At 41.2% G+C, this 1,153,433-nt stretch overlaps 4 protein-coding genes and 3 long non-coding RNA genes across 13 annotated transcripts; 4 read left to right on the top strand and 3 right to left on the bottom strand.

The window, feature by feature from the left end:
• Positions 1 to 5,944: 5,944 nt before the first annotated feature.
• On the bottom strand, positions 5,945 to 123,218 carry LOC134357735 (lysophospholipid acyltransferase 1-like). 4 transcript variants are annotated; one of them, XM_063069362.1, is made up of 13 exons: positions 123,009 to 123,218; positions 109,921 to 110,066; positions 86,516 to 86,593; positions 78,813 to 78,908; positions 74,981 to 75,036; positions 62,795 to 62,849; positions 61,805 to 61,988; positions 53,557 to 53,749; positions 44,231 to 44,334; positions 38,004 to 38,068; positions 28,226 to 28,358; positions 18,722 to 18,873; positions 5,945 to 7,224 (listed from the first exon to the last, which is right to left on the bottom strand). In XM_063069362.1, exons 1-13 carry the CDS (start codon positions 123,096 to 123,098, stop codon positions 7,059 to 7,061), a joined length of 1,518 nt encoding a protein of 505 aa, XP_062925432.1. In that variant the 5' UTR covers positions 123,099 to 123,218; the 3' UTR covers positions 5,945 to 7,058. The 4 variants fall into 4 exon arrangements, with proteins under 4 accessions (XP_062925432.1, XP_062925433.1, XP_062925434.1 ...); XM_063069363.1 differs by lacking the exon at positions 123,009 to 123,218 and adding an exon at positions 99,471 to 99,732 and having other exon boundaries at positions 109,921 to 110,059; XM_063069364.1 differs by lacking the exon at positions 109,921 to 110,066 and having other exon boundaries at positions 123,009 to 123,139.
• Positions 123,219 to 160,161: 36,943 nt separating this feature from the next.
• LOC134358020 (transcription factor E2F3-like) lies at positions 160,162 to 206,357 on the top strand. Of its 2 annotated transcripts, none has more exons than XM_063069882.1 (7): positions 160,162 to 160,688; positions 179,324 to 179,435; positions 187,527 to 187,746; positions 197,382 to 197,542; positions 198,076 to 198,188; positions 198,424 to 198,562; positions 201,934 to 206,357. In XM_063069882.1, exons 1-7 carry the CDS (start codon positions 160,437 to 160,439, stop codon positions 202,206 to 202,208), a joined length of 1,272 nt encoding a protein of 423 aa, XP_062925952.1. In that variant the 5' UTR covers positions 160,162 to 160,436; the 3' UTR covers positions 202,209 to 206,357. The 2 variants fall into 2 exon arrangements, with proteins under 2 accessions (XP_062925952.1, XP_062925953.1); XM_063069883.1 differs by lacking the exon at positions 160,162 to 160,688 and adding an exon at positions 160,922 to 161,031.
• Positions 206,358 to 211,258: 4,901 nt separating this feature from the next.
• On the top strand, positions 211,259 to 734,191 carry cdkal1 (CDK5 regulatory subunit associated protein 1-like 1). 2 transcript variants are annotated; one of them, XM_063069879.1, is made up of 15 exons: positions 211,259 to 211,327; positions 218,114 to 218,283; positions 229,653 to 229,765; positions 281,398 to 281,482; positions 320,068 to 320,164; positions 333,145 to 333,193; positions 357,659 to 357,779; positions 374,945 to 375,048; positions 457,140 to 457,306; positions 509,448 to 509,593; positions 589,339 to 589,519; positions 613,052 to 613,114; positions 707,800 to 707,883; positions 717,123 to 717,287; positions 733,664 to 734,191. In XM_063069879.1, the coding sequence occupies exons 2-15, from the start codon at positions 218,117 to 218,119 to the stop codon at positions 733,844 to 733,846; spliced, it is 1,725 nt and encodes a 574-aa protein (XP_062925949.1). In that variant the 5' UTR covers positions 211,259 to 211,327; positions 218,114 to 218,116; the 3' UTR covers positions 733,847 to 734,191. The 2 variants fall into 2 exon arrangements, with proteins under 2 accessions (XP_062925949.1, XP_062925950.1); XM_063069880.1 differs by lacking the exon at positions 613,052 to 613,114.
• LOC134358019 (uncharacterized) lies at positions 729,573 to 737,425 on the bottom strand. The gene is made up of 3 exons (XR_010020776.1): positions 737,308 to 737,425; positions 737,045 to 737,228; positions 729,573 to 732,900 (listed from the first exon to the last, which is right to left on the bottom strand). It is a non-coding gene; the product is annotated as an uncharacterized LOC134358019 (long non-coding RNA).
• A 183,715-nt stretch (positions 737,426 to 921,140) lies between these two features.
• Positions 921,141 to 965,662, bottom strand: LOC134358018 (uncharacterized). The gene is made up of 3 exons (XR_010020775.1): positions 963,578 to 965,662; positions 927,570 to 927,657; positions 921,141 to 923,942 (listed from the first exon to the last, which is right to left on the bottom strand). It is a non-coding gene; the product is annotated as an uncharacterized LOC134358018 (long non-coding RNA).
• Positions 965,663 to 1,030,643: 64,981 nt separating this feature from the next.
• sox4b (SRY-box transcription factor 4b) lies at positions 1,030,644 to 1,046,611 on the top strand. The gene is made up of 3 exons (XM_063069878.1): positions 1,030,644 to 1,032,402; positions 1,038,632 to 1,038,837; positions 1,046,455 to 1,046,611. The coding sequence occupies exons 1-3, from the start codon at positions 1,031,329 to 1,031,331 to the stop codon at positions 1,046,609 to 1,046,611; spliced, it is 1,437 nt and encodes a 478-aa protein (XP_062925948.1). The 5' UTR covers positions 1,030,644 to 1,031,328.
• A 26,367-nt stretch (positions 1,046,612 to 1,072,978) lies between these two features.
• On the top strand, positions 1,072,979 to 1,104,530 carry LOC134358013 (uncharacterized). Of its 2 annotated transcripts, none has more exons than XR_010020773.1 (3): positions 1,072,979 to 1,073,102; positions 1,077,131 to 1,077,304; positions 1,101,573 to 1,104,530. It is a non-coding gene; the product is annotated as an uncharacterized LOC134358013 (long non-coding RNA). The 2 variants fall into 2 exon arrangements; XR_010020774.1 differs by having other exon boundaries at positions 1,073,006 to 1,073,102; positions 1,076,955 to 1,077,304.
• The last annotated feature ends 48,903 nt before the right edge of the window (positions 1,104,531 to 1,153,433 follow it).

The raw sequence follows: 1,153,433 nt of genomic DNA, 5'->3' as shown, positions 1-1,153,433 counted from the left end.
ATTGAAATTCCACCTTCTCATCGCTCATTGGATAAACAAGTTCTTTATGAATTCCCTATTGATGAATAGGTTATAACAAGGCCCTCAAATAATGCTCTTCCCTACTTGTGGAAACATTTTTTAATGTATCTACTCTACCAGTATGTTTTATTTTTCTAAAGAATTCTGCTGGAGTTCCCCTCAACTTGAGAGGCTGCGCTTATCCTCTCTTGATATGTATATACTCACATCTCTAGGATTGTCTGCTCAGGTGCCTCCAAGTCATTGTACACAGTGAAACAGAACTTTACCAATATTTGGAGCACTGCCTTTCATCTTGGCAATTCAAGCTCTTGTCTACTTATTAAATGTCGTGAGAGTATCTGTCTCCACCATCCATTCAGTCCGGTGCATTCTATATTCCAATCACAGTCTGGACGAAATAAAATTTGCTTAGACTGCTTAATCTTAGAATATAGAATGGTGGAGCACAGGAAGAGGGTCTTTGGGCACAATGTTGTGCAAACTAATCAAATGCCCACCTAAACTAATCCCTTCTGCTTATACAATGTGCATATTCTTCCATTTCCTCACATCCATGTGCCTAGCAGACTCTTGAATACCTCTGTTGTATTTGCCTCCACTACCCCGGACAGCACGTTCCAGGCACCCAACACTCTCTGTGTGAAAAAGCACTTGCCCCGCACATCTCCTTTGGACTTACCTCCTCTCACTTTAAATGCATGCCCTCTGGTGTTGGATATTTCAGCCCTGGAAAGAAGATACTGACTGTCTACTCTGTCTGTGCCTCTCATAATCTTATAAACCTCCACCAGATCTCTTAATCTCCACTACTCCAGAGAAAAGAACTAAGTATATCCAATCTCTCCTTTTAGTAAATACTTTCTAATTTAGACAGCATCCTGGTAGAAGTCTTCTGTACCTCACCAAAGCCTCAACATCCTTCCTATAATGGGGTAACCAGAACTAAACACGAGGAAATCTGCAGATGCTGGAATTTCAAGCAACACACATGAAAGTTGCTGGTGAACACAGCAGGCCAGGCAGCATCTATAGGAAGAGGTACAGTCGACGTTTCGGGCCAAGACCCTTATCTTATTTTCTCTAAAACTATGTCTGCTTAATATAGCCTCCCAGATAGAGGGAAAACTTTCCTTCTATTTGCCCTATCCATGCCTCTCATAATTTTTATGCTTTTATCAAGCCCCCTACCATCAATCTCTCTTCCAACCCCTCCCATAGGGCAGAAGATGCCAAAGCGTGAGGAAGTTCAAGGATAGTTTCAAACACACTGTTATGCGACTCTTGAACAGACCTTTATACATTGAAGATGAATTCTGGATGTCTCAATTTATCCCTTGATGGCCGTTGCACTTTGTCTGACTAACACTGGATCTTCTCTGTAGCTACAACAATATGCATTCAGGTCTTGTTCTTGTTTTTTTTTTAAACTTATGTAAGGAACAATCTGTCTGGATAGCACATAATCATTTTTTTGTTATTTCTGTATCTTACCAACAATATTGTCCTGTTGATCTTTTAATGACCCAATTCCCATCCCAGCATTTCTGTGACTGTATAATGTTCCAACATTCAGTTTTATGTTACATGGTTATTCGATTTAATTGCTTTTCTCGTCTGTTTTTTTTTAAAAACTTCTCTATTTCTTTATATTCTTATCACGGATTCCTCTTGTTCTCCATGTACCTAAAGTATGAGGCTTTTTCCTCACCCTAGGTCTTTAGTTATGAAATCTCCAAAGCATTTAGCTTGTTCCTTCCTTTTAGCAAAACATATATTTTTCTTGCACTCAGTTGCAGTGCAAAAGAAAACCGCTTTGAATAGTTCCTAGTATTATTCCACTGGATATCAGTTTTATTTACGGCTGCCGAAAAATGAACTAGAAAAACTCATACTCTCTGGAAAGATTGAGGGGAGTAAACCTAGAGGAAGACCTCAGCTTATGTACATCAAAAGCATAGCCAGGAGGCTACACATTGAGGAAATGGAAGTCATCCAAAAAACGAAGGCTATATCTATATGGAAAACTATGGTCACCAAAGTCCGCATCGGATATGGTGCCTAGGCAGACAGACAGGATATCAGTTCCCATTAGTGCTAGCCATTTTATTCTTCCAAGTTCTCTTCACAGCACTTTAAGATCACCCTTCTCTAATTTTTTCATTCCTGGGCCGAATTCTTGACAGATAGTACAGGTGAGCGGGGAGGGGGGACGGAAAGGTAAATTATTACAGATTTTTATTACTCTGGGTGATCAGTTCACTATGAGGCTTAGATAGCAGATGTCTTGATAAATTAGCTTGCTTTTTCCTATCCTAAAGTCTGTAGATGCTGGAAGTCCAAAGCAACACACACAAAATATTGATGGAACTCAGCAAGTCAGACAGCATCTATGGAAATGAATAAACAGTTGATGTTTTGGGCCAAGGCCCTTTATCAGGGCTGAAAAGGAAGGGGGATACGAATATGGTTTCAATTTTGTAAATTTTTTGGATTGAATAAATTTTTCCTATCAAGTCCTATTATATCCAATTTTTTCTTCCAACCATCCAGAACTGATCAAGCTTTTCTTTTATGGAAAATGAAGGGAATAACATGTTTTCGTGATTTATTCATGGATAATTGTCTCATGTCTTTTGAACAGTTGTCTAATAAATATAATTTGCCTAGATCACATTTTTTCAGATATCTACAGATTAGAAACTTTCTGAATGTTATTTTACCTACTTTTCAGATACCACATCAAACTGAAATTACAGAAAAAATTCTAGGTTTAAACCACTATCAGAAGAGTTTAATAGCAATTATTTATGATTTAATTACGAAAATACTTCTAGGTTCATCTGATAAAATTAAGAATGAATGGGAAAGAGAACTTCAGGTATCTTTGTCTATAGAGAAATGGGAGAAAATTCTCCAACTAGTTAACATTTCTTCAACGTGTGCTAGACACGCTTTGATACAATTTAAGGTGGTTCATAGGGGCCATAGGTCGAAGGACAAGTTAGCTCGTTTTTATTGCCATATAAATCCTGTCTGTGACAGATGTAATTCTGAAGTAGCTTCCTTGACACATACGTTCTGGTCTTGCTCTCTTTTGGAAAAATATTGGAAAGACATTTTTGATATTATTTCAGTAGTTTTGCGTATTGATTTAAAACCTCATCCTATTACTGCAATTTTTGGATTACCAGTGATAGACTCTAGTTATTTATCCCCTTCAGCTTGTCCTTTGATTGCATTTGTTACATCAATAGCAGAAGATCCATTTTATTTAAATGAAAAGATTCTAATCCCCCTAATTTCAATGGTTTTCCCAAACTATAACATATTTAAACTTGGAAAAAATTAGGAGTGGTACTATCAATCCTTCGGTTAAATTTGAAGAAACTTGGAGGCCATTTATTCAACATTTTCATATGATGCAAGCTGACCTTTTTCTGAATCCTTTTCAATAACTTTTTGTTTGTGTATAGAGGAGCGAAGTTAATAACAAATAATGATTTTAACCAATGAAACATGGCAGCCCGGACTTTGTCTTGTTTCTTTTAGTGTAGGGGGACTTTTTCTTTGTATAAAATTTTTTGAATCTTTTTCATGTTTGGTTATTAAGCGATTGGGAGGCGCCAATTACATATGTTACTCAGAGTCTGTGTCTGTATACATTATCTGTTATTAATATAATCCCGATCTCTTTGCATCATTATCACTGTTATGTTTATCAATTCAAAACCTAATAAAAAAGATTGAGGAAGAGGGAAGATGCCAGAATAAAAAGGTGAGGGAAGGGAAAGGAAAAGAACTGGAAGGTAATAGGTGAAGCCAGGTGGGTAGGAAAGATAAAGGGCTGGAGAGGAAGGAATCTGATAGGAGAGGAGAGTAGGCCATAGGTGAAAGGGAAGGAGGAGGAGATAGGGAGGTGAGAAGAAGTAAGAGACCAGAATGGGGAATAGAAGAAGGGAGGAGGAGGGAAATTTTCTTTTTATCAGAGGAGAAATCTGAATTCATGCCATCAGGTTGGAGGCTACACAGACGACACAAGAGGCCATGGACTGGCATGTTGAAATGGGAATGGGAATTAAAATGTATGGCCACCAGGAAGTTCCGCTTTTGGAAGATGGAGAAGAGGTGCTCAATGGAGTGGTCCCTGCAATATATGATGGGTTTCACCAATGTCAAGGAGGCTGGACTGAGAGAACTGGACACAATATCCTATCCTTTACGTCTGTTTGTATATTTGCATAAAGAATCTTACAGCTCATTTGCTTCTTCAAGAAATAAAATCACAATACTTTAGGTAACAAAAGTAAACCCTGTCTGAAGACAGCCAAAGCATGAAATGTTGCAATATTCTTTGGCAATGACATTTTATTTATTAGATTTACATTGTGTACTTTGGATTTTGCTGCTTTTTAAAATGTGAAATTTAAATATTTTTATAATTAAAATACAATTCCAGTTTTACTATAAAAAAACAGATATGATTCAAGGATGGACTTCGTGCTTTTCATGTTTGCGTGGTAAGAATGACTTCTGAGTGCTTTGTGCTGCTATCAGCAGCTGGCAATCATCCACCAGTGAAGTTGATTGAGGAAATTGTGGAAAATACTTTAATGTAGGAAAGCAAGCTTGTGGATTTGTGAAACAACTAGAGCAGAGAAAAGGAGATGGAAAAATCAACATTCTGTACCTACACCAGGGTGCTGAGGTCCTCCAACCACAAGAGGAGATCACTGTGGGGGCCACTGCCCCAGAGAATTGGAAGCAGAGGCATAACCTCAGATGGTTAGATCAAAGAATGCTGAATGCTTCTTCCAATACAATATCTTATCAACTAGATAAGTTACCTTGGACCATGAATTACCACAAACTGACATTATTAACCCACCAACAACTCAGGTCAATCTGGACTCATTCTTAATGTTCATTCACCCTATGCACCTTCCCCAAGGGCTACTGCAAGCTTCAAATCAAAGACATTAATGGAGCATTAATTCAGGTAAGTTTGCAATTCATGTTTTAGTGATGTATTTTTTTTTTGCCCTTCTGATATTTTCAAATTTTACTGATCTTCTCTGACCTACAATTCGCCAAAATACTTTTTTCCCCAAGTGGCAGACTATAGAACCCTCTCTTAGCTGGCATAACCAGCATTTCACCTTTACTCCACCTTTAGAAAAACCTTTTATGCTCTTAACTTTTCCCAGTCTGATGACAGGTCATTGACTTTTCTTTTGATGGATCTGTAATCTGATATATTGTTGCAAAAATCCAACTGGTACACAGGGAAATGAATCTACTATTTTTAATGAGTCTACCTTTCTGTCCAATTCCATGCTCCTAGCAACGTGGAGGATTCTTAACAGTACTTTCAAATCCCTTAACAAAGCACTCAACAAATCACTCAGTTACTGTGTAAAAAGTGAGCTGCTTGAGAAACTCAATGGGTCAGGCAGCATCTGTGGAGGGAAATAAACCACTGACGATTCTGGTTGAGCCTCTTCACAAATGTCAACTGTCTGCTTCCCTCTACAGATGCAATGACCACTGAGCTCCTCCAGCAGTATGCTACCTTTTTGCTCCTGAACGCAGTTATTAAACTTTGATTCATCACAGAGGCCCGCTTCCCATCAACTAATAAAAAAACTTTCAATCTTCTCTCCCTCGTGTGTTCCTCCAGCTTTTCCCTTGAAATTTTCTGCATAATTTGCTTTAGTAACTTCTCATGGTAGTGATTTCCACTTTTGATGAAATTATTCCGATAAGTAACCATTGAAGCCAATTCTGCAATGCTGCACACTCACACACAAAAGATAATCTACTTTCAAAGACAGGACCCCATCTTCATTGCAAAAGACAAATAGACAAACATAGTGTAGATGCAATAAGCAAGACTCCAAATAAAATAAATAAATAGCTTTAATATATCTATTTTTAATTTTTCTATACTGTATATGTATAAATACAGCATATATACACATATACAATATATATAAGCAAGCACTGACAACATCCAATTTTTTATGATTAGATAAAGCTGTCTCTCAAGCAGTTTTGATTTTATCAAAAAATTGTACAATAAAACAGAGCATTCAATTATTGCAAGTTTGGTAAAATTATATTTAGTGCAATCTGTGTAGTTATTTGCCCAGAACTCAATCACTGTAATCACTTAGTTGGTATACCTCAGTGAAGCAATTCAGAGCTGTAAGTGTACTGAAAAGTCACTGAACTTTTAATTTTGACATTCTCATTTTTCATCCAGCTGAAATGAAAGATGGGAGTAGTGGTGATTCAATTAAGAATCTCCACTCTAGAAGATGAGGGGCCTACCACCTTTAGAACAAATGGTCCTTCCTTCAAAACTGTGATGAAACAAAACCAATTATTATCAGCCTTACAGCTCAGAAGGTATTAGATTATAAATCAATACATTAGAACTTATGAGTAAGGGTTTTCCTGTTTGCCAAGATTAAGAAGGCATATTACATGAATGGCCTAGTGGCTAGGCCAATGGTGTTACATGGTGGGGCAAAAAATAAAGGAAGATCGACTTCAAATAACAATGTAAAATGACAGGTTTCATAATGACAGTACAAGCTGTTTTTTTTAAACAGTAGGTCTGGTATTACTCAACAATTACTTCGTCTGCTGAGGTCATTGTTTAGATATACTGCATCCACAATGAAGGTGTCCAAAAAATCATAGGACAAAGGTATCATTTTCAGAAAACAAAACTCAACAAGCTGGCAAATATCAGCAATACCTGCATTCCACAGTCACCCCAATGACCCTGACTTAATGGTACAGGTAAGGAAAAGTCAGTAGCAAGGGGTTGTTCAATACAGTAAACAAACACAAGTGCACGGTAAACAAACACAAGTGCACATATACACACTTCATTAAACTGCTCATTTCATGATGGCACCAGGGTACCCTCATGCTTAACATCACTCAGATAGAGAAAAATGGATCTTTTTGTTTTCCTCCCTCAACAGTTTTTTCTTTGCATTTCATACTTCCAGCATACTTTATTCCTATTGTTTTTTCTTGGACAGCTGGCAAACGGAGGCTGTGAGAGAAGAGCTGGCATTCGAGGAGGATGGATCAGTTTTTGCCATCTTTTCAACAAACTTCCGTTTCCTGATTGTCAGAACTGGGAGCACAAGGGCGCACAGAATGTGAAAATGGAAATACATTGACCTTCAAAATGAACAGAGACACAAAAAAGGTTATTCAGTATGTGGACAACAGGAAGTTACATTATCTAGTACAATCACATCACCCAGATGGCACACACCATAACAATCTTGCTATTTTAGTGTTCGAAATAATTCTTCTTACGGTGGAATTTATGAACAGCTGAAATGAAATTATTCCAATATGAATTGGAAATAAGTTTAATGTTCACCTTTATACTTGTAACCAGGACATCACAAAACCACCATCTGAGAAGGCATCAAGTTCAAATGACCCTTGCTTGAGTGAGTATATCTTTGTCACAGCAAAAAGTTACTGAGGGTGAAAAGATTTACCTAGTCCCTCAACAACCTCTCTTTGATCAATAAATCACAGCAGCATCTCCACTTCCTGAGGAGATTGAAGTGAGTGAGGCTCCCCTCCTCCCACGATAACCAATTTTTACAGGACCGTCGAGAGTCCTGACTAGTTGCATCTCTCTCTGGTACGGGACATCCTTACAAAGGATTGTGAAGACTGCTGAGAGGGTCATCAGGTTCCCTTTCACCCATTAAAGATATTTATCAGGAGCGCTGCATACGCAGGGTCCTTAGCATTGTCAATGATCCATCTCCTCTGCCCAACAAACTCTTTGATTCTCTACTATCAAGCAGGAGGAACTGTAGCATTATGACAAGGACTGTTCGGATAGGAAACGCTTCCTTCCCCTGTCTGTGAGACTACTGAACTCACTACCACCACCCAGGTCTCATTACATTTGAAACTCCAGTTCCATTATACTATTTAACTTGTATTGTATATGTACCTAATTATTTGTTAATTTTTTTGTGGTAATATTACTTTATGTTGTACGCGTATGAGTTATATGTACTGTGTTGGGCTGGAGAAGCATTGTCTTGTTTGATGGTATACATGTGTACGGTTGAATGACAAACTTGAACTTTAACTAATCCCCACCTCACCCCTAATGGAAAATTCACAACCAGCAGTCAAGCAAAGAGTGTACAGCTGCATTTTATGATCACTATCTGGGCAAGTCTATGGGTAAATGGGTGAGATGTCAAAGTCCTTTTGCATGTATGGGATTACATACCATCACCTTCAGTGGAGCAGGTCAGGCACTGTATTTCAACAGATTTCAAATTAAAGGCAATGCACAAATAAAATTTTAACATGTTGAGACTATATCGGTCTATATTTAAGTTTACTTTTAATTAGTACTTCAATTTCAGCGACTAAAATTTGGTAGCTGGTATGAGGAGATATTCACATCTGCCCAGAAATAATCCAGACTGGAACTGATTACATCTGGCTAGGCTGAAATCAAATTCTGGGCTCAGCTTTTCACTTCAAATGCCAACATTTTTAGCCACTAAACTTGAAGGTCAGCCAGTACTAAATATTTAACATTGAGTCATATATAGAAAACAATTTTATTTGGCTGGCAGTTTTCTAAACGAAGTTGGAAATCAACTTGGATCATTGCTTTTCCCATATCTCGCAATTGTATTAAGCCACATCAAAAATTACAAAAATAAAATTTCTTCCTATAAAACCAAAATACAAGAAGCTATCTGGCAGACCATGAGAATCATCCAGTATAGAGGAATAAAAATAACAACTGACCAACAGGCACCATATGTAGGCCTGGCTATTGTTCTCATATTATGCCATTTCATTGATTGTTTCCCTCCACTGAAAACTGTTCTGACATAATGTACATTTCACACCTATCGTTATCTATTATTAATGTGGCACAGCTTTAGAGTTTGGTGTACCTCTCAAATAGTTGAATTAAATCCAATTAACACAGCTCTACTCTGCCGAGGCCAGCCAGCAGCTCTTGGACACTCCTCTTTCTTACTCTTGAACCAGAACCCTACAGAGAAGAATCAAGCCATCGACTTCCACACCACCGCGGACTTTATCAGCTCTGGAGATATGCTATCTACAGCCTCCAATCTCATAGGTCTCTTACGCTATACTGCTTACGCCCTACTCAAGGTCTAAAACCTAACTGCCCTGTGGGCCTGCTCCTGACCTTCTGAGTGACTGCCCACTTACACTAGGTGGCCACTTCATTAGATACATCTTTCTCATTCAGGATAGGACTCCCCTTTGCCCCAAGAACAGCCTGAATTCTTTATGGCATGGATTCAACAAGGTGCCGGAAAACATTCTTTAAAGATGATGGGTGATGTTGACATGATAGCATTGCGCCGTTGCTGCAGATTTATTGGTTTCACAGTCATGCTGCGAATCTCCTGTTCCACATCCTGAAGGTACTCTATTGGATCAGGATCTGGTGACTGTGGAGACCACGAGAATGAACTGAACTCAGTCATGTTTATGGAACCAGCGTGAGATGACATATGACATGGCACATTATCTTGCTGGAAGTAGCCATCAGAAGATGGGTAGACTATGGCCATTATGCGATACACATGGTCAGCAACATACTTCGGTAGGCTGCGGGATTTAAACAGTGCTCAATTGATATTAAGGAGCCTAATACGTGCCAAGAAACATTCCCCACACCAGTTACACCACCACCATCCTGCACTGCTGTCACAAGGCAGAATGGATCCAAGGATTCATGTTGTTCACACCAAATTCTGACTCTACCATCTACAACCAGTTTTGGTGACTCGATGCCCACTGGAGACTCAGCTTCCTTTTCTTCGCTGACAGGAGTAGAACCCAGTGTGGTCTTCTCTTACCGTAGCCCATTCACTTCAAGATTCTACATGCTGTTCATTCAGAGATGCTCTTCTGCACAGCACTGTGGCAACATGTGGTTATTTGAGATACTGCTGCCTTCCAGTCAGCTTGAACCAATCTGTCCATTCTCCTCTAACCTCTCTCAATAAGGCATTTTTACCCACAGAACTGCCAGTTGAGGATTTTTTTTTCCCTTTTCATGCCATTCTAAAGATTGTTGTGCATGAAAATCCCAGGAGACTGGCAGCTTCTGAGATAGTCAAACCACCCCATCTAGCACCAATAATCATTCTACAAAGTCACAGATCACATTTCTTCCCCATTCTGATGTTTGGTCTGAAAAACAAATGAACCACTTGGCCATGTTTGCACGCATTGAGCTGCTGCCATGTGATTGATTAGATAATTTGCGTGTGATAGCGTCATCTACCAGCCTCTCACTCACTGCTGTTAGAGGAAGGTGTTTGCATATGACGATCTCACTCCCACCTTCACTGCTGCTCCAGGAGGAAGGTCCCTGTGTTTGAATGGCCTCTCTCTCCCTCAATGCTGTCAGAGGATGGTGCTGGACTCCTAGGTCCTGGGCAAGGTTTAATCGCCGTAGTTTGTGGATTGGACTCTGTTATCATGTGTTCCTGGTCGCTCCTTTTTTTGCTGCTATTTTGTGCCACTTTGATTGAGGTGGCCTGTGGATAATGTATGACACAGCACTAGACTGAATTGAACTGCATATGCTTGGTCTCATTCGATGACTTTGTGGGGTGTTTTTTATATTCTGTGTTTTACACTCATTTTTTTTGCCACTTGCATGATTTGTTTCTTGTGTGTGTGTGGGAGGGGGGATGTGTGGGGGAGGGGTGGAAGGGTGACGTTTTTCTTTGAACGGGTTCCAGGATTTCTTTGTTTTGTGGCTGTCTGTGGGAAGATGAATCTTAGGGTTGTATACTGCATACATATTTTGATAATAAATGTACTTTGAAACTGAAAAAGCAGGTATACAGCACTTAAACAACTTTCATTTTCCTGGCCCTGACTGCCTTATTTTCACCATAGACATGCAGTTCCTGTACACTTCCACCCCTCATCAGAAAGCCTTGAAGCTCTGTTTCTTTCTTGACAACACACCTGATCAGTTTCTCTGCACCACCACCCTCTGTCTGGAAGGATTGGTACTCACCTTCAACAACTTATTTTGGCTCCTCCCAGTTTCTATATGTGGAACAGACCCTTGTCCTCACTCAACACCTTACAAGCATCTGCATCTAACACATAATTCTCCGCAAAGTCCCCCATTTCTAATGGGATCCCACCACTAGACACATCATCCCCTCCCCCTCCACTTTCTGTAGGAACTGCTCTCTCTGAGACTCCCTTGTCTGCCCTTCCCTCCCGACTGTTCACCTTCCTGGTACTTACCCTTGCAACTGTGCTGTTCCACCTGTCCCTAAACCTCCTCCGTGACCGTCATTCAGGGCCCTAAACAGGCCTTCTGGGTGAGGAAGCACTTCACCTGTGAACTTGTCAGTGTTACTTATTGCATCCGGTGCTCCAGACGCAGCCTTTGGAGACAGCTAACACAGGTTGGGAGACCACTTCATCAAACATCAGCACTTATAACAAAGCACTTAGTGACTTCCTGGGGTCACTTCACAATGCAAAATATGCAAATATCTCTTCCTGGTGTTTGCATTGTCTGCCACAATGGCCAGGACCTCCCAGTGGCCATCCGTTTCAATTCCACTTCCCCTCCCCACACCATATTGTCCATGGCCTCCTTGGCAGCCACACTGAGGCTGGATGCAGATTGAAGGAACAACACCTCATATTCCATCTTGGTAGTCTCTAAACTGACGGCATCAATATTGATTGAACTTCTGGTAACCAGTCCCTTCAGTGTACCCCTGATCTACGTTGTTGTCCCTCATTCCAGTAGCCCTCTCACCCCTTCTATTCTCTTCTCCAGCCCCCATGATCTGCTTATTACCTTCCTAACCTTCTTCCTTTTATTCTCTAGTCTACTATCCTTTCTTATCAGATTCCTTTTTCAGCCCTTTGACTCTTCCACCTATCACCTCCCAACTTCTCACATCATTTCCATTTATCCCTCCTCCCTCATCCACCTACCTTTACCCTCACAATTGGACTTGCCTATTACCTCCTGCTCCCTTCACTTTTTTATTCTGGCTTTTGCCCTCTTTCTTTCCAGTCCTGATGAAGGGTCTCAGCCTGAAATGTCAACTGCTCATTTCCCTCCATAGATGCTGCCTGACATGGTGAATTCCTCCTGCGCTGTGTGTGTGTGTTACCCAACATTTCCAGCATCTGCAAAATCTCTTTTATAACACTGCTCTTTATCTCTACTGCCTTGATATGGCCTATTATGTTCCTGGGCATTTGGCCAACTCTCCCGGAATGCCTCATGGTCCCAATACTAAACAAATATATCAAAATCCTGATGAAGATGTCTTGATCTGAAACATCAACTGTCCATTGTGTTGCCTGACCTACTGAGTTAGTTTGATTTTTGCTCCTGATTTCAGTATCTGCAGTCTCGTGTTTCCATATGTACACATTGAGGAACCAATCATTGTTGGCATAAATGACATTTTTAACCTCCAGACCATTTGTGCTAAGTAGCTGCCTGCTACATAACATCACAACTACTGTATTTTAATAGACTATTCTTTCCTTGAGATTTCAGAAGTAGTCACTGTTTGTAAGCATAATATATTCAATAGAAGTATTTGGAGGGCTGGTTTTGCTTGTATCAACATTTCCTTTGTTAACTATTACCACTTGGTTCTATCTTATTAATACTTGGCCTACTCCCTGGTCAATAACTCTATCCTCTCTGTGTTATGAACAACACTAAACTTTGAAGACATAAACTGCAGACCACACATACCCACACCATCACCGAGATTACATATTTTCAAAAATGTTTAATTTAGCTCCCACCTCAGCTCATTTATTATTAAAATCCTCACCAATGCAGTTACTATATTAAGACCCAATTATTCAAACATATTCTGGGCCTCCTCCATTTCTGTCCTCTGTAATTCAGGAATATCCATAGCTGTGCCACCTGTCCGAACTCACATTCATTTACCACAACAATACTTGATGAATCATACTGGCATGCAGTTAAACAAAAACTCAATTTAAACAAATATTCTTCTTTGATTTCCCATCTTACCCCCTCCTACCTCTATATTCTTGTCTATTCCTTGAATACTACATGGTACCTGTGCCCCTTCTGTTCTGACGTTGTGATTATCCCCAAATTTAATTGCTCCAACAGTGGCACCAGACTTTTGAATGCCAAGACCCTAAAATTGGGAATTTTCCCTCTAAAAAATCTTTCCACCCATTCAACTCTCCTTCCTTCAGCAATCCTTGATCAACATAATGGTCTTTAATCAAACTCTTTGGTCAACATAATGGTCACCTGTCTCCCTACTTGGCTTGCTGTCAAATTTATTTTACTATTCTTTTGGTAGAGATTTGGACATTTTGTTAATAGTGCTAGGTTGTTATTGTCTGAGCAGATTAATTGATTTCATTTGTCCTCTCACTTGTCCAAGCCACAAAGTACTCCTATGAGAGTTCTGAAAAGTCAAAAACTTTACTCACTTGCTATGCTCTTTGGACTATTTCTTCAATACTATTCATCCCCCGTCCAAGTTAAAATCTCTCTTTGAGTGGGTGGTGGTGATTTCCTTTAAAGAGCTTCTCTGAGGGAGGACAGAGGAGAGGAAAAAAGGAAGGAGGAATGCAAATACCAGGAAGAGATATTTGCATATTTTGCATTGTGAAGTGACCCCAGGAAGCCACTAAGTGCTTTGTTATAAAACATTGTCACTTTTGTAATGTGGAAAACATAGACCAAATTGCTCACACAGCACCATATTTACAATGAGGCAAATGTATATCTATCTTAAGTAATGCAAGTTTGGAGATAAATTTTGCCCAAGGCAGCAAGGACAACTTTTATTCTCTCTCTTCAATAAAATACCTAATAAAAACAAGTTATTTCTCCTTTGATCAGGGAATACAGAGAACATTTAATAGAATTCTGTAAAATCAAAGTATTTGCTTGGAAAGGAAGCAAATTTAAAATAATTGCCAAAAAACAAAGGGAATGTGGATGAATATAACACAATTTTATAAAGTGTCCTTCATAGTCATGGCAGTCTATTTACATCTCCCTGTACCTTTTGTTTTCTATGTTAATATCTTAGTCATGAGGAAGCATTGAACGGTAATCAATTTCCTATTTGATCCAAAGGAACGGTTTGAACTAACAGATGCAAACTGAACTAGGACTGACTGTGCTCTGTTTACACCAGTTAGTTGAATATCAGATGAGGTTATTATTTAAATGGTAAAAGGGTGCAGCATGCTATTGTGCAGAGCCACTTGGGAATGCTTGCACATGAATTGCAGAAGGTTGTTCTGCAGGTACAACAGGTCATCAGGAAGGCAAACGGAATGCTGGCCTTCTTTGCTGGAGGGACCGAATTTAAGAGCAGGGAGGTTATGCTGCAAATGTACAGGGTACTGGTGAGGCCATACCTGGAGCACTGCATGCAGGTGTAGCTTCCTTGCTTGAGGAACGAGATACTAGCTTTGGAGGCAGTGCAGAGGAGGATCACTAGTATAATTCTGCAGATGAAGGTATTAGTTTATAAGGAGAGACTGAGTAGCTTGGGACTACACTCGCTGAAAATCAGAATAATGAAAGGGATCTTATATTTAAACATTTTTTTAAACAATAGATAAGATAGAGGCAGGAAAGTTGTTTCCACTGGTAAGTAAGAACTAGGAACATAGCCTCAAGATTCAGGGGATAGATTTAGGACAGAGATGAGAAGAAACTGCTTTTCCCAGAGAACAGTGGATCTGTGGAATTCTCTGGCCAGGAAACAATCGGTGGAGCTGATCAGCTTTACCTACCCACCTTTTCAGATCCATGCCAGATCAGCCACGATTCCAATGAATGGCACAGTATTTTTGGCCTGCTGCCATTTCTTATGTGCTTCTTTCTAAATTTTATGATTCATCAGCAAGTTTACCTTTCCTTTGCTCATAACAGAAGATCACAGAATCTAATTTGTACAGGTAGTTGTCCTGACACATAATTTAAAGTTTGCTATTAATTTATTAAGTTTGCAGACAACACAAAGATCAGTGGCATCATGGATTACATGGAAGTTTGCCAAATGATATTGTGGGATATAGATCAGTTGCTGATATAGTCAGGGAAATGGCAGGTGGAGTTTAATCCGGGGGCAAGTACAAGGTGGTGCACTTTGGGAAATCCAACATAAAGGGAGAATACACAGTTAGTGGAAGGATCTTTAACAATGTTGATGAACGGAAGGATCTTGCGGTCCAGGTATGTGGCCACGCAGGTTGATTGGGTGCTAAAGGCACCATATGGTAAGCTTACCTTCATGAGTTGAGGCATTATGTTCAACAGGCTATGTTATAGCTTTGTAAAACTTCGTTAGGCCTCATTTACAGTATTGTGTTCAATTCTGGTCACCTCATTATCAGAAGCACAAGGAGGCTTTGGAGAGGGTGCAGAGGTAGTTTACCAGGACTCTGCTTGGTTTGGAAGAAGTGTACTATGAGGAGAGAGTAGAAAAGCTGCAGATGTTTTCTGTAGCCCAGCAGAGACTCAGAAGTTTATAAAATTCCTTGAGGCATAGACAGAGTAGCAGCCAGTATCTTTTTCCCCAGAGTTAATGTATCTAATACCAGAAGACATGAGGATAAATACAAAGGAACACTTCAAGGCAATAAACACAAAATGCTGGAGAAACTCAGCAGGGTCTGAAATGTCGACTGTGCTTTTTCCACAGATGCTGCCTGGCCTTCTGAGTTCCTCCAGCATTTTGTGTGTGTTGCTTAGATTTCCAGCATCTGCAGATTTTCTCGTTTGTGGTTCACGGAAAGTTTATTTGTTGTTTTTTTAAAAAAAAAAGAGTGCTGAGGGCCTAACCTGGACAGCCGGTGGGGGGGTGGGATGGTGGTGAAGTGGACAGCATGGAACATTTAAGATACTCTTAGATAGGCAGATGAATATACAAAGAAGGGGATAAATATGGTCAGTGTGTTCAGCTCAACAATGTAGGCCAAAGGACTTGCCCTATGCTACACTATTCTATGTTAACATAGCAAAATGACCCCAGCTTGTACACAAGCACTTGAACAAATAAAATTTGGTTTCTGATTGCTTAACATGACATGGAGATAAGTGAACAAAGTAGGTTTTGAGAAGTGTCTTAAAAGATTAATCACCTTTGGAGAGATTGAGATACTTAAGGCTGATGCAACAAGTTTTGGGGCTCTTGCAACTGAAGCATTTGCCAGCAATGGTGAAGCAATGAAAATGGAGGGTCCACTAAAGAGAGGCACATTTGAGCAAGGATGTGCAGAGGCCATAGCAGAGCTCAAAAATAATTTTGTGAATGTGGACAACAGCATGTTTAGTTTCAAGAGTTTACATGCAGAAAATCATTTGTTTACTCAAATGTACAAAACATTATGGCCAAGGTCAATATTCTGCATGGCACCCCTTCTAGTTGCCAGAGACTGGACAGCAACAGAAAGTTAGGAAGAGGGAAAAGTTGTTTAGCCTCTCAAGTCTTTGCTAATCTAACTTCATGTACTCTTTGATCCAGTTCCAATACTAACTCTGGTTTTCAAAAATGTAAAAAATAAGAATTAAACTGACATCATATCTATTCGAATATTTTCGATATCTGCTATGCCTGGTGTGTAGAGTGCTTTTGAAATCCCTTCTGTATTCAGCATTACAATCTCTTGTTTTAGTCTCTATCCTCTAGGCCAGCCTTTCTTCACCTTTTTGCCGTGGAGGAACCCTTAAAATAATTTTCAGGTGTTAGGGAAACCCTGCTTAAAAACCCTGCTTGTCCTACAGCTAAGGTTACATTAGAGTGATCAGTAAGTTGTAGATATAATAATCAAAAAATAATTGTCAATGCTCTTTTGAGTAGAGAATGAATTTTTAGCTTACCTTCCTTGAAATTAATCTCTTTCCCTCCCTTCCATAAATGTTAAGAACTCAGAAGGCAAACATAATAAATTTCTCATTTCTGGGTCAAAGTTGAGATAAGCACACATGGATTTCACTATCAACTGAAATAAAATGATTTCTATCCTTGCTCTTGATGCTTGTTAAACAAAAAAAAATTGCTCACATTGAAAACTGCAGCAAAATATTTATTGCTTTCCTATGGAGGGCAGGATAGTCTTCTTTCACAGAAATCCAGAACTTGTCCAGAGGCAGATCAGTAAATCTCATCTTGAATGCATGATCAGAGTGCAGCTTACAAAGTTCTTCCTCTCTCTCAAAGTCAAGTTCTTAGGCTGAGCAAAGATTCAGAGAAAGGGTCCCTCACCAGTCAAAAATGTTTATTTTTGTTTTAATCACGATCTTTTGCGGAACCCTAATTACCTCTTACGGAAACCTGGTTAAGAAAGCCTGCTCTAACTGATTGCATCCATTGGTGATGTCCGATGCAGATGGGAGGAACATTTTCTTGAGCACTTTAACTTTATTTATGTGCCATCTAGGATCTCTAAATAGTCAAACATTTTAATTCCACTTCTCATTTCCACATAGACATAACTGTCCACGGCCTCCTCTACAGCCATGTGTAGGCTAGACACAGGATAGAGTAACAGCATTTCATAATTTTGCCATGGTAGTCTCCAACCTGACAGCATGAATATCAATTTCTTTAACTACCAGTAACCTCACCATTCTGTCCCCTTTTCCCTTATTCCATTGGCTCCAACTCTTTCCCCTCCTCTACCCTCTCAATCTATCCATCACCCACGTTTCTCCCTTTGTTCCTCCATAACTATTATATGGTCCACTGTCCTCTCCTATCAGATTCCACTTGTTCAACCCTTTGTCACTTACATCTATCAACCGCAACTTCTTATATCATTCTCAACCTTCCCATCACTCACCTGCCTATTAATCCCCCCTTACCTAAATCCACCTATCACCCTTGATCTACCCTTCCCCCCACTTCTTTATACTGGCCATCTCCCCTCTTTCTTTCCAGTCCTGATGAAGGGTCTCAACCGAAAACAACAATTGCTCATTCTCTCTATAGACGCTACTTGACACACTGAGGTCCAGCATTTTGAGTGCTGATCCTGTAGTCTTGGATTCCCTAAACTTTGAAAATGGTTTTTCTCTGTTCACCCCGTCAGTGCTGGGACTACACTCCCCTTGTAACTTAAAGCCGAAAGCATCAGTGCACCAATTTTTTCTTCAAAGGACAAAAGTTATCATAGATGACTCATTAACTAATGAGTCATAGATGACTCATTAACTTCTCCTGATCTCTCCCTCAAAATACATTGATGTACTTGATAAAGATCAGTCATCCAGGCAAAACAGACACAAATTTCAGCTTCTTTGTTCCGATACACTTGTTTCAACCACAACACATCCATCAATGTTTTGGTTGAGATCTTCACATGCCAGGATAGAATCTGACATTTTGCAGATATATGTGGTTCAGTTTCCTACAAAGCTCCAGACATAACAGAAAAGAAAAGCTGCACTATCTTTAGTCCACCAAATAATAAATCCTCTGCATTTCTAATAGAGAGAAGAGGAAAAAAAATCTCACCTTAACAAAGTATTTGCAGTTATGACTTTCATTTAGTTCCAATGCTTTTTAAAATTTGGTAGACAAAGCCAAAAAAATCAGCCAGCAGGTTCACTTACTTGTAGAATTTGATGGTGGGCTCTGTCGCCAGTAGAAGAAATGGTGTAACAATATAGCATAGCGCCGTTTGAGTTGAAGTCCAAGTGATAATATCATACACAACTTTCATTTTCTTAGAAGAAAGGAAGTAATGCCTGAAGTTGCTTCTCATCTACATGGCAGCAGAAAAAGAAGAGGCTGAGAACCAAATTCAATAAAAACACAATTGCTTCAAAACTTATTTACTAGGAATGTGTTATGTCCCAATGCCCATCACAAAATAGTGGCCTCGAAATTCTTTCACTGTCAACGAAGGGTTGAACATTGCAGTATATGCAGCATTATGGTTTCAATCACAGTTCTAGTGCAAAAGGGTCAGTACATTTTCATAAGACAAAGCTTCCTTATGACAGAAAGGGTGCATGTGACCATTGTGACCAATGCAACTCACATAGCCACGGCACTTAGAGCTCTAGCCTTTAAAAGGGAAAGCAGCCTGAAGCCATGTCATCCTACTGAAAATGCCTGGGCTAAGTGGATGGGGCAAGAGAGTGGGGCCTCCAATTATAATAAATGGCACGTACACCTAAGTTTGACAATGACCAAGGAAAAAGTATATATGTGAAAGCAGGACTTGCAAGCAAGGAAATAACTGGCTTTCCAACAGTGCCAATACATCCAAAGTTAGTTGTAGTTGGTTTGGACTTTTCAATGACACAAACCTGTAGAACAAACCTGTGAGAAGCCAACAAGTGCAGATATTGTTGGCAGACAATCTTCCCTAAAGAGTTAAACCAAGTCATTGAGAAAAGTGGCCACTCTCTGAAACAAATACTTAATGTGAATGAGATGGTATTCTGTGGACCAGGATACCTTGTGCTGGTTGATCTCAAAGGATAAGAAAACTACTACCGACTCCTGGGCAGCCAAAGATCATCTTTCACTTCTACATGGAGGCAGTGCCATGTAAGCCTGTGATTATACCTGTCAGAGAACCTTAGAGCTTTAAAAGGATATGGAAAGGCCAACCCTCCCATGGTGCAGCAATTTATCAAAAGAGTTGGTCAATAAAACTGCTCTTCCAAGATTATATCACATCACTTTTCTTTGCTTTCATTGTGTAAGAAGTAACCAGGACAAAAGAAACTTGCCAAGTGGATTCAAACATCCAGTTAACTGGTGATATCCAGGTAATGTGTTTGAGGCAATATTATTTCACTTTTCCTACCCTTGTATCACTACACTACAGCATTATTCAAATCTTTAATGAGACTTCATTTTTATGTCAAGCAGCACTGACAAATGCATCGTTCAGCAAATCTGGAAGAGGAAAGATATCAAAATAGTCAGAGAATACGTCAGAAACAAGAGGAAATCTGCAGATGCCGGAATTTCAAGCAACACACACAAAATGCTGGAAGAACTCAGCAGGCCAAGCAGCATCTATGGAAAAGAGTAAAAAAATCAACATTTTGGGCCTGGCCTGCTGAGTTTCTCCAGCATTTTGTGAGAGAATGCATCAGAGCTCTTGGAATAATAGCATGCTATAACAAATGGGAAAATGTGGTCCAACTATGTGCACAACTCTCTTGGTTTAACAAACCTGAAAATTTCTAGGAAGGAAGGGAGGGGGGCAGCAGAAAGGAAATTATAGACCAGTCATCCTGACTTCAGTGGCTGGGAAGATGTTAGAGTCAATTGTTAAGGAGGAGGTTATGAAGTACTTGGTGACACAGGACAAGAAAGGACCAAGTCAGCATGGTTTCCTTAAGGGAAAATCTTGCCTGCCGAACCTGTTGGAATTCTTTGAGGAGATTACAAGCAGGATGGATAACGGAAATGCACTGGATGTTGTATATTTGGATTTTCAGAAGGCCTTTGCCCATGAGGCTTACAGGATAAGAGCCCATGGTATTGTGGTGACCCACTTTCCAGCGCACTCGAACCGGCTCACAAACGGCGCACACCTGTAGAGAGGCCGGCCGCAGAAAGGGCGCCAGGCCACCTTCACCAGCAGGGGGAAAAACCCACGCACGGGAAGGGTCTGCAAATATGCATTTCCCACAGTAGTCCCGCCCGGGGAGGGCGGGAACGGGAAGGCTTTAAAGGAGGCCACGAAGTTTGAGTAAACCTCTTTTTTCACAACTACAACTCACCGACTACGTGTCGTTATTCTAGTGCTGTGTGTAGCACACCGCTATAATATTACAGGAAAGTTACTGGCATGGTTAGAGCATTGGCTCATTGGTGGAATGCAGTAAGTGGGAATAAAAGGATCACTTTCTGGTTGGCTGTCAGTGACTAGTTGTGTTCTGCAGAGGTCAGTGTTGGGACCACTTCTTTTTATGCTGTATATCAATGATTTAAATGATGGAATAGATGGCTTTGTTGCCAAGTCTGCAGATAATACAAAGATTGATGAACAGGTAAGATGCAGAAGGACTTATAGACAGATAGGAGAATGGGCAAGAAAGTGGCAAATGAAATAAAATGTTGGAAAATGTATGGTCATGCACTTTGGTAGAAGAAATAAATGTGCAGACTATTTTCTAAATGGGGAGTAAATCCAAAAATCTGACATGCAAAGGGACTTGGGAGTCCTGTGCAGACAATAGATGTTAACTTGCAGGTTTAGTTGGTGGTGAGAAAAGTAAATGCAATGTTAGCTTTCATCTCAAGTGGTCTAGAACTGCCTATCTCAACGTTTTTGCCCTGGAGGAACCCTTGAAATAATTTTCAGGTCTCAGGGAACCCCTGCATAAAAAGTATTACATCCACAGCTCATGGTTCATTATCGTGATCAGTAAGTTATAAACATAATAATCTAAAACTAATTGTCAGTGCTCCTTTGAGTAGAGAATAAATTTTTAGCCAACCTTTCTTGAAAAAAGAAACATGTAGTTAAGCTTAGCTTACCTTTCTTGAAACTAATCTTTCTTTCCCTTTCATAAATTTTAAAAACTCAAAAGGCAAACATAATAAATTTCTGTTAAATAATTGGCTTAAGCCAAAATGGAATTTAATTTTTCTAAAGGTAGGATTGGTAAATTTAGTTTAAATAAAGGTTGTAAATTGATTTTAATTTAAAGCTTTACTGTTTGTTTTGGGATTCCAATAGCTGTTTAAAATAATCAGCACTTTTATGTGTCATATGGCTGTGACTGGTAGTTAATTGTCTTTTCAATTTTGCTGGAGCCATTGCTGCATTTGTAAGTTGTTTGCCACAGTCTAGGCACAATGGAATAGAGGTTAATAAAATATAAAAAAAAAGAACAGCATAATAAATGAGAAAACAGCAAAAAAAAACAAACACTTCACGATCTCTTTTGGAATGCCTAGCAACCTCTTGCAGAACTCTGGTTGAGAAATCCTGGTCTAGAATATAAGAACAAGAATGTGATGCTGAGGCTTTATAAGGCACTGGTGAGGCCTCACCTTGAGTATTGTGAACAGTTCTGGGCTCCTCATCTAAGAAAAGATGTGCTGGCATTGGAGAGGGCCCAGAGGAGGTTCACAAGGATGATTCAGGATTATCATATGAGGAACGTTTGATAGCTCTGTGCCTATACTCATTGGAATTTAGAAGGATAAGGGTGATCTCATTGAAACCCTTTGAATGTTGAATGTTGAAAGGCCTAGATAGAGTAGATTTGGAAAGGATGTTTCCCATGGTGGGGGTCTAGGACAAGAGGGCACTTAAAATAGAGATGTGGAGAAACTTCTTTAGCCAGAGAGTGGTGAATTTGTGGAATTTGTTACCACAGGCAGCTGTGGAGGCCGGGTCGTTGGTGTATTTAAGGCAGAAATTGATAGGTTCTTGATTGGCCATGGTATCAAAGGTTACAGGGAGAAGGACAGGGAGAGGGACTGAGGAGGGGAAAAAAAAAACAATCAGCCATGTTTGGATGGTGAAGCAGACTCGAAGGAGCAGAATTAGGCCATTTTGCCCAATGTCTTATGGTCTTAAGGTCTAAGACAACGTCAAGATGAGACATTAGGTCAGGATAACACTGATGAGTTACCAGAGTTCAGAAACTTTAAAGTTAGAGCAACACAATTTGTAAGAGGAACAAGAAGCTATACTGACACATCATTACCAACACCACCAAAACTGCTCAGTACAAATCTTCCAAAGCATTTTTCTATATCAAGAAATTGATACCCCTCTTCAAAAATAATGATCCCAACGTGAAAGGCAGCATTGCTTGTGGCTCATATGATGGGAGATGACAAGCTTGGCTATATAGAATCACAAAAATGTACAGCACAGGAACCAGAACTTTTGGCCGTCCTAATCCACACTGACTGCAATGCCCATCTACACTAATCCCAATTGCCTGCATCTCTCTGCACCTTTCACATCCCAGTACTGTACCCTTTCTTTGCATGGCATTGAAAGAAGCAGAGTTAATTGATTGCAGTTCTTGGCCAATGCCTCATAAATTGTTGCATGGTCACAAAAGAGATGCCAACTTGGTTCAAGGTGTTCTCCATGTATGACATAAAACCACAGGGGCAAACGCTCAGATTTAACCTTGCATTCCTGGTATCATCTCTGTAAACTTTTTCTGCCTTCCTCTTGTGCTTCCAGGTAAATATTTATAGTGTACTGGAAGTGGATTCTTCACGTATTAAATTTTACTCTTCTGGCATTCAGTAGATTCATGTCATACCTCTCCCACTACGGCCTCAAGTGTAATGTCTGGAAAGTGTGTGTGAGATATGATGTAGCTTGCACACTGATTTCAACTCTTCCCCGTGTTGTGCATACTTCATAGTTCCCCATGCCTCAGGTTTTGGAAAGACTGCCAGCTGTTGCTTCAGACACAATGTGGCTACTGCATAAGGAGTGAGGGTGAGCTTTAAGTGGCACAGGTTGTTTTTATTTACTGCCTGGGCTCCCAAGCTTTCGATTTCCCACTTATGTGCCCATCCAACAAACAGCACAATTATTGCTTCTTGAAAGCTACAATTAGCACACAGTGCTAAGCTGGCAAGCAGCCTGCTGCCAGCGCATGTTAAACAATGCAATGAAATCTCTAGAAAAATTGAGCCAAACAGTTTATTAAAAATGGCACATAACGAGAAGCCTGATTGTACTGAGGTATAAGCACAATATCCAATCATGCCTGTCACTAATTGTCTATTATTGTACTTTTCTTGGTTATAGGAATCTTGGTAATTAGTGGTATTACTGCTCATAGCCTGAAGCTATGAATGCTCCTAGTTAACTAACTGCATAATCATTTTTTTTCCACCTCTGGTTTCCTGCAATTTGGATTTTTGCTCCACCCTCATATGCTTGCAGCTTTACTTTTTTTTTGGATTTTGTATATAGCTGACATGAAATCATGAGTAAAGAAATTCAGCTGCAGGCACCCAAACTCCACCAGCACATACACAAATCCTGTGACCAAACCTCCAGAAGCATCTCAAGCTAAAGCTAAGATCAGAAGATTTTATAACACTGAACATCTTAAGGCAATACATGACTTTGATACTTCGAATTATAAAAGCCTTAAAATAGGCATGGACATCTAAAAATTTCTTATAGTTCTTTCCGTTATCAGCACATTTAACAGAATCTCCTGCTTATAATGTAACATGCTTCAGTTTACAAAAATCTTTGCATGTCAGTAACTCAAATACCATCTCCTTATCCTAATTCAACCCATGTATTATGAGATCCATGAAGCCAAAGTCTTTCATGACTGTCTTGCCAGTAAATTCAGTTTGCCACTGAGTCACTGGCACCTGTTGTGGTAGGTTGAGAGCTGAAAATTGTACCATTTCTGAAAATGGACACAGGGATTGTAATGTGGATTTACCTCACAAATTCATAATGTCAGCTGATTTGTTCAAGTGGTGTTTGTAGCCAGAACTAATCACATTAATGACAGTTGCTGCAAAGCTCAACAGGTGGTTCACATTCGAAAATAACTGGAATCAATTAAAGTCAGGATGCAGGTCTTAAAGGGATTTCACCTGGAACAGATGTTGGATAGACAATGGGAGTTCATTCTGTCTTGCAATTCATTAAAGAAAGATGGTTAAACAAAAATCAATGGGCTATAAGTACGAAGTGCTAAATCCTTGGTAAAGGGGATGAAGAAGAAAGTAGGTGTGCTGTTTCACTAGGAGCACGAGGTTCCCCTGACAAGTGCCCAGAAGACAGTGGGGAAAATATAGGACATAGAGAGAATTACATGTTCAAAAGGTCTTAGACATATAATCAGAGTCAATAACTGTAACTGATGCCCTGCCAACAGCAGTACTAGCCTCAGGCTATATTCAATGCATCTTACCCACCATAATCTTCTTCAATGAGTACGCATTCCTATACTGAAAGGTCCATCTCTCCCTAGCATGCTCAGGAATAACTGCAACCTTTACACCAATATCTCACATTGACCAATGTAGCATCCAAGCATGCAACATTCACAATACATGTTATCCTAGCTTTTACAGCTAGGTGACTCATCAAAGGAGGCTAAAACAACCAGTTGAGAGTGAAACACATCTGATTTAATGACCTTACAAGGACACTGCTAAAACTATGGCAAGCTGGGTGATGGAATAACAAAAAGCAACAGCATTCTCATATCTAAAACTCCATTTTGTTACTCCTTATCCCATAATTTACTTCTGACTTTTAGGGTGTTGATGGTGTAAGCATGCAGCTCTCACTTACAGTATACCCACCAACCTCCATCCCAACGTCACACAACAGCATACCTGTAGATTTTAGCAACTTTGAAGGACTCTAATAACATCAAACTTTCAAAACTATTCAACTGAAGCAACAGCCAGCAGGAATCAATCAGCAACCAAGCAGTGCTGATAGGCTAACCTTCCAGATGCTGGCTACATTCAGAAAAGCAAATAGCTGCATTGCTAAATTTCATATTGGATTGGCAATATAATCTAGTTAACCTCTACAATTCCGGGGGGATACGTTGGGCTAATCCACTCACCAATCTGGTGCCTGAGGTGAATTGCACTGCTTGAGTACGGACTTCATTGGAAACTCATCTGGTAATTGCTGTGCACAGAAAATCAGAGTGACCTTCAAGTCACATATTACCACAAACCAGCACTACATATTTAAATTCCTAGACAGGAACAACAGCAAATATGGTAGAGCAGAGATTGTAAAATATTATAACACCCGTAACATGAAATCAACTTCTCATTACAATACCAGTTTAACTTTTAATCCGGAGAACTTTTCCAGAGCCAGGCTATTCTTTGGTAATTGGAAAATGAAAATGAAAACAACAATTAGTTCATGAGCTTACGTAAATCAGTAAATCTGTCTAGATGGAAATCACTACACCTAAGAAATCATCATCATTTGTGTTAGATGGTACCACATACAGAACACCAAGGCAGCTGCTGTTTTCACTCTAATTACCTTCAAACTGACAATAATAGAAAATTCACACGAGAGAGCTTCATTGCAAATGATAGTTATATTGTAGCCAGCACAGCCAGAGATGCAATCAAATGGAAGAATGTTTTCTTGTCTCCCATCAGTAGAACAAATATCTAGGCAATAAGAGAAAAGATTTCTTTTCCTCCATTGTTAATGTTCCATCATCCATCGACAGCTCCAATTGTTCTGACACACTATCAGTTGTAAACTGCCCATTCAAATAATGAAATGCATATGTTGAAAAGCTGCAGTGATCTTCAGTAATCCTGACTCACTCATGAATGCATAAATAGAATAATGAAAATTTATAGAAAAATAGAACTTGCAATGTTACTTTCAAAGTCCATTAAAATAAAGACATCAGAAAAGGTGTAACATAACTAGAATGATATCAGAATTAAGAAGTCTTGCTGATTAGATAAAATGTGAACAAGTTCAGGTTGTTTTGCTCAAAAATATGACTAATAAATCATCTGATTAATGCCTAAGATTATGAAAGAGTTTGAATATAACATACAGGAAGAAAATATTTCCACCTGTAGAGGAGAGCAGAACAAAGGACTATAAATATACAGTACTGTATGGGTCATTAACAAACCTAACAGGGAATTCTGTCATTATTCACAGGGTACTTATAACATAGAACTTTGAGACAGCTCACAAAGTTGCTGAGGGGAGCTAGGTAAACAAGATTGAGACAAGAATAACTGTATATGCTGGAATGGTTAGACAAAGAGGAGCGGAAGGATGCTCTGAGGAACATATATACCAGCATGGATCAGTTGGGCCAAATAGCCATACTGTTTTTAGTTATGTATAGCAAGTGACTTGCAGCTTAATAACAAACAGGATGAACAAATATTCAAAAACTTAACAATTGTAATCAGTATCTCCCATTCACACTACCTCGCATTAACTGTTTCTCATCTATACACTGCCTCTTGGCAAGATAAACATTGATCATTTGGACAAATGAAGTATAATACAAAAAAAAGTTTGTTGATGACACAGAAATTGGCCACGTAAGGGAGGTTTAGACTACAGAAAGATATGGACGAGTTGGTCAGCTGCAAAGAAAAATAGCAATATAATGCTATTATAGTAAATGAAAGGTTATTGAGTGATACAGAGGAACCAATGGACTTGGAACTATATGCACACAGAGCATTAAAAATATCAGGACAAGACAATAATGTATTTTTAAAAAACTAGCCTGTAGAGGTTGAGGCACAGGAGAGCTGGGAGACTGCTGCAACTGCCACAGACTTGGCACTGCTCATAGTTCTAGTCACAAAATTACTGGAAAGGACTGATTATATAGGAGGGATACAACAGAAATCGGCCCTTCAGCTCTGTGAGGATTTCTGTATGGATCGTAAAACATTCATCAACACTAATTCTCTATACATTCCTTTCTATTACCCCTTACCACCCCCCCCCTATCTCCCTTCCCAGATTCTACCATTGCACTACACATAAGGGGCTACTTACAATTCCAATTAACCCACTAGCCCATATCTCTTTGGAACACAGAAGGAAGCCACAGAACCAGAGGCAAACCACAAGGTGACAGGGATAACTTACAAACTCCACACAAATGAAGCTGGAGGTTGGGAATGTAACAGATTCGCTGGAGCTGTGAGGAGCAGCTCTACCATCTGCACTACAGTGTTGCTCCAATATTGCTATGAGAGGAAAATTAGGAAGGTAGAAGTCAATGGAAACATTTTTTCTTCATGTACAGGCTGGTCAGGCTCTTTTACACACTGACTGAGAGGATGGGAAAGGCATATTGAAACAATACTTGGATATGTACTTGACCTGCCAGGCTAAGTGGATGACACTGGGATTACATTATAAAACTCTTTCTCCTACTGCCACATGAGTGAACAGTTTTCTCTGTTGTGAATTTTCTGTGATTTTACATAATTAAAAATGTCCGCGCACAATACGTCAACAAAAGTGGTTAACAAAGAAATTGTGAATTATTTTAGAGAGTTAAAAAACATTGAGTGCCTTCCAGTTCAATCGTTTAAGAAATGATACCGAGCAGTAGCAAACCATCTTTTGCATATGGATTGATACTCACCGCTCTTGCAGCCAGAGTGATAGGGATTGCAGTTACAAAAGTGAAGTAATAGCCAGGGTACACACCGTGCCACAAGGCTGAAAGGATAAATGTTAGAGCAGTGGGGAAGTAGGGAGCCCGGTTGTAGCAAACTCTAAAGAAAATAGAAATGGACAACATTAGAAAAAGGTGAAAAAATTTTGATTTGCTCTGCATTATTTTCAACCAACTTAGTTCTTTGTGCTGACTGTCAAAAGACTAAAAGTTGTTTAAATATGCATGGTAGGTTCATCCAGAATGGCATATACCTGATCAAATTCTGTACTACCAAATTGGAAGTTCTGCATTCATGTGCATAATAGTCACAATGAATATAAATATACAACTAAAAATATTTTTCACTGTCCTTGGAACAACTCTAATAAGACAAGTTTAAAATGCAAAGACTGATTTTGTAGATAACCATGTAAACTACGAACGTTTGTAAATTCTATACAGCAAAGGTACCACATATCTTGCAGGTTAATCCGCCATTATGATCCTGCCCTTTTGTCCTTTACATTGAAGTGAACAGAAGTTGAAATGAAACAACCATAAAAGAGTCATCAATCACCTGCTGCCTAACGTGCCACCAGCACAGACCTTTAAAATGACAAATCCAAAGATAGGATATTGTATCCCATAAATCAGCACATTGACATGCATTAAATATTGCATGAAATCCTTCTCAGTAATCTATGTTAATTTATCAGAAGGGTGTTAGTTGCTAATGGACGGGTAAGTTAGTGAGACCATGGCACACCGTGTTCATTCTGGAAAACGTTCCAATCTATTCTATTTGACTGATTCTTAATGCCAACTGGATCTTCCTCATTTCGTTTTCTGTCCTCTAATGTATTTAAATGTAACCAAACATTTCCTTCATTGCAAGCAGCCCTTACCCTCTAACAATAAATATTTGATCACTCGATCCAATCAATCTTTGGTTAATTTCCCTGACAAGATGATCTATCTAGTTTACTAAACATCTATTAAAATTTATTGCAATAACTTCATAAAGGAAATCACTTTTAACAGATCTACTTGCACAGATTTTGCAGGGTATCAGTGAAAGTGTCAGCATTCACCTTTGTTACAGCAGAGAACTGCTGCCTCACAGCACTCAAGACCCATGTTTAATCTCGACTTCTGATGTCTGTATGGAGCTTGCACGTGCTCCTCCCTATGAGTTTCCCTGAGTACTCTGGTTGGTTTACACGCCTCAAAGACATGCAGATTGGTATGTTAAATGTCCAGTCTACAACATTGCAAATGCTGTAAAAGCATTGGAAAGTTGTGAGGTAAGTGAAAGATACCCGGACTCTGACTTGCTCTTCCAGCCAAAATATTTGTGGCTGACTCAGTCACATTACATGGTACGTATGAGGTGCTCAAGTAGGTATAGCACTTTAAGACCGGGTGGAGGTGGTGGGAGGGGGTTATAATGCTCCTATTAGGGCTGCTTGTCCCCCACTGGCCCCCACAGCTCTCACTGTGGCTCCAAGAAGCTGATTGCACCTGACAGTGACCATACCCCAGGTATAAGGATTGACCAGGCTGACTAAGCCAGGTGAGGGTAGCCAATGGGTATCAAACCCTTGGTGAGATAGGGATTTGTTCAACCTAACAAGCAAAAATGACAGGGCGGGGGAAATCCACAGCATGATTAAATCATCAGGAAGGTCATCCAGCAGTGCATTGTGAAGTGCACAAGGCCATGACTGAGCACAGAGAACAACAAACACAACCAGTTTCCCTCCACCACCACCCTTCTCCATCTGGTGGAACTGGTCCTCATCCTCAATAATTTCTCTTTCGGCTCCTCCCACTTTCCCTAAAGTCAAGGTGTAGCCATGAGCACCCTCATGGGCACGAGCTATGCCTGCCTTTTTGCTCAATACGTGGAACAGTCCATGTTCCAAGCCTTCCCTGGTAAAGCTCCCCAACTCTTCCTCCACTACACTGACGACTGCATTAGTGCTGCTTCTTGCACCCACGCTGAACTCGTCAATTTCATTAACTTTGCCCCTACCTTCCACCCTACCTTAAATTTACTTGGACCATTCCAGATATCTCTCTCCTCTTTCTCGATCTCTCTGCCTCCATCTCTGAAGACAAACTGTCTACCGATATCTTTTACAAACCTACCGATTCCTGTGGCTATCTTGACTATACCTCTTCGCACCCTGTCTCCTGTAAAATGCCATTCACTTTTCTCAGTTCCTTCGTCTTCTGTGCACATTTCAAGGATGAGGTTTTCCTATCTAGGACATTAAAGATGGCCTCCTTCTTCAAAGGACGGGATTTCCCTTCCTCCACCATTGACATTACCCACACCCAGATCTTCTCCATTTTCCAGACATCCTATGTGCCCGCTGCCTTAACAAGGATAGTCCCTCTTGTTCTCATCAACCACCCCATGAATCTCCACAACAAACACATCATTCTTCACAACATCTGCTTTCCTCAACAGGACCCTATCAGCAAACATATCTTTACCAAACCCGCCCTCCCACTTTCCACAGGGATCGCTCCCTTCTTGATTCCCTTGTCTATTTGTCTCTCCCCACTAATCTCCCTCCTGCCACTTATCCCTGTAAGTGGCAGAAGTGCTACACCTGCCGATTCAGCTCCATTCAGGGCCCGAACAGTGTATGATTACATTTGACAGCAGCCAATCTCAAGGCATCCAGTGCTGCCTTCTCTGCATTGGACCCCATTCCCGATCTGACATATCAGTCTCTTCTGCATTGATGAGGCCACTCTCAGGTTGTAGGAGCAACGCCTCAGATTTCATCTGGGTAGCCTCCAACCTAACGGCATGAACATTGATTTTTTCATCTTCTGGTAATTTTTTCCTCTCACCCTTCCCTCTTATTCAATTCCGCACTCTGACCTTTTCTCCTCACCTGCCTATCACGTCTTCACTGTACCCCTCCTCCTTCCCTTTCTTCCATTGTCCACTCTCCTCTCCTATTAGATTCCTTTTTCCCCAGCGCTTTGCCTCTTCCACCTATCATATTCAGCTTCTTACTTAATTCCCCCTCCCCCACCAATCTTGCTTCACATATCACCTCCTAGCTTGTCCTCCTTCCCCTCACCCCACCTTCTTATTCTGGCATCTTCCCCCTTGCTTTCCAGGTCTTTTAAGGGCCTCAACCTTATTGATTTCCACAGATGCTGCCTGACAGCTGAGCTCTTCCCGTACTTTTTGCGTGTTGCTCTTGGGTTTCCAGCATCTGCAGAATCTCTTGTGTTTATAAACACAGAAGACAATGTGGCCATCCACTGCAGCCATAGAAGTGACCAATCATAAGCATGTTTCTGGAGGCCCAGAAGGTGAGGTTGCTCCAGTGCAACAGCTTCTCCACCTTAATTTCTTTCATCCATAGGTTTCCTGCAACTCTGCATTTCTACTTTATATTTACATCTCTTCTCTTTCTGCCGAGTTCATGGATTGTGGAGATAGGGGAAGGGTGAAGTAGCAGGTAGAGGTTACCATGGGTGTTGCAGCTCCAAAGTTGAATGTGGGTGGCTGGTGGACTACTAGTCACCCTCCTTGAAACTAGTCCACCCAGATGCCCAGGTGACTCTGCAGCCCTTTATAGGGAAAGCACTGCTTACCCTAGCGAGAGAGAGACTACAAACAAAAAGTCCCAAACATTGCCCACCCTAAGGATCTGGCTAATAGACCATGCTGGCAATAAAACCTTTTAAGCAGTCGGGAACAAAAGGTACAGCCTGGACATGAACCTACAGAAGCCAACACTGGATGAGCCTGACTGATTCCCCCCACACCCCTCCCCAAGTCTGGGCAAGGTCAAAAAAGCAATTAATCAGACCAGCCATGGACCATCTTTCTGCTGAACTCTTTGAAGCAGCTAGTCCTGAGACTCTGGATGCATTCCATGACATCCCAACCAGCATTTAGCTGGAAGACACTTTGTAACAAGACTTTCAAGATGGTACAGTTCTCTCCCTCTTCAAAAATGAAGACAAGAAGTCAGACTTTATCAACGATTGAAGTATTTCCCTCATATCCATTGCTGGAAAGATTCTTACACAGATTATTCTCAACTGCCTCTTTAGCTCTATTTCAGAGGAACTGCTGCCAAGGCTGAATGTGGCTTCAGATAAGCACACAGTACTGTTGACAAGACCTCCTTGGTTAGAAAGGTTTGGGAAAGAAACACTGAGCAAAGTATGGATCTCTATGAAGTCACACTCAGGTTGGAGGAACAACACCTTATATTCGTTTGGTAGCCTCCAACCTGATGGCATGAACTTCTCAAACTTTCGCTAATGCCCCACCTCCCCCTCGTACCCCATCCGTTATTTAATTATATACACACATTCTTTTTCTCTCTCTCCTTTTTCTCCCTCTGTCCCTCTGACTATACCCCTTGCCCATCCTCTGGGTTTTCCACCCCCTCCCCCTTTTCGTTCTCCCTAGGCCTCCTGTCCCATGATCCTCTCATATCCCTTTTGCCAATCAACTGTCCAGCTCTTGGCTCCATCCTTCCCCCTCCTGTCTTCTCCTGTCATTTCAGATCTCCCCCTCCCCCTCCCACTTTCAAATCTCTTACTAGCTCTTCTTTCAGTTAGTCCTGACGAAGGATCTCAGCCCGAAATGTCGACTGTACCTCTTCCTATAGATGCTGCCTGGCCTGCTGCGTTCACCAGCAACTTTTATGTGTGTTGCTTGAAATTCCAGCATATGCAGATTTCCTCGTGTTTGCATCTCTATGATATCTTCATTTTCCTAACAAAATCCTTTGATATATTAAAAGGGCAATACCCTGGGTCATCATTGCAAAGTCTGGCTGTCCTAGAAGATTCATCCAGATCATCTGCCTCTTTCATGATGGCATGCTGTGTCTCATCCTGTCTAGCGGTGACACTTCAACAACATTTGACATTTCCAATAGCGTGAAACAGGGCTGTGTACTTGCTCCAGTCTTGTTCAACCTGTTTTTCTCATGTGTCCTGAACAATGCTCTCTGTGTCCTTCAAAGAGGAGTGTAACTTCAGATACAGACTAGATATCATGCTCTTCGACTCCAGAGACTGAAGGCAGTGATGAAGGATCTTGAGAGGTGAATCATAGAGGCACTGTTTGCTCATGACTACATGCTTGCGGCATATACAGTGGTTAAACTCAGTCTCCACAAGATTGAGGTCTTGTACCCAACTGCTCCAGGCTCCGTGGTTCATCCTTTCATGAAAAGCATCAAGGCCACTGGCCTGAAAGATAGTTGATCATTTCAAGTACCTTTTCAAGTTCTTCTGCTGGCTCTCAACACCTGGCTTGAATCAGCAAGTCTAGTCAGTCACAAGTGACAAGCTGCAGAAATGTCAATGTCAACTAAGATCAAAATATACAAAGCAGTTGTACTCACTAGCTTTTTGTATGGCTCTGAGACCAGAAAACACATCAAACAGCTCAAATGTTTCAACATGAGACCTTCACAGTCACTCATGGGCACTAAATAGCAATACAAGGTGACAATCTAGGAAGAACTGGACAAGGCTAGTCTGGTTAGCATTGAGGCCATAATCCTGAGGGCACAGTTGCATTGGACAGGCTATGTAATCCATATAGGTAAATCCTGCTCACCACACCAGCACCTTTATGGAGTTCTTGCAGAGGACCACTGGAACCAGGGACATCAAAGAAAACAATTGAAAGATTGATTTAAAAGACAGCCTCAAACACAACCCTAGCCTCTTTAGTCTGTACACGTGGCTAAGTTCCCTTATCTCATAAATTATTACAGCAAATTTCTTCTACACCCTCTGCAAGACATTCACTAGACTATGATACCCAAAACTGCACATATTACAGGCAACTCTCAAGTTATAGCTGTTTGGGCAACAGAAATTTGCTCTTACAGAATTAACAAATCACAATCCAAAATATGAGGTATGGAATTTCTGTGAAAACAAAGCAAATAAACACACACCTCTTTCACTCACTTTTCTTGACACCTACATAGATAATGTGGCGTTATGGAAAATCCTGATATGGACTACTTCCTAAGCATGCAACACCTGCCACCAACCCCCACCACACCCTCCCCTGCAACAAAGGAATTATCTGTACTCCAGTTGTGGCCAAATCAATGATAATCTATATTGTTGCAACCAATGCTCTTGTTTAGAATGCCTACGATTCCATCTACTCTCTTAATCGACCTGCTTTGCAACTTTCAATATACATAATCTCCAAAAATTCCTGTACCCATGATTGAATTGTGCCATTCAGATAATGTCTTCCCTTGTTCTTTCTAATAAACAGGTTTTCTGTCACTGTTACGCTATCACATTGCCTTTCTACTACAAGAAAGATGAGGTCCTCAATAAAGACCCTAATGAGAAATTACCTTGAATGAGTACCATGACCAACTATTTTTCCCACTGGCTGCCTTAGAGCACAACTACTCTGTGGTAGTCTTTTAGATATAAACATTGAAACCAGAATTGTGACAAGAAGTCAATATTTCATTAATACTGGAACTTTATTTCCAAACTAGACAACGGGGGTGACCCGTTGGGGCACCCTTTCAGAGCAGGGTAGTGCAGTCTGATGTGACCAGAATGAACATTAAATTTTCCTGAATGCTATTGCTATCTCTTTGATTTGGAAATTTAAATAGAAAAACTCAGTTTATTAAACAATAGACAATAGACTATTGCAGGAGTAGGCCATTTGCCCCTTCGAGCCAGCACCGCCATTCACTGTGATCATGGCTGATCATCCACAAACAGTACTTAAAGAAGAAAGACGCATAGCAAGACAAATATGTGACCAGAATGAACATTAAATTTCCTCGAATGCTATTGCTATCGCTTTGCTTTGGAAATTAAAGAAGAAAAACTCAGTTCATTAAAGAAGAAAGACGCGTAGCAAGACAAATATAGCTCCTTCTCGTTTAACGAAGGACACTTTTGATGACATTTCTGGCTGATCTGCCACCCTTCAAGAATACTCTAACGTTGCCATTTCTTTTTCCCCGGGTTAAAGCCACATACCCCTGACCATGCTGGAATACCGGTTTTTCCAGAAAAATCAGCACATTCTCCATGGTTTGGCCTTGCGCCTTATGTATAGTTATAGCAAAGCATGACTGTATTGGGAACTGGCTCCGCTGAAGAGGGACATCTTCCCCTTCTGATAAATTGAAAGTAATTCTTGGGATCATGACAATGTCATTTTTGAACGCACCAATGTTTATCTTTGCTACAATGAGATTCTCACGCAGTTCTTCTACCATCATTCACGTTCCATTGCAAAGCCTTGGTGGATCCAAGTGCCTCATTGAAATGATGGGAGATCCCCTCTTCAATTCCAGTTTATGTGGTGGCAATCCAGAGAGTTCGACCGAATCAAGGAATTCTGTTGGAAAATGAGTGGTGTTAGCCCCTTCACTTACGGCGTTGAAGGAACAGTATTCTTTCATGTTTCTAGGGAAGCGTCTAATACATGTGAAGTTTATTTTTCCGCATCATTTCATCGAGAGGAACCAAGATAGAACTCCTCGAGATCAGTTCTGCAGGATTGTTGAATGTCGGGTAGATGAAATCAATACATTCTTCAATAGTTTTTGCTGGCAGAATCATATCTTCAGGTAATCTGATTTCATCGTTTTCATTTTTCTCAATCTCGTCTTCTCCAACATCCAATAAGAACTCAGAATATTGTCCTTCTCCCTCACTTGCTTGTTTCTCTTCAATTGAAAGTTGATGAAGCTTCTCCATAAGTAGGATTTTTTATGCATGAATTCTCCACATCAGCATCATTTCCTCGTTTCACAACTGCTAGAAGCTGATGGAAATCGCCACAGCAAATGGTTAAAATACCGCCGAAGGCCTCATTCTTGCCGGATACATGACGAAGAGTCCAGTCCACAGCTTCGAAACTCTCCCTCCTAATCCTGGGGCACTCATCCCAGACAATAAGCCTCGCATTTCAGAGTAAATTTGCAGTATTGGTGTTTTTATCAGTGTTACAAAGGGCATCTTCATTGACTTTGAGCGGTATCTTGAATCTTGAATGCGCTGTCCTACCACCAGGCATCAACATTGCTGCAATACCGGATGATGCTACAGCAATAGCAACACCTCCATCTTCAGGACACGCAGTCCTTTCATCCTTTGTGTCTTCATCTCTTCTAACCCCTTGTTCTTTCTCTCTAATCCTGGAGTCATGCTGCCCTGGCCTGATCCGATTCTTGTTCTCTCCTCCGTCTGTGCCTATTGTTGTCATTTCGGAGATGTGCATGCCTGTCCTCCTCTGTCTTGTCTTCTCTCATCTTTTTTGCCCTGACTCTTTGATCCTGGAGTCGTGCAGCCCTGGCCTCATCTGATTGCTGTTCTCTCCCTCTCCTTGCCACTTCCCGACGACGTTTGGCGTCATCTCTTGACCATAATGTCCCCCTTCTCTTTCCACGCAGCATAATTAGGCTGACCATTTTTTTTTACATTAACGCTGGATAGAAGAAACAAAGCAGTAACACCAAAGCTTCCAGGATGCTGATTTTTCTTGATGATGTGGTTCGCACTCTCCTAAATGGATGTGATATAGTCACCGCTGTCCTTTGATTGCAGCAAAGGGTTTGATATGTGTTTCAAAGTATAGTGAAACCCCGTTATAACGCGATCATTTGGGTCCATACAATGTAATCACGAAAAAAGCGGAGTCACGCTAAATCAGTGTTCAGGAAAATTAGCGTTGAAACTGACCCAATGTTGACCTAACATCCTGAAACACCCCTATTTTTGCCCTATTTGACCCTTTTTTTTTGCACGTTTACCTTCTGGCAAGTAAATTACCTTTGAATTAAAGAATTCTGCGAATAAATCGTTGTTGTTACTGTAGAAACTAAAACGCAAATTATTTTTTAGTGAAGCTTTTAAATACACAAAACAAATAACCACATTCAAGAATATTAGCAATCATCATTTACAAATTATTTCTTAAAAAAGTGATCGAGTGTTCCTTGCTTGAATGTAGCATGTCGCTAGCTGCGAGCAAACTCTATAATACTTCCGAGTTGGAGGTTTTTTAATGTGGCCCACCTCCTGAGTCTCCAGCCAGCGGAGGCTAGCCTCGACGTGTTCAATGGCTTCAGACACTTAAACTCGGGGTTTCACTGTACTTCAATACAATAAGATTTAATTATCTCTTGTTGATGGGTGACAGTTAGATCTGTCCCAATCCTGCACATGCTGATGGTGATTAGCAGAATGCAACCCCTCGAAATAGAGCTGCCCTGCCCTTTTGCTCCGGTAAGTGTCACTGCTGAGGCTGGCTGTGGGCGTGCGTCGGGCTGTCACGTCCCGATTTCCATGATGGCAGATCGGTTCTCGGGTGAAAGGCAGCCTGTTGATTTTTGGCGAATGAGCAATTTTATACGAATATATAATCCTGAACTTTGCCTGCATTCCGTAAGTTAGCGCATTTTAATTCGATTTAGCCAAAAAAAGTGTCGCTGTAATGCACCGTTTGCGCTAATTGGCGGTCACAAACAGACAGACAGAGCATGGGAGTTTTAGTAGTTTACAGATTTCCAAATTTAAATGATCTTATGTAGATAATAAGATCATGTTTTTCACAACTTATCGGATCTGGATCACATTTGTTACATGAAGTGCAATATATATATAAACACCACAGGACCTGTATTATTTGAATTGAACTTGAAGCCAACTGGACTATCTTGAGTTGGCTTGCATTGGTGAGCTACTGTATTTTGCTTACCTCTTTAGCCAAGCTCCAGTTTGAATGTTCCAATTGTCCAGGCACATTTTAAAACTTGTAGCAGTCTGGTAAAAGGAAAATGTAAAAAGCTCTCAGTAAATAAGACTACTAACAGGGAAAAGCAAGATTGTCCAACAACATTGTTTGATAAAGGGTATCTTCTACCATCTTTATAATATTGTGAAAACATTATACCACAATGCAGTTTCTATTTATTCAATCCACATATGCAACTTAAACGCAATTGCTTTAGAAGGAGAACATTTTTATCATTTCCTCTTCTCTGATATTTATCTAGTAACTGTGTACAAAGAACAAATACAGGGAGTACTTTGTTGATTTCAAGAGACAACATCTTTTGGAAAGATCTTGTAATTACTAGAAATAGCCAAGAAACCACAACAATGTTTTCTGCCTTTCAGCAAGACTGACCAATGCAACACCAGAACATGGATCCCCTACTTACATTTCAAGTAATAAAATAGCAAAAAATCCTGCAATTTTATTACCTCAAACACATCAGAATTGTATTACCTGATTTACACGGCAGTTAGAGGTAAGTACAATTAGCCAAAGAACTTCCGAACAATATACATTTCCCAAGTTTAAAGAAGCCCAAATGAGCACAAAAATAATCTTACATACTAAACTCTAGAACTTTTACTTTCCCATGATAGTTCACTTCCATTATTCTGCCAGTACTGATGCCTTTTGTTTTGCTGAGCAGGGTAAATGCATAAACACAAGAAAGTCTGCAGATGCTGGAAAACCAGAACACCACACACACAAAATGCTAGGGGAACTCAGCAGGTCTGGCAGCACGTACGGAAATTAATAGACAGCCGACATTTTGGCCCAAGGCCCTTCTTCAGGACCGGACAGGGGAAATGCACGGCATTAAATACAAACCTATGGTCTTCAAAGGAAAAACAGCAAGCACAATCGTGTGCGTTTTCTCATCCTGTGGTGGGCAATTGGGGGGATGGTATTAAACTAGAGGGCCCCCAAAAGTGGAATGGTTAAAAAAAATCACAATCTCTAATTTATTCATGCTCATTGGTTCAGATCCAGACAGTGCATCACCACAGATGGAGCTTTCAAACACTTGAAGCTAGCCACTTAAAAACAGTTCACACTTCTTCAAGAGGAGGTACAAGTATTCTGAAACTCAGAGTGACCCGCAAATCATTCATAGGCAGGAGAGTAACCCACATCCACACTTAGCAATTGCTTCAAATCTGATAACCACAAGTCCCAGCATGCATACATAAATAAACAAAGCTAAGCTAAGTTCAAAGCTGTTCGAAGCTAAGTGATACATTACTGATACCACATCACAGATACCATACTAACAGCTTCCTCCTTCTCATGGAAGAATATTATACAATCAAAGACAGGAGCAGATAATGGGTAGGGCACAAGCACTAACTACAGCATAACGCCAATGAGGCATACTCACTATTGCTGCTGAGGGTGGAACCAGAGAAAACATACCTAACTGCCCTTTTTACAGCCACTTCTCCCTTACAAACTCTTCTGATTCCAGTTCCACACGATACAATTTGAGCTCATTTTATTTTGCCCTATTCCACAAAAAAAACCCACAATTTTGCTTTACCTTTTTAGATATTCAAGAATAGCAACCCAGGCAATTTGTGATAGAAGAGGAAGAAGACAGTGATAATAAATTCACATCATCTTATTTAATAATTGATCCATACGCAATGACACTGTGTACATTAGTAAGATGATGGGATGAGCACACAATGAGTTATCCGAAAAAATTGACCAGCAGGTGGCAAGAAATCAGTGGACTTGCTAGCCTCTGTGGGGGCTTAAAGTCTGATGTATTTTAATGCCCAACAATAATGGTTAATGGATATGCACAATGAAACATTTGGTGCCTTGGCAAGTTTGTTGCAATGCAAGCTTGGGGTACTTCATCATGACTGGAAACCAGTAATTAAAGGAATTTGATGAATATCATGGTAGACCAACAAATTGACCTCCAACAGATTTCTAAGTCATGCTGCAAAAGAAAAGACCTCAAATCAGCAGGGAAGTCTTACAGGTCCAACTATAGACACTTTGCCAATACTCATCAATCAGCTCAGCCAGCTTGCTGCTGTGCATAGAGAGGTGTACAGCATTGCTAGCATTCCTTTGGAAAGTTACAATGCAACCCATCAAAGGCTAGAAACGTTCCACTCAGCATGAATCAACCTTAAAGTCAGCATTGCATCAGAATACTGGGACTGAGAAAGGGACATGGTGTTTGGAACATTTATGTTGACTTTCATTTTTTGGAATGTGGCCAAGAGGACGCTGATGGTGGGTAGTCACGACATGGGAGTGTTGATGTGAAAGGTGATTGTGGTGATTGTGTTTATTGTGTCTCAGTAACAGCGGGTGCTGAAAATCAGCCCAGCTATTAAGTAGTTGCAGGCTGTCTCCTCTCTTGACTACTCCACAGCTCTATACCACATATTTTTGTGGCATGGGTTGAACTCTCAGTGATGTTATCAAGTATACAGTGGATCACCATAGCCTTCCACAGCCACTGTACTAAATATTACAAGGTTTCTGTGAATCACCCAGGCAAACTCATTTCTGCACAGGCCGACTTGCTCTGTAACATTCTGGATCACCATGCAGCATTTCTTGTATGCACATTGCCCACATACATGGTTTCAGCAATGAAATCAATATGCACAGGTGGGTGTGTAGGTCTGGAAGGCAAGTGAAAGACATTTGCAGGAATAAGAATTTGATTGAGAGGACTTATCAACTGCAGTTTCCAGTGCCAGACTCCAAAAGACAGACTACCTCAGGCAGATTCCAGTTAAGTTCAAGGTTCAAAATAAAATTTAATATCCAAGTACATATACATATGTCACCATATACAACCCTGAGATTCACTTTCTTGGAGGCATACACAGTAAGTCCAAAGAACACTACAGAATCAATTAAAGACTGCACTCAACAGGACAGACAAACAACCAACGTGCAAAGGACAATTAATTGTGAAAATGTGAAAGAGAAAAAAATAATTAATAAATATCAACAACATGAGATGAAGAGTCCTTGAAAGCGAGTCCATAGGTTGTGGGAATAATTCAGTGATGGGGCGAGAGAAGTTATTCCCTCTGGCTCAAGAGACTGATGGTTGAGGGATAATAACTGTTCCTGAACCTGGTAGAGTGTGGGTCCTGAGCCTCCTGTACCTCCTTCCTGATAGCAGCAGAGAGAAGAGAGAATTACCTGGGTAGTTGGGGTCCTGTTTTCCTGCGAAAGTGCTAAGTGTATATGTGCTTAATGAAGGGGAGAACTTTACCCATGATAGACTGGGCCATATCCACAACTTTTTGTAGGCTTTTCTGTTCAAGGGCACAGGTGTTTTCATACCATGCTGTGTTGCAGCCAGTTGATAAATTCTCCACCACACAATTATAGGTTTGTCAAAGTTTTAGATGTCTTGCCGAATCTTTGCAAACTTCTAAGGAAGTAGAGGTGCTGCCATGCTTTCTTTATAATTTATAATTCAACTTAAGTGCTGGGCCAGGACAGATCCTCTGAAATGATAACACCCAGGAATTTACGTTGCTGACTCTCTCTACCTCTAATCCCTTGATGAGGACTGACTCATGAACCTCAGTTTCCTTCTTCTGAAGTCAATAATCAGCCCCTTGGTCTTGCTGACATTGAGTGAAAAATTGTCTTGAGAAACTTCTAAATTGTGCTGAAGCAGACTTCACAAACAATGGAAAGCCTGCAAGTCACACAGGAACGGACAAAATCACATAGGTGGCACCCAAGAATACGCTGCACATTCTTTGTGCGTGAGCATGTCAAGTACACAGAAAAGCACAGACCTCATCAGTTTGCAGCAAATTGGCAATTTTGCTTTACTTGATTTATGTGCTTCGTGGAAAATTTTCTAGATTGTAACATCTTAAAGCCCTAAAATCTCTGGCTACTTTTGCTTCAGACAGCAGCCATATGGAATACGTATATTTAAAAACATATTTGCTTTAAGGAAGTGAGGATGTTGTATATTATTTTCCAAATATATAAATAAATGTCAGAGACACAGTTAATATCCTGTTCACTGTGAAATAAGTCAATTCCCATTGATTGTCATCCAACTACACCTTGAGATGTATGCCGGATAACGTTAATTATGAAAAAATGATTGAAAAATTTTCGTGACAATATTTTTGTAATAAATGAAGAAACATATGATTCATTGATTTTTGTGCAAGTAAAAGCAACCAAGTCAATTTTGGAAATAAATTTTGAAAGAGAGAACATCATTTATGCAAGAATATTTCAAGGATTGATGAGTCATTGCTGCAATTCTAGATTACTTCATCTTATATCTTTTCAGTGTTTAAGTAATATTTAATAGAACCAAAGAAGTGAATACTACACAAATGCAATGTTTACCAAACTTAAACCATGATAGAAACAGATACAAATAACTATGCTCAGATGTGTCATTTCAGGACAGTGTGACAGCAAAACAACTCTAAATATTTTTAATCTAGTTAAACTTCAAACACAACAACAGTGTGTGCCTACCAATGAGACTACACTCATGAGGATGTGATAGTATTGCTGTGTTTACCCATGCAAAATATTGCAGTTATTAAAATCCAGAGTGAAACAGCAATGGGTTAATTAATGGTCAGAAGCAATCATTAAATCAGGAATTGCAAGATTTTCAAGAAGATCTCATTCAACTTCACCCATCTCCAAGTATTTTACAACATAGCATTCCAGAAGGGCATTAGCCCTTAAGCATGTTCCCCAAGACAACAACAAATCAGCTATGTACAGGAAAAAGGTTATTGATCTGAGGAAATTGCGCTGGGAATTGGCATGGACCTGAACAAGGAATCTCAACAAGGAGTTTAAGTATTTCAATAAGAAATTTAAGTACTTGTGTGATTCCTGAGATATTGTGATCAGATAGTGTACTGGTGTGAGCAGCCACAAAACAGAAGGCATCTCGCGCTGGGCAATGCCAGCAAATGAATTTACCCAACAATGTGGACACAGCATGAAGGAGAGACAGGTGCTTGTACCAGATGGAAATACAATATCATTAGGCCAAAACATTAACTCACTCTCCACAGATCTGACCTAGTGAGTATTTCTGGTATTTTCTGTCTTTGCTTTCCCACGATCTGTTGCAGTATATTAAATTTTGTAAAATATTCAATGAAAGTCTGACCAATTCCAAGTGACACTTTAACTCTTTGTGAGCTCACAGCATGTAAGGTGTCAGTACAAGTTAAACACTGTAGGTTTGTTAAATGTTTGATAGTGACAGGATTCTTCCTTGGCCTCAGGCACAGTGGCATGAGGATGTCTGTCAATCAGGCCAGTTGTTTGAATGAAAGAAACCAAGCTAAGTTAGTGGCATGAGAAAGAGTTGGTCTACCTCTGAGTGTCTGTCGCTACACTTATAGAACCCCCCGTTTAGTGAGATGCAACTGTTTGGCAAATTCAGCGGAGAGGAATTTGAGACATAATGTGACTTTGTCTAGAATGGGCAAAAGAGTCTAGGTAGAAGACTCAAATTGAAGGTCTTCCTGCAGATTGCCGTATACCTCAGTGTTGACAACTTGGAATCAAAAAGCCTACAGATATAGTATATTGTCTAACAGAGTGGCTTAGGCAAAATGTTTCCTCTCTAAAGACTCACTGGCCATAGCCTCTTTGCAACTGGGCATGTTATTGCCTTCTGAGGCTCCCCGAGAGGTGAGCCATTGCTGCCAGTGCTTTCACCACTGGAACATCCATGGAACGAGCATGCTGGCAAGCAAATGCTGGAGAAACCAATCCATGTGTTAACACATTTTGGAAGATTTCTTAGCATGCTGCCAAGTGAAGTTTACTGATGTTAGTAGATGATCTCCCTACACGGCAAAAGCGTAAACTGGTGTAATGCGCTCCTTTATTGAGAATTTTCCACCATGGTTACATGAAATTTTGAGCCTCAGTTTAGGTTGAGTAACAATGGTAGATGGTCATGAGGAAAAGATTAAGGGTGTGTGTAAGTGCCAGGCTCAATGTTGTAATTTGCAACTTCAATCCACATTGATCACTAGCACAATCTAATGTTGGTAAATTGAGTAACACTTAAAAAAAAAACTGGGCATTACTCATGTCAAATTTTAGGCATTGATTTTCATAATCTAATTTATGCACAAGAATCTCACCTCAATATTCCAGATGTTTAAGTTTGAGATTAGGTCCCACTGCAAATTGCCATTTTTATCAAGGCCATTGAACCCAAAGCCAGCAGCATTATTGACTGCATCAGCTAAAGGGAAGCAGAATATCACATGGTTATTGCATAATTGAAGTTGTGAAAGAACATCCCAGTTACTGGAACAGTTAAACCACAGTTCTTATTTCATTTTACTAATGAAGAAATATTGCCATTCAGAAAGAAAGATTCTACTTGAAATGAATGTCAGTAGTTAACAACTCCCTCCATAACTACTGACTCTGGCTTCTCCAGCCCATCCCCACACACAAAAAAATCCCTGTTTCTGAAGATACACAAGTCACAGTGAGTACTAATTATAATTATCACTGATTGAAAAGTGAGTTGTCCAAGATGGAGTTGTACATATTACATGAATCTTAGATCAATAAAACATTTTTGAGATTGGTTTTAGGTAACTTGTCCCACTGGGTTGCAAAATACTTTTACAGTAAACTACTAATAAGCTGGCATGATTGGGACTTTGATGCAGCCAGACTAGCAGATCTTCTGGACTAGTGGATGTTGTTTATTAATACATCAATATACTTTCAATACATGATTTCTTTAAAGATAATACATAGTATTTTAATAAATTTTCCAATGAAACTGCTAAATTTAAAAGGAACGCGAAGGATGGAACTCTGCTCAACTTGAAGAGTGCGTGGAATTAGGTGCCCCAACAAGCAGAAAGAAGTGTGGGACTCAAGATCCTGTTAAGTGGAAGGAAGTTAGATTCAGAATCAGTTTTAATATCACTGGCATAGGTCATGAAATTTGTTAACTTTACAGCTCAGTACAATGAAATACATGATAAATAAATATTGAGGAAAAAACCTGAGTTACATTAAGTATATATATGCCGATTAAATTGTTAAATTAAATTAAGTAGTGCTAAAAAAAAACAGAAATAAGAAAGTAGTGAGGTAGTGTTCATGGGAGAAGAAGCTGTTCCTGAATCACTGAATGTGTGCCCTCAGGCCTTTGTACCTCCTTCTTGAGAGTAACAGTGTGAAGAGGGCATGTTCTGGGTGGTGGGGATCCTTAATGATTGACACCACTTTTCCAAGGCACCACTCCTTGAAGATGTCTTGGGTACTGCAGAGGCTAGTACCCATGATGGAGTGGAGTGGATTAATTCTACAAATTTCTGCAACTTTGTGCAGTAGCCCATTCCTATACTAGATGGTGATGCAGTCCAACAGAATGCGCTCCACAGTATATTTGTACAAGTTTTCAAGTGTTTTAGTTGACAAACCAAATCTCCTCAAAATTTTATTTAATGATAGCCAGTCTTGCCTTCCTTATAGCTGTATCAATATGTTGCATCCAGGTTAGGTCCTCTGAGATTTTCACACCCAGGAACTTGAAATTGTTCACTCTCTCCACTTCTGATCCCTCTATGAGGATTAGTTTGTGTTCCCTCATTTTACCCTTCCTGAAATCCACAACCAGCTCTTTGATCTTGCTGAAGCTGAGTACAAGGTTGTTGCTGTGACACCACTCATCTAACTGGTATATCTTCTCCTGTACACCCTTTCGTCACTATCCCAAATTTTGCCAACAATGGTTGTATCATCAGCAAATTTATAAATGCTATTTGAGCTATGCCTAGTCACATGTTCATGGATGTAGAGAGGTCAGAGCAATGGGCTAAGCGCACATCCCTGTGGTGTCCCAGTGTTGATCGTCAGCAAGGTGGAGATGTTAATCCGGTTAGGAAGTTGAGGATCCAGTTGTAGAGGGAGGTACGGAGGGCTAGGTTTTGTAGCCTTTCGATCAGGACAGTGGGGAATAGTGGTGTTAAGTGCTGAGCTATAGTCAATAAAGAGCATCCTGATGTAGGTATTTGCATGTCCAATTGATCCAAGGCTGCATGGGGAGCCATTGAGATCACATCTGCTGTAGCCCTATTGTAGCCTTCCTGAGACAGGTGTTGATTCTAGCCATGACCAACCTTTCAAAGCATTTCATCACCGTAGATATGAGTGCTATTGGGTGATAATTGTTGAGGCAGCTCACGCTGCTCTTCTTGGCCACTGGTATAATTGTTGCCCTTTTGAAGCAGGTGGAAACTTCCAACTGTAGCAATAACAAAGTGAAACTATTTTTGAATACCCCCACCAGTTGGTTGGCACAAGTTCTCAGAGCCTTACCGGGTACTCCATTGGGCCCTGCTGCTTTGCAAGGGTTCACCCTCTTAAAAGACAGCTTGACGTCAGCCTCTGAGACAGATCATAGGGTCACCAGACGCTGCAGGGATGCTCATAGCTGTGTTTTATTGTCCCTTTAAAAGTATTGAGCTCGTCTGGTGGTGAAGCATCACTGCCATTGATGATGTTGGAAGTAATGGCCTGCAAACCCTACCAGAGTTGACGTGTATCCGATGAACGCCTCTAACCTCTTCCAGAATTGTTTCTTTGCTCTTGAAATAGCCCTCTATGAGTCATACCTGGTTTTCTTATAACGACCTGGATCACCAGACTTAAATGCTACAGATCTAGCCCTCAGCAGACTATGAACCTGGTTTATCCACAGCTTTTGGTTTGGGATTGTACAGTAAGTTTTCGTAGGCACACACTCATCCACTCAGATATTAATGAAGTCAGTGACAACTGTGGCACACTCATCCAGGCTCAAAGATGACTTCCTGAACACAGTTCAGTCCAGCAATTCAAAGTGCCTCTGCCTCCCTGCTCCATACTTTCCTGGTCCTCCCTACTGGTCTTTTGTCTCTGCCTATTCCCAGGGAGTAGAATTACAGCCAGGTGATCAGACTTCACAAAGTGTGGGTGTGGGATAGCACGTAAGCACTCTTGATCTTAGCGTAATAGTGGTCCAGTGTGTTATTTCCTCTGGTACTACAGGTGATTTGTTGATAATAATTATTTCGTGACTTAAGTTGGCCTGCTTAAAGTCCCTCAAAATGATGGGGAAGGCATCAGGGTGTGCCGTTTCATGTCTGTTGATTACAACTCAGTTCGTCTAGAGCCTGTTTTGACATTAGCCTGAGGTGGGATGTACACCGCTACCAAAATGATCACTGAAATATCCCACGGCAGGTAAAATGGCCGGCACTTAATTGCGAGGTAGTCCAGGTCTGGTGAGCAATATTGGAACGTCCCCGACACGTAAGTACAACACGAAGAGTTGATGAGGCATACACCTCCACCTCTGCTTCTGAGAGACCCAACCGACCAACCTTGATGATGTATAGTGAACCTGCTGATCTGAATTGCTGCATCTGGCAAGGAAGGGGTTTACCAGGATTCTGTAAAACAAGGGACACACGCAGTCCTAATGTCCCTTTGTTACAGCATCCAAGCTCTGTGATCATCAATTTTATTTACCAGAGACTGCATGTTTGCCAGCAAGATAGTTGGAACTGGGAGTTGAAAACCTGTTTTTTTTTTAAAAAGCACACCATCAGAGCAGCATATTGACCCCTCTTTCGCTGGCAACTCATTAAAGGAGCAGTGTGCTGGTCACAGTCCATTTCCTTCTGTTTTAAGCAGTGATTGATCATCCAATTGCATTAAAACTCCATCACTGACTGTACATATCTTAGAAACAGTTATGGTTTTCAGCTGTTGCAGGCTAAAACAAGAACATTTGATGATTTCCTTTGCTTTCAATGGAAGCTGCCGTTTTTGGATGATCCTTATTGGCGCTCCAGAAGTGCAGGAAACTTTGCCCAGTGACCTAGGCACCAACCCACTGGGATTTTTAAATGGTCATTGATTTATTGTTCACTGCACTTGCTATTGATCAAGGTTGTGGACTAAAATGTCAATGTCACACCATGGAAAGGTTGCAATGTTGATTTCCAATACAGTTGTGTAAGGTGATGGGGAAAAGCAATTTTTCTTCTGTGTGTGTGTGTGTGTGTGTGTGTGTATGTATGTATGCCTCAGACAGAAAAATCAGAGTGGCCCAAGAGGGAAGGATGTGCACGAAGAGAGGGGGAGACAGAGTGAAGAGAGGCTCTGAAGGTTTCAGAGGATGGACTCAGCAAGGAGGGAGAAGGGAGGGAGAGGGGAGAGAGACCGAGGGAAAGAGAATAAGAGAGAGGGAGAGCAAGAGGGGGCAAAGGGGAGAGAAGAAAAGAGACTGTTTTTGAAGCAACAAATGCTCCAGCTTGTATTGCTTAATTTGTTTTAACATTTTCCAGTGCCTTTGAACCACTGCCAAATAGCCCTCTATTTTCTTTTCAAAAAGGAAGCATGCTTGCAAAAGGATCCTGATAGTCCTCGATCTTGTGTTCTGAAAACATGCATCATTTTATTTTTCATTCCAACAGCATCTTAAAACTTGAAACAAATAAAAACAGCAAGACAACACTGAAAACAGTCAGAATTTCTGTGTGTATGTACCTAGAAAAAAGGCAACTAAAATAGGCGTTGGATCTCTAAAGCACAAGGCTGATAAATTAATAACAGGAGATAAAGAAATAATAGATAAATGATATTTTGCATCAGTTTTCACCCGTAGAAGACATTGCAAATATCCCCAAGGTAACAACAAATGGGTTAATTTCGATTAACAGGGAGCAACATGTAAAAATCCCAATCACAACAGATAAAAAAGTATGGGAAACTTACAGAATTAAAAACAGACAAATCGCTGGGATCAAATGGCAAGCACCTGATGATTTTAAAGGATGGAGCTTGGGATATAATGGATCCATTTGCTGAAAAATTTCAAAACTAATTAAATTGCACCAGAAAATTAGAAAACAGCCAATTTGACACTCATTCAGAAAGGGAAGGAGACAAAAGGCAGGGAACAAGAGTTCAAAGTAAATTTATTATCGAAGTGCGTATATGTCACATTATACAACCCAGAGATTTATTTTCATGTGGGCATTCACAATAAATACAAGTAACATAATAGAATCATTGAAAGACTGCACCCAACAGGACAGACAACCAGCGTCCAAGAAACTAACTATGCAAATGCAAAAGAAAAAACAAAGAAATAATAATAACAACAACAATAATAAGTAAGCAATAAATATAGAGAAAGTGAGATAAGGAGTCCTTGAAAGTGAATCCGTAGATTGTAGGAATGGTTCAGTGATGGGGTGAGTGAAGGTAACCCCTCTGGTTCAAGAGTCTAATGGTTGAGGGGAAATTACTATTCCTGAACCTGGTGATTTAGGTCCTGAGTTTCCAGTAACTCCATCCTAATGGACACAGTGAGAAGAGAGGATGGCCTGGAAGGTGAGGGTCCTTGCTGATGGATGCTGCTGCCCTGCAAAAGCGCTCCATGTAGGTGTGCTCAATGGTGGGGAGGGCTTTACCCATGATGAACTGGACCATGTCCACTACTCTTTGTAGGCTTTTCCATTCAGTGACATTGGTGTTTATATTCCAGGCCATGATGTAACCAGTCAATATACTCTCCACCACACAAGTTTGTCGAAGTTTTAGAGGTCATGCCAAATTCACAAGCTTCTAAGAAAGTAGAAATACTGCCGTACTTTCTTCATAATGGCACTTATGTGCTGAACCCAGGACAAATACCTTGGTGTTATCTGAAATTATAACACCAAGGAATTTAAAGTTGCTGACCCTCTCCACCTCTGATCCCCCGATGAGGACTGGCTCATAGACTTCCAGTTTCCTCCTCGTGAAATCAATAATCAGCCCCTTGGTCTGGCTGACATTAAATGAGAGACTGTTGTTGTGGACCTCTCACCCAATTTTTCAAACTCCCTCCGATATGCACCTTTGATTCAGCCAACGACAGTGGTGTTGTCAGCAAACTTGAATACTACAGTGAAGCTGTCCATAGCCACACAGTCTTAAGTGTGAAAGTGAGTAGAGCAGGGGGGATAAACACACAGCCTGGTGGTGCAGCTGTGCTGATGGAGATTGTGGAAATGTTGTTTCCAATCCGAAATGACTAGGGCCTGCAAGTGAGGAAATTGAGACTCCAATTGCACAAGGAGGTATTGAGGCCAATGTCTTGAGGCTTATTGATTAGTTTTGAGGGAACAATTGTATTGAATGTCAGGCTGTCGTAAGTGAAGAGCATCCTGATATCTGCATCTTTGCTGGACGTGTGTTCCAGTTGATAGTTTTTATCACCAACCTTTCAAAGCACTTCATCACAGTGGAGGTAAGTGCTTAAAGGATGATACAGATTGTGGCAGGTTACCACGTTCTTCTTAGGCACCGGTACAATTGAAGACTGCTTGAAGCAGGTGGGTATCTCAAAGCAAGGCGTTAAAGATATCAGTGAACACTTCAGCCATATGGTCAGCACAAGACTTTAATACTCGGCCAGGTACCCCATCTGGGCCAGATGCATTCCGTGGATTTAGCCCTGAAGGACGCTATCATGTCAGAGACTGAAATCACAGGGTCATTGGGGGCTGCATGAGTTTGAGAAGGTTCCTACGTATTTTAGATAGATAGATAGATATATATACTTTATTGATCCCGAGGGAAATTGGGTTTCGTTACAGCTGCACCAACCAAGAACAGAGCATAAATATAGCAATACAAAAACCACAAACAATCAAACAACAATATGCAAACTATGCCAGATGGAAATAAGTCCAGGACCAGTCTATTGGCTCAGGGTATCTGACCCTCCACGGGAGGAGCTGCAAAGTTCGATGGCCACAGGCAGGAACAACCTCCCATGACACCCAGTGTTGTATCTCGGTGGAATATGGCCAGAGTCCAATAGCAAAAAGTTCAATATCCGGTCTACAAACACGTTCCTCGATCGTAATATGACCAGGATTGCACCATCCGTTGTTAACCAGAACAGCAAGCCCCCAACTCCTTTAAGCTTACCGCTCTCAGTGCTTACTGAGCTCAGTGTTCAGTGCATTTTGATGGTTAAAGCAAGCATAAAAGGCATTGAGCTCATCTGAGAGCAAAGCCTTGGTATGTATATCGCATGGTTTCACTTTGTAGGTTTCAAGCCTTGCCACAGCTATTGAGTGTCCTTCGTTGATTCAAATTTGGTCCAGAAATGCCACTTCTCACATGAGATGGCTTTCCGGAGATCGTATCTGGACTTCTTGTATTTTACTTGCTCACCAGACCCGAATGCCACTGATCTGGCCCTCAGCAGATTGCGGATCTCATGATTCATCCAAGGCTTCTGCTTGGGGAAGACAATGATTTTGTGGGGACACACCTGTCTACAATTGTTTTTATCAAGTCCTTGACAACCATGATGTATTCATTCAGATCCTCTGATGAGTCCTTGAACACAGCCCAGTCCACCAACTTGAAATAATCCCGCAGCCACTCCTCTGCTTCCCGAAACAGCCTCTTTGTTGTCCTCATCTCTGGAGCCTTGCTCTTCAGCTTCTGCCTGTATGCAGACAAGTGATCAGATTTCCTGAATTGCCGTCAGGGCATGGAACGGTAGGCATTCCTAATTGTAGTATAGCAGTGGCCATGTATGTTGGGACCTCTGGTGCTGCAGGTGAGATGTTGATGATAATTTGGCAGATGTTTCTTCAAACAAGCCTGAATGAAGTTCCCAACAATGAACTGAATGGCGTCTGGGAAGGCTGTTACTTGTTTGCTGATGTCGGCACTCAGTACCTTGAGGGCCTGTTTAATGTCAGCCTTTGGCAATATATAGGCAGTTTAACATACATTGTTGTCAAAATGCTAGAGTTCATACTCAAAGAAGAATTTACTGCTTATTTAGGAAGGCTGAATATAATCAAATTTAGCCAATATGGTTTTATGAAAGGCAAATCATATTTGACAAATTTGCTTAAATACAAACTTGTACTTTGAGGAAATGATAGGGAGACTTGTAGTTGTAGTTTGATTTCTAAGAGACATTTGACAATGTGTCACATAAGAAGCTGGTGGATATATCAAAAACCCAGGGTACTGGAGGAAGTGTGTTAACATGGATTAAAACTGGAAGTTGCACAGAAAACAGACTTAGAATAAATGTGCCCTTTTCAGGTTAGTAGGTGTAACTAGTGGACTACCCGAGGGATCAGCTCTAGACTCTCAATTGCTTACTATTGATAGTAATAAACTGGAGGAGGGACAAAAATGCTAAGGTTTCCAAAGATACAAATATATGTGAAAGGGTAGGTTATAATGAGGACATTGTGATTCTACACAGCATATAGAGAGATTAAGTTACCTGACAAATGGAGTTTAAATTGGGGAAGTGTGAGGTCATGCAATTTGGTAAGAGGAATCAAAAGGCAGTTGATTATCTATAAGGAGAGGGAATGCAAATGAGTACGGTTCAGAGGAATCTTACTGTTCTAGTGAATGAATCACAAAAAGTTAGCAGGCACGTCTAATAGTAGTTAAGACAGCAAGTAGCATAATGCTGCTTGGATTGAGTGGTTATCCAATCTTGGCAATTTACTTTTCATCACCATACAAGGAGACATCATCAATGTGCTGTTCATTGTGGTGTCCTCTGAATGCTTGGCCTTTATTATACTTATCAATCAGCTGATTGGTCATTATTACAGAAACTCAACTGTGATGTGGGGAGGAAATCTAGTCACTAATTGGTTGCTTGGCGAATATCGTGCATTGTAGTCTGGAATTTTGCCCACATTGGCTAATAAATAGGTTCAAGGTCTACACACCTGCTTACAAAATTGTTCACGGAAAACCATGCTTCTAGGAATTCTCTTGCATACTGCGTGCTTGCTTGCGCCATGACCTTCACTGATGCCCAGTCAAATTTGTGCCCCTCTCTATCTTCATGGGTAGAAACTAGGGAGAGTTGATCATGCAGTTACTGCTCTTTATTGTAAAGGACTGAAGTTTTAGAATAGGGAGTATTTGTTCCTCATACTTAGAGAAGGATATGATAGAATTGGAGGCAGCACAAGAGAGAAGGGCGGGAAAGGAAACTGAAGAACAATTCCCATTCAAAGCAATCTGATATTCTAGAAAGCAAATAACCATCTTGGGAGAAGGAAATTAAATGAAACAAATATTTTCCTTTTATTACTCAAATTCCATTGATCCACCCAGGCTGATTTCAAAATTGTCACAAAAATAAAGCATTCATGCATATTCTACACCCTGAATCTTTTATAGTTTTCAGCTATTGTCTTCAATAAACAAAGGCAAATACAGGTTAAACTTCTGATAATATCAAATTACCCTATTGTTTCTAAAATAATTTGTTAATATCTAACATTTGATAATTCCTGCCTTTTCTTTTGCTCCCATGGTTCAAACAAAGATTGCAGAAGCTTTAATTCACCATAAAAATGTAAACATGGCAATAATATGCACCAAAATACTCTACCTAAAGTCCAAGCAAAGTAATACTTGGGTCTAGATGCATGAACTGAGATGAAGAGGTAACAGAGTCTCCAGAAGAATGAGGTTTCACTTATAAACTTGTCATCCACGTTATAGGAGATAGGAAAGTTCTTGGTAATTCCCATAAACCAAACCATACAGAAAAAGGTGATAAGCATTTTGTTTGCCACAGCTCTCTAGAAAAACAAAAACAAATGTCAGAAAATATCATGTTTTGATGGCACAGGATCATCAGTAATAACATTTTTATATGTGGAGATTATGAAAAGCAAATAAAAATGCAATGAATTAATATTAAAATGAAGCAATTTTAAGTCAAGGGAACCATGCTCATAACTTTATAAATCCTTGCAGAAATCAAAAATAAAATATTGATTAGCAATAATAATGGGGTTTAAAGTGGAATGTGCACACTGGGGTTGTGATGCATTACTCACTGGCAAGAGACAAGCCCATGATCAAATGAAAATGCCAACCTAAAGCTGAAATACTAGTATTTATCAGTGTGATTCCCCTAATGTCCAGTGGTGGTATAGCAGACCATGGAAAATACATTCACAGTACTTTTTCTAAGTATACTCAAACATAATCCATCTGCCAACATTCCCTTTTCCGCTTAACTCACAATTTCTGATGCATAAATTAGAAATAGTGCTAGCATGCAGCTCTCTCTTAGGCACTCCCTTCACCGTGACCCAGTCCTTGTGGCTTTCTTTGGTCGGACTACAAGAAGCACCTACATGTTCAGGCATCAGAACGGTGCAAGAAGACAAAAGGTAGCAACCCATCATTTGTGCTATCACTGCAGCTTCCAACTCAGCTATTGATCCACTGTGTATTCTAGAGTGTCGCTAATGTGCAAGATCTGCATCAGATTTGTCTTTGGGCACAAGCAGTCTGCGGTCAGAATGCAAGGTAAAGATGAGCTTATTTCTGTAGAAAATGAGATTCCTCAGAAATACTGCTCCAGATTCACAGACCTACTATAGGGCTATGCAAAATGTTAAATTGCTTGGGGCAGCCCAGCTGCAACTCTGTACAGCTTTACACCCAACCAGGAGGCCATTATTCATTTCTTCTGGCTTGATTTCCAACACATGCAAACCCAGACATTCTGTTGCTTCTGAAGGCTGTTATCAGTTTCCACTGCAGTCTACCAATGTGTCATCCATTACTGTGGATTACCTAGAGAAGCATCAATGTGTTCATGAACCAGTTTTATTTTTGTATTGCATTCAAGTGACGTGCTTTATGATCTCACAGTTACCATTTTCCTTGCTGTTGCCTCTATCTGTTGTCCAAGCATGTCCTTAGGACTAGACTTTATGGTGATCTGTAGCTTCCATTATTATGTGATGTTGACAGTCCACAATATAGGGCCAGCACAGCAGCATGAAGAATAAAGGTATTCAAGGTACACAAAGAAGGGATAATTAATAATAATCAAGCAACACACATAAAAGTTGCTGGAGAACGCAGAAGGCCAGGCAGCATCTCTAGGAAGAGGTACAGTAGACGTTTCGGGCTCAGACCCTTCATCAGGACTAAATGAAAGAAGAGCTAGTCTCCTTCCTGGCCTGCTGCATTCACCAGCAACTTTTATGTCTGTTGCTTGAAATTCTAGCATCTGCAGATTTCCTCGTATTTGCATTCTTAAATTAATAATAATGTTTTATTTTCTATTTGAATATTTTGAAAGGGTTTAAAATGATGATTTTGTTGTCCTGTGTCTAGCAATGTAGTCAAAAAGACAATGGATTAACAAATGAACCTGAATGAGATGATCAGCAAAACAGAGGAAATAATATGGGAGCTCTGTTTGAGTGATGGATATTTGCTTCTTCTTCTTCCATGCTCATGGGGTGTAGACATCACAAGCAGACACATCTTTAGGAGTGGGAAGTGACCTCCTTGACTTACTGCAGTGCTTGTACTGTATTTACAGAGATCTACTAGAGTTGGAATTCACTGACTTGGCCCTAAGGTAATCTAATTTAAACAAGGGCATATTTGTCTTGGAGGCTGTGCAGTCATTAACTTGACTTTTTACATAAAAGGATGAGGAAATCTGAATAAATTGTACTTACAATCTCTGGCATTTAGAAAGGGGACAGATGATCTTATTAAGACACAAGATTCTGAGAACAGATGCTAGGAGCACACTTCACATGGTGGAAGAGTGTAAAGACAGTGGATATAGTCTTTCAAAAAGGAATCACACAGTTAACTCTGAGAATGGAGTAGCTTTGGGTCTCATAGTTGTGAACACTGGGAATTCCTTCCCCAAAGTCAAGTTATTTAGTATATTCATGGCTGAAACTGGTGGAGTTTTAGTCCATAGGCAAGTCTAAGGCTACTGGGATTAGGCAGGGAAGTGGAGTCGACACCAACGATCAAATCACTCATGATCTTATTGAATGACAGACTACATTTAAGGGACGCAAAGGCCTGCACATGGTTCAATTGATGGTCTTATGAAAAGGAAAGAGAGCAGATATATCTAAAGTCAATGCAGTTGCATCCTGAGAAATAAATTTCTGATGGTGTATTTTGTGGGTAATTCTTGCCCTTGTTTAGCTGGCAAAGAATACTGATGTACTGAGTGCTGTTAAATAAGTCTACTTAAGTTGCAACTATATATTCTCTACATGGTACATATTTGCAGTTACAATGAGTGATCCGTGTAGAGAAGTGACGGAATGAATGATAATTGACTAAGTTGTAGCTTTTTGAATGATGTCAATTTTCCAGAGAGTTAAAAGTCCCTCTGCTACCAGTGCACTGTGTCTGCAGTATGTACCACTAATTACTACCAGGTGCACTAAGGCAAGGGTTCTCAGCCTGGGGTCCACAGCAAAAAATAGTTGGGAACTCCTGCGCTAAGGTATTTTTAACAGCAGCAGCTAAACTTCCAATGTGTACAGCCAAAGGACAAAGACAGAAACTACAAAGAAATTTTCCCATATCTAGAAATCTGATAAAATCCAAAACAAAGCAATCCATTTATTGGATCATGGATGAAACAGCTAAAGTTGTTTTGGCATTGAACACAACTCTGGGGATGTTCTGGGCTGTGATGCCCTCCAGTAAATACTATCATTCTTATTGCAGTGGAAGGTTATAAGATTATTCCTATGATTCTTAATGATCTTGACTTTACAAGTACTCCTTGAAGTAACACAGTAACAATGTTACCCTCATGACAGGGGAACCACTGAGCATGTCCCTGGAATTCATCTTTTTATCTTTGAATCCAAGCTGCAATGAGGCCTGCGGCCAAATGAAGTCACCCTGGGACAGCGAACAGATTCTAGTTAAATTCACTGCTAACAACAGCTGTTACCTTTACAATCATCAGGGCAAGCTGAAGCCTTAGTAATTGACCTAATGGATTTATCCTGCTTTTTTAGTCCGAGTGGCTCACTCCTCTCTGACATTCATAAGGCATTTGGCAGCAGCACTATCAAACTATATTTGATACAGCATCACATATTAGAGCAGTTAATCAAAAACTTTGACAAAAAGGATGGATTTAAGGAGTACTTTACAGGTGAAAACTGAGGTTTAAAAAAAGAGATTCAGTAAGTTTTAGGAAGAGAACTTCAGAGTTCACAGACAGTCAATTGAGGGCATGGCCAACATTTGAGAATATATAAAAGGTGGAGCAAAGTCCCTGGAAAGACTTGACAGACAAAAGGCCAAGATGAAACGCTGTAGAACATATCACTCAGGTAACGAAGATTAATTTGTGGGGGAAAAATGTTTACCATGACCAACTGAATTTAGATGTCATTACGTGAAGGAACATCAGTCAGAACAATTGCTGCTGGCCTCCCTTTGATGTAGCTCAGCCTCAACTACCCGAATTCAATCCTCATCGCTGTCACTGGGTGAAGTTATGTCCTCTCAATGTAGGATCCCACAGGTGCTGCCATCACCTCATACATGATAAAGATGTGTAGGTGTGCAAGGTAACTGTCCCTAGTACGAGGTGAGCAGTAGAATTTGAGAAAACTTTAAGGGAATAGGTAGTGATTGTGGGAGTGGGGTGGGGGGAGTAGGATAAAATGGGTTTAGTGCAAATGGGTGCACTTAAAGGCCCTTTTCTGTGCAGTGTGATGCTTTGATTGAATAAACTGTACAACATATGCATCATGTATACATTAGTATCCTAATGTTCATCACAGACATTAAGAGTTGGAGGATACAGTATTTTTCTATTTAAGTACCTTCCAATGTTCTGATAACATTGAGCATGATGGCCAGAAAGAACTACAGTCTACAAATCGGTAGGTTTGAATGAATCAAGGACAGTGGAAGTAGACTAAAGAAATTTTCTTTGTTCTTGTCATGTGCATTTTGTAAAATGGTCCTTGCAATCCCCCACCCCCATTTTGTGGATTCTGAACTGAGTCTTGCTCTGGGATCACCTCATCCAGGGCTTCTCAACCAGGGTCCACAGAACCCTGGAGTTCTGCAAGAAGTCACTAGAGGTGCTGTGAGATGGTGATTTTTAAAACAAGCATCGTTTTTTTGAACTTCACACAATGCACAATGGTAGCGCTTGCAGAGGTGGGCAGTGACCGAGCAGCCCCGTTGGCAATCTCGTTCGAGGCCTCTCAGCCCAGTATGGCACTGCGCAGTAGGACCATGTTTATTTCCTCGAGTCCATTCCCAGGTTTTGACACAAGATAGGGGAGGACGGTAGGCTGATAACTGGTGAGTGCTGTATTGGATTTTCTTTTTTAAGAAAAGGAGGGGAGGACAGTAGGCTGATGAGGAGCGTGAAGTGCGTTTTCTGAGCAATGAATGAACTCGCCCAACTTGGGCTATAACGTCAGCCTCTCCACACCAACTTCCCCTTATGCACTGCCAACTGACTTCTGGGAGTGAACAAACTCTACTGGTGCAGTGGAAAATTGGAGAGAAATTTTCATTCTAAAGAAGGAATTTTTACACGCCGCAACTCAGCTGCTGGCCTATCACTTTGTTGTTGTTGTTGTAAATGTCGCAAAACGTGGATTGTGTAAGTTAGAAGTGAATTGTATCATTAAGTTTTTGAATCTTTGGCAGTTTTCTTGTTTAGTTATTTATTATGCTGTTGTTTTTATATTTTATTTACCCGTGTTTTACAAACATGTCTGATGGTCCAATGTGGCAATTTTTACAAACTTACAAATGCAGCAATGGCTCCAGCAAAAATGAAAAGGCACCTAACTAGAAATCACAGCCATACGACATGTAAAAGCGCTGATTATTTTAAATGGCTATTGGAATCTCAAAACAGAGTAAACTGTTTGTTAATAAAATTACAGTCAGTAAAAGGATACTGGAAGCAAGTTATTTAGTAGCAGAACTTATTACCTAGACAAGGAAAAGTCACACAGTTGGTGAGAACCTTATAATGTCAGAATGTAAAATTATAGTGATAAAATGCTAGGACAAGATGCAGTACGAGAAATTGAAAAGGTTTCACTGTCAAACAGTATGTTAAGCAGACGTATTGATTGGTGGGTTCCATGAGAGGTTTTGTTTCTCTTGTAAAAAAAAAAAAATCCTGACATCACAACACACTGCTTTCTTCACAGAGAGGTACTGATGTCAAAAACTCTTGGAGATGAAGTGAAAAAAGTTCTTAATGATGCTACAAAAAATGCTTAACTTTATTAAATGAAGGTCAGTTCATTTGAGAATATTTTTTAAAAACTGTGTGAAAACCTGGACAAAAAGCATATCTACTACACAAGAAATCCTGTGGTTTACCAGAGGAAGAGTTCTCAAGAGTGTTTGAGCTGAAAGGTGAATTGCAGGAGTAATTTTTTGTCAGTTTACTATTTTTAGTAAACTAGCTTCACTAAAAATTTATTGTTAATGAATTTTCATGTTGTAAATAGCATTAATTAAAATCGACTTACAATCTTTATTGAAATTAAATCCATCAAAGCCTACCTTTAGAAAAATTAAATCCCACTTTGGCTAAAGCCAGTTATTTAACAGAAATTTATTATGTTTGCCTTACACGTTTTTAAAATTTATGAAAGGGCAAGAAAGAGATTAATTTCAAGAAATATAAGTTAAGCTTAACTACCTTTTTTTTCCAAGAAAGGTTGGCTAAAAATTCATTCTCTAATCAAAAGAGCATTGACAATTATTTTCGAATTATTATATCTACAACTTACTGATCACGCTAATGTGAGTTGTAGATGTAATAATTTTTACACAGGTGTTCCCTGAAACCCAGAAGTTATTTCAGGGGTTCCTCCAGGGTAAAAAAGTTGCGAAAGGCTGATCTAATCAGTGCAATTGAATGTGGACATAGAAAGCTTCAGCTGATGAACTGGTAAACCTGGACCATTCTCAGACGAGTAACTATTTATAATGTAAAATGGAAGACTTGCCGGAGATGGAATCTGGAATCTTGCTAGACTCAGAGTCTCAAACCAGTCAGAGTTGAAAGGAACAAAGACATGAGGCTGGGGAAGAAACCATAGAACAATACTGGTTGTAGCCCTGGACCAGAGCCAGAAGGTGACCCAGGTAGGTCAGGTGACCTTCAGCCAATGGGATGGAAACCCATCAGTTGAACTGATAAGGAACACTGCAATAGTCAGGAGCTTCAAATACTTAACAGCGATGACTCTCCAGCAACCACAGAACAACCATCGTGGATGAGGAGGACCCCATGGACACATGGAGATCAGGACCACAAGGAACACCTGGCCTGCATAGACTCCTCTCTTGCATAATATTTTTTCTCTTCATTGTCTGTTCACGGAGATTCAGGGAATACTAGTGGGTGGGCACATAGGTAGTTAGTTTGCAAACCCAAGTGCTTTTTAGTTGAGGCAATAAAGGTTACTTCTTGGTAAATACAGGTTCTCTGTGTCTCTTTGATCACTAGTACAAAGGGGTAGGCCCTTATAATAAGCAGTAAGCTGGGTTTTGAATGAGTATCTTCTACCACACCAGCTGTAGGATGTTTCTATTTCTCATAACAGCTAACCATAAAGTACAGAGACAATATAGAATATTTTCCAAATAACATTGCACAGAATAGGGCAGCATTGAAATGCAGTCCCATGCACACTAACACCTGGATTCAGACCTCCTAAAGGTATTAAACAAAGGGACCCTGCAGAGTGCAGGCAGAGCAGACTTTCAGTCAGTCAGTTGTGTTAAATCCAAGCCCAGGTCCTAAAATTTAAAATTCACTTTGACAGCCTCCAATGCACAGTCACTGTTGAAGAAATCAGATCAGTCTTCTAAAGAGTTAACCTACAAAGGCATCTAGCCTGAAAGGTGTCCCTGGCTGTATTCTCAAATCCTGTGCATATCAGCTGGTGGAAATAAAGAGCCTAATGCCATGGTGTCATGACAACAACCTTTCCCTTAATGTCAGCAAAACAAAAGTGCATGAACTCCTTACATCCATGGTGCTGAGGTTGAGGGGATTGAAATCTAGGAGTGAACATCAACAATAGCCTGCCATGGACCAACTAAATTGACACAAAGGCCAAGAATACTCACCAGCACCTTTACTTCATCAGGAGGCTAAAGAAATTTGGCAGTCCCCTTTAACCCTCACCAATTTGTTTTTTTTTTAATCAATGCACTATAGAAGGCAGTCCAGATGCATCATGGCATAGTATGGCAACTGCTCTGCCTGAGACTACAAGAAACTATAGACACAGCTCAGCAGATCACAGAAACCAGCCTCCTCTCCATGGACTCTGTCTGTATTTCTCACTGTCTCAGTAAAGTAGCAGCACAATCAAAGAACCCACCCACGCTGGATATTCTCTCTTCTCTGTCCTTCCCATCGAGCAAAGGGAAGCATGTACCACTAGGCTCGAGAACAGCTTTTATCTCATTGTTATAAGACTACTAAATATTTCCCTAGTAAAATAAGATGGACTCTTGCTGTCACAACCTACCTCACTGGGACTTAGCACTTTATTGTCTACCTGGCCTGCACTTTCTCTGTAGATGTAACACTTTATTCTGCACTCTGTTAATGGTTTACCTCAGTGCACTGTTGAAATAAATTGATCTATATGACTGTATGTAAGACACTGTACATCAGTACATGTGACAACAATAAACTACTTTGCAATTAGGTAGGTATGAATGAACTGAGTAATACAGACGGTTAAACAAAATAAAGATATGCCTGTAACAAAGCACAATCTCAAGAAAACACACCAAAAGAATCAACATTGTTGCATACTTACAAATGGTGAAGTATCAGGGAACTTGGTATAACCCCTTTGCTTCCACTGTTCTTCTATTAGTTTCATGTTTATATGGGTTCCTTCAATAAAAGCAATATAGTCCCTGTAATTGCTGGTTGGCCCAGCCAAAATACCAAGAAAATTCAAGTGATAGCTGCAATATTCTAGAAATGTAGGTCTTGTACTGTAAATATAAAAAAAAGAGGAATGTTATCACAATAAATGCAAAACATTTGGCAGCCTTATCTAAAAGGTATAATATTAACTATTACATATTCAGCCCTTATTTTACATCCCATTTAGCCTCAAATGGCCAATTAACACGAGGCACTTGTAAGACTCTCAGAGCTTACAGAAATGCTGTAACAGCATCCAGGGAAGCAGCTTTCAACATCAATGTTACCCGCCAGTTAAATACGAACTCAGGATGCAAAGGAGGCAAAAAGGCAAAGCAAAAAATATGGTGCCAAGGACTATTGTCCCACTGGTATGTTCAAGGCCAAAATACAACGGAGAATGGAAAAAGAGACAAAATAGGTAATGACATCCATTTATATTTGTTTAATTTTCTTCCATCATCACACCTTCCATTTCATATCATTTGACAACTGGAAAGGCGTGCAAGCACATGGCACGGAGGAGGTTCCACTAATGCCACTATTCAAGAAGGCCTCTAAATGTCAGGACATCAAAGACAATGGATTCCTTCATATGCTTCCCAGCAGAAGTAGGGACCTAGGACGTACAACAGATGGCCATGTTGTGTGAACAACATTGGTAAGGTTCTCGGCAACAAGTCCTCTGAAAATGGCATATGAAAACGATCGTAATATCTCTCTCCAAATTCTTTATTGTATTTTTTCTTAAGTGTATAAGCTTAACTGATTTAACTATCCAATATAAACAATTAACTATGAAAACGATAGTTTTAAGTTAGAAGCAACCTTGTGTTTACTGTGAACAAGTTAAATATAGGCTATTTTATCCTACCTGACAGCAAGATTGCGCTGTTCGGTTGTAAGTTCTTCATCTTTACAACCCATCCCTAGTGAAATAAAAGGAAGAAATTAGTGGAAAACTAACGTTCGGTCTTTGTCTCAGTAATGGCAATGGAGAACTTGCAAGATTCAGAAATGTAAGTCACTCAAAGCCGTACAAGTCTCTCATACCCACATGAACACGATCCTTGCATTATTTTCTTGGCCAATACTAATTCTCAATAAATCTCCACATTCAGACCAATTTGCATTTGCATTTTCATAGTCATAGTCATACTTTATTGATCCCGGGGGAATTGGTTTTCATTACAGTTGCACCATAAATAATAAATAGTAATAAACCATAAATAGTTAAATAGTAATATGTAAATTATGCCAGTAAATTATGAAATAAGTCCAGGACCAGCCAATTGGCTCAGGGTGTCTGACCCGCCAAGGGAGGAGTTGTAAAGTTTGATGGCCACAGGCTGGAATGACTTCCTATGACGCTCTGTGCTGCATCTCGGTGGAATGAGTCTCCGGCTGAATGTACTCCTGTGCCCACCCAGTACATTATGTAGTGGATGGGAGGCATTGACCAAGATGGCATGCAACTTGGACAGCATCCTCTTTTCAGACACTGTGAGAGAGTCCAGTTCCATCCCCACAACATCACTGGCCTTACGAATGAGTTTGTTGATTCTGTTGGTGTCTGCTACCCTCAGCCTGCTGCCCCAGCACACAACAGCAAACACGATCGCACTGGCCACCACAGACTCGTAGAACATCCTCAGCATCGTCCGGCAGATGTTAAAGGACTTCAGTCTCCTCAGGAAATAGAGACAGCTCTGACTCTTCTTGTAGACAGCCTCAGTGTTCTTTGACCAGTCCAGTTTATTGTCAATACGTATCCCCAGGTATTTGTAATCCTCCACCATGTCCACACTGACCCCCTGGATGGAAACAGCTCTCCTCAGGTCTACCACCAGCTCCTTAGTCTTTTTCACAATAAGCTGCAGAAAATTTTGCTCACACCATGTGACAAAGTTTCTTACAGTAGCCCTGTACTCAACCTCATCTCCCTTGCTGATGCATCCAACTATGGCAGAGTCATCCAAAAACTTCTGAAGATGACAAGACTCTGTGCAGTAGTTGAAGTCCGAGGTGTAAATGGTGAAGAGAAAGGGAGACAAGACAGTCCCCTGTGGCGCCCCAGTATTGCTGATCACTCCGTCAGACACACACTGTTGCAAGCACACGTACTGTGGTCTGCCAGTACCAAGAATCCATGACACCAGGGAGCATCCATCTGCATCGCTGTCAGCTTCTCCCCCAGCAGAGCAGGGCGGATGGTGTTGAATGCACTGGAGAAGTCAAAAAACATGACCCTCACAGTGCTCGCTGGCTTGTCCAGGTGGGCGTAGACACGGTTCAGCAGGTAGACGATGGCATCCTCAACTCCTAGTTGGGGCTGGTAGGCGAACTAGAGGGGATCTAAGTGTGGCCTGACCATAGGCCAGAGGAGCTCCAGAACAAGTCTCTCCAGGGTCTTCATGATATGGGAGGTCAACGCCACCGGTCTATAGTCATTGAGGCCGCTGGGGCGCGGCGTCTTTGGCACAGGGACGAGGCAGGACGTCTTCCACAGCACAGGAACCCTCCGGAGACTCAGGCTCAGGTTGAATAGCTGGCAAAGTACTCCACATAGCTGAGGGGCACAGGCTTTGAGCACCCTGGTACTGACACCATCCGGTCCTGCAGCCTTGCTTGGGTTGAGACGTGTCAGCTGTCTTCTCACCTGTTGGGATGTCAGATCAGGGTAGGATTTGTACAGTGAATAGGAGTGCCCCGACTAGTGCTGTGGAACAGAGGGACCTAGGAGTACAAGTACATAGTTTGCTGAAAGCACCGTCACAGCTTGACAGGTTGTTGAAGAAGGCACTTGGCAAGCAGCCTTCATCAATTAGGGTATTGAATATAGAAGTTTGGGCGTTATGTTGCAGTTTGCACTAGATATCACTGAGATCACACTTGGCGTATATGTATAATTTTGGTTGCCCTGTTATAGGAAAGACACCATTAAACTAGAAAGAGTGCAGAGAAGGCTTATGCAGATACAGCCATGACTTGAGGGCTTGAGTTACAGGGAGAAGTTGGGAAGACTTACATAGAAACATAGAAAATAGGTGCAGTAGGCCATTCAGCACTTCGAGCCTGCACCACCATTCAGTATGATCATGGCTGATCATCCAACTCAGAACCCTGTGCCTGCTTTCTCTCCATACCCCCGATCCCTTTAGACACAAGGGCCATATCTAACTCCCTCTTGAACATAGCCAATGAACTGGCCTCAATTGTTTCCTGTGGCAGAGAATTCCACAGATTCACCACTCTCTGTGTGAAGAAGTTTTTCCTCATCTCGGTCCTAAAAGGCTTCCCTTTTATCCTCAAACTGTGACCCCTCGTTCTGGACTTCCCCAACATCGGGAACAATCTTCCTGCATCTAGCCTGTTCAATCCCTTTAGAATTTTATACGTTTCAATAAGATCCCCCCTTAATCTTCTAAATTCCGGAGAGTATAAGCCTAGTCGATCCAGTCTTTCTTCATATGAAAGTCCTGCCATCCCAGGAATCAATCTGGTGAACCTTCTTTGTACTCCCTCTATGGAAAGGATGTCTTTCCTCAGGTTACCAAAACTGCACACAATACTCCAGATTTGGTCTCACCAAGGCCTTGTACAACTGCAGTAGAACCTCCCTGCTCCTGTACTCGAATCCTCTTGCTATGAATGCCAGCATACCATTCGCCTTCTTCACCGCCTGCATTACCTGCATGCCCACTTTCAATGACTGGTGTACAATGACACCCAGGTCTCGTTGCACCTCCCCTTTTCCTAATCGGCCACCATTCAGATAATAATCTGTTTTCCTGTTCTTGCCACGAAAGTGGATAACCTCACATTTATCCGCATTAAATTGCATCTGCCATGAATTTGCCCACTCACCTAACCTATCCAAGTCACCCTGCATCCTCTTAGCATCATCCTCACTGCCGCCCAGCTTCGTGTCATCCGCAAACTTGGAGATGCTGCATTTAATTCCCTCATCCAAGTCATTAATATATATTGTAAACAACTGGGGTCCCAGCACTGAGCCTTGTGGTACCCCACTAGTCACTGCCTGCCATTCTGAAAAGGTCCCATTTATTCCCACTCTTTGCTTCCTGTCTGCCAACCAATTCTCTATCCACATCAATACCATACCCCCAATACCATGTGCTTTCAGTTTGCACACTAATCTCCTGTGTGGGACCTTGTCAAAAGCCTTTTGAAAATCTAAATATACCACATCCACTGGTTCTCCCCTATTCATTCTACTAGTTACATCCTCAAGAAATTCTATAAGATTCATCAGACATGATTTTCCCTTCACAAATCCATGCTGACATTGTCCGATGATTTCACCTCTATCCAAATGTGCTGTTATCACATCTTTGATAACTGACTCCAACATTTTCCCCACCACCAATGTCAGGCTAACCGGTCTATAATTCCCCGGTTTCTCTCTCACTCCTTTTTTTAAAAAGCCGGGTTACATTAACCACCCTCCAATCCTCAGGAATCTATCCAGAATCTAAAGAGTTTTGAAAAATTATCACTAATGCATCCACTAATTCTTGGGCTACTTCCTTAAGCACTCTGGGTTGCAGACCATCTGGCCCTGGGGATTTATCTGCCTTTAACCCCTTCAATTTACCTAACACCACTTCCCTACTAACATGTATTTCCTCAGTTCCTCCATCTCACTGGACCCTCGGTCCCCTACTATTTCCAGAAGATTATTTATGTCCTCCTTAGTGAAGACAGAACCAAATTAGTTATTCAATTGGTCTGCCACGTCCTTGTTCCCCATAATCAATTCGCCTGTTTCTGACTGTAAGGGACCTACATTTGTCTTAACCAATCTTTTTCTTTTCACATATCTATAAAAGCTTTTACAGTCAGTTTTTATGTTCCCTGCCAGATTTCTCTCATAATCTTTTTTCCCCATCCTAATTAAGCCCTTTGTCCTCCTCTACTGGACTCCGAATTTCTCCCAGTCCTCAGGTATGCCATTTTTTCTGGCTAATTTGTATGTTTCTTCTTTGGAATTGATACTATCCCTAATTTCCATTGTCAGCCACAGGTGCACTACCTTTCCTGGTTTATTCTTTTGCCAAACTGGGATGAACAATTGTTGTAGTTCATCCATGCAATCTTTAAATGCTTACCATTGCATATCCACCATCAACCCTTTAAGTATCATTTGCTAGTCCATCTTAGCTAATTCACGTCTCATACCTTCAAAGTTACCCTTCTTTAAGTTCAGAACCTTTGTTTCTGAATTAACTATGTCACTCTCCATCTTAATGAAGAATTCCACCATATTATGGTCACTCTTACCCAAGGGGCCTCGCACGACAAGATTTCTAACCAACCCTTCCTCATTGCTCAATACCCAGTCTAGAATGGCCTGCTCTCTAGTTGGTTCCTCGACATGTTGGTTCAGAAAACTATCCCACATACATTCCAGGAAATCCTCTTCCTCAGCACCTTTACCAATTTGGTTCACCCAATCTATATGTAGATTGCAGTCACCCATTATAACTGCTGTTCCTTTATTGCACACATTTCTAATTTCCTGTTTAATGCCATCCCCAACCTCACTATTACTGTTAGGTGGCCTGTACACAACTCCCACCAGCGTTTTCTGCCCCTTAGTGTTATGCAGCTCTACCCAGATCAATTCCACATCCACCAGGCTAACGTCCTTCCTATCTATTGTGTTAATCTCCTCTCTAACCAGCAACGCTACCCTTTTTCTTTCATGTCTCTCCCTTCTGAATATTGAATATCTCTGAATGTTGAGCTCCCATCCTTGGTCACCCTAGAGCCATGTCTCTGTGATCCCAACTATATCATATTCATTAATAACTATCTGCATATTCAATTCATCCACCTTGTTACGAATGCTCCTTGCATTGACACACAAAGCCTTCAGGCTTGTTTTTACAACACTCTTAGCCCTTATACAATTATGTTGAAAAGTGGCCCTTTTTGATTTTTGCCCTGGATTTGCCTGCCTGCCACTTTTACTTTTCACCTTACTACTTTTTGCTTCTACTCTCATTTTACACCCCTCTGTCTGTCTGCACTTGTTCCCATCCCCCTGCCACATTAGTTTAAATCCTCCTGAATAACAGTAGCAAATGCTCCCCCTAGGACATTGGTTCCAGTCCAGCTGGAACATGAGAGACTGAGGGGTGACCACAGAAGTATAGGTTTAAGACGAGAGATGAAAAATTTTAAAGGGACCACAGGTACAACTTCTTCATGCAGAGGGTGGTGCATGCCAGGAGATGAACTGCTAGGGAAAGTGGATGAAGCAGGTCCAATAGCAACATTTAAAAGACATGGATAGGAGGAGCTTAGAAGGACATGTATCAAACACGGGCAAACGGGACTAAATTGACATAGATGATTTCCATGCAGCGCTGAAAGAATTTCCACACAGTACAACATTTCAACCCAGTCTATACCAAGCTATTAGTACTCTGCAGTTTCTAAAGTGCCAGCCCCACAACAATATATATGAAACCAAAAATTGACATCTGTTCATCATTTCCAGATTTACTTCAATGGTTTGACTTTTCAAAATTTTGGTGGTCTCCACATTTCAAGCTATCATTGAGCTGTTCAATGAAAATAAAAACTGCATTAAGTCTACAACACAGGAACAGGCATGCAAACTAACTAGTCCAGCCTAGTGTTTATACGGGTACCTCCCAATTTCTTAATCAAACTTTGACAGTTTATTCTTTTTTTCCTTTCACCCTCAAATATCAGATTTCCTTAAATAACTTATAAATGCCATTCACCTCAACAATGGAATTCTTTATTCCAGGTGACACACATTCTCTGGGTGACAAGGTTTCACCGAGATTATTTGTTCCAGTGATTACGACAAGCCTACATTTATGACCCCTTAATTTAGCGCCCTCTTAAAAGTGGGAACATCCTTTCCACCTACAGGTTTTGCTACAGTAATATAAAAAGATACAGATGATCCCTGTGTTACAGAGGGTTGTGTTCCTAGAAAATGTGTATTGCGATTTGTTTTTGTAATGCAAAGTCATGTCATTTGTGCATCTATCAAGAAATGCAAATGGATAAGAAATAAATTGTGCTTATTTATTTTATTTTCCCACATAAATTCTGTACAAGTGCATTTAATTCCATATCTTGAATTTTTGGACAGTAATTTGTGAATTCAGCCAGATCAAGTTTCCGTTACCTGAAAGACCATAACACAGGGGTTGCCTGGAGCACAGAAACCATAGAACAAAGAAACAAACACAAGAGATTATATAGATGCAGAAATCTTGAGCAACCCAGAATGCTGGAGGAACTCAGCAAGTTATGCAGCATCTATGAAGGGGAAAAACAGTCGACGTTTCAGGTCAAGATTCTTCATCAGGATTCGAATGAAGGGGCCAGAATTTTGTGTATATAAAACAAAGAAAGGCTGTTTTCCACTTGATTTCTGATTTGATGCAAATGTGCCAAATTAAAAATTTTAGTGCTATTCTTATTCTGCTTTAATGCTCAATATGAATTGAAAGAATCTGGTATTTTAGGTCATAGTAAAAACAGAAAATAGAAATCCTGCATATTAGACAGAATTTGTGGAAAAAGAAACAGCGAATGTTCAAGGTCAAAGACTCTTCCTCAGAATTAGTAGGAAAAGAAGCTGTGAAACAAGTAAAAAGTAAACTTTGTTCCACACTCTCTACAGACTCACCCTTTCCAGCATTTTCTTTTTTGTTTTAGATTTCTCAGAGGCAGCATTTTTTTAAAATATAGGGAGGATGGTACGTATATTGAATGAGCAGCCGAAGGATGTGGTTGAGGCAGGTACAGTAACAACTTTTAAAACCACTTGGGCAGGTACATGGAAAAATTTCCAAGGATTTGGGTCAAACGTTTGGATGGGCATCCTAGTTGCATGGACCAGCTGTGTTGAAAGCGCCATTTCTAACCTGTATGACAATAACTATGGCTCTTTATACCCAACTGCAATTGTTTCATGGTTATAATTTGTTATTTCAGGTAATACAAGTTTCACTGCATTTTTAAACAGGCAAAAAATAGATTTCAGAAAAAAAATGTGTACAATTAAGCCTTTGTACAGGGTTCAATAATTTAGTGATTTAACATTTGAAATATCTGTAAATTGTCATCTAATCAGAACTCAGTGTCAAAGTCTGGCAACTCTGCTACTTTACACACATGCATATGGAAATCTAAACCATGATTAAATAAAATGCTCCCTAAATTGTTACTTTGCAATGTGACTTAAAAAGAAATCAGTATATGCGTTATTTAAATATGCTATTTCAATAACATAATGGAAACTCTTGCTTTTATTTCCCTAAAATACACTAGTGCTGATTTTTATGTTCCTTTTTACACATCAGGTCCAGCTGTCATGGTCAATGATCCCTTGAAACTCGCCTGGTTCTGGTTCCTGAACTCCCAACAAACTCATTTGGTTTAATTTTCCACACTTCCTCTGGGGCTTTCCCACAACTCTCCCCACGCCCCCAATCCCTTCATACTTCCGGTTGCACTAGGAGTTTTATTACATTACTAAGTAACATCTCTGAGAAATGAATTAGAGATGCATTGGAGTATTAATAAGAATAACGTCCAACATGTTGGGTGCTTCTGCATGGTCAAACAGACCAAGGATTTTCGTTGTTTTAGAACACAGGTTGCAGACACTCATTGCTCAGTGCCAAAGGGGTCTTCACTGTCTCTGTTTCCCACACAGGTTTTGCAGTAGCTGCACCGAGCTTCAGCATTTTTCTCAGCACATAGTCCTGGACCCTGGAATGTGCGAATTCTGCACCCCAACCATAGCCAATTCCTTGTATTCAGGCAGATCGGGAAATGCCTTTTTATCAAGGAGCTGACTATCCAATTGCAATTGGTGTTTGCCTCAAGGTGTGCCTCTGAGAACACAAGCTGGATGGGATAAACTTCGATAACTTTGGCACATACATAGTTCATAAGAAAATTGGTGATCCATTTCGAAAGCATTACAGTACTTTCTCCCTGACAGCCACAGTGTTTACTTGAAAGTTCTGGAGCTGAAGCATTCTACCAAATTTTTTGATAGTCTGCTTGGGAACCATCTGACAAAATCCATTGTCCCCTTTTCCCCACAGATTGTTAAAGACATTCTGTTCAAACTACTACTTCGTTGACTCACAGGCAAAGGTGTCCTTTTGGACAAAATTACTACAGGGACTACTACTACTACTATTACTACTACTACTATGTCGACTCAGGCCTAGGGGGCCGGCGTCGGGCACAATGATGGACTCTCCACTTCTCCCTCTCCCGCATCAGTGAGTTCAGTTCATCTACATTAGCCGCGCCGCTCTCTTCTAGGAGCGTGTTGACCATAGTATTGGGAGGGCGCCCAGGGTTCATCCTCCCATGCTTGGGCTCCCAACTGATGACTAGGCTGGCAGGTAGCTCGGGGTGGCGTAGACAGTACCCTGCTAGTTGCAGTCTTCTCGCCTCGATTTTAGTGGTTGTCATAGAGCTCGACGTTCGTCATGTGCTGTTGCCAACTCACGTCAACAGCCATCCAGAGCATTCGTGTATGCAACCATCTAGAGACTTTCGCATAGTCTTGGTGAATGTCCACGTCTCGCATCTATACATGAGAATGGACTCTATGACTGCTATTAAGATCCTTTTTTTAAGCCCTCTGGTCAGGTTTGACTTCCAGATTTCCCTCATGTCGTTCATAGCCCTCTATGCCAGCGCCTTCTGTATCTTTATATCCTTCTCCGAACTCATCATTCGTGACCCGAGGCACTTGAAGTCAAAGACTTTTTTAATGGTATCATTCTTTATGATCTTGAGAGTACCTTCGTCGCAGTTAAACACCATGTACTCTGTCTTTTTAGCATTTAGATGAAGTCCAACTTTATTGCACTCAATTTCCACTTTTGTCAGTAGCTGCTGTGCTTCCTCCATCTGATCAGAGAGCAGGACTATGTCATTTGCAAAATCGAGATCTGGGAGCGTAACTACTCACAAGCTTAGTTTTACCATAAAACAAGGACGAACCAAAAGGGTCAGACCAGTTACGCAACACACACAAAATGCTGGTGAACGCAGCAGGCCAGGCAGTATCCATAGGAAGAAGCACAGTCGACGTTTCAGGCTGAGACCCTTCATCAGGACTAACTGAAAGAAGAGATAGTAAGAGATTTGAAAGTGGGAGGGGGAGGGGGAGATCCGAAATGATAGGAGAAGACAGGAGGGGGAGGGATAGAGCTAGGAGCTGGACAGGTGATTGGCAAAAGGGATACAAGGCTGGAGAAGGGAGAGGATCATGGGACGGGAGGCCTAGGGAGAAAGAAAGGGGGAGGGCAGCGCCAGAGGAAGATGGAGAGCAGGCAAGGAATAAGTGTGAGAGGGACTAGAGGGAGATAAGGGAGAGGGGGAGGGGAGAGGGGGAGATAAAAGAGGGGGAGATAAAAGAAGGGGAGGGGGAGGGGGAGGGGGAAGGGAGAGGGGAGAGAGAGGGGAGAGAGAGGGGAGAGAGAGAGAGTAAACAGAGAAGAGAGAAAACAGAAAGCGAGGAGAGAGAGGAGAGAGAAGAGAGAAAAAACAGAGAAAAAAACAGAAAAAAGAGAGAAAAAAGAGAAAAACAGAAAAAAGAAAAAAGAGAAAAAGAGAGAGAAAGAAAAAGGGAGAGAAAAAAGGAAAAAATAAAAAAAAATAAATAAGGGATGGGCTGAGAAAGGGAGGACAGGCATTATCAGAAGTTAGAGAAGTCAATGTTCATGCCATCAGGTTGGAGGCTACCCAGACGGAATATAAGGTGTTGTTCCTCCAACTTGAGTATGGCTTCATCTTGACAGTACAGGAGGCCGTGGATAGACATATCAGAATGGGAATGGGACGTGGAACTAAAATATGTGGCAACTGGGACATCCTGCTTTCTCTGGCGGACAGAGTGTAGGTGTTCAGTGAAACGGTTTCCCAGTCTGTGTCGGGTCTCGCCAATATATAGAAGGCCGCACCGGTTATGCTCAGTTACTACAGGGACGGTTAGGACAACAAAGAGATGAAAACTCTACAGCAACATGACTAGACATACTTCTGGGCAAATCTTTCCACCTGGGCAAATCTTTCCATTACATCTATCATAAACCACATCTACACCTAGAAAAGCAAATTAATATTATCAAAATTAAATTTAAGCCCTCCATTTGTGTTGTGTACCAGTCATATTAAGATCACCTCCAAACTTTTAGGTACTTACGGACGTGGCCAATGCAACTGTCAACAATCAAGAAGATGGCGGCACGACGGCAGCGCGTGCGGCCTCTCCGGTGATGATATCTGTTATCTGTCAAGTAGGGTACCATGCATAATTCTGATTTGATGGAGACGGACGTCAGAGTACAGAGGAACATCTGGAACACTTCTGAAATGCCCACTTCACTGCTGCTGCTACTGTGTGGTAACCAGAATCTCCAGAGCAGAAGGCCCCGAATCCTCGGCTTTGCTTGTTTCAGCAGCCGGGGCTAGGTCGAAGGTGCTCGGCAGAGGATGGTGCTCGGGAGGCTGTATCGGAGGGGCTGGTCAGGGGCTCGAAGTTTTTGGACGGATGGACTCTTTATGGCAGGGAGTTTCTCTCTTTTGCCACCTGCTATCGGGGACTTGGGAGTCAATTGACTTGGGGACTTTGACTTTTTTTTAACCGTGTCCATGGTTTGTTCTTTATCAAATTATGGTATTGCTTTGCACTGCTGTAACTATACGTTATAATTATGTGGTTCTGTCAGTGTTAGACTTTGGTTTGTCCTGTTGTGATATCGATCCGGAGAAACATTGTATCATTTCTTAATGCATGTATGCATTTCTAAATGACAATAAAAGAGGACTGAGTGTTCTCATAATCTAAACTGTCTCTGCTTTGCCAAATCTGTTTGCAATCCATATTTGCCTTACAGCAAAAGTCGACATCAAATTCATTTTAACACTGAGGTAAAGGGAAGGTGGCCAAGTTGAGAAAGGTACCGAAATAAAATGAGTGAAAGGGGAAGGATCCAGGAGCAGCAAAACAACTTTTGCCATAAAATCCAACTAGCAACTGATGAAACTGAGAAACATACGCAGACGAGGAAATCTGCCACAAAAACAAGTGACGAAGTGGCAAGGGCAGAAATACTTTGAAAGTGATGGGTGCTTCCACAGATAAGCAATTGAAAGAGTGACATGGTATTAGTCTACAAATGGCTGAATAATTGAGAGAAGTGGTTGACATCTAGGATACAGTTAAGTATTAATTAGAACAAAGATCATCAATGATAATAATTCTTCAAAGTAAACCAGAAAAGGAAAACCAATATACAGTACTGTGCAGAAGTCTGAGGCATGCTAGATTTTTTATATTGTTTCCACATTCTATGGCCCACAAAGTCCTGATCTCAACACCATTGAGGCTGTTTGGGATTACGTGGAGAGACAGAAGCAAGTGAGACTGCCAATGTCTGCAGAAGAACTGTGGCAAGTTCTCCAAGATGCTTGGAACAACCTACCAGCCAATTTTCTTATAAAACTGCAAGACAGTGTAGCTGAGAGAAATGGTACAGTTTTGAAACAAAGGGTGCTCACACCAAATATTGATCTGATTTAGTTTTATAACTGTTTGCTGCTCTTCGTAGTAAATATGATATTTGGAAACTTTTTTATTTTGTTACTCTTGAAAGCATCTTTACTTCATAGATTTTTTTTTACATGTCCCCCAAGACTTCTGCACAGTACTTTAAATCAGTTACCAACAAATTTTGAAACAAGGCATCAGGCCCAGAGACTTAAAAGCTACCAAGAAAGCAAAAATGAAAAGGATGAAGAAAATTTTTGTCATTTGAATATTCTGTTGAAACAATTAAGATTTCAGCGTCTTGAACAAATGTTGCTATGATTAGTAGATACATCTCAACAGTTAAGTTATAATGAATACTTCCATGTGCACAAAACATAAAATTTACCAATGATTTACCTGCAGAAAATGTAAAATACAGTCTTACAAATCAATTCTAAGCGTAGATCATTAGGGTCTTACCATCATGTATTTGAAAGGCCAGGCTTGTGATTTTCTGGGTGACTATCATCAAAGGTCTAAAAAAGAAAGAAAAATAGCTTCAGTTTTTCCTTTACATTGCAAGGATTACTTTATACTTTGCATCCGATAATATAATGAGTCCAGGTTTTAATAGTCCTGATAGTTATTTTAATAGAAAAGAACAATTTTGAAAGAGGTAACAGAAGAGATTCTTGGGGCCTTCACCAACACCTGTGTCCTGTCATACAGGTGAGATCCTGGAAGACTGGTGAGTAGCTAATGTTGTTCCATTATTCAAGAAGGGAGCCAGGGATAATTCGAGAAACTATAGACTGGTGAGTCTCAGGTTCATGGTAAAGTTACTGGAGAGAATTCTTAAGGATATGATTTATGAGCACTTAGAAGGACATGGCTTAATTAGGGAGAGCCAGCATGGCTTTGTGTGGGGCTAGCTGTGTCTTACTAACTTGATTGAGATTTTTGATAAGCTGACCAGAATGACTGATGAAGGTAGAGCTGTGGATATTGTCTACAGGGGTTTTAGTAAGGCATTTAAAAAGGTCCTTGTGGGAGGCTGATCCAAAACTTCAAAATGTGTGGGATTCACGGTAAATTAGGCACTTGGATTCAGAATTTGCTTGCCCATAGAAGACAGGATGGTGGAAGAAGAGATTTATTCTAGTTGGAGGTCTATCATTAGAGGTGCTCCGCAGGGACCTGTGCTGGGACCTCTGTTGTTTGTGATGTTTATAAATTACTTGGATGATGGGTAGGGTTAGTAAGTTTCCAGCTGATATGAAGTTTGGTGGTGTGGACAGTGTAGAAGACTGGCAAAGAGTACAACATGATATAGATCAGTTGCAGATATGGGTGGAGAAATGGCAGATGGAGTTTAACCCGGTCAAATATGAAGTGTTGCATCGGGGTAGGTCAAATGTGAAGAGACAGTACATTGTTGATGAGTAGAGAGATCCTGGGGTCCACGTCCATATCTCCCTGGAAGTGGCTGCACAAGTTGATAGAGTGATTCAATAGACAGATGGCATGCTTGCCTTTATTAGTTGAGGTACTTAGCTCAAACTTCAGGATGCTATGTTACAGCTTTATAAAATTGTAGTTAGGCTGCATCTGGAGTATTGCATTCAGTTCTGATTGCCCCGTTATGGGAAAGATATTTGGAGTGGATGCAAAAAACGTTTACCAGGATGTTGCTTGGGCATGCGCTGTAATGAGAGGCTGGACAAACTTTGGTTGTTTTCTCTGAAGTGCTGAAGGCTGAATGGAGATCTGATAGAGGTTTATAACATTATGAGGAGCGTGGATAAAGGAGATAGATGATATCTTTTTCCACTGGTTGAAATGTCTAATACCAAAGGTCATGTATTTAAGGGGAGAGGGGGTAACTTCAAAGGAGATGTGTAGGGCAAGGATTTCTTTAATATACACAGGGCATGATGACTGTCTGGGGTGGTGGTACAGGCAGAAACATTAGAGGCTCTTAAGGGATGTTTAGATAGACACATGAATGTGAAGAAAGATATGTAACACATGAAGGATGGAAGGATATGGACATTGGGTAAACAGAAAAGATTTGTTTACTTAGCCATTTGACCAATTTAGCCAATTTAATTGATTCAGCACAATACTGTGGGCCTAAGGGCCTGTTCCTGAGCTGTACTGTTCTATATTCTACATTCTAGTACAATGTGGTGTTAAATAAGGATGTATTTAATATGTATTTATGAGACATTGGAATTATCATTAAGGCCAACATATACTTCTCAAAAACCTATATGACCTTGAGCAGGGGTTCCCAACCTTTTTTAATGACACTAACCAAGGTGTCCGTGGACGCCAGGTTGCAAACCCTTGCCCTTAAGAAACGAGCACCCTTCTGAACCACCATAGTCCTTTAGGTGAAAGTACTTAAACGATGCTATTGGATAGGGAAGCCCAGAATTCACACACAGCAACAATGATGGATCAAAAACATCATTTCTGAAGTGAAAGGATGTGTAAATTGGTGGGGAACTTGGAGATCAATAATAAACAGCAATTGGTTTATTGGTTCTTGATCCACCCTTGAAGGTTTCTCAAAAGCTATAAGCCTTCCAGTATTTTACCTCTGGATATTATGTAAACCAGGTACCCGAGGATAAAAAGTAAACCCTTTTCTATCTCATAGGCCCACAATTCAGAATATCAGAATTGCACCATGAAAACTGCATCTCCCAAAACTGGGTCTTTTGTGACTTTGGATGAGAACCATTAATGCAGAAGGAAAACAAATGATTATTAGCAACTCAAAATGGCTCACTGATGTTCTTCAAGGAGATCTTGCCCAACTTCTTGATGAAACTGTTCATCTCTCCAGTCCCACATTATTCCCGACAGGGACTTCACAGTGTCTTCAACAAAGGAAAAGTAACTACAGATCCCCTTGAGAAGGCAGAATTACTATAAGTAATTCAATATGAAGGATAATTAAAATAAAGTAATTTTAATTATGCCTATTGGACACACTTGCTCAGAAATTAGATCATGTAGCACCGCACTTTAACACTCTACACAATTCAATTTCTTTTAAAAAATAAACTGTATGCAAAAATTAGAGGCGTAAAACAATGAATTTCAAAAGACTGCAGTTTTCATCAGTGCACAAAGGGCCCCAACATGCACAATTCCTGGACTTTACCTACAGCTTTTGTTTGATTCAGGTTGGTATGCCCAAAGGAGAGCTGAAGAACATTCTCTAGAGTAAAAATGCACAAAAACAAGTTCTAAAACTATCTAGAATTTGAGACCAAAGGAGAGGCACTCATTACAAAAAATCCCTCTACCCACCCCCACAGCTTTTCCTATATTCTAACCCTGGCTCTGGCAACAATCAGGTAATTGATCTCTTAAACCTTCACTGAAACCAGGGACAAACATTACACGTTTCTTGTAGGATTTCCTAGATCTCAATAGAGGAAAAAAAGTGCTCAAATGCTGAAACATACTGCCAACAGTCAAATATTGATAAAAAGTATTCATGCATTATTTCAATATACTATTTGACAATAAATAAAAAATCCACTGCCGTATTTATTCACAAAATGCTGTTAAATGTAATATTTCCCATGTATAATAGAGAATAATGTCGGTTTATTACAAAATTCAACAAATGATCTGTTATCACACGGCCAACATGCCACAATATACAGCACACCAAGATTGTTTCTTGCAAATGATACAGAAACTATGAAAAGGCACAACTCACCAAAAGGATCCACTGAGCATAAAGGAAAAGAAGAAACAGATCAACATGACAGACAGCACGTAACAGGAAGCTCAATGATTGAAATGAAGTGTAAACATTACCAGAAAGGTGTCTTTAAAATGGTAAAATAGAATTCAGCAGGTTACCCCAGATTGCAGTACCTATGCCTCAATAGAGGTCTCAATATTTCATGGATTCTTGATGAAAAATAACCAAAGTAAATGCAGAAACTCTTGAAAGCTTTGCGGATAAGATATTACATAGGAATAACAAACGAGATTTCAAATACCAGTTCTGACAGTGGGAAACAAAGTAGAAGTCCTCCAAAGAGGAAGCAGAGCTAGGTTTTTACTGAACATAAGGGAATAGGCGAGTGTATTCCTTCCCACTTCACTTGAGCATATTTCTTGTCCTCTTAGCTGTTGCACTAAATGGGTTGGCTAAATGATGAGTTCTCTCTTGTAGGAGTCTGGTACAGGGGGAAAAAACTACATTATCTAATCACCATCCCATATCTTGAATATGCAAGGGGCCTATATATAACCAAGAAATATCTGAAAAACAACTTACCCGGAGAAATCTGTGGAGAGCAGACCATAATTAAAAATATATACTCTACTAATTTGGCACACTGTGAGATAGCCCATTCCTGCTACAAATGAATACCTGAAGGAACAAGAAACAATTTTAAAAAAATTATTATGTTGTTACATGTAGAGAAAGGAATATAACACATGACATATTCTGGAAAGGTACGTTTTCAATTTTCTCACCTCTTCTGTAAATCTGGACACTGGCATGCAATTCAATGGGCACAAACTATTTTTCATTCATTGTATTCACATAAATAAAGAGTACACCACAGACAAGGCAAAAAAAATTACACAAAGTGTGGATAGTTTCCCCACAATTCAGAAGATTATGGTAATTTGACTAGTTTCCAAGAAAAGGAAAATGGCTAAGAAATGAGAAATCATTTCTACTTGGATAGTAGAGCATAGTCCAAAAATTAGAAGCAGGCCCCTCAAGAGTGAAGTCAGGAAAAAGTTTTACATGCAAAGGATGGTGGAAATTTGGAATGCTCTTTTGTAAGTGTTAATTGATTCTGATCAATTATTAATATTTTATTTCAGTTCAATACATTTTTGATAATCCAAGTTAAAGGGATATGGCAAAGCCCAGTATGTGGAGTTGGGTCATATATCAACTCTGACCTAAAAAATTATTAGAAGCATGTGGGGCTAGATAGTTATTGTTACTTGAAGTCTGTTTTACCTAAATTCCATCAGTATGTGAACTTCCCGACAAGAGAAAAGAACACCTTGGATCAAGTCTACTGCAATCTTCCTCATGCATATAAAGCCAGTCCTCTGCCACATTTGGGACTCTCAGACCATCTGTCTCTGTCCCTGACCCCGGCATATAAACCACTCAGCTGTAGACAAAGACCATATATGAAGACAGTCAAAGTATGGACTAAGGGGGCTACCCCTGCCCTACAAGACTGCTTCGATAACACAGACTGGGAAGTTTTTGATGAAGGGGGAGATCTGGAAGGGCACACATCAGCTGTTCTTTCATATATAAACTTTTGTGCTGAGAATGTCATGGACACAAAGTCTGTTAATGCGTTCCCCAACTAAAAACCTTGGTTCAATAGCATGGTGAGGATCTTGCTAAGAACACGGGATGCTGCTTTTAAATCTGGAGATCTACAGGCCTATGGGCAGGCAAGAAGAGTCCTGAAAAGCAGCATCAGAAAGGCCAAGCGCAGATATAAACAGCGTATAGAGGAGCACTTTACCAATAACAACTCCAGATGTATGTGGCAGGGGATAAAGACTCTTACTGGCTACAAGGACAGCTATACAGTCACAAACTCCTCAGATAGGACACTGCCAGACACTCTGAACCAGTTCCTTTCTCGATTTGACAGTCAGAATGGAGAAGTTGGCATCCAGTCAGCACTAACAGAGAAGGATGACCCTATACAATTACACCAACACCAGGTCAGATCCGCCCTGCACGGAGTCACCGGAAGGATTCTTATGGACTGCGCAGATCAACTGGCGGGAGTACTTACTACCATCTTCAACTTCTCGCTACTACAGTCTGTAGTCCCCACCTGCCTTAAGTCAGCCACAATAATACCCATACCAAAGAAAAGTACAGTGAACTGCCTTCATGACTATCGCCCAGTGGCTCTAACTCCTATCATCATGAAATGTTTTGAGAGATTCATACTGTCTTATATTAAGTCTGCCATACCTGCTGACCTTGATAAATACCAGTTTGCGTACCGTGCAAACAGATCGACAGAGGATGCAGTCATCACAGCTCTCCACACAGCCCTTACAAACCTGGATCAGGATAACACCTATGTAAGAATGCTCTTTGTGGACTACAGCTCAGCTTTTAATACAGTCATCCCCTACAAACTGGTGCAGAAATTGAGCAACCTGGGCCTTGGCAGTTCACTATGCTCATGAATACTGGATTTTCTGAGTAACAGACCCCAAAGTGTCAGGATGGGAGAACACACATCATCTACTCTCATGCTGAACACCGGTACACCACAGGGGTGTGTTCTCAGCCCCATCCTCTATTCTCCTTTCACCCATGACTGCTCTACCATTCACTCCACCAACACCATTGTCAAATTTGCTGACGATACCACCCTAATAGATATCATATCAGACTGTGATGAGACAGCCTATAGGCAGGAGGTACAGCATTTGACAGAATGGTGTTGTCATAATAACCTGGACTTGAACATCACAAAAACCAAGGAGCTGATAGTAGACTTCGGGAAATCAAAGCGCGTCAAGCACTCTGTTCTGCACATATACGGGAAAGAGGTGGAGAGAATAGAGAGTTTCAAGTTCCTCGGCGTCCACATCTTGGCTGACCTCACCTGGACTGCCCATATCTCTTATCAGGTGGGGAAGGCCCAACAGAGGCTCTACTTCTTAAGGAAGCTAAAGCACGCTCTCCTCCCTCATCACCTGCTGATCAACTTCTATCGAACAACTACAAAGAGCCTCCTGACGTATTGCTGTGCAGTGTGGTTTGCCAGCTGCACAGAACAGAACAGGAAGGACTTGCAGCGGGTGGTGAGGGTAGCAGAGCGGGTTACTGGCACAACATTACCCTCTCTCAGAGACATTTATACTGGCAGACTTCAAAAGAAGGCTACTTGTATTTCAAAGGATCCCACTCATCCTGGACATCACCTGGTTTCTCCTCTACCTTCCGGGAAGAGATACAGAGCATTAAGGACGAAAACAAAGAGACTCCTTAACAGCCTCTACCCACAAGCAGTGAAATGTATAACACCCCCTTCCCTTCTCCTGCCCCCCTCCTAAGACGGCGGCAGCTAAATGCATCACACTTTCAGGAATGGCAGGTGTGCAATAGTCCTACCCGCGCCCCCCCCCATCCATATATTATTAATTTTGGACTACACTCCTGAGGTTTTAGAGTTTATTTTATGTATATATTCTTTGTCATGCTGCAAAACATTGAGCTGCTAAATTGTGTTTCATTGCTCCACAACAATGACAATAAAGATATTCTTCTTCTTCTTCTTCCAATTCCCCAAGGCCAACAATATAAACATCTCAATAAATTTAGTAAACACAGAAAACACATTCATCCTGAAACTCTGAGGTTACAGTGGCATGCAAAAGTTTTGGCGCCCCGGCCAAAATTTCTGTTATTTTGAATAGCCAAGCGAATAAAAGATGACCTGATTTCCAAAAGGCATAAAATTAAAGATGACACATTTCTTTAATATTTTAAGCAAGATTACTTTTTTATTTCCATCTTTTACAGTTTCAAAATAACAAAAAAGGAAAAGGACCCAAAGCAAAAGTTTGGGCACCCTGCATGGTCAGTACTAAGTGACACCCCCTTTGGCAAGTATCACAGCTTGTAAGCACTTTCTGTAGCCAGCTTAAAGTCTTTCAATTCTTGGTTGGGGGATTTTCACCCATTCTTCCTTGCAAAAGGCTTTTAGTTCTGTGAGATTCTTGGGCCATCTTGCATGCACTGCTCTTTTGAGGTCTATCAACAGATTTTCAATGATGTTTAGGACTGGGGACTGTGAGGGCCATGGCAAAACCTTCAGCTTGCACCTCTTGAGGTAGTCCATTGTGGATTTTGAGGTGTGTTTAGGATCATTATCCTGTTGTAGAAGCCATCCTCTTTTCATCTTCAGCTTTTTTTTTTTACAGACAGTGTGATGTTTGCTTCCAGAATTTGCTGGTATTTAATTGAATTCATTCTTCCCTCTACCAGTGAAATGTTCCCCGTGCCACTGGCTGCAACACAAGCCCAAAGCATGATCGATCCACCCCCGTGCTTAACAGTTGGAGAGGTGTTCTTTTCATGAAATTCTGCACCCTTTTTTCTCCAAACATACCTTTGCTCATTGTGGCCAAAAAGTTCTATTTTAACTTCATCAGTCCATTGGACTTGTTTCCAAAATGCATCAGGCTTGTTTAGATGTTCCTTTGCAAACTTCTGACATTGAATTTTGTGGTGAGGACACAGGAAAGGTTTTCTTCTGATGACTCTTCCATGAAGGTCATATTTTTACAGGTGTCACTGCACAGTAGAACAGTGCACCACCACTCCAGAGTCTGCTAAATCTTTCTGAAGGTCTTTTGCAGTCAAACGGAAGTTCTGATTTGCCTTTCTGGCAATCCTATGAGCAGTTCTCTCAGAAAGTTTCCTTGGTCTTCCAGACCTCAACTTGACCTCCACCGTTCCTGTTAACTGCCATTTCTTAATTACATTACGAACTGAGGAAATGGCTACCTGAAAATGCTTTGCTATCTTCTTACAGCCTCCTCCTGTTTTGTGGGCATAATTTATTTTAATTTTCAGAGTGCCAGGCAGCTGCTTTGAGGAACCCATGCCTGCTGATTGTTGGGATATGGTTTGAGGAGTCAGGGTATTTATAAAACTTTGAAATTTGCATCACTGGCCTTTCCTAATGATGACTGTGAAGCTAATTCAGGCCTGAGACCTTGGTAAAAGTTATCTGAGAGCTCAAATCTCTTGGGGTACCCAAACTTTTGCATGGTGCTCCTTTCCTTTTTTGCACTCTAAAATTGTACGAAACAAAAATAATTGCTTAAAATGTTGAAAAGAATGTTTCATCTTTAACTTTATGACTTTTGGAGATCAGTTCATCTTCTACTCACTTAACTATACACAGTAACAGAAATTTTGACCGGGGTGCCCAAACTTTTGCATGCCACTGTATATACACAAGCAATTCTGCAAATTCAGAAATCTGAAACAACACACACACACACTAAGTACTGGAGGAACAACGCAGATATGAAAGAGGAATAGACGGTTGATGTTTTGAGCCCAGACTTCATCAGGGCTTGAAAGGAAGGAGGAAGAACCTAGAAGTAGTAGTTGTGGGAGGGGAAGGTGTACAGGCTAGCAGGTGATGGTTGAAACCAGGTAAGGGGGAAGGTGGCTGACTGATGTGGCCTGACCTGCTAAGTTCCTCCAGCATTTTGTGCGTGTTGCTCTGAGATTATACAGTGCCTTGAAAAGTATTCAGGCCTCACAACTATTTTCACATTTTGCTGTCTCATTTTTTAAATTTAAAATATATTGAAGTAGGATTTTGAGCTCATCAACAAATCATTGTGTATCTTGTCAAATCAAAAGAAAAAAAATCCAAAGCCTGTTAAAAATTTACCAAAAATTAAAAACCGAAATTGTGAGGCTGAAAAAGTATTCATCTGCTTTGTAATTCTATGATAACTTTCCTCAGATGCAATATACTGTTACCTTACCAACTCACCCAATTTGTTGATGTAGAAAATTGGAGGATCACCTGTTTTCAATGAATTGATAAGAATAAATACCCTCTGTCTTCCTGTAAGGTCCAACAGTATGGAAGATTTTCCACAGACCAAACCAAAATGAAGACAAAAGAGCATTCAAGACAGGTCAAGGAAATGAATATAGAGAAGCACAAATGTGGGGAAGTGTTCAAGACCATCTCAAAAGGCACTGAACATACTTCGAAGCTCAGTGCAGTCCATCGTAAAAAAGTGGAAACCACAGCCACACTGCTTAGGTCAGGCCACTCGTCTAAACTTAGTCACCAGAGAAGAATGCTACTTGTAAGAGAGGCTATTGTGATGCCAAGTCACTCTGAGTGAGTTGCAGAAGTCAGTCGCTGCAACTGGATTTGAAGTATGTGACTCCACAATCTCCTAGGCCTTGCACAAAGAGGGTATTTTATGGAAGAGTGGCAAAGCAGCAGCCCTGGCTAAAAAAATAATAATATCCTTGCCAGTAAAGACTTTGCAAAGCATCACTTAGAAGATACTGTAAAGATGTGGAAGAAGGTTTTGTGGTCTGATGAGACTAAAGTGGAATCTTTTGGCCTCAACACTAAGCAGTACATGTGGCGTAGATCTTATGCTGCATATCAGTCAGGTAACACCATCGCTACTAAAAAGTATAGTGGAAGTAGCATCATGCTGTGGGGAAACTTCTCAGCAGCAGGGACTGGAAAGCAGGCCAGGATACATGGGAAGATGAATGTTACTAAATGCAGCAAAATCCTGGATAAAATCCTGATAGACTCTACCATAAAGCTTAAACTGGGGAGGAAGTTTGTCTTTCAACAGGAAAACGATCAAAAGTATTTTGCCAGAGCAACCATGGAATTGCTTCAAATGAAGAAAACTGATGTCACTAAATGGCCCAGTTAGAGTCCTGACCTGAACCCAATTAAACATCTCTAGCAAGACCTCAAGTTTGCCGTTCACAGCTGCTCCCCAACTAACCTGACACAGTTTGAGTAATTTTGCAAGGAGTAATGGGCAAATCTTGCTCCATCACATTGTGCAAAGATAATAGAGACTTAACCAAAAAGACTACTGAATGCAATAGCTGCGAGAGGCGGTTCAACTAGGTACTGAACGAGGGAGGATGAATACTTCTGAATTGCTGACATTTGGTTTTGAATCTTTAGTTTTTCATGCTTTACATTTTTCCTTTATTTGGCTCTGCTGTGAAAAAAGTAGCATGTGATTCACAAATAAAAATTCACAGTTAAATTGGTCAAAATCCCTGTTGTAATACTCATTTATGCGAAAAAAGGGTTGGGGTCTAAATACCTTTACAAGGCCCTGCATATTTTTTTAGTTACTCAGTGGATGAACTAATGGATATGAATGAGAATTTTGTTCTCTAATACTTCATGTACTTGAAGAGATGAAAGAAACTGGAAAGGAAATCTACTTAATCACTGGGCTCCAAAATCTCTTTGATATCATTTTATTTGATTCTATGATCAGTGTTCTTTTTAACACTTTTTTTTCTTCTCAAACAACCATCATTTCTCATCCTCTGCACTATTTCTGAAACAAGGACATACTCTTAAAATTAACTAAACCCCAGGAATGCAATTGGTTAAACCCCGCCTTTAATATTATTAACTATAAGATGAATTCGCTACTCACTAATACATCCTTATAAATTTAACCCTGCTTCTATCCTATTCCCTTCAATTCTTAACATTAAGAACATTGTCTTGTGATGCAAATCAAACAAAAAAGGAAGCCATATGGAGGGAAACCACCAAAAATGGGCAATGACCCAGTGGAATTTTATACACATTTGTTGCTCTAGGGCAAAATGAAAATGGATCAAAATAGTGGCTGCTTAAAAAGTGACTGGATCAATCTGCCAGAATGACACCACTTACAAAAACAGTAAATGTAGAATGGTCGCTGAACAGTTGAAGCAAAAGAGACCTTCTTAGTGGTTTGCTCTCTGCTATAACAATGGGCATCAGCAGAACGATGCAAAAAAAATTCTTCTCTCTCTCTAATAGTCACAGTAACTTTTTTATGTCTTGCATTACATTGCTCTATAAAACAACAAACTTTACAACATATATCAGTGATAACAAACTTGATTGTGATTCTGAAATATCATTGTGTTCTCAACCTGGGAACCTTGTCTCAGTGCCAAATGGCAGAGTTGAATAGCTCTTACTGTCCCCACAAGATAAGGGAAAAGACATACTCTTTCTACATTTATCATTCTGGTTCTAGATGGTGACCCAGCCATACAGCTAGTGTCAATGGACAAGTATTAAGTCAAGTTAACCAGAATCTTAAATTACGAAGTATTGTTGTTTTATTACATATAAAGGGTAACTTGATTGACTTAAAATGCAAGATATAATGTAAAATAGATTTATTTTACACATAACAACTACATACCTGTGTATATTTGAGATGCTTGCTTTTGCCATAATCACATAGCATAAAGAAACTTCTATAAAAATATGTAATGAGTACCTGGAGAAGGAACAGTAAAAGAGAGATTAGATGTCTGGCTTGCAAACATATAGTTATTTTACAAAGTAGGCTCCAACATGATTTTCATTTTGTAACAAAGGGATAAAAAGTCATGAGCCCTCTATCATTCACGATCACTTCATATCTCAACTCTGCATCCTTAAACATCTGTAAGCAAAAAAAATTCACCAGTCTCGGTTTAGCAATTTTCAATTGTTCCAGCCTCAACCGTATTTTGGGTATCTAGATTTCAAATACCACATTCTGTGAACAAATACCACCTGGCATAAAAACAGTACAACTCGTTAAATAACACTTTAAGCCAAGGATCTGATGCTTTCTCAAGGATCCTGTGGTTTCATTTTAAAGTGGAATAAGACTATTAATCACCACGTCTAACCCAACACTTATTTCTCTCAATGTGTCTGATAAAAGATTATTTGGTCGCTTTCACAGTGCTGTTAAATAGTTTGCTGCGCACAACTTGGCGGCTACAGTTCCAATGTTACAACAGTGATTAAAGCGTGTTGAAATCGTTCCAAATTGGTACAAGTAGAAGCATTTTTTAAAATGTTACGTCCCCTTGATAAGAAATGTTTTCTGTATGTCCTACAAAATCATTAAATCATCTTAAACATAATCAATCACACTAACTCACGGCCTTCTCTACCAACATGAACTCAAACCTAGTTGATGGCATATAAGCCACAGAACGTTAATGTACAATGAGAAAAGGGAATGCTATGCTTGCCTTTAACACAAAGAGAATCTTAAAATTCTCTTTACGCCCAATCGTAATTTTACCAATGTATTCTGTGTACATGCATACATTCAGGGTTCGAGACACCACTTGACTCCATAGCCTACTATGTGGCTGATCTGACTATCACCTCAAATCCATATTCCAGCCTAATTGCAGTACCTTTCACCTCCCCCCCTTGCTCCAATTACGGGCCTCCCTCTGCCTTAAAACCTTCAAAGACTCCAAAGGGCAGTGTAAGTAAAGTTCCAAAAACTCACAAACGTTTGAGAGAAAACTTTGTTTCATCCTAAGTTCCTCCCAATTGAGGGAGCATTCTTTCCATATCCACCCTACCAAGATCTCCAGAAAATTTTGTGTTACAATCAAATCACTCTTCACTCTTTTGAAGGCAAAACACACAAAATGCTGAAGGAATTGAACTCCAGTGCATCCAAACCTAGCAAATGTTGCTTCATAAGCAAGCTGTTATTTTCCACAATATAGTGTGTCATACAGAACCTTATCAAATGCCTTCTGAAAATCTGAAAATCGTGGAGCAGCATATCTACAGTACATTAATTCATCAAATACTTAAACAAAATTATCAAAATTTATTTCCCTTTCATGTCAATTTTGCCTGCTTACATGAATATTTTCCAAGTGTCTAGAAAACAATGTCTATATCTTTAACAGCTTCTAACATTTATCAAAACTGTTTAACATTTTAAATAACACATTAAACCAAGGCCCTGCTACTTTCTCAGGCAAGTGGAAAAAATCCTGTGGTACCATTTTAAAGAGGAGTAAGACCATTAATTCTCCATGTCTATGCCAACACTTGTTTCTCTCAACATCACCTACCACAGACATTAAAGTAACTGACCCATATTGTTCTGGTGTCTATCACTTTGAATAAAGGAGCCAATTTTGTCAAATTTAATGAAATACATGGGCAGCCACTTATTTGGGACAACTCTTAAGAAAGAAAATCTAACAAAAAATAGCCAGGCTTCCCCTTGTTCATTTGGAACACCATGCCACTTAATTGGGAGAAGAGAGTGTTGCCAAACAGTTTCTAACCAACGTCAGTCATGTACACTTGCATGGATGTTAGACACTGCACCATGCTTACAGTGAGGAGTTTTTATATAGTGTCAGTTACATGGGCATGTTTTATGTTATCCATTTGGGCCAATGGACGCAGATTCAAAATGCAGTGATTTTTGGTCTTTTTTTTTGAACTTTTTAAAAAAACTCAGATCCTCACCAAGATGCCACAAAAAGTTGTGACACTATCCAAAAAAATTATCCCACTGGATCAAATTAAAAGCCATCTGTCTAACACCACTCATCATCAGCTGACAGAGATAACTGGAGTGCCAAAACCTACAATTGCATGCGTGATACATCAGCAAGATACACTGCCAGAAGAATGGGTATTACGCGAGGGGCAACAGGAAACATCCCAAATATACGAAGTGTAGAAGTGCGAAGGTAAGGATCTAGATGTTGAAGAGGATCTGAGTCAATGGTTTTCCATTGAAACTGGATGAAGTGTGTGTGTCAGAGAACCAATGTTTAGAAAAAAAAACACAAGATAGAGGAGCTAGCTAAGAAGATGGGTCACAAAGATTTTAAAGCAACAGATGGATGGTGGTCTTGATGGAAATGTTGGCACCACATCAAATTCAAGAAAGCACACAGTGAGAAAGATATTGCTGATGCTGTATTGCAGAAACATGAAAATCTACAAAGCTCCCTGACTCGCTTCAGAACTTTTCTGCAGATATCTACAAGGACAATGAAACAGGCCTTTTTTAATTATGCATAATTGCTTTCTTATGTGTGGCGATAGAACCAAATTTCTGCTTACTGCATCTGCCTTCTCTTTGTTTTCTATTATTCATTCTTCATCCTCACTTCCTAAAGGACAAAGGCTTACTCTGTTTTTCTATTTCATGACATCTTTCTACATTTCTAGCCTTACCTAATGATTTACTCTAAGATTTGTACTATTAAGACCATAAGACAAAAGAGTAGAATTAGGCCACTTGTCTCATCAAGTCTGCTCTGACGTTCCATCGAGGCTAATCTATCCCTCTCAACCCCATTCTCCTGCCTTCTCAGGTAACCTCTGATGCCCTGACTAAACAAGAACTATCAACCTCTGCTTTAAACATACCCGATGACTTGGCCGCCATGGACACCAGTAGCAATAAATTCCAGATTCACCACTCTCTGCCTAAAGAATTTCCTCCTCATCTTTGTTCTGAAGCAACGCCCCTCTATTTTGAGGTTGTGCCTCCTAGTCCTAGACTCCCACTATAGGAAACATCCTCTCCCTCTATATAGGCCTTTCATATGATAGATTTGATAGAATGATAGGTTTCAATCAGATCCCCCTCCCCCATTCTTTTAAACGCCAGCGGTACACAGTGCCATAAATTGTTCCCTGTGTTAACCCTTTCATTCCCAGGATAATTTTTGTGAACCTCCTCTGGACTCTATCTAATGTCAGCACATCCTTTCTTAGAAAAGGAGCCCAAAACTACTCACAATTTTAAAAAAAAACATTTTTTTACATAGTCTGCATTTGTTATTTGCTAGCTATATATGTCAAATTTGATATTATCTCATCTCAGTTTCCCAAGACAAATAGAAATGAATAGACCTACCATGGCATTATTAGTAAGGTTATATTTATAATGTTCCAAGATTTTAAACATGTGTATTGTACAGATACAGAAAACAGCCCAATGAAAACACATCAACGGCTAGATACTTGGCTGCTTCATTGCAAAAAGCGAGAGTATAATATTCCTAATCAATGCCATGTTTGCTCAAGTCCTGCTTTTCTTTTGGAAAACAAATACAGCATAATTTATTTTTTGTCTTTGCTTTCTTCTTTTGATTCACTCTTTTTTCTTTCTTTTCTTCCCCTCATATTAACTCTTCTCATACTAATATATCTTTCTAACTTTGATCTCGCCTATCCTCTCTGCACCATCCTCTATGTATTGATGGCATACTGTATAGTACCAGTGATCTCAGATGTAATAAATGACATTTCATTTGCTTTTAATTCCAATGCCTCCTACATAAAAAGCTATACTGACATGTAAACTACGGTTTACTTCTCCAGCAATCAAAATCAACATTTTTTATTCAGTGCCATCAGTACCAAATCTTGTCAAAAGGTTAGAGGTGAAACAGAGCTCCAGGTTCAAACTAAAGTTATAGCAAACAGTGCATAAAATTCCATTCTGTGCTGGGCATTTCTTTGGTGCAGCAGGTACTGCTTTGTTTCAGAATAGCAGTTAATACACATGCAGACATTAAAATTATATTGGTTTATTGTTGTCACATGTACCAAGATACAGTGAAATCTTTGTTTTTGCATGCCATCCATACCGATCATTTCCTCATATCAGTGTATTGAAGAAGTACATGGGAAAAGCAATAACAGAATGCAGAACATTATAATAGCTATACAGAAATTGCAGGGCAATTGAATTATCAGGCGCAAGACCATAACAACTGTGAGATCAAGAATTTATCTTATTTCTACTGCTCATCAGTCTTATAACCGTAGGACTGAAGCTGTCCTTGAATATGGTAATATATGCTTTCAGGCTTTTGTATCCTCTGTCCAATGGGAGAGTGGAGAAGAGAGAATGTATGGGATGGGTAGGATCTTTGGCAGCAGTAAGTCCAGAGTCCATGGAGAGGAGGATGGTTGTGTCCACAACTCTCTGCAGTTTCTTGCAGTCTTGGTTAGTGTTGTATGAATCTAACTGGCCACACAGTGCTCGAGGCTGCAGACTTTCTACAACTACAGTATGCTATAAATGAAACCCATGCACTGTAATGTTAATCTGTGTCAATGCTGACTTGCTGACTATTCTGCTATTTGGAGGTCAATGCTCAAGCTAACACGCTCTCTGGACCTTTCAAAGCTTAAGGCATATTCAGCAGTATGAATGACTATTCAACAGGACTACTTCAAATGACTGGCAATCACATTCACATCAACTGTTATTTGCAAGTTTGGCTAATGTGTGGCTTGGAAGGCTACTTCCAGGTGGTGGTGCTCCTATGCTTTTGCTGCCCTTGTCCTTCTTGCTGGCTGAGGTCTTGGGTTTGGCAGATGCTGCCTAATGAGTTCTGGTGAGTTGCTGCGGTGTATCCAGGAGATGGTACAAATGACTGTTCCTATGTGTCAGTGATGGAGTGCGTGAATGGCTGATGGAGCACCTAGCAAGTAGGCTTATAGACAAAAGTAAAGGTCAAGCAGTCTTCTGCACTCCCTCAGTTTTTGTCTGCGTATGCCTTTGCCTTGCTTCTCAGGCACACTGTTACTCTATTTGCTGCATCATGGCTGGTGGAAGCTTTTGTGGAAGATATTACAGGAGATCTTGGAAGGAGACTTAAAAAACCCATTGTTACTTTGCTCAAGTCTCTACAGCAGACCGTGCAATATCAAGAACAAAAAACCCTCTGAGAACATGAAAACAGCTTCTGGCACTTCGCCTTCGTAAATCAGAGTATTGCGTACAGGAGTTGCTGTGTTATGTTATTGGTGTACAAAATGTTGGATAGGCCAAATTTGGAGTATTGTGTGCAGTTCTGGTCACCTACCTACCTGAAAAATGCCAATAAGATTAAAGAGAAAATTTCCAAGGATGTTGCCGGGACTTGAGGACCCCAGTTACAGGGAAATGTTAAATAGGTTAGGACTTTATTATCTGGAGTATAGGAGGGATATAAATAGGGTAAATGTAAACAGGCTTTTTCCACAGACGTTGGGTGGGACTAGAACTAAAGGTTATGTGTTAGAAATGAAAGGCGAAATACTTCAGGGGAACCTGAGGGAATAACATTATGAAGATCCCACCCACCCTGCTCACGGTCTGTTTGTCCCACTTCCATCAGGTAGAAGACTACACAGCATCCACACCAGGATCACCAGATTCAAAAACATTTACTTTCCCCAAACAGTAAGGCTGATCAACACCTCCATCCACGAACCCACCCCTCCACACTCCCAACCACCACTACTTCATTATCTCCTGTCAGTCTCCTACGTACAGATGACCTAGCATCACTTTATGGACATACAATCAATGTATATAAACCACCTTGTGTACTTGTACTATGTTTTATTATTATCATTGTGTTCTTTATCATTGTGTTTTTTGTGCTGCATCTGATGCAGAGTAACAACTATTACACTCTCCCTTACATTTGTGTACAGGAAATGATGTTAAACAATCTTGAATCTTAAACATCTTCGCTCAAGGGGTCTCCCTACTGAGGGATGCAGCAACTCAACAACATCAATAAAGCTAGTTGCATGTTGCAGTCATAGGAACTAGGAGACAGCAAAAGCAATAAATGAGGCTCAGCGGGGAAGAGTGAAGGCATACAGGACTACTGACAGGGAACTTGATAACTTGTTTTAGGGGAAAAAGCTTTTAATAGAAGAAACAGTCAACCTCGACTATTTATTCCTCTCCACAAATGCTACTTGACCTGCTGAGTTCCTCCAGCATTGTGCGTATTGGTTAGAGAACATTCTCAAGGTGGGGTGGGGGTGGGGAGGGTGGTGAGCAGCTAAAAGACTGTGTGCACATTGGCACAATTAACATGCATAGAGAAAGAGACAAGGTCCTGTGGGGTGAATGTAGAGAGCTAGGGAAGAAGTGAAAACACAGGACCTGAAAAGGCAGAAATCTCTGGTTTACTTCCAGTCCCACCTGCCAGTGAGGGAAGAAGCAGGAAGATATGGAAAATTAATGTGTGGCTGAAAAATTGGTGTTGAGAACAGCGATACAAAGTTTTAGAGCCTTACCATTTCTTCTGACATGGGAACAGTTCAGTTACACCTGAACTAGAAGGGGACCAATATTCTGGCAGCCAGATTTGCTAGTGCTACTGGGGTCAGTTTAAACTAGACTGGCAGGGTATGATGAATCCCAAGTCTTAGGGAGGTAAATGAAAATCAGGAAAGTGATGCAGCAATCAATCAATTTGAATTTGCATGACAATAAGGAGAATGACAGGGAGTGAGGAAAGCCTAATGGATTAAATTGCAGGTAAGGTGGATGAACTTGGGGCTCAGATAGCTATGTTGGGCTTGGAAATTATACCATTACAAAAATTAGTTTAAAGAGGGACAGGAATGGCAGCTGAATGTCTGGGGTATAGGTGCTTTAGCTGGGTTGGAGACTGATAAAGAGGGGTGGGGAAGATGCATTTTTGATGTAGTAGTCAGAGATGAAATTACTGAAGGATCATCCAGTGAGGCTTTAAGGGTGCAGCTGAGAAATAAGAAGGGGGTGATCACATTGTTGGGATTGCACTACAGTATTAGGTCCTCAAATAGTCAAGTGGAATTATAAGAACAAATACACAGGGTGATTGTGCAGAGTTGTTAAAAAATGACAGGGCTGTCATAGCATTAACTTTAATTTTCCTAATGTACTCTTTCCTAACATAAGTAAGGGCTTAGATGGGGTGGAATGCGTTAAGTAAATTCATAAAACTTTCACTGGACAATACATAGAGGGCCCTACTACAGAGAGGGCAAAGCGTGATCTACTGTTGGGTAATAGGGCAGGTAACTGTCTGAGGTGACAGTGGGGGAAACACTTTTGGACACTGACCATAGTTCTATTTGTTTTAAAATAGTCATGGAAAGGGATAGAACTGGTCCACAGTTCTAATTCTAAATTGGGGCAAGGGAAATTTTAACAGTATGGGAAGAAGCTTGCAAAGGTTGATTGGGATAGATTGCTTGTCAGTAAAGGGGACAGAGGCAAGTGGGAGGCTTTTAAAGATGAGCTAGTGAAAACTCAAGTTTTGCTTGTTCTAGTGGGAATGAAAGACAAGGGAATCCAGGATTCCTTGAATCCTGTCATCTAGGCCCAAGCCAGGATGAAGGAAGCATGGGTCAGGTACAGGCAGCTGGGAACAAGAGTCTCTGGAGTAATAAAAAGGATGCAAGACTACATTCAATAAGGTAATCAGGAGGACAAAAAACAAGCATGACATAACTTTGGCAGAGAAAATTAAAGAAGAGCTGCTGACGCTCCTTCAGAAATGTAATTGCATCAAGTGTTGGGCCCAGGGTAGATCCTGTGAGATAATGATGCTCTGAAACTTGAAGCTGCTCACCCTTTCTGCCACTGACCCCTCAGTGCAGACCGGTGTATACTCTCCTGACTTCCCCTTCTTGAAATCCACAATTATCATTTTGATCCTGCTCACATCAAGTGTGAGGTCGTTGTTGTGAAATCACTCAACCAGTCGAACTAGCTGACTCCCATGGTAGATGTGAGTGCTACTGGGTGATCGTGATTAAGGCAGCTCACCCTGTTCTTGAGCACTGGAATAACTGCCGCCCTTTTAAAGCAGGTGGGTATGTCAGACAACAGCAGTGAGAGTAAGATGACGCTTACTCCATCTACAATTCTACCAACAATAGCGGTGTCACTGGAAAATTTATAGCTGCCATTTGAGCTGTTTAGCCACAGAGTCTTGAGTGTAGAGGAGTGAGTAAAGCACGCAAAATTGAAGTTTGCTGGTGTGGATAACCAGTGGAGGAGGGCATGTTATTACCTATCTACACTAACTGTGGTCTCCCAATGAGGAAGTCGAGGATTCAATTCCAGAGGAAGGTAGAGGTCCAAGTTTTGAAGCTTGATTATTAGTGCTGAGGTAATGACGATGTTGAATGCTGAGCTGTAAGCGATAAACAGCAGCATGATCTATATCTTGTAGTTATCCCGGTGTTCAAAAGCAGCCGGAACAGCCAGTGAGATTGTGTCTGTTGTAGACTTGTTGCAGTAGTAGGTGAAATGCAGTGGGTCCAGGTCCTTGGTCAGGCAGGAGTTAATTCTAACCTCTCAAAGAACTTCATCACAGTAGGTATGTGTGTAACTGGGTGACAGTCATTGAGGCAGCTCACCCTGTTTTTCTTGGGCACTAGAATAACTGATTCCCTTTTAAGTCCTGACAAAGGGTCTCGGCCTGAAACGTCGACTGCACCTCTTCCTAGAGATGCTGCCTGGCCTGCTGCGTTCACCAGCAACTTTTATGTGTGTTGCTTTCCTTTTAAAGCAGGTGGGCATGTCAGGCAGCAGCAGTGAGAGATTGATGATGCCCTGAAATACTCCATCCAGTTGGCCAGCACAGCCAGGTACATTGTTAGAGCCTGCTAGCTTGTGTGGGTTTACTCTCAAGGGATGTTCAAACATTGGCCTCTGTGACAGATCACAGGGTTGCCATGGAGGAACAGCAGATAGTTAAATTGCACAGAATCCAGGGAAAGCTGGCTAACTGGACACACAATTGGTCAGGGAAAAGAAAGAAGAGGGTGGTGGAGGAAGGCTGTTTCTCAGATTAGAGGCCTGCGACCAGTGGAATACCTCAAGGGTCAGTGTTGGAAATATTATTTGTTATCTATATCAACAACTTGGATGAGAATGTTCAAGACACGATTACTAAGCTTGCAACATCTCATCATGCACTAATCCATTAATTCAACTCATAACTCAGTCTCTTGACTCACAATCAGATGCAAATTCAAATCCCACATTGGTGATCCAAGAAATTTTTATTCAGTTAAAGCATAATATGGAATTTTATGTTTTTACTGCATTCAGAGCAGTGATTACTAGATTTCAGAGTAATCACGGGGTATAGGCACAAAGCAGGAAGATCACGCTGAGCTAGAACACTGGTTGTGTTCTCACTAAAGAGCAGTATAAGCTTGATGAACTAAACAGCTTACTCCAGCTTCTCTTTGCTAAATTCTTGCACAACAACCCTTAACACGTGTGTGTGTCTCCTGTACTGTAAGTGAAGATACTAATTGTGTCTGGGATCACTATGACATGCAGGATCATGATGAGCATCAGAACAAATGTACAGGGTCAGAAAGTGGTTCATTAAAACTAAACTGTCTCTGTACCCATCAGCAAAGCAAGATTCACATGATTGCAAAGGGCACGTCACCATGGCAAGAGGCAAAAAAACCTTTCAGTCTACTCACTAGAAAGGAATATGGTTTTAGCGGACCCAGACATAAACCATCACAAAGCTCTATTAATGATGTTATATTTGTCTACATTCCAAAAATCAGACCAATTAAAATGAAACGCAGAGCAAAAATGTTACTGTTTGATGGATAACAGAATGCAGATCCATCTTCTTGCAAGATTTAGTAAAGAGGTCAGAATTAGAATCAGGTTTAATATCACCAGCATGCGTTGTGAAACTCATTGACTTTGCGGCAGCAGTACAATGCAATACATAATAAAAGTAACTGAATTACATTAAATATGTGGATATTAAATAGTAAAGTTAAATAAGTAGTGCAAAAACAGCAATGTCCATTGAGAAAACAGATGGCAGAGGGGAAGAAGCTGTTCCTAAATCATAACGTGTGTAGCTCCATCCTAATGGTAGCAGCGAGAACAGGGCATGACCAGGGTGATGGAGGTCCTTAATGATGAACACTGCCTTTTTGAGGCACTGCTCCTTGAAGATGTCTTGGATACTATGGAGGCTAGTGCCCATGAAGAATATGACTATTCTTGCAACTCTCTACAGCATACTTTGATCCTATAAGGGAGGGGAGGAGAAGATGCCGCTCCGAATTGATATTGTATTTGTGAAGTAGGATGCCATGCACAATCCTAATTTGATGGAGACAGCTGTAAGAAGCACGGAGGAACACCTGGAGAAACTTCTGAAATGCCTGCTTCACTGCCGCTGCTACTATGCGATCGAGAATCTCCGGAAGGGAAGGCCCCAAATCCTCAGCTTTGCCTGTTGCCGGGGCCGGGGTCGAAGCACTTGGCAGAGATGGTGCTCGGTGCTCGGTGTCGGAGAGCTGGTCGGAGGCTCGAAGTTTTCGGACGGACTCGGGAGTTGAACTGTGGTCGGGTGCTTCCAGGATGCTGCATCGGCAAGTTTGTGGCGCTGAAAGCTCATGGCAGGAAGAGTTTTCTTCCTTCAACCGTCTGCGTGAGATGATGGGACTTTCGAGAGACTTTGAGACATTTTACCGTGCCCATAGTCTGTTCTTCTATCAAATTATGGTATTGCTTGCACTGTTGTAACTATATGTTATAATCATCTGGTTTTTGACAGTATTTTTAGTCTTGGTTTGTCTTGTGTTTCTGTGATATCATTCTGGAGGAACAAATTGTATCATTTCTTAATGCATGCATTACTAAATGACAATAAAAGAGGATTGCGTGTCCTCATAATCTAATCTAATATAGTACCCACCCCCCCAAACCAGGTGGTGATGCAACCAGTTAGAATGCTCTCCTCGGTACATCTGCAGAAATTTGGCAACATCCCAAATCACCTCAAGCTCCCAATGAAATATAGCCACTGTCATGCCTCCTTTATAGCTACCTTGGTATATTGGTTCCAGGTTAGATCCCCAGAGCACTGACACCCAGGAACTTGAAATTGCTCACTCTTTCCACTTCAAATCCCCTTATGAGGACTGGTGTGTATTCCCTCATCTTACCGTTTCTGAAGTCCACAATCAGTTCTTTGGTCTTACTGACATTGAGTACAAAGTTGTTGCCACAACACTAATCAACTATCTGATATATCTCGTTCTTTTACGACCTCTCGTCACCATCTGAAATTCTGACAATAATGGTGGTATCATCAGCAAATTTATAGATGGCATTTGAGCTGTGCCTAGCCATACTGTCATGAGTGAAAGGAGAAAAGAGCAGTGGGCTAAGCACACATCTCTGAGGTGCGTCAGTGTTAATTATCAGTGAGGTGGAGATGTTATTTCTGATCCACAAAGACTAAGGTCTTCCGGTGAGGAAGTTGAGGATCCAATTGCAAATGGAGGTACAGCGGCCCAGGTTCTGGAACCTTTCAATCAGAACTGTAGGAATGATTAGTGTTAAACACTGAGCCGTAGTCAAAAACCGGCATCCAGAGATAGATATTTTATCATCCAGGTGATTGAAGGCTGCCTGAAGAGCCAATGAGATCGCATCCCCATAGACCCATTGGGGCACAAGGCAAATTGCAGTGGGTACAGGCTGTTGCTGAGACAGGATTAATTTTAGCCATAGACAACCTCTCAAGGCACTTCATCACCATAGATGAAAGTGCTACTGTACGATAGTCATTAAGACAGCTCACCCTGCTCTTCTTGGGCACTGGTATAATTATTGCTCCTATGAAGCAGGTGGAGACTTCCAACTATAGCAATGAGAGATTGAAAATGTCTTTGAATACTCCTGCCAGATGGTTAGAACAGGCTTTCAGAGCCTTAACAGGTACTTCTTCAGGACCTGTCACCTTGAGAGGGTTCACCCTCTTAAAAGGCAGCCTGACATTGGCCTCTGAGACAGAGACCACAGGGTCACCGGGTGCTACAGGGATCCTCACAGCTGTAGTTTTATTCTTCCTTTCAAAGTGTGCATAAAAGGCGTTGAGATCGTCTGGGAGTGAAGCATCACTGACATTCATGATGCTAGGTTTCGCTTTGTAGGAAGTAATGGCCTGCAAATTCTTCCTAAGTTGGTGTGCATCTGATTTCGCCTCCAACCTTGTTTGGAATTGTTCCTTAGCTCTTCAACTGGACATACCTGGTTTTTCTTGTACAGACCTGGGTTGCCAGACTTGAATGTCACAGAGCTAGCTCTCAGCAGGCTACGAACCTCTTGGTTTATCCATGGTTTTTTTATTTGGGTATATACAGTAAGTTCTCGTAGGCACATACTCATTCACACAGGTTTTAATGAAATCAATGACAGCTCATTCAGACTCTAAGTTTAATCCCTGAATACAGTCTAGTCCACTGATTCCATACCTTCTTAGTCTTCCCTACTAGTGCTGCAGTCTTCAATCTCTGCCTTTAACCCAGGGAATAGAAGTATAGCCAGATGATCAGACTTCCCAAAGTGAGGCCATGGGATAGCATAGCAAGCATTCTTTATGGTAGTGTTACAATGGTCCAGTGTGTTCGTTCCTCAGGTACTATAAGTGATTTGTTGGTAATAATCATTTAGAGAGTTTTTCAAGCTAACCTGGTTAAAATCCCCCAAAATGATGGGAAAGACATCAGAATACACTGTTTCATACCTGTTTATTAAGTCACTCAGTTTGTCTTGAACTCGCTTTACACTGGCCTGTGGAGGGATGTACATCTCTACCAAGATGGTCGCTGAAACCTCCCACAGCAGATAAAATGGATGACACTTGATCTTGAGGTGTTCCAGGTCTGGTGACAGGACTGGGACAGAATCACCTCAAGGAGATGATCATGAAGCATACACCACCTCCTCCTCTACCTTTGAAAAGACTCCGCAGTCTTGTCTTGGCAGTGCATTGTGAAGCCATCCAGCTGCATATGGAATGGAGGGAGTTAACCAAGATTCCGTGAAACAAAAAAAATACAATAGCTTTTCATGTCCCTCTGGTACAGCACTCTAGCTTTGAAATCTTCAATTTTATTTACCAGAGATTGCACGTTTGGCAGCAAGATGGCCAGTACTGAGAGTCAATAGCTACATTTCCTTCGATGAACTTTTAAGCCAGTGCAGCATCCTCTCTTCTGCTATCTTAAAGGGGAACTCTGCCAGTGCCCAGAATCCATTTGAGTTCCATCGACTTTAAGACTTTAATCGCATTACAACAATGTTACTAATTGTACAGACCTTAGATATAGTTGTGGTTATCAGCTGCTGCAGACTGAAATGGGAGTATTTGATGGTTTTCATCGGACTTGCTCAAAGTTGCCTTCTTGATGGTGGTCCGTAAGTTGAAAAGCATCTCCTGGGCTGGAAGAAATACTTGCTTGGAATGTAATGAGGTGCTGGAGTAGCTGCATTTACCTTCAAACCACTTGCAGTCTTTCTATCCCTCGCAGACAAACTGTTTCCAATACTCTGAGCTGTCAATTATTTCCTGCTCACTGGCATGTCAGCTAAAATAGAATTCAAGCCTGTATTTTTGCCTCTTCTTACAAAATGCAGTAACAAAAAATTAATTTTAACCAAGTGCCAAGATTGTACTAAAGGGAATTATAAATTCTGCAAGATTTGCTATAAAGGCATAACATTAACTTGGCAATTACTGACGATAACATAATTAAGACCAGAAACTTTTCTGTGGGAAATCTTTGATGCATGCTCACGCCCCAATTTGCAGATTTGCCAAGAATAGTACTTAACAAAAAGCTAGTGTTCAATATGCCTTCTAGAAAACCATCTGGTAACTGGCTCCCTTAGAACCCTCTAAGCAAGAACCTGCAAATCACATAGATCATATCTGCTTCCTCAAGTCATGTATGAATAGCAAACTTTGATTATTGGTCTGGCAATACCACATTTGTCTTCTCTCCCAAACTTGATTAATATCAAATCCAAAAGCTAGGAAGCTAAATGCAGTGGATTCCAGTTACTTGGGACACACCGGGACCAGTAAATTTGGGCCCAGTTAGGCGGCTGTCCTAACTAACTGAATTTCCATGGAAATAGTTGAAAAGATATATAAAAAAAGAGAAACTACCATTTAACTGAGCAAATTATGTATTTAAATTTAATACAGAAAAACATTACAACACTAGCAATCTAGCAATACTACTACTGTATTATAAAAATGTACATTAGTTCCTAATAGTTATTGACTGAGGAATTCATTTAGTATATGCCGCTGCGTTCTTTTGATTGACTGTAAAATTGATTGAGTGTAAATAAACAAAGTCAGCAGAGATATCTAGTACAGATAATGGACTGCCTTCATACAGTGCTGTCAACAATTGCATCCACCAAATCTTCATTTTGATTGTAACATTCAAGATGATTGTTGATACCTTCAAATTCTTCATCATTCCTAACCTGATTAAGTAGAGAAATCATTTTATTTTCACCCCAGGCCATTTCTGGCATCTCTAAGCCCGAATGCTTGAAAACGCAGTGAGCAGAACGGTTCTGAATTGTCTTACTGTTTATTTCTCACAAACTATCGGTAACAAAATTCATTACTTTTTAAACAGAAACACATGCAACTGGCACTATTTAAAAACTGTTCACTCTAAGCATGGTGTAGTTTCTAACAGCCACATTGGTGCGCACTGATGAATTTTTTTCATTTGCACTATGTCTACACCCACCTGGACAAGCCAGTGAGCACTGTAAGGGTCATGTTTTTTGACTTCTCCAGTGCATTCAACACCATCCGCCCTGCTCTGCTGGGGGAGTAGCTGACAGCAATGCAGGTGGATGCTTTCCTGGTATCATGGATTCTTGATTAACTGACTGGCAGACCACAGTACGTGTGCTTGCAACACTGTGTGTCTGACAGAGTGATCAGCAGCACTGGGGCTCCACAGGGGACTGTCTTGTCTCCCTTTCTCTTCACCATTTACACCTCTGACTTCAACTACTGCACAGAGTCTTGTCATCTTCAGAAGTTTTCAGATGACTCTGCCATAGTTGGATGCATCAGCAAGGGAGATGAGGCTGAGGACAGGGCTACGGTAGGAAACTTTGTCACATGGTGTGAGCAGAATTATCTGCAGCTTAATGTGAAAAAGACTAAGGAGCTGGTGGTAGACCTGAGGAGAGCTAAAGTACCGGTGACCCCTGTTTCCATCCAGGGGGTCAGTGTGGACATGATGGATGATTACAAATACCTGGGGATACGTATTGACCATAAACTGGACTGGTCAAAGAACACTGAGGCTGTCTACAAGAAGGGTCAGAGTCATCTCTATTTCCTGAGGAGAATGAGGTCCTTTCACATCTGCCGGACGATGCTGAGGATGTTCTACGAGTCTGTGGTGGCCAGTGCGATCATGTTTGCTGTTGTGTGCTGGGGCAGCAGGCTGAGGGTAGCAGACACCAACAGAATCAACAAACTTATTCGTAAGGCCAGTGATGTTGTGGGGATGGAACTGGACTCTCTCATGGTGGTGTCTGAAAAGAGGATGCTGCCTAAGTTGCATGCCATCTTGGTCAATGTCTCCCATCCACTACATAATGTACTGGGTGGGCACAGGAGTACATTCAGCCAGAGACTCATTCCTCCAAGATGCAGCACAGAGCGTCATAGGAAGTCATTCCTGCCTGTGGCCATCAAACTTTACAACTCCTCCCTTGGAGGGTCAGACACCCTGTGCCGATAGGCTGGTCCTGGACTTATTTCATAATTCACTGGCATAATTTACATATTACTATTTAACTATTTGTGGTTCTATTACTATTTATTATTTATGGTGCAACTGTAACGAAAACCAATTTCCCCCTGGGATCAATAAAGTATGACTATGACTATGTAAGTATTTCGTATACATGCGCATGTGGAGGGAGTGGAATTCTGTGATATAAAGCTGGCAGCCCTCGAATACTGAAGGGAGATGTTGAAAGTAAAGCTGTTTAAACAAAAGAAAAACGTGTCCTTGTGGTGTGTGCAATAACCGTGGTAGCAGAGAATGGCTTCCAATAATAGGATCCTGCCTGCAGCATTTGATGAGAGCAAGCCTTACAAAAGCTGAAAAAAAAATGAACTTGGAATGTGGACTCCTGTTACAAAACTGGAGGAGCAGCAAGCCTTGGCTGTTGCATTGTCACTTTCAGGAAGAGTGAGAGAGACCGCGATGGGAATCTTGGTGGAAGACTTGAACAAAGATGATGGTATGGGTATGCCAATAAATACACTTGACTGGTTTTTTTTGAAGGAAGAAAAGGATCAGATTTATGAGGCATATTCTGACTTTGACAACATTTATACAGATAGTTCTAAAAATATTATCGATTTTGAACAAAGTACAGTCGCATGCATAAGTACAAAACTGAACTTCCTGATGCCGTATTAGCTTTTAAACTGCATGTCTAGACATAAAGAACAAACAGCTAGTGTTAACTGCATGCACAGGAGTCACATTTGCATCTATGAAATCGGCACTGAGGAGGATTTTTGGAGAAAAGGCTGTTGAAACAACAGTCTGAATTAGCTCAAGTCAGGACGGCATACCTCAATGAACAGAAACAAGTGTACAGCAAGCATAGATCCTAGAGGGACCAGACAAGGGTATCATTACCTGACACAAATCCAATAAACAAGTACAGTAGGAGATCGAAATGTGAGGTATATCCAGGTGTTTACCACTGGGCAAGGAACTGTCTGCACAGAACCAAACAAGTCAGGCTAACTGAAGAAAATAACAAATCTGAAGATGTAGGAGAGCGCCATATCACTTTGTTTACGTAGGAATCACTTACTAATGCGGAGATATCTGAGGCAGAGAGCTCAACGATAGAAGCTCTGGAATCCGCTGCTATTGACACAGCACGCACACATACAGTGTGTGGAGAAAATGGCTTGAAAGCTATGTAAATGAATTAAACCAGAATGAAGTTCAGAAATTGGTGAACTCAGATACACCTAGTAGCAAAGTATTCAAATTTGGAGATAGGAAAATCATACATTCCACCAAAAGAGTGAAAATTCCTGCAAATATAGAGTAGACAAAATGTTACATTGAAACAGAAGTGGTACCGGTGAACATTCCATTTCTCTTGAGTAAATCTTCCCTAAAGAAAGCAGGAGCAGTACTGGATATGGAGAATGACCAAGCAATGATGTTTCAATAGCCAGTGTCTCTTGAGCTCATGAGCTCTGGACATGACTGTGTGAACATCCCAGATAAAGTCATTACTGAAAACCAATGTGAGAACAAAGTACTAACTGTTGCACAAAGCATGACCTTAGATGAGAAATGTTGCTCAAACTTCACAAGCTGTTTGGACACACTTCAATAGATAGACTTAAGAAAATGCTCAGGAGTTGAACAAAGATGCAGATTATTTTTCCATTCTAAAGCAAATAATTGACTGCTGTGAGACTGCCAAAAGTTTGGAAAGCCCAAGCTCAAGCCTGAGGTTGATCTGCCACTAGCATCTGAATACAATAAAACTGTAGCCGCAGACGTCCACGAACTGGAGCAAGGAGTGTGCTTTCTCCACATCACACATTTGAGTGCTGGTAGCAGCATAAATACAAAGAGAACCCCAGAGATAGTTAAAATACTTCATCCATTCCTGGATAAGTGTGCATGACCTACCTCATAAAGTATTCAGTGATAATGGTGTTGAATTTAATAATGATAAATTCAGAGATAAGGCAGAGAACTTTAACATTGAAACAAAGACAAGAGTGGCATATAGTCCTTGGGGTAATGGACTTCTGGAGCAACACAATCAAACGCTTACTGAAAGAATGCTGAAGGTAAAGAAAAGCAATGGCTGTGATTGAAACACAGCCCTGGACTGAGCCCTTATGGTGAAGAATACCATGCACAATGTACATGGCTTTAGCCCATATCATTTGGTGTTCAGCCAGAATCCAAACCTTCCCTCTGTACTGGTTGACAGAACACCTGCTCTAGAGGGCACTACAATGAGTGAGTGGGTTGGGAAACATATTTCTGCACTGCATGCATCAAGGAAGCCTTTCACTGAAGCAGTGTTCAGCGATAATTTGAAGAGCATTGAGGGTACTGGTCCATCCTACAAATGACAAATATGACACAGGGGACGAAGTGTATTACAAAAGAGCAGACTGTACAGAATAGAAAGGTCCTGGTCAGGATGGAGTTATGGTATTCGTGAAACATTGGACGTACATACGTGAGAGTGCATCATTCCAGACTACGTACAGCACAAACTGAAGACTGCCAGAAATCCATGGAGAATGACACAAAAATGAAAAGCACTTACCTGGCACAAAGTCACATAGCACAGACAGTGCTGAAGAGACTGCAGCTCAGGACCCAACAGCGATGTTCAACATTGGCACAGACAGTGCTGAAGAGAGTGCAGTTGGGGACTCAAAGGAAAAAGGAAATTGCCTTTTAAACTCACGAGAGAGCATAGGCCATCCTTTCTTGCTGTTGATGTTTCTGTAGCAGGCAATTTCTTTCTTACGAGGTCGAGTTACTAGCTTGGTGCTCAACCCAGCACGGATGGATAGCGTACCTGGGGAGCCAGCTGGGTTCGAATTCGGGAACCTTCGCTCCGAAGTCTTGAATTCCCTCGAACCAGTCACAGTCAGTGTCACTGCAGGGTCAGTCATCATGTCACGTGTAGACAGACTTCATATTGAATCATGCATACATCAGGCTGGACCATCTCAGAAATATCAAGATGAAAGTATCCCAGTAACTAAAGAATCTGCAAAATACGATGAAATCAGTAGTTGGAGAAATAATGAAGTGTTTGAGGAAGCTAGAGATATTGGCCAAAAGACAGTGTCTACAAGATGGGTGTACACACTGAAAGAAATCCTGATAGGAATTATACCAAAAGCATGTCTGCTGGCAAGAGGTTTCGAGGAACTGAACATAAAAGAGCTCCGAAAAACACGCCAACGTGTGCATCAGAGCCTCTTCGACTACTACTCTCAGTGATGTGTCAAAAGCATTGGCAACCCCATTGCATGGACACAAAATACACATTCTTACAGGGAATGGAGCTGTCACATGACAGTTACATTAAACCCGCACCCCCCCCCCACCCAAGCCAGAAGTGAAGGAACACAAGGGAAACTCGGAAGGTGCCTGTGTATGGTCTAGCAGATGCATCACTCTACTGGTATAAAAAAGGTCAAGGAAATAATGTTGAAAACAGGTGGAAAAACGTCACAAGTGGATCCAGCTGTATTTTACCAGCAAGATTCAGGATATCATATGATTGGAATACTTGACTTCAGATGAGGAGGCTCACAAAACTTTGCCACAATAGTTATCCCTCAGCTAAAGTCAGGTTGGACAGGAGGAACATGACAGATCCTGCTACGTAGGGACAGACATCCTTGCTGCTGATGGAACAGTACAACTGAACCAAGAAAGCTACATCAGGAATCTTCAGACAATCCACATGGAATCCTCACAAGCTGCACACGGGATGCACACCTCAGTCAAGTTGAAGCAGAGTGACATTGGTCAGAGATAGGTCAGATTCCATCGGTGGCAAGGCAGAGCAGACCTAACATCGTGTTTTATGCCTGCAACTTGGCATCCAGCACAAAACATGCCAACCATACAAATTTTACATGAGACAACAAGATAGTGTGCAGAATTCAATCTAGAAAAGTAGCCTTGAAGTTTGAACAGCTTGGAAAAGCTTGCTCAGTGAGGCTTGTTGTCTTCAGTGATGCCGCTCTTGGAAATCTTCCTGATGGAGGTACTCAAGGGGGACATTTTATTGTTCTGATGGGAGAAGAGGGAAGATATTTACCTCTCTATTGGCAATCAAAAAGGATCCAGAGTTGTACGGAGTAAGCTGGTAGGAGAAACACTGACCGAAGGTATTGACAATGCTGTTTTTCTAGCCATACTCTATTCTGAGCTTTTCCATGGTGACCCAAAGAAGAACAGTCTACATGTACTTGCGTTACAGCCAACTACTGGGTTGGTGCCATCAAATCCACCAAGTCAGTTACAGAAAGAGGCTTCATTTAGAGGTAAGCAGCAAAGAAATTGTCAAGTACAGAAAATTCATCATGTGTTATGGTCAACTATAAAGGAACAACTAGTTGACTGTCTCACAAAGAAGGGGGCTCCAGCTCTTGCGCTGTTAAAGGCACTTAGTGAAAGGCATTTGGTACCTTAAGGACTATATTAACTTCAAGGGTTAGAATTTATCCCATATCCTAATGAACATTTGAATTGTCTTAAAATTTTTTCAAATTTAATTTTTAATATATAAAGTTCTATTCATTTGGATTATGTAAGTATTTACTATGCATGCACACTCTCCCTGTTATGCATGTGCGCACGTGTGGAGGGAGTGGAATTGTGGGATGTGAAGCTGGTGACCCTCAGGTACCGAAGGGAAACGTTGAAAGTAAAGGTGTTTGAATAAAAGAAAAACATGTCCTTGTTGCTGCCCCAATTAAGCAGTATAGTGTTCCAAAAAGTAACATGAGGAAACAAATTGCAGCAGCAGAGATGTGGTTTTTGAGGAGGATGCAAAGAATATCATGGATGAAACAAATATCTAATAAGGATGTCATGAACAGAGCAAACACAAAAAGAGAAATAATGTATGAGATCATGAAAAGGCAACGTAACTTCATTGGACATGTGACTAGGAAAGAGGAGTTAGAATGCACGATAATTATGGGAAAGATTGAAGGGAAGAAAGCAAGAGGAAGACAAAGACAAATGATGATGGAGACAGCAGCCAGAGAACTGGAAATGAATACCAATGAATTGATCCACTTGACTCGAAACAGGAGTGTGTGGGCCATGGCAGTCACAGCTCAAACTAGGCATGGCACCTGATGATGATGGTGGGTGTTCCAAATAAACAGAGGAAATCCCAAATAAACTCTTATAGGGCTTCCAGCCGGGTACATATATCAATTATAACCAACATTTCAATGACAAACTCTGCCATCTTCATCAGGAATGATGCTTGGGCAAGTCTAGTCCAGTTGTATTGAAACCCCTGTATTCCGGGCCGGCTGATGGCGTAACGAGTGGAGGTTGCCGGGTTCGAAACCAGTCAGGTCCACTCCCGAGTACGCTTTCCATCCCTGCCGGGTTGAGTGTCGAGATCGCAGCTCGACCTCGTAAAATAAAGGGAAAATACTGCGAAAATATCTGTGTGAGGAGTGGCACACCACACAATCTCTCGCTCAGCGCCTTGTAAAAGCCATGAAAAAGACGTCATCCTGGACGCACGCATGGACATGCAGATGCATACGCACAGACTCACACAGAGGCACACGCCAAAAAAAAAATGAAACCCCTGTATTCCGTCACTCCTGATTGGATGAGGACTAACTAATCAGGTTTCCACTCTCCCACCTTGTTTACAATCAAATTCTAGTTCTTACTTAGAGCGAGACCTTCGTCTATGTTAAAATCCTTTTCCTCTACCTTCATTTCAATGGCTTCCTTTACCAAGCAGTCCCAAAAGCCAGGATTGCCTTCAATGGCGCAAAACTACTACACCACGCCAATGGCTTTTGGGACCGCCAGGTAAAGGAAGTTATTGAAATAAAACTAGTGAAAAAGAATTTTAACAAAGACAAAGGTCTCACTCTAAGTAAGAACTGGAACTTGATTGTAAACGAGGTGGGAGAGCGGAAACTTGATTGGATGAGGACTAACCAATCAGGAGAGATGGAATGCTGGGGTATAAATACCACTGGACTAGACTTTCCCAGGCATCATCTCTGAAGAAGATGGCAGAGATTGTCTTTGAAACATCAGTTATAATCGATACCTGTACTCAGCTGGAAGACCGAGAGTGTTTATTTGTCATATACGCCGGGAAAGCACTAGATCTTCCCCCCTTTATGCATTAACCCTACTAAGTGGTTACCCCGATTAATCAATCTCCAAATTAACCAGAATTCACTGTATCTTTACTTCTGAGATTTTGTAAACAAACTATTGTCCATGAATCCCCGATCATGGTGCAAAGACACATAATATGTGAATTTTTTCATGTGCAAGCTGTAGGTACTCTTGAATCTTGAAATTCTTATTAAATTCATTTTTAAAGTCCTATATTTAAGTTATTGTTTACTACTAATTAAATTATTCAGTTTGAATAATTAGCTCTGGTAATCCTAACCATATTTTAGGTTAAATTGCTGGAAGAACATTTGTATAATATCTCCTTATACTCATACTTCTCATCAGAATTTTTCCTTGATTTCCAATTTCAAACAATCAGTGTAGGTTTTAAGATGCAGGGGTTCACACCAAGAAACTTCATCAACCTATGCTCTCCCTGACTGTGACATCTGTCTAGAACTGCTTATATTTCAAAAGGCTTCAACATAGGAAAAGAGCTTTAGGTGATGCAAATTATATGACTAACGCCCAGCAAAGGAAAAGATAAAAGGAAAGGTGACTAAAACTAGATTAACAAGGCACTAAAGGAAGCCTGTGAGACAGAGGCACACAGAAGTCTAGGAAGGGAATTCCAGAACTCAAAGGCAGAAGAGATTAAAGTGTAACTGTCAAATGGAGGACCAAAGATAGATATATAGATAGACAAACTTCGGTGAGACTTCAGAGTCAGACCAACATAGCTCTCCAGTAACGACAGGATTGGACATTTATAAAGACATTAGAGACAACCTGAAAGATATGCCTTTGACATCGCAGTTACTATGCCAAAGACCCTGGAGTGAGACTTAAACCCACAATTATCTGACAATAAGACTGGAAAGCTATTGCTAAGCCAGATTTAACATTTAATAGTGTGTCTTTTCCACATATAAACATATTTATTTGAAAATAAATGGAAAGTTAATCACAATTATCCCAATGTATTCTGTCCATTAATTTTCCACTTAACTCAAACTTCCAGTTACTGATCACTAGTCAACATTATGAAGAATTAATTAGCAAATCTCATACTGAAACATTTTGACTGAATTAGAAATGTTACTGGTGCTTAAGAGCAACAATACTTTTATGTGCAAAATGCATTTGAGATTAACAATATAGTAGTAGGGGAAACGTTAAAAATAAGAGTACAAATAAAGTTTTTGCATTATTACTTACCATCCAAAGCAGAAGATGGCAAAATATATACCAAAGATTGTAATGACCACATGACGTACAACTGCCCCTGCTCTACTGGGACTTAAATAAAGACGGAACCAGAAGGCAGCAAACAGGGCAAACAACTGACACACAGTAAAATTCACCTGCAAAACAAAGTAAGAAGCAGCTTAAGCAAACAGTGTTCAAATTTTGATTCCAGTCCCATTTGTTGCAATCTTTTATTTTGATTAAACAGGAGAATATTAGAAACTCGAGTCTGAACTGATTGATTTAAACTGTGCAGACAAAAGCTGCTATTCATTTCCCATTCCCTCATGAAATTGTCTCAGTTAATGATTCATTAAGGATTTGCAAGTACTGCATAGTCTTAGTTTTTGACATCCAGAGGCTGCTTATTATCAGGAATGGATGCACGTTGCCAAAGAGTTGGGATTGAGTCTAGTGTTCAAGGAGTTTGGATGAGAGGGAAGGAGGGGTTAAAGATTACAGCTGTGAGACTGTGATGGCAAAGGAATTTATTGCTGAATGGACTCCAGAAGATTGAGAATAGTAATCAGGACTCTTGCAGCAACAGCAAGGATATGATTGGTATAATGAAGGACTGTCAGCAGGCAGGGAGTAGGAGACGTGTACAACAATAGTTAAAAGGAAGGAACTTATCAATAGGATCAAGTCCCTTCCTTACCCATCTAGCATTATATGAGAAGAGTTAGATTTCTCAGCAATGCTGAGAAATGTCTATCCTCAGGATAAAACAGTTCAGGTTTTTCCCATAATACACCAAAACAAGCATCACACTGGGAGCAATGCAGAAGTTGTAACAAGCCAACAAGTATGATTCATTTTGGTGAGTGCTCTGTGCAAAATTACCCAGGTGTGATCATTTTCAGTTTCAATCTGGGGAAATCAAACATCAATTTTCAATAGTATAATGCTGGGGGAAAGTAACAATATTGTGTAATGGAATTTTTTGCAAAACCCTTTAACTTAATAAAGCTAAACCTTTAAGCTTCAACAGTAAAGAAGCGAATCCAAGCAAATAGTAAAGTAGTAAAGACAGTCCAATTTTCTGCACCACACATGCCTCACTTCCTCCTGTAACAACTCATCCTAAATAAATATATATTCCAATCCTTGCATCCTCATGTAATTATATAAATTCGCCTTGAATGCAGTCGTGGGATGTGCTTCAAACTCACATCTGGGAGCATTTTCTGCACTCCCATCACCATCCAAAAAGTCCCTTCAGCATTTTTGACTATACTTATTTGAAACAATGTCATATTTACGCTCTATCCGATCCATGTTGGTTTTCTTTATCAAATTCCTGCAATTTATCTGGTTTAATTGCCTTAATGCTCTTCTAGTCTCCTTGACCAAAGTCACATTCCTCTTTAATTTTTCCCTGGTAAAAACTAAAGCAAGTATCTCTGCAAATTCACTGTTCCTCTTTTTACGTTTACATCACATAGTTTACTTGGATAACTTACTTTTCAATAGCTTTTTACCTAAATTTTTTGACAACTTCCAACCTGTAAACTTCTTTCTGTCACTTCAAGTGAAAAATAGCATCCATTCATGTCAACTTAAAGATAACTAACTAGTCATCAACTAATGCTATCTTGATGAAGGATCTCAGCCCAAAATGCCCACTGTTTATTCCTCTCCATAAATGCTACATGACCTGCTGAGTTTCCAACATTTTGCATGCGTTACGCTGGATTTCCAGCATCTGCGGTATCTCTTGTGTTTATCATTCATTAATTTTGTTGTATTAGTGCTAACAGATAACCATATTTGCCTAGGTTAATTAAAGAAATAAACATATAGATTTGTTTATATTATGCTAGAGCTGGAAGATATTATAGTAGGGTGAGCAATTTGTCGGGCAAGCAAGCAGAAGGATTTATTGTCCATGGTGCCATGCAATTAATGAGCTGTAATGGAGTTCTGAGCTTTTTTTAATAGAAACATTTTGCTGCTTTCTTTCCAAACTCTGGAGCTCTGTATAGCCATGTCATCATTGGTTATGCCGATATGTATTATAATGTGGCCTAAAAGAGGACCATGCTGAATGGTTGAGGACCTCAGAAAAAGCATCAAGAAAGCTGCTCTCCACACCCAAGGGTGAAAGGTCAGCAGGGAAGTCCTGCAGGCACATGGCCATAATTAGAGTGTAAAGGTGTGAGCCCCATTTCCTTCAATTTCAAAAAGTAAAGACATAGATTTCAAAGAGCTGATAAGATTAGACAAATGATGAGGAACATTCTCAACTCAGCCAAAGTGAAGAAGGTCTCCAACCCTCTGACTGGGACGAGCACTTGAAGAGCGGTGATCTGCATGACTACGGAGCAAGGACCGGAAAGTGGGTAAAGCCAAACAGCACTTTTTAACCTAGCACAGACAGAACAGACTGAAAACCTCCTTCTCTGTTGATAATTTTCCATGACACTATCCCTATGATGCTTCTCAGAGTGCATACGTCCGAGTAGACTCCAGTGATAAGTCAGGCCACGGCTATGATAAGCAGCAAATTGGAAACAATGTTGTTCTGACAGACAAGTGACCACTCTTTGCCAGAGACTTTTAAAGTCACTGCGTTCTTCAACTTATCTGCCTTGGGATTCTTCCAGTCATGTGCAACACTTAGAAATTAACACATTTGGTCTGAAAGAAGTGCAAAATGCAGGTTACTGATGGACTATTTTCCTGGGCAGCCAATCACATTAATTTTGAAAGTAGTCAGTGAACAAATAGTTTAAGCTTTGACCAGCTTCCTACAAGTGCATGCAGGTGGCCATCATCGCACCTCTCATAATTACTCTGTACTGTTTACAAATGAAGGAATCCAGTCCATTAAAAAGTGTCTGGTGGATAACCACAAGAGCATTTTTCTGTGAGCATGCATAGGATTCACAGAAGCTAATGTGGTTACTTCATCCAATGGAAATCCACCCTAATCCCTTCTCATCTCAAAGTAGACTTGCGAGCTGCTACTATACCAGGGAAATTCTTCTTAAAATATGGTTGATGACATCCCTAAAGCAATGCCAGAGTAAAATAATCAATTTCTACCTTTCCCTCCTCCATCCGTCTGCTACCCCATCTCACCTGGACCACCCATCACTTGCAGCTTTTGCTCTATCCCTTCAAACCTTTTAATACCAACTATCTTCCTTCTTTCAGTCCAGATGATGGCTCTTGACCCAAAACATCAACTGTCCATTTTCCTCAATAGATGCTGCCTGATCTGAGAGTTCCACAAGCTTCTTGTTTGTTCTCCACGGTCAAAGACAATCTCATTGAGCAAGCTGTCAACATATTGACATTCCACTTCAGATGCCTGGAAAGATCGGAAAGACCAGAGAGAATGTCAGAGGGCTCTTACAATTGAGATAACATTGTACAGCCCTGGGAAGTTGGGAAAGAACAGAAGCATTTCAGCTGAGCAGAAGCAAACAGATGTAGGGAATGCAAGAGAAGCCATTAGCTCCAAGACGACCTCCCTTGCAGATGTAAGAATAATCAACTGAAGCTCCCTGTGGCTCTCTACTTTTTATTTTCCAATTGTTCTATATTCTCTTTTCCTGCAGCAAGGGAAAGGGGCTTTGGGATGAAAGTTACAGTAGTTATTGAATTGATGATTGGAAAATATTTCTTAATGATAGCTATAAAGGGAGAGGTTGCACATCAATGGCATTTGGACACTGACGAATGTAATCAGTTGCACAGGTATAGCAGCTGTGTGCCAAAAAAGATGAAATTTGTGTTGCCGAAAGTGAGTGAAGGTGAGTACACCTAGGGGCTGAAGCACTACACATCGGAACACAGGTGACTTGACAGTATCCTTGAATCCAAACTTATCACCTCAATCCTACTGCTAATTTTTGAGACAACCCCCTATCAGTAGGGATATGTTATGTGGGGGGCACTCACAACAGCTGTCCAATACAATCTCTGACCACGATATCCAGCAAAAAAAAAGAGGGATAGTACCACAGCACAGACATGGTATGATCTCTGTCAATTTTCTCAGCTTAGCTGTGCCACCAACTTCCACCAGATACAACGGCTGAAAAAAAAATCTTTTAAAAAAGAGTGGAAACTGAATGTTCCATTTCATCATCCCACCCACTCAGTTTAATTGCTTGTAAACACTTCTCTGCATTAAAGCAGTGGCAAAGATGCTTCAGGCTTGGCTTAAAAGTTAGATCAATCTGTTCCCTTTGTCAAAGAAAATCAGACAAGGGAAATATTGATATTTTCACATTCCTTCTACAATTTGAATTTATTGATGCATCCCACAGATACAGTGGAAATCCATAATTCCTTCAATACACACTTGATAACTGCTTCAGAGTGGCCTTAACTTGTGGTCAAAGTACAAATCCTTTCCACTGACTTTGAAAATACTTAAGAGATAAGAGATTGGGAGATGGAAAGGAAAAGGACTTGTTTTGCTGTTGTTATTTTGTTGTTTGCTGTGTTCTGCGTTGTTCTGGCCAAGCTCTGTGGTACACTGACATGATGTAGAGCTGGGTTGAGAAGTGGCAGGTGAAGTTCAATTAGAAAAGTATGAAGTGATATACTTTGGAAGGTCGAACTTGATGACTGATTACAAAGTTAATGGCAGAACTCTTAGCAGTGTGGAGGAACTGAGGGAATTTAACATTCAAGTCCATAGATACTTCAGGTGGTTAAGAAGGCACATGGAGTGTTGGCCTTCATTAGTCAGGGGATTGACATCAAGAGCCACAAGGTCATGGTACTGCTCTATAAAACTCTGGTTGGACCACACTTGGGAGTATTGTGCTCAGTTCTGGTTGCCTTAATATAGAAAGGATGTAGAAGCTTTAGAGAGAGTACAGAGGAGATTTACCAGGATGCTGCCTGGATTAAAGAACATGTATTATGAGGAAAAGTTGAGCAAGCTAGGATATTTCTCTTTAGAGCAACGAAGGATGAGAGATGACTTAGATGATAAGAACCATAGAAAAAGTGGACAGCCAGAGACATCTTCCAAGGGTGCATGTGACTAATCAAAGGGGACGTAACTTAAAAGTATTTGGAGGAAAGTATAGGGGGTATACTTCAGAGGTAGGTTTTCTTTTAAATACGGAGTGTGGTAGGTGTGTGTGGATCACACTGTCATGGGTAGTGGAGGAGGCAGAAACACAACAGATATTTTTAAAATTCTTAAGATAGGCAGATGGATGGAAGATAAATGGAGGGCTATGTGGGAGGGAAGGGTTAGATTGATCTTGGAGTAAGTTAGAAGTTTGGCACAACATTGTAAGTCAAAGGACCTGTACTTCGTTGTCCTCTGTTCTAATTCAGAATCAGAATCAGGTTTATTATCACCGACATGTGACGTGAAATTTATTAACTTATTCGTTAATTCATTTATTTATTGATTTATAAGACTGGCATTTAGATCTGGTATACAAGGAGTTACAGATCGTGATGCGTAACTCCTCTCTACATGCTTGCTCTGGCCTTACTATTATTGACCATGCCACCATAAAAGGTTGTGCGAGTTTGAACTGAAGTTACTTCTGGCAGTAATTGAATTTTCATGCTGATGAAAAGCAAACACTGAGTTGTGAACTAGCCCACCAAAAAAATCAAGCCACGGTTCCAGTTAAAATTAAATACCATGAAGTAGACTAATGGACCAATGATGTCTATTGATGACCCTTGGTGGAGGTTCTTCAAATCAATTTCATTCATCTGAAGTTTTAAATAATAAAAATGTATCTAATAATATAAATGAATCTAACAAATATTTAAATCAGTTTGAGCTTCTCATTGATCTAAAACCATATTATCTGCACGACTGAAAAGTCATTCCTTCTAAAAATGCCTGCGCAATGTGACAAAAATGACTCTTAGCCATCTTCATAAAGCAGCACCACTTACCACCTTTTTGGTCACAATCAATGCCTGCATTTCAAATACAGCTCAAATAGGAAAATCTATTCTCTTTTTTCTTTGGGGTTAAGGAGAAGTAGAAGTCATTCACACGTCAGCATCATTGCTCTTTGACTGAACAAGATTGGAAGCTAAGTGGTAGATGTAGAAGTTGGGCCCCAAAGGGCTGAAACTACAGATAGGGCTTTCAACAGACAATCTTACTGGGATTGAATTACACCATACTGTACTGCTGATTAATATATTTGCAGCTGAGCTTGGTATCAGAAAGCCAACCATGGTCATCCTGAATGTTGACAGGTGGAATTTAATTCTCACAAGTGTAAGGTGATGAATTTTGGAAGACAATTAAGTGTAGGATGCATATAGTAAATGATAAGGCATTAACGAACTTTGATGAGCAGAGATGGACCCTGTTGTTAAAGTCCATGGTTCCCTTAAAAATTGAAAGGCCTAGACCAAGTTGATATGGAAAGGATTTTTTCCAATAATGGGAGAGTCAATGACCAGACAGCATGGCCTTGAATATCCTGTGGAATAGAGATGCAAAGGAATTTCTTTTGTCAGAGGGTAGTGAATACAGAATTTATTGCCAAGGTGACAGGAAATCAGAATCTTTTATTCTCCATGGCAGGGACGTCAAAACGAAGAGGCATAGGTTTAAGATGAATCGCAGTAGATTTATGGGGGATTTGAGAGGAAAGTTTTTTTTTATTTGTTATACACAGTTTTTGATATCTGGAACTGACTTCAGTGAGTTCCAACTGAAGTCAGATACAATGGCTTTGATTAAGACAATTTATAAACAGTTAAATAGACAAGATGTAGAAAGATATAAACCTAATGAGGCAAATGGAATTAGTGTAGATGGACAAAGGATCAACATGGGCATGGCGTGCCGAAGTACCCGTTTCTTTGCCGTACAGTTCCTCAACTCTGACTACAACTCAGGGACAGTAGACCTCAGCTGCTCTTTGAAATCTGTTTGAAGGCTATGTTGAAGTTGGTATAGGTTATCAGTCTGTGTTATTTGACAGCACTGTCATTGATAGCTTCCATCACTTTCCTCACGATTACAGAACAATCATGGGATAATTAACTGATCAAATTGTATTTATCCTTGTTTTGTGGTAGATTTTACTGTTGAGCAATACTTGAACAGCTTGGTCAGAAGTCTGGTTAGTCCCGGAATATAACTGCTCAGCAAAAATTTATTACACTCAGTATGCTGAACATCTTTTGTGCAGCAAATCAGACAGATATCTGTGATGTTGGGGCATTAGAGGAACAATAAACTTGTTCAACTACTCAGCAGTTGTGGCTGAAGATAGCTGTATTGTTTCTTCTCTCACACATGCATCTGAGACCCACCATTAATGATGCGGTTGTTTGTAGAACTATCTCATCCTGTTAAGTTCAAGTTTGATTGTACACATATACAACAAAATGAAACAACATTCCTCTGGACCATGGTGCACCCACAAAACATATATCACACACAACACATAAACCAAAATATTGTCATAAATATCTTAATAAAAGCAATACAAACAAAATGTTGGAGGAACTCAGCAGATCAGACAGTATCTATGGAAATGAATGAACAGTCAACGTTTTGGGCCAAGACCCTTCTTCAGGACTGAACAGGAACAGGGAAGATGCCAAAATAAAAAAAAGTTGGGAGGAGAAGGCAGATAGCTGGAAGGTAATAGGTGAAGCAAGCTAGGTGGGAAAGGTCAAGGGCTGTAGAAGAAGGAATCTGATCGGTCGTAAAAGATCAGAGTGGGGAATAAGGAAGGTGGGGTGCGGGGATTTGTTTACCAGAAGGAGAAATTGCTAGTCATGCCACAGTTGGAGGCTATCCAGACGAAATATAAAGTGCTGCTCTTCCACCCTGAGGGTGGCCTCATCTTGGCCCAAGAGGAGGTCATGATCAATATATTGGAACAAGAATGGGAATTGGAATTAAATTGTTTGACCACTGGGAAGTCCCACTTGTGGCAGATGAAGCAGAGGTGCTTGACAAAGCTGTCCCCCAATTTAAGACGTCTCACCAATGTAGAAGAGGCTGCCTCGGGAGCACTGGACACAACAGACGTTCCCAGCAAGTTCACAGGTAAAGTGTTACCTCACCTGAAAGGACTGCCGGGACCCTGAATGAAGGCAAGATAGGAGGTGCATGGGTGGGTGTAGCACTTTGGTTGCTTGCTGGGATAAGTGCCGGATGGGTAATTAGTGGGGAGGGACAAATAGACAAGGGAATCGCAAGAGGGAGCGTACCCTGCGAAAAGCGGAGAAGGGGAGGAGGTAAAGATATGTTTACTGGTAGGATCCCTTTAGAGATGGCGAAGTTGCAGAGGATAATGTGTTGGATGCCGAGGCTAATGGGTTGGTAGGTAAGGACAATAGGAACTCTATCACTCTGAAAGTGGCGGGAAAATGGGGCGACCACAGATATTTGGGAAACGGAGGGGATGCAAGTGAGGGGAGCATCAATAGTGGAAGAAGAGAAACTCCATTCCTTAAAAATAATGGAAACAGAAATAGATGCGATGGAGGTGAAAAAACTGAGAAGTGGGAATATCATTTTGTTTTAACAGTAGATAGGGTGAGAAGATGTATAGTCGAGATAACTGTGTGAATCTGTAGGTTTATTAAAGATGTTGATTGACAGTTTGTCTCCAGAGATGGAGACAGAGAGATAAAGAAAAGGGAGGGAGGTGTCAGAGAAGAAAGTGAACAAGGACAGGGTGGAAGTTAGAGGGAAAATTGATAAAGTTCATGAGCTCAGTACTGGTTCATGAAGCAGTGCCAATACAGTCATCAATGTAGCGGAGGAAGGGTTGAGGAGCATTACTGGGGAAGGCTTCGAACATTGACTCTTCCACGAAGCAAATGAAGCGACAGCCATAGTACCCATGGCTACCCCCCGAGTTTGGAGAAAGTAAGAGGAGCCGAAGGAAAAATTGTTCAAGGTGAGGACCAGTTCTGCCAGATGGAAGAGGGTGGTGGCTCGACTGGTCCTCACCCAACTACAATTTAAAATGCATGTAGTGCGGAGCACAGGTAAACAGTAAACAGCTTGCTATCCTAGTAATGAGTCCATGGTGATGGCAGTCTTTAGTCTTACAGAAAAGATGTTGCTGTCTCTTCTTGACTAGTGAGGTGCTGTTGTGGATCTAGGTTATATTGTCCATTATGTGCACACCAAGGAACTTTTGCTCTTCACTCTCTCCACAGCAGAGCCATTGATATACAATGGAAAACAGTCGATCTGTGGCTTCCTGAAGCCCAATATCATCTCTTTTGAATGGTCCATGTTGTCTCCACTCAGGTTGTTGTTCTCACGCCACTTGACAAACTGTTAGTTGTTTTGGTATCCATGACTATGATTAAATGCACTGTAACTTCAGAGCTTTGATCTGATCAATTGACTGTACGATTGGTTAGCTGTCAATGACATGCTGCTCCCAGTTTATCACACAGATCACCTGTATTCTGGTTGACACCTCTTCTTTATATACTGCTTCTGTCATACCCTTCCATGCAGATCAATGAACAAGGGTTACAACTCTTTCAAAGTGAAACATATGCTGGGCCACAAAGACTACAAGTTGTGGTGAAACGCAAAACATATGGAATGAGGAATACTTTTACCTAAAAATACAATTGTGTTTTTACTTTTTTCTTGTTATCCAGTAACTGCCTGAAAAATCACCTACAATAGTTTTCCTTTGACCATTTAGCCCTGCTGTGCCCCAAGAATCCACCTCTGACTTCTCACATATTTGCTTCCTCAGCAGGATAATCTGAGGATGCACCAGTTTCCAGACGTTCACTGATTATAGCAAGTCCTACCTCGCCAGCATTTCTCTGAACCTCCTTCACTGCTTTTCTTATACTTCTTGTCTATTTTCGAATAAGCAGAAATTTTCTACCCTATTTTCTCTAGCCCTTCTCCTGGCCACTACAGGAGATTAAACCATAAAGTTAAAGTCCTATTTGTTCATGGATTGAGCTTTCAATGTAAGTGCCTTACCACTTCGAAAACCACCTCTGTATTATCAATTGTCACTATACCTAACTCAACTCAGTTCCTGCTGACGCTATCATCTAAAAGACATAGGAGCAGAATTAGACTATTTGGCCCAGTGAGTCTGCTTTATTATTCAGTCATGGCTGATTTAATATTCCCTGTCAACTACTTTTCCTGCCTTCTCCCTTTACACCTTTGATATCTTCACCAATCAAAGGCCTATCAACCTACACTGTAAATATGCCCAATGACTTGGCCTTCACAGCCATCTGTGGCAATGAATTCCATAGATTCACTATCTTCTGACAAACAAAATTCCTCATCTCTGTTCTAAAGGGATGTTCCCTTTGGTCCTAGGCTCTTCCACTATTGGAAACATCCTCTACAAGTCTATTTTATCCCAATAGGTTTTTCAATATTCAGTAAGGTTCAATGAGCTCCCACATCATAATTTTAAACTCTGGTGAGTATAGTGCTAGAGCCAAACATTCCTCATATGTTACCCTCTTGTTCTCATATACTTCCTCAGGACCTTCTCCAATGCCAACATATCTTTCCTTAGTTTTGGGCCCCAAATTGCTCACAATATTCCAAATGCGGTCTAAACAATACCTTATAAAACATCAAAATTACATTCTTACTTTTATATTCTTGTCCTCTCAAAATAAATGCTAACATTTTATTGGCCTTCATTACCATTGACTCAACCTGCAAGTTAACTTTTAGGGAATTCTGCACTCAGAATCCCATATTCTTTTGCACTTCTGATTTCTGAATTCATTCCCCATTTCAAAATAGCCTATACCTTTATCCCTTCTACCAAAGTGCATAGCCATACATTAACCTGTGCTGCATTCCACCAGCTACCTCTTTGTCGATTTTCCCAACCTGTCCACGTCCCTCTGCAGATCCCCTGCTTTCTCAGCACTACTTACCCCCCCCCCGCTTATCTTTGTATCATCTGCATACTTGACTATAAAGCTACAAATTCTGCTATCTATATCATTAACGTATAACATGAAAAGCAGTGAACCCAATACTGACCCCCTGGAGAACACAAGTCACCACAGCCAACCAAAGACCCCCTTTCATTCCCACACTTTGCCTTCTGCCAGTCAGCTCATCTTACACCCATACAAGTATTTTCCTGTAACGCCATGGGCTCCTATCTTGTTTAGCAGGCTCATGTGCAGCACTTAGTCAAATGCCTTCTGAAAATCCAAGCGTACAATAATTGTTGGCTCTGTCTACACTGGCTGCTACTTCCTCAAAGTATTCCAACAGGTTTTTCAGGCCTCACCTTAAGGAAACAGTACTGACTTCAGTCTATTTTTATCACTAGCTTCTAAGTACCCCAAAATCTCATCCTTAATAATGGATTTTAAAATCTTACCAACCACTGAATTTAAGATAAGCAGCCTATCATTTCCTGTCTTTTGCCTGCCTTTCCTCTTAAAGAATAGAGTGGCATTTGCAATTTTACAGTCCTCTGGAACCATTCCAGAATCTAGTGATTATTTAAAGATCACTACTAATACGTCCATAGTCTTCAATTCTACATCTTCTGATCATATGTCACTTTTTGCTAAGGATTTGATTTAATTTTTACTGACAACGCTATCCCACTCCCTCTACCCACCAGCCTGCCCCTTTGATAGAATGTGTATCCTTGGTCATTTAGGTCCCAGCTGTGATCTTCTTTTAGTTATGACTCTGTAATGCCTGCAATATTGTATCTGCCAATTTCCAACTGCGCTAAAAGCTCACTTACCTGTTCCAGATACTGTGCACGTTCAAATATAACGCCTTCAGGCCAGTATTCAACACCCCTGTTCTCAAATAAGTCTCCATGACCTTAAATTCTTATCCTTTTCAAATTTCTGTCTTTATTTTTATTCTGGAGATTTCTGAGGTAAACGTCCCCTTTTACCTTAACCATATTTTTTTTTCCAATCTGTTGATGAACCCACCCCCCCCCCACTCTTAAGCTTAAAGCCCTATCCACACCCCTAGCTATTTGATTCGCCAGCAGCCAGGTCCTAGCAAAGTTCAGGTGAAGGCCATCCATTGTAATAGTTCCATTCTTCCCTGATGCAGGCACCAATGCCCCAGAAATTCAAACTCAATTCTCCTACACCAATCTTTGAACCACTCATTTAACTCTCTAATCTTATTGACACTATGCCAAATTGCACTTGGCTCAGGTAGCAATCCGGAGATTAAAAGTAGAAAATTACCTTTTTGGTTCTGCTTTTAAATTTAGTCCCTACCAGCTCACATTCCCTCAGTAGAACCTATTTCCTTGTTCTAACTAGGTCGTTGGTACCCACATGGACACGAAGTGGATCTTTTCCCTCACACTCCAATTCCTCTGTAGATCAGATAAAATGTCCTGAACCTGGGTACCAGGCAGGCGACACAGCCTTAGGGACTCTCGACCCTTGCAAGTCTTTGTTCCTGCTTGATTTGCGTAAACCAATAATCCATTGGCCGTCATCTTGAATTGCATCCTAAGTAAACTGGCATTGTCCCAAATCGCGATTCACATACGACTCTAGTAATTACTCACATACAATAGCGCCTGATCCCGCAGCATAATTTTTTTAAGTTTATCTCTCGTTTCAAACTTTCACTTTAGTCTGCGGTCTCTGCATCTCAAGAACTGTCCTCCTGTACAATTTCCAATTTCCTTCACTGCACCAGTTGTCTTCAGCCTCTCGGTCTAAAAGCTTCTTTGCAGTCCCACCCAGAATGTGGCTAAAACTTCTATCTAGCTCCCCAAATAATCCTTTATCATGCTTCCTGTTAAATTCCGATTGCAGTTCTCCTGAGAAGTTTCACTATGTCAGAAGCAAAGCTGAGTTTTAAAGAGTGCCATGTGCGGAACCTTTAGATTACACCTGTTGGGGATGCGCCAACTAACAGCAAATATCCATTCATTCGTCTGAGGCAGAATCGCGTCCAGCCCAACAGAAAGTCCCTCGGCAATCTGGCACGGTGGACAGTCTTGCCGCGGTTATGCGAGCAGGGTCGGAATGCAAACTGGGTCGTGGAAAAAGAATGAGGGAGCCGAAGCATGGGAAGAAATGGCTGGAATAGCGGATCGCGGGCTCCTTACCTGGTCCAGCGGCACGTTGAGGAACACGCTGAGTGGGTGCAACACCCTAGAACCTGTGGTTCTGAAGGGAATGCTTGGCTGTTCTGCCATCCTACACCATGGTGACGGCTCCCGGTCGAAGGAAGTGTCAACAGCACCGCATGGACCGTACAGAAGGAAAACACCGCCAGCCACCGACAAAGCGCGCTCAACCGCAACCACCCTCCTTTCCGTCGGCTGGCGGGCTTCGGGCTCCACCCCCTACCCGGCCCCACCCAACCCAGCGCTGTGCCCTCGACACCCGCACTTCTCATTGGCCCTCCTGGTAGGAGAGCGAGAGGAGTCCGCATGCTGATTGGCTGGCAGGAATGTCACTCGGGCTTGAGTTGTTACGCCGGAGCTTTGGTGGCTCTGGGTTGGGCTGGTGTCGTCTGAATGAGGTGTCGGAAAATATTTCATGATCTTGGCGGAGGATGGGCTTAACTTTGGAAAAAAAACTTGGGGCACTTGAATGAAACTCTGTGATGTAATACGTCTTTTTAAAAGTATGTTGTATTTTTTTTAACAAAACGGCTGCTGAAGGAGTTAACTGTCAGGAATGAATGCTCAGAAGCATATCTGGGTTACCACGCCGCCAAAGGGGCATTAGGTTTATAGATTAGAGGTGTGTAACCTGTTGCGATGACCTGTGGTAAACCTGACTAATTGCATTTTTGACAAACTTCCAAGATAGTTTAAAGTTTACACCCTACCTGATCAAATCTATCCACCCCACGATGTTAATGATTGTTGTGATTAAACATAACTCGCGCGTACAAAGCCAAGCCCTTGATTGCCAGTTTTAACATACCACACATTGCTCAGTAATTGGCGGAGACTTTTCAACCTTGCCGATGCCTGGTGCTTCAGAAATCCAGCTGATTCATCCCACTACCTCCCCCGTCCCCGAACACAGAAAAGTAATGTGTTTGTGTTCAGGTAATGCTTTAAAATTTTCCTTTTTTCAAAAAAAAAGGGTACGGGTTTGGCTGAGTTTAGCATGGGTTTTACATTGTTTTAAGGTTGCTGAAGCATTGGCTGGAATGCAAAGGGAATTTTCCCACACGTGTTATCATTTCTGCAACACATTTCATTCATTTGTGTTATTCCCAGAAACCTGTTGGAAACATATATGACAGAAAAGGAAACGTAGAACAGCAGCAGGGCCAACTGTTGAGGTTAGAAGTATAATTTCAATAGAACTGGTATGTAAGGAGTACTTTCTCCAGTCATTCCTTCTAATGACTCCACAACACAGAAGGAGTACTGTTCTCAAAGTTGAATGTTCGCAATCATTTGTCTCCATCTAAGTTTATTTCAGGATCTCCTGCAAGCCATGATCCGAACCAAAAGATCTACAGCTCAGTGAATACCATTGTCCAAATACACTGTGTCGTTGTCCTGACACTTTAAATATTTCTTGTTGCTATGTTTCTACCCCGCATCCAGCAAGCTTCCTGCTGGAAGGAAGGTAATCTTAAGAACTATTGGGAAGCTCTTCAACTTGACCTCCACTGCACTCCAGATCGGAAAATATCCAAATCTCAATAACTGAGCTGCAGAATTTAGACATTTGTGTGTGCCTGGAAGCTGAGCTCCAGTACATCATCAACTTGTTCACTGAACCATTCAAAACCTTAGGCCTTACGTTCATCAACTGCTAGATAATGATTCTTTACTGATCTTCCTTGGCTGCATAACACTGCCCTCTGACACTGTGAAACTCTGCAAAATGACATTACTTTTTATTCATTTGACTTCATTGACTCGTTGACTTCATTAACTTTGCCTCCAACTTTCACCCTGCCCTCAAGTTTACCTGGTCCATTTCCAACACCTCCCTCCCCTTTCTAGATCTTTCTGTCTCTATCTCTGGAGACAGCTTATCTACTGATGTCTACTATAAGCCTACTGACTCTCACAGCTATCTGGACTATTCCTCTTCTCACCCTGTCCCTTGCAAAAATGCCATCCCCTTCTTGCAATTCCTCCGTCTCCGCCGCATCTACTCTCGGGATGAGGCTTTTCATTCCAGGACGAGGGAGATGTCCTCCTTTTTTAAAGAAAGGGGCTTCCTTTCCTCCACCATCAACTCTGCTCTCAAATGCATCTCCCCCATTTCACGCACATCTGCTCTCACTCCATCTTCCCGTCACCCCACTAGGAATAGGGTTCCCCTGGTCCTCACCTACCACCTCACCAGCCTCCGGGTCCAATATATTATTCTCCGTAACTTCTGCCACCTCCGACGGGATCCCACCATTAAGCACATCTTTCCCTACCCCCCCCCCGCTTTCCGCAGGGATCGCTCCCTACGCGACTCCCTTGTCCATTTGTCCTCCCCAATCCCTCCCCACTGATCTCCCTCCCGGCACTTATCCTTGTAAGCGGAACAAGAGCTACACATGCCCTTACACTTCCTCCCTTACCACCATTCAGGGCCCCAGACAGCCCTTCCAGGTGAAGCGACACTTCACCTGTGAGTCGACTGGGGTGATATACTGCGTCCGGTGCTCCCGATGTGGCCTTTTATATATTGGTGAGACCCGACGCAGACTGGGAGACCGCTTTGCTGAACATCTACGCTCTGTCCGCCAGAGAAAGCAGGATCTCCCAGTGGCCACACATTTTAATTCCACATCCCATTCCCATTCTGATATGTCTATCCACGGCCTCCTCTACTGTAAAGATGAAGCCACACTCAGGTTGGAGGAACAACACCTTATATTCCGTCAGGGTAGCCTCCAACCTGATGGCATGAACATTGACTTCTCTAACTTCCGCTAATGCCCCACCTCCCCCTCGTACCCCATCCGTTATTTATTTTTATATATATATACACACGTTCTTTCTCTCTCTCTCCTTTTTCTCCCTCTGTCCCTCTGACTATACCCCTTGCCCATCCTCTGGGTTCCCCCCCTCCTTTTCCTTCTCCCTGGGCCTCCTGTCCCATGATCCTCTCTTATCCCTTTTGCCTATCACCTGTCCAGCTCTTGGCTCTATCCCTCCCCCTCCTGTCTTCTCCTATCATTTTGGATCTCCCCCTCCCCCTCCCACTTTCAAATCCCTTACTAGCTCTTCCTTCAGTTAGTCCTTATGAAGGGTCTCGGCCCGAAACGTCGACTGTACCTCTTCCTAGAGATGCTGCCTGGCCTGCTGCGTTCACCAGCAACTTTGATGTGTGTTGCTTACTTTTTATATTTTCAGCAGAGTCTTTCAGGAAAATTTGTATTTAATTATCAAAATGCCAGACCTGGTACAACAACCATGGATCTAACAGCAAAAATGATCCCTGCCTTTCTAGGTGTTTCTGACAGAAAGCACCTCAGTGGCACTAGAAAGTGTCACAGCTATAATGTAGGCTAATATATTCTGTGAAGCTGCAAAGTTGTAAGGCATGATAAAAGGCTCTTGGTCCCACTGACCATCGAGCCTACGTTTACACTAATTGTGGGCTAATCATGTTTTTTTCTTCCTCCCCACACTCCCTCCAGTGTCTACACCCTTGGTGTAATTTACAACAGCCAATTAACTGACCATCAGGCACTTCTGTAGAGGAAACCCAGTGCGGTCACAGGGAGAGCCTGTGGCCTCCATACATCACTGGAGGTCGGGGTTGAACCTGAATCACTCAAGCTGTAAAGTGGCAGCTTGACTAGCTTATGCCCTCGTGCCTCCCATGTACTCACTGATCTCTATCAATCAACAACCAAAGCAACCAGATTTGGTTGTTACAATATTGATTGTCTTTGAATAACATTAGATGTCTATCTCAAGTGTATATAAAGCCTCGATTTAATCTCAAATTTGACGGCAACTGCAAGAAAAGACTAGAATATTGGCCCAAGTTTGTGCTTATGTCTCTGGAATTGGATTTCAATTGTCATACAGACAAGAACAAATCAAGATTGACACTTAGAGCAAGCATTTTTAGTCTATTGCAGCTCTTTTGAGTTTTAAGCAACACACACAAGGTGCTGGAGGAACTCAGCAGGTCAGGCAGAAACTATGGAAGGAAATAAACAGCAACAGACAAAAAAAATGCTGGTGAACGCAGCAGGCCAGGCAGCACTTATAGGAAGAGGTACAGTCAACGTTTCGGGCCGGGACCCTTCATCAGGACTGACAGGGTCCCGGCCCGAAACGTCGACTGTACCTCTTCCTATAGATGCTGCCTGGCCTGCTGTGTTCCACCAGCATTTTTTTTTGCGTGTGTATTGCTTGAATTTCCAGCATCTGCAGATTTCCTCGTGTCAAGGAAATAAACAGTTAATGTTTCGGGTCATGATCTTTTATCAGGACTGGAAAGGATGCAGAATAAGAAGATGGAGGGAGGGGAATAAGTACAAGCTGTAGGATGATAGGTGAAGCCAGGTGGGGAGGACGGTGGGTAGGTGGGGGAGGGGTTAAAGAAAGAAGCTGGGAGGTGATAGGTGGAAGAAGAAGGAATCTAATAAGAGACAACAGTAGACTGTGGAAAAAGAAGGGAAGGACGAAGGGAATTGAAAGACAGGTACGGAGAAGAGAAGGGATAAGAATGGAACCTGAATGGAGAAGGGAAAAAGAGAGGAGGAGGAGGTTAGAGAAATTACCAGAAGTGTGAGAAATCAATGTTCATCTCAACAGTTTAGAGGCTACCTAGATGAAATATGAGGTGTTACTCCTTTAACCTCAGTATGGCCTCATCATGGAAGTAGAGTAGAGTTTGTGTGTGTTGCTCAAGGTTTCCAACATCTGCAGAATCTCTTGTGTTTATTCTTTGAGCTTTATATTTAAGTGATGGTGCATGTTTGCGCTTTAAGTTTTCCAGGCACTTGAATCCCTGGCTTTAAAAGTTTGGAAGTCAACGGAAATATTTTCTTTGTGCCCTTGTCAAACATTTCTTTTTTTTTATGGTGTAATGTTAAAAGCAGCATTGGATCCACCCTGCAAGAAATGAAAAAACATACCCTACAAAAAATTGTAGTAAAACATTTGTTAAACAGAACATTGGAAAATTTGAGTTCATCGAGATATGTTTTATTGATAGCCAACCTAAGAACTGTTAAAAAATAAGTAGCATGTTAAAAACTGGCAAAATAAATTGAAATATGAGGAGGTGAATCTCCCGTTTTCTGCAATTTAAAACTTTCTTCATTTCTTTTCCAGATTTGATGAGGCACTCTGTGATTCCGAGGTCATGACCATGAAATACAAGCTGGTTCAAGGGATTCAGTTTGACTTGCTGAATATTTTTAATTTTTAGTTTCAGATTTCCAGAATTTGTAGCTTTTTCTTACAATTTCACGTTCTTGTTAAGTTCTCTTTGCTTGTTAGATTCATAATTTCTACTGACTGGAATTGATTAGATCAAAAAAAATTAAATATTGTTAATGCTTTGATCAAATTAATTTTGACTTGCTGTACTATGAAGTTGGCCTGGCTGGTGGTGTAGTGGTATCATCACTGGTCTCCAAGGCAGATGGTCCTGAGTTCAAACCCAGCCGGGTCCCAACCTGGACAGCAGCAGTATCTGTGCAGAAAAATTGCCTGCAATCTACTTCCATATTTTGCCATGAAAACCCTATGGTCCATGAGGTCACAAAGAGTTGGACTCGACTTCATGACTGAACAACAAATGAAGTTACTTCAACATTAATATTTTATGCTTTTTGAAAATTATTTTCACAATTATTTTGCTATTCAAAAGAAAATTTGTAACTGAACAGGAAATTATTTGTTTTTTTTCCAACCTTAGCACTTGTAGCATTTACAGTTTGTTAAATCTTCTCTTGTTTTCTGCTCATACTTTCAGCCTGTCTTGGTATATACATAAATCTGTACATGTTTAATATAGTTACATTTGAATTTTTTTTAAGAATATTGGTTCTTGGGTCATTGTCACCTGAAGGAATAGCTCAATAGTGTCCAGTGCTCAATGTTTATCAGATGAAAATTACATTAAGACCATAAGATATAGGTCCAAGAAGTAGGCCATTCAATCATGGGCTGATCCAATTCTTCCAGTCATCCCCACTCCCCTGCCTTCTCCCCATATCCTTTGATGTCCTGGCTAATCAAGAACCTATCTATCTCTGCCTTAAATTTACCCAATGACTTGGCCTCCACAGCCACTTGTGGCAACAAATTCCACAGATTTACCACACTCTGACTAAATTAATTTCTCCGCATCGCTGTTCTAAATGGACGTCCTTCAATCCCGAAGTCGTGCCCTCTTGTCCTAGACTCCTCTACCATGGGAAATAACTTTGCCATATCAAATCTGTTCAAGCTTTTTAACATACAGAATGTTTCTGTGAGATCTCCCTCATTCTCCTGAACTCCAGGGAATACAGCCCAGGAGCTACCAGATGTTCCTCATACGGTAACCCTTCCATTCCTGGAATCATTCTTGTGAGTCTTCTCTGAACCCTCTTCAATGTTAGTATATCCTTTCTAAAATAGGGAGCCCAAAACTGCACACAATATTCCAAGCATGGTTTCGCGACTGCCTTATAGAGCCTCAAAATCACATCCCTGTTCTTATATTCTATACCTCTAGAAATGAATGCCAACATTGCATTCGCCTTCTTCACCACCGACTCAACCAGAAGGTTAACCTTTAGGGTATCCCACACAAGAACTCCGAAGCCATTTTGCATCTTTGCATTTTGAATTCTCTCCCCATCTAAATAATAGTCTGCCCGTTTATTTCTTCCACCAAAGTGCATGACCATATACTTTCCAACATTGTATTTCATTTGCCACTTCTTTGCCCATTTCCCTGAACTATCTAAGTTTCTCTGCAGGCTCTCTGTTTCCTCAACACTACCCACTCCTCCACCTATCTTTGTATCATCAGCAAATTTAGCCACAAATCCATTAATCCCATAGTCCAAATCATTGACATACATCGTAAAGAGCAGCGGTCCCAACACCAACCCCTCTGGAACTTCCACTGGTAACTGGCAGCAGCCAGAATAGGATCCCTTTATTCTCGTTCTCTGTTTGCTGCCGATCAGCCAATGCTCCACCCACGCTAGTAATTCCCCTGTAGTTCCATGGGCTCTTATCTTACTGAGCAGCCTCATGTGTGGCACCTCGTCAAAGGCCCTCTGAAAATCCAAGTACCCCACATCTACTGCATCTCCTTTGTCTACCCTGCTTGTAATTTCCTCAAAAAATTGCAGTAGGTTAGTCAAGCAGGATTTTCCTTTCAGGAAACCATGCTGGCTTTGGCCTATCTTCTCATGTGCTTCCAGGTATTCTGTAATCTCATCCCTAACAATCAACTCCAACTACTGATGTCAGGCTAACAGGTCTATAGTTTCCTTTCTGCTGCCTCCCACCCTCCTTAAATAGAGGAGTAACATTTGCAATTTTCCACTCATCCGGTACAATGCCAGAATCTATCGATTCTTGAAAGATCATTGTTAATGCTTCCATATTCTCTCCAGCTACTTCCTCCAGAAACCGAGGGTGCATTCCATCAGGTCCAGGAGATTTATCCACCCTCAGACCATTATGCTTCCTGAGCACCTTCTCAGTCATAATTTTCATACTTCACATACTTCACTTCCCTGACACTCTTGAATGTCCAGTAAACTGCAGACTGTGAAGACTGATGCAAAATACGCATTTAGTTCCTCTGCCATCTCTGCATCTCTCCTTACAGTATCTCCAGCATAACTTTGTATTGCTCCTATATCTACCCTCAAACTCTCTTTTACCCTTTATATACTTAAAAAAGCTTTTAGTATCTTCTTTGATATTAGTCGCCTGCTTCCTTGCATAATTCATTTTTTCTTCCGAATAAACTTCTTAGTTTCCCTCTGCAAGTTTTTAAAAGCTTCCCAATTCTCTATCTTCCCACTAGCTTTGGCTTCCTTGTATGCCCTCTCTTTTGCTTTTACCTTGGCTCTGACTTCACTTGTCAGCCACAGTGGTGTCTTTCTTCCATTAGAAAATTTCTTCTTCTTTGGAATATATCTGTCTTGCATTTCCCTCATTTTTCACAGAAACTCCAGCCATTGCTGCTCTGTTGTCCTTCCTGCCAGTGTCCCTTTCCAGTCAACCTTGGCCAGTTCCCCTCTCATGCCATTGTAATTTCCTTTATTCCACTGAAACACCGACACATTGAAATTTAGTTTTTCCTCAAATTTCAAAGTGAACTCGATCACATTGTGATCACTATTCCCTAAGGGTTCCTTACCCTTAAGCTCTTTTATCACCTTCAGGTTATTTCACAACACCCAATCCAGCACAGCCAATCCCCTAGTGGGCTCAACAACAAGCTGTTCTAAAAAGCCATCCCTTAGACATTCTACAAATTCTCTCTCTTGAGGTCCAGTACTGGCCTGGTTTTCCATATAACCATATAACAATTACAGCAGGGAAACAGGCCATCTCAGCCCTTCTAGTCCGTGCCGAATGCTTATTCTCACCTAGTCCCCACCGACCTGCATTCAGCCCGTAACCCTCCATTCCTTTCCTGTCCATATAGCTATCCAATTTTACTTTAAATGACCATATCGAGCCCGCCTCTATCACTTCTACTGGAACCTTGTTCCAGACAGCTACCACTTTCTGAGTAAAGAAGTTCCCCCTCGTGTTATGCCTAAACTTTTGCCCCCTAACTCTCAACTTATGTCCTCTTGTTTGAATCTCCCCTACTCTCAATGGAAAAAGCCTATCCACGTCAACTCTGTCTATCCCCCTCATAATTTTAAATACCTCTATCAAGTCCCTCCTCAACCTTCTACGCTCCAAAGAATAAAGACCCAACTTGTTCAACCTTTCTCTATAGCTTAGGTGCTGAAACCCAGGTAACATTCTAGTAAATCTTCTCTGTACTCTCTCTATTTTGTTGACATCTTTCCTATAATTTGGTGACCAGAACTGTACACAATACTCCAAATTTGGCCCCACCAATGCCTTGTACAACTTTAACATTACATCCCAACTCCTATACTCAATGCTCTGATTTATAAAGACCAGCATACCAAAAGCCTTCTTCACCACCCTATCCACATGAGATTCCACCTTCAGGGAACTATGCACTATTATTCCCAGATCCCCCTGTTCTACTGCATTTTTCAATGCCCTACCATTTACCATGTATGTCCTATTTTGATTAGTCCTACCAAAATGTAGCACCTCACACTTAGCAGCATTAAACGCCATTTGCCATCTTTCAGCCCACTCTTCTAACTGGCCTAAATCTCTCTGCAAGCTTTGAAACCCTACTTCATTATCCACAACAATACCTATCTTAGTATCATCTGCATACTTACTAATCCAATTTACCACCCCATCATCCAAATCATTAATGTATATGACAAACAACATTGGACCCAGTACAGATCCCCGAGGCACACCACTAGTCACCGGCCTCCAACCTGACAAACAGTTATCCACCACCACTCTCTGGCGTCTCCCATCCAGCTACTGTTGAATCCATTTTACTACTTCAATATTAATGCCTAACGATTGAACCTTCCTAACTAACCTTCCGTGTGGAACCTTGTCAAAGGCATACTGAAGTGCACATAGACAACATCCACTGCTTTACCCTCGTCAACTTTCCTAGTAACCTCTCCAAAAAATTCAAAAAGACTTTTCAAACATGACCTTCCACGCACAAATCCATGTTGACTGTTCCTAATCAGACCCTGTCTATCCAGATAATTATATATACCATCTCTAAGAATACTTTCCATTAATTTACCCATCACTGACATCAAACTTACAGGCCGATAATTGCTAGGTTTACTCTTAGAACCCTTTTTAAACAATGGAACCACACGAACAATATGCCAATACTCCAGCACCATCCCCGTTTCTAATGACATTTGAAATATTTCTGTCAGAGCCCCTGCTATTTCTACACTAACTTCTCTCAAGGTCCCAGGGAATATCCTGTCAGGACCCGGAGACTTATCCACTTTTATATTCCTTAAAAGCACCAATACTTCCTCTTCATTAATCATCATAGTTTCCATAACTCCCCTACCTGTTTCCCTTACACAATTCAATATCCTTTTCCTTAGTGAATACCGAAGAAAAGAAATTGTTCAAAATCTCCCCCATCTCTTTTGGTTCCACACATAGCTGTCCACTCTGATTCTCTAAGGGACCAATTTTATCCCTCACTATCCTTTTGCTATTAATATAACTGTAGAAACCTTTTGGATTTATTTTCACCTTACTTGCCAAAGCAACCTTGTATCTTCTTTTAGCTTTTCTAATTTCTTAAGATTCTTTTTACATTCGTGAGGTATTTGTCGAGCACCTCATTTACTCCATGCTGCCTATACTTATTGTCGATACCTTTTTCCGAACCGAGTTTCCAATATCCCTTGAAAACCATGGCTCTCTCAAACTTTTCAACCTAACAGGAACATAAAGATTCTGTACCCTCAAAATTTCACCTTTAAATGACCACCATTTCTCTATTACATCCTTCCCGTAAAACGATTTGTCCAATCCACTCCTTCTAAATCCTTTCGCATCTCCTTAAAGTTAGCCTTTCTCCAATCAAAAATCTGAACCCTGGATCCAGACCTATCCTTCTCCATAATTACTGTATATTGAAACTGATGGTATTGTGATCACTGGACCCAAAGTGCTCCCCAGCACGTACCTCCATCACCTGATCTATCTCCTTCCCTAACAGGAGATCCAACACTGCCCCTTCTCTAGTTGGTACCTCTATGTATTGCTGCAAAAAAATCCTGCACATATTTTACAAACTCCAAACCATCCAGCCCTTTTACAGTATGGGCTTCCCAGTATATGTGTGGAAAATTAAAATCTCCCCAATAGCAACCTTGTGCATACTACAAATATCTGCTATCTCCTTACAAACTTGCTCCTCCAATTCTCACTCCCCATTGTTGTTGTTGTTGTTCGTCCTTCATAGTGGAAGATGACCTTGGCTTCAAAGTCAAATGGAAGATTGGTGGCTGTGGGTCCGGAGGTGACTGATGAGGCCATTCTGGGCCCTGAAGGCTCGCCCACATGTGGGACACAAGTGGGTGGGTGCTGTCGTGGCAGTGAATGCTGCTCGGGCCTTGTGCACAGCACGCTTTCGTTGCGCCTCAATGATGCGCCTGCCTTCAGCTGCACGGGCTCCTGTGGTGATCTTGCTGCGCCAAGCTGGACGGTCGAGGGCAAGCGTCTCCCATGTGTTGACGTCGACACTCAGGCCTTTGAGGGATGCTTTGAGGCAGTCTTTGTAACGTTTCTTCTGCTCCCCGACTGAGCGCTTGCCCTGACACAGTTCTCCGTACAGCAGCTGCTTAGGCAATCGGCTGTCTGGCATTCTGACCACATGTCCAGCCCACCTGGCTTGGGCTTTCAGCAGGAGGGTATAGACGCTGCAGAGCCCAGCTCGTTCCAGGATTTCCGTGTCGGGGACTTTGTCCTGCCACCTGATGTGGAGGAGTCTGCGGAGACAGCTCAGGTGAAAGTCGTTGAGCTGTTTGGCGTGTCTGCTGTAGACAGTCCAGGTTTCGCTGCCGTAAAGGAGGGTGGTAAGGACCACTGCACAGTAGACCTTCAGCTTGGTGGTAAGGCTGAGTCCTCTCTGCTCCCAGACGTTCTCACAGAGTCTCCCAAAGGCGGCGCTGGCTTTGGCAATCCTGTTGTTGACCTCAGCATCTATATTCACTGCGCAAGAGAGCATGCTGCCCAGGTAGGTGAAGTTGTCGACTGCCTGGAGGTTCTGGGCCTTCACCGTGATGCGCGGCTCCTGGTATGGCTTTCCTGGGGCAGGCTGGTACATAACTTCGGTCTTTTTGGTGCTGATAGTGAGTCCGAAGTTGTCGCAGGCTTATGAGAAGCAGACCATTTCACGCTGCATCTCCTGCTCTGTGCTGGCGTTGAGTGCGCAGTCATCAGCAAACAAGAGGTCTCTGATGATAGTCTCTTGCACCTTTGTAACTGCCTGCAGGCTCCTAAGGTTGAACAACCTGCCGTCAGTCCTGTACCTGACGTGGATTCCTTCTTTGTAGTTACGGAAGGCATCTGTCAGCATGGCAGAGAATACCATACTGAACAGAGTCGGGACAAGAACACAGACTTGTTTGATGCCATTTGTCACCGGGAAGACCTCCGACTCGTCGCCGTCATCCAGAACTTTCACCATCATACCGTCGTGGAACTGCTGGACGATTGTGATGAACTTGCTGGGGCAGCCAAACTTCTCCATGATCTTCCACAAGCCTTCTCTGCTGACTGTATCGAAAGCCTTGGTTAGATCGACAAAGGTCACGAAGAGGTCACTGTGTTGCTCCTGGCATTTTTCCTGGAGTTGGTGCGCAGCAAAAATCATGTCCGCGGTCCCACGTTCAGCACGGAAGCCGCACTGGCTTTCTGGGAGCAGACCTTGCTCAAGATGTTGGAGAAGGCGGTTGAGCAGGACACGGGCCAGAATCTTCCCTGCAATGGACAAGAGGGAGATGCCTCGGTGGTTGTCGCAAGACTGGCGGTTGCCTTTCCTCTTGTAGATGTGGACTATGCTGGCATCTTTCAGCTGTTGCGGGACCTGTCCCTTTTTCCACATGGACTGGAAGAGAACAGTCAGTTTTTGCATCATGACAGGGCCTCCTGCTTTGTATACCTCAGCAGGGATTGCATCGGGTCCTGGCGCTTTGCCATAGGAGAGTTGCTTCACTGCCTTCCTGACTTCATCTACTGTGGGGAGGGTGTCGAGGCTCTTGTTGATCTCTACCTGGGCAGGCGGGCAATGGCCTCGTCGTTGATGTCGGCAGGGGGTTAAGGACGTTGTTAAAGTGCTCAGCCCACCGATCCAGAATCTGCTTCTTCTCTGACAGCAGCTGCATCTCATCCGCGTTGAGGAGAGGTGAGGAGCCGGAGGACTGGGGTCCGTATACAGCCTTAAGCACATCGTAGAAGCGCTTTATGTCGTGGCTGTATGCATAGCCCTGGATTTCATCGGCCTTCTTGCTGAACCAGCTGTCCTTCATCTCGTGAAGTTTTTTCTGCACCTTTCTTCTTGCGTTGGTAAAGGCATCTTTCTTGGCTAGCGACGTGGGGTCGTTCTGATGTGCTCTGTAATGTTGATGTTTCTCCGTTAGTAGTGCCTGTATTTCTTCATCATTCTCATTGAACCAGTCTTGGTTTCTTCGTCATGGAACTTCTTAGGTGGTCTATAACAGGGGTTCCCAACCTTTTACCTTTTTTGCACTGTGGACCAGTTTAATATTGACAATATTCTTGCGGACCAGCCGACCGGGGGGCGGGGGGCGGGTAGGGTTGCCAACAGACAAGAGTAGCAGTCAAATATGTTGTGTTTACCCAGAGAAAGACCACAATGACCATGAAGCCTTGCACGGGCACCAGTGCGCATGCGTGTACATGCCAATTTTTTTTCCCCTGCAAATCGTTTTGGCGATTCTGTTCGGGGGGAAGGGGGTGTGTCACACGACCGGAATATAGGTGATAAGTGGCTAGTACACTCAGTTTTGTTTCTAAAAGGGTTTATCTAACGAATTTAATATTAAACACACAGTGCATATTTTCCTCACATGAATATAGTGATAAGTCAATTATCAGGGGAGGACAGGGGAGCTTGAAGTAAGTGTTGAACGAACTTCCAGTAGAAGTGGTAGAGGCAGGTTCGATATTATCATTTAAAGAAAAATTGGATAGGTATATGGACAGGAAAGGAATGGAGGGTTATGGGTTGAGTGCAAGTCGGTGGGACTAGGTGAGAGTAGCGTTCGGCACGGACTAGAAGGACAGAAATGGCCTGTTTCTGTGCTGTAATTGTTATATGGTTATATAAGTAAGTCAATAGCATCATAATATTTTAAGTAATGTTTGGATATTAAACACACAGCACATATTTTCCCCATATGAACATATAAAATCATTGCAACACACCAATATCGCTGAATCAGTGGGAGCCCTGGGCTTGTTTTCCTGCAACATGACGGTCCCATCGAGGGATAATGGGAGACAGTGATACTCAAAGGGGGTTCCTTATGTGCAGTCTATTCCGCAATTCAGTTTTCGTTGCATTCATTGCAGAAAACTCCGCTTCACAGAAATATGTTGGAAGCAATGTTTTCAGTGCTTTCGTGGCTATCTCAGGATATTTAGCCTTGACTTTAATCCGGAATGCCAGCAGAGATGTTATGTCAAACATACTTTTCAGCCCGCCATGATTTGCAAGTTCGAGGAGTTGATCTCCTTCCCGCGCTGACATGGATGATGCGTAGTTAATGACCTCGCATGCGTAATGGCTCAACAGTGGGCGTAACAAGGAATGAGGAAAGGTGCAGCTGACTCATATCGCCAAATCATATCGTTTCCTCATGACCCGGTAGCGCATGCTTTGCGGCCCGGTGGTTGGGGACCGCTGGTCTATAATACACTCCTATAAGTGTTACTACACCTTTCCCTTTCCACAATTCCACCCAAATAGCCTCCCTAGACGAGCCCTCTAATCTATCCTGCCAGAGCACCGCTGTAATATTTTCTCTGCCAGACAATGCAACACCTCCCCCTCTTGTCCCTCCAATTCTATCAGACCTGAAGCAATGAAATCCAGGAATATTTAGTTGCGAATCACACCCCTCCTGCAACCATGTTTCACTAATAGCTATAACATCATACTTCCAGGTATCAATGCATGCTCTAAGCTCATCCACCTTTCTTACAATGCTCCTAGCATCAAAATAAATGTATTTAAGAAATTTTCCACCTCTTACTCTCTGTTTATCACTAACAATGCAAACAGCTTTACTATGTCCTTTTTCTTCCTTCTCCCCTACATCTGTTCCTACACTCTGGTTCCCCTGCCCCTTGTATCTAGTTTAAATCCACTGGACCCTCTCTAGCAAACCTACCTGCAAGAATATTTGTCCCCCTCCAGTTCAGCTGTAAACCGTCCAGCCAGAACAGGTCCCACCTTCCCTAGAAAACTGCCCAATTATCTATAAATCTGAAGCCCTCCCTCCTGCACCTTGTCTTCAGCCACATGTTGATCTGGAGTGTGGATCCCAAATCACTTTCATGTTAAAATCCCCAATGATTATCGTGACATTGCCTTTCTGACACGCCTTTTCTATCTCCTGCTGTAATTTGTAATCCACATCCCAGCTGCTGTTTGGAGGCCTGTATACAACTGCCATTAGGGTCCTTTTACCCTTGCAATTTCTTAACTCAACCCATAGAGACTCTATGCCTTCTGATCCTATGCCATCCCTTTCTAATGATTTAATATCATTAGGAGGAGAAGGAGGAGAAGATGGCGGTGCAACGGCAGCGTGCGCGGCCTCTCCGGTGAATGATATCTGTCATCTGTCAAGTAGGGGACTGTGCACAATTCTGATTTGATGGAGATGTACGTGAGAGTACAGAGGAACATCTGGAAAACTTCTGAAATGCCCGCTTCGCTGCCGCTGCTACTGTGTGGTAACTGGAATCTCCAGAGCAGGAGGCCCCGAATCCTTGGCTTTGCTTGTTTCAGCGGCCGGGGCTAGGTCGAAGGAGTGTGGCAGAGGATGGCGCTCGGGAGGCTGTTTCAGAGGGACTGGTCGGAGGCTTGAAGTTTTCAGATGGACGGACTCAGTGTTGGCTGTGGTCGGCTGCTTCCAAGGCATTGGCAAGTTGACGGTGCCTGGAGGTTTATGGCAGGGAGTTTCTCCCTTTTGCCGTCTGCTATCGGGGACTTGGGAGTCGATTGACTAGGGGACTTTGAGACTTTTATTTACTCATAGTTTGTTCTCCATCAAATTATGCTTTGCACTGCTGTAACTATATGTTATAATTATGTGGTTCTGTCAGTGTTAGTTTTTAGTTTGTCTTGTTTTCTGTGATATCACTCTGGAGAAACATTGTATCATTTCTTAATGCATGTATGCATTTCTAAATAACAATAAAAGAGGACTGAGTGTTCTCATAATCTAAATATTATCACATACACAGGACCACACCACCCCTCTGCCAGCTAATCTATATTTCCAATACACTGTATATCCTTGGACATTTAACTCCCAATGGAACCATCCTTTAGCCAAGTTTCAGAGATGGCCACAACGTCATACTTGCCAATCTGTAGCTTTATTTCAAGATTGTCCATTTTATTTCTTATGTTGCGTGCATTCAAATATAACACTTTCAGTCCAGTATTTGTTGCTTCCTGTTATAACTGCACCATGCCTCTATTTCTCTGTAACTTGTCCAATTGGCTGTGATTATTCTTCACCTCCTGCCTGTCCTTTCTATTGTCTCTGTTGCACACTGTCTTTGATTTATTTCTGTTTTCCTGTTCCTCAGCCCTATCATTCCAGTTCCCAAACCCCTGACAAATTAGTTTAAACCCTCCCTAACAGCTCTATTAAACCTGCCTGCTAGGATATTGGACCCCTTTGTGTTCAGGTGTAACCCGTCCTTTTGTACAGGTTATACCCCCCCAGGAAGGTGCCCCAATGATTCAGGAACCCGAAGCCCTTCCCCCTATACCAGTCTCTCAGCCACACATTAATACGTCTGATCATGCTATTCTTGTGCTCGTTAGCACGTGGCACAAATAGCAATCCCAAGATTACTACCCTGAAGGTCCTGCTTTTCAGCTTCCTACCCAACTCCCTGAATTCTCTCTTCAGGACCTCTTCCCTCTTTTCTACCTGTGTCATTGGTACCAACGTGTACCAAGACTTCTGGCTGTTCACCCTCTCCCTTCAGAATACTCTGCACCCGATCGGAGACATCCTGTACCCTGGCACCTGGGAGGCAACACATCATGTGGATATCTCTATCAGGCTGACAGAACCTCCTGTCTGTTCCCCTCACTACGGAATCCCCTATGACTACCGCATTCCTCATCTTCTCTCCTTTCTGCACCACAGAACCAGATTCAGTGCCAGAGACCCAATTGCAGTGGTCATCCTGTCAGGTCACACCCCCCGCCCCCCCAACAGCATCCGAAACGAGATAACGACCACTGGGGTGCTCTGTACTATCTAAGCTCTTCCCGACCCTTCCCTGAGTCACCCATTTATCCAACTCCTGCAGCCTTAGGGTGACTAACTCCTTGTAGCTCCTAAGAAATTCCCTTTCCCCTGATTGGCTGTCACGGACAATCGAGTGTCCAATGGAAATGCAGTGGGCTGGTATCGCGGTGTTGTCTTGTATCTTGTGAGCTATGAAGCTGGATCAGGGCAATGGGCCAGAGGTTTCCAACCCAGGATACTGGGCTGTAGGTCTGGAGATGCTGTCGGCAGCATATCTCACTCTGTAGGAAAGCTCTGTCAATTGGCAGGAGCATCTGGCCGTCAGGTTGGTTGTAGGACCTTCACTTGACAGTAACTGCTCCTGTTACCTGAGATTCCCACTTTGTGCTGTTTTCAGATCTGTGCTTTTCAAAGTGATCTTCCTTTACCCTCATTTGCATTTGAAAAGTTGTTTACTTTCTCAGCTTTCCCAATGTACTGAAAGCTTTTCTTTCAAAAATGTTAACTCTCTGTGCTGATTTCAGGAATATCTATCTCCTTTCCCTAATAAGTTGTAGGTCATCAAGCCGCAGTTCCAGATGCCCAACACGGTCTCTCAGGAGCTGCATCTCGGTGGCCCCGTGCAGATGTGGACATCTGGGAGACTGAAAGATTCCCAGGATTCCCACATCTCACACCCAGAGCAACGTACTAACGCTACAGACACACTCTTCATTCCTCTAAAAAAATGGAATGAAAAAAAAACGAAGTCCACTCACCCACTTATCTCGCCAAAGCCCTACCACTCTTAATAGGACTTGTACCTGAGAATTTTGAGCTTGTTGGCAGTGTAAAAAGTTAGTTTCACTCAAACACTGATATTGATATACTGTTTTAAGAGGCAATTGAATAGCCAAGAACAAGTCGTTTATCTGTTCTGTTTATTTGGAAATCTCTTAATAGCCTGATCTCAATGAATCAACAGATAGGGAGTCAGCTAGTTTGAAGAAACAACTCTATGGTTTTATTGTTTAAAGAAATGAGGCTTACAATGCTTGTACAGTTTTGTAAGACTGCAAGTTTCTCTGCAAAATGTAATTAGAGGCCGAAGTACTTGACTGGATGATTCTTGAGGTACAGTTAACAATTCTGTAACTTGCCTAACAGTTCTCTGTCTAACTCACTTGCTTTGACTTGCATAATAGATTTACAGTTTGGAGAGCGTCTGAGTGATCCAGCACTTTGGTGTCTCCGAGAAGATTCTGGGAAGCGAGTGCATCTCAGAAGGCCTCGATGCGAAGAAACCGAGATGAGTCCTGACGAAGGGTCTCAGCCTGAAATGTCAACTGCACCTCTTCCTAGAGATGCTGCCTGGCCTGCTGCGTTCACCAGCAACTTTTATGTGTGTTGCTTGAATTTCCAGCATCTGCAGATTTCCTGTTGTTTGGGGCATGAGCTGATGTTCGACTCCCTTTTGCCATTTAAAGCATCCATTAATCGCTGATTAAAGCATCGAGGAAGACTGAGACATTGTGGCGAATGCAGAAGGTGAGCAAGAGTTTCAATGCTGACTGCCTGCCTTTTGATTGCTGCCTGAGAGGGAATCTGTGAGCGGCCTATCACAGTGTGGCTTGCTGTGGCAGGTGGGTAGGCCTCTCTGCCTTATGTGGTGTCCCTCACTTTCAATGAATGTCAGTGATATTGTAGATGGTATTGTGGTTCTGAGTTCATGGATTGGAATACATATTGTGCTTATGGTCTGTGGATTTTTTTCAGACATATGGTTTTTATATTCTGTGTTTTTTATTGTCCATTCCTTTTCTGTTTTATTGTGATAGGGGAGGGTGTGTGGGGTTGATGCTCCGTTAATGTTCTGTTAGTTTTTTGTCTGGGGAGGATTTTTTTTTTGGGGGGGGTTTTCAATGTTCCTTTTCTGTTATGTGTTGGGGGAGGGGAATTTTGGGGGTGGGGGGGTTGATGATAGGGATGCCATTCTTTCTTGTACAGGGGGAGCGGGTTTGATGTTTCTCTCGGAACAACTTTCATGTTTTTTCTTTGTTTCATGACTATCTGGAGAATACAAATTTCAGAGTTGTATAGGGATACATGCTTTGATAATAAATGAACCTTTGAACCTTTGAACCTTTGAACCTCACACCTGATGACTAGGTTCTTGCCTGCCATCAAGGGGAAATGTTGTTCCTAAGTTCCAATTTTTATTTAACCTTGGTTATCTTCTCTAGCCATTTCTTACCACATACCCCAGCTCCTCTGGACCAGATTCCCAGCACAGTTAAGTGGTCAGACATGATGGCAAAGGGAACAAAGAATTAATTGGACCATTTATCAAAGAATATAGTATCACTCTTTCTGTGATTGATTTTGACTCCCAAAGCCAACACAAAGTGGTTGCAAGTGCTAATTAATCCACTCTCTTGAACGTGAGCATAAGCAGAAGATGGTGACGTTGAACATGTAACCACAGTAAGGAGCAGCTTAGGAGGTGTTTGTTTTTCAGGAAGCTGTCACATGAGTTAGGCAGTTCCCTGAAATCTGCCTGATGATTTCCACACCATATCTAAAGTAAATTTACATAAAGTGTAAATGAGAGGTGAGAGTGGATATCGGACCACTGGAAAACGATATTGGAGAGATAGCACGGGGCACAATGAAATAGCGGACGAACTGAATAAGTATTTTGCATCAGTCTTAATGGTGGAAGACACCAGCAGTATGGTGGAAGTTCCAGATGTCAGCGGGCAAGAAGTGTGTGAAGTTGCTGTAACTTGAGAGAAAGTTCTTGGGAAACTGGAAGATCTGAAGGCAGATAAGTCACTTGGACCAGATGGTGTACATCCCAGAGTTCTGAAAGATGTGGCCAGAGAGATCATGGCGGCGTTAGTAGTGATCTTTCAAGAATCACTATATTCTAGAACGGCTCTGGAAGATTGGAAAATTGCTAATGTCACTCCACTCTTCAAGAAGGGAGGGAGGCAGAAGAAAGAAAACCAGTTAGTCTGACCTCAGTGGTTGGAGTCAATTATTAAGGATGAGGTCTCTGGGTACTTGGAGGGACATGATAAATAGGCCAAAGCAGCATGGTTTCCTCCAGGGAAAACGTTGCTTGACAAATCTTTTGGAATTCTTTGAAGAAATAACAAGCAGGATAAACAATGGAGAATTAGTTGATGCTGTGTAATTGGATTTTCAGAAGGCCTTTGACAAGGAGCCACACCTGAGGCTGTTTAACAAGCTACAAGTCCTTAGTATTACAGGAGAGATTCTAGTATGGGTAAAGCAGTGGCTGATTGGTAGGAGGTGAAATGTGGGAATAAAGGGATCCTTTTCTGGCTGGCTGCTGGTAACTAGTGGTGGTCCACAAGGGTTTGTACTGGGACCGATTCTTTTTACACTATATATCAATGACTTGGATGATGGAATTGATGGCTTTGTTGCAAAGTTTGCAGACAACGTGAAGATAGGTGGAGAGGCAGGTAGTTTTGAGGTAGTAGAGAGACTACAGAAGGACTTAGACAGATGAGGAGACTGGGCAAAGAAATGGCAGATGGAATACAGTGTTGGGAACTGTATGGTCATGTACTTTGGTAGAAGAAATGAAAGGGTTGACGATTATCTAAATGAAAAGAAAATACAAAACAAAAACCGATGTGCAAAGGGACCTTGATGTGAGGCCTTGTGTAGGATTCCCTAAAGGCTAATTTGCAGGTTGAGTCTGTGGTGAGAAAGGCAAATGCAACATTAGCATTCATTTCAAAAGCATTAGAATGTAAAAGCAAAGATGTAATTATGAGGCTTTATAAAGTACTGGTGAGGCCTCACTTAGAGTATTGTAAACAGTTTTGTGCCTGTTATCTTAAAAATATGTGCTGAAACTGGAGAGGGATCAAAGGAGGTTCATGAAATTATTCCAGGAGAATAGCTTGTGATAGGAAGAGCATTTGATGGCTCTCGGCCTGTATTCGCCGGATTTCAGAAGAATGAGAGGTGTCCTCATTGAAACCTATTGAATGATGAAAGGCCTTGGTAAAGTTGCTGTGGAGAGGATCTTTCTTCTGGTGGGAGAGTCTAAGGCCAGAGGACACAGCCTCAGAATAGAAGGGTGTCCTTTTAGAATGGAGATGAGGAGGAATTTCTTCAACCAGAGGGTGGTGAATCTATGGAATTCTTTGCCACAGGCAGCTGCGGAGGCCAAGTCTTTATGCATATTTAAGGCAGAGGTTGATAGATTCTTGATTGGTCAGGGCATGAAGGGATATGGGGAGAAGACTGGAGATTTAGGCTGATAGGAAAATTGGATTAGCCATGATGAAGTGGTGGAACAGACTTGATAGGCCAAAGGGCCTAATTCTGCTTATGGTTTCATGGAATTGAGATGCCAGTATGAGGGTTCTCAGAATCTGTCATATTTTGAATAGGATTGGCTTTATTGGGTGGGGTCTATGAGTAGTTTGGGAAGTAATAGAATCCTTTCACCATTTGCTGGTTTTCAGCCAAATGGACTCAAAATTCTAATACCATTCTGAATGATCTTTTTCTGTTTTGAGTTTTTATAGGACAAGGATTCCAATGAGTTGGTGGAATTGTTACATTTTCAGAAGGAGGCTTTCAAACATCTTTGAATTATTTCTTCTGTCCACCTGTGATACCTTGATATGATGGAGCTCTGAGTACTGTGTTTATTTTGGCATTCTGATGTTGGAAATGTGAACAGAGTGGCCTTCCAATGGAGACAATCAAGTGTTATTAAGGTATCAGTGAATGGAATGCTGGCCTGGAGGCGATATTTACATTTGATTGCCGACATTGAGAGTTTGGAAAAAATGCGGTGGACATAAAAGATGGTATCTCTATATTTCTTTGGTCTGTTTTTGCAGGTGGTCTTGATCTTTAAAAGCTCATTTGAGTATTTGGCCATTGGCTTTTCTGGCATACTGAAGGCAATGGGGACAGACACAACTATACAGGTGGGAGTAAATACTGGAGTGCAGTCTAGAGTACTGTACTATACAGGACCGGTCTGCAACTTTTAACAATTGTGCACACTTATTGGCCCATTGCTGAGGGTTTAGTAGCAGAACCAATGAGAAGGAGCAGAACTCTTTGTGACCAACTTACAATGAATAACTCAACTGAAAATGATGCTAAAATTCTCCATTCCTTAGCTATGCCTTGTACTACTTTCCATCTGTGGCCAATTATCGCACTATCACCTAGTCAAAATTAAGAGCAGAAAAGAAGAAATATTGTACATGAAATTTATAAGTGAAAACATCACATATCACATGGAAACATGAAATCATTATCTTTGTGTGTTCCCTTAGTGCCTATCTTGCATATATGACTTTGCTAGTTCTAGTATGGAGAATCCCTAACACTGCAACATGGGTGGTGAAAAACTGGCAACAACAGCTTCCCTATTGTCATCAGGTTCTAGAACCAACCTGAAAAACCCTAACGCTACTTGAGACTATATCTCTTTTTCTCTCTTGCACTGGTGTCATTATGATAACTTAAGTTTATGCTAACTTACATTTGTCATGTTTGTAATGTACTGTGCTGCTGCTGCAAAAAGCAAGTTTTCATGGCATTTTTGCCTTGTATGTATGCCTATGACAATAAACGAAGTTGAATGTGACCTTACAGGGAAACCTTGCTCTCGCCTCGAATTCTGATTTTGAATTGTCACTCTCTGAGCAAAAGTGGTCCAGTTTGGCTGATAGGCAGACAAGAGCCAATGCATTGATCAAGCAAGAATGATGGATCCTGTCCATGTTATCATCCATTCGGAGGACCACAGGTTCATAGCCTACAGTGCTGAACAGGGCACCAGCAGTCATCGCAATCTGTTGTAGAAGCAATTGCTGGACTACAAGACCTAGCACGTAGTCACAGCTGTGGCAAGAGTGTGAAGAAATGTGAATGAAGGTTCCAGTCTGTGGAGGGAAAACTTGAAGAGCAATTCATGCAAAATGAAGTGTAACACTCAACTCTTCTTTCCCTCTAGTATCACAAGATACACTCAATTTGTATATCTTGTTTGCACACAACCTGAATTCCTCTGCCATAATCTTTCATAGGACAAAAGTAACATTTTTGCAACTGGATTTTATTGCTGAATTTGATCTTGTGATTTGTAAGACAACTTATAATTAAAGTATTCAGGAAATATCTGCACTGAAATGCCAAGCATGACAATGCATTCATTCAGTGTTATCCGGGCACTTGCAGTTCAAAGTAGTCCTGTAGAACAGTTCATGTGGGGACAGGGAGTAAAAATTATGTCTTAACAATGACCAGAAAAGAAACTTGACAGTTATTTTCATTAAACATGCAGAGTATCAGCTGTAGTGGAAATGAAGTACTAATTACAGAACTGAAAGTCAAAAAGAGATTGTATAGTTGAGTAAGTTCATGATCTGTCCAGGAAAGGATTATTATGTGTTTTACACATAATAAAAGAAAGGATGGAAATACATAAATTGACTTCCTATATCTTTCATGTCCTCGGAAGGTTTAGAAATAGTGTGAACAAATTTGAACAAACAAATTAAATAACTTTGAAAAAACCAGTCAATTGGTTTTCACATGGAATGAGATAATTGACCCAAGGGAGCTGTGGCATGCTGTTTTGTCAGCAAAAGTGTGGAGACACTTGTGGGCTGCCCAGCATAATGCTCGCAGATTTGATTTAATGCAAAACGACGCATGTCATTGTATGTTTTGATGTTTCAATGTACACATGACAAATAAAGCTAATCTTTTAATCTTTAATCAATATAATCTATTTTACTGTTGTCACTTTAAGATAATTCTCGATCAACAAATCAGGGACATCCCTTGATTCTCCTTGAATAGAGCCATGGGAGCTTTACTGCCTATCTGAGAAGTGAGTTTAATTTCTTATCCAACAAATGATGCAGCCTCTGAAAGCAAGTCTCTCTCAGTGCTATACTGAAGCATTACCAGTGAACTGTGAGTAGGTCAGCAGTGTGGAGCTTGAACTATACGACTCAGGGGCACTGAGCCAAGACAGCCACTTACCTGCATTCATTGTTTTGCATAAGCAATAGTTGAGAAAATTATTTCCTTACTGTGCTCTGCAATTCTGAAAATAATATATTGTCTTTGACAGTGAACAGGTGCAAGCAATGAAAATGATTCCAAAAATTCAATAATTTTAATTATTAGGAAATATTAAGAGTGTTATTTTTAGTTACTTATGAGAATAAATGGAAGATCATTAACTGAAGCTTTTAAGATTTGAAAAGAAATGACAGCATTAGCACTGTTCAATTACTAAGTAAAGAATTATTGTGGAAGGGTAGGTATTGTGAAAGTAAAACAATTGTGCAATGAGTTAGTGTAGGCCATTGCAGGAGATGATATACTACTTCCTGCACCTCTACTTTCTTAGAAATTTGAAAAGATTTGGCATGTCCTCAAAACTTTGAGAAACTTCTATAGATGGGTGGTAGAGAGAATATTGACTGGTTGCATCATGGCCTGGTATGGAAACACCAATGTCTTTGAACAGAAAAACATACAAAAAGATACAGCCTTGTCCGTCACGAGTAAAGCCCTCCCCATCATTAAGCACATCCACATTGAGTGCTGTCCCAGGAAAGCAGCTTCCATCATTAAGGATCTCCACCATGCTCTCTTCTTGCTACCATTAGGAAGAAGGTACAGAAGCCTTAGGAACCACAACACCAGGTTCAGCAACAGTTATTAGCCCACAACCATCAGGCTCTTGAACCAGAGGGGATAACTTCACTCAGTTTCACTCATCCCATTGCTGAGCTGTGTCCACAACCTATAGAACCACCTTCAAGAACTCTGCAACTATTTTTCTCAATATTTATTGCTTGTCTATTTATTATTATTTTTGTTCTTTTTTCTCGTTTTTTATTTGCACAGTTTATCACCTTTTGCATATTGGTTGTTGTCCATCCTATGGGGGGAGCAATCCTTCATTGATTCTATAGTGTTTCTTGTATTTGCTGCAATTGCCCATAAGAAAATGAATCTCAGGGTGTGTATGATGGCATATATGTACTTTGATAATACATTTACTTTGAACTTTGATAATTTTAAGATATGCCTAAAATATTAACCTGTACTACAGGTTCTTCTTAACTGTTTTTGGAGAACTTTCTGTACTTATCAATGAAATATGAAAATAAGCAGTCAAGTCATGGTGAGCTTACTCAACAATAATATCTTGAAGCATGATCACAGATGGCAGAATTACTTCTGGAAAGGTTAGATACTGTTTTTATAGCACCCATTGGCATACACTGCAAATTGTAGTACAATGGGACAAGAAAAGATAAGTGAAGCTAAAATGAAACTATGCTGTAGGATACTGATAAGTGATTAACCCAAGGCTGATGCACCTTTCAACTTGATGATTTCAATATCTTGCGAGTAAGAACTACAATATTTATTCTTGCAGTATTAATGTCATCATCATCATCATCATCATCATCAGGTGCCATGACCAGTTTGAACTTTGACTGCCATGGCCCACACACTCCTGTTTCGGGTCAAGTGGATCACTTCATTGGTATTCATTTCCAGTTCTCTGGCTGCTGTCTCCATCATCATTTGTCTTTGCCTTTCTCTCGCTTTCTTCCCTTCAATCTTTCCCATAACTACGGTGCATTCTAACTCCTCTTTCCTAATCACATGTCCAATGAAGTTACGTTGCCTTTTCATGATCTCATACATTATTTCTCTTTTTGTGTTTGCTCTGTTCATGACATCCTCATTAGATATTTGTTTCGTCCATGATATTCTTTGCATCCTCCTCAAAAACCACATCTCTGCTGCTTCAATTTGTTTCCTCATGTTACTAGATATTGTCCAACATTCTGAGCCATATAACATAACTGGATAAATGTAACATTTCTGTACTCTGAGGCAGGTTGTCATGCCTAGCTTAGTGTTGGTCAGTATACTCTTCATTCTCGTAAAGGTGTCTTTTGCCATCCCTATTCTTCTTTTGATGTCCAAGTCGCACCTGCCATCTGATGTCACCCAGCTTCCTAAGTAGCAAAAGTTCTGTACTTGTTTTATGTCTTCCCTGTTTATTTTCAGCCTGCAGATAAGATTCTCCTTCTTTTAGGATATCACCATACATCTTTTCACAATTGATAGATAGACTCATTTTTGCACTTTCTTCAACAACTATATCAATTAATGTAGCTGGTCTAAATTTGGGATGGGACGATTACCACCACATAATTCCTGGTAGTACTAAACATTGTTCTACTGAACAGAGTTGGCATGCAATGTTGGCACCAAAATGTGTGGCAACACAGCATATCCTTGGATCTGAAATGCAAATTAGTGGAAGACACTAGCAGTATGGTGGAAGTTCCAGCTGTCTGGGGGCAAGAAGTATGTGAAGTCACTATAACTAGAGAGAAGGCTCTTGGATAACTGAAAGATCTGAGGGTAGATAAGTCACCTGGACCTGGATAAGTCACTCTTCAAGAAGGGAGAGAGGCAGAAGAAAGGAAACTATAGGCCAGTTAGTCTGACCTCAGTGGTTGGGAAGATATTGGAGACGATTACCAAGGGTGAGGTCTCTAGGTACTTGGAAGCACATGATAAAATAGGCCAAAGTCAGCATGGTTTCCTCAAGGGAAAATCTTGCCTTTGACAAATCCTTTCGAATTCTTTGAAGAAATAACAAGCAAATTTGTCATGGTCCGGTCCGCGAAGTTTGCATTCCGGTTCACGATCCGGTCCATTTACCCTTGTTCCACATTTTCTGGCTTACCCTGTTTCTGTTGAGCACTCTAATTGAGGCACATAATTCTAGTTTGGGAAGACTCATAAATACCTCCAGCGAGCAGGGCTTGGTTGCTGGATTGTTCCTGTCTGAATCCCTTCCTTTCCTTCTGTTGCCTTGCCTGTGACCCTTGCTTGCATCTTGTCAGTCTTGCCTTGGAGCAACCCACTGGTGGGAGGCTAGTGCAGTCATCCAGATATGGATTTGGCTATTCTGTAGCCTGCTGAGGTTACTGGCCGCCTCCAGTCTTGGAGCCACCCTGGACCAAGCTCCCTTTCTGTCCCTTGCCTCTGTCGGGTAAGTCAGGCTGTTTGCTGTTACCCTGCGGTTGGTTCTGTCCCTTCCTGTCCCTTGCCTCTGTCGGGTAAGCCAGGTTGTTTGCTGTTACCCTGTGGTTGGTTCTGTCCCTTCCTGTCCCTTGCCTCCATCGGGTAGAGTCCTGTATCCTGCCCAGGAGTTGCCTCAAAGTACCCTTGCCCCGTCATGTCCTTGTCTGGCCTCTAAGAACTCAAGCCCTGTCCTGTAGTCATGTCGTATCCTTGCCTGGTTCTGGTGCCTGAGCCTGAGGCAAGACTCAGGCTCTGGGTCCTTGTCCAGTCTCTGGGTTGGAGCCCAGGCTTCTAGTGCATAGTTCCTTGTCCAGGTTCCCTATCTTGTCCATGTCCTAGCCCAGTTCTGCGTTCTTGTCCCTGCTCCTTGTCTGTATCCTGTCACGTCCCTACTCTAGTCAAGTCCTGTTCCTTGTACTTCAGTGTCTGTGTCTTGCATTTGGGTCTGTTCCCAATGCCCCTGTTATGACAAAAGTAGAATCAGTTAATATTGTATACCTGGGTTTTCAGAAGGCCTTTGACAAGGTGACAAACACGAGGCTGCTTAGAAAGCCATAAGCCCATGGTATTACAGGAAAGATTCGTGCATGGATAAAACAGTGGCTGATTGGTAGGAAGTAAAGAGTGGAAATGAATGGAGCCTTTTTTGGCTGGCTGCTGATGACTAGTGGTGGTCTACAGGGGTTTGGGTTCAGACAGATTCTTTTTACATTATATATCAATGGTTTCGATGATGGAATTGATGGCTTTGTTGCAAAGTTTGCAGATGATATGAAGACAGGTGGAGAAGCAGGTAGTTTTGAGGAAGTAAGGAGGCTTAGACAGATTAGGAGAATGGGCAAAGAAATGGCAGATGGAATCCAGTGTCAGGAAGTGTATGGTCATGCACTTTGGTAGAAGAAATGAAAGGGGTGACTATTTTCTAAATGGAGAGAAAATACAAAAAAACTGATGTGCAAAGGGAATCTTGTGCAGGATTCCCTAAATGTTAATTTGTAGGTTGAGTCCGTGGTGCGGAAGGCCAATGCAATGTTAGCATTCATTTCAAGAGTACTAGAATATAAAAGCAAGGATGTAATGTTGAAACTTTATAAAGTACTGATGAGGCCTCACTTAGAGTATTGTGAGTAGTTTTGGGCCTGTTATCTTAAAAAGGATGTGCTGAAACTGGAGAAAGTTCAAAGGAAGTTCATGAAAATAATTCCAGGATTGAATGTCTTGTCATATGAAGAGTGCTTGATGGCTCTGGGCCTGTATTTGCTGGGTTTCAGAACAATGAGTGGTGACCACATTGAAACCTATTGAATGGTGAAAGACCTTGTTAGGGTGGATGGGGAGAGGATGTTTCCTCTGGTGGGAGAGTCTAAGACCAGAGGGCACAGCCTCAGAATTGAGGGTGTCCTTTTAGAACAGAGATGAGGAGGAATTTCTTTAGCCAGATAGTGGTGAGTCTGTGAAATTCTTTGCCATAGACAGCTGTGGAGGCCAAGTCTTTGTGTGTATTTAAGGCAGAGGTTGATAGTTTCTTGAATGGTCAGGGCATGAAGGGGTACAGGGGGAAGGGAAGAGATTGGGGCTGAGAGGAAAATTGGATCAGCCTTGATGAAATGGCAAAGCAGACTCAATGGGCCAAATGCTTGAATTCTGCTCTGGTATCTTGTGCTCTAATGGCATTGAATAAACCTAAACCTGAATCTGAATCTGAGTAAAGGTAATGCCAGCCTTTCTTAAAGTGGAGGTACTTTGAGGGTGCTACCAGTAGTGGAGTTCATCTGAGATATGTTGGGCAATCTTGCAGCATGGAACAGTCAAGATAGGCCATACTGACAAATCAGCTTGGGGATCTTTTTCCATTGTTTCCTGGCACTTGTGAAAAGATTTTATAGTTGTTGCCAAACTAAAGCTCCAAAAAAGTGGATACAGGATGAGGCAAGATCTTTGAAGATGATCATTGCCGTTATGCTTCTGTTTTTCACAATGTAAGTAGTGTAAGCATGCACCTTTAACTTGACAGGTCTCGTAAGCCTTTCCTGGTGCCATTCTTACAGACATCCAAGATCTCTCCTGTGACCTGAACAAGAAGCCAACAATGAGAAAATAACTCCCTCATTCAATTTATCACTTGTGATCAACAGCTCAGTCTGCTTGTATTGTATAGAAAACCCTCTGAGGTTGAATAGGCATAGGGATAAGTTAAAATGCAGACTGGGCAGAAGGAAAAGATGACCAATTTGCTGGCTTCTAGATACTTAAATGGGGTAGCCCACAGGAAAGGTTGATAGATTCACGCAATGGATTCTATGATGCATGAGTAGGCATTACCTGAGTGGTTGCATTAAATGTCAAAAAGCTTGAGTCAAGATAGCTTCTCAACCTTCCATACGGCAATGCATTCGATCTGGAGCCTGTCTTTCTCATTGTGGAAGTTGCAGTTAGGTCTGAACTGATGGCCCAGGCTTGATTGGAGGACAAGGAGAAACCACGCAATGTCAGAATGTTGCAGAGGAACTCGGGCATCTATGATGTAAGCGCTGACTGATGCTGTTATACCAGTGGATAAAGGAGCTTCACATTGTGCCTCTCCTGCAAACAACTAGAATTGCAGAACTGTTCATTCATTTGCCTCTCTGCTTTTAACACATGACGTTAACTGGATCATCGTGCTGGTAACGGACTCGTATAATCAGTGTCTACTCTGCATTGTTCTGGCATGTGCAAACCAAACAGAGGCTATTGCTCATTCCAGTTTGCCGATGGCCTGTACCTCAGTATTAGAGTCAAATCAGAATCAGGTTTAATATCACTGACATAGTTCGTGAAATTTGTGGTTTTGCGGCAACAGTACATAATGATAAAAAACTATAAATTACAATAAAAGATGCATAGTAAGTAGTTCAAAAAGAGAAAAATAGAAGTGAGGCACATGGGTTCATTGTCCATTCAGAAATATGATTGAGGAGGGTAAGAAGCTGTTCCTAAAACACTGTCGGTGCCTTCAGGCTCCTATACCACCTCCTTGATGGTAACAATGAGAAGAAAACAAGTCCTTAATGATGGATGCTGCCTTTTTGAGGCATTGCTTTTTGAAGATGTCCTTCATGCTGGGAGGCTAGTCCCCATGATGGCTGAATTCACAACTTTCTGCAGCTTTTTGCAATCCTGTGCAGTTGTTCCTCCGTACCAGACAGTGATGCAGCAAGTTAGAATGCTCTCCACGGTACATCTGTGGAAATTTGCGATCATCTTTGACATACTAAGCCCCCTCGAACTCCTATGGCCGCTATAATGCCTTCTTTGTAATTGCATTAATACGTTCGGCCCAGTGTAGCTCTTCAGAAATGATGACTTCCAGGAAATTGAAAACTGCTCACCCAGTTCCACTTCTCGGAGGATCGGTGTGTGTTTCCCCCATCTTCCCCTTCCTGAAGTCCACAATAATTTCCTTGGTCTTGCTGCCACTGAGTGCAAGGTTGTAGTGACACTACTCAAACAGATGTTCTATCTCACTCTGTATGATTCCTCATCACCATCTGAAACCCTGCCAACAAGAGAACTGTCATCAGCAAATTTATAGCATTTCAGCTGTGCCTAGCCGCACATTCTTTCGGTAAGAATATGCATTTGTGGTATGCACAGGCATCACTGATGTGCATGTGTTCAAGCCAGTTAGCACATATAATACAGCTTACTCTCACTTTTATAACTGTGTCAGTTAATGTCATGTGGATAAGTAAAACCACTTGTCTCCATGGTGGCATTGTGTTTAGCTTTTGACCCTGAAATAAGATCAAATCTTACAGTGCTGAAACAATCTCAATGCTCCTGTTCAATGCTTCAACCCCACTCCATTTGTGAATTTTGTGTGTGTAGTAGAATTTTGTCATCAGCAGATCCTGTATGCTGCATTGATGTCACTGCGATATCAACAACCTCCATCCAGGTATGTGTTAAATGCTGAGAGGGCAGGGAATGAATATTTGGAACCCTGCAGCATACACAAAGTCCTTTATCCCATATCAGAATCAGGTTTATTATCACTGGCATGTGACGTGAAATTTGTTAACTTAGCAGTAGCGGTTCAATGCAATACATAATGAAGCAGAGAGAGGGAAAAAAAATCATAGATTTCTTTCAGTCCTGTGCAGTAGCCCCTCCATACCAGACAGCGATGCAGCCTGTCAGAATGCTCTCCACGGTACAACTATAGAAGTTTTTGAGAGTATTTGTTGACATGCCAAATCTCTTCAAACTCCTAATAAAGTATAGCCGTTTTGTCTTAAGCTCCTGAAATTATACATTCTCATAATGCACTGGATGTGCAGATCATAAGATAATGTCTACTCTAGGTTAATAACTAAAAACAACATGTGCCTCTATGCGTTCAGTGGCCATTTTATTAGGTATCTCTTGTATGTAATAAAGTGATTACAGAGATGCTCTTCTGCACACTGCTGTTGTAAATGCATGGTTACTTGAGTTACTGCTGTCTTCCTGTCAGCTTGAACCAGTCTGGCCATTCTCCATTGTCCTCTCTCATTAACAGAGCATTTTCACCCTCAGAACTGCCACTCACCAGGTGTTTTCTTGTTTCTCACACCATTCTCCGTAAGTTCTAGAGCAGGGTTTTCCACCCCGAGGTCTGCGGTACCCTTGCTTACTGGTATTGGTCTATGGCATAAAAAGAGGGTGGGAGTCCCTACTCCGAACTCTGTTGTGTGTGAAAATCCCGGGAGATCAGCAGTTTCTGAGGTACTTAAATCACCCCATGTGGCACCAACAATCACTATCAAATCCACTTACATCACATTTCTTCACCATTCTGATGTTTGGTCTGAACTACAGCTCAAATCTGATTTGAGCTAATTAAGATGGTTTACTTCTGATTCTCGTTTAAATGGATTTGAGTTGGTGGATTGATATTTTTCTTTTATGGAAGCTTTGTATGGCGTATAGCTCTGGGGTTGTGCTCACAATGGTTTTTCTTCTTTGTTTTTTTTTGTTCCAGTTAGTAGGGGTTCTTCTTTTCCTTTTTTTCTTAAAAAATATTCTTAACATTTTATTTTTTTCTTATTATTGGTATATTGTTTAGCTTTGTTAATCAGTTATTTGGTAATTTAATTCTTCATTGTACATATTGACATGGTGACTTGATTACCTTAATGTATTTTTTTGTTGGTCTTTAATAATAATAAAAAAGATTTTAAAAATGAAAAGGAACAGCAGCTGAACCTCTTGACGATGTCTGGTTGCTTTTGTGCATTGAGTTGCTGCCACGTCATTGGCTGATTAGGTATTTGCATTAATGAGCAGCTGTACAGGTCTACCTAATAAATGGCCTCTTAACATACGGGATCGGAATCGGGAGCAAAAGTGGGCCTTTTCATTATTTCTGTTCAAGTTAAAGTGAAACTGTACAAGCAGTTAATTTATTTCAGCGGTAGTTTTCTTGTCTCCGTGTTAAGAAGTTCAAATTCCATTCCATAACGAGGAGTTGCAGAATAACAAGCTGCCCCGGTTTCCTGGCCAACATTTGTTTGCTGGACAATGGATTACTTAGTCATTTAAAGCAACCAATCGGCTGCTTTTTTTCATTCTTTAAAGGATGCAAAATCCTGTCCTTGTTCATTGATGAAAGCACTACAGTAATTTCAGAGAAACTAATTATCTATTATAATCAAAAAACTTCAAATTACACCTGTACTTAATAAAGGTACAAGGTGGCTTCCAAAATCCTGTCAGCCACAAAGAGGGAACAGTACAGGTTAATTCTGGAACATAGGCAAAAGTATCTGGATCTTTTAAACTTCAATTGTCAATGGATGCCTTTGCTGGAGACAATAACAATCCTCCTTCTTGCTCTATGATCCCCATGTAAATTGCCAGAAAGTGTTTTAATTTATTCAAGAAATGCATTCTTTCATTGTTTATTTGAGGTTGGGTCTGGGAAGCTATGTCATGTAACTAAGAAAATATTAACCTCTTTCCAGAACAAACTGTCTTGTGCACAAAGGCACTATGATGATCCAGGCAGTGACAGGTATTCTGCAAAATGAGGTATGTACAGGCCCAGGAATTGAATTGAATTGACTTTATTTCTTACATCCTTCACATACGTGAAGAGTAAAAATCTTTACGTTGCGTCTATCTGAATGTACAATGTGCAAATTACAGTAATTTGCAATAAACAGTATGTACAGTAAGATATACAACAGAAGAGTCAATTTAGCTCAGAAATACAATTGTCAGTGTGAACTAATCAGTCTGATGGCCTGGTGGAAGAAGCTGTCCCAGAGCCTGTTGGTCCTGGCTTTTATGCTGTGGTACCATTTCCTGGATGGCAGCAATTGGAACAGTTTGTGGTGGGCGTAACTTGGGTCCCCAATGATCTTTCGGGCCCTTTTTACACACCTGTCTTTGTAAATGTCCTGAATAGTGGGAAGTTCAGATTTACAGATACACTGGGCTGTCTGCACCACTCTCTGCGATTGAGGGAAGTACAGTTCCCATACCAGGCAGTGATACAGCCAGTCAGGATGCTCTCAGTTGTGCCCCTGTAGAAAGTCCTTAGGATCTGGGGACTCATGCTGAACTTCTCGAAAGAATCGCTGTTGTGCTTTTTTCACCACACAGCTGGTATGTACAGACCAAGTAAAATCCTCTGTGATATGTATACCGAGGAACTTGAAGCTGTTCACCCTCTCAAACCCAGATCCATTGATGTCAATAGTGGTTAGCCTGTCTCCGTTCCTCCGTAGTCCACAACCAACTCCTTTGTTTTTGCGATATTGAGGGAGAGATTGTTTTCTTGACACCACTGTGTCAGGGTGATGACTTCTTCTCTGTAGGCTGCCGCATTATTATTTGAGATTAGGCCAATCGGTGTAGTATTGTCACAAATTTAATTAGCAGTTTGGAGCTGTGGGTGGCGACACAGTCATGGGTATACAGAGAGTATAGGAGGGGGCTTAGGACACAGCCCTGAGGGGTATCTGTGTTGAGAGTCAGAGGGGCAGAGGTGAGGGAGCCCACTCTTACCACTTGCTGATAATCTGACAGGAAGTCCAGAATCCAGCTACACAAGGCAGGGTGAAGGCTGAGGTCTCTGAGCTTCTTGTCAAGCCTGAAGGGAATTACGGTGTTGAATGCTGAACTGTAGTCCAAGCAAAACATTGATTGTCCTCCTTGCCTGTTGACTCACTAGCCTTGTGCCTCCTGCTTGCATGAACATCTGATTCTGAGACCCACTGACTTGGGACAGCTCAATATCCATGGATGTTTTTCATCAACTATCCACATTGCTGGCCTCCCTAAAATAACAGTTGAAAAAATGCACTTGGTCATTAAGAATCCATAAGGCATAGGAGAAGAATTAGGCTATTCACCCCATCGAGCCTCCTGGTCCAGTTCCAGTTTTTTTTCCAGTTTAGTGTAACTTGAGCAAGTCAAGTCACTTTTTATTGTCATTTTGACCATAACTGCTGGTACAGCACACAGTAAAAACGAGACAATATTTTTCAGGACCACGGTGCTACATGAAACAATACAAGAACTACTCTGAACTATGTAAAACAACACAAAAACTACACTAGACTACAGACCTACGTGGGACTGCATAAAGTGCACAAAACAGTGCAGGCATTACAATAAATAATAAACAAGACAATAGGCACAGTAGAGGGCAGTAGGTTGGTGTCAGTCCAGGCTCTGGGTATTGAGGAGTTTGATGGCTTGGGGGAAGAAACTGTTACACAGTCTGGTTGAGAGAGCCCGATCACTTTGGTGCCTTTTGCTAGATGGCAGCAGGGAGAAGATTTTGTATGAGGGGTGTGTGGGGTCCTTCATAATGCTGTTTGCTTTGCGGATGCAGTGTGTGATGTAAATGTCTGTAATGGTGGGAAGAGAGACCCCGATGATCTTCACAGCTGACATCACTACCCTCTGCAGGGTCTTGCAATCTGAGACGGTGCAATTTCCAAACCAGGCAGTGATGCAGCTGCTCAGGATGCTCTCAATACAATGTGGAGAGATGGGGGGTGGTGGGAGATGGACTTTTCTCAGCCTTCGCAGAAAGTAGAAACGCTGCTGGGCTTTCTTTGCTATGGAGCTGGTGTTGAGGAACCAGGTGAGATTCTCCAACAGGTGAACACCAAGAAATTTGGTGCTCTTAAAGATCTCTACAGAGGAGTCGTCGATGTTCAGTGGAGAGTGGTCGCTCCGTGTCCTCCTGAAGTCAACAATCATCTCTTTTAACAACACACATAAAAGTTGCTGGTGAACGCAGCAGGCCAGGCAGCATCTCTAGGAAGAGGTGCAGTCGACGTTTCAGGCCGAGATCCTTCGTCAGGACTAACATCTCTTTTGTTTTGTTCACATTCAGAGACAGGTTGTTGGCTCTGCCCCAGTCCGTTAGCAGCTGCACCTCCTCTCTGTATGCTGACTCGTCGCTCTTGCTGATAAGACCCACCACTGTCGTGTCATTGGCGAACTTGATGATGTGGTTCGAGCTGTGTGTTGCAGCACAGTCCTGGGTCAGCAGAGTGAACATCAGTGGACTGAGCACACAGCCCTGGGGGGCCCCCGTGCTCCGTGTGATGGTGTTGGAGATGCTGCTTCTGATCCGGACTGATTGAGGTCTCCCAGTCAGGAAGTCTAGGATCCAGTTGCAGAGGGAGATGTTCAGGCTCAGTAGGCCAGCTTTCCAATCGGTTTCTGAGGAATGATTCTGTTGAATGCTGAACTGAAGTCTATGAACAGCATTGGAACATATGTGCCTTTTTTGTCCAGGTGGGTTAGGGCCGGGTGAAGGGTGATGGCAATGGCATCCTGGAAGTGGCTGTGGATTCGCTGGGCGTGTGCACGCTTTGCCTCTCTGATGGCGCAGGACAGTTTGGTCCTCGCTGTTGTTAGGGCTGCCTTGTCGCCTGCTCTGAAGGCGGAGTCACGGGTCCTCAGCAGCGCACACACCTCCGCGGTCATCCATGGCTTCTGGTTAGTGCGTGTAGTGATGGTCTTGGCCACAATGACATCATCGATGCACTTGCTGGTGTAGCTAGTCACTGATGCCGTGTACTCCTCTAAGTTGGTAGAGTTGCCGTTGGTTGCAGCCTCCCTGAACATGTGCCAGTCAGTGTGCTTAAAGCAGTCTTGAAGAGCAGAGATAGCTCCTGCTGGCCAGGTTTTCACCTGCTTCTGAACTGGTCTGGAGCACCTGGCAAGCGGTCTGTATGCTGGAATTAGCAGAACAGAGATGTGGTCTGAGTAACCGAGGTGAGTCTGCTCTGCAAATCATGACAAATAGAAGTTATTAAGTATAATTGATTAGAAATTGTGAAATCGTAAATTTGTGAATTTTGCATCTGTTAGATCAATATTACAAAAGTATCCTATAGTTGGAAATTATAAATAGGTTCATTTATTATATATTGGTATATTATACAGTATATCATAAATATGAAGGATAATATATTGTTTCTACTTCAATTATTAAAATGATTTTAAATTATTAATTTTTCGATGGAATTTGTTTTTTGAAAACATTTCTACAGCATTTGGAAACAACAAAGTTAATTTTATATGATATTTTCAAAATGTGTGGAAATTATGGTAGAGACACTCTTATAATACTCTGCCATCTAGCGGCTTAAACAATTAATGTTAAAATAAAACAAACCACGGGAAAAGATTTCATCTAAGTTTTATTTATGCAACTACAGTACATTAACAGTTAATTAAAATCCATGAACAGGAGGTGGGGGCTGAAGTAACTACCATTCCTGTGCTGGCAAGAGCCAATGCAGATCCGTGGCAGCAGGTAAGTAGGTCAGGGGAATCTCCTGGAACGTCAGAGCGTTACGTGGCGCCATAGCAACAGGGAACTCCGCAACCAACGGGATTCCCCCTTCGAACAGCCCTCGAGCGCCGCGTTCCTACGGGCCAATGGGAAGCCAGTGAGGGGAGACAAAGTCGAAGGCAGTCAACCAATAGGAAAGGGAGGGACATGCAAATTAGGTTTGAAAAAGCCGCGGGAAATCTGAGTTTCGCGGGAGGCATTACGCGCGTAAAGTGTCTCCCTTCATTCATCGTCAGCTTCCTGGAGCCATTTTCAGAGCTTAGGGCTGTTTTCAGGACTTTTAAATCCCTCGCATTTGACCGTCCCCGCCTTCAATATCCCGCCGTTACTAAGCCCACGGCCACTGGGGTCTGCGCCCACTTTGCACCGGTGTTATTTTATTCTTTTCCGAGGAGGCCTACCACATAGATTAAGAATAATCCAGTGGGGAATTGCCGATTGCTGGAGACCGGCCCGAAGTTGCAAGGCATGCGAAAAGGAATCCAGCCCGTTCCGGGCAGAGCTTCGGCTGGAGTCGGGGTGGCGGCTGAGAGGGCGACAGCGGCCGCCGGCTTGTTCGGCGCCTTGGCCGCCAACGGTAGCGCGCCAGGCAAAAGCGCCGGTGCTGGCAGCCCCGGGATCCGGCTCCTGACGCAGACGGCGGCGGCGGAAGGCTGCTCCACTCCCCGCGGGGCGGCCAGCAGGACGGGGCTGGCGCCGGCCACGCCGGGTAGGACTCCGGTAAGTTGGCTGGGGGGTGTGGGGGATCGCTCGGCCCCAAGGGAGGGGGAGTAGGATGCGGGGCCCTAGGTGCTACAGTGACACATCATCGTCCCTATGGCGGCGACCCGGATGAACGGGGCTCGGGGTGGCGCTGGACCCCCTCCTCGCTCTCCCTGGGTTGTCGTTCGTTCCGCCGGCAGGCTCTCTCTCTCTCTCCCCCCCCCCCCCACACTCCTATGCTTTGGGTCAGAGTTGGTCGCACTCACCCACTCAACAGGCCCATTTGTTAATGTCGGCGCCGGTCTCCTCTTCTGCTCCCGTCCCCCAGGGTGTTGGGGATGTAGGTGCCGGCAGGCGAGCGGTGAGAGATCAGCAGCAGCCCCGGCGCCGGTCCGGACGTCTCGGTGCCGCGTGTCTCCGAAGGGCCTAGTGCCTGGAACCGCTGCCAGAGCAGGCCTCGACTTTGTTTCCTTCGCTGCCTTCCCCCGCTATCGGGCTCACACGACTTTGGCGTTGCCATTTGAGCTATCCCAAATCGTTCTAACAATTTAGTAGCGGATCTTTTCCCTCCAGATTGCGCCGTGTGTTATTATTTGTTTCAGAAGTTTATACGGTAGGCAAAACCTGATGGAGAGGCACGGTATTAATAGACAAATATAATTGGAATATTTCTCCCCTCGAAATTTCTCGTAATACTTTATTTTTAGAAAGTTATTAATTCTGATTTGTACCTTCAGTTTGCTCTGCCCTAATCACCCCCTCATTTTCAGCAAGTTTCATCAGATATTGCCTAAAAGCTCCATTTCATTACAAAAATTTCAAAGAAATAATTTAGTGCTAGTTATGGTTGTTAGCAGGTAAATGCTGTTTGAATCAATGAAAGAAACTTTTTTACGTACACCTGATACAAACTTTCTTAAAACTTGGGGTGGAATGTTGGGAATGATTTTCAATGCAAAGTGCCATTAGTTGGGTCTTCCAAGGAATGAAGTTGAGAAGCCAAAACTCCTGATTAATATTGGATGAACTTTTCGTCATTTTGAAATGTTAACAGTTCTGCTAAATTGAAGTAACTATTCAAATTATGTGTACCCATTTCTTCCTTGTTTTAGGTCAATTGGGAGCCCTCATTCAGCATGGACTTCAGCTAACTGTAGTAACATTGTATTTCCCAGCATCCTGTTTATTCTGGTTTCATGTTTTGAGTATTTTACTTGCCGAATCATAAAGTTATATTACTTCTGAAATACAACTGAGCATTGAGGACAGTTGTGGTGTCTTTACATAAGGATGTACCCACTATGGAGCAGGAATAGTGACGATTCATTAAATTGGTGCCAGGGATGAAGGCTGTAGGAGAGATCAAATTGCATTCTGTAGAATTTAGAAGAATGAGAAGTTATCTCAATGAAATGTTAAAGTTATTGAATGGTTTGGCATACTGAGATGGGGAGGATGCTTTCCCCTGGCCAAATCTTGTGGAATGAGGGGTGGGCCATTTCAAACTGAGATGAGGAAAATCTTTTTTACTTGAAGATAGTGAACCTTTGGAATTTTCTAGCCTGGGGGTCTGTGGGGGTGCGCATTGTGTTCATGCAAGGCTTTGATAACACATTTCTGTATCAAGGATATGTGGGCAGGAGAAAATCTGCAGATGCTGAACATCTGAGCAACGCACTCAAAGTGCTGAAGGAACTCAGCAGGCCAGGCAGCATCTATGAAAAAGAGTACAGTCGACGTGTGTGTTGACCTGTGATTAGTACCGGGACATAATTTTGAGGTAGATGATCAGCCATGCTCAATAGTGGAAGTTGCAGATCTATTATTTATGTTTTAATCTATTAGGTTTGGGGTTGTTTCTTTCCTAATCACTAGACTTGACAAATTAGTCTATTCAACTTAAATTTGTATATTATATCATGCAGTCACTGACTTTCCAAGAACAGTATTTTTATGAAGTAGTGCAGACTGTCTTGTTCTTTGGAGTGGAGTATATTCTTAAAACAGCTCATGGAGTTTTCAGAAGAGAAATAATTGCTGTTTATTTATCTGTACTGTCTAATAGCTAATTGCCATAGAGAATTGTGCATTTGTGATGGCATTACACATCAATTTAGAGTTTAAGGTGTGGGAATTGGATAATTCTTTCAGAGTTCTACTTTAGTAAGTTGCTTGCAATCTGATTGGGATCATGTTATGCGGGGATCTTAGATGAGTTTACTATATTGTTATCAACTTCCTGCAGTCCGACATGTCTGTGCTGATATCATTTGGCCAATTGTGGTTGTTTCCAGTGGCCCAACTGAATTTGCCCAGCCCTGCAATTTCTTTACACTTGTAAAAGAGTGGGTTGTTCGTTGCATCTGAACCCCTAAAGTGGGAGAATAGTAGTTCATAGCTTGAGGATGCTGCTTGTAATTCCTCAAGCAACTTGAAATTGGCTGAAGCCTGAAGCAAAGGAATGCAGTTACTGAGAAGGGACGACATGGTGGCATAGTGGTTCGCTCAACACTTTACAGTACCAGCGACATGGGTTCAATTCCCACTGTTGCCTGTAAGGTTTTTGTATGTTCCCCTGTGACCATGTGGGTTTCCTCCAAGTGCTCCAGTTTCCTCCCACAGTCCAAAGACGTACTGGTCGGTAGATCAATTGGTCATTGTAAATTGACCTGTGATTAGGCTCAGCTTAAATCGGGATTGTTCAAAGGGCTGGAAGGCATGTTCTGTGCTAAATAAATACATTGAACTGAGCAAACAGAAATTTGAGGGATGGGCTGTAGCTGGAATGGACCATTCAAAGTTAGGACAATGTTAGATCTGCAATTGGTTTTATGCAAGTACAGTCCCAAGACAAGGGAAAAGGGAAGACAAATAAATGGACTGTGATGGAGTGGAAGTTCAAGCAGTTAATTGGCAGAAAAGATGTGAACTTTTCATATTATTGTACCTTTGTATGCACTCTATGAAGTTCCACAGCACTTTGTAGCCGGTGAGGTAGTTCAGAAGCAGAACAGCTCTGGTTAGTGCAACATCCAACCCGAGGTTACGCAGCATCAAGGTGATGCGGTATGTTTTAGAATCGAGGTGAGAATTTTGCTCGTGGTATTGGGGAGAGTTCCCAAATGTTTAAAAAAAATATATTTTGTTCACCCAACAGTAGATGGGACTGCCGGATTTGACACCTAACCTGCCTTAATTTTAGCATCAGAGTGCCCTAGTGGATTCTTAGTACAGGTTGAGTACACTTTATCCAAAAGTTTGAAAGCCAAATTTTTTTTCAACACTGACACAACATCACAAATTTAAAATTTCAAGAGTTCTGGGAAGGTTCCCAGGTAATGAGCAGGTTCTCTGCACACCCACTGACAGTTCTGAGAAGTGACCTCATGAATGTAATGAACAGATGCTGATGAAAAATAGAAAAACACAGGACAAAGTGAAAAATGAAGATCTCGCTTATGTATTGAAAGAGTGGATTCATCAGTGTCAGAGTGAACATGTGCTGCTTCATGAAACAAGCAAAGATCTATCATGATTAGCTGAAAATTGAAGGTCATTGAGAATATTCGGTAGGCTGGTGGCAGAAATTTAAGAAAAGGCACGGCATTACATTTTGAGGTTTGTGGTGATGGTCTGCTGATCACAAAGCAGCAGAGGAGTTCATCAATGAGTTTGCAAAGATTGTCACTGGTGAACAATCAACACAAGAACAATGCAAACACGTGGAAATCTGCAGATGCTGGAAATTCAAGCAACACATGCAAAAAATGCTGGTGAATGCAGCAGGCCATGCAGCATCTATAGGAAGAGGTACAGTCGACTTTTCTGGCCGGGACTCTTCGTCAGGACTAACTGAAAGAGCACAAGAATAAGATTGTTTTTCTACCTTTTTTTTTAAAAAAAGACTTTTAATCGAAACACGGCATCGTAGGGGGAGACTGAAAGCCTGCCATTGTTTGCTGTTCAACAGCTGATTTAGATTTTCTCCTGATCCTGTTCTGCTTTTGTTATGCTATAAACATTATATTAATGGATGTAATAATTTTTACTTTTAAGCATATATTTGTGATGAGTAAGGCAAAATAGCACATAAATTCAGAGTTGGAAATGATGGTGATCCCAAGCTTTCTCATTATGTATTCCAAAATCCATAGAAATCCAGCCTCAATCATTTCAGATAAGGGGTGTTCAACGTGTACTAGGGACTCTGGTGATCTTGAATCTACATTGTACTGTCTTGGGAATACGTGTCATAGTTGTCAAATAGAGATGATCAGTGAATAAAAATGGCAGTTATAAAGGAATTTCTTTATTGGGGAGGGAGGGGAGAGAAGGAATGCTGGTTATTATCAGGATTTATTTGACATTTATGTCCAGAAGATTGTAGTTGAAAGTTGAGGGGCTGTTTCTTGAACTGTTGAGTTTAATGTTGGCAACACTGAAAGCTCTGCACAGTGGGACTGATGACTACATTAGAAAATGACCACAGGTTTGCCACTCTTGCTGTCTAACAGGAAATGTAACTGACTGTTCTTTGTATTTAATCTCTCCAATGTGGAACGTGGATGAATAGTAAGTGAAACGGCAGTTCATTACTGTTTTATCTGGATGGACTGCTTGGAGACTTGGCTGCTGAGAAGCAAGGAGGTGAAAGGCTTGGTTGTATTTCTCCTGTGTTTGTGTGAGATTTAGGTTAAGGTGAGAGGATTGTGTGAAAAGTGGGTTATGAACTGTTGTCAATGTGAAGTGTAATTTTGTGATTGAGGAGGCAAATGGATTGAAACATAATTTAAAGGGGAAGCTACAATGAGTGAAGTAGGAAAACTGATCTGTCATTTTTCTTTCCTGTCGGCCATCTCTTCTCTGTTAGATATCTGTTCTTTTTTTCTTTTATCAGCTGTTATCAATGTTTAAGCCCCAAATTTTAATACATCTCGGAAATGTTTCCTAACATCCCTCATCCCCTTCTTACCCCATCCCTAATTTATTATTTATTAATTTATTTTTGCTCTCTTTCCCTTTCACAATTACTTCTTGCCTGTTGCCTTTCCTCCCCTTCTTACCCCATCCCTAATTTATTATTTATTTATTTTCCTCTTTCCCTCTCTCAATAACTCCTTGCCTGTTCCCCATCTTCCTCTGGTGCTCCCCTCCCCCTTTCTTTCTTCCAAGGCCTTCTGTTCCATGATACTCTCCCCCCCCCCCTTCTCCAGCTTCGTATCCCTTTTGCCAATCAACTTCCCAGCTTTGGCTCCATCCCTCCCCCTCCTGTCTTCTCCTATCATTTCAGGTCTCCTCTTCCCCCTCCCACTTTCAAATCTCTTACTATCTCTTCTTTCCGTTAGTCCTTCGAAGGGTCTCGGCCCGAAACGTCAACTGTACTTCTTCCTATAGATGTTGCCTGGCCTGCTGCGTTCCACCAGCATTTTGTGTGTGTTGCTTGAATTTCCAGCATCTGCAGATTTTCTCGTGTTTACGTCCTAACATGCTTGTTTTTTGGCAATTTTCCATTGCCCATCAGTCATGCAGGGAAAATAATCACCAAGGCAGGAGTAGATTGTTTACTTTCCTTGAGCCTGTGTTTCTTTTTGAGGTCATGGGTCATCATAACTTAACCCCAGTGATCTCTTGATATACTCTTGAACTCTTCATTGCAGTACCAATTGCATGGAGAACAAATTTCTGTCGTGTGTTCCAAGACTTGACATACGTTATAACTGGGGAGGCGGAAGTTTCAGGATCATGGGGAAAAAAATGAAGCATGTGACTGATTGGGTTGCTCCTGTGGACTTGACCGACCCGAGGACTGTCTTCTCTACTGTTTTGGTGCTAATACTTTAGACCCTCCATTTCTGCAAAACCATCATTTGCAAGTACTTTGTTCCATCTTCGGCATCTAAGGTAGAACTGATATGTGGTTCATCGATGTCTCTTCAAAGTTTACTGTGCAGTTTCCTCCACAGTCTGTGCAAAGTCTTTGTAAAATGAATAGCTATGGTCCAAGAATGGATCCTTGTGGGGCACCCCGATTACATCTTGCCAATTTTAGAAGCTTATTGTCGTCTGTCCTGCTTCCTGACTTTGAATGAATTTCTTAATCAGGTGAATAATTTGCCTTCAATTCCTTGATGTTTACCTTTAGCTCTGAGGGCGGTCAACAAATCAGTAAATATTCTTTTGGATTCCTTATTCCACGCACTTCAAAATTTCCACTTCAGAACATTCTACAAAATATTATCATCTTTTTGTAAAGTAATGATCAATTGAAAATTGTCATGCTTTTACTTCAGATGTACAGCACAGTCTGGTTTTTCAACCCAGGCAGTTAGTATTAGTGGCTACGGTCCATTCAAACTTCCCTCTATTCTGTTATGAATTTGTTTAGCTTTCTCTTGAGTACATCTGTCATCAGTTTCAACTGTTCCCCAACTCCCATTTTGTAGGCACTCATAGGGATTTCTTGGTGATTGTCTCATTATCTGGCTCCTGGGCTGCTCTTCCCTATAATTTAAAAAAAAAATCTCCTTTTGCATCAAGACCTTAATCTTAGTGAAGAAAGGCTTTTTAGTTAGTTCTGTCGTGACTGTGAACAAAATCACCGGGTGGCACTGAGGCTGGTGATATCGAAATCTTTATTCAGCACACAAGCAGGCACCATACTTGAGACACCCTTGGAAGAAGAGGTCTCCTAAACTCAAAGTACACCACATTTTTATGGCCTTACAATCAGTGGTAGCTCAATACAGTTTAAGTGGTCGCAGTGACACATTTACTTCAATATTTGGGTTGACAATGCTTCATTTCAATTACATATAATTTTCAAACACCTAAATCTTCACACCAATACTCCAGACACCCTACATTGAATGTTAATGACCATCGTCTCTCTAACTGCATTCATGCATATGCAGACATCTCAGTTTATGGGTCTTTCCTGGTCTGCATTTTCAATTCAATCTACAATCCATATTCACATCTGAAGGCTGGTTGCTGTTGAAATTAATGTTTGCCATACACCATAACTCCAGAATAAGCCCTGACAAGTTCATCTGTTGCTTTTTACTGTCAGTTAATATTTATTTAATGTTTTTTTTTTCCTTGGACTGATTTTCTGTATGTAGATGCTCTTTGTTTGAGGGAGGGGGTTCTATACTTTAATTGCTCTTTGGCTTTCTTTATGAATATAAAAAGCCCTTAATAAATTCTGCAATATTTACTTTGCTGACTTTAGCATTTGTTGTTTTCTAGAATGATTTAAAGTAAAACTGCAGATTTGTTGTATTTGGTTTTTAAAAAGTGGAAGCATTGTTTTGTTTGTACTGAAATCCCACCAAGCTCTTGAGTTAGGTTTACCACTTGCTCGTCTTTGCATCGTGCAGTGAAACATTTAAAATCCATTGGAAAGGCTAGACAAGTAAGTTATTTTAATAAGTGCAGGAGGGTTGTAGTGTGACTGGCATTGTCAAGACTCTCTACCTCCCTGAAGACAGACAGATGAGTTTTTGATAGCAGTGAATTTGTACTGTCTGGTATGTATTGGGTATTAGGTATTACTGGATTTTAAACAAGGCTTTCACAAGATCAGCCTATTGCAACGTATGTACAGTTCAAAATAGTTAATGCCACAGTACTAGGCACAGCACATTACAGAATACTTCCAGGATGCTCCAACTGGCCTGGTACACTTCATGTTGAGGTTGTTGCCAAGTGGACTACAGTTAAGTGTAAACTTTGCTACTTTTGGGTCTGGAAATCTGAAGACTCGCCACAATGTTGTTTTGCTTTGACCCTATGAGCACCAATTTGAGCACATTCCTTGGCTGTACATTGTAATTGCCACTTGAGTTCCTTTAAAAATGAAATACTATGTTTTGGTGCCAGCTAGTTATTCTCCACGTCATATTTATAGAAGTTTGAATTGATAAAGAAAAGCCAGCATGGATTTGCTAAGGGAGTTTTGTTTGAGGAGCCTGATCTTAGTTTTTCTGTGAAGCAATTGTGAAGATTGAAGGGAATGCAATAAATGTTAATTGGGTTTTGAAGAGGCATTTAATAAGATCCTGGAAAGGTTTGATTAGTAAAATAGAATGAAAGCGTTACCAGCAGAAGTAAGGCAGAAACTAGGGTAGTGATAACAGTTTCGTCCCCAGAGTGGATTATGCCAGGTGTGGGGAGCTACAGGGGCCAGTGCAGTTTGTGTGTGTGTGTGTGTGTGTATCTATCCATGTATGTTAAGGTTTATGGACAGGCGTATGGGGAAATTGGAGGTCACGCCAAAGTCTATTCCAGTCCGCGTTCAAAGATCAGCGACACAGATGTCAGAGTGGATGAGGTCCTCCACAAGTCAGCAAGTTATTGGCGGTTTCTGGAGTTGAAGTTGTGTGCAGCCAGGAGGAATGAGTTCCGATGACCCTGTGGGTTTGTGAATCCTAGCATCGATGCTGAGAATCGCATCATAAATCCCAAAGTCGAGGCCTTTTGTCAGTCTGAGTCTCTGAATTTCTGCACGTCCACTGGGGTGGTCGCAGAGGCACTAGAGGTAAGGACAACGGAGCTGGTCACGGGAGGCAGAGCAGTGGCTATGGGATTGCATCGAGTTGGTGGTCTGGGCCATGTTCAGGATATAGAGGACCTGAATGGATATGCCACGGTTGTTATGAACTTTATAAAGACTTGTAAGCAAATGTGCCCCCACAAAATCATTCAGTGTTCTGCAACTGGAAGCCCTGGATGAACAGTGATTTGCAATGTGTTGAGGGCTAGAGCGCTGGCATTTAGGACTTCCGATCCAGGAAAGTACAAGAGGTCCAGGAATGACCACTGGAAAGCCATCTCTCATGCAAAGTGGCAACTCCAGATCAAACTGGAATCAGAAGAACGCCCGACAGCTGTGGCAGGGCTTGAATGCCATCACCTGCTACCAAGCAAAACCCAGCATTTCATTGACAACCAGGTTTCTCTCCCCGGTGAGCTTGATACCTTTTATGGTCTGGCCGACAGCGACAGACTGTGAAGGCATCTATGTGAACCCCCACAGCCCCTTAGACCTTGTGACTTCAGTCTCTGAGGGTAATGTGAAGGCATCCTTCAGGTGGGTGAAAAGCACCTGCTCCAGAAGGTGTACCTGGTCAATTACTGAAAACTTGCACTAATCAACTGGCTGGAATGTTTACTGACTACGTTAACCTCTTGCTTCAATCAAAAGGTGCCCAAGAAGAATGTGATAACCTACCTTAAAGACTATCGTCCAGTAGCACTTACATACACTGTGATGAAATACTTTGAGAGTTTGGTGATGAAACATGTTATCTCTTGCCTGAAGAGTTACTTGGATCCACTTCACTTTGCCTACTGTCACACCAGGTCAACAGCAGATGCCATTTCATTGGCTTTTCACCCAACTCTGGAACATCTGGATGATGATCAGTACATCAGGATGCTCTTCATTCACTACAGCTCAGCATTCAATACTATCATCCCCCCCCCCCCCCCAAATCTAATCAATAAACTCCTAGATCTAGGCCCTAGTATCTCCCTGATTGTGCAGCAGGACCTGTTTCCTCACTTGCAGGCAGCAGTCAGTGCGGATTGGCAATGACATCTCCCCCATAATCCGCCATCAGCGCGGGTGCACCACAAGGCTGTGTTCTTCGCCATTCTCCCCGGCTCTACTCACTTTAGACTTAGGGTTATGTGACAAAGTACAACTCCAGTGCCATATTTAAGTTTGCTGCTGACACCGTTGTTGGCAAAATCAAGGTGGTGAGGAATTGGCATATAGGAGGGAGAGGGAAAATCAGGTTGAATGGTGCCATTAAAAACCTCAAGATCACCAAGACCAAGGACTTGACTTCACGAGGAAAAAGCTGGAGGTCCACGAGCAGTAGGCTTAAGGGGATTGGAGGTGGAGAGGGTCAGTAATTATAAATTTCTGGGAGCTACTTTCTTAGAAGCTTGCCTAGATTTGGAATGTCATCTAAAACTTTGACAAGCTTCCATGATGCACAGTGGAGAGTATTCTGACTGATTGCATCATAACCTGGTATAGAAACACAAATGCCCAGGAATGGAAAAGTCAACATGTGGTGAACACAGCCCAGTCCATTGCAAGCAAAGCCCTCCCTATCATTGAACACATTTACGAGGAGTGCTGCCACAGGAAAGCAGCATTCATCATCAAGGACCCCCTTCACCCAGGCCATACGTTCTTCTCGCTACTGAAATCGGGCTGAGGGTAGATACTTGCCTCAGTGGTAGGGAAGGCATTGGGGAGGATATTTAGTGATGGGTTTTAAGCACATTTGGAAAGACATGGCTGCTTAGGAACAGTCAGTTTGTGGAGGTCAGGTCATGCCTCATAAACTTCACGTTTCTTTGAGGCTGGGTCACCATGGACTTTAAGGTATTCAATAAAACCCCTCATGGTATGGTGATTCAGAAGGTAAAGATGCACAGCATCTAGGGTCTGATCTGGAGCTGGCTTGTCGATAGAATTCAGGTTAGGCTGAAAATCTGTGACCAAAGGTGTTCGGCAAGGATCCAAGCTGGGATCTTTGATATATAAATATAGGTGGGTGTATAGTAAGTTTGTCGGTGATATTAAGACTGCTGGAGTTGTGGACAGTGTAAAAGACTATCAAAGAATACAGCAGGATATAAATCTAACATGTGGGCATAGAAGTGGCAAATGGAATTTAATTCAGGCAACTGAGTTGTACTTTTAGAGACAAATTACAATTAATGGTAGCCCTTTGGCGCATTCTTTTGAAGATTTGAGGGGAGAAGTTTAAAGGCAATATGAGAGGCAGGGTATGGTAGGCACCTAGAATGGCTTACCGGGATAGTAGTGGAATCGAGCGGTTTGGTGGAGGTTGAGGTTTTTACATAGACACATGAATTTCAGTTCAAGTTTAATTGTCATTGAACCATACATGAATACAGCCAAACGTTACTCTGGGGACAAGGTAAAAAACACAGTACTTTTAACAGTCACATACAGCACAAGGCACACATAGTACATACAAGATATTAGTAAAATACAGCAACATAAAATAAAAAAGTCCAGTCCCAACTTTGAATGCCACAGAAATCTGCAGTCAAGCACGATGCAGCTTGTCTTCTTCCGAATGAATACTGTGGGGGGGTGGGGGGCAGCAGCACTGGCCCCAGCCTGGGTGCTGCACCGCACCGCCCCGCCCCCAGTGAAGTGCACCTGATTTGACGCCTCTCTCCTGGTGGCTGTAAAAAGGCGACACCACGGCTTGAGGCCCAGTCCTGAACAATGAATGGTAAGGAGAGATATGGATCATACAGAGGAGGAGGACATTTGGTAGGAGTTGGCATCCGTGTCAGCACAGCATTGTGGGCTGAACGGCTTGTCTAGTGCTTTACGGTTGAGAATATGTGGGGCAAGATTTTCCCCATGCAGGATGGCGGGTATATAGAACAAGCTGCAAGACGAGGTAAAGGCACATACAGTCACGACGTGGATGGACATATTGGCGTGAACAAATTTAGCTGAAGGTTGTGTTTCTTTGCTGAATGACTGTGACACCAATATCATCCATATTCAGGAATGCATAAATGGAAACTTGCATTCGCCCCTTTATCTTTCTGATCAGTTTTATTCATCTTTTTTCAAAGCCCTCATTGTGTTTGATCTTAGTGGTTGCAAGGTTTCAGTTCTGGTCATATCCATGTAAATATTTTATCCATTGCTTTATTATCCCTTCCTTAGGTAAATAGAACTGCCCACAGTACACTCAACCAATCCTCTATATAGATTGAGTATTGCTCTCTGGTTTTGGTTTTTGTCCTAGCAAAGTTCACTTTGAGCGGTCTCTCTGGATTAAAGATGATTGACTCCCAGTCTAGTCTGTAGGTTTAATGATGTGTAATCCGCAGCCTCACCTAGAGATGTGACAGGAGGTGGGTATGCTGTGGGTTGAGAGGGTATAATCTTTTCATTGCATTTGCCAGTCAAATTTGTGCTCCCAGTTTATGGACCTGAGATTCCTAATCTCCTGATTGCTCTTTCTTCACTTTGAGCAATGTTTGGGGGGAAGAACTGGAGATTGGGCAGATAGTGAGTCTGGTGTCAAGCGTATGGATTACGTGGCCTGCCCAAGGCAACTGACTGTTGATGTTGGCCTGGCAAAAGGATATTGACATTTGGGCTAAACTTAGGTGAACTTGAAGTTTCTTTTTCCATTGATGGTATTTTTTTCTAATGTGGTAGGATAGAAAAGGGCCAGGAGAACATTAATGTTTGCACACTTTATGACCATATCTTGTGTGGCTGCTTGTAGAAATTTATAAATCTGTTCATTGAATTAACTTTACCCAGCCAACTTAGATACAGCATGGAGTTGGCCCCTCTGGCCCTTCGAGCTGTGCCACCTAACAACCCTGGGTTTAACCTTGGCCTAATCACAGGACAATTCACAGGGGCCAGTTAACCCCCCCCCCCCCAACCAACTGATGCACCTTTGGACTGTGGGAGGAAATCGGAGCACCCGGAGGAAACCCACATGGTCGCAGGGAGAATGTACAAACTCCTTCCAGGCTGTGGTGGGAATTGTGGCTGCTACTGTAGTGTTGTACTCGCTACTGTGTTGGAGGGGAACTGGTTGGTTCTTTTATTGAAGAAGAAACAGAGCTTTAAAGCCTTAAGGTCCACAAACCTCACTGTTTGGGTAGGCCCATTCTCTGCATCCACTGAACATGTCTCCTTGACTCCTTTCTATCCCCCCTTGGTTCAGTCCCTTCCTACTAGATTTCTACCTATTTCTGTGACACTTACGCTCCTGATCTCCTCATAACTTTCCATTTCCTTGTTCTGTCCACCTCACTTTCACCATGGATGTTCAGTCCCTATACACTTTTATCCCTATCAAGAAGGCCTTAAAGCTCTCTGCTACATTCTCAAAAGTACCAACCAGTTTCCCTCCACCACCACCTTCATGCATCTGGCAGAGCTGATCCTGTCCCTCAACAGTTTCTCCTTCAGCTCCTCCCACTGTCTCTGGACTCTGGGTAGGATGCATGGACCCCAGCTATGCCTGCTTCTTTGTTGACTGCACAGAACAGTCCATGATCCAAGGATTCCCTGGTATGCTCTCCAGTTGTTCCCCCACTGTGTTGATGACTGCACTGGTGCTGCTTCATGCACCAGGCTTAGCTTGTCAATTTCATAAACTTTGCTTCCAATTTCCACCCTGCCCTTAAATTCACTTAGTCTATTTCCGACACCTCCCTCCCCTTTCTCGATCTGTCTCCATCTCTGGAGACGAACTGTTGATCAATAGCTTTTATAAACCTACTGATTCCCACAGTTATTTTGACTATACCTCTTCCCACCATCTCCTATAAAAATTCTATTATTCCTTTTTCTCAGTTCTTTTGTCTCTGCCTCACCTGTTCCCAGGAAGCAACTTTCCTTTTCAGAGATGTTGTTCTCCTTCAAAGCATGGTGTTTACCTTCCTCCACCTTTGCTGCCTTCTCGTGCATCTCTATTTCCCGAACATTCATGCTCACCTCATCTTTCCTCTTGTCCCTTCCAACCAGGACCTCAAACGGTCCTTTCGGGTGAAGCAACACTTCAGCTGCAAATCTGCTGGGTCGTCTATTGTCTGATGCTCCCAATGTGGCCTCTACCTTGGTGAGACTTGTCGAAAATTGGGGAAAGGGGAACAGTTTCGTGGAGCAGTCTAATTCATCCACCAAAAGCAGAGCTTCCCAATTTTAATTCAGATTTAAAAAGTTAAATACATTAAAATGCGAAGTTTGAGCCCTGTGTCCTCGGAGTTATAGCAGGCTTGGTCACTGTTGCTATAATCAGGTTTAATATCTCCAGCTGATGTCATGAAATTTGTTGATTTCGTGGCAGCAGTACAATGCAATACATAACAATAGAGGAAAAAACTGAATTACAGTAAATATGAAATGCCATTCGAAGCAAGGATTTGGTGTCCTTTAGCAATCTGATTACTACTAGCTGGGCTGATTTTTTTTGTTGTTTTGTACATCTGAAACTATATTTAAACTTGGGTGTTGAAATAACTAAGGTCGGAAAGATATTGCTGTGAATGGGATTGCTGCTGGTTTGGAGTCTTGCTGGGATTCCTCAATCACCAGGCTTCTGAACTAACTTTACTCATCTCAACTCTGAGCTGACTCCCCAGCCTGCAGACTTCTTTCAAGGACTCCACAACTCAGTGTTTAGTTTTTTATAGTTAACTTATGTTATCTTCTTGCATGTTATATGTTAATCTTTGTCATTCTGTTTATAGTTTTTCACAAATTCTGTTGTATTTTGTTATTTCCCTGTAAATGCCTGCAAGAAAGCAAATTTCAAGGTAGACGTATGGTGCTTCGACGACGTACACACACCTCGATAAATTTACTTTGGACTTTGCCTCAGTGCAGTGTGGCATTAGTCACTGTTGGAGGTGTGAACTTGCTTGCAATAGGAGATATGACAGTTTATCTTCAGCTCTCTTCCTGTTGGAGGTAGGTTTTAAATAGAATTATGGAGGTGCATATGGAGATCAAGCAACTGGGGATAAAGCTAGGTGATAGAGAAGGAATGTGCTCAGACTGATGGTTTGAGATGTCTGTTTTAATGCAAGAAGCATCATGAACAAAGCGGATGAACTTAGATCAGTAGTTGGAGCTATGATGTGGCCATTACAGAGACTCGGATGGCTCAGAGGCAGGAATGGTTACTTAGAGTGCCAGGCTTTAGATGTTTCAGAAAGGACAGGGAGGGAGGCAAAAGAGGTGGGGGCGTGGCACTGTTGATCAGAGATAGTGTCACGGCTGCAGAAAAGGAGGAAGTCATGGAGGGAATGTCTACTGAGTCTTTGTGGGTGGAAGTTAGGAACAGGAAGGGGTCACTAACACTACTGGATGTTTCTTATAGACCACCTAATAGTAACAGGGACTTCAAGGAGCAGATAGGGAGACAGGTACTGGAACGGTGCAATAATATCAGGTGGTCGTGGTGGGAGATTTTAATTTCCCCAAATTAAGGGGGAAGGGGTTTAGATGGAGTGGAGTTTGTTAGGTGTGTTCAGGAAGGTTTCCTGACACAATATATAGATAAGCTTACAAGAGGAAAGGCTGTACCTGATCTGCTATTGGGAAATGAACTTGGTCAGGTGTCTCAGTGGGAAAGCATTTTGGAGACCGTGATCACAATTCTATCTCCTTTACCATAGCATTGGAGAGAGATAGGTACAGACAAGTTAGGAAAGCGTTTAATTGGAGTAAGGGGAAATATGAAGCCATCAGGCAGGAACTTGAAAACATAAATTGGGAACAGATGTTCTCAGGGAAATGTACGGCAGAATTGTGGCAAATGTTCTGGGGATATTTGTGTGGTGTTCTGCATAGGTACGTTCCAATGAGATAGGGAAAGGGTGGTAGGGTACAGGAACCGTGGTGTACAAAGGCTGTTGAAAATCTAGTAAGAAGAAAAGAGCTTACGAAAGGTTCAAAAATCTAGGTAATGTTAGAGATCTAGAAAATTTAAGGCTAGCGGGAAGGAGTTTAAGAATGAAATTAGAGCCAAAAGGGGCCATGAGAAGGCCTTGGCGGACAGGATTAAGGAAAACCCCAAAGCATTCTGCAAGTATGTGAAGAGCAAGAGGATAAGACGTGAGAGAATAGGACCAATCAAATGTGACAGTGAAAAAGTGTGCATGGAGCCCGAGGAGATAGCAGAGGTACTTAATGAATACTTTGCTTCAGTATTCACAAGGGAAAAGGACCTTGACGATTGTAGGGATGACTTGCAGCAGACTGAAAAGCTTGAGCATATAAACATTAAGAAAGAGGATGTGCTGAAGCTTTTGGAAAGCATCAAGTTGGATAAGTCACAGTGACCTGATGAGATATACCCCAGGCTACTGTGGGAGGCGAGGGTAGAGATTGCTGAGTCCCTAGCAATGATCTTTGCATCGTCAATGAGGATGGAAGAGGTTCTGGATGTTCTTCCCTTATTCAAGAAAGGGAGTAGGGATAGCCCAGGAAATTGTAGACCAGTGAGTCTTTACTTCAGTAGTTGCTAAGTTGATGGAGAAGATCCTGGGAGGCAGGATTTATGAACATTTGGAAAGGCATAATATGATTAGGAATAGTCAGCATGGCTTTGTCAAAGGCAGGTCGTGCCTTACGAGCCTGATTGAAATTTTTGAGGATGTGACTAAACATTGATGAAGGTACAGCAGTAGATGTAGTGTATATGGATTTCAGCAGGACATTTGATCAGATACCCCATGCAAGGCTTATTGGGAGAGTAAGGAGACATGGAATCCAAGGGGGCCTTTCTTTGTGGATCCAGAATTGGCTTGCCCACAGAAGGCAAAATGTGGTTGTAGACGTGTCATATTCTGCATGGAGGTCGGTGACCAGTGGTGTGCCTCAGGGATCTGTTCTGGGACCCCTTCTCTTCATGATTTTTATAAATGACCTGGATGAGGAAGTGGAGGGATGGGTTAGTAAATTTGCTGATGACACAAAGGTTGGGGTGTTGTGGATAGTGTGGAGGGCTGTCAGAGGTTACAATGGGACATTGATAGGATGCAAAACTGGGCTGAGAAGTGGTAGATGGTGTTCAACCCAGATCAGTGTGAGGTGGTTAATTCTGGTAGGTCAAATATGATGGCAGAATATAGTATTAATGGCAAGACACTGTGGAGGATCAGAGGGATCTTGTGGTCCATGGCCGTAGGACACCCAGAGCTGCTGCGCAGGTTGGCACTGTGGTTAATAAGGCATACGATGCATTGGCCGCCTTCAACTGTGGGATTGAGTTCAAGAGGTAATCTGGTTGCCTCACTACAGGAAGGGTGTGGAAACCACGAAGAGTGCAGAGGAGATTTACAAGAATGTTGCCTGGATTGGGGAGCATGCCTTATGAGAACAGGTTGAGTGGAGTCGGCCTTTTCTCCTTGGAGTGATGGAGGATGAGAGGTGACCTGATACAGGTGTACAAGATAATGAGAGGCATTGATCGTGTGGGTAGTCGGAGGCTTTTTCCCAGGGCTGAAATGGCTAACACGAGAGGGCACAGTTTTAAGGTGCTTGGAAGTAGGTACAGGGATAAGTTTTTTTTTTAATGCAGAGTGGTGAGTGCGTGGAATGGGCTGCCGGCGTCTGATAGAGGCGGATACGATAGAGGCTCCTGGACAGGTACATGGAGCTTAGAAAAATAGAGGGCTATGGATAACCCTAGGTAATTTCTAAAGTACATGTTTGGCACAGCATTGTGGACCGAAGGGTCTGTACTATGCTGTAGGTTTTCTGTGTTTCTGTAACTGGAGTAATAAGAATGGGGAATTCCGCTTGGCTGGAATTGGAAGTATCCGGACATTGAATGTGGTATGTCTGGTGGAGGTTGTATTTCATGAACAGGGCGAAAAGGATTTTAAAACCTGAGGTGGAATGATTACAGATTGTGTTTAACATTTCTAGCTTTCCAAGTGGTTATATATATATATATGGTCCATTACGATTACTTAATATCTTGGAATAAATTCATATTACTGGGATGCAGAGGGGAAATTTTTAGCTGATTAATTCTTGTAAAGTTTCATGTGCTGTTGAAGTGTTTCAGGCCTGGAAAGTTAAGTATTTCTTTTTCACAAAAGCTGTTTGATCAATGTTTGTCTAAGATTTTGTTTGAATTGCAGTTATTCATTTGATGTTCAGAGTTGAGTTGAGATCTTGAAACCTTGCATTTCCTTGACATTAAATCTGGTTTCAGTTATGCTGGCACTTCTAGAGCAGACCTTCTTTTATGTGAAAACTTTGTTCTAATTTTTTTTCTTATTTTGCCCTGTCATTTACTTGCATGCTACTGTTTTAATTTTACTTGGCCATATTACTTGTGATTATTGTATTTCAATTCCAATGTTTTATTATTCAGAAGTTAAACTGCTTTAACATTGTCCAAAGTGATTCCAGGAGTTGATCTTATGAGTTGTTATTCTCGTTGGTTTACCTGCAGATTAAGATGTTTATAGTTTAGAGGCTTAACCCAGTTGTTACAAATCTGATCTTGTCAGTACACTCATTGCAGGTGAAGAAATGCAAAGTTGAATTGGTGGTTTAGTTAGTGTTCATTATATTAATCCAAGTTGGGCTGTGGTTGAATGTTCAGTCAATCTGCATTGGTTGCTGGTGTGCACTGGACTCTGCAGGTTAAATTCTGCCTTGGTTTGTGCTTTTTTTTTTTTGCCTTGTTTGAACTCTTTAATTTTCAAATTGTAACCCATAACCGGTGTAGGTTTCTGAGTTGGGTTGAAATTGTTTAGTTTTGACAACCTTTCATTGAGTCTGAGTTCTATCCTATGATTTGAAGACCAACCTTGTAAAGTCATAATGAGTTTCCTTTTGCTCCTGTTGATGTTATTTTGCATCCCCTGATTTGCCATCTCATATTTATTTTGTTTTGCCTAATTATTGCACAGCTGAAGTGCTAGGTAACCAGAGTCAGCCCAGCTCTGTGAACTCCACTCGTTTAACTTGTTCTCTTCATTAATACAATGCTTTTCCTGCTAATTACTGAATTATCAGATCTGTAAATCCTATGTACTAGGTTATGAATGTTATTTGGATGAATCATCATTTGCTTTTCATTGCACAGGCAAAAAGAAGACTGGCATTAGATGAAAGTGATCATCAGTACCTGGCTGCTGACATATGCACTCCAAAAGGAAAAGGCAGGGGTGCAATGAGAAGCCCCAGCAGTCCAAGAAGTAAGTGCAATCCAGTTTTACCTTGTGTATTCATGCTGGGAATAACTATTTGAAGAGTGACTTTGTCACATTGAATTTGAGGAGGATGGAGGGAATGGGGGTCAGCTTTTCTGGTTGTAAATATCCAGGGAAGAGCATAAAATGCATATTGAACTAACTGGGTAGCTCTTCAATTAGTCATAGAGTATGGCATGGATAGAGGCCCTTCAGCCAATGAGGCCACGTTGGCCACTGTGCCTTATAAGTTTGCTGTAAATGATGTCAGCTATGAGCAGGATACCAGCAGATTTCCTGTTTCACCTTTTTACTCCTAAATTTTAAACATTTTCATGTCAAACAAACTTCAGCTTTCATCTTCTGCTTGTGTTCATTTAAATATAAGATAGCAGTGAAAATTAAGCTGCAAGCGTCCCCTGCTTTTTGAACGTTCACTTTATGAAACCTCGCTGTTACGAAAGACCTACATCAGTTACCTGATTTCACTAACAGAAGGTGTTTTCACTGTTACGAAAAAGGCAGCGTGAGCCCCGAGCAGCCTAGCTCCTCCCCCGGAACTGCATTCTAGCCGGAATTGCTTAAACATGTGCCTGTGAGCAGCCATTAGCAAGATGAGTTCTAAGGTATCAGAAAAGTCTAAAAGAGCTTGTAAAGGTATTACACTTAGCATAAAACTAGACATAATTCAGCATTTCGATCGTGGTGAACGAAGTAAGGACAAAGTGAGTTTGGCTTTTGGAAGATGACGAAGATGATGTTGAAGGGGTTTTGGCATCCCATGACTAAGAACTGATAGATGAAGAGCTGATGCAATTGGAATAGGAAAGGATAACAATCAAAACCGAATACAGTAGCGAACGGACCAAAAGTGAAGTCGTCCAGGAACTGAACGTGAAGCAATTGCGTGAGACTTTCGCCGCAATTGACAATGATTGCAGAAAAGCAATTTTGAAAGGGTACGTCGGTTTAGGGCATATTTGCAAGATGGTTTGAGTACTTACAAAGAACTGTATGATAGAAAAATGCACGAGGCTAAGCAGTCAAGCATACAGTCGATTTTAAAGCCTTCCACGTCAGCCACAGCAGACGACGAACCTCGACCTTCGACATCGAGGCAGGCAGACATAGAAGAAGATGACCTGCCTGTCCTGATGGAAACAGACGACGATGAGATGTCACCCCACTGTCCCACCACCCCAACCCCTGGGCCATGGACTGATATATTGCTGCGGAGAATGCGGCGGTAGCCGGGACGCACCCAACACATCTTTAAGAAAAAAAGACAGAAATAAACAAGCTAATTAATTAGGTGCTGCCCGGCACGTAATTGTCGGCCCAGATTAGAGGCGATTGCCGATTGCGTCGCCTCTGATCTAGGCCGACATTTACGTGCTGGGTGGCACCTAATGAATTAGCTTGTTTATTTTGGCCTTTTTCTTGAAGATGTGCCGGCTACCGCTGTACCACTGCATGCTTCGTGAATCGGTATCGGTCAGTGGCATGGAGGGTGGGGACCACTGCACCACCCCAACCTCTGATGACTCAGCCTAACACACCATCATCAGTGTGCTCGGCGCTGTCTTCCCGATTCCCGTAAGCGATACTACACTGTACATACGTTATTTCTACTTTATATCGGCTGTGTATTTTTATGTGTTATTTGGTATGATTTGGCAGCTTCATAGCTTAAAGGTTACTGGAGAAAGTGTTTCTGCCGAGAGCGCTTGTGTGAGATTTTCGCTACAGTGGACAGTGCGGCAATGATTGTAGAAAAGTATTTCTACTTTATATGGGCTGTATATTTATCATATCGTTCCTGCTTTTACTATATGTTGCTGTTATTTTAGATTTTGTGTTATTTGGCATGATTTGGTCGGTGTTTTTTGGGTCTGCGAATGCTCACAAATTTTTCTCATATAAATAAATGGTAATTGATTCTTCACTTTACTACCTTCCGGCTTACGAACCGTTTCATAGGAATGCTCTACCTTAGGATGGTGGGGGAAGCCTGTACTAAAATTAGGTGATTTGACTTTCTTGTCCAGCATTTAGAAAGTTCAAACTTACTGAGATTCCTGTCATATGGTGTATTTTGAGCAGTAAAATATATTGGTTTGGCCAAGGTTCTCTGTTATGTGCTGGCATCAATAGCAGGGAATGTCACTGACTCCCGATAAATTATTTGTACATTCGAATGCAATTTTAATTTTGAAGTGATTTGTTAGTTGAAATCAGTTGTGTAATTTTTTTTATCTTGCTCATCATACACTTAAGCAGACAGGGTGAAGTACAGGTTTGAAAGTCTATCTATTCTTTAGTTATCATTTGACTTGGATCACTGTCCTTCAAATCTCTACTGGTTCATTCAACAATCCCACCAGTCTAACGTATTCACCTCTTTCCCTGTACCTATCTTCTCTCTATTCTATTAACTCCCAGTGAGATCATCTCTGATCTATCCTGCTGCGCATCGTAAGAATTTTGCATGATTGACCAAGACACATCTGCTCTGAGAGAGTAGGCTGTCTGCTCATTGGAAAGACTGGCAGGTCAGCGTATGATGTTCCAGTTTCAGTGTAATTAGTTAGAGTCATAGAGCATAGAACCAGGCTTTGCTGAACTGATATTCTGTGTAGTCCCATTGGCCTGAACCTAGACTATAACCCTCCATATTTCACCTTTCATTCTTAACCTATGTCTTCTAGTTCTAGTTCTCACCCAACATCACTGGAAAAAGCCTGCTTGCATTAACTCTTATCTATAACCTTCATAATTTTGTATAGCTCTATCAAATCTTCTTTCATTCTGCTATGTTTCAGGGAGAAAAGTCCTAATCTGTTCAAACTTTGTGTCTGTATGTAACTTGGGGGAGGAGGGGGCTTACTCTTGCACTCAAATCTTCCAACAGTAAAGCCATAAAACAGAAAATGCTGCAGGTACTCGACAGGTCAGGTAGCATCTGTGAAGGGAAAAGTTATATATTTCATATCAAAGACCTTTTGTCAAAAATAATGATGAAAGATTGATTCTTGATCTGAAGTGATTTGTTTTCCTTCCCGGAGATGATGCCTGGTTTGCTGAGAATTCCCAGCATTTCTGATATATTTCAAACAACAGGAATTCTGCAGATGCTGGAAATTCAAGCAACACACATCAAAGTTGCTGGTGAACGCAGCAGGCCAGGCAGCATCTGTAGGAAGAGGTGCAGTCGACGTTTCAGGCCGAGACCCTTCGTCAGGACCTGAAACGTCGACTGCACCTCTTCCTACAGATGCTGCCTGGCCTGCTGCGTTCACCAGCAACTTTGATGTGTGTTGCTGATATATTTCAGTCTGTTTTGAGTTTTCTGGACCAAAATGTTGTTTGCCTTCCTTATTGCTGTATCTTTTAGGTAGGTTTTGTGCAGACAAGGACATCCAAGTTCCATTCAACACCTTTAAATCTCTTGTCATTAAAACAAAATATTTTATTTATTTTATTTAAAGCAGACGATCCAGCATTTCCTCACATATTTTAACTGGCGTGTCTGCATTTTGTTCACTCAGCCTTCTAAAACAGTGTGGGCTCTTTATAACTTGCACACAGCCTTGGCCTCAGCAAATGTGGGCACTGCACTTGGCCCCCTATCTAAATTACTGTCGTGGACACCTCAATTCTGATCCCTGTGGCACTCTATTAATTGCAGAAAATTGACTTTTTCTCTTGTTCTACCTGTTAATCAATCAATATGCATGTTCCTGCATTCTTCTGAATGAGCCCTAGCCACTGTCCATCCCATCTATCCTGCTAGTTATAGCCTCACATTTCTTCACATCCATCTTGATTCTGCCTAGCTGTGTGATCACATTGATGTTGTGTGCAAAGATGTTACACTGATTACCTTTGTATGCAACTAGCTTGCTGTTGGTATGCGTGTTTAGAAGTGTTCACCACGTGTTCCAGTCATCAATCCAGTTTAAATGCTGGTAACCTAGTGTTGAAGATGATTATGTTAAGGATGAAGTTGTAAGTAGGGTGAATATCTATTGAAGCTGCCTCTGGAAGAAAGAGGTCTGGTGGGAATGGTGAGGCGTTGTACCTGTGTATTTTTAGAAGGTGGGTTTGTTTTTGGTATTGATCTAATCTCACTTCTAGGTATCTTGTTTGTCAGATACTTCCTTGAAACCTCATCCAGAATTTCATATCCACTATTGTCTTGTTAATTTATATTTCGTGTGAACAAGTGTAGAAATAGCTCTACCATCACACTTTAGATGATAAAACATGTTGAGGTTGCTGACAAGTTCCCTACATTTTGCTTTGCTTAATGCTAGTGTTTGCTAAAGCAGAGGTTAAAGTTAGTGAAGATAACTACGGCCTGATAAAGAGGCCACCTGCTCTAGTAATCAGAATATCTGTTTTAATTGAACTGAATTGTCCTATTATTAATACTATTTATAAGAATGTGCACAAATTGTGTTCCAGCCTTCATGTAAGTTGTAGCCTGGTGTGAGCTACACATTGTAGCCCCTGGGTCCTTAACAGACAGCAGCAAGAAATTCCTGTTTTTTCTAATGGTGTCAATTAGCAGCTCCTATTTGATCATTAATTTTGTTTAGGGATGCCTAAAGCATAGTCAGTCATTAACTGGTTACCAACTCAGGCTACGTCCACACTAGACAGGATAATTTTGAAAACGCCAGTTTTGAGTAAAAATGACAGGCGTCCACGCTACGTGTTTTTCTAAATATCTGTCCACACTAAAACGGATATTTGGGCGACACTCATAACATGCTGGAGGAACTCAGCAGGTCGGGCAGCATCCGTGGAAACGATCAGTCAACGTTTCAGGCCGGAACCCTCGTCAGGACTGAAGAGGGTAGGGGCAGAGACCCTATAAAGAAGGTGGGGGGAGGGTGGGAAGGAGGAGGCTGGTAGGTTCCAGGTATTTGGGCGATTCTACTCCTACTGGGCATGTGCGGTCACATCTACAGAAAACAAGCGAAGAGGAAACAGTATAATATTTACTTTTCCGCGGCGGCGTTCTGCTATTTCCATTGGTCAAAAACTAGAGTACCAACAAGAACTGCGAAAGAAAGTTTTCAACAATGTCTTCGAGGAATACAAAGAAAACTTCCGCTGGAAAAATCAGACCGCACTTCTTCGTTTAGACAGACAATGAAGTCGAGCTGTTTCTGCGAGTTACAAACGACTACAAAGTCAGCAAAGCAGTGGAGAACGTGGAGATGTTTAATTCCAAACAAACTACTAACGTAGACAATAAAGTAAACAACACACGCATGAAGCCGTCCTCTACCCAAGATCAACAAGAGATTGGAATATTCTGCCACCAGACCTGCGCAGTATTTCTGATATTAATATTTTTAAAGATAGACTTAATCAAACCAATTTAGGGGATGTAGTCAAAAAAGCTCACTTTACAATTTAATTCTCACGCCATTCATACCGACTGCGCGTTGTAACAGCCATCCGGCAGTGCTTGCAACAGTACCAAGCAGAAGTAGAAAAACCATTGTTGTAGTGTTGTCATGACAGCGTTTTCAGATATCTCCGTTTACCCCGTCCACACTGCAACGCCGAACATTCGTTTTCAAATTTACACACTCTGAAGAGTGTTTTAGAAAAGCTCCGTTTTCGGGGGATGAAAATGCGGTTTCCGTGTGGGCGGAGGGTCAAAACTAAGAGAAAAGGCTTTGTTTTCAAAATTATCCAGCGTAGTGTGGACGTAGCCTAAATGGAGTGTTCTTGATTTGAGTTTTGTACGTGCTAGTGGTTGATTGAATTATACATGTAGCATTGCAGTGAGATAGTCTATTCGACCTGAAGCTTGGATGAATAAATAACAGTACAGTCTTGCAGCACAAAGAAATCGTTTGTCTTACTGTGCTTGCCCTGATTTGGAAAGTTATCTGATTAGTAGCAATCATTATGTCTTTGCCAAATCACTGACTTTTTTCCTCTTCATTTTTATTCAATTTCCTTTTGAAAGCTACGGTCGAATCTGCTTCTACTTCTCAGCAAAGCATTTCCAGATCATCGTAACACACTGGATTGAACTATCATTCCATCATCTGTTTGCTGTTCCTCTGTGTTGAACCCTTGGTGACTGGAAGCTGTTACTTCAAGCTTCGGTCAACGATGGCTTTGGATTACTTCAGAATCTCCTTTGTCCGCTAACGACAACAATTTCAGTTAAAAGGCATTCCCATGCAATGAGAATCTAGGTGCTATTGAAATATAAATTAACAACTAGATTAGTCTGTCCTGCTAAAAATTTAACAACTATGAAACCCCTTGAGCTGTTCCTTTGCCTCTTATTGTATTTTTCTAAAGCATCACTCCTGTACATTGAATTTTCTTTGTTCTGTCCACCTGTATTACTTTCTGATGAAGTTATGTTACTTTTTTTCCCTTGCTGCTTATATATTGAGCTTTGAATCAAATCTTCACTTTATATGATCATCCCAAAGCCAGATTAGTTCATATATGCAGGAGAACAATGCTGACACCCAGGAGACACCACTGAACATTTCTCATTTTCTGATGCAGCGTTTCATTTGGAACATCAGCCCTCCCTGTGACTCCACATGAAGTTTGATATACTGAGGCCTTCCAGCAGTTTACTTTTGTATTTCGGATTTCATCATCACAGTCTCTTGGATCACTTTCATCATCCCTCCATTCAATCTCTTTGCCCGCTTTATTTTGTCCACGATGCTAATGCTTCCTTAATTTTATGATCTTCTGCTTTGCTAATGTCTGTTATTTGGTACTTCATCAAATTTCTTCTGAAAGTCCACATGCAACATAATTGCATTGTCAATGAAAGTTAAACTGCAGATACAGGAAATCTGAAGTAACATGTTAAGAAATCTGGAAAAGAAAATGGTGTTACCAATTCACATTGCAGAAAAGAAATGAAGTTCTTTTTGGGTTTAGAGAAGCTGGGGAAGGGAAGGTGGGACAAAAGGGATATATGTAGTATAAGCTGATGGAGAAAGAGAATCTGAGCCAATATTAGGAAGATGACTTGAAGCAGAAATGGTCAGCTCTTGTATAGATGGAATGAGTTAACTTGAAATTGAACAATTCAAATTGAATCAGGAAAGCCTCAAAGCAAGACAGTTGCAGATGCAGCACTTTGTATTGGGCCTCATTGTAACAGTGCATCAGACCACAGATGAAAATGGGAGCTAAAATTGCAGGCATCAGGAACTGAATGTTGCTTCAAAGATGCTGGTTCGGTTTTTCTCTCTCTGTAAGCACTACGTGTATCTTTGTGGTTATGTCAAATGCCACTGATTTGATGCACCAGTATAATCCTTGTACATACTGGGGTTGGCACCCATCAATTTTCACGTTTCATTGAGATTGGTTTAATCAGTTTATATAGCCTGATGCTGAAATCAAATAATTGCCAATTGGTATTACTCAGTTTTGAGGGTGAATAATAGCAAATAAAAATGCTGGAGTTATGTACCTTAATGTCAAGGAAAAAAAATTAGGAGCTCCAGTATCTTGTATGCTCTTGTTTGTTTGTAAGAACAGGAATGTATTCATTTTTAAATACTGACCTCTTCCATTGTATTGATTGGAAAAGGTCTGGCTCTGAAATCTTAAATGATGAAAAATGGGCAATCATGTAATTAAGGATGAGTAGTCAATTTTATGATGGATTAGATTTTTCTTGCCTGTGAGGAAATATTGCCCAGAAATATATTAATTTTCAAATCTTCAATTAAGATTTGTCCCTGGTGATAGTGGCATTCATTAGAGAGCCATAATTCACATCACCCAAATTAACCTGTTTCCTTACAGGCAACTTAAGCACTAAATAAAATCTAACAGCATTATCTCAATGACTTTCGTTTCAATAGTTTTTCTAAATCTTTGCTTATGGTCATGTGTAAAAGGATTTTGAGGCAAATTATTATCGAAGTTGTGAACTGAAGATTGTTTTGTAACAGGCATCTTCCTTATCGGAGTACGGTTGAATCGGCATTTGATTTCAAATGTTTGAGAGCAACAATTCTTAATTTTTAAATTTCACGTGATCGATCTAAATGCCAGTTTACAATTTCTTCCTCAACACAGCTCCCAGATCCCCATCAGAGAAGACTCGCTACAATACTTCTCTGGTCCCCCTCACAAAGAACGTGGTTCAGCTCTTGGGTCAATCCCCAGATGGTGTGTTGGATTTGAACAGAGCTGCAGAGGTCTTAAACGTGCCAAAACGAAGAATCTACGACATCACTAATGTGTTGGAAGGTATTCATCTCATTGAAAAGAAGTCCAAAAATAATGTTCAGTGGATGTAAGTTGTGTTTCTTTTACTGCTCAAATTTCTATGCCATGTGGATGATTACAGTTCATATTGTGACAAAGGGATGACTGAATTGATGTTCTGTCTTTATTCTTTCATGTTTCCAAACTCCTAAAATGTTAACTAATATCACTTCCGTATAGGATCTGGCTATCATTGGTATTTGTAGCCCATTCTTAATTTCTGCTGAACTGAATCAACCACAGTCCCTGGCCCTGGACTTGTAGGACACAGAGGATAAGGATGGCAGCGTTCTGGCTTGTAGGGTGATTTGGTTGGATTTGTTGTAAATTCTAGATTCATGTGGAAGGAGTGATATCTCCCTGTCCTTTGTTAGTGAGAGAGAGTTAGTGGCACGTGGAAGTGCTGGGTTATGGACTAGTTTTTTTGATGGTCTACAGACCATGGTCTTTGGGGGCTTGCTACTGTGTGGTGGGGGTGGCTGAAGCAAGTGGTTGATGCTTTGCTGCTCCTTGTGCGTAGAGGGGAAGGGGGGCTTTGGGGTTCTCGTGTTTTTCTGTCACTCATTCTGTGGAGTTTTCTTCTGTTTCATGGACGTTTGCCAAGAGTAAGAATTTCTGATTGCATACTGATATTGGGTGGAACCATTGAGCTTTTATAGCACTTTAAAGTCAGATGCTCTAGTGGGATTTGAACTAGTGTTTACAGCTTAATGAACCAGTAGTCCTCTCATTTTCTCCAAACCAAAGGTGTAGCCATGGGCACTCGCATGGGTCCCAGCTATGCCTGCTTTTTTTGTCAGCTGCTGGAACAGTCTGTGTTCCAAGACTACACTGGTATCACCCCTCAGCTTTTCCTGTGTTACATCAACGATTGCATTGCGGCTGCTTCCTGCATCTACGCCGAGCTCGTTGACTTCATCACCTTTGCCTCCAACTTCCACCCTACCCTAAATTTACCTGGTCCATTTCTGACACCACCTCCTCTTTCTCTGTCTCTGGAGACAGTTTATCTACCACTGATTCTCCCAGCTACTTGGACTATACCTCTTCCCACCCTGTCACTTGTAGAAATGCCATCCACTTCTCTCAGTCCCTCTTTCTCCACTGCACCTGCTTTCAGGATGAGGCTTTTTATTCCATAACTAATGGGATGTCCTCCTGCAAAGAAAGGGGTTCCCTTTCTCCATCATCAATGCTGCCCTCTTCCGCATCAAGTCCATTTCGTGCACGTCTGCCCTCACCCCGTTAGCCTCTGTGTCCGGCATGTAATTCTCTATAACTTCCACCATTTTCAACAGGAACACCACACCACATCTTTCCCTCTTCTCTCCCCACGCACCCCCCCCCGCACTTTCCTCAGGGATTGTTCCCTACTCCCTTGTCCATTCATCCCTCCCCACTGATCTCCCTCCTGGTAGTTAGCCTTGCCCCTACACTTCCCCTCTCACTCCAATTCAGAGCCCCAAACAGCCCTTCCAAGTGAGGCAGCACTTCACCTGAGAGTCAGAGTCATGTATTGTGTCCAGCGCTCCCAGTGTGGTCTCTAATATGATGGTGAGACCTGACGTAGATTGGGAGACTGCTTCGAGCACCTACGTGCCATTCGCCAGAAAAAGCGGGATCTCCTGGTGGCCCCCTCCATTTTAGCTCCACTTCCCTTTCTCGTTCCAATATGTCAGTCCATGGCCATGATGAGGACACACTTACTTTGGAGAAGCAACGCCTTGCATTCTGTCTGGTTAGCCTCCAACCCAATGGCATGAACATTGATTTCTTGTAACTCCTGAAATTCCCTGCCCCCACCACCCCACTCCACCTATACTATTCCCATCCCCGTTTCCCTTTCTCACCTTTTCTCCTTACCTGCCCATCACCTCCCCTGGTGCTCCTCCCCCTTCCCTTTCTTCCATGGTCTTCTACACTGTTATCGGATTCCCCCCTTCTCCAGCCCTGTATCTCTTTCACCTATCAACTTCCTAGCTCTTTACTTCACTCCTCCCCCTCTCCCAGTTTCACCTATCACCTACCATCTTGTACTACTACATCCCCTCTACCCACCTTTTTGCTCGAACTTGCCAGATGAAAGGTCTCGGCCTGAAACGTTGACTGTTTACTCTTTTCCATAGATACTGCCAGACCTGTTGAGTTTCTCACAAACAAGAAAAAATCTGCAGATGCTGGAAATCCAAGCAACACAAACAGAATGTCTCGCTTGTGTTCCTCCAGCACTTAGTGTGTTGCATATAATTGTTAACCCTTGAATCGTTTGTTTTGTGATCCAGTGTGCTGGTTAGGGCACTGAAACTTCAATATTAAGCAGTCAGTTTGTATCAGTTTTGCTTCCATTGTCTTGTCAAATATCTTTTCCTCAAACAAAGGATAATCCTCTCCTTTTGGAATGCAGGGTGCTTTCTTGAAGCAAATCTTTGTTTCTTCACTTTTTGTATCTGCGTTTTAAAGCCAACACATCCTTTCACATCGTAAGTCAAAAGGAATATGTCATTTGCCCTAGCTTCTGTCCTTCAATGGTTATTAGTGTCACCTAGTGTCTTTAGGATGATTGAGTGCATATTACTTGGCTGGTCTTCTAAAGGGAATTTCGTATCACCGGAGGATTGTTAGTTTATTGATATACTGCGCGGAATAGACCCTTCCAGCCCTTCGAGCCACGTCACCCAGCAACCCCTGATTTAATCATGGGACAATCTACAATGACCAATTAACCTTCCAACAGGTTGTGGGAGGAAACTGGAGCATCCATGAGGTCATGGGGAGAATGTACAAACTCCTTGTAGGCAGCGGTGGGAATTGAACCAGTGTCACTAGTACTGTAGAGCATTGTGCTAACCACTGCGCTACTACTCATGAACAAATGTGATGGGCAATTTGTTACATTTTAACACGTTGGATCACAGTGTAGTTTCACATTTTGTTTAGAAATATATATTTGCATGTTGCTTGTTTGGCAGATGACCATATTAAGTCTACTTTAGATTATAAAGGTACAACAGGTTGAATGTGTTAAGGTATCAGTTTAGCAAACAGTTTGCTACTGGACAAGTTGGCACTGGTAAGTGACAATTTTTTGCATGCAACTCTGGTGAGAATCATCAAATATTCCCGTTTAGGGCTTTTGGGACTATTACACCTGAAATTTACAGTCAGTAGGCAACATGATTTTAAGGCTATTAAACAAAATCTATTAATCTTCAAAATTGGCACATCTTGGACAGCAGATTCAGGACACAAGTGCAGTCTCCTTTAGGAAAAAGGAGGCGGGAAAGGGCTTGGGGGCTGCAGGTATAATTGAAATGCAGAGGCCTTGGACCCACCCCTTTTTCCTAACTATCCTGTTTGCAAATGTACAGTCTCTGGAAAATAAAATTGAAGACTTCAGAGCAAATTGCAGTACCCTGGGGACATTAGTTTGCTTCACGGACACATGGCTCATCCCTACCGTTTCAGATTCAGTGCTGCAGCCTGACTGTTTTGCCGTTCACCTAATAGACAGGGCAGCTGAGTTTCTTCAAGGTAGAGGAGGCATGGTTGATAACTCATCATGGTGCATTGACTTGGTTTTGTCTTAAATCTCATCGCCCTATCTGGGGCATCCAGTGGTCAAGTTTCATTTTATTTGCCAAGTGAGTTTTCCACCATCATCCTGGTAGCGGTGTACATTCCACCTTAGGCCAAGGTCTGGCTGGCACTGGAGTATCTGGGCGCCATGATCAGCAGTCATGAAACAGTGCACCCTGATGCCATCACTATTGTTACAGGGGATTTCAACCAGGCCGGCTCCGAATAACTACCAACATGCCATCTGCGGAACTAAAGAAGCCAACACACTTGACCACGGTTCTACCGCCAAGAGCATACCATCCCACACACACGCTTTGGAAAGTCTGGTCACCTGCTGCATTTCTCCTGATGTACTGTATTAGGCGGAGATTGAACCCCAAAGTACTAGTGTTGCAGGGTTTGCAGGCCATTACTTCCTACAGAGTGAAGCTTAACATCAAGAATGGCTGTGATGTCTCACTTTCAGATGAGCCTTTTATGCACGCTTTGAAAGGGAGAATAAAACTATGCCTGCAGTATATGATGACCCTGTGATCTGTCTTTGAGCCGACATCTTTAGAGAGGGGCTTTCAGGAGGCCTCACAAGGCGCCAGGCCATGATGTATCTGGTAGTGCACTCAGAACTTGTGCCAACCAACTGGCAGGAGTGTTCAAGGATATTTTGAGTCTTGGACTACTGCAGTCAGTGGTTCCCACTTGTTTTAAAGGGCGACAATGATACCAGTGCCCAAGTAGAGTAGGGTAAGCTGCCCGAACTATTGTCCAGTTGCACTCACATCTACAATGTTAAAATGCTGTTAGCATAACAAGGACCTGGACCAGCTGCAGGTTGCTCATTGCCATAATAGGTCTACAATGGACGTGATCTTCTTGCTTCTTCACTTGGCCTTGGGCCAATTGGACAACAGCAGTACCTAGGTCAGGTTGGTTACAGCTCAGCGTCTGACACAATCATACCTTCACTTCCAGTCAACGAGCCCTGGGCCCATGGTGACTGTACTGACCATAATAAGCTTTCAACAGCTGTTCCAGTCCTACGACTTTCACCCCAGAGTAAAATGCCACTTGGAAACATTGCCTGAAGGCCACCACCAATTCAGGAGGAATCTGACTTCTTACTAATTCATTTGTGCCAGGGCAGCTTTTCTAATTGCCCATGATAACAGATATGAGTTACCCGTCTGTTAAGGGTGGCCGGTGATATAGGTGATGTTACATAGGGAGATGTGAACTTATCTACTGATGAATGAAAGTTTACATATTTATGAGCCATGGTATTGTCCATCTTGGAGTGTGAAGATTGATAATGTTGTCAAGAGCTTGTCACCTTTTTAGCTTGGGATGGTTGAGGTTGCAGATTTGTAGTCCCTGGAGAAGGAGCCTTGTGGAGGATAGCTTCAATATCTACACCTTTTATTCCCATTCCTCCTCCATTACTGGGTCAGTATCTTGGAATTCATTATTGGACCATATTGGTCTGTGGATCAAGGAAAAGTTAATTGCCATTTTCCCAGGTTACTGAGAATGAGGCGGTAATGCATTACTGGGGTCACCATCTCTCAACTGTACATAATCAACCAGGGGCATCCAGAACATTGAGGCATGGCTTTTCTTCCTGCTTACTGTGGATTGCACTTTGCATCTGACAATTGCATCTTCTAATACAACCCCTGTTGTTTAAGCTCCAGTTCAAAGCACACTGGGAGCCTGTATTAGACAAGAAAACTGCCTTTCAGATCAGCAATGGTGACATCTAAGGAAGAGGAGGGCAGTTATGATAGGGGACTCGATAGTAAGGGGGTCAGATAGGCGATTCTGTGGACACAGTCCAGAGACTCGGATGGTAGTTTGCCTCCCTGGTGCCAGGGTCCGGGATATTTCTGATCGTGTTCAAGATATCCTGAAGTGGGAGGGTGAGGAGCCAGAGGTCGTGGTACATATAGGTACCAATGACATAGGTAGGAAAAGGGATGAGGTCCTGAAAGGAGAATATAGGGAGCTAGGAAGAGAGTTGAGAAAAAGGACCGCAAAGGTAGTAATCTCGGGATTACTGCCTGTGCCACGCGACAGTGAGAGTAGGAATGCAGTGAGGTGGAGGATAAATGCGTGGTTGAGGGATTGGAGCAGGGGGCAGGGATTCAAGTTTTTGGATCATTGGGACCTCTTTTGGCGCAGGCGTGACCTGTACAAAAAGGACGGGTTACACTCGAATCCCAGGGGGACCAATATCCTGGCAGGGAGATTAGCGAGGGCTACTGAGGTGACTTTAAACTAGAATGGTTGGGGGGTGGGAATCAAATTAAAGAGGCTGGACGAGAGGAGGTTAGTTCACAACAGAGGGATGGGAACCAGTGCAGAGAGACAGAGGGGTGTAAACTGAGCGTAGAAGCAAAAAGTACTAAGGAGAAAAGTAAAAGTGGCAGGCCAACAAATCCAGGGCAAGCATTAAAAAGGGCCACTTTTCAACATAATTGTATAAGGGCTAAGAGAGTTGTAAAAGAGCGCCTGAAGGCTTTGTGTGTCAATGCAAGGAGCATTCATAATAAGGTGGATGAATTGAAAGTGCAGATTGTTATTAATGATTATGATATAGTTGGGATCACAGAGACATGGCTCCAGGGTGACCAAGGATGGGAGCTCAACGTTCAGGGATATTCAATATTCAGGAGGGATAGACATGAAGGAAGGGGAGGTGGGGTGGCGTTGTTGGTTAAAGAAGAGATTAACGCAATAGAAAGGAAGGACATAAGCTGGGAAGATGTGGAATCGATATGGGTAGAGCTGCGTAACACTAAGGGGCAGAAGACGCTGGTGGGAGTTGTGTATAGGCCACCTAACTGTAGTAGTGAGGTCGGAGATGGTATTAAACAAGAAGTTAGAAATGTGTGCAATAAAGGAACAGCAGTTATAATGGGTGACTTCAATCTACATGTAGATTGGGTGAACCAAATTGGTAAAGGTGCTGAGGAAGAGGATTTCTTGGAATGTATGAGGGATGGTTTTTTGAACCAACATGTCGAGGAACCAACTAGAGAGCAGGCTATTCTGGACTGGGTTTTGAGCAATGAGGAAGGGTTAATTAGCAATCTTGTCGTGAGAGGCCCCTTGGGTAAGAGTGACCATAATATGGTGGGATTCTTCATTAAGATGGAGAGTGACATAGTTAATTCAGAAACAAAGGTTCTGAACTAAAGAGGGGTAACTTTGAAGGTATGAGACGTGAATTAGCTAAGATAGGCTGGCAAATGACACTTAAAGGATTGATGGTGGATATGCAATGGCAAGCATTTAAAGATTGCATGGATGAACTACAAAAATTGTTCATCCCAGTTTGGCAAAAGAATAAATCAAGGAAGGTAGTGCACCCGTGGCTGACAAGAGAAATTAGGGATAGTATCAATTCCAAAGAAGAAACATACAAATTGCCAGAAAAAGTGGCTCACCTGAGGACTGGGAGAAATTCAGAGTTCAGCAGAGGAGGACAAAGGGCTTAATTAGGAAGGGGAAAAAAGATTGAGAGAAAACTGGCAGGGAACATAAAAACTGACTGTAAAAGCTTTTATAGATATGTAAAAAGGAAAAGACTAGTAAAGACAAATGTAGGTCCCCTACAGACAGAAACAGGTGAATTGATTATGGGGAGCAAAGACATGGCAGACCAATTGAATAATTACTTTGGTTCTGTCTTCACTAAGGAGGACATAAATAATCTTCCAGAAATAGTAGGGGACAGGGTCCAGTGAGATGGAGGAACTGAGCGAAATACATGTTAGTAGGGAAGTGGTGTTAGGTAAATTGAAGGGATTGAAGGCAGATAAAACCCCAGGGCCAGATGGTCTGCATCCCAGAGTGCTTAAGGAAGTAGCCCAAGAAACAGTGGATGCATTAGTGATAAGTTTTCAAAACTCGTCAGATTCTGGACTAGTTCCTGAGGATTGGAGGGTGGCTAATGTAACCCCACTTTTTAAAAAAGGAGGGAGAGATAAACCAGGGAATTATAGACCGGTTAGCCTAACGTCGGTGGTGGGGAAACTGCTGGAGTCAGTTATCAAAGATGTGATAACAGCACATTTGGAAAGCGGTGAAATCATCGGACAAAGTCAGCATGGATTTGTGAAAGGAAAATCATGTCTGACGAATCTCATAGAATTTTTTGAGGATGTAACTAGTAAAGTGGATAGGGGAGAGCCAGTGGATGTGTATATTTGGATTTTCAAAAGGCTTTTGACGAGGTCCCACACAGGAGATTAGTGTGCAAACTTAAAGCACACGGTATTAGGGGTAAGGTATTGATGTGGATAGAGAATTGGTTAGCAGACAGGAAGCAAAGAGTGGGAATAAACGGGACATTTTCAGAATGGCAGGCGGTGACTAGTGGGGTACCACAAGGCTCAGTGCTGGGACCCCAGTTGTTTACAATATATATTAATGACTTGGATGAGGGAATTAAATGCAGCATCTCCAAGTTTGTGGATGACACGAAGCTGGGTGGCAGTGTTAGCTGTGAGGAGGATGCTAAGAGGATGCAGAATGACTTGGATAGGTTGGGTGAGTGGGCAAATTCATGGCAGATGCAATTTAATGTGGATAAATGTGAAGTTATCCACTTTGGTGGCAAAAATAGGAAAACAGATTATTATCTGAATGGTGGCCGATTAGGAAAAGGGGAGGTGCAACGAGACCTGGGTGTCATTGTACACCAGTCATTGAAAGTGGGCATGCAGGTACAGCAGGCGGTGAAAAAGGCGAATGGTATGCTGGCATTTATAGCGAGAGGATTCGAGTACAGGAGCAGGGAAGTACTACTGCAGTTGTACAAGGCCTTGGTGAAACCACACCTGGAGTATTGTGTGCAGTTTTGGTCCCCTAATCTGAGGAAAGACATCCTTGCCATAGAGGGAGTACAAAGAAGGTTCACCAGATTGATTCCTGGGATGGCAGGACTTTCATATGAAGAAAGACTGGATGAACTGGGCTTGTACTCGTTGGAATTTAGAAGATTGAGGGGGGATCTGATTGAAACGTATAAAATCCTAAAGGGATTGGACAGGCTGGATGCAGGAAGATTGTTCCCGATGTTGGGGAAGTCCAGAACGAGGGGTCACAGTTTGAGGATAAAGGGGAAGCCTTTTAGGTCCGAGATTAGGGAAAACTTCTTCACACAGAGAGTGGTGAATCTGTGGAATTCTCTGCCACAGGAAACAGTTGAGGCCAGTTCATTGGCTACATTTAAGAGGGAGTTAGATATGGCCCTTGTGGCTACGGGGATCAGGGGGTATGGAGGGAAGGCAGGTACAGGGTTCTGAGTTGGATGATCAGCCATGATCATAATAAATGGTGGTGCAGGCTCGAAGGGCCGAATGGCCTACTCCTGCACCTATTTTCTATGTTTCTATTTATACAGATTGTTCTGTGCACATTTGTTGCCTGTATCAGAAGAGCAAAGTTTTTGCATGGTCTCACTTGCACACAATCAACTTTAGCCGTTATGGATTTAAGCTTGCAATTATCTTACCTTGACCCCTCTATACTAATGTTTGTGATAATGTCAGCTGTGTGTGGAAATTTTCTGTTAAACAATAAATATATGGAACACTCAGCATACCTTTTGATCTTGAAATAATGCACGATTAACATACTGACATGAAAGTTGTTGACATTGAAGAGCAGTGTGTAATCTGTTGCAGTACATCTTTTCTAACAAAAAATGCAGACTTGAGTTTTTCCACTCAGGCTAGGTGGGGGTGGGGGGTGGGCGGTAACTGCATGGAGTTGGGTCTAATTACAATTTCCTGAATGAACATTATAGACTGAAGCCAATGATACTTACAGCAAATTAGATTTTTTTTTTGCCATTCCCACACTACAGAGATTTTCCCAAACAGTTTGATGGATTGCATTTATGTCCAAGTTCCATTACAGAAATACAAAATTGCAAAGTAGCTTTTCCCCTTTAAAAATTCACAGCAAGGGTTAAGAAATCTGCCAACTTTAGTTAACATAGATGAAATGTGTTCTTTCTTTACAATTACTTTTTCAAAATGAGATTTGATGATTTTGCTACGGTGCCATTCTTTCCCCCAGGGGCTGCAGCCTGATAGACAAGGATGGTCTGCTGAAACGATGCCAAGGTCTCAATCGGGAGGTGGCGGAGCTTAGCCTGAAGGAGAAGAAGTTGGATGACTTGATCCAGAGCTGTACCTCAGACCTCAAAAAGCTGACGGAGGACTCTGAAAACCAAAGATATCTTTGCTGATAACCCCAAAGTTTTGAAGGGGTTTGATATCCTTGTTTTCACAGGCGGGATGCGGGATATGCAGTTCACTTGTGCGTAACTAGATGATGCAGTTTGAAGAAATTTGCTGAAAGCTGTAGAAAGATGAAAAACATTCATCTTGTTTTGCTCCAGACTGAATAGCTTGACAGAATTTAATAACTATTTTTAAAAATTGGAAAAGGAAAAAAATTGTAGGAGCTTGAGGTCATACAAGTTGGACTAAGTCAGCTCAGTAGGTTGAATGTACTTTCTGGCTGGTAGTATGATTTTAAATTTGTAAGAACCTTTTGAAAAATGTATTATTGTTTCAGCTAAATGAGGAGCAATACAACCAGTTCATGAATGTATTGTTTTTAACCTCTAAGATCATCATTTTAGAGGTTAACTTTATTTATTTTTAAATGGGTGGAAACACTTCGAAGTGTATTTGAACTTGACTGACTGAGCGTGTAGTGAATTGATTTGTGAAACTCTGTTCGCTCTCCTTAACACTGCCTACATTAAATTATGTGACCTATCAGGACATCAGAAAGATCCAGAGCTTTAAGGGTCAGGTGGTAATAGCTGTGAAAGCTCCTCCTGAAACCAGGCTCGAAGTACCTGATCCTTATGATGTAAGTCTAGTCTCAGAGTGGGCTTTTTGTGAGTTATTAATATTTGCAAATCAAGTGGTAAGTAATAATGTGCACTGATTAGAGCAGAACTGATCCTGGTACACTTTTGAGGCCACTTTTGAAATACAATTACAAAAGAACATTGTACCTTGTTTAGCCTCTTTTTAATGTCTATTTGCTATCCATTTCACTGAAATGTCAACTTGTGTAATTGTTTGTCTCTAATTTCATTCAGAACTTGCAGATACATTTGTCAAGTTCAAAGGGGCCTATTGAGGTGTATTTGTGTCCAGATGATTCTGCAGCATCAAGTAGTCCATTGAAGACTGGCAGTAAGGAACATTCTAGAAGTATTTCTCAGTTGTGTGTCCGAGGTAAGCCCTAAACTACTGATGGAAGTGGCTTCATTACTTTCTTATTTGAATTTGGCTTCATAAAAATTAGTCAGAATCAGGTTTATTTTCACTGTTATGTTAAAAAATTTGTTTTCTAGCAGCAGTACAATGCAATACATAAAATTACTATAGGTTTTAATTTAAAAAATTAAAAAATGCAAAAAGAATAAAATAATGAAGTAGTGTTTATAGACCTTCAGAAATCTGATGGCAGACGGGATGAAGCTTTTCCTAAAGCATTGAGTATGCATCCTCGGGGTCCTGCACCACTCCTGATGGCAGTAAAAAGTTAGTATGTCCTGAATAGTGAGGGTCCCCAATGATGACGATGGAGCCCTGTTGCAGCAAGGGGGCATCCATCATCAAAGACCTCCACTATCCAGGGCATGTTCTCTTCTCACGGCTATCATCTGGCAGGAAGTACAGGAGTCCAAGGACCCATACCATCAGGTTCAGGAACAGGTATTACCCCTTCCATCGGGCTCTTAAACCTGAGTGCATAAGTTCACTCACCCCAACACTGAACTGAACACAATCTATGGATCTATGGACTCACTTTCTGGTACTCTTCAGATCAGTTTCTCATTATTGCTTATCGATTGTATTTTTTGTATGTGCAGTCTGTCTTTTGCACACTGGTTGTTTGTCCGTCTTGTGTGGTCTTCCGTTTATTCTAGAGTTTCTTTGTATTTACTGTGAATGCCTCCAAGAAATTGACTATCAGGATGGTATATGGTGACATATATGTACTTCGTTAATTACTTTGAACTTTGCCTTGAGTCACTGCCTTTCGATGGTGGTGGGAAGCTAGTGCTCTTGGTGGAGCTGGCTAAGTCTACAAACCTGTAGCTTGGAAAAGGTTACAGATTTAGTTTTATTAAAATTAACATTAGTGGAGGGGGGAGAATAAAGGATCAGGTGAGATTGTGGAATCTGACCAAATAGTAAAGAAATATAAAGAAAATATTGGAATCAGAAATCAACACTTGTATTTCTGTACTCACCATTTTATTGTGTGCAATGGTGAATGCATTGATTTTGAGTTCTGGATTTCCTTGGATTTTGAAATCCTGTGAATTGGAGCGAAGACTAGTATTCTGGAAAGGAACTTGGAAGTGAAGGCTGCATGTCAGTTGAGTGTTTATTGCCTCCTCACTATTGTGGTAATAGTTTTAATCTGGGGGGGTGGGATTTTGCGCAGAGGGGGAAATGTGGTTTTGCAGAGATGCCATCAGTAAAAAGATTTTAGAAAACATTAGGTTTGTTTGGGGTTTTCACAACTGGGGAAGGCATGCAATAAACTATATGAAGTTTTTTTCTGCATTTGCTGAAATCCTTTAAGAGTGCCACTTGAAATAAAGTTACATAAAATAATAGGTAAATGATTGGCAATTTTGTTGAGGAATCATACCTAGAAGGGAAAGTAACTTGCAAGGATGTAAACAAGCTGAAAAATATCAATAGGTTAAACGGGAGATAAGAATTTATTATAAAAATAATGAAATCCTATTTAACCAATGCTGGAAGAACTCAGCAGATCAGGCTGCATCTGTGGAAATGAATGAACAGTTGACATTTTGGGTCAAGACCCTTCATCAGGACTAAAGAAAGGGGAGAGGTGCCTAACTAAGGTGGTGGGTGAAGGGGAAGGAGTACAACCTGGAAGGTTGGTGGGGGAGGGGGCTACAGTTGTGTGGGTTCTATGTTTGATTATGCATGAAATATTTATTTGGGAGGAAGCACTTGTTTTAAGATCAGTTGTTCTGTGATGGTAGTGAATTGCCATCACCTGAAATTGGAAGAAAGTTATTGAGAGATACTAAGTAACTTTGAGATGGGGTGGCACTGTTTCTCCTGAAGAAGCATAATTGAAGCTCGGGGACTAGGATGAAGAGAATCTTTATTCTGTGGATTGTGAATGTGGGTTGAGTACCTCTTTATTTGAAATTCTGAAAGCCTCTAAAATCCAAAAATTTTTTGAGTGTTATCACAACATCACAAATTTTTAAAGATTTGTGGTGATAAAGTGTCTGCTGATCATGAAATAGCAGAGAAATTTATTGAGTTTGCCAAGATCATCGCTGATGAAAATCTGACATGCTGAAAGGCTGCATCAGAGCATATGTGTGCTTACTGGGAGCACATAAATTCAGAATCGGAAATGATGACGATCCCAAGCTATCTCATCTGTATCTTCCAAAATCCTAAACGTTCGGCTACAAGCATTTTGGATAAGGAGTACTCAACCTGCATACGTATTTGTTAGTGGTTATTTGGTCATTAGTTATAATCAAAAAAAGATTGAATTTTTGGATACAGAGCAAGTTTGAAGACTAAATAGCCCACACTGCTCCAGTCTTTATAGAAATATGTCCATATTTTCTCACCCTATCAAACCCCATTTCTCCTATTTGCATCTGACAGAGTTCTGTCTGTACAAGGTTAAATATCATACCCTATCTCTCATTTGAGGGTGCTGCTGAGCCTTTATATTACTTACCTGATCCTTGGGCTGGATTGTAATTTTCCAATACGCTGTTCTTTTATCTTAAATTGCCATCGTGTACCCCATTTCCAGAAGAGAGAACAATTGATATGGTCTATACCCCAAATGGAACTACAGGGATTTCTGTACTTGTTTTGCTTGCTATTAGTGCTAAACAAAAATCATTGGCTAATTTTTTTAAAATGCTAAACTTAAATCTTCCCCCTGCTATTTCTTTGTATAGATTTGTTTTGCGGGAATTCCCCACTGTCAAGCTGCCATGTATGCTTTTGTTAGTCATTTATTGATACGCATGCGCACATGCACGCACACGTGTGGTAGAGATAATTTAAACCGCAAAATAGATTTGTTTTGTCAATCACCAATAATTTCAAGATGATTTGTGTTCACCTTTGATCTGCTTTAAGCATATGCCGCTGATGTCCTCGGTAACGGCAAGAGGTATGCGGTGCATAGATAACTATCACCTGAACACATTTCATGTATGCAGGCCCAGCCCCTGGTATGGGCGTGGACATAAATGAGGTGGCTGATGTTTGCTTTAAGTAGGTCAGAATTGTAACCATTATTTTCAATCCATCACGTGAATGAATAGCTTGCATTTGTCAAATCGCTTACTGCAGGCATTGTTTAGGTTCTTCACTTCTGAGACCTATCTATGTCTGTTTTTTTAAAATAAACACACCTGATGAATTGATCAAGGTTAAAACAACCGTTGTTTGCCAGTCAGTGGGTAGCTCACCTTTCCGAAGTGAAGTTAATTTGAAAGAGCCATTGCTCTTGAAGCTAATGCTAAAAAGCACAAGACTGATTAAAATCTATTAAATTTGTTTTTTTTTGACAGATTTGGATATTTCTAATGGGATGGAGCACGGTGATGATTTGGGTTCACAGTTTTCTCACCTTTCACCCTCGAACTCACTGAATAATCTTTTGCAACAAACTGAAGATCAGATTTCAACACCCACAGAAGAGGAAGGACTATTTGTAAATTTGTCTCCATCAGTGCCTCAGGAAGATTACCTGTTAAGCATTGGTGATAAGGCAGGAATCAGTGACCTGTTTGATTGTGATGTTGATAGGTTTTTCTCAATGGAAAGTTTTTATGTAAGTAATTAAATACCCTTGGATGAGCAGTTGTCGGTATGGACCTGAAAACTCAATGCAAGGTTGGGTATTGGTGATTGATGAATGGAAATCTACATCAGCTATAGGAGCCTTCTGCTGGTAAAACCACGATGAGACCTTAATCTATATTGGCTACTGAAATAATTTACATTGATATTTTATATAAATTATGTATTAGCATGAATTGAAACTTAACTATTGATCATCATTTTTGTCTGAATGGTGATTTTTGTTTTTTTGTTTTGCCTTGGACATGCACAGTGTAATTTTCATTGTTCAAACACTTCAAATCCTGGTTAGCATTTTGACCAGAGTCTTCCGAGGTGAATAAATAAGCTGTTGAAGTTCTTTTATTGGAGTTGAGAGTGAGGTGTATAAATGTTGTGCAAGAAAACTATCCACAAGAAAGGACTGTGCTGGTAAATACTTTGTTCTGTGGTTGTGCTGAATGTAATGGTGTCAGTATTTGTGGGATAGTAAGTCTGCTTTAATACTGTGTCACCGTGGGGAGGAAATCTTTAGATGGGAATAAATCAAAACGTTAAAACCAACTGCAAGAATGATTTTTTGAAACTCAAGAACCTGCAGATGCTGGTAGAAAGACAAACAGCTTGAAAAACAGCAGATCTATGGGGAACAGTTGATGTGTCAGGTTGAATACCTTCACATAAAGTTTCTTAAAAATGTCTTTGTGGAAAAATCCATTTCACAATTGTAGCAAAATGCTATAACTACATTTTTCATTAATTTCTTTGTGACCTACATTTCCCCCCAGCCCCTTCTCCACTGAGGTACTGTCACGAGCAAATTCTGTTTGATAGCTTAGTGTGAGATGGTCCTTTGATATGGATAATTTTTAGTTTTCTTACCACACTATCCTGTTTGAGGTACAACTGGCCAAATTAAGACACTTGCTGAATCCTCCCTAGTCCGTGTGTGTGGGCTCCTGTAGCATTGACATTTTGGATTTGACCATCTGCTCAAAAATAGGAGCTTGATGTAATGATTTAAAACATTCTGTTTCATCTCCCTTTCCAATCTGTGTAATGCATTTTTGATATTACTTTGGGCTTGAATCGTTGGATTAAGGTGGACCAGACAAGTGGTTGATTTCTGTTGACCAGTTTCATGTTATGCTTTAAAAAGATTTGTGCAGTTAACCTGACTTTGTGTTAACAAGAATCCAAAAAATTGTATTTTATTCTCTGGAGGAATAAGAAATGTAACTCCTGCAGATGCAGACACAATTGGTGGTGGGTGGGAGGAGAAGTGTGGAGGGGAGGGTGGTCAGTGGAAAGGAGCTTCCTTGTATCTTGGTAAATGCAGTGTCTATTCATGGAGTCAGAGACCAGTTCTGTATCTGGTGTGCTCCGTGACCTGCCAATAAGTCATCTGATGTTAGCTAGGGCAGGAATTATGGTGGTGCTTTTGGTTGTGGCTTTCATGAGAAGGGAGGGGACAAATCAACTGAGGTTTGACACGAAATAGGATAAAACTACACTTTTGTATCTGGTCAAATTTAAGTACTTTAGGCTTGTATGTATTACAACAAGTTGGGCGAGGTGATGAAGCACAACTGATAATGCAAATGTTGCATTTGTCAAAGTCTTTGGGGTTGGAGAAATGGAAGTTCAGTATGATGTGTGGACTTGGTCTTATATCAAAATTCAGATTCCAAAATCTTTCTTTTGCTGTAGATTTGAAAAGGAGATGAAGTGTGATTGAATAAAAATGTGCTGCTTATTATTTGTGTACTTGGGAACATCCAGTCTAAAAATATAACAATACCATGTACATGGATTGAAGGAGGAGGAATATTTTAAGCAACACACACAAAATGCTGGTGAACGCAGCAGGCCAGACAGCATCCATAGGAAGAAGCACAGTGGATGTTTTGGGCTGAGACCCTTCGTCAGGACTAACTGAAAGAAGAGATAGTAAGAGATTTGAAAGTGGGAGGGGGAGATCCAAAATGATAGAAGACAGGAGGGGGAAGGAAAGAGCTAAGAACTAGAAAGTTGATTGGCAAAAGGGCTACAAGGCTGGAGAAGGGAGAGGGTCATGGGATGGGAGGCCTAGGGAGAAAGAAAGAGGGAGGGGAGCCCAGAGGAAGATGGGAGAGCAGGTGAGGAGTTATTGTGAGAGGGACAGAGGAAAAAAAGGGGAAAAAATAAATAAATAAGGGATGGGGATAAGAATGGGAGGAGGGGTATTAACGGACACGTTAAGAGTAGTCAATGTTCATGCTTCTGGTTGGAGGCTCTGCAGACGGAATACAAGGTGGTGTTACAGCACCCATAGGAAGAAGTCTGTCTGGCCTGCTGCGTTCCACCAGCATTTTGTGTGTGTTGCTTGAATTTCCAGCATCTGCAGATCTCCTCGTGTTTGAGGAGGAGTATTTATCTGGTTCCTATTCCTTATTGTAGGAAATTGCCTTTATGGAGTTAAAGATAGCTGAACACATTTATTTAAACCCTTTAGTCCTGACTCTGCTGATCTGCAGCTGATATATTTTATATTAATTTTGCATATACTGAACATTTCCTTTGTTGCCATTAATATGAAATATTTTGAAGGCGCAAAGGCTTCAATGATATTTCAAAAGTTGAAAAAAAAACCCATTTGTCTACTGGTTAACATGAATTTTGACATCAGTTGTTAAGTCCTGTGGCAATATTAAAAAACTATCGAATTGGCATGGTTTGCACACATGCTAGAAGGGTAGCCCCAGAAGGGTATGAAAACCAGGCAACCTTTGTTCCAATGAGTCTCTGAAAACTTATAAAATATCTACTTTAATTCCATTTTCCCCTTGCATTTTGATCATCTTTTGTTTTTCTTTCCTTCCCCCACACCAGAGTTCCCGGATTGCACTTGGGTCACTGGAGCGGAAGGTCTAGAAGCTCCTGCCACTGTGTTGGCCCTAAAGTGTCAATCTTCACTTGTTGCAGAATGTGTTGATTTAAATTCTTTGGACTGTACAGAATGAAGCCATGCAAGTATGTTTATGTCAATATATCCTGTGCTTTAAAGCACCAAAACAAAATCCATTGTCACTGCCTCTGTCGTGGAATCAGCATTTTCTTTTAATCTCAAAAGCCATGATATTTGGTGCTGGCACTCTGCTTTCGACTGGTTAAAATACATTGAAATTGCTTGTGTTTGGGGGGGGGGGGGAAGAGAGAGTCTGACCGTGTCAATTTAATATCTTTCTTTCCACCACCACAGCAACTTTGTCTGTCCCACTGGTCACTTGCGAGGCTTGAGGTTCAATGCCCAAGCACTAAAGCTGCAAGGCTTGTCTTGTTTCATACTGCAAGTCCTTTACTTAGGCAAAGCCTTTGGCTCTCGATGATTCTTATGAGCTGCATGTGCTTCTGTCTAGTCTTTGAATCTAATTAATCCAAACAAATTCTGTTACGGTATTATCTCAAACAGGGATATATTCATCATGGACAGTGTTGGTAAGCACCTTAAACGGTGCTTGTTTGGTTTTTGTTTGCAATAAATATAAAAAAAAACATTGAACTGTATAAGTGGTAAGCTCTATAGTTCTGTCCAAAAAAATCGATCCTGATGCCTTTAGACATTTTTAATTTTGAAGAAATGCCCAGAATTTTGGGTGCCTTCAGTTTGTTTTTTCATTAATAAGTTTGTGAAGCTGTACAGTCAGAATACAATATGTTTGAAGCTGTGTAAATGTGTACAGAAAGATCCACGTAGGACTATGTATAAAAGAATTAAAAGCATAAATAAAATATTCAACAGTGACTTGTGAATATGAATTGTGAAAAGGATGATCTATATTCTATTTAAAGACTGCAGCTTTCAGTCATATTCATTGGCTGCTGCTTTGCACACGTTTACCCACCATCAATGTATTTTCTTGCTATTTTATCCCCTCAAACTTTGTGCCCTTCCAAAGTTTACTATAACACTTTTTTTCAAGAAAAGGTACTGATCAACCTTTGAGGTGAATGCTGGTTTAAAGATTTGTACATAGCATTTGAGAAGTGTGTATCACACATTAAACTTGCAAAGTACAAGCAGAATTCTGAATTGTCATAGTATTTTGAACATGTTTAAACTTTCAAGCTTTATGAAAAAGCTTCCATTGAATTTCTTATGTTTAAATTTAGATGAGTATAAATAAAATATTTGAATTTAAATGGCTTGTCTTTCTGATTTAATTTTGATTAAGCACCTTTATGAAGATATCAGTCAAGCACCTGAGACAGCTGGGGGAGAGATGAATTAGGACTTGTATGTGTATCCCCAGAGGATTTTGGTGTAAAATTCCATTCTTTGCTTTGGGTAATTAATGCTTTTGAAGGGATTGAACAATATGAATATGCTGCTACATACTCCACACTTTAATCTTGCATCTAAGTAGCGTTTGGACATCCACTTTGCAGCCAATGGACTAATTTTGAAATGTAATTATACAAGAGCATAAAAGGAGCAGGAGTACACATCCAGCCATTCAAGACTTATTTATCACCGTCATGGCTAATCTTTTACTTTGTTGCTACTTTCCTGGATTATTCCCTTATGCTTATCTAGGAATCTATTCTAATCTGTATTGAATAAATATGATTGAATCTCTCCAATCCTCCAACGATTTGCCATCCTTTAAACCATGCTAGTCATCCTACCCCGGTTTGAGATGCCTCCAGCCTTTAAACCAGTAAGACTCCAAGCTTTCTCTATTTGTGAGTCAATCTCCCTTTCCTCCATCACTTCAGTTCGGTTCCCACCCCCAGCAATTCTAGTTTAAACTCTCCCCAATAGCCTTAGCAAACCTTCCCACCAGGATATTGGTCCCCCTTTGATTCAAGTGCAACCCATCTTTTTTGTACAGGTCACACCTGCCCCAGAAGAAGTCCCAATGATCCAGAAATCTGAATCCCTTTCCCCGCTCCAATCCCTCTGCCACACATTTATCTTCCACCTCATTCTATTCCTGTACTCACTGTCACGTGGCACAGGCAGTACAGTAATCCTGAGATTACTACCTTTTGAGGTCCTGCTTCTCAACTTCTTTCCTAACTCCCTGTAGTTTGTTTTCAGGACCTCCTCCCTTTTCCTACCTATGTCATTGGTACCAATATGTATCACGACCTCTGGCTGTTCTCCTTCCCGCTCCAAGATATCGTGGACGCAATCAGAAACATCCCGGACCCTGGCACCTGGGAGGCAAACCACCATCCAGTTTCTTTCCTGTGTCCACAGAATCGCCTATCTGACCCCCTAACTATAGAGTCCCCTATCACTGCTGCCATTATCTTCCTTTCCCTACCCTTCTGAGCCACAGGGCCAGACTCTGCCAGAGGCATTGACCAGTGTTGCTTCTCCCAGGTAGGCCGTCCTCCCCAACAGTACTCAAGCAGGAATACTGATTGTTAAGGGGGACAGCCTCTGGGGTACTCTCTAGTACCTGCTTCTTGCCCTTCACTCTCCTGACTGTTACCCACTTCTCTGTCTCCTGTGGTCCCGGGGTGACCACCTGCCTATAGCTCCTCTATCACCTCCTCACTCTCCCTGACCAGACGAAGGTCATCGATCTGCAGCTCCAGTTCCCTGACGCGGTCGCCAAGGAGCTGTAGCTCGACGCACCTGGTGCAGATGTGGTCGTCCGGGAGTCTCTAGGACCTCCCACATCTGACACCGAGCACTAGCTTCTATCTCGCCAAAATCCTACAAAATTGAAATAACTTCTTTCCCTGTGTATTTAAATCTTGTAATAAAAGTGAATGTATAATTCATTTAATGTCCAAGCACTTGTTACACCCACATGTTTACCTTCAGAGCGTGTGTACATCGCAGCAGGTTCTTTTGAAAATCAACATTTCCCCATATCTCTACGAGGTAAGCAAAATGGTCTATTTTTCTGTCTTGTACATCAAATTGGAATACCTATTTTTTTTTTTTGCTCATTATCCATTAGCTATGTTCTCATTTACTCAACTTGCCCATATCCCCTTGCATTCTCTCCTCATCTCCATTGCAAGTGCACACACGTGCCCCCTCACCTAGTTTTGTATGATAAGCAAACCTGGAGCTGTGATTATTTAGTTTCCTCAGCTGAATTGTTGGCATAAATTGTGGGTAATAACAGCCCTTGTGCTGATCCCTGTGGTATCCCACTAGTCATATGCTTCTCTGGCTGGAAGCCGATGTTTATTATCACAGATCTTTGGGTTACAACTGCTGCACGAGTGTTTGAATCAGGAGACGGGCATAATCAATTTGCTTGATACTGCAGGCAGATTTTGCTGTTTGGGAACTGCTACATTTTTATGGCATACAATCTTTCAGTTATGAACAGGTGACGGGAATGTTTCCCTGCTGCTATCAACTGTACTTTGGTATTCTCAATGCATATTTGTATGTTCTGATCAGCCAGTGGGATCTTTTAATGAAAATTTCTGGAAAATCACTGTTCTCCCCCTTCCCCCAACAGTCATTTTGCTATTTACATTTGTAGAACTCCAGCATATTAGCCAATCAGTTTTCCTCTGCTGTGTTGGGAACAATAATTGATAATTTTGTGACTACTGTTGGTTCATGTTTTCCAACATGCTTGATTGTCCTCAGTTCTCTGCATAGGATATCCTATACCACCTGATTAACAAGTGGATGTTGGTCCACCTTCCATGCATTGCTATGTTGTCAACAAAAGTGAGTTTTATCTCTCAAGCAAGAGAAAATCTGCAGATGCTGGGAATCTCAGCAGGCCAGGCAGCATCTATGAAAATATGTACAGTTGAGCATTTTACGCTCAGTCCGTCAGAACAAGCAGGATCTCCCAGTGACCACCTGTATTAATTCCACATCCCATTCCAATATGTCCATCCATGGCCGCCTCCACTGTTGGGATAAGGCCACACTTAGTTTGGAGGAACAACACTTGTATATCGTTTGGGTAGCCTCCAATTTGATGGCATGAACATAGATTTCTCAAACTTCCAGTAATGTCTCCTCCACCCACCTTCACCATTTCCCACCCCTTTGCCCCCCTCTCATGTTATCTCCTTGCCCGCCCCTCCCCTCCCCTCTTCTTTCTTCCATGGCCTTCTGTCTCTCACTTTTTGCTTCATCACTCCCCCACCCACTCCAAGTTTCACCTATCTCTCACCTTCCCCTACCTTTCAAATCTACCCCTCAGCTTTTTTTTTTCTCTAGTCCTGCGGAAGGGTTTTGGTATGAAACATCGACTGTACTTTTTTCCATAGGTGCTGCCTGGCCTGCTGAATTGCTCCAGCATTGTGTGTGTGTGTGTTGCTGAGTTTTATCTCTACTTTTACCACTGCATGGGTGAGATGAAGGAATGGTTGTGTTTAGCCTGAATTTCAAAACTTCTCAGGATACAGCATGACCTCTGTACTCAAAGCAGTGTCCTATATCATCCTGAACGGAGAGTGCTACTTAACAGAGTAAGATGTCCTACATCATCCTGCACCAAGAGTGCTGCTTTAACAGAATAAGATGCTTCAGTGTGAAGCAAAATTGGACACTGGCACAAAAGGAATTACAGGTGTAAAAATGATTTGTCTTTAGTATCTTAAAATGGGTAAAGAATTCAAAAGGGGGTTTGGACCCAAGGAGGCTAAGGGAGGAGGTACAGAAGCCTAAAGGTGACAGTGATTTAGGAACAGCTTCTTCCCCCCCTGCCATACCATTCCTAAATGGATATTGAACCCATGAAACTCACCTTACCTCATTTTTTTCTTCTTGTATTACTATTGTTTTTGCAATATTTTAAATCTATTTAATACAGTATACACATTTATACTTTAATTGATTTACTTTTTTTTCTCTCTATTATGTATTGCATTGAACCGCTGCTGCTAAGTTAACAAACTTCACTACACATGCTGGTGATATTCTGATTCTGAAGGTTACAGGTAGTAGTAATAGAATGTAAAGTGGGTTGAAGGAGATTATTCAGTTTCCTTTTGATAATAACATTAGAGATATTAGGGGACCAGTGACCAATGTCAGTTAGCAAACAACATTGTTGGAAGTAAATACTGCTGGCTGAGTGGATGTAGAGTAGAAGGTGGGAAGCTGGCTGGAAAACGAGCTGAGAGAGGATGTGGTGGAGGTGGGTACATGAATTGTAAGGTTTAGTGGACAGATGGGCCAAAGCGAGGCAGATTACAGCTGCTGAAAAGTGGAGCCAAAAAACCTGCTGGAGTAAGTCAGCAGGACAGACAGGTGTGGGGTGCGATGGATGGAATGTTCCTCTATAAATACACCTGACCTATCGAGTTCTTCCAGTTTGTTTTTTTTTGTTATATACAACTTGGACTTGAACCAACCTGCACTACCCTAACGGCTACCTCAGCGGTGGAACTCTGCTTTGAATGCCACCGACATGTCCGTCTTTCCCTTCGCCTCACTCAGGTCTGGTTTTCGCAATCGTTTCCACTCTCTTCGCCACCGTGTACGATATATGTATATGTCTGTTGACTGTACCTGCGTGCCTGTGATACTGCTGCATCAGTTTTTCAAAGTGCCTGAACTTCACCAAACTTATGCACACGACAGTAAATTCGCTTCGACTTGACTCATGCAACACACAAAATGCTGGATGAACTCAGCAGGTCAGGCAGCATCTGTGGTAAAGGGCACACAGTCGACGTTTCGGGCCGAGACCCTTCATCAGGACCAGGATCAGTTCTTTCAGCCCTTTGTGTGTGTCTTGCTTGGAATTTCCAGCAACTGCAGATTCTCGACTATGTGGCTGACTTGACCCATGACTATTTGAGCTGGGCTGGGGAGTGAACAGATTTAGGTTGCAAACATGTGGCAGCAAAATGGACTCGTCAACAGGCTTCCAGGGTTAGTCGAGTTGGGCCGTATCTATGACTATTGAAAGGGGCTTAGTATTTCTGAAACTGATTGAACATCGCGCTAGGGTGAACTAGAGGGCTGTTATTAGGGGTAAATGCTCAGGTTACCAGTGCCCGAAGTTCCGCGACCCGACTTGTGCGAAGTCTCTCGCTCGCCGTCCGAGCAGAGGAAATGACATCACGGGAGGGTCAGAGGTCAGCACGGTGATGGCGCAGCGCAGCTGGAGTTTGAGCGTGTGAAACCTGCCGCTAGTAAGTTCCAGCTAACGGGTAGGGTGCGGAACCGGGCTCGGGGCTGAGATTGAGTTTTGAGAAGGGACGAGGCCGAGGGCTCGAGCAGACGGACAGTGGATGCTGGAGTCGGAAAAGTTGACTGTTGCTCTTTAAAAGCAGATGCTCTGCTGGGGTGATGGCCGTCTTGGGTCAATTAGTTTGCTGGTTGGGGCCTTGTCTATTTATTTAAGGGAGGGGGTGGAATAACGTTCATCTCCTGCACACTTCACCGAGCATGATGGCCACCGGAGATCTTCGCATGGGAGAGTATGGAGCGAAGCTTGTGCCCCGCTGGGCTTTGTGGATTTTTAAGTTTCGACCAAGTTTTTGCAACAACGGTGCATCACGCAGTGCGGGCTCTGTTCATTTGGGAGCATTGCTCTGAATTTGGAATCAAGGAGAAAACACTCTCCTGATTGGAATCTCACTTTGCACAAAGCTAGACACATCTGTTTGTTGCTAGATATCTTGGCCTCAGTATATTACTGCCGGAGTTCGTCGGGGCAGTTTCTACGCCTCAAGCCAATGCCTCAACAAGAAGTAGGAATATCTACTGATTGCAGAATATTTAGTTTAATTCACTTATTGAAAATGAATCACTGCATTCCGGGAACTAGACCGTGTTTGGGTATGGCTGATATGTGGTGAGTTTTGAGGCCAAGTGCCAGAGAGTCTTCACCACTTAGCTATTCAGTGGAATTATTATCACAAGTTGGCAGGTTGATCACCATCAGTCAAGAACCTGGATCACTCACTTGCACACTGTGGGTACTACCACAGATCAGAACCCGGGTGGAAGAAGCTAACTTGCCACATGACTTCAAACTTTCCACGTACAGGCACAAATCGTGAATACATGGAATACTTTCCACTTGTCTGCAGCTCAACAACAGTCAAAATGCTGTGATACCATCTGGTCGAGCATTTGCTTTAAGCTGGTTAAACATCCAAGTCATTCTACTGGTATTCTTTGACAGTAGTGTTTGCCTTCCACTAGGTGCATGAGTAACTCATGAAAGCCTTTGCTAGGAACTGCTCCACTCAGTATGTGTTGTCTGTTACCCAGAAGGGAAAAAACAGAGTACCCGGGAATAACATATGTAACGTTATGTGCTTGTTTATACATTGTCGATCTTGGACCTCATTCAAAGCAGCCATAGGACAAAAATGCACATTGCTGAAATGCTGGATCATAAAAGGCAGACAAAATTGAAAAGGGTGAATATAGGACGAAGGTGCTGTATTTGAATACATGCAGTATACAGAATAAGGTAGATAAACATGCAGCACAGTTAACAGATTAACAGGTATGATGTTGCAGGCTTGACTGATAGAAGATTATAGCTGGGAGCTGTATGTCCAAGGATATACATCATATTGAAAGCACAGGCGGGAAGGTAGAGGGGGTGGCGTTGCCCTTTTGATAAAAAATGAATTCAAATAATTGGAAAGAGGTGACATGGGGTTGAATCATTGTGGATAGAGCTAAGGAAGTGCAAGGATAAAAAGACCCTGATGGGAGTTCTATGCAGATCCCCAAACAGTACAAGTTACAATGGGAGATAGAAAATGGATGCCAAAAGGGCAATGTTGGTGCTGGATTCCAGGAGGGGGAATTTCTGGAGTGTCTATGAGATGGCTTTTTAGAGCAGTTTGTGATTGAGCCCACGAGGAGATCAGCTATTCTGGAGTGGGTGTTGTGCAATGAACCAAAATTGATTAGAGAACTTAAGGTAAAAGAACCCGACGGGGCAAGTGATCAGAATATGATTGAATTCACCTTGAAATTTGAGGATAATCTAAAATCCGATGTGTCAGTATTACAGTGGAGTAAAGGGAATTACGGAAGCGTGAGAGAGCACTTGGCCAGAAAAGAGCACCGGCAGGGATGACAGCAGAGCAAGCAATGGCTGGAATGTCTGGACACAATACAGAAGGCACAGGATATATATACGTCTCAAAGAGGAAGATGTATTCCAAAGGCAAGATGACACAACCATGGCTGACAAGTGAAGTCAAAACCACCATAAAAGCCAAAGAAAGGTCATATAATAGAGCAAAAATTAGTGGGAAGTTCGAAGATTGGGAAGCTTTTAAATACCAACAGAAGACAACTAAAAATGTTATTAAGAAGGTAAAGATGGAATACGAAAGTAAGCTAGCCAATAATATTAGAGAGGATACTAAACGTTTCTTCAGATGCATAAAGTGTAAAAGAGAGGTGAAGTGGATATTGGACCACTGGAAAGCGATGCTGGAGAGGTAGTAATGGGAGACAACAAAATACTGGACAATCTGAATAAGTATTTTGTGTCAGTCTTCACTGTAGAAAAGACTAGCAGCATGGTGGAAGTTTCAGGGGTCATGAATCTGTGAAGTTACCATTACTAGAGAGAAGATTCTTGGGAAACTGAAAGGTCTGAAGGTAGGTAAGTCACTTGGACCAGATGGTGTACACCCAGACGTGGCTGAAGAGATTGTGGAGGCATTAATAATGATCTTTCACGAATCACGAGATTCTGGAATGGTTATGAAAGATAGGAAAATTGCAAATGTTACTCCACTCTTCAAGAAGGGAGAGAGGCAGAAGAAAGGAAACTATGGGCTAGTTAGTCTGACCTTAGTGGTTGGGAAGATTTGGAGTCAATTATTAAGGATGATGTTTAAGAATACTTCAAGGCACATGATAAAATAGGCCTAGTCAGCATGGATTCCTCAAGGGAAAATCTTGCCTGACAGATCTGTTGGAGTTCTTTGGAGAAATAACAAGATAGATAGATAGATATACTTTATTGATCCCGAGGGAAATTTGGGTTTCATTACAGCCGCACCAACCAAGAATAGAGCATAAATATAGCAATACAAAAAAAACACCAACGATCAAACAACAAAATGCAAACTATGCCAGATGGAAATGAGTCCAGGACCAGCCAAGCAGAAAAGACAAATGAGAATCGGTTGATGTTGTGCACTTGGATTTTCAGAAGGCCTTTGACAAAGTGCCACACATGAAGCTGCTTGAGAAGTTACAAGCCCATGGAATTACAGGAAAGATTCTAGCATGCATAAAGCAGTGGCTGATTGGCAGGAAGCAAAGAGTGGGAATAAAGGGCACCTTTTGCAGCTGGCTGTCGGTAACTCGCGGTGTTGCACAGAGGTCTGTGTTGGGACCGATTCGTATTACATTATATGTCAATGATTTGGATGATGGAATTGATGGCTTTGTTGGAAAGTTTGCAGACGATATGAAGGTAGGTGGAGAGGCAGGTGGTTTTGAGGAAGTAGGGAGGCTTAGACAGATTAAGATTATGGGCAATGAAATGGCAGGTGGAATACAGTGTTGGGAAATGTATGGTCACGCAGTTTGATAGAAGAAATGAAAGAGTTGACTATTTTCTAAATGGAGAGAAAATATTTTTTTAAAAAACTGAGGTGCAAAGGGACTTGGGAGTCCTTGCAACACACACAAAATGCTGGATGAACTCAGCAGGCAAGGTAGAAATCAGTGTTCATGCCATCAGGTTGGAGGCTACCCAGGGTCTGATTTCTCGAACTTTTGGTAATGCCCCCACCCCCTTCATTATTTCCTATCCCCTTTTCCCTCTCTCATCTTATCCCTTGCCTGCCCACTGCCTCCCTCTGGTGCTGCTCCCCACTTTTCTTTCTTACATGGCTTACAAGGATGTTGCCTGGATTGTGTGGATAGTCAGAGGCTTTTTCCCAGGGCTGAAATGGTTGCCACAAGAGGACACAGGTTTAAGGTGCAGAGAAGATGTCAGGGGTAAGTTTTTTACTCAGAGAGTGGTGAGTGTGTGGAATGGGTTGCAGGCAACGGTGGTGGAGGCGGATACGATAGGGTTTTAAGAGACTTTTGGATAGGTTCATGGAGCTTAGAAAAATAGAGGGCTATAGGTATGTCTAGTAATTTCTAAGTTAGGGACATGTTGGACACAACTTTGTGGGCCGAAGGGCCTGTATTGTGCTGTAGGTTTTCTATGTTTCTGTGTTTCTGTTCTCTCCTATAGGACTCCCTCTTCTCCAGCTCTGTATCTCTTTCACCAGTCAACCTCCCTGCTCTTTACTGCCCTCCAGGTTTCACCTATCACCTTGTGTTTCTCTCTCCCCTCCACCACCTTTTAAATCTACTCCTCAGCTTTTTTTTTCTCCAGTCCTAACTAAGGGTCTTGGCCTGAAACGTTGACTGTATTTTTTTTTCCATAGATGCTGCCTGGCCTTCTGAGTTCCTCCAACATTTTGTGTGTGTTGCTTGGATTTCCAGCATCTGCAGATTTTCTCTTGTTTGGGATTCCTTGTGCAGGATTCCCTAAAGGTTAATTTACAAGTTGAATCTGTGATGAGGAAGGCAAATGCAATGTTAGCATTCATTTCAAGAGGACTAGAATATATAAGCAAAGATGTAATGTTGAGACTTTGTAAAGCACTGGTATTGTGAGCAGTTTTGGGCCCCTTATTCTTACAAAGAATGTGCTGAAACTGGAGAGTGTTCAAGGGAGTTTCATGAAAATGATTCCAGGATTGAACGGCCTGTCATATGAAGAGTGTTTGATGGCTCTGGGCTTGTATTCTCTAGAATTCAGAAGAATGAGGGGTGGCCTCATTGAAACCTATTGCATGGTGAAAGGCCCTGATTGATTGCATGTGGAAAGGATGTTTCCTATGGTGGGAGAGTCTAAGATCAGATGACGTAGCCTCAGAATAGAGGAGTGTCCTTTTAGAATGGGGATGAAAAATTTCTTTAGACAGTCGTGAATCTGTGGATTTCTTTGCCGCAGGCAGCTGTGGAGGCCAAGTCTTTATGCATATTTAAGGTAGAGGCTGATAGATTCTTGATTGGTCAGAGCGTGAAGTGATACGGGGAGAAGGCAGGAGATTGGGACTGAGGAAAATTGGATCAGCCATGATGAAATGGCAGAGCAGTTTCCATGGGCCAAATGGCCTAATTCTGCTCCTATATCTTATGATCTTATAGTTTATTCAGTATACATTCTTTTAGTGGTGGTCAACAAACTTTGTCTTTAGTGGCATTTGGATCTGTTGTCATGGCAATAGTGGAGTCAATTATATTCTGGGATGTGAGATTACATTGCGATGGAATACAGTTTTGCTGCAGATGGCAATATTGTATAGTTTTGACCTTTTAGATCTGTTTGAAATCGATCCTATTTAGCATGGTTATGATTTTATGTTACCTAACAGAAACCATCTTCAGTGAGAAGATGGGATTTGACCAGGCATAACGCAAACATCGATACATTTGCCGATGACTGAATCTCAGATGATAAGATGTGCAGGAGTGAGATAAATTGGGTAGTTGAGTGGTATAGCAACAACAACCTTGCGCTCAACGTTAGTAAGACCAAAGAATTGGTTTTGGACTTCAGGAGGGAACCCACTCCAGTCTTCATTGAGGAGTCAGCAGTGCAAGGTTTGAGCAGTTTCGAGTTCCTGGGTGTCAACGTCTCTGAAGCCCTGGGCCCTGCATAGTGATGCAATTACAAAGGCTTGCTAGTGGCTATATTCCATTAGGAGTTTGAGGAGTTGTTGTCTGTCACCAAAGACTCGTACTTGCCTCCCCAGCACCCCAGCATCGAGGACATCTTCAACAGGTGATTCATCATAAAGGTGGCATCCAGCATTAAGGACCCTCAACATGCAGGACATCCCCTCTTTTCATCATTACCATCAGGGAGGGGGTAAAGGAACCTGAAGACACACAGTCAATGTTTTAGGAACGGTTTCTTCTCCTGCTCCATCAGATTTCTGAATGGTCCATGAACGCTACGTCACTATTTTTGCTTTTTTTTGCATGACTTTTATATATATTTCTTATAGTAATCTATAGTATGTTTTTATGTATTGCACTGTACTGCTGCCACAAGCCAACAAATTTTATGACATATACCAGTGATAATAAACCTGATTCTGATACCATTACTAATGCTGGAATTTTGTTTAATTTCATGGTTTACTGTAACTAAATTTAATCCCCACTTGCCACAATTCTGATTTGAATTTGTATTTCTGTATGATAAATGCAGGACTTTGGATTACTTGCCCAGAAATATCATCATCATCATTACGTGCCATGTTGTATGACAGGGCTGATCATGGTCCTTGACCGTGATTGCTCTTGGCAAATTTTCCTACATAATTGGTTTTCCATTGCCCTCTTCTGGGCATTGTATTTACGAGATAGGTGACCTCAGCCATTATCAATACTCTTCAGAGATTGTCTGCCTGGTGTCTGTCATTGGCCGCATAGCTAGGGTTTGTGACTTGCACCAGCTGCTGATATGACCATCCACCATCTGCTCCCATGCCTTCACATGACCCTGATCAGGGGGCTGAGGAGGTGCTGCACCTTGCCCAAGGGTGACCTGCAGGCCAGTGGAAGGATGGAGCACCTTACACTTTCCTTGGAAATGAAAAATACACTTTTAGTAGAGACATATCTCCACCACTCTGTGGTCTGGGTTCTTGTGCCAACAGAAGATCTAAATCCCTTGATTCGATTGTTTGAATTTTATTTGTTTTAATGACATAGTTTTGTACATTTAACGTGTTACTTCTATGGTGTAATGTCCCATCAATTGGATGGTTTTACTTTCCTCACCAAAAGTTACCAATAATAGTTTTTGTTTTGAAAAATGTCATTACATAATTCTGATTGTCTTTTCTTGTATATGCATAAATGTTAGTGACGAATGTTTAGAATGTATAATGAATTGAGGATTTGTGTTGCAGGACATGCCAGCCACTTGTGATTCGATAATAGAAGACATTGAAGATATTGTGTCAGCACAAGATCCCAAACCACATGACCGACTGTTTGTGAGGAAGAGCATTGTACCTCATGTTAGAAAGAGAAATAAACACAAGCAGGATGGGTGGACTGAAGACTTACAGGCTGATAGGTGAATTCTAATTCCATCATTCGTCAATATTTACAGTTTCATGTAGAAATCGTTTCAGTTGTGATTCTGTTGCTGCCATGGCTCTGGAAATCTCAGGGAAATAAGAAATAATATCTTAAGTAATTGAAATCATGTTTTTGTGACCAGTTTATAACCTTTGATTTGGTTCTCCTTGTCTTAGTCTTAACTTCTTTTCTTTGTCATGGTACTGAATATGACTTTACTAGATTTTCATAGCTCCTTTAATACTGAAAATTGCACTGAGGCATTACATCTCAGAGTTACAAGTGAATTAATATTGACCTGTACCAGTACGTATGAGAGGTGAGACTATAGAAAGATTTGAAAAGGATGAACATTTAAAAAATGGAGGCATTGCTCAAGTCGCCGGCCAATGGTGCAGTGGCATTAGCATCGGACATCAAGGCAAATGGTCCCAGGTTCGAATCTGGCCAGCTCCTTGTACGCCTTCCAGTCGTGCTGGGTTGAGTGTCGAGTTAGCAACTCGGTCTCATAAACAAACAGACAAATTCTAAGGAAGTGGCACAGGTGCCGCCTGAAAAGAACAACGTTGCTCAGGTAGGAATCATTTTAAGTCAGGAGGTAAATAATACCATTCCTGAAGATGTTTTAGGTTGCAGGGAGGGGTAGGATAGAGAGAACATGGAAAATAGGATTGAGATTGCTCTGTACCCTACAATATTTAATTTATGCACTTTGCTTATCTATGCGTAATGCACTTGTAGGTTTAATTCTTACTTTCCTGTGTTGTGTGTTACATGTACGACTGTGCTTTACACCCTGGTCTGGAGAAACGTTATCTTGTTTGGCAGTATTCATGTATATAGTTAAATTACAATAAACTTGACTTGAGCTTGAACTAATGCTGATACCTGTGGAACTCACTTGCATTTTTAACCATTTTCTTTCCATATCTTATCATACCCTATTCAACCTAAGATTTGTGTTTCTGGTAGGACTTGACTAAGGAGATCCAAACAGACTTAATTTTTCATAATGAAAACAATAAACACTGGAAGAACGCAAGGGGGCAGCAGCAGTGGAAAGAGAAGCAGAGTTGATGTTTCAAATGAGTGACTTTTCTTCGGAACTGGAACAATGAGAAAACAAGCATGTTTTAAATTGTAGAGAGGGGTCGTGTCGAGACACCAAAGAGAATACCGTTGAGGTTGAGATTACTCTGCTGATACAAGTGGGTATCCTGTCTGAGGGATGGTGTTGGGTTAAAAGCAGAAAATGCTAGAAAAGCACTTACCAGTTACTGTTGCTGCCCTTTCCACAGATGCTGCCTGGGTTGCTGAGTGTTTCCAACATCTTTTATTTTCCTGAAGATTTCCAGTAGATTTTTCACTTTGATGGATGCTTACTGATCATCGCTGATCTCTCTGGAGGAGTTGAAATAAAGAGAGATAAATGAGAGCTGTACACAGGACGGGCCTGGGCTGTTCAGAGCACAGTTACTCAAATGAAAAATAAAATGCTGGAAATCCTCAGCAGGTCAGGCACCTTTTGTTGAGGTAGAAAAATCGGACCCATACCACTGGTGGATTACCATACATCTGACCACTTCTGACAAGTTCTAGTTCAATTTACTGTCATTCAACCGTACACATGTATACTGCCAAATGAAACAACATTCCTCTGTACCAAGATGCACAAAATACTACATATAACTAACACATAGAGTAATACTACTATAAGTATATTAACAAATAATAAGGTGCATTTACGACACAAGTTAAAAAGTAAACAGTACAACGTTACTGGCGCTTCATACGTGATGAGACCTGGGTGCTGGCGAGGAGTACAGTAGACTTTTGATCTGGGGCAGAAGCTGTTTCCCATCCTAACAGTTCTTGGCCTAATGCTACGGTACCTCCTGCCTGATGGCAGGGGGTCAAGATGTTTGTTGGACTGGAGGGAAGGCCCTGAGTTTGCAGCGCTCCTGATGAATATCTCTGATGGTGGAAGAGGCACCCCGATGATCCTCTCAGTAGTTCTCAAAATTCTTTGTAGGGACTTGCAATCAAATGCCTCTTCACATGAATAGGCTAACAATCATAGTTAAGTAAGGAGTTTAAGACTATTAGATTAGATGAAGATATTTACATTGCTAAAAATAGTAAGGCAACAGTGATTAGGATAGTTATGGGAAACAGCAAGAATTAACCCAAAATGATAGATATTTATAAAATGAAAGTTTGCAAGAGCTTGTACAGCCGTGTAAAAAGAAATAACAGAAAATAAAGCTGTGATTTTCTTAGGAAGCAAAGGCAGGTGAAGTTATTGTGGTGAGAAATGACATAGTGGAAGCTTTAAATCTTTTATGTCTTCATGTACTGGCGAAAAGAAATGGTGCAATATTAAAGTTCTAATGGCATTGAGGGCCTTAAAATAGTAATAAATATAAATTAAACAAAAGGACTAAAAGGATATAAATCCTAAAGACCTTATTGGCTGCATCCCATGATTGCAAGATATTTGTTGACAGAGATCCATTTTGTGATCTTTAGATTCTGAAATAATTCCAACTGTTAAAAATGTCATACTGATATTTCTAAAGGAGGGAGAAAAAAATCGTCATAAGCTAGGTGTAAGGTGGTGGTGGAGGGAGGCAATGAAGAGGTGGAGGGAGGAAGACAGTACTGATTGGAGCAATACCCAAGATGGGAAGGTGTTTGTGGTTATTGAAGGCCACTCTTAATCATTTAAATGCTTAGTATCAGCATTGCCTTGGTTCCCGGAGATAATTAAACTAAGTCTACACTGTGGGGGTGGAGCAGGTCAGAGCTCAGGAGTGTGGTGTGGCTCGGCACTGAAAATCCCCAAAAGCTTTCTGTTCTCCATAAAACAGGCCAGGGGAAATATGGAGCACTCTCCTGGATGTGTACAACTATAACAATAATTTAAATTTTGTATATAGCAGTCTGTTTTAAGTAGATTCCAGTCATCATCTTAAAAGTTGACCCCTTCCATCATGGTTATAGTATATACTCTTTACAGCTCGCACTGTGGCAGCTCCAAAACATGTAACCCTTATCTGGTCATATAATCACAGTTCCTTCTCATTGTTAATGGGTGAACATAACTAAAAGTGCTGTTGATGCACATTCATAGGAACTCAAGTACAGTGCTGTGCAAAAGCCTTAGGCACATGTATATCTATCTAGGGTGCCTAAGACTTTTGCAGGGTATTGTATTTGTGAATGTGGAGCAGAGAGTGAGTTTGTAAATCTGGTGGAAGGGAAAGGATGTTGGGAATGACGAGAGTGGAACGCCACAAGAGGGGTTTGGGACAGGTGGCAGAGGAGTGCCAGAGGTGGGGGTGGTGCAGGTGCAGACACACCCAGCTCTGAGACACCAGGCGAGGTCATCTGATTCCAATCAATTGATTTATTGATCTGGTGCTTTCTCTCTCTTCCCCTTTTTCCGACCTTGATTCCACTCTCCCTGCCTCCTTCAAGCTCTCAGTCCACAATAGAGACTCGTGTCATAATATGGTTTATCATCAATCATATGTCATGAAATTTGTTTTATTTTTTGTAGCAGCAGTACAGTGTAATACAGAAAATTAGTTCAGTATTGTGCAAATATCTTAGGCACCCTGACTATATGTGTTTGCCTAAGACTTTTGCACAGTAGTGTAGTTCAAGTAAGTAGCACATTGCTGCCTTCTCAAAAGGTAATTGGAAAGAAGTTATTACTGTCGGTTCTTGAGAGATCCTAAGAATTTAGTGAGTTATATCCAAGAGATTTGAAAGCTGTAGAGTTCTTACAGTTGTTTTATCTTTAGGTTCTGTATGATTACTGCAGATTAGTGAGTCACAATTGTGTCCCTGCCATTTAAGAAAGGAATGTGAAAATGGGGAACTATTGACCTACACTTGGTACTGTGGAAAGTGCTGAAATCTCCAATGAAGGATATAAAAGTAGAATACCTTTGAAAAGAGTCATAGGATTTGGCACTTCATGCCAATGTAGGAAAATGGAAATCATGCTATTCTAATGTGTTGTTCTCGGAGGGTAATACTAATCGGAGACCAATGAATATACTTAGAATGTCAGATTTTTTTAAAAATACAAAGTACCCCATAAAAGATTGGTCAACAAGGTCAAAGTTCATGGAGTTGGGAGTAATATGCTGGTAAAGATTTTGAATTGCCTACTAGAAATCACAGGAGTAGAAATTTCTCAGGTTGTCAGGTTGTAACTAGTGCAATACCAAAGCGGTTGATGTTTAGGTCTTCGAGGTTTGTCAATAATTTGGCTGAGGGGACCAAATGCCATATTTCTAAGTTTGTAATTAGGTAATTGAGAATAGGAAGGAGTGTGTCTGAAGGCTTCATTGGGATATACAGTAGATAAGCTAGAAGCGTAGGTGATAATGTGGTAAATGGAATTTAATATGGACAGATGTAGGTTTGTTCATCAGTTTGCAAAACAGAACAGAGTATTTTTCAAATTACGAAATATAGGGAAATGCTTCTGTACCACTTTCTGCAAATGCATCCTCATTTGCCTCATTGGGAAATTACAGTCAACATAGATTGGTAATAACGTCTCTTCAGTGGCAATCCATGCAGGCACACCTTAAGGATGTGTGCTTGGCCCACTGCTCTTCTGTGATTTGATGGCAAAGAGCGGGTCAAACACCATCTATAGATTGAAAGATGACACTGTGGTTGTTGGTAAAGTCATTGATGGGGATGAAGAGATTTACGAGTATGAGATAGATTAGCTGGTTGAATAGCTTCGCAACAATGACTTCAATAGGTTTCAATAGGTACATTTAATGTCAGAGAAATGTATAAAATATACATCCTGAAATTCTTTTACTTCGCAAACCTCCACAAAAACAGAGAGTGCCCCAAAGAACGAATGACAGTTAAATGTTAGAACCCCAAGGCCCACCCCCCCAGCTTCTCCCGAGCATAGCAGGAGCAAAGTGACGTTCTCCCCTCCCCCACCAGCAAAAAAGCATCTGAACCCTTTACTGAGCACTCAAGCGTGCAGCAAAGCATCAGACTTGCAGTACCCCAAAGACTGCTCGTCACCCTATATTTCGACATATCACAGGCTCTCTCTCTCCCTAATAAGGGAAAAAGAGGTGCCTCTGTTTCGCAGTGAGAGAGGAGACATAACAAACTACTTACTAATTTATGATGTTAAAAGTCTGTTGTGTTGCTTTTTCCGAGCTCTGTGCCCAAAGAACGCGGGGCTCTGGGCACACAGCCAGCAACCAGCTTACTGCTTTCGATCTTCCGTGTACTCCCACAACACATCAGGCGGCGGCACCAACCTCGAATCCGCCCGCCTCCAGAGCTACGAAAATTCGGCGCCCTGAAGGCGTGTTAGTCTTCCAGCCGCGTCCTTGGCATATTGAAAAGCGGCTGGTCATGAGGCCCTGAGAGTGGGTCCCATTTCCACAAAGAACTGAAGTCAGCATGTAACTCTAGGTCAGGGTCTCCAAAAGAACCCTGAACAGGAAAAAAGGAGATATTAAAGATAGAAATAGGGCTGTTTCCGAAGAGGCAAGCAAAGGAGTCGCCGTCATCCTAAGCTCTGCCCTTCACTCTTGCATTCAATTTCAGCGAAACCAAGGAATTGATTGTGGACTTCACGAAGTGGAAGTTGGGAGAACACAAAGCAATTCTCATTGAGGGGTCAGTGGTAGAAAGGGTAAGCAGCTTCAAATTCCTGGGTGTCAACACCTTTAGCAACCTAACCTGGGCCCAACACATTAACACAATCATGAAGAATCTACACTAGCAGCTCTACTTCGTCAGGAGCTTGAGGAGATTTCATATGCCGCCAAAGACTTGCAGATTTGTACAGATATACACTGGAGAGCATGCTGACTGGCTGCATCACAGCCTGGAATGGAGGCAACACTGCACAGGATCGCAAGAGGCTGCAGTGAGTTATAGACCCAGCTGGTTCCATCATGGGTACAATCATTGAGAATATCTTCAAGAACAGTGCCGTAAGAAGGTGGCATCCTTGTCCAAGAGCCCTCATCATCTGGGAGGTGCCCTCTTGTTATTACTATCTTGGAGGAGGTACAGGAGCTTAAAGACATGCACTCAGTGATTTAGGAATAGGTTCTTCCTCCTGTCATCAGATTTCTAAATGGTCCAACATTTGCTAAGTCCTTTTGTTTACATTACTTAATTTGTAATTTATAGTAATTTTATTGCTGTGCATTGTATTGCTGTTGTGAGACAACAAATTTCATATAATACACTAGTGCCCACTTTATTAGGTACTTCCTATACCTAAAATAGAGGCCACTGAGTGTATGTTCATGGTCTTTTGCTGCATAGCCCATCCACTTCAAGGTTCAATGTGCTGTTGGTACTCAGATGCTCTTCTGCACACCACTGTTACGTGGTTATTTGAGTTACTGTTGCCCTCCTGTCGGCTTTAACAAATCTGGCCATTCTCCTCTGACCTCTCTCATTAATGATGTGTTTTCACCCACTGAACTGCTCACTGGATAATTTTTGTTTATTGGACCATTCTCTGTAAACTCCAGAGACTGTTGAGCATGAAAATCCCAGGAGGTCAGCAGTTTCTGAGATACTCAATCCAACCTGTCTGGCACCAATGATCATTCTATGGTCAAAATCATGTAGTTCACATTTCTGCCCCATTCTGATGTTTGGTTGGGACAACGCTGAACCTTTTGACCATGTCTTTTATGTACTGAGTTGCTGTCACATGATTTGCTGATTAGATGTTTATATTAACGAGCAGGTGTACCTAATAAAGTGGCCACTGAGCACATATGATAATGATAATACACCTGACTGAGATTCTGATGTTCAAAGGGAACAGCTGTGCTTATGCACAACTTGGTGGAAGCTAACATGCAGATTTAGCAAGCAGCTAGGAAGGCTAAAGCTACGTGGGCCTTTATTTTGAGAAGATTTGCGTAGTTGAGAAAAAGTCACTTGGAGATACTGTAGCTTGTTACATTTAGTTTAGTTTTTGCCTCAGTGGAAAAAAAATGGAAAAATTTGCTTAGAGACAATTCACTAGACTTTGTTGTGTTATGATAGGTTTAGCAGGCTAGACTTATATTTTGCAGGAATTAGAAGATTGAACAGTGACCTCATTGAAACACTCAAAATTCCTATGGGGCTCATCAGGGCACTAAAGGGGATGGTTTTCCTGGGTGACGAGTTTAGAATTGGGTCACAATTTTGGAATAGAATATACAGTTGCAAGAGAAAGTTTACAAACACTTTGCAATTGTCTGGTTTTCTGCATTAATTACTCAAAAAATGTAATAGACAAACACAATCTGCCTTAACTAATAACACACAAACAGTTGTGTGTTTAATCATTCACAGTCCAGGCTGGAAAATTTATGTAAACCCTTGCACGAACCTCCTTTAGCAGTAATAGCCTCCCAAACATTTCCTGTAGCTGCTGATCAGACTTGCACAGTAGCAAGGAGGAATTTTAGACCATTCCTCCGTACAAAACTGTTTCAGTTAATCAATATTTCTGGGATACCTTGCATGAACAGCCCTTTTCAGGGCATACCATAGCATCTCAATTGAGTTAAGGTCTGGACCTTGACTTGGCCATTCCAAAACTCAAACTTTCTTCTTTTTGAAACTTTCTGTTGTTGATTTACTCTTGTGTTATGGATCATTGTCTTGTTGCATTATCCAACTTCTATTAAGCTTCAGGTGACGGACCACTACGCTGATATTCTCCTGTAAAATGTCTTGATACAAATTTGAATTCATTGTTCCCTCAATGATTGCAAACTGTCGAGGCCCAGAGGCAGCAAAGCAGCCCCAAACCCTGATGCTCCTACATGCTTCACAGTTGGGATGAGGTTTTGGTGTTGGGTGTGCCAAACCTCCAAACAGTGATGAGCATTTCTACTAAAAAATTCAATTTTTGTCTCGTGTCCACAGAACATTGTCCCAGAAGCATTGTTGAATTTCCTGGTGGTCTTTTGCAAACTTGAGACGTAGAGCAGTGTTTTTATTTGGAAAGCAGTGGTTTCCTCCATGGTGTCCTTCCATAAGCACTATTCTTGATCAGTGTTTTTCTTATAGTGGACACATGAACAGAGACTTCAGCAAGATATAGATATTTAACATAGAATAGTACAGCACAGTACAGGCCCTTCGGCCCACAATGTTGTGCCGACCCTCAAACCCTGCCTGCCATATAAGCCCCACCTTAAATTCCTCCATATACCTGTCTAGTAGTCTCTTAAAATTCACTAGTGTATCTGCCTCCACCACTGACTCAGGCAGTGCATTCCACGCACCAGCCACTCTCTGAGTAAAAAACCTTCCTCTAATATCCCCCTTGAACTTCCCACCCCTTACCTTAAAGCCATGTCCTCTTGTATTGAGCAGTGGTGACCTGGGGAAGAGGCGCTGGCTATCCACTCTACCTATTCCTCTTATTATCTTGTACACCTCTATCATGTCTCCTCTCATCCTCCTTCTCTCCAAAGAGTAAAGCCCTAGCTCCCTTAATCTCTGATCATAATGCATACTTTCTAAACCAGGCAGCATCCTGGTAAATCTCCTCTGTACCCTTTCCAATGCTTCCACATCCTTCCTATACTGAGGCGACCAGAACTGGACACAGTACTCCAAGTGTGGCCTAACCAGAGTTTTATAGAGCTGCATCATTACATTGCGACTCTTAAACTCTGTCCCTCGACTTATGAAAGCTAACACCCCATAGGCTTTCTTAACTATCCTATCCACCTGTGAGGCAACTTTCACGGATTTGTGGACATGTACCCCCAGATCCCTCTGCTGGTCCACACTACCAAGTATCCTGCCATTTACTTTGTACTCTGCCTTGGAGTTTGTCCTTCCAAAGTGTACCACCTCACACTTCTCCAGGTTGAACTCCATCTGCCACTTCTCAGCCCACTTCTGCATCCTATCAATGTCTCTCTGCAATCTTTGACAATCCTCTACACTATCTACAACACCACCAACCTTTGTGTCATCTGCAAACTTGCCAACGCACCCTTCTACCCCCACATCCAGGTCGTTAATAAAAATCACGAAGAGTAGAGGTCCCAGAACAGATCCTTGTGGGACACCACTAGTCACAATCCTCCAATCTGAATGTACTCCCTCCACCACAACCCTCTGCCTTCTGCAGGCAAGCCAATTCTGAATCCACCTGGCCAAACTTCCCTGGATCCCATGCCTTCTAACTTTCTGAATAAGCCTACCATGTGGAGCCTTGTCAAATGCCTTACTAAAATCCATATAGATCACATCCACTGCACTACCCTCATCTATATGCCTGGTCACCTCCTCAAAGAAGTCTATCAGGCTTGTTAGACGCGATCTGCCCTTCACAAAGTCATGCTGACTGTCCCTGATCAGACCATGATTCTCTAAATGCCTTTAGATCCTATCTCTAAGAATCTTTTCCAACTGCTTTCCCACCACAGATGTAAGGCTCACTGGTCTATAATTACCTGGACTATCCCTACTACCTTTTTTGAACAAGGGGCAACATTCACCTCCCTCCAATCCTCCGGTACCATTCCCGTGGACAACGAGGACATAAAGATCCTAGCCAGAGGCTGAGCAATCTCTTCTCTCGCCTCGTGGAGCAGCCTGGGGAATATTCCGTCAGGCCCGGGGCCTTATCTGTCCTAATGTATTTTAACAACTCCAACACCTCCTCTCCCTTAATATCAACATGCTCCAGAACATCAACCTCACTCATATCGTCCTCACCGTCATCAAGTTCCCTCTCATTGGTGAATATTTCTGCAGGTCTTTTGCTATTACTTTTGGATTCTTTTTCACCTCTTTCAGCATTGCATGTTATGCTGTTGGCATGATCTTTGCAGGACGCCCACTCCTGGGGAGAGTATCATCGGGACTGAATTTCCTCCATTTGTGGACTGATGAACACTCAGGTCTTTACATTTTTTTTAGTAGCCTTTTCCAGCTTCATGCATTTCTTCAATTCTTGATCTAAAGTCTCTGAAAGATGTTTTAATTGAGGCATGGTGCAAATAAACAGATCTTTCTTGAGAAGAGCAGGCTCTGTCAGTAACCTGACTTCGTCTTTTTTATCGAGCAGGGTACCTCTACAACCCACACCTCCAATCTCATCAGATTGAATGGAACACCTGTCTTTTGTAGAAGGTGCATTACCCCAGAGGTTCACATACTTTTTTGAGCCTAGATTATGACTGTTTAAATGGTGTACTCATTATTGACAAAAAGTCGTCTGTCCAATTATTTGTGTGTTATTAGTTTAGGCAGATTGCGTTTATCTATTATTGTGACTTAGATGAAGATCAGAGTTAATGAATGCAGAAAACCAGATAATTGCAAATCATTCACAAATTTTTTCTTGCAACTGTAATCCATTTGCGGTTCATCTGAAGGGAAGCTTATGTACTGAATAGTAAATCTTTGGAATTCTCTATCCCCAAGAGCTGTAGTGGTTCAGTCCTTGAGTTTGTTCAGAACAGAGATGGATAGATATCACAAAATAATCTGCAGATGCAGAGGCAAAAGACCAGTCGTGATTGTGATGATTGGTGGAGGACCAGGAGGGCTTACTTCTAATTCTTTGTGTAATATAAGATTATTTCATAAATGCTGGCTTTGCCAACTGCATTCACAACCTGCAAATGATTATTTTGAAGCTTTGTCTTTCATTCAAAATTGGTGATTTTAGTGTTTATAACTTTGTACTTAACACTGAATACTAGTAGATCATACTGAATTAAAGTTTTGATACTGAACTGAAAAGATCCATCTGGTTCAAAGAGAGAGCGGTTCTAAAAAGCGGCTAAATCATTGGATGGCATCTTCAACCAAGACATGCCCTATTGTTATGACTGATTTCAGGCACAGCCAGAGTGTGAAGGGACACACTCAACAATTTAGGAAGCATGAGAGGGCCTCAAGATGGCTGTGGCTCAAAAGAGGGGAGCCATGGGGTCATAAGTAGCTAACCATCTGGACACAAGCTGGGGTCTGATCAGCCCTGGCTGGGTCACCTGGAGGAGGGTGTATGATGTTGAAAGACCCGAAACACCGGATTATTCCAGGAAATTCACTGAAGATGTGTCCAGAGGCATCAGTAGATATATGTACACAGCTCTTCCCCTCAGTCTATTTTGGAATTTGTGAACTGCTATAAAAGGAACATGTTCGTGATTGTATTAATGTTGTGGCTACTGCTAATGTTACTAACGTTTTTGTTAAGTATTAATGTGACCAGAGGTGGAGAACTATCTTTAGTCTGTTAGGTGGCATTCAGGAACTTGGTTTGGCTTGGTTTTCATTGTTTTCACTAATTTTGTTTATTCATTGCAGTGTTATTCCTGGTACACAGAAAATTTGGGTGAAGACTTGGGGTTGCTCACATAATAATTCAGATGGCGAATACATGGCAGGTCAACTAGCTGCTTACGGGTACAAAATTACAGGTACAGAAAAAATTACATTTTATAATCATATTACAGATGATAGCAATCTCTGTGTTATATCTTAAATTTCCTTTAAAACAGCTTCAAAACTGGACTACTGAACAACTTGTTTACCTGATAACTTTTGTTATTTGCTGTGTTTTGCGATATTTTGTCACTTATCGACCATATTTTTCCTGACTGTCAGAATAGAATTTAATTTGCAGAGAAACCCAGCTTTATAAATTCTTGATTACCTGAAAGAGTGGCATAATAATGTAGGAATAAGGTGATATTTATATCTGATAGAGCACCTGGTTTAACAGTGCTGTAAGCAAGCACTGAGATTTGCTTCTTATCACAGCTATTGATAGTTTATTGTTCAAAATGGTGTTTCATTTGATCTAGTGTTGTCTCCTAGTAGACTCCATTGTATAATAATGTGATTTTGTGCAATTTTTCCCAATATTTTCTTTGCTGTTATTCAATTCAGAGAAATCAATTTAATCTCCACCTGTTCTTAATTATTTTGCCAATGTATCACAAAATGGCATCAGGATTGAAGACCAAGGATAAAATACAGCTGTGGCAGTGTGGGCACAGAATTGGCTAAGTAACAAAAATCTAATAGTACTGCTTCTAATGTGAAGAAGTAACTGATTTGGTAGATAATTATTGATGATCAGCAGGAGTTTCTTGACTATTTACCACTGTTTTTTGCTGGTAGAATAGGTTGTACTTGATTCTGATGGAGGAATCATGTTGTTTGAAAGCTAGAATTCTGTGCATTGCTTGACTAGCTCGTGCGGCAGATTTCCCAATTTAAACATTTTTCCCCTGATGTTGATAAGGAATACAGTGATAGCAGCATTTCTGTTTTTGATGCCTCAGATGATCCTGAGTTGTTATTCTAGTTTCATTCTTATATTTCTTTAGTGCAAAAGTCTTGATATAATTGAATAGCTGGCTTGACCATTTCAGAGGACTGGATAGGTGGGTAGCACTAGACATCACATTCACTGAAAAATGAGTTTTTAAACATCAGTCTATTAGTCGCATGGTCACCATTAGTTTAAGTTATTTCAAATTATTTTTTGAGAAGTGTTATTTTTTTGAATTGACTGATTTTAAGTTCCCAGCTGTGGTTGGTGAGATTTGAATTCTCATAGCTAAATCATTACTCCTCCAATAACTTAATAACTATGCCACATACCAATCAAAGTTAAATTTGATAATATTTTGCCTGCGTTAGCAGCTATAGTGTACCTATATTACAGCACTTCAGCTAACATAAATTTGCAAATCACTGCCAAATATTTGAGGTAGAAAATAAAAATATATTTTGCAGAATTTATGTAGGAGCAAAAAGAAGTAAACAAAACATGAAAGAAACAAATTAACTGAATTTTTTTCAACGGAACATGTGACAGAAAATCCCAATATGAATGGTTTTCTAAGAATGTACCTCATATAGCGAAGCGTCTTTCATTAGTGCCTCTCTTAAAGCTTCCTTCTTAGCTTTCAGAAGAGGTAGATCCTCAAATTGTAGGAAGGAGCTGAACCAGGCAAAAAGTAGAGAGTGGACTTCAAGATGTATATCTTGTGATCCATCTGTTTCCTGTCCAACCAAGTGCTCAGGATAGATACGGGGGATGTAGGGAGACAACTGGTTTTCAATGGAAAAAGGTTTTGGAGCTTGTCCTCACAATTTCAAAGAATTTGAGGAAAAGAGTAGGAAAATCAAATGTGAAAATTGTCTAGTTGAAGAATGCAAATTTTAGTTGATTGACATGGGATCTAGCCCCCTGTGAATTGGAACAAAATTGCACCATTAAATTGTAAATATAAACTGGTTGGAAAGTACAGTGCATGGTAAAAATTAGGAATAAATGTTGGGGTAAATGATGGGTTTTCAGATCTGAAACTTTGAATATAAACAATGTAATGAGAGTGAAATTGAAAGGAGGTATGTTCGTAATTCAGTGAAGAACCAGACATTTGTGTCTGCTTTGTTGTGAACTTAAGTTATTCAAGCAATCTTCCTCATTAGCCAAGATCAACCAGATTTAGATTATTTTGTAAATCCGATCACAGTGGAAGTTAATTTATTCTGAAAATAAACCTAACTTTTAAAACACAGCCAAAAATTGACTTCCATGTCATGGATATGTGATTATATTGGGTGCTATCCTGTTGCAGCATTTGATTACAGGATTACTTTAACCTAAAAAGGAATTGAGTGGTGAATGTGAGACCAGTATATATCTAAATAGTTTTAAGGTATACGATTTCCCACTTGCCTTTGCACATTCTCATTGACAACAGGTTCCTTGTGCTTGGAGTGCTTATGTTGCCATGAGCTAGCATTTGTTTGTTATCAGACTAGTAGTTTGAAAATAAACCCTGTGTCAATTTTATTAGCCAGTTAGGGATGGGGATGGGGGTGGGGTGTGAATTCTACTCTGCTCCGTGACCAGATTGGGAATTAACTGGTGTAATTCAAATTGGCTTTTTGGTTGTAGAAAAATACCTGGGAGCCATTCATAGGGTCATACTGCGGTACCAGAATTATTGAAGTAAAAAGTTGAAATGTCTGAATTAGCAAATTTTAAATGTAGAACTCAAAGTTGGTAATGGTTCCAACAAGTCCGAAATTTCTCCTGACACTACGTACGGTTTTGTTTATTTTTTGTTTGCAAGGCAGTTTGTTTTGTATGGATGGTTTTTTTGAAAGTACTTTTTTGTATGTTTGGCAGTGATTTTAACTGATAGATGATGAAACTAGGATTCTTTTCTCGCTGTTTTGGGGAAACAAAGAGTAAAGTGCTTATCCATTTAATCAATAAAGTGGCAATAGAGTGAAGTTAAAAAAAGAATGCTGCTAAGATCTATGTGTACTGAATAGAATTTTAAATTTACCACTGTTAAGCATTTTTAAACAGTGATTCTAGTGAATTGATATTCAGCATGAGCTTGTTTAGATTTTTTAAAAGAAATATTAATATAAATGTATAAGAAATTAGGTGACATGACGTTTATTTATGATTCACTACTTTGCACTGAAATTGCTTGCGAGCATGAAGCATAGCAAACACTGCCTTGCTTGATATATCACTACACTTGATCCTTTAATAGGGTCTTTGGTGTTCAGTAGTTTAATAAATCTTCCTGACTCTTTGCCATGATAAAACTTCAAATCTTATGTATGTATAAGGAAATCTGCATGCAAATATTTGATTATATTGTTTACAGGTTTCTTTTGTAAGGCTAATTAATTTGAGTGATCAGTTTTATTTTGCTTAATTATTGCTTATTGCTTATTAGTTGTGTTAACGATGCGATAGGTGTGTATACCAACTCATGGTGTCATGATATAAGATGAATGTTTGTTTTCTGTTTCCCATTCCTCATCATTATCAGTCCCAGAGGTATAAAGTGTTTCCCTACCATAGACAAAAGATGGAACATGGAACATTCTAATGCACAGAGCAGTTAATTACAAAATTGCTAAGAGAGTGGCTTTCTGTCTGATTTTTTTTCCTTTATTTAAATTCATATAATTTATTATTTTTATTATAGGGTGTGGGAATACAGGAAAGACTAGCAGTCATGACCATCTGTAACCACCCTTGAGAAAGTGCAGTTTTCTAGAGAAGATATTCCTCCAGTGTGATTGGGGAGGGAGTTGAGGATTTGGGCACAATGTAATGATGAAATATTTCCAAGGATAGAATGCTACTTGGAGAACGTGCAGGTGATGGTGTTCCCTTGTGGTGGCATCCGTTAGTCTTGCGAAACCATGGATCTGCGCCTGGAAAGTTTCAAGACGCAGGCCTGGGCAAGGTTGTATGGAAGACCGACAGTTGCCCATGCAGCAAGTTTCCCCTCTCCACAACACCGATGTCGTCCAAGGGAAGGGCAAGGGCCGATACAGCTTGGCACCAGTGCCGTCGCAGGAGTTGCCAGAACGAGGTTGAAGGCAATCACGGACTGCCTTAGGGACTCCAGCTCCGGATTTATCCTCAGGGTTTACTCCCGAAGCCTTTCCCATGAGTGGGTATGGCCGCAAGGCAGCGGAGGCTTGAAATCAGAGTTTTCCCTCTGTTAGATGGACTGCCTTCTCAGGCTGATGAGCTCCATCTACCCGAAGCACTGGTTTTAAGGCACCAGGACTCACCTTCGCCCTTTCTCCTGACAGTAGAAACAGTTCCGCCGGGCTTAGAGGCTAAACCACACGAGAAGGCTCGGAGTTGGACTTGGCTGTCAGAGGCTATTTGAGGCGCATGCCGTGAGGAGCTCTTTTAGGTAGTGGAAGCTTGTTCCCACTACCACTCCTCGGCTTGACAACCTTGGAACCTGTTCCCTTGTACATAGTGCTGTTGTTGTCCATGGTGGTAATATTTACTTACTGGGGTGCTAAAAGTGGGGTTGCTTATGTAAGTACTTGTAAACATTGTAAATGGTACATGTTGAAACTGTTGCACTGTTTGAAGAGGAAAGGAATGTTTAAAGTTGTGAGTAAGGTGTAAAGCCAGCTTCTTCCTGGATGGTGTTGAATTTCTTGAGCCGTACTTGAGCTGCATACATTCAGCTACGCGGTGACTATTCCTACACGCAGGTAAGTTGCACGTTGTGGATGGTGGAAATACTCGAAGTTGTGTCATTCATTGGAAGATGACCCAGACCTGATCTGCTGTTGTTGCTGCAATTTTGATAAGGCTGTTCCAGTTGAGGTTCTGGCGAGCAGTGACTCTCGTCTCATCCGCTGATGGACATTGATGTTTGGGGGACTCGGCAAAGGTAATGCATGAAGAGCATGTGGTTCAATTATCCTTTGCTGCAGAAGATCATTGCTTGACATTCGTCTGGTGTGACAGTAGCAAGCCACTTTTCAGATTGAGTCTGAATTTTACAAGGGTCTTACTGCATGTAGGCATGAGCTGCTTGGCTTCTCAGTTATGAATGAATATAGTGCTATTATCAGCAGACATCTCCACATTTGACCTCATGGAAACAAGTTAATTGAAGAAGTAGCTGAAGGTAATTAGGGATTGTGATGAAAGAGTCGGGTTCAATGGAGTACTCACAGAATTATACTCTACAGTCATATTAGACTGTTTGAACAGTCTATAGGACAGCACTCCTAATTTTAGAGTTGTTTCTGGGTGTGTTTTTTTTACCAGATAAACCAGGCCGGGAATAACTTTGCCATGTTAGAATTTGGTGGTGTGTGGGGCAAATTGATTTTTCTGAAAGACATTAATAGTATAGCACAAATTTGGATATCTTTTTACAATATAGAAGCAAGCAATTTCAACTCAACATGTCTATACTGACTCAGAGCAGTCTCATTCTCATTTTATCCCTGTAATCTCTTCTCCACGTATTCCCACCAACTCCCTCCCTCTCCTGATCCTGCTCAAATATGCACCTGCACACGCAGAATAATTTAAATTGGTCATTTCAACTACCAACCACCACTTTGTTTTTGGAAGGAAACTGGAGAAAAGACGTAGAGACGGGGAGAGCATGCAAACTTTATACAGCACCAGACATCAGGATCCAACCAGGGTTGCTGGCATTGTGAGACAGCATCCTGCAAGTGCTGCCAAAACTTGAAGGAAAGATGTGAGATCATTTACCTTTTGAACAGGACTTGGTTACATGGCTTCTCAAGGCTGCTGTGCTATTCAACAAGATTACAGTTAATCCAGTGCCCACTTTTCTGTTTCTATCTGTATACTTCCCAACTTTGCCCCAGTGATCAGTAATCTATCATTTTTAATTTTGAATGCATTCAATGGGCTTCATTGTCTGCAGTTGAGAATGCTGCAGAATTGTTGAGAAAGAGTTCTGGGGCTTGTGTTCTGGTGGTAATTATTATTCTAGTTTAGTGCAGTTAGTAAACAGACAATAACAGCAATTAATAAAACTTTTCAAGTGTTTCCTAAATTGTTTTGTTCAGTAGCTGCATTTAAATGCTGCCTTGTAAACAATAGAAAAAATATTATTATAATTGTTTCTGCAATTATCAATTCACGGGTGTGTTTAGACTTTTAGTTTTCCAGTTGGCAGAATATTTATTGCAGAGCTTTTCAGCTCTGTTTGTGTCATTTAAAAATAAATGTTTTATAGCATTAGGCTATATCTACCCTTGATTAAAATACGGAAATAAGCACTCAGACTGAAAGCATTTCTGAAGGTTAAGAAATCTTCTTAGATGTTTGTTTTGGAGGTATTAGGGCATGTGTGAGTACAGTGAAACTATTTCCATGTTAGTTGGAGTTTTGGATCACATTTTGAGAAATATAAGTCCAAACCTTAAACCCAAGAATTTTAAAACTGAAATATTTAAATAACTTTGGAATAGTTTCAGAAAAAAAGTATAAGTAATGGTAACCAGAAAACCATTAGATTTTCATAAAAACATGTCCAGTTCATTCAGGGGAAGAAATTTTCTATTCTTTACTCTATCTGGCCTTTTTAGGATTCAAGGTCCACTAATGTAGTTGATTCCTTACTGTCCAAACAGTTCTGAGGAAAATTGGGATGGACAATAAATGCAAATATTTCCAGAAACCTCAAGATCCTGTGACACTTCTAGTTTTTCCACATGCTTTGCCCTGCAAATATAGGCACTAACTCTCCTATGAATGTTAATGTACTGTGATGCACCACATCACATCTTTTGGAAGCTCTGTACCTGTTCTAGATTTTTTAATAATATTAAAAACAGCGGTTGATGAAAACTAGTGCTAATGAGTCAGCAACACACATCAAAGTTGCTGGTGAATGCAGCAGGCCAAGCAGCATCTCTTGGAAGAGGTACAGTCGACATTTCAGGCGGAGACCCTTCTTCAGGACTAACCGAAGGAAGAGTTAGTAAGAGATTTGAAAGTGGGAGGGGGAGTGGGAGATCCAAAATGATAGGAGAAGACAGGAGGGGGAGGGATGGAGCCAAGAGCTGGACAGGTGATTGGCAAAGGGGATATGAGAGGATCATGGGACAGGAGGTCCAGGGAGAAAGATGGGGGGGGGAACCAGAGGATGGGGCAAGGGGTATAGTCAGAGGGACAGAGGGAGAAAAAGGAGAGAGAGTGAAAGAATGTGTGTATAAAAATAAAAAACGGATGGGGTTCGAGGGGGAGGTGGGGCATTAGCAGAAGTTAGAGAAGTCGATGTTCATGCCATCAGGTTGGAGGATACCCAGAAGGAATATAAGGTGTTGTTCCTCCAACCTGAGTGTGGCTTCATCTTTACAGTATAGGAGGCCGTGGATAGACATGTCAGAATGGGAATGGGATGTGGAATTAAAATGTGTGGCCACTGGGAGATCCTGCTTTCTCTGGCGGACAGAGCGTAGGTGTTCAGCGAAGCGGTCTCCCAGTCTGCGTCAGGTCTCGCCAATATATAGAAGGCCACATCGGGAGCACCGGACGCAGTATATCACCCCAGCCGACTCACAGGTGAAGTGTTGCCTCACCTGGAAGGACTGTTTGGGACCCTGAATGGTGGTAAGGGAGGAAGTGTAAGGGCATGTGTAGCACTTGTTCCGCTTACAAGGATAAGTGCCAGGAGGGAGATCCGTGGGGAGGGATTGGAGGGACGAATGGACAAGGGAGTCGCGTAGGGAGCGATCCCTGCGGAAAGCAGAGCGAGGGGGGCAGCGAAAGATGTGCTTAGTGGTGGGATCCCGTTGGAGGTGGCGGAAGTTATGGAGAATAATATGTTGGACCCGGAGGCTGATGTGGTGGTAGGTGAGGACCAGGGGAACCCTATTCCTAGTGGGGTGGTGGGAGGAAGGAGTGAGAGCAGATGTACGTGAAATGGAGGAGATGCGTTTGAGAGCAGAGTTGATAGTGGAGGAAGGGAAGCCCCTTTCTTTAAAAACGGAAGACATCTCCCTCGTCCTGGAATGAAAAGCCTCATCCTGAGAGCAGATGCAGCGGAGACGGAGGAATTGCGAGAAGGGGATGGCATTTTTGCAAGAGACAGGGTGAGAAGAGGAATAGTCCAGATAGCTGTGAGAGTCAGTAGGCTTATAGTAGACATCAGTAGATAAGCTGTCTCCAGAGACAGAGACAGAAAAATCTAGAAAGGGGAGGGAGGTGTCGGAAATGGACCAGGTAAACTTGAGGGCAGGGTGAAAGTTGGAGGCAAAGTCAATAAAGTCAACGAGCTCAGCATGCGTGCAGGAAGCAGCGCCAATGCAGTCGTCGATGTAGCAAAGGAAAAGTGGGGGACAGATACCAGAATAGGCACGGAACATAGATTGTTCCACAAAGCCAACAAAAAGGTAGGCATAGCTGGGACCCATACGGGTGCCCATAGCTACACCTTTAGTTTGCAGGAAGTGGGAGGAGCCAAAGGAGAAATTATTAAGAGTAAGGACTAATTCCGCTAGACAGAGCAGAGTGGTGGTAGGGGGAACTGATTAGGTCTGGAATCTAAAACGAAGCAGAGAGTTTTGAGACCTTCCTGATGGGGGATGGAAGTATATAGGGACTGGACATCCATGGTGAAAATAAAGCGGTGGGGGCCAGGGAACCTAAAATCAGCGAAAAGTTTAAGAGCGTGAGAAGTGTCACGAACATAGGTAGGAAGGGATTGAACAAGGGGGATAAAACCGTTTCGAGGTATGCAGAAACGAGTTCGGTGGGGCAGGAGCAAACTGAGACAATAGGTCTGCCAGGACAGGCAGGTTTGTGGATCTTGGGTAGGAGGTAGAAACGGGACGTGCGAGGTGTGGGAACTATAAGGTTGGTAGCAGTGGATGGGAGATCCCCTGAGTGGATAAAGTCGGTGATGGTGTGGGAGACAATGGCCTGGTGCTCCTTAGTGGGGTCACGATCGAGGGGTAAATAAGAGGAGGTATCTGCGAGTTGTCGCTGTGCCTCGGCAAGGTAGACTACAACAGCACCACCCTTGTTGGTGGGTTTAATAGTAAGGTTAGGATTAGTGCGGAGGGAGTGGAGAGCAGAGCGTTCTGAAGGAGTGAGGTTGGAATGGGGACAAGGTGCGGTGAAGTCGAGACGGTTGATGTCCCATCGGCAGTTAGCAATAAAGAGATCCAGAGTAGGCAGAAGACCAGAGCGGAGTGGCAGCTTTGATCTTGTCAGCCATCTGCAAATGCCCTGGGATTCCATTTAGATTTCCCACAGGGCTCCAGAAACCTGACACTGAAAGCCCTCCTTTTGATAAACAAGGTTTTGTAACTGCTGTGACTTACAAGTGAAACATCCTTGGCCAAACCTGCTAAAGAATATGGGTTCATGTTTAGAATTGCATCTTTTGTTTTGGAGTATTAAGTGGTTTTTAAACAGGTATGGGATTTTTTTTTAAGCCTCTGGGGATATTAAATGGTGGTAGCTGAACCCTGACCTCAAAAAATAAAGTCACTGTAGCACTTTGGTGCTGCATAAAATGGACTCTTTATACTTATGATTTTATGTACAGTATATAATCAGTTGGGCAACGCAGTTTCAGTATGGTTGTTACGAATGGTATATTTTTATTTGTCACTTCCCTAAAAGGAGCCATGCAAAACTGATTCTCAATTGTCTTTTCATATGCTTATGATGCTTTGAAGATAACATCGCTTATTTATTGTTCTTTGGAAGCATTCAATCATGTTTAGTTAACGGCATTTGTAGTGTTTTAAAACATGGTGTAAAATACACATTTTCAGGAATTGTCCTTGCTTTTAAATTTGCATTTTGCTTGTTTTATTTGAATTAGTTTTGTATTACTATTTTACATTATGGGTGAGGCTGACAGCACCTGAACGGAAAGCCACTGCCTAATCTGGATTAGTATGTTGTTATGAAAGAGTATTTGGTTTGTTGAATCTGCAATTTTTAGCTCTGTCTTACATCACAAGGAATCAAACAAACTTGCTCTTGAAGGTTGTGCACGTACTCACTTTCCAAGTTTTTATTAGTAATAACTGTAAATCAATTCTTACAAGCAAGACCATATCTGCATAAATAATTTTTTTTGTGAACAATGATGTTAAGACATTCAGCTAGCTTGCTTATTCTCTGCAACATAGTATATCCCAGGGATAAAGGAAAAACGGAAATAGGTGGGTATCTGTTTTTTCTGTTTAAGAAACAATGGGATCAACTAGTCACTTTGAGTAACAAAATACAGTACTGCTTACAATATAGAGGTGATAGAGAACAAAGTTTCCTTTTGGTCAACAAATAATATTTAGCATCCATTAAATTGTAGCATTACATAAATAAAAAAAACGCAGCCAATGGTCCCTTAAATTTTCAATAATCATCAAAAAGTGGGATAAAAATTGCTGCATTGTTGAGCAGATTAATTCAATGTAACAGAGCCTCAAGTTCTCATTTGGATTATTCCATTTACTAAATAAGAGAAAATCTGCAGATGCTGGAAATCCATAACAACACACACAAACTGCTGGAGGAACTCAGCAGGCCAGGCAGCATTTACGGGCTGAGACTCTCCTTCAGGACTGGGAAGGAAGGGGGAAGGCAACAGAATTAAAAAGGTGGGGGGAGGGAAAGGAGGAGAGCTAGAAGGTATTAGGTGAGGCCAGACGGGAGGAGAAGATGACGGTGCAACACAGCGTGCGTAGCCTCTCCGGTGAAATGATATCGTATTGGTAAGTAGGATGCCGTGCACAATTCTGATTTGATGGAGACAGACGTGAGAAGCAGAGGAACATCTGGAGAAATTTCTGAAATACCTGGTTTGCTGCCGCTGCTACCGTGTGATCGAGAATCTCTGGAGGGAAGGCCCCAAAATCCCCGGCTTTGCCTGCTGCTGGCAACCGAGGCTGAGGTCGAAGTGTTCGGCAGAGATGGTGCTCGGTACTCGGTGTCGGAGGGCTTATTAGAGCTCGAAGTTTTCGGATGACTCAGAGTCGGACTGTGGTCGGGTATGGCAGGGAGAGTTTTCTTCCTTCTCCCGTCTGCATGGGATGTGGGACTTTCGAGAGACTTTGAACTTTTTTACTGTGCCATGGCCTGTTCTTCATCAAGTTATGGTAATGTTGCACTGTTGTAACTGTATGTTATAATTATGTGGTTTTTGTTAGTTTTTCAGTCTTGGTCTGTCCTGTGTTTCTCTGATACCACACCAGAGGAATATTTTATCATTTCTTAATGCATGCATTATTAAATGACAATAAAAGAGGACTGCGTGTCCTCATAATCTAATCTAATAAAGGGCTGGAGAGGAAGGGACCTGATCGGTGAGGAGAGTAGGTCATAGGGAAAGAGAAGGAGAAAGCTACCCAGGGGGAGGAGATGTGCAAGTGAGAAGAGGTAAGAGGCCAAAGGAGGGAATAGAAGAAGAGGGGAAGGAGAGGGAAACTTTTTATACCAAAAGGAGAAGTCAATGTTCATGCCGTCAGGTTGGAGGCTACCCAGACAGAATATAAAGTGTTACTCCTCCACTCTGAGGGTGGCCATGTCTTTGCACGAGAAGAGGCCATGGACCAACGTGTTGGTATGGGCATGGGAACTGGAATTATATTATTTGGCCACTGGGAATTTCTGCTTTTGATGGATGGAGCAGAGCTGCTCAACTAAGTGGACCCTTAGTCTCACCAATGTAGAAGAGGCCTCATCGGGAGTACCAGAAGGAGATGTGGGTAAAGGCAGCGACCATGTGGAGGAAGGAAAACTCCATTCCTTGAAGAAGGAGGACATCCCTGCTGTCCTAGAAAGCCTCTAACTTATAAATTAGCCTGGACTGTCTCCAACCGTTCATTTTAGGCGGATCCGATTGGTTCCTGCAGCCTCCCAACGTAATCCAACGTTCAAAGGGCCCATCTTGCCCGGGAACTTGCAGGAAGGTTTTGGCTGTGTCATGACCAATCAGTTTGACCAATTATTTGATGATCACTCTGACTTGTTCAAGATCTTGAAAGAGGCCATATCAAGAAAGACAAGAAGGGGAAAGACATCAAGACGGCTGTCTCCAAGCAGCAGCCTATGAAGGAGTCTCAGAAATACAGGAAAGTGCCTGTTACATCCAGCGGCAGTAGAGTTTCAGGCGCCTGTGACCTTGAGGGAAGGAGGAGTCAGGAAAACTTACTAATTTGTGCATAGGAAACTCAGTTAAAGACTTTAGCTGGAAATTTTCAACTAAAATTTTCCTCAATCTCTTCCTGTTCTGGACTAAGTTACTAGTTCAGAAATCCAATTATGTGCATAATTTTGCCGTGCATAGAACTTAATCAATGAAAGGAAATGGTATGGGCAGTTTTCCATTCTTGTGTGCCTCTGAATAGCAAGTGGATCAGGCTGAGCTTCTGTTGCTTCGTTTTGATTGTTGAACAGATTGACACATAACATTTGCCATGTTCGATAAAACAACAGTTGGAACTACACCTTTCAACAAGCTTTACGACAGCAGAGGCAAAGTTAAAGTTGGAAGTGAAAGAAGCTTTATTTAAAGCATATGAGGTGTCTTTAATGCATCAAGACCCTAAGATACATCTCGGGTGTGATGTCAAGTAAAATTTGTCACTGAGCCACCAAAGGAAACATTAAGGCAGATGACTAAAAGCTTGGACAAAGAGTGTCACGGCTACTTGAAAAACAAACCAAAACCACTGAGAGACTGAGTGAGGGAATTAACGCTGTGTGACGTGCTTCCAAATAACTGAGCTCCAAGTTGGAAAAAAAGTACACTTGATCCTTTATTGCAAAATCAGCAAAGATTAGAAAGAAGAGCAATCAAAAATAGTGATAGCGAAATTAGCAATACAGGTTCACAATCCCTTATCTGAAATTCTGAAATCCAAAAAGCTCTGAAAACCGAAGGTTTTTTTGCCAACAGCTGACGTCACTCAGGTGTGACGTGGCAGCACTAGCAGAGACTGCCAGATGTCAGTTGTGGCTCAGCGCTCGTACTGGTTACACGTGCATTTGCTGTTCACCGATATTTTGTGTTCACTGTTGACTTTGTGTTTAATTTCACTGTGAAAATGTCAAAAAGAGCTGCAGATACCCCTATGGGTAACAATGAGAAAAAGAGAAGGAAGCATCTATCATCAATAACGCAGAAAGTGGAGTTACCGCAGAAACTTGATCGTGGTGTGTCTGTGCGACATCTTACTGAAGAATATGGTGTCGGAACTACCACTGTATGTGATTTAAATAAACAGAAAGACAAGTTACTGAAGTTTTACAGTGACTGTGACGTTCTACATTTATTCCAATAAGTCATTTACCATGTGTTTGATTCGGTTTGAAGCTGTATATTTTTATGTTTTATTGAATGTTTTTTTCTTGTCATTGTTCCCTAAACAATACAGTATAACAACTATTTACATAGCATTTACATTGTGTTAGGTATTATAAGTAATCTAGAGATGATTTAAAGTATACGGGAGGATGTGCGTAGGTCCAGAGTTCTGCTGGGTCCTAAAGTCCACTGCATTGAGACAGGTTAAATAAGGGACTTGAGCATACGTGATGTTTTTCGGAATCTGCGGGGGTGGTGGTGGGGGGTGGTCCCAGAACCAATAAGGAGGGATTCTGAATTCTGAAATGCAACTGGCCCCAAGGATTTCGGATAAAGGATTGTGGACCTGTACTAACAGTTTGTGGAATTAGTGTAATAACTGGTCAATAAAAAATATCCATTCCCTACTAAGTCTCTATCTAACTAAATTAACAGGACAAAAGAGTGAATATGTGACTATACTCATTTATTTCTACCATGTCCAAAACCCACATGACAAAGTTACCATAACCCATAGTAAAACACACAATACAAAATACAGTACAGACAGACAGAAAATAGATACATGGCTCTAACAAAGATCTTTTCAAGAAAAGAGAGGTAGGTTTTCAGAAGGGAATTAAAGAGATTTTGGCTTTGACTTGTTGTTTCCAGTGCATTTGAGGATGACCGTGAGGCCAGAATTGTGTGGTCACACATAATTGAGGACTGTTAGGCTGGAAGGATTATGTGGCTAAGCAAGGACAAGATCATAGGATATTTGAAAATGTTGCTGATTTCATTATTGAGGTGTCAGGTGTTCCATAATCAGGAGCATCTACAGGTCATTGTACCCAGTGGTGATAAATGAATAAGATTGGTGTTTTGAACAACCTCAAATTTATGAAAGTTAGGAAAAGGAAGTCTGCCGGAGATGATTTCAAGTAGCCATGAAACAATGGAGGCAGATTTTATTAATACGAGTTGAAGCAGTGTTAAAGTTTGCTGATGTTACAGATTTGGAAGTACAGTAGAGGGTCTTAGTAATGCCACAGCTATGTTGTAGGTAGGGCAGCTTTGGTCCATCCTTTACCCCAAATTTATGCTAAAAATGAGATCAGCCAAAAGCTTTGGACTACTTTTCACCCTGGCATATTTTTGGACTGCAGTGTACGGGGGGATGATCTACTACATGGAAATTTGATTTTATGCAAATTCTGCCATAAATTGTTAGATAATTTTTCAAGGTAGTATTAATAGAGTCAGAACCATTTTAATTATCACTGTCTTATGTGAGGCAGCAAAACAATGCAAAGACATAAGATTACTGCAAATTACAAATTAAATAGAGGAAAGAGAAGCAATGATAGCGCAGTGTTCATGGCCGTTCAGAAATCTGATGTCGGAGGAGGAAATATCTATTCCTGGCTCCTGGCTCCCGTACCTCCTACCTGAGGTAGTATATTGAAACATTTTGTGGTACTCATTTGCAAATGGATATAGCATGTGTTTCGTTAGTTTAGTTATGGGTAGTGTTAGCGTGAACCAAGATATTCAATGAAATGACTCGTAGGAAATGTCTGTACAGGAATATGATGTGTGGGTTGCTATAGAGAAAGGACGATTTTGAATTATGAAAGAAATTGGTTTACAGACCATGCTTAGCAATGAGGCCCAACATCAACCCTTGTTTATTAGTTTAGATTGAAAATTGGATCTGGATAATTTGTGCCCCAAATACTTGAAACAAATAACGAAATGTAAATGGGAAGTTTTATGTGAAGAATTAAGTTAGACATTATCTTGATACTTGCCATTCTGTTCATCGTATTTTTGTAGATGCCAAAACAGATTTCCCTTATTTTCTTCAATAAGGGATTTAGAATTAAAGCAAATTCTAAGTAAGCAGTGTCAGGGATCACCATATTTTTCATAGAATGCATTTTGCCACAAGTTTTCTGAATTGGTGTGAGATTTATCATATTAATTTTGGGGAAGTAGGTTGACAGTGAGCAAGTGGAAATGCATATTTGCGAGCAATGAAACTTGCTGATGAGCAACCATTACGTAGTTGCGTAAATAACGAAATTTATTTCTCAATCAATGGCTGTATTATCTGACATATTGATAATACAGCCATTGATTGAGAAATAAATTTCGTTATTTACATATTTGATTGCAATTAATTTGATGCAGGGGTAATAGTATAACCATGAGAATTTAGTTTTTATTTATTATAATCAGCCTTTTTAATCTTTCAGTTATTGACAACCTTGAACTTTTCATGGAAAACATAAAGTTGTTGAAAATTTAAATGACAGGTAAAGTCTTAAAAAAACTAGAATAGATTAATCAACAATTGAAAAGGACAAATAAACTAATGTTACAAAAGTGAATCTTAAAATGTTTCTTCTTCATGTTTAAGTAGCCTGTGCTTTGTCACAATTTTCTCTTACTTCCTCTTTAAAGCAAGTGGGGGGAAAATGATTGACTTTCTTGGAAACTGGTATTCAATAAATGTGGATTCAAAATAAAAAAAATAATGAAAGACCCAGTAACCCTCTTTCAGGTTGGGTCGACTGATCTGTTCAAAATTCTTAGGAACCACTAGATGGCAGTGTTTAACAACAAATGTCACTGACTTTCTTCATTAACTGTTTTGGGAGTGACAGACATTCAGAATGGGGATAAGTTATTTGACCCACCAACTCTGAGCTAACTATCAGCCACCCATTTACAGTAATTCTACAGTATTTAATTTATTTTATTTTTCCTACAATTCCATTAACTTCACCCAAGTTATTTCACTTACTAAGGGTAATTTACACTGGCCAATTAACCCATCAATCTTTGTATCTTTGTGATGTGAGTGTGAGGGGAACTGAGCACCCTTGGAGAACCTACGTGCTGTCAAGCAGAATGTGCAAACTCCACACAGATGGCACACGATTGAACCTAGGCCTTGGGCACAGTGAGGCAGCTGCTCTGCCAGCTATGCCATCGTCACTTTATGTCGAATTCCATATTTTGGTAATTATTATTGTAGTCGTCAATTTCAAAGACAATAGTTGCCACTTAAATGACGTGGTATAATTTTGTTTTGCAGTCTATGATTGGACAACGATAAAGGATTAGATGGAATGTTTTGTAGGTGCATACCTTTTTACCAGTAGATGGCAGTGATTAACCAGAAATTACCATTGCTACTCCAGATAGCTGTTTCATTAGTTAGATGTCTATTCTTAATTATTCATGTACATAATCCAATAAAGTTGAAGTGTTAAAACATTTTTAATTATGTGAATTTTGATGTTTTTAGGCAAAAATATTAAAATGTTCAATCTTGACATACAAATTTGTGGGTCATCTATAAAGATATTGAATATTGGTAGAATATGGGGCTAAGTATTGATTGATTTGGGTAATGTGATGATGAAGTTGACATCTCATTAATAACTATGGAAAGCATTTGAGATAAATGGTAAGCAAACATTGATTACTGGTTCGTGAAAATACAAAGTGGTAAGTTGATGGAAATAATTACATCCAAATAAAGTTAATGGCACTGTGGAAGTATTAATATGCTGCTCACAGTATTCAATATGAAGGGCTTCTGTACTCATGACCTACTATTGTATCATATTCAATGGCATAAAGCGGGGTGGTGCATAAGTTAGAAGTTACTGTTTACCCACGGTGAGTTTTATTTGGAAAAATCTACCCTGTTGGGAAGAAATAAGGACTAGGACAATAAATGTGTTGATAGCCACATATGATATGTATGTTAACCGAACAAACAACCTGTTTGAAATAGCATAGGTTGACCACCAATGTCTTGAATCCAGATCCAATATTTTAATTAAAATTGGTACAAGAGGAGACAAAATTTTAGGACTGTGTCATATTGTTGGTAGCATATTTGTTGATAATATGACATCAACCACCTTGTTTTGAATTGTAAAAGGTATTCAAAGTAAATTTATTATCAATGTACATATGCTTTATGTTTTCATATCCTACCTAGGGATTGATAGCATGCATCTTTCTGAAGGTTGCTTCGGAGTTTGGACATGATGATGAATGTTACTTCATTAAACCTGCATTCTGTTTAGTAAATATGCCACATACCATTTTATGAGTGTAGGTAGATCTGAAAAGGATCAACTGTCTCTCATGATTTTGGTTTAACTGCTTTGCCTGATGTTCTACTTGCAATACTTTATTCAAAACAAAAGGTTTAAGTACATGCACGTGCAGATAGTTATGATGATGAGTATAATTAAGTAAAGTTCAAGTTCAAAGAAAATTTCTTATCCAAGTACATACATGTTGCTAGACATAACTCTGAGGTTTGTTTTTCTGGGCATACTCAATAAATCCTGTAACCATAATACAATCAGTGAAAGACCACACCCAACAGGGAGGACAACCAGTATATAAAAAAAACAGCAAGCTGTGCAAATACGATAGTAATAAACGACAAATATTGAGAACATGAGATAAAGAGTCCTTGAAAGTGAGTCTGTAGGTTGTGGGAACAGTTCAGTGATGGGCAAGTGAAGTTATCCCATCTGGTTCAAGAGCCTGATGGTTGCATGGTATAACGGTTCCTGAACCCAGTGGTGTGAATCTTGAGGCTCCTGTACCTTTTTCCTGATGGCAGCAGTGAGAAGAGAGCATTACCTGGGTGGTGGGGGTCCCTGATGATGAATGCTGCTTTCCTGCAGCAGTGCTCTGTGTAGATATGCTTAATGGCGGGAGGGTTTTACCCGTGATGGACTGGGCCGTATCCACTACTTTTTGTAGGTTTTTCCATTCAAGGGAATTGGTGTTTTCATACTAGGCTGTGATGCAGCCAGTCAATATATTCTTCACCACAGGTTTATCAAAGGTTTAGGTGCCATGCTAAATCTTTGCATATTTCCAAGGAAGTAGAGGCGCTGCTGTGCTTTCTTTGTAATTGCATGTGTGTTGGGCCCAGGACAGGTCCACTGAAGAATTTAAAGTCACTGACCCTGCAAATGTTCTAGTTTCGTGACTTGGTCCAGGCCAGAACTTTGTTTTAAGGAAAGTAATCTGTGCTTCATTAAAAATACTAAAGGTTTTAATCAAAATAAATTGGTAGTAGGGTTTGGGCGTGATAATGAGTAAGCTAATGACCATAGTGCCATACGACAGGAAACAGGCCCTTCAGCCCATTGAATGCTCAATAACTATCAGGTCCCCATTTACACCATTTCTACTGTGCTCCCATTTTTATTCTTCCCACATCCCATTAACCTACCGTCCTGCTCTTCTTTTGGATGTGGGTCAGAGAAGTCTTTTTGATCCATTAAAAACACTGCCATCTGTAGAAACTATTGATCAATATGCTAATCATGAGTGAAATGAGACTTAAAAAGCCAGCTACCATTTGTCACTGGGGAAAAAGTGTCAGCGAACACTGTGATCAATTTACAACACTGTCTACAAAAATCTGAGATACTGCAGTGCAATTTTGGGACAGATTGTTGGATTAGATGTCCCTCAGGACTAACTGATGTTTTGTGTCTGTACTGTGTGCTGCCCACTGTTTACCACAAGCTGCCAGGTTCTCGACTGGCAATGACAGAGCAGGCCTCGTTGCCACTCGTTGCTAGTGCTGAAGTCTTGTGTGACCACCCCTCCCTCATGTCTCTCAGTGGATCGGCAGAAAACCCTCAGATGTTTCTTTTTTATGATCTTTCTTCGGCAAAGAACAGCTTCAGAGACGCCCCCATCCCAAATAAGAGTATAGCTGAGAAATATTGTTAGGGAGCTTCTGGAATGAAGGGGTATGTGTAGTTTTAAAAACAAAACCCAACATAGACCTGTACAACAGCAAAATAAGTCCTGTCATTCATCAAGTCCACGTTGACCACCAAGCATTCATTCTTGTCATTAATCCTGCACAAATCCCATTTTATTCACCCCGCATTCCCTTCAACTCCATTTACCCACTTACCCGCACGAAGTGTAATTTATGGTGCCCTCACTCAATCAGAGGCCCCTCACCACTTGGTGATCTAAGTATGTCAAGGAGAAAGAAGTAGTGGTTCGCTAAAGGAGACGTTGCTTGACGGTGCATATTCTGTGACATGGTGAAGTCCCAATTCACCTATAGGTGTGTGGTCTGAAGCTGAACAACCATAGAGACATTCTGTCAGTGTGACCATCTTCCCCTCTGTAATCTGAGTGGTGGTTCTTCTAACCCTTTCATCTCCAGGGTGGCCGATTGGCAAGGGAGTGGGGGAAGTATAGTAGATTATTTTCCCAGCATAGAAATGTGGAATTCTAGAGTCCAAAGCCTTAAGGCGTGAGGGGGTAAGATTAAAGGCTTTTTTTAACACAGAGAATGGTAGGTGCTGGAACGCACTGTCAGGTGTGGTTTTGGAAGCAAATAAAATAGTGGCATTCAGGAGACTTTTAGGTAGGATTCTAGAGCATATTTCATGAATATGCAGGGAATGGATGTATATGCATCATGTGCAGGCAGAAAGGATTTGTTTCATTCGCATCATGCTTCACACAGATGTGCATCAAAGAGCCTGCCTGCTCCAGTGCTGTACTGGTCTGTGTCCTAAGTCATAGCTGTTTAAGGATTGTCAAACATTGTATTGAAAACTAAATCACATTTTTAAAGTTGTAATTGTGTTTTGGGATTTTTAGTGTTATGTACATTTCTGAACAATTTATTAAATTTCCTGTAATCAATTTATTACAGTACTGTGAATCAGTTGAATTTTTTTATTGATGCCACAATTATAAACTGTTAATTCCCCCATTGTAAAATAATGCATCAAATGCCTAGCTCTGCGTCTTTCATGGTAATTATGATGCAAAATAGATTCAAAACAGAGAAAAAAAAGCACTGGAGCAAAGAGCAGAAATTGCTGAAGTTCAGATGAGAGATCTTTGTGGACAGTGATTATGGCCCTGAAATTTACATTGAACTTGATCTGAGGATTGTACAGGCCAAAAGTTCAGAGCGGAATTGCGAAGGAAGTTCAAGAGTCAGTCAAGAAAGTGTTTGCAGAACGGTAGCCATCCTGTCCGAGTTTGCTCTCTCTGTTAACACTGACATTGAATTGGAGAAGATCCGTGAATAGCTGTTTAGTGGGATGTTTTGGAAGAATCAAAGGAAAAGTGTCCCATCTAGCTTCTTGCCACGTACTGATTTTATTTCAGATTATACACATTTATTCTTCTGTTCTATCTCATCAGAGTGGATTTGTATATTTTGTTGCTGTTTTTCAGTTTTATTCAGGAGAAAACTGTCAGTAAGCCCTTATTTACATCTGTTTGCACAAGAACCCCTTTAGAATGGTGTTGACAAAAAACCATCTGCTGTATAGCTCCAATGTTTGCCGTGATAAGGGCTCCTGCAGCAAAAACACAGACTTCAGAGGGGAAAAAAAACATGAAACAGACCCTTGCCAAAAGCCACGTTAAACGACTTAATAAAAAGTTAGCTTCAACAAATGTAAAGCATGGACAGCTGCTTCGAGTGTAGCCTAAGGCATTCTTGGGGACTCTTAATCAAAATCCAATTGTTTAAATGTCATGTGAGGATGAAAGGTGCCGGAAAAAGGCCAGCAATATCATGAAGGATCCCACCCACCCTGCTCATGGACTGTTTGTCCCACTCAGTCGGGGAGGAGGCTACATAGCATCCACACCAGGACCACAGGACTTGTACTTTGTACAAGCAGTAAGGCTGAACAAAACCTCCACCCACTACCACTACTTTATAATTTCCTGTCAGAATCACCTTAGGTACAGACACCCCTGTGCCTAGCTTCACTTTGGAGATACAATTAATCTTTGTATGTAAGCTATCTTATGTATTTATATTCATTGTGTTCTTTATCCTATTGTGTTTTTTTGTGCTGCATCAGATCTGGAGTAGCAATTACTGGATTCTCCTTTACACTTGTGTACTGGAAATGACATTAAACAATCTTGAATATTGAAGTGTTGAAGGAAGAAACTTGATTTTTATTTAATGGTTATGTAGGATTGCTTCAAAATATTTTTCAGAATATAATTCCTTATAGTTTTGTCACAAATGATTGAATTTCATACTTCCCAAAAAACAACTTTACAGTTACTCGTTCTATCCAAGAAAATGGCTGATTTGTGCAAAGTTAGTGGGATAGTCAAGTTTAAGACACTAGCTTGTTTGATATGAAATCCATTGTCATTTTTAATAGGAGAGCAAGAATGAAGAATGTGCATGAGTAAAAGAGAGTTTAACTTGCTGAAACAGTTCTTTTGAAGGCCATTCAAATTATAACACGCTATTTATTTGTAGTTTGATTTTTAAAAAATCTGAATTTGGTAGTTCTGAATATATTTTGGCTTTAATACAGATTCCTACGTTAAGTTGCTTAATAAATTCATTATTCTTGCAAGTTTAACTTACAGTTACCAAATCTATTTGACAAGATACATTTTCATTTGATTAAGTTGGTTTCAAACTTATGTAGACTGAACTTGCTAACATTCACCTTCACTGTTGCCAATTTTTAAACATTCACTCAGTGGCTACTTTACTAGGTACCTCCTGTACCTAATGATGTGGCCACTGAGTGTAGGTATTCTGCTGTTTTAGCCTAAACTTCAAGGTTTAGCATGCAGTGCAGTCAGAGATGTTCTTCTGCACACCACTGATGTACGCATTGTTATTAGAGTTACTGTCGCCTTCCTGTCAGCTTGAATCAATCTGGCCATTCTCCTGATCTCTCACATTAACAAGGCATTTTCACCCAGAGAAGTGCTGCTCATTGGATGCTTTATGTTCTTGACACCATTCTCTGTAAACTCTGGAGACTGTTGTGTGTGAATATCCCAGGAAATCAGTTTCTGAGATACTCAAACCAATAATCATTCCCTGGTCAGAAGTCTTCCCTATTCTGATGTTTGATCTGAACGGCAACTGAACCTCTTGACCATGTCCACATGCATTTATGTGTTGAGTTGCTACCACATGATTGGTTGATTAGATATTTGCATTAATGAGCAGGTGTACCTAATAAAGTGGCCACTGAGTGTATGTCACTGTTCCTGCATTATAGCTTGGTCTAAATTCTCCAACTCCTTATCTTACGGAGGTCCAAGTAAGTGGGTCACCATTAGTTTTGAAAAAGCAGTTTGGGGTGGGGAATAAATGCTGGCCTGGCTTTGGTATCATATTTGTGGTAGCATGATCTGTTGTGGAATATCAAAATTTTTTAGGTGTGGTCTTTACTTGATAAGCAAATGCACTTTATTTCTGTTAGGCAATAAAACAAAAATCCAAGCTAGCAGGGAGTTGTGCTGCTGGGAGGAGGCGGAAGAATGAGGTTGTGAGGGTAATAAATCAGCCATGGTGGAATGGCGGAGTGGACTCGATGGGTCAAAGGGCTTAATTCTGCTCCTATGTCTTATGGTTTTAAATAGTGCTTTTCATGTAAAAATAGAACAATGTTTGTGTTCCTTAACTTAATTTACTTAAAAATTGACGATCGGAAAATATGTAGTGGTGCTTCTAAACCACTTCCTTTCAATATCAAATTGAATCTGTTCTTTTAATAGAATCATTGAACATTTTTCCTTGGCAGTGTGCTTTTCTTGTGAAGTCTTCTCAAAGTACTTTTTTCACTTTCGCTAATTGTGTTTGACAACCACTCTTTCAACTATCTGTTCGATTAGAACTGAAAAGTCATGAGCACTGTTTTATTGGTTGGGGATTTTCACCTAATGAGGACTGACTCTTTAATTGGGAATATTTTGGTCTGTTGGCAGGGCATTAATTTTTCATATAGCAATTTATACTGCAATCTCTTACCATTTGCAACAATGCATTCAATTTTCCTGAGCCTACATATTGCATTTTATAAATCTAATTTAACTGACGTACATTACTCCTATAAACAAACATAGATTTCATTTATTTTACAAGTTAGAAAGCCAGCTCTAGAAAAATATGTGGAATATTTTAAAAAGCTATGTAGAAGTTAAAGCTTTTTCTAATGTTCTATTGACATAGAAAACTACACATGAATGTTCAGAAAGATTGATGAAGGTACACTAACTGATGAGAAGATAATTTAAGCTGGGTAATCAGTGCAACATATGTCCACTTGCAGTGGATTTATTACTTAGACTTGGAAAGTTCTATTTTTAGGGCAGTTTATTAATGTGATTTAAGATATGAAAAACCATGACTTCTAGAAAACGTGTTAAAAAGATGATTGTGTAGACAGCTGACAAATGCAGCACAGATCTTCAAACAACTGTGCATAGATCAGTAACTTCTAATGATCAGAACAAACATGATGAATGTGCAAATTTGACTACGAAAGTCAACATTACATTATAAAATTAAGTATATGGCCAATGTGACATCTGGGCCATTGAAAGATTGGAAGGCGTAGGAGCAGAACGAGGTCCATACAGATTTAAACTTGCTTGCTATCTTTCACAGGCTCAGGATGTCTCGGAACATATTTAAAAAGTACTGATACAACACAGACACAAAATGATTTGCATTTTCCTGCTTTCACTGAATTTTTGAGGACCTACTACACTTCTCCAGTCTGAAAATTAGCTGAACACCTCAGAAACACATGTCCTTGCTTGTACCTAGGTCATAAATTCGCCTGATTTTATCCCTGCCTCAGTCTATTGATGAAACCTTCACTGACTCTGGAGTTGACTATTTCAGTGCAGTTTTTGCTGGTGCCCTCTTCCTACTCTCCAGAAACATGAGCTTGTCCTAAGTTGCACCAAGTATTCACCAAAGCCTTTTTAATAAACCACAGTAGCTGTCAGTTAAGCAATACTCTGATTGTAATATGCTCATTTCTTCAAATAATTTCACTGTTTAGCCATCATTATCTTTGAACTTTCTGGTTAAGCGAAGTACTAAGATGCAATAAATGAAATGAGTAGTTTAAAAGGTCAGTGCAATATCATGGGCTGAAGGGCCTATACTGTGTTGTAGTGTTCTGTTTTCTATCTTCTGTTACATATTTGCTCTTGCTACTCACTGCGCATGCAGATTAGAGGAGATCAGATGGAGGAGTTTGTCTGAGAATTAATGTACAAGGTTCTTTATACATTTTGGATACAGTGATAAGTGGTAGGTAATTGCTAGCCCATCAGTCATGACCTTGACCATTTTTTGGTGAGGCTGATCACCAGTGAGCTACCTGGGATTTTCTAGGGTTTGTGCAGTGCAGTAGCAAATGAATACAGTATACAGCAGTAAAGGAGCATTCTGCTTAGCTTCAGTCTTGACCTCTAGTGCCTTGTGTGTATATAGTTTGCATGTTTCCCCTGAGCAGATATAATGGCTACTGGTGAATGTAGAGTCTTTTGAACAAGGCTGCACACTAGGACACTTTACTGAGGTCATCAGCAGTAGTCTGAAAAAACGGAACCAGGGAATAATTAGGATCATTTTCATTGTTAAAGAAATCCAGCAATGGTTTAGTTGCGGTCGTCACCATTCCTGTGGAGAATTGGTATCCAAAGCCCATCTGCTCCAGTTTGGTGTGTACCCTGATTTTTGTGCTCTTCCACCTGTCTCTTCTGGAATGTTATGTAGGCCCCCTCCCCTCTTTCCTATTATACTGCAACCCCAGAAAATAGAATGTAATCTGTCCTGGAAAACTGACGTGGCTACTGTTATGTGCAACTCCTCTCAGTTCTAAACCCAAGCCCAGACTTAGCAGAATTACATCTTCTTACTGACAAACAAAACTGATGTGGATTTCCTCTGGACATTCTAGTTTCCTCTCACCTTCCAAAGAGCTGCAGGTTGGTTGATTAATTGTTCACTTTAAATTAGCCCTTATGTGTAGGTAAGGGTAGAATTGAGAGTAAAGTTGGGCAAATAAAATAAGATTAGTGGAGATGTGTGCTTTTGGCCATTGTGGACATAGGCCGAAGATATTTGCTGTGGGACTCTGTGACTAAATAAGATTCATAACCTTTTCTGATACAATATTGCAGGTACTTCAAATGTTTTGTACTCTGTAAGCTTGATCCATTCGTACCTGGCCTGTTTCCTATCAATGGTAATTGTCTGTAATCTCCATTTCCCGGCTCAGAGTTTTGATGTGGATTGCTATTTATTTCAATCTTTGTCCCATCGCTTGCACTGTGCTCTGTAAGATTTTCTGTACATTTTGGCCAAGTATGCCAGGATGCCTGGTATCCATCCATATTGGCTCTCCTGTGTTTTTCTTTGATAGTATATATCCACATATGTATTGAAATTCAAGATTGCTCCTACTGTAGCTTCACTATAACCAGTCAGGGTCTGTGTTAATAGTGCAGTTAGTTTAGAGAACCAATTATGGTAAGTGGCTACTGTTTACGTAAACATTGTGCAGTTGCCATTCTAATTAATAACTGTCTTTATTGACTGGTGATTTGCTGATTATTGTTTCTGCTATCAATATTGGATACAATAGGAAAAGCTTGCTGCTCCCTATGAATTATAACCTTCGAGTTTGCCTCTCTTCCTGTTTCTGAACAGACTATTGAACGCAAATCTGTCTTAGGAGCTCAAATTGGGCACCGTTGTAGAGATGGTGTTCCCACACTTTGTGCCTGGCTCTGCTTGAATAGGGGTTCCAAGGTTGTCATGAAAATCCTTACCCAGCCATAGACTTTACAAAAATTTGTCTGTTTCCTGATGCTGCTCTCTGCAGAGAAAGTAAAGAAAGTATATAGTGATTTCCAATGGATTAAAAATGTGTAGGAGGTGATTTAGATTTATCATACAATTTATAGGACCAGACATATGATTATGTGTTGCCCACGTGGGTGGTGGGTATCTCTATTTTTAATTACCTTTTTGTCCTGTGTGAAGTTAGAATGGTTGTTTTGTAATTCACATGTAAGTTCTGTTAAGAGTTCTGGATATATTGTATTGAAATTATTAACATTGTGCTGTCAGTGCTATCCTTGCATATTTTATTATTGTTCCACTGTCAGCACAGACTGTCTGTACATGGCTTCAGGGGAGGAGAAGATGGCGGCGTGACGCAGGGCCACTCCGAAATGATATCGTATTTGTAAGTAGGTACCGTGCACAATCCTGATTTGATGGAGACAGACGTGAGAAGCACGGAGGAACATCTGGAGAAACTTCTGAAATGCCCGCTTCGCTGCCACTGCTACTGTGCGATCGAGAATCTCTGGAGGGCAAGGCCCCAAATCCTCAGCTTTGTCTATTGCCTGTTGCTGGGGCTGGGGTCGTAGAGCTTGGCAGAGATGGTGCTCGGTGCTCGGTGTCGGAGGGATGGTCGGAGGCTCGAAGTTTTTGGATGGACTTAGTCGGCTGTGGTTGAGTGCTTCCAGGGTGCTGCATCAGCAAGTTTGCGGCGCTGGAAGCTCATGGCAGGGAGAGTTTTTCTTCCTTCTACCGTCTGCGTGAGATGATGGACTTTCGAGAGACTTTGAGACTTTTTGAGACTTTTTTTTACCGTGCCCATGGTCTGTTCTTTATCAAATTACAGTATTGCTTTGCACTGTTGCAACTATATGTTATAATTATGTGGTTTTTGTCAGTTTTTCAGTCTTGGTTTGTCTTGTTTTCTGTGATATCATTCTGGAGGAACATTGTATCATTTCTTAATGCATGCATTACTAAATGACAATAAAAGAGGACTGCGTGTCCTCATAATCTAATCTAATCTAATCTCTCTTTGTTACAAGAGGGTCTATTAGTAATATCCCCTCTGCCTTCCTATATGCTAGTATTTTCTTCCTACTCTTATTTCGATTTGATATTGTGCTTCCCTTTCTGTTGGAATGGGACTTGAAAGGTTCTGATGGGTCATTCTCTTGTTACTGACTAATCTCAGGTGATGGAAAACTGTTTCCCAAGCTGCCCTCAGATTCCCATTATTCTGGAGTTCTCCAGTGGTGAAGGGTGCTGTGAAGTCAGAGCTGTCCCACTAGCAATATAGGTGAGCTAACCTGTTGTGACTTGCTGCACAATCTACATCTAATACATTTGAGGGATGTCACTCTACCATGGTGGTTGGTCTTGTGGTATGACTTGCTTCTAGCCTTTTTATGTGCCCTGGATCTGTGCCTACTGTATTGTATACATACTATACTCCCTTATTGCCACAGCAAATGTGACAGTGTTGAATACAGTAAACAAAGGATGTGTTTGGAAACCAAGGTGATTTTAATATCAGAAAATGCTACTTTCTCATCTGGCCTCCGTTCTGCTTCCTCCTCTTATTGATGCCTATATTGAGACCCCTGATGTCACCCGTTGTGTGAAAGTGCAGCAGTAAGTGAATAGTCCCATAACCATTCCAACATCCTACTTGTATTTATGATCGAAGATATGGAGCTGATTGTACCTTATCTGTTATTTAGTACATCCTTCCTTTCCTCTTTCAGTTCTGTGCCCCAGGTACTGCACTGCATGAGACATATTTGCACTGATTTCAAATCTTGGGTCTTAGAACACTTCCAGAGTACAAGACAAAGATCTGTGATGTCCTGCTTTATCCTTCAAGGCAATTATTAGGTCATAAATGTAACATGAAATTGTACAGAACTATGATACTGGTAGTGTAGTGTCATCAGCACTGGACTTTGAGGGGAATGGCCTTGAGTTCGAATCCGGCCAAGTCCCAACCTGGGCAGCAGCAGTATCTGTGCAGAGGAAAGATCTGGCAATATACTTCCGAAACCCTATGGACAACTACACTATCTGTAGGCTCACCATGAGTCGACGACTCAACGTGATAATGATGCCATTTCAAGCTTTCCTTATGTTACGCCACAGCTTTATGGAAAATGGCTGAGCTGTTATGGAATCACCAGGGAAGTTTGGTCCATGTATGGTGCTCTCCTTCGATGGTGAAGGCAAATCATTCTTGTGACTTGAGCTGCTCAGAGGAGTAAATTTGTCAGCAGTTCATGGTCATTTTCCCTCAGCTGCATGCCATGTCTAAACAGTTGCAGCAGTGTATCTGTCTTAAGTTCCAATAATGTGTTTTTTATATAGATTTTCAGCCTCTATGCATGAGGCTTAGTATTTATTGGCACAATGTGTGTTTATGCTCCCCTAGTTGGTCTGGGCCAATGGTCAGTCTCCCACTGTTAGTCATAGTTCACTTGAGCAACCAAAAAGACACCAAATAGTTCTTAGTTCTGATTTCCAACTGTGAAGTTCATAAAGGTACTCACTGTTCCAGCTTTTACTGTGCATAGAATCTGGTTACATCATTTTATCAAATTATTGTCGCTCAATTGTCACCTTGTAACATCTCTCATAAGGTACAATACATTGGGTTATATTCTTATTTTATAGCTCAGTTGTACCTCGAGCCTGGTAATTGATGTTATTGCTTGAGTGAATTATACGTCCTGCCTTAGTGCAAGTAATTCTGTTCCTGAAATCAGCTTGATACAGATCTCATAATGTTCTTTAATCAGAAGGGTTAACCCCAATTTCCATAATGTAAGGCTTTCCATATACAGTGGATATGGTCTATCCCTAAGCTCAAGTGATTTGAGATTGTCTCATTGCATTTTGTTCCAGGGACATAAAGTCAGAGGAAAAGCATATTGATTCTAATATCTGAGCAAGATTCAAACCTAATCTGCATAACAAATAGACAGTACATTGAAGGGCTTTGTGTATTCAGTTACCCCTTGATGCTTAACTTTGGTTTGAATTCTCATGCAGTTTCTTTTACTAAGCTGTGAAGGAATTGTGTATGATTCAGCAAAGGAGGAGGCTATTTGTTTGGCTCTTCGATTACTGCCTGTTATGAAGGTCTATCTATTTAGACTCAGTTTTCTGATTTTTTTTATGCCTATATAATTGTTTTTTTTCCCCCAGTAAAATACAATATGCTTTTTTGATGTTATTAATGAATTTGGTCCGATTATCTTTTCTGGCTGTGCAGATAAAAGAAAGTAGGCAGAAAAATATTTTCTTTTTTCCTTCCACTTTTTTTTGCCAACAATCTTAAGTTAGCTTGTACATATTACTGACCCTTCTGCTACTGAAAATAAATGCTTATTTATTCTATAAAAATCCTTTATTGTTTTGAGCACATCTATCAGCCTTCTGTAAACCTTCTCTGCTATAAGAAGCAGAGATTCCTGGTCTCCTGATGTAACTGTGTTCCTCATTTGACCTGGTAAATTCCCTTTTGCATACTGTCCTTGACAACCTGTCCAAGTTTGACATGCATTATTGAACAGTAGTCGGCTGTGGTCTAGACAATATTTTATAAATGTTTGGCATAACTTCCTTGCTTTTGTACTGCTCTATTAATAAAGGCAAGAAACCTACATGCCCTTTTAATAAACTCCTCAATATGCCTGTTATTTAAAAAATTTGTGTATTGACAAATTTGATTTTATTTCTTTGCAAGTTAGCATATATCAGAGGTTTGTGCATTTGGTTACTTGAACAAGCCCCTATATAACCATTACATCTCCTTGGAAATGCATTAAAAGAGAGTAGTGCTATTCATATTGACTGATCCCTGGAGAACATTATTTCCATTCATTGGTCATTCTTAGCTGCTTGTCTTTTTGCTTTCAATGCAGGCTTCACTTTTACTCATAGTTCTATCTGGCACTTATTTGAAAAGCCAGAGTGCTACTTATGATTCATATGTGACCGGACAAGATACAAGATTGTTTAATGTAATTTGCTGTACACAAGTATAAAGGTGAGTGAAATATTTGTTACTCTGGATACGACACAGCACAAAAAAAACCCCACAAAAGATAACAATAAATATAAATACATAAGATAGCTTATGTACATACATTGATTATATTGATAGATGATATACATAGATAGGTCTGGTAATAAGGTGCAAAGTAAGGAAATCTTGCTTGCCCAGGCTTAATCAATTCTTTAAATAGGTTAGAGAGAAAGTAAATAATAATGTAGCCATCATACTTAGAATTTCATAAAGCATTTGATAACATATTCCATATTGAATAATGTTAGAGAATGTGTAGTATTGGGTAAGCAACAGAACGACTTCATGACAAAGATGAGAGAGAAGGACTATTTACAGTGGAAAGGTGGGTAGAGGTGATCGACAATGACCACTGCTAGTCAGAATTTACAGGAATAATTTGGACTTTAGAATCAAAAGCAGAATTTCTAAGATTGCAGTTAACATCGAATTGTGTGAGCGTTGGTATAGGGATACAGGTGTCCCCCGCTTTTCGAACATTCGCTTTACGAAACCTCACTGTTATGGAAGGCCTACATTAGTACCCGGTTTTCGCTAACAGAAGGTGTTTTCACTGTTAAGAAGAAAGGCAGTGCGTGATAAAAAATCAGTGCGCGATAAAAGGCAGCGCGCGCCCCGAGCAGCCGCTCTCCCCTGGATTCGGATCAGCATTGCTTAAACACGTTGCATTGAGCAGCGTTAGCAAGATGAGTTCTAAGGTGTTGGAAAAGCCTGAAAGATCTTGTAAGGGTGTTACACTTAGCGTAAAACTGGACATAATTAAGCGTTTCGATCGTGGTGAACGAAGCAAGGAAAAAGTGAGTTTGGCTTGTGGCAGCTGACGAAGATGATGTTGAAGAGGTTTTGGCATCCCATGACCAAGATCTGATAGATGAAGAGCTGATGCAATTGGAAGAGGAAAGGATAACAATCGAAACCGAATGCAGTAGCGAAAGTGAAGCAACTGTGTGAGTGCGCTGCAATGATAAAGTACGACTTTAATTTTGAAAGTGTATGTAGGTTGAGAGGATATTTGCAGGATGGTTTGAGTGCAACGAGACCTGGGTGTTATTATACACCAGTCATTGAAAGTGGGCATGCAGGTACAGCAGGCAGTGAAAAAGGCGAATGGTATGCTGGCATTTATAGCGAGAGGATTCGAGTACAGGAGCAGGGAGGTACTACTGCAGATGTACAAGGCCTTGGTGAGACCACACCTGGAGTATTGTGTGCAGTTTTGGTCCCCTAATCTGAGGAAAGACATCCTTGCCATAGAGGGAGTACAAAGAAGGTTCACCAGATTGATTCCTGGGATGGCAGGGATTTCATATGAAGATAGACTGGATGAACTGGGCTTGTACTTGTTGGAATTTAGAAGATTGAGGGGGGATCTGATTGAAACGTATAAAATCCTAAAGGGATTGGACAGGCTAGATGCAGGAAGATTGTTCCCGATGTTGGGGAAGTCCAGAACGAGGGGTCACAGTTTGAGGATAAAGGGGAAGCCTTTTAGGACCGAGATTAGGAAAAACTTCTTCGCACAGAGAGTGGTGAATCTGTGGAATTCTCTACCACAGGAAACAGTTGAGGCCAGTTCATTGGCTATATTTAAGAGGGAGTTAGATATGGCCCTTATGGCTAGGGGGGTCAGGGGGTATGGAGGGAAGGCTGGGGCAGGGTTCTGAGTTGGATGATCAGCCATGATCATAATAAATGGCGGTGCAGGCTCGAAGGGCCGAATGGCCTACTCCTGCACCTATTTTCTATGTTTCTATGTTTCTTACAAAGAACTGTGTGATAGAAAAATGCGCGAGGCTTAGCAGTCAAGCAAGCCTTCTGCATCAGCCACAGCAGATGACGAACCTCGACTTTCGACATCGAGGCGGGCAGTCATAGGAGAAGATGAGCGGCCTGCCCTCATCAACGATGAGATGACACCCCCGTGTCCCACCACCCCAACCTCCGTGCCCTGGACAAATACTGTATCGATTCGCAGAGAATGCAGCTATAACCGGGAGGCACACAGCACATCTTTAAGAAAACAAGCCGAAATAAACATGCTAATTAATTAGGTGCCGCCTAGCACGTAATCGTCGGCCCAGATCAGAGGAGATGCAATCGGCAATCGCCTCTGATCTGGGCCAACAATTACGTGCCAGGCAGCACCTCTATGTTCTACCACTATATACAGTTCAACTTGCCATATTGTAAAAATGATGCCAAGGCACTAGAGAAATAGAACATAGAATAGTACAGCACAGTACAGGCCCTTTGGCCCACAATGTTGTGCCGACCCTCAAATCCTGCCTCTCATATAAGCCCCCACCTTAAATTCCTCCATATACCTGTCTAGTAGTCTCTTAAACTTCACTAGTGTATCTGCCTCCACCACTGACTCAGGCAGTGCATTCCACGCACCAACCACTCTCTGAGTAAAAAAACCTTCCTCTAATATCCCCCTTGAACTTCCCACCCCTTACCTTAAAGCCATGTCCTCTTGTATTGAGCAATGGTGCCCTGGGGAAGAGGTGTTGGCTCTCCACTCTATCTATTCCTCTTATTATCTTGTACACCTCTATCATGTCTCCTCTCATCCTCCTTCTCTCCAAAGAGTAAAGCCCTAGCTCCCTTAATCTCTGATCATAATGCATACTTTCTAAACCAGGCAGCATCCTGGTAAATCTCCTCTGTACCCTTTCCAATGCTTCCACAACCTTCCTATAGTGAGGCAACCAGAACTGGACACAGTACTCCAAGTGTGGCCTAACCAGAGTTTTATAGAGCTGCATCATTACATCGCGACTCTTAAACTCTATCCTGCAACTTATGAAAGCTAACACCTCATAAGCTTTCTTAACTACCCTATCCAACTGTGAGGCAACTTTCACGGATCTGTGGACATGTACCCCGAGATCCCTCTGCTCCTCCACACTACCAAGTATCCTGCCATTTACTTTGTATATTCTATTCTTCCTGAAATGAATGCTAACATTGCATTTGCCTTCCTCACCAACTCAACCTGCAAATTAACCTTTAGGGAATCCTGCATGAGGACTATCAAGTCCCCTTGCACCTCAGATTTTTGAATTTTCTCTCCATTTAGATAATAGTCTATGCTTTTATTTCTTATACTAAATTGCATGACTATACAGTTCTTGACACTGTATTCCCTCTGCCACTTGTTTGCCCATTCTCCTAATCTGTATAAGTCCTTCTGCAGCTTCCCTTCCCTGTTTCCACAATAGCCAACTAGAAGAGGATTCCTTTATTCCTACTCTTTGCTTCCTGCCAGTCAGCCAATACTCTATTCTTGCTAATATATTTCCTGTAATACCATGGTGCCTTAAGTTGTTAAACAGTGTTAAACAGCCTTATGTGTGACACCTTATCAGAGGCCTTCTGAAAATCCATGTGCATAACATCCACCAATTCTCCTTTGTCTATCCTGCTCATTATTTCTTCAAAAAATTTTAACAGAATTGTCAGGCAAGATTTTCCCTTAAGGAAACCAAGTATCACGAAACCAAATGCTCAACAATTGACTCCAACACTTCTCAACCATTGAGGTCAAACTTACTGGCCTACAATGTCTTTTCTTCTGCCTGTCTCCCTTCTTGAAGAGTAGAGTGATATTTGCAATTGTCTAATCCTCTGGAACTATGGTAGAATCTATTGATTCTTGAACGATCATTACTAATGCCTCTGCAATCTCTTCAACCTCCTCTTTCAGAATCCTGAGGTGTAGTCCATCTGATCCAGTTGAGTTATCTACCTCCAGACTTACTAGATTCCCAAGCACTTTCTTCCTTGTAATGGCGGTTTCACTCACCTCTGTTCCCTGACACTTGAAAGTATTGCATACTGCTCATGTTTTGCACAGTGAAGACTAATACAAAATACTTATTCAGTCCGTCCACCATTTCCTTAACCCCATTACTATCTCTCCAGCATTGTTTTCTAGTGGTCTGATATCTACTCTTGTCTCTTTTTTACTCTTTATATACCTGAAGAAACTTCTGGTATCCTTTTTAATAATATTGGCTAGCTTATCTTTGTATTCCCTCTTTCCCCTCTTTATGACTTTTTAGTTGCCTTCTGTTGATTTTTAAAAGCTTCCTAATCCTCTATCTTTCCACTAATTTTTGTTCTATTATATGGCTTCCCTTTAGCTTTTATATTGGCTTTGACTTCCGTTGACAGCCATGGTTGTGTCATCATTCCTTTAGAATACTTCTTCTTTGGGATGTATCTGTCCTGCACTCTCTAAATTGTTCTAGTTTAGACCATAGACCATAAGGTCGTAAGATATAGGAGCAGAATCAGGCCATTTGGCCCATCGAGTCTGCTCCACCATTTCATCATGGCTGATCCATTTTCCTTTCAGTCCCAATCTCCTGCTTCCTCCCGTATCCCTTCATGCTCTGACCAATCATGAATGGCCCATCTATTCACAAATTATTGTGAACTTAAGCCTGGAGGCAGTGAGGGTTGAGAGAGATGGTAATAAAAGTGTTTGCTGTTGTCATTATTCATAAAGAAGCCATCTGCATTCTATTTTTCTGTTTACTCCCTTCACATATTTATGTATAGCATGATCTGTCTGGATGACATGCAAAACTAAAGGTTTTCACCAATCTCAGTATGGCTCTATACCATTACCCATGATGACAATGAGTGGAGGAAGTTCATACAGAGAATTTAGTGGAGGTAGTACATATTTGTAGTTACTTCAAGGTGCACGGAGAGCAACTTCTGTCAGTCCCTGTTATTCTAGCTTCACTTTTTGGAGATATAACTGCTGAATAAATGAGATGACGACTGACTTGGACAAGCTGAAGCAGCAATGTATCACATCCATGGATGATACTGCTGTTTGCTTAGACCTGATTAGTTTCAGTTCTGTGAAGAAGAACTTGACTAGACAGATTTCAACATGAAGATGCAAAGATGCTGTGCAGCTTAATGAGAGATGGATTTGATGTTCACAGCAAGTAGATCTTCTTATATGTGTGCACTGCTGTACAGGAGTATTTTTTCAAATAATGTATTAAGGTGAATGTAACATTGCTCTATAACTTGTTTGACTGGGGAATGCATATTGCTGGCCTTGGGAGTCTTCTCCATAGTAACATCTCTGATTTTGAGCACTAAGTTATTTGATTCTTGTGATATTTTTCATGCTTTTTCTGCTACCCTACTTTCCCTGCTATTGGACTATGACCAGTATCTTGCTGTTTCTTGTTGCCATGGTGAAATAACCTGCCATTTGACCCATTGCATCTGTGCTAATAATCAACAACTCTTTTACACATTAAACTTAATGTTTTTGTTCTTTGTCTGTAGGGTCATTGCAAGTGTGAAAGCATAACTTTTTAATAAATATTATAGAGGAGTTTTGATACTTCTATATATCAGTGAACCAAATTCTAATTAAAAGTTTTAAGTACAGGTGTACCCTGCTTTTCGAACTTTTGCTTTACGAAACCTCACTTACGAAAGACCTACATTAGTACCCTGTTTTCGCTTTCAGAAGGTGTTTTCACTGTTACGAAGAAAGGCAGCGCATGATAAAATATCAGCGTGCAAAAAAATCAGTGCGCGCCAAAAGGCAGCGCGCGCCCCGAGCAGCCGCTCTCCCCTGGATTCAGAACGGCATTGCTTTAACACGTTGCATTGAGCAGCCATTAGCAAGATGAGTTCTAAGGTGTCGGAAAAGCCTGAAAGAGTAAGGGTGTTACACTTAGCGTAAAACTGGACATAATTAAGCGTTTCGATCGTGGTGAACGAAGCAAGGACAAAGTGAATTTGGCTTGTGGAAGTTGACGAAGATGATGTTGAAGAGGTTTGGCATCCCATGTCCAAGAACTGATAGATGAAGAGCTGATGCAATTGGAAGAGGAAAGGATAACAATCGAAACCGAATGCAAAAATTGAAGCAACTGCGTGAGATTTTTGCTGCAATGATAAAGTACGACTTTAATTTTGAAAGGGTATGTAGGTTGAGGGGATATTTGCAGGATGGTTTGAGTGCTTACAAACAACTGTATGATAGAAAAATGTGCGAGGAACAGTCAAGCAAGCCTTCCACATTAGCCACAGCAGACGATGAACCTCGACCTTCGACATCGAGGAGGGCAGTCATAGGAGAAGGTGAGCTGCCTGCCCTCATCAATGATGAGATGACACCCCTGTGGCCCACCACCCCAACACCCGGGCCCTGGACAAATACTGTATCGATTCGCAAAGAACGCAGTGGTAGCCGGGAGGCACACAGCATATCTTTAAGAAAAAAACCAAAATAAACATGCTAATTAATTAGGTGCCGCCTAACACGTAATTGTCGGCCCAGATCAGAGGCGATGCAATCGGCAATCGCCTCTGATCTGCGCCAACATTTACGTGCCGGGCAGCACCTAATTAATTAGCATGTTTATTTCGGCATTTTTCTTAAAGATGTGCTGGGTGCCTCCTGGCTACCGCTGCGTTCTTCGCGGCAATGTATCGGGTCGGCGACCCGGAGGGTGGGGGCCACTGCAATACCCAGCCTGCGGCGACTCAGTCTAACACACTATCATCAGTGTGCTCGGCGCTGTTTTCCCAATTCCAGTAAGTGATACTACACTGTACATACATTATTTCTATTTTATATAGGCTGTGTATTTTTACGTGTTATTTGGTAGATTTGACAGCTTCATAGTTTAAAGGTTACTGGAGAGCGCGTTTATGCCAACAGCGCTTGCGTGAGATTTTCGCTACGGAGATCTGTGCAGGCAATCGTTGTAGAGAAGTATTTCTACTTTATATAGGCTGTGTATTTATCATATCATTCCTGCTTTTACTATATATTACGGTTATTTTAGGTTTTATGTGTTATTTAGCATGATTTGGTAGGTTATTTTTGGGTCTGCGAATGCTCACAAAATTTTCCCATATAAATAAATGGTAATTGCTTCTTCGCTTTACGACATTTTGGCTTACGAATCGTTTCATAGGAACGCTTTACCTTCGGATGGCGGGGGAAACCTGTACAATGATCCCTTGGTTTTCTTATGTTTCTTTTAAACAATCATTTGTCCTGTCTCAATTAATTTCAGAGGTTGGGGGGATTTTATATTCAGGTGATTTCTTAAAATTTTAATTTTGTTTTGATTATGTTTTGTTTTATTTTAATTGTTTTGTTTTAATTGTGTTTCATTTTGATTGTTTTGTTTTAATTGTGTTTCAAATATCTCTATATTTGTGAGACAGAAATATATTTGTCTGCCATTTGTAAAGGAAGGTTTAGTTATTTTAATTATTTGATTGCAATTGCCAAAAGAAACAACAGAAAATCTATGATTATACTTCGAAGTTTAAATACTTGAAACATCAGATGATGTTGGATATGAGAATGCAAGGGACTGCAAATGATGGAATCTGGAGCAGCAAACAATCTGCTGGAGGAACATAGTGGGTTGACGTTTCCTTTTTCCCTACAGATGCTACTTGACCTATTATTGATGTTGTATGAGCCTGGCAAAACTCCATGTGTGATAAATTGTCTGTTTTGGTACATTTGCTGATTCAGCATGCATAGCTAGCATTATTGTTCAAATTATCTCTCCCTTTAATATTTATTATTATTATTCCCAGTTCCATTAGTTTGAATTTAGAATAGATATAACCAGTCCCACAAAGTATTGCACTCAATGAACTCTCCTTGAGCTTCTAGCTGGGTACAGGAAGCACAAGAAGAGTTTATTTATCAACTACGCCTGGAAAGCACTAGATCCTTTTGTATTACATTCAATACAATTCCATTTATTATGTTGCTAAAGCTTCTCAACAAGTATTAACTTCATTGAGAAAAAGTGGGTGTTGTTTTGGCAGTCTTTTGCAGTGCATGCTGATTTTTTTTCCTGGGGGAATTTCTGATCCATAATAAATGGAATGAAGTTTGCAAAATCTCAGGAATTGTTCATGAACTATTCACTAAAACCAGCAAAGAAACATTCATTTGCTTGCAAATGCTAAAACCATAATAATTTCTAAGTAAATTTTGACACATGACTTAACAGGCAAGGATAATACTAAACTGTAGTACTGGGGAAAGAAAGATTCACTAAGTGCAAATTTGAAGTTCAAAAGTTCAAAGTAAAATTTATTATCAAACTACATGTATGTTACTATATACAACCTTGAGATTTATTTTCCTGCGGGTATACTCAACAAGTCTATAGAATAGTAAGTATAACTGGATCAATGTAAGATCAAACAGAGTGCAAAAGACAGCAAACTTTTGCTTGCATGGTGGGAGGTGGGAATGTTGATGCTTTATGCTAGAATCAGTAGTGGGGTAGGGGAAGGATTGATGCTGCTTGCTTCTGCTTGTGTGTGGGAGGTCAGGGGGCTTTGGGGTTCTTATTCAGTCTTTGGGGGTTTCTCTTTTCTGAGATGTCTGTGGAGAGTAAGAATTTCAGGTTGTATATTGTATACATCTTGATATTAAATGAAACTATTGAACTATTGAAATGCAAGTACATTGCAGTAAATAATGACAAAATGAGAAAACAAGATAAATAAACCTTGAAGTGAGATCATTGGTTGTGGGAACTGCTCAATAAATGGGCAAGTGAGTAGTTATCCCCTTTTGTTCAAGGGCCTCATGGTTGTGGATTGTAACTGTTCTTGAACCTGGTGGTGTGAGTCCTAAGGCTCTTGTACCTTCTATCTGACGGCAGCAGTGAGAAAAGAGCATGGCCAGGGTGGTAGGGATCTCTGATGATGAATGCTGCTTTCCAATGACAGCGTTTCACATAGATGAAGATGGTTGGGAGGGTTTTATCCATGATTCAAATTCAATACCTTTTGTAGGATTTTCCATTCAAAGGCATTGGTGTTTCTGTGATGCACCCAGGCAATATACTCTCCACTGCACATCTATAGAAGTTCCTCAAAGTTTTCAATGTTATACCAAATCCCTGCGACTGCTAAGGAGGTAGAAGTGCTGCTGTGCTTTCTTCATAATTGTACTTGTGTGCTGGGTTCAGGAGAGGTCCCTTGAAATAGTACACCCAGGAACCCAGTTGCTAACCCTCACCTCTCTGATCCTCCGATGAAGGCTGGCTCATGGACCTCCAGTTTCCCTCTCCTGAAGTCTATAACCAGTTTCTTTGTTTTACTGACATTAGCAGGTTGTTTTTATGACACCACTCAGCCAAATTTTCAATTTCCCTCCTTTAATGCTAATTCATCACATTGGAACTGTGCTTAGCCACACAGTCATAAGTGTAAAGCGAGTAGAGCAGGGGACTAAGGACACAGCCCTGTGGTGCACCTGTGTTGATAGAGATTGTGGAGGAGATGTTGTTGCCAGTCTGAACTGCCTGGGGTCTGCAAGTGAAATCCAGAATCCTATTGCTTATTGATTGGTTTTGAGGGGATGATGGTATTGAATGCTGAGTTGATAAAGAGCATCCTTATGTATGTACCTTCACTGGCATCACCATCATTGAATCCCCTTCTATTAATATCCTGGGGGTTACCATTGACAGGAAATTGAACTGGTCTAGTCATATAAACACCGTGGCTACCAGAGCAGGTCAAAAGCTAAGAATCCTGCACTGTGTAATTCACCTCCTGACTCCCCAAAGCCATCTACAAGGCTCAGGTTGGGAGTGTAATGGAATACTGGCCACTCGCCTGGATGAGAGCATCTCCATAAACACTCAAGAAGCTCGACACCATCCAGTCCAAGGCAGCCGACTTGATTGGTTCCCCTTCCACAAGCATCCAATCTCACCACCTTCGATGAACATTGGCGACAGTGTGTACTATCTACAAGATGCACTGCAAAAACACACCAAATTTCCTAAGGCAGCACCTTCCAGACCCACGACCATTATATCTAGAAGGACGAGAACAGCAGATACCTGGGAACACCACCACTTGGAAAACCCCCTCCAAGTCACTCACCATCCTGACTTGGAAACATATTGCCATTCCGTCATTGTCGCCAGGTCAAAATCATGGAATCCCCTCCCTAACAGCGCTGTGGGTGTACCTACACCTCAGGACTTAGAGAAGACAGTTCATCATCGCCTTCTCAAGGGCAACAAATGCTGGCTTACCTGGCAATATCCACATCCTGTAAATGAATAAAAAAAAACTTTTGCTGTCTTGTAGTTCCAAGATTGGGTGAAGAGTCAGTGGGGTGGCATCTGCTGTGGATCTTTTGCTCCGGTAGACAAATTGGAGCAGATCCAAGTCACCTGTCAGGCAGAAGCTGATATGTTTTATCCCCAACCTTTCAAAACACTTCATCACTGTGGATGTAAGTGCAGCTGGACGATAGCTATTGAGGCAGGCCACCGTGTTGAAGCAGGTGGGCACCACACAATGCTGAAGTGGGAGGTTAAAGATCTCAGTGCACACAAGCCAGTTGGTTAGCACAGATTTTTAGTGCAAGGCCAGGTACTCTGTCTGGTCTAGATGCTTTCCTTGGATTCACCCTCTTGAAGGCAGCCCGCACGTCAGCTTCAGATATTGAGATCAAAGGATCATTGGGAGATGTGGGGTTGGCAATGGTTTACACTTCTAGTAAAATTTTGTTATTTTAAAGACTTAATTCTTTACTTTTCTTAGAAGGCTAGAATCTATATAGTTAGAATTTTTATAATTGATCCTCATTCCAAAATTGCACTGGTAAAACTATGCATTGGGAATTCATTGAAGTACAGTTCTGGTATTGCTCTGCATCTTCGTGGCAATCATTTTGGAATTCTGTCCTGGATCATGAGGTTGTTGTAGGTAGTATCGATGGAAAGCACACAACCACTTTTGATGTATAAAATACACAGAATTATCTGTGGTAGTATCACATAAATGGTTTTATCTTCGTTATGCAAGAAAAGTAATGCCAGTATATGTCATATTTTGTAATGCTGGTTGTGAATAATCTTAAGAAAACAATGACTATCCATCTGAATTCCTTTCTTGGCTATATTATGTTAACAATTCCCTTGAAGCATTTACCTTTCCATAATCTGCTATTATCAACTCCTTTTCGCAACTGTTCATGTCTATTACTGCTCCATTTGCAACTTCAATTTCGATTTGAAATGCTTGAAAGTGTTGTATCCATCTATTGTGCCCATATTTCCCTGAAATTGCTGTATATCTTCAAGTTTTCAAATGTGATAGGACTGTCAATCTTAAAAATCTGAAAATATTTAAAAATGTATGTCCTCTGAGAAGTCTGTATTTGAAAGACCCAGTGCACATCAGCATGTACTTAAAATTTACTCATTTGAACAAACTGTACGTCATTCACCACAATATCTCCTCTTGGAGCTAGGAGCCAAATGTTGTGTCATCATGCTTCTGTAAAGCATTCGTTGTAGGTTGTTTTTCTCCTTTGTCTTTGATATTTCTTAAAAAAAATGTGCCAAAGATATATCCCATCCATATCAGGATGTAGCTTCACAGATTGTTATTCTGCAATAAAGTTCAAACTAAATTTATTATCAAAGTACATTTATGTTACATATATACTACCCTGAGATTCACTTTCCTGTGGGCATTCACAGCAAATACAAAGAAACACAACAGAATCAATAAATCCTATAACCATAATAGAATCAAAGAAAAACTGCACCAACTGGGTGTACAACCAGTCTGCAAAAGATGACAAACTGCAAATACAAAAAGAACGAAGAAATAATAATAATAATAATAATGATAAATAACTAAGCAATAAATATCGAGAACATGAGGTGCAGAGTCCTTGAAAGTGAGTCCAGAGGTTGTGGGAAAAGTTTTAGTGACATGGGCGAATGAAGTTGACTGAAGTTATCCCCTTTGGTTCAAGAGCCTGATGGTCGAGGGCTAATAACTGTTCCTGAACCTGGTGATGTGAGTTCTAAGGCTCCTGTACCTTCTGTCTGATGGCAGCAGCGAGAAGAGAGCATGTCCTAGTTGATGAGGGTTACTGTTGATGGATGCTGTTTTCCTGTGACAATGTACCATGGAGATAATGCTCAATGATGGGGAGAGTTTTACCTGTGATGGACTGGGCAGTATCCACTACATTTTGTAGGATTCCGTTCAAGGGCATTAGTGTTTCCGTACCAGTTGTGATGCAGCCAGTCGACTCTTCACCATGCGTCTATAGGAGTTTGTCAAACTTATAGATGTCATGCGGAATCTTTGCAAACTCCGAATGAAGTGAAGGTGCTGCTGTTCTTTCTTTGTAGATGCACTTTTCGTGCTGCCAGGTCCTCGGAAATGACAGCACTGAGGAATTTAAAGTTGCTGCCCCTCTCCACCTCTGTTTCCCTGATGATGACTGGTTCATGGACCTCTGGTTTCCTCTTCCTAAAGCCAATGATCAACTCTTTGTTTTGCTGACATTGAGTAAGAGGCTGTTGCTGTGGCATAACTCAGCCAGAATTTCAGTCTCTCTCCTATATGCTGATTTGCCACCACCTTTGATTCAGCCTGCGGCAGTGGTGTCATCAGTAAACTTGAATATGGTGTTGGAGCTGTGCTTAGCTTCACAGTCATAAGTGTAAAGTGAGTAGAGCAGGAGGCTAAGCACACAGCTTTGTGATGTTCCCATGCTGATGGAGATTGTGGAGGAGATTTTGCCAATCCAAACTGACTGGGATCTGCAAGTGAGGAAATAGAGGATGCAACTGCACAAGGAGGTACCAAGGCCAAGGTCTTGAAACTTATTGATTAGTTTTGAGTGGATGACTCAGTGGATACAATAGTATTGAATGCTGAGCTGTAGTCGGTAAAGACTATCCAGATGTATGCAACTTTGCAGTCCGGATGTTCTAGGGTTGAGTGATGAGCCAATGAAATGGCATCTGCTATGGACCTGTTGCATTGGTCGGCAAATTGGAGCTGAACAAGTCGGTTCTCAGGCAGGAGCTGATGAGTTTTATCACCTTCTCAAAGCACTTCATCACTGTGGATGCAAGCTGTCATGGGCGATAGTCATTGAGGTAGGTTACCATGTTCATCTTAGGTACCACTATAATTGAAGCCTGCGTGAGGCAGGTGGGTAGCTCAAACTGTTGAAGCTGGAGGTTAAAGATCTCAGTAAACACTCCTGCCAGCTGATCTGATCAGCTCAGGTCTTTAATACTTGACCAGATACCCCATCTGGGTTGGATGCTTTCTGTGAGTTCACCCTTCTGAAGGATGCTCGCACATCGGCCTCAGAGTCAGTAATCACAGGATCATTGGGAACTCTGGGAGTTTGTGATGGTTCCTGCATGTTTTAACGTTCAAAGCGAGCATAGAAGCTACTGAGCTCTGCTGGAAGCATAGCCCTGTTGTAGCCTCTGTAGCTTGATTTCAACCCCTGCAACAATGGTTGAACATCCATCATTGATTCAAGTTTAGTCTGGATTTGCGACTTCACCTGTGAAATGGCTTTCCGGAGTTCGTACCTAGACTTCTTGTAATTTTATTGGTCTCCAGACCTGAATGCCTCTGTTCTGGCCCTCAGCAAATTGCAGATCTCATGGTTTATCCAGGGATTCTGGTTGTGGAAGACTCTGAATGATTTTGTGGGGACACACTTGTCTACAACTCTTTTTATAAAGTCTGTGACAATGATCATGTATTCATTCAGATCCACAGATAAGTTCTTGAACACGGCCCAGTCTACTGACTTGAAGCAATCCTATAGCCATTCGTCTGCCTCGTGCAACCACTTCTTCGTTGTCCAAATCTCTGGATCCTTGCTCTTTAGTCTCTGCCTGTATGCAGGTAGAAAGACTGCCAAGTGATCAGATTTCCTGAAATGCTGTCTGGGCATGGAATGGTAAGCATTCTTTATCTTAGTATAACAGCGGTCAAGTATGTTGGGACTTCTGGAGCTGCAGGTTATATACTGATGGTATTTGGGCAGGGGTTTCTTCAAGCATGCCTGATTGAAATCCCTGACTATGATTTGAAATGCGTTGGGATGGACTGTTTCTTGTTTGGTGATGGCATCATGCGGTAACCCAGGCACTTAATCATAGTCATGCACTGGTGGTGTGTAAGCTGTGGTCTGGATCACGGATGAGAGCTCCCTTGATAAATAGAATGAAAACTATTTGGTCATTAGGTGTACGAAGTTTGGTGAACCCAGGATCGGGATAACCACCACATCAGAGCACAGCAGTTTGTCATGAAACACACACTTCCACCTTTTGTCTTTCCTGAATCAGCAGATTATCAGATTATTAATTAGCAACAGTTAAAGGATGTCTTTGAAAAGGAGTGCAGACATGTTAGCTGACAGGCCCATACACCTCCCTGGCTAAATATTACTCACTTAGTGGGCTTTGAACTAGGGCTGCTTTTTTTTTTGTCTTTTATTTGAGACAGCACAAGGTGTTGACTCTGTTGCACTTAAAAAAGCTTTAACAGGCATAAACTCTCAATACCCTACTCAGCTGTTCCATTGTTCAAATGCAGATGCAGAACAGATGCCAGATGGTTAAAAATCGAATAGTTTACTCAGTTGAATGATCATACATCCACCAATTCAGTAAAACTGAACACTTGTCTTAGTCTTAGAGTGGTTATATTCAGTAAAACAAAGTGAGTGTAATGAAGATTGATAATTTGCATGCTAAGACTTCATGACATCAAGTTTGAATCGTGTTCCATTTAGACCACCGCTCATGATGGCTAATAGAAAGTAATGGCTTAATAAAATTACAACATATTGCAGGAATAAATATTGATTGCCAGTTCTGAAGGAAGTAATTGACTGACACTTGTTTTGCTTTATTCATGATTACTGCCGGATCTGAATATTTCCAGCATTTTCCTCTTTTACTTTTAATTTCCAGCATCTGCTTTAGTACTTCTCCAAATATTTGTGAAGAGTATCTATGTTCATGGATAGGCAGGAAATATGATTTCCAGGTACAAGTATCCAACAACTTGTTTGAACTAGAAAAAAATTACCTTTTTGGAAAAAATTGGAATATACTTATTCTTAGAATTGAGATAATATTACTTCAGTAGTCACATTTCAATGTAAGATCTTTGCGAGACTACTCAGTACTGTTTTGTATATGTGCAGTAAATTATATAAACTTTGAATGGCTCAAGATTATTACACCCATGTTTCTGTATCAGTGGTAAAATTGCATTAGTCATATTTTCCATTTGCCTATAATTTTAGGATTATTCTAGTAAGAAATGCTGCTTTGTGGAATTTCAGTGTTTGTTGTTCAGCCATTAAGTAGAGTCCGACTCTTCGTGACCTCATGGACCATAGGTCCATAGGGTTTTCCTGGCAAGTTACGGAAGTAGATTGCCAGGCCTTTCTTCCACACAGATACTGCTGCTGCCCAGGTTGGGACCCGGCTGGGTTTGAACTCAGGACCATCTGCCTTGAAGTTCAATGTTGATGCCACTACACCACCAGCCAGAATTTATTTAGAGTCTACTTTTGCATTTGATTTGCTCATTGTACAATTGAGGACCGTTCCAACATCAGTTGAAGTTTATGGCATGCTTTCTTGTTTTACCAATTGAAGGGAGTATTTGATCTTATAATTTTTTCCCCCCACTGACAAATTGTCTTCTAATCAAGGCAACATTCGTTATTCTTTCCAGAGCAAATGCATTCATCACTTAGATAAGGTCACTATTTGAAAAAGGAGGGGAAAGAGAAAAAGGATCCACATGCCTGTTATTCTGGTAGGCGGAAAAGCACCTGAATCAGAATCAAGTTTATTATCACCCGCATGTGTCATGAAATTTGTTAACTTAGCAGCAGCAGTTCAATGCAATACATAATATAGAAGAAGATGATAATAATAAATAAATAAGTAAATCAATTACAGTATACATATATTGAATAGATTAAAAATCGTGCAAAAAAACAGAAATATTATATATTTAAAAAGTGAGGTAGTGTTCAAGGGTTCAATGTCCATTTAGGAATCGGATGGCAGAGGGGAAGAAGCTGTTCCTGAATAGCTGAATGTGTGTCTTCAGGCTCCTGTATCTCCTACCTGATGGTAACAGTGAGAAAAGGGCATGCTCTGGGTGCTGGAGGTCTGTAATAATGGACGCTGCCTTTCTGAGACACCACTCCTTGAAGGTGTCCTGGGTACTTTGTAGACTAGTACCCTAGATGGAGCCAACTAAATTTTCAATCTCTGCAGCTTCTTTCAGTCCTGTGCAGTAGCCACCAGCCCCTCCCCCTCCCACATACCAGACAGTGATGCAACCTGTCAGAATGCTGTCCAGTTTTTGAGTGTGTTTGTTGACGTACCAGATCTCTTCAAACTCCTAATGACTCCTAATATAGTTGCTGTCTTGCCTTCTTTATAACTGCATCAATATGTTGGGACCAGGTTAGATGCTCAGAGATCTTGACACCAAGGAACTTGAAACTGCTCACTCTCTCCACTTCTGATCCCTCTATGAGGATTGGTATGTGTACCTTCGTCTTACCCTTCCTGAAGTCCACAATCAGCTCATTTGTCTTACTGACGTTGAGTGCCAGGTTGTTGCTGTGACACCACTCCACTAGTTGCCATATCTTGCTCCTGTATGCCTCTCATCGCCATCTGAGATTCTACCAACAATGGTTGCATCATCAGCAAATTTATAGATGGGATTTGAGCTATGCCTAGCCACACTGTCATGGGTATACAGAGTAGAGTAGTGGGATAAGCACACACCCGTGAGGTGCACCAGTGTTGATTGTCAGCGAGGAAGAGATGTTTTCAGCAATCTCCACAGATCCGTGCCAGAATCCATAATTAAGGAAATAGCATTGTGCAGAGTCAGTATGGGTTTATGAAAGGAAAATTATTTTTGACAATCTTTTGGAATTTTCTGAGGTTGTGATTGGAAGACTAGACAAGGGGAAACAAGATGATATATTGTGTTTGAAGTTGCAGAAGGCCTTCCGTAAAGTGTGCACAAGATATTCTTCAAATGAAAGTGCAGGGTATCAGTTGCAGAGATGCTTCTGCGAGTGAGGGGTAGGCTAAAGGAAATGTATGTGATTGGGTAAAGCCACTTTGGTGATGTAGTAAAGGGGAACGAACAAATGACAGATGAACAGAATAATTACTTTCCATCAGTCTTAATTGTGGAAATCGCTAGTAGTATGCCAGAAATTCAAAAGTGTCAGGTGGTAGAAGTGAGTGTAATCGCTATTCCTAAGGAGAAGGTATTCGGGAAACTGAAATAGCCTGAAGGCAGCATGGTCATATTGTGTGATAGGTGTTTGTGTCATTCAGCCAAGTGTTCAGAATCAGGTTTAATATCACCAGCATGCAGTGATGCTAGAAAGTTTGTGAACCCTGTAGAATTTTCTCTATTTCTGCATAAATATGACCTAAAATGTGATCAAATCTTCACCTAAGTGCTAAAACCCGATAAAGAAACCCTCAATTAAATAAATAACACAAAAACATTATACTTGATCATTTATTTATTGAGAAAAATGATCCAATATTAGATGTATTTGTTGGAAAGAGAAGAAGATGCTGCTGCCATCTCAGAGAAGGATGATACAGTTAAGCTAGGAAAGGGCAAAACTTGATGATTATGAGATACTAGGAAGACTAGTTATACCATGTGTGGACGAGGCCATTAAATCTCTCTTAGTTTGGACTGTATTATAGGTCTAACCTCTGGTTCCGTCTGTTTCTTTCCTCTTCCATTGTAACTTAAAACTTTACTTTATCTCTAAATCTTCCCACTTCTGATTAACCAGAGATTTTGACTAGAAACTTGTTTATCTATCTACCTGTGCCACCTGACCCACTGGGTATTTCCAGATTTCTTCTGTTTAAATTTCAGTTTAACCATGGCGGCAGGGAAGCTTTTGGAATAAGTTATTAGGAACAGAATTAGCAGGGGCTTAGAAAAAAAATGTGGATTGCTTATGGAAAGTGTGGCATTGTTTTTTTTTGAAGGTCAAGTCATTTTTAGCCAGCTTGATAGAGTGCTTAGAAGGTAAGAGCGTTGAGGAGGAAAACCCGGTTGATGGAGTATATATGGACTTTCACAAAGCATTTGATCAAGTGGCACAATGCAGGCTTATCACAGAATGTCAGAGAATAAATGGTGCAGTAACTGAATGGATAGAAATCTGCCCACATGATAGAATGTGCAGTGTACTGGCAACTTGCTTTTCTTTGTTCTTGGGTAATGTGCTTTCCAGGGTTGGTGCTAAGACATTTTTTGATGTATTTTAATGAGTGGAATTTAGTGTACAGGATGCATTTTCCAAATCTTGGATAATACTATGCTTGTAAGCGTAGTGAACTCTGAAAAGGATAATGATAGATTTTTAGGTATATACAGCCACAGGAAATTGGCAGACATGTGGCAGGTGAAATTTAGTGCTGATAAATGCAAATTGTTACAAATGAGTGGGAATAATAAGGAGAGGCAATATTAACTAGAGAGCTGAATTGTAGAAGTGATAATAGTAAATAGGAACAGCTGGTATACACTAGAAGCTATCTTCTCTTTCTGAGGTTCTATGATATTGAAGGAAGGTTTTTTATATGTATATAATATTTGTGGTGAGGACAAAGCTTTGTGATGAAATGGAGAGTGATGGAAAACTCAGTTTGATTTGTGATTTACGTTCATCAACAAATTAAGATGGCCCAGAATACCAGCATTGGTATTAATATGCCTAAAGTCTTTTGAACAAAATTGCATTTAATTCTTGCATTTACAATGCACACAAATGGGACACTGGTCTTTATCTTTGTTTTATTTGAAAGGGAGGTTTGTGGTGAACTTGGGTTGATTGCTTCCATAACACCTGCAACGTGGAGAAGAAGGCTGTCAAATTTTAGCTTAGCGTTGAACACTGGAAAATAAAAGCTGAGCAATTTACTGTTTCTTTATAGGAATTTGAACATGCTGAACATTGAAACAAAAACTGGAAATGTCAGTTGGCCAGAAATATCCTATGCTTTAAGATTTGAAGTTATTTAAAAAGCCTTCCTTATATTAAATCTCATTCACAAACCAGTTTTGTTTTTGTTGAGTTACCCTGGCCTCAGATTAAAAAAAGCCTCATGTATAAAATCCCTATTTCTTTGTATCAACCATAGTATCTCTTCTCTGTACAACGCCACAAGTCATTTTTCATTTTCCATTTCTGATTTCTTAAAGTATCCCCAATTTTAATTACAACGTTATTGGAGACCATGTCCCAGCGGCCTCAATGACTACAGACCGGTGGCATTGACCTCCCACATCATGAAGACCCTGGAGAGACTTGTTCTGGAGCTGCTTCGGCCTATGGTTAGGCCACACTTAGATCCCCTCCAGTTCGCCTACCAGCCCCAACTAGGAGTTGAGGATGCCATCGTCTAGCTGCTGAACTGTGTCTACGCCCACCTGGACAAGCCAGCGAGCACTGTGAGGGTCATGTTTTTTGACTTCTCCAGTGCATTCAACACCATCCGCCCTGCTCTGCTGGGGGAGAAGCTGACAGCGATGCAGGTGGATGCTTTCCTGGTGCCATGGATTCTTGATTACCTGACTGGCAGACCACAGTACGTGTGCTTGCAACACTGTGTGTCCGACAGAGTGATCAGCAGCACTGGGGCTCCACAGGGAACTGTCTTGTCTCCCTTTCTCTTCACCATTTACACCTCGGACTTCAACTACTGCACAGAGTCTTGTCATCTTCAGAAGTTTTCTGATGACTCTGCCATAGTTGGATGCATCAGCAAGGGAGATGAGGCTGAGTACAAGGCTACGGTAGGAAATTTTGTCACATGATGTGAGCAGAATTATCTGCAGCTTAATGTGAAAAAGACTAAGGAGCTGGTGGTAGACTTGAGGAGGGCTAAGGCACCGGTGACCCCTGTTTCCATCCAGGGGGTCAGTGTGGACATGGTGGAGGATTACAAATACCTGGCGATATGAATTGACAATAAACTGGACTGGTCAAAGAACTCTGAGGCTGTCTACAAGAAGGGTCAGAGCCGTCTCTATTTCTTGAAGAAACTGAGGTCCTTTAACATCTGCCGGACGATGCTGAGGATGTTCTACGAGTCTGTGGTGGTCAGTGCTATCATGTTTGCTGTTGTGTGTTGGGGCAGCAGGCTGAGGGTAGCAGACACCAACAGGATCAACAAACTCATTCGTAAGGCCAGTGATGTTGTGGAGATGGAACTGGACTCTCTGACGGTGGTGTCTGAAAAGAGGATGCTGTCCAAGTTGCATGCCATCTTGGTCAATGTCTCCCATCCACTACATAATGGACTGGTTGGGCACAGGAGTACATTCAGCCAGAGACACATTCCACCGAGATGCAACACAGAGCGTCAGAGGAAGTCATTCCTGCCTGTGGCCATCAAACTTTACAAGTCCTCCCTTGGAGGGTCAGACACCCTGAGCCAATAGGCTGGTCCTGGACTTATTTCCTGGCATAATTTACATACTACGATTTAATTATTTGTGGTTTTATCACTATTTAATTATTTAAGGTGCAACTGTAACGAAAACCAATTTCCCTCGGGATCAATAAAGTATGACTATGACTATGTCTTCATCTGCCAAAGCTGTGAACTCTGGAATTGTGGGTAATTGCTGGCAATCCACTACAGAACTGGCATAAAAATCTTTGCAAATTTAACAGTCAGGTAATATCATTTTTAACATTTATTACTTCTCAGGATGTTAGGTATCATTGATAAAGACTGACTTTTGTTATAAAACATTTGTTTAGGGTCTTATCTTCTTTCTTTAAGCCCATCACCCCTATGGGGGTATAGGCCACTGACTTGTGATCATCGGCCGAGTTATTTATTTAGGGTGTTATGTATGAATGTTTTCTGTACTTTGCTGCGTGATTGAATTGTTTGTATTTTAAGTGTAGTGTCTACTGTTATGCTTATAATGTCAGTAGGCTATTTCATTCTTTTGATCTTTGCCAGTTCCAAAGGGAATAATCCCTAGTTCCATTACTCCTCTCATTATTTGCCTGTATCCATGTAACTTATGCTATCACACATTTTCATGAACTTCTTCTTGATTATTTTTGCTACTAACCTACACAAAGTGAAAATTTACCGTAGCTGGTTAATCTATTATTTCCTTGCAGAGTGGGAGGACATCAAAGCACACATAGGAAGCCCATGCTTTCACAGAGAATGCGTATACTATGTACAGACAGCACCAGAGGTTAGGATTGATCTTGGGTGAAAGGAAGTGTGATGCATTCCATGCTGCCCTACATGAAGGGCTGATCGCAAAAAAATATTGTGTATCCTTTCATAACTTCTGTAACGTATCTTGCATTTTTTCAGACTCATATAGCATAGAAACAGGCCATTTGGCCCACAGTATCCAGTGGGCACCCATTCCATCTTTTAGCATTTAGCCCATAGCCTTCAATGCCTACGTGTTTCAAGTGGTAATACAGACACTTCTTAAATACTGTCAGTACTCAGCCTCCGCCAATTTCTTTGGCAGTACATTCTAGGTGCTTACCACTCTCTGTGAAAACGTTCTGGCCGAATGGTGTTGGCTTGAAGGGCCGAATGGCCTACTCCTGCACCTATTGTCTATTGTCTCTTAGACTCTCCTTGTTTTCATTTGATTATTGATTCTAAAATTCTTAGTAATTGTTGTTAAAAGTAATGTCCTGAAGTAAGTCAGAAACCGATTTTCTAATACTACCTTTTTTCTTTCTACTGGCAGAAAATTCATCCAGTGCAGATTTATGGCTGCTAAACAGTTGCACTGTAAAAAGCCCAGCTGAAGATCACTTCAGAAACTCAATTAAGTAAGTAAAGTAACCTAACATTCTGAAATATTTTTGAAATTAAGATTCATGTTTCATCCTTAAGCTCTTCAATGTTAATTGAAGCTTTGCATAATAGAATGGAAGTTGCAGTTTGTGATTTCCAAATGGCTCAGCAAAATTTACAATGTTGAAAACCAAGAATGAATACAGTTGTCCCCCACTTTTCGAACATTCGCTTTACGAAACCTCACTGTTCTGAAAGACCTACATTTGTTCCCTGTTTTCGCTAACAGAAGGTGTTTTCACTGTTATGAAGAAAGGCAGCGCGCGGAGAAAAAATCAGCGCGCGATTAAAAAAAAGGCAGCGCGTGCCCCGAGCAGCCGCTCCCCCCCCCCCCCGGATTCGGAACTGCATTCTAGCCGGCATTGCTTAAACACGTGCCTATGAGCAACCGTTAGCAAGATGAGTTCTAAGGTATCGGAAAAGCCTAACAGAGCTCGTAAGGGTGTTACACTTAGCGTAAAACTAGATATAATTAAGCGTTTCGATCGTGGTGAACGAAGTAAGGACAAAGTGAGTTTGGCTTGTGGAAGTTGACGAAGATGATGTTGAAGAGGTTTTGGCATCCCATGACCAAGAACTAATAGATGAAGAGCTGATGCTATTGGAAGAGGAAAGGATAACAATCGAAACCGAATGACTAATGATAAAGTGCGACTTTAATTTTGAAAGGGTGCGTTGGTTGGTTTAGGGCATATTTGCAAGATGGTTTGAGTCCTTACGAAGAACTGTATGATCTAAAAATGCGCGAGGCTCAGCAGACAAGCAAGCCTTCCACATCAGCCACAGCAGACGACGAACCTCGACCATCGATATCGAGGCAGGCAGAGATGACCTGCCTGCCCTGATTGAAGATGAGATGACACCCCAGTGTCCCACCACCCCAACCCCCAGGCCGCGGACAGATACCGATTCGCGGAGAATGCAGCGGTAGCTGGGAGGCACACAGCACATCTTTAAGAAAAAAGCCGAAATAAACATGCTAATTAATTAGCACGCCATCATCAGTGTGCTCTGCGCTTTCCCAATTCCGGTAAGTGATACTATACTGTACATACATTTATTTCTACTTTATATAGGCTGTGTATTTTTATGCGTTATTTGGTATGATTTGGCACCTTCATAGTTTAAAGGCTACTGGAGAGAGTGTTTCTGCCAAGAGCGCTTGCGTGAGATTTTCTGCCGAAAGTGCTTGCGCCGTGTTTCTGCCGACGGCACTTGTGTGAGATTTTCGCTACGGAGAACAGTTCAGGCAATGGTTGTGGAAAAGTATTTCTACTTTATATAGGCTGTGTATTTATCATATTATTCCTGCTTTTACTATATGTTACTGTTATTTTAGGTTTTATGTGTTATGTGGCATGATTTGGTGTGTTATTTTTGGGTCTGCGAACACTCACAAAATTTTCCCATATAAATAAATGGTAATTGCTTCTTCGCTTTGCGACAATCTGGCTTAGGAACCGTTTCACAGGAACGCTCTACTTTCGGATGGCGGGGGAAACCTGTACTTCAAATAAAGAAAGATATTAATTATTAATAGTCGTATTTGCTATTAATTTTGACAATTAAATTCTGATGTGTTTTGGATGCTAACTAGTAAAACAATTTTATTGGCATGTATATGTGTGAGAATCGCTGATGATTTAAATCCTTTAATGTTATGACGAAATTATGGATTTTTCTATTCTGACTTATCAATATCTACTGTGCAGACTCCTATTTATATAAAAGTAATTTTCTTCCTGAAAACTTCCAGAGTGTCAGACTGTTTTCAAATGTCTTAATAACTACAGTCACAGAGTTGTACAATGCAAACAAGCCCTTTAGCCTACCATGTTCATGCCCCCTGTTGTATCTGGCTACATGGATCCCATTAGGCCTGTAGCCTTCTATTCCTTATTAATTCAACTGCTTCTCTATATCTTCTTCCCAGGCTACAGGGATGTAACATGTGAAGTACCCTAACAATCAGATTTTCGATTCATTGAGTAGTAGAGCATAAATACTGCCCTTCAACCCAACTCATCCATGCTGACCAAGATGTAAATCTAAGTTGGTCCCATTTGCCCAAGTTTGGTCTGTGTCCCTCTAAACTTTTTCTTTCTTTCTTTCTCTCTCTCCCTCCCTCCCTCTCTCCCTCTCTCTCTCTCTGTCCCTCCCTCCCTCCCTCCCTCCTCTCTCTCTCTCTCTCTCTCTCTCTCTCTCTCTCTCTCTCTCTCTCTCCCCCCCCCCCCTTCGATTATTTACTAAATACACTAATGATTTCAAGGAGGGGATAAAATGTAAGCTTTCCAAGTTTGTTAATGATATAAAGATAAGTGGAAGGGCATGTTAAGATAAGGATATTGTGATTCTGCATTGACATATATTGACTGGGTGAAAGCCTTGGCAAATGGAGTTTAATGTGTTAAGTGTCACAACCCACATGAGCATTTAGCTGAACATCATCAGAAAACATGGATATATGGTTGCTCCACTCATCCAAATCGTTGATATTGATTGTGAGCAAATAGGATCCCATCACCGTTTCTTAAGGCACATTACTGTTCTCAAACTTCCAAATAGAAAATAATCCAGTTCATTCCTACATGTTTCTACTTTTAATGAATTCTCAGTCTACCAGTAAATTAGCTCTAATCTCATAGCATGTAATTTTGTATAATACCTTCTTGTCCAACATTTTTGAAATCCTTCTGGAACTCCAAATACTTCACTTCAGGTAGTTTCCTTTATCTAGTTTGTTCATTACGACTAAGTGTCCATAAGTTACTTCCTTAACAATAGATTGTAGGGTTTTCCCTACCACTAGTGTCACACGAACTGGCTTGAAGTCCACCAGTTTATCTCCTTCCTTTTTTTAAATTTCAGTGTGGGAATTGCTCTGAAGTCTATAGACTTTGACTACCTCTGAAACCCATGGGGCAGATGTGATCTGATGTAGAAACTGGTCGGTTATCAATCCTGTTAATTTCTGCAATACTGTTTTTTAACTGATGCTACCAATTCAGACTGATTGTTCAGTTCCGTTGTAGTCCAGACCTCTTTCTACGAGGATTCCTGTGCCTACTTCTATGAAGGAACATATAAAATATTAATAAAGAACAGTGCAGCACTGGACAGGCCATTTGATTGGTGTTATGTCAGTCTTGATGTCTGTTTATATAGATGTTCTCCCGTGTATCATTCATAACGTTCCATTCCTTTCATATTCCTGTGTCTGCCTAAAAGTCTCAAAGCTCTACTAGACTGCCTGCTTCCACTATCTATTCCACTCCCCAGACATCCCACCTCTCCCGGAAGTTCCGGGAGTCTCCCTGACGCCCGCAAATTGTATACAATGTCCCGGAAATTGATTTTTTTTGAGAGCGAGCGTGAGAGAACACACGAGAAAGAGCGAGAGAGCGAGCGCAAGAGCAAGAATTCAAGCACGAAAGAGAGCGACCACGAGAGAGAGAGCGTGCGAGAGCGAGCGAGAGAGAAAGCGAGAGCAAGAAAGCAAGCGTGAGAGAGACCACGAGCGAGAGAGAGAGAGCGAGAGCAAGAGCAAGAGAGTTCCAAAAAAAGTCAGAGTGGCAGAGTGTTCCAAAAAAAGAAAATATGAAACGTACGTCACCCTAGACTACACTGAAGTGTACCCCTGCTTAATAGGGGTCAAAATAATGACAGTGTTGCTTGCTGCACTGTTTGCAACAGTGACTTTTCTATTGCCCATGGTGGGTTAAGACTGTAAAAGACATGTTGAGGTGAGTTTAACAGGTGTCATTCGTTCATTAGCATAGCTAAAGTTATTTAAGCTAGCTGGCTAGCTGCTAAGGAGCTACTCTATTGCAGACATCCCACCTCTCCCGGAAGTTCCGGGAGTCTCCCGCAAATTGATGGTGCTACCTCCCTGAAATAAGTTTTTGCAGGGTGGGATGTCTGACTCCCTGGTAACCTCTTCTAGGCACCTATGTAAAAAAAATCAATCTTGCCTCTCATGTCACCTTTGAACTTCCCACCAAGGTTCCCTCTAAGGTATGAACGTGTGCGTGCACGCACATCTTTTGCCACTAGCGCACAAAGGAATTTAAACTGCGCACGTAAGGTTATCACCATTTACCTCATTGGCATGTTAAGTATACTTCACGATTGTATACAATCACATTTCCTTTTCTGATTTCTCATGTGGATGGTGTTGACAATGTGGAGTTTGTGATGATTTGTCTGCAGGTTTTAGAACTGGCTTATTTATACTGTTTTTATTGAAGAAATCATTCAGTGCGCACGTTGTTGTCACTGGGGAAAAATTGCACAGCACATGATTTTTGTGCACGCTGGTCATTACAAATTAGAGAGAACATTGCTCCCCGCCTGTAATCTGCAAAGAAGGTCTTCTGGTGTTTGATATTTCTGTCTGCCCCATCTATGCTTGCCTTAATTTTTAAAACATCTACCAGGTTTCTGCTTAACCTCTGATTCTTTAAGGAGAACAACCCAAGTTTGTCCAATGTGTCCTTATAGATCATACTTTCTAATTAAGGCAGCATCCTGGTACACTTCTTCTGCGTCTTGTCTACAATTTCCATATCTTTCTTGTAATGGGCTGGACCGGAACTGCACACATTATTCTGAGTTCAGCATGACTTCCTTACTGTTATATAACATCTCTGCCAATGAAATCAAGCATTCCATATGCCTTCTTCCCACCTTATGCACTTGCATAATCACTTTCAGAGAACTGTGGACCTAGACCCCAAAACCTGTCTGTACTTCAATGCTATTAAGTGGCTGACCATTAACTTATAATTTCTTCTTCCATTTGGCCTCCCAAAGAACAATACTTCACACTTGCGTGGATTAAACTCTGTCTACCACTTCTTTGCCCATATCTGTAACTGATTTCTCACTATACTGTTTGATAGTCCTTTACAGTGTCCACAACTCCACCAATCTTGGTGTCATCTGCAAACTTGCTAATGCACTTATCTGTATTTTCAGCCGTTATTGATATATATCACACACAACTGCGGTCCCAGCACTGATCCTTGCACAACACCACTGGAGATGAACCTCCAGATAGAACTACAGCCTTCCACCCATACTCTTTGTCCTCTCTGGGTAAACCAGTTCCAAACTTTCAACATACTCTGGATCCCATGCATCTTCTGAATCCACCTACCATGATAAACCTTGTTAAATTCCTTAATCCATATAGCTAACATCCACTGCTTTATCCTCACCAAGCGCCTTTGTCACCTCCTTAAGAAATTCAGTCATATTTGTAAGACCCATGCTGCCTGTCCCTAAACAAGTCATGCTTTTCCAAATGTGCATAAATGCTATCCTTCAGTATCCTCTCTAATACTCACTGGCTTATAATTATCTGGATTATCCATTTTCCCTTCTTGAACATAGGTGCAATATTTGCTACTCTCCAATCCCCCTGGACTTTGCTGGTTGCTGGTGAGGACAGAAAGATCCTTGTTAAAACCCAGCAATCTCCCTACTTGCTTCTTTAGGCTGGGAGTTATTCACCTTAATGCTTTTCAGAAGATACAGCATTCTTTGATCTCAAAATGTTCCAGCTTATTAGCATGCCCCATTCTTTTTGCTGTCCTCCAATCTCTTCAACTCAGTAAGTACCAGCTCAAATCTTCATTTAGAATATCAGCCACTTGCTCTGACTCCAAGCACAAATTCCTTCCTTTGTCCTTGACTGGACATACCCTGTCCTTAGTAATTATTTGTTTTAATTTCTCTGCTGTTTCCTTATTCCTGAAGCTATCTTCGACTGAATCATTGAATCAAGGCCACATAGTAGCTTGTTGTTTTTCCTATTCAGAAACGCTTTTTACATTGTTTTTCACTAGCTTACTCTCATTGTAGTTGGGATCTATACTTTATTGTGGTTAATGGCTTTGCATTTCCTGATATTTAAGTTGAAAAAGTGTTTCTTATTCCGAATGTTGGATGAACTAGCTGATAAATCTGAAGCATGGATGGGATTGCGAGAGATGATGTTGAAATTGCACTGGGAATTGTTTGTGTGCATGTGGAACCTGATATACAATTAAAACATGTTTATGGGAGTTAAAAAATGTCAATGAGAAATAACGAGAGAGAGCAAAAGCCTCTGAAGGGCTTCAGAGGTAATGATCCAACATGGAAGAGAAAACATTGCATTTGATGTTCAGGTTCTGAGAAGAGAGTTAAAATTGTTTGGAAATAAAGAGCAGCCACACCACAGACATGGAAATATGATGGTACATTAACTCTATAAAAACTTGCAGGAAAATTGAAAGGTATTGAGTGTGAGTTCAGTATGTCTGCAATTATAAAGGATTTAGCAGTAATCAAAGTTGAAAGTAAATTTATTATCGAAGTATGTATATGTTACCATATACTATCCTGAGATTCATTTTCATGCAAGAATGCACAGTGGAACAAAGAAATACAATAGAATCAATGAAAAACTCCACACAAACACTGACAAACAACTAATGTATAATGAAGACAAGCTGTGCGAATACAAATAAATACAGGCATACACACATAGTGAGAATGTGAGTTGTAGAGTCCTTAATAGTGAGTCCATAGGTTGGGGAGTCAGTTTGTTGTGGAGGTGAGTGAATTTATCGATGCTGGTTCAGAAACCTGATGGTTAAAGGGTAATAACTGTTTCTAAACCTGTTGGTATGGGACATAAGGCACCTGTACCTTATTTCCAATGGCAGAAGCAAGAAGACAGCATAGCCTTGGATGGTGGGGTCCTTGATGGATGCATCTTTCTTGTGGCAGCACGCCTTGTAGATGTACTTAATATTGGGGAAGGCTTTTCCTGTGAGAGACTGGGCTATATCCAGTACTTTTTGTAGGTTTTTCCATTCTTGGGTACTGGTGTTTCCATACCAGGCTGTGATGCAATCAGTCAGTATACTCTGCACTGTGAATCTATAGAAGTTTGTCAAAGTTTTAGATGGCATACCAAATCTTCTAAGAAAGTAGAGGTGCTGATGTGCCTTCTTTGTAATGACACATGCATAGTAGTTCCAGGACAGATACTCCGATATGGTCACGTTAAGGATTTGAAGTTACTGACCCTCTCCACCTCTGATCTCCTAATGTGGACTGGCTGATGGACCCTCAGTTACTTCTCCCTGTTGCCAATAATCAGCTCTTTGGTTTTGCTGACTTAGTGAGAGGATGTTATTGTGGCACCATTCAATGAGATTTTCAGTCTCCTTCATTATGCCAGTTCATCACCACCTTTGATGGCCAACAACAGTAGTGTCATCAGCAAACTTAAATATGGCATTGGAGCTGCACTTAGCCTCACTGTCATATGTATAAAGCCAGTAGAGCGGGGGGCTAAGCACACAGCCTTCTGGTGCACCTGTGCTGATGGTGATTGTGGAGGTGATGTTGCGAATCTGTAGTGACTGGGGTCTGCTGGCAATAAAATTAAGGATCCAGTTGCACAAGGCGGTGTTGAGGCTTAGCTCCTGGAGCTTATTGATTAGTTTTGAGGGGATGATAGCGTTGAATGCTGAGCTGTAGTCAATGAAGAGCATCCTGATGTATGCATCTTCATTCTGCAGATGTTACAGAGCTGAGTGAAGAGCCATTGAAATGCCATCTAATGTTGACCTGTTGTGATGGTAGGCAAACTGGAGTGAATCCAAGTCTCTCCTCAAGCAGGAGTTTATATACTTCATGACCAGCCTCTCAAAGCACTTCATCACAGTCGATGTAAGTACTATTGTAGATAGTAATTGAGGCAGCTTATCATGTTCTTCTTGGGCACCAGTATGTCTGAAGCCTGCTTGAAGCAGATGGGTACTTCAGACTACTGAAATGAGATGTTAAAGATGTGAGCAAATGCTCCAGCTGGTTTATTAGCATAGGTCTTCAGTATTTAACCAGGTACACAGTCTGGGCCAGAAGCTTTCAGAGGGTTCACGCTCCTGAAGGGCTCTCTCACGTTGGCCACAGACACTGAAATCGTTAGGTTGTTCAGGGGCTATGGTAGTTCATGAAGATGGCCCCATGTTTTGTCAGTCAAAGGGATAATAACAGTCATTGAGCTCATCTGGGAGAGAGGTGAAAGCAGCTGTCGAACATCCTTTTGTGATTCCAGTTTGGTCCTGAATTGCCACTTTGCCTGTGAGATAGCTTTCCAGAGGTCATACCTGAATCTCTTGTACTTTCTAGGGTCGCCAGACCTGAACACCACTGATCTAGGCCTAAGCAGATTACAGATCTCTTGGTTCATTCAGGGCTTCTGGTTAGGGAACATTCTGAATGATGGAAATCTTGTTGAAACCTTATCAAAACATGTGGTTTGCAGGAAGTAGGGCGCAGATTTTTGAGGTGATGTTGTTAAAGTAAGGGGGAGATTGGATCTGTGGATTTGTTTGGAATGACAGATGGGGGTTAAGTATGGATCTAAAGATAGATAAACTGGTCACTTATTACCTTCAGGGAAATGACCATGTTAAGGTGGTTGTCATTTGCTTAACATAACCTTTGAAAAATGTTTCTTTGGCTGTAAATGTGAAATGCAAGATCTTCATTTGTAGCATGGTGGATAGACTTAGGTAATTATTCCTGTATTTTGTTTTTATACTTGTGATTTTACAAAAGCAGTATTGGTTTTTGCAGATAAATCAATTCAAAATAATAGTTTAATAATTTGGAACATGAGTGACCAAAGCTACAATTTTAAATTGACCACTAATGCTGTTGGAATATTATTACTTATTACCTGTGACATGTTGAGATTTGAACTGAAGGTTTGATGTTGCTTCTGGTGTAGTTGATTATTAACTCATTATTGTTTGTGTACTTAGATAAAGTGAATATGATCCAATATGCAGCACAGATGCTGAACTATAACAACCCACATTTTCTTTCAGTTGGTCTTATGAAAAGCAGCTGTCAGGGCTGCAAATCTCCAGCTTTCATTTTGCAGTGGTGTCATTTGCTTATGTTTTTATTCAGAATACTTTAAGATATTTTCCCATGCAAATTATTAAAATTTTGTAATAGAATGCTTTCTTTAAGCTCAGAGAACACTCCCATATTTGCATAATAACTGACAACTAAGCTTGAAACTATTTTGCATTTTTATATTCTAATGTGAGCTCTACATAATATCCGGTTGATTTGTGTGCCTTTGATGGAAACAATCATTAAGGTTCACTAAATTAACTTGCAGTTCATATGGAACTAATGAAGGCTAATTTAGTGTGTGGCCAACATTTTTTGAAGTTCCTCACAAAATGTAATTTCAACTTTGTCTAAGATGTTCAACAAAGAAGTGATAACAGCAAAATTATAGAAAAGAAAAATAACTAGATTTTCAGCAATTAAATTGGTTCCTCATTTAGAGTTCATCATGGAGCCTTGAGGGTACAAATGAAAAACATAATTCCCACCAAGTCCTGTAGAAGGATCGCAGCCTGAAACATTGACTGTTCATTCATTTCCTTAGATGCTGCCTGACCGGCTGAGTTCCTCCAGCATTTTGGCTGTGTTGCTTTGGATTTCCAGCATCTGCAGATTTACTCATTTTAATGAGTTCCCACCAATTCTTACTTCTTTCTGAGTTATTAAATCAAGTTTCTACACCGTGCTTTATCTGAGTTGCTGTTAGTCATTTCAACAGATTTAAGGGGTAGGTTCAAAAGCAAATCCATTGGCTTAATGCATATTGCAAAGGCTTCTGTTCCCTTACTTGGTTATAAAAGGTAGCTGAATGTTATTGTCCGGTTAGAGATGTCTGAAGTACCAGTATAGAATAGAAGTATAGCTTTTAAAAAAATTCTTCCTACCCACCAAAACAGTCATTTTAGCAACCCATTGAATTTCTCTCCTCACCAGTATTAAGGTCCATTCAGATTTTATGCTTTGTTTCTGACACCACATTAATGATAGCATGTTCATTCAACAATTTAGTAAATTTTGATTGCTTTTACTTGTATAAATCTAGATTTTATTGTTGTTGAAAATGATGCTTTGACAATATGTTAATTCAGTTGTCTTTTTAGTTAGAGCCTTGTACACTATTTTGCTTAGCTGTCTTTAAATAATTCTGTCATATTTGTGAAGGAAGTGAGGACATTTTCCATGTGTTTATCTGTACACGCAATAAATATTATTTGGATTTGCTTTTTTTCTGTTGTATATTCTTTGATAAAATTCAGAATATTTTCTTTCTTCTGTGGAATTCCATGACTTGTTTGTTGTTGCTGGATGATATCCAGTTTATGAACATGGGCAAGGGTACTATCCTTAAGGTGGCTTTGACCTCTACTGTTTCTGCTGAATTCTGCTTCACATGAAACCCATGCACTTTAAAAGCTATCAATTGGCAACCAATCAGGTTAGAAATATTACAGTCCTCCGGATCCATTAGTATAAGTCATCATGACAAATCATGCTGGGTTGCTGTCCAACATACTTGCATTCAACAAATTAGATTTAAGGGCAATATAATATATTATTGTATATCCTCCAGGCCAAATCTCTAACCCATCCATTCTTTAATTCTATTTTTAGTGGTATTGTCAAATCATTCAGCAGGTGAATCAGAGGCATGTCACTAAGGATTGTAATTTGAATCTCTGCTCTGTTGGCTCATTATGTCAATGAAGCAGTGTGAATACCAAGTTGAATTTAACAATTACAGATGAGGCAATCGAGCTAATCTACTGGGCTTTCTAGCTGCTGGTAGCTTTCAGTGACCTATGTTGGAATTTGTAGGTTTGTGGAAACCAGGCAAGGGCTTCCCCTTAGTTTTCTTGGTTTTGAGAAGCTGATGAGGCCATTAGAGGAAATGCAGAGTATTCCAGAAATGAGTGGGTTGTCACTGATGGGGCAAGAGGGTGCATTTTCTGTGAGGCGGACTGTATCTACTGCTGCTCAGTTTCTGTGTACTCCTAAGAGTAGCCTGAAGTTCTAACTATCAACGGAATGATCTTTCTCTACTTTGAGCGGCTATACGCCTGAGATACTCAAGATCTATGAAGATGTTGCATTTGAACACTCCCTTGAATCTTTCCCTCTGTCCACCTGTTAATTTTTTCTGCTCCTTGGGAGCATTCTGTTTTTCTGAATTAAGAATGTTGTAAGTTCAAACTTCATCCAAAGTCTTGAGCCCCTAAGCCAGTAGTTGCTCCACCATAGCTTATAGAGTATTGTATTGCAGGAAGATTTACTTAAGCTCTTAGGTGTGAAATTGTTCAGTATATAATCTACATTTCAACTATGACGACAATTCAGACAATTTATGTCATTGTCTGAAAAGTGCTCTGGGATATCCTAAAATCACCAAAAGTTGTATAAATGTTAAGTTTTCTTTTTCCTGCTTTAATATAAAGCCATGGAATTTATTTAAATTAATTCACGATTTTCAGTACATGCTTTTATTTCTTTCCTGTAAGTTATCTTGTGAAGTTGGATTAGTTCTCTTTATGATGCAGTTTTTTCCCCTACTGTATCTTTTATAAGTCTCTTCCATTTGATACTGCAACTGACAAAGCCAGTCTGTTTGAAAGAAATACTTCACTCATGTTTGGAACATGTAGAGTTATGCTTTGGAACTGTGCTTTCAGACTCTGCTTCATATATTTAGTTCCTTTACTTAGCTACCTCATCTTTGTTGATAGCAGATCTGAGGTCCTCTATTCTTGGGTACAAACCTAGACTACACTTTGAGTTACTTGTTTTATTTTATAGAGAGATATTTTTCATGCCATAGAGCAGCGCAGCACTGATACAGACCCCTTGGGAAACGAGTTCATGCCGACTACGGTTCCCTCTCAGCTACTCCTTCTTTCTTGCATTTGTCCCATATCCCTTTATGCCTTGTCCCACCACATATCTTTCCAAGTGCTTCTTAAATGATACAATTGTACCCGACTGTATCTGCAACAGGATCCTAGACTTCCTGACTGGGAGGCCTCAGTCAGTCCGGATTGGAAGCAGCATCTCCAACACCATCACACTGAGTACGGGGGCCCCCCAGGGCTGTGTGCTCAGTCCACTGCTGTTCACTCTGCTGACTCACGACTGTGCTGCAACACACAGCTCGAACCACATCATGAAGTTTGCTGATGACATGACCGTGGTGGGTCTCATCAGCAAGAACGATGAGTCACCATACAGAGAGGAGATGCAGCAGCTAACAGACTGGTGCAGAGCCAACAACCTGTCTCTGAATGTGAACAAAATAAAAGAGATGGTTGTTGACTTCAGGAGGACACAGAACGACCACTCTCCGCTGAACATCGACGTCTCCTCCTTAGAGATCGTTAAGAGCACCAAGTTTCTTGGTGTTCACCTGGTGGAGAATCTCACCTGGTCCCTCAACACCAGCTCCATAGCAAAGAAAGGCTAACAACGTCTCTACTTTCTGCGAAGGCTGAGAGAAGTCCATCTCCCACCCCCATCCTCACCACATTCTACAGAGGTTGTATTGAGAGCATCCTGAGCAGCTGCATCACTGCCTGGTTTGGAAATTGCACCATCTCGGATCGCAAGACCCTGCAGCGGATAGTGAGGTCAGCTGACAGATCATCGGGATCTCTCTTCTCGCATTAGAGATGTTTACACCACAAGCTGCGTCTGTAAAGCGAACAGCATTATGAAGGACCCCACGCACCCCTCATACAAACTCTTCTCCCTGCTGCCGTCTGGCAAAAGGCACTGAAGTATTCGGGCTCTCGCGATCAGACTACGTAACAGCTTCTTCCCCAAGTCATCAGACTCCTTAATACCCAGAGCCTGGACTGACACCAACCTACTGCCCTCTACTGTGCCTATTGTCTTGTTTATTATTTATTGTAATGCCTGCACTGTTTTGTGCACTTTATGCAGTCCTGGGTGGGTCTGTAGTCTAGTGTAGTTTTGTGTTGTTTTACGTAGTTCAGTGTAGTTTTCTGTATCGTTCATGTAGCACCATGGTCCTAAAAAACGTTGTCTCGTTTTTATTGTGTACTGTACCGGCAGTTATGGTCGAAATGACAATAAGAAGTGACTTGACTTGATTTGACTTGACTCAACCACTTCCACATTTTTACCAAGTTTCCTCTTGTTCTCCTGTCCTCCAAGGAGTAACGATTTAGCCTGGCCAACCTTGCCATGTAACTATTGCCCTCTAGTTCTGGGAAAATCCTTAAATTTTTTCTACAGAATTTTCAGTTTCATCTCCTCTTTCCTATAATGGGATGAACATTATACCCCAGTACTTCAAAAATGGCATTACCAATGACTTGTACAACTGCAAGATAATGTCCTGACTCCTATACTCAGTGTGCTGACTGGTGAAGGCCCTAGGTCCCACTGTTTGATTACGCTCCCTAGTGCCCTACTATTCATTGTATAAGTCCTACACTCGTCTGACTTTTCAAAATACATCATTGCACACTTACCTGTATTGATTCTATTTATCATTTATTATACCATTTTCCGAACAAATTACAATGGACAACAGATTTTTTTCAGAAGTATTGCTTCCTCAGAATTTTTAAATTTATGATAGACTGTATGAAGCTGAACACAAATATAATTTCAGACTATTTGTATCATCTAAGAATTTGGAGAAACAAGAAATGAAGCTTCATTGAATTTAATTGCATAATAGTGCTGACACTTTGCAATAGTTCAACTAAGCTAAAAATGTTTTGTTGATCATTTTTATTTGTACTCAGTGTCTGAGGCTTCTTGCTTAAGTGTCCAACAATAATCAGCCAGCATTGATGGATTCCAGTTACCCTGACACCACTTCTCCATGACTGCAATGTCCTGATGAAATCTTTCACAATGCTGGTCACTGACAGCACAAAGATTTGCATGGAAGAAGTCTAAATGGGAATGTAGAAAATGAATCTTTAGTGACATGTTGCAGTTCATGGTTTTGTATGCTTGAAGCATGTATTCAACCAGCTGCATGTAGTTTGGTGTTCTATAGTTGGCAGGAAAATTTTCAACAGCATCCTTCAATGCCTTCCATGCAATTTTCTCCTGTCCCACTAGAGGTTCTTTGAATTGCCTGTAATTGATGACCTCTTTGACTTGTGGGCCAACAAAAATGCCTTCCTTAATCTTGTCATAGTTATTCTGGGAAACATTTGTCTTAAATATTGAAATACTTCATAGAAATTTATAGCCTTTCTAAAATCTACGCTGCCATGCAGCATCCACTGTGCCAAAATAGGAGGATGCCTGGACAAGATAGATAACATTTAAGCTTAAATTGTGGGCAACATTTTAATTGACTTAAATTATGAATTGAAATAACAAATATAGGTGATGTAAAAAAATGGTGCATGCTAGAGAAATTTCATGGTGATTTTCATGATCAGCAGCCCAAAACCCACAAAGTACACCCAAAAGTATTCAGGAAGCAAAGTATTGTTGTCCAGTGTAATATTTGGTGGTGTCTATGATAGCACTGATGACCAACCTCAAAACCAGCTAGACAGCTCAAGGAACTTGTTGTGGTTAGTGAGATTAAGTCAGGTTTTCAGATGACAACCAGTAGATCCTGCCATAATTGGTAGTGCTCAAAGTCTTCGTTGGTTGCTTGCTCCCTGGCCTTCCTGATTTTCTGTCTTTTTCTCAATATTGCCATTCTTCATAGAATCACCAGCTTGTTCCCAGATTTTTGAAATTTGTTTCTTCTAAGTTCTGTTGATTTACAGTTTGAACTCTGCCCTCTTATTGTCCGTCATTTGCCCAGATAGCCATACCTTCTCTGCAATTTAAAACTAACTTGTTTCTCTCATTTTCTGATTTCTGACAAAGGGTCTTTGACCTGAAATGTTATCCCTGTTTTCTCTTTCCTCAGATTCTGACTGAACTTAAGTTTTCCAGCATTTCCTGAGTCATTTGAACAAGTGCTAAGTACCCTGCCCTTGTGTCTACTTGGGGACAGCATCAACTTTTGTGTTGCTTTGCTCCCATTTGGGTGTTTTATTATACTTAAATCACCGATTAAATGTACACTGAATGTAAATCTGCTACCAGACCACAACATTTGCGTGTGTCTGCTTATGCACAGGTCTACCTGTCTATATACTAATAAGTTTGCTTGGGCAACATATGCCTGACTCAGTCTGTCAGGAGAAATTCAGTTTTACTTAGAAAATATTTAATTGCCACATTGTTTTCAAACCTACCTGGTTGACAGATGTGTTGTAGAAGTAATTACAGGAATCTTATATTTGTTTACCTGTGATTTAGTGCTCACCAGATGCTAGTTTATTGACTCAGAATTTTGAAGTTATTCCAGAAATTTGGCACAGTCATTGAGTTTTATGTTATGACAGTGCAACCTCACTGAAATTAACCTAAAACAAGCCATTTATTGAGCTGATTGGAAGAACCACACTGATTTTTCCGTGTTGGGCAGCAATAGGTTTATAGAATCTGAATACCACCTACGTATGACACAGTTGTTGGAATACTTTACCTCTGTGTTAGAAAGTTGTGCCATGCCGGGGCTATAAATGCCAGTGCTTTGTTGAAAACAGCACCTTTTGGTTTGGACAGTACTTCTCACCTCCTGAACTGAGTGTTAAAGAAGACACAATGGCATTTGAAAATCACCAAGTTGTGCTGGCCAAAGTATGTGTTCAACAGCAATGTTGTTTGTAGTAGATTCCTATATCCACGTTACCACAACTACATTTCACACAGTACATTGCAGATGCAGTCTGTAGATTCCAGAGTTCAAACGTCATAAAAGGTTGTCGCCAAAGGGCATAATTTTTTTCCTTTTTTGGGAAATATTTAGTGCTTTCCCATCTATTTTAGAGAAAACTTTATTTACAGTACTGTGCAAAAGTCTGAAGCAGCCTAGATTTTTGCTGTGGTTTCAGATGGTATAGCCTCTACAGAGAACTCATCTTGGTATCATCAAGGCTGTTTAGGATTACCTGGAAAGACAGAAGCAAACGAGGTAGCCAAAGTCTGCAGAAGAACTGTGGCAGGCTCTCCAAGATGCTTGGAACAATATACCAGCCAAGTTTCTTATAAAACTGCACAGGAGTGTACCTAAGAGAATTAAAGCAGTTTTAAAGGAAAACAGTGGCCTCACCAAGTATTGATTTGATTTAGTTTTTTACTGTTTACTGCTCTTTATAGTATTTTTTTAATATTTAGAAACTTTTCATTGTTTTTGAAACCATCTTCGCTTTATAATTTTTTTACATGTGCCTAAGACTTTTATGCAATACTGTGTGTTGGTAGTTTGGGAAAATGTACTTTGTGTAACCATGGTTAATTTGTATTCACTATTCCTAGATACAAGGCCAGTCTAGGTCAAATATTTAAGATAGCTGATTTGAGTACACACATCTATTATTTATAAAGTAACATCTACATTGAACTTGTTACAGCAGAAAGAAGCCAAGCAAATTTGAATTCAAAAAACTGACAACTGTATGGCTCTGGAAATTTGAACTGTTCCTTCCCTTTCCATTGCTGTTAATTGCCCCATACAGATCACTTGCTAATTAAATGCATTTCTTACTGCATTTCTTTTTAAGTAAAAAAAAAGCTTGATGAATGCTGTAATTTATGCACAGGAAACATTTCTGGAACTCTGTATGAAGTTCAAACACATCCTTGTAGATAACATCTACTACACTAAAAATAAAGAAACAAGGTGAAAAAAATTAGCTCCAAGGTTCTACATGGTAGGCTGGATTGGAAGGTTGGATGACATAGGATCCAGGTTGAGATGTTACCTCCGCTCCGTCTGCCAGAAGTGAAACTTCCCAGTGCCCAACCATTTTAAATCCTTTTCCCATTTCCATTCTGACATGTTGGTCCATGGCCTTTTCTTGTGTCACAATGAGGCCACTCGCAGGGTGGAGGAGCAACACCTCCAACCTGATGGCATGAACATCGATTTCTCCTTCCGGTATTTTTTTCCTTTCCTTTTCCTCTTCTTCTATTCCCTACCCTGGCCTTTTAACTCCTCTCACCTGCCTATCACGCCCTCCTGTGGCCCCTCATTCTTCCCTTTCTCCCATAGTCCACTCTGCTCTCCTATCGGATTCCTTCTTCTCCAGCCCTTCACCTTTTCCATCCATCTGACTTCACCTATCACCTTCTAGCTAGCCCTACTTTCCCTCCCCCGCCTTGTTATTCTGGCATCTTCCCCCTCCCTTTCCAGTCCTGAAGAAGGGTCTCAGCTCGAGACATCGACTGTTATTTTACTTCCATAGATGCCGCCTGACCTGCTGAGTTGCTCCTGCATTTTGTGTGTGTTGCTTAAGATTTCCAGCATCTGGAAAATATCTTGTGTGTATGTTTGCTTTAATATCTTTTGTATTGTAGCTAAAAGGGGATTTTGTAGTGTCCTGTTTAATAGCATTTTTATCAGGAATATTATTACAAATGCATAATGTTTAATACTTGTAGGAAAGATTTGTGTCTAAGGTTATGGTTATTTACAACTCTTGCAGGAATTGGTTTGGTAGTCAAATACTTCAATGCTTTCATTTCAATGATAACAGGTGATATGTACATATCAAAGGTGACATTGGTTGAAATTTAATGGTCTTATGGTTCAGATACAGCATGGTAACAGGTCAAATGACAATAAGACATAAGAGCAGAATTAAGCCATTTGGCCCATCGAGTCTGCTCTGCTATTCCATCATGGCTAATTTGTTATCCCTCTCAACCCCATTCTCCTGCCATTTCCCCGTAACCTTTGAAGCCCTGATATCAACCTCCATCTTAAGTATACGCAGTGACTTAAACTGCACAGCTGTTGTGCAATGAATTCCACAGATTCACCACCATTACTTCTGGCTAAATTGATGTTTCCTCATCTCTGTACTAAATGAATGTCGCTCTGTTCTAAGGTTGTTCCCTCTGCTTCTAGACTTCTTCACTATAGGAAGCATCCTCTCCACATCCACTCTTATCTAGACCTTTCAATATTCAAAAGGCTTCAATGAGTTTGTTCCCCCCACCCCCAAATTCTTCTAAACTTCAGGGAGTACAGGCCCAGAACCATCAAATGCTCCTCATATGTTAACCTTTTCATTCCTGAGATCATTCTTATGAACGTACTCTAGACCCTGGTACTTCCTGCCCAAATGCTACCAGTTAACTCACTAACTACATCTTTAGAATGTGGGAGGAAGCAGGAGCACCTGGAGGAAACCCACACGGGGAGAGTATGCAAACTCCTTTATAGATAGTGACACAACTGAGTCTTAGTCGCAGGCGTTGTAATAACGTTACGCTAACGGCTACTCTATTGTGAATAAGACAATCATTACCTAACTAAGCATCAGGTTTAATAAACTATGGATTCTGTTTATTACAAAGACTGCAGAGGATTACAATATAAAGGATGTATTCACTTTTTTTCTTTTGAAGACATTGACATTTCCTCTGAGAAGTTTTCATTCTTGGCAAATCTGACAACACTGTATACTCTGTATGCTGCTGCTACACAATTCTGTTCATTACCACTGAGAAAAGTTTGCAGTGAAGCATATGTTTATGCTTCCTTGCGAACCTTACCTGCTAATGGACCCTGGTGTTTACTAAATGTAAAACCCGACAGTGATGGTTAGTTAGTTGTGTTATTCCATTATGATTGATTATGTTATTATACACTTATTTGCTAGGCAACAATACCTCTTCAAAATTGTCTGAATCAAAGGAGAAAACCGGCCTTTCAGTACCCAAAGCAGGTGTCCTTATGATCTATGAGAACTGTTTTTCAACTTTTCAAGATTTGAATTATTTTCATATTGAATATTGAATCATGAGTCAAGCTACATTCTATTTTAAGATGTCATGGATCCTCTTACGTTTGTTTACCAGGAGTGCACTTTCTGTGAACTGCAACACTAGATTCTACACTCTGTTTTTCTTTTCACTACCTTGATGTAATTATGTTTGGAATGATTTGTCTGGATGGCACATTTACAAATGCTTCTCAATGTATTTCAGTACATATGACAATAATAATAAACTTAACTAATCCTGTTTTGTGCCTTCATGAGTTCTAAGATCTTTCATTAAGCACTACCTTGAAAATGCTGAATGTAGCATAATCTTACAAAGAAGATTATGGAGAAAGTAAGTGTTAAAATTAAAAATATTTAGCAAAATTTTGAATTTAAATTTAGTTCAGTTCAACTAAAACAGTAAGTTTTATTTTGCTGGAGGTTTGATAAATTTAACCATTTGTGCTCTTCTGTTTTCCCAACTTATCATGATAATAACCAGAAAATTTTCAAATGTTGGATTATGTCACAGCCAAATGAGAGGATTATAGACCACAGAGTCTGGTAAGGCTGTTGGACAATTTACCAATGTGTCATATATGTCACAGTGGCAAATTTCCAGTCTTCAATCAGGCCGTCTAAGTCTTAATAATGTCCTCAGGAATAGTAAAGTTATGGGACATTTAATGGTGCTCTGGTACAAACCAGAGAAGGGCACAGATGGGTGAAAATTGGGAACCTGTTTTGTTTTCGGCTAAATATCTTTGTGAAACTGGGTGCAAAATCTCGGGCCCATGGCTTACTCTATTTCAGTGAATGCTGAAGACCTTTTTAGAGGTTATAGTTATGTTTAAAAGTCTGATCATCTTCCAATTTATTTATGTGGAAATATGGCTCTTTGGGATTTGTGTCTTTCCAATTTGTTTAAAATCACCTCCTTAGGCAGATTGAGGATGACTTACTTCCACCCTGATTTTATGAGCTCTGGGGTGGCTAATGAGGGGGCAGTGTGAGAACTTAGATGAGGCATGAGTTGGTTGTAGAAAGTTTGTGGATGGTGTGCTCCTTCCATTGCTTACACAAAATTTCTGTATGTTCTTGATGCATGGCCTCAAAGTTCCCTGAAAATGATCGGTTGAATATGGAGGCTTATGAGGTGGAAAGTGAGGATAACAAAACTTGTAATGTGGTTGTGAGAGCAGAGAGTATGGTTAGGTTTTGTGGCAGTATTCAAGAACTCATTCCATCATTGTGTGCTGCTTTAATGCAGCCATTCTCAACAGGGGCCCTGGCACATTTGAAGGGGGCCACCGACTGAAAACTGTGAGAAGGGGAGCCCCAAGGGTTTATGGGGGCCCTGGTAACTGAACCGATGAATTACCCAAGCAGCAACCTTCATTGGAGTTAATATTTTCCCTCCTATTTATAATATCTTTCCAACACACAGTTTGAATTTGGCGCGCCTGGTAAATTCATTGCTTAAGCTCCTCCCACACAGCCTAGCTTCAGAGTCAGTCGTGAATCAGACTGCACCGGGTCAACATATTCAATCAAGGGTTCTGGCATCCATTATCGCCATCCTTCATTCTCCAAAGATCAGCTTGTGTTGGTAGGCCTTTTTTAGCCTAGTAACTTTAAAATATATGTGTTTGGGTATATTATACGTTAAGGTAAATTGTGAGAAGTGTTTATTACTGCTTATGAAGTCACCGAAAAAAAAATCCCTGGCTCCAGGTGACAGCACTTTTTGTCAGTAATGTATCTGTACTTCGCGCACTTATTATTTTCAGAAATAATTCTACCCATGAGTTCCTTGGCAAAAAAATGTGTCAGCAGTATTCAGTGGAATACTTATCGTATGGTTTCATCACATCTCCACAAAACCCATCTTTGCCCATGTGTTTGAACTGCATGACTACATTGTCAAATGAAAGCATGAGGCCAAGCAAATTGAAAAAACATTTGGACACCTCGCATCCAGAGATGAAGGATAAACACGTAGATTTCTTCAAAAACCTTTGAGATAATTTCGAGAGAAGGCCAACGCTGAAACAAGCGCTTACTCAAATGTCACGGAAATTAGAGAAGGGTCTTGTTGCATCATACAAAATTAGTAAACTGATTGCTAAAACTGGAAATGCTCACAACATCGGTGAGTCGCTTATCCTGCCTTCAGTGTCCGTAATAATTTCTGATGTCTTGAATTTGAGTGCCAAAGAAACAATTCAGGCAATTCCCTTGAGTAATTCTACTGTTGCCAGAAGAATCGATGAGGTGGCACAGGACATTGAAAAGGGATTGGTCAGTTCATTACAATCCAAAAAATTCTCTTTACAATTAGATGAAACTACTTTGCAAGATAACGACACTCTTCTCATGGCTTATGTGAGATTCTGGAATGGAAACGAACTGATGGAAGAGATGTTGTTGCCAGGAGGATTAAAACGGATACTAAGGGACAAAAAGATTTTTGGATCAAGAGTGATCTGCCGAATAAATTTACAGCATTGTGGGAAAAAGCCCAAAGATTTTTTATTGCCTTTCCCTCAACATATTTGGTTGAGATCGGATTCTGCAAGGAGGTTTCCTTGACAAAATCAAGGAACAGAATTGATATCGCAACAAGAGGTGACCTCCGACTGTCATTGTCTAATTTGGAGCCCGATATCATGAAACTTGCAGAAAAGCACCAAGCTCAAGAATCGCATTTGGCCTGATAGAAGTTTAATTTCGTACAGTCTTTTTTTAAGTTTTGGCCAGTATGTTGGAATATTCAAGCTTTCTTGGTGTTCAATAATAAATGATTTTCTGTTCGTGCTGTATCCCTGTTTGAAAGGGGGGCCCTGCAACCTGAGAAGAGCTCCTAAGGGGGCCATGGCCAAAAAAACAGTTGAGAATCATTGCTGTATCACATGCTAGGTTGCATCGCTTTTCACACTTTTAGCCAGGGCCATTCATAAAATATTAGTGAATTCATTTTAGTGAATCTGTATGACTCTTCAACTTTAGTTATTATTGAAACCTTTTGTATTGTATGCAAGACAGCATTTGTTGGGTCATATTGAGGGCTGTGAATTACCCAGTGGCTTTGAATTTCCTTCCTTGTGGCTGAAGTATTTTGAATAGCATAGGTTTCAAAAGCACCATCATTCCTGAACAGATAAGGTCATGGTTCTTAAGGCAATATTCTAAATAATTTGCACAAATAAGATTTTATCATATTTGGAGGACTGAAACATATATTCAGTTCAGCAGTTCAAGTTAATGTACCTTTACACACAATGAGAAACCGTTGAATAAATGTATTAAATAGACACAAATGTGCTAAAATTAATATAATTGCATAAACAGACTAGCCCTTACAGGAAATTATTATGAAGCATACAATGATCTTGAATAGGGCAATTTTATTTTTGTTTTCGTGAGGGAAATTCATGATGGATTGATTTGGCGCTCATTATGTTAAACGAGCCAGTTTACCATTAAATAATGTTCTTACTTCATATTTATCAAATGAGATGGATGACAACACAACAATTAGTACTGCTGCCTCACGCTCAGAAATTTGATTTGATCCCGACCCCAGATGCTGCCTGTGGAGATGACACATTCTTCATATGAGTATGTGGGTTTTCTCTACAGCTTCTTTTCCCTTCCATATACGAAAGAAATACTGGTGGTTAAACTGAAAACTATTCCTCAGTCCAAGGGGAATTGATGGACATGTGTGAGAGAGAATAAATTACAGGGATACATGGAACCAGGAGAATGGGACTGCGACCAGTGGTATTATCTTCTTAGGAGGTGGCATGGAATCGATAGGCTGAAAGAAATCCTGGAAATATGGGACAATTATGATGGAAATTAAATGTGTTTTGTTTACTGTTCGAACTGATTTAGTGATGGTAAGTTGTTAGAATGAAGAAGTACTTCTCCAAATGTTTTGAAATTAGTATCTAACACAAAACTAAAGAATGCTACAATGGCATGGCTGGTAGAACTGCTGCCTCTCAGGGCCTGAGACCCAGGTTCAATCTTGACCGAGTGTGTTGTTCATGTGGAGTTTGACTGTTCTTTTTGTGACTGTGGGTTTGCTCTGCATGCACCAGTTTCCTCTCCCATGCCAAAGATGTACATGTTAGGTTAATTGACCATTGTAAAGTGCCGTACTGTATAGATGAATAGTGCAGTCTGAGGAAGTGGTGGGTAGTGACTGGTGAAGTGGAAGTATAGGGAGAAAATGATTAACGTAGGATTAATGTAATTGAACAGTTGGTACTTAGTAGGCTGGGATCAGTCAGCGATCAAGATCAATGAAGAGTGTGTAACAGGTAGGATTTGGGGATTTGAGTTTTAGGGTAACAGTGGGGTATAGGAGATCAGAGAGTTTAAGTGCTATGGTTGGTGCTTCAAAGGATTGAATGTAATTATGGGACTTGCAGTAAAAAGGCCCCAGTCCATCATGGCAGAAATGAAGACTTATTGTTCTGGGAGTGACTGACAAAATGGTCACATTTCTTTGCCTATGTTCTTAAAAGGGCTTAGCATGGGGAATTAAATAATTTGATATAAACTAGCTTGGAAGTTACAAGTGGAGCTCCTGCCCAAATAAATTTCCAGACACAAAATGACCAAGAAATAGTTGTTATTATGGTTCTCTTCAAGCACTTTGCATTCTTTGTCATTGAATTAAACAGTGCTACGCTTTTGAATTATCAGACCAATACTGCTCAGTTCTTTATAGCCATTAACCATCTGTGCAAAATAATAAAATGCAACTCAACATACACAAAATGCTGGAGGAACTCAGCAGGCTAGGCAGCATTTATGGAAAGAGTAAACATTCGATGTTTTGGGCCGAAATCCTCCTTCTGGACTCTTCATCAGTCTCCTGATGGAGACCTTGGCCTGAAACGTCAACTTTAATTTATTCATCTCTGGAATCTTAATTGTGGGGATTATGATACTTCGTCATTACTTCCTTCTGCAATCTATAGTCTTTAAAAATTCGAACTTCTTAAAAAGTCAAACTTCTTTAAAACCAATTATATTTCCTAATATTTTTAATCTTAAATCTTTATGACCTTCACCATAATCTTCATTCCAGTGTACATTCCAATGTTGTTTTGAGTTATTATAGTAGAAAGTAACCTCTTTTTGCATAAATGACCTATTTGCATGAAATATTGTTGGCGAGTGACATATAGTTACATAATATATTCCCATTCAATGCTACAGTAAATATTTGTTCAAGCTGTGAAAATAATGGAATGATATCATGACCCCTAACACTGAACATCTTTTCCTTGATGTTTGTGGACTTTTGTGGGAAAATTACTTCTCTACTGTAATTTTGCCACCTTTAATGGCCTTGGTGTCTTTCCCTTTTTATCTATTATCTTAACTGTCAATATTAAGTTAACCCAAGAGTTTGAGGTGATGTGTATGCGTCACAGCAAACAGTCGATAGGATAACAAAACAAAGTCAATGTACTCAGCAAACTGACTTTTTAAAGTGCAGACGATGCAAATGACAGTAACCTCGCAATGAAAAGAGAGTAACTTCTCAACATAAATACAGTGCATTGACATGTTTTACATATGTAAAATTAGCTTTATTCACTTATAAAGGCATAAGTGGCCGAGAACGTATCCAGTTCTCTGCACGCTGATTGGCAACAATGAGACGCCAACGTCCACAACATGAGTCTGGGTAAACTTGCAGTGACCCAGAATGAGCTTGCCAATCTCCATCCAGTAAATTCTTCTTCTGTGCTAATGGTGGCTGACACCTTTCAGGATGATGCTTTACCACCACCTACTGTATTGGAGTATGAAGGGAGCCATGATGGGGATCAGATCCTGCCTCCCAAATCTGTTTAAATTAAAAAGTTCACCAGGGCCCTCTACGATTCTGTCCCTGCCTCGGGTGACAGAATATGCTGCAAACTCGACAATACAGATCTACCCAATAATTGCCTAAACAGATTCCCATGTTCCAGTGAATATCTATGGCACACCATGATCACAAGTTCCACCGTCTTTGGGACCTTACAAAATCACACCAGCCATTTCCATGCTTAGCAACAGTGCCAAAGTGGAGTGAAAACCCATATGTCCAAACCTCAGTCATGCCAACCACACATCTTCCCTCCTACTCCTTCCCAAAAGGCACTTCCCCAGAGCTGATAGAAACAAATTGTAATACCACCACCCTATCCCATAATTTCTGCCATTTCCCAATCCCAGCCAACTTAATACAAGATTTGGCTTCATACTTTCCATTAGCTATAATATCTACTTTAGACTTAGGAAGTGCCTGTTTTACTATAACATCTGCCCTTTCATTATTTGATACACCCACATGTGAAGGTACCCAAAAAAACTGTACAACTATTCCTGCACTCTTCAGAACATATAGATTATAATACACTTCCATCAACAGGTCAGTTCTCCTTGAGCTCTTTGATTCCAAACTCTGCAGTACTGAGGCAGAGTCTGAGCGAATCACAGCTGTGTTTGGCTTAACTTGTTCAACCCACTGCAGACTAATGATAAAATTCTGTAAATTCTGTACAACCCATCTGTCAGTCTTTACCCCATCTCAACGAGCGTGGATCAGTACTTGGAGATATGATGTTGTGGCCATTACAGAGATTTGGGTGGCTCAGGGGAAGGAGTGCTTACTTTGAGTGCCAGGTTTCAGCTGTTTCAGAAAGGACAGGGAGGGAGGCAAAAGAGGTGGGGTAGTGTCATGGCTGCAGAAAAGGAGGAAGACATGGAGGGATTCTCTACAAAGTCTGTGTGGGTGGAAGTTAGGAACAGGAAAGGGGTCAGTAACTCTACTGGGTGTTTTTTATAGACCATCAATAGTAACAGGGACATCGAGGAGCAGATAGGGAGACAGATTCTGGAAAAGTGTAATAATAACAGGGTTGTTGTGGGGGGAGATTTTAATTTCCCAAATATCGATTGGCATGTCCTTAGAGCGAGGGGTTTAGATGGAGTGGAGTTTATTAGGTGTGTTCAAGAAGGTTTCTTGACACAATATGTAGATAGGCCTACAAGAGCTGTACTTGATCTGGTATTGGGAAATGACCCTGGTCAGATGTCAGATCTCTCAATGGGAGAGCATTTTGGAGAAAGCAAGTTTTTTACGCAGAGAGTAGTGAGTGCGTGGAATGGGTTGCCAGCGATGGTGCTGGAGGTGGATACGATAGGGACAGAGACTCCAGGACAGGTATATGAAGCTCAGAAATATAGAGGGCATGGGTAACCTGAGGTAAATTCTATCTCCTTTACCATAGCATTGGAGAGGGATAGGAACAGATAAGTTAGGAAAGCGTTTAATTGGAGTAAGGGGAAATATGAGGCTATCAGGCAAGAACTTGGAAGCATAAATTGGGACCAGGTGTTCTCAGGGAAACGTATGGAAGTAATGTGGCAAATGTTCAGGGGACATTTGTGTGGAGTTCTGCATAGATACATTCCAATGAGACAGGGAAAGGATGGTAGGGTACAGGAACCGTGGTGTACAAAGGCTGTTGTAAATCTAGTCAAGAAGAACAGAAGAGCTTACGAAAGGTTCAAAAAAACTAGGTAATGATAGAGATCTAGAAGATTATAAGGCTAGAAGAAAGGAGCTTAAGAAAGAAATTAGGAGAGCCAGAAGGGGCCATGAGAAAGCCTTGGCGAGCAGGATTAAGGAAAACCCCAAGGCATTCTACAAGTATGTGAAGAGCAAGATGATAAGATGTGAGAGAATAGTACCAATCAAGTGTGACAGTGGAAAAGTGTGAATGGAAGCAAAGGAGATAGCAGAGGTAATTAATGAGTACTTTCCTTCAGTATTCACTACAGAAAAGGATCTTGGTGATGGTAGGGATGACTTACAGCGGACTGAAAAGCTTGAGCACGTAGATATTAAGAAAGAGGATGTGCTGGAGCCTTTGGAAAGCATCAAGTTGGATAAGTCATCGGCCCGGAAGAGGTGTACCCTAGGCTACTGTGGGAGGCAAGGGAGGAGATTGCTGATCCTTTGACAATGATCTTTGCATCATCAATGGGGATGGGAGAGGTTCTGGAGGATTGGAGGATCGTAGATGTTATTCCCTTATTCAGGAAAGGGAGTAGAGATAGCCCAAGAAATTATAAGCCAGTGAGTCTTACTTCAGTGGTTAGTATGTTGATGGAGAAGATTCTGAAAGGCAGGATTTATGGAGAGGCATAATATGATTAGGAATTGTTAGCATGGCTTTGTCAAAGGCAGGTCGTGCCTTACGAGCCTGATTGAATTTTTTGAGGATGTGACTAAACACATTGTTGAAGGTAGAGCGGTAGATGTAGTGTATATGGATTTCAGCAAGGCATTTGACAAGGTACCCCATGCAAGGCTTATTGAGAAAGTAAGGAGGCATGAGATCCAAGCGGACATAGCTTTGTGGATCCAGAACTGGCTTGCCCACAGAAAGCCAAGAGTGATTGTAGACAGGTTATATTCTGCATGGAGGGTCAGTCACCAGTGGTGTGCCTCTCTGTGACCCCTACTCTTCATGATTTTTATAAATGACCTGGATGAGGAAGTGGAGGGATGGGTTAGTAAATCTACTGATGACACAAAGGTTGACGGTGTTGTGGATAGTGTGGAGGGCTGTCAGAGGTTACGGGGGACATCGATAGGATGCAAAACTGGGCTGAGAGGTGATAGATGGAGTTCAACCCAGATAAGTGTGAGGTGGTTCATTTTGTTAGGTTAAATATGATGACAGAGTATAGTATTAGTGGTAAGACTCTTGCCAATGTGGAGGATCAGAGGGATCTTCTGGTCTGAGTCCATGGGACACTCAAAGCTGCTTGTGCAGTTTGATTCTGTGGTTAAGAAAGCATATGGTGCATTGGCCTTCATCAATCGTGGGATTAAGTTTAAGAGCAGAGAGGTAATGTTGCAGCTATATAGGACCCTGGTCAGACCCCACTTTGAGTACTGTGCTCAGTTCTGGTTGCATTACTTCAGGAAGGATGTAGAAACCATAGAAAGAGTGCAGAGGAGATTTACAAAGATACTGCCTGGATTGGGGAGCATGCCTTATGAGAATAGGTTGAGTGAACTCAGCCTTTTCTCCTTGGAGCGACGGAAAATGAGAGGTGACCTGATAGAGCCGTATAAGATGGTGAGAGGCATTGATCGTGTGGATAGTCAGAGGCTTTTTCCTAGGGCTGAAATAGCTAGCATGAGAGGACACAGTTTTAAGGTGCTTGGAAATTGGTACAGCGGAGATGTCAGGGGTAAGTTTTTTACGCAGAGAGTGGTGAGTGCGTGGAATGGGCTGCCGGCAATGGTGCTGGAGGCAGATACGATAGGGTCTTTTAAGAGACTCCAGGACAGGTCTATGAAGCTGAGAAATATAGAGGGTATGGGTAATTTCTAAAGTAAGGACATGTTCGGCACAGCTTTGTGGGCCGAAGGGCCTGTATTGTGCTGTAGGGTTTCTGTGTTTCTCTGTAACATTAAAAAATAGACAGTAGGTGCAGGAGTAGGCCATTCGGCCCTCCAAGCCAACACCGCCATTCACTGTGATCATGGCTGATCAGCCACAATTAGTACCCTGTTCCTGCCTTCTCCCCATATCCCTTGACTCCACTATCTTTAAGAGCTCTATCTAACTCTTTCTTGAAAGCATCCAGAGAATTGGCCTCCACTGCCTTCTGAGGCAGAGCATTCCACAGATCCACAACTCTGGGTGAAAAACTTTTTCCTCAACTCTGTTCTAAATGGCCTACCCCTTATTCTTAAACTGTGGCCTCTGGTTCTGGATTCCTCCAACATTGGGAACATGTTTCCTGCCTCTCGCATGTCCAATCCTTTAATAGTCTTATATGTTTCAATCAGATCCCCTCTCATCCTTCTAAATTCCAGTGTATACAAGCCCAGTCACTCCAGTCTTTCAACATATGGCAGTCGCGCCATTCTGGGAATTAACCTCGTGAACCTACGCTGCATTCCCTCAATAGCAAGAATGTCCTTCCTCAAATTTGGAGACCAAAACTGCACACACTACTCCAGGTGTGGTCTCACCAGGCCCTGTACAGCTGCAGAAGGACCTCTTTGCTCCTATACTCAACTCCCCTTGTTATGAAGGCCAACATGCCATTAGCTTTCTTCACTGCCTGCTGTACCTGCATGCTTACTTTCAGTGACTGATGAACAAGGACACCAAGATCTCGTTGTACTTCCCCTTTTCCTAACTTGACACCATTCAGATAATAATCTGCCTTCCTGTTCTTGCCACCGAACTGGATATCCTCACATTTATCCACGTTAATCTGTATCTGCCATGCATCTGCCCACTCACCTAACCTGTCCAAGTCACCCTGCATTCTTATAACATCCTCTTCACATTTCACACTGCCACCCAGCTTTGTGTCAACTGCAAATTTGCTAATGTTACTTTTAATCCTTTCATCTAAATTATTAAGTATTATTGTAAATAGCTGCGGTCCCAGCACCGAGCCTTGCGGTACCCTACTAGTCACTACTTGCCATTCTGAAAGGGACCCGTTAATCTCTACTCTTTGTTTCCTGTCTACCAACCAATTTTCTATCCATGTCAGTACCCTACCCCCAATACCATGTGCTCCAATTTTGCCTACTAATCTCCCATGTGGGACCTTATCAAAGGCTTTCTGGAAGTCCGGGTACACTACATCCACGGGCTCTCCCTTGTCCATTTTCATATTTACATCCTCAAAAAATTCCAGAAGATTAGTCAAGCATGATTTCCCCTTCGTATATCCGTGCTGACTCAGACCGATCCTGTTACTGCTATCCAAATGTGCTGCTATTTCATCTTTTATAATTGACTCTAGCATCTTCCCAACCACTGATGTCAGGAGACTAAACCAGGGGATAAATATCCCAGAGCCCACCGGCTTACTAACTGGGTCTTTAGAAGCATCTGTGAAAATAGGCAAAAAGGAAAAATGTTGTTGCTGTAAGACACCCTCTCACCACCAACAAGACCCTATCTATCCTCCAGTAAAAGCAAGTCTATTCCCATATCTGGAAGTTTCCACAGTGGAGCTCCCGTTCGGGCCACAGTTGGGCTGATCTGCAAATCCCCAAAACCATACTCTTGTACATATCCCCTGATTATCTGCTCAAAGCATTTACCAGCTTTGCTAGTATATTCCCAGTACTCCATTAAAACAATTTGTCAAATGGGTTGCCCCACCTCCCCACCCTAGTAAATAAGTTAGGTATTCAAGGCTCAAATTTTCTTTCTGCAGGTGAAGAGGCATCTTGCGTAGATAACCCCCAATGCATCTCTAAGAGTGGTCCAGAATGTTCCACTATACTAGCCTATAGAACATCTAACTGATATAAAACTGAATGAGCTGCTTCCCTATTCATCATACAGCCATCATCTAGATGAGCGTATCAAAGTGTGAAAATTCGTCAATAGAACACCCTAGAAGCACCCCAGTGACCGATCGACAGATGATGCAATAGCCACAGCTCTACACACCATCCTTACACATCTGGAGAAGAAAGATGCTTATGTGAGAATGCTGTTCCTGGACTACGGTTTAGCATTCACCACCATAATTCCTTCCAGGCTCGACAAGAAGCTCAGAGACCTCAGCCTTTACCCTGCCTTGTGTAACTGGATCCTGGATTTCCTGTCAGATCACTGGCAGGCGGTAAGAATGGGCACCCTTACCTCTGCCTCTCTGACCCTCAACACAGGTGCCCCTCAGGGCTGTGTCCTAAGCCCCCTCCTTTACTCTCCGTATACCCATGACTGTGTCACCCAAAGCTCCAATCTGCTAATTAAATTTGCTGACAACAATACACTGATTGGCCTAATCTCAAATAATAATGAGGCAGCCTACAGAGAAGAAATCATCACCCTGACTCAGTGGTGTCAAGGAAACAACCTCTCCCTCAATGTTGCCAAAACAAAGGAGCTGGTTGTGAACTACAGCAGGAATGGAGACTGGGTAACCCCTATTTTCATCATGGATCTGAGGTTGAGAGGGTAAACAGCTTCAAGTTCCTTGATATACACATCACCGAGGATCTCATGTGGTATGTACATAACGGTTGTTTGTGAAAAAGGCACAACAGCACCTCTTTCACCTCAGACGGTTGAAGAAATTTGGTATGGGCCCCCAAATCCTAACAACTTTCTACAGGGGCACAGTTGTGAGCATCCTGACTGGCTGCATCACTGCTTGGTATGGGAAGTGTACTTCCCTCAATTGCAGGACTCTGCAGAGGTGCGGACAGCCCAACACATCTGTAGACGTAAACTTTCTACTATTCAGGACATTTACAAAGACAGATGTGTAAAAAGGACCTGAAGGATCTTTGGGGACCCAAGTCACCCCAACCACAAACACTTCCAGCTGCTACCATCCGGGAAATGGTACCACAGCATAAAAGCTATTAATTAATGCTCATACAATTGTATTTCTATGTTATATTGACTGTCCTGTTATACATACTATTTAATATAAATTACTGTAAATTGCACATTGCACATTTAGATGAAGACGTAATGTAAAGATTGTTACTCCTCATGTATGTGAAAGATGTAAGTAATAAAGTCAATTCAATTCAGTTCAGTCATACCCAGCCACGCAGTGCATAAAGTTAATTACCTGCTGACATTTATCCTCCAAAAACTTTATATGTATTATCCAAATCGGTCAGCCTTAAATGTTTAAACACAAGAACACAAGGCAGTGAACAGCCATACAGAGTAAGGTGAATATAATCCACACTGTGATTCTCAGTAAAAAAACAGATATTTTCATTTAGAAACAAAAGCATTAAAATTCCAATTCAAAGACTATTCTTCCATTGCTGATAGCGCAGTTTGCACAGACCTTCCCACATACACCATCAAAAATATCATTTATTGGACTAATAACACTACCCAATGGGGGGGAGTATGGTCCCATTATCCACTACAAATTCTGATGACACTTCTTCACCCACCCTTGAAGTAAATTTCACCTTGCGTTAGCCTTATCAGCGTTTGTGGGGAGAAGTACTGAATGGCTTTTACCTGCACTGATGATATTAATGCTACTTTAATTGAAGAGGATCTTAGAAACTGAATACTAAAAGAACATGAAATAGAGGCAAAATAGCTGATAAATAAGCACATGCGCCCACAGTTAATGATGAGCATATCTGTAGAATTCAAATCTTTAGATAGAACAAATTTTCAATATGTTCTTTATGATCTTTAATATCTTTAATTGTTTTAAGAAATTGCATATATTATTGCTTAATACACTGACATTTTTGTAGATTTTGGCACTTCTAGGAGCTAAATGAATGATTTGAGAATGTAATTTCATTGTAATTTTCAAGATCTCTTAGCATTTTGAAATGAATCAAATAGTATACTGAAAATCTTACTTGGTTCAATGCTTATGAGGTCAAGTTAAATGGACTGCTTCAAGTTCAAGTTTATTTGTCATTCCACAATATATAAATATTACCAAATGAAACAGTGTTCCTCTGGGGCCAAAGTTTAATTATATACAGCGCACAGCACTCTCTACCTAGCACATCACACATATGGTTATGACAACAGAAAAACTTACAGTCAGAAAGTAAAAGAAAATATAGCCCAGAGCCCTGAGTGAAATGGCCTGCAGATTGATGGTAAGTTATCGTGGTCCAGCTTGTTCTTCCACCAAGCGAATACTGGAGGGCAGTACAGAGTGAACTCTGGAGAGCAGCACTGACAAGAGGGCCAGTCCCCAATTCAGTATGGATTCCAACACGCCCACAGGGCATTCTGCTCTCTTCCACACCGCCTCTGGTGTCTCTTTCCCTGGGCAATTGTAATAAGCGACCTCAGTGGCATGAGAGTCAAGTCCTCCCCTGCTGTGGGTTTTCCAGTGAACCAGTGAACCAGATTAGCAGTATTCTATGTTACCAATGCCGAACAGGGTCTTGAGAGCACAGTAAAAACAACTAAGACAATCACTCACACCACGCAATGTCTCAGCACAACAATGGTACACAAGTCCAGGTGGTAACACAATGGTACGCAATATGTCCAGCTACATCACTATTGAGCTTCTCACTGATGTTATAGTTCTAAAGTACTTGATGTTCTTAGTATCCAGCAGTGACTTGCGACCATGAAAAAGACATTAAGACCAAACAAATACATCTTTGATTGGCCCCGGGGTCGCTGCTGCGTTGAAGAGTACCACCATCTTACCGAAAGCGGTAACAGATTGAACATAGAACATAGAATAGTATAGGCCCTTCGGCCCACAATGTTGTGCCGACCCTCAAACCCTGCCTCCCATATAAGCCCCCACCTTAGATTCCTCCATATACCTGTCTAGTAGTCTCTTAAACTTCACCAGTGTATCTGCCTCCACCACTGACTCAGGCAGTGCATTCCACGTACCAACCACTCTCTGAGTAAAAAACCTTCCTCTAATATCCCCCTTGAACTTCCCACCCCTTACCTTAAAGCCATGTCCTCTTGTATTGAGCAGTGGTGCCCTGGGGAAGAGGCGCTGGCTATCCACTCTATCTATTCCTCTTATTATCTTGTACACCTGTATCATGTCTCCTCTCATCCTCCTCCTCTCCAAAAAGTAAAGCCCTAGCTCCCTTAATCTTTGATCATAATGCATACTTTCTAAACCAGGCAGCATCTTGGTAATTCTCCTCTGTACCCTTTCCAATGCTTCCACATCCTTCCTATAGTGAGGTGACCAGAACTGGACACAGTACTCCAAGTGTGGCCTAACCAGAGTTTTATAGAGCTGCATCATTACATCGCGACTCTTAAACTCTATCCTGCAACTTATGAAAGCTAACACCTCATAAGCTTTCTTAACTACCCTATCCAACTGTGAGGCAACTTTCACGGATCTGTGGACATGTACCCCGAGATCCCTCTACTCCTCCACACTACCAAGTATCCTGCCAAGATTGAAGGTTATAATGGCAATGTTTCTTTACATAGACAGTTTTTATGTTCTGGATATTTACTATGTGGGTGCTTGCCAGTTGGATTTGTGTAATGTTTATTATGTAAATGTTATTTGGTATTTGTTAAGATTTTGTACACTGTATATGTTTGGCATCTGATTATTAGTAATGATAGATGATGTTTTGTTTATGATGGAGTATCTGTTGAGATCACATATGGGATTATATGGGACCAGTAGATATCACTACTTTATAATCTTGGGATACTCTCAGTTCCATTGCAAACAAAATAATGCCCTTTAAATAATTGTAGTTTTGATGATTCTAACTTGTTTGGTCTTAGATTTTTAAAAATAGGCTTGCAATCAACTATTCTATACTTTTAAACAAACAAATGGGAAATTAAGGTGTTTCAAACAAAGTAAGGGAGAAAAGAGTTCAATATTTGCCATATAGAAAGCAACAAAAGTGATGAAGAACAAAATCTATAGATTCAAACTGAACAACCTTGAAATGTTGCTATGATAAGTACTTAAGAGTTAAATATGATAGTGCACATATTTAATGGACTGCTGTAAATGCATTATATTCAACATACAATTCAAGATTGATAAATTGCATTACTTTGAACTGGCCATTTGAAAATTTTTTGTCCTTTAAATATTTATTCTTTAGTCTCTCAAAGTTCCTGAAAAATAACACAGGATTAGTCAACACTGGCTATTTTAGTGTCTCTATTTGGGATTGCAGGAGGTTTATTTAAATTATTCTGATGGTGCAAGAACAAATTAAAGATTGAGCTTTATTTATTATAAAAGTGTCCAATTAAAAATGCTGCTTCTTTACATCAACTTTTTCATTGGAGCTCTATTCAAATCATTTGAAATGAGTAATCAAAGCATTCTGATGTCCAGCTCCTGAGATTAGTGGTTTTCTATTTAGTATACTTTTACATAATAAGCAAGAAGTATCATTACTAATGTCCGGTATTCTACTCCTTATTGTCCCTTGCTGATTTTGTAATCACGTACTTTGTGGGTAAAAGTTCAACTACAGTATATCTATTAAATAAATGAAAAAGGGTTTTCCTCAGTCAGAAGTTCCTGGGCATGCTGAAGAGAAGCAGCAGTTGGGCTGTATTTGGCTTTCTGGTTTTAAGACTATAACAAGACTATAAGATAGAGGAACAGAATTAGGCCATTTGGCCCATCGAGTCTGCTTTGCCATTTCATCATGGCTGATCCATTTCCCCTCATGATTTTGTTGCACACCATGTTGCAATATACTGTGTATGTGTGTGTGTGTGTGTCTGTGTGTGTATACATATAGCGATATCAGAGCTCTGATAAGATTTGTATGTGTCGAGGTACTAAATGATTCTGAATTAGTTAAGTTTTCTTTACATGCATAAAATATTGATTAGCTTTTCCCAATCAAGGAAATTTAATGTATGGTAGCATTAATTTTAATTGTGTGTAGTAGAGATCATGAACTGAACTGCCTGATTTGTTGCTTTATTGGTAACTACATTAATGCCTTCTAAGTACTAACTGTCCAGCAGATGGAATTTTTTTTCTCATTATTTGCTCTATCAGAGAACCATGACAATAGAAGTTTTTGTGAAATAACTTGGCATTGGCTTTTGGTAACATTCTGTATTATTTACTTAAAGATAAGAACACTGGAAAATATTACATACAATTTTGATAGCTCTGACAAAAACAATAGCAATACTTGACTGCTGGTGAAAACTTGCATCTGGAAAAGTTGCATGACAAAGACTTGGATGTCAGTTCTCAACTTTCCAAGATTTTCTGTCTTTTCTATACAGAACAAGTATAGAAAAACAAAAGCTAGAATTTTCTGTATGATTATCAGTGTTCAAATTGTTCCTTCATTCACCATTATATTTTAATGAGTTGTTTGTGACATTACTAAGATGCTTTGGATTTTACAAGGACATTTTTGTCAGTATTATTATCAATAATCAGAGCTAACTTGGAGTCCTGGACTAATATCCATTGAAAACAGGCCCTTTGTCCCAACTTGTATGTGCTGATCAAAATGCTCATCTAAGCTAATCTATTTGCCCATGTTACACCCGTATCCCTCCAAATCTTTCCTATCCACGAAGGGTGAACCTTCTTTATATTTGACTTGAATAAATGCTTAGTTGTTAGTCCGGTTGTACACAGCTAACATGGAAATTATGCAGGTATGAGAATGCTCCGAGCAGTTGGCATTGTGTACATGAGAATGTTGTCACTAATCCAGATGAAAATATGTCTGTGAAATTGAATAAGATTTTAAATGTGAGTTGGAATTCTGCCAGTTGACCATATGAACAGGAATGCTTGCTCTACCTATGGATTCCCAGTGCAATGGGAGCCAACAAAGGTAACAGTCAAGTTCTATCAAGTGCTCAACAAAGGATATTGGCTGTCTTACTGCATCTACTTTACCCCTGACAAATCAGGATGATGGCAGTGGATGTGAGTGTTTCAAAGGAAAAATAATATAAATTTTAAAAATTGCTAAATAATGTCAGGGATGAGGTTATGTAGATGGTTTAAAGGACCTGAGGCCATTCCCCTGAGAAAAGAAGAGGCCATAAGGGTTTGCTAAGAAGATATTTAACAATAATGAAGAATATAGACCAGTTCAAATGTAAGACACTCTTAAACTTTAGAGACTGCTGTACACATATAATTGATATTTTGTTATACACTCAGTGGCTACTTTATTAGGTACACCTGTACACCTGCTGATTAATGCAAATATCTAATCAGCCAATCATGTGGCAGTAATTCAATACAGACATGGTCACGAGGTTCGGGTGTTGTTCAGACCAATCATCAGAATAGGGAAGAGATGTGATCTGCTGCAAATGACTGTGGAATGATTGTTGGTGCCAGACCTTCCCACAGTTCTACAGCAGATTTTTGAACTTGTTATCAGAATAGCTGCTATATTTTTTGTAATTGGGTATTCATTTCTAATCCAGTTTAAAATTATTTTCTGAATTTTGGAAATTGAGTCCTGTGCATTTTAATATTAATCCGATGTTATCTCTAGGAAACTAGGAAATATTTGCTAAGATACGAGATTTCAGGTGGTTTTAATCTAGCAATTCAAAACTAAAGTTAATCAATAAGTTGGATAGATTAGGACTTTATTCTTTGGAGTGCAGGACAATACGGAGAGATCTCAGAGGTGTACAGATTTGTGCGGGCTATATGTAGGCTGAATGCATGCAGGCTTTTTCACCTCAGGTTGGTTGAGATTAAAAATTGAGGTCGTAGGTTTAGAGTGAACGGTGAGATATTAACTAAGGGGAATTTGAGGGGAAACTTAACTCAGGTGGTGGTGTGAGTGTGGAACAAGTTGCCAGCAGAAGTGGTAGATGCAAATTCAAATATAACATTTAAGAGAAGTTTGGATAGGTGGATGGATGGATGGGGTTTGGAGGGATATGGTCTTGGTGCAGGTAGATGAAGCTAGGTAGAAGATCAGCTTTGCATCAACTAGATGTTCCAAAGGGCCTGTTTCTAACCTCTAATAGTCTATGACTTCTATCAGTAAGTAAGCCATCCCATCCCTGTAGGGTAGAGAATTCCAAAGAGCAAGCACCCTTTGAAGAACTTACTCCTCATATAATTTCTAAATTGCCTACTCCTCAATCTGAAACACTGACCTGCTTTGTAGACTCCTCAGCCAGCCTCTCCATTCCAGTGAAGGAATCAAAGAATATGGGGATAGGAAAGAAAATGATGCTGACATAGAAGATCAGATATAATTTTGTTGAAATCATGTCTGTTCTTGTTTCTTCTATCCCACTTTGTACTTAGTTCTGTTATAAGTTGTCTTGTGTCTGTGGTTCTAACAAAAGTTGATATCTGAAATGTGTATTTTTTTTCTTTAGATACGCTAATTGTATTTCAAGCATTTTCTGTGCTTTTTTCAGTTTTCTTGTTTTTGCCAGTAATATCCACAAATTAACTTTTGTGTTCAGAGTAAACTGAATAGTTGGCTGTTTATTACAAACTCCAAAGCAAATGCAATGTTGACACTGACAATATTTTGTGTTTTATTTGTGTTACTGATATATGCCAGTTGGCAAAAAAATTGTGTCCCTCTTAAAGCTTTATTGATTGTATCGCTTTCACTTAAGACTGGTCAGAAGTTTCTGCTTTTGTTAAAATTGTTGTTTAAACATATGTCATGTATATGTTTAAATGAGGAACCACTGAACAAGTGATTTGCAATCCTATCATGCTTCTAAATGAATTCATGATCTTTCAGAACACTTATAACAGTCACGGTTGTTGTTTACATATATTGCATGTAAATGTTGTGCTTCTCAGTTTAATTTTTATAAAAGTTTGGATAGATAATGGTGCCATTACTTTTAAAATGTCCAAATATTGTTGTAGTTTTATTGACCTTAACTAGTTGCTGGCAATTGTAATTGCTTGCATCCATCAAACTCTTGAACCAGAGAGGATAAATTCACTCTCTCATCACTGAACTGTTCCCACAATCTATGGACTCACTTTCAAGAACAGTTGATCTCAAATCCTTGAAATTTATTGCTTATTTATTTATTATTATTTTTCTTTCTTTCTTTGTATTTGCATAGCTTGTTGTCTTGCACATTGGTTGTCTGTTCTGTTCGGTGTGGTCTTTCATTGATTCTGTTGTGTTTTTTGTATTTACTGTGAATGCCCGCAAGAAAATGAATCTTGGGTTTGTATATAGTGATATATATGTACTTTGATAATAAATGTACTTTGATCTTTGAATTTTACTCTAATTCGGCTCCCCTGTGCGCCCATTTCAGGAAAGCTCAAGAGCAAGATAAAAAAGTGGTAGTTGCTGGATGTGTTCCCCAAGCCCAGCCACGGATGGACTACCTCAAAGGATTGAGCATTATTGGGGTATGAGTTTCTTCTAATGCATCATTTTCAGTAGTAAGTTCTTAAAGAGATTTAGATTGGTTCTTGGATAATTGTGATCCAGAGCAAACTTCTTCTCTCGGTTCAAACTGGCAATCTGAGCGTTTTACTTGGACTTACCTATTCATTGCAAGGTATAGTCTTCTGAGATGGAGCAAAATTTAGTTTCCTTTGATTCTTTTTTTTTACAGTTTGCAGGGTTTTAAACCGTTCAGCGAAGGTGGCCTCAAGAATTGCAGTCGGGGGGAATTAAGTTCAGTGTGAATGTTGGCTTTTTGCTTTAATGGAGATGGGCTTGGCTGGGTGAGAGCAATCTGCTTGCCAAGTATAATGAGACCATTAGTTTTGGCATATTAGCATACTGTGGCTATTTACATAATAAGGATATGGTATTAAGTTGGGTTTGAATTAACTTGAACAAAATGAATGTCTCTAACATAGTTTCTCTGAGAGGAGAAATTCCTGTGTCCCTCAATTTTAAATGACTGGCCCCTTATCTTGCAGTTATGTTCTGTTTGTGACTCTCCCGTGAGTGAAAACTCAAGTTCAAGTTCAGTTTACTGTCATTCAACCATACGCATGTATGCTGCCAAATGAAACAATGTTCCCCCAAACCAAGATGCACAACACAGTACATATAACTACACGCATAACACTCAAAATAGTAGTACCACAAATAAATTACAAATAATAAGTTGCATATATGATAGAAGTTTAAAAAGAAGTTAAAAAGTAAACAGTGTAAAGTCCTGACGAAGGGTCTCGGCCTGAAACGTCGACTGCACCTCTTCCTACAGATGCTGCCTGGCCTGCTGCGTTCACCAGCAACTTTTATGTGTGTTGCTTGAATTTCCAGCATCTGCAGAATTCCTGTTGTTTGAGTGTAAAGCTGCTGGCATTTCATACGTGATGAGACTTGGGTGGTGGCAGAGAGTTCAATAGTCTCACGGCCTGGGGGAAGAAGCCATTTCCCATTCTAACAGTTCTTGTCCTAATGCTACAGTACCTCCTACCTGATGGTGGGGAGTCAAAGAGATTGTTAGACAGATGAAAGGGATCATTTATAATGCTAAGGGCCCTTCATATGCAGCGTTCCTGATAAATATCGCTAATGGGTGGAAGAGAGGCCCTGATGATCCCCTCTGAAGTCCATGCAATCTTTTATAATATTACAACATTTGCACAACATTCGGACATTTACCCTATCAAACCCTCTTGGGATCTTATATATTTGGAAAAAAGTCTCCTCTCATTCTCCTAAATTTGAAAGATTGTAGGCCCAAACTAATTAGTCTCTCTTGATGAGGTAACCCTCTCAACCCACAGGTTCCTTTGTATGAAAGGTCTCGTTCCAAAATGTCGACAGTTTATTCCCTTCCAAAGACGTTGCCTGACTTGCTGAGTTCCTCCAGCATTTTGTATGTGTGGACTAGATTTTCAGCATCTGTAGAATCTCTTGTGTTTACGTTTTTGATGTTACTGTACCTTTTTGAGGTAAGGAGACCAAAACTGTGCAGTATTCAAAGTGAGGCCTCACCAACACCATGCACAACTGCAACAAACCCTCTCTATTTGTTAACTCCAAGCCCTTTGCAAGGAAGACTATAATGTAATTTGCCGCCTTAACTACTTGTTGCAATTGCTTGTCTGCTTTTTGTGATTCGTGCACAAGAACACCTAGACTGATCCATGCACTGCACTCAGATAAAGATCTGCCTTTTGATTCCCATACTGGTTCATGATCTTATACCTCCCCACATTAAGCTTCACTTGCCGGTCTTTCATCCACTCACTCAATCTAGCCATATCTCATTGCAAAATCACAGTTACTATATCACAACATGCCAAACCACCTACCTTTTATATTTGGAAACCTCACATACTATTCTTTCCTCGAAGCCATTAATGTAAATAATGAACAAGTGAATATTGCAGGTTAGGTACTGATAGCTGCAGTACATCCACTCTCCAGCTCTTGGTTTCTCAGGCTCCCCATTACCTCTTTGGTCCTCAGAGTCTTCATCTTCCTCCCACCCTTCCTTCCCTGAACATCCCAACCCTCCTCCTTCGTCTGACAACACCAGCTGTCCTCCCCATTTCTGATCCCCACTCTAATGCCTGACATATCTTCATCATTCCTTCGATCTTCCCCTCTTTGAAGTGGAATGAGCTGTCCTCAACAGCAGGGAAAGTTCTGCCCTTACCTTTGTCTCCCTTCACTCAACCTCAGTGAGTTCTGTACCTGCCATGATTCCCAGCTCCCCTTCCATTGCCTCCATCTCCAAGCCCACTTCTTTGGCAAGAATTCCTCAACCCACACTGATGACTCCTTCTGCCATCCCCAACTCTCCTCCTCATTTTGGACACCCCGCTCTGGATCATTTCATCTTTAATTACCGACAAGACATCAACCGGCTCAACTTCAGTACTCCACTTTGTTCCTTGAACCTTACTCCCCGAATGCACCATGCTTCACTTTCTCCGCACAAATTCCAACCTTATCAGCAAACCTGTAGCCAAAGGGGGTGCTATTGTAGTGTGGTGAACTGACCACTACTTTGCTAAGGCCAGGAGGTATCTCTCAAAGACACCTTCTCTGGACCCAATTCCGGACCATCAAAAAATTACGAAGAAACTCTTCTCGGACTTCTGACCCGGTACAGGTACTGATTACAACTGACGTCTCGATGACAAACACTGCCATCTTCTAAGAAGGTGGTACAGTTTGTCATCGAATTGTTGGTTATAATTGTAACCTCTGTGACCCCAACTGACTCCCGATGCCTAGGGTGAATAGCCGTCAAACCCACCAAACGGTGTGAGCCCCCCCATATATCAGCTGTGTCACAAATATCAAACAATATACAAAGTGCGAGTAACAAAATATACTTTATAGCAATTCTTAGTGATGGGTTAGTAGAAACAACTAAAAGAAAAGGCGCCACATAAATAAGTTTATCAGTCTTGTGCACATAATATTTTAATACATTGGAGCTCATGCCTCCGATTCCATCCACAACGTCCTTCCGAGACTTCAGCCACCACCCGAACCACCGAGGCTCGGTACCTGCCGCCCTGGAATCGCTGTCCGTTCCCCACAAGTCCGTCCTTTCCACTCGCCTCCAGAAAAAGCCCGCGAGCCCCAGCTCAGCACACACATACAAGCTTCCATTGGTTAGTTCCTCCATTATCTATAACTATAATCCAAACATTTCAGCTACAGAGAGCATTACCTCATAGTTAACATTACAAAGAAGTCATTTCATTATAACACTTCAGGGAAGCCATTTCGTAATAAGCAATTAACAGTTAACAGTCCATCTAATATTACTGAGAACCCTACATAATCTATACCTGTACCTGGCTGGAAGTCCAAGAAGAGTTTATTGATCATGTACGCCGGGAGAGCACTAGATCCTCTTTCATCAGTAAATTGTCTCCGACACCATCATTAACCTCATCAGTTTTGGAGACGTGCCATCCACTATCCTCTGCTACCAAACTCTGTTCCCTTTACTCCACGCTGCTCATTTCTACCTCCTACCCAAGGCCCATAAACCTGACTGTCTGGGCAGGCCCATTGTCTCTCTCTGCTCCTGTCCCACTGAACTCGTGTCCACGTATGTTGACTCCATTCAATCCCCCTTGGTTCAGTTCTTTCCCACCTACATCTGTGATCCTTCATATGCTCTCCATTCCCTGATCCTGACAGCCTTATTTTCACCATGGATGCTTAGTCCCTTACACAGCTATCCCCCATGCACTTCTATCCCCCATCAAGGAGGTCTTAAATCTCTCTGCTTCTTTCTCAACAAAAGATCTATTCAGCTGCCCTCCACCATCACCCTCCTTCATTTGGCAGACTGACCCTAGCCCTCAACAATTTTCTCACACTTTCTCCAAACTAAAGGTGTAGCCATGGGCACCCACATGGACCTTAGCTGTGCTCACCTTTTTTGTTGGCAAAGTTTAACAGCCGTTGTTCCAAGACTTCCCTGGTAACTACCCAGCTCCTTCTGCATAACATTGACGAGTGCATTGCTAAACTCGTTAATTTCATCAGTGTCGCCTCCAACTTCCATCCTGCCCTTAAATTCACTTAGTCCATTTCTCTCTCCCCTTTCTCGATCGCTCTGTCTCCATCTTGGAGACAAACTGTCAACGACATCTTTTGTAAACCCATAGATCCCATGACTATCTTGATTTTTCCCACCCTTTCTCATGTAAAAATGCTATTCCCTGTTCTCAGTTCCTTTGTCTCCTCCACATTTGTTCCGAGGATGAGGCTTTCTTTTCCAGGATATCAGAAATGTCCTCCTTTATCAAAGAATGCATTTTCTCTTCCTCCACCATTGATGCTGCCTGCATCTCCTCCATTTCCCATTGCTTCAACAGGGATAGAGCTCCTCTTGTTCTCACCAACCATCCCAAAAGCCTCCACATCCAATGCATCATTTTCTACCAATTCCATCACCTTCAATGGTATTCTACCACCAAAATCATCTTTACCTCCTCCCACTTTCTGCTTCCTGCAGGGATATCTCTCTAGATGATACACTTGCCCATTTGTTCCTCCCCACTAATCTCTGTCATATCCCTGCAAGTGACAGAAATTCTACACCTGTCCATTTACCTCCCTCACCTCCTTCAGGGCCCCATACAGTCCTTCCAGGTGTGGCAACGTCTCATCCTCGAATCTGTTGGGGTTGTCTATTGTATCCAGTGCTCCTAATGTGGCCTCCTCTACAGAGACTCGATGTAAATCGACCACTTTATCGAGCACCTCCACTTCATCCGCCAAAAGCGAAATTTCCCAGTGGCCAACCATTTTAATTCCTATCCTTATTCCCATTCCAACATGTTGGTCCATGGCCTCCTCTTTTGCCATGAAGAGGCCACTCTCGGTAGAGGAGCAACACCTCATATTCTGTCTAAGTAGGCTCCAGTCTGATGGCATGGATATTGATTTCTCATTGCGGTATTTTTTTCCTTCCCACTTATTTCTTCTTATATTCCCCACTTGGGCCTTTTACCTTTTCCTATCCGATTACCTGCCTATCATGTTCCCCGGTGCCCTCTCCTTCTTCTCTTTCCCCCGAGGTCCACTCTCCTCTCCTGTCCTATCAGGTTCCTTCTTCTCTAGCTCTCTACCTTTCCCTGTCCTCCTGGCTTCACCTATTACTTTCCTGCTAGTCCTCCTAGCCCTCTTCCCCATCCATTTTATTCTGGTGTCTTCTCCCTTCCTTCTCAGTCCTGAAGAAAGGTTTCAGCCAGAGATGTTGACTGCTTATTCATTTCCGTAGATGCTGCCTGAGCTGCTGAGTTCCTCCAGCATAGTGTGTGTTACTGTAGATTAACAGCATCTGCAGACTTTCTCGTGTTTGATCTCCCATCAATTCTTGCTTCTTTCTGGGCTGTTGATTCAAGGTTCTGCACTGTGCTTGATTTGAATTTCTGTTACTCTCTCACCAGTTACCGCTTTCCACTCTGAAAGCATCCATTTATTCCAACTCTGTTTTCAATCTGCTCTAACGTACTTCCTCTGACAACATGGGCTTTTAATTTATGCAGTAACCTCTTATGTGGCACTTTGTCAAATAACTTCTGGAGATCTAAATACACTACATCTGCAAATTAGTCTCTATCAACTGGCCATTAGAACCTCAAAGAATTTGATCAATTTTGTCAAACATGGTTTACCTGTCAGAAAACCACACTGACTGGATTTAATTATATTCAGCTTTCCTAAATGATTAGCAATTTCCTCTTTGATGATTGACTCCAGCATTTTGCCAATAACAGCTGTTAAACTAACTGGCCTAACTGTAGTTCCCTCTTCTGCCTTTTTCCTTTTTTAAACAAACGAATCATGTTGGCTATTTCCCAGTTTTCTGGCACTCTTCTGGAGTTTAGTGAGTCGTAAAAAATTTTAACCAATGAATCCACTATCTTTGTAGCCACTTCTGAAGCATGTAATTCATCTGGTCCTGGCGACTTGTCAGATTTTAATCCCTTGTAATTGGATCTTTATTCAACATATCTGTCATTTTTATTTTGTTTCCTGCTATTGATTCACCAGTCTCATTCTCGAAAAGCCCCGCTACCCTCTGTCTATTTCTATATCCAAAGAAACTTTGATTTTTGTTACATTGCAGACAAGCTTTCTTGTGAAATTAATTTTCTCTCCTCTTATGAGTGCTTTAGTCATCTGCTATTCCATCTGTAAAACTTCCCTGTCCTCTAACATTATCCCTTGCCAATTTGTATACCTTACTTTTCAATTTAAAGTTATGTTGTTCCTCCTTTGTTCACCTTGGATTGTGACCCTTTCTCATGTAATCCTAATTTTTGATTGGAATTAACTTGTTTGGAGAATTATAGACCAGCTGTTGAGTATTCTGCCACTGTTCATCTGCTGATCTGTGTCTTGGTTATCCAGTCAACTTCAGATAGCTCCTTCCTCATGCCATAATAGTTTCCTTATTTAAATTGAAGACACTGGGGTTCATAAGACCCTAAGATAAAGGAGCAGAAGTAGGCCATTCGGCCCATTGAGTCTGCTCCACCATTCAGTTATGGGCTGATCCAACTCTTCCAGTCATCCCCACTCCCCTGCCTTCTCCCCATACCCTTTGATGCCCTGGCTAATCAAGAACCTATCTATCTCTACCTTTAATACACCCAATGACTTGGTCGCTACAGCTGCTTGTGGCGTCAAATTCTGCTCAAATTACGTTTGGAATACAATCATTTTGTAGTTACACCCCCTTCTGGGATTTATAACCACAAGATCCCTTATAGTCCTTCCACATTATAGAAGACTAAATCTAAAAGTAGTCCTTTCCTAGGTAGACGGTGCAAAAAATGTACTGCTCTAAAATATAATCCCTGATGCATTCCATCATTTATTTTTATAATCAATATGTACAGTAGATTAAAATTTTCCAAGATAATTTTATTTCCCTTCAAACATATCCTGGATATTTTCCCACTCGTTCTGACCTCCCAAGAGGTCATCCATAGACTACTTCCATCCATGTCCTCATTTGTCTGTCAGCTCAAATCTCTGTTCACTGCTTTTATCTTATGACTCGGCACTGCTCTGGTTTTGTCCCTGATTAACAATGCCACCCCACCACCTTTCACCTTTAACCTGTTGTTTTGGAACAACACACTTATGAAATAGACATTATGTCATCCTCGTATTACTGACTTGTGTCAGCAGCTCATCTCTCTGTTTCCAAATGCAACATACTTTCAAAAAAAGAACATTAAGCTTTGATTTGTTTATAGTTACTTACAATGCTGGATTTGCTCTGATTTACAAACTTCTGTTTACATCTTTTGCCCTGGCCTATCTCACTGTGATTGTCAATGCCCCCCTCACTATCATCTGCCACTATTCTTTCATTTCCTTCTATGCTTGGATCTCCTCACCTTGTTTTAATTTTCTCTAGGACAGCTTGGTTCAGGTGGAGCTAATTCCAATGCAACCACTGTCTCCTTCTTCAGTACTAGTGCCAAGAATTGTATGAATCAGAATCCATTCTCTTACATGTGGCTTTGAACCAGGCGTTTACCTCTGTAATCTTATTTATCCTTTGTCAATTTGCATGTGCTTCAAGTAATTTTTGATGATTATTACCTTTGTGCCTGAAAAGGGTGCAGCTGAGAAGATGCTTCACTTGGATTGAGGAAAATGCCGTTTTCTGTGAATATTGATCTAAGCCATTATATTGAAGTTCCTTTTATAATCTAGAATTTTGTTTTTGTAAATTTTATAAAATCGAGTCCCCTGATGCAATTTCATTACATTGGTGAAATCCGGCGTAGATTGAGGGACCACTTCGTTAACAACCTTCATTTCATCCGCAACAAGCAGAATTTCCTGTTGGCCAACCATTTTAATTCCAATCCCCATCCCCATTCCAGCATGTTGATCCATGTCCTCCTGTACTACCATGCTCAGCTTAGAGGAGCACTGCCTCATATTCCGTCCGGGTAGCATCCAACCTGAAGGCGTGAACTTTGATTTCTCTAATATCCAGTAATTTCTTCCCTCCACTTTCTCTCTCTCTTCCATTTCCCATTCCGCTCTTACATCTTCTCTCCACCTGCCTATCATTTCTCTCTGGTACCCCTTTTTCTCCCCATCGTCTTCTGTCCTCTCTGAAAACATTATTTTTATTTCAGCTATTTACCTTTTCCACCTATAACCTCTTCAGCTTCCCACTTCATCCACCCTCCTCCATCCCCCTACCTTCCCCCTCACCTGGCTTCACCTTTCACCTTCCATCTTGTACTCCTTCCCTTCCCCTCATCTTCTTTTTCTTGTTTCTTCCCCTTTCCTTTCCAGTCCTGATGAAAAGGCCTAAAGCAAAGCTGTATGGAATTTCAGATCAACATATACAAAATGCTAGAGGAACTCAGCAGGTCAGGCAACAGTTATGGAAATGAATAAACAGTCATTTGACACAACAACCGTAGTGTCTCTGCTCAAAACATCGACTATTTATTCATTTCCCTAGAAGCTGCCTGATCTGCTGAGTTCCTCCAGCATTATGTGTGTGTAACTGGATTTCCAGCACCTGTAGAATATCTTGTGTTAATGGAAAGGAAAGAGGCTTTACCACATATACTGGATATCAAGCATAGCTTTACTGTGTGTGGTGATGGTGTTTCTTGCCTCATATTAAACAGTCAGTGGCATCATTGCTTTTAATATATAATAAATTTTACTTACATTCTTTTTGGACATTAAAAAACGAGGAAATTGGAAAGGTATCAAATTTAGATGAGCTTGCACACATAAGAAAATTAATGCTTTGTAAAACAGTTTCCCTTTTCTTGAAATTGAAATAGAAAAACTGCAAATTCTCAGAATTTGCCATGTTCTACAGATTTACTATGCTCAGATTGATCTAAATATGTTGGAATTAAAGTATTTTATCATGATTCTATAAATGCTATAATGTAAAAGGTTGTTTCCAGCTCTGCTTTGTTACTGAGAATTTGGAAGTAAGTGGGATGTACGTAATGCAGGTATTGAACACCTACAAATCACGGAAAACAATTTGATAAAAATAAGCATCACACAAAATGCTGGAGGAACTCTGCATTCCAGGCAGCATCTATGGAAAAGAGTAAACAGTCAATGTCTCGGGCTATGAGTCCTGATGAAACGTCTTGTTTTGAAACATTGACTGTTTACTCTTTTCCATAGACGCTGTCTGGCCTGCTGAGTTCTTGCAGCATTTTGTGTGTGTTACTTTAATTTCCAGCGTCTGCAGATTTTCTATATGGTTAAAAGTAAACTTACTGCCTTTGGCGGTAGTAATGGCAGTAATGGACATTTCCGTTGTAAAGCGATGCTTGTCGATTTCATTTGCCTCCAACTAATACCCTGCCCTAAGTTCACATGGCCCATTTCTAACACTTCTCTTCCCTTTCTTGATCTCTCTGTCTCCATCCTTGGAAATAGTCAGCTACTGATATCTTTTATAAACCTATTGACTCTCATAGCTATCTTGAATATGTCTTACCACTCTGTCACTTGCAGAAATGCTATACCCCTTTGATAGATTTTCTGTCTCCAGCATATCCGTTTCAAGGAAAAGGATTTCCTTTCCTTTCCTTTCCTTCAAAGAGCTGAGTTTCCCTCCCTGTTCCATTGATGCTGCCCTCACCTGCAACTCCTCCATTTCCCAGACATCCACTCTTACCCCCTCTTTCTACTTCCTTAACAGGAATAGTAGTCCTTATCTACTATGCCGTGGGCCTCCACATCGTTCTGCGTACCTTCTATCATGTTCAGTGGGATTCTATCACCAAGTCCATCTTTATCTCACACCCGCCCCATCTCCACAGGGATCACTCTCTCAGTGATACCCTTGCCCATTTAATCCTCCCCATTGATCTCCCTGCTGGCACTTATCCCTGCAAACAGAACAAGTGCTACACCCGCCCATTCACCTCCTCCCTCACCTCCGTTCAGGACTACAAATTTTTAGATACCCATCACAAATATTTGGATAGTACTAAAGTAGATGCTGGAAATTAGAAATAAAAGAGGAAAATGCTGGAAATATTCATCAGATCAGAAAAAAAACATAAAGCAAAACAAAACTGGCAATCAATATTTATTCCTGTAATATGTTGTAATTTTATTAAGTTGCTACTTTCTGTTAGCCATCATGAGCGGTGGTCAAAGTGGAACATGGTTCAGACTTTGTGTCATGAAATCTTAGCATGCGAATTATCAAACTTCATTACACTCACTTTGTTTTACTGAATGTAACTACTCCAAGACTAGACCATAACAAATGTCAGTCTTACTGAATTGGTGGATGTGCGATCATTCAACAGAGTAAACCATTTGATTTTTAACCAGCTGGCCTGTGCTAGTCATCTGCCTTTGAACAGTCGAATTCCTCCAGCATAGTATGTTGTTACTCCTTTCCATAATTTACCAATTGCATAAGGGTGACAATGTCATAAGGTATTGGAGAAATAAGCAGGTGATAACAGAAAGAAAATAAAAAGGGAAAATGAGTGTTAAAATTGATATCCTGAAATTCAAGAGTGCCATATCCCAAGACGTGGGAGAGACATATATTGTTTTGGGGCGAAGAATGACATTGAAGAAAGATCTTCACGGCAAAAAATCAACTAAGAGTTAAATTGAATGGGAATGAGGAAGTGAAGACAGGCACTTTGATAAGGTGGAAAGAAAAATACCTTTTTTTGGTAGAGAGAAGAAAAACACAGTTTGAGAAATTAAAATGTGAATATCTATTGCAGTTGAAGTAAAAATATAATCTCTCTAATCTGGTTGAAATCTATTATGCAGGGTTAACTGGGGTAAGGTATCAAATTGATCAGATAGATATTTTCTCTGTTGTGAAATAGTTTCTATTGTAGCTTAGCTATCTGTTTAAATATAGATGGGGTTAAAAAAGTAATTTTCTGTCATACACTTAATGAGAGTGTGATAATGTATGGACATTGAGCTCCACTCTGTTATTCGGTTTAGTTGCAGCAGATTTAAAGTGCACAGAAACAGAGGCATCATTTTATAATTTAACGTGATGTCATTGGACAAGGGAGTTTAAACTCAAGAAAACAGTGGTGCTAGAATGTTTGTGAACCCTGTAGCATTTTCTCTATTTCTGCATAAATATGAGATAAAGAGAACTCAATTAAATAAATAACCATAAAAACACTATACTTGTTCATTTATCTATTGAAAAGAATGAGTTGGGTTTGATTGAATTCTCTATCTAGTTTCAGGACTTGCTTGAAGATCTGATCACATTTTAGGTCATATTTATGAGGAAAAGAGAACATTCCAATGGATCCATAAACTTTTTAGCACCACTTTATAAAGGAGATCCAATGGTTATCGAATTTGAAAGTGGAAGGTATTTGCTTGTGTAAACTGGAAGAAATGCAGAAATAGAATCTGGAAGTTCTGAATTCATTAGTGCCTTGAGGGAATCTTGGGGAAAACCACACTAAAGACTATTTTAATAATGGGTTATGTGCAACACACCGTGTCCTACTTCTTTACTGTGCAAGCCCAATTTTGCTACTTATTTAGTTCAAATCTTGGGTGAGACAAAACAAGATTGCTATAGTTGACTTCAGCTTCTACTGTATGCTGAACAAAAAACATACATGTGTAGTAGTAACAGTGAGGAAGGGAATTTTAGTTGAACTAAGAGAACTATTCTGTCTTCAGATTCATACATGTGCCCATTCAGTTATATCTTTCCCAACAGTATTCTAAGTTCATTAAGTGGAATATTACAGTCGGCCCTCCTTATCTGCGAGTTCCGCATGCGCGAATTCAACCAACCGCGAATTGAGAAAACCCGGAAGTGCTCTTCCAGTGCTTGTTGTTCGAGCATGTACAGACTTTTTTTTCTTGTCATTATTCCCTAAACAATGCAGTACAACAACTATTTACATAGCATTTACATTGTATTAGGTATTATAAGTAATCTAGAGATGATATAAAATATATGGGAGGATGTGCGTAGGTTATCGTGGATCGGGAACGGAAAAAAACCGAAAGTTCTCTTCCTAAGTAAGGCGGAACAGGTACATCCGGTATTATTTAGCGTCAGTTAGTCAAACGTTTGTCTTAGTATATAGTATATATTTTACCTTTCTATGCATATAAAACACTTAAGGAACGTATGTCTCAGCGCCGGGCGATTCAGTGACAGACTGCTCCCGAGTGCGCTCTCCATCCATGCCGGGTTGGTGTGAAGGATCAAAAACCCAAAACCCCAAAACTCAACAATTAAACCACTGCATTTCTTAGTGATAATTGTAGCTTCCATCGGGGCAGGGCCTTTCTCACTTTATCCTTTAAAATTGTTCTGATCATTGACCGACTGTAGCCTAATGCTTTTCCAATGACCGATGGCTTTTCACCTCTTTCTGATCGCTTTATTATTTCCACTTTATTTTCAATCGTGATCGAGATTATTTTCGTGAACAGAAACACAGCAGATTCAGAGCTCCGCCGCCGGGTCCTAATGACCACCGCATTGAGACAGGTTAAATAAGGTCCGGGGTTCCGCTGGGTCCTAAGGTCCACTGTATTGAGCCTGGTTGAATAAGGGACTTGAGCATCTGCGTTTTTTGGTATCCGTGAGGGGTCCCGGAACCAATCCCTCGCGGATAAGGAGGACCGACTGTATTCTTATTCTTTGGCAACCTTCAGGATTGAATATAGCTTGCTTCAGATTCCACTGATTTGCTCGTGGAAAGATCCTCTTAACCTGCAGTGAAGACACAAGAGACTGTAGATGCTGGAATCTAGAGCAACAGACAGTTGCTGCTCAATTCAGAGGTCCTCCAACAGATTGTTTGTTGCTCTTAACCAGCAGTTACTAAAGTGGATTATGACAAGATTATTCACAAACTTTAATTGCAAATGTTTTTCCCTTCAGGTTCAGCAAATAGATCGTGTAGTTGAAGTTGTGGAAGAAACAATTAAAGGTAAGTAGGTGGCCCCCTTTGATTTATATGTGTGCATTTACAAACTTTTTTCTGTATTAGTATTCAGTTTCTTATCCAGTTTATGCTCTAAAGCAATATTTTGTTATGAAGTTAGTTTCGTGTAGTTTTCCATTTCATTTTTAATCATGGTGGATATCCTTGTTTTGATAAAGTTTAATTAGTATTTTAAATTTAACTTGAAGTGGTTGAGTATGCTATATTATTTACTAATCTCACACAAAACTGGAAATAATGCCATGTATCTAAGTTTAATATTCTAAAATCGTAGTGTTTGCTGATTTTGTTTTAAATCTTTAATGACGAATAGCCCTTCCTCTTGTTTTGTAGGACACATTGAAATCATTTTCAAGAGATTTTGCCTTAAACATAGAAACATAGAAAACCTACAGCACAATACAGGCCCTTCAGCCCACAAAACTGTGCCAAACATGTCCCTACCTTAGAACTGCCTAGGGTTTACCCATAGCCCTCTATTTTTCTAAGGTCCATGTAGCCATCCAGGAGTCTCTTAAAAGACCCTATTGTTTCCGCCTCCACCACTGCCGCTGGCAGCCCATTCCACGCACTCACCACTCTCTGGGTGGAAAAACTTACCCTTGACATCTCCTCTGTACTTACTCTCAAGCACCTTAAAACTATGCCCTCTTGCACTAGCCATTTCAACCCTAGGGAAAAGCCTCTGACTATCCACACGATCAATGCCTCTGATTATCTTGTACACCTCTATCAGGTCACCTCTCATCCTCCATTGCTCCAAGGAGAAAAGGCCGAGTTCACTCAACCTATTCTCATAAGGCATGCTCCCCAATCCAGTCAATATCCTTGTAAATTTTCTCTGCACCTTTTCTATGGTTTCCATGTCCTTCCTGTAATGAGGCGACCAGAATTGAGCACAGTACTCCAAATGGGTTCTGACTAGGGTCCTATATAGCTGTAACATTACCTCTCGGCTCTTAAACTCAGTCCCATGATTGATGAAGGCCAATACACCCTAGGCCTTCTTAACCACAGAGTCAACCTGCGTAGCAGCTTTGAGTGTCCTATGGACTCGGACCCCAAGATCCCTCTGATCCTCCACACTGCCAAGAGTCTTACCATCATATTTGACCTACCAAAATGAATCACCTCACACTTATTTGGGTTGAACTCCATCTGCCACTTCTCAGCCCAGTTTTGCATCCTATCAATGTCCTGCTGTAACCTCTGACAGCCCTTCACACTATCCACAACACCCCCAACCTTTGTGTCATCAGCAAATTTACTAACCCATCCCTCCACTTCCTCATCCAGGTTATTTATAACAATCCCAAAGAGTAGGTGTCCCAGAACAGATCCCTGAGGCACACCACTGGTCATCGATCTCCATGCAGAATATGACCCGTCTACAACGACTCTTTGCCTTCAGTGGGCAAGCCAATTCTGGATCCACAAAGTGAGGTCCCCTTGGATCCCATGCCTCCTTACTTTCTCAATAAGCTTTGCAAGGGGTACCTTATCAAATGCCTTGCTGAAATCCATATACACTACATCTACTGCTCTACCTTCATCAGTGTGTTTAGTCACATCCTCAAATCCTTGTGGCTCTTTAAAAACTCTCTTCTTAGTTACCCACTTAGGATCGAGAATGACCTGCTTCCACTCCACTTCTGTGGGATCTGAAATAACTGATGTGGTCAATGTTGGACTCCTAGTCTCTGCAGTCATGGACACAAAGTACTTGATGGGGCATGAACTTGTTCTCAGTGCCAATCAAAAATGTTCCTTCTTTGCTTTGAGCAGTTGAGGGCCAGGGATTCCCTGCAGTTGATGAGAATGTTGCACATTTACAAGGAGGCTTACAAAATATACACAAATCTCTTTAACTGTTTACCTGACAATCTATCTTAAGTGTAACAGAGCTTTGAAAAGAAAATTGTTTTGGGGATCCCGAGTGGGACGTGTGACTGACATGGCCTACCCAATCAAGTATAATTCGAGCCTCAGTGCTGATCATTTGGAGAGGGAGAGGACATTTGTGCTGTCAGTGTAGTTGGAGTATTTAGCAGAAATTATACTGTATATTTCTTCAGTGCCTGCTGTGAGTAGTCTAGATTTAGATAAATACGAAAGAGGAAAGATTTTGTTATTTATACAGTTTTTTTTCTCACACATCCAAAGACTGTACTGGCTTCCTGTTGATGAATTTCATCTTTGGCATCTGACTTGAAGTATTATGTATAGTTTTGGTCATTCTGTTATAGGAAAGACATTGTTTAAATGGAGAGGTTTATGAGGATGTTGCCTGAACTAGAAGGTTATAGGAGGAGGTTAGCCATATTGGATCTTTATTTGTTGGAGCATAGGAGAATGAGAGGTGACCACATAGAAGTTCATAAAACCATGAGGATATTGGTAAAGGGAATGTTCAGAATAGTTTCACCAGGGTTGGGAACTCCAAAATTAGAGAATACAGGTAAAAGATAAGAGAGGAAAGATTTTAAAAAAAACACCTGAAAGGTAACTTCTGCCAGAGCACATGGTTGAAACAGGCACAATTGCAACATTTAAGAGGTATTTGGAAAGGTATATAGAGGAGAAAGGGCTTGGAAGATTATAGGCTAAGCACAGATAACTGGGACTAACAGTGGTCAGCATGGACCATTTAAGTCAAAGGGTCTTTTTCTGTGCTGTATGACTCACTGCCTGCTGAGAGATGATTCACATGATACAGAAGCAACCCATGTTTCCTGAAGTTTAGCTTTGTCCTTTATTGTCAAAGATGGTATTACACTTTATTAAGATCCTTATATCCTTGAAGCCAATCTTGTTCCTTTAGTAGATTCTATGAAGTATTTATTTAGTAGATGGAGTCCACTTACATTTTCACTTGTTGGTCGTATTCATGTAGTTAAAATGATGATTTTACCAAAATTTTTATATTTATTTCAGAATATTCCTGTTTTTTTGACTAGGAAGTTTTTTGATCAGATTGATTCTATTATTTTATCTTTTATTTGGAATAGTAAAAGACCAAGAATTAGTAAATGTCACTTACAAAAATTGGAAAAGGATGGAGGTCTTGCTTTGCCTAATCTAAGAATGTATTATTGGGCTGTTAATGTGCGATACATGTCTGTTTGGTTATACTGGGTTGATAAGAGTGATTGGCCAATTTGGGTAGACCTGGAACTGAAAGTTGTAAAACAGTTTTATTTAACCTCGTTATTGGGAGCTGCTTTACCTATGCAATTAGTTGAAGTTGCTAATTTAAACCTGTATCCTGTGATTAAGTATTCCTTACAAATTTGGCTCCAGTTCTGCAATTTTTTTAATCTTAAAAAATTTAAACTTTGTAGTTTAATTTATCGAAATTACTTTTTTAAGCCTTCTTTGAGTGATCCAATTTTTTTACTTTGGAAAAATAAAGGTTTTAATTCTTTTTTGGATTTATTTAAAGAAGATAGATTGATGTCTTTTGAACAATTAATTGATACATTTTCTCTTTCATACTCACACTTTCTGCAATACCTTCAAGTTAGACATTTTTTACAAAAATATTTTAAGTAATTTTCCTTACATATTGGAGGCTGACCTGTTAGATACTATTATGAGTATGAATCCTTTGATCAAGGGTTCTATTGGAAGAATTTATTATTTATTATTACAATGGGATAAGCGTCCTTTATCTAAGATTAAATAGGATTGGGAAAAGGAACTTAATTTGACTTTTATAAAGGAGGATAGGATGCGGATTTTGAAGTTGGTTAACTCTTCAATTTGTGCTGCCCATTCATTGATTCAATTTAAAATTGTACATCGTTACCATTTGACGAAGGAGAGACTTTCTAAAATCTTTTCTAATGTTGACAGTCATTGCGATAGATGTAAAACTGAGATAGCTGCACTGACACATATGTTTTAGTCTTGTTCTATATTGGAACAGTTCTGGAAGTCGGTTTTTTCAACAATTTCTAAAGCACTTAAAATTAATCTACAACCTAATAAATTAACTATGCTTTTTAGAATAATTCTTCAAAATATTCATGGTATTTCTGTGTCTGACCAACATGTTATTGCATTTGTTACATTGATAGCTAGGAGGGCCATTTTGTTGAAGTGGGAGGATATATCAGCTCCCACTTTGTCACAATGGTTCTCTCAAGTGATGCTATGTCTTAGTTTGGAGAAAATTAGAAGTCGAACCTTTGAACCTTTATTTGATTTTGAGAAAAGATGGGGCTCATTTGCTCACTATTATCATTTGAGCTAATTGATATAATTTTTCCATGATCTAACTGCAAGTGTTTTAGTATATTTTCTTTTCTTGCTGACGGTTTGATGTTTATTTTTAGAAGCTTTTTGTATGACACATGACTCCGAGGTTGTACACCTAATGGGTTCTTTTTTTTTTCTCACTTTTCTGCTTAGTTGGTTTTTTTTGTTATCACAAAATTTTTTTTTCAATCGTTAAGGTAATGTCTTTTTTGAGACATTGAGACATAGATAGATAGATATATTTGTGAACGCAGATCCTTATTTTGCCAGCTTTTGGACTTCAGGGGTGCTGTCTGTCTGCTTCGTGTCTGTGTACTCACTGTCATGAACTTCAGTTCTGAATGCAATTTGCTTAATTTTTTCATTGAGGCAGAGATGGATAGATATACTTTATTGATCCCCAGGGAAATTGTGGGTTTTGTTACAGCCGCACCAACCAAGAATAGAGCATAAATATAGCAATACAAAAAACCACAAACAATCAAACAACAAAATGCAAACTATGCCAGATAGAAATAAGTCCAGGACCAGCCTACTGGCTCAGGGTGTTTGACCCTCCACGGGAGGAGCTGCAAAGTTCGATGGCCACAGGCAGGAATAACCTCCTGTGACGCCCAGTGTTGTATCTTGGTGGAATATGGCCGGGGTCCATCAGCAATAAGTTCAATATCCGGTCTACAAACACGTTCCCCGATGGTAATATGATCCGGATTGCACCATCCGTTGTTAACCAGAACTGTATAATATAACAATAAAAAGATTTGAAAAGAAAGATGGTATTGCACAGTGAGTGGAAGATGATAGGAGCCCATGTTAAATGCAAAGCCCATCCTCTTTCGTATGCTTTGGTGAATGAGTCAACAATAATTCAGATATCAGCTTTGAAACACGAGGGAAATTTTTGGGGGCACCCAAATTAGCAGAGGAGCTGTTTCATTCCCATTCACTTGATGGAGGAAAAAGGGTTAAGAGGAGTCAGAGGAGTACACGCAGAGTGGTTGGTGCTGTTCTTTATGCTTTCTTTGAGTTGCACCGTGGTGAGGATTATGCCCTTATGTGAATTTAAGATTCAAAATAGTTAATTGTCATTCTTCAGTACATTATTGTAAAGTTGGCGCGTGGCCAAGTGGTTAAGGGATTGGTCTAGTGATCTGAAGGTCGCTAGTTCGAGCCTCAGCTGAGGCAGCATGTTGTGTCCTTGAGCAAGGCACTTAACCACAAATTGTTTTGCGATGATACCGGTGCCAAGCTGTATCAGCCCTAGTGCCCTTCCCTTGGACAACATCGGTGGCGTGGAGAGGGGAGACTTGCAGCATGGGCAACTGCCGGTCTTCCATTAGGCCTGTGCCCTGGAAAACCTTCCAAGGTGCAAATCCATGGTCTCACTAGACTAACGGATGACTGTATAAGTGTAAAGGAGAATGAAATGATTGTTACTCTGGAACTGATGCAGCATAAAAAAAAACATAATATGCATAAAGAACACAATAAAAACAATAAAAATAAATATAAATAAATCCTGTAAAACACAATGTTATATGCTTTAAATGATTGTACATAAAGTGATGCTAGGTGATGTGTGTGTAGTGGTCTTGGGGTGTGTTAATTGGTAGAGGTGTTGAGCAGCTTGGCAGCTTAGAGTAAGTAACTGTTTTTGAGTCTAATTGAGTCTGCACTGTGATGGGTGGAATATCTTCTGAGAAGTGGAAAGGAGTAGTAGAGCAAAGGAAAGAATACGTGGCTGAAGGCAAGGAGACCATCTGTATTGGTATTGATTGGTATTGTTGGATTTGCTATCTTTCTTGAAAATCATGATGACTGTGACATGTCTGAATCTTCTAAAAGCAGATTTTGTGCATTTGTGAACGCAGATCCTTATTGCCAGCTTTTGGACTTCAGCAGGGGTGCTGTCTGGCTGCTTCGTGTCTGTGTACTCCCTGTCATGAACTTCAGTTCTGAATGCAATTTGCTTAATTTTTTCTGCACATTGGGTGTTTGACAGTCTGTTTTAATAGCTTCTATTGGCTTTCTTTGTTTTGTGGTTGCCTGTATATAGCATACATACTTGAATAATAAATGTACTTTGAACTTTGTCTGTTTCTTTGGTCTTGCTTTTTTAAAATTTATCTTAAGACCTCAGTTTCATTTCTTTGATGGTAGAATGTGGTGGCTATACGATAGCATCAATGTCGTTTACTTCAAGGATAAAGTTGCAGAAATAGTCTATAGTCAGGGGAGCAGACAGGAGATTTTGTGGACGTGAGAAGGACACCCGCATGGTTTGTTGCCTCCCGGGTGCCAGGGTCCGGGATGTCTCTGACCGGGTGCATGACTTCCTGGTACGAGAGGGAAAGCAACCAGAAGTCGTGATACTTGTTGGGACCAACGACATAGGCAGGAAGAGGGATGAGGTCCTGAAGTGTGAGTTTCGGGAACTAGGCAGAAGGCTGAAGAACAGGACCTCAAGTGTGGCGTTCTCAGGATTGCTGCCAGTGCTACGTGACAGTGATGGTAAGAATTGGAGGAGATGGCAGTTGAATGCGTGGCTGAGGAGTTGGTGCAGGGAGCAGGGTTTAGATTTTTGGATCATTGGGATCTCTTCTGGGGAAGGTGGGACCTGTACAGATTGGATGGGTTGCACCTGAACTTGAGGGGCAGCAATATCCTTGCAGGTAGGTTTGCTAGCATGGTTCGGGAGGGTTTAAACTAATTTGCAAGGGGGATGGGACCCAGAGCGATAGAGCAGTGAAAGAAGTGCATGGAGTAAAGCCAGATCTAACATATAGAGAGGCTTTGAGGAAAGAGAAGCAGAATAAACGGTGTAAAGACAGTAAGGTAGAAGGGCTGAAATGTGTGTACCTCAATGCAAGAAGCATCAGGAACAAAGGTGATGAACTGAGAGCTTGGATACATACATGGAACCATGATGTAGTGGCCATTACAGAGACTTGGCTGGCACCAGGGCAGGAATGGATTCTCAATATTCCTGGATTTCAGTGCTTTAAAAGGGATAGAGAGGGCGGAAAAAGGGGAGGAGGGGTGGCATTACTGGTCAGGGATACTATTACAGCTACAAAAAGGGTGGGTAATGTAGCAGGATCCTCTTTTGAGTCAATATGGGTGGAACTCAGGAACAGGAAGGGAGCAGTTACTCTACTGGCGGTATTCTATAGGCCCCCTGGTAGCAGCAGAGATACAGAGGAGCAGATTGGGAGGCAGATTTTGGAAGGGGTGCAAAAATAACAGGGTTGTTATCATGGGTGACTTTAACTTCCCTAATATTGATTGGCACCTGATTAGTTCCAAGGGTTTAGATGGGGCAGAGTTTGTTAAATATGTCCAGGATGAATTCCTGTCATAGTATGTGGACAGGCCGACTAGGGGGAATGCCATACTGGATCTAGTACTAGGTAATGAACCGGGTCAGGTCACAGATCTCTCAGTGGGTGAGCATCTGGGGGACAGTGACCACTGCTCCCTGGCCTTTAGCATTATCATGGAAAAGGATAGAATCAGAGAGGACAAGAAAATTTTTAATTGGGGAAGGGCAAATTATGAGGCTATAAGGCTGGAACTTGCGGGTGTGAATTGGGATGATGTTTTTGCAGGGAAATGTACTATGGACATGTGGTTGATGTTTAGAGATCTGTTGCAGGAGGTTAGGGATAAATTTGTCCCGGTGAGGAAGATAAAGGATGGTAGGGTGAAGGAACCATGGATGACAAGTGAGGTGGAAAATCTAGTCAGGTGGAAGAAGGCTGCATACATGAGGTTTAGGAAGCAAGGATCAGATGGGTCTATTGAGGAAAAGAGGGAAGCAAGAAAGGAGCTTAAGAAGGGGCTGAGAAGAGCAAGAAGGGGGGCATGAGAAGGCCTTGGCGAGTAGGGTAAAGGAAAACCTCAAGGCATTCTTCAATTATGTGAAGAAAAGAAGGATGACAGGAGTGAAGGTAGGACCGATTAGAGATAAAGGAGGGAAGATGTGCCTGGAGGCTGTGGAAGTGAGCGAGGCCCTCAATGAATACTAATCTTTGGTATTCACCAATGAGAGGGAACTTGATGACAGTGAGGACAATATGAGTGAGGTTGATGTTCTGGAGCATGTTGATATTAAGGGAGAGGAGGTGTTGGAGTTGTTAAAATACATTAGGACAGATAAGTTCCCGGGGCCTGACGGCATATTCCCCAGGCTCTCCACGAGGCGAGGGAAGAGATTGCTGAGCCTCTGGCTAGGATCTTCAGGTCCTCGTTGTCCACAGGAATGGTACCGGAGGATTGGAGGGAGGTGAATGTTGTCTCCTTGTTCAAAAAAGGTAGTAGGGATAGTCCGGGTAATTATAGACCAGTGAGCCTTCCATCTGTGGTGGGAAAGCTGTTGGAAAAGATTCTTAGAGATAGGATTTCTGGGCATTTAGAGAATCATGGTCTGATCAGGGACAGTCAACATGGCTTTGTGAAGGGCAGGTCGTGTCTAACAAGCCTGATAGAGTTCTTTGAGGAGGTGACCAGGCATATAGATGAGGGTAGTGCAGTGGATGTGATCTATATGGATTTTAGTAAGGCATTTGACAAGGTTCCACATGGTAGGCTTATTCAGAAAGTCAGAAGGCATGGGATCCAGGGAAATTTGGCCAGGTGGATTCAGAATTGGCTTGCCTGCAGAAGGCTGAGGGTGGTGGTGGAGGGAGTACATTCAGATTGGAGGATTGTGACTAGTGGTGTCCCATAAGGATCTGTTCTGGGACCTCTATTTTTCATGATTTTTATTAACGACCTGGATGCGGGGGTGGAAGGGTGGGTTGGCAAGTTTGCAGACGACACAAAGATTGGTGGTATTGTAGAGGATTGTCAAAGATTGCAGAGAGACATTGATAGGATGCAGAAGTGGGCTGGGAAGTGGCAGATGGAGTTCAACCTGGAGAAGTGTGAGGTGGTACACTTTGGAAGGACAAACTCCAAGGCAGAGTACAAAGTAAATGGCAGGATACTTGGTAGCGTGGAGGAGCAGAGGGATCTGGGGGTACATGTCCACAGATCCCTGAAAGTTGCCTCACAGGTGGATAGGGTAGTTAAGAAAGCTTATGGGGTGTTAGCTTTCATAAGTCGAGGGATAGAGTTTAAGAGTCGCGATGTAATGATGCAGCTCTATAAAACTGTGGTTAGGCCACACTTGGAGTACTGTGTCCAGTTCTGGTCGCCTCACTATAGGACAGATGTGGAAGCATTGGAAAGGGTACAGAGGAGATTTACCAGGATGCAGCCTGGTTTAGAAAGTATGCATTATGATCAGAGATTAAGGGAGCTAGGGCTTTACTCTTTGGAGAGAAGGAGGATGAGAGGAGACATGATAGAGGTGTACAAGATAATAAGAGGAATAGATAGAGTGGATAGCCAGCACCTCTTCCGCAGGGCACCACTGCTCAGCACAAGAGGACATGGCTTTAAGGTAAGGGGTGGGAAGTTCAAGGGGGATATTAGAGGAAGGTTTTTTTTTACTCAGAGAGTGGCTGGTACGTGGAAAGCACTGCCTGAGTCAGTGGTGGAGGCAGATACACTGGTGAAGTTTAAGAGACTCTAGACAGGTATATGGAGGAATTTAAGGTGGGGGCTTATATGGGAGGCAGGGTTTGAGGGTCGGCGGAACATTGTGGGCCGAAGGGCCTGTACTGTGCTGTACTATTCTATATTCTATCTTCTAAATAGCTTAGGTTTTGGAAGAAAAATTGATGTCCTTGTAATTATAGCATTTTTCAATACAGGTTTCCCCCGCCATCTGAAGGTAGAGCGTTCCTCTGTAATGGTTCGTAAGCCGGAATGTTGTAAAGTGAAGAAGCAAATCATGCCAAATAACACACAAAACCTAAAATAACACAGTAACATATAGTAAAAGCAGGAATGATATGATAAATGCACAGCCTATATAAAGTAGAAATTCTTTTCTGCAATCATGGCTGCGCTGTCCACTGTAGCGAAAACCTCATGCAAGCACAAATGCTCTCGGCAGAAACACTCTCTCCAGTAACCTTTAAGCTATGAAGCTGCCAAATCATACCAAATAACACATAAAAATACACAGCCTATATAAAGTAGAAATAATGTATGTACAGTGTAGTATCACTTACTGGAATCAGGAAGACAGCGAGCACACATGATGGTGTGTTAGGAGACTGGGGTGTCATCTCACCGTCGTCTGTTTCCATCAGGGCAGGCAGGTCATCTTCTTCTATGTTGCCTGCCTCGATGTCGAAGGTCGATGTTCGTCGTCTGCTGTGGCTAATGTGGAAGGCTTGAAAAACGACAGTATGCTTGACTGCTTAGCCTCGCGCATTTTTCTATCATACAGTTCTTTGTAAGCACTCAAACCATCCTACAGTTCTTTGTAAGCACTCAAACCATCCTGCAAATATGCCCTAAATCAACGTACCCTTTCAAAATTAAAGTTGCACTTTTCTGCAATCATTGCAGCGAAAATCTCATGCAGTTGGTCAGTTCGCTACTGCATTCGGTTTCGATTGTTATCCTTTCCTCTTCCAATTGCGTCAGCTCTTCATCTATCAGTTCTTGGTCATGGGATGCCAAAACTTCTTCAACATCATCTTCGTCAACTTCCACAAGCCAAACTCACTTTGTCTTTACTTCGTTCACCACGATTGAAATGCTTAATTATGTCTAGTTTTACGCTAAGTGTAACACCCTTACGATCTCTTTTAGGCTTTTCCGATACCTTAGAACTCGTCTTGCTGACCGATACTCAAAATAAATCGACATAAAGCACAGATGCTCACAGGCACGTGTTTAAGCATTGCCGGCTAGAATGCAGTTCCGGGGGAGGAGCTTGGCTGCTTGGGGCGCATGCTGCCTTTTTTCACATGCTGCCTTTTTTCGTAACAGTGAAAATACCTTCTGTTAGCGAAAACAGGTAACTAATGTAGGTCTTTTGTAACAGCGAGATGTCGTAAAGCGAACGTTCGAAAAACAGGGGACACCTGTAGTTCAAAAGGTTTCAATAGGTAAATTTAATGTCAGAGAAATATATACAACATACGTTTTTAAATTCTATATATCAAAGAGCTTTATGATGTCACTAATTGAAGTAGTATTTCAAGTTGCTATAAACAAGATCTATTTGTGTGGTGCTAAAAGGGTTGTTTTAGTAAAAAAGGATCTACTGCTTTCCCAGCTTATATGATGAATAAACTCTCCTTGGGCTTCCAACCAGGTACAGGACTCAATTTCTACTAACGTCTTGATGACAAGCCCTGCCATCTTCATCGGGGATGATGTGTGGTATGTATACCCATGTCGTCCATCCCTCCTGTATGGTTAGTTCTCATCCAATTAGGTTTCCGCTGTCTCACCTTGTTCACAATCGAATTCCATAAAAGGGCCAACAGAAAAACCAGGAAACAACGAGGAGGAGCCCATTGCAATCACCTGTCTTTCGTATATTTCCACAGTTTCTCGAAGAATCACCAGGATCCTGAAGAAATACCGCATTAATAGCATCCACAAACCTGTAAGGCAGCTCAAATTGCAGCTTATGTGGGTCAAAGATGACATGGAACATAGGACCGCTGGTGTTTACTGTTGTTGATTGAATGAAATTGCTGGAGAAAATTACTGGTAGATACAAAGCAGCTTCTTTATTCGACAGAACAAGGTACAGCAGGCATCATACAGAGATGCTTTTGATGGAAATGTCTGCTGGCCCAACGTGGGGCTCGATATTTATGTGCTAACCACAAAGGACAATTCCATATTTACAAAGTATAGACAACGCTTTCTTTTGAAACTACATACAAACTTCACATCTTCTGATTTGCATCCATCCCACAGATGCCAGCATCATCTGGACTGGGATCCACAGCTTTTAGGAATGCATTGTTCCAAGTTAAATCCACAATTTATTTTCAAGGAACAGAAGACTGATAGCCAAAACCATTTGCTAAATGTAAATGACCTAAACCCAAAAATCAGTCTAATAGTCCCTCCTTTTGGCCCTCCTGGACAAAAATAAATTTGTACCAGGAACGGCCAACCTAGGAAGATCTACTCAAACAGGGCAGCAAAAACACCCTGCCTCGAAATTTCTCCCTCTTCCCCAATTTTGTGTGCCTCGATATCTACCCTAGCATTCCATAATCGCAAATGTTAAGCAGAGAGATTGGTCCAGAAATTTGAACGTCTTTAGAAATGCGGCTTCTTTCATGCGCCTGTCGGCCCTTTTCTCTGCAGGCCGATTGCAGCTTAATCACATTCGTTGTCTTCACCCCTTCATTTTCTGGTCGCTGAAACTCTTTCTTTCCAGGAGTAGCCGCAGGCCCTCTCATCAATGTACAGGAAGGGGTTGGGGTGGTCTCTACGTCATTGTCTGCAAGGACCTCTCCCTGATGGCAACCCCTTCCAGTTGATCACTGGCCGACTGCTGAGAGGGCCCAGTTCCTCATTCAGACTGGGGGTGACTCCCTTCAGATGCCGTGTGCAGTCTGAAATGTCATCGAAGTTGTGGAACTTGCTGTTTCTGCTTTAACTTAAAAATCCCTCCCATCTATATTCCAATATCTTTTCTATTCTATGCTATTAAACTAATCATCTACATTCAGCAACCAGCCTTCATTACAGAGTACCATCATCATCACACTTTAACATGCTATTCACGGTTTTCCGTCACGCTCTCTGTGTCTTCTGCCACACTCTCAGAGTCTTCTGCCTTTGCATTTCCTCCGGGTATGTTTTCATCAGCTGTGGTGAGGTCTGGTATGGCTGGCTGGTGTTCCTCTCTTAGGTTCTCTGTAGTTACATGGTTACTGGGTACACTTGATTCCCCCACTCTTGTCAGTGGGAGCAACAAGAGGGTAAGTTTTATACTTTAGCCTGAGTCCAGTGTTTCCACTGGCTGCCTCGCCGAGTGTGTACACAGACACACGTACCATTGGTTAATAGTACCACCTGTGGTCCTATTCACCTGGGGGCAAACCCTGGCCTTTCCAGTAGCACCCTCACCATGGCTTGGTCGCCGGGCTGTGGAAGGACTATCTCCTTTCCCTCTGGCTCTCTCTGATCAGTGATGTGCTGCTGTTGTTTCGTTCGGCCCTTCAATACTTTAAGTTAGTTACAAAGGTCTTTCACATACAGATGTCCCCCACTTTTCGAATGTTTGCTTTACAAAATCTCACTGTTACGAAAGACCTACATTAGTTACCTGTTTTCGCTAACAGAAGATGTTTTCACTGTTACGAAAAAAAGCAGCGCGTGATAAAGGGCAGTGCGCGAAAAAAAAAGCAGCGCGCGCCCCGAGCAGCCACTTTCCCCCGCATTCGGAACGGCATTCTCGCCGGCATTGCTTAAACACGTGCCTGTGAGCAGCCGTTAGCAAGATGAGTTTTAAGGTATTGGAAAAGCCTGAAAGAGCTCGTAAGGGTGTTACACTTAGGGTAAAACTAGACATAATTAAGCATTTCGATCATGGTGAACAAGTAAGGACAAAGTGCGTTTGGCTTGTGGAAGTTGATGAAGATGATGTTGAAGAGGTTTGGCATCCCATGACCAAGAACTGATAGATGAAGAGCTGATGCAATTGGAAGAGGAAAGGATAACAATCGAAACTGAATGCAGTAGTGAACGGACCGAAAGTAAAGTTGTCCAGGAACTGAACATGAAGCAACTGCATGAGATTTTCGCTGCAGTGATAAAGTGCGACTTTAATTTTGAAAGGGTACGTCGGTTTAAGGCATATTTGCAGGATGGTTTGAGTCCTTACAAAGAACTGTATGATCTAATAATGCACGAGGCTAAGCAGTCAAGCAAGCCTTCCACATCAGCCACAGCAGATGACGAACCTCGACCTTTGACATCAAGGCAGACAGACATAGAAGAAGATGACCTGCCTGCCTGCCCTGATGGAAACAGACGACACCTCAGTGTCCCACCACCCCAACCCCCGGGCCGTGGACAGATACCGATCCACGAAGAATGTAGCGGTAGCTGGTAGGCACCCAGCACATCTTTAAGAAAAGAAGCAGAAATAAACAATCTAATTAATTAGGTGCCACCGGGCACGTAAATGTCGGCCCAGATCAGAGGCGGGGCCACTGCACCACCCCTGCCTCCGACGACTCAGCCTAACACACCATCATCAGTGTGCTCGGCACTGTCTCAATTCTGGTAAGTGATACTACACTGTTCATACATTATTTCTACTTTATATAGGCTGTGTATTTTTAGGTGTTACTTTGTATGATTTGGCAGCTTCATAGCTTAAAGGTTACTGGAGAGAGTGTTTTTGCCGACGGCGCTTGCGTGAGATTTTTGCTACGGAGAACAGTGCGGCAATGATTGTGGAAAGGTATTTCTACTTTATATAGGCTGTGTATTCATCATATCATTCCTGCTTTTACTATATGTCACTATTATTTTAGGTTTTATATGTTATTTGGCATCATTTGGTAGGTTATTTTTGGGTTTGCGAACGCTCTACCTTCGAATGGCGAGGGAAACCTGTATTGTGTCATTCTATCCCTGTAAGCCCCAGGCTCCCCACAACCCATAATTACCCTTTAAGGGAGTCACATTGCTTGCCCAATCAATAATTCGTAGGGACTGAGACCCAACATGCGGTTCGGGGTTGCGCGCAATCTCATCAGGATTCCTGGTAATACTTTAGAAGTTTGTGAAGATTCAGCATGTCATCTAAAATTTGACACTTTAGATGTGTGGTGGAAACTATATTGATTCGTTGCATCAGGGCCTGGTATAGAAACACCAATGCCCTTGAACAGAAAAGCCTACCAAAAGTAGTGGATACAGCTCACTTCATTATGGGTAAAGCCCCTACCCACCTTTGAGCATATCTACACGGGCACTTTATGCAGGAAAGCAGCATCCATCATCAGAGACCCCCAACATTCAGACCCTGCTCTTTCTTGCTGCTGCCATCAGAAATGAGGTATCAGAAGTCTTAGGCACACATATATATAGCAAGGTGCTTATGACTTTTGCACAATGCTGTATATTGGTTAAAGTAGGAAGGTGGTTGGAAAACACAAATATGACTTCTTAGTTTTGTGTTAGCTCAGTAGTATTAACTGTTATTTGGTAATTAGAAATACATAATAGAGAGTACTGGGCAGAAGTCTTGCACCCTAGATACATACATAAAAACACACACGCACCCTCCCACCCCCAGGCCTTTTGCACAGTTATGTACAGGAGCATCAGGACCCACATCACCAGGTTCAGCAACATTTATTACCCCTCAACCATCAAGATCTTGAACCATAGGGGATAAATTTACTCACCCCAACACTGAATTGTTCCCACAACTTGTGGGCTGACTTTCAAGAACTCTTCATCTCATTTCCTCAATATTTATTGCTTATTTTTAAATTATTCTTATTTTGTTTGCTTTTTTGTTTTTTTTTGTATTTATTGTGAATGCCCACAAGAAAATAAATCTCAGTTTTGTATATGATGACGTACATATAGTTTGATAATAAATATACTTTAAATACTTTGAATAATGTCAGAATTTCTTAAGAAAGCAGCAACTATTACTAAATAGTTTAATTTCACAGGATTGTTCTCAACTAAATTTGCCCTTGTTGTGGAAGGATTTGCATCAGACTGCTCCACTAATGAAAATTGATTGTTTTCATATGAAAGGAATCATTTAAGACTGTAGGATGTTTAGTTTTTCTTTTGTCTGTGAATGATGCATATTCTGTGCCACAAGCCATATGGTCTGTATTGTTTTTCAAAAAGGCAGTTTCAGCATGCCTGTGTTCTGAATTGCAGGGGAAGAAGGTAAATACTATGAATGTGGAAAGAAATGCATGGTGTGATTTTGTCACTAATGTTAGATAATTAATGTTATGAGTGCAGCAGTCATCAATTTTTAGAGGAGGCCATTCCACATTGAAGGTAGATTTAAAAAAAGTAATTACAACAATTATTTCACAAGATTTTATCAGAAGCAGGTGGTGATTTTGTCAAAGTGTATTTAAACAGTGTCCAATTATAACAGTCCACATGGTATTCTTTTAATCATTTACAAGATGTGAGCATCTTTGGCAAGGTCACCAATTTTCATCTGTTCCAAAATGATGGATGAAACCGAGAATGTAACATTCATAAATGGAGCAGAAAACTGCAAAAGCTGTCAGTTGGAAAGAAAAAGAGTACTGTAAATACTTAGAAAATCGAGCAGCACTTATAGGGGCAGAAACAAGGCCACTGTTTCAGATGAAAGACTCATTGTCGGAACTGGTAAATAGAGAAAACCAGTGTGTTCTAAGTTGTAGGCAAGTGGAGAGAGTGGGTCGGGTGCAGACCAAAGTTGTCTAGGTAGCAGAACATCAGAAGAGAAAGAAATCAACAAATTAGAACAGAAAGAGAGTGCTGCGTATATGGGGCGGGGGGGGAACAGAGAAAAGAAAGGTGCTGATTACTTGATATTGTTTACACGTAGAGTCATAGAACACTGCTACACAGGCATAGACCCTGCAGCCCATTTAGGCCATGCTGAACTGTTATTCTACCAAGGCCCCTCAACCTGCACCTGGATAGCCCTCCATACCCTTCTCATCCATGTACTTATCCAAACTTCTCATAAATGTTACAATCCAACCCTCATCCACTACTTCGAGTGGCAGCTCATTCAACATTCTCACCACCCTCTGACTGAAGAAATTCCCCCTTGTATTCCCCTTAAATATTTCACCTTTCACCTTTAGCCTAATACCTCTAGTTTTGTCTCACCCAACCTCTGGAAAAAGACTGCTTGCATTTCCCCTATCTATACCGCTCATAATTTTGTATAGGCATCTGTTAAGTCTCATGAGACCATGGATTTGTGCCTTGGAAGGTTTCCAGGGCGCAGACTTGGGCAGCGTTGTATGGAAGTCCAGCAGTTGCCCATGCTGCAAGTCTCTCCTCTCCACGCCACCGATGTTGTCCAAGGGAAGGGCATTAGGACCCATACAGCTTGGCACCGGTGTTGTCACAGAGCAATGTGTGGTTAAGTGCCTTGCTCAAGGAAACACATGCTGCCTCAGCCAAGGCTTGAACTAGTGACCTTCAAATCACTAGACGAACGCCTTAACCACTTGGCCACGAGCTAACACCATAATTTTGTATACCTCTATCAAATCTCTCCTCATTCTCCTACACTCCAGGGAATAAAGTCCTCAGGTATTCAACCTTCCCCTGTATCTCAGGCCCGCAAGTCCTGGCAGCATCCCTGTAACTTTTCTCTGTACTCCTTCAATTCTATTGATATCTTTCTTGTAGGTAGGTGACCAGAACTGCATAGCACTCCAAATTAGGCCTCATAAATGTCTTAGACAACTTCAACATAACATCCTAACCACTGTACTGAATGCTTTGATTTATTTAGGCCAATGTGCTAAAGCTCTTTTTACAACCCTGTCCATCTGTGACACCATTTTCAAGAAATTATGAATCCTCCTGTTCTACCACATTCCTCAGTGCCCTACTGCTCACTTTGTAGGTCCTATCTGGTTTGTTCTTCTAAATTGCAACATGTCACACTTGTCTGCATTAAGTTCCACCTGCCATTTTTCAGCCCATTTTTCCAGCTGGTCCAGGCCCCGCTGCAAGGTTTGATAGCCTTCCTCACTGTCCATTATGCCCCCAGTCTTGGTGTCATCCGCATTATCATATAGATGAGAAAAAGCAATGAATCCAGCATCTATCCCTATGGCACATCGCTAGTCACAGGCCTCCAGTCAGAGAGGCAACCATCTACCATCACTCTCTGGCTCCTCCCTTGCTGGTGTATAAGAGTATGAGAGGCATTATGATGTTCGAAGTAGTAGTAGAAGCTGATATACATGTAATGGAGACATTTATAAGATTCTTAAGATAGATGGATGTAAGGACCCAACAGAGGGTTATGGACTTTCTAGCATTGTGGGCTGAGGGACCCATACTGTGCTGTACTGTTATATATGTTCCATAACTCTGCTGCTCACGTATCTTTCTGGAGGGAAATAGAAAGGTCTCAGCCTGAAATGTTGGCTATCCTTTTCCCTCCATAGACACTGCCTAACCTGTTGTGTTTCTGGTTTGAATTCCCCACTGTTATCCAGTATCTTAGAAGGGTGCACTTCATCATGGTAGTGAATTGAATTGACTTTATTACTTACATCCTTCATATACATGAGGAGTAAAAATCTTTATACCTCTGTCTAAATGTGCAATGTCCAATTTATAGTAATTTATAATAAATAGTATGTACAATACGATAGTCAGTATAACATAGAAATACAGTTCTGTCAGCATGAATTATGCAATCTGATGGCCTGGTGGAAGAAGCTGTCCCGAAGCCTGTTGGTCCTGGCTTTTATCCTGCAGTACCGTTTCCTGGATGGTAGCAGTTGAAACAGTTTGCGGTTGGGATGACTCAGGTCCCCAATGACCCTTCGGGCCCTTTTTACACACCTCTCTAATGCTAGTGAATGAAACAGTTACTGAAATGGAATTCCAGACATTGGGTGTGAGCCCTCCCAATTGAGACACCATGTGGACATGAGCTTTGTGGTTCAATTTAAATCAGATGCAATGGAATAAAATGAAGGTACCAGAGCCACTGGATTTTCAGGCAAATAATTTGCTTAAAAAATGCGAAGAGTGGAAGGAAGAGTTCAAATTGCAATGAGTTAGCAGTGGTAGATAAACCAGACTTGCACATTGCATTCAAGATTGTTTGTGGAATCTGTGACTCCAGCCTGAGGGAGCACCTGCAATGTGAGGCAGAACTAATCCCTGCAAAGTGCACATGGACATCTAAATCTGGAGATGCCTAGAACCAGAAATGTTTGGTTAGCAGCACGCATGGCAAAACCGCAAACCAAAACAAAGTATAGTCAAAGCAGTCTTGGTATTATAGATATTGCTGATTGCAAAATAAAAGTCCTAATTGCGGGAGGGAGGGTACCCAATGTAAATTTCCACAAACAGTGCAAGGTAAAGAGGAAGTGGACAGATTTGTGGAGAGGACAGGATGAGAAGGTCAACCTGAGAATGCGAGTAGAAAACAACAGAAAAGTCTCACAGAATAGAAAAGGTTCAAAGCGCCAACGTGCTGCACTTCTTTCTATTTACAGGTTCTTTTATTATTAAATCATATTCTGTTCGATGGAGATATTATACAGTGATAAGTATATTGCAGCAGGAAATCAAAATTCCGAGGTGCAGGGTGAATAAATATTTTCTTAAGTATGATATGTGCATATCTTTAAGGCACCTCTTGTGTTTGCAGCAGCAACATTTTCCAATTACAGTTATTGTATACAAGTTTTATGAGGTACCCACGTGCAAATTCCCATGTTACAACAACCCAAACTGCAGTGGAATTAAAAATCAATGAGAAGTAATTAGAATCCAATGCTATGGAGAAAACACTCCATTCCGCTACAAAATGTTTCAACTTTGATTTTAGTGGCTCGTTGGCCTGAAACACTTGATTTGGCTTTCTTTGTAAAAGTAATCTATTCTTGAATACAATGCCTATTTTGTGAGTTGTGTAGCTTGCAATACCCTTATTTTTATTATACCTGTTGATGCTGAGCTCACCATAAATTACCATACCACAGGAAGCACCTCTGGGCACCAGGCAGTTTTCAACTGGTTTGATTGACACTGGAAATAGGTGCTTTTCTTAGTTCAGAAGATAATTAAGTTCTGTCACAAAAGTTTGTTTTTCTTAGTGATATTTTGCATATGTGACTCAGTACCACTGGCAGGAGATGTAAATTTGGGATTAAATGAAGGACTGTAATTCAAGTCCTTAAATTGCTTCAATAGCTGTTAACCATAGTTGTTGAATGTCTGGGGTATCATGGAGACAACTGAATTGTGTATGAAAAATACTCTGTTTGAGTTTCCTGAAAGCATGTTTATTATTAGATGCTGCATTTCAAAACAGTTGCAAATTACTATTCCATCGCTGAAACTAATTTAGAGTAGTCTAATTTATGTTTTGTTAATTTAAAAACTCAGTTGTAAATGATGATTTATAATCTGTTGAAATTGCAAGTCTTGTCTAAAGCTCAGTGTCATTCATAATAATCAGTAAAAATGAATGACTTAATAATATGATTCTCATGATATAACAACCAATCCATTAATAAAAATAGCTTCATGCATTGGAACCATAGTGTCATGAGGATTATCTACTTACCATTGTTAGATCCGGTTGTTTAATTCTTAGATTAGACTGTTTGATTGCTATTTTCTTTGCAATTTAACAATGAAATATCTACTTGTCTTTTATATAATTACTTATATGCAAGTAACTGCTTACTATGCTTCCTTATGGTCACAATATGTATATGCAAATTCACTGTGTTCCCCCAGTGATATTATGATTATGGAAGCATGTCTTGGTACTGCTTTATTTGGTTAACTCTTATCTACAAATTTGGGTGTAAAAATAACTGCTTCATTCTGGGTGCCATCTGGATGCCTCGAGCGTCACGCTAACTTCACTAACATTCAACCTTATTCAAAGTACATTAAAAATTAACAATGCTAAAATTAACACAAAACATTAAAACAATAGAAAACAGTTTAAAGTATATATTTATAGCAATTCAGTTGAATTAAAACTGTCTTTGGGCTTTGATCTGAAGTTACAGGTTTCCCCCGCCATCCAAAGGTAGAGCGTTCCTATGAAACGGTTCATGAGCTGAAATGTCGTAAAGCGAAGAAGCAATTACCATTTATTTATATGGGAAAATTTTGTGAGCGTCCGCAGACCCAGAAATAACCTACCAAATCATGCCACAAAACCTAAAATAACAGTAACATATAGTAAAAGCAGGAATGATATGATAAATACACAGCCTATATAATGTAGAAATACTTTTCCACAATCATTACTGCACTGTTCTCCGTAGCGAAAATCTCACACAAGCGCCGTTGGCAGAAAATCTCACGCAAGTGCTGTTGGCAAAAACACGCGCAAGCGCTCTCCAGTAACCTTTAAGCTATGAAGCTGCCAAATCGTACCAAATAACACGTAAAAATACACAGCCTATGGAAAGTAGAAATAATGTATGTACAGTGTAGTATCACTTACCGGAATCGGGACAGCGCCGAGCACACTGACGATGGTGTGTGTTCGGCTGAGTCGTTGCAGGTTGGGGTGGTGCAGTGGCCCCCACCCTCCGGGCCACCAACCAATACCGATCCGTGAAGTATGCAGGGGTGCAGCGGTAGCCGGGAGGCACACAGCACATCTTTAAGAAAAAAGCCAAAACAAACATGCTAATTAATTAGGTGCCGCCGGCACGTAATTGTCGGCCCAGATCAGTGCTGATTTCCGATTGCGTTGTCTCTGATCTGGGCCGACAATTACATGTCGGGCGGCACCTAATTAGTTAGCATGTTTATTTCGACTTTTTTCTTAAAGATATGCTGTGTGGCTACTGCTGCATTCTCCGCGAATAGGTATCTGTCAGTGGCCTGGGGGTTGGGGTGGTGGGACACTGGGGTGTCATCTCATCGTCTGTTTCCATTAGAGTAGGCAGCTCATCTTCTCCTGTGACTGCCTGCCTCGATGTCGAAGATCGAGGTTGGTCGTCTGCTGTGGCTGATGTGGAAGGCTTGCTTTGACTGCTGAGCTTCGTGCATCTTTCTATCATGCAGTTCTTTGTAAGGACTCAAACCATCTTGCAAATATCCCCTAAACCTACGTACCCTTTCAAAATTAAAATTGTACTTTATCATTGCAGCAAAAATCTCACGCAGTTGCTTCACGTTCAGTTTGCTACTGCATTCGGTTTCGACTGTTATCCTCTGTTCTTCCAGTTTCATCAGCTCTTCATCTATCAGATCTTGGTCATGGGATGCCTAAACCTCTTCAACATCATTTTCATCAGCTTCCACAAGCCAAACTCACTTTGTCCGTACTTCATTCACCACGATCGAAATGCTTAATTAGGTCTAGTTTTACGCTAAGTGTAACATCCTTACGATCTCTTTTAGGTTTTTCTGATACCATAGTACTCATCTTGCAAACGACTGCTCACAGGCATGTGCTTAAGCAATGCCGGCAAGAATGCAGTTCCGAATCCGGGGGAGAGCAGCTGCTCGCGGCGCGTGCTGCCTTTTATCACGCGCTGCTTTTTTTTCATAACAATTAAAACACATTCTGAAAGCGAAAACAGGGTACTAATGTAGATCTTTCGTAACAGTGAGGTTTCGTAAAGCGAACGTTTGAAAAATGGAGGACACCTGTATTTCTAATCATTGAAGTGAATGGCCTGTCAGTATGTGACTGTACAATATACAGATTTCCCAGTGTAAGAGCTGTGAAGTGTACAGATGTTTGCACTGCTCTGCTGGACTGGTGCTGTACAGTTGTACCAAGATCACTGATAAACTGAGCAGATATGTCAGGGCTTTTGCTCAGCAATAATGATATTTCAATCATGTAGTAAAACAACAGGTTTGAGCAGAGCAGTTGATATTTAACCCAAGCCAATGTATTTGCAAGTCATGTCCGGGCAATGAACGGATTCCATATTTATCAACATCCCAAAATTGATTTTATCCATAAGTTGGCAAAAATACAGAAATCACTTGATACAGGAGCTCATTAGTATGTAGGACTGTCCATGTTTGGGCATTAGTAACCCAAGGACGGCCTATATCCCTAATGGGCCTAAAGACACTATCCGAGCTCGAGATCATTTATGAATCATGCTGGAATTAGAAGAGTGGAGCAGTAAATAGTCACAGTGCAATTAGAAGCGTAAATTATTTTTTATGTTGCATTATTTTGTTACTTGTCATTACAGTTTAACTTCATACCAATTCAGCTTCAACCTCTCATTGAAATATTCGCAGTCAGTGCAGCAGCAAGGGGGGTATTGAATATTGAATAACTTTTGGAAATGTGAAAAAGGGGTTACTTTTCAATATTTTGTTTGAAGGTTTTTAAATTATTTTTGAAGATTGAAAAATTTTCTTCGTTTTTCTGAAAACATATTTCTATTTTTTTAAATATTTACTTCAGTTCTGAGCTCAGTATTTTCGGCAGCTGAGCAGACTTCCCAAGATGTTTGGCAGGTAGTCATGTCTGAACTCTAGCCACAGCACTGGACATGGGGATGCTCTGGGTCAGTGATCATTTGGATTCTGCTTTCAGTGATTCTTCTGTCTGTCAGCTCATTGTTGTGGAATGTGGCTTTGGATAGATCTTAAAGCAGAGGGAGAAGCAACAATGAATAATTTCCAGAATGTTTTCTATAACGGAGGACCTTTATAAATCACTCAATGAGCATCCAAAGCTGCAAAAGCAAAGGTGGGGAAGGTGAAGATAAAGCAGCCTTGGTACAAATATCTATTTGCAACAAAGTAATTGTACCCTGTTTGAAAACTGGTCAGATCAGGGCTCTGTTAAACAAAATATTCGTGAGGTGTTTTGCCAACCATGCTGTTTCCATGGTTGAGAATTGCTTGTTGTGCAGAATATGCTTGTTCTGTGCGATTTTCCATGTTCTTGAAAATTTATGAACAATTGTACAGTTTTAAAATAGAGTAATTATCAGGTAACTTACCCAAATGGTTGTGCAGCTAAAAAACTGTCTGCACATCTGCTGTGTACCTTACAGAGATAGAGGGTTATTTGCTTTGATCTGATTATAGATTAGATGCCTTACTGTTATTCATATCAATTAAAAATTGAATAACAATCATGTAGCTGTTCTCCCCGTACTAAATAACACATGCTGATGCCATATTTATTAATGTTCTCAAGCAATCTGGGTATGTGCTCAAAAAGGAATGACAATCATTCAACAGATTTTTTTTGAAATTCAGTGTTCAGAAGTCATAATGCCATTTAACATATTATAATGACATATTTCCACAATCTGATAAAAAATAAATCTGGTGATTTTTTTCTAATCCATATTGTTTACTTATTTGTCAGGAGTCAACTAAGGGTATGATGAGGGAATTATAATACACTATAAATGATTTTTTTAAACAAGTGAGCATTGTAAAAATATAGTGGATGTTTAATTCTTAATTTCGAATCAAAACAGGTGTGTGAGAATTTATTTAACTTGTTTTTCACAGTGTATTTTTTTCTGAATATGAAAATTGTCTTTTCAAATTTAAATTTCTGACTTAAGTAATTCAGTGCATTTTGTTTTGAAGGTCACTCTGTGAGACTGCTGGGTCAGAAAAAGGAAAAGGGAAAGCGGTTGGGGGGAGCTCGACTGGATTTGCCAAAGATTAGGAAAAATCCTTTGATAGAAATCATTTCCATCAACACTGGGTAAGCTTTAAAATATACTAATAAAATATTTAGCAGTACTTATGAATGTAATTTATTCCTAGTGCTCTAGACTTTTAATTGAAAGAAATTGTCAAATTCATACGATGTCCAAAAATACACCATGGGGTTTATGCCATTTGCTTTCCCTTGTGTTTTCAGTCAATTAGGTGCTGCATTAGTTTTTATCTATATGATATGACATTATGAGAAGCAGAGATCTTTGTGCTTGTGGAGATTATTTGCACAATAGTTATGTGATCAGCCTTTCCTTTTTTGTTAACCAACCATGTGAAGGTTAAACTTTTCAGGCAAACCTATGCCACAACTTTGTGTATGTGATCTCATAAGGGTTGGTTAACAAATGGTAATTCAAAAATATGAGCAGATCACAGTCAATGTGTCTTTGTGTCATTACTTGAGGATTTCTGCATTTCTCCCTTTAGTATTAATAGTTCTGTATCTTCAATCCACAAAATGAATCTGAGTTTGAGATTGATACATATATATATTGTGTTTTGTCTGAATTGCTGCCCATGGGCCCCATGCAAATCTGCAGCTGCTGTTACCTGCAGTGATACCAGCAGAAGCCTTTGTACTAGAGGTCTCCACTTGTGAGGGAGAGCAGTCAGTAAGTAGAGACCAGGCCTCAGATGGTGCTCAGTCGGGAGCCCATGAGAGATGAGAAGTACTGACATTAGAGATGCAACTTCACTGCTAAATGCAAAATTGAAAATTGGAGACTGATTAAAGTCATAGAATCATACAGCATAGAAACAGATCTTACAACCCAACTGATCTGTGCTGGCCAAGGTACCATCTAAACCTGTCCCGTTTGCCTTTATTTGGTCCATGTTCCTCCACACCTTTTCTATCGATGTCCCTGTGTTAAGTGTTGTTCATGGACCTGCTTCAGCCTAATATTTTAGAATTGACCAAGGGGAAAATGCTTCTCCTTTGTAAGTAAAATAATTTGACATTCTTATTATATTCAAATCCTGCTTAGTGCTTATCCTCGCATCTGCACCTTTACCAGTGGTTTGGTGTGGGTCAGTAGACTCCTCTGACTCCAGCTACTTGTAACACACCCAGTTCCTCCTGTCTCATCTAACTGGCTTGGTTAGGATGATAGGTAAGCCCACACTATAAAGGTAATTTTGTTAAAAGATATAAATGGAGAGCCAGATTGGCAGGTCTGGAAACTTTTATTTTCAGTTGCTGGATGGTGAAGGTCAAGGTCAAGGTTGAGGAAATGACTGGGGGTCAAGAGAGAAGCGGTTAGAGTAAGTAGGCAGGATGAGAGGATGTAAAACCATTCATTCTGCTGATGTGTTGTCTCTCACCCAATCTCTGATTGTCCCCTCTAATCCTCCCTCAAATACCATTTCTCTGTTTCCCTTGTCTGCACCCCCTCTCTCTCCACACCACCTCATTCATTCCCTGCTCACTGCCTTCTTTCCTAATTCCTTGTATCTCCTCTTTCCTTAATCCTTGCTGTCCCACTCCCCCCTCCCTCTATCTCCTTTCTCCTCATAATCTCATGATTCCTCTATCTCCACCTTTCCTGCTTTCCATTCTCTCTTTCCCTCTTATCTAACTCCTACTCCATTTCTTCCTCCCTCTGATGTTCTCTGTCCATTTCCTCATGCTTCCCTTCAAGTTTCTCACACCCTCTCTCTTTCATGGCCTTTCTCTGCTTTCCCTCCCACTATTCAGCACCTTCATCTTTCTTCCCCTCCGTTATTGTCTTTTCCTTATCTCTCCCCATTTCCTCTCTCTCTCTCTCCTTCTCTTTCTTGCTCCACTTCCACTATCTGCCCATTTCTTACTTCCAAGTCCTCTCCCTCATTAAGCTAGCATTACGTTTTCACCCCCCTCCCACCACTACCTCTCCTGCTCCCTGCTTCCCTCTTTGTTTGAGTGTCTCAGCCAGATGCTTTGGATACATAACTTGTGTTTTTTTTTCTGGTGTGTTGGTGTTGTCTGACAGTGTACTGAGAGTGGATGTGAGACCTGAGTGTGAGTCTGGCTGTGAGGTCAGAGAGTAAACTGGGTCTGGGTACTGAGTGTGTGTTCGGTTGGAGTCTGTGTCCTGAGAGTGAGCTGGCTGTGAAGTTCTCATAGCGTGCTGCAGCTGTTTGTGTGGTTTTAAGTTCCAGAGTAGTGTGTTAATGTTAGGTGAGGGGTCAATGTTGTGGTAGTGTTTGAGGACTGGCAGTATGTCACGCTGGGTTTGTGGGGTGTGTGAATTAAGTTGCTGTGCAGTCAGACACAGCACTGGTATTTGGATTTGAAGTTTTGTCAGCATGCCGGTGCTGAATTTGGCTGGCTTTTGCACTGTGAAATGGTTTTTACATTGCTGATGCTGATGTCAGTTGTGACAGTGCAGTGTGTTGGTACCTGGGCAGAGGCGGAGGAACTGCAGATAAATTGCTGGTGCCGTAAGGGAGAGGATGTCCATTATTTTGTGATCCATTAAGGTCTAACACATGTAAAATATTTTCTAGTTATCCTGTAAGAAAGTTATTCTATTAATTTGTGATTGCATTAGATGACATTATACACCAATTACTTGACGGCCTAATAAATATATATAGTTATATTTGCAGGTTTGCCTGCTTTTTCCTTGACAGGTATAATGGCTGTCCCAGAAAGTGTAAAAATTCCACAGTTAATTGTTGGAAGAGAACAAGAAATATGTCATCGGACTCCTGCTCTATTATTTATTGAAATTATGCATTATCCCCATTTCCCTTGATTCCCTTAATACAAGTTTCCCCCGCCATCCAAAGATAGGGCATTCCTATGAAACGGTTCGTAAGCTGTAATGTCGTAAAGTGAAGAAGCAATTACCATTTATTTATGTGGGAAGAATCTGTGAGCGTTCGCAGACCCAAAAAATAACCTACCAAATCATGCCAAATAACACTTAAATCCTAAAATAACAGTAACATATAGTAAAAGCAGGAATGATATGATAAATACACAGCTTATATAAAGTAGAAATAATGTATGTACAGTGTAGTATCACTTACCGGAATCGGGAAGACAGCGCCGAGCACACTGATGATGGTGTGTCAGGCTGAGTCGTTGGAGGCTGGGGTGGTGCAGTGGTCCCCAACCTTCAGGCCGCGGACCGATACTAATCTGCGAAGCATGCAGGGGTGCTGCGGTGGCCCGGACGCACCCAACACATCTTTAAGAAAAAAGCCGAAATAAACAAGCTAATTAATTAGGTGCCGCCCGGCAGTAAATGTCGGCCCAGATCAGAGACAATGCAATCGGCAATCGCCTCTGATCTGGGCTGACATTTACGTGCCAGGCGGCATGTAATTAATTAGCATGTTAATTTTGGCTTTTTTCTTAAAGATATGCCAGGTGTGTCCTTGCTACTGCTGCACTACTGCATTCTTCGCAGCAATGTATCAGTCCACGGCCCAGAGGTTAGAGTGGTAGGACAGTGGGGTGTCATCTCATTGTCGTCTGTTTCCATCAGGGCAGGCAGGTCATCTTCTTCTATGTCTGCCTGCCTTGATGTCGAAGGTCGAGGTTCGTCGTCTGCTGTGGCTGATGTGGAAGGCTTGAAAAACGACAGTATGCTTGACTGCTCAGCCTCGTGCATTTTTCTATCATACAGTTCATTGTAAGCACTCAAACCATCCTGCAAATATGCCCTAAACCTATGTACCCTTTCAAAATTAAAGTTGTACTTTTCTGCAGTCATTGCAGCGAAAATCTCATGCAGTTGCTTCATGTTCAGTTCCTGGATGACTTCACTTTCGGTCCGTTCACTACATGCATTTGCTTTCGATTGTTATGCTTTCCTCTTCCAGTTGCATCAGCTCTTCATTTATCAGTTCTTGGTCATGGGATGCCAAACCTCTTCAACATCGTCTTCGTCAGCTTCCACAAGCCAAACTCACTTTTGTCCTTACTTTGTTCACCACAATCGAAACACTTAATTATGTCTAGTTTTACCCTGTGTAACACGCTTACGAGCTCTTTTAGGCTTTTCTGATACCTTAGAACTTATCTTGCTAACAGATGTTCAAAATAAATTGACATAAAGCACAGATGCTCACAGGCACGTGTTTAAGCAATGCCGGCTAGAATGCAGTTCCGGAGGAGGAGCTTGGCTGCTCGGGGCGCACGTTGCCTTTTTTCGTAACAGTGAAAACACCTTCTGTTAGCGAAAACAGGTAACTATTGTAGGTCTTTCGTAACAGCGAGGTGTCGTAAAGCGAACGTTCGAAAAGCGGGGGACACTTGTATTAAAAAGTCTTGAATTAAGTTTGACTGAATCCACACAGCCAAAGATTAACCACCCTCTGAGTGAAAGTCTTTCTCCTCATAAAGTTTTATACAGATTATCTCCTATTTCTTCAGCTGGGAGCTCTGGTCTAGGCTCTTCATTCAGGGTAAACATCCTTCCTGGACCCAGTCTGTTGAGCCTTGTAAGAATTCTTTTCTTTTTAAATCTTTTTCATTAATTATTATTGAAAATCAACAACAAAAAAAAATCAAAATAATCGAGACAACATATCAATATGTAAAATAAGAGTTAAGCTATCAACCAAGCTAAACAATGAGAAAAAAAACAACAAAATGTTAAAGCTTTTTTTTTGGAAAAAAGAAAGAAGGAAAAAAGAACCCCTTCTAACTAAAACAAAAGAAAAACAAAAAAAACCCCTGATAACAAAAAAAAACCAGGGGGGGGAGAAAAACCCACTTGGAGCACAAACCCGGAGCTATACGCCATACAGGCTTCCATTAAAAAAAAAGACATCAATCCACCAACCAAATCCATTTACCCAAGAATCAGAGGAGGACTATCTTAATTAACTCAAATCAAATGATAGTAATGGGCAAAAGAGGCCCACCTTTTCTTGAAGTCAAATCTAGGATCAAAAGTTCGACTTCTGATTTTTTCCAAACTAAAACATAACATCACCTGAGAGAACCATTGTATCAAAATGGGAGCTGAAGCATCTTTCCATTTTAATAAAATAGCCCTTCTAGCCAATAATATGACAAATGCAATTACGTGTTGGTCTGATATAGAAATACCGTAAATATATTGAGGAATTATACCAAACAAAACTGTCAATTTACTAGGTTGTAAATTGACTTTTAAAGCTTTAGAAATTGTTGAAAAAATAGATTTCCAGAACTCTTTCAATACAGAACACAACCAAAACGTATGTGTCAATGTAGCTATCTCAGTTTTACATCTATCACACTGACTATTAACATTAGGAAATATTTTAGACATTCTCACCTTTGTCAAATAATAACGATGTACAATTTTAAATTGAATTAGAGAAAGACTGGCACAAATCGAAGAAGAGTTAACCAACTTCAAAATTGGCAACCAATCCTCTGTTATCAAGGTCATGTTAAGCGCTCTTTTCCAATCTTGCTTAATCTTAAGTTAAGGATAGCTATCCTGTTGCAGTAGTAAATAATAAATTTTCCCAAGGAAACCTTTCACTAAAGGGTTCATTTTTAAAATAAATGTCTAACAGATCAGAATCTTGTATATATGGAAAATTACTTAAATATTCTTGTAAGAAATGTCTGACCTGAAGATATCGCAAAAAATGTGAATATGAGAGAGAATATTTAGTTACAGGTTTCCCCCGCCATCTGATGAAACGGTTCGTAAGCCGGAATGTCGTAAAGCGAAGAAGCAATTACCATTTATTTATATGGGAAAATTTTGTGAGCGTTCGCAGACCCAAAAATAACCTATCAAATCGTGCCAAATAACACATAAAACCTAAAATAACAGTAACATATAGTAAAAGCAGGAATGATACGATAAATACACAGCCTATATAAAGTAGAAATACTTTTCCACAATCATTGCCTGAACTGTTCTCCGTAGCGAAAATCTCACACAAGCGCTCTTGGCAGAAAATCTCACGCAAGTGCTCTCGGCAGAAAATCTCACACAAGCGTTCTCGGCAAAATCTCACGCAAGCGCCGTCGGCAGAAACACGGCGCAAGCGCTCTCCAGTAACCTTTAAGCTATGAAGCTGCCAAATCATACCAAATAACACGTAAAAATACGCAGCCGGTATAAAGTAGAAATAATGTATGTACAGTGTAGTATCACAGGAATTGGGAGGGTAGCGCAGAGCACACTGATGATGGTGTGTTAGGCTGAGTCGTCGCAGTTTGGGGTGGTGCAGTGGCCCCCACCCTACAGGCAGCGAACTGATACCGATCTGCGAAGCATGCAGGGGTACAGTGGTAGTCGGGACGCATCCAGCACATCTTTAAGAAAAAAGCCGAAATAAACAAGCTAATTATTTAGGTGCCGCCCAGCATCTAAATGTTGGCCCAGATCAGAGGTGATGCAATCGGCAATCGCCTCTGATCTGGGCCAACAATTACGTGCCGGGCGGCACCTAATTAATTAGCATGTTTATTTCGGCTTTTTTCTTAAAGATGTGCTGGCTGCCTCCCGGCTACCGCTGCATTCTCCGCGAATCAGTATCTGTCCGCGGCCGGGGGGCTGGGATGGTGGGACACTGTGGTGTCATCTCATCGTCAATCAGGGCAGGCAGGTCATCTTCTTCTATCTCTGCCCGCCTGGATGTCGAAGGTCGAGGTTCGTTGTCTGCTGTGGCTGATGTGGAAGGCTTGCTTGACTGCTGAGCCTCATGCATTTTTCTATCATACAGTTCTTTGTAAGGACTCAAACCATCTTGCAAATATGCCCTAAACCGACATACTCTTTCAAAATTAAATTTGTACTTTATCATTACCCATTCGGTTTCGATTGTTATCCTTTCCTCTTCCAATTGCATCAGCTCTTCATCTATCAGATCTTGGTCATGGGATGCCAAAACCTCTTCAACATCATCTTCATCAACTTCCACAAGCCAAACTCACTCTGTCCTTACTTGGTTCACCACGATCGAAGCCCTTAATTATGTCTAGTTTTACGCTAACTGTAATACCCTTACGAGCTCTTTTAGGCTTTTCAGATACCTTAGAACTCATCTTGCAAACGGTTGCTCACAGGCATGTGTTAAAACAATGCCGGCGAGAATGCCATTCCGAATCAGGGGAGAGTGGCTACTCGGGGCGTGCGCTGCCTTTTTTTATTGCGCGCTGCTTTTTTTCGTGCGCTGCTTTTTTCACGCGCTGCTTTTCTTCGTTACAGTGAAAACACCTGTTAGCGAAAACAGGTAACTAATGTAGGTCTTTCGTAACGTGAGGTTTCGTAAAGCGAACGTTCGAAAAGCGGGGACATCTGTACTAATTTCTCAAAGGACATCAATCAGCCTTCTTGAAACAAATCCATAAAGGAAAAAATTTCTTTATTCCTCCAAAGGGGAAAGGTAGGATCACTAAGTGAAGGTTTACTTAAATAGTTTTGACAAATTAAACTAAAAAGGTTAAATTTTTTAAGATTAAAAAACTTATGAAACTGGTACCAGTTTCGTATTGACTGCTTAATCATAGGATTTATATTTAGAATAGAAGAGCCTTGTAAGAATTGTTAGTTTCAGTGAGGTATACTCTCATTCTTCCAAACTCTAGAAAAGCTATGCTACTCATAAAGCAAGCTTGTCTCCTCATGAATCAGTCTAGTGATTCGTTCCTGTACTCCATCTGTGACAAATACTTCCTTTCTAAGGCGAAAAGAGCAAAGCTGTAATTAATACCCCAGGTGTGGTGTCACCAAGGCCCCATTACATTTGCAGTTACACTTCCTTTACTTCTCAAATTCTCTTGCAGAAAAAAAACTACTGCACCAATTGCTTTCCTAAATGCTTGAGGCACCTGCATTTTGGTTTTAGTGGCTTGTACACAAGCACACGTGGGTGTCAAGGTGGGCTTTAGCCAATGTATTTTGGTCTATAAGTTAAGCAAATTTATTTGTTGACTAATTTTTTGTGAGGAGGTGTACAAGGTGTAAACCTATTGCAATGTTCCACCCATGAAACTGATGTTGTTGTAGAATATCATTTGCCACATGATTATGTTACAGTGCCCCTTTCTGAACCATTTGTTATTACATTAGTAATTTATAGTGCAACACCAATAAGAAATATTGGTCTCACTTGCAAAAACAATGTAGTTTGGAATGACTAAATTTGTTTCTTTATCTTGGCTTGAGTTTCTGAAGATAATTTTATTCAGCATTGTTTAAGCCTCATTTCTAACATCTGTGCAAAAAGATGCAAAGACTTAAAAGAAGTGATTGTATAAATTGATAACAAAAAAGTCACACCAAAGTATAAAATCTTCTTTGTGACTTGTACCGAAGGTGGGCTTTCAAAGAACAACTAATATCTTAAAAGATGTTGGCCTGTAGTTTCTGATGAGGTGTAAATAGTTAACAGACCAAATGATTCTCTGTGTTCACCAGTACAGTGTATGAATACTTTAGACTAAAACGTACATTCTCATAGTGAGCTGTGTTGGATCTCTGTTTAATTTTTGATCATTTGGGTTCTTCCACGAGTCAAGAATGTTGAGCAGTTTTAATTCCAGCTTATCCGTTTATTGTGGAGTACAAACAAGCATTACGAATACTAAACAACACACACAAAATGCTGGAGAAACTCAGCAGGCCAGGCTGAAAAAGAGTATAGTTGACATTTTGGGCAGAGACCTGTCCCGATGAAGGGTCTTGGCCTGAAACATCGACTATACTTTTTTCCATAGATGCTGCCTGGTCTGCTGAGTTCCTCTAGCATTTTATGTGTGTTGCTTGGATTTCCAATATCTGCAGATTTTCTCTTGTTTGTGATTACAAATAGTAAGCAAACTAAATAAAGAACTGAGTAAAGAGGGGAATTAATGCTAAAGGATGTGAGACAAAGGATTAAAAGAAATATAAGAGAAGTAAAAGTTGGCGCTTCTGAAAAATCTATTACTTTTATAGATGAGATTAAGAAAATTCCTTTGGTAGCATTGAATTAATTAATAGGCTACATAATTAAAACAATTACATCACGTGTGTAATGTGCAAATACTTAGCCAATGAAAAATGAGAAAGGTGATAAAATGTTATACTGCTTTCTGCCAGTGTGTGTGTGTGAAAAGTATATGAGTTTGTTAAAAAGTACAAATCCAATGGAAAGTATTATTACTAAAATGCAGTGGTTTCTAACAGTCCCCCTTTATGATTCTATAAGAGACTGGCAGAATCACATCTGAAAATTAAGAGTAATCGCTTTTAAATAAAACACAAAAAATGTAGATTGTGATAATGTCTAATAAAAATGTCCAATAATTATATTTGTGCTTTAAGTCTTCCAACAGTACTTGTCTTAATCTGGAGTCACTTTAGCTCATTTAGAGTGGCTGGCGAGTATCCACTTACTTTTACCTTCTACCTTAACTGCTGAATTGGTAACTGGTGGCAGTACTTGGTAAGGACCTTCCCACTGAGCTCTCAGGGATTCCTTATGTGATGGGTGCTGATAAGCTTCCTGCTTCCTTTCATAATCCCCATCATCAGTCTTGTGTGTTTTCACTCTCTTAGTTTTTATTAGGGCAAGTCTTGCCAAGGCTGTCAGAGCAATTGCAGTTCCTTGGTGTTCCAAAGGTTTTGTTGTATTTAGGGAGTAGTCATTGCTGGCTCCCTTTCAACATGATTGACATAATTTTTAACACCATCTACTGGCTTGGCCGAACTGCCTACCAAAGTTCTTCCTGATGCCATGCAGATTCACTTCATTTCAGTTTGCAACTCCGAATAAAGTTTTTGAGTACGGACGTAATTTGCATGCTGCCTTTTAACCCGTTCTGTCAATCAGAAATCAGCTTTTTTGCTGATCTATTGAAAAGTTATATTACTGGAATAATTTTCTTGTCGTGAACTTGGTTTGGAAGTTTTAGCTTGGTAGAACACGGAATCGTTATGACTTTGACAATGTGAATTACGTTTCTTCTAGAACAGGGGTTCCCAGCCTTTTTTATGCCATGGACCAATACCATTAAGCAAGGGTCCTTGGACCACAGGTTGAGAACCCCTATTCTAGAAGAAAGGGATAGAAAGGCCAGTCGGCAGTGGTGGTAACTCATGGCTCATTTGTCCCTGGTTCAGTCTTGACCTTGGGGTTTGTTTGTGTGTTTACACATTCTTCCTGTCACCTGAGTTTTCTCTCACATCTCAAGATGTGCTGGTTGGTTCTTGCATGCATGTAAGAGCGAATGTGTTCCAGGGAAGTACGTAGGAATGGGATTGTTGAGAATGCTGTGAGAGTTTGCATAGCCTTTATGAGGTAAATGGTCTACTAATTTGTCATTAATGAAGGTAAAATTGGAATATCAATATTATTTATAAGTAATTGCAAATCTTTTCATCTCTTATTTTCAGAAAGCAGGATTTTGAATTTTTTTTTCTTAACTATATGATGTTGATTAGGAAAAATTAATGATATCCATTGGGGAAAATATTTGGAGTGTACCAACTTGTTTCCTTAATTTCTACTCCTTTGTTGCTTTTAGTATTTGGCATCCTTTAAAGGAAAGACTGATTTCAGAACAGGTACTTAGGGTGTTGTAATTTACTAATCGTACTTATTCATGGGAATTTGATTTGTGTTGCCGACCATGTTGAGGTAGTTAACATCTTATAGGTTCCTTTAGATTTAGTTTCAGAAAGATTTGCATCACAGACCACCAGACCCTCATTTCAGAATCAGAATCAGGTTTAGTATCACTGGCATATGCCATAACATTTGTTGTTTTGTGACAGCAGTACTTTGCAATACATAATAATAGTTATAAATTACAATAACTCACAACACGCTGGAGGAACTCAGCAGTCAGGCAGCATCCGTGGAAACGATCGGTCAACATTTCGGCCGGAACCCTTCGTCAGGATTGACGAGGGAAGGGGCAGAGGCCCTATAAAGAAGGTGGGGGGAGGCTGGGAAGGAGAAGGCTAGTAGGTTCCAGGTGAAAAACCAGTAAGGGGAAAGGTAAACACTTCACTTGTGAGTCTGTTGGGGTCATCTGTTGCATCCGGTGCTCCCGGTGCGGCCTCCTGTACATCAGTGAAACCCGATGCAGATTAGGGGACCACTTTGTCGAGCACCTCTGCTCCATCCGCCACAACAGATAGGATCTCCTGGTAGCCACCCACTTTAACTCTGCTTTCCATTCCCATTCAGATATGTCCATACATGGCCTCCTTTACTGCCATGATGAGGCTAAACTCAGGTTGGAGGAGCAACACCTCATATACTGTCTAGGTAATCTCCAGCCCCTTGGTATGAACATTGAATTCTCCAACTTCCGGTAATTCCCTCCCCCTCCCTTCCTCTATCCCTATTTCACTCTGCCCCCTCCCCCAGCTGCCTAACACCTCTCTCATGGTTCCACCTTCTTCTACTACCCATTGTGTTTTCTCCTATTCTTTCTTCACCTTTCCTGCCTATCCCCTCCCTGCTTTCCTTCCCCCACCCCTTTATCTTTCCCCTTACTGGTTTTTCACCTGGAACCTACCAGCCTTCTCCTTCCCACCCTCCCCCCACCTTCTTTATAGGGCCTCTGCCCCTTCCCTCTACCGTCCTGACGAAGGGTTCCGGCCCGAAACGTCGACTGATCGTTTCCACGGATGCTGCCTGACTTGCTGAGTTCCTCCAGCGTGTTGTGAGTGTTGCTTTGACCCCAGCATCTGCAGAGTATTTTGTGTCTGAAATCACAATAAGTAGTATATATAAAGAAGAAAATTACATTAAATAAGTAATGCAAAAAGAGAGGGGAAGAATACTGAGGTAGTTTTCATAGGTTCACTGTCCATTCCGGAATCTGATGGTGAAGGGAAAGAAGCTGTTCCTGAAAGGTTGAGCGTGTGTCTTCAGGCTCTTGTACTTGCTCCTTGATGGTAGCAGTAAGAAGAGAGCACGTCCTGGGGGACAGGGGTCCTTAATGATGGATGCAGACTTTTGAGGCAATACCTTTTGGAGGTGTCCTTCTTATTGGGAAGGCTGGTGTCCATGTTGGAGCAGGCTGAGTTTTCTGATCTTGTGCAGTGTCCCCTCCATACTAGGTGGTGATGCAACGAGTTAGGATGTTCTCCACGGTACATCTGTAGAAATTTGTGAGTGTCTGATGATATATCAATTCTCCTCAAATTTCTAATGAAATATTGCTGCTGTTGTTCTGCCTTTGTAATTGCATTAATTTGTTGGACCCAGGATAGATCATCAAAGAAGCTGACACCCAGGAACTTGAAGCTGCTCTGCCTTTCCACTTCTGATCCCTCGATGAGGGCTGGAGTGTGTTCCCTTGACTTTCTCTTCCTGAAGTCCACAATTAGTTCCTCAAAACAGGCTCTCACTTTTAGTACCGGGTTGGTGATATATCCGGAGGGACAAGTGTGTGTGTGTGTGTGTGTGTGTGTGTGTGTGTGTGTAATGACCATTCTGTATTGTGGAACTGTGACAGAGAGAGTTGTTTTCAGTTTTTGAATTTTTGTAATTAACTGATAGATTTAATTTCCATTTTAATGTTCTGAGTGAATTGCAGCCCTAATTTCAAAGCACAACATTGTATCCATGGTGACAGAATCACAGAAACCTGTGGCACAGTAAAGGGCCTTTCTGGCACTCTTCATCTATGCCAACTGTCAATGCTAATCTTATTTGCTTGCTTTGGGTTGCATACACTGTTCCTATCCAAGTACCTGTCTAAATGTTGTAATTGAATCTACCTCAACCACCAGCACTTGTTCCAGATATCCATCACTCTGAAAATCATTTAGTGAAGAACTATTTTGCATTTAGCCTTTGATTGCGTTTTAGTGAGAAATAACCACATTGACTAAATTTGCTATTGTTTGTAAATGCATAGTGATCATTTACCAGTTCTGGAATTGAGGTGGGTATGTTTGTGAGACATGCAGTTGTGTTAATTCTGATGTACAATTCCCACGAGCATTTATTTACTCTCCTATTCTCAGCATTCTCACGTCTTTTCAATGTGAGCCAGTAGGAGTTGGGGTCAGCTTCCACCTTTTAACTGCAAAGCTATAATCTCAAATTGTGCTGTAGGGTGTTATAGTGAATCCTTAAGACCTGTTGGTTTCTGCTTACTGTTGAGTATAATTTCACCACAGGGCTTTGGGGTTGAGCAGGTTCACTGAAATGCAAGTTGCTGAAGCAGGGATCGTTGTTTAATATAGGTTGATTTTTACACTTATGCTTGTGACTCTTAGTGACTAATCCGGCAGATGAACTAGTGGGAAATATTGGCAGTTATTTAACGCAGACGCAGACTGGGGGACCACTTTGCTGAACATCTACGCTCTGTCTGCCAGAGAAAGCAGGATCTCCCAGTGGCCACACATTTTAATTCCACATCCCATTCCCATTCTGACATGTCTATCCACGGCCTCCTCTACTGTAAAGATGAAGCCACACTCAGGTTGAAGGAACAACACTTTATATTTCGTCTGGGTAGCCTCCAACCTGATGCCATGAACATCGACTTCTCTAACGTCCGCTGATGCCCCACCTCCCCCTCGTACCCCATCTGTTACTTATTTTTATACACACATTCTTTCTCTCACTCTCCTTTTTCTCCCTCTATCCCTCTGAATATACCCCTTGCCCATCCTCTGGGTTCCCCCCCCCCCCGTCTTTCTTCCCGGACCTCCTGTCTCATGATTCTCTCATATCCCTTTTGCCAATCACCTGTCCAGCTCTTGGCTCCATCCCTCCCCCTCCTGTCTTCTCCTATCATTCTGGATCTCCCCCTCCCCCTCCCACTTTTAAATCTCTTACTAGCTCTTTCTTCAGTTAGTCCTGACGAAGGGTCTCGGCCTGAAACATCGACTGTACCTCTTCCTAGAGATGCTGCCCGGCCTGCTGCGTTCACCAGCAACTTTGATGTGGCAGTTATTTAAGTTGATTTTGTTTTTATCTCCTCCAGCCTTGTGGATGCAGATATCTGTAAGAAATCAGGATTTTACTTCTATTATTGGTTGACACCTGTGTTAGTATTAAGATTTTACTCATTTCCAAAGAAAGCATTTAAGGATAAAAATATGCTATGTTTGTGTGTGGGGCATGGGTTGCCTTTGGACTTCCCAACACAATTTTCGCTGATTTGTATTGATGCAAAACGATGCACTTCATTATTTGTTTTGATGTACACGTGACAACTAAAGCTTATCTTTATAAGTATGAGAGATTAACCAAAATGCTATTGCTATATGTAACCTCTCTAGGGAAAGAGAACTGCATATGTCTAAATCAACAGCTTTCAAGTATAAACCATAAAAACTTCCCTCCAATGTGAATTTTGTTAACATATGTTGGAGATACTGAGAATAAGTAATTTTTCAACTGTCAAATTTTCTAGAACAATGCTGATAGGATTTGATAACTTCACAGCACATTTGGATACTTGGCACATGCTGGGAGTGCAGACAGAAAAACAAATTTTAAGGAAAGTTAATTATAACTGTGTATATCAGTAACAAAAATTGTTTCTGTAGTGGCAACGATTGGTGAACAGAAATCCAGACACTGTGGAGGGGGATAGCAAAGCTGATTAATCAAAGATCAGTTCTGCTTCATTGTGTAAAATTGTTTTAATCTATTTTTAGGAATTTAAGCTTGCAAACATCATGGCCACTGACTTTCATTGCTTTGCAAGTGAATTTTACTTAGATCTTCGGGGAAAGGTTGTTTACTAGTGGAGTTAAGCAGGAGTATGGATCTTTTAATCTGCTTAATATCAAACCTGAGTCACACATGAAGTTAGGCCTTTGGGTGGTGTCAGGTAATGGTAGAGGCTGTGATACTTTGCACCAGGGTCATGGGAAATCAGGATTAAGTCAAATTCTGTAAGTTGCACTATTAATTAATTAATTAAAATATTAAAACAAAAAAAAGGTGACTGGATTAATCACTTAGATAATACCAGATTTGATTTTAAGGTCTGAAGGTTATTAAAGCAGAAAGAGAAGACAGGTGGGAAGGTATTAGCCTTACTTGTGCAGAATTAAGAGCCATCAGCCATTCACAGCTCAGCACGTTGCAGGCCTCCACGTGTCCATGGTGTACTAGAGATTGAAAACTGGATCTGCTCTCTTTCTTGTTGGTAAGCTTGATTGTGTGAGCTCTATTTAGCTATGCAGTCATGAATGTAGAGAGAGTGGAGCAGTGGGTTAAGCATGCATCCTTGAGGTACTCCTGTGTTATTTGTCAGCAAGATGCACTGACTATGGTTTCCCAGTGAGGAAGTTGAGGATGCATTTGAAGAGGATGGTGCAGAGGTCCAGGCTTTGAAACTTGGTTATTAATATTGATGGCATGATGATGTTGAATGCCAAACTGCCATTGATAAACAGTAGCCTGACATATACGGTTTACGGTTGATTAGGTAGAGTGGAGAGCCGGTGAGATGTGTTCACTATAGGTCTGCTGCAGTGGTAGGTGAATTATATTGGGTCCATGTCCTTGCTTAGGCAGGAGTTAATTCTAGCCATGACCAACCTCTCAAGGCTTTTTGTTATGATAGGTTTGAGTGCTACCAGGTGACAGTAATTGAGGCAGCTCACCTGCTCTTAGGCAATAGAATGATTGTTACCTTTTTGAGCTCAGATCATAGTAGTGAGAAGCTGGAGATGTCTTTGACACTACATCCAGTTAGTCAACCCAGGTTTTCAGTACCCAGTCAGGTACACATCAGGGCCTGCTAGGGTTGCAAGGGTTCAGGGTCACTAGATGCTGTGGGGGTTGTACATGTAGTATTACTCTCCCTTTCAGAGTGTATATTAAAAGTGTTGAGCTTATTGGGGTGTGAAGCAACACTGTTAATTATGCTGTTGGCTTTTGCCTTATTGAAATTAATGCCATGCAAACCCTACAGCACTCGTAATTGTCTTTTCAATTTCACAGTAGGCCTTTCACAGGCCATACCTGGATGTCATGTAGGATTACGGATTTTTGGTCTTGAATTGTATAGTTCTAGTCTAGCAAACTGTAAATCTGGTTCATCCAGGGCTTCTGGTTTGGGAAGATCTGTTTGACTTTTAGGATGTGAGGATGAACATTTAAACTGGAGACCAGTCAGCCTACAGCAGATTGCCTGCAGGTGGAATTATTTTCAACACGAGCCACAAATATACAAACTTTGTAATTCAGTTGAAACTATTTTATGTTCAGTACTTTTAAATCTGACCATTTTTGCGTTAATATTCAGAAAACATGTTCTATCATGCCTAAATATACTATTGCCATTTTATAGATAAATATTTTAGCATTTTCTTTGTTTGATAGAAATAATAAGAAACCACTTTAGGCTTCACTTTTCTCTTTTTGTTGAAAGAATAAGTGGAAGCAACTGAGATAAAAGATGAATATAGTCAAGTTTGTTGAGGATAATGCAGTGTGTGTGCTACTATGTTTCTGCGAACACACAGCAAGGTGCAGGAGGAACGCGGAGGTCAGGCAGCAGCTATGGAGGGAAATGAGCAGTCAACATTTCGAGATGAGACCCTTCATCGGGACTGAATCTCTTACCTTCATGTTTCAGTGAAAATGTTTTATAAATTCTTTAGATGTTTGTTTAACTTGTAATGTTCATCAGAGGCACAGAAATTTGAATTTAACATTGTATTATTAAATAAGGGTGTTCCATACAAGTGCTCACAGGATTCATAAATGTGTACTAGGACACAAACTCTTAAATTGATATTGAAGAAAATGTTCATTCTTTGACCTTGTGTCACGTTGTCGGTTATGTGTACTTTATAGTTTGTCAGTTTTATATAAAATGCCAAAAAATCGCAAATACAGCTGTTAATGCTTATCAAGCAGATCAATATAAATAATGGGATGCATGAGTTGCTTGAGTATAATTGTATAAACTTAGCCATCATTCTTTCAGCCTGCAACATATTTACCCTCAAGAAATGGAGAGAAAAGTGCCTACTTTTCTGATGTGGTTTATACAGGTGCATAAGGGGCAATGGGAGGGGAGTAAAGTTTAACTTGATTAAGAGTTAATCAGCTTGCTTCCTTTCTAATAGAGGTGAAAAAGAAATTTATTGGTCCAGCAAAGAAGTTAAAATTATTTCTGTAAAATAAATGAGAAAAAACTTTCAACCTCCTATTTTCCTTTCACTGTCTTGGATTTGGAGATTATTTAGATTGAAATTTGTACTTCTCTTATTACTCCAGATGCCTGAATGCTTGTACATACTGCAAAACCAAACATGCAAGAGGAGACTTGGCCAGTTACTCTGTGGAAGAGCTGGTAGACAGAGCCATCCAATCATTCCAAGGTAAAATTCAACAATGCTATCAGAGGAATCAAAGCTTGCAGCAGTATCTGGGCCATCTGGAAGAATGGGCTGAAAAATGGCAGATGGAAATTAATGCAGACAAATGTGATGTCTGTGGGCGAACAACCAGGATGGGTCTTAAACAGTGAATGGCATGACACAGAGGAGTGTGGTAGAACAAAGTTATCTGGGAATACAGATTCATAACTTCTTGAAAGTGGCATCACAGGTAGATAAGGTCATAAAGAGCGCTTTTGGGACATTGGCCTTTATGATTCAGAGTACTGAGTCCAGCAATTCTGATATTATTTTGAAGTTGTATAAGGCAATGGTGAGGCCATATTTTGAGTATTGTATAGAATTTTGGTCACCTATTATGGGAAAGATATCAGTAAGATAGAAAGGGTGCAGAGAAAATTTATAAGGTTGTTGTCAGGACTTGAGGATTTGATTTATAAGGAAAGGCTGAATAGGTTAGGACTTTATTTCCTAGAGCGTAGAAGAATGAGGGGAGATTTGTTAGAGGTGTACAAAATTATGAGAGGTATAGATAAGGTTTTTTGCAATGAGATTGGGTGAGACTAGAACTAGAGGTCATAGGTTAAGGGTGAATGGTAAACCAGAGGGGAAACTTCTTCACTCAGAGTGTGGTAAGAGTTTGAAACTAGCTGTGCCAGCATAAGTGATGGATGTGGGTTTGATTGCAACATGTAAGAAAAGTGTGGATATACATGGATGGGAGGGGTATGGAGAGCTAGGGTCCAGATGCAGCTTGAGGGACGAGGCAGAATAACAGATTGGCATGAATTCGACGGGGCGAGAGCCTGTTCCTGTGTTGTAGTGCTCTATGAATTTAATGGATTTCTCTGAAATTCATGTTTCCTTCCTATCTTGCTGAAGGTTATGAAATTTAAAATATGTAAAGAAGATTTTGGTGGTATATTGCTTTCTTGCATCTCAATTTGGTATTCAAGATGAGGATAATGATTTGTTATTGTACTTCTGAGAAAAGATGCTGTGTGCTTTGCAGTGTATCAGATTTAATTGTTCATACAGTGTATCTTCTACTTACCCTGATGAACTAAAATGATGTGTGTACTGCAGGTGGCAAACTGGAAGTTCTTTGCCATATTGTAAATATCCGTACATAATGCTTATTTAAGTTCACTTTCTAGCTGGTGTCACATGATGGTAATCAGAAAGGGGGATTATAACACTGGAATAGTTACTTAGGTTAGTTGTTGGCCTCAAAATGATTTTTTTTGTTAATCTTGGGCACCTCAGCAGTGAATAGTGGCCATCAAACTCTTAACCCTAGTGTCCTGTTGTGCTTGGTTATCGTGGTAATATAAAATTTAATATGATGCCTTATATCCACTGGGCATTAGATTATGAGGACACTCAGTCCTCGTTTATTGTCATTTAGAAATGCATGCATGCATTAAGAAATGATACAATTTTCCTCCAGAGTGATATCACAAAAAAAAAGGACAAACCAAAGACTATCACTGACAAGACCACATAATCATAACATATAGTTACAGCAGTGCAAAGCAATACCATAATTTGATAAAGAGCAGACCATGGGAACGGTTAAAAAAAAGTCTCAAAGTTCCGATCGACTCCCGATAGTCCCCGATAGCAGGCGGCAGAAGGGAGAAACTCTCTCCGCCATAAACCTCTGGGCATCGACAACTGTCGATGCATTGGAAGCACCCGACCACAGCCGACTCTCAGTCCGTCTGAAAACTTCGAGCCTCCGACCAGCCCTTCGACACCAAGCACTATCTCTGCCGAGCGCTTTGACCCTGTCCCGGCCACCAAGCAACAAGCAAAGCCGAAGGATTTGGGGCCTTGCCCTCCGGAGATTCTGGATCACACAGTAACAGCGGCAGCGAAAAAGGTATTTCAGAAGTTTCTCCAGATGTTCCTCCGTTCTCTCACGTCTGTCTCCATCAAATCAGAATTGTGCACGGCACCCTACTTGACAGATTACAGATATCATTCACCGGAGTGGCCGCGCAAGCTGCATTGCGCCGCCATCTTCTCCTCCTCCTCCATCATGGCATTGTTCCCTGTTGCCGTCTTAAGTTATTGCTGCTAACGTAAATTGCACTTAACTTTGCATTGAAATAAGATATAAAGGCAGGACAAAAGCTGTTGTGAAGTGTTTGGAGTAATATCATAGGATTAGGGTTTCTGCTATTAGTCTTTTGAAGAAGTTAAATAAATTTCATCGTTACAAACATATATTTCAGGAAAGTTATAAGGGAATCTGTCGTAACTGCGCTGCGTTCTGAAAGGCAAGGCAGAAACCCGTGAAGCTGCATCCTCAGATTAGTTTGATATACCATGTATTACTTAAACATATGTTTACATGGCAACGTGAGGAGATGGTACATAAATACAAGTGATGCACACGAGATTCTACAGAGGCTGGAAATCCAGGTTAACACACACACTTTGCTGGAGGAACTCAGCAGGTCAGGTAGCATCTATGGAGAGGAATAAAGAGTCGCATTTCAGTCCAGGATCCTTCACCAGGACCAAAATGTTGACTGTTTACTCCTTTCCTTAGATGCTGCTTGATCTGCTGAGTTCCTCCAGCATTTGGGATGTGTTAGTGTAAATACCGGTGGTTGTCAGGTGGTGTTCAGTTGTAGTTAATCTTATTTCCATTTATAGGTAAAGTTTGATTGCATTTTCATGCCACAGCAAGCGTATTTGTAAATTGAATTATAAATTTAAAAACATAACTTCAAAAATGCTATCCTTCAGCTGCCAGTGCCCAGTGTTGCCTATAACTGCACCTGTCTTGTTTATGAAAGTTCCGTTTGGGAATCCAGGTGTATCTGGTAATCTATGTCATTATTAGGCTTTTACAGCAGTAGTTTGTCTCCTTTAGTTAGAAAAAAAATGGAATGGTCTCTTCGGCTTTGCACAAGGTAGCCTATAGAGAAGGTAGTAGTAATCATATCTTAATTTTTTTTCAAATCTACTTTGACAGAATCATAATCCTTTTCAAAGAATACAATAACTTCACACTTAAAGATCTGTTGCAAGCCATTGTACTTGATTAAGACAGTTTTGAACAGTCATCAGATCAACAGCAGAGTATGATTGGAGAATGCATTTTTGGTTGACGAAGCTCTGTAGAAGCTGTGTGTTCATAATAGCAGCATCTAGGAGAATATATTAAATATTCAGTGGGCAATAAGTGGAACATACCAGTGATGTCAACCAATACTGTTCCTTGATCTCCCTCTTTTGATATTATTGATCAAAGTATGCTATGCTAACACCATTCAAGGATTCACCTTTGTTGCTATTGTTTTCCTGCTGGCTTTATACCAACACAGCAAAGAAACTGGCCATTTGGTCCATCATATCCCTGCCGATCTCTTTGCCAAGTCCCCATTTCTGATTCATGAGATAGGTGTCTACGTCTGCAGGGCCAAAATCTGTGTATTTAAATGTTGTACCTTTATTAGACCCCAACAATGCATCAGTTCACACTTGTCAGGACTAAGTTCCACCTGCCATTGTCTAAGACTGTTGCACTCCTCACTAACTACTTTTCAGAATTTGGAATTAGGTGATTTCTCCCTCACCAGAGGGAGGTGAAATGAAGAACTGGGAAGTTGATGGGTGAAAGCAGTAAAGGGCTGGAGAAGGGAGAATCTAATAGGAGAGGACAGAAGACCATGGAAGAAAGAGAATGGGGAAGAGCACCAGAGGGAGGCAATGGGCAGGCAAGGAGATAAAGGGGATGGGGAAGGGGGGTGGAACAGTTACTATAAGTTCGAGAAATCGATGTTCATGCCATCAGATTGGAGGCTACCCAGGCAGAATATAAGGTGTTGCTCCTCCAACCTGAGTGTGGCTTCACTGCGGCTGTACAGGAGGCCATGAACTGACATGTCGGAGTGGGAATGGGAAGTAGAATTAAAATGGACGGCTGCCGGGAGGTCCTGCTGAGGGTGTAAGAAAGCATCTATAGATCTTGGGTATTAATCTTTCACTCCAAAGAACTTGTTCTGTTCTGTACATAAGGCAATTTACAGTAAACTTATTAGTTTACATTTAGTTGTACACAGTTTGGCTGTTCTTAATTTCCATCCATATTTTTTTAATATGTAGTTTGCAGGTAGACTTTGTTTGATGATCAGTATCTGTTCGAGGAAAACACATTTCAAATTCAGTCATAAAGACTTAGAATTTTCAAGTAATGCAGTAAGAAAAAATGTACTGAGAATGTGCCAGGAATTAACTGTAACGAATGAATCCAATTTTTAAATTTCAAAATATACAGTAATTATTTCATTAAAATTTGCATGCCTGAAATTTATGACTTTTTTATCATAAGTTAGCCGATATGCATTACTTTACATTAACCTGTCGAGTAATCATTCATATACTCGTATGGTTTTTAAGATGGTTTTCAACTAATTATTGTACATTGAAGCAGGACCGTTGAGCTGTGGCTGTCCACCACAGTGGCTGTGCTGTGGACACACCCAACTTCTGTGCTACCCTCAGCAAATAATCCTGGAAAAACTTGATCACGAACAGTATGCTACTCCAGAATACCACTGAATTTTAGGCATAGCGAATGTATTTTCCACCATGGCTCCCAGCAGCAGGTAATGCGTGTCAGAGCACATCCCTGGGAACGGTCTGCCTTCCACAGAGTCCTGTGTTACGCAGCTGTTTCGAACAAATGTCAACGAATAATTCTACATCTCTCCCCAGATCTGGCGTGTTCAAGAAGGCAACAGCCTCCAAATGGGTGCAGTCAACAGAAACTAACCATGCTAATAAAGGGTGTGGTGCATTTTGCAGACATGGATTGCTTCACAAGAGTTAACATTTAGGTGCTCATGGGTCACTCAGACATGAACTGCCCCCCCCATTTAATTTTCATTGAATTTTGTCCTGATTAACTTGACATCTGTGAGGAAGTTTTGCAAAAGCAAGATAATTTTATTTTACCAACCACCCTACTTATTCCAATTAAAATGAATTACCAGTCCAAGTAGAAAAACATCTCCCTTTCACATTTTCATTATTTCTAATACTTAAGGAGCAAAGTGCAAGACCCTATGTTGTAGTGTTTAATATTAAATTTTCATTAGGTGTGGATTTTTGACTGAAGTACAAATATAAAATTTTGTTTCATTCTTATTATTTATAAACAGTTGATAGAAATCTTGGGCCAAGTATTACTTTTCTTGGCAGACTATCTTCTTATCAGAACTTTGGTCACATAGTGTAAATTAGCTGCGTCTTTGAGAAAAGAATCTGCTGTTCTTGTAACACCAGCAGGCAGTTGAACATTGAATCTTTCTAAGAATTTTTAAAACTAGCAATATGCATATGTTATTCAATAGTCCATATTGGTATCTTTTGCATGTGTGAATGAATCCAGCAGAGATCATCAGTCCCTTTTCCAGAGACTGTTTTCCTGATCCCCAGGAAAACATGGTGCATTTCCAACCTCTCTAAATGAAAACCTGTCCAGATGTTAACCGCTACACTGGAGTTTCAAATGCTGAATGTATGTCTTCATTTATGCATCATTTGGGTCTTGTTATAAATATTGAAGTAGGCCAGGAAATAGGGAAAGTAAAATGCTTTGAGATGTGTCTGTTTTAATGCAAGGAGTGTCATAAACAAAGCGGATGGACTTAGATCAGTACTTGGAGCTATGATGCTGTGGCCATTACAGAGACTTGGATAACTCAGGGGCAGGAATGGTTACTTCGAGCGCAGGCTTCAGATGTTTCAGAAAGGACAGAGAGGGAGGCAAAAGAGGTGGGGGTGTGGCACTGTTGATCAGAAATAGTGTTATGGCTGCAGAAAAGGGGGAAGTCATGGAGGAATTGTCTACAAAGTCTCTGGATGGAAGTTAGGAACAGCAAGGGCTCAATAACTCTACTGGGTGTTTTTTTATAGACCACCCAATAGTAACAGGGACATCAAGGAGCAAATAGGTAGACAGATTCTGGAAAGATGCAATAATAACAGTGTTGTCATGGGAGATTTTAACTTCCTCAATATTGATTGACATCTCCCTAGAGCAAGGGGTTTAGATGGGGTGGAGTTTGTTAGGTGTATTCAGGAAGGTTTCCTGACATAGTATGTAGATAAGCCTACAAGAGGAGAGACTGTACTTGATCTGGTATTGGGAAGTGAACCTGGTCAGGTGTCAGATCTCTCAGTGAGAGAGCAATTTGGAGATAGTGATCACAATTCTATCTCCTTTACCATAGCATTGGAGAGGGATAGGAACAGATAAGTTAGGAAAGCATTTAATTGGAGTAAGGGGAAATATGAAGCTATCAGGCAGGAAGTTAGAAGCATAAATTGAGAACAGATGTTCTCAGGGAAATGTATGGCAGAAATGTGGCAAATATTCAGGGGATATTTGCACGGTGTTCTGCGTAGGTACATTCCAATGAGATGGAAAAGATGGTAGGTTACAGGAACCGTGGTGTACAAAGGCTGTCAAGAAGAAAAGAAAAGCTTATGAAAGGTTTAAAAAGCTAAGTAATGATAGAGATCTAGAAAATTATAAGGCTAGCAGGAAGGAGTTAAGAATGAAATTAGGAGAGCCAGAAGAGGCCATGAGAAGGCCTTGGCGAGTAGGATTAAGGAAAACCCCAAGGCATTCTACAAGTACGTGAAGAGCAAGAGGATAAGACGTGAGAGAATAGGACCAATCAAGTGTGACAATGGAAAAGTATGCATGGAACCGGAGGAGATAGTGGAGGTACTTAATGAATACTTTGCTTCAGTATTCACTACGGAAAAGGACCTTGGCAATTGTAGGGATGACTTGCAGCGGACTGAAAAGCTTGAGCATGTAGACATTAAGGAAGAGGATGTGCTGAAGCTTTTGGAAAGCATCAAATTGGATAAGTCACCGGGACCTGACGAGATATACCCCAGGCTACTGTGGGTGATGAGGGAGGAGATTGCTGATCCTTTGACAATGATCTTTGCATCATCAATGGGGACAGGAGAGGTTCTGGAGGATTGGAGGATCGTAGATGTTCTTCCCTTACTGAAGAAAGGGAGTAGAGATAACCCAGGAATTATAGAGCAGTGTGTCTTACTTAAGTGGTTGGTAAGTTGATGGAGAAGATCCTGAGAGGCAGGACTTCTGAGCATTTGAAGAGGCATAATATGATTAGGAATAGTCATCATGGCTTTGTGAAAGGCAGATAGTGCCTTACGAGCCTGATTGAATTTTTTTTTGAGGATGTGACTAAACACATTGAAGGTAAAGCGGTAGATGTAGTGTATATGGATTTCAGCAAGGCATTTGATAAGGTATCCCATGCAAGGCTTATTGAGAAAGTAAAGAGGCATGCGATTCAAGGGGTCCTTGCTTTGTGCATCCAGAATTGGCTTTCCCACAGAAGACAAGGGATGGTTGTAGACGGGTCATATTCTGTATGGAGGATGGTGACCAGTGGTGTGCCTCAGGGATCTGTTCTGGGACCTCTTCTCTTCGTGATTTTTATAAATGACCTGGATGAGGAAGTGGAGGGATGGGTAGTAACTTTGCTGATGACGCAAAGGTTGGGAGTGTTGTGGATAGTGTGGAGGGCTGTCAGAGGTTACAGTAGGACACTGATAGGATGCAAAACTGGGCTGAGAAGTGGCAGATGGAGTTCAACCCACATAAGCATGAGGTGGTTCATTTTGGTAGGTCAAGTATGATGGCAGAATATAGTATTAATGGTAAGACTGTTGGCAGTGTGGAGGATCAGAGGGATCTTGGAGTCAGAGTCCATAGGACACTCAAAGCTGCTGTGCAAGTTGACTGTGTGTTTAAGAAGGCATACGGTGCATTGGCCTTCATCAACTGATTGAGCTTAAGAGCTGAGAGGTAATGTTACAGCTTTATAGGACCCTGGTCAGACCCCACTTGGAGTACTGTGCTCAGTTCTGGTCACCTCACTACAGGAAGGATATGGAAACTGTAGAAAAGGCAAAGGGGATTTACACGGATGTTGCCTGGATTGGGGAGCATGCCTTATGAGAATTGGTTGAGCGAACTTGGCCTTTTCTCCTTGGAGCAATGGAGGATGAGAGGTGACCTGATAGAGGTGTATAAGAGGACAGGCATTGATCGTGTGGATAGTCAGAGGCTTTTTCCCTGGGCTGAATTGGCCAACACAAGAGGGCATAGTTTTAAGGTGCTTGGAAGTAGGTACAGAGGAGATGTTGGGTTAGTTTTTTACGCAGAGAGTAGTGAGTGTGTGGAATGGGCTGCTGGCAGCTGTGGTGAAGATGGATACAATAGGATCTTTTCAGTGGCTCCTAGATAGGTACATGGAACTTGGAAAAATAGAGAGCTATGGGTAACCCTAAAGTAAGTACATGTTTGGCACAGCATTGTGGGCCAAAGGGCCTGTATTGTGCTGTAGGTTTTCTGTGTTTCTCAGTCATTATCTCAGCCTAGTAGCTTCACAGGAGCATCACCTACTCCCAGCCACCTGCAGCTGCTTTGTATTTGACCTTCCTTCTGACCATGTCGATAAGTGTGAATATTCATTGATGGCACAACTTTCATTACCAATTGCAGTTCTTGAGATCTGTAGTCAGCAGGACCTAGATCACTTTCAAGCTCAAACCACTGAATGGCTTCAGAGATGTGAGGCATCATAAATGAATGTTGTCAGGGCTCAAGCATCTGAGTTCCAGGGAAAGATTGGACAGATTAAGACTTTTCTCTAGAACATCGGAGACACAGGTGCTACCTATGTCCTTATAAAGATGTATAAAATTCATGAGGGGCATAGATAGTTTGAGTTATAAATATTCATGGGAGATTGTAAATTGCAGTGATCCAGCATACTGTCTATTCATTGAGCCTGACTGGCATCCCAAATGCCTTTGACTGTCAGAAGCTATTCCAATCTTCTTGATCTGTTAATAGACCTCAATACATTTAATTGAAGTTTTCTACACCTACACTCAAATCTGGTTGTGCTACAAATACAAAGTAGCCAAGAACCTGCAATAACCTCAGTTTCTGCTCCCAGACCATGACTATGAATTTCCCAGAGAATCCATTCTTGGCCCCTCTTCTATACTTGCTTTAGTTAAAGGGACAATGTGGCCCTGATATTTAACTCTACCTTACTGCTATATCCTTCAATCCTTCCACTTCTCTGGTCACTTTGCTTAGAAAGTGAAAAACGGCAGACTTTGGAAGGTCTGCAAAAAAAGCAGAAAGACTGGAAATTTGCTACCATCTATGGAAAGAGGAACAGAATTAATGTTTCAGCTTGAGAACATTTTTTATCTGAACTAGGAAGAATTGGAAATCAGGGATTTTTTAAATTGAAGAAGAGGATGGAGAAATCAGACTAATTTTCTGTAATAGGATGGAGGTCAACTGAATGTGGATGAACAAATTGGTATTAGCTTTGAGAGTGTGATGAAAGTTTGAATGGCAGCTGGGGGAGGGTGTAAATGGAGGGCAAAGGGGACAATACAGTGCTTGATGTCCAAAATAAAAGACAATTTTAGGTAAGCCTGGGAGGTCAGACAGCATCTGTGGAAGGAAAAGATTGAACTAATGTACCGGAGTGGTGACTTTGCATCTGAACTAGCCGGCTTCTGGCCTGTAGGATCCCTAAACTGAAGATAAAAGTGCTCCCTATCAAACTTATCTCGAACAATGTAAGGCATTTAAAGATGAAGAGGTCAGAGTATTGAGAATTAGCGTGACAGGAATGTAGGAACTCAAGGTCACCTGTGTAGACTAAGCAAAGTGTTGAGAATCTCCTCAATTTGTGTAAAATCACTGTCTCTTTATTCTGAGACAAGACACCTTGTTCTCAATACATATGGCTCAAAGTACAGCCTTGCAGTACCTTCCATCCCATTCCCCCACAGAGCCTTATGAGAATAATGATCCATAATCTGTAAAAGATGCTAATTGTGATGATACAGTTCTTCAGCTTGAATACAGCTTTTTTTTTCATGTTTTGGAATATAAATGCAGTACGTTATGTTTAGAAAAAAGAAAGAACAAAAGCAGGAATATTATTTATACAGAACAATGATAGAACTGTAACTTGAAAGGATTTCTAAAAAGATAAGTTTTCAAGGCTCTTTTCAATAAATGAAGTTCAGAATTATTATTAATGTACTGAAGAAACTTTACAGTTTCATTTTATGGATGGAAAGTATTCCCCTGCATGCATCTGTAGATCCGTTGTGCCTCATTCACGTGTGTAAGAGGACTTAAAGTACAATATTCCTTATGACTGTTATCTTTCTGTTTCTACTTTGCATTGGCTTTGGGTTATAAAGAATGTGAGTGCAATGTGCAATTACAGTAGTCTCTCTACCTCTCACCGTTTGGGAATCAAAGTCCTAGTACAAGTATTGACCTATAAGGGCCCATATCCAAATATCTGTGGGCTTCATAGAATGCTCCTGAGATTAGAATTCCTCTTTCAATGCCAGTACAAATGTAGGATATCATCAATTACCTCAGAGGAGTAAAGTAGAAAGTAATAAGTGGTTTCCTTATCCAGTTGCCCTTTATTAGGCCTAGTGTTGAGAGAAGTGTCAATATTTCTGGAAGAATATGAGATTCACAACTCTGCAACCCAGGTGCAGTTTCCAAACTGTTGATGTATGAAGATGAAGATGACATATAAAATAAATCCAAATTGTATTCAATCCAACAAGTAAGATTTGTGATATTTTAAAACTTTCAAAAATTAGGATAGTTGAACACTGGGCAAGGTCAAGTTGTGAACAAAAAGTTAAAAAAGTTCGAAGTAAATTTATTATCAAAGTACATACTGTATATGTCACCATATGCAACCCTGAGATTCATTCTCTTGGAAATATACTCAATAAATCCAGAATAGAATAATAACCACAATAGAATCTATGACTGACCACACCAACTGGGTATTCGACCGGTGTGCAAAAGGCAATAATCTGTAAATACAAAAAGAAAATAATAAAAAATAAATAAATAAGCAATAAATATTCAGAACCTGAGATGAAGAGTCCTTGAAAGTGAGTCAATAGGTTGTGAGAACATTTCAGTGGTGGAGCAAGTGAAGTTGAGTGAAGTTATCATCTTTGATTCAGGAGTCTGATGGTTGAGGGGTAATAACTGTTCCTGAACCTGGTGGTGTAAGTCCAGTGGCTCCTGTAGCTTCTTCCTGATGGCAGCACTGAGAAAAGAGCATGACCTGGGTGTGGAGATCCCCAACCCACTTCTTTCTTCTGCCGCCTTCAAAACCCAATTTCCCACAGGTTGCTGCATTTCTGCCTGCCCCACTGGATCCCCTTACTTGCTGTGTACTAACCCAGAATAAGGAGCACTCAAAGAAGAAGCCTTTCCTATCCCAAGGCACATTTGTCAGAGAGGCTCCCATGAGGTTCATGTGTAATTGAATTTTGCAGTGATAGGCTTCAAAGAAAATTAATAATGCCACATGCAGTTTAGAGTGCCTAAGCAGGTACAATCCAATTTTAAGGGAGATATTCTGATTTCTATCTTGTTTTGGAGGATTTTCATTATAACTCTTACTGAGAGTATAATACAATTGAATCCTTGAGGAATTTTCCAAGTATATTCATGACTGGTCAGGAAATCATCCATAGAATTTCTTTCTGTGGAATCATGAAACTTATTTTACAGATGGAAGCTCTTCCCTACGGCCTTTCAAATTCTACTCGGCAGGTGAGCTATTTCCTTAGTAGACAAGTCAAAAATGTATCCCACATATCTTGGTGGTTGGTGATTTATGAATGAAAGCCCCATTTTTGTTCTTTGTTCTGATTTCTTTGTTCTGTTTTCTGATAAAAGAAGCAATTATAGATTTATGTATTGTGGCTTCAAAAGGAGGTTAGTATAGCTTGTGAACCTTCATTCTTTCTAGAGTGAATACAGTTAATTAATTCTTCAGTATTTTCATTCTGGTGTTCCACAACAGGCATTGAAATAACTAATGACTACAGCTTCAGCAAGGTTTCCATTTGAGGTACTGTGGTTAGATTTTAATGCCTACAGATGCTTTTCCTGTCAAGTTGTGGAGAGGCTATTGTTTTGAACTGGCACTTATTCTAGTATGCCCTTGAAAGATAAAATAGAGGAAGGCAGCTGGTAAAGCAGCTATGCTTTAATCAATCCACCTCGTGCATGCTGACATTAAAATGATGGTGACAAAGAAGTAAAAGCTTGCATCTTTAAATTTTGCATCTCCTCTATCCAAAAGGAACAGGAACACAGAAACAGAGATTCAGCTGCCACGGCCAGTGTTGTGTCTGTCACAATTGGTGGCAATCGTACGCTCTCATTATGGATCCTTGTAATTGGTGTGGTAAAGATGACGCCATTGCTATCAGCTTAAATTGACATCTTGTGAGCGAACAAATGAGTTGATTGCTGCTGCATTCTCAGCAGAGACAGTGTTAAAGAAAGGAAAAGGGTACTAAGATTGCACTGGTTTCCTTCTGAATGGAAGAAGTCAACATATACAGACATTTAAAAAGATGGTGGCAACTTCAGTCAGAAGGCACAGTAATTCTTCAAGTGTAATGAAACAGAAGTGCCATTTAAGTAATTATACCTCTACCAGGTGGTGCCCTGAGGCTTAGCTTTTGCAGAAATTGCTTGAGGTGGTGGCAATGCAGAGCAGACCATTGCAACACCATCTGCTGCTTCCTATTCACTCATTAACTCTTCTCTTTAAGCTTGGGTTAGATTGACTCTGTTACTGCACACGCACCCATGTATTCCTTGTTATTCTGTGTTTGAAAATCTGTGTTCTGGGCATTGCAAGTTTACTGTGGTTTAATATGTGATTGAAATAGTTAGAAAATGTCTAGCAATAATTGTCGTCTAGTGGTAGTGCTTGATGTGCATTGCATCAATTACTTTTTTAGTTATGGGGCTACTGCCCAGAAATTCATTAGAGCCTGAAGCTTAAGTCACTTGGGAGGGGTAATAACATGCAAGGAATGGGGTTCAAGGCAAGTTTTAATGTTGCTGATTGGTATAGTAGCGTTTGCAGTCACCAGTATGGAGCAGAGGTGGGTATGAAGGGGTGGAGCCTTTGTTTGTTGCAATTGCTTCCTCTGGCTTTGTATAACCTTTTATCCTATGACATTTGATCTATTTAAGAATACAGACTCCATTCCCCCATTAATTTTCTTGTGATTTACCTTCATCTGCCTGTACTTGGGATGGTTTTTTTTACAGTAACCAAGTAATCTACCAATGAGAACATTTTCGGTAAATGTAAGGAAACCAGACCACTTAGAGAGATCCACATGATTGCGGTGAGAATATACAAACTACAATCGTTCTGTAACTAAGAACAGAATGGAACTTGAGTCGCTGGAGCTATGAGGCAGCAGCAGTACCTGAGGTCCCAATTTGCACATCAGCAGAAGTGTGAGTGGTATGCTGTTGGTCAGTATGATTCTATGTTAGAGTTGGATTGTTGACAGGGTGTGCAAGATGATATGTGGCTATGGAAAGAACAGTTGCAAGAAACCTTTTGAACCTTTTGCAATTTCCTGGTTTTCTGCATTAATTACTCAAAAAGGTGGTCTGATCTTCATCTGCGTCAAAATAATAGACAAACACAATGTACTCAAGCTAATAACACACAATTGTACTTATTGTCAGCAATACTGAGTTCACCATTTAAACATTCACAGTCTAAGTTAAAGTATGTGGACGTCTGGGGTAATGCCTTTGACAAGAAGTATTTGGAGTCAGGTGTTCCAATCAATGAGATGAGATTGGAGGTGTGGGTTGTAGAGGTGCACTGCCCTATAAAAACGACACACAAAGTCAAGTTACTGCAGAGCCTGCTGTTCTCAAGAAAGATCTGTTTGTGTGCACTATGCCTTTATCAAAATAACTTTTAAAGGACCTTAGAAAAACAATCGTAGAGTTGCATGAAAATGGAAAAGGCTACAAGAGACCTGAGTGTTCATCAGTCCACACTTGTCTACAAATAGAGGAAATTCAGTACTGTTGCTACTCTCCCTAGGAGTGGGCATCCTGCAAAGGTCACACCAAGAGCACAATGTGTAATGCTGAAGGAGGTGAAAAAGGACCCAAGAGTAACAGCAAAAGACCTTCAGAAATCTCTAGAACTTGCTAAAGTCTCTGTTCTGATGTACCCACTGTATAAGAAAAACACTGAACAAGTATGGTGTTCATGGAAGGATACCACCGAGAAAACAACTGCTCTTCAAAAAAAAAATCATTGCTGCATATCTGAAGTTTGTAAAAGACCAATGGATGTTCCACAACGTTTCTGGGACAATCAGAAGTTGAACTTTATGGCAGAAATGCACAGCACAATGTTTGGTGGGAAAGGGGCACTGCACATCAACAGCAAAACCTCATCCCAGCTGTGAAGCATGGTGGAAAGAGCATCATGGTTCAGGGCTGCTTTGCTGCCTCAGGGTCTGGACAGCTTGTACTTGTTGAGGGGAAAGCAAATTCAAAATTGTATCAAGACATTTTACCGAAGAATGTCAGGGTAGCGGTCCATCAGTTGAAGCTTAGTAGATGATGCAACAAGACAATAATCCGAAACACATGAGTAAATCAAAAATTAGAAAAATCTAATTTGAAATGGCGGTCAGAGTCCAGGCCTTAACCCATCTGAGATACTGTGGCATGACCTGAAGAGGACTGTTCATGCAAGGTATCCCAGAAATATTGATGAACCGAAACAGTTTTGTATGGAGGAATGGTCTTAAATTTCTCCTTGCCATCGTGAACATTTGATCAGCAGCTACAGGAAATGTTTGGTGGGAATTATTGCTGCTTAAGGAGATTCTACCAGTTATTAAATTACAGGGCTCACATACTTTTTCTAGCCTGGACTCTGAATGATTGAATAATGTGTTCAATGAAAACATGAAAAGTACAATTGTTTGTGTGTTATTAGTTTAGGCAGATTGTGCTTGTCTATTATTGTGACTTAGATGAAGATCAGACTACATTTTATGGATAATTAATGCAGAAATCCAGGTAGTTGCAAAGGGTTCGCAAACTTTTTCTTGCAACTGTATTTAAGTGTTGGTTGGTGATTGGTGATGGAATACCTTGCATGCATGGTTAGATGTACAGTTGCTAGAATATGAAGGAATTTTTAGTGGCTGTGTTACTGGATTGTTCAGAACTATACCAGACATCCCACCCTGCAAAAACTCATTTCAGGGAGGTAGCACCATCAATTTGCAGGAGACTTCCGGGAGAAGTGGGATGTCTGCAATAGAGTAGCTCCTTAGCAGCCGGCCAGCTAGTTTAAATAACGTTAGCTATGCTAATGAACGAATGACACCTGTTAAACTCACCTCAACATGTCTTTTACAGTCTTAACCCACCATGGGCAATAGAAAAATCACTGTTGCAAACAGTGCAGCGAGCAACACTGTCATTATTTTGACCCCTATTAGGCAGGGGTACACTTTAGTGTAGTCTGGGGTGACGTATGTTTTATATTTTTTTTGGAACACTCTGCCATGGTGCGCTCTCGCTCGCGTGCTCTCTCTCTCTCTCTCTCTCGCTCGCGTGCTCAAGCGCTCTCGCTTTCTCGCTTGCTTTCTCTCTCGCTCGCTTGCTCTCACTCTCTCGCGTGCGCTCTCTCTTGCTTTCTCTCGCTGGCTCTCAAAAAAATTGATTTCTGTGATATTGTATATAATTTGCGGGCATCAGGGAGCCACTATTAATATGCGGGAGACTCCTGGAACTTCCGGGAGAGTTGGGATGTCTGCTATACACACAAAAGAGAGGCACTGTGATCAATATCTTGAATTCAATGTCAGAGGAAGTGGTACAATGACAAACAATCCTAGGCATTTGAATAGGACTTAATGCATTCAAAATGGGGTTAGTATAGATGGGCAATATGGCCCGTATCTGTGCTAACTATCTGTAAATACTAACAAGTACAACAATAAAATAAAATCATGTTCCCTGTGTATATAAGAAGTAGGTTGAGCTCTTTGGACTTTCACATACATGAGGAGTAAAAAAGTCATTCAGATATAATTGGATGTCCACATAACATAGTCGATTAACTGCAATGTCATTTGGGATGGATCAGTTTTTCTCTTGGATCCTGAGATTATCTGATTCAAGTGTATCAATAACAGATACTTTATTGAGTGAGAATGAAAACAATTTGGATGGTGTTTTGAGAACAAAACATTGCAGCCATCATGGATTCTATTGCAGCGTTCAAATAGTTGTATGTTATTCAAACTTGTTTGCTTGCCTAATGATTGTACTTCACAAGAACTTATTCCTATGGTGTAGATCTGAATTTCAGGAATTTATCTGCACTTGCTTTAATGTTTTTCTCAGTACTGTATCAAATGCTGGCCATCTTTCTCACAAGGTTTCTCTGGAAGTGTAAACACATTTCTGTAAAAATGTAGTTTCATGAAAACTATGAAGTTCTTCTATCATTTCTCCTTGGAACAGTCAGCGGCAGCCGCGGGCGGCGGGTCCTGAAGTCCACCCGCACTGAGACAGGTTAAATGGGACACACTCAACACAGTGTTAACGGCAACATGCTCCGACTTTAAATGGTGGACGGCGTTCTCCTTCCTCGAGCCAACGAATATTTAATATAATAGACTATGGCAGTCCGTTCGTAAGTACGAGTTGTCCATAAGTTGGACGTTCGTAACTCAGGGACTGCCTGTATTGTTGATATTCTTGGATTCCAAAGGTATAATATTATATTAAAGGAATGTTCTGGTATTTCCTAACTCTTGGAGTAGGATAGCAACAAAAATTGTTGAAGATTTGTTCACTTATATTGACAGATACACCTGTATCATGCAGTACATTGATCTATTGCAAATATTCCTTCTACTGTTAGATCTTAATATGTGGCAAAAAATAAAATTATACATTTTGTCCTCTGTTGCCAGTATTCATAGGTTTTAATACATCTGGTTTACTGAATGATAAACTTTTGCAAAATTATTGTGTCCATCACATGAATTATACTGTTTTCTCCTAGCAGGACATATGCTATGCTCAGATAATTAGTTTAGTTGCAGCAAGTAATCAGAATCAGGTTTAATATCACTGGCATATGTCGTGAAATTTGTTAACTTTGCAGCAGCGGTACAATGCAATACATGATAATAGACAGAAAAAGGAAACTGAAATATAGTAAGTATATAAATAATAAATAATTAAATAAGTAGTGCAAAAGATAGGAAATAAAGAAAGTGGTGAGGTGGTGTTCCTGGGGTCAATGTCCATTCAGAAATCGGATGGCAGAAGGAGAGAAGGTATTCCTGAATTGTTGAGACTTCTGTACCTCCTTCCCGATGGTAGCAATTGAGAAGAGGCCATGGCCTGGGTGGTGGAAGTCCTAGATGAGTGACGCTACCTTTCTGAGGCATTGCTTTTTGAAGATTACCTGGATACTACGAAGGCTAGTGGCCATACAGCTTACATCAATCCTGAGTAGTAGCAACCCTCACCGCCCCCCCCCCCCATACTGGATGATGATGCCGCCAGTTAGAATGCCTTTCATGGTACATGTGTAGTAATTTGCATGTGCTTTTGGTGACATACCAAATCTCCTCAAACTTCCTAATGAGATATAACCAGAATCGTGCCTTCTTTATAGCTGCATCGATATGTTGGGTCCAGGTTAGGGCCTCAGAAATATTGACACCCAGGAACTTTAAATTGCTCACTCTCTCCACTTCTGAGCCCTCTATGAGGATTGGTGTGTGTTCCCTCATCTTACCCTTTCTCCAAGTCCATTATCGGTTCTTTGGTCTTACTGATGTTGAGTTCAAGGTTGTCTCTACGACACCAATCAGCTCACTGGTATATCTTGCTCCTGTATGTTATTACAGACACATGCAGTATTGGTCAATTATTTATTTTTCTTGGGTTGTGCAGTGAAATGCCATTACCTGCTGCAATGTACAATCTGCAATGGATGATAATGTTTCAGAAATGTCCTGTAGCTATTCACCACGATAATGTAACCAGACTGTTTTTTCATAAATGTCTTATAAGATTCCATATCTTAGTAGAGCCACTTAGACAGTAAGCAGAACTGTATGTGGCTCGGAATATGAGAAATAGCAGCAAGTTAGATAATGGCTGTCACTGTCTTAACAGTACTTTGATACTGCATATATGTATTGAAAGTAGTAAGTGTTAATGTTTTCTAACATGCATATGTGAAGTTAATTGGCTGGCACAGATTAGGATTAACTTGATGAGCTGAAACAATTTATTATCTCTTTGGCAACTGTAAGAAGAATCAATGAGATAAACTACGGACACACAGCTCCAAGAAATTCTGAATATTGGATCATTAGTCAACACAAAAGTTCTTTCAGAGTGATTCTCACAATCAGGACACTCATACTGATGGCAGCTGCAATACCAGGTATATTGTCCTCATTGTCAGTGTAGATTGTGAGCTTTTTATCTGTCGTTGATTGACAGGTCAGAGATTGATGAACATAGTGTAAATAATGTCTTGTTTTCTTTATTGTCACACCAGAGATACTGGCCTTGCCTTCGTTTTTTTTAGAGAATATGTTTAACTTTTTAAAAAATAAAAGAAATATGTTAATCTAGCAAAAGTAAAGCATATCCATAAATATCCTGCTGGTCTGAACATGTGCTTGAGGTCATTGATCTTGTTACAGTACTTCATCCATGTCCTGAATGTTTGACTCTTGACATTTTAACTTCAAGATCACCTGTTCCCTGCACCTTCTGGGAATTCATCAGAACAACTAACTGGCCTTTAACAAATGACCAAATCTGTTCTCTTTTAAATCTCCTTTAAATTTTGGAGCCTGCTTCCATTCTGATTTGGCAGTTATCCGTATCTTACAGTTCAGAATATGTTTCAAGATGCCTTCCAATTTAAGTTGTGTACTTATTAGTTTTTTTTTAATGTAACATCTAAACCACTATGTAGTTACCCTAACTTGGCACAAACTAATTGTAATCATGTTCATGCTTCTCATTGCCCATATTCTCCTTGTTTGAGATGATAGCTAAGTACTTCTTTACTTTTGGAACTTTTCTCTCAAGCAAATTCTACTGAAGCTTCCCTGATTTGATAAATTAGCCCCATCCCTAAGTTTCTGCCAAGTATTCAGCATTGCATGCTCACCTCTATCATTTATTTTTGGAATTCTGAATGAGTTCACTGTTCCTCTTTCAATATGGGATTTCAGTATGTATACAGTATAGAACCTGAAATACTTGCTCTTTGCGGACATCCACAAATCCAGAAAAGGACCCCAAAGAATGAGTGGCAGTAAAAACGTTAGAACCCCAAAGCCACCTTCTCCCCTCCTGCACGCACAAGCAGCAGCAAAGCATCAACTCTCCCCCACTTATTTCAGCAAAAAGCATCAGCAGCCACCACCCACCAAGCAAGCAACAGCAAAGCCCCCAAGATAGACCATGATCTGCAGTACAAAAAAAACCAATTGTTCACCCGACAATTCAACATGCCACAGGCTTTCTTTCTCTCTCTGATAAAAGAGCAGAGAGGTGTCAGTCAGCGAGAGGGGAGACAAAAACAAAACAACTTGCTTATTATGGTTTTAAAATCTGCCCTGCTGCTTTTTATCGAGTTCTCTGACTTAAGAATTGGCTGTATTCTCTCCCCAACCGAAGAGAGGAAGAGAACCTGCGATGGCTGATCGGCTTTTCCTGATATGATATTCCGTTTGCTCCTGCATGACTTCACTCAGCAACACCAGCCAGGAATTGGCTCGTCGACATGGCTACAAAGCCTCAGAACTCTGAAGGCGCACTGGTCTTCCAGGCCACGCCCGCGGGATATTGAGAAAGGCTGATCAGTTAGTCCCCAGAGGCAGGCCTCATCGTCGCAAAGAACTGCAATTTGAGTGCAGCTGCAGGTCAAGGGCACTGACAGAACCCCATCCACCTTGAACAGGAAAGTAAGAGCCATCAAAGGTAGAAATTAAGCTGTTTCCGCAGATGAGCTTGAAGAAGCTGGTTGCTAGGGCCATCGTAGCTCCGCCTTTCTCTGCATTTTTTGACAATTGAACCACACCATCAATCTGTTCCTTCATTGTTCCAACTTCACAGTTTTGCCTTTTCTTGATTCTGTAACTTATTACAGGTAGCATTTTTTTCCAGTGGGATTGGTTGTTGTATTTGTATATTTAGGTTCCCTATGTAGCTGTTGACACCAGAATACAGGCTTTGGAACCTCCATTAACTTCTTCTCGATCTGTTTGTTTCTTGAAATTCAGTTTTGGAGAAAGGCATAATTTCCTCCATAGAAATATTGCTAAGCCATTCTGACTGATACAGCTGTTTTTTTTTGCTTTTTGCCATTGATTTCCTTTCCGCCATTGATTTCCTTTCCCGGAATCAATAGATCCTCTCTCAGACTGACTCCAGCTGATTGCAGCTTCGGGCTTCTGTCCGACCCAAAACATTCTGCCCATGGCATGATTGGAAAAGCATCAGCAATTCTGCTACATTGCAAAAAAAAAAGTGCCTGTTTGCAGACTGGATAGGAACCAAGATCCCCTGATCTGATTAATCTTATCGAGGGACACAATTATGTAGCGATAGGTGTAATAAAGCAGGAAAGAAAAAACAAAAGATTATAATATTTATAATACATCTTAAATATTTCACGCGTAAGTGCTCTGTCGTTTAAAATTACAATTGCAAAGTTGTTTTGGCCAATATGGAAGTGATGAGCAGCAGTGATGAAAGTGAGTAATTATACCAAGACACAGTGAAAAGCTTGCCATCTAGACAGATCATTCAATGCACAAGTACACTGAAGTAGTACAAAGGGAACAAAACACAGAATGTAGAATATAGTGTTACAGTTACAGAGAAAGTGCAGTGCAGGTTGATAAATAAAGTGCAAAAGCCATGACAAGGTAAATTGAAAAATCAAGAGTTCACTTTCATTTTATTAGAAGTCCATTCAAGAGTCGCGTTCAACAATGTCAACAAGCTGTCCTTAAACCTACTGGTATATGTTTCTTAGGCTTTTGTATCTTTTGCCTGAGAGGAAGATGGTGCAGAGAGAATAAATGGGGTAGGAAGAGTTCTTAATTATGTTGGCCGTTTCCCCAATCAATAGAGAGGACACTGGTTTGCGTGACCGATTGAGCTGGGTTCACAAATCTTTGCCTCTACCTGCGGTCCTGGGCGGGACAGTTGCCATGCCAAGCTGTGGCTTTCTATCATGTGTTACGTACCCCGTAACTGGGTTGCCAAACCAGCAGAAATGGATCACTCAGTTGGAGTCTGGAGTACTAGAACTAAGAAAGTTTTATTAAAGAAACAAGCAACACAGTAATCGAAAGGATAATAAATGCAACAGTTCAGCAATGATAACCACACATGTGCACAGAATTAAGATAACAGCATCAATCAAGCTCTATTGTTGTCTAGGGGTAAATGACCAAATTTCAAAGTGACTCAAAGTTCAGTTCAGTTTAGTAGTTCAGTTCGCAGTAATCGTTGCCATGGCGATGGACAACGTGGGGGAAGAGAGAGATAGAACAGGAACAACTGATCATTCAGACACGGCTTCACTCACAGACCGGCGAGATGGCTCACAAGCAGCTTTTGGGCGGGTCCTTGGTGATGTCACCTGAGGTCACCGAATGTGACCCCTCCTCCAGATGCGGTCGATCCTCTGCAGTGAACCCGGCACCCAGGCAAGGGCGGACACACACCGGGTTCCCGCTGATCGTACCTTTCCACCCTGGCCGTTGTCCGGTACTTCCCACCGACTCGTGAGAAGCGTACCGCTTCCAGGGTCTCGTTACCTCGGGTGGCGTGTGTGTCGCCTTAGCGAACCGGTCCCTTTTTATCCCCCTGCTGGGGTATCGCCTGTCCATCACTTCAAACAGTTCAAGGTTCAAAGGGGGAGCCGCTCCAGACAACTCTCTCTCCCACGTCCCTTCATTACACATCTCCAGACGCTGCTCCATTGTTCCTTATCTCTCCTTCCCCTGAGGGCAGGTGGCAGACCACTTGCTGATGTCACTGATGCTAACCCAGGCCAGCAAACATCTTAATTTTTTATGTGTATTCTCGTCACACTTCCCCCCTTTAAGGATTTTTACCGGGAGGTAAAAATTACAAACATGAATACATTATTTGATACACACACAAATATACATCTTTATCAGCTATTTGGCTAACACAGCGAGTTTGAAGCTGTCAACACCTTGACAGACAGTCATCGCATTTTCTGTTCCTTTTACACGTGTTATTAATAATCCCTTAGACCAGGCTCCAACTCAGCAAACTTCATTGTGGCCAAAAACACTGATGAATTGCGACCAATGTAACCTCTCATTTGGCTTTTTCCCGGACCACAATAACAAGGGTCGTCCCATTCCGACTCAGTTTTCTCTCGCAAGGGCTTAGTAGGAGGGGGACGGGTATTGACCGCAGAGTTATTACAAAACTTCCTGCAGTACCCCACCATCTCCAAGAGCCTTCTGAGGGCCCTCTTATCTGTCGGGGTTGGGAGGTCAGCGATAGCCTGCACTGTAGCTTGCATCGCTGCCAGCTGCCCCTGTGTCACCACAATTCCCAGGTAAGTGACCCTCGTGTCGAATTCATTTTTTTCAAGGTTCACTATCAAACTGGCTTCAGACAGCCGTATTAAATTGCCAATACACACCTCTGTGTTCATCAGCCCTTTAGTCACTGAATTACTCAAAAAATATGGGTGTTGTTTACTAGGCTGCCCTATTGTAACAGACATCACCCAACGTCCCAGTTCTTTGCATTGCCTCGGGACAATCAAACACACAGGTGCGAGTCGTTTAATTACTTCTTCTAAAGATTTGCTTTGTTCGGGGATTAAGGGAGAGACCTTATCAGTAGACCTGGCCAAAACAATAGCCTTCTCCCATCTGACCGATCCCATCCTAATCTTTTCAAAATGGTTTTTTCCTCTTATCAGGGGGCCCCTCGCTTCATTGATTTCCACGCTAACACCGACTAGGTTTGTTAGCATATCAAAAGCCGGTGACTGTCTCAGTTCGCGTCGGTCATGATCAATAACATTTTTCCCCCTGGGCAGCCGGTAAATCTCTTTCGTGATTCCACCAACTGTTTCCTCCAGCACCGCAAAATGTCCACCGGGGGGTAGCTCGTGGGCCATGTTAAAAACCTCATCCCCATAACTCTTTTGCACCACCCCGCACTCCTCATCTGTGGATACTGTACTTGATTTCCCTTTTAGCACTTCCTCCTCCGCACAATAGCCTACTAGTTCCCTTGTCAAGGCTGTGTCAGAGAGAGCGGTCTCTGCCAAAACCATCAGCCCCTCGTCTCGCTCCTGCGTCTGCACAAATTCTTTCCTGGCTACTGCTACGTCCGTCCCAGCTCCCTCAGTACCTCTTGTCTTACTACACCCCGTCTCATACAAGGTTGGCAGAAACGTTTCAGCTAAATTCACTATCGCGGGCCGGTGATGAACCTGTGAGTCCATGGGCGGGGCCTCAATGCTGGCAGGCTGATCTGTCAATCTCACGACTGGGAACACGATTCCTCCGGCGATGTCATTACCGAGCAAGACTTCCACGTCTTTCATCGGTAATTCGGACCTCACCCCGATCGTGACTAGTCCAGAGACCAGGTTGCTTTGTAAGTGTATCTGGTGCACTCTGTCCCTTCCCCAACACCTTTGACCTCTACCTCCCCAGTCTGGGTCTCTGAGCTAAACTCTAATACACTCTTCAGTATTAGTGACTGACACGCTCCCGTGTCTCTCCAGATCCGCACTGGAACTGGTTTTAACCTCTCCTTCACTGACACCAGTCTGGCCGAGATAAACCTCTCACGCCCTTCCTGGACTTTTTCAGACCTGTCCTTCCCTAGCAGTTCGCTTAACAGCTCGATACAGCCATTCAAAATTTCCGCTTTTCCTTTCCCCGTCTCCTTCCTTGGGGCAAAGCACCTGGACGCAGAGTGTCCGACTTTCCCACAATTATAACAGACGACCCCAGGAGACTTCCTACCAGACTGCTCCCGGTCTACCTTATCCTTTTCACTAGTCCCCGGCTTACTTTCTGACTTTTCCGGCGGACTCTCCCCGCCGTCCTGACTACCCTTCTGGTAGCCTTTACTCGGGGCAAACTTCATTTTATGCGTCAACGCATACTCATCCGCTAACTTAGCAGTTGCGGCTATCGTGGCTGCCTCTTTCTCATCGAGGTAGGGTCTCATACCCTCAGAGACACAACCTTTAAACTGCTCAATCAGGATCAGTTGTAGCAGTCTGTCATAATCCCCCTCTACCCCCTTCGAGGCGCACCAACGCTCACAATATGTTTGCATCTCACGGGCAAACTCCAAATACGTGCGGTCCCACTGCTTCCTCGCATTCCGGAACCTCTGCCGGTATGCCTCCGGGACCAACTCATAAATCCTGAGGATGGCCTCTTTCACCACCTCATACCTCTGGACATCTTCCGCGGACATAGCTGAGTAAGCTTCTTGGGCTTTCCCTTTCAGTACACTCTGAAGTAAAACAACCCACTTATCCCTCGGCCAGTCCTGACTTATAGCCACTTTTTCGAAGTGGAGAAAGTACCGATCCACGTCGGTATCGTCAAATGGGGGAACCAGCCTAACCTCCTGGGTCGCCCGGAACCCTCCACCTTGGTTCGGCACGAGCCCCTGCTCGGCCCTTATCTTTAACTTCTCCAGCTCAAATTCCCTTTCCCTCTGTTTCTCCTCTCTCTCCAACTGTCTGTCCCTCTCTTTCTCCTCTCTCTCTAACTGTCTGTCCCTCTCTTTCTCTTCCCTCTCCAACTGTCTTTCTCTCTCTTGCCTTTCTAACTCTCTCTCCTTCTCTTCGTGTTCTAACTGCCGTACCTGGAACTTGTGCTCGAGTCTCAGTTTTTCAAGCTGTACCTGTACCGCGTCTCCAGCAGGTTTTTCAATAGACACCACCCCCAGCTCACCTTGGGGAAACACACCTTTAGATACATAGTGCTCTACAATAGCTCTGTGTATCTCCTCTCTCCTCATTGTCGACTTCACCTTAGCAAGATTCAACCGTTTGGCCACAGCTATCAATTCCGATTTCCTGGCATCCTCTAATGCCTCCAAGGTCGGCGCCTTTATAAATTCCTCAGCCTCCATTTCTGCTGTTTGTCTTTTCTTTTTTTCGGGAATTTTAACCCAATCAATTTACTCCGTCCCAAATTTAGCGTTCAAAATCCCGGACGAGCCCCCACTTATGTTACGTACCCCGTATCTGGGTTGCCAAACCAGCAGAAATGGATCACTCAGTTGGAGTCTGGAGTACTAGAACTAAGAAAGTTTTATTAAAGAAACAAGCAACACAGTAATCGAAAGGATAATAAATGCAACAGTTCAGCAATGATAACCACACATGTGCACAGAATTAAGATAACAGCATCAATCAAGCTCTATCGTTGTCTAGGGGTAAATGACCAAATTTCAAAGTGACTCAAAGTTCAGTCCAGTTTAGTAGTTCAGTTCGCAGTAATCGTTGCCATGGCGATGGACAACGTGGGGGAAGAGAGAGATAGAACAGGAACAACTGATCATTCAGACACGGCTTCACTCACAGACCGGCGAGATGGCTCACAAGCAGCTTTTGGGCGGGTCCTTGGTGATGTCACCTGAGGTCACCGAATGTGACCCCTCCTCCAGATGCGGTCAATCCTCTGCAGTTAACCCGGCACCCAGGCAAGGGCGGACACACACCGGGTTCCCGCTGATCGTACCTTTCCACCCTGGCCGTTGTCCGGTACTTCCCACCGACTCGTGAGAAGCGTACCGCTTCCAGGGTCTCGTTACCTCGGGTGGCGTGTGTGTCGCCTTAGCGAACCGGTCCCTTTTTATCCCCTTGCTGGGGTATCGCCTGTCCATCACTTCAAACAGTTCAAGGTTCAAAGGGGGGAGCCGCTCCAGACAGCTCTCTCTCCCCCGTCCCTTCATTACACATCTCCAGACGCTGCTCCATTGTTCCTTATCTCTCCTTCCCCTGAGGGCAGGTGGCAGACCACTTGCTGATGTCACTGATGCTAACCCAGGCCAGCAAACATCTTAATTTTTATGTGTATTCTCGTCACACATGCATCAGCATAAATTGGTGAAAATCAATGTGGACAGGCAAATGAATCTGTCCTTAAGTGAGTGGTGAATGTTGAGCATGACACTGGCTGAATTTAATGCTTTTCAATTGATGCCCGAGAGATCAAACAATAAAAAGAGAACACACAGTAAATGCAATTTGATGAAACAAAATCATGTGATAACAATGAAGTCAGCTTTGCTGCCAGATTTTGGTTGATGTACTTCGATATTAATTGCTGCTTTTTCTGATGTATAATCATTTATAACTGTAAGTGTCAATCACCAGGCCTTGAATAAAGAAGTTATGTGAGCCTGAAGCTGAGTGTGAGACTAATGGTTAAGTCCAGGCTTTTCTCTTCAGCATGAAGCAGGCATGACTTTTTAGATGTGAGTGGAACTGATAGTGTGCGAAAATGTCAGGGACTGCAGCTTACTACACCTGAGGTAAATGAATAATCTATATATTATTTTGTTTAGAATAGCTCCATTATGACTTACAGCTTCAGAGGTGAAGGTTTGGGACGTACTGTACCTTATTATGATTCCTTCCCCTTTCAGAATTTTTTTTTCCAGGATCTGAGCATCATTGGGTTGGGCAGAATTTGTTGCCAATCTAACAGTGGTGAGGTACCTTCAGCAATCCTTGTGAAGATACTCCTATGCCTTGTTGGATTTGGATTCAGACATATTTTCAGATCAGGATTGTGTATCATAGAACATAGAAAGAAACATAGAAAACCTACAGCACAGTACAGGCCCTTCGGCCCATGATGCTGTGCTGAACCTATACTTATTTTAGAAATTACCTAGTGTTACTCATAGCCTTCTATTTTTCTAAGCTCTGTGTACCTATCTAGTAGTCTCTTAAAAGACCCTATCATATCCACCTCCACCACCGTCACCGGCAGCCCATTCCACGCCCTTATCACCCTCTGCGTAAGAAAACTTGCCCCCGATGTGTCCTCTGTACCTACGTCCAAGCACCTTAAAACTATGTCCTCTCATGTTAGCCCTTTCAGCCCTGGGAAAAAGCCTCTGACTATCTACACGATCAGTGCCTCTCATCATCTTATATACCCCTATCAGGTCACCTCTCATTCTCCATCACTCCAAGGAGAAAAGGCCAAGTTCACTCTTGTAGCGCATGCTCCCCAATCCAGGCAACATCCTTGTAAATTTCCTCTGCACCCTTTCTATAGTTTCTACATCCTTCCTGCAGTGAGGTGACCAGAACTGAGCACAGTACTCCAAGTGGGGTCGGACCAGGGTTCTATACAGCTGTAACATTACCTCTTGGCTCTTGAACTCAATTCCACAGTTGAAGAAGGCCAAAGCACCGTATGCCTTATTAACCACAAAGTCAACCTGCACAGCAGTTTTTGAGTGTCCTATGGACTCGAACTCCATGATCCCTCTGATTCTCCACACTGCCAGGAGTCTTACCATTAATATTATATTCTGCCATCATATTTGACCTACCACAATGAACCACCTCACACTTACCTGGTTTGAACTCCATCTGCCACTGCTCAGCCCGGTTTTGCATCCTATTGATGTCCCACTGTAACCTCTTACAGCCCTCCACACTATCCACAACACCCCCAGCCTTTTTGTCATCAGCAAATTTACTAACCCATCCCTCCACTTCCTCATCCAGGTCATTTATAAAAATCACGAAAAGAAGGATCAAACCAGATCCCAAAACAGATCCCTGAGGCACATCACTGGTCACTGATCTCCATGCAGAATATGACCTATCTACAACCACTCTTTGCCTTCTGTGGGCAAGCCAATTCTGGATCAACAAAGCAAGGCCCCCTTGGATTCCATGCCTCTTTACTTTCTCAATAAGCCTTGCATGGGGTACCTTATCAAATGCCTTGCTGAAATCCATATACACTACATCTACTACTTTACCTTCATCAATGTGTTTAGTCACATCCTGAAAAAATTTCAATCAGGCTCGTAAGGCAAGACCTGCCTTTGACAAAGCCATGCTGACTATTCCTAATCATATTATGTCTCTCCAAATGTTCATAAATCCTGCCTCTCAGGATCTTCTCCATCAACTTACCAACCACTGACATAAGACTTACTGGTCTATAATTTCCTGAGCTATCTTTACTCCCTTTCTTGAATAAGGGAACAATATCTGCAGCCATCCAATTCTCCGGAACTTCTCCCATTCCCATTGATGATGCAAAGATCGTTGTCAAAGGATCAGCGATCTCCTGCCTCGCCTCCCAGAGTAGCCTGTGGTACATCTTATCCAGTCCCAGTGACTTATCCAACTTGATGCTTTCCAAAAGCTTCAGCACATCCTCTTTCTTTATGTTTATATGCTCAAGCTTTTCAATCCACTGCAAGTCATCCCTACAATTGCCAAGGTCCTTTTCCATAGTGAATACTGAAGCGAGGTATTCATTAAATACCTCTGCTATCTCCTCCGGTTCCATACACACTTTTCCATTGTCACACTTGATTGGTCCTATTCTCTCACGTCTTATCCTCTTGCTCTTCACATACTTGTAGAATGCCTTGGAGTTTTCCTTAATCCTGCTCGCCAATGCCTTCTCATGGCCTCTTCTGGCTCTCCTAATTTCATTCTTAAGCTCCTTCCTGCTAGCCCGATAATGTTCTAGATCTCTATCACTACCTACTCTTTTGAACCTTTCGTAAGCTTTTCTGTTCCTCTTGACTAGATTTTCAACAGCCTTTGTACACCATGGTTCCTGTACTGTACCATCCTTTCCGTCTCATTGGAACGTACCTATGCAGAACACCAAGCAAGTACCCTCTGAACATCTGCCACATTTCTGCCGTACATTTCCCTGAGAACATCTGTTCTCAATTTATGCTTTCAAGTTCCTGCCTGATAGCTTCATATTTCCCCTTACTTCAATTAAATGCTCCCCTAACTTTCCTGTTCCTATCCCTCTCCAGTGCTTTGGTAAAGGAGATAGAATTGTGATCACTAGCTCTTAAATGTTCTCACACTGAGAGACCTGACACCTGACCAAGTTCATTTCCCAATACCAGATCAAGTACAATATTGTGCCAGGAAACCTTCCTGAACACACCGAACAAACTCCACCCCATCTAAACCCTTTGCTCTAGGAAGATGCCAATCAATATTTAGGAAATTAAAATCTCCCACCATGACAACCCTGTTATTATTACAGCTTTCCAGAATCTATGTACCTATCTGCTCCTCGATGTCCCTGTTACTATTGGGTGGTTTACAAAAAACACCCAGTAGAGTTATTGACCTCTTGCTGTTCCCAACTTCCACCCACAGAGACTCAGTGGACAATCCCTCCATGATCTCCTCATTTTCTGCAGCCGTGACACTTATCTCTGATCAACAGTGCCACACCCCCACCTTTTTTGCCTCCCTCCCTGTCCTTTCTGAAACATCTAAAGCCTGGCACTCTGAGGAACCATTCCTGCCCTTGAACCATCCAAGTCTCTGTAATGGGCACAACATCACAGCCGCAAGTACCGATCCATGCCCTAAGCTCATCCGCTTTGTTTATGATGTTTCTTGTATTAAAATGGACACATCTCAAACAATCAGTCCCCTGAGTGCATCCCTTCTCTATCAACTGCCTGCTCTCCCTCTCACACTGCCTACAAGCTTGCTTTATCTGTGAGCCAACTGTCCCTTCCTCTGTCTCTTCAGTTCGTTTTCCACCCCCCAACAATTCTAGTTTAAACTTTCCCCAATAGCCTTAGCAAACCTCCCTGCCAGGATATTGGTCCCCCTGGGATTCAAGTGCAACCTGTCCTTTTTGTACAGGTCATGCCTGCCCCAAAAGAGGTCCCAATGATCCAGAAAACTGAATCCCTGCCCACTGCTCCAATCCCTCCACCACGCATTTATCCTCCACCTCATTCTACTCCTATACTCACTGTCATGTGGCACAGGCAGTAATCCAGAGATTACTACCTTTGAGGTCCTGCTTCTCAACTTCCTTCCTAACTCTCCGTAGTCTGTTTTCAGGACCTCCTCCCTTTTTTGACCTATGTCGTTGGTACCAATATGTACCACGACCTCTGGCTGTTCACCTTCCCAGTTCAGGATATTGTAGACACACGATTAGAAACATCCCGGACCCTGGCACCTGGATGGCAAACTTCCATCCGCGTTTCTTCCCCGCGTCCATAGAATTGCCTGTCTGACCCCCTAACTGTAGAATCCCCTATCACTGCTGCCATCCTCTTCCTTGCCCTACCCTTCTGAGCTACAATGCCAGACTCTGTTGCTTCCCCCAGGTAGGTTGTCCGCCCAACAGTACTCAAAAAGGAGTACTTATTGTTAAGGGGGACAGCCACAGGGGTACTCTCTAGTATCTGACTCTTGCCCTTCCCTCTCCTGACAGTTACCCATTTCTCTGTCTCTTGAGGCCCGGGTGTGACTACTTGCCTATAGCTCCTCTCTTTCACCTCCTCACTTTCCCTGACCAGACGAAGGTCATCAAGCTGTAGCTCGACGTACCTGGTGCAGATGTGGCCATCTGGGAGGCTGGGAGTCTCCTGGACATCTCACATCTGACACCCAGTACAGAAGACCGGCCTCACAGACATACTTCCTATTCCTCACAAGTAGCTTACCGTTATCGCCGAAGCCCTGTGGAACCAAAGCCCTCTACTCTGACGCCTGGTCTGTAAAGCTGTTTTTTTTAATCCTTCCCACGGGTCAAACTTGCTGACATTCATGTGCTTGCACAGTGGTGCCTCGATCATTTAGTATCATTTAAAGAAGAACCTACAGGTGGTGATTTGATGTCCCTGCTGCCCTTGTCCTCTCAGTAGTGAGGATAAGGCTTTCGAAGGTACTGATGGAGCAGCCAAATTCATTAACTGGTATGAATTTAAAGGCAGTACATACAGCAGCTCTGGCCCACCATTAGGAATTAACCGTTGTCTGGTTGTTGTTGAATTTCTAACTGTTGCTGGACTTCTTATCCAGGGAACGTTGAGAGCATTCTGTCATTCTCCTGTGCATTGTACGTGGGGGAAAGAGTTAGGTAGGCTAGGACGTGAGTTATTCTCTGCAGGTTATCAGAGCTACCTTATTAGCCAAGGTATTTATGTGGCTGACCATTTCTTTCTGATGCATTGTGACAGTAATTCTGTTGAATATCAAAAGTAGTTTAAGCTCTTTTTTGTTGGAAATTACTTCTACTTCTATTGTACAGATTTTATTTGACACTTATCAGTCTAAATCTGAACTTTGCTCTGTGCAGGTATGGACTGCTTCATTTGCTGAGAATCTCCAGTGGTTATGTCCTGAGGTTGGGTTGATTGGCCTGCAACAATTTTTTACATTGTCCGGTAGATGGCAGTGTTGTAACTGCAATGGAATAGATTTGCCTGAGGAACAGCTAGTTCTGGAGAGCAAATGTGTAGCCTTTGATACTATAGTTAGAATCCTGTCTGGTCTCATTGATTTTGTTGCTTTGTGCTTTCAGACTTTTCTTGCAGGCATATAGATAGAATCAAATTGACTGAATACTGGGTTCTGTGATCGTGGGGATCTCAGGGGGGAAGCCAAGGCAGATCATTTACTCTACAACTGGCTAAATTGGTTGCAAATACTTCAATCTTTTCTTTGGTACTCATGCTGGCTCTTGTCATTGTTAAGGATTGTGTTGTTCTGTGATACTTCTATTATCTGCTACAATTTGCAGCTAAAAGTGGCAGGTCTGTAGGCCTTTGATTTGATGTGTTAGTTGTGGGACCGCTAAGCTTTGTGCATTGTTTGCTGTTTTTGCTGTACTTACTGCACATGGTCCTGTGCTGCAGCTTCACCGAATTGGCACCCCCTTTCTTGTAGCTGAGGCAGATGCAGCTGCTGGCATTCCATCCTGCACCCTTCATTGAACCAGGGATGGTTTTTAATGGTAGAATTATGATGTAATTTAAAGGAGCCTACAGATCATGACCCTGTATATATTGCTGCTGCTGTTGATCGTCCCTAGTGCCTTGTAGCTCTCCAGCTTTAGAGTCAAATTGTCATAGAGACCTACAATACAGCACAGGGTCTTTCCACCCACCGTGTCCATGTCAATCATTTTGCTGTTTCATTTCAGCATTAACCATTTCAGCAGTAATTGGGTCTGCATCCTTCCTTTCTTTGCTATTCAAGTGCCCATCTCAATACCTCTTAAAACTAGTGACTGTAACTGCCTGTACCACCTACCTCCTCTGACAGCATGTTCCAGATATTATTAATTCTCTGTGTGAAAAATGCTCCCCACAGATCCCCTTTAAGGCTCCTTAAGCCTATGCCCTCTTGCTTTTGATAACTATTTGGGGAAAAATATCCTATTGGTCTTATTTATGTCTCTCATAATTTTATATACCTCTATCAGCCTCAGCCTCTTCCACAAGCCCAGCCTATCCAATTCCTCCAAAGAACTAAAGTCCTTCAATGCAGGAAACACTGGTGAATCTCAACAGCACTGTCTCCAGTGCAGTCACTTTCTTCCTCTAGTGTGATGCCCAGATCTGTGCTGCCAGATCTGGTTTGTTGCATATCCCATTTAGACAGACTGCAGTGCCACATTACTCGATGAAGTGTTGCCTCAAAGTGAAGCCTGGTTGTTGTCTCTGCAAGGACTGTGTGGCAGTCATTACTACCAATGGGGGAATGGTGAGGTTAAAATCTAGGAAATTTATCTTTCATGTTAGTCCACCTACTACCTGCCACAGACCCAGTCAGCACTGTACTAGTTTGGCCCTGGTAGTGCCACCATGCCAGACATGGTGATGACATTGAAGACTCTTATCTAGAGTACATACAGAACCTTCCTTCTACCTTTTTGCATCCACGTTAGAGGGTTCAGCATGGAGAAGCACTGATTCATTAACTGTGGGAGGAAGGGAGGTGGTAGTTTGGAGGCATTTCTTTGAGACTTCAGGAGACCTGAAATTAGTGTCGAAGACTCCCAGAGCTAATTTCTCACACTTGTGCACATTGCGCCAACCCCTCTGGTGGGTCTGTCCTACTGATTGGCATGGGAGAGTCTGGCATTTTGCCAGTAAGCATGATTCTTTGAATACAATTGTGTTAGAGCATTGCTTGACTAATCTGTGGAACAGCTCTCCCAATTTAAACACTGGCCACCTGGTATTGATTAGGAGGATTTAGCAAGATTGACTGGACTGGGAATGATTTAGCTATGTCCATGTTCAATGCCAGATGGACCATCCTGTTTCATTCCTTTTGTGCTGTAAATAACAATAAAGTAGCTGTAACTGAATGATTTGTTAGGCCTGTTCATAGGGGAGTTAGCGGTCTACCACATTACTGTGGGTCTAGAATCAAATGTAGGCCAGAGTTTAGCTGATTTCTTTCCGTGAGCAAACCAGATGGAATTTTAACAACAATCTGCTATGCTTTGCTCTTTATTACTAAAATCAGTTGTTGTTCGTATTCTGAAAATAACCAAATATGAGTGCCACAAGTGTGATTGTGGGATTTGAACTTCCATCCCAGGATCATCCTGGCCTTGGGATTCCTATCAGTAAAAATATGCTGACCTAAAAACCAAAACTGCTTGTTAATCTAGTGGTGTATAAATACTGAGCAGGCTTTATTAATATCACCCTCTGTCAACTTTCCGAATAGTAACTGGTTTCTTCTTAAGTGAAGTTCTACAAATCACTTTGATGTTTAGTAAAAGGTTTAATTTGTAGCTTGGCGGATGCAAATTACACGGAACCTTGCAACAGAATAACAGGTTAGACATTAATGAATAAACAGAAACCGATAAAGTTTGCACTCTCTCAAAATTTGTTGCAAGCTGTGTAGATAATTAAGTACATTGCAAAATAATTTAAAAGTTGCTTCCATTACATGATTGAGGAGTTAATTCATAAGTGTATGGAACCAGAGGAAACGTGCATGCCTGTCATTTCAGAGTGGGAATTTAAAATGCAAGTTAAATGATAACTTAAAGTATACTAACTGGCCACTTTATTAGGTACAGAAGTGAAACCCGGTGTGGTCTTCCACTACCGTAGCCTATCCACTTCCAAAATGCAACATGTTGTCCATTCAGAGATGCTCTTTTGCATACCACTGTTGTAACACTTTGGTTATTTAAGCTATTGTCGCCTTCCTGTCAGCTTAAACCTTCTAGCCATTCTCCTCTGACCTCTCTCATTAACAAGGTGTTTTTGTCCACGGAACTGCTGTTCATAAAAATTCTAGAGACAGCTGCGCATGAGATTCCCAGCAGTTTCTGAGATACTGAAACCACCCAGCTGGGCTGGCACCAACTATTATTCCGCAGTCAAATACACTTAGATCACTTTTTTTCCCCATTCTGATGTTTGGTCTAAACAACAACTGAACCCTTTGACCACGTCTGCATGCTTTTATGCATTGAGTTGCTACCACATGATTGGCTGATTAGATATTTGCATTTATGAGCAGGTGTACAGGTGTAGCTGATAAAGTGGACACTGAGTGTATATGGCTTGCTCTGCAGCTGAGTGGCAGAGTGCTACATTCGCTCTGAATATTGGAGTTATAGATGTACATTTGCTAAATTTGTATGCTCTGATCTTTATGTAAGTGTTCGACGGGTTCAAGAAGAAGCACATGTCAATCCACTTGCTTTCCTTCCAAACTTCTAACTATCAGCATAATGTATTTATATCCCCATCATTTTTATCTAATTCCTGTTGAGATATCCATACTATTTACCTCTTTAAATAGAGGTACAATTTAATTCAAATTTTGGCACAATTCAAATTTTAATCTTGAAGTAGAGGTGTTGCTTCTGAGTTACCCACTGGGACTGTCTTATGTTCATAGACATGAGTTGTCATCTCCTCCATGAGTGGAAGTATTTTCTCCTTGCTGTCACTTCCGAGAAATAAACCTTGGTATACTAACATTTTGTCATGCTGATTTCTCTTTCTTTGGTTTTGAGTGAACTTCCAAGTTAAATTTACATGTTCCCTCAAAGTTTATTGGCTGGACAGGGCTGATTAAACTTGCATGAAATATATTTGAAAATTGAATTGCATGAATGAACTCTTCTCAGGCTTACAACGAGGTACGAGTATCTATTTTAACCGACATTTTGATGACAAACTGCCATCTTCATCAGGGATGATGCTGAGGCACATCTAGTCCCTTGGTATTTATACCCTGTTGTCCTACCCTCCTGATTGGTTATTCCTTATCCAATCAGGTTTCTACTCTCCCACCTTCTTTATAATCGAATTCCAGTTATTACTAAGAGCAAGGCCTCTGTCTTTGTTAAAATCTTTTTCCTGTAGTTTTAGTTCAATGGTTTCTTTTATCAAGCAGTCCTAAAAACCATAGTTGTGGCACAGTAGTTTTGAACTACGTCTTCAAGACTTCGATTGGAGAGAGGGAATATGTACCAAATATATACCAGGGCTTCAAAGGCAAAGTTTTGATAATGATTGAGAAGATAATTTGATGCAGACATACATGATGTGGTAAATGGAGCTCTTGCTGTTTGCATAGAGAGAGGGACAAGTGCATTGAAGAGACTCACAGTGAATGTCAGAGGAGGATTAGAGGAAATAACCTGGGAATTATCCCAAAAGAAAAATTAATATTGAAATTGCAGGAGAGCAGCAAGATTCAAGATCTGCTAGGGAGAATTGAAAGTAGATGTAACTGAGCGACAGGATTGAAAAGCTTAGGGTGGACAAAAAAAAACAAATTTGAGTAGCAGACAAAATACATTTATGAATAACTAGAGAGAAGATTCACTGATCATAGACAATACACATTAGAATTGAGAATCACAAAGCAAAAAATGAGTAAAAATAAAATGTAACCCTGCTGATCTCGTTGTCGATGCTTCCTGCCCTGCTGGATATCTCCAGTAAGTTTGGTTTCTGTTGTAGAACTGATATTGATATTGGTATTGGTTTATTATTGTCACGTATACTAAGGATACATGGAAAACTTGACTTGCATACTGTTTATACAGATCGATCATTAATTACGTAGTGCATTGAGCTAGAGTAAGATAAAGCAATAATAATGGAAAATAAAGAGTAAAAACTACTAAAAAAGTGCAGTGCAGGTAAATAATGAAGTGCAAGATTATAAGAAGGTAGATTGTTAGGCCAAGAAGTCCATTGAAGAGTCTGATAACAATGTGTAAAAGTTGTCCTTGAGCTTAGTGGTAATTGCCTTTAGGTTTTTGTATCTTTGTTCAGTGGGCGAAGGGGGAAAAAAGAGATTATCAGGTTGGGTAGAGTTTTTGATTATTACTGAGGCAGCAAGAAGTATAGACAGAGTCCTTTGAGGGGAGGCTGGATCCTGTGATGTGCTGAACCGTGTCTACAACACTTTGAAGTTTTTTGTGCTCATTTGTAGAACAGTTGCCATACCAAGCTGTTATGTGTCCAGACAGAATGCTTTCAACAATACAGTAAGAAAAATTGGTAAGCTTCAACGAGGACATGCTGAACAACTTTAGGCACCTGAGGAAGTAGAGGTGTTGGTGAGTTTTCTTGGCTGTGGCAGAAAGATGGTTGGTACATGACGGGCTCCTGGTGATGTTTATATCTGGTAATGTGAAGCTCTTAATCCCCTCAAACTCAACACTATTGATGTAAATAGGAGCGTGTGCACTGCCCCTCTTCCTGAAGTCAATGACCAGCCCTGATTGTAAATGGGGATGATGGCAGATATGATAGAGACTAGGGCAAATACAGTCTTTAAAAAAAAATTACAAAGTTAAAACCATAAATTCTGTGGTGGCATCAAATTAAATTTGTTGTTAGGATAATGATGAGCTGAATTTGTTCACTGTGAACACAAAAATTTTGTCTTGGGTGATAATATTATGCAAAAATGCTGAGTGATATATATAAATATACAGATATAATTATGGTAGATGGTGTCAAAGGCAAATTTGTTATCTGATTTGTCAGCCTTACATCAACTTGATTTATGTGTTGTAACTGAATACTTGTACTAAATTAAAATTGCTTCCAATAATCACCCATTGTATTACAAGCATGTTTAAATGTAGCAGCACCAGAAGCCAGACAAAATCTAGTTCTTCCAATTCAGAAGAAATCAAATGCATAGGTACTCTGAATTTAATGAAGCTTTTGCCTTTTTACCCAGTGGCCTAGTTTCTCTACAGTTCACCTGTGAAGAAGATAATTCTTTATAAGCTGAAGAGTGTATTTTTGACAGAAATTTAAAGATAACCATGGGGAATATTTGTCTTGCGAGTCATTGTGATGCTTAATTATATATAATTGAGCATTAACTTTCCATTCAATATCATCTGGTATGAGTTCTAATGAGAGCAGTGTAGGTCACTAGCTTGTGATCAGCATGCAGTACTGACTAATCTTTTTTGCTAGTTTTCCCTCTATTCATAACCATACAATCATTGCTGACTATATTCAATTGAAAATCAAAATTATCCATCAAAGCAGACTTTTGTTAAGTAATTAATTCCTTTATATAGTCATACTTTTGTGATGGTGCTCTTTATGAGAGACAGTGTTGTTTAGTTATGGGTAACTAGAAATTCAGTACTGTTACTTTATTCTGTCACAATTGAAGCAAACATCTATTTCTTTATGACTGGAGGCAAGGCTCAGGCTGATGCTGTGGGAGTGTTCCTGCTGCTGTGCTTCGTGTCTGCGAGCATCGCGTCGATTTACCCCGCTAATATGATGAACTAAGACCGAGGCTTTGGGCCTACTCTGGGGATTTGGATCTAAGGACTCAATTTGGTTCAGAATGCTGTTGCTCACTTCTACTACTTGCGTAATTTGTGATTTTTCTCTTTCTCTACACAGTGGGTGTTGATCTCTTTTTTAATTGGGTTCTTACGGGTTTCTTGCTTTGTGGCTGCCTGGAAGCAGTCAAATCTCAAGGTGTATAATTTATACATTCTTTGATAATAAATGTACTTTGAATCTTGTCTTTGAATAGTTGATTTAAAATGTTATTGTCATTACTTCTGTACTAATATTATAAAGGAACACTACTCATTTCTTTATTTTTATAGTTACCATTAAAATGCAGTACTCTAGTGACAATATTCCAATTTTTTTTAAATTTGCGCTGCGTTTGGCTGAATTTTGAAACCGAGTGTGGTCAAATAAATATAACTAAAAGGAAAAAGATGCTACCAAAGGCCCACTGACGATATTGAACATAGTAATTCTGCCCTTTGTTCAGCTCTATATTTTGTACATAAATAATTCTAGTTAAAAACTGATACAATTAATAAAATGCGAATAACCAAATACTATAAGATCCCTCTCAGTTCTTCACAGCCTATTTAAAATTTAAAATCATTGGCCTCTGGGAATGTAATTGCTTTTTCTTCCTTACAAAATTAGCTTGTGTAAATGTTGCTTTTTGTGATATCCAAGTCACTGCGCCTGGTCCTTGACACTTCAGAGAAGTAAATAGCCAAGAAGCTGCATATTTCTTGGTCAAAGTTGGGTGCCCAAGGAACATCTTGCCCTGATTAAAAATATATTCTTACTGCTTTGACAACCTGTTTGTCTAGAAATGTGTTTATTAAACTTTAGTGTGCAGATTTGTTTTTGGTATTTGCTCACAAACTGGTACTGTCTTGTTTTCAGTGTTGAGAAGGGCATTTAGGTTCAAACTCAGTGAACGTGGCCTGTGTATGTTGTGCAATGTTGATAGTGTTTCTTAGATAAAAAGTTACTGTCTTATTGATAAATAATGTATAAGACATGAGCTGCTTGAATGCTGAATGTTATTGTAGAAATCTTCACATTTAAATATGATCACCTGTATGGGCAAGTCACACAATAATGGGACAGTATTACATTTTTAGCCTTTGCCTCTTTCAGACAATGCAACTATAAGAGTTGTCAGTTGGATTCATTCAGTCAGTGTGTAATTTTATGAACATCACAGAATTTGAGTCAGCATAGGCAGGAGTGGTCAATGATCAAGTTTCGCTGAACATCTGGCATCGCTGCATACAAATGTCATGTTATACTGATTTACCTGTGCAGTGGCCAAAGCAGCAGGTGCAGAATTGTTTCGTTCTTTTGTACAGCACCTGCTGTACCTTGGTAAGAATAAGCAGCTGCTGTTTGCAGCATGCTTCTTACACTATAGGTGGAGCTGGAATGAAACCAAGTATGCTGCTTTTACATGTCTTCTTTTAAAAGATAATTTCAGGGACTTGGCACAAATAGGATCAAATCAGAATACCTCACCAGGTGGATTACACTCCTACAATATGCTTTATGTAAATATCAATATGAATTGGGTTCAGTATGATGTGTTGTGCAAACTTAAAACCAATCCTTTCAATTGAAAGCGGTTTCTTTTGTGCTTTGAACCTTAAGGGGGAAATGAGTTTCTTGAAGATCTATCCTAAATGCTCGACTAGAGTTTTACTGTTTTTATTGCACTTTGATTTGACAAGCAGTTTTGGAAATTCAGAGTCAAAAGTGCTTTGTAAGTTTGTTTATAAAATGATCAGCAAGTATATTAAGTATTAAGATTGAGAGTCAATGAGTGGAGATTACAGAAGTCAATCTGGATATTTTCATAAATGACCTTAACCAGATTATTCCCTGTAAACAAGGACTAATAAGGCTTGTACGTCTTGGTTCTCCAATGCAGAATCTATGTACCCCTCAATTTTGGCTGTTTTCCTGGTCTAAATGTTTAATATTCAATTTTTTTGTTTGAAGTTAACAGTGTTTAATGTCGGTGTAATTAGGGTCCAGAAGTAAGGATAAAAATACGAATTTTCTTTTCGTTGTGGTTCTTGAAACTGTCCCACGTTTTTCATGTTCTTCTATTAAAAAGGTAGAATTGGGTTGTGTACTGATGCAGTAAGTGCATTTGAGCAACTATTGATGAATGGTCCTTGTAAACATTAACTTTCCTTCAAACAGTATGGTTCAGTAAAGAGAGATTAATTTCCACCAAGAGATTTTAGCAGATTCACACATTATATACCAGCAAATGAAATCAAAGTTACAGCATTCATTAAAAAAACGTACTGTGAGTTTATATTATACAGAAAATTGAGTAAGTGGAGTCTTTTGGTAAAGAAAGATTACAGGTGTGCTGTGGCTGTGCATTTGTAAAAGCTTCTCATTATCAACTGATGTACTGTGCAAAAGTCTTAGGGGTGTGTGTATATGTATGTATGACTTTTGCAGAGTGCTGTCTTTGTCAATGTGGAGCAGAGAGTGAGTTTGTAAATCTGGCAGGAGCAAAGGATGTTGGGAATGGCTAAGGTGGAACGCCACAGGAGGGGTATGGGACAGGTGGCAGAGGAGTGCCAGCGGCAAGGGATGGTGCGGGTGCAGACACACCCAGTCTGAGACACCAAGCAAGGTCATTTGATTCTAAACAATTGGTTTATTGATCATTACAGATTGTGTCTCTGGTTCCTCCTGCTCTCTCCCCTCTCCATTCCCCTTTGCCTAGCCATGATTCCCTTCTCGCTCCTGGTCCACAATAGAGACCCAGATCAAAATCAGGTTCATCATCACTCACATATGTCATGACATTTTTTTTTGCAGCAGCAGTACAGTGTAGTACCTAAAATTACTACAATACAATGCAAAGGTTTTAGGAACCCTAGCTATACAAATGTGCCTGAGAATTTTGCACAGTACTCTATTTTGTTCCTTTATGTATTATATAAGGAGAGCCCCACTATTAATGGAAAGTACCTGTCTACTTTCATAACAGTGTGTTGTGACAAAGACCGTTGGCTTGAAATGCTAATTCTGTTTCTTCTTCCTTGGCTGTTGCTTGACCTGCTGTGAGCAGCCAATATTTTCTGTTGTTTTTTTGTTTTATACTTTCAGTGTCTGCCATCCTACTTGGATTTTCATCTACTCTTACACCTACTTCAATGCTTCTTAAAATGCCCTTATCTGTCTTTTTGTATCAGATATGGCCTGAAATTAATTGAAGTTGACGTCAAATATGATTCTGATTGAAAGGATAAACTCGAAGACTAAAATAATAGACTAGTTTAATTATCATTGCTGCATCTTAACTTCAGGGACCTGGATTTGATCCTCAACTCTGTGTGGAGTTTGCAAGTTCTTCCTGCAACCATGGTGTTCCCCACCAGGTTCTCCGTTTCCATAATCCAGGTATGAGTTCATAGGTTAGTTGTCTACTGCAGACTTCCCAAAGTGTAAGTGGCAAAGGAATCAAGGGGAAGTTGATGGGCATGTGTGAGGGAGAGCAAATAGTCCTGTCAGGGTTTCTTTGCTGAGAGCAAAGAAATGGACCGAATGACCTTTTACTGTGCCATAATGAGTATGTGTGTGATAGATTGCTGATATTACTGATGGCATTTCTGAAAGCTTTATATTGTATACAGGACTTTGCCAAGGTATGAATGCCTGACGTACATGCAGCTTGTACATACACAATCTAGCATTTGGGAGATTGGTGGATTGGATTTGCTGGATGCTGTTGGGCTTCAGACATCTTCTGCAGTGTGTAACTCAATTTATGGCAATATTAGTATATATTGCAGAATTTAAATTGCCTGATTGGCCTATGTTTTCATACATCTTTATCGCTAGGTAGCCGCAATTCTGACCTGTGAACTGTTTTGGTTATTGACTGTTGCTAGGAACAGACTGTTTTCATAATGTGGGGAGATCTTTCTCTGTTTACTCTTTCTTTTGTCTTGGTCTATTGTGTCCTCTATTCACTGAGGCATTATCCATCTTCCTCTTTTGAGTGATTTTGGACTGAATGTGTCTTTCCAGTTCCATTGGCTTTCTTCTTGCTCCTTCCTTCCCTCTCACTCCCCCGTTCCCCCTCCACCCCTCCACCTGTCTCCCCCTTCCCCTTCCCCTCCTTCTTCCCCCCCCCCACTTTTCTGTGCTTTTCCTGATTTCATTTTCCAGCTGCACGACTTGATTCTGAAAATGTGTCACTAATTGAAATAATTATTCTGGATTTTGATTTACTTTGTGATGTGAAGGATTAAAACACAAGTCCTGAGTTTGGGTTGAGAGAAGAAAAGAATTGAGCCATACAGCCAGTGGAAATTCTGAGAGGATATGTTTCATTGCACAAGTGTACAAACTCATTTGTAGAACAGTTGTAGAGGCAGGAAATGGGAGTGGGGAGGTGGAATGTTATTATATAGACCACAAGATTCATTTTCTTGCAGGGATTCACAGTAAATAAAAGAAACACAGTAGAATCAATGAATGACTGCACCGAACAGGAGAGACAACCAATGTGCAAAATAAAACAAAAAAAAAAAATAATAATCATAAATAAATAAGCAATAAATATCAAGAACGTGAGATGAAGAGTCCTTGAGAGTGAGTCCGTTTCAGTGGGAACAGTTCAGTAATGGGCGAGTGAAGTTGAGGAATCCCCTCTGGTTCAAGAGCCTGATGGTTGAGGGGTAATAACTGTTCCAGAACTTGGTGGCATGGTCCTGAAGCTCCTGTACCTTCTTCCTGATGACAGCAGTGAAAAGAGATCATGGCCTTGGATGGCGGGGGGTCGGGGGGAGGGATGTGTAGGAGTCAGTTTGACATACTTGCATGATTTTTAAGGAAAGCTTTTTGGAGATCCCAAGAATGAACAGTGAAGAATGTTAAACTACTTGGTAATGCAGCAGGCAAATTTGGAAAGCTGAGTAGATCAAACATAAGAGAATTTATTGGTATAAAGACAAGTGGACATGAAAGGAATTATTACTTCATATCAAGAATAGAAATTTACTTATAATTTTTAAATAATTTATATGCTAAGATGAATCACATCCATAATATAATGAGATTGTGGCCAAGATGCCATGAAAGCTTACCCTCAGTTATCCACAAATGTGCAGCAGTCTAACATGCTTATATAGAGTATATTCTAAATGTGAATTTAAGAAGACATAATGCAGAAGAAGATGACGCACAAAATATATCAATAGGAAATAAAGTGGCAGACATGAGGTAGCCATAAAGCATGAAGACGAAGCCACAGAAAACCGTTAGCAGGTTGTACAGATTCTGATCATTAACCTGAAACGTAAACTTTAACCCCTCTCCCCATAGAGGCTTTCTGATTTGTTAAGTAGTTTACGTGTGCTGTGGTGAAGACCAGAGAAATTCATTTATTGATATTAGATATATATAGCTAGGATCTAGTGGCATGTCAAGCTTTGGTGACATTGGAATGAGATTTTAGTTTCTTGGAATTCTCTGAGGGTTTTCATGGACCTGGAGTGCAGGTGAAAGGGAAAATGATCCTCGAGTCTGGATGTATTTTAGAGGGGAGCTCAACAAACATTGGAGCAGGACTTGGTAATATAGAAGCACAAGAAGAGATTTGAAGCATTTGTCATTCCTAGGATGTAATTGGTTTTGGTGACTGATGGAGTGGGGAGACTTTTAGATGTATTAGGGAAAGATCTGTGATAAGTCTCTGGAAAATTTGGACCCTTTTCTTATGTTGGATGTCAGTGATAGGATTAATCTACATTTGGGAAAGCAGGAGTTGATCAGGGATCAATTCAGTTTTTGTTGGTGGCAAATACAGATTATTTATTTTTGAAAAATTAAACAACTACAGTGATGAGGGCAGTGTGGTTTATGTGGACATGGACAGTAAAGTGTTACAAGCTTCCATTGGTAAGAAACTCATGGAATCCAAGGCAAGTTGGCAAAGCAGATCCAAAGTTGGCTTGGTAATAGAGGTAGGGAGATGGCAGAGGGAGGCATTTGTGATTGAAAGTTTCAGTGAACGCTGCTAGAGAGAGCTGATATCAGAATCCCATAAGATTAGGAAATTGCTTTCTTAATAGAATGCAACATCATCCTGGGAATATCTAGCCCATGACTGCTCTCTATGCAGAGTAGCAGTCAAGAAAGGGAAACCAAATCAACAAGAATTGGATTTGATTCTGGACCCCTGGCTATATTGTTTGCATGATTCCTCTTTAGAATGAAAAACTCCTTAGGCAGTTCCAGCCTTGCAATATTCAGTGAGTTTGTTTAGGCCCTTTGGCCCAACTGGTGCATGCTGACTACCAGTTTATTACCATGCGCCCATAGAGTAATACATCATGGAACTGCAGTCCTCAATCATAAATTTGCTCTGCCTTACTCAAAAACAACTGTGATTAGTGACCGATATACTCATTTCTTTTTTAGGGCCGTTACACAAATGCATTACCTGGAATTGCCTGAATTGTTATTAAATATTTATCTAATATAGGGATGTTAAACATCATAAGGTGGTTGGATAAGGAGTTCAAAGATGTATAGAACTAGTCTCCCCTCTCACTCTAGTTGTTCTCATCAGTCTTATGTGTTGTTGATGCCATTTATTACCATGCTGTGGTGTTCTGGTTATCATATCAAGTGATTTTGTGTACTTTATGATTTATGGACAATTTTGACTTATGGACTTACTTTCTATCTGTAACAGTGGAATCGGTACATTTCTCAGAGACAAGTTGTCTATTAGGAGAATTTACTCTGGTACTTTGGGGAAGGGAACGTGGACTGAGACCATGAGAGGCCTGCGTCGGGCATTTTCATGCCGTACAAGGCGCAGATTAGTTGTCTGTGTGGGCCACCACTCCTCGCACAGACACTAGAGCAATGTGTGATTAAGTGCTTTGCTCAAGGACACAAACATGCTGCCACAGCTGAGGCTCGAACCAGCGACCTTGAGATCACTAGACGAACGCCTTAACCACTTGGCCACATGCCCAACACAGTACAGTAATACAGTAGAAACATAGAAAACCTACATCACAGTACAGGTCCTTCGGCCCACAAAGCTGTGCCAAACGTGCCCTTACCATAGAACTATCTAGGTTTACCCATAGCGCTCTATTTTTCTAAGCTCCATGTATCCATCCAGGAGTCTTTTAAAGGACCCTATCGTTTCCACCTCCACCATCGCCGCCGGCAACCCATTCCACGCACTCACCACTCTATGCGTAAACAACTTATCCCTGACATCTCCTCTGTACCTATTTCCAAGCACCTTAAAACTGTGCCCTCTCGTGCTAGCCATTTCAGCCCTGGGAAAAAGCCTCTGATTATCCACACGATCAATGCCTCTCATTATCTTGTACTCCTCTATCAGGTCACCTCTCATCCTCCATCGCTCCAAGGAGAAAAGGCCGAGTTCACTCAATCTATTCTCATAAGGCATGCTCCCCAATCCAGGCAACATCCTTGTAAATTTCCTCTGCATCCTGTCTATGGTTTTCATGTCTTTCCTGTAGTGAGGCGACCAGAATTGAGCACAGTACTTCAAGTAGGGTCTGACCAGGGTCCTATATAGCTACATCATTACCTCTTGGCTCTTAAACTCAATCCCATGGTTGATGAAGGTCAATGTACCGTATGCCTTCTTAACCACAGAGTCAACCTGCGTAGCAGCTTTGAGTGTCCTATGGACTCGGACCCCAAGATCCCTCTGATCCTCCACACTGCCAAGAGACTTGCCATTAATGCTATATTCTGCCGTCATATTTGACCTACCAAAATGAACCACCTCACACCTATCTGGGTTGAACTCCATCTGCCACTTCTCAGCCCAGTTGTGCATCCTAATTGTGAACAAGTAACATTCAAACCATGATAAAAAAAACTTCTGTTCTTCTAAGTGAATGTGGTGTTACTTATACTAAACAGAAGACAACATGTACTTAATTTCATGCAAAGTACTCTGCAATTCTTTAAATGCTGTACTCTGCATAATAAATAGTTTGGAGAATAATGTACAATAATGAAGAATTCCACCTACAATTTTCATTTGTTTAGCATCAGTAGCAATTCCTTTAACTGACTACCTACTAAACTGTGGACTTTCTTCTTGCAGGCCTTGACCAGTTTCTAATCCACTGTGTTATTTTCTGGATCAGTTCTTAAAATGTGTTGGTAGTGGCCATGCATGGTACTTCAGGACAGTACATTATGAAAGTTATTAACATCTTTGATAAGACAGCTGAAATCGCAATCAGCCAAAAAATTCACCTTTTAGGTGTAGAATAAATATAAATTTCATGTTTTAGGTATGGAATAAATTTTTGATTTTTGACACCTAATTAGTACTGTATACAATCATGCTTTGCTGTTTGAGTTTCTTCTGGTTCTAAAAATGTTTGAATTAGAACAGGGAAAAACTCAATTTCAAGTAATGCATTAAAAGTTGTCTTAACACGTTACTAATTGAAATTCTGCCTCGATAACTTGTGTTAATTAGGATAACTGCCACTGGTGTGAATATCCCCTGAGATCTAACTTCTAACTGCACTGAGCAAACATAACATGCATCAAAAGAATTAACCTTTTAAGCATTATGTTACATTCTTCTGTTCTCTAATATAATTTGTGGAACAAGATTGAAAAGAAAAAATATATAGTGTGGAAGTCTTTCAATCATGGAAAATGAGCTGAAGCAGAATATCATGGGTGTTATCATGCTGGTGTTGAATCCTCATCTGAAGCATCCAGCACAGTGGGCTGCTACTGGTTGTTAAGTGCAGAATGTGCAAAATGTACAGGACTGTGCAAAAGTCTTAGGCATATACATATAGCTAGAGTGCCTAAGACTTTTGCACAGTACTATAGTAATATTATGTATTGCACGGTACTGCTGCCGCAAAAATTATGTGAGTGATGATAAACCTGGTTTTTATGTGGGTCTCTCTTGTGGACTGAGAGTGAGAAGGAGGCGGGGAGAGGGAAATAGTGGTTGGGAAAGGGGGACGGGAGCAGAGAGGGCGTGGGAAGCACCAGAGCGACATTCTGTAATGATCAATAAGCCAATTGTTTGAAATCAAATATCCTTGCCTGGTGCCTCAGGGCTGGGTGTGTCTGCACCCGTCCACCCACTGCCCCGGCACTGCTTCTCTGCCACCTATCCCACACCCCTGCTGCAGTACCCAACCCCTGCCAATCCCAACATCCTTTGCTTCCTCCATTTACTAAGTCGCTCTCTGCTCCGTGCTGTGCAAAAGTCGCAGGCACCCTGGCTATCTATATGTACGTCAGACTTTTGCAGAGGACTGTAGTTCCTTGTTTTGTTTGAAGGCCAATAAAACTAGATGAAGAATGCTGAATACTTTTAAAACTAATTTCAGTGCTAATTTTATAACTTGCCTTGAGATAATCAGAAACTACCAATTATGTGGGGTAAACTGTTTAACCTTCTCATGGCTTGTGTATTTAGATTCATATTTAACTGAGGCTCAGTTAATTCTGAGTAAATGGATCTGCATTGTCAGCTAAAAAGAAATGGTATTAGAACAGTTGGTTAATCACAATTAATGTGTAAGATTAAGGCAAATATGAAGTTATAAATTTACTTATGTTGCCAGAGCTGCTTGCAATCAATATAATTAATTAATTAGTAAAGCCCCAAAGTAAAATCAGTATGGTTGCTGATGTCGCTGCTATTTCAGAGGGACCCAGGGCATGCACCATTGGTAAGACAACTGTGGGAAGAAAGTTTGGATTTAATGGTTAGCTAAATCATGTCCTTGACTGCCAAAGCTGTTGAAAATAATCTGGATGTTTCTGAATGTCTCCAAGATCAAAAATGTACGTTAGGGAAACCATTTAAAATAATTAATATTTTAAAAGTAAACTAGTTTGTAAATCAACATAACAAATTCAAAATATGTAAATTGCTGGTATACTTTGTTAATTATAATAAATTATTTTGCAACATTAATTGTTTCTAATGTTTTAATTGCACCACAGTCCTAGTTAGCATGCACATTTTCCCACAGTATGTGGATATGGAATTATATCTCTGATAGATCCATTCATGTCTGTTTTTAAATAACACCTGATGTGTTGACCACTTTGCTAATTTAATTTCTGCAATTGTTTGTTGAATCCAAATGCTGCCATTTATATCAGTCAGGATAGGGCATATTATGTGAAGAGTTAGCATTAAACACCAACCAAGAAAATATCCTTTTCATTATTCTACTTTAGTAGATCATTCAGTATTGGTAGCTTCATCATATATTACAATTAGTGTTTTTTATATTTAATTTGTTACAACAGTTAAATTTTATTCAGTTTATTATAAAGCAGTTTGATCTGCTCCGAGCTTGTGTATTTGTTTATTTTCTTATGGTAAGAATGATTATTTTCTTCATGTGTTACTTGTTTATAATAAATTCATTGGAAGAGAAATTTATTTTCTTTAAATGAGTATTGCATATCATTTCATCTTCAGGAAGTAATGTGTGAGTAGACAGCATCTGGAGATTAGTGTTAGGGTTTGGAGTGTGTAGTGAAGGTCTTTGATGGATATTGAGGTATTGCCTGTGTGCACTGTGGGAAACTAGCTGATAATACTGAACCAGTAAAATATATATCGAAACTGTAATTCTAGTGCAGCTAAGCTTCTTGTTTACCATGTGTATAACTTCAAGTAATTGGACATTTTTTTCATATGCAAAGGCAGTTCTGTTTTGCATAAGTTTTTTTGTGGCAGTTGGCTCAGTTATTGTTATAATACTTGCCTGGAAGAAAACTGTTCACTATGATCATGACCTTAGTGTTGGATTTAATTTTTCTCGAGATTATTTTCTTGTAGCATTCAGGTACTTTAGTTCCAAGTGATTTTTTTTAAAACAGGCGAAGCAGCCAATCACATTGTAAACTCGCCAGATTGTCAACTGGGAAATATCAAGTAGTTTTATCATTCAATTTCCTTTTGGTAAACAAATTAAAGAAACACTGAACTAGCCATGAAGAAATAAAATAGAAAATGAGATAATCCCAAACTTACTAAAAAATAATTGAAATCAATGGAGTTTTATTATGAAATGGGAGAATATTGATATTACCTACATTAAGTGATTTGTTCAAGGTCAGAGAGATTGTTTAGCAAAGATTATGACAGTGTATTTTTAAAACTCAGTCACATATCATTCAACATTTTAAAGGGTTTTTAACGACAAGAAGAAAACATAATTAGCATGACCTTAAAGTTTATTTAAGTGATTTCAAATGCTTTTAACCTGCAATGATGCAGTGTGTAGAAAGGACTGATAACAGGCTCTGAATTTCCATGTTTAATCAGGCATATGCAAACCCGGCAGAAGTTGCTGTTAATCTCACTGTGTAATAAAGGCAAATATTGACAGTATCACCATTGTTAGGATTGTAAAATTCAGATCATTATTCAGGTTGTTCGTTATGTAGAGATTAAAAGCTAAATATATTCCTTAAGAGTCCAAGTACAAATTTCTGGTGGATTTAAGTATGGTTGTCATGACAGTGTTGAGATATGAATGAAGCCATGCAGGAAAGGAAACACAAATATAGCACTTTGGCTTGTTCATACTTAACAATTTCAGTTTCACTTGACTATTGAAAGGTGTAAATATATATTTTAGAACTATTGATGCTAATTTGTAACGTAGTAACCCAAAAACAGTTTAGCATTTTATAGAACATATCTGTATCTTTTCATATTAGTTCTATACAGAAACAAGTGTGTGATGTTAATTCTGTGGATTTTGCTAACATTTAAGACTGAATTACTTTTGTAAGCTTTGACGATACTTGCAAGTAATCAGTGTTAACATTTTTGATCTCATGAAGCACTTAATAGATCTCTTAAATACTATTATGTTCTGCATCTTGAGTTATAGCACTAACTAGTTAGTGGTTTTCTGTTTATATTCTGCTTGCTGTACTTGTATAAAGTTTTGGATAATTTCAGCATGGAACTGGAAACATATTGATAACAAGTTAAAACTCAAGATTATTAGTCAAGAAGCAATTAGTTTCCTGTAGTACTTAGCATGAAACAAACTGCTGGAGGAATTCAGTGAGTCAGGAAGTGTCTATAGAGGGAAATGGATAATCTAGGATTTGGACTTTCTTGTGTTTTCCTTGTACACTTTTCCTGGTATGTGCAGCAATTTCCCCATTGGTGCATTAATACAAACGTTTGAAGCATGAAGATGTAGTCCACACTGTCTGTTCCTCACTATGCTCTTGAACAAGAGTTTCTTCAATTAGGATGAAGTTTTACAGTTATGTAGCACTGAAAACAGACCATTTTGCCCACCATGATCATGTCCTTCCAACTGATTTATATCATGTTGTGGCCTGATACCACACATCTCTCTATGTCATCGGCAAACTTAAAAATCATACCTCCTTGTGATGGGCTGGGTTGATCAGACCCAAAAGATCCAAACCAATTCAGGTGTCCAGGAGATGTGGAAATAAGCATACAGGCACGACAAAGTAACTTACACATAATATATTATTATAAAGCAGAAAGCATAAATAAACCACACATAATTCCATGTAGCAAGTTACACAAGTTTTAAGGCTCACGATTTGTAGCTTCCACTTGTTTGTTGCTGTTGTTGGAGGAGCTCCGAATTCTGACTCATGAAATCACCCTTGGTCTCTCCTAGGCATTGATCACGATCCTTCAGTCTAGGTGAAGTCCCAAGAACTGAGTGAAAGCTGCCTCACTAAATAGGGTTCAATCCACAAGCATAGCGAGACACACAAGAGACAGACAGGCTGTTTGGTCTTTTGTTCTCGTGCCGGTAACTCAGTTTCAATAGGTGCATTTAATGTCAGAGAAATGTATACAATATACATCTTAAAATTCTTTTACTTCGCAAACATCCACGAAAACAGAGGAGTGCCCCAAAGAATGAATGACAGTTAAGTGTTAGAACCCCAAGGCCCCCTCAGCTCCCCCCTCCCACACATACCCACGCATAAGCAACAACAAAGCCCCCCCACCGCCAGCAAAAACACCCACCTCCCCCACCAGCAAAAAACATCAGCACCCCCCCCCCCACCGAATACTCAAGCGTGCAGCAAAGCATCAATAAAGACACAGACTTGCAGTACCCCAAAGACTTACTCGTTCACCCGGTAATTCGACATACCACAGTCTCTGTCTCTCTCTCCCCCTCTCTCTCCCCCTCTCTCTCCCCACTCTCTCCCCCTCCCCCTCCCCCTCCCCCTCCCTCCCCTCAATAAGGGAAAAAGAGGTGTCCCAGTTTCACAGTGAGATGGAAGACGTAACAGGACAACTCGCCGATTTATGGTGTTAACAATCTGTTGCGTTGCTTTTTCTGAGCTCTGTGCCCAAAGAACTTGGGTCTCTGGGCACACAGAGAGCAGCCAGCTCGCTGCTTTCGATTTTCTGTCTCCCACGACACACCAAGCGGTGGCACCGACCTCAAGTCTGCCCACCTCCAGAGCCATGAAGATCCGGCACCCTGAAAGCGCGCTAATCTTCTAGGCTGCATCCTTGGCATTTCGAAAAGCGGCTGGTTGTGAGACCCCAAGAGTGGGTCCCATTTCTGCAAAGAACTGAAGTCAGCATGTAACTCCAGGTCAGAGTCTTCAAAAGAACCCTGAAAGGGAAAAATAGTGATATTATAGTTTCTTTAGCAGTTCCACAAGCATTGAGAAACACGCAGAGACAGATGAACTCTGTTTTTTTGTTCTCATGCTACTGATGCCTTGAGGCCAGGAAATAGTCCAGCTACTATCAGCAAATATTTAACAAACCTACAGTGTTTAACTTGTACAGACACCTTGACACCTTACTTGCTGAGAGCACACAAAGAGTTCAAGTATCACTTGGAGCTGTTCAGAGTTTCATCTAATATTTTACAAAATTTCGCACACCATAACAGCACTGCTCCATTCACTTCCATGAGATTAATATCACAATCAAAGAAGGTGCCAGCATTGATCTCTGCAGTATGCAAGCAGTCATAGAGTTCCAATCAGAAAAGCATCCTTCAACTATCCTCTATCTCCTGTCACCAGGCATATTTTGGATCTAATTAGCCAGTGCAATCTGGGTCCCATGTGCCTTAACCTTCTGAAGCAGCCTACCATGTGGGACCTCATCAAACACCGTATAAAAGTCCATCATCCTAGCTTCATCAAATTACTTTACCTCCACAAAACACCCAACCAGATCAGTGGGACAGGTTTTTCTAAAGCCACACTGATTACCTCTAATCCTTTCCATTTGTGCATAAATTCTGTACCTACCACCGACATTAGGAATCAGCTTGATTTCTGACTTAGCTCAAATTTACAACCAACATGAAATTTCATAGAACAATGAGTGGAATTTGGATGGAGGATATAAAAAAAGTAAAAGAAAAGATGGGATTCGGTATAATACAGTAAGTATATAATGAACAAGTCCTCTGTGCGAAAGGTTTTGTTAAGGAGATTGACAATTTAACTAAGCCATCAGCTTTCCCAAGATTTAATGGTGCTCAGTTGTTATGACCCTGATGAGAAAAGGGAAGGACAGCTATACAAACAAACAAACACCTGCATATGCATTGTGTACAATAGTAGGGGTTACCATGACAGCAAGATAGATAATGACAAGTGAAGGATCAGTAGAGATCGGTTAGGTTAAGTTGACAAGGATAGCAAACAAACCTAGGGAGTAAATGTCATTTTTCTGCGCAAAATCTGCTTTTGTATCCTTCAACAGTCTTCCTGTTCGTGTTCTAGTTAATATACAGCCAACAGTAATGAGGTATTCAGGCATTGAAGTGAAAATGAGGATACACAGTTCATGATGAAATATACTTACTACTTTTGAAGATCAAATGCAAACCCACTCTGCATTCCTCTGATAAAGACAGGGAATAGGAAGGCCTTGATACTGCATTAATATTAGAAAACATTTTTTACATCAGGAGCTACTGATGAAGGACATGTCAGATAAAATATCATGTAATTGTGGTTTATGTGCTAGGTAATATATTTAAAATTTGAATAGGAAAAACATTTGAAGTTACTTACTGTAAAATAACAAACATAATTTGAAATTTCATAACACCTATTGAGAAAAGTATTTCAACAAATACACGACATATATCGGTGATATTAAACCTGATTCTGAAAAGTATTAAATGTATCTAATTCTCCAGATATTATTCAATTATCAAATCTGACCACAGGAGTTCAGTTGAAGGCTATTTGGCATGCAAATAAAAATGTATTTTTGAATTACTTTCAAATTTAAAAAAAATCATCTTGCTTCTTTGTTTTTCAAGTGAACAGTATAAAATAAAGGATAAACATCAAAATTATGACAGTGGTTGTAATATTTGAACCTGTACACAAGTGAAGGACAGAAACTGTGTTTGTATTAGAAAGAATTATTGGCCCAGGTAAACAATGGTCTGAAATTTTCAATGAAAGCTTCCAACCTCTCTAGGAAGAGGTTCCCCTTTTATGACATTTGCTGCTGAAAGCCATCAATTCAGAGGGAAACTCTGACTAATAGCAGCTTTGAAGTCATAAAGTTGACAGAAATCAGTCACACTATAAAATACTAATGGGATAACCAAACTAGGATGGAAAAGGCACACTTTTTAAACAACCTACTAGGCATTTTAGAGAGTGGATATTAAATAATAGAACCTTCATATACAACATAAAAGTTGAAATGTCAGTGCTGAACTTACTTTATATTTTTAAATTTTAAAATCCAACAAATTTAGAACACTCTCCACTCATCTACTCACTAGTTCTCTGCATAACTTAGCAGTAAGTTCCTCAATAAAACCAACTTCAACTCTGTCAGCAAGGCAATTCTTGATTCAGATCTTCTCAATGTAAATGCCATCATGTGGCAGGGCTGTACTTCCAGAAATGATGAAAAAACTTGGACATTTTTTCAAACTGCACCTAGCTTAATATTTTTAAAAATGTGTTTGTAAATATTCAACAATTATTAATTAATCGAACTATTTTAACTATTTAAAAATAGTAAAAATTCTTCATGTGTTGTAAAATTGAAAAACTTCAAAAATATCTTCTAAGTGACTTCGTTTTTTCAAAAGATGTAATTGGTCCAAAGCATATTTTTCTTTTCCAAAAAAGCCAATCTTCTCCATCAAAGTTAACAGAGTGGATGATGGACTTGTGGAGGCAAGTGCTGAACATAGTCAAAAGAAAAACAATTACCACAAAGTTTGGGGCTGCTTTATTCCATTGAGAGTCCTAAACTTGTGACTCCTAGGATGGATAGTGTTTGAAAGCAGTTCTTAAAAATAGTCCTTTTGGCACAAGCTAAAGAGGTTGTGTTCTTAACCACAGCACCATTTTGAAGCATTGTTTACTCTTCCTTGGTAATTGATCTGAAGGGTTCTTTTTCATTTTTGAAAACAAGTGCCAGGACTGTTTTGGAGGCACTCTGATAACCGTCAGATTAATTTTGGCAAAGGGCAATTTGCATTTGAATTAGAAGTATTTTCTGACTATTCCAAAAGATTGCCTCCACTGTTTTAGGAGGCTACAGCTGAAAACTTTATCCAGCCCAGATTTTCTCAACCCAAAGCAATGACTGTCCCTTTCCTTGGACAAGTGTTTCCTGATCTGCTGAATTCCTCCAGCAACTCATTACTTTGCTCATTCACATTGTCTTGAAGAACACATGAGATGGCTTCTTGGAAATACCACTGTAATGCACAGTGTCTTGATCAGTCTATACCTAGGCAGGACCACAAAGCATATTTTACCACAATTTTAATCTATCAGTGTCCCAACCACTTTATTAGGAATGGTGAAATGAGAGTTAATTTTTACAAAGGGATTTGGCTGAATCAGAACTGATTATCCAGAGATTTATTTTCAATCTGTTTTCAGAACAAGTGCACTCAAGGTTCTAAGCTCCGCTCATTCAACAGAGCATTTTGGTATGGATGGCAGGTGAATTTTTTTATAATACATTCTAGTCCTTATTATAATTATTTGAATCCACGAAAACATTTCAACACTTAATGGTAGTTGTTTTCTTGGATCTAGTTTTCAGTATTTTATTGCTGAGGCCAAAGGCAAGGTTGTTCATTATCAGAAATGGTGTTGTAAAGATGACTCTGGTACCAAATTTGTGAGCAGAAATTGTGAAGTTCTTTTATAAAACCGTACACTTAAAGAGAATAACACTCATGTGTTTATTACAACAGAAGTAACTGTCCTGTTGCATTAAAACAAAACTTCCTCAAAAAGTGGTGGATCCAGTCCAGTCCATCACAGGACAAGGTCTCCACACTATTGAATACATTTATAAGGAGTGCTGCCACAAAAAAGCATTCTCCATCATCAAGCCCCACCATCCAGGCCATGCTGTGTTCTTGCTGCTACCATTGGAAAGGAGGTAGAGGAGCCTTAGGTCCCACACCATCAGGTTCAGGAACTGTTATTGCCCTTCAACCATTAGGCTCCTGAACCATCTTGGATAACTTCTCTCACCTCAACACTGAACACAATCTATGGACTCGCTTTCATGGACACTACAACTCATATTTTGAACATTGGTTGCTTGTCATTCTTTGTAGATTTTCATTGATCCTTTTTTGTATTTCTTTGTGAGTGCCTGCAAGTAAAGGAATCTCAGGGTAGTGTATGGTAACATACTGTATGTGTACTTTGAAAATGAAACAATTCTCTGAGTCAGTTGAATAACTCTTCTCCAGGAATATTTTCAAGAGTCCTTTAATAAGATACATTGTTGAGGGGTTAAATCTGAAATGGTAACTATTTTCTTCTCTCCAGGAAATTCTGGTTGACTTGTTAAGTATTTATGGATATGAAGCTGGGGAATGCAGATTTTTACTGAAATCGTAAGTTTAGGATCTGAAATAATTAAAGTAATTATGATATTTTCAGGGCTGACCAGCACAGCGAAATAGTAAAAAAACAACTTCAGTTTCAGGTAGAATTATTTTTGCTTCAATTAAATAACACTTTTGTTATACTAAATACATGAAGTAACTAGTATTGTAAATGCATTAGATAACTAGGTAGGAATTGGTCAAGAGATCGCTTGATAAAACCACAAAGCTATCAGCACTCTACTTACTGACATTATGAAGTATTCACAGCATATGGTAAGAACAGAGAGGCAAATGTTCCTTTTTTATTTCCTTGGTGGCTGATTCTGTTCAAAAGTGACTGGCATTTTAATGGTTCAGTGCTTTCTATTCACAACCAGATTCAGACTCCAGTGGAGTTTTACTGAATAAAAATGCCTTCACTGCCATATCTCATCAATAATTCACTGGATCTCTGACTTCAAGCTTAACTTAATCTGCCTTTTTCATTTGCCCCGATTGTGATCTTCAAAAGAACATTTAAGAACACTGTTAATTTGCATTTCCTGTAAAATTTAATTTTCGTGGTTTCTTGGTGGTGCTAGAGCATTGTTTTTTTAAATAAATGTTTACTTATGTTTTCAATATGATAAACTGTAGCTGAGTTTCCTTAATTTGCATTTTGATCCATTAAATCCCAAAATACAAAAGAACTGGAGATTTTAATAAAGAATGTCAAATATGAGCTTAGTGCACCTTTAGCTCAAAGGTATCTCTGGTTTGGTTAGATGAACTCAACTTAAAGGAAGAGGTTCAAATTATAATTAAATTTAAATAATATACTTTGCAACTCATTTAATAGGTTAATCACTGTATAACATATATGAGTTATGTACTTGAAGTTACCTGGGATTTTCAGGATTTTGTTTTCAGAAAACATTTTGCTTGCTTTGCACCTGACATTTTTAAGTATTTCAAAGGTTCATTTATTATCAAAGTATACAACTCTGAAATTCTTCTTCTCCAGATAGCCACAAAATCAAGAAAGAAAAGAACAGCAGCACAATTATCAATCCCCAAATCCCTCCTCCCAGCATAAAAACTGAACAAAAACGGAACAGGCACATCAACCCCCAAAATCTCTCTCTCTCTCTCTATCTCTCTCTCTCTCTCTCTCTCTATCTCTCTCTCTCTCTCTCTCTCTCTCTCTCACACACTCTCACTCTCTCTCTCTCACACTCTCTCTCTCTCACACTCACACTCACACACACACACACACACACACACGCACACAAAACAAGGAGGTTCAGGTGAAAAATGCTGAAGACTGATTTAAAAAAAAAGTCTAGAGACCAAGTCCATATCCAAACCTCAGAAAATCTGGGTAACATTCTCTCTGGGCAGGCTCACCCCTCTCTAGCAGCATAGCGATCCCACCGGCAATCAAAAGGCAGTCTCCCATCTCCAGCAGAAGACGATCAGACAAGCCATTAAAATGCAGTCTCCCCTTTCTGGTAGTAGAGTGATCCCACCCGCGATCAAAAGGCAGTTTTTCCCTCAGTATCAGAGCAATCCCACCAGTGATCAACAGGCAGACAGCCGGTGCTCACCTTCTGCATTTGCCTCAATGTTTGAATCTTCTTCGTCACTTTATCGATTAAGTGAAGTCAAACATCTGCTTGCGATCCATCCCGCTGCCTTCTCATCACGAGGTTGCTGCCTGTCTCCCAGAATCCTCTCAGAGACCGCAGAGTGCTGAAACACCTAAACGATCTGCAAACTGTAAATCACAGACTCCCAACAGTTCCAAAATCATGCTCAAGATGAAAAACAAATAGAAAAGACATAAATAAAGTGAAATATGTGGTTTCATGGTCTATTCTGTAGAGTCGACCGTGGGGTCGTTGTACTCAGGTGCTACCTTGACCAGAATAATGACTGGAAAAATGAACAATTAAAATTTGTTTGATGATATTTATCTGACGATATTATATTATAGGATCTCTGAATTTTAGTGAAATTAGTACAAGTGTTCATACTTTGTAGAGTGAGTCTGAAAATGTATTTTGCAAAATGAAAAACAATGCTTTATTCATTGTTTCAATGCTGTGTCCTATTTAAGAATTCTTTTATGTCCTTGTGTATTTAGTATTTAAGTAATATTTGAGTAATCTTTTGTGTGTGTATGTATTTATATAGACTGATTAAGCATTCCTGTTTGTTTAAATAATTCATTGCAGGTTATTTGTATAAATACGTGAATTGCATACATCATCACATTACCACATGATACGTGCGCTCCTCACTTAAAGTAAACACAAAGTTAGACCCACATTCCAGGAATTCCATGTTTTCTTTTGAATTAGTTTAATGATTGAAGTTATAAAACGTAATATTGGCAATGAGGTATTTTTAAAACGAACCTGAGATTGCTACTGACCCGTTCAAGCGTATTGAGGATTTCAAGAAAATAAAAAATGCAGTGAGGAACTCTCACGGTGGTGTCTGAAGAGAGGATGCTGTCTAAGTTGCATGCATCTTGGTCAATGTCTCCCATCCACTACATAATGTACTGGGTGGGCACAGGAGTACATTCAGCCAGAGACTCATTCCACCGAGATGCAGCACAGAGCGTCATAGGAAGTCATTCCTGCCTGTGGCCATCAAACTTTACAACTCCTCCTTTGGAGGGTCAGACACCCTGAGCCAATAGGCTGGTCCTGGACTTATTTCATAATTTATTGGCATAATTTACATATTACTATTTAACTATTTATGGTTCTATTACTATTTATTATTTATGGTCCAACTGTAATGAAAACCAATTTCCCCCAGGATCAATAAAGTATGACTATGAGGAATGACAAAACAGCAGCCTGTGTTCATTGGAAGGGAAGACCCGATTGAGTTTTTAATAAAGGACTGAAAATGGGTTCATGAGTTCATAAAGAGTTACCAGGTGGTAATGATCATAAAAAAAATTCAGAATTGGCTGGCTACATCAGAAGGATTGACGTGTTTGATTACATAATGAGTTAATGGCTCATGTATACTGAGCTAATTCAAAAATATTTTGAAGCAAATGAAATAGCCAATGAGAAACAAGTAACACATACAAAATGCTGGAGGAACTCAGCAAACCAGGCAGCATTTATGGAAAAGAGTAAACAGTCGATGTTTCAGGTTGAGACCAGGTCTTGGCCTGAAATGTCGACAGTTTACTCTTTTCCATAGATGCTACCTGACCTGCTAAGTTCCTCCAGCATTTTGTGTGTGTTGCTTGGATTTCCAGGATCTGCAGATTTTCTCTTGTTAATGAGAAACAAGTATCAATTTTGCTGAGTTCATTGAGTTTAAAGGCATGCAGTTTGCTTCAAAGTTTAACTGCTTCAACCAAACCAGCAGAAATGAGATTTGTTGATATTGTCAAAGTAATGCAGGAACATTTAGAATCAAAGCCATTGTTGATTGCAGAACACTTTAGGTTTCATAGGTGAAATCAAAAAGAAGTGGAGTCCATTTTTGCATATGTGGCTAAATTGAAGAAATTGCCTAAGCATTGTCAGTTCTGTAATAGGCTTAATGATGCACTAAGAGATAATTTAGAAAGCATTCAAAAATGGCTCCTAACTGAAGCACAACTTACACTTAAGGGAGCAGTTGAAATTGTTGTTTTAATGGAAACTACACACAGATAAACAATTGAGTTGCAGTCAGGAAAGAAAGTGAGTGTGAACAAATTGCAACATCGAAATAGAAACTACTCTGGCAGAACAATTTGTGTTACTGTTATGGTAGGGGTCGTATTCAACAAACAAATGCAGATTTAAAGGTGAAACTTGCAGAAAATGCAACAAAGTAGGATACTCACAAAGTGTGTGCTGTGCAGACAAAAACAAATGGTCTGCACAAGGAAGAGAAAAAGCTAAAAAGATAAGTTGCAGTTTCAAAAAGAACACTAATCTGCATGCGGTTGATGAAAAATCTGATACTGATGAGAGTGGTACAGGACTGTGCAGCATTGAGATTCAAAATTAACAATAGACAAGGAATATGGCTTACACTAGAAGTGAACGGCAAATTAATTAAAATGGAATTAGACATTGGTTCAGCTGTTTCAGTCATTCCACAAAATGTGTTTGAGAAGTATTTCAAAGAAACTGAACCCTGTAGATATTCAACAAAGAGCTTTTACCGGAGAAAAGCTAACTCCTGTGGGAATGACATTCATAACAGTGAAATGCAACAACCAACAAGCCACATTGAGCTTGTATGTGGTCAAAACAGTAGGACCAGCATTGTGGGGGTGTGATTTGCTGAGATAACTGCAACTTGATTGGCGATCCATCCAACAATTGCTTGCAACATTTCCTGCAATGAAACCAAATGAAAGTGAGTTAAGAAAGGTATTGGTTGATGCCACTTCATGAGCTCTCAGAACCAATTCCTACAGTCACCATGGAGGAACCTGAGATTGTTTTCCAGCCACAAGTCTCACCTGTTCATGCTGAACACCATGAACCATTGCCCAGCAAAGAACAAGCAAGTGTTAGTGCCAGCCTCTGTGTTTCTGGTTGGAAAGCATATTGGACCAAAGAAGGACCATGCTGCTCAGAGAAATCATGAAAGTTATGAAAGCTGTCGTCTGACTGCAACTGTTTTTGTGGGCAACATTTCTGAGAAAGTTTCCGATTTGTTAATCAAGCAGTTACTTGTGAAATGTGGCTTCGTTTTAAGCTGGGAGAGAGTTCAAGGAGCTTCAGGAAAGTTGCAAGCATTCAGCTTTTGTGAGTATAAAGAAGTAGAATCTATTCTGCGTGCATTACGATTATTGAATGAACTTCAGGTGGGAAACTAAAAGCTGCTTGTAAAAATAGACCAAAGCCCAGCTCGCTGAAAGGAAGCCCAAAAAGAAAGGAGTCAATGGAGATAAGAAAACAGAGAATTTGTCAGATGATGGTGATGTGGATGAGGAAGCTAAGAGGAGAGATCAGATTAAAAAGGGAGGAATAGAAGGATAATTAAGAGAATACTCCAGTGAATTAAATGCACTTTTCCAAAATACACATCCTAAAAAGAAGGAGCAGGAATGAGAGATAAAGAAGCCAGTACTGTGAGAGAAGCTAGGATTAAAGTAGATCCAGAATGCTGAGAAAAGGAGAAGAAAGGTGTCCAAAGCTATCAGAACAACTTCATGAAGTGTCAGAATCAATACCTACAACCACCATGGAGGAGGTCCCAGAACCTGAGATTGTTTTCCAGCCACAAGTCTCACCTGTCAAGTAGAGTGATCCCCCTTGTCAGGAAAGACGTCACCCATAACAGTAAGAAATCCTTCACTTCGATTAAATCTTTAGACCTGAGTGGGGCAGTTTAAAATTTGCGATGCTATGGATGTCTGTATAAAGTACTTGTATTATATATTATATTGGGTGTATATTTGAGATGCATTCTCTATTGAGTTGAAGTTTATAGCTAAGCACTTTTACAGGGCGTCTCTGGAAATGTGGCTCATTTGCCCCTTGCTAACAGCCACTGGACTCCAGGGCGAGAAACCCACCTTTCTCAGGCTTCATCCACCTAGAGTGTATACGATTTTGGTCCCACCAAATCCTTGAGGTTGGGATGTCTCTCCCACCCAAACCCCAGTATTAGCGAATGCTATGTGATTTACTGTTCCCCCTGCAATCGTCTGTCAGCGAGATATAACAGATTGTACACTGCATACAATTACAAAGAACGTATATTTATGAGTGTTAACCAAAGAGTTATTAAAGAAAAAAATGAAAAAAACACAAAAGAGGCCCGTTATAATTAAACAGTCAAAAGTGCATATAAGTTGGCGCTCATCTTGAACTTGTCTGTAACTCATGCGCTGGACCCCCGGTCTGCATGAAAGCACCCATGGCCTTCTGAATGTCGCTCAAAATCCATCTGGAATAAATGGGCTCTCTCACAGGAGTATTGGTCCTTCTTCCTTGAAGTCTTTCATCTGCACAAAACACCTTGTGCAACAGGTGATCATCCTCAGCCATCTTTCCTCCTGTCCCCTCCTAGCTCCTGTCAAAAAAAGACATTGACTCACACCAGTGTCCTTCACAAAAACTCTTCGCCCAGCGTTCACTAGAACCTTCTCCCAATTCCACCATCCTGATTGGTTGATACTACTTTCCTAAGTTGAACAATGAAGCCCCTTATCACAGCTCAAACCCAAACAGGCTGAAAGCAGAACACATTGCTCTTATGGAACTGCTAAAATGAAATACCTACAGCATAGGAGTAAAAACTTAACCAGGGCATACATGTGTTTAACATTTAAGTAGTATTTGAGTAATCTTGTTTTTTATATATATAAAATATAGGTTGATTACGCATTCTTGTTCTTTTAAATCATTACAGGTTATTTGTGTAAATACATGAATTCCGTACGTTATCACTATCCACGTGATACGTACACACCTTGGTTAAAGTAAACATAAAGTTAGACTCACATTCCCTCACCCATGTGTCTTCCCTTGAATTAGCTTACGTTTGAAGTTACAAAACATAACAGCCCTTTGATTCCAGAATACTCAACAGCTGTGAGTGTAAAATAGCAAGACAAAGGGCAAGAGAGGATGAAGAATTTGCTAGATTACTGCTTGAAGCGATTTACTCTGGGAGTATGGGAAGAGAACTTGAACTGCTGTTACGTGGATTCATGTGGACCTGAATGACCTAATAGTCATCTTCACGCTGTGACATTTCAATGACCTATTCTGTGAACAAATTACTCGTCAGCAAGCAAAGTTTCCATTGTACATGGAAGCATCCGAGGAAAGAAATGACAGGGAAGATTTCAGTTGCAATGTGACTTTGTTGAAACAACTGTCAGGTTAGGTCTGTAATATTATCTGTTGGCTCTAGCTGTGAGTAATAGGTTACTGATGCAGAGTGAATTGTTACTCTGCCTGTCTTTTTTTCTCAAATCATGGATTATTAAAGGTACAAAACATTGATGAATTAGACCTCAATTCTATTTATCTAGTTATTGACATACAGTGCGGAATAGGCCCTTCTTGGCCCTTCAAGCTGCACCACCCAGCAATCCCCCAAATTAATCCTAGCCGAATCACAAGGCAGTTTACAATGACCAATTAACCTACCAACTGATATGTCTTTGGAATGTGGAAAGAAACTGGAGCACCCAGAGGAAACCCACACGGTCACAGTGAAAATGTACAAACTCCTTACAGGCAGTGGTGGGAATTGAACACCGGTCGCTTGTACTGTAAAGTGTTATACTAATCACTACGCTACCATCATGCACGGATGCGCATAAAAGATGTTTAAAACTTTTTCCAAAGTCTATTATAAGTTTTGTTTTTTACGTCCTGATTGTTATGAACTACTTATTAACTGCAGGTACCTTCACAAAGTGAATTTGAAACCAGTCTCGTAAAGAATTAGATGTGATAAAAACTTTAACAGTGTAACCTGTAGTGAATGAACTCCAGAGATCTGCAGGATTATAAGGCAATAAGAAGTGGGAGTAATTAGAGATGGTCTTCCACCATCACCCTGATTTGCTCTTCATTTATTCATTATTCTGTATCTGGCTATCACTGGCAGGGACACCATTCATTGTTTATCCCTCATTCTCCTTTGAGAAGGTGGGAAGTAGATGCTTTCTTGAATCACTGCAGTCATTTTAGTAAAGGTTCTTCCACAGTCCAGCTGGGTAGGCAGTTCCAGGACTTAGACCCAATGATGATGAAGGACCAGTGATAGGTTTCCAAATCAAAAATGGTGTGTGACTTGGGAAGCCTGCAGGTGGTGATAGTCCAGTGCTTGCTGCTCTTGTTTTCTTATGTGGGTGGAGGTTGTGGGCTTGGGTGGAGCTGTTGGAATACTGTCAATTACTGTTGTTCCGTGTACTGATGGTACACATATGAAAGGAATTACCTTGTCTTGATAATGCATGAGTGAATCAAATTGGCTGAAAACTTGGTTTCTGTGATGGTAGAGATCCAAGAAGGAAGCCAAGATGGTCCATCTGTTCAGCATTTCTTGTTGTGAATACTTCAATCTTCTGTTCGGCTCTCGAATGTTGGACCCTGTTGAGGCTGAGCATATTCTTGGAGCCCACCCTACCCATTAGCTCTCCAGTTGCTCTCCAGCTGCTCTCCAACATTCACAACCAATTGAGATGGAACTGTGAAGTTTGGAGCTCATTTTTTGTTGTGAGATTGCTTGTCTCTGTGTATTGAGTGCTGTTTTTTGATGGTCAGTATATATGCATACATGCGTTTTAGCTTCACTAGGTGTATTAGTAACATTAGCAGGCCTAATTATCTGCCTTTCAGACATCATAATTTTAAGGTATTTGATTTTAGTTATACTCATTTTAAATTAAAGTTCATATTTGTTGGAGAAATTAACCTTCTCCTTCATCAATAAGATTTAAAGTATTATTGAATGATTAATATGGCCTGGAAAGAAACTGTGCATGATCAGTTAATTTGCTTCTCCTTTTGGTGGATCTGGAATTTTTCCGGAGACCATGTTTGTTGTATTTTTCCAGTATTTTGAGCTACCTGCTTTAAGTCATTCATGTCTCACAAGTTTCCAGAATCATTGTATCTTGAGAGGCCACAAACATTGTGCTAAGTTTCAGGTTTTGACATTTGAACATATTGATAGTGACCCAAAAAGCTCATTGTCCATTTCTGTCCAGAGATGCTTCCTGACCAACTGAGCTCCTCCAGTATCTTGTTTGTCGCTGTAGATCCCATCATTTGCAGTTCTTCCATCTACATATTTCTCAAGTTGATCAAAGGCTGTGCTGGTGCAATAAAGTTAGTGGTAAATTGCTTGATCATAGTCTGCCTTTTTGACAAATAGTCCACATTTTCTAGGGTCTCATTGAGAAACTTTATTGTGAAGGAGCAGTGTATTGCAAGAGGGGCTTTATTAGAGAACCTGCTTTCTGTCAGTCCTATTTTCTCATGGTATAATTAAAGAATAACATTTTAAGCACATTTATATAATTAAAAACATAAAATACGAGGACATGTAACTTACTTTCACTGCCGACCTACAAGCCTCATTCAAATGAATATGTTGTGGTCTAACCTGCTGAGGATATGAGAGCAGATTTCTTGGAGATTGCACCAGGAAACCTCGAGAAGCACCAGCAATGTCACTTGAATACTTTATACTTTATTGTCGCCAAACAATTGGTACTAGAACGTACAATCATCATAGCGGTATTTGATTCTGCGCTTCACACTTCCTGGATTACAAATATTAAATATTAAAAAATACACATTTGTATTAAAGTAGTTAAAATTAGTAAATATTAAAAGTTTAAATTATAAATCATAAATAGAAAATAGAAAAATGGAAAGTAAGGTAGTGCAAAAAAACTGAGAGGCAGGTCCAGATATTTGGAGGGTACGGCCCAGATCCGGGTCAGGATCCGTTCAGCAGTCTTATCACAGTTGGAAAGAAGCTGTTCCCAAATCTGGCCGTACAATTCTTCAAGCTCCTGAACCTTCTCCCGGAGGGAAGAGGCACGAAAAGTGTGTTGGCTGCGTAGGTCGTGTCCTTGATTATCCTGGCAGCACTGCTCCAACAGCGTGCTGTGTAAAGTGAGTCCACGGACAAGAGATTGGTTTGTGTGATGTGCTGCGCCGTGTTCACGATCTTCTGCAGCTTCTTTCGGTCTTGGACAGGACAACTTCCATACCAGGTTGTGATGCACCCTAGAAGAATGCTTTCTATGGTGCATCTATAAAAATTAGTGACGGTTTTAGGGGATAGGCCAAATTTCCAATATTTTGGAAGTTGGGACCACTACGTACTGGTGACCTGATTGTTTTTTTTAATGTAGATCTGTTGCTAAACTCAGCAAACTATAGGCCTGTGATTTTCTTGATTTTTTTTTTGCTTATTACATGACAAACCTGATTTTGAAGAAACATGAAATGATGATCATATGAATTAGTAGTGGAATAAAGCTAAGTTCCATCCTAGTGATTATACAATGCAATGAAAATAGATTAGTTGACAGAAGACAGTGCTAAAGCATTCAGTTTGCATCAGGCCTAGTGTAAAGCAAGGAAGAAGTGTCAGTGGTGAATGGTATTGAAGCCCATCAGCCCAAGGTCACCTGCTCCTTTCAAGCATTGCGACATTGTATTAAGAATGTCTTCATAGAGTGCTTTGAGAACCTGACAACCAATGGGGTACTTGCTGAAAATCTATTGAAGCTCAATTTTTCGAATCCATTGTTATGTTTCCTTTCTGAATATTAATGAATTTATCAGATTATATGAGGCTCAATAGAACCAATTAAACCACCAGGCTTTTTCTGTCTGTACAGTGACTGGTGCTCAGGACCAAATAAGAATTTCACTCCCACCTATTGCCCCCCTGAAACTTTAAAGTACACATTATTTAATGAGAAGGGAACTTTCTAAGAATATTTTTCAGAACATAACTTATGAGTGGTTCCAGTTATTCCAGTGTTCATCATTTGATTTACAAGTGTTTTCCAAAAAGTGGCAATCCTGTACTTACTGTTTCTGTTAAAGTATTGCTAATTCTTGATCTACCTTATGAACTTCTACTTGCTTCCCCAAGTCTTGATGACTGGATAAAGCTCATTATTTTTGTACTGCTTTCTTAGTTGTACACTGATTACAATGGTATCTGCATGTTTTAATGGTTGTATATTGATCATGCTGTTTTTACAGCTATTTTTTTGTTTCACTTTTGACCCAGAGTTTCATGGTGAGTAACAGCCTAAGATCTCTATGTTGAAAACAATTGCTGTGAAACTCACAGTGAAGAAAACACAGGCAGTGATAAACACCGTTTAAAAAGAGCAGAAACCCCTAAGGTTTGTCATCTGTGAATAACTACTTGATGAGAAGAATCTGCATGAACTAGTAGCAAGAGACCACAGTGAGAGCAGTGTGTAAATTATTGTTAATGAGAAACCATGGAGCAAGAATAATAAACAAAGTACTGATTTTAGAAACATACTTGCAACCAGTTTATCTGATTGGAAGAATGTGAAGTAAAATGTAGGCAAAGGAGATGCCAGCAACTTTCATGATGTGTAAAATTATATGGTATGAAATAGAAGTTTTTCAGATTTCTTTTGATACTTGGTTACATTTTAGAGGTAGTTTAAAAACACAAACAACAGGAATTCTGCAGATGCTGGAAATTCAAGCAACACACATCAAAGTTGCTGGTGAACGCAGCAGGCCAGGCAGCATCTCTAGGAAGAGGTACAGTTGACATTTCGGGCCGAGACCCTTCGTCAGGACTAACTGAAGGAAGAGCTAGTAAGTGATTTGAAAGTTGGAGGGGGAGGGGGAGATCTGAAATGATAGGAGAAGACAGGAGGGGGAGGGATGGAGCCAAGAGCTGGACAGGTGATTGGCAAAGGGGATATGAGAGGATCGTGGGACAGGAGGCCCAGGGAGAAAGATGGGGGGGGGGAACCAGAGGATGGGGCAAGGGGTATAGTCAGAGGGAGCAGGCTTTTTCCACTGAGATTGTGTGGGATTACAACTAGAGGCCATGTGTTAAGGGTGAAAGGTAAAAAGTATAAAGGGATTGTGAGGGGAAACTTGTTCACTCAGTGTGTTGTAAGAGTGTGGAACAAGCTGCCAGCACAAGTGGTGCACCTGAGTTTGATCTCAAAATTTAGGAGAAGTTTGGATAGGTACATGGATAGTGGGGGTATGGTCCAGGTGCAGGTTGATGGGAGTAGGCAGTTTAAATGGTTTGGCACAGACTAGATGGACCAAATGGCCTGTTTCTGTGCTGTACTTTTTCAATAGAGATCTTGGGCATTAAAGTTACTTAAACTGTTTTTTGTATATAAGATATGAAAATCAAAATAACTGTAGCGATACACCAGATTTAGTTCTCTGCTTCCATTTTTAGAGTCCGTTTCACTGCATCTCTTGATAACCTGTACTGTTTCTGTCTCTGAAATCATATGAATACCAAGAGGTCAACTCTTTTCCATTTGAATTGAGAAATATCAGAGATTCCAGTCTGAGAAACCTTTTTATGCTTTCCTGATGCTCGTGGCCATAAATGTTAAGCTGGTATTCAGCTACCAATAAATTAAATTGCTGACTCGAGCAGTTTGGGAGAAGAGTACTGTAGATCAGATTTGAGTCTATAGCACACTTGAGTGGGTTGCCACAGTTACAAATCATAATTACTCTGGCTAAATGCCAGTTTTGTAAGTAGAGCCAGTGCTCTTTACAATGAGCAATATGTGGCAACTGTGCTTATGGGTTTGCTTCCGTGGATGACACATGGCTGTTCCTCCAATCCCTACAAATCTCATTATAATCTACGTTTTTGAGGACTGTTGTTCATCATGAAGAGCTTTAATGCAATTCCTGCAAGTGCTAAAACTGAGTTAGAGAAATTTAAACAAGAGGAATTCTGCAGATGCTGGAAATTCAAGCAACACACATCAAAGTTGCTGGTGAACGCAGCAGGCCCGGCAGCATCTGTAGGAAGAGGTACAGTCGACGTTTCAGGCCAAGACCCTTCGTCTGGACTAACTGAATGAAGAGTTAGTAAGAGATTTGAAAGGGGGAGGGGGAGATCCAAAATGATAGGAGAAGACAGGAAGGGGAGGGATGGAGCCAAGAGCTGGACAGTTGATTGGCAAAAGGGATATGAGAGGATCATGGGTCAGGAGGCCCAGGGAGAAGGAAAAGGGGGGGGGGGGGCGGAATTTAGAAAAACTTAATTTATTTTTGTATTGCAGGCTTGTCTAGTTCCTTCATTATAGGGTTTCTGAGTTGCCTTGGGTTCAGAAATAGCTTGTTTGGTAAATTGCTGATACACTTGCTACGTGTGTTCCAATGCAAGCTTTTAGAGTCATTAAAATATATTTGGTTACAAATGTTTTTGGTGCTTTAAAATCAGGTTTTAATTATTAAAACCATACTTAAAGCGGTGTTGTTGATGTTAAGTGTCGTCAAGTTGTCAAATCGTGGCAAGATATGGAAATAGATTACCAGGCCTTTCTTTCGTTCAGATACTGCTGCTGCCCAGATTGGGGGCCGGCTGGATTCGAACTCAGGACCATCCTCCTCGGTCCAGTCCTGATGCCGCTACACCACCAGCCGGAGAGGAGAGGATTATAAACCAAAAAAAGATGAAAGATACTTAACAGGTCAGGCAATATCTGTGGAAAAAGAAACAGAACCAACATTTCAGGATGATGACCTGCTGTCAAATTAAGAAAGGATGGAGATAAATAAAGTTTTAAGATATAACCCTCCATCTTCCTCACCTTGCTCTATATGCCCATCATCTATCTCTCCCAGCATGCACTTACTAACCCATGTCTCACTCCTCTTCCCCTCTCCTTTATGTAGACGTTCCACTGTTAATGCTCTCAGTCAGTTGCTCCATCAGTACTCTCAGTCCTGATGCAGAGCCTTGACCTGAAATGTCGACTATTCCTTTCCTTCCACAGATGCTGCCTGACTTCCTGTATTCCCCAGCAGTTCCCATTTTGCAGCCTGTAATTGTGTTCATGTTTGGTAGTACTGAGAATACTATGGCAAAGTATATTTAGAGTTCTATTGCATGTTTTTCACCAGAGGTGAAGTTAATTTTGAGCTCTCTTCAAGCCATGGAATATTATTTTAATTAATTGACAATACATTTGGTGTGACATTGTCAAAAGAAAAATAATTCCATAATATATGTTGGATCTCTTATCTCCAAAGCACCAGATATCCACATTTCAAGGGTTTCATTCAAGATGAAACAGGCCTCTATCTTGTTTCTGCAAAGGTCACAACAAAGGTTCAATTTTTCCTTTCAATGGACTCTCTCAGCAACTCCTTTCATTTCTTGCCTTTGCTATTTTCCATGCACTGTTGCTTGGCCTAGATAGTTCACTATTACTGGCTGTTAATTGATGCTTTGCATACTTTAGCTTCTGCCTTTCTGCTTTCCCCTTCTGGGACCAGACCACAGCCTGAGCAGTTCCTGCAGATTTATTCTACTTGTTCTTGCTGTCAATCTCAATACAAAAGAAATGGAAGCCCAAAACCAGAGCAAAGTTGAGTCAAAGAAGAGTCAAAGTTGATACAAGTCAACCTAAAGCAAATACTAAGTAAGCTGAAGAAGGAAAATGAAATAATTGGAATAAATGGCGATAGTACAGGTAACCCCTACATCATTGTGGGGGAGGGGGGAATTGCAATCCCAGAAAATCTTCATTTAAATGGCATAAGACCATAAGACAGAGGAGCAAAATTATGCTATTTGGCCCATCACATCTGCTCTGCCATTGTGTCATACACTGATTTATTATCCTACTCAACTCAACTCTGCTGCCTGGCCTGCTGCGTTCACCAGCATTTTTTGCGTGTGTTGCTTGAATTTCCAGCATCGGCAGATTTCCTCGTGTTTGCAACTATATTCTCCTGCCTTAGTAAGGGTGTAAAAGGTTATGGAGAAGGTGGGAGAATGGGGTTGAGAGGAAAAAATATCAGCCATGGCCAAATGGCCTAATTCTGCACTTTATGGTCGTATCGGATCACAGTAGTGGATTCTCCGGTATAATGACAGCATTTCCCTTTGGAACCACTAGTCATACCCAGCGTAGTTTGACTCATCGTCTCTTGAAGGAATTCAGAGAATAGACACAATTTTATTGAATTAACAAGCAAACTGTTCTCAATCTTCTTCAGCTTAATTTCCCCCTTCACCAGCACTATTATCTGTAACTGGCCATGGAAATATACCCCTCATCAGCAAAATAAATGATCCTGAAAATCTCTTTATGTACTCTAGGTTGAAAATTTAGAGCGGAGGAGACCAAATTGGCTGAGTTCTTGCTCTCTGTTCATTGCCCTGAGACTGTTTTACTTTGCTCTCAGGGTCTTGATTGGAGTACATAAAAAGCTTCAAGCTGTGTCTTTTAAAAAGCATCCCTGTGTTTTTACATATCAAGTTTTCAAATGATATTCTGTCAAGGTCCATGGTTGTTTCTTCCCAGAAATATGCATGGTATAAAACTACCAGATGTATAACATTAAACTATTTATGTTGTTAAGATTGCAGATTTAATTGTGTATACAAATAGCCATCAAGGTGCAGTTCATTTTTAATTTACTTCAGTGATATTGAAGAGGGAAGAAGCACAACAAGCTTAAAGTAGGATTCAGGAGTGAGAAGGAAAACGTCTCGTTAAAGTGTTGTCCTCTCCTGGGACCTGGGATGACTTGAAAGCTCCTTTATCAATTGGAGTTAGTCATTCCCTCAGCTTGTGAGAAATTGGGGGGGCAGTATAAAGGATTTTGAAATGATTGTTGCTCTAAAGGCTTCACTGAAAATGTTTTATGAGGGAGGCAAAGTACAAGGGGTGCTTGATAAGTTCATGGCCTAAGGTAGAAGGATTACATTTTAGAAAACCTAGCACATTTATTTTTCAACATAGTCCCCTCCTACATTTACACACTTAGTCCAGTGGTCGTGGAGCATACGCATCTTGGACCTCCAGAAAACGCCCACAGCAGGGGTGATTGATACGTTCGTGGCCTAAGGTAGAAGGAGATACGTTATACAGCTCTTGTTACATGCACATGCAGTTCAACTCTTTGAGTGATTATGCAGAAAGTTTGAGGTTAATAACTCATCAGGGGTGATTGATAAGTTCGGGGCCTACGGTAGAAGGAGATGTTGTTGCTGTCGCGTCCCGATCTCCATGATGGTCGATCGGGTCTCAGGTTAAAAGGGAGCCTGTTTATTTTGGCAAATGAGCAATTTTATACGAATATATAACCCTGAACTTTGCCTGCATTCTATAAGTTAGTGCATTTTAATTCGATGTAGCCAAAAAAAGTGCAGCTGTAATGCACCGTTTGCGCTAATTGGAGGTCACAAACAGACAGACAGAGCATGAGAGTTTTAGTAGTATATAGGTAGCTTTTTGATGTACTTCAGCAGTTTTGTCCTATTGTCTGTGCTGAATCTAATCTACCTTAGAGTTGTTATGGTAGTGCTGCAGCAGATTCTGATCCAATTCAAATTAATTGGCACAACTGTAATATAATTAAGAAAAATTCTTAAAAGCTTATTTTGAGAATTAGTAGAAGAAATTTTTAATAATCCAGAAAATCTGCTAGTTCAGCACCACCAAAAGTCATAAGGATCCTCGATCGTTGAGGTTTTACTGTATACTAAGGGATGAATTGAATATTATTAGTAAGGACATAAGTAGGGGAATATGGAGAAAGAGCTCAAGGATTCTTAAATATATGATGTTGCGTCTTTCACGAGTTCTGGATTTTCTGAGTTTTGGTTGGTTAGAGTTACCCTGGACCATAAAAGAGGCCAAATTTCCTGGATTGTATGTTCAAGAAGATGATCGTCCCTGTAGCCAAGCAGCATTAAGGTAAATAAGTAGGGGACCAACTGAAAGAATAGGAAGAGGAAGAAAGCACAGGAACTGTTTTTGCCAATTAAGGACTGGTGAGGTAATACTGTCTTGAATGAGTTTCAGATTCACACTTATTATCACTATCTTATATGTCGTGAATTTTTAAAAAATTTTGCAGCAGCAGTACAGTGCCAAGACATACAATTACTGTAAATTACTAAAAAATAGTCCAAAAAAGGAATCAAATGGAAGGAACAGAATACTGAATGTGAGTCTTCAGACTCTTGTACATCCTCTGCAATGGTAGTAAAGAGAAGAGAGCATGTCCCAGATGGTTTGGCCCTTTCTTGTCTTTAACAGTGGGTGAGGGTTGTGTCTGTGATTAGAGCTGGCTGAGTGTACAACTCTCTGCAGTCTTATGATCCTGTGCATTGAAGCTTCCATACCAAGTTGTAATGCCACCAGTAACAGAATGCTCGCCATAATATATCTATAGAAATTTGAAAGAGTCTTTGGTGACAGGCCAAATTTCCTCAAACTCCTAATGAAATTGAGCTGCTGTGTGCTTTCTTCATGATGTTCATGGATCCAGGAGAGATCCTTTGAGGTGTTGATGCTCAGAAACTTGAAGCTGCTCACTATTTCCACCAATGAGGACTGGATATGTTCTCTCAACTTCCCCTTCTTGAAGTCCACAATCAATTCCTTCATCTTGCTGATGTTGAGCGTGAGGTTATGATGCAACATCACTCAACCAGCTAATCCTTCTCACTCCTCACCACCGTCTGAGATTTTGTGAAGAGAGAGTAGAGCAGTGGGCTAAGCACACGTGCTTGAGGTGAACCCCTGTTAATTGTCAACCAGAAGGAGATGTTACAACTGATCTGCACTGACTGAGGCCTCCTGATATCCCAGAAAGAAAGTTGAGGAGCCATTTGCAGAGGGAAGTGCAGAGGTCCAGGTTTTGAAGCTTGTTGACTAATAGTGAGGGGATGATGGTGTTCAATGTGAGTTGTGATTAATAAACAGCAGTCTAACATATGTTTTGCTATTGTCTAGGTGCTTCAAATCAGAGTAGAGAGCCAGTGAGATTACATCCTCTGTAGGCCTGCTGCGGTGGGGAAATTGGATTGCGTTCGGGTCCTTGTTCAGGCAGGAGTTAATTATAGCCATAACCAACCTTTCATGGCCCTTCATCACAGTAGATGTTTGTGCAACCAGGTGATTGTCACTGAGGCAGCTTACTCTGCTTTTCCTGGGCAAGGGTATGGTTGCTTCCCTTTGGAAGTACGTGGGAAACTCAGACAGCAGCAGTGAGAGGGTGAAGGTGCACTTGAACATTTCAGCTAGTTGATCGGTACAGGTTTACAGTACTCAGCCAGGTACACTGTAGTGGCCTGACAACTTGTGAAGGTCTATCTTCTTGAAGAATGTTCTGACATCAGTCTCCGAGACAGAGATCAGTGTCACCAAATGCTATGGAGTTTCAGACAGATGTAGTGTTATTGTCCCATTCAAAGCGTGCTTAAAAAGCATTGGGCTCTTCAGGCAGTGAAGCATCACTTAAATCTTTATCACCTCCCTCTTGACCTTTTTTTCGCCGCACCACTGATGTTGCAATCTTCAGCCTTTGCCTATATGACAAGAATAGACATACAAGTAAGTGACTGCACTTGCCAAAGTGTGGGTGCAGGGTCGCACAGTAGGTGTTTTTGGTGACAGTGTAACTGTAATCAAGTGTGTATCTATAGGTGACATGTTGGTGGTAGTTTGTTGGGGATTTCCTCAAGCTAGCCTGGTTGAAGTCCCCCATGATCATCAGGCTGTTTTGTGACTGTTGATCATGGTGTTCAGGACCTACGGTGCCAACTTATAGTTTGCTGGGGTAGAATATAAATGACAGTGAAGAGCTCCCTCAGCAGATAGAAGAGATGACACCTGACTACCAGATGTTTCAGATCAGGGGCAGGGTGGTGGAGAAGACTTGGTCAGAACTGCCATGTATGTGATCCAGAGAAAGTTAATTATCGAGCAAACACTTATGACTCTGCCTTTATGTGATGCTACTGTCTGGTCCTCATGGTGGATGGTGAAGCCTTCAGGCTGGAGTGGTGGGTGTGAGCCATGTCTCTGTAAAGCAGAGTATGCAAAAGTCTCTGCTGCCCTTCTAGTACTGGAGCCTTGCTCTGAGTTCTTCAATTTTAATTTTCGGAGACTACATTGGCCTGGAAGATGGTAGAGAATACAACTTTTGGACCCTTTGCTTCAGTTTTACCAGAAGCTTTCCCCAGACAGCCTCCTAGACAGAGATCACAGGGTCACTGGGTGCTGTGGTGATTCACACGGATGTAGTGTTATCGTCCCTTTCAAAGCATGCATAAAAAAATGGTGCTCGTCGGAGAGACAGAACTCTCAAAAGGGCAGCAATTTAGATTGTGACAAGTGCCAAGCTCAAGTAACAGAAATGGGGAAACAGGTGGATTAATGCACGTATACACCTTATGGGAGAGGGAAGCTTCCAGGACGACAAAGGGGACACAGAATATGATGAAACAAAATTTGTAATGTGTGATGCAGTTAGGTGAAAATGTTAAGTGAGAAATGGAACATTCATCAATGTGAGTAAAGTTGGTTAAGATGGGACTTGAAAGGGACAATAAACAAAGCAAGAATAGAGTGATAGATAGCACACATACCTTATATAGTAAACAGGAAGTACATAGAAAATGAAGGGGTGTGTAATTAAGGGAATAAGGAGTTGCTCAATGCAGAGGGTTAGATGACAAGATTATAATATAAAATGTTTTTGTACCAGTCTTTGCCAAGGAGGAAGATGCTGCCAAAATCTCCATAAAGGAAAAGCAGAAACAAAGAATAATATTAAAATTGGTAGGGAGGAGGAACTAGAACTACTGGTAGTACATAAAATAAAGAAGTCTTCTAGTCCAGAGGGAATGAACGCGAGGCTGATAAGGGAAGTGAGCTGGGAATAGCAGAAGCACATTCTGTAAATGCAGGGAAGAAGTTAGAGAACTGCAAAAACACAATATGATATCTCTTCTTCAAAAAGGGGATTTGCCCAATAATTACAGTTAATGTAGTTATGTGGGAAGCTTTTAACAACAATAATCAGGGAAAAAAATTATAGTTACTTGAGGAAGTGGAGAGGTAATTAAGAAGAACCAACAGATGCGACACAAAAGGCTGATTTCAGTGTGGATACTTAGAAACCACTTGAAGAAGTCCAGCCTAAAAGCCTTTATAGCATAAATGACGCCCAAGGGATGAAAGGAGAAGACAACAAGAAGTGATAGACTTACAAGGGAACATAGACTTCGTGAATAGGCAATTAATGGGGAGATGAAATTTCTTACATTTTAAAGAATGAGAAAGAGTTAATGTTGGTTAAATGCCACAGTCTCGAAGTGTGTGCGTGAATGGGGACCTGGCGTGTATTTATGTTTAGTCATTGAGAATGGCAAGATATGCTGCGATACTGTTAGTAAAACATATTTGATCTGTTCATAAATAGAGACATGGAGGGCAAAAGTAGAAAAAATAGGTTAAATGTTTGAAATTCTTTCTGGACCTCAAATGAAACACTCCTTCCATTTCTGGGCACTAAGGTTCAGAATGTGAGGGTCTGGGAGGGGAAACAGAAAGTTTTTTCTGGAATGATTCCAAGGGTAAGGTTTTTCATTTCTGAGGTTAGATTGAAGAAGACTGAGTTCACCTTTGGGGAGATTTTGTAGAAATGTACAAGATAATGAAGGGTTAAGTGTCACAGAGGTCACTGTCGGGCCTGGACCCAAGACGGAAGAATGGTGCTGAAAACGACTCAGTCCAGGAACAGAAGAATGGCAGATTCCCCATGAAGAGATGGAAACAAGAGATTAGACATAAGGAATACCAACAGAGCTTCAGAGGCATGACCAAGTGACACAGCGAGACAAGTCCTTCTCCATAAACACAAGGACTCTGACCCGGTGCTAAACATAGTCATAGTCATACTTTATTGATCCCGAGGGAAATTGATTTTCGTTACAGTTGCCCCAACCAAGAATAGAGTATAAATATAGCAATATAAAACCATAAATAATTAAATAGTAATATGTAAATTATGCCAGGAAATAAGTCCAGGAGCAGCCTATTGGCTCAGGGTGTCTGACCCTCCAAGGGAGGAGTTGTAAAGTTTGATGGCCACAGGCAGGAATGACTTCCTCTGACGCTCAGTGCTGCATCTTGGTGGAATGAGTCTCTGGCTGAATGTACTCCTGTACCCACCCAGTACATTATGTAGTGGATGGGAGACATTGACCAAGATGGCATGCAGCTTGGACGGCATCCTCTTTTCAGACACCACCATCAGAGAGTCCAGTTCCATCCCCACAACATCACTGGCCTTACGAATGAGTTTGTTGATTCTGTTGGTGTCTGCTACCCTCAGCCTGCTGCCCCAGCACACAACAGCAAACATGATAGCACTGGCCACCACAGACTCGTAGAACGTCCTCAGCATCGTCCGGCAGATGTTAAAGGACCTCAGTCTCCTCAGGAAATAGAGATGGCTCTGACCCTTCTTGTAGACAGCCTCAGTGTTCTTTGACCAGTCCTGTTTATTGTCAATTCATATCCCCAGGTATTTGTCATCCTCCACCATGTCCACACTGACCCCCTGGATGGAAACAGGGGTCACCGGTGCCTTAGCCCTCCTCAGGTCCACCATCAGCTCCTTAATCTTTTTCACATTAAGCTGCAGATAATTCTGCTCACACCATGTGACAAAGTTTCCTACCATAGCCCTGTCCTCAGCCTCATCTCCCTTGCTGATGCATCCAACTATGGCAGAGTCATCAGAAAACTTCTGAAGATGGCAAGACTCTGTACAGTAGTTGAAGTCCGAGGTGTAAATGGTGAAGAGAAAGGGAGACAAGACAGTCCCCTGTGGAGCCCCAGTGCTGCTGATCACTCTGTCTTACACACAGTGTTGCAAGCACACGTACTGTGGTCTGCCTGTCAGGTAATCAAGAATCTATGACACCAGGAAAGCATCCACCTGCATCGCTGTCAGCTTCTCCCCCAGCAGAGCAGGGCGGATGGTGTTGAACGTACTGGAGAAGTCAAAAAGCATGACCCTCACAGTGCTCGCTGGCTTGTCCAGGTGGGTGTAGACACGGTTCGGCAGGTAAACGGGAGTGCCTTTAAATAATTCATAGATTACGGGAAATCTGTTCCAGTCACAATTAACTTGACAAGATTAAATAGAAAACTCCAGGGCTTAATGGCCATAACAATGAATAAATACAAATGCTCGAGAACCCTGAAGCACAACACTCTGTGGGAAGCTGCAGAGGCCTACGGGGCTCATGATGGTTAAGATGTAGTCTTATCAAGAAGCATTTGAAGTGCAAAAAAGGTTATAGACATTATGCATGTAAATGAGATTAATATAGATGAATGTAACAGTCAGTAATAGATACAGTGGACAAAACATTCTGTAGAACTACAATAACTCAAAGAGTCGTGTCTATTATGAGATCATTGTTGAGCAAAAGGCAAATCTGGAATGTTGAATGGTGAAAACTCTTTGAAGCAAGAGCAGCATTCTTGATTTAGTCAGGGCTTTGGTTTCAGGGCAAATGGCGGTTTAGTGGTGGTGGGGAGTGTGTGTTGTATTTTATGACTGGAGTGGAGCTTGGGTCTCAATGTTGGGAGGGGGAGTATACACTCAGTAGTCACTTTAATAGGTACACTGTACGCCTGCTCATTAATGCAAATATCTAATCAGCCAATCATGAGGCAGCAACTTAGTGCATAGAAGCATGCAGACATGGTCAGTCGTTATTCATCCAAAAACATCAGAATGATGAAGGTATGTGATCTAAGTAACTTTGACTGTTGAATGATTGTTGGTGCCAGATGGGGTGGTTTGAGTATCTCAGAAACTGCTGATCTCCTGGAATGTTCACACACAGCAGTCTCCAGAGTTTACACAAAACATCCAATGAACAGCAACTCTGTGGGCAAAGATGCTCTGTTAATAAGAGAGATAAGAGGAGAATGGCTAGACTGGTTCAATCTGACAGGAAGATGACAGTAACACAAATAACCACATGTTACAGCAATGGTGTGCAGTAGAGCATCACTGAATGCACAACAAATTGAACCTTGAGGTGGATCGCTACAGGAGCGGAATACTATGAATATGTACTCAGTGGCCACTTTATTAGTAAAATGGCCATTGAGTATAGATGTCTTTTAAGAGGATAAAGCAAGATGCAAAATGCTTTCTTTATTTTGCAAATATATACTTCCTCCAAAGTGATTTATGCTCTGACGAGTTCACCAAAAGTCCAGCCTTCTAAATTCAGACAGGAGTTTAGCTGGCTCCTTGTAACAGAGAACATCCAATGAGGTTGTCAGCTCATTAACTTCCTTTATTCTCTTTTAGTCCAGGATCAATTTTGTCTCTTTGGAGGAATTTGGTGTATATGGTAACACATATGCACTCTAATACTTTGACTTTGAACTTGATATTGGTTTGAAATCTTTTCACACTTTACACTCAGGCACAATTTTTGTCAAAAGTCATTAAATAATAAGGGGGTAAATCATTCTGTTCTTGGCCTGCTGCCTGAAATCCCAACCTAGTTGGCCATACCTTGTCCAGATGCAAAGTGCTGAACAAACTGATCCTCCTCAAGGAGGTGCCACTGGCTCTGAATGGATTGAACGCTTTGGGTTGTGTATCCTGAAATCTTGCCTCTGCAATGTTGTGTTTTTAAATGTTTCTGATAGACATTTAAAAACTATTCAATAGATTTAAGTAATTAAAATATATAACAATAGCTTCAATAATTAGTATTACAATAATAATAAATGGAAGGTGTAACAGAGCACAGGAGATTAAATGTACAGAATTGTCAGATAGAGTTCAACACGGACAAGTATGAAGTTGCATATTTTAATAGGAGGAATAGGGAATCATTTATTGGAAGATATGGGTCTTGGAACAACTGGATCACTGAAAGTTGTGCCACAGGTTAGAAGGACCATAAAAATAACAAACTAAAAGTTAGTCTCCAGAGGGTAGAATTGAAAGGGAGGGAAGTTATACAAAGCCTGCATCCAAACACGTGTAGACTGTATAATGCTTTGTAATGGCTGCCATGTTATATAAAAGGATGTAGATGCACTAGAGTGACAAAATTAGTACCAGAAGTAAGAGGGTGTTCATATGAAGAAAGAATGAACTGATTAGGTGGGGCCTCATTTCTCTTGAGAAAAGTTTGCTGAGTGGAGACCTAACGGAGGTCCCTAAAATAATGAAGCAATTTGATGAGAGTGGTACAGAGAAAATGTGTCCACTTGTGGAAAATTGCATAAGTAGAAGTTTTAAGTATACAAGGAAAGCACAGGAAATGCACGAGATGTCCTGATAAATGTCAGAAATGTCAACTGTTTCTTTCCCGACACTGATGCTGCTCCATAGTCACTGTGCTTCCAGCATTTTGTGTGTGTTACTGAATAAAGTTAGTGGTTATCTTCAGTTACAATGTTAATATTCCTTTTAATACTTGATCTTCGTTGTTTTTAGTTGCCACCCCGCAGCATAATTTTTCCAGTTGCAATATCTGCATGATGCTTTGTAAAAAGAAGACTGTTATTTTTATGATCACCAGTTTATTCCTATTCATTTGTTATAGGGTCATTGGGGCTGAGTAGTATTGCTGAACCTCTGTTGATAAAACCCTTATTTTATCTTTTCTGGTAAAGTGCTTCCTTAATTGTTTTGTTCTGTTTTGTGCAATGTGGTAGTTTTAGTTCTAATTGCTAGGTTAGGCAATTAATTCTCATGGAAGTTAGGTAACTCTTTTTGGTAATGATTTACTGTTACAGCTGTTTCCTCTTCATTTAATTTAAAGCCATATCACAACAGGGAGGCATTCAATCCCCACCCAGGCTGTTTTAAGAATTGAGCATCTTTTTCATTTCCCTTAAGAGTGTAGTTTCCATCCCTATTCTCAGTTGTCCTTGCAGAACACCAATAAACAAGGTAATTTTCCATCATGATCCCTCCCCACCCAAATGTGAAAGTTGGTCACTGTTCAAATGGGAAAATTAAGTTACTTACTTCAAAAAAACTGGCCAGCAATATTAACCGCGAACAGTTAAAAAATTATTTGTAATTGGTATTTTATGATCTTTAGTTAGATTTTGTTTGATAATGGTAATATTAAAATAACTTATCCATATATGCATAGATTTGTTTATTTATAATTAATGATAATTTATAAGCAATTTTCTTTCTAACTTGAGGGAGGTTTTCTTTAACAAATAAAATGACTGTACATATTTATCCTGTACAAGAATTTGTGGCATCTTAGTGATTTGAGTGTGTTCAGTCTTGCAGACTGGTTTATTCATGTGGTAATTCAATTATCTTTTCAAAGTTATTTCGGTGATATTTTATAATCATTTTTAAAAAAAACTTTAACAAGTTTATTTGGTTAAAACATTGAATGATTTAGTAGTTACATGAAAATCAGCGTATACTTTTATTGTCACATTATAGGAAGGATGAGAGAGCATCAGACAGGATCTAGCAAAGATGTATGAGGATGGTTCTTCAGATAAGTGAACTACAGTAGAGGCTGAGGGAAGATTTGGTAGAAGCATACAAAAACATGTGGGCTTTAGATAGAGTAGATAGTGGGAGACTTCCCTTTGGGGGATGAAGGAAAAGAGGCACAGCAATAAAGCAAAGAGGAAGAAAATTAAAAGTAACATGAAGTAGTCACTGGAATTTAGCATGCAGGTACAGCAAGCAATTAGGGAGGCAAACAGTATTTTGGCCTGTAATGTAAGTAAGTAATGCTTTTAGTCGAAACTCTTGCCGTCTGAATGACTTATGAATTGGGACTGAGGCTGGGGCCTACTGCAGCTGCTCTGGGAGCAGATCTGGGGACTGAGTCTGGTTTGGAATGCTGCTGGCTTGCTTCTGATATTTGCATGATTTGTGTTTTTTTTAATCTATCTCTGCGCAGTGGTTTCGGTGTTTTTAAAAAAATTGGGCTATTGGGTTTTCTTGTTTTGTGGCTGCCTGATGGCAGACAAATCTCAAAGTGTATAATTTATACATTCTTTGAAAATAAATGCACTTTGAATCTTAATGCAGGACATACCTGCCAACTTGATAGGCATCCCATCCGCAACCATTCACTACTCCACCTCCGGCGTGCACACACAGCAGCAGCAGCAGTTTGTACCGTCCACAGGATGCATCTCACCAAGTCAGCATTTTCAAAACCAACAAGAAGGACGAAGGCTGTAAAAACGTGGACACACTACCAACAGGAAATTCCCTTCAAAGCCACACCAGTTCCTGTCTTGGAAATAATTGCAATTCCTGCCTCATCACTGGGTCAGGATCCTGGAACTCTTTCTCTAACAGCATTTCTGGTATATCCAATCCTCAAGGACTGCTGTGGTTCAAGAAGGCATTTACAACCACCTCTCGAGGGTAGCTAGGGATGGGCAATTAAAGCCTGTGACACCCACGTCCCTGGAATGAACATAGAAGATGAAAAAAATGCACACTTAGCATCCAACATACTGCCAGCAAATATGGTGGTGATAAATTCTTTTGAAGGGAATTTAATAAACATGTGGAAAAGGAAGGTTTGTGAGGCTGAAGGGAAAGGGCCAGTGGATGGAATTGGAAACTTGTGCTGGTTGATGGAAAGTCAAATGATGTCCTCCTGTGCTGTGAACATTCTACGATTCTAGGAATAAGAGCTAAACACCAATGAGGATAGATTTCTTGAATCCAGAAAGTTCTATAGTTTTTTTTATTTTCTTTATGCAGAAGGTGTCTGTGAAATATGGCTGACTAGTGAAGACACGGGTGCTTACGGAAGAGACATTGGGACAGACCTTCCAACATTGCTTTGGAAACTGGTGGAAGTGATTCCTGAGGGAGCAATGCTTAGGCTCGGAATGACCAACCCTCCGTACATTTTGGAGCATCTTGAGGTAAGAAATTATGAAAATTAATATCCATAAATTGCTCTAAAAGCTGGTTTACAACAAATCCAATACATTGTTTTGATTAAATAATGAAGTGCAATATAATTCTTGAATGTGAAGTTGTGGTTGAGTGATTTTGTATTTCAATGGTGAAGAGTATTGTCATATGAAGTAATAATGTAGAAGGAAAGCTATAGAAAGCAGCCATGGCTGATAAAATCTGAAACCAGCAGTAGGACAAATTAAGTTGTAGATGTTTCTATATGGCCTATATTATTTTATTTCCAGGTTATAAACTTTATCTCTTCCAGCATTCAGAACTGATTATTTGTTGAGTTTCTTTCTGATACTTTTTTACCACCTCTTCTGGTTGAGTGAATTGTTACAGGATTTGCCTTTCTTTAGTTTAGAAAATGAGTCCCTTTTGCTTCTACAGTCTTGTCATTTTTTTATGTGTTGTTGAAATATATAAGAAGTGGTCATCAACCACTACTAATATTCATATTAAAGAGTATGGACTCTTGATTACACTTAACCTGCCAGAAAAGTAACTACTTAGCCTTTATAAATATAATTAGTGAAAAGCCAAGGCCCCCCCCCCTTATTACTCCAGATAACAAAATTAGTAACAAAAAACAGACTGTTAGTTGGACTCAACAGGTCAGGCAGCTTCTGTAGAGAGAAATGCACAGTCAATGTTTCGGGTTAATACCCTAACTGATAGAGGGGAGAAAACCAATGTAAGGAGGTGAGGGGAATGATGTGGCAAGAGCTGGTAAGTGATGGGTGAATCCACATGATGGGGAGTTGATTGGCAGATAGAGTCAGGTGGGTGAGGACAGGGTGGAGGTAGCGACAGAGGTTGGGGCATGGTCGTGGAGGCAACTAAGGATTGCAGGTTATGGAATCTGTTAAGAAAAGAAGCTGGAACATGGAACCAAATAGGAGCAGTGTGGGGGAGATACCAGTGGGAAGAGCATGCAGGTGATGGGCAGATGGAGTTGGAGTTGGAGGAGAAGGGGAAAGAAACTGGGAGATGGGGGGTGGACTGGGATGCAGTGGCTTTGAAAGAAGAGTGTGTGTGAGGGGGTCTGTGTAGTTTACAAGAGGGAAAGAGATGGGCAGCAGGTTACCTGAAACTGGATAATTCAATGTTCATTCAGTTTGGTTGCAGACCACCCAGGTGGAATTTGAAGTGCTGCACTTCAAGGTTTCGTTTAGCTTTCCTCAGCAGTGGAGGAAGCTGAGGACAGACAGGACATTTAGAGATGGTGAAGGGAATTAAAGTGGCTTGCCTGGAGTCCAAGATGGCCATGGCAGACAGAGAGCAGGTGCTCTACAAAGTAGTCATCTCATCTGCACTTGGTATTAGTGATATATAGGGTGCCACATTGTGAGCACCAAATGAGGTCAACAAGGTTGGAAGAGATGCAAATAAATCTCTGCCTTCCTGGAAGCGTTTTGCTCCTGCTTTTAGTCTCTTGTTCCTCGCCCAAAATGTGTAATCCGTTCATACTTTTCTGATCTGTCAGAGGCAGCAAAATCAATGCTGTTTTCTCCTCCACGTTACATTAAGAAAGAAGAAGTAGCTTACAATTATATTTTAGTTATTTTACAACATGTTCATATGAGGTTAAAGTATGAATAAACAGTTCTTCATTTAGTATTCACATTAGGATCCAAAGAAAAACACATATAATTTGAATGGACTGTTAATATTTCATATAAAATTCTGAATGATTTTCTTTAGTAAAATTATAGAATTCAGTCTTTTCTTCAAACCCATCCACCTAATATTACTCAGCTAATTTCCAGACTACTTATCACACTTTTCAAAGCAGTACCTGTTTCCCTTTCTCAGTAAAAAAAAACGACAGAATCTGCCCAAGAAGATTTGTGATGAGCATTGTATTTGGAAGCTTTGTAAATTAAAGGTGGTAAACAAGTTGTGACTTTACTGTAATAGAATTTATCCTTTCGATTTGCACTTGCTAATTTCAGTTCAAGATGAGTTCTTATAAATTCGATCACACAGCAATATATTTTCAGTATTATGCAAATGAAAGCTGATTGCATTTGTGACCATTTCAGGGCCAAATCAGGCCAAAAGTGGAATTCAGCAAAGCACAAGTCAGCCTTGTGACTGATGGCAGTTTTACAGGGGGACCTAGAGCACATTGTCCGAGCTACTCTCAGGAGAGTATGATTGAGTACTGCAGTACTGAGACCCCCAAACATATACAGTGCCTGTAAAAAGTACTCGCCCCCACTCCCCTTCTGGAAGTTTTCTTGTTTTATTGTTTTATAACATTGAATCACAATGGATTTAATTTGGCGCTTTTTTTGACACTGATCAACAGAAAAAGCCTCTTTCATGTCAAAGTGAAAACAGATCTCTACAAAGTGATGCTGTTTATTATTATAATTCCACAGCACAGAAATAGGCCTTGTGACCGATCAAATCACAAGTCACAGAAGCAAGTCCTCAGCTAATTTAATACACTCCACATACCAAAAAATGACCGAAAGCAGTGGATACAGCAAAGACAATGGGACCAGACAGCATCCTGGCTGTGGTACTGCATACCTCCACTTCAAAATCAATTGCACTTTACCCAAACTTTTCCAGTTCTGTTACAGCACTGATATTTAGTTGATCTTGTGGAAAGTTGTCCAGTTGTATCCTGTTCACAAAAGGCAGGACAAATCCAGTCAGGTCACTTGTCACCCAATCTATGTGGTACTAATCATCAACAAGGTGGTGGAAGATGTCAGTATCTTTTACATCAAGTGGCACTTATTTATTACAAACTGCTCCCTGATGACTAGTTTGGATTTTTGCAAATCCACTTAGCTCCACACTTTATTTTTGCCTTGCTCCAAACATGGAGCAAACAGCTGAATCCTAAAGGTGGCATGAGAGTGACTGCCCTTGACATCGACACATCATTTATGGAGTATGGCATCAAGGAACAGTAATGAATTCTAGGGCAATGGGCATCAAGAGAAATTCTCAAGAAGTGGTTGACTTCCTATCTTGCATAAAGGAAGATGGTTGTGGTTGTCAGTTATCAATTGTCTCATCCCAGGCCAAATCTACAGGAGTTCCATGGGCACAAGATACTCTGCAGATGCTGGAAATCTGGAGTACCACATGCAAAATGCTGCAGGAACTCAGCACGTCAGGCAGCATCTATAGAAGTGAATAAACAGTCGACGTTTCAGGCTGAGACCCTAAGGTTGTTGCATCAAATTCATTTCTGTAGATGTTGTTTGACCTGCTGAGTTCCTGCAGCGTTCTGTATATGTTAATCTGGAGTTCCACAAAGCTTTGCTTTCGGCCTTGTTTCGTTATTTCCTCTTTCTTACTCTTAAGTATACTAAGATGCCTTCCAGGATAAAAAGAACTCTATGTAAAAGCAATTATATTATCCTACTGAAGTAGTTGATCAATAATGATTAATCCCAGTTAGCAGTAGGGATGTCATCAGTGTTACAAATGTGTGATGGTAAGAGAGAAAAGTGGCCAGGATAAGCCCCATATTCTCCAGTGTCCATTCTGTAGTAAATACATTCATTAAGTGTGAGATCAATACTTGCTACTTTCTGAAGAGAGTATTCCTTCCAAAACACACGAGGAATAAGCCCATACAAAGAATGAAATCCATCAATAGAATTTTTCAGGAACAGTGAGAGATGAGTTTGTAGTTGAATATAAATGAACACAATTAAATAAATGTACAATGGTTTTATTTATACTTATTGAATTGCATGCCATTCCTTAGTAATATTGGCCCAGATCTCTCAAAACAATACACCGGACATCACTGTAATCATGGCAGCAGAGGAGTTTGGTGTCCATCTTATTGAAAGTCCCAAGCCATGGTGGCCTCATCAGCACATACAGGAGGCCATATAAACACTCTCCGCACACACTGTTATAATTTTTGTTTTACACTCAGTTGGCCTGTCATAAACAAATCATACTTGAATAATGAGAACATTTGTTAATCTTAACTTTAAGAAGTTGTTACATATGGGAGGAGGAGTTGAAGGATATTAATTGGGATTAATTGAAGATTGATGGAAGGAAACTCATTTGCAGGATATACCTGTTGAGTCACATGACAGTACTGAAAAAGGTTAGGTGCTTGGAAAAAATCATGGAAAATCAGATGATAACCCTAACTGTGCATGCTCATCTTCCTATAGTAATCTTTTGTTCCCTTGCTTATCAGGTATCTAGCTACATCTACTTTGAAGATATTCAGAGATTTTATTTACACTGCCCATTGACAAATGGCATTCCAAAGACTCTCAGCCTTGGGGAAGAAAAAAGTAATGTGCTTCATTCCTTTTATAACCGGACAATTCCTTATTTTAAAAAATTATCCATCATTCTAGATTCTTCCGCAGGAGGAAACATCCTCCATATATCCATGGTGTTAAGATGCCACAGGTCCTGTATGCTTCAGTTACTCTTTTTTTCTGAATTCCTGCAGATCCTGGCCTTTACTTATAAGACAACTCACCCATTCCATTTTATTGAGTTTAGGAAAACATTTCTGAAGAGTTTCCAGCATCATTGCTTAAATAAGGAAGTTGTTACTGTACATAGTATTCTCGATGAGATATCCCCATTTAAATGAATATTAACAACCACCATCTTTCCACTCCCCCTCCACTTTAATATTCACTACAGAGGTAGCAAATGATAATATTCTGTTAGCTTTCCTTATTACTTGTACCTGTTTACAAGCATGTAATTGGGCATCCTTGCATGCTTGAAATAATTAAACAGGTCAGGATTAATCAGTGGATTTAGTGTTCCAGGTGAATGGTTTCCATCTCAGTCAGGATATGTTAGAAAGGACAAGTTTTAGGTTACAGAGAAGATGAGGCAGAGAGAACAAAATGTATATATTGTGACAGTGGAGACCAGAAGAGACCATATAAAGAAACTGGTGCTGTCTGAGAGAGCAACAAATTTGTATGGAGCAGATGTAAATATAGACATTCTATATATTCTGTGTTTTAGAGTTGATATATTGCACTTAATTTAGGAAAATCAGGCATGGAAGAAATCTATTCAGTGTAATGAGGTTGGCACAGTAGCGTAGTGGTTAACACAACGCTTTACAGTACAGGAGACCCGGGTTCAATTCCTGCCACTGCCTGTAAGGAGTTTGCACATTCTTCCTGTGACTGCGTGGTTTCCTCCAGGTGCTCTGGTTTCCTCCCACTGTCCAAAGTCATACCGGTTAGTAGGTTAATAGGTCATTGTATATTGTCCTGTTATTAGGCTAGGATTAAACTGGCAGATGGCTCACTTGAAGGGCCAGGAGGGCCATTCTCAACAAACAAACAAACAAATAAATAAGTGATGACTGCATTTCAGCCAGGACAATCATAATGGTATTGGGATTGTTTTATTATTGTCACATGTACCAAGATACAGTGAAAAGCTTTTGTGTACATGCCATCCAGACAGATCATACCATTCTTAAGTTCATTGAGGTAGCTAGAAGAAATACAGAATATAGTATTGCAATTACAGAGGAAATGCAGTGTAAGTAAACAAATATACTGCAGAGTCCACAGCAAGGTACATTGTTATATCAAGAATTCTCATTTAATGGGTTCTGTAGTTGATGTTGAACAACTCTGAAAAGAAGTCCTTAGGTCTTGCTGACAGCATGGCACTAGTCTTTGCTGTTTTCCATAGTAAATCTTCATAATGAAACACCATTTCAAAGCTTTTAAATGAATGATAGCCATTTGGATATAATACTATGGGGAATTATTCCACAAGATAATGAGAGGAAATAAAATTGGTGAAGCAAAAAATGTTACTCCAGAATATATCTAATGTTGGTAATTTGCCCAATTCTTGAAAAAAGATGCATGTTATGCTGCAGTTAGAACCAGAAGCTAATTTTTCAGGAAACATCAACACTCAGGTGCTGCCATTGGTCACTCCTCCTGCTAGACAAACAACAGTGAGGTCTCATCACATCTGCTTTTATAACAGTGACCATTATATAACTCAATTGGAAAGCAATTCGAGAGGGACAGATTAAGTTGTGCTTGCACTGCTTTAATGAGGGGTTGTCATTTTGTCTTGTTAGGGAAGTATAAATTAAGTGCCTTTTATAGTTTCTGCTCTGTTGAATAGCAATTAAAAATGTCCAGTCAGATGACAGTTTTTTCCTGGCTTTGATAAAGTTATATTCATAGTTGGACCTTAAGTGCAAGGGCCTGATTATAGTCTTTTCTTATTTAATATCTGGAAAGAATAATAACAAATCAGATGAACAGAAATCACATGCTAACATCTTACAAGGTCAATTGAGTTTGTAAAGTATACTCTTTGAAAAGGTGCTATATTTGTTTTATGTCAACCCAGTTGGATTTGTAAATGTACCATTAATTGTGTTTCAGTCTTTAATAAGTCTTTGCTAGATTCGGTTAGCCTAGTAGAAATGATCAGCATTGGGCAATGCTTGCTAAACATGTGGGACTATGATTTCTTTACAAAACTCTGCAATCGGAAAACCTCAGTCATTGTCCAGCAATATATATGACATGGCCATTACGAGATAAGTGATACCTATTAACTCTCCTCTTCTTCAAAAAAGTTGCATTTCTAAGATATTTAGCACCAAGTGATGTATCTTTCAATTTATGCTTCCTCTCACACTCATAAAAGAAAGCTTTTAAACATGCAAATATTGTAACCACTTTTGTTCGCTATTGGTAAAATTTTCAGACTTTGAAATTGGATTCTCTACTTAATGCTCTTGAAATCTGGAGTACAGAAAAATGGCTCTTGACTTGGAGCTCTGTAACACATTGGACCAGCATTTTTCGAAAGACAATTCACTCATTAATTTTTTTCCATTTCCTGAAGACGTTTATCTATAGCTAGTGTATCTCCAGTCAAGCACTGGATGCTTTCAGATACTTGGTCGAAGTGGTTGTTCTTAATATATATAAATGCAGACATCACAGTGGGTTGCAGTGCACTCCCGCAAATCCCAATCACTCCCATCTCCCCGCCCAGTTTAAAATTGCTGGAAAAAGAGAGTGGTAGATGACTAGAACTTGCTGTCAATGGAGATGGTGAAAGGAGATGCAGTAGTTACATTTAAGAGACATTTAGGCAGGTGCATGAATAGACAGGATACAGTGGGATGCAATCCATGTGCAGACGGATGGTATTAGTTTAATTTGGCATCGTGGTTACCTCAGCCACCCTGGGCTGAGGGGACTGTTCCTGTACCGTACTCTTCTATCTTCTAAAACAAAGTATTATCTCAACTGATACCTCTAGCTGAAAATTACAGCTGCGCTTTGGATCAAAGCATGTTTTTCAAGATTTCAATACAATAATTCTTCACCATCCTTCAAATTCTGCCTTTGTTAACTAAAATATTGGCATTATAAATCTCTGGAAGTTATTGGACTAAAATATCATTGAAGCTGTAATTCAAGCAAATCATCCTAAGCAGTTAATTAAACGTACTTGTATCTCAGAATCAAAGTTTCCTCTTCATTCCAGTTTCCATTATTCCACTGGTGACCTGCTACCTACAATTATGACCATCAGGGTTGCCAGTTATGCTGAATTACTTCCAGGATGTTTCCTTACCCTCACCATTGTATGCATCCGAATGGCTCATTGCACTCCTACAAATAGACTCTTCATTACTTAGTTGGACGATTCTCTTATTAGTTACATAGCCTTTTTTTAAATATTTCTCATATTGAATACTGCAGTCGAGATTTTGGGACTAATCTTTAATTAATTGATATTTAAATTAATCTGGAAGGTTAACTTAATCCCACTCTGATGTATTAAAGACCCACCTCATAGCCACCAGGTCATTGAAGAACAGATATGCAGGCAGATTAAGGAAAGGTGCAAAAACAATAGAACTGTTGTCATGGGGGCCTTCAACTTCCCTCCTTAGTTGTGGTAGAAATTGTTAAGTGCATCCTGAAGGGTTTCTTAATTCATTATGTAGCTAGTCCAACAAGAGGAACGGTCTACTGGACCTGGTGTTGGGAAATGAACCTAGCCAAGTGACCAACCTTTCAGTGATTGAGCAGTTAGTGAACAGTGACCACAAATCATTAAGTTTTAAGATAGTTATGGATAAGGATAAGTATGGACCTTGTGGGCGAGTATTAAATTGGAGCAGGGCAAATGATAAGTGCATTTGGCAGGAACTAAGAAGAATTAATTGGGTACAGCTGTTTTTGGGCAAATCCACATCAGCGTGGAGGGTGTTTAAAGACCAACTGCACAATATATGGGACGGGTATGCTCCATTCAGAAGGAAGGATAAAGATGGCAATGTAAGATAACCTTAGATGTCAAGAAGGAAAAATATGAAAGCTTAGAAGGCTGGAATCGAACTCAGTCCTGGAGATAGAGAACCAGAAAAAAAACTCAAGAGTGGAATTAGAAGAGCCAGGAAGGGCCATGAAATGTCCTTGGCTGGTAGGATTAAAGAGAATCCCAAGGCATTCTATACATATATCAAGACCAAGAGGGTAACTGGAGAAAGGTAGGAGCACTCATGGATAGATAGATATTTTATTGATCCCAAAGGAAATTACAGTGTCACAGTAGAATTACAAGTGCACAGATATAAATATTATAAGAGAATTAGGAAGAATTAAAAAATAAGTTACCTCAAACAGTCTATCAGGAGGGGGTCATCACTTCCCCAGCTATAGGTTGATTCATTATAGAGCCTATTGGCTGAGGGAAAGAATTTCCTCATATAACATTTTAGGAGCAGCACTGTTGTCTTAGTCTGTTACTAAAATTGTTCTTCTGTTCAGCCAAGGAGGCAAGCAGAGAGTGAGAAACATCGTCCCGAATTGCCAGGATTTTCCATAGAGCCCTTTGTTCTACCACAGCCTCCAGTGTGTCCAGTTTGACTCCTAAAACAGAACCAGCCTTTCTAATCAGTTTATTGAACCTGTTGGTATTACCGGTGTTGATGCTATTGCCCCAGCACACCACCACATGGAAGGTTGTACTGGCGACTGCAGACTGGTAGGACATGTGAAGGAGAACCCTGCATACTCCAAAGGGCCTCAGTCTCCTCAGGAAGCAGAGGCGACTCTGGCCTTTCTTGCACACAGACTGCGTGTTGGTGCTCCACCCATGTTTGTCATCCAGGTGCACCAACAGGTATTCGTAAGCCACACCCCATCCACATGCTCACCATCAATAGTAACAGGGAGCAATGCAGGCTTAGTCTTCCTAAAGTCCATCACCATCTCCTTTGCCTTACTGATGTTTAGCTGCTGGTGATTCAGCTTGCACCATTTGACAAAGGCCTCCACCAGGACCCTGCATTCAGTTTCCCATCCCTCCTTGATACATCCAACTATTGCTGTCATTAGAGAATTTCTGCAGATGACAGTGTTGTATCTAAAATCTGATAAATACAAGGTAAACAGGAAGGGAGCCAATACTGTGGGACCCTGGTACTGTTTATAGCCATGTCTTGACACACAGCTCTGAAGCCACACAAACTATCAGGTAACACACATAAAAGTTGCTGGTGAACGCAGCAGGCCAGGCAGCATCTCTAGGAAGAGGTGCAGTCGACGTTTCAGGCCGAGACCCTTCGTCAGGACTAACACAGTCTCGGCCTGAAACGTCGACTGCTCCTCTTCCTAGAGATGCTGCCTGGCCTGCTGCGTTCACCAGCAACTTTTATGTGTGTTGCTTGAATTTCCAGCATCTGCAGAATTCCTGTTGTTTGCATTTTCAAACTATCAGGTAGGTAGTCAGGTAGTCCATTATCCAGGATACATTGGAAGTGCCAGTCTGCATTGAATGGAGATTTCCCCGCAGCAATGGGGGCCATATGGTATTGAAGGCACTTGCAAAATTAAAAAACGTGATTCTCACAGTGCAGCCTTACTTATCCAAATGGGAATAAGCTCTGTTCAGTAGGTAGATGATAGCATCATAGACTCCATTGTGCTCCTGGTAGGAACACTGCAGGGGATGGAGGGCTGATCTGTCCAGGGGTCGGAGGTGAACCAGGACCAGCCTCTCTAGCGTCTTCATGACTTGTGAGGTCAGGGCCACTGGATGGTAGTCATTCAAGACTTTTGGTTGGCCCTTCTTCGGTACTGGGGCCACACTTGATGTTTTCCCACACAGTCGGGACCCTTTCCGGGCTGAGACTCAGATTGAAAATGTGCTGGAGAACTCCACACAGCTGCTCAGCACACTCCTTCAGGACTTTGGGGTTCACACCATCCGGTCCCAATGCTTTGCCACGTCTGAGTTTTCCCAGACCCCTTCTCACCTGCTCAGTAATGAAGGTGAGTCCATGATGACTGGGGAGTTGGTGGAAGGTGGCGTTTGGAAGTGATGAAGATTGGGATGACAGCAGTCGGTATGTGGAGGTGTGGATGGTAGGTGCAGGGCAAGGAAGGGATGTAAACAGTGTTGGATAAAGGGGGTTGCGGAAGATGTGGATGAGGTCCTTAAGATTCAAGGTTGTTTAATCTCATTTACAGAACACAAGTGTAAAGGAGATCAAAATAATTGTTACTGTAGATCTGTTGCAGTACAAAAAAAAGCAAGATAGTTTTGTTTTAGAGAAACACCATTAATATAAATATATAGCTTGGATACGTAGATTGGTTGTGTGTCCATAAAATAACATTCGGCACAAAAGTGTCTTACATAAGGTGGCTGACAGGAAATGATAAAGTAGTGGTAGTTGAGGGTGTAGAAGGGTCGCTTAGTGGATGGAGGTGTTGATCAGCCTTGCTGCTTGGGGAAAGTGACTGTTTCTGAGTCTGGTGATCTTGACATGGATACTCTGTAGCCCCCTCCCTGATGGAAATGGGACAAACAATCCATGAGTAGGGTGGATGGAATCCTTCATGATGTTACTGGCCCTTTTCCAGCTGCTTTTCGTATACATGTCCTTGATGACGGCTAGGCTGGTGCTGATATTGTGTTGGTCAACCTCCATGCAGTTTCTGTAAGATGCAGTGATGCAGTGTGTCCCTATACCAACTATCTTGCTGGTGAATGTGCAGTCACTGGTGAATAAAATCGATGATCTCAGAGCCAGGGTGCTGAATCAGAGGGACATTAGGACTGCGTGTGTCCTTTGTTTCAGGAAATCCTGGTTAACCCCTTCCGTACCGGATGCAGTGATTCAGATCGACGGGTTTACTATACACCATCAAGATAGATCCATAGAGTCTCTCAAAGAGCATTAAGGTGGGTAAGTCCCTAGGGTTTGATGGGATATACCCCAGGTTATTGAGAGAGGCAAGAGAAGAGATTACTGGGGCCTTGACCAATATCTTCATGTGCTTTCTAGCCACAGGTGAGGTCCTGGAGGACTGGTGAGTAGCTAATATTGTTCCATTGTTCGAGAACAGAACCAGGGATAATCCTGGAACCTGCAGACTAGTCAGTCTTGCGTCAGTGGTAGGGAAGTTTCTGGAGAGAATTCTTAGGGATATGATTTATGAGGGTTTATCAGCATTTGGAAATCTATGGCCTAAAGCCAGCATGGCTTTGTATGGGACAAGTCATGTCTTCCCAACTTGTTGGAGTTTTTTGACTAGGTGACGAGGGTGTTTAATGAAGGTAAAGCTGTGGATGTTTTTTACATGGATGTTAGTAAGGCGTTTGACAAGGTCCCTCATGGATGGCTCATCCAGAAGATTAAGAAGTGTGGGATCCATGGTAAATTAGCCGTTTGGATTCAGAACTGGCTTGCTTATAGAAGACAGACGGTAGTGGTCAAAGGGACTTATTCTAGCTGGAGGTCTGTGATTAGTGATGTTCTGCCTAGATCTATACTGAGACCCCTACTCTTTGTGATGTATATAAATGACCTGGATGAATATGTAGCAGATGGTTAGTAAGTTTGCAGATTAGTGTTGTGGATCTTGTAGAAGACTGGAAAAAAAATACAGTGGGATGTAGATCAGTTGCAGATATGGGCAGAGAAATAGCAGATGGAGTTTAATCCGTCTGGATATAAAGTGTGGCACCTTGGTTGGTTGATGTAAAGAGACATTACATTTGATGGTCAAAGGGACTTTGGGCTCTGTTAGATGCTGATGATTTTGATCTGACGTTCCTTAGAGGTCAAGAATGAGACATAAAACCTGTTGCTCATGATCATTTATTAACAAGAGAAGGTCATGGCAGGAAAGGAACAAAAGAAAGAAGATCCAGAGCCAACATGCTCAGCTCTTCTTATAATAGTTTGGCTAATTCCATGGAATTTCCACAGATAACACATTCCGTTCAAATTTTGTAGGTAAGTGTTAACCAATCACATAGCACCTATTCAAATAATATCTGCATCAGAGTATTGTGAAATTTGTTAACTTTGCGGCAGCAGTACGATGCAATACATGATCAATATAGAAAAAAAACTGAATCACAGTAAGTATATTAGTTAAGTTATAATAAGAGTCAAAAACAAACGAACAAATAAATAAACAAACAAACAGCTGTAAGGTTTGTAAGCAATGCACACAAAATGCTGAAAGAATCAGCAGGCCAGACAGCATCCACGGAAAAGGCACAGTCAACGCTTTGGGCCAAGACCCTTCGGCAGGACTGAGGTCCTGATACTGAAGAAGACTCCAGAATAATACAGAAGAACTGTAACCACTAGGGAACTCACTGAACAATTGTATATACACATAGGTAATTATATAAAATACAAACAAGCCAAATAAAATTAAACTGCAAAGAAAATAGCAATTATACAGTCTAATCCAACAGATCGAAGTTGATAGCTCCCTGAAACTGAGTGCACAGGTTGATACCATGATTAAGAAGGCTTATGACATGCTTGCCTTTATTGGTCAAAGCATTAAGTTCAAAAGTCAGGAAGTTACACTGAAACTTTATAAAACTCGAGTTAGGCCACACGTAGATTATTACACACTGTCCTGGTCACACCATTATAGGAAAGATAGAAACATAGAAAATAGGTGCAGGAATAGGCCATTCGGCCCTTCGAGCCTGCACCGCCATTCAGTACATGGCTGATCATCCAACTCAGAACCCTGTACCTGCTTTCTCTCCATACCCCCTGATCCCTTTAGCCACAAGGGCCATATCTAACTCCCTCTTAAATATAGCCAATGAACTGGCCTCAACTGTTTCCTGTGGCAGAGAATTCCACAGATTCACCACCCTCTATGTGAAGGAGTTTTTCCGCATCTCGGTCCTAAAAGGCTTCCCCTTTATCCTTAAACTGTGACCCCTCATTCTGGACTTCCTCAACATCGGGAACAATCTTCCTGCATCTAGCCTGTCCAATCCCTTTAGAATTTTATACGTTTCAATAAGATCCCCCCTCAATCTTCTAAATTCCAGCGAGTATAAGCCTAGTCGATCCAGTCTTTCTTCATATGAAAGACCTGCCATCCCAGGAATCAATCTGATGAACCTTCTTTGTACTCCCTCCATGGCAAGAATGTCTTTCCTCAGATTAGGGGACCAAAACTGCACACAGTACTCCAGGTGTGGTCTCACCAAGGCCTTGTACAACTGCAATAGAACCTCCCTGCTCCTGTACTCGAATCCTCTTGCTATGAATGCCAGCATACCATTCGTCTTTTTCACTGCCTGCTGTACCTGCATGCCCACTTTCAATGACTGGTGTATAATGACACCCAGGTCTCGTTGCACCTCCCCTTTCCCTAATCGGCCACCATTCAGATAATAATCTGTTTTCCTGTTCTTACCACCAAAGTGGATAACCTCACATTTATCCACATTAAATTGCATCTACCATGAATTTGCCCACTCACCTAACCTATCCAAGTCATCCTGCATCCTCTTAGCATCCTCCTCACATCTAACACTGCTGCCCAGCTTCGTGTCAAGATGTCAAGTCTTTGGAGTGGATGCAGAAGAGATTTGCTAGGATGCTACCTGGTTTAGAGGGTATGTACTAAAGTGAGATGTTGGGACAAATTTGGGATGTTTTTTCTGTAGTGGCTGAGACTGAGGTTTATCTTACAAAGGTTTATAAAGTTATGAGAGACAAAGATACAGTAGCGAGTAATTTTTTCCCAAGGTGCAAATGTCGAATACCAGAGGGCACACATTTAAAGTTAGAGGAGGCTATTTCAAAGGATATGTGAGGGGCAATATTATTTATACGGAGGGTGGTGGGTGCCTGGAATGGTGGTAGAGGCAGATATATTAGAATCTTTTAAGAGACGTTTAAGAGGCACTTGATTGTGAGGAAAATAGGAGGATATGGACATTGTGTAGACAGAGATGATTAGTTGAGTTCACCATTCGATTACTAATTTAATTGGTTTGGCACAATATTATGGGCTGAAGGGCATATTCCTGTGCTATACTGTTTTATCTTCTATCTTCTATGATTGTCATCGTCATATAACTGGTGCTTTTCTGCATCAGTTCTCAATGTTCATACCTGCATGCTCTTGAGCAGAAATTAGTGGAAGCCCAGGAAGAGTTGGAAGATGTTTGACCCTTTTCCTCTGGCCAGTTTATACAAAAGTATGTGTATTATTGCTGTTTTAATTCTGTTTAAGTGCATCTAAGTGGGCTGGTGAAGTCCATTTTGGTGTTACAAACATGAGATCATTGCTATTGATAAACTGAAGTGATTGATAATTATAAAAGGATGACTGCTAGCATTGTAAAAATATTTATTCTTTTGGCTTTTCAAAGTTTGACTCGTTTCAACTTATAAGAAGTCACTTTTTTATTATTTGATCACAGATGAGTTTTTAAAAGTCATTCCTCATGAACGTAACTGAAAATTTTGAAAAGGCACCGTGGCATCTCTGATTGTTGTTTGAAAGTAAACATAAAATAATCAAAACAGCTGACAGAATGTTGTTGGCCGTTATTTTGAGCACTGCAGTCTAAGGAGCTAGAAAACAGGTTACAGCTGTAGAAAGCATCTTCTGGAGATCTGTGAGTCAACATACGTAGGTTTGGAAGGGTAGATTGTTTGAGGAGTGAGTGCAGCGTATGTTAACAAGCTGATATTTCAGTTCCAAGGATTGAATTAAGAGGATGGATTTGGGCTATATTTCATATTAGAAGATTTAGAGCAGCGGTTCCCAAACACCGGGCCGCGAGGAAACAATATGAGTCAGCTGCAGTTTTCCTCATTCCCTGTCACGCACTGTTGAACTTGATGATAGGGTTGCCAACTGTCCCGTATTAGCCGGGACATCCCGTGTATTGGGCTAAATTGGTTTGTCCCATACAGGACCGCCCTTGTCCTGTATTTCCCCCACTAAGGTAGAGCATTCCTATGAAACCTTTCGTGCCAAAATGGCGTAAAGTGAAGAAGCAATTACCATTAATTTATGTGGGAAAAATTTTTGAGCATTCCCAGACCCAAAAAATAACCTACCAAATCATACCAAATAACACTAACATATAGTAAAAGTAGGAATGATATGATAAATACACAGCCTATGTAAAGTAAAAATAAAGTATGTACAATGTAGTTGGGAAGATTAAGCCAAAACCGATTTGTGGGGGAAAATATCGGTACATACGCGCATGCGCACACAGGTTCCCGCGCAAGGCTTCATGGTCATGGTAGTCTTTCTTGAGGTAAACACAAGTGTGTCGTATTTGACTGCTACTTTTGTCCCTTATTTGGGAGTGAGAAAGACATGTTGAGGTGAGTTTCACCCTACTTGAACGCCCCCCCCCCCGCTGCCCGGGTCGGCCGGTCCACGAGAATATTGTCAATATTAAACCGGTCCGCGATGCAAGGAAGGTTGGGGACCCCTGATTTAGAGGAGTTTTGACAGTGGTGTTAGTAGTGATTTGCAGCTTTTAAGTTTCTGTGATGGCCAGATGTACAATCTATACCCTCTTTATGGTGGGATGGGGAGGGTAGGGGGCACGACAGGATACTGTGGGTGAACCATTCATGAGAAACTTTTTTTTTGCCTTCACCTGTCAGACCATTAAGCAAAAACTTGGCAAATCATGTTGCAGACGTATAAGACTTTGTTAGATTCAAAGACTCAAAGTACATTTATTATTAAAGAATGTGTAAATTATACAACCTTGAGATTTGTTTGCTTACTGGTACTGGTAGCCACAAAGCAAGAAACCTGAAAGAACCCAAAGAAAGAAAAAAAAAGAATAAAAATAAAAATAAAAGATCAACACCCAACGGGCAAGAGAACGAAAAAAATAAACACAAGTCATGCAAACAATTGAAGTAAACAGCAACATTCTGAACCAGAGTTCAGATCTGAGGACTCAGTTTTGGTTTGAAATGTTGTTTGCTTCAATTGTTTGCATGATTTGTGTTTTTGTTTAACTGACATTAAAGTGGGCAATTAGGACTAGCTTAGGTGGGCATCTTGGTTGGCATTGTCCAAGATGTTTGCTTGCTGTATTACTTGATGACATATAGTCACAGCACTCCTGAAAAATAAAGCTGCATTTCACTCATTGTGTCCGGTGCTCCCGCTGCAGCCTCCTCTACACTGGTGAGACTGCGTCATTGAACACCTCCACATCATGCGCTACAACTGGGGCTTCTGGTGGACAAACATCATAACTTCTATTTCCATTCACCTTCAAATGTGTCAGTTCATGGTCTCCTTTTGTGCCAAGATGAGCTACCCTCAGGGTAGAAGAGCAACACCTTATCTTCAGTCTGGGAACCCTCTAACTTGATGGCATGAATATTGATTTCTCTTTCCGATAAGCAGTCCCCCCCCCCCCCACCCCGTTTCCTCTGTTCCCCACTCTGACCTTCTCACCTATTACTTCTCTCTGGGTCCCACTCATCTTTCCCTTTCTCCTATGGTCCACTTTCCTATCCTATCAGATTCCTTCTTCTTCAGCCCTTGACCTTTCCCATCCACTTGACTTCACCTATCACCTTTCAGCTAGCCTCCTTCCCCACCCCCCCACCTTGTTATTCTCACATCTTACCCCTTTCTTCTCAGTGCTGAAGAAGGGTCGTGGCCTGAAATATCAACTATTCATTTCCGTAGATGCTGCCTGACCTGCTGAGTTCTTCCAGCATTTTGTGTCTTGCTTTCATTGACCAGTTTTAGATGTACTATGATCTCTTCAGTTCAAGGCAAAAGAAATATAATAGGCGGCTTAATTTATTTTTATAACCCTAAGCATATCTACACAGAATGGAACATTTCATTTTAATGTAATACTAAGTTTACAATTCCTTGCATGCATCTCCCTACATCTTTAACTATTCATTTATAATGACATCTAAACAACAAATTGACTTTTAGCAATCCCTTGCTTTGCACTCTATATAATATCAGACAGCCTTAATTACTTAGTTTGTTTTTTCTCAAAATTTATTCTCTGGTAACTTCCCCATTGGGAAATAATCACCGAGATTCGGCAAAGCTATGCAGACTGTCATATATTATGATAGGAGAGACGCAGTAGCCCTGTTTATTAATAAACTTTATATTCCATCTTCTAGATAAAATGGTGAAAGTGCATTTCAAACAGGGATGTGCTGTTCTGATGATTGACATAATTCTAGTGCAAGAAGAAAACAGACTGTTGGAGGAATTCAGTGGGTCAGGCAGAATTTGTGGAAGCAGAGGGATTTTAAAGATTTTGGACTGAGACCTTCCTTACATCGGCACTGAGAGTGTAAAGGGGAGGTAGCCAGTGTAAAGAGTTGAGGGGGAGGTTGAAGCAAGAAATAGTGAGGAGGGTTTGGTGGGCAATGGGAGCTGAGGGGGGGAGGGAGGAGTGGAAATGAAATGATAACTGAGAGTGTAAAGGGGAGGTAGCCAGTGTAAAGAGTTGAGGGGGAAGGTTGAACTAGTAAATAGTGAGGAGGGTTTGGTGGGCAGTGGGAGCCAGATGGGGGAGGGAGGAGTGGAAATGATAACTGGAGATCTCAAAGGACTGTGGATTATAGAATCTGATAGGAAAGATTTGAGATAACGGAGGGATGCTGAGAAGATGGGAATGATTGAGGGAGGGGAGGCCATAGACCGAATGTGTTGAATGTATGGAGGGTAGGTGGATGGAACCACCTGGGTGTAACAGTGAGCTTCTGTTTGAAAATGGGGGTGTAGGGTTGTTGGACAGAAAGGGGGCTTGGGTGTATCAGGAGAAAAAAATGAAGTAAGAAAGGGGTGTGTATTAAGTTTACATAGTTTGTGGGGTCTTTAGCATTGAAATAAATGATAAAAGGAAGCAAAATACATACCTAAACATTAGCAATTCATTGCACTGATGAGTTGACATTAATAAGCTAATGTTGATATCTGTGTATTAATTGCACCAAATGGCCTCACACTTCCTTGCAAATTATGTGGAGCAGTGTTAATTTTTGTAATAAATGATTTAATCCAGTCATCTTCAGAAAACAATATCTATGCTGTGGTTAGTACAGTCACCACCTCTCCTGCACACCCCAAACCATGTTACAGCAACTCAGGTTAGGGAAATCTACACTTAGGGAATTCACAAGCATTACCAAAGTAAACGAGTTACAGAATAAAGGTTTGCTCTTATAGATGAACACTTTTTTTCAACTCGTATTTCTTGACGTATGCTCAGATGATGTGGTGCTGGTGATGGAAAATCATGATAAGGATAGTTTTCTACTCGTGCGATTCCCTGGTTTGTGGGGGTTGCCTATACAGTAGAACTATCTTCTTAATTGACATCTTCTTAAATGCTAAATTCTGGTTCATTATATTCATGTAAATAGGAAGAAATCATTGAAGAATTAACATCTAAGTTGTTATTAGACGTAGTTAAACATATCTCATTTTAATTGGTGTATATAGGGAATAGACTAAGACCTTGTTTATCATATGAGTGATTGTTTATGATAATTAATCATCATATTTTAGTGTTTGTCACCGTGAGGTAATATTTTTAAAAAATTTCAAAACAATGTAAGTTACATGAAGATATCAAAGTAAGGGCCCTAGTGTCATTATTAGTGGAAGTTATGATTCTCTTAAAATAATTGTAAATTGGATTTGTAAAATCTTTTAAGCTACCTAGCCATGTTTAAAATGAGGAAGCACAAAGGGCTGGTCAGATATTGCCGTTGGTTAAACCTTGAAGATTACACAATAATGTCCATGGGCAGCCGGGAGTATAGAAGTACAAGAAGTATAATGATAAGGAGCTATCTGAAGTGGCTGCCCGTTTTAAACGAAGGTCTGGAGAATCACTGGCCGAATGGTTACTCCGCTTGTGGGATGATTGAGGTGCTAGTATAACCTTTTATCCTGAAGAACTAGTAAGGCTAGGGTCTTTAACCTCGAATTCTCGTAGTAATATTGATATTCTTGTATTTGAAGTATTGTGTGCAGTTTTGGTCACCAAATTACAGGAAGGATATTAATAAGGTTGAAAGAGTGCAGAGAAAGTTTACAAGGATGTTGCTGGGACTTGAGAAACTCAGTTACAGAGAAAGGCTGAATAGGTTAGGACTTTATTCCCTGGAGCGTAGAAGAATGAGGGGAAATTTGATAGAGGTATATAAAATTATGGTGGGTGTAGATGGAGTGAATGCAAGCAGGCTTTTTCCACTGAGGGAAGGGGAGAAGAAAACCAGAGCACATGGGTTACGGGTGAGGGGGGAAAAGTTTAAAGGGAACATTAGTGGGGGCTTCTTCACACAGAGAGCAGTGGGAGTGTGGAATGAGCTGCCAGATGAAGTGGTAAACGCGGGCTCACTTTTAACATTTAAGAAAAACTTGGACAGGTACTTGGATGAGAGGTGTATGGAGGGGTATGGTCCAGATGCAGGTCAGTGGGACTGGGCAGAAAAATGGTTCGGCACAGCCAAGAAGGGCCAAAAGGCCTGTTTCTGTGCTGTAATGTTCTATGGTTGATTCTAATACACATGTAAATAATCCCACATCTCTGAGCTACAATCCAACTCTAGCATTGCAGTCTTCTTTAATTTGTTTGAGGTACCAATAATATTATTAATTTAAGTCAGTATAGTAATTCTGGGTAGTAATGTTTCGGTCTTTGAGTTCACAATGTTATTTAAATCCCTCGATTTTTTTTGTTCTGCTAATTACCATGGCTTTCTAATGTTAAAAAGTTATTTAAATGCATTGCATTTGCCAGGTATATTTGTAATGTATAAACTGCAATCCAGTTCATTAAATTATGCTTCTAATTATTTTTTTCTACAAATGCCAGTAATTTTGCAGTTTTGCTCTTGCTTCCTGTTCATGTATTTTGGTAGATGACCACTGTTCAGTTAGACATTTGGCAAATACCATGCACTATGTTAATTTTATTGAGTACTTGAGTTATTTTATGAATCAATTTGGCTTGAAAGGAATTTTTTTAAAGGGTCAGTTGCCATGTCTCTTACTTTTGGGTCATGATGAAAGTCATAAGTTTCTGTAACTTGTATGTTTGTAGCTGTGATTAAGTAGTAGCCCTTTCAGCTCTAAGTCAGAGTTTTAAAGCTCGCAATCACTGAGCTGAGTTCAAAATTAAGATATGAGTCGAATGCACCAGTGAAAGAGTACTTCACTCTAGGAGGTTGTCTGTCAGATGGAATTTGGGTTTAAAGGATTCCAGAGCATTATTTTGAAAATAATCATTGTTGTTCTTTACTGTGTGCAGATATTTTAGCAAGCATTTATCTTGTAACAAACAGCACTAAACATAAATGATCTGGACATAATGTTGCTATTTGGAGCAATAAAATTTAAATGGATTAAGTGGTGAAAATCTGCAATAAACTGAGAAAATACTGAAAACATAACAAATTGCTCAGGACTTGTGAAGGGAGAAATCGAATGTTTTTTAAGAAAATGACATTGGGATAAGTTATAGATATTCATGAGATGGATAAAATAGGTCATGTGGTCATTGTTTTCCATTACTGTCTGAGCGAGTTTGTTTCATGAAATTTGGCTGTCATATTCCTTCATTGCAACAATGATTACAACATTAGTTGTAAATTTTCATACTACACGCATGTCCTTAAGATGTACAGGACACAAATAGAAACAGGTCATTCTTGATCTCTACAGACTGCAAAGAAACAGATTGAGTGTAAAATATTTAAATGGTGCAATGGTTCAATTTAATATCAGAGAAAGTATACAACCTGAAATTCTTACTCTTTGCAGACATCCACAAAACAGAAAACCCCAAAGAATTGTGATACTATCTGAGGTCCTGAATACACTTTAAAAGATAGTTCTTTTTAGAAGTACTGTGTATTGGTTAAAATGGGAAGGTGGGTGCGAAAGAGAAATAAGAGTACTTAGTTTTGTATTAGCTTGGTAGTATTAAGTGTAATTTGATAATTGGGAAAACATAATATACAATATTATGTCTTAGGCACCCTAGCTATATGCCTATGACTTTTGCACGGTACTGTACAATTAGAAAATATGCATATGTTGTATATGAGTATTTGATAAACCTGAACAGAAAGATTGAAGAATATTCAAACACACTGTTAACAGTGGTTATAAATAACATGATTGCAATCCTTAACAAAATAGTAGCTGAAGATAAAACATTTAAGCATTCTTTTCCATGAAGCTGTAGCTGAAGTCTGAAAGAATTTGTATAGGGTCACTTCTGTCTTTGTCTGCTGGAGGAGTTGGAGCATTTTTCATTTTAAGACATAATATCATGTGGATTAACACAGTGACAGAGAAAGATTCTAGGTTGATGAATTGTTTCATAATTTTAAACAAAGTAATTTACATTTAGTAGTCTTTTTAATGGTTAACTTGATGAGATTGCATGTATCTGTCAAGCTGTATGCATTCAACTTTCTAGCCAACATCTGCAGGTCATAGCTTTATGACTGTCACTACAATTCATAGACAGGTCAGTTGTTCAGGTTAGGAGTAAAATAGGAAGTCTGCATTCACATCTGATGGTTATTACTTCACAAAAATGTCAGGCCAGAGTTCACTGTTACTTTCTTCTTTGAAGTCAAGGTTGCATTTTCATTCTGTGTCCATGCGACAAGTTTATCGTAGATTTATTACAGCATAGATACTGCCATTTGGCTCACTGGATCTATGTCAGATCCATATAAAGCAATCCTGTCAGTCCTAATTCCCTACTGTTTTTTTCATAGCCCTGCAAATTATTTTCTCTCTTTATGTACAGTGAGTTTCCTTTTGAAGGTCTTTACTGATTCCATTGTTATAGTTCTAGGTCACACCTACATTCTGCTTAAAATAGTTTTTCCTTCCATTCTCCTTTAACCTTCTGCAAACATTTTAAATCCATGTCCCTGTCTTGAAACATCTACACTAATGGTAACAGCTTAATTATGTTTATCCCACTAAATCATCTTGATCTTGTACACTTCTACCAAATATCTTAACAACTTTCAAGCTTCTTCACTATTACAATGACTTCCACACATTGGAAGTGGAGCTGAGGTTCAATTGCTGATGGTTTCATTCATTGTTGTTTGAGTCATATTGTACATTTTATACAGCTTTTTTACTCATTGAGTAAAGCAGCAAGGATATCCCATTGTAATTATTACTGAGTCTTGGTGAGACCACACATGAAGTGCTGGTCCACATACCTTAGAAGGGATTTACCTGCCTTAGAAGGACAGCACCAAAGACTCGACCTGTGTTAGAGATTATAAGAAGGAAATGAAATCTCATTGAACCAAACATGATTCTGACAGGGCTTGACAGACTGGAGATACGGGGAATGCTTTCTCTGACTGTGATTTCTAGAACCACAAAGGCACACTTTGAGAATGTAAGATAAAATATTTAGGACTGAGTTGACGAGACAATCAGAATCAGGTTTATTATCACTGGCATGTGACATGAAATTTATTATCTTAGCAGCAGCAGTTCAATGCAATACATTGCAATAATCTAGCAGAGAGAGAAAAAAGAAATAATAAATAAAATAATAATAATAAACAAGTAAATCAATTACATATATTGAATAGATCTTTAAAAATGTGCAAAAACAGAAATACTGTATAATAAAAAAGTGAGGTAGTGTCCAAGGCTTCAATGTCCATTTAGGAATTGGATGGCAGAGGGGAAGAAGCTGTTCCTGAATCACTGAGTGTGTGCCTTCAGGCTTCTGTACCTCCTACCTGATGGTAACAGTGAGAAAAGGGAGCTAGAGGTCCTTAATAATAGATGCTGCCTTTCTGAGACACCGCTCCCTAAAGATGTCCTGGGTACTTTGTAGGCTAGTTCCCAAGATGGAGCTGACTAGATTTACAACTTTCTGCAGCTTCTTTTGGTCCTCTGCAGTAGCCCCTCCATACCAGGCAGTGATGCAGCCTGTCAGAATGCTCTCCACAGTACATCTATAGAAGTTTTTGAGTGTATTTGTTGACATGCCAAATCTCTTCAAACTCCTAATAAAGTATAGCCGCTGTCCTGCCTTCTTTATAACTACATCAATATATATTTATCATCTAGTCAGCAGCGAAGCAATAGAAATTTCTACCACAGAGGCTGTGGTGACTAAGTCACTGTTTAAGAAGATGTGGAACATCAAGAACCATGTGGAAATGGTAGAAATGTGGTATGGCGGGTCAGCAATGATCATATTGAACAATGGAGCAAGCACAAAGATTGAGGTTCAAAAATCCAATTTAATGCCAGAGAACTGTATACAAAATACATCCTGAAATGCTTTTTCTTCAGTGACATGCATTTTTTTTTCTCTGGTTCTATGATACTATGTTATTTATTTATTGTCTGCATCTGGGTGATCAACAAACAGCTCCAAAAGTTATAATTATTTTGAACAGTTGTACTTACAGTGGCATACAAAAGTTTGGGCACCCCTTGTCAAAATTTCTGTTATTGTGAATAGCTAAGTGAGTAAAAGATGACCTGATTTCCTGATTTCCAAAAGGCATAAAGATGATACATTTCTTCAATATTTTAAACAAGATTACTTTTTTATTTCCATCTTTTACAATTTTGAAATAACAAAAAAGGAAAAGGGCCCAAAGCAAAAGTTTGGGCACCCTGCATGGTCAGTACTCAGTGACACCCCCTTTGGCAAGTATTGCAGCTTGTAAACGCTTTCTGTAGCCAGCTAAGAGTCTTTCAATTCTTGTTTGGGGGATTTTCGCCCATTCTTCCTTGCAAAAGGTTTCTAGTTCTGTGAGATTCTTGGGCCGTCTTGCATGCACTGCTCTTTTGAGGTCTATCCACAGATTTTTGATGATGTTTAGGTCAGGGGACTGTGAGGGCCATGGCAAAACCTTCAGCTTGCGCCTCTTGAGGTAGATCATTGTGGATTTTGAGGTGTGTTTAGGATCATTATCCTGTTGTAGAAGCCATCCTCTTTTCACTTTCAGCTTTTTTACAGACCTTGTGATGTTTGCTTTGAGAATTTGCTGATATTTAATTGAATTCATTCTTCCTTCTACCAGTGAAATGTTCCCCGTGCCACTGGCTACAACACAAGCCCAAAGCATGATCGATCCTGCCATTTCTTAATTACATTTTCACCTAACTGCCTCAGACATTCTGAATTTTGTTTCATCATATTCTGTGTCCCCTTTGTCATCCTGGAAGCTTCCCTGTCCCACAAGGTGTATACGTGCATTAATCTACCTGTTTCTCCATTTCTGGTACCTGAGCTTGGCACTTGCCACAATCTAAATTGCTGCCTTTTTGCGATTTCTGTCTCCCCGATGAGCACTATGTTTTTTATGCATGCTTTGAAAGGGGCGATAACACTACATCTGTGTGAATCCCCACAGCACCCGGTGACCCTGTGATCTCCGTCTTGGAGGCTGTCTGGGGAGAGTTTCGGGTAAAACTGAAGCAAAGGGTCCTAAGGTCGCATTCCCTACCATCTTCCAGGCCAATGTAGTCTCTGAAAATTAAAATTGAAGAACTCAGAGCGAGACTCCAGTACCAGAAGGGCGTCAGAGACTTTTGCATACTCTGCTTTACAGAGACATGGCTCACACCCACCACTCCAGCCTGAAGGCTTCACCATCCACCATGTGGACCAGACAGTAGCATCACATAAAGGCAGAGGCAGAAGTGTTTGCTCTATAATTAACTCTTTCTGGATCACGTACATGGCAGTTCTGTCCAAGTCTTCTCCACCACCCTGCCCCCGATCTGAAACAACTGGTAGTCAGGTGTCATCTCTTCTATCTGCTGAGGGGGCTCTTCACTGTCATTTTATATTCTACCCTGGAAAACTTTTTTGTACAAGTTGGCACCGTAGGTCTGAGCACCGTGATCAACAGTCACAAAACAGCCTGATGACCATGGGGGGCTTCAACCAGGCTAGCTTGAGGATGTCCCTGACAAACTACCACCAACATGTCACCTATAGATGTAGAGGAACCAACACACTCGATTATAGTTACACTGTCATCAAAAACATCTACTATGTGACCCTGCACCCACTCTTTGGCAAGTCCAGTCACTTTCCTGTATGTCTATTCTTGGCATAGAGGCAGAGGCTGAAGATTGCAACACCAGTGGTGGGGAAGGCGAAAAAAAGGTCAAGGGAGGTGAAGAAGATTTAAGTGATGCTTCACTGCCTGAAGAGCCCAATGCTTTTTAAGCACGCTTTGAATGGGACAATAACACTACATCTGTCTGAAACTCCATAGCATTTGGTGACACTGATCTCTGTCTCGGAGACTGATGTCAGAACATTCTTCAAGAAGATAGACCTTCACAAGTTGTCAGGCCACTACAGTGTACCTGGCTGGGTACTGTAAACCTGTACCGATCAACTAGCTGAAATGTTCAAGTGCACCTTCACCCTCTCACTGCTGCTGTCTGAGTTTCCCACCTACTTCCAAAGGGAAGCAACCATACCCTTGCCCAGGAAAAGCAGAGTAAGCTGCCTCAGCGACAATCACCTGGTTGCACAAACATCTACTGTGATGAAGGGCCATGAAAGGTTGGTTATGGCTATAATTAACTCCTGCCTGAACAAGGACCCGAACGCAATCCAATTTCCCCACCGCAGCAGGCCTACAGCGGATGTAATGTCACTGGCTCTCTACTCTGATTTGAAGCACCTAGACAATAGCAAAACATATGTTAGACTGCTGTTTATTAATCACAACTCACATTGAACACCATCATCCCCTCACTATTAGTCAACAAGCTTCAAAACCTGGACCTCTGCACTTCCCTCTGCAAATGGCTCCTCAACTTTCTTTCTGGGATATCAGGAGGCCTCAGTCAGTGCAGATCAGTTGTAACATCTCCTTCTGGTTGACCATTAACAGGGGTTCACCTCAAGCACGTGTGCTTAGCCCACTGCTCTACTCTCTCTTCACAGAATCTCAGACGGTGGTGAGGAGTGAGAAGGATTAGCTGGTTGAGTGATGTTGCATCATAACCTCACGCTCAACATCAGCAAGATGAAGGAATTGATTGTGGACTTCAAGAAGGGGAAGTTGAGAGAACATATCCAGTCCTCATTGGTGGAAATAGTGAGCAGCTTCAAGTTTCTGAGCATCAACACCTCAAAGGATCTCTCCTGGATCCATGAACATCATGAAGAAAGCACACAGCAGCTCAATTTCATTAGGAGTTTGAGGAAATTTGGCCTGTCACCGAAGACTCTTTCAAATTTCTATAGATATATTATGGCGAGCATTCTGTTACTGGTGGCATTACAACTTGGTATGGAAGCTTCAATGCACAGGATCATAAGACTGCAGAGAGTTGTACACTCAGCCAGCTCTAATCACAGACACAACCCTCACCCACTGTTAAAGACAGGAAAGGGCCAAACCATCTGGGACATGCTCTCTTCTCTTTACTACCATTGCAGAGGATGTACAAGAGTCTGAAGACTCACATTCAGTATTCTGTTCCTTCCATTTGATTCCTTTTTTGGACTATTTTTTAGTAATTTACAGTAATTGTATGTCTTGGCACTGTACTACTTCCACAAAATTTTTTTAAAAATTTACGACATATAAGATAGTGATAATAAGTATGAATCTGACACTCATTCAAGACATTGTTATCTCACCAGTCCTTAATTGGCAAAAATAGTTCCTGCACTTTCTTCCTCTTCCTACTCTTTTAGTTGATCCCCTACTTATTTACCTTAATGCTGCTTGGCGACAGGGACGATCATCTTCTCGAATATACAATCCAGGAAACTTGGCCTCTTTTATGGTCCAGGGTGACTCTAACCAACCAAAACTCTGAAAATCCAGAACTCATGAACGATGCATTTGGTGCAAGACTTGCAAATAGCAACATCATATATCTAAGAATCCTTGAGGTTTTTCTCAATATTCCCCTACTTATGTCCCTGCTAACATTATTCAGTTCATCTCTGAGTATACAGTAAAACTCCAATGATCCAGGATCCTTATGACTTTTGGTGGTGCTGAACCAGCAGATTTTCTGGATTATTAGAAATGTCTTCCACTAATTCTCAAAATAAGCTTTTAAGAATTTTTCTTAATTATATTACAGTTGTGCCAATTAATTTGAATTGGATCAGAATCTGCTGCACCACTACCATACCACATCTAAGGTAGATTAGATTCTGTACAGACAATACAACAAAACTGCTGAAGTACATCAAAAAGCTATACCTTATATTCAGTGGCATTCAAATGTTTGGGCACTTCGGTCAAAATTTCTGTTACTGTGAATAGTTAAGTGAATGGAAGATGAACTGACCTCCGAAAGTCGTAAAGTTAACGGTGAAACATTCTTTTCAACATTTTAAGTAAGATTAGTGTATTATTTTTGTTTTGTACAATTTTAGAGTGCAAAAAATGAAAGGAGCACCAGGCAAAGTTTGCGCACCCCAAGAGATTTGAGCTCTCGGATACCAAGGTCTCAAACTTTAAATAGCTTGTTAGGGCTATGGCTTGATCACATTCATCATTAGGAAAGGCCAGGTGATGCAAATTTCAAAGCTTTATAAATACCCTGACTCCTCAAACCTTGTCCCAACTATCAGCAGCCATGGGCTCCTCTAAGCAGCTGCCTACCACTCTGAAAATTAAAATAAATTATGCCCACAATGCAGGAGAAGGCTATAAGAAGATAGCAAAGCGTTTTCAGATAGTCGTTTCCTCAATACATAATGTAATTAAGAAATAGCAGTTAACAGGAACAGTGGAGGTCAAGTTGAGGTCTGGAAGACCAAGAAAACTTTCCGAGAGAACTGCTCGTAGGATTGCTAGAAGGGCAAATCAAACCCCCCCGTTTGACTGCAAAAGACTTTCAGGAAGATTCAGCAGACTCTAGAGTGGTGGTGCACTGTTCTACTGTGCAGCGACACCTGCACAAATATGACCTTCATGGAAGAGTCATCAGAAGAAAACCTTTCCTGCATCCTCACCACAAAATTCAGTGTCAGAAGTTTGCAAAGGAACATCTAAACAAGCCTGCTGAATTTTAGAAACAAGTCCTGCGGATTGATGAAGTTAAAATTGAATTTTTTGGCTGCAATGAGCAAAGGTATGTTTGGAGAAACAAGGGTGCTGAATTTCATGAAAAGAACCCCTCTCCAACTGTTAAGCATGGGGGTGGATCGATCATGCTTTGCGCTTGTTTTGCAGCCAGTGGCATGGGGAACATTTCACTGGTAGAGAGAAGGATGAATTCAATTAAATACCAGCAAATTCTGGAAGCAAACATCACACCGTCTGTAAAAAAGTTGAATGTGAAAAGAGGATGGCTTCTACAACAGGATAATGACCCTAAACACACCTCAAAATCCACAATGGACTACCTCAAGAGGCGCAAGCTGAAGGTTTTGCCTTGGCCCTCACAGTCCCCGGACCTAAAAATCATTGAAAATCTGTGGATAGACCTCAAAAGAGCAGTGCATGCAAGACGACCCAAGAATCTCACAGAATTAGAAGCCTTTTGCAAGGAAGAATGGGCGAAAATCCCCCAAACAAGAATTGAAAGACCCTTAGCTGTCTACAGAAAGCAGTTACAAGCTGTGGTGTGCCAAAGGGGGTGTTACTAAGTACTGACCATGCAGGGTGCCCAAACTTTTGTTTTGGGCCCTTTTCCTTTTTTGTTATTTTGAAACTGTAAAAGATGGAAATAAAAAGTAATCTTGCTTAAAATAGTAAAGAAATGTGTCATCTTTAACTTTATGCCTTTTCGAAATCAGGTCATCTTTTACTTGCTTAGCTATTCACAGTAACAGAAATTTTGACCAGGGGTGCCCAAACTTTTGCATGCCACTGTATTTATTCAGAATTATATACCCAGAGTAGCTAGGTTTATCTGATTGGGCCTCTATGCAGGGAAATGAATTGTCATAGTAGAATGAATATTAGTTGAGTCATATAAAGTCCGACAGCATGGAAACAGGCATTTGTGCCCAACTCATCCATGACAACAGTGTTATCCAGCGAACTAGTCCCATCTGCCACATCAGTCTCTTATCTTAAGCCTATTGCCCTCTTGTTTTTAGCACCTCCTCCCTAGGGAGGACAAAGTTCTCAAAAGCTTTATTTGGATGCTGTTAAATCTGAATTATTGAAGTGTAGCTCTGGAGTCCTCCTGCTGTCAAGATGAATCAATGGATTGTCTTAAACTTTGGCCTGAGCCAGTAAGGCTTTATTGGCTTGTACATCCAAGCACCTAATGGGTGAGAGCAAAAAGGACTTCTTCCCTTCCACAGCATGATTTGCAGCAAGTGTGTTCCGTGATTGAACTTTTGAAAAATTCTAAGGTACATGGAGCTAAGAAAAACAGAGGGCTATGGGTAACCCTAGGTAATTTCTAAAGTAAGTACATGTTCAGCAGAGCTTTGTCAGCCAAGAGCCTGTATTGTGCTGTAGTTTTTCTATGTACCACTTTTCATCATTTTGATTTCGCTATGTTCAAACACATCTACAGCAACAGCAAATAATTTCATCAAAGTTGAGTGTCTCTAAGCAAAGTGGATATTGCTGACAACTGATGGATTAGTGGCTGTCCAGTCACTCTCTGCTCCTTGTGCACCCTTGGTAATGTAGACATCTTTATTGCAAACTGTGATGATGATGTAATTAAAAATGTTCCTGTGCTTGCATTGAGGATGCTCCAAATGACTCATACATGTTGCTTACATATTAACCAGGTCACACACTTCATGTTCGTTCAGGTGAAGGTGTTTCAACCTGCTTTTCCACTGTACTTCCAGAGACTTGAATCACATCTACGTCTGATATTGAAGACATCCAGGAGACGACCTTGACTTGACAGTGGTCAGGCTTGGTCAAGGTCAAAGTAGAACTTTTCCTGCCATTCACGTCAGCGTTATACCTTGATATTTGTGCAGTGGTGAGAAGGACACGATTGCTGCTGAGCCTTGGACATAGAATCATGAAAACCGTGAATTCTGGATGTTAGTTCGTGATCTTTTTGGCAAAACTGAAACCAATACACAGTTTTCTTTGGTTGGCTTTGCATTCTCTCAAGTGACTTTCACCCACTTGTCTTATTCAGCAATGTCAGTTTTATGTCTTGTAAATTCACCATTGTCAATTCCCATTGTCAGTGTTTCTGCTGGCTACAGTTATCCAGTCTAGAATAAATATTCTCTGTTTAGGTCACCATTTTTATATTCTGCTCCCTGTGCTATATGTGATGTGGGACACCAGCTTCTTCCAATTCAATCCGTTAGTTCAAGTAGGATGTCTCTGAAGAAATATAATGCTCTGATCAGATCAATGTTCAAGCTTGAACTGCATTATTGTGATGTGTTTGTAGCCTTGTGAAGGCCAATGCTATTACATTGCAATTTCCCCATCCTCAACTAACACAAGGAGCTCTCAGTTCAGGTTCAGCTAACTTGAAAGCTGAATCATTGGACTCATCAAACATTTTCATGTTACTTTTCCAGTGGTTCACCATTTCTATAAGCAGGTTCTATTGTTCTCGAATATCAAAGATGATTGAAAGCCCCTAGGTATTCTGGGATCAACGTGATTTTTTTGCTTGACTTTGCTCATTTTAGTATATATTTTTTTCTTCCCTAGAAAAGATCACACACTTGTCATCAATGCCACATATATGCCGGGCTGTTTAAGTTGATCCCTTTCCGTATGACCATTTTTATTTGAAATTGAGACTACGTTCATTTATTTTGGGTATTGGTATATGAAGTGCTGGGAGCAAGATTTCTCATTAATCAAATCTTCAGAGAGTAATGATATTTTTGCCATACTTGTAAAACAAAGGCTCCTATTCTAACCAGTAAATAGGGGCACATATTTAAAATTCTAAATAGGACATGTTGACATATAGTACTGTGGAAAAGTCTTAGGCACCTGTAAAAAAACTGTAAAGCAAAGATGCTTTCAAAATTAATGCAGTAAAATTTCCAACTCTCAAAATATTTACTATAAAGAACAATAAACAGTGGGGAAAAAAGTAAAGCAAATCAATATCTGGTGTGACCACCCTTTGCCTTCAAAACTGTATCAATTCTCTTAGGTACACTGGTGTGCAATTTTATAAGAAAATTGGTTAATAGGTGTTCCAAGCATTTTGGAGAACTTGCCATAGTTCTTCTGCAGACTTTGGCAGTCACGCTTGCTTCTATCTCCAGGTAATCCCAGACAGCTTTGATCTTGAGATCACAGCTCTGCGGAGGCCATACCATCTGCTGCAGAAATCCTCCTCCTTTTTGCTGAAGGTACTTCTTCATGGCCTTGGTCGTGTGTTTGGTTCATTGTCCTGCTGCAGAATGAAGTTGGGACTAATCGGGTATCTCCCTGTTGGTATTGCGTGAAGGATGAGAATCTGCTTATACTTCTCAGCATTGAGGATTCTATTAATTCTGACCAGATCACCAACTCTATTTGGAGGAATGCAGCCTAAAACTTGTAGGAAACCTTAGCTGTGCTTCACGATTGGCTGCAGAAGCACATCTGTGTAGTGCTGTACAGCTCTTCTATGGACAAACTGCCTCCAGTTTGAGCTAAAAATTTCAAATTTTGACTTGTTAGTCCAGAGCACTTGCTGCCATTGCCTTTGTGTTTTTTTTGCATAGGTGAGTCTCTTAACTTTGCTTCCACTTCAGAGGAATGGCTTTTTGACAGCAACTCTTCCCTGAAGACCACTTCTGACAAGATTTCTCCGGACTGTATTGAATTGGCTTTATTTCTTACATCCTTACATCTTACATGGGGAGTAAAAATCTTTACGTTACATCTCCGTCTGAATGTGCAAATTATAGTAATTTGTAATAAATAGTATGTACAGTAAGATGTACAATAGAGCAGTCAGTATAGCTTCGGAATACAATTGTGTCAGCATGAATTAATCAGTCTGATGACCTGGTGGAAGAAGCTGTCTCAGAGCCTGATGGTCCTGGCTTTAATGCTGTGGTACCGTTTCCCAGATGGTAGCAGCTGTAACAGTTTGTGGTTGTGGTGACTCGGGTCCCTAGTGATCTTTCAGGCCCTTTTTATGCACCTGTCGCTGTAAATGTCCTGAATAGTGGGAAGTTCACATCCACAGGTGCGCTGGGCTGTCTGCACCACCCTCTGCAGAGCTCTCTGATTGAGGGAAGTACAGTTCCTAATACCAGGCAGTGATACAGCCAGTCAAGATGTTCTCAGTTATGCCGCTGTAGCAAGTCCTTAGTCATAGTCATACTTTATTGATCCCGAGGGAAATTGGTTTTCGTTACAGTTGCACCAACCCAGAATAGAGTATAAATAAAGCAATATAAAACCATAAATAATTAAATAGTAATATGTAAATGCCAGGAAATAGGTCCAGGACCAGCCTATTGGCTCAGGGTGTCTGACCCTCCAAGGGAGGAGTTGTGAAGTTTGATGGCCACAGGGAGGAGTGACTTCCTGTGACACTCTGTGTTGCATCTCAGCGGAATGAGTCTCTGGCTGAATGTACTCCTGTGCCCAACCAGTACATTATGTAGTAGATGGGAGACATTGTCCAAGATGGCATGCAACGTGGACAGCATCCTCTTTTCAGACACCACCGTCAGAGAGTCCAGTTCCATCTCCACAACATCACTGGCCTTACGAATGAGTTTGTTGATTCTGTTGGTGTCTGCTACCCTCAGCCTGCTGCCCCAGCACACAACAGCAAACATGATCGCACTGGCCACCACAGACTCGTAGAACATCCTCAGCATCGTCCGACAGATGTTAAAGGACCTCAGTCTCCTCAGGAAGTAGAGATGGCTCTGACCCTTCTTGTAGACTGCTTCAGTGTTCTTTGATCAGTTCAGTTTATTGTCATGTACTTGGGTCCCAGTAGTTTCTTTGGCTCAGAGCTGACAGCAGTGCTGGACGCCTTCCAGTTTGAAAGGGACGTCAGTTTGATGTTTCGGTTTCCATGGTCAACCATTGTGTTTCTAGTTCTCAATCTTGCTTGTTTCTTTGTGCTTCTTCAGAAAAGCTTTGACAGCAATCTGGAAACTCCTGTCTGACACGAAATTTCTGCTTGGGATTGACCTTGCTGATGCAGGATAACCACCTTGTGTTTTGTTGCTGTGCTCACTCACATGGTGTAAGAATTGATGATTTGAAGATTAATCTGTCATGCCTACCACATCCTCACCTTTTGTTTTGATTGTACTTTGTCCAGTTTGATTCCTTCTGCACCCACTTCTGTTTCAGTTAATCAGTCTAGTTCACTCAACTCATTATGTCATTAATCATTAGCATTCACTCAACTCATTCACCCAATTATTAGCAAAGTTTGTGATCTTTGTTTAATCATGCACTGGACTACATATGTACAAAGTAATCAAGTTTTTATTTGAAAAGTGATCCATTATTTAATATGTTACTTTCTTTAACAACAAACAAAATTTCTCATAACATTTAATTTTTTGGAACATGAATGTTTGGAAATCTAAATATTGCTTTTTTAATGACACACTTTTGCAGAAGGTAAAAGAAAACATCTAAAACAAAATTTATATTTAAAAACAAGGGGCGTCTAAGACTTTTGCGCAGTACTGTATTTGAAAAAGAATTGTGAGAAGTTTTGGATTTCAGTGTCTATGGCTTAAATAATTAATACTCTTATGAATATATTTTTTGCTCTTTTTAAATATATAATGTCCTTAGGAATATATTATATTGAGCACCTCAAAAAATGGTATTTTAAAAAACCTTGCTGCAATAAAACTATTAAGGTTAATTAAACAGACATTAGAATCTATTAATAAATAAAGGAATTAAAGTACAATAACCTTAAATGTGCACTTACCGTCCCCATTCCTCAGGCCAAGAATCACCATTAAAGTAAATGGGTTCTCTGATTCTATACTTGATTGTTTTATTGAGTAGTTCAGCATTTGAGGGACAAATCTTCTTTTATAATGCAGGGGAATTTCAGCCAGCCAGGACTCTGCAGCTGGAGTCATATAGCCCACAGTTAGAGTGAAGTGGCTGCAGTGATAGCCATTCTCGGTTTATCCCAGATTAATAATTAGTCATGTACATCAGTTGGAAGGGTGAGCAGCTGCAAGTTGCTAGACATCAACATCGCAGAGGATCTATCCTGGGCCAACACATTGACACCGTCACAAAGAAGGCAGAGCAGCAACTATACTTGATCAGGAGTTTGAGGATGTTACGAAGAAGTCAGATATACCATGGAGAGCATTCTGACTGGTTCCATCACTGCCTGGTATGGAGGCTCAAAAGCACCAGAATGAAAAGGCTGCACAGGGTTGTAGACTGAGCCGGCTCCATCACGGGCAGAGACCTCCTCACCATTTGACACCTACAAAAGGTGGTGCCTCAAGGAGACTATATCTATCATGAAGGACCTTCAACGTCCGGGATTTTCATTCTTCACATTACTACCATCAGGAAGAAAGTACAGGAGCCTGAAGACACATGCTCAACATATTAAGAATAGCTCTGCCTTCACATTTCTTAGCAGTCCATGAATACAACCTCATTATTCTTCTTTTGATACTTATTTACTTATTGGTAGATTGTAACGTATACTCATTTTTTTTATATCTTACAGTGTACTGCTGCCAGTAAACAACAAATTTCACGACATATGTCACTGATGATTCTGATTCTGAATTGTCTAGGTAGGATTATTAGTAACAATAACAGTCAATTAAGCAGTACTTGACCACTCAAAACCAGTGATTTCCGCTGGATCCACATCCCACAGCTAGCATGATTTGCCACATTGAATTTTTAAAGAAATTTGTGAATGCTGTTCCTCCTTCTCCCTTTCATGTTTCTTTTCTCTGGTTATTTTTTAAACTCTTTTTGTCTCTTAAGCTGCCAAATGCTTTCATTTTCATATGCCTTGATAACAGGAACTCAGTTCAACTAAATTTCAGAAACTGAGTTTGATAGCAGCTGCTGCTATGTAGTATGGCTAGTGTTGAACTTCTGAGCAATTAAATGAACTGGCCCTAGTAGGAAGGTTGAGGCAGTGTGATTAATTGCATTTGTAATGTTATAGGCTATACGTTAAGTGCTAAAGAGAAACTATATTTCTACTTGAGATCTGCCCACCCAGTACTTCACTCATTACTTCACTCATTACTTCACACAGTGTTTCAGATCATTCCAATTATGGCCACTCTGTTAACTGTTGTCACTCGTGGATATTTCATTAGAGATGCATGCGTACTAAACTACTCAAAGACATGGAAGCTGAGCAGGTTTAAAGTAGCCATATTTTTATCGAGGAAGGTAAAAGAGACAAAAATCAATGTGCATAACTGCACAAAGCAAAGCCTTGCATTTATATGCCATCTTTCATGACCCCCAGGATGACTGTAAGTGCATTGTAACTAATGAACTATGTTTGGAATTGTAATCGCTGATGTAATGTAGGAAATGTAGCAAGTATCTAATGAAAAACATGCTCCTATGAACAAGTCACAGTTGGATTGCTCTGAAAATTGCTTTATTGAAAGAATAGCACAGACAATGGTGAGTTGTTTTCCTTTAAGCACTTTATGGTTTCTGTCCTAATAGGCTGTACTCAACTACAGAGGCCAAGGAGCCTATGATAGCTGTAAACATTTGCAATTAAATTGTTGAATATCTTGATGGCATACTATTATATATTGTTATCGTGCACTAAATCTCCAAGGCTACTACAGTGTCCTTGGATAGTCATTTACAAAGCCACCTTAGTGAAGCATTTATGTATTCAGAGTAAGGAGTTTGAAAAACACATAAGGCTATTTATGACTGCACGGTAGAAGTGATTGCCGTCATTGTTTCTGATATGATGTAGAAGGGCAAGACGAAGATTTGTAGTATGTATGGAGTTGAAGTGATCAGCATGAGTCTTCTTAGAACTGCATCCTTTAGACTGAATATAATATTTTGAAGGGAATATGTGTTAAGTATACTATAATAGATACAAATGGGTAAAAGATTTAACAAATGAATGCTTACTTATTGTTCCTATGTATTGATATGTGACTCAAATGGAAACTACATAGTGGAAATTGTTATTTGTGGTTAAATATTTCATTTGCATGCAAGGTTCTTTGTAATTTCAAAATAATATGTAAATAAGAATAAATGGAGATTAATAATCTTGCAAATCATATGTTTGGTGCATGCAAATGAATTAGAGAAGCAGGAATAATAAATATTCCAGCAAGAATGCTGCATGTTTTGCCTTAGAAACAACATGAATATAAACCAGGACAAGAATCAGTTGATGAAAATTGATCTCCAAGAACTGTACAAATGGAAGATGTGAGAATTGTAATGTCACTTAAACCATTTTTTTGGTATCAATAAAGAGGAAAGACTTGATGACAGTCTGTAATTTTTGGTGTCATAACTATTAAAATGAACTCCAGTTAAAGAGTGCTTATGCTACCAAGAGAAGAGAAATATTGCAGGCTTCATCAAAGCAGATAGTGTTAGACAGTTTTGTGTTTGGTGTCGAGTCCCCTGCCAATGAAATGCAGTACCATCTGCTGTGCAAAGCAATCCCAAGAGCGATTTCATTGCTGGATTGATTTGTTTTAGAAGGCCAGTGTTAACCATGGCCCTGTTCAGTTTGCACAGAATACCAATAAAGGATTTTATCTAGCTTTTTACAACTAATTGAGGTATTTATTCAAAGAGTTTCCGTAGACTATAAGAGGTAGACCTATCAAATGTGTCTAGAACCATGCTTCATGAATATAACTGCTTAATTAAACTGTCAGTTATATTCCATCTTATGGCTGTAATTACTCTTATGGACATTATAATTGAATCAGAAATAATTTCGTTTGTCTTTGGAAATGTTTAATTTAACTGATGATCAAATCTTAGAGCTCTTGGTAAATCTGGGGAAACGTAAGCACAATTGTCATTGATTCCACAGATGATTCTTCTCAAAATTTCAAATTCAAAACATGTTTTGAATTGGTATTATACAGTACAAACAGGTGTAATCAATCCAACATGTTTTTTTGCTTTTCATAAAAAAAGTATTTAATATTGGTGGAGGATATACTCCTGTTTGGTATTTAGCAATAGTCAGGAAAATTCAAAGGAGAAAGATTCCCACTGAGTGCCATCACTCTTTGCATCACAGTCTCCTGATCTTCATCCTATCACAGCCATTCCTTGTATTCGTTCATCCAAAACATTAACTCTGCTTCTCTCTTGGTTCTTGTCTAGCCTGCTGAATATTATCATTCTGTTTTTTTTTACAAAAAGGAAAACAATATTAATATTAAAATTAAATGATTACCAATGGTATCAGTACAAATAAAATTTTAAGATGAATTACAGAAGAATAATGCATAAAAATTCCCTGAACACAAGCTGTAGGAAAAGGAAAAATGTTTAAGATACATTTCCAAGAATTAACAGTGCCCTTGTAAATATTAAGCAAAAATTGGCTTGTTTTGGTAGCTTTATGCTTTATTTAAGGATTTCACTTGCAAAGCAGGGTTCCTTTATTCTATCTCTTAATAAGACAATAAGACATAGAAGCAGATTTGGGCCATTCAGCCCATCGAGTCTGCTCCACCATTCAAACATGGCCGATTTTCTTTTTAGTCCCATTCTTCTACCTTCTCCCTGTAATCCTTAACTGCCTCACTAATCAAGAATCATGCTCTGCCTTAAGTATGCCCAGTGACTTGGCTTCCACAGTTCTCTATAGTGAAGAATTCCATAGATTTGCCATCCTAAAGTTGAAAAAATTCCTTCAGTTCAAAAGGAGCATCCCTGTATTCTGAGACTGTGCCCTCTTCCACTGATGGAAGCATTCCCTTCATGTCCAGTCCATCCAGGCCTTTCTGAATCCAGGAGGTTTCAATGAGATCCCCTCTCATCCTTCTGAACTCCATTGAGTACAGGCTGAGAGATATCAAATGCTCTTCATACACTAACCTTTCTTCTCTGGAATTGCTCTTCTGAACTTCCTCTGAATACTCTCCAGGTCCTGCACATCCTTCCTTAGATATGGGGCCTAAAATTACTCACAAGCAATTTAGAAGAAGGAAGGAACAGTGGAGGGGCCGGGGTGGGGGGTGGGTGTCAGTAGAGAATGTCTACTGTTCACTCAGAGCAATAACACCCACACTGATGTCCTCTCCATTCCTTGTACCAAAAGCATGTTGCAAAGACAAAGTTGAGTTCATTTTCAGGTGCACAAGTCCAAATATGGAAAACTCACTTGCTGCAGTATTGCAGGTACACAGGACCTGAGATTCAGTACTCACAAGAAAAACATCCATCAAACACAAACTACACACTATTTCTACCAGAAAAGACACAACCAGAACAAAACAAACAAACCCCTTTTCCACCTAAGGATCTGGAAGCTTTAAATGGTCCCGACCTTAGTGTAGTGGCACTGAGTAGCCAATTATAAATAACACTCCTAGCCATTTCATTATCACTCTCATCCAAAATTCCCAGGTAACAAGGTTCTCTGAATAATGACAGCAGGGCATTGATTGCCACATAGCCATCTGTAATTTCTATTAAATATTTGAATAATATAGAAATGTAGAAAATAAATATTAAAATGCAAGAAAGTATTACTTAGGAAATGTTTTTAAAAGAAATTTGATTTTTTTAATAAAATAATGCAAGTATGGCTAATTGCATTGTCTGTATTAGATTCTTTCAAATAGATCTTGAGGGATCTCTCTTTAATTATCTTAATGTGTATGTTTGTATTTAAGAATTTATCAAATTAAAAGTACTGTCTTTCTGTTGAGTGAACAAACTGTGACAAATAGTTAGTGTCTGACCAACGTCAGTTTTGATGAATTTTACCCACATCCTTGTGAGGTGAAGTCAGTGATGCTGAAATTGTTGCAAAATGGACTAATGAACATAGTAAATGGTTCAGAAAATTTCAAATTTCAAACTAAATTTGTTATGAAAGAATGAACAATACTGTGCAACAGTCTTATGTATATAGTGCCTAAGACTTTTGCACAGTACTGTAGCAGTAGACACACACACGACCTAGCACGCTCTCTCTCTTCTAGTCCATGCTGCACTCTTATTCTCACCTAGTCCCACTGACCTGCACTCAGCCAATAACCCTCCATTCCTTTCCTGCCCACATATCTATCCAATTTAACTTTAAATGACAACATCAAACCTGCCTCAACCACTTCTGCTGGAAGCTCGTTCCACACAGCTACCACTCTCTGAGTAAAGAAGTTCCCCCTCATGTTACCCCTAAACTGTTGCCCTTTAACTCTCAAATCATGTCCTCTTGTTTGAATCTCCCCCACTCTCAATGGAAAAAGCCTATCTTCCTTCTCTCTCTCTCTCTCTCTCTCTCTCTCTCTCTCTCTCTCCCCCTCTCTCCCCCTCTCTCCCTCTCTCCCTCTCTCCTTCTCCCTCTCCCACAATAGATTTTTGCACAATACTGTATGTTCGAGATGTTACCTTGAGATTCATTTTCTTGCAGGCCTTTACAGGGAAAAATTATTAATATAATAGAATTTCACAAAAACTATACATAAACAGACAGAAACTGACAAACAACCAATTTGCAAAAGAGGACAAACTCTGCAAATAAAAAAATACTGTAAACAGGAATTGGAAAGAGTCCTTGAGAGTGAGCCAGTAGATTGTAGAATCAGTTCAGAATAGTGGTGGTTGAAGTTATGCACACTGATTCGGGAACCTGATGGTTGTAGGGTAAAACTGTTCCTGAAGTCGGTGGTGTGGGACCTGAAGCTTCTGTACCTTCTGCCCAATGGAAGTGGACAAGCCCTGGATAGGTCCTGTCTTTGATGACGGTTGCTTCTTCCTTGTGGCAGCGCTTCATGTTAATTGTACCACGTTCTGTTATTTTACTGGGTAATTTCTAACAAAGAATGAAAATGTGCAAATTATCTTTAGAAAAGCAATTTCTTTTGCTGCATCTGCCAACTGATATTTAAATCTTGGACTTAGGACAAACCATCACAGCATCAATTGATTTTTTTGAAAGACTGGCAGGCAGGTATCCATTTTTGCATTCTTCCTTGTTAAATGTTCCATTTATTTTAAACCAGATCTACAATATGCACAATTTTTTAAAAACAAAAATAATTACAGTACATTAAGAAATGTAATTTATTGAGAGCATTCTGCAATTCATTGCAAGGCCAGTCCTGAAGGCTCTGAGGAGGTGGCAAATCATAACTTTCTGTAACTACTTCATTTTCAACTTCATCCCAAATTCCCAGATAACAAAGTTCACTGAATAACAACAGCAGGATTTGATTGCCGCATTTCCATATGTAATTCCCATTAAAAGTATGGATAATGTAGAAATGTACAATTGAACTATAAAAATGCAAGGAAGTATTTCTTGGGAAATACAACTGTGTTAGAGTAGGAAGATTGTCCTGAATTATTCCAAATACTCACTGGTACCTCACTTGATTTTTGTTTACTTTCCTTGAGTGGTTGAATTGTTGTGTGCTTAAAAAAGATGGCACTTGTGCACTTGCTATCAACAAAATCCATTATAAATGATTAAAGGTATATTTGTAATGAAAGCTTGTCGTAATCACTAGAATAAATAAGGATGACTTCAGTGTAGGTACTACCACTGTAGTTCAGTTATTCCGAGCTTCATCTGAACATTACACTTGATCTTAATTCATCCCGTGAAACCTTACAGGAGATTGATGAATTATTTCAAATATTATTGTGACTTATAACAACACCTAGCATCCTCATAATGATTGAATATTTAAATGCCGTCTTGTCTTGTCCATACTGCACCAACCGCTGCCGCTGGGCTATAAACGCGCAGGAGCAATATGTGGTTAAGTGCCTTGCTCAAGGACACAACACACTGCCTCAGCTGAGGCTCGAACTCGCAACCTTCAGATCACTAATCGAACACCTTAACCACTTGGCCACGCGGCAACACGTGTCACCACTATTGTAAAATTTAGTGTATTAGTTATTTTTCAAGAAACTTACTGAGGGTGTATCATAAAAGTGTGTCTTACATACTTTGCATTTTTTCATAAGTCTTGCCAAACTGGGTTGTGATATTAGACCGGCCTGTCCTTCAGTATCAGGCCTAGTGCCCACACTTAACATCACTACCAACCTCACACACCCCTTTGCAGTTTTTTCCACATAATTCCAACAGTTTGATTGTAATTGCCAACCAGGAGCTGCCAATGAGACATTAGTTTCATTAGAAGTTTTTGAACTTTGTGATCTGGCAGTAAATTTTCCATGCTGCGAGCTTTTTGCAAGACGAGCAGTTCTGAATCATGTAACTTTAGTAAGCAACATGTGACACAATGTTATAAATGCATTTTATGCCTGAAAATTAAGCAAATGCATCAATTTGATCATTATGGAATTAAGTAATAAAGTTGAGGAATGGTATTCAATGGTAAAAGTTACCAAATACCAGGTAACATTTCAAAAACAAAACGTTTATTTGACAGTATATGCTGAGGCATCCAGTTTTAAGATGAATGTTAGTGGGGCAGAAATGCTTACTCATAAATAGCAAAAAAATTCTTGGATATTGTAAACCTAAAATTAAATATAAAAGTTAGGAATGATTTCATCAGGCAGCTTCTATGGAGAGAAGGTAATCCTTAACACCTCAGGTTGATATACTTACATTATTTTCACTATTACAAATGCTGCCTGACTTGCTGAGTGTTTACTGCCTTATCTATTTTGATATAAAAGATAAACCATGGTGCTGTGATGAGCTTGCATTTTTGTTGCTTACCTATCAGTGTTCACGTAATAACATTTCACAGAAAGATGAATTTCACCTTAGGGTTCAGTTCATCTAGTTCATCGACACTTTGACATCTTTATTACTATACCATGCCTTCTGGTGTGACACACAAAGGGGTCTTCATCATCTGATACAAGAGGCAATTAAACCTCCCCTCTGACAAGTCGCCTGCTTCTCATGTACTTCTGTAGGAAAAGAGATACTGAAGGATGGCTGAAAATAAGTATTTTTTACCACTTGTGACTCAGGGTTTGTTAGTGCTAGTCAAATCACCACATCCTCTGTTAGCCAGAATTTGTTGTGCACGTTTAAGTTTAAAACCTGATCCTCACTAGGTTTTGGAAATGCAAATTAATAACAGTGCTGTTAAGGCATTCTGATGAACTCTCCTTCACTAATATGATTGAAGTACATAAATCTGAGGCATTTGAATTAGAATGGGAGAAATCAGTATCAAATCACTTATCAAAAGGGAATGGGGGGAAAAAAACAGATTGAAGGAGAAGGATAGGAAAGTTTATAAGCTACCATAAAAATTTATTTTTTCCAGGGTGGATAATTACTTCATATTGCCATATGCTTGTGCTTTGACTGTTCTCTGGAATTTGCTATTTAAAAACGAAGGGATATTTAAAAAGCTCCAACAACAATTCACAGCCTGAAGGAATGAAAACATATTCTTAGTTATGTCTGACTGATATTAACAGCTGTCATGTCACAAGCAGTCTGGCTATAGAGAATGGTCATAAATCAACAATTGTTGCTAATACTTCTCAGAAAGTGTTAGGGTGAGTGTGGAAAGTCTTCAGCCATATCTAATGTAAAGGGAAGAGAAATAATTCAGGAAAAAGAAAATATCTAGGTTTTGTATTATTCAGCTGCAAAAAGGGGAAGAAAAATAAAGACAAAGTAAAATGACAATAGTAATGTGAGCTCAGTTATTCCAAACTAATATCGGGTTAATAGGCCAGAGTAATTAGGTTGCTGCTCTGAAGTAATAGAACTATTAGAACACCAGGTTTAGAAAAGGCACACGTTTTGTATAGTGATGCCATTTACAGTCAAATAGATACTGATAATGGTCATGAACAAGTATTTAATAAAAGAATAAGCACACCAATAGACTTGCCAACTATCAGATAATATAGATCCTTTGATCATTGTTATTAGATTATTTTTTTCATTTTCACTCTTAACTTTGTCTTCAACAGTGACAATTGTCTGCTGTCTTTCAGGATGTCGTCTATATTTTCCAGTATGGATAATTAGTACTCTCTGCTTTATATGCCAAAGTTCAAAGTACGTTTATTATCGAAGTATGTATACATTATACAACGTTGAGGATTGTCTCCTAGCAGGCAGCCATGAAACAAACGCAAAAACAAGCCCCATATATATGAAAACAGACTGCCTAAGATCCAATGTGCAGAGAATAAAAAAAATGTCAAAAGAAAATAAAAGAATAAAATAACCCATAAAAATGACCGTCAAACACCCAATGTGCAATGAAGAAAAAATGGTGCAAACAGTAACCAGAAGCAAATAGTGTTTCTGAACTGAAGTCTGCAAGAGAGTTACACAAACAAAATGCTGGAGGAACTCAGCAGGCCAGGCAGCATCTATGGAAAAGAGTACAGTCGTACTCTTGGATTTCCAGCATCTGCAGATTTTTCTCTTGTTTGTTCCGCAAGAGAGTTCTGTAGTTCAGCGCAGAGCCAAGTAAACGTCCTGGAGCAGTGATCTTAATCGGCCCATACCTCGCCTCTGGCCCTGAAACCCTAATCTTTTCGACACTTTGACCTTTTCAATCTGGCCTGGTGCTTGGATACTCCGGACTTCACTGCTTCGATTCAGCCCCATTAGAAGTTGTTTAAGAAAAGGTGTAGATTTTGGCTTCTAACAAATGAATTAATGTTTCTGAACATTGAGTACATTTATTGGTCATATGTAAAAGATGCTCTGAGTCTCCCTTGATTCAGGTTATTCTCACAGTAGACAGTCGGTTCTATGAAATATTAATCTTAATGGTTGTTCAGTTAATTAAAGGGAGTTTTGATAATTAAAGCAGAAAATGTTTCCAGCGTTCGAGCATCATTTCAAGTTACATTTGACATGTCTTACTTATCACATCAGGAGTTCTGTATTTTTATTCCTGTTACATAATTGAACCAAAGTTGAATTTGCAGGATCACTAAACTTCTATATTTACCAAAGATTTGTTTAAAGCCTAAACCAGAAAAGGTAGCAAAGGAAAGAAGTTTTATTTGACATCAGTTGATTTTGAGAGCTAGTCTTACATGCATCTTAATGTTGTAGAATGTGTGAGCTTCATTTAAAAGCTTCATAAATGCAAAGCTGGTTTACTCAGGTAACCAATATGTCAACTTAAACCTTATTATTTTTAACAATAATCCTTTCAATCAGGAACTAGAAATAATGACACATGTAATTTGGATGCTTTCTTTCCTTCTTTCCTATTTGAATACAGAACAATTCCAGAAGAGAAGCTGAAATTGCCAATAACAAAAAATACTTGAAATTGGGAACACCTATGAGGACGTTTCCCTGTACAGATCTGTTCTTCTGCCTAAAGCTGAAGGCTTATGATGTGCTTCAAACCCCAAATAAGAACTTTACTCATCCTATGGTTTCTGCTTGCTTTCTTATTGATTTCTGCCCTGTGATTGTGAAAGATTTGTATGAAGTTGAAGTTTGCACCCTGCCACTGTGGATCTAAAATGCTCCGAATTTTACGGGACAGAGAGTTTACACAGAACTGTTGTGAGATTAGAACAGCATGTGACAACCTCAGAGCTAAAAGAAAGGTCAATAGCAAATGACTGAGTTAATTGTGCGATTTGTCCTGTTAGTGCATTGGAGAACTGCTGATTGAACCAGAACCAAATTCAGTTTGGAGTTCTTAAAAATCAGGCCATACGTGCATGGAACATGATAAAAACAACTATTAGTATTGGTATTAGTTGTTTGAAATTTAAAAGTGAAGAACAAAATCTTCTGGTGGAAACATTAATAAGGGCCAGTGGAGAATGCAGAGGGGTTACTTTTATTCTAAAAGCAGTGGAGATTGAAGATTTGTGTGGGAAAAGCATAAAATAAATATAGCTCTTGAGAAATAAGCATATATTGTAAAACAGAAGAGTAGCAGAGGATTTCTCTCTCTGTCTGTCTCTCCCTCTCTCTCTCTCTTTCTCTCACTCTGAGACACACACACACACACACACACACACACACACACAATTTCTCTCCCTCTGTGTCTCTCTGGAAAAAATTCCGCTTACAACACATATACCTCCCAACAGCTGGCTGAGATCTCAGATGTTTGGACATGTTTGCACCAACCTTTGTCATGCTATCGTCTGTTCATGAAGGTCATTAGAGATAGTTCAATCCCAACATTGCCAAGTATATCCTTAGCAGTCGCACCCTTACAATTAGGTCTGGCAGTGTGGGTTCAAGTCCGGTTCCAGAGACCTCACCCCAAAATAACTAGTTTGGGACACCAGTCCAATATTGACACAAGAGATTCTACAGACACTCGAAGTCTTGAGCAACATACACAAAAGTACCGGAGGAACTGAGCAAGCAAAGCAGCATCCATGGAGTAAAATAAACAGCTGACGATTTTGGCCGAGATCCTTCTTCAGGACTGCAAAGGAACTGGGCAGAAGCTAGAATGAGTAAGAGGGGGAAGGGAAGGAGTACAAGCTATCAGGTGATAGGTGAAGCCAAGTGAGGGGGAAGAAATTGGGAGGGAATAGGTGGAAGAGGTTGAAAAGGAATAAACCTAGTAGGAGTGGACAGTGGACCATGGAAGAAAGGGAAGGGAAGAACACGTGCTCTTGAAACCTACTCAAAAACAGAGAGAGGGAGCCCTTCACAGGTAGGAAGCCCAATCGATTTAATGCACAATCAATTGCCGCATGCACACTTGCCATATTCACGCAATCAATCTGATAAGATTCACATAGAAAACATGCCCTTCAATCCATCTAGTCTATTCCGAAGGAGGAGGAACACTAGAGGGATGTGGTGGGTAGGTGAGGAGAAGGGATGAGAGAATAACCAGAATGAGGAATGGGAAAAGTCAGAAGGAGGGAAGGGTGGGGAAGTTACCAGAGAAATCAATGTTCATACCATCGTGTTGGAGGCTAACCAGACAGATTATGAGGTGTTACCCCTCCAACCCGATCATGGCAGTATGGACTAACATGTCAGAATGGGAATAGGAAGTTGAATTGCAGTGTGTAGCCTCCAGGAAATCGTGCCTTTTGCAGTGGGCAGAGAGAATGTGCTCAACAAAGTGGTTCTCCAGTCACATCAGGTCTCACGTGTAGAGGAGGCTGCACTTGGATTGTACAAATGACCCTGACAGACGTGCAGTTGTTGCCTTATCAGGAAGATCTGCTGAACGAGAGGGTGATGGTTTCGGGGCAGGTGAAGCACTTGTCTCACTTGCAAGGATAAGTGCCAGGAGGGAGATCAGTGGGGAGGGAGGAGTGGAAGCTGTGCAACACCGTTGGAAATACTGTCCTTAAATTGAGATCTGGTCTCTCCTCGGGTAGTTCCAAAAAATTCCAAGACACTGCTATCTAAACAATACTCTGAAAGTTCTTTTAGGCATTTTGGCCAAAATTTATCCATTAATCAGCTTTACTAAAAATAAGTTAGCAGGATTTCATATTACCAGCCTTGCTTTGCGCCAGTTACTATCTTACTTTGTTGTTGTTTTGGGTGGCTTTGCAGCTGCTTGAAATGTTATGTATTAAATAGGGTCTGGACCAGAAAGTAGTTTGGGAAGTCTTAGGCTAGAAATAAGTACGTAAGTAATTTTATAATTATTGAGAATAAGGCCTTTGGGAATGAAAGAATCAAGGTTGTAACTGCAAGTCAAAATTTCTTCCTGAGACTGACACTAGATCTAACAATGTTTTCAATCTATTAATATTAATGTACTGAAAATCCCGTGAAGCCCACATAGCTCCACTGTATTCCTAATGTGTACTGGTGGATAAAGTAATAAATACTGTAGATTTTATTAGGAACTTATTCGCACACTGGGTGTGCGATCCAAACCTAATTCTGTCATTATCTGCGATCAAAGCATAATTGCTTGCAACAGTGAAGCATTCAAGTTGTGGTCAATTTTGGTTCATTTTTATCCTCTTTTAACCATTCAGCCTGGAATATTTCCAGCAATCACTCTGCCTCATAGGGTGAACTGGCTTAAGATTAATATTTAACATTATCTTGCTGTGCTGTAGGGAAATAAAGCACTCTTTGGAAGCTACCATTATGCAGACAGGGTGAAAAGCAAGCATATGAATGTCTGTTTTGTTAATGCTGTTTCTGAATTCATTACTGAAAGGATTGTTCACTGTGGAATGCATAGAGTGTTTTCATAAAAGAAGAGAAAGATGTAGATAGAGCTCCATGTAGTCTTCCCATCAGCAGGCAAGTCATATCAACTAATACCAAGTAGCACATTCAACTGAGTCAGTGAGACTTACAAACTATCCTATTTTGTTGAAATGCTTCTGTTTTAATTTAAACAGGAATCAAGAGTTTGGTGGTTCTTGGTCTAATGCTGTTACATATCTGCAGCTAAGGACTGACAGTGGAGTAGTATGATTAAACGTTTTTACCGAGTCATATTTGCTGCGGTACATGCTGGGAACGTACATGCAGGGCGAGTGACAAAAAAGATCTGCTGAGAGGAAAACGTGCCACCTGAAAGCCAGCACATAGAGGCCCTTCCATGCATAGGAGGGCTAATTGATTGACCGCACGATCAATTGGCCACGTGCCCAATCGATCTGAGACGGTTCAGATGGCTCAGCTGAAAGATGCCAGCATTGACTACTGCCCGCAGAGGCTTTTGTTTCTGAAAGTCACTGAGCTAGTAAAACAATGAATCCGTAATTAAAGCAAATTATATAACACTCTAAGTAAAAAGTATCAGCAGTTACAGACTTGATAATTTAATAAAAACATTTTTTGATTTTAAAAGTGCCTTGATTTTCCCCTTGTTTTCCATCCCCTATCGAAATCATTTCAGAGTGTGGATCCTGCACCACCTTCAAGGTCGTGTAGAATCTGAGAAGCAATTTCCTAGCTGGAAATCTCAGCAGGATTCATCTCTGCCAATGGATTCTATGGGATATCCATTGACAGATAAGGCGCTTGAGTAAATTCAGGACTTGCTGTTATTTAAATGGATAAACTGCAGTGATTCAATTCAGGCAAGTGTCAAAATATACTCAAGTTCTTGGCAATAATTCAATATCTGATACTAACGTGAGAATATGTAATCACCTGCCCTTGACTTTCAATGCTGACTATCCCTAACCTCTTTCACTAAACACAAATGCACACACACACATATTCATCAATAACTTGGAGGTCAGTCAGAATCGTAATTGACACAACCACATTTGAACTGTGTTTGCAGGAGTTGAGAAGCTGTATATTCAGTAGGGAATGATATCCCTCTGTTAAGTCATCATTGTAAATCTACAAGGCACGCAGGGTAGTTGTCATGGATGTCCATTTACATTCCTCAGAAAAATTCACAAAGACTCCAAAGCTGTGGTTGGCCATTAATGGTTCTTCTCAGACTGTGATTCTTGACAATATTGACAATAACATACAATAATGTCACGCTAATTTACTTATTGCACTATCTACTACCACAACTGTTACAAATTTGCTAGCTTAGCCATTTAAGTCTGCTTCATCTTTATAATTCTACCAGAATTATGCTGGAAGCTGAACACACCATCTATCTCTGGACTCCTTGAAAATCTCAGTCCTTGACTCCAGTTGAATCAATGTCAGCAACTCCTAACAATTGTAGAATGTACTTCAGGGGTACATTCAAATCAAGATTTTCTTAAGTATCCCCATGGATATCTCATGCTGTGATCAAAGGATCAATTTAAAACTTCTTTAAATCTTTCACCGGTACTTACAAGCTAATTCTTGGGGCCGCACATCTGCACATCTCCAATACCTCAGAGAGCCCATTTTGTCTGCTTCATCTGACTGGTTTTGCCAGTAGGTAAACCTCATCATACCATATGAGCCTGTTAAAGCGTGAGTCACAATGTTCACTTCAATTGTGTTTTATTCACCTTCCTTTCCTGAGATGGTTGAAACGGGTTCATATATTCTGACTGTTATATTCATTTCTGTAGGGGCGTATCCTGCAGCACTGATCTTTGGTTCTGAAGAAAATCTGTATATTAATAATTCCTTAATTTTCCTTCATGGGTCTTTCACTGTATGTACTAATCTATTATTTTGAAAGTGATTAATAAGGAGGTGAAGCAGTTTGATCTCATTTCATTTCACAAACGGTTTGAATTGAACTGGTTGAAATTGCAGACTACTAAGCAATGCAACCACTTGTGAGAACAGATGTAAATTTTTATGGCGTGTTTTATAGTGATGGCCTATAGTATGGCTTAATACTGCCCAGTTTGGAGTTATCACAATTAACTTTATTGTGCAAATGGTATATATAGCAGGAGGAACTGCACAGGAAGATTTACCTTTCAGAAAATATGTGTTATCCACAGCCTTTAACCACTGCCACAGTTAATTTTTCAGTTAATGCAGTGATATCCATTCTGTTGATCAATCCATTGAAAACTTAGCACAACATTGGATCTCACTGTGAAGAAGATAAAAATTCAGTCACACCCTCATTTCTTCTGACATTCACTTTCACCATTTTCAGTTATAGACAATTTACATTCACCCCCATGATCCAAAAAAAATCTTTTTCTGCACAAAAGCACAATCGTTGTTTTGAAGCTACTATTATGTTAACAAAGCCTTCAAAATACCTCTTTAGGTATTCAGAGATTTGCCACTTGTATTGCAATCGAAGTTCCATCTTGGTTGCATGGACACTTCTGCGCGAGGTTGCCTGAAATTTTTGAGAGATGATGACATATAAGGCAGCTTGGTATATGGATCATATAACTCCCTCATGGGAGTTAATTATTCAGTAACGATGGCTTACTTATCCCTGTTCACTTGTCAATTTGCATGTGAGATGTCTAACTTGATAAGGAGATTGGCATCCTTGCATTGAGATTGTGTCACCTGAGATTAGATTAGTGTTCATTGTTCACAGTGTGATTGAGGATGACTTCATAATCCCTCCAAACACCAGGTAGTCCTGTCTGCCTTTAACAACATAACAGTTTCATTTCATAGGCTCACATCTTTTTGCACTTTACCAAGCTAGGCTTATAGAACACTGGCTAGATAGTTAAATTAATACATAAAATTCAAAGTTAATTTATTATCAAAATATGTCACCATATATTACCCTGAGATTCAGAGTAGAACAAAGAAATACGATAGAATCAATATAAAAAAGACACAAACAAGGACTGACAAGCACTGATAAGCAAGTACTGTCCCCTGAAGCCATTATGCATATCTTTAACCTGATGGTTTTTGAGTAGTCACACTGAATACATTCTTGCAATCCACTTTTAAGTCTTTGAGGCAGTTTTGTCTAAATAGGTTTAGTGTGCATTGTGTCCTCAGCTGTACTGATCGGTCACCTTTAATATTTATAAGAAATTATAAGTCACGCGTGTCCTAAAGTTTTCAGTTTCTCATCAGTATCTCTCTTCAGATGCAGGGTGTATTTCTGTTAATGGTAATTTGCATGCATGTGTCTTCCCATTGTCAAGCAGTGAGCTGTGGATTGACCTTCCTATCAATATTTTGTAAGAACCACAAATGGAATCTCTGGTATTTAAACTTCACACTTCATGCTACTCATCAGGTTCAATATTGTATGGCCTCTATTTTGTGTATTCCTTGTTATAAATGTGGTTATAAGTATTGTTATAAATTGAGAAATGATGTGGTTGGCATTATTCTGGGTCATATTCCTCATGTAGAAGCTGTATGTCTTTTTTGCAGCTTAAGTATTTCACTGTCCCAAGTTGCCAGAATTGTGAAAGATGATAGCAATCATCTTAGGGTTAGTCTCAAAACTCTTGACTTTACTACTGCAGTTTGCCTATATACCACATAATTCTTTAGCATTTTCAGAAGCCCTCACTGTTGATATGAGATTCTTACATGTATATACAATTCAGTGATCTTTCCTGATGCTAACTCCATGTTGGAAAGTTGCTGATCAAATAATGGTCCAGTACAGAGCAGTTACTGTCTGCACTTGCTAATCCTGTTCTTACACCAAGTGGGTGGCTTAGCCCAAGTGATCTCAGCAAGGCTGTCGCTGACCTATCAAATAAGGGCCTTTCTAGTTATCAGACCCACATAAGTGTTTTATAGAAAGTTAAGCTACTTTCCCAATCCTTGATGTTTATCAGCATTCAAAATCTTTGATACCTGTTGAACATACTTTGCATTGAGCAAGTCAGTGTTGGTACTTTCACCTTGCCTACCTGTTAAATCTTCTCTCAACTTTCCCAGTGACACTGGTTCTGAGCAGTTACATGAAGGACTGCTACGTTTTTTGCTGAAAATGTTGAGTCAATATAAGAACGGACCATTGGAGACCCTAAATATTACTGACTTGTACGTAGGGTGATGGGTCTCAAGTACTGTTTTGAGGGGTGGTGACTTATATCAGCTAATGAAAATTCAAGTATATAAAAGTCACAATGACTTCAGAATAGTATTGCTGACGTAATTGCTATGATTAAATTTATTTCTTCATGACAGTTATTACCTATGACTGCATTTAACAAGTTTCATATAGCCTAATAATTGAAATTGATTTCCACCAAATGTTATTTTGATTTTCATTTCAATAGACATCCTTCAGGATAAAGTATTTTTAAAAACCTAAGTCTTGAGTGCCTTTTTATCCCTTTAAAAGAGGTTTATTTGATGTGGTACTGATAGATTATTTTATTTTTCTTTTCTGCAGGAAATGGCAAAAATCCTCCTCCATCCTAGAGTGTATTCCTTTCTTCATGTGCCAGTGCAAACTGGATCAGATAGTGTGCTCATGGACATGAAAAGAGAATACTGCATAGCAGACTTTAAACAAGTGGCAGATTTCTTGAAGGAAAGGTAAGTTACTTTGAATAGAGCAAATTTTCAACTGCAGTACTTCAAAGTATAGGTTCTATATATCAGCTTTACATTAGGGCTTTATAAAGATGAGGTAACCTGAATAAGAACGATTAATGTGGTTTTAACCACTCCTTGGTATAATGTTGTGCCTTTGCATGATCTTCATTGTATTTCAAATCTTGTTTAATTTCTACAGTGCACACTATTTGGAATGACTAAGCTGCATTGTATATTTGAAGTTCACTGTTCAGCTGCTGTTTCTTTTTCCTGTGGTTTCTCTCCAGCTGGTCCTTCTTAATTGGTATCTGAAATGCTTCCAAGTGAACATAGTGAATCAACAATTTTTCGCAGTGTATTTTTAGTTCTTAGCTTACAGGTTGCCCCCCCCCCCCAAGTTTTATGTGCCAATTATGGGTACTTGTATGTACATGTAAGCTACCGAAATATTGTTAAATTCAGTATGATGTACATAGGTACATTAACAAGTTCAAAGTAAATTTATTGTCAAATTACATATATGTTACCATATAATATCTTGAGATTCATTTCCTTGCGGGCATTCACAGTAGGTGCCGCAATAGTGTAACAGTTAGCGCAACGCAATTCAGGGCATCAGAATTGGATTCCAGAATCCTGTGTAAGAATATTTATACGTTTTTCCCCATTGTGCATGGACTGCACTTCCTGTGGAGGCTCCAGTCATTCAATGTCTGCAGTACTATGCTGCAGATGTTCTACGACTCAGTGGTGGCCAGCACTCTATTCTATGCTGTAATCTGCTGGGGCAGCAGGGTGAGAGCTCATCAGGAAGGCTGGTTCTGTTGTGGGGGTGAAACTGGATTCCCCGATGGTTGTGTCTGAGAGGAGGATGCTGCAGAAGCTACGGAGCATTATGGAGAATCCCTCTCACCCCCTCCATGACGTACTGGACAAACGGAGGAGCACTTTTAGTAACAGACTGAATCCGCTGAGGTGCACTAGTGAACACCATGGGAGATCCTTTCTCCCTGTGGCTATAAGACTCTACAACTCCTCCTCCAAGTATATAAGTATATGGTTTCATTGCACATCTGTATTTTGTAGTATTTTTAATGCACATTTTGTATTCTTTTTCATACCTCAATTACATTTTGTATTACAAGTACATATCACTGACTGAGTAACCTTGCAACAATAATTTCCTTTGGGATAAATAAAGTTTTATCTTATCTTCCTCTGAATGCTCTGGTTTCCTCTCATAGTCGAAAGACATACCAGTCGGTTAGTAGGTTAATTGGTTAATGTAAATTGTCCTGAAATTAGTCCAGGGATAAATCGGTGGCTTGCTGGGCAGTGCGGTTCCATGAGACAGAAGGGTTATTCCTCACTGTATTATGTAGCTAGTACCTTCAAGTACTGATATCAGACTATTTATTGATGTCATATGAACAATTAATTGTTTCAAAAATATCAGTTCAAACACTCATCTAAACCTCCTCTGCTCATAAGGAACCATTGCCATCCCAGTCTATCCACACAATCATTCTATCTCACCCCAGAGCTATTGCACTTAATCTCCTCTGGACCTTCACTAAAGCTGTCACATCCTGTCCAGATCTCCAGAATCAGACCAAAAGATTCCGTCTGGAACAGAATTTTTATTTCATTTGGATTTGGCATAACTCACTGCCTTTATATTGTGTCCTTTCATTTATAATGCCCCATCCTTCATCAAGAGCTTTGTTAACCTGTCCTGAGATTTTTGAAGATTTATACAGGTAATCCTCCACTTTTCAACACTCACTCACTACCCACCATCTCTTTCTCTCTCATCACACACCTCATCTGGCTGCAAACCTGACTATTTGAAAGGCTGAATGGATTAGCCTCGTGTGTTTTCTGCCGCTGGGTTTTAAGGCCTGACACTGGGTACCCGTACATACATACAAACCCCCCGTAATATTATCATACCACTGAAGTTATTCACAGTTCTGCTGCTCTATCCTAACTCGCACCAGATTTCCTTGCACACCAATTTGCATTGGCAGCAATGTTGGCAGTGCCACAATTTTTAAATTTTCATGATTGTTTTCACGTTGCTCCGTTTCTCTTCCTCTCTAACCTGCTTCCATCTTAGAATGTTCAAGAATGCTGTGCTCCTGCAAGTCTGCTTCTTTGCACTTTCCGTTTTTTAATCACCACATTACTGGTATCTTATGATTTCAGCTGTCCAAATCCTAAACTCCAGAAATCAGGTGCATCAGTTGCTCCTTTTCATTAAAATGTACTTTATACCCTAACTGTTTGATCAGCTTTTGATCAGTCTTGGCTAGTTTGTTGCTAAATTCTCTTTAGATGCTTTCAGTAGAAGGTGCAAATTAAATGCAAATTATTGATGTTATGTGACACCATTAAAATCTTTTGCAATGTGTTTGATAATAAAAATAATAGTCCCCATTCACCAAAACTAGCTTCTGTTACCTAATTAAAGAACTTAATTGATAAAAAAAAATTATATTTGTCTTTAATCAATCTTTGCTGGCTGTTGTTTATTTTCTAAGAGGTAGTTAATTTCTGCCTACTGACTATCTCATGACATTTTTTTTACTGTGGACATGTGTTGATGGTCTGCATTTGCTGGATATACTGTCCTTATTTTTGAAGAGCGCTTTCTGGAACTGTAGCACTAAGGAGGATTGGAAGATTATGGCCAGTGCATCTGTTGTCTTTCACTCAGCAACCTTAGTTGCATCCCATCTGGACTAAGTGAGTCTCACCAACCTTATCACCTTATCACCTCTGATCCTTTTCTTCCGATTTCCATAAGACCACCTGTCTGGTCTACTATTGCTTCCATTTCCTTTGGCTACTCTTTCATCTGGTATATGTTTCTAAAGCCTTTGTTTCCCAATACTGTGTATACTCACACACACCAATTTCTGCAGAGTTCTAATTCAAATGTTCAAGCTGTTAACCACAAGGATGTTTAATATTGAATAGGACTGCAACATAGAATAGCTAAATTCCTTGAGCAATATCTTCAATCTCAATGTATCAGTTTTCTATATGTGTTGTCTACTTTCGGTTTCAAGCAAATGTTCATTTTAACTTAAAAGAGAATTTGAAAGATAGTAAGCAAAGGATGCTCCAGATAATTGACAACGTAATTTAAGTCACATCTTATTAAATCGTAGATGACATTTCATAGAACATAGAATAGTACAGCACAGTACAGGCCCTTCGGCCCACAATGTTGTGCCGACCCTCAAGCCCTGCCTCCCATATAAGCCCCCACCTTAGACTACCTGTCTAGTAGTCTCTTAAACTTCACTAGTGTATCTGCCTCCACCACTGACTCAGGCAGTGCATTCCACGCACCAACCACTCTCTGAGTAAAAATCCTTGCTCTAATAACCCCCTTGAACTTCCCACCCCTTACCTTAAAGCCATGTCCTCTTGTACTGAGCAGTGGTGCCCTGAGGAAGAGGCGCTGGCTATCCACTCTATCTGTTCCTCTTATCATCTTGTACACCTCTATCATGTCTCCTCTCATCCTCCTTCTCTCCAAAGAGTAAAGCCCTAGCTCCCTTAATCTCTGATCATAATGCATACTTTCTAAACCAGGCAGCATCCTGGTAAATCTCCTCTGTACCCTTTCCAATGCTTCCACATCCTTCCTATAGTGAGGTGACCAGAACTGGACACAATACTCCAAGTGTGGCCTAACCAGAGTTTTATAGAGCTGCATCATTACATCGCGACTCTCAAACTCTATCCCTCGACTTATGAAAGCTAACACCCCATAAGCTTTCTTAACTACCCTATCCACCTGTGAGGCAACTTTCACGGATCTGTGGACATGTACCCCGAGATCCCTCTGCTCCTCCACACTACCAAGTATCCTGCCATTTACGTTGTACTCTGCCCTGGAGTTTGTCCTTCCAAAGTGTACCACCTCACACTTCTCCGGGTGGAACTCCATCTGCCACTTCTCAGCCCACTTCTGCATCCTATCAATGTCTCTCTGCAATCTTTGACAATCCTCTACACTATCTACAACAGCACCAACCTTTGTGTCGTCTGCAAACTTGCCAACCCACCCTTCTACCCCCACATCCAGGTCGTTAATAAAAATCATGAAAAGTAGAGGTCCCAGAACAGATCCTTGTGGGACACCACTAGTCACAATCCTCCAATCTGAATGTACTCCCTCCACCACCACCTTCTGCCTTCTGCAGGCAAGCCAATTCTGAATCCACCTGGCCAAACTTCCCTGGATCCCATACCTTCTAACTTTCTGAATAAGCCTACCGTGTGGAACCTTGTCAAATGCATTGTCTGTTTAATAGAAAGTCTCTCTTTCTTTCTTTCTTTTCAAATCTTTTTATTAGAAGGTCTCTCAATTTAGGTTGTTTCCTGATTTCAAAATATAAGAATTAAATCCAAGCTACAGACTTTATTTTTGAGCACATTATTGATCTAGACTGAAGTTGGAGTTTGGATAACCTGAGAGAAAGTCCATTGAAATGTAATTTTGTTTACTGTCCTTATTTCTGACATTTTATACGAGGCGGCATAATTGGATTTGAATTCTGTGTGACAGGAGATTGATTTTGATTTCAGTACTCATTTGAATTTCATTTCTTTCTCATGTCTCCTCCCCAAACCTTTCGTTTGGTTGCTAAAATTTAGGAGAGGATTAATTTAGCATATATATATAGGAATCATAAGATAATGTTGCACAATAATAACATTAGGCTTCCCTTGAATGTGTACATTGACATGTAATTCAAAGTAAGTAAAAGCTCCTAATTTGGCCTTCGATGTAAGCTTACCTCACAAAAGTTGTTGCTGAATGAAAGAAGGGTAAATTAGGAGGATTGTCCAAAGGTTTTCTTCAATGTATAGGTTTTAGGGAGGAGAGAAAGGTGGACAGTCAGGGAGATTTTGAAGCTGAGGGTGAAAAATACTAAAAAAAAAATAAGTCTGGTAGTGATGGCATCAGTAGTGAGAGTTGGAGAGTCCTCTGCAGATTGTAGGACATAGTAAGGTTAAAGATTTTAGAGAACAGTGAAGTCCTTAGGGGGGTTTTGAAATGAGTAAGAGAATAATGGTAGTTTTAACAGTACAGGGCACTGGTATGAAACGCATGGACACTGGTCCTGTGGTCTAAGAAATTAATTTTAATTTAGAGCTACAGCATGGTAACAAGTTTTTCCAGCCCTAAAAGCTGGCACAGCTCAGTTGCACCTATGTGACCAATTAACCTGTATGTCTTTGGAATGTGTGATGAAATTAAAGCACCCAAAGGAAACCCATGTGGTCACAGGGAGAACATACAAACTCCTTGAAGGTGGCAGCAGGAAGAAATTGGATGAAGGAACAGTAAATTCGGATGGATCATGTCGGATTGTTGACATCTGATGCAAATTGGTGAGGATAGTAATGTTTGGCCATTGGAAAACTAGGGACTGGAATCAGTGAGTGTTATTGGATTAGAGGGGTAGCTCAGAGAGCGTTGGAGAATAGATATTGTTAACCATGATCCATCTTGAACTCCCAGGGAACTTAATGTTTAGTCCAGACAAATATCAGAACCAGAGACTGAATGCCATTTGTTAACAATGAATATCCATTCACTGAGTGGCATAGTTAAGATTATACAACTGATAGCAGCAGAAACAGGGAACCAATAAAGACGTGGGTTACATGAAATATTCAGATTTTACAAGCCCAAGTCAAAGACAGTGTTACATACAGGGCCACCTGCAGTACAAAGGTATTATTAAAGGAATAGGAAAACTCATGAATTGTATGTCATGTATAAAGAAGTTGTCAATACAAATAAATATAAAAAATGGAATAAACATGGTAAACTGAAACATAAAAGTGCAAGAAGGACAAAGCTTTATCAACTGTCAAAGTCTCTGAAGTCTTTTTTTTCTCCAAACCATTTTAAATGTCATAAAGGATCTTGGGCTTTCCTGGCACATGTGACGAATAAACTCCTCTCAGGCCTCAAACCAGTACAAGAATTGATTATAACTGATGCTTCAATGACAAACTCTACCTTCATGTACCTTCATCTACTTTGATCTTCAGGGATAATGCCTGGGCACTTCTAGTTAGATGGTATTTATACCCCTGTTTTCTGTACCTCCAGATTGGATAGTCCTCATCCAATCAGGAGGGGCAGAATACAGGGGTATGAATACCACCTGACTAGACATGCCCAGGCATTATCCGTGAAGGTGGCGACAGAGTTTGTCATCAAAACGACAGTTATAATCGAGCAACATACATCAAAGTTGCTGGTGAACGCAGCAGGCCAAGCAGCATCTATAGGAAGAGGCGCAGTCGACGTTTCAGGCCGAGACCCTTCGTCAGGACTAACTGAAGGAAGAGTGAGTAAGGGATTTGAAAGCTGGAGGGGGAGGGGGAGATGCAAAATGATAGGAGAAGACAGGAGGGGGAGGGATAGAGCCGAGAGCTGGACAGGTGATAGGCAAAAGGGGATACGAGAGGATCATGGGACAGGAGGCCTAGGGAGAAAGACGGGGGGGGGTGACCCAGAGGATGGGCAAGAGGTATATTCAGAGGGACAGAGGGAGAAAAAGGAGAGTGAGAGAAAGAATGTGTGCATAAAAAGGAGTAACAGCTGGGGTACGAGGGGGAGGTGGGGCCTAGCGGAAGTTAGAGAAGGCAATGTTCATGCCATCAGGTTGGAGGCTACCCAGACGGAATATAAGGTGTTGTTCCTCCAACCTGAGTGTGGCTTCATCTTTACAGTAGAGGAGGCCGTGGATAGACATGTCAGAATGGGAATGGGATGTGGAATTAAAATGTGTGGCCACTGGGAGATCCTGCTTTCTCTGGCGGACAGAGCGTAGATGTTCAGCAAAGCGGTCTCCCAGTCTGCGTCGGGTCTCACCAATATATAAAAGGCCACATCGGGAGCACCGGACGCAGTATATCACCCCAGTCGACTCACAGGTGAAGTGATGCCTCACCTGGAAGGACTGTTTGGGGCCCTGAATGGTGGTAAGGGAGGAAGTGTAAGGGCATGTGTAGCACTTGTTCTGCTTACACGGATAAGTGCCAGGAAGGAGATCAGTGGGGAGGGATGGGGGGGACAAATGGACAAGGGAGTTGTGTAGGGAGCGATCCCTGCGGAATGCAGAGAGAGGGGGGGAGGGAAAGATGTGCTTAGTGGTGGGATCCCGTTGGAGGTGGCGGAAGTTACGGAGAATAATATGTTGGACCCGGAGGCTGGTGGGGTGGTAGGTGAGGACCAGGGGAACCCTATTCCTAGTGGGGTGGTGGGAGGATGGAGTGAGAGCAGATGTACGTGAAATGGAGGAGATGCGTTTAAGAGCAGAGTTGATAGTGGAGGAAGGGAAGCCCCTTTCTTTAAAAAATGAAGACATCTCCCTCGTCCTAGAATGAAAAGCCTCATCCTGAGAGCAGATGCGGCGGAGACGGAGGAATTGCGAGAAGGGGATGGCGTTTTTGCAAGAGACAGGGTGAGAAGAGGAATAGTCCAGATAGCTGTGAGAGTCAGTAGGCTTATAGTAGATATCAGTGGATAAGCTGTCTCCAGAGACAGAGACAGAAAGATCTAGAAAGGGGAGGGAGGTGTCGGAAATAGACCAGGTAAACTTGAGGGCAGGGTGAAAGTTGGAGGCAAAGTTAATAAAGTCAACGAGTTCTGCATGCGTGCAGGAAGCAGCGCCAATGCAGTCGTCGATATAGCGAAGGAAAAGTGGGGGACAGATACCAGAATAGGCACGGAACATAGATTGTTCCACAAACCCAACAAAAAGGCAGGCATAGCTAGGACCCATACGGGTGCCCATAGCTACACCTTTAGTTTGGAGGAAATGGGAGGAGCAAAAGGAGAAATTATTAAGAGTAAGGACTAATTCTGCTAGACGGAGCAGAGTGGTGGTAGAGGGGAACTGATTAGGTCTGGAATCCAAAAAGAAGCGTAGAGCTTTGAGACCTTCCTGATGGGGGATGGAAGTATATAAGGACTGGACATCCATGGTGAAAATAAAGCGGTGGGGGCCAGGGAACTTAAAATCATCGAAAAGTTTAAGAGCGTGAGAAGTGTCACGAACATAGGTCGGAAGGGTTTGAACAAGGGGTGATAAAACAGTGTCGAGGTATGCAGAAACGAGTTCGGTGGGGCAGGAGCAAGCTGAGACAATAGGTCGGCCAGGACAGGCAGGTTTGTGGATCTTGGGTAGGAGGTAGAAACGGGAAGTGCGGGGTGTGGGAACTATAAGGTTGGTAGCAGTGGATGGGAGATCCCCTGAGCGGATAAAGTCGTTGATAGTGTGGGAGACAATGGCCTGGTGCTCCTTAGTGGGGTCACGATCGAGGGGTAAATAAGAGGAGGTATCCGCGAGTTGTCGCTGTGCCTCGGCAAGGTAGAGGTCAGTACGCCAGACTACAACAGCGCCCCCTTTATCAGCGGGTTTAATAATAAGGTTAGGATTAGTGCGGAGGGAGTGGAGAGCAGAGCGTTCCGAAGGAGTGAGGTTGGAATGGGGACAAGGTGCGGTGAAGTCGAGACGGTTGATGTCCCGTCAGCAGTTGGCAATAAAGAGATCCAGAGCAGGCAGAAGACCAGAGCGGGGTGTCCATGAAGAAGAGGAGGGTTGAAGACGGGAGAAGGGGTCATCGGTGGGGGTGGAAGAGTCCTTGCCGAAGAAGTAGGCTCAGAGACGGAGACGGCGGAAGAAAAGTTCCGCATCGTGGCGAACACGGAACTCGCTGAGGTGTGGGCGAAGGGGGACAAACGTGAGGCCCTTATAATCGATATCTGTATTGAACTTGAGGCCCGAGAAGAGTTTATTCATTTTAAATGTCGATTGAAAATATCAAATGATTGAAGAACAATGTATTCATTAAGATGATGTAAAAAAAGTGAAAAATTAATAGAAGTTATACACACAAAATGCTGGAGGAACTTAGCAGACCAGGCAGCATCTATGGAAAAGAGTACAGTTGACATTTCTGGCCGAGACCCTTCAGCGGGACATTACCTTGAACTAACAGTTACCTTGAACACTTTTTCCACAGTGCGCTTGCTTGCAAGAGCCTTGGATCTTGGTCTTGTCAACCACAATCAGCACATATCAGCTCCATTCAGTTTTTAAACCAAAAATAAAATAGTTGAGATTTGTTTTGCAAATTAGCAAAGTAGTTAACAGATATTATAATAGTAGAAATAAATTACGATTGTTGCCTGGGAATTCTATTGTGTAACTTGTGTTTTGTGCCATTTAATTTATAAGAGAAATTGAAATCGGTGACTTACTCCATTGATTGTGAAGACTCTGATTATCCACTTAGGTCCTTCCTGCTTATAATGACCTAGCACAAGATGCAACTCTAAATGGATACCACTTCTTTAATGTTCATTCACACATAAAAGCCTCATGGACAGCTTGAGACTCAGCTGCAGAAACATGCCCCTACAGGACATATAATCTGTATTGTGATATCTTAAAAAGGATTTGCCCAGGTACATCTGGCCTTTAGTGACCGTTGATGGGAATGGACTTAAGTTTTTCATTCATAACAGAAAGCTTACTCCCCCCCACCTGCACCCCACAGCACAACTGCTTTTCTGTGTTCATTCTGTAAATAGAGGATAAAGGCTTTGAAAGGGTTAAGCTGTACTGTTATGCATGATGCCTTGGATCTTGAGTATAATAGAGGTTTTCATCAGTAGGTCTAAAATCTTAAGTCCTGTTGAAGGGTTTCGGCCCGAAATGTCAACTGTATCTTTTTCCATAGATGCTGCCTGGCCTACTGAGTTCCTCTAGCATTGTTGCTTGGATTTTCAGCATCTGCAGATTCTCTCCTGTTTTTAAATCTTAATTTGTCTTCTCTGATACCAGAGAATTGGATACCTGTGTGTGAAAGGATTGCCTACATAAAAAAGCCAAAACTGCATCTGAGATTTATGCTTTATTGTCGCCAAACAATTGATACTAGAACGTACAATCATCATAGCGATATTTGATTCTGCACTTCCCGCTCCCTGGATTACAAATCGATAGTAAATATTAAAAATTTAAATTATAAATCATAAATAGAAAATTTAGAAAAATGGAAAATAAGGTAGTACAAAAAAAACGAGATGCAGGTCCGGATATTTGGAGGGTACGGCCCAGATCCAGGTCAGGATCCGTTCAACAGTCTTATCACAGTTGGAAAGAAACTGTTCCCAAACCTGGCCGTATGAGTTTTCAAGCTCCTGAACCTTCTCCCGGAGGGAAGAGGGACGAAAAGTGTGTTGGCTGGGTAGGTCGTGTCCTTGATTATCCTGGCAGCACTGCTCCGACAGCGTGCGGTGTAAAGTGAGTCCAAGGACTGAAGATTGGTTTGTGTGATGTGCTGCGCCGTGTTCACGATCTTCTGCAGCTTCTTCCAGCCTTGGACAGGACAACTTCCATACCAGGTTGTGATGCACCCTAGAAGAATGCTTTCTACGGTGCACCTATAAAAATTAGTGAGGGTTTTAGGGGACAGGCCAAATTTCTTTAGTTTTCTCAGGAAGTAAAGGCGCTGGTGCGCCTTCTTGGCAGTGGACTCTGATTGGTTGGACTGAGTCAGGTCATCTGTGATATTGACCCCGAGGAACTTAAAGCTTTTGACCTGTTCCACTTGCGCACCACTGATGTAAATTGGGTCGTGAGGTCCGCTACTCCTTCTGAAGTCAACAACCAATTCCTTCGTCTTGCTGACTTTGAGGGATAGGTTATTGTCTTTGCACCATGCCACCAGGTTCTTAATTTCCTCTCCATACTCAAACTCATCATTACCCGAGATATAGCCTACAATTGTTGTGTCATCAGCAAACTTATATATTGAGCTCGATGGAAACTTGGCTACACAATCATGGGTGTACAATGAGCACAGCAGGGGGCTGAGTACACAGCCTTGCACAGAATATATATCTAATCCCTCCCAGTAGAACTCTATTATAAGACCATAAGATACAGGAGCAGAATTGGGCCATTTGACCCATCAAGTCTGCTCCACCATTTCATCATGGTAGATCCATTTCCCTGTCAGCCCCACTCTCTCGCTTTTTTCCTGTATCCTTTCATGCCCTGACCAATCAAGAATATATCAACCTGTGCCTTAAATATACCTAAAGACTTGACCCTCCACAGAGAGATTCACCACTCTCTGGCTAAAGAAATTCGTCTTCATCTCTGTTCTAAAAGGACACCCCTCCATTCTGAGGCTGTATCCTCTGGTTCTTGACTCTCCCACAGAATAGGAAGCATCCTCTCCACATCTACTCTCTCAAGGCCTTTCACTATTCGAAAGGTTTCAATGAGCTCACCCCTCATTCTTCTGAATTCTTGTGAATACAGGCTCAGAGCCATCAACCGTTCTTCATATGACAAGCCTTTTAATCCCAAAATCATTTTCATGGACCCTCTCCAATGTCAGCACATCCTTTCTCAGATAAGGGGCCCAAAACTGCTCACAATACTCCCAAGTAAGGCCTCACCAGTGCTTTATAAATTCTCAACATTACATCCTTGCTTTTATATTCTTGTCCTCTTGAAGTGAGTGCTAACATGTCATTTGCCTTTCTGGCAACCGCACTGATGCAACCTTCAAATTAACCTGCACAAGGATCCCCAAGTCCCTTTGCATCTCAGATTTTTTGAAAAATTTTATCTCCATTTAGAAAATATTCTTCCCTTTTATTTCTTATACTTGTATATTGTGGAGAGTACCTTAAATAGCTGTATGAATTTGTCTGCTGCAATGCAACTTGTTCAGCATGGGGTGTGGTGGGGGGGAAGAAGTTTATTCTTCTCAAAGCGCATTTTGGTTTACACTCATCCTTGTTTATATAACTCTATTAGATTTATTTTGAATACTTGAACTATTTCAATTGCTTATTTTAGTGCACTGCACCACTTATTAAAGGCAAGGTGTAATTCTTTAGTTTATCAGTGTTGCTCTGAGTTCCACTTGGAAACGCCAGAGGATTTTTAAATCTTCTGACTCAGTCACTGTCCACCTCTTCACTAACGTTAATTAATCATAGTATGAAATGATTGGGGGTAACATTTTATGGTTAATATCACATTAGATATTGGTGGAAATACTTAAAGAGGTCAGTGGCATCTATGAAAAGAGAACTTTTCTCTCTACAGGTGCTGACTGATCTATTTTCAGCATTTTATTTTTTTATTTTAAATTTCTTGGAGCTTTTTTTTTGTTTGTTTTCTAAAACTCTTCATGGCTTTTCTGTTATAAGAAAACACCATAAGTTGTTGTAAGCACTCAAATATGTAATTATTGAACAAAGAAGGTATATTCAATGTTGAGTTTAGTGATCATTTTGATACTTCCAGATTTACAACAAGTTTAATGTTTCAAGTGTGTTTGTAATGATTTCTCAAGGATCCTTGTAGTCTTTAACAGTGTAGCTTGTTTTCTTGAAATTTCAATAAGAAATGCTTACTGAGCTTTGGTAATTGACACCAAACACACATCAGTTTCTCAACTTCCTTTTGAGGAGATCGGCTCAATTAGAAGCAATCTTGCCCCTGAAGTAGATGTTTGTGGGTCCGAATCCTACCCCAGACCCTGTATTCAGGGAGTGTCAATGCAGCACAAAGATGTCATATTAGATGAAATGTTAAACTGTGATTGTATCTGATGGTAGTAGATGATCTCATGGCATAATTCTGTAGAGCAGGATACATCCCACTATTAACCTTTCATTTGGTACAATATCGGGCATTTATCATCTTGCCTGTGCAAAGTGGCTGACGTATTAGAATGACATATCAAGTACTTAATTTTCTTATTTGGTCATTGAATAATAAGACTCATCACTAATTGTCCCTTTTGAAGTTGTTGCCATTTATAAACTGCTACAGACAATATCATGAAGATACCCTAGTAATATAAATTTAAAAACTGCAGAAATTAAGAGTCAGTGACAAAAAAGGAATGTCTGTGTATCGAGTCAGGGTGGTATATACTTTGTAGGTTTTGGTGTACCCTTCTGCCTGTTGTCTTAGTCCTCCTGGGCGGGAGAGGTCGTGGTAATGGATTATTTAGGTTTAAAGCACTGAGGGATATTTGGAGACAAAAAATGAAATTTTTAAATATACAAGCCTGATTTTTGTTGCATTTGATTCAGAGATTTTGTTTCGCTGAGTCAAAAATAGGAAAGAATGAGTAACAGTCACAAATAGGAACCTGATGTCCCCAGACCAGAGGAAATTGTATCTTTACCATCACATGCCCCATTCCATTTTTTCTCCCTGTTACCTGAGCAGAGTTTTCATTGTAATTTTCTTGTCTGATGACTCAACTGTTCTGCATCTGAGCAACCAATCAAGCACCAGGCAGCTAGTTTTATTTTCTAGAATTCAAGTATGTCTGCAGGCCAGTTGGAGATCATGGATCCTGTAACTTTAGGATTTTCATTAACAAGGTTGAACTGTGAGTTATTCTTCAGGAGAGTGATTTCAAACAAATTTATACTTTTCAGGGTTAGCAAAATGGAATTCTCTTGTTGACATTGTTCCTGAGTAATTTTGCATTTTATGGTAGTAATCCATGCCTTAGAACAAATCTTCAATTCCAGTAAGTCGAGATCTATTCATTAACTCTTCAGGTTTGAGATTTTATTGCTTGAGTTCATCATCCCTGCAAACTTTAAAGATCTAGAAAACTTGCGTGTTTAATGGAATTAGTAATCATGGCAAAACATTAATCAATTCTCTGAAGTGCATGCTAAAATGTTTATGTCAGTGGCATTTAGGCACTGTGCTTTCTTTGTTGCCTAGCCACTGAAACTGTCAATTTTGTTCCATGATAATATTGCACCATTTCTTGGCAGACAATGTATGTTGACAAAGACACAGAGGTTAGAATGGGTCATTTTGTTGAGCGGGAAAACAGGTAGTTTTGGTGGTTACTCCTACAGTGACTGTTGTAATGATTTGCATGGGCTTACGGCAAGGTCATAAGATGACTCAGGCTTAACTACTTTTTAAAGACTTGTTTTTTTTTCATTCTTTTAGGTGCTGAATTCTGACGGCATGCTCTTGTTTCTAATGTCTTAAATTACCTGATACGTGTGCTCCTTGTATTTTCAACTTATCAATTAATGACTGTTCTCATCATTAGAACATATAACATAGAAATCAACAGCACATTACAGGCCCTTCATCCCACAATGTTGTGCCGACCATATAACCTACTCTAGAAACTGCCTAGAATTTTCCTACCACATAGCCCTCTATTTTTTAAATCATTTCTCTAACTTTCTTCAGGTGTACTTTTTTGTCATACGAGTATAGTCCAATAGCAGTCCTTTACCTTCTTTTAATCAAGTGCCCTGTATGGAACAAGGGACAGGGTTCTCTTGAGAGGGATAGGGTTCTCTTGAGAGGAACACCACCACCAAATTCACGTTTTTAGCTCACTTTTTCGATTCCTCTAAATACATATACTTTTTACCAACAGTGCCATTTTTATCAGTGTTCCTTTGTGGATCAGCTCAGCTCTGTCATCCTCAACTATGCACTAGTGTGCATGGATGATAAGTGAGTTGGGGGGCTGGATGCTGGCTCAAAATATACTTTGCATGTGGCACTCAGCTTTATGATTGTAAAATTTAGGCAGTTTGCTGAATTTTTCCTGACTTGTGTATTTTTAAAGATGTTTTCTCGCTTTACAATGTTTTAAGGTAATTTTAAATTGTTGAAACCTATGAGCTAATTTTGAAAATCTATGGGAGTCTATGGGAGGCTTACAAAATAGTTCATAGCCATCAACAGTAGTAAGCTGTTAAAAGAGAGTCGGGGTAGTCTGACACTGTGGATGATGTTCATCTCAATAGTCCCCCAACAGGCTGCAGAAATTAAGTGCAGCCACAGGAAAAGCCCAATTCAGGTACAGGCAGCAAGCTGGATACACCAAAGCTTCATACCATGTAAAGGGGTAACATAGATTCAAAGCGTTCATAGTTTCTTTAAGATGTGATTGCGTTGTACTTAATTTCTTCCCATAAGCACACCATACTCCTTCAAATGAATTTATTTGCAAATTTAACAGTAGATCTAACTTGGCAAATTGCAAGAGCACATTTCCCAGCATCAATACTGAGGATTCTCAACAAGCTTCTGCTCCAGCATTCGATTCCATTTCAATTACTTGTTCCAAAGTAGTATCAGAGAACTTATCTTTCAGTAATTGACTTTAAAATGTTGGTAATTATTATTAATTTTACAGAAATTGAAGCAAGAAAACTTATAAATATTATTTTATTAATTATGTTTGCTATATATGAGATATTCCATGCCTTTCAGCAGATGAATCGGGGCAATCCAGTTGATGTGGTATATTTGGACTTTCGGGCCTTTGAAAAATGTGTCATATAGGAAAAGGTTCATTTTATTATCAAAGTATTTATGCGAAATACAACTCTGAGATTCATCTTCTCCAGATAGCCATGAAATACAGAAAAACCATAGAAGTCATGGAAAGAAAAGGCATCAACCCCCCGCATGAAAAAGAAACAAAAACTCACAAACCCCAACCCCCAACCCCTCCCTAGCACAAAAGTGTAACAGCCACTGCCCAGAAAATGGCAGCTAGAACATCAAACTCCAAATCTTCAACCCCCTTCCTTGCAAAAAGCCAACATATAGCCCACAGGGAAGAAAAAACAGCGACAATAACATCAAACCCCCAACTACTTTTCTCGCATGGAAAAATCTAATAGATCCCCCATAGAGAAAAACACCAACAAGAACATCAGACCCCAGATCCCCAGCGCTTCCCTCACATCCTCACACAAAAACTAACATATCACTCACAAGGATATCAAACTCTCAAACCCCAAATCCCCAACCCAATTGGCAACAAAAAAGTAAATACAGAAAACTAATAATGACTCCCAAAACTGACAAACATACAGTTTCTAGTAATTAAAATTGATGATCTCCAAGCTAGGGATGTTAGACAGTGTGCATCCTCTACTTCAGGAATCCTGGTTAACCCCTTCCATACCAGACGCAGCAATTCAAATGGATAGCCTGTCAGGATAGGACTGTCGAGTCTCTCAAAAGCAAAGGTGGAGGTGTATGCCTCATGATCATCTCCTCTTGGTGCACAAGTGTGTTAGTGATGTCTCAGTTTTGCTCACCAGACCTGGATATCTTGCAGTGAAATTTCATCTATTTTACCTGCCATGGGATATTTCAGTGATCATTTTGGTAGCGGTGTACATTCCATCTCAGGCCAATGTCAAACAGGCTGTAGATGATCTGAGCGATGTGATCAACATGCTTGAAGCAGCGCACCCTGATGCCTTCACCATCATTTTGGGAGATTTTGATAAGGCCAGCTTGAAAAAGTTACTAAATAATTATCATCAACACATCACTTGTACTACCAGAGGAACCACTGTTGAATCGCCATCAAGAATTCTTACCGTGCTATTCCACTTTAGAAAGTCTGATGGCCTGGCTTTACTTCTACTCCCTGAGTACAGGCAGAGACTGGAAACTACAGCATCAGCTGTGAGAATCTAGAATACGAACAAGGGAAACACAAGAGTGCCTACAGGACTGCTCTGAATCAGTGGACTGGACTGTATTCGGAGATTCATCTTCGAATCCAGATCATTATGCCACAGTTGTTGGTAACTTCATTAAAACCCGTATGGATGAGTGTGTGCCTACAAAAAATCACTTTACATTCCCAAACCAAAAGCTTTGGATGAACCAGGAGGTCTGTCGACTGCTGAGAGCTAGATCTGCAGCATTTAAGTCTGGTGACCCAGGTCTATACAAGAAAGCCAGGTATGACTTGCAGAGGGCTATTTCAAGAGTGCAGAACCAATTCCGAGCGAGGTTGGAGGTGACATCAAATGCATGTCAACTCTGGCATGGTTTGCAGGACATTACTTCCTACAAAATGAAACCCAATAGCATGAATGGCAGCAATGCTTCAGTACCAGACAAGCTCAACACCTTCTATGCCCACTTTGAAAGGGTGGATATAACTACAGCTGTGAAGATCCCAGCTGCATCCAGTGACCCTGTGGTCTCTGTCTGGGAAGCCGATGTCAGGCTGTCTTTCAGGAGGATGAAAGGTGGCGGGCCCCGATGGGGTACCTAGTAAGGCTCTGAACACTTGTGCCAACCAACTGCGGGGAGTTCTCAAGGGTATTTTCAACCTCTCATTACTGTGGTCAGAAGTTCCCACCTGCATCAAAAGAGCAGCAATTATACTAGTGCCTAAGAAGAGTAGTGTAAGCTGCCTTAATGACCATCATCCAGTAGCACTCATATCTAGAGTTATGGCTTTGAGAGGTTGGTCATGGCTAGAATCAACTCCTGCCTCAACGAGGACCTGGGCCCATTGCAATTTGCCTGATCACCACTCTCGGTCAATGGCAGACACAATCTCAATGGCTCTTCACACCGCTTTAGATCACCTGGACAATACAAACACCTGTATGAGGATGCTGCTTGTTGACTAGCTCAGCGTTTAACACCATCATTCCCACAGTCCTGATTGATAAGCTACAGAACCTGGGCCACTGTACCTCCCTCTGCAATTGCATTCTCGACTTCCTAACTGGAAGACCACAATCTGTGCAAATTGGTAATAATATCTCCTCCTCACTGACGATCAACACTGGCGCACCTCAGCAGTGCTTAGCCCACTGCTCTACCCTTTCTATACCCTTGACTGCATGGCTAGGTATAGCTCAAATACCATCTGTAAGTTTTGCTGATGATACAACCTTTGGTGGTGGAATGTCAGATGGATACAATTACAGGAACAAGATATACCAGCTAGTTGAGTGGTGTCTCAGCAACAACCTTGCCCTCAATGTCAGTAAGTCCATAGTGCTGATTGTGGACTTCTGGAAGGATAAGGCGAGGGAACATGAACCAATCCTCATAGAGAGAGAGAGAGGTGGAGAGAGTGAGCAATTTCAAGTTGCTTGGTGTCAAAATCTCTGAGGATCTAACCTGGTCACATATTGATGCAGCTATAAAGAAATCAAGACAGTGACTAAATTTCACTAAGAGCTTGACGAGGTTTGGTTTGTCACCTAAAACACTCAAAAACTTCCAGGGATGTACCTGTGGAGAGCATTCTGACAGGCTGCATCACTGTCTGGTATGGGGGGGGGGGGTGAGGAGGGTTGCTACTGCACATGATTGAAAGAAGCTACGGAAAGTTGTAAAATTAGTCATCTCCATCTTGGATACTAGCCTCCGTAGTATCCAAATCATCTTCAGGAAGCAGTGTCTCAGAAAGGCGGCATCCATTATTAAGGATCCCCATCACCAGGGCATGCCCTCTTCTCAGTGTTACCATCAGGAAGGAGGTACAGAAGCCTGAAAGCACACACTCAGCGATTCAGGAACAGCTTCTTCACCTCTGCCATCCAATTCCTAAATGGACATTGAACCCATGATCGCTACCTCACATTTTTTATATATATTATTTCTGTTTTGGCGCTATTTTTAATTTAGCTGATGTTCCTATATATACACTTAAGATAATTGATTTACTTTTTTTCTATATTTATCATGTATTGCATTGCTGCCACTCAGTTAGCAAATTTCACTGCGTATGCTGTTGATATTAAACCTGATTCTGATGCTGATTTTAATGACAGAATCGGTCTGTGAACTATTTGGTTAATGTACAAGCATGTATTGAGGAATAGTTAAAAATCAAAAAACTTAAAAGATAAATGATACTTTTCAGGTTGGCAGGCTATAATCAGTGGAGTGTCTCGGGTTGGCACTGCTTCCTCAGCTGTCCACAACCTATTTGGATGATTTTGATGGAGGAAGCATGTGGAATAGATGATTTTTTTTGATGATACATAGCTAGATGGCAGTGTTGACTGCGAAGAGGATACAGAAACGACTTAACTGGATATAGACAGGCAGGGTGAATGAGTGGGTTCATGGCAGATAGAGCATAATGTGAAAACAGTGATGTCATCCAGTTTGGTAGAAAAATGTAGAGAGGTGGAGTATTAAATGATAAGAGATTGAAATGTATCAGTGTTCTGAGGTATTTGAGTCTACCTACACACAAATAGCAGAAACTTAATATGCAGGTTGAGCAAGCAATTGTGAAGGGGGTGACATTTTGCCCTTTATTGCAAGGTAATTTGAAATTGGTTTATTATATAGACTGAGATAAAGTGAAAAGATTTGTTTTGCATGCCATCCATACTGAGCATTCCATATGTTAGCACAGAGAAGTGATATAAAAGGGAAAACAATGAGAGAATGTAGAATATAGTGTTACAGTTTCTGAGAAAGTACAGTGCAGGTAGGCAGATAATATGCAAGGACCATGATGAGGTCAATTGTGAGATCAGGAGTTCGTCTTTATCGTTCAGGAGTCAACAGCAGAATAGAAGTAGTACAAGTTTTCAAGCTTCCTGCCTGATGGAGGAGTGGGGGGAGGTAAAGAGAGATTGACCCAGGTGGAGTGGTCTTAGTAGCCTTTTGTTATATTTGACTGCTTTCCTGGGGCAACAGGAGTAGGGCTGCCAACTTTCTCACTCCCAAATAAGGGACAATAGTAGCAGTCAAATATGGGACACTTGTGTTTACCCCGAGAAAGACTACCGTGACCACAAAGCCTTGCGCGGGCACCTGTGTGCACATGCGTGATGTGCGTATGCATGTACGTGCTGATTTTTTTCCTACAAATCAGTTTTGGCGATTCTGTTCAGTGAAACTACACTGTACGTACATTATTTCTACTTTATATAGTCTGTGCATTTATCATATCATTCCTGCTTTTACTGCATGTTAGTGTTATTTTAGGTTTTATGTGTAATTCGGTATGATTTGGTAGGTTATTTTTTGGGTCTGGGAACGCTCAAAAATTTTTCCCATATAAATTAATGGTAATTGCTTCTTCAGTTTACGCCATTTCGTCATGAAAAATTTCATAGGAACGCTCTACCTTAGTGGGGAAAATACGGGACAAGGGCGGTCCCGAATGGGACAAACCAATTTAGCCCAATATACAGGATGTCCCGGCTAATATGGGACAGTTGGCAACCCTAAACAGGAGGTAGAGACAGAGTCAGTGGAGGAAGGCTGGTTTTCATGATAGAGTGGGCTGTGTTCACAACTCTCCACAATTTCTTGCTATTTTGGGCAGAGGAATTTCCGTAGCAAACTATGACATCTGGATAGGACGTTCTTCTCAGCACCTTTGATATGGAGGGTTTTGAGTACAAGTGTAGAGACATTTTGTTGCAATTAAAAAGGGCCTATTGAGAGTGCTGTACACAGGCCTGGTGGAATATTGTATACAGGCCTAGTCTCCCCACCAAAGGAGGGATAGTATTGCAATGGAAAGAGTGCAAAGATGGTTTGCCAGATTGATTCCTGGGAATGGTGGGATTGTGTTATGAGGAGATTGGACCTGTATTTTGTAGTGTTTGCAAGAATGAGAGGTGATATTATTGAAAGATGCACAAATAATATCAGGCTTGATATACCTGACTTGGGTGTCTAGGATGAGCAATCATGATTTAAAAGTAATGGGTGGCCATTAAGGACAGATATGAGGAAAAATAATTTCAAAGTCAAATTCAAGATTTTTGGATTCTCTCTTCAAAAGGGTCTTTGAACGTCAGGTGCTGAATTTTATATGGGAAAGAGGTAACTATATTTTGAGATAGTATGGATAAGGGATATGTTTTTTTGCAGCAAAGTGTTGATGCAAAGTATCAATTATTGAATGGTACTATAGAAACAAGTGGCTGAAAGGCTTATTTCTGCTAACCGTTTTACGTTGTTTGAATTGTTCAGCTGTTGAATGTACAATGCTGTCATAAATTGTAGGTTAAATGAAAATCAAAAATACTATAGAAGATATAAATTTAAAATATAAACAGAATTCTGGAGAAGTCAGCAGGTCAGGCAGCATCTATGGAAAAAGAAGCAGTTAGTGTTTTGAGTCTGCGGCCATTTGTTAGAATTTGAATTCTAAGTTATTTCTTGTCACCATTTTTGCCTTAATGCAAATCCGAATGGCAGCCCAGTGCAAAACCAACAATCTTCATAAAATATTAACCCCAGAAGGCAGTGAATGAAGCCAATATATCCTTAAGCAGTTTGACTTCAATATCTTCGACCCAACATTACCCAGCAGGCTAATGCTAGTGTCACTCCTACATAATTTTTTCATTTCAAATTTTAAAAGAACAGGATTGAATTTCAGATAATTTAAGCAATGCTGATGGTTGTTTTATAAAAATGTATTTTGCCTCCTATGCTACCTAATCTAACTGGTTTGCTGCTTTAGGTTTAATTGTTATGTGTTATGTGGCTGGGAGCCAGAATTTCCACCCAGTCACAATGTTCATTTTTAGCAACAGCTGTTGTTGCCTGTCTGAACAGTGATTGGGTATCTGCCAGAAGTGCTGTGAGGTGTAATTGTTCTCTGTTATGTAAAACTTTGAGCGGTAATTCTGCTCGCACTGGCGGGATTGATTTCCTTTGTCACAAGAGCTTGAATCATGTACCTGATCAACAAAGTAAAGGCCCCAGATTTAGGTCAGGCAGTTCAGCTGTGAACTATGGTCAGTTTGAGCACATGACCACAAATACCAAGAACTGCACAGATTGTTTTTGTGTATTTCTGTACTGCTGATGCTGTTAACCCAAACATTGAATTGTTTTCTATGTGTAGATGTCTGTTTCCTAGATCCCTGGGACTTAGGTCATAGATATATCATTTGTCCGGAGTACATTAACAGATATAAAAATCTTAAATCATGCATAGGCCTGCATTTGATAATTGGCTCACAAAATGCTGGAGGAACTCAGCAAGCCAGGCAGCATCTATGGAGGAAAAAAAGCGCAGTCGATGGGTCCTGCCGAAGGGTCTTGGCCCAAAACGTCGATTGTGCTTTTATTCCATAGATGCTGCCTGGCCTGCTGAGTTCTTCCAGCATTTTGTGTGTGTCGCTTAGATTATCAGTATCTGCAGATTTTCTCTTGTTTGTGATTTGATAATTGGCTGTCTTCTTAAAATATCATCAGGGTTTGTGATTATTTCCAGTCTTTCATTTTGTTATTAAAGATTGATATCATTAATTAATCCAAGATGATTAACATGCGGTTTAGTCAGATTGTTCTTTGTTGTAAAGCAATACACGAAAAAGCTGGAGAAACCCAGTGGGTCAGGCAGCATCTATGGAGGGAAGTGTACAGTTAACGTTTCAGATCATTTCCCACCATAGATGTTGTCTGACCTGCTCAGTTCCTCCAGCTTTTTGTGTGCTGCTCCAGATCCCAGCATCTGCAGTCACCATTGTCCTTTGTTATATATGTATAATGGTGTTTGCACTCACTTTAATCAGGTCTTTTATCCATCTTTAGTAAAATGTTTTAGGACTGGCCCTATATGAAACTTCTGCCATTATTGTTGGTTTTCAATTCAGAAAATTATTTGATTATGCACTACAGTTTTGACAGTATGTTGTAAAACCATCACAAGTTCTCCAAATTGTGTTTGGTGCTCCTTGTGTAGCCTCTTCTACATCGGAGAGACCCAACACAGCTTGGGGAACCACTTTGTTGAGCACATTTGCTCTGTCCACCGCAAAATGGAAGATCTCACAGTAGGTGCCCATTTCAATTCGACTTCCTGTCCCCTTTCTGACACCTCTGTTCATAGCCTCCTCTGTTGCCGTGAAGATGTCAAACTCAGTCTGGAGGAGCAACACTTCATGTTCCATATGGGTAGCCTCCAACCAGATGGCACGAGCATTGATTTCTATAACTTGATAATTTTTCCCCCTTCCCTCCTTCTCTCTTTTTCTATTCCTCATTCTGGTAACCCTCTTACCTCTTCTCCTTACCTGCCTGTTACCTCTTTCTGGTTCTGCTTCTCTTCCCACTCTTCCAGTCATTGTCCTCTCCTACTAGATTCCTTCTGTTTCGGCCCTTTACCTCTTCTACCTATTCCCTTGCAGCTTTCTACTTCATCACCGCTTCCCCCATGCACCCGCCTTCCCCTTTATATGGTCTCCGATTCAGATTCATTTATCTGTCACTTGATGATCGAAACACGTATGAAGTGCGTAGTTTGTGTTAATAACGAACACAACCTAAGGATGCACTGGGGAGGGGGCAGCCCGCAAGTGTTGCCACGCCTTCCAGCACCAACATAAATAGCTGACAACGTTCAGCTATTCTGTCACCTACAATCCTACCAATGCTCACTTATCACCTGCCAGCTCTTCCCTTCCTGCCACCGCCTTATTCGGGCCTCTGCCCCCTTCCTTTCCAGTCCTGATGAAAGGTCTCGGCTTGAAATGTCAGCTGTTTATTCCCCTCCATAGATGTCGTCCATCCTACTGAGTTCTTCCAGCATCTTACGGGAGTTGCGCAAACTCCTCAGTTTAATTTTGTTTTTTATTAACTGCCTTGGTTTTTAAGTTCAGTACTGTGTGCTTAAGTAAACATTGAATATTGCATGGAGTTACCAATCTATTCTTCGTGCCAGGTCACTTGTGACCTCATTTTAAAGTAATTAAGAGATGAAGCCTGCGCATTTGAGTTGCACCTTTTGAGATCACCTGACTTCACTCCAGCCTTCAATTATTAGATACTAGCATTTCCATCTAGATTTGATCATTGCAGCACAATCCTGGCCAGCCGTTCCTGCTCTACCCTCTGTTTTATTTGAGTTCATCTATAAAAGTCTGCTGCTTGTATCTTAATACATACCATTTGGTTCTTGACCTGCATACCCTCTGTTAATCAATATTTCAGTTTTAAAATTCTTATTTAAAATCTTCAAATTTTCCAGTAGCTTTCTGTTGATTATTTCTGAATTTCTTGACAATTATAGCTGCTGTAGTCCTAAGCTATGGGTTTCCTTTCCTATATTTTTTCATATCCCTGCAACCCTTTCCACTTTTACAATGCTCCTGTAATATCACCTCTTTGAAGTAACCTTTAGTCATTTGTTCAGGACATATTCTTATATAATTTGGTGTTAAATTTATATTGTCAATGCCTTTGATTATCTACAGGGCAGGCTATTGTATCAGAAAATACACTCAGTGGCCACTTTATTAGGTACAGTACTCCTGCTCATTAATGCAAATATCTAAGTAGTGGCAGCAGCTCAATTCATAAATTCTTGCAGACATGGTCAATAGGTTCCGTTGTTGTTCAGACCAAATACCAGAATGGGGAAGAAATGTGATCTAAGTGACTTTGACCATGGAATGATAGTTGATGTTTGGGTGTCTCGGAAACTGCTTATCCCCTGGGATTTTCACATACAACAACCTCTAGAGTTTACAGAAAATGGTGTGAAAATCAAAAATCATGTAGTGAGTGGTAGTTCTGTGGGGGAAATTGCCTTGTTAATGAGAGATGTTAGAGGGGAATGGCCAGACTGGTTCAAGCTGACAGGAAGGTGATCGTAACTCAAATTACCACATGCTACAACAGTGGTATGCAGAAGAGTGTCTCTGAATGCACCACACATCGGACCTTGAAGTGTATGGACTCCAGCAGCAGAAGACCAAACCAGGCTCCTCTCCTGTACCTAATTAAGTGGCCACTGAGTGTATTATGTGATAGAATCTGTAAGGACTTTAATATGTACTTTGAATTCCATTTTATTTTAGGTTTCCATAATGATTGTGGGAAGGTTAAGCACTCAGAAGGGATTTTAAAACAATTCTGACTGGAATCCACTCAAGCTAATAGAAAACCTTAGCATTTAAACCTCTATGATAGATTTCAGTGAATACGAAACTGAGATCCCAAAATGGATTACATTTGACAGGGTCATTGGTCAGAAGTGAAGGTCACAAAACTATTTTCCTTGTGGCTCAAATCTAGTTCAATATATTTTTTCAGATACATACCTTTGAGACTTGCTAAAGCTCAAGAATAACTTTGATGGAACGAATGTTCCCAGATGATTGCTAAATCAATTTCTGCTGTATAACCAAAGTTCAGTAAAATTTTAGGTTTATACATGCTTTATCATTACATTCTTTATCATTTGCAGGTAACTGCTACTTCATCTTCCAAAAAAATTAAATGATACATCATCGGCAGTTCTTTCATTATTCTTCTGCAATATCACGTGATTGTATCCTGTGTTTTTTTTTAAAATCAAAGACAAATTTATTGTCACATGCACAAGTACATCTATGCACAAGTGCAAACACAAAACTTACTTGTAGCAGTATCTCAGGCACATAGCAACAGATTTCACAACGTATGTCAGTGATATTAAACTTTGATTCTGATTCTGATATAGTATCAAGTAAGTAACATTCACAAGAAAAACAAATTAAACATAAATTATACCTATTCAGAGCAAAAAAGACAGTAGTCCGTTTTAGTGTAAAATGATCAAAGTGCTCACTGTGTTGCTGTGCTGAAGAAGTGATTAGGGTTGTGCCAGTTGGTTCAGGAACCAAATAGTTGTAGGGAAGTAGCTGTTCTCCTAGAGTGAATTAAAACTGGTATCACATCACTCGGGACTGTAGTCAGACTGGCTTTGTACAGTTTATATGTGGAGGAGAGGAAAATCTAGTAAGGAAAAACCCATGCAAAATAGTCTTTGTTTTTTAATGGTAATTTCTCAATGAATTTTCCTTCTGTGTGTGTTCTCTTGTTAGTGTTCTGGTGACCAATAAATACAGCAGTCAGAATATTCTTCCCAGGGCAGAACTGTTAAATACTAGAGAGTATGCATTTAAGGTAAGGTTGGGGGGGAGGGGAGTTTAAAGGATATGTGTGGGGCCATTCTTTCACACAGAGAGTGATAGCAGCCTGGAACTGCCTTCTTGGGATAGTGGTGGAAGAAGTTGCAATAGTGTTGGTTATGAGGCTGTTAGACACGTGAGCATGCAGTGGAGGGATATGCATCATTTTCAGCCGGCACAGATATGACAGACCAAAAGGCCTATTTTTGTGCTGTATTGCTCTATGTTCTTTGTTTTATATATGTAGGTTTGTGCATATATAACGCTGGGATTCTTGGCTAATGCATCTCCCGTTCAGATTTATGCTATTCATTGTTTTTAAAGTAAAAAGCTTTTCCCCATATTAACATTTCACTTGACATGCAGTTGATTTCAGTGTTGAACAACATCTGCCTCCAAATGTTCATCTATCTTATTAACCTCTTATTCTAACTCAGTGAAATCTTAGTAATTGCCTTTGCTGCATTAGTATATTTGTGCTAGGTAAGGATAAGAGCAGGGCTTTTGTTGCCAGTCGCCTCACAAATTCATATTAGAAGTGCTTGAGTGCAGACAGCTAAGAACAGAATCAGGTTGTCTGACATAATTGTGACTGAATATGCGTTGCTGAAACTTCTACAAGCAACAGGAATGCTATATTGAAAGGCTATTGGCATTCTTGTAAGAATCAGAAGAGGGAAATGATGGTAGTCTGCATTATAAAGCAATAATTATAAACCAGAATTTTTAAATCCCAGATTGAAATCAGTGGAATGATATGCAGTACATTAGTTTGGTCAAGCAATATTAGCAGTCCATATGCTAGCAACAAAATCAATGAATTATTAGAGTGAAATACTGGATGGGATAATGATTGCATTAGCAAATGATTCACTGATGTAAAACATATTTCTGTATTTGTGGCCTCTGCAGTTGGAGAGTAAATAAAATGCTTAGTTAGAACACAGCTTGTGCTAGACTAGAGAGCAAAGACTTAATAATTGTTAGGAAGTATGCAGCTAAACTGTATTGTATTTAATTATCCACATTGACTAATGGGTTAATAGCAAGATCACCAATAGGCAGAATGAGTTATGGTCATATGAAAGTTGAAGCAAGAAAGTTTACCATTAAGTTTCAAAGTATTATTACAGGTTAAAAAATAAAGCTAAACTTCTTCCAGGTGTGTGTTACTCTATACAAACAGGAGTAAGGAGCTGTGTGTGACCTTTATTGGTATATATGACCCAGCATAAGCACAATTAAGTCATTATAACAGAAATACCTATAAGTGCACTAGTCAAGGGTGAATAAAGGGTCTTGTTTCAGTCTGAAGAATTAGACAGATACTTACAGTCTGAGCTGGGGTAGTCAGGTAGAATAACAAGCGCCTGAATAATAACAGCAGAGCAGGCCTCCTGTTAGCCCAGAATTGCTGGCATCCTATTCCTAGCCTCAGTTTGTTCCAATATGAAACAGGAACAATTAGCACAGCGAACTTGCCTCAACACTTCCTCTGGCAGTTTGTTCCATGTAGCTACCATGTATGGAAAAACATACCCCTCAGATCTCCATTAAATATTTCCAATCTCACTTTAAACGTGTGTCCTCTAGATTTAACTCCCCTCCCTTTGGGAAAAAGTGTATTTATTCTATCTATGCCCTTACGATTTTATAAACCACAATAAGTTCACCCCTTAGCCAGTGCTGCAGTGGGAACGATCCAATCCCATCCAATATCTCTGTTCCATGTAACATGTTGGTAAATCTCTTCTGCACTCTTTATGGAGTTATCATAACCTTTTTATTGTCTGGTGAGCAGAACTGCACACAGTATTCCAAGTGTGGCCTAACCAACGTCTTGATCAGCTAGAGCACCATGTCCCAACTCAGTATCCCTATTTAAGAAAGCAGGCAAGTTTTCAAATGTTTTTATTGTGAAGCAACATCAGCTTAACCACAACCAGCAATGTCCTAAAGTACAATGCTTCTTTTTTCTTTTCTTTCTTATAACAACATCATGAAAGTCAAATGACTGTATGTATAGTAAACAAGCAAAAAGCAAAGGAAACCCTACCACCCCGTCTCCTTTCCCCTTCCCAGCCCTACCCTCCCCTCACCGATCCCGTATGTGCTGTTTAGGTCCTGCCGCGGCGGTGTCTTCTAAGTACAACAGTAATGGTTGAAAGCAGGCAAGCTAAATGCCTTTTTGCTCTCCTATTCACCTATGTTGCTACTCTCAGGGAGCTATGTACTTGCATCTCAAGGTCCCATCTGTACATCTCACTTCTGGGCTTCGTGACATTTCTGTACATCTCTAGCTAGTATTAGCCAGAAGTTTCCATATAACTTGTGTGAATTAAATTCCATCTGCCATCACTCAGGCTAACTTTTAAACTGACCTGTATCCCTTTATATCCTAGCAATCTCACTTCTCAGACTATAGACATTCTTATCTAAGTTATTTATGCTGTATGTATGATAAATAACAAAGACCCTAGCATCGATCCCTATGGTATACCACTGGTTACTGGACTTCTAGTCAGAATAACAACCCTCCATCAATACCCTCTGCCTCTTTATCACCAGGTTAATTTTGGATACAGTTTAGCAAAAAACTTCAGTTCCAATGTGCCCTAATTTTCTGGTCCAGTCAAGTGTGTTGAGACTTCATCAAGAGCCTTGCTAAAGTCTATGTATACCATGCCTTCCATCTTACCTTTGTCCGTTAGCTTAATAATTCCTCAGAAAACTCTATTCAGATTTGTGAGGCAGTGTTTCCCTTGCACAAAACCATCCTAACTTCCCCTGATCAGTTCCTACCTTTCCAAGTGATCACAAATCCTGTCCCTAAGAATATTTTTTTCAGTAGGTTCCCAATTACTGATGTAAGACTCACTGACCTGTAGTTTCCTGGACATCCTTGAATATGTTTTCTGGTATCTGAACCATTGCTAAAGATGATACAGAAATCATTGTTAGAGCCCCGACACTTTACTGAGATAAAGTATTCATTCATGGCATCACATAAGTCTCCTGGCTCCATCCAAAGACTTGTTGCCTGAGTTAGCTTCTAAAGTACAGGTTTCCCCCGCCATCTGAAGGTAGAGCGTTCCTATGAAACAGTTCGTAAGCCGGAATGTCGTAAAGCGAAGAAGCAGTTACCATTTATTTATATAGGAAAATTTTGTGAGAGTTCGCAGACCCAAAAATAACCTACCAAATCATGCCAAATAACACACAAATCCTAAAATAACAGTAACATATAGTAAAAGCAGGAATGATATGATGAATACACAGCCTATATAAAGTAGAAATACTTTTCCACAATCATTGCTGCACTGTTGTCCATAGCGAAAATCTCACGCAAGCGCTCTCAGCAAAAACACGGCGCAAGTGCCGTCGGCAGAAAATCTCACGCAAGCGCTGTTGGCAGAAACACTCTCTGCAGCAACCTTTAAGTTATGAAGCTGCCAAATCATACCAAATAACACGTAAAAATACACAGCCGATATAAAGTAGGAATAATGTATGTACAGTGTAGTATCACTTACCGGAATTGGGACAGCGCCGAGCACACTGAGGATGGTGTGTTAGGCTGAGTCGTTGCAAGTTGGGGTGGTGCAGTGGCCCCCACACTCCAAGCAGCGAACCGATACTGATCCGCAAAGCATGCAGGGGTACAGCGGTAGCCGGGATGCATCCAGCACATCTTTAAGAAAGAAACCGAAATAAACAAGCTAATTAATTAGGTGTCGCCAGGCCCTCAGTCTTCTTTTGACAGGAATTCTCTTATACAATTACCATTCTTTGAAAGAATGCTTTTGTTTATGTATATAGTAAAGGGCAGGACTCCTTGGTATAACCATTTTAAAATTCACTCTACAATAATGTCCATTTTGAAGAGCATTTATTGTAGAATAATTGACTGTCTTCGTTTGAATCCTAAGCACAATGGAGTCCTCTATTTTAATGCCTGCTTTAACTGAATTAAGTGGGCTGTTCAATAAAAATTAATGTTGCTACAAATGTTGTAGTGAATTTATCTCAATCAAATTTTAGTGGGAAATGTCATGCACAAAACACCCGATTAATCTTGAAATAAATAGAACAGATTATAGCATACTTATCGGGATGAAAAGAAGAGAATTACAAATGGAATATTGAATCAAATAAGTTTTATTTATTTCACCAAATCATACACCAAAGGTATATTTTTGTGTTTGTTTCTCATTTACCCGGATGCAGATGTCACTGGCAAAGTTAATATTTACTATCCATCCTAACAGCCCTTGAGAAGGTGATAACAAGCTGACACTTGGATCATTGCAGGCTCTTCACGTGCTGTTGGAGAATGTGTTCCAAATTTCAGGCACAGCAACAATGCTTGATGGAACATTGATGTACTTCAAAGTCAGGATGATGTATGAATATGAGGGGAGTTTGAGGTAGTGAGTTTCCCGTTCATCTACATGTTCTGTCACATGTATTTCTTCTGGGTTGTCCCATTTCCATTCACATCCCACAATTAGATGAGTTGGCGGCTGTAATTTACTCCTATTGTATAAGTGATTGGTAGAATCTGGGGGGAGTTGATGCAAATGGGGGAACAAAATGGTGGAAATAAAGGGATAAGAGCAAGTAAGGGCTTGATGATCAACATGAATTTGGTAGTCTGGATGGTTACTTTCCATATTGTATGATAGTGTGATTATTTCATTAGTTGCAGAACAATTTTTGTATTCTGAGGTTCAGAAAGGGTCCTGAAAAGGCAATTTCATTGTTCTTTACTGAATAGGTTGATATTTTTTCCTTTGTTTTTTTTTTCATTTACTTTCTTTGGGGTTTTGATATTGCTGAAATTTTCACTATGTATTTTACTAGTCTCTAATGGGATTGAGATGGTGAGTTACTTTTTTTTGATCTGCAACAGTCTTCAGGTGCTTCTACAGGTAGGAATTGATGTAGCCATGGGGAACGGTTAACAATGTATTTCGATGTCTTTTTAGTCTTTATCGATGTCTGTGTTGAGTGTACTTTGTATGAGAACTATGAGCTGGTGGTACTGCCATGTGTCTAATTCCCGTAGTTTTCTAGTCTGTAAAGTCAATAAGATTGGTAGGTGCTAACTGAGAAGCCATGGTGAATGTTGAGTCTTGTATATGGAAACCACTGTAGCCAAGGCATTTAGTGATGGAACTAAATACTTACTGTCATGAATGAGGTTTCAGTCAGGAAGAGTGTGGACATGGTCAAACCTTTGGTGTCTTGCACCCTTCTTCACAAATAGAAAGAACTTAAACTCACACTTCTTCAAATCTCACAGTTCTTCAAAGCAACACACAAAATGCTGGAGGAACTCAGCAGGTCAGGCTGCATCTATGGAAAAGAATAATTATTGATATTACTGGCTGAGACCCATCCTCAGGACTGAGAGGGAAGGGGGAAGATGCCAGAAGAAATGGGGGAGGGGAGGGATGCTAGTTGAAAGGTGATAGGTGAAGTTAGATGGGTGGGAAAAGTCAAAGGTTGGAGAAGAAAGAATCTGTTAGGACAGGCGAGTGGACAATAGGAGAAAGGGACAGGGGAGAGGACCCAGGAGGAAGTGATAGGCAGGTGAGAAGAAGTAAAAGGTCAGAGTGGGCAATAGAGGGGAGGGCGAATTTTGTTCACCAGGAAAAATCGATACCCATACCATCAGGTTGGAGGGTACCCATATGGAATATAAGGTGTTGCTCCTCCACACTCCTATCTTCTTCATTCTGCTTTGTAGATGATGGAAAATTGATAGAGAATCAGGAGGTAATATGCCATTCTATTTATTTAGTATTCTTGGTCAAGTTTGTAGTTGGTGGAGGACACTGAAGGTGTTGGCATTTGGGGATTTGCTGATAGGAATCCCTTGAATATCAGGTAGAGATGGAGACTTTTGTCAAAGATGTGTTTTGCGTAGCCCTAGTGTGTTGTGGCACTAATTGTTGCTAATCAACTCAAGCCTGAATGTTGTATGTGTCTTTCTGATTGAGACAATATGCTGCGTCTTTAAACAGTGAATAGAAGTAAACACTCTTCTGTCAGCAGAGACCATCCCCAACATCATTGTCATTAAGCATAATGTCCAAATCTTGTTCGAAGAGGAGTTGAGAAGGACATATCATAAGCACTACCAGGGAGATCTCACAGCGATGTGATAACCTATTGAAGCTACAGCACAAGACAATTTAACCACTTAATGACAAAGGCAGAATGGTAGAGGCAGAGCAGTCTGTCTGCAGCCAATTGTTCAGATCAAGATGGAGTTGGAAGCTGTTACTGTAAGTACAAATGATGAATTTCAAACATGCAAATTAGCTCTTTGAGCCCATTGAGACCCAAATATCTTAATTTTGATTTCAATGTGATTTTTTTTTAATGTTTTTTTTTGCTTTTAACATTCTTCCAGATCATTGGTGCTCTGTAGAGTGTAAATTTTTAAAACAACCTCTGGCTAGTGTTAGTTGCCATTAATTAGCTAACAGAATGTCGGTGGGCAGCTGATCAGAGGCAGTTGTTATTCCTTCATCATTGACTTAAGAATCCAGATTATTATTCAATTAATTTTGAGAATGTCATATTGCCCATGTTGCTAACCTCTTACTGGTAGAACAGATGTAAGCCAACAATAATAATGCTGATAAAAGTTCTTGAAAGTCTTGTGTATGTGAATAAGGTGTATTTATCTTTCGTAACAACTGAAATTGTCATTAAAAATTCTCATTGTAATCATAATAAAAATGGAAGAGTTTGATTTTAGTACTTTCACAAGTGTGTAAAGGCGCAACATACAGTACATTCTCAATTTTCACTTTGACAATAAACATTTACTTCTCTCAGAATGGATGTTCATTGGCTATTGGTATAATGGAAGAGCACATAACTATACTGTAAATGATCCATCTTAGTATTTTTGCTAGAACACAAAAAGCAGACATTAGTATGCCCTCTGAAAGTTTGTGGTTTAGAATATGATTCCTTACAGGATCCTAATACATCATCTAAAACTGTAGGAATGGATGGCAACTTGGTGCCTGGCTCCTTTTAAAAGCATAGCTATCTTGGTATGTGGTTTCTATCTTAATTGTATGCAGTTTCTGTTCATTAGCTTGAGAAGTATTCTAAACTGAACTTGGCTAAGAAACAAACTCCAGGAAACTGGATTTAACCTTTCATGTGAATGCTGTATATAGGACAAATGCTGAATCAAATCTCCTGGAAAAACTCATGCGACTGGCTGAAAATATGTTAATAACTGAACTCTTGGGATTGCACACAGAACCATGTATTAAAATGGGAGCAGCATGTTTCTGACAAAAGCTGGAACTTTGAAAAGTTTGGAATTTTGGAACCTTGGAAAGCTCCCAACTGTCCTGATTTTGCCATGCTGAACACAGTAAAAAGTGATTTTAAAACAACTTACATGGCGTTCTTATAAATAGGACAGGGAAGTTGCTGCGATTTCTTGTGCCTTTGAGTACCTACCCATGTGATCAAATGTCTTGGTTCCTGAATTCCGTGCAGTATGCAGCTTTGAAGTGGGTTGAATAAAAAGGCTGCAAGCACTATGCAATGATCGATGTTATAGTTTCAGATATCCAGAGCATTGAAAATTGAGGATTGTTGGTGCTGTGTGGAAGACATTAATGTCAGAGGGAAGACCCTTTAATTGCTCATCTAAACTCAATGTGTGCCTTGCTATATTGTGAATATTAATAAAAATATCATAGGTTGCACACAAAAGCTTCATATTTCAATTTGTATTCACAGGCATCCCACCCTGCAAAAACTCATTTCAGGGAGGTAGCACAATCAATTTGCGGGAGACACCCGGAACTTCCGGGAGAGGTGGGATGTCTGCAATAGAGTAGCTCCTGAACAGCTAGCCGGCTAGTTTAAATAACGTTAGCTATGCTAATGAATGAATGACACCTGTTAAACTCACCTCAACACGTCTTTTACAGTCTTAACCCACCATGGGCAATAGAAAAGTCACTGTTGCAAACAGTGCAGCGAGCAGCACTGTCATTATTTTTGACCCCTATTAGGCAGGGGTATACTTTAGGGTAGTCTGGGGTGACGTACTTTTTATATTTTCTTTTTTTGGAACACTCTGCCATGGCGCACGCGCGCTCTCTCTCTCTCTCTCTCGCGCTCTCCCTCTCTCTGTCTTTCTCTCTCACTCTCGCAGTCTCCCACTCTATCTCTTTCTCTCTCTCTCTCTCTCTCGTGGTTGCTCTCGCGCTCCCTCTTGCTTTCTTGAGCTCGCTCTCAAAAAAATTGATTTCCATGATATTGTATATAACTTGCAGGCATCAGGGAGCCACTATCAATATGTGGGAGACTCCTGGAACTTCCGGGAGCGGTGGGATGTCTGCAATAGAGTATCTTCTGAGCAGCTAGCCAGCTAGTTTAAATAACGTTAGCTATGCTAATGAACGAATGACACCTGTTAAACTCACCTCAACATGTCTTTTACAGTCTTAACCCACCATGGGCAATAGAAAAGTCACTGTTGCAAACAGTGCAGCGAGCAACACTGTCATTATTTTTGACCCCTATTAGGCAGGGGTATACTTTAGGGTAGTCTGGGGTGACGTACTTTTTATATTTTCTTTTTTTGGAACACTCTGCCATGGAGCTCTCTCTCTCTCTCTCTCTCTCTCTCGCGCACTTTCCCACTCTACCTCTTTCTCTCTCTCTCGCTCTCGCGCTTTCTCTTGTGGTCACTCTCGCGCTCACTCTCAAAAAAATTGATTTCCATGATATTGTGTATAATTTGCAGGCATCAGGGAGCCACTGTCAATATGCGGGAGACCCCCGGAACTTCCGGGAGAGGTGGGATGTCTGTATTCATAAGAGAAAAACACTGCTGCATGTGAATTGAGATGTCACTGGGTGGATGACTGATGTTGATCATGCTAAGGTCCATCATGCATGGATGTGCTCATGTCAATTTCCCAATGGGCATGATGTCACCTGTAAATGATCCAACCCGAGTAAAATCTTTTTATACTTAATTATTTGAAAATTAATCTAATTTCTAGAGTTTACTTAATTCTAAAAAAGTACTTGTGCCTGATTGTATCCATAAAAATGTGAGTTGTTTAGGTGATGTTTTTGTATTAGATATTTGATACACAAATAATGAGCTTTAATTTAGAGACTAATATTACAACTGAGCAGCTGTGATATTAAACTCTTATTGTCATATTCCTGATAGTTAGCTGATCCACTTGTGGAGACGTACAGAGGCATGAGAATCTGTGGATGGAGCTCAAAAGAGCAGTGCATGCAAGGCAGCCCAAGAATCTCACAGAACTAGAAGCCTTTTGCAAGGAAGAATGGGCGAAAATATCCAAACAAGAATTGAAAGACTCTTAGCTGGCTAGAAAAAGCATTTACAAGCTGTGATACTTGCCAAAGGGGGTGTTACTAAGTACTGCCATGCAGGGTGCCCAAACCTTTGCTTCGGGTCCTTTTCCTTTTTAGTTATTTTGAAACTGTATAAGATGGAAATAAAGTTTTCTTGCTTAAAATATTAAAGAAATGTGTCAACTTTAACTTTATGCCTTTTGGAGATCAGTTCATCTTTTACTCGCTTAGCTATTCACAGTAACAGAAATTTTGACCTGAGTGCCCAAACTTTTGCATGCCACTGTATGTCTTGTAATGAAACCAGAAAACATCAAACCAAAGAATACAGTATCCAGGCCTGCTGTGCCAACACGAGTATATTTGTAACGACTAAGAACCTGCTTTATAATGCCTGTCAGCTCAGAAAAAGAATCAGGTGTATTAACACTGACATACGTCATGAAATTTGTTGTCAGCCGAAGGTACGTCCTTCAAGGATCATGAATATGAAGCTAACAGGGATTCATATTCCTTGTTGGCTTCATATTCACAAATGCCTTGAAAGTTTTGTGTAAAAGTCAAAGCTGTCTTAACTGAAAAGAAGATGCATTTCCATTCATTTGTTATTTAAAAGCAAGAGAAAATGAAATGTACAGTTTTTTCATTTCAATTTTCTCCTGAATTCCTCATGAAAGCCAAATGTGATGTTTGCCTTCATTTTCAGAAGACTAGAATGTAAAAACAAGGATGTAATATTGAAGCTTTACAAGGCACTGGTGAGGCCTCCATTGGAGTATTGTGAGCAGTTTTGGGCCCCTTATCCAAAAAAAGATATGCTGAGATTGGAGAGGATTCAAAGGAGGTTCACGAAAATGATTCAGGGATTGAAAGGCTTATCATATGAGAAGTGTTTGATTGGTCTGAGCCTCTTCTCACTGGAATTCAGAAGAATGAGGGGTGACTTCATTGAAACCTATCAAATGTTGAAATGCCTCAATAGAGTGGATGTAGAGAGGATATGTCCTATAGTGGGGGGAGTCTTAGACCAGAGGAGCATCCTTTTAGGATGGAGATGAGGAAGAATTTATTTAGCCAGAGTGGTGAATCTGTGGAATTCGTTGACAAAGGTGGCTGTGGATTCCAAGTCATTGAGTATATTTAAGGCAGAGGTTGATAGATTCTTGATTAGTCAGGGCATGAAGGGATGCCGGGAGAAAGGAGGTTGCGGTTGAGAGAGAAAATGGATCAACCATGTTGAAGTGGGGGAGCAGACTCGATGGGCCAAATGGCCTAATTCTGCTCTTCTGGTCTTATTGCCTAAATTTTTGAGGATTGTAAGGTGAACTGTATAAAATTGTAATAGTGCGATGGTTGTTCTAGAAGTGAATTGTGTAATACTGTTTTTACATTTTGCATTATTTAGTTTCAGTAAAAGATAAGATGCAACAAGCAACAAATAAGGCACTCGAGTATAAGAAATGCAAGAGAACATTAAGAGATAAATCAGGAGGGTAAAAGAAAGTATGGAGTTGCTCTGACAGACAAGGTGAAAGAGACTCCTAAGGGTTTCTACAGACATATTAAGAGCAAAAATATAGCAAGCAACAGAATTGGTCCACTTGAAGATCAGGGTGATCATCTATGCAAGAGGCTGAAAGAGATGGGGAAGATCTTAAATAAATTTTTTAAATCTGTATTTACTTGGGAGGTGGACACTGAGTCTACAGAATTGAGGCAAAATATTAGTTAGGTGATGGATGGTATCTGGAGAAGAGGTGCTTTCTGTCTTGAAACAGGTTAGGGTTAATAAGTCCCCAGAGCCTCATACAGTGTCCTCTCGGACCTTGTGGAAGTCTAATGCAAAAATTGCAGGTTTCCTTAGCCACAGATGACGTCCTAGAATACTGGAGGATTGTTAAAGTTACTCTGTTGTCCAGGAGAGGTGCTAAGAGCAAGCTGGGGAGTTATAAGCTGATTCAGGATGCACGATTCAAGATTGTTTCATGCCGGTTTTTATTCACAAGTAACACACAATAAACATAAATACATAAGATGGTTTATATACATAGATTGATTGTATGTCCATAAAGTGATGCTATACTTAAAGTGATGATTAAAGTGATTAATGGGAAATAATAAAGTAGTGGTGGAGTTAGTGGGCGGATGTGTTGATCAGTCTTAGTACTTGGGGAAAGTAACAGTTTTTGAGTCTGGTGGTCCTGGCATGTATGCTACGAAATACATAGTCTACTCCCTGATAGGAGTGGGATAACAGTCCACGAGCAAGGTGTGTGTGAACCTTCATGACATTCCTGGCCTTTTTCCGGTACCTTTTTGTATATATGTCCTTGATGGTGGGTAGGCTGGTGCCAGTAAAGCATTAGGCAGTTTTGACTACCTGTTGTACCGAGCAGTGGTGCAGCTTGTTAAAAGGCTCTCTACTGTGTATCTGTAGAATGACGTGTATAGATGTGTAAAATCCAGCTCTCTTCAGCCTCCTCAGAAAGTAGAGGCATTGATGAGCTTTCTTGACTGTGTAGGATATGTTCTGGGACCATGAGAGGTTGTGTGTGATGTGCACTGACAGAGGTTCAAAACTGCTTGCAGTTTCCTGCTGGGCCGCCGATGTAAAAGGGGTGTGAGTGGTGGGAGTTCTCCTGAAGTCGATAACCATCTCCTTTGTTTTGTTGATGTTAAGGAAGAGGTTATTTGTCTGAACCAGGCCTCAAGCTTTTCCACCTCCTCTCTGTAGGCCATCTCATCATTGATGTTGATGAGCCCCACCACTGTCGTATCTTCGGCAAACTTAACTATGTGATTGCTCAGGTGTTTTGCCGTGCTCTGGTGTGAGCAGAGTGTACAGCATTGGGCTCAGCACACGGCCCTGAAGGGCACCTGTGTTGAGGACAAAGGGAGGGAGGAGCAGTTGTGTATCCTGACTGACTGAGGTCCGTTCGTTAGGAAGTCCAACACCCAGTTGAACATTGGTGTGTTTAGATTGAGCAGTAAGTGTTTGTTCACTAAGGTCTGTGGGGCAACAATGTTGAATGTCAAACTGAAATCCAGAAAGAGCATTCTGACTTAAGTGTCCTTGTTTTCTCAGTGTGTCAGGGCCAGGTGCATGACAAGTGCTATGGCATCTGTTGTAGAGCGGTTCTGTCCGTGAGCATATTGCTGACTGTCCAATGTGGCAGGAATAGAGTTTTTGATATGTGACATTATCAGCCATTCAAAGCACTTCATGGTGATTGGCATCAGTGCCACCAGGCAGTTGTCATTTAATTCTGAAGGTGTAGAATTCTTTGATACAGGGATGATGGTGGCTGATCTGAAGCATGTGGGGACAGCAGCCTGATGGAGTGAAGTGTTGAAGAGATCTGCGAAGACATCAGTGAGCTGGTATGCACACTCCCTGAGTACTTGGCCTGGGATGTTGTTTGACCTGGCTGCCTTACAGGGGTTGACTCTCTGTAGAGTCCTTCGCACCTCAGCTCCTGTTACAGATGATGGCTGCTGGCCTGGGGGGTGGTGGGGTGTAGCTTTTGTGGCCATTATTGTGTTTCATGCCACAAAACCTGCATAAAAGCTGTTTAGAGCATCAGAAGGAGCCTGATATCAGTAGTGAGTAAATTATTGGAAGATATTCCAGGGGACAAGATATATATTTGGATAGACCGGAGAGACTAAGAATAGTCAACATGGCTTTGTGCGTTGTAGGTTGACATTTTTGAGGATGTTACCAGATTACTCTTATGACTTAATGGGGACTTATTCAAGCAGGTCACAGAATGACACTGAGAACCTGATTTAGACAGGTTCTTCTTAAGCAGGTACTTATCTGTTTTTTGTTTTAAAAGTCTTCTCAATACGCCTGCCAGTTCTTTGCAACTACAGACAGTGTTCCATCCACCACTGCCCCAGTATTTACCACCAATACAAACCTTCTCCTAGTTACCAAGGATACCCTTGTTGATCCTTGGACTGATCCCAGCTTTCTTCCCCAGACATTTCTCCTCCCATACCTGGCCCTGGATAGTTATTCTTGTTTTGCATAATGCAAGGCCAGTTGAGTAGGACATGATGCTCTGTGTAGCTCTGAACAGTGCTACCAACAGTGGTCCCACAGATTAAAAAATGGTTCCTTAGTCCAGTGCAAGCCACTTTATTACCATATGTTTGGAAGCTCAACCAAGCCATTGTCTCCCTTAGCCGGGGGGTGCAGAATTTTGGATAAAATGCCTAGTAATGAGTCAGCTATTTAGAACTGTAGATTTGGTAGGTACAGCCGTTCCTGCATAATACAACCCAGCAAATAGTGTTGCTGTTCTTTATGCTCATGGTGAAATTGTTCACGGTCATTGCTCTTGTGCCATTCAGTAAGCTGTGGCACCTACTGTGTACTCGGGATACAACACATTTTAAAAGACCTGTTCATGCCTTTTCATTGTTGGAGGACAAAATGCCAGTGAAGTAAGCCCAATAATTTTCAGGTGAAAATTCTAATTTCATTTTTACAATCTTTCATTATGGAGAAACATGGTCACAAATGCCATTGGCCTGAGTAACCAGTTCCAAAGGCTACATATTCTGTTTTACTATTGGGTATCTACTCTATTCATGTGCCATTGAGGGTAAATCTATTCCAAAGTCCCACTGCCAGGAAGGAAGTTTGGTCGTAACAGTTTCTGTCCATTGTAATGGCAGATGTTATTTCTATAGCAGTGTTAGAGTGGAGATGCAAGAGATTGCAGATGCTGGGATCTGCAGCAGAGGAAAACAAAAGCTGGAGAAAGTCAGTGGGTCAGGCAGCATGTGTAAAGGCAAAGGGATTGTTGACAATCCCTTTGGCTCCACAGATGATACCTGACCTGCTTAGTGCCACCAGCCACATTTTTTCTTGCGTATGTGTTAGGAAATTGGCTTGTTGCAGCGGTACACAGAGCTGATGTTAGGGAGGTGAGAAGGGTGCAAGAAGAAAGGGGGAGAGTCCCTCTGATGTGGATTCTATGATGTTGGCTAAAGGCTGATGAAGTACTAGTGATATTTTTCCAATTCAAGGTGAGTAACTAAGGGTTAAATTTGATTGCAAGCAATCATGGCCTTGTGTTGGTTGAGCTTGCTGGTCTGGGTGATACTAGCGATGAAATCTTGCTGAGTTCCCTTAGGATATGTCTTTTTGCTTTTTGTCAGCTATTTTGTTGATCCTGCTGTGGCAAAGGGAGAGATTGCTTGTGATGGTGGATGTGTACAGAGTAAGCAATTAGTTTTGACTCCTAAAATGGCGCTGGAGCTATAGACATCCAGGTATGTAAAGAGGAATGTCACACTCCGAAATTGTATCTTGTTGCGAGGAAAAGGCTTCAGGGTATCTGCAGTAACCTCATCCTAACATCTATGACATTTATTTATCATACATTCGTAAATTCCCCTGGATTTTGAAATCTCGACAATTTAGCACCCTGAGGTTGCAAAATTCTCTGTGACAATGTGAGATTAAGACAGGTGGCCACAAGTTTAGTTAAAGGTAAGTTCAAAGTGGCATCAAAGACAAGGAAAGCAAGGCAACTAGGCAAAGAAATTTGGGGAGGAATATCCATAGGTTAAGGTTATCATTGGTAGAGTGGATAAAATTAAGAGATAATTAAAGAAGCACAGGTATGTCAGCGTAATATTAGAGTAGTCAGTTGAGGCAGGAAAGAAATTTGAAGACAGCAAAAGATTTTTAAAATTGATGTTGCTGGACTCTGAGCCACTATAGATAGCAAGAGCAGGAATGTTAATGGAATGGCATATGGTGTGTTTGGATATATAAAGCAGAGTTTAAGGTTAATGTATGAAGAAGAGAAGGGACAGACTTACAAGGATTGCATTAGAATAGTTAAGTCTTGAGATAAAGCATGGTTGAGTGATTCAGAATCACTCAACCAAGCCTTAGCAGGGATGTACCGTGTGATGTAACAGATGTGGATATTAACTCTGTTTTATCTTTGAAATGCAGGATCTGTGTCATAATCATTATGCTACCATGCATTCTAGGAGTGACCCTCTCATGAACTACCTTCTTAATGAATAGTTTATTGAAAAAGACTATTCCTGCAAGTCATGTGCTATTTCTCATTGGACTTTTGTCCTGTGATTTTTTTTGGGGGGCCGGGGAGAAGAAAGATTTATATTTTTTTATTAGTGAATGATTTTTTCCTCCTTAATGGTGTGAAAATTCATCTGTATTTTACAACTGATGACAGAAGCACATTACCTAGGAAGTAGTAACATTGACAATTCTAATGTCTTATGCAGTTTATTTAAACAAAGCTTAATGCATATGTTACAACTCAACACAACTAGCATTGCATACTTCTGAGACAAATTTAATTTAATTTAGAATATGATTTTATTGAAAACTGTATGCATGCCTGTGATGAAGAAAGACATTAAGTATTTTTATGAAAAGGGAGTGCAACTGGAGTAGAAATGGTACATTATCACCTTCTTCATGTTGAGCATGATTTGACACTGTAGGTTTTTTGATCTGTTTTGAGGTACTGCTGTTCTGGGCTGATAAATCTTCGAAAGCTGCATTTGACAGTGGTGCAAATTTTATAGTTTTCATCAAGTCTTTAATGTACAGTAAATTCTTGAGTTGGTGTCCATCATGAATGAATGTTACAGATCAGTATGTGTAGAAGGTTCAATTTTCATTCTTTTTCCCTGCACCACCTTGCCCCTGCTTTAGAATCCATGAGATTAATTGCATTTCCCAGGTTAATTTATCCATCAGTTGTGATTAGCCTCCATATATCAGTGTTCTGCATGGCTTCTGGCCCTGAGACTATAACTAATAAGTAATAATGGACTTCAGTTGCTATCCAGCTTTCTCCCCTTGTGTCTTCTTTCATGGAGAGCACATCTACCAGTTACCCAGTGCCATATACTATTTGCAGTTTTTCATACATAGTCATTTACACTCAGAGAAGCAGCTTATTGAGCATGCATTGCATCAAGTCCAAACACGTTCTCTTCTCTCCTAGTATCCACAGAAATTTTTAAATGCCATTGAATCAGGAGTTAGAACCCTAACTGCAAGAGAATTTTGCAAACAGGAGAAAATCTACAGATGCTGGAAATCCAAGCAACACACACAAAATGCTGGAGGAAGTCAGCAGGCCAGGGAGCATCTGTGGACAAGAGAACAGCTGAAGGGTCTCGGCCCGAAACGTCAACTGTACTCTTTTCCATAGATGCTGCCTGACCTGCTGAGTTCCTCCAGCATTTTGTAAGAGAATTTTTACTATTTCTGGGATAGGTTATTTTGTTTCATTGCCAATTGTGACAGAAATTAAGTAAATAAGCACATCAAAAAATGAACTTACTTTGATTTGGAATGTCTTGATATCCCATAATACAGTGCAGTGGATTATGAAGTCATAATTTAAAAATCTATTTTAAATAGTTATTTTACAGTTTTACTTTATCTCTTTTAAGTGAAACACTATAATATTCTGGCAATCTGCTCTCAGGTTTTTTTACCAGTGAGCTGGCTCGTAAGTTGGCTACTAGCAGGTGTAAGACACCAGCCCAGAATGGTGCTTCCTTAGATTTTATTTCTCTGTCCTCCACAGGGGAAAGCATTTGCCAACAATTCACTCTTCCTTTTGGATGGCATAGATGATACCTGGAGCTCTGTTTGAATCTAGAGCTCTGAGCTAAGATAATTTTACATGAACATGCACTGCAATCAAGAATCTTTATACCATATGTTAATGTACTCAATATAATAATCAATGCTTATGTTCTAAAAAAACTCATTTAAATTATAAATCATCATGTTCGTACTTGAAATACGATTAAAGTTAGTCTGATAGCTCAACTAAACAAATCTCAGAGATTATTTGAACAACCTGGGGCCCATGGATACACCAAGAGACAAGTTACATACCGGCTTGCTTTGGATCCTGTCATCTGTTCAGACTCCATGATTTTGTCAATTTTAGATGATGGGTACAAATCACAGTGATATTTTAGTGTAGCTTTCCAATGTCCCAAAGGAGGTACTTTTGTTGTGATGCCTGTGGCTCAGGGATCTGCATGAAGCATTAAAGTTCCAAGTTCAAAGTAAATTTATTATCAAATTACATATACGTTTCCATATACTAACCTGAAATTCGTTTACTTGTAGGCAGTTACAGGAAAATGGAATAGAATTTTACAAAAATCTATACATAAACAGACAAAGACCGAGAGACAATCAACGTGCAAGAGAAGATCTACTTTACAAATGAAAATAATACTGAGACCATGAGTTGTTGAAAGTGAATCTATAGGTTGTAGAATCAGTTCAGAGTAGTGATGAATGAAGGACAATTTATACTTGTGCGTCAAATGGACGCCGTAGGTACAGCTTAGCCGCGCGCCCTACACCATACCCTACGCCGTAGCCTGACGCGCACCTCTCCAAAAATGTAACTACGCGTCGCGACGAAGCAGACCGCAACAACTGTGATTGGTCCGCTTGGTAGCATCACATTTCCTCCTACGCTGCAATAGCTTCCCATTGGGCGACTGAAGGGGAGGGAAGGAACTCTGGCTGCAATGCTTTCCATAAAGCTTTACAGACCTCCGAAGTTAAGGAGGACCCTGTGCTTGACGCCAGTTTGTAGCTAGCTGCTATAGCCTGTTGACTTCCACCTGAAGCTAAAACTCGAATGGTGATTGCCAGTCTCTGAGTATACTGTGTGTACACTGATGCGAAATAAATGGTTGCAGACGATGAAACAAATCGTCAAATCTACCTGCTGACATCTGAAAATATTTGAAATGCATTTCCTTGTCCATGTCTCTCAGTGGCCAGACAAGCACAGAAAATTCACCCTCCTTCAGTTTCAGTCGCCATTGTTTGAAGTTTGAGTTTCTTTGTGTTGAAACTCAACACAGTGGCATAGAAACCCCACCGCCAACTAGCGTTTTGGCGGTGAATTGCAAAGCGATGCAGACACACCAACGCACAAATATAAATGCTCACAACGGCGTAGCCCACTTGCGTAGGCTGGGGCGTAAGCTAGTAAGCACAAGTGTAAATCAGCCTTGGGGTTATCTACACCAGTTTAGGAGCCTGATATTTGTAGGGTAATAATGTTCCTGAACCTGGTGTGTGGGACCTAAGGCTCCTGTACCTCATACAATCACTCACTAAAAAAAACCGCATTCAACAAATCACTGATTGGATGTGCCAAAGTTTCCTCCGGTTAAACAAAGAGAAAACTGAAATAATAGTATTCGGTGCTAAAAAGGAATGATTAACTGTCAGTGCTCACTTGGAATCCCTATCATTACAGACCACAAACCAAACCAGAAACCTTGGTGTGGTGATGGACTCCAACTTAAATTTTTACGGCTGCATCAAGGCAATTACAAAGTCAGCCTACTGCTATCTTAAAAATATAGTGAGAGTTAAGGGGCTTATGTCTCAGCAAGATCTAGGAAAACTTGTCCATGCATTTATTTTTAGTAGGCTTGACTACTGTAATAGCGTTTCCACAGGTAAAAAATACCTCAGACAGCTGCAGCTCATTCAGAACACTGCTTCTAGAGCTCTCACTAAGACTTGACTAAACTTGATGTTTGATTTTTATGATCTTGTTTTATGGAAAGCTCTTTGAACTGCCTTGTGTTTATAAAGTGCTATACAAATAAGTTTGTCTTGCCTTGTCTTGTGAGAAGGGGGCCTGGTTTGGATGGTGGGAAACTGATGGATGCTGCTTTCTTTTGACAGTACTCCATGTAAATATACTCCGTAGTAGGGAGAGCTTTGCCTGTGATGAACTGGACTACGTCCATCACTTTCTTTAGCCTTTTCTGTTCCAGGGCATAGGTGTTTCCATACCAGGCCGTGACGTAACCAGTTAGGATACTGTCCACAGTCTATGTTTTGAAGTTTGTCAAATTTTTGGTGCCATGCCAAACTTACATAAATTTCAAAGAAAGCAAAGATGCTGCCTTTGTGATGACACTTGTGTTCTTATGACACTAGTTAGTGTTTTGCATTGATCTTAATATATAAAACAGTAAAACTTCAACAGGATGTCTGACTTAATGAACTCTTGGTTTCTATTTTGCCTTAAAATCAAAAGCACCAAAATTGCAGCTAATTCTATATACTTATTAGGAGAAGACATAGTGCTGCAGAATTGGCAAATAGCTAATATTATACCTATATTTGAAAAGAGGAATGGAACATGTCCAGAGAATTATGGAACAGTCATCTCACCATCAAAGGAAGGAAAAATAATCCTTTCTAAAGGAAAGAATGAACAGCTATAAAGGAAATATCTTTCTATGATAGAGTCATAGCAACATACTGTACCAAAGCAGGCCCTTCAGCCTCCTGGGAAAATCCTGAACAGCAAGAACACACTTATATCAATCACTTTTTATTCTCCCCTTCCAGATAGTAGAATTCCCCTACACAGTAGAAGAAATTTACAGTGTCCGTTAACCTACCAACCTTCATCTAGAGACGAAGAAAATTACAGCACATAAACAGGCCCTTCAGCCCATCTTGTCCATGCAGAGCCATTTAGACCATCTTCTCCCATCGACCTGCACTGGGATCATAGTCCTCCATATCCCTACTATCCATGTATCTGTCCAGACTTCCCTTAAACATTGAAATCAAGCTCGCATGCACCACTTGCGCTGGCAGCTCGTTCCACACCCTCACGACTCTCTAGAAGGTTTCTTCTCACATCTCTTCAGAACACCTGGAACGTAAGCCATCCAATCACAAAGGAAATGTGCAAACTCTATGCTGGTCATTATGGAGGTCAGCGGTGAACCTGAGTCACTAGAGCTGTGAAGCAGCAGCTTCCCTGGCTGTGCATTGGGCTATCGTCACATATCCAAACTTACTGAACGTTTGAAGATGTAATAAAAAATAGATAACGGTAATGCTCTAGGCATAATTCATTTAGATATTCGAAAGGATTTTGATAAGTAACCCTTTAATGAGAGTGATTGCAGAGTCGGGGACAGCATGCATAGCTAACTACCATTGGTATAATGAAGGGAGTGAAAACAATTTGTAACTATTCACAGTGGAAGGAGGCAGATAGAGGTACTCCATAAGCAGTAGCGCTAGGATTGATTCTTTTCTTAATTTGCATTTTTGATTAAGGCTTTGGGCTTACAAATACAACTTTTGCATGTTATCTTTGGGCATTAGTACCAGCAAATTAAAAGGAGACTAGAATAAACCTGCAGAGGTGAAATTTCCCTGGCTAAGGTATCTGAAAACGGAGATTGTAGTCTCCGAGTAATGGATTGTCTTTTCAGGAGCGAGATGAGAAAATTTCTTCACCAGAAAGTAGGGCATAATTTGAAATTCATTGCTTAAGAGGGCTGTGAAAGTTCAGTCTCTCAGTGTATTCAAGACAGAAATTGATTTTTTTTTAAATTGGGATATAAGGTGAAGTGCTGAAATATGTTGCCTGAGGTAAATCAGCCCTGAATTACTGAATGGTAAAAAAGGGTCAAGGGGGCAAATATTCACTTTAACTGGAACAGTGTGAATCACAGATAGGTAGTAAGAAAATGAAATAATGCCTGCAGAATAAAATAACAAACATAACTACAAACTTCAGTGTAGAACTATGCATGCTTACAGCAGGGAGGCCAATTAAACTATCATGTCCTTGCCTACGATCAGAATTAACCCTGCTGTCTCTATCTTTTCTTGTAGCTCTGTATCTTCCCTCTGTAACAATATCTTGTTTGTGTTACTTTTAAGTTTGGCAAATTCGTATCCATTTTCTTTTCATTTAGCTCATTACTTCTGAAGCCATGATCTGATTGAATTGCAGAAGAGGCTCAAGGGCAGAATGGCCTGCTCCTGTTGCTCATGCTATATTTCTCTGCAGTATCTTCATCTTGTAAACCTGATTTTCACCATCATGCATAATTAATCACTTGTACATATTAAATATTTTCCTTTGTATATATTTATAGTTACAATTTTTTTTCCGCTCTACATTAATCATTGTACCATACTTAATTTGATCCCCACTAATACAATTTTCTATCTTTCTACTATATATTCTGTATTGCTCAGGTTTATTTTTAAATGAACAGAAGTTAATTTTGTCTTTTTTTTGGATCTCAATTTTGGGATAATATTTGTATTACAAGTGTACTATGGGGAGAAAAATCAATTCTTATTTTAGAAGTCAGACAGCGGTAACTGCAGATGGTGAAATCAGGCTTTCGGGGATTTCTGGCCTTCTAATGGCTGTGCAATAACAATATTTCACTATCCAACTTGTATTGAGATATACCGGACACGCGTAATTCCAACAATTACCTGATGTAGCAGAGAAATTAGGGCTTATTCTTTGGAGTTATAGCAAGGTAGGTCTTAGCTGTAAAACTCCACCCCCTTCCTTTTCTTTGATGGTCTTCTGTCCTCTCTTATCAGATTCCTCCTTCTCCAGCTCTTTATCTCTTTCATCTACCAGCTTCCCAGCTCTTTATTCCTAACTTTGTAAATTATGTCTCTGACTATGTTGAGTTAAGTTGAAGATTCGTCCTGCCATTTGAATGCCAGTATGGTGGCATAGGAGCTAGCAAACCATTCACAGCGCCAGTGATCAGGGTTCAATTCCCATTGCTGTTTATAAGAAATATAAATGCCTGTGACCACATGGGTTTCCCTGGGCGCTCCAGTTTTCTCCCACATTCCTGAGTTGTGGGAATGCTGTGTTGGTTACGGACACATGGCAACATTTGCGGGATGCTCCCAGCACATCCCTGGTCTGTGTTGGTCATTGATATGAGTGATGCATTTCAGTATGTGTTTTGATATACATGTAACAAAACTAAAAAATAAAGTTAATGAATATAAATAAGGTAGCTTTGATTAGATCAACATGAGAGTTAAACACAGGCATTCAGAGTAAAGTTCTTTCATCAACTTAGATTGATTTAATGATACATATGTCTCATTAATTTAATTTTGTTGATACAGTAAAATATAAAATTTAATTTTCAGAAGCTTTGAACATGCTGAATATTAACTTCGTACCTCAATGAATATGTTGGTGTTGCTTCCTTCTCCAAGCTGAGATGTTTCCCACTTTAAACTGTCAAGATTATAGCCTTCCCAAATGAAAAATGTAAATTGTTTGGTGGAAACACTATTATTTTAAGTTGTGATTCAGGATAACAGCACAAAATTCACAACTGTTCATTCGACAGCTTCTAGGTTTATTTAAATTTTTTGTGGTTCAAAGATAAATTCTGATGAGGGAGAACATTCACTCTATCTACTTCAGCTTTCGAAGGAAATCATCATGGCAGGAACCAGCGGCCTTTTGAATAATTACAGAAAGATTGCCTCCAATATTGTACTGTTGTCCCCATGTTAAATTCTATTTTGCCCTAGTGAAATGAGGTACTGGGATCAATTGTTATTAAATATGTTAGTAAGTGTGTGTGGATATAAAGTAACTGTCAATAAGTTGAATATAAGTTGAAATGGTGACACCTCTTTTTCCCTTATTAGGGACAGAGAGTGCCTGTGGTATATTGAATTATCGGGTAAATAAGTAGCCTTGGGGGTACTTGCAAGTCTGTGTCTTTATTGATGCTTTGCTGCATGCTTGAGTGCTTGGTGGGGGGCACCGATGCTTTTTTGCTGGTGGGAGAGGGGAGTCATTGCTGTGCTGCTGCTTACACGTGGGAGGGTGAGCTGGGGGTGCCTTTGGGGTTCTAACATTTAACTGTCATTCATTCTTTGGGGCACTCCTGTTGTCGTGGATGCTTGCAAAGAAAAAGAATTTCAGAACGTATATTGTATACATTTTTCTGACATTAAGTGTACCTATTGACCTAATATTGGTTACAAAACCTAACATCAGCAAAATCATGTAAAATAGAGATTCAACTGTAACAGATAAAGAAGAGCTTTAAATGCTGTTACATTTAGCAGAATTTTAAAGTGCTATTGCAGTTGTTTCAAACAGAAAATCGATCACCATTTCATACACGCTCGATAAATTGTACAGCAGCCCTCCATACATTTACACATTAAAGTACATGCAGCAATGTAATCAATCAGAATTCCCCTTCTTGGGGAATCTGGAATCAAGGAACAAAGCTGCAGAATAAGGGATCACCCATCTCAAAAAGAAATGAAGAAGAATCTCCAATGGCTTTGGTCTGTGGAATTCTTTACCTCACATACCTGCAGTGCCATTAAATATAATCATAATAGAGAGGTTCTTGAAGTATATGGGAGTTGAGAATTGTGGGGATCTGGGAGGAACGTGGCGGCCAGGATCGGATTGGCCATGACCTTATTGATGGTGAGGCAAGTTTGAAGTCAATTTGGTCAATACCTCCTCCTATTTCTTTTGTTCTGTGTTGGAAGGAGCAAGGCCTGCACAAATTAAAGGTCATTCCTTACCTGAGCTGCAGTCAGGAAGCCCACCATCAAATTTTCTTGACAATTGCAATGTCTCTCTTGTTGCAGATAAGATTGTATTTCTGGGCACGGGGTTTGATGTGGTGCCTGACCATTCAGATCCTTGCTCTAGATGTAAATGACTGGCAGAACAATGGTTTATCATCCATTGCTGTCCATCATTCAAAGGTTTCATTGAAGCTGAATTAATTTAAGAGCTTCTGCTAAGGCAGAAATGGCACTCCTTAAGTTTGTGTTTCTTGCGTGAAGTTGGAAAGAAAATATGACTACTAAACATATAATATATAATATTTTTCACTCGTATGTGTGAGAGACTTGTGGCCCCACACTAAAGTAACCTGATTCCTGTTGTATCTAACTTGAGTGCGTAATTTCTTGGCCTTAATAATTCTGAACCATAGTGTTTCCTTCAGTGAGGTTTTAGTTGTTGGTTTCCTCTAGTAAAGGAGCAAAATAAGCTGATTACCCTGATATACGAGGGGTGATTGATATGTTCATGGTAGAAGGAGTCAAGTTTAGAAAACCTAGCACATTTATTCTTCAACATAGTCCCCTCCTGCATTTACACACTTAGTCCAGTGGTCGTGGAGCATATGGTTCTTGGACCTCCAGAAAGTGTTCACAGATGGGTGATTGACAAGTTTGTGGCCTAGGTAGAAGGAGATGAGTTATACAGCTCTCTTTACATGCACGTGCAGGTCAACTCTTTTGAGTGATTATGCAGAAAGTTTGAAGTTAATAACTCATCAGGGGTGAGTGATAAGTTTGTGGCCTAAGGTAGAAGGAGATGAGTTTATTAACTTCAAACTTTCTGCATAATCACTCAAAGAGTTGAACTGCACATGCACGTAAAGAGACCTGTATAACTCATCTCCTTCTACCTAGGCCACGAACTTATCAATCACCCTTGCTGTGGACACTTTCTGGAGGTCCAAGAACCATATGCTCCACGACCACTGGACTAAGTGTGTAAATGTAGGAGGGCACTATGTTGAAAAATACATATGCTAGGTTTTCTAAAATTGACTCCTTCTACCTTCGGCCATGGACTTATCAATCACCCCTGGTAATTAACAGTATTATGTCTTTGACTAAAGCAGTCAGATTTGTTATATCTCCCCCTCCCCCTCCCACTTTCAAATCTCTTACTAACTCTTACTTCAGTTAGTCCTGACGAAGGGTCTCAGCCCGAAACGTCAACTGTACCTCTTCCTAGAGATGCTGCCTGGCCTGCTGCGTTCACCAGCAACTTTGATGTGTGTTGCTTGAATTTCCAGCATCTGCAGAATTCCTCGTGTTTAAGGTTTGTTATATTGGTTAGTTTGGTTGACACTGTCGTTGCAGCAGTTATCATGTGTGTTCTGTAGTTTTGTAAATTGTGTCTTTATAATATATCCAAAGGGGTGTTAGCCAGCCTTCAAATTCATCCATTCTGGTTTTGCAGAGTGGCATGGAATGTCACTTGTTCTGCTGAAGGACCGCTTATAGCACCCAAACCTGTAATGTGTTATGTGCCATGGAATAAACCCTTCCTCTGCAATTTACTACCATAGCACAGTTGGTGGACAGGTAGTCAAAAATTAAGTGTTTGAGGAAAAGAACAAATAGGTAATGGGATGGAACACAGCCAGATGTTGAAGAAAAATGTTGCTAAACTTTGATAGGTTGATGTGGATCTTGTGAGATTGTACAATTGTTTTTATGAAAGTGAGCAGAACAAAAGATAAAGATTCAAGCAAATAAGGCATTTTATAACAGTATTTATACATGAGTTTTGGTAAATTTTGTAGAGGTATTCAGAGTTATCTAATCTTAAAGTACATACCAGATGGTATCTATTTTACAATGAATAGAAATGAAGTTTTCAGAATTGTTATGACTTCTTTCTCACTAATCACTCATTTAAATTCACAAAAATCCCATCATAAACTTCAGCAAAACCTCAGTAAAAGTGACTAATGCTCTTTTTAATGTGAACATGTTAAAGTCCACAGTTTTTCGGGATGAATTTTGAAGCCACAGCAAATTGTGAAATATATTCATTACAGGCAAAAGAACAGCTGGTCTTTTTAATAAACCTGCAATTGCTGAAAAATTCTTCAATATTCCAATGGAGTCAGTATTTCATTTGGAGAACCTGATTGTACAGCTTTAGATTTATCAAGCAGGAATAAATGAATCCAGAAAAAGCAATTTGAAAATGTATTTAATAGACTCCTGGGACCCTATTAAACACAAGCTACAATGAACCAAACATTTCATTCCAGACCAAAGAAGGAACACAGTTCTGTCATTGATCTGATCAAAGTAAACCATGCCAGTGTGGTATAAATTGATGGATCAGTCAGTAGATTCAGAGAGTCACACAAGATAGAAAAGGCGACTGGTCCATGTTGACCAAGATTCCCATCTAAGCTGGTCCCATTTGCAAACATATTTTATGCAAGTAAGTGTCTACTCATTCAACAGTGGCTACCATTTCCTTCTTGGCTCAGTGACCATTTACATCTCTGTGACTTGGGACTTTTTCTCAATTAAACTGCTATATTTGTGCAAGTGCTCAGGGCTGATAAAAATTAGCTGTCATAGGCTGTGGCATCACAATATTGAATGCAGAACCTTGTATTTATATGTTTCATAACAGTGTTTGACCTAGCTTCTTATGTTAAGAATAGGGCAGTGAATTTCACTCAAGAGTGAATTAACAGCAGTTAGATAATAACCTCCTTTCAGAAGTGAGTTTGAGGACTCTGAGGAAAGGACTCTTGTTACGAAGTTCAAAGTAAATTTATTACCGAAGTATGTATATTGTATACAACTTTGAGATGAATTTTCTTGTGTGAATACAAAGAAACACAACAGAACCCATGAGAAACCACACATAACAAAGACTGACAAACATCCATTGTGCAAATGAAGACAAATCATGCAAATAATAAAACAAGCCAAAATAAGACTGAGAACATTTGTTGCAGAGTCCCTGAAAGTGAGTACACAGGCTGCAGAGCCAGTTCAGTGCTGAGGCAAGTGAAACTGGTCCAGGAGCCCAATGGTTGCAGCGCAACAACCTGGGGTGTGGGACCTGGTAGTATTCAGTCTGCAAGTTAACCTTCAGTGAATCCTGCTTGAGGACTCCCAAGTCCCTCTGCACCTCTGACTCTTGAATTTTCTTCTCATTTAGAAAATAGTCCACGCCTTTATCCTTCTGTCAAAGGTTATCCCATGCACTTCCCTCACATTGTATTCCATCTGGAATTTAATTTCCTTCTTTGCCCATTCCCCCAATCTGTCCAAATCCTTCTGTAGACACCCTGCTTCCTCATCATTACCTGCCTCTATCTGCACACCTGGCAATAAAGCTATCAATTCCTTCATCCAATTCACTGATATACAACATGAAAAGAAGCAGTCCTGGTCCCAACACCAACCCCTCCGGCATACCACTAGTCATTGGCAGCCAACCAGAAAAGGCCCCTTTATTCCCACACTTTGCCTGCTGCCAGTCAGTCAATCTTCTATCCATGCTGGTGCCTTTCCTGTAAATATCATGGGCCCTTATCTTGTTAAGCAGCCTCATATGTGACACCTTGTCAAAGGCCTTCTGAAAATCCAAATAAAAAATTTTCACTGACTCTCCTTTGTCTATCCTGCCTGTTTATTTCCTCAAAGAATTCCAACAGATTTTTGAGGCAAGATTTTCCCTTTGGAAAACCATGCTGATTTTGGCCTATTTTATAATGTGCCTTCAAGTACCCTGAAAACTCACCCTTAATAATAGACTCCAACATATCTCCAACTATTGAAGTCAGGTTGAATAGCCTATAATTTCCTTTCTCCTGCCTCCCTCCCTTCTTAAAGAGCAGATTGACATTCGCAATTTTCCTGTCCTCTAGAACCATTTCAGAATCCAGTGATTCTTGATAGATCATTACTGATGCCTCCACAATCTCTTCAGCTACCTCTTTCAGAACCCTGGGGTGTAGTCCATTTAGTGCCGGTGACTTATCTACCTTCAGACTTTTCAGCTTCCCGGGCACCTTCTACTTTGGAATAGCAACAACACTCACTTCTGCCTCCTGGCACTCTCACATTTCTGGCATTCTGCTAGTGTCTTCCACAGTGAAGTCCGACGCAAAATACTTATTAATTTCGTCCGCCATTTCTTTGTCCCGCATTGCTACCTCTTCAGCATCATTTTCCAGCAGTCTGATAACCACTCTTGTCTCTCTTTTCCTCTTCATATATATGTGAAAAAAAAAATTCTTGTATCCTCTTTTATATTATTGGCTAGTTCACCTTCATATTTCATGTTTTCTCTCTTTTTTAGTTAACTCTTTCGTTTTTAAAAGCTTTCCAATCTTTTACCTTTCCACTCATTTTTGCTATATGTCCTGTCTTCTATTTTTATTGTGTCTTTGACTTCCCTTGTCAGCCACAGTTGCCTCATCCTCCCTTTAGAATAGTTTTCTTCTTTGGGTTGTACCTCTCCTGCACCTTCTGAATTTCCCCCATAAACATCAGCCATTGCTGTTCTGCTGTTAGATTATGAGGACACTCAGTCCTCGTTTATTGTCATTTAGAAATGCATGCATTAAAAAATGATACAATGTTCCTCCAGAATGATATCACAAGAAAACACAGGACAATCCAAGACTAAAACTGACAAAACCACATAATTATAACATATAGTTACAACAGTGCAAAGCAATACCGTAATCTGATAAAGAGCAGACCTTGTGCACGGTAAAAAAAAGTCTCAAAGTCCCGATAGCCTCATCATCTCACGCAGACAGTAAAAGAGAGAAGCTCTCCCTGCCATGAAGCTCCAAGCGCCGCAAACTTGCCGATGCAGCACCATTGGAAGCACCCGACCGCAGCGGACTCTGAGTCCGTCTGAAAATTTCAAGCCTCCGACCAGCCCTTTGACACCGAGCACCATCCTCTGCCAAGCGCTTCGACCCTGCCCTGGCCACCGAGCGACAAGCAAAGCCAAGGACTCGGGGCCTTCTCCTCTGGAGATTCTGGATCACACAGTAGCAGCGGCAGTGAAGCAGGCATTTCAGAAGTTTCATCAGATGTTCCTCTGTGCTCTCACGTCCGTCTCCATCAAATCAGGATTGTGCACGGCACCCTACTTGACAAATAACAGACATCACCACTGGAGTGGCCGCTGCGAGCTGCGTCATCTCCTCTCCTCAAGAGATTTTCGTTTTCAATAGATTTGAAGTTGTTGGCAGTACTGTTGCAGACCTGTGACTACCAGTAATGTAACTTAGTCTCGTAGGGATAGGCCTGTGCTTAGTACAATGAAGTGCCAGTACTGTACCTTAGTTGTATACAGCAGGAACATGCCCACCAGAAATGTATCATAGTGACATACAATGGCAGACCAGTCTCCACCTATACCGTCCCTCTGTGTTGTATATCGGCCAACTGTAAACAGTGTGATAAAGACCTGTGCTCACCAAGAGTCTGCCACATTGCCATACATAGACAGGCGTGTGTCCACAAGCATGTGCAGCAATGGAATACAGTGTCTGTCTCGTAAGCATCAGTCATTTACGCCATTTTGTACCTGTGTTATACAGCAACAGACCTGTACCTGCCTTGGTTCCCTTGTGTGTGGAACTGAACATGGAAAACACAAGGAACTCTAAACGATTAATCACTGTCGTAAACAACAATTAACCAATTCAGGAGCTCTGAAAGCCTTGGAACCCAGTACTCCCTGACACCCCGTACAGGCCCAAAGAACTCATTGCCAGGCCCCTCCAACCTCCCTTTGGCTGGCACCTGATGGTCCAGGGAGACCTAAAAACTCAAGATCCAGGGATGACTCGAGAGGTCTGGGGACCCCGAGAGACTGAGACACCAGGGAATCCTGAGAGACTGAGGGAACAGGGGATCTCAAGGGGAAACTCAATTGGGGCCCCGAGAGGGAGGCTTGGGAAATCTCGAAAAAACTTGAAAACATTGAGAAAAATCCTTGTAACCTTTGAGAAAAGTCGTTGGGAAACCTGGAGTACCTTGATGAGCTTGAGAGCTATGAATGCTTAGACCTGGAGAAAAGCCTTGAGACCCAGAAACTTGAGTTCTTGAAAACATGAAACTCGAAAACTAGAGTAGGATCCTTGAAGGAACTTGCTCACGGTGAAGAGAAAATTCTACAGATGCTGGAAATCAAAGTAATAGACACAAAATGCTGGAGGAGTTCAGCAGGCCAGGCAGCACTCATGGAAATGAGTAAACAGCTGACATTTCAGGCCGAGTCCTGATGAAGGGTTTCAGCCCAAAACCTCGATTATTTACTCTTTTCCATGGATGTTGCCTGGCCTGCTGAGTTCCTCCAGCATTTTGTGTGTACTATCTTGCTCACAATGTTTTACCCTTCACTATTTATCCAGAAGCAATTAGGATATAGAAGGGTGTACTCTCAGTTTTAGAAAGAGAGGAACATACACAGGCTTTTCTTACCACTGAGCTAGTTGGATCTCTGTAGATCTGTTTCGTTTGTTACATGAAAGTTAAATTTTTGCCGTCTGTACCATGACTTTCATCAAGAGGTTAAATATAAGGTAACTTACTCTTGATGGGGTTATTTGTGTGTTTGCACACTCTAGCTAGGGATCAGCTTTTGGAGCAGGATTCTTCCAAAATATACACTATTGATTTGAATGCTGATTTGTTGAATCAGATGAATTTTATCAATAAGCTTGCTTTAAACACTCAATTGTTATGCATACCTGGGTCACCTGACCCTGAACCTGAGAATCCAGGGAATTGTGACTTGAAAAGCTTGGAAGAAAACTGGGGAAACTCAGAACATAGACTAGAGAAGTTTGGAACGTATTCTCAGGACATGCGCTAAGAATAGAAGGTACCCTTGCCTCCAACCATTGATGTTCAACCTCTGCTGGGTCCATTACTTGCCAGGGTCCTTCTGTCACAGTGTGCACTAGCAATAATGGAACCCTAGTGAAGAGGGAAGACGATTCTGATGCAGAGACAGCAACAAGAGTTTATTCATAATAATTCCAAAAGAACATCAGTGGCTCGGCCAAGCAACACTGTGTGAACAATGTGATTTGCACTAATCAGGCGTCTGCTTAAATAATGCAAGTAACAAGGAATGCCTGAGCCTATCAAAATAAGCTTAACAAGCATAAACAGAATGCACCAGGGCACCACATTGCACAGAGTGAGTCTCTTGCAAAATATACAAGGAGCTCTAAACGATCAACAACAGTCGTTAAACAACAATTAACCAATTCAGGTGCTCTAAAACCTTGGAGCCCAATGCTTTCTGGCACTCCAGGCAGGCCCGAAGAACTCTTTACATTCAAGTGCCTCAGAAACAACTTCTCTGCTGTCAGATTTCTGAACAGTCCGTGAACCCATGAACACTAACTACCTCATTATGCTTTTTTTTGCACTATATATTTATTTCATATGTTACAGTAATCTTATATCTTAGCATTGTATTGCTGCTGCAGAACGACCAATTTTATATCTTTCATGACAGTGATAACTCTGATTCTAATCTGAGAAAGTTCAATGCAGGTATACAAAAAGTTACAGGGTCACAACAGAATTATGATATCAAGTGTCCATCTTTTCGTGTTACAGACCATCCAATAGTCTTATAACAGAGGGATAGAAGCTGTCCTTGAGCCCAGTGTTATATGCTTTCATGCTTTTGTATCATTTGCCCAACAGGAGGATGGAGAAGAGAAAAGGTCCAGGGTGGGTAGCATCTTTGGTTATGTTGGCTCATTTACAGAGAGAGTGAGAAGTGTAGATAGAATCCATGGAGTAGAAACTGTAGAAGAGTTGAGCTGTGTCCCCAGCTGTGCAGTTTCTTGTGGTTACAGGTAGAGCAATTGCCTTATCAGCCATGATGCATCCAGATTAGGATGCTTTCTATATGGTACATCAATAGGACATGGCAAATTTCTTTAGCTTTCAGAAGATGTAGAGGCACTAGTAGGCTTTCTTGGCCGTGGTGTCTACCAGGACAGGTTATTGATGATAATCAGTCTAAAGAACTTGAAGCTCGTAACCCTCTTAACCTCAGCACTGTTGATGTAAATAGGAGCATGTGCATTGCCCTCTTTCCTGAAGCCAACGACCAGCTCTTTTGTTTTGCTGACATTCAGGGAAAGATTGCTGTCATGGCCCCATTTCATTATGCTCTTTATCTTCTTCCTGTACTCTGACTACTCATTATTTGAGATACAGCCAGTTATAAGTGGTATCATCGGCAAACTTGTGGGTTGGCTGAGAGCAGAATCTGACCATACAGTCATAAGTGTGTGGAGAGAAGAGTAAGGGGATGAGGGTGGAGCCTTGTGGGCAACCAGTGTTGGGAATAAGCACAGCAGAGGTGTTGCTGCCTAACTGATTTGTGACTTGTTGGTCAGGAAGTCAAGGATCCAATTGCCAAGGTAGATGTTGAGTCCCAGATCTTGGATATCCAATCCATTTAAACTCACCAGTTTCATTGGGAAATGTATCATCTGATGTGTGAGATATAAAAGGAGGGAAATAAAGGTGAATGTTGGTCTTAATAGGCGTAAAATTCAATAGCCTGTAAAATCTGCTAGCCCAGTACTACCGGTGGCACTGAGTTGTTATTTTGCTGGTTCTTTGTGTTTATGATTTCACAACATCTGCACATACCATGTCGGATTACCCTTTTTTTTACTGGATCCACTCCACAGTATTAAAAAATGTGGACAAGTTCGTCATCAAAAATGTGAATCACCATTCCTAAACCATTGGTTTTAAAAAAAGAGAACAAATTTGTACATTAATAAAAAACATAATTTGCTTTCTTTCTGCAGCTGCTAATGTAATAGGGCAGTCGTGATAAACTTCTAAGTCAACAGAGAAAATGTGAGTTTCTAAATATCCGAATTAACAGCAACTTCTTTCCAAATCTGCCCATTAATTTAATATTTCTCTAACCCAGTAATTGTCCCCCCCTTCACCATTCCTCATTCCCAATCCCGCTCTCATCTTATCTCCTTACCTGCCCATTACCTCCTGCTTCTTTTATTCTTTTATTTCCATGGATTTCTGTCCTCTTCTATCAGATTCCCCCTTCTCCAACCCTTCACCAATCAACTTCCTGGCTCTTTAACTTGCCCCCCCCCCCCCCCAGTTTCACCTACCACCTACCACCTTGTACTTCTTCCTCCCCTCCCCCCACCTTTTTACTGACTTCTCTTTCTTTGGAGTCCTGATGAAGAGTCTAGGCCCAAAACGTCGACTGCTGGCCTGCTAAGTTCTTCCAGCATTTTGTATGTGTCGCTTTGTATTTTCACTACCTGCAGATTTTCTTGTTCATTAATTTAATAAAATCGTCCAAAGTGCCATGGATTATTATCAGAAAAAAATTGACATATCATCGTGCAAAGAGATATGAGGACAATTGACCAAAAGCTCAGTCTAAAGAGAAAGAGGTTAAGAAACAGAGGAGTGGGAGGATGTTCCACTTGCTCATAATAGTTGTGTTTAAATCCAATGTCCTCCTTTAAGCCAAGTAATTGAGGGAGAAAGATGGAGAAGAGTGTCTACTTTGTTTGTCGATGAGCTTCACACACCTTCCAGCAATCAGGAGCAGAACAGCATCAGTGTAGCTCAGAAGGTGCAATCTGTTCAATTTAACAAGGCATTTTGGATCACTTTACTGTAAGATTAATCTTTTGCTCTAAATGTGAACAAACTTAATCCCAGCCATCTGGACTTCCTGCTTGAACTCCAGACCTTGTGTGTGAAAGCAGATGGGTTGGGTTACCTTTTTCTGTTTCATGACTTGATGTGTCAGCTGGTGGCTGTATGTTACACACATGATTGGAGTTTGCTGACAAAAGCAAATGATGAATAAATCAGGTCATTTAAGTTCCTTCGATCTTGGCTATAAGCTTGAAAAAGGACAGGTAAAAGCCAGTTATTCATTTAAGCTTGTCCCTTACCCATATGGTGTAATCTTCCACTTCTCTTAGCCAACTTGTTTCCGAGTATGGCGTGGTATTTGAAAAATAAATTGCTTAGTGGTGCATCCTATTTATTCATGTTTTATTGCAAAAAATGTTATAAATATCATTTCAGGCAAAGTGTTGAAACATTATGATCATTTATTACATGAACTAGTTAATTTCAAGTTAGTACCAGTGTGAACAGTGATACGGAGAAAGCAACACATCAAGCAGTAGCTGGTTTTCAGCTGCCTTACAATTGTCACGCTGAAGAACATATTCTTTCTAGTCATTTGTGATGTTTTATAACTTTGTCTGTCAGGAGCTACTGGAAAGTTGGAGAAGCCAACTACAGGTTGGTTTAGAAATACTTCAATTTGTAGATATACACATTACAGGTGCACTGCCTAGGGTGCCAATGGCTCGTCTTCCACAATGAACCAAATCCGCTGCTCAGCACACTTCGTATTTGTATAGAGAAATCATTGCAAGTTTAGTAAGGTAAACATAGAAAAGTTGGGACAAAAGAGATAGCAGATGCTGGAACCTGGAGCAACACACAAAAAGCTGGACGAACTCAGCTGGTGGGAAATGGGACAGTCAGTGGTTCAGGTCAAGATCCTATATCTGAACTGAAAGATAGAGGAGAGTTAGCCAGTATAAAAAGGTGGAGAGAAGGGGATGGAGCAACAGATTGCAGGCATACACCTAGGTGAGGTGGGCGTGATAGTCAGATGAAGGAGGGGAGTGTGGAAATAGTGGCAGGTCTGGGAGGTGATAGGTGGGGCACTAAAGGGTTGAAAATGATAGAATCTGAAAGGAGGGGAAGGTGGATGGAACGTGGACTCAAGAAGTGGAGGTAGGGAGGGCACCTGTGTGTGGGTGATGGGTGGAGGAGAGGAAAGAAACAGGACATACGAGCTACACACAATGCTGGAGGAACGGTCGACTTTTTGGGTTAAAACCCTTCAGCAGGACTTGGGAGCTGGTGAGAGTGTAGGAAAAGTTGTAGCTTTGTGTAAACAATTCCTGGATGAGAGTTACCATAGGATTGAATTAGAAATAGTTAGACGATGTTATTGGAAATGGTGATAGATAACCTTATTAGAAATTTAAGTTAGAGCTATTGCCCAATCTTGAAATAATGAAGAAAAAGCAGGGCAAAGCAACTCAGAAGTGATGTATTTGTGATTCTGAACACCATGCCTAAAACAGTAAATCTTTTTCAGTCTCTACCAATGCTGCTCTACTTTCTTAGTAAAAGTAATTCCAGTGTTAGAACTTGGTCTTGGATTTCTGTTCAATTGTATCTTATTTACTTCGAATATCAAATTATTTTTAATAATTAATCCATGACTTGAGACTTCAATAGGGAACAAATGAAGCAATATGATCCGCAATTTACTAATGCCATGAAAAACAATTGTGAAACCATTGTAACAAATGTGAAAAAAATTCTTAAAATAATATAGCCTGACAGCAAAGCATTTCAAATAAGCAGAATTTACTTCTTCCACTCCATTTCAGGGCAAGATGAATTTCACTTTCCAAACAAAATAGCTAGGGAAGTGAAATGCATTGTTCAGTATCTTCAAGTAAATCCAGTCTAATAAATATAAATAATAAGCCAACTATAGAACTGCGGAGCAGAGTTATTGAGAAAATCTACTCTTGGGTAACTTTCCAATTATTTCCATCCTCAGGTTAATAGCTAAGGTATATTTCCAAAATGCCCATCATCCTCCGATGATCTGCCATAGTCGCTATTCATGTTTGTGCAATGACCTTCATTTTGCATAGAAAATTTAACAGAGGCACTCTGGACTGCATTCACACATGTTGCCAGAAGTAAAGTGATCAGGGAATCAGATTCCTTTAGTCCTTCTTAATTCAGAGTTAGAGAAGATAATTAGGACAACATTAAAATGACAACCTTGGATTGAAATTGTAGATTAAAGTAAGCACCATCTTTGTTAACTGTAAAAATTGTTCATCTTGCTCTTCGGATAGCTTGGATTGAAGTACTAAATAACAGTAATTTATGCCAGTACCAATATTAAATATTTATAGATAATCACCGAGTGTAGCTACAATAATTGTTATGGATTGTTCTGGCCTTAGCTGGTTAGGAGTAGTTGGGTTGAAGTGATTTAAGATGTTTTTCTACATGTGCCACAGGTTTAATATTGTTCATCAGGAGAATAACAAACAGGGTTTTATTTTAAGAAAAAGGCTTGAGACAGGTTGCATAAGAGGATTGTGTTCACTTAAACACAGAGTTGCTTATTCTTTATCAGCAGGACTTCGTTCATATCTTAGTTTGTTTGAGTTGGTTCATGGCCAAATGCGTTTAACTGCACCACTTAATGTCTTGGCTGCAGAATTCCCACCATTAGCAGACAGAAAATGTTATAGCCAATGATGACTTCTAACTCTGGCCTGAAGCTGATGAATTTGCATTCTTTAAATATGGATTTTAATTATCAACACTAACCTGACAACACATTAAGGTTTTACTATCCAATTTATTTTAGTAATGTTTGCAGAATATTTGTTCACTCTTCATTTAAGAAAGGTCAACAATTGTACATTTTGATATTCAGATCTAAATTTTCAAGTTTAGAACTACATTTCTGGACATTTTCAAGTTAAATACATTTTTCATATTTCTGTGTATAAACATAGTATTCCCATGTGTGCAGAGACAAGCACTGTATTCAGAAAGCAACACTGTTACAGATTTGGTAATTGTCTCTCTTTGGCTTTATTTTTCAACTGCTGTAAAATTGGGCTCCATGCTTCAGAGCAGTTGAGAGCAACATCAGATTGACTTATTGTGGAGACCATTGCGTACTATGTTGCACAAAACAGCACTGTTGGAGGTGAACAAGTAGCTTACTTGCCAGTTCCGTTGGTTTTATATTTGCAACAACAGAGCAGGGGAGAGGGACATCACAATATTATACATTTTCTTTTGGACTTGTCCATAATCTGACATATTGTAGCTGTTCTTGTCTTACACAACAAAATTATTCATCTTTGGAACAACAGAATTTTAGTTTGGGCTTTTAGGATTGTGAGGAGAATAAAGTGGTAGCTCAAACTTCCTAATAATGTCATTTTTTTTCCTTTAAAAAGTAATTCACAAAAAACTTTCAATAAAGAAGACTTAATAAATAAGAGAAAAATAAGAAATAAGAGCAGGGCAAGTGAGTCAGTCCCTCATGCCTGCTGCACCATTCAACAAAGTCATGAATGATCTTCTGGCTAAATACAATATTTTGTGCACTGTTACAATATCCCTTTATGTCCTAATATCCAGAAATATATTGCTCTCTATTCTTACTGATTGATGTAATTCTCCTTCTATATCTTATGAACTTAGTTATTGTAAATTGGTTTCTTTATTAATTTAAGAGGTATTCAACAAATACTTTGCATTTTCACTCAATAGGGTTTAATTAGATTAAATCTATTCCTCTGTATTGTTTTCCCATTCACACCAGAGAATTCTCTGTCCTTTTGTTGATCTTTACTTTCCCCTTCTCCCCCTCCTCCCCCATTTGCTTCCATCAGTCACATCCTTACTCCCTGGGAATTCTTTCCCTTGGTTCATCTTTTCTGTTCTCACCTCCATCTGTATTGATCTACCCTGTCGTCCCTTCCTTATCGAGCTCCACCTGTCACCTACTAATTTCTCTCCCTTGACCTTTCTTTCACTTCTGTAAACTGGCTAACCTCTCTCTATGCTCTGTGATAATGAGCTCCAAACCCAAACATAATATTGTAACCCCTTATTCTGTTAAGCTACTGCATTTTGAAGAAGAGGGCACAGTCATAAGACACAGGAGCAGAATTGGGCCATTCAGCCCATTGAGTCTGCTCCACCATTCCATCATGGCTGATTTATTATCCCTCTCAACCCAATTCTCCTTCCTTCTCCCTGTAACCTTTGATACCCTTATTAATCAAGAACCTATCAGCCTCCACTGCTCAAAGATTTTAGCCTCAACAGCTGTCTGTGGCAATGAATTTCACAAAGGGACGCCTCTGAAATCTGAAGCTGTGTCCTCTGTTCCTAGACTTCCCCACTATAGGAAATAGGAAACATTCTCTCCACCACCACTCTATCTTGGTGTTTCAAATCTGTCTTTATAATTCTACTTCTTCATTGCTGATAGCATGCAAATGAAGCTATACAGATCTTCCACAGGTTATAAACACTAATTTTATGTACAGTTCTTATAGAAGAATGAGCTTTTGGGAGAGCAAAACTTGGATTTGCCAGCTGCTGTGGTCTACAGACTTCTGACATGTGAGAACTCGGTTTGTGGCTGCATTTCTAACTTGCAAACTGTTCCATCTGCAGGTCTTCATAGAAAAAGAGACCGGCTTTCCAAATTTTGTTCATTATTGCTGCTGTTTGTTGTCTTTTGCACTGGGAAAAACAAAACTCACTGGTGCTATAAAAAGTGTAAAATTTGTCGACTGAAAATCAGTGTTTTTCAATTGTGGTTATTTTGTTTTAAAAGCAGCTGCAATCGGCATGCCTTTTAAAGAAAGGAAATCTGGGATGAAGTGCCTCGCTTCTGAAGAGGGATTGGATGGGACGGATTTGTTTTCTTTGGAGGAGGGAAGTTTGAAGAAAGGCCTAATAGGACTGTGCAAAATTATGAATAACAGGGCAGAGAGTTTTTAAAAAAGTCCCCATAACAGAGGTGCCTATAACCAAAGGACAGAGATTTAACGTTAAGAATAACGGTTAGAGGGGATATAAGGAAGATTATTTGTTCATTACAGGGTGGATATATCTTGAAAGGGTGGTGGAGGCATGAACTGTTACATCATTTCAGAGGTGTCGAGGTGAACACTTGAATTGCCAAAGCATAGAAAGCTGCGGGCCAAGTGTTGGTACATAGAATAAGTACTTGATGGTTGGCATGGAGAGAGTGGGCCAAAAACATGTTTCTCTGCTGTATAATTCTGTAACTGTGATTCTAACACAGTGAGCTGGCTGTACAGATTCATCTGAACTATTACAGTCCTCTGAGGAGCTGGCTTTTCAAATATTGATTTAAAATCAGTGGATTATACATGATTGAGAAAATGTCATCTGTCTAGTTGAATTTGTCCCTTTTTTTAAATAATTTAAGCGAAATGGATGAATTTACTCATCTCAGTACAGCAGGTTCCAGAAATTGTACTGACGTTGAAATAAGCAGCAATACTAATACCCTTTCTATGTCAGCAGCAACTTTAATAATGCAAACTTCATTCCAAACTACTGAAATATGCACTTAGTTTTATTTTCATTAAAATCATATATTTCAACAGCATAATTCTACATTCCCTTTTTCCAGTGTTTAGCCTTTGATATTTTGAAGTACCTCTTACTTCTGGATCTAATCCAAATGCCATGAAGCTAACTTCAGTTTCAAAAGTGGAAGATGGGAGACAGAAGGAAATAAAAAGAAGCCAAGCAAAAGATTTGCATATCTGTGCATGTATTAAAAAATAAAGAATGCAAAAGGAGAGGATGAGAGAAACATTAGTAGCAGAGCAAACACCATAAGATCATACAGGAATAAAGGAGGCTTTTTTGCTCTTGGAAAGAACAAAGCTGATTAATCTTACTCCCCAGATCTTTTCCACAAGATGTGCAAAACTTCATTTCTCAACTAGAAGTCCAGTTTCCTTCTGAAAGTTACAGTACCTTGATATGTTCTTTCACTGCCTATTCAGACACACATTTTCATGAGTAAACATTTTCTTGTATATTTTTAATTAACAAAATTCCTTATTCAAGTATCCGAGTATTAAGTTACTTACTTTACTAAAATTATAACATTAAGAATTAATAAGTTATAAGGCACATACATCACTTAAACATAATCAAATTTAAAAAACTGGAGCAAAAATAAGTGGAAAAGAACAATTCGCTTTGTCTTTTGCCCCCTCCCCCACCCTAGAATCCTCATAGATGTCAATGATGTTTTGGATTCTCCTTCTGAGCTAGCATAGGATGGAGGGGCAGTTTATCAGCACAACCCTGAGGCTGTAATGTTGCACTCCAAGAGGAGATTGAGGTTCTATCCCCAACCTCATAATCTTTCCATAAACTTGAACCCCCCAGAACATATGCAATGTCTTAATTCATACTGAATAACTGATTGACGCAATACTTAAAATACTTATTGTCTCATTATCATTCAGTGACATAGAACTTTAACATTTTAAAGAGCATTTTTCAAATTTTGTTCATAAACACCATTCTAAACTCAAATCTTCTAGATTATAAATTATTAAAATCAATAAATATTTAATTCCTTAATTAAAAAACATACTTTGCCATCCTCCTCCCCACACCATCTAATATTGCAACCAATTAGTTTTCTATATTGAAAAATATTTAAATTTTTGAGTCCATTTTCCTTTATACCATTCATATTTCAACTTGAAGCCACGATATCTTTTCAAGAAAGGACTGAAAATTAGCAGCAATTGTCTCAGCAAAGATTTTAATAGCCATTAAAATCACTTGTATGAGTGAAAATAAAAATCCTGCTGTAACAAAACTTGAATAGTAATCAACATGAGTAACTTGAATTTTTTTAACAAATAGAAATGCATTGTGAAACAACCTGCCCTTTTTTCTTGGTGTAGATATCAAATATTGAGCCTGTTAAAATTGGATTTCTTTTACAAGCAGTTCTCTATAGAATATGATCCCATCAAGCATTATAATGTCAGGAGATGGCTAGAAAATTCATGGTATTCTAATGAGTCATATTCCATTTTCTATCATGCAGCCATTCAAATTACATTTATTATCAAAGTATGTATACACAATGCAACTTTGAGATTCGTCTTCTTGCAGGCAGCCGCAAAACAAAGAAACACAATAGAACCCATTCAAAGAAAACCACCACACAAGACCATCAGAAACCCAATATGCGAAAAAATAACAACTCTTGCAAAGAATAAGAGATAAACAAATAACATTAACTGTAGAAACCCCAGAAGTGAGTCTTCAGCACTGTGCTAGTGGTGGCCTGATCAAATCATGGAAATAGTAAAAAGAACGTAAACAAAAATAAACACACAAGGAATGTGAACTGAGCCCTCAAAGTGAGTCCACAACTGTGGAGCATGTTCAGTGTTGAAGCAGGCCCACCCAGAAGACTGATGCTGCAGGCAAACCCGGTTGCATGGGTCCCAAGAATCCTGCAACTTCGAGAGCAGCAGCGAGAGAGGCCGGTCAAACACAGGCAGACAGCGCTGAACACCTGTTCATTTTTCTCTCTTGTCCTCAATGATTTTAATCTTGTTCGACACCCCTTAATCGATGACGAGTAATGGAGCAGACCACGGATTCGTGTTCTGCCATTAGAAATTGACAAAGAATTTCATCCCCACCGAATCCCACGGTTAAATAGCTTCCTTAATAACCAAGCATTTATTTCCTACAAATTCAAAAAATCTGAATTACTTGTTCTTTGGTATTTTCTTATTATTCTAACTAACCTTTACAGCTATCCTTTACAAATATTCTACTTATTTATGATTCATACATTTAGAAAGAAATATGTATATTTTAAACCATTAAAAGGAACAAATACAATATTAATTACTTACAATTGGAATATTAGTTGTAATTTATTGGAAGTAATTTTTGTTATTTCACATAATTTAAGTCTGTAGTAACCTGGAGTGGATGGAATGCAGTATTGTAGTTCCACCTCTGTCAATGATCATGTATTTATTTTTTCAAAAATATGTTGATGTTTCAGTTTATTTTATTGCTTGTCATGCAGCAGCAAATAGCACTGACCTTTTTACAGACAAAACTAAGGGAATAAAAAAAACTATTTAGTAGAAAGCACATCACGTTTCAGTTAAAATGCATTGCACTTAAATGCAACTAGACGGCTCTAAGTTCACTTAGTCAACAAAGAAAATGGCTTCAAATTTCTGTTGAAAAGCTTTATAAAATTAAGAACATAAATTGTGTTATTAGTTATTCAGCCCAAAATATTTCCCAAGGTCTATAATGAACAAATTCACATTTTGTTCTTAATGTTGAAATGCTTGATCACTTACTGGCAATTGTAATCTTTGCTCCCAGCCTTCCTAACATTTATGGTACCTGACATAAGGGCTTCAAAATATACCAAGATTATACCAAAATATACCAAAACATTATCGTGAAGCAGACACCCATCCACAGCTAAAACCACCAAGAACTTCTGCAAAGGAGAAGGCTCCTTCGTACGAACCTAATGTTTGGTATTGGCCAGATGAATTTCAGCTGCGCCAATAAATCAAACATTGTACTTTTCCTCAAAGCATTTGATTATATTGCTGAGATCCCGCCATGTTGAAGTTGCCAGAAAGTTTGTGAAGGCTTTAACGCTTCCTTGACAGAAACCTCCTCCACCCTTAGCTATAGTATCATCAATGACAAATGTACAAGGGGGAAGTAAACCATTCAGTAAAATATAAATATTTTTAAGGTTTGTTCAATATGCATTTCAATCAAAACATTTTTAAAATTTTAATCAACAGGCATGAAAACTTGCATAGTCCTCCTCTCTTTGAAGGTGTTTTGCAATCTGTATTATTAATTGGTGTTTCCCTGGAGTTTTCAAAAACGCTTGCTTTAGAGTATAATTTGTGTTATGGTTCCTTTTGGTGGGTTCAGTATTTTTCAGGTTAAACTCACAAGTTAAAAGTTGGCTGAGTGTTACTCTCCCTTTCTCTGATGACTTGGCGGGCCATATGATGGCTTGTAGTATGCTGAAATGAAATGAGGAGGACATCATACCCTTCTAGCCATGTTATAAATACGCAAGGTAATCTGAGATTATCTTGATGCACTGCACAGTTGTGCGAGCTGAAACTCAGCCCCACTTGAATGGTCTGAAAACCAATATTCAATGTCAAAATCAGGATTAAAAATAAAGCAACTTCAAAGAGTATGCAGTTGGTTATTGTAAGTGCACTGAGCAGTCAAGTCTTATTTCTTTATTTTGCAATTTACTTTTAATTTGTGTCACCCAAGTTCTTCTCATGGAGAACTAGAATTTTCCTTTTCTGATACTGAATATAAACCCTGTGTGCTCTGAAAAAAATGCCAAATAAATCTAGTATTTCAAAGATGCACATGTATGTTTGATCAAACCACGAATCAGGAAATCCTCTGTTGAAGTGTCTATACAATCACTGCATTTACTCTTACCATATGGCATAGATTTATCCAGGACATTGAGGAAATGTAGCCTACATAGAGAATTCTACTTGCATATTAAATAGAAAAAGAATCATTTAATTATAAGCTTACATCACTTCTATCATTTGTATACAATCACTGCATTTACTTTTACCATATGGCATAGATTTATCCAGGACATTGAGGAAATGTAGCCTACATAGAGAATTCTACTTGCATATTAAATAGAAAAAGAATCATTTAGTTATAAGCTTACATCACTTCTATCATTTGATGGATAAATACATTGTATCTTTTGAGCGTGATCCAGAAATGTTCACAGGGTTTGTTTAATTCCTGATCTGTGCAATCAGTGAATACCTGATTTATGAAGAGAAGAATCAGGCAGGAATATTTTCTGAACAGTTCCTCACCAATTCCTTATTAGAAATGCATGTATGTAGTTTTAAAGTGATACTGAAATCAGACTTGATTGTGATATGATCCCCAGGGAAATTAATTGGTTGATAACATCAATGATGTCATCACACAGAAGGTATGTTCAAACATAGCACCACCTCGGCTCCATCTTGGGATCTTTGCATTTAAGAAAAGAGGAGTAATGAAAGAATTAGAGGGGGGTAGAAAATATAGACAGATGAGGATTTAATGTTCATCTTTTTTTTACTATTCCTTAATAAAATTTCAAACACAAGAAAATCCACAGATGTTGGAAATTCAAAGTAACAGACACAAAGTGCTGGAGGAACTCAGCAGGCCAGGCCATATCTGTGGAAAAGAGTAAACACTGGACTGTTCACCCTCAATAAAATCTGTTCAGTGACAGTGAAGCACATTGGTATTCTGAGCTGTGCCATAAAGTAGTAAAACAAGTTTATGTCCATAATTTCCACCCAGTTTGAGATCTGTTGGATCCAACACTTAATTTTAATTGTCATTGTGTTTGAAGTTTAACAATCAATTATCTGCTTGTATTTTAAATAGTCGTTATATACATAGCAATTTAATGTGCCTCTAGAGGCTATACAAAGTATCATTCTGGAAAGTTCTTTGTTCTTTCATTAAGTGCCTAGTATTTTCTCATTGGTTAATTTTAAATAAGTTGTAATAGTATTAAATAAGTTTTCTAATTGGATTATTGTTATCTATGGAATTTTCTTATCTTTTGGGTATAAAAGTAGCTTATGCTAGGTTTCATCTTTAGATCCTCTCGTCTTCCAGTATTAAGATTCACTGTTCTTTTTGTTCTGCCAACTCTTAGTAAAGCGATTGTGAAGCAACAAGTGTTATGCCTCATTCCTGACTAATTAAAGAACCTTGGATTTAAACACCAGGATCCAACAGCTCCTGACTTCAGAGGAATAAAATGGTGCTGAGGATGCTTGTAGGGAGGATAAGGTCATTAAGGTTGTTGCTGCAGGATGATATCTCACTTTGAGTGAGTAAGGAGGGAAAGATTAGCCCAAAGATCCTCATCTAAAGATATGATTGACAGATCACCTTTTAGGATCAAAATCTGCCACTGTTACAGAGGATATGCTTATAATAGTGTCCATACAATCATAACTTTCATGCTGACCGTGGTAGAGATGTGTCCAAGATATCAATGGAGAAAGGAGCTGCAGAGTGGCACAGTTTAGTAGGACTGCTGTGTCACAGCACTAGAGACATGAGTTCAACTCTGACCACAGGTGTTGTGTGGAGTTTGCACCCTGTGATCACATGCTCTAATTCTATCCAATATCCCAAAGACAAAGGCTTGGCAACTGTGAATTTCTCCCAGTAGGTAGTGCAAGAATCTAAATGGAATTGATGAGAATATGGAAAGGAAAATGGAATTAATATAGGATGAGAGCACCTCCGTGCCATAGTCGGCACAGACTTGGTGGGTCAAAAGGCCGTATGTGTCACGTTCCAACCGTTAATTCCCCATATTCTCCTAATTCCCTTTGATTGCAGCACACCTGATTCTCATCTAAACCTGCATAACTACCCCGGCTTTGCGTCCACTCATCACCAGATCGTTGTCTTAACCAGTGTGGTAATTCATGTTCCCAGCTGCTTAGGATTGTGTATTCTAAGCTGTACTTCAGTACAGAGGTTTACCTGTGTAACTCTGCCTCTCCATGTCAAGCTAAGTATTGCCTGCCGCTTGCCTTTCCTGTTTGCTGGTTAGCTCCAGCAAAGCTCCGTGTCAAGATAAGAATCGTCTGCCGCCTGTCTCCTGTTTGCCGTTCAGCTCCAGCAACGCCCTGTATCCAGTTAAGTTTTGCCTGCCTCCTGCTCTTCCGTTCACCCTCCTGTTTGCCGTTCAGCTCCAGCCACGCTCATGCCCTCGACTGCATCCTAACTATAGCTCCGTGCCAGTGTCCTGCATTTGGGTTCACCTGTTCTTCGCAACAGTATGTCTCTATGAGTCAATGAAGTCCTTTCAACCTGTTAAATTACACCTCGTATGAGAATATCTTAACTTGAGGAGATCCATAAGGAATGTTTTTCAGGAAAAAAATCCTTTAATAGAAGAGATTCAGAAAATTCACTTCAACTTGCTCTATAGAAAAGGCCTTTGCTGATAGCTGGATTTATCCTAAATTATGGCAAATTTCTACAGATGTACCCTGGAGACGATTCTGACTGGCTGCATCAGCATCTGGTATGGGGGGTGGGGGGCTACTGCAGAGGATCGAAATAAGCTGCAGAGACTTGTAAACTTAGTCACCTCCATCATGGGCAGTAGCCTCTGTAGTATCCAAGACATGCCCTGTTTTCGGGAAGGAGGTACAGTAGCCTGACGGCACACACTCAACACTGAATACATCATTTATAAATAATTAAGCCCTCATTTATTGAATAAACTGGTCATGTGCAGGACTAGCAGTAGAACTACCAGTTGGATCAGTTAGCTTGCTGATGCAGTCAATAAAGGCTTTGTTTGTTTTTGGAGTGGAGACTCTTATGTGGGAAACAAAGCAATCCTCTGATGTAAAAGGTCCCACAAAGAGCACGTGTTGTAACTAACAAGTATTTGTGCTCTTAGTGGCATTGACTGAAAGGAGATGATGCTCTGGCACTGGGTTATCTGCACAGATGTCTGTCAGATACTATAATATAACATTTATGTTTTACACTGTTGATTATGCCCAGTTCTACCACGCTGCACTTCTTCTGACACCTCTGCTTTCTCAAAATAGTCAGACATCTAAAAACTGAATGACTGGAGATCTTCTCCCACAATACAATAAGAAAACTAAAGTTCTTTCAGTGGAAGCCTGCCTTTAGTCACATGCTAAAAACAGAGTCCTGTATGCCATTGTGCTATGCATCTGAAATTTGGTTCTGTTAACTTCAAAGGAACTGAATTTCAGGTGCAGAGTGAAATGCACAGCCTCTGCTACAATGTTTGTTTTACAATGCCTGACATGAGCTCTGATTGCTAATCACCTACTCTACCTCTTTATTTTGTAGCTGTGCAAAACGTACTGTTGAAAGCTTGGGTGTTGCATTTGACCCCACGGAGAGCTTTGGTACCATGTTCAATTATCATTAAAACCATCTATTTCTATCCCCTCAGCACCTCTGCTGCCAAAACTCTCGTCCATATCTTAGTTACCCTTAGACTCAATAGTTCTAGAATGCTCCCGAGTTTCTTTCATCATCCTCCCAGTGATTGGGATCATCCGAAATTGCCTTGAGTACCGAAAGCCACATATTCACATCAAGAGCAATTTCCAGCATCTGGAGAATCTCTTATATTTATTCACAGCAAGTCCTATTTGCCCATCAACAAATTGGCAATAAAGACTGCACTTTCTTGGACACCGAGATTCCTCTGTACGCCTGTCTTGCACCATTGAAATAATACTGTTACTGTTCTTCCAACCAAAGAGAATAACCTCTCGTATGTGCTTCTCAGATTCCATTTGCCATCAGTTCGTTCTCTCGGTGAACCAGCACATACATGTACAGTGGTTAATCCCTTGTGTCTCTCCATTTATTTCCCTATCCACTTTGTTTTGTCAACAAACATGAATGCATTAATTAGCCCTCTTCATCGAAGTGATTATTATAGACGGTGAATAACTGAGATCACAGAATTTATTGCTACAGCTTAGCAATTTGAAAATGACTAGATAATTTTTACTCCTACCTTCTACCAATACTAATACATTTCTCTCAATCCATGAGCAGTAATCCAGGTTTTATGTGGCATCTCACCGACTATCTTTTAGAAATTCAAATACAGTACTTTCAGTGGATCACCTTTATCTATCCTACTGGATACATTTTCAAAGAATTTTAAGCAATTTGTTAAACATTATTTCTTTTAATGAAGCCATGTTGACCCCATCTAATCATGCAGTACCTTTCCAAGCAGTCTCTCATGACCTACTTTGTAATGAACTGTAGTATTTTCCTGGTGTTAAATATGTGGTGAACTAGTATTCACATCCCTCTTTATTCTCCTGGTTCCTTTTTGAAAAGTGGTTGAATGCCCCCTGCTTTTTTAATCTATTGGTGACGTTTCTAGAAATGTTTTGTATTACAACCAGTGTATTCACTGTCTACATCTGTTGCTTTTAGAACCCTTGGATGGAAACCATTAATTGCAGTGGAGTTGTCAGTCCTTAATGCCAATATTTAATACTTTTTCTCCAGAGATAGTTATTGTTTTAAATCCTCCTCCTGTTCTAATGTGAGGACGGATAGAAATTTTTTGCTTAATGTTTTTGCTATTTGCTTGCCATCCCCTACCCCTGCCCCTATCCATTTAAAATACCTGTCTCAGTTTCTGAGAGAGCAACATTTGGTTTATTTTAATATATGTCTATAGGTCTTGCAATGTGCATTTATTTTTCTTGTTAATTTGTTCTTGTAATCCATTTTGTCTGTATCAGTTTTATTTTGTGGTTGATTATGCATTAAAGAAGATCATTCGGCCATTGAGTGAACATTGGGTCTCAAAGCAATCTCACTCGCCCACTTAGTTCCCTCCACTTTCTTTCACATTCGTCCATTAAGACTTCCCTGATTCTTCAACTAGCTAGCTATAAAGGGGTAACCTAGCAGCCAGTACATTGTCGGATGTGAGAGGAAACAGAAGTGGCATAGGGGAGGTGAAAAGGACGGTTGGAAACACATGAGGTCGTAGGGAGAACATACAAGCCTACTGTGCCATAATGCCATCCAGAAGAAACCCTTGGGACATCTAGTAAGGCTTCACCATTGCATGATTTGCAACAGGCAAACTAGTAGATTGTAGGTCCTGAAGTCATTAATATCATGACTTTAACCAGCAGTCTTTCATAGAGAATCATCCAATATTGATGGGTACTGCTGGGTTGTAGTCAACCTTTTCCTGCTTCTAATGTTCTATAAATTCCTCAGGTTTATAACATACTCTGCATATTATAAATTTAATCACCAATCTAATATGATATATATTTTTTTTTACAGATACTGCAGATCACTTTAATGCTAGTCTTTCTTTCTAATATTTGGAAGTGACAGTTCCAATTGGGCTGCGAGAGGATATGGGTTCCTGGCCTGGTGGAATAAAAAAAAATTCTGAAAACATGTTTTTGCAATTTCTGCTCTGTACTTTTCCACTTTCTGGAATTTACTAGGTGCAATTCCCGTGCCCTCAGCAGGTATTCAGGCAGTAGTGCACTCGCATCTTTGAGCGACAGCAGCTGTTTAATGGCAGACACGACCATTATTAAAAATGAGGGATACTGACTAACTCACTCACTAAACTCCCTTCTACCTGGACATCAGGGAAGAGTGGAGAAATAGGTGAGAGGTAGAAGCACTTTGATCAACATTCTGGTTCCATGATAATCAATCCTGAATGGTGTCATGGCATTGTTAACAATGAGCTGTAATGCTGAATGACCAATGCTAGGTGGTAATGTATCATTCGTGGAGTGCAAGGCAAGCAGGCAAGTTTTCATGTAGAGTCTGAACTGCAGTAGCTGGGAGCTCCCGTATGCTATACAATTCACTGTCTTTCTGTGGTTTATAGTTGCACCCCCTACAAGAAGGTGAAGAATAAATCCATGACTGTGTGTTATTGAAAATCTTATGTGATCAATGGAGAGCATTTGTAGGGTGCCAATAAAGGAGATTTTGCATAAAGATGAGTTTGGCTGGTAGTGCTCCTGCATTTGAATGGTTTCTCTCTCCCTCAGTACTGTCGGAGGATGGTGCTGGAATCCGAGTCATGGGCAAGGTTAATCAACATGGTTTGTGGATTGGACTCTGTAGTTCATGTTATGATGTGCTTTTGGTTTCTGGTCACTCCTTTTTTTTGTTGCTATTTCTGCTGTTTTTGACTTGCAGTAACCTGCAGATGACAGGCACTGAGCTGAACTGAAATATGCCTGGACTCTTTGAACTTTGTGTTTTATATCCTGTGTTTTTCACTCGTTGCCCTTTTGGGTGATGTGGGTTTTTTTGTGCACAGTTGGCGAGGTGGGTGTTGATGTTTTTCTTTGAATCGATTCCAAGTTTTTTTTCCTTGTTTCATGGCTGTCTGTGGGAAGAAGAATCTCGGGGTTGTATATTGCATACATACTTTGATAATAAGTGTACTGTGACTCTGGGTAGATAGGATATGAAGAACTGGAAGAAGAAAATAACCAGGCATATCAGCAAAGGGAATAGATGTAAATTTACACAAGTTGATTGAAGGGTTGCAGTCATTGCACTGAGGATTAGGTGAATGTGCTACTATGTTTATCCTCCTGATACAAAATGATCATTAAATCGGTCGCAGCGTTGAAACATGCCACTGTTGTTCACTTTAGTGGTCACTACAATCACACCTTGTTGAGTTTATGAAAGGGCTACTTCCTCTCACCAGCAGGGAAGATACATGCTCTGCAGATATCTCCAGATATTACCTCAAGTGGTGCATTATTGATGCAAACAACCTAGTGACAGATCTGCAGTTTGCCATGCAGCCATCCAGAATATATTAAATGTCTTGCATACACTGAAACAGTGGAGCTGAAATTGATTCTGACCACCTATCATTATAACTGCTCTGCCCAGTTCTTTCACTGGTTGGTGAGCTACCTGACCTCGCCAGTTACCTGCTTGTGAACCACATGATTTGCACCAGAAGAATAATGCACCGGGACGGTAGCAGTGGGGGCTGGGGGGGTGAGTGGAATTGATCAGCATGGATTAACACAACACTTTGGAGCATTTAAACTCTGCAGTGACAGAGGATTAGCTTGAACCTCATAATGGTTTTGATATTCTTCTTCCAGGCACAATGGATGTACAAGGGGTGATTGATAAGTTCATGGCCTACGGTAGAAGGAGATAAGTTATTAACTTCAAACTTTCTGCATTTTCACTCAAAGAGCTGAACTGCACGCGCATTTAACGAGGGCGTCTTGGACCTCCAGGTGGTCCACAGCAGGGGCGATTGATATGTTCGTGGCCTAAGGTAGAAGGAGGTAAGTTATACAGCTCTCGTTACATGCACGTGCAGTTCAACTCTTTGAGTGAAAATACAAAAAGCTTGAACTTAATAACTCATCTCCTTCTCTTTAGGCCACAAACTTATCAATCATCCACCCCTTCTGTGGACCACTTCTGGAGGTCCAAGATGCCGACTTCTACAAAGACGGGATCCGTATGCTCCACGACTGTTGGACTAAGTGTGTAAATGTAGGAAAAATAAATGTGCTAGGTTTTCTAAAATTGACTTCTTCTACTTTAGGCCACAAACTTATCAATCACCCCTCATATATAACCGCTCCTGCCTGTTCATTTTAAGTAATGATCTTATTTTCTAATGCATGTATTTGGTTTCACAGGCATTCATTTTAAATGATAGCACTCTTTTTTAAAAATCATTAAATGAAAAGTAACCAAAGCATTAATAAACAGACAGGCTGTGAAATATAGTTACATTAAACATATTTCGACCAACTAAATTAAATCAACTAAGACATCTACTGGGTGTTCTGCTGGCTGCCATTTCTTCCCATTAATTTCTTTGGAACAATTGTACTTAACAGCAACTTAATGTGGCACGTGTACAGAAGGCAGATCTCCAAGTTTATGATCTGGGAAGTCTAAGCTGTCCTGGTGGATTCTGCAGAGAGACCACTGAGACAATACAGTTGCACCCAGACTTAAGATGCTGGAGGAACTCAGCAGGCCAGGCAACATCTATGGAAAAGAATAAACAGTTCTGATAAAAGGTCTCAGTGCAGAAAGTCGATTTTTTATTCCTTTCCATAGATGCTGCCTGGCCTGCTGAGTTCCTCTGGCATTTTGTGTGTGTTGCCTTGGATTTCCAGCATCTACAGTTTTTCTCGTGTTTGTATACCCAGACCTTGTGATCTGCTGAGATACAAAATTAAAAAATCTGATGTAGTCCTAACCTACTATTGCTAATTCAGTCCCAAGCAATTTTTCTTTTTAATCTTTCTGACCTACAAAGAGGCATTTTCAGAATTTTACATTGGAGCTTCTTCCCCTCTGCCATCCGATTCCTAAATGGACATTGAAGCTTTGGACATTACCTCACTTTTTTAATATACAGTATTTCTGTTTTTACACATTTTAAAAAATCTATTCAATATACACAATTGATTCACTTGTTTATTTATTATTATGTTTTATTTTTTTTTCTCTCTCTGCTAGATTATGTATTGCATTGAACTGCTGCTGCTAAATTAACAAATTTCACGTCACATGCCGGTGATAATAAACCTGATTCTGATTCTGATGGTGAGACTGATACTGAGTTGGATTTGATGGCCATATTTGTACATGAATCTAGTAAATATAGGATATAGTGCATTGAAGAGTACTGTATAGGCCTTTTTGGCCCATGATGTTCTGACCTTTTAACCTACTCCCAAGATCAATTTTACCCTTCCCTCCCAAATAGCCCCCCATTTTTCTTTCATCCATGTGCCTATTTAAGAGTCTCTTAAAATCTCCCTAATGTTACTGCCTCCACTGCTGTCCCAGGCAGTGTGTTGAAAAAACCTACCTCTGACATCCCCACTAAACTTTCCTCCAATCACCTTTAGATTACATCTACATGCACCACCCCACCCCCACCACCCAAGGGCAAGCAGCAGTCTCCATCAAGGTCATGGGTGGTGCTTTGATTTTTTTTAGGTTTTGTAGGGATCATTTTAGGGACAGAGAGAGGAGTTGGGGGTCAGGTTAAGGTTTAGGAACAAGGATGTGGGAGAAATCAAAGGACAGAGTAAGACTCTGCTTCACATTCGAAGGCAGAAACATGGACATGGTTGGATGTCGGGCTGGCAAACCAATAAAATTGTTCGGAGTCGATCATCAGCAAGTCTGGAACTCGAGGCCTGGAGTTTGGATCCTTATCGAGGGATCTCGTTCATTGTCAACATTGACTCCTGAGTTGGCACCGAAGATCAAAGCCCAAAAGTCAATCAGAAGTCAGGATCAAAGCCCAAAGGTCCATTGAAAGTCTAGAAGTTGAAGCCTGATGACTGGACCCCGCAAGGCTGTGAGTCTCTACAAGTTCGCTGGGGAATTCGAAGGCCCAGTGTACATGAATCCGCTGGAAGTCGGAGGCTGAAGACGGCTAGTCCTAGGTTTAGAGGATTGTATATGTGCACAAGTGGGTAGATGCGTAGGAGGGAGAAACGGAGCTTGTTTCGCTATTGTTCTTTTCTGCTTGATATGATCTGTCGTGTTGTGTTCCGTGTTGTTCTGTTGAGCATGGTGGGCATTCTGTGTTGGCGCCAGTGTGGTGACACTTGCAGGCGACCTCCAGGAGATCCTTGGGTGTGTTGGTTGTTAACACAAATGATGCAATTCACTGTATGTTTCAATGTACATATGATAAATAAATCTGAATCTGATCCAAAAGATGTCCGTGGCTGCATATAGATTCTTTGATCCTATCTGAAAGACCCATTCAGTCCCTGTAGTGTCACATCCTGCTGCCAACTTACAAATCAGCCCAAGTTTGTGGCTATCTATTTGGCTAATGCCCCTGCTTCCCACCACCCTGCCTAAAGGGGTGAACAAAACTTACACAAACGTTCTTTCCCCATAGAGCAGTAATCCATCACTTCTGCACATTTGTTCCATGATTTTATTTCTTATTTCATTGATTTTTGGTTTGTGACCTACTTTACACATTTTTGATCTGAATGATTGCATGTGAAATACTAAATTTTACAGGTAAAAGACCCAGTTCTTTAAAGTCATCCTGATTTCTTGCATTGCGTAAACTGAACTAGTTACGACCCCTGAAATTAAACTAACGCGGGACGGTCATTTCACAAAGGACTGCTACTCCTTTACCTCTAAAAGTTCTTCCCACTGACTTGATGCCAACGTTTCCAACCTGCGTTACACCCCTGTAAGCTCAGGCACAATTCAAACAGCATGACAACAAAAGTAAGCTGGTGTTCCTCTCTCTCACTTTGAAATGTACATACTAGCTTTTCATTAAGTGTTTTTCTATATTAATCTTGCAAAGCTTAAGTAGTTGTCCATCGTCTTTCAAAAAGGTAACATCAAAGTATTTGTGGAGAATTCAAAGTGTTAACAAAATAAGGAATAAGAAAATGATCATTTGAAAAAAGCATTCTTCAAATAACGTGGTTTTAATTTCAATGGTATCTGGAGGACACTTCCTTTCAAAGAATAAAGACCGTCTTTCAGGTAGCTGTTCCAAACTTCTGTCTTACATTAGTTCAATTGATTTTATAATGTATAATAGTTCTGATGAAAGAGGAGTATATAAATGTTTGGTTTACTTTAACTTTTTAACCTTGTTTCAGCAAAATATAATAACGACAGAACAGATTGAACACCTTAGCAATTTGCAGGAAAGGCATTTTAATATTTAATCTTCATCTTTTCACTCAGGGTGCCAGGAATTACAATCGCCACGGACATTATCTGTGGCTTTCCTGGAGAGACAGAAGCAGATTTCAAAGAAACGCTGAAACTGGTACAGGAGTACAAATTTCCGAGCCTATTCATCAATCAATTTTACCCACGTCCAGGAACTCCGGCAGCCAAGATGGAACAAGTACATGCTCAAGTGGTGAGTTCTTTATTCAGGCAATATTTTGGTTGGTTTTTATGGGCTATAATTCGATAAGCCATTGGCACAACAAGGTTTTAATGAACTAAGATCATGGTTGATTACCATTTCCATTAGTTTAGTGTAAGGAAACAAATAAACGCAAAATTTAAATCCCCAACAAAAAATCAGGTTTTGTCTTGGATATTCTGTACAGAAGTAGGCTATTTATAGCCAAATTCAAACCTTACAGAATTTTTCACCATTCCAGATTTTCTACAGAATGTTTCACTAGCGTTCTTAATTACTTACATCTTGACTAGCCTTATGCTTTGCTATGGTAAATTCCTGCTCTGGCCAACAGCAAGAGCTACTTTTCACTTGAGCTTATTCAACCATCAAGGCTGATGAGTTAAATGATGAGATGCAAAATGATGAAGGAACACTTGTATTTCATAAAATCAAGATTCTTTTTGCAAATCATAATTTAAATACAAACCAAATGAACAGTCCAGCACAGCAGACCTCCACAAACTCATTTCTGCATGCTTCACACAATAATCCCTCTGTTCAAATCGTCTACTGGGAACCATATAAAAAAGTGCAATCATAAGAATGTTGTGCATAGTTTCAACCCCTCCCCCAAGTAGTCAGCAAGCTATAAATAGTTCAGCTTCTATGCACAGTAACAACATCATGTATTGCAAAAGTTTATTCTACTTGTTGTCCACCCAGATTTTTTTGAACACTATCAAAAAAATACTGGTCCCAGCTGTTATCTCACTGTATAACTTGATAAGTTTGTTACATTAACAATTATTACTTGGCATATAACACTCAACATTATAAATTATAAATTGAATTATGACTTTACTAATCCGTATTTAGACCACTGCATGTGTGTGTATGTCACGGTACTGTGAACAAGGTGCCTTTAAAGACTGATAAATTAGAACAAGCAAGTCCTTAAATAACTCTCGCCTGCAGAAACATATTATGTCTTGCAGCTTAGCCCTTTTAAAGTTCAGATCAAGAATTTTAGATTTTTTTGCTGTGTTTTTGTAATTGGAGATCCAAAAAATAGTGATTCCTTCATGACTCGTATCTATAATAAGTAAATGTTTTGCAGATGTAAAGGGGGGGGGGGTGAGCGAATGAAAGACCAGTTTGTGGGAATATGCATTCCATAAGTTTCAATGTGGATGAAGGGGATGACCTATTATCCAAAAACATTTTCTTTGCTATTTATATTCCAGATGTTCCCTCTAGTAACCTAATCCAGCCACCCTATGGGATCTGTAACAGATTTTTTTCCAGATAAAATGACATTTTAATAATGTGAAATAAATGTTCTGATATGGAGAAAGTTTTGGTGCAGTAAAAAATATATATGGCATCAGAAGTATTGCCAATATAAATATTTATATTAGCAATGATGAAGAGAGGTAGTTTTTTTCTATTTTGTAGATATTGTAACATCCTCCTACAAAAAGATGAAAAACAAATGACAATAAGAAGCAAAATGTTGATTTGAGAAAACAGTTAAATGATGGACAGCTTTATTGTTGTTTGCTTATCTCTCCTTCAGTTGATCTCTTGAGGTCAATTGAGTGTGTAAGAGTGATGCTGAAAGAAAAATAAGATAGTTGTTAGTAATGAGTCCACAAGGATGACAGTTGTCTTGGTAGTGAATTGCTATGATTCACTAATCTCAAAATGGAAAATCGCTTCTCATCTGTATCTTGTTTCGAGAATGTGACCCCAGTAGGTATCTCTATATCTGTCCTATCAACCCCCTTAAGAATTTAGGCTTAGCCTGTCTGATGGCTCCTTATACAGTATGTCAAATCTGCTAGCTAGGGAATTATTTGAGTAAACTTGGGTGCTTTCCCTGTATCACAAACATGTGATAGGAAAACCAGTCCCATGCAGGTGCCATCGTACCATGGCCCCATAGAATACCAGTAAAACTTGCTCTTGTAACTGGGATTACACCTGCAAACAAAGGCCAAATTAACTATTTACCTTTCTAGTTCAATACTGTACTTTTATGTTAATTTTTCATACTTCGTGTACATGAACTCCCAAGTCATTTTGACCACCAACATCTTAAAATGGCAATATATTGAAAAGATTACTCCATCTTTCTATTTTTACTACCAACCTGGAATTTTTTTCAACTTTACATAAATGATATAAAGATAAATCTATTTCATATATTACTCATTTGTCTCTCTTTCAAAACATGCTGGTGCTTTCTTCAAATGACCGCAGAAGGTAGAGCTGTGTCCTGTAAGATACTGATGTGTTGATGATGAATAGCAAAAAAACTTACCATTTTTCATGTACCAAAGTACTAATTACGTGAGACAATTTGGTATTTGTTCTTTGTAAGTGGAATCAAGTTACTGAAGGAAGTTCCCAAAGCTTTCTAACTTGAGCAACAGAAATTTATGAAAGCCAGTGCAGGACTCAATGAAAAATTGTGAATCATCTTGTAAAATGCGAGAAAATGTCGCAAAACAGAACGTGTCCAAGTGTCCTGCTTAAGATTCACTTTGTGCTCCTGCTTTGCTGGTAATTTTATTGCCTACTGTAAATTGTCCTCAGCGTTGGTGAGTGGAAAAAGAATTAGTGGGAGGTGATGAGAGAGAACATACTGGAAGGAAGTAAGTAGCAATGGAAATGCTCTGAGAACTAGCAGAGACTCTTGAGCCAAATGGAGGAAAATATCAAAGTGGAGATAAAGCAGAATTTGGATCAGAAGGGCATGGCTTACAACCTTGCTTTTTTCACTCATGGTAAAATGAGGAGCAATTTTATAATCGTGTATGAATTAACAGTTTTCTGCGAAGACATAGGCTGGGAAATTATAGATTGGTGAGCTTAACACCAACAGTGAATAAGTTGTGGAAGGTATTCAAAGGGGACTGGATATGCAGTATAAGTATTTGGAGAGACAGGGATTGATTAGGGATAGCCAACTTGGTTTTGTGCATGATAGGTCATGGCTAACCAATCTCTAAGAGTTTTGTAAGGAAGTTACCAGAAAAGTTGATGAAGGCAAGGCAGTGGATGTTGCCTACATGGACTTTAGCAAGGCCTTTGACAAGGTGCCAGATGGGAGGATGGTCAAGAAGGTGTAGTTACTCGGCATTTAAGATGAGGTAGTAACTTAGATTAGGCATTAGTTTCACAGGAGATGCCAGAGTGTGGTAGTAGATGGTTGCCTCTCTGACTGGAGGTTTGTGGCTGTTGATGTGCCGCAGGGTTCGATTAAGTATATATATTTTTTTAAGTTACATTAAGTAAGTAGTGTTACTCTGGGGCCAAGGTGCTAAACAGTTACACAGCACAAAACACACATAGCACCTACAAAATAGCAAGCATATAAAGATATTAGTAAGATACAGTCATGCATTAAAAAAAAAGTCCAGACCGAAGCCATGAATGCCAAAGAAATCTGCAGTCGATCACAATACAGCTTGTGTTCTGTGGAATAATTACTGGGGGGGGGGGCACAGCACCAATTCCAGTACTCCGCACTGTCTCCAATGCCTCTCTTCTAGCGGCTGTGAACAGGCAACACCACGGCTTGAGGCCCAGTCCTCACTCTGACCAAGGCCACACAGCTCCCCTGTTGTCTGCCCCGTTTCCCGCCAATAAGTCAGTGAATCAAACTTGCACTGTTCCACATTAACAATGTCCAAAAGGGTTTTGCGATTACAGTAAAAGTGACTAAAACGGTCACTTGCAAATAGATTGTACTCTTCCTTCGACACAGGCAGCAGCACGAGGCACAGATCCGTAATTTTCTCCGCCAACGAGGAGTGGGACCTGGACCAGCTGGAAAAATGGACTGCAAAAAGACAGAATGGAACTTAATGCAGACAAATGTGAGGTGTTGCACTTTGGGAGAACAAACCAGACTTACACAGTAGGGCACTGAGAAGTGTGGTAGAACAGAGAGATCTGGAAATACAAGTCCATAATTCCTTGAAAGTGGAATCACAGGCAGATAGGGTTGTAAAGAGAGCTTTTGGCACATTGGCCTTCATATATCAAAGTATTGAGTACAGGGGTTGGGATGTTATGTTGAAGTTGTACAAAACATCCGTGGGTCTAATTTGGAGAATGTGTGCAGTTCTGATCGACTACCTACAGGAAAGGTGTCAATAGGATTGAAAAAGTGCTTTGAAAATTTACAAGGATCTTGCCAAGATGAGAGCCTGAGTTATAGGGAAAGGTCAAATAGTATTGGACTTTATTCCCGCGAACATAGGAGAATGAGGAGAGATTTGATAGAGACATACAAAATTATGAGGAGATTAGATAAAGTAAATGCAAGCTGCCATTTTCCATTGCAGTTGGCGACTACAACTGGAAGTTGTGGGTTAATGATGAAAGATGAAGTGTTTTGGGGGAATGTGAGGGAGGAGCTTTTTAACTCAGAAGATGGTGAGAATGTGAAACAAGCTGCCAGAAGAAGTGGTGGATGCGGATTCAATTTCAACACTTGAAAGAAATTTGCATAGGTGCATGAGTGGGAGAGGTATGGAGGGATATGGTCCAGGTGCAGATTGATGGGACGAGACGGATTAATAGTTCGACACAGACTAGATGGGCCAAAGGGCCTGCTTCTGTGCAGTAGACCTTGTATAAACCACAGAATCAGGGCCACCACCACCACCACCACTCAACCTCAAGCAATCCTGTGATTTACCACATCTGGCCAATGTTCCAGCCAACACCAATGCTGCCTTGTGCAGGTTGCTGCTTACAGTTGTGTTCAGCATTGAGTTTTCTCTTTAAACTTTTATGTTGATTAACATATTAAAAAGAATGTATTTATTTGTGTTGCATTAGTCATGCAAGTTAACAGCAATCAGTTGACAGCCCAGAAAGAAGCTTATCTTCTGTATTTGCTGCAGGAATGCCTGTTCTTGTCTCCATGGCATTTGTTTTATGTAGTTAGAAGAAATATTTAACAGCAGTTTTAAATTAATATCTCTGCACATCAATCATTTTCAGTCATCATACACGAGGGTAATAGAGCAACTCATCAACCAAAAAACACTTTAATTTCCCCCATGCAATGCATTATTAAAGCAGCTGCCGTTAGGTTTGAGCCAGAGCTGCTTCTGAGTCTGAGAGACGACTTAAAATTAGGATATTAATCTCCCCTCCCTAAGTGAACACCTATTGTTAGTATAATCAAGGCTGGGCACTTAGTGTATGGGAAATTATGGTTAAATAAACCCACATCCTACCACTCCTTGTACATTATATCAGAACAATGTTCTGTGTCACCTTTAATATTTAGCCTATTTAAATTATCTGCTTGTCACATAATAAGAATTTAAATTCAAGTCTGTCACATGATTACATTTAAGATTCTGTACAAATATATTTATGTAATTTGTTTTCAGCAAGATAGTTATTTTCAATAGTTCTGAACTTGACTCCTTAAAGTCTGTGACAATAGATAAATTGGATAAGAAGTAATGACCATTGAAGGCAATGATGTCATGTAAGAGAAAGACATTACCAGTACTGTTCCTCATCTGTACGTTTGTTTTATGCATTAATACTTCAGTGTTAAGTATACAAAACAACTTCTTTGGAGATATCAAGCTCAATTTTCAGAAGAAAATAAAATATTGCAAACTGGTTTAGTTTTGTGCATGCTGGCTTTTCTCTATTTTAATAAGTGTATAAATTGAAAGTAATAGTTGCAATCACATGATTATTGATACCTTCCGCTGGTTATGACCTAACCTAAAAAAACTTCTTTGTGGGTGCAAAATGATAAGGTACTGAACTTTGCATAACAACTTTAAAAACAAAATAATTTCTGATTTTTCATAATTCAGACAGTGTCTTAAATGATCTGATTTCTCAGTTCATACCATAGATATGCAATGTTATCTGGTGCTTAAAATTTGACAGTAGGAATATAGAAATGGGTAATTTTAATATAATGCTGATCTATCCTTTCCTCACCTTTCAGATTGTTAACTGGTAGTAATCCTACTTGCAGAGACCGAGTCTTTAAAAACTTCATTGCATTGTCTAAAGCACAGAATTTGGTTAGATGCCAGTTAATATTTGTTTTCAGTGAGTCATTGGCCACCTGAAAGCGATTCACAAGCCATATGGTAAATATCTGTTCAAAAGAGAGCAATTTGACCTCCTGAGAGTTGGGGATGTGTTTGGTCACCAATATTAAGTGGGGAAGTTGCTGTGTTTTCATTATCAAATCCCTAGGACCTTGTTTGACTTCCTTCAGGAGTTGGAATAGCATTTCCTGCAATCTTTTTTCCCAATTTAATCAGGGTTTTTCTTTGTCTTTCCTATAGCTTGCTTGACTGGGAATGCCCTCTCTAATCTCAATACCAGGCAAAAAGTAAATGGGAAAAAGGGTATACAGGATAATCAGGGAATGGGTGAGATAGATAAACCTTTGACAGCCAGAACGGACTCTCATTCCTGTGGTGTAAAATATTCTCATTCATTGTTGAGATGAGTCAACTTCAAAATGACATACAACGCTGTTACCAATGGGGAGAAAAATGTCAACTATTTTCTACAAGAATGACCCTGTTTAGTTCAAGGGTCAAGATAAATATATTATTGGAGTATAGAAACATAGAAAACCTACAGCATAATACAAGCCCTTCGGCCCACACAGCTGTGCCGAACATGTCCTTACCTTAGAAATTACCTAGGGTTACCCATGAGCCTCTATTTTTCTGAGCTCCATGTACCTATCCAGGAGTCTCTTAAAAGACCCTATCATATTCGCCTCCACCACCATCGCCGGCAGCCCATTCCACTCACTCACCACTCTCTGTGTAAAAAACTTACCTCTGACATCTCCTTTGACAAGGACAAGGTCCCACACAGGAGATTAGTGTGCAAACTTAAAGCACACGGTATTGGGGTAAGGTATTGATGTGGATAGAGAATTGGTTGGCAGACAGGAAGCAAAGAGTGGGAATAAATGGGACCTTTTCAGAATGGCAGGCAGTGACTAGTGGGGTACCGCAAGGCTCAGTGCTGGGACCCCAGTTGTTTACAATATATATTAATGACTTAGACGAGGGAATTAAATGCAGCATCTCCAAGTTTGTGGATGACACGAAGCTGGGCGGCAGTGTCAGCTGTGAGGAGGATGCAGGATGACTTGGATAGGTTAGGTGAGTGGGCAAATTTCATGGCAGATGCAATTTAATGTGGATAAATGTGAAGTTATCCACTTTGGTGGCAAAAACAGGAAAACAGATTATTATCTGAATGGTGGCCGATTAGGAAAAGGGGAGGTGCAATGAGACCTGGGTGTCATTATACACCAGTCATTGAAAGTGGGCTTGCAGGTACAGCAGGCGGTGAAAAAGGTGAATGGTATGCTGGCATTTATAGCAAGAGGATTTGAGTACAGGAGCAGGAAGGTACTACTGCAGTTGTACAAGGCCTTGGTGAGACCACACCTGGAGTATTGTGTGCAGTTTTGGTCCCCTAATCTGAGGAGAGACATCCTTGCCATAGAGGGAGTACAAAGAAGGTTCACCAGTTTGATTCCTGGGATGGCAGGACTTTCATATGATGAAAGACTGGATGAACTAGGCTTATACTCGTTGGAATTTAGAAGATTGAGGGGGGATCTGATTGAAATGTATAAAATCCTAAAGGAACTGGACAGGCTAGATGCAGGAAGATTGTTCCCGATGTTGAGGAAGTCCAGAATGAGGGGTCACAGTTTGAGGATAAAGGGGAAGCCTTTTAGGACTGAGATTAGGAAAAACTTCTTCACACAGAGAGTGGTGAATCTGTGGAATCCTCTGCCACAGGAAACAGTTGAGGCCAGTTCATTGGCTATATTTAAGAGGGAGTTAGATATGGCCCTTGTGGCTAAAGGGATCAGGGGGTATGGAGGGAAGGCTGGTACAGCGTTCTGAGTTGGATGATCACCATGATCATACTGAATGGCGGTACAGGCTCGAAGGGTCGAATGGCCTACTCCTGCACCTATTTTCTACGTTTCTATGTTTCTACGTTTGTACCTACTTCCAAGCACCATAAAACTGTGCCCTCTTGTGCTAGCTATTTCAGTCCTGGGAAAGAGCCTCTGACTATCCACACAATCAATGCCTCTCAGCATCTTAGTGAGTGTAAAAGCGCTCACTAGGGATGCTGCCTGGCCTGCTGCGTTCACCAGCAACTTTGATGTGTGTTGCTCTCAGCATCTTACACACATGGTATGTACCACCTGCTAACGTGAGATGAATTTTCATGCAGATAGTTACAGGGTAAAAAGAAATACAATAGATTTCATGAAAAATTATACATAAACAAAGACTGCCAAACAACCAATGTGCAAAAGTAGACAAACTATACCAATATATATATAAAAATACTGAGAACGTGAGTTGTAAAGAGTCCCTGAAAGTGAATCTGTATGCTGTAGAAACAACTCAAAGTATTGGTGATCAAGTAATGCATGCCACTTCAGGTCTCTGATAGCTGTGAAGTAATAACTGTTCCTGAATCTGGTGGTGTGGGATCTGAGGCTTCTGTTCCTGTTACCCAATAGTAGCAGCAAGAAGAGAGTATGGCCTGGATATTGGGGCTCTTTAGTGGTGGATGCTGCTTTCTTGTGACAGCGTTTCATGTAAAAGCGCTCACTGGTGATATCCACCACTTTCTGTAGCCTTTTCTATTCTGGGTTATTAGTATTTCCACACCACACCATGATGCAACCAGTTAGGATACTCTCCACTGTGCATCTATAGAAGTTTGTCAAAGATTTTGGTGGCATGCTGAAACTACATGAACTTCTAAGAAAGTTGAGGTATGCAGCGCCTCCTTTGTGATGACATTTTCATGTTGGCCCCAGGACACATCCTCTGATATGTCAACACCAAGGAATTTAAAGCTACTGATCCTCTCCACCTCTGATCTCCTAATGAGGACTGGCTTGTGGACCTCCAGTTTCTTCCTCCTGTATAATCATTCATTTTTTCTGGTTTTGCTGACATTAAGTGAGAGGTTGTAATGTAGCACCATTCAACTAGATTGTCAGACTCTCTCCTATATGCCAATTCTTTCCTACCTTCGATTTGGCCAACAATAGTGGTGTTGTGGGCAAACTTAAATGTGGCATTGGAGCTATACTTAGTCTCATGAGTAATTTCAAATGAATGTGTGAAGTCCCTTGATTATATATGGACGGTTTCAAGTAAATCAGGTTTACAGCATTGTGTATTTTTAGTTTTTCCTTTAACTGTTAAGTTAGTAATTGCAATGGATCACAACACCAAATTAATAGACCCTGCATATGTTAGACTGGATCAGGTTGTAAAAGAAATAATGCATCTTTGGTCCATGTGCACGATATTGTCTAAATACAAATACATACTTAGAATATGACTGATAATAGTCAACTGTTGCATATTCTTCTCTTCATGATAAATCTACTAAAGTGACGTATTTCCTGGTACATAATCCACAAATCACAACCTCTCCTTTTAATGTCATTTATTTCTTGCACAACAAGTTTTATGGAAAAAGTATATTCTCAAAGCTAGGATGTTATATTAATATCCTGTAATATGTGAAACTATTTTGCTTGGTCGCATTTCAAAGTAGTGTTAGATGGGTCAGGATGCTGATCAATGTACTATGAAATGTGAGCAACCTTTTTACTTTTGCTGATGTTGACACAGCTTGCTACATGCCCTCAAATTTCTATTTTATTCTCTATTTTCCCCAACAGTTGGTATTTTTTCTCTCTTTATCAAATACAGGATTTTTAGAAAAGAAAAGCATACTTTAAACCTACTTTGTTTGCAATCAGTAAAGCATTTAGATTGGAGTAGCACTAATGCTTCAACCCACGGTGAGGGATGGGCCAGCTCATCTCGCTGTTCCACGATGTTTACTCAGCTCTACGCTGAAGTAAGGGTCTGGGGATCGACTCTCTTTGTGGACTTCCGTTCAGAACACATTTTATTTGTGTTTATTGTTTGCATGATTTTTTTCTCTCTCTGAAAAAGACCGTGTTTGACAGTCATTTTTGTGGGATTTTTGGGGTTCTTTATTTTATGGCTGCCTGTTAGGAGACGAATTGCGTGGCTATATAATGCATACACACTTTGATTATATAATTGAGAAGATAACAATAGGTTCTGAAAGCATTGTGTGGATATTCAAAATTTATAATTGTAGTAAATTTTTCAGGCATTTCATTTTGAGATACCTCAAACTTTATAGAGTTTGCTTTGGAGATATAAGAGACTGTAGATGCTTGAATCTGGAGTAACAAACAAGTCTGTTGGAGAAACTCAGCACATTGAAAGGAATTGCAAACATTTCAGGTTAAACACCTGCATCAAGACTAATCCAACCCAAAACGTAAATAATTCCTGTCCCCAAAGATGCCGCTGGACAAAATATGTTCCATCAGCAGACTGTTTGTTGCTCTGAATTTGGCTTATTGTGTAGAATTATATGAACTATATACTTGTTTATACATATATTTGAAAATGAATCAGTTTATTATGTGACTCAATTTCAACTGTCATGCCAACCCATTCTATCCCCTCCATCCGCCTTGAAACTGTTGTAAAATATCTGCTGTGGTTTGGTTCTTTTAAAGGAACATTACCTCATTAAATGGAATCACTACAGTTCAGAGAGTTGGATTATTAAAATCGAAGTCATATTCCTATAAATGATTGAGATGTGGGATTTAATTAGTCGTCAGGATGTTCCATGTTTGTAGTTTGAATTTTCTAGTTTAAACAAAATTAGTGATACCACTGTAGGCTTTTGTGAATAAAACATGCAAAAGTTGTTTTATGTGCTTCACAAAAGCTGCAGCCCTTTACCTCCATTATGAACAAACCAAAAGTCGTCACCTTACACTGATGTCATTACATCAGACACTGTCTCTTTAAGTAAACATAATAACTCAGTGACGGCGTTTGTGAATTATGTAGAACAGTTTCTATAATGAACAATAATGTGTCATCTAACACCCATTATATGACCCTACGCTACGACTTACAGACTTAATGACTGTCTTTACGGTGATGAAACTATATTTAAGAGGTGACTGGTATCAACCATGTTCAAAATACCAGTCAAAATTAAATCTTCTCCATGCTTTATAAAGTCTTCCACTGATTAACCCTTTTAATTAATTAAAACTGTTACTATTATATATTTCAAATTATATGACTTAAATTTTCCTAAAATTTGATTGCATAATCCTGTTTAACCAGAGTTATGTAATTTAAAATCAGTTCTCCATGAGTGAAGCATAATAACTACAGTTTACAGTTTTCAAGTGGCCAGTTTTGTCATAAGTAATCCTTTGTGATCCCAACTGTAGTTTCCATGTCTGGGTCAACAAAAACATTGTCATTCCCTGGGTAAGTGTCCTTTTGAAGCTTTGTAGAGGAAGTTGGAAAATGTTGACCTCTGGGCATCCATCATTGGGTACTCCTAGGACAACTAATAACAGCCGGTCAGCAAGTAAGTGAAGTATTTGACAAAATCCTGCTTTCTCCTCCCCACCCTTCAGGATCAGCACTGTATGCCTTCCTTCATGAAATTGGACTTACAACTCCACCCTCACCAGTCTCCTGGCCTCCAATCCCTCATATGCCCTCTCCACCCCCTACGCAGCATCCTTACACAAGCTGCTGTGTTCCCTTACCTGCCCTCCACCCCATTCCCATCCTGTACTACAGAAATTCCTAGAGCGTCGCCAGAAAATGGTGTTGGATTCTAATTCAGCCTCATACAGGCTGCAGGTTGATCAGGTCTGTGCCCTCTCTCAGGAAGGAAGCTTCTTGGTCTCTCCTGCAACTGAATTTTAATGCAGTAGATTCACTGCTTCTATGATATTCTAGTACACATTTTTAATGTACATCACAGGCGCATAGTATTAGAGACATTCACAAGAGAAGACATGAATTAAACATAACTTGTACAAAATTATACAGGAAAGAATACAATTGGAACAAAAATAAGTGCAAAGTTATGAAAGTGTTTCTCTATTGAGGTAGTGATTAGGATTGTGTTGGTTGGTTCAAGAACGAAATAGTTGATGGGAAGTGCTTGAACCTGGCAGTGTGGAGCTTGATGAGGCTTCTTTACCTTCTGCCCTATGTGGTAGCTGCGAGATGCCCTGACCCGCGTGGTGGGGACCTTTGATGATGTATGTTGCCTTCTTGAAACAGCACTTTGCAGCAGTAATATTTCTATTGAAATGAAAGAGATCCCAGATTACATGCCTGGTGCAACCTGGCACAGGATCTAAGAGCAGCTTCCTCAGTGTAAATGCTGGAGGAGGTCTGGGAGGCTGATGTTTATCTGAAGTCCTGGCTTCCTCCAGTCGCCTGGAAGCCCCACCACAGCTCGACCTGCAAGGTTGCAGGATGTGTTTGACAACAATGCCAGTGTATGGTTCAGTCCTTAGAAGTCTCATTGCACAGTGTTTGTGCCATACTTTCAGAACCCACAGGTATTCTGATGAAAGGTCTTTGACATGAAATGCTAACTGCTTCTTTATTCACGGACACTGCCTGGCCCGACGCTAATGTCCGACATTTTATATTACAACAAAGTATCATCTTCTTGTCATAGTATATCATAGCTAAAGAAATGGACCAACGGTTGTAATTTCTAAATACAAGAGATTCTTCAGATGCTGGAAAACCAGGGTAACACACACCAAATACTGGAGGGACCTGGCAGGTGGGGCAGCATCTGTGGAGTGGAATAAGCAGTAAACATTTCCGTCTCGGCCCAAAACAGTGACTGTTATACCCCTCCGTAGATGCTGCCTGAAGGTTGTAATTTCACTGTTGTGGCCAGTGCAATGTCAAAAACACAAGCTCAATCCCTTGCTGAGCTTTCATGGCCCTAATAAGCAGGATATGCAGACTGAATTATATGCATTCAGTAAAAGTGTTTAGATTGATTTATGGGCTCCTATTTATTTGCTTTCTTTTTCATCAGAAAACTACTCCAGGGCCTTTCTGCTGTAGGTGTGATATATGCACATCATTAAATTGTCATCAAAAGCTGTCAGTAATTTGACCTCATTATATAGGTCTTTCTGAGCCAATGAAATGACTTTCCCTATACTAACAGCCATGCAGATTACTACTTTATTCACAGAGATATATATTATCTTTCATCTGTTGACTTGAAGTTTCTTTTCATCTTCTGCATCATTTTTTTTTCTTGCCTCTATTACACCACCAAAAATGTATTTCCAGGCTTGGGTAGATAGTGGAACATGGTTTTAATTATCTAATATTTTAAACTTGGAGCTGATGGACTGATTGAAACTTTTGGAGACTTGCATAGGTTGTAATTGTATTAGGAAATTAGAGTGTTAGTAATGGTGAATATTAGAGTGACAGTGATAACTTCAGGAGTTAGAGCTCATCATTGAAGATGTACTTCTGTTATATTTTTCACAAAAAAACAAATTCAGAATGCGATGCCCAAGTAGGTTATTTAATAATACTCTTGAAATGATAACTTCATGCTTTACTCCAAGAATATGTTGACCTACCACTAGGTATTACGTTTCTCCAGACATTTCTTTGAACAGTGAAGTGCATTAAGCCTTGCAGTACATGGTGTCATACCTCAGCTGTTACCACTTTATTAAACTTTGATAAGGAACTGGATGTATCTATTGACAAAAGCACATTCATCTTTAGCACGATTGTTGTACACGTCTGGAGCTCCAAACTACTCACTATGAAGGCCATTGAGTATTGTAAGCTTGTATCCATATGCTTGACTCTATCGTGCCATTACAAAAAAAGTACAGCAGTGCCTCTATTTCCTTAGAAGTTTGTGAAGATTTGGCATGACATCTAAAACTTTGACAAGCTGTATAGATGTGTGGTGGAGAGTATATTAACTGGTTACATCATTGGCCTGGTATGGAAACACCAATGCCTTTGAACAGAAAATCCTACAAAAAGTAATGGTTATGGCCCAATTCATCACAGGTAAAGCCCTCCCCACCATTGAGCACATCTTAACAGAGCGCTGGCGCAAGAAAGCAATATCCACCATCAAGGATCCCCACATGTAGGCCGTGGTCTCTACTCATTGCTGCAATCAGGAAGAAGGTTCCTCCCCACAAACAGGTTCAGAACAGTAATTTTCTCTCAACCATCAGGTTCTTGAACCAGTGGGGATAATTGTTGACTTACTTTCAAGGATTTTTCATCTCATATTCTCGATATTTATTGCTTATTTATTTATTATTATTTTTTTCTTTTTGTATTTGCACAGTTTGTTGTGTTTTGCACCCTCTTGGGTGCAGCCTCTTAAGGATTCTACTGTGTTTCTTGGATTTACTGTGTATGTCCACAGGAAAATTAATCTCAGGGTTGTACTTTGATAATAAATTTACTTTGAACTTTGACTTTTAGACGGGTTATATACGCAAAGCAAGGGCACTCATTTACACCTTCAGTCTCAAAAGGTTTATTGTCCTGGCTAAGGTATTGCCAACAGCAAAAACCTCAGGACTACTGGTCTGCAGCCCAGCAGATAATATCGGATGTTTGTATGTTAATTGTCTCAAAACCACATACCCAAGGCAATGCTATATGAGCAACCAAAGGACCAGCGTCAGCTTTGCTTCACTGTCAAAGTGATACAAAGACTGAAGAAATTAATGTTCCTCTTGATGTATGGAATAAACGTCACTGTAATTAGCTGGTCTATCAACACAAAAGTGACTGCAGCTATTCTCTGCATGCCAGAGTGCCCAATTCAAACTCCCATTGTTGGCTGAGCATGCTTAAGAAAGCCAGTATTAATGTGACACATCTATTGAATAGTGTCATAGACTTTTAAAAAAACATTCACCATGTAATAGAATTTCTAGGCCAACATTGTTAACGAAATCAAATTTCTCACGTACAGGTGTCACCTGCTTTTTGAATGTTCGTTTTACGACACCTCGCTGTTACGAAAGACCTACATTAGTTGCCTGTTTTCGCTAACAGAAGGCGTTTTCACTGCTACAAAAAAAGGCTGCATGCAATAAAAGGCAGCGCGCGCCCCGAGCAGCCAAGCTCCTCCCCTGGAACTGCATTCTAGCCGGCATTGCTTAAACACGTGCCTGTGGGCGTCTGTGCTTTATGTCGATTTATTTGGAGCATCTGTTAGCAAGATGAGTTCTAAGGATTCGGAAAAGCCTAAAAGAGCTCGTAAGGGTGTAAAACTAGACATAATTAAGTGTTTCGATCGTGGTGAACTAAGTAAGGACAAAGTGAGTTTGGCTTGTGGAAGTTGACGAAGATGATGTTGAAGAGGTTTGGCATCCCATGACCAAGAACTGATAGATGAAGAGCTGATGCAATTGTAAGAGGAAAGGATAACAATCGAAACCGAATGCAGCAGTGAACGGACCGAAAATGAAGTCGTCCAGGAACTGCGTGAGACTTTCACTGCAATGATTGCAGAAAAGTACGACTTTAATTTTGAAAGGGTACATAGGTTTAGGGCATATTTGCAGGATGGTTTGAGTGCTTACAAAGAACTGTATGATAGAAAAATGCGCGAGGCTAAGCAGTCAAGCATGCTGTCATTTTTCAAGCCTTCCACATCAGCCACAGCAGACGATGAACCTCGACCTTCGACATCAAGGCAGGCAGACATAGAAGAAGATGACCTGCCTGCCCTAATGGAAACAGACAACGATGAGATGACACCCCAGTGTCCCACCACCCCAATATCCGGGCCGCGGACCGATACTGGGCTGCGAAGAATGCAGCGGTGCAGCGGTAGCTGGGACGCACCCAGCACATCTTTAAGAAAAAAGCTGAAATAAACAAGCTAATTAATTACGTGCCGCCTGGCATGTAAATATCAGCCCAGATCAGAGACGATTGCCGATTGTGTTGCCTGTGATCTGGGCTAACATTTATGTGCCAGGCGGCACCTAATTAATTAGCTTGTTTATTTCGGCTTTTTTCTTAAAGATGTGCTGGGTGCGTCCTGGCTACCGCTGGACCCCTGCGTGCTTCACGGCAATGTATCGGTTGGTGGCCCGGAGGGTGGGGGCCACTGCACCACCCAGCCTGTGACGACGCAGTCTAACACACCATCATCAGTGCGCTCTGCGCTGTCCCGATTCCGGTAAGTGATACTACACTGTACATACATTATTTCTACTTTATATAGGCTGTGTAGTTTTATGTGTTATTTGGTATGATTTGGCATCTTTATAGCTTAAATGTTACTGGAGAGAGTGTTTCTGCCAAGAGCGCTTGCGCTGGGTGTTTCTGCCAAGAGCATTTGTGCTTGCAGGAGATTTTCACTACGGTGGACAGTGCAGCAATGATTGCAGAAAAGAATTTCTACTTTATATAGGCTGTGTATTTATCATATCATTCCTGCTTTTACTATATGTTACTGTTATTTTAGGTTTTATGTGTTATTTGGCATGATTTGGTAGGTTATTTTTTGGGTCTGTGAACCCTCACAAATTTTTCCCATATAAATAAATGGTAATTGCTTCTTCACTTTACGACATTCCGGCTTACGAACCGTTTCGTAGGAACACTCTACCTTCGGATGACAGGGGAAACCTGCATTACCAAACAAAAAATTGTTACTCTGGAAAGAAAAATACATTAGTATTAATGACCAAAAGCTTGGTCAAGGCGATTATTTTAAGGAAGTGTCCTTACGGCAGGTGAAAGAAAAAAAGGATTTATGGAACAGGTTTGAGAGCATGGACGCCAGACTATTGAGAGTCTGGGGACCAGTGTATGTCGGTGCACAGGAGGACACAACTGAAGTAATGCAGAGTTCACAGAATGGTGGAGTAAGACCTTGGAATGAGGAAGAGATAGGTGATCAGAGCATTTTAATTTTTTTTTAAATGGGCAGAAGAAAGCCAGTAAACACAGGTGATGGGTGAATGGGTGAGAGACTAAATAAAGCAGATTCTTAATTTGGCTCAAGTTAATAGAGCTTCGGAGATGGGAAATGTCAGCCTATATTTTTGCTCAGATCAGCTGCTAAAGCCCACAACTGTCTGAATCATAAGTGAGAGTGCTATAAGATGAGCCCAGCTCGGTCTTGTACATTCAGGCACTTCACTTCCTTTGCTTTATATTTAGAATTGCACCTGTCAGTTCCCTATCCATATGAAACTTTGGAAAAAAAATTAAGCGATGCAGTTCCGTTCCCTGAAAATGTGTGAAAATTATTTTGATAATTCAGTACTACTAAATAAGTAAAATATCTGATCAGTATCACAACTATATCAGCTTTAAACCATAAGTTTGCAATCTGTTCAAAGCTGGCCTTGGTTCACAAGAAGCAATGTGTGGGACTGATATAAAGTATCTATTTTGCCTTGAAGGTTATTGGACTACAGCGCCAGTGAATTGAAATATTGTTGACTTAAAATCAAACTGACAACTCAGCTGCTGGTCATCAGAAGAAATTTCATTATCTCAGCCACTGTCACACCCTTAAAAACATGAAACCAAGTCCATTGTGTGCACAGGAGTTCAGCACTATAAATAGCATAATCAGCTCTTGTTAAAGCAACACGGTTGTGGCAGCCACAACAAAAACAGCATGATCTACAGCCTTCTGACAACTGTGTATGTGTGGTAAATACACTTCTTCATTTTCAACAAAATTATCTGCTTCAGAACTATCAAATAACATTTTTATATATTCATCTTTCCGGATCAGGTCACTGCTAGTGAGGCAGGCTTTTATTGGCTCTTCGTAATTATAGTTTGGAAGTTGGTGGTAGCCACCCCACCCCCTCAGAATTGCTGCAGCAATCATCCTGTTAGTAGAATGTTCTGGGTTTACAACTATCAGTACGATGGAACATGTAGCTTGAAGGGAAATTTGTAGGTGGTAGCGTTTACTGAATCTTCTGTCCTTGGTGGTCAAGGTTATGAGTTTGGGAGCCAAGACAACCACGTCCCATATCTCAGAAGCCTCCTCTCAGTGAAAGCAAATAACAAAGAAGAAATTTACCACAGCCTTCAATATGCCAGCTCAGCCTGTGGTCAATTGAGACAAAAGGCTTTTGAAGACCCATTGAGATCCCCATTATTGAAGCCCAATTTGCAATAATTTGGCTCCATCGAATAGACTGCATCATTTGCAAACCTGATACCAAGCTCCCAAAACTCATTCAGTATTTTGAGCTCTATTGAGAGAATAGGCTACTAAGTCAGAAGAAATGTTTGAAGGATGTGCTCAGTATCTGATCAAAGTAGAGAAGGAGCACTTGGCATGGTACTGAGGATGGGTACTGTCAATGAGTTGAGAGTACATGGTAACACTTCCTGAGTGATGGAAGGACTGCCCATCCATCAGACACCTTCTTCTCATCTATGGAAGTATCTGCAGTTACCACATTCACCTGATTAGCCACTTCAGAACCCAGAGAAGGGTGTAGAAGTAAGTCATCCTCATACCTGAAGGAAACATGAGATACTAGTGATACTGGAAGTCTGAAACAACACAACTGCACTGAAAGAACTCAGCAGTTCCAACAGCATCTCTGAAGGGACTGTCATCTCTGACAGTCGATGTTTCAGTTCAAGCTCTTTCATCCGGACTGGAAAGGAAGAGGGGAGATAGCTGTCACAAGAAGATGGAGAGAAAGGATAAAGTAGGAACTGGCAGGTAATAGGTGGATCCAGGTGAGGGAAGGGTGTTAGGGAGATGGGGGGGAGGGGGTAGAGTGGAAATTATGTCAGAAACTGGGAGGTAAGGGGTTGAAGTGACAAAAGGCTGAAGAGGATAGAATCTGATAGGAGAGGACATTGGACCATGAAATAAAGGAAAGTGGCTCTGGAGGGCAACCATTGTGAGGAATATATGGATGATGGGCAGATGGTAGAGGAGGAGAAAGTGATGAGGTAATGGAGGGCAGTTGAATCAGGAAAAGAGCAGTTGAATCAAGAAGAGAGACAAAAAAAGGGAGAAAATGGACAGAGAAGAGCAGTAACCAAAAGTCTAAGGATTGGATGTTCATGATGTCAGGTTGGAGACCACCCAAAGGGTATTTGAGGTGCTGTTCTTCTAATCGGCATTTAGCCTCAATGCAGTAGAGGAGGGGGTTGCAGAAAAACATGGTGCGGGAATGGGAAGTAAAATCAAATAATTGGCACCGGAGATCGTGGCCTGCATGGCAGATGGAGCAAAGGTGCTCGGTGAAGAGGTCTACTAATCTGTTGAGCACCTTTGCTCTGTGTGCCCATGCTAGCTAGAACTTCCCTTGGCCAGGCATTTTAATTCCACTGAATTACTAATTGCACAGAGGACTGAGATTGTGATATGGTAAGGGCATGTTAGTGTCATTCAGCTGGAGTGTATGGGCAACAGTTAAGATGCTTACTACTGTCCGTTTCAAAGCAACCCTCTTGTTTATTACTACTCTCACTGCTCTACATAATCATTCCCTGCATCAGATTCAGATTTATGTGTTATGTACATCAAAACATGTGAAATATGTCATTTGTATTAACAACCAATGCACACACAAGGATGTGCTGGGGGGCAGCCCCCATGGGTCGTCACACATTTCGGCGCCAACATGGCATTCTCAGCTGAACAACACACAATGAAACAAGAACTGCAAAACAAGCCCCTTTCCTCCTTCCCACCTTCCCACCTATCCACACACAGACAGTCCTCCAACCCCAGGCCTCTGGGCTCTGTTCTCCAGGCTTGGCCCTTTAGTCTTCGACTTCAGACTTCCGATTGACCTTCAGGCTTTGATAACTATATCAACCTTTGTTATCGACCCCAGGACCAGTAATGGGACCCTAACCTCTTGGCAAGCTGACTAACCAGCCCTGATGCCTCCTGCTCACATGGGCATCTGATCACAGTCCGAAATCCACAGATGTCCTTCATCATATGTTCACGTCGTTGGCCTTCAAGCACAGGGCTGAGGCCTAGACTCCAGAAGTCCTTCATCACATGCTCACATCACTGGCCTTCAAGCGCAGAGTAGGGCAGCGGTGTCCACATTGCTGGCCTTTGAGCACAAAGCATAGGCCTGGACTTCAGCCTCACCTCTTAACTACTTCACATTCCTGTCCCCAAACCCCAGACTGACCCCTAACTCCCCTCTGTCCCAAAAACCATCCCTACAAATGGAAAAAAAACAAACTAAATCTGAGCCACCACCTCCATGGAGACTGCAGCTCGTGCCATCTTGACCACCAGCACACCATTACTGCAGTACATCCCATTTACAAAATGCACTTCATTCACAGAACTAAGCTACTCTTGACAGGATTTCCAAACGTATGACCTTTATCAGCAAGAGGATACGAGCTTTAGCCATTCAGCATAACCATCACCTACGTGTTCCTCACCAAGTTGCACACCATATTGACTTGAATATATACCATTGCTTCTTCAGTAAAGCAAGGTCAAAATTCCAGGACGTTCACTCCAGTAGCACTGTGAGAGTTGTCATCTTCTTAGGCAACCGTTCAGGTTAGAAGATGTTTCCACTCTGTTTCTGTTCATTCTAAGGTGAGTAATGAGGCCAGTGTGGGAACTCTGGTCTTGCAGAGGTGGAGCAGGAGGTGCCTGATGTGATGTCTGGGTGGATCTTTGCGATATAGTGTGCTCCATTTATTCTTTGCTTCTCTTGTGTAGTGTAGTGTACTGTAATGTAAGAACTCGAGGTTTTCAGAGCGATTCCTTATGCTCCATCCCTTTGAATAGGAGTGTTGCACTTTTACAATGAGACTTTGAGAGCATCAGTGAATCTTTTCCCTTCTCCACCTGATATTTCCTTCCCATGACTGAACATAGAAGGCAAATTATTTTTGGGAGTCTGGTCTCTTGCTTGTAAGTAAAGTACCTTGTCTAATGTAGTCAATTGTTGGTTTAATTTTCTTTCCAGTGAATTTGGGGATCTTTGTTGATACAGCATTGCTGACATTTTGCCAGTGCCTTGAAGTGGTTTCTGCAATGGATGGTGAATCTCTGGAATTCTCTCCTCCAAAGAGCTGCAGAAGACAACTCATTAGAAGTATTTAAAGTTTCAGTAAATACCTTTTTGAAATATTGGAGGCATTGAGGACGTGGAGATCTGCTGAAGAAAAGGAGTTGAGGCTTGGGGTAAACCGCCCTTGCAGACTTGAAGGGCCAAATAGCGTACATCTGTCATTTTCTTCCATTTTTGTATCATGTCAAACATAAAGAAGGACGGAGATAACTGCTGGTCAGTAGAGCATGTGAAGTTTTGTGCCAGGTTTCAAGTCTTGATTGTGAAATACCCTTTTCTTCAGACAGTCAAAACCTGTATTGGTGAAGGTATTCATTGTAGGTGATGGTGAATACTTCATTAAAAGGAGTGATTCAAGAAAGTATGTACCCATCTTTTTCTCAAGGAGAGTTTGGTATGGGAAATACTTGCTGGCTTTGCTAACGACAGCCAAATGTGAAAGTAACAGATAAATAAACACTATTAAAAAGTGAAAATGCTGAGTACCTTCCAAAATTTAAAGCTATGACTCATTCACATAATAATTTATAATATATTTCATCAAATATTGAATGAAGGAAGTGACATTCATTGATATTTGGGTTATTGATGTATATTGTATGATTCATTGCAGAATGTGCAGATTAAGAGATGTCTTGATGCTTGCTCTTTTGTCTGTAATTTTAAAAAAGTGCTGGGTGAAAAACCATGAAGTCAAAATAGTTTTACAAAGGTAATTGTTCAAAGTGTAATTACTTGCTAATTCCTATTTTAATAAGTTGTCTGCTATAATTGATTAAGATATAAAGTCGTAGAACTCAATTGTGGGAACCAGCATGGACAACCATCACATGGGGCATGGCACAAAGAAATGATCCTGATGCAGGCCCTCAAATCTGAAATGTTGACTTGTCAGTCTCTTTGCCTCCACAGATGCTGCCCGAAGCACTGAGTTCTTCCAATATTCTATTTTCGATCATTTTAAAAGATTGATGCTGTTGACTTAAACTAAAGATTTTTCTGCCTTTCCTTGTAGTTTTTAATTGAAAATGGGCCTCTCTTTGTAAAACTGATTTAAAGGGAAAACAGAATTTATTATTCAGATAATTGTCTCAATTTCATGAAATATCCCTATGAGGTAGGTCAGGTTATAATACAGTATCAACATAGCTGTCTAAATGTTTGACAATGAACAGTTTACTTGATAAACATTTGGTGTATCCATGAAGAATTGATTTGTTGTTACAGTGACAGCATGAGTTGTAGTACTGATATTTCTTCAATCCAGCCTCAGTTCATCCCCTTTGAATTTTAACAAGAGAAACAGATTGAAGACATGCAGTACGCCATTACTGCATGCCTTGGATCCAATATGATGGTGATGCGCACGGTCGCAGTGGCCTCTTTGGGCCTAACTAAAGGTGTAATTTTTTATGATTACCAGACACTGCTAGATATTAAGAACATCAGGTACTGCCCGTCTATTCCACTCATGAGTTACTGGATAGCCATGGAGCTGGACTTGTTGCATACAGTTGTTGTGCAAAGGCAGTGCACTGTCCAACAGCCAGTGCAAATGATTGTGCTGGACATTTTTATCATGATTGTAAGAGCCTATTGGATATTGGTAATGTAGAATACTGCATATCCAGTTCACTGGTTCATTGAGGAGACAGACAGCGGGGGAGCTGAGTTGCCTCGGTTGTTGCACAGACCAGGCCCTCTTGCCACTGTGTCACCTGTTGCAGCTGCACAGGAGAGGAGACACTGGAGGGAGTGTGGGAGTGAGCACGTACCTCTGTGGGTTGGAGGCTGGCTCCTCCCATCAGCGCTGCTCTCCAGTGTTCACTCGGTGGAAGCCAAGTTGGACTGCTTTCATCTGCGGATGCACTAGCACATGATCAGGAACTGCTGCACGCTTGTTGTTGCAGAAACATGTTTCCAGAACAATATTCCACTGGCAATGGCACTCAGGGACTTGGGCAATATTTTCTTGTAATATCTTCTGTGAGCCAGACTTTATCGAATTCTCCACAGAAAATGCATTTAGAATCATTTCTGATCTTCATATACTGTATTATTACTGGTGTTCCAAGACCACAAGTGGCTAACTTTTGGACGTCTCCACATAGGAATGAGCTCCCATAATGTTAAATACAGAAATCCAATGTACTTACTTAAGTTCATTCCTGCAAACGGCAGAACTAGTGTTCTCACTCTCCTTGCTTTTAGTCATTGTTGTTCTTTATCAGTTTTATGTACTTATGATCCCATTCATTACAATACTGTGGTGACCATAACAAGTGATCTTTGTGTATTTTCCAACTTTCAGACAAAATTGACTTATGGACATCTGTCAAAACAGAACCTGTTTGTTAGCCTGGGATGCTTTGTATAATTATGAAATACATGGTTCAATCTGTGCAGTTTGGTATTAACGTGCCAATTGTTTTGCTTGTACTGTTCACTATTTGGATTATTTCTATTTACTGGTTACATTTTTGTTTCAGAAAAAGCAAAGAACCAGGGAGCTCTCCCTGTTATTTCAGTCATACACCCCATACGATCACAAGGTAAGATGGCTCCAATAAACATTCCAGTGTCAGAAATTCTTTCTGGTTACGCACTCATAATGATTTGTTTAAAACTCTAAGAACTCTGGCAAGCTCAGGATTTTAGCCATATAATCATAGATTCATTCAGCAATACAGCAAGAATACAGACCCATTGGCCCAGTGACTCCATGCCATTCACACTCTCCATCCAGCTGGTCCCAATTACCTGCATTAGTCCCATACCTGCCTAGGCTCTTCGCCTCCATGTACCTATCAAAGTGCTTCTTAAATGGTACTGTTGTACTGTACATGCACAGGACAAGGCTAACTTTATCTATTAAAATGCTGGTAGATCCTGTCCCTCAGGATTTGCTGGCTGACTGTCCGGTCGTTCCCTGACTTGTTCTTCCTACTCTTTTTAAAAAGCAGAATAACATTAGCCACCTTCCAGTATTTAGCAACTTTACCGGTGGCTAATGAGAGAGCAAATATCTCCCTAAAAGCCTTTGCCATTTCTTCTCTAGCCTCCCAAAACGTCCAAGATGTACTCGATCAGGCCTGGGATTTATCTGATGCCAGCTTGCAGATTTTCTGAACTATTGGATGTTACTGATGCCCTGGCACACTTTTAGATCACTATGTATAAAATGTTTCCCTGTATTTTAATAAATTTTACAACAAACCCAGTGATTTGAAAGCCTGGGAGCTGTGACCCTGGTGAGTTGAAATGGCATGTGGTGAACATTACCTGGTGAGCCAGATGCTGAACAGTTGAGATTTTCAAATAGTTATTTAGCAGATTATTGGAATATCACTGTTTGTACATCAGCAGCAGCAGCCAGGGGATAATTAGAAACAGGAATCATGTGGCAGACTAACCATTTACTCCAGTACAGCATAACTTGAGAAATTAATTGCAAGAGTTATGTTTTCACAATTGCTCATCAACTACTCTAACCTATATCTTGTAAAAGCTTTGACCTTCAGTTAAATTTTAACCAAAGCATTATTTTGTCATTGTGGTTGATTTGTGTAGTTTACAGATCAGTTGATTATCAGTGTGAAAAGGAACATTAGAATCTGCATTTTAGTCATTTTGAAAGGCTTGAGGAGATTTTTCTTTGCTTTTTAAACTCTGCTCCCAATTGGTTCTGGCCTCACAGTTTGCTGCAAGTGTGGGAATATGGTGTTGGGTCTTAAATCTTAAATGCTTTTTCCAGGTTTCAAAAGTAATGCCCAGCAATCCAGACCAATATGAAGGAAAAATACAAGATAGAGTAACAAAAAAAACTAATGAAGAGCTTTGTGCTGTTTGCGTTTAATAATGTACAGCCAACAGCAGAGTGACCAGACATTAACTGTTGCTGAAAATGAGATGGCAATAGTTTGCTTTTCCTTTCCATTTCTTCTTATCCCTCCCTGCTTCTCCTGACACTGGCTCTTTTTGGAATTCAATTCCATGGCTCCTGCAGACTTTTGTTTTTCTTTCTTCTGTAAATGCAGACAGATTTTTGGAACATGGGAAGCATCACACCTGAGCCCAGATTACATTTGTGTAAAGTCAACACATATTTTGGCAGGAGATCATTGATTAAGAACAGGAGATTTCAAATTCAACAATTCAACCTCTGAGTTATTTTAAATTGAGACTTGCTTTCAATGCACGTTCGGCCTTACCTTTGTTTCTCCATCAGACAAAATAGTTTTTCATATCATCCTATCAATATTCCTTATTTTGTACATCTTAATTGGGTTACCTGGCAACCCTTTGAACTTGAGAGGTTTTTGCAATGTTGCTTTATAATTTTAATTCTGTGGTCATAATTTAATTCTAAATTTTGGTAAAACTAGCCTGTTTGCTTTCTAAAACTAATATACACTCAGTGACCAATGTATTGGTATACCTGTACATCTCATTAATGCAAATATCTAATTAGCCAATCATATGGCAGCAACTCAATGTATAAAAGCATGCAGACTTGGTCAAAAGGTTAGGTTGATAATGCATCTTTAAGTTGGACTGCCAACTGCCATAAAAAATTCAGCAGAAGAAGAGGAGATTGGGTTGTTGTTCAGACCAAACATCAGTATAGGGAAGAAATGTGATATAACTGACTTTGACTGTGGAATGATTGCTGGTGTCAGATGGGGTGGTTTGAGTATCTCAGAAACAGCTGATCTTCATTAACAGCAGTCACTGGAGTATACAGAGAATGCTGCAAAAACATCCAGTGAGCTGTATTTCTGTAGGTGAAAATGCCCTGTTAATGAGAGACGTCAGAGGAGATAGCCATACTGGTTCAAGCTGACAGGAAGTTGACAGCAGCTCAAATAGCCACTTATTACAACAGTGGTGTGCAGAAGCGTATCTCTGAACGCACAACACATTGCACCTTGAAGTGGGTGAGCTACAGCAACAGAAGACCATAAACATACACCCAGTGGCCACTTTATTAACTCCAGGAGGTACCTAATAAAGTGATCACTGAGTGTAGTTTTCCTCATGTTTGGTATCCACCTTTTGCTAGATTGTGCCCTGTCAAAGTTGTCTGTGGCTAAAGCATCATTTCCTCATTTCTTCATGTTTGTATTCCAGCTAATTCCAAAAAAAAGGAAACTTTATTTTAGGCTCTCTTAATCTAGTTCGTGTTTGTGCCAGTCTTTTATACTTGGACGCCAGGCTACCGTGAATCCTTTTGCCTTGCCTTTTTCCGGTCTTCCCACCATTTTATAGTAAAGATGCCAAATTGACCTCATGTTTCCCTACATCATATTCCTTTTGTCACAATTCTAATTTTAGTGCATCCATCATAAACATGTTTATTTATCAAATACTTTTGATGTTTCACTGCATCCCATGGTACTTAATAGATGCATGATCAAACAAATCTGCAGAGATGTATTAGGGCATGGGCAAATATTTGGTAGAAGAATTACTGTTCAAGTTTTGCTGCAGCCAAATATAGATCAAAAGATTATCTGTGAAAGATCATTTTTAACTTGAAGCTCATTAACAATGAAGCTTATCCTTCTGAATAATCATTGTGTTCACTTCAAGAGGCAGACTTGTTAAACCCCTTCTGAAATAAACCTGGACTTTGTTTGTAATAGTAAGAGGTGAGATTTTATGTTTCTTGACAAGGACCCAAGATTAATACTTGATAATCAACCATGGGTGCACGTATGAAGCTGTTTAAGAGCATTTGCTGCCTATGGAAATTTATTGGGCCCGTTACATTGCCATTATTTTTCTTCAAATTGAACTTTCAGGCTATAAAATTTCAGACAAAAATTTAGTTTTCTTCAGAGAACAAAGTGCTGCACTGAGTTACAAGCCAACATTATATAGTTCTAAATATTACATCAGCCTTTCTGGGGCAGTAGGTTTTGGAATTGTAACTGCCAGCTATTCAGAATTCCATAGAAATTTTACCAATCACATTTTGAAGTTTTTGCTCATAACCATTCATGCCGTCATTGTGGATATATTTTGAGTTGTTTCCAACCCCTATTTTCTTTCAATACCAAGAATTTGAGCTAAACTAGTTTTGAGGTAGAAAGATATTGCGCCTCTCCTCAGTGCAATAATTTATACAAATGTGAGAAAAAAGTTGTAAGGCACCAAGGAGCACATTCCTTTTCACCTTCCACACAGTGCTCTCACTCAAACATGAAGGACTTGAAATTAAACCAGCTTAGTCCTCCAAGTCCTGTCCAAATGCTACATATTGAATACTAGCAGTTCATTTCTTTTTGACATTTACATTACTGTTTGCACACTATGACTAGGTAAAGTTCAAGCTTTTTAGGAATTAAATTTCTTTTTCCATTTGGAAACTCTGTCTGCAGATTTAGTATTCTCATTCCAGATACTGAAAGTAATAATTGTACGAGGAAAGCCAATTGTATCTGCAATGTACTTTCATGAATACTCATTTGTTCATTATTTAAAGTATATAAAATAAACACAATATACAAAATCCCAGTCATGATATGCATTTGTAAATTTTAAGTGATTAATTTAAGATTATCTGCCTTGATTGATGGTTGACAGTTAGAGAAACTCTTTTTTAAAAACTTTCCATCACTTAAACTGAAGCAAAACCTCCTTCCTGTGTACAGCTTGCCTGCTTCCTGAACCCTCTGTAGTTAGAAAGGCTGCTACATATGTTGCAATTTAAAAGATGTTCCTGTGTTGTTTAGAAAAACATATTGTTTGGCTTTCTTTCTATATTTATTGACACACTTTGAGTATTACAATGACAGAAGGTCTATGGGATTTGACCTAAAAGTACCACTAACAAGGAGTTAGTTATACCTGGACAATGCAACTTTATTTTTATGCAGCCATCTGTGATAATAATATCATCACTATCAAGACTTAAGAATAAATCTGAATGGAAAAGAAAATGCCAATTTCTGCTATACCAGATAATGTAAATGCAAAAACAAATTTCAAAGTATCCCCATAATTGCTCAGTTGGAGGAAAAAAATGATAGATGTCAACCTGACACTATAGACGGGCAGACTTTGAATTTCAGCATTTTGAAAAGTTCTCTCATAAGGATGGACTGTTCAGATAGGATAGGGTTTGAGATTTACTGATTCAATGCTGCTGCAGAGAATATAATAGAGTGGGTGGTGTAAAATCAGTAGCTGAAATAATTTTTTGGAAATAATTGTTTCGAGCAAAAGCCTTGGTTTGAGAAGGTGGTGGTGACCTGTTGTAGTTCTCACACAATTTTGGAGGGAAGAGAGTTGCTAGATGATAAGAATGACAGTATATTTCCAAGGTAGGATAGTCAGTGGCACAGCAGATTTGAGGGGTGAAGGATTGCAAGGAAGCGCGATTGGTCAGTGCAGGGTAATGGGCAGCAAGTGGGCAGATATTGTGCATCTTTGAAATAGAGATGGCAAGCTTAGGAGCTGGTATCCGAGTATCTCTGGTAAGTAACTGCAGTGTATTATTAGACTATAAGATATATGAACAAAATTAGGCTACTTGGCCCATCAGGTCTGTTCCACTATTTCATAAGAGCTGACTTATAATTCCTTTCAACCCCAATCTCCTGCCTTCTCCCAGTAACCTTTGGCGCCCTGGCTAACCAATAACCCATCAACCTTCACTTTAAATACTGTATACTCAGTGACTTGAGCTCCACTATTGTCCATGGTGGCAATGAATTCCGCAGATTCACCACCCTCTGGCTAAAGAAATTCTTTCTAATCTCTTCTAAATGGATGCCCCTCTATTCTGAAACTGCGCCCTTTAGTCCTAGACTCACCTACTATACTATAGGAAACATCCTCTCACATCCACGCTATTTAGGCCTTTCAATATTCATTAGGTTTCAATAAGATCCCACCTAATTCTTCTAAACTCCAAAGAGTACAGGCCCAGAGCCGTCACACTACTGCTCATACATTAACCCTATTATTCCTAGAATCATTCTTGTGAACCTCCTCTGGAACCTCTCCAATGCCAGCAAATCTTTTCTTAGATGAGAGGCCCAAAACTGGTCACAATACTCCAAGTGTGGTCTGACCAATGCTTTATGAAGCCTCAGCATCACACCCTTGCTTTTAAATTCTTGTTCTCTTGAAATGAATGTTAGCATTGCATTTGCCTCAACCAGTAAGTTAGCCTTCAGGGAATCCTGCACAAGGACTCCTAAGTCCCTTTGCATCTCTGATTTTTGAATTCTCTCCCCATTTAGAAAGTAGTCTACACCTTTATTCCTTCTACCAAAGTGCATGACCCCATACTTCCCTTCACTATATTCCGCATGCCCCTCTTTTGCCTTTGTCTTTTTACCTTTGCAGTTTCTTAACTCTATCTACAAGGTCACACATTGCAGCCACAATGCCCGGCTTTGGAGGGAATAAGTATTTGTAATCAGGGAGGAGTGCTATTCAGGTGGGCTGTTTTGCCTAGAAAAAGGTTTTTCTATTGCTTTTGGAACTGCTGTCTTACAGACAGGTTAGGGCTGTTTATCAGATTTCTGACTTGTACCATGCAGGAAAACCTCTACAGAATTGGGAATTGAGTTACATGCTGCATTACATCTCACCTGCTCATTCCCTTCATTGTATATATGTGGCTGACCTTGTTTTCTGTCAGCATTGATCACAGTTAAGGACAGTAGGGTATGGTAGCTTGAGCATTTGCTGTCCATTTTTTTGTATCCAGGGAATTCGTAAGTTTTCTGCATGACATGTGTTTGCATAGAAAAGAAGATCGAGTTGCCTTTTAGTGAGGCGGATGCAATGTCTAAGACTAGTTGCCTAAAGTCATAATCATTTTCCACGAAGAGAAAGGCTAGATAATATTGTACTTTCTGTTTTGTTCACCTAAACATCCATCTCAGTGAATGTCCTAAAAGATCACAATTTGCTCTGTCTTGTTAGGCCACTTTCAGGAGTATTATCAATGAGGAAATGAACTATGTTTTTAGTTTCAGGAACCTGTCTCAAATGTAGTTAAGTTAAAAATATATAAATGGAACTGCCAATGTGTAACTCGAATTTTAATACTGCACAGTTTTGACCCAATGACTTTGTAAAGGATTCAAAAATGCTATTTTTCACTGACATCTTTGATAATATATTGTTTTGATCTGAAATAAATAACCCAATTGTGTTTACACTTTTGCATCTCAGAGCCATTTCATTATTTGAATTAACTGACCTAAATGATGTACAGAGTATTAGTCATAGTCATACTTTATTGATCCCGGGGAAGTTGGTTTTCGTTACAGTTGCACCATAAATAATTAAATAGTAATAGAACCATAAATAATTAAATAGTAATATGTAATTTATGCCAGGAAATAAGTGCAGGACCAGCCTATTGGCTCAGGGTGTCTGACCCTCCAAGGGAGGAGTTGTAAAGTTTGATGGCCACAGGCAGGAATGACTTCCTATGACGCTCTGTGCTGCATCTCGGTGGAATGAGTCTCTGGCTGAATGTACTCCTGTGCCCAACCAGTACATTATGTAGCGGATGGGAGACATTGTCCAAGATGGCATGCAACTTGGACAGCATCCTCTTTTCAGACACCACCATCAGAGAGTCCAGTTCCATCCCCACAACATCACTGGCCTTACGAATGAGTTTGTTAATTCTGTTGGTATCTGCTACCCTCAACCTGCCGCCCCAGCACACAACTGCAAACATGATCGCACTGGCCACCACAGACTCGTAGAACCTCCTCAGCATCGTCCGGCAGATGTTAAAGGACCTCAGTCTCCTCAGGAAATAGAGATGGCTCTGACCCTTCTTGTAGACAGCCTCAGTGTTCTTTGACCAGTTCAGTTTATTGTCAATTCATATCCCCAGGTATTTGTCATCCTCCACCATGTCCACACTGACCCCCTGGATGGAAACGGGTCACCGGTACCTTAGCTCTCCTCAGGTCTACCACCAGCTCCTTAGTCTTTCTCACATTAAGCTGCAGATAGTTCTGCTCACACCATGTGACAAAGTTTCCTACCGTAGCCCTGTACTCAACCTCATCTCCCTTGCTGATGCATCCAACTATGGCAGAGCCATCAGAAAACTTCTGAAGATGACAAGACTCTGTGCAGTAGTTAAAGTCCGAGGTGTAAATGGTGAAGAGAAAGGGAGACAAGACAGTCCCCTGTGGAGCCCCAGTGCTGCTGATCACTCTGTTGGACATGCAGTGTTGCAAGCACACATACTGTTGGCTGCCAGTCAGGTAATCAAGAATCCATGACACCAGGAAAGCATCCACCTGCATCACTGTCAGCTTCTCCCTCAGCAGAGCAGGGCGGATGGTGTTGAATGCACTGGAGAAGTCAAAAAATATGACCCTCACAGTGCTCGCTGGCTTGTCCAGGTGGGCGTAGACACGGTTCAGCAGGTAGACGATGGCACCCTCAACTCCTAGTTGGGGCTGGTAGGTGAACTGGAGGGGATCTAAGTGTGGCCTGACCATAGGCCGGAGCAGCTCCAGAACAAGTCTCTCCAGGGTCTTCATGGTGTGGGAGGTCAATGCCACCGGTCTGTAGTCATTGAGGCCGCTCAATGCAGTATTGCAGTAGCAGTTACAGAATTCCTCATAACTAAATCCTCAAAATTCCTTGATTTTTTTGAATCATTAAAAGATTTAAACTGGCATATTCAAAGCTCTATTTATTCGCCACACAATGATAGGCCTGAATTTTTAATTCACCCTGAATCAGGTCCAATACAAGGTCCATGGAAACAAGCCATTCCAACCACCAAGTCCAGGTTGACTATCATCCACCTCTTTACACAAATCCTACATTAAACCCATTTTTTTCTCTGTACATTCCTCTTAATTCCTCCTGTTTCTACCACTCACTCACACTAGGAGCAGCTAGCCTGTCAACACATGTCTTGGGAATGTGGAAGGAAATCAGAGGAAACCTATGAGGTCATAGGAAAAATGTCCAAACTCCACATAGACAGCATCCAAGTATTGAACTTGAATCTCTTGCACTATGAGGTAGTTGCGCTTCTGTGTCACCCTGACTCAATTCTAACCTAATTCTGAAGAATATCTGATTTGACAGAAGACCTTATCTTTAATAATTTTACTCTGGATACTCAGGCACTATTAGCAAGTCTGCTTCACTTTCATCTCCAGCCTAGTGTGTTTCTGTTTTCTAAGTGCTGATGTATGCAACACACAAACTATAGTAGCTTTGAAGGGCTGAGAGAAGCAGGGAGATAAATTACAAGTTTTGGTTTTGAGCTGTCTCGTCAGACCATCCCTTATAACTAAATTAGGTTCTTCAAATTCATTATTCTAAATTATTCACAATACAATTTACTTATTGGTTATAGCCAATTGGCCAACTTTTTGTGTGTTTAATGGACTCACAGGTGACTTATTAAGTAAAATAATACTAAAGACTCAATAATTCCAACTAATTGGGACATCGGGACCAGTACATTTTAACTCAATTGAATAGCTTCCCCAATTAGTCCAAGTTTCATGGAAATGATTAAAAGGATATAAAAAGACAAACTGAGTAACAGAATATGTATTTAAATGAAATACAGAACAAATTAGAACATTACCAATACTACTGCAGTACCATAAAACTCTGTATTAGTTCCTAGTACTTACCAATGGAGGAATTCATCGATGTTGTATTCTTTTGACTGCAAGTGAACAAAATCACTGCAGACAACTAGAGCAGATAGTGGACTGCCATCATAAAATGCTGTCAGCGATTGCATCATCCAAAATTTCATTTTCATTGTAACGTTTAAGACTATTGTCAATACCTTCATATTTTTCATAGTTTCTAATTTGTTCAATTAGTGAAATCATATTGTTTTCACTCCCAGCCATTTCCAGCATCTCCATGCCTGACCTTTAAAACTGCAGTGAGCAAAACATTCCTGAGTTGTCTTCATGCTTATTTCTCACCAACTATTAGTGATAAAAGTTGCTGCTTATTGAACACAAACGCATACAACTGACGCTATTTAACAACTGTTTGCTCGAAGCACGTTTTTGTATCTAACAGCCACACAAGTGCACAAGACTTACACAAGTCAGAAACTGTTTGGCAACAGTTTCCTGCCGTGATTAAGTAGCATAGTGTCCCAAATAAACAAAGGAAATCCTGGCTATTTTCTCGATTTGTTTTTGTTCCTTAAGAGTTGTCCCAAATAAGCGGCTACCTCGATTAACCGATGGCCCAATTGACTGGAAACCAGTGTACTTATAAAGAAATTTCAAGCTGAAGTTTGTGACTGCCTCTATAGCCTGTCTACAATATCAGTCTCTGCAGACTCCCAAGAGCCTAAATGTGTTTTATGTTACTTTTAATTAGTGAGGATAGCTGCTTTTTGCAGCTACTTGCCCATGATTGCCAAAGAGCTTGCTGTTAGTTTGGAACAGATTCATAATACTGCAACACAGTAGCATTTGGGGCCATATCATTTACAGTATTCATGTATGGTTTATGGTTCCTAAGTTGGTATTAACTAAGAGAAATAAAAATAAGCTTTAATTTAATCATTTTAGACATGCTTTGGAATTTTTCTCCAGCTGCTTATATGCAATGTCTACATCACACTCTCCAGCTCTCTGCTGGTTTGTTTTGGATTTGGCATTGCTTAATGTGAATCATTACATAATACTATACTGAATTAATTTAAGTAATTTTTATGTGCATTAATCCATATGAGTGTAAGTCTGTTTTGAAAGCGAAGCCTTGAAGGGTAACCTGGTGTTTCGATCCCTATAAGGTGCAATAAATCAGACCACTGAGCCAATGTATAGAAATTTGCAAAGTGGAGACTGTACGAGATGCACCAATGCTCTACATAGTCACTTAGACATTAATAATTGAAAACTGAGGTATTATTTCTCTTGGCTTCTCCAGCAGCATACAGTTTCTGTTGCCCGTGTGTTACCAGGAATGTCACATTGACTGAATGCCTGTCCCCAAAACTGGAGCATGCTAAATTTCATTATTCCTGGAAATGGTCAATGCAAATGCACTTGAACAATTTTAGTAAAAACAAGATCAGTGATTGTATAAAATTGGTCATTTGCAATATAAATTATGCCATCTTCTCCTCATTTGGGGCTTCAGTTAGCTTGCCTAAGATGCTAAAGCTGATGTTACAGATAAACTAGCCCTGAAAAAGGCTTTGGAGTAAGAAAATGTCTCCATTTGCAAATAATAAATGCACAACATAGCAATGATTGATTGTTGTACTGCACTTCCAAAATCTGGTTCCATGAACTAGATCTAAATTCTTGATAGATTAATCATAAACTACCAATTTGTTACAGATCACTTTGAAGTCATTTTGCAATCCATTGAATACAGAGTGGTTTCTTAGTAGAATTCTTAACCTCCCAAGACTCTCTGGTTGTGCATTGATATCCATGCAGTTTTCATCTTGGCTATTAGCACATTCATTTGCCTTGTTTTCTTATTCTGATTGTTCAACGGTAGAATCACATATTGATACTTTTATAGTTGCATTGTTGTTAATGTTTTTTAAAATAAAAGAATCCTAGGAGTTTTACCTGTGAATATATAAAAGGAGAAGGAAAATTATGGTTACATAGCTCTTCTTTATTGGTGTAATGGATCTCTCAAGATTTGTAATAAATTAACTTCTCAACATTATTAATCATCAGAAGTCCAGAAATGTGTTGAATGTACTTAAAGTACACGAACAGTACTGTGCAAAAGTCTCTTAGGCACATATATACAGATAGGGTGCCTAAGACTTGTGTACAGTTCTGTAGAGTGGAGAGCAAGTTTATAAATCTGGTGGGAGCAAAGGATGTTGCAAATGGTGAGGATAGAGTGCCACAGGAGGGGTGTGCGGAGTGCTAGGGGTTGTGGGGGTAGTAGTGGCATGGGTACAGACACACCCAGCCCTGAGGCACCAGGCAAGGTCATTTGATTCCAATTAGGTTATTGATCATTACAGAATGTGCTTCCCGCCCCTCCCCTCTCCCTTCCCCTTTTCCCAACCATAATTCCCCTCTCCCCACCCCCTTCTCACTCTTAGTCCACAATAGCGACCCATATCAGAATCAGGTTTATCATCCCTCCATCCGTCATGAAATATTTTTTATTGCAGTACAGCACAATACATAAAGTTAATACAGTACTGAGTAAAAGTCATAGTCACCCTAGCTACATATATGTGCCTATGACTTTTCCACAGTACTGCAAATTAGTTTTTAAAAAAAGAAAATTTCACCAATTTGAGTGTAAGTACTTCATTGCTGCACATAGAATTTCTAAGCTATAGTGTCTATGAAAGAGTTAGAGATGAGTTTTACATTTACAAGGAATGATGCAGCCCTGTCATTGAGGGCTTGGATCTTAATTCATTCTTGTATCTATTTATCACCTTTCCTGTAATTAAAGTCTATATCATGGAACAGTGCCCAAGGAAGGAGTAAACATCATTTTCAAAGTTTAAGAATAAAGCAGTGATTCATACAGCATCCTTAATATCTCTGGAGTTGTCAGGCTTTCTCCTCCAGTAAAATGCTTTTGAATTATTATCGTCTTACAGGAAAGTTAAATAAACAACTTGCATTCATGCTGCAACATCTTGCTGAGGATAAGATGATCATTTATTCTGTTTTAGAGCCTTTAGATCGAAAGACAAATGTTGACTGGAAGAAGTATCCCACTCCTTTTTGAATATTGTTATGCTGTCTGTTACATTTACCTCCACAGGTTTTCAGAATTTGGCACCTGCAACAATGTGAGGTGATCAGCTATCACACTTAAATATCAACCTTGGTTGTATGCTCAGCTTCCAGTACTTGAGGTTAAACCGTGACTCATTAAGTGAAGTGGCAAGCTGATGTACAATATCAGCAAATAAGTTCTGCTGGTTTAAAAAACTTGTGGAAACTCACCGTGCAACTTTAGTGAATTAAAATCTTAAATTTCCTTCTGCAATACCAAGCTGTAATGTCATTGAATACACTTACAAATGTGTCATTCTTTGAGAAATGGCATTTTTTTAAATATTAAACAATATTGATACTTATGGTAGTTACATTTTAAGAGCCAAAATTTCATGTGATTTTTAAAAAATCATTCGAACTTCATTGTCTGACAGGTAGAGGGAGAAACATTCACAGATGATCTGTGTAATGAAGAAAATGGAAAAGCTTTTCATTTGGAGTTCTAACTTTTGGAGACAATTTTATTTTAAAACACTGGATTTTGAAGAACTGGATCAAAGGTTAATGTTCCTGAGTGCCATAAATGTTACTATATATAATCATCTTGAACTTCTTCAGTGATTCATTTTATTTCTCAGATCAATTTGTACTCTGTGTTCTGGGCCTAACTATTTGTACTGGCTTGCTGTTCAAAGCTCACTGTTGGGGACAGTATTTATGGAGTTGCACATTAATTGATGGACATGGTTCTGCACTATCTCATTCCTCGATGAGAGCCTTGCAAGGACAATGAGGCAGTTAGCATTTCAAAAAGCTTCTCAACCACGACTCTGCCCTTGATGCTATTGGCCTACATACACTCTCATTTTACACCATCCAGCTGAGTGCCACAACCTCAGTCTGACAAGTAGTTTAAAAAGCCAGTTTAAAAAATGTAAAAATAAAAGCACTTCTGGAGAAGACAGTATTGCAACCAAATCCCTAAAACTTGGAAGAGGGAAACTTCTGACGTGAAAACTCGTTGACCTGTTTTGGGAGGAGAGAAAATGTCAAGAAAGCTGAAGGCATCAAACATGGAGCACCGAATGAAGTTGGAGGAATTCAGCAGGACAACCAGCAACAATCAACTGTCCATTACCCCCCACAGATGCTGCCTGATCCACTGGGTTCTTCCAGAGTCTTGTTTGTTCCTTCATATTCCAGCATGTGCAGTCTCTTGTGTCAGCACCATAATCATCACCTTCAAGAACAGAGACAAGTTTGATTGTGGTAACTGCAGAAGGAGTAACTGGTTTAATGTTCTTTCCTGTACTGAGATAGAGTGGAAACCTTTACGCTTGTCATCGAGACAGATCATCTCATGCATCAAGGTAGAACAAAATGGGTAAAAAAAAATCAAAATGTAGGATAGACTGTTACATGTACAGAGAAAGTAAATTACATGTAGACAAATAAAGGCCATGATGAGGTAGTTTGAAAGATTAAGAATTAACCAATCTCTTAAAGCACTTCATAGCAATTAATGTCAGAACCACAGGTTGATAGTCATTCAGGCATGCCTCCTTCTTCAGCACTGGGATTATTGTTGCCTTCTTAAAACACGAGGGGATCTTAGACTGAAGCAAGGAGCAGTTGAAGATGTCAGCTAGCTTGCTTGCACAGGCCCGGAGAACCCATCCTAGGACGCCATCTGGGCCCGTTGCCTTCCTTGGATTTATCTTCAGGAAGCCCCTTCCTAACGTCCTCCTCGGTGACGATGAATCTCGATGCCACCAGGTCCGGTTCATCCGGAGGGAGCGGGACACTCCTCTTCTGTTCGAATCTTGCGTAAAATACATTAAGTTTGTCAGGAAGAGAAGCGCCACAGTTATTGATATTCCCGGCCTTTTCTTTGCGCCCAGTGATTTCATTTAGACCCTGCCATAGTCTACTGGCATCCCTCTGGTTAGCCTGGGCTTCCAACTTGGCTCGATATTGCCTCTTGGCGCCCTTAATTGCTTTCCGGAGTTCTGACATAAACCTGAACTCGTGCAGCAGTTGTGTTATGCTTTGAGCAATCTGATGCAGAAAATAGTTTGAATTCATACTGCCTTTCACGTTAGCTGCTTCCAGCTGACAGTAAAAGGCATTAATTATGAATAACAGCTCAACATGAAAGGCATTAAAGGCATAGACTTCAGCCATGTTAAGTGGTTCAAACATGCTATTACCATGAGAGCAAAGCCCAAACAGTTTCTTAAATTATTTGGAGCACTAAGAGTTTTTTGAAAGTAAGGGATTTTAGTGAATTTACATAAGTTCAGCATTGAATTGATGATGTGGTAGAAAGAGAGTTTAAAGAAAGAAAAAAGTAGTCTTGAATTTATGTTCACAGCCTTTTTAGACTGCCCCTGAAACCTTTCACAACTAATAAAGTACTTTGAAGCACTTCCTAGAATAATACAAGAAGCATAGCAGTCAGTTTTCACACAGCGAAGCCCCCCAAACCAGCAATGATCAATAATCTGTTTTTATTGACATTGATTAAGATAGGTACTAATCAAGATGCTGAAGTAATTCTGATGGCCCACCTTAATGTATCGCCACTCTAATAATTCTGAATGTTCAGTGTCAATGTCATCAGTACAGTTTTGTTCTCTTGCATTTTTTTTCCTAAATTTCACCCCTTTATTTTGACACTCCATAAAGTCTACTCCTTGAATTTGTCCAACTGTCCAACTGTCTTGTGATTCAATTCCAAATTATACAGTACTGTGCAAAAATGTTAGGCACATGTAAAAAAAATTCTGTAAAGTGAAGATGCTTTCAAAATTAATGACAAGTTTCTAAATATCAAAAAATTACTATAAAGAGCAGTAAACAGTAAAAAGAACTAAATCAATTCAGTATTTGGTCTGACCTTTAAAACTGCATCAGTTCTCTTACGTACACTGTCGTGCAGTATACAAGAAAATTGGCTGGTAGGTTGTTCCAAACATCTTGGAGAAATTGCCACAGTTCTGCAGACTTTGGGTGTCTTGCTTGTTTCTGTCTCCAGGTAATCCCAGACACCTCAATGATCTTGAGATCACAGCTCTGTGGAGGCCACATCATCTGTTACAGAACTCCTTGCTCTTCTCTTAGCTGTTCTTTACGACCTTGTTTATGTGTTTGAGGTCATTGTCCTGCTGCAGAATGAAGTTGGGACTGATCAGGTATCTCCCTGATGGTATTGCGTGTTGGATGAAGAATCAGCTTGTACTTCTCAGCATTGACGATTCCATTAATTTTGACCAGATGACTAACTCCATTTGCAGGAGTACAACTCCAAACGTGCAAGGAACGTCCGCCATACTTCACTGCAGACATTCATCCACGTAGCGCTTTCCAGTTTTTCTATGGACAGACTGTTAAATATTTGAGCCAAAAATTCCAAATTTCAATTTGTCAGTCCAAAGCACTTGCTGCTATTTTCAGCAGCCCAGTCCTTGTGTTTTTATGTATAGTTGAATCTCTTGGCTTTGTTTCCACTTCGGAGGAATGGCTTTTAGACAGTAACTTTTCCCTGAAGACCACTTCTGATAAGACTTCTCTGTTTCCCACTGTGGTTTCTGTGAATTCAGAGCTGATAGCAGTGCTGGATTTCTTCTAATCTAGAAGGGATGTCTAAGGGACGTTTGATATATCTCTCGTCAGCTGCACCCAGTTTCCGTAGCCGAACATTGCGTTTCTGGTCCTCAACCTTGCCTGTTTCTTTGTGCTTCTTCAGATGAGCTTGAACAGGAAATCTTGAAACTCCTGTCTGCTGTGAAATTTCTGCTTGGGAGAGACCTTGCTGTTGCAGGAAAACCACCTTGTGTCTTGTTGCTGTACTCACGATTGACATCGTGTAAGAATTGATGATTTGCAAGTTAAACTGTTACTTCTGCCACACCCGTTTCTATTTCAGTTAATCAGTTTAGTTCACCCAACTCATTATTTTTGCATTCTGTTTGTTAGCTTTGATTAATCATGGACTGAACTATATATCGACAAAGTAATCAAGTTTTTATTTCAAAAGTGGTCTATTACTTAATATATTACTTTCTTTAATGAAATACAAACATCTCTCTGTAACATAATTTTTTTTGGAAAATGCATGTTTGGAAATCTAAAATTTGCTCTTTTCTACTGATGGTCTAATGCAGAAGACAAAAAATAAGCGTCTAAGGCGAAATTTAGATTATAAAAAATCTCGGGTGCCTCGGACTGTATTTGTAACTTTGTGGCGCATCTTGAAACATATTCTTGCATCGAAGGTGAATTATAATCACAAGCAGTTGCTGTTTTTACAGCAGGCAAAGTATCTGCTATCGAAGAGCCCAATTACAAATCACTGTTCACTGACCTCTGACATTTGGCATTGGGTCACTAGAGAAGTTGACAGTCAACAATGTTAGACTGAGTGTAGGGGAGCTTTTGATTATCTGTCAGCCTACATTATCAATCAAATGGAAGCAGCATTGTTTGTGTTATACCAGTTGATTAAACTTTCGCTGTAAAAATAAATAGAATCTGCTGAAGGAGTATAACATTTACACTTACTCCAAAGGTAGTGCTCTTAAACAGGACCCACTGCATGACATCCTGTTACCTGTTCATGATTTTCCTCCAGTAGTTACAGGTCTAGGTCTCTGAAATGATAAAAAAAAACAGTTTCAGATATTTACATGCCCACTGCCAGCTTTGCCTACACTTTGGTAAAATTTTAAAATTCACTCTGAGCCATCCAGATCCACTGCTGCTGGTTTCTAAGTTCAGTGGCTCGTCAACAAGTCATTTTAAATCTCATTCAAGCAGGATGCTCCATTTAAAATAGTTATAACATGTCCCCAGCCCCCTCAGATTACAAATAGATGAAATGACCTTCACAGACAGCAAAAAGGAAAGCAATCCTGTTCAGAAGCAGGGATCAATAGTGGTTCACAATATAAAGCAAAACTGCTTGTCTGATCAAGAGCAAAAAAAAAACTGCAGTATTTACAATACAAAACATGAAAATAGCACTTTAAAAGCAGCAATTACCTTAAGGAACACACACAAAATTGCTGGAGGAATTCAGCAGATCAAGCAGCATCCATGCGAATGAACAAACTGTCAACAGTTCAAGCAGAGACCTTTCTTCAGGACTGCTTTCCTTACTTACTTAAGGCTTGGAAACATCCAGAGCATGATTGAAGATATTGGAATCATTAAAAGAAGGAGCCTACTCATGGGTGCTTACTTTGCCCAGCCCAGAATTTATCCCTCAACATTGCTAATTTAATATAATGAACTTCTTTCTGTAAGCTTTGTTAAAATACTTGCTTAAAAATATGTTGGAATTCTGAGTTTTAAAATGAAAGAATATGACATTCCAGCTTTGATGCTTGCTTTTTGATCTAGCTAACATACAAAGTTGTTCTGATGAGGGAATTGGTCAGGCGAAAAGATAAAATAAAATAATTGCACCCTTAATGGCTGTTTATTGATCTTTGCTTGAGAATGTTGTTTTGGTGACAGAATAATGCTTCACCGTGATGGTCCTCTTTCGCTTGCCCAGCTGCCTGTAAACACTTACTCTTTATAATACAAATGAAGACGCTAGTGAAGTGCATTGTAATCTGAAATTCTAGTATAGTGTGAACCATTTCTATTGCAGTGACAGAAAAAGCCAAGGTGATCTAGTACCTATTCATCGTGCAGTCTGTAGAGCTGGATTTTATCTGTTTCAGATCTGTAAGACCATGAGACATAGGATCAGAATGATCCCAACTGGCCCTATGAGTCTGCTCCACCATTCTATCTTAGCTGACTTTTTGTCCCTCTCAACCCCTTTCTCCTGCCTTCTCCTTGTCAACCTCTGCCTTAAATATACCCAGTGACTTGACCTCTGCGCCATTTGATTCATCATCATCTGGCTAAAGAAATTCCTCTTCATGTCTATTCTAAATAGGAATCCTTATATCCTGAGGCTGTACCCTCTTGTCCTCTATTTAAGCATCCTCTCCACACTCACTCTTTCTAGTCCTTTCAATATTTGATAGGTTTCAATGAGATCTTCCCTCATTTTTCTAAATTCCAATGAGTACAGGCCTAGAGCTATCAAACGCTGCTCAAATGTTAACCCTGTTAATCTGTATTTAATCTTCTGGATGTAAAAACGGGAGAGGGTGGAAGAGGCATGGAAAGGGGGTGTGGGAGAGAAAGAGTTGTGGTTTAGGTAAGAAAGGTTGGGTAGAAAAGCTTAGAGAGTGGAGAAGGGGAAAGAGATAGGGAGGAAAGAGGAAAAAGAAGGGAGACAGGTGGTGAGAGAAGAGAGAGGAGGAGGTAGGAGAGCAAAGGGAGAGAGTAGGAAGGAAGAGGAGCAGGAGAGAATGGCAAGAAGAAAGGAAGGAGAAGAGAAGAAGTGAAGAGGAAGGGAAAGAATTGAGGTGGAAGGAAGAGGAGAGGGAGTGAGAGAAGCAGGGGAGAAGAGGAAAGCGAAACAGCAGGAGTTAGAGGAGTTAGGAGGAAGACGAAGACTCAATCTTATTTTTGTTGATCATGAGTATTTCTTCCCAAAACCTATCTTGGCATGCACCTTGAATTACAAAACTCTCCTTAACTTGTTGTGCTTTGTTTTTCAATCCATTAATAGGTTTGTACTAAGGGTGAATTTAATGAATTGTAAAGCTTTGCTTTCTGATCATTGTAAGTTAACCAAAGCTAACCCTGTGAATGCCATCTACCAATATTCACTATTGTTCTAATTTGATTATATACAGTACAATTCCAAAGCCTTCCTGTTTTCAGATTAGAGCAGATGATTGCAAATTATGGTTGTTGCAATAACTAATGTACACATGATCCTCTGGTGTACTGAATGCACTGCGCATTCCCAATAGTGCCAGACATTGAACAGTGCCTACTTAATGTTGCTTATAAAAGTTCTACTCTGCATACAAGATTTAGGAACAGTATGGGTCTTGAGAATTGAAGCCGGTTTTAACAAAGAATACTGGTCTGTTTTGATGTTAGTTAAGTAGCTTATCCCTTACCTAAGTCACTGATCCTCTTTCTATCCTATTTCTCAGTTCAATCTCTAATCTCACTTTATGTGCCTTAAAGTTACTTATGCCATATTTCCAAACCCATTTTGCTCTCTCCAAGCCCTGTCTCCACAATTTCAATGTTCCAGCCTTCTTTCTTACCACTCAATCTTACCTCCAAATCATTGCATCCCTATCCCCAGCTAAGCCTTTAGCTGACTCCTAAGGTTTCAATGCTCTGTTTGACCATGTTCCCTCCCAACCAAGGTCAGCACTCTTTCCCAGTGAAACACCTCCCACCCCATCAAAAGGTCCTGATCATTTTTCTACTTTCCTCATTTTAAAATCTTGATCTGCCTCTTATGTTCTCGCCAGTGCTTGTTTCTGTCTGTGATTCTTTCACATCCCATCCAGTGCCCAGATTCTAACTTCCAACACTTTTCTTCTTCATTTGCCATAATCCTCATTTCAGCTGCCTGCTCTCAGGTCTAGAATTGATTCACTTCCCCAAGATCGTGAGAGAAAACAACCACCTCACTTTGATCTTCTCTCCAAACTTCTTCAACATTATATTTTTCCTGCATACCCCAGAATCGCCTTTTCTTAACATCACCCTCTCTTCACTGAACTCCATCCTCATAAATCCTATTGATTCCATGATCCACTCCACAGCACATGCTCCATGAACTCTACTCAACATAGTAGTGGGAGATCAAGGTGAAAATTCTGCCAAGCTCACCCCTTTGAGCCTGTGCATTGCAGAATATCTAAGCCTCCTGTTCAACAGACCGAAGCAATATCTGTTGCAACCTAGACAAATGCACAAGGGCTTTACTAGGCTAATTACTGAGATGACAGGTTTGTCCAATTAGGCCAACCTGTTCTGTTAAGCTTCCTATGAACCCACCAAGGCTCACTAGCCTCTGCAAGAAATTCCTACACAAGTCAGTCTTAAGTGATCGGTCCCTGATCTTCTAATTATGTAGTGCTTGAGACTCCTCCATTATTGGAAATATCTCAACATCTCCCCTTGCCCCTTATGGATCATATATGTTTCAGTGAGATCACCTGTCATTCTTCTAATCTTCAAAGAATTAACATTTAACTTCTTTAGCCTCTTGTAGTCGGACAGCCCTGTCATCCCAGGAATTAGCCTAGTGAATCCCTCCTATGCCTGTACAGTGCCTATAAAAAGTATTCCCCCCCCCCACCCCAGAAGTTTTAGTGTTTTATTGCTTTACAACATTGAATCACAGTGGATTTAATTTGGCTTTTTTGACACAGACCAACAGAAAAAGACTTTTTCGTGTCAAAGTGAAAAGAGAGCTCTACAAAGTGATCTAAATTAATTACAAATATAAAACACAAAATAATTGATTGCATAAGTATTCACCCCCTTCAAGTCAGTATTTAGTAGATGCAGCTTTGCACATCTGAACACTGCAATTTTCCCCCATTCTTCTTTACAAAACTGCTCAAGCTCTGTCAGATTACATGGGGATTGTGAGTGAACAGCCCTTTTCAAGTCAAATTCTCAATTGGATTGAGGTCAGGACTCTAACTTGGGCACTCCAGGACATTAACTTTGTTGTTTTTAAGCCATTCCTGTTTAGCTTTGGCTTTATACTTGGGGTCATTGTCTTGCTGGAAAACAAAACTTCTCCTAAGTCACAGTTCTCTTGCAAACTACATCAGGTTTTCCTCCAGGATTTCCCTGTATTTTGTTGCATTCATTTTACCCTCTACCTTCACAAGCCTTCCAGTGCCTACTGCAGTGGAGCATCTCTACAGCATGATGTAGCAATCACCATGCTTCACAGTAGGGATGGTGTGTTTTTGATGATGTGCGGTGTTTGCTCTATGGCCAAACGTAGCATTTAGTCTCATGGCCAAAAAGCTCAGTTTTGGTTTCATCGGACCTTAGAACCTTTTTCCATCTCACTTCAGAGTCTCCCACATGCCTTCTGGCAAACTCTAGCAGAGACTTCATACGTTATTTTCAACGGTGGCTTTCTCTTTGCTTAAAGCAGCAACTGGTGAGGCACCCAGGTGACAGTTCTGTATGCGCGGTCTCTCCCATCTCAGCCATTTCTCCAGAGTTGTCATAGTTCTTTTGGTGGCCTCCCTCACTAGTGCCCTTCTTGTACGGTCATTCAGTTTCTGAGGACGGCCTGCTCTAGGCAGATTTATAGCTGTGCCATAGTCTTTCTTTTTCTTGCTGATTGACTTTACTGCACTCCAAGATATATTCAGTGACTTTGACATTTTCTTGTAGCCATCTCCTGACTTGTGCTTTTCAATAGCCTTTTTGTGGAGTTGCATGGAGTGTTCCTTTGTCTTCATGGTTTAGTTTTTGCCAGGATTCTGACTTACCAGCAGTTGGACCTTCCAGATACATGTGTACTTTTACTACAGTCAATTGAAACAATTTGACTGCACACAGGTCTTCTAAAACAGATCTCCATTTAACTAATTATGTGACTTCTAAAACTAGTTGGCTGCACCATGATGATTTGATGTGTCATATTAAAGAGGGTGAATATTTACACAATTATTTTGTGTTTTATATTTGTAAATAATTTAGATCACTTTGTAGAGATTTTTTATTTTGACACGAAAGTGTCTTTTTCTGTTGTTCAGTGCAAAAAAACAAATTAAATCCACTATGATTCAGTGTTGTAAAACAATAAAATATGAAATCTTCCAAGGGGGGTGAATACTTTTTTTAGGCACTGTATATACTCTCATAAATAGGGGGACCAAAACTGTCCACAGTACTCCAAGTGCAGTCTCATCAATGCAGTATAATTGTAACGATCAGACCTATTTCCAGATTCTAACCTCTTTGCAATAAAGGCCAATGGCTGCACCTGCCTATTAAACCTTTGTGATTTATGCCTCTGAACTTCAGTCATATGCAATCTCTCTTCAGTTCTACATTCAAATTCACCTTTCGATTCCTTTACCAAAGTACATGACCTTCACACTTTCCAACATTCAACTCCATTTACACATTCAGTCTGTCACCACCCTGTGCCAGTCAGTTATTCCCTCATGTCAATATGCCTTCCCCCAGTTCAACTATTTTCATTCATTAGCAAACCTGAAAACCCTTTCTCTGCCCCTCCACCAGGTCATTAAAGTTCAAAGTAAATTTTACCATCGAAGTACATATATGTCATCATGTACAACCCTGAGATTCATTTTCTTTAGGGCATACACATCAAATCTATCGAGTAGTAACTAATATGGGGTCAATGACTGGTCAAGCAGAGTGCAGAGGACTTGAAAATGCAGGTGTAAATAAATAGCAATAAATAACAAAAGCATGAGATAAAGTGAGATCATTGGTTGGGAACATTTCAGTGATGGGGCAGGTGAGTGTAGTTTTCCCCCTTTGTTCAGGAGCCTGATAGTTGAGGGATTCTAACTGTTCTTGAACTTGTGGTACAAGTCCTGAGGCTTTTGTACCTTCTACCTGATGGCAGCAGTGAGAAGAGAGCATGACCTGGGTGGTAGGGATCTCTTTTTGATGGACAATTTAGAGAATTTTTGACCCCCTCCACCCCCACTAGCAGTTGCTGCCTAACCCAATGAGTTCCTCTACCAGTCTGTTACTTCATATTCCAGCATCTGCAGTCTCTTCTGTCTTTAGAGGGCGTTTGGAACTTGTTTAAATAAACAAGCAATTTAAATAAACCCCCAAGACGGCATTATCCTACTGAGTATGGGAATTGAGTAATGTCTCCAACAACCTGACTGGCTATGTTTGGAGTAACTAAACCATAATGCCAGCAACTATGTCAGTTCTGTTATCTGTCTGACACTTTTTCAAAGATTAAAAGTGTGCTCATTTTTAAAAATATTTTTGAAATGCCCAGGCGTTTCTATTGATCTCAGTGTTCCACGTTCAGATAAATTCTTAAACAGTTAACTCAAGTTCTTTGAAAGCCTTATATGCACATCTAGGCAGTGCCTATTATTTAGTAATGCCATTGCAAGCTTTACCAGATGCATAAACAACAAAAAGTTCTGATAGCTTTCTTTCCTAAGCCAAATCATTAAGTCGACAGAACCTATTGGGTGGAAATCCAGAAATGTTTCCTTTTACATTTTTCAAACTCTGCTTATTATATCTGTTTTAACTTGCTTCAATGCTGAAATTTAGCTTCATGTTTTGTCAGCTTTGAGCTGTAGGTGGTCAACTTCCTCAAACCTCTGCCTTGTATTGAGTAAAATTTTACAGCTGTTCCTGTGATGTGAGTGCAGCTGGATGTCATGGTGCTAATTGAATGGTGTGATTCACAGTTATTTTTCCATTACCTCACTTTTTCATGTTAGTCTAACTTGATTTTGTCTGCCTGCTACCCCCCACACACCTCCCCCACCACGCTTTATTCTCACTGGGAGGAGCGGGTACTGAAGGAGTCTCACCTGCTGCACCAATATGGTTTGGCTTTTTCAAAAAAATCCCACAACAGTAGTTTAAAGCTTTCTTTGTTGGCAAAGTAGAATATCCTTAGCCTCAAAGATGTGCTATTAGGACTTTTAGGATTTTAATACTAAATGTTATAACTTCTGTCAGAGTTGTAGTTCAATTGAAATAATTCAGTGTAAATAATTAATCATGAATTTTATTCTTTTCTGTGAGAATATGCTGACTCACTCCTAATTTGTCAAAGAATATTCAAATGTGAAAGCTTTTAATTCAACACTTAGTTGTGAGCAAAATATATTTTTTAAAACTGCACAAATGCATGATTGATTCCACTTCTAAATGCTGTGATATATTTAGATAATTCAGTTAAAGATTAACTTTACACTGTATAAAGAAAATATGAAAAGAATAGGCCATTCAGTCTGTTGTGTCAGCCTGTCACAAGGGCAAATAAAACCTGCTTTCTATCATAACTTTTTTCTGCTTTAATTTTTTATTGACTGATGTTCTTTGCTGAGCAATAATTTATTGGTTTCACTTTTGAAATTTTAAATTGGTCTAGCCTCAACAGTTTGTGGTGGGAAAACGTTGCAATTCCGCAACTTGAACAAATTGGTTATTGGTTTATTATCATCATACAGACCAAGACAGAGAAAAGTTTTTCTATGCATACCATCCTTTCTATACATAAGTGCATCAAGGTAGGACAAAAGGAACAAAAATTAGAATATAATGTTACAGTTACAGAGAAAGTGCAGTGTGGCTAGACAAATAAAGTGCAAGGGCCAAGATGAAATGAAAATTAGAGTTAATTTGTATTGTTAAAGGGATCCAAAATATGAATGAGCATTTTTCTCATTCAGTAGTAATTTTGATGAATTAAATGTGGTTAACAATAGGTATTTATCTACAACAATGATGCTATATCAATGCAGTTTATTTTAATATTAATGACAAATGTTCATTCCTGTAGCCATGACATAGCAAACATTCAAGGAGCAATTTCTTTATTACTTGTGGGTAAAGGGGAGACCCATTTATATTTATTGCATAAGAATGTAAATATTAGGAGTAGGAGTAGGCCAGTGGGCTGTTCACTGAGTAACCTAAATTTTTCAGTTATGCCGTTTATTTTCAGCCTACATTGATGTCCTGGTTAATGATTTTTCCCTACATGTTCTCACTTGTTTGGCTTCAGAGTCCATGTCACTTCAGAACATTAGAAGTTGGATTAGAATATTGTATCCTGGCAATTATAATCTCAGCAGTACTGAAACTGTAATGGTAAACTGCCATGTTAACTGATCATAGTATCAATGCTCAATTTGAGAACTGGGGAAGTACAGATTATGGAAACAGCAGGATTTGGGGTCTCTGTAAACGTCATATTACGGTGGAAGCAAAATGGCTATTACAGTTGTGTGTCAAAATGTGTTTTTATGTGAGGTTTTTATTATAAAGTTATGTGAGGTTTTTATTATAAAGTGATGTGGGAAATTAAGTGTTAGAACAACAAACATTCAAAATTGTCAATGAAAAGGTGAAGAAAACATTTCAGCTGATGAGGGTGCTGAAAAGGCAACTACAAGGAAGAACACTGGCAGCATTGCAAAAGAGATATGATTGTAGCAAAAAATATTTACAAAATATTTTTTTGTGGGGACATATATTGAGGAATTAGTTAAGAATGCTGTCCCTTTTTGGATTGCAGATTTAATGAAAAGAAAAAGAACTGGATGATTAATATCTGGTTATTGAGAAATAGTTTTCTATCATATTCTAAATGGCATTAATTACAGCAACAGTAACATTGTCCAAATAAATGAGTTATGGTACTAATTCATAAACCATTTTATATAAAACCGCAGGTGCTGGCAGACCTGCAGAACTAAGCTATATCTGGGGACATTTTGATTATTTGATTTGAGTAATGAAGCAATTCAAGCTGCCAAAAGGGGATGTGTGCTGCTTTATCAAGGTACAAGTTAACAGCATGTTTCTCAATCTTTTAAACACTGGGTCAAGCCAGTCTGCAATTCCTTACATTTACTCTGCCCTTACCAGTAGCACTTTAGTTGAAATATAACAAGAGACAGACCTAACAGGAACTTTATAAAATGAAAAGATGAGGTATTATTACACCCTCAGGATACATCTGTCACTTTAGAAAAGGGCAGGAATACCATCTGTTAAGCTTGCTGCAAAATTACAGCCTTAAAAATGTTAATGTTATCAGATATTAGAATATACTTTTAAATTTTTAATAATACAGGCTGCAAGAGAATTTCCATGCAGCGGGCACATGCTTTTGGGAGCTGGAATTGCCATAACTTATTTCAGCTAGGTCCTTAATAATCAATGAGAGAGAAGAGAATTTCTGGGCCAGAATGATTTTGAAGGTTCCAGCAATATGAATTAGTTTCCCTAAATCAGATTTGATTTAAAGCTTTATGTAATAATGCTTACACTCTCCACTGCTAAATGAATGTAAAAGTTACATACTTGAGTACCATTTTGATGATCACATTTATTATAACAATTTCTAATTATTGTCTGTAATGTCCTTAAATTAAGGAATACCTTGGTGAAACATTTTTTCCTCTTGTAGAATAATATGTTAATTTTAAAGTCAGGAATCAAAATTTAGTAGATGGTTAGAACATTGTTGGATTCCATCTGAAACACCGACACACTGCATTCCTGGTGGGAACTGGATGGTAGGGCGTGGCAAGGTTTTACCACAGATGTTTAGTTATTTCCAATAATTAATTCCTATTTTTACATCCCATATCAAGCTCACCCTAATGTCATGCCCACACTGTCTCAAGTAAAGCGGTCGGAAACCCAGTCTCGCACTTTTACTGATGCCTTTCTGTAAAGGGATCCCAAAGTGTTGAGAGCAGTCTGTAGTGGTTGCCTTTTCATTGGTGGTTCGCAGCTTCCCACTGGTGTAATATGTGGACTTAAACTAAGCTGATGCTGGTATTACAGAGATTAAGAATTCAACAAGTCGGGTATCTTTGTTTTGGTATATCCCGTAAATGTATTGATATGCTGCACTTTTTTCCAAAAGTAAACAAAATGCCCAAGTAAAAAAGAATCACATTTTATTTAAATTTACACCTTATTTTAAAGGGCCATGTTGAACTTTTGCTGACTTAAAATTAAGACCTTGCTACTGTACAGCTGATGAGAGCAAAACCAGACAATTCTAAAGACATCACTTCGGGCATGAGCAGGTTGAATAGCCTTGCCTAAATCACGTCATTCTCAGCATCCCATATATGGTTGGCCATCAGAGATATTCAAGTTTCCAGTTCTCTATTGTGTCTACTAATGTTTCAAAGAGCAGCCACTCTCATTACCAAACTGAACTTAACCTAATTAATTAGCCTCTGAATGAAGTCACTGACAATGAATGTTAAAGTGGAGTTCTTCAATTGTGTGGCAATTCTTAAATAGGTTACACAAAAGATAACTAACACAAACCTTATCCTGTTAGAAGTTGTATCACTAAAGTTTCCTTAATACACTACAAGTCTACTCCAAATACAATATGTTGTTTTTTAGGAACTTAAATTAGACACAAAAAGATTATGTTGACTCATGATAAAAGTAATGTACTTCACATGAACATCACTTTACATCAAATAAATGCAATTGCAAAGAAAGCACGATGGCTACTCCATTAGGAGTCTGGGGAGATTCAGCATGACATCAAAACCTTTGACAAAATTCAATAAATGCATGGTGGAAAGTGTATTGATTGACCACATTACGGCCTGGTATGGGAACACCAGTGCCTTTGAATGGAAAATCCTACAAAAGGTAGGATTTAGCCCAGTAAATAACGGGTAAAGCTCTCCCCGCCATCTACATGAAACGTTGCCGTAGAACGAAATATCCATCATCAACGATCCTCACTGCCCGGGCTATGTTCTTTTCTCGCTGCTGCCATCAGATCGATACAGGCGCTTCAGGACTCTCACTACCAGGTTCAAGAACAGTTACTACCCGTAAACCATGGGGCTCTTGAACAAAAAGGGATAACTACACTCATCTATTGAGATGCTCCCACAACCAATGATCTCACTTTAAAGATTCTCTATCTTATTATTTATTTATATTTGCATTTACACAGTTTGTTGTCTTCTATTCTCTACTTGCTCTTTCATTGATCCTGTTTACAGTTACTATTCTATAGGTTTGCTGAGTATGCCTGCAGGGATAAGAATCTCAGGGTATGTGCTCTGATAATAAATTTTACTTTGAACTTTGTAGCTAGTTAAGGCTTGAATGCATTTAAGTGATAGTTAGATGGATTGCCCATTTCTTTAATACATTATACAAAATTCAAATATTACATTTAATTGTTTCACTGAGTGAAATTATTTGATATACTGCATCCGGTGCTCCCGGTGCGGCCTCCTGTGCGACCCGACGCAGACTAGGAGACTGTTTCGCTGAACACCTACACTCTGTCCGCCAGAGAAAGCAGGATCTCCCAGTGGCCACACATTTTAATTCCACATCTCATTCCCATTCTGATATGTCAATCCATGGCCTCCTCTACTATCAAGATGAAGCCACACTCAGGTTGGAGGAACAGCACCTTATATTCGGTCTGGGTAGCCTCCAACCTGAAGGCATGAACATTGATTTCTCTAACTTCCGTTAATGCCCCTCCTCCCCTTCTTACCCCATCCCGTTTTTATTTATTATTTTCCCCCCTTTTTGTCTCTTTTTTCTCTCTCTGTCCCTCTCTCAATCTCTCCTTGCCTGCTCTCCATTTTGCTCTGAGCTTCCCTCTCTTTCTCCCTAGGCCTCCCATCCCATGATCCTCTCCATTCTCCAGCTCTGTATCCCTTTTGCCAATCAACTTTCCAGCTCTTAGCCTCATCCCTCCCCCTCCTGTCTTCTCCTATCATTTCAGATCTCCCCCTCCCACTTTCAAATCTCTTACTATCTCTTCTTTCAGTTAGTCCTTCAAAGGGTTTCGGCCCGAAACGTCAACTGTACTTCTTCCTATAGATGCTGCCTGGCCTGCTGCGTTCCACCCGCATTTTGTGTGTGTTGCTGAAATTATTTGAAACTGAGTCTTGTATGGTCTATTATCTAGGTAAATTGCGTAGAGATAGTGACAGCAGGCTAATCACAATGAATGCTTTGAACCCTATTGTGGATAGTCCAAATATTTGTTAAATGTGAACTGGTCAATAGGTTTTCAAATACTGTACCTGTCGCATTGTATTCATTTCATGATGCTTCACTGCAGTCATTAAAGAAATATTATTACCTCATTGGATGGATTTCAGACTTTCGATCATTTGCTCTTAAAATAAAGAGTGTCAGAGTTAAGATAGCTGATAACAGTTTGGAGTTCATACAGTAATGTATTAAAATCAGAAGTGTGCTCAGGATGGTATCGAACTGGGTTTCAGAGGATTGAGCAGCTTTTTCCGTGCAGGTCTTCTGATCTTGTCGTGCAGTTTACATTTCAAAGCATTCAATAAGTAACTAGTCAAACTTATGCAGATTACTTCAGAGAACCTTACAGCAAAGGAAGCCAATCGACCATTCTAACTCAAACAACAGGAATTCTGCAGATGCTGGAAATTCAAGCAACACACATAAAAGTTGCTGGTGAACGCAGCAGGCCAGGCCCCAAGGGTCTCGGCCTGAAACGTCGACTGCACCTCTTCCTAGAGATGCTGCCTGGCCTGCTGCGTTCACCAGCAACTTTTATGTGTGTTGCGACCATTCTAACTGTTTAATTCAGTTGTTTCCACTCCTCCCTTACACTTTTCCATAAGCCTGTACACTTTTCCTTACCCAGTGTTTGTTCAGTTCTCTTTTGCTGGTCACCAGTGCATCTGCTTCAATTATATTCTTAGCTAGTACATTCCAGATCATGACACATATTTTAAGTGTATGGATACTTCATGTTGATGGGTAAGGTTTTTTTGGTGCATCACAGTTCCTACTATTTTGTAAACAGCACACATTGTTGAGTGAACTATGCCAGTGAGGTAATTTTGTTTTAAGTGAACAATTAGGAGCAGCAAGTGGCCTCTGGGTCCCTGAAGCCTTCCCCCTCTTCCAATCAATACAATCACGGCAGATCTACACAGCTTCAACTCCTCTCTGTGCCTGTTCCTCATCGCCCACAATTCCCTGACAAAAATGTATCAGATTTCCTTTTTAAATGTTTCTTTCTCAACAGTCCTGTAGGGTGGGGAATTCCAGAGATTCACCACCCTTTGCAAAAATTATTCCCATTCACCTCAGTTTTGTAACTATAATCTTTACTTCTGGGTCTAATTTTTACTGCTTAAGGTATAATAATCTTTCTTAAGTGTTATCCTTACCAACCTGGATCTGGATAGGTATCTTGGTGGGCTTAAACCTAAAGTCAACTCAATTCCAAATCAATATTCATGCTGTCAGGTTGGAGGCAACCCAGACAGAATTTAAGGTGTTGCTCCTCCGCCCTGAGGGTGCCTCATCTTGGCACAAGAGGAGGACGTGGACTTGCATGTTGGAGTGAGAATTAAAATACTTGGCCACTGGGAAGCCCTGCTTGTGATGGATGCTGTGGAAGTGCTCGACGAAGTGGTCCCCCAATTAACGATGGGTATCACCGATGTAGAGGAGGCACTGCTGTGTAGAAGGGTACTAGAGGCAAGTGCAGTGCCAGTGTTTATTCCCAACCCTTTAACCTAAGGAGTGTTGAGAACTTGAACAATGTGAAGTGAATGCACGAGTTTCCTTTATGTAACATCTGTGCGTATTAGAGCCAGTAAAGCTGAACAAATAGGAAAACAGCTGAAAGAGATGCAATAACAAAAACACTGATAACATATCAAAATTATATATAGCTTTTACTGGCTGAAGATTGCTTGTAGTGCCTTTTTACTCTTTCTTTTAGTCACATTCAAACTCACTAGTAGTCTAGATCCATGAGAATATCTTCAATAATGCCATTTCACCTTTGGCTGTTTAATGCTGCCAGGAATTGTAATAAGTACAGTAGTTTGACTTTTCCTACCCACCTGTTTTCACCTGTCACCTTCCGGCTATTCTCTTTCCCCTCCCCACACTTTTTTATTCTGGCATCTTCCCCCTCCCTCTTTCTCAGTCCTGAATTGTTGCATTCACCTAAATACCCTGCAAGATGCTTTTCATTCTCAAGATTGGCTGGTTGTATGTGCAGCCAGTCTTTAAGAATTAAGTCATCTTGCCATTGTTGAATAGGCATACCTATACTTGGGCTTAAAGCTGGATCAAATGCTTATGATTTTATACATAATATTGATTACCTCAGCATCTGAATTGCAATATCACATTCATCCATACTGTTCCAATGACCACAAAACTCTCTACATTTTACCCCAAAGCATCCATATTGTGTAGCATGTGTTCCATAATATTACATTAATAATTTGATATTGTATATTAAACCACAAGAACGTTGGAATTTTACAATGAATGTAAATTCAAACCTTTTATGATGGACTTCATAGATTGAGACCTAGATATAATATCATTATTTAATCCTTCCTTGATAGTCCTTCACTGTGCGATTTATGTCGGTGGCCAGTAATTCTAAAAGGCAATCTATGTGTAAAATGAAAGCATTGTTCAATCACAAAATTTAAATTTAGGAAGCCTGTGCAGAAAATATACAGCAGTGAGAAAGCATGTGTGTTACTTTTCTCGCAATTATAACGGTAGCATTGAGAAAACAATGATTTTTCCACAGAATGGACTCCATTTGATGGAGCTAACCCATGGGTCAGTAACCAGGTGAGTGAATGTTTTAAGTGTTACTGCTGAGTTTTGAAATGGTTCTGCACAACCTAATATTTTATTAATTATTACTAATGGAGTACTGAGCAAAAGCACATGAAATAGTTCTGCAGCTTTGTGTAATTTAGGAAAATATCAGCTGCTCTTAGATCAGTAAAATATGTTATTTTATTTTTTTAAAGTAACACCAAGACACCAAAGCTGACATGCATAAGGCTTTGTTGGATCATATTAATGGCAAGAATAAACATTGTGTTAGAATAGTATCGGTAAACACAAAAGAACAAGAGTTATCTTTCATTGCCATCCATCTAATTCTACTGTAATAAAGCAGGTATTGACTTTGCAATCCTCTCATATCCCTTTTGCCAATCACCTGTCCAGCTTTTGGCTCCATCCCTCCCCCTCCTGCATTCTCCTATCATTTTGGATCTCCCCCTCTTCCTCCCACTTTCAAATCTCTTACTAGCTATTCCTTCAGTTAGTCCTGACAAAGGGTCTCAGCCTGAAACGTTGATTGTACCTCTTCCTGGAGATGCTGTGTTCCCCAGCAACTTTGATGTGCGTTGCTTGAATTTCCAGCATCTGCAGAATTCCTCGTGACTTGCAGTCTTATGAGCTTTCACTTCTGCAAGGTTCTCTCTAAGAATTAGGTTGCTGCTTGCAGTTCATAGTGATCCACAGCATGGTAGACTTGCCCCGTCCCAGGCTATTGGACTTGACTGACCTGTTGGTCAAAATGCAGAACTGAAAAATGTCCCTAATGGCGGGCATTTTATCTAACGTAGATCTCTGACTAGAGAATCTATATATTCCTTAGCTTACAGCCGTTCAATGAGAGCCAGAGGGACCAATTAAAAAAAACAGGTAAAATTCAATGTAACTTTGCCAAACAAACATTATACGTTATACAAACATTTTTGTAGAGTCAAATTCTGTCCTCACAAGTTGCTTTTCAGAATACTGTTGATAAAAAGTTAATAGAGGTGCAACTCTCTTTATAGTTTTTCTCCCCTTGATGCGGATTTAATGCTTGGTCCATCTCAAAAGATGAATTCTCTTTGTACCTTAAAGGATGATTTTCTAACAGGCTGTGGCTTCAATTTACTTCTGAGTAGACACAGATGGAAGACTATGATAGGCCATGCCATCTGCCATCTAGCCTATTGGCAAAAATGCATCCTCCTAGTGACTAAGCGCTTTAACACAAATCACTCATACAATACAGGCTATCAGCCAATCTGATTTGGCATTCCTCCCTTGTCACAAGTCCAGCCAATCACTTCCAAGGATAAAACCCAAGTCCATGAAATGTCTCAGCACACAGGGCAAGAGATGTACTAAACAATTCTTAATGATGTTCAAAGTACATTTATTATCAAAGTATGTATACTATATGCACCCTTGAGATTCATCTCCTTATAGGCAGCCACAAAGCAAAGAACCCGAATAGAGCCTACTAAAAAAAGACTGTCAAACACATATTGTGCAGATTTAAAAAAAAAACAAATTGTGTAAACAATAAAAGTAATCAAATAATATTATGGTTATGAGGACACGCAGACCTCTTTTATTGTCATTTAGTAATGCATGCATGAAGTTCACCAAAGTGAGTCCAGTCATCTGTGCAGCCGATTCCAGAGCCCGTTAGTTGCAGGCCACAGCCTCAGTTCAGCACAGACACAAGTAAATCTCACGGAGCAGCAAGCTGAACACCGGCCTGGCCCTGTCACTCTGACCTTTTTAATCTGGCCCGGCTTTTAAATTGGCCAAACCTCAGGTCATCCCTCGCTTTTGAACCTAGGCTTTGCGGCTTCGATACACTCTCAGACCCGGGCCCAGGCCCTGCCTCCTCAATTCAGCCTGTACCTGACCTTTCCAATTCAGTCCAGCGCTTAAATTGGTCAAACCTAGGGACTTTTCTCACTCTCAAGCCTGCTACCTCAACTCTGCCTTTTGCCGCATCGTCACCTCTAAGTCTGCTCCAGCAATGGCCAAACATTAGCTCATTCCCCATTCTCAGGCCCATACACACCATGCTGAGAACTGTCCTGCACCTTTGAGACTTCTGTGCACACCGCAAAAATGCCAGTTCATACAGGCGGTTCAGAAGCTCAACTCCAAAAAGGAAGTTACAGGCTTTTGATTGCTGTGATTATATCTGAGAAAAAATGTGATTAATACAGTAATTTATAATTTTGTTTGTACCAGCAAGTCATCGCTGCACTTCACCTGCGCCATCTTAAACCGATGATTTCAGGAAAAAAAATCTTTTAATTTAGGTGGAATGTCATCAATCCTGTTTCCCAGAGTGAAGAGGTTAAATTCATACATTTTATGTATTTAAAATAAAAAAAACTTGTAAGGAATTTTAAAAAAAACATTCATTAATAAAGAATGTTATGCCTCATTTAGGGTTAAAATGGGACTTAAGCTGGTATCAGATTATTTTTGTTGTGCCACAGTCATATTAGTGGCATCTACCTTACTGAAATGAAAATTTTCCAAGAGGTCTTGTCCAAAGGTACACGTACCCCAGTACCCTCATTTAGTGCATATCCACTGATTGCTAATTTATTGTCAAGCTCTTGGTCCTGAAGTCCAAACATTTGCAGTAACCAAGTAGATCTGAGCTGCATGTTTTTGTCCTGGGAACTGGGCACTCCAGCAGCAGTGAAGGACTAAGCTTGTTGCTGCACAGCTCGGCTTGCAGTGAAACACTGAAGCGATGTGCAGAGGCTGTCTCTGAGTGTTGGATGAGTATGCATGCATTCAACGTAAAAATGAGGCTCAGGACTTTATCCAGGCCGGCAACTTAAGTGCAGGTCATTGTTGGGAACTGGCAATAGCTGCTCCTTGTGTAAATGGATCGTTTAGCTTTCCAGATCTCTTTCACCAGCTTCTGTTGGATGTGATAGAATTATCAATAATTGCCAAGTACATTGCTTTTGTTGATGGTTGGTGGAAGACATCTGCACCCATATACAAAGAAAAAGTGAGGGTATTGCTCACTTTGTCACTCTATCGACCCGTAGTGTATCAACCTGAATTGTTGATTTACACCTTCTACTTCCACAGATTCTGCTTGATCCACTGAGTCCTATCAGTGATCTCATTAGGGCTTTCTTTATGCAGAAGATGCCTTAATTGTCATACATGACAAAGGCAAACTATAAATATTCATGATTAACATACAATTCAACAGGATAGGCCAATTGACACCTTGAGCTCTGCCATTCAATACAATTAAGGCTGATCTGATTATAATTTCCAGGTGTGATTTCTCCAGTTCTGAAGCATACCTCATTTATTCGTATATCCATTTCCTGGAGCTTTCCTTACTACTTGCTGTACTGGTATTTTGCAAATTATGCACTTAGATATACAGATTCCTCTGCATTTACTTATGCCACCACCTTCAGGGAACTATGTACTGGTACCGAGCAACACACACAAAATGCTGGTAGTCCTGCCAAAGGGTTTCGTCCCGAAACGTCAGCTGTACTCTTTTCCTGGATGCTTCCTGGCCTGCTGAGTTCCTCCAGCATTTTGTGTGTGTTTCTCGGATTTCCAGCATCTGTAGATGTTCTCTTGTTTATGATTTGGATTATGTACTGGTATCCCTAGGTTGCTCTGTTTAATAACATTCCGTTAGGCTTGTCAGTCACTGGGTATGTTCTACTCTGCATCACTTTGCATTTGTCTGAGTTAAGTTCCATCTGCCATGCGTCGGCTCATGTTCTCAGTAGATCTAGATCCGGTTGTAACCTTAGACAACCTTCACTGTCCACCATGTCACCAATTTTGATGATGTTCACCAAGTTACTAATTGCGCCACTTACATTCTCTTACAAGTCATTAACATATACATGACAAACAGCAGGGGATCCAGCACCTATCCCTCTGGCATGCGAACTGATCACATTTCTACGTTTGAACCCTCGGATTGAGATCTTTAATGAATTGCTCACAAGCAGGAAATTAAACAGCATCCTACCATTTTGATAATTCAAATTCTTTTAAGGGTATCATTGCTCACACCATGTCATAAATTTGCTTGTGCATCCAACTTTCTGGGTTATGTTTGTAACAAATGCTAGCTTTCATAGTTTATCAGAACTGAATGACCTTCTGAGGGTTTCCAAAGATTGGTAAAGCAAAGTTGAGGAATATTCCCTGTCTAAAGTTTAGTTGAATCATGTGACATACAACATATTTTTTGCCGCTGTATTCTATTAGTATTATTTAGGAAAGCTAGAACTTCAAGATACACTAAATATTTATTTTTTTCTGCCTACAGAATAACTGCATTTAGTTGAAAAACATTATGCTTTCTGTTTGCCAGCTGTCTGTATTTAATATAAGTATTCCTTGCCGGCTTCATTCCAACAGATTAGATTGAAATGGGTGTGCTTAAAGGGCTTTGTGGATTATTTTCACATTTGCATCGTGAGGTTTATTTTACAGCTTTGTTCTGCCATACTGTATTCTCTGAAGTAAACAGTCCTGCCTTATCTTACCACCACAAGCTGAGTCCGGCATCTGGTGAAGCTGAAGCGCTCAGTGCATCAGATTACTCTGTTCAAACTGTTGTTTATGGCAGGGCCATTTAGTTAAAGCTTTTCTTTCCGTTGCCCTCAGTTTGCACCGTCTGTAGAGATCTGATATGTAACCACTGTATTACACAGGGGAGAGTTGTCAGCCCATTGTGATTGAGGCAGCCTGCCAGATAACTGTGGGCACCAATATCTTACTACTCTACAAGAGTTTCTTCAAAAGTAATATATTTGTATTTTGCCCCAAGCCTCTTTTGTGTTGAAACAGCTTTGCTTCTCTGCTTTTCTTTCTCATTGCACTTGCTTTCCAGCTTAGTGGATATTTGTAAATGCAGAAGGAAAAGTTCACTAGCAGTTTTAAGCAACTTGTTGAACTTTTGGAGAATTTATAATCAAAACTTTAGAAAGAAGATTTCCTTTTGAAGATCAAAATCACACTTTTATGTTCAAAGACTTCAATGAATGCCCCAAATATTTCTCAGCAATGAAAGCTTAACATTAATTAGTTGTTCTTTCACACAGATCACCTTTGAATTTCCTTACATCCCTGTCTACTAAGTATTTTTTCGTGTAGAATTTATTTTAGTAACGATATATTTGCTCTCATTGAAAAAATGATATCTTAAAAATTGAATGAATAACATCTTCATTAAAGCTACCAGTAATTATTTAAAATAGGATCCTTTTGTTGGGCTGTTTTGTTAAATACTTATCTCCACATAATAAAGCAGCCTCGGTTAACTCCTCCTCTCCACCTGCTTTTCAAAACAAAGGTTGCCCCCAAATTGGCTGGTTTTCCAATCCTATTACTTTCTGCGATATGGTTCTTAAGAAATGATAAGCTTTTGATAAGTTTTACCCATCATTGCCCTCCCACAGTTTCGGCCGAGTAATAAGATCTGATGTGAGCCAGGAGCAGCTTAATACAAGCCTACTTTGTCTTATCAGTTACAGGAAAGTGGTAAAAGTGAGGCTGCCTTTGGGAAACCTACTGCTTTAGATTTCTATGCATATAATGCACCTTGTCTAAAGATGTAGATCTGTAACCTACTCTGAGATGGTATCAAGGATTGACAGAATGTAATATTCCGTATGAGCATAAACTGTTTGGCTGTGTTAAGATTTATAACTGAATGTGGCCTTTTTTTCATGAAATATGTGTTCTGTTTTGTAAAATAGTGGCCTATTTTGTTATTTTCCAAGGTATGCTGCATAATAAATTTCCTGCTGTCCAGCCCCAGCTCAGTATTGGTGATATTGGAGTTCTGTGCTGTAGGAGGTCAGAGATCATTCTTCCCTTTTAGTAAACAAACTTTGTCCTGGGTTTGAAATCATGATTATTTTTTTCCTTTTGCTCTCCCTACCATTTGAGGATGGTTTGTTTTCACTTAGGTTTTGGGTGTTCTGGTGTGATTGATGAAATCAATGTGGGACTCAAAGTGAAAATTTAAAGAAACTGCAAATGCTGGATGCCTGAAACAGAATCTAATTCCAGAAATATTCAGCAGGTCTGAAGAGAAACAGAACTAATGTTTCAAGTTGAAGATCTTTCACTGGTTCTGACAAATCCTTTCTGGTCCAACATGAGAAGAACTTTCTTCGATTCATTATTCAACAAGGCTAAGTTGACTTGAACACTGAGTAAAGAAAATACAGAGATAAAAACATATATTTAGGTATCTCTCTGTTTCAGGAACCAAGACAAATGAGGTTTATGGAAAAAGTTGTAAAAGATCAGCCATAAACTTACTGCCTAACAGAGCAGGCGTATGGGATGAATTGGCCTACTCCTATTTCAGACACATCTTACAATGTCTCTTTGACCAATACCTAATGACAGTGATGAAAAGGTCAACAGTATTTTGGGGAGCTTTGAGAACTTGGGATATGCAGAAAGCAGCCATTGAAACATTGAACTCTCTGCAGATGCATGTACATGAAAGAAAAACACCAGGGGAAGGGGAAGAAGCATTCTCCAGTGTGTGTGTCCCCTCCCATGCAATCTAATTCTCTGATGGAGTCCCATGCCACATTGAACCACAGTGAGATGTAGGTTGATGAGTCTGACAAACATCTTCACTGACAAACATGATAGAGAAGTATTGTGATTATCTGGATTCTTGAATAGTGAAAATTAAATAAGGCAGAATATGTGAGTGAAACCACCTTTAGTTTGTGTAGCTTTGCACATGTATTGTTGGGTTTATTTTGTTAAAGCCTGGGATGTTGCTGCTTGTTGTGCCAGTTTAATTTAAAAATTACAGAAATGCCCACCGCATGATGGCATCATTAACAGCCCAGTGGCACAGGGCAAATGGTGCTCACACTGTCAATTCTTTTCATTTTACTTAATTACATATTTCATTTGATTTGATTTCCTTTTACTATATGGTGACCAATAGATTCAATGTTATCCAACAATATTTTGAATAATATTGTTGTTATTGCAGTAAATTCATTGACATAACAGGAGGAAGGAAGCCTTCCCTAGATTGCCGCCTTTAAGCTGAGGTTATCGGAGTCATGTCTCAACAACTCTTTGGGAGTGAATCTCTGCAGAAAGGTACATTTGAATTCATGCAAAATTCTGGAGCAGCACGGTAGCAGAGTGGTTAGCACAACGCTTTACCAGCACCGAGTTCAATTCCCGCCGCTGTCTGTAAGGAGTTTCTACATTCTCCCCATAACCATGTGGGTTACCTGCCACAGTCTAAATACATTGGATGTTGTAAGTTGTCCCATGACTGGGTTAGGATTCAGTTGGAGTATTGCAGGGCGGCGTGGCTCAAAGGGTTGGAAGGGCCTATTCCATGCTGTATCTCAATCAATCCATAAATAATAAATGATTGAATAACTAGGTACATACATGCCAGTCAGGTAGCACCTGTGGAGTAAAAAGGACATTCAAGATCTTAGACCTGAAATTTCGACTATCCATTTCCCTCCATAAATGCTGCCTAACCTGCCAAGTTCCTCGAGCAACACACATCAAAGTTGCTGGTGAACGCAGCAGGCCAGGCAGCATCTCTAGGAAGAGGTACAGTCGACGTTTCAGGCCGAGACCCTTCGTCAGGACCTGCATTCACCAGCAACTTTGATGTAAGTTCCTGGAGCTTTCTTTCTGTTGCTCTGCTATTGTCTTGTGTCTGCAGTTAAATTAAAGTGTTGAAAGGAAATGGCTTGTGTTTCTGTCGGGTTTGATACAGCACTTGGGAACATACGGGGTTTGCCACTCCTCTAAATTTAATCTGAATTAAAATAAATAATCTGCTGGTGTCTATGTACAATAAAGAATCGAAAGAGAGAATCATGAGTGCTTAAAATTGCTTCAAGCATTCTTTGATTTTTTAAATCAGTTAGATTAGATTAGATTCAACTTTATTGTCAATGTGCCGAGTACAGATACAAAGCCAATGAAATACAGTTAGCATCTCACCAGAAATGCAAAGAATAGTGTTATTTACAAAATAACTGTGAATAAAAAGTAAGTGCTACAGCACACAAATATAAAAGTACTGAGACAGTACAATATAGGTGCAATACTGCTTAGCGCTGTGATGTGAGGTTCAGCAGGGTCACAGCCTCAGGGAAGAAGCTCTTCCTGTGCCTGCTGGTGCGGGAGTAGAGGCTCCTGTAGCACCTACTGGATGGAGGAGAGTAAAAAGTACATAGTTAGGATGAGATGCATCCCCGATAATGCTTTTCGCCCTGCCCAGGCAGCGTTTATGGTAGATGTTCTCAATGGTGGGCAATTGGGTGCCGATAATCCGCTGGGCAGTTTTCACCACACGCTGGAGTGCATTGCAGTCCAATACGGGACAATGTTGTAAATGAATTGAAATCCAGAAGTCACATAAAGTAAAGTTCAGAAGTTCCAAGTAAAATTTATTATCAGAGTACATATATGTCATCACATACAACTCTGAGATTCTTTGCAAATCTATAGAACAGTAATTGGAAACTGGAAAAATCAGGAAATGTTAGCTGTAAACAAACTGCAAATGCAGATGATAACTAAATAGCAATAATAACGAACGTGAAATAACAAGATAAAAGAATCCTTAAATGAGCGTAGTTATCCCCTTTGGTTCAAGAGCCTGATGGTTGAGGGGTAGTAACTGCTCTTGAACCTGGTGGTGCAAGTCCTGAGGCTCTTGTACCTTCTACCTGATGGCAGCAGTGAGAAGAGAGCATGGCCTGGGTTGTGGGGATCTTTGATGATGGATGCTGCTTTTCGATGGCAACATTTTATGTAGATGTGCTCAATGGTTAGGAGGGTTTTCCTCATAATGTACTGGGCCAAATCCACTACCTGTGGATTTTCTGCTCAAAAGCATTGGTGTCCCATACCAGGCCATAAAGCAGCCAGTCAGCACACACTCTCCACCACACATCTTTAGAAGTTTACCAAGGTTTTTGGGGACATGCCAAACCTCCACAGGCTCCTGAGGAAGTAGAAGTTCTGTCATGCTTTTTCACAATTGCGTTTACATGCTGGGTCCAGGATAAGTCCTCTGAGATAGTGACACCCAGGAAGTTAAAGTTACTGACTCTTTCCACCTCTGATCCTCTGATGATTACTGGCTCATGAACCTCTGGTTTCCCACTCCAGAAGTCTACAATCAGTTTCTTGGTCTTATTAACATTGAATGAGAGGCTAATTTTCAATCTCCCTGTTGTATGCAGATTCATCACCCCCTTTGATACGGCCCACAACAGTGGTGTCATCAGAAAACTTGTATATGGTGTTGGAGCTGTAGTTAGCAACACTGTCATAGTGTAACATGGGTAGAGGAGGGTACTAAGTACACATCCCTGCGGTGCTTCTGTGCTTATGGAGATTGGGGAGGAGATGTTTTTGCCATTTCGAAGTGACTGGAGTTTTCATGTGCAGAATTCCAGGATCCAATTGCACAAGGGGGTAGTGAGGCCCAGGTCTTGGAGTTTTCTGATTAGTTTAGAAGGGATGATGGTGTTAAATGCCGAGCTACAATCTTGAGTCACATAATTAAAGGCTCCTTGTTCTTTGGTCACAAGACCATTGGATTTCAAAAGGGAACCAAAAGAACTACAGGGAAAGACTTGTCAAGTCATTCTCTTTCACACAAGTCAGAGTGCTAGCAAAAACAAACCAGCTACAAATTGATACGGAATGAGGTTCTGAGGACAAAGACAGTTGTGAATCTGATGCAAAGTGAAGATCCAAATGAATCCGTGGATAGAGGGATTCAAAACGCAGGTGATTCGCAACTGTGTACACAAGTAGCCATGAAGTCAGTTTTCATAGCAAGAAATTGAGTAGTAAATAGATCTTCTGAGTTTAAATTAAAACCCTGTGATTGGAGGTAATAAAGGAATGTCATTCATTTTGTCACCCTGAACCAGTGGTCCTCATAGCAGATGTCATACAGGTGTATATTTCAGTCATATAGCATCATTTCTTACATTACTGGTATTCGAGAGCTGTGGCTGCTTTTGAAGTTACGACTTTTTCTGAGTTTAGTAGATTAATATAAATATTGAGACATCAACATGATTGATTCTAAATTAGTCAGGGCATGAAGGGATACAGGAGATTGGGGCTGAGAGGGAAATGGACCCAGCCATGATGAAATGGCAGAGCATATATGATGGGCCAAATGGCTTACTTTCTGCTTCATATCTTATGGTCTTATGCCTTGAATTTTGGATCTTATTAATTTGAAGTGGGTGGCAGCGCATGTAATTGTATTGTTGTTGGTATTAAGATAATGCTGACAAAAAAGCAGGGCTACCTTTCATATAAAGAATATATTGTGATTTCTGCAAATTTTGGATTGTCTTTATTACTTCGTATTATAAATAAATGCTTACCTAATTGTTTATCCAAACCTTGGTCAAATGTATACAATATAGTGGCAAATGGGAAAATTGGATGTGCTGATATATGTTTTCAGACTGCTTAAAGTCTAACAATTTTTAAAAGTAGACATCTGATATGATGAACACACAAATAGAAATTTTGTTCAAATGGTTGGTCCATTGTCATAAAATCTGAAGCAAAAATCAATAGTTGGCTCTGTTATGAGGAATTTATATCAAATACATTTTAAGAAGTTATTTTTGAAGTAAATTTGTAAGTTTTATTGCACTCATTTTATAAATTAATACTATTCTAAAAGATGCAATGCTGAGGTAAATTACTGACAAGTGCTATTGACAAAAGATGTGCACCTTGTAAAAATTCTTGTGTTTTACTGCTGTATTTTGTATCGTGGGTGGTACAAAGAAGTTGCTCTGCTATTCCTTATAAATTCTAATTACTCTGATGCTCATAATTTCCTCCCTTACTCACATTATCCTATTTTCCATTCAGGGTTTTAGTTATAAGTGTGTCTTTATGGAACTTCAATTGTTGCTTGCATTGCTTTGTTTTCTTTACAGAGTTATACACACTGTTGCAATTTATTTCTCTGGTTCTAACATAATGATCAAGTTGGTTGGTGGAACTTAGGTTGATGGTTAAATGAAAAAAATTAAGCTTAACCTCTTGTTTTACAGAAACTTGCAGTGGGTTGCCCATATGTTCAAAGCTGTGTCATAAGTTATTACACTATGGAGGAAAAGTTAAGGTGCCAGTAAACGTGGGTTACAGGGTTTTACTGCAAACCTGCCATTCAATACTTTTTTCCTGAAAAAAATGATATGTCACAGAGCTGAAATTTCACCAGAAGGAAGTTAACGCACTAATTTCTTTAAACATTGGAGGAGGTTACAGAGCTGAGGTCAGGCTGCCCCAGAGGTGGGCAGGAAACAGGGTAAAGGATTAGTTTCCAGAGTGTTCATGTGCATTTTTTTAGACAATGATATATCTATCTATCTCTCACTCCCTCCTCCCAGTCACTCCCTCTCTCCCTCTCCCAGTCACTCACTCTCTCCCACTCACTCACTCTCTTCCTGTCCCACTCACTCACTCATTCTCTCTCTCTCTCTCTCACTCTCTTACTCTCTCTCTCTCTCTCTCACACACACACACACACACACACACACACACACACTTCATATACATTGTAAATTATTGGAAAAAGTAAGAGAAGATAAAGGAAGCACTATGAAATTGTCAAATGTTATTTGAAAAAGCTCCATTCAATATCGCAGTAATCTCTCTGTTTAATTCAGAATTGTAAAATAATAAATCTAACATATCCACTATCCTATTTAAATGTTATCTGCCAATTCAAAGTCGCTTACACTGACATCATTTTTACAATCTGGAGTTTGAATTAGTAGGTGATCTTGACATTAAATTTGAGCCATTGTTTTGAATAATTTTGACAAAAAAGCCATAGCTGTTTATTAGAAATTTGCACTTTTTAAGTGTTGTGGCATTTTTGATGCATATGGTTGAATTTTTATGATAAAAGCAGAGATTATTTTTAAAAATGCCTTTTTCTAGTGAAGGCACCCAAGCCAAAATTCAAATGATAAATGATTTCATTCAGCGTCTCCTGAAGTTCATCACTGCTTAGTGCTGTGTTTCACTTAGCTCAATGCTGTGTTTCAGCAGCTAAACTGAGTGCCCTTGATAATTAATCTGAAGGAATTTTGTATCTCATTGAGTAACAGTTTGCTGCCCAAAGTTCCATAGTCTTGCTGAATATCTGACATGCTTTCTTCGTGTGTTCTTTGGACAATTGTCCTTGAAGTCTCAAAGCTGCGAAGAATGTTCAAATTTAAGACATTCTTCATCCTATGCTCAGCAGCTAACCAAGGCTGTGAGGGTCAGCAGTTGAATAATAATCACACGTTTTTGCTCGAATTCTCACCAAAACTTTTATCCATATAAAGTCAAATATTTAATGATTATGTAAACTTAATTTCTGTTGGATGCTGGATTCATTTCAAAGATTCAGCAAATTCAACTGCAGAACATGTTGATTGAAAAGTCCAGACAAAATTGTGTTTTCCTGAGCTACACATAAATGTTGTATTACCAGAAGAATCACAGGAGTAAGAGGTCTGGCCAATATACTGTAGCAGAGGAAACTATTGAGATAAATAATGCCTGAGAAAACCTAATTGAGGTGTCAATCCTTTGTTTTAAAGAAAAGGGAAAATAGAAGTTCTCCTAGAATTGAGGTGAGCCTTATTTTGTGGTAGAAACTTTCACTTTGAAGCCTTTGTTCAGAGCTTAGATAGACAATTTTTAGGGAGAATCTGAAAAATAGGCAAGGATAAAATGGGGTAAGTTCATGTTGAAAATCATTTCCGAATCTGACATTTTCATTGCATAACCACGTGAGCACAAGCACAAATTCCATTTGTTGCTGTGTTTAAAATTTTGTCCTATTCGAACGGAGATGTCAGGAAATAGGTATACCCATGTAGATTTTTGTTCCTCTTCTGAAGAAAGGCTTCAAAAGCAGCACTTACATAAATAAAAGTTTTGTGATGGCCTTTAAGTCAATCTTCCACTTATATATTTTTTAGATAATTAGGTTTGCAAAAAGACTTTTAAATTTCACTTATCCACCTGAATTACAGTATGTGCATGCATGCATCTGTTTCGGACATAATATGTTATATACAATGTGTCATACTTCGTAACACACAGAAATCTCTATTATAATTTTAAAAAGGAAAACCTATTAATTTCCCTTTTTTTTCCCTCTATCCTTGGAGAAAACAAGCAGTCCCCGATTTGTCCAGAAAATTTCCCGGAACACCAATTATCCTCTAATTGGCCTGTCTGCTAACAATTAACCATTAAGTAGCTTTAGAACGTGCCTATTTATAGCCGAGTAATCATGTCACCTTAAAAGGGCAGGCCATATTTTATGCACGGCCTTAGCGACTGAATCACCCATACAAAAATAATGAACGAGAGGGGAAAAAATACTGCTCCAATTAGTCTGCCCCATATAGTTGTGATGTGCCATACATCACAATGAAGACATTTGTGCCCCACTTGGGCTAACTAATCTCTTGGGAGAACCAAAAATAATTTTCTGGTTGTTGGAAAGAGAGAGGAACAAACAAGATCCTGCTGACTATTCCAAGATCATATATGGGAAAACTTGATATAGATAAGTTAATATCAAATTAGTGAACATCTTGAAACTAATAATGAGATGGTCAAGGAAGAGCAGCTGAGTTGCTATTAGGAATGGCCAAATATCCACTGTGGCATTCCCCACTCTATTGGCATCACAACATTTGCATTTACAGTATATATCACCTTTAGGGCTGCTTGAAGTTGAAACAGAACTCAACGTGTTATTATCATCAGTGATAGTTGCTATGCTGACCTTAAAGGTGGGAGAAATTATTAATGAACTAAAGATGGTTGGGTTTATTATGCTGTTCTGATAATCTCTTGCAGTGGTACTTTGGAGCTAAAATGATTACCCTTTAACAATCAGAACCATCTGGTAGCAAATATGATTCCAGCCAATGGATAATCTTCCCCTGATCTCATTGGCTATGAGGTCGTTTTGTTCCACCTAGGGTATGTTGCTTCTGTTGCTTGACATGCACATTATAGTTTCACCAAATTGGCACCTCATTGTGATGCTTCTACCTTTGGTCTCTTGAGTGGTTTGCCAGCAGATAATAATGCAGGTGATATTAAAGAATAGTTCTGCCACTACGGATGGAGACATGCTGATGCCTCACGGTTGGAATAAGTGGATCAGAATGTAGTATACCTGGGTGTGTTTTGCCTTTCACATTAAGCAAATTTTCAGTAATGGATCTCAAGTTCAAATTCAAGTTTAATTGTCATTCACCCATTCATGAATACCCATAAATACAGTCAAACAAAACTGTTCCTCTGGGGCCACAGTACAAAACACAGTACAAACTGTCGTACACAGCACAAAATATGTATAGCACATATAAAAAACCAGTAAGTTTACAGTCACACAAAAAAAATACAGCCCAAGTCGCTGAGTCCATAAATATTATTGGCAAGAGCAGACATGCAGCAAGTCTGCAGGCGATGCAATCCAGCTTGTCTTCTACCGAGCAGACACTGGAGGGCAGGACCAATGCCAGCACGGGCACCGCACCACATCACCTCCAGGCACTGACTCCGATACCTGAGCAGCGGCAAACAGGTGATATTGTGGCATGAGACCTCATCCACGCTTCAACCGAGGACACGCTGGACCTGCCAATAAAGCATTCAACCGTACTTGCAGCATTTCACATTTCCAATGTCCAACATGGTCTTGTAATCATAACAAAAAAAGTCTAAGACAATCACTCACTGTTAAACTGCACACTGCCTTTGTGCACCAACTCCAAAGCCTCTCTGTAGCAGGCAGCAACAGAGTCCACAGTAAGTCCAGCTTTTCCAATGAGCAACTTGCTAATGGAATGGACCTGCGTTACTTGAAGTTCTTAGTGTCCTGCAATCATATAGTATCAATTCCAAAGAAGTAGCATACAAATTAGCCAGAAAAAGTGGCTCACCTGAGGACTGGGAGAAATTCAGAGTTCAGCAGAGGAGGACAAAGGGCTTAATTAGGAAGGGGAAAAAAGATTATGAGAGAAAACTGGCGGGGAACATAAAAACGGACTGTAAAAGCTTTTATAGATATGTAAAAAGGAAAAGACTGGTAAAGACAAATGTAGGTCCCCTGCAGACAGAAACAGGTGAATTGATTATGGGGAGCAAGGACATGGCAGACCAATTGAATAATTACTTTGGTTCTGTCTTCACTAAGGAGGACATAAATAATCTTCCAGAAATAGTACGGGACGGAGAGTCCAGTGAGATGGAGGAACTGAGTGAAATACATGTTAGTAGGGAAGTGGTGTTAGGTAAATTGAAGGGATTGAAGGCAGATAAATCCCCAGGGCCAGATGGTCTGCATCCTAGAGTGCTTAAGGAAGTAGCCCAAGAAATAGTGGATGCATTAGTGATAATTTTTCAAAACTCGTTAGATTCTGGACTAGTTCCTGAGGATTGGAGGGTGGCAAATGTAACCCCACTTTTTAAAAAAGGAGGGAGAGAGAAACCGGGGAATTATAGACCGGTTAGCCTAACGTCGGTGGTGGGGAAACTGCTGGAGTCAGTTATCAAGGATGTGATAACAGCACATTTGGAAAGCGGTGAAATGATCAGACAAAGTCAGCATGGATTTGTGAAAGGAAAATCATGTCTGACGAATCTCATAGAATTTTTTGAGGATGTAACTAGTAGAGTGGATAGGGGAGAACCAGTGGATGTGGTATATTTGGATTTTCAAAAGGCTTTTGACAAGGTCCCACACAGGAGATTAGTGTGCAAACTTAAAGCACACGGTATTGGGGTAAGGTATTGGTGTGGGTGGAGAATTGGTTAGCAGACAGGAAGCAAAGAGTGGGAATAAACGGGACCTTTTCAGAATGGCAGGCGGTGACTAGTGGGGTACCGCAAGGCTCAGTGCTGGGACCCCAGTTGTTTACAATATATATTAATGACTTGGATGAGGGAATTAAATGCAGCACCTCCAAGTTTGCAGATGACATGAAGCTGGGCGGCAGTGTTAACAGTGAGGAGGATGCTAAGAGGATGCAGGGTGACTTGGATAGGTTGGGTGAGTGGGCAAACTCATGGCAGATGCAATTTAATGTGGATAAATGTGAAGTTATCCACTTTGGTGGCAAAAATAGGAAAACAGATTGTTATCTGAATGGTGGCCGATTAGGAAAAGGGGAGGTGCAACGAGACCTGGGTGTCATTATACACCAGTCATTGAAAGTGGGCATGCAGGTACAGCAGGCGGTGAAAAAGGCGAATGATATGCTGGCATTTATAGCGAGAGGATTCGAGTACAGGAGCAGGGAGGTACTACTGCAGTTGTACAAGGCCTTAGTGAGACCACACCTGGAGTATTGTGTGCAGTTTTGGTCCCCTAATCTGAGGAAAGACATCTTTGCCATAGAGGGAGTACAAAGAAGGTTCTCCAGATTGATTCCTGGGGTGGCAGGACTTTCATATGAAGAAAGACTGGATGAACTGGGCTTGTACTCGTTAGAATTTAGAAGATTGAGGGGGGATCTTATTGAAACGTATAAGATCCTAAAGGGATTGGACAGGCTAGATGCAGGAAGATTGTTCCCGATGTTGGGGAAGTCCAGAACGTGGGGTCACAGTTTGAGGATAGAGGGGAAGCCTTGTAGGACCGAGATTAGGAAAAACTTCTTCACACAGAGAGTGGTGAATCTGTGGAATTCTCTGCCACAGGAAACTGTTGAGGCCAGTTCATTGGCTATGTTTAAGAGGGAGTTAGATATGGCCCTTGTGGCTACAGGGGTCAGGGGGTATGGAGGGAAGGCTGGGGCGGGGTTCTGAGTTGGATGATCAGCCATGATCATAATAAATGGCGGTGCAGGCTCGAAGGGCCGAATGGCCTACTCCTGCACCTATTTTCTATGTTTCTATAAAAGAAAATATTTGAAAAAGACATTAACACCTTTGGTTGACCCCATAGAGGCCACTGCATTCAAGCATGCTACCATCTTACCGAGTGGACATATTCACTCAACTTGAGCAAGATCTACCACAGTTTAGCGGTTTTCATCTGTTTCCTCTAATCCTGTGAGTAACAGGGACTACAGGATAATGTACCTATGGCCAGTTGGCTACCAAGATGATCAAATCACATGGTGGGGCCATGTAGAATTGCAGTGAAAATACTGTGTTTAAGTAAAAGGTTTGGGTGTAATTTGAATGAAGTTGTGGTCTATGCAGGCTACATTTTATTTAGTTGTGTGCTGTTGTTTTCAAAAACGAATTATTACATGGCACGTCCTGCTAATTCACAGCAATAGAGACCAAGAGATCCAGGTTCAAAGCTCAGCCCTGTCTGACATTCACACTTGGGCTTCTACCAGATGGTAAATTTTCAATATTGGCTGGATTAGTACCATATCAGTCAATATCTTACCAGTGAAAGCTAGCCAATATTCCACTTTGGGTTGCATGTGAATATCAGTTGGCCACAGAACAGTAAAAGTCATGGTGATATCTGCAGACACCCATCTGCTTTTACATCCGGGTTTACAGCTTGGGATATTGAAGTATGTGAATTAGAAGCATAATTCCATTTTATTAAAAATTATTAAGTCTCCTTCCCCAAAAAGAATATCAAATATTTTGCAGACACGAGGCTTTATTCTCAGGCCCCTTCTCGGGGAATATCTTAGCCTGTGAGGTTTAAAGGAGCAAGTGACTTACTTTTAGCAATGCTGACTGTTCCAAGTTTTTTGTATAAAACCATAAGACATTGGAGCAGAAATTGAATCTGCTCCACCATTCAATCATTGCTGATTTATTTTTCCTCTCAAATTTTCAGTGATAATGTGTAGTGCCAGAAGTGGAAAACCAAGAATTCAAATAATTTATGTGCTTCCTTGGGAATGGAAATTACAATCTTCTCTCCTAGTTCAAAAAAGAAAACAATAGCTTCTATTTATGTGGTTCCTTTATTGCATTAAAATGTCCTAAACTACTTCAGAGGAGTGTGATCAAACAGAGTTTTATGTTATATCAACAAGATGTTAGATCAAGGTTTAAGCTGCATTTAAACAAGAAAGATAGAGTTATGAAGACATTTAAAGAGGGAATTCCCAGCTTTGAGTCAAAGAAGAAAGGTACAGTCAGCAGTTGTGGAAACATTGAAATTTGTGGATGCAAATTACCCATTCAGTAGCTGCCTGTCATTGTTATGCAGCAATTAAACAGGTCCTTTGGCCCATATCTGTCTAATCCTTTCCTATCCATATATGTATCCAAATGTTTTTTAAAGGCTGTAATTGTACCCACCTCTGCTGCTTCCTGGGACAGCTCATTCCATATTCCCATCATCTGTGTGAAAAAGTCTGCCTTTAGATCCCTTTAACCCTAAACCAATGGTCTTTTGTTTTAGTCAATGACAGCCCATCTCATCAATGTACTTCATTTTATCAACCTCAGTAAGATTACCCATCAGTCTCCTTCACCCCATGGAAAACTGTCACAGTCTATCCTGTCTCTCCTTATAATTCAAGCTGCCCAGTTCCAGCAGCATCCTTCTGAATCTTTTCTTCACCCTCTCGAGTTTAATCAAATCCTTCCTATAGTATGGTTACCAAAACAGCACACTCTATTCCAGCTGCTTAGTCAAAGTCAAATCTACTGTATTTTCACATGTAGGAATATATATGTGTGCATGCATAATGAAAAACATACTTGGCAGCAGCTTTAGAGGCACATAGCATCATATAAGCAGCATTCACAAGAAGAACATACTGTGTTAAACATAAATTAACATAAACATGCCATATGCCTTCTTGACCACCTTGTCCAGCTACGTTGCCACTCTTAGTGATCTATGTAATTGTACCTATTCCCTATTGACGTTCCCTTTGCCCTTCCCAAACTTCTCTTTTACTTATACTAACTTATTTCTCTCTGGCCCAGTTGTGATGAATAGCCTTCAACCTAAAATATTATCATAGAAACATAGAAAACCTACAGCACAATACAAGCCCTTCAGCCCACAAAGCTGAGCCGAACATGTCCTTACCTTAGAAATCACCTGGTGTTTCCCATAGCCCTCTATTTTTCTAAGCTCCATGCACCTATCCAGGAGTCTCTTAAAAGACCCTATCATATCCACCTCCACGACCGTCGCTGGCAGCTCATTCCACGCACTCACCACTCTCTGTGTAAAAAAACCTCGCCCTGACGTCTCCTCTGTACCTACTTCCAAGCACCTTAAAACTCAGAAGGGTAGGGAAAGGAAGAGGAGGGCAGTTGTGATAGGGGACTCGATAGTAAGGGGGTCAGATAGGCGATTTTGTGGACACAGTCCAGAGACTCGGATGGTAGTTTGCCTCCCTGGTGCCAGGGTCCGGGATATTTCTGATCGTGTTCAAGATATCCTGAAGTGGGAGGGAGAGGAGCCAGAGGTCGTGGTACATATAGGTACCAATGACATAGGTAGGAAAAGGGAAGAGGTCCTGAAAGGAGAATATAGGGATCTAGGAAGGGAGTTGAGAAAAAGGACTGCAAAGGTAGTAATCTCGGGATTACTGCATGTGCCACGCGACAGTGAGAGTAGGAATGCAATGAGGTGGAGGATAAATGCGTGGCCGAGGGATTGGAGCAGGAGGCAGGGATTCAAGTTTTTGGATCATTGGGACCTCTTTTGGCGCAGGCGTGACCTGTACAAAAAGGACGGGTTACACTTGAATCCTAGGGGGACCAATATCCTGGCAGGGAGATTAGCGAGGGCTACTGAGGTGACTTTAAACTAGAATGGTTGGGGGGTGGGAATCAAATTAAAGAGGCGAGGCAAGAGGAAGTTAGTTTACAACAGGGGGATGGGAACTAGTGCAGAGAGACAGAGGGGTGTAAAGTGAGAGTAGAAGCAAAAAGTGGTAAGGAGAAAAGTAAAAGTGGCGGGCCAACAAATCCAGGGCAAGCATCAAAAAGGGCCACTTTTCAACATAATTGTATAAGGGCTAAGAGAGTTGTAAAAGAGCGCCTGAAGGCTTTGTGTGTCAATGCAAGGAGCATTCGTAACAAGGTGGATGAATTGAAAGTGCAGATTGTTCTTAATGATTATGATATAGTTGGGATCACAGAGACATGGCTCCAGGGTGACCAAGGATGAGAGCTCAACGTTCAGGGATATTCAATATTCAGGAGGGATAGACATGAAAGAAAAGGAGGTGGGGTGGCGTTGCTGGTTAAAGATGAGATTAACGCAATAGAAAGGAAGGACATAAGCCGGGAAGATGTGGAATCGATATGGGTAGAGCTGCATAACACTAAGGGGCAGAAAACGCTGGTGGGAGTTGTGTACAGGCCAACTAACAGTAATAGTGGGGTCGGAGATGGTATTAAACAGGAAATTAGAAATGTGTGCAATAAAGGAACAGCAGTTATAATGGGTGACTTCAATCTACATGTAGATTGGGTGAACCAAATTGGTAAAGGTGCTGAGGAAGAGGATTTCTTGGAATGTATGAGGGATGGTTTTTTGAACCAACATGTCGAGGAACCAACTAGAGAGCGGCTATTGTAGACTGGGTTTTCAGCAATGAGAAAGGGTTAATTAGCAATCTTGTCATGAGAGGCCCCTTGGGTAAGAGTGACCATAATATGGTGGAATTCTTCATTAAGATGGAGAGTGACATAGTTAATTCAGAAACAAAGGTTCTGAACTTAAAGAGGGGTATCTTTGAAGGTATGAGTCGTGAATTAGCTAAGATAGACTGGCAAATGACACTTAAAGGATTGACGGTGGATATGCAATGGCAAGCATTTAAAGATTGCATGGATGAACTACAACAATTGTTCATCCCAGTTTGGCAAAAGAATAAATCAAGGAAGGTAGTGCACCCGTGGCTGACAAGAGAAATTAGGGATAGTATCAATTCCAAAGAAGAAGCATACAAATTAGCCAGAAAAAGTGGCTCACCTGAGGACTGGGAGAAATTCAGAGTTCAGCAGAGGAGGACAAAGGGCTTAATTAGGAAGGGGAAAAAAGATTATGAGAGAAAACTGGCAAGGAACATAAAAACTGACTGTAAAAGCTTTTATAGATATGTAAAAAGGAAAAGACTGGTAAAGACAAATGTAGGTCCCCTACAGACAAAAACAGGTGAATTGATTATGGGGAGCAAGGACATGGCAGACCAATTGAATAATTACTTTGGTTCTGTCTTCACTAAGAAGGACATAAATAATCTTCCAGAAATCGTAGGGGACAGAGGGTCCAGTGAGATGGAGGAACTGAGCGAAATACATGTTAGTAGGGAAGTTGTGTTAGGTAAATTGAAGGGATTAAAGGCAGATAATCCCCAGGGCCAGATGGTCTGCATCCCAGAGTGCTTAAGGAAGTAGCCCAAGAAATAGTGGATGCATTAGTGATAATTTTTCAAAACTCGTTAGATTCTGGACTAGTTCCTGAGGATTGGAGGGTGGCTAATGTAACCCCACTTTTTAAAAAAGGAGGGAGAGAGAAACCGGGGAATTATAGACCGGTTAGCCTAACGTCGGTGGTGGGGAAACTGCTGGAGTTAGTTATCAAAGATGTGATAACAGCACATTTGGAAAGTGGTGAAATCATCGGACAAAGCATGGATTTGTGAAAGGGAAATCATGTCTGACGAATCTCATAGAATTTTTTGAGGATGTAACTAGTAGAGTGGATAGGGGAGAACCAGTGGATGTGGTATATTTGGATTTTCAAAAGGCTTTTGACAAGGTCCCACACAGGAGATTAGTGTGCAAACTTAAAGCACACGGTATTAGGTGTAAGGTATTGATGTGGATAGAGAATTGGTTAGCAGACAGGAAGCAAAGAGTGGGAATAAACGGGACCTTTTCAGAATGGCAGGCAGTGACTAGTGGGGTACCGCAAGGCTCAGTGCTGGGACCCCAGTTGTTTACAATATATATTAATGACTTGGATGAGGGAATTAAATGCAGCATCTCCAAGTTTGCGGATGACACGAAGCTGGACGGCAGTGTTAGCTGTGAGGAGGATGCTAAGAGGATGCAGGGTGACTTGGATAGGTTGGGTGAGTGGGCAAATTCATGGCAGATGCAATTTAATGTGGATAAATGTGAAGTTATCCACTTTGGTGGCAAAAATAGGAAAACAGATTATTATCTGAATGGTGGCCGATTAGGAAAAGGGGAGGTGCAACGAGACCTGGGTGTCATTATACACCAGTCATTGAAAGTGGGCATGCAGGTACAGCAGGCGGTGAAAAAGGCGAATGGTATGCTGGCATTTATAGCGAGAGGATTCGAGTACAGGAGCAGGGAGGTACTACTGCAGTTGTACAAGGCCTTGGTGAGACCACACCTGGAGTATTGTGTGCAGTTTTGGTCCCCTAATCTGAGGAAAGACATCCTTGCCATAGAGGGAGTACAAAGAAGGTTCACCAGATTGATTCCTGGGATGGCAGGGCTTTCATATGAAGAAAGACTGGATGAACTAGACTTGTATTCGTTGGAATTTAGAAGATTGAGGGGGGATCTGATTGAAACGTATAAAATCCTAAAGGGATTGGACAGGCTAGATGCAGGAAGATTGTTCCCGATGTTGGGGAAGTCCAGAACGAGGGGTCACAGTTTGAGGATAAAGGGGAAGCCTTTTAGGACTGAGATTAGGAAAAACTTCTTCACACAGAGAGTGGTGAATCTGTGGAATTCTCTACCACAGGAAACAATTGAGGCCGGTTCATTGGCTATATTTAAGAGGGAGTTAGATATGGCCCTTGTGGCTACGGGGATCAGGGGGTATGGAGGGAAGGCTGGTGCAGGGTTCTGAGTTGGATGATCAGCCATGATCATAATAAATGCCGGTGCAGGCTCGAAGGGCCGAATGGCCTACTCCTGCACCTATTTTCTATGTTTCTATGCCCTCTCATGCTAGTCATTTCAGCCCTGGGAAAAAGCCTCTGATTATCCGCATGATCAATGCTTTTCATCATCTTATACACCTCTATCAGGTCACCTCTCATCCTCCATCGCTCCAAGGGAAAAAGGCTGAGTTCAACCTCGACCTATTCTCATAAGGCATGCTCCCCAATCCAGGCAACATCCTTGTAAATCTCCTCTGCACCCTTTCTATAGTTTCCACATCCTTCCTGTAGTGATGCAACCAGAACTGAGCACAGTACTCCAAATGGGGTCTGACCAGGGTCCTATATAACTTCAACATTACCTCTCGGCTTTTAAACTTAATCAGTTGATGAAGGCCAATGTACCATATGCCTTCTTAATCACAGAGTCAACTTGCGCAGCAGCTTTGAGTGTCCTATGGACTCAGACCCCAAGATCCCTCTGATCCTCCACACTGCCAAGAGTCTTACCATTAATACTATATTCTGCCATCATATTTGACCTACCAAAATGAACCACCTCACACTTTTCTGGGTTGAACTCCACCTGCCACTTCTCAGCCCAGTTTTACATCCTATCAGTGTCCCGCTGTAACCTCTGACAGCCCTCCAGACTACCCACAACACCCCCAACCTTTGTGTCATCAGCAAATTTACTAACCCATCCCTCCACTTGCTCATCCAGATCATTTATAAAAATTACAAAGAGAAGGAATCCCAGAACAGACCCCTGAGGCACACCACTGGTCACCAAACTCCATGCAGAATATGAGCCGTCTACAACCGCTCTTTGCCTTCTGTGGGCAAGCCAGTTCTGGATCCACAAAACAATGTCTCCTTGGATCCCATGCCTCCTTACTTTCTCAATAAGCCTTGCATAAACCTTATCAAATGCCTTGCTGAAATCCATATACACTACATCTACAGCTCTATCTTCATCAATGTGTTTAGTTACATCCTCAAAAAATTCAATCAGGCTTGTAGGGCACGACCTGCCCTTGACAAAGCCATACTGACTATTCCTAATCATATTTTGTCTCTCCAAATGTTCATAAGTCCTGTCTCTTAGGATCTTCTCCATTAACTTACCAACCACTGAAGTAAGACTCACAGGCCTATAATTTCCTGGGCTATCTCAATTCCCTTTCTTGAATAAGGGAACACCAACTGCAACCCTCCAATCCTCCGGAACCTCTCCCGACCCCATTGATGATGCAAAGATCATCACCAGAAGCTCAGCAATCTCCTCCCTCACCTCCCCAGTTACCAGGGGTGTATCTCGTCCGGTCCCAGTTACTTAACCAACTTGATGATTTCCAAAAGCTCCAGCACATTCTCTTTTTTCTGTCTATATGCTCAAGCTTTTAAGTCTGCTGCAAGTCATCCCTATAATCACCAAGGTCCTTTTCCGTAGTGAATACTGAAGCAAACTATTCATTAAGTACCTTTGCTATCTCCTCCAATTCCATGGACACTTTTCCACTATCACACTTGATTGGTCCTTTTCTCTCGTGTCTTATCCTCTTGCTGTTCACATACTTGTAGAATGCCTTGGGGTTTTCCTTAATCCTGGCCCCTTCTAGGTATCCTAATTTCATTCTTCAGCTCCTTCCTCTAGCCTTATAATCTTCCACATCTCTATCATTACCTAGTTTTTTTGAACCCTTTGTAAGCTCTTCTTTTCTTCTTAACTAGATTTATCAGGTTTTTTAAAATTTCAGATTCCAGCATCTACACTTATATTTGTTTTCCATTAGGGTACTCTGATGATGGTAGCTGGAGATTAGGGTGAAAGAATAGGGTGGAGCCATGGAGCAGTTTGAAAATTAAGACCTTTGAGTGTATTTCAAACTTACTATACATTAGAAACACAAGATATCAGGAGTATTTGATGTTGCCAAAGCACCAGGAATGGGACACCAGCTTAATACTTAGAAAAGAACAGCACATCAGCTGAATGTATGTATCGTGTATAATGCAGTGGTAACTTCTGATGGCTTTGAGCAAACTTTATTCACGTCTTCATTTGTTTGCCACACAATTTTGAAATCTTAAAAGGTTTGTAGATCACTCAGCAAAACACTTTTATTGTCTTGTTAGATGCTGTTCCCATAATGGTAGATTGTCTTTGTTCTATGATAGTTTGATATCTTTGATAGTTTGTTTGATCTATGGGCTGCTGGAATTTTTTTATTCTGCTTGTGCAGTCGGTGGAAAGTTGCACAATTTACGTTGTTTTCAACCAGACTCTTAGAATCAAATTCTCGACATAATTATTTTTCTATATGTTAGCTATTTATTAATTACAGACTGTTTGGCATCTGTTGCACCAAATGTGAATTAACATCTCAGTCCAGGATCTTGGGCTGAGGAACCAGGATGCTGCTGTTTGTGGGACCCTGCTGTGCACAAATTGGTTGCTATGTGTTCCATGACCACATTTCAAAAATGCTTAAATTAAAACACAGAATGCTTGTGGCATGCAGCAGGTCAAGCAGCATCTGTGGAAAGAAAAATGGAGTTTGTTTCAGTATGGAGATCTTCCATCAGAACAGAGAAAAACAGATGAAAATAGTAATTTTAAGACTTAAGTTAAAGACATAACTTCTGAAAAAGGTTCTTGGATCTTTGCATCTCTTTCCACAGATGCCATCTGACCAGCTGAGTGTTTCCAGCATAAGCAGTTAATTGATTTTCAAAAATACAGTGGATTCCTGTTAATTGGACCATCAGTTAATTGGGGTACCTACTTATTTAAGACAACTCTTAAAGGGCAAAAACTAATCGAGAATATAGCCAGGATTCCCTTCATTTATTTGGGGTACTATGCTGCTTAAAATTGCATGTGTTTGATTTCAAAAAGCGGTGATTTTTGTAGGTGATATTTGGTGAGAAATAAGCGTTAAGACAACTCAGAACTGTTTTGCTTGCTGTGTTTTCAAGTATTCAGCCTTGGAAACGCCAGAAACAGCCAGGATTGAAAATAAAACAATTTCACTTTTTCAACAAGTTAGGAAATATGAAGAATTTGAAAGTTTTGACAATCACCTTGAATGTTACCATGAAAATGAAGTTTTGGAAGATGCAATCATCAAAAGCATTGTATGAAAGCAGTCCATTATTGGCACTGGATGTCTGCGCTGATTTTGTTCATTGTTCAAAAGGAATGGCTGCGTACACTGAATGAATTCCTCCATTGATAACTACAGGTCGACCTTCTATAATCCGGCACCACTGGGATCTGAGGAGTGCCAAATTAGTGAAAATGCCGAATTACAGAAGGATCACATTAAGCAATAGCTAACCGCCTGATCATGCCTTTAAAATATCAAAGGATTCAAAGGTTCATTTAATGTCAGAGAAATGTATACAATATACATCCTGAAATGCTTTTTTCTTTGCAACCATCTACGAAAACAGAGGAATGTCCCAAAGAATGAACGACAGTTAAATGTTAGAACCCCTAAGTTCCCCCACCCGCGTGTAAAGCGGCAGCGAGCAACAGTCCCCCCTCCCAACGGGCAAAAAATAAAGTGCACCCTCTACCAGCGTCAGCTAAGCGATGGCAAAGACACAGACTTGCAGTTAACCCCCCCCCCCGCCCAGGGATTCGGCGCTGGGCTCTTCCCTCTTCACTTGCAGTTACTGAGAGAATCCTCATTAGTTTCTTTTCCTCCACTTAGTAATATGCTTAAATTCAGCGGGTGACCACGTCTGATCTGAGATCGTAGGCAGAAGAGAACAGAGCGCCGGCCGGGCGATGCTGGAGGGTAGTGCGTGACTGCCTGCAGGCGGGCGAGAATGCAGACCGACCTAGCGTGCGCCAGCTCCCCCGCCGCTGGCAGGTGAGACAGGTGGGTGCACCTCACGCAAATGATATTAATAAATGCAGGTAAACAAGCAGGAATCGCCTGTCTGTGCTTACAGGAGCGGACCAACACGTGAACAGACCTAGCGCAACCAAAGCAATGCGCAACAGATTGGTACAGTGGCCCGGAAAATTTGAAATCAGTGCAGATTATTGAAGGAACCTGATTACGGGTAGTCGGATTAGAGAAGGTCGACCTGTATTAGGAACTAATACACATTTTTATTGTATTGTAATAGTATTGGTAACATTCTAATATTTTCTGTATTTCAGTTAAATACTTATTTGTTACTCAGTTAAACGATAACTTGTCTTCTTGTATACCTTTTTAACTATTTCCATGAAACTTTGGCTAATTAGGACAGCCACTTAATTGAGCAAACGTACTGCTCTTGATATGTGTTATTAACTGGGATGAACTGTACTCAATTGGCTGCAAAGTTTGTTCGGAAGTCTGAGGGAATGGAATTTGACTATATAATTTTACGTCTGTCCTTTAATTTTTCCTTCAGCTTCTCCTTGGATTATAAAGCACCCATTTGTATCAATGTCATGAATTTCCTTAAATGTATTTTTGTACTGTCATGGCTGGATTGTTAAATTACTCCCTGTGAAAGTTTGACATTTTTTACTGTCACATACAACATCGGAGCTTCAGAAATTTGGGTAATGCGAATGTAATGTTGCTTTGGCATTTTATAAGTTTTCAAAGAATTTTTGTGGCTAATATAGTTTACATTTGTTGTTTCAATCTTAACTTACTGAGAGTTATACTTAAATCTAACTGAACAATAGGTAGTACCTCTTACCTTTTTCGATACAATACTTTAGCCAGGTGCTGAAATCTATCTGAATGGTTGAAATACACCATGCTCAAAGACCGAAACATTCCAATGACAAAATGTAACAGCTCTCATCAGACAGCCAGGCCACTAGTTTTCTGGCCAAGTGCACAGTCTTGCTTTACAAACGAGCAACGTGGCATTTTCAACACAAAGTGACCATGTTGCTAGCAGATGGTCATAAAATCCCAACTGTTCCAGAAAAACCCTTTAGGGAAGGAAACCTCCCAACCTAAACCTGACTTCAAGCCTGCATCAACTACCTTGACTCTTAACTGCTTACAGGGTATCTAGATGTTTCAAGTCAAAACAATCAAGTATGAGCTGCAAAGAATAGACTTTTATGAAACAGCACAGTCCAAAGAAAGCATTTTAAAAAGGCATTAAGGGATGCTTTGAAATTAACAGTGAAAGAATAACTCACAAGTTGTACCTGTACCAAGAGGACAGTGTGTAGCATGTCACTTTAGTACTGTCTATGGTCTCTGTAGCGGCCAAATACCAAAACAGTTGCTGCTAGCCTACAACCACTACAGGTTTGTTATACTTGTGTGACACACCCCAGCTCCAATGATTGTTTCGAAAGCCGAATCCTTCCGTCAATCCTTTATTAGCAATTGACAAACATACAACCTTGAAGCGATGAAACATAAGCATACCCAAGTGTAGGCCAAGAACTATTCAGCGAATATTAAGCATTATCTCAGCGGAAGATATAAGCTCTGCTGGTCCCAAGTTACAAACTGCATGGAATACGCAACCATGTATAACTTATTCCCTTCGGTTTTATTACACCCCCCCCCCACTAATGTGACTAATTACCATAATAAACGTGCAATACAGAATACAAAGCAGATGGAGAACAGATGCATGTCTCCTACAATTTCTGTGGTGGAGTATAAGACAACACGTGCATACATCCCTTGAACTGTCACATTGAAGAGTATATAAATATTAATTAGTGGTAACTTACAATATAATACAATATTTTGCTGCTTAAATTTTATACCTCAGATTGTATCTAACTATAGAATAAAGACTTTGAATATGTTGGCCCTTATTACTTCACTTTGGTTCAACTTCTAAGTGAAGTATTTGAAGATTTTCAATGACACATGCATGTCAGCCTGTGAAGGTAAGAACTGGCAGATGGGCAGTGAACCTGGAACATCTGATTGGAACTGTGGTCTCAGTATTGTGGAACTGGCATTCTCGGTGAACCTCCTGTAATGAAGGCTAATTACTGAAACCATCAGGTGCGAATCTGTATCTCGTGGACCAGTTTCATGTTCGCACGTTAGTATTTAAACAGATGGTCAGAACAGGTCGACATTTTGTAGAGACGGAAGTATTGGCACAGAACTTCCAATCCCAACACACTTATAGTAAATTTGCCTTGTGTTATCTAAGTAGTCATTTATTCCAAATGTGGATTTTGCTTCACTGCCATATGGTCAGAAAGATAATGAGACTTCCACAATCTCCCTTTCTGTATTCTACCTCCTTCACCCCGCCCCCACAAATGACTTTTCTGAAAATTAAACATTCTTGAATAGTGATGACATTGTTATTGTATAGAAAAATATGAAGTAGAAACAGGAATAGGCTATTCAGCCCATCTTGCCTGCTCTGTCTTTCAAAAAGCAGGTAGTGATCCCTTTGTCCCCTGCAGACGTTGGATGTTCCAGCAACGAAAGTGGGTCAAGTAGCACAATCACTTTTTTATGCCATGCTGGAAACTAGTGAAAATTGACAGCTGCATCAAGTAAAACAGATGATCACAACGTCTTAGCTGACAACTAGTTTTATTCTGTTTGTCTGCTTTTTACATTGACTGCAGAGTGCTTATGCAACATATTGAGTTTATGAAAAATGCTGAGTAAGTACACGTACCTTCTCTCACAGGGGACAAAATGATGGAAACACTAGAACACCCTTGTCTTTTGAAAGCTAGTAAATATGCAAGCTTTGTAAGTTAAATTGTACATACATCATACCTTCAGTTGTTGAGAAAGAAAAGGAGTACAGTGACCGAAAGGAGAAAGTCTTAACTGTTCAAAGCAAAAGATTGGTTGGCCTTTCAAAAGAGTTCAGAGATATAATGCACGGAAAACTTTAACATTTCACTCTTAATAGCAATAATTTTAGATAGTATTATGCAGAATTAATAGATATGAAGCAAGAAGAGTTTAAACCTTTAAGTAATGGATACTTTATTTTTGTTCATATTAAACTTTCCATTAAAAATATCGCAACACTTAGTAGTCATGTGCATATTCATTCATGAATTTACTCATCCATTTACAACACTTTTAGCAATATTGATAGACGGTGAGCTCCCTACCAATATACTCTGAAATTAATTTACCTGTAGTAACTCGTTGATTTTTGTATTAATGCAAACTTCCTCTGTGCGTTTGTTGAAGGAACTTTATATCTGTCCTTTGCTTAAAGCATCAAAGTGAATTAAACTTATACGCTCAATGGTCACTTTATTAGGTACCTACTGTACTTAATGAAATGGCCACTGAGTGTATGTTCGTGCTGTAGACCATCCACTTCAAGGTTCGACGCATTATACATTCAGAGATACTCTTCTGCACGCCACAGTTGTCGTGCATGGTTATTTGAGTTACTTTCACCTTCCCATCTACTTGAACCAGTCTGGCCATTCTCCTCTGACCACTCTCATTAACAAGGCGTTTTCATCCACAGAACTGCGGCTTATTCAATTTTTTTTTTTGTTTTGCACGTGATCCTCCGTAAATTCTATTTACTGTTGTGTATGAAAATCCCAGGAGGTCGACAGTTTCTGAGATACTCAAACCACCCCATCTGGCACCGACAATCATTCCACTGTCAAAGTCACTTAGATCACATTTCATCCCCGTTCTTGTGTTTGGTCTAAACAACAACTAAACTTCGTGACCATGTCAACGTGTTTTTTATGCATTGAGTTGGTGCCGTGTGATTGGGTGAGTAGATAATTACATTAATGAGCAGATGTACAGTACAGGTGTACCTAATAAAGGAGCCACTGAGCATATGTGTTTCATGCATTTACAGTGCCTATATTCACCTCCCCTTGGAACTTTTCATATTTTATTGTTTTACAACATTGAATCACAATGGATTTTATTTGGCTTTTTGACACCAATCAACAGAAAAAGACCCTTTTGTGTCAAAGTGAAAACAGATTTCTACAAAGCTATCTAAATTAATTACAAATATAAAATACTAAATAATTGATTGCGTAAGTATTCACTCCCCTTTACTATGACACACCAAATCATCACTGGTGCAGCCAATTGGTTTTAGAAGTCATTTAATTAGTTAAATGGAGGACTGTTTTTGGAGACCTGTGTGCAGTCAATGTGTTTCAATTGTTTGTAGTAAAAATACACCTGTATTTGGATGGTCCAACTGCCGGTGAGTCAGTATCCAGGCAAACTACACCATAAAGACAAAAGAACTCTCCAAGCCATTTCACAAAAAATTGTTGAAAAGCACAAGTCAGGAGATGGATACCAGAAAATTTTGAAATTATTGAATATTCCTTTGAGTACAGTTAAGTCAATCATCAAGAAATGGAAATAATATTGCACAGCTGAAAATCTGCCTAGAGCAGGTCGTCCTCAAAAACTGAGTGACCATGCAAGAAGGTCTCTAGTGAGGAAGGCCACCAAGAGACCTTTGACAACTCTGGAGGAGTTACAAGCTTCAGTGTCTGAGATGAGAGAGACTGCGCGTACAACCGCTGCCCACGTGCTTCACCAGTCGCAGCTTTATGGGAGAGTGGCAAAGAGAAGGTTGAAAAAAAACTCAAATGAAATCTCAGCTACAGTTTGCCAGAAGGTATGTGAGAGACTCTGAAGTTGGCTGGAAGAAGGTTCTGTGGTCTGATGAAACCAAAATTGAGCTTTTTTGGCCATCAGACTGAATGCTATGTTTAGTCTGCATCATGCTGTCGGGATGTTTCATTGCAGCAGGCCCTGGAAGGCTTGTGAAGATAGAGGGTAAAATTAATGCAGCAAAATACAGGGAAATCTTGGAGGAAAACCTGATGCAGTCTGCAAGAAAACTGCAACTTGGGAGAAAATTTATTTTCCAGTAAGACAATGACCCCAAGCACAAAGCCAAAGCTACACTGGAATGACTTAAAAAGATGTTAATGTCCAGGAATCGCCAAGTCAGAGTCCAGACCTCAATCCAATTGAGAACTTGTGGCTGAACTTAAAAAGGGCTGTTCACTCATGAATTCCATGCAATCTGACAGAGCTTGAGCAGTTTTGTAAAGAAGAATGGGGAACAACTGCAAAGCTGATAGAGACCTAGCCACACAGGCTGAAGGCTGTAATTGCTGCCAAAAGTGCATCAATTAAATAATGACTTGAAGAGGTGAGTAATTACGCAATCAATTATTTTGTGTTTTGTATTTTTATTTGTAATTAATTTAGATCGCTTTGTTGAGATCTGTTTTCACTTCGACACAAAAGTGTCTTTTTCTGTTGATCAGTGTCAAAAAAGCCAAATTAAATCCACTGTGATTCAATGTTGTAAAACAATAAACATGAAAACTTCCAAGGGGGGTGAATACCTCTTATAGGCACTGTAAATTTCAGTGCTAAAAATCACATATGGTTATTTCTCTCGAACCAAAAACCGATGTATTTGTTTGAATGCTACTCTTAAGATCGTTGATATAACATTGCATTGAACAATGCTGACTCGGACAGTGGTTTTCAAAGTGAGGGCATCAGTCTTGGATGGGGCCTGCAATATTAAAAGGTGGATGGCTGTCTTTGCTTCTTTAACAAAGTGCTGATCTTCACATTGGAGGACTCACTATTAATCTGTCATCTATGAGAAGTATTTGGTTAAAGTCGGGTGCCTGAAAAAATGTTTGTGAACCATTAGTCTAGGCAGTTGAAGAAAACTTAATGATGCATTCTAAAACCAAATAAGAAAAATTGGAAACAATATGCATACTGTACTGATAAACACTTAAAATCATTTGAAACTTTTATGAAACCACAGTCCTATTTGAGTATTACTTCACAAAACAGTTTGCAGTCAACGAGGTACTCTTAGCAGTGTTGCCAATACTCTGCAGTAGAAAGAACAGCAGCAAATTTATGCTCCCACAAATACAAATGGAAGAAAAACCAAATATATTTTTGGTAACTTTGGTGGAGGGATAAAAGTTGGCGAAGAAATTATAGAGCATTCCCTTTCAAATAGAGCAAGTGATTTTTTTTAATTGCCTATGAGGGCAAAGTAGGCTTAGCTTAACATCTCATCTGAAAGGCAGATAATCTTAACAGTGCAGCACTCCCTTATAACTATGCTGAAATATTAGCTAGCATTCTTTGTATCTCTGCTGGGGTCTTGAACCTTTCTCCATATGCCTGAGACAAGCTGATTTTCTTTAAATGCAAACCCCGTCAGCAAGGCCATAATTAGTAATTCAAACCTGCAGTTTGATGACATCAGAAAAACCTTTATAAAAATTGTTGTCAATCAAACCTTACAATCAGAAAACCTGTGGACTTTTTCAAAGATGGCTGTATCTTTTATCTTTTATGCTGTTAGGTTACCACACACTTTGAACACAAGTAGAGCAATATCTCCTATAGGGGTGAAAATGTGCAGGTCTTTAAGAGTTACTTATCAAGCAGAAAATAAACAACTCATGAAATGGGCTGTGAGCTTGCTGTGTTACTTCTTTAATTGTTCCTACGGTATTGTCTTCTTATAATAGTCCAATTTCCCAGTGACTTAGTGAATGCTGATCATGTGTGGAACCATCCTGAGCTTTAGTCCATAAAGCTTCCAGGAGATTTTCTGGGTGTATACTGTTGATTTAACTAGGTTGGGAGATGGAGGGTCTACAATTGTTCTTTTGACTCCACATCTGAAAAAAAGAGTGGTGTTTCCTCTTACTCCTACTGCTGGCCACTACCTTGACTATCCAGGTGAACAATTTATAGAAATGGATATTACCAGGGCAAGCTGCCATTGACCCCAGAATCAAACAGTATGGTTCAGAATCTGCAGATCTGACTTCATACAATGAACTCATTGCATGAGGCTTTCATGCTTGATTTCTTTAAGAAACAAGTCAAAATAGGGTAAAAAAAAGAAGTATGGAATATGTCTCTACTGCAAGGCACAGGTGTGTTCCTTCAGGCCTTATCCCAAATGAACAAGAGTGAACTTAGATTGCTTGTAAGTCTCTGTTTCTTGTGTGGACAGATGGTTCTGGAATGTAATGCATACTATGGCCTCATTGGCTTATGATTTACACCGGTGTATGATTATTTACAATTTGTCTGGTATTAATGTCTAACAGTGAGTGGCTGATATGATACTAGGAGTGCCCAGGGATTAACGTTTCTGTGCAGAGAAGCACAACGTACCTTCTTAAGTTTAACAGTTTTCCATGTCATCAGAAAATGTTGGCATTCAGTCCCTGTCTAAGTTAAGTCAGGCATGCTCCAGTCCCTTTCAACGTTTGTGCCATTTGTAGGAACATAATTAAAATCCTCTGCTAGCTTGTTTAATTATTAATCAAAATACACAATAGAGCATTTTGTCTAAAGCAGGAAAACAAGCTTTTACAAGTAAAAACTTAAAAGATAAAATGGATTGTAAATTTATTCCTGTGGAAGCAAAATGTTGTGCATCAGCTGAGGACACAGCCTGAAATGGTGTTATGCAGCTGCCTTCCAAGAATTGGTGCAGATCTTGAGAAAAAATGTTAATTATAATAACTGCAGTCTATTAAGTAAGAATGTTATCTTCAGCCTATTATTAAAGTTATTCTGGAGTAAAATTGCTATAAACACACTTTTCTAGCTGTGATTTTAATAGCAATATACAAATAATGATTGCTTTTTCTGGATGTAAATGCAAAAATACTTTCAGAAGGTAGCAACAAATTCCAAAGTGCTAGATAATAAAACAAACTGGATCTATTTTGAAATCTGCAGTAAGAACTTCTCTACTTAACTGTAAACAAATCTGTGATTACTGAAAGTTTCACTGATGTGAATTTTTGGATTGGTCTGTGGATTTATATAGTGAATTGTTGATTCAGAAAAGGACTAGATCAGATATGTGCTCATATTCTGTTAAATGCATTTGTTAGTTCAGCTTGAAGAAGCTCAATTTCTGTTCTGGGCTTCTTTCATGTGTCTGCTCAGGATTTGTTATTGTTATAGTCTGTACTCAGGAGGAAGAACCATTTGCTATTGACTCCCTGTTTACAGCAGTCCTGGTTACTCTTTATTAATAGAGATACGTGGATTCTTGCTCCACAGCCTATGTGCTTCTTTTCCTATTGAGCATGTTGATTCCTAACTATGCTCCACTTCTCTAGTTTTTTTTGTTATGAATGTGTTCAGTATCCAAATCTGTCAGACTGGTACAGGAGGGCACCTCCCAGTCTCCACCCACCTAACAGGAAACACCAGCCACTTGTTTCCAACTCATCACCTGCAGCCTATTTAAACCCAGTTCTCATCCACAGTTCCTGTATACCCCTTGAACCAGCCACAGTTGCTCCTAGTTGCTTGTTAACTTGTTGCCTGTCATGTTTGAGTATCTGTCCTCTCCTGTGGTCCCCTCATGGTTTGTTATTTTACAGTCTACTATTAAAGTTACTGTTCATCACTGAATCATCTCTGCTGCACTGCTTTTGGGTTAAGCCTCTGCATTTCCTGACAGGACGGGTGAACCAGCGATTCACCCAGCAGAGTTTCCTTGCCTAAAGAAAGTTGTCCGCCGACACAAGTACACGATCCAGAAGCAGCAGGAAACCATTGACCATCTGCTTTCCACTTTCAACCAACTCTCTGTCTCATTGCAGTGACCCCGTGCCAGTCAAGCTCCACTCTTGGAGCCCCAAATGTATCCCCAACCAGATGCTACAACCTCCTGCCCCAGTGCATCTTACACTTTGAGCACCAGCCTTCTCTGTATCTTATTCACCAAGCCAAGATTGTCTTCACCACCTCTGTCTTGACTGGACGAGCTCTGACCTGAACCAATGCTAAATGGGACAATAAAACAACCATTAACAATAATTTTGAGGGATTCACTGCTGAGATGCGCCAGGTTTTCAACATCTGGGAAATGAAAAGGAGGCAGCAGATCATACATTTCACCCGTGTCAGGCCTCACACTTGGTGCTGGATTACACTGTGAAATTCAGGACTCCCGCAGTGGAGTGCAGCTGGACTGGGGAAGCACTGCTGGCCCATTACCATCATGGCCTCTTGGAGCACTTGAAAGACAAGTTATCTACCTGGGAGATGCCCACCAACCTCAAAAGTCTCATCACTCTGGCCCTCAACATTGACAAGGCATCTAATGGAACAAGCCTCCAGATCATCAGCCAGAACCGCAGTTCCATTCCCAGAACCATTTCAAGTAATCATTCATTAGTAATGACACCTCAGTCATTTCTTTCCTGGGATATGTCCTATCACCCTAAAGCATACCCATGGACCCAGAGAAGGTGTGCACTGTTGTTAAATGGCCCCTACCGCACTCCCTCAGACAGCTACAGTGCTTCTTGGGCTTCTCCAAATTCTACTACCACAGTTTCATCAGGAACTGCAACCAAAATGTTGTTCTTCTCAAGCTTCCCTCACCAAATCAGCTACCTCATGGATAACCTGGTCTGCTGCCACAGACCATGCTTTAAAAGCTCAAGAGACATTTCACCACCACTCCTATTCTCCTTCATCCAAAATTCCTGATCTTGACTGACCACCAGTACCTCATATCCATTCAAAAGACCCTCTAGCTCACCCCATGTCATGCTCGCTGCCCCCCCACCTTCTTTGAGCAGTTTATCTTCACCATCTCCTACTGACCCAGCTCCAAGAACACTAGAGCGGCGCCCTGTCAGGATTGTTCAACCCAGCTGAAACTGAGACCGGCATTTAGCCCATCCTAGCCGATCCTTTCCCCAATCATCTGGGATCTTCAGAACCAGATCCACCAGGGCCTACAGCACGAGCCTGCTCTGGCCAACACACCTGAAAACCACATGTTTGTGCCAGTGGCTGTGCGCTCTGAGGCACTCCAGTGGGTCCACTGTTCACCCCTGTCTAGCCATCCAGGCACACGACGAACTTCGGATTTTCAGCAATGCCAGTGCTGGTGGCCCACTAATTTGTCCAACCAGCAGCCCACTGGGCTCCTGTGGCCTCTGCTGGTCTCTTGACACTGGTGTTTCCCTATCGCCATGGAATTCATCATGGGTTTCCCACCTTCAGATGGGGTCACAGTGATGGACTAGTTCTTCAAGGTAGCCCACACCCTCACCAAAATTCCATTGGCCACTGAGACAGTGTACCTAGTTCTCCAACATGTAGTTTGCCTCCACAATTCCCCTCAAGACACTGTCAGACTGGGGCCCACAATTCATCTTCCACTTCTGACAAGCCTTCTGCTCCCTCCTCTGCACCTCTGTGAGCTTGTCCCCGGCTATCGTCCACAGATCAACGGTCAGTCAGAAAGAGACAGTTAGCAAGTGGAGAAGTTCCTGCGCTGCTTCATCACCTCTAACTCTTCCACATCTGCTCCAGGCCAAACTGTTTCACCATTTACACACCTCCTTTGCCCACGGGTATATCACCCTTTGAATTACCTCAAAGCTACCAACCCCTATTGTTGAGCACTGAGTCACCCTCAGTGGAGGTCCTGTCCATCAGTGCGCTGGTCCACCACTGCTGGAATGCTTGGAGGAGGACATGAAATTCTATCCTAGCTGCCAACCGCAGCAGGCTAACTGCCATCAGCTCCCCACCAGACTAATCCAGCTGTCCACCTGAGATCTATCCCTGCACACCAACAATCTCGCCCTGGTGCATTTCTTCCCTTCCAGGTTTCCCATCACATCAATCTACTCACTCACTCTCTCTGGCTGCCACCATCCCTCAGGATCACACCTACCTTCTGCATGTCCTGCCTCAAGTCTGTTGCCAGGGACCATTCAACCCACCTGAGCCTAGGATGTTGGGAAGTGGTCCAGTATACATGATTCACCAATTAATGGATTCACATCATCGTGGATGAAGTGTGCAGTACCTGGTCGACTGGGAAGGGTAGAGACCGGAAGACAGGTCTTGGGTTCCGCGCAATTTCATCTGGGATCCATCGCTCATCGAGGAGTTTCACTGGACCCATCTGGATTGTCCCATCAGGCCTGCACAGGAAGGCATCTCACAGTCTCCACACAGCTAACAGGAGTCATCTACCACTCGTTTCCAACTCATCGCCTGCAGCCTATTTAAACCCAGCTCTCATCCACAGTCATTGTTCATCCATTCAACCAGCCAGCCTTAACCAATTGCTCCAAGCCTTCAGTTACCTTGTTGTCTGTGGTGTTGAATATCTGTTCTCTCTGGTTTTGTGGCTTTTCATGGCTTGTTATTTTGCTGTCTATTATTAAAGTTACTGCTCATCACTGAACTGTCTCGGAGGCTCTGCTTTTGGGTCAAGCCTCCTCTACATTTCCTGATAGCATCAGCACTCTTATATTTGAATTTTTCATAGGTTTCAGAAACCGACTTAAAACAAAATTGTGATTATGGGTAAAGTTAAAGCTATGGTTATATATAATACTCTGGAATGAATATAAGCCAGTAATATGTTCTGACAGTTCAGGTAATACTTCAAAACTATGAGTGATATCTTGACACAGTTTCTGAAACCCCCTGAAATTTCAGCTTTGAAAGCACGCACAATTCTCTGCCATTCTAAGTTCAGAGTAAATTTGTTATCAAAGTACATATATATCTCCATATACTACCCTGAAATTCATTTTCTTGCAGGCACTCATATTATATACAAAGAAGCACAATAGAATCAATGGAAAACAAACTGCACGCAAAGACTGACAAATAACCCATATGCAAATAACAATAAATAAAGGCACTCCTCTGCCTTTTTTGTAATGACACTTAGATGCTGGACCCAGGACACATCCTCTGAAGTGATAATGCCGAGGAATTTAAAGTTACTGATTCTCTGCACCTCTAATCCTGTGATGAAGATTGGCTCACGAACCTCTGGTTTCCTCCTCCTGTAGTCAATAATCTGCTCTTCGATTGTGCTGACTCTGAATGAGAGGTTGATCTTGTTGCACCACTTATCCAGATTTTCAATCTTCCTCCTATATGCTGATTTGGCCAAAAATAGTGATGACATCAGCAAACTTCAATATGGCATGGAAGCTGTAGTTAGATTATGAAGACACGCAGTCCTATTTTATTGTCATTTAGTAATGCATGCATTAAGAAATGATACAATATTTCCTCCGGTGTGATATCACAAAACACAGCACAGACCAAGACTGAAAAAACTGACAAAACCGCATAATTATAACATATAGTTACAACAATGCAACAATACCATAACTTGATGAAGAAGTCCATGAGCACAGTAAAAGTTCAAAGTCTCTCAAATCTTCCACATCTCACGCAGACGGGAGAAGGAAGAAAAACTCTCCCTGCCATGCCCGACCACAGTCCGACTCTGAGTCATCTGAAAACTTCGAGCTTCCGAATCAGCTCTCCGACACCAAGTACTGAGCGCAATCTTGGTCCGAACGATTTGACCTCAATCTCGGTCGCCAACAGCAGGCAAAGCCGGGGATTTTGAGGCCTACCCTCCGAAAGATTCCCGACCACGCAGTAACGACAGCAGCGAATGAAGGTTTCAGAAATTTCTCCGGACGTTCCTCTGTGCTTTCACGTCCCTCTCCATCAAATCAGAATTGTCCATGGCCCCTATTTAACGGATACGATATCATTTTTCACCGGAGCGCTGTGCATGCGCGGTGTGCTGCTCTCTCTCCTCCCGCCTCACAGTCATAAGTATAAAGCAAATAGAGCAGGGGTCTGAGCACACAGATGTGGTGCACCTGTGCTGATGGTGATTGTGGAGGAGATGTAGTTGCCAATCCAAACGGACTGGGGTCTGCAAGTGAGGAAATTGAGGATCCATTTATACAAAGAGTTATTGAGGCTTGGTCTTGGAGATTATTGATTAGTTTTCAGGATGATGAATGCATTGAATGCAGAGCAGTAGTCAATGAAGAGCATCTTGATTTATACACCTTCCCTATCCAGATCTTCCAGGATTAAGTGAAGAGCCAATGAAATTGCATCTACTTTTGACCTGTTGTGACTGTAGGCAAACTGGAGCAGATCCAAGTCACTCCTCAGGCAGGAGTTGATATGTTTCAGCACCAATCTCTCAAAGCGCTTCATCACAGTAGATATAAATACTACTGGACAATAATCACTGAGGCCGAATACCATGTTCTTCTTGGACACCAGTATGACCGAAGTTTGCATGAAGCAGGTAGGTACCTTAGACAGGTGAAACGAGAGGTTGAAGATATCAGTAACATTCCAGCTGGTTGATTAACACAAGTTTTCAGTACTTGACCTTGTGCATCTCGGCCAGATGCTTTCCCTGGGTTCACCCCCCTGAAGGATGCTTAAAGACTAAAAGTCGTGGGGCCGTCTGGGGTTGTGGGAGTTGGTGAAGGTTCTATTGATCCAAATGAGCTTAAAAGGCATTGAGCTCATCTGGGAGTGAAACCTTAGCACTTGGTTTTACCTTGTTGAAGGTGATAGCATTCAAGCTCTGCTACAGCTATCAAGCATCCTTTTGTGATTCATGTTTGGTCTGGAATTGCCACCTTGCTTGTGAGATAGCTTTCCAGAGGTAGCAGGACCTCTCGTAATTACCTTAGTCACCAGACCTGAACATCAACAATCTAGCTCTTAGCAGATTGCAGATCTCTTAGTTCATTTGGAACTTCTGGTTGGGAAAGACTCTGAATGATTTTGTGGGGATCATTCTCCATGTAACTTGTCCACAAAGGTACTGATTGGGTTTGCTGAAGTTAGTTGTTATGGGTTTTTATGTAGATCTTTATAAATAATATTTACTGTTAATAGGAAAAGTGGTTGTTCAAAAAATACTTGTGTTGCTTTTGCATATTGGTCTTCTTTTGCACTTTAAACATTGGTTGTTAGTCGTGTGTAGTTTTTCATTGATTCTATTACTTTTCTTTGTTCTACTGCGAGCGCGTGCAAGGAAGTGAATCATTGTCAATTGTGAGTACTACAAGACATCTTCAGTTTTTACTATTTACACGTTAACCTTCTGATGTAAAGCAAAATTACATTTCCGAATGAATGAGAAGTAATTCCAATTTCCATTATTCTTCTGTGCCCAATGAGAGGACATTATTGCTGTTCTATTTCTTGTTTAGGCATGGCAACCATCCTCAACCAATTCCATGCAGATGCTTGAACCTGAGAAGATGGTCTTCTTTTGTCCAGATTATATGTCAGATGTAGCCTTTGTTCAAATAACATTTATAATTTTTCTGCATTGGTATTTCCAAGAAACATAAAATGTCTCTGTCACTTTCATTATCAAGTGGTATTTACCGATCTCTGGCTAATAACTGTTCTCTCATCAGCCATGGCAACGCTTAGATGATGTTCCTGAAAAACAGGTTCAAGTTACTTTGCAAACATAAGAAAATCTGCAGATGCTGTAAATCCAAAACAACCCACACAAAATGCTGGAGGAACTCAGCAGGCCAGGCAGCATCTATGGAAAAGAATAAACTGTCATGGTGTCAGACTAAGACCCTTCTTCAGGACTGAGAGGGAAAGGAGTGGGGGAGATGCCTGCATTAAAAGGTGGGGGGGAGAGGAAGAAGGCTGGCTGGCAGGTGATAGGTGAAGCAGGTGGGTGGGAAAGGTCAAGGGCTGGAGAAGAAGGAATCTGATAAGGGGGAGAGTGGACAGTAGGAGAAAGGGAAGGAGGAGGGCACCCAGGGGACAATGATAGGCAGGTGAGAAGAAGTAAAAAGTCAGAGTGGGAGATAGAGGAAGGGGGAGAGGGAGGGTTTTGTTCACTGGAAGGAGAAATTGATATGCATACCATCGGGTTGGAGAGTTCCCCGGCGGAGTATAAGTTGTTGCTCCTCCACTCTGAGGGTGGCCTCATCTTGGTACAAGAGAAGCCGTGGATCGGCACATCGGAATGAGAATGGGAAGTGGAATTAAACTGTTTGGCCACCAGGCAAGTTATTTTATATGGCATCTTGCAAACTTTGGAAAATTAGTATTTGGCTTCTTGATCATGTTCCATTCAACTAGCTCTATTTCAAGGGAAAAAAGTGTTAAATTTGAGTATCTGACTCCAAACCATAATATGCTGACTTCCTCATATTAAATGGGGGGGGGTGCGCGGGAAATAGCATTGTAATATTTTTAGTATTTCATACACTACTTGTGGAAGCATGCAGGTTTAGGACTACATAAAATCTACACCACCTCCCTTCGTCTTCTGTAATTTACACTTCCACTGCACAGTCAGATGTTTGAACAGATTTAGGGTAAAATTTTGTACATAGATGAGGCAATTCTTGCAAGGGAAGTTGCTGAGCAGCCTGCAAGTGGTTTGTTCTTGTGAAATTAATGAGAAAGTAAATCGCTGAAGAAACGAATGAGTTATCCAAATCATTATCCATAATAAATGTTTACATTGTGGCTTTTGGAATGAAGCTGCTGCCTCCAGGTCTTTGATGACACTTTATCATTAAGTGTCATAGTTTGACAGCATTGAAAGCTATGAGACTTATCCCCGCTGGTATGACTTAGCTTTGAAGACTCTTCGTATGGAACATGCAGTAGGATAGCAAAATGTAAATTTCAAGCTCCACCAATTACAAAGAGCACTCAGGAATTAAATTAATGAGTTTAGGCACTCATCTTGTTGATGCCTCTGTAATCTTCTTATGCCAGTGTCAGCAGCTGAATCTGGTTTAAACAAAAAGATGGTAATTCCATGCTCAGAATGGAATCCTCCATTTTATGAAGATCAGAGGTCCTTTACAGACTGCTGGGAATATATGCCAGTTAATAATGAGCCTGGGGACTGGCTGGAGGTTGCAGTGCAATCTTAACAGGACTCCATGCATTTTTTTTTCATTTTCACAAAGGCCTTGAAACAGTAAATCCTGTTATCATCCCTGTTTGCATGGTGCGTCTTTGCCTTAGTGTCTTCGCTTTGCTTCTTGGCTTGTTTAACAAGTAAGCTGATGACTGCCCAAGCAGCAGATTTACAATGACAGGGTCAGCCAATATCTGGGACAGAGCTGTCACCATTCTTTGCAGTTATTTAAAGATGAGCTCTGGCTGCCTAAGCAGATTTTTAGTCAAAAGAGCACTGTATTGATACAAGAACTAAGATACAAAATAGATTAGAATATGCAGTATACTTCCCCAAAGGTTTTGAAAAACAGTATCCTGAATATTTTTTTTCTGTTTATCATTTATTTTACAACATGAAATGATTAAGCGAATGCACTTCAAGGCAGTTTAGATCAAGTTCCTGATTCAGTGCTAAGCACATTCAGACATTGCAGTTTAAAATTAATGATGTGCAACTCATTACTGTAGTATCTTACTTTTTCACCTTGAGTAACTTGGCAGTCATATGTTTGGGATTACGTAACATCTGAATCCAAATATCTGATTTTGGGGAGATTTTTTAAAAAAATGTATTGCATGCAGCATCAATAGAACTAGTGGCTGTATAATTTTTCTACTGATTTAATGAAAGTTATATATGTAATCACAGAACAACTAAACCTATTAAGTAATGATGCACTTGTAATTACTTCCAAGCTTTCATCTCAGCAAGCAATAATGCTAGTTTTTTTGTCTAATTAAAGCACATTTTATTTGTAAGTCTCAGATCCATGAAAATAAATGTGCCCATTTACCCACAAGGTTCCATGAAAAGCAAGTAACAGATAGAAATGAAATCCCATTCTTCCAATGTAAAAAGCTCTTGCTCCTCTGAGCTGGATGCACCGCATTTATCACTTTCGTCTTTTGTCACTTTAATGCACTTGTCACATTCACGCACCAACTACCACATGCATAATCATCTGTGAACTTGTGTATTCACATCACAACTTTTGTTCTTACCATGCCTTTCCCTGCCTCACATGAGTTTATCAATAATAACCTTAAGAACTGTCTTGGCTTGTTTTCAAAATATTTTAGACATGGTCAAAAACAGAGCTGCAGTATAACAGAAAAATAATCTCTAGCCTTTCTTTTCAGTCAACATCTATATTTTATTAACGCTCTAGATGAAAATATAGACCCTTTGGAATGTCTGAAATTCCTTACTGACTAACTTGATAAATTATCTCTTTTCTAGAAATGGTATTTGGGGTTGTTTCATTTGACATAAACAGTATTGAGAATTGGAGTCCTGATGAAGGTTCTTGGCCCAAAAAGTCAACTCTACTGTTTTCCATAGATGCTGCCTGACCTGCTGAGTTCCTCCAGCATTTTGTGTGTGTTGCTTTGGATTTCCAGATCTGTAGGTTTTCTCATGTTGCAAGCAACAAGAGTAAATTTCATATTAGTCCTCTATACAATGGTTTTTAAAAGTCGTAAGAAACTGACAGTACTCTTAAAGAAAAATCATTTTTAAAGCAATGTAATGAAGTTAGTTGATGGTCATTTAAATTCCACTTGTTAACTTATTTTCATATAGGAGAGTTAATTTCACTATAGATTTAACCACAGTTCTCAGCAATGAATGTTGTCATAGCAAGCCAGGAAACCAAAATAAATGAATACAAGATATCCTTGTTAGAGAGTTATGACACCTGAACTGTAAGAACTTGAGAAATGTATTAATTATTTATATATGCTGTACTTAATTCCTTTCCCAAAAGTATTGGTTAGTATACCTTAAAGCAGTTAAGAGATAATCAGAATTTATTTTCACTGTGGTAGAATTCTTTGATTCTAGTGAATTACGTTAGGCAGAAATGCAATGAAGTGTGCAGGAAAAACAGATACTAACAATTTGGCTGAAATAAAGGAGTCTGCATTTAACTTGAATGATTTACAATTTCCATTCTATGACATAGTCCATAAAGTACATAAAAATAATTGACAAATTCATGCACCAAGTCAATGCAGGCCCTTTGGAATCTGTAGGTCTATAATTTTCAAATAAAAACAGGAAGAACATAATAAATAGGAGCAGAATTGGGCCATTTAGCCCATCAAGTTTGCTCTACCATTCCATCATGGCTGATATATTCTCCCTCATGACCCCATTCTCCTGCCTTCTCCCTGTAATCTTTGGCATCCTTGCTAATCAAGATGCTATCAACCTTCACCTTTTATATACCCACTGACTTGAACGAGTCATCTGGCAATGAATTCCACAGATTCACCATCCTCTGGCTAAAAAAATGCCTCACATATCTGTAACAAAGGGACCACCTTGTGTTCTGAGGCTGCACCTCTGCTTCTAGACTCCCCCACTATAGGAAGCACCCTCTCCTCTTGCACTCTATCTAGGCCTTTCAGTATTTGATAGGTTCAATGAGATCCCCCCCCCATACTTGTAAATTCCTGTAGGAGTTGAGGACCAGAGTCATAGGGAAATGTTGAATACATCAGGAGAGTAAGAGAATAAGGAGAGTTTTAATAGAGGTTATATAAAATCATGACGAGTATAGATCGGGTAAATGCAAGCTTGTTTTTTCCCCACTGAGGTTGGATGAGACTAGAACGAGAGGTCATGGGTTGAGGGCGAAAGGTAAAATGTTTAAAGGGAACATGAAGGAGTACTTAAGTGGTAAATGCGGGTTTGATTTCAATACTTAAGAGAAGTTTGGATAAGTAGAGCACGCCGCGCTGGCATAGTGGTTTGCACAATGCTTTACAGTGCTAGTGACCTGGGTTCAATTCCCACCACTGTCTGCGAGGAGCTTATACCTTATCCCCGTGACCATGTGGATTTCCTCCCACAGGCCAAAGACGTATTGGTTGATAGATTAGTTAGTCATTGTAAATTGTCCCGTGATTAGGCTGGGGTTAAATTGGGGGTTGCTGGCCGACATGGCTCGAAGGGCCGGAAGGGCCCACTCCGTGATTTATCTCAATATAATACATAGATGGGAAGGATATGAAGGGCTATGGGATTAAGCAGAATAATAGTTCAGCAGAGACTAGAAGGGCTGAAGGGCCTGTTTGTGAGGTGGTGTGCCCTCTGACTCTACAGCAGTTCCCAACCTGGAGTCCATGTCCCCTTGCTTAATGGTATTGGTCCATGGCATAAAAAAGGTTGGGAACTCCTGCTCTTGAGGCTCAAAGCCATAAAACACACTCATATGTTAACCCTATCATTGTCACGAACGTTCTCTGGACCTTCTCTGATGCCAGCACATCCTTTCTTAGAAAAGGGGCCCAAAACTGATCACAATACTCCAAATGTAGTCTGACCAATGCCTTATAAAGCCTCAGCATTACACCCTTGCTTTTATATTCTAGTCTTCTCAAAATGGATGCTAACATTGCATGTGCCTTCCTTACCACTGACACAAACTGCAAGTTAACCTTTAGGGAATTCTGTACAAGGACTCCCAAGTCCCTTTGCACCTCTGAATTTGCTCCCCACTGAGAAAATAATCTGATCGAGAGATTCCCAACCTTTTTAATGCCATGGACCCTTACATTTAACCAGGGGAGGGGGACCCCAGGCTTGGACCCCAGGTTGGGAACCCCTGATCTAATAATCCTTTGTTCCTTCTATCAAAGTGCATGACCATACACTTCGCTATATTCTATCAGCCAATTACTTGCCCATTCTTCTAATCTGTCTAAGTCCTTCTGCAGACTCCCTGCTTCCTCTACACTACCTGGCCTTCCACCGGTCTTTGTGTTGTCTGCAGACTTGGCCATAAAGCCATCAAGGAAGGTCTGGAATTACCTAGTAGGTCAGGTGTTGTCTGTGAGAAGAGAAATATGGATGGTGTTTCAGGTCAGTAAACAGCTTGTTTCAAGGTGCCGGAGTTGGATTGGGGCAGGACAGGCTAGGAAGTGGAGAGAACACGGGGCATGTCTATGATAGGGTGGAATCCAGTTGACACAACATTTTCGCTACCATTTGCAAGAGGGAAACGAATGCTGTTTTTTTTTATCATGTGGATTTGGAGGAGAGTTTTAAGATGATAAACGAGAACAATAAGAGAGATATTTCCTTCATTCATCTTCTTGTATTATTCCTCCTCTAGACCAATTAGCTGTGATTATGTTGCATTCATTTACCTGAGATTTCACTGGTAGTAGTTGTGCCTCCTGGACGTTCTTGTTCTCCACTCAATCACTGCCCAAGCCGTTCTTCTCAAAACCACTGCCCATCTCCACAACTTTAAATAAACTTGTGTTCTAACTTCTTGTAGTTCTGATGAACAGTCATCAACCTTACATGTTGACTCTGTTTCTATCTCCACAGACGTTCCCTAGCCAGCTAAAAACACCTTGCATTTTCTGATTTTTAGTTCAGTTTTCACCTATCTGCGGCTTTTTGCTTCAGTAAATTTTCACCCATTTTCTGTGTGTGTCCATTCAGTGCAAGTATCGTGTGAAGCCTTGGCGCTTTCTGCCTGAACTCATATAAAGCAGGTCTGCCTACTTCACAAAAAGTCCTTTTGTTTTGATATAGAAAAAAAACATTTTCATACCCCCCAAGAAACAATGCAAAAATTGCTGTAGAAAGAAAGAAAATTGTATGGAATCATTGGAATTGCCCAGGGTCCAAGCATTCCAACTTAAAAACCTATGCTCAGAGATATCTCAGTATATTAAACCTTATGCTATCACATTTTCATTAAGTATGTACATTAATTAATCAATCTTTCATTTCATCTTATTAGAAGAAAATGAAGCAGCACAATATTGCAATTGATGGAGTTCCTGCCTCTCAGTACTGACCTCGGTGCAGTCTATATGGAATTTGCTTATTCTCTCTGAAACTGCACGGGATCACTCTGGGTGCTCCAGTCTCCTTTCCCATCCCAAGGTCCCAAGGTTGTGTGGGGTAATAGGTTAATCACTTAGTATAAACTAGCCCTTGTGTTTTGGTGAGCAATAGAATCTGGGAAGTATATAATTGAATCAGCATTGAAGATTGGTGTGGACTCACTAGGTCAAATGGCCTTTTTCCATGCTGTATAATTCTCTAGAGGCCCTTTGGCTACTTCTTTTTTCTCCACTTACTGTTCTATAAAATACTTTGATGTAAATGAAAAAGGATATCAGCAGATGACAAACTTTGTAGTTTAGCATCGGCCAGAATGCAGTGCTGAAGTCAGGAATGCTTGAGGTGTGCTAGGCTCTGAACTCAGTGTTGAGTCAAGGGGCAAAGCTGAGTCAGGAGGCACTTCGTATCTGGCCCCTCACCCTCACATATGCTGCAAATATATACATAAGTATGAAGGGATAAATGCCAATATAGACAGGAAAAGTAAATGGTTTGTATAATTTCTTAACCCTGATTAATTTTAGTAATTTAACCAATTTATATCAAGAAAGCTATTTAAATCAATTTTGGTTGTATCTGAATATTACTGATAAATCCATTGACCGCAGCTAGCTATCTAAAGGTATTTGTCCACGCAGGGCCTTATTATCCATCACCTGAAGCCCAGTCAGCACCTCATGGACTGATCCTCCTGCTGATTCTGCCTCACATGGAAGCCCCTTCCTCTGCATTGATTCTGTCTCTCCCTGACCTCTTCTTCCCACATTGAGTCTGCCCCTACAAGCCATAATCTTTGCAATAATTCTGTCCCTCCCTCCTACCACCTACCTCCACCCTGTATTAAATATGCCAGTCCTTGATTTTCCCCTTTCGCCATAATTCTGAGAGCTTCCAATTCCTCCTCTTTGATTCTGCCTGTCCCTGATAAATCCTTGTTCCCCATCCCTCCAGTGATTTGCTCTCTGTGTTCAAACTTCACAAGTTCCACCACAGTTCCTTCAATCCCTTCTCCATCTGCAGCCTTTGGCATTGTTTCTCCCATACCTGGCCTTGGAATGGCTTGGGCCTTGTGCACAATGGGAAGGCCACTGCCTGAAACAATCACTGCTCCGCCTGTCTAGAGTATCAATTAGAACTGGATTTTTAGGCAATGGTGTACATGTGAAGGGCGGGATTCCATTGACTAGCTTCAAAATGTAGAGAATTCCACATTGCGGACATTTCGAAAGTGTTTCACTGGCTGTAAAGCACTCTGAGCCTCCTGAGGTTATGAAATTTTGAATAAAAGTGTTGGTATTTTAACCATAATCAGCTCAGTCTTGTTTTCACACTATACATGTTTGACTATGTTGAAATTTTAAGTGCATTTCTTTTAAGCATTTTTCATATATAAGTCTCAAGCAAATATCTGCTTAATATGTATTTTAAAATAATATTAAGCATTAGTATCACATTTATCTCTTTTAATTAATCCCCTAATTTATTCTCATGCAATTCCTTGATGATTCTGCTCTAATGCAACCATATGGCATTGGAAGTAACCTTCTGAGGCAATGCTCCCTCTTATTACAGGAGCATTGAACAGCATCACAAAGCTGCTGGAGTTCTCTGTACTGAACCCTGATTCGTTTGATTGGGGAAAAATTATATTGGAGCAGCAGGGTAACAGCGCAGTGTATCCTAATTAAGCCATTAAATGCAGGTGCATTGGTTTAAATGTGTGTGCCATTCACCCTGAAGCATGCACGAGAGGCCAAGAAAGTACATTAAACTGACCCTATTTCAACCCCCTTTTAAATCATATAGACCCTATTCAGGGTAATTGTAATTCAGTTGTCCATAATGAGATGCATTGCCTAATGTTCAAAGGCTGAGGCTTCCTTTTTTGTTATGTTAATCAAGCACTATTAGAAGCCTGACTGCCTTCAATTTTCAACTAATCCCTCTTGCCTTTCTCTTCCTCCCCCCCCACAACCCCACTACCACCCCTCCCCCACCAGTCTCCGCCGCAGCAGGGCTGGCTTGAAGCAGCAGGCAGACATTTTTTTGGACAAGCAATTTGCATTCTGCTTTTCAGGAATGTGTATTTGCAGATTACAGTTAGATGTTTTATATGTTGAAAGATAAATTCAAAAGTATTTTTCTAGAAGATTTCATAAATTATATTTGCCAACAATAGGAATCTCGTCAATCAAACGCAATGACCTGGCCATTTCACATGTTCGGGATTCTTGCTTGATCACGGAAATCCCTGGATGAGCAATGCCAGTGATTTCCTGGCTTTGCTTCACCACTAGAAATCAATGTCAAGTTCAACATTGAAGCAGGTGTTTGCTGAGTCTCCCCAGCACTTACACATTTATTCCTACCTCAGGATATGCAAGTCTATTCATTTAAATGTGTTCAGATCATTTTTAAATGGAGCAAACAAAATTGTAATTGCATATTTAGTTTTAGCATTCAGAAGCTTTGGAAAACCTGGATGACTTTGATGGACAGCAAAGCAGGAGGTGCTTTTCCATTTGTCAAAGGCTTACAAAGCAGTTTCTTATTCTGTCATGTCACTCAGTCGTGCTTGTCACAGCCAAGGCTTTTCCTGTCGTCTCCTTCCGCTCCAGGAAGATCCCATCATATGAGATCAGCCACACAGATCTGAACCTGGTGAGTTTACATGCAGGCATTAGGTCTTCCTTAAAGATATCTGGTCAATGTGTCTTTTTTTAATTTATTTGTTCATGGGATGTGAACATCCTTGGCATTTATTGTCCATCCCTGATTGCTCCTAAACTGAGGAGGCAGTTAAGAGTCAGCCACACTGAACAGATGAGAACGGCAGATTTAATTCCCTGAAAGGCATTAGTGAACCAGATGGGTTTCTGTAACAATCCAGTAGTTTCATGGTTAGCTTTACTGAGACTTGCTTTTTTTAAAATAATTGCTTGAAGTTAAATTCCCCAACTGCTGTGGTGGGATTTGAACTCAAGTCTCTGGATCAGTGATCCAGAAATCTGGCTGCAAATCCAACAATTTAACCATTACATTACTGTACACTCTCACTATCATATGCTTTTACTCAAGATTGAATCTGATTTTTTTTTCTAAATGTGTTCTTTGTCAGTAAGATGTATAGAAAAGTTTTGATTGTAAGTGGTCTGATAGGCCTTTTCCCTTAAAAATAATTTAATCGTGTTTTTTACTACTGAATATTTTGCACTGTTCAATACAGTGACTGGAAGAAACTATCCTATGCAGAGCTTTTTATATTTGAATTTTATTTTGTTACATGGTCCAATGGAAGAGCCAGTCTCGGAACAGTTAGTTACTGGAGCACCATCGAGAAGCTTGGAGGTGTGAGTTCAAATCCCATCATGACAAGCAGGGAAAATTTAATTCTTCCGGACCTCACTGAGGGGTCAGTGGTAGAAAAGGCGAGCAGCTTAAAGTTACTGGGATCTGTCCTGGGCTGAAAAGATTGGCATAATCACAAAGAAGGTGTGTCAGTTGCCGTACTTTGTTAAGAGAGTGAGGAGATTTGGTACCTCACTAAAGGCTTTTCCAAATTTCAATAGATATACAGTGGAGAGTATTCTGTCTGGTTGCATTGCAGCATGGGTGAACAGGGTCACAAGAGGATGCAGAGGGTTGTAGACTCTAAAGACAATTCCATCACAAGCACAATGCCGAGCCCCCCGCCATCCCCCATCACTATTGACATCATCAGGAGGCAGTGTCTGAAGAAGGAAGCATTCATCATTAAGGACTCTCACCATCTGGAACATGCCCCCTTTTTGTTACTATTTTCAGGGTAGAAATACACTCAATGATTACACTCAGTCATCAGGTATCCAAGCAGCCCAGGAATCTTATGCCTTTGCACTGTACTGCTGCTGCAAAACAAATTTCACATCGTACAAGACAGTGATAATACATCTGATTCTGGAGGTGTGTCACCCCAATGATGTGCAGGTTTTAGATTAATTGGCCACTCTAAATTGACTAGTTTATGGGTGATTGGTAGAATCTAGGAATGTAGGAAATATAAAAAACATGACTAATTTCCAAATAATCCAAGAAGGGGTTTAATGCCAAATGAGTTGTTGATGGTCAGCATTGACTCGAAGGGACAAAGGGCTTGTGTTGTTTCTCTCTATGGCAGGTTTCCATTGCAATTAGCATTTGTGCATAATACAGTATTGGATGTAGAAGACATACTTTTGTTTCTATCATATCCCATCTCAGCAATCTCCTCTGTATCACTGAGGTAATTGTATCCTGGAGAATATACCTGGGAATGAATCTGAAGATTTCTTCCGTAATCTGTTAAATGCTCAGTTTAAATGGACAAAGATGAGAACATATTGGGTTCAGTAGTCGTGTTTATCCATTTCTTTCTGTTGCTGCAAGCATTAGCAATAAACAGAGAGAACCATAAACAGAATATACGATATGTATTGAAGATAGTAACTTCCAACTAAATGGCTGTACTTGGTACAGTAAAGTAATATGATGATGCCATGTGGTATATTTTACTCTTAAATGAGCACCTACAATAGTGTACATCATATAGGGAGAAGTTACACAAGCTAGGACTTAATTCCTTAGAATGCAGGAGACTGAGTGGTGGTGACCTTATAGAGGTATATAAATTCATGAGGGGCATGGATTCAAGATTGTTTAATATCATTTCCAGTACACTAGTGTAAAGAAGAACGAAATAATTGTTACTCCAGATCTGACAGCGTATTAAAGACACATCAAGATAACGAACACAATAATAGAAACCAATAAATATAAATACATAAGATAGATTAATTATATGTCCGTATAATGACGTAGGTACAGAAGTGTTAGTGCATAAGATGACTTGGGCAGGAAATGATGAAGTACTGGTGGAGGGGTGGGTTAGTGATTGGGGTGTTGAACAGCCTTAGTGCTTTGGGAAAGTAACTGTTTTTGAGCCTGGTGGTCCTGGCATAAATGCTACGTAGCCTCCTCCTGATGGGAATGGGACAGATAGTCTATGTGCAGGGTGGGCGGGATCCTTCATGATATTGCTGGCCTTTTCCCAGCACTTCTCTGTATATATGCCCTTGATGGCAGCAGGCTGGTACTGGTGCTGCGCTGGATGGTTTTGGCTACCCATTATAAAGCCTACCTGTCCTCTGCAGTGCAGCCTCACACAGTGATGCAGCATGTTAGGATGCTCTCTACTGCACATCTGTAGGTCATAAGTATCACTGAAAACAATCTTTCTTCCCAGGAAAAGCGAACCAAAAAAATAAAGGGCAGTTAGTTCACACAGAGCGTGGCACGTATATGCAGTGAGCTGATAGAAGAAAAAGTTGAGATGGGTACAGTAATAAAATTTAAAAGATATTTGGACAGGGAGGTGGATAGGAAAGGTTTAGAGCAGGGCTTCCCAACCTTTTTTAGTGCCGTGGAGCAATACCATTAAACAAGGAGTCTGTGGACTCCAGGTATCAGGAATGTATCCACGTTCCATATGCAGAGTGAAAGCTTGATTTTGTGCCTTTCAAGCTCCCCAATATCAGTGGTATATCGACTCCCCGCTATTGTCACTGCTCTTCTTAGAAAACTCCCTTCTCTGTTTCTATCACACCATATTATAGTATTATCTTCTTGTTCCCTCAGGGCACAGCAACCCAAATAGGTTGCCAGTCTTGTGTGAGTTTCTTTGTGTTGCTGAAAGCATCTCTGATTTGATCAAAATTAAGCTATAAACAAAACATCGATTATTAAAGACAGTCTCAATTAAATAGTGGCCGACAGGTACCACAACGTAGCAAGATCAAACCATGAAATGCATTCGTCCTTGTGTTTGCCTTAACACCTAGATACACATTGTAGATTAATGTAAACTCGTGTTCTGCAAAGTAATCCTCTCTCTTCAGTGACATAAACTGAGAAACATTATCCAGGATATCAGGACAAATAACCGCTATGTTTTTCAACAGTGCATTAGTATGACTCTCACTCATTGGGGTGGCGGCTGCACTGTTTCATGTCTAAAAGATTAGCTGAATATGCCTTCTAAGTAAAGAACTATCAAATTATGATGTTTGGCAATGTGAGGTCTTCAACTTCTCATTTCTGTGAAGCTAGCTGAATTTTAGATTGTAATCTTCCCAAATCCAAACCCAGACAGGCAGGGCAGGTGTCTGGGAGAGCTGATTGAATTCTGAAAACTGATTTCTCTCCTAATGAAAACCTAAATAATGAATGATATAAAAAATAAGCATTTTCCATTTCAAAGATTTCAAAAACTCTGCTTTCTGATCCAAAAAGAGAAGTGACAATACAGTGCTACATTGATGGTTTGATACTACATTGATACTGATTTTAGTGATTTTGGTGATTATGTGTACTTTATTGATTTGTGCATTAGGATATTTCTTTGCAAAACAAAAATCAAAATTGACCAGCTGAAATTATGTTGAGCACTCTAATGAATATTAAGTCATTGTCAAGGACTTAGAATGACAGAAGTGGGTGTTCTAAAACTCTTTGTAAAAATATTGTTTCAATATAGCAATGAACAGGAAAATATATGTTCATTTCTGTATTAGAACAATATTTTCATAAATGTAGAAGCAGCAAATACATAATTTATAGATCAGTACAAACTCATTTTTAAGTGAAGTTGCTTGTTATGTCTAATATATTTAAGAACATATTTTTCTCTACCTCAGACAGTGTGTCTGAACTATTTATAACCTGTACTGAAAGTGCTCATTAATTCATTGCAGCCCATACCAACCTTAAATATTTTGATAAAAGAAAAGACATGGCAGTGGAAAGTGGAGTAGGGTGTCCAGTTCAGTATGAAACCATATGTGCCCTGACTTTATGCTCATTAATCATACATTCCTCCCCTTGCAGTGCCTCAGCTGACATGTTGTGCGTTCGTTATATGACAACATTTTAAATCTAAAAATCAGAAGTAATTTACAGTTTCAAGTAAGTTCTGAAAACAGTGGACCTGGAGTGGGTTTTCTGTCAATGGTCCCAAATATCCCAGTTATATTCTTAAAGTTACATTTGGTTATTCTGGACTTCTCTTCCAGTGGAAACGTGTACACCTGGTGGATTATTGGGTATCTTACCAGGACATCAGGGCCCAGGCTTGTTCCTAGTCTTCACTGATATTGCTGAGCCTTAGCCAGCTCAGCAATGAGGGTGCTGTAATTGCCCTTGGCAGCTCTCATGTTGCAGGAGGATTAAGCAAGAGTCCCTACTTCTCATTGCTATCCAGATATTACTGTTAGAAAACGTGTATTTTTCACTGTGTCAGGGGACAACAGATGGGACTAAACTGTCCTATCCTCTGTGCTTTCAGTATTCACACATGTAGAATGTTTACTGCGATGGGAAAATGATTGACTCTTGGTATAGGTATGGACAGAATGTTACCCCAACAATAGATGATATCGTAGATGAGGAATGAGCTATTTGCTTATCTTCTAAACAGAATAAATTCCATTTCAACATAATTTAGATTAAATTTCAGTTAGAATTTGATTATGGAGTTTTGGCCCCACCAAGAAAAATTTTGAAATCTGAATGTATGTTCAAATTGATGCAGTGTTTGCTCTGAGCTGCAAGGTGGTAAGTTCCTATTTGGTACCAGCGTTTTATCAAACAGGAGTTGCGATATTACCATTGTTTCTATGCCTCACAATGAACCCAGTTAAGAAATAACTCACTTTAAATATACTCATCCTTTTGGACCCTTCCATAACTAATGGCCTCCAGTTCAACAGTCCCTACATGATACCTGTGGGCATCCAATTCCCTTTTGTATTCCTGATTTTAATGACCGCCATTGGCAACTTTACAGGCATTTGCTGAGGTCATCTGCACTGGAATTCTTTCTCCAAACCTTAGTTCCACTCTACATTTCTTTATTCCTGAAAGAAGTTTCTTTAAACTTGTCTCAAAAATCTTGCTTTTGTTCATTTGCCCTGATATTTCATTTAGTGGTTCAGTGTTGAATTTTGCTTAGTAATACACATGTGAAGCACTTTAGAATATTTTGCTGCAGTAAAGGTAGGTTTGTTGGACTTCGCCATTTCCTGTTGTGAGATTAAAGAAAATTCCATTGTCGACTCAATATTAGAGAGCTCATTGCACTTGAAGGAATACTGCAGATCAAAAAAAAATATTGTGAAGAAAGCACTGCAGTTTTGTTTTGAATTGGGTAGAGGTATGTAAATGCTGGTGTACCAACCTGATTTTACTTATGATAAGGTCATTTACGTTGAAAGAATTAGATTTCCACTCATTCACCTACTTTTCACATTTTTCCAGTCTACAGATTTTGTTGCGTAAAGCATGTATTTTGAGTGCTGAATGACTTGTTGAGGAACGTAAACATCAACCAACAACACCTTTGGTACAGAATAAGAAGTTCACCCTGGCATTTCCATGAGTGTATGCACAGAGCATATACTGTACATCATGAATGGATGGCTTCAGTTAATGTTCAATATTCAATTGGAGGCTTCCTCATGTAATTGTATGGTGAATATGTAGTTAATGCTCATTGTGGATTGCATACTGGAAACATAGTCTTGTCAACATAGATGTGTTCTGGTCCTGGTTATTAAGCGATCATCATTGATTTGTAAGTTTTTTGAAGACTGAATTTTCTGTCAGCGTAAGATGTCCAAAAGGTTTCACTAAGACATTGTATCAGGCTGATTTAACTTATTTAACTTATTTTCCTTTGCAAAATTGTTGTTTTAATAGTGATTCCACTGACTCTGTATCTAGAGCAGCTGGAGAGGTTTGGAAGCCAAAAGCAACTTGCCAGTCGAGCCAGAATGAGGAGGGTATGAGGGGTTGTAAGCAGAAGAATTTATCCCACAAGATTTGTTCTACACCACAATCTTACCAGCAGGTCTTTGAAGAGTGATAATACAGAAGCTGAAGCTTTCCAAGACAGCAGTGGTGATGGAGTGGTGTTATGGGCATCTCAGTGACATGACTGGTAGAAACCCGAGTGCACTGGTGACCTCCGAGTTTCTGCCAGTGACAGCTTGACTTTCCTCCCAGTTGCCATAGATTGGATGGTTAAATGGCCACTGTAAGGTGCCCCTGCTGTGTGGGTGAGCGGTAGAATCTGGGTGGAGTTAATTGGAATATGGGGAGTAGAAAAAAAGGATTAATGTGGAATAGTGGAAATGGCTGCCTGGTGGTTAATGCAGACCTGCTGAGCTGGGGGTGGGGGGGGGGTCTACTCTTCGAGTAGTTATGGAGATCTGTCGTCTTCTGCAGGCAGAATTGCAGCCACATATCTGAACTGTTCCAGTTAATATCACCTGTAACCCAGACGTCCTGAGCTTCTGGTTCATTCCACGCAGTGGCAGCTTGATATTTCCCAATTTGCATCATACTGCAGTATGTGAGGCATCATCAATATTCTTTGTGCAGATAGAGGGGGTTTCATGTGCTAGTTCTTGAATAAAGAGAAGTAGCCATTGTAGGAATTTGGATTGCCAAGTTTGCAGGCATCTGGGAAATTCAAGGGATGATAGATTGTACTCACCTGGCAGTCTTTGCTCATAAACAAACCCAAGTGTTTATGAACTCCGAAGACTACCACCCACTGAAAGTTCCCTAAGCACAGTAACGGTATGGAACTAGGTTCCTCAACAACTTCAGTGGAGAAAGAACATGTTCATCAACTACCAATTCATTCCCAAACATATGATAAATACAGGAACCAAACTGATCACATGTCATCATCTCCCTTGTCATATTATCTAAGACAAATCAATGATTCAATAGCAATTTATTCAACCTTTCTGTAGTTGTAGAGTTGTTGACTAACCGCCCTTAGTGCCCATTTCCAAGTGCCTTTCCTTGGCCCACTAATTGAATGCAGTCCTGTTGGCTGCAGCTTAGCAGTTGAAAGGTTTTTTCCTGTAGTGGAAAAACACGTAGGTGGCCAGGTGAATGACCGTGAGTAGCTGTGGGTGAAAGAGGGTACTACAGGCTGCACTATATCATTGTGAATGATACTAGACAGCTGCAGTGGTAGTATTGGAGAAGCACTGAGGGAGTTCTGCTGCTCATTCTGAGAGCAAGGTATTCATATTACCCAGACCTGTTCACAATCCCATGACCAGAGTCACAGAGATACTCCTGGGTTCTGTGCTGAATCCACAGATTCTGCACAGTATTCAGAAGATGCAGTCACAATCCTGATGGCATACCAATAGAGGAATCCAGTCTGTGCCTGTCTGGCCGTAAACAGATTGAATTGCTATGGTATGAGCTACTTCTTGACTTTTTCCTTTTTAACAATGGATATTGTGATCTTCAACTTCAGGCATTGGGACATGTTTGAATCTGCAAATACTTTTCGACAGGCCAAACATCATCCCAAATTATTTTCATATCAATTTTTATCATCCCTCATCAAGAGGCTGCCCCATTTTAGTTGTCATCCAAGTCCTCTACAGTCTTGCACTACAGAGAGGAAGCGCAAAGCCACACTTCCCCACTGATCTAGCTGCAGACTATTTGCCATAGAATCATGGCCATACAAAAGGAAAACAGACCCTTGGGTCTACTGGGTCCATGCCGACCATAAGCATCTATTAATACAATATCCTTCATTGCTCACATTTTAACCCCTTCTCTTTCTCATCAGCTTCCCAAGGTCTACCTCTCAACTGCATACTACACTTTACTGTGGTCAATTTACTGACCAACGTACACTTCTCTTGGATGGGGAAGGAAACCAGTCCAAGCAGAGATAGGACAGGCGAGGACTTACAAACTCCACGCAGGCAGTGTTGGAGGTCAGGGTAGAACCCAGACCACTGGAACTGTGAGACAGCAGGTCTATTTGCTTCACCACTGTGCCAAGTGGCTTTCCAAATGCTTATTTTTAGTCTAACTTACCCTCTCTATTTATTGAGCTGATGGATTGGATGTCAATTGTTTTCTGGTGACGGTATGCTTGTTCTATTCCTCTTCTTAGTCCTGTTTTTAATCGTGTAGGGTCTGCTCAGGCACAATGTCCTGTGCCTCTGAAATGACAAACGCAGAACATGATCATAAAAGGCATGACAAGCTGATTGAAGTGTTTGGATGCTATCATGCAAATGAGATTTTGCAGGGCTAATTGGATACAATTGTTCTCAATGGAGTCTGATCTTCCTTTGGTAGTTGGCTGTTTGGCCAGTCCATTGATCCTTCCTCCAGGTTGGAAGCACCCTTCCTCCAGCCAACTGAGCCACAGTGCTCTATGCTTTGTATGCAAACTTCTTTAACAAGAGAGGAGGAAGCTTGTAAGTGAATGTTCTGCATCATGTGCAAATAAAGTGACTGCTGTGATTGGGTAACTATAAAGTCTGAACTTTTGTGACCATGTAAATACACCAATGCTGTGCTATAGGAGATAGTATTTATGGATGACTCCACCAAACTTACTTACCATATAGCCCAGTTTACTAAATTACTTTTGGCATTAGCACAGATGTGCACCCTCCGTATTGTTATTTTCTCTCAGTCCTGGATCAAGGTGGGGAGATCTGTGGACTCTCTGACTTGTAGAAATGTTTTTTTGTCAAGAACAATCTGTTCTTTAGGAGTGTCATAATTGGCATTGCTAAACCTTATGCCCTGCTCTCCCTTGATGCCTCTCTTGAGAAGGTGCATCTTGGCTTTCAGCAGTGGTTGGATTGTTTGATCAGTGCACCTCAAAGTGTTGATAATCCAATCTCAGTTAATTCTGATTCATTCCAATATATGGAAAGTCCTCATGAAATTATTCTTATTTGATGTGATTTGTGATTCAGATTTTTGAAGAAGGGGCAGAACTTGGGGTGAGCAGAGGCAGGCAAATAAAATTTTAAAATAGTGATTGAAAAAAGCTAGTTTTGAAAAGCATACATTTGCTTGGAAATAAATTCATTTATGCTAATTGAATTAAATCAAAGAAAGTTTGTACTGACTGTTCTCTTGGCAGCCATTTCTTCTCATAAATTGCAGTGAGGTCATGTAACAGGAGCAGACTCAGCCAATGCCTCTCCCAGCCTCAGGAATCTAGCAGAGTTCACATGGGCCACAAGGAGAACAGACTGCAATACAGATGACAATGCCACCAGGCTAAGCCTGCATGAACACCAAGAATGGCAAGGAGAAACGTGGATAATTCCAACAGAATCTCTGGTGCCCATGCAGACGTCTGCTCCAGGACACCAATCAATGGAAATAATTGCAAAATAGTAACCTCATGAGACAGAAGGCTATCCTTTGCAGTAATTTGATTGTGATTTTCAGATTGGCTTTGCATGGTGTATCTTTTACTTAGAAGAGAACAGAACCTAATCTAGAGAAACATGTTGTGTTTATTAACACTGAATTATTCCTAACAGTTACCTAACTTTATATCAGAATTTAGAAATTGCTCTTGAATGGGTACTTGTTATTGTTAACAATATCTTGATGTTTAAATACTCAGGTGATCATTTTTCATTTTCAGTTTATTTTTCCACCTGATAACCATGGTTCTCCAGTCACAAAGTCAGGTGATTTTTATCACCTATAAATGCTGTATCCATTGTGAAGAATGATTAATTATCACATTATTGCTGCATTTCTACCAAAAAATAGCTTACAGTTGATATTTTTTCCTTATTCTTTGCCTTCTTTACATGAGCAGTGTAAGGAATGTAATTAGAATTACTTAGCATATGCATCATGTAATGTTAAATTAGAAATAGAGGTTACAAATTAAATACATTGGAAGTTCTCTTGAAAATGGAAGACAGTGTGTGCCAGATCCAAACTAAGCCTCAGGATTTTTAACAAAATGTAAAGCCTGTAAGATTGTAAAAAATGCTTTTCTCCAAAAATCATCTCCATCAATGGTATTTGTTGTATTCTGTACAAAAGATCAGGCCTAAGGAATTATCCAAAAGAAGCCTTTGCAATTATGGGGAGGTTTAATAGGACAGTCTTGGAAAAAAAAACTGTTTCTCGTAAGGTGCTGACAAAAGGTAAGATGGTCATAAATATATGATAATCCCTGTTAATCTAATTAGGAATGACAGGGTATCTTTAGCTGGACAGTGGTTAGAATATTGTTACGTACCCCGTAACTGGGTTGCCAAACCAGCAGAAATGGACCACTCAGTTGGAGTCTGGATTACTGGAACTAAGAAAGTTTTATTAAAGAAATAAGCAACACAGTACTCTGATAGTAAGGATATAAATGCAACAGGTTAGCAATGAATAAACACACATGTACACAGAACTAGGATAATAGGATCAATCAAGCTCTATCGCAGTCTAGGGGTAAAATGTTCAATCACAAGTGACAGAGTTCAGTTTAGTTCAGTTCGCAGTAATCGCCGTCGTGCCGTTGGGGAGAGAGCGAGCGAATGCTGATATTCAAATCGGATTCAACAGACCTTTGATATTCCTCGCAGTTAGCTTTCGGGCGAGCCCTTTGTAATGTCTTCTGAGGTCACCGACTGTGACCCCTCCGTTCCAGACATGATCGTTCTTCAGCAGTGAACCCGGCACCCAGGCAAGGGCGGACACACACCAGGTTCCCGCCGACCGTATCTTTCCACCCTGTGCGTCTATGGCTGGTCCCGCGACCAGACCTCTAAAACTCCCACTGACTTGTGGGGGCGCACCGCTTCCAGGGTCTCGTTACCTCGTGGTGTCGTGTCTTAGCGAACCTGCCCCTTTTTATCCCCCTGCTGGGGTATCGCCTGTCCATCACACTTCAAACAGTTCAGGGTTCAAAAGGAGCCGGTCTTGACAATACTCAGACCGGTGTCTCCTTCCGTTAAACTCTCGTCTCTTCATTAACATTTCCAAATGCTGCTCCATTGTCTTACTTATCTCTCTCTCTCCTGAAGACAGGTGGCAGATCAACTGTTGATCCCACTGGTGGTAGCACAGGACAGTTAACATCTTAGTCTATGTGTACTTTTGTAACCCTCTTTCGTCACAATATGTAAATTGATATTCCATAGAATAATTAAAATATATTGTGTAAATCCATTTAACATTAAGTTGGTAAATTGGTTAATTGGTTTATTATTGTCAAGTGTACCGAAGTACAGTATACAAACTTTGTTTTGCGTGCCATCCATGGCAGTCCACATCATTACAACAGTGTGTTGAGGTGATAAAAGGGAGAACAATAACAGGGTGCACAATAGAGTGATACAGATAGACAGATTTGTATATGAGCAAGGAGGAAAGGGTGCTTTGCTCATAAGCATAGACAAAGTAGGATGGCAGGAGAGACCATGTGGTGCATAAATATCAAAGTGGGCCACGTGGAATGAACGGCAGAATTCTGTGCTGTAAATTCTGTGTAATTCAACATAGTTGTGAGTTGTCTTCTTTGTAAGTTCGATCAAAGCCTCAACCTAACTTGGGTGAAGATTGCTGAGCCCTTCTTGGTCTCTTCACCTATCCTGATGTAACTGAGGATGAAACCTCTTTTCTACCTGAATTCCTATTTGAGTCCATCAAAGCAAAAGAATGGACCTCAAAAACATTTGTTAAAAGGCAGTTTAAAAAAAAGCTATGATCTACTTTGATCCAACCAAAGATAGTCAAGGGGCACGCCCTGTGGAAATGCTCATTGTTTTTTCTTACTTTATATCTCCTTCAAAGAAGCAATGTATTTCTTCTCTGCAACACTGCTTTTCTTCCCTCAAACCTTTTGCTATTGAACTCTCTCCGTTGACTTCTTCTGTCTTGATTTTTCTTTTGAGAAGCCTCCAAATCCTCTCCTCCATAAACTTCATCTTACACAGACCGCCGGTCCCATTTACTTATCATCATTGTCTTCACTGTCTTACAATGACTTAAATGTTCAGGAGCTTGAAGACTCGTACGGCCAGATTTGGGAACAGCTTCTTTCCAAATGTGATAAGACTGCTGAACAGATCCTGACCCGGATCTGGGCCGTACCCTCTAAATATCCGGACCTGCCTGTTGGTTTTTTTGCACTACCTTACGTTCCCTTTTCTATTTTCTATTTATGATTTATAATTTAAATTTTTAATATTTACTATCGATTTGTACTCCAGGGAGCACGAAGCACAGAATCAAATATCACTGTGATGATTGTACGTTCTAGTATCAATTGTTTGGCGACAATAAAGTATAAAGTGTTCAAATGTAAAATCCCTAGTCCTGTATTTAAATTCCATTTCCCCATGGCCCCTTTCTCTATTTCTAAAGTTACCAAATGTGCTTTTTTCAACCTTTACCCCACTACACCCCGCCCACAATTATGTTCCTCCAGACTTTGCTAGAAATCCCATGATTCCATTCCATAACTTCATTGCCTCTTCCCTTAACACTTCTTAGCTCAAGCTTTTGGTCATCTCAGCTGGTATCTGGTGTGTCAGAGCATCTGGTGTTTCCTCATGCCTTGTTGAGCTGCACCTTGGGAGAATTTTCTAAATTCTGTGTTGTTGGATGCTTCTAAACCCATTGCAGATGGTGACAGTATCATTCTGTTCCAAGCCTTCCTTGGAAGGTAGCTGAGACAAAGGAACGGAATGAAGTCATTCTCTTAAAGCCGTTTTCTGTAATTGGTGTGTAAGATGTAAATTTTATAATATGGTTCCTTAGATTCTTTTTCTTTTTTCTATCTCTTTAAGATACCGTTATGTTTTTTTTCAGGTTGGCGAAAGGCAACAAGTTTTGATAACAGAGGAATCGTTCGATGGCCAGTACTACGTCGCACACAACAAGTTTTATGAGCAGGCAAGTCAGCCAAGATTCTCTTCCATTGTTTGGAATCGATTGAAAATATTGGTATTTAACTGGCAACCAAAGATCCCTCTTTTTTTTCGTAGTCTATTTTGATAACTGCAGACAGGAGTTGTCCATTGACATAGTCCAAGGTGCTGTTTGTGGGTGTCTGTTCTGACACGTGATATCCAGCGCCAAGAGCTAAGATGAAGCGTTTTTTTATTGGAACACTGCGATCCCCAGTATTCAGGACACAGTGAGCGTTGGCTGAGGAGCAGACCTCGTGCTGACACACGGGGTGGAGCCTGGTGTCGATTGGCTCGCAATCTAACACATACCCCCTGTACAACGGCGATGGAAAAGAAGAAGGCTGGAGAGACCAGCCCTTCGACTCGTTGGGCTGTGGTCAAGAACACTGTCCGACTAAGTGTTCGAGATCTGAATGAAGGCAATGGTTTCAGTAGGGGGACCATCATTCGCAAGATGCTACTGGATTGCTGTGGCTTCAAGGTGGACTATCTTTACTGCATCCAGAATTACGCCGGTTACCTCAACGTCACCTTCTGGCATGCCGCTGGGTGGCAGAAATTAAGTGACTCCTTTTGTGAGAAGGGGAGCGAGGTGCCACTGTCGCTAATAAAAGCGCAGCCCCTCTTTGCCGACGCAACGCAGCAAGAGAGAACGGTTATGGTGCAAATGTTCAACCCCTATGTACCGGGCGTTGACGTCCTCACGTTCCCAGCACGATATGTGGAGAGCGCGAGCAAGTGTGAGAACGTCATTGACAGTCTGGGAGTATGGACAAGTAAAAGGCAGGTTAGGGTGAAGCTGAGGGTGGTCACCAGCGGCTGTGTTACCCACCCACCCTCAGTCTGCACCATCGGAGGGATCTGGGGCTTCCTGGTTTACGTCGGGCAACCCAAGGTGTGCTGCAACTGCGGTAAGGCGGGGCACATCGTAGCCCAGTGTAAGGCGCAGAAACTGCGAGGTGGAGGGACATCTCACCAAGGACTGCATGGAGGCCAAGTCCTGCAATCTCTGTGGGCAGGCGGGCCACCTGTACAGGGGCTGTCCAAGACGTGCGGGCTCCTACGCACAGGTGGCCTGGAACATCGAAAGGCCCTGGATGGATTGGAGGCACCCGCCACCTCTGCAGAGACGGTGCCAGTAACAACGGAGGAAGACGAGTCCACCCCGAGGTCTCCCTCCCCCTTGCAGAACACCCAGGACCCACCACTTGATGAGGAGGAGGGGAGGGCCGAGGGGGATAAAGGAGCCTGGAGCGTAGTTACCAAACGGAAAAAGCCTTAGAAGGCTCCTCCCAAAAGGCAGCGAGCGGAGCAGTTGGAGAGCTCGAAAAAAGGGCGGTGGGTTGTGGCACATCCTCTGGGCTGCTGTCCTCCTCGGAGGAGGGCAGTGGCGTGGCCAGCAGCCGTGACAGAGGAAGAGGCGGGTTATTCGGGTGGAAGAGAGTCAAGGGAACAGCGAAGGTCTGCTGGCCGCTCCACAGGCACAGGAGGTGGAGATCAGCAGCGCCCCTCAGCTCCGGGAATCCGGGAGCAGTAACACTTCTGGTGGCCTACAGCCAGAAAGAGAGGCAGCCCCAGAGGTCCCTTTAGGGGCCGAACCGGTACTGCCTCTCCCTGGCGAAGTCTACCTGCAGTACCTGAGCCTTCAACAGGTGGAAGACTTCACTAGGACTGTGGGCATGAGGGCTGAGGACGGCAAAGGTGAGGATGAAGATCTGTAAAGGGTGATAGACCTTAAACTTGCGTCCTTAAACATTCGCAGTGTGAAGAGTACTGGACGTTGCATCAGCACGCTCCAGTACTTGAACACTGTGAATGCCGATGTGACCTTCTTCCAAGAGTGTGGTCTGCCGCATCTCCGCAACTACTGGAGCTGGTCACGGTGGTGGTCCCAGGGTTTGTCTGTGTGGTTGGGGGGCAATGATTGCCGTGCCTCTGACGTGGGGATTCTGCTACGGGGAGGCAACTTCTCAGTCAGCCAAGTTAAAGAGGTGGTTGTGGGGTGCTTCCTGGCAGCAGACGTGAAATATCGGGGCACTCCGCTCCGGCTGATCAACGTGTACGCCTCCCCCGTGCGGAGCGAGCGGCTGGCCGTCCTCGAGCAGCTCCCACCGCTGCTGGTGACGTCCCAGCCGGTCGTTCTGGCCGGAGACTTCAATTGCGCCATTGGTGCGGCTGGAGGATCTGGCAGTGCCGACGGTAGGCTGGACAGTACCTCTAGACTCCTGAGGGAAATAGTAAAGGCAGGCAAGCTGCGCAACACCTGTGGCACCCCCACAGGTGGAGCACAGCCGCAAGCCACCTGGACATGATCGGACGGCTCAGCCCGCTCCCGGATCGACTTCCTCTTCCTGTCTGAGTCCCTCGCGGTCAGGTCCACCGACGTCACGCCGGTGTTCTTCTCTGACCACCGCCTTCTGAGAGCCACCTGTCTCTTGCGGGAGGACCAGAAGGCAGGCAGGGGGACATGGAAGCTGAACGTAAAGCTGCTGACCCCTGAGAACATCGAGGAACTAGAGAGGGAGTACACAGGTTGGAGAACCTTGAAAGCCTTCTTTGATTCCCCGGTTCACTGGTGGGAAGTCACCAAGGGGAACATCAAGAGGTTCTTCATCCGCAAGGGTATCCAGGAAGCAAGGCAGGAGCAGAGGGAACTGCGTAAACTCCAGACAGAGTTGCAGCAACTTCTCCTTCTGCACTCAAAGGGGTTGGATGTCAGGGAGGAGTTACGGGAGGTGAAGGGCCAGCAAGCCCAACACTTCACCGCCGAATCCTCCAAGATCATCTTCCGATCAAGGGTCCAAACCGTGGAGCAGGTCGAGACGTGCTCTCGCTTCTTCTTCCAACAGTTGCACGGGGGGAGCTCTGGGATCCACAACCTTATGAAAGAGGACGGCTCAGTCGCATCCTCACAGACAGACATATTGAGGATCTGTAGGTCCTTCTATGTCGGTCTGTACGACAGAAAGACCACAGACACCACAGCCTCCCACAACTTCCTGTCGTCTATCACACAAGTCTTAGGTGACGGCACGCGGGAGAGTCTGGATCAGCCACTGACCCTGGACGAGCTGACATGCTCCGTCCATTCCTTTGAGTTGAATAGGACTCCCGGAGGCAACGGCCTGCCGGTTGAGTTGTACTCGGCTCTGTGGAACTGGATGGGCCCTGACCTGCTGGAAGTGTGCAATGCTATGCTTCTGGCCGGCTGCATGTCAGAGTCCATGAGGAAGGGCATCATCACCCTCATCTACAAGCAGAAAGGGAAAAGGGAGGACATTAGGAATTGGAGGCCCATCTGTCTCCTGAAAGTGGACTACAAGATCCTGTCCAAGGCTATTGCCAACAGGGTCAGGTCTATTCTGGGACAGGTGATTCACCCAGACCAAACCTGTGCTGTACCGGGCAGGAAGATCTCAAGACAGCCTTGCGCTGCTGAGGGACACCATTGCCTACATGCAGGACAGAGGGGTGGACGCCTGCCTGGTCAGCTTGGACCAGGAGAAAGCCTTCGACAGGATACTGCACACGTACATGGTGGACGTACTCTCCAAAATAGGATTTGGGGACGGAATCCGGAATTGGATCAGACTGCTCTACACAGACAGCTGTAGTGCAGTCCAGGTCAACGGCTGGGAAACAGACAGCTTCCCCATCAGGTCTGGAGTCTGGCTGGGCTGCCCTCTCTGCCCTGTCTTGTTCATGTGTGCATTGAGCCCTTTGCCAAAGCCATCAGGAGGGATGAGGGCATAAGAGGGGTGACGCTGCCAGGCAGTGGAGGGACGCAAATCAAAACCTCCCTGTACGTGGACGATGTCACCATCTTCTGCTCTGATCCGAGGTCAGTTCGCAGACTTATGGACATCCGCGAACAGTTCGAGCTGGCGTCGGGGGCCAGGGTCAACCGCACGAAGAGCGAAGCCATGCTCCTCGGCAACTGGCCCGACCGATCCGGTGTCCCATTCACCATCAGGTCTGACCACGTGAAGGTGTTGGGGATCTGGTTCGAAGGGGCCGAGGCGTGCAACAAGAACTGGCAGGAGAGGACTGCCAAGGCGAAACAGAAACTGGGACTGTGGGGAGGGCCCTCCCTTTCGATAACGGGCAAGAACCTGGTCATCAGGTGTGAGGTGCTCTCAGGGCTGCTGTACTTGGCGCAGGTGTGGCCCGTCCCCCGCTCCTACAGCTCGGAAATCACCCAAGCTGTCTTCAGATTCGTCTGGGGATCCAAGATGGAGCGGGTGAGACGGACCGTCATGTACAAGTCCCTGAACAATGGGGGCAAAAACGTCCCCAATGTCGCCCTCACCCTGATGGCCAGCTTCGTGTGTGGCTGCATCAGGTTGTGCGTGAATCCCAGATACGTGGGCAGTAAGTACCACTATGTGCCCAGGTTCTACCTGTCGCCCTGGCTGCGAAGGATGGGTCTGGCCCCTTTCCCGCGCAACACCCCTGTCAGCTGGTCATTGCCGCCATACCTGTCCTTCGTAGAAAAGTTCTTCCAGGTCAATGCCTTTGACCACAAGGCCATCAGGCAGTGGTCGGCACATAATGTCCTGCAGGAGAAAGACGTGATGGACACAGTGGGGCGGTTCCCTGAGCAGACCGTCCAGTTCATCTGGTAAGATGCCTCATTGCCAGACCGCACCAACAGGCACAAAGACCTCGCCTGGCTGGCGGTGAGAAGGGCCCTCCCAGTCAGATCCCTCCTGTACGCCCGGAACGTCGTCTCCACACCCCGCTGCCCACGGGAGGACTGCAGTGAGGCGGGGTCATTGACTCACCTCTTTGCACACTGTGGGTTCGCGAAGAAGGTGTGGAGGAGGATGGAAGGGACGCAGCTGCGTAACGGAGGACTCCCTGATTTACGGGCTATTCCCGGGGATGCACACGGAGACCAACATCCGGTGCTGCTGGCAGATCATCAGCTCGGTGAAGGACGCTCTTTGGTCAGCCCGGAACTTGATGGTCTACTGGCACATGGAGATGTCCGTGGCTGAATGCTGCCGGCTGGCACATTCTCGCCTGCAGGAATACGTGCTGAGGGATGCACTCAAACTTGGTGCAGCCACCACGAAGGCCCCTTGGGGAAGGACCACAGTTTAGGGTTCATCACCCACGGGAGTGGGAGGGGTCAGGTGGGGAGGAGTATACCCCTCATCAGCGGTGTGAATCAACATGGTGCCACAGGAGTGGCCGGAAATACGGAAAGGTATAGACCGTAAAGGAACTTCGATAAAGGAATGAGAGTCAACGCCTGATTTTTATTGTAAGCAGTTTTATTGTAAATAGGTCTTATTCTTGACTAAGGTTTGAGAGTCAACAAATGATTTATTGTAAACATCTTTATTTTGAATAAGCTCTGAGAGTCAATGCATGATTTATTGTAAATAGCTTTATTTATTGAATAAGGACTCAGAGTCAATGAATAGTTTTTTTTGTAAATAACTTTATTTTGTAATATTTCTGAATAAAGTATATTTTTGGGGAAACAAAATTCATAGACTAATAGCCTGAAATCTAATAACTTGCCACCAAATCAAACTGTAAAATCTGTCCAACTATGCCCAAAAATATAGCTAATGCAAATATTCAGTATACATTTTGACAGAGTTTGCTTTGATAACTTCTGAGTGTGTGTGACTGATATAAATGAATGGAATTGCATTTTTTTTGCTCAGAATGTGACTCTACAGTATTAGTGCGAGTTATGAGGACATTGTTACAGCTTGAATAACATTTATAATTTGAGTCTGAGATTTGTAAGCCGCTGCATAGCCTTTTCAGAAAGAGAGTCTTTCGAAACGGTACATAAGACCATAAGCCATAGGAGCAGAATTAGGCCATTTGGCCTGTCAAGTCTGCTCCGCCACTCAATCATTGCTGATCCTTTTTTTTTCTCCCCCACTCCTCGGCCTTCTCCCTGTACGCTTAGATGCCGTGTCCAGTCAGAAACCTAATCAAGCTCTGCCTTAAATACACCCAATAACCTGGCCTCCACAGCTGCCCGTGGTAATAAATTTCACAAATTCACCACCCTCTGGCTTAAGAGGGTGTTAAATGGATGCCCCTCTATCCTGAGTCTGTGCTCTCTTGCCCTAGACTCCCCCACCATGGGAAACATCCTTTCCACATCTACCATGTCTAGGCCTTTCAACGTATGGAAGGTTTCAATGAGATACCCCCTCATCCTTCTAAGTACCAGCGAGTACAAACCCTTGGCACGTGGCCAAGTGGTTAAGGCATTTGACTAGCGAACTGAAAGTCGTGAGTTTGAGCCCCAGCCGAGGCAGCGTGTTGTGACCTTGAGCAAGGCACTTAATCACACAGTGCTCTGCGGCGACACTGGTGCCAAGCTGTATGGGTCCTAATGCCCTTCCCTTGGACAACATCGGTGTCGTGGAGAGGGGAGACTTGCAGCATGGGCAACTGCCGGTCTTCCATACAACCTTGCCCAGGCCTGTGCCCTGGAGAGTGAAGACTTTCCAGGCGCAGATCCATGGTCTCGCAAGACTAACGGATGCCTTTACAAACCCAGAGCTATCAAAAGTTCCTCGTATGATAACCCTTTCATTCCCAGAATCATCCTTGTGACCCTCCTTTGAATCCTGTCCAAGGCCAGCACATCCATTAAGTTTATATTGAAGTCAGGTTGTGATGGTATGATTCATCATTTCATCCAGATTTGCTCATTCATGGGAAGAGGATAGTGTGATTGCATTTATGCATTGAGTAGCCAGATCACCCACGTACAGTTAAGAACCTCCCATGAACTTCATTGCTGATGAAATATAGGAAGCTATACTTTTGGGATTTGAATGTTGTGTTTGTGTCAGACAGTATTTTGGTCCAGCCTTTATTCCATTCATTGTCATTGGTGAAACAAGAGTACTGGAAAAGATTTATTGAAACTATACCATGAGTTGGGGTGGGTATGGGGGATAAGGTGTATATATGGAGAGGCCCCTTTAAGTAGGGAGCTGGGTGTACTGATGATTCTCACGACCTGCTGTGTGAAATACTGCCTTCTAGCAGCCCACCTGTTAGGTGGAATATCAGGGCTAATGCCATTGGAGCAACACTGGTATGTCAAGTCGTCTTGGTCAACAGAGTAACTTTTGAAATCATACAATGGGTAAACCTTTGCAGAAAGTCGCACTAAGTGCTTTCTGTTTTTCCAAGACACAGCCCCTGTTATATTGAGCAGACATTCCTTTCAAAAGTAATAACAAGTTGATTCTGAATGTCAGCACCTCAATCATGTCGATCATTTTTGAGAGGAAAGCAAACATTAAAGTCAATAATATCTGCATCTGAAACGCATACAGGCATGAATGAATCTGCAAGTCATGTGGTAATGTGAATCATAAAATCACAGATGATCCTAGGCAGAGTTGGAAAGCTGCATATGACATTTTGTTCCTCTTGCAATCATAATTTGTCATTCATGTTAAGAATACAGACACATAAATGTGAAACATTAAACCTGTTTCTTAATGTAGAAATCCAAAGAGAGAAGAAAAATAATCACTGATTTTTAAACTTGAGACCTCTCTTTAAACTTACTTTTTTAATATATTTAATTGTGTTGCATGGAATTAGACACCAGGGGAATTTTCTTAAGACATAAATCCAAGCAATCCCTGTGATGTGCAGACAGTCCCTGGGGGGTTTTAAGTTTTCATAGCAAAGAAGTAAGTTCAGAAGTTGTGGCAGGATGATGGAATCAGTTTAAAGGAGCACTGTTCTCATGAAAGTGTACTTGAGAGGGTTTTTTTATGCTTGAGGAAAGACTAGTGAATCATCATTTTCATCTGGTATCGCACAATTTGGAACAATTGACAGTGATATCACATGGAGGTAAAACAAACATTTCTTCATAAAGTCGGCATACTTTTAACATCATGTTGCCAAAGGCAGCAGCACTTCAACTTGCGGCAACTTTTCATTTGGAATGAGAATATTTAACTAATAACAGACAAGTGTTTACTACCCCTCACTCTCTTCTCTCGCTTCCTCTCGTCTCTTAGCATCAGGTCGATCAACTTCCATGGAGCTGAAAATATCTTCATTGATTTTTGTTGCCAGCTAATGTATGCTGCCCAGTTTTTCTGCAAGTAATAGCTAAAAGCTTTGCTAAAGGCCTGCACATCATCTAGAACGTTGTTCTTCCCAGAAAAACTAATCCAAATGACAGGCTGAAAGCTGATTTTGATTATCAGCATGAACAGCAGAAATAGAAATTTGGCGTAATCCTTAACGGTGCAGACATTTGTGAAGGGAATGACTGTGTGGTTCTTTCTGAAGTGGTCTCTTCCTTAAGAATGTGACTAAATCTAATTTGTGTAAACATAATTACCATGTGAAACCTCAGCTGTAAGCTTCAGTAGGTTGCAGTTTGATGATTTAGTTGCTCTAAATCCACTTCTGGCTTCAGTTTTGCTTACATGCAGCTTATCCTCAAGGCCAACCAGTCTGCTTGAGGGCTATTGCTGCTATAAAGCTTTTTTTTAAACTAAAAATTCTTCATTGTGTGATTGATTCTGATCACCTGATAGAGTTAGAAGAGTATTTTTTGAGTGATTATTTTATTTCATAATTTTTCCTAAGGTTTTGTTTAAATCTGTGTTTTTCACTCTCATGTGAGATTATATGGTTGAAGGGATTAGGGGTTCAGAAATGAAGCCCTGGTCATTGTGATGTGGGCTTGGCTTGCTTCCTTCCCTGTTAATTTTATATGTATGTATGTATGTATGTGTCTCAGTTTAGATGCTATGATGGAATGTGCTTAAATGGTTTACAGCATGTCCAGACTTTTGCCTGGATAGTTCTGAAATGGGATCTATACTGTTTGTAACAAAGAGGTGTTTCCATAATTATTGATGGATTCCCATGATCAGGATGAAGGAAAATCCAATATTAAATGAGAAACCAAGAATAAAGCATATTTGAAGATTAAGTTGCAAAGGTAGGGTAGGAAAAAAAGCATACTGAACATTGACTAATCGCTGAGATGCAACCATGACATTAATCTGAAAGAAACTTGCAGCTTTGGTTTGAAAAGAAGCAGCTTGCAGTTCCATTGTGCTAAATTAGCACTCTAGTTTACAAATTTGATTTTCCCATTGCCCTAAAACTTTATGTGCTTGAAAGTCAATGCCTTGGTTACCTGTACTGGCTATCTTTAAATCTTATACTGTTGTTTTTCTGCTTTCCCTTAAGGTGCTAGTGCCTAAGCAACCTGAATTTCTGGGAAAAATGATTGAAGTTGATATTTATGAAGCAGGGAAGCATTTTATGAAGGGAAAACCAGCAGACAATGGAAAGATCCACACTCCTTCAATTGTCACACCATTACTGAAGGGTGAGATTTCAGGCCTCACAGAGGTATGTGGCAGTCTTTTCTTCACTTAACATTTTCATGTTGTAAAACTTGATGGAGTGTGAAATTAAACCGTGTATCTGATTTCTGAGCATCATTTGATCTTGTCTGTGAGTGCAAATGCTTTTGAGTTATTGCTTTGCAGAAGTGAATCCATGCACGAGAAAGTATTTGCTTGTCTAAGTCAGAACAAGTAAATTGCTCTAAAAGGCTAACATATTTACTTTTATTTTTAAAAAGGATTGAGATATTAATATGTTTTAAAAAGTAAAGTTTTATATGCCTTTAATAACTAGAAATTTTCTAAATGAAAAACCTGAGAGCATTGAAGTGTTTTACTGTAAATAGGATAATAATTTTCTGGAGCAGTAGCAGCTACCGGTTACTAATACAGACTTGTTTTGCCTGAGGAGGAGTTCAGTTTGAACAGACACTGCAAATATTGCAGACTTACTGTTGAACTCAATATATCCTTTTAATAAATCCTGTTACTGTTTAAAAGTTGTTTTTTCACTGACATTATATTATGGAAAGTGACAATGGGTTATGAAAATTTGCATTTCAGCTATTAGGTGAGTCACGAAGTCCTAAAGCTCAGATATAGGCCCTTCAGCCTGTCATTGAGTATCTTTCATCCTTTATTATCGCCATTGCAGTATATTGTTTTAGGTGTGATGAGTGCTACCTGATTATTATTACTGCAAAAGTGCTGGAAAAAGCATTTGTGAAAGGCAAATGGATCAGGGAACTGAATAGTCCAATCCTGTTACAATGTCCCAAGCACAGTATTCCAGAAGTGAGTAGGGAATGACTGCGATTAACATCAAGGCAGTGCTTGACTGAAATCTTGACTGTAAAAGGGTACAAATAAATTAGAAATCTTTGGCAACTGGTGGCAAATCTCTCCAGTGGATACAGTTATACCTGGAACTTGGCGGGGGGGGGGGGAGGGCCAGTAAAAGTGAACCACTGGTTTCATACAAAGTCCTGTTCCCCCAGATGTATCACATATATGTTTAGGTGAAACAAACGATGCCCTTATTGTATGTGTCTATCTCTATTTGCCTGATTGTGGCCCTCCTTTGAGTTTTCCAGAGCAGAACTAATCTGTGACCTTGTTCTTCAAGGAGCTGGCAAACAAGCTCCTCTTTCTCCCTGGCTTTGCAACAACACAATGGTAAATCATCACATGTATATTGTGGAGAAATGTGCAGTTATCCATTTTGCTAAGAAGAATAGAAAACTAGTATGTTGTCTTGAATGAGAGCCACTTGAATGAGAGATATGGGTATCATTGTACATAAAACACAAGGTCGGCTTGAAGGTATGGAAGGATTAATGGAATATTTCCCTTTTATTTGCAAAGGATATGGAATATCAAAGTAGGGAAGTCCTTGCTACAGCAGTGCAGGACGCTGGGGTCATGCGTATAGTTTGTTCTTCATACTTAAGGAAGATATAGAGTGGATTTTGGTTAATCGGGGCAGTAACTTATTTGGAACCATGCTTAAAGAACAAAAACTAATTGAGAAAATTGCCGGGATTCCCTTCATTTATTTGTAACACTACATTGCTTAATTGGGGCAGGAGACTATTGCCGATCGAGTTTCAATTACATTGGATGAATTCCTCCTTTGATAACTATTAGGAACCAATACAGTTTTATAGTACTGTGGTACTATTGGTGGTGGTGTAATTTGTACTGTATTTCATTTAAATGCATAATTTTTTAATGTTTGTTTTTTATACTTAAAAACTATTTACATGAAACTTTGGCTAATTAGGGCAGCCAGTTAATTGGACCAAGATGTACTGGTTCCAATGTGTACCAATTAAGCAGAGTCCACTGTACTTGCATTTAACACAGTTCAGAGAAGGTTGCAGGTTAATTTCTGGGATGGAGGCAAAATCTCTAAGATGTGTGTAGTATTTTTGTAGTGGTTAGAATGTGAGCCTATGTTCGTTCGGCCAGACTGTTGTTAATTAAGTGTTGAAGGTGTGCTACATGAAGAAGTAGTTTTGTATATATTGGTCTCCTTCTGCGTATCTAAGGACAATGTTACATGCACCAATCACCTTGGTCACCTCCATCTTTTGACTTCGTTTTTATCGAAATTATTCATGAGCTGCTATCATGCAGGACCTCTTGCCAAGACTCCATTGCATTTACCAAGATTCAAAGTATATTTATTATTGAAGTATGTAGGCAAGATACAACCCTGAGATGAGTCTTTTCAGAGACACCCATGAAACAAAGTAACATCAAAAAAAAGAACAAATTGCAGAACAAAAAAATGAGAAAGAAACACCGAATATAAAATATCAAACCACAGAGACATAGAAACAGTCCAGGAATGTTCAGTTCAATTTAGCTGTGTGTTGTTCAGTGACTGCAGACGGCACTGCCAGTCCGCCCGATCAAACTTGAACAAAATGGCAATATGGAGAGGAGTAACCAGATATCAAGAATGGTGTTGAAAACAAAGGCTGCCTGTTCTCACATCTCTTTTCTGTTGGCTAAACTCTCCTCCCAAAGTTGCAAAATGATCTCCGGTAGATGTTCAGGTCCATTTTATGAAGTAAGGCCGTGATGTGAATTAGTGTCAGTTACTATTAGCTTCTCAAATTGCACACAGCTAATCTATGCTGGTGAGGGATGTGGGGGAATGAATAGCTTATTAATAGATTCTTTACATGTGATGTGTGTATGGCAGTATGGCAGTTCGGTGTGGGATCACTCAGTCTTTTAGGTTTCATCTGAAAAGATGGAATTTGCTAAAGAATACTTCCCTCGTGTGAAGGGAGAGAGATCTCTCCACTCATGGTACTTTCCCTGCTTGCCCATTTTCAGACACCATGTTTTCTGTGTGAAAAAACTTTTATCTTGCTAATGGAGGCAACATTGTTTTTGGATTGTTAGAAGGATATTAGAATCATTGTATTAACTCTAGTTGAACTCAAAAGCATGGGAGATAGATGAAAAGAAATCGTGATTTATTTAGATTTGACTTGTTAGATTTACATGTAAAGAATTGGTTTTATAGTGCTCTTTCTAAAAGGATTCATACAAGGGAACATCCTCATTCAAGCATTTGGAGTTGGCCCATTTGGTTATTGGTAAAAGCAGGTCAGCTAAAAGATTCAATGATTTGTTTCTTTCTTAGAGTTCATAAAACAGGTCTTAGATGCCCAACTTGTTAAATTCCTCATTACTACTTGCTGCTTTCATCATGAGATGACACAAGTAAAATTATTAATGCAGCCGGTATCTTATTGGGGGAAAAGAAAATTGATGGCTGAAGTTTGGCTAATGGTCCAGAGTTTGCTGTCAGGTCACTTTGTGCTCAGTGAGAAAAGATTTTACCTGGGCTTGCAGGTCAAGCTCCCACAAATGCTAGTTCATTACAGTGCCCTGCACGACAAATTTATATTCTCTGAACAGAAAAGGCTACATTCTTTTACCAATTAGATTGTAGTTTGCCCATTGAGCCAAACACCACCCAAAGTGAAACGCAGGAAAGAAAACTGCTATTTAAATCATGTACACAATGCAGAATTAAGATTGGGAAACAAAGACGACATAAAGGAAAGAACTAAGTAGAATGAATAAACATGGATTTTATGGATTTTGAAGTAACCACCCGATTGCTTTTCTTTGAGGAGAGGAGTCTGCACATTTAATTTTGACATGAAGTTCCTTCATGGTAGAGTTGCTCCTGGTCCCACTCTGGTTAACCTTGTTATTAGTCCTCACAACCACTGGGATCTAGAATGAGGAGAGCAATCACAGGGCCAAGTCAAATTGCAGTGCGCCTCACAGAGTTATACCTGACAGAGAATAAGCCACTGTACTCTACCGCAGTCCTAGGGTAGCGTCTGTCTGAACCATCAGAGAGGGCTGTAGAGTGGATATTGATGATGATGGGTGGGAGGAGGGTAAAGGGAGACAGAGTAGATTTGCTATTGATAGCGGGTTTGGGAGTAGATGGAAGTAATCCTGAAAGTCAACTTTGATTCCAGTCTCCATGAAGTTTCAAGACATCAGACACAGAGACATAATGACTACCACATCTTTCATTTTCCTTCTTATTGAACAGTGTTCTGTGTTCGTCCATTGTCGACATCGATGAGGACCTTGACACTATTATGATGGCGTCGAGACTAAAGCGTGATTTGGATTTAAGTGAGCGGGAGTTGCGCAGCATCAGCCTCACTCTCTCTTCTCAAATCCCATCTGGATCCAGTGGCAAGACAGAGTTGAGACGGCTGGAGATGGGACTAGGCGCAGTGGATGACCAGGACGTCTTCTGTGTCTTGTCCTGCTCTGCACGTTCCACGACGCTTGCAGAGACCACCTTCTTGACCATTGGACCGTCAATTGGTCTCGTCCGCTCAATCCGCCGGAGTCTGTCTTCACGTGCTGGGATAGACATTGTCTATTCCAGCATTGAACAGTGCTTAGAGTAAGAACTGCAGGAGGCAATGACATATAATGTATTCTGTGTTGGGGACTTAATTATCCATCGTCACGCTGGGTTACATCATTACTGAATTTGCAGAATGTGGAAAAGATTTCGACTGTTAGGAAGTAAGCTCCAATACCCAGAGTACCAACCTTGACCTATTCTTGTAGCCACAGTATTTCTGTTGAATTTCTGATCTGTGATTGGCCCTCAGGATGTTGATGGTGTAGAACCCAATGAAGGTAATGCTCTTGGAATGGGTAAGGTGGTCGATTAGACTGCCTCTTGGAGACAGATGGCACTTGTGCGACACAGATGTTATCTGCCACCTACCAGCTCCTGGCTGATCACTGCCAAGGTTTTGCTGCTTCATCTGTCGAGGAGCTGCAAGTGGAAGTGAATATTGTGAATATGTTTTTTTTCCCGATCACCTTAGTTTTCAGTTTACTCGCTGCTCGATAAAATAAATTATTGCATATTAATGTCACTCAAAACTTTGCACTTATTAGTTTTTGCAGAACGATACTGACTAATAAGACCAAGAAACAGAGTTTTATTCTTTGTACTGCTTCATCTGATCCCAGCTTGCGAAGTGTTGAATATGATCTCATCAGTCTCCCTGTTACAAGGGCAAAACGGGTAGTGATGTAAGTGTGGAATACAGAGGGGCACTGTGAAGCTGGAGGGTAGGAGGAGAGAGAAAGAAAGAGAGGAGAAGTTAGTCTGCTTTCCCAACTCTGCCATTCTCATTTGTGTCTTAGTGCTGGATAAGTTCAAGCCCATCAGCTGTCAGGTCCTGAAATTTTTTTAATCTACAAGCTGTCCTACTCTCGTTACAAAGGGTCACCATTTTTATCTGGTTAGATTGCCTCAACTAAAATGGGCAAGACTGATCATTCTATAATGCACGTGTTGTAGCTGCCAGGATTTAATTGTGGGGGTCACTGTTAGCAATTATATTATTTTGTTATGGTTCTTGCAAAACTGGAAGTCTGGAACCACAATTCTGGAAAGCCTCAGCTTCAGGGCCCAAATTGTATTGAGTGTGGTGATGCTGACATACAGCAGTGGTGCTGCCTATATATCTGCAGAGTACACAGTCCCAATCACCACCCACTGATCTCCAATGGTAATGAGTGCCTGCAATATTAACAGAAGAGGAGGGTGCTGCTATAATCAAAGTCAAAGTTCACTTCATACACAGGTGCAATGAAAAATTAACCTGCAGCAGCATCACAGGAATATGGCATTCGAGACACAACATTCACAAGAGCATAAATAAATTATACATATCCAAGAAAAACGTAATTAGAATAAAAATCGTCTATTATAGTGCCAAGTTCTCAGAGTGGACATGGTGTCACTCTGCTGAGGTAGTGATTGCCTCAAGAACTGAACAGTTGAAGACAACTTGGTGGTGTGGAACTTCAGGCTTCTGTACTTCCTGCCAGATGTTAGGTACAAGAAGATGACGTAGTGGTGGGGATCTTTGATGATAGATGTTGTCAGGTTATCATGAATAATTCGTGGAAATTTGCTTGACCCATTACAGGAATTACTGTCAGTAGTTTCTGCTTTTTGTTATTGAGCTTGATTAAATGATTTTTCATCAGTTTTGGGGCTTCACCATTATAGGCGTACAGCGAACAATAGTAAGTCAACCAACCACATGAGCCTTGAATCATATATCATCTGAACCTCAATCTATTTAACAAACCCACACTGTATTTTTTCTCTCCATTTCTTTAGTTAAAGTGGAACACAGCCTTCTTCAGATGGTCTCAAGGCATGCACCAGTCACCAAAGCCTGACACAACCATTGTGGTTGTAGAAAACTGTACCCTCAACAGTCCAATTGTTGATGGTCTCTTGCTTTCAATTGGCTTCAAGTTTCTCCCCTCCCCCAAAGTTTGAACTAAGAAACATCTTAGCTGACAGCGAGGGTACTACAAGCAGTAGCAGGAATTCCTAGAATTTAACCCCAGAAAGTCAAAACTTTCAGCAGTAGGATCGAATTAAGAATTTACGAGGGGTGGGGAAGCATCAATTGTATTGTACGATTTACCTTTCTAACATCTGTAATAGCCACTGTTAAGCTTAGCTGAGTGTGAAATGAAATGTCTGATTATAATTTCAGAGCATCTCCATTATAATTAGACATGAATTAAATGTCAAACTGCTAGCAATTTCAAGTAACCTGCATGAAAGAATTAATATTTTGTATTCTGTTGCATTGGAATTATATAATAACTCTACAAATTAGTATGTACTTTGACAAGAGTGAGATCTCTTGTTGTGATGTCAGTCCTTGCTCATATTCATTGAGGTAAACTAAAGATCTAGCCGATCTAGTCATGTGAATTAGTGAAGTTCTCCTGAGGCTGAAGCCAAAGCTAATATCTCACTCGTTGCTCCAGTGCTAGAGAAGGTGCTGGTGTTTCTTAGATATTGCCAGTTAATTCAGGTGGTGTAGCAGCACATCTTGTCAGCACGGTAGTGCTGTGGTTGGCACAGCGCTTTACAGTACCGGCAACCCACCCAGGTTCAATTTCTGCTGCTGCCTGTAAGGAGTTTGTAAGTTCTCCCCAAGACCACGTGGTGCTTCGCTTTCCTCCCACAGTTCAAAGATGTGCCAGTTGGTAGGTTAATTGGTCATAGTAAGTCATCCCATGATTAGGCTCAGATTAAATCGGGGGATTGCTGGGCGGTGTGGATTGAAGGGCCAGAAGGAACTGTTCTCTGTTGTATCTCAATAAATGAATAAATAAATATATTTGATAGGTCACTAATATTAGCTCCCTGTAATGGTAGATGGAAGATGGAATAAATGGGTGATCAGTTGGCTTAAGGTCATTGAGGGCAGCAAGTTAATTAATCTTTGGGCTTCAGTGTATAGAACCATGAAGTGAGTGTTGTTTGAAACTTGGAAAAGATATGGAAATAGTTTATTCAAAAATGATCTACAAATGAACTGAGGTGGAAGGCAAGTTGTTGCACAAATATTCTCAATACTTTTTGTGTATTATAGATACTTAAGGTAGAGAAAGGAGACGTTTGTCCGTGTCCTATGACAACCATAAAAGCACCAAAGAAGGCTACTACTACTTTCCAGTTCTTAGTGTGTGGTCATGAGTCATGGTTCTTCAAGTGCTCATCTAAATACTTAAATTATGGTGAAGGTATCTTCCTCATGGCACTGAATTCAAGACTAAACGTTCTTGATTTTCTTCCCCTTCGACTTCACTGCACTCCTTTACAGTGCATCTTAAATTTTTGAATTAGTATAGTCAAAACAGCTAAATGATTGCTGATTATATGACTATTTTTGAGAAATAGGCTGTATGCAAGGTAGCAGGTGCTGATATCTACTGCTTTGCACAGTGCCAAAGCAAACTGACAGATGCATTTATCTACTTAGTAGTGGCCATGGATCTTTAAAAGTAGTTAAATCAGAATCTTCCTTTATCACTGTTGTCCCTCTGAAGTTTTGTTGTTGATCTAGCTGAAGCTATATGACATACTCCTCTTCTCTCGTTCATAACTTAATTGCATTTAGGGCATTTCAATACCTCCTATTCTAAATAATCCTTTTCAAAGACGCTCTGAAACTGTCGAGTTGCTTTTTCCACAGTTTCCCTTCTCGTACAGTTTAGCCACTTTCAAAACATTGCAATCTGCACTTCAGCGTTACTTTCCAAATCTTTTGTATCTTTTTTTTTCCTTTCTCTAACTTCTGTGATACTGTAAGCTATTTTTGTGACTATTCTCTTGGAGCCTAAAATAAATTGTTGTTCTGTATTATGCAAGTGCTTCAAAAGAAGTTTCCTGAACTTGTGTATGACAGGACATGGAACAGTGCCGCACAGGAACAGGTCCGTGATGTTGGACTGACGTATTAAGCTAATGACACCTAACCCCTTCTGCCCCACACATGGTCCAGACCTCTCCATTCTCTGCACATTCTTGTACCCATCTCGGAGCCACTGAACTGCCTCTATCATACCTGCCTGCACTACCACTCCAGGCAGTGCATTCCAGGTACCTACCATTCTCTACGTAAGGTACCTTGTTTCGCATGTCTCTTTTTATTGTTCACCCTCCCACCTCAAGTATATGCTTTCTAGTATTGGACATTTCAAACCTGGGAAAAGAACTAGCAGTCTACTCTACAGTGCCTATAAAAAGTATTCAACTGCCCTGCCCCGCCCCGAAAGTTATCATGTTTTATTGTTTTATAGCATTGAATCACAGTGGGTTTAATTTGGCATTTTTGACACTGATAAACAGAAAAGACTCTTTTGTATCAAAGTGAAAGCAAATTTCTCCAAATTGGTCTAAATTTATTACAATTACTAAACACAAAATAATTGATCACATAATTAGTCACCACCTTCAAGTCAGTATTTAGTAGCTGCACCTTTGCAAGCAGTTACAGCCTTGAGTCTGTGTGGATAGGTCTCTTGTCAATCAACACACATAAAAATTGCTGGTTTTGCACATCTGAACACTGCAATGATTCCCCGTTCTTCTTTACAAAACTGCTCAAGCTCTGTCAGATTGCAGGATATTGTGAGTTAACAGCCCTTTTCAAGTCCAGCCACAAATTCTCAATTGCATTGAGATCTGGACTCTGACTTGGCCACTCCTGGACATTAACTTTGTTTTTAAGCTATTCCTGTGTAGCTTTGGTTTTATGCTTGGGGTCATTGTCTTGCTGGAAAACAAAACATCTCCCAAGTTGCAGTCGTCTTGCAGACTGCATCAGGATTTCCCTGTATTTTGCTGCATTCATTTTACCCTCTACCTTCTCAAGCCTTCCAGGGCCTGCTGCAGCGAAGGATCTCCATAGCATGATGCAGCCACCACCATGCTTCACAATAGGGATGGTGTGTTTTTGATGATGTGTTTGGCTTATGCCAAATATAGTGTTTAGTCGATGATGGCCAGAAGCTCAATTTTGGTTTCATCATACCATAGAACCTTCTTCCAAATGACTTCAAAGTCTCCCACATGCCTTTTGGCAAACTCTGGCAGTTTTTTTCCCAACAGTGGCTTTCTCTTTACCCCTCTCCCATAAAACTGTGACTGGTGAAGCACCCAGGTAACAGTTGTTGTATACACAGTCTCTCCCATCTCAGCCACTGAAGCTTGGAACTCCTTTAGAGTTGCCATAGGTCTCTTGGTGGCCTCCCTCACTAGTGCCCTTCTGCACAGTTACTCAGTTTTTGAGGACATCCTGTTCTAGGCAGATTTACAGCTGTGTCATATTCTTTCCATTTCTTGTTGATTGAATTTACCATACCCCAAGGGAGATTCAGTGACTTGGAGATTTTCTTGTATCCATCTCCTGACTTTTGCTTTTCATGACCTTTTCATGGAGTTGCTTGGGTGTTCTTTTGTTTTCATGGTATATTTTTAGCCAGGATACTGACTCACCAGCAGTTGCACTTTCTAGATACAGGTGTATTTTTACTCTGATCAATGAAACACCTTGACTGCACACATGTGATCTCCATTTAACTAATTATGTGACTTCTGAAACCAATTGTCTGCACCAGTGATGATTTGGTCATATTAAAGGGTGGGGGGTGAATACTTATGCAATCAATTATTTTGTGTCTTATATTTGTAATTAATTTAGATCACTGTAGAGATCTGTTTTCACTTTGACATGAAAGAGTCTTTTTCTGTTGATCAGTGTCAAAAAAGCCAAATTGGCAGAGTTGTTTTTTGTAATAGCTCTTTTGAACAAGAGTTATACTCATGGGTCATATTTGGACATCAGGTTACATAAAATTACATGTTTGCTTGTCATCATTAACCATTTTTCAAAGCATCTGTGATTCAATGCTGTAAAACAATAAAACATGAAGACTTCTGGTGAGGAGGGAAGGGTGAATACTTTTTAAATGCATTGTATCTGTGCCTCTCAAAATTTTATAAATTTTTAGGTCTCTCCTCAGCCTCCTGAGAAAAGAACCCACCTTTGTCTAATCTGTCCTTATAGCACATGCCCTCTAATCCAGGCATCATCTTGGTAAACCTCTTCCATATCCGCACCAAATCCTCTACATTGTTCCTATAATGTGGAGACCAGAAATGAATGCAGTACTTCATATACAGCCTCACCAGAGGTTTATAAGGCTGCAGCTTAACTTCCTAACTCTTGAACTGAGTGTGTGCCAAAAGTTTGTTGTCATTTTTATCCACTCCGCTCAGAAGGCCGAGGACTCTATCCTCAAGCCAAATGTACACCCTGTCTGGACTTGATAAGAACAGGCCTCTTTAGTAGTGAAATACAAGTCCTCGTGCACTTAACACCAGCATAGCTCTAGCACAAAAGTATATTATTCTTTTCCTGGATCATCATAACAAGATAATTTTCCAAGTTATGGAGGTTAATGTCTTGGCTACTTGGTTGGTTGAGGTTTGGGCCATGTTCAGAGGAAACCTAAACAGGGAGAAAGTTTTTTCTGGAAGAGGGAATGTTCTCAAGAGCTGAATGTTATGGTATTCTGTGGTTCAGAACAGCTCAAATGAATCAAGGTGGATGACTCTTAAGTAACCAGCACTGGAGTTGTTCAGTGTCTTTTTGGTTTCAAAAATGGTTAATGATGCTTTGAAAAATAGTTAATGATGACGAGCAAACATGTCATTTTATGTTACTTAATGTCCAAATATGACCCATGAGTATAACTCTTGTTCAAAAGAGCTATTACAAAAAACAACTCTGCCAGTGTTGGTATTGATAAGTACTCCTTTCTGCCATCATTGCTATTGATGATGTTCTCAACATGACCCCAAGGCCCAACAAGGCCACAGTTCCTGCATGGATTTTGTCTTTTCGGTAGGGGACTATGGATCTCCGATGGGAAATTGACATATGACAAATTGTGGCACAGATCCACACTGCAGAGAGTTGCACTGAACCGACTTCAATAGAATGAAGTACGATGGGAACTGGGCAATCATTCACTAATGAAAAACTGAAGCAATACAGTTTTAGTTATGAAAATGCGTTAATAACCTAGCTTTAAAAGATCAGTAATCCAGTTATGCATCAGTAACTAAAACCAGTGCTCATTTATTTTTATTTTAAAACTGATTCCATTCCAATCTGTTAATCGTTGCCATTTCAATTTACAATTTATTGTATTTCTCTTAACTGGGTACTCCAAAATACAACTTCATTTTTGAGTCATGTGCTTATTAGCACAAATTGCCTGTCTCCTGATGCAGCTCCAACTGGATAGTCATATTTCCTCATAACATAGAAGGAGCCCATACAGCCCATCAAGTCTGTGTCTACTTAATTCCCCGGAAGATATTTTTTCACACAATCTCTGTTTCTCGCACCAACCACTAGCACGAGGAACAATTTACACTGGACAATTAATGTACCTATCTGCACATTATTTGGAATGGGAGGGAAACCAGAGCATCGCACAGACGAGGAAGGGAGAAGCCATCGTGGTTACAGGGAAAATGGGCAGACTCCCGTTGTGCTCCCTTTAAGCACACCAGGGCCGAGTTTTCATGCTACCTTTGAACTCACTGGAGATCAGTTTCCTTCCTCTTTGAATTCATCCGAGCTTTACGTTCCACACTGACTTTAAAGACTGTCGGCTCTGTTTCTGTTTTCCCTCCAAACTCACAGGGCCTTGTTTTCCATGGTCTCTTTCCATTGACCTGGACTGCATTACCCATGTTCCCTTTAAGCTCACAGGGCCTTGTTTTCCATGGTCTCTTTCAATTGACCTGGGCCCCATTACCCATGTTCCCTTTAAGCTCACTGAGAGTCTCTGTCCACACTCACTTTAAACACACTTCATTTGTTCCAATTCTCACTTTAAAAACATGGAGAAGAAATTAATTATACATCTTTATAACATTTTAAAGAATATAATTAAATTCTCTTGAAATATTCCTCGGGGTACTATCCAGTAATCTTCTAGTCCAGCACCACTAAATTCCTTGGGGTACCAGGTTAATATATAAATTAGTGTCAGATTTATTTTTTATCAACCAGAAGGACATAATTTCTCTTTCATATTTCAACCTTTAGGAGATACAAAAGGATAAGTTCGCTAATAATGAGAAGCCTCCAGGTTTGAATGTAGTCTCCTGTTAAAACCTGTTAAATAAGAATGATGGGGCTGAGAGGAAAACTAACATTTGATTATTTTACTTATTATTAGATAGGGCTAAAAGGACAAATTACACCATAAGGTAAGTACCTTGTATTAAAATAATTCTTCCAACAATTTAAATAACTATATTGCAAAAAGGTTTCACGGTTGAATAAATGAAAAACTTGATTTTCAAATCAACAGAACAGAGCAAGGGTAGGAAAGGAATATAAATCGCCAGTAACTTAAGTCCTTATTCACATTTAATTCATGCTATTCTGTTCATTCTAGAAGTTTTAAAATTAACCTTTTGACAATTCCATCAACTAGTTATCAGTTTGATATCTTCTGAAAGTTTGTATAGTTCCCCAGTCCTGATCCATGGTTTCTTATCACCAAAGTTGCTAGACTCTAGATCTGTCATTTTTCTTCCATTTTATTTCTTTATAACATCATTGTTCTAATCTCTTTCTGTGCTAAGAGGAAAGGCTCAGAATTTGGGGCAACACTAATTTCAGAGTGGAGATGCAGAGCAAGTTTTGATTGACCTAAATCAGGGTTAAGCACCATGTTAGTCAAATACCAGCAGGTGCTTCAATTACATAGTCATAGAGCACAGAAACAGGCCTTACAGTGCACATTCCAGTTTTAATTCCTCCATGTTCCTATCAACTTCCCCCGGATCCTCCCACTCACCTGCACGCCAGGGCCAATTAACCTATTAACCCATCTGTCTTTATGATACTGGAGAAAGCTCATGCCATCACAAGAGAGCAGGCAAACTGTACAGACTGCACCAGAAGTCACGATTGTACCTGGCTGACTGGAGTTGTGAGGTAGCTGAGTTCCTGTGTCACCCTGGGATATGCTGGGAAATAAGCAGAGGGCAGGTGAGAGATTTATCACATTGAAGATGTGCAAAGGAGCACCTCTCCATGAAGCCTGAGGTCAATATATATGTAGAAAAATGCAAGAAGTACTTCATTTCTAGTATTTGTCCAAGTTAAGTTGAGGTTATTAGCATGAATACAAATACATGAATGTAGGTGTGCAATGAAAACTTACTTGCAACGGCATCAGAGACACATAGCATTAAACTCACAGTCAACACACACAAAATGCTGGAGGAACTCAGCAGGCCAGGCAGCATCTATAGAAAAGAGTACAGTCAATGTTTTGGGCAGAAATCCTTCGGCAGGACTGGAGAGAAAAGGCTGAGGAGTAGATTTAAACGGCGGTGGGATAGATGCTGCCAGGCCTGCTGCGTTCCTCCAGCATCTTGTGTGTTTTGCTTGGATTTCCAGCATTTGCAAATTTTCTCTTCTTTGTTAAAGACACAGTATTCACTCGCTCGTTTGTTCATTATGTGCCATGTCAAATAATGTAAGCAATCATGATCTTTCCATGACCATGATTATTCTTGGCAAATTGTTCTAAAGAAGTGGTCTGCAATTGCCTTCTTTTTGGCAGTGTCTTTACAGGATAGGTGACCCCAGCCATTATGAATACTCTTCAGAAACTGTCTCCCTGGCATTGGTGGTTGCATAACCAGAATTTGTAATATGCACCAGCTGCTCATACGACTATCCAGCACCTGCTCACATGGCTTCATGTGACCCTGATCGGGGGACTAAGCAGGTGCTGCACCTTGCCCTAGGGTGACCTGCAGGCTGGCGGAGGGAAGGAGCACCTTACACCTCCTTTGGTGGAGACGTATCTCCTCCCCACCAGAATATTACTTAAACATAAATTATGCAAAATTATACAAGGAATAAGAAAATGAGAATGAAAGAATAAAGCCAATTGTAGTGCAAAGTGGTTATACATTTCTAAAAGAAGTTTATAATCTTCAAAAAATTATTGCTGATGATCACTGATACTTGTTCAAAAAATTGGATCATTGTCCCTTTAAGGAAGCACTGAATCCGTGACAGGAGAATCTCTCATTGTTCAGTGAAATGGTGAATCATTTGGTTAAAGTGAGTCACCTAAAATATAGATTAAAGACTACCGCTGTACAGAACGTGTAGAATAAACAAAGGAGTGGCTTATTTCTGTGGGGTAATTTTCACTTATGGGGGAACAGAGAAAAGCTTAGTGGAAGGGAGCTCCAAGTGGATAATTCAAGAAATCATTTTGCTACCATTGGCTTTCAGGTCCCATTTCCTCACCTACAGTTTGCTCGGTATTGAGAAAAGTTTATTTACACTACACTGATTGGAATAACAACACCAGAAGCCTCTGAATAAGATACATTTGACATTTTAATCGGGGGCATTGCTTGGAAGTCCGCAGATAAAACTCACTTTTATGCTTCATCTCACTACTGCATTCTCAGCAGAGGTCAGCTCCTCTTTTTTAAGAGAAGCCACCTTCCTGTCACATCTCTTGGAACAAAGGAACACAAAATGCAGGTAAACTGCCAGGGAATTCAGAGCTGATGCAAACAATCCACAAGTCACTGCACACTGAGAGTGTGTGGTCTTTTGCAGTTGACAGGATACCTTGATTTGGAAGTGTTGAGTTGCCACTTGAATGCAGTTAATAATGAGGTATTCACCGCATTCAAGATTTGTGATAAAAGTGATTTTTTTTGTCGACTGTTGACACTCCTGGGAGAAGAATCGTAATTTCTGTTGCGGCAGTGAATCGCGGTCTGACTAACAATGCAAATATGGACCATGAAGAGGCTGGTGAGCAGATGGTGCCGGAATATACAAATTAATTTATTGCTACAACTGCCAGTTCTAAGTGACCCAAAAATGATATGGTAGCAGAACATCCTCCTGAAATGGCCACATCGAATCGGTGTCAGGACCACCTAATTTAAACACATAATCCTTGAATACAACTCCTTTGATAAACTGAGACGGCTTTGCTGTTAGTGATGTATCTGCTAAAGGAATGGTACCAAGGACAGTGGGTTTATCTTCAATGGATTTGTCAGGCTGAAGATGACAGTGCCTATGCTGGTCTCCTTTCTTCTCGATGCACATTACAATCTTCATTGGGTGGTAGGTGATCTACTGAAAGGAAATGTAAATATTAGGGAAGGCAGTAAACCATTACAAATTCCCAAAGTACAAACAAAAATACATATAATTAATGATTAAATGAAAATAACTTTTCTGTTAAATGAATTAAATTCTCGGTCAGAAACAAATAAACATTTGTTATGTCTAATTGGTAAAGGAATGAAGTCAGATTTTGTAACAGAATTTACCGATTTTACTTTTTAATGCGTGCTTCAGATCGTAATCTGTGATTGCTCTTACCAACGTACAGTAATTCTCATATATGTACTACCTTAGGGAGAGATTGCCTGCTGTTTGGTTGATTGACAGTTTCAATTTTCATGGTTAGCTGAGCTTATCTTGATGACATAATGATTCTGAATTAGGATGGAGCTAAATGATCCTGTTTCAGGTGTGGAATGCTGCAGAAGACTTCAAAACATACGTTAAAGAGTGCAGAGATAAGGAACTGATAAATGATGTGATGAATAACTTCAGATTATTTATATATACTAATAGAGGAAATGATCAAGGAATTTAACTTCTCAGCTTTTTAAAGTTTTACGATCCTATTTAATATGATTTTTTTCTTAAAAGGCTTTTTAGACTCAAGCCTGAACCTTGGTGCTTATTCAAATTCAGAATTATTATTCTTAGTCTGACAAACGGTGATATCAAATAACGTGCCTTCATTCTCTCCTCTCTCTCTCTCCCTCGCTTGTTCTTTTTTCCTACTCTCTTTCTATTGTCCTCATCTGTCTTTCTTCCCCTTTAGGAATTCAAGCCTTTCTGTGCAAATGGTATGGCTTCTCCTGCTCATCATTTCCGGGGCAATGAGAACTACTTCAGCACAAGCCTGTTGCCATGGAACCTGAAAAGCTCCAGAGTGAAGAAACTGTACATGGGTCTGGCTTTGTTGACAGTGATAACAGCTGTAACTATGGCAATATTCAAATAGGTCCCTTGCTGACAACTGAGATGCATTCTGCATGTAAGGAGATCCGGGAGATGTTGTTTCAGTGTACACACAATACAGAGAGTTTTTTAAGATATATGTAATGTTGAACTTTGCAAGCTATCATTTTATTTAATTTTTATTTGTAAAAGCCAATTGTTTTATTTCTACCAATGATAGTTTCAACATGTAAAATCATGTTTCTGGGTGTATACTGAGCCAGCCAGCAAGAAGAGTATTTTTATTCAAATTGAAAATTTACCTCTGAATTTTACATGTACAAGACTGTAAACTCAATAAAGCAATAAAGATTTGATATTCTATTGCCAGCTTTAATTGCACTAGCTTCCTTTTTTTGTTATATGTGCAATCCTGGTCTATTCAAACGTTTAATCTCAAAATATTACACTTGGTTAACTGGTACACCGTTACATTTGATGATACTGTTATGGGAGAAGTAAGGTGAGTGGCCTTCATTACTGCAAACCACAAATTTGTATAGAAGCAGTGGTTTTCTGCTTTTCATTACAGTGTGACTCCAAGAATGAAATAAACTGATCAACGTGTGCCACTTTCAGTTGGATATAATGCCATACAACACCCTTCCATGTTTTTAACCTGGTAGGAATTCAAAGTGCTTGAGTTAATTATTGTAAGTTAAAATACTTTCCTTTTGAATGAAATCCATTGCCCGTAATGAGGTTTACATTAACCATATTAACAGGATCAGGCAGTACATTGCAGTTTAAATTTTACCGGATTATATTTGATGTGCACTTGCTCATCTTAGATGTGTTTTTCTAACTTTTCTTTGTAGTTGTCAATGTTAATAAACTTTGGAATGGCAGAATTGGTGTCTCGTGGAAAGATCATGAGTATTATGTACATACAGTATTTGACAGCTGGCATGGAGTGTGAGATTTGCTGTCAAGAATTTGTTTTGAAACAAAATTCATGGGTAAGCTTGTGAAAAGTGTGTATTAACAATAGCCATGAAGTAAATGTGCTTTGTCATTAACTCTCCTAAACCCTGAATTAAAGTTTACAGATTTTATATTTTCACATGGGGCATAGATAAAAGGTTAATTGTTCCGATTCATTCCAGATAACCATCCCTCTCACCACAGTGTGAAGGCACCCTTACCAAGGGTAGAGTTCCTTCCAATGCTGGGTCTGAATTCAGAATCAGGTTTAATATTACTGACATATGTCGCGAAATTTGTTAACTTTGCGGCAGCAGTACAATGCAATTCATGACAAATATAGAAAAAAATAATTAAATGAATTACAGAAAGTATATATGTGTATATTAAATAGTTAATATAAGTAGCGCAAAAACAGAAATTTTTTAAAAAGTAGTGAGGTAGTGTGGGAAGAGGCATGTCCTGGCTGATGGGGTTCCTTAATGGTGGATGCCGCCTTCCTGAGGTACCGCTCCTTGTAGATATCTTATGATTGAATAATCATTACTTTCGCACAGTCATATTCACTGAATGATGTAACACAAAAGGAGAACATTTTACCTGCTTTGGTTGTTCGATGGAACTATTCAATTACTCTTATTCTCATACCCTCTCCCCATAACCCTTGTATTAAATGAAAGGATTTTTAAAAATAAAAGTTGTTACAGAGTCAGTGATACAAAATGTTAAAAAGGGCACAATTCTTAACAGAAGGCTGGAGCAGGCGAACTTTGGTGAACTATGATCAAAGTGAAAGAAGGTAAGGAAGTGAATGGGAAAATTAAAATACAAATCCCTTTTACAACATGAAGTGCAATGTTGGCTGGTAGTTACATGAGACGGCAGCACACTAAACTTTTCAAGTCCTATTGTTTAGTTTGCAGTTCCTCTGCTTCTGTGGCACCTGGAAGTAACCACAGAATTATTGGAGTAAGTAAGGTGTATAATATGATTAATATAATTTTATTAGTCATTGTATTTAAACAGCCAAAGGAATATACCGTATTTGCAACAACTTGCATTTATTAAATAAAAGTCTGAAGGTTCTTCAGTGGATTGTGACATCTTGGGAGCACCACATAGTGTAGTGGTTAGCCCAACGCTATTACAGCTCAGAGCGTCAGAGTTCGGGGTTTAATTCCAGTGTCATCTGTAAGGAGTCTCTACATCCTTCCTGTGGAATGCATGGGTTTTCTCCGGGCCCTCTGGTTTCCTCCCACAGTCCAAAGACGTACCAGTTAGTGGATTAATTGACCATCATAAATTGTCCCGTGATTGGACTGGGGTTAAGCTGGGGGTTTCTGGGTGGTGTGGCTGGTAGGGTCTAATCCACATTGTATCTCTAAAAGTAAAACATCAAGTTTCAGAAGCAATTAGGATGGACGATCAAAAGCATGGCCAAGTGTAAGTTAGAAAAAAAAACATTGTACAGTAATAGAATACAGAAAAGAGGAAAGGAAAGGAATTCTAGAGCTCAGGTTTTGGCACCTGAAAATAATTGGGGAATATAAAAGCATATGAAAACCAACAATCCTGGACATTTCAGCCCATGAAATTCAAGCAGACAAACTTACTGGTTCAAAATACAAGTAAATGGATCCATTGCTGTGGCCTAATGAAAAGCAATAAGGAATAAAAGTTAAATCAGTCGTTTCTCAGCTTCTGGATGATATGTAACCTTTTAGTATGTGTTACTTTAAATTTCATGATTACAGCTCCTGAGCATATTGGTTGAACCTTATAGCTGCTCATAAGTCTGTAATGGTGCGGTGATATTGTCGATAACAGTAATTGTCACCATTTCTGCAAGAAGCCAATATCAATCTAAATGTTCTGTGAATTCTGAAAAGTGAATATAACCTGATGTCACACCATAGCTTTTACCCAGAATTCTCATGACAAGGCCATAAACCTCCAGTCAAGGGAGGCAATTATAATTTCACAGTTTAAAATTAAATCTCTTCCCATGTGCTTCATCGTAATAGGAGCTGTCACATTGACACAACTTAGCAATTTTGAACTCTGAGAACCTCACTAGTCACAAATTAAATGTATTTTTCAAAGCCAAGCCAAGAAATGCCTACAAAAAAATATTACTTTCAGCACCTATAACACTAGGCAGAGTCAGCATTTAAGAGCTTGAACAGAAGTTTGCAAACTGTTTTTCTCCTAGATCAAAACTAATAAAAAATGTGATGTGCGCATGTATCACTGATTGTATTTGAAACAGTCAACTGACCTCCCGTCTCATAGTTGCTTCTCATATATCAGTTTATGTCTCGACTATGCTTGTTTTTAGTATTAAAGCATTAAGAGTATCTTAGCAACACACACAAAATGCTGGTGGAGCGCGGCAGGCCAGGCAACATCTATAGGAAGAGGTACAGTCGACGTTTTGGGCCGAGATCCTTCATCAGGACTAACTGAAAGAAGAGATGGTAAGAGATTTAGTATGCTAAGAGTATATTAGCAAGAGTTTACTTCTCACATTTTTCAACTTACCAGTAAAGCACAGCAGCACACATTGCAGTTAAACATGGGACTATTTCAAAATAGTTTTTGATTTTTTTTTAAGAAAAACAGCATGTGACACGCCAGATTTTCTGCTGATCATATCAATGTCTCATCCTTTACAGAAATAAATTCACAGGGAAATTAAATGTGCTCCTGGCGGTAGGCAAGTTAAATAGTGACAGGTTTTTCTATTAATTCCTATTTGATATCTGCAATGTGAGTTTGGAGACACTTAATCTTTAAAGACCTTTTTTTAAAATTTGTTTTTGAGGAAATGCAATGCTGTTCAAATGGTAGAATTTGGTTTTAGTTCCTTTTTATGATGCATGAAGAACTGCAGCTCCAACCGGTACGTAAGCCCAAGGATAACTAAGATTGTTCTTCAGGATTATTGACATTACTTGAGCAAACTGAAAAGGAATTTCATCCATTTCGTGATGAGAAATTTCAAGTGGATTTTTTGCTGAATGTAAATTATCAGAGAGGTCATTTGTCATATTGTAGAACTTTGACGTATGGATACAGTCCATTTTCCCCAAACAGTCTGTGCAATGTTTATGCCTCACTGAAGCCTCTTCTAAGCCATCTGCACCTTCGTTCCGTATATGCTTGTGGAATCTCCACTTAAATGAACCTTGGTATTCACTTCAAAGTAAATTTATTATCAAAGTACATATACCTCACTAAATACAACACTGAGATCCATTTTCTTGCAGGCATGCTCAATAATTCTATAGGCAATAACCATAACAGAACCAACCTGGGTGTTCACACCAACTTGGGTGTTCAACCAGCATGCAAAAGACAACAAACTGGGCAAATACAAAAGGAAAGAAATAATAATAAATAATTAAGCAATAAATTTTGAGGAAATGAGATAAAGAGTCCCTGAAAGTGAGTCCATTAGTTGTGCAAACATTTCAATGATGGGCAAGTTGAGTGAAGTTATCCCATTGTGTCAAGAGCCTGACGGCTGAGGGGTAGTAACTGTTCCTTTACCTAGTGCTGTGAGTCCTGAGCCTCCTGTACTTTCTTCCTGATGGCAGCAGCGAGAAGAGAGAATGTCCTGGATGGTGGGGGTTCCTGATGATGGATGCTACTTTCCTGCAACAATACTTCAAGTAGATGTGCTCATTGGTGGACTGGGCCACATCTGCTACTTTTTGTAGGATTTTCCATTTAAGAGCATTGTGTTTCCATACCAGGCTGTGATGCAGCAAGACATCATACTCTCCTCTACACATCGATAGAAGTTTGTCAAAGTTTTAGATGTTATGCCGAATCTTCTCAAACTGCTGCCATCCTTCCTTTGTAATTGCATTTATGTGCTGGGCCTAGGACAGGTCTTCCGAAATAATAACACTGAGAAATTTAAAGTTGCTGATCCTCTCGAATTCTAATTCTCTAATGAGGACTGGCTCATGGACCTCTGATTTTGTTCTCCTGAAGTCAATAATCTGCTCCTTGGTCTTGCTGAAATTAAGAGATTGTTGTTATGGCACCACTCAGCTAGATTTTCAATATCCCTCCTATATGCTGATTCATCACCACCTTTGATTGTGGAGGAGATGTTGTTACCAATCTGAACTAAGTCTGCAAGTAAGGAAATCGGGGATCCAATTGCACATGGAGGTATTGAGGCCAGGGTCCAGGAGCTTATTGATTAGCTTTGAGGAGATGATGAATGCTGAGCTGTAGTCGATAAAGAGCACCCTGATGTATGCACCCCTGCAGTCCAGATGTTCCAGGGTTGAGTGAAGAACCAATGCGATGGCATCTGCTGTGGACCTGTTACTCCAGTAGTCAAATTGAAGCAGATCTAAGTCGCTTCTCAGGCAGGACTTGATATGTTTCATCACCAACCTGAAGCAGATGGGTACCACTTGTAGCACTTGTAACCTAAGATGGGTGGAGTTTACAATTCTCACAGCTCTATAATTTCCTCCGGCATCCAGGTTGGTGGATTATTTAGCCACTGTAATGTGTCCTGAGAGTGAGTGAGTACTATAAAACTGGGCTGAGTAAAATAGGATTAGTGTAAGTGAGCAGTTGACATCTGGGGCAGGGGCATACTCGATGGGCTGAAGGGTTTGTTTCTACGCTGTATCTCTCAATGGCTGTAAAACCTTTAATAATTTTAAAGGGCTCTATCAGGTCAATGTCAGCAGTCAGTGTCCATTATTAAGGACCCCCAGCAGATGCCATCGCATTGGTCCTTCACTCAACCCTGGAACATCTGGACTGCAGGGGTGCACACATCAGGGTGCTCTTTATCGAGTACAGCTCAGCATTCAACACTATCATCTCAAAGCTAATCAATAAGCTCCTAGACCTTGGCCTCAATACCTCCATGTGCAATTGGATCCCCGATTTCCTCACTTGCAGACTTACTTCAAATTGGCAATACCTCCTGTCGATATACTGATTCATCACCACCTTTGATTCAGCCAACAACAGTAGTGTCGTCAGCAAACTTAAATACAGCATTAAATATGTATGCCCTCATCTGTATGTACTCATCCTTGTAAATTCTCTCTACATCTTCCAAATGTTTTATATTCCTACAGGGTGCACAGATCAGATTTCTACACAGTACTCCCAAGTATGGTCTAACTAATGTTTGTTCAGGTATAGCATAACTGCCTTGCTAGTTTTATTATTCTATCTCTCTAGAAATTAACTTTACTTCTCTATTTTCATTCTGGAATTGTTAATTATGGTAGTAACTTTAGTGATCCATTCTGACTATTATTACGTGTTTTATTTATAGATATTCTATTCTCCCTTATTTCTTTCCTACCAGCAATGTTCACATAACTTATCCTCAAACATATTATATTCCATCTTTTAAATATACTTCATCTAAAGTTAGAAGCCCAATGTCTGTGAGTCCACTGAAATCTGCAGGTCTGGATGGCCATCCTGGGGATTAGGGAAGTGTCTGTGTGTGTGAGAGAGAATGAGTTGGGAAGGAGGAAAGGGGCTTGTTTTGTTGCTGTTGAATCTATATCCAATCTATGAGTGCAATGAAGACCTCCATGCCTTCGTCAAACTTCATTCTGGCTCTCCTTGCTTGTTGCCTGGTGGTTACACGCTACATGTTGACAGCTGAGACTCACCAACAAATTTGTGACTTTGCATTGCTTAGCTTCTATCTGCAGTTTTTTTTTTGTCCGGCTTTTAACTGGTCTGGAAAACTTGATCATAATTCTGAAAATGAGTCAAAATATAAATTCCCCTTTCAATGTTTAAGTGGCATCTGTTCTGCCCTGGTCTCTAACAATTGAAGTTGTTCTTTCTCCTCCATTCTCAATATAGTTCATTTAGCAAAAATCAACACATTTTCTCTCTACATGGTTGCTGCCAGACCTGCATTTCCAGTATATATTATTTTGCTTTTATTCTGAAAATTGATAGAAACATAGAAAACATACAACACAGTATAGGCCCTTTGGCCCACAATGCTGTGCCGTACATGTACTTACTTTAGAAATTATCTAGGGTTACCTATAGCCCTCTATTTTTCTAGGCTCCATGTACTTACCCAGGAGTCTCTTAAAAAACCCGATCATATGCCTCCAGCACCATCACCAGCAGCCCATTCCACGCACTCACTGTGCTCTGCATAAAAAAACTTACCCCGATATCCCCTCTGTACCTACGTCTGTACTTCCAAGCACCTTAAAACTGTGCCCTCTCATGTTAGCCATTTCAGCCCTGGGAAAAAGCCTCTGACTATCCACAGGATCAATGCCTCTCATCATCTTACACACCTCTATCAGGTCACCTCTCATCCTCCGTCACTCCAAGGAGAAAAGGTCGAGTTCACTCAACCTGTTCTCATGGGGCATGCTCCCCAATCCAGGCAACATCCTTCTAAATCTCCTCTGCACCCTTTCTATGGTTTCCACGTCCTTCTTTTAGTGAGGTGTTAAGGAGAGGAAATGTAGGCTTGATATTGCAAGCTGCGTTGTGAAACCAAATCCGTCTATGAACCAAAGCCCTGATTTGGCATTCGATTTGGTAGAACTTGTATAACTTGCTTGTTAATGTACACTGAAAGCATGGTTGTATTTAAGTTCTACTTGTACATAAAAGCCTAAGGGTTTTATATTGAAATATTATCACCATTGCTTGGAAAATGTAATTAATAAATACCAGTTTATATCACTTGTGATTCAGACATTTAATAATTCCTCATCTTATGTATAATTCACAGTTCTTTGCAGAGTGATTTTAATTCTCATGTTGAAATAAGCATAGGGTTGTATAAAGAAGCAATAAATTATTTAAAATGTGTGTTACTGAACTGCAACAAGATTAATGCAGGAAATTGAACAATGACTAAATAAAAAACAGAAAATATGATCTCTAAGATAAAAAGACAAGTGCAACGAGTAGTGTGTAATTAAAACTGCCTGAGTGAATATGAATACAGTCTGTATCTTCCGTGTGGATCGGACTTACCCTGCTGGGTCCCTGTCTGATTAGCTACAGTGCATCTGCTCTGCTTCTCAGTACCCATATGTAATGCTGAAGGGAATTGTTTTCTTATTGTATCAATCAGAATAATAACATCCAGAGCTGTCGGCCCTGAATGACTCCAGATCATTGTATGGTGGGAGAGTGGTTGTGAAAGCTTTTTTCTCAGACATTATGATGGCTGCATTTTTTCTCTCTCTTTTAGCACTGTGCTGTGAATCACATATGACATTTAAGTGTAGTAGCTGTCTCATCCCTTCCCGTACAATGACAAACCTAACCTAATTATGCTGCTTTCCCAGACAGGTTATATTAAGCCTGTGAGTGGATCAAAATTAAATGTGAACTTGACATTAAATTAGCGTGTGGCAATAACAGAAGTAAAATAAAAGCTACCCCATTCTAAACTCACAACACATACTCCATGTCAAAATTTAGAGAAATTCATCTGGCCGTCAGCATGAGTAGAAGGCTTCCATGTGAATTCATTTTGTTTGGATTCCAACATCTGTCATGGTCTAACTCACTGTGAACTTCTCAGGCTGCAAGGTTAAGATCAAATGCACCATCACAAGGAGAACTGACTGTTACCAAGTTGTGCCATTTACCCAGTATTAGGCACAAGAACAAAGCATTGGCTCCTGTTTCACCCACCCTACATTGAAATAGTGACCAGGAGAAGCCTCTCCTCATTTCCACCTCATGTAGATAAACTTCTTGTGCTCTGATGTGGCAGCTATATTTTTATATGCTGTTATTAACTTAAAACATTGCCAGGCATGTCATAGATCCTTCAATCCTAAATAAAGACAACTCTCCCAGTAGTTGAGCAATAACAGACAAGGGGTGCAAGAGATTTTATCTTAAGACTCCAGAGGGTGATAGTGTCAGAGCAGATTACTAAGGAGTGACCAGGTCACTGAGAAGAATGAAATGAACTGCTAGCCCAGCAGGCACTGTGGGTCAGCAATCAGTGGTGACGGCTGAGACATAATCCCAGTTGCAAAGATACGGAGGAGTATCAGTCTCCTCCATCTCCAATATCACTTCAACGTAACGCCTCGACTGAGCTGATATGTGAGGTAGAAATGAACTATATTTTATAAAAAGAAGTATTGAGTAGGATCAGGGTTCATTGTGAATATGTATTATTAGGACCAACCTTACAGTTTGCTGCTTTCTCTGGAAAAGTGCATTCTCATGATATCCTCATACTGAGTGGTGCCTATTTTCATAGTAATATTATTTTCTGTAAAAGGATTGTGGACAAGAGAACATCCAGTTCAGGACAATATATTTATTGAGATACAGCTCAGAGTGGGCCCTTTGAGCTGCAGCACCCAGCAATCCCCCGATTTAATCCGAGCCTAATCACAGCACAGAGTAATCTACCAACCAGTAGGTCTTTAAATTGCAGGAGGAAACCAGATCACCCGGAGGAAATCCACATGGTCACTGGGAGAACGTACAAACTCCTTACAGAGAGCAGCGGGAATTGAACCCGCGTCACTGCTACTGTAAAGCGCTGCGCTAACCACTACGTTACTGTGCTGACACCACCCATAGAGTTTGGCTTATTCATCGGACACTTAGAGGAAGACCCGTAGAAAACCAACTAGCCCCTTGTGCCATTTAATATGATCATTGCTGATCTGCCATTCTCTGCCATATCCACTTGGTGATTCTATTAACTTATATTTGACTGAACTTACATGGGCAGTGAATTCCAAAGATTCATCACCCTCTGACTGAGGAAATTTCTCCTTGTTTCTGTTTTAAATTCCATTCATTTTGAAACGGTTCAGTTAAGACTAGGATTGTTCTGTGATTTGACCTTCATATTCTGCAGCACGATACTACTTTAAAGAGACTCAACCCAATTATAGAGAGTCTTCACACACATTGAAATAGGCTAATGTTTCCCTCCAGGCTGTTTAAACTTGGAGCATGCCAGAGATCAGGCAAAGCACACCACCCATAACACTCAAAATCCTGTTTGCAGGGACATTAAAGGGGATATCTTTGGACAAGCTGTTATGTGGGGTAGAAATTTGGATCTAACGTAATCCTTGTTAGAGCTGATTAATTAATGCTAACTTGACTGTAACAAGGATTGGTCTTTCAGATTTTAAAGCAGAAAGGGTGGAGAGAGTTTTAAATTGATGTTTCCTGAGGTTATAAGCAACTATTGCCTTGATTGCTAATTGTTGTGGGATTAATTATGGGACGAATCAAGAGAGGTCATGTAGGTAGGGATAAATCTAGGGTAGTTTTGAAATAAGGGTGAGAACTTTAAAATTGAGGTGTTGCTTGATTCAGAGCCAAACAACGTCATTGTGGCAGGTTGATAAAATAAGTTAGCACACAAGCAGCAAAGATGTGGAGCAGCCCAGGCTGACAGAGGGGGCAATGTGGAGGTGGGTTTGCAGAGCATTGGATTGTTGAAATCTGCTGGTAAAAAAGTGTTGAAAGTTTTAACCATGGGTAAATGAAAGAGATGCCAGTGACGATGTTACAAAGGAGTGAAAATAGGCAATTTTACAGATGGAAAAATATTAATTAAGAGCACAGCTCTCCTGACATCAATCAGGGGAGAAAGGTCCCTCCGCCAGCTGTAGTTGCAATAAAATGACTGTGTCGTGAGCACTGCCTGCCTTCATTCTAACATCTAAATATTTTGCTTATTTTCACAGTGCAGAATTAGGCCACTCAGCCCATCAAGCTTGCTCTAGTTCTAAGCTGAGCAATCCCATCTGTCCCTTTCCATTTTCTCTATTCTTTAGCTTATAGAGTCATGAAGTCATACAACATGGAAGGAGGTCCATCAACCCAACTCATCCATGCTGACCAAGTTGTCCATCTGAGCTAAGCCTATTTGACTCGGGTGCCTCTGAACCTGTCCTAACATATACCTGTCCAAATTTCATTTAAATATTGTTAATGCCTCTCACATGCCCTTCAATTTGATTCTTTTGCTACTTATCTACACCGGAGGGTAATTCACAGAAGCCGATTAATAGACAATCAGCTGTTTTTAGTGTTTGGGAATCATGCAGGAGATGCTAGCAATTTCCATGAAGAAAGTTATGGATGACAGAGAAGAAATGATTCCACTTACTGACACCTTATTATCCAAAGTGCACCAGTCCTGTGCAGGCTAGTTGTTTTTAAGACATGTGTTTAATAGCTGTCAGTAGATCTGCGGATCTAAGGGTTCCTGAATTTAGAGAATGGCAATTCTGCTTGTGCCTTTGAGAATAGATCTTGTCTCTCACCAACAAAGAGAGGAAAATACATTTTCATATGAAAAGCAGCATTCTATGCTACTAATAGTAGATTTTGATCAGTGTGTGAATATGGTTTGTTTTGCACTTGAAACAATGGCTCTCACCTCTGGAATGAGTTTTTTTTGTAACTACTGTTGACTTTTTCTTAGCGGAATTGTTAACTCCCATGTTATATTTACCCTAAGCAATGAGAGGCTGATTTAAAACAAGTAATTCATCTTTATTTAACTGTGGAAACTGCCATCGGAGATATACCCTGTCTAGAGCAAGGACATGAAAGTCTTGTATAGATTCAATTTTAGGTTCTCTTATTAAATCACATTGAATTTACAGTACAAAACAGCCCACTGGGATATATTGCCATTTAAGCTCTAATTGATCCTCCTCCCATCACTTCACCCTATCAGCTTGTCTCTTAAATTCATCTCTTTTATTCCCTATAATGTTTGATAGATTATTCTATCAAGTATTATTCTCTCTGGATGAAGAGATCTTTTCCTGAATTATTTAACAGTTTTATTGGTGACAGCCACTTCTATTTAGGCCTCTAGTTTGGTCAGTCTTCATTCCTTTAGATCTCCTTGTAATTTGTAAGAGCTCTTTGAAGTATTCTTTGGGGCTCCTTTCCGTTAAGGTGCTCAGTCTTTCCAGAGAAGTGTCTGGTGTCACCCTCATTCTGATTAGTTATTTATGGTTCAGCATTTCAAGTTATGTAAACTTTGGTAATGGCAGGAGATCAAGGTGTTCCACTCCTCCAGACTGATGCTTCCAGGCGAGGCCAAGATTCACCCTTACCCCCTCCAGCCTCATTGAGTGCATTCGCTGCTCTCAATGTGTTCAAGAGCAGACTGGACAAGTGTCTGCCCTCTGTCTGCAGTAGCCGTCCCAAACCCTCTGCTGCACGCCATTTCATTTCCACTTCTCATTCCCACGCCAGCTTGTCCAAACCTCAGTCCTCCGCATTGCCAGGGTGAGATCCAAAGCAAACTCAACGAACAACGCCTCACATTCCACCTGGGTAATCTACAACCCAGTGGCACGAACACTCCATTTTCCAATAATTGGGTAACCCTCCTTTCCCGAGTGTTTTCCCTTACTGATTCTTCTCTAGTCACCACATTTCTGACCCCATTCATACCCACATCCTGCTCCCCCACTATTCATCTGCAGCCATTGATTAGAGTACTATGTAGACACAGTAGAAGCACTCCAGCGCAAATCCAGTGAAGAGCTTTAAAAACCCGGTCTCCATTAAAGAGGGGTACCGTCTAGCGGAGCGGTCATCATGGGAGCACGAGTCATCATAGTGGTCTGGTCTGAGTCAGAGTGGTAAGGTTTTGGTTCAACAGGGCTTCGGTGAGATCAGGCGGAGGCAAGATAAGTAAGTAAATTCATTCCTTCTTTCTTATTTAACTCTTGAGTGAATAGGGAGTATGTCTACAGGGCCAGAGTTCTATTCTGGGTGCCAGATGCAGGATTTCTGGCACCCAGAACAGAAAGACTACCAGCCTCTCTGATGGCCTCATTTGCACCAGGGGCATCAAGATGCAGCTCCTTAGAGACAGTGTTAAGGAACCGGAGCTTCAGTTCAATGGCCTTCGGCTTGTTAGGGGAAGTGAAGAGGTGATAGACAGGAGCTACAGAGAGATGGTAACTCCAAGGCTACAGAAGACTGATAAATGGGTGACTGTCAGGAGAGGGAAGGGAGAAGGTCAGATTCTCAACAACAGAGAGTTCTCCTGTGGCTGTCTCCCCCCGCCCCCCCCACCAATAAGTACTCCGTTTTGTGCCTCGGGCACTGTGTCTAGCCCAGTGGCTCAGAAGGGTAGGGAACTAAGGAGGATGGCAGCAGTAATAGGGTACTCTATAGTTAGGGGGACAGAAAGGGAAATACAGATGGTAATTTGTCTCCCAGGTGCCAGGGTCCACGATGTTTCTGAAGGCATCCACAATATCCTAAAAAGGTAGGGTGAGCAGCCGGAAGTCATGGTACATATTAGTACCAACAATATGGGTAGGAAAAGGGAGGAGGTCCTGAAAACAGAATACAGGGAGTTAGGAAGAAAGCTGAGAAACAGGTCCTCAAGGGTAGTAATCTCAGGATTGCTGCCTGTGCCACACAACACTGAGGATAGGAACAGAATGAGGTGATGAATAAATGTGTGGCTGAAGAATTGGTGCAGGGGGGCACGGATTCAGATTTCTGGATAATTGGGACCTCTTCTGGGGCAGTGTGACCTGTACAAAAGGGAGGGGTTGTACTTGAATCTGAGGGGACCAATATTCTTGTGGGCAGATTTACATAGAAACTTAGAAAACATACAGCACAATACAGGCCCTTCGGCCCTCAAAGCTGTGCCAAACATGTACCTACCTTAGAACTACCTAGGCTTTACCCATAGCCCTCTATTTTTCTAAGCTCCATGTCTCCATCCAGGAGTCTCTTAAAAGACCCTATCGTTTCCGCCTCTACCACCGTTGCCGGCAGCCCATTCCATGCACTCACCACTCTCTGCGTAAAAAACTTACCCCTGACATCTCCTCTATACCTACTTCCAAGCACCTTATATGTCCTCTCGTTCTAGCCATTTCAGCCCTGGGAAAAAGCCTCTGACTATCCACATGATCAATGCCTCTCATTATCTTGTACACCTCTATCAAGTCACCTCTCATCCTCTATCGTTCCAAGGAGAAAAGGCTGAGTTCACTCAACCTATTCTCATAAGGCATGCTCCCCAATCCAGGCAACATTCCTGTAAATCTCCTCTGCACCGTTTCTATGGTTTCCACATCCTTCCTGTAGTGAGGCGACCAGAACTGAGCACAGTACTCCAAGTGTGGTCTGACCAGGGACCTATATAGCTGCAACATTACCTCTCGGCTCTTAAGCTCAGTCCCATGATTGATGAAGGCCAATGCACCATATGCCTTCTTAACCACAGAGTCAACCTGTGTAGCAGCTTCGAGTGTCCTGTGGACTCGGACCCCAAGATCCCTCTGATCCTCCACACTGCCAAGAGTCTTACCATTAATACTATATTCTGCCATCATATTTGACCTACCAAAATGAACCACCTCACACTGATCTAGGTTGAACTCCATCTGCCACTTCTCAGCCCAGTTTTGCATCCTATCAATGTCCTGCTGTAACCTCTGACAGCACTCCACACTATCCACAACATCTCCAACCTTTGTGTCATCAGCAAACTTACTAACCCATCCCTCCACTTCCTCATCCAGGTCATTTATAAAAATCACAAAGAGTAGGGGTCCCAGAACAGATCCCTGAGGCACACCACCGGTCACTTGCCTCCATGCAGAATATGACTCATCTACAACCACTCCTTGCCTTCTGTGGGCAAGACAGTTCTGGATCCACAGAGCAATGTCCCCTTGGATCCCATGCTTCCTTACTTTCTCAATAAGCCTTGCATGGGGTACCTTATCAAATGCCTTGCTGAAATCCATATACACTGCATCTACAGCTCTACCTTCATCAATGTGTTTAGTCACATCCTCAAAAAGTTCAATCAGGCTCGTAAGGCATGACCTGCCTTTGACAAAGCCATGCTGACTATTCCCAATCATAGTATGTCTATCCAAATGTTCATAAATCCTGCCTCCCAGGATCTTCTCCATCAACTTACCAACCACTGAACTAAGACTCACTGGCCTATAATTTCCTGAGCTATCCTTACCTCTCTAGAGCTGTTGAGAGTGGTTTAAACTAATCTGGCAGGGGTCTGGGAACCAGTATGATAGAGCTGAGGAGGAGCCAGCAGGTTTACAAGTAGATGATGGGCCTAACATGAATGCAAAGAAGGACAAGCCAGTGACTGGGTACAAATGCAGACAGAACAGAGTTAAATTGTACCAGAGAGGCAAAATTCAAAAGGGCAAGGAATGCAGGACTGAAGATGCTGTAACATCAAAAGATATACTTTGTATCGAAAGGACAAGCAGGAGGCTTAGGCAGTAATGTGGCTCTGTTAGTAAGAGATGGAGTTACATCTTTAGGAAGTGACAACGTAGGGTCAGAGAATGTTGAATAATTGTGGGTGGAGTTAAGAAACTGCAGGTGTAAAAAACCATTATGGGAATCATAGGCCTCCAAATAGTAGTCAAGGTGTGGGGCTGAGATTGCAAAGCAAGCTGGAAAAGGCTTGTAATAAGGGTAATGTCACAATTGTAATGGAGGACTTCAGTATGCAATGGGGTGTGAGAAAATCAGGTTGGTGTCAGCTCGCAAGGGAGGAAATTTGTTGAATGCTTATGAGATGGCTCTTTAGAGCAGCTTGTGCTTGAGCCTACATGGGGAAGGCTGTCTTAGATTGGGTGTTATGTAATAACCCGGATCTTATTAGGGAGCTTAATGTAAAGGAACCCTTAGGAGTCAGTGATCATAATATGATTGAATTTGTACTGCAATTTGAGAAGGAGAGGCATAAGTCACATGTATCATATCGCTATGGAATAAAGGGAATTACAGAGGCATGAGAGAGGTGCTTGCCCAGGTGGTTTGGAGGATGATATTGGTGGGGTTGACAGCAGAGAAGAGATGGCTGAAGTTTCTGGGAATGGGGAAGATAGATATATCCCACAAAAGAAGATCTCAAATGGTAGTGGAAGGCAACCATGACTGACAAGGGAAGTTCAGGATGTATAAAAGCCAAGGAAAGGGCATATAATGTAGCAAAAGTGAGTGGGAGGGAGGATGATTGGGAAGCATTTTAAATCCAACAAAAGGCAACTAAAAAGCTGTAAGAAGGGAGAAGGTGAAATATGAGGGCAAACTAGCCAATAATATAAAGTAGCACACCAAAAACTTATGTCTGTTATATAAAGAGTAAAAGGGAGGTGAGAGTTGATATTGGACCACTGGAAAATGATGCTGGTGAGGTAGTAATGGGGGACAGAGACATGGCAGATGAATGTAATGGGTACTTTGCTTCATTCTTCACTGTGGAAGACACTGACAGTGTGCCAGAGGTCAATGAGTGTCAGGGAACAGGAGTGAGTGCCAGTGCTAATAGAAAGGAAAATGTGCGAGGCAAACTCAAAGGTTTTAAGGTGGATAAGTCACCTGGGCCAGATGGACTACATCCCAGAGTCCTGAGAGAGGTTGCTGAAGAGATAACGGATGCATTGGTCATGGTCTTTCGAGAATCACTTGATTCTGGCATGGTCCCGGAGGGCTGGAAATTGCAAATGTCACTCCATTCTTTAAGAAGGGAGGAAGGCAAAAGGAAGGATATGATGGGCCAGTTAGCCTAACCTCAGTGGTTGGGAAAGTGTTGGAGTCTATTAATAAAGATCAGGTTTCCGGGTGCTTTGTGCTTTGTGCCTTGTAGACGGTGGAAAGGTTTTGGGATGCCAGGGGATGACTGACAGTTCAGGACATGCAGCCACTGACATGCTCTTATAGCTGGAGTACTCACATAGCTCAATCTTTTGAGTTTCCAGTTAATAGTGACCTCCAGGATGCTGACTGTGGAGACTCCAGCAATGCTGAATTCAATGATTGTCAAGGATAGATGATCATTGTGTGGTCATTTTTTTGTGAAATGGATTTATCTCGATTTGACGGCTTTGTGGCAAAGTCTGTGGATGTTATGAAGATAGGTGGAGGAGTCAGGAGTGCTGAGGAAGCAATGCGATTGCAGCAGGACTTAGACAAATTGGAAGAATGGGCAAAACAGTGGCAGACGGAACCGTGTTGGGAAATGTACAATAATGCATTTTGGTAAAAGGAACGAAAGTGCAGACTATTATCTAAATGGGGAGAAGGTTCAAGCATCAGAGGTAAAGAGGGACTTAGGAGCCCTCATGCAAGAATCCGAGACAATTAATTCACAGGTTGAGTCTGAGGTAAAGAAGACAAATGCAATGTTGGCATTTATTTCAAGGGAAATAGAATATAAAAGCAAGGAGATAATGCTGAGGCTTTATAAGACACCTGTCAGGCTTGGAGTATTGTCAACAATTTTGGGCTCCATATCTCAGAAAAGGTGTGTTGTCATCAGAGTGAGTCCAGAGGAGGTTCATAAGGATGATTCTGGGAATGAAGGTATCAACATATGAGGAGCATTTGGCAGCTTTGGGCCTGTACTCACTGGAATTTAGAAGAATGTGTGGGGATCTCATTGAAACCTACCAAATGTTGAAAGGACGAGATAGGGTGGATGTGGAGAGGATGTTTCCAATGGTTGGTGTATCTAGAACTCAAAGGCTCAGACTCAAAATTGAGGGGCGACTTTTAGAACAGAGGTAAGGAGGAATTTTTTTAGCCAGAGAGTGGTGAATCTGCGGAATGCTCTGCCACAGGCTGTGGTGGAGGCCAAGTCCGTGGGTATATTTAAGGTGGAAGTTGATCATTTCCTGATTGGTAATGGCATCAAAGGATATGGTGAGAAGGCTGGTGTATGGGGTTGAGTGGGATCCGGGATCAGCCATGATGGAATGGTGGAGCAGACTCGATGGGCTGAATGGCCTAATTCTGCCCCAATGCCTTATGGTCTTATTCCCCGTTACCTCCCACACACACACACATAGTTCACCCACAGGATCCCCTTACCCCACCAGGCTCCAAATCTATTTCTGGTTCAATCTGCCGTACACCAGAATTCTTTCTCCAAGTCATTCCCATTATCATCTCTTTTACTCATCACATTCTAGCACCAGTAAACTTGTGTTCCTGCTTATCGTTTCCAGCAACTGTCTCCACCCACAGCCTCCCTTCTCCCTCACCACCCACTGCACCATCTACCTTTTTTACTTTTCCCTGCCTCCATCTATCATCCACTTACCTCTGCTTCCCAACTGCACCCCTCCACTTCCCTACCTAGCTCAAACTGGCCGCCATCCCTTGACCCTCCTCAGTCCACCAATCACCTCTGACCCCTGCCTCACCACTCTCCATCTCCTTTTCACATTTATTTATTGAGATACAGCATGACGTCAGCCCTTCGAGCCACTCCGCCCAGCAACCCTCAGTTTAAGCCTGTCCTAATCACGGGACAGTTTACAACAACCAGTTAACCTACATCTTTAGAGGAAACCAGAGCACCTGGAGGAAACCCACGCGGTCACAGGTAGAACGTACTACAGAGGCGGGAATTGAACCTGGGTCGCCTGCGCTGTAAAGCGGCGCACTAACCGCTACGCTAACATACCGGCTATCTCCCCGTCTCTTCACTCTCATTTCTGACGCACGGCTTCAACCCAAAACAGAGACAGTTCCTCTCGGCCCACAGATGCTGCTCAACCTCCAGCAGACTGTTTGTTGTTCCAGAAAAAAATCTCTTGTGGAAGAGTTAAAGAATAAATTAAAATGGCCTGTGATTCAAATGAATTATAAAATACTGAGGAAGAAAGCAGGTTTCCCGTATGACAATGCCTGTCTGCATTTGAATTAAAGGCTAGGCTAATGCTTTAGATAGACTCATTCATCAAAATGGTGTGAATATACTAAATGTGCACACACACAGTTATCTTTGCCACAGCACATCACAGTACTGAATCATTGCTCTAATCAATGCTGTCTCCACAAGATCTTTCAGAGTCTAAGTCAAGTTTATTGTCATACGCACAAGTAGATGTATGCACAGGTGCAATGAAAAACTTGCTTGCAGCAGCATCGTGGGCATACTGAATATTGCAACATCTTAAAAGAAGCTTTCAAAAGAAACATAAATTAAATTTTCTTTTTCACAGGAAAGCACACAATCGGAACAAAAAGCAAAGTCCATTACAACACACACAAAATGCTGGAGGAACTCAGCAGGTCAGATAGCATCCATGGATATGAGTAAGCAGTCGATGTTTCAGGCTGAGGCCCTTCAACAGGAACGGAAAGGAAGGGGAAGGAGGCCAGATTAAAAAGGTAAGGGGAGGGGAAAGAGTACAAGGTAGGTGATAGGTGAAGCCAAGTAGTTGGGGGAAAGGGGGCAAATGTGTTGGGAGGTGGTGGGAGGAAAAGGTAAAGGGCTGGAGAAGAAGGAATCTGATAGAAGAAGAGAGTCAGCCATGGGAGAAAACGAAGGTGTAAGGGCATCAGAGGGGTGGGGGAAGTAATAGGCAGGTGAGGAGGGGAAGAGGTAAGAAGGGAGCCAGAGTGGGGAATTGAAGGAGGTGGAAGGGGGAGAAAGTCAGACATGATGTTCAGACAGTCAGGTTGGAAGCTCCCCAGACAGAATGCGAGGTGTGGCTCCTCCAGCCCGAGAGTGGCCTCATTATGGCAGTAGAGGAGACTGTGCACCAACGTTGGAATGGGAACAGGAATTAAAATGCTTGGCCACTGGGAAAACCTGCTTCTTGCAGATGGAGTGAAGATGCTTGACAAAGCAGTGCCCCAATCTAGACCATAAGACAAAGGAGCAGAAGTCGGCCATTCGGCCCATCGAGTCTGCTCCGCCATTTTATCATGAGCTGATCCATTCTCCCATTTAGTCCCACTCCCCCGCCTTCTCACCATAACCTTTGATGCCCTGGTTACTCAGATACCTATCAATCTCTGCCTTAAATACACCCAATGAATTGGCCTCCACTGCTGCCCGTGGCAACAAATTCCATAGATTCACCACCCTCTGACTAAAAAAATTTCTTCACATTTCTGTTCTGAATGGGCGCCCTTGAATCCTTAAGTCATGCCCTCTCGTACTAGACTCCCCCATCATGAGAAACAACTTTGCCACATCCACTCTGTCCATGCCTTTCAACATTTGAAATATTTCTATGAGGTCTCCCCTCATTCTTCTAAACTCCAAGGAATACAGTCCAAGAGCGGACAAACATTCCTCATATGTTAACCCTCTCATTCCCGGAATCATTCTAGTGAATCTTCTCTGTACCCTCTCCAACGTCAGCACATCCTTTCTTAAATAAGGAGACCAAAACTGCCCACAGTACTCCAAGTGAGGTCTCACCAGCGCCTTATAGAGCCTCAACATCACATCCCTGCTCCTATACTCTATTCCTCTAGAAGTGAATGCCAACATTGCATTCGCCTTCCTCACTACCGACTCAACCTGGAGGTTAACCTTAAGGTGGATGAACTCAGCAGGTCAGGCAGCATCAGTCAGAAACGATGAGTCGACATTTCCGGCTGGAACCCTTCGTCAGGACTGAAGAATGAAAGATGGGGAAGGATTTGAAGAATGCTTGCAGCATCAGTTGATAGACCAGTAATTTGAAAGACAAAGGGGTGGGGGAGGGGAAGCATTGATGTCTTTGTCTTTTAAATTACTGGTCTATCAACTGATGCTACAAGCATTCTTCAAATCCTTTCCCATCTTTCATTCTTCAGTCCTGACAAAGGGTTCCGGCCCGAAACGTCGACTCATCGTTTCTGACTGATGCTGCCTGACCTGCTGAGTTCATCCAGCGTACTGAAAGTGTTGCTTTGATCTTTTACAGCATCTGCAGATTATTTTGTGGTTAACCTTAAGGGTATCCTGTACGAGGACTCCCAAGTCCCGTTGCATCTCAGAACTTTGAATTCTTTCCCCATTTAAATAATAGTCTGCCCATTTATTTCTTCTGCCAAAGTGCATAACCATACACTTTCCAACATTGTATTTCATTTGCCACTTCTTTGCCCATTCTTCCAATCTATCCAAATCTCTCTGCAGACTCTGTTTCCTCAGCACTACCGGCCCCTCCACCTATCTTCGTATCGTCAGAAAACTTAGCCACAGAGCCATCTATTCCATAATCCAAATCGTTGATGTACAATGTATAAAGAAGCAGCCCCAACACGGACCCCTGGAGAACACCACTGGTAACTGGCAGCCAACCAGAATAGGATCCCTTTATTCCCACTCTCTGTTTCTTGCCAATCAGCCAACGCTCTATCCATGTATGTAACTTTTCCGTAATTCCATGGAATCTTATCTTGTTAAGTAGCCTCACGTGTGGCACCTTGTCAAAGGCCTTCTGAAAATCCAAATATACAACATCCACTGCATCTCCCTTGTCTAGCCGACTGGTAATTTCCTCAAAAAATTGTAATAAGTTTGTCAGGCAGGACTTTCCTTTAAGGAATCCATGTTGAGTTCTGCCTACCTTGTCATATGCCTCCAGGTACTCTGTAACCTCATCCTTGGCAATCGACTCCAACAACTTCCCAACCACCGATGTCAAGTTAACAGGTCTATAATTTCCTTTTTGCTTCCTTGCCCCCTTCTTAAATAGCGGAGTGACATTTGCAATCTTCCAGTCCTCCGGAATCATGCCAGAATCTATCGACTTTTGAAAGATCATCATTAATGCCTCCGCAATCTCCACAGCTACTTCCTTCAGAACACGTGGGTGCATTCCATCTGGTCCGGGAGATTTATCTACCCTTAGACTACCCTCAGCTTCCTGAGTACTTTCTCTGTCGTAATTGTGACTGCGCTCACTTCTCTTCCCTGCCACCCTTGAGTGTCCAGTATACTGCTGATGTCTTCCTCAGTGAAGGCTGATGCAAAATACTCGTTCAATTCCTCTGCGATCTCCTTATCTCTCATTACAATTTCTCCAGCATCTTTTTCTATTGGTCCAATATCTACTCTCACCTGTCTTTTACTCTTTATATACTTGAAAAAGCTTTTAGTATCCTCTTTGATATAATTTGCTAGCTTCCTTTCATAGTTAAACTTTTCCCTCTTAATGACCTTCTTGGTTTCCTTTTGGAAGGTTGTAAAAACTTCCCAATCCTCTGTCTTCCCACTAATTTTTGCTTCCTTGTATGCCCTCTCTTTTGCTTTAACTTTAAGTTCTATGTAGAAGTCTCACCGACGTAGAGGAGGGTGCATTGCGAGCACTGGAACTGGAACACTGGAACAACAACAGATTTGCAGGTGAAGTGTTGCTTCACTTGGAAGGACTGGTTGGGACCCTGAAAGGGGGTGAGGGAGGAGGTGAATGGGCAGGTTTAGCATTTCTCCTGCTTGCAGGGATAAGTAGCAAGAAGGAGATTAGTGGGGATCATGGAGGGAGCAATCCCTGCGGAAAGCAGGGAGTGGGGAGGATGCTTGGAGGTAAGGTCCCTTTGAAGATGATGGAAGTTGTGAAGAATGATGTGTTGGATACGAAGGCTCACAGGATGGTAGGTGAGGACAAGAGTAACTCTATCCCTATTAAGCAACAGGAAAGTGGCTTGACACTAGACGTCCAGGAAATGTAGGAGATATGGGTGATTATAGCATCAATGGTGGAAGAAGGGAAGCTCCGTTCTTTGAAGAAGGAGGACACCTCTGACGTTCTGGAAAGGAAAGCCTCATCCTGGAAAAAGATGCATTGGAGACAAAGGAACTGGAAAAAAAACAATTTTAGTGCAAAGTGATCGAAGTATTGCTATGTTGCTATGCTAGGGCGATTATGCTTGTACTGGTTGGTTCAAGAACCCAATGGTTGAAGTGAAGTAGTTGCTCTTGAAACTGATGGTATGGGACTTCAAGCTTCTGTCCCTCCTAGCAGGGTAAATGAGTCAGCATTTCCCTGATCAACATCCCCAATACTGGAGCTCTAATAAACTCAGGCAGGGATGAAGCTCCAGATGAAGGGATGAAGCTCCTACATCTTTCTAGATCTTTCCCATCCATGTACCTCACCCAATCTCTTTTAAGTGTTAGAATTGTATCCACCTCCATCACTTCCTCTTGCAGCTTGTTCAATACACCCACTGCCCTCTGCATGAAAAACTTGTCCTTCAGATCCCCTTTAAGTTATTTCCTTAAGCCTACGTATTCTAGTTTTAAAATACCTTGCTCTGGGGGGAGAAAAAAGTGGCCATTCAGCTTATCTATGCCCTTCAGCCTGCTACGGTCTGGGGAAAACTGTCCCAGTCCATCCAGTCCCTCCTTAGAACTCCAGTCACAGTAATATCCTTGTGAATCTTTTCTGCATCCTTTCCAAATTAATGACATCCTTCCTATAGCTGAACAACCAGAACTGCACACAATGCTCCAAGTGTGATCACGTTCTTGATCCCAGGAGACTGCCAGGATAAGAACTATTCTCTCATTCTTTTTCAATTCTTTTTATTGCAGCAACACATTAAAGGGGGTTAGGGTTGCATGTTCTCAGCATTTTTAAACAGGAATGGCCACTCTTATTAAAATGATATCTTTATCCATGACAAACATTCCTGGGTACATCACCCACGGACACATGACCAAAAAGCCTGCTGAAAGAGGTGTGCTTCCAGTTAGTTAGCACGATGTGACTTTGAACAAGCCATAAAGAGACTAAAGTTGCAGAAATAACAGGACTTTATTCAAGATAAGGAGACACTCAGCAGAGGTCTGGTGAGAAAATCTTCCAAGGATGATAAAATTTCAGTCATTATAATTACACAGATTCCTGAATATTCTGGATATCGACAAACTGTTCGGCTGAATTACATATTTAACTGACAAGACCACTGAACACTTATGTTGGCATGAAGTGATTCACACAGATAGTTTAAACTAAAGCAATAATGCAGAACAGGATCCCAGAATGAATTTAACTGTGACACAGGTTTTTGTGCTAAATGGCTTCAATAAGCTCATATTGGAGGATTTGATGTAAGCCAATTATGCCTGTACATTTGGACATTGCATATGAATATGATGGGTGATCATGTCAGTTTCCAAACTATAACTATTAAGTGGCTTCCTTCTGTGAACCAGTAGACAGCTGGCTTCAGACAGTGCTTATTCATACAGCCATCCTTTTAATTTCAAAACTGATTACTATATAGGTTATATCTGAAATAAAGGAATGCTTACTTGCTTTCATGATGACTATTTCTTACACTTAATATTTTTTTGACAACGCCTGCTTCTCTCCAACAAAGCACTGGGGTTAAGCAAGGGATTTCCAGAATACGTGGTCAGGGCAACTTAAGACATGTTTGGCAACAGCAGGGCAAGAAATAGTTTGTTTCTAAGCAAAATGAACTTAGGAGTTTTACCCAGAACAGGAACAGAAAATTGAGAGTCCACCCAGAGATTTAAACTAAACGATGAGCGTATTAAATCTGAAGTTTAGGGAAGTCGTCCTTAATCCGGAGGAAAGGACATCGTTCAGGAAAGGATGTGTACGGCAGATGTTTGGATGTCCTGACATTTATAGCAAGTGAAGAAAGATCCAAGAGGAAATTGTCATCTTCAGATTTGATTGTTGCAATTGTGTGGAACCTGATTTCTGTCACAAGGGGCCGAGGTTTCGGCAAGAACTGTAAAGTGTTTGGGATAGAGAAAACGAAGTCTGAGACTCAACTCAAGGTTGAATAAGATATTGAGTTTTGAACTATAGATATACAGAGTGATGAAAAATGGCTTTGATATTCCAAAGGAAACAGGAGCTTATCTGTCTGTTATATTTATGCTCCCTAATTTTGGTCACGCATACATGTGGAAATTCTCTATTTTATCATACGTCTTCATAATTCCTAACAGGTCTGTTGCATCCATGTCTGGTATTGAATGGCCTGATGTGCAATAGAACTGTAAATAAACATATAAAAAAAATCAAGACCTCAAACTCAGTAGTTTCCAGTTGCTCCAGCAATTTGTGTGTTGAAACAAGAAGTTATTTTCAATTAAAATTAGATTCATTTAAATACATTAACTGATATACAGTAAGTTACTGTATTTTAAAAATTAATGAAATGGAGATAAGATACCCAACCATTGTTCAGTCCAGGCCTGAGCAAGGCTGAAGGCCTTCTGAGAACTGTATCAGGCCCTTGCCTCAGTGTGACTGATCTCTGTCTCGACTTAGTGCAGGGTCCATGGGGGAGTGGGAGCTCCGACATGCTGGCACCTCCATCACATATCCATGATGTTCAGATGCTGTAAGTGGTGAAGCACTATTTGCCAATGGGTTTCTACAGGCCCACTAGCTACAGTGCAGAACACTCTGGACCTTTATAATCAATGTCTGGGACGCCCTTTCACTAAATCTCCCATAGTAGAGTAGTTAGCAATATGAGAAATCACCCATGTTTTCACTTAAACACAACAATAACATGTTAATTGAATGCATTAGACAGAGTGGGTTCACTAGGTTGTGGATGTTCTTGGGCAGGCTTCAGTTCGTTTATCCTGCCAGTGGGGGTTGGAGGAATTTCCAGACAATTGAAGGACTGGTGCAGTCTCTGGTGTTTAAAACACATCCTGTTGGTGGTTCGTGTTGATGGAGCATATTGTGGGGGGACATCAAGACTGCCAGCTAGACTGTGACCTTAAAGGACACAAGAAAATAGGAACAGGAGTAAGCCACCTGGCCCTCCAAGCCTCCCTAGCTTTCAGTATGATCATGGTTTATCTGCGCTGGCCTCAGCTCCTTTTCTATGCCAGTTCACCATAACCCTCAATTATTTGATCTCTCAAATATTTATCTATATCCACCTTAAATATACTTGGTGATCTGTCCTCCACTACCCTTGGGGGCACAGAATTCCAGAGATTCACCACCTTCTGAGAGAAGAACTACTGGGTTTAAGGTCATGACCTTTGGATCTACTTTTACTCAGATGGACAAAGACTGAAAAATGACTTCTGAGGTGTGGAAGGTGGTCCAGTTTTCAACGTGTCCAGCAATGTCTTCCGCAGGCCTTACCGTGGAAACAGAAATGCAGTAAGAGATTCCAATGAGGACAGAGGAAATTATTTAAGAACATTGTCAAAATTTTCGTTTAAAGAAAATGCATCACTCCAAGTGACCCTGGGAATCCCAAGTCAACATTAAGAAGGAGTATTCAGTATGGGACTGAATCCTCACGTTCCTGTTTTGGGAGTCCCAGATAAATGTCGGATGGAGCGCACCATCTCCCGAGCATCCTACTCATCCACCTGCACTGTCACACCTGTGGCAAAGATCACCTTGGCCCTAACAGCCAACTCACAACTCACAAAACCAGAGGGGAAACAACTCGTGCAAGTCCCTAGGGCCTACCAAAGTAGGAGAAGGATTCACAGATTTCTCTCCTCTTAATTATTTCAAAATTATTTTGGAAAGGAACACAAAAACTGCTTTTGCAAGGAACCTGAACTAGGAATAGAAAATGCCGGAAACACTCGGCAGATCAGACAGCAGCTGTGGAGAGAGAAACTGAGTTAACGTTTCTGGTCAATGACCTATCATCATTAAGAAGACATGGCTTTGCTTTTCTTTGCAAACAAAGTGATTATCTGCAAAGCAAGAGTGCGGCACAGTAGTATAGTAGTTAGCACAGCACTCTACAGTACCAGCAACTCCAGCTGCTGTCTGTATTCCCACTCCCGTCTGCAAGGAGTTTGTATGTCCTCCTCATTTATCTGCAAAACCAGAACATGATGACCCATTTGCCTGTGTTTGGCCTATATATTTCCAAATCTTTCCTATCCACGTACCTCACCCAATCTCTTTTAGATGTTCGAATTGTACCTACCTCTATCACTTCCTCTGGCAGCTCGTTCAATACACCCATTGCCCTCTGTGTGAAAAGCTTGTCCTTCAGATCCCTCTTAAATATTCTCGTTCTCACCTTATACCTACGTATTCTAGTTTTAAGATATCATATTCTGGGGAGCGGAGGGAGGGAGTGGACAAACAGTGAGCATTCAGCTTGACTATGCCTCTCAGCCCTCTATGCTCTAGGGTAAACAGTCCCAGTCTATCCAGTCCCTCCTTCGAACTCCAGTCACAGTAATATCCTTGTGAATCTTTTCTGCATCCTTTCCAAATTAATGACATCCTTCCTATAGCTGAACAACCAGAACTGCACACAATGCTCCAAGTGTGATCACGTTCTTGATCCCAAGAGACTGCCAGGATAAGGACTACTCTCTTGTTTTATTTTTCAAAATATTACTATAGCAGCATGTCAAAGGGAACAGGGTTGCACCTTCTCAACATTTTTACACAACAATGGCCACTCTCCTTAAAAAGATATATTTCTCCATTACAAATGTTCATATATACATCACAGATGCAAATATGACCAAAAAGCCTGATCAAAGAGGTCTACCTCAGAAGGGGAAGGATTCACATACATTTCACCTGTTTATACAGACTTTATTATTTCAAATTATGTTTAGTCATAGTCATAGTCATACTCATACTTTATTGATCCCAGGGGAAATTGGTTTTCGTTACAGTTGCACCATAAATAATTAAATAGTAATAAAACCATAAATAGTTAAATAGTAATATGTAAATTATGCCAGTAAATTATGAAATAAGTCTAGGACCAGCCTATTGGCTGAGGGTGTCTGACCCTCCAAGGGAGGAGTTGTAAAGTTTGATGGCCACAGGCAGGAATGACTTCCTATGATGCTCTGTGCTGCATCACAGTGGAATGAGTCTCTGGCTGAATGTACTCCTGTGCCCAACCAGTACATTATGTAGTGGATGGGAGACATTGTCCAAGATGACATGCAACTTAGACAGCATCCTCTTTTCAGACACCACCGTGAGAGAGTCCAGTTCCATCCCCACAACATCACTGGCGTTATGAATGAGTTTGTTGATTCTGTTGTTGTCTGCTACCCTCAGCCTGCTGGCCCAGAATACAACAGCAAACATGATCGAAATAAAAAATTTCTTTCACTGGAAATCTGAAATAAAATAAAAAAAGATCAGATAGCAGCTGTGAAGGGAGAAACAGAGTTAATGTTTCTGGGTGATGACCGATCATCATTAAAAAGACATTGTTTTTCTGCAAGCAAGATTGTTATCTGCAGAACAAGAGGGGAGCTCAGTGGTGTAGTGGTTAGCACAATGCTTTACTGTACCAGCAACCTGAGTTCAATTCCCGCTGCTGCTTGTAAGGAGTTGTTACGTTCTCCCTGTGAACACTTGCGTTTCCTCTGGGTGCTCCCGTTTCCTCACATAGTCTGAAGACATATCGGCTGGGAGGTTAATTGGTCTCTGTAAATTGTCCCGTGATTAGGCTTGGGCTAAATGAAGGGTTGCTGGGCATCGCAGCTCGAAGGGCCAGAAGGCCTATTCCAGGCTGTGTTTCAATAAATAAATAAACAACATCCTTATCTCTTTGTGTCCGACCCTGATGAGAAAACGGAAAGGTAATTGTTGATATCCCAGACCTGAGGATTTGACGTGAAGATGAATCATTTTTGGTGTCACTTGTCAACAAGAGGGTTAAAGTCGCTCAAAATTCTGGAAATTTAAGAGCATAGTGCAATGCTTATGTGATTTGTGTGTGAGGTTGTTGTTGTGATACCACTCATCAGTCAACCTGTCTCACTCCTGTACATCTCCACAGTCCTTAACACTTATTTAAGAAGCGTTAAGTATGTTGTGCACATTGAATCAACAGTTGCTCTCTTCAAGGGCCTGTTGTGGTAAAATTCATTGTATTTATGATGCCAGATATCACATGCATGTCATGTTCATATCTATCCTCTTTTCCTTTCAGCATCATAAGCACAGAGATCCGGATGCAAGGAACTTCGACATGGACGTGGTATTAGATGGGGCTTTTACTGAAGTGCTTGGGTCACTCATTCAGGAGCTTGCCTTCACAGAAGATGTGAAATCTCTTTGCCATTACTTAAAGTGGAGCTGCCAATGGAGCCCAGCACTTGGGCCTGTGCTTTCAGAGATAAAAAATATTTAAACACTTTAGCAGCCATTCTTCAGGTCTGCTGCAAGATGTCCCATCCTCGATTGCCACCGGATCCCTTTAACAACTGGTCACATCCCGTCTCCACACCTCTAAATGCCAACCGATCATGATCTCATAGTCACATCCAACCTCAGTCCTCGCTAGCCCTTCTCCACTGCAATCCCATGTCACATAGGCCAAATTCTCAATCTACCTCTTTTCTTCAGCTTGTTCCACAGAGGAAAGATCTTGAGCACGATAAGTGTACACAACCTTTCTAAATACACATTGGATTTTAGAGTGACAGTCCACTAAAGGAGCAGCTGTTGATCCAGTGTCCACGGTATGTTTAGTGGCTCTTGCTAAGTGCTAAAGACCAAGGAAGTGAGAAACGTTGGCACGTTGAATGGTGGCGCCACAACAACCTTGCAGTCAACATCAGCAAGACCGAGGAATTGATTGTGAACTTCAGGAAGGTGAAGTTAAAGAACACACACCAGTCCTCACTGAGGGGTCAACATTAGAAGGGATGAGCAGCTTCAAGCTTCTGGGTGTCACTACCTCAAAGGATCTATCTTGGGTCCAACATATTGATGCAATCATGAAGAAGGCATGCCAGTGGCTCTACTTCATTCAGGGTCTGAGGAGATTTGGTATGTCACCAATGATTCCTAAACATTTCTACAGGTGTAGAGTGGAGAGCATTCTGACTGGTTGCCTCACAGCCTGGTATGTAGAATCCAAATCATAAGATTGCAAGAGGCCGCAGAGAGTTGTAGACTTGGCCAGTTCCATCACAAGCAGAACTCACCCCACCATGAAGGGCACCTTTAAGAGACTGTGCTTCAAGAAGGTGGCTTCCATCATTAAAGACCCTCACCATACCCTCTTCATGTTATGACCATCCGGGAGGAAGTAGGGGAGCCAGAAGACCCACACTCTGTGTTTCAGGAACAGCTTCTTCCCGTAACCATCCGAATGGTTCATGAACCCATCGAGACTATCTCGTTGTTCCTCTTTTGCACTTAGTATTTATTTTTTTAAGTTTGAGTCATTTTTATGGCTTGCACTGTACTCCTGCCACAAAACAACAAATGTTATGTCATGTGTCAGTGATAATAAGTAGTGCTGGTGGCTGGAGGTGCTGATCAGTCTTACTGCTTGGGGAAAGCAACTGTTTGGCGATCTGGTGGTCCTCGCGTGGATGCTCCTCCCCGAACAGCGATAATGGGGTCTTTAGTGATATTTTTGCCCTTTTCCAGCACCTTTCTGTATCTACGTCCTTGATGGAAAATAGGCTGGTGCCCGTGATGCTTTGGACAGTTTTGATTACCTGCTGTAGAGCATTCCTGTTCACCACGGTTCAGTTTCTGTACCATGCCGTGACGCAGAATGTGAGGATGCACATCTGAATGAGGCCGTGGGTATTGATATGCATAGTCCAGCTCTCGTCAGCCTCTTCAGGTAGTAGAGGTGTTGGGGAGCTTTTCTGATTGTGCAGGATTTGTTCTGGGACTGTGAATGGCTGGCATCTCATTTGCCTCCCTGATGCTTGGGATCACACCACCTCTTGCCAGTCTGATATAAACGCTGACGATGTTCTACACCCAGTGCTGAACAAGGTCTACACCCTGTCCTGGCCCAGCCGCATTCCTGTAAACCACCAAGTGCATAATCCAGCAAATCACTTCCTTTCATTTCCTCTGGCTTCTCTAATCCATTATCAACAACCAAACTCACCAAATGCTGTTGCCAAACCTTAGGTGAGCTTGAAATAGACGCTATTGCCTCAAAGGGCAATAAATAACAAGTCTTATTGTTCTTGTGTGAACAGTACGAAACAACCCACAAGGCAATATGAAACATTGTCAAGAAAGAATGCTTACTTTGAATTTATGCATTTGCTTTCGATTAAGTCTCCCTCTAGGTGGCAGGCCGATTTTGCTCACCTTTGGAAAAGACAAAGATAACCAGATGCTGCAATAGTGGATGCCTAGTTTGTAGACTGGCGATGGACAATGAGAAGGCAATATCAATGCAATGAACATACATAGAGATCAGCCTTCTGCTTGTGGCCCAGAGGCATGCAATGCTTGGCAACTGTATTGAAGGTAGACAGGGGATTACATCTTTGAACAGGCCATGTGTATTCGCATTTCAAAGGGGTATAACTAACTCAAACATTTTTCTTCTTGGATTTGTTCAATATCAGAGAACTGAAAGCGTATGTTAGAATAGGAAGGCTCCTGACAGAATGGACAAGAAATACATAAACTGCAGATGCTGGAAATCTGAAATAACAAACAGAAATGTTTAAACACTCAGCTGGTCAGGCCAAATCTGTGGAAAGGCGAATGATTAAGGCTTCTCGTCTGATGTACTTTATCAGTAACGGGAAAAGAGAGAATATCAAGTTAGGTTTGATGCAGGGTTTCAGTCTGAAGAGTCGACAATGCCTTTCCTCCCAAGGACTCTGCTTGATCATCTGATTTCCTCCAGCAGATTGTCTGTTGCTCCAGATTTCAGCGTCTGCTGTCTCCCATTAACCTCAAGTCAGTTTTCAGCAGGGGGGCAGTGTGGGGGAGGAACGGTAGAACAAAAAGAATATCTGAAAGTACGAGTTTAAATGGGTAACGGATGCATTTAGCAGCATTTTAGCTATAGATGATAAAGCTGTGAGCATGCCTGACAAACTGCGCTTACATCATAACAGGCAGGAACGCTCAGTTCTGATAAAGACAGAAAGAGTGAGACACCTAAAATTGGAAAATTTAATATTGATTTGTTCTTTTCTCTTGCCCAGACTGGCTTCATCAACCAACTCAATACTTTGAACTTCAGTGTAAAAAAAGTAACACTCAGTCTCAAAAGACAATGTAAGAAAAGAATAGAAGGAAGGGACTTTGTTACTAAAGCAACACACACAAAATGCTGGAGGAACTTAGGTCAGGCAGCATTTATGGAAATAAATAAACAGTCGATGTTTCAGGCTAAGACCCTTCATCAGGACTGGAAAGGAAAGGGAAAGGGGAAGGAGGAAGGAGGACAAGCTGGAAGGTGATGGGTGAAGCCACGTGGCTGGAAAAAGTCAAGGGCTGGAGAAGAAGAAATCTGAAAGGAGAAGTTCAAAGGTCAAAGTAAATTTATTATCAAAGTACACATATGTCATCAAGTACAACCATGAGATTCATTTTTTGCAGACATACTCAACAAATCCATAATAGAATAATAATCATAACACCTTGGTCTTGCTGACTTTGAGTAAGTGTTTGTGATTATGACACCACTCAACCAGATTTTCAATTTCTCTCCCATATGCTGATTGATTCCCTTCTTTGATTCGGCCTAAGACAGTGCTACCATCAGCAAACTTAAATGTGGCGTTGGAGCTGTGGTTAGCCACACAGACACAAGTGTAAAGTGAGTAGAGCAAGGGCCAAGATGCAGCCTAGTGGTGGACTAGTGGTGAAGGACGTCATGGAGGAGATGCTGTTGCCAATCTGAACAGACTGGAGTCTGCAAGTGTGGAAATCGGGATCCAATTGCACAAGGACGCATTGAGGCCCAGGTCTTTTAGAGTCTATCGATTAGTTTTGACGGGATGATAGTATTGAATGCTGAGCTGTAGTCAATAAAGGGCATTCTGATATATGCATCTTTGCTGTCCAGATTTCCACGATTGAGTGAAGAACATCTGATGTGGACCTGTTGCTCCAGTTGGCAAATTGGAGTGGATCCAAGTCACTTCTCAGGCAGGACCGGATATGTTTCATCACCAACCTCTCAAAACACTTCCTCACTATGGATGTAAGTGCTACTAGATGCGAGTCATTGAAGTAGGCCACCATGTTCTTCTGAGGCTCTGGTATATGTGAAACCTACATGAAGCAGGTGGGTACCTCAGACTGCCCAAGTGAGAGGTTAAAGGTCTCAATGATCACTTCAGCCAGTTGATCAGCTCAGCTCTTTAGCATTTGGCCAAGTACCCCACCTGGAATTTGAATCCTGTAATTACCCTTGCGAGGAATTTGAAAATTACAATTACCCTCGTGACGAATTTAAGATCACAGATATGCTATGGTAACAAGGACAACTAACAAATATAAAAGCCTTCCTAAGAGGCAGATAACATTAATCTGAGATGGAGTATCCCTTTACAGAACAATTTCCATGATCTGCAAGCCCCTGGAGCCTTAGGGCAGTACTGTCATGCTTGGGAAAGTGTGCTCTGAGAGCACCAAGCTGGCGGAGCAGTTAGTGTGATGCTATTACAGCTCGAGGTGCTCCAGAGCTTGGAGTTCAATTCCGGCATTGTTCCGTAAGGCATCTCTGTATGGTCTCCCTGTGGAATATGTGGGTTTTCCCCAGGTGCTCTGGTTTCCTCCCACAGTCTATAGACATACTAGGCATGTTAATTGGTCATTGTAAACTGTCCTGTGTTTAGGTTAGCGTTAATCATGGTACCGGGGTTGCTGGGATGGCATAGTTCAAAGGGCCTATTCTGTGCTCTACCTTTAAATAAATAAAACCTGCTCTTAGAGAAGCAGTACCAAGTCAGTGTATATCAATCATCAAACGATGGTGTTGCTGTTGTCAAGACAGTATTATTGGGTGAGGAAACATCCAATATCAGTGAAGAATTACTAGGTCTGGGAAAATCTATGCTCAGAATTCCGAGAAAAGCCTAGTCTCAGAATTCTCAGTGTCCTCAGACTTTCTCAGAATGTCTGCAAGTTTGAGAGTCTCTGGGGCCAAGAACTGGAGGCCTGGATATAGCTTGTCCTGCGGCGAGGAGGCCTTTGTGTGTGAAGGGGTGGGATGGGGAGAGGGGCTTGCTTTGCTCGTGTTGTCCTGTTTCGTTCTGTGTTGTTCCGATGTTTGTGTTGTTCTGCTCTGTGTGTTGTGTTGTTCTGCTGTTTGTGTTGTGTTGTTCTGCTCTGTGTGTTGTGTTGTTCTGCTGTCTGTGTTGTTCCGCTCTGTGTGTTGTGTTGTTCTGCTCTGTGTGTTGTGTTGTTCTGCTGTCTGTGTTGTTCCGCTCTGTGTGTTGTTCCGCTCTGTGTGTTGTGTTGTTCTGCTCTGTGTGCTGTTTTGTTCTGCTCTGTGTGTTGTGTTGTTCTGCTGTTTGTGTTGTGTTGTTCTGCTCTGTGTGTTGTGTTGTTCTGCTCTGTGTGTTGTGTTGTTCTGCTGTTTGTGTTCTGTTGTTCTGCTCTGTGTGTTGTGTTGTTCTGCTCTGTGTGTTGTGTTGTCCACTCTGTGTGTTGTGTTGTTCCGCTCTGTGTGTTGTGTTGTTCTGCTGTTTGTGTTGTGTTGTTCTGCTCTGTGTGTTGTGTTGTTCTGCTGTTTGTGTTGTGTTGTTCCGCTCTGTGTGTTGTGTTGTTCTGCTCTGTGTGTTGTGTTGTTCTGCTGTCTGTGTTGTGTTGTTCTGCTGTTTGTGTTGTGTTGTTCCGCTTCTGTGTGTTGTGTTGTTCCGCTCTGTGTGTTGTGTTGTTCTGCTGTCTGTGTTGTGTTGTTCTGCTGTTTGTGTTGTGTTGTTCTGCTCTGTGTGTTGTGTTGTTCTGCTCTGTGTGTTGTGTTGTTCTGCTCTGTGTGTTGTGTTGTTCAGCTGTCTGTGTTGTGTTGTTCTGCTGAGTATTGTGGGCACGCTGTGTTGGCACTGGAATGTTGCAGACTGATCCTAGTACATCCTTAGGGTGTGTTGGTTGTCCATTTATTGACTGGTTGATTGATTGAGGTGCTGTCCAGAATAGGCCCTTCTGGCCCTTCAAATCACACTACCCTGCAATCCCCCAATTTAATTCTAGCCTAATCACAGGACGATTTACAATGACCAATTAACCTACGAACTGGTACGTCTTTGGTCTGTGGGAGGAACCCAGAACACCTGGAGGAAACCCACGCATTCACGGGGAGAACGTACAAACTCCTTACAGGCAGCAGTGGGTATTGAACCTGGGTCACTGGTACTGCAAAGTGTTGTGCTAGCCATTACACTAGGGTGTTAAGTCAAACAACATACTTCACTGTATGTTTTGACAAATCCGAATCTGAGTACTGCCTTGGTTGGAAAATGAAACTGGAATCAGAGTTATGGCAAGATACGGGACATAAATAGACCTACGCAGCCCACAATCTCCACCTCAACACCAAGCAACCATGTAGACTAAACTCATCTTAATCTGTTTAATTGTCCCTCACATTCCCGTCAGATGCTGCCATTTCTCTGCCACCCATCTGCACACTTGGGACTATTTGCTTCCCACCCGCACATCTTTCCATGAGGGAAGAAACGCGTGCGTGCGCGCACACACGCTCAGCACAGATAGCTGGGTTGAACCTGGTTCACTGAAACTGTGAGGCAGCAGCTGCAGACCTAGTTTGCACGTTTAAAGTTCTGAGATTTAACTTTAATTTAGAGCTACATTACAAACAGTCCCTTCCTGCCCAACAAGCTCACGCTGCCCAATAAACGTCACGATTACCCCTCGAACCCGTACGTCATTGGAACGTGGGAGCAAACCAGAGCGCCCGCGCAGTCACGGGGAGAACATTCAAACTCCCTACAGGCAGTGGTGGGAATTGACTCCGGATCTCCGGCGCTGGAAAGCGTTACACTGAGCACTGAGCTACCACGTCACTCCTTGCTTACTGGTGTGGGAGGAATAAACAAGGAAAACATGGCAATGCATAATTACCCCAGGAGTGTCTAACTATCAGAAATTCTTGTCTTGGCCCAGCCCTTGGTTGATGTGTACATTTCAATTTGAGTTTTGTTAAACAATCACTGCTCACCCGAGGAATAATGAGCCCCGAGCCTCACTCAAGATCAAATTTTCTAGTGCTTTGGGCTCCGCAGGTGTTCCCCAATGCTTTACCATCCACAAATCACCTTCTCCACCTTGTTTAATCACCTGATAAAATACTGTGGTTCCAACTCTGGTAATATAATGTTAGAATTATGGCAACTGCCACTGAAATAAAGTAAAATAAAAACACAGCTAAAATAAATAACAGTTCCCATCCAACCATCATTCTGAGATCTTTATAAAGACAGACCCTACAATGCTGGAAAGGGAAGGAACATAAGCAAGGAAGCTTCCTGTCGGATTCCCAATCCTGCCAAAGCCACCGGGAACATTCCTTCTCTTCCATCTCTTCCTGCAGGGAAATTGGGTTTTGACTTTAAAGTTTTGTTGGGGGCAAGGTCGGGAAAGCCAGACAACTTATGAAGTTCCTGCCTGTTAAATGTCAGCTAAAACAGAAGGGAGGCTTGACTGGTGGCCTACACAGCAAGGCCGTTTGCAAGCACCCAAGGGAACAGCTGGGTATTCTGATTAACGATGGAACTGAATGACAGCAATTCCCGTGGTGCACCATTCTCTCCATGTGCCCAGGCCCCTGAGAAAGGCATGCCTTCAAGAAATTAGAGTGCCTCCTGACAAGCCAAAGTTGGTCCAATTTAGGCAACTATCCAGGGGAGGAGGTGGCAACATACCAGTTATTGCTAAGGGAAAGTACTTTTGCAAAGAAACATGAGGGAACTGCACTTTCTCCTCAGGGGCTTTCCTTGAATTATCGACCATCAGTTTCACTCCAGCATTCCTTTGAGTTGCCTTCAGATCCCTCTTATGTTTTGTCACAGCTTGACGAGGAAGTACCCACCTCATTCACGTTTAGGTTCATTTATTTGTCACATGTACATCGAAACTTTATAATGGTATTAAATGGCTTCTGGTTGTCTCATAAATTATGGCCAAATGAGAACTCAGCCCAAATATCACTAGAATTTTAAACTGATGCAGTGATCACAAATGAAGCAAAAATGTCAAGTTTTCCTTTCCTTTCTGAAGTTCCAACTGGGTGTAAAATCTAATGAATATGGTCTTTGATTTTAATATTTGACGATGATGAACTAATAACTGTCAGCACTGAAACAAATGGTATATTACACAGCAAACGATGTTAATGCCAAGTAATGCAGTATGAATGTCAAGTTGGAAACATGGTGACTTTTGACGCCGGATTCCTTATTGACCTTTTAAATATCAGAGACAGCAGGAGTATTACATTGGGAATTTCCGAGCAGAATTATTTTTCTTTGACATTTTAAGCTAACCCTCAGTTTAACATTCTCATGCAACGAGAAGAGATAAACACTGCTGCTTTATTTACTAATGGGAATTTCAAATTAAATACTCTGGAAATAAAACCCTGGGTAAATTAGGTAAGGTAGTCTAATCTTTAATGTGAAATTTATTAAATAAGTATGAGAACTGCAATGATCATGTGCAAGTTTTAAAAATCTAATTTACACAATATTCTATCATTTCGTAAATATTGTAAGCCAAACTGAATTGTGTCCCAAAATATCATCCTGTCCCAGACTGGGTAGAATTTCAGACACTCTGAACCTCAATTTAAATTTATTTAGGAATCAGTTTGAGTGTTTGCTGATACAGATGATAGTGTTGATAATCCTGTGTCTGCAAGCAGGAGGATGTGTACTGTGTGGCCGGGTATCCTGAAATCAGAACCAACACCCAAGGAGAGAATTGTGCTATCCAGTGGAAGGTATGTCATTCTGAAAGTCTAGTGCCTGCTCTGTGGTGATTTAGGTAGCATGACAGAAATATTGAGAAATTCACAGTAATAATTAAATAAAGTCTGTGTAACTTTCATAAGAACTTGTAAAATTAGTCTGCTTATTGTCTGTTAAACTCAATTATCAACACATAAAGATAATGGACTCTTGTCCATCAATTTCAAGTTGTCACTTTAATTCACCATCTCACTCCCTCTTTCATCTATCTCTCTGCACTGTTCACTGTCTAAAGCCCAATGTAATCTCAAGGAACAACACCTCATCATCCACCTAGGCATCTTGTAGTCTTTGAGTCTCAAAATTGATTCAACTGTTTCAGGTGGATCGTAAACTATCCCTTATCTACATTATTTCAGGATAAGCATTTGGATAAGATGGGTCTAGAGGGATATGGGCCAAATACAGGGAAATGAGACAAACTTAGAGGGAAACACACACACATACACACACAAAATGCTGCATGAACTTAGCAGGTCAGGCAGCATCTATGGAAAAGAGTAAATAGTAGACGTTTCAGGCCAAGACCCTTCTTCTGAACTGGGAGGGGAAATGCCTGAATTAAAACATGTGGGGAGGGGAAAGACGCTAACTGGAAGGTGAAAGGTGAGTTGTGAAGTCAAAATTTCTGCCCCCTTCCTCTATTCGCCACTCTAATTCTTCTCAGTTTCTTATTACTTACCCCTGGGTCCCCTCCTCCTTCCCTTTCTCCTATGGTCCACTCTCCTCTCCTATCAGATTCTTTCTTCTCCAGCCCTTGACCTTTCCCACCCACCTGGCTTCATCTTTCATTTTCCAGCCAACCTTTTCCGCCTCCCCCCCCCACCCCACACCGGAACTGTCTGAGCTGTTGGCTGGTTCCCGCACTGTCATTTTGATTTCAGATTTCAGTAATAGCACAGGCTGAATTTCACAGCTTTTTATATCCCTTTGCCCTTCTGTACTTCTCTCTTATCTTCCCAAATTAATCTATTAAACAAGTGGTTCGATAAACATAGGGATCAGCCCTCAGATTACCTGTGAGATATTCCCTTTGTCCTATCAATTCCTCTTCCACCTTCACTGCAGCTTAAAACTTATTTGTTTCTCACTCACAGTTAACAATAAAAAGTCCTTAACCCAAAATATTAACTTTGATTCTCTTTCCACAGAAGCTGACTGACCTTATGTGTATTCAGAATTTTCTGTCTGACTGCCTAAATGCTGGTGTGTGTGTGTGTGTATATATATATATATATATACACACACACTTAGTGGCCACTTTATTAGGTACACATGTACACCTGCTCATTAATGCAAATAGCTAATCAACCAATCATGTGGCAGCAATTCAATACATAAAAACATGCAAACATGGTCAAGACGATATGTCAAAGTTGCTGGTGAATGCAGCAGGCCAGGCAGCATCTCTAGGAAGAGGTACAGTCGACGTTTCAGGCCAAGACCATTCGTTAGGACTAACTGAAGGAAGAGTTAGTAAGAGATTTAAAAGAGATTAGCCCTGACGAAGGGTCTCAGCCTGAAACGTCGACTGTACCTCTTCCTAGAGATGCTGCCTGGCCTGCTGCGTTCACCAGCAACTTTGATGTCTTTTGCTTGAATTTCCAGCATCTGCAGAATTCCTCATGTTTGTCAAGAAGATATGTGTTGTTCTGAACAAACACCAGAATGAGGAGGAAATGAGATTTAATGACTTTTACCATGGGAATGATTGTTGGAACCAAACAGGGTGGTTTGAGTATTTCAGAAACTGCTGATCTCCTGGGGTTTTCACACACAAGTCTTTAGAGTTTATAGTGAATGGTATTATGTAACCGGCAACAACGAATATCAATCGAGTCAGGTTATATAAAAACAACCAAACATTTATTAAACACGGATAAACAATAAAACACAAACGAAAACCTTAACCGGAAGTTAACCGCTATGCGGACATTCAACAAATTGTCACTCGGCAATGGTTCTTAGAGCAATAAATGCGAAACCAGTTCTTAAAGCGGTAAAGTCAAATACAGTTCTTAAAATGGTAAATTCAAAAGTCCAACAGATTTATAGATTCAATTGGGAGCGACTTCTCTGGAGAAGGATTTCTTCATAGGCGCGACTTTCCTGCTGGTTCTGTTCAAAGGATTCACGAGGAAGGAAATAAACGGCTTAAAACAACTGACTTTAATTTATAGAGCAAATCCTGCATGAACTACCTTGCTGTTTTGGCAGGAGTAACTTCAATGCAGGTCGCTACTTCTTCAACGAATACTCAATAAGGTCGATCCTTTATTAAACTGCCAAACATTCCCAACTTCTCTTAATCCTCCATATTCTGTACTTCAATAAAGTCTTCACTCTCCAATACTACAGAAAAAAGGTACATCAACAAATCCAGCAGAATTTGCCAGTCCAGCACTATTGTACCTTGCAACAGAACGTAACACTCCGTTTTAAAAATGAAACTGCGTCATAAAATAAATACGCAACAGAAACGGAGACACAGACTAACGTTCTAGCTGGAAAACTAAAAACTAACTGCGTCACCTGAGATCTTCCCTTTTATACCCGTGGTGCACATGTCATCACGTGACCTCACATCGGTGGGAAAATTACATCAGGTGACCTCCAAAAGACCATTACATCATTGTCACAAAAACAAAATCACAGGTCTCCTTGAGGTATGTAACAATGGTGCAAAAAAAAAACAGAATAAAAGATCTGTCAAGCGGTAATTCTGTAGACAAAAATGCCTTGTTAATGAGAGGTCAGAGAAGAATGGCCGGACTAGTTCAAACGGACAGGAGAGCGACAGTGACTCAAATAACCACATGTTATGACAGTGGTGTGCAGAGGACATCTCTGAACGCACAACACATTGAACCTTGAAGTGGATGAGCTACAACAGCAGAAGACCATGAACATACACTCAGTGGCCACTTTATTAGGTACTAGAGGTACCTAATAAAGTAACTACTGAGAGAATATGTGTGGGTAACACCCAGAGCTTTGGGTTCAGACAGCTGAAGATACTGGAGCAGGAAAGAGACAAGACCCAATCTTGGAAGAGCACAAAATTCTCAGAGGGTTGTGGAAGGTTTACAAATGTGGAAAAGATTTAAAAGTGAAGATGAGAATCTTAAAACCAAAGCTAACCAGGCCTGGATCGAAAGAACATTAAAAAGCACAGATACATCAGAGAACATAACCTAGCCCCATTTAGGATGTGGCAGGTGAATCTTGGATAAGGTTAAGTTTAGGTTATGCAGCAAATCAAGTACTATATAAAAGGTCAGGGTTCAAAATATGACTTTAAAGACTGAGTTTGTTATTGGTCTATTTTTACCATCAGCTTTGACACAAACATCTCTTGAAAACTATACTTTCCCCAGAATATCTCCTAAACAACATTGTATGATATGGTCTACTTGAGCAAGAAATGCTTGTCGCAGTCTCTTTTGTAGATTATGCTATTAAAAAAAGTCCTGAGGAAGGATCCTGGCCCGAAAAGTTGACTGTTTATTCATTTCCATAGTTGCTGCCTGATCTGCTGAGTTCCTCCATTACTTTGTGTGTGTGTTGCTTTGGAATAAACTAAGTAGCTCGGTTACAATCAAATTAATGAAGGGGTTGATTCTTAAACTGTATAGATCAATAAAATAATTATTTTCTGGTTGCATCTGTTATGACATATTCTTTAAAAAAATGTAATGGGATATCACAGTAGAGAATAATCTAATCCAAGCAGAAATTCTGTTACTCTGGTTATTATGAGATAAAGCTAATTTTACCTCATTTCAGACTGTTTCCTCATACCTTTTCATGCAGATATAGATTTCAGAAATTTCCGTAAGTTGTGCTGTGATCATCTGCTGTGGATTGTGGGATGACTGCTGTCTGTGGTGGTGAACATAAACTCAAATGATGGTGCTGTAATTTATGCCTGCTGTGACCTTTGCTTCCTGGTATGAGAAACAAGGACTCTCGAGAAAATGCTACTGCATACACAGCTCAATAATATTTACACATAAGTTAATTTTCTTTGAATCACATATTACTATAGCAATATTTCCCCAGTTTAATTAGTTGTGTGAATACGTGTTACTGGGCAGCTTTACCTCATAATATGTCTTCTTTTCATTTTTCAGAGCAAATGTGAATTTTCTGAGATTCTTCTAGGTTGCACTGTCATCATCTGCTGTGGAGTGTGGGATGACTGCAGTCTGTGCTAGTGAACAGAAGCTCAGATGACAGTCCCATAATTTATGCCTTGTGTGACCTTTCCTTTCTGGTATGAGAAACAAGGTCTCTCAAGAAAATGCTATTGCAAGCATATCTCAATATTTTTCACCCATATGTTGTTGGTTTACATTTCCTTGCTTCTGAACTGCACAGGATTTCAATAATGTACAAACTAGTTTAAAAAAGCTGAAAATGAACAATATTGAGCATATGAGCAATGTTGGTCCTACATCAGTGAATTCTAAACCAAGTGCAGATTATGTTATAAAAGGGAAAATTTGTTTCTAAGCTTTAACTTATCCTCTTGTAAGATGCACAGGAGACCTGCTAAACAAACTCTCTGAAAGCTCCTCCTGGACAATATATCATCACCATTACTAAATGTAAACAAGCTGTTGCTAAGTCTTTCTCTAATTTACAACACTGAATTGCATGAGCAAGCTGATACCTCACAATTCAACATCTAGAGACTGTAAAAACTTCCTGACATAAAAATGAAATGCATCTGTTACCCATGTGGTTAGCAGCTTGAATTGTATTGCTGATCTGCTCATATCCAGTACCTACTAATATTGGTATGCGTAACATCATTAAATTTATTAAACCTGCAACAGAAAAGAGGGCTACTTGGAACAACACCTTATATTCTGTCTGGGTAGCCTCCATCTTGATGGCATGAACATTGACTTCTCTAACTTCCGTTAATGCCCCTCCTCCCCTTCTTATCCCATCCCTTATTTATTTATTATCTTTTCCCCTTTCTTTCTCTCTCTCTTTTTTCTCCCTCTGTCCCTCTCACTATAACTCCTTGCCTGCTCTCCATCTTCCCCTGGTCTCCCCTCCCCCTTTCTTTCTCCCTGGGCCTCCCGTCCCATGATCCTCTCCCTTTTCCAGTCTTGTACCCCTTTTGCCAATCAACGTTCCAGCTCTTAGCTCCATCCCTCCCCCTCCTGTTTTCTCCTATCATTTCAGACCTCCCCCTCCCACTTTCAAATCTCTTACTACCTCTTCTTTCAGTTAGTCCTGACGAAGGGTCTCGGCCCGAAACGTCGACTGTATCTCTTCCTATGGATGCTGTCTGGCCTGCTGCGTTCCACCAGCATTTTGTGTGTGTTGCTTGAATTTCCAGCATCTGCAGATTTCCTCATGTTTGCGTGCTACTTGGCATAACTGTGTTGCTGTTTTCCTTATTGACCTTTCAGGATGTAGGAGTCACTGGCAAAGGCCAGTCATTTACAACCACCCTTAATTGCCCTTGAGATGGTGATGGTTAACCACAGCAGTACTTCTGGCCAAGCCATTCTCACCAAGGAGGTCCAGGAACTAGGCCCAGAGCTAATGAGCAGCCAGTAATATATCTCCAGGTCAGGATGGTGTATGATGAAGAGAAAAGTCCTACAGGTGGTGCTGTTCCTAAATGCTTGCCGTCCTTGGCCTCCTTGGTGGTAGGGGTTTGGACGGTGTTTGCATGGTGCAGCTGGCACACTACAGGTATTTGCAATGGTAGTGGATATAATGAATACTTAGGATAAGAGATAAGCAGTTAATCAGTGGCTGCTGCTTCCTAGAGGTAATTAAACTTGATGTGTGTTTTCAGAGTTGTTAATCATTTAGGCAAATCCAGTCTATTTTATCCTTCTTCTGCTTTGTGCCTTGTAGACGGTGGAAAGGTTTTGGGATGCCAGGGGATGACTGACAGTGCAGGACACGCAGCCTCCGACATGCTCTTATAGCTGGAGTACTCACATAGCTCAATCTTTTGAGTTTCCAGTTAATAGTGGCCTCCAGGATGCTGACTGTGGAGACTCCAGCAATGCTAAAGCCAATGATTGTCAAGGATAGATGATCATTGTGTGGTAGTTTTTTGTGAAATAGATTTAACTCCATTTGATGGCTTTGTGGCAAAGTTTGCAGATGATACGAAGATAGGTGGAGGGGTAGGGAGGGCTGAGGAAGCAATGCGATTGCAGAAGGACCTAAACAAACTGGGAGAATGTGCAAAGAAGTGGCAGATGAATACAGTGTTGGGGAATATACAATAATGCATTTTGGTAAAAGGAACAGAAGTGCAGACTATTATCTAAATGGGGGGAAGGTTCAAACATCAGAGGTGCAGAGGGACTTAGGAGTCCTTGTGCAAGACTCCCAAGAGGTTAATTTACAGGTTGAGTCTGTGCAATGCTGGCATTTATTTCAAGGGATATAGAATATAAAAGCAAGGAGATAATGTTGAGGCTTTATAGGACATTAGTCAGGCTGCATTTAGAGTATTGTCAACAGTTTTGAGCTCCACATCTCGGAAAGGATGCATTGTCATTGGAGAGAGTCCTGAGGAGTTTCAGAAGGATGATTCCTTGAACAAAGGGGTTAACATATGAGGAGCATTTATCAGCTTTGGGCCTGTATTCACTGGAATTTAGAAGAGTGTGTTGGGATCTCAGTGAAACCTACTGAATGCTGAAGTGACTAGACAGGGTGAATGTGGAGAGGATGTTTCCTATGGTTGGTGTTTTCCAGAACTCAAGAGCACAGTCTCAAAACTGAGGGGCGACCTTTTAGAACAGAGTTGAGGAGGAATCATTTTAGCCAGAGAGTAGTGAATCTGTGGAATGCTCTGCCACAGACTGCAGTGGAGGCCAAGTCTGTAGGTATATTTAAGGTGGAAGTTGATAGTTTCCTGATCAGTCTGACCATCAAAGGATATGGCAAGAAGGCAGTTGTATGGGGTTGAATGGGATCTGGGATCAGCCATGATGGCGTGGTGGTACGGACTCAATGGGAACAGAACTAGGCCGTGCTGCTCCCATGTCTTATAGTCTCAACTACCCTGTCTTCAAACCATACCTGAATGTTTTGCTGTTCTTGCTGTGGCAAGGAATGGATTGCTTCAGTTACTAAGGAATTGAGTGTGGTGCCACCTTTGAGCTTATGATGAGAGGGAGATCATTGTTAAAGCAGCTGAAAATGGCCTGGTCCGGATACTGAAAAAAGGAACTTTTACAGTGAAATCTCGGTGCTCGAGACAACAAACCTTCAATAACCACAACCAATTTTCTTTGTGCAATAATCCCTCTGCATGTCTTATCAATACACATCAAAGTTGCTGGTGAACGCAGCAGGCCAAGCAGCATCTATAGGAAGAGGCGCAGTCGACGTTTCAGGCCGAGACCCTTCGTCAGGACTAACTGAAGGAAGAGTGAGTAAGGGATTTGAAAGCTGGAGGGGGAGGGGGAGATGCAAAATGATAGGAGAAGACAGGAGGGGGAGGGATAGAGCCGAGAGCTGGACAGGTGATAGGCAAAAGGGGATACGAGAGGATCATGGGACAGGAGGTCCGGGAAGAAAGACGGGGGGGGGGTGACCCAGAGGATGGGCAAGAGGTATATTCAGAGGGACAGAGGGAGAAAAAGGAGAGTGAGAGAAAGAATGTGTGCATAAAAAGGAGTAACAGCTGGGGTATGAGGGGGAGGTGGGGCCTAGCGGAAGTTAGAGAAGTCAATGTTCATGCCATCAGGTTGGAGGCTACCCAGACGGAATATAAGGTGTTGTTCCTCCAACCTGAATGTGGCTTCATCTTTACAGTAGAGGAGGCCGTGGATAGACATGTCAGAATGGGAATGGGATGTGGAATTAAAATGTGTGGCCACTGGGAGATCCTGCTTTCTCTGGCGGACAGAGCGTAGATGTTCAGCAAAGCGGTCTCCCAGTCTGCATCGGGTCTCACCAATATATAAAAGGCCACATCGGGAGCACCGGACGCAGTATATCACCCCAGTCGACTCACAGGTGAAGTGATGCCTCACCTGGAAGGACTGTTTGGGGCCCTGAATGGTGGTAAGGGAGGAAGTGTAAGGGCATGTGTAGCACTTGTTCCGCTTACACGGATAAGTGCCAGGAAGGAGATCAGTGGGGAGGGATGGGGGGGACGAATGGACAAGGGAGTTGTGTAGGGAGCGATCCCTGCGGAATGCAGAGAGAGGCGGGGAGGGAAAGATGTGCTTAGTGGTGGGATCCCGTTGGAGGTGGCGGAAGTTACGGAGAATAATATGTTGGACCCAGAGGCTGGTGGGGTGGTAGGTGAGGACCAGGGGAACCCTATTCCTAGTTGGGTGGTGGGAGGATGGAGTGAGAGCAGATGTACGTGAAATGGTGGAGATGCGTTTAAGAGCAGAGTTGATAGTGGAGGAAGGGAAGCCCCTTTCTTTAAAAAATGAAGACATCTCCCTCGTCCTAGAATGAAAAGCCTCATCCTGAGAGCAGATGTGACGGAGACGGAGGAATTGCGAGAAGGGGATGGCGTTTTTGCAAGAGACACGGTGAGAAGAGGAATAGTCCAGATAGCTGTGAGAGTCAGTAGGCTTATAGTAGACATCAGTGGATAAGCTGTCTCCAGAGACAGAGACAGAAAGATCTAGAAAGGGGAGGGAGGTGTCGGAAATGGACCAGGTAAACTTGAGGGCAGGGTGAAAGTTGGAGGCAAAGTTAATAAAGTCAACGAGTTCTGCATGCGTGCAGGAAGCAGTGCCAATGCAGTCATCGATGTAGCGAAGGAGAAGTGGGGGACAGATACCAGAATAGGCACGGAACATAGATTGTTCCACAAACCCAACAAAAAGGCAGGCATAGCTAGGACCCATACGGGTGCCCATAGCTACACCTTTAGTTTGGAGGAAATGGGAGGAGCAAAAGGAGAAATTATTAAGAGTAAGGACTAATTCTGCTAGACAAAGCAGAGTGGTGGTAGAGGGGAACTGATTAGGTCTGGAATCCTTGTTGTCTGCATGTCTTATCGAGTTTTTGTGGATAAGACATACCGAGGAAACCTTAACATTGTTGGATGGATACAACCTGAAAAGAACCATAGCTATTTCTGCAGTGCAGCTCATCAATGCCATGTCTGAGGTGTTGTCTGGTCCCATTTTTCTGAGTCTATCATTATTTTTTCCTTAATACCCATTGACCAGTCTTACCAAGGCTTTTAAATGCCATACTCAGTCAATGCAGTGCTGATATGAAAGGCCATCACGTTCACTTTTTAGATTAGATTTTAGATTATGAGAACACTCAGTCCTTTTTTATTATCATTTAGAAATGCATACATGCATTAAGAAATGATACAATGTTTCTCCTGAGTGGTATCACAGAAAACAAGACAGACCACAGACTAACACTGACAAAACCACATAATTATAACATATAGTTACAGCAGTGCAAAGCAATACCATAATTTGATAAAGAACAGACCATAGGCACAGTAAAAAAAAGTTCTCAAAGTCCCGAGTCGATCGACTCCTGAGTCCCCGATAGCAGGTGGCAAAAGGGAGAAACTCCCTGCCATAAACCTCCAGGCACTGTCAACTTGCCGATACCTTGGAAACAGCTGACCCCAGCCGACTCTGAGTCCATCCGTCTGATAACTCCGAGCTTCTGAGCAGCCTCTCCGATACAGCCTCCCGAGCGCCATCCTCTGCCGAGCGCCTTCGACCTCTCCCCGGCCGCTGAAACATGCAAAGCCAAGGATTTCGGGGCCTTCAGCTCCGGAGATTCCGGTTACCACACAGTAGCAGCGGTAGCAAAGCAGTCATTTCAGAAGTTTTCCAGATGTTCCGCTGTGCTCTCACGTCTGTCTCCATCAAATCAGAATTGTGCACGGTCCCCTACTTGACAAATAACGGATATTCATCACTAAAGTGGCCGGGCGCGCTGCCGTTGCTATAGTACCAATCTCTCTCTATATATATACACATACACACACATAAAAATTAGGGATCATAGACTTAAAATAAGCTATCAGACACTGAGAACTAAATGTTGTGCACCTTTGAGCATTAGTCCAATAGCATTGCCACATGAAGAATTGTGTTATTATGTGTGTACATAATAAAGAACTACAGTTCCCAGTGTGCAATGTGGGTAGTTCACTTGGAACCAGAAGTGAGATGGGAGAGCTGAGCGCACACATTAGGGTTGAGCTGAAACCATTATTGGTGTGTCCTGTAAATAAAAATGTATTAGTTTTTACCCACGCTAAGTTTGTATTTCATCATAATAAACATAACAGAGCACTCTGGTTGAGGCCAAACAATGATTTATAAAATACTAGTATTGCTGTTATAGTTTGTTCCACCCATTATAAGCAGTGGTATCCATATGTCTGTTCAACTAGCTTATTGATTCTCTTAGAGTACATGAAGTTTACCTGCTTATCAACATCTGGACAGCCGCACTCATCCCGCCTTAACAGGGATAGAGTTCCTCTGATCCTCACCTACCACCCCACGAGCCATTGTGTCCATCACATCATTCCCCGCAACTTCCGCCATCCCCAGCGTGACCCTACCACCAAACACATTTTTTACTTCGCCCCTCCTCACTCTCTGCTTTGCACAGGGATCACTCCCTCCATAATTCCCTTGTCCATTCGTCCCTCCCCATGAATCTCCCTCCTGGCTTTCATCCCAGCAAGCAACAGAAATGCTACACCTACCCAATCACCTCTTCCCTCACCTCCATTCAGTGTCCAACATCCTTCCAGGTGAGGCAACACTTCACTTGTGAATCTTTTGGGGTTGTCTACTGTATCTGGTGCTCCCATGGTGGCCTCCTCTGCATTTGATGAGACCCAACATAGAATGGGGGACTGCTTTGTCAAGCACCTTAGCTCCACCTACAATGGCCAACCATTTAAATTCCGATCCTCCTTCCTGTTCTGATATATTGATCCATGACCACCTCTTCTGCCATGTTGAGGCCTTTCTCTGTTGGAGGAACAACACCTCATAACCGCTGGCATGAACTTCAGTTTCTCCAACTTCCAGTATTTCTCCCCTTTCCCATCCCTCTTCTTTATTTCCCCATTCAGGCCTCCTATCTCTTATCCTCCCCTGCCTATCACCATTCTTGGTGACCCTTCTCCTTCCCTTTCTCACATGATCCACTCTCCTTTTCTATTAGCCCTCGCCGTTTCCACTATCACCTCCTGACTTCTTACTTCATCCCAGCTGGCTTCCCCCATCACATTCTAGCTTGTCTTCCATCCCTTTCCCATCTTATTCTGGCATCTTCCCCCTTTCTTTCCAGTCCTGATGAAGGGTCTCAGCCTGAAAGGTCGACTGTTTATTTATTTTCATTTTCATAGATGCTGTCGTGCCTGTGCACAACTACATATATATTTTAAAAAAGCACACAAGTGGGAAATGGCTTTGACCAGTGTATTCACAAGAATATGCAGCAAGAGAGAGATAAGGCATGCGCGAGTGTAGACGACAGCGCATGCCCAGACAACAGATCAATACATAGTGCTAAGGGGAGGAATCATTGCTCTAAAAGAAATAAATCAACACTTCCTCCCACTTTAGGTTAACGCAACATAGAACTGTATATGTACAAAATATTTGATTTCCTTTTCGTAAACCCATATTTCAAATAAACATGCTTTCACATAACTAATTCCACAGTTCTAAAGATTCAGTCTTTTGGGTGGCACTCTGTTTCTTTCAGGATAGTGCCTCTGGACCTGTGGATTGGCATTAGGCTTGCCCATGAACAGCATTGCAGGAGTTCGATTTGTCGTTGCATGAACAGAGTTCCTATGCACAGATAGGAAGTTGTCCACCTTGTGCTGTAGAGGAATGTCCTCCTTGCCCATCGCTTTAGTGGACTTCTTGAAGGTTTGGATAAACCTTTCAGCTAACCAATTCCTTACTGGGTGGTGAGGAGCTGACTTGAAATGTCTGCTGCCATTTTTCTTCATGAACAGTTGGAATTCTTCTGATGTGTATTGTGGTCCATTGTCACTCACAATTTGTTCTGGTAAGATGTTTCAGCTGAAGATAGTCCTCAGGGTGGAGATAGTCTTTTCTGATGTGGTTGACTTCATTGGTATAACCGCCAGCCACTTCGAATGAGCATCCACAGCCATCAGAAACATGGAGTCCATGAGTGGCCCAGCAAAGTCAATATGCACTCTTTACCATGGTGAAGACGGCCAGTCCCACAGGTGTAGTGCTGCCTGTGAGAGGTGCATTTTGAAGTTTTGATCATCCCGAGCAGCTTTTGGCCAAGTTTTCAATCTGTTTATCTATTCCCTTCTCAAACACCTTCTGATTTGATTTAAGTAGCTGTGCCAGTTTCTGGTTAGTGCTATCATTTGGGCTGCAGTTACCTGTTGATGCCACAGTGAGAGCTTTGATTGAGTGCCAGCCTAGTTGGACTTTTATCAACTATCAACATCCGAAAAGTGCTGGCCTTCCACTTTTCTGTACGTAAAGCTCTATCTGTTGTGTTTGGCTTCCATATGTCACATATACTTTCAATTTGCTTCAGGGTAAACTTGTTCGCCTGTGCAGCTCTTAAGCATCACTACGGTCTTCTCTAATGGTAGCTTTGAAAACAGTCTGTTGTAGTCAGCCTTTGAAATTATAGACAAAGCTAACCCTGTATTCAGCTCCATTTTCAGTTTTACACCAGATCCATCTATTGTGATCCAGATGATTTTGTGATCTGCTTCAGGTATACAATGCAATGCTAGGCATGACAGTTCACCTTTCAGTAACTTGATGCATTTGCTTAGTTTTGTCTTTGAGCTTTTCACTCAGTCATGCCTTTTCTCTGCCTTGCACACTCTCTCAAAATGATCTTGTCTGTGACACTTTCTGCAGCCTTCTTCTTTGAACCAACAGTCATTTGCATCATGGGAGGATTTGCCACATCGATAACATCTTTGGCTTTTTGCACCACTCAGGGTCATTTTGTGCATTTCACATTCTATCGTCCTTTTCTGTAGTTCTGCTGCAGTCTCTAATGATACTGCAATGGTCAATGCCCGTTCTAAGGTTAGGTCTCTTTCAGACTGTAGCCTCTTTTGAGTGCTTTGACTATGCATGCTACATACAAGCCGGTCCTTAATGCATCAGAAAATCCATCCCTAAAGTCGCTGTACTGGGGAAGTTTGCACAATTCAGCAATGTATTCAGAAAGCTTTCATCTTTTGTCAGGTTCCTTTTGTAAAATCTAAATCTGTCAGCTATTACCAGTGCTTTAGGGCTCAAATGACTTTGTAAAATTGTAACAATTTTGTAGAATGTCTTGCTTGTTGGCTTTGGAGGGGTTACTAAATTGCGTAAGAGACTGTACGTTCTTGGGCCCTTTAAGCTAAGAAGTGTAGGGGCTTTCTCCACATTGTTTGTGTTACAATACAGTTCAACCCTCTCGATATATGACTCCCAGCCTTCATTAGCACTATCAAATCTGTCAACTTTCCCAATTAAAGCCATCAACACGTTATTTTCACTTTAAATTCAGCGCATCTTTCTCTTGTTACTTACTAGTCTTTTGGTATTCTCATGCTGTTTAACTCTTGCTGTTTCATCCCATAACTCTCGGTGTAGTTCGTGATACTTTCAGGTTCGTACTCATTGCTAATTTGTACTGTCTGTGCACAACTACATGTCAGTTAAATAAAGGCACGCATGTGGGAGATGGCTTTAACTGGTGCATTCACATTGCTGCGAGAGAGAGTGTGAGTGAGAGAACAATGTGCTTGAGTAGACAACAGCGCATACACAGATAACAGATCAATACATAGTGCTAAGGGGGGAAGGAATTCATCTAAAAGTAATAGATCCACACATTACAGATGCTGCCTGGCCTGCTGACTTCCTCCAGCATTTGTGTGTGTTGTTCCGGATTTCCAGCATCTGCACCATCTCTTGTCTTTAAAATAACGGACAATGCAGCACTCCTGTTCATCGCCTGTTTGGGATCTCAGCATGGATATTTTTGCTGGACTGCATTATTGGAATAGACATGAAAATGTAAGGATAATAGATCATTTGCTTTCTCTGGATGGTGGATGGTGGGAGGGGAAGATGGCGGCGCGACGCATCGCGTGCAGCCTCTCCGGTGAAATGATGTCGTATTTGTTAAATAGGGTACCGTGCACAATTCTGACTTGATGGAGACAGCTGTGAGAAGCACGGAGGAACATCTGGAGAAATTTCTGAAATGCCCGGTTCGCTGCCGCTGTTACTGTGCGATCGAGAATCTCTGGAGAGAAGGCCCCAAAATCTCGGCTTTGCCTGCTGCTGGCGGCAGGGGCTGGGGTTGAAGCGCTCGGCAGAAATGGTGCTCGGTGCTTGGTGTCAGAGGGCTGGTTGGAGCTCGAATTTTTCGGATGACTCAGAGTCGGACTCTGGTCGGGTATGGCAGGGAGAGTTTTCTTCCTTCTCCTGTCTGCGTGAGATGTGGGACTTTCGAGAGACTTTGAACTTTTTTACCATGCTCGTGGCCTGTTCTTCATCAAGTGACGGTATTGCTTGCACTGTTGTAACTATATGTTATAATTATGTGGTTTTTGTCAGTTTTTCAGTCTTGGTCTGTCTTGTGTTTCTGTGATATCACACCGGAGGAATATTGTATCATTTCTTAATGCATGCATTACTAAATGACGATAAAAGAGGACTGCGTGTCCTCATAATCTAATCTAATCTAATCTTCTCATTACTTTGGCCAGTGCAGAACGACAAGTCTAGTCTGAATGTACAGTGTGGTAAACCATGTATGTATGTTGTAACTCGGTTACCTGTCTGGACACACCCCACTGCTGACTGCCCCTGTGGCTCCTCCCACAGAGTCCTGTATAAAGGTGTTCGCCTTGCCCCTCCCCCCTCATTCCGGGGGCAGACACTCACTGTGGAGGTCGTATTGTACAGCGAATAAAAGCCTTTCAGTATTTTACCAAACCTCAGTCTTTTGGAGTAATTGAAGGTGCTTCAATTTTATTCGCTGTACATTTTAAAACATGGAACAGGCTCTGAGACCAGAAAAATTAGACCTCGATCCACAAATGCCTGACATTGGAAACGCTTTCGAACTCTGGCTGGCCTGCTTCGAAGCGTATCTAGAGGAGATTAAAGCGACCGACCCCGTAGCGAAGCGCAGAGTTCTACTCTCCAGGGTCAGTCCACGGGTCTATTCGCTGATCAGAGACCAGCCGAACTACGACGGCGCGATGAACGCACTCAAAAGACAATACCTGCGGCCGATAAACAGAGTCTATGCTCGGCATCGCTTAGCGACACGGCAACAACGATCCGGGGAATCGAGTGCTGTGTTTGTCCGGGCCCTAAAGACACTCATGCGGGCCTGCAATTGCCAGGAGCTGACGGTGGCGCAGCATGCAGAACTCCTAGTGAGAGACGCCTTCGTTACGGGGACCAGGTCAGTGCACGTGCGCCAGCGGCTGCTGGAAAAAGCCGATCTTACCCTAAGTTCGGCGATCGATCTGGCTGATACGTTGGAGGCCGCTCTGCATAATTCCGAGGCTCTCCAGGCACGCGATCCCCCGATGGCCTCGTGGGTGCCGCAGACCCCGCAGCCTGCCGGCGAATCGACCTTGGCTGCAGCCAGTTGTGAGTCGGCGAAGTGCTACTTCTGCGGACTGGAGAAGCACCCCAGGAAACGCTGCCCGGCCCGACAAGCTACCTGTTCCAGCTGCAGAAAGAAGGGCCACTTCGCCAAGGTCTGTAAGTCAAAACCGCGAGCGGGATCCAGCAGCGCCGTGTGCGAGACGTGGGGGTCGCCATCTTCCCTGCACGTTGCCACCACGTGCGAGACATGGGGGCCGCCATCTTCCCTGCACACTGCCACCACGTGCGAGACATGGGGGCGGCCATCTTGGTCGGTGCCACCTCCCACCGCCTACGACCAACGGGTGCTCACGGGCCACCCCACCACGCCGGACCAAGACAGCGACCCCACCCTGGCTTCCGTGACCCTCGACCAAAGCGCTCCCCACCAGCTCGCAAGGTCAATGATGAACATCCTGGTGGAGGGGCACAGGACAAGCTGCCTGTTTGACACATGCAGCACGGAGAGTTTTATCCACCCGGCCACGGTGCAGCATTGTGGACTCATGATACGGCCGGTAAGTCAGAGGGTCACCATGGCCTCCAGGTCGCATACAACAGACATCTGGGGGGGTTGTGTAGCGACACTAGTGGTGCAGGGCACAGAATATCGGGACTTTACGTTACTGGTCTTGCCTCAACTGTGTGCCCCTGTGCTGTTGGGGTTGGACTTCCAGAGCCACCTGAAAAGCGTGACAATGAAGTATGATGGGCCCTCCCGCCAATTACTGTCGTAAATCCCGTTTTGTAGAGATATGTCACGTACCCCGCTACTGACCACACACACACACCGACCCGCACATCCCACCCAACATCATGCCAACTGCCACACTACCGACACCACTTGCGGCCTCTCCACCCTCAGGATCCCTCCCCCACTGCTGTTCGCCAACCTGACCCCCGACTGTAAACCTGTGGCAACTAAAAGCAGGAGGTACAGCGCGGGGGACAGAGCTTTCATTAAGTCGGAGGTGCAGCGGCTGCTCAGGGAGGGGGTCATTGAGGCAAAGCACAAGTCCTTGGAGGGCGCAGGTGGTGGTTGTTCGGAACGGGGAGAAGAATAGGATGGTCGTGGACTATAGCCAGACCATCAATAGGTTCACGCAGCTCGACGCGTACCCTCCACCCCGCATTGCAGATATGATCAATCAGATAGCACAGTACAAGGTGTACTGGACCATAGACCTAAAATCCGCTTACCATCAGCTCCCCATCCGCCGGGAGGACCGCCCTTACACTGCCTTTGAGGCGAACGGCAGGCTTTATCAATTCCTGCGCATCCCCTTTGGTGTCACGAATGGTGTATCTGTCTTCCAGAGGGCAATGGACCGGATGGTGGACCAGTGCCAACTGAAGGCCACGTTCCCATATCTGGATAACATCACCATCTGCGGTCACGACCAGCAGGATCACGACAACAACCTCCAAAAATTTCTCCAAGCGGCCAAATCTTTCAACCTCACCTATAACAAGGACAAGTGTGTATTTGAGACCACCCGACTTGCTATCCTTGGGTGTCTCGTGGAGAATGGAGTCATTGGCCCTGACCCTGACCGTATGTGCCCCTTGTTGGAACTCCCTCTTCCCAATACCCTCAGAGCCGTCAAAAGGTGCCTGGGCTTCTTTTCATATTACGCCCAATGGGTCTCTAACTATGCAGACAAGGCCCACCCCCTGGTCAAGTCCACCACATTCCCCCTCTCTGCCGAGGCCCACGCGGCCTTCAACCGCATAAGAGGGGACATTGCCAAAGCAGCAATGCATGCAGTGGATGAGGCCATTCCCTTCCAAGTAGAGAGTGACGCCTCCGACTTTGCGCTGGCTGCTACCCTTAACCAGGCGGGAAGACCAGTGGCGTTCTTCTCCCGTACTCTTCAAGGCCCTGAAATTTGGCACTCTGTGGGAGAGAAAGAGGCCCAGGCCATAGTGGAAGCTATAAGGCACTGGAGGCACTATCTTGCTGGCAAAAGGTTCACCCTGCTAACTGACCAGCGCTCAGTCGCGTTCATGTTTAATAATCAGCAGCGGGGCAAAATCAAAATGGTAAAATTCTGAGGTGGAGAATCGAACTCTCCACCTTCAACTATGACATCATGTACAGGCCTGGGAAGCTCAATGAGCCCTCCGATGCCCTATCCCGGGGAACATGCGCCAGCGCGCAGATCGACCGGCTATACGCCCTACATGTAGACCTTTGCCACCCGGAAATCACCCGGCTTTTCCACTTCGTGAAAGCCCGGAACCTGCCTTACTCCCTTGAGGAGATCAGGATGATGACCAGGGACTGCCAAGTCTGCGCAGAGTGCAAACCGCACTTCTACCGACCCGAAAAGGCACCACTCATCAAGGCCACCCGCCCCTTTGAGCGACTGAGTGTTGACTTTAAGGGCCCCCTTCCCTCCACCGACCGCAATGTGTACTTTCTTAACGTAATTGACGAGTACTCGCGGTTCCCCTTCGCCATCCACTACCCCGACACCACTACCACGTCAGTTATAAAAGCCCTGCGCAAGCTCTTCACTCTGTTCGGATACCCATGCTATATCCACAGTGACAGAGGGTCCTCGTTTATGAGTGACGAGCTGTGCCAATATCTACTGGCTAGGGGAATTGCAACCAGTAGGACCACGAGCTATAATCCCCGGGGAATGGACAGGTGGAGAAGGAGAATGCCACGGTGTGGAAAGTCACACTCTTAGCCCTCAGGTCAAAGGGACTGCCGGTCTCCCGCTGGCAGGAGGTCCTTCCCGAGGCACTCCACTCCATCCGCTCCCTGTTATGCACAGCCACCAATGCCACCCCTCATGAGCGGCTCTTTTCTTTTCCCAGAAAATCGACCACTGGAACCACTCTATCATCTTGGCTGACGTCCCCGGGGCCAGTGCTGCTCCGGAAACATGCGAGGAGCAATAAATACTCCCCGATAGTCGAGAGGTTTCACTTACTTCATGCGAACCCCCAGTATGCCTACGTGGTTTTACCTGATGGGCGGGAGGACACGGTCTCCATCCGTGACCTGCCGCCCGCAGGAGATCCGGGCCCCTACCCTGAAAACTCCGTGGTGACTATTGACCCCGTACCCACCAATGTATGTACCTACAAGACACCGTGCACCCCAAACCCTATACACACCACTCGACACTCCCATACCGGGCGCAACACACACGCACGAAGGATTACCGATGCCTGACGTGCTGGCACCTGAAGTCAGGCCGGAGCCAGCACAACCGCCATCGCCGGTGCTACATAGATCACAACGACGGACTCGACCGCCTGATAGACTTAACCTGTAAATATACTTCTTGTAAATATTGTCAGTCACTTCACCCCGTGGGACTCTTTTTAAAAAAGGAGGGGTGAATGTGGTAAACCATGTATATATGTTGTAACTCGGTTACCTGTCTGGACACACCCCTCTGCTGACTGCCCCTGTGGCTCCTCCCACAGAGTCCTGTATAAAGGTGTTCGCCTTGCCCTCCCCCTCAGTCCGGGGACAGACACTCACTGTGGAGGTTGTATTGTACAGCGAATAAAAGCCTTTCAGTATTTTACCAAACCTCAGACTTTTGGAGTAATTGAAGGCGCTTCAAACAGGAAAAGATTGGCAGTTGTATTGTTCCATTCATGTCTTTTAAACCTTTTACAACCAATTAAATAGGTCTGATGTATAGTCACTTTGATAAAGCAAGGTACACAGCAACTGATTTATGCACAGGAATGTCCTATGAACAAATATCGAAGTGACCACAATTTGTGTTTCTTCCCAGTAATTGATAAGTATTGGCTAGGATATTTGGGAGAACGACCCTACTTTTTGAGTAGAGGCCATTAACATTTAGAACCCTGTTGAAAGAATGCTTGTGGATCTCAATTTAACATCTCAACCAAAATCTAGTGACCTTGGCAATGTAATTTCTCCTCAAAGCTATATGAAATTATTTTCCTAGACTTTGCACTCAAACCTCATGAACTCACAGCATTCTAGCTCAGGGATGAAAGTGCCTTTAACTAGAATGGCTGCTGAAATGTGCAATTGGGTAATTGTTCTGCTGATTTAAAACACTGAATGTCAAAATTAACTCACACTGATCTGATGATAATCTTCATCAGCTGATTTTCTTTGGAACGTGATTCTTCAAAGTCTTGTAAATACCCCAGTGTCCCAAATAATAGCAGTGGAATCTCATAGCTTCTGTAAGGTAATACTCAATTGTTCAAATTACTAAATAAAGTGAAGAACTTTGCGTAATCCTGCAGGATATTTAGTACTTTAACTTGCTGAAGAGAAATATTATGTCAGCACCAAACTAAAATAAGCACTGACCTGAACCCCTTTAAAAAGGTAATCCAAGTTAAGGCAATCATCTCTCAAACACTATCCTCAGTAGTTTGTGAACACCAGCTGCTGACCGGCTCCTTAGGATCTTTGTGAGGATCATGTGACATAAGTCAGGAGCAACCTGTGATGAACTGGATATGCAACAAGTAAGGTAAAATGAAACAAACTCAGTGAATAAAATGTATTCTCAGACTTCCAGAGGCAATCCTAAATCGTGTAGGAAGAAACTGGGTTACCCGTGACATTATGGCTCTCATGGGCCCAGGTCAGGAATGGGATGGAGAACACTCCCCTTTGCAGGGCCAAGGTGTGGCTTTGCACAGGAACCAATCCTCTGTCACACCTCAAACTGGCTACCAGAGGGAGACAGAGAAGGTCAACCCCTTCCAGCTCACCTGCCTATTAGTTCATTGTTATCACCTGTGCCTTATTTGTAGCCCTATAAAAGTTCCTTGTCCCTTGTTTCTTTGCTTAGTCTTGAATCATCTTTTGTAAGTAGGAGTCTCTAGTTTCTGAAATGCTAATGCTAATGCTAATGCTAATGCTAATGCTAATGCTAATGCTAATGCTAATGCTAATGCTAATGCTAATGCTAATGATTTTGGATTTTGGATTTTGGATTTTGGATTTTGGATTTGCCTGTACCTTACCTGCTAAGGAGTCTAGTAAAGGCCTGCTGGATTCTTTCCTCTAATTTTGTGTGACTTTTCTTTCAATTTCTCACTATTCAGTGGCAGGGTTGTTAAAACTGAAGTTACCAAGCCAGCTTTGACGTCCATCCCTTCATGTGTTCTCTTCCTTCACCATCCACCCCAAGATGTACTGTAGCATTTGAAAGGCTGCTTCACTTTCCATTGGTAATGGGTTTAATATTGTTACACATACAATGAAAAGCTTTGCATGCCCATCCATACAGATAATTTCAGAGTGCAAGTATAGCAAGGTAGTACAAAAGGAAAAGGAATGACATAATGCATAATATAGTGCTACAATTGCAGAGAATGTGCAGTGGTGGTTGACAATAAGGTCCAAGGACTATGCCAGGTAGATTGTGAGGTTGAGAGTTCATCTTTAGTGTTCAAGAATCTTGCAATGGTGGGATAGAAGTTGTACTTGAGCTGATAGAGTATGTCTTCAAGCTTTTGTTTATTCTGCCCAATGGAAGGGGGGTGAAGTGAGCAGGTTTGGGCTGGGAGGGGCCTTTAATTATGTTGGCAGTTTTCCTGTGGTGGCAGATTGTGTATACAGAGTCCACCAACCCCTCCTAAGCCTGTGACATCTACCACACAAAGGCTAGCACAGTCGTAACATGGAAGCACTAAATATCAATTTTTTTCTGAAATTAATACTCTATTCTGGCATGGAAACATTCCTTATATTAATGATTGAACTACCTACTTGCCAGGGGAGCAGTGTCACTGCAACAGATTTGGAAGGTGGGCAACCTCCATCTTCTCAAGAGCCTAAAGGAATAATTAACATATACTGGTCTTCCCAGTGGACATAACCTGAGTGAATCTCATGTAAATCCAAGCATTATGTCACACCCATGCAACTACCTGCAAAAGAGCTGGTTATGAGGACTTAACAGAATTGCATTTATTATGACTGATATATGTTGTGAAATTCCTTGTTTTGCGGCAGTGGAACAGTGCAACGAATAAAAATACTATGTTACAATAAGAAATCTTGGAATCCAAAACAAAATGTTTTAAAAATGTGGTCAGGAAGCATCCATGTAGGGGGAAAAAGATTGCTGTAAGACAGAAAGAAGCAGAGATGCAGCAGTTCAGGAAGGCAGCCTATAATTATTCTATTATTTACATTCTGCATGCCTGTGAAGCAACCACAAACAGGTTTTCATTGCATTTGTGTCTCACTGTACTTGTGCACATGATAATACAGTTGACTAGACCTGACTTGAAATTTGCGAAAGGCTATCAATTAAATTAGTTTCTAATCAGTATGTGCTCTATTCTAATCTCGCCACTACCCCACTGTGCTCATTTCTCGTCCTTATCCCTTTCACTTTGCCCATTCTTCCCCCTGGGTTTTCTGAGGCTATACACCAGCTGTGGCAAACTATGACTTTGAAGTTTTGCCAGATTTTTCTCAAAACCAGTCACTGCCAAGGTGCCTCTAGAGATGTCTGAATCATCAGCCTCTTGCTGCAAGAAGGACCCTGGTTGTTGTTTTAGTCCACCCCTCAGCCGAGAAATGGGGAAGCCAGTGAGAGTGGCTGTGGAGGGGGAAGGTAGGGAGGGAGACAGATGGATAGGTCTGGAGGGGTTGTAATCAAATCTCTACTACTTATTTCTGCAATAAAGTTACACAACATTAGATGTTGGGGTAAGTTAAATTTAAATCTTTCCTTACTCATATTGCCATTATTCCTTATTCTGTTTTAAAGTAGCTGCTAACTGATGAAATATTTCCTTCAGGAAATTGAATAGAAATGTTCATTCATTGTACTGATTGAATGTAAATGTCAGTAGTTTTGTGCTCCCGATGCAATGTTACACTAAGGGCATGACCGTTCTCTCAGATGGGAAGAATAACATCGGGCTAGTTAGCCCTTTAAGCTTCTTCTCCTGTCCTTGGCTGATCAGTAATCCAACTCTGTATGGCTATCATCTCCCACAGGTCTTGGTACATTTGGTTAACAAAAATCTAATTACCTCAGATTCAACATTAACAAATGACCCACATCAATAGGGTGGCATGGTCGTGTAGTGGTGGGAAATGCTTTACAGTACAGGAGACCACTGTCTGTACATTTCCCTCTGGGTGCCCCGGTTTCCACCCACAGTCCAAAGATGTACAGGTTGTTCATTGTAAAATTGCCCCATGATTAGGCTAGGTTTAAATCGGGGGTTGCTGGGTGGTGAAAGTCAAAGGGCCTATTCCACACTGCCATCTCAATAAATAAATTAATTGTCATTTGGGAACAAGATATCCAAATTCCACCTCAGAAATGTAGGTAATTCCTGTCTCTAACAAGGCAGCACTCCAGTTTTCAGACATTGCATTCTTTTCTGGTTTTCCCGACCCACAGAAATGGTTCCCTTGATATCTTGAAAAGTTCCATAAAAATACAGACTTGATTTAAATGATCTCACCCTATCCTATGATTTATCTCATAGGAGTAAGTTTCATTTTGGAATATTTGCATCGTACAAGCTTCAAGACAAAGTATCCTTCTGTAGGTGTGGTGGCCGGAGTTCCTACACATCTCCCGGTGCACTCTAATCAGGTTTGAATGATCTTGTGTGATCTCAAACTATGGAGAAATGTGCTAATAGCTAATTCGAAATATGTAACAAGGTCAATGTTTTAGGTTTGTTGGACTTGGGGCATAGAGTATGAACAGTGGAATTTTTATATTCCAGATCTTCGTTGGGAGTTTGAGGAGATTTGGTATGTCACCAAAGACTCGTACAAATTTCTGTAGATGTAAGGTGGAAGGCATTCTAACTGGCCAAACTGAAAAGGTCAGGGTGTCAAGGCCCAAAGCGAGGGATGGGCTGGTTCACCTCAATGCTCCACTCCGTGCTCAACGAAGGGTCTAGGACGGACTCTCTCTGGACTTCAGTTCAGAATGCTGTTTGCTTGTGTTCATTGTCTGCATGATTTGTTTTTTTCCTCTCTTCACACTGAGTGTTTGAGGGTCTTTTTTATGGATTCTTTTGGGTTTCTTTGTTTTGTTAGGTGATAGATCTCAAGGTCGTTTCATGTATGCATACTTTGATAATGTAATTTGAACTTTGAACAGAGCCTCTGATGCACAGAGCTCAAGAGGCTGCAGAAGGTTAAGAGTGGGCCATCTCCATCATGGGCGCAACCCTCCCCATCACTGAAGGCATCTTCAAAAGGCAATGCTTCAGGAAGGAGGGATGCGTCATCTGGGACATGCCCTCTTCTCATTACTACCATCAGGCAGGAGGTACAGGATCCCGAGGACCCACACTCAACGATTCTTCCCCTCCACCATCCAATTTCTGAAAGGTCCACGAACACTACCTCATTGTTCCTTTTCTGTACGCTATTTATTTTTTGTAATTTATAACTTTTATTGATTCCCCATATTGCTGCCACAAAACAACAAATTTCATGTCATATGTCAGTGGTGATCCTGATCCTGTTCTGTTGACAGCTCAACTCAGAAATTGGGCCAAGGGTTCTTCCTGTTTTGTGGCAGAGAACAGCAAGGCCTATCCAACCACTGAGCACACTTGCATGAAATGCTGTCATAGGAAAGCAGCATCCATCATCAGAGATCCCACCACCCATGTCATACTGCCATCAGATAAAGGGTTTAAGAGCTCCAGGACCTGCATCATCAGGTTCAAGGAAAGTTACTATCCCACATCCATCAGGCTCCAGAATAGAGGAGGATAACTGCACTCACTTGTCCCATCAGTGAGATGTTCCTACAACCAATGGTCTCACTTTAAGGACTCTATTTCATTGTCTCATGTTCTTGATTTTATTGCAATTTATTTATATTTGCTTTTACATAGTTTGTTGTCTTCTGTACCTTGGCTGATCTTTTGTTGATCCTGTTGTAGTTACTATTCTATAGATTTGTCGCGTATGCCCACAGGAAAATGGATCTGAGGGTTGTATATGGTGACATGTATGTACTTTGATAATAAAATTTACTTTGAACATTATTCCCTTATCCTTCCCATCGCTTCCTGCCCTAGCACCCTCTTTTTTGAATTGCTGCGTTTCAAATGAGATATTGAATCTTGGCTCTTTCTGTCTCCTCTAGTAGATGATAAATGTTCCACTGCAGAATTTCAATAAAAAGAGGAGAAATCCCCTGTGTCTTGGGCAATAATTAACCCACATTCAACATCACAGAAAGATAACCAAGTCATCATTATCTTGCTGTTTGTGAAAACTGTGTGTCCAGATTGCCTGTGGGATTTCCAAATTTGCAACATCTGGAGCACTTCATGTTGTGTGACAATGACTAAAAGGAGTTCGGGGACAATCTGAAGAAAGGAAAGGAACGATCTGATCCTAAACTTTTCTTTCATTCTTCAAAGAATTGTGGACAGAAATACTTTAAATTCCCTGCACACTTAACTCCATGATATGGTGAGGGGTTGGCAGCAGAGAATACTGTTGGTTTCACTGGGTATTTAAACTCAACCTGCAGGTTATTGTAGTGAGAGAGAATTTTTAGTGTCTGCAGTTAATTACATGACCAGTTTGCCAAATGATCTGATGATAGAAATAACTTGTTTACAGCCATCAGTATCAAAACACTCCAATCATTCCATCTGAACAATGGCAGAAAACACTTGGAAATAATGCTCTTTTCATAAGTAGGACTATGATGCACTTATTGGGTAAAGTTCTGACTGAATAAGAATTGTGATACATTGTTTTTAAATATAAATGCTTTTCTCAGAATCGGCACTAGGCATCGTCCTTTCCAGCAGCTGGCTTGTATCATGCAGATTTCTATGTTAAAATGATTGCTGGGGGAGAAAATGGATTGAGTTGATAAAGATGCTGAGGAGGCAGCCTTATTTCAGTTGGTAGAACATTTTGCCTTTATGTCACAAGGTGATGGCTTTCAATCACTCATTTTACTACCTGTCCTCGCCCCTCTTAAAAGCATGTCAATACTGGGTAGGTTCAATGTCCTTCTCCAGGGAACGTAGAATTTCTCCAGAGCGGCTATATGCAACCAATGTTCTTTTTTGTAGATGCAGTGTGTTATGCTCTCACTCTTCCCATATTCTTGTGACATTATTTATTCCTTTGCATTTTCTTCCATGTAACAAGATCAGTGATTTCCCTTGCCCCTTCTGTATCAGTGATCTACCTCTGGTTGGAGGACAAAATTGTGACCTCATTTTTGTGGCACGTAAGGTAATCTCCCTGTTTCTTGATTTCTTGTACCATGAAGGAAAAGGAAGGGTTTCTTCCTCCACATCCATCAATTTTGCTACACTTGCAGGTGATGAACATTTGCAGTTCTTCCACGAATTACTGAAAAGCAAGCCTATTTTGCAATGAAGCTTCTCTCCTCCTGGTCCTAACATTCCAAATTTCAGCTCCAGTTTCATCTTATGGATGAAGTTATGGAATGAGGTGCAATTTGACAAAAAAAAAGGAAGCAAATTTACTGAGAATATGATCTAAGATTTGTTTATCTTTCTGACTCGTATAAGGAATGAATAAATAAATCCAGAAAATTATGATAACAGTGGCAAATGCCAACAGTCTGTATGGTAAATGCTTTGGCCCAGCTGAATTCCATCTACTTTCAAATGAAACCATTAGACCATTGTAAAAAAAATCATTCATAAATGTCTGATATTCTACTGAAGCTGATTTATTTCATGTTGTCCAAAGAAGAAGGCTTTCGTTTCAGAACTGAATTCCAGAGAAAAATTTAACAAATCGTCATTCTGCAATCCAGATTCAGATTTATTTGTTACTTGTATATTGAAATATACAGTGAAAATTGTCATTTGTGTTCACATCCAGCACATTAAAGGATGTGCTGGGGCATCCCATAGGTGTTGCCGCACATTCTGGTGCCAACATAGCTTGTTTACAATGCTCGGCAGAATAATATAAAACACTACAAACCAGAACATACCAAGGATCAAAGCAAAAACAGCAAGACAAACCTCATTCATCGCTCCCTCCCCACCTCCCACCGTAATATCTTGGCCTCTAGCTGCTAGTGGACTCACAGAAATTTGCAGACTTGGGGTCTGGCCATTGAGCCTCTACTGGACTGCCAATCAACCTTCTGGCTTTAATCTGATTCTCCGGTCAGCATTTGGACTTCAAGCTGGACCTCCAATTCACCTTTCACCTTAAATCCAAACTTACGATTGACTTTCAGGTTTCAATTTGGACTTCTAATTGACCTTCGGGCTTCGATCTTCATATTCAACCCAGGACTCGCCGATGATGAGCAATGACAACGCTGGATGAGTGCCTGAACTCCAGGCCTCGAATGCCAACTCACCAATGAAGGGACCCCAAAAGCAAGGCCTTGAACTCCAGTCTTGTCAATGATGGGACCCGAACTTCCTCACCAGTCAGCCTGCCTACATCCAACCACGTCTGTGCTGCTATCCTTCGAATGCGGAGCAGAGGCTCAGATTTCGAATTAGACTGTCCTCCAATTCCCCCACGTTCCTGTCCCAAAGCCCTCATCGGATCCTCAACTTACCCCCCCTCTGCTTCCAAAACCATCCGTACGAACCTAAGAACTAACAATAGACAGGAGGTACTGCGGATGCTGGAAATCTAGAGCAATACACACAATGTGCTGGAGGGGCTCCGCAGGTCAGGAAGAACTGTGACTTTGATGGAGAACTGCCACTCGGTGGCATCTTGAACATATCTCCTGAAACATCCAACGTCAGGCTTGGAAGATTGATTGAAGTAGGTTAATAACTTTGCTTTCTAGACAGAAAATTCCTGGTCTTTACAGAAATCAAATTATGAACAGAATAATTTCCAGCAATGGCATTAGCAGTTGGGAAGGAGTGCATAACCAAAATGGATAGACAGAGCATACCTCATGTTGCTCTACTTGACCTGTAATTGAATTAAAGATGCAGGATAATACTCTGGGATTGAATCCAGCCAAGACAGATTGCGCGACGATTTTCCTCAACTGCTGGCTGGAAGGGGTTATGTGTAAAATCAGTTGAGGCACCATGACATCAACTCATTTCCTCACTGTGCGGGGTCAAAGAACAAAATGATCTGTAATTTGTCACTCAGTTGGCATTTTATCAGGATACCATCATATGTTGACTAATATTACAGATGACCCTTGCAGCTTTAATGCAAATCAGGTCAACTCACTCTAGCTCCTGGTGCAGTTTATACTCTGAACCTTGGTTCCACTCAGTTCTGGCATGGGGTGAGTTATCGTACTCTTTCAAGTGGATGGGAGCAGATCAATTACAGCTCAACTCCAAGAAGAAACACTCATTCAACAAGGCACTGTATCTGATGGCAAGTTCATTTAACACCATGTTACTAATTAGGATGCATCAGTAGTTTTCTTTCACTGTGCTGAATTCAGATGCTTTAAGATATGTAATGAAAAGAAAAGATATAGAAAGGGGAAGATATCAAACAATAGCCCAACCAAATTGATGCAATGACTAAGAATGAACCTCCAAGAGGACACTGCGCCATGGTTTGAGGCTTGCGTGCCTCAATGACCCGGAGAGTTATGTTGGCTGGAGTCGGGGATTTTTGGTTTGGCTTTCGGAGGGGTCACCCATGCCAACAGGTCGAAGGGCAGAGGATAGACCATGAGTGGTCCACTGGTCCTTCAAGTTCGGGGGTTCTGCTCCCAGCTGATAACCCTGACTGGTAAAACAAAATTGTTATGGAAACAGCAATGAAGTATCTTTCCACATCTGAGTGCGATGGTATTCCTGAGTCTTCACCTGGGTCTTGCATGACTGACCACCTCCAGAGATGGAGGACCTTCATTGCTACCCTAAATGCCAGTGGCATAACAGGCTGTAAGTAGGTACTATGCAGGAAAGTGGATTGTCACAGTAGCAGTAAAAAAAAATGTTGGCACAATGTTCTGTGATGATAATTGCTAATAAATTTGTGCAACCATAATGTGAGATGCTTTGTGGTGGGGATGCATTCATTTTGTGCAAAGTTTAGAAATGTTAGAGATAGTGATACAGCAAGGAAACAGCCATTGAATCTTTGTATTGTTGCTGGCCATGAAGTAACACCATGCTCATCCCATTTTCCAACACTGTTCCCTGGATGTTGTAATATCATGTTCAAAGTATTTTCAATAAACTTAAGTGGAGAAATGGAGTGAAAATAAACTAGATTGTAATCTATTTATTTATTTAGAGATATGACATGGAATACGCCCACACACCAGCAACCCATGATAACCCCAGTTTAACCCTAACCTAACCATGGGACAATTTACAATGACCCACGAACCTACCTAGTACATCTTTGGACTGCCAGGGGAAACCAGAGGACCCAGAGAACATCCACACATTGTATGGGGAGGACGTACAGACGCCTTACAGAGGATGCTGGGATTGAACTCCAAACTCTGACGTCCCCGAGCTGTAACAGCGTCCTCCTGACTGCTATGCTGCCATGGTGTCCTGTAATCAATTGTAAAAATTTCAATGGATAGTAGTAATTGGCAAAAATAATGTTGACACTCTGATCCTTAAAACAGAATTAGGCCAAAGGTGATACAGCAGTAAATTCAATTCTCTTTCTGATAGGTTAAGGATGAATGACAAAGCTCCCATTAATATCATTAGTTGTGTTTTTAAACTTCAAAGTAAATTTATTAAAGTACATGTCACCACACACAACAGAGGAGATGTATTTTCTTGAGGGCATGCTCAATAAATCCACAATACCATAATAAACAAAACAATCAATAAAAGACTGCAAAAGACAATAAATTATGCAAATACAGAAATAAATAAATAAATAAGCAATGCATGATGAGAACATGAGATGAGCAGTCCTTGAAAATTAGTCCATAGGTTGTGGGAACATTTCAATGATGGGGCAAGTGAAGTTGAGTGATGTTATCCCCTTTAGTTTAAGAGCCTCATGATTGAGGGGTATTAACCGTTGCTGAACCCGGTGGTGTGAGTCCTGAGGCTCCTGTCTGTACCTTCGTCCTGATGGCAGCAGCGAGAAGAGAGCTTGACCTGGGTGTGGAGGTCCCTGATAATGAAATTCTGTTAAATTTACAAATTATATTACCTTTCTGCAATGAGATAGGATAACGCTTATTTTGATGGCTATCTAGCCCCAATGATCCAAGCTGGATCCAAGTAAGATTCCATTTACTCATACTGACAATCATCTAATATATCTGAATGTATGCCAAGAATTTAGGTTGCATAGATTTCTATCTTATTAACTCACAACTTGCCAAAGAGTATTTATGAATTAGTTACAGAATGCACAAGTATGGTTACAGCTTGATTGCTCTATTCACTTCGGATCTGCTTTACTGGAAAGATGTGATTTCTCTGGAGAGAATGCAGAGAAAATATACAAAAGCTTTGCTAGAATGGGAAATGTCAAGCTATGAGGAAAGATTGACTTAGGTCTTGTTGTTTTCTTTGGAACATAAATGCTGAAGGAAGACTTAATTGAGATATATAAAATCATTAGGGGTATAGATGAGACACAAATGTATTTAAGTGCTGTGCTGCAGGGATAGATGCTGGGGCCTCAATGTTTTACAACATATATCAATGAGACAAATGAAGAGATTAATGCTGTGGCCACTAAATTTGCAGAAATGGAAGTTAACTTCTGAGGAAGATGGAAGGGATAAAGACAGGATGAATGAATGAGTGGGCAAAAGTCCGCAAAATGGTGTATAATGTGGAATTTGCTATTTTGGGAGGGAAAATAAAGAATGAAATATGATCTAAATGGTGAAGGATTACAGATGCAGAAGGATCTGGCTGTTTAGAGTCAAGGTCAAGTTTATTGTCATATGCACAAGTACATGCATGTACAGCTAGAAATGAAGAATTTACTTACAGCACATCAAAGGCACACACACTCAGCGGCCACTTTATTAGGTACATCTGCCAGCTCTTGTTAATGCAGATACCTGTCAGCCAGTCCTGTGGCAGCAACTCACTGCATGAAAGCATGCAGACATTGACAAGAGGTTCAACTGTTCAGACCATATGTCAGAATGAGGGAGAAATATAATCTAAGTGATTTTGACCGTGGAATAATTATTAGTGTCATACGGGGTTGCTTGAGAATCAGAAACTGCTAATCTCCTGGTATTTTCACACACAATAGTCTCTAGAGTTTATAGAGAATGGTGTGAAAACAAAAACATCCAGTGAGCTGTAGTTCTGACAGACCCCATGAGCGTTTTCAGCATTTTCTGTTTGTCTGTTCAAATACTGTTTACTGGTCCTCTGCTATCCATTTTCCTGTTGTGTGTGTGTGTCTGTACGTACACTCTGTGGCCACTATATAAGGTACACCTGTACACCCCGTTAAAGCAAATATCTAATCAGCCAACCATGTGGCAGTAACTCGATGCATAAAAGCATGTAGACATGGTCAAGAGGTTCAATTGTCAGCTGTTGTTCAGAGCAAATAGTTGAATGGGGAAGAAATGTGATCTAATCAACTTTGACCATGGAATGATTGTTGCTGCCGGACTGGGTGGTTTGAGTATCTCAGAAACTGCAGACCTCCTGGGGTTTTCATACCAAGCAGCCTCTAGAGTTTACAGAGGATGGTGTGAACAACAAAAAAAAACATCCAGTCAGCAGTAGCTCTGTGGGCGAAAATGTCTTGTTAGTGAGGGAAGTTGGAGAAGAATGGTCAGACTGATTCAAGCTAACAGGAGGGCAATAGTAATACAAATAACCACACATTGGTGTGCAGAAGAGCATCTCTGAATGCACAACGTATTGAACCTTGAAGTGGATGGTCCACAACAGCAGAAGACCACAAACATACACGCAGTGCCCACTTTATTAAGTGCAAGAGGTACCCAATAAAATGGACCAATAAAATGTAAAGTCAGATAAGCATCAGTCACAAAAAGTAACAAAAATTCATTCATTACAGGAAGGAAACAAAGAGTCTAGTGAAAACCGTCTTTCCTTTAATGTCAGCAAAATGAAAGATCTGGTCATTGATTTCAGGAAGGGAGGCAGTGCACTTGCTCCTGTCTACATCAGTGGTACTGAGGTCATGATGATCGAGAGCTGAACGTTATCACCAATAGTCCCTGGTCCAACATGTGATCACCACGACCAAAAAAAAAATGCACCAGTACCTCTATTTTTTCAGGAGGCTAAAGCAATTTGGCAGGTCCCTTCTTACCTTTATAAATTTTTACAGACGCACCATAGAAAACATCCCATCCAAATGCTTCATAGCTTGGTATGGCAATAACTTTCCCTGAAGCTGCAAGAAATTGAAGAGCATTGCGGACACAGCTCGGCACATCAGAAAAACTAGCCCTCCACCCTTCCATGGACTCTGCTTACACTTCTCAATGCCATGGCAAAACAGACAACATAATCAAAGATACCAGCCACTCCAGACATTCTCTCTTCTGCCTCTTCCTCCCCAGGCAGTAGAGACCATCAGCCTTCAGGACATCTTCTATTCTGCTGATACAAGACTATCAAATGGTCCCCTATTACGATATAATCAACCTTGACCTCACATTCCACTTGATGGTTCCTGTGCTGCACTTTCTCTGTAACTGTAACACTTTATTCTGCATTCTGTTATTGCTTTTCCCTTGTACTACCTCAATGTGATGAAGTGATCTATATGATAGCATGCAAAAAAATGTTTCCCTCTACCTGGGTACATGTAACAACATTAAACTATCTACAATTTTTACAAGAAAGAACACAATTAAACCAAAAAAGTACATTTTAATGTAAAGCGATTAAAGTTCTCATGTCATTGGTATGCTGAGGTAGTGATTAGGGTTGTGCTGGTTGGTTGAAGAACTGAATGGTTGAAGTAAGTATCTGTTCTTAATAACACACACAAAATGCTAGAGGAACTCAGCAGGTCAGGCAGGGGAATAAATAGCCAGCATTTCGGGCTAAGGCTCTTCACCAGGAAGGGGAAAGAAGCCAGAATAGGAAGGTGGGAGGAGGGGAAGGAGTACAAGCTAGTAAGTGATAGATAAAGCCAGGTGGGTGGAGAGAAGAATGAAGCGAGTAGCTGAGAGGTGTTAGGTGGAAAAGTTAAAGGGCTGGAGAAGAAGGAATCTGATGGGAAAGGAGAGTAGACCATGGGAGAAAGGGAAGGAGGAGGGGCACCAGGGGGAGTGATAGGCAGGTGTGGAGAAGAGGTAAGGGGGCCAGAGTGGGGAATAGAAGAAGAGGGAAGAGGTGGGGGGAAGTTACCAGAAGATGGAGAAATTGATGTTCGTTGCCATTAGGTGGGATGTGAGGTGCAGCTTCTTTTATATTAAAAAAAAACAAAAACTAATTGAAAAAGTGCTTAGGATTCCATTTGCTTATTTGAGATAGTATGCCGCTTAATTGGAGCAGGAGTATGTTGCCAAATAGTTTCTAACTAGTGTCAGACGTGTGGACTTGCGTGGCTGTTTGACACTACTACGCCATGCTTAGAGTGAACAGATTTTAAATAGCATCATTTGTGTGTTTTTGTGTTTTAAAAAAAAACTGATTTTTGCACTGATAGTTTGGTAGAAATAAGCAGTAAGACAATTCAGAACTGCTTTGCTCACTGCAGTTTCAAGCATTCAGGCTTGGAGAAACCAGAAACAGCTGGGAGTGAAAATGAAACAGTTTCACTACTTCAGCAAGTTAGAAACTACAAAGAAATTGAAGGTATCGACAATCATCTTGAATGTTAACATGGAAAAGAAGATTTAGAGGATGCAATTGTTGAAAATGGTATGAAGATAGTCCATTATCAATACTAGGTGTCAGCACAGATTTTGTTCATTTATAGTCAATCAAAGAACACAGCAGTGTAACCATAGGGAACTAATACAGTTTTATAATACTATTGTAGTATTGAGAGTGTTCTAATTTGTTTTGTATTTTAGTTAAATAAATAATTTGTTACTCAGTTAAATGGTAGTTTGTCTTTTTTTGTACCTTTTTAACAATTTCCATGAAACTTTGGCTAATTGGGACAGCCCCTTAACTGGGCCAAAATGTACTCGTCCTGATGTGTCCAATTAACTGGAATCCCTTGCATTCCTGTATTTCTATTCAATCCTCCTAGTGATAAACTCTAAGATTGTGTTAGCTTTTATAATTACTTGCTATAATTGCATCCTCTCCTACTGGGAATTATGCGTCAGAAAGTCTGAAAACTTAAGTAGCTCTGCATTCAACAGACATGGACATAATGGTTCAAAATGCCCTCTTGTGATATTAATTTTCTGTGATTCTCTGATTCAGAGACTCTGTCCACCCTGGTAAATAATTTCAAAGGTTTCAAAGGTACATTTATTGTCAGAGAAATGTATATAATATACATCCTGAAATTCTTCTTCTCACAACCATCCACAAAAACAGTGGAGTGCCCCAAAGTGTCATGGTCCGGTCCGTGAATTCTGTACTCCGGTTCACGGTCCGGTCCAACGACCCTTGCTCCAGGTTTTCCTGTCTACCCTGTTTCTGTTCTTGCTGAGCTCTAATTGAGGCAGCTGATGCTCGTAGGGGCTGGCTGCATAAATACCTTCAGAGACCAGGGTGTGGCTGCTGGATTGTTCTTGTCCTTACTCCTTGTATCCCTTCCTCTGCCTTCTGTTTCCTCGCCTGAAGCCCTGCCTTGTCTTGCCGGTAACTCTCGCCTCACTTGAAGTTTACGTCTCGCCTTGCTTTGCCAGAAGCCTTGCCTTGTCTTGCCAGTAACTCTCGCCTCACCTGAAGTTCTCGTCTCGCCTTGCATTGCCTGAAGTTTTGCCTTGTCTTGCTGGTAACTCTCGCCTGCAGTCTTGTCCTGGAGTCACCCTGTACCTAGCTCCCTTCCTGTCCCTTGCCTCGGCCCAGGTAAGCCAGGCTGTCTTGCCGTTACCTGCGGTTGGTTCTGTCCCTTCCTGTCCCTTGTCTCTGTCGAGTAAGCCAGGCCGTCTTGCCGTTACCTGCAGTTGGTTCTGTCCCCTCCTTTCCCATGCCTCCGTCGGGTGGTGATCCACACCCTGCCCAGGAGTACCGCGCCCTGCCCAGGAGGAGCCTGCCTAGCCTCAAGCCTGAAGGCTCCAGCCTCCTGCCTAGCCTCAAGCCTGAAGACTCCAGCCTCCTGCCTAGCCTCAAGCCTGAAGACTCCAGTCTCTAGCCTCCTGCCAAGCCTCGCCTCTAGCCTCCTGCCAAGCTTCACCTCTAGCCTCAAGCCTGAAGACTCCAGCCTCCTGCCTCCTGCCAAGCCTCGCCTCTAGTTTCAAGCCTGAAGACTCCAGCCTTGTCCTGCCTGCCTGCCAAGCCTCGTCCTGGCCTAGTTCTGGGGTCCGAGCCAGAGGCAAGACCCAGGTACTGGGTCCTTGTCCAGTCTCTGGCTCGGAGTCCAAGCCCAGGCTCCTAGCTCTCTTGTCTAGTCCTGTTCCGGGTTCCAGGTTTTCGTGTCCATGTCCTTGCTCTCAGCCTGTATCCTAGTCCTGTCCCTTGCACTTCAGTGTCTGTGTCTTGCACTTGGGTCCGTTCCAAGCCACCGCCTAATGACACAAAGAATGAATGATGGTTAAATGTTAGAACCCCAAAGCCCCCCCCAGCTCCCCCCTCCCCACCAGCAAATAAAACATCAGCGCCCTCCACCGAGCACTCAAGAATGCAGCAAAGCATCAATAAAGACACAGACTTGCAGTACCCCAAAAACTACTCATTCACCCGGTAATTTGACATACCACAGGCTCTCTGTCTCCCTAATAAGGGAAAAAGGGGTGTCTCTGTTTCACAGCGAGAAGGGAGACATCACAAACAATTCACTGATTTACGATGTTAAAAATCCATTGCACCGCTTTTTCCGAGCTCTGTTCCCAAAGAACTTGGGTCTTTGGGCACACAGCCAGATATCTTCCATCTCCCATGACACACGAATTTCCTGCAGAGGCATCGACCTCGAGTCCGCCCGCCTCCAGAGTCACGCAATCCTGAAACTCCAAAAGCGAGCTGATCTTCTAGGCCGTGTCCTTGGTATATCGAACAATGGCTAGTTGTGAGACCCCGAGAGCAGGTCCATTCCCACAAAGAATTGAAGTCAGCTTGTAACTCCAGGTCAGGGTCTTAAAAAGAACCCTGAAAGTGAAAAATAGAGACATTAAAGAAAGAAATAGAACTGTTTCCGAAGATGCAAGCAAAAAAGTCGCCGTTGTAATGACACTTAATTCTTAATGGAAGTAAGTCAAATTTCCAGAATAAGGACCAGAATTCTAAAAATAGAACTGAACTGTTCTTGAATGAAGAATGGAAGCATTTCTCCACACTTATCTAAAACTCTCCTTCAAAATGCTGCTGTGACTCGAAATTCAAAACTGGCATGGGTATATTTTTATGAGATAAAGTTATTGTGTCATCAAAACAGAGTTTAAATGGAGTTAAGGTGCAAATCAACCACGGTTTAATTCAATGGTGAACTATGCTTGAGAGGTTAAATTGTCTAATTTGCTTTTTATGTCCCACCATTCACCTCAACAGATGCTAAAACTCTGATGAGTACCTTCAAAACTTCGGTGGTGCTGTGTCAGCAGATTTTCTGGACTGTTGGATGTTACTTCTACTAATACCCAAACGCATTTTTTTTAATATGTTACATGACAAAGTAACATATTTGCAGAATCAGAATCAGGTTTAATATCACTGGCATATGTGGTGAAATTTAACTTTGCAGCAGCAGTACAATGCAAGACGTAGTAACAGAGTTAAAAATCTGTGATTTACAGTAAGTATAAATATGTATAGTTAAATTAAATAAGTAGTGCAAAAATAGGAATTTAGAAAGTAGAGAGGTAGTGCTCATGCATTCAATATCCATTCAGAAATCAGATGGCAGAGGGGAAGAAGCTGTTCCTGGATCGTTAAGTGCGAACCTCCTTCCTGATGGTAGCAATGAGAACAGGGCATGTCCTGGGTGATGGGCATCCTTAACGATAGATGCTGCCTTTTTGAGGCATCGCTCCTTGAAGATGTCCTGGATACTCTGGAGGCTAGTGCCCATGATGGAGCTGGCTAAGTTTAGTCAGTGCCATGAATTCAATGAAATTCTGCAGAGAGCGATGTGGACAACCCAGCACATCTATGGGTGCAAACTTCCCACTGTTCAGGATATTTACAGTGACAGGTGCATAAAAAGGACCTGAAGGATCATTGGGGACCTGAGTCACCCCAACCACAAACTGTTCCATCTGCTACCATCTGGGCAACGGTATCATAGCATTAAAGCCAGGACCACCAGGCTCTGGGACACCAGGCCATCAGACTGGTTAATACAATTGTGTATTAACAATTGTGTTTCTAAGCTATATCGACTGTTCTGTTGTATATCTTACTGTACATACTATTTATTGCAAATTACTATAATGTACTCATTGCACATTCAGATGGAGACGTAACGTAAAGATTTTTACTCATGTACGTGAAGGATGTAAGAAATAAAGTCAATTCAATTCAATTAAACTGAGTGGAAAATACACATAGTTCAGGACCCTGGCTTCCACAGCCAACCTAAGAAACACATTAGAGAGAGATGGGAAAAATAAATGCTATCAATGTTGGTTAATATATATGACCAGTCACAGATGAAAGCTGAGAAAAAGGAATGTTTATTTAAAAGGTATTTGAAATGACAATTATTTCATCTTTTTAGATTTATGGGATGATTAATCATCATTTTTGAAAGCATTTCTACAAACAAGGCAAAGTAGCAAACTAAACAAGTGAATCAAACTCCTTATCTTTATTTTCTACCCAGGCTTTGTGTTTCTGTAATTTAGTGGTCTGTGTAGTCTGAATATATAAAGAGCCCATATAACCTTCACTCAGAGAATTGTTACTCTGAATGAGAAACCATCACCAGAAACTCAGAGTCTCTGTTCTTTGATTTACCCTTGCACCTGTAATGTCTCCTGGAATACTTCCAGTGCAGATAATTATATTTTGTAAATGAGATTTAAACTGAGACCCCATCTGCCCTCACAGGTGGGTGTAATGTATCCCACAGTGCACTCTTGAAGAAGGGCAAGGGGCTTCTCCCCAGTGTCTTGGCCAATATTTATCTCTCATCCAATCACTTACCCACAATAATCGGTCATTAGCACATTGCTGTCCATGGGAGCTGGCTGCGCTCAAATTGATACCTGCTGTGTTCTCCACATTATAACAATAATTAAATTTCTAAATGATTGAATGGTTTGTGAAATGCTACAGGACAGTCTGGGGTGATAAATGATGGTATATATAAATGTAACTTCATTCCTTTTAATGACAACTGGAGGAGATAGGAAGAAAAGATATATTTACTGCTATTATGTATAGATGCATTAATATGAGCTTGATCCATCTAATAATATGATTATGAAGACACGTAGTCCTCTTTTATTGTCATTTAGTAATGCATGCATTAAGAAATGATACATTATTTCCTCCGGTGTGATATCACAAAACACAGGACAAACCAAGACAGAAAAAACTGACAAAACCACATAATTATAACATATAGTTACAACAGTGCACAATACCATAACTTGATGAAGAAGTCCGTGAGCACAGTAAAGTTCAAAGTTTCTCAAATGTCCCACATCTCACGCAGACGGGAGAAGGAAGAAAAACTCTCCCTGCCACGCCGACCACAATCCGTCTCTGAGTTATCCGAAAACTTCGAGCTCCGATCAGCTCTCCAACACCGAGTACTGAGCGCCATCTCTGTCCGAGCAATTCGACCTCCTTCTCGGTCACCAAAAGCAGGCAAGGCCGGGGACTTTGAGGCCTACCCTCGAAAAGATTCACGACCACACAGTAACGACAACAGCAAACGGGCGTTTCAGAAATTTCTCCAGATGTTCCTCTGTGCTTTCACGTCCATTCTCCATCAAATCAGAATTGTCCACGGCCCCTATTTAAACTGTAAGCTGAGAATAACTGTGCCCATGAAGTTGAACCCCATTACTGTGTCAAGAATGCAAGAGATTAAAAAAAAACACTGAATGTCCATGCTGACTTACTTTTTGCATCAATACATATCCTGCTTGCCTTCATTAGAACCATATCCTTTTATGCTTTGCCTACTTGGGTGTCCATTTAACTGCCTCTTAAATACACTCAGTGGCCACTTTATTATTTAATTATCCAATCATGTGGCAGTAACTCAATGCATTAAAGCATGCAAACATTGTCAAGAGGTTCAGTTGTACAGACCAGACATCAGAAAGGGGAAGAAATGATATCTAAGTGACTTTGACTGTGGAATGATTTTTGGTGCCAGACGGTGTTTTGAGTATCTCAGAAATTGGTCTTCTGGAATGACAGTCTCTAGAATTTACGTAAAATGGTACAAAAAACAACAAACATCCAGTGAGTGGCAGCTCTGTGGGTGAAAATGCCTTGTTAATGAGAAAGGTCAGAGGAGATTGGCCAGACTGGTTCAAGCTGACAGGAAGGCATCAGCAACTCAAATAACCGTCATCATCGTGGCTATCCCTCGGGGTCGAGGATGATGGTCTTTGTTCTGTTGATCTACTTATGGGCTCTCAAGTGGATTATGAGTCCAATCTTGGCTTTGAAGGTTCTTCTGCATTCAGGACAGGTAGTTCCAGATGGCAGATCGGGCTTTGGTTGTTGCTGCCTCTCTTTCCATTTTCTTCCCTTTTCTTCTAATTCTGCACATCTGTTGGCTTCCAAAGTTGCTGTTCTTTCTCGGGTGATGGCTCGCCAGAATTTCCTGTCCTTGGCATTGGTTTCCCAATTGTAGATGTTGATGTTACATTTCTTCATGTTGGCTTTTAAGACGTTTTTGAATCTCTTCTGTTGTCTGCCTCTTTTATGTTTGCCTTCTTTAAGCTGGGAGTAGAAGAATAATATTCTTCAAATAACCACATGTTACAGCAGCATTGTGCAGAAGAGTGTCTCTGAATACACAACACATCGGACCTCGAAGAAGAGCAAAAGAGGTTCCATTACTCTACCTAATGAAATGGCCGCTCAGCGTATAGTTATTGTATTTGATAACGACACTTCCTCTGGCAGCACGTTCCAGATATCAATCACTCTCTGTGTGAGAAACTTACCACTCTGATCTCCTTTAAAACCCTTTCTCTTATCTCAAACCTATAGCCTATTGTTTTTAAAAACGTAAACAAGAGGAATTCTGCAGATGCTGGAAATTCAAGCAACACACATCAAAGTTGCTGGTGAACGCAGCAGGCCAGGCAGCATCTCTAGGAAGAGGTACAGTCGACGTTTCAGGCTGAGACCCTTCGCCAGGACTAACTGAAGGAAGAGTTAGTAAGAGATTGCTAAAATGCATGTCCTCTAGTATTAGACATTTTGACCCTGGAGAAACGATGCTGGTAGTCTACTCTATCTATGCCTCTCATAATCTCAAAAATTTCTATCAGATCTCCTCTTAGCATCCACTTCTCCAGAGAAAATAATCCAAGCACGTCCAACCTTTCCTCATAGCACCAGGCAGCTTCCTGGTAAATCTCTTCTGTACCCTTTCCTCAGCCTCCACATCCTTCCGACCACAGAAGAAAAGCAGAAAGATTTTGACTATCTACCTTATCACTTTATCTCTTTTTTTCTCTTCCATCTCCAGTTGGGTAGAAAATACTAAAACCAGGCTCAAGGACAGCTAAAATAACTTCCGCTAATGCCCCACCTCCCCCTCGTAGCCCATCTGTTACTTATTTTTATACACACATTCTTTCTCTCACTCCTTTTTCTCCCTCTGTCCCTCTGAATATACCCCTTGCCCATCCTCTGGGTCCCCCCCACCTCCTTGTCTTTCTTCGCGGACCTCCTGTCCCATGATCCTCTCGTATCCCTTTTGCCTATCACCTGTCCAGCTCTCGGCTCTATCCCTCCCCCTCCTGTCTTCTCCTATCATTTTGGATCTCCTCCTCCCCCTCCAACTTTCAAATCCCTTACTCACTCTTCCTTCAGTTAGTCCTGACGAAGGGTCTCGGCCTGAAACGTCGACTGCACCTCTTCCTAGAGATGCTGCCTGGCCTGCTGCGTTCACCAGCAACTTTGATGTGTGTTGCTTGAATTTCCGGCATCTGCAGAATTCCTGTTGTTCAAGGACAGCTTCTATCTCACTGTACGATAAGACTGACTTGTGACCTCACCACCTACTGTAACTTGTTCAAATCCTGCACCTTATTGTTTACCTGCACTGCACTTTCTGTGTAGCTGTTATGCTTTTCTCTGCATTGTTATTGTTTTGCATTATTCTACCTTAATGCACTGTGTAATGATTTGATCTGCATGAACAGTATGCAAGACAAGCTTTTTACTGTATCTTGGTACATCCGACAATAATAAATCAATTTGAATTCCAGTTCTGTAACATGGAGTTAATATACCAGCTGACCAAAAGCTACTTCCGCCATGCTGGTTGCTGATTGGCCTGTTTGAAGGATGTGGCAGCTCTCTCCCATTGGTTGTCTCTCGCGCCATGGCACCAGTCTCTGGTTTCCGGCACCCCAGGTGTATAAGAATAATGTGTGTGGGACGTTTTGTCATTTTATTTTTCACTAGGGGCTCCTTTCAGAATGGGTTGCAACCAGGGCTGAAGAGTCTTTGGGAAAGTGTGCTACAGATAGACAGGCCCATGCACACTCTTAGATAAGCACCTGTTTGTTGAATGTTTAGTGTTATAGTTGTGTAACTTGAGACCTAACGAAGTACCTGATTGAGTTGGAAGTGTTACTGGATGTTTAGTGTTGTAGTTTGTGTAACTTGAGGGGTTTACATAAGTCGATGCTTGTTTGATTGTTTTACTGTCTGTTTATAAATAAATAGTTAACGTATTTACTCATAATCAGTTAAGTTCCACTTAACAAGTCTGTGCATCTGCTTCCACGTAACATTTGGTGTAGTCGGCAGGATTCAGTTAGTGTGACAGGAGTTGTAAATGTTCAAAGGTAAGAACAAGCAAGCAGATCCCCAGTATGAGGAGTACTGAGTCCCGGGGTGGACCGACAACACTGATGGGTTCATCAGTGTCAACAATTTGCTGGAAGGCTTTAGCATGCCAGTGGATTGGTCAGACAAGCTGGATTCATCTTCCAAGTCCTCATGGGATAAGGGATCATTTGATCCTTTGCTGGATTCCTTGTCTCATGATCAGAACTCTTTACATCCCTTGCTGGAGGTGATTCAAACGGCACTGGTGGACCTCCAGCTTTAGCAGGGATCGGCTAATAGGTGGTGCCCTCCCGCCTCACTCACATAGGGATGGGTTAGGGCTCCTGGCAGATATGCTCAGCAACCATTTCCCAGCTGGGGTCCCAAGGCTTTACATTCCCATTGCAGAGGAAGGGGAGTGTGCAATGACGTCCAATGGTCTCCAGTCGTTAAATGGAAATGGTATATTGCAGACGGCATAGAAAGGTCCTGATGGGATGAGTCGTCTCTATGAACAGTTTATGTCTCTGCTCAGTAATGACCATCTCACCCATGACGAAGTCCCTATACTTGACCCCTTGCCTGTACAGTGGAGTAAGCTGTCTAATGATCTGAGTTGGTAGACATGACTCTGCCCCTCCAAGAGACGACCGGGCCTATAGCGTCTATACCAACTCATGGGCAATGCCCAATGGCATGTTGGTATGAATGGCTCAGTGGCACAAGCAAAACAGGGAGGTGTATAGGCGATCCTATCGGGAACATATCTGGAGGGACACACACCAGCAGCAGATTATGGTCCACCATGTAGGTGCCCACGCCTTTCGAGACACCGAGGGGGCCATACATAGCGCTGCTGCAGACAGAACAACACCAGTCAGGAAGACACACTGTGTTCCAAGGAGGAGGACCGTGGTGCCTGGTGGTCTGGGCACAGCAGAGGAGTGAGTGGGCATTTAGAGATGGGCAGGATAAGGAAATTAGCAGAGGCTCAAGGGGCGTTGACAAAACAGCAAAGAGGCCAAAATGGCGGCTGTAAACTGACTGAACTGCCAACATGTTAAGCCCAGGGAGTGGCTGGTGGGTCCCTTGGGACACATCTGGAGGGGTAAGGGACGTCAGAACTATTAGATAGATTAAATTGGGCCTCTGCTGCAGCAAAATAAAAAGCAGCATGTGCTGACCATGGTCAACATATATTCCAGAGTCCGGTGACCATGGTGACCAGGAAAACACAATAAAAGTGTTACAGTGCTTGTCATCTATGCATGAGATCCCCTGGGAGACTCAATCAGTCAATGACTCACGTGTTGCAGGAGTTAACATCCAGGATTGGGCTGTGAAATCCGGCATTTCGTGGGTGTTTCAAATCCCATATTACCTGCAGGTGGTGAGGCTGATCGAAAGCATGAGTAGGCCATTGAAGAAACAGATTATGCTATTGGCTCCTACCTGCACCCTCCAGGAGTGGCAGGGTGTGCTGTAGCAAGTTGTGGACCACCTGAACTCCGGGCCGACGAGTCTAGGTGGGTCCCCGATGTCTCGTCATTTAGTGGTGTCGGACCCTCCAAATCTAGAGGTAGAAGAGGAATCAGGGAAGGTTTGGGTGCAGCAATCAGAGGGACCACTAGGCCAGGCGGGGATTGTGGAGCGCAGACCAGGGAATACGTGTTACCGGGGAACTGCGAGTGATATGTCTAAATACCCAATGATTAGTCTGGAAGGAGGGAGTTTGTGTCTCCCTGTACCTCTTGAGTTACAAGTGTTACTGAATGTTTAGTCTCATCATTTTGTAACTGAAGTTGGTTTAGATGCTTTGAGTGTTTCGCTGTTCTTTTACATATAAATAGACAAAGTGCTTGCTCATAATCAGTCTTCTGTCTCGTTTACCGAATCTGCATATCTGCTTCTGTGTAAAAAAAAAAAAAAAAAAAAATTCCAATTTTTGCCTCTCATTATCATACATACTTCAATCAGGTAACTTCTCAGCCTCCTTCACTCTATCATAAGTATGCCCAGCCTATCCAATCCCTCAGTAAATTCCTCAATTCCTCAGTTTAGAATATACATCTATAGAGGATGAATAGATAGGCATATGAATGAAAGAAAAATGGTGTGCTATGTAGGAGGGAGGGATTAGACTGATGGAGAAGGTTAAAGATTCGGTCGAACATTGTGGGCCTAAGGTCCTGTACAGAGCTGTACTGTCTGTTTTACATTCTAAATGGTGATTTTAGCTCTGTGGTCATGACGGATGGGATGAGTACAGTGTTAAAGCAATCCTGTGGTAAGGGAAGGCTTGGAGAAAGATTCATGCCCTACTTCTGTGCCCAGAACAGGAGGGAGTGAAGTGGGGATAGTGGAAGGAATGCAGGAGATGGTTTGGGAAACTGGGGACGTGACAAGGAGCAGTCCCCTGCTATGAAACTGAAACGGGGCAGTGGGTCCATGTAGGGTATCATTTTGCGGGTTCGTTTTTGGCCTCGATGGAGCACTTCTCAGTTGGTTTTCTTTTATAATGTATTTCACTTCACAGACTGCTGCCAGAGCGGAGCCGACAGTGATAACCCCTCAAATCTGCAGGAATAATAGTGGAGCTCTTTTTGAAGGTCAGCAATAACCATGGAACATGTCCATTTCTCAGGTAAGTTAATATAGAGATATGTATGAAATTTCATGTAAAGAACTGGGTCTGAAATGCAGGAGGTTCTAGCTGGCTCTGTAGGGGATTGGCAGAACTAATTCCTTTTGGCAAAGGGGATTCCATGTTAAAGCAGGGAGGGCCCCAGTTAAAGGTTACAGGGAGAAGGTAGGGAGAACGGGGCTGAGATGGATAATAGGTTAGCCATGATTGAATGATGAAGCAGACTAGATGGAGCTGAATGGACAAATTCTCTTCCTATGTCTTATGGTTTTATTGTCTAATGTGGCACGACGTCCCACTGTATTTGCTGGTTGGAATAAATCTATTCTGGAACTACTAATAAATCTATTCTGGAACGACTAAAAATCAATCAATGATTCAGTGATGGCACATCTTTGATGGGAATTGTTCCCTTTGTAATCCATCTTATGGGACCTTGGTAAGTCCAGCAGTTAACATCCACCCCCATTCCCCTTGAGAAGGAGGTGAGCCCTACTTTTCAATGGCCGTCTGGCGAAGTACTGGAAGGAATACCAGCGTTCAGTGCTAGTGACAGCAATGATTCTGGTTCAATTCATGTTCCAGGCCAGGGACTGGAGGTTGGATGGCTCATGTCCAGGGCCCAGGACTAGAGGCCTGGAGGCAGCCTGCACTAGGATTGGAGGCCTCTGTGCGTAGGTGAGTGGTTGGGAGGATGGGTAAGTGGCTTGCTTTGCTCTTGTTGTTTGGTTCTGTTTCTTGTTGTTGCTGGTGTTGTGTTGTTCTGCTGAACACTGTGGGCATGCTATGTTGGCATGAAAATGTATGGTGACACTAGAAGGCACATTCTTGGGTGCGTTGGTTGTTAACACAAGAGATGTGTTTCAATGTGTGTGTTGACGTACATGTGATAAATAAATCTGAATCCAGAGCTGGTGACAATAAAAGAAAATGATTTATGTTCAAGTTCAGATGGCAGATGAAAGGAGAAGGAAAGAAAATGGAGCTCAATAGACCAATTAGTCTGCCATCAGGAAGAGGGAAATGCAAGAGTAGCAGCAGGGAACTTGGACCCTGCTGGTTTGAAATGTTTTCCAGAAATTCCTGACGTCAGCCTTCTGAGCTCGCACACAACTTGTGAAGATCTCTGAAAGAAGTTATTTGTAAGGGCCATCCTGAAGCTTCATGCCAAGTCAGCACAATGAAACCACCTTCAAAAGCCTCCTCAGATGGGCTTGTCTTCCTTGTACGTTGTGTTTTCCCTTCTGCAGATTACTGTGTTCTGCAGACACAGCAATGCTATAAGATCACAACCAATGCACCAGAAGAACAAAGACTGGAGGAGAATGACCAGTGAAGTAAGCAGCACACCTGTGAATGCTGTCAAGAGTGATAAACAGGGAAATTTGGCAAAACAGATTTGTTTGACAATGCTGATGAGGGATGGTTAGTTCATTGAAAATTTAAAAATGTGGCATTGTAATAAAATCATTGACAAAATCATTTGTTAGTGTTTGTATTGTTCAACTGCAGCAATCCATGATGACGACTTCTGAAATAATTTGGCCAGATTAGATCATGGTAAATGCTTGATTAATTTTCACACTTGGGCTGTTCACTGCAAATTAGAGAACTTCACAAACAGTCTATCTCTTGAGATTTGTCAACAAATCTGTCAACTATTTGTAAATGGATTAAATGCCTGTCTTCCCAATTGTCAATTAGATTCAAATCACTCAACAATAAAATGCTCTAGATTTTACTTTATGTATTTAAACTGCAAAGCACCATTTTCAGTTTGTAACCTTAACTTTAGTGACCGTCTCATGAGTTTATCACCATGCTATAATGACTAAAAATATTAATTTTCACCTCATATAACAAAGCTTATCAGTACACCCCCAACAATGGATTGGTTTGGATAATTAGAATGTGTTACGCAGCGGGATTAGATTTGAGTTGCTCTTGTAAATGGCTAGCAGACGTGTAAACTTGTTTGGTTCAGTGTCTTCTGTTGGATCTTGCTCAGATTCTTTCTTATTCCTCACTCCTGCAGAGTAAGGGAAGCATTTTCTTCCATTTGATCTCCCCTCTTCCTTCAACAAACCATCCAATTGCTATTAAAATTTGCTTGGTTGAGAACCGTAGCATGGATATTTGGCATGTAGCTCATCAATACAAGTGGCAGCTAAATTGAAATGTATTGCTAATTGTTGTTGAAAGCTGCAATGTCTTCTTAATAGTGGTCTCCATAATACATCATTATTGAAGAAAGAGATGAATATATGCATAGAGATGAGGGATATGGCTGAATAAAGGGAAGTGGGACCAGTTGGGTGGGCACCATGGTAGGCATGGACTGGTTGTGTCAAATGGCCTGTATCCATGCCGTGTTGCTCTGTGACTCTGTGACTAGGACTGAGTGTAAAACATCAGGAGAAAATGAGAAGATCTGGCCTCTTTGCTTTTGACAAGAGAAAGTGAAGGGGCAATCTGGTTAGAGTAGAAGATTCTGGGACTTGCTGAATGAGACCTTGGGAAGGACTTTCTTTAAGGAAATTAAACATAGAATAGTACAACAAGGGAATGAACCCAGGATCATAGATACATAGAACACTACAGCACAGAAACAGACACTTCATCCCATCTGTTCTGTGCTGAATTCTATTTTTTTCCAGACCACTTCTAATAACCCTGCTCTCACTATGGCCAAATACTTACCTAGTTGGCCCTCTGTGCTGCTGGTTCACCCGACCTGCTGTACTGGGCCATCTCCCTTTCAATTCCACTCAGCCTTTCACATCTGCTTTAGTGCCAGCTTCATGTCCTGCATCTCCTTCATGTCTGCTCAAACACAACCTTACCATCACCCTTTTTCGGTCCACTTTGTCAACACCCTTTTATATCGCTTTGCTTCGTCGTGCCATTACTCTTTCAGGTCTGTCGCCGCGCTTCACCCTACCATATGCTACATCTGTGCCTGATGCGCTTTGCTCTCATTTGGCTTCACCTTTGCAACCCGTCCATGTTTCCCCCTGCCTGACGTGTCAGCATGTCAGGGTTTCAGTTCTTCACTGTACAGGGTCCCCTACCAGTCACCTTGCTTCACCCTGCAGGTGACTTCTGGTTACTTTTCCCTTCACCATACCCACATCTGCTCCCAGTTCACTCGACACTGTCCATTAAGCCATCGCCCTTTCAGGTCTGCATTAGGGGTACCCAGCCCCACACCTAGATAGCCAGATGCACTCAGAGTCACTCTCGCTTTGCCTCACCACTACACGCAGGGTGGAGGGTGCCAATGCTTTTTTGCTGGTGGGGGGGGGGTTGTTGCTTTGCTGCAGCTTATGCATGGGTGGGGGGGAGCTGGGTGGGGCTTTGGGGTTCTAACATTTAACTGTCATTCATTCTTTGGGGCACTCCTCTGTTTTTGCGGAAGTTTGTGAAGAGAGAGGATTTTAGGATGTAGATTGTATACATTTCTCTGACATTAAATTGAACCTATTGACGTTCAGACTTCCCATCTCTATGCCTTGCCCGCTCCATTCCCAATCACCCCACTGTCCCTGCTTCACCGTGCGGGTGATTACTATTGCACGCTCCCTGGTTAGTTGCCCCTTTGCCGTGTCCGTCCTGACACCATTCATTTGGCCATCACTCTTTCTCGTCCATAATCCATTCCCAGGTGTGCTCTGGGTTGCCTCTTCACCGCTCTCTGCCGCCACTACTTCAGGTAGTTCAGGACTGATTCTTTTATTAGCCAAAGTGTAATGGTAATGTGGTTCTTGCTCCAGTTTTGTGTAGGCCAAATGAACAGCTTTTGAAGAAGAAATATAAGTAGAAGGAGTAAGTTATAGAAAAATCTGTTGATGTGCATTACATGTGGTCGGATCTCTGTTATTTTTGATCCTCAGTTTCTTTTAGGAGTTTAAGAATGAGTGAGGAACTTTGATTTTCACCATCATTTATTTTAAAGTCTAAACAATGATACGGAGCACTTGAGGAGCTGAGATTTAATAAAAGAACATGCCGCTTTGAAAATCTACTGCCTGTAAACTTGAGATAACAGAAATTCTTCAGATAGAAATAAACTAGTTAATAGGCTATGCAATTAAAACAATAACATGCGTATAAAGTGCTAATATTTAAGCCAATTAAAAATGAAAAGGTATATGCAACTGCTATACTGCCTTCTGCCAGTAAGTGGGAACAAACTGTGAAAAATAAATGAGTTTGTTTAAAGTACAAATTATGTCAGTCAAAAACTATAATTAATCATATGATTTTAGTCTTTCATTAATTCAACTATCTTAAAAAGAGAATAAAAAGTATAACAAACAACTGATTGTATTCCTTGGAGTTTAGAAGAATGAGGGGAGACCTCATAGAAACATTTCAAATGTTGAAAGGCATGGACAGAGTGGATGTGGCAAAGTTGTTTCCCATGATGGGGGAGTCTAGTACGAGAGGGCATGACTTAAGGATTGAAGGGCGCTCATTCAGAACAGAAATGCGAAGAAATTTTTTTAGTAAGAGGGTGGTGAATCTATGGAATTTGTTGCCACGGGCAGCAGTGGAGGCCAAGTCATTGGGTGTGTTTAAGGCAGAGATTGATAGGTATCTGAGTAGCCAGGGCATCAAAGGTTATGGTGAGAGGGCAGGGGAGTGGGACTAAATGGGAGAATGGATCAGCTCATGATAAAATGGCGGAGCAGACTCGATGGGCCGAATGGCCGACTTCTGCTCCTTTGTCTTATGGTCTTATGCTCTGATTCCAGCAATATAGAAGAAAAGGCTTGCAGGAAACACAAGCATCAGTCATTGTGCATATGTGCTGGATCTTTTAATTATTCACTCAAAGTCAACCAAACTTCAAATGACTCACCTGACAGAATCGTCTTCCTTTTAAATAATACTTTATTGCAATATGTGAGTAATGACTTATTTGCTGTATTTTTTCTCTTTTTAAGATATTATATTTTCAGTTTATACCACTTTAAAAGAGAACTGTGAAAGTGGGCCTGTTGGTCTGAGTCCCACTGTCAATCTGCACTTTCACATGTCGATATGACGAATCTAGACAACAAGACAGAGGCTGATAAGCCTCTTCACATTTTTAAACCTTTACAAAATATTTTTTAAAATTATCTATTGCATTAAGCCTTTCAAAAGTAACTGTCCGTGGAAAAACATTCTTCAGTCAGTATAATTACAAATGAAAATCTCCACAGAGCAGATGCACATCTTTGTCATTGCATAATAAAGTCATTTTTCCATGTGCCTCCAAACTAATTCAACTGTTTCTATAACATTCATCTGACCTTTAACCAGAAGATGTTCAAGCTGGCCAGTTCATTTGTCTGACCAGCTTGCTAATACTGCCAGAAATGAGCTGTGCTTTGCATCCAGATTTAAATAAGTCAGGCACAGTATTCATGATAATAAGATTGTGCTTATCCAATTCAAGCCCTACACATTGGCAATGTCAGTGATTCCTTCAATTCACCTTCATTAACACATCTCCAACAAAGGTTGTAGAGTTACCATTTTCCTGGACTGACCTCCATCTCAGGAGATTCATCTCCAGAGTCTCGTTATGAACAACCTGGAAGAGTCATGAGAGTACTTGCTTTGTTCTTTCAGCACTTCTACCTGTTAATCATGATATCCAAGAGCAGGAGGAAAATATATAGTGTGATTGTTGAAATTCACTCGACTGAACAATGAAGAGTCCACTGGATTTCCAGCTGGTGTGAGAGGAAGTACACCACGACAAACAAATGGTGGGAGTTCAGAGACATGGCAGTGGCAGGTGGTTGAAAATGTAACATGAGCAGGCAGGGATTGGAGAGATATAGACCATGTGCAGTCAGGTGGGATCAGTTTGGTTTGATATCATGGTCGGCACGGGCATCGTGGGCTGAAGGGCCTGTTCCTGTGTTGAACAGCAGGTCCACCTGCAGTAACCAACATGTATAGAATTGCTTTTGTTGTCTTTGCCTATGTACCTGTGGTGTTTCCGCATGTAAATTTTATTGTAATAGATTATACCTGTATCTCATTGTTTTCATGCATTTGACAATAAACTTGACTTGAATAAACTTAACTTGACAAGACCATGTCTGTAATGCAATTTTCAGGAATACATTCAACTGAGGTTGAAAACTCTTGGTTAGAGTCATTGGATGATACAACACAGCATAAATCCATCTGCCACAGACGGGACTTCCTGATGCCCAAACATTTTAATTCCAATCCCATTCCCATTCCGACATGTTGAACCATGACCTCCTCTTGTGCCAGGGTGAAGCCACCCTCAGGGTGGACGAGCAACACCTTATATTCTGTCTGGGTATGCTCCAAACTGATGGCATGAATATAGATTTCTCTTTCAGGTAAACTAATTAAGATAACTAGATAAGATTTGGATCTGGGCCGTACCCTCCAAATATCTGGACCTGCTTCTCAGCTTTTTTGCACTACCGTACTTTCCATTTTTCTACTTTCTATTTATGATTTATAATTTAAATTTTTAATATTTACTAATTTTTACTATTTTTAATATTTAATACTTGTAATCCAGGGAGAGGGAAGCGCAGAATCAAATATCGCTGTGATGATTGTATGTTCTAGTATCAATTGTTTGGCGACAATAAAGTAAAGTAATTGTCCCCACTTCCTCTATTCCCCACTCTGACCTTTCATTTCTTCTCATCTGACTATTACTTCTTCCTGGGTCCCTTCCTCCTTCCCTTTCTCCTTTGGTCCACTCTCCTCTCTTATCAGATTCCTTCTTCTCCAGCCCTTGACCTTTCCCACCCACCTGGTTCACCTGTCACCTTCCAGCTAGCCTCTTTCCCCTTCCCTGTCCTTTTTATTCTGGCATCTTCCCACTTCCTTCTCAGTCATGAGGAAGGGTCTTGGCCCAAAATATCAACCATATATTTATTTCCATAGATGCTGCCTGACCTGCTGAGTTCCTCCAGCATTTTGTGTGTGTTGCTTTGGATTTCCAGCATCTGCAGACTTTCTCGAGATTACCCATTTTAGTTGCTTGACCTGCTGAGTACTTCCAGGAGTTCCAATTTATTTCCAGTCCATGTAGCAGGTAGCTCATTGTCCCAAATCCCTGACACTATTCAGTAACCCAGCAAAAGTTTCTTTGAGTACATTTTCGATGCTTTTCAGAAAGTGCGTTTAGCATCCTTTTAGCCTGTGCATTTTACCTACTGCCGAAAAAACAAATTTCCCTCATCTCTCCTCTGCCTTTTTGTGGTTATTTTCATTTGTGTCACCTGATGCTGCAAGTTAAAACAGTAGATACCCTTTTATTCCAAAAAGATGCTTGTGATTGTGAACAGTCCCTTTGATCTTCCCGACCAAGGTGCAGCACAGTGCCATAGCAGATAGAGCCACTGCCGATGTGCCCTATTGTGCAGGTGGTTGGTAGAATCCAGAGGGAATTGACAGGAATGTGGGGGTATAAAATGAGATCAGCAAAGAATTTGTTTAAGTGGTTGCAATGGTCTGTACAGACCTGACGGGCTGAAGGAACTATTTTACATTGAACGATTCCACTCAGGGCTGAAGAATTCTGGATCCTCTGTCCAGAATTGGTCTGTAACCTGCCAGACTATTAAGTGCCAGTGAATCAGGTACCAGCTCAATAGTTCACTTGGCACCACCCTTAGTAAGCCTAGCCATTCTATCTGGAGTGCCAATAAAAATTACATACCAGATTTCAAATTCCATGATCTAAAGCTGTTATGATTGGTGTATTTGCATCAATTTGCATAATTTACAAAATATTTGCAACATTGACATAAATAAAGTACTGATTGCACAAAAAGGTTGACTTGTTTTTCTTTCCACAGATGCTCCTTGACTGGCTGAGTCCTTCCAGCATTTCTGCTTTCGTTTCCAATTCCAGCACCTGCAATTTTATTTGATTTCTGTAACTGCTCTTCCAAGTATGTTTACCTGAAAGAAGCTCTCCTCTCTGATGGAAGTTCTATCAGTCCCTTTCCTACTGTTTATGCTCAGTATTTTCTCCCTCCCTTCTTACCTTTGATAAGATTCTGGCATTAACTCGCTCCCAAGGATATGTTTCTTCCTCTGTAGCGCCAACTCATCCCACACCGATTTCAATTCCAATTCACATCCACCCAGGATCAGAGGTGTGTTCCAACCATCTGTTGGTTCTTAAACACAGTTCTAACCATCTTCTGAGATCCACACTCCATGCCATACATCTGCACACACATCTCTTAACTTCTTTCTTTTCTTTAACACTGTAGGGTCACGTAATTGGGAGAAATATACATAATTCACAACCACCTACATTGAATTGGGGTTTCACTTTAAGAGGCTGGTGTGATGTGATGATGTTATTACATAAAGAATTTTAACATACTTTTGTGTGTAGGTTTTGGATTTCAATAAACTGTGTTACTGATTTCATTAGACCTAAAAAGCCTCATTTGATTTTATTTGTGAAATCTTAAATAATACTGACTAAAGGTTGATTTATACTTGTGCGTAGGGGCTACGCCGTATTCCTGATTTATACTTTTGCGTAGCCCTACGCCATAGCGAGCATGCATAGTTGTGTCTGCGTCGCTCTGCAATTCACCGCTAAAACGCTAGTTGGCGGTGGGGTTTCTATGCCACTGTGTTGAGTTTCTTCATGAGAGACATGGACGAGGAAATGCATTTCAAATGTTTTTAGATGTTGGTTGGTAGATTTGACGATTTGGTTCATCGTCTCCAACCATTTATTTCGCATCAGTGTACAGACATGGCGGAGAAAAGCAACCGGAAATGCTTAGGAGGAAATGCGATGCTACCAAGCGGACCAATCACCGTTGTTGCGGACTGCGTCGCTGCGATGCGTAAGTTACATTTTTGGGGAGGTGCACGTCACCCTACGGCGTAGGGTACGCAGTACCTACAGTGTAAATTTGACGCAGGAGTATAAATTGGGCTTTACTCTGTCTCACTTATGGCAGCATACATCTCTATTTTACTCTTCTCCGCATCTGTTGCTGCAACAATCGACGGTTTTCTATTTTTTCTGACATGAACTACAAGGCATGAAGGTTGGGACCTCATGACACAGAGGTTGGGTGGGACTACAACCAGAGGCCGTGGGTTGAGGATGAAAGGTGAAAAGTTTAAGGGGAACATGAGGAGAAACTTCTTCACTCATGAGGGTCGTGAGAGTGTGGAACGAGCTGTCAGCACAAGTGGTGCATGCCAGCTTGATTTCAACATTTAAGAGAAGTTTGAATAGCTACATGGATAGTAGGGATATGGAGGGCTATGGTCCAGGTGCAGGGTGAAGAGAGTAGGCAGTTTAAATGGTATGGCATGGACTAGATAGGCCAAAGGGCCTGATTCTGAGCTATACTTTTCAATAACTATGACTCTAACTTTTTACTCACCTCTTGACTTCCAATACTCTTTATGAGTAATGACCCCCTTCATTTTCTCCTGATATCATATATGCTCCCCCCACTCCAACCCCTGCTATGTTTTTACGATTCCCTCTGATCTTCCATCCTCTGACCCTGAGAGATCAGTCCTCAGCAATGTTGAACTAAGTCTAATAAAGACAACCTAGGGATCTACAGGTTAGTCTGACAAGGCCGGTGGGTAAGTTACTTGGGGGGATTCTGAGGGACAAGATCTGCCAGGATTTGGACAGATAAGGACTGATTAAGGATCATCAGATCCCATTCTGTTTTTCCCAGTTTCTTTATCTCCTTTGTATTGTTCCAGTGGTGATCACTTCCACTGGTGCCTTTGAAATGTTCTTCTTTTTCCTGGAACATGGAATACCCTGTGCCATAGTGAATGGAGCTCTCAACTAGATTTCCCTTCTTTTCTACACGTCTGCTCCCACCCACATACCCCAGGGCAGAATTCCCCTGTTATCCACAACCAACTCATCACCCCCCCCCACCCCACCAGCCTTCACATTCGATGTATTATTCTTTGCAATTTCTGCCAGCTCCAACACAATCCCACCAACAGTCACATCTCCTCTGCTATCCCAGACTGTTCTTCCATCCCCACCCACTAGTCTTCATACCACAGCACCTTCCCATGCAACTGGAGGAGAGTTAATACCTGTCCATTCCCCTCTACCCTTCCCACCAGAAACCTAAACTATCATTCCAGATGAATCAATGATTTAGTTGTACTTCTTCCAATCTATTACTCACCCACTCTTCACAATCTGGCCTCCGTTAACTGCAGAAACCAAACACAGACTGGGTGTCATAACACATTCAGGCTTCTTCCTGAAATATCAACTGTTTATTCCCCTCCATAGATGAGGGGAATAAACAGTCCCTGCTGAATCTCTCCAGTATTTTGTGTGTTGCTTTGGATTTCCAGCATCTGCTGAATCTCCTGTGTTACTGGGTGATCACTTTCCAGCCCACTTACACTCAAACCATAGAGCTGATCCTGAACTTTCAGTTGCATGTTCCTTTAACTCTCAATCCCAGTCCCATTCTGACCTGTCTGCCACCTCCACCATTGCCACAGTGAGATCCAAACTATTTAAACTGCCTCGTCCTATCAACTACACTGGGACCATAGCTCTCCATGCCTATACCATCCATGGGCAACTGCTCTTACATGTTGAAATCAAAATCGCATCCAGCGCTTGTGCAGGCAGCTTGTTCCACACTCACCATCTTCTGAGTGAAGACGTTTCCGCTCATGTTCCCATTAAACATTTCACCTTTCACCCTTAACCCATGACCTCTCGTGGTAGACTCACCCAACCTCAGTGGAATAAACATGCTTGCAATTACCCTATCTTTACCCCTCATAATTTTGTACATCTCTATCAAATCTCCCCTCAAGCTTCTACATTCTAGGGAATAAATTTCTAACCTATTCAAACTTCCCTTATAACTCAGATCCTGCAGTCCTGGCAGCACCCTTGTAAATTTTCTCTGTACTCTTTCAATCTTATTTACATCCTTCCTATAGGTAGGTGACCAAAACTGCACACAATGCTCCAATTTAAGCCTCAGCAATGTCTTATACAACTTCAACATAACATCCCAACTTGTGTACTCAATCCTGTAGTCTACGAAACCCAATAGGCCAAAAGCTGTCATTACAACTCTGTCTATCTGTGACACCACTTTCAATGAATTTGGACCTGTATTCCCAGATCTCTTTGTTCTACCGTACTCCTTAGTGCCCCAGCGCTCACTGTGTGAGATCTACCCTGGATGATTCTCCCAAAGTGAATACCTCACACCTGTCAACATGAAATTCAATCTGTCATTTTCCAACCCAATTTTCCAATTGGTCCGATTCCTACTGCAAGCTTTGATTGGCTTCCTTGCTGTCCACTACACCCACAGTATTGGAGTCATCCACAAATTTGCTGATCCAGTTAACAACATTATCATCGAAATTGTTGATATAGATGACAAGCAATAATGAAGCCAGCACCGATCCTTCCGCCACTCCACTAGTCACAGACCTCCAGTCAGAGAGGCTTCTTCTGTTGATCCAATATCTAATTCAATGTAATACTTCATCTTGAATGCCAAGTAACTGAACCTTCTTGACCAACCTCCCATGTGGTACCTTCTCAAATGCCTTGTCAAGTCAATGTAGACAATATCCACTGCCTTGCTTTCATCACCTTTCCTGGTAACTTCCTCAAAAAAACTCTACAAGATTGGTTAGACACAGCCTACAATTCACAAAGCCATGCTGACTATCCCTAATCAGTACCTGTCTATTCAATTACTCATATATCTGGTCCCTTAGATACCTTCCAATAAACTTTCCGTCTCTCCAGCCTATAATTTCCTGGCTTATTCTTAGAGCCTTTCTTAAACAATGGAACAACATTACCACATCTGTTGGTAAGGATGATTTAAATATCTCTGCTAGGGCCCTTGCAATCACTGTACTTGCCTCCCACAGGGTCCAAGGGGACACCCTGTCAGGCCCTGGGGATTTATCCACTCTAATTTGCCTCAAGGCACCAACATCCTCCCCTCTGTAATCTGTATAGTGTCCATAACCGTGTTGCTGCTTTGCCTCATTTCTATGGACTCTGCATCTGTCTCGTGGATAAATACAGATGCAAAAAATACATTTTAAATCTCCCCCATCACGTTTGTCTCCATGTGTAGATTACCATTCTGATTTTCCAGAGGACCAGTTTTGTCCCTTGCACTCCTTTTGCTTTTGAAATATCTGTAGAAGCCATTAGGAATCTCCTTCACCCTATCTGCTGGGACAACCTTGTGCCTTCTTTTCACCCTCATGATTTCTTTCTTCACCATTCTCTTGCATTTCTTATACTCCAAAAAGTACCTCATTTGTCCTTACTTGCCTATACCTGCTATGAACCTCCTTTTTTCTTAACCAGGGCCTCAATATCTCTCAAAAACCTAGGATCCCCAAACCTGTTATCCTTGCCCTTTATCCTGGCTGGCAGATACAAGCTTTGTATTCTCAAAATTTCGCTTTTGGAGGCCTCTCAGTTACCAAGTACCTCTTTGCCACAAACCAACCTGTCCCAATCCACACTTGTGAGATCGTTTCTGATACCATCAAAACTGGCCTTTTTCCTTAACCTGAGGAGGATTAAGGAAATTTTTCTGAACACATTTCACAAATTCTATCCCATCTAGTCCTTTTAAAGTATGGGGGTCCCAGTCAATATGTGGAAAGTTAAAATCACCTACTGTAACAACCTTATGTTTCTTACATCAGTCTGTAATCTCATTACACATTTACTCTTCTAAATTGAGTGGACTGTTGGTGGTCTAACATGGGCATACCTTTCCTATTCATCATTTCCACTTATATAGTCTCAGTGGACGAGCTCTCCAGTCTGTCTGGTCTGAACACTGGTGCGATGTTTTCCCTGACTAGTAACACAATCAGAATCAGAATCCGAATCAGGTGTAGTATCACAAACACGAGGAAATCAGCAGATGCTGGAAATTCAAGCAACACACACAAAATGCTGGTGGGTCTCGTCCCGAAACGTCGACTGTATTTCTTCCTATAGATGTTGCTGCATTCCACCAGCATTTTGTATGTGTTGCTCACGTTTATTATCACCGGCATGTGACGTGAAATTCATTAATTTAGCAGCAGCAGTTCAATGCAATACATAATCTAGCAGAGAGAGAGATAAAAAATAATAAATAAAATAAAACATAATAAATAAACAAGTAAATCAATTACATATATTGAACAGATTATTAAAAAATGTGCAAAAACAGAAATACTGTATATTAAAAAGCGAGGTAGTGTCCAAAGCTTCAAAGTCCATTTAGGAATTGGATGGCAGATGGGAAGAAGCTGTTCCTGAATCACTGAGTGTGTGCCTTCAGGCTTCTGTATCTCCTACCTGATGCTAACAGTGAGAAAAGTTCATGCCCTGGGTGCTGGAGGTTTTTAATAATGGACGCTGCCTTTCTGAGACACCGCTTCCTAAAGATGTCCTGGATACTTTGTAGGCTAGTACCCAAGATGGAGCTGACTAGATTTACAACCACTGCCCCTTTAGTCCCTCCCACTCTATCACATCTAAAACAATGGAACTCCAGAATAGTGAGCTGTAACCAAGTCTCACTAAGGGTAAGAATACCATAATTCCATGTGTTGATCCATGCCCTAAGCTCATCTGCCTTTCCTACAATATTTCTTGCATTCAAATATAAGTGATTCAGAACATTAGTCCCACCGTACTCAACACTCTGATTCCTGACTTTGAGTTCCTAACAATATCTGTCTCCAAAACTACTCCACTATCTGCTCTGGCACTCTGCTTCCCATCTTCTGCAACTCTAGTTTAAATCGCTTCCCCCACCCCCTGACCCTCAGCCATGCAATACAAGCAAACCTTTCCATAGTTACACTTTATTCCCTTTTTTTTCTTTCAAGTACTGATTAAATACCCTTTTCAAAGTCATGATTAAATGGGCAGGTAATGCATTCCAGATGTTTGCCACTTTCGTGTATTTTTCCTCCTGTCTTTGTTAGTGCTTTCACCATAAATTCTGTGTCCTTTGCTCCTTGACCCTTAAATGAACAGAAACTTTCTCGCCATCTACTCGCCATCACCTTTCATTATTTTGAATTCCTCTCTCATACCTCCTCTCAACTATTCTAGTTTCAAAGTGAACAGTTTCAACCTTTCCTGCCTTTCTCCAGAACATATTCCTGGAAGGTCTTTAGTAATCCATTTACCTTTCCCACAACAAGCTGTTATTTCATCATGTAGTATAACAATTATTTCTGCAGGAGGTCGCATAGGACATTAAGGAAGGGATTATTGAATGATATGAAACCATGATTTGGTTTAAATTTATAGCTCAGCATGCTCACTGATAATAAAAATGAAGCCCTGCCCTGACAGATGTTATTGTGCCAATACTGATCTGTGCAGCTAACTCAGTCAATTAAGTGATTTTCTTTTCCATACAATATAAATTAACCTCAATCTAATTTACACACTCTTAGCTAGGAATGTAACACATATTGTAAAAACAGCAATTTGCCTTGAGTGTAGCAAAGTGCCTCTGGTTCTTCACAGTTTTGGGGGTGGGGTCAGACTCCAACTGCAGGGGAACCTGGAAAATAGGTGAAAGGCCTTTGTGGAGAGAATTGGTTCTGTAGAATGTTTCTTTTTTGTCATAATGTAGTCCTAATGCATGAGTACTGGGACTGACATGGAATGAATGCCACCTTGGTGAAGGGGTGAATGAGTTTGCATCAGCTGACATCCTGCACACTAATGCTGGGAGATTCTAGGATGAGTGCGCAGTGCTACTGGGCACCAGCACTGGTATTTTGAGGCTCCACTCTGCAAGCTGCCCTCACATGGTGCAGGTGATCATGTGAGATAATACAGCAGAACTGCTGACTGAAGATCTGCAGTAGAGCCTTCTGTAGAAGGGCAGTTTCTCTCCTTCTCTCTCTCTGTCTGTCTACCTATTTCTCCCCCTACCCTCCCACTCCCCCTCTCTCTCCCTCTTTCTATCTCTCCCTTCTCTATCTATCCGCTTCCCTCTCTCCTCTGTCTCTCCGTTTCTTTCTCGCTCTCTCCATCTATCTATTCCTTCCTTCCCCTCCCACTCCCCCTCTCTCTCCCTCTCCCTCTCTCTCCCTATCTCTCTCGCCCTCTCTCTCTCCTCTCTCCTCTTTCCTCTCTCCTTTCCCCCCCACCTCTTCCCTCTCTCTTAACCTCCCACTCTTTCTCTTTCTTCTCACAACATGTCTTACTCCAAGTATCTTCTCTTCATTCCCTCATGCTGCACCAATAGGAACCAGTACTGGCTCATCACCATCGTACCCTCAGTTCTAATCAACAAATTTCAAATCCTGGGCGTCTGTTCCTCCCTCTGCAACTGGATCCTTGACTTCCTCACTGGGAGACGACATTCTGTGCAGATCAGAAATTACATCTCCTCCTCACTGACAATCAGCGCTGGCACACCTCGAGAATGCTTGCTTAGCCCACTGCTCTTCTCTCTCTACACCCACGATTATGTGGCTAGGCACAGCTCAAACACTTGCTAATGACACAACTATTGTTGGCAGAATTTCAGATGGTGATGAGGAGGTGTACAGGAGTGAGATGGATCATCAGCCTTGCACTCAACATCAATAAGACCAAGGAATTGATTGTGGACTCCAGGAAGGTGAAGTTGAGGGAACACACACTAGTCCTCATCGACGGATCAGAAGTGGAAAGTGTGAGCCATTTCAAGTTCCTGAACATCTTCAAAGATCTATCCTGGGCTCAACATATTGATGAAATTAATTTCAGCAAGGCATTTGATAAGGTACCCAATGTAAGGCTTATTGAGAAAGTAAGGAAGCATGGATCCAAGGGGACATTGCTTTGTGGGTCCAGAACTAGCTTGCCCACAGAAGGCAAAGTGTGGTTGTAGCCGTGTCATATTCTGCATGGAGGACGGTGACTAGCGCTGTGCCTCAGGGATCTGTTCTGAGACCCCTACTTTTTGTGATTTTTATTACTGAGCTGGATGAGGAAGTGGAGGGATGGGTTAGTAAGTTTGCTGATGACACAAAAGTTGGGGGTGTTGTGGATAGTGTGGAGGGCTGTCAGAGTTTACAGCTGGACATTGATAGGATACAAAACTGGTCTGAGAAGTGGCAGAGGGAGTTCAATCCAGATAAGGGTGAGGTGGTTCATTTTGGTAGGTCAAATATGATGGCAGAATATAGTATTAATGGTAAGACTCTTGGCAGTGTGGAGGATCAGAGGGATCTTGGGGTCCGAGTCCATAGGACACACAAAGCTGCTACGCAGGTTGACGCTGTGGTTAAGAAGGGATACGGTGCATTGGCCTTCATCAACCATGGGATTGAGTTTAAGAGCCGAGAAGCAATGTGCAGCTATATAGGGCCCTGGTCAGACTCCACTTGGAGTACTGTGCTTAGTTCTGGTCGCCTCACTACAGGAAGGATGTGGAAACATAGGAAGGGTGCAGAGGAGATTTACAAGGATGTTGCCTGGATTGGGGGTATGCCCTATGAGAATAGGTTGAGTGAACTCGGCCTTTTCTCCTTGGAGCGACAGAGGATGAGAGGTGACCTGATAGAGGTGTGTAAGATAATGAGAAGCATTGATCGTATGGATAATCAGAGGCTTTTTCCCAGGGCTGAGATGGCTAGCACGAGAGGGTACAGTTTTAAGGTGTTTGGAAGTAGGTACAGAGGAGTTGTCAGGGATAAGTTTTTTATGTAGAGAGTGGTGAGTGCGTGGAATGGGCTGCCGGTGATGGTGGTGGAGTTGGAAACGATAGGGTCTTTTAAGAGACTCCTGGATACGTACATGGAGCTTAGAAAGATAGAGGGTTATGGGTAACCCTAGGTAATTTCTAAGGTAAGGATATGTTTGGCACAGCTTTGTGAGCCAAAGGGCCTCTATTGTGCTGAGGGTTTTCTATGTTTCTATGTTTCTGAGTTGTAAATTCTGCCAGCTCCATCATGAGCTCGAGCCTTTCCAATGTCCAGGGCATTTTCAAAATGTAATTCCTCAAGAAGGAAGCATCCATAACTAAAGACTCTGATCGCCCAGGGCCTGCCTCTTCTCATTGCTACCATAAAGGAGGAGGTAAAGGAGCCCAAAGACACACACTCAGTGTTTCAGGAACAGCTTCTTCTCCTCTGCCATCAGATTTCTGGATGGACAATGAACCCATGAAGACTAATTCAGGTTTTTCCCTCTCTTTTTGTGCGACTTAGAGGACCTATAAAAAGTATTCACACCCCCTTGGAAGTTTTCATGTTTTATTGTTTTACAACATTAGACCATGAGACCATAAGACATAGGAGCAGAATTAGGCCATTCAGCCCATTGAGTCTGCTCTGCCATTCCATCATGTCTAATCCCATATCCTATTCAACCCCATACACCTGCCTTCTCACCATATCCTTTGATGCCCTGACCAATCAGGAAACTATCAACTTCCACCTTAAATATACTCATGGACTTGGCCTCTACTGCAGTCTGTTGCAGAGCATTCCACAGATTCACTATTCTCAGGCTAAAAAAAATCCTCCTTATCTCTGTTCTAAAGGGTCGCCCCTCAAATCTGAGGCTCTTCCCTCAATTTTTGGATTCCCCCACTATAGGAAACATCTTCTCCACATCCAGCCTGTCTAATCCTTTCAACATTTGGTAGGTTTCAATGAGATCCTACCTGCACCCCCCGCCCCCGTATTCTTCTAAGTTCCTGTAATTACAGGCCCAAAGCTGCCAAATGCTCCTCACATGTTAACCCCTTCATTTCTGGAATCATCCTTGTGAACCTCCTCTGGGCTCTCTCCAATGACAACACATCTTTTCTGAGACATGGGGCCCAAAACTGTTGGCAATACTCCAAGTACAGCCTGACTTGTCATGGTCCAGTCCGTGAAGTCTGCATTCCGGTTCATGGTCCGGTCCGTGGTCTCAGGACTCCGGGTCTTCCAGCTGTCCCTTGTTTGAGTTAATCACAGGCACCTGATTCCCATCTTGGGGCTTGAGCCTTGGGGTTGAGTGTGAGCTGCTGGTTTGTCTTGTCAAGATTCCCTAGAAGCAACCTGCCGGTGGAAGGCTAGAGCAGCCAATTGCCATCTTTAGGCAGCGTTGGGGAACCATCTCCTCATGGAGCCTTGCTGTCAGTAGTTGGAGCTGTCTTTGCGGTATGGATTCGGCTGTTTCCTGGGCCAGCTGAGTGGCTGCCAGCTACTCTGAGCTAGGTAGGGATCCAGCTGTTTCCGTAGTCAGCTGAGGTTGCTGGCCGAACTGAGACTCAGAGCTACCCCGTAGCAGAGATGGAACTGTCTGTTGTTCTTTGGTGTTGTCTCTTCTTGTCCTTGCCTCCATGGGGTAAGCCAGGCCATTTTGCCATTGCCCTGCAGGGGGATCTGTCTTGTCTTGTCCTCTCCTCTGTGGGGTAAGTCAGGCTATTCTGCTGTTGCCCTGCGGGGGGTCTTGTCTTGTCTTGTTCTCTCCTCCATGGGATAACTCAGGCTGTTCTGCCATTACCCTGCGGGGGGTCTTGTCTTGTCTTGTCCTTGCCTCCATGGGGTAAGTCAGGCCATTTTGCTGTTGCCCTGTGAGGCGATCTGTCTTGTCTTGTCTTTGCCTCTGTTGGGTAAGTCTGGCCCTTCTGCTGTTACCCAACAGGTGGACCTGTCCCACCTTGGTGTGGAGAGGTTGAGTCCCGGTTTGTCTAAGTATAAGTCCCAGCTCTATGTCTACATACTGTCCTGTCTCATGCTGGTGTCGTGTTAACGATGAGTCCCGGCTTTTCGAAGGACAAGTCCCGGCTCTATGTTGATGTTGAGTTCCCAGCTGGTCTCTCAGCTCCAGCCTCTGAGACATCAGCCTCCACATTTCAAGACGAAAATCCTGCAGCCAAGCTTCAAGAACCCTAGCCTCAATGATCTCGCAGCCAAGCTCCAAGGACCCTAGCCGCGACGATCCGGCAGCCAAGCTCCAAGGACCCTAGCCTCGACGATCCGGCAGCCAAGCTCCAAGGACCCTAGCCTCGACGATCCGGCAGCCAAGCTCCAAGGACCCTAGCCTTGATGATCTTGCAGCCAAGCTCCAAGAACCCTAGCCTTGACGATCTTGCAGCCAAGCTCCAAGAACCCTAGCCTCGACAATCCGGCAGCCAAGCTCCAAGGACCCTAGCCTCGACGAGCCGGCAGCCAAGCTCCAAGGACCCTAGCCTCGACAATCCGGCAGCCAAGCTCCAAGGACCCTAGCCTCGACAAGCCGGCAGCCAAGCTCCAAGGACCCTAGCCTCGACAATCCGACAGCCAAGCTCCAAGAACCCTAGCCTTGACAATCCGGCAGCCAAGCTCCAAGGACCCTAGCCTCAACGATCCGGCAGCCAAGCTCAAGACCCAAGACCCCTGCCTCAAGTCTCAAGAGCAAAGACCCCAGCCTGTCTCCAAGCTCAGGCCTCTAGACCCCAGCCACGTCCTGTCCTTAAGCCATGTCATGTCCTTGCCTGGTTCTGGGGTCCGAGTCCGAGGCAAGACCCAGGTTCTGGGTTCTTGTCCAGTCTCGGGCTCGGAGTCCAAGCCTTGTCTCCTAGTCCATGGTTCCTAGTCCATGGTTCCTAGTCCATGGTTCCTAGTCCTGGTCCCACTTTCCCTAGCCCAAGTCTGCGTTCTTGTCCCTGCTCCTTGCCTGTATCCTGTCACATCCCTACTGTAGTCAAGTCCTGTTCCTTGTACTTCAGTGTCTGTGTCTTGCATTTGGGTCCATTCCTAGCACCCCATTGTGACATGACTAGTGTCTTATAAAGCCTGAATGTTATCTCCTTGCTTACATATTCTATTCCCCTTGAAATAAATGCCAACATTGCATTTGCCTTCTTTACCCCAGATTCAACTTGTAAATTAACTTTCTGGGAGTCTACACAAGGATGCTGAAGTCTCTCTGCAGCTCTTGATGTTTGAGTGTTCTCCCCCTTTAGATAATAGTCCACACTGTTGTTTCTTTTACCAAAATGCATTATCATACATTTCCTAACGCTGTATTCCATCTGCCACTTGTTTTCCCCGTTCTTCCGATCTGTCTAAGTCCTGCTGCAATCGCATTGCTCCCTCAGCACTACCTACCCCTCCGCCTATCTTCGTATCATCCGCAAACTTTGCCAGAAAACCATCAATTTCATTATCGAAATCATTCACAAACAATGTGAAAAGTAGCGGTCCCAATACTTACCCTTGAGGAATAACACGAGTCACTGGCAGCCAACCAGTAAAAGCCTCCTTTATTCCCACTCGCTCCCTCCTGCCTGTCAGCCATTCCTCTGTCCATGCTAGTATCTTTCCTGTAACACCATAGGATTTTATCTTGTTAAGCAGTCTCATGTGTGGTACCTTGTCAAATGCTTTCTGAAAATCTACTGCCTCTCCTTTGTCCACCCTACCTGTTCCTTGAACAGATTTGTCAGGCAAGATTTCCCTTTACAGAAACCATGCAGACTTTCACTTATTTTATCATAAGTCTCCAAGTACCCCGAAACCTCATCCTTAATAATAGACTCCAACACTTTCCCAACCACTGAGGTTAGGCTAACTGACCTATCATTTCCTTTCTTTTGCCTTCCACTCAAAGAGTGGAGTGACTTCTGCAATCTTCTAGTCCTCTGGGACCATGCCAGAAACAAGTGATTCCTGAAAGACCATGACCAATGCATCCGTTATCTCTTCAGCAACCTCTCTCAGGACTCTGGGATGTAGTCCGTCTGGCCCAGGTGACTTATCCACCTTAAAACCTTTGAGTTTGCCTCGCACATTTTCCTTTGTAATTGCAAGGACACTTACTCCTGTTCCGTGACACTCATGGACTTCTGGCACACTGCTAGTGTCTTCCACAGTGAAGACACATGCAAAGTACTTATTAACTTCATCTGCCATTTCTTTGTCCCCCATTACTACCTTGCCAGCATCATTTTCCAGTGGTCCAATATCAACTCTCACCTCCCTTTTACTCTTTATATACCTGAAAAAACTTCAGGTATCCTGCTTTATATTATTGGCTAGTCTGCCTTCATATTTCATTTTTTTCCCTTCTTAGATCTTCTTCAGTTGCCTTTCGTTGGATTTTAAAATCTTCCCAATCATCCAACTTCCCACTCACTTTTGCTACCTTATATGCTACCTTACATTGAATCACATTGGATTTACTTTGGCTTTTTTGACACTGATCAACATAAAAAGGCTCTTTCATATCAAAGCGAAAAGAGATCTCTACAAAGTGATCTAAATTAATTACAATTATAAAGCACAAAATAATTGATTGCATAAGTATTCACCCCTTCAAGTTTGTATTTAGTAGATGCAACTTTGATAGCAATTACAGCCTTGAGTCTGTGTGAATAGATCTCTATCAGCTTTGCAGATCTGGACACTGCAATTTTTCCCTGTTCTTCTTTATAAAACTGCTCAAGCTCTGTCAGATTGCATTAGGATCATGAGTGAACAGCCCTTTTCAAGTCCAGCCACAAATTCTCAATCAGATTGAGATCTGGACTCTGACTTGTCTACTCCAGGACATAAACTTTGTTCTTCTTAAGCCATTCCTGTGTAGCTTTGGCTTTATGCTTGGAATCATTTGTTTGCTGGAACAAAAGAACATAAGAAACAGGAGCAGGAGTCGGCCATCTGACCCGTCGAGCCTGCTCCGCCATTCAATAAGATCATGGCTGATGTGACCATGGACTCATCTCCACCTATCTGCCTTTTCCCCATAACCCATAATTCTCATACAATGCAAAAATCATTCCATCCTTGTCTTATATATGTTTACTGAGCTAGACTCTACTGGGCAGGGAAAGCAAATCTTCTCCCAAGTCACGGTTCTCTTCCAGATTTTCCTCCAGGATTTCCTTGTATTTTGTTGCATTCATTTTACCCTCTACCTTCACAAGCCTTCAAGGGCCTGCTGCAGTGAAGCATCCCCACAGCATGATGCATCCAATACCGTGCTTCACAGTAGGGATTGAGTGTTTTTGCTTGAGAGCAGAGTTTGGCTTAGGTCAAACATAGCATTTAATCTGATGGCCAAAAAGCTCATGTTTGGTTTAATCAGACCATAAAACCTCCTTGCAGCTAACTTCAGTCTCCCACATGCTTTTTGGCAAACTGTAGCTGGGATTTCATGTGAGTTTTTTTTTCAACAGTGGCCTTCTCTTTTCAACTCTCCCATAATGCTGCGACTGGTGAACCACTCAGGCAACAGTCGCTGTATACACAGTCACTCGCACCTCAGCCACTGAAGCTTGTAACTCCTCCAGAGTTGTCATAGGTCTCTTGGTGGCCTCTGTCACTAGTCTCCTTCTTGCGTGGTCACTCAGTTTTTGAGGATAGCCTGCTGTTGGCAGATTTACAGCTGTGCCATAGTCTTTCCATTTCTCGATGATTGACATAACTGTACTCCAAGGGATATTGAGTGACTTGGAAATTTTCTTGTATCCATCTCCTGACTTGTACTTTTCAATAATCTTTTCATGGAGTTGCTTGGTGTGTTCCTTTGTCTTCATGGTGTAGTTTTTGCCAGGATACTGACTCACCAGCAGTTGGACCTTCCAGATACGGGTGTATTTTTTCTACATCAATTGAAGCACCTTGACTGCACACAGGTCTCCAAAAATAGATCTCTATTTAACTAATTATTTGACTTCTAAAAAGAATTGGCTACACCAGTGATGATTTGATGTGTCATATTAAAGGGAGTGAATGCTTATGCAATCAATTACTTTGTGCTTTATGTTTGTAATTAATTTAGTGCAATTGGTAGAGATCTGTTTTTACTTTGACACGAAAGGAGTCTTTTTCTGTTGATCAGTGTCATAAAAAGCTAATTAAATCCACTGTGATTCAATGTTGTAAAACAATAAAACATGAAACTTCCAAGAGAGAGTGAATAGTTTTTATATTTTTTGATATACTACTACTATGTTGACTCAGGCCTAGGGGGCTGGCGTCGGGCAAAAGAGCACTACTGCAGCAAAACAACAAATTTCATGACATATGTTAGTGATATTAAAACTGATTCTGATTCTAATGCTAAAAGCTGCATCTTGCACGCACGTCAAATACAAGGGAGCATCTGAATAGTTGAGACCCAGTTTGGTAGTGCTGGTACTGTCAGAGTTCAGTGATATCATGCTGCACACATTCTCCTTGTACAAGGCCATCATGTCCTTCCCAGTTAGCCAATGACTACAATCTTTTGTGCATGCAATAGTAGAGGTGGTGCCAGACTGAATCCTAACCTCTGGCACTGTCTGTGTGGAGATTGCATGTTCTCCTTGTGATATGTGAATTTCTTAAGGGTGCCTCCAAAGACACAGTTTCAGAAGTTAATTAACCACTCTAAGTTGCCACTAGTATGAGGCTGACTGGGAGAATTTGGGGAGAATTGACAGGGATGAAGGGAGATCAGGTTACAAGCTATGTTCCCTCTAAGCTGTCTGCGTGTGCGCGTGTGTGTGCACACACATTTTTCAACCAGCGCACAAAAGAAATTAATGTGCACACAAAAGTTTAGTTACCTAAAATAATGTAGTAATTAATAGCTTTACTTACTGAAAATAATCTTTTAGCTAAATGTTTCTGTTAACTAGTTAGTCAGTTTTTCAAATACCACAATGTACGTCACTAATTTATGTCACCTCACCTTTCCTGTTGTGGTTTGTACAGCTGGATCATGGTGGACAGTGTTCATATCGTAAAGTTTACAAAGATCTGTCTCAAGTCCTGCAGACAGCTTTCTAAGTTTTTATGGAAAAAGATCAGTCAAATGACCCTGTGGCTAAATATGGTCACAAGAAATTGATAAACATCACATATGAAGTAGCTTTATAGATTTTAAGTGATGTCTTTGATGAACTGGCTAGACTGTGCAAGATTCTGCAAATGAGTGGCCTGACACTGATTAATTCACTTCATTTTGCGCGAGGCAAAATTAACAAGATAAGAAAGCAGTATCTGGGAGACAATGTTTTGTGGAGTGACAAAGTTAAAGTTTTGCTAAGTCAACAACGTGAAGAAAACATCACAGTAGATACAAGTTGGCTGTTGACTTTTATAAATAGTCTTTGTGTTCATTTAGAGCAAAGGTTTCCTGAAGATGAGGTACAAGAATGGTCAGCTTTTGATTTCTCCACAATTGCAGATTGTGACTTCACATTTGGCAATGAACAAGTTAATGCCCTATGTCTAAAATATCACGATTTTCTAGCTGAAAATACTGTAATAATTAGACAGTTTAATGATCTCAAATTTTCCGTGCAAGAAAAAATTAAATCCAAACAGATTTCAAACTTTGTTCAAATGGTGGCATTTGTAATTCAAAAGGAACGGTTTTGCGACCTTGCACAGCTGATGGACATTAAGGGAAACTTTTTTGTGTCTAGTGCGGACTGTGAGCGAGGTTTTAGCCTAATGAATCAACTCAAAAGCAAGTTGAGAAACCGTATAGGTGAATGTCATTTGGATATGTTAATGAGAATCAAAAGCTATCAATTGGATGGAAGTGCTATTAGTCTAGATAGAGTTTACAAAGAATGGGTAAATGCCAAAGATAAGAGAGAGAAAAAATAACTGAGTGACTTAAATATGTATGTTATTTTGTTGTTATTCTGTGCAGTTTTATGTCAAATTTTTTGAAAACCTACATAAACTGTGCCATGTGTGCATTCAGTGCGCACATACCTTTTTGATAGGTGTTATGTACCCTGTAACTGGGTTGCCAAACCAACAGAAATGGATCACTCAGTTGGAGTCTGGATTACTGGAACTAAGAAAGTTTTATTAAAGAAATAAGCAACACAGTACTCTAATAGTAAGGATATAAATGCAACAGTTCAGCAATGATAAACACACATGTACACAGAATTAGGATAACAGGATCAATCAAGCTCTATCGTCATCTAGGGGTAAACGACCAGTTTCAAAGTGACGAAAAGTTCAGTTCAATTGAGTTCAGTTCAGTTCACAGTAATCACTGCCGTGGCGATGGCCGGGGGGGGGGGGGCGGAAGGAGAGAGAGAGCAAAAACGAATGAATATTCAAACGGCTTCCACACAGACCTTCGATATTCTTCGCAGTCAGCTTTCGGGCGAGCCCTTTGTGATGTCTTCTGAGGTCACCGACTGTGACCCCTCCGTTTCCAGATACGATCTTTCCTCAGCGGTGAACCTGGCACCCAGGCAAGGGCGGACACACACCAGGTTCCCGCTGATCATATCTTTCCACCCTATGCGTCTCTGGCTTGGTCCCGCGACCAGCCCTCCAAAGACTCCCACCGACTTGTGGGAGGCGCACCGCATCCAGGGTCTCGTTACCTCATGGCGTCGTGTGTGTCTTGCCTTAGTGAACCTGTCCCTTTTTATCCCCCTGCTGGGGTATCGCCTGTCCATCACTTCAAACAGTTTAGGGTTCAAAGAGGAGCCGGCCTTGACAGCTCTCCCGTCTCTTCATTAACATCTCCAAATGCTACTCCATTGTTTTCCTTATCTCTCTTTCTCCTGAAAACAGGTGGCAGACCAACTGCTGATCCCACTGGTGCCAGCACAGGACAGTTAACATCTTAGCCTATGTGTACTTTCGTCACACAGGAAAAACATTTGCACAACATAAGATTTTTGCATACACTGACTACTAAAAATTAGAGGGAACATTGGTTACAAGGCAAAATAAGTGGGGGAAATGAGATTGCTTTGTGGGCCAGCATACAGTCTTTGGACCAACTGGCCTCCTTTGTAGCAGGAAATTGAGAGATATAGAAAGCAGTCTGACTACCAAGCCACCTAATCAATGGAGAGTAGACCACTGAATCTTGCAGTCACAGATTTTAAAAAAAGGTGTTGAAGATCGTTTGATGTGGGAAATGGGGACTCAGCAGTCTTTGGTGGAGAGCAATGGACATGATCAGTGTTAGATTAGCAAACAGAACAAGGGCATTTTAGGATTGTGGAGGTTACAAGGAACTTGAAGTTGTGTTCTTTTTATCACAGCATTACATAAAAACATGTAAGCCTTGCATTTCTATAATTCAATAGTTCAATAGTTTCATTTAATATCAGAGAAATGTATACAATGTACATCCTGAAATTCTTTTTCTTCGCAGACATCCACAAATACAGACGAGTGCCCCAAAGAATGGATGACAGTTAAAATGTTAGAACCCCAAGCACCCCCCCTCCCATGTACAAGCAGCAGTAAAGCAACGACCCTCCCCCACACCCACCCACTTCCACAAAAAGCACCAGCATCTTCCACTCGCCAAGCATGCAATAGCAAGGACCTCAATAAAAACCATATGTGCAGTACAACAAAAAAACGAATAATTTTCCCAACAATTCAACATGCCACAGCTCGCTCTCTCTCTCTCCCTAATAAAGTGGTGCCTCCATTTCACAGTGAGGGAGGAGACATAACAAAGCAACTTGCCGATTTACAGTGTTAAAAGCCTGTCGTGCCACTTTTGTTTCCTAAGTTCTGTGACCTGAGAATTGGCAAAAATCTCTCACCCACTGTCATGGTCCCAATTGTTAATTCCCTATCTTGCTCCTAATTTCCTTTGATCTTGCCACGGTTCCGACTGTTAATTTTGCAATTGCTTCTAATTTGCTTTGGTGACGGCACACCTGGTTTCCATCAAGAATTGCAACTTAAGAACCCTGGCATCACTACCACTAGTCACCAGTTCGTTGGTCTATTTCCTGTGAGATAACTACATTTCCTGATGGCTTAGAACCGTTTGTTCTAAGTTTAGCTCCAGTTTCAGGGTTTACCTATGAGACTCCATCTCTCTGAGTCAAGGCTCCATATCAGGACTCCATGTCAAGATCCCTCCTGTTTGCTCTTCAGCGCTTACGCCCGTGTAAGCATCCAAACTCAGTCTCCGTGCAGCCCCCTCCAGCTTTCAAATCCCTTACTCACTCTTCCTTCAGTTAGTCCTGACGAAGGGTCTCGGCCTGAAACGTCGACTGCGCCTCTTCCTATAGATGCTGCCTGGCCTGCTGCGTTCACCAGCAACTTTGATGTGTGTTGCTTGAATTTCCAGCATCTGCAGAATTCCTGTTGTTTCAGTCTTCGTGCCTGTGTCCTGCACTTGCGTTCACCTCAGTCGCTTATTGCAACACCCACCAATGAATGTGAGGGGGGAGGGAGAGGGAGGGGGAGAGAGAGAGAGAGAGAGAGAGAGAGAACAATCTCCGACAGCTGATCCGATGTTCCCGATCTTCTGTTCTCTCCTGTGATGCTTCAGTTGGCTTTCAGTTACCTAATTGTGGGTTCCAGAGCCAATTGTACTTTTTCCACTATATAAAAATGGGACAGAAATGACCAGGTAAACCATGATTGATAATTAAATCAATACAGTAGACACAGTAGAGAATTGCATCTGCTCTTCAAATTTAAGTTTTTGTATGCTTCTCTTAAAGCCTTGGTTTAAAGCTTCACCTCCAATTGTGAAGGACTTCCTTCAGTGTAACACAAATGTGACAGCCCAGTTTCTATGATCCAACCTCCACCTCTGAATCAGTTGTGAGACATCTACTAATTGAGCCATGACGGCAATGAAAGTAATTCAATAGATGAAATTGTATGGGCCACACTGGGATTGTCAAATGTCTGATGTAAGGTCAAGTCTTCTTCCTTTACATAATTACTGTTGCCATTGTAAACAAATGTAAAGTGACCTACCTCAGGAAACACAAGAACTAAATTGCAAACAGATCTGTGAGTGCATGGTGGTTACTGTTCAGCTCTTGTTAGACATACTAATATACATTACTCTTTAGAGTAATCAAAGTCAGGGCATACAACTGAATTCCTGGACTCAGAAGAGTTATTCTGGCCAGTGTTTGACTTTTGAGGCTAGGGTACTTCGAAAGGATAGAAGGTAATTTGTAAACATGCTCTCTCACATCCTGAAAGAATCTTCGAATGAAATCACCACAAAATAATGATAAGGAATGTTTAGTTTCTGTTGTTATTTTAATCCAGACATGTGCATAACAATTTGAATTTGGTATTGAAGCTGTTTATTTAGTTATCTGCATTGTCAGTGATTAGTAATACAGAGGTTCTGATTGTTTGCATAGAAAACAAGTGAAGTTAGCTTGAGAAAACTCCCATTATTTTGTTTTGTGTTGACCAATTACTTCTTTCAGTGTCCTCCAGCACAGCTGCCAACACTTCTGAACCCAATGTCTGTCTCTGTGCTGTGGCAATTCCTTCTAAAAGACTCAGAAACATTAAGTTGAAGATGTACTGCAGATGCCGGAAATCTACAGCGATACACATGATGTGATGATGGAGCTCAGCAGGTCAGGCAGCATCTATGGATGGGAATAAACAATCAACATTTCGGACCAAGACCTTTCTTCCCCCTTCCTTTCCAGTCCTAGTGAAGGGTCTCAGCCTGAAACACCAACTGTTTGTTCCCAAAACATTTGGTAAATGTGCTAGTTCAGAAATGGTGACGTGAGAAAGTACAAACTGGTTTGGGTTTTACTGTGTGATGGAGCTAGACTCATTAAAATGTTTGATCGTTGGGCTGGTTATTCACTCATTCTGATTCAATTGTACAGAGCAGACAAGAGAAAAAAAAATCCACAAAGGAACTAAGCCAAGAAAGAAGTCCACTCTAGCTCGGTTATAATGGTAACACTGGATCTTATCAGAAATGCAAGTATGATTTTGATGTTCTTCCTCTTGTTCCATAATTGCCATAGATCCTATGATTCAGATTCAAATTAGTTTATTGTCACATACACCGGAAACCAATGAAATTCCTTGCTCGCATCTAGTTCACAGTGTAAACAACCTACTTGAAGATAATAAATACAGCAATATTTACAACAATTAGCAAAAAACAGCAGAATGATGTAAAGATAGCTTGGCTTCTTAAAAGCTGGCTTGAAGAGCAGAATGTGGGGTGCCATGGTGCTTCCATGTGAGGCTTCCCTGAAAGCACAGTCAAGTAGGAAAATGAAAAAGAATGTAGATGAGGGAAATCTGAAATCAGAATCAGAATCAGGTTTAATATCACCAGCATATATTGTGAAATTTGTTAACATAGTGGCAGCAGTACAATGCAATACATAATATAGAGAAAATAAATAAATAAGTAAATGGGTAAATCATTACAGTAAGTGATGATGACGCAGCGTGCAGTGGCCACTCCAGTGATGAATATCTGTTATCTGTCAAGTAGGGTGCCATGCACAATTCTGATTTGATGGAGGCAGACGTAAGAGCACGGAGGAACATCTGGTGAAACTTCTGAAATGCCTGTTTCACTGCCTCTGTTGCTGTGTGGTCCGAAATCTCCGGAGGGGAAGGCCCCGAATCCTCGGCTTTGCTTGTTGCTCGGCAGCCGGGCCGGGGTCGAAGCGCTCAGCAGAGATGGTGCTCGGGGCTCGGTGTCGGAGGGCTGGTCAGAGGCTCGAAGTTTTTGGATGGACTCAGAGTCGGACTGTGGTCGGATGCTTCCAGGATGCTGCATTGGCAAGTTTACGGCGCTGGAGGTTCATGGCAGGGAGAGTTTCTCCCTTCTACCATCTGCGTGAGCTGTTGGGGCTATCGGGTCTTTGAGACTTTTTTTTACCGTGCCCCTGGTCTGCTCTTTATCAAATTACGGTATTGTTTTGCACTGTTGTAACTATATGTTATAATTATGTGGTTTTGTCAATTTTAGTCTTGGTCTGTCCTGTGTTTCTGTGATATCATTCTGGAGGAACATTGTATCATTTCTTAATGCATGCATTTCTAAATGACAATAAATGAGGACTGAGTGTCCTCATAATCTAAAATAATCTAAAAAAAATCTGAAGTATATATATGTATGAGGGGTGATTGATAAGTTCATAGTCTAAGGTAGAAGGAGTCAATTTTAGAAAACCTGGCACGTTTATTTTTCCTAAATTTTCTGCATTTTCACTCAGAGTTGAACTGCACGTGCATGTAACGAGAGCTGTATAACTCATCTCCTTCTATCTTAGGCCACAAACTTATCAATCACCCCTGCTGTGGACCACTTTCTGGAGGTCCAAGATATTGACTTCTACAAAGAAGGGATCCGTATGCTCCACGACCACTGGACTAAGTGTGTACATGTAGGAGGGGACTATGTTGAAAAGTAAATGTGCTAGGTTTTCTAAAATTGACTGCTTCTACCTTTGGCCACAAACATATCAATCACCCCTCGTAGTTAAATTAAAATAGTGCAGAAACAAATGTAACATGCTGTAAGGTTTCACTGCTAATGTAATGGCCTCTCTGTGATGTTTTACCGCTGATGTAATGGTTTCCCTGTAGCAGCAATGTTTGGGTTATGACTAGAGATAACGGGGGGTTTGGAATGTGCGCCATCCAGTGAGAGGCATGTTGTTTTTAAACGCAAACAACAGGAATTCTGCAGATGCTGGAAATTCAAGCAACACACATCAAAGTTGCTGGTGAACGCAGCAGACCAGGCAGCATCTGTAGGAAGAGGTGCAGTTGACGTTTCAGGCCGAGACCCTTCGTCAGGACAAACTGAAGGAAGAGTGAGTAAGGGATTTGAAAGTTGGAGGGGGAGGGGGAGATCCAAAATGATAGGAGAAGACAGGAGGGGGAGGGATGGAGCCAAGAGCTGGACAGGTGATTGGCAAAAGGGGATACGAGAGGATCATGGGACAGGAGGTCCGGGAAGAAAGACAAGGGGGGGGGACCCAGAGGATGGGCAAGGGGTATATTCAGAGGGACAGAGGGAGAAAAAGGAGAGTGAGAGAAAGAATGTGTGCATAAAAATAAGTAACAGATGGGGTACGAGGGGGAGGTGGGGGCTTAGCGGAAGTTAGAGAAGTCGATGTTCATGCCATCAGGTTGGAGGCTACCCAGATGGAATATAAGGTGTTGTTCCTCCAACCTGAGTGTGGCTTCACCTTTACAGTAGAGGAGGCCGTGGATAGACATGTCAGAATGGGAATGGGATGTGGAATTAAAATGTGTGGCCACTGGGAGATCCTGCTTTCTCTGGCGGACAGAGCGTAGATGTTCAGCAAAGCGGTCTCCCAGTCTGCGTTGGGTCTCGCCAATATATAAAAGGCCACATCGGGAGCACCGGATGCAGTATATCACCCCAGCCGACTCACAGGTGAAGTGTTGCCTCACCTGGAAGGACTGTTTGGGGCCCTGAATGGTGGTAAGGGAGGAAGTGTAAGGGCATGTGTTGCACTTGTTCCGCTTACACGGATAAGTGCCAGGAGGGAGATCAGTGGGGAGGGATGGGGGGGACGAATGGACAAGGGAGTTGCGTAGGGAGCGATCCTTGCGGAATGCGGGGGGGGGGAGGGAAAGATGTGCTTAGTGGTGGGATCCAGTTGGAGGTGGCAGAAGTTACAGAGAATAATATGTTGGACCCGGAGGCTGATGGGGTGGTAGGTGAGGACCAGGGGAACCCTATTCCTAGTGGGGTGGTGGGAGGATGGAGTGAGAGCAGATGTACGTGAAATGGGGGAGATGCGTTTAAGAGCAGAGTTGATAGTGGAGGAAGGGAAGCCCCTTTCTTTAAAAAAGGAAGACATCTCCCTCGTCCTAGAATGATGTCCTAGAGGCATGTTGTTCTTTCTTGTGGGTCTGAGAGAAGAGATTTCGCGGTCTTTTGACAGTGAGAGATGAAGAGAGAAGACGTGAGTGGAGAGAGTTGGTAGACTCCTGGATGGAGTGGACTTGGAGCGAGGGTCCGAGGGTCCGTGATGCTCAGAAGAGGTCGATCGGGAACGAATGGATGGAAACATGAGCTCCAACATGCGCATTAGGCTGTTTCATGTGAATGGGCCCTTATTCTTTTTTTTTGTTTCTTTACTAACCTATAGTCAAATTAAGAATTATAAAGCTCAATCATTTAATTGTATATTGTGTACTCTTTGTTATTTTGTGATACTGATTTGTAACAGGAGACACATCATGCAGCATTCGCCCAAACAAGATTTCTCAGGTTTGGCTGGGCCGGTGGCTGTCTTCCCCTAGATTAAGCTGCTAGCCGAACCTGAACATTGAACAAAAATAATATAAAAGCAAAAAAAAAGTGAGTCAGCGTTCATGGGTTCAATGTCCATTTAGAAATCAGATGGCAAAGAGGAAGAAGCTGTTCCTGAATTGCTGAGTTTGTGCCTTCAGGCTTCTGTACCTCCTTCCTGATAGTAAAAATGAGAAGAGGGTATGTCCGGTCTGATGGAGGTCCTTAATAATGTACTCTACCTTACTGAGGCACCGCTCCTTGAGATGTCTTGGATGCACAGAAGCTAGTACCCAAGATAGAACATAGAACATAGAATAGTACAGCACAGTACAGCCCCTTCGGCCCACAATGTTGTGCCGACCCTCAAACCCTGCCTCCCATATAAGCCCCCACCTTAGATTCCTCCATATACCTGTCTAGTAGTCTCTTAAACTTCACTAGTGTATCTACCTCCACCACTGACTCAGGCAGTGCATTCCACGCACCAACCACTCTCTTAGTAAAAAACCTTCCTCTAATATCCCCCTTGAACTTCCCACCCCTTACCTTAAAGCCATGTCCTCTTGTATTGAGCAGTGGTGCCCTGGGGAAGAGGCACTGGCTATCCACTCTATCTATTCCTCTTATTATCTTGTACACCTCTATCATGTCTCCTCTCATCCTCCTTCTCTCCAAAGAGTAAAACCCTAGCTCCCTTAATCTCTGATCATAATGCATACTCTCTAAACCAGACAGCATCCTGGTAAGTCTCCTCTGTACCCTATCCAGTGCTTCCACATCCTTCCTATAGTGAGATGACCAGAACTGGACAGAATACTCCAAGTGTGGCCTAACCAGAGTTTTATAGAGCTGCATCATTACATCGCAACTCTTAAACTCTATCCCTCGACTTATGAAAGCTAACACCCCATAAGCTTTCTTAACTACCCTATCCACCTGTGAAGCAACTTTCAGGGATCTGTGGACATGTACCCTGAGATCCCTCTGCTCCTCCACACTACCAAGTATCCTGCCATTTACTTTGTACTCTGCCTTGGAGTTTGTCCTTCCAAAGTGTACCACCTCACACTTCTCCGGGTTAACTCCATCTGCCACTTCTCAGCCCATTTCTGCATCCTATCAATGTCTCTCTGCAATCTTTGACAATCCTCTACAATACCACCAATCTTTGTGTTGTCTGCAAACTTGCCAACCCACCCTTCTACCCCCACATCCAGGTCGTTAATAAAAATCACGAAAAGTAGAGGTCCCAGAACAGATCCTTGTGGGACACCACTAGTCACAATCCTCCAATCTGAATGTACTCCCTCCACCACCCTCTGCCTTCTGCAGGCGAGCCAATTCTGAAGCCACCTGGCCAAACTTCCCTGGATCCCATGCCTTCTAACTTTCTGAATAAGCCTACTGTGTGGAACCTTGTCAAATGCATATAGATCACATCCACTGCACTACCCTCATCTATATGCCTGGTCACCTCCTCAAAGAACTCTATCAGGCTTGTTAGACATGATCTGCCCTTCACAAAGCCATGCTGACTGTCCCTGATCAGACCATGATTCTCTAAATGCCTATAGATCCTATCTCTAAGAATCTTTTCCAACAGCTTTCCCACCACAGATGTAAGGCTCACTGGTCTATAATTACCTGGACTATCCCTACTACATTTTTTGAACAAGGGAACAACATTTGCCTCCCTCCAATCCTCCGGTACCATTCCCGTGGGCAACGAGGACATAAAGATCCTAGCCAGAGGCTCAGCAATCTCTTCCCTCGCCTCGTGGAATATTCCGTCAGACCCTGGGGACTTATCTGTCCTAATGTATTTTAACAACTCCAACACCTCCTCTCCTTTAATATCAACATGCTCCAGAACATCAACCTCACTCATATTGTCCTCACCGTCATCAAGTTCCCTCTCATTGGTGAATACCGAAGAGAATATTCATTGAGGACCTTGCTCACTTCCACAGCCTCCAGGCACATCTTCCCACCTTTATCTCTAATCGGTCCTACCTTCACTCCTGTCATCCTTTTTTTCTTCACATAATTGAAGAATGACTTCGGGTTTTCCTTTACCCTACTCACCAAGGCCTTCTCATGCTCCCTTCTTGCTCTTCTCAGCCCCTTCTTAAGCTCCTTTCTTGCTTCCCTATATTCCTCAATAGACCCATCTGATCCTTGCTTCCTAAACCTCATGTATGCTGCGTTCTTCCACCTGACTAGATTTTCCACCTCACTTGTCACCCATGGTTCCTTCACCCTACCATTCTTTATCTTCCTCACCGGGACAAATTTATCCCTTACATCCCGCAAGAGATCTCTAAACATCGACCACATGTCCATAGTACATTTCCCTGCAAAAACATCATCCCAATTCACACCCACAAGTTCTAGCCTTATAGCCTCATAATTTGCCTTTCCCCAATTAAAAATTTTCCTGTCCTCTTTGATTCTATCCTTTTCCATGATAATTATAAAGGCCAGGGAGCGGTGGTCACTGTCCCCCAGATGCTCACCCACTGAGAGATCTGTGACCTGACCCGGTTCATTACCTAGTACTAGATCTAGTATGGCATTCACCCTGTTCGGCCTGTCCACATACTGTGACAGGAATCCGTCCTGGACACACTTAACAAATTCTGCCCCATCTGAACCCTTGGAACTAATCAGGTGCCAATCAATATTAGGGAAGTTAAAGTCACCCATGATAACAACCCTGTTATTTTTGCACCTTTCCAAAATCTGCCTCCCAATCTGCTCCTCTGTATCTCTGCTGCTACCAGGGGGCCTATAGAATACCCCCAGTAGAGTAACTGCTCCCTTCCTGTTCCTGACTTCCACCCATATTGACCCAAAGGAGGATCCTGCTACATTACCCACCCTTTCTGTAGCTGTAATAGTATCCCTGACCAGTAATGCCACCCCTCCTCCCCTTTTTCCACCCTCTCTATCCCTTTTAAAGCACTGAAATCCAGGAATATTGAGAATCCATTCCTGCCCTGGTGCCAACCAAGTCTCTGTAATGGCCACTACATGATAATTCCATGTATGTATCCAAGCTCTCAGTTCATCACCTTTGTTCCTGATGCTTCTTGCATTGAGGTACACACATTTCAACCCTTCTACCTTACTGTCTTTACACCAAGATGGAGCTGACTAATTTGACAACTTTCCGTAGCTTCTTTCAATCCTGTGCAGTAGCCTCCCCCGCCTCCCCCCCAGCATATCAGGCAGTGATGCTGTCTGTCAGAATATTCTCTACGGTGCATCTATAGAAGTTTTCAAGTGTTATAGGTGACAAATCATTTCTCCTCAAGCTCCTACTGAAATATATCCACTGTCTTGCCTTCTTTATATCTGCATCGATATGAAATTTCAATCTGCAGAGATCTTGACACCCAGGAACTTGAAATTGCTCACACTCTCCACATCTGATCCCTCTATAAGGATTGGTTCGTGTTCTCTCGTCTTACCCCTCCTGAAGTCCACAATCATGCTGACCTTGAGTGCAAGATTGTTGCTGTGACACCACTCAACTAACTGGTGTATCTCACTCCTCAGATATACCAGTTAAAGCAGGAGATGCTGGAAACACTCAACAGGCCAGGCAGCATGTGTGTGAGGGACGGGGTGGGGGAATAGGTGGAGACAGACAGACAGAGATAACACTTCAGGTTAGAGATTCTCCATCAGAAACGTCAGTTCCAGTGAACGAACTCAGATCTGAAACATTACCTCTGTTTCTCTTTCCACAGGTGCTGTCTGACTTGCTGAGTGCTCCCGGAATTTTCTGTTTTTTTTCTTATTGCATTGAGTGTGAAGTCTGTGGTAGAAAAGACCTTGCAAGTGATTATGTGTGAACACAGGCTTTCCTTTTCTGACTCTGGAGTGACTGAGCCTATGGGGGGAGATCAACTCATCCCTGGAAGATTCTGTAGGGTTGGGGTGAGGTTGGAGAGTGGTTGAAGTTAAAATCTGGATATAAGAGGGATGGTGCAGCAGAACAGACTGGAAGATAGGGTTAATATGTATGTGTGCCCATTCGTTGGTGTAGAAATGCTGAGTCATGAAGCCTGTCTCCAGGCTTTAATGACTCTGTAACTCTGCTATAAAGTATTGCTTGGACAATGGATTCCTGGCATAATCTACATATTACTATTTAACTATTTATTGTTTTATTACTATTTATTATTTATGGTGCAACTGTAACGAAAACCAATTTCCCCCAGGATCAATAAAGTATAACTATGACTATGATTATGACTATGGATCAGAGCCAGTAATGCAATCATCACCAAGTGTCAAGGTTGGTGGGGATGGTGGACTCATTATCAGGAGGCTGTGAGAGCTGTAACAACCTTTGATATAATAATACAGAGAGGGCCAGAGACATGTTCACTGCCTGTAGCTCCGTACATTTGTTTTTTCACCTCCTCACTCCCCCTTGCTGCTTAACTGCTGGTACGCCAGCAGTGTTGTTGTTTCGTAACCTTGTTACATAACTGCTAATGGCTTGCACTCCTTCCCCTTTCATTAAACTTCCACTAACACGTGCTGAAGTGGACTCTTCAAAGCAAAGACAAGTTCAGGAGATTATTCTGTGTGCTGATAGCATTTGTTACCCACTCACAAAATAGTCAGATCTGCCTAAATGAGGGTGCATGTCTTTCTCCTTTCATTTTCCCTGAAGACATTCTCAGATGGGAGTAACAGACCTTGGAGAAGCTGGCCAGCTTCAGAAGGTGGATTAGGTTCTGTTGCCATCTCATAAACTGAAGGAAACTTTTCCCCATCTCCGCTTCGATTTGAGCAAATATCTGCAGACTGTATTGGAACGTATAAAGGTGGAAGGTTGTCTACGAGAATGTGAACATGTGAACACTTGTACTTTTCAGGTCAAAGGTTACCTGTGCTTAATAACCTTTCCTGAAATTAACAGGCACTTTTGAAACTTGAACTCCCGGACAGAACATCTGGAAGACCTGGTTAACCTATCATGAGCTCTCAATTTCCTTGATTTCTGCGGTGGTTATTATAATGTTAGATCAGGCCTAGGCAAGGCCACAAAGTAATATTGATGTTTTAAGAATAAGTTGGCAGATGTCCTTTTAGCCACTTAGTGAGAAATGATCTGGTGACAGAGCTGGACCAAATTTTGGGAGGGAGGAAAGGACCACAAATGCAGTCAGGTCTAGGCCTCCTAAGGTTAGCAACTGCATCATTAGTTGCAGGATGATAAGGTGGGGAAAAATACAGTGTCTTCATTTTTTCAGGCAGAACCCAATGTGCAACAAACTGAGGACAATTGTCTGGCACAAGCTGTCTTGGAGATCCATAAGGTGCACGGAGTTACATTAAGATTTATCATCCTGTCAGCTATGATTAGTTGTGTGGGAAACTTTTCTGATCAATTCAAGGCAATTCGAAGAGTCCTTAGGGTATCCGCAAGTGAATAGTGGGATGGGCTGAGAGTAATCACTAAGAAACCACTCGACAGCCACATCTGGTTGATAATGGACAACTTAAACTACAGCTGAATCAGGCCACAACTTGTCAATGATTTTGTATGCTCAGGGGAATTTTGCACATGTCAGGGGCTGCTTTGCAGCTTCTGATGAGTTTTGTTGGAACAATAATGTTGAATCCGTATCAGGGAAGCCATAAGTAACATGAAATGCAATTGGCTCATTTTCATGGTATGTTTGCTGAAGAGTTGTTCCTCCACCACTGCAGAATCTTAACCCTTAACTTTAATCAGCCTAAATCAGAGAGTCACACATCAATAACTGTTCTGCTGTGAATACTTTAGGGAATTTATAAGTAAAATTGTTTTATACAGGATCAGTAGAGTCTCCTTTATTTCATGCACCTTTGTTTCGCTGAGGGGGCTTTATCACTGAGACTTTGTTGCTCTAAGCAAAGTAACAAAGGGATCAATTATAAATTTAATTACATTTTGCAGTAAACAGTAAGTAGATAAAGTAATTTTGCTTTGAATCTCAGATTCAAGGACGCTTAGCTTGAACGTACAGCTATCTTTTACCTTGATTGAGGTTATTGTCTTATTATTAGTTATTTAGTTCTACTAGGTCCAAATACCTTATGAAAATGTTTTTACTGTGATCAGATTGGAACATATGGCTTCAGTTGTTTTGAAATTTTGAATAATAAATATTGTGTAAGAAAGAAACTTTTGCATCATTGTGATCACAGTAAAATCAACACGAGGACAATGAATGCGTGAATGGAATGAGAATATAATGCTTCTCCTCCAGGTCCAACGTAGCACTGCTGTCAGGGCTGGAACAGAATAAAATCTGCATAGTTTGCACAATGGAAGATAGCTGTGACTGTTGGAGATCAGTCGTTTTATACCTAGTGCATCATTACAGGAGTTCCTCCGAGCAATGCCCTAGGCTCAACCGTTTTAGTTGTTTCTTCAATTACTTTCTTTCCATTGAGTGAGTGAGTGAGGCCTCCGTTGGTCAGTCGCCCATGGATATTGTGTCCTAGCTGTCTGGATACACAGGCCTGGGCAGGTCAATATGGAGAGCAAGCTGTTGCCCATATAGCAGGCTCCCTCTCTCCAGGCATCTGATGAACCCAAAGTACCAGCAGAGACTGATGCAACTGGGCACCAGCTGCATCGCAGGATTTGCCTGTCAGTGTTGAACTAAGTGTAAAAATGCCTTAGGGACAGCAGGTCAGGATTTTTCCCTTAGGGTTTACTCCCAAAGCCCTCCCCAAGAGTGGGCATAGCTGTAAGGCAGCAGAGGTTTGAGACCAGAGTTTTCCTTCTCCTAGATGAGCTGCCAACCATGGCTGGAGAGCCCCATCCTCCCGAAGCAACTGGTTTTTAGGGTGCCAGTAAGCCCACCTTTGCTGCTTCTCCTGTCAGTAGAAGTGGTTCCACTGAGCTTAGTAGCTAAGCCACATGTGAAGGCCGAGAGCAAGACTTGGTTGTCAGAGACCATTTGAGGCGTACACCATTGGGAGCATTTAATAGGTAGTAGGAGCTTGTCCCCAATACCACCCCCCGGCGACAACAACCTTCAGGAACCTTTCTTTCCATTATAAGGCCCGAAATCAAGACGTTAACTGATTTTTGTAGAATGTTCAATTCTATTTGCAGCTCATCATCAAATGAAGCCGTTCACATCTGCATGCAGGACGAACTCAACAACATTCATGCATACTTGACTTTCAAACTGCTCTTCATAAATAGAATTATCTTGGCATTGTAAGCAACAGTGAATTAATGGCACTTCTTTACTACGATAATGAATCTGACCATAAAAAACATTAATTTGTAGTGTGGCTTCTCCTTTTCCACTGGTGGAAAAGACGCAGAAGGGTTTCTGCCATCCAGCAGTTTACAGTAGATTCTCACAGAAAACAAAACGAAGGAAAAAGATGACAATTTATGAACATTTTTAAGTGTGATAAAAAATGGAACATGCCAGTATCATTAAAGAAGAAATTTTATATGTAAGTATTTTTATATTTTAAGTTCCAGTCAGAAATAAATTTTGTCCTTGATTAGTTGGGTTAAATGCCCTGTCTTGCAGATGATGCACATTGGACTGCTTTCTTAACATTTGGTTCCGTTGAATTACGTTGAAATAAATTTTGTAAATGAAGTATAATAAGTTGACTATTTAGCAATTCTGAACACTCATTATGCTTTAAATATTCATGCGAGGGTGCCACAATTCACAGATATATAAGTTAGCTGTTTAGGCCCAGTAATCCATTCAACAATGAATCGCATTCAACAAAGTGTACTGTTTTCAGGGAAGTTTAGAAGTTGTTGGTTCAGGCAATTTCTCTGCACTCTGTATAACTTCATTGTCATTCAGTCAGCTTATCTATATATCCTTTTGAAGACTCTTTACATCCTGTGGTCTCCTCAGCCAAATCGCTGATAAGCTGTTAAAGTGTCCAAGCACCATCCCAGCAGACCTAGGAAAAACTCTTTCTTTCCAACTCTAATGATTCTGTTTGTTAACCAATTCTCAACCCATGTCAGTATATTACGCTGAATTACATGCACTCTAAAATAATTGACCAACCTCTTATGTTGACCTTAGTGAGAGTATTCTGAAAATCTAAGTACACTAATCCATGGTTTCCCCTTATCTATTCTTCCAGCTACATCTTGAAAGAGCTCTGTTAGGTTAGTCAAGTGTGATTGTCTTTCCATAAATCCATGCTCAATCACATTATTTTTCTGAATGCCTTGATGTCACTTCCTTCCTTATAAATTTCTGTGCTTCCCTTAGGGATGATATCAGGCTAACTGACGAGTGGTTTCCTGTGTTTCCCTCTCTTTTTCTTGAATTGTGGAGTCACATTTCTCCCCTGCAAGATCTATAGAACTTTGAAACAAGATAACCAGATTAGTCAATATCTCGAAACACTTGGATAAAAATCATCTAATGTTTTCTATTAGATGGGTATTATCCTGGGCCATTCAATTCAAGTGTATTCATCTATTGTTCATTTAAAGTACATGTTTGACTGACTGTTCTATTCATCAGATATAATGGAGAAGAAATTTAAGCTAAATATGATAAAATATCTCAATGCATCCTCAACTGAAATTCGGTCCCATTCAAGTCAACGTTGCTGGAACTAGAGCACAACATGCATCAACGCATTTTTACCCTAATGTTTTTTTTAAGTGAGTTTTGCCTCAGCCTGTCTTCAAAGGGTTTTGAAAATTTATCCTGGTTTGTTTTGGGTCAATAATCAGTCTGAAGCCAAGAGTAATGGATGTAAGGCAGGAACTCTGTGGTAGGTTAGATGTAAAACTTTTTACAAGCTCATAGAGGATAATGTTTCAGTTCCTGTTTAGAAGTCAGTGACAGAATAGAAATTATTCTGTTGAGGTTACAAGCAGATCACCCATGCTATTACTGACTGGCTGAACATACTTGGCGAATGAATCTAATGCAAATGAATATGTGTATGTGTACGCTTATATATTTGTTATTTTATTATTATAGTTGGGAGAGGAAAATGTTCAGTTTCCACGTTCTTAGTATAGTTCTGTTTCATTTAATATTTATTAAATCCTGTATAATTTATCATTTAAGTCAGAACCAAAAATTCATGTTTCAGCACAAACAGTGTGGCATGGGTGGAGGAATATTTGATGAGCAGAGGGGTTTAGAGAGGAAAGAATGGGAACAAAGCCAAGAGATCATTAGTGTCTGTTATTAAAGTAAGCTTCAGCAGATAATGGCTGAGGTCAGGACAAAGGGACAAATGATGGTAACAAATCAGCATAGAGGAGGGAGATTGAAAATCTAGCTGAATGGTGCCACAACACCAATATCTCAATCAATGCCAGCAAAACCAAAGATGATTGACTACAGGAGGTGGAAACCAGATGTCCATGAGCCAGTCCTCATCAGGGAATCAGTACAGGAGAACTTTAGATTCCTCCACATTATCATTTCGGAGGATCTGTTCTGGGTCCAGCATGTAAGTGCCATTACAACAGAGGTATGACAAAACCTCCACTTTCCTAGAAGTTTGCAAAGATTCAGCATGTCATCTAAAGTTTTGACAAACTTCTATAGATGCCATATGGAGAGCATACTGACTGGTGTATCACAGCCTAGTGTGGAAGCATCAATGCCCTTGAACAGAAAAGCCTACAAAAAGTAGTGGATACAGCTCAGTCCATCACAGGTAAAGCCCTTCCTGCCATTGAGGGGAGGGAGGGAGTGAGAGAGGGAAAGAGAAAGAGAGAGGGAGGGAGGGAGGGAGGGAGAGAGAGAGAGTAATGAGAATGAATTACAGGGATACAAGGAAATAGAAGAAGGGAATGAGACTCTTGGGATTGTTCTGCTGGAAACCAGCATGAACTTAAATGGACCAAATGACCCCCTTTTGCATTATAAGTAGGTCATTGGGCTAACTTCTCAACCAATAAAATTAGGTGTCAAATTCAGTTGAAGTTGACCATTGTAGTATGCACTCATTTTTGTCAGCTCCAGTTATCCAAATGGTTTTCAGTATCTCACATCTAAACTCTAATGGTTTCATATTGTCATAAAAATTTCAATAATGATTAGCAAAGAAAACTCTTTAAAAGCAATAAATCTTTTAAATATCTCTGGATTTTTCTCCTGACGTGCAACAGAAAATAGGAGGTTTAAATATGTTGCATCAGTTATGTTTACACAAAGATATTGAAGTCACTTTTCTGGCTTTCCCACAACTGTGATCATTGCTTCATGAGTTTCTTTCAACTGGAGCAGACAGAGTTAACAGTGGACTTCAGGAAGATGCAGACTGAACACTCCCCATTGCACATCAACAGCTTCTCCATGGACAAGAGCCAGGAGCACCACGTTTCTGAGTGTGCACATGACTGACGATCTCACCTCGTCCCTCAATAGCATCTTATTATGTCTTGTAACTCCAAAACATAAAAACTAACTGAAAGGAAAACGAGGGAGCCAGGAAAGCGAGTCTAATTTCATTTTTACTTTAAGCAGGATGCCTACATATGAGGTGGTGGCTCGATTATATATGCATGTACTTTTACATATAGCTCATAATGAATTTTTACCCTGATATGTTTGAGTTTTCCAATACCTTCCTTGAACACCTCAGTGGCATCATCTAGTAACTTTCTTAATTCACTTTCAGTTGACTCTATTGCAGGCGATATGGCACACAAGTGGTAGATGGATCTTCAATTAAGCTGTAGTTGTCTCAGCCAATTAGATCCCCACATTGCTGGTCTTCCTGTTTTTATCATATACAAACCCAATGTGGCTTGTTGGTTGTTATACTTCACTTTTAAAAATGTCATTCATACATTTTCTCCAGTATAAGTTCTTAGCCAGATATCTGCAGGCTTCAGTTTGGTATTCTTGATATGCTGTACAAATGCATTTTGTGGATTGACTGAAACAGCTGAGCCAGCATCCAATTCCATTTTTATTAATTGCCATTCACTTCTGTGTAAGTCATATTGCTTGTCCCCTGTTAGTTTTCACACTGTAAACCTCAGTGCTACGCATTCCTTTGTCACTCCCATCATTATCAGATTTTTCATCAGCAGCATGCAGATTATTGCTTTTATTGAATCTGCAATTTGACTTTTTAGCTTTTCCTTTTCCATGTGCAGTCCGTTTATTTTTGTCTGCCCAACAAGCTCCTTGTACAGTATATGACTTGGATGAGGGAATTAAATGCAGCATCTCCAAGTTTGCGGATGACACGAAGCTGGGTGGCAGGGTTAGCAGTGAGGAGGATGCTAAGAGGATGCAGGGTGACTTGGATAGGTTGGGTGAGTGGGCAAACTCATGGCAGATGCAATTTAATGTGGATAAATGTGAAGTTATCCACTTTGGTGGCAAAAATAGGAAAACAGATTATTATCTGAATGGTGGCCGATTAGGAAAAGGGGAGGTGCAACGAGACCTGGGTGTCATTATACACCAGTCATTGAAAGTGGGCATGCAGGTACAGCAGGCGGTGAAAAAGGCGAACGGTATGCTGGCATTTATAGCGAGAGGATTCGAGTACAGGAGCAGGGAGGTACTACTGCAGTTGTACAAGGCCTTGGTGAGACCACACCTGGAGTATTGTGTGCAGTTTTGGTCCCCTAATCTGAGGAAAGACATCTTTGCCATAGAGGGAGTACAAAGAAGGTTCACCAGATTGATTCCTGGGATGGCAGGTCTTTCATATGAAGAAAGACTGGATGAACTGGGCTTGTACTCGTTGGAATTTAGAAGATTGAGGGGGGATCTGATTGAAACGTATAAGATCCTAAAGGGATTGGACAGGCTAGATGCGGGAAGATTGTTCCCGATGTTGGGGAGGTCCAGAACGAGGGGTCACAGTTTGAGGATAGAGGGGAAGCCTTTTAGGACCGAGATTAGGAAAAACCTCTTCACACAGAGAGTGGTGAATCTGTGGAATTCTCTGCCACAGCAAACTGTTGAGGCCAGTTCATTAGCTATGTTTAAAAGGAAGTTAGATATGGCCCTTGTGGCTACAGGGGTCAGGGGGTATGGAGGGAAGGCTGGGTTCTGAGTTGGATGATCAGCCATGATCATAATAAATGGCGGTGCAGGCTCGAAGGGCCGAATGGCCTACTCCTGCACCTATTTTCTATGTTTCTATGTTTCTATGCTGTATTTTCTGCAAGTTTCACCTTCAAACCTGCATTGGTCTGGTGCACGTGAGCCCATGCCACAATGGTAACACAATTTGTTTGGCCAGGCCAGTTTCTTTTTAAACATTGCAATTTTGTTCACGCTCCCTCCCGTTCTTGACTGCAACTCAGTTGTGTCTTTGTCTGCGGTTTCCATTGACACAGCTATTTCAACTGTTCCTTTAAATGTAAGTTGTTCTTCAGTTAGGAGCCATTTTTGAATGCTTTCTTGTAATATTCCACCAACTAAATGATCTCTCAGTTCATCATTAAGTCCACTACTGAACTGACAATGCTCAGACAATATATTCAATTCAACCAAATACGCTGAAATGGACCGCACTTCCTTTTAATTCCACTTATGAAACCTAAAGCCTTGTGCAATCAACAGTGGTTTTGGTTCTAAATGTTCTTGCATTACAGTCACAATATCAGCAAAGCTTATTTTGGCTGGTTTGGTTGGAGCAATTAAACTTCTAAGCAAACTGTATGCCTTTAAATCCAATGCACTCAGCAAAATTGGCACCTGCTTCTTATTGGCTACTCCATTTATATTAAAATACTGCTCAATTCAACTCTGTATACAATATCCAGTTATCTGTTGTGTAATCAAATGCTTCAATCTTTCCGATGTAGCCAGCCATTTCTGCTCTTTTTCACTTGGTTCTCACTCTTTATGAACCCATAAATTCTTCCCTTTTCTGCCATTTAAAAGTATCTCAATCATGTCTTCCCTTCCAAAGAACATGTGCTGCATTGCTTTTTTTAAAACATGAATGCCTCTCTGCACTTTTTAAAAACTCGAACGTCTCACTGCGCTTCAATAGGTAGGTAACCATATTGGGTTTGATGAACATTTCCTTTTCACCACTGTTATACTTTGTAACTCCAAAACATAGAAAAAACTAATTGAAAGGTAAACAAGGGAGTTGGAAGTGAAAGTCTAACTTTGTTTTTACTTTTAGCGAGATGCGTATGTATGTTGTGGTGACGTGGTGATGTATACTCTGCAGGTACTTTTACATATAACCTGTAATTAATTATTTAAACAACAAAGAATGCCTATCAAAACAATATGTTTAAAATATTACTCAAATATTACTGGAATATTAAATACGCAACGCATCTCTTTAGGCAAGAGAGCACAGCAATACCTCCACTTCCCGAGGAGACTGATGCAGACGGGACTCCCCCCACCCCCCATTCTCACCACATTCTACCAGAGCACCATCGCGAGTCTCCTGACCAGCTGCATCACTGTCAGGTATGGGAATTGCAATGTATCAGATTGTAAGACCCTGCGACAGGGAGTGAGGACTGCTGAAAACGTCACTGGGATCTCTCTCCCTCCCCATTTAGGACATTTATCAGAAGCACTGCATACGCTGTGTCTCCAGCATTGTCAAAGTCCCCTTCTGTCCTTCCCACAAGCTCTTTGACATCCTGCCATCAGGAAGAAGCTACTGCAGGATAAGAACCAGAATTAGGTAACATTTTCTTCCCCCAGGCTGCCTGACTTCTGAACTCCCTGTTTCCACCCAGCATACATGTACACCTTGTCTGAATGCCCTGTTGTGCCAACAACCCCTCCACTCCCCAGCTCACTGACTCACTCTTCCTGCATTGGTCTCTTTTCATCTTTTATTGCTGCTGTTCCACGTATTTATATTTATACGACTGTAATAGTGCCAGTGACATTATACTGTCTTACATAAAGTTGTACAAGGCATTGGTGAGGCCAAATTTGGAGTATTGTGTACAGTTTTGGTCACCGAATTATAGGAAAGATGTCAGCAAAATAGAGAGAGTACAGAGAAGATTTACTAGAATGTTACCTGGGTTTCATCACCTAAGTTACAGAGAAAGGTTGAACAAGTTGGGTCTTTATTCTTTGGAGCGTAGAAGGTTGAGGGGGGACTTGATAGAGGTATTTAAAATTATGAGGGGGATAGATAGAGTTGACATGGATAGGCTTTTTCCATTGAGAGTAGGGGAGATTCAAACAAGAGGACATGAGTTGAAAGTTAAAGGGCAAAAGTTTAGGGGTAACATTAGGGGGAACTTCTTTACTCAGAGATTGGTAGCTGTGTGGAACGAGCTTCCAGCAGAAGTGGTTGAGGCAGGTTTGATGTTGTTGTTTAAAGTTAAATTGGATAGATATATGGACAGGAAAGGAATGGAGGGTTATGGGCTGAGTGCAGGTCTGTGGGAGTAGGTGAGAGTAAGAGCTCAGCATGGACTAGAAGGGCCGAGATGGCCTGTTTCCGTGCTGTAATTGTTATATGGTTATATGGTTATGTAAAGATGCACCTCACACTTTATGTCAACCTGCCAATCTTCAGGCCATGTCAGTCAGGGACTGCGCTGATATTACTTTGTGACTGTACGTGCAGAATCGTAACTATATGTGTTGTGCGAGACTGTATGTACTGTGTTTTGCTCGTTGGTCCCAGAGAAGCGATGTTTTGTTTAGCTGTATACGTGTGTGTGCTTGAATGCCAATAAACTTGAACCTGAACTCAATAAATTTATCCTTCCTGTTCATTATAATGATTCCAGTGTGTGGCCTCTGTTGTCACACTATTGATTGGCTTAAGGTGCCCACGATGGCCAGGTTAGTTAGTGTCGGGCACCAGCTATAGCTTGCTGGACTACTAATGCCCAGCTGCGTGTATTAAATTGCAGTTAGCACCGTGCAACTTTTTGCCGTCAGAGGAGATATTCTGTAATGGCAAGGAGCAGGGTCCACAGTGTTCCAGCACTGCACTTTGGGCAGGGGGTAGAGGGAAAGAGAAGTGCCTTGTTTCTCCAGGAGGAGAGGAAGCTCTCCAGACACGTACACTGAATGCAATTAGAGGAGCTAGCTGTGGTGATCCCAGTCTCCTGAAAATCAAGACCCAGGAATCAATACTTTGAGGAGTTCAATAACCTTACAGACATGATCAAGGTCAGAGAATGCATCTTCAGTTGTCAAATCTCATAAACTGCATCATCAGCCTCAGTGAGATGAAAGGAAAATCAGGAGGTGGAGGTGGGAGTTGGTGTTTGATTGCAAGGAGAGGATATATTGAAAAACCATATCACATCAGAATGTCATTGTAATCTCAAATACCATTTGGATGAGATCATGTGACTTTTTGGTGCTGGGGGCCTTTAGGTAGGCAGGAGGTTTTATGCAAAACAAAAATCTTTGCAGCTTCCAGTGTGTATTGACATTGCAAAAATAGTGGGACAGTAATGCTGCCAGTGGAACGGCTGCCTCACGGCATCTGTGACCTAGGTTCAGTTGTGATCTCAGGCACTGCCTGCACTGAGCTGACGTGTTCTCCCTGTGTCCGTGTGGGTTTCCTCTGGGTGCTTTGCTTTCTGCCCAGGCCCTGAAGATGTAGAGGTTGGTATCTTAACTGGGCAGTGTAATTTGCCTCCTGGGCCTGAGAATTGGGGGGCACGCAGAAGGAGATAGAGCTGATGACAATGTGGAGAGAATAAGAAAAGGGGGATAAATGTAGGATGAGTGTAAGAGAGTGGTTGATGGTTGGCATGGTCTTGGTGGGCCAAAGGGCCTGTTTCTGTACTGTTTCTCTTGACGTTCTGTTTCTGTGGTGAGCAGTGTAATTCATGCCACAAGTATGCATATATGTATTGATTTCCACATTGGAACCAGCTTGGCACTAGCAGATCCTATATTGTTAGTGGCATTGAGTGAAATTTATATAACCTCACTGCTTCTGTATCAGAGACATTTCAAGACAAAAATACTGGGCCTTTGTTAACTGAGTACCACTCCTAATGATAGTATTTGTTTTGCTTTATTTCAGATATTTTCCACCAAGATTGCTTTTCTTTGAAACAAATCATCTGTGATTACATACCTTAATTCCGATAGAAGCTGAAGGGAGTTCTTTAACACCCAAATCCAATGGAATAACTTGTACAAGGAACTTTCCCTTCCCAAAGCTGCAGGAGAGATGATATCATGTGTGGACCTGGGCACCATCACATTCCATTTGATAGGCTCTTCACAGAAGCTAATCTTGGAAAATCTTCATGGGAAAGCTGAGGTGGAAACTATTCCAACTTTTTGCTTAGCTGGAACATTATTCACATCAGAGGTGCCAAAATGTTTCCTTTGATTTATTTTCTTTTCAGGAGATGTTGGTTTAGTTCGAGAATACATGTCCTTAAGCAACCACTTGTTGGAATGGAGTGTCAAATTGAAATTTTTCTCGTACTTTAATCTTTCTTGTGTTTATTTGTATTTTTATACAGTATAATCTTCTATGTAATTGTGTGTGATTGTTCAGTAAATTTTCCAGTCATTGTATAGTGCAGATTCCGTATTTTTTTCCAGAAGTTTCTTAGTTTTTATGTAGCAGGTGTAACAACACCTAAATCTGGCTATTTCGTAGATTAATTGTAATCACTAGAATGTCCCGTTGAATTTTAAGTCTGAACTAGTTTTTGTATATGACACCATGAACGATTTCTTTGATTTCTCTTTTTACTTCTTTCTTTGTTATTATTACATTTAATAAATGACCACAATGAACAAGTTTTATGCCCCATTCTTGACCACCAAGGAATCACCAGATCCAACACACTGAACTGAATTATAAAGGGTAATTGATCATGAGTAGTAATTGCGTCTTATTAGGCCTCACAGGTAACACTGGACAGCAAATATTTTGCTTCCTGCATACTTTTGGGTGTATCTTGTGGATTTTGGGCTGCTGATTATGAATATCACCATGCAATCTCCCTACCACACACCTTTTTTTGAAATCGTTGATATTTGTTATTTCAATTCATAATTCAAGTCAAAATAACTGATGCCAAGATTGAGGAAGGCATTTTTATTGGTCTACAAATCAAACAAGTCATCAATGACAGGCAATTCTAGTGGGGCCGGAGAAAATTGCATGGAAGGCATTCAAAGATGTTGTTGAAAATTTTCTTGGCAACTACAGAGCACCATGCAGCTGGTTGACAACATGCTTCAAGCATACAAAACCATGAAGTGTAACATATCTCTAAAGATTCATTTTCTGAATTTCCATTTAGACGCCTTCCTTGCAAATCTTGGCGCTGTCAGTGACGAGCATGGAGAAAGGTTTCACCAGGACATTGCGGTCATGGAGAAGTGGTGTCAGGGTAACTGGAATCCATCAATGCTGGATGATTATTATTGGGCACTTAACAGAGAAGCCTCAGACACAGAGTACAAACAAAAATCATCAACTAAATATCTTCAGCTTAATTGAACTATTGCAAAACATCAGCACCATTATGCAATTAAATGTATTATACTGAATAAAAGTTAATTTCTGGTTTCTTCAAATTCCTACCTGATACATGTAGTCTGACATTATATTTGTATTCAGGTTCAAGTGGTCTATTATAAATGAAAAAAAATTCTGAGGAAGCACCAGTTTTGAAAAAAAAATGGTGTTGTCCAGTGTAATGTATCTTGCATCAAGTACATTTGTCTAAAACCTTGTGACTGTCAAGGACCAATATAAATTGCAGTGCAATGCCTAATTGACGCTTCTCCTGTAAAAATGATACAAGTACTTCAGCAAGGGGAAGTTGGGAGAGCACACATCACACTAATTCTCATTGAGGGGTTAGTGGTGGAAAGGGAGAGAAGCTTTAAATTCCTGGATGTTAGCATCTCAGAAGACCTATCCTGCGGTCAACACACTGATGCAATTCTGTAGAAGGCACACGAGTGGCTAAACGTCATTGGGAGTTTGAGGAGATTTGGTTTGTCATCAAAGACTCCAGCAAATTTTGTACAGATGTACGGTGCAGAACATCCTAAGGTAACATCACCTCCTGTTCTGAAGGATCCATTATGCAGGATCAAAATGGGCTGGAAAGGATTGTAGATTCAGCCAGCTCCATCACAGGTAAAATCTTCCCCATGATCAAGGACAGCTTCCAAAGGCGGTGACTCAAGAAGTAGCATCTATCATTAAGGATCTTCACCATCTGGGACATGCCTGCTTCTCATTACTGCCACTGGGGAGGAAGTGCATGAGCTTTTAGACACACACTCAACGTTTTAGAAACAGATTCTTCCCAGCCACTATCAGATTTCTGAATGGTCCATGAATCCATAATTACTACCTTGTTATACCTACTTCACATTATTTATTTAGTTTTTGTAGCTTATAGTAATTTTTATGATTTGCACTGTACTGCTGCCAAAAACAGCTAACTTTATGACATATATCAGTGATAGTAAGCTTGATTCTGATTCAGATATGGAACAGGTCATCTATCTGCCCTTCAGTTAAATTAATGGTGCTGGCACAACCCTTTAAGGACTTTTTCAGAGGTAGTCTGGAACACAGTTTTTTTTCTGTGAATTATGTTGCTCAGGCTGCTGCTTTAAGTGTGGTTCTCCAGGTTACAAGAACCCAGCAAAAAATGCTACTCTTTCTCTTTAGTTTGCTTTGTAGTTCGAGCAGCATAACATTTCACAAATGCATTGGAAATGTTTAGTAAATCAAGGGAGGCAAATTTCAGCAGCAGAATACAACATGGAGATGAAATCTCCTTCTGCATTTTTAGTGACTGCTCCCATGCTTTTCACATACATTTTTGAGACTTATTTATTTTGAGGTTTATACCCAAAAAGGGACTATTTATTTTGAGTTGCTAGGGACCTGCAATCCCAATAGCTACTGAATTTTATATCCAGTCATCTGGGAACAGGCTATAACTCATTCAAGGTTTCATTTCTTCTGATTGCAGCAAGTATTACTTGGGGGAAATAAAAATCATACTGTTCAAAGCCCTCCATGCATTTGACCTGTGCTGGTGAGCTGGTGGTTCAGGGATACAAAAGAATTCTTCTAAGTACATAATTCAATATATTTTCAGTCCCTTGCAGAGTCAAATCTTTAAAAAAATGTCATTTGGATTTTTTTTCATGCGGTGAATGAGATAACTAATTTATATAACAAAGGCAATGTGAATCAGTGAAGAATTTAATGTGGTTTAAAATTTCTCTTTGTAAACCAGTGAACGAGATCAAAAGTTCATTCCTATTAAATATATCATGGGACAACGCTGCAACTCCAATCTGACACAGTTTCGAGCAACATTCTTCCAGGCAAAAGGCAAGTCATATTAAAATTTCAGTCAATGGTTCCTCAGACTTGCTCTGTTAATTGATGGGATCACGGCATATCTTTCCAAATGCCTTTTTCCAGCACTAAATCATGAACCCCTGATTTGTATGCATCATGTGACAGATTTGTGACAATCAATCTTAAGTTTTTCTCTCTTTTGGCTAAGTGTCACTGAAGTGACTTGGTTGAATTAAGTGCAAGCTTGACAAAGTTAATTAATTCGAAACAGACCTAACCCTTGCACACTGAGAAATTGGGAGCAAGCTGGAACAACTGAGAAATTGCATTCTGCTCCTAATAGGGTGCATTTTTGGACCTTGTATCAAGGAATTTTCCATTTGGAAAAAGTGTTTTAAACAGTGTCTGATGGATTTAACCTTGGATATGAGTTTATTATTAAGGATGTAGGGATTTGAGTTGCAGAAAACAAAGCTAACTGCTGTTACTGTATATAAACCCTTAGTAAGACTACCTCCAGAGTACAGTGCACAATATTGGCCTTTCTTGGCAAAGAATTTATACTTAATATCGAGGAGGTGAAGCAAAGATTCATCAGACTGGTTTCTAGAATGGTGGTTCTATTGTATGAGGAGAGAATGAATAACTGAGAGATTGAAAAAAATGAGATATGACTTCACTGTAAAGTTCAAAATTCTTAGTGAGGTCAATGTTGTAGGTACAGACAGGATAGGTCTGCTCTCAGAAAGTCTGGCAAGTCCACAAGCTCAAAATGCTGGTAGTCTGAATAGGGGAGGGGGTTCTTCACTGAGAATTCTGTGAATCTTTCAATTTCTCCACTGTTGGAGTGTTGTGGCAAATCTGTCACATGATGCATTCAAATCAGGGGTCCATGATTTAGTGCTGGAAAAAGGCATTTGGGAAGATATGCCGTGATCCCATCAATTAACAGAGCAAGTCTGAGGAATCAAGTGGGTTACTTCTGCTCCTGTTTCTTATGTGTAGGTCAGTGAAATGGGAATAAATTGCCTTTCGATTGTGAAAAAATAATTGATAATCCAATCACCAAACAAGAAAACAACAACTTTTCAAAATACAACACCATGCATGCAATAAAAATTACTGTGAAATGGTAGCACAGTAGCTCAACTAATAGAGCCAATACCTTACAGTGCCAGCAACCCAGATACAATGCTAACTTTCAGTGCTGTCTTTGTGGAGTTTGCATGCTCTCCCTCTGGGTTTCCCTGCAAGTTGTGGTTTTCTCCCCGATCCCAAAGCTGTGTGGGTTGATAGGTTTATTGGCCACTGTAAATTGTCCCCAGTGTGTGGGTGACTGGCAGCATCGTAATGCAGTTTATGAGAATATGGGAAGAATAACATACGGGGATTAATGTAGTTTAATGTAACTGGGTGGTCAGTGTGGATTTGGCTGACCAAGGGACCTGTTTCTGTGGTGTATCTCTCTCTGACTCTAAGGCGCATCAAAATATAGATTCACAGAACAACATGCAGCCAACATATAACAAAAACGAAGTTAAAGAAACCCTTTTCTTATCACCTGCCCTCCCACTCTTACATGCAGACAAGCTTCCAACCTCCAAACCATGGTTGTGGACATGCAGACATTGGGACTGACCACATTAGACACCAGACCACATAAAAGATCTTACATAAACAAAAAACTTGATCAAAGAAAGAGCTTTTAAGGAATATCTTAAAGGAGGAAAGTAAGCCAGAAAGATCTAGGGAGGAAATTCCCAAGGCAACAGAGTTATGGCTGCCAATAGTAGAATGAAGGAAGTAATTCCCAGCAAGAGAGCATCACAGAAAACAAGGGACAATTGAATTTGGAGGGGAAAATACTGTAATGTTAATTGCACGATGATGGAATGTGTTGGTTTCCTTTCTTCAGTGGAAATAAGAGAAGATTAGCCTTGGTTATTTGGCAAAAGTGATTGTTAAGCCTATTGTAAATGAAAAACAATCTCATACTTATTTTACAGTGTCAAACAACCAATGTTTTTAAAAATGTTCTGCCAGTCATCCAACCACTAATTGCATTATTTTAATATCTATGTGTTGTGTCTGTGCAACTACATTTCAATGAAATAAAAGCATGCCTGCAGGAGATGGCTTTAACTGGTGTACAGTATTTACATTGCAGTGAGAGAGCAGAAAGTGGAGACAATGCACATGTGTAATCAGCAGTGCTAAGGGGTGGGGGAGAGGGGTGACTGCTCTTAAAAAAATAGATCCATACATTTCACTTCCTCCCACTTTAGATTAATGCAACATAAAGCTGTACTGTATATGTACAAACACTCAATTTCCCTTTCATAAACCATATTCCAAGCAAACATGCTCTCACAATAACGGCCCATAACTAATTTCATTATACTAAAGATTCAGCCCTTTGCGTGGTGCTCCGTTTCTCTCCAGATAGCGCCTCTGGACCTGTGGAGTAGGATCAGGTTTGGCAGGTGTCTTGTCAAAGACAACGTTCTCGGTTTCCGGTGTCATGTTGTTGTCAGTGACATGATCGTCACTGAGAGGTAAGTCTGGTGGCGGTAATGTGTCTGCCTTGTTGGAAGCAATCGACTCAGTTGTGCATCCAGTATCTAGTCCACATGACGTCTCCATGTATGATCTCCAACGTCCACTGTGTACATCAGTGGTCCAGTCCTTGTAGCTATCCTACTGGCTGTCCACTTTTCTTGGTAATTGCGCACTAGGACTTCCTGTCCAACCTTGAAGCTTCTTTCTGATTCACTTGGTCACTGGTTGAACTGTTTATTCTGCACCTCCCTCCATGGATCTGGTTTCAGGAGGTCTGTGCAACATCTCAGATTCCTGCTCATGAACAGTACTGCAGGTGTTTGATTGTAATCACCTGAACAGAGTTCTGATACAGTAAAAGTAAGTTGTCCACCTTGTGCTGTAGAGAAATGTCCTCCTTATCCATCACTTTAATTGACCTTGATGGTTTGAATAAACCCTTCAGCTAGCCCATTCATTGCTGGGTGGTGAGGAGCTGACTTGAAATGTCTGATGCCATTTTTCTTTAAGAGCAATCTGAATGCTTCTGACATGTATTGTGGTCTGTTGTCACTCACAATTTGTTCTAGTACGCCGTTTCTGGTGAAGACGGTCCTCAGAGTGAAGACAGTCTTTGCTGAGGTGGTTGACTTTATTGGTATAACTTCCAGCCACTTCAAATGAGCATTCACAGCCATCAGAAACATGGAGTCCATGAGTGGCCCAGCAAGGTCAATATGTATCCTTGCATGGCGATGATACCACTCCCACAGGTGTAACAGTGCCTGTGGGGGTGCAATTTGAATTTTCTGGCATCTCAAACAGCTTTTGACCAAGTCTTCAATCTGTTTATCTATTCCCAGCCACCACATGTAGCTCCGGGTGAGACTGCTCACCTTAATTGTACCCAAGTGTCCTTCATGCAGATCTTCTAACACTCTGGTGTGCAGTTTAGAGGGAACCACAACACAAGATCCACACATCAGCATTTTTTGAATACCAACAGTTGGTTTCGTCTCACTGAGAACTCTGGAAACACGAGCTTACTATGAGCTGGCCATCCTTGCATGGTGATTGCATAGACTTTTGACAATGTCGGGTCATTCCTTGTTTCCCTTTGTATTTCGGAACTTGTTACTAACAACTGTTCCACCATTGGGGTACGGAACACTTCTTCTGGGTCACAGTATGAAGACTTTTCTTCTTCAGTTGCCAAAACTGGAAGATGTGACAAGCCCTCAGCGCTGTGTTGTTTGCTACCTTTGAACTCTATGTCATAAGAGTGAGCTCCTAGGAATAGTGCCCAACATCGTAACCGGGTAGCAGTCATCACTGGGATTCCCTTCCTGAGATGAAAAATGGACACAAGGGGCTGGTGATCTGTTACTAGCATAAACTTTTGTCCACAGAGGTAGTGGTGGAGGTTCTCTATTCCCCATACTAGACTAAGGGCCTCTCGAGCAATCTGTGTGTTGTTGCATTCTACGCTCGTCAGTGATCTTGAAGCAAACACAATCGGGTGTTCAGATCCATCTTTTGTAATGTATGACAAAATGGCTGTAATGCCATAAGGTGACACATCGCACCCAGTCTGATGGGCAGGGATGGGTTATAATGGGTGAGCAGTTTATCAGATGATTTTAGTCTCTTTGCTCTCTTGAATGTTTTTTCACATCTTTCTGACCGCTTCCACTTTGCTCCTGTCTGTAACAGTGTATTCAATGGGTGCAGCACCGTAGCAATGTTTGGGAGAAACCAGTGATAGTAGTTTACAAGGCCCAAGTACAAATTGAGTTGAGATCCCTTTTCTGGTTTGGGTGCCCGTAGCACTGCTTCAGTCTTCTCTTGTGACTTATGTAAGCCTTTCTTGTCAATGACATGTCCACAATATGAGATTTCATTCTTGGAAAAACTCATATTTCTCTCTCTTTGTGAGTGGACCATACTCACTCAGCCTGGTAAGCACTTTACCAAGGTTCTGGAGATGTTCTTCATCATTCTTGCCAGTCACGATGATATCATCAAGGTAACATTGTGTTCCTGGGATATCTTGGAGCACTTCGTCCAATTCTCTTTGTCAAATTGGTGGAGTTGACGCAACTCCAAAGATGAGACAATTATACTAGAACAGTTTCTTGTGAGTGTTGATTGTGTAGAACTTCCCACTTGACTCCTCCATCTCAATTTGCAGATAGGCTTGTGACAAGTCAATTCTTGAAAACCTCTCCCCACCTGCCAAAAATGCAAAAATGTCTTCTATTCGTGGCAGGGAATACCGCACAGTACACAGCACTGGGTTGATACTCACTTTGAAATCCCCACATATCTTGATCACCAGGACAATGGGCATGGCCCAATCGCTCCACTCAAACTTGAAGAGGATTCCAGACACCACCAAGCTCTGAAGTTCGGCATCCACTTGAGGATGTGATGCGTAAGGCTTTATGGAATCTTGGCGTTGCTGCTTCATTCAGTTCAGTGCCTTTGAGTTTACTGATCCCTTTCTCAAATTCCTTCTCATTAGCATTAGGCTGCTGGGAAGAGCTAGCCCTGTATCGAGCTCCATTTTCAGTATTATACCAGACATGTCTGTTGAGATCCATATGATTTTGTGATCTGCTTCAGTTATACTATGTAGTTCTAGGCATGACAATTCACCTTTGTCAGACTCTATGTTGTCTGATTCTGTTTCCCATTTGGTCACTTTATGCATTTGCTTAGTTTTGAGTTTGAAACTCTTCACTCGGTTGTGCTTTTTGTCTGCCTTGCACACTCTCTCTATGTGACCTTGTCTGTGACACTTCCTGCAAAGGTTTTCTTTGAACCAATGATCATCTGCACCATGGGAGGATTTGCCATATTGATAATATTTCTGGCCTTTTGCACCATTCTGGGACGTTTTGTGCATTTCACATTCTAACCTCCTTTTCTGCAGTTCTGCTGTATCCTTTGCTGCAGTCTCTAACGATATTGCAATGGTCAATGCCCATTCTAAGGTTAGGTCTCTTCCTGACAGTAGCCTCTTTAGAGTGCTTGTAACATAAGGCGGGAGGAGAAGATAGCAGCGCGCCGTGCGCCCGCAGCTCTCCAGTAAAAATGATATCGTATCCGTTAAATAGGGGCCATGAACAATTCTGATTTGATGGAGATAGATGTGAAAGTACAGAGGAACATCTGGAGAAATTTCTGAAATGCCGGTTTGCTCCCACTGTTACTGGGCGATCGAGAATCTTCTGGAGGGAAGGCCCCAAAATCCCTGGCTTTGCCTGCTGCTGGCAACCGAGATTGAGGTTGAATCGTTCGGACAGAGATGGTGCTTGGTACTCGGTGTCGGAGGGCTGATTGGAGGCTCAAAGTTTTCGGACGACTCAGAGTCGGACTGTGGTCGGGCACGGCAGGGAGAGTTTTTCTTCCTTCTCCCGTCTGCGTGAGATGTGGGACATTCGAGAGACTTTGAACTTTTTTACTGTGTCATGGCCTGTTCTTCATCAAGTTATGGTATTGTTGCAATGTTGTAACTATATGTTATAGTTATGTGGTTTTGTTAGTTTTTTCAGTCTTGGTCTGTCCTGTGTTTTGTGATATCACACCGGAGGAATATTGTATCATTTCTTAATGCATGCATTACTAAATGATAATAAAAGAGGACTGCGTGTCCTCATAATCTAATCCAATCTAATAATCTAACTTTTTCTTTTAGAGCAATGACTCCCCTTAGCACTATGTGTGATCTGTTGTCTACATATGCTCATTGCCCCTCTCTCTTGCTGTCTCACTGCAATGTGAATGCACCAGTTATGCCATCTCCTGCGTGCGTGCTTGTATTTGGTTGATATGTAGTTGCACAGGCACATCAAATTGGTGACGAAGATGAGATAATGCGCATCTGTAGACAACGGACTATATCAGTGCTAAGGGGAGTCATTGCTCTTAAAGGAATAGATCCATATATTACACTATGGTTATTTGTTGTCACAGCCTCATGTCTCATCACTCATCACTTTATGAGACATAAATATTTCCTTGAAGAATGAAAAAGACAGCAACTCACAGTTCATTGCGCATGGCCTCTCTGGTGAATGATATCTGTAATCTGTCAAGCAGGGGACCGTGCACAATTCTGATTTGATGGAGACAGACGTGAGAGTACGGAGGAACATTTGGAGAAACTTTTGAAATGCCCGCTTTGCTGCCTCTGCTACTGTGTGGTAACCGGAATCTCCGGAACAGAAGGCCCCGAATCCTCGGCTTTGCTTGTTTCAGGGGCCAGGGCTAGGTCGAAGGCGTCTCGGCAGAGGATGGCGCTCAGGAGGTTGTATCGGAGGGGCTGGTTGGACGCTCGAGGTTTTCGGATGGACAGACTCGGTGTCGGCTGTGGTTGGCTGCTTGGAAGGCATTGGCAGTTGTCGGTGCCTTGGAAGTTTATGGCAGGGAGTTTCTCCCTTTTGCCGCCTGCTATCAGGGACTCAGGAGTCGATCGGGACTTGAGACTTTTTTTACCGTGCACGTGGTCTGTTCTTTATCAAATTATGGTATTGTTTTGCACTGCTGTAACTATATGTTATAATTATGTGGTTCTGTCAGTGTTACTCTTTGGTTTGTCCTGTTTTCTGTGATATCACTCTGGAGGAACATTGTATCATTTCTTAATGTATGTAAGCATTTCTAAATGGCAATAAAAGAGGACTGAGTGTTCTCATAATCTAAAATATTTGTCTTTCAGAAAAGGTTTAAATTGGAGTAACAGAGCAACAGAGCTTCTTGGTTAAGGAAGTGAATTGAAGGAGCCTCCAATACTCTGGCAAGTTACAAAAATGGAAAACATGAGCAGGAATTGTGAAGCTTGATTAGCCCCTGTTCATTTAACCTGAGACAGGAAGCACTGATACTTGTGCATCCATCTAATTATCATGGTAAAGTGCCCAGCCAGCAGAAATGGTGCAGTTTATTTCATCAGTGTGGAACCATGTGTGCAATTTTGTGAGTTACTGATGCCAGTTGATGCTAGGTAATGCTGACTGACTATTTGCTTGCATCCCCTCTTTACATTTTTAAGGAGAGGGTTTGTAAAGATATTTTGACCTGTGGTCCTGCATGCTTCGGTGGACAAGGAGTAAATTAGGGAGAGGGTTCTTCTGTACACAGGGCACTAAACTTGTGGTGCCTGATTTCAAGAAATTCTCCCCTCGGTCTCCCCTGTTAGAGTTCCAGGTGAAATAATCTTTCTTCACAACTAAAACACTTCAACATGAAGGACTGGGTTTGTGCTCCTCTTTATAGGGTTGACAAAGTGGTCTGTTTGGTAGACCTGCTACCTCACAACTTCAGCAAATCCTGCCTTCTGGTTCTGTCTGTGAGGAGCCTGCAAGTTCCTCTTGTGACCACCGTGTTTCTTGTGGGTACTTCCGATTCACGCGGGTGTTCCAGTTTTTCCCATATTCTAGTGTTGTGCAGGTTGGCATATTGGTTAACCACTGCAAATGTCTTGTGGTTTTCACAAAATTCTTTGAACCTGGGACAGGTTAACCGGGATTTGGGAAAAATAAAATGGGTTTGTGAAGGATTAGTGTAAATGGATGCTTAGTGGCAGTGGGCCAAAACATCTGTTTTGGTGCTGTATGATTCTATAGTAATGGAGTCACCTCTTTTTGCTGAAAGTTTAATTATCCGCCTCCATTCACAGTGGATGTTGTAGGGACCAGTACGAAGGGACTTTCACAGCTATCTTGACTGTAACTCTTCCCACCCTGTCACCTGTAAAAATGCTATTCCTTTTTCTCCGTTCTTCTGTCTCCACTGCATCTTCTCTCAGAAAGAGGCTTTTCATTCCAGAACACCTGAGATGTCCTCCTTCTTCAAAGAATGAGATTTCCCTTCCTCTGTCATTGATGCTGCCCTAACCTGCATCTCCTTCATTTCTTGGTCATCCACATTCACCCCATCTTCACACCACCCTAATAGAGATAGATTTCCATTGTCCTTACCTACCACCCAAAGGGCCTCCCGATCCAACATATCATTCTCTGTATCGTCTGTTATCTTCAATGGGATCCCACCACTAAATACACCTTTTCCACTCCCCACTCTCTGCTTTCTGCAGGGATCACACTGTCCATGATTGGCTTGTCCATTCATCCTTCCCCACTGATCTCCCTCCTGGCACTTATCCTTGCAAGCAGGACAAGTGCTACACTTGCCCCTTCACCTCCTCCCTTACCACCATTCAGGGCTCCAAACAGTCCTTCCAGATGAGATAATAGCCACTTGCAAGTCTGTCAGGGTCATCTACTGTACCTGGTGCTCCTGGTTCCTCCTCTACATTGGCGAGACCTGACATAGATTTGGGGACTGTTTTGTAGAGTGGGATTTCCTGGTGGCCCCCCATTTTAATTCTGCTTCACATTCTCATTCTGATATGTTGGTCTGTGGCCTCCTCTACTACCATAATGAGGTCTCTCTCAGGTTGGAGGAGCAACACCTCATATTCTGTTTGAGTAGCGTTCAAGCTGATAGCATAAACATTGATTTCTCTAATGTCTGGTAATTTCTCCCTTTTCTCTCTTTTCCCACTCCCTATTCTGGCTTTCCTCCTACATCTTCCTTTTTCCTTGCTTGTTTATCACCTCCCTCTGGTACCCCTCCTTCACTTTCTCCACTCTCCCCTTCCATCAGATTTCTTCTCCTTCAACTCTTTACCTCTCACCTCCCAGCTTCTCACTTCATTCCCCCTTCCCCCGTTAGTCTTGTGAGACCATGGATCTGCACCTGGAAAGTCTTCACACTCCAGGGCGCAGGCCTGGGCAAGGTTGTATGGAATACAGGCAGTTGCCCATGCTGCAAGTCTCCCCTCTCCACGACACTGATGTTGGAAGGGCATTAGGACCCATACAGCCTGGCACCAGTGTAGTCACTGTGTGATTAAGTGCCTTGCTCAAAGACACAACACGTTGCCTCAGCTGGGGCTCGAACTCATGAGCTTCAGATCACTAGTTGAATGCCTTAACCACTCGGCCATGTGCCCCCTTCCCCACTCACCTACCTTTCCCCCTCACCTGGCTTCAACTATCATCTTCCAGCTTGTACTCCTTCCCCTCCTTCTCGTTCTGGCTTCTTCTCCCTTCCTTTCCAGTCCTGATGACTGTTTATTTCTCCCCATAAAGGCTGCCTGACCTGCTGTGTTCCTCCAGCATTTTGTGCGTGTTACTTGGAGCTTTGATCTGATGTGATGTTTGCAGCTGTCTTTACCACCTGATAAGTCCAGTGGTGCTCCTTGAATGCTCTTCTTGACTTGCCTGGTTTGATTATGATGTCCAAAACAAATAGAAGCAATGGTTCGCCTCTTGGATCCTTGTGCCTATGTTGTTATTCAATACAAACATGCATGACGAGTCAGTAATGTATAATTTAAAGCAATTCCTAACCATCATTCATAATACAACTGTAAATTCAGCAACAGAATTTAGTTTTCCTGTTGTGTAAAGGGATCAGGAAGTAATTAGGAAAGCAAATGTAATGTTAGACTTTATTACAAAGAGTATGGAGTATAAAAGGAAAATTTTGATGTATCTTTAGAGTGCACCTGAAGTACAGGGTATTTGATCTTCATATTGAAGGAAGGATATGCTTGCATTGGTGGTAGTACAGAAAGGGTTTACCAGGTTGATTTGTGGGAAGGCGTATTAAAGCATCTGAGGATGATTGGCCAGATGAAAGTTGAAAGGATATTTCCCCAGTGGAGGTATCTATAACTAGAGGGCATAGCTTTATATTAAGGGTGGAATTTCATGGCGAATCATGAATCTTTGGAATTTTTGCTTTAGTATGGAGTCACTGAATACATTCAAGTTTTAGATTGATATATATATATATATATATATATATATAAAAGGTAAAAAAGGAGTTGAGGGGGACAGGGAAAGAGTAGGAAAATGATGCTGGCAGCAAGGTTGTATCAGCCTGCAGTGGATCCTGTTTCTTGTGTTCTTATGATCTCAGTTCCTGGATAAATAGTAAGAACTACCCTGGCATTTTAAAATATGATATTTAACATTCTTTTATCATTCCTAAATGGTATCAATTAAATTGTGGCTAGATGGTTGGCACCATTGTCCAACTCATTGGTTGGAACACCTGTATCCTGCTGCATGAGTCTAATGATTCTTTGACTCTATAACACAATCCAGCTGAGAAAACTTTGCTTTATTGTCTCACAGTTCCAATAAGGTAATGTTCCACCAATCCTACCTTAAAGTGGCAGTCTGGAATTTTGTTTCTGAACTGGAACTCAAAGTCACAACATACTTACTTGGAAATAAAACCACAATTTTTTTGAGTAATAAGCCCAAAAGGGAAGATGAGCATCTGAATATCTCCAACAGGTGAGAGTTTAATCACCTGCCCTTGGAATTCGCTGGCATTGCTATCACTAAGACCTCACCATCCACATCCTGTGAACAAAAACAGCACTAGGACAGAGGCAGGGTATCCCATGCTGAATGATTTACTTTCAGAGACCCAGAAGTTTTTCCACCATCTGAAGAACACAAGTGATGAAATATTGTCCATTTGCCCAGAAGAGTGTAGATTCAAGGAGAAAACAGTCCACTTGATTATTACCCCATCCACAGCTGCAAGAGTTCATTTCTTCCACCAACAATACACAGTCATTGCAAACTGTCCAAACTACAAAATGCCCTGTGGTTATTCACTTAGCTTTCTCCCAGAGCATCCCCAAACTCACGGCCTCCACCACAAGACAGGTGAAGGTAGCAGGTGCGTAGGGACACCATCACCCGCTGGTTTCCTTCCTAGTTGTCTCCTTCTCAACGGAATTAAGATTCAAAGTTCAAAGATTAAAAGTACATTTATTATCAAAGCATGTATACAGAATACACCTCTGAGACTTGTCCTCCCGTAGGCCACCACAAAACAAAAAAAAGACACCATAGAGCTGATTCAAGAAAACATTGAACACCCAACGCACGAAGAAAGAACAAATTTCGTAAATGGCCAAAAGCGAGTGGACTACACATAGAATATCAAACCTCAAGTCAGGAATCCAGCTGTATTTAGTTTAGTTCAGTTCAGTGCCATGCAACTAGCCAATGCAGACAAAAGGGCCATTCTATGCCAAAGTGCCCCAGTCCTCAACAATCACCCAATCAAATCGCTCAAAAACAGCAAAGAAAGAGTAACCAGGTTCCAGGACCACATAAAATATGAACCTCAAAGTCCTCCAAAACAAATCCACAGCCTTGCTGATCAATCCTGGTAACATGGATCCCAAGACTCCTGCACTTTCCTCCAACAGCAGCTAGTGAGAGGGAGAGGAAGACCTGCAGACAGATGGCACCAAACGTCTGCCCACCCTCCGCCCTTATTCTCGCCGACTTCAGCCTTGCTCAACGCCTCAGATGGAGAGAGAAGCATTGGAGTCGATTATGGGCTCGTGCCCGTGACACTTCAATCAGTGAGAAGCAAATAGGGGGGCTCATGCCCCAGCCCCAGCCCCAGCCCCAGGCTTCCCAGCCTCACACTCTGCACCAAACCTCACCAAACTCCCTTGGAAATAGCCAGATGCCAGATTGTTCAATCGTACTTCAATCGGCCCCAAAGTGCACCATCCAAATGTAAATCATGGGTCCCAACCGCACGCAGCTTCGTAGTGGAATCGTATTTGAAAGAAGAAGTAAAAGAAGCAATTTTATGAACTGTCAGCAGGAGTCGCCATTGGCCGTATTGTTTCCTGGTGCCATCTCGAATTCACTGGATGGTTATCCCCATTCATGCATTATCACTGGGGTGAAATCCTTGGACTGCCTCTCCAACAGCATTGTAGGAATTTCTTCGCTAGAATGAGAGCAGTGTTTCAAGAAGTGAGCTCAGCATAACCATCCCAGTAAGGATGAGTGGAACAAATGCTGGCCATCCTGGTGATAACAGATGCCCCCCCAAAAAGAAATAAAAATAAAGTGGAATTACTCTCAGAGGAGATGGCGAGCCAACAGATTGGATGCAACATAATGATACAGTTTTACTCTTGCATGGACCCAGCAACACCACTGTATGACTATATTTGGTGTCTTGATATTATCAGCACATAGTGATGTGCTCTTCACACAAGCCTCGTGCACTTTCTAAACTGAAGGCATGTTAACAAATGGCAAGCAGGGGAGCTTCTGTGTATTAAATTTTAGGATTCATCTTCTCTGCCTCCAGTCCCATGCTTTAGCCGACTCTTGAGAAAAGTTAGTGATTGTGGTGGTGGATTTTTGGAAGAATTAAGAGCAAAGTCAGTGCTTGTGGGATGATGTGAAGTTCTCTGAAGGAAAATGTGGCTTCCTGCCAGATTATACAAAACCTCATTACTCCCTCCTATTGGGATAGCTGGGTTCAAAATGAACACTTCGCAATTTGTTCAGGTTAACTTCCTGAATAATCAGCGAGGTTGCAGCCAAGGAAAATACTCCTAGGTCTACTTGCAAAGCATGAAAGAAAATAGAAGGGAAGGAAACAAACAGCTCACATCCAGAGTGTCAGGAGGGCTCGAAATTATCACCAGTAGAACCATTGAAAAGATCAAAGCTGGATTTCAGTTACAAGCATATGCAGAGCAGATAGATTATGTGGAGATGTGTTTCTTATTCAACAATGTTGGGTCCCTTTTAGATTTTCAGAATACTCCAAGTTCCTGTTTTTAAATTAACTAGCAGAATAAACATTATGCTGTAATAGAATATTAATTATTAAAATAGTACCTACCTTTTGAATTTTCATATGGTATTTTCATACTCATGTGAACGAAGAACTGAGAAATGTTGCTGCTGGCATATTCTATGATTTTTTTTTACATACCAGGTTTCACTTAATAATAGCATATCTTTCAAACAAATGCTCGCCTTGTTTCTTCAGCTTGTCATTACAAGTCTCATCCGCAAGACTTTCCTTAACTATATCTCCTCTTTTATCTTTTTGTTTTGCCTGCATGCAATTTTCTATTATTTTTGCTCCCACTCTGCAAATAACTGAAGTTACTTTGATCACTATCTCTTTCTTCTCCGCAGTTCAAGAGGTTCATCTCCTAAATTTTTTAATGTCACAGGGCTGATGTTTTTAAATGCTTACAAAGATGGTCTTTAAACATTAAGAGTTTGATGTAATTTGTGAATTCTTAAATGATTTGTGGTTTCTTTTTGATGTTGAACATTTTTGCTGAAGTTTTCTGTCCCTGCAGACCCCTTCTCCACCCTACCCCCCCCACCCGGCACCGATTCTCTCTCGTTGATTGGAAAGCAGAGTGCATTAGCGATTCTGCTCATCCCTGAATGCAGCCCTTAACCCGGTTGTTTTTTTTTCAGTCTTTAGCAAACTTACAAAAGGAGGTGGCTTCCACATCCAGAGTGTCAATCATCCAGAATTCCTGCATCCCTACAGATTCAAACAACACCTCACAAGAAAGTTAGAGAAAATAGAGAGTACGTGTTCGAGGTGTCCTGTTGGACATATCGCTGAAGAAGGTATTAAGTCATCTCTTGCCTCTGGTCACCCTACTTCAAGATCCTTGCCCAAAATATCCCCACTCACATTATCCCATTTCCCAGGTCAACTTGGATCATACTTGAACATTAGTCAAATATTTTCATAGCTAGTTTTCAAATAATTCAGTTTAGTTTATTGTCATATTCACCAGAGTGCTTTCAAATCCCTTGTTCACGTGAAGCTCACAGAATTAACTGCGTACATAGTAATGTAAACACAACAATAAATACAGCAACGATCACAGAACAAAACCACGATGTAAAGTATAGTTATGCAAACTGAAGCTAGTGCACAAAAATTGCTGAAGTGACTATAATGGAAAAGGTAGAATTAAGGGTTCGAGAACGTAGCAGTGCTACCAGGATGGGGATATGAATCCAGTTCAGAAGTCTGGCAGCAGTGGGGAAGAAATTATCCTTGAATCTGTCATTTGGATTTTCAAGCTCCTGTATCTTACCAAATTTCCCTCAGGATTAATAAAGTATATCTATCTATCTATCTATCTATCAAGGGCAATGGTGGTGAGATTTGAATGCCATGGTAACATATTGGCTTGAAGTTGCAGTCCTGATCAGATAGATATAGATGAAGAGTTATGTTAGTTTCTGTGCAGTGAAGATGTAAGTTCATTTAAAAGTGAAACTTCACTGCACAAAATAAAGCAGCTTTTCCCTTCTCCTTTCCCCCTAATCATTAGCTCATTCATGTTACCAGCACACCTGTGGCAGTCAGTTTAGAGCTTTGAAGTAAGCTTAGATTACAGGTTCATTAAGTTCCATATTTACTGCCTATCTGGCTGTAGCAGCAATATTATAGGGAGCAGGAAATCCCTGAGGAATAGCTTCATCTTCCCATACTAAGTCTGTACAAATTAACCCTTTAAACCTCAAGAATGTACTCTGTGCTGTTAAATACTAAGAACTATCTGTAACATGAGATTCTTGAAAAATTTGCTGGAAATGCGTATCTTTTACAAGTGGTAATGACAAATGTGTGGAAAGAATTGTTTACACACCTTGGAAACCATATGGTAAGAGGATGAAAGTATTAAGTTTTAAATTCCTTAAATATTTGGCTTGCAAATAAAAGAGGGTAAAATAACAGTGAGAAAATACACTCGGATTTTCCCTGCCATCCCCAAACCCTCCTTGTTGCTGAGGGCTGTGATTTGACTCACTTCCCCTTCAGTATGTTGTCCACATTCGCTTTTCAACTGTGTGATGTGAAGGAAAAAAAAACAATCTTCGCTATCCTCTCTTGTTCACTCTGCTTCTGGAAACCCGGCTGATGTTTACTTTTTCCCTTTCCTATCCTGGCTTGTTGTTGAATACTGAATATTGCCTTAACTGAGATCAGACATCTGAGACAAGAGAAAAGCTACAGATGATGGAAAACAAAGTAACATGCACATAGTGCTGGAGGAGCTCAGGAGGCCAGGCAGCATTTATGGACAAGAGTAAACAGTCAACATTTTGGGCTGAGACCATTCATCAGACATCTGAGGACTGGCCGAATACTACACCAGCTGGTGAGCTTAACCATGGTAGAAGAAATGTTTACATTACACTTTTATTAAAAAAGTGTAAACCATGTTAACAGACCATCCTGAAAGGTGGGTAATACAATATAAATATGGCAGAAAGAGTATACTTCACAATGTTAAAAACCATTTGTATTTATTTTAAAACTGCAAAAACAATTAAATAAGAAAATACTAACTCAAGGCAATAGCAGAGCAGGACTATTAATGACTAAACTAGTTAAAAGGGATAGCTGATAAAAGTGTAAACAGTTCTTACATTATGACCAGATTCAAACCAGATAAGTGAAGGGATTTTAAAATGTTAAACATTTTCATAAAATGCAATAACCACAACCATGAACTGAATGCAAAATAACATTTAGTATAGCAATAGAACTAAATTTAGGCAGATGCAATATTCCTTGTCAGTTGTAGCATTCAATTTCTTTGAAATAAATATAGCAAAGTAATAATGTTTGTGATCTCATCCAGTGCAGCTTTCCTTCTGCAAATTAAAAGATAAAACAATGTACCTATTTTGACAAGAGGGTTTGCATTTATACATTCCCAAATTATATTAACATTAATTTGGGAATGTATAAATGCAAGCCCTCTTGTCAAAATATTCCCAAAGTGCTTTCCAACAAAGATTTTCTAAACTTTAATACAATGAAAATATCCAGTTTACTTATAGCAATTTTTTTACACATAATGCTAATTTTCTTTCATTATGGAATCTATATGACTAATGGTTTTCAAAACTTGCCTTTCTTCATCCACATCCATTCCCCAAGTCCTCGGACAATCCTTGGAACCATGGATCTTCCTTGCATTCTTTTCCCTCGTCCTGTTATTGAACTTATTGGGCAGCACCAGTGTTTCCAGGAGCAACATCTAAACCTCTTCTAACCAGTTCCCTGCCAGTTGCATTTTTCTCTTCTGCACACGTCCATTGCACTGGAGTGAGACCATGTTTTTGATAAAACTAAGCAAAAATTCCCATCCCTTCTTTGTATTACGGTGTGATGTTAGCTCACACTCTAGCTTAATAGCTCTTAGGTGACTGAAAGCAGAGGCATTTCCTGCAGATGTCAAATGTTACTCTACAGTAACTCTCACATTATGCAGACCTTGCACATTCATTGACACAACCTCTTTTTGTTTTGCTTATTGTCGAACTGAATTAAAACTAGGCAGACTCCGCTTGTTAAAAAAAACTTCACACCCAATTTATTCAGCCTCAAATTACTCTTCCGTACTGACTCTGATTTCACTTGGCTTTCTTGCATTTCTCCACTCTATGTCCATCCAGCCAATTACTTCCTCTCTACTACCGCTCCACCACATTTCTCTTCAAGATCTTCGGATTATTCCTGTGAACTTCCACGTGATTCCTGCACTGTTTGTAGAACCAGACACAGATCCAAAAAGACTCAATGGGCAGGTGGCCTCCTTCCGTGCAATAAGGAAAAACGAACAGTTATCAAAAATTGAAAACAATTCTGAAATCAACGCTGTTTTAAGTTGCAAAGACGTAGAAAGTCTGGAGAAAGCAAAGTGAGTGTCTGTGGTAAGGTAAAGACCAAAAGAGACAGAAAGTTATGATGTTAGCTGAGAAAGGGCAGAGAAGAGTTGTGAACTGCTGTGGATCAGTCTGGGACGGTTGTAAGTCCAAGGAGCTGGTGGATAGTGGAGAGAAATGAGATGTTGAACTGTGAAGTATAAAATACTGCAGATGCTGAAAATCTGAAATAGAAGAGAAAAGAAATATGACACGAATACTGAATACCCCGATTTCAGGTATCTGCTACCCCAATCCCTTTTTTCTCTCCTTTTGAACTATTTAGCTATTTCTACACCCACCCAAGCCTCCCCTTCGGCACCCTGTTTCTTTCCACTTCTGTTATAACCATGGACTCTGCAACAGGGTTTGGGTACCATTGCAGGTGGGCTGCTGAACGTGGTTGGTAATCACGCTCGCTACTATGCATGTTCCAGCCAGTTAGTATTTCATTGTGAGGGTATTTAACCCCTTTCCTCTTATTTCATTCTTATTGAGTCTTGACCAAAATCTCAGCTATGTCAATGCTCCCTGATGACCTATGTCCTTGTTCTGGGAAAGAAGATTACTGTTTAAATGGACGCCGTAAAGGAGCGGTATTTGTTTAGTGTTAAGTTACTACTTCTGAGCTGCAGTGTCAGTGTTAGTTTTCAGTTTGAGAATTTTAGTTAATGGCCCTGTTGGCCTAGTGTTTATTGTTTTTTCCCCCCTTTAATTCTGCACAGTTTTTATTGAAAGTCAGTGAACTGTTCAGTCATTTCACTGTCCCTCCTTCCAGACTTGGGCCATAACCACACAACCTGTCAGCAGGACTCGACCACAAAGAAAATTAACCCAGTGGAGAGAAAACAGCTGACCGTGGCCCTGACATTTGTTGGTCAGACAGGAAAGAAGTTACAGTCAGTGGAGGCTGCGTTGGCAGAGGCGACTCATGTAGTGCGACACTACTCACAAAATGACAAACCCAGCCCAGGCAGGAAGAACAGGTGTCAGCCCTTCCAGACACACTACGGCAACTACCACAGATAGTCAGAATAAGGTGGCAGCAATTATTACGCTTACAGCCGTGGTTCAGCAGCTTAATAATAACAGCCAGAGTCAGGAGGCAGCCATTACTGCTCTCGTTGTTGCTATTCAGCAGCCATCATCCAGGTCAGTCCCACTCTCAGCATCTCCCACATCCTCCTCTTTAACAGTCTGATCAGTTGCAGCCACTAATGCCCCAATTCCCAAGACAATATCTGGACCAAATCCAAGCATTCCTCTACCAAGGACATACTCAGGTGACCCTGATGACTACAGGAGTCTTATTACCCATTTGAACTGACTTTCCAAGCCCAGCCAAGTTGGTTCATTGATGATGTGTGTAAGCCAGGAAAAAGGTTACCTAACAGCCCAGTCATTCCAGCAATTTGTAGTCAAGTTCAAGAGTGATTTTGATCATCCAGTATGGGGTCAAGAGGGTGCCCACTGACTGCTGGACTTACACCAAGGGAAAGGGACAGTGAGGGACTATGCAGCTCCATCCACTTGTGGTTGAGATTGGGTAAAATGAGAGATCCCTCATCACTTCCTTCCAGTGTGGGCTGAACACAGGTGTCCAGCACAAAAATTGTGCATGATGAGTAGGACAGCCTGGATGACCTGATAAATCTGGCCATTCAAATTGACATCTGGGCAATTGTGTGGCACAGAGAAAGAATGCCCTGAGTTCCCTACTCTTTAGATCACCATCTGTCCTCACCCTCTTCCTCATTGCCCAGTACACAGTCTGCAGAGGAACTTACGCGGGGGGGGGGGGGGGCGCAGGCACATCTCAGGAAGAACGAGTCCCTGCCTCTACTGTGGCCATCATGTCCCAAGCACCCAGTAAAAGAGGATACCAAGTAGCAGGAAGAGGAATTCTGATGGGCCAATTCTCCCTGGAAACATCTTCCCTTAATTATATAATGATTGCATCTTCCTTGTTGTAGACGTCTCAGACCCATGAACTTCAGGCATTTATTGACTCTGGGCAATTGGGATCCTCATTGATACCTCTCTGGCTCAGAGGTAGAGAATTCTGGCTCAGCAACTGAGAGAGCATATCGATGCCAAAACTCTAGATGGTCAGCATCTGGGTACCTGCAAGATTCACCTTTCCACAGAATCACTCCAACTTGTGTTAGAGAGCAACTGTAAGGAACAGTTTCTTTCTAATTTGTTGATTCATTTGAACTGCCACTGGTGCTTGGCCTTCCTTTGCTATCTCAACACATCTACGGTGCTCCAGGAGTAGGGAACAGTATGCCTGTTTACCTGTTTGGGTCCAGCTCAAGCCCCTGTCTGCATGTCCCCTCCTGTGCCAACTGCTTGTGTAGACCTGTCTTGGTACTATCGGAAATGCTGATTTTCTTGAGGTCTTCAGTAAGAAAAAGACCGAACCCCTGTCTCCACACTGGCCAAACGACTGCACCATTGGCTTCTCACCTGCTACTGGTCTCCCCCGGGGCCAGCTTTTTTCCCACTCTTGTCCCGAAATGGTCATGGAAGGGTACTTCAAGGAGGCATTGGCCTTAGAATTTATCTGTCTGTCAACCTCACTAGCAGTGGTGGGTTTCTTTTTTGTGAGCAAAAAGGATGGCAAGCTCCATCCCTGCATTGATTATAGGCTCCCAACAACATCACGGTGAAGAACCACCATTCTCTTCCTCTGCTTCCTCTGCATTCGAACATCTCCAAGCAACAACCATGTTCTCCAAGATAGATCTGTACAATGCTTACAACCTGCTTCATATCCAAGAAGGGGACGAGTGGAAGATAACATTCAACACCTCCACTAGCCACTCTGAGCATCTCATGATCCCCCTTAATTGCCCCTGTTGTTTATCAGGCCCTGGTCAGCAATGTTCTCTGGGAAGTGCTGAATCAGTTGGTTTCTGTGTATTTGGATGAAATTCTTACCTACTTTTGTTATTGCTGGGAACATGTCCAACATATCTGGAGGCTTCTCAGGGGGCTCCTCGAGAACAAACTTCATGCCAAGCCAGAGAACTATGAGTTCCTCAAAGAGCAGGTGTCACTTTTGGGCTATATATGCACCCTTTCCAGTATTTAAATGGAACCACCTAAAGTTCAGGCAGTCACAGAGTGGCTCAAACCATCTTCAGACAAACAGGTACAGTGTTTCATGGGGTTTGCAAACTTTTATCACTGCTTCATCAGAAACTTCAGTTCCATCATGACCCGCATAAATGCAGTCACCAAGAAGATCTCTGCAGGATTCCTATGGACAAGTGAAGCAGACCAATCATTCTCAGAAGTACAGCAACACTTTGCCACAACATCCAGACCCTCCGGTCCATTCATTGTCAAGGTAGATGTACCAGAAGTTGGCATCGGAGATCTCCCAGTGCTCCTCTGTGGATAATCGGCTGCATCCCTGTGCTTTCCCTTCCTGTCACTTGACTCCTGCTGAGAGTGATTACAATGTTGGGATCCAAGAACTTCTGGCTGTCAACGAGGCCTCGGAAGCATGATGACACTGCCTGGAGGGGGCAGAGCATCACAATAACCACTCTTACGATTGAGACTCAACTCCTGTCAAGCCCATTATGCTCTCTTCTTCACCCGGTTTAACTTCACCCTCATCTACCTTCCCGGCAGCAGGAGTACCAGGGCCAATGCTTCCTTCCACCAGTCTGACATCTATGAGGACAACACCAATCCAGAGCCCATCCTCCTTCCCTTGTGTATGGTTGCTCCAGTGATCTGTAGAATAGAGGCAGAGGTGAGGGCTGCCCAATAATTGGATTCAGGCCTAGGTGGGGGACCTCTCAAGCGGCTGTTTGTCCCTGCCACCGTGTGCCCCAGAGTATTGGAGTGGCATCACTCTTCCTGTCTGGATGGCCATCCAAGAATTCAACAGACCATGGAATTTATAAAGAGATGATTTTGGTGGCTGTCTATGTCTCAAGGTGTCCACAACTTTGTCTATGCTGCCCTACTTTTGCCCAGAACAGGACATCGTGTAAGTGCCCCTAGGGTCTGCCCTGCCTGCTGCCTATTTCTAACCACCCCAGGTCCCACCACGCCAAGATTTCATCACTGGTTTGACCCCTGAAATGGAAATACTACCATTTTGGTTGTTGTGGACTGGTTCTCCAAGTTGCCTTGGAGAAGTATGATTGTTTTCCCCAAGCTCCTGCCGACTGTCACCCTCATGTTTCAGCACGTGTTCAGGCTGCATGGATTCCCTCAGGACACGAGTATACATATTCCAGCCAACTAGTGCTTCATTGTAGTGGTATTTAAATCCCTTCCTCTATTTTCAGTCTTGTCGAATCTTGACTAAAATCACAGCGACGTCAATACACCCTGCTTACCTTTGTCCTTGCTCTAGGAAAGTAGACTACCATTTAGGATGACACAGTAAGGAGCAGTATGTATTTAGGGGTAAGTTTATTACTTCTGAGCCACAGTGTAGGTATTTAGCTTTCATATTGAGAAGTTTTAGTTAGTGGCCCTGTTGAGCCAGTGTTCATTGTTTTTTCCTTTAATTCTGCACAGTTCTTGTTAAGAGTCAGTGACCTGTTCACCTGCTTCATTATCTCTCCCTCGGCCCTTGGGCCATAACTGCACATCCCTGTCACCTTCTCCATCCACGCCAACTGCCCATCATCCACGTGCTCCTCCCTCTGGGTCCCCTCCCTCCACTGATCCCACCTGCCCAACTCACCTCCCTTTATATTTCATTCTCCACTTTCCTTTCCTCTCAGATTCCACCATCTGCAGCCTTTGGCACCTCTGCCTATCACTTCAAGCCTCTGTTGCTGTATTCACTTTTCCCTGCACCTTCTACATTACCCACCCCTCCACATCTCAATATACTCCCCTCTGCTTTTCAGCCCAGAGGAGGGGTATTGACCCAAATCAACTGTTCATTTCCCAGCACATTTGATACCTGAGCCACCAGGTTCCTCCAGTATTTTGTTTGTTGCCCCGGATTCCAGCATTTGCAGTCTCTTGTGTCTCCATAAAAACATGTTGGAAAAACTCAGCAGGCAGCATCTATGTGCTATGTTTTGTAACTCTAAAATATTAAACCAGTTGAAAGCAAAAAGACAGGGAGCTGGAATTAATGTGTCTAGTTTTGTTTTTATTTTAAGCGAGGTGAGCACGTATGACATATGTATTTTACATACTATTACATATAACCATAATGAATTATTTAAACAAAAAATGTTTAATCAAACAATATTTGTACATTATTACTCAAATATCACTGAAATATTAAATACACTTCACTCCTTCCTGCTTAGTTGTAAAGTCCAACTCAATAAAGAATTCAACTCAACTCATATATGTAATGCTCTCTAATCATCTCTCTATATACAGATGACTGTATATACATAGAACACAATACAGTAAAACTACTATATGGAGATCCACAGTGTAATAAATTTTAAATGGTCCCCATTTAGGCTTAATGCTTTAATCATTGTGGAGGATTTCTTACTCTTGTGGGATAACGTCTTTCCCGATAAGGGGAAATCATTCTGATTGACAGGTGAGACTTGAGGCTGTGAAACAATCTCAGGTTCTGCGGCCTCCTCTGGGGTGGTTGTAGGAGTTGACTCTGGAGCTGCAGGAAGTGCGTGCGACAGCTCTGGCCACCTTTCTTCTCTAACAATTGCCTCTGCTCCACCCAACTGATCGATGCCTCATCTCTAGATGATATCAGATGGAATCTCCACGGTGTAGGAGAGTGGACCATTCTGTCCTTAATCTTCCCACTTTTGATCCCCTCTGTAGTGCATCCCTCGGACTGCTTGTCCAGGGCTGAAACATTGGGCCTCCTTGTTTGAGGAGCCATCAATTTGTCTGAGCCGTTTGTCCTGCATACTCCTACTGATATTGGGTTTGAGGAGGTCCAAGCATGAGTGCAAGGGATGATCCAGGAACAGCATGGCTGGTGAGTTGTTATTTGTGGAATTGCTGATACAGTACGTCAAGAGGAGTGTCCCCTTTTGTAAATTTTTCAGGTATTTCCGTTTCCAAGGGTAAATGGGACAATCTATCAGCATTTCAATGATTAGTTGTCCTCTTGAATTCGATCTTGTAATTGTGTCTCCAAGGAACAGAGCCCATCTCTGCATTCATATGGCTGCTGTTAGTGGAACAGACTGCTGTGGATTGAAAATGGACACAAGTGGTTGATGATCAGTGATTAAGGTAAACTCTCTCCCATATAAGTAATGGTAGAAATGTTTTGCAAGCCAAGCCAGACTCAAGGCCTCTCTGTCAGTCTGTGTGCAATTTTTCTCTGCAATGGTAAGAGAACGTGATGCAAAGGCTATTGGGTGTTCACTTCCATCACTCATAACATGTGACATGACTGCACCTATACCATAAGGTGATGTATCACCGGCCAACTTTAGGTAATGTGGATCATGTGTGTGAGTACAGTGTCCGATGTCACAATTTGCTTTATCTTTTTGAAAGCACCTCACACTGCATTGTCCATAGCCGTTTCTTCCCGATCTGCTGTAATGAGTTCAAAGGGTGGAGCACCGTAGTCAGGGTTGGCAGGAACCTGTTGTAGTAATCGACAAATCCTAAAAAGGAATGCAACTGTAATACATCCCTTGGCCTTGGTGCATTCACCACTGCTTGAATTTTCTCAGCACACTTATTTAATATTTGGGTATCAATGGTGTGGCCACAGTAAGTGATGCTTGATTTAAGCAATTCATAGTTGTTGCATTGTGTTCTGAGTCCATAATCTTCTAATCCTTTTAACACTGTCTTGAGATGTTGGAAATGTTCCTCGTCATCCTCACTGGCAACCATGATGTCATCCAGGTAACACTGAGTGCCTGGGCAGCCTTGCAGCGGCTAATCTATAGCTTTCTGCCAGAGTGCAGGTGTAGAAGTAAGCCTGTTATGTGTGAGTGTTTAAGGTGAGAAGCACTTTGGACTCTTTGTCCATCTTCATCTGTAGGTAGGCATCAGCTAAGTGCACTTTGTTGAAGTGCTTTCCCCCAGAAACATTTGCAAAGATATCCCTTATCCCGGGGTGAAGGTATTGATCTACTTTCAGGACGGCGTTGATGGTGACCTTATAATCACCACAGACCCTGCTTGACTCATCCTTTTCGGCTACTGGAACCACTGGCATTGCACACGGGCTTCATTCAGCCTCGGAAAGAATTCCTTCAGCTTCTGAGTGACACTATTTCACCCTTGATATGTTTGAGTTTTCCAATGCCAAGCTTGAACCCTGCTGTGGCATTATCCAGTACACTTCTTAATTCATTTTCAATTGATTCTTTTGCAGGGAATGTGGCATATAAAGGGTGGATAGGTGTCCATTCGAGTTGTAGTTGTCTCAGCCACATCCCCATAATTCTGGCCTTATTTTTAGCAATGTGGCTTGTCGGTTGTTGTAGTTCACTATTACGAATGTCGTTCCCACAGGAGTTATCTTTTCTCAAGTATAATTCATAGTTGAATATCTGCAGGCTTCAGTTCAGTATCTTTGAAATGCCATTCAAAACTCATTGTGTGTAATGACCGATACAGCTGAACTGGTGCTGACTCCATTTTAATTCATTTGCTTTTCACTTCTGGTGTAAGTTGTATTACTTGTCTATTGAGCTCGTTGACTTCATTAACTTCGCCTCCAACTTTCACCCAGCCCTCAAGTTTACCTGGTCCATTTCTGATACCTCCCTCCCCTTTCTCAATATTTCTGTCTCTATCTTTGGAGACAACTTATCTACTGATGTCTACTATAAGCCTACTGACTCTCACAGCTATCTGGACTATTCCTCTTCTCACCCTGTCTCTTGCAAAAATGCCATCCCCTTCTCGCAATTCCTCCATCTCTGCCGCATCTGCTCTCAGGATGAGGCTTTTCATTCCAGGATGAAGGAGATGTCCTCCTTTTTTAAAGAAAGGGGCTTCCCTTCCTCCACCATCAACTCTGCTCTCAAACGCATCTCTCCCATTTCACGCACATCTGCTCTCACCTCATCCTCCCGGTACCCCAGCAGCCTCCGGGTCCAACATATTATTCTCCATAACTTCCACCACCTCCAGTGGGATCCCACGACTAAGCGCATATTTCCCTCCCCCCTCTTTCTGCTTTCCGCAGAGATCACTCCCTACGCAACTCCCTTGTCCATTCATCCTCCCCCACATCCTTTCCCACTGGTCTCCCTCCCAGCACTTATCCTTGTAAGCGGAACAAGTGCTACACATGCCCTTACACTTCCTCCCTCACCACCATTCAGGGCCCCAGACAGTCCTTCCAGGTGAGGCGACACTTCACCTGTGAGTCGGCTGGAGTGATATACTGCGTCCGGTGCTCCCGATGTGGCCTTCTATATATTGGCAAGACCCGACGCAGACTGGGAGATCGTTTTGCTGAACACCTACACTCTGTCCGCCAGAGAAAGCAGGATCTCCCAGTGGCCACACATTTTAATTCCACGTCCCATTACCATTCTGATATGTCTATCCATGGCCTCCTCTACTGTCAAGATGAAGCCACACTCAGGTTGGAGGAACAACACCTTATATTCCATCTAGGTAGCCTCCAACCTGATGGCATGAACATTGACCTCTAACTTCCGTTAATGCCCCACCTAACCTTCATACCCTATCCGTTATCTATTAATTAATTATTATTATTATTATTATTATTTCGCCCCTTTTTTTCCTCTCTCTTTTTTTCTCTGTCTCTCTCACTATAACTCCTTGCCCATCCTCTGGGCTCCCCTCCCCCTTTCTTTCTCCCTAGGCCTCTCGTCCCATGATCCTCTCCATTCTCCAGCCTCGTATTCCTTTTGCCTATCACCTGTCCAGCTCTTAGCTCCATCCCTCCCCCTCCTGCCTTCTCCTATCATTTTGGATCTCCCCCTCCCCCTCCCACTTTCAAATCTCTTACTATCTCTTCTTTCAGTTAGTCCTGACGAAGGGTCTCGGCCTGAAATGTCAACTGTACCTCTTCCTATAGATGCTGCCTGGCCTGCAGCGTTCACTGGCATTTTTTTTGTGTGTTGCTTGAGTTTCCATCATCTGAAGATTTCCTCGAGTTTACTTGTCTATTGCTAGTTTTCACATTGTAAGTCTTAAGGCTACTCAGTCTTATGTCACTCTCATCGTCAGATTTTTTTTATCAACAGCTTGCAGATTCGTGTTCTGTTTGAAACTTCAGCTTGACTTTTTATCTTTTTCTCTTCTCTGTATAGCCCATTAGTTTCTCTCTGCCCAACATGCTCTTTGTATTTGACCTACTTTGTTGCATTTTCTGCAAGTTTTGCCTTTAACTCTGCATTGATTTCTGAGCAACAGTAACAAAATTTGTTTGGCTTGGCCAGTTTCTGTTTAGATGTTGCAATTTTGTTCACACTCACTTTCATTCCTGACTGCAGCTAAATTGTGTCTTTGGTTGCATTGAAATCACTATGTCAATCAGATTGACATGGTGATTGCAACTACTCTCTTAAACTTCAGCTGTGCTTTAATTAGGAGATGTTTTTGAATGCTTCTTGTAAAGATTCTTTATACTTTATTGTCACCAAACAATTGGTACTATAATGTACAATCATCACAGCGATATTTGATTCTGCGCTTCACACTCCCTGGATTACAAATATTAAATATTATAAATAGTTAAAATTACTAAATATTAAACACTTAAATTATAAATATTAAAAATTTAAAATTATAAATAATATTCTACAAACTAAATAACCTCTCAGTGCATCATTAAGCTCTTTACTGAATTGACAATGCTTCAAACAATTTCTTCAAATGAGCCATGAAAGCTGAAATGAACTCCCCTTCCTTTGGATTCCGCTTATGAAATCTAAAGCATCCTGCAATCAACAATTGTTTTGCTTCTAATTGGTCCTGCATTACATTCATGCTATCAGCAAAACTCATTCTGGTTGGTTTGTTTGGAGCAGCTAAACTTCTAAGCAAATTGTAGGGCTTTAAATCCAACGTAGTCAGCAGAACTGGCACCCTCTTCTCATCAGCTGCTGCATTTGCTTTAAAATACTGCTCAATCCTTTAAGTATACAAAATCCAGTTATCTCTTATGCAATCGCTATGTCTGTCTTTCTGATGTAGCCAACCAGTTTTGCTTTTCTTCGGATAATTATTATCACCTGGTACACACTGTTTATGAACCCATAAATTCTTCTATTTTCTGCCTTTCTTAAAAACTCGATTGTGGTTCATTTTGCAATGAAAATGTGGTGCTCCAAAGAAAAAAAAGTGCTACGCTTCTTTTAAACTTGACCATTCCTCGCTGCATCTTTTTTAAACTTAAGCGTCTCGCAGCACTTCAAAGGGCAGGTCATTGTCTCAGGGTTGTTTTAAATATACATTATTGCCACTGTCATGTTTTGTAACTCCAGAACATTAAACTAATTAAACCAAAATCTTGGGAGCCCGGAATATCATGTCTAGTTTCATTTATTTTTTAAGTGAAGTACACACGTATGGCATGGTGGAATGATGACATATACCATTCACATACTTTTACATATAATCCATAATGAATTATTTAAACAAATTAAGAATGCTTAATCAAGCAATATATTTACAATATTACTCAACCATTGCTGAGATATTAAATACTCAACACTACGGTTCAAGAAAAGTGTTGCAAAAAATCTGAAATTGTTGAATTCAACATTGAGTCCTGAGGGATGTAACCTGAAAATGAGATATTGTTCATCAAGCTGATGTTAGGCTTCACTTGAATAGAGAGATAGAGAATTAAAGTATAGGCCACTGGAAACCTAGGTTCATGCAGTGTTCTGCAAAGTGGTTATTCAATCTGTGCCTGATTACTCCAGTGTAGAGGAGACAACATCATGAGCACTGACTAAGTTGGAAGAAATACCAGTGAATCTAGAAAGAGGGTTTGGGTCACTGGATGGTAGAAAGGAGAAGAGTAAAAAGGCATGAGTAAAAAGCAGGAGGGTGCTGTTGGAGACGAAACAGTGAACTAGAAAGTTGTGGAGGGATTAACCCTTCAGAATGCTGAAAAGTGAAAGGGAGATGTGACTGGTGGTAGTATCATTTTAAGAAAGGCAGCAATTTTGGAAGATGAGCATTTGGATGTGGAAGTTGGTCGGTGGAAGGTGTGAAAATGAGATCCTTATCCTCAGTCTAGCTTACAAAATAAAGGGTGTAAACAGGAACTGCCACCGTCAAAGTTGAGCGCTCTGTCAGATATAATGGAGAGAAATTAAGGAAAATGAAAGCTACCTCAGAAGCTCTGAAGCACAAAGTGTTGTCTTCAGAGCCAGAAACACTGAGAGAATAGAATAGAGTTCTCTCAGGAAGAGGGGTGGGAGGCGGTGCGGTCAAGATAGCTACAGTTTTGTCATGTTTTCCATCACTCCAGTTTCCTTGGTCTCCCACTTCTTCAACTATTTATAGAGCTGTGGATGTTTTCATTTTAATATCTTTGTACAGTATGTGACAGAGTTATGTCCTCAAAGTCTGATTTATTTATGGCTTTCTCTGTTTGTATTACATATTTTTATTTAATTTCCTCTTTTTATTCTATTAACTTGTCTATCTGCCCTTTAATTTTTTTAAGATGTAGATTTGAACTATTAACTCTTCTGCTACTCCCACAGACGCTGGTTACCTTGATGTATATTTCCAGCATTTTCGGCCTGTGATCTAAGACTTCCTGCATTTTTGGAATTTTGGGTTTTGCTAATTTGGCTTATTGAGCGAGCTGCTTTTGCAGTGGGCCATGAACAGTTTTTGACCTAAGTTTTCCCAGTATGAACAAGCCTCCAGAGTCAGATAGAATGCATGGTAATGTGAACTGTGCATGTGGGAAAAAAATTAAGACAGTGAACCTACGATGAGAAAATATGCCAGAAATCAGCACTGTACAGAGGTTTCTGAAATTGTGTTGTCCCCCACTTTCAGGAACTTAGAAAAATATAAGCAATGTGTTTGTGATTTGCAGATGTATGTGGCTGTAGGTTGAACCAACCACCAATTTGAACTATCACTTGTACAAAGAAATTCTACTTTTCAAAAGATGACAAGCTAAGCTTATTATTGAAGAGTTTTCTGAACAGATTTTCTATAACTGTCTTAAGATGTTTTTTTAAGTTAGCTGGCCAGCTTAAGCCCGATGGGATTCGATTTTGCATGTCAAATCCTGGTTAGGTTGTATGTGTGATATGATAAAACCTTTGGTTTGGATCTGGTTGGCTCTACATTCTTCAGGATGATTTATTAAATATTAATAATGTGTGAATGACATGTTTGATATTTATCGTGATGGTAGGGTTGAGTACAGTTTAGAAAATACTCAGGTTCAGGTTTGGTTCATATTGGCTATGGCCCAATTGGAATTTAAGTTTAAATTCAAGCAGACCTTGAATTCATAGAACGTGGGCCACAAATAAAAAGCAGTATTTATTTTCCATTGCTAATTACATTTAGATTGGCTAGTTTTGTTAAGTCTTTCAGAGGGCAGTTAAGGGTCAACTGTATTGCAGAGGGTATGGCATTACATATGGGCTATCCAGGGTTAGGGAAAGCAGATTTCCTTCTCTGAAGGACATTAATAAACTAATCTGGATCACCATCTGGTAATTTCATGATTACAATTACCAGCTTTCAATTCCAGATTTATTTAACTACTCGAACTTAAATCTGCTGGCTTCATTGGTGGGATTTGAACACATGATCAGCCCATTAAATGCGAGTCCAGTAACTTAATCATCAAGCTACTGCTTTACACCGTAGCAATTTTCCACACAATGACTGGTAATATCACCAGTGGGATTCACTTATTTGGAATTTTGGAATTAAAAATGATCATTGTATAATGAAAGATCACAAGATTGGCAGCAATGTCGACCTCCTTTCATTAATTTAGAAAAATAGTTATGAAATTCCTCACATAGAAATCAAAATTTGACTGCAAGTAGAGTAAACTGTTCGTCAGATACTCTTAGGACTTTAGTGATGCTGATTAGTGATTTTCTGGACAATTGGATGTTATTAAAAGAAAACACTAACCCAAAAGGCTTTTAGTTCACTTTCTTTGGATGTTCTGCAATATTGCTGTAACTTTTCCAGTGAACCCTGGTCAGCTGAAAGAAAATGTAGGAACCAAGACCGTGGTCAGATTAAAGCAAGCACGGGAATGGGAGTCTTTTATTTATTTATTTAGAAATACAGTGCAGAGTAGGCCCTTCTGGTCCAGTGAACTACACTACCCAGCAGCCCACCTGTTTAACATTAGCTCAATCATAGGACAATTTACAATGACCAATTAACTGGTCATCTTTGGACTGTGGGAGGAAACCAGAGCATCCGGAGGAAGCCCATGCGGATTATGGGGAGAACGTACTAACTCCTTACACAGACCACCAGAATTGAACTTCCAACTCTGGAACGCCCCGAGCTGCAAGAATGTTGCACTAACTGCTACACCACTGTGGCAGCCATAGTGAATGCTAGTGAGCTGAACGGAAGTGCAGGAATTGGGGCCCTGGTGAGCCAGAAGGGAACACAGCGAAATTTACCTACCGAGCTGGATGCCAAACCATCAGGATTTCTAAAAAGCTGGTCTGCAGATTTTTAGTATATCACCGTGACTTCAGAAGATTTAACTTGGGTGAGCTGAATCGTGGTTAAAAAGCTTTTCTTTCTGTTGAGGCTGTGGGAATTTCAGAAATTGTGTCTTTTCAGCCAAGCAACAACAAACTCCTTAAAGATGAAATGAGGGAACTTGGTGTTATACAAGAGCGCAGAGATAGAGGATCACACAAAATCTGTTTGTGCTGTTTCAGAGGAATTACAAACATGTCACCCTTTCCTTTGTCTCAAAGGTGAGAGAAGGGTAAGAGAAACTGCACTTTTAAAAACATGGTCCAGAAACTAGATGTCTAATTAATCAGAGTCCACCTACTTGTATTCCCTTTTGAATCGATGTTTGTCTCAGGTACTGTGTTCCACTCACTTCGAGGAAAGGAAAAGGTTGATGGTGGGGAGGGGTGTTTGGCTTTAAGTGGCATCACGGTGAAACATGGCCTTTCACCACATGGAGAATCCTCTGAGCTTATGTGCCTTCAAGTGCCCTATTTCTGTTGTAAGAATGCCAAGGGAAACCAGACACCATCAGGTCATTGTAACAGCTTTAGATCCTAGTTTAAGGTGTGTAAAACAGCATAGCCCTGGGCAAATTAATCTCCTAACCATATTATAACAAACGGCTCTATGTAGAGGTGGTTGTGAACAAGCTTTGCTGTGTAACGGTGCTACCATTTTAAGATGTGCATTGTGTAACCAGCTACTCCTGTTGGTGCAACGTTATTTCGCATGGAATTTGCCAGAAGCTGTCTGCTTCTTTATGGTCCTTATCTCTTGGACCTTACTGCTGCCCTCGTCCAGAATGCACTCTGCCCCTCATGAACTTTGCTCCTTGACAATCTGCAAACCTCACACTGTGCGCACAAAGATAAGTTAGATGGACACGGAACATAGAACATAGAACGTAGAACATGGGACATGGGACATGGAACAGTACAGCACAGGAACAGGCCTTACGGCCCAAGATGTCAGCACCACACACAATGCCAAAGTAAACCAATTCTCTTCTGCCTGTACATGATTCATATCACTCTATTTCCTGCATAGTCATGGGTATATCTAACAGCTTCTACAGACTGCTATCGTATCTCATTCCACCACTATCCCTAGCAGTCCATTCCCAGGCATCTACCACGCTCTGTGTGAGAAAAAACTTGCCCTGCACTTCTCCTTAAAGCTTTTCCCCACCTCAACTTTATGTCCTCTAGTACTCTTGGTTTGGCTAGCAGCTTAATCTAGGGGAAGGCAGCCCTTGGCCCAGCCAAACTTAAGAAATCTCGTTTGGGTGGATGCTGCACGATGTGTCCCCTGTTACAAATCAGTACCTCGAAATAACGAACAGTGCACAATATGTGATTAAGCAATTGAACTTTATAATTCTTAATTTGATTATCTGGTTGGTAAAGAAACAAAAAAGAGAAAAGGGCCCATTCTTATGAAACAGTCTAATGTGCAAATGTTGGAGCTCACGGTAACGTTCATTTGTTCCCCATTGACCTCCTCCGAGCGTAGCCGACCCTCGGACCCTTACCAAGTCCATTCCATCCAGCGGTCTACCAACTCGCTCCATTTGCGTCTTCTCTCCTCATCTCTCCCCAGCAAAGAGACCGCGAAATCCCTGCTCCCACACCCACAAGAAAGAACATCTCTCTCATTGGATAGCACACATTCCAAAGCCCTGTTATCTCTAGTCATAACCCAAACATTGCTGTTACAGAGAAACCATTACATTGGCAGTGAAACCTTACAGCGCGTTACATTAGCCTTTCTATTCTGGGAAAAAAAGCTTCTGACAGTTTACTCTGTCTCAGCCTCTTATAATCTTATAGATTTCTTTAAGGTCTCCCTTCAGCCTCCAGCACTCCAGAGAAAGCAACTCAAGTTTTTTCCATCCTCTCCTCATTGTTCATGCCCTCCAACCCAGAGCAGCAGCCTGGTAAGCCTCTTGAGCACCTCCTCATCCAAGCGATAAAACAATTCTGATTGAGGTTAGAGATAGAATTGGATGCACATCCGCTCTGGCAGAGTTTGCAGGCCATTACTTCCAAGAAGGCAAAACACAATGTTATGAAAGGCTGTGATGCTTTACTCCCAGGTGAGTTCAACAGCTTTTATTCATGCTTTGAAAGGGAGAATATAACTACACCTGTGCAAATCCATATAGCATCCGGTGACCCTCTCTGTGACCTCTGTCTCAGAGGCCAATGTCAGAACATCTTTTGAGACGGTGTACATGGTAAGACACTGAAAACCTGTGCCAACCAACTGGCAGGAGTGTTCAAGGTCATCTTCAATTTCTCACTACTGCAGTCAGAGGTTACAACCTGCTTCAAAAGGGCAACAATCAAACCAGTGCCCAGGGAGAGCAGAGTGACCTGTCTCAATGACTATCGCCCAGTTGCACTCACATCTACTGTGATGAAGTGCTTTGAGAGGCTGGTCATGACCAGCATCAACTCCTGCCTCAGCAAGGACCTGGACCTGCTGCAATTTGCCTATTGCCACAAAAAATTTACAGAGGATGCAGTATCACTGGCTCTTGGCTTGGCCTTGGATTACCTGGACAACAGCAATACCTATGTCAGACTGCTATTTGTTGATTATTGCTTAGTGTTTAACACCTTCATACCCTTAGTATTAATCAATAGGCTCAAAAAGCTGGGCCTCTGTACTTCTATCTCCAACTGGATCCTTGACTTCCTCACTGAGAGACCACAGTCAGTTCAGATGGGAAATAATATCTCCTCCTCACTGACAATCAACACTGCTGCACCTCAAGAATGCTCACTGCTCTACTCTCTCTACGCTCGTGACTGTGTGACCAGGCACAGGTCAAACGCCATCTATAAATTTGCTGATGACACAACTATTGTCGGCAGAATTTCAGATAGTGCTAAAGAGGCCTACGGGAGTGAGATAGATCAGCCAGTTGAGTAGCATTCCAACAATAATCTTGCACTCAACGTCAATAGGACCAAGGAGTTGTCACAACCACGGATTCGGCAGCGCAGTAGATACCTCAATTGCACTTGTGAATTTGCATGTGTCAGTTAATTATTATTTAATCGTGATAGTAGTTAATTCCATACTTGCTGTAGTAGTGTTTGTCGAGACTCGGACAGAGCACAGCAAGGCTTCGCTGCCTGTTTGCTTTTGGCCTTCCCTCAGAAATTGGACGTTTGAGTCAACTGAATCTGAAGACTAGTGGTATTCGTTTGCCATTTAGATTTTCTTTCCAGCTGCAGTGTAGGCTTCATTTCCCATTTGAGAGCTTTAGTTGATGGCTCTATTTGGCCTAGCGTTTATTGTTTATTTTCCCTTTAATACTGTTCGCATTAAAGTTTGTGAACTATCAACCTGCTTCAGTGTCTCTCACTTCGCACTTGGGTCATATCCGAACCGGGTAACAGGAGTTGATTGTGGACTTCAGAAAAGAGAAGTCTAGGAAACACCCACCAGTCCTCATCAAGGGATCAGCAGTGGAAAGGGTGAGCAGTTTCAAGTTCCTGGACGTCTATCCCTGAAGATCTATCCTAAGCCCAACATATTGATGCATTCACGAAGAAGGTGTGACGTTAGGAATTTGAGGAGACTTGATATATCATCAAAGTCTCTTGTAAAATTGTACAGATGTACCATGGAGAGCATTCTAGCTAGTTGTATCACCATCTGGTATGAAGGAACCACTGCACAGGATCGGAAAGAGCTGCAGAATGTTGCAATCACAACCAGCTCCATCATGGACTCTATCGAGGGCATCTTCAAAAAGTGATTACTCAAAAAGGCAGCATCCTTCATTAAGGATCCCTATTGCCCAGAACATGCACTCTTCTCATTTCTACCATCAAGGAGCAGGTACAGGAGCCGGAAGACACACAATTAACGTTTTAGGAACAGCTTTTTCCCCTCCAGCATCAGGTTTCTGAACGGACAGTGAACCCACTCATGAGCACTACTTCAATTTTTTCCTTTTTTTTGCTCTCTTTTGCACTACTTAATTAATTTATTTTAAAAATATATTTCTTACTGTAATTTATAATTTATTTTTATTATTGTATATTTATGGAGTGCTACTGCAAAACAACTAACTTCATGACATATGCCTATGATATTAAATCTGATCCTGATTCTGATTCCTCTAATAGGGCGGCTGGAATTGCACACAATATTCCAAGTCCTGTCTAACTGAAGTTTTATATAGCTGCACTATAACTTTCTGAATCTTATAATAAAGCCCTGGCTTATCGTTGATGGGGGTGGTCACTGCAGATATTCAAAGAGGGGGTGCAGCTTGCCATATTCTGGATAAACATGAAATATAGATTTGCCCAAGGCACGAAAATCACAGGCTGTCTGGAAGTCTGTGAATGAGCTTAAGAAAACTGTGACATGGCAGAGACCCAATAGTTCCTCTTGGCCCAGAAGAATCAATAAGCTTTTTATGCAAGATCATCTCAGTAAGAACATTCCCTGATGTTGTTATTTTATTAAGTACTTGATTACTATTTTCCTGTACCTTTGAGAGTGATACTGAGAAACAAATGCTCTTTCCCTCCCCCTTCCTGTTCAGCTTTTCTCTCAGAATTGAAACTGTTGTAAAAGATCAAAGATTTATGTTACTCCTTTTCTGCCTTCCATCACTGCCATTGGTAAACATATTCATATTTTGTTAAAAGCAAACGTGAGTAACTGATCCGTAAATTGAAAACTTGTTCTTGAACCTATTCAAACTCTCAGGCCCAGTGACAATCCAAACACAAGTGTAAGATCAGAACATTTACCTGACGTGGCTTAAATTTCTATGTTTATTTATTTTATTTAGAGAAACAGTACTTCTGGCTCAAGGAGCCCACGCTGCCCAATTACACCCATGTGACCAATTGACTTACTGACCCATAAATCTTTGGAATTTGGTAGGAAAACTGGAGCAGCCTGAGGAGGCCCGTGCATTAATGGAGAGATCATAAAAACTCCTTACAGACAGTGGCAGAATGGAACCCGGGTTGCTGGTGCCGTAATAGTATTACATTAACCACTACACCCCTGTGCCAATCCTAAATGGGTAGCTTCACTTCACAGAAAAAAACACTATTCCACTATTCAAAGCACTATTCCTCTTAAAACAATCCTTTTCCGCTTTCTCTGTAGCTGTTTTCTGATGAATTGTATTGTTTTTGATTTTGTTAGAATACAGTATGTTTACGCAATGAGAAAGCTCACCTGCAAATTAATCAAAATTAAAATTTTGCAGCTTTCCTTTTGCAAGTATTTTTCACCCCTTCCCTGTTTTCCTCTGGCTAGTGACTCCTTTCAGGAGATGTATTAAGTTTTTAATCGTTATTGTTTTGACTAAGTTGCCACTTATTTTTGATTCATTTGCGTGAAGCAGGTTTCACTCACCAGATAAGCATTTTCAGCCGTTTCTTAACTAATCTTCTGAAAATTATTGTCCATCCTCTGTTGCCATGAGGTAATAGTGTTACATTATCTTCCCAAACTGCAATTACTGGTTTGATAAATGCTCACTAGGTTATTTCAGAAGATTATGAAGATTGACATCTCCCATTAATGCCTTTATCCTGTCAGACTAACTTGCAATCCTTCTCCCAAGTTCCCATATATGGCAACAACTTCAGCAAAATGTTACAGAGTGCTGCCCTCAAGCCCAGTTGCAAAAGTAGGTTCCCAAAAGAGCTTGGCAGTGATGGGCAAACTTCCACAGATTTCCCAGAAACTGGCCTGTGGAAGGTGCACACTCCATTGAGATCAATTTTTGTGGGGTGGGGGAGAGACTAAGTTAAGCTTGTCATTTGAATGTAATAGAATTAAACTAAATAATTTAAACTATAGAAGTGCAACAATGACCATGATATCATTGCCAATTTAACCTAATCCCATCTACCTGCACAGGGTCTATATCCCAACATCTTAGCCTGATCATAAGCCTGTAAAAGTGTGTCTTAAATATTGCTGACGTGTTTGCTTCCATCTCTTCTTTTGTTAGCATGTTCCAAACACCTACCACACTCCGTGTAAAAAAAATTCTTGCTTCACCAACATCCTTTAAACTTTCCATCCTCTTAGCTTAAATCTATGCCCTCTAGTATTTAACATTTCCATTGTGGATAAAGAACAACTGTATCTGTGTATTCTACTATATCTAATGTTATAAAGTTCTATTAGCTCACACCTCAGCCTCTGATATTCCAAAGCAAACAATTCAAGTTTGTTCAACTCTCCTTATAGCTGCTGTTCTCCAGTACAGGCAGCACCAAGGTGAATCTCTTTTGCACCCTTTACGTCCTTCCTGTAATGGGTGAACTTGTCACCCATGAACTCCACGAACTGGGGAACTAACTTCTGCACAGAGAATGCAATATTATCTTTGATACTTCTGGGGTGGCATGCTTGTATGGTGGTTAGTGTAATGGTTTACAGCTCTAGCTGTCAGATTTGGGTTCAATTCCAAATGCTGTCTGTAAGGAGTTTGTATGTTCTGCCTGTGGCTGTGTGAGTTTCCTACCATTGCTCTGGTTTCCTGCCACATTCCGAAGGTGTGCGAATTACAATTAGTAAATTGTTGTCATGCTACATTAGCACCAGAAGCGTAGTGGTGCTTGAATGCTGCCCGCAACCCATCATGGATTTTAATGCAAAACCACACATTTCATTGTATAATTCGATGCTTCAATGTACATGTGACAAATAACACTAATCTTTGGTTTGTAATTGGGTGGCTTAACAAACTGAAGCTCTACATGTAAAGTTGTTGCAAACTGAACCCATATGGTCTGAATTTACCTTTTTTCAACAATGCATGGGATGTGCTAGCATTACCTCACAAAATTGAAAAGTTAATTTACATTGAGAAAATGCAATCATCAATAACACTGGACAACAAATATTTTGCTTCCTGAATACTTTTGGGTGTATCATATGGATTGCTGATCATGAAAATCCCCATGAAATTTCCCTATTATACACCATTTCTTTGAAATTGCCTATATTTGTTATTTCAATTCACAATTCAAGTCAATTAAAGTATTTTCTATCTTGTCCAGGCATGCTTGGGCATTCTTAGGCAGAGCGGATGCTGCATAGCAGGACAGATTTTAAAAAGGCTATAAATTTCTGTGATGGATTTTGATATTTGAGGTAGATGTTTCCCAAAGTAACTGATGCCACGATTAAGGAAAGCATTATCATTGGTCCTCAAATTAAATAGGTCATTAATGACAGCCAATTCATAGAATCTCCAGTGGGACTGGAGAAAATCATAGGAAAGGCAATCAAGGATGTTGTTGAAAATTTTCTTCACGACCACGGAGCACCAAAGTACTTGCAGCTGGTTGACAACATGCATGAAATGAAACATGTCACTAAAGATTCATTTTCTAGATTCCCACTCAGATTTCTTCCCTGCAGATTTTGGCGCTGTCAGTAACGAGCATGGTGAAAGGTTTCACCAGGACATTGCAGTCATGGAGAAGTGGTGTCAGGGTAACTGGAATCCATCAATGCTGGCTGATTATTTTGGACACTTAAGTGAGAAGCCTCAGACATTGAGTACAAACAAAATTCATCAACAGAACGTTTTTAACTAAGTTGTGCTACTGCAAAGTGTCAGCACAGTTAATGCAATTAAATGTATTATATTCAATAACAGTTAATTTCTGGTTTCTCAAAATTCCTAAATGATACAAGTAGGCTGAAATTATATTTGTGTTCAGCTTCAAGTGGTCTGTCATAAACAAAGAACATTTCTGAGGAAACAAAACTTATGAAAAATGTGTTTTCCTGTGCAATTAGAATTAGAATCAGAATCAGGTTTAATATAATTGGTATAGGAAAGGTACAAGATACAAGCTGAAATAGGTAAAGAAAAATGTGGTTTTGTGAAAGACAAAGGTACAAGAAATGCGATATTAATATTAAGGATACTATCGGAATGAACTATTCAAGTGCAAAAAGATTTGTTTGTTTTAATCGACTACACAAAAGCATTTGATGAATTGAAGCACAGTAAGTTATTTGAAATATTACAGAAAACTCTAGATCTAGATTCGAAAGACCTCCGCCTAATCAGAAATCTGTACTGGGAACAAACTGCCGCTGTAAGAAAAGATGGAGAAGTGAGTCAGTTTACGAAAATCAAGAGAGGCATTAGACAAGTGTGTGTTTTCTCCCCGATTTATTTAATGTGTACAGAGAAACAATATTACAAAAAACAAGAGACATCTTGGGAATTGAAGTTGGCTGTGTAAACATCAATAATTTCAGATATGCAGATGACACTGTGTTAATTGCAAGTATGGAGGAAGAACTACAAAACTTAATTGATATAGTTGTTGAAAAAAGTGCAATAATGGGTGATCTATCAATTGCAAAAAGACAGGATGTATGGTGACATCCAAAAAGAAGGAGAATCCTATCTGCAGGCTGAGAATAAATGGGAAAGACATAAAACAAATACAGAACTTCTGCTACTTAGGAAGCTGGGTGACATCAGATGGCAGGTGCGACACGGACATCAAAAGAAGAATAGGGTTGGCAAAAGACACCTTTACGAGAATGAAGAGTATACTGACCAATACTAAACTAGGCATGACAACCTGCCTCAGAGTACTGAAATGTTACGTTTATCCAGTTATGTTATATGGCTCAGAATGTTGGACAATATCTAGTAACATGAAGAAACGAATTGAAGCAGCAGAGATGTGGTTTTTGAGGAGGATGCAAAGAATATCATGGACGAAACGAATATCTACTGAGGATGTCATGAACAGAGCAAACACAAAAAGAGAAATAATGTATGAGATCATGAAAAGGCAACATAACTTCATTGGACATGTGATTAGGAAAGAGGAGTTAGCGTGCACGGTAATTATGGGCAAGATTGAAGGGAAGAAAGCAAGAGGAAGACAAAGACAAATGATGATAGAGATAGCAGCCAGAGAACTGGAAATGAATACCAATGAATTGATCCACTTGACCCGAAACAGGAGTGTGTGGGCCATGGCAGTCAAAGCTCAAACTGGGCACGGCACCTGATGATGATGATGATGATAGGAAAGGTGCATCGCATCCGGAGTTTCTCCAGTTAATGGATGATTTTCCTCCACGCCTGACATAGTAGGGAACCGTGTACGAGGCAAGTTACAGCAGCGGTTTGCCATTACAGCGAAATACATAATAAAAATATGATAAATTACAGTAAGAAAAAATATATACACATAAAATCAAATACGTAGTGCAAAGAGAGAAGAAAAAAAAATGAGGTTGTGTACATGGTTTGATTGGCCATTCAGAAATCTGACAGCGGAGGGGAAGAAGCTTTTCCTAAAATGCTGAGTGTTTGTCTTCACAACTCTCTACCTCTTCCTTGATGGTAGCAATGAGAAGAGGGGCTTTCCTGGGTGATGGTGGGGGGGGGGCGGTCCTTAATGATGGATGCCACCTTTTTGAGGCACTATCTTTTGAAGATGTCCTAGATGCTGAGGAGGCTGGTGCCCACGATGCAGCTGGCTGAGTTTGCAACTTTCTGCAGCTTTTTCTGATCCTGTGCAGTGGCCCCTCCATACCAGACAGTGATGCAGCCAGTTAGAATGCTCTCCACGGTATATCTGTACGAATTTGCAAGAGTCTATGGTGACATACCAAATCTCCTCAAACCCTTAATGAAATACAGCCGCTGCTGTGCCTCCTTTGTAATTGCATAAATATGTCTGGCCCAGGATAGATCTTCAGGAACTTGAAACTGCTCACCCTTTCCAAAGCTGATCTCTTGATGAGGACTCGTGACGGTGCTGGTAAATGCGGCTCTTTGCGTGAATCTCAAGGGAATCTTCAAATATTTACTTTTAGCACTACTACAGCTGAAATCCACAGCCACTGTCACAGATACTTCAATAAGCAACATTGGTTTCAGATATTTAGGAGATCTATTGACCCTCAAAATCTGCAGACTTAGTTTGTTAGTGTAGTTTCCCTTTAAGAGAACATACGCATGGAAAGCATGCTGGTCGGCAAATCAGGTAGAAATGCAAAGCTGTTAGACTCCTACTCCCAAGCAAATGTATAGTCTCTGGAAAATAAAACTGAAGATCTCAGAGCAAGGTTGCAGTATAAGAGGGACATCAGGGACTGCTGTGTACTTTACTTCATGGAAACATGGTTCACCCCCAACATTTTGGATGCAGCACTGCAGCCCGAGGGCTTCACCATCCACTGCAAAGGCAGAACAGCTTGAGTTTTTTTAAAGGTAGATGGGACAGAGTGTGTTTCATGATAAACTCATTGCGGTGTACAGACATGACAGTTCTGCCTCAGTCCTGGTCACACAAACTGTAACATCTAGAGTCATCCATCTGTTATCATCCTCGTAGCGGTGTACATTTTACCCTTGGCCAATGTCAGGCAGGTAGTGGAGGAGTTGAGCACCATTATTAGCAGCACATCTACCCGTTTTCCCGATCAGCGTGGGGAATTTCAACCAGGCCAGCTTGAGGAAGTTTCTGACCAACTACCATCTGCATGTCACCTGTGGCACTGGAAGAGCCAACACATTGGTGACTGTTACACCACCATCCAGAAAGCTTACTCCTGCCATCCCACACCCATGGTTTCATCACTTGGCTGTATTTCTACTTCCTTTGTACAGGTAGAGACTGAGGACCAGGGCACCAATGATGAGGAGCACGAATGTATGGTCAAGGGAGGCAGAAGACTGCTTACAGGACTGCACGACAATATTCAGGGATCCGTCTTCAAATCTGAATGAACATGCCACAGTTGTCATCGACTTTCATCAAGACCCATGTTGATGAGCGTGTGCCTCAGAGAACATATAAAGCATACCCAAACAAAAAGCTGTGGATGAACTGAGGGCTAGATCTGTGGCATTCAAGACCGGTAATCCAGAACTATACAAGAGGTCTGGGTACAACCTACGGAAGGCTATTTTAAGAGTGAAGCAACAATTCCTATTGAAGTGAGAGACGGAATCGCATGCACATCAGCTCTGGCAGAGCCATTACCTCCCACAAGGCAAAACTTAACATCAGGAACAGCTGTGATGCTTCACTCCCAGATGAGCTAAACACCTTTTATGCTTGCTTTGAAACGGATAATCAACTATTCCTGTGCAAATCTCTGCAGCATCTGGTGACCCTGCGATCTCTGTCTTGGAGACCGAAGTCAGATCGCCTTTCAAGAGGGTGAACCCTCGCGAGACATCCAGCCCTGATGGTGTATCCAGGATATTGAAAACCCGTGCCAACCAACTAGAGGGAGAGTTCCATAACATCTTCAATAACTCACTGCTGCAGTCAGAGTTTCCCACCTGCGTCAAGAGGGTGACAATCATAATGTGCCCAAAATAAAATGCCAAATGCATAAAATGTATAAAGTAAAATGCCAAAGAAATGAAAAACACAGTATGGCATTTAGAATTTGACATTTCAGATCACATGAAGTGTTTACTGGTTATGGTCATTTCATAAAGGGACAGAATGAAAAAAGGACCAATAGGGTTTTGTTTAACACACACAAGAAGAGTAACTCAGCAGGTGTCGACAGCTGCTATGGAGTGAAATGAACAATTGATATTTCCCACTGAAATCCTGCATCAGGAATAGAAAATAGCTGCAGGAGTAGGCCATTCGGCCCTTCGAGTCTGCACCGCCATTTATTATGATCATGGCTGATCATCCAACTCAGAACGCTGCCCCAGCCTTCCCTCCATACCCCCTGATCCCTTTAGCCACAAGGGCCATATCTAACTCCCTCTTAAATGTAGCCAATGAACTGGCCTCAACTGTTTCCTGTGGCAGAGAATTCCACAGATTCACCACTCTCTGTGTGAAGAAGTTTTTCCTCATCTCGGTCCTAAAAGGCTTCCCCTTCATCCTCAAACTGTGGCCCCTCGTTCTGGACTTCCCCAACATCGGGAACAATCTTCCTGCATCTAGCCTGTCCAATCCCTTTAGGATTTTATACGTTTCAATCAGATCCCCCCTCAATCTTCTAAATTCCAACGAGTACAAGCCCAGTTCATCCAGTCTTTCTTCATATGAAAGTCCTGCCATCCCAGGAATCAATCTGGTGAACCTTCTTTGTACTCCCTCTATGGCAAGAATGTCTTTCCTCAGATTAGGGGATCAAAACTGCACACAATACTCCAGGTGTGGTCTCATGGGACAGAAGCAAAAATATGAAGCTGGGGAGGGCAGGAAGAGGAGGAGGGGATGTTGTATGAAGATGGCAGGTGATAGGTGGAAGAGGTAAAAGGCTGAAGAAAGAGAAATCTGATAGGAGAAGACAGTGGAACATTAAATAAAGGGAAGAAGCTCAGGAATTAGAGGAAGGTGATGGGCAGGTCATGAGGGTTGGGGAACAAAAGAGAAGGGGTAAGAGGACTACCAGACAGGAGGAAAAACAAAAAGAAAATGAGGGGAGTGATTATCAGAAGTTAGAGAAGTTAATATACATGCCATCAAATTGGAGATTACCCAGACAGAATTTGAGGTGTTGTTCTTACATCTCACATTGGACCTCATCGTCATAGTAGAGAATACCATGGACTGACATGCCTGTGTCAGAAAGGGAAGGCAAATTGCAATGAGAGATCCACCAGGCTGTCTGTTGCAGTGGACAGATCAAAAGTGCTCGACCATGCTGTCACTGTTGTAGAAGAAACTGCAGCAGATACAATACAATGGAGCACTGCCTCACCTGGAAGAAGTGTTTGGTGAGGGAGAAGGTGTAGGGCAGGTGTAGAGGCAGGCAAGGATAAATAATGGGAGGGACAAGTGAACAAGTGAGTCACATAGAGGGTGAACCTGTGGAAGCTGGGATGTGGAATGGTAAGATGTACCTGTGGTAGAATCCCGTTGGAGATGGCAGACGTCATGGAGCTGAATATAGAATCTCAAGAGGTGGTAGGTGAGAACAATGGAAATCCTATCCTTGTTATATTGGAGGAGGGGGATGAGGTGATGACAGACGTGTGCAAAATGGAGGAGATGTGGGTGAGGGCAGCATTGATGGTGGTGGATAGTTTTGTTTATTTTTCTCTTCTCTCCAAATCGTTTATGAACTCATTACACTCAATACAATTCGGGGCACCCCACCGCAAATGTGAGGCCAGCCTGAATCTGTGTCTCATCCCTAATCCGGTAAATTTCTGATGTTATTTGCGCAACCAGAATCAATGCATTATTTGCAAATGGGCTGATCTTGCCGCACGAGCTGTGAACCACAGACAGGCCCTGCAAGGTAGATAAAAGGTATGACCAAATAAAGGCAGCTGCGAGCCATCCTTCTCCCACATGCTTGCAGAAAAGAAAATAGACCTGGTGGTGGCAGCTTTGAAGATTGAATCCAGGCTTGGAAAACATTTGCAGGCACAGTGCCAGCACTGAGTAAGGCAGCTCTATTGTCTCAATGAGACTGAAAATGTGCTTCAGATGTATGCTAAGGATATATGTCCTTCAAGATATCTGAAGCATGGTTCTCCACCAATGTGGACACCTTTTGTGTACATGTACGATATTGATCCATTTGAAATCTATTGTAGGTACTAAGTGGAACAACTTTAACCCCTGTTTCTTGTTCATCTCTGTGGGTACAATTTGTCTCCTCAATCAAACAGTAGTTATTACTGATATGGGTTATGTACTTATGTCGTTCAATTCACATCTGTTTCAGAAATCACCAAAACATTTCACAGCCATAGAACTACTTTTGATATGTTGTTACAATTTCAATGTTGGAAAATGGCAGCTAATTTGCATGCTAAAAATTCCCACAACCAACCATGTTGGTTAACAATTAAGCTGTGTTAGAAATATTGATTGAGGGATTGGTCAAAATGGTGATTAGTCAAAAACCTATGGTAACCTGCTGTACATTTGAAAATAGTTTCATGGTTTTTACATCTGCCGAGAACACTCAAGAATTTCTTATCCAAAAGGACATTAAACCATGACTTTACTGTTTGTTGGAGTGGTTTTTACAGCAATTTGAAATTTCTCAGTTTTTGCCTTACCCTGACTTTAACGCAAGTGATCTTTCAGCATAGGTTTTAACATAGCACAATCAGTATATCTCCTTTTTCCAGTACGTGGATGTCCAACCACCAGTCAGTTGATTCTCTGCACAGTTTTGACTTTTTAGTGGTCGGACATCCCCAGATCCTTAATCCTAACCAAACAAAACCTATGAAATTTCTTTAATAGATTCTTGAAAAGATTTATTACAAGGATATTATATTTTTAACTCTCCACTGAAAGCACTGTTGTTATTCACCTGGAGGTCTGCGATTGCATTTTGAGTTTAACATTGATTCTCTGTGGATTTAAGAAATTAACAGTAGCTTCTGTTTGTTCCTTTATTCTGATTCAGTCTGAGTTTCCTTCTGAACAAGTCAGGTCGCACTAAATCAGCAATTAAGAAATAAAACTATTTACAACCAAGTAATAAAACTTATAAAGAGAAAGAGTCTCAGCCCAAAATGTTGAATATTTATTCATTTCCATGGATGCTGCCTGACATGCTGAGTTCCTCCAGCATTTTGTGTATGTTGCTCTGGTTTTCCAGCATCTGCAGAATCTTGTGCTGATGACTACATTGGCTCCTCTTTTTGCACCCATGAGGGTACAAAAAACCTGTCTATTACATCAACTTTGCCTCCAACTTCTACCTTGCTCTGAAATTTACTTGGTTCATCTTTGACACCTCTTTCCACTTACTTGATCTCTCTGACTCCATCTACAAAAACAGATTAACTATTGATATCTTTTACAATTCCGCTAACTCCCATTGTTGCCTTGACTACATCTCTTGCGCGCTCCCCCCCCACCTGTCATTTTCAATTATACCATTCCCTTCTCTCAATTCTTCCGACTCTGACACATCAGTTATCTTAATAGGGCTTTCTATTCCAGGACTTGCAAGGTGTCCTCTTCTTTCAGAAAGTGGCAATTCCCCTTCACTGTTATCATTCAACCCTCTGTTTCCCATAAATATGCTCTCACTCCATTCCATAGCACCCCTACACAACAGGGATAGGACTCCCCTCATCCTCAATTACCGTACCCTTAGCCTCTGTATCTAACACATCATTCTCTGCCACCTCCAAGGGGACACCTTCTCATCCCTTCCCCTTCTCCACTTACCACGGGGATCACTCTCTCCATGACTCCCTTGCCTGCTTCTCTCTCCCCACCAATCCCCCACCAGGCACTAACCCCTGCAACCATGTAAACTATTAATCCTGTCCCTACACCCGCTCCCTCATCACCATTCAAGGCCCTAAACTGTCCAGATGAGGCAGTGCCTCCCAAGCAAGTCCATTGATGTCATTTATTGTGTCTGGTGCTCCTGCTGTGGCCTTCTCTGCATCAGAGAGACCCAACACAAACAGGGGGGATTGCTTTGTTGAATACCTTTGCTCTGTCTGCTGCAACAGCCCAGAATCTTCTAGTGGCCAACCAATTTTAATTCCACTTCCTATTCCAAAACCAACATGTCTGCCTATGGCCTCCTTTTTTGCCACATCGAAGCCAGTCGCAGACTTGGTAGCATGATGATGGCATGATATTAGCAACTTGATGGCATGAACATCAATTTCTCTTTCTGGGTAACCACTTCCCTCTATTTTCTCTTATACCTGTTGCCCCATTGTCCCCTTCTCTCTCCCCTGCCCTGCATTCATGACCTGCCCATCACCTTCACCTCCCTTTCTCCGATTCCCTGCCTTCTTCTCCTAAACCATGATCTACTGTCTGCTCCAATCAGATTCCTTCTTCTTCAGCCTTTTGCCTTCCCCACTATTACCTCCCAGATTTTCATATTATTCACTTTCTGCACCCTCCCTCAATCATCTCTCTTCCCTCTCTCACCTGGAATCGCCCATCACCCACCAGCTCATTTCCACCACCCCGCCCCATCCCCTTTTATTCTGGCTTCTGCCCTCTTGCTTCCAGTCCTGCGGAAGAGTCTCGGTTTGAAACCTTGACTGTTATTTTCTTTCATAGTGCCTAACCTACTTAGTTCCTTCAGCATTTTGTGTGTGTTGAGCTAAATACACAACACGAGATTCATAGTGGATTAAATGGTTCTTATCACGTCAGGTCAAAAAGTAATTTCCTCTTTTCTCAGACAGGGTCAATGCACCCAAGGAAATTGCAGTTTTATGTCCTTGGAAAGAAATATTCTTTTGTTATGGAGCCTCCTTATTTCTAAACTTTACCCTTTATAAACACTAATGGACCTTTGGAGAGTGCTCACCGATGTAATGAATCCAGTTAAGTTTAACATGACAAGATCATATAATAACAACATAAGAGCACAAGAAACAGGAGCAGGAGTCGGCCATCTGGCCCGTTGAGTCTGCTCCACCATTCAATAAGATCATGGCTGAACTGGCCAAGGACTCATCTCCACCTACCTGCCTGTTCCCCATCACCCTTAATTCCCCTACTACGCAAAAATCTATCCAACCTTGTTTTAAATATACTTACTGAGGTAGCCTCCACTGCTTCACTGGGCAGAGATTTTCACAGATTCACCACTCTCTGGGAGAAGCAGCTCCTCCTCATCTCCGTCCTAAATCTACTTCCCCGAATCTTAAGGCTATGTCCCCTAGTTCTAGTCTCACCTACCAGTGGAAACAACTTTCCTGCCTCTAATTAGAAAATAGAACATAGAAAGCCTAGGGCATAATACAGGCCCTTCAGCCCACAAAGCTGTGCTGAACATGTCCTTACTTCAGAAATTATCTAGGTTTACCCATAGCCCTCTATTTTTCTAAGCTCCACGTACCTATCCAGGAGTCTCTTGAAAGTATCAGCCTCCACCACCGTCACCGGCAGCCCATTCCATGCACTCACCACTCTCTGCATAAAAAACTTACCCCTGACATCTCCTGATGGAAACAATTCTGTATGTTTCTATCAGATCTCCTCTCATTCTTCTGAATTCCAGCGAGTACAGACCCAGGCGGCTCAATATCTCCTCATAGTCTAACCCCCTAATCTCAGACATCAACCTGGTGAACCTCCTCAGCACCACCTGCAAAGAAAGTTGTTTTCATTAGTTTCTATTTATTTGCTAGCGGTAGGCATTGACCAACGTATGAGAGGGGTTTTGAATCTGTAATCTCTCTTGAGAGATACGATGGTTGCTGCTGTTTCAAAGAGAACTTTTAACTTGAAAATTTCACCAAGTAATGATATAGAGATAGAAGCATGTAAGTGTAAAGTGCTTTCATAATGCAAGTCTATGTGTGGGAACAGTGAGGTCCTTGGCAATTGGCTTATTTTTATTTTGAGTTCCCTTTTTAATGACATTTCGAGTTCTTAGTTAGCCCAACTGTAGAAAAAGAGATAGGGAGAGAGAGAGATTAATGATTGGCCAGTTAATTATGAATACCGCCTGTGAAATTGAACTGATATTGATGGATGATTTAGAAAGGAAATGCAGTGTAACTTCTTGTTCAGGCAGTTTACAGCACAGCACTCGTTCAAGTAGAAAGAACCTGATTAAAATCTAATGAAATGATAATGTTGAAGAGCAAAGGTTGAATACATTTAAAATTGCAACCTTGACAAAGAGTTTACAGGGGAGAAAGAGTTTTGGAAGTAATCCTTTAGTGGATTAGATTACCATACTCCCACCATCTGTTGGTTTCGCATGCTAGTCATTCGCCAGCCACATACGCTTTCAAGCTGTCTCTGTGCATATCTCCCCTCCAGGTATTTTGTGAGAAACCACAAGAGAGGCATTCTGCATTGTCATAAGATACGCATTTCAAAATAACAGTGTTTTCCATTGCAGTGCCAGGTCTTGACGGATATACAAGGTCATCAGTCGCAATAATGAAGTTTAAAAAAAAAGTTTTCATTGCCCTGAGGGAAAATGATGTTAGATTGATGAGATGAAGAAATCAACTCGCGTAAATTGCCGTGCTAATTCCCAGTTGCAGTACTTCTGTCTGATGGCCCTGCCTGAACTTGCCTGCAACAAAGTTGATGAACTGATTAATAAAGTTGGTGGAAAGGCTTTCTATTCGCTCAATGTGGTATAAATTAGTTCAATTCCCTCATAATAGGCCGTGCTCTCATGTACAATACAAGAATAATTAGTTCACAAAATATAGGTCTGAATTACCACTGCCAAGAATGGTTACATAATCTTTGCAGCAATGTGTTTCCCAGACTAAGTGAGCCAGATGAATCCAACCTAAACATATTTATAGAAGTATGGAAAAAAACAGAGAATTTGTAAAGGGAAATGCTGAGAAGCAACACAGGCATTTTACAGGCAAAGCTTCTCATCCTGTGTAACCCCATTTTGGTGAGAAAAATCATTGTCTGAGAAGTACTTTACAAGAAAGAGAAATGTGACAAATACAGGAAATGAAAATCAGGATACGCTGGAGATAGCTTTTCCATCCAAATGGCCCTTTGGAATGGCTGTTAGGCAAGGATATTAATCCCGTCCCACCTCATTTTTTTTTCTCAGCTGGAAGTATATCTCTGTATATTTATTTATGACTCATAGGATATAACTTGCATTCGTTTTTGTTTTTATACAACTTACCTACCCTTACAGCTCCCCTACCCTTTCTGAAGCTACCAATCCTCACTTGAATATGATTCCATAATTTTTATTCCCTTTAAAGCATTATCAAAGTGAAGATTCTTCATGTGTGAAGCCAGCAATTTATTTTAGGGAGACTCTATTTTTCCATACAGCATATCACAGGTGTCTGGCATCTTATCCCCAGCTGATGATATATCCTTCCAACAAAAGTTTTTCTGTACACTCTGTACCCCAAGACCACTGAGATCCATTTCAGCAATCTGCTAGTTATGTTGGGTTCAGTGTGTCCAATGCATAGAAAACAACCTTCTTTCATCCCTCTTCCCTCTGGGAGAAGGCTCAGGAGCTTGAAGACTCGTACGGCCAGATTTGGGAACAGCTTCTTTCCAACCGTGATTAGACTGCTGAACGGATCCTGACCCGGATCTGGGCTGTACCCTCCATATATCCAGACCTGCCTCTCATTTTTTTTGCACTATCTTACTTTACATTTTTCTAGTTTCTATTTATGATTTATAATTTAAATTTTTAATATTTACTAATTTTTACTATTTAAAATATTTTTAATATTTAATATTTGTAACCCAGGGAGTGGGAAGCACAGAATCGAATATCGCTGTGATGAATGTGCGTTCTAGTATCAATTGTTTGGCGACAATAAAGTAAAGTAACCCTATTACTTGTTGCTGCATTTTAGTCAGTAACAGAAGTCAATGCTTTTACCAGTTGGAACATTGAGGATTGTGCTGGAGTCTTGGGTCTCGAGCAAGGTTTATTCAACACGGTTTGTAGACTGGACTCTGGATTTCACGTTATGATATGTTTCTGGTTTCTGGTTGCCCCTTTTTTTCTTGTTGTTTTGGGCGATTTTGATGGGGGTGGCCTGCAGATAACAAGATGAGCTGAACTGTGTATGCCAGGGCGTCTTTGATTTTTCTGTTTTATACTTTGTGTTTTCTGCTTGTTTTTATTTTTTGTTGCCATTTGATTTTTTTGCACGTGGGGTGGGAGGGTTAATATTTTTTCTTTGAACATGTTCCATGGTTTTCTTTGTTTTGTGGCTGTCTGCGGGACAATGAATCTCAGGGTTGGATACTGCATACATACTTTAATAATAAATGTACTTTGAATCTTTGAACTTTTGGACTTGAGGATGCCATTCAGCACATGAAGATGTGATACACCCGTGAAAGATTACATTGGGGAATGACATCATGTGCATGTGCTGGTAGTCAGAAAATGATTGGTACCTCAAAAATTTTCATTGGTTGTGCAGAAGTTGGGTTCAATTATCAAAGGGCAGATATTTTTGCAAATTGCTTTCACCCACGTGCTTGTGTTTATTGATGATCCCATTTTAGATTGATGGCAATGAGCCATGAATGAAACTAAATTCAGTTTCAGCATCAAATTTCATGTCACATGCCAGTGATAATAAACCTGATTCTGAATCTGAATGGGTATTTAATGATTTAGAAATTCCATTGAATAGTTTTGTACTTTTGGACACCACACAACTGGAGCCCACTGGTACGTGGGGGCAAATGACTTCTTTCAAAGGCACTGAGGACTTCAAGGCATTAGCTTCATCCTGCCTCTCTCTCTCCTTCTCATCAACTAACCTGCTAATGATCATCTTTCCACTCCCCTCTCTTCAGTTCCTCCTCTGTTGTGGCCCTCTCACAGGCCTCACATGCCTTTGTCTCCAAGACCTGTTTGTTTGCTCCCTTTTCCATCCCTTGCTTCCCTCCTTGTTCAGTCTATTCATCCCCTCCTATGGCCACTTTCTTTCCCAACACTGTTATGTCCTCCTCCATCTCTTCTCTTAACTTCCCTTTGTTGCCCTCTATCCAATTATTCCACAAGCTTGAGGTACCCATGGACATCGAACTGCAGTGGAATCTCTTATTACACAGTGGTGATGGGCCTTCTACAGAACGGGCGCATAGTTCCTGTGCAGTGTTTCTTGGCATTAGACTACTCCAAGTTAAAGATAAAATTTAAAAGGGGGAAATTTTGAATTATGAGGTTTGAAAGAGGATGGATGCTTTGAAACTAGGAAGCAAAGAGACTTATTTGTATGGTTACCTATGCTCAGGATCCAACAACCTGGATTTCTCCTGAAACGGTGTATTGTACTGCTGTCTTCCAACGGATATTATTGCAGAAAGGACATCCCATTTATGGGATTGCCAAGGAAACTGAGTTTTTACATACAGTGATTCCCAAGACTCAAAGCAGCATAAATGTTGAGAAATTAATGGCTCTCCCATCCCACCCTCCCATATCTAGCATCCTCATGCTTCCTTCCCTCTTTTCATCCTTTCATAACACACCTAGTCTATTCCCATACTCTCCTCATATCTATCAATATCTCAAAAGTCTAACTTCACTCTCCCCTCCCTGCATACTTTAATATTACAGTAGCCTTCACCATTTTGTATCAAACCAACTCTTTTCCCTTCACTTCTGCAGCTCTTTATGGCTCCTATTTGAATGCTATCCTTGATTCACACTCCACCTCCCACCCTGTTTAATCATATTCTCCCCTCCCTTTAAGCAGTTTAAGTTCTGTGACTACAGTGGGTCATGCTGATACTTCCTTGAACATCCCATGTTTGAACAAAAAGAACTCTTAAATTCGAGGAATTCTGCAGATGCTGAAAATTCAAGCAACACACATCAAAGTTGCTGGTGAACGCAGCAGGCCAGGCAGCATCTCTAGGAAGAGGTACAGTCAACGTTTCGGGCCAAGACCCTTCGTCAGGATTAACTGAAAGAAGAGCTAGTAAGAGATTTGAAAGTGGGAGGGGGAGGGGGAGATCTGAAATGATAGGAGAAGACAGGAGGGGGAGGGATGGAGCCAAGAGCTGGACAGGTGAATGGCAAAAGTGATATGAGAGGATCATGGGACAGGAGGCCCAGGGAGAAGGAAAAGGGGGGGGGGAGAAATCCCAGAGGATGGGCAAGGGGTATAGTCAGAGGGAGAAAAAGAATGTGTGTATACAAATAAATAACGGATGGGGTACGAGGGGGAGGTGGGGCATTAGCAGAAGTTTGAGAAGCCACTGTTCATGCCATCAGGTTGGAGGCTACCCAGACGGAATATAAGGTGTTGTTCTTTCTCTCTCTCCTTTTTCTCCCTCTGTCCCTCTCACTATACCCCTTTCCCATCCCCTGGGTTTTCCCCCACTCCCCCTTTTCTTTCTCCCTGGGCCTCCTGTCCCATGATCCTCTCATATCCCTTTTACCAATCACCTGTCCAGCTCTTGGCTCCATCCCTCCCCCTCCTGTCTTCTCCTATCATTTTGGATCTCCCCCTCCCCCTCCAACTTTCATATCCCTTACTCACTCTTCCTTCAGTTAGTCCTGACGAAGGGTCTCGGCCTGAAAATTTTGACTGTACCTCTTCCTAGAGATGCTGCCTGGCCTGCTGCGTTCACCAGCAACTTTGATGAACTCTCAAATTGTTAGTTGATAGGAAAATATCAGCTCGGCAGAAGCAATGGACATCAGACTTTCAATTAAAGTAAGTGGCTAACCAAAATGATATCTGTTAAGTTCTGTAACTTCAAAGCATTAAATTAATTCAGGGAAAAGGTGGGAGTCCGGGAATGCAGATTTAATTTCGTCTTTAAGTGAGGTGTGCACGTATCATGTGGTAACGAGGTGACATATGCAATTAACGTATTTATACATATAACCTGCAATTAATTATTTAAACAAACATGAATGCTTGATCAGACTACCTATCTATATATATATACAAGATCACTGAAATATAACTGAAATATTAAGTACACAACGCTATCCAATAAGGTTTTCACAAAGAACTGTCATTTATTGTTTCTTAATTTACTGTTTTCTTTGTATTTCTGTGTGTACTTATATTGTGTTCCTATTGAATGACGAAGTCTCCTTGTGCTTCTACTTCTCAAAGACAGTTTTACAGTCTGGTACATGCAATATGCAGGGCATAGAGACTCAAAGTGTAAATAGTTAATGTGATGTCTTATCATGAATATTCTGCCTCCTTTGTATTTATATATTTGCTCCATCTCAATGCACTCTTGAGAGCATTGCAACAACCAACTCTGAATATTTATTCAAAAGATCTCACCAGTTAAGGCATTGAAAAGGCAAACAATTTATCACTGTTCGTACAAAGACCATTCTCATATTTTATTTCTCTAACTAAATCATCCAAAATAATTTTAAAACAAATGAGCATATGCAAAAACTCATTTTTTCCTTAACCCAATAAAATTCACCCACTGCACTATCACTTTACCTTTTTAATTATCTTATTTCAAGGTGTCAGTAAATCTGAAGAGCCTAAACATTGGCTGGAAAACAATTATCTGTGGATCATTTGAAAAGATTTCAGTCATGTCAGTAGTTCATATACAGAAATCCGAAAGAAATCTCCAGTTTTAGTTTAGTATAACGTGCTTCCAAGAGGGTCATGCACAACAAAAACATATTATTTTGTATACCCTGTACACACTTTGGAGCATCCCGACTGGGGGAGTAGTCATAGTGGAGATTGTTCTGGGAATAGTGCTGGTGAGGGAACAAGTTCTAGCTCGAGGCAGTTTATTGTCATTCAACTAACCACATGTATACCGCCAAGCGAAACAACATTCCTCCAGACGAAGGTGTGCAATACAGTGCATTTAACTCACGCACACATCACACAAAGTAACACTACTACAAATAAATTTTTAAAATAGTAAGGTCCATTTGCGACACAATTGTGAGAGAGGTCAGATCTAACTGGAGGGCTTGAGGCTGTGAAGGCTGGGGGAGGGGTTGGTAACTGGGAGGTGGGTATGCGGATAAAATTAAAAATCAGTGGACATTCAGTGTGAATGAAGGGCAGTAGTTTGGCTGCCATCAAGAATTGATAGTCACTGGTGGGTGATTATGGGAAAGGAAAGTCTTCTTATTTTCCATACACCTCAATTTTCAGTTTTAACCAAGTAGCACACAAAATGTTGATCTATGCAATCCAAGGTCTAGGCTGCACACAGAAAATGTTGGAGGAACTCAGCAGGTCAAGCAGCATCTATGGAAAGGAATTAACCGTCAACGTTTTGGGCCGAGGCTCTTCTTCAGGACTGAAATGGAAGGGGGAAGACGCCAGAATAAAAAAAGGTAGGGGGAGGGGAAGGAGGTTAGCAGGAGGTGATAGGTGAAGCCCAGTGAGAGGGAAAGGAAAAGGACTGGAGAAAAAGGAATCTGATAGGAGAGGAGAGTGCACCGTGGGAGAAAGAGAATGAGGAGGGGACCCAGGGGGAAGTGATAAGAAGTTGAGTAGAGGTAAAAGGCCAGAGTGAGGAAATAGAAGAGGGAATGGAGAGAGATTATTTTTTAACTGGAAGGAGAAATCGATATTCATACCAACAGGTTGGAGGCTACCCAGACGGAATATGAGGTGTTGCTCCCCCACCCTGAGGGTGGCCTCATCTTGGCAAAAGAGAAGACTATGGAGCTGTTCAGTTTCTTAGTAATCTTGGTATATAATTATGTCAGACAATGAATTAACAATAAGTTGTTTGAATCAAAGGCCACACCTTTTTCATGCTGAAACGATTTGTACATTTCTTTATTCCGAGTACTTTTGAACAAGCTGTATATGTATCTAAAGCCTTTCTTCAGGCAAGCCTGATTTAAAACATTTACTGCTCCTCTTTCTCTATTATGACCTGCTCAGAGGCAGACACCTGTGTTTACAAGCAGCTGTGCTTTCTTAGAAAGGTAACTAATAAAAGATGGGTCATTTAGTATGTATTTGTGTCAGCCAACAGATTGACAAGTCAGTTTAAATTGCCAGCCTCTTGTGAACTGCATTCAGATTTTTTTTACTATTTTAAAAGCAGAGAAACTATACTCAATTTGCCTTGGATGTCTTGGGCTAGAAATGTAATTGCACAAAAATGTTTTTCAGTGAAGATTGCTTTTGGAATGGTATGCAATTGCAGCCATTTCTGAGCTGAACAGCACCACTGCAGAAAAGTCACAGGATAATTTAATCTTGGATGAATAACGTGATTTCCATATCAAATGTCATTCCCTGTGTTAAGCCTGGGGAGATAGGTCACAGTGTGGCAAGGAAATACTTGTCATTGGTTACACTCTGAACTCTCATACTATCACAGCAATGCTGCCTCTGTTTAAGAGGGATTTCCTTGGGAGACTACAACCCGCTGCTAATGGCTTGTGTTGACTTTTGTTATAACCCAGTTCTGGGAACTCAACCTGGGTAGGATTTTTAAAAATTTGCTTCTTCTCCTTGGGGGCTGGGGTGTGGGGGGTTGTCAATATTGCCTCTCATATTGCCATGATATCCTGACAAATTCCCTGGTCCCGATTTTGAAACCCGCCCCCCCACCCCGACCTCTCTGGCATATCCCCAGGCTTGGATTTCCATCTCTGGGTTTGGTCTCCTGCCACTACCTCCACTATCATAGTTTCATTTGGGCCTTGACTGATGGTCATCTCTCTCTCTCTCTCTTTAAAACTCCTAGACCCATACCCCTTACCCCCAGTTCCAGAATCAGAATTTTCCTTTCTTTCTCGACAAAACAATCCATCAGTAACACCTAGGGTCTTGTCTCAGAATGTTGTAACAACAAGCCTACAACTGAAACACCCCTTGGCATGCTGCATGACACTCATCTAATAGTATAAATTAATTTTTAGATTACTATATAATTATACTTGGTTGTTCATGGATAACTATTTATTAGGTAGGCGGTCAGTAACGGTCAGTAAATGAAAGGTATGACACAGGCTGTGTGTGTGTGTGTGTGTGTGTGCGCGCGCGTGTGTGTGTGTGTGTGTGTGTGTGTGTGTGTGTGTGTGCGCGCGCGCGCGGTGAGGGGAGAGGATAAGGTGAGATCTTCCAAACAGTTGAAATGACACTATGGATGGGTTCAGACTCAAAAATGGATTTATTTACTTATTAAGATACAGTGCAGAAAAGGCTCCTCCGGCCCTTTGAGCTGCCCTCTCCAGCAATCCTTCAATTTAACCCTAGCCTAATCATGGAACAATTTATAATGACCAATTAATCTACTGACTGGTACACCTTTGACTGTGGGAGGAAACCGGAGCACCCGGAGGAAACCCACCCGACCATGGGGAGAAAGTGCCAACTCCTCAGAGGAAGTGGCAGGAACTATCCCGGGCCGCGGGTACTGCAATGCGCTGTGCTAACCACTATGTTACCATGCTGGCCTATGATAGAGCAGAATGCTTGACAGCCCATGAGGGCTCCATTCTGCCACAGCTATGCTCCCTCCCACAATGCTGCTAAACCTCTTTTCTCTAGTACACTCAACAACCTGTTGGTTCACACTAATTGGCTCCCGGCTGTATGGCGGGTTGTTGCTGTACTCCTCACCCTATGATATCTCATGCATATCTTCATTTGGGTTTGAAAGTGTACCAAGAGTTTCACAATGCGTATCTGACTGTAGAGAGCTCCATTAGAATTCTCATCTGAACTTGTTGCCTCAGGACCTGGGACCATGGTTGCATTTGTTTCCTCTGTAGGTTCCAGCTCACCCTTTACCAGAAGAAGCTCTCAGATCTCGGCTAACCTCTGCCATTGGCCATTACTGATGAACTGAGTGACAGGATGCCTTAAAGGTTCATCTCCTGCTTCCGAATTGCTGCTGCGTGGCCAGATAAACTTCTTGGCTGTCTGAAAGGGAAAATGTGAAAGGACAGGGTTATGGTGACAGAACAGAGGTGAAAAGTAAGTATAATTGTAACTTGGAGGAGAGAAGGGAGTTCTGAGGAATAGGATGAGGAATGAGTTTCTGTTCCCCGTACTCCCGATGAACCCTGTAGCAGTCCCTCCAATAACCTCCAACGGAGGGAGCTAATAAAACCGTACTTATTTAAGGTTTAAAGGACATTTATTATCAAAGTATATATAAATTATACAACATAGAACATAGACATCTACAGCACATTACAGGCCCTTCAGCCCACAATGTTGTGCCGACCATGCAACCTACTCTTGTAACTGCCTAGAATTTCCCTACCACATAGCCCTCTGTTTTTCTAAGCCCCATGTACCTATCTAAGGGTCTCTTAAAAGACCCTATTGTATCCGCCTCCACCACCATAACCGGCAGTGCATTCCACGCACCCACCACTCTCTGTGAAAAACTTACCCCTGACATCCCCTCTGTACCTACTTCAAAGCACCCTAAAACTGTGCCCTCTCATGCTAGCCACTTCAGCCCTGGGAAAAAGCCTCTGACTATCCACACGATCAATGCCTCTCATTATCTTGTACACCTCTATCAGGTCACCCCTCATTCTCTGTCACTCCAAGGAGAAAAGGCCAAGTTCACTCAACCTATTCTCATAAGGCACGCTCTCCAACCCAGGCAACATCCTTGTAAGTCTCCTCTGAACCCTTTCTATATTATCCCTATCTTTCCTGTAGTGAGATGACCAGAACTGAACAGAGTACTCCAAGTGGGGTCTGGCCAAGGTCTTATATAGCTGTAACATTATCTCACGACTCTTGAATTCAATCCCACAGTGGATGAATGCCAACCTTGAGATTTGTCTGCTTGCGGGCAGCCACAAAGCAAGAAACCCAGAAGAGCCCAATTATAAAAATAGGAAGACCAACACCCAATGTGCAGCAAAGGAGAAAGAAAACACAAATCATGCAAGCAATAGAGCTGAGCAGTTTTCAATTGATTGCACTAATATGTGCCTTTTGCAATGTGTGTCAGGAAGCACTGTCTTAGATGCAAGAGTGATATGACTGCCCTGTTTGTGTATCTTGCAATTTAACAAAGTTCTGAGTGGATGCGGGCTTATTGCCACTGGCAAATGTACGGCTTTGAACTTTAGGTCTGAACTTTGATCAATAATGATCTATGATAGATGAGTGATGGGGATACATTCAATGGAGCTGTGGCACAATTGATTGCTAAAGTTAATGTAAAATGTAATCTAACATCATATTCAGTGACCTTGGCCAGGTATATGCAGTCATTGGACTTCTTGTGGCTCCGTATTTATATCTTGGAGCTTAACTCCTCTGATCGACTTTCGTTATTGAATCTTTCCCAAGCCACATCTACCTACAGGGCTCCCTGGACAGAAAGAGGACCTTCCTCCCCTCCCATTAATACAGAAAAACCACTCAGAATATCCTATCCTGTACTGAATTGTGACAAGTGAGAGTGAACCAATATACTTATTAGTGAAATTTTCATTGCAGAAATTAAATTTAGAAAATAAAAGTACCATTAAGCCACATAATATCATTAAAACAACCTATTAAGTTGCCCTTTAATCCCTATCACCAGATACTAGCCTTTTTTGAAAAGCCTGGTCTTACTCAGAGCTGTATAGGTAGATCTAAGAATTAGCATTATCTAGTGTCCAAGTGTGAATCAGTGATATTTATTGCAATGCATTTTTCAGCTTCCTACAGTTATTTAAAATCAAGAAGCTCAAATTTTGTAATATTTATTCAAATCAAATTAATTTTGAGCTTTCATATTAAACAGAGACCATGTGTATGTATTGGGGGGGTAAATAAAAAGTGATAAATTATTCCGATTTCTTTTGGTTTGCTTTCATTCAGCATGAAACAAGAAGACAAATAATTGAGGCCTGCTCTCAAACCAAGCATCAGATGCTGGTAGAAATCTACAACTCCTTCAGTGGTCCAAAGTCATTAACTGTTGTAGCATGTGAAGACAGCATCATCTGAAGCGAGCCAGAATCTGGAGCTTGCCCACCCTCACCAATGAATGAAGAATAATTGGCACAATTTAGATAGACTGGGAATGCCATTTGTCGCTTATTTCCAATTACAGCAGAGGTGCTTCAATAAATTCTCTGTCACATCAACAATGTGAGTGCCAATTTGCTCTTTTTGTATTGTGTTTTATTAAAGGACTGACACTGCCTTTACAAATGCATTATAACAACACCACTGTCAATCCAGGAGCATTCCAGGGCAATCTATCAGAATATGTGATGCTAGTGATTAGTATCACATTGCTGCCAAATGTTTTCAGTTAATAAGCCTAAAAAGCTATAGGTTATATTTTAACTCCTGAGTGATTTAGTTGTATGCCTGATAAAATGTCCCTAACTTGGGCGGGGCTGTATTGGCTTCAGGCTGATCAGCAGCTTTTACACTTGGGCAGTTTCCTTCCTTCACCTAAACCCCACTAAACTCCTCATTCACCCCACACTTCCAATAACACTGTGATATTCATATTGCCAGTAGTAGATGATTTTTTAAATGTTACTTTGTTTGCTAAATGCATTGACTGTCCCTAAATTGGTGCGACACGATATTAGTAGGTAAATCGTAAACTTACGAATTTTACATACGTAGTGTAACAAGGAATCTAAGACAGTTTTGGGTTCAGCATATAGGGTCTGTGTCTTGTTATACCACACCCTAAACACCAAATGACACAAATCCTGATTTACAGAAATGATTTTCCATTAATCATATGCAAATTTTTTAAACAATCTGAGTGATACTCTTGCTTCTCCTAGTGTGTATCAAGGCGAGTGAAGTTAATTTCCTGACATACATAAGACATTTAACTAACAAAATTATTCAGCTGAAATTAATTTGGCAAATTATACCAAATTATAGTATGATGACCTGCTTTCTATCTGAATATTGGATTTTACTTTGATCTAAAGATCTGTTGATCATAATTAGATTGGTTCCTGAGGCTCAGCTAGCTTGTCTTTGACTTTCAGTTGAATACAAATCACTTAACCAAGGTTCAGAAGCTTCCATGGTACATCCAGATTCATGGAGGAGATGACTTCTTCAAGTTGTGGTGGCATTGTAAATTGACTTCCTCTGGTGAATGCTTTATAGTGATCATTTTTCACTCTCAGCTAAGCTGTGCTGGACACTTTCAATCATTTATTTAATTATATGGCAAGTGTTCATTTTTGTCTCATAATGTGCATAGTACTGTACACAGAAAGCAAAGAATTCCTTTTAAATGCCGCTCTCTCGGAATAAATTTATAGAATTTACTGCGAGATTAAGAAAGGGCAAACAAGTTATGGGTTAATAATATAGCATTATCAGTGCTTGACTACTTTACATGGTAGAAGCTCTGAATTTCAGTAACACTTCAAGCTGATATTTCAAATGTTCACAACAGTTCACTCTTTGCTCATAAAAAGCTAATTTCTAAGACATGTTGTTAATGTTAGATTTATTATTTTATAGTGTTTCTCTTTCACTTCCATGCGCAGAGTAAAGATTCAAATAACTTTATTGTTGTGGTTATGGTTTGTGCCTTCTTACCTAGTTTATGATGTTTTACTGGTGGTAGATGAACAGTGCTGAAGTAATCTGACAGATCTACAAGACCATCTTTCAACAAAGCTGAATTCTGGAACACACATACAGTTGTGTATTTAATATTTCAGTAATATTTGTGTAATCTTGTACATATATTGATTGATTAAGCACTCTCATCATTTAAATAATTAATTGTGGGTTATATGTAAAAATACATGAATTGCATATATCATCATGCTACCACATGGTACCTAAGTGCCTCGCTTAAAGTAAACACAAAATTAGAACCACATTCCTGGACTCCTGTGTCTTCCTTTGAAATAGTTTAACATTTTGAAGTTACAAGACATTACGTTGGTGACGAGGTATTTTTAAAACAAACCCGTGGCAGCAATCGACCTGTTGAAGTGCAGAGAGATGTTCAATCTAAAAAAAAACAAAGTGAGGATCGTCCAGTTAAAAACAAAACAGCACAGTACAGCATGTGCAGAGACAGTTGAGCTAAAAGAAGGGCAGTAAAGGAAAAGCTCAGGGTTCATAAACACTGAGCACTGGGTAATAATAATCATAAAAAAAGAGCAGAACTGGATGGCTACATCAAAAAATACACACGTTTTACTACACAACAGGTAACTGTATTTTATATACTGAACAGCATTTTGAAGCAAATGAAATAACCAATGAGAAACAAGTACCAATTTTGTTGAGTGCATTGGGTTTAAAGGCATACAGTTTGCTTTGAAGTCTGACTGCTCCAGACAATCCAGCAGAAATGAGCTTTGCTGATATTTAGAACTAAAACCATTGTTATTTGCAGAACACTTTAGGTTTCATAAGCGTAATCAAAAAGAAATGGAGTCCAATTCAGTGTATGTGGCTGAATTAAAGTCTGAGCATTGTCAACTTGGTAATGAAATTAATGATGCACTAAGAGATTGTTTAGTTTGTGGAATCTTATAAGAAAACATTCAAAAACAGCTCCTAACTGAAGCATGACTTACATTTAAAAGAGCGGTTGAAATTGTTGTATCAATGGAAACAGCAGAAAGAGAAGCAATTGATTTGCTATCAGGAATGAAAGTAAGCATGATCAAAATTGCAAAGCCTAAACAGAAACCAGCCTGGCTGAACAAATTGTGTTACTGGTGTGTCAGGGGCTCACATACACCAGATCAATGCAGACTTAAAAGCGAAACTTGTAGAAAATGCAACAAAGTAGGTCACATACCAGGAGTATGTCAAGCAGACAAAAATAAATGGACTGCACAGAGATGAGAAAAAGATAAAAGTCAAGTTGCAGTTTCAAAAATAGCACTAATCTGCATGCTATTGATGAAAAGTTTGATAATAATGAAAATGACACAGGTCTGACTAGCCTTGAGATTTACAATGTGAAAACTAACAATGGACAAGCAATATGGCTTATGCCAGCAGTGAATGGTAAATTAATTGTGAATGGAATTAGCTCAGCTGTTTCGTTCATTCCACAAAATAAGCTTAAAATGTCATTTCAAAGATACTGAACTGACTCCATGTCTCTGGTTGTTTCAGTATTGGAAGACTATTGTCATGTGGCACATGTCTCATGACTGAAGGGAGATTGAGGTGTTCAATTGATTTCTTGTTTTTAGCAGAGAAACTAGGCACACTGATCAGACAGAATTAGCAGTCTGTCACATGATCCTTCTGCTCTCACCATATCATCAGGACAGTGAATGGCATTGACTTTCAAGTCCCTCCGAGCCAAGCTTTAAGATCGACAGTGCATATTGCACAACAAATGTTAAGAGCCCAGGCTTTGTCTTGGTCACCAATTTACACCCAAAGTAGAGCTCATAGACTTTCTTAATAAGAGAAGTCATTCTCCGTCTTTGAGACTTAAGCGTATATTCACCACAAATATAACAGAAAGTATCATGGCTGTTACAATATTGGTGAGATATTCTGCTATCACAAATAGTCTGGAAAATATAATTACTTTATTATAAGAAGTACACATAATATGCTATGCGCATCAACGTGATCGCAAACCAATATATCAATAAACACAATGCATAGAACATAGCCTTTCTAATCCTGCATCCTCCCATGCAGCATCCACCCTGCCTAAGCAGGCCCAGGTAGGCCGGCACAAGATAGAAAACTTTTCAGCTTACATTGTGAAATACATTTTAGTTGACTTGAATTATGAATTGAAATAACAAACATAGGTGATTTCAAAATAAAGGCGAGTGACAGGGAAATTTCATGGTGATTGTCATGATCAGCAGCCCAGAATGCATAAGATACATCCAAAAGTATTTAGGAAGCAAGACTTTTGTTGTCCAGTGTAATTAACCAGAAGACAGAGCCAGAGAGGGAAAATACTAAATATGGCTTAACGCAGATGAACAAGTATATCAAATCAAATCAAGTTTAATTGTCATTAAAACCATACATGGATACAGCCATATGAGACAGCGTTTATCTGGGGCCAAGGTGCAAAAACAAACACACGCATTCAAAATAACGAGAAAGGACAAAAAGGATATAGTCTCGTAAGAAAACACATTTTTAGTCCAAGACCCTGAGCGACAAGTTCCGCAAGTTGATGGTTCCAGTCTGTAATCCCACTGATCCAACACTGGAGGGCAGCACTGATGGGAGCGGCCACCCCCAACCGAGCCTGGATGCCATGCTACAATGCAAACCCACGGCTTGAGACCAAGTCCTCGCTACAACCGAGGCGACATTGCTGCCTCGCCGCCTGTCTTGCTGCCAAACAAGGGAAGCAATCCTGCGGCAATCAATGTCCAACAGGGTCATGCGATTGTAAAAGAAATGTCTAAGACAGCCACTCGCGGTTTCACTACACGCTGCCTTCATGCCACCTCAAAGGCATCAACCTTGGTGCCTCCGAGTCGCAGGCAGCAGCATGGTCTCCACCCAGGTCCTCTCTTCCGATCCCACTCCAGTTTCTCCTGCTGCCTGATAGCCTGACTCGAATCCCTCGGCCATCTCTGTATTTTTAAAAACAGTTTATTATATATTGTGTCAGCTTCTTAGTTCCTTTACCACATTTATCCTCCAACATCATATGTGAAAGCAATTTTTGTTTGTGCGGCCTGGCTGCGTGCAATCTGGCTGTCCCACTTACTTCATTGATCATATAGATTGAAGTACACTTGAAATGTACTTAAATCTTTAAGTTATTTAGTTTATTTAAGAGTAAGACAGTCCATTACAAAAATATGTCTTTCCTTTTTTTGATTATTTGATTTTTGGAAAGATTATATTTGGTGTGTTGAATGATTTTTTTTTTCCCTTTTTGGTGTGATGCTTTCTTAAAATGTTAGTTTCTTAAACAGTTGTACAGTAGCTTAGAAAGACATTCATAGATAAGCTGCTTTTCTATGCAGATTTGAGGGACAAAACCATCATGAGTGGTTCTAAAATGCAACCAGAATATTCTGAAGTTGGCTCCCATGAAAGGAACATTGCATTAAAAAAGTGTTCACTAAAGCCTTCTAATTCTTTTGAAAGAATAGGCTGTGCTGCAAATCACACTGACCTGTCCCTGCTACATGTCATATAATAGGAATATATGATCTTACCAGCTGTTTGCCATCACAGGCTTATAAATTACCTTGCACCTTTTTGTCAAGATAGTGCACTTTAAGATGGGGACTGGATCTATCAATCACTTTTTTAGAAGTCTAGTAATACGCTTGAACACTGACCTCAGAAACCTGCACTTTATTTCCATTTCCAAGATTAAGTGATTTCATGGCTTTTAATGCCAATGCCAATTTGTGGCAGATTGTTTTGGCACCTTGACCGGTATCAAAAAGAAGCTTCACTGATCATGCCCAGAATTATCTCACATCGAAGCTTAGTACAGCTGGTAACAATCATGGAAAATTTTGGACCTTCAGTTTGGTGTCAATTCAAACACATACCCTGAAGATAATCAGCCTACAATCTAACACATTATTGAATATGATTGATGTTGTCAGAGTATTTCCCGATAGTGGTAAAATACCAAAGTAAATCTATCTTGCCAGTTAGTTTAGTTCATACAAACTCAATGTGTATTGAATCGCAGAGGAAAAATCAACATGGCTGTATTAGACTTTTGCAAAATGATTTCCTTTACTCTTCTATGTTCTATTCATTGCTGCGTTAGCATCTTTTAAACCTTTATCAAGGAAAAAAATCTTAACATAATTCATCAAGTCAGTATTCAACAGAAGGTCAGAAATGAAGGTGTTTGCTCTTAATTGGGTATTGTTCAATGTTCTTTGTCGTTTGTCGGAAAATGCAGCTGTTTTTGCCTGCATGCAGCACACCAAAGACCATGCTTAGGCAAGGATGGATACATAACCAGATAGCTATTGCCTGCCGTACACTTCCCGCCGCTGCCTGTAAGAAGTTTGTACGTTCTCCCCATGACCATGTGGGTTTCCTCCCACAGTCCAAAGATGTTGGTTGGTTTAGATTATGAGAACACTCGCTCCTCTTTTATTGTCATTTAGAAATGCATACATGCATTAAGAAATGATACAATGTTTCTCCGGAGTGATATCACAGAAAACAAGACAGATCAAAGACTAACACTGACAGAACCACATAATTATAACATATAGTTACAGCAGTGCAAAACAATACCATAATTTGATGAAGAACAGACCATGGGCACAGTAAAAAAAAGTCTCAAAGTCCCGAGCCGATCGACTCCTGAGACCCCGATAGCAGGAGGCAAAAGGGAGAAACTCCCTGCCATAAACCTCCAGGCACCATCAACTTGCCGATACCTTGGAAGCAGCCAACCCCAGCCGACCCTGAGTCCATCTGTCCGAAAACTCTGAGCTTCTGACCAGCCTCTCCGATACAGTCTCCCGAGCGCCATCCTCTGCCGAACACCTTTGACCTCGCCCCGGCCGCTGAAACATACAAAGCCGAGGATTTTGGGGCCTTCAGCTCCGGAGATTCCAGTTACCACACAGTAGCAGCGGCAGCAAAGCAGGCATTTTAGAAGCTTTCCAGATGTTCCGCTGTGCTCTCACGTCTGTCTCCATCAAATCAGGATTCTGCACGGTCCCCTACTTGACAGATAACAGATATCATTCACCGGAGAGGCCGCGCACGCTGTCGTCGCACCACCATCTTCTTCCCCCTCCCGGGAGGTTAACTGGTCTTTGTAAATTTTCCTAAGTCAGTGGGCAGTGCGATTCGAAAAGCTGGAAGGGACTATTCCACGCTGTATTTCAATATTTAAAAAAATAAAAAACACCAGGCAAGGAAGACCTCCAGCAAGAGATGGTCTTAGCATTCAGTGGCATTCTAATCATGATGTTTCCCACCATCTGCATCCTGTGGGTTATCATTTACCAAAACCTCAACTGGACCAATCACACTCATACTGTGGCTACGGAAGCAGGTGAAAGACTGAGTATTCTGTGGCAAGCAACTCACTTCCTGACATCCCAGAACCTCTCTACCATGCACAGTGTTCAAATACCCTCCATTTGACTGGATAAATGCAAGTCCCGCAGTACTCAAGAAGGCTCAACACTACCCGGGAAAAAATTTGGTTCAGTCCTTCCACGGCCAATGCACAGTGGCTGAAATGTGTAGCGTCTACAGCCCGTGTGGCAGTGTGTCACCTATGATGCTCAGCTACCGGGAAACACAAGAGTAGTAGGTCCTTGATGACTCCAGCATTTGCAAGTTCTCCTCTGAGTTGCACACCATCGTGAACTGGAATGACTTTCCAATTGTTCCTTTAGTTTTGCCGGTTCTAAATCCTGGAACTCCCTCCCAATATGAAGTACCCTCACCGGAAGGACGGCAGTGTTAGTCCTAGAAGGCAGCTTCTGACTGCCAGCAATTCAGGGTGGGCAATGAATACTATTTTTAACATTAATGTCCAGATTGCTTTAAAAAAGAATGAGCATTGAAAAATATCTGCTGCAAACATGATGCAGGGCTTTGTTCTTGGCTCAGAATCTATTTTTCCCTGCAAGGAGGTGATGACCAACTCCATTTATTTAAGTGAACCCAAATATATAAAGCTGGTGCGTGGCCAAGTGGTTAAGGTGTTGGTCTAGTGATCTAGTGATCTGAAGGTCACTAGTTCGAGCCTCAGCTGTGGCAGCGTGTTGTGTCCTTGAGCAAGGCACTTAACCACACATTGCTCTGTGACGACACTGGTGTCAAGCTGTATAGGCCCTAGTGTCCTTCCCTTGGATAACATTGGTGGCGTGGAGAGGGGAGACTTGCAGCTTGGACAACTGCCAGTCTTCCATACAACCTTGCCAAGGTCTGCGCCCTGGAAATCTTCAAAGGCGCAAATCCACGGTCTCAGGAGACTAATGGATGCCTATAATAAATATATGAAAAAGAATAAACTCCACTGCAGCACAGAGAGCAACCACTAAGCCTATATGGAGAACGTGCAGTCTGGTGTCACATGAGATCAGCTGGCTCCAGCCTCTGCCAAAATGGATAAGGATTGCAGCTGAACAGGGTTTGTGTAGGGTGTCAGAGTGGTTGAGCTCTCCTACAGATTGTTGAGGTATTATACTGGAGAAATATAGAATGAGTCAGGGATCACCACTGACGGATAGTCCTTGAATTTTGAACCACGGTTGAAGATTTAATTTTCAAATTTTCTTTGCAGCAATTGCCCAAAGACAGTGCTCATGCATTGAAGTTTGCTTTCACTGCGGAGTGGCTCCCAACAGGTGGAAATGGTCCTTGTTTCCCAAAGTTTCACAGGGAACCTTCGTTCTCACCAAGTGACATAGCTGCTGTTTGTTAAAAGTATACATTGAACCAGAAATTTTCCCTGTAAATGACAACTGAAAACCCCATTCAAATTAATAGGACCATGTTATCTGAGCCAATTGTAGTTGGAGAAAAGCTAAGGAGTCAGGTGGAGGTGTGTCCAGTCACATACCTAGCAACATACAGAACTCCTTGGTCACAATCATGATGTTCTGGGACACAGCAAGAGATCAGGTGCATGGATGTCTCAGCTCCAATGTATTTATAATTTGTGCATTATAGGGCACAGGCATAGAAATTTTCAATGCAGTCCGGTTATGTTTTCTATGTACCTGTCTAATAGCCATTAGCAGGTTCAACCCGTTACCTACATTTCCTGAAGAATTACATTGATTATTAGCTGCACACTGATTGTTATTGATGTGGTATCTGGCATGATTCAAATCAGAACATTTTGTGTATATACATACTTTCGAGACTGTGCTGTTTTCCGAACAGTATCATGTCAGAGGCATTGATGAGCCCAACTGTACGTCTGTCCTGTCCTGGTCCTCATGTGTGTATCTGTATCCATAATGCAGTGAGTCCCTTGTGTTGGTTATGCATGGTCTCAACACTAACAGCTTCGTCTGTAATTTGTATGTTCGTGAGATGTGGGTTTTGCTAGCATCAACTGTTTACCCCAATTCCCCTGAAAGAAAACGCATTCAAGAATCAACCACGTTGTGTGCCTATTCGACTGATCTCCTCCCATGAATGATGTTAATGAGGTCATTATTTCTTTACGATAATCCAGTAGTTTCATGGTCACCATTACCGAGACATGTGGTTTTATTTGATCATAAACTCTGAGCTGCCATGTGAACCAGTGGTCTGGAAATCCAACTGCCAAGTGATGACAAGGGCATTAGAAAACCGTCCTCATGCGTTGTCGAGATCAGGTTGATAATGTATGCAAGCTAGTTTATTCGGTGATTCACACGCACTCATTCCCAATGACAGCTGATTGAGTTTCTTTAGCTTAGAAATCAAATATATTTTGTTTAACAACATTACAACATCTGTCTTCCTCTTATTGCTTTTCCTTCACTTAAGCCTTTCTCCTTTCTAGTTTACATCTAGTCTTAATTCCTTAAATTTCCTTTTTTTATTATGCATTATTTCTTAAGGCAGAAACAACATGGGAAAGAAGTCAACATCAATCAGTCAGGATAAACAAAAAGCGGGTACTGGCCTTCAAAGAGTAGCAGTGGAATAATAAGTAACTGGTAAACAGGTGCCTGGTAGCTCTTGGTTGGAATTGTATTGGGTGCCAATTCCATGGGCACTGGAACCTGGTTGGAATTGTATTGGGTGCCAATTCCATGGGCACTGGAACCTGGTTGGAATTGTATTGGGTGCCAATTCCATGGGCACTGGAATTTGGTTGGCATTGGATTGGGTGCCAATTCCATGAGCACTGGAACTTGGTTGGCATTGGATTGGGTGCCAATTCCATGAGCACTGGAACTTGTTTGGAATTGTATTGGGTGCCAATTCTATGGGCATTGGTACTTGGTTGGAATTGTTGTATAGGGTGCCAATTCTATAGGCACTGGAACTTGAACTAAGGAAGTGTAGAGTTTCTTTATAATTCAATAAAAGGCAGCAAATGCTTCTGTTTAATAATGAACGAAAACAGATTTGAAACCAAGCCGCTCCAGTTAGTTAAATGGTGAAGGGCATTCGTTCTCAAGAGAGGTACAGTGACACAATTTCCTAATGTGAGAGATTGGTCAATATCACAACACAAATCCAATAATTGACGTAGCACCTTGGGCCAAGAATTAAATGGGATTAAATGCAGGGAACTGAACCTTCCATATGGAAATCACATTGAAGCAGATGGGATACAATATTTGCTCTAAAGGAGAATTATAGATGGAAAAATTGATTTCTTGGATACTCCGTAGTAAGTCAGTGGAGGTGTAACTGTTACAGCAGGTCTAATACCTGAAATCTATCTTGATTGATGGCTTGTTTTCCTGATCAATAGGAGGGCGAGAGATATATGTGTAGATTATATTCCTAATGGGAAGAAAAATCAAAGATCTGAGGTGCAAAGGGACCTGAGAGTCCTTGTGCAGGATCCTCTGCATTTTAACTTGCAGGTTGAGCCAGTGTAGAGTAGGGCAAGGGCAATGTCAGTATTCATTTTGAGAGGACTAGAATATAAAAACAAAGATGTAATACTAGGGCTTTATAAGGCACTGGTGAAGCCTCACTTGGAGTGTTGTGAGCTGTTTTGAGCCCCTTATCTAAGAGAGGACGCGCTGACATTGGAGAGTTTTCAAAAAGGAAATTCATGAAAATGATTCTGGGCTTTTAAGGTTTATCATATGAGGAGTGTTTGATGACTCTGGGTCTGTCCATGCTGGAAATTAGAAGAATGAGGGGACCTCATTGAAACCTATTGAGTGTTGAAAGGCCTCAGTATTGTAGATGTGGAGAAAATGTTTCCTCTAGCACGGGAGTCTAGGACCAGAGAGCACAACCGCAGAACAGAGGAACATCCATTTTAAACGGAGATGAGGAGGAATTTCTTTAGCCAGTTGGTGGTGAATCTGTGGAATTTGTTGCCACAAGCAGCTGTGTAGGCTAGGTCACCGAAGGTGGATGTTGATAGATTCTTGATAAGTCAGGGCATGAAAGGCCAGGACATTGGGGCTGAGAGGGAAAATGGATCAGCCATGATGAAATGGTGGAGCAGACTCAATGGGCCAAATAGCCTAATTCTGCTCTTGATATCTAGTGTGTGGAGCAGGGATTAGAAAGCAGTGTAGGGTAATAATGGAGTTAGAGAACTTTGTGGAAAGGGTTAGGTACATGGCATATGGATCAGAGATTGCAGTGGGTATAAAGTTCAACGTAAATTTATTATCAAAATACATATTTGCTACCATATACTACCTTGCAATTCATTTTTTTGCAGACACTTACAGGGGGAAATAAAAAATACAACAGCATTTACACAAAACTATATATAGACTGACAAACCACCAGTCTTCAAAAGAAGACAAATTGCGCAAATAAGAACTAATACTGAGACCGTGAGTTGTAAAGAGTCTCAGAAAGTAAGTTTGTAGGTCGTAGAATCAGTTCAGGGTAGTTGCAATTGAAGTTATCTGCACCAGTTCAAGAGCCCGATGGTTGTAGAGTAATAACTGTTCCTAAACTCGGTCCTGTGGAACCTAAAGAATCTGCACTTCCTGCCCAATGGTACTGGTCAAAATAGGGCATAGCCTGGATGTTGGAGGTCTTTGACGAGGCATGCTACTTTCCTGTGGCTGTGCTCCATGTAAGTGTATTCAATAGTGGGGAGGGGGCTTGCCTGTGTTGGACGGCGTTGTATCCACAACTTTTCTGTAGTCTTTTCTGGTCCTGGGCTTTGGTGTTTCCAACTGGTGATGCAACCAGTTAGGATATTCTCCCCCTTGTGTATCCATCGAAGTTAGGTATCGAGATGAAGGGGGAAGCACCCAAACATATTGGGAGAGGAAGAGGTGTCTGGAGATCTCTGAAAGGTCAAACTTTATGGGGGGTGGAGTTCAGAGATTACAGGGATTGAAGATCGTGTGGTGGGGTGTGGGGTATCACTTGGGCTGGAGTGTGATCCTGTGGATCGTATTGGTTTTCTATAAATCCACAGGGCCAGATGATCTGCGTCCCAAGAGTGCTTAAGGAAGTAGCCCAAGAAATAGTGGATACATTAGTGATAATTTTTCAAAACTCTTTAGATTCTGGATTAGTTCCTGAGGATTGGAGGGTGGCTAATGTAACCCTGCTTCTTAAAAAAGAAGGGAGAGAGAAACCGGGGAATTATAGACCGGTTAGCCTAACATTGGTGGTGGGGAAAATGCTAGAGTCAGTTATCAAAGATGTGATAACAGCACATTTGGAAAGCAGTGAAATCATCGGACAAAGTCAGCATGGATTTGTGAAAGGAAAATCATGTCAGACGAATCTCATAGAATTTTTTGAGAATGTAACTAGTAGAGTGGATAGGGGAGAACCAGTGCATGTGGTATATTTGGATTTTCAAAAGGCTTTTGTCTAGGTCCCACATAGGAGATTAGTGTGCAAACTTAAAGCACACGGTATTGGGGGTATGGTATTGATGTGGATAGATAGAGAAGTGGTTAGCAGACAGGAAGCAAAGAGTGGGAATAAATGGGACCTTTTCAGAATGGCAGGCAGTGACTAGTGGGGTACTGCAAGGCTCAGTGCTGGGACCCCAGTTGTTTACAATATATATAAATGACTGGGAATTAAATGCAGTATCTCCAAGTCTGCGGATGACATGAAGCTAGGCGGCAGTGTTAGCTGTGAGGAGGATGCTAGGAGGATGCAGGGTGACTTGGATAGGTTAGTTGAGTGGGCAAATTCATGGCAAATGCAATTTAATGTGGATAAATGTGAGGTTATCCACTTTGGTGGCAAGAACAGGAAAACAGATTATTATCTGAATGGTGGCCAATTAGGAAAAGGGGAGGAGCAGTGAGACCTGTGTGTTATCGTACACCAGTCATTGAAAGTGGGCATGCAGGTACAGCAGGTGGTGAAAAAGGCGAATGGTATGCTGGCATTCATAGCGAGAGGATTCGAGTACAGGAGCAGGGAGGTACTACTGCAGTTGTACAAGGCCTTAGTGAGACCACACCTGGAGTATTGTGTGCAGTTTTGGTCCCCTGATCTGAGGAAAGACGTTCTTGCCATAGAGGGAGTACAAAGAAAGTTCACCAGATTGATTCCTGGGATGGCAGGACTTTCATATGATGAAAGACTGGATTGACTAGGCTTACACTCTCTGGAATTTAGAAGATTGAGGGGGGATCTTATTGAAACATTAAAATTCTAAAGGGATTGGGCAGGCTAGATGTAGGAAGATTGTTCCCGATGTTGGGGAAGTCCAGAATGAGGGGTCACAGTTTGAAGATAAAGGGGAAGCCTTTTAGGACCGAGATGAGGAACAACTTCATCACACAGAGACTGGTGAATCTGTGGAATTCTCTGCCACAGGAAACAGTTGAGGCCAGTTCATTGGCTATATTTAAGAGGGAGTTAGACATGGCCCTTGTGGCTAAAGGGATCAGGGGGTATGGAGAGAAGGCAGGTACAGGGTTCTGAGTTGGATGATCAGCCATGATTATACTGAATGGCGGTGCAGGCTCGAAGGGCCAAAGGGCCTACCCCCGCACCTATTTTCTATGTTTCTATGTTTCTATTGTCACGTGTTCCAGGATACAGTGAAGTTTTGTCTTGCATGTGTTTATATAGAACAAAACATTACACAGTGCGTTAAGCTAGAACAAGGTAAACATATGTAGAAGCTGCTGAGCAAGTGCAGTGCCGGTAAATGGAAAAAGTGCAAGGTCACGTGGGGCCAAGAGAAGACTCGTCTGGTATTTCAGCTGACAACTTACATTATGAATCCTACCCTACCCGTCCTGTTTTCCTACTGGGTTATCAAAGCAGCAGAAAACCTAGCTGATCTTTGTTTAAAAAAAACCTAAGAATCTTATAAAGTGAAGCATGAGGCAAATTTTTAAATATTTTATTGATCATCCTTTCTGTAAAGAGATTTGGTCACTCATCCTCCACCTTCCCTCCATTAAACCCAGAAGAGGGCAGGTTTGAGTCAAGTTTAAATCTATAATTGTTTTTATCTCCTGTCTGACACAAGCCCACCTATCTTAGGAAATAAAATATTTCCAGGTCTTATGGTACAATAGAAGGAGATCAGCTGCAGTATATAAACAGCTGGAACAAAAATATGTCAGCAGGAAAGTTCTCGGTAGTTAAAATAAACAAGTAGCTTTCTTTACCTTTTATATTTAATGACGAAAGATTTATGCTTATCTTGTCCTTTATATTTTGATCGTTTAAAAACAAGTTGCACTCACTAGTGGGGATGTCAGTTTGTTTAATTCTTCCTTGACTTCATGGGCCTGCCAAAGTGTCAAAGAGTCATAGGGCAGACATTCAACTCATTTTTTTTATGATCTAGCTCGTTGATGTGGATTTACTTTGGTACCAGAATCATTTTCTCTACACTGCAAATGCTCTGTTTCAAGTGTCGTATATGTCCAATTACACTGTAAACATTAATAACAGGATCATCTTCTATCAGTTTCTCAGACAGCATGTTCCTGTTCGCAACCATTCACGATATAAATTGCTTTCTCTTCGAACCATCTCTTTTTCTGTCTGTTACCTGAAGTGTACGCCTTCTGAATTCCAATTTTCTGCCACTGAAGTTCATTTCTCTGTAATCACTTTACTAAAAGCTTTCAGAATTTTAAAATAATTCTATAAAATCTCTCCTTAACTTTTTCTGCTGGAGGGGTAACAATACACAATTTTCTAGTTTACTTGGCAGTTGTTAATTTTTAACTGAACTCTTTCTGTCATGAACTTTTTGGACCAGCATAGGGCGCTGGAGAGCATCAGGCCTCAGCGCTCCGACGCACCTGAGCATCAATGATTTGTTTTAACTAGAACTTGCTAAGTGACTGGTTTAGTCGTTACATTTTCCTTCTGTTTTTCGTACTGTTTGTTTTATGAATGCATGTTTCTTGTGTATCTTGTTTTTAATTTATTGAGGCTTGATTTTGATCCACATTGTGTTACCTTGCTTTATGCATGACTTTAGTTCATTACGACTAGCATTCATTGCTGAGTCCTGAATTTTGGGTTCTGAGTGAGCTCGTGTTCTGTGTACTTTTAGCCCTTTCAAGAAAGTTACTTGTTATTTCTTTGTTAGGTTCTTTGAATAAATTCTCATCTTTACTTTCTACCTTTGAGTCTTGAGTTTTCTCTGTGCCTCAGCTCGTTTGCCTGAAGATCTCGTTACAGCAGAACTCAGCCATCATGGATCCAGTGGAGTTTGATCAATTACATATTATGGTAGTGACCTGCCAAGATACTAGCATCATTGCCAAAATCCTCTGAAACTGTAAGGCAAGGTTTACAGTCTTCGGGGATAGACTCTGGTTCCGAGCATTTGCCTGTGTTCTGCTAAATTTTCCCAGATTGAACATGAGGGGTCAATTAATCTGATAGCCCCAGAGTGGTACAATGGAGACCGTAAACCCTGCCATGGTTTCTTAAATCAGTGTTCTCTAGCGTTCAAGTTGCAACTCACTAAGTTCCCCTCGGAGAGGAATAGGGTGGCTCATTCCTAATTCCTGCAAAATTAGAGCAAATGTACTATTCCTCAACCTAACAGAAACACATCATTTAGATTTTACAATAAAACTGCTATTTTGTGGCAGATACATCTGGCAAGGGCCACCGAGTTTCCTCTTTCCTTTCCTGACACTGTCGACATTCGACAGGAGAGTTTGTAATTGTGACAGCACACACAAGTGCAGGAGGAACCCAGTGGATAAGGTAGCGTGTGTTGAAGGAAATGGACAGTCGGCATTTCAGGTCAAGACCCTTCATCCGGAGTTTGAAATTACAATCTGTAATTATAATCCTGCATGCTCAAAAACTGGTAGGAATTGATAATTGATACAATAGTTGATCACTGATGGAACTGCTTCCATACAATTTCTGTGTAGAGTTTGCATGCTCTCCTCATGATCTAATGCATTTCTCCCAGATGTTCTGGCTTCTCTTCCATCCCGGTATGGTTTGGTAAATTAACCAGTTATTGTAAATTGTCCTTTTGTGAAGGTACGTGATGAAATCTGGAGGAACTGCTAGGAATGTGAAGATAATAAATAAAATTGGATTAGTATTTGATTAAGATAAATGGATGACATGGAAAAGGCCCAAATTTCTGTGCAATATGATTTTCATTCTAAAATGGAAAATTCCTTTCATTGTTTGGCAATAGTTAGCAAAGCATTAAAAAACCCATAAAATCCATATATCCACAGTGTTGTGCTATAATATACTAGGGAAACTCATGGACGATGCTGTGAATGTTTCTCCCCTCTCTACAAACAAATCAGGGCCTGAAAGTGATTGTGCAAATGAGAATTGTGTCATCAAAACATTGATTAAAATTGGTAAACCACTGCTTGAAACTGTATAATTGCCATGTCATTTTACCTGCCACAGGGCTAATGGAGAGGATTCTGTGACAATTTGCAAATTAATTAACTGTGAAAAATGCTCGCTTAGTGTAGGAGAATTAGTAGGCCTGATTTATGAAAAATCAATATTCTTGTTTGTGTTGAAGCTAACTAGAATTTATGTGCCAGGGTGTTGCAACATTTTTGTCTTTAATTCTCACTGACAATTTAAAAATGATTAGGTCTTTCAAACATGAGAAAATCTGCAGATGCTGGAGATCCAAGGTAGAACGCTCAACATGATGGAGGAACTCAGCAGGCCGGACAGCATCTATGGAAATGAAGAAACAGTCAATGTTTCACGCCGAGACCCTTCATCAGGACTGAAGTATTTGTTCTTTCCTTCCTTTTACAATTCATAATCTCTGGAATCAATGTACCTACCATTTTTTGAGTCATCTCATCTTGTCCATGCTTGTTGTTAAGCTATCCTCTTTTATAAAATTGTCTTCCACCATTTGTCTCCACATTTGAGAGCTTCGTGCATGATCCTGCCACCCCTTAGATATGGCTGTTCTCTTGGTTGGCCTCCCTTTCTCTCACCTCTGCGCATTGTGACATTTTTACTGGAATTTGGTTTCACGTTATCTTCTTTCACCCTATCATCCCATCAATATTCATTCGCTCCACACCTGCCTGTACCCTTTTGGAAGTGGCAGAGCATGGATGATGTCTTCTAGAACTATGGCAGGTGGATGTGGAGAGGACACACTGACGTGTGGAGGAATCCAGAGTCTGGGAGGTTAATGCTGAACAAACAAGTGTCACTCATTTAAGACTAATTGGGGTAAAACTTCTTTTTCTCTCAAGGTCTTGGATCTTTGGAATTTATTTCCTCAAAGGGCAGTGGAAGAACAGTCTTGGAATATTTTTAAAGCAGAGTTGGATAGATTTTTGATAATAATGGAGGAGAAAGGTTCGCTGGAGGAGGTGGGAATGTGAAGTTTAGGTTGCAATCATATGGTCATGATCTCATTAAATGGCACTGCTATTTAATATACCCTGCCCGGTCTAGAAGGCTGAGTGGGATTTGTCTGCTCCTAGTTCATATGTAGATTTGGCAAAGTGCGTTATCATACTTTCAATGAATACTTTAAGAAGTATACACCTTCAAGAATAGAGTGAAATTAAACCAAATATATTATCTTCTTTGGATTACTGAAAAAGCAAAAGAAAGACTTCCAATGAGATAAAACTTTTCATAACCTCAAGTAGTCTTGAAGCACGTTAAAACCAATGAAGCACTTTTGACTCAAGTCTCTACTGTTATATAATGGATGTGGTGCCAATTTTTCTGTAGCACACTATCAAAGGACAGCTATTTGAGAATAACTGGATAATCTGATTTTTTTAAAGGTGATTTGGAGGATAACCCTGGGGATGGGGTCCTTCTGTCATTTGAAATAGTGCTAACTGAACTTTTCTATCTGCTTCAGAGAACAGATGAGACACTTGCTTATCAGCTGGATTCAATGACAGCAGATGTGGCAGTATTGTATTCCTGCAGTACAGGAGGTGAAATGGAATATTAAGTTCTGAAATATAGCACCTACAAATATTTTCTACCTGTCAGTTTTTCTCCGGAAAGTAATTTCAATGTTACAATCGAAGAATTGCAAAATCTATCAGAACTTGTAAACTAGTTATGTTTTGTAATGAAACTTTGAGTAAGATTGGGTGTACCTGAAACTTTAATGGCATGACTAACCTGAGTAGACTGGATCCAAGAGCAATGAGATAATAGAAAATAGAAGTGTTGGGTGTGGTGTTTGAAATTATGTTACTTTATTGACTATAACAACTCTGTGAGGACCTTGTTTGTGGACTTTAACTCTGCCTTCAACACTATTGTTGCAGAGTTGTTCCACAGCAAGCTAACCGTACTCTACAGTGTCTATCAGTGGATTACGATCTTCCTAATGGGAAAGGAGCTGTATGTATGGCTGTGGTCCTTCTTGTCCGATCCAATGTTTATAAGCACAGGCTCTCCCTAGGACTGTGTTCTTTCCCCCATCCTATTCTCACTTTATACAAATGACTGTACCTCCACAGACAAATCCATTAAAATCCTGTAGTTTGCGGATGACATGACTATAGTTGGTCCCCTGTCTATTAATGATGTGACTTGCTATCAGAGAGAGGTAGATCATCTTGCAGAATGGTCTGCTGGTAACAACTTGGAGCTTAATGCTATCAAGTCAGTGAGAATGAAGATTGAATTCCCCCAACAAACCTTCTCCCCCACCCCTGGTTTGGAAATTAATGCTCACGCTATGTCTGTGGTTGAACCATTCAGATTCCTGGGAACTACCATTACCAATACATTGAAGTGGGACAAGTACATTATGCTCATGACTAGGAAAGCCCGGCAGAGATTGTTCTCCTTACACCCAGCTTAACATTTCAAGGTGTATCCTGATGAATGTTTACTCAGCCATCATTGAGAGTGTTGTGAGCACCTCTATCACCGTTCGGTTTCCCGCAGCCTCCCCCTCTCCAGCCAGGTTGCAGCGTGTGGTCCTCTCAGTGGTGAAGATCATTGGCTGTCAGTTAGTGACATTAAAAGAACTGAAAAAAACATACTAACACAAGAAAATCTGCAGATGCTGGAAATCCATGCAATACACACAAAATGCTGGAGGAACTCAGCAGATCAGGCAGCATCTGTGGAAAAGAGTAAACAGTTGATGTTTTAGGCTATTGTCTTGAGTCCTGAAGAATGGTCTTGGCCCAAAACTTTGACTGTTTACTCTTTTCCATACATGTTGTCTGGCCTGCTGAGTTCCTCTAGCATGTTGCGTGTGTTGCTTTGAAAAAAATTACTGCTGCTTCCACCCACGCTAGTAGTCACATTTTCACCAATTTGCCATCAGGGAGACGCTTCAAGTCCATCACCACCAGGGCTATACATTATCTCCGAAGTTTCTTTCCTGCAGTTTCCAGCTTTGTAACGAAACTCACCCAGGTGTAATATCTAAATCTCCCTGCATAAATTCTGTTAAATGGTCTTTCCTGCTTTCCTTGTTCTGTTGATAATTATTGAGTCTGTTCATATGTTCACATTTATTTAAGTTTGTTTATAGATATTTGAACATGCGACCGCTCTGCTAATTGTTGATTGCTCATGGCTGTTTGCAAACTATTGCCTTGTAAATTGTTGGTTGCTATTGTGTTGTCTGTTATGGTATTGTCCTGTGTCTTATGCTTGGCACCAAACCACAGTCAATTCTGGTATGTTTCCCATTCAGGCAATGAAGTGATTCTGACACATACTATACAAGGCTCTGTACTGCATGAGCAGGCTGGTGCCTCGGCACTACATCGAAGTCACAGACATATTGGAAGGTATGAGTCAGTGTATCCAGCTGCAAGAAAAGTGCATGGATGAGTGTGGGCAGCAAGCTGGATTGTGCATGATGACTCTTGTATAAAGTGAGTGACATTGACCCCAGTCACTCAGTCTGTTTCTTCCAGCTCATGTTCAACATAACCCTGCTATTGCCTTTTTTCAGTTAACCTTAGTAGCAGGAGCACCACCTATTAATTTAGGGTCATAGAAAGGTGAAGCACAGAAACAGGCCCTTCAGCCCCTCTAGTCCATGCTGAACCACTTAAATTGCCTACTCCCATCCAATGTCCCCTCTGAAGTGTGTGCGTGTTTGCTACTAGCACACAAAGGAATTTAAACTGTGCACAAAAGGTTGTCACCCTCCACCTCGTTGGCAAGTTTAGTATATTCCGCAACCGTACACCATCACATTTCCTTTACCGGTTTCTGATGCAGACGGTGTTGACGACATCAAATTTGCGATGATTTGTCTGTAGATTTTAGAACTGGCTTATTTATACTATTTTTATTGAAGAAATTATTAATTCACTCTGTCGAATTCCATGGAAGCAAAGGGTGTGAAGTTAGTTCCCTTAGAGCGGAATGAAACAGTAGAAACTGTTACACTGAAAGCTCATGAGGTCAGTAACATGCAGCTATGAGAAATATTTATGTACAATACAGAAACTGGTGTTTCCTGTGTCTATTGTCACAGAGAGTAAGATGTTGATGTGTATTATTTTATTTCTTTGAAACAATGAACAACAAACTGGACTTGGTAATTCATTATCCTTACAGTAGCTTCAGGTTTGTGTCCACTTAAAAATTCAGTGTACACATGCTGTCACTGGGCAAAAAATTGCACAGCACAAGATCTTTGCGCATACTGGTCATTACAAATGAGAGAGAACATTGCTCCTATCGAGCTGCACTGGGACCATAGCCCTCCATATCCCTACCATCCATGACCTGCACTGGGACCATAGCCCTCCATATCTCTACCATCCATGTAACTAACCAAGCTTCTCTTAAACGTTGAAATCGAGCTGGCATGCACCACTTGTGCTGACAGCTCATTCCACACTCTCACCACCCTCTGAGCGAGCAAATTGCCACTTATGTTCCTCTTAAACATTCACCTTTCATGCTAAACTCATAACCTCTAGTTGTAGTCCCACCTAACTTCAGTAGAAAAACCCTGCTTGCATTTACCATATCTATACCCCTTATAATTTAGTATACCTCTATCTCCTACGTTCCAAGAAATACAGTCCTAATCTATTCGATCTTTCTTTATACTTCATACTTTATTGTCGCCAAACAATTGGTACTAGAACGTACAATCATCACAGCGATATTTGATTCTGCGCTTCACACTTCCTGGAATACAAATATTAAATAATAAAAATTTTAAAAATAGTTAAAATTAGTAAATATTAAAAATTTAAATTATAATTCATAAACAGAAAATAGAAAAATGGGAAGTAAGGTAGGGCAAAAAAAACGAGAGGCTGATCTGGATATTTGGAGGGTACGGCCCAGATCCGGGTCAGGATCCGTTCGGCAGTCTATCATCGTTGGAAAGAAGCTGTTCCCAAATCTGGCCGTACGAGCCTTCAAGCTCCTGAGCCTTCTCCCGGAGGGAAGAGGGACAAAAGGTGTGTTGGCTGGGTGGGTCGTGTCCTTGATTATCCTGCCAGCACTGCTCCGACAGCGTGCGGTGTAAAGTGAGTCCACAGACGGAAGATTGGTTTGTGTGATGTGACGCGCCGTGGTCACGATCTTCTGCAGCTTCTTTCGGTCTTGGACTCAGGTCCTCCAGTTCTGGCAACATCCTTGTAAATTTTCTCTGTACCCTCGTGTGGTTCTCTAGCTCCCCCTCTAACAGATCTATGCCACTCAATGTGACAGTGAGGAGAGCAATGTTCCAGTTCAAGTTATAGGTACTCAGAAGTTATAGGGTAATGATGACCAGTGGCGATGGGTGGGTTATAAAGGGCCTGAAAGGAAAATGACTGACAAGGAAACTAACTATATTACTTAGGATAAGTTTGCTAATTAGATTATCAATACAAAACTCCATACCTGAAACCTGATCAGGCTGTCCTGTTCAAATAACTTTGAAGAAGGCATGGCAAGCACTGCAATGATATCCACACATCTAAAATCATGAAAAGTTGTTCAATATCTGACATCACTGCAGGTTCCTCTGTGTGCTAGTGCATCAAACAGAAAAGGGCCAAGAGGGAAAGGTATAATCATTATGCAAACCCACATAAAATGCTGGAGGAACTCAACAGGCCAGGCAACATCTGTGGAAAATAGTACGGTCGACGTTTTGGGCCAAAACCCTTCGGCAGGATATGGTTTTGGCCTGAAACATTGACTATACTCTATAGCTGCCTGGCCTGCTGAGTTCCTCCAGCATCTTGTGTGTGTTGCTCGGATTTCCAGCATCTGCAGATTTTCTTTTGTTTATCATTGTGCAAATCTTTGCTTTTCCTTTGTAACTGACTTTCCATTGAAACTGAATCATGTAGCACACATAAGCTCAGGGGCACACAAACTAATTTTGAGGTAAACATCGCTAGTAACGCAGTTGATTAATCAGTATTTCACTTGACATCAGTCTAGCACACATTAAATGAAGGTACAACTTTCTGACAGAGTAGTAGTGTTGCCATTAAGACAGCCAAATACTTGAAGGTGCTGCCATTGCTTTTAGAAATTACTCTGTACATTTGTTGGCAATTAGTGCAGAGTATCATTTTAAAGTTTATATTCCTCGGCCACCAGAAACTGAAGAAAATGTCAGTGTTTTACGCTGACGGTTTCAGAAAAAAATTGATTTATCTATGTATCTTAAGTTTCATCTGTTACTTTAACTATTGTCATACAATAAAATCATATTTCGAGTGCTTGTTTATTTTTCATTACCACATGATTTCTTTGGATCCACAATCTTAAACACATACATAGAAATCGAAATATAGAAGAGTACCTCACAGCCCTTTGGCTCATGATGTCTGTGCTGGTATCTATATATTACTAAAATTCTCAAGCTCTGTTTGCCAGTTTGTGACCTCCAATTAGCCCAAATGGTGCATTACAGTGGCACTTTTTTTCACTAAATCGACTTAAAATGCACTAACTTTCAGAATGCATGCAAAGTTCAGGGTTATATCTTCGTACAAAATTGCTCACTCATTAATCAACAGGCCCCGCTTTCCACAACCCGAGCCGATTCCAGCTTTAATGGAAACTGCGACGAGACAGCATGACGCATGCGCACGGCCAGCCTCAGCAGCGCCTCGCGATGCTCACAGCAGCGACACCGACTGCAGCAAAAGGGCAGGGCTATCACGTCCATTTAGAATCAGAATCCTGGAGGCTTTGGTGTTACTGCTTCGTATCTTCTATCAAGCATTTGGGTAAAAAGATATGGTCAGCCTAATTATGCCATGTGGAAAGAGAAGGAGGACATTATGGTCAAGAGATGATGCCAAAGGTCATTGGGAAGTGGCAAGGAGAGGGAGAGAACAAGAATTCAATGAGGCCGGGGCCGCACGACTCCAGGATCAAAGAGTCAGGACAAAAAAGATGAGAGAATACAAGACAGAGGAGGACAGGCATGCACGTCTCCGAAATGACAACAATAGGCACAGAAGGAGGAGAGAACAAGAATCGGATCAGGCCAGGGCCGCACGACTCCAGGATAGGGTGCCCCAACATGTCACTGGGTTGTCTAGAATACTAAATATCCATGCAATGTATTTCACTGCTTAGCTTATTCAGCAATTACATCTTAGTATTTGTTATATGTCTTTCCAGACTTTAAAAATACCTCCAGATCTCTAACTTTTGTAGATAATAAATATTCCATTAGAAATCCCAAGAGTGCTAAATGGGTAATACAATATCAAACTGCTGCTGTCTTCAAACAACTGCCTTCTACTAATAATTCAGAAATATTTAACTTTAATTACTAGATAATTTGAATAGCACTTAAAAAGCTGTTATAAACCGGTAGTTTGATTTGAATCCCTAATTGGATATTATTTCATATGCCTATTATTGGAACATTTATTAGATAAAGACTTTACAATGTCAGCTGCAATTCACTTCACTTTAGTCCTGTTCTATGTGAAGGCAAATTTCTCAATGTCAACGTCAAGGGATAATTCAGCACTGAAGATTGCTGTTTGGCCCATCAAGCTTGTACTAGATCATGGAAAGAGTCATCCATTTATCCAAGCTAGACCAATGGTGCAGCATTTAGTGCTAGTCCCTCACAGCTCTAGTGAGAGGACATCATTCAATGCACATCTGGTAGAACAGTGGTTAGCAAAAGGCTTTACAATACCGGTGAGCCAGGTTCAATGCCGGCCACTGTCTGTAAGGAGTTTGTACATTCACCCTATGACCGTGCGGGTTTCTTCCGGGTGCTACGGTTTCCTACCACAATCAGAAGATGTGCCGGTTGGTACGTTAATTGATCATTGTGGAATTGTTCCGTGATTAGGCTAGGATTAAACTGGGGCATTGCTGGGCACTGTGGCTTGAAGGGCCCACTCCACACTATATCTCAATCAATCAATCAATCAATTAATCAATCTTCAGTTATCCTTGAGAAGATGGACTTTCAAGGAACACTCCAGTCAGTTGCTGAAGGTACTCCCACAGTGCCGTGAGGTAAGGAGTTCCAGGATTTGGACTCAGAAATGATAAAGGAAAGATAATATATTTGCAAGACAGAATGGTGAGGAACACGGAATACCATCTTCACGTGATGGTGTTCCTGTGCATCTGCTGCCCTTGTCTTTTTGGTGGTGTAGGTTAGAAGTATGGAAACTACTGTCATAGTAGCCTGAGTGAATTACTACCAAGTACTTTTCAGACGGTGCTCATTACAGTGGCGGGAAAAGGAACTAAATACTGAGGGAGGTGGATATAGCGCCAATCAAGCAGGACTCCTGTAACCTTGGTGGTGTCGAGCTTCTAGAGTGTTATTGGAGCTGCAGCTATCTGGGCAAGAGGGAAGTATGCCAATCATACTCTTGGTTGGTTCCTTGCGTTTGGTGGCAAGGCCTCAGGGCAGGTTTGCTCAACCGGGGTTCACTGCGAGAAATTGTGATTTAAACAATTAAACATCATTTTTTAAACTTGGCGCAACATGCAATACTAGCGCTCGTGCTGGTCAGTGACCAAGCAGCTCTGTTAGCAATCTCGTTAGCGGCCTCTCAGCCCAGTGTGGCAGTGCGCCGTAGGGCCGTGTTTATTTGGTTACGTCCAATCTCAGTTTTTGACGCGAGATGGTGGAGGCCGTTGATAATGGGTGAGCGCTGTATCGCAGGGACGATAGGACGGTAGGTTGATGAGGAACTCTTGGAGATGAAATGAAAAATATTCTGGATGATGCTACAAAAATAGTTAACTTTATTAAACAAAGACCAGTTCACTCGAGATTGTTTAAAAAACTGTGTGAAAACTTGGACAAAGAGCACATCAGTCTCCTGCTACATACAGAAATCCGATGGCTTAGCAGCGGAAGAGTTCTCAATATGGTGTTTGAACTGAAAGGTGAATTGCAGAAGTACATTCAAGAAAATAGTAGGCCAGATTTTGCTGAGTTCTTTGAAGATGAAGACTGGCTGCCGAAATTTTTCAGCATGTGAACCAGATATTTTTCTTCATATGAACCAGTTGAACGAATCTCTGCAAGGCCTTGCAAAAAATGTTTTGACTTCAAGTGACAAGATTCTTGGATTTAAAAGGAAACTGAATCATTGGAAAAATTATGTTTGCAAAAGGAATTCTTGAAATGTTTCCACTGTTGCTTTGGCTTGAGATATCAGAAAGTCTCAAGTCTTATTGAAATCCACCTGGAAGAACAAAATTGAACAGTACTTTTTCTCCCTTTCAACAAGGGTATGACTGGGTGAAGGACCCTTTCTCTGAATCTTCTGCTCAGCCTGAGAACTCGACTTTGAGAGAAGAGGAAGAACTTTGTGAGCTGCACTCTGATCATGCATTCAAAATGAGATTTACTGACCTGCCCCTGGACAAGTTCTGGATTTCTGTGAAAGAAGGCTATCCTGCCATTCATAGGAAAACAATGAACATTTTGCTGCAGTTTTCAACTTACATGTTGAGCAAGCTTTTTTTCCATTTAACAAGCATCAAGAGCAAGGATAGACATTGTCTCATTTTAGTTGAAGGTGAAATTCATGTGTACTTATCTCAAGTTCGACCCAGAACTGAGTATTTGTGCAGCAAAAAGCAAGCACATGTCTCACATGCTGGGCTTATATTTGAGCCTGATCATGTCACTTAGTAAGAAAATGTTTTTTCAAATTCTTGTGTAAAATTGTGTCTTAGGCTATATTTTCATTCATACTACTTTGGTTTATGGTTTGTAGTAACTTCATGATTCAACATTGTCGATAAATCTTCATGTTGAAAATAGCATTAATTAAGATCAATTCACAAGCTTTGTTTAAATTAAATCTACCGAGCCTACCTTTAGAACAATTTAATTCCATTTTGGCTTAAGCCAGTTAACTAACAGAAATTTATTATGTTTGCCCTATGAGTTTTTAAAATTTATGACAGAGAAAGAAAGAGATTGGTTTCAAGAAAGGTAAGCTAAGCTTAACTACCTGTTTTTTTCAGGAAATGTTGGCTAAAAATTCTTCCTCTACTCAAAAGAGCATTGACAATTATTTTTGGATTTTTTATATCTACAACTTACTGATCACACTAACGTACTGTGACCTGTAGATATAATAACTTTTATGCAGGAGTTCCCTGAGACCTGAAAGTTATTTTGAATGTCCCTCCAGGGCAAAAAGGTTGAGAAAGGCTGCCTTAGGGTGTTAGGAGATGAGTCACTTACCACAGGATTATGTCAATCTCTGCTTGGGAAATATGTCCTCAAACCAGTAGTGGGGTTCACTGAGACAAGAACTGAAATTCTTGGTTTTTCATGACATCTATGAAATTTTGAAAAGAAACTTTTTCTGCACCATAGAACCATAGAACCATAGAAACTACAGCACAGAAACAGGCCCTTTGGCCCTTCTTGGCTGTGCCGAACCATTTTCTGCCTAGTCCCACTGACCTGCACACGGACCATATCCCTCCATACACCTCCCATCCATGTATCTGTCCAATTTATTCTTAAATGTTAAAAAAGAACCCGCATTCACCACCTCGTCTGGCAGCTCATTCCATACTCCCACCACTCTCTATGTGAAGAAGCCCCCCCAATGTTCCCTTTAAACTTTACCCCCCTCACCCTTAACCCATGTCCTCTGGTTTTTTTCTCCCCTTGTCTCAGTGGAAAAAGCCTGCTTGCATTCACTCTATCTATACCCATCATAATTTTATATACCTCTATCAAATCTCCCCTCATTCTTCTACGCTCCAGGGAATAAAGTCCTAACCTATTCAACCTTTCTCTGTAACTGAGTTTCTCAAGTCCCCGCAACATCCTTGTAAACCTTCTCTGCACTCTTTCAACCTTATTTATATCCTTTCTGTAATTTGGTGACCAAAACTGAACACAATACTTCAGATTCGGCCTCACCAATGCCTTATACAACCTCATCATAACGTTCCAGCTCTTATACTTAATACTTCGATTAATAAAGGCCAATGTACCAAAAGCTTTCTTTATGACCCTATCTACCTATGACGACACTTTTAGGGAATTTTGTATCTGTATTCCCAGATCCCTCTGTTCCACTGCACTCCTCAGTGCCTTACCATTAACCCTGTATGTTCTACGTTGGTTTGTCCTTCCAACGTGCAATACCTCACACTTTTCTGTATTAAACTCCATCTGCCATTTTTCAGCCCATTTTTCCAGATGGTCCAAGTCTCTCTGCAGGCTCTGAAAACGAATGAATTGTTCTAGTTCTTCTCTCTGTCTCATAAAATCCTTCTGTACAACATAACTGGGAAAACCTTCTAATTCTTATCACTGGTCCTACCATTCTGGGAAACATCTCAAAACAACACAGGTTTTACTGCTGCCAACATTTCTAGTATTGTAAAATTAGTAAACATTTAGAAATAATCCTTATTTACTTAAATTTTACTTGATACTATTCATTATTCATAAAACTATGTTTGCACCTGGCAGTCCTTTGGCCATCTATCTTTATAACTTAGTGACCACATATATATCTTCTGCTGTGCATGACCCTAAGATGTAACAGTTGGCTAATATCAGTTATAAAAAACTTTACAGTTGCTCTTAGGCTCAGTTCAGAGCTGGGCTGGGATGCATGGACTACAGCTGGAACGCATTTTTGTGATTGTGTCAGTGACCTCTGGTGACCGCGTGTGGAAGCTGGTAGTGAACAGGGTCAGGTTCGGCACTCCCTGGTCGAATAGAGTACTCACACATGAAACACCTTGTGGAGAAGGTACGCAACTTGAAACCAAAAAGCTGAACCAGATGCTCTTGTGCTTTTTTCTGAATTGTAAACTCCAGTATTTTTGGATCCTAATGTTCTTTTATTACCTTAATAACTAAAGCAACAGTGCTCACTAAAAACCTAGATGTTTACGTCCATTACTTTGTGCCCTTACAGGAAGGAGAATAATATTGACAATGAGGAACCTAAATAAGAACTGAAGGAAAAAGGGGGACATTTACCATTCCTGTATTCATGCATCATTACTGATTATTCAGCAGTAACAGATACCTTAAATACTGAATATCAATTACGGCTGAATGAGTCTGGAGGTCTGAAAGATCCCTTGCCACGGACAGGTCTACACCTGGCCATTGGACACTGACACTTTGAGTATAGTCTGGAAATACTTCCCAGGATAAGGATTAAAAAATGTTACTAATTTCCTATGCATCCAATGAGGCAATGATGAAATGAACTGGTTTAGAATATATTAAAAGTAACGATTCAAACTTCATCCACTTTTCGAACATTAGAAAAGTCTCCAAATATTTCCAATAATTCACATCAATACTTATGACCTTCTAAGATAGACAGCAGAGAGTACGCTAACATATTACATTACTACATGGTATGGAAACTGCATTGTGACAAACAGGAAGGCTTTTCAACGGGTAGTCAAAACTGGCCAAAATATCACTGGCACTAGCCTACCCACCCTCAAGGACATATGTACAGCAAAGTGCCAGAAAAATGCCAGCACTATCATGAAGGGTCCTACCCTGCTCATGGACTGTTTGTCCCTCTTCTTTCAGGGAGGAGGCTACAAGCATCCACATCAGGACCATGAGACTCAAAAACAATTACTTACTCTAAGCAGTAAGGCTGATCAACACCTCCAGCCACTAACCCACCCCACCACGCCCCCCCAAATCCACCACTGCAACGTTATCATTTCTCTTTAGGGTCACCTTATGTACAGACACTCCCGTACCTGGTAACACACACAAAATGCTGCAGGAACACAGCAGATCAGGCAGCATCTATGGAAAAGGTTAAACAGTTGACATTTCAGGTCAAGACCCTTCATGATTTACTCTTTTCCATAGATGCTGCCTGATCTGCTGAGTTCCTCCAGCATTTTGTGTGTGTTGCTTGGAGTTCCAGCATCTGCAGGTTTTCTCTTGTATGTGATACCTAGCCTCACTTTGTGTACATATATAATCAGTCTCCATATATAAGTTATCTCAAGTATTTACATTTCTTGTGTTTTTTATTATTGTGCTCTTATATGCTGCATCGGATCCAGAGTAACAATTAATTTGTTCTCCTTTATTCTTATTAGAAATGACATTAAACAATCTTGAATCCTGAAAATAAATCATTCTGTTGTCCCCTTGTGAAAACTATATTGCTGTTCTGTACAGATATTTTCCTGACAATGTATGGAAGGTTTGGTTAAAAAAAATCCTAAATTGTTAGTTTTCGGTAATATGACACCATTGGCACAGAAGGATATTCTAGTCAGTTATACGTTATGATAATATCATTATTCCTTGGACTTGCACACAGTCCATATTTTGCTTGGTGAATAAATTAGACAAGACTTTTACTTATAGTTGCATGTACAAAAAAGGAGTGAATTTTGAAAATGCTGCAAATAAAAAGATGTTTTCTAAAGACCTATTTGGGACAATTGTGATTATTGAAAGCTTGATCAGAAGATGGGCTATAAAGGGAGTTTTAAAAATTAAAGCCACAGTTTTAAATTTGTACTTTTTATATTGCCAGATGGCCTAATGAGCTTTATAGCCAATTAAATCTATCTGATATGTTATCAGTAATAATATAGGAAAAACGACTACCAAATTCCACAAAATATTTTTGTAAAATTTTGGGGGATATTATTGGGTGTTGACATTTGGTCAGCTATCTGCTATTTGGTACTGCTTTTTTTTCTCCAAAAATACTTTATTCAGAAGTATTACAAAATAAAGTTATATACATATATTAAAAAAACTGTTGAGTCAGGAAATGAACTTCTGCGTTCAATAGAGGATAGATATGGTCACTCATTTGTAAGACAGAACCTTTCAGAATGCAGCAATACACTAGTGCTGGAATGTAAGGCTAGACCTTGACATTTTGTTGTGGTGCTTGTATTCAAATCTCAATATTCTAAATCTGCTGGTATACAGTGCATTCCAGTTAATTGGGACACATCAGGACCAGTACATTTTAGCCCAAATAAGGGGTTGCCCCAATTAGCCAAAATTTCCTGGAAATAGTTAAAAAAGTATAAAAAAGACAAATTAGATAATGAGAACACTCAGTCCTCTTTTATTGTTATTTAGAAATGCATACATGCATTAAGAAATGATACAATGTTTCTCTGCAGTGATATCACAGAAAACAGGACAGACCAAAGACTAACACTGACAGAACCACATAATTATAACATATAGTTATAGCAGTGCAAAGCAATACCATAATTTGATGAAGAACAGACCATGGGCACAGTAAAAAAAAAGTCTCAAAGTCCCGAGTCGATCGACTCCTGAGTCCCCGATAACAGGTAGGAAAAGGGAGAAACTCCCTGCCATAAACCTCCAGGCACTGTCAACTTGCCTATACCTTGGAAGCAGCCAACCCCAGCGACACTGAGTCCATCCGTCCGAAAACTCCGAGCTTCCAACCAGCCTCTCTGATACAGCCTCCGGAGAGCCATCCTCTGCCCAGTGCCTTTGATCTTCCCCCGGCCGCTGAAACACGCAAAGCTGAGGATTTCAGGGCCTTCAGCTCCGGAGATTCCAGTTACCACACAGTAGCAGCGGCAGCGAAGCGGGCATTTTGGAAGTTACAGTTTAACTAACAAATCATGTATTTAAATAAAGTACAGAACAAATTAGAACACTGGCAGTACTATATATAAAACTGTGTATTAGTTCCTATTAGTTATTGATGGAGGAATTCATCCAGTGTACACAGCCGTATTCTTTTGATTGACTGTAAATGAACAAAAGCAGTGCAGATAATGGACTGCTTTCATACAATTGCATCCCCTAAATCCTCATTTTCATTATAACATTCAAGATGATTGTTGATACCTTCAAATTCTTCACAGCTCCTAACTTGATGAAGTAGTGACCCTGTTTCATTTTCACTCCCGGCTGTTTCAGCTGTCTCCAAGCTTGAATGTTTGAAACTGCGGTTAACATGACAGTTCCGAATTGTCTTACTGCTTATTTCTCGCCAACTATCAGTAACAAAAATTACTGCTTATGAAGGCAAATGCACGCACCTGATATTTAAAAACGGTTTGCTATAAGCACAGTGTAGTATCTAACAGTCATACAAGTACACGTGACTGACGTTAGTTAGAAACTGTTCAGCAACAATCTCCTGTCCCAATTAAGTGGCATCGTGTATCGAATAAATGAAGGAAATCCAGGCTATTTTCTTGATTAATTTTTGTTCTTTAGGAGTTGTCCCAAATAAGTGACTTTCCCAATTAACCAATGGCCCTGTTAACTGAAATCCACTATATTCACAGATAGAGTTGTTTCAATTCTGGAAATTCCAACTGGCTAAAAGTAAACACCTAAGCATTACTTTTGAGCTTATCAAGGGGCATGCATTCAGGATTTTGGAGTAATAATCCTGGATCTCAATTGTTTCTTCAGATTCTGTCTCTAGTGGGGTCATTCTTGAGCCTGCCACAGGAATTGCCCTAATACCAACCAGGTTTGTCAATTCACCAAGTGTAAGAGGCATCATGTAAGCATGGGGACAGGTATCTAAAACGATGAAGGTAAAAGTGGTGATGATTGTGAATGTTCTTCAGGAGAAAATAAACCATTTTAGCGGGTACATGATACTGTTTGAATGTAAGTTTTAGCGAAGCTTGATTCAGCTTAAGCAGATAGTGAGGATACTGAAGCATAGGGTTTGATATGGATGAAAAGAGAGAAGACTTTATATTCCTGCCTTTTTTAAGTACCTTGCATTGGCTTCAATATCAGCTTTTTGACAGATAAGTTACAATCCTGCGGCAGTATATGATTGTGGGATGTTTTCATAGGTTGAGACTCCAGCATCTCCATTCAAAAGAGCAACTAGGGCACAATACCAGTGAATGCATGTGATACAATTTCTCCAATGTGTAAATGGAATCCAGGGAAGCTTTGGATGTAGAACAATGACATAAAACGAACTAGCATCGCTCTGAGCCAGTCAGTCAATATATTTATTTAATTTGTGATGAATACCAATGTTCTGCAGGAGAAAAGAAACCATCTCAGCAGGTACACTGTACCATTTTAGTGAAGCTTAACTTAACTTGTGGCATTTGGGTAATGTTCTTACTTTTGCAGCAATTATCTCTCCAAAGACCTGAGAACAGAATTCCAGCCTGACACTCCAATGCAGTTTGGAGGTGCTGTCTTTCAAAGAAGAGATTCTAATTCAAGGTTCGTCTTTGTTCTCAAAACAAATATTAAAGACCTTAATGCACCATTTCATGGAGCATGAACACCATCCCTTGTGATTTATTGAATAAGTATTCCTCCCTTCAACACTATTATAAAAAAAGATGATCGGATTAATATCAGAATGCCACATATAGAGCTCACTGTGTATAAAATTCCTGTTGATTTATTTTTAATGTTACAATGACTGTAATTCAAAATTACTTCCTTGGATGTGAAATGCTTTAAGAATCTCAAACAGTGGTGTATGAATGCAAACAGACGCACACAGAATAGCAATGACTATTTAGATTACCCCTTACCTCTTATTTATTGCTGTGTGAAAACCAGAAGATTTTAAAAGTTTTACCTTGGGTTTCTTTGTCATCAATCTGGATAAAGACCTCAGTGGCAAAATGGATGGAAAGGGACTGGGATAGATAATGTTAAACCAATGAAATTGAACAGTCTCTGTGATGGTAAGGTTACATTATAATATGGTATGGTTACATTATAATTATGATAAGGTTACATTAAGGTGGAAGAAGAAAAGATTAGCTTAAATTTCCCAAGCTTTATAGAACCATACTGAAACTATAGTACATTGTGTTCAAAGTTTAGGATTTTATATTAGGCTTTATATTAATGATACAATGTATATTTAGTGAGGATATATATATATATACACACACACTGTTCTCTGTGAACTAATGTCCAGCAAAACAGGAAGGAGGCAGATCTTTAAATCTCTTCGTTAAGCTGCTGTACTCTGAATTTTGAAGCCATCATGATTTTTCTACTGGGGCATAACAAGTATCAATAATTAGAAACTACCAGAGAGGCTCCAGTCCCAAGCTCCATATGTGGCTAGTTTTGTATTGTTTTACAATTTATTTCTCTCTTGTTGGTTGTAACTTGCTGCCTCCATGACATTTTGAAAAATCCCAGTTCTCTGTAAATAGTCTTCGCTCTAGTTTCTGAAAAAAATGTAGGACCCAGCTGGCTGCCTACTTAGACAGGCCCAGAGCCATCAAACACTCCTCATATATGCTAACCCTTTCATTCCCAGAATCATTCTTGTGAACCTCCTCTGTACCCTCTCCAATGCCAGCACATCCTTTCTTAGATAAGGGCCTCAAAACTGCTCAGAATACTCCAGTGTTTTATAAAGCTTCAGCATTACGTCCTTGCTTTCATATTCTAGTCTTCTCAAAATGAATACCAGCATTGCATTTGCCTTCCTTACCATCGATTCAACAGCAAGTTAACCTTCAGCGAGTTCTGCATGAAGATTCCCAAGACCTTTTGCACCTCTGCTTTCTGAATTTTCTACCTATTTAGAAAATAGAATATGACTTTTTTCCTTCTATCAAAGTGCATGGCCATAAACTTCCCTTCAGTGTATTCCATCTGCCAGTCCCTTACCCATTCTCCTAATCTGTCTAACTCCTTTGCTGGCTCCCTCCTTCTTCAAAACAATCTGCTCCACCCCCCACCTTTCTGAAAAATGACCATTAAACTATCATTTCTGTCATCCAAGTCATTGATATATAATGTGAAAACTTATCCAGACCAATCTCAACTATGTGCTGATAGACCTTGTCCTTAGATTCACGAGATATTCCCTATCTCAAAGACCTACCCCCTGTCATTAACATTGAGGGCACCTCTTACTCATGCCACTGGAGGTTGAAACCTCTGTTTGTGATATTAATACCCCCAGGTATGACTATTGCAACAAAAGAACAGTGGAAGTCAAAAATATGAAACAGCCAGAAAACTAAAATGCCGGAATCACTTAAAGAGGCAGAGAAAATACCAGACAGGTAGCATCTGTGGAGAGAGAAACTTTTCATACCAATAACCTTTCCTCTGAAGCTGCCTGATCTACTAGGTGTTATCAGCATTTTCTGTTTTTGTTTCAGATTTCCAACATTTACAGGTATTTACAGTTTACTTTTTCAAACGCAGGTCAATCAGCATTAATGAAGAAAGAATTAATGTATGTCCTTGTCTCTTTGTGTTATCCTCCTCTGGGATACTACATAAAATCTATCTCTATGCTCGAGTTCTCAGTAACTCATTCCTGCACTTCATTCAGGATCTGAGAAGATTTGGTATAGCTCCAAAAACAATCAAAAAGAGTCATTTTCATTGTAACATTCAAGATGATTGTTGATACCTTCAAATTTTTCACAGCTCCCAATTTGATGAAGTAGTGACCCTGTTTCATTTTCACTCTCGACTGCTTCTGCCATCTCCAAGCTTGAATGCTTGAAACTGCAGTGAACAAGACAGTTCCGAATTGTCTTGCTGCTTATTTCTCGCCAATTATCAGTAACAAAAATCACTGCTTTTTGAAGGCATCTGATATTTAAAAACGGTTTGCTATAAGCACAGTGTAGTATCTAACAGCCACACAAGTACACGTGACTGACGTTAGTTAGAAACTGTTCAGCAACAATCTCCTGTCCCAACTAAGTGGCATTGTGTATCAAATAAATGAAGGAAATCCTGGCTATTTTCTTGATTAGTTTTTGTTCTTTAGGAGTTGTCCCAAATAAGTGACTTCCCAATTAACCAATGGACCTGTTAACTGAAATCCACTATATTCACAGATAGAGTTGTTTCAATGACAACTCTGGAAAGTCCAACTGGCTAAAAGCCTAAGCATTAACTTTGAGTTTATCAAGGGGCATGCATTCAGGAGTTTGGAGTAAAAATCCTGGATCTCCATTGCTTCTTTGGACTCTGTCGCAAGTGTGGCTGTTCTTGAGCCTGCCATAAGAATTGCCCTAATACCAACTGGTTTCGTCAATTCACCAAGTCAAACTGTTCGGCAACAATCTCCTGTCCCAATTACAGATGTACCATGGAGAGCAATCTAACTAGCTGCATCACCATCTGGTTGGGGGGGGGGGCGGCTACGAGATCGAAGTAAGCAGCAGAGACTTGTAAACGCAGTCCGCTCCATCATCAACACGAGCTTCTACGGTATCCAGGACATCTTCAAGGAGCGATGCCTCAAAATGGTGGTGTCCATCATTAAGTGCTCCTATCAGCCAGCTCATGCCTTGTTCCCATTGCTACCATCAGGAAGGAGGTACAGAAGCCTGAAGGCGCACGGTCAGTGATTCAGGGCCAGCTTCTTCCTCTCTGCCATCTGATTTCTGAATGGATGTTGAACCCGTGAACACTACCTCACTACTATTTTTATTTCTAGTTTTGCACTATTTATTTAATTTAACTATATATATTTATACTTACTGTAAATCACAGTTTTTTAAAACTCTATTATTGTGTATTGCATTGTACTGCTGCCTCAAAGTCAACAAATTTCACGGCATGTGCCCTGATATTAAACCTCATTCCAAATCTCCTTCCATGACTCCATGACCAGCTATTATACTTGCTGTTCCACCTAGCGATTTTTTAGCTGAAGGACCTCCGTAAACACGGATTTCTTGCAAACATGCACAAAGAATAAATAGCTGAGAGAGAAAAGGACTCACACGGTATAGGATAGAGGCAAAGGAATTGGGATAAGCAGTTCCTCCAAGATATGGCACAGAAACAGTGAAGGAATCCAACAGTTCCAATGTTACACAGTGCTACAGTTCTATATTGCTCCTTCATATATTGAATGATGTAAGTACAAAACCAACAGAATCAATAAAAATGGTATTGTGAGCTGAAGTGCCAAGCAGCAGGTTAAAGTTTAAAGAGGGCGCACCAGTCAGCCTTTTCACTCTTATGAGCACATACTGAATGCACACAAATACCTGGTAGCTTTGTAGTTAAATTACTGGATTAACAACCAGAGATCTGGACAATCGATCTGGAGGTGTATACTGTCAAGGCAGCTGGGGAACTTAAATTAACTAAATAAATCTGCAATTTGGAAAGAAAATGGCTATCTCCACTCGATAAATGTGAAAACACCAGGGTGCTTCCATAATGTCATTGATGGAAGAGAATTTGCCATCCTTGCCCAAGCTGGCCTGTATGTGACTCCAGACCCTCAATACGGTTGACTCTTTAACTGCCTTTTTAGTTAAGCACAATTATGAATGGACAATAAAATGATGGCCGCATCCCATAAATCAATACACATTTTCACAAAATAGAATTTGCATATTTAACCTGCAACAATTTGCATAATATTGTTAATGATTTCTACTGAAGCAGTTTAGATTTACAAATTCATGTAAATTTTTGTTATCAAATTCATCAGTGAAAATGCAAACTTGAAATTGAAACTTTGCCAACAAAGGTCGAAAAATAAATTTCAGTGATGTAATTTGCTTCCCTGTTTTGTTCGGAATTATGTTTCAACCGTATTATGCATTTTATCCAGTTTTATTATAGATGATACTTTATAAAATTATCTGTGTTGAGATTTAACACCCTGATTTATGCAGTAGAATATTTGGGTGTTTTACTGCTGGTCTAAGATCTATTTTTAAAGCTAGACACTGCATACGTATGTACTGAACCACTGATGCTGTGGCAAAGTGCTTTTCTTTCTACTGTGAGAAGACTGATGGGATTCAAATGTAAAATCTAATAGCGTGGTAGGGATTTGCACTGGATTTGTTCTATTTCATCGAGAAAAGCAATATAGCGCCAGTCTAGAAATATTGTGATTTAAATATTATGATTATCTTAAGATGCATATCTGTTCAGTTTTGCATTAGATGCAATGCAGTGTGTTCAATTATCGAGATTTTTAAATACAAAATCATTCTGAAAGATTTTTATTCTCTGAAGACTGGACTGTTTAGAACTTAATAAATCAGTTACCTTGTAGCAAATGACAACAGTGGAAACAGCAGGACTGAAAACAATGCCTAACATTAGGGATATTTACTTAGAGCTTTGTGGATAAAAGAAACCCTCTTACCGTTATGTTAGTAATTGTTTTCATTTTCTGTCCGTGACTTCTATATAGCTTTTATGATGATAAATTACGAACCAGGAGCTTTCTAGACAGGTGTGAGTATATTTTGTAGACGATTCTACAAATGCTGATTTCAATTAACACTTCTCTCAATGAAAATTGCCAGGACTGTAGTTCTGGAAGGTTAGAAAACGGGCAAAACCTGCACAGCTTGATAGTCTTCTTTGCCATCTACATAGTCCTCATCCTCTGCGCATACATATAAGTGGGATTCCCCGGGAACAATGGAATCAGCAATACAGTCTGCACTGAGTGCTGAAGTGAACGCTGTGCTCCGGTCTTTTTAAGGATCTTTATTTTTGGCTCAGAATCAGCCATTGGGTTAAAGTCACTGCATTTAAACTGCGTAGCTCTGTGTACTTGACTTACACCGACACAATATCAGAAGAGGGCTTACGTATTACCGAAGAGGAGAGTTGATCCTGACATAGCAACAGCTTTGAAAAATGGATAAGATTTCCAAATTATGCGGAGTTCCGAAGCAGTACAATTAAATGGGGAAAAACAGAGTAAAGGTAAAAGCCATCAAGATTATGAATTTGCTTCTATCATCATTAATATGCTGAACTTTCACTGAATACAGCCTCATGATGGAAGTGCAATCCTCGCAGTCTTATTACCACATGATTAGAAGGATATTTTTGCATACAAAGCACCCACATTTTGACAGCCTGTCAGATCCAAATTGAAAATTTATGTATGAATTTTTCTACATATATACAAAATTCCAATCATACCAACCTATCCAAAAAGGTGAATCCGGGATGATTTAATCCATGAATTATTCAGTTGCAAGTGTCTGCTGGAATTGCTATGTGCGAAGGGTTTCTGTGGCATTTTGCACTGCAGACTCTCCATGAGACTTACATTTTTTTTTTGATTCCTTCAATAGCAATCCTCTGTCCCCCTTTGTAGAACTGTCCCTTGAGGGGCTATGCTGATATGCATCAAATTGGCAGCAACATAAACGTGCTACTGTCTCCTAATGCAACCATCACTGACTGTAATTTTTTTTGGCTCATTAGATAAGACATCCTGGCCTTGGCTGGAGCTTCTGAACTTGAGACAGAAATATGCAAAGATACAATCAGGGTTACAGAGTCAAGCGAACGGTTGCATTCCAGGTGATGATACACTGCTTCTTCTTGTTATCCTGGTATAATTTCTTTCCCTCAGCAGCATCCCATTTATTCTGTTAAATCCTTCAGGTAGAATGAGCAGATTAATATACTAATTCCGGTAGTTGAAGCTCAGATAAAGACAGGTATTAAAAGACATTTTAATCCAAACGCTGCCGCAGAGCCACACTGAAAATCAGATGGTCTGGGGTTTTATAGCTGCTTAAAACTGCAGTAGATAGTGTAACTGTGAGTAACTCCATTTTCCACAGGCTCCAGCAGTCAGACACTGCATTCCCTGGGATTCTCCACACAATGGCCAGTGATGCTTGGTGCAAGATAGCTGCTGCCCTGCATCCACCAATGATTTGAAGGGAAGTAGGTCAGCAAGCCTGGCCTCTAATTTGAGTTTTGTGCTAAGCAAGAGGCAGAAACTGTTGTCAGTCCGTGTTATTATTGTGATCCCTGATCTCAGTTAAAACTGGAACATCAGGCTGCGAGGTTTGCAAAACAAAAAGGCCTTGATCAGACGGTAGATGAAAAGTACTGTATCCTTTTGTCTCGCCCTTGCAGGTATGTCGGCATGGTACAGGGAATATTTATAAAGAGCCAGGGAGGTAAGGCATCCTTTATCCTAGGCTCTCGTGCCACATTGTGGACACAGACCTCTTGCATGGTCCCTCTGCTTAACTGCAAGCACTGCATGCCAGGAAAATTAACCTGTAAATCCAGCAGGCAGTTTCTTTTCCTATTCCGCTCCCGATAATATTTTCCTCCCATCAGACCGGCGGCACAGGTGAAACTAATCCCATTGCAGCTTTGTGGGCTGCTGCAGCGTCTGCTTTGCCGCACTGCGACTGGAAAACTGCAGCAGTCAGAGCTAGCTCTCTGGCAGTTGCGATCATGAAGAAACCAGCAGCACAGTGACACTGCAGTCAGCTGACTTTGCAGTGTTATCATTTCAGTGGTGCTCCGCAGACTTAACCCGGTGCGCGTGGTGGTGCATGCGAAGGGACCTCCCGGCGAAGGGGCAGGCCCGGCTGACTAACCACGTAAAACAGCTGGCTCACTTCTGCTGCTACTTGCTTCGATATCATCTGTTTAAGTAACTTTTGGCAGGAGAGCATCGGAACAGAATTCCATTTCCTGTTGATGCAGAATGTGCACGAAAACCGCGGTAGAGATTCCCCCCCCCCCTTCCACTGGTGAAACGTCTACAATAATTGCAGCATTAATTGGATCTGTGAAGAAAATATTTATCCACCTCTTTGCTACAATGCAGTTCCTGTCTACACTTTTTCATTAGCTACTGTAACCCCTTAACGGGCAATGCAGAGCAAGTTTCCACACCAGCTGGCTGCTTGTAATTGGTTTTGTTTAAAATAGCAAGTCCCAAATGATGGCTAATTCTCAAAGGTTTGTAGCAGAATATTTAAACTATGCATAAAATAAATAATCATTCAAAAGCTTAGAACTGCGTACCTTTGTAAGAAGATGTACTTCACTTTACACTGGCACAGTAATTTTCCATTTATGTTCATTCAGATTCCTAGGCAACAAAGATAGTACAGTTTAAATGGTTTTGCAACAAATTTATCATGGATACGGGAAATTCTGCCGATGCTGGAAATCCAAAGCTACACACACAAAATGCTGGAGGAACTCTGCAGGTCAGGCAGCATCTATGAAAAAGAGTAAAAGTTGACGTTTTGGGCCAAGGCCCTTCTTCAGGAGTGGAAAGGAAGAGGGAAGGCTCCTGAATGAAAAGGTGGGGGAAGGAGAAGAGGACTAGCTGGAAGGTGATAGGTGATGCCAGGTGAGTTAGAAAAGTAAAGAGCAGAGAAGAAAGGAATCTGATAGGAGAGGGGAGTGGACCATGGGAGAAGGAGGAGGGAACACAGGGGGAGGTGATAGGCAGGTGAGAAGAGGTAAGAGGACAGAGTGGCGAATAGAAGAGGGAACGGAGAGGAGGGAAAATTTATTTTACAGGAAAGAGAAATTAATATTCATGCCATCAGGTTTGATGCTACCCAGACAGAATATGAGGTGTTGCTCCTGCACCCTGAGGCTGACCTTGTCATGGCACAAGAGAAGGTCCTTGACCTGTCGGGACAGGAATGGAGATCAGAATTAAAATGTTTCAGCACCGGGATATTCTGCTTTTGTCGGATGGAATGGACGTCCTCAATGAAGCAATCCCCCAAATTATGACAGGTTTCACCACTGCAGAGGAGGCCGGATAGAATAGGCAACCCCAGCAGATTTGTTTGGGGCCCCGAATGCAGGTGAGGGAGGAAGTGAACGGGCAGGTGTAGCACTTTGGCCACTTGCCAGGATAAGAGCCTGGAGGGAGATTAGTGGAGAGGGATGAATGGACAATAAGAGAGGTATGCCTATGGAAAACGGAGTGGAGGAGATGAAGATATGTTTGGAGAGAGGATTTCTTTGAAGAAGGCGGAAGTTGCAGAGAATAATCTGTTGGATGCAGAGACTGGTGGAGCAGTAGGTAAGGACAAGAGAAACTTTATCACTGTTAAGACAGCAGGAAGATGGGGTGAGTGTGGATGTTTGGAAAATGGAGGAGATGTGGGTGGGGGCAATGGTGGAGGAATGGAAACACCATTCTTTGAAGCAGGAGGACATCTCTGATGTCCTGGAAAGGATAGTATGCTGGGAATAGATGTTGTGGAGACAAAGTAAGTGAGAAAAGGGAATAGCATTTTCACAGAAGACAAGGTGGGAAGAGGAATAGTCAAGATAGCCATGGGAATCGGAAGGATTATAAAAGATGTCAGACAACAGTTTGTTTCCAGAGATAGCAATGGAGTGATTGAGAAAGGGGAGGAAGGTGTCAGAAATGGGCCAAGTGAATTTAAGGGCAGGGTAGAAGTTGAAGGCAAAGTTAATGAAATTGACGAGCTCAGCATGGGTGCATGAAGCAGCACCAATGCAATTACCAATGTAGCAGAGGAAGAAATGGGGAGCTTTACTGAGGAAGGCTTGGAAAATGGACCATACTATGTAGCCAAGAAAAAGGCAGGCATTGCTGGGGCCCATGTGGGTGCTCACGGTTACCCTTTAAGGGTAAAATGGGAGTAGCTGAAGGAAAAATTGTTCAGGGTAAGATCCAGTTTTGCTAGATGGAGGTGGGTGGTGGTGGAGGGGAATTAGTTGGTTCTTTTACTAAGAATGAAACAAAGAGCTTTAAGGCCTTCTGGATGGGGAATAGATGTGCACAGAGTCTGGACATCCATGGTGAAAATGAGGGAATTGAATGTTAGAGATTGAGAGCAAGAGAAGTGTCACAGATGTAAGTGGGAGGAGACTGAACCAAGGGGGATATATCATGGTTTTAATGATAAGATTGAGCACAAGGCTATAGCACAGAATTAAAGATCAACTCAGAAATAACTATGGAATAACAGCAAAATTTCAAAATATTTTTGTCCTTTAAATATTTCTGTATCTTGTCCAAATGTTTTAACTCACGTGATTGCTCATAGTGTTGGTATTGAATCATGTCCAAGTGATATCAATGAAACAAGTCCAATTCTACATTGAATTGCAGCAATGATTTTGTTTTTGTTACTAGTCTAAGCACAGTTTCACCAGATTGTATGTTGCTTTGCATTACCTTCTTCATCAATAATACAGCAGATGGTGACTTCCAGGGATCTCTTTGATGCAAGCACAAGAGACTGCAGATACTGGAATCTGGAACAACCCATGAAGTGCTGGAGGAACTCAGTGGGTCAGGCAGTATCTGTGGAGGGAAATGGGCAACTGATGTTTCAAGTTAAGGCCCTTCACCTGGACCACATCACCTCTCTAGTAATGTTTGAGGTAGCTATTGAAAATAGTGCAAGAATGATTCAGAAATGAGGAGCACTCCAATTTCCTCCCACCCATAGTCAAGAATCTAATGACACTTTGGGACTAGTTGGCAAGATTCTACAAAGATCTTGGTCTAGATGTCATGTCCTTCTGCCCAAACAACACTGAGCAATTGTGGTATTAATAAGCCTGTGAAAATTGCTCAATGGGGTTAAAGGAATAGCCTTTTATGGTTAAGGCAAAAGAAAGTGGTCTGGGATTGTCAGAGATCAGATTTTGCAGTCTCACCACATTGCTGCATGTGACTATTTGGAAAGTATTAGGAGATAAGATGAAAGGATTCTGTGCTAACTTACTAAAGGCATTGAATAAAATACAGTGAGTTGACAAAATCATGTAATATGCTCACCATGTTAGCCAGGAAATGACAACTTAATTAAGAAAGACCCTATTACCTCTTGTGCCTCAATGACATCAGTATCTGAGTTCTTCACTATGGGTATCCCAAGGGCCACTAGTGACAGGTTATCAGAAGCAGCAGATCACCATTGTCTAAACACAAAAGTAATTGGATAATTGTCATATTTACCGAGATGCAGTGAAAAGCTTGGTTTGTATGCCACCCAGACATATCATCTCATACATAAGTACATGAAGATAATACAAAAGGGGGAAAAACAGGTACATGGAGCAATATAAGGTGCAAGAACCATGACGAGGTAGATTGAGAGATCAAGATTCTTTATAAAATAAGAAGGCCATTCAAAAATCTAATAACAGTAAGGTAGAAGATGTCCTTGATTCTGGTGGTGTATGTTATCAAGCTTTTGTATCTTCTTCTCGATGGAAGAAGGTAAAAGGGAGAATGTCCAGGACCGTGCTTTGATCATTTATTTATTTATTGAGATACAGTGTGGGATAGGCCCTTCTGGCCCTTTGAGCCACAACACAGGGCAATCCCCTGATTTAATCTGAGCCTAATCACAGGACATTTTACAACCACCAACTAACCTACCAACTGGTACATCTTTAGACTGTGGGAGGAAACTGGAGCACCCAGAGAAAACCCACGAGGTCATGGGCAGAACGTACAAACTCCTTACAGGCAGTGGTGCGAATTGAACCCGGGTCGTCTGTGCCATAAAACGTTGTGCCAACCACTACGCTACCGTGTTGCCTGCTTGCTGAAGCAGAAGGAAGTGTAGGCAGAGTCAGTGGAAAGAAAGTTGGTTTGCATAATAGTCTGGAAAAAGTCTGGCAGATTTGTGACCCTGCAATTTTTTTCTGCCAACTGCATACTTCAGATCAGGACTAACTGAAAACCCAGAAGTTAAATAGATGGGGGCAGTTGGAATGCCAGTCATGCTGTAGAAAAAAAACATTCAATTTAATATGTACCCTTTCCGCTCAAACCTTCATTCTATGTTCGTTCATTACCATCACACTGTACCTGCAGTGCATATGAAATATATGATGCAATGTCAAAAGGAAATGTCAACATAGATTGGCATCAGCCAGACAAGGAGCTTCCAAGAATGTACCTAAACCATCAGTGGTTATATGACATGGTCTGAAGATGGGAGAGCATAAACAGCACCAATCACTGAGTGTTTGTCTAGGCTGCAGAGTCTGCTCCTGGCAGAATTGGGAATCTGCCCATATAAACATAGCTGGATGAGAGAGACGACAGGATCTGCTTGCAGTCTATAACTTGACAAGTTGCATTCTATACTTGGTAAGACACTTACCAACTTGCTTTGTAAGTGGATTGTAGTTTGGAGGACCTGAGGTGTGATTTTTTCTCTATCAGTGTAAATGCAATAATTTTAGTCACCCTCGATTCTTGAATATTTTTAATTATTGCTACATCACAGGTGTATCCGTCAGGCCTTGCTAAAATGACACCTTGAATATGCTGTATGATTTTGATCTCCTTTGCTACAAAAAGGATGTAAAAGTAATAGAGCAAAGATTTGCCAGTAAATGAAAGTCAAGAAAACTGCAGATGCTGAAAATCTGAAATTAAAACAAATTATGTTGGAATCAATTCAGTAAGACAAGCTGCATACTATTCTTGGGATGGTGAGTCTGTTATATGACAAGAGATGATGATCTGACATGATAATATTTCCATCATTTCTGTTTTCATTTTAGATCTTCAGCATTTGAAACTGTGAAATTCTCTACCACAGAAAGCAATTAAAAACAAATCGTTAAGCTTGCTCAAAAGGATTCTCAGGGTTAAAATAGATCAAGCCATATGAGGAGATAGCCGGTTCATATTGAATGGTAGAGCAGACCTGAAGCTCAAAGTTCAAAATACATTTTATTTTCAAAGTAGGTATAAATTATACAACCTTGATATTTCTCTGCTTAGAGGCAGCCACAAATCTAGAAACCAAAACGAACCCAATTTTAAAAAAGACCAACACCCAATGCGCAGAGAGAAAAATAAACAAATCGAATCAAATCATTCTAACAATAAAGCAAACATCAGCACTCGGAACAAAATCGAGTCCGTAAACCCAAAGCCGGGAGCAGCCAGATTAAGCCCCTAGTCTCAGTCTATTACACAGAGGCAAGCTGCCGTGAAGCTCACAGACGCTAAGCCCGAAGTAACCGGTGCATGACATGGCCCCAGCCTTAGTGCCAAAGACAGCAGACTAAAACATTGTGGAGCAGAACCAGATCGACCCTCATCTCTGGTCCCAACACCTTGCCTTTTCAGTCCAGTTGGCCCAGCATTTAAATTGTCCGAGCACCAGGTCGTCCTCCAATCTCAGGACCGGGCCCCGCTGCAGTGATATGCTCTGGGCCTGTTCTGGCCCGTACTTGACCTGTCCAAATCTCACACCTGCACACCTTGGCCCTTAGATCAGCCTTGCCTTCGCTCACCTCTTCATTGTTTGCAATGTTCGTTTACCACAATTCTCCATATAAGAAGTGTTATTAATAGAGTCGAATTTCTTGCTTTGAGAACCATCAGTAAGCTGTCACCCACGTTCAGGCGCGCCATCTTAAACAGCAAGTTAAAGGCTTACCCTTCCCACTTTCTATATCTCTGTGTTCTCGCATTTGAGGCGAGCTTACATTTCGCTGTTAGTTTGTTGCATCACAGCCCTGTCCTATTACATTTGCTTTCTACACAACAACTCTTCCATTGCTGTGCACAACCTCTTTTCCTCAGGCCCATGATTAGAGTGCTGTATCCTCTCTAAGCTGCTGCTCATTGGTTTTGGTTTCCCATGTTATACTCACTTCCTCTCCATTTTTCCATGCTGGGCAAATACGTGGCTTGTGCTCATCCCAGACCCATCCATGTGTGTTTCTTCACTCACAACCATTCTTCGATTTCCTTGCTGTACAATGTCTCCAGACTTCCACGCTCCATCTTTGATGTGATGCTCTTTTGCTTCATCAGTTAAAATGATCCATTATTATGTCTGTTTTGATGAAATACTGTTCACCTGATCTCTACAATTGTTTCTTTATTAAGTCCAATATGATGGAAAATATTCTAGTCTGATGTGGTAATAATTTATGGGTGTGAGCTCGTACACTTCTATTTGAGAATTACTGGTATCAGAATTTTATTGGAACTGCCATAGCTTCAGTGTGTTTTATCACCTTTTCCAAACACATATAAAACTGATGACGCAGAGAGGCCTGCCACTTTTGAGAGAGGATCCCCTGGGCTTCACCTGCTGGAATATGTACAGCACTTGAGTAAATTAAGGCCTTGTTTCTCGACAGAGGGTCGATCTGGTTCTGCTCTGTGACGATTTACTCCGCTCTCCTCGGCACTGAGGCTCAGGCTGTGTTGTGCCCTGGCTGCTCAGGGCTTAGCATCTGACAGAAAAACTTGCACCAAGGTTTACCTTCAGAACAAACTTCCTTTATTACAAGTTGATGTCAATGGGGAAGAAGTGTGTCCTGGAACAAATGCTCTGGAGGATTTTATACTATTTCATACCTAATCTTTGCCCTTTATCATTACTGCACATACACAGTGAATACAAAAAGCACAATAATTGATTTACAATGATGAGTTTCAATACCCAGCTTTTGCCTTATATGTGCAATGTTCAGCTTCCCTTCTTGGAGGATATAGGATTGTTGTTATGCAGAGTCCAAGCATGGGGTTACTATGAGTCACCGGAGACAGCAACCTGTGGTTTGGGTCAATCTAGCCAGACCTAGCATATGGCCATCTCTTGTTTCACTGTTACAGACATCTGTAACTGCAGGCAACTAGAACATGGAACATAGAATATTACAGCACAAGAACCGGACTTCAGCCCACAATATTGTGCTGAACTCATTAAATTAGTAATGGAATGTCCAACTAAACTAATCCCTCCTGCCTACACAATGTCCACATTCCTCTATTTCCTGCACAACCATGAGCCTATCCTCGAGCTTCTTGAAAGTCTCCATCATATTTGCCTTTACCGCCACTCCAGGCGGGACATTCCAGATACCTATCACTCTGTGTAAAAAAAACTTGCCGTGCACATCTCCTTTAAACTTACCCCCTCTCAGCTTAAATGCATTCCCACTGGTATTAGACAATTCTGCCCTGGGAAAACGATACCGGCTGTCTACTCTGAACTAGCAGAGTAATTCACTTGGTCTTCAGGATATGGGGCGGGGTAGAGAGGAGTGAGGGGATGCAGAGAGGATCTGAGGGTAAATAAAGAGAATGAAGGGGATTAGTGAAGACAATTGGAATCACGGGTCCAGGTCAGTAAGTGAGAGAGTGATCACACTCTTGAGTTGGCTTATTACTCTATGGATTTATTGAGTATGCCCACAAGACAATAAATCTCGGGGTTATATATGATGACGTATATGCACTTTGATAATAATTTACTTTGAACTTTAATGAATGGTTTTTGATCCAAAACATTATCTGATGATGGTCTGACATGCCAATATTTCCATCATTTGCTGCTTTTATTTTAGATTTTTTGCATTTGCAGTTTTAGTTTTGAATTTTCAGGGCACAAACTCTGACTAGGTGTTAGGATTTTCAGGAGAGTGGACAAGGCTAGGTTCCTTTCGGGAAGGTATCTTGTCATGGTCAGTTGGAGGAACGATGGGCAATTGAGGACTGAAGTTGCCTGGGGTCCTTGACGACAACACCAGCAAGGGAAGGTCATGGCTGGGTAGTAGGAAAAGGTGAAACCTACTTGGGAGAAGCCATATGCCTCGGATAACTGGGTGGTGCCCCAGTTAATATAGGGCCCTTTAGCTAAAGCTGAAACAGGCCTCAATTCTCTGGCTATGACCCATTTCATTGAAGAGCCACACATTAGTCTCAATATGAATTTTGTTCAAGTGACATCTGGGTGACACTACTGCCCATGTTGTGTGGTCAGGTGTGACACAAACATCTGGAATAATGCCACCAGAAAACTAAGAACCAAATTATGTTTGTATCCAGTTTTCTAAAGAAAGCAGGATTATTGCGTCCTGTGGTGTGTGATGGTTAAATTACTGAATCCTGTACCACTGGTCCAGAGACGTAAATTGATGTTCCATCATGGTAGCTTGGAATTTAAATTCACATAACTGAATACATTTGGAATTAAAGTTAGCTTCAATGTCTGTAACCATGTTTTCATGGTTGAGGAACAAAAATCTGGTTCCCTCAATGTTCATATCTGAAAGAAATCTGTCATCCTTACCTAGAATAGACTAAATGTAGTTCCAGATCCATTAATGGTATTAGTCCCTTACAATCTCCACGGTTCAGGAGCAGTCAGAGATAGACAATAAATGATATCATGGTTTTCTTGTAACAACAAGGAAAAGAGGCGGCAAAATAATTTTGCAATATTCAAACACAGGTCAACCTGAAATTACAAACACCCTCTACGTACGATCAAGCTCACATAATGTTATTAAATTCAAAGTCTGACTTATGTTCATTCCTATAAATGGCAGAACTAGTTTCCTTCATCTCTAGACTTTTAGTACTTGTTCTTTCTTATCAGTTTTATATGCTTATGTTGCCATTATTTATAATACTCTGGAGCCGTCATTACCATATTGAGTGATTTTTCAGTATTTTCCAACTTATGGCCAAAATTGACTTCTGATATCTATAAAACTCCTGTTTGAGTACTGTTGGGGGGGACAGCTTACCCGGGGGAAGTGACAGTGGCCGTGCCTCCGGCACAGAGTCCGGCCCTGTAGCTCAGAAGGGTAGGGCAAGGAAGAGGAGGGCAGTTGTGATAGGGGACTCGTTAGTAAGGGGGTCAGATAGGCGATTCTGTGGACGCAGTCCAGAGACCCGGATGGTAATTTGCCTCCCTGGTGCCAGGATCCGGGATATTTCTGATCGTGTCCAAGATATCCTGAAGTGGGAGGGTGAGGAGCAAGAGGTCGTGGTACATATAGGTACCAATGACGTAGGTAGGAAAAAGGATGAGGTCCTGAAAGGAGAATATAGGGAGCTAGGAAGGGAGTTGAGAAAAAGGACCGCAAAGGTAGTAATCTCGGGATTACTGCCTGTGCCACGCGACAGTGAGAGTACGAATGCGATGAGGTGGAGGATAAATGCGTGGCTGAGGGATTGGAGCAGGGGGCAGGGATTCAAGTTTTTGGATCATTGGGACCTCTTTTGGCGCAGGTGTGACCTGTACAAAAAGGACGGGTTACACTTGAATCCTAGGGGGACCAATATCCTGGCAGGGAGATTAGCGAGGGCTACTGAGGTGACTTTAAACGAGAATGGTTGGGGGGTGGGAATCAAATTAAAGAGGCTAGGCGTGAGGAGGTTAGTTCACAACAGGGGGATGGGAACCAGTGCAGAGAGACAGAGGGGTGTAAAGTGAGGGTAGAAGCAAAAAGTACTAAGGAGAAAAGTAAAAGTGGCAGGCCAACAAATCCAGGGCAAGCATTAAAAAGGGCCACTTTTCAACATAATTGTATAAGGGCTAAGAAAGTTGTAAAAGAGCGCCTGAAGGCTTTGTGTGTCAATGCAAGGAGCATTCGTAACAAGGTGGATGAATTGAAAGTGCAGATTGTTATTAATGATTATGATATAGTTGGGATCACAGAGACATGGCTCCAGGGTGACCAGGGATGGGAGCTCAACATTCAGGGATATTCAATATTCAGGAGGGATAGACATGAAGGAAGGGGAGGTGGGGTGGTGTTGCTGGTTAAAGAAGAGATTAACGCAATAGAAAGGAAGGACATAAGCCGGGAAGATGTGGAATCGATATGGGTAGAGCTGCGTAACACTAAGGGGCAGAAGACGCTGGTGGGAGTTGTGTACAGGCCACCTAACAGTAGTAGTGAGGTCGGAGATGGTATTAAACAGGAAATTAGAAATGTGTGTAATAAAGGAACAGCAGTTATAATGGGTGACTTCAATCTACATGTAGATTGGGTGAACCAAATTGGTAAAGGTGCTGAGGAAGAGGATTTCTTGGAATGTATGCGGGATGGTTTTTTGAACAAACATGTCGAGGAACCAACTAGAGAGCAGGTCATTCTGGACTGGGTTTTGAGCAATGAGGAAGGGTTAATTAGCGATCTTGTCGTGAGAGGCCCCTTGGGTAAGAGTGACCATAATATGGTGGAATTCTTCATTAAGATGGAGAGTGACATAGTTAATTCAGAAACAAAGGTTCTGAACTTAAAGAGGGGTAACTTTGAAGGTATGAGACGTGAATTAGCTAAGATAGACTGGCAAATGACACTTAAAGGATTGACGGTGGATATGCAATGGCAAGCATTTAAAGGTTGCATGGATGAACTACAACAATTGTTCATCCCAGTTTGGCAAAAGAATAAATCAAGGAAGGTAGTGCACCCGTGGCCGACGAGAGAAATTAGGGATAGTATCAATTCCAAAGAAGAAGCATACAAATTAGCCAGAGAAAGTGGCTCACCTGAGGACTGGGAGAAATTCAGAGTTCAGCAGAGGAGGACAAAGGGCTTAATTAGGAAGGGGAAAAAAGATTATGAGAGAAAACTGGCAGGGAACATAAAAACGGACTGTAAAAGCTTTTATAGATATGTAAAAAGGAAAAGACTGGTAAAGACAAATGTAGGTCCCCTGCAGACAGAAAGAGGTGAATTGATTATGGGGAGCAAGGACATGGCAGACCAATTGAATAATTACTTTGGTTCTGTCTTCACTAAGGAGGACATAAATAATCTTCCAGAAATAGTAGGGGACAGAGGGTCCAGTGAGATGGAGGAACTGAGCGAAATACATGTTAGTAGGGAAGTGGTGTTAGGTAAATTGAAGGGATTGAAGGCAGATAAATCCGCAGGGCCAGATGGTCTGCATCCTAGAGTGCTTAAGGAAGTAGCCCAAGAAATAGTGGATGCATTAGTGATAATTTTTCAAAACTCATTAGATTCTGGACTAGTTCCTGAGGATTGGAGGGTGGCTAATGTAACCCCACTTTTTAAAAAAGGAGGGAGAGAGAAACCGGGGAATTATAGACCGGTTAGCCTAATGTCGGTGGTGGGGAAACGGCTGGAGTCAGTTATCAAGGATGTGATAACAGCACATTTGGAAAGTGGTGAAATGATCGGACAAAGTCAGCATGGATTTGTGAAAGGAAAATCATGTCTGACGAATCTCATAGAATTTTTTGAGGATGTAACTAGTAGAGTGGATAGGGGAAAACCAGTGGATGTGGTATATTTGGATTTTCAAAAGGCTTTTGACAAGCTCCCGCACAGGGGATTAGTGTGCAAACTTAAAGCATATGGTATTGGGGGTAAGGTATTGGTGTGGGTGGAGAATTGGTTAGCAGACAGGAAGCAAAGAGTGGGAATAAACGGGACCTTTTCAGAATGGCAGGCGGTGACTAGTGGGGTACCGCAAGGCTCAGTGCTGGGACCCCAGTTGTTTACAATATCTATTAATAACTTGGATGAGGGAATTAAATGCAGCATCTCCAAGTTTGCGGATGACACGAAGCTGGGCAGCAGTGTTAGCAGTGAGGAGGATGCTAAGAGGATGCAGGGTGACTTGGATAGGTTGGATGAGTGGGCAAATTCATGGCAGATGCAATTTAATGTGGATAAATGTGAAGTTATCCACTTTGGTGGCAAAAATAGGAAAACAGATTATTATCTGAATGGTGGCCGATTAGGAAAAGGGGAGGTGCAACGAGACCTGGGTGTCATTATACACCAGTCATTGAAAGTGGGCATGCAGGTACAGCAGGCGGTGAAAAAGGCGAATGGTATGCTGGCATTTATAGCGAGAGGATTCGAGTACAGGAGCAGGGAGGTACGACTGCAGTTGTACAAGGCCTTGGTGAGACCACACCTGGAGTATTGTGTGCAGTTTTGGTCCCCTAATCTGAGGAAAGACATCCTTGCCATAGAGGGAGTACGAAGAAGGTTCACCAGATTGATTCCTGGGATGGCAGGACTTTCATATGAAGAAAGACTGGATGAACTGGGCTTGTACTCGTTGGAATTTAGAAGATTGAGGGGGGATCTGATTGAAACGTATAAGATCCTAAAGGGATTGGACAGGCTCGATGCAGGAAGATTGTTCCCGATGTTGGGGAAGTCCAGAACGAGGGGCCACAGTTTGAGGATGAAGGGGAAGCCTTTTAGGACCGAGATTAGGAAAAACTTCTTCACACAGAGAGTGGTGAATCTGTGGAATTCTCTGCCACAGGAAACAGTTGAGGCCAGTTCATTGGCTATATTTAAGAGGGAGTTAGATATGGCCCTTGTGGCTACGGGGGTCAGGGGGTATGGAGGGAAGGCTGGGGCGGGGTTCTGAGTTGGATGATCAGCCATGATCGTAATAAATGGCGGTGCAGGCTCGAAGGGCCGAATGGCCTACTCCTGCACCTATTTTCTATGTTTCTATGTTTCTAAAACTGGAACCTATTCATTCGCACGTTTGGCCTGCAAACAAGGCAAAAATAATAGGCAATGTTTAAATTCATGTAAGTACTCTGAATGTCTTTTCCCAATTACCAATATGCTTACCGACAGAACCACTCTACGACACATGCCATAGCAGCCACCTTGTACCTGGCCCTGACACACTTAGAAGGAAAAGACACATGTCAGAATACTTCGCCATGGACAGTACAAAGCCCGGCTGCAAAAGGGGGAAGGTAGGCCTTGGGTCAAGCAGCCCTTTGCCGAAAAAAACCTAGTGCTACAGAAATGCCAACAGAAGTTCCAAAGACCTCATCCCTGGGAGAGGAAGGATACAACAAGAAGATAGGCTACACCTTCTGGTTTAAGATGGTGCTACTGAACATGTGCAACAGCTCACTTGTAGTTCAAATGGCAAGAAATTTGACTAAAAACATTACCAATAACACCTTTTCTGAAGTAAATTGTAATCAATTATCACCTCATACAATGAAGAGGTGAGCGAAGGTGAAGCGAGTTTGAGGGATGAGCTGTGCTGATGCATTGCAGAATCGATGCAGAGGGAGTGAGACATTTGGAGAGGTGAAATTGGGGCAGGAGAGTTCAATGCCCATACAACTGGCCTGGGAGAGATGTTGGATCGCTCTGGGTGCCAAGCCGATTTGGAGCAATCGAGAGTAGCTTTGGGCTGGTGAGTGAAATCTGGACCCGGAGTGAGTCGCTGGGCAGCATGGCCTAGGCCTGGAGCCTTTCGCCGCAGTGGTGTCCAGGTCCTAATGTGAGGTACTATACACAGTTTGCACAATTTAAACACCGGCCCAGATATACTGGAAAGACAGTGTGTCAGGATTTCACTCGTTCTTCACAATGTTCACTCTTTCACTCTTCTCTCCATTGGCTGAGACTGTGAAGACTGCCCCAGCTGCTGTGCTTTGTGCCCACCAATATGATGAACCGATACCGAGGCTTTGGGCCTACTCTACTCCAGGGTTCGAATCTAAGGACTCAATTTGGTTCGGAATGATTGCTCGCTTCTTTTGTTTGCGTGATTTGTTGTTTTCTTCCCCTTTCTCTCGCACATTGGGTGTTGGTCTTTATTTTTTTATATATGGGTTCTTTCGGGTTTCTTGCTTTGTGGCTACCTGTAAGCAAACAAATCTCAAGGTTATATAATTTATACATTCTTTGGTAATGAATGTACTTTGAAACTTTCAAACCTGGAGGCAGCTTGAGAGACTGGCTCAAGACAGAAGATGATGGTGAGCTACTTTCGGTAGCATATGGCCCAGTAGGAGAGATAAGGCTAAGTAAGTTATGTCAGAATGCTGCTTCTGGAATTCAGTTCAGCACTCAACACTATTATCCTACAGATTTTGGTGAACAAACACCTGCTTCTCAGCTAAATACACCATTGTGCAACTGGGTGTTGGACTTCCAAAGAAAAGGAACTCAGATAGTCAGGATGTGTGACTGCTTCCCTCTCATTATCATCCTCAATACGAGAGCCCCCAAAGGGCCGTGTGCTGAGCCTCCTGCTGTGCACTCTGCTCACACGCGACTCAATGGCCAAACATCCGAGTAATCACATAGTCAAGTTCACTGTTGACTCAATCGTGGTGGGGCTCGTCACCAACAATGATAAGACGGTCTACAGAGAGGAGGTGGAAGAGTTTAGGGCTTGGTGCCAGGCAAACAACCTCTTCCTCAATGTCAACAAGACAAAGGAAATGGCTATCGACTTCAGGAGAATTTGCATCGCTCACACCATCCCTCTTTACATTGACAGCACAGCAGTGGAAACTGTGAGCAGTTTCAAACTCCTGGGTGTGCACAACTCGCCCAGCCTCTCATGGTCCCAGAACAAATCCTACACAATCAGGAAAGCTCGCTAATGCCTCTACTTTCTGAGGAGGCTGAAGAGAGCTGGACTATGCACATCAATACCAATAACCTTCTGCAACTGCACAGCAGAGAGGATCCTAACAAGTGCATCACTGCAAAGTATGGAAACTGCACTGCAGTGAACAAGGTGGCTTTACAAAGGGTAGCCAACGCTGCCCAGTGCATCACCAGTACCAGATTACCTGTCATCAAGGAGATATATGCAGAAGGGAGCTGGAAAAAGGACAGCAATATCATGAAGGATCCCACCAACCCTGCTCTGGGCAGTTTGTCCCACTCCCATCAGGGAGGAGGCTATGCATCATTCATGCCAGGACCACCAGACTCAAAGATGGTTACTTCCCCAAGCAGTAAGGCTGATTAACACCTCCAGTCACATACCCACCCCTGCACACCCCCCTGCTTCCACTATACTATCACTTCCTGTCAGTCTCCTTATGTACAGACGCTCCTGTACCTAGTGTCACTTTATGTATCTGTAATCAATTTATGTATATAAGCTATCTTATGCATTTATATTTATTGTGTTTTTTTAAATTATTGTGTTCTTTATCTTAGTGTATTTTTTTCTTTCAGTGGATTTTTATATGCTGTGTTAGATCCAGAGTAATAATTATTTTGTTCTCCTGTACAGATGTGTACTGGAAATTATATTAAACAATCTTGAATCTGGAGAATGGATATAAAAGGCCAATATTGAAAGCATTAACAAGTAGATCATGCTGAGGATGGCGTATTTGGGATCGATTAGTATTTAGCACTCTTTTTAGCATATTAAAAGAGAAAACAAGTCATCAGAAGATTCTTGCCATCAGAGATTGAAGTGAACAGTTTTTGCTCACCCATAGCCAAGCATATTGAGTCTTGTGCAGTCCTTTAATGCACATTACGGGAAGTTATTGCAAACTTTAAAAGCACTAAATTGGACAACTGGTGGAGAAGTTGTAAAAATTTATATTGAAGCTTTTAGCACTACTTCCAAACAATGCATTTGTACAAAAATAATCTTACGAGGCCAATGCACCAAGGTAATAATAAGATGGACCCCAGAAGGAACTGGCATCAGTCGAACCTTAGTAATTCTCTGGTATGACAAACAGTTCTAATTTGGTGATGTCTATATTGCTTTCTCTTAATCTCAGCCAAACAGAGAGCCAATAGCATCAAAAATATTGCCCTATTGTAGCAGCAAAGATGAGATAATTTATCAGAGTATTTTAACTTTGTGTTAGTAAATTGTACATCTACGCCAATTATTTTTTTCTTTCTGTTTACAACCATAGAAATATCAATGGCTATTCACAAATGCCACCTTTAAACTATTAAGAGAATTATGGTAAAATGACACCATAAAAAGATGACAAACAATAAGAGAGAGAGCTGAGAGAAAGGCAAAGAATATAAATTGCTTTTGATCAGAAATTTGAGTGAGAATCACATTTAGTTCCATTGTATTTTCTGCTACCGGTTTCCCTTCAGCTGGCATCACTCTTTCTCTCATAATTTCTAACTTTCTGATGCAAAATAGGTAAAAAAGAACAATATTCACTTGGTTTTGGTAATTTGATCTTCAGATTATGGGGCCAGTGTAGAGAGGACTGAGAGGGTGAAAAGAGGATTTGAGGATAACAAAAACAATGAGGGAAGACATCCTTGCCATGGAGGGAGTACAAAGAAGGTTCACCAGATTGATTCCTGGGATGGCAGGACTTTCATATGATGAAAGGCTGGATTGGCTAGGCTTATACTCCTTGGAATTTAGAAGATTGAGGGGGGATCTTATTGAAACATATAAAATCCTAAAGGGATTGGATAGGCTAGATGCAGGAAGATTGTTCCCGATGTTGGGGAAGTCCAGAAGGAGGGGTCACAGTTTGAGGATAAAGGGGAAGCCTTTTAGGACCGAGATTAGGAAAAGCTTCTTCACACAGAGAGTGGTGAACCTGTGGAATTCTCTGCCACAGGAAATAGTTGAGGCCAGTTCATTAGCTATATTTAAGAGGGAGTTAGATATGGCCCTTGTGGCTAAAGGGATCAGGGGGTATGGAGAGAAGGCAGGAACAGGGTGGTGAGTTGGATGATGGGCCATGATCATACTGAATGGCGGTGCAGGCTCAAAGGGCCGAATGGCCTACTCCTGCACCTGTTTTCTATGTTTCTATGAAGGAGGTTAGTGGAGAATATTGGACTCCAGGGTCCAGCTCATTAAGTCAGAGCAATCACACTCCTGAGTTCCAATGAACAGTTTTTGATCGGAAACTTGCTCTGATGATGGCCTGACATGCTAATGTTTCCATTATTTTCTGCTTTTAGTTCAGCTTTTTATCATTTGCAGTTTAATTTTTAATTTTCAGGGCACAAACGCTGATTGAATGTTAGGGTTTTCAGGAGATTGGACGAGGCCAGATTGACATTCATTTTGGGAAGAGATCATGTAGTGGCAAGTTGGAGGAATGATGGGCAATTGAGCTCTGAAGTTGAGTGGGGTCCTTGAAGACATCGCCAGCAAGGGAAGGTAGAGGCAGGGTCATAGGAAAAACTGAAAGTGAAGAGTAACATACATCAAAGTTGCTGGTGAACGCAGCAGGCCAAGCAGCATCTATAGGAAGAGGTGCAGTCGACATTTCAGGCCGAGACCCTTCGTCAGGACTAAGTGAAGAGTAAGACCACTTTAAGGAAACCTACCTGGGAGAAGCTCTATGCCTCAGATTATTGGGCCCTTTAACTAAAATTGAAACAAGTCTCAATTCTCCAGTTGTGACCCATTTCAGAGAAGAGCCATACACTACTCTTGTGTGTTGTATGCAATATCAATTATGTTCAAGTGATATCTGGGTGACACTGTTGTTCATGTTGTGTGGTCACATGTGATAATCACACCAGGAGCTTGCAACAAAAATCTGGAATAAAGCCACCAGTAAGTAAGTACCAAATTATGTTTGAGATCTGGTTTCTGAAGAAAGCAGAATTATTGTGTTTTATGATGTGTGGTGGTTAGATTATCTAATTCTGTACCATTGGTCCAGAGACGTAAAGTGATATTCCATCATGGAAGCTGGGAATTGGAATACATTTGGAATTAAAGTTAGTTTCAAAGTCAGTAACCATGGCTGCGATGTCAAAGAACAAAAATCTTGACAATAATTGTTTATTTGTGGAAGTCACTTAGTTTGCAGTGCTTAGGCAGCACAGGAATTGACTATATTTAAACCTCAAGTAGACCACTCCCAGTTATCATAAGACCATACGGAATAGGAGCAAAATTAGGCCATTTAGCTCTTCAAGTCTGCTCCACCATTCAATCATGACTGATCTTTTTCCCTCTCAACTCCATTCTTCTATCTTCTCCCTATAAACTTTGATGCTCTTATTAATCAAGAAACTATGAACTTCCACTTTAAACATACCCAATGACCTGGCCTCCACAGCCATCTCTGGCAATGAATTCCATTGAATTCGCTACCTTCTGGCTAAAAAAAGAATAATGCTGCTTCACTCTGTGCTAAAGGAATATTCTTCTACAATGAGTGATCCCTCTGGTGCTGGATTCTCCCACTATTTCCATGTCCACTCTATTCAGGTCCTTCAATACTTGGTAGATTTCAATGAGACCCCACCTCATTCTTTTAAACTCCGTGAGTACAGGCATGAGCTCCTCATGCAATAACCTTCTCATTCCCAGGATCATGCTCATAAACCTCCTTCAGACCCTCTCCAATGCCAGCACGTCCTTTTTTCAGATATGGGGCCCAAAATCCAGATTGTCTATGGCCATAGAAGATACATTAGAGGATCACCTATAGTCTATGGATCTGTATTGTGACTCAAGTCAGCGTCCTCAAGTAGAATGGATTCAACATTGTTTACGGATTCAAGATTGTTTAATATCATTTCCAGCACACAACTGTAAAGGAGAACGATATAATTGTTACTTTGGATCCAACACAGCACAAAAAAACACAATAGGATGAAGAGCACAATAATTCTTCAGCCAGAGAGTTGTGAATCTGCAGAATTTGTTGCCACAGGCAGCTGTGGAGGCCAAGTCTTTATGAATACTTAAGGCAGAGGTTGATAGATTCTTGACTGGTCAAGGCAGGAAGGGATACGGGGAGAAAGCAGGAGACTGGGGTTGAGAACAAAAGTGGATCAGTCGTGATGAAATGGCGGAGCAGACTCGATGGACCAAATGGCCTAATTCTGCTCCTATACCTTATGGTCTTATAATAAAATAAAATACAATAAATTTAAATATATAAGATAGCTTATATACATAGGGTGATTGTGTGTCAGTAAAGTGATGCTAGCACAGGAGTGTCTGTACATAAGATGGCTGACAGGAAATGATAAGGTAGTGTTAGTGGGGGGTGTGGAGGAGTGGGTTTGAGCTGGAGGTGTTGATCAACCTTACTGCTTGCAGAAAGTAACTGCTTTTGAGTCTGACCCTGGCATGGATGCTACAAATCCTCCTCCCTGATAGGAGTAGGGCAAACAGTCCATGAGCAAGTTGGGTGGGATCCTTCAAGATGTTATTGGCTCTTTTCTGGCACCTTTCTGTATAAATCTCCTTGATGGTGGGTAGCTGATGCTGGTGATTGATGCACTGATTAACTACTTGTTGTAGAGCCTTCCAGAATTACACTGTAGTGGACTTTGATGGAGAGGAAGTCAAACAATAGATCTTCATTAACATCGACTATAGTATATATTTTTTATCTTACATAGAGATTGGAAGCATTTAGAAATACAGTATAATGTGCTCTGTTTCCATTCATTGTGGCCACAACAAAAATCCACTGTTTTGTGGTTTGTCCAAATGGAAATTTATATCATGCCAGAGGCCAGGCAATAGTCGGAGGAAGAGTGGGGCATTGGCTGTGCTGAACTATGCCACTATTCTGTCATTGTATTTATTATTCTGGCTTCTTCCCCCTCCTTTCCAGTCCTGATGAAGTGTCTCGACCTGACACGTCAACTCTTTATTTCTTACTTTAGATGCTGCCTGACCAGCTGAGTTTCTCCAGCATTTTGTTACAACTGAGAGAGATGTTTGGTTAAGAAGTCCGATAGTGGTGGAGAAGAAATTGTTCTTGAGTCTGGTCAGCAGGGCTTTCAAGTTCCAGTATTTTGTCCCAGAAAGCAGAAGAGAGAAGTGAGAGGCCAGCGTACTTATAACCTTTATTTGTCTTGTGTCTGGCTTGTGTGCAGCCATGTGAGACTGGCAGTAACCTGAAATGTTCATAACGTGATGTGGCCCAGACCCTGCTGCATGAAAGATCTGTTTCTCTTTCTCACTCACCCTCAGCCAATTTTTGCAAAAGCTGCCAAGCAGAGATGCTGGTGTGCAGAGATCTCAGTCCCCAAGCAGGATGTAACAGTTGATTGTAAGAGGAGCTGCCACGTGTCATGGAGGCAGTTACTCTCTTGCCTTTCTCAAATGTGCTCCAGGGGTGCAGGGAGGGGCAGGGAAGGTGGATGCTAGCAGGATCTGTTCTGTGCAACATCCTTCATTAGTGTTGTTCCCAGCTGTATCCTGTTTCTATGCCAGCAGGATAAATAGTAGAAAGAGAGGTAACACTTAACAGTGCACATAATTAAATACAAACAGCATGGGTGTATGATATCTCCCTCTTCGGACATGTTTAAACTAGTAAGTGGAAGTGATGCAACCTATCCTCTTTTTAAACATGTTTGGACCAATAATTCTTTAAATATATTATTAGCAAAAGAAGAGGATAAAACTCAATTTGAACTGTATAACGAAGAGTTTCTGTTGATTTACATTTTCTGCATCATGTCATGACAGCCATTGGAACTGAGTTGAAGACCAGCGTGGTGAAATCATGACAAAAAGTTGAACTTGGCTGTGTTAAGGAGGGAGCCCCATATATATAACAACTTCACAAGCAGCACCGAGCAATGATAATCATGGAAAAGTCTGCAGATGCTGCAAATCCAAAGCAACACACGCAAAATGTTGGAAGAAATCAGCAAGTCAGGCAGCATCTATGGAAATTAATAGATAGTCGACGTTTCGGGCCGAGACACTTCTTCAGCACCTTCTAATTTCTGGCATCTTCTGACTTCCTTCTCAGTCCTGAAGAAGGGTCTCAGCCCAAAACGTTTACTATCTATCCACTTCCATAGATGCTGCCTGACCTGCTAGGTTCCTTCAGCATTTTGTATGTAATGGTGGTGTCATTTGGCACACATCTTACATGCAAATTATGCTAAATATACAAAAGGTAGTTTGTGATCAAAAATGCCTGAGTGAACACTTCAAGTGGCATGATTTGATTTGGAAATGGTCATTATAGTGTCCCATTCTGGGTGAGAGTGGGAGGTGCAGAGGAACTGATCAATTTCCAGATGTATAGCAGTGGGGCACCATGGCACCAGGGCAATGCATCGGAACATCCTGGTTGATAAAGAAAAATGGAATGTGTAGTTTGGAAGCAGGCAATTGCGTTTCAGCCCCCTTCCTTTGATTTTCCTTTAAATTTCCATTCAGTTGCTCTACAATTCTGAGTTCACCCTCCCCAAAATCATGTAATTATGACCGGATCCACTCCTTTATTGAATGACACCATCACCCATGAACCAGCCTCTTGCTGGCAAAGATAAAAGGGAAAATAGAATGAAAGAATGTGGGGCAAAGAAAGAAGGCAGAAGTGAAAATGAAGTGAATATGGAGACATTTCCTCTAGAATCAGGAGTCACTGTTGAAATACAAGAGGTTGTTGCCCATTTTTGACAGAGGTGATGTGACTTCTCTCTGTCTTTCAGAGATTCAATAGTCTTTGGAGCTTCCTTCCTTACGAGCTGGTGTAAGTAGAACCTTTGAGGCAAGAGATTGATGGATTCTTGATAAAGTAACTGGGAGCTGGTGGGAATGAAAAACTGAAATTACAGTTATAGAGGATTGATATACAATGGGGAAGGCTAGAAGAATGGGATAGGTCATAGATATTTGTATATGAAATTATATTTATATTTAAATGTTAGAAAGTCTAATTTTGAGTAATGATTGCCACATTCCTGATCCTGATTCAATTTTTGTATGTAAGACCATGGCTTTTTTTTAAGTTTCAAGGACACGTCTCAAAGATTCAAGGCAAACACATTCTTTCTGGCTCTAATTTTTCCAGATATATATGGTGGTGGGCGAGTTATGATCTCCAGTTCATGGTGGCCTCTAATCAATGGAGGTATGTGCTGGGGTGGGCGGGGGGTGGGATGCCTTCAACTTCTAGTGTACATTTCCCTCTGTAAAACTAGATCTCCATATTTTTCAATGAAACGATAAGCTCACCTCCAGCTGTGGAGAAGCCCTGAAAATGACAAGAATCTGGAATTCCTTACCCTGCAGTGAAATTCCTTTACTTGAGGTTTAGAGATTAGAGTGATTACAGGGAAAGATCTGACACTGGGATTTCCTTTCCATTCTGTCTGCCCATCCTAGTTAGAAGCCAAACCAGTATCATACTCACCATTGTGCCAGTGGTCAGAATGCCAACAGTGCCAACAATGCCACGAGAAATAACTTCCGGCAAATGCCCAGTTCACTTCCATGATTGAGGTCCACTGCTGTCCCCTTTGGGATGTGACCGGTTGCCATGTTCTGAATGCATCTCCTGTGCCAATGGACTTCTGAGGACTGACTAGCTCCCCTTTCCTGACTGCAGTAACTAGCTACTTTTAACGTAAAGTCACTTTGCTACAAACGATGGAAACAGCTTTCTCTCTTTGATCTAACAATGCTCTTCCCCTTTTGGCCACAGCTGACGGTATTTTAATCGCAAACAAAAGAAAATCTGAAGATCCTGGAAATCCAAGCAACACACACAAAATGTTGGGAAGAACTCAGCAGGCCAGGCAGCACCTATGGAAAAGATTACAGTCAACATTTTGGGCCGAAACGGGACACTTGAATGGTATTTTATCTCCTTATCTTCTTCCCTTGTTTAGCTATTGTTCAATTTTTTAATGTTGTAATGTAATGGTGGTACAGGCAGATACGTTAAAGATTTTGAAGAGACATTTAGATAGGTAGAAGAATGGGTGGGAAATGGACATTGTGTACACAGAGGGAATCAGTTAGGTTGGCCTTTTATAACTAACTTAATTGGATCAGCATAACATTGTGGGCTGAAGGGCCTGTAGCTGTGCTGTACTGTTCTATGTTCTATGTAATAATCTTCTATTAGATGCCAGGTGATCAAATGCAATCTCAGTAGTTCCATCGGGGTACATTTTGGAAGTAATAAAAACTTCTAACCGTTCCAGCACCTGCTTTCTGCTGTTGCATGCCATGTGTATGCAAATATCTTCCTTATGTCTATTTTTCTAAAGAGAAATTAGAACAAAAGTCAGGCGTAAGAAGCCTCTTTCATGACAGTATTGTTAAAGGTAGCTCTCTGGGTAAACAAACAGCCAGATGGCTAGACTTGTGACTCATACCGATCACCTGGCTGCTCTACTTCACATTGCCCACAGCCAGCCTACAGAGCCACCAGAAGTTCCATTGATAGGAAAGGCTGTGCTACTTTTCAGCCAGTTGCTAGAATATCCAATACATTGTATAATCAGTCACTCCTCCTGCAAGTATTAGTACACCTTAATCAGGCGATGATGACATCCAGTGCACAATACACCCTTACCTTGTCTGGGGGTTTTAATGTCCAATACATAGTGATCTCAATTTCCAACAGTGTACATTGGAGACTATGATGTTCAGTGCACAGTGCCTTATAACATGGACAGGTGGGTACTGGAGACAAGGATGTCACATGCCATGTAACCTGGACAGGTGGGTACCGGGCACTCTGATGTCCAAGTTAGAGAACAGTATGGATTGAACACCATAGTTCCTTGTGAATACTGGTCCAGGTTAGAGGGCTGTAAGGACTGGGCATCAAAGTTCTCAGTACACAGTGTCTTCTAACATGGGTAGGTGTGTACTGCGCACTATGGTGTCCATACACAGTGCTCTTTAACCTAAATTGATGTGTACCAGTGACAATGATGTCCAGTCTATATTATCCCTCAGCCTGGATAGGTGTGCACTGGGACTAGATGTTCAGTCCACAGTGCCCTCTAATATGGTCAGGTGTGACTGGGGTCTGCAAACCAGCATTGCCAGAAGAGCCTTTGAGAAGTAATTTTAAAAACTGAGATATTAGCTCTTTATGTGACCATTCTCAAATATACTAAAGGCCAGTTTCTAGATCATTATCAAACAACATGAAGGTCAGTATTGTATTTCATACAAAAACTACCATTCAGATACATTTTTTCCCTTAGGAGGTACAAAATGAGCCTATTGCCAAGATTTTGAAGAAGGGTGGTTCTTCCTTATGCCCTGGCCAATGATAATTTCTCAAGCAATATTGTTCAAATGTTGTCGCATTGCTGTTTCTAAGAGTTTGCCAGTCACAAATTTGTTACCTTGCAATTCAAATGTACTTTGAGGGTTATTAGGTGATCTAAGATCATCAAAAATATAGTGTATCTTTTTCTCTTTCCAAGATTTTGAAAGTGTACGTTTTCTTAATTGAATAGACATGCCTTATTAGCATTGCAATCAGGTATTTTTTTTTCTCTGTGGAAGCTGGTTCCAAGGTAGACTATCCTAATCCTACTCAACAATGCACTGGACAAAGCTGAATGACAGCTGGTAACCACCTGTGCATGCCGCCGAGGTGTAAGGTTTGTCTGACCCTTTAGCGCTCAGCCACTCTTTCTAAATTGTTCTTCAGCATAAACAAAATCTTGCAATATGCGTGTTTGAATTTATTTTTGAAGGTTTCTGAGAACGTAGACGCTTTAGAATTGAATGATATCTTCACTTTATCTTTCTTCTTCTTGGCATTATCATCCAGTTCAGTCCATTTTGCTGAGGCCATAGTGTTGATAAGATTGTTTAGAAACTTATAAAGAAACTACTTCATTATTCAGTGAACATTGAACAAAATATTTGAATAAGTACCTCGTAATACTGGTAAATTATTAATTGAAACAGATATCCACAGCTGCCATGTATTATGTTACCGATAAGATAAACTATAGTACACCTGCCATGTGTAAACAAATCATGCTATCTACTCCACAGCACTTGAAATCATACTTTTCAGTAAAGGTGTTACAAACCCAGATAAATTTTGAAAATCTTTAATGCCACCATCCCCTATAAAGTATTTGTTACACTCACATCTGTTTCAAAGTCAGGAACAGCTGAACATACAAGGTGGCATCATTATATTTAATTGGCCTTTTTAAAAAAAACATAATGAAAAGATGTTTTTTTAAAAAATATCTTCCCTTGAAGGTATTTTTTGTAAGATGCAAAATGTAATTCTGTTCTACATTTCTATATTTGGAGGTAGTACTGTGGTTAAAATTAAAAATTGTAAGTTTTATTCAGACTAAGAGTGATTGGATTGCTGCTACAGTTGACATTTGCTTCCAATTTTTTTGTAAAAATATAGAAGGCAGAAGTATGCATGTACATTCATGTGAGTATTTTGCAGGGAATCACTCTTAATTTGCCTGGACATATGGAAAACAATGTGGTAATGAATAGGGATTGAATATACAATGCAAGGCACCCCACAGACATTTTCCCTTCTCACAACTGTTAATCATGGGCTTCCCTTCACAACTAGTGCATTTGGTTGCCTTCTGGCGAGGCAACTAGGTGCACGATTGTACCCTCAATCATATCCTGTTGTCATTTCACACTTACCCTTTTCCCTCAGTTTTGGGGACTGGCCTTTCTAAGTATGGATATCTGAAAGAATGCTCTGTATTACCAATTATACTACAGCTTGGACAATGCTTTTACTGTGTATAAAATTCCAGTCGCAAGAATGCATCTGTGTCTAATGATATGTGAATTTTAAATTTTGGTAAGCTGGAAAGTGTTTTAAATGCTGGAGCTACAGTACAAGAACCGAATGTAAATGAGCTGATTTGTGATTAGAACAAGCTGGTCATCAAATGGCATACATTATCAAAATAGCTCCTAAAGATTACTGGAACGTACAGTTACATAGCATTGAAACAGGCCCTTCAAGCCACCTGTCATCAGAAGCTCATTTACACTCACAAAATGCTGGAGGAACTCAGCAGGTCAGGCAGCATCTATGGAAATGAATAAACAGTCATTGTTTCAGGCTGAGACTCTCCATCAGGACTGGAAAGGAAGGGGGAAGATGCCAGAATAAAAAATTGTGGGGAGGGGAAAGAGGCTAGCTAGAAGGTGAAAGGTGAAGCCGGGGGGTATGGAAAGATAAAGTGCTGGAGAGGAAGGAATCTGAAAGGAGAAAAGAGTGGACCATAGGAGAAAGGGAAGGATGATGGAACCCAGGGGGAGATGATGGGCAAGTGAGAAGATGTAAGAGGCCGTAGTGGGGAATAGGAAGAGGACAAGGAGAGGAAAATAAAAACTTTTTATCCGAAGGGGAAGTCGATATTCATGCCATCAGTTTGGAGGCTGCCCAGATGGAATATAAGGTGTTGCTCCTCCACCCTGAGGGTAGCCTCAGTTTAGGTGCAAGGGGAGGCCATGGATCCACATGTCAGAATGAGAATAGGAGCTGGAATTAAGATGTTTGGGCACTGAAAAGTTCAGCTTTTGGTGGATGGAGCGGAGGAGATCGACGAAGTGGTCTCCCAATTTATGACGGGTCTAATCAATGTAGAGGAGGCTGCATTGGGAGCATCATACACAATAGGCAACCCCTGCAGGTTCACAAGTGAAGGGTTGCCTCACCTGGAAGGAGTGTTTGGGGCCCTGAGTGGAAATGAGGGAGGAGGTGAATGGGCAGGTGTAGCACTTTGGCCGCTTGAAGGGATAAGTGCCGGGGCGAAGGGGGGAAGGGGGGAGATTAGTGGGGAGGGATGAATGGACGAGGGAGACATGGATGGAACAATCCCTGCAGAAAGCAGGGGGGAGGCAAGGTAAAGAAATGTTTGGTGGTAGGATCCGTTTGGTGATGATGGAAAGTACGGAGAGTGATGTGTTGGATGTGGAGGCTCATGGGGTGATAGGCAAGGACAACAGCATCTCTATCAAAGTGGCGGGAAGATGGGTTGAATGCAGATGTTGGGGTCATTTTCTGATGTCCTAGAAAGGAAAGCCATATCCTGGGAACAGTTACAGCAGAGACAAAGGAACTGAGAAAAGGGAATAGCATTTTTACCGGAGAGAGGGTGGGGAGAGAAAACTGTGGGAATTGGCCTGGTTATAAAAGATGTCATTCATTAGTTTGTCTCCAGAGAGGGAGATGGAGAGATGGAGAAAGGAATGGGATGTGTCAGAAATGGATCGAGTGAATTTAAGGGTAGGGTGGAAGTTAGAGGCAAAGTCGATGAAATTCACTACCGAGAAAAGGGGAGGGAGGTGTCTGAATTTTCACAGAAGTTAAAGTAATTCCATTTTATTACTTTCACTTTTCCTTCATTTCCTGATGGACTGTAACATTCTCCTGCACATGATGGGCAACTTACTGTGGTCAATGATTCTACTAACTTGAAGTCTTTGGGACATGGGAGGAAACCAAAACACTGGGGGAACCAGCTGGTCATAGAGGGGACATAGAAATTCCACACAGACAGCAGTCAAGGTCAGGATTAAAGCAGGATCTCTGGAGCTATGAGACAGCATCTTCATCAGCTGTGCCACCCTGCCACACTGACTCCATGCTGGCTCTCTGTAGGCCCCTTCCTCCTTTCCTCTACTACATAGGATTATTTCCCTCATTTCCATATCCAACGTTCTTTTGAAATTAGGGATAGTCTTTGCTTCCACCAGCCTTGTAGGTACATGTTGCAGGCTGTTATTAATCACTGTGTGAAAGACTCTTTCCTCATCTCTCCTCCTGTAGTGCTTTTCTAAAATCTTAAATCTGGATATGGATTTCAGCAGAAGAGCCTTCTTAATTTTGAGGCCATCACAGGGAAAGTGTTTTTGTGTCTTCTTCCGAAACTTCTGTGAAATGACCGTGACCAATATCAGTGGATGAAAAGAATGGACTGGGTCTAGTGCTGCAGACACTTTCATGTCGGTCAAAGATTATCATCCTGGTCTCCTACTGTTGTAAAGACAAGTAGCTACCATGGGTCTTCCTCAGAATGCTGTGCAGGGTATAAAGGGCTATCCTGTCAAGGTGGTGCTGAACTGCATTGCCCATCAGCTTTGTTGTATTTTTAGGTTAATGAGGATGGATTTTGGAACAGCACAGGGGCTAGAGGTTAGGGTTTAGGGACAGGGATGAAAGAGACGAGGAGGTCAGGGGCAGTAAGTGAAGAGTCAGGGCAGGAACCGGTGTTCAGCATCCAGACTGGAAACTCCACAGCAGAAGGTCAATGATCCCTGATGTCGAGTTGGCAAGCGCTGAGGAGACCAGCAATCCCCAGGTCAGCAATTTCCAGTGGGAGGTCTGTACAGGCAAGAGTCATAAAGGCCAGTGTTCATTAACCTTCTCCCCACCACCCTGGGGCTTGGAGGTCCATGCATGTCCAGAAGTTAAGGTCTGAAGATCAAATCCATGATTGGTGTGTCCTGAATCCAAGGCCCAAAGTTCAAACATGATCAGTAAGTTCTGGGGTCGAGGCAAGAAGGTCAAACTCATGACTGGAGAGTCCGGGTAGATAGTCAGTGAATTTGGAGGACAAAGCCAATGGTGGAATCCAGAGATCAGCAAGTCCACAAGTGGAAGCCCAAAGTTTGAAGCCCTTGGGTCAGCTTTTCAGAGGCCCAATGTCTGCAAGTTTGCAAGTCCATGCCTGCAAGTCTGTGAATCCATGTCAGGGACAGGAGGTTGGAACCCTTAAGTCTGTGAGTCTGGGAGTCCAGGGGCCATCCATGGACTGGAGGCCCAGAGGTGTCCTGTCTTGGGGCGGGGGGCTGGAGGTTTTCAATTCAATTGAATTGGCTTTATTATTTACATCCTTCATATACATGAGGAGCAAAAATCTTTACATTACATTTCCTTCTAAATGTGCAATGTGCAATTTATAGTAATTCATACTAAATACAGGTGTCCCCCGATTTACGAAAGTTCACTTTACGCCACTTCGCTTTTATGAAAGATCTGTTTAGTACCTGTTTTCGTTAACTGAAAGAGGATTTTTGCTTTTAAGAAAAAAGATGCCCGCTTTAAACTTGTGTTTACCCGGAGAAAGACTACCATGACCATGAAGCCTTGCGCGGGCAGGTACGTGCGCAAGCGTGTACGTGCCAATTTTTTTCTACAAATCGGTTTGGCCAAATCTTCCTGATTCTGTTAAGTGAAACTACATTGTTCATACATTATTTCTCCTTTATATAGGCTGTGTATTTATCATATCATTCCTGCTTTTACCATATGTTAGCATTATTTCAGGCTTTATGTGCTATTTGGTATGATTTGGCTGGTTACTTTTTGGGTCTGGGAATGCTCAAAAATTTTTCCCATATAAATTAATGGTAATTGCTTCTTCGCTTTACGCCATTTTGGCTTACAAACGGTTTCATGGGAACGTTCTACCTTCGGATAGTGGGGGAAACCTGTAGTATATACAACAATATAACATAGAAATACAGCTGTGTCAGTATTAATCAGTCTGATGACCTGGTGGAAGAAGCTGACACGGAGCCTGTTGGTCCTGGCTTTTATGCTACGCTTTTGTGGTTGCTGGGCTGCGGGGCTCGAAGGGCCGGAAAGGCCTTTTCTGCACTGCATCACAATAAATAAATAAATAAATGAATGAATGAATGAATGAATGAATGAATGTTTTCCTCAACTAAGTGCTTGTGAAGCTGCTGCAGGCAAGTTATTCCTTACTGCACTGCACTTCAGTACATGGCAATAAACTCAACATCACTTGACTTCAAGTCAAGTCAAGTCACTTTTTATTGTCGTTTCAACCATAACTGCTGGTACAGTACACAGTAAAAACAAGACAACGTTTTTCAGGACCATGGTGCTACATGAACAATACAAAAACTACACTGAACTACGTAAAACAACACAAAACTACACCAGACTACAGACCTACCCAGGACTGCATAAAGGGCACAAAACAGTGCAGGCATTACAATAAATAATAAACAAGACAATAGGCACAGTAGAGGGCAGTAGGTTGGTATCAGTCCTGGCTACAATCCAGCAGGCGACGCAACACGGCAGCGGCGGCTTTTCGGATCTGGTGTTACTTTAATTTAATCTTTTATTTTAATTTTAAGGCACAATTTTTGATTAGGGCACGTGGATAACAGAGCGACTTGATCTGACTCCTGTTCGAGATTTAAAAGTCTCTTCCGTGTATTAAATTCAGTGGTCTCGCCCTCTTCCATCTGTATTAGTCACCAGGGACAGGTATCGGTTCTTGCTCTTGAACATTGCTGAATCTAATTGCTTTATAAATGATGAATTCCTTCAGTAAACAGTTCTGCTTCTCCACCTTCCTCACGTAGAACACTCCTTAACATTTACTTCATAGGCCAAACGTTTGGTCACTCTTCCCTCATATCTCTGTGCCTCAGAATCAGTTTTTGTTTAACGGTACGTTTGTGAACCACTTCAGGATATTTTGTTCATTCAAGGGGGGCCACAGTAGCATAGCTGTTAGTGCGATGCTATTACAGCTCAGGGCGTTGGAGCTGGGAGTTCAACTCTGTCGCTGTCGTAAGAAGTTCATATGTCCTCTCTGTGAGTGTGTGGGTTTCCTTCAGGTGCTATGGTATCCTCCGACAGTCCAAAGATGTATCACTTAGCAGGTTAACTGGTCATTGTAAATTATCCTGTGTTTAAGTGGTTTGCTGGGTTGTGCAGCTTGTTGGGATGGGGGGTCTGTTCCACATACTATCTCTGAATAAAAATACAAATAAATAAATCAATTTTTAATACGTCATTAGGTTAAAGACCCTGTGTTTCTTTAATCCACAAGGATACTTGGGAAATGTAAATAAAAAGTTGATGCTGGAAATCTGAAATAAAAGCAAAAAAAAAATGCTTGTACCACTCAGCAGGTCAAGTGACACCTGGGGAGAGAGGAATGGTTAATGTTTTAAGTCAATGACCTAACTTGATGAAGTGAGAAAGAATGCATGAGTTGCTGTTGAGAAGGTGGAATGACAGGAGAAAACAAAGGGATTATCTGTTTGTAAAGGAAAAGACAGGAGAGACAGATCTATGCAAGTGATGGTGGTGTCGGATGAAAAAAGGTAGTGGACAATGTTTAATAACAGTCAATCTGCTTGCATCAATTGACCAGCAATTGCAGTCCTCTGTATTTTACAGAAGCAACATTATTTTCAAGTTGGTAGGACTTTCTGCAGAACTTGAGGTCATACAAGTTATTTGGCACTTGACAAGAGTCTATAAAAAGAAGTTTACGTGGAGTGACCATTGTTGGAGTGTATCAAGGTTAGAATGGGGAGCTGAAGTTTTGGCAAATAGAGGCAGAGGCCAAGGTAGGTTTCTGGTAAGTTTCTTTCCTTCTCATTGCACAACTAGAGCAGTGGGAATAACACTCAGAACAATGGAGCACTCCTCTTGAGGATGTGAGAAGATGGGGAGGGGGCCTCCAGTATCCCTGATGACTAACAGGGGGGCCTCCAGTATCCCTGATGACTAACACCTGCACGAAGTGCATCCAGGAGAATGTGGGGAGATTTAGTAAAGGGATACAAATTTATTAGGGGTGTAGATAGGGTAACTCTGTCAGTTTTTTCACTGAGCTTGGGTAAGACTAGAACTGGAAGTCATAGGTTAAGGGTGAAAGGTGAAATATTTAAGGGAAACTGGAGGGTGGGGGTGGGGGGACATCTTGACTTAGACGATACTGCTAGTGTAGAATGAGCTGCCGGCAGGTTCGATCTCAACATTTAAGAGAAATTTGGATAGGCGTATACATGGATAGTTGGGTGGAGTATGAAGAACTATGGTCTATGTGCCGGGTGGATGGGACTAGGCAGAACAGCAGTTCAGTGTGGACTAGTTTGGCCAAACTGTATGTTTCTGTACTGTACTGCTGTATAATTTTATTGTATTTGGCATTTACTTCTCTCTCCTTTGACTCTGTTTATCTATCTCTCTACTTACATCTCATCTAGCAGATCAGTTGCAGTGAAAAAAACAGGGTTCACTACCCTTTCTCAGCCTCTAGCGTTTACATAATTTGTTATCCCTCCAGTCTCAGCCATCCCCTTTGTTCTCTCCACCTCTCCCGTTCTCTGCCACAGAAAACATTTCTGCTTTCTAACCTTTTCGATTCTAGTAACAGGTCATCAATCTGAAACATTAGCTCTGATTCTGACCCTGCAGATGTGTATTTCAAGCATTTTCTGCACCCTCTGATATATGTTCTTTGGCAGAACATATACAAAGTAAAATGGCATTTAATTAAACCCCAGACAAATTAAACTCATACATATTTGATAGATGTCTACATCTTGTAGCTTTTCTAGAAACATGTCCAACTGTCTCTTCCATCAGTCAGCAAAGACCTCCAAAATGGCTTCCACCACCAGCACTAGTTACAATGCACTATTATTTCAAGTGCTTTAACTTGGGTATAAACAGAGCCAACAAAAAATATAATGGGATCCTGATAGAATAGTAGCAAGTAAACAGTTCCAGCACAACTACAGAACTTGAGTTAGAACTTTTATTTTCTCAACCATGTGCTTCCATTCTTTCCCATTTATAAACAAGGGACAGGTTGAAATTACTGGAATACAAAACAATAACATTCGTTCTGCTTACAACATCATTAACTGTCCATATATAATCTAATTAGGAATAATTATGTTCTGGACTCTCAGAAGTTGGCAGAAGCTTTTCGTTTTACTGCCAGGGCAAAGATCTGGTAGAGCAAATTACCCAATCCAATTATAATTCTATAAAAATCAGTGGAAGAAAATCAGAATAAGGTTTGTTAACCCCTTTCATTAAGTCACTGCTGCAGTAATGAAAATGAAATACACCCTTTTTAACTCTTAATGAATCAGCACAAGGTTTCCAATGTTATTTGCAAGTACATAATTCCTAATTTCTGTTACAACTTTACCAGCATTTCACTGTTAATTGCAGTAAAGTAGCAATAAAGGGCTATTATTACCCTTGCTTCTGTTGGTGGCACACTAGCTCTGACACAGAAAGTAGTGTTGCTCATGCCAGAGTCCCGATTCACAGAATGCACAGCAGGTCAGGTAGCACATCTGAAAAGCCAGCAGTACAGTAGAGTGCAAAAGGCTTAGGCACCTATATATAGCTAGGGTGCCAAAGAGTTTTGCACAGTACTATATTTGTCAATGTCGAGCGGAAAGCGAGTTTGTAAATCTGGTGGGACCAAAGGATGCTGGGAATGGGGAAAGGGGTGTGGGCTGTGGGGCAGAGAAGGAGTGCCGGGGTGGGGATGGCACGGGAACAGAAATAATTCAAACAATTCCAAACAATTGGTTTATTGACCATTATAGAATATCTCTCTAGTGCTTCCCACTCCCTTGCCCATCCCTTCCCCTCTTCTCAACCATGGTTCCCTCTCCCTGCCTCCTTCCCACTCTCACTCCACGACAGAGACCCATCACTCACATATGCCATGAAATTATTTATTTTTGCTGTAGCCATACAGTGCAATACAAAAAATTACTATACTACTTTGCAAAAGTCTTAGGCACCCTAGCGCTATATATATATATGTACTTTTGCACTGTATTGTAGTTTGCTCTGGATATCAATGTAGTTCTTAAGCCAATTGTACTTTCAATGAGATATTAAATAAAAGTCATCTTTACCTCTCAGATAGATGTAAAAGATCAATGGCACTCTTTCATGGAGTCAAAATTTAACTTTCAAACCAACATTACTTAAACAGATGATTTGGACACTTGGAAGTCACATAACGATAATGGCTACACTTCAATGAACCACTTGGTTGGTTGTGGATGGACTGTTTTCGTGTTTTTTGTTTCATTTCTCTATTTTCTTCTGCTGAGAATGTGAGAGTGCCTGTGGAATGTTATGACCACTATATTAACTGTGGTTGATTTGAAGCCCCTTACTTGCATATCTGTGAATTACAATGTCTCTGGTGTCTCTTGAAACTAACAGCTAGAAATTCTATGTGAAGTATTAGCAATTCAAAATCCTTGACTCCCAGTTCATCAAGCCCTTGGTGGGCAAGGAAAATGATTCAAAGACAACATCAAAATCAGCCTGAAATAGTTCAACATTACAACTAAAATGTAGGGAGACATTGAACTCAATGGACACAACTGGTGGAAATGGATTTAAGAGGGAGCTGCGTTATGTGAGAGTGACCTCTGCTTTGCCACAAAGAACAAACAGCAGCTGGGAAGGGAGAGACTGAACAACCAGAAGACCCAAACACTAACCACAGCCACTACCTGCCCTCACTGCACCAGAATATGTGGATCCTGGAATGGCCTCTACAGCCACCTGTGGACCCAGCAATAGACAACCTCTTAGGAGAACATGACACTCGATTTGAGTGATTACACTACCAATACTACTACAACTACTTCTTTTAGCAGTTCTCTCCAATGAGGGCACTGGATCTCAAATTTTCATTCTGTGGATATCCATGGTTCCAAGTAGGTTTGCATTATGATACTCTATTGAAAATGTTCTGTTCATGCCTTCAACTGGGTTGGAGACAATTAAACCAGTAAATGTTAATTACTAATTACTAATGTGCATTTCCCCCATTGCTAATTAATCCACAATAAATTTACATGTGTCTACACATTCATTTAACACTGATTGAAAGAAGCTGCTTTGAAGCTACATATGCAAATTTAAAAGATATATTCAATCTGATTTTCTGATTTAAATACTGTATTAAGTCTTATTTCATTTTTCAGCTGCATTTGAAAAAGAAACTAATTTTCATTTTTTGGTCATATCTCTTACTATCTTTTAAATTCTCAGATTTATTTATTAATATAAAAGATCACCTATTATTTTAAACATGTCAACTTTGAAAGACATTTCTCCTTCCCTTGTTCTCTCCTGAAAGTCTTCATTTAATCTGAATGCACGTCATTATGATCTATGAAAACAGATGATGATAAACTGAGTTGTCAAGGTATTTAACTTCGAATGATATGTAACCAAGAATTTTCATTCCTCATCAATGCTCTTGCAATGAAGTTGACATGTGCTTTAGACAGGAGTGAGGAACAGAGGTCGAGTTGAACTTAGCTAACATAACTGTAGAATTCCTACTATTATTTGTGCATCTAAGCTCAGCTTCCTATGCTTCAGCACTGTCCTTGTATTAAACCAGGTCTATATTACTCAGTGCTTAAGAAAACCACAAGTGTACGTCATTTTGTGCATAAGCCCTCCCAAAAGGGAGAACCACATAATAGCCCCAGTTTCATTTTAATAAGCAAATTAGTAATTGCATTCATTTTGAACCATCAGCAAAATACTCATTACTGATTTTTCTGTGTATTGTGTGGTAGCAATCAGTGGGACAGATTAAAAAAGGAAAAAGCTCCAGTTCGGGTTACAGACTAATAATTAATCATTAGAAACTCAAGATTATATTTTAGTTTGCTGTATGTTATGCAGAATGACACTAACATTCAAGGGTTAAAATTTGAGGCCTGGTAATCACTGGAGAATAGCTACCAATTTTAAAGTGCCCGTAATGTCACAAACATTCCTAGACATTTGACAGGAACACTAACAAAATAAATTTTTCATTCTGTGCTTATGGAAAAAAACAAAGATAAAAATGGAATTAAGACTTTAAGTTATAGGAGGGCAATTTTAATAGACCGAGGAATGATTTCACAGAAGTTATTGTGAAGAACCAGCTATTTAAAGATAAATCTGTGTCTTAGCAATGGGAAACACTCAAGAGAGAGATTCAGGGAAAGAGGGCAATCATGTTCCTGCATAGAAAACTCAAACTGAATACAGTTACTAATTTGTCTATTAATATATAACCAATGCAATTATTTACCTCTTCCTTTTAGGAGTGTCTATGTTCCAACTCCGGAGACCTCAGATGGCAAAGTTCACAGAAGGTAAGATAAGACAATGTAAAAAAACGATATCAAACACTAGAGGAGTGAAGAAAGCATATGAATGAGAACAGAAGGGACAAGGGTAAAGTCAAGAGTGTGCATGAGAAAATACTGATGGAAAAATAAAAAAAGTATATTTTATGAGTACATAAATTGATAGTAAAATACCTAAGGAGACAGTGTGGCTTAATAGAGACCAGATGCAAGCCATGTGTGGTGTGGGAGATATAATGACTGTTTTGCCACTGTCATAACAAAACCTGTACAATGCCATTGTTATAGTTAAGGATCAATGTTGGATTAACAAAATACTGGATGGGTTAAACAGAGTAAGAAAGGGGTATTAGAGAGCTTATCATTTTTGAAAGCGGATACGTGGCGAGGCCAGCAGTTTCTTCCCAGACTGTTAAAAGAAGCATGGGAACAAATTGCAAAGATTCTGACCATTATTATCCATCTTCACTAGCAACAGGAGTGGTACTGGTGGACTGGAGCACTGCTAATACTATCTTTTGTTTAAAAAAGAATAAAAAGTATGTGATTACAAACAAACAATTGCAATTATTCTGAGCGACAATATAAACTTTCATTTAAAGCAGCATATATATATTAAATAAGGGCAATTGGCACCAGAAAATTGAGAGAAATTCCAAACTGAAGAACTTGACTAAAATTTTTGAGGCAATAATTAGAGGGGCGAAGAGGGTGGTTTGTTTCATTCAGCGTACATAGTTTTCAGCAGGGCATTTGCTAAGCTCTCATGTCGTCAGAAAGAGATAACATGCCATGTTATCCAAAGAAAAGTGGAAAACTATAAACAGAAGATGCTGGAAACACTCTCTGCAGACCCTGTTCGGCCAGTGTAAGAAGTTTGTATTTCTCAGTAAGTTCACTACTAACTCTTCCAAACTTCAAAGGGTATAGATCCAGTCTGTTTAATCCTCCTCATTGGACATACATCCCCATCTCTTAAATCAAGCTGGTGAAAATGACAATGCACCTCTGATGACAGTCAGAGCTGTACACAATATTCCAGATCTGTTCACACTAGTGCATGGCATATCTGGAGTAATACATTTCCATGCTTGCTCTCAAATCCTTTCGCAAAAAAGAGCATACAATTTGTCTTCTTCATTACTTGTGCATGCATGTTAGCTTTTGGTGATTTGTATATAATAATACCCAGACTCATCGGAGCACCAGCATCATATCCTGACCAACATTTAAACTTTTTATATTCTTTTGAAGAGTCTGCAACTACTCAGACACAAATTGCATTTACTGTACTTAGGCTCCTTGTTCTAATCATTGATATAAATCATGAGCAGCTGGGGCTCCAACACCAATCCCTACGACATCCCACTTGTCAAAATCTCCCAATGACCCATTTGCACTAGTCTATTTAACAATCCTAAATCCATGTGGGTTTATTACCACTAATCCCATCTGCACTAACTTTGTTCAGTAACCTCTTGTGAAGCACCTTCGTAAAGGCCTTCTGAAATTCTAAATATACAACATCCAATGATATTTTATTGGTTCCCCCTTGCATATTCTGTTACTTCAGAACTAGGTTTAATACCACTGGCAAATGTCATGAAATCTGTTGTTTTGTGGCAGGAGTACATTGCAATACGTAATAAGAAAAACTTATAAATTACAAAAAGAAGTACATATATATTAAAAAGAAAATTAAATTAAGTTGATAGTACAAAAAGAGAGGGAAAAAGTACTGAGGTAGTGCTCATGGATTCATTGTCCATTCAGAGAGAGGAAGAAGCTGTCCCTGAAACATTGAGTGTGTGCCTTCAGGCTCCTGTACTTCCTCCTTCATGGTAGGAATGAGAAGAGGGCATCTTGAGTGATGGGAGTCCTTAATGATGGATGCTGCCTTTCTGAGGGATCGCCTTTTGAAGACGTCCTGGATGCCGGGGGGGGGTGGGGCTAGTGCCCACGATGGTCCTGGCAGAGTTTCCAACTTCCTGCAGCTTTTCCTGATTGTGCGCAGTGACCCCTCCAGTGAAGGAACTGGGGTTTTCTCCAGGTTCTCTCGTTTCCACCCAGAGTCCAAAGTTGTACCAATTTGTAGGTTAATGGGTCATTGTGTATTGTCCCAGGATTCGGCTAGGTTTAAGTCGGGGATTGCAGGGCAGCACAGCTCTAAGCACAGGAAGGGCCTTTTCTGTGCTGTATCTCAATAATTAAATCAATTAATTTTAAAAGACAGATTTATCTTTTTTCCCACACCAGAAGACATAGATTTAAAGTAACTGGTAGAAAGATCAGAGAAAAGAGGAGGAAAAAAATTTCAACCTGTGTATGACGGGCATCAAGAACTCACTGCCTAGGATATTTATTTGAAGAGCCATAAATCACAGACCTAAAGACCCGGTTGAATAAACAGTTCAAAATCATCAGGCACATTGGAGTTGTGAAACTGGACTGCACAGTGTGTTCTTTCAACACCACATCAGGTTCCTTTGTGAGTACGCATTTATAGTGTGTCTTGGATTATGGGGCAGAGATGGAATCTGACTTTCAGTACTTGGCAAATTGGATAAAATGGCACCATGTGCTGTTGCGTTCAGATATTTGGGGTAGCTGAGCCTTTGTGCAATAGATTCAATGCCCTACCTGCCTGGGCACAGCAGATTAAACCAGCCAGCTCCACGTAGTAATCACTATGGGAAAACTGACATATCGCTACAGGAAGAATTTTCTACAGGCTCCAACAATTCTAAGTCTGTACCATCAGCTCTGATACTATTTATAAAGAATTTTAATAACTTGCAGGTTTGTTGCTTTTTGAGGCTGAGTTTAGCTTGTGGGAGAACACGGTGTTTATTCATTTAGTGTGGAAGTAATGACTACAGCAGGGTCGTTACAGACTTTATTAAAACAGCTGTGGATGAGTGTGTCCCCACAAAATCGTTCAAGGTTTTCCCCAATCAGCAGGCCTGGATGAATGATGAAATCCAGAACCTGCTGAGAGCCAGATCAGAGGCATTCAAGTCTGGAGATCAAGAATGCTACAAGAGGTGCCGGTATGATCTCCAGAAAGCCATCTCTCGGGCGAAGTGGAGGTTTTGGACTAGACTGGAATCAACGAGGGATGCTCGACAGCTGTGGCAGGGTTTGAATGCCATAACCTCCCAAAAAAAAAAATCTTCTAATATAGGGGACAGCAGAGCTTTGCTTCTGGATGAGCTCAATGTCTTCTATGCTCACGTTGACCACTAGAACATGGAGGAGCCTTTGCCTGAAGATGACATGTGGGCTTCTTTCAAGGGAGTGAATGCAAGGAAAGTATCTGGTTTGGATAGAGGATCTGGCTGAGTACTCAAGACCTATGCTGACGGAATGGCTGGTATATTCATGAATATCTTCAACCTCTCGCTCCGGCAGTGTGTGGTACCCACCTGCTTCAAGCAAGGTTCAGTCGTACCAGTGCCCAAGAAGATCGTGGTAACCTGTCTAAATGACTATCACCCAGTGACACTTACATCCACAGTGATGAAGTGTTTTGAAAGGCTGGTGTTGAAGCATGTTAGCTCCTGTCTGAATGGCAACTTGTATCCACTCCAATTCGCCAGTTGCAACAGGTCGACAGCAGATGCTATCTCATTGGCTCTTCACACAATCCTAGAATATCTGGACAGCAAAGACGCATACATCAGGATGCTCTTTATTGACTACAACTCAGCATTTAACACCACCATCCCCTCAAAACTAATCAATAAGCTCCAAGACCTGGGCCTCAATACTCCCTTGTGCAATTGGATCCAGGATTTCTTCATGTGTAGACCCAAGTCAGTTCAGATTGGCAAAAACATCTCCTCCACAATCTCCATCAGCATAGGAGCACTGCAGGGATGTGTACTTAGCCCCCTGCTCTACTTAACTTACACCGATGACTGTGTGGCTAAGTACAGCTCCAACACCATATACAAGGTTGCTGATGACACCACTGTTGTGGGTCGTATCAAAAGGGGGTGATGAATCAGCATGCAGGACGGAGATTGAAAACTTGAGTGGTGTAATAATAACAACCTCTCACCCAATGTCAATAAGACCAAGGAATTGATTGTAGACCTCAGGAGAGGGAAATCAGAGGTCCATGAAGCAGTAATCTTCGGAGGATCAGAGGTGGAGAGGGTCAGTGACTTTAAATTCCTGGATGTCACTATCTCAGAGGACCTGTCCTGGACCCAGCATATATATATTATTGCGAAGAAAGCATGACAGCGCCTCTACTTCCTCAGCAGTCGATGGAGGTTCGCCATGTCATTGAAAACCTCAGCAAACTTCTATAGATGTGTGGTGGATAGTGTGCTGACTGGCTGCATTACAGCCTGGTATGGGAACACCAATGCCTTTGAGCAGAAAATCCTACAAAAGGTGGTGGATTCGGACCAGTATATCACGGGTAAAACCCTCCCAACCATTGAGCACATCTACATGAAACATTGTCACAGGAGAGCAGCATCCACCATCAAAGACCCTCATCACCCAGGCCATGCTCTTTTCTCACTGCTGCCATCAGGTAGAAGGTACCGGTGCCTCAGGACTCACACCACCAGGTTCAAGCATAGTTACTACCCCTCAACCATCAGGCTCTTGAACAAAAGGGGAAAGCTACACACATTTAAAGAGTCTGTTATATTGTTATTTCATGCTCGTTTTTTTATTGCTATTTATTTATATCTTCATTTGCACAGTTTGTTTACAGTTTATAGTTCCTGATGCTTACAGCTTACAGTCACTGTTCGATAGATTTGCTAAGTATGCCCGCAGAAAAAGAATCTCAGGGTTGTATGTTTTGGAACTTCAAAATTAATATTCTACCAACTTTACAGAGAGCACTTTGACTGCCATGGGCTAAGTATCCCTAATTACACATCTAGCCATCAGCACTTCCTAGTGCAAATGAGCACAGCAGGAGTGGGGAGTTGGGCTCTGCCTGGAAGCATGTGACCCGTGTATTTGGAGAGCACATGCCCTACGTGCAGCAGACTGGGCAGCAATATGTATTAAATCTACTCTTTCCCATCAAGGCAGAGAGAATGATCATCTTGCAAGCTGCAGTCACAACTATTCTGGCTCTAAAGGTAGCTGTGGGTAGGTGTCTTTGACATTAGTGATATGACAAGTCATTGTTGGTGGCATCAACATAATATCTTCCAGCATTTCATCCACTGTGTATAGGGAGGGGACAACGGCTGTCTGATAAGCAAAAGCATTTTCATCCCCTTCTGTTTGCATAAGAAGCAGCAGGAAAAATCTTAAGTTGCCAAGACTGAATGACAAGACATACATTTTTGTTGTGACTTCACCTCAGAGTGCAGAATTCATTCTAAAAGTTCACATAATCTGAAACTACACCCAAAAAACATTGGCGATTCCTTTCCCCCTACAGATGCTGCTTGACAAACTGCGTCCCTCCAGTAGACTGTTGCTCCAGACACCAACATCTGCAGTCTCTTGTCTTCCCAGAAAAAAACAGTCCAAATGAAAGATCTCAAAACAAACCATTTCCCTTTATAGATACTGTCTGACTCACTCAATTGCTCCAGCAGCTTACCTTCTGTTCCAGATACCAGCACCTGCCATCTCTATTCTCCCAGAATAATCAATGCCAAAACTCAGGGGGCTCCATCTTCACCTTGCACCAGTCAGCTGAGCTCCTTTCTTCCAGCTGTACTACCACTCCATAGTCATCTCCAATGAGATCCCACCACCAAGCACGCCTTTCCCTCCCCCCAACCACTTTCAGCTTTCCACAGGGATCGCTCCCTATGTGACTCCCTTGTCTATTTGTCCCTCCCCACTGATCTCCCTTCTGGCACTTACCCTTGCAAGCAGAACAAGTGCTACACCTGCCCTTGCACCACCTCTCTCACTACCATTCAGAGCTCCAAACTGTCCTCCTAGGTGAGGTGACACTTCACTTGTGAGTCTAATGGAGTCATATACTGTGTCCAGTGCTCCTGGTGCGACCTCCTGTACATCGGTGAGACCCAATGTAGATTGGGAGACCGCTTCGCCGAGCACCTACACTCCATCTGCCAGAAGAAGTGGGATCTCCCAGTGGGCACCCATTTTAATTTCACTTCCCATTCCCATTCCAATATGTCAATAAATGGCCTCCTCTACTGTCACAATGAGGCTACACTCAAGTTGGAGGAACAACACCTTATATTCTGTCTGGGTAGCCTCCAACCTGATGGCATGAACATTGATTTCTCAAACTTCTGGTAATGCCCCCACCCCTCCTCTCCTTCACCATTTCCCACTCCCCTTTCCTTCTCTCACCCTATCTCCTTGCCTGCCCACCACCTCCCCCTTTTCTTTCTTCCATGGCCTTCTGTCCTCTCCTATCAGACTCCCCCTTCTCCAGGCCTGTATCTCAGAATCAGGTTTATTATCACTGGCATGTGACGTGAAATTTGTTAACTTAGCAGCAGCAGAGCAATGCAATACATAATCTAGCAGAAAAAGAAAAAAACTTAATAATAAATTAACAACTAAATCAATTAAGTTTATTGAATAGATTTGAAAAATGTGCAGAAACACCAATACTGTGTATTAAAAAAAGGCGAGAGAGTGTCCAAAGCTTTAAAGTCCATTTAGGAATTGGATGGCAGAGGGGAAGAAGCTGTTCCTGAATCACTGAGAGTGTGCCTTCAGGCTTCTGTACCTCCTACCTAATGGTAACAGAGAGAAAAGGGGCATGCCCTGGGTGCCTTTATGAGACACCGCTCCCTAAAGATCTCTTTCACCAATCAACTTCCCAGCTCTTTACTTCATTCCTCCCTCTCCCATTTCCACATATCGCCTTCTGTTTCTCTCTCCCCTCCCCCTCCTTTTAAATCCACTCCTCAGCTTTTTTTCTCCAGTCCTGCCCAAGGGTCTTGGCCCGATACGTCAACTGTACCTTTTTCCATAGATGCTGCCTGGGCCTGCTGGGTTCCTCCAGCATTTTGTGTGTGTTCTATAGAATAGGTGCTTGCATTCAATGGCCATCTATCCCACTACTCCTGACACTCTTAAAAACTTGAGTTTCAAAAAAAGAATGTTGCTCTAATGACCAATGTGGAATCATCTACAGTAGCATTTTGTTGATGAAATAATTCTACAGCCTAGACTTCACTGAAGGTTAACTCCAGTATATTACAAGCAATTTCTCTTGATTTATATGAGCATGCTGGGTTCTCTAGCATGTACAGTATAGACTCAGTCTTTTGTCAGATAGTGTAATGTTGAAGGAGAAGGAAGAGGAAATGGAAAAGGAAGTGGGCAACAGAAAAAGGCACTTTCAGGCTTGGAGTACCTGAAGCCAACACTCAGCAATGATAAAACAGTCTGTGCAAGAACCTGAAAGTATTTAGGCTTGGCTGACAAATGGCAAGTAGTATTTGCACCACAAAGGCATCAGACACGAACTATATTTAACAAGAGAAAGACTAGTCATATTCACTTGATTTTCAACAGTATTACTAATACCTGGTCCTCTCCTGTCAATGTCCTAATATTCACCATTGCCAAAGAAACGCACACGTACAACAGCAGAATGATTATCACCACATGGGAAGAGGAATCTTCTGTGGTGAAGAGCTCACACTAAACTCCACGGAACAAAGCACATAGCTCTGATGGAATGCTTCTTTCTTGCATCTCACTGAGCCTTCTTTGTCAACGCCTGCACATGTCCTTACCTCTTCCACCTAGAAGGACAAAGCTAATAGTCTCAAGGCCACCAATATTTATGTTTCCCTGCATAGCGCATCCAACGCTGATTTAGAAATACATCAACTGGTGATGAAACGCTTGCGACCCAACATCCGGCTTCAGTGAACAACCCTACAAGCAAACATACATCTATGCATTCCTGTGTTACTCTGTCAAACACCTGACATAGCTAATCAAACCAGTGGAAGTGATTACACCAATGGGTGCTACACTGAGCCAAGTGCCTTCCACAAGTTTTTAAGATTAGGAAAAGGAAAAGATTAGCAATAGGAAAAGATTGAATTTTGACCCGGCAGCAAGACTAACCTATGAGTGAAAATACAGGAAGCAAGCATTCCTCATCCCACCACATTTCATATCTTACCTTCCTTTTTTATGTGTTTTAACTGTAATTGATGAATGCAGTATGCAGTACACAATATAAATTCACAGTATTTATATATTAGATTTTTTTATTAGATATTTCTACATAGGTAATAAAAGGAACCAAATAATCGTCCACTAATCATCTTGATTCTTCCTGTGGTGCCTGCTTTCTGTGTTTCTTTTGCCTGTCCTGCTGCTTCAGTATTGTCTCTCCTCATAAAAGACGCTATTCCCTGGCTTAGCGCCTTACTGACCTCAGTAATGTGCAATGGAACCATGGAACCTATTACAGCAAAACACTCGAGCTGCTCGAAACTCCTTTGACCAACTATACTCTGACTCAAGACAGCATTCTGAGCTTGCATGATTGAGCCTGCACTGGGGGTGTGGTGGTGCTCGTAAGTTGTGAGTGGAACACACAGTAGACAGAAGAGTAGGATGTGGTGTGCGGAATTTTGCAGCTGCAGCCAAGAAATAGGATGAACAATTTTATATTACACTTGAATCAGTTCCAAAATGCAACTTGCCAAAAAAATACTGGGGTAAATTTGGAATTAAGATTAAATGTTGGCATTTTTGTGGTAGATCTAATCTTCGGTTATTAGGATAAATTATAGCAGCTAGTAATTTCAAAAATCCAATGACCTTTTTGAGTATTCAGTTAAGTTTGGAAATTTAAAGCACTCAAACAAATTATTTACAAAGTGGACATATTGAAGTTGTGAACTATGTAACTCAGTTTCTCATCTATCGATGAAACAGCAAATGAACTAATTGAATGGCAAAATAGAAATGAAGATCATATCTGAACATATGAATACATACTATAAAACTACATGGATGACACAAAAATTGCTGGCTTGTGGACAGTGAGGAAGGTTGTCCAAGGATTGTTTAAAGCTACAGTACAATACAGATCAGATAGAAAGCTGGATGAAGCATTAGCTGAGGAATGGTGGAGCACTAAGGAAGCTTGAAGAACAGAGGGACCCGGGGGGGGGGGGAGAGGTGGGGATGGTTCAAATTCAAGACACAAGTAGATATGATGATGTAGAGGGCATATGGTATGCTTGCCTTCACAAGTTGGGACATAAAATAAAAACATGGGGAGGTTATGTTGCAACTTTACAAAACACTGGCTAGACTGGTATTGCTAACACAAAATACCTCCTTCTACTACCCGTTGTGCTTTCCCCTATTCCTTCTTCACCTTTCCTGCCTATCCCCTCCCTGCTTCCCTGGTTTAGATCGTGTAGATAATTGTTTTTTTTTATGATAGGGGAATCAAACACAGAAGGGACTTAGATTTAAGATCATACCTTTAAGGGAACTCTGAGGAGTAGTATTTACACAGAGTGTGGTTGATATGTGCCAGAAGTGGCACTGGAATTAGAAAGAAATAAGAAAATGCATTGAAGAATATGAATATTATGTAGGCAAATGAGATTAGTGGAAACATGTAAAATGATCGGCATGCACATAACGGGCCAAAGGGCACAATTCTGTTCTATATGAGTCGATTTATTTTTGATACATATGTTTATTTACTTCTGTCTTGACAAATTCTCTGCAACATAAAAAAACTGGATAATTACATGTGCTGTTTAAGAAATTATATTTACAAATGATTGAATACCATGTGCATGTTTGCATTCAGCTTTCTTGGTGAGTTATGTTTCAACTAAATGTGTTTTTCTTTGTTCCCTGAGAACTGGCTGGTCAGGGTAGTATTGAGAATTGGGAGTCAGTCCTTTTGATCAATATCCTGTTTTTCACACAAGGCCAAAGGCAACACCATAGTCCCCCAGATTTGACAAACTTGGTCATAAAGCCTAATGGCTGAGTCTTTCCCATCAGTGTTTTGAATAACTGAATAGTCGCTCCTTTTGTTTTAGAACTGTAGACATGGCTATGAAATTGTGACAGTCCCTGACTTTGAAATTTGTTCTGAAAATCTGGATGACAAAATCTAGAAAAGAGAAATTGGGAAAGCACTTTTATATTTATTATGTTAGCTTTCATAAACTAAGTATTAGTAAGGAAATTATGATTGATTACAGCTCAGCATTCAAAATCATCATCCCATCATTACTACTCAACAAGCTTCATAACCTGGGCCTCTGTACCTTCATCTGCAACTGGATTCTTGACTTCCTCATCAGCAGACTACTGTCAGTACAGTTTGATGGTAACATTTCCTCCTTGCTGACAATCAATGATGTGTGCTTAGCCCACTGGTTTGCGCCTGCTACCCTTACGACTGTATGGCTACGCACAGCTCAAACACCATCGATGAATTTGCTGATGACACCCTGTTGTTGGCAGAATCTCAGACAGCAAGAAGGAGGTGTAGAGGAGTGAAATATATTGGCTGGTTGAGTGGTGTCAAGTGATGTTGCACCCAATGTCAGTAAGACTAAAGAACTGATCGTAGATTTCAGGAAGAGGAAGTTGAGAGAAGATTCATCAATTCTCACTAAGGGGTCAATGGTGGAAAGGGGGAGCAGTTTCAAGTATTTGGACATTGATATCTCAGAGCACCTATCCTGGGCCAAACACATTGATGCAATCATAACAACACACATCAAAGTTGCTGGTGAACGCAGCAGGCCAGGCAGCATCTCTAGGAAGAGGGGCAGTCGATGTTTCAGGCCGAGACCCTTCGTCAGGACTAACTGAAGGAAGAGTGAGTAAGGGATTTGAAAGTTGGAGGGGGAGGGGGAGATCCAAAATGATAGGAGAAGACAGGAGGGGGAGGGATGGAGCCAAGAGCTGGACAGGTGATAGGCAAAAGGGATACGAGAGGATCATGGGACAGGAGGTCCGGGAAGAAAGACAAGGGGGGGGGACCCAGAGGATGGGCAAGGGGTATATTCAGAGGGACAGAGGGAGAAAAAGGAGAGTGAGAGAAAGAATGTGTGTATAAAAATAAGTAACAGATGGGGTACGAGGGGGAGGTGGGGCATTAGCAGAAGTTAGAGAAGTCAATGTTCACGCCATCAGGTTGGAGGCTACCCAGATGGAATATGAAGTGTTGTTCCTCCAACCTGAGTGTGGCTTCATCTTTACAGTAGAGGAGGCCATGGATAGACATGTCAGAATGGGAATGGGATGTGGAATTAAAATGTGTGGCCACTGGGAGATCCTGCTTTCTCTGGCGGAGAGAGCGTAGGTGCTCAGCAAAGCGGTCTCCCAGTCTGCGTCGGGTCTCACCAATATATAAAAGGCCACATCGGGAGCACCGGACGCAGTATATCACCCCAGTCGACTCACAGGTGAAGTGTTGCCTCACCTGGAAGGACTGTTTGGGGCCCTGAATGGTGGTAAGGGAGGAAGTGTAAGGGCATGTGTAGCACTTGTTCCGCTTACACGGATAAATGCCAGGATGGAGATCAGTGGGGAGGGATGGGGGGGACAAATGGACAAGGGAGTCGCGTAGGGAGCGATCCCTGCGGAATGCAGAGAGGGCGGGGAGGGAAAGATGTGCTTAGTGGTGGGATCCTGTTGGAGGTGGCGGAAGTTACGGAGAACGATATGTTGGACCCGGAGGCTGGTGGGGTGGTAGGTGAGGACCAGGGGAACCCTATTCCTAGTGGGGTGGCGGGAGGATGGAGTGAGAGCAGATGTACGTGAAATGGGGGAGATGCGTTTAAGAGCAGAGTTGATAGTGGAGGAAGGGAAGCTCCTTTCTTTAAGAAAGGAAGACACCTTCCTCGTCCTAGAATGAAAAGCCTCAGGCAACACTTCACCTGTGAGTCGGCTGGGGTGATATACTGCGTCCAGTGCTCCCGATGTGGCCTTTTATATATTGGCGAGACCCGATGCAGACTGGGAGACCGCTTTGCTGAACATCTACGCTCTGTCCGCCAGAGAAAGCAGGATCTCCCAGTGGCCACACATTTTAATTCCACATCCCATTCCCATTCTGACATGTCTATCCACGGCCTACTCTACTGTAAAGATGAAGCCACACTCAGCTTGGAGGAACAACACCTTATATTCCGTCTGGGTAGCCTCCAACCTGATGGCGTGAACATCGACTTCTCTAACTTCCACTAATGCCCCACCTCCCCCTCGTACCCCATCTGTTACTTATTTTTATACACACATTCTTTCTCTCACTCTCCTTTTTCTCCCTCTGTCCCTCTGAATATACCTCTTGCCCATCCTCTGGGTTCCCCCCCCGCCTTGTCTTTCTTCGTGGACCTCCTGTCCCATGATCCTCTTGTATCCCTTTTGCCTATCACCTGTCCAGCTCTTGGCTCCATCCCTCCCCCTCCTGTCTTCTCCTATCATTTTGGATCTCCCCCTCCCCCTCCAACTTTCAAATCCCTTACTCACTCTTCCTTCAGTTAGTCCTGACGAAGGGTCTCGGCCTGAAATGTCGACTGCACCTCTTCCTAGAGATGCTGCCTGGCCTGCTGCGTTCACCAGCAACTTTGATGTGTGTTGCTTGAATTTCCAGCATCTGCAGAATTCCTGTTGGATGCAATCATAAAGAAGGCAGCTATACTTCATTAGAAGTTTGAGGAGATTTGGTATGTTACCAAAGGCTAGCAAATTTCTACAGATGTACAACAGAGAGCATTCTAACTGATGGCATCAGCACCTGCTATGTAGGCTCCGAAGCACATGATTGAAGGAGGCTACTGAGGATTGTAAACTCAGCTAACTCCATCAGAGGCACAATTCTCCCCATCATTGAGGATATCTTCGAAAGGCGGCATCCATCATTAAGGACCCTCAATTCCCGGGATATGCCTTCTTCTCATGATTTCCATCAGGAAAGAGATAAAGGAGTCTGTAGACACACATTCAATATTTTAGAAACAGCTTCTTTCTCTCTACCATCAGATTTCAGAACTATCCGTGCAACAGTGAGTACTATCTCACTATTCTTCTTTTGCACTATTAATTAAATTATGTATGTATGTATTTATTTATATTGTAACAGTAAATTTTTTATGTCTTGCAATGTACTGCTTCCATAAAGCAACACATTTCAACACATAGGTCAGTGATAATAAACCTAATTCTGATTCTAAAATCATAATGCATCAAAAATTGTCAAAGCGCCTTACTGAATTAGTCACTTTTAGAGAAGAGGATTTTTCTTTCTATAGATCCTGCAGATTCTCTGCAGAATCCAGATGAAGGTCTTTGATCCTAAGCACTAAGTCTGTTTCTCTTTCAACAGAGGCTTATCGTTTCAAGCATTTTCTATTTTTCTGTTTCTGTCAGAAATGTTGGCTTTATATGAAATGTTAAAACCTGGAACTCCATTTGCTTGCTCAGTTGAATGTTCATGACTCAACAGTGTTATTCCAAACAAAAATGAGTAACATTGTATTTAACACACATCTGCGAACGAATTAGCTAGTTATTTATTTCAGGGCTCTTTGTGGGGCCTCTTTGAGCAGAGACTACATGTCTGCTTTATAACAGTGACCATAATTCAAAAATGATTTTTTTTTCACGAAGCACATTAAAATACTTTCATAATTTCAATGGCACTATATAAATGCAGGTTCCAGGCAGATAATTCAAAGTTAATGCACTTAGCATTTCATACAAAAATTGTAGCATGTGGAAGCACATTGAAATCAAATCAAATAAGTACAAATGGTTTAAACAAAAACAGGAAACAATAAAATGAAGTGTAGTTCAATTAGCTTCTCAAAGTAAAATCAACCCAGTATTAAACAGTGATAACCAGTTTGTTAAAGAAATAATTCCTGCCTTTGTAAAATGACTGTTTTCTGTTTTAAATTCAATGCTATTTGAGATGTCAAATATGTTCTGGCTTCTTTTTACTTCTGCAATTGTCAGATTCTCCGACTCTCAGGGTTTGATTACAACATCTCTGACAACAGTGAAAAGTAAGTGCAGGAAGCTAGCTTTCATTGGAGCTAAGTTGGCAGACAGTTATCCTGATACCTCATGCCTAAGTGATTCATTTTGTACTGTTGATTTCAAAGTAGTTGGGTAGCGAAATCTAATCCAAGAAATATATTTGACATTGATAACACTTTTGGCATTGTTAGTTTGCTATAGACGTAGCGAATAATGAAAAACGATCACTTTTTGTAACAGTTTGTTTTTAAAAGGAAAAGAAAGAGAGGCACAATTGTACTAAATTAGGAAGCCAAGCTGCAATACGCATACAAAAGAGTTCACAATCAAACTCCTTCTGTAATTATGATCAGCGCAGACTTCTTTTGGAAGGGAATAATGAACTTCAACATTAACGGACACCCTCTTACATCTGCCAGTCCTGGCAACAGAAGAAAACACAAATTACAAGTTAAAATCAGATTGCCAGTCTATTAGACCTGAGGCCGAGGCACAAACGCATGCAGCCTATTCATCTGATTGCAGATGGAGTACTTTTCATAAGGGGTTCTTTTCAGTGTGATTCCAGCCTGACTTTCCTGACACAATAAAGCGTTTTGTTCCCTTTCAGTAATGTTAGGCCCGCCTTCACCCTCTGCAAAACAGAAACTTAAACATAAACACCCTTCCTCATCTCCCAGATGAAAAATAATTAACATATTAGCTCATTGTAATTATGCTCACTGTCAAGTGTTTTTACTCCAACATTAATGGGCTGCTACAGTGAAAATGGCAACATTCTATAAGCTTTAAAAACTGGTTTGCCCATCTACTTTAATTGCCTGAACTAGTGATCCATGAAAAAGTTGGATCACCAGATAAGTTTGTTGCATCTAATTCCAAATGATCATCTAATTTAACAAATATACATACTCATAAATTGATTAAAAATAGCACTGTAAACTTGCCTCTGCACTGAATAGAACAGTCCAGTGAATGTTTTCAGTTAAACAGTAAACAGTTACGTCCAGAAATCTGCAATAAAAACAGAAATACAGATGGCAAATTAACTAGCACCTGAAAATTGTGGATGTAATCTTGCGCCTGAAGTTTCATGAAGCCTATTCATAACTCAGTGTAATGTCGTAGTGGCTGATGTGTGGGTTTATTGGGAAGAGGCAGGGATTGAGTGGTCAGGTAGAGGTAGAAGGGGGGAAATGTTGAGCGGGGGAAGAAAAGATTGGGTCTGAAATAAACTTGTGGCCAAAACAAAATTTGAAACTAAAGTGGCAAGTGTTTTTACTTACAAGATTATGTAAATACTGAACACAAATTTTCGAATTATTTAAAAATTTTGAAGAACTAGATGTAGAAGGATCTGCATATCCTAGTTCACATATCGTTCGGTCCATCACATCCATTCCAGCCAGCGAGCATCCATTCATACTAATCCAATCTTCCAGCACTTGGCACTTAGCTTTTTACATCTAAACACTGAAATGCTGTCAGCATACTGTACATCCCCAAACTAATGGGAAAAGAGTTATTCCTATTTACTGAAACGAGGCCAACAAATAAGTTACACCTGAGCCTTCTGTTCAAATCTTAAAACACTCTTCTCATTGCTAAGAGATTTGAACTCTGGCACCATTTCCTGTAAGCCTCCTCTGAACCATCTCCAATCCAATCACATTTTCTGTGACTCTACACACTAACAACCATTTAACACAATTTGTTCATTACATATATGGTATTCCTCAATTTAACAGAAGATCGGTATTCAATTTTAATCACATTATTAACCTGTTACCTTTAAAAATCTGTAGATGTACACCCCTACGTTTTTCCTCCACACTTCATCCCACTTATTCAATAATGTTCTGTTTTATTCCACCTTTATAAGTCACTGACCTAAGGTTTACTGGATCAATACCTGGAATAGATGGGTTAGCTTATGAAAAAAAAATGAGAGAGGTTAGGTTTGCAACAGCTGCAGTTTAGAGAAGTTAGTTGATTGTCTCAAAGGCCAAGGGATTTGACACAATGAATGTGGAGAGAGTGTTTCATATTTTTAATAGTAATAGGTGGCTCAATTAATAGAGATAAAGCAATTATTTCTGATGGGCCAAAAGTCATTGGAACTCTCCTCCTCAAAGGGTTGTAAAAGCAAAGTCTTTGAGTATATTTTTTGACAGGACTAGATATATAATTACTTAGCAATGTTCCTGAATTAAGCCAGCAATACAGAGTTCAGGTTGCACTCAGATCAGATGTCACCTTCCTGAATGACAGAACAGGCCTGAGGGGCCGAATAGTCGACACCTGCTCCTAACTCATCTGTGTAAGTATTTTCAGCATAACACAAGCCTACTGATAATATATTAAACAAAGTACATCTGGAATTCTGTAGAATTATATGATAATTACAAGGCTGATGATAATTTTTTATCATAGGGTTGATTATATTCTGAGAACTCTTGTGCATCTGTTGTGATTAAATAAATCTGGAAGTTCTGTTTATCAGACTCAAGTCTTCTGATGTTGATTGAACAGCTCCAGATTGCAATTTCCGTTTCAGTTTCAGATTTCCTTCATTCCTATTTTTATGGGGGAGGGGGAGGTTCAGAGTGCAACCCAGGTTATTTTCACAGTGTTATTGAACATACAGTATCTTCAGGTTTTCCTAGTCTGCTCTCCTTAATAACGCAATCCCAACTAGCAAAGCAAATATACACACAACTGCAATAACAAAATCAGAAACAATTGAACCACGGTTAAGTTTGTACATGTTGTACTTGTGTATATTTCACAATATTCAGTTCAAATTAAAGCTGTAGGGTGAAATCAGAAGCCATCAGTTTCAATGCTGATCAAAGTGGATTTTGGACAGTATGAAGAGCATTTAACTTTACATTTTGGAAGTTAATTTATATTAGTAAAAGTGCATATTGATTTTTGAGGGAAACGTAAAAGGAATGTAATCACTTAACAGTGGACATGTCTAATTATGGTAACTTACAAACAAATATCTGAGTTGTACCTGGACTACCCTTGTCCAAATAACAACCCTTAGTTTCTTACAATTCTGACTTTTTTGTGGACAGACTCATTCTGACGTTAGCATTTCAAATCTCCCATGAGAAGTAATATTAAGATCATTAATATTGAATAACATCAGAGGACAGCTTAAATAAGTGTTCTAGAATTTTAGTTGCCTTGAGAAACATGCCTTGGAAACTTCAACATCTTAAGCAAGGTGACCAATAACAATGATTGTACATTGCTTCTGGAGGATGTACGCTCAATAAAAATAGGACTCTTTGATGTCCTGTGACTTGTGTTAAGGGCATATCAAGGCATTGACCCAAAATAACCTGCAGCTCTTCCCCTCATCTCTTTCTACTAGATATCTATCCTCTAACTTCCAGTCCAGATGAAAGGTCTTGATCCAAAACATTGGCTGCCTATTTTTCACCACAGATGCTGCCTGACTCATTGAGTTCCTCCAGGCAATAACAAATGGGCAGTATCTGTGATCACTTGAAAGTGCTTTCTAAAACTGTTATCTGACTGTAACTTGGCATCAAGTTGTCTTAGAGACATTAAGATAAGCTTCTTGAATATTGATTAAAGAGGCAAGTTTCGAGGAGTAATTTTTTTTAAAGAGGAAGATACCCCTGAAAATGAGAATTTGGGCCAAAATAGCCACTGACTGTGCAATGGCAGAACTGGGAATTTCACTGGGGGCAAGAATTGGAGAAGTATGCTTGTAGGAATGAAGAGAAATCACAGAATTCAGGAGGTATTGAGGAGGGAAATTTGAACACACAAATGCCAGGTGTATTGCTAGACTGCACATAGAGTGGTGATGGTGGGCAGGTAATGGATAAGCTCAAGCTGAGAATGATGGGTTTAAGGGGAGCATGGTACTAGCCCAGACTGGAGGCAAGAATATTTGCAAGTGTATGGTAACCATAGATGGGGTGAGGCATGTCCAGGGACAACTAATATGATAACGTCGGTATCAGTCTTTGATTTTGTAAAAAAATACACAACAGATTATTAATAAATAACGAAGTGATCAAGCACAATGTAAAAGTAACTATAATTTTAGGGGTCGAGGCTGTGTGTGGGGGGAACTCGGTTGCCTCCTTTCTCCAGCCTGAGTCCTAACTACTAAAGGGACAAAGCATTATTTGTGTGACTGTAACATAAACCCTCAGGGAGAATCGGGCTCTTCTAAATTCTTATTTCTTTGGATTACCTGAAGTTCTTACAATCCTTTATAACAGAAGAGTAGAAAATATAAGTAGCAAATGCCTGACGCTGAAAGCTGAGCAGTGCAATGTACTTAGTGCTGCTTTTAGTTTGTTAGGATCTTAACGTGGGCGATTCCCTTGCATCCACTGTGAAAAGAACGCCCCCGTACACTCACCCAGAAGCTCTCAGAGCGGCTGGACATCGCTTACCTGAGCCGGACGCCTATTGGCTCCCTCAGGGAAAGGGCACGTGCAGCACCTTTACCTGTTCGCCCCGCCCCGCATGCTCCGCACCTGTTGTCTCCTGGACTGCGCGTGGCCCTTTGATTGACAGGCTTCGCGTGGCAGCTGCCTCTCGGTCTCCTCGCGGCGCCTCTCTCTCTCTCTCTCTTCTGTCACTCGCACACAGCAACAGCTGAATAGAAGAGCGCTCGCCAATAGCAAGAAAGATTACCATTGTATGCCAGGCGCCCGCTGCCCTACCACTCTGTAATTTGAAGAAGACACAATCAATTGGTTTAGGCGGGTTGAGGTTGCACAATCAAAAGAAAACATCTGTTCTGCCTGAATCTTAACCCCTGGAGTTACTTATATCTCTGTGCAATTTTTTTTTGCAGCCATTAGTTTAGTGTTTCTTAGATTTAACCGCCCTAGTAACACATCGCAAACATTTAAAGTCGCACAATGAAATCAGATAGGGTGGATGTGACAAATTTGCTCGGAAACCGGGCGACGTATTAATTTTCTCAGATAGTTATAAATCAACAGCAATCTTACCGGCAGAATTACAAATAGCACTATCTAGCTAACTAGACAAACTCTGGAACCGATTTGTACTGAATGTGATGACTACTTTTTTTTTAACCCTGCACTGCTACTCTACCTACGCTGCCACATTTGACATTTCTGGCCTGTTGACATTTGTTTAATATCTTGACATTTAGCAGAGGAAAAAAAGAGCTGCTGTTTTGTTTAAATTAGAACAAGCTCCATTTGAATTATCTTTGGCCTATCAGACAATTTCTATCCCTTTAAAATAATAATTTTCCAGAATTTGTATATATGCATGTAATGTAAGTGCCCACTGTGAGGGTCACGGATCTGGAAGGTGCCTCAAAATACACCCACAGTGTGTTTTGTAGATATTACTCACTGCAGGCACATTAGTTAATGGAGTGTAAATTTTAAGATGGTACCTTGGATGCCAGTCAATTAACTTGCTGGAGAAGCGGGTTGCAGATTAATGTATTAGGATTCTTAGCATAAACTAGGAGTTTGAGAAATTTAGATTGGATCGATGCCTTTGTGATCTCTGGCTTCGATCAGGAAAGAAGAGGGAGTGACCTTGCCCGCTAATTATCAATATTGGTTGAGGCTGCCACATGCCCGGTGGCATTCCGCAGAGGCAAAGGAGCACTGAATATTCCTTTTAAATCTATCCCTTAATTTGGAATTAGCAGTTACCTGCTGGTATTTATCAAGCATCAGGTTGTGCCTTTTGAGAGTCAAGGACTGACAGGCCAATTCTGCTGCTTTTCAGGAATGTTTGTTTTTTTAACCAAAATTTTGCATAAACCATTGAATTGTGCTTTAATTTTCATTAGCCTTGCTACTCAATATAAAAAAATGCATATGAATTGGAATTAATAGACGTGTGTAGGTTGCTTGTTGGTAGCGATCTCCTAAGTAAGGCTGAGGATTTTACTTTAATCCACCAGGTGTACAGTTACAAATGTGTGTGGTCCGGAGTAGTGTTGTGGCTCTGCATTGTACAAAGGGAACACCTGCTTGAATTTGGTCGGCAAGAGTTGGGTTGGGTTCCTAGAAGTGGGGCACTGTGGAGGGGGGAGGGGTGATGGCCCCAGAAAATAAGATTCACTTTCCATTCCAAAGTGCATCAAATTTAAAATAATAAATGTTCCTCAATCTAAAGAGAATTGAACCATAGCCTCGAGTCTAGAATGTGGATTTTTTGCCATCAACTGCAGTGAAGGAGAGACTTTATTCTTTTTAAGAGTGAAATTATTTAGAGTCAGGAACAATAAAATAACAAAAACATTGCTTAACTAGCACCTAAGGTATCCTCTTAAAATGTACAATCCTGTATCTAATATAGCTGCAGTGTCTGGTATCTACAAAATGATAGACACTATGCCAAATCTGTGATCCTCACCACCAAGAAATACAAAGACATTAGGGTGTCCTGGAATACCAGTAGCTAGAGAATTTCCTTCTTTTTCAGGTAGTCCATTTGAGATCTAAACAAACCCCATTTGATTATCATCTGGTTCTCTTTTCTGATTATTACATTTCTATAGTTCCTAGTTGTTGTCCAGGAAAACAGTTTGTAAAAACCTCTACCCTTAGTGTATCAAAGCCTCACATAATTTTGAATCAAGTCTTCTCTTAACCTCTTTGCCTAAGGTAGGCTAAAGACATGTTTTGCTAAAGCATTTCTTCAGCCAGATGATGGTGAATCCGTCGAATTAATTGCCACAGACGGCCGTAGAGGCCAAGTTATCAGGTACATTTACAGTGGAGATTGATAGGTTCTTGATTAGTAAGGTTGTCAAAGTTATGGCAAGAAGGCAGGGGAGGTAGCATAAATCAGGTGGGATTGAATGATAGAGTAGACTCGATGGGCTGAATGGCCTAATTCTGCTCCTATATCTTACAGCCTTATGATCTTGTATTAATTTCAGTTCCAATCTTGCAGATAACTGAAGCCTCTCACCTCTCTTACCTTCCCAGTAAATTTGCCCAGGTGGCCTACTCCTGCTCCTGTTTCTTATGTTGTTATGCTCTCTCTCTCTCTGATGCTTATATCTATCCTGAAGTATGGTGCCTGAAAATATGTACACATAGTACTCCACCAGAGGCCTAACCAGCATATAGGAAATGTCTAATATATTTCCATTGAGTTTGCATTCAATATCTCTATTTTGCAAAGCCACTCATCTCCTCCTCAACTTGGTCTACCTCATTTAAATATTTATGAATATGTACCTAAGGTCTGTCTGTTTCAAACCTTCCAATATGCTATTATCATTTAGAATCTGTTGTCCTTCCTAAAGTGCATCATTATGTTCTTATTGGCAGTCAGGTTAATTGCTGTGTGTGTACCTATATCACCAGTCTTCCTTAAATCTGGCATCATTCCTGTCACTACTAATTATGTTACCAGGTTTATATCTCTTGTACATTTCAATATTTTCTTCTAATATTTCATTTTACTTGTACATTACAATGTATTTTGTGCACAAGTTCTGAAAAAGTTTAATAACATTTGGTACAGGATTTCTAACACAGATAGAAATCTCCAGTGGTTCTTGCATGGCATGATCAGATGCCTTCTAGATAGACTATGTGTCTCAGGCCCAGCAGTTTAAACCACCCAGTGCCGTGCTGAGATTGCACTGCACCATTCAAGGTGCCATGCTATGGATGATGTATCAAATGGATTGATTCCTAAATAACGTCATAAAGGAGGCAACTGCTGGCACCAAGTTATAATCTTGAAAAAAAAGCAGTGCATTTTTCCAAAATTACCCGAATAAAATGTAAGTTTACAAAGGCATACGGAAATGTAAATTGGTATAGCGTAGACTAATTCCTGTGGTTGAAGGATTTCTTTTGAAGAAGTATTTACGTTGGCTTGGAGGAGTGATTCAATAACACATGCAATATTCTGAAAGAGGGTAGTTACTGGGAAGTACTTTTCTCCGGTTAGAGAGACTCAATTTTGAGGATAGGGATTAGGATTAGGATTGGGATTAGGAATTGGCCATTTGTGTTGAAGATAAAATACCTTCCAGTTAATGAAATGCAACTCTTTGAAACTTTCCCTTACTCACTTAATGCTCAATCATTGAATAAATTAAAGGCTGGGATGGGAAGTTTGGACATTAAGGGATCACAGAACATGCAGAATGGGTACTATAGGGGTCTGGAAGTTTAAGATCAGTCTTGATTTTACAGAATTGGTGGGTAGGTTCCAGTGACTAACTGGTCTATCCCAACTTCTATTTCTTCTGTTCCTGCCCTTCAGATCATACTAATGTGGCACCATTTTCTTGAACCATTGATTGTCATAGTTCCAACATTACTGTGAAATACACTTTTACAAGGGTTCCCAACCTTTTTTATGCTATGGAGCCTTACCACTAACCAAAGGGTCTGTGAACCCTGTGTTGGGAACCCCTGCTTTAAAAGGTTATGAAGGGTGTTGTGGCATTTTATAAACTCTTTGCAGTTCATTTTAATCACAATTATAATGTCAGCATAATAATGTTCCTGTAATTCTATGGCTAACTTGAACTAAAACTGGAGGGCCTAGGTTAAGAAGAGAGGGGAAAATCTTGAAGGGGTCCTATTGGGCAAGTTTTTTGACAAGGATGGCGGGTATATGGAATAAGCTGCTAGAGGAAGTGTTACAGGCAAGGACAATTAGTATATATGTTTAGAAAACACTTGGGACAGGTTTAGAGATAAGTGGGACTTGCTCAGGAAAGCACGTTGGTTGACTTGGACAAGTTCAAATTCAACTTTATTGTCATCAGCGTACATAAATAGGGTATAAATACTGGAAATTAGTTGTTTTGCAGCAGTAGCATAGTGTATTCAAAGGACAAACATAAATTAGTATAAACTTATATTAGCATAAATTATGCATATGCAAACTAAACAAAATAAACACAATGACACCTGTGCAAGACTGGGAGGAAGAACAAAATATAAAGCCTAAGCTAGTGTTAAGATCTTTCAGGTCAGTTCAGGAACCTATTGGCAATGGGGAAGGAGCTATTGTTAAACCTTGAGGTGAGGGTCTTCAGGCTCCTGTACCTCCTGCGTATTGGCAACATCGAGAAGAGTTTGGCCTAGATAGTGGGGTCCTTGATGGTGGATGCTGCCTTCGTGAGACATCGCCTCTTGTGGATGTCCTCCAAGGTGGGAAGAGCCGTACCGGGATCTGCTTCAATTTGCCCATGCCACAACCGGTCAACAGCAGATGCAATACCTGTGGATTTTCATTCTGTTTTGTGCCAGCTGGGCGACAGAAACATATGTCAGGCTGCTGGTTATTGACTACAGCTCTGTGTTCAACACAATCAACCCATTGAAACTTGGATCATCAGCTTTCACGACATGGGCCTCTGTACCACTCTCTCTGCAACTAGATTCTTGACTTCCTTATCAGTAGATTGGTAATGAACTCTCCTCCTCAATGACTAACAACACATGTGCACCTTAAGGCTGTATGCTTAGCCCATCTGCTCTACTCTTTTTGCATGTCTTATGAGGATCGGTTGAGCAAGCTAGGGCTTTTCTCTTTGGAGTGAAGGAGGATGAGAGGTCAATAGAGGTGTACAAGATGATAAGAGACATAGATAGAGTGGGTAGCCCGAGACATTTTTCCCAGGATGGAAATGGCTAATATGAAGGGGGGATAATATTAAGTTTTGGAGGAATGTCAGAGGTAGGTCCTTACACAGAGAGTGGGAGGTGCATGGAAGGTACTGCCAGGGGTGGTGGTAGATGCAGATGTATTACAGACATTTAAGGAACTCTTAGATAGGCAAGTGGATTAAAGATAAATGGAAAGGCATGTTTGAGGAATGTGTTAGATTGACCTTACAGTAGGTTAAAGAGTCAGCACAACATTGTGGATCAAAGAGCCTGTACTGTGCTGTACTGTTCCATGTTCTTTACACACGACGGCGTGGCCAAGCACAACTCCAAGGGCATTCAGAAATTTGCTGACAACACCACTGTTGTTGAATGAATCACAAATCAGTGTGCAGGAGTGAGTTGGGACACTTGGCTGAATGGTTCTGCATCAACAACTTCTCACTTAATGCCAATAATATTAAGGAACTGATTGTTTGCTCAGGAGGGGTGAACGTGTGCCAGTCTATATTGGTGGATTGGCTGTGCAGAGCATCAGCAGTTTTGAAATCCTGGGTGTTAACATATGGGATGACATGCCCTAGGTCAAGAATGGCTCACCTTTTTAAGAACACATTGGTGATAATCTATTTAAAAAATGTCTCCTGTAATTTTGAGCAGAGATTATCATTGATTAAGGAATTAGTAACAATAGTCATGGACTTTATTTCAGGAAAAAGGATGAGTCCTGTTGCTTATTTACATGTACAATATTCATATGTTTTACTATTAATAAACAGATTGAAAGAGAAAACCTGTTCAAAATTATTAAGATTAATATTTTAAAAAGACAATTGAGAAATAAAATGATTTCCAAATAGCATCGTTATTATAACCATTTACTATCCAAATACTGCTGTGTTCACCAGGTCTACAAGGACTTCAAAATGTATCATCCAATGTCACATAGTCTTGTAACCGTCTAGCTGGTGCCAAGCTGGCGTGAGACAATTTCTGTGAAAACATCTCACTGCTCTTGGGTTGTAAAAAATCACTTGCTGCTTCATTTGGCAAGAAAAATATCATTATGTATCCTTCTATTGGGTGGGGTTTAAAGGATTGAGGGGTGGCACTGCAGGCCACGTGCCAATTTGCACATGCCAACTTGGGCATGCGTGCCATCGGTTCATCGCCCCAGCGGCTATCTTACTGTCTGCACTGCACTTTCTCTCTACTGTAGAATGAAGATTCAAGATTCAAGACATTTCCTGTACACAGATGTAAGGAGAATGAAATAATTGTTACTCTGGATATAATGCAACACAAAAAAAATAAAGAACACAATAATTAAAAAAACACAATAACTATAAATACATAAGTCATATACATAAATTAGTTGTATGTCCATAAAGTGGCACTAGGTTGTACATAAGGTGACTGACTGGAAATAATAAAGTAGTGGTGGAGTTAGTGGGCGGATGTGTTAATCAGCCTTACTGCTTGGGGAAAGTAACTGTTTTTGAGTCTGGTGGTCCTGACATGATTGCAGTGTAGCTTCCTCCCTGTTTGGAGTGGGACAAACAGACCATGAGGTGTGCGGGATCTTTCTTGATGTTACTAGCCCTTATCTGGAACCTTTCTGTATATACGTCCTTGATGGTGGGTAGGCTGGTGCCAGTGATGCGATGGGCAGTTTGGACTACCTATTGTAATATAGATGCATCGTAGAGAGCAGTGTACTCTATACCCTGTTATTGTTTTACCTTGTATTACCACAATGCACTGTTGTAATGAATTGATCTATATGGACTAGTTTTTCACTGTATCTTGATACATAAACCAAATTACCAATCCACCACTTAGATGCAATCACAAGGAAGGTGCACCACCAACTTTCCTTTCTTACAAGGGTAGCATGTCACTGAACTCTCTCTACAAACTTCTATGGATGTACTGTTGGAAATTATCCTGGCTGGTTGAATCATGGTCCCGTATGGGAATGTGAGTGTGTATGAACATAAGAACCTGTAGAGGGTAGTGGACTCAGCCCAATCCTGGGCACATACTCCCCCATCATCGGTAGCATCTACAACAGGTTGCCTGAAAAAGACAACATCTGTCATTACAGATCTCCACAATCTGAGCCACGACATCTTCTCACAGCTACCATCAGGCAGAATGTACAGAAACCTTAATCAGGTTCAAGAACATCTACTTTCCTTTTGGTCCCAATGACGAGTCTTGGCCTAAAACGTCAACTGTTTATTCCCATCCATAGATGCTGCCTGAACTGCTGAGCTCCTCCAGCACATTGTGTGCATTTCCCTTAAACTATTCAGTTCTTGAACCAACCTGCACAACCCAAATCACTCAGTAAGGCAACACTATGACCACTTTGCTCTGCATTGGATCTTGTGTTTTTATTTTGATCCAATGGTGTTCTTTCTTGTATAATTTATACTTGATTTATGCTTTTCTCGTGTGAATGTTTTGTCTCTAATGGCTTGTGCTTATAATACTGCTACAAGTAAGTTTATCATTGCACCTGTGCATTTACAGTATATTCTCGTGCACATGACAGCAAACCCGGTTTTGACTTTGAATGGGATGGGTACACCACTACTTGTAGCCTCTTGTGTTCCTGTGCTTTGAAGCTACTTTTGCAGGTTTTGATGCACCCAGTCAACATACTTTCCACTGTACATCTCAAGTAGTTTGCCAGAATCTTCGATGATATCTTAAAACTTCTAAGAAAATAGAGACGCTAGCATGTCATCATCGTAGCTGTTTCTATATGCTAGGCTCAGGATGTTGACACCCAAGAATTTGAAGCTGTTCACCTTTTGCACTGCAGATCCTTGACTGAGAACTGGTGTGTGATTCTCCAAAATCCCCTCCCTAAAGTCCATGGTCATTTCCTTGATCTTGCTTACATTGAGTGCAAGGCTGTTATTGCAACAGCATGTATCCAACTGACCTATTCCTGTATGCTGCCCGATCAGCCACGATTCTGCCCAAAACCATGGTGTCATCAGCAGCTTTTGAGATGGTCTTGGAGCTACGTTTATTTGCACATCCATAGGTACGGAGAATTGAGCAGGGTGCTAAGCACACGGCCCTGAGGTGCCCCTGTATTGATGGTGGTGAGAAGATGATACTTCTGATCCTCACCGATTATAGTCTCCCAGTGAGGAAGCTGAGGATCCAATTGCAGAGCGAAGTACAGATTGTTCAACTCATTGGCCTGTTTCTGTGGCTGTATAGCTCTGTGACTCCATGAAATTATCTGAAAAGATATTTTAAAATAATAATTAAAAATTAGAATTTGAGAAAGTAAGAGTAGTCAGTGATGGGAAGCACTCCAATTTTCATAACTATTGATTTTGTTCCATGACCACTGGGCCCAGAATCAGTTTTGCACAGTTGTCCGCCCCTGCTTCGAGCTGCTTGATTCACTCTTATGTGTGGCACAGTACAGCAGTCAATTACACTTCCCACTGTTCAACAGGAATCATGAAGGTCTGCTACTTTTGGCCTGTGCATTTCTGACTCTGGGTCATAAGGTGTTTGCTCTTGCTTTCTCTTCTCGATGCATGTGGTTAGGCCTGCTGAATGCATTTTGTTTCGGTCAATGTGTCCTAACAATTACTGGTTACATTGTAGAGCTTACAACATACCTGCTGTGAGTCACTTGCCTCCCTCTCTCTCCCTCGGTCACTCAGACCTGCACCTCCTCAGACGATGCTGGACTACTGCACCTATTATACGGCAGTTCAGTAGAGCTGTATTAGAAGGCACCCATTCTTACATAAATTACAATACTAACAACGATCGCGCTCTCCATTAGCTTAAGAATGTACAACATTACTGCTCTTTGGCCCATGAAGTTGTGCCAGCCTTTTAATATACTCTAAGATTGATCAGGCCTTTCCCTCTTAAATATAGCTCGATGTTTCTAGTGTCCATATGCCTAAGAGTTTCATAAACTTAGGTTTAGCAGGGTAGAGCCTTTTTTTTTCAAAATATAAGAATGTAATTAGTATGAACCACATTATTCTGTTTGAGAGATAATGATTGGATATGTCGCTTTGTCACAACAAATCGAAAGTTTTCATTTTATCTGTAACCTTGATGATGCTATATTTCTTAGTGATGCCACCCAGCCATGGGGCTCTGTGCACTTGTCCCCTCTCATCATTTCTGAAGATCGTATACAGCCTCATAGAAACAGGAACTCCAAGTGTAGTAGTCTTTTTAACCTAACGTTGCAATAAGAAAGAACGATGGGCTAAAATAGTGAAATTGGGAAAAAAAAATCCAATGGAAGCTAATTTTGCATTCCGAATTTGACCTTTTGACAAAACGAAATCTCAGGACTCCAAGCTGGGCTAAACAATTATAGTTACTGTCTAATAAGTATATAGGCGTAGTGCTGCCACCTACCGTTTTGCACCAGTTAAAGTCAACGCAATTCAGTACATTCAGTGTGCATATGTCAGTTTCTCGTTTTAATTTTTTTTCTATACGCGCTTACGTACAAATAGTTGAAACTCATGTAATTTAGCATACTATACCATGTCAGTAACTTTTTTGCAGAGCGTATTTGTTTGGATCAGCGTCCTATTAAATATGGACTAGTTTATCGGATATTAATTTGAATCTACCAATGGGACTAAATTTTGATGTTACTTTCTGCGAAAATGAAAATCTTCACAATTATTATCAACTCTGAAAATAAGTTGTTTCTATCAACATTTCGTATTCCTACTCCCGGTTCAGCACAGACCCGATTTGTGTGTCGAGCACCCTGTGTTTCACCTACGTCAGTCAATACGGTAGAAGGTGATCTACAGCGAAAGCATTTGACGCGCCTCCTTTTGCCATGGCCAACCCACTTAATGAGCTTCTCATGCTGCCTGACGTTCATACGTTTCTCCTATACGGGTGGAAATAGAGAATAAAAACTGCAAGCTGCTAATTTGATGCGTTTAGCGGGTTTTATTTATGTTGTACTAAACTACTTAAATTAATATTATTACAGAACAAAAAGAACGGACTTCTCTGTACCGATTTGTATATTAAGGAGTAGATTTACACGCAGGTGTAGATGAAAAAAAAACTCCTTAAACGTTCAGCATTTTGTGTGTGTTCCTTAACCTCTGAAATTCGCTGAAGTGAAGCTGTAGCATCTCATTTTAAGCGCTCGATTTTGTGTCAATTTCGCGAAAATGAGCACTGGTTGTCGGGTGTAAGCCAGAGCGAACGAGGGAAGCAGACACACACACAGAGCGAAAGAGAGAGATAGAGAGAGAGAGAGAGAGAGAGAGAGAGAGAGAGAGAGAGAGAGAGAGGGAGAGAGAGAGAGAGAGAGAGAGAGAGAGAGAGAGAGAGAGAGAGAGAGAGGAGAGGAGAGAGGGAGATACAGAGAGAGGGAGGGAGGGAGAGAGAGAGGGGGAGAGAGAGAGGGAGAGAGAGAGGGGGGGGAGAGAGAGAGGGGGGGGAGAGAGAGAGGGGGGGAGAGAGAGAGGGAGAGAGAGAGAGAGAGGAGAGGAGAGAGAGAGGGAGAGGAGAGGAGGAGAGAGAGAGAGGGAGGGAGGGATAGAGAGAGGGGGGAGAGAGAGGGGGGGAAGAGAGAGAGAGAGCGAGTGAGAAAAAGGGGAGGGAGAATAGTATCGCACAAGATCGAGTTGATTCGTGTCTGAGTCGGTACGACGGGCAAATGCCAGTCTGGGGAGAGGGAAAGGCATAATGCAGCTTTAATTTAATGCTGGAGGGAGGAGGGAGGCGGAGGGGTGGGGGAAGGGGGAAAAAGTACATTAGCAGCCGTGCCCCCTTTAAGTTGCTAGTGTAAACTCGAATGAGGTCAGTCACGCCGCTTCTCATTGCACGCGCCGCGGGGCCGGCCGCCAATCCGGTGGCGCGTGGGCGGAGCGGGGCCGTGGAAGCGTTGGAAACAGACGCGGTCTGGGCGAAAGGCGCCCGCCGATTGGCTGGAACGTGGACACCTTTAACTCGACGTCACAATGGCTGGGACTGGATAAGAAGGCGAATCGAGTTCGGGTCTGGTTTAAGCAGCAGACACAAGTTTTTTATATAACACAGTCTTCCCGCATGGTCAGAGGGGGAAGGTTGTGCCAAAGTATATACACATTTTATTACAAGAAACCAGGTTCTTTTCTGCGAACGCGAGGAGCAGCTTGTAAAGCACAGCGGCTTTTGCAATTAACAGAGAAAAGTGCAAGCTAGCCAAACTGCTACAGTATAAAAGCCTTTTTCCCTCAGTGCCCATAGAGCAACAATATATTTTAGAAAGAAATCATGGTGCAGCAAACGAACAACGCAGAGAACACGGAAGCAGTGCTTGCCGGAGAGTCCACCGACTCCGGCGCTTCCGATCTGGGCATAGCTTGCTCACCAGCGGCGGACTCCGTGGCATCGGATGGAGAGAAAACGGACGAGCCAAACTGGTGCAAGACCGCCAGTGGGCACATCAAAAGACCCATGAACGCGTTTATGGTGTGGTCGCAGATCGAGAGGAGGAAAATCATGGAACAGTCCCCGGACATGCACAACGCGGAGATCTCGAAGCGCCTGGGGAAGCGCTGGAAGTTACTGAAAGACAGTGATAAGATCCCCTTTATCCGTGAAGCCGAAAGATTGCGCCTGAAACACATGGCGGACTATCCCGATTATAAATACAGGCCGAGAAAGAAGGCAAAAAGTGCAAGCAGCAAACCGGGAGAGAAAAGCGAGAAAATCAACACTAAACCCTCGGCTAAAAAGAACAGTAGCAGCAATAGTAGCATTAGCAAGTCCAGCAAAACGCACAAGATCATCTTGGGTTCGCTCACCAAGACTCCGACCATTCACCAGCATCCGCAGTCAGGCACCACTACTTCAAACACAAACACTAGCAGCCAACACTCGATTTACAAAGCGCGGACGAGCCCCGCTTCCAAGCACCTTGTAGATAAGAAACTGAAAGAGAGGCGGTCGTTCGGGGGCCAGGGCAGTACCTCTTCAGCCGCCGTGCCAGCCAGCCCGACCCTCAGTTGTTCAGCCGAGCCCAACGACCCGGTCAGTTTCTATGAAGATCTGGCGGGTGGGACAGGGGTGCGGGTCCCCGATTCGCCAGTAAGTCAGCGCAAACACCCAGGCAATTTAAGGTCGATTTCACCGGCGCCCTCCACGACCCACTCCTGTTCCTCTTCGTCTCTGGCCTCGTCTTCCGACGAAGAGTTCGAGGACGACCTTATGGACCTTAGTTCAAGCCCCACTTTCGAGAGCATGACACTGGGCAACTTGAGTTCGTCTCTGGACAGAGATTTGGAGTTTAATTTTGAGCAGGAATCGGCGTCTCACTTTGAGTTCCCAGATTACTGCACGCCAGAGGTGAGCGAAATGATTTCAGGGGACTGGCTGGAATCAAGTATTTCAAACCTTGTGTTCACGTATTAAAGAGCGGCAAGTGAAAGAAACTGACTTGCTCTTTTATCTTGGAGGGAAATAAAGGGATCGTGAATTAAAGTAATTGTGATCCAAGTGCTGTAAAATTGCGTGATCGTAATGTCCGATCGCAAGCCTTCAGCGGAGAAAAAAATCAAACGAATCTGCCGACGTGTTTTAGGAGGGACTGATATTCCGCTGAAAAATGCCGAGTCTCGAGTCTGGATTGAAAAGGAAAACCTGAAATTGATTTGCACGTACGGGAGAGAACACGGGCTTCGCTTTAGGACAGGTCGTTTCAAACTGTGGAAAGAAATCGCCAAACAATTCATATTGGTACAGACATATAGACATAGGCGAAGAGAGATCTATACGCGAAGACAGCGTTTCATAGAAGAATAACCGTGTTGGATTACTGTATATCGTTGGGTTCATAGCATGTTGTACTGTACCTACCAGATTCTGTACAGACTGAAACAGTCAAAATTGTTAGGACGAGTTAACCAGATAGATGGCGCTCTGTATGATTCTTACCAAGTCACCAGCTTTTTTCCCTCTTATCATTAACGCAACTCAAATCTCCGCCGGACTGCATTTTCTGGACCAAATTTCCTCAAAAGTTCCATATTCCACAAATTCTACAAAACAAAATGAACTTCTTGTCACCGATGTTTCATCCTCGTATTGTTTTGTTTCCCTTGTAAATGTAATCAAAAACCATTTTATATGGATGTATTTATACTGGCCAAACATTTTGACTTTTTTTTCGTAGGCCTGTTAATTACCTGCACCGTTTTATCTCCTTCACTGAAGGGCTAGAGTTAAACTTTTAATTTTATATTTAAATGTAGACTTTGACACTTTTAAAAAAGACAGAGAAAGATGAGACGTTTGATTATTTTCTCAGTGTATTTTTGTAAAAAATATAAAGGGGGTGTTAATCGGTGTTTATCGCTGTTTGAATTTCCTGATCATGAACAAAGAGGCTGATATCACAATGTTGCCTCTTTTTTTGTATCTTCACATGTTTACACACTTCAATCTGCAAGTTTTGTAACGTAAGGCTGCAGTTACCTTTATGTCGGCTTCACGGCTGTTTTTGACGTTAAAACTGGCAACGTCCCTTCCTGTCTATTATAGCTGATATGTCTCCTTTATAGTATTTAAACGTGGGAAACGATTTGGACACTTTTACCTTGAAACAGGTGACCTTAAAGCTTCCTTTAAACTTTGTATTGGCTCCAAGTAAGCAAAAATTAGCGAAATGTAATGGGGGTAACCAGGATATTGTACTTACTCCAAGTCTCCTGAGGTTGAGCACCAACGTAAATTACAAGGGATGCTGCACATTTATGTGGCGCTCCTTTAATGGCGCTTAACCACTGGATATCAAACATTGATTTGAGTTCGCTACACAATATTGTGTTTCTCATTCTGTAATAATAACTAGTATTAATTCTTATAACTTGTCGGCAAAATATTATTGTTTTTTGGCATGAAGCTAGCTTATATAATTCCAAAATCAGGTATAGCTGTTGTGGGGGTTTATTGAAGGGAAGGGGTTTGGAAAAAAGTGCGAACGCCTTTGTATATTTAAATCTGTATTATACAAACATGAGACTGTGTTACTTGTCTGTGTCCAAAATGACCGTGACAGGCATTAAGGCAGCAACCATGGAAACAAGAATCTTGGTAGCTGCCCGATTGTTAGTTTTTTTTAAATCTTATTATTTTAACTATTTTTTTATTTTCACATCCTGTGCAATATGCTGTGTATAGTCTGTCAGATCATGCCTCAACACAACTTTTTTTTAAAAAGAACATTCATGCCAGCTAATCGTGTCAAGTCACTGCCTGTCAGATTGTTGATAAACTCTTGTAAATAGTTCTTTGAGAGTAAGAGAGAGAGAGAGAGAGAGAGAGAGAAGGAAATAAAATCAGCTGGAACTGAACCCTAACCACTGAGTCCCTGTTTTAATGCAGAAAACTAGGGAGCGGGTGGGGGAAAAAAGCGCCAATCTGCTAAACGCCGTTTTACGTACACTAAACGTGTACACGCACTTAGCGTGACGAAAAAGATTCTAAAAAGTCATTCCAAACACTAAGAACTTAGCTAGCAAAAATAAGGTTCCAAGAACCGAAAGCGGAAGCACTGTCTATGTTTATGTGTGTATGAGGGGGAGGGGGGCAAAACAAGTTAAAAATTGTTAATTTTCACGTTATTTCTTGTCAATTTCGAAATAAACAAGCCACACATCTCTCTATGTTGTCTGACTGGTGTCTTTAACTCTTGCGGCATAGAGAAGGGTCTTTTGAAAAGGATTAAGTAAAAAAAACTGGAATCTTAACTAGCAAACGTCCCACCAGATATAAACGAGGTCTCATAAACAGTCTTTGTGCCCGCCACATCTCGCTCCTGTATATCTCCCGCTTCCAAGTACAAACACATCTCTCCCTTCTCTTGTACTGGACCTGAACTAGTCAAAAGACTCAAGATAGGAGTTCATTTGGAAGCATTTGATGTCAGTTTCCCATCCGGAGGTTTTCAAATCCTGTAAATTTAAATACTCACTTCGGTATGAATGCCGCTTGATTTCCCCAGGAAGTACGCGATTAGACAGTTGGGAGGCGTGGGGGGAAGGGAGATTGTATCGTCTGGATCCAGAAAGAGGTAATGCAGTGTGAACAACGTGTGGTCTGTGCAGTGCAACTGGATATAGGGCTATTCATAAAGCTTCACAATAACCTTCCAACTACGGGGGCCGGAGGATTTCACTGGCCTGTGGCATGTTACCGCGAACTGCTTCAGCATTTTGACAGCAGCTCTTTTTTTGTAATTATAATATTTTTTTTTGAAAGTTAGCTAAACATTTTGCATTTTAACGGTGCAATTGGACGTTGACAAAAAAAAAGGAATAATGCAGCGTCTAAGTTCCTCCACATCTTAAAGCTATTAGGGTATATTTGAACCCACTCGGCCTGAGCCCTTCCCCCAACTCCGTTCTCTCGTCACACAATCCATTCCAAAAAAGCCGTCACACCTCTTTGCAATTGGGTGTAAGGAACTCTGGTACACGAACGTTAAAATCTTTTGAGCGAAGCAACAAACAGCAGTTGGCGAATTAATTATAAGGGCGGGGCGGGGTGTCCTGGAGAGGTAAACGGGAGAGGCTGGCTTTTCCTGAGTTGGGAATTGCGAGGGCGAGCCGTATCCATTTTCAACTCCTCTGTCCCAAACACACTTAAAGCAGAACGACCAGTAATCAGTTCAAAAGAATTCCTGGCGAAGTTTTATCTCGCTATAAACCATAACCGAGTGGAAAAAAAGCGAATTCTGGGATGGAACGTTACTTTTTGATAAAGGTTTGTTTTATTTTAACGATTGCAGTTGCAGGTCCATTCTTTATTGACAAAATATTGAGTAGTTCACCCGCCTGGATTGCTGAGACAGACCCCTATAAAACAGCCATAAAACGATCATGTTGGCTACTTATGAATTTCTGAAGACCGCCCTTTTTTTTAGACGATGCACAATGTTTCAGGGGAGTCGAAGAAACATTTGAAAAAAATGCCAGAATTTATATGTATTGATGTCTAAATTACCATGAAAAAATAGTTACTGTGTTTGCTAATATAAAGAAAATTGCGATTTATTTTTAGTGCGGGACTGAACCTTTGGTTGCATTCAAAAGAACTGTGGATAACAAAAGGATCAGAATTATAAGGACTATATGATTTTCAATTCTGTCTAACAAAAGGCCTGTAAATCAGTGACATTGTGCACGCCCAGCTTTTAGCTGCTGGAGAGAAGGACGCTACTAATGTAAACTTGTGGGTATTGTCACGGTTTTGTTCTAGTTCCCATTAAGCAAACGGTTTGCCGAAACGGCAGCCATCTCTTAAGAAAGTGGGAGAATCAGTAATGGCCACCCTTTTACATACATTTGGAGGTAGCAGAAAGCATAGCCCCGTTTCATTCAGCTAGTTAGCAAATGAGAATTTAAGATTGCGGACAAATTCCGAAATAAAATAGCCCTATTTCCAAACACGATGAACTGAACCCACCCAGTCTCTTTACAGAAATGTCAGAATCTAAAATTTCAAATTGCTCATGTCATCTAGAGACTTTTTGATATAAAGTTGTAATCAAATGCACTTTAAATCACAGCATGTACAGTACATTTCACTAAAACATTACAGCCTTGCTATCTAACAAATGTCAGCATGATTAGGGGCTGACTTTAAACAGTGATTTTTCTCTGTGACTCCTTAATGTGGAAAATTAGAGGAAAATATAATTTCTTGTGGAATTGATAGAATCGAATTTATTTTCCCTCTTATTCTGAGCAGAAGGCCATTAAAGCAGACCTTATTTATAACGTTAGAATTAACATAAATTGTAGCCTTATTTGGGCCTGGTCAAAGGCTCAGTGCAGTTACTGAAAAGCCACAGTATTGTTTAAGACTACGTTTAGATACATAGTCTTTAGCCTTAGACTTAGAGTTCAGAGTGAGAAGCTGCAATCTTACTTAGAATTTGCTTTCAGATCAGTAGAAATTGCAGGGGTGGGTAATAGGAAATACTGTATCAGTTTTGGCTTAGGGTTCAGAAAACAGTATATCTAGTTAGCTGTAATTAATTTAGGGATGGTGGTGTGAACTTAGGTTGTGAGAAGCTTAAGTTTTGTAGAGGGTTAACATTGTATGCTTTTGTTGTATCTTGTTTGGGTTTACAGTTCGGAGAAGAATTAAACTTTAAACTTTGTATTAGGCCTTTTTTAGGGTTATGATTGATCTTGCATGTGTTTAAATTGCAGTTAAACTTAGGTTCAGTTTACTGTAGCATCTTAACTAGTTTCTGCTTCAACTTTATGTTTAGTTCTTTGTTTAGATTTAGGATTGGGAGAGTATTTGTGGCTATTACTGGTTTAAATTCAGTGCTAAGAATGGTTGTGAACAATGTGTTGTGCTTGTGAAGAAAGTTTTGGGGTAAATTCATGCTTAGAGTTCTATTGTTTTAAACTTAGATTACGTTTAAGTGAAAACAAACTGTAGTATTTTGAAGAGATTGCAATTAACAGAGTGAAAACGATTTATAATATAAGGCTGCCAGAATGGGCAGTTTTGAATACATAGTAATACAATAATTAATGATGGAAGAAAACAAAGATTATGATACGTGTATATGGCACAATCTCACATATTGATTTTACATTCGTGAATAAAATAACTCGACATTTTAAGTAGCAGGGTAATACATGGAAGTCTAATAATCTCAAACTGATTTTTTTTGCATCCATTGGTATCTTAAATTTTACAAACCACAGTACACCACCAGTAATATTGATGACCTCAAATATTCTGGAGAGGCTTAATAAAACGGGCAAGATAGGTGTGAGATGTGTGTATAATGCACATGCAGCATTAGTGCAGAATGAATATACCACACACAGGCTGCAGATGATGGAATCTAGTGCAAAAATAAGTGGTAGGGGAACACCGTGTGTCAAGCAGCATCTATGAGAGGAAAAGAATTTTTGAAGTTTCCAGACCAGTCTCTACATAAAGTCATCCCTTGCAGAATGCAAAATGTCACTGTGTTAGCTTTTCTGTGTCTGTCAAACCACAACTGGAACCCTTCGATGTCTTGATCCTTGTAATTAACAGCATCCGATCATTTCAAATTCAAGGTCTGTCAGGAAACGCTTAGAAATGGTTTTCTTTGTATAGTTTTCGCACTGGCTCCGCAACTGGACTGGGGTTGTCTTACTTATTTTTCTCGACTTTCTCACTCGTGGCGAAAAGGAGCATTTTCTCTGTCCACTACCTCACCCCCGCCCCTGCGCTGTCAGTATGCAACTTTGTAGTTCGTTGAGATGTGCATGGCATTTGGCAATGGGAGTGTCGTGTTACGATGGAAATTTGTAGATGAATTTGTTCTATTTGTAAACTGCGCGGGTCCAGGATCTGAAATGTTTGGTTAAAAACAAACACAATAAAGATAAAAATACATATTTGCGGATAGTTTGTAATTTTGGAAAGGCGGATGGCAGATTAATTTATTGAAGGCATTCTTTGTGAATAAGTAAGCAATTAAAGTTACATGTGCTCCAATAACATTCATATTTTATTGATGCATTTCATTCACGGCTAATATCTGTGTCTTTCCTTCCAGCATCCCGAGGTCTGGGCCTCCCAGCACCGGTTGCCCCTCGTGCTCTCTGGTGCGGGAACGCTGGGGTATGGCAGCTGCCGCACCCTGCTTATGAAACCATTGTTGCTGCTGTCAGACGAAGCTGGCATGATGATGAATGACTTTCGGTGTCCCACGCCAAAATGGTTCCAGCACCCACCCCGCAGAAGTGAAATGGCTCTTTCAAGGTCAAACATTAAATACTCTGCGTGGGTGACGTTGTAAACTAGGCTTCCTCATTCGGCATAGCTGTCTGCGCCCTTTGTTATTTTCCATCAAACCTTCGCTCCCTAATATCTCGCCGCTTGTCCAGTTGGGAATCCCATGTCTCGTCCCTAACTAGAAATTTGAACAATTGGCACCAGTTTTTTTCATGCGCTAACTTGCACATACAATTAACTTAACCCGGTTTAGATCACGTTTGTGATTATTTCCGGGTGAAATCCTGTCCGTTTGGAAATTCGGAATAAAAGCAAAATACTGGAAGTAGTTAGCAGGCCAGGCTGCAATGGCAAAAAGAGGAATAGCTTGACGTTTCTGGTCGAAGACCTTCTGTCAAAGCTGGGAAAGAGAGAAGCGGGTCGGTTCTTCGTTGAAGAGATTGCAGGGAAAGGATGGAAAGGATTCCAGCGGCAGAGTGGAGCCGCGGTTGCTGTGGCGATAAATTTGATGAAACCATTTGGTAGATAGATTAATGCGCATATCTTACAGGGAACGCGCGCGCGCGCGCCCACGCCCCCCCCCACACACACACAAACAAACAAAAGAATGTATAAACACCACGCAAGACGGAGCAGTAGAAGATTTACTTGGGTATTTCTGTGTGCAAGTCATACTGATGTGCCAAATGTTTTCCTTTTTGCCGTCAGTTGTGCAGCCAATGACACCTCAAGACACGCACGGCACATTTGTTCCCTTACCAACATGAACTGAAGCTTTTGACTGCAATCTATGATGTTCCTAGACCACTAAGCAAGTTGTACTCGTTTGGCGCTCCTGAAAGGGTGGTATCGGCAGAAACCCTCATTTAAACAGTACTTGACAAGTCTTGTTCTGCAATGCAATGAATCTGGTTCTGGACGGCAGGATCAGACTGAGTAGCTCATTTTCGATCAGCATCTGCGCACTAAATTGCTTGTATGTATATTTTATTTTTTTTTCTCTATTTAATTTCTATACACACCAGAGCCACACGCCACGACCCCTGCGTCGCTATTCATTCCACAATGAGGGACACTTTTAGCACAGGACTCCGTTAGGGCAGACGATTGCACGAGGGGCGGCCACACCAGCCGAGATGAGACCCTTCCCCCACTTTTGCCTTTGTGGCTGCCATGGGAGTATTTCTTTAAATCCTGGCGCTCTCCAAAGTGACCAGCATGGCAAAAATGTGTCTGTCTTAGCTCTGAAGGAAGCGCCCGTCAGGAACTGCACAAGTCCTGTTTTGGTGCATAATTCAAGGTGCTGTTTATGTTTTTGACCAATCTCATGATGTGTGTGATGTTATTACTATTTGCCCAAATGGTATCGGGGGTGTTTAGTTTCAAGTTACTATAATCCATCCTCACGCTGTATGACACTTTTACAATCTCGCTTTCATTTTGACATATCTGTTATTGGCTGCGATTTCTTGCTTAAAGTTTTATTTGCATAAATCTGTTCACGGATTGTCCTGAGAACCGATGACCCTTAGACCCTGAATTCCCAGACAGGGGTCAAGTGGGAGGTCCCCAACCCATTTTAAGCTTGAAAAACGAATCACGCAGAGCTTGTCCGGAGTCTCGTATCGTTTTACGTTTCAAATCGAGGAGATTCTGAGAAGGACAAAACGCTTTTTTTTTCATGTCTTTGAATGATTTTCAAACGACAACCATATTGTAGCAAAGGCACAGCCACGGAGTCTGCGTTATTATTCAAAACCAGTTGGCCCGAAGCTGCTGAAATCGCACTTTCAACTCTATTACATGGCATAGTGACTCGGGTGTGGACGTTCTCTCAAAGGGAACTAGGAGCGATCTGGTTAGATTCAGCAGAACCGCAGCTGTGTGCTGAATTAAACCACTCGAGGACTGTGTAGCCGCCAAGTAGCTCGTTAAAAGTATTATTGTGCGTGTCTGTGGAACGCCCATTCAATAAACGGAATAAACCTCCTTTATTTAAAAGGCCAGTTATTGGGCTTAAGATAAAGCTCTTCCCCACAGACTTGGCACGAAATGAACATGCCAAATATATACTTGATCCAGAGTGAGTGAGTGTGTGTGTGTGTGTGAGAGAGAGAGTTTGTAACAGAAGGATATAAGGAGGATGGAGGGATGTGTAGGTAGGAAGGATTACTGTTTGGGTGGTTTTGATTTGCCTTTCGGCACAACATTGGCCTGTTCCTGTGGTGTACTGTTCTATGTTCTATCCCTCTAAGTCCCCCCCCCCGCCAACACACACACACACACACACACATGTATCTACCCAAGTGCTTCTTAAATGATACATTGTATTCATCTCAACCATTTCTACGGGCTGCTTCTTCTGTGTACTCACAAAAAAGTGGTGGACGCAGCCCTGTCCGTTACAGGCAAAGCCCTGTTCACATTGAGCACATCGGCCATGAGCGCGAACTCAAGAATCCATCGTCAAGGACTCCCACCATTCAGGCCATGCTCTCTTCTCGCGGCTGCCATCAGGAAGAAAGTATAGAAGCCCCACACCACCAGGTTCAGTAACCGTTACTACCCTCCAATCATCAAGCTTCTGAACCACCGTGGATAACTTCACTCTCAACTTTGAACCGATTCCACAATCTATAGACTCACTTTCAATGACTCTATAACACGTCCTCAGTTTGTTTCTTTATCTATCTATCTATTATCTACACAGTATATCTCCTTTTTGTACATTGAGTGTTTGTTAGTCTTTGTGTGTCGTTATGAATTCATTCTATTGTACTTCTCAGTTCTGCTGTAAATGCCTGCAAGAAAATTAATCTCAGGGTGACATATACCTACTTTGATACTACTTTGACTTTAACTCGGCGTGAAAAAAGTTGGCCATCAAATCTCTTTTAAGTCTTTACACACTTAGTCTAAATCTACTCACCACCCCCCTTGTTTTCCTAGGTCCTTCAGTTCCATTGCACTCTCCTGTGTCTTACCATTCATAGCCAAAGCCCTGCGCTGGTTTGACCTTCCAGAATGCACCATCTCACACTAGTCTGCACTGATATCCATTTGCCACTCCTTGATCATAATCTTCTCCACTATCAACACCTCCCAATTTCATATCATCCGCAAACCTACTAATCAAGCCTTATACATTTGCACTCAAAATCATTTCTATAAATAACAAAGATCCCAACACCGAACTCTATAGCACACCACTAGTCACCTGCCTCCATTCAAAAAAAAACCTCTAACCACCACGCTGTTTTCTACCTCCGAGCCAACCTTTGAATCCAGCTCTCCCTGGATTCGATGGGACCTAACCTTTCAGACGGGCCTACCATGCAGGACCTAATCTACTAACAAAAGGGGTAAGATGTCTGGGAGCTTTCCAAAAATGCTATATAAAAGAGGATTTGTTCCGCTGTCTGCTTCACGCTTCTTCAATAGCAGTGAAATCCGAATAGGGCAGATTATATGGGCAAGGCCATGTGTGTACGAAGCACGAAATTATAATTAACCTTAGTGCCAGTGTGATAAAATATCTGCGTGGTAATTGTTTAACCCCCAGGAAAGGCACGGACCCAGGTCAAGTATGTTTGTCTTCCGCTACTGCGGAAGATAAGGGTTTCATGCCTATTGAACGTTATCGCATTCAGTTTCAAACCATCGGTCCAGTTACCGGTGAAAGTCCGCTAGAGGATTTGGAATAAAAGCAGCTGGAAACTGAAGAACGTAAAGTCCGTCTTGATGCCGAAATCAAGCGCGTTTCATGACGATAATACTAACCCCAGGTGCACATCAGGCCCGTCTTTAAAATGAGTAAATCCCCGATATTAACTCGCTTAGCCTCATCCCCACACGTGGTGACGCTACCGTGTTGCCACGTTTACCTCTGCTTCGCTCGCTCTAGCATTCAACTAACTAGCTTCGGCTTTAATTCCCAGTTAAAGCAGCAGCAACTCCCACGACAAGTTGGCTGGGTGGCGGGAATTAAAGGGTAGATCAAAGAAGTTCTGATGCCTCCATGAGCACGCTGCCTACATTTGTTATGTGATATCTCTCCTCCCACAATGTTTTTTGTTGGAATAGTTGAAATTAAGGACAGCTTTTGTTTTTTTTTGGGGGGGGAGGTGGTAGGGTGCGGGGAAAGGATCTGTGCGACTAGTTCGCGCCATGGCATGGACACATTTACTCAGTTTGTGAAAATTTCGTGGGAGCACAGTGACCAAATGGTGGAAAAATATAGTTATTCACGGTGCTTTCGCTCATATTTACGGAAGTCTTTATGCCGCCATACTAAGACTGCGTGGAGAACATTTTTTTCCTAAGAATGGATGGAACTAAGGGAGGATGTGGAAGCCATAGAAAGTGTGCAGAGGAGATTTACAAGGATGTTCCCTGGATTGGGGAGCATGCCTTATGAGAATAGGTTGAGTGAACTCGGCCTTTTCTCCTTGGAGGGACGGAGGTTGAGAGGTGACCTGATAGAGGTGTATAAGATAATGAGAGGCATTGATCGTGTGGATAGTCAGAGGCTTTTTCCCAGGGCTGAAATGGTTACCACAAGAGGGCACAGGTTTAAGGTGCTGGGGAGTATGTACAGAGGAGATGTCAGGGGTAAGTTTTTTACTCAGAGAGTGGTGAGTGCGTGGAATGGGCTGCCGGCAACGGTGGTGGAGGCGGATACGATAAGGTTTTTTAAGAGACTTTTAGATAGGTACATGGAGCTTAGTAAAATAGAGGGCTGTAGGTTAGCCTAGTAATTTCTAAGTTAGGGTCATGTTCGGCACAACTTTGTGGGCCGAAGGGCCTGTATTGTGCTGTAGATTTTCTATACGCTTGTGAGCGGTGAAGATGCAAACATGAGAATCTATGCGGATCGCTCTCTATCATTGCAATCAGGGTGCAAACCACGCCAGTGATTTCCCCAGTTTTACGACTTTTTGGAAGACATCGAGTGGGCGTGCTGTTTGTGAGATTCTTTTAGAGGGCAACATTGAACTCCGTGTTCTATGGCTCCCCCCGGATATACAGTATGCTTCAAGGTGAAATCTTTGCAGAGCAATGAAGATAAATGCAGAGTGAGACTAATGGGGTCATTCGATTTGAACAGTTGACACGACGCGCCAAGTCTGCACGTGAAATTTTGTGAATCTGAGGGGAGAATTAAAGTGTTAGGTAGGACACACACTTAACAAAAAAAATGACTACCGATCACAGACTGAGATGAAGTACAAAAGAGCAGGCTAATTATATACTTCGGTACGGCAAGGAGAAATGCTCAGATGTTCCGGATTATTATTTTAATAAAGAAATACGATAATTAAAATGAAATAATAAATCTATTGTCGACTACAGTAGTCACCAAAAGTTAACACATGGTTAGTGCAATCGTGCAAAATGCGAATGGGTGATCGAATGTCCATAAACACATCAAGATAATTGGAGTGCAGATGTCTTTCTGCTGACTCTGGCCCGTATTTTCAGCGGGACCATTCCGTCGGCATCTTCACAAGGTACTGTCTAATCGCAATCACGTTTTCGCCTGCTGATGAGTTCTCACAGCGGGGTATAAGGAATATCCGATGGAGGAATGGCCGTAAAACATCAAAAATCGGACATTTAGTTTTGAATTTGACGCAACGCATTTTCCAGCTGAAGAAACGCTATATAAAGTAAATGAATCGATTATGATAAGTGTATCGTGTTTATTCCGTTCTATTTATGGTCTCCCCTCCTACTGGAAATTTGCCGTATTTACATATCAACATACATTTCTGTAAATGTACCTTGTTGTTTGGAGACGGCCATCTTAAGGAGCTTCTCCGTGTGGCGAGGGAAGGTGCACAGGCTGCTATTTGATGAGAGGAGCTTTATTGCATCCATTGTCGCTGTTTTGACTAAATTACCCCGAACTGGAGATGGATGTGCAATCACTCGGATTAAACGGACTGTTAAACTCAATTGGCCAACAACAAACCATCGCCAAATTCCCCTCTTCCCCACCCTGCGATCAGTTGAGATGAGAATTGATTCAAGCCTATAGCTCTGACATGATTGAAGATTTGTGAAAAAAATGTAGGCATAGGATTTAAAGATTGCACGCTTGAGTAATCCACGCTGAGCTAGTCAATTTATCAACGTTGCCTCCACTTCCACCTTGTCTTCACATTTATTTGGTAATGACTCCTCTCCCCACTTTCTCAATCTCTTTGTCTCCATCTCTGGAGACAAACTATCTACTGATATAACACCATACAATAGGAGCAGAATTAGAATATTCGGCCCATTTTGACTGATTTATTATCCCTCTCAACCCCATTCTCCTGTCTTCTTCTCGTATCCTTTGATACAATTACTAATGAAGAACTTTTTAAACTCCGCTTTATATACACCCAATGATGTGGCGTCCACAAATTACTGTGGCGATGATTTCTACAGATTCTCCACCCTCTGGCTAAATAAATCCTTCCTTACCTCTGTTCTAAACTGACGTCCCTCTGTTCTTTTACACTTTATAACCCTACTGACTCTCATATCTGTCTTGACTATACCTCTTTCCACCCTGTTACTTGTTAACTAATAAATTCCTTTTCCCAGTTCCGCCATCTCTGGCGCCCCTGTTCTTAGAATGAGGCCTTCCTTTCTATAACATCTGAGATGTCTTCCTTCGTCCAAGAACGAGATTTTCCGTCCTTCACCATTGATGCAGCCCTCGGCCGCATCTCACTATTTCCCAGACATCCGCCTTCACCCCATCTTCCCGCCACCTCTACAGAGACAGGGTTCCCCTTGTCCTTACTTAACCTCTCCAGCACACCATTCTCAATAACCTTTGCCATCCGGAATGCGACCCTACCACTAAGCACATCTTTCTCTCTGTTCGCCCCCCCCCCAACCCTACTTTCCGCAGAGATCGCTCTGGAGGCGAATCTCTTGTCCACTCATTCCTCCCCATTGATCTCCCTTTTGGCAGTTATCCCGGAAAGCGAGACATGCTACACCTGCCCCTACACCTCCTCGCTCACTACCATTCAGGGGCGGAAACAGTCCTTCCAGGTGAGGCGACACTTCACCTGCAAGTCTGTCCGAGTCATCTATTTTATCCGGTGCTGGCCGTGTGGTTTTCTCCGCGTCGGTGGGAGCCAACGCAGAGTTTCGCCGAGCATCTTTGCTCCGGCCTCCACAAAGAGCAGGATTTTCCAGTGTGGGTATTCTTGTCAATTCGACTTCCCATTCCCTTCCGACGTGTCGTTCCATGGCCTCCTCAATGAGGCCACATTTAGGCTGGAGGAACAACACCTCATATTCCGTCTGGGTAGCCTCCAGCCCGATGACATGCACATCGACTTCTCTATCTTCCGGTAAGTTCCCCCCTCCTTTCTCTTTTTTCCCATTCCTCTCCATTGGCTCTACTCATACCCCTCCCCTTCTCCTCACCTGCCCATCCTGTCCCTCCGGTGCTCGTCTTCCTTCCCTTTCTCCCATAGTCCGCTCTCCTCTCCTAGCAGATTCCTTCTTCCTCAGCCCATCATCTTCCAGCTTCTAACCGCAAGCCATCTCCCCCTCACCAAGCTCCACCTATTGCCGGCCAGCTTGTACTCCTTCTCTCCCCAACTTCCTAACGACTTCTTCCCCCTTCTTTCCCAGTCCTGATACAGGGTCACGTCCGGAAAAGTCGTATTTATCTCCTCAGATACTGCCTGACATCTTTGGCTACAAGTCCACCAGGCAGTGGTCAGCACGGAACATCCCCCAGGTACCTGCAAGAGAAGTTCTCGATGTTGGGTCGAGTCTAAAGAAGTGAGTTGGTTCTCTGAGTAGACTATACAGACCATCTGGCAGTATGCCTCACCGCCAGGTCTCAGCAACAGGCACCAGCACCTTGCGTGGCCAACCCAGCGTGCCCAAAAATCACTCACATTGCGCGCTGCCCTCCAGGGGACTGTAGGTCGAGTGCGTGGAGTCATGCGTGATAGAGGACTCTTGGATCTATGGTCTGTTCCCAGAGACACACACAGAGGTGGACATCATCTGCTGCTGGAAGATCATCTACTCGGCGAAAAACGCCCTTTGGTCTGTCCGAAAGTTGGCTGGGTCTGTCAGTATTTCGAGATTCCGTAGACGGACTGCTGTTGACTGGTATATTCCAGGTTACAGTAGTACGTGCTGGGAGACGCACTGTAGCTTGGTGCAGCCATCGCGAGGGCTGGGTGAGAGAGGACTACAGTCTGTTACTGGACAGGGAGGAGCCGGGTTGGGTGAGGAAGCTCTTCGATTATCATAAAAGTCACACGAGGGGCAACGGTGCGACTGGTTATAAACAAAGTAACTTAATACTAAATACATGTTTACGAATAAAATAATGAAAACAGCGTTGCACGGTTTATTCTAGTTTTTTTTATTAATTAAGTTAATTTTGTTTAAGAAAATATGCATGTGGTGCAAATTATCGCTCCAGCAAAGTAAAAATATTTGGTTCCTAACTCCAGGTATCAGTTCGAAAGGCTGGGGTTTCATTTCGGGTACTGATTACACACGACCAACTCGCAGCAGGTAGGGAGATGTGGACAGCTTATAATGAATTAGTCTGCCGTGAAAGAGGCGGGAATCGAGCCTGTAAGAGGGAGGAACAACATCGAGAATAACCCCGAATAAAGAAATTTTATTAGTTTAACAATGCAAATACATATAAGAAGCTAGACAGATACGCGTGGGAGGACCGGAATTCCGATTAATATCGTTGGATATGGGGCGTGTGGAGGAAAAGCACGAGAAATACCCTTTGGTTGGAATGCTTCATTCCTGTTCGGTAAATTCAACGCAAAATGTATTCATTGATAGTCGACTTTTAATATCGCTTAACCATCATCATCGCAATGATGATCAAAGAAACCGAACGATTATCGAATTCGTCCCTAAGACCATAAGAAATAAGAGCCGAATTCGGTCTGCTCCGAAATGCATCGTTACCTTGCTAAACAAAGCGTTTTCGTTTCGGCAAGAATGGGATTTCAGGACATTCGTCGGGTTTAGAGGAAATTAATCGATATTGGGGGACTGCATACTGTGGATCCGGAATCGAGTTATGAAAACGTGACTTGTATGAACTTAGATTCTCATCCATGTCGAACCACTTGCAGAAAACAGCCTTAACTATTGACAAGTTTAAGATTGAATATCCATCACTTTGCGATTTTGCATTTCACGAGGTGCCTTTATTTTTAGAATGGTTCATAAGAAATTGATATGCACACTCCGTGTAATGGCGTGTGCAATCAAGTACAACAATGCAGGAGATACGGTCTTTTTTAAAATCTCTGAGGCGGATCTAAAAATAATTAATTTCGCTGTCCAACATTGACACCAAAAATATAAAGGCAAATATTATTTTACGTGATGGGACATAATCTGCCAATTTACAGTATATATTTTTGCATCTTCTTTGCATTCTTCTCATCCGACTACTGATAAGGCGTTTGGTCACCAATCCAGCCTCCGCAACAGGTTCGTGTATAGAAAGAAAATAAATCCGAAACGCATCGATATGTACTCAGCTGGCTTCTTAACGCATGGAGTTAAGAATACAGCTGAGATTATTTGAACCGCTGGGCACTACTCAACGTTAACTCAATGTCAGCCAATGCGTTGGAATTAGTGTGTAGTGTACACCACAGCAATGAAGATGCGTTGACCTATGGCCTCCCCTTGTGCTAAGATTAGGCCACCCTCAGGGTGGTGGACCTTATGTTCCGTCTGGGTACCCTCCAACCTGATGGTATGAATATCGATTTCTCCGTCCAGTGAACAAATTCCTCCGTTCCTCACTTTGACCTTTCGCTTCTTATCTGCCTATTCCTTCTCCCAGAGTCCCCTCCTCGTCCTCTTTCTCCTGTATCCATGCTGCTCTCCTATCAGATTCTTTCTTCTCCAGCCCTTGACCTTTCCCACCCACCTGGCTTCACCTGTTTCCTTCTAGCTAGCCCCTTTCCCCTCCTCCCACCTTTTTATTCTGCCCTCTTCCCCCTTGTTTTTCGGTCCTGAAGAAGGATCTCATCTCGAGAGGTTGACTGTTGACTCTTTTCCATAGAAGCTGCCTGACCTGCTGAGTTCCTCCAGCATTCTGTGAGGGTTGCACAGAAGATCAGTTTACTCAGAAAACAGAGGCCATTCACGAAGTGTAGGAAATAGAAGCTACACCAACTTCCCCCAAAAACAAAATGCAAGCTAAGTACTCAGTTTAAAAAAAATGCCTTGAAAGAGTAACACACATAAAAGTTGCTGGTGAACGCAGCAGACCAGGCAGCATCTCTAGGAAGAGGTACAGTCAACATTTTGGGCCGAGACCCTTCATCAGGACTAACTGAAGGAAAAGCTAGTAAGAGATTTGAAAGTGGGAGGGAGAGGAGGAGATCCAAAATGATAGAAGACAGGAGGGGGTCACAATGGGGTGCTGGGAATGGACCCAAATGTGAGACACAGACACTGAAGTACAAGGAACAGGACTTGGCAAGAGTAGGGACATGACAGGATTCAGACCAGGAGCAGGGACAAGAGCGCAGACTTGGGCTAGGGAAAGTGGGACCAGGACTAGAAACCATGGACTAGGAGACAAGGCATCGACTCCGAGCCCGAGACTGGACAAGGACCCATGCCTCAGGCTCGGACCCCAGAACCAGGCAAGGACATGACAAGGCTTCAAGTCAGGATGTGGCTGGGGACTAGAGGCCTGAGCTTAGGGACAGGCTGGGGTCTTTGCTCTTGAGGCTTGCAGCTGGGGTCTTGGGTCTGGAGCTTGGAGGCTGGCTGGGGTCTTGGGTCTTGACTGCGGGATCCTCGAGGCTTGGGTTCTTGGAGCTTGGCTGCGGGATCTTCGAGGCTTGGGTTCTTGGAGCTTGGCTGCGGGATCTTCGAGGCTTGGGTTCTTGGAGCTTGGCTGCGGGATCTTCGAGGCTTGGGTTCTTGGAGCTTCGCTGCGGGATCCTCGAGGCTTGGGTTCTTGGAGCTTGGCTGCGGGATCCTCGAGGCTTGGGTTCTTGGAGCTTGGCTGTGGGTTCTTCGAGGCTTGGGTTCTTGGAGCTTGGCTGCGGGTTCTTCGAGGCTTGGGTTCTTGGAGCTTGGCTGTGGGATCTTCGAGGCTTGGGTTCTTGGAGCTTGGCTGCAGGATCTTCATCTTGAAATGCGAAGGCTGATAACTCGGAGGGTGAAGCTGAGAGACCGACTGGGAACTGAACATCAACATAGAGCTGGGACATATCCTTCGACAAGCTGGGACTCATCTTTAACACAACACTAACATGAGACAGGACAGAACGTAGACATAGAGCCAGGACTTATCCTAAGACAAGCTGGGACTCAATTTCATCTCCACACCCAGGTGGGACAGGTCCCTCCATCAGGTAACAGCAGAACGGCCGGACTTACTCAACAGAGGCAAGGACAAGACAAGACAGATCCCCCTGCAGGGCAACGGCAAAACAGCCTGACTTACCCCACGGAGGCGAGGACAAGACAAGACCAGACAGGACCCACTGCAGGGCAATGGCTGAATGGCCTGACTTACCCCACAGAGGCGAGGATAAGAAGAGACAAACACCAAAGAATGACAGACAGTTCCAATTCTGCTCCGGGGTAACTACAAGTCTCAGTTCAGCCAGCAACCTCAGCTGACTATGGAAACAGCCGGATCCCTACCTAGCTCGGAGTGGCTGGCAGCTACTCAGCTGGCCCGGGAAACAGCCACTCTGATGAGTGGCAACAAGGCTTCATGAAGCAGTGGTCCTCCAACCAGGCCTAGAGATCACAAATGGTTTCACTAGCCTTCCATCAGCAGGTTGCTCCAAGGGGGACTGACAAGACAAACCAGCACCCCACACTCGAACCCAAGGCCACTTATATTCCAAGCCCCAAGATGGGAATCAGGTGCCTATGATTAACTCAAACAAACGAGAGACAGCTGGAAGACACGGAGGCCTGAGTCCACGGACTGGACCGTGAACCGGAATGAGGACTTCACGGACCGGACCATGACAGAGGGGGAGGAATGGAGCCAAGAACTGGACAGTTGATTGGCAAAAGGGATATGAGAGGACCATGGGACAGGAGGCCCAGGGAGAAAGAAAGGGGGAGGGGGGAAACCCAGAGGATGGGCAAGGGGTATAGTGAGAGGGACAGAGGGAGAAAAAGGAGAGAGAGAGAAAAAGAATGCGTGTATATAAATAAATAAATAAAGAACAGATGGGGTACGAGGGGAAGGTGGGGCATTAGCGGAAGTTTGAGAAGTCAATGTTCATGCCATCAGGTTGGAGGTTACCCAGACGGAATATAAGGTGTTGTTCCTCCAACCTGAGTGTGGCTTCATCTTTACAGTAGAGGAGGCCGTGGATAGACATATCAGAATGGGAATGGGACATGGAATTAAAATGTGTGGCCTCTGGGAGCTCCTGCTTTCTCCGGCAGACAGAGTGTAGGTGTTCAGCGAAACAATCTCCCAGTCTGCATTGGGTCTTGCCAATATATAGAAGGCCACATCGGGAGCACCAGACGCAGTATATCACCCCAGCCGACTCACAGGTGAAGTGTCGCCTCACCTGGAAGGACTGTCTGGGGCCCTGAATGGTGGTAAGGGAGGAAGTGTAAGGGCAGGTGTAGCACTTGTTCTGCTTACAAGGATAAGTGCCAGGAGGGAGATTGGTGGGGAGGGATGGGGGAGACGAATGGACAAGGGAGTCGCTTAGGGAGCGATACCTGCGGAAAGCAGGGGGAGGTGGAGGGAAAGATGTGCTTAGTGGTGGGAACCCATTGGAGGTGGCGGAAGTTACGGAGAATTATATGTTGGACCCGGAGACTGGTGGGGTGGTAGGTGAGGACAAGGGGAACCCTATTCCTAGTGGGGTGGCGGGAGGATGGAGTGAGATGTGCGAGAAATGGGGGAGATGCGTTTGAGAGCAGAGTTGATGGTGGAGGAAGGGAAGCCCCTTTCTTTAATAAGGAGGACATCTCCCTCGTCCTGGAATGAAAAGCCTTATCCTGAGAGCAGATGCAGCGGAGACGGAGGAATTGCAAGAAGGGGATAGCATTTTTGCAAGAGACAGGATGAGAAGAGGAATAGTCCAGATAGCTGTGAGAGTCAGTCGGCTTATAGTAGACATCTACTAGTTGATATATCTACTATACATTCACCAGCAACTTTTATGCGTGTTGCTTGAAATTCCAGCATCTGCAGATTTCCTCATGTTTGCACTTTGAAAGAGTAGATGCATTTAATTAGTCTTAGTCACTTAGAGCTCCAAGCTTAAATTGGCAGGATGAAACCACATGTAACATCTCTAATTGTATTTTTATCTCTCTCTGTCTCTCTGCTCAGTAACTCAACTGGAAGTTTGCAACAATTTTGATTTATACACATTTAAGTATTGTAAAGCATCCTGTTGCTCACACTATGTGGTATCAAAATTAATGAGCTAAAACTGGACAGAAAAAAATTGTTGGGGAAACACTTGGAAGGGAAAGGCAAAAGTAATATGGAATAAAATATTTGCGGTTTATGGGCTGTGAAACACTGGTCGTTTGAACAATACACTGGAAGTTCACAAAATGTCAGAGTTGTAAGAGTGCAGCTGGGTAAAAAAAAACATGATGCAAGTTCAAACTGGGAAGGGACAACAGAAATATGATTAGGAAAGGCCAGAGGAAGAGAGGCTGATTGCACAGGACATAGAACATAGAACAGCACACCACAGGAACATGTACTTCAGCCCAAAATATTGTGCTGAACTAATTAAATTAGTAATCAAATGTCCAGCTAAACTAATCCCTTCAGCCTACACAATGTCCATGTCCTTTCATTTTCTGCACATTCACGTGCCTATGTAAGAATCTATTGAATGCTTCTGTTGATAGCAAATGACCAGAGAGGAGATGGAAGTAGGCAAAGGCAGGATGGTTGAAGAAGTATTATTCAGCTGTGTCTGCTTTGGTCTTTTTAGTCTGGCTCTCTGACAATGCCCAGGTATCCACGTCAGAAGATGATGATGACGATCATCATCATCATCATCATCATCAGGTGTCATGCCCAGTTTGAGCTTTGACTGCCGTGGCCCACACACTCCTGTTTTGGGTCAAGTGGATCAATTCATTGGTATTCATTTCCAGTTCTCTGGCTGCTGTCTCCATCATCATTTGTCTTTGTCTTCCTCTTGCTTTCTTCCCTTCAATCTTTCCCATGATTACCGTGCATTCTAACTCCTCTTTCCTAATCACATATCCAATGAAGTTACGTTGCCTTGTTATGATCTCATATATTATTACTCTTTTTGTGTTTGCTCTGATCATGACATCCTCATTAGATATTTGTTTTGTCCATTATATTCTTTGCATCCTCCTCAAAAACTACGTCTCTGCTGCTTCAATTTGTTTCCTCGTGTTACTAGATATTGTCCAACATTCTGATCCATATAACATAAGTGGATAAACGTAACATTTCAGTACTCTGAGGCAGGTTGCCATGCCTAGTTTAGTATTGGTCAGTATACTCTTCATTCTCGTAAAGGTGTTAAACAGAAGACGAGAACAATACTGTACTACTGGAGTTGAAGGCATTATGTTACCCTTCTAAAATATTGTGAAAGATTTAATTTATATATTGAAGATCTAGCCTTTCTGTGAATGTAGTGGTGTTAAAAAAGACAAAGCCTCCATTTAAAGATCAGGGAGATATCCTGAAATCCACTTCAACATTCAACATCTACCCTGGACATTTTCTTGTCTCTCCTCTCCCACCTTTCAGATACAGATACCCGAAGACACGTACCATCAGGCTCAAAAACAGACCTACCCAGCTCTTAGAAGACAACTGAATGGTTCCATAGCACAATAAGATGGATTCTTGACCTCACAATCTACTCCATTTTTGTCTTGCACATTATTGTCTACCTGCATGGCACTTTCCCTGCAGCTGTTACACTTTGGTTTGCATTCAGTAATTGTCTTACCTTGTATTACCTCAATGCACGGTGTAATGAATGTGTATAGTATGCAGGACAAGCTTTCAAGACCATAAGATATAAGAGCAGAATTAGGTCTTTTGGCCCATTGATTCTGCTCCACCATTTCATCATGGCTGATCCAATTTTCCTCTCAGCCTCAATCGACTGCCTTCTCCCCGCATCCCTTCATGTCCTGACCACTCAAGACTCTATCAGCCTCTGCCTTAAATATACATTAAATTTTGGCCTCCATAGCTGCCTGTGGCATAGAATTCCACAGATTCACCATCCTCTGGCTAAAGAAATTCCTCATCATCTCCATTCTAAAGGATGCCCCTCTATTCTGAGGCTGTGGCCACTGGTTTTAGACTCTCCCACCATCGAAAGCATCCTTTCCACATCCACTCTATTAAGGCCTTTCACCATTTGATAGGTTTCAATGGGGTCACCCCTCATTTATCTGAATTCTAGTGAATACAGGTTCAGAGCTATCAGACACTGTACTTTTCCTGTACTTCATTACATATTGCAATAACTTTAAATCTAACCTAAACCTTAACCTTTATTTTAACTTCCGAGTTTATTGTAAAGTTCTAAATTTTCCATAAAGCTATGCTCAGACCTAATTAAGTCTAATCTCAACTTGCATTTCTAATATTCGGAATGAAAACAAGGCTCTCAATAGTGCTAATATATGCCAGGTTAATTGGAAAGATAAGATGATTATTTTTTGGCTGTCTTTATTTTAAACAATATCTCTAATCCGGAGTGCAGTCAGTGGCACCTTGTCTTCTCACCTGAACACTTTCTCACACTCTAGGTTTGACCTTTCTCAAAATGCTTCTGCCAATCTGCTTGGCCTTAATGTTTCAGAGTTTTTAAGATATTTCACAGAATATATGAATGAGCAGTTTGCTGTTGGTAAATATCAGCTGGGTGGTTGGATTTTTTTTCTTGGACGATATCGACATTGTCTACCATTTGTGTGGTGCAAATGTTTTTGACCATCCATTACTCTAGACCTACATGTTGTCCAAGTGATCCTGCATTTGGGGTGGACTCTTTAGTTATTTGAATTGTGCTGAACAATGTGCATTTATCACCCAGCGTCCCTACGTCTGACCTTACCAGTGAAGGAAGCAGCTGAAAATGGTTGGAGATCGCCCAGTAGGGCTCTAGTGGAGATAATTGACATCAAACCACAAATTCAATTAATTGTACTAATTCAAAAATAGTGAATTTTTAAAAATGTTAACATTTATTATTGTGAATGCATTTTGCATTTGTGAGATCTTATACTTTAAGCATTGGCTGAAACAGTTTGGTTTAATCTCCAAATCTGTCACTCCTCGATACACAGCTCCTACTGAAAATGTACCCTGTATTGTTCCCTGTTGTACTGTTCACCTGGTGCCATTATGGAAGGTGCATAATTTTCTTTTCTTTCAAATTAATAATCACTAAACTGCAAAGTGTTGATTCTTATATTTTGAGAAACGTTTTAAGGGCTATTAAATGATTCCGTTTCTGATCAATGGTAACCCCCAGGATATTGTTAGCAGCAGATTCAGTGATGATAATACCATTGAATGCCAGGGGTGACGGTGGGATTTTCTCTTGTGGATATTGTCATTGCCTGGCACTTTTGATACTTACCAGCTATTGCCCAAATAAATGCTGTCTCAGCTGCAAATTCAGCACCTCTTGAAACAATATAACAACAAATCGAAGGCTCGGTGAGAATGTGAAGGAGAGAGAATGAGAAGATGCAAATAGAGGAAACAGTGAAAAGGATTAACTTAATTTCATACCTAATTGCAGCATGTTCCATCTTCAATTGTGAAGCTGTCTCAAAAATACTTCTTCAGCCCTGAAGGAGGGTCTCAGCCCAAAACATCGACTTTTCACTCTTTTCCATGGATGCCTGACCTCCAGCATTTTGTGTGAGCTTTGTAAGTTGCTCTTCTCCATCTTCGCAAACAGTTCAATGTGGACAATTAATGCTGGCTCTGTCAACTATAATTTTGTAAATTATATGAATATTTCTGATTTTTTTGATACAGGAAGACAATTCTCTCTGCCACTCTTTAAGCACTCTCCTCTCTAAAGTCCTCTCTAAGCACTCTCACATCCCATTCTTCTATTTATTCTCCTATGACCTATTTTGTCATATGGGTATCAAATCAGACCGCCCATCTATTGCATGGGCAATTCACAGCCGATTAACCCACAGTACATACATGTCTTTAAGATGTGGGAGGAAAGCAGAGACTACGGGGAGAGCTCATGCAGCACAGGGAGAATGTACAAGTCCACACAGCACTACAGGAAAGCAGTACTCACAAATATGCCATTAATTAAACTTTGCTGAATTCATAGAAACACACGTTATAGATGATCCATATTCAAGAACAAGAAAAATTTTTAGATGTTACATTGATTATACAACATGGAATTAGTGCATGAAATGGCACTGAGGTAAAAGATCAGAACATGGCAGTCTGAGCTGGGAGTGTCTTCTTTTTCTTATATAATACACTGCATTCTCTGCCCATGTTATTCTGTTTGTATGTCAACAGTCCTGTTGGGTGCCAAAGAATGTTTTACTACATTTAGGGTGCCATAAAAATACATATTTTAATTGAAGTTAGAAACTGAAAGTGCACCGGTAATGCAAGTGTCACACATGAATTGATGGAGTTTTTGGTAGAATTCTTCATAGAAGATGAGGTGCCCAAAGTGAAATGTGAAAGAAATGCAGCAAATTCCAATTTGTAACTGAACCACATGGACCTTGTTTCACTAAATCTACTCTGGGGCTGAGGAAGAGATTGAAGTAATGCAATTTTGGTATCAGACAGTGCAGAAGCAGATCCTTTGGCACACTGAGCTTATAGCATCCTTCACAAATCCCACTTTACTTTCTCTACATTTCCATCTATTTCTCCCAAATTCTACCGCTTACTTATTCATTGGGGGTAATTTATAGTGGCCAATTAACCTATCAACCAGCAATTTTTTGGAATGTGTGAGGAAACTGGAGCAGCCAGAGGAAGACCACATTGTCACAGGAAGAACATGCAAACTCGAAACAGATAGCAGTAGAAGTCAGTATTGAAATCAGCTGACTGGAGCTATGACACAACACTCCATTGTCTACACCACTGTATTTGTGCATAATGAAGGTGAACGACAAGGAATATCAGTGAAATTCATTTCACATGGCTAATAGCAGTGTGGCACAATAGTGTAGGGTACAGCATAGCATTTTACAGTGCCAGCAATCGAGTTTCAATTCCTACTATTGTCTACAAAGTTCTCCCTGTGACTGCGATGGTTTCCTCTGAGGGCTCCAGTTTCCTCCCACATTTCAAAGACGTATGGGTAAGTAAAGTGTGGGCATGCTATGTTGGTGTCAGAAGCATCGCAACACTTGTTGGCTGCCCTCAGCTCATCCTTGGACACCAACGATGCATTTCACTATATGTTTCAATGTACGTGACAAATAAGGCTAATCTTTAATTGTTCTTTAAAAATGAGTTTGTAGTCTTGTAGATTTAGGATTCAATTACCTGGAAATGTGCTAGAAGTTCATGTTTGATCAGTTCCTTTTCTCATATTACTAGAAATAGTGAGAGTTTCAGCCCAGATTCACATAAGATAAATTGGCAACATAACATTACAGAAACAGATGAGACTAAAACATAATAGCTTTGAGAGTGATCCTATTATTTTTTTCAATCTCATGCACAATATTCCTCATAAATCAGATAAAATGTGCTTTTAACCATGCAGTCTGGACCTGTAAAGGAAAGTACAGCTAGACCTTTAGGGAGTCAAATGGGTGACTTGGACAGTTGACCAATAGATTTTCCCAATGCCAATTGGATCCAAACAGAAAAAAGCAAAATGAAAATTAAAAAGAGTGCAAATGCTGAAAATATGAATGAAAATGTTTTGAAGCACCCTGTAGCATTTAGAAGATTAAAGTACACACGTTAGTGATTTTCTAAGATTTTAAGGGAATTGTTACTGTCAAACCCGCACAGGCAGGTACCTCCCAGTCTCCATCCAGCTAACAAGTGTCACTGGCTACTTGTTTACAACTCATCACCTGCAGCCTATTTAAACCCAGATCGTATCCAAAATCTTTGTTCATCCATTGAACTAGCCAGTCTCAACCAGTTGCTCCTTGCCATCAGTTACCTTGTTCCCTGTTGTGTTTAGTATCTGTTCTCTCTTGTGATCTCTCATGGTTTGTTACTTCGCAGTTTATCACTAAAGTTATCATTCTCCACTGCTTTGTGTTTGGGTCAAGCCTCCACTACATTTCCTGATAGGATGGGTGAACCATCGACTGACCTAGCAAAGTCTGCTTGCCCAAAATAAGTCATCTGTTGACATGAGCATATGATTCAGAAGCAGCAGGAAACCACTAACAATCTGCTTGCCACTCTCTTCCAACTCTTCGTCTCTATACAGCAACCCCACGACAGTCAACCTCTTCCCTCTGAGCCCTGCATTCCGGTGCCCAAATGTTTCAATGGAGTCCCAACCTAAAGTTGCAACTTTCTGTCCCAGTGTGTCTTACACTTTGAGCTCCTGCCATCTCTGTATTCTACATACTGAGCCTAGATTGCCTTTGTCATCTGTCTCTTCACTGGCCAAACTCAGCTCTGGGCTACCACTAACTGGGATAATAAAACCATCATTTGTGATAAATAGAGGAATTCATCACTGAGATTCGCTGGGTTTTCAACTATCTGGGAAGTGGAAGGGGGACAGTGGATTGAGTACTTCACCTGTGTTAAGTCTCTTGCATGATGCTGAGTTGTGTGGCGCGTGGCCAAGTGGTGAGGGTGTTGGACTAGCGATCTGAAGGTTTTGGGTTCGATCCTCTGCCGGGGCAGCATGTGTGTTCTTGAGAAAGGTACTTATTCACACAATGCTCCAGTCTACCCAGCTGAGAATGGGTACTGGCAAAAATGCTGGGGGTTAACCTCGCGATAGACTGGTGTACTATCTGGGGGGTGGGTGGGTGGAGTCTCGTACTCTCAGTCGCTTCATGCCACGGAAACCGGCATAAGCACCGGCCTGATGGGCCACAAGGCTCGTGACAGACTTTAATGGCTGGAATGAAGAAGCGCTGCTGGCCTATTACTGTCAAGGCCTCTTGGAGTGCTAGAAAGATGAGCTGTGCACCACCAACCTCAAATGCCTCATCACTCTGGCCCGCTGAATTGACGTGTGTCGTATGGAACAACCCTCCAGATTACCAGCCAGACCCCCAGTTCCATTCCCAGAAACATTTCAGGTCTGAAGGACCCTCATCTTCAACACCTCCGGAACCCAGGCAGCTCCCTTATCTGCCCCCAAGAGCATAAGGGTTGGTGGAGAAACAACTAGTGCGCTTACTGTGGAGCAGGTAATCAAATACTGCATCTGGGAAACGGCACTACCCAGGTAGAGATGAGGGGCCTTCTATCTGGTAAGCTCTCACCAGCCCCTTGTTCCAGCACCATAGCCTGGTTCACTGTGTCCTCCTCCACACTCCAACGTCTCTACGTGAGGAGGCTGTGGTGGATTCCAACGCAGCAGACATCTTTTTTCACCAGACTTTATATGGACAGCTTGGACTGCCTACTGAGCCTACCTCTCAGCCCTTCTACATCACAGCCAGTGATGGATGTCCATCAGGGTCTGATTTGGTCAGAGCATGTCAGCATCAGAGAGCACTGCGATTCCATTCATTTCCTCCTTATTGACTCACTTGACACTCCTCTCATCTTGGGTTACCCCCTGGCTCTCCACTCACAACCCTCATTTCACCTGGTCATCTGTTCACTGCTGTGTTGGGGCCTGCGTACGGGACCACTTGCCTGCAACCTCAGTTGACTTCACCCTGTAAGTCTGTGGAGATGAGAGATACCCTCAACTTCACCAAACACACACAGAAACTTCATGTCTTCAGTAAAAGGGAGGCCCGCACCCTGCTGCCCTACAGATCACATAACTGTGCAATCGAGCTCCTCCTGGGCATAACCTTTCCCCTGCTCTCCCTCTCCCCTCCTGAGACCCAAACCATGAATGACTGCATCACCAAAGTGCTACAACATGATTTCCCAGTCCCCAGCAGGAGCATGATTCCTTTTTTGTTAAGAAGAAAAATTGGGTTCACCATCCCTGCTTCAACTACTGTGGACTCAACAAAATCACCATTAAGAACCACTACCCTCTCCCTGTGATGGACAGCGCATTTGAAACACTCTGATCTTCACCAGACTGAATCTACGGAGTGTGTACAACCTGATCCACATCTGCCAGGTTTTTGAATGGAAGATGGCGTTCATAGTACCACCGCCCACTACGGATACTTGCTGATGCCCTTCGGAATCTCTAACAGTTCAGCTGCTTTACAAGCCTTTATTAACAAAGTTCAGCAAGACGTGCTGCACAGGTTTGTGTTCATCTACCTTCACAAAATCCTCATCAACATCAAGGAACCCCAAGGCCACATCTGTCACGTACGTTCGGTCCTTCAGCATCTCTTGGAAAATCAATTGTACCGCAAGTTAGAGAAGTGCCAGTTCCACACCCCAGTCCTTTCCTTCCAGGGTTATGTCCTTTCAGGTGAAGAAATAACCATGGACACAGAGAAAGTTTGTGTTGTCATTGAATGGCCCCAACCTTGCTCCCTCGAACAGCTACAGTGCTTCTTGGACTTCTCCAACTTCTACTGCTGTTTCATCAGGAACAACAGTCAAATCACTGCTTCTCTCAACTCTCTCACCTCATTACCCAGCTCATGGAAGACCCAGTTAGCTGCAGTGGAACCACACTTTCAATGAGCTTGAGAGGCACTTCATCACAGCTCCCACTCTCCAACATCCAATGCCCTCCGGATCTTCTGTGGTAGAGGTGGACACATCTGATATGGGTGCTCGGGCCATCCTCTCTCACTGAGGACCAGACAGGAAGTCACACCCTTGTGCCATCTTCTTGTGCAAGTTCAACTCTACACAGCACCATTATGGAGTAGGAGGTGGGGAGCTATTCACCGTCAAATGGGTCTTGGAGGAATGGAGACATTGGCTAATGGGAAACTCTGAGCCCTTCCTGATCTGGACTGATCACCAGAACCTCATATCCATTCAACAGATCCACCAACTCAACCCATGTCAGGTTCGCTGGGCCCTCGTCTTCAAGAAATTCAACTTCATCGTCTCTTACCAATTTGGCTCCAAGAACACTTAGGGGGAATGCCCTGTCACCACAGTTTGACCCAGATGACATGGAGATTGTTCCTCAACCCATTATTCCATCATAACCGATCCCCACCCTGGTCGTCTGGGATCTTGAGAACCAGATCCGCCAGGCCCTACAGCTCAAACCTGCTCTGAAGGACACACTTGACAACCACGTGTATGTGCTGGCAGCTGTGGGTTCACTCCTCATCCTTCTCCAGCCATCTAGATGGACTCTGGATTTTCTGTGATGCTGGTTCTGGTGGTTCACCATAATTGTAGATGTGCTTCAGTTCTTTGCTGTCTGTCCTCAATGTGCCCATTCCAATTCTTCCAACCAGCAGCCCCCTGGGCTCCTGTGGCCACTACCAGTCTCTCAAACCCCATCGTGCCACATTGTCATGGGTTTCATCATGGACTTGCCACCTTCCAATGGAGCAATGGTGATCATGACAGTAGTGGACTAGTTCTCCACGGTGGCCCATTTCATTGCCCTCCCCAAGCCTCTGTCAGCCACTGAGATAGTGGACTTGGTTCTTCAATATGTAGTTCGCCTCCACAGTTTCCCTCAGGACATTGTGTCGGACAGGGGCCCAAAATTTGACTCCCACTTGTGGCGAGCCTCCTGCTCCCTCTCCATGCCTTTAGTGAGTTTGTCCTCCGACTATCACCCACAGACCAATGGTCAGTTAGAAAGAGCCAATCATCAAGTGGAGAAGTTTCTGCAATGCTTTGCTGCCTCGAGCCCTTCCATCTGGAAGAAATATCTGCTCTGGGCTGAACTGTCCAACAATCTACACACCTCCTCGACCATGGTATGTCACCCTTTAAAGTGCTTCATGCTGGAGGAGCCAATGGCAGAGGTCCCATCCACCAGGGCCCTGGTTTGCCACTGCTGGAATGCCTGGAAGAGGGCATAGAAGGCCATTCTAGCTGCCAACCATGCCTACCTGCCAAGCCAGACTTCAGTACCCAGCCAGACCACTCTGGCCTGGGGACCATGTCTGGCTGTCCACCCGAGATCTGTCCTTGCACATTGATTCCTGCAAGCTCTTGCCCATTTCATCGGTCCCTGAAGATCACCCATTGCATCAGTCTACTCAAATACCAACTGCCATTATCCTTCAGGATCTCATCTAACTTTTACATGTCCTACTCAACCATGCACATGTTCATGCACCTGTGGTACCTAGGATGGTGGAAGGTGATCGAGTGTACATGGTTTGCATTGATGAGTCCATGTCGTTGTGGCAGGGGTGTGTAGTACCTGGTTGACTGAGATGCAAAGGGCCTGGAGGAGAGGTTTTAGGTGCTGTCTCATTTCGTCTTGGATCCTTTGCTTATTGAGGAATTCCACTGGACCCATCCAGATCATCCTGAGCCATTGGGTGCCAGCTGTAAGAAGGGGGTGTCCTGTCAGGCCTGCATAGGTAGGCACTTCCCTGTCTTGACCCAGCTATTAGAAGTCACCTGCCCCTTTTTTCCAACATATCACCTGCAGCTTATTTAAACCCAGCTCGCTCATCCACAGCCCTTGTTCACCCGTTGAACCAACCAGCTTCAACCAATTGCTCCTAGTTTCATGGCTTGTTATTTCAAAGATTCAAAGTACATTTATTGTCAACTAATGTATAAGATAGCTAGATGGATACTTTATCGTCCCAAAGGAAATTGCAGTGTTACAATAAGCATTACAAGTTCACAGATATACAAATATACAAATATTAGAAGAGAAGTAAAAAAGAATAAAAAATAAGTTACCTCGAACAGTCTAACAGGATGGGGTCATCCATTCCCAGGCTGTAGGTTGACTCATTGTAGAGACCAACGGCCAAATGTAAGAATAATCTCATATAGTGCTCTTTGGAACAGCACAGTTGTCATAGTCTATTACTAAAAATACTCCCCTGTTCAGACAAGGTGGCATGCAGTGGGTGAGAAACATTGTCCAGAATTGCTAGGATTTTCTGTAGGGTCCTTTGTTCTCCCACGGCCTCCTGTGTGTCCAGTCTTTCTAATCAGTTTATTGAGCCTGTTGGCATCACCCATGTTGATGCCATTGCCCCAGCACACCACCACATAGAAGATAGTACTGGGACCAACGGACTGGTAGGACATGTGAAGGAGAGGGCTGCATACTCCAAAGTACCTCCGTCTCCTCAGGAAGTAGAGGTGACCCTGGCTCTTCTTGCGCACAGCCTCTGCGTTGGTGCTGCACTCAAGTCCGTCATTCAGGTGCACCCCCAGGTATTTGTAAATTTTACAACCTTGAGATTTGTTTGCTTACAAGTAGTCACAAAGCAGGAAATCTGAAACAACCCAATTACAGTTCATTATTAAAATTATCGTTCACCACTGATCTGTGTTTGGGTCAAGCCTCCTCTGCATTTCCTGACAGTTACAAAGATATTCGTCTTGTTGGTTGGGGAGTCTAGAACTTGAAGCTAAATTTAAGGGTAATAATATGGCCTTTTGTGCTAGGTATTATCACTTTTTCCAACATTTCTTTATTCAAATTTGTATTCCACTGAATTCCTCCATTTGACTTGCTTTTTAAATATTTTCTTGCTGTTGTGCTATTTTATTTCTTCTCCTTCCTCTAGTCATGTTGCTTTTACAGGTAGTCCATTTGGATCAAGGAATATTTGTTTCTGTTTTAGTTTGGTATGTTCTGAGCTGACTGACAAATCAACATGAGACCATAACACCTTTTGCAGATGTGGCACGAGGTATCTGACTGGACAGGCTAGTGGAGAATGTGAGGTGGTGTGCGCCTTCTACTGTATACACAGGATAGTAGATCGTGTGTGAGTTGGCTTGTTTCTTCTGCTGTATACATAGGATTTCTGTGTGCCCCCAGTAAGTGAACTTGAGGTTTTTAACACTACCTTTCTCTATGTTGATCAGACATGGGTCAAGAATTCCCAGGAGTCAGTGGGCATTGTTTCCTCTGAGAACATTCTTCAGTCTTTTTATCTGTGAACTTGGTAATCTCTTCCCAATGACAGAGCTTGGAGAAAAGTATTTGTCTTGCGTTCATGTTCTAGGCATGCAGGTGATGTGGCCAGCCCATCGGAGCCAGCTGAGTATAATCAGGACCTGAGCTTTAGGGACTTTAGCTGGGACATCATGCCACTTATCCTTCAGTTGAACTTGGGGCATATTTTGGAGAAAATACTTGTGGTGCATTTTCATTGCATTGAGATGCCTCATAGTTGGCCGCCCACAGAAATTCACGTCCATCTTTCATATGCAGTGCAACTAATGGACCTGCACAGAGTCAATATCAGTGAAGACTGGCATCAAGCAAAGCTCCAACAATGTCCCACCATTTTTCAATTTTTCTTGGTGCAATGCTTTCTTCGCGTCCAAATTTCTCGCAGGAGTGGAGCCAATTTTCAGAAGTCATGGAAAATTTTTCAGTCTTGCCTTGTATAGGAATGCTATGTATTGATTATCCATTGCAGACACACTTTTATTAACCATACATTCCTATTTACAATCTATTTTAATCTAATTGTAAAAACATGTACGGTTAGCATTGTTTATTAATTTCCATGTACATTTTATCTGAGTCATTCAGTTTATTATTCTCTCAGTCCATTTATTTTCCTCTTGTGTTTTGTATTCATTTTCGTTTAGATTGATTCTGACCTTTATGGTAACTTTATTATCAGGTTCAACTACTATCACCCCCCTCACAAGCATTCACTTACCCATGTTCCACCATGGTCTGAAAGCTGTACACTTTGAAATAATAAACAGGAATGAAAACTTATAAAGCACATATTACATTTATATAATACATTCACTCCTATTTTCAAAGGTTTGGTAGAACTTTACAGAGAGTACTTTTTAAGTGTAGTCACCTGTGAAACGTGTAGAAGAAACAGTTGCAACTGTGATCTGATGACAATTGGATAATTTATTTGCAGCTGAAGGATTAATGAAGGATAACTCCACCTGCTCTCTTTCAAAGTAGTTCTCTAGGGTAACTTATGTTCACTTGGAAGAATATATGGTCTCTTGGTTTATTGCAGGTGGTAAAGGTGGTATCTTTGACCATACACCATCCCTTCAAAAATGAAGGGAAGCACTAACGCCATTGTGCCATGACTATGGAATGAGACCCGAACCCAGAAGCTTCTGATTTGGAAGTAACAGTGCTACTTATTATGGCATAATCAAGGCTAAATAATACATTATAAAACGTATGTGTAATATGATGAGATAGTTTTCAGGCTTTTCTCAATCAAGAAGGCAATATTATTATGGTAATAGTACCTATTTTCTATGTTTCTATGTTTCTATGATCACAACGGGCTGGTGGGGCTTGTCAGCCTTGGACAGCAGCCCGCCTCGGAGAATGAAAACCTGATCTTAAACCTCCGCTGCTTTGTGGCCATAGCCACCCATGGGAAAGGCTTCGGGAGTAAACCCCGAGGAAGAAATCCGGGCAGTTTGATGTTGTTTACAACTTCAGTCTGGCACCCTCTGCAATGACACTGGTGCTAAGCTGAATCAGTGCTTGCCCTTCCCTTGGACGACATCAGTGACGTGGAGAGGGGGATCCCACTGTATGGGCAACAGCCGGTTCTTCAAATCTTCCCGCCCAGGCTTGCACCCTGGAGAGGACACAGTCCACCAGGGGCGCAATCCCATGAACCCCTGGGATCGATGGCTGCCTACTACTACTATCATGATCACAACTATCATTTAACAAGGACAAGTTGATGTAAACCACTAATCTTTTTGTAAAGAGATAGCATCTTTAACAATGTTCGATTTTGTCATTTTTTAATAATCTGACCAACTTAATTTTAAACTACTGGGAAACTTTGATGCCTGTTTTGATGTTGAAAAACTTTAGTTAGACCATAGGATATAGGAGTAGAATTACGCCATTTGGCCCATTACTAGACCTAGAGAGTTTACCCATACGGGTTTCTTGCTGTTCGGAAAATGGGAGTTCAAATTCTAGAAGATAGACCCACTTGGATCCTGAAGCTTTGGCTGTGTTGTTTATAGAGCACTTTGTTGTTGAAGCAATTTTGAATTAGAACAGTAAGTTTGGAAATATGCACACATATACAAACATAAATATACAAGCTTACTTAGCGGCCACTTTATTAGGTACAGGAGGCACGTAATAAAGTGGTCACTAAGTGTATGTCCGTGGTTTTCTGCTGCTGTAGCCCATCCACTTCAAGGTTCGACATGTTGAGCATTCAGAGACGCTCTTCTGTACACCGCCGTTGTAACGTGTCATTATTTGAGTTATTGTCTTTTTCCTGTCAGCTAGAACCAATTTGGAAATCTTCCTCTGACCTCTCTCATTAACAAGGCATTTTTGCCCACAGAACTGCCGCTCACTGGAATATTATTTTTTTTGTTGTTTTTTACACCATTCTCTGTAAATTCTAGAAAATGTTGTGCATGAAAATCGCAGGAGATCAGCAGTTTCTGAGATACTCAAACCATCCCTCTGGAACCAACAGTCATTCTACGGTCAGTCAGTTAGATAACATTTCTCCCCCATTCCGGATGTTTGGTACGAACAACAACTGAACTCTCCACCATATCTGCATGTTTTTATGCAGTGAGTTGCTGCCACATGATTGGCTGATTGGATATTTGTATTAACAAGCAGTGTACCTAATACAGTAGCCATTGAGTGTTTATAAATTAATGACATACCTTTTCTTGGATCTTATGAAGCATCCTAGCAATCAGTTTACAACTTCCAAAAAGTACGAATGGTTCTGAACTGGAATTTTCTTAATCACATGCTTACAGGATATCCAGTGGCTTTATGGGAAGCCTAATGTGTTATGACTAGTTTATATCCTCAGGTGCCTTCAGAGAACGTATTGCATCAGTCACTTTTCAACTGCACATTGGAATACTACAAACCTGTTTTGTTCTGCTATCGTATAGCAGAATGCACTATTGAACATCTTCCTCGGCTTCAATTGTCTGGCATGGAATCATGACTTCAATTTGATCTCAAAGGAAATTCACCTTCTCCTTTGACCAAGTTCTTTGAAGGGTGAATGTTGGAGCACTGGGCAATCTCCCCAAATGATGGTATTTACCTGCACCTCCAGAGTTATTGATGCTACTTGTGACTGAGTGTAGATTAAATGTTTTTAAAGTAGCATCACTTAGGCACTGCTGAATATTGGACAATATTGACAGGACTGAAAATCACAACCGTAAAGGCATTTACAGGATATCATCACTGTAGAAAATAATGTGTAATCTCCATAGACTTGTTACATTATTCATTGGGTTTTGAGATTAATTATTGGATCTTTACAATGACACTAATTACTTGAAACTAGATTCTTCCAATTAAGCTCAGGGAAATATGAAACTAACATGTTGATTAGGAGCATCAAGTATAATGATAAGCATCTATCCTCAAGCATGGTCCTTTCTAAGCTTATTGCACTGTTTTAAAGCAATAGATTGAAGTGATTGTTTATTACTGTGCAAGTTGCATAATCTAATCTGCAGAGTAAATGGGCCAAATCATAACTTTAGCAGCAAGGAATTATTTTTGCTGGTAATAATGTGAATTTCGACATTTGCCAAACAATGGATGAAGCATCTTATCATTGAAAAATGAAAAACACATAGGTGGTCTATATGGTATCCTCTGTGGAATTTAGATTAGCTTACGGGGTAGCTTAGGTACACATGCATATACATACACACCTGTAGCTTCATGTCTTAGCTTAGCCCTTTGGCACTTTGCATAGCACACACCATCAATCACACATTTAAGCTAATCCTACACAAATCCCAATTTAATAACCCTTCAGATTCCACCATGCATTGGGGGTATCTTACAGTGAACAAATAACTTACCAGTACACATCTCTGGAAGGAAAGAGGAGCACCAGGAGGAAATCCATGCTGTCACAGGGGAATTGCAAACTCCACACAGACAGCAACACAGGTCAGAATTGAACCCTGGCCATTGAAGCTGTGAGACAAGCAGCTACACTCACTCTGCTACTCTGCACCCCAGTGCATATTAGTATTTAGAAATGTAGAATCATAGAAAATCTACAGCACAATACAGGCCCTTCAGCCCACAAAGCTGTGCCGAACATGTCCCCACCTTAGAACTACCTAGGCTTTACCCATTGCCCTCTATTTTTCTAAGCTCTATGTAGCCATCCAGGAATGTGTTAAAACACCCTATCGTTTCCGCCCCCACGACAGTCACTGGCAGCCCATTCCACACACTCACCACTCTCTACATAAAAAACTTACACTGACATCTCCTCTGTACCTACTTCTAAACACCTTAAAACTATGCCCTCTCGTGCTAGCCAATTCAGCCCTGGGGAAAAGCCTCTGACTATCCACACGAACAATGCCTCTCATTATCTTGTAAACCTCTATCAGGTGACTTCTCATCCACTGTAACTCCAAGGAGAAAAGGCCGAGTTCACTCAACCTATTCTCATAAGGCATGCTCCCCAATCCAGGCAACATCCTCGTAAATCTCCTCTGCACCCTTTCTATGGTTTCCACGTCCTTCCTATAGTGAAGCAACCAGCATTGAGCACAGTACTCCAGGTGGGGCTGACCAGGGTCCTATATAGCTGCAACATTACCTCTCGGCTCTTAAACTCAGTCTCACGACTGATGAAGGCCAATGCACCATATGCCTTCCTAACCGCAGAGTCAACCTGCGTAGCAGCTTTGAGTGTCCTATGGACTCAGACCCCAAGATCCCTCTGATCCTCCACACTGCCAAGAGTCTTACCGTTAATACTATATTCTGCCATCATATTTGACCTACCAAAATGAACCACCTCACACTTATCTGGGTTGAAGTCCATCTGCCACTTCTCAGCCCAGTTTTGCGTCCTATCAATGTCCTGTTGTAACTTTTGACAGCCCTCCACAATATCCACAACACCCCCAACCTTTGTGTCATCAGCAAATTTACTAACCCATCATTCCACTCCCTCATCCAGGTCATTTATAAAAATCACAAAGAATATGGGTCCCAGAACAGATCCCTGATGCACACCACTGGTCACCGGTTTACTTAATCAAAGCGTGTCTTGTCCATTTGGGTGAGGTTCTGATGGCTTCAAAAGAAAATGATGCTTGTCACAATCAGAGTATGGTTGGTATGATGAAGGCCAGTATTTAGGATGGATGGATGGACAGAATTGTGAGGAGATGGACAATCCAGAAGAATGAAAAACTAGGAGAGGTAGGAGCAACATTCATCTATTTGGAGGGTGGATGTAGTTTTGGAATAGGCAACGTATCACACTAGGCATAACCATTAATTATTACTTGCTTACTCTGGGAGCATGAAATACTCTTTACAGATCTTAGATTTGTCTCAAATTGCTCCAAATTCATTGAAGCATAACATGTTATTTCACAAACATTGCAGTCATATTATTGACAGTGAGGTCCTAGCAGCATCAAAGAGATAATCTACCAGTTTATTTGGTGTTGGCTGTTTGATAGGACAGGGAGTAAGTCATTCAGCTTTGTTTTGTGTTGCCTTGCTGACATTAATTTCAGATCATCATTTCTTTGTCTTCTTAATTTCCTTGTATCCCAAGGAAAGGTGAAGTGTTGGTGACAAAACTTAAAAGGACTCCCTGCTGTTTTTTGAATTGTCCTGAGGATCTCCCATGTAGTAGAGTTTGGATGAAGGGATAACATTAATGTCTAATCAAAGTTTGATATTTCAAACAATATGACAATCACGATGAGACATTTGAATAGAATTTTAGCTCCTTCCAGGAGTTGGAGTGTTCCGAAAAGATTTACTTTTTCTTATTGATTCACTGAACTAATTTCTTCTGCTGTATTGCTTTCAATTTTGGACTGGAATACTTACAAATGGCACTTTATATGTATCCACTAACAAGTGGAGTAGTGTCTTACCGAGGCATTAGAAGAAATCAGAATTTAAATATTCACGTGTTGTTATATGGACATCTGGAAAAATACGAACGCGAATTCGACATTTACTTAGTTGCTTGCACTTCAGTGCAATGTCATATTTGGATATTTCAACTGGTATTACATATCATATTTAATCTTATCTCCCTATTTTGTGTTTATATGGTACTATTGCTCCCTACTAATGTACAAGTAATTTGCAGCTGGTTTGTGCCCTTCATACTCCCGTGTAGAGAATTATTTATCCCTCCGTTCACCTGATTTATACCTGTACTCCGGCTATCATTTATGCTTGGTGTTTGGTCCTGTCGGACATTACCAGCGGCATCGGTGATTGATGGTGCTGTTTGCTGTGTAGTCATGGTTGCCTGAGGGAATTGCGCCAAGGGTATCATTCTGAGTATAAATGAGAGGGGACGATGGGAGTCTCATGGTCGATTACTTTGATCAAGAAACCCTTGTCGCCATTAGTAAAGTAATAAAAAAATAAATTAACTTTATCAATCACGGCTCGTGGGCGACATCGGCAGAGCAGTGTAAATAGCTAGTTAGTTATGAATTCTACTTTATTGATAACAGTTCTTCAGCGCGGTGGTTGACCTTTGGCATTGGTTGTATACAGTGTAATTCCAGTCCACAACCGAACTACTGGATGCCAGCATCCTAGGACTTCAGCTTAAAGGATCACGAATCTCTGAGATGGGAACCAAAATTATAACGTCAGCAATTTTACATCTGTTGCTAATGACAAAGAACTTACTTCAGCATTTGAAGTTATTTGATTAGATCGCCATCCGTTTAATTAGTTTCTTAATGATTTCAATTAAATATTGGGAGCGACATAACGCAAATTTCATTCCTTGGCCCTGAACTTCCGTCTCCTCCCTGGCTGGAGCCCAGACAATTCCAAACTTGGCATGGGGCGATACAGCGTGGTAACAGTCCAAATGGTCCATGCCGACCAAGGTGCCCAGAAGATAGTTTCCCCTTATCCCTCTAAAGTTTAAAGTCTAAATCATATCTATCCATGCATCTCTATTCAGCTGTCATTTAAATGTTGTTATTCTACCTGCCTCAGTGACTTCTTCTGGCAGTTCGTTCCATATACCCTTCGTCATCTGCGTAAAAACGTTACTCCTTTGGGCCCTCTAGTTTTTGACCCACTTTCTCTTGGAAAATGTCTGTGTGTATTCGAATAACACACACGAAATTCTGGAGGAACTAAGCAGGTCGGGCAGCATCTATTGGGGAGAAAAGGACAGTCGACGTTTCGGGCCGAAACCCTTCGTCAGGAAATCCCCTGCTCGGATTTCCAGCATCTGCAGATTTTCTCTTGTCCGTGTATATTCACCCTGTCTGTGCCCCTCATGATTTTTATACACATCTGAGGGTTACCCCTCAGTCTCCTACGCTCTAATGAATAAAGTCCTAGCCACCCCAATTCTCCCTGCATCTCGGGTGATCGAGCCCTGCATCTGATCCTTATCTGGCCATTTGAACCCAGGTTCTCTCCATCACTGGGATTGCCTGCCAGCCTCCTCCCTGCCTTTAACTCGTCCTTATTATTCCACTTCTGTGTGCTCAACTGTCCATCCCTTTACCGCTCATCCACTCCAGAACTCCCGGTTCATGTCCTACCTCACATTGTTCCATTCGCGCCTTGCCTGCGTGCTTGGTAGCCTAACATTATCTCTCAATCCAGCCACAAAAATTCTCACATTTGTTTTAAACCCCTTTCGTGCTGTTACTCAACCCGACTTTCGTTATTCCCGTACTAGCTCCGGTGTCTTCAGCTCCCCTACTCTACTTTTCTCTGTGCACATCTCCACCCTGCGAGTTGGTCTTTCAATCCTACCTTTACTTCCCAACTTTTGGTCAAGTGGTCTAATAGCTCCTCACCGGCTCGTCGGCTTGATGATGCCCCCGTGAAACACGGTGGGGCTTTGTTTTTACAACAGGGAGGAAGCTATTTAAATACAAGTTATTACAGTTGTCACTTTTCATTTGATGACACGAAGTTTCCTCCACTATGTGTTACATTCCAATACGCGGGTCGCGGAAGAGTGTCAGCAACTATTGGATTTGCGGTGTTTCCTCTCCGGAGCACTGGGAAGGAATGAGTGGGGCAGGATCAATCAATCCGAAGCAAACTGTCATTGTTCTTATCTCTTGGTGCAATTACATTGAACAAAGGCATTGCTCGGCATTGTGGCAATCCCTCCAGCCGCTCTCCGAGTTTATTGCTTTCCTGGGGTCTTTGGCCAAATGCTGAATCCCGTAATCCCATGAAAGTCCACAGAGAAATTTCTGTGAATGGTCCAGGCTCTCCTACGTGGTGCAGCAGTTTACATTGGCAATACCCCTCTTGGGAACCCTTGTTTTTAAAGTGCCGGTGCGCGCTGAACGGGAACTCGGGTCGTGTCTTTCTTTTATGAGGTGATGTCGGGATGGCCTCTGTTGTCCCTCGCCACAGTATTGCTTTCGATCGACCTCTATTTCATGCTCCTCAGAAGAGCTGACTGTAATCTTCACGATCATTCCTCCCAACCTACAGGTTTCTGATCTGAACTTCGTCCCCCTTTGCTGTCTCTACTCCCTCGTTCACTCTCCGAGTGATCTCTCAGTGTTCACCCCCTCCCCTTTCCAGGGCGAGGTACAAGTCGTCCAAGAGCCAACAGGGGCGCGGTCATAATTACTTCAGAAACGAGCACAATGGAAAACTGTTGTCAAGAATTTCAAACTTCGTTTAAAATATATGAATCCACGACCCACTAAAATAACACTCAAAGCTAAAAAACCCAACCTACTCCAAAACGATGCGTGTTGTCCTGCTATGTGTGGGAGGGAGGGGTGAGATGGGACCCGATGAGAGTGTTACTGCCATAGGATGGCGAGAAGTTGGGTCGTGAACGGCTGTGAGAGGAGAGAGTGCGTGAGCGCGTCAGCACCAAAGTTAAATACAAAAGCCTTTTACGCAGTGGCGAGAGGAGTTTCCTTTGTTCTAGTCAAAGGCTTGAAAGAGATCGGAGAGAATTAACCCTCAAACACCACTCCCCACATTCCTGGAGGGGTTGCGATCTGGGGTTGCAGGTGATAACCGTTTCTATGCCCCGGGGTAAGTTTCATTTTAAAGACATTTTATTTCTAATGTCTTGACATCTTTTCGGTATAAAATGAAAAATTAAAAAAGAAAAGGCGCTGCAGGGAAGGAAAGTTGAAGGAATGGCTCTCTTTCTATTTCCAGGGCGGTGATGTTAAGCGGTCCCTGATAAACTTTTCTTTCTTGATTCGTTTTGATTCTACGCCAGACGTCGCTAAAATAAAGTGGGAATCAGAGACATTTTGTTTTATATTTCTACACTGTAGGCGTGCAACAGGTAGGAAGTGAATGCGAACTGCTGCCTCCTTTGTAGCTGCTGATAATGTACTCGGGAGGCCCGAGAAAGTCTTTGTTCTCTGTCTAGGTTCATCACACTGAAACAAGGTCCTTAATTCTTTTTCTGAAAGAGCCACGGCCTTCAATATCCATTCACCATGTCTGCATCGAACACGGACTGGCATCGAATTGCACTTAAATCAAATTGCAAGGTGATTAACTGCTGATATTTAGGAGGTGATGTTGTGAGACAAAGATGATATCTGCAGAAATCTCAGGTCTGGGTTTTATCGCTGACCTGTATTTGGGATTTTCGGAAGGAGTTCCTGACAGTTTCGCTTCTGTTTCAGATGGGGAATATCGCACAGGCGGATCATTTTAAAACTCGGAAATTTAAAACAAAACTGACTATGAGATCGAACTTGTGAAAACAAGTACTGTATTTGCTCTCGAGCATTTGGGACCTTTACAGTAGCTAGCAGCCGCTGTTTAACAAGGACTGAAAAAAAATCTCATTATCTCGGTCTCCCCACCCTCTCTTCAATTAACGCTAACATTTCTCCGGTTTCTTTCGAGGACAATCCATTTACAATGGTTTGAACAAAAGTTGGGTCGTGTTCCTTCGAGCAATAGTTAATGCTCCAGATTGTCAATACATTCCAGCTTCTAAGTATAGCTTGTCTACTCCAAAAGATTGGGATATAACGGGGTGGTTTAATATCTGGGATGCATCAAATTCGATGTTATTCGTATTAGCGATGAATGCGGAGATAGCAACAGGAGAAACATTTATAGGCATCTCTTTTCCGTGGGGTTTGAGCACTGTGTTGGACAATTTGAGGATAGAATATCGTCCAGGACCAATCCAGGACATCAAAGTTCTTTGTTTGGTGTTGTGGGTCGAATCTTACTACTTTAACTCGTATCACTATCAGCCTTTGTCTAATACTCGCTTCCTCATAGGCTTTGTCCGCCCGTGCGGCTTTTCTTTGAGGACAAAGAGCGACCTAAATAGTTTTGGCACTCGTACTGGAAGAATATTTGGCTTTTCTCTATAGACAACGAACCGTAGTTTGAACTTATCCAAACATATGTCGCACCTTCAACAAGAAGTTTGGAAGCACGTTCCCAGTAATCTTCGTGTAAGAAAATACTTTGTGATGTTATTAAATAGGTGGGATTAGAGTTAATAGTGTGCATAAGTGCAACTTCTAGCAGCCACATTCTCACTCAGTGATGTTTAACCTTCTGGTTTATTATAAAACTCAGCCGGTTATACGAAACTTTGGGAAATTTAGCCAAACATGATTGTATGCATTGTCTCAGGCGTGGTTTATAATGCCAGAGTTACACAATAGATTATGGGGTCACTATATTAATTACAAGCTTTAGATTTTACTGTGCGACCGGAGTTACGATACGTCGCATACTTAACCTGATATTAGTACGAGTTGATGGGACTTGGGGTAAATCCATTACCATGTATTTTCTTGTTGAAATTTGGTCCTTCTTCAGTTTCGCCTTTTTTAAAAAGTAAGTTCAGCCACTCCCTGTTCTTTTGTTACCCAGGGAATCCTCGTGATAACGGACAGTTGTGTGGCACCGTGTCTATTTGATTAATTCTTTAATGTCCCTTTTCTACTTGTTTATTTCTTGTTTTACTCTCTTTCACTTTTTATGCCTCAGAATATTTAAAATCTATCGTTTCAAACTAATCTCGCCACAAAAAAAGTTTTAAACAAAGGAAGTGTTTTTTCCCCATTACAATATACCAAATACTGCATACTGTATTTCCGATCTTCTACATACCTGTATGACAGAAAGTTTTGGGTGGGGGAACCTGTTTTTTTGGACTATAATTAAAGAAGTTTCAGTTGAAGAGGTTTACTTGTAGAATCTATGTAAAACGTTCCAAATAGATATCCATTATGAAATCAAGCTAATAATCAACTGCATTTGCAATATTTCTCTTTAGCATCTGCTAAAGAAAAGATTGACTACAGTATATCCTTGCTGCTGTGCTGTTCATTTTGTTGCCACCGAATTTTAAAGATTTCGTGGTACTTCACTAATATCATAAAACAATCAACCAGAATGGGAAATTCTACCCATTTATACCGGCGCCCAATGAATTTGGTTTGAATTCGCCTTCTACCTGTTGAGTGGAGGCAAATTGTTTGATAACTTTGAAGTAAAGGGTATTCAAGTTACAACAATGGTCTTTGTTTAGGCGTACTTATAGTCACAAAAGCAAAAGTTATATTTATCTTCATCCATTTTGGTACAGTAAAGACAAAACGGAGATTATCCAAGTCTTCTATTCCTCTGGTTTTTTTCCCCTCTTCTCTCTTTGTTCTACAGTGTTCCGATTCTCTTCCTTTCTCACTTTTCTTTGCTTTCAATTGTAATTCAATACAACCGTTTACTCTGCCTAGGGAATCTTAATTTGAAACGTTAATGAAAATAGTAGAATATGAATGCTCCCAGAGGTTGGGAATGCAAATAATATGAATATCTTGGAGAAGTTAAGGCTACAGGGAATCAGGTCAGGTGGATGTAGGACCTAACCCTTAACAAGCAGAAGGATTCATTTGTTGTTTCATTGGACATTGGGGGCTTGGGGGGGGGGGGGGTTTCTTTGCACTTCCGTGTGATGCAGTCAAAATCTAACGCTAATGTTTATGACAGTCTATTTTAAATATGTAAATCATTCACCAACTCTAGTTATATATTACAGAACTGAGAATGATAGGTGTATTTCTGAAGAGGATCATCAGCCTGACTAAGTAAAAGTCATCAGTTAGTTAAAAAATCTGGATAGTTTCTTGCTTAAGAAAACACTTTTGAAAGATTGGATAGCCTTGATAATGGTATCCAAATTTCTTGGAGGAAATGTTACTGCAATGCATTATAACTAGATATCATTCAAGTATTACTTACTGGGCAGTAAATAAATCTGGGATATTGTTCTCCATATTATGTCGGTATGCATGCATATACAATATTCTTTGACCTGTCTTATTTCATCCACTAATCAAAATCAGTCACATCATCTGTTTCTTACCTGCTTCCAAACTTTACCTTGAATTTCTGTAACTAAGTGTAGCAAATTCTTTATCCTCTGGAAGTCCTTGTAAAAAATATCCTCACTAAAAGCAATAAATTCTATAGCTTCTAATGCTTGTTTGAGATTTTGCTGCTTCTCCCTGAATGTATTATGTATATTTACAAGTTTTTGTAATGCTGGATCAACATATTTAAAAACATTATTTATTAATCATTTCACAGGATGCTTTGGATCGTTGATTTATTGATGTTGTTGAACTTTAGGCCATATACAAGTTAAATAAATACTGCAGATGTTCCAAAATCTGAAATAAAAAGGAAAAGGTTGGAAATAGTCAACAAAACAAGTAGCAGGTTTGGTTAAAGAAACACACACAAAATGCTGGAGGAGCTCAGCAGTGTTTACATTTCAAGTCAATGATCTTTCATCGGAAAGAAAACATTAGTAAAATAAGTTTTACCTTTAGATAACTTAAAATGCATTCAAATTATTTAAGAAGCTAACAAATATTTTTCTTCTGCTAGGGAGATATCATAGGAGGTTTCTTACTCAGTCCCCGAAGATAATTTGGATGAATAGAATGGATTTTTACAAATCCCGAGAGCCTAATGACAAATGGATTTAAATGTTTGCTGTTGTACACTTGGAAGATGGTGGAAGAATTTCCAAAACATATCATTTGGTTTACTTTATCTTTCAGTATATATATGAAGAACTTTGGACTCAGGATAGCTGACCAAAAATGGAATATATTCGAACTTGCCCCATTTCCAACTACTTTTGGAAATAGAATCTGGGATATTCTTAACTTGAAAAATGGAAAATATTATTTGACTGTATAACTTTAGTGAGCTGGATTCAGGATGAATATGAGGTATGCCTTCTATATGCTTAACAACATCTTCATATGATAATCATGAAAATCCATTTTCATATATCTTCCGTGTAAATATGACAGTCAGCTGTGGGTGATGCAGAATTTTATCACCAACTGCTGTTTGTAATGTAGAATTGTGTAAGAATTTAGTTATATATTAAAACAGATAAGTAAGCAACTGCACAATTTATCTTGTATTCAGGAATTGATGTTCTTTCATAGAAGAAATCCTCAATAACTTTTAATTATTCTTCCTTTTCTGTTTTTGTTTATGTTCTGTTTCACTCCTTAGCTTTACTGATATTACTGCTCAATTTCCTTAATGTCTATTTCTATGTGAAACCGCAAAGTAGATTTTATTGAACTAGTACTTGGAGAATAAGACTATTGGGGAAGAAAGTTAAAGTGAATTTAAGTATATTGGGTGAACTGCATTGGTGGATTATGTAGGCTGATTCTTGGGAAGTATGAGAATTCTTAATGACACAACAGAGAGATAATGCAATGGGTCCTATCACAATTAAGTTAGAATAATTAGAAAGGCAAAAAGACAAATGAAAAGAAATGAACAGAAATTAATTTTGCATTTCCATACTGCTTGGGAGAATGTAAATCTAGGTAAATTTATGTTTGTTCTTTCATATTCCTTTACTTGCTCAGGAATATTTTGTGAAACTCAGCTAACACAGTTGCAATTTATTGCTATTGTTAAAAGCTATATGGTGTCCAACAAGTATATGTGACATGAAACTTATATGCATTTATACAAAACTAGCATTTAGCGTGTGTAACATTCTGTGAAAATTTTGTCTGGCGTTTATAGTTGGTTCATCAGATTCCATTTGGTGTCCTTTTTTGGGAAGTAAATGGCTCATTAGCTGCAAGCAGAACAGCTGCTGATTAATTTCTACTGGTCACTGCTTTAAATGTGGAGGTGTTTGGTATTTTTTGGAACAAAGAGTTCTGAAAGCCTGCACTGAGTCATGCAACAGGTGTTAGTTTCAGCGACAGGAACTTGTTTTAATCTCAGGACTGTCACACAGCTATGAATGAATTAGTAGTCATTCTCCCTGGAGTGCACACTTCTGCGAGAATGAGCCTTGGGAACAGAGAGAAAGCAGCTATCTACAAATATCACTGTGTGTGCTGCCAATGACTGAATCTAGGTGCGGAGGAATGACAGAACTCAGAACGCAGACTCAAAGCACTGTATATATAGACTTGGGAAACTTGCAATAGAAGGCATCTTCACCTCCAGCTAACCAATGTCCAAGCCACTACTGAACCTCCTTTGGGTTCATTGATTGTGGGTCCTTCTGTCATGGTGTGCTCTGGCAACAACTGAATCCCAATGAGGAGTAACACCAGACTCCATGTAGAGATGGAAAGAAGAGTTCATTCGTAGGAATTCCAATAGAAAATTGGTGGCTTGATTGAGCGACACTATGAGACAAATCATTCTCAAAACAAGAACCCTGCGATAAGCACTAATTGGGAGTCCACTTTAAATAATCACAGCATGCAGAAAACTTATGCTAGTCAAAATAAAGTTGATAAGATTTAACAGAAAGCACAAAGGCTTAATGACCATAGTTAAGACAACAATTAACAAATATACGTGCTCTCGAAACCTCGGAGCACAATGCTCTGTGGCTTGCAGCACAGGCCTGCAAGGCTCATGACAACGAGAGAGGAGCAGAATAAAGAATGTTGTCAGGAGGATGCCAAGTCTGTTTGGGGAATGTCTCATCTAATGTTTAAAATTTCAAATGTACACTTTAGTCATAATATATATTGTGTATACAATTGGGTCACATCTTTCTCTATATTTGTCATACCCTCAATTCAATATGTTGACTTACAATGCGTCAACACCACTATGTTTCTGACCAGGAAGCATTTGAGATACTGTTACTAAGGACCAAGCACCCGAGTGTGAGGCCCTCCCCAACAAAGTGATTCCAGTGGCTGTTCTGAGTTTCATTGCATCCCTCAGCACATATTCCTGCAGCCTAGAATATACCAGACAACTCCTTTAAATGGAAGAGCAAAAGGCTGTAGGCAGACTGAAGTGGGTCTTCCACCAAGCTGATGACATTCTGATGTTTGTCTCAGTAGATGTCTCAGGGAACAGCCCTTAGGTCAGCGAATCTTCTGCTTGAGGCACACCTCAACAAGGACCACTGCAGTCTGCATCAAGCCTTGTTTAGAAATGTATAGGAAGTGGAGGTGGATAATTGGATCTCGAGGACAGAGTGTGGTGGGACTGTGGTTCTGACTATACATAAGACTCCTGATGGGAGAGGTCTCTCTGCTGACAGTCAAGTGAGTTCTGACCTCACCAATTCTGACCTGAATTTCAGTAGAGGACAATGAATGAGACGTTGAAATTTCAGTAGGAATGCTGGCATTGATGTCTGTCATCTGCTTGATCACTGTTTCTGAAGATTTTTGGAAAATCTCTGAATTTTCTGCCCTTTTCCCCACAAACTACAGCGTTTCATTCAAAAAGAGCACTCTAGGTGTAACTCTTCCTTGACAGAGAAAATGAGCTGAGTGTGCTTGCAGCTTTGTAAGGATTATTAACATTTCCAAGATGAAGGGTGTCAGTGACTAAATGGGTGCAGTTCACTGGTGCTGCATGCCCAATCTGTGAAGTAGTCATAATTGCTGGCCTCTACTTGATAGATTGCAACTTTCCTGCTATTCGCTTCCAGCAACTTGGGGTCCTGGGCTGCACATAAGCCACAGAGCCCACACTGTCTTATGTCGTGCAGTTCTTTATATTCTTCAGCTCAGCTTTTTTTTAGAGTTAATTCCTGCTGCTCTCCTTCAAGGGCGCAAAGCAATCTTTATTACATCCTGCTTTTCTTCAGGGCTGGCCACTCACGGTACTGGCTCCCCATTGGTGAATGCAGCCAGTAGTTAGTACTGGCTGCATGCACGATCTGGCCAAAGGGTTCATCATGGCTCTTGCAACTAAGCTAAGGAATCTCCATTTTCGAAGTGGGGATGGTGGGGGGGGGGGGGGTGCAGATATCTCTTTCACATATTTTCATATGTAGTTCTTAACTGCCCTGACATAAAATTCATCTTTTGATTGAGTTGTTAAACTCTGTTTCTTGGATGCATAAATAACTCCTTTCAAAACAACCTTTGGAGGAATTAGGGAAGAATTAAAGGAACAACAAGGAAAGTCTCTAGTAGATAGTAATTAGTGAACCCTGTGCAAATGCAACTATAATAAAATGACATCAGTAATCAACTTTCATATTAGTTCTTAACTGCCCTGGTTGATTCAAAGGTCCTGGTTTGTGAATGGTTATCTCTAGATGAACTCAGTGCTGGTAGAATTTATACCCACTGCACCAAGAGGATAGTGCTTCCAGCTTCCAGTGTATCATGGAAATCATGTCTTGCAAGCTAGCTTGGAGCTATGGGAGAAACACTGGCTGCAGGCATTATTGGACAGCCAAACTCATGAGTAGTTAGAGCTGCACAGTTTTATCCTGCACTGCTGAACGCTGATCTGCAATGCTTACAGGCTTCTTATGCCCCCTGAAGTAAACATCTGGGGAGGAGTGCCACGACAAAACTGTGTTGAAAGAACATGAAGATTTGCATTCCTTAAGACCACACAGGCCTTGTTTTTTTTAACTTCTATTTGGAAATCTTGGCAGTGAAAGTGAAGAGTGGGAACGTTATGACCTCCCCAGAAGAGAGCATTGAAAAGAGTGGCTATTTTCACTATTTTCACACTCTGTTTTGTAAACGCCCCATGGATTAAAGTTGAGTGGCGTTCTCTTCCTGGAAACAATCAGGCCTGTTGCAAAGAGGTGGCATGAGGAAGTCACCATTCAGGTTAGTACAAGGAGTCAAACCTCCTTAACATGAATGGGGAGCTGTGACCTTGCTCATTCAGTGCAAGTAGCTAGAACTGATTTTATTTCCACTGCATCAGTTAGGAAAGAGCTAGAGGAATTGAGACTCCACAAAGTTGTGACTGCAGTGTTACTGGCAAGATGGTTCTGACCCTTCTGAGCAGCTACAGGTTTAGATTGATCTTCTCAAGGAGAAGTAGAGCATTGTTCTACCTACCAAGCTAATATACAGAACGCTCTCCTGGGAAATTTTGATTAGATCCTGTTTACCTTTCCTCCTCCCTTGACTGCTCTCGGAATACTTTCGTCTTTCTCCCCCACTAGTTGTGGAGCTGCTCCACATCTGGATGAAACTGTTGTGTGTTCATTTAGATCTTAAGCCACATCTAAAACCTGGAGTCCTGAAATTCTAGTGGTTTCTGAGCAATGAAACGGGCACCTAATCAGCCCAGCCAATTCACTTCACGATGAATTTTGCCAAGCAGACATCTGGCCAGTGAAGATCACTCTGAGCGCAGGAGTTGGGATGGGGCAGAGTTAGCCTCCCACCAACAACTGACCTCCATCAACTAAATTTAACAGTTCTGGTGTGTCACAAAGTTTAACCTCGCTACCTCCCAATTACACAAATTTCTGCACAGCCTGAGCTGGCCAGCACTCTTAAACAGAATTAGAGGTGTATTTTATGTACTTCAGTGGATCTGTTACACTGAAAAAATGCTACATTTTGAGTCTTTGATTTCTACACAGAAAAATGTTTCATCTCATTACTTGTTCAAATGTTTTCAGCTATCGAAATTAATTATCAGTAATTTGGTAGGGATGTGTTTGAAATTTGTGCCATTGTTCCTTTACTTTCCGCCAGATTATATACCTTAGTAACAAGCATGGTCAGTGAAAAACCTGGCTGCCGAATATGCTCTCACCAGGAGAGTAAGGGGATACTGGTGGTAGACTCATGAGATTATGACATCACACACAAATTACATAGTGATATGTTTCTATGTGATTTATGTCAGTAGAGCATGAGCAGAAACAATAGGAGGAGGTTTCCATGACGATAGTGTTTCTTTAAAAATCCCAAAATGATGCACTGGTTCTTGTAGCTATGATGTTTAGTGTCTCATTCAAATTAAAAGCAGATCTCAGTTGAAGATTTTTACATAGAAAACATAAAAAATCTACAGCACAATACAGGCCCTTTGGCCCACAATGCTGTACTGAAATGTCCTCCCTTTAGAAATTACCCAGGGTTACACAGAGCCCTCTATTTTTCTAAGCTGCACGTACCTATCTAGGAGTCTCTTAACATATCCTATTGTATCTGCCTCCACTACCGTCGCCGGCAGCCCATTCCACACACACATAACTATCTGTGTGAAAAAACTTAACCCTGACATCTCCTCTGTACCTACTTCCATCATTATCATCATCCTCATCAAGTGCCATGCCCAGTTTGAGCTGTGACTGCCGTGGCCCACACACTCCTGTTTCGGGTCAAGTGGATCAATTCATTGGTATTCCTTTCCAGTTCTCTGGCTGCTGTCTCCATCATCATTTGTCTTTGTCTTCCTCTTGCTTTCTTCCCTTCAATCTTTCCCATAATTACAGTGCATTCTAACTCCTCTTTCCTAATCACATGTCCAATGAAGTTACGTTGCCTTTTCATGATTTCATACATTATTTCTCTTTTTGTGTTTGCTCTGTTCATGACATCCTCATTAGATACTCGTTTCGTCCATGATATTCTCTGCATCCTCCTCAAAAACCACATTTCTGCTGCTACGATTCATTTCCTCATGTTACTAGATATTGTCCAACATTCTGAGCCATATAACATAACTGGATAAACATAACATTTCAGTACTCTGAGGCGGGTTGTCATGCCTAGCTTAGTATTAGTCAGTATGCTCTTCATTCTCATAAAGTTGTCTTTTGCCATCCCTATTCGTCTTCTGATGTCCAAGTTGCACCTGCCATCTGATGTCACCCAGCTTCCTAAGTAGCAAAAGTTCTGTACTTGTTTTATGTCTTCCCCATTTGTTCTCAGCCTGCAGATAGGCTTCTCCTTCTTTATGGATATCACCATACATTCTGCCTTTTTGCAATTGATAGATAGACCCATTTTTGCACTTTCTTCAACAATTATATCAATTAAGTTTTGTAGTTCTTCCTCCGTACTTGCAATTAACACAGTGTCATCTGCATATCTGAAATTATTGATGTTTTCACTGCCAACTTTGATTCCCAAGATGTCTCTTATGTTTTGTAATATTGTTTCACTGTACACATTAAATAAATCAGGGGAGAAAACACACACTTGTCTAATGCCTCTCTTGATTTTCGTAAACTGACTCACTTCTCCATCTATTCTTACAGCGGCAGTTTATTCCCAGTACAGATTTCTGATTAGGTGGAGATCTTTCGATCTAGATCTAGAGTTTTCTGTAATATTTCAAATAACTCACTGTGCTTCACTTTATCAAATGCCTTTGTGTAATCAATAAAGCAAACAAACAAATCTTTTTGCACTTGAATAGCTTGTTCTGATAGTATCCTTAACATCAATATTGCATTTCTTGTACCTTTGTCTTTCACAAAATCACATTGTTCTTTGCCTATTTCAGCTTGTATCTTACTTTTAGCTCTTGTCATCAAAATTCTTGGAAGTATCTTGGTGATATGGCTCATTAAACTTATGGTCCTATGTAATTCACATTCCATTGCTCCAGAGTTCTTAGGAAGAGTGACAAATACTGATTTTTTTCATCTCTTCTGCTATTATTCCAGTGTCATAAGTGTCATTGATTAAATCAGTAAGTTTTTCAATTCCATAATCTTCAAGGGCAATAATTTGTTCTATTACTAATTCATCAGGACCTGCTACCTTTCCTTTCTTCATCTTATTTATTGCATTACGAACTTCAGATTTTAAAATACTTGGATCTTCAATGTTTTTCTTAATTTCTGGTTTTTCGCCTCGATCCTCTTCAAACAATTCCTGAATAACTCAGTCCACCTGTTCATAACCTCATCTTTTTTCATAACAATGGTACTGTCCTTGCTTTCAAATATCCACCTGAAGAACAGAGGAGCTTTTCACCAGTGATATTCTTGATTTGTTGATGGAACTTTCTTGGATCCATAATAGGGATTCTTTCCATTTGCTCACATTCCTGGTTTAACCATTCTTCTTTGGCTTTTTGACATAAGCTTTTAACTTTTTTATCTAAGGACTTATATTCTATTGGAATTGCTTTCTTCAGTGTCCTTTCTTCTATTAGATTTTTGATTTCATCTGTCATCCATTTATTCTTTGTGCTTTTTTTCTTTTTTAGGAATCACTGACTTTGCTGATTCTACCAAGGCATCCTTTAGAGAGTTAAATTTCATTTCTACATGATTGCTATCATCTTCAATAGATTCTATTTGTAGACTTTGAAATCCATTCCTTACTTCAATTGTACATTTTTGTCTTACGTTTTCTTCTTTAATTAATTGCAAGTTAGTCAAAGGATTGTTCAGGTATTTGTTTCTTTAGTTTTTTAAAGTTTTACTTTTATATGACATACTACTGGGTTATTGTCACTATTACAGTCTGCACCTGGATATGTTTTGCATTGAGTCACTGAGTTTCTAAATCTTTGGTTTATAGTAATAAAATTAATTTGATTTCGAGTGTTATCACCTGGACTTTTCCAGGTCCACAAGCATCTTGAATGGTTTTTAAAGTAGGTATTCATAATGACCTGATTAATTATTTTGCACCATTCTACCCATTTCTCACCTCTTTCATTTCTATCCCCTAGTCCAAATTTTCCTATGGTATTTCCATCAGCACCTTACCTACTTTAGCATTTAGATCTCCCATGACAATAACAGTATCTTGAGATTTGCATCCATTCTTTACTTGTTCAAGCTCTTCAGAGAATTTATCTATATCTTCATTTTTTCCATCTGTTGTTGGTGCATAAAGCTGTATAATTGCTAAATCAAATGGTTGTCCTCTGAATCTAACAAGGAGCATTCTTTCTGATATTGCCCAATGTCCTAAAACACTTTTTGCCATGTTTTCATCCATAAGAATTCCTACTCCATTAGTATGGGATATTCCACAAGAATAAGCTAGTATTTTATTTCTAATCTGACAGGTTCCAGCACCTATCCAACGAACCTCGCTAATTCCCATGATGTTAATCTTTAGTCTTTCCATTTAATTTATCCCATTGTCCAATCTTCCTGCTTGATATAGGGTTCTTACATTCCAAGTGACAATTTTCTTTTGTGTTACTTTAATTTTATGAGCAGTAGTTTGATGACGGTCGGGGATCCCCTGCTGGCCAGAATCAACCCTACCGAGTGAAACATCTTTAGAGTTGTCTTGAAGATCCTCTTGACACTGTTGTTCTGTGATACATTTTGTGAGTTTTCTTAGAAAATTGCAACGGTGGTTTGCTATTGTCTACCGTTGGGTGAACTAAAGAAATCGCCATTTTTGTTCCCAAATGTTCATCCGCCTATACTATAGCCATTGACATTTGAGGTCATAGCTCATCCACCTTCTCCATCATAAGTTCAGTTACTGAACCTGCCGGATCTACTGTTGGCCTTCGCTTGTATCCTGAGCAGGATCCCTTGCAGGTGAATGACTCCACTTTCCCCAAAGCTTTGAAAGTCCCCAATCAGAGCCTCATCACTGGTTGCAGTATAGAGTCATACCCAGGACTGAAATTTGGAACCTACCCTCGCCTCTGCCTGTTTAAGCTGAAGCCTGTTGAGCCAAAGCCTTCCCACTCTGCTCCCTCTCACTCTGCTGCCTGCTCTCAGCGCTGCCAGCTGTAAATGGTGTTTTTTTTTAAACCTTTGGTGCTCTACGTCACACGCCTGTGCAGTCTAGCCTCTTTTCCCCGAGCAGTGGAGCAAAAAAAAACACTTCTCTCCAAGATTCTTTACTCCTTCACTCTTGGCCGCTTGCTCCAATTTAAAAAAGACCAAATTCACTCAACCTATTCTCATAAGGTATTCTCCCCTATCCAGGCAACATCCTTGTAAATCTCCTCTGCATCCTTTCTATAGTTTCCACATCCTTCCTGTAGTGAGGTGACCAGAACTGAGCATAGTACTCCAAGTGTGGTCTGACCAGGGTCCTATACAGCTGTAACATTACCTCTTGGCTCTTAAACTTAATTCTATGATTGATGAAGGCCAATGCACCGTATGCCTTCTTAACCACAGAGTCAACCTGCGCAGCAGCTTTGAGTGTCCTAAGGACTCAGACCCCAAGATCCCTCTGATCCTCCACACTGCCAAGAGTCTTACATTAATACTATATTCTGCCATCATATTTGACCTACTAAAATGAACCACCTCACACTTACCTGGGTTGAACTCCATCTGCCACTTCTCAGCCCAGTTTTGCATCCTATTGATATCCCACTGTAACCTCTGACAGCCTTCTACACTATTCCCCAACCTTTGTGTCATCAGCAGATTTACTAACCTATCCCTCCACTTCCTCATCCAGCTCAGTAATAAAAATCACAAAAAGTAGGGGTCTCAGAACAGATCCCTGAGGCACAGCGCTAGTCACCGTCCTCCATGCAGAATATGACCCGGCTACAACCACACTTTGCCTTCTGTGGACAAGCCAGTTCTGGACCCACAAAGCAATGTCCTCTTGGATCCCATGCCTCCTTACTTTCTCAGTAAGCCCTGCATGGGGTAGCTTATCAAATGCCTTGCTGAAATCCATGTACATTACATCTACTGCTCTACCTTCATCAATATGTTTAGTCACATTCTCAAAAAATTCAATCAGGCTCGTAAGGCATGACCTGCTTTTGACAAAGCCATGCTGACTATTCCTAATCATATTATGCCTCTCCAAATGTTCATAAATCCTGCCTCTCAGGATCTTTTCCATCAACTTACCAACCACTGAAGTAAGACTCACTGGTCTATAATTTCCTGGGCTATCTCTACTCCCTTTCTTCAATAAGGGAACAACATCTACAACCCTCCAATCCTCCATAACCTCTCCTATCTCTATTGATGATGCAAAGATCATTGCCAGAGACTCAGCAATCTCCTCCCTCGCCTCCCACAGTAATCTGGGGTATATCTCATCTGGTCCCAGTGTCACGTACCCAGTGACGGGTTAAAGAACCAGCAGTAATGGAAAACACTTTGGAGTCCAGTATTGCTGTTAACTAATATTATTTATTAGTAACTACGCAATACAGTAATTTAAATGCAAATAAATCAAACAGGTTAGCAATGATTATATATAAGTAAGTGTGGAATATATATGAAAACCAAGCTCCTTCAAGCCTACGGGTAAATAGATACAATCTTACGATGATGAGTAAAGTTCAGTTCAGTTCGTGGTATTGAGTTGAATAGTGATGGAGAGAGAGAGAGGGAGAGATTTGTGTCTTCAGATGAGCTGATGCCGTCAATCTTCCTGTTGTCCTCCTAAATCCTTTAAAAGTCACTGACTATGACTTCAACAAAGGGGACCGTTTTCTGTGGTGGAATCATCAACCCAGGCAAGGGTGGACACATGGACAACTCCCCACCGGTCACTCCCTTTTCACACTACAAGAGCCACTGATTGATCTGTGTGATCAATCCTCCAAAAACCCACTTTTTCTGTGGGCACAACAAAGCTCATTCAGTGTCCAGAAACATGTGTTGCAGGTCTATCATCTGACCTCCTATTTATCTCACTGTACTGAGTACCAACTCATTCAAATAACTCCTCCTTTCTTTGTCTGTGTAAGAGTGTACTAGCAGGTAAATGTCCTTGGAGAAAGTATAAACATACTCCAGAGAAACTATAACATCGATTGTCCATCAAATAACACCGGCCTCGGTCACCATAGTGGCTTATGAGCTGCTCGGTGCCCTCTCTCTCCAACTCGGCAGAAATCTAAAAGTTAGTCTTCGTCTCTTTCTCTCTCTCTCTCTCTCTTTCTCTCTCCCTTTTCAAAACAAGATGTTGGCATTAAATTCCTCTCTCTCTCCCTTTTCAATAGCACAGTTCATAGGGGTAATTCAGGACCCCATCACACAAGTGACTTATCCAACTTGATGCTTTCCAAAAGCTCCAGCACGTCCTCTTTCTTAATGTCTATGTGCTCAAGCTTTTCATTCCGCTGTAAGTCATCCCCATAATCACCAAGATCCTTTTCCATAGTGAATACTGATGCAAAGTATTCATTAAGTACCTCTGCTATCTCCTCCGGTTCCATACACACTTTTCCACTGTTACACTTGATAGGTTCTCTTCTCTCATGTCTTATCCTCTTGCTCGTAACATAGAATGCCTGGGGGTTTTCCTTAATCCTGCTCGCCAAGGCCTTCTCATGGCTCCTTCTTTCTCTCCTAATTTCATTCTTCAGCTCCTTCCTGCTAGCCTTATAATCTTCTAGATCTCTATCATTACCTAGTTTTTTGAACCTTTCATGAGCTCTTCTTCTTAACTAGATTTTGTACACCACAGTTCCTGTACCCTACCATCCTTTCACTGTCTCATTGGAACGTACCTATGCAGAACACCAAGCAAATACCCCCTGAACATTTGGTACGTTTCTGCTGTACATTTCCCTGAGAACATCTGTTCCCAATTTATGGTTCCAAGTTCCTGCCTGGTAGCTTCATATTTCCCCTTACTCTAATTAAACACTTTCTGAACTTGTCTGTTCCTATCCCTCTCCAATGCTATGGTAAAGGAGAGAGAATTGTGATCACTATCTCCAAAATGCTCTCCCACTGAGAGACCTGACACTTGATCAGATTCATTTCCCGATACCAGATCAAGTACAGCCTCTCCTCTTGTAGGCTTACCTACATATTGTCTCAGGAAAACTTCTTGAACACACCTAACAAACTCCACCTCTTGCTCTAGGGAGATGCCAATTGACATTTGGGAAATTAAAATCTCCCACCACGACAACCCTGTTATTATTACACCTTTCCAGAATCTGTCTACCTATCTGCTCCTCGATATCCCTGTTACTATTGGGCGGCCTATAAAAAACACCCAGTAGAGTTATTGACCCCTTCCTGATCCTAACCTCCACCCACAGAGACTCCGTAGACAATCCCTCCATGACGTCCACCTTTTCTGCAGCCGTGACACTATCTCTGATCAACAGTGCGATGCCCCCACCTCTTTTGCCTCCCTCCCTGTCCTTTCTGAAACATCTAAAACCTGGCATTTGAAGTAACCATTCCTGTCCCTGAGCCATCCAAGTCTCTGTAATGGTCACCATATCATAGCTCCAAGTACTGATTCACGCATAAAATTTTACTATTTTATGGGCTAACAATTATATACTTCTAGAATAAATTGCAAGATATTGTTCTCTGTAACAGAACAAAGTTTGTTCCGATTAAAAAGGCTGCACCTTGTGGCAGTGCTATTCTTTGAATTGTGTTATTCTGCTGTCTATCAGAGTTGTTCAATTAATTTCTTCAAAAGACTGAGAATGAACTGAAGTATATAATTTGTTTGCTTTGAGAGAAAGGTTAAAAAGGAAAATAAAAGCAAGCCGAACTAATATTACAGATGGATGACTATCTCAGTGCAGAAATCAAGCTCTATGAAGTTGTAGAATTTGACTCGGCATGCTGCAGTTTTCTGTACTCAAGACTGAATACAACTTCAAGAATCTTGATTTCTCAGTCTGTGTGGGTGTTTCTACCAAAGTAGGTGTAAGCTCCTTCCTTCCACTAGCCTGAAGATCACCGTTGGGCAAGTTGTAGCACCTGCTTAGTCTCCTGATCAGGGTCACGTGAAACCATGGGAGCAGGTGCTGGATGGTCGTACGAGCAGCCGGTGCAGATCACAAGTCCTGGCTATGCAACCACTGACGCCAGGCAGGCAAACTCTGAAGAGTATTGATAATGGCTGGGGTCACCCGTCTTGTAAGACACTGCCCAGAAGAAGGCAATGGCAAACCACTTCTGTAGAAAAATTTGCCAAGAACATCCATGGTTATAGAAAGACGACTGTCTATGCCCATATCATACAACACAACACCTAACGAACGAATGATGGCTCAGATTGTTTTTCTTTCCTTACTTATCTGGGAATGCCGGACATTTCATTCAACTCATTGACTGGGCAACCTTATTTTAGCTTATCCACTTAGTTTTACTCTTTCAGATATACCACCTCTTCAGCTTTGTAGGCTCGTTTTGTCTCACTTTCACTTTTGACAAAAGGTCTCCAACCTAGAATATTGACTCCATTTCTCTCCCTATGCATGTGTCCGGACCTGCTGAGTATTTTGAGCGTTTTCAGTTTTTGTTTCAGATTTCCATCATCAGCAGTTTTTTTGTCTTTCTTCGCTAAACCACATATTTGCTATGTATTTATTTGGGAGAGACAGAGCTTGTTTGTATCAGGTTTTTAATTTGTGCAACATCAATATGTGGGTGGAATGACAGCACAGTAACCAGCACTGCCTGCTCACAGCTCTGGGGATCCCACGTTCAGTCCTGACATCCACTGCTGCCTGTGCGAAGTCTGCAGGTCCTTTCTCTGAAGGTGTGTGTTTCCCCAGGGTGCTCTGCTTTCCTCCTGCATCTCCTCAGCGTGTTCTCAGATTGCTTACCTTTTGTAAGTCAACTTTAAAATCTGAGAGAGACAAAAATTGCTAGGGTGTGGACAGGAAAAGTGGACATGTGAGAGGGGTTACGGGGAAGCAGGTAGGGGAATGGGATTGACGGGATTACTCTGAAGGTTGGTATAGACTCCATGAGCTGAATAGCCTCTTCTGGTGTTGTGAGAAATTAGGAGCCCAGTCACCTTGAACTTCCTCCACATGTACACATTAAATGGAGCAAGCCTCTGAACTTGAACTATTAATTGAGGAAAACAACAATCATAGACTGAAAAGAATACAGCAGAGGACAGGCCCTTCGGCTGATCTTGTCTGTGCTGAACACATTGCCGAAGTAAACAAAATCACTTCTGCTAACACCTGATCCATATCCCTCCACCTCTACATAATATGTCGCATTCTTACTGCATCCTAAAAGCCACAATATAGCTGCGTCCACCCTGTTAGCCTAATTCAGGCCCTTTGTGTAAAAAAATCCCATTAATCTCTAAAAGACTTCCCCCACTCACCTTAAGCAAATGTCCTCCAACACTTAACATTTCTACCTTCGGGGAAAAAGGTAGAAGACCTGAAAAAAGTAACTTTTGTGTAAAGATTTCTTTTGTTGGTTTATTGATGCTACATTGCAGATAGCACATCTGCTCCTTGCCATACATCCCTCCTGATATGTTACAATTCTGTTGACATAAAGGACATCTGATCCACTTTTTCCTCTGGTTATAATTATCCACACTAGGTTTTACATGGAGGGAAACACATGGGGACAAGAATGGGCTAACAGACTGCATTTTCCAACCAGCCTGCAAATTTTAGATTAATATTTTTCCCTTCCTTCCTCTCCTGGACTCACTGACTCCTTGTTTAGATACAACTCCATAGCTGAGTTTATATTTCCATACATGCAATGTTTCTGTATGGAAACACAAGGTCATCTATGAACTCGTATCCTATTTGGCCCATTAGGTCTATGCTCATTCTCTGCCAGTTTTCCCTATGCTTATTCTCTCCATATTCTCATCAGTACCACCACCCACAGTTCACTGGAGAGATGTGGATGGAACCTGGAGGAAATTCACACTGTTCCAGATAAAGGGATTAGCTTTATTTGTCACACGTACATTGAAACATACAGTGAAGTGCGTCATTTGCATCAAATCAAATCAGCAAAAATTGTACCGCGGGCAGCCTGCAAATGTTGCCATGCTTCGAGTACCCACGTAGCTTGCCCACAACTTTCTAGCTGTAACTGCACAACTTTGGAATGTGGGTGGAAATCAGAGTACACAGAAGAAACACATCTGGTCAGGAGGAGAATGTACAAACTCCTTATAGTCATGGCAGGAATCGAACCCTGATCAGAAATCGCTGGCACTATAAAGCAATTGCCTTAACCACTCCACTACCGTGCCACCCTTGAAGTCACAAGAGCAATGTGCAAAGTCCATTCAGATAGCACAAGAGGATGGGATTGAATCCACATCACCGGGACTGTGAGGTGGCAGCTCAATTAGCTGCACGACTGCCACTCTGGTACTTTGCCTATCCGGCCGTTAATCAACTGTGTATGTATTGACAATGTAAGGCAAGAAGTATCCATACCTGAATTCTTTGTCACCTTAGAGCCACAGGCATGCACGCACATACCTGCAACAGGCACTTCCAGGTTGTGATCAGGACTTGAACCCGAGCAAATGTTCATCCACTGGCTCCAGGGGTCTTGAATTCGATTTGGCACGACATTGGCTGAGACCTGCTAGCTGGGCCCAGACAAAATATCAAACCTGGACTCTTTTTTTTTTCTAATTCATAACTGCATAAAATATCTAAGCGATTAGGTGTTTCCAATATTCTGAAATATTTTCTTTGGAGTTTGCCGGTTACTTCCATATAGTGCAGCAATTGAAGGGCTACTGGACCTTCTGTTGGTTTATCATTAAACAATCTAACTCTATGGAAAATAGATACAGCCTGAAAGGATGCTACTTCCAACTGCAGTGTTTACAAATGGCTTATTAAAGTTAGTCAATATTGAATAAATGTTAATAATGTCTTGGGTAAATTATGTAGGATCATTAGAAGGAGAAATTGAGCCATTACTCATCAGATTAAAAAGATATCCTGTTTTCAGGTCTGCCACCATTTCACCCATATGTGTATTCATTTCAAAGCCATTGCCTCTTCATAGCTAGGCCTGCAAATGCAAACTTTTGAATTTGACTCATTTACTTGGTGTCTTAATTGCTAAGGCTAGTGAACTAGGTCGATCCCAAAAACAACGTGTCGAGGAATTCCTGGAATTATCATATTTATTCCTGGAGCTTAACGGATCAGTTGGTGCAGGCAGTATGTTTTAATGAAGTTGTAAAATATGACATCTACCATAGACTTAAAGGATTCGTACAGATTAATTGGCTAAATTGGCACTTGTTTGATTTGAAAAAAAAAGAATCCACTTCCATAGTAAATGACATGAACAGAGAATATGACTTGGTGACACTTGATTTACGCTGTAGAAAACTTTTTGTGGGAGTCCACACTTTCATTTCAGTCCCTCCACCTCTTTCATGACTCACGGATGAAGTGGCTGATGGGACTTCTTCTCCTCTGTTAAACAGCTGGATACATACCATGTTACCTATCTAGTCACAGCTGGAGGAACATCTGCAATGATTTCTTGTGCCCTCATTTCTACCTCTAATGCTTCAAATGGCCTAAGCTCTGTCTCCTCCTAATTCTCAACAACTTCAGTTAAAGTATCCAAGTGCATGCTGAAGGCATCCAACTTCTCCATCTCCGTCTCTTTAGGTCTTTCATCTAGTTCTAACTTGTCATTCTATTGGCCTAGCATGCAGCACTGGATGAGCAGAAATTTTGTCCGACTAAATATCCGGAGGATCGAAGCCATTCTCTTCCTTTTCTGTTGCAAATTTAATCCTCCAGCCATAGATTTCCCCTTTGCCTTGACAACTGGATGAAAATGCACCAGAATGCCAACTTGGTTTCATATTTTAACCCAGGGATAAGCTTTAAACTACAAACATGCCATTGTCCAGCCTGCCTTCTATCTCCACAGTATTGCTCAAATTTGGTCTACCTCAGCTTGACTTTGCTGCCTCTAAATTTTCACTCATGGGCAACAGGTCCTATTCTACTCTCCGTACAACAACCCTGGCTGCTGGCATTTTGACTGTCACTCATTCAATCACCATCAGGTTATGATGGCACAAACAAATGGATTTCCCTCAACAAATCTCTCTGTCTCTTTTCCTTTTTCCACTTATAAGACACCCTTCAATAATTTATTTTTGACAAAGTTTTTTGCTACTGGCCCTAATACTTTCTTGTTTATTTGACAATGCTTTCATGAAACACTTTGTACTTTTGCCATATGTTGATGTAGTTGTTAACATAGAGACTCATTTCCTTTAGCACTGTGGTCTCTTCTCCACAACAGGTAGCATTCGGTAATTTGGTGTCTGCAGTCATTGCAGCATCATTTTCCTAGAACTTGAAAACTTATTTGAACCTTTCAACTACATGAGAACGTGAAAAAAATGATTTACTGTGTTAAATGAATTCTGCCTTGCAAAGGGCTTTTCTAAAATATGTAGTCATTATGCATCCAATTTGGAATGCTCCAAGGCTAAGCTTTAGTGCAGCATAAATCAAATGATGTAATCCTGCAAATTTTATGGACTGTCACCCTCGGGCAAAACATGCCAGAGGAAGCTTAGAGTTGGTTCGTCTGAAAATATCGCGAAGCCTGTTGTAGGCTGGTGTGCATTGCGAGAATGTAATGTGCTGTGAAAGGGATCTGCTGCTGAAAAATGTCCAAGCATTTCTTTCACTTTACAGTAGCTGAACTCTGTGTAGACCATAAGACTGTAAGACAGAGGAGCAGTATTAGGCCTTTAAGCCCATTGAGTCTGCTCCACCATTCAATCATGGCTGATCCTTTTATCCCCTCCTCAGCCCTACTTCCTGGCCTTCTTCCCATAACCTTTGATGCCATGGGCAATCAAGAACCTGTCAGTCTCTTCCCTAAATGCACCCAATGACCAGGCCTCAACAGATACCCGTGCTAACAAATTCCACAAGTTCACCACCCTCTGGCTAAAGAAATTTCTCCACATTTCTGTTCTAAATGGACACCACCCCCCCCCCCGCAACATCCTGAGGCTGTGCCCTCTTGTCCTAGACAGCCCCACCATGAGAAACATCCTTTCCACATCTACTCTGTCTTGACCTCTCTACATTCAAAAGATTTCAACGAGATCCGCCCCCCCCATCCTAAATTTCAGCGAGTACAGGCCCAGAGACATCAAATGTTCCTCATATGAAAACCCTTTCATTCTAGGAATCATCTTTGTGAACCACCCCTGTGCAATGCCAGCACATCTTTCCTTAGATAGGGAGCCCAAAACTGTTTGCAATACTCAAGGTGAGGCCTCTCCAGTACCTTATAGAGCCTCAGCATCACATCCCTGCTCTTATACTCTGCACTTCTTGAAATGAATGCTAACATTGCATTTGCTTTCATCACCACCGACTCAACCTGCAAGTTAACCTATAGGGTGTTTTGCACAAGGACTCCCAAGTCCTTTTGCATCTCAGATTTTTGGATTTTTGGACATTTGAATATTTCTTTGTTGTTGTAATACATCTATCCTGCACCTTCCTCATTTTTTCCAGAAACTCGAGCCATTGCTGCTCTGCTGTCATCCTTGCCAGCATCTCCTTCCAATTTACTTTGGCCAACTCCTCTCTCACACCACTGTCATTTCCTTCACTCCACTGAAATAGTGCTATATCAGACTTTACTTGCTCCCTATCAAATTTCAAACTGAACTCAATCATATTGTGATCATTGTCTCCTAAGAGCTCCTTTTCCTTAAGTTCCCTAATTGACTCTGGTTTATTACATAACATCCAGTCCAGTATAACTGATCCCTAGTAGGCTCAATGACAACCTCGTATAAAAAGCTATCTCACTGGCATTCAACAAATTCACTCTCTTGAGATGCATTACCAACCTGATTTTCCCAATTTACCTACATGATAAAATCTCCCATGACTATCACAACATTGCCTTTTTGATATGCCTTTTCTATTTCCCATTGTATTCTGTAGTCCACATCCCAGCTACTGTTTGGAGATCTGTATATAACACTCATCAGGGTCCTTTTGTCCTTGTAGGTCCCTGGAGGTCATCCCCCACAACAGTATCCAAAACAGTATTATTGAGGGGAATGGCAACAGGAGTGCTCTGTACTAACTGCTTATTCACCGTCTCATTGCTTCTCCTGACAGTCACCCAGCTACCCACCTCCTGCACCTTCAGGGTGCCTACTCCCCTGTATCACTGATCAATTATCTTCTGACTGTCATAAGCCGAAGGTCATCCAGCTGCTGCTCCAGATCCCTAACAGGGTCTTCAAGGAGCTGCAGCTGGATGTACAGCGACTACCTGGAACTGCATACCAGGTTTGTATGGTGATCCACAATACAGGAATTTCACTCTTTCAGCGCCCGGCCACTTATCCTTTTCCATGCAAGACTTATGACCACTACAGCATAACTTCCTTTCAAAGTCTTTTTGGCCTTGTCTGGAATTTGGAGGGCTACTCATTTCCATTTCACTTCAGAGTTGAAATGGACCTTAATCCTTGATTTGCACTATAGAATCTCAGCAGGCAAAGGCATTTATTTTTTTTTAATGTGAATGCAGTGCAAAGCAGATTACAAACAAGATGAGGAGTGGCTAATGGAAGCCAATTAGAATGTGACTCCCTATCGCCCCAGCAATTACTCATAAAAATGTATGTTGTGAGGCTGTGGATATATATATATCCATAGCTATTATCACAGAAATAAGTGCCCAGTTTTCTGTTGTGCAGGAGGTTTAAATTCCTCCATGTGATTCTAGGTGCACAATATCCTCCACCATTCATAAAATGAGACGATGAGGCTTAGATTGCTGAAGTCATGGTTTTCTTCAATTATGGTGGTATCAAGACCAAAACAGTAGCAGTTTAATGAAACGCTGCAAAGTTAATTGCAAGCAATTTACCAAGGTCTGGAAAATGTAAGTAGCAATTTGCTGGAGGAAATTAGTGGAATGAGAAGCATCTGTGAGGGCAATGGAATGTCAAAATCAAAGTAAATTTATTATTGAAGTATATATATTTTAAAATATGGCACCTTGAGATTCATGTTCTTGCAGGCATTTAGAGGAAAGTAAAGAAATACAATAGAATCTGTGAAAAACTAAACATAAGCAAAGACTGACAAAGAATCAATGTTTAATGGAAGACAAATTATGTAAATAATACAAATAAATATTACTGAGAATATCAGTTGTAGAGGCCTTGAATGTGGGTGTGGGTTATAGAAGCAGTTCAGAATTACGGTGAGTGAGTTATCCTTGTTAGTTCAGGAACCTGATAGGTATATGGTATTGACTGTTCCTGAACCTAGTGGTGTGGAACCTAAAGGCTCTTGTACCCCTACATAATGGTAGTAGCGAGAAAGAGCCTGGCCTGGACGGTGGGGATCCTTTGTGAGGGCTGCTCCATGTAAATGTGATCAATGGTGGAGAGAGCTTTGCCTGTGATAGACTGGGTTGTATCCACCACTTTCTGTAGTTTTCTCTGTTCTTGGGCATTGGTGTTTCCATATCAGGCCGCGATGCATCCAGATTTATAGTGGTCTGTCAACGTTTTTGGTGACATGCTGAATTTATGCAAACTTCTCGGAAAACAGAGACACTGTCATGTCTGTCTTCTTTTGAGGGCCCTTAGGTGCTGATGCCAGGGCACGTCCACTGATATGATAACAGGAAGAAATTTAAAGTTACTGATCCTCTCCACTTCTGATCCCTCAACTAGGACTGGCTCGTTGATGGCTGGCTTCTTTCTGCTGTAGTCAATAATTGGCTCTTTGGTTTTGCTGGCATCGAGTGAGAGGTTGTCATTGTGGTACCATTCAACCAGAGTTTCAAACTCCTTCCTTAATATCTATCTGTCACCACCTTTGATTTGGCCAACAATGGTGTTGTCAGCAAATTTAAATATAGCATTAGAGCTATAATTAGTGACTCAATCATAGGCAATATGTAAATAGAGCAGGAGTCTCAGCGAGCAGCCTTGTGGTGCACCTGTGCTGATGGGGATTGTGGAGGAAATGTTGTTGCTAGTCTGTACTGAAGTCTGAAAGTGAGGAAATCTAGGGCCTAGCTGCACAGGGAAGTATCGACGGCAAAGTCTTGGAACTTAGTGATGAGCTTTGAGGGGATGATAGAGTTGAATGCCGAGCTGTAGTCAGTGAAGAGCATCCTGATGAATGCATCTTCATTGTTGTGGTGTTCCAGAGCTGAGTGAAAGGCCAACGAAACTGTTGACCTGTTGTGACCGTAGGTCTCTCCTCAGACTGGAGCTGAGATGCTTCATGATCACCCTCTCAAAGCACATCATCACAATAAGTGCTATGGGACAATAGTCATTAAGGCAAATTACCACATTATTCTTGGGCAGTGGTTTGGTTGAAGCCTGCTTGAAGTAGGTGGGTGCCTCAGACTGGCAAAGCACAAGGTTGAAGATGTCCTTAAGCACTCCAGCCAGTTGATCAGCACAGGTCTTCCGTACTTGGCCAAATGCTTTCCGTGAGCTCACCCTCCTGAAGGATGGTCTTACATTGACCTCAGTGACTGAGCACATGGGATCATTGGGGGCTGTGGGGATCACAAGGGTGCCTCCGTGTTCTGACGTTCAAAATGAGCAACACTTCGACATAAAAGGCATTAAGCTCATCTGGAAGCGACACCCAGTTGTCACTTCTGTTGCTTGGTTTTGGTTTGTAGGAAGAGATGGCATTCTAGCCCTTTGAGTATGCTTATGTGATTGAAGTTTAGTTCAGAATTGTCATTTTGCATGTGAGATAGCTTTTTCTGGATTGCCAACAGTATATGCCACAGTGGGTTCATCTTGGGCTTCTGGTTGGGGAAGACTCTGAATGATGTTGTCGGGACACACTCACCCACGAATGCCTTTCTAAAGTTAATGATAACGGTGGTGTATTCATTCAGATCCTCTGATGAGTCCTTGAAGGTGTCTAATGATACAGGATTCCGACCCAAAATATTTCCTCCAGCAGGTTGTTTGTTGCTCCAGTTTCCAGCACCTGAAGTCTCTTGTGCCTCTGGAAATGTACGATTTGGACAATATAGAGCAAATGATGTGAATTCCTAGAAGTCTTCACCTGGCTTGTTCAACTCCTTAAGTGTTGTAGAAGTTTTCTTCCTTGTGTTTTCTTGCACTGAGAAAGCTGAGGCTGTTTAGCCAGCATGGCTGAGCAAACATCTTCAAACTTCTCTCTTTGTTGTTAGATATCTGTGTATTGATGCTTCTAACATCATATTGTGAGTTGAATTAAATATACACATGGACTAAGATGTTAACTGTCCTGTGCTATCGCCAGTGGGATCATCAGTTGATCTGCCACCTGTCTTCAGGAGTTTCGGCCCGCTTATGATCAAGACTCCCTTGAGGTGGTGGGCCAGCAGTGCTAAAGCACCACCTCCCACTGGTGAGCTTAAAAACTTGGCATCTGCCTCTATCAGAGTTGTTGAGTCCTGGCTTGTCGCCCTCACTTGCTACCTTCCACCTCTGTCTCAACAATCTAAGCTCTCTCCTCAACCTACTAATCTCCTTCTGGCGCCTGCTTGGTTGCTGTGTAGGCTTTGCTTTCTTCAACTCAACCAAACCAAACCTGTACTTTCCAACATCGTAAATCATATCGCCCATCACTTCCGACTTTCTCTTTGATGTTCCCCTGATAGTGTTCTCCAACATCATACTGATATCCTCATCAAATACACGCCAAGCCTTCTCATCTGCCATTGCTGGCCACTTGACCTTCCTCTTCTTCTCTACCTCCTCACCACTGCCATCACGTGAAGGATCTACCTGGGTACTGTGGGCTGAAACCTGACTTGGGTTATCTCTCGTCTGACCTGGAGTATGATGACTCTCTCCAGAGCGAATCGCTGTGGCTTGTGAATCAGTGGTTGAAAAGACCACATCATCTGTCTGTGGTGAAGTAATCTCATCTTCATCCACTGGGATGGAATAGCACTTCAACTTTGCTTGGTGGACTCGTAAACCTTTAATGCTGGAAAACGCTCTCCCACACCAACACACTGGACACTCAGAGCCTCTTATCCTAGCTCTGGGTCGTAGTCGTTCCCTGTAATTAACTGTATCCGTCCGATTGGGTTCATCATTCTGCCTCCCTCTCGGAGGACCCCGAGGATATGTATCTCCATGTAAACTAGAACCTTCAAGAGGTGGGTGCTCTTATGAGCTGGTGCCCGGACTGCCAATCCTGATGCCCCAGGTGCCAGTCTTTCCTGGCTGTCCGCTGTCTCTCCACGCTGTCACCGGACTATTCCCGGTTGCCAACCGGACTATTCCCAGTTGCCAACCGGACTATTCCTGGTAGTCACTGGTGTCCAGAACAAAAGAGTTGAATCTAAATGCAAAATAATGATGATGGCAATCTGAAATAAGTGCATAAAATCCAGGAGCTAATTTGTAGGTCAAGAAGTTTCTGTGGAGAAGCAGTTCTGATGAAATGTTACTGACTTAAGATATTAACCGAACTTCTCTCTCCATTGATGTTTGAGTATTTCCAGCATTTTCTGTTTTATTTTCTAGTAATGGTGCTTTGTTCTCGTAATAATTTAACTGTGAAATTAAAGTATCTTCCATTGTGTCAAAATAATTAATTATCTCCTTTAAGAAACAATAATGTCAGGTAATACACTAATCTGAATTCTCATTTAATAACTTGTTTTTCAATGTTAAAACTCAGTTTTAATTCATGATACATAGAATTAGTAATTTAAAATATAATTGAACAATTGCACAATGCAAGTGTGAAAACAGAGAATTATTGTACATTGACCAGGTGATGACAATCTAACTGCCCTGTTTGTTCTCCTTTGCTAAGAAGGTGAAGTTAGAAGAGGGAATCAAGATATTGTTTTAGTCTGCCCGATACTGAGACATATGAATGTTGTAGATCATTTATGTATATAAATTTAAAAAATACTAATTGAATAGACCATACACACAACCACGCCACATACTGGGAATCAGAAGTTGAATGGGAAATGCTGGAAATACCAAACAGGTCAACAGCATTTGTGGAGTGAGAAACAGAGCCAACTGTTCAGTATGATGACCTTTCATCGGCGTTAGTATCTGGAGTTTAGCAGACATTTACAAGGATTGTAAACACTCAACACACTAAAATGCAATGTTTACTTTTGATTAAAAAGCACCAGTAACAAGCATCACCTCCATAATTAACAGATACATAATGGATTGTTCCAAATTTAGCCATTGGATTAAACATTGACTTGCTGGTTTAATGAATACTTGTAAAACTATAACTGCTGTGTGAAGTTGCATAGAACATAGAACATAGAATAGTACAGCACAGTACAGACAGGCCCTCTGGCCCACAATGTTGTGCTGACCCTCAAACCCTGCCTCCCATATAAGCCCCCACCTTAAATTCCTCCATATACCCGTCTAGTAGTCCAGTAGCAGTTCAGATACACCAATAGAAATGGTGACAATCTACTACAGAAAATGTAAGAATGATTGAGTTGTTTTACTATTTGCCTTGTTATATAATATATGAAGCAAACCATTTTAGTTGTGTGACTTTGCATGCTTGTTGATGCAGATTGATATCGAATGACATCAGCATTAAGAGATAGATGATTGGGTGCTTCCAGCCAATTGCAATGGTACTCCGAAACTAAACTTCCCATCTCTGACTGATACGCTGGAGTAGAACAACTCGTGATGGACCTCATCTTGGAAATGCACCCAAACCTGACAGGTTTTGGAATAACATACCGGGATTTAAAAGTAAACATGTTGGGAATTAAGTAACATGTTGGAGTAATGCATTATCACACAGTGGCTCAAAATGGATTAGTGTACTGGAGCGTTGGAATAATGTACTTCATGTAACACATTGGAATAATGTGCTGGCGCATGTTGTGTTTTGGGAAGCTGTAACAGGATGCAACACCTAATATTGGAGAGCTACTCAAATACATAATCTGGAATAATGGATTGGAACATAGCATTATGCACTGGAATGTGGCCCTGTAGCCTTATACCTGATGTCATAATTACATGTGGAATACAATATCGGAAACCGGAATACTCTGTTGGAGTATGCCATGTTTTGGAGTAACATATGGGAAAATAACACCTTACTTGGAAAATCAACTGGAACAGCTCCTACTGGAGTAATATCCTGGAATACAATGCCTGGCAATGGATCACTGCACTGGAATATAATACTTGATGTAGGAATAATGTTCTGGAACAAAATACATTGTGTGGGAATAATTCATTGGAATACAATGGCTTTCTGTGGAGTAATTATAATACCTTCTGTTGGAATACCTTATTGGAATACAATATCATGTGCTGAAATAATGTACTGGATTACCTCTTTTTGGAATAATGTACAGGATTACATCACCTTGCATTTGAATAATGCACTGGAATACAGTATATTACGTTGGAATATTGGGACATATTCTATTGGAATGATGTACAGAATTGCAAACCTTACAGATGCAGAATGGACTGGAACACAGTGCCTTCAGTTGGAATGATGCACTGGAGTGCAACCTTGGTGATGGATAGTTTGCTGGAATTGAATGAATTATGTCAAAGCAGCATACTTGAAGACGACGTAGAAAATGTGGGAAGTACTCAAGATGAGACAGCATCGAACAAGTTGCAGAGATGGGTGAGAGAATGAAAAGGAAAGTCTGTTATCACATGGAAACCAGGAGCCCAGAGACACACATTGTGCTGGTTGAGAGAGACGGTAAAGGCTTGTTAATCGCAGATGCCTCATCTGTATGAGATGCAAATAGAACATAATGAGTGCAAATTAATGTTGGATCTCAAGATGCATAACACTGCACTTGAATTAAAATAACTTATTAAAAAAGTGTTGGATTACCAGCAGGTAAGTTAACATCTGTGGGGAAAGGTAGAATGAATTATTTTGTGTTGTGTTAACCTTATATCAGAGCCAGGTAGTTCTAGTACAGGCTAGAAAAACTGGTTGTGCAAAATTGGTAAATTCAATAGTGAATTCTGAGACCCGTAAATTTCCTAGACTCTTGAACCTATATTGAGCTTTGTTGAACCATGTAAGAAAGCGAAGCTCAGAGTGAGGAGGGGGTGAAGAACTAAACTTACAGAGAGTTGAAGTTTAGCATTACCCTTCTAGACTAAGCAATGTTGTTCAGCAAAGCAGTTCTACCCCACGCAGAACAGAGCATACTGAGAGTGCTGAATGCAGCATTCAGAACTGCTTTAAGTACAAGTGCATCTGCATTTGAACTGGAAGGAGTATTTCAATCCTTCACAGTGAGAACAGGAGTGTTAAAAGGCCAGGTATTGCACCTCCTACAGTTGAATGGAAAAGTGTTATGAGAAGTGGAGGTCGAAAGGTGAATCAGGAAGTTAGAGAAGGAATGAACCATCTGTTATTTCCAGTTACCTTTCACTTTAACTCTCCATCCCCTCCCTATTCTGACTGCTCGGTCTTTTGCCAGGTGCATTACTTCAACAGAGCCCAAGATAAGATCAAGTTACAGAATCTTGTTTTCTGACCAGGAATACTGTAGTCATCAGGAGCAGCGGTTTCTGATAACCAGCCTTTCCAATATGTGTAAGAATGGGAAGATTCTTTTAAGAGGCCCCCACCCTACAGCTTTGTATTATCTATCTCCACAGTTACTCGTTGAACTAATAAGTGTTTTGTTTTAGATCCTTTGCAATTGCAGTGTTTTGTATTTCTTGGTTCCATCATTTCCTATTTTTCATTTATCTGCTTACTTTTTTGCACCTCCTATGGATGGAATTGTGATTAACAGGCCTTCGATGACATTTGTGTCTCACACAACAGAAAGCTATGTTCTCTCCACCCATCTTCCTCTCCTCATACCTGATTTCTAACTTCTAGTTCTGATAAAGGTTTATTGACTTGAAAAGTTATTTTTGTTTTTGCAGGCACAGCTGCTGCCTAACCTGTTAAACATCTCTCGAATTTTCTGACTTACTTTATGCCTTTTCCTCTTAATTTAAATTTGTAATAATGTATTTTAACATGTCTTGCAATAATAGGCTTGAACATGACACTTCACCTTTTATTTATATACCAGAAAGCAATATTCTTGTCAGGTATACTCTTAAATTGATGTCATTCTTGGATTAATAATCTAGAATACAGCTCTGGTGTATATATACTAGAACAAGATACCACACTCTGTGGATTGATGGTCCCAATTAAATTTGATTGTAATATCCTTAAGATGCCAGGCAGTTAAACTAATTTAATATCCATACTTCCTTTGCAGGGTTTCCCACTCTGGGGTCGACAGACCCTACAGTTAATGATAGTCCTCCATGGAATAAAGAAGGTTGGGAACCCTGTTCTTTATATCATCTGTTTAATAGATTTGCATTTGTGAAGCATTTATTCTCATTTCTCATCAATGTATAATGTACAAGCACTGAAAGTAAAGCAATGATTTTACTATGAGCTAGGAATAATTCAGAATTTTGTAAACTCTAAATTTTCATGGATTAAAGAGATTTTTCATACAGCATTGAAATGAACCTACTGTCATGCTTTTGTTCTTCATGGGCAATTTCTAGATTCCTTGTATTCATATACCTTTTGACTCTTCTCTCTTTTAGCGTGGATTCATGAGGGGGAAGCAATATAATTGCCTCAGTCATTCTATGTGTTACATAGTTCCATGTACTCAACACTCTTACCTTGAAGAAATTTATTCCGAGCTCCTTATTGGATGTATAATTGCTTTTTGAGCACAGTGATTAGTTCTGATCTGACAGAGAAGTGAAACATTTGTTTTAACTCCACCACATAGGTCTTCAAAGGCACTTAACAAGCAGCCTCTCTTGTAGCGAAGAAGATCCACTTTTTCACTCTTTTCTGACATTCCTTTTAATAATAACTTCCCCCACTGTTTATTATTTTCCTAAACTGAGGACTCAAAACAGGGTACTAAATGAAGTCTAACAAGTGATCCAAAGTTTAATATAAAAATAGGCATGAAGGAATATTGTATATTAGGAGACCAATGCAAAGCTGGGAAGATTTAAGGAAATAATTTGAAATATTAGGACTGAGCAACCAAGGAGTTAAGAAATGGTCACACACAATAAATCAGAATTAGAAGAAAAGGCAATTCTTGTATATGACTGGAGGATATTACAGAGTTGGGTGTGAAGGCGGGGAAAATCAGGCTAGAGTAAATTGAACATAGGCCAACATTCATAGTTTAACCTGAGCTGGTATTGTGAGAAATAGTTTCGGTCAGAATGTTGAACCTTGTTTGCACTTTTCAGCTGCCTAGCTTCTGTCTCAACTTGTTATCTTGTGTTCATTTGAGTTCATTACACAGTATCATCCTTCATATAAACTTTGGTTTATCTACTGTGTGGACAGCTTGATTTAAAAATATGTTGTCAATGTACAATGTCAATATTTTTCCAGCTCCGTGGATGGCGTACTTTTGTAATTCTTTGGGCTGGCAGGATTTTTCATTAACTTCTGTATGTATTGAACTTGAATTTTCACTTTACTTTGAAAATCCCGGGCAGATAGCGACCGATTCCTGTCCATTTCTTTTGGTCCATAAGACCATAAGATACAGGAGCAGAAGTAGTCCATCCAATCATGGCTGATCCAATTCTTCCAGTCATCCCAACTTCCCTGCCTTCTCCCCATACCCTTTGATGCCCTAGCTAATCAAGAAATTGTCTATCTCTGCCTTAAATGCACCCAATGACTTGGCCTCCACAGCCACTCATGGCAACAAGTTCCATAGATTTACTACCCTCTGACTAAAGTAATTTCTCCACACCTCTGTTTTAAATGGACGTCCTTCAATCCTGAAGTTGTACCCTCCTGTCCTAGACTCCCATACAATGGGAAAAAACTTTGCCATATCTAATCTGTTCAGGCCTTTTAACATTTGGAATGTTTCTATGAGATCCTCCCTCAATCTCCTGAACTCCAGCGAATACAGCCCAAGGGCTGCCAGATGTTCCTGATATGGTAACCCTTTCATTCCTGGAATCATTCTCGTGAATCTTCTCTGAACCCTGTCCAATGTCAGTATATCCTTTCTAAAATAAGAAGCCCAAAACTGGACACAATACTCCAAGTGTGGTCTCATGAGTGCCTTATAGAGCCTCAACATCACATCCCTGCGCTTATATTCTATAACTCTAGAAATGAATGTCAACATTGCATTCGCCTTCTTCACAACTGACTCAACCTGGAGGTTAACCTTTAAGGTATCTTGCACAAGGAATCCCAAGTCCCTTTGCATCTCTGCATTTTGAATTCTCTCTCCATCTCAATAATAGTCTGCCTGTTCATTTCTTCCACCAAAGTGCATAACCATACACTTTCCAACACTGTATTTCATTTACCACTTCTTTGCCCATTCTCTAAACTATCTAAGTCTCTCTGCAGGCTCTCTGTTTCCTCAACACTACCTGCCCCTCCACCTGTTGTTGTATCATCGGCAAACTCAGCCTCAAATCCATTAATACCGTAGTATAAATCATTGACATACATCATAAAAAGCAGCACCCCTAACACCGACCCCTGTGGAACTTCCACTGGTAACTGGCAGCCAGCCAGAATAGGATCCCTTTATTCCCACTCTCTGTTTTCTGCTGATCATCCAATGCTCTACCTATGCTAGTAACTTCCCTGTAATTCCATGGGTCTTATCTTGCTAAACAGCCTCCTTGTCAGCACCTTGTCAAAGACCTTCTGAAAATCCAAGTACAGGTTTCCTCCGCCATCCGAAGGTAGAGCGTTCCTATGAAATGGTTCGTAAGCCAAAATGTCGTAAAGTCAAGAGGCAATTACCATTTATTTATATGGGAAAATTTTGTGAACGTTCGCAGACCCAAAAATAACCTACCAAATCATGCCAAATAACACATAAAACCTAAAATAATAGTGACATATAGTAAAAGCAGGAATAATGTGATAAATACACAGCCTATATAAAGTAGAAATACTTTTCCACAATCATTACTGCACTGTTCTCCGTAGCGAAAATCTCACGCAAGCGCCGTCGGCAGAAAATCTCACGCAAGCGCTGTTGGCAAAAACACGGTGCAAGCGGCCTCCAGTAACCTTTAAGCTATGAAGCTGCCAAATCATACCAAATAACACGTAAAAACACACAGCCGATATAAAGTAGAAATAATGTATGTACAGCATAGTATCACTTACCGGAATTCGGAAGACAGTGTCAAGCAAACTGATGATGGTGTGTTAGACTGAGTCGTCGCAGGTTGGGGTGGTGCAGTGGCCCCCACCCTCCGGGCCACCAACCGATACCAATCCGCGAAGCATGCAGGGGTGCAGCGGTAGCTGGGAGGCACACAGCACATCTTTAAGAAAAAAGCTGAAATAAACATGCTAATTAATTAGGTGCCGCCCGGCATGTAGTTGTCAGCCCAGATCAATGCCGATTTCCGATTGCGTCGTCTCTGATCTGGGCCGATAATTACGTGTCGGGCGGCACCTAATAATTAGCATGTTTATTTTGGCTTTTTTCTTAAAGATGTGCTGGGTGCGTCCCGGCTACCGCTGCATTCTCCGCGAATCAGTATCTGTCTGTGGCCTGGGGGTTGGTGTCGTGGGTCACTGGGGTGTCATCTCGTCGTCTGTTTCCATTAGGGCAGGCAGGTCATCTTCTATCTCTGCCCGCCTCGATGTCGAAGGTTGAGGTTCGTCATATGCTGTGGCTGATGTGGAAGGCTTGCTTGACTGCTGAGTCTCGTGCAATTTTCTATCACACAGTTCTTTGTAAGGACTCAAACCATCCTGCAAATATCCCCTAAACTGACATACCCTTTCAAAATTAAAGTCGTACTTTATCATTACTCATTCGGTTTTGATTGTTATCCTTTTTTCTTCCAATTGCATCAGCTCTTCATCTATCAGATCTTGGTCATGGGATGCCAAAACCTCTTCAACATCATCTTCGTCAGCTTCCACAAGCCAAACTCACTTTGTCCTTACTTCGTTCACCATGATCGAAACGCTTAATTATGTCTAGTTTTACGCTAAGTGTAACACCCTTATGAGCTCTTTTAGGCTTTTCCGATACCATAGAACTCACCTTGCAAATGACTGCTCACAGGAATGTGTTTAAGCAATGCCGACGAGAATGCAGTTCCGAATCTGGGGGAGAGCGGCTGCTCGGGGCGTGCGTGGCTTTTTATCACGCACTGCTTTTTTTTCGTAACAGTGAAAACACCTTCTGAAAGCGAAAACAGGGTACTAATGTAGGTCTTTCGTAACAGCGAGGTTTCGTAAAGCGAACGTTCGAAAAGCGGGGGAAACCTGTACACCACATCCACTGCATCTCCTTTGTCAACCCTGCTTGTAATTTTCTCAAAAAATTGCAGTAGGTTAGTCAGGCAGGATTTTTCTTTCAGGAAAACATGCTGGCTTTGGCCTATCTTGTCGTTGCCTCCAGGTACTCTGTAATCTCATCCCTATCGATTCCAACAACTTTCCAACCACTGACGTCAGGCTAACAGGTCTATAGTTTCCTTTCTGCTGTCTCCCACCCTTCTTAAATAACGGAGAAACATTTGCAATTTTTCAGTCATCCGATTCAATGCCAGAATCTATCGATTCTTGAAAGATCATTGTTAATGCCTCCGCAATCTCTCCAGCTACTTCCTTTAGAACCCAAGGGTGCATTCCATCAGGTCCAGGAGATTTATCCACCCTCAGACCATTTAGCCTCCTGAGCACCTTCTCAGTCGTAATTTTCACTGCACATACTTCACTTTCCTCACACTCTTGAATGTCTGGTATACTGCAGATGTCTTCTACTGTGAAGACTGAAGCAAAATACGCATTCAGTTCCTCCGCCATTTCTGCTTCTCTCATTACAATATCTCCAGTGTCATTTTGTATTGGTCCTATACCTACCCTCAACTCTCTTTTACCCTTTATATACTTAAAAAAGGTTTTAGTATCTTCTTTGATATTAGTCGCCAGCTTCCTCTCATAATCCATCTTTTCCTTCCTAATGACCTTCTTAGTTTCCTTTTGCAAGTTTTTAAAAGCTTCCCAATCCTTGCCACTAGCTTTGGCTTCATTGTATGCCCTCTCTTTTTTGGTGGGAGAATTGGCACTGATCATGCATTTTTGAATTATTTCTGAATACTTAATGTGTGGGTTTCCTTTGAAGGAACATTTCATGAATGCAAGGCAGCTTTATAAAATTGGAGTTGGTTTTACACAAGTCATTGGCCTGCATATTTACCTGGCAACAAATAACAAAACTATAAGTAGATTTTGAACCTTTGCTTAAACAGTCCACTTGATCTCCTGGGCTGTTTGTAGTGTCAGCAACACAACCACAACTTGCACTTAAGTTAGTGAAATATCTTAGGGCTCTTAATCTGAAATTGGACACTAATGTACAGGAAGAAAATAAGGCAGGGAGCCAAAGACATGGACCATGAAAGTAGATTAAAGTTCTTAGCAAAAACAGTGTAAGAGCAAGGCTACTGAAGAGTATTGGAAAGCAATCAAAATTATGGATGCAGAAGCGGTTTGAATGTGTGTAGTGCAGGGATCCACAGGCTTGCTGTGAAAGATTACAGAGATAGAGGGGTCAGCCCAGGATGGACTTAAACACAACAATATTTTAACAAGACACCATATAGCAAGGTATATCTATTACATTCCCAGTGAGCTTATCTCATACGGGGCATTGGTTAGCTTCTCTGTTTTCATTGGATGGATGAGAAATGATCCATCATATTTCCTTCTCCTGCTTGTTGTAGGGAGAGGCTTGGTGAGAATGGTCTGTATTGGGTTACCGGACTTAGATGGGATTGGGCTAGGCTTTTAGTCCTGGGTGATTGAATACTCCAATGACTGTCTCTGAATGTTAAGTCTGTAAAGTCAACAAGAGATAAGATGTTCTAATTTGTTTTATTTTAATCAGTGCCTGCAGAGTTTTCTTTGGGATAGACTCATCTTTAAGCAGCATTGGTGTGGCCTGGAATGTTACTTGGGTCCAAATTGGTCTTTGTCCATGACTGGGCAGGATGTATCCTATACTATCAGTGATGACAGTGGATGGGCTGAATGGAGATCGCATAACAATAGCCTTGCAGCTTCATGCTTGTTTCATGCACAGATGTTATTGTCAATACTGTAGCATGAACTAGATCTAAACCAACATTCTGCAGTCTACCTGAAGCAATATGGAGGCACTACAAATAAAGGTAGTGAGGCCAGTTGTTTTATGTACACTGTGTGCCAGACAGAGTTGAATGCATCATTTGATACTAACTTTGATAATGCTTAACTGCACCATTACTTTAAAAATTTCTCCTCGAGATACAGTCACCAAGAAAAGATTTCACTGACTAACCATTTATAATCTTACTGGTCCCTTCATCTTTAACCTGTTGCAGTTTTTCCTCCCTGCTCAGTGTCTTGATGAAAGCATATTTTGTGTCCTATTTAGCGCATATCATAGCAGCGACAGACTTATTTTGCCCGTCAATACATCCGCGATGTTCTTTGGCTCCCTGCTACTGTCAGTCTTTGACTGTGAAGCAGTTAAGAAGTGAGCTAATGCCTTTTGACTGTCCTGTAGATATCATGCAGAGCGCATGATCACTTGACCGCACGGTCAGCCTTTCATTAGGAAGCTTGCATTGATTCAGGCATGGAACTATTTTGCTTTAAGGACAGGCATCCACCCGAATTATGTGAGACAGATGGATTATGTGGCCGCATAGAAACTGCAACCCAACCAGCAAAAAAATTCCTTCAGCTCTTGCCATACCACTCCCTGTCAACTCCCGAAACTTGAAACAACAGAAGTCAACAAAATATTGTGGGAAAAGTAGATTTGTGTTGCAGCAGCCAGAGGAAAAGAACCAGCAACTAACCTCTGGCAAGTTCATTGCTTTAAATAACATTGGAGGCAGGAACAGGGTCAGAGGGAGTATTCCTGCTCTCTTTGAACACTTATCCATCTGTGCAAACTAAAAGGGAAACACTGTCTCCTTTTCCAGCATTTCAGTCATAGTGTTTGGTATGGAAACAAGCCTTTCAACTCTACACAGAACATCATGCACTCATTTTCACTAATGTGCTCTTTTTATTCTTCCCACCTTCTCATTAACTCCCTCCAGGTTTGCTACTTATCTACACTTGGGCGATTTCCAGTGGATGAGTAAGATCTTTGGGACATGAGAGAAAACAGGAACATCTGAGGAAACCCAGTGGAAGAACACGCAATCGCCTTTCTGTTTTTGTTTCAGATTTCCAGCATCTGCAGAATTCCATTTGGCCTATTCCCCTTCGTAATCTCAAACAAAAGAAAATCTGCAGATGCTGGAAATTCAAGCAACACACAGTGTCCTACAGAAGGGTCTCGGCCTGAATTGTCGACTGTACTCTTTTCCATAGATGCTGCCTGGTCTGCTGAGTTCCTCCAGCATTTTATGTGTGTCCCTTCGCAATCTCTATGTTTATAGTATTTCTAATTGTATGACAGCTGTAAACTAGGGGCCATAATAAAAGTGACAAATGAACCTGACGATTAGGAGAAATCATTTTGCCTTGAGTATGATGTACAGCCACTGCTGCACAGAGTATTGAAGTGATTAACAGTTAAAGAGAAGTTAGCCAAGAATGCAAGGGAGAAGGGGTTACATATGTGGTGCACATGGCTCGATCTAACACAAAGATCATTCAGTTTATTCACTGGAATCCATATCTATTAAAATCATAAACAATAGTAAACATTAAATATTAAATAATAAACATTAAGCCATGTGTGGCTTTGCTGTTAAGCCCTGTGGAACCATTTCTACTGACAGAAGAAGGGGCAAAGGCAGGTTACTGGTGCCTTTAAACCAGTCATTTCAGGGCAATAGGGCTCATCGGCCATGGTGAGGAGGTGATCTAGGAGAAGGAAATCTCTGATCGCAAATCTCCATTGCCTTACGGCTATTCCCACTCATGGGGATGACTTTGGGAATAAACCCCAAGGGAAAAATCTGGAGCTGAAGTCCCTAAGACAATCGTACGTTGAGTTCAATGCTGACTGGCAACAGCTGCAATGCTGCTGGTGCCAAACTGTATCGGTCTCCGCCGTTCCTTTGGGTTCGTCAGATGCGTGGAGAGGGGGAGCTTGCTACACGGGCACCACATTGCTCTCCACATTAGACTGCCCTGGCTTGCATATCTAGGCAGCTAGGATGACCTTGATCAACAGAGGTCTCTGAAATTTATTACAGGTGACCCCTGTGCTACGACGGTTCAGTTAATGGAAATGTGTCCATATGGAAATCACAAATTGCCACCACAATTCTGAAATATGGAATAAAAATCCACTCTCATGTCATTTTCTTGTCAGCTTACTATTCTTGGCATTATGTGGCTTCCTATTATGGAAAATCACAATGTAGACAATTTTCTGGAAAATTTAGCGCTTTGTTACACATCTGACAAGTTCCCTTATTTGTATGGCATTCAACAAGTTCAGTTTTTGTAGGTTACATCAGAAGATTAAGCTGCATGGGATCTATCGTGACTTGGTAGTCTGGATCAGGAAATGGCTTGCCCATAGAAGGCAGAGGTGGAAGATCGTTATTCTGGCTGAGAGCCCATAAATAACAGTGTCTCTCAGGGATCAGAGCTGAGACCTCTGTTGTTTGTGATGACATGAATGAAAATATAAATATTTACATTAATAAATTTGCAGATGACATAAAGGTTGGTGCAGTTGTAGACAGAGAAGAGGACTGTCAAAAGATACAGCAGGATATCGATCAGTTACAGACATGGGTGAAGAAATAGCAGATGGTGTTTAATCTGGGCAAGTGTGAGGGGTTGCAGTTTGGGAGATCAAACGTAGGGGAAGGTAAACGGTTAATGGCAGGACCCTTAACAGCACAGATGTACAGAAGGACCTTTGGGTCGAAGTCCATAACTCGCTAAGTAGCCGCACAAGTAGGTAAGGTGGTAAAGAAGGCATGTGGCATGCTTGCCTTTATTTGTTGGACCAGTAAGAGTGTAAGGAGGTCATGTTTCAGCTATGTAAAACTTCTTATAGGTCACACTTAAAGTATTGAGTGCAAACCCCTCCCCCCCATTACAGAAAGGATGTGGAGGTTTCAGAGTGGGTGCCAGCGAAATTTACCAATTCACTTAGAGGATATGAGCTAAGGAGGGCTTGAACAAACTTGAGTTGTTCTCTCTGGAGTGTTGGAAGCTTGGAGGAGTCTTGCTGGGAGGTTAAGAAGTTACAAGAGGCATTGATAAGGCAAAATAATCTGCAGATGCTACACCTGTCCCTACATCTCCTCTCTTGCCACCATTCAGGGCCCCAAACAGTCCTTCCAGGTGAGGCAACACTTCACTTGTGAGTCTGTTGGGGTCATCTATTGCATCTGGTGCTCTTGGTGTGGCCTCCTCCACATCGGTGAAACCGACGCAGATTGGGGGACCACTTCATCGAGCACCTCCGCTCCGTCCGCCACAACAGACAGGATCTCCCAGTAGCCACCCATTTCAACTCTGCTTCCCACTCCCATTCAGTTATGTCCATACATGGCCTCCTCTACTGCCATGATGAGGCTAAACTCAGGTTGGAGGAGCAACACCTCATATACCGTCTAGGTAGTCTCCAGCCCCTTGGTATGAACATAGAATTCTCCAAATTCCAGTAATTCCCTCCCCCTCCCTTCCTCTATCCCTATGTCACTCTGCCCCCTCCCCCAGCTGCCTATCACCTCCCTCATGGTTCTGCCTCTTTCTACTACTCATTGTGTTTTCCCCTATTCTTTCTTCACTTTTCCTGCTTATCCCCTCCCTGCTTCCCCTCCCCCACCCCTTTATCTTTCCCCTTACTGGTTTTTCACCTGGCACCTACCAGCCTTCTCCTTCCCACCCTCCCCCCACCTTCTTTATAGGGCCTCTGCTCCTTCCCTCTTCAGTCTTGACGAAGGGTTCCGGCCCAAAACATCGACTCATTGTTCCCACGGATGCTGCCTGACCTGCTGAGCTCCTCCAGCGTGTTGTGAGTGTTGCATTGATAAGGCAGATGGTAGGAATCTTTATCCCAGAGTAGAAGTATCAAGTATTAGTGGACATGCATTTAAAACAAGAGGGGGAACGTTTAAGGGATTTGTTTGGGGTAAGTTTTTTTTATACTGGGAGTGATAGGTGTCTGAAATAGGTTCCCAGTGATGGTGGTAGAAGCAGATACTATAGTTGCTTCTATTGAAGCAGTTAGATAGACACATGAATACGCTGAAATTTTTGGAAACCATTAGGATAGATAAATCCACCGGGACAGACAGGATATATGGGAGAAAAGTGAAGAGATTGTTGTGCTTTGGCAATGATCTTTGCATCCTCACTGGCCACAGGATTAGTACAAGAAGATTTAGAGGGCAGCAAATGTTGTTTCTTTGTTCAAAAAAGGTTATAGGGATAATCCTAGAAATTATGAACTAGCGAGTCTTACATCAGTGGTGGGTAAACCATTGGAGAGGATTAATAGAGCATTTGGAAAGGTATAGTCTGATTAGCGATAGTCAGCATGGCTTTGGGAAGGGCAGATGGTGCCTCATGAGCCTGAGTGACTTCTTCAAGGAAGTGACAAAGTACTGTAAGATGATGAAGGTAGACTAGTGGATGTGGTGTATATGGATTTAAGTAAGGCATTCAAACAAGTTTCCCTGTGGTAGGTTCGTTCAGAAAGTGAGGAGGCATGGGATCCAGGACGTGGAGTCTGAATTTGCTTGAGCACAGAAAGCAGAAGGTGGTTGGTGGTAGGTGGAATGTATTCTGCCTAATGGTGTTCTGCAGGGATCTTCCCTGGGATCCCTGCCCTTTGTGATGCTTATAAATGTCTTAGATTAGTACATGGCAGTGTGGGCTAGAATGTTTATAGATGACATGAAGGTTGGCAGTGTTGTGGGTAGTGTGGAAGGTTGTCGTAGGTTACAACAGAACGTTGGTAGGATGCAGAGCTGGGCAGAGAAGTGGCAGATTCAACCTGGAGAAGTGCAAAGTGATACACTTTGGAAGGGTGAACGTGAAGGCAGAGTACGAAGTTAATGGCAGGATTCTTAACAGTGCGAAGGAACAGGGATGTTGGGTCCATGTCCAGAGATGCTGCACAAGTTGATAGGGTGGGTAAGGGAATTAGTTGGGGGACTGAGTTCAAGGGCCACGGGCAATGTTGCAGTTCTATAAAGTTCTGGTTAGACCACACTTGGAGTATTGTGTTCAGTTCTGGTCATTAGAAGGATGTGAAAGCTTGATGGAGGATGCAACAGAGATTCACCAGAATGCTGTCTGGATTAAAGAGCATGTCGTATGAAGAAAGGCTGAGTGATCTAAGGCTTTTCCCTTTGGATTAAAGGAGGATGAGGCTTGATAGGGATGTATACGATGACAAAGATCATAAATGACAATAAACTTGAACTTGAAGATACAGTGCACAGCCAGCGCCTTTTTTTGTTTTTGCAGGGCAGCAATGGCTAATATGAGAGGCCATAATTTAGAGGTGATTTCAGGAAAGTATAGCGTGATGTCAGAGGGAGGTTTCTTACTCAGAGGTTGCTATGTGCAGATGCAGTCCAGGGGTGGTGGCAGAGATAGATGCGTTATGGATATTTACGAGCCTCTCAGACGGGCACATGGATGAAAGAACATTGGAAGGCGATGTGGGAGGGAAGGGTTAGGCTGATCTTGGAGCAGGTTAAAATGTCAGTGTAACATCGTGGGCTGAAGGGCCCGTATTGTGCTGTATTGTGTTCTATGTTCTGTGAATATGCAAGGATTGAATGATGTGGATCATACGCAGGTTGATGATATCTAGTTTAATTTGACATTGTGTTTGGCAAAGACAATGTGGGTGAAGTTCCTGTTCCTGTGCTTACAGTTCTATGTTCAAATGCAGGAGTTGACCATATTTTAAAGTATTTCTTTATAAATTGGAAATCCCTAAAATGCTATTAAATATTTAAAGCAATAGCTACCATTTATTATATTCAGGTAAATTGAAATAACTGTATATAATTGCTTTGTAAAAAATTTTAAATTATTCCAAGCTTTCCAGTTTCCCTTGGAGCTATACTTTATTTTGAAATGAATTAAGTCATTGAAAAATGTGCTTGGCAAAACCTGAAGTGGGTTCAGCTGGCAGATTTCCTGATGTAATTGCTGGGAGATTATAGGAAATTGACAATCTGCCACTGGACTGTGTGTGAAGGCCAATATTGTAGCTCATTTAATGTAACGGTGGCAAGGATCTTTCTTTCAGGACGTTTGGGACATTCCTCTTCATGTGAATGACCCTTGCAATTGTTTACAATCATCAACTTGGCCCACCCCATACAAAATGCGCCATTGGGTTAGAGTGGTAGAGTGAGAGAATTTTGTAGGAGCATAGATAACAGAATGGACTGTTGGGTTTAACGGCTTGGCTTGTTTCTGTCTCTCATTTTAGCAACACTTGAGCACTATCACTCAACATGCATGTGTGTTTTGGAATGAGGTTGGCACTTGAACATTGGCATGAGTGGCTGGGCCCATTGGCTGAAAAGCTTGCATTGATTGTTCTGCATCTGTGTGCTCCGAATAGGCATTAATCATTTCCACAAAAATCAACAGATTCTGCAGATGCTGGAAATCCAAATTAAGACATACAAAGTGCACAAGAAACTCAGCAGGCCAGGCAACATCTACGGATGTGAATAAACAGTTATCGTTTCGGGTCGAGACCTTTCATCAGGACTGGAGAAAGGTCTCAGCCTGAAACTGTTCATTCATTTCTATAGATGCTACCTGAGTTCCTCTAGTATTTTGTATCTATTAAACTTTATCTGTTTGATACAATTGCTTGACGTCTCTAATTGTAGCATTGAAAATGGCAGGAAGCAAATTGATAGGCCAGTTGTTAACATTGTATCTGTACTTGGCACAGTGACTATAAAGTTGAATCTAATCTAATCTAATTTAATCTAATATAATCTAATCTGATCTAATTTTTAAATGTCTAAACATAAAATACTAGAACAACAAGTTATACTACATAGCTCTATGCAGCAACTGCCTTGAACATGCTCAACCAGTGACAAAAGGATTGCAACGAACGTTAAACATAAAGCAAGTCTCTTCAGCATCATTGAGGGAATGAGCAGAAAATCTGCTTGTAGAAGGATTACATTTCAGCCTGGATAATGTCATTAATTTTAGAAAAGCCAGGGGTATGTTCTTAATAATTTAATATGTTATGTAAGTCGCAAACACGAGGAAATCTGCAGATGCTGGAATTTCAAGCAGCACACATAAAAGTTGATGGTGAACGCAGCAGGTCAGGTAGCATCTCTAGGAAGAGGTTGATTCGTCCCCCCATCCCTCCCTATCGATCTCCCTCCTGGCACTTATCCTTGTAAGTGGAACAAGTGCTAAACATGCCCTTCGACTTCCTCCCTCACCACCATTCAGGGCCCCAGACAGTCCTTCCAGGTGAGGCGACACCTCACCTATGAGTCGGCTGGGTGATATACTGCGTCCGGTGCTCCCGATGTGGCCTTCTATATATTGGCAAGACCCAACGAAGGCTGGGAGACCGCTTTGCTGAACACCTACGCTCTGTCCGCCAGAGAAAGCAGGATCTCCCAGTGGCCACACATTTTAATTCCACGTCCCATTCCCATTCTGATATGTCTATCCACGGCCTCCTCTACTGCAAAGATGAAGCCACACTCAGGTTGGAGGAACAACACCTTATATTCCGTCTGGGTGGCCTCCAACCTGATGGCATGAACATTGACTTCTCAAACATCCGCTAATGCCCCACCTCCCCCTCGTACCCCATCTGTTATTTATTTATTTATATACACACATTTATTTTCTCTCTCTCCTTTTTCTCCCTCTGTCCCTCTCACTATACCCCTTGCCCATCCTCTGGGTTTTTTCCCCCCTTCCCCTTTTCCTTCTCCCTAGGCCTCCTGTCCCATGATCCTCTCAAATCTCTTTTGCCAATCACCTGTCCAGCTCTTGGCTCCATCCCTCCCCCTCCTGTCTTCTGCTATCATTTTGGATCTCCCCCTCCCCATCCCACTTTCAAATCTCTTGCTAGCTTTTCTTTCAGTTAGTCCTGACGAAGGGTCTTGGCCTGAAACGTCGACTGTACCTCTTCCTAGAGATGCTGCCTGGCCTGCTGCGTTCACCAGCAACTTTTATGTGTGTTGCATGTTATGTAAATATCTCTTTTGCTACCATGTAAATAACAAAGGAAAGAGGTTCAGATGGCAATAGCTCTAATTTGTCAGATTCTACAATTTTCAGCTCTGTGTTGTGTCTATCTATCACTTGCTAGTTCCTATTCCTATTCCCACCCTTCCTTCCCTCCCCCACCCTTCTATCAATCACCCCTCCTCACCTGGGTTCACCTATTACTTGCAGCTCTTGTGCTGCCCTCCCCCCCCCCACCACATTAAACTGGCTATTTCCCTTATAACTCCTTCAGTTCTGATAAAAGATCCGAGCCCACAATGTTGACTGTCTACTTCCCTCTGCAGATGCTGCCTGAGTCTTGCCAGCAATTTGTTCCTTTATCCAGGTCCCTGCCTCAGCAGTACCTTAAATTCTAAAATTATCATTCTACTCGTCCAGCACCGGATGAGCAGAAATTTTCAGTTGGCCAGTTGGGGTTCCGGGTGGATGATGTGTTGGTTTTTGTATGAGGGAGGGTTTGCAGATTTGGGGTTTGATGTCCTTGCTGTTTCTTCTGTGTGGGCGATCTGTTGTTTTTACTGTGTGGAAGAGGGGGCTGCGGGGTTGACCCTGTTGGCACTGTCCTTTTAGTGGGTTTTTTGTCACTTTTTGTGAGGGAGGGGGTGGGGGTTTTGGAGTTTATGAGTTTTGTTTCTTTTTCCTTTTCATGTCGGGGGTGGGGGGCTGATGTCTTTTCTTTCAATGACTCCAAAAGTTTTTCTTTCAATGGCTTAACTGGAGAAGATGAATATCAGAGTTGTACTATACATATGTACTTTGACAATAAAAATGAACCTTTGAAACTTTTGAACCTTTGAGAAAGTTTTGAGAAAGGTTTAATTCCTGCTATGAATTCCCATCTTCAGCCATCACTCCTTCCCTCGCTATAACAACCATCTGAAACATTTTGCTGTACTTGGACTATAGCCATTTGCTTGTTGTTAGCCCTCCTTTTTCTATCAAAGCCAGAACTAAAACTAAAAATAAAATTAAAAACTAAAATTACTCTACTGGAGGCAAATTCACACTAAAGCCTGTTCACCAATTACCACTGTTCAATTGGTTGAAGTACCACCTCTGTTTTAAAACCTCCACCTTTATTTTCAAGACTTATCTTCCCAATCTCTATAAATCCTTGGTGATCCATGCAAATTCCCTGTGTTCTTATGATACTGTGCATTAATGGAATTTGTCTCTCCATTTCTGGCCATCACCATCATCCTAACTCTGGAATTCTCTCCTCAGATCTCACTTCCTCGCTCTGCTTTTCTTCTGAAATTCCTTTAAAACCTCAGTACATATTGCACAGTAGATGACGTGCTATAAACAGAGGTTGCTGTTATTAACAATTACACCACCTTTTCTTACGATGATGTGATTTAGTGATGCATGTGGTATTGTCAGTTTGCACCAAGCAGTGTAGGGGAAGAGATAATTGCCTTAAAATCACGCTGTGCTAGAGCAGCAACAATCACATTAGCTAGCTTCTGTAGAATGTGCCTGCTATTTTAATGTAGGCATCCATACTGTGTTCACTCCATGAAAATATCGCAGAAAAGAACGTCATGCCAGTACATGAATGATTTGATTGCTAATATGTTATTGCAATTCAAGTTCTGACCCTTGCTGGCCGGGCAGCTTAATTGATTTAACAAACTCATGGATTACAGGGAGCTTTCAATACTTCCCCTGTGAATAAATCAGGAACCAAGGTGAGATCAGTCTATATTTACCTTCCTGACTCAGCCAGATTACGTCACTCAGGAATCCTGTTCGGTGCTGGAGGGTGGATTATTGCCAGCTTTCACTGCCTTAAATCAGAATCCTGAGATTCTGCTGATAATTTGGGAGAAGTATGATAATTTAAATTGCTGGGAATGACTTGGATGTGCCTTATGCAGCACTTTTTACTTACCTTCCCAGGAGCCACATGAGCAAACTAACAACATGCACAGTTGGTCGTGAGTATTTGGAAATGCATTGCACATACCGGTAACTATTTGTCTTTAGACCAGGAAGGTGAATTTGCCTTGGGTTGAAATGGTTAAGAGATGTGCGGGTCTTTTCCTGGTGCCAATATTATGAGAAGCAAATTCCAGAAATGTATTCCAGATGAGCTACAGCCTGCAGTGATGAACAGCTGCATTTATTGCTGTTCTGTGTGTGATCCTGTTCACGATACTGCCTCATTTGTTCTTTAAATGGGAGCAAGAGAAAGGGAGCCGTTGCAGTTTATTTTCTTGGTAGACATCCTTCACTGCTGCCCTTGCAAACAAGAAGTTTCCGGTCGGTTATACGGATACCACCCGAATATAGGAGTTGAGGAGAAACTCTCCAATGTGCCAACATTTCCACTGACGTGTGGAGACTTTGGCACATCAAAGTTCAAGTAAATTTATTATCAAAGTATATATATATATATATATATATATATATATATATCTACTTACCTTCTCATTTTATTTGCAAGTTATCTTTACAACAAACACAGTAGCCATGCCATACAGAAATATTCATGAAAATTTCATCATATAACATTTTGCTGCCATTAGTCCCACACCAGGTCTTTCGTTATAGATTATTTGCATAGCGTATACAGTCATAGGAAGAGGCTACATACCCAATGCTAGATCTTGCAAGCAATAGAAATAGTGTCGTTCTTGCCTGTAGACTACAAGAGTACTAAAGGTGTTTTAACTTCATTCCTGAAAAGACAACCAAGAAAAGGATGTAAAAAGGATATGTTTTAAAATAGGACATTGAAACAAGGGGTGCAGAAACACCTTATCATATCAGGGGTAATATAAATTTAGAAATCTCACTCTAAAAACAAGATGGGCCTACTGGGATGAAGGTCAATAGGCTGGTAAATGGTGTTGATAAACAGATCAGTGGATTTAATTGGTTGATTCAGGGAATTCACAGAGTAATCTTGTTCCTTTGTTCTGAGAGTTTCATTACAGGCCATTAATGAGACCGATTTATAGACTGACTAATCAAAGCATTGAAGTTTTAGCTTTGGACTTTTTGAATTGCCATTATGGCTCCTTTTACATTTAAATGGCATAAAGTAAATTGTTATTGGCTTCCACCCATCAGCTGTTGATTTTCAGCTTGCTGCAGGCCTACAGAAAGAACGTAAAGTGAATTAGAGGGCATAACCGGGTCACACGCACAAAATGCTGGAGGAACTCGGCAGGTCAGGCAGCAGCAATGGTGGGGATTAATCAATTGATGTTTTGGGCTGAGACTCTTCATCAGGACTTCAGAGGAAGGGGGCAGAAAGGAAACCAGATTCTGAATTTGTAGAACTAAGTAAATTGGGTATTCATTTAAGGGTTTTTTGCTTGAGACTATTAACTTGAAAGGTAAGACTGCCTTCTGAAGGTCTATAAACAATGACTTCAGGCTTGGAATGAAGACAGAAAATATTTCCTCAATGTCTGGTTTTCAAGAATAATTAATTTTTATTACTTTGAAACATTTTTATTATGTTTGCAAAGTGGATGTTTTCCACTTACCTAATGGTAACCATTAACTGTTCCAGACTAATAGCTGCTTGGAGGTGAGGAGCTGACCTACATTGGAAATAGGGTAGAATTTGGTTCTTTTGAAGATTGAGAATAGGTATCCTTCATGGGTCAGCTTTTCCACATCCTCAAAGGAAGTATGCACCTATGCCTCCATTAAACTTGAGCTGAAGGCCAACCATTCAATGAAGAGATCGTTTCTTCAGCCCTTAGACATCTGGGGGAGTGTCAGAAAAGGGTGTAACTTTGACTTTGTCAGTCTAAAATGGGAAAAGTATTTGACTGCCTGCTTTAGGTTTCACAATTTCCAGTGAATTAATTAAGAGAGAAAGGTTAGGAGAGATGCTAACTTTGCACAAATGAACACAGCATTTTTGATTGTGATTCTCCCCTAAAGCCTTGGATCCTTTCCATTGGCTGGCATAATGGTATTAGTACTGTGACAAAAAACCAAGTTATCAGAAGATTGATGCTGATGAGAGAGATAAGAGAGTCAAAGGGAGAAGCATTCAAAATGTTAATGAGAGACAAGAGAGATTAACGAAAAGAGACACAGTTCCGAGTATTGACAGATCGGTTGCTTTGAACCTGAACTGTTTGAAGTTTGATGGACAGGCGATACCCCAGCAGGGGGATAAGAGGAACAGGTTGGCTAAGGCACGAGACCCACCACGAGATCACGAGATAACGAGACCCTGGAAAAGCGGTGTGCCCCCTGAGAGTTTGGAGGTCTGGTCGCGGGACCGACCATAGACGAACAAGGTGAAAAGGTACGATCGGCGGGAACCTGGTGTGTGTGTCTGCCCTTGCCTGGGTGCCGGGTTCACCGCGGAAGAATGATCGTATCCGGAGCGGAGGGGTCACAGTCGGTGACCTCAGAAGACATTAAAAGGGCTCGCCCGAAAGCTAACTGCGAGGAACATCAAAGGTCTGTTGAATCGAAATTTGCATTCGCTCTCTCTCTCCAATGGCACAACAGTGATTACTGCGAACTGTACTAAGCTGGACTGAATTCTATGTCACTTGAGACTGATCATGTTACCCCTAGACTGCAATAGAGCTTGATTGATTCCTATTATCCTAGTTCTGTGTACATGCATGTTTTATCATTGCTAACCTGTTGCATTTATATCATTGTGATTAGAGTACTGTGTTACTTGCTTCTTTAATAAAACTTTCTTAGTTCCAGTAATCCAGACTCCAACTAAGTGGTCCATTTCTGCTGGTTTGGCAACCCAGTTACGGGGTACGTAACAGTACGCTAAAGTCCCTGCAGACAGCATCCACTGCCTTTCCTTTATCAACCTTCCTGGTAACTTCCTCTAAAAACTCTTACAAGATTGGTTAGCCATGACCTACCATGCAGAAAGCCACGTTGACTATCCCTAATCATGCCCTGTCTATCCAAATTCTTATTTATCTTGTCCCTTAGTATACCTTCTAATAATTTATCCTGCTGATTTCAGGGTCACCAGCCTATAATTTCCCAGTTTATACTTAAAGCTTCCCTGGAGAAACGGAATATTAGCTATCCTCCAGTCCCTTGGCACCTCGCCTGTGGTGACTGTAAGGGCATTTTGAATACCTCTCCTAGGACCACTGGGGTCGTGCACTAGCCTCTCACAAGGTCTGAGGGCACACCTTGTCAGGGCCTGGGGACTTACCCACCCTAATTTGCCTCAAGCATTTCTTCTTCTATAATGTGGATATAGCCCATGACCTCACCACTGTTTTGCATCTGTAATGGAGAGATAGGGGCCATTTGCAGGCAGCTGAGATCAGTTAGACTGGCACGATGGTCGGCACTGATATGGTGGCCAAGCATCCTTTTCCTACGCTGGCTTTAGGTGCAAAAGATACTAGCTCCTCTACCATCCAGTCTCTGCTGCACAATACTCCCCCTTGATATAAAAATCTACAACGGATCCTGGAACTGGGTTATTTTCCATATTTTAGCAGTTCTCTCTCAGTGCGGCAGATAATGAAGCTCACCATCACCTTCTGTGCACCCTTGTAGCCTTTGGCTGTCTGGTGAAATGAGTGTTTAAAGGCGAATACATCAAGGTCTGCACAAAGCTCAAGGACAGCAATAATGTAGGTTTCTAAAACATGGATAACCTATATCATGGTACGTACCTACCGCCACAATGACCCTCAGCAATCTCCAAAAATGCAGAAGTGCCAATGATCACAGCAAACGATGTTAAGAATAAGCATTTGCAGTCAGTAAGTATCTTAATGTTCAGGGGATCTTTCATTGTATTTCCGGGTGCTGAGATGCTCGTGTGCACTTGTTCATTTGTTTCAAATTTTAATATTTTCTTTTTGCCTTGACTCTTATAAAGTGAGTGTATAAGACCTACAAGGGAGTAAAGCCATTTTTGAAAATAAAAGTATATAGAAAATAGATTTTCCTTTTGCAGGCGATATCTTTCAGTTCTACCGTACTCAAAGATTATCATGGTGATCGTCACACTGGATTAATATTGTGGAAACATTGTTACATTTATTTTTATCAGAAACCAGAAAACCATCATAATTTCTTGAAAGATATAGGAATTGCTACAACTAACGTTTGACCTCTATGAGCACAACATTCTGATATTTTGTAGACAAAATTGCCAGAAAGTAATATTTACTTTCATTCGTTTGCAAAAGTCAGTTAAATCCTTGGAAAGTAAAGATTAAATAATGTATTCCTGATCAAAGTTTATGACATTATGAAAGGCATGGCTAGAGTAGACAGTCAGAATCTCTCTCCCAGAGCAGAAATATCATGCATATAAGGTGATGAGGGGGTTGGGGGTGGAAGATGAAAAGAGGTCAATATGAGGCAATTTTTTTTTACAGAGTAGATGGTGCCTGGGAAAGCTGGAACAATGACCGGGGTAGATATGATAGTGGCATTTAGGAGGCTATCAATATAGACACATGAACATGTAGGGAATGGAGGGATATGGATTGTACACAGACAGAAAAAATTTAGTTTGATTCAGCATCATGTTCCGTGCAGACATCATGAGCTGAAGGTCCTGTCCTGTCCTGTGCTGCACTGTTCTATGTTCTGAATCTGTTTTATGTATTCTTTAAAATGTTTATGTAAACCTCAGGCGCAGCCAGCACGTGTTTGTCTAGGGGAAGGCAGCCTCTGGCCCAGCCAAACTGAGCAATCTTGTTTGTGTGGATGCTGCGTGATGTGTTGCCCGGTTACAAATCCAAACCGCAAAATATCAGGCAGTACACCATAAGCAATGAAACGATTGAACTTTATAAATCTTAATCTGACTATAGGGTTAGGAAAGAAAAAGGGCCAATTTTAATGAAACAGTCTAATGCGCATGTTGGAGCTCACAATTTCGTCCAGTAGTTCCCCATCGACCTCCTCCGATCGTCGCCGACCTTCGCACCCTCGCTCCTAGCCCACTTCTTCCGGTGGTCTACCAGCTCTCTCCACCCACGTCTTTGCTCTTCTTCTCTCACTGACAGAAGACCGCAAAATCCCTGCTCCCAGACCCACAAGAAAGAACAACATGCCTCTCATTGGCTAACATACATTCCAAAGGCCCCGTTATCTCTAGTTATAACCCAAACATTGCTGCTACAGAGAAACCATTAGCGTAGCAGTGGAACATTACGGAGAGGCCATTATATTAGCAGTGAAACCTTACAGCGCGTTACATTTAAATTGCGACTTCATTTCACACCAGTGGAGAGTTTGCTACCTGCAATTGTATTCAATACTGAGACTGCATTTCAGTTCATTGCACCAATGAAGGGATGTGGCTGGTTTGATCTGTGTGGTCCGTTGCTGCAAAACAGGCCTGTCCAGGCTCTGAAGTAGGTGGGCAGACAACAAACACAGTGTGAAGTCAGGGCCTCAGTGCAGCCGAGGTGAAGGCCAGAGACCAGCTGTGAGGTTTTAAAAGTTTCCGTATTGAAATCACATTGTCTTGTCCGTGGACTTTACAGTGCATTTCCATGGAATGTGGGGCAAAGTAGAGGCAACTGTGATGATCTTCCATGCAACACACATCAAAGTTGCTGGTGAACGCAGCAGGCCAGGCAGCATCTATAGGAAGAGGTGCAGTCGACGTTTCAGGCCGAGACCCTTCGTCAGGGCTGTGTCACTGTTGAGTTCAATTCCCAGCTATATCTTTTGAAAAAGGTGCAGAGAGTTACAAAGCCTCTGTAAAGCACTCATAATGCAATAAAATAATTTAATGTATTCGGGCCCTGTTAATAATTGGCATTCCATCTGTGAGAGGTAATATTATTTCAATTCTTGCTTCAATATCAATTTCCTTAGAAACAAATTATATTCTGCGGTACATTTACCTTCTCAGATGTTTTTCATTATTGATTTCTTTTTTATTTTTCTTCTTCAGAGACCCAAATGGGTTCTTTTCCTGGTAACATTAGAGAAAATTGAATAACTTTTTCCTCCTATGCTCTGAAAGGCAATGACTTGCATTGCTCCATCGAGCACTGGCCATTCACTAGTTCTCTGCCCAAAGTGCGAGATAACAAGTCAGGTGCCAAACTGTGGCTCACACGTTGCATGCTGCTCTTTTACAGCTGATGCACCACAGTGCTCTTCCAGGTTCTGTCTCTGTGACCTGGTTAGGAGGCTTTGATGTCCAACACACAGTTCCCTCCAACCTTGGCCACTTGGCCATAACGAAAAAGCTGCATGGACCATCACAGGACTATCAGTTAATCAACCAGTCAGACTGGACCTAGGCATTGTTAAGAACTCATAGCCTGTTTGCAATCTCTGCAGAGTACTTCTGCAAAATACCAGATCTGTACTCATTACTCTTGAGATTTAGTCATCATCACTGAAAATATAGGTGTAGGATCACAATGATAAAAGTACACAGGCGTAAAGAAGAAAGCAGAATATTTAAGCCAGAATGACTCAGGGTGGCATGGTAGCATAGTAGTTAGCACAACTCTTTACAGTACAGGCGACCCAGGTTCAAATCCCGCTACTGCTTGTAATAAGTTTGTACGTTTTCCCCATGACCACGTGGGTTTCCTCCCACAGTCCAAAGACGTACCAGTTGGTAGGTTAATTGGTCATTCTAAATCAGTGGTCCCCAACCACCGGGCCGTGGACCGGTACCAGGCCGCAAAGTATGTGCTACCAGGCCGCGAGGAAACGATATGATTTGGTGATATGAGTCAGCTGCACCTTTCCTCATTCCCTGTCACACCCACTGTTGAAGTTGAACGCACACGAGGTCATTACGCACACATCATCCATGTCAGCGCGAGAAAAAAATCAACTCCTGCTTGCAAATGACTGCAGGCTGAAAAGTATGTTTGACATAACATCTCTACCGGCATTCTGGATCAAAGTCAAGGCTAAATGTCTTGAGATAGCCACAAAAGCACTGAAAACGTTGCTTCTATTTCCAACATATCTCTGAGAAGCAGGGTTTTCTGCAATGAATGCAACGAAAACTAAATTGCGGAATAGACTGGACATAAGGAACCCCCTTCGAGTATCGCTGTCTCCCATCACCCCTCGATAGGACCGTCTTGTTGCAGGAAAACAAGCCCAGGGCTCCCACTGATTCAGCGATATTCGTGTGTTGCAATGATTTTATATGTTCATACGAGGAAAATATGCGCTATGTGTTTAATATCCAAATGTTACTTAAAATGTTATATTGTTTTTGACTTATAAGTGACTTATAATTGACTTATCACTATATTTATGGGCTGTGTTACATAAAATCTAAAATAACGCTAACATATAGTAAAAGCAGGAATGATACAATAAATACGCAGCCTATATAAAGTAGAAATAATGTACGTACAGTGCAGTTTCACTGAACAGAATTGCCAAAAGTGATTTGTAGAAAAAATCGACACGTAGACGTATGAGGGCTTCACGCATGCGCACATAGGTGCTCGCGCAAGGCTTCATGGTCATGGTAGTCTTTCTCGGGGTAAACATAACCTATTTGACTGTTATTCTTGTCCATTGATAACCCTACCCCCTCCCCGCCACCCTGGGTCGGCCGGTCCGCAAGAATATTGTCAATATTAACTGGTCCACAGTGCAAAAAAATGTTGAGGACCCCTGTTCTAAATTATCCCATGATTAGGCTAGGATTAAATTGGGTGTTGCTAGGCAGCGTGGTTTGAAGGGCCGGAAGGGTCTATTCCATGCTGTATCTCAATAAATAAATAAATAAACAGGGTGAAAATTTTGCATTGATTGCTGCTGATGAAAAACCTTGTGCTTTATTTGCAAAGATCACTCACTCACAGAGCATTTTGAAAAACACACCAATTTTCATCTAAGCATCTTCCTGGATCAGAATTGAGGTAAGACAAGGTTATAATTGCAGTTAAAACATCTAACATATGAATTTTTATGTTTAGTGATGAAGATGACGGAACACATAAATCTAGTTCTGCTCTTTCAGAGAATATTGTTTGCACTAAACATCAATTTTCTGATGAGAGGTTTGTCTATAAAAATAGTAAAGGTGTTTGCAATTTTAGGTGTAAATAATCAGAAAATTACCTGACAGTAAAACAAATTCCAATTTCCAAAATTGCCTTCAAACGTTGACTCACAATGTCTCTTGCAATAGCGAGTTATGATGCAACAAGTATTAATCTAGAAATGTTGTGTTAATCCAGAAATTTTTATAACTGAGAGTATTTACAATAAAAATATACAGGAGGTACCTAATAAAGTGGTCACTGAGTGTATATTTGTGGTCTTCTGCTGCTCTGGCCCATCCTCGTCAAGGTTTGATGTGTTGCGCATTCAGAGATGCTTCTCTGCACACTACAGTTGTCATGCGTGCTTATTTTGTTACTATCAACTTCCTGTCAGCTTTTCCTCTCTGATCCCTCTAATTAACAAGGCATTTTCGTCCTTCAAACTGCCTCTCACTGGATATATTTTGTTTATTGCATCATTCTCTGTAAACTCTGGAGACTGTTGTGTGTGAAAATCTTAGGAGATCAGCAGTTTCTGAGATAGTTAAACCACCCTGTTTGGCACTAACAATCATTCCATGGTCAAAGTCACTTAGATCACATTCCTTCCCCATTTTGATGTTTGGTCTGAACAACAACTGAACCTCTTGAGCATGCTTACATGCTTTTATGCATTGAATTGTTGCCAGATAATTGGCTGATTAGATATTTGCATTAATGAGCCGGTATACAGTTGTACCTAATTAAGTGTATGTTTAAGTTATGCTTGTCATGTGGCTGTTGAACTGCTTGTTACGGCATTACCCCAATCCCAACACTAATGCATGTAGTTCCAGAGGCCTAGAAGTTTGGACACTTCGGTTATGAAGTGAGTACTAACTCCAACTAATCTTTACTCAGGCATAGAGTATATCTTTCAGCAGGAATCCATAGCAAGGTGTGCATTTGTTAAGTGGATCCTTAAGTATTATTTTTCTTCAACGGTGGCATTTCCTACAGCTGCCTCATATATACTGCATGTTTATCTAAAACTCTCAATCTCTGTCCCTTAAGATGCTCTTTACAACTTTCACCAAGTTTTGTCTACTTATCCTTCTGCGACTTGGTGTTGTCTCCCGTGAACCATATGAAATTGGGATCGGTGTATCCCCTTAAGCTTGCTCCAACAGTCAATAATATCATGGCTGATCTGATCTTGATATTAGTTCTATTAGTTCTAAAATCAAAAAAATCTCTCCCTGGAGATGTTTAGTGATTTAACCTCTTCCTAAATTCCAATGGGTGTAAATTCAACCAGTACAGTCTTTTCTAAGAAGGCAACCCCTTCATTCCCAAGAATCGACCCAGCAAACTTCTTAACACTTCCCCAATGCAAGTACATCCCTCATTGAACAAAAATACCAAACCTATACGGTTCTTCAGATGTGGTCTCATCACAGCCTTGCATTATCAGGTACAGCAGACGGTGAAAAAGGTGAACGGTATGCTGGCATTTATAGCGAGAGGATTCGAGTACAGGAGCAGGGAGGTACTACTGCAGTTGTACAAGGCCTTGGTGAGACTACACCTGGAGTATTGTGTGCAGTTTTGGTCCCCTAATCTGAGGAAAGACATCTTTGCCATAGAGGGAGTACAAAGAAGGTTCACCAGATTGATTCCTGGGATGGCAGGTCTTTCATATGAAGAAAGACTGGATGAACTGGGCTTGTACTCGTTGGAATTTAGAAGATTGAGGGGGGATCTGATTGAAACGTATAAGATCCTAAAGGGATTGGACAGGCTAGATGCAGGAAGATTGTTCCCGATGTTGGGGAGGTCTAGAACGAGGGGTCACAGTTTGAGGATAGAGGGGAAGCCTTTTAGGACCGAGGTTAGGAAAAACTTCTTCACACAGAGAGTGGTGAATCTGTGGAATTCTCTGCCACAGCAAACTGTTGAGGCCAGTTCATTAGCTATGTTTAAAAGGAAGTTAGATATGGCCCTTGTGGCTACAGGGGTCAGGGGGTATGGAGGGAAGGCTGGGTTCTGAGTTGGATGATCAGCCATGATCATAATAAATGGCGGTGCAGGCTCGAAGGGCCGAATGGCCTACTCCTGCACCTATTTTCTATGTTTCTATGTTTCTGTACTTCAATTAGGGAGAGGGGAGTGGGTCGTCAGGTCTTCGATGTTTCTGTCATTCATTTTCTGGGGTTTCTTGTTTTGTGGATGCCCGTGAAGAGTATGAATTTCAGGTTGTGTACTGTCTACTTACTCTGATATTAATTGAACCTTTGAACATACCTAATTAATTATAAAACCCGAATGCTAATTTTCTGTTGAATAGCAAAAAAAAATAGCTGATTGTGAAAATATGAAGTAAAAAGATGTTGGAAATATTCAGCAGGTAAGGCAACATCTATAGTAAGAGAAATTGGGTCAACATTTTAGATTGACATCGTCTTATCAAATCCCTCTCTATAGCAGAGTTCTGCAGTCTCTCTCCATTTAACTCATATTCTTTTTGCCTATTCTTCCTACAAAAGTAGATAAATATTTCTCCACATCATACGTCATCTGCCATTTCTTTGCCTATTCAAATGATTACTACTCCTTTGGAAGCACTTTGTTTCCTCTACCTTACTTGCCTTCTCATCCTATGTTGTACTGTCAGCAAATTTGAATGCAATATGTTTGGTTTCTATACCTAAGCCATTAATAGAATTACTCTTCATATAATTAATTGTTAAAACCTGGATATAAATGCAAGGTGTTGCTCTAGATTTTATGGGCTATATTGTGGGTAGATCATACCAACAAGACTTTAATTTCCTTGAGTATAGGAAATTGCGGGACAATTTGATAATAACTTTGGAAGTGTTTGCTACCTAGAAACTATTGCTTCAGAATTGAGAAATAAAAGATCTTAAAATTAAAGCCAGACATTTGGAAGTCTGCCCTCACATAATAAAAAAACATGGTGTACTGTACCTTGTTAAAAGATGTGGCTATTGAAGCAATTGGAACTTCAAAGACTGAGACTGATGTCAGATAATGGTGTCAAAGGATAACTTGTTGTTGAACTATAGGCCCACCATGAATGAACTGAATGGAGAACAGTCTGGCGTTCTGAATGGCCTACAAGTGTTTGGTTCTGTTATGCAATTCACTAGTTAACTGTTTGAAGGCCAATGTTCCAAACAGTTGACATTGACCTGGCTGCAAGAGGCAATGTTATTTTATATAGAACAGAGTGAAACTGTGTGCTGGTTTTGGAAATCAATGATTGGGAGAGCTGATAGTGTACTGATCCTTTGCTGAGTTAAGAACAGGAGGCCAGTGGCCTGTTTTCTGTGCCATTGACCCTTTGTAATTCCATGTAATTAGTACAAATGTAAACAAAAATCTCTATGCAATGGTTCCTCCTTTGGTCTAGGCTACATTTTCATAACGATAATATGAGATTGGCCTACATACATAACTAATCTCAGTTTGCTGGTTGCTGTAAGTGTGGGTTTATCATTTTGAATCTGTAATTTCACTTATGCAGAGGGATTAAATTAAGACTGACTTTTGAGTTTATCCAGATTAATTACCAGCAGTTCTTCCAGGAAGGCAAATTTCTCCAGACCAGGGGTTACCAACCTTTTATACGCCATGGAGCCTTACCAAGAGGTCCGTCGACCCCAGATTGGGAAACCCTGCTCCAGACGTTGGAGGAGTTAAATATGTTTTGGCTGGAAACTTTTTACAACACGGAAACTCTCTTTCACCAAATTGTACAACAGAAAGTACCAGACTTTCGTAATCACTCGAGTCGAGCACTGGTTAGGGGAGACAACAAAAGCAGGTCAGATGCCTGTAGTGGGTCATTGTGGTTCAAGCTGCAGCTGCAGGATTGATAATTGAAGTGTAGGCTACAAACCTGGGCTCAACATTGGAAAATCACCAGCTGCGATAGTGGCCAGACACTGAGACTATATTTACCACTAGTGCTGATCATTGTAAAACCACAATTCCTACAAGCTGGTTGGGTGTATGAAATGTTTCACCTTATTTAATTTTACCAGCCTGCCCCCCCCCCCACCCAATCTTGCAAGATCACCACTTGTCTAAGCTGGGAGAGGAGCCCATTTTGAGGCAGCTGATTTATCAAGTTCCATCTCTGGCCCACCTGATGAAGAATGAGAGGAAAAAAAAATTTAAAAGAAAAGTGATAGTTCATTTCTGTTCCATAACAAGTTGTTTTTTTTGCTAAAGATATTGAGCTGACGGAAGTGCTGGTGGTAGAAATAATGAAAGAAGTGTTTACCCACAGAAATCTGGACCGTTCCCATAAACTGTATTTACATCATAAGCAAAGAACTTGGACCTCGGCCATGTTGTGGTGTGTTGTGTATGTTTTCCATTTTGCTGTAATGTCAATCCGGGTCACCAAAATAAAATCACTAAATTGGAACATATTCGCTTCAAATGGTTGCCGTTATGTTTTTCTCCCACAACTTGCAACACATATAGAGGGTAGCTGCACACAGCATATACAGCTGCCTCACCTTTTACACGCTACCTGCTGGGAAAGCAGGTCAACTCTGTGCAGGTGTACTCTCCATTGTCCAGGCAGAAGGAAGTTTGAATTGGTTAAGAAATGAACTGATCAAAATGATAAAAGCAAAGGCACATTGGGTGTTCATCTGTTCTTTTAAATGAATTCTTTTTGGTTTCTTGTTTTGTGGCTGCCTGTAAGGACACAAATTTCTAAGTTGGATAATATACATACTTTGATCATAAATGTACTTTGAACCTTGACCTTTAATGAACAAGGTAATTAATTCCACTTTGATAGGAAGTATAGCAAATTTACTTGGCTTGCAGTGATGAATAAGTTATTGTATTGACCAGCTGGAGTAAACTTTTTGGCAAATAGTTTTTCTTTTTTTTAATAATGTTGGCACACAGAGGCATGAGAGTTTAGGATAGCCAGGGTGAAAATTCATACCAAAGGGCAGTTTAGGAAGTTTTGTCAACATAATCAGCTTTACCCCATGTGAAAAATACTGGATGAACTCAGCAGGTCATGAGGGAATGGACAGTAGACATTTCGGGACGAGACCTTTCCAAAACATTGACTGTTCATTGCCCTCCAAAGGTGCTGCCTGAAATGCTGGGCTCCTCCAGCAGTTTGACAATACACAATAGGTGCAGGAGTAGGCTATTTGGCCCTTTGAGCCAGCACCACCATTCACTGTGATCATGGCTGATCATCCACAATCAGTATCCAGTTCCTGCCTTCTCCCCATAACCTTTGATTCCACCATCGTTAAGAGCTCTATCCATCTCTTTCTTGAAAACATCCAGAGACTTGGCCTCCACAGCCTTCTGGGGCAGAGCATTCCACATATCCACCACTCTCTGGGTGAAAAAGTTTTTCTTCAACTCCGTTCTAAATGGCCTACCCCTTATTCTTAAACTGTGGCCTCTGGTTCTGGACTCACCCATCAACGGGAACATGCTTCCTACCTCCAGCATGTCCAATCCCTTAGTAATCTTATATGTTTCAATCAGATCCCCTCTCATCCTTCTAAATTCCAGTGTATACAACCCCAGTCGCTCCAATCTTTCAACATATGACCGTCCCGCCATCCCGGGAATTAACCTTGTGAGCCTACACTGCACTCCGTCTTTAGCAAGAATGTCCTTCCTCAAATTTGGAGACCAAAACTGCACACAATACTCCAGGTGTGGTCTCACCAGGGCCCTGGACAGCTGCAGAAGGACCTCTTTGCTCTTATACTCAACTCCCCTTGTTATGAAAACCAGCATGCCATTAGCTTTCTTCACTGCCTGCTGTACCTGCATGCTTGCTTTCAGTGACTGATGTACAAGAACACCTAGATCTCGTTGTACTTCCCCTTTTCCTAACTTGACTCTAATTAGATAATAATCTGCCTTCCTGTTCTGCATAACCTCACATTTATCCACCTTAAACTGCATCTGCCATGCATCCGCCCACTCACCCAGCCTGACCAAGTCACCCTGCATTATCATAACATCCTCCTCACATTTCACACTGCCACCCAGCTTTGTGTCATCTGCAAATCTGCTAATGTTACTTTTAATCCCTTCATCTAAATCATTAATATATATTGTAAACTGCTTCGGTCCCAGCATTGAACCCTATGGTACCCCACTGATCACCGCCTGACATTCCGAAAGGGACCCATTAATCGCTACCCTTTGCTTCCTGTCAGCCAGCCAATTTTCAATCCATGTCAGTATTCTGCCCCCAATACCACGTGCCCTAATTTTGCCCACTAATCTCCTATGTGGGACTTTATCAAAGGCTTTCTGAAAGTCCAGGAACACTACATCCACCGGCTCTCCCTTGTCTATTTTCATAGTTACATCCTCAAAAAATTCCAGAAGATTAGTCAAGCACGATTTCCCCTTTGTAAATCCATGCTGACTTGGACCTATCCTGTTACTGTCATCCAAATGTGTCATAATTTCATCTTTTATAATTGACTCCAGCGTCTTTCCCACCACTGACGTCAGGCAAACTGGTCTATAATTCCCTGTTTTTTCTCTTTCCCTCCTTTCCCGAAAAGTGGGACAACATTAGCCACCCTCCAATCCACAGGAACTGATCCTGAATCTATAGAACGTTAGAAAATGATTACCAATGCATCAACGATTTCTAAAGCCACCTCCTTAAGTACCCTGGGATGCAGACCATCAGGTCCCAGGGACTTATCAGCCTTCAGACCCAACAGTCTATCCAACACTATTTCCTGCCTAAGATAAATTTCCTTCAGTTCATCCATTACCCTAGGTCCTTTGGCCACTATTATATCTGGGAGATAGTTTGTGTCTTCCCTAGTGAAGACAGATCCAAGGTACCTGTTCAACTCATCTGCCATTTCCTTGTTCCCTATAGTAAATTCACCCTTTTCTGTCTTCAAGGGCCCAATTTTGGTCTTAACTATTTTTTTCCTTTTCACATACCTAAAGAAGCTTTTACTATCCTCCTTTATATTCTTGGCTAGTTTAGTTTCGTACCTCATTTTTTCTCCGCGTATTACCTTTTTAGTTATCTTCTGCTGCTCTTTAAAAGTTTTCCAATCCTCTGGCTTCCCACTCATCTTTGCTATGTTATAGTTCTTCTCTTTTATCTTTGTACTGTCTTTTACTTCCCTTGTCAGCCACGGCCTCCCCTTACGCCCCTTAGGGTCTTTCTTTCTCTTTGGAATGAACTGATTCTGCACCTTCCGCATTATTCCCAGAAATACCTGCCATTGTTGTTCCACTGTCATCCCTGCTAGGGTATTGTTCCATTGAACTTTGGCCAGCTCCTCCCTCATAGCACCATAGTTCCCTTTGTTCAATGTAACACTTCCGAGTTTCCCTTCTCCCTCTCAATTTGTAGATTAAAACTTATCACATTATGGTCACTACCTCCTAATGGCTGCTTTACCTCGAGGTCCCTGATCAAATCCTGTTCATTGCACAACACTAAATCTAGAATTGCCTTCTCTCTGGTAGGCTCCAGTACAAGCTGTTCTAAGAAACCATCTCGGAGGCATTTCACAAATTCCTTTTCTTGGGGTCCAGCACCAACCTGATTCTTCCAGTCTACCTGCATGTTGAAATCCCCCATACCAACTGTAGCATTACCTTTGCTACATGCCAATTTTAACTCTTGATTCAACTTGCACCCTACATCCAGACTACTGTTTGGGGGCCTGTAGCTAACTCCCATTAGGGTCTTTCTACCCTTAGAATTTCTCAGTTCTATCCATACTGACACAGACTTTGTGTGTGTTGCCCAAATTTTTCAGCATCTGCAGAATTGGTTGTATAATATTTCAATCTTCTTTTCGATGAATTAAAAGCATAAACTAGAATACATTAAGTTGGTCACGTACGAATAACCCTACCAAATTGCTCTTTTGGCACCTTGCTGTTCATTAACTCTTGGCTGCTTTACTGTCATGGCCACTGCATTGTCAGCTGTGGAACAGTGAGGCTTGTAAAGCAGAACAGGAGGAATATTTATTCAGTGTCTTCTGCACATTGGTGCATTATATCGTTGTTGATCACTGGAATACAGAATTTGCACTGAGGCCAATGATATTTCAGCATCATTTTGAGAAGTGTCCAGCCTTTTAGAGATCAGTTTATTTATCCCCTCAACTGGGGTGCCAATCTTCCTTCTTCCTGCTGAATTGAATTCTGATGCTTCCCAGTAAGGTCTCTCCATAAGTCCCTAAAGATATACAGTAGGATCAGAATTAGGCTATTTGACCCTTCAAGCCAGCTCTGCCATTCAACCATGGCTGATTTTCTTTTAATTCTATTCTCCTACTATTTCCCCTTAAACTCCTGATCAATCAAGGTCCTATCAATCTCTGCCTTGAATGCACCCAGTGACCTGGCCTCCACAGCACTCTGGGGCAATGAATTCCACAGATTCACCACTCTGTGGCTCATATCATTGGGGTGTTCTTTTAAACACACTGTTCCACAGAAGGTCCAAGGGAGATAGCATGGGTGCTGCACCAATCATAATGCCATTAGCTCCTGGTCTGATACCAGAATATATTCAGGAGAGGTAAAAAGAATTGTGTTTGAAAGTGTCTGGTCCATTTTCCCAATGGGTGCTATTTCACCTTCAGAGCGATTTCTAGGGCACTTTTCTCCATTTTAAATAGATTAGTGTTCAAGTTTGGGCAACACACTCATCAGAAACACTCTTGCTGCAAACTTTTGACTCACAGTTGCTCGTTATCTTTTTCCATTGCTAAATAAAACATAATGATACAATGTTCACTGTTCCCTAAACAATAGTGAGCAATTTAAAAAAAATGATAGCATTTAAGGAAAATTAGATATTTGGCTTGACCATCTTGACATTTAGTGGTATCAGAGGGCATGTTAATGAGCAACTTGGTTCCAATGCACAAGAAAGCGAAATACAAATTGTTGGGCTCGCGAATACTATGCAAATAAAAACATGTTTTCTCCTACTCTATTATTTGTTGTTCCTTACCATGCTTTGTGGCACAGTGGGTGGAAATCTTACCGCTTCATTTGCATTCTTGTCTGTTTTTTCATGAGGCCGAGTTGCTAGCTTGATGCTCAACCCAGCATGGATGGAAAGCGTGCAAGGAGCTCGCCGAATTCAGACCTGGGACCACTCCCTTTAAAGTCTGTTGCGGATGCCACTACACCGCTGTCTGGCATATAGTACCCCATTGTTAGTTTTGTTTAAAACTGGTAGGTTTGGGAGAAGAGTCTCTTTGAACTATGACCAAGTTCACTCTCCCTTGTTTCCTTAGTCTCTTTGTCATAATGCATTCCTGAAGCACCTGTGTATTGGAGCTGCTAGTTCTTATCGAGGCCTTGAAGTTCACACTTGCTTTTGAACTCCTTTCCACAAACACCAAAGACTGAACGTAGCAAATGCCACTTGAACCAACAGCCAGAATCCCTTTCTTATTTAGCAAGTAAGAGCAACAGGTGTTTAGACGATTTCAAAAATTGTTGATTTATCAGTATTGTATAGCAGCAAACTGAAAATGTTTGAGACCCTGTAAATGTTTTGTGTGTATTCCATAACTGCAAATCAGCTTGCTTGAAGGCTGTGTACTCTTTGATGATTCACTCAAGTGTATTATGCACCTTATGATATCTTCTAAAGGGTGTTATCCAAAGGAGCAATTGAATGTCAGCACAGCTGAATAAAGGGAATATTAAAATAATTGGCTTGGGTTTGGCTTGCATCAAAATAAAATGATGTACTGTATCTTCTTTCTTCTGATTCGATGTATTTGCTGCTTCTGTTATGGCTTCCACATTGGGAGATTCAGTATTGATATTGTTAAGGTTTTTTGAAAATACGAAATAATCTGCAGATGCTGGGGTCAAAGCAACACTCGCAACACGCTGGAGGAACTCAGCAGGTCGGGCAGCATCAGTCGAAAAGATCGGTCGACGTTTCGGGCCAGAACCCTTCGTCAGGACTGTAGAGGGAAGGGGCAGAGGCCCTGTAAAGAAGGTGGGGGGAGGGTGGGAAGGAGAAGGCTGGTAGGTTCCAGGTGAAAAACCAGTAAGGGGAAAGACAGAGGGGTGGGGGAGGGGAAGCAGGGAGGTGATAAGCAGGAAAGGTGAGCAGGACCTGTGAGTCGACTGGGGTGATATACTGCGTCCGGTGCTCCCGATGTGGCCTTTTATATATTGGTGAGACCCGACGCAGACTGGGAGACCGCTTTGCTGAACATCTACGCTCTGTCCGCCAGAGAAAGCAGGATCTCCCAGTGGCCACACATTTTAATTCCACATCCCATTCCCGTTCTGACATGTCTATCCACGGCCTCCTCTACTGTAAAGATGAAGCCACACTCAGGTTGGAGGAAAAACACCTTATATTCCGTCTGGGTAGCCTCCAACCTGATGGCATGAACTTCTCTAACTTCCGCTAAGGCCCCACCTCCCCCTCGTACCCCATCTGTTACTCATTTTTATGCACACATTCTTTCTCTCACTCTCCTTTTTCTCCCTCTGTCCCTCTGAATATACCTCTTGCCCATCCTCTGGATCCCCCCGCCCCCTTGTCTTTCTTCCCGGACCTCCTGTCCCATGATCCTCTCGTATCCCCTTTTGCCTATCACTTGTCCAGCTCTCGGCTCTATCCCTCCCCCTCCTGTCTTCTCCTATCATTTTGCATCTCCCCCTCCCCCTCCAGCTTTCAAATCCCTTACTCACTCTTCCTTCAGTTAGTCCTGACGAAGGGTCTCGGCCTGAAACGTCGACTGCGCCTCTTCCTATAGATGCTGCTTGGCCTGCTGTGATCACCAGCAACTTTGATGTATGTTGCTTGAATTTCCAGCATCTGCAGAATTCCTGCTGTTTAAGGTGAAGAAAGAATAGGGGAAAACACAATGGTTAGTAGAAGGAGGCGGAACTAAAAGGGAGGAGGTAGGCAGCTGGGGGAGGGGGTAGAGTGAAATAGGGATAGAGGAAGGGAGGGGGAGGGAATTACCGGAAGTTGGAGAACTCTATGTTCATACCAAGGGGCTGGAGACTACCTAGACGGTATATGAGGTGTTGCTCCTCCAACCTCAGTTTAGCCTCATCATGGCAGTAGAGGAGGCCATGTATGGACATATCTGAATGGGAATGGGAAGCAGGGTTGAAGTGGGTGGCTACTGGGAGATCCTGTCTGTTGTGGCGGACCGAATGGAGGTGCTCGACGAAGTGGTCCCCCAATCTGCGTCGGGTTTCACCGATGTAGAGGAGGCTGCACCGGGAGCACCGGATGCAATAGATGATGCACCGGTTGCCTCACTTGGAAGGACTGTTTGGGGCTCTGAATGGTGGCAAGAGAGGAGGTGTAGGGACAGGTGTAGCACTTGCGTTTACAGGGATAAGAGCCGGGTGGGAGATCCGTGGGGAGGGATGTGTGGACCAGGGAGTCGCGGAGGGACCGATCCCTGCGGAAGGTGGAGAGGGGTGGAGAGGGAAAGATGTGCTTAGTGGTGGGGTCCTGTTGAAGGTGGCGGAAGTTGTGGAGGATAATGTGTTGGATCCGGAGGCTAGTGGGGTGGTAGGTGAGGACAAGGGGAACTCTGTCCCTGTTGTGGTGGTGGGAGGATGGGGTGAGAGCCGAAGTGCGGGAAATGGAGGAGATGCGGGTGAGGGCATCATTGATGATAGCAGAAGGGAAACCACGATCCTTAAAGAAAGAGGACAGTTGAGATGTCCTGGAACGGAAAACCTCATCCTCGGAGCAGATGCGGTAGAGACGGAGGAACTGGGAATAGGGAATGGCATTTTTGCATGTGGCGGGGTGGGAAGAGGTATAGTGAGGTAGTTATGAGAGTCAGTGGGCTTGTAGAAGATGTCAGTGGACAGTCTGTCTCCAGAGATGGAGACCGAGAGATCGAGAAAGGGGAGAGAAGTGTCCGAGATAGACCAAGTGAACTTGAGGGCTGGGTGGAAGTTAGAAGTAAAGTCGATGAAATTGACGAGCTCAGCATGGGTGCAGGAAGCAGCACCAATGTAGTCATCAATGTACCGAAGGAAAAGTTGGAGAGCAGTACCAGAATAGGTTTGGAGCACAGACTGTTCCATATAACCAGCGAAGAGGCAGGCATAGCTAGGGCCCATGCGAGTTCCCATAGCTACACCCTTAGTCTGAAGAAAGTGGGAAGAGCCGAAAGAGAATTTATTGAGTGTGAGAACCAGTTCCGCCAACCGGAGGAGGGTAGTGGTGGTGGGGAACTGGTGAGGTCTATTATCCAGAAAGTAGCGGAGGGCTTTGAGGCCTTCTTCATGGGGAATGGAGGTGTATAGGGATTGGACATCCATAGTGAAGATGAAGTGGTTGGGACCGGGAAACTGGAAGTTATTGAAGAGGTGGAGGGCATGGGATGTATCCCGGATGTAGGTGGGGAGGGACTGAACTATGGGTGACAAAATGGAGTTCAGGTAGGCATATATAAGTTTGGTGGGACAGGAGCAGGCAGAAACTATGGGTCTGCCAGGACAGTCAGGCTTGTGGATCTTGGGAAAGAGGTAAAACCGAGCGGTACAGGGTGTGGGAATTATGAGTTTAGTGGCCGAGGATGGAAGGTCTCTGGAGTTGATAAGGGCGGAAATGGTACGGGAGACAATGGTTTGATGTTTTTTGGTGGGGACCTGTTCCAGGGGTAAGAGGAGGTGTCAGAGAGCTGCCGTTTGGCCTCAGTGAGGTAGAGGTCTGTCCGCCAGACTACTACAGCACCACCTTTGTCAGCGGGTTTGATGGTGAAGTTGGGATTAGTGCGGAGAGAGTGGAGGGCAGTGTGTTCAGAGGAAGTGAGGTTGGAACAGGAGAGATGAGTGGTGAAGTTGAGACGGTTGATGTCTCGGCGACAGTTGGAGATGAAAGGTTTTTTGAAAGTTGTTAGACAGACCCTTAGGATTTAAGATGACTTACATCCATTCCAATTTAATAGGTTGTGAGGTAGTTGTGAGATGGAGCAGAGATCTCCGATGGGGTATTCAGTTTGTAAGGTGGTGTCCTCTTTCTACTGCTTGGACCCTAGAAAGGCAAGTGGGATTAGTATAGATAAACCCCTTTGTCAGTGTGGACAAGTTGGCTCAATATGCTCATCTGTGCAGTATAATTCCATGAATCCATGAATCTCTCTGATATCTGCCTTTGCTAAGAAATATGAGAAGTGATTCATGTTTCCCTGGGTCATGCTATGAATGTTTGCTGTTTGAGAGTGGCATGGTGCAGGAGGCCAGGTTGATGAAGGAGTTTTCTCCAGCAGAAGTTAAGTATAAAGTCCATCATCTTGTTTGCGTTGGTGAATGATTCAATAATGACTTGAAAATCAGCCTACACGTGTGCGCAAACACAAGCATCATCTGCTTGATTGCAGAGTTTTTGATAACTTTAGTTCTGGAATGTAGTTATTCGATTTTGTAACTTCGAAACATTTAACTAATTCAAAGGAAGACACGGGAGTCCAAAATGTGAGTCTAACTTCATGCTTACTTTAAGTGAGGAGTGCATGTATCACGTAATAGCATGATAACATATGCAATTCATGTAATTATACATATAACCCCTAATGGATTATTGAAGTGTACAAGAATGCTACATCAATCAATATATATACAAGATTACTCAAATTTTACTGAAATGTTAAATACACAGCACTCTTCCTTGCTTAGCTATAAACTCCCAACTCAATATAGAATGTATCTCAACTATATACACAGTACACTATAGTAGTCACCATAGATTGAATAGTTTTCCATTAGTTCTAAATGTTAGCTTCAATCCTGTATGACTTTGAGATAAAATGCAACATTGTGGTGAGAAAAATTGAGAACAGCGTTGAGACTCTGTGCAGTTTTGTTTGACATCCGTCTTCACTGAGATTGACTCTCTCGTAGACTTGTTGATGACAATCATGGAGAAAATGTAAGATGAAAATGAAATTTGACACCCAGCTGAATTTGAGGAGGGTGTTCCATAGTTCTTGATGGTTGATGGGATGAAGGGCTTTAGTGAGGTCAATAAAGGCATGTGTAGGATAAGTGTTTCTCCCAGCATTTTCATTGCACTTGTCACAAGGTGAAGATCATGTATACTGTAAGTCCAGGTAGTTGGAATCCACTTTGTTATTTGGGAAGCATCCCTTTGGCCACAAGCAGAGGGTGATTCAGAAGAATTGTAGCTATAACATTCGCTTTGGCATAGTTACCATAGTTACCATTTCTTGGAGGAGACTTAGGACACCTGAAGTCTCCTAGTGCATCTTCCATAACCCAGATGTGGATGGTAAGATTATGCATTATTCTCAGCCAAGCTTCAGCATTTACTTGGGCGATACCATCAGCTCCTGGGACCTTGTTATTGTTCAGCTGGAATGTGGCTTTGTGGCACTAAAACTGGCCTGACTATATCACTGTGGGATGGAGGCCAAGGTATTCAAGACAAAGACTGGAGCTGCAGGTGAGAAAATCTTTGAAGTTTTCCTTCAAGCAGAAATTGCCCATGTCTCTTCCCCTGAGATGTTCGGTGCTGTTTCTGGCTTTCCGTGAGATGGGACATGGATGTTTGCAGTGAAGGGACCGTGTATGTTGTGGCTGTGAGTGTGCTGCCGAGCCTCCTGCATTCTCACCATCCATTGATTCTTCAGCTTTTGCGTTTTTAAATGTCTGTTGGCTCAAATAAAGTGATGCTTGCTGCTCTTGATCTTTGGAGTTTGTGAAGAGCAGTACTAATTTTCTATAGAACTATTTTGTTTTCTTTCAGAAATGGTGGAGCTTCTAGTCCAGGAGCACTTTACATTTACATTTAGATAGCTGCTCGACTTCCTGCCATTTTCAACAAACCTGGGACTTCAGGGAGAGAAGCCAACTCTCTTCACGATACCAATTATGGTGGGTTTCAGGGCATCCAATAAAATGTGGGTACACTGCATTTCCCATGGGGTACCATCTGTGTTAACTACCTTTGTAGGGTCCATGAGGGTACTTACACTGATCTTTTGGGGTTTGATTTTCCAAATGCACCACCACACATTTATTTGTAATGAAGTCTACTTTGCTACTCTTCTGTCCCCTTCCCTACCTGCAACCTGACACAAAGGAGCACTGATAACCCTCACAAGTACATTGTTCAGTAGCACTTGGGGCATTGCTGTAAGAAATTTATAACACAACCAGACAACCTGACAACAAACAAAAAGTTCTGCCCTACCTTAGAACAATAGCCCCTGTGGTCCTGCGGTTGAGAGCTCAAGTACACATCCATGTACTCACCTGTTGCCAGGATTCGAAGGCTTGAGTTATAGAGAGAGGTTGGGCAGACTAGAAATGTAGTTCTTAGAACATCTGAGATGGTGGTGGGGGGTGGGGGTGGGACTGAGGGTGACTTTACAGGTAAAATCATATGTGGCAGAAGAAAGGGTGAATGCCCATACTCTTTTTTTTGAGGGAAGAGGGAGTCAAAAACTCAACAGCAATGTTTTTAAGATGAAAGGAGGAAATTTTAAAAAGACCTGAGATGCAACTTCTTTACATCGGTTGTGTATATGGAACGAGCTACCAGAGAAAGTGGTTGAGGGCAGATGAGTTCAAAGTTATTTAATTATCAAAGCACAAATATTTCTTACAGAGAAAGATGAAAAGCGTAGGCAAAGCAGTAGACTTGCAAAGAATCAGATGCAAAGTGCATGAATTAAAGTGTGAAACAGAGAACCCATATTGGCCCACTCCCAATAATATAAAGGTTTCAAATAAGCAAGGAGAGAGAGAGAAAGAGAGAGAAAGAGAGCAGGATTCAAGATTCAAATTAATTTATCGTGTATAGATTTCATCGAAACATACAGTGAAAGGCGACACTTGCAACAACCAACACGCTCGATCGTGTGCTGGAGGCAGCCTGCAAGTATCACCACATATTGCGGTACCAACATAATATGCCTACAATGCTCGGTTCAACAAAACAGAACACAGCAAACCACAAAACACCAACAACAAATCAAACCCTGCTCCTCTCTCCCACCCACACACATACACAGTCCTCCAACCCTGGAACAGGCTGTCTTCAGCCTCCAGCCTCCAGCAGGCAGACTCAAACTCGCAGATTTTGGGCACTTGACTTCCCCAGATGTCCTGCAGCAATTCACAATCTCATGGTCTGCCTAATAGACCTTCAGTTTTGACTTCTGATTTGACTCTCACGCCTTGATCATTGCCACTGACCCCAGCACCGTGGATCACCGAACACTAGGCCTCGAACTCCGGACTTGCCGATGATGGGACCCTGAGCACTAGGCCTTGCACTAAAACCAGCAAGAGAGACTGAGTACTTCATAAATGTATATCAGGTCGTGACTAAAATATAGGTAAAGCAGTGAAGGTGCAAATGTTATCCTCCAACCATTACAGGAATTATTGAGCTTATTTGCCATACACAACTTCACCAGATTATCTGCTTCTTGCTACATCACAGTTTGTGGGGTGTTGCTGTGCATAAAATAGCTGACACTTTCCCCAATATTATGGCAATAACTTCACATTAAAAGCAGTCAATTAGTTTTAAAGTGAATTAGGACAACTTAATGTCATGGGTTGTGTATTTTAATATCAGATCTTCTCAATCTAGACCCTCTGTATTGATCTTGCTGCTGGCAATTGTAACACCTGATATAGGTTAGAACTATGCTTCTGAACATCCATCAAAAGGCCATGGCCCAAAGTTTCTGTTGATTTGTAAAGGAGCAACCTGCACTTACAAGATCCCGTACTCTTGCAAGGGTGAGAGGAGGGAATCCAACAGGGACCCATTTCAAAACTGAAGTTGAGCATTCAAAGTATGGGCTTAGCAGTCATCCATTTCCAAGTACTTACCCTTACAGAATTATTATACATCAGCGATTAAAGAGAAGCAAAAAGTTGTAAACTTGTAATGAAATTCCATTGATCGAATTGAGTTTGAGGAAAATAAATGTCAGATAATTATTTGTGTGTAATTTTTTTGAAAAGATCAGAGTAAGTACAGCAACCCCATGCCTTTAGTAGGCAATCAATTCTAAGGCTGCAGGGCAGTTAGTGCAAGAAATTGAAAGATATATTAATGAGAAAGAAAGATGCTGGCACAGCATAACTGAACTGCCTTAAGATTCTTGTTGTTGATGAAACAGGTAAAACTGATTACTTCTTCAAGGGAGTATTAATAGAAGGTAATTTATCTTTGGGATCACAGGGAACTATTAATTCACAGAGACTGGGGTAACTTTGATGGAGCAGAGAAACTGGATAGTGATGAAAAACAAATTTTCATGCCAGTCTACAGGACTTCATGTCCATCTTGATGTTTCAAGAAAGTATAGGACCAACAAGGAACTCTTTTGACCCATGCCTGCACTCTTAGCAATCCCATTTCTCCCACTTAATTCCTTAGAACCTATTCTCTCACACAGGCCCATTGACACCCCTTTGATTTTCCTACCATCCACCTACACTGAGGATAATTTAAGCAGTCAAGCAACCTGCCATAGTTGGATGCATCAGCAAGGGAGATGAGGCTGAGTACAGGGCTATGGTAGGAAACTTTGTCACATGGTGTGAGCAGAATTATCTGCAGCTTAATGTGAAAAAGACTAAGGAGCTGGTGGTAGTCCTGAGGAGAGCTAAGGTACCGGTGACCCCTGTTTCCATCCAGGGTGTCAGTGTGGACATGGTGGAGGATTACAAATACTTGGGGATACGAATTGACAATAAACTGGACTGGTTAAAGAACACTGAGGCTGTCTACAAGAAGGGTCAGAGCCGTCTCTATTTCCTGAGGAGACTGAGGTCCTTTAACATCTGCCGGATGATGCTGAGGATGTTCTACGAGTCTGTGGTGGCCAGCACTATCATGTTTGCTGTTGTGTGCTGCGGCAGCAGGCTGAGGGTAGCAGACACCAACAGAATCAACAAACTCATTCGTAAGGCCAGTGATGTTGTGGGGATGGAACTGGACTCTCTGACGGTGGTGTCTGAAAAGAGGATGCTGTCTAAGTTGCATGCCATCTTGGTCAATGTCTCCCATCCACTACATAATGTACTGGTTGGGCACAGGAGCACATTCAGCCAGAGACTCATTCCACCGAGATGCAACACAGAGCGTAATAGGAAGTCATTCCTGCCTGTGGCCATCAAACTTTACATCTCCTCCCTTGGAGGGTCAGACACCCTGAGCCAATAGGCTGGTCCTGGACTTATTTCATAATTTACTGGCATAATTTACATATTACTATTTAACTATTTATGGTTTTATTACTATTTATTATTTATGGTGCAACTGTAACAAAAACCAATTTCCCCCGGGATCAATAAAGTATGACTATGACTACGACTATGACTATGACTATGACTAACCTATCCTCACAGTCAAAAGTCAAAGCTCCGAGTAAGTTTAATATGAAAGTACACATATGTCACCATATACTACTCTGAGGTTCATTTTCTTGTGGGCAAGAAACACAATAGAATCAATGAAAGACTGCACCCAACAGTACTGACAAACAACCAAAGTGCAAAGGAAAACAACCTGTGCAATTACTAAAAGAAAGAAGAGAAAAAAAAATTAATAGTAAATAAATAAGCAATAAATATTGAGAACATGAGATGAAGTGTCCATAAGTTGTGGGAACAATTCAGTGATGGGGTGAGTGAAGTTATCCCCTATGGTTCAAGAACCTAATGGCTGAGGGGTAATAACTGTTCCTGAACCTGGTGGAGTTAAGTCCTTCTTCGTGATGGCAGCAGCAAGAAGAGAGCGTGGGAGTCCTTGATGATGTATACTACTTTCTTGTGACAATGCTCCATGTAGATGTGCTCAATGGTGGAAAGGGATTTGCCCCTGATGGACTGGGCTGTATCCACTATGTCAGGGAGAAAGTGCAAACTCCACACTGACAGCTCCTGAGATCAGGACTGAACCAGGGCCGCTGGCAAAATGAGGCACATGTATTAATTGTAGCACTGCTTTTATTGGAAATGGGAGCTACCTAGTTGAAAATTAATATAATGAATGTTATGGGCACCCCATTATATGAGACTATCAACAGAATGGAACAATTGCTGTAATTTAATTTTACCCTGCTTTGATTTTTATGCTTCTGGTGAAAACAAATTTCTGATGCTAAAAATAAGTTTGGACGGGACTTTTGGGACCCCTAGCATGCTATATTCCTGATTCATGACTGGTTCCAATGAGTTGTTTTCCAGTGACTGGAGAAGATTTGTCGAGCTATTAATCAATGTTTGTGAGTAGGTATCTCCTGACATTGTTTGTGACTCTTCTCCTGGTTTGCAACCTGCCAAAATTACACCTCATCCACTTCTGAACGGCTCATTTTCAAACTTCTGAAAGAAGGTTCGTCAGAAGTTAAAACTGTAAATATCAGAGACTCACCTGAATCATCACCAAACAAAACAATGGACTGGTAATTTAAAATTTTAAGGAGAATGTGGTTTAACTTGCTTTGCTGTTTTTAAAGTGGCTGCATGAGATTCCCCTGCCTGATAAAGTGAGGATAACAACAGGGAGACTTTACGTGTCTTTCTGGGTCTTATGAGCTAAAAGAAGTAAGAATGCTTAATCTATCACCACCAGCATACAAAATTTGTCATCCTCCTCTTCTGATGACATTTCCCAGGATAAGACCCTCCCAGAAAAGGCAATCAGACACCATTCCCTCAGCATGAATCTGATTATATAGTTCATCCAAATCTCTACCTCCTCATCTATGTTACATTCCCTTTTAATATCTAACTATCCTTGAAAAGGACCTTAACAGCAACAGTGTCGTTGTCCAAGCATACATGGACATGGGATCGTGAGCCTGAATCCTTCTTCTGCTCTTTGGTTTCCACCCTGTGGTGATTAGATCTGCCACAAGCCACACTCTGACCTTGAAAAATCCACTCAGAACAGGAATAATCAATCTCTTCTTGCTCTTCCTTCCTTTTTGCTTCTTGTCCCTCTGTTGGATTTTTGTGAATAAAACATGCGAGAATCGTCTTATGTGCTGAACAAAAGCCACAGCTCTTTACTCCTATTACCAACAAAATCCAACGCACTCACCTTACACTGATGTCATTATGTCAGACGCAGTCTCTTAAAGTAAACACAACAACTCCATGCCAGTGTTTGTGGATTATGTAGAACAGTTTCTATTATGAAAAATATGTGTCATCTGTTGCCCATTTCTTTACTGTACACAGCCATCCCACCCCGCTCCCTGGAATTTGCCAAAACTGGCAATATGAGTCTGCCTGGAGCTCATTCAAGCAACCGGGCTCAGGTCCTATGCACCAGCAAGTACCTCTGGCTCGTCCAGCCGTGTACGGACATGCACATGGTCACATCGTGAGGCAGGAGATATGGTTGTGGAGCTCTCCAGTTTAAGGTGATCTGCAGAACTACTTTCAGGTTTACCCTTCCTATATAAAATGGAAGACTTTTCAACCCATGTCAAAATGTGGAACAGGCCATTGCAAAGTGACTTAAGAGGGTGTTGATGCGCATCATGGCGGACAAAAACGAGCAAGGTAGAACATCGGTCAGCTGGAACCCAATAGCATGGAGCAACATAATGGGAGGTAGGAATAGGTGTAAAAAAATTGAGTTTACTGAGGAGGATGAAACGGTGTTGAGATGCCAACCAGGTGGTCCTGGATTCAGGAATAAAATCATCCGGCACACATAACGGCTGCCCCTGCACCAACTCAGCTGTGAAGGTCTGGATGTCCTTCTCTTTAGAGATGGTCTGAGCCCCAGCAGGACCCACGGGAGGCAATTGTGTCAATACTCACCCATCGGGGGCTCTCAGATCAACCTATAGGAACAACAAAACTGCTCGGACAGGCCATAGGACTGATAAGCTGTGGAGTGATGCAATTTAATGCCGAGCTTTGGAGCCTTTGCAGACCAGAGTTCTGATGTGAACTGGGGACCGCTGTCGGAAGAAATATCAGATGGGCTGCCGAACCGAATGACCCAGGTATTGATGAACACCCGAGCCACATCCACAGCCATCGTCAACACTAGAGGGACAACCTCTGGCCACCTGGTGGTATGGTCTACCATGGTAAGAGGATGCGTGAAACCTCAAGAGTGGGGAAGAGGACCAACAGGTCCACATTGACATGGACGAACCATCACTCAGGGATCTCAAAAGATGCCAATGGTGCCTGAATGTGATGGTCAATTTTCGCTTGCTGACGGACAATACAGGTTGCACTCCAGTCTCGCGAGTCCTTCCTAAAGCTGTGCCACACAAACCCTAGAGCGATTGGTTTCTGTAAAGCCTTCCTGCCCGGATCCGAGAGGCTGTGAATGGAGTCATAAATAGTGCACTTCCAGCTTCCAGTTTGCAGGCGCTATGGGGCGAGAGCTACCGATTGAGACATTGCACAGGAGGGAAACTCCTGCATCCCCGAACTTGGTGCCAGCCAACTGCGAGCCCGTGATTGCTGTTTTGTAAGCCTGGACTTCTAGGTTGGTAGCTGGGTCAGCTGCCATGCTGGCATAGTCAACCCCAATGTGTATGGCGTCAACGGCGGGCCGTGAGAGACAATCAACCACAGCATTATTTTTCCCTCTGATGTGCTGCATGTCAGTCATGAATTCTGGCTGCCAGGTGGCATTGCTGCCGTGCAGACCAAGGGTCAGACACGTTGGCCATCACACGCATGACGAGTTTGTGGTCAGCGAACACTGCGAAATTCCGACTCTCCAGTTAAGAACAAAAATGGTGGATGGCCAGACAGGGAACAAGAAGCTTGCAGTGAAATGTGCTGTCCTTCCTCCGTGGGTCGGGGGTGGAGGGTGTGGGGTTGCTGGCTGAAGAAGGTGAGCGCCTGTCACATGTCTCCAACCAACAGCTCGTGCACAGCACCCACGGCATCGTCTGAGGCAGCAGTAGTGATGGCTATAGATGCTTCGGTGAGAGGGTACACCAGCAGGGTCACATTTGAAAGTGTTTGTCTGACGTTGTCACATGCTCCGATCATGTCTGCTAACCACTCAAGTACGTGATTAAGGGGGCACTCCCTTTATACAAGGGGAGCATAAATTCAGATCACAGAATGAAATGGTGATAGAAATTCACCCTATCTAAAAAATCTTGGCATGCGTCTGCTGGAGGCTCTGCTGACAGAGACAGGGAAAGGAGGAGGAATGATGCTCCTCTGCCTGGCTGAGTGTAGACTATCGGCCATTTGAACAAGCTCGGTATAATCCTTCACGGATGTATTAGCGACGGCTGTGCAAACTTGATTTGGCTTTTGTTGCATAAAGAGTTCTTTAAAAATGAAAGAAGGGTGGTGTTTGCCCGGGAGAGATAGCATGAGGTCATGTGGTCTATTCGTTCTGAAGGGCTAGTGTCAGCCAGGTCAGACAAGAAAAGCAACAGTCTGGCACACTCAGACTCAGACAGTCCAAAAGTCTGTTAGGTGAGTTTTCAGTGTGTCATGTTTATCACGTGCAAGAAGGTCTTCTAGTACACTCACCACTCTAACTGTAGTGGAGCTGCTCAGCGATGCTACAACATAGTAAAATTTGGTATTGTCTGTGGTGATTTCTCGCAGCACAAACTGGGCGTTGCAAACCACACGGTAGCGTGCTGCTCCCAAGGCTCCGGCAGCTTCAAAGCGACTGCATTGGCTGACATGTTAAGTAACTCTGGAATCGTCCGAGGGCGTCAGGGTCACCAATGTCGGATTTTGTGAATAAAACATGCTAGAGTCTTTTTATGTGGTTAACAAAAGCTGCAGCACTTTACCTCCATTACCAACAGAACCAAAAGCAGTCTCCTTACACTGATATCACTACATCAGACACCGTCTCTTAAAGTGAACACAAGAACTCAATGATGGTGCTTGTGAATTACATAGAACAGTTTTTATTGTGAAACGTATGTGTCGTCTGTCACCCAATACATTACAGTGCAAGCAACACACAGAAGATACTGGAGGAACTCAGCAGGCCAGGCAGCATCTATGGGAAAGAGTACAGTCAACGCTTTGGGCCGAGACCCTTCAGATCTTTTTTTCCCCCAGTCTCGTTGAAGGGTCTCGGCCTAAAATATCGACTGTGCTCTTTTCCATAGATGCTGCCTGGCCTGCTGAGTTCCTCCAGCATTTTGCGTGTGCTGCTTGGATTTCCAGCATCTGCAGATTTTCTCTTGTTTGTGATTACATTACCCTGCGCGTCCATTTCCACCTCCCAATTTTCTAAATGCCCTCTTAGTGCTTCCTTCCCCTTCCCCTCACTCTTTGGTCTCTCTATCAAAATGTTTATCTCCTAATACTATATGGTAGAATAGATAATCTATACCCCAGTCTGTGAAGCTCTAGTGGATGGCTCCACTGAATTTAGGACGGGCAGACTGACTTCCTGCTCTCTATTAGACGACTTTGGATAAAAACAAGAGAGAATCTGCAGCCCCTGGAAATCTAAGCAACACACACACAAAATACTGGAGGAACTCAGCAAGCCAGGCAGCATTTATGGAAAAGAGTAAAGAGTCAGGCCGAGATCCTTCATCAGGATTCATGGATGTTGGGCAAACATGTGATCAATTCAATGTTACTCAAATAGCACAATCATTCTATTTATGTCTACAGGTGTGTGCCCTCTTTACTTTCCTCCAGATCATCTGTGTGATGGAGTTGGGTTGCAAGCTACTTGAGGTAAAATATATGGTGGGGGGGAAGCGCAGGAGTAAATGACATTGTCGCGATTCCATGTTCCTACACCACTGGAAGTACTGATGATGGTTGGGCAGCAGCAATATGGTTAGTTTGTGTGAGCAGTTATTACAAAGGGATATACAGTATATGATGAGGAAGTGAAGAGGAAATTATCTCCTCCACCATTTATTGATCATATTCCAAGGTTGCTCATGAACCTTGGAAACCTCAATGATTAAAAACTCCTGTTTGTTCCTTTTAAACACAGCTTGGCTCTGTTTCAGAATATACAGCTTGTAATTCTCAAACAAATTTTTGGGAAATCCATCTTAATTCCATGCCAAGAATGGTTAGGAGTGTGTGAAGTGTTTGTCAATGTCACTTAATTCCTAAAAGCACATTTGCCTTCAGAAAATAAATTCAGTCCCCGATCAACATTTTCATGGAATTTTAATCTCTCCTTCACAAATGGATGACGTGCAGTAATCACAAACCAGAGAAAATCTGCTGATGGTGGAAATCCAAAACACACACAAAATGCTGGAGGAACCCAGTAGGCCAGGCGGCATCTGTGGAAAAGAGTATGGTTGACGTTTCAGGCCGAGACCCTTCATCAGGGCTGGAGAAAAAAAGATGAGGAGTCAGAGTTACAAGCCGGAGGGAGGGGAGGAAGATACGCAAGGTGATAGGCGAAATCGTGAGGGGGAGGGGTCAGTAAAGAGCTGGGAAGTTGAGTGGTGAAAGAGATATAGAACTGGAGAAGGGGGAATCTGATAGGAAAGGACAGAAGGTCATGGAAAAAGGAAAAGAGGGAGGGGGAGCACTAGAGGGAGGTGATAGGCAGTTAAGGAGATAAGGTGAGTGAGGGAAATGGGAATGGGGAATGATGAAGTGGGGGTCGGGGGGAAACATTACTGACAGTTCGTGAAACTGATGTTCATGACATCAGGTTGGAGGCTAGCTAGATGGAATATAAGGTGTTGCTCCTCCAACCTGAGTGTGGCCTCGTTGCGACAGTAGAGGAGGTCATGCAGCAATGTTATGGACTAGAATTTTTAAATGTAGCTCTCAGCTCAAGGTGGCCCAACGTATCCGAGTGAATGGCCTAAGGTCAAAGCCATAATCATTTCAAATGGTGATTCCCTTGATGAGTTAAGTTGAAAAGATAAAGATGTTGATGAGAAGTCTCATTTTTAGGTAGCAATTAGCTGGGTAGAAAGTTTAAATTAATTATAATTAAATAATTCAGCCGTAGCCTTGCCACTCAGCAAGTGGAGATATTTCATTATTTTTATAAGGCATGTTTTTACTGGCTTCTACATTATATTGCAAGTGAATTAGCTCCAATTAAAGAGGAATATTTTAAAAAATCTTAGCTGTTGAAGTTGCTGTACCTTTTATTTCCAGTTTTCATTGCTAGCCATTCTTCCTT

Source organism: Mobula hypostoma, chromosome 17 (genome assembly GCF_963921235.1).
Source record: "Mobula hypostoma chromosome 17, sMobHyp1.1, whole genome shotgun sequence".
Taxonomy (NCBI): domain Eukaryota; kingdom Metazoa; phylum Chordata; class Chondrichthyes; order Myliobatiformes; family Myliobatidae; genus Mobula; species Mobula hypostoma.
The sequence above is the reverse complement of the archived record's forward strand: the minus strand, read 5'-3'. Positions and strand labels throughout refer to the sequence as shown.

Bases quoted from the DNA above. Each gene is read 5' to 3' on its own strand.
- LOC134357735 (XM_063069362.1), bottom strand. From the start codon at position 123,098: ATGGCAGAACAGCCAAGCATTCCCTTCAGAACCACAGGTTCTAGGGTG. The intron at 110,067-123,008 runs GTAAGGAGCCCG...TTTGTTTTGCAG, and splicing joins TCAACGTGCCGCTGGACCAG to GTGAATTTTACTGTGTGTCA. The intron at 62,850-74,980 runs GTAAGACCCTAA...TTATTTCACTAG, and splicing joins GGCCTTTCAAATACATGATG to GGATGGGTTGTAAAGATGAA.
- LOC134358020 (XM_063069882.1), top strand. From the start codon at position 160,437: ATGCGAAAAGGAATCCAGCCCGTTCCGGGCAGAGCTTCGGCTGGAGTC. The intron at 179,436-187,526 runs GTAAGTGCAATC...TCCTCAACACAG, and splicing joins AAGCCCCAGCAGTCCAAGAA to CTCCCAGATCCCCATCAGAG. The intron at 198,189-198,423 runs GTAAGTCTAGTC...AATTTCATTCAG, and splicing joins AAGTACCTGATCCTTATGAT to AACTTGCAGATACATTTGTC.
- cdkal1 (XM_063069879.1), top strand. From the start codon at position 218,117: ATGCCAGCCACTTGTGATTCGATAATAGAAGACATTGAAGATATTGTG. The intron at 281,483-320,067 runs GTAAGTAAAGTA...CGCCCATTTCAG, and splicing joins CACTTCAGAAACTCAATTAA to GAAAGCTCAAGAGCAAGATA. The intron at 707,884-717,122 runs GCAAGTCAGCCA...CTTTCCCTTAAG, and splicing joins ACAACAAGTTTTATGAGCAG to GTGCTAGTGCCTAAGCAACC.
- sox4b (XM_063069878.1), top strand. From the start codon at position 1,031,329: ATGGTGCAGCAAACGAACAACGCAGAGAACACGGAAGCAGTGCTTGCC. The intron at 1,032,403-1,038,631 runs GTGAGCGAAATG...CTTTCCTTCCAG, and splicing joins CAGATTACTGCACGCCAGAG to CATCCCGAGGTCTGGGCCTC. The intron at 1,038,838-1,046,454 runs GTCAAACATTAA...CTTCTTTCCCAG, and splicing joins AGTGAAATGGCTCTTTCAAG to TCCTGATACAGGGTCACGTC.